The sequence below is a fragment of the Ochotona curzoniae genome, unplaced genomic scaffold, assembly GCF_017591425.1.
Source record: "Ochotona curzoniae isolate NIBS_2020 unplaced genomic scaffold, NIBS_Ocur_1.0 contig_64, whole genome shotgun sequence".
Taxonomy (NCBI): Eukaryota; Metazoa; Chordata; class Mammalia; order Lagomorpha; family Ochotonidae; genus Ochotona; species Ochotona curzoniae.
This window is the reverse complement of record NW_024466502.1, coordinates 10,738,760-11,794,008: the sequence shown is the minus strand read 5'-3', so window position 1 is coordinate 11,794,008 and position 1,055,249 is coordinate 10,738,760. Positions and strand designations below refer to the sequence as shown.

The 1,055,249-nt window shown below is 40.1% G+C and overlaps 4 protein-coding genes and 1 pseudogene across 4 annotated transcripts; 2 read left to right on the top strand and 3 right to left on the bottom strand.

The window, feature by feature from the left end:
* Positions 1-10,309: 10,309 nt before the first annotated feature.
* DNAJC3 (DnaJ heat shock protein family (Hsp40) member C3) lies at positions 10,310-61,954 on the top strand. Its single transcript, XM_040991229.1, has 12 exons — positions 10,310-10,490; positions 26,374-26,484; positions 33,927-34,051; positions 40,026-40,100; positions 43,019-43,171; positions 46,052-46,233; positions 46,606-46,725; positions 48,742-48,847; positions 48,932-49,052; positions 55,692-55,824; positions 56,579-56,727; positions 58,711-61,954. The coding sequence occupies exons 1-12, from the start codon at positions 10,409-10,411 to the stop codon at positions 58,866-58,868; spliced, it is 1,515 nt and encodes a 504-aa protein (XP_040847163.1). The 5' UTR covers positions 10,310-10,408; the 3' UTR covers positions 58,869-61,954.
* A 1,485-nt stretch (positions 61,955-63,439) lies between these two features.
* Positions 63,440-172,457, bottom strand: UGGT2 (UDP-glucose glycoprotein glucosyltransferase 2). Its single transcript, XM_040991227.1, has 39 exons — positions 172,306-172,457; positions 166,150-166,232; positions 160,190-160,320; positions 159,691-159,803; positions 154,396-154,570; positions 150,593-150,689; positions 147,103-147,175; positions 142,992-143,092; positions 141,122-141,221; positions 137,092-137,152; positions 134,440-134,531; positions 132,982-133,132; positions 130,599-130,718; positions 129,610-129,695; positions 129,020-129,155; positions 126,623-126,754; positions 122,184-122,348; positions 121,645-121,768; positions 121,463-121,561; positions 119,437-119,528; positions 114,912-115,118; positions 114,336-114,467; positions 111,198-111,322; positions 110,292-110,387; positions 105,245-105,347; positions 103,109-103,188; positions 102,238-102,427; positions 99,406-99,564; positions 99,013-99,098; positions 89,931-90,015; positions 86,241-86,326; positions 84,043-84,138; positions 83,060-83,144; positions 76,845-77,027; positions 75,357-75,517; positions 74,615-74,729; positions 66,882-66,998; positions 64,643-64,769; positions 63,440-63,577 (listed from the first exon to the last, which is right to left on the bottom strand). Exons 1-39 carry the CDS (start codon positions 172,455-172,457, stop codon positions 63,555-63,557), a joined length of 4,539 nt encoding a protein of 1,512 aa, XP_040847161.1. The 3' UTR covers positions 63,440-63,554.
* Positions 172,458-213,842: 41,385 nt separating this feature from the next.
* Positions 213,843-833,268, top strand: HS6ST3 (heparan sulfate 6-O-sulfotransferase 3). The gene is made up of 2 exons (XM_040991017.1): positions 213,843-214,617; positions 832,440-833,268. The coding sequence occupies exons 1-2, from the start codon at positions 213,911-213,913 to the stop codon at positions 833,146-833,148; spliced, it is 1,416 nt and encodes a 471-aa protein (XP_040846951.1). The 5' UTR covers positions 213,843-213,910; the 3' UTR covers positions 833,149-833,268.
* On the bottom strand, positions 268,084-274,838 carry LOC121163752 (annotated as a pseudogene).
* Positions 833,269-956,717: 123,449 nt separating the features above from the next.
* Positions 956,718-957,731, bottom strand: OXGR1 (oxoglutarate receptor 1). Its single transcript, XM_040991544.1, has one exon. The coding sequence runs from the start codon at positions 957,729-957,731 to the stop codon at positions 956,718-956,720; it is 1,014 nt and encodes a 337-aa protein (XP_040847478.1).
* Between the last annotated feature and the right edge of the window lie 97,518 nt (positions 957,732-1,055,249).

Here is a 1,055,249-nt window from a genome sequence, read left to right as displayed (position 1 = left end):
AATTTTTTTTTTTGAGGATCTCCATTCTCAGCATCATTTTCAAGACTAGGTCTGGTTTCTTTGTTGTCAGTAGCAAAAATTGATCATGCTGATGGAATATTAGGCAAGTGAAAATATTGAAGGAGAAGCTCAGTGCTGTGGTGCTTGTGGGTAGGCCAACACTTGTGATATTGGGATCCCACGTCAGAGAGCTGTTTTGCAACATGGCTGCTCTGCTTCTGATGCAGGTCCTTGCTGATATGCCTGGGAAGGCATCAAAAGATGGCCCAAGTCCCATTGGACCTCTAGGATGGAGTTCCTAGTATTTTGGCCCTGGTCCAACCGTTCGCTGCTGAGGGTATTTGGGAAATGAGTCAGGGGGTTGCGTTATTCTCTCTCTGCTGCTGTCTTTCAAATACACTGATCTTAAAAAAAAAAAAAAATCAGACAAGAAATCCAAAAGCTGAACCTCAAGAAAACTGCAACCAGGTGAATTTCAGAATTCTTTGTAACTCTGATAAAATTATACTTTCATAGAAGCCCCCTTTGCCTTCAAGTATTGGAAAGCATGTTTAAGATTCAGATTCTGGTTGGAGAGAATGAGATGGATCTAGTTTGGGTTATGTTTCTGAAAGGCCATCATGGAGGAAGTGTTCGCCAAAGCGTACTTGCAGTGGTACAATGATATGCCCAACAAGCTGTAAGGCCTGGAAACAACGGTTCTCAAAGGTGTTCTTTTTCCCATGTTAAAGCTCCAAGAACATATTTATCTTGGCTTAAACTCTACTCAAGTCCTTTTGTTTGCTTTCTCATTTTCGTTTACCTATCATTGGTATGAATTTTTAATAGGAAATTTGTAACAAGGTTTAACAAGTAGATCTTACATGTGTCCTTGATTATTGGTCCTTTCATGCTCGAAGTTGTTCTCAAATTGTTTTGCGCTTTATTGCTGTAATAAAGCTAAGCAACAATCAAGCAAATGAAGATAAGAGACAGAATTAAGCATCTCTCATTCCACAAGGAAAAATAACATCATGCCTGATTTCACAGTCTCTTATGTTTTCCACAATAGACTATAAAATTTTAAAAACTAAACTTTTCTACTTTTAATATCTATTCTTAATTTTACTTGTTAAATTTAATGCATGACACTGAATCATAGATTGCAAAGAAAATGTACATGCTAAGTTAGGCTGAGCAGCAGAGGTAGTAAAAGGTATCATGTTTGATGATTTCCAGGTTAGATTCTAAGTAGCTGTCTAGCTAAAGTATTGTTTTTCTTACAAAAAGTTTTCCCCTACCAAATGTATTTACTTCATAGGTCCTATATATTTATATATTTCATTGTAGTTAACATTATTTTGGAAACAGGAGAACAGAATATATAACCTAATATGCTATTATATGATTCTTTTATTTCATGCAAATGATCATCAAATTATTTCTCCTAGTCAAAAAGTAGAATTGGCCTTCAGTGACCTCTGGTGGTTAGAGCAATGTCTTCTGCACTTTCCATGTGCCTTTCTGCTCTGTCTCTTGTGGTCTAGTTGTAGACTTTAACAAGAAGCCAGTAGTCATTGCTCTGGCTGGAATTCAGTGGATAGATATCAAAGGTGAACTTTACCACTATATTCTCAATGTTCATCTCTCCCTGATTTTTAGATGAAATTACCACATTATTGTACGTCCCTAAGGATTCTTTTAGAAACATCATTGTAATTGTTAAGCAGATTGTAAAATCTTGTGCCACAAATCATCTTTTCCTTAGCTCCCACTCTCCTTTGCGTAAAACCTCAATTGCTTTGTTCCCTTTCAAACAATGTTCGTTTGAAACAACATCAACTACAAAATTTATTGTGGACATTTTCAAACACACAAGTACCATCATTTTGTCCAAGATAAAAATGCTTCCTGGAAGAGTTGTCTGCATGGATCGAGTCCACTTTGTGACATTTCATTTAATCTTCAACACACTCTTACTTGATTTCTCTGTTTGGTCTTCCAATTGAAACCCCCTCTCGAAATTATCTATGTAGAAATCAGAGTTTTATTCTCATCTTACTTGGTTGCTTAACAGCATTCATTCACTTGTCTCTTGAAATACATTCCCGGGGTCAGTATGGTGCTGTTGAAACTAAGCTTCCCCCTGTAGCTCCAGCATTCCATATGGGTATCAGTTGGAGTCCTGATGTTTTAATTCCAGCTCAGCTCTGTGATAAAGGCCTGGGAAAACAGCAGAGGATGGCCCAAATGGTTGAGCCCATGTAGCCATATGGGAGACCTGGAAGAAATTCCTGGGACCTGGCACCTGGCACCTGGCTTCGGATAGGCTCAGCTCTGGTTTTTTTGTTTTGTTTTCCCTCTGTGGTTGTTTATGGAATGAACGGCGAGGAGTTGGAAAATTTTCTCTCTCCTTCTCTCCTTTTCTCTCTAATTCTGTATTTTATTTGGTCTTAGCATAGGGCCAAGAAACGATCTTTGTATTTCAAGTAAAAATAAATAAATAAATAAATCTCTTTTTTTCTTAAAAAGGTTGAATTTTTTTATTGGAAAGGCAAATTTACACAGAGAAGGAAAAGCAAATTTATAGAGCTGGAGCTGAGCCAATCTGAAGCCAGGAGCCAGGAGCTTCTTCCAGGTCTCCCACGCCTGGTGCAGGGTCCCAAGGCTTTGGGTCATCCTGCTTTTCCAGGCCACAGCAGGGAGCCAGATGGGAAATGGAGCAGCCAGGACATGGGCCAGAGCCACATGAGATTCTGAGCATACAAGGTGAGGATTTAGCCACTGAACCATAGTGCCAGGCCTAAAAGGATAAATCTTAAAAAAAAAAAAGAAAAAAGAAAAAAGAAACTTTTTCCTTCTTATATCCTGTGGTGCCATACTCTCCTGTTTTATTTATTTATTTATTTATTTATTTATTTATTTATTTATTTATTTATTTATTCATATCCAACTTGGCAGCTCTCCTTCTTTAGTGTACTGCAAATGTGTAGTGTCCCAGAGTTCTGTCCTGGGATTTCTTAATGCATCTTCTTTAGTTGATCTCATCCAGTCCTATGGCTCCTGTTCATTCTTTTCTCTGTAACCCACACTCACAAATCCAATTGCCTGTTTGGGATATTCAAGGGGCATTTCAAATATAACATGACTAAAATGGAACCCTGGATTTTCCTCCTCTCCAATAGCTCATTTTTCTTTACTCATACCTCTTATTCAAAGGTCATTACTTGATTACTTGAATCAAAATCAGGAATGTCCAATTTCTTGACTTGTCCCATGTCCATCCATTCCCATTCATTCTCATACTGTTACATGCACACCTATCTGATTTTCTCCATCTTCATTTCTGCTATTACAACCGTTTTTCAAGCCAAAATAATAATAATTATTATTTTATTTCCCTTGGAAGAGTAACAGAGAGAGAAAGAGAGACAGAGTTATTTCATCCACTGGTTCATTCCTCAAATGGCTGCAGCAGTCAGAACTGCATTGAACCAAAGCCAGGAACCTGGAACTTTTGGGTCTCCCGTGTGGGTGCATGGGCCCAAGGCTTTAAGCCATTCCCTGCTGCATTCATGGGCCACTGGCAGGGAGCTAGATGGACCAGAAGTGGAGCAGCTGGGACTAGAGCTGGTGCCATAGGCAGATTAGTCCTCTATGCCACTGTGCAGGCCCCAAATCATCGTTTTCACCTGAACTATAATAGCATTCTTGCTGTGCACATTTATCCTCTGCCATCCAGTTGTCTGTTTAAACATTAATCCAATGTCAGCCCTTTGCTTAAAACCCTGCGGTAGCTCCCTGCTTTCAACAGAGTAAGATTAAATTACTTTTAAAAACCTAATAGACATTAAGAACTGCCCACAACTTAAAATGGTTTATTTTTTTTTTCTTACTGTACATGTACTTTGAATTTGGTCTTGGGATCTTCTCCCAGTCCAAATCTATATAACACAATACCCTGTTGCTGGGCTGGGCGAAGGTAGTAAGCCATACCTCCTGGTCATGATGGTCAGCAGGTGCAATTTTCTGAAACTTACATGTTCCACTTACAACGGGATAAAACTCATGATTAGCCGAGGAGCATTCTGCCTATCTCCTGACATCATGTCATTTCATTGTCCCGCAGGATTGCTGCTTTTACACTATGCTTTTTGTAAGACACACAAATATCGCTTGCCCTTTAAAGCCTTTGTACTTTCTATTTCCTCTGTCACGCTCCTAAATTGACTCATACTCATAAATCAGGCTTGATTCACCATTCCCACCCGATGGGAGCAGTCCCGTGGCTCTGCCTCCAAAAGACCTCCCAAATTCTTCAAAATTCTGTCTTTGTTGATGTGGCATTAGGCCATGATAATCTTCCAAGTAAAACCTTGCAGTGTGTTTGGAATTACACGGAATCATGTTACTAGTTACGGCTAGCTAACGGAAACCCAAAGCTGTGCATCCCGTCTAAGTCTAAGCTCCGTTTTTCTTTCCATGCCTTGGCATCCATAAAAGCTGGTATGCTGTTGACAGAATTACATAGTGTGGATACTTAATTCACCACTTGAAAGAGCTAGCTTGGAGTTTCACAGGATCTGCCCTCAATGTTGTTTTTGTGTATTCCATATATATGGGTGTTATAAATGGGAGTATATGGTTCATGGCCTTTTGTGACTAGAAACTTTCTCCTAGCATCATCTTTTGATTTATCCATGTTGTAAAATATTAGCATATTTAATTTCATTTCTTCATAGAGCTAAATAATGTTCTGTTGTATTTATTTGTGCTAGTTCCACTTTTTTACTCTCATGAATATAAGTAGCTATAAACTTTATGTGCAAGTTTTTAAATTTCCGTGTTTAAATTGTTTTTTTTTACTGTATGTAGAAGTGGAGTTTCCATGTCATATGGTAATGCTGTTAGACATTTGGATTTTTAATAATGTTCTGAAGTGGCTACACTATTTTACATTCCCAATAGCAAAATGTGAATGTTGCTCTGTCTCCAGATCTCAGCAAGGCTCACTCTGGTTCATCTAGATTATATTCATCCTAGTTAATATAATGTGGAACCTTATTATTGTTTTTAATCTGTAGTTCTCTAATTGCTAATGATGTACAGCATCTTTTGTATTTACTGGTAATTTATGTACCTTTTGTGGAGAAATGTTTATTCATATACTTAGCTCATTTTTTTTTTAATTTGGGAGAGAGAGAAAAAGAGAGACAGAGAGAGAGATTGATTGATTTTTCCTATTCACTGTTTCACTCCCCCAGATGCCTGAAAAGGTCTGGGAAAGTGGCAGGGGTGTGTGTGTGTGTCAAAGCCAGTACTGGGAATTGAATTCAAGTCTTTCAATTGGGTGGAATCCAATTACTTGAACCATCACTGCTGCTTCTTGGGGTCTGATTACCAATAACCTGGAATCAGAAGCAGGAGATGGGAGTTGCCCCCAGGCATCAGATTGGGGTGTAGCCATCCTGACATCTCAATTCCCAGCTCCAATGCCTGCCCCATTCTGCTCTTTTTTTTTTTTTTGTAATAGTTCTTTATATATTCTGAGTAGATTCCCCCTTTTTTATTTAAAGTGGGTATCATTTACTTTAAGCAACATTCTGTGATTGTGAAGTACGGGACACATTGTAAGGATGAGAATTCTGTTTCATTGCCAAGCACCAGCATCAGCCACACAGCATCGAATTATTTAGTAAGAATAATGTCCCTGGGGGATTTGCTCCTGCATGGACAAAGACCCATTTGTGTGTGGTCACCTCTCTTGCTTGCTTCTCCACTTTTCCTTCCTGTGAGTTTGTAGATTTAAAGCTTTCTGCTGCAGACACCAGCCAACTTGGCTACCAGAAAGCCATTCCTGCTAGTATCTGGATTTCTTCTGAATGTCAAAAAGTAAAAAGCAGTTTCTCTGTCTTTTGCAGGCAGATAGTCATGAGTTGTGGGACTGTATTGTATTGCACAACACACAGGAATATTCTTCCACTCAAAGGAGACAGGAAGGTGGACATGTCAAGGAAAAGGCTCTGGGATGCAACAGTCTTGTGAGTTGGGGGTGACAGGAATTGTGCCACGGCTCATTGTCCCAGTAGCATGTTCAAAATCTTGGTACAAAAGTCCTTCTAATGGATTAGAAATCCAAGTATTTGTTCTTAAAAACATGACACCAAGTGTCACAAAGCTTTCCCTCCAATATCCTGCTAGGAAACTCATATGCCACATTCCAGAGACCCCAAGGAATCAGGACAGAGGGAAAGTGAAACAGCCATTCCCGAAGAAGGAAAAATGACAACACTAAGTGGAATAAATCCCCAAACTGTACAATCAGTCTCAAGTTGTATAGTTTACAAGCATGAAGAAAGTAACAAAACCAGAGTTGAAGATAGGTAGAGTTAACCTGAGACATGGCAGGGTTTGCTGCTAGGGGGTGTTTCTCATTGATGGAACAGGGTTGGCCTCTGAGCTGGGCACAGGTGCAACAGACATAGGCTTCTATTCATTCTGCCCCTGGCTGGCTTGCAAGCCTGTGTCCATATTTTCATGAATGGTATCTTCTCCTTTCAGATCAAACAAGTCTTTCTAGCTAGCTTCAGAGGAATTTCTTCTCTGCAGCCTGGATGACTCAGAATCCTCTCTGCCACTGCCAGACTTGGCACCTACCCTCTTGGCACAGGAGGGGAGATTTTTTTCTCAGCGGTCTCAAAGATGCTGGAAGTTATTTTGTTCTTTGTCACAGGTTCTTCTGTTGGTTCATCAAAGCCTCATGAAAGATTGGATCCCTCAACTGGAGGGAGGCTGTAAAGCCTGGGAGTTCTTCCTGCTTCGGAATCCACCCTCTGCAAGTGGTAGCGGTGGCAAGGAAGCTCAACCAAGTAGGTGGGCCCAGGAGCAGAATACTGAAAATGGCAGACGCAATGGGTGCAAGATTGCTTGAGACTCCACAGCCAGTCACCGTGTTGAGTTCCTCGACCATAGATCCAAGTCCTTTATCGAACATATGACTTGTAATTTTTCTTCCATTTGTGATCTTAAAGTGTTTTTCTTTTAGTAATGTCCTTTTGAGCACAAGGGTTTAAAAGCTTTGTGAAATCTCCTCATTGCCTGTGATTTCTGTGTGGTACAGAAAGCTTCATTGAATTGGGGATCATGAACACTTATTCCCATTTTTTCCCTATGAGTCTTACAGGTTATGCTTTTAGGTTTATGATAGAACTTGAATTGGTATGTGATCTAAGGAAGAGGTCTGTGTTCATTCTTTTGTGCATGTGGCTCTCTAGTTGCTTCAGTACAATTTGTTGAAAAGACTATATCCTGGACTACCTAACAGGTCCTGAAATAATTACAAGGATTACGAGAGAAGCAAGGTCAAAAGCGAGAGATATTAATGTGAAGACAGAAGTAGAGAGTTGAGTGATATTTCTGGGAGCCAAGGCAGTGGCTAATTAGAAGAAAGGACAGCTTTTAAAAATTTTACATGTGGGCCCGGCGCGGTGGCGCAAGTGGTTAAAGGTCCTCGCCTTGCACGTCCGGGATCCCATATGGGTGCCGGTTCTAATCCCGGCAGCCCCGCTTTCCTTCCAGCTCCCTGCCTGTGGCCCGGAAAAGCAGTCGAGGACGGCCCAAAAGCTTTGGGAACCTGCACCCGCGTGGGAGACCCGGAAGAGGCTCCTGGCTTTGGATCGGCATAGTATCGGCCCGTTGTGCTCACTTGGGGAGTGAATCATTGGACGGAAGATCTTCCTCTCTGTCTCTCCTCTCTGTATATCTGCCTTTCCAATGAAAAAATAATAAAAATAAATCTTTAAAAAAAAAATTTACATGAAGACACTGTGTTTTGATCAGCATCTCAAATCCATGGAAACACATAGTAAAGTTGCCATAAAAGGCAATTGTCTTTTTACTGTATTTCTTTTTTTTTTTTTTTAAAGATTTGTTTATTTTAAGGGTAGAGGCGGGTAGGCTGTGCAAAGTGGACACCAGAAGCATGGAGCTTCCTCCAGGTCTCCCATGTGGATACAGGGGCTCAAGCCTTTGGGCCATTTTGTGCTGCTTTCCTAGACATATCAGCAGGGAGCTGGGTGGGAAGTAGAAAAGCCAGGACTCAAACTGGTACCCATAAGGGATGCTGGCATTGCAGGCACCAGTTTAACTGCCTATGTCACAATGCAGACCCCAGGGTAATTTTTCATTTAACACAGTCACAAAAACCATGACAATCCATTTTATATAGTGACGGTAAAGTATGTGGTGGGCATAGATAAATAACAATTTCAGAGCAAATAATCTGATTTCTTAAGATTTTAAACGTACTTGACTAAAGAATTCCAATGTTAAAAATTTTTATGGAAATAAATGCTCACATTACTTTCAATTTTGATCTTTTGAGCTTTTTCTTCAAGAACAGTGTCACAGGCAGCAGTCTAACATTAATTAGTAATAGTCTAGCGTTATTGGGTTTTGTTTACAAAATCCCTTCTTCCTCCTTTAGCATTTTGTTGGCCGCCTTGGCCATAACGCCTCGTTGTGTCGCTAGCTTGGCTGTGGCGACTGAAGTCTGCCATTTGTTCATTCACACGTTCACACGGTCTTAAGGTGGAAAAAAAGGTATGAACAAACGAAAAGTCGATGGAATTCTTGAGGAATTCTCTTGATAGCATCACGAGCAACATCTGGAAAATACTCTACACTTTAAAGTAACATTCACCTACTTCACGATGCCTGAAAAACAAACCTTTGAGGCTGTTAGCATCACACCCACTTGAAGGTAACTCAGAAAAGTCAAGGTATTTTTCTGTTCCTCACAGTGTCTTCTTCACAATTAATCAAGGACTTAGCATTTCTTTTCCTTTCTTGAAATTATCTCCTTCAAATTAGTTTCATTTGGAATAGACACCCTTTTGTGTTCTTTATCTTCAAGATACCAGAAATTCACATTTACAACTTATGAGCTCTTCTAGAAGGTGGCAAACACAGAATCAGTGGCAAAGCAACAGATACACTGCTGACAATACTTAATGCACACACTACAACCCATTTCACTCCAAATAAAACACGGCTGGTAGGGCAAGCTTTTGGCTTAGTGGTTAAAACTCTGCTTGGGATCTCAATGTACCATGTTGAGTTCCTGGGTTCAAGTCTGAGCTCTGCTGTTTATCTTCGTTTCCTGCCAACGCACAGCCTGGAAGGCAACAAGTACGGTTAAATATTTGGGTCTCTGACACTCAGCTTTGGACTGGCAGCCCTGGCAACCTAGGGAGTAAATGAGACTATTAAAGATGGATGGACCTGCCTCACTCTTTCTGCCTTTCATAAAGTACAAATTAAAATCAAACTGAATGGCCAAGAGGTACATCCACTCACAAATGGCTGCTGTGTGTGTGTGTGTGCAGGGCAGAGAAAACGGCAGGGAACATATCTAATGCCAATTTGAGCAACTTAAACTTTGTCTGGTTCAGCTTAGTCTCTGATTTCCTCGGGGAAGCACAAGATGCAAGCGCCATTCTTTTTTTTTTTTTCCTCCAGTTGACATTGGCAGCATCCTTGAGGGTCCCTTGTCCTCTAAAGCCGGAATGTCTCCTTGGCCTCTTCTGTGCAGAATCTTCCAGAACTTATTTTTTTTCCCCTTTTTCCTGTACACTGGACATTGGGAGTAGCAGTGGAGGGTGACCCCAAGTTTCCAAGCCACTGTTACTTACCCATCTTAGGGCTTATAAACTTTCTTCTGGCTTTCCTGGAAGGCTTTTACCGCCATTAGGTCACCTACTTAACCGAGTCGCACCTCCTGACCCTTCCTTGCTTACACTTGAGTCAGTTTTTGTTCCGGGATGCTCCGTCCCCCTTCCGACTTCCTGGGACAGCGTCCGGCCTTCCCTTGCGGACTTCCTGGGACAGCTCCTGGACTTCCCATGGCGGACGCCGCGAGCGCACCTTCCAGTGCAAACACCACCCAGGAGAGCCCCCAATGGCTGGTCCTCCCAGCCAGGCCTCGGCGCCGACCCGCCGTCTCAACGCCGTCCTCGGGCGGCCCGCGCATGCGGGCTCGGCGACCGGCGCCCCGGCTCCCCGCCGCCTCCCTCCCGCGGCCGCGGCGGTTTGGGGCTCGCTGACAGCTCCACGACCGCCGGACGCAGCCTCGTCTCGAGCTTCCACGTTATCCTATCAGAAGCGGGGCGGGGCGGCGGCCTCCGCAGCCTATCAGCGCCGACCACGACCCAGGCGAGCCCGGTGGAACAGCGGCCAGAAAGGAGGCGATTGGTCGGCGGCGGCGCTCCGGGGCGGAGCGTCGGCCGGGCCCCGCCCACCGCTGCCCTTTTCTGCCGGGCGCCAGGAGCCTCGTAGGCCTGACAGGAACCCGCGGCGGGCGGGCGGGCGCAGCGAAGGCTTGAGCGCCGGCGCGGGCTGCTGGGCCCGGCACCCTTCCGCCTCCTCGGACATGGTGGCCCCCGGCTCCGTGACCAGCCGGCTGGGCTCAGTGTTCCCCTTCCTGCTGGTGCTGGTGGACCTGCAGTACGAAGGTGAGTCCTGCGCTGCTTGGCGGGAGGAATGGACTCCGGGGCCAGCCTTGCATCCCCGGTCTCTCCCCGCACCTCCTCGCCTGAGCAGGGGCGGCTCGGACAGTGGTGGTGGTGGTGAGGAGCCCCGGAAGACCACGGCCGAGCCTAGGCCCGAGCCGGCGGCTAGGCGCGGGCCGGAGCCCGGTTCCGGGTTTGAGGGGAAGAAGCTGGGGGACCGGCGGGCCGCGGGGCCGGAGCCGCGTGTTCGGGGGGCTAGGAGCCGGGCCGCGGGACCAAGTTAGAGGGCGCGGCGGCTGTGCCGTCCCCAGATCCCGCCGTCTCCTGGGACCCTGGCTTGGCGCCCCAGGACACCTTTGGTCAGCAGGGCTGGGAGGTGGTGCTTGCCGGTGGCCACCAAGGGGGGGTGGTTTATCCGCTTTGGCGGGCGGCGGTGGGTGCGTGTGCCTGGGTGGGTGAAGTGAAGGAGGACAGTGTTTTTGAAGAGTGAGTGGCCATCGTTTTCCGGGTACACTGCGTTGCAGGTGCGCGTCGTTAGGTCTGTGCATTTAAGCTCCAGGGTTGGCACCTGAGCTGGAGGCCAAGGCGTTGATTACCAACGCTGCTCCCAGCGTGGTGTCATGCAACTTCAGCTGGCTCTGCTTTTCGGCGTTCTCCAAAAAGGTCCTCCTAGAAACTTGGGAGAGCTTACATTTCACCTGGATCCTGCAGATTGGAATGTTGGCTACTTCCATGGAACAGTGGAAGTGGGGAGGGAGGAGTAAGAGTTAAAGCTGGAAGTGCCAATTGGACCCATGCTCCTGCCTTGGTTGCTGTGCGAAATATTTGAGTGTAGCTAGTTACCTGTCATGGGCACTGATCTATTGTTGATGATGAAATCGCTTCAACATGTTGAACACTTTTTTTTTTTTTAAATTAACTTTTATCTGAAAGACAGAAAAAGGAGAAAGAAAAAAGAACATCTTCCTTCTGCTGGTTCACTTCTCAAGTAATAGGGACAGCTGGGTCTGAGGAACCTGAACCCCATTCACATCTCTCATAGAGGCCGAGGTCCACGTAGTTGGTCCATCTTCCGCTTTTTCAGGTGCCTAAGAGAGCTGAGCCATCAGGAGTTGCGCTGTTGTCCATGTGTGCTCATGTGGGATGCTGGCGACACAAGCAGTAGCTTGACTAGCTGTGCCACAATTCTTACTTCTGTTTTATTTCTTGGTGTTTTTAAGATTAATAATCCCTTCGTATTAGGTTTTACTCGATGATAATGACTCTGATTTTCTTTGGCTCACCATTGACCATGTATTTCTTGAACCTAAAGTCAGAACATGTTAGTGTGACAATATTGGGGAGCAAGAATTTGACAGTGAGACTGGCCGCCAGAAATTCTAGGCACTTTAGTTGCCTTGTGTTTTCTTACTTCTTATTCCTCCCGGCCCCCAGTATTTATTCAGTTGGTAACATTCATAGTATGAACATGTAAGAGGAAGTTACCGGTGCTCTTAAAAAGTTAGTGATGTATACTGTTTTATATTTTGCTTTTTCTGCCAGCTTGTGCGTCACCTTTTAAGAATTGCTCTTGAGTTTCTGATTCTGTAGGACACTTCATTTCCCTGTTGTCGTATTTTCCGCAGGAGAACTTCATTAGAGCTTTTCTGTATAGAAGGTATTAGTGACATTTCTCGGGCATGCCAGAATATTCTCTTCTTCGAAACAGTGTTTGTGCCATGTTGTGGGGACTGGGTGCCTGCGATGCAGAAGAAAGGTGCCAGTCTGTGAGCCACTTGTCACCTGTGTGTGTATGCGGGGCAGAGGGGCCGAGCTCCTGGGGCTTGGGGAAGGCTTCCTGTGTATCAGGTGGCTCTCTGAGCATATGAATGGTGGCAGCTAAGGAAAACCTGTTTCTAGTTATTGTTAGCCACTGGCCCACAGGAGAGCAGTTTCTGCAGTGTCTCTCACACTTGATTATGCGTCAGAATCTCACAGGGAGGGCTTTTAAAACCAAACTTGGGATTTTCTGATAGAGTGCATCTTGGTGGTGCCTGAAAAGTTGTGTATTTCTAACAACAGCAAAAACATTTCCAAGGTAATGAGATGCCCAAGTCCTTCCCAGCCATAGCCAAGTGCCTGGTTCCTGGCCCAGCCCTGGTTCTTTCAGGCATTGTTCTGTGTCTGGATCCTCCCTCTCAGTCTCACAGCTTTCCGGAAGACATTTGAGTGAGGGGCCGTTGCTGGGCCTGGGGCTTGGCTGTAAAAGAAAGGGTGTGTGTGAAACAGAGTTGGCATATGTTACCAAAACAATTAGCTTAGGTGGCCTGGTTTTCCATGATTTTAAAATATTCCTCTTTTTCCTTTCAGACTTTTCTGTTAATTGTGATCTAAAGCGGGAAAGCATGTTGGGTCATATATTGAAAGGCCGATCCATGCAATCACCTTTCTCAAAGGTTGTTAAAGGAGAAGTCTAAAGTACTAGGATAGAAATGGAATTTTTGGAGTTGAAAGAAAACTTTTGTCTGTATGTTAGTCTGGACCTGTTCCAGATCAGGATTTTTTTGCATGTTTGCTAATGGTTTGGTCACAGATTTGAGTAGGAATGAAGCCTGGGAACAAAATCATTTTTCTTTTTTTGTAATTTTTATCTTTTTTCCATAATTTGATCTCTTTTTCTTTTGTAACATAATCTGAACTTAGTTCTATCTGATCTGATTAAACACCGTATTTGGTCGTGGGGAAAAGAGGAGTTACACAGTTATATGTGTAAAAGTCATAATTCTGGGATCCAGTGCAGTAGCCTTGTGGCTACATCCTTACCTTGCATGCATCCAGGATCCCGTATGGTCACTGGTTCGTGTCCTTGCTGCTCCACTTCCCTTCCCGCTCCCTGCTTGTGGCCTGGGAAAGCAGTAGAGGACGGCCCAAAGCCTTGGGATCTTGCACCCTTGTGGGGGACCAGGGAGAAGCTCCTGGCTTCAGATGCACTCAGCTCCGGCCATTGTGGCCACTTGGGGAGTGAGCTAATGGACAGAAGATCTTTCTGAATCTCTTTCTGTAATCTGCCTTTCCGATAAAAACAAACCTTTAAAGGAAAAATCATGGTTCTTGTTTCACCCTAACGTACTGAAATAGGTTTTCCTTGACATTAGAGACAAAGTATAAGAGGTAGCAAATATGAATGACATGTATAAACTCTGTAATCAAATACTTTGTAAAATTAGTTTGAATTCTTAAATAAGATAATATCAGTAGCAACAGCAGTACCTGTTATTTGGAGTAGTTTCATTTTCTGAGAGTACTTGGAAAGGCGGTGGTTCTCATTCTGTGAGGTGGGGGATTCTGAGATGGGGCGGCCTTCTGTATGAAGTTTACTGTGATTAAATGTAATGTCTTTTGCCATTTTTTTCCTTTGATTAACTTTCAACAGTTAGATCATGAGAATTTAGTCAACTGTTTCTTGAAACTCAAACATAAGTTTGTTTATCTTTCCATACCTTGGGAAAATTAGACTTGTTTCCTTTGGAGCTCCAGCATATGGAGGATACTTGTATAATCACCCAGCGAAGGCTTACCTGGTATTTTTTGGAGAGTACAAATGGTGTGAAACTCTATCTTCATTCTGGAAACATTTCTTCTATATTGTGTGTGTGTGGGGGGTAATTTATAAACAGTAAAATTTCTCACAGTTGCAGGAGCTGGGCATTCCAAGATGCAGCTGCTACATTTGATGTTGAATGAGGACCTTGTGAGTTCCCGTGTGACAGAAGGGGAGAATGCTGTGGTCTCAGCTGGCAGAAGGTGGAAGTAGTGCAGAAAGGGCTAAAACGAACACAAGGTTCCCCCCCCCCCCCCCCCCCCCCCCCCCCCCCCCCCCCGTCTTTGCCTGAGGTGCTAATCCTGAGCCCTCAGGGCTGAATCACTCCCCAGGAGGCCTCTGAGCCTAACTTCATTGCGGTGGGATGGGGATACTCAGACCAGAGCAAGGGGTTTTTGTCCTAAGTCTTCCTTCCCTTTTCTGTCAGTCATTGTGTCAGTCTTCCAAATAATGGTGTGTAGAACAATGGAATAAAAAAATTGGGTGCAGAAAAATTTTAAATCCATGCATTTAAAAATTATTTTTATTGAAAAGTCAGATATACAGAGAGGAGGAGAGACAGAGAAAGATCTTCCATCCATTGTTTTGCTCTCCAAGTGGCCACAATGGCCAGAGCTACACTGATCTGAAGTCAGGAGTCTGGAGCCTCTTCCAGATCTCCCATGTGGGTGCAGGGTCCCAAGGCCTTGGGCCGTCCTCGACTGCTTTCCCAGGCCACAAGCAGGGAGCTGGATGGGAAGTGCGGCTGCCGGGATTAGAACTGGTGCCCAAGTGGGATCCCAGTGCATGTACTAGGCTACTGCGCCAGACCTGAAATCTTGCATTTTTAAAGTATGTATGCTGTGAGCTGTTGGGAAGTCCTATTACCGACTTAAACTGCCTTCTGTCTGTTGTTGATGTTGGTGTAGGGTTTCAGTCATCTGCTCTTTCCCAGCACATTTCTTCAGTAGCACTGCAAAACATACATATCTCACATATTCTATTTACTTCTCCAACTTCTTTTGCTTTTAATCTTGATCTCCATTACCAGGCTCTCATTGCTTCAGCTTCTTGTGCTTCCAAGGCCAAGCCCATTTACCTTTATTGTTTGCTAGTATCTGGAAAGGTCTTTTCTCAGTTTTTGTTTTTGTGTGTTAGGCTTCCGTGACATGCTATGTAACAACTGCATTTTTATGTGGAAAGACAAACAGTTCTTTTATATGCTAATTGCATTTTGTCTGGGTGCATTCCCAGGAGTGGATGGCTGGGTCACCTGGTAGGCCTGTCTGCAGAGGAATCTCCATGCCATCTTTCATGATGCTTGTGCTAGTTATATTCCCACCAACAATGTTTTGAGGTATCTTTTTTTCCCCCCACATCCTCACCAACATTTGTTATTTTTGATTTTTGGATGATAGCCATTCTAACAGAGATGAAGTGAAACCTCATTTTTTTTTTTAATTGTTTTTTGATACAGCTTAGTTGGGGCTGGGGTCTCCCTTCCATCTTCCCCAAGTTCCCTCCCCTCCGCTCTGTTCTTGTGGTTTTTATTTGGATTTCCGTGATGCTAGTGTTCCTGAGCATCTTGTTATGTGTTTGTTGGTCGTTTGTATTTCACGCTTTGCAAAATGTCTGTTCATGTCCTTTCCCCATTTTTAAACTGGATGTTTTTGTTGTTGAGTTTTTGAGGTCTTAGCAGATCCTGGATATTAATCCTTTGTCACTTGCAGTTTACAAATAATTTGTCCCATTGTATCCAGTTTGCTGAGTTTCTTTTCTATTTCAGAAGCTTCTTAACTTGATATAATCCCACTTGTCCAGTTTTGCTTTTTATTGCCTATGCTTTTTTCCTTATTCACTTGAGAAGGTTTTGTACCAGACATTGTTGAAATGTACTCGATAGTTACTCAGTTTTTTGCTTTCAGTTTGGCTGCATTGAAAGGACTACAGCTCGGTACATTTTTGTTGCAAGTTTTGTGGTTGGTTCTTGATTGACTATGGAAATGCTAAGATAGTGAATTCTTGCCATATGTTTTTGTAGTCAGATTCCACTTTGCTAACATTGTGTTTCTGCCTTGAGGCTTTGTCAGACCCCACCCCATTAGCTTGGGTCTCAGGGTTTTCCTCTTTCTTCACAATGTAAGGATCTCAACCTGAATAACAGCTCCATAACCACCAGTTTGTGCTGCCCCTCATCTTATTCTTTCAACCTTGATTGTGACTCACGATGGTTTTAACCCCTCACCTTATGTTTCTTTACATTTTTAAAAATGTCTGTGAAACTAGAATAGATCTTAATGCTAATTTCAAGGAAAGGTATAGTTAACCAACCCACTTTTTCTCCAATCCTTCATATTTATTTTGGCGACCAATCATTGTTGCTTGTCTAAGGAGAGGTTTGTTAATACTAGTAAGAAAAGTATAGGATGTTTGGTTGTCTTATCTCTTGGAAAATAATGCTCATGGACCATGTGATGAATGAAGGATTTATCTATGACTCAATAGAGATGATATATTGCAGAAAGAGCTATTATTTTTCAGATGCTGGTGTTCTTGTAACTTGATCATACCAACCTTATTAAGTATCTTAGGGTTATAGTCAATTATGTTTAAGAAGACATAGTTAAATTCATTCAACAAAGTTTGATTAAATTCAATTGCAAAGTGATAAAGAAGGTGATATAATGAAGGAATGGCTGTCCTGCTCTTTTATTTTAAAGATTTATTTTTATTGGAAACTCAGATTACAGAGAAGAGAGACAGAGAATTTTAAAGATCTTCCATCTTCTGGTTCATTCCCCAGGTTGCCACAACAGCCAGAACTGAGGCAATCTGAGGAGCCAGGAGCTTCTTCCGGGTCTCGCACAAGGGTACAGGGTCCCAAAGCATTGGGACTGTCGTCAACTGCTTTCCCAGGCCACAAGCAGGGAGTTGAAAGGGAAGTGGAGCAACTGGGACACAAACTGGTGGCCATATGGGATCCTGGGTGTATGCAAGGCAGGGACTTCAGTCATTAGTCTACAGTGCTGGGCCCTGTTCTGCTCTTAAACTTGTTTTTGGTCTGTGGTGAAATATCAGGTTTGATGGATAGGCAAACTGAAGGCTAATGTATTGAGAGTGTCGATTTGCAGACACTCTTCTATAGTTGTGGCTGTAGGAATACAGAATAATTAGGACCCACAGGAGCGTCCTCACAAGTCCTTCTCCTCTGCTGCCAGCTCTCTCTCCTGAAGCAAAGTAACACTTCGCAAAGGAGCTAGCATTTCAGAAGAACCTTTATTGATTATTTGGAGTTTTTCGGTTTTGCAGGTGGGGAAGGACATTCCATGAAACAAATGTGAAGGGATATGAATTATAAGAACATAGTATGTTTGTATGGTCAGAGGATTGAATAGGGTTGACACATGAAATGAAGAGGGAGAAAGAGATGATGAGATCCGTGGTCCGAGGAGAGGCCTTGGGCCGGTGGAGTCTTGGCACCCTGTGAGGTTGTTTGGGGTTGATGCAGGTCTCCGGCTGGTGAGTAGGGTGTGGGTTAGGATTTGGTGAATAATTATTTTCAGGTCATGGTGGACTTTGCAGTCGGCTGATTCTGGAAAGTGGGGCTAGTTATAAGTACAGCTCTGTGCCTGGGAGGGGTGGGGAGACCGCCCCAGGGGTTTTATGGGTGCTACTGCACCACAACCAAGCCCGCAGGCCCAGTTGGCCCTACAATGTTTGGGAAATAGAATCAGTACATTTTGTTACAGGACTATAAAGTTAGAAGTGCAAGAGTGATGTATAATGGGGCTAGATCTGGTATTTAGGGGATTCTGATGAAATCTAGCCAATGATAGGAAGACAGATTTTTTGGTCAGGATACTTTTTCGGAAGATTTCTCTGGTAGCAGCATGATACATGAATTTGGAGGAAGGTGAGACTTGGTAAGCTCTCAGGTAGTGTTAGTTATTTAAAAGAATGTAAGAGTTCTAGTGCTAGGTTATACGATATTAAGATACTTTACGCGCAGCTAATTCTCGCAACCTGGTTCTTTACCGTGAGCTGAAAACACCAGACGCAATGACATATCTTACGAAGTTTATTCCAGCGGGGCAGGAAAAGGGGAAGGGGACCGGGAAGGGGGAGAGCAAGGAAGAAGAGAGAGAGAGAGACAGAGAGAACCGAGTGGGGCAGGAACAGGGAAGGGGAGGGAAGGGAGGAAGAGCAGGGGAGAGGAACCAAGGAGAGGAAGAGAGAGAGCAAAAAAGGGGCGAACCGCACCTGGGGGCCTTTTTTGTCTGCCAGGTGTGGGGGGCGGGGATTGGGAGGGATTGAGGTCAAGGCCCCAGGGGATTGGTGCCTGCAGGTGAATGCCTGGGGATGATTGGCGAGTGGGCGGGTTTGGGGAAGGGGCTGGGAGATTGGGGGTGGGATTCTCAGGTGGAATGCCAGGTTACATCTGATTGGTGGATGGCTGCACTGGCGCGAATTCTGTGAGCAGTGAGGAAGAAGAAATGGCGCAGGGTCCAGCGTGGGATATTGGAATAAATCCTTATATTGGTAGAAGGTGTTTCATCTTTTAGGCAGCATGGAAATGATTTTCATAACCAGTTCTTAGACTATAGAAAGTTCTGTTTTTAAAATATGACCAAAATTTGTCAAAATAATGATTTTCTCTAGAAGATTAGAACATGGACATTTTCAGAGGAAGTAGAACTTATGTATTTAATTAAATGAGAACTCCATTTAATAATGTAACAAAGATTATAGTTTTATTCTAAAGGGACAGGAAAAAATGCTGGATACCTCTTACTTCAGAAGGCAAGAGATATTTAGTTTGAATAGTATAACTCAGTATGTGCTATTATATAATAGTATATAGTATTCTTACCTCAGGGGTAAGAATATGACAGCAGTTCTGAGGCTTTCCTAGTGCTGTTCTTAACTCCCATTTTAGGTTCAGGCTGTGTGATTGGGAAAGGTTGTGGTTAAAAATGTCACCTTAGCTAATTGACTCTGACTGAAACATGCAAACAAAGCTTAACTGTTGGAACCCTTAGCATTTACATGAAGGAAAGGATTGTGTATTGCAGGTTTACCTTGCAGGTTCCTGGGGAGGAGATACGACTGAAAAGAAATGAGGAACTAGTGCTCTCTTGGCAACTGACAAAGTTTATTTCCACCGTTCCAGTTTATATACATTCAAACATATTTTATATACATTCCAGTTTATATACATTCAGCAAAACACTTCAAACGTAGTTTAGCTCAGACATCAGTTACAATGATCAGGTTTGGTATACAATGTGTGTCACCTGTGTGTAAGCAGAGAGTTCCAGGAGAGCTATCCAGGCACCAGGATCAAAGCACCATTGGTGTGGGATATTGATAAGGGGCACTGCTTTGATCTAGGGTAATTGGCTAACTAAGCACAGATGTTTGCTGTATATCAGGGAAGCATGCAAGCACATCCAGGGACTGACTAGGGGCAAGAGCGTCCTCTGGGTGAGAGGCCGGCCCCTCCGCCTTCTCTTTCCTGGAGCCTCTTCTCAGCAGGATCCCACAGGCCTCTGCTGTCCCAGCTGTTTGGTTGGATGTATTATGACAGTGTATTATCATGAAAAGAGAACTAGGTTTTGGAAGTGGATTTTATTTTAATAGTTGTTGAGAGTCATTGGGCAGAAATGGTAACTTATTTGAATCTCATTTTTCCTAGTTACGTGAAAGAATTAAAGATGTTAAATCCCAGGTAAGGAAGATGAGCAAAATAAAGACATGGAAATATGTAGAATATAGTAGATTATAAAGTCATTCTATTTCATATCTTTTCTTAGTTTCTAAACAATCTTACATGAAAGAGAGGATGAGAGATTGATCTCCCCCATCCTTTGATTTACTATACAAATATCTACAATTTCCAGAACCGGCCAGAGTGAAGCCAGGAGCCCGCAGGTTACTTGGGTCTCCTGCATGAGTGGCAGTGATCCCAGTACTTGTGCTATCTCTGCTGTCTGTCCAGAGTGCATCAGAGGAGCTGGAGCAGAAGCGGGGTAGCTGTCTTAAGCAGAAACTTGTGGCTGTGCAAATTGCCAACCTTCTGTGTTACATCTTTGTTAAACGCTTTTCTTGTCCACCCTTGAAAATGTGGCTTTTTTTTTTTTTTTTTGAGTAATGGTTTGTCTCATATCTTTCCTCCTTGAGCAATCTTCTATTTAGTACATTGGTGTTTTATACTATTGAGGACATGCTTGGAATATTCATGTGATTTCATGGGCTTCCTCCTCCATTAATTTTGAGAGCACAAGCACTGTCAACAAAATACTTTTGTAATTGTCCCTGCCGTCACATCAGTATTCCAATTTGAACCCAACCGTCAGCCATGCTTGTTCTGTAGCCCACCCACAGTGCTAACTTGATCCCTGGTTTGTTCTCTAGTATAATTTAACCATGATTTATGTACCATTTAGTGATGCACACACACATTTTACTGTAAGAACCATAGTTTATATTGGAAATTTTCCTTAAAAAATCAAAATGTGCCATCTATGCCTATTTTTACTTCCTTGCTGCAGAAGCCTTAAAGGATTTAAAGCAGAGTTATGATGAAAAAAATTGTAAGGTTGGAGGTCATGTTCAGAACCAAAGGAATGTACCTACCAGAGTGTCAGAGGCTCCCTTCAGCCTTGGGGGATCCGTGCATCACTGCTGAGAGGAGGAAGCTGCCTTCTATCGCAGCCTTATCAGCCACCCTTCTTAGCCTCCTCCTAGGCTGCTCCTCACCCACCCCAACTGGGCCTTACAAAAATTTCAGAAATTTAAAAATGAGAAAATGAGTCCCTATCCCCATAAACTCACCTCCTCTTCAATAGTTACCAACTCATGAATGGTCTTATTTTTTTCTGCACTCAGATTATTTTGGAACATTTCAGATATCCATCCTGTCGCTTGGATGGAAGGTCACACCCATGTGAGAGACCAGGAAGAATCTTCGGTCTCCTGCCTGGCCTAGCTCCGGCCATTGGAAAGTGAACCAGTGGATGCAGGGCCAGGCATAGTGCCAGCATTCAAAATATTTCTTAAAATGGTGTTTTTCTTCTTTGTCAGAGTTAAGGACACATGGGCCTCAAGCCGCTTCCACAGCACACTTATGTGAGTGTGTGGATGCAGCTTTGGCCATTGATCCTCCTCTTTTAATGTTTCAAGATATTTTCCAAAATTTTTGCTCTATTATAGCCCTGATTTCATTGAAAAAATTGCCCCCCCCCATCAAATGTGCATTTGTTTTTAAACAACTTCTGTAATAAAATCTGAGCATAGGGCCTAGCACTGTAGACTAGTGGCTAAAGTCCTTGCCTTGGCTGCGCCAGAATCCCACATGGGCGCCGGTTCTAGTCTTGGTGGCCACTGTGCTGCCTCATCTTCCCATCCTTGGAGATACTGTTGTAACACCTGTGAAAGTGTTTCCTCTTTGAGACCTACAATTTCCAAACCATCATGACTCAAAATTGCTGGAGTGGAAGGAAAAATCTTGAAAGTGGGGTTGTTCAATGTGACAATGATAGAGTATTACTGAGTTTTGGAATAAGGAGGAATTAGTTTAACCTGTGTCCTCTGAAATAGATTCCTGTTCTTTCCCACTTTCATCTACTAACTTGTGCTATTGTTTAGCCTTGAGCTGCTTCTGAGTGATGAAGTGTGTGGAAGCACCAGCTGATGGCATGGTTGGGAGCATGTTGCTTATGTGTTTTACCGTGGAATGATGTAACAGTCGTAATGCATCCTGTTTATCTGTGAATGGAGGTACTAGCAGAAGCACTATAGAAATATGTCCAGAATAGGAGAAGGTCATCTGTTAAGTTAGAAGACTAAGTAAAATTTGCCCCCAGTTGGCTGTTTCTGAATGATTATCATGGAACTCAGTGTTGGTTTCTGCTATTGGTAGACTAGATTATCAGTAATAACTTACCCAGGTCAACTTTGGTGAGCGCTAATCAATGGAATCCACATAACCTGCATGCTAACTACAGTGTTCGTTGTTCTCTTGCATAAGACTGATTTGATGGGGAAAGAGGCATCTCTAGAGCATTTCATATGATCTACATAATAATTAAGAGTCTCCTTTATAGAACATGTTTACAGTAGATGTTCCCACCTAGTCTGCGATGGTTAAATGCTGGTGTTTAAGCTTGTACCATCATCCTCATTGAAGTTAGGAGGTCCACCTCAGTGGGGGCAAAACCCATAGTCATAGCTGTTCTGGGAAGCGGATTCACCTCTCAGCTTTGAGAAGGTTGCAGGTGGATTTTCCCTAATTTATCTCTTAATGCCTTACTAAAGAGTGTCGTCTTACAGACTCATGTAGCAAGTGTGACATATGGAGGCGACACATGGTAAATTCAGTCCAATATTTGTTTCTCTAAGCCTTTGGAGCCTTCCCTCTTTACATGTTAAGGAAACTCAAATACGAGCCATATTAAGTGTAGGTTATTTTTGAGTTTGTTTCAGGGAACTAAGTTGTTAGAGTCACTTCCAGCTGTGTGATTAAACATTAGAGCGATCTGTAGTAAATGAACAGGCAAACTTTGTTAATCATATAATACATTTTTAGGGTTTGAAGGCCATGTAGGCCTTCTCATAGCTGCGCAACCAAGACAATATATCCACTGCATTAGTAAAATGGCTTTGTTCTAGTAAAACTCCATTTTACTGACTTCATTAAGTACACACAGACCAGTGAATTCTGTCTGATGTAGTGTTGTATTCCATATTGTTGGTCTAACACTGTTGAAGTCCATTGCTTGGTGGGTGTGCGCAGATTCTAGTCCATCAGCAAGGCGCTAAAATTCTTCTGCTTGATTCTCTGGATAATGGTGCAAACCTATGTTTTTGGAGCCTGCTGAGATTTTTATTTTAAATAATATGTATTCAAAAGGCAATATGATGGAAAGGGGGAGTTCACTTCTTAAGTGATGTCTGGCCCAACCCTAAGCGAGGTACTCTGTCCTGGTCTCTCACCTGCGTGGCAGGGGCTCAAGTACTTGGGCTGGTTTTTTTTTTTTTTTGCTGCCTTCTTAGACACATTAATAGGAAGCCAGATTGGAAGCCAAGTGGCTGGCACTTGATGCAGTGCACCAGTATGGGCTGATAGCACTTAGCCTGTTAGCAGCGACTTAGCCTGTTAGACTATGCTGTCTTTCTGATCCCCTGTTGATTTGACTATGATTACGGACTAGTGGCTGGGAATGTGATGTGAGGAGCATGTATATCTTGGTTTGAGGCAACTTCGTCAGGTAACCTTGTCCTAGGGTTTCTAACTAGTGGAAGGCTGGCCTCCTCAGACACAAGCTGTCTTTGGAAAGGGAGTCTCAGAATCTTAGAGCTTCAAATAGATCAGTTTCATCAGAGTAGAAGCACATCCTCTCACTTGAAATTTAAGGATCCAATTCTTTACTAATACATGCCCTGTTTGTCACAAGAAAAACTTGGAGACCATTAATTCAACTATTAATTTAATTCAGCAAACTTGACTTTTAGCTAGATCAGCTGCTTCTGTTTTAAGGAGATTATTGTAGAATTGCCATGGAATGCTCCAGGATTGAGATGATGGGTAACTTGAGCTTGTTACTTTCTCTCCAAGTATTTATTGGTGTACTCAAAAGAATCCCCACTGGTTCCACAGTCCTCACTTCAGTCATGTTTGCCATGTGGTCCACTCCAGCTTTTACTCAGGTTTCCAAACCTTGTGCTTGAATTAGCACTTTGTTACATTTCATCGCAAGTGATAACTTAGTTGTGATTCCAGTAATAGTTGTGGATGATGAGCATCTTACTTCTTATCAGTTCAGCACTGACTCATGCTGAAGAGTGTGGCCAACCTAATCCTCACATTCCGTCTGTGTAGATCTGTCTTCAGACTCTATTGCCAACACCAGTTGTGTTTCAGTCTAGGTTCACCTAGGAGATGGAAACCACACATTTACTTTTTAAAAAATTTCATTAAAAGAGATGGAGATACAAATAGAAATGTATCTTCCGTCTATTGGTTCACTCCCCAAATGCCTGTGACACCTGGCACTGAGCCATCCTAAACCTGGAGCCTCACTGAAGGCCTCTCATGTGCATGGCAGGGGCTCAACTACTTGAGCCATCACCTGCTATCTTTTAGGGTCCATAACTTTGGGAAACTGGAATTCACAGTGGAGAGGGACCCAGGCACTGAGAAAAAAGATGTGGGTTTCCTAAGTGGTATTGTAACTCATGTGAATGCTGATATCCAAGGTAGGATTTTAAAAGGGGAAAGTTTAATGTAAAGAATTGTTAAGTCATGATAGAAGAGGGAAGATTTAAAGAAGGCTCAAAGGAAGGATTACCTGGGAGAGTGACTCCCTTGTCAAAGTTGGGATTCATATCTTGTAGAAGGTTGAGTGGCAGCCGTAGGTTGGGAATGGAAAAGTGTTCTGGGTTGCTGGCCATGAGCTTGTCTACGGAAGATGGACACACAAAACAACTTTGAGCTATAGGCCTGTCAAGGCTGATTGACATATGTGGTGGAATTTGGGGTGCTTCTTCAGGCATGAAGCTTGGAGTGTGTATTATCCTTGTTAAAACGTGCTGCATGGGCTGTGGCTAGGATACAGCACCCCTCAGTGTCCTCCACATATGTTGCGTACTGCAGAAGATGAATATGGACCATGCTTAAGAGCTAGAAGAGGGGACAGCGTGATGCTTCAATTGACTAATCCTCTACCTGCAAGTACCAATATCCCTTATGAGTGCGGTTCATGTCCCAGCTGCTCCACATCCCATCCAGCTTCCTGCTTATGACTTAGGAATTCAGTGGAGGATGATCCAAAGTCTTGGGACACTGTACCCATGTGAGAGACTGGCAGAGGTTTCCAGCTTTGGATCGACTCAGTTCTGGCCGTTACAGCCCTTTGGAGAGTAAACCAGTGCATTCAGCTCACTTCTTAAATCTTTTAAAATCTGTGTAAATCTACCTTTACAATAAAAATAAACTTTAAAAAAAGCCAGAAAAAATGAAATGTAATACCTAGACTCAGGAGATATACTTCCTGCAGTGTACCTAACATTATCTTTTAAAAATTTATTTATTACTTTAAGATTAATTAATTTTGTTGGAAAGTCAGATATACAGGGAGGAGAGAAAGAAAAAAAAAGAGATCTTCATCTACTGGTTCACTCCCCAAATGGCTGCAATGGCTGCTGCCGAGTCGATCTGAAGCCAGGAGTTTCCTCCAGGTCTCCCATGTGGGTGCAGGTTCCCAAGGCTTTGGGCCATCCTCTACTGCTTTCCCAGGCCACAAGTAGGAAGCTGGATGGGAAGTGGAGCAGCGGGGCACGAACTGGTGTTTTGCCTGGCTAAAGTCTACTAGACTACTGCTCTGGGCCTCTAACATTCTTTTTACTGACAAAGCATAACATGGTGGTCGTTGCAAAGGAGAATTGCTTAAGAACTCTAGTTCATTATCATAATGTAGCTACTGACAGTTGAATTCAGAGTTTGTTGATAATTGGCCCCATCAATAAGATTGTTACTTTGCTCAAAATGCCTCAGCAGTTCACTGTTTTCTCAAAGTGAGACTCAAGGCTGGACTTCCTCAGCCCTCTACCACTCATGCTGTCTGTTGTAACCTTACCTGCTGCTATTGGAATGCATCTGTGTACTTCAGGTAAGAATTCCCTTGCACTAGCTAGGCCTCCTTTAAAGAATAGAGATCTGCATAGGTCCTTGCTTTCAAGTCTAGTTTGGATGTCAGTTCACCAAGAGGCATGTTCTTAATACCCTTTGTGCCATCATAAACTCCCCTATACTCCTAAATCTTTCATATGATTGAACTTTTCCCACAACATTTTTATCTTGATGTGCTATGTAATTTACTTGTTTATTATGTCTCTTTGCTGTCGGGTACCAGGAGGTGAGGGAGAGGCATGGGTTTTGTTTTGTGTTCACTCATCCCACATATCTAGAACAGGGCTGGTGGTATATGTGCTCAATAAGAACTTGAATGTATATCAGATTATATAATGTTTATTAAGATGAGTTTCTGGTGTAGCAAATTTGTTCTAATTTTATTCAAAGTGTGTTCAGTACTATGTTATACAATTTACCTCTCATTTTGTAGACTGTTTTCTTTGGGCTGTTCAGGTCAGTATGGGCATATTGTGTTTTCTATAAAATGAAACATTATATTTTATTGTTATTCTCTAAGTCATGTGTCACCATCTGAATTTCCTACTTTGTAGCTGCTTGAGCCACTGAACTGGGTACTTAGCTTTTGAATTTTAGAGTTAACTATCAATATCTGATTATTTTAAAATTTGTTTTAGGTGCTGAATGTGGAGTGAATGCAGATGTTGAGAAGCATCTTGAACTGGGCAAGAAATTACTCGCAGCTGGGCAGCTGGCCGACGCTTTATCTCAGTTTCATGCTGCAGTAGGTTGGTATCATAAAGGAAGTCAGAGGCCGTCTTACTGACTATTATTTACTATATCTTTTTGAGAATGTTTTTTGTAAAAAAAAAAATATTTATTTTAAAGGCAGAGTTACAGAGAGAAGCCCCACCCCTGTAGCACACATTTAGGAATCCTAGTTTATGTCATGAGTCCTACTGTCTGGAGACATGTCCTTGATCAACTTTACAGGGTGTCTTGGATTTTTCTGGCATGAGCACATGTCTAAAGCGGTAGACTAAATGTTGAGCGTATGTGAAATGATAGGTTTCTTCATTGTCTTGTCAAGAGGCCAGTGAAGATTGAATATCTCTAACCTGAAAATCTGAAATCCAAATGCCCCAAATCCCAAGCTGTTTGTGATCCTGTAAGTGTAGTGGGACATAGTTAGAATATAGATGTACCAAAGTATTGAACGATCCTCTGGCTGTGTGTAAGATGTTGTCTGGAGTCCAAATGCATTTTGTGTTTAGAATTTGGTCTCATCCTCAAGCTATCTCATGTGTTTACAAACATTTCAAAATCTGAAAGTACCTGAAGCATTTCTCGCCCAGGCATTTTCGTAGAGTACTGGATCTGTTACATTTCACGTCATGGAAACGAAACTTCCACCAGCAAACAAAACCCTCCCTGTGATTTATGTCACTGAAAATGCATGGTGCTTTCCTGCATTGGAGCTTCATCTGTGAAATGAGGACAGACAATACTGTCCACATTTACACAAAGGGAAGTAAAGAGTGCTCCAGTGTCTTTTCAGAAATCACATGCCAGTTCAAAAGATCCAGGGACTGTCTGTCTTGTTACTGTAATCTCCGCTAGATGCTCAGTAGATGTTTGAATAAATGAAGGAGTAGATTGGGCTGACTGGGACTAAGAATATATTTTTTTCTATTTGTAGAGTAGGATTTCCCATCTTACCTCCTTCTGGATTATTTTCTCCAGGAAATGATCTTACTGACTATATTGGCACTAATTTTTTAATATTTGAATTAATATTTCCAGGATTCTTAAAACAGACATTAAATTCATCTCCCATGTTCAGGTCTAATAATCTGGTTATAATTATTTGAATGGTGTGATTTTAAATGAAGGTTAGTATTTCCATTTGTAGGTTTATAAATTATTTGCATAAGGAACTGTATTTTACAGTGGATGGGTAATAGGAAGTGATTATTTTCAAGGCTATCTAATCTCATATTGTAAAAAACTAAGCATGAATTTGTCGAACTAAAACTTTATGGAGGTGATGACTCTGATTGTAGTAACTGTTGATGTTTAAGGTAAAGAGCCAGACAGGAATGGTCTCCCATGTGGGTGGCAGGTGCCCAAGCATTTGGGACATTTTCCACTGCCTTTTCAGATGTATTAGTGGGGAGCTGGATCAGAAAAAACACAACCAGAACTTGAACTGATGCTTCATTATGAGATGCCAGCATTGCAGGTGGCAGCTTAACTCACTGTATCCACAGCTCTGGTCCCATGCCTCAGATCTTTCCACCTGTGTGTTTGACCAGTTTTAAATTAAGTTCCCTGAACATTTCCCTTGGGTCCACCTAGCTTACTAAAACAACTTGCAGAACTTGGGAAACAGTGGTTCATTAACTAGTTAGATGGGAAAGTTGCACAGAACCAGGTTTGTGGGAAGGGGTATGTCATGTTCTGGGAACCTCCACCTGTTCAGCTATCTGTAATCTCTTCCAAACCCTGTCTGTGTGTATGTGTGTGTCCATCTGTGCATGTGTGTATAGATGCGTGTATTGTGTGCATGTGTGTATATGTGTTTGTGTGTCCTTGTGTGTATGTGCATGTTTGCACATATGTGTGTATATGTGCACATGTGTATATGTGTGTGCATGTGTTTGAGTGTGACTGTGTGTGTGTTTTAGAAGCTTCATGGCATTTGCATGATTGATCACATCATTGACAGCTCATGGTCAACTGAATCTTCCAGTGGGGCTGAGGGGTGGTGTAGAACTGAAAGATCCGGCTCTGTAGGCGCATTGACTACTAGCCCTCAGCCATTCTAGGGCCTCCAGCCCTCTCAGGGTCTTATTAGCAAACCAGAAGTTTTCTGACTCCAGAGATTCCAGTGGTTCTAGGAAGTATTCCAAAACAGTACAGTGACGCACTGTGTAGTTCTATCAACAAACTACACCTGTGGTACTGTAAGAGCTGGGATTTTGGAGCCATTTTGGTCTGTGAGTGTACTCCGTGATGTTTACACAGTTACAGAAGAGATGAGCAGCACATTTATATTCCCTGTCATGAAGAGACTCATAACTCGGACTTACATATTTCACAATTCCACAGATCTCATGTTTAGTAAAATTACTGCAAGTGCCTCAAAAATGCTGTATGCAAGGCCTTCAGAAGGTTCGTGGGAAATGGATTCTTAAGTGTTCAGTTTTGCAAGCCTTTTGAAGCCCCTGCTTATGGACATATTTTCTGTGTGTATAACCAAATAGGAAATATCAAGTTATGTTACAAATAATCTTCTTTAAAAATTTTTCTTTGTGAATGGAATAGTTCCATTGGGGAATTTTTTTCCCCAATAGAATCCAGTGCAGTTTTTGCTGACAGTGCCTGAAAAAACATGTCCAAAACTAGAAATAAGTAGTCTTATATAGATTGCAGGAAGTTACATCAACTTTAGAAGATGTCATTGCTGATTTTATGGCCAGTGGCCTGAGTATGCTGATGAGGCACATCTGTTGCCGAGCCATCTCTGGTGCCTTCTTAGGTCCCTGTTGTCTTGGGTACGTGTTAGCGTGTGGTGAAGCTGACCTTCACCATTGTGGTTGTCAGAACTTAGCTTTCTTTCCTCCTCATTGGAGTGTCTACTGTGAACCAGTGTATGAAGTCCCAAAAGTCAATGAGGCGTAAATCCACACTTCAAGGGATCTTTTCTGGACTAGGATGTGTATAAATCGTTGCTATCACTGATATGTTAGGTGCAGTAAGAAGTCTGTGGGATCCTTAAATTCATCGAACATTTGGAGATGGAACAAGGTGGCAGCTGGAGCAGATATTCATTGGTCTCAGAGGCCGACTGGAACTGCTGCTCATGTACAAGCCACCTTCACAGGACCTGGGGAAGTCCAGTGAGACCACAGTGAAGAAGGCAGAAAACAGGGTTGCTCCCCACACTCGAGCTATAAGCACTCCAGCTCCATGCCTTCTGACCTGGAGGAGGGAGCAGGAATTAAGTTGAGACCTTAGACTTAAAGCCCAGTATCAGGCTTCCTTGGAAAACTTGGTGTCCACAGGGCCTGGTAACTCCTGTCTAGAGGCCAGTACCTGAACTGTCTTTGAATCTTTAGCCAAGTGGATTGCCTTTGTCATCTTTTCCTGGCCTCTGGCAGGCAGGCAAGACTCTGGGCACTGGGGAATGAGGTGACATAGTCAGTACAAGATTTGCTTTAGAGCTCAATTCAAGGTGCTTTGGCAAGACCCAGCACAAGGCTCTTATTTCCAGTACATATGAATGACTCACCAATTACAAATTTGGGACAAGCCTAGAGTGGCAACCCACCAGCCAGACTTAGAGCCGGCTTTGTGTTAGGGTGACATCTAGTGTTTAAATAGTGGAAGTGTCCACAGGCTCAGATTGCTTAGAATTTTGGGAAGACCTGTGCAAAGCCAGACTTTCTATGACCCCCCAAAATTTCTGCTTTAATGCACAAATGTTGCATGCCAGCCAACCTCAAGAACCCTCATGGAACCATGAACTTTCAGAAAAGAACATATGTAAATTGTTAGTGATTTTAAATTCTGCATATATCTATTTTAAGGAAACTCAAGATTGTTCATTATTATAACAAGGAAACTCAACAGAGAGAAGGGAGTAATACAAAATATACCTGAGTTGGATCTGGCGTGGTTGCCAAGCTGCTACCAGGCATATTGACAGGGAGCTGGAACAGAAGCAGAGCCGCTGGTACACACACTGGCACCTCTATGGGATGGAGGCACGGCAGGTGGTGACGGAACGTGCTGCGTCACATTGCTGCTCACTAAGGTGAAGCTCTGTAAGTTTAAAGATACAGAGAAGATTGAAATCTTGAACAGAATAGGAACAACACACAAGGGTCCCCCCGCTCATCTGACTGCAGACTTCTTGACAGACTGGGTGAGCAGGCTGGACACTTTGTGTTAGTGAAGGGGGAATAATGAAAAACAAAACCTGCCAACCAGAAATACTGTATCCTCAAAGCTGTGCTGTAAGTACACGAGTCATTTCAGAAAGTCAGAGCTGAGAAAACTTGTTGGCCGGAGACCTGCCTTCTAAAGTATGATAAAAGGAGTTCTTCAAATGAAAGGGAGAGAGGCGAACAAGTAAAAGTTGAAAATTTACTGACCAGAATAAATTCATCTGTAACTTACATGGTCTTTGACAGAAGTGCTAAGAATAATTGTTGAAAATGAGACTGCCTTTTCAGTAAGTGCTGCTGGAAAAATTGCGATATATAACTGTACTCCCATCTTCACTATAAGCAGATCAGCTCAGAATAGGCAAGAAACTTAATGTAAGGCCTGCAGTCATGAAACTATTAGGAGAAAGTATAGGGGAAATGCTTTGGGATCTTGGAACAGGACAGTTTTATGAACAAGATCCCCAGAGCATAGGCAACAAAACCAAAACACTAAACAAGGAGCCAGAGATGTCACTCCGTCCGTCCGAGTGGCAGGGGCCCAAGCCCTTTGGGCACATTAGCAGGGAGCTGAATGGGAAGTAGAGCAACTGGGATTAAAAATGCCTGTTTGTGATGCCTGTGTTTCAGGGAGCTGCTTAACCCATTGTGAAAATATTAAATCATTCTGTAGCTAGTTAAGCTGATCAGGTCTATAAAATTTTAATTTATTATACATTCCAAACAAAATATAAAATCAACTTAAAGTATTCAAATATTCAGCTATGTTCTGCATATTGTAACTATTTTTATTCAAGGTTAATTTGTAAGAGATGTTCTAAAACTGGCTAATACATTGGCTTTCCTCTCTTAACCATCCAGGAGAAATTTATCAGACAAGTCAATAGTACTTAGCTGTAATCCTGTATTGATTGATTTTATTTATTTTTAGACTTAAAAAAAATTTGTTACTAAAACATCCGATTCTTTTTTTTTTTCAAAGTTTGAAAAAATGACCCTTTCCCTCCAATCACCTAATTAGTATACCTAACAAAATTGACCATGTTAACCATTTTTAAATGTACAGTTGAGTGGAAGTATTTGTGTGCCCATTGTATAGATCTTAACTACCCACAACCAGAAGTTGTTCCTCATTCCAAACTGAAAGTGTACACTCAACAGTTGCCCACCTTTGCTGTTGCCAACAGCCCCTGCTACTGCCATTCTACTTCTGAAATTTGCCTGCCATAGGTACCTCAGGAATCATAAAATATTTGTCTTTTCATTTCACTTGGAATTACATTGTTAAGGTTTATCCATGTTGCAGCAGGTATTATGAAAACTTCTCTATCAGGCTGTATAATATTCCATTGTGTGTGTGTGTCACTTATCTGTTCAACTACTGATGAGTAATGGGGTTATTTCCAAGTGTTACTTGCTAACATTTGTTTTTTTCTTCTACCTTTTTCTCTTTGAAATTGTTATACTGTCCTAGTCAGATTTTTGTATAGCTCTCCTAATAGGTGTGAGGGTAGTATCTGTATGTATGTGCATGTTGCTTTTTAATGTTTTGTTTATTCATTTGTATTTGAAAGGCAGAGAGAGGGGGAGTGAGGGAGGGAGTACACAGCTGTATTTGTACCCACGAGTTCACTCTGAATGTCCCTGCGAGCCAGGGTTGGTCAGGGCCTGCCTCTGAGTGGCTGGTACCCAGTTACTGGGCTGGCTTCTGGGTATCCTCCCAGGATGCTTACAGGAAGCTGTATTGGAAGCAGAGAAGCCAGGATTTGAACTGGCACTGGAATGTGAGTGCACCTAGTGGCATCTTAATCACTGTGCCACAACACCCATCCCTGCATGTGGTTTTGGTTTGTATTTTTCCGCCGATGAGTAGTGAGCATCTTTTCATGTGCTTCTTGGCCTCTTGTGTATCTCTTTACCACCTTGAACATGTAGTTATACTGTGCGCCCTATTCTCTTCTCGGGCCATCCTTTCCCGGCAGTGCTTCAGGTAATTCTCAGTGCTACTAACAGCTGTTCCAAGCCATGGGGCTGAGTGATTCCGACCATCCTGCTTTACAGACTCCCCTACTGTAATATTTTCCAAGTATGGCCTTTGTGGATGGAACTTCCAGGAAATTTCAGTGGTCAATCTTACAATGATGAACATCTGTGTATACACACACATATATATACAGGTACACACATATAATATGTATATATAAAAGATGACTGAATCTGATTAAGACGTTTTAGCATCTTTGCATTCCAGAAAAGTGTTCTGCAGCATGAGCTTTGTGTCTAATTGAATTCACTCCTTAATTTTGTGTGTGCTGATGAGTTGAGTTAGCTCAAAACCGAGTCATCCTCTTTTCTTTCAAATGTTATTACATTTTCTAATGTCTTCTCTAATGCCAGTCTCATATCCATTCTCGTTTAACTTTGAGGTTTGTATATTTATTTCTTCCTTTCTATTTAGTTGAATTTTATGAAGAAGCAGTGAGTGTGTGCTAAAAATGTTAATTTAGTTGGAAGTCTGCAACTTTCCCAAATCTTGTAAATAAGGGCATAGTTCATGTTCTGAATTGTTACTTGGGAATATCAGCAAGTAAAGACAGAAGTGGATACATGTAGAAGTTATAAGTTGAATCTATTCTAGATCAAAAGATTTCTAAATGTTTATCTTAAAGAACCAGACAAAAATTTTAGGCCTTGCTATGATATAATCTAATTTTTACAATGGTATTTTTTTGCAACTCTAAAAATGTGAAAAATATTTTTTAAAATGTGTGAGAAACGGAAAGAGAAGGAAAAGAGAAAGAGAAAAAGAAAGAAGAAAGAGAAATAGAATGACAGACTGCCATGGGCTGGTGCAGTTCCTACATGCCTGTATCAGCCAATGGTGACTTAGAGTTGAGCCGGGAGCTGAGAACTCAATCTGGATTTTGCATTTGAATGGCAGGGGCCCAGCTACCTGCTGTTGGCAGGGTCTGCTGGTATTGGGAGTCAGGGTTGGGAATTGAAACCATACACTCTGATATTTGATGTGGACATCTTCACCACAACCAGGAGGCCAAACACCAGAAAAAGAAAAATTGTTAACACTGAATTCTTAACAGAGGTGGGAGAGTTGAGCGTTAGTCCAAGGACTATAGTGTATTGCCACCTGTTCTAGATTCAGGGCTTATTTTTGAAAGACGCTTTTATTAACGCATTTCTTAATAGAATTAAAAATTTTGTACTGTTCAGGTAATCTGGTTCTCGAATCAATCTGAGTTAATATTTATTTTCATTTTCAGATGGTGATCCTGATAACTATATTGCTTACTATCGGAGAGCTACTGTCTTTTTAGCTATGGGCAAATCAAAAGCTGCGCTTCCTGATTTAACTAAAGTGATTGAATTGAAGATGGATTTCACTGCAGTAAGTATCTATCTATTTATTTATTTATTTTTGCAGGGATCCTGGAGGGAATTTGGTAACTTGTTTAAGGTAAAACTGCCTGCTAGAAACAACTGGAGGTGCCAAAGCTACTGTATGCAGGTAGTGGCCTAGTGAGCAAGTGATCCAGGGTCCCCAGAACCACAGGTCTGGATGGAGCAGAAACAGTCATGCGACAGGGGACTTTCTAGAAGCCTGACAGTGATGTAGCTTTGTGGTTTAGAAAGAAAAGGCTGTGTGGAATGTGGAGTACAGGGTGTGAGGTAATGAGCTGAATAAGAGAATGAATTAAGGATTGTCAGGTGGCTGACAACAGTTGGGTGAAGGCCACAGCATGTGCTGACTGAGCTAAGCAATGATTTGTGGGATGAATTAGCCACATCTCCTCCAGATTCAGCATACTCCTTACAGGTAGAGAAGGTAGCCTGATGATTGACAGGTCACCTGTAAGGCCTCTGGAAGACATGTGTACAGGGAACTCATGAAATGGAGTGGATTTGGGTCTTTCAGTCAGAACTCACAGAAGCAGTGATCAGATGGTTTCAATAACCATTATTACTCTGCCATATCTGAAAAGTGTTTGCCATAAATGATTTGAAATAATACTATTAGTTTAAGATAGAATTCCCAAATATCACATTTTTAACCACAACCTTTTGCGAAGTGGTTGATTTTCTTGGTGCAGTAATAGCTGTTCTGTTAGCTAGTTGAAATGATTCATTTTACTTTTTATGGGTATTGTTGAATTAACAGGTTACTGTTAATTAGAAGATTACTGACATTTTTATGTACAAGTAATATAAAAGTTTAAGTGAACTACTGATTTGATTTCTGTTTTCTGGGACATAATGGCCTTCAGAATTGATGTTCTTGGAAGATAGGAAATTACACATTTGTCAATTGGGTATCAGAGATGAAGAAGGAGAAGCTGCATGCTAAAATAGAGGAGTCTTAATTCTCGTTATGATAGATTGAATACTTGCACTGAAAAGCAGATGTGGAGGTTTCAAGATAGCTGCCTAGAGAGGCCCGTGTTCACCTCTTCACAGGAAACCCATGGCAGCAGTTCAAGTAGCTCCGTGTTGCAGTGCCTGTGAGAGAGCCCAGAATTCAGCAAGGGAATAGTGGGAAGTCTGTAGGATTCAGAGACCAGGGAGGGTGGCACAGAGACGAAGAAACAGTAACTAAACTGCAGCCCTGTGGAAGACATCTGAACATTGAAAGAATAGACATTAGCTCTTGGTCTTTATTTAAAAGGACCTTATCACCTGCACAGTAATAGGAAAAGGGTGAGCATGAGAGACCAGCTTGGGCCATTTTTGTTAGGAATCCAGTCACTGCAGACGAATCGCTCAGTAAGGACATGGAGAACTCGCAACTACTGTGCGTCAGATAAGGACTTATCCTCAACTCCCAGAATGTAAGTGGCCCTGTCTTGGGAAAGGAGAACTAACTGTCGACATACATGCTGCACTAGGAGACAAATCCTTGGCTGTGTGATTCCCCGATCCCCTTACCCTTTTTGTAAGGAAGACCGTAGCCTCACATATCCAGCTGGGCCCAGCTCCACACACTACATGAAGCTTTGCACCTTAGGAACTCTGGGTACAGAGCAGCTGGGAGATCTGGCACCTATGATTTTAGAAATAGTGATGCCTGCTCACTTAAACCCAGGGATTGTCTTCATTCCCGTTTTTCTCTCCCTCCCCAGCAACATGGGACATCAATAGTGCTGCTGGAATCTGTGAACATGGGACTGCAGATCAGGGTTCATGTGGCCCCACCAAGTGTGTCCACTGGGGCTCAGAACTGTATATCAACTAGGGATTGTGTGTACATTCTGGGAAGTTTGTTTAGGACTCGGCAAGTGCCCAGCCTGCTCGCATCCCAGGTTAGAGGCCTGCAGACAGTTCCAACACCACTCTGGTCTCCATCTTCTCCCATGGACAATTGCTGGGGTTTGTATACCCCAGCTATCCCAATCCATCAGGCTGGACTTCTCTCTAGGCAGCTGCTGCTGTGGGTCTCCTCTGAGGAGGTGAACACAGGGCTTCTCTAGACAGAGAGCTGGTAGATTTTTGGTACCCTACCAAGCCCAGTACATAGCTTGCTTGCTCAAGACTCTGGCCTGGTGCACTGCTGCAGGCTTTGGCTGTACATGAACTTGGGGCCTGGTTCTAGAGCCATAGCTGCTTCTGTGGACCCAGCCATTTCTTCAAACAGTAACTGGGGGACCTACCTTCTTCACCCAACATTGTTCTGTTCCTGTGGCTCCAGAGTGGGCGGTAACTGGAGATCTGTCATTACAGCCTGATCCAGTATCAGTCTGTCCTGCCCACATCCTGGTTTGTTCTTGAAGCTCTGGCTCCTGACATAGGTGTGCCTGGGAGTCTATGCCAGCCCTGTTCCCAGCAGCAGCAGCATCAGTAGCGATGAGGATCCTGACTCCAGTCCCTCCCTGGGAGATGTCTGGCGAGTTGTGTGACGGTGATCCCAGCATGACACGACCCAGGAGCACCCCCAGGTCCCACAGCTGTTACTGTCCTTGAGGAGTAGTATGTAGAGATTACTCCACTGCTATTGTTATAAAGATACAGGGAGCCTGCACTGTCATCTACTGAAACTAAAACCAAACTGACACCCCAATCTAATGTAGGCTCCTTTAAATGTGACCAGCTGTTTTTCTCTTACAAATTTTAATTTCTTCTCTTTGTGTTTTCCTTTCGAAAGCCTGACCTTGGTATTCTTTTCTGGTCATGTCTCTTGTGTGATCCTATGGACTTCTTGTATTTGTATGTTCAAGTCTCCAGATTGGAGAAGTGTCAGGTGTTATTTCATTGAAGAGATTTTCTAAGCCATTTCTTTCTTCCATTCCTCTGGGATTCCCCAAAACCTAAGCACTGGAGCATTTATTTAATGGTACCCCAGAGATCCCTGTTTTGGTTGTTTTTAATTTTTTCTTCTGCCAACTAAAATATTTCAAAAGATCTATCTGTAAATTCAGATGTTCTTTGTTCTGCTATATCTATTGGTTATAGATAAACCCAAAGAATCCATGAAACTATCGGAATTGATGAATGAACCTGGCAGAGTTTTAGGATGCAAAACCAATATGCAAAAGTCACTGCCATTTTTATACATTAACAGTTAACTCGTTGAGAAAAAGCAGTAACAACATTCTATTCATAATAGCTAAGACAATTGAAATATTAGGATAAATTTAACCAAGGATGTTAAAAACTAAAATGAAAATATGATCGAAAAAAGACAAGATCTCTCTGTTCATGGATTAGAAAAATTAATATTATCGAGGTGTGCATACTACTCAAAGTGGCACACAGATTCAATTAAGTCTTCAGTTAAAATAGTAGTGATACTCTTCCCGAAGTTAGAAAACTGATTCTAAAATTCATTTGGAGGGGGCCAGTATTGTGGCATAGCAAGTAAGCCTAGCACCTGTAACACTGGGATCCCATGTGGGGGCTGGAAGAGCCCATAGAGCTCTTGGCTTTGGCATGGCAGACTCCATGTCTCAATCTGTGGAAGAAAAGAGAAGATGGAAGATCTCTCTTGTCTCTGTATCACCATCTCTACGTAATTCAGATTTACAAGCAAAATAAGTCTTTTAGAAATGTAAAATTTGCATGGAAACACAGACCTTAAATCAGAAACAGAACTAAGCTGAAGGCACCACAACGTCAGTTTAAAAGATGTAATACAGGACTGTTATAACCAAAGCATGCTGGTAGTGGCATGAAGACAGACATATAGATCTATGGAACAGAATAGAAGCTCCAAAATAAATCCACACTTCTATAGCCCAAAGTATTTTTATCAAAGGAGCTAAAAATATTCCCTCAGGACAACCATGTGAATAAATGGTGCTGGGAAAATGGGATCTCAATTTACAAAAGTGTGAAACAAGACCCTGTACCTTTCACCCATAAAAATCAACTCAAACGGGATCTAAGGTACAAATGTGGGGTGTGAAACCAAGACAATGCCAGAAGGAAACACAAGGGAAACGCTTCAATATCTTGACAGAAACAATGACTTTTTTACAAAGAACTTTCTAAAAGTACAATTCATGGAAGCTAAAAATCGACAAATGGGATTTTTCTTTTTCAAACTATGAACCTTCTCTAAATGAACAGCATGAAAAGAAAAGTAGGGTAAAATATTTGTAAACCATCCATTATTATAAAATTATCTAGAATATATGGGCTGAAAAATAAATCAAGCACAACAAACGGGTAGTTCAGTTATGGGATGGACCCAAAGGGGCAGCGTTTGGCCCTGACATTAGGCCACCAGTTGGGCACTGGCATCAGTGTCAGGATGCCTGGGTTTGAGTTCCAGCTATTTCTGGATCCTGTCTTTGGTCTGCCCCAGCTGTGGAGGGAAGTCTGCAGGAGTAATCTTGTGAGTGGAAGCTCCCTCCCTGCCTTGGTCTCTCTGGCTTTCACATAAGAGAAGGAAATGAAAGAAATGGGGACGAAATGCTTTTTTCAAAAGAAAAAAAAATTAAGTGACCACTAAGCACATGGAAAAAAATGCTCAGCATTTTTTCAGTAAAGCCACCTGAAGCATCATTTCATTTTTGTTCATATATGAAAGACAAAAGATAATGAATGCTGACAAGGTTGTGGAGAAAAGGGAACCCTAATACATTGCTGGTGGATTAGTTAATGATGGTGGAGAATGGTGGGGACATTTCTCAAACTAGAAACAGCTATGCCATATGGGCCAGCTGTCCTGGGAATATATCTACAGGAAATGAAACCACACGAAAGAAACACCTGTACTCCCCTCTTCATTGCAGCAGTATTCACAATAGCCGAGACACATGCTTAAGCTAGACGTCCTTCAGTGGCTGAATGACTGTGGCATATTACTTGACCTTAAGAAAAAATGAAATTCTGAAATTTGCAGCAAAATGGATGGGAATGAGTGGTTACCATTCGATTCAGTGAAATAAGCAAAATCAGACGAGTGCTACGTATTCCCCTTGTGTGTGGAAGTTAAGGGTGTATATACACATGGCGTTCATGTGAATCTGAAATAGTTATTGTAGAGGCTGGGAGGAGGGAGAGCTCTGATAATAGGAATTTTGGTGTGAAGGTAATTATTTCTGGTGCTTCACTAAACAGCTAAATGTAATCTGAGATAAAGGCAATGGAAGGGTTAATTTTTAAAAAAATTTTATGGTACAATTCCATAGGGTGTGGAATTTCTCCCCCCCATTCCCACGGGTTAATTTCTTGATATCGATTTAAATTTTGTATCTTTCAACATATAGCATAACGAATAAAATGTGTTTCTCTTAATCCAAAATTTAAACAAATTAAAAGAAAACCTACCTTTGAAGCTTTGATTGGTAAGGCTTCATATTATACAAATTTTATTATAATGGCTAGAAGCATTTTAAAACAGGTTATTCACACCCTGACACAACTCTTTTTGAAGTTTGTTCATCATATGAATTCACTGGTCAATTCCACAACATTTTTATCACTACCGAAAGAGATGGATAGCTTATGTATATGGAATCATGTAATATGTGGCTGTTTGGGTCTTTTGTTCACTGAGCATAATTTCAGGGTTCATTCATGTTGTGTCTATGAGTGCGTTCCTGTTTATGTGAATAACATTGCTTCATTGTCTCTATCATATTTGCTGAATTACTTTTTTGGCCATTATTATGAATACTCGTGTACAAGTTTTTGTGTGGATGTGTTTCAATTTTCTTGGATAGGGGAAATTATTTTGAAGGAAGTATACTCTAGTAAAAACTATCCATAATTATTTCCAGAAATTATTCTCAGTACCAAATCAAATAGTCTTTGGAAAAATATTTAGTCATAACTACATTAGCTTATTTAATGTTGGTCTTTATGTTTAAGAAATTTAGAAAATTCATATGGCTCAGGAAACCCTTGTGTTTTTCTTCCTACAGGCAAGATTACAGAGAGGTCATTTATTACTCAAACAAGGAAAACTTGATGAAGCAGAAGATGATTTTAAAAAAGTGGTAAGTTGATGTTTACTTGATTCTGGGAAAATGTTATTTTGAGAGAATATATTGGGTTCATTTTTCTATATTAAAATATTTAGTAGTGATTCTGTAGCTAGAAGGGAAAATGATGTGACTTATTTTTGTGGGGATCACAGTTCTTAAGTTAGTATTTGATAATTGAATTCAGACACATTAACAGAAGGCAGATGTACATAATGGTTGTGTAATCCCAACTGACTCGTGTGGCGCACTTTGTCCTTTCTGGGAACCTTGAGACACCAGCTGAACTCCTTCAAAGCCTTGATGTGACTGGCAAAACCTTTGATTTGATTTGATTTGATTTGAAAGGAATAGTGAGTCTTAAAAGGGGATTTTACAATTATTCCTAATGGCTGCTGTCCAGAGTGTAACGTGTGTGGATTTATTAGGGGACTCATGGTATCACTGAAGGCCTTTTGACTGAAGAATGAACTTAATTGCTTTAAGATGTGCATTTTCATTTTACATGGATTGATTTCTACAGTGGTTCACCAAGGCAGTCTCTCTCTCTCTCTCTCTCTCTTCCCATCTGTCCATCCATCCATCTCTAACTATATATAAACACTTTGTTCATTACCTTATATTATTTTTGGTAACTTATTGAAATGCTTCGTTACTGTGAGAATAATCGCTATGGAGATAAAGCTAAAATTTCCAATACTGTCATGACCATTGTCTTAGTACTTAGTAATCTGCAGATAAATCCAGAAAATGTTAGCCTCAATTGGATTGAGTCAGAAGCTGGTCATGGTATCTACAAAACTGTCAGTTTCTGTGATGTCCTTCTTAAATGGGAAGATGCTGAAACCCAGTTCTTCAGTTAATGTTCAGGACAGCAAGGGCATCGGCGTGCCAGCTGACTGTTCTTAGTTGAGGTGCCAGAAGCAGAGGTACAGTCCTGTTAGGGGGCAGTCATCACATTCAACAGAGCCCCTTTCAATAGCACATAGCTTTTTTGGATTTGTATCTGAGAAGCTCAGACAAGTGGAGAGAAGAAATACAGTATTGTTGTAGGAAAGGGATTTGGCTAAAAAAGTCAGAAACATGGAAGTACCAAGGAAGGGATGTGAAAAAATGGCAAGAGGGAAGACCGTAGTGCAGAGATCTTGGGCAGTGAGAGGGTCTTTGGTAGGTGCCAGTGGCATCGTCGCAAGGCAATTGCCCATCACCCCTTTGAAGTGCTTCAGGCTTCTAAGCAAGTCTTGCCTTTGTTTCTCTAGCTACTTCTTTATTGGAAAACTCCCCTCCTTCTTCCTCCTTGGCTCCCCGGAAGCCCGGGTGACCTGACCTGATCCTGCCTCTCTCTCTCCCATTCTCATTGGACACAGAGAGTCCAAATCTTCTGTCTTCAACCTTGAGATCGAGGGCTTTGTCCTCACCTTCCAACAGGAAAAGCTATGTGGAGGACTAGACTCTAGGAGAAAAAAAATACGCAAATTCCCTTCAACAGAGTTAGTCTCTATCTGAAAGAATCTATGTCATCTAGAAAACAAGTTGCCAGTCAGCATCTTTTACTGGGAACACATCAGTTTCCTCTAGCCATTGTGTTCTACTCAAGGCTCCTCAAGGATGCAAAAACAGGGCCTGGCGCCGTGGCCTAGCAGCTAAAGTCCTCGCCTTGAACACGCTGGGATCCCATATGGGTGCCGGTTCTTATCCTGGTGGCCCTGCTTTCCTTCCAGTTGTGGCCTGGGAAAGCAGTAGAGGACAGCCCAAAGCCTTGGGACCCTGCACCCTTGTGGGAGACCTGGAAGAGCTCCTGGCTCCTGGCTTCAGATCAGCGCAGTACCGCAGTCACTTGGGGAATGAATTTTCAGACAGAAGATCTTTCTGTTTCTTCTCCTTTCTGTATATCTGTCTTTCCAATAAAAATAAATCTTTAAAAAAGGATGCAAAAACAGATAAAGACAAACATACCATGGCCCTGATGCAAAACCTTCAATTGCAAGAACCAAGTTGTTCAGGAAAAATCTTGAGAGAAAGCAGTCGTGGTCGTTCCTGATGATACTTAGTGTCGCAGCCTTCCCAATCTTCATGGTCTTCAGAGTCCGTCCCTCAGAGTTTACTGTGGGCACTTGCCATTTCTGAGTCATTGATTTAATCTCAAGATGTTCCATCTGAGGGATGAAATTGGTAAGAGTTCACATGCACTGGATCGAGTGAGCAACGCAAAGATCTTACTGAAATTTGCTTCCTTACTGGAAAGGAATGGCCGAAAGTTGTGCTGATGTTGCATAGCTTGGGAAATGTAATAACAAATAGAATTGCACACTCAGACTAAGTTTTAATGTATGTTCATTGAGCATTTATAAAATTATTTGAAAAGAGGCACTTGGAAACTTGTCAGATCCCTGTCATGAGTCTTTTCAGAAGGCATTACTCTTTCCCCGTGCATCTCCCTATTTTATGTGTTAACCCCTCTGGTATAGAACCTGTTTTATCCCCTAACCTCTGTGAAAAAGCTGCCTTCCTTAGTTTGCTTTTGTGTTTCATTATTTTGGTAAGATTGTTTATACTTAAAGACGTAAGAAATGAAAATAGGAAGCAAATGTTAAAGATGAATTTACTCAGCTGTGTGTAACAGTGACCGAGTACTTTTTCTTACTCCCTGTAAACCTTTTCACATTTCTACCCAAATTTACTTCAAGAAGTTTGCCAGGAGCAGAGGACAGAGGCAACTAGGTCTTAGTCCAGACCAGTTTTTGCTCTTATGTTGAAGTAAAGATGCCTTCTCTGCTGCCTCTCCTATGAAGCAAGTCATTGGACCAGGCAGTTTTGCCAGTGTTTCTTTATCCATTTTCTTTAACGGCCTTAAGTATTTGGAGTGATTAGATATTTGAGTTTATGGGTATTAGACTTAAGAGAGTAAAAACTCTGCTTTATTATTTTCGTAGCTCAAATCTAATCCAAGTGAAAATGAAGAAAAGGAAGCCCAGTCCCAGCTTACAAAGTCTGATGAAATGCAGCGTTTGCGCTCCCAAGTTTTTGATGCCTTTGAAAATTCGGACTATACGGCTGCTATAACCTTCCTTGATAAGATTTTAGAGGTAAGTTTCTTAGCTACTCTAGCAGAGCGGCCTAACACTTATTGCTGTTTATTGTAAAGTGTGTTCCTACATTTTGATATGTTATGTACCACAGAATATCTACACAAGTGGGGTAGCACTGTAGTATAGAAAGATAAGCCACCACCTGTGACTCTGGTGTCCAATATGTACATTGGTTCAAGTCCCAGCTGCTCCACTTGTGATCCAGCTCCCTGCTAAGATGACTTGGAAAAGTAGCAAGGGATGGTCTACGAGCTTGGGCACCTTCATCCCTGTGGGAGACCCAGGTGAAGCTCCTGGCCTTGAACCAGCCCAGCTGCCGGCATTGCGGCTGTGTGGGGAGTGAACCAGTAGATGAAAGATATCTCTCTCTCTCTCTCCTCTGTAACTCTTTCACATAGAAATAAATCTTAAAATGACGACAACCACAACAATAGTAATCCTAGGCAAGGTAAAGTCAGATTGGTCTTGGACTTTCAGTTCTTAAGTCAAAGATCTTATGTACATGTGACAGAATTTGGACCTGAGGTTTTTTTTTCTTTTGCTGTTTACTTAAATTTTATTGTTCTTTCCTTTGGACAGTTTCTGTACTTGTTATATATACTTGTGTATACACACAGACACACACAGTTTCTATCCTTTTTTTTTAATGATGCAGTTCCTTAGACTCGGGGATTTTACCCTTCCACACTGCCCCACCCTCGTCCACCCACTGTTCTCCCCTATTTTCTAACAATAGTTTAGTCCTTCAACAATAGTCACAGGTTCTGCTATCCAAGTGTATCCTGACACTGTAGGTATAGACAATGGCAGAAAGTCGAGCATTCTATTGTCAAGATATATTTAAGCTTCATTGGGAGTCCATCTTTCATTCAGAAGTAGAAATGTATACTGCAGTGTATCTCCACCTCATGGTATACTTGCCTGCATTATACAGACCCTCTAGATAAGTGTGTGTGTGTATGGATGCTTACCCATATAACTATAGTGATCTTACATTTTGCATGAAGGGGATTATATCAGAGAGAACATATGACATTTGTCCTTTGGGGATTGGCTTATTTCACTGAGCATAATGGTCTCTAGTAGGGACCATTTGGTTGCAAAGAATAGAATTTAATTATTTTTAATGACTGAGTACTATTCCACAGAGTTAGATGTCCCGCAGTTTCTTTATTCATTGTTGTTTTGATGGTCATCTGGATTATTTCCGTGTCTTTCCTATTGTAGATTGTGGTGCTATAAATACAGGATTACAGATCCCTTTCTCGTGCAGATTTCATTTCCTTTGGATATATTCCCAGAAGTGGGATATCTGCATCATATGGCAGATACATTTTTAGTTCTTTTAGCATTCTCCATACTAACTTCCATCAATATTGAATGTTTCATGGATGAAAGTTACACATTTTTATACATTGCTGGCTTGCCTATTTTGTTTGAATTCTTGGAGCGGTAGAGAAGAGCTGTAAATGTTAGATAGAGGTGTATAAGAGGAAAGAGTTGAAGATTTTACATTATGTTTGTGACAAAAGAGAATGTTCAGAATGAAAAGCTTCTAAGCAGCAAAGGGAGACAGAGTGGTAAGACCCAGAGGTTTAGGAGTAGGGAGACTGAGCTCTGGGGTTTCCTTGCCCCCGAAGGGCTTAGAAGGAAGTCCACCCAGACACTCGTGGAAGCAATCAGCTCATTGCACTTTTAGTTCTTTGGTATAGCCCCGTTTAATCTTGGTAGTAAACATGATGGACATAGAATAGGCATTTTCTTGATACATGTTTTTTCTTTTTATTACTGCGTTCTTTTGTATGCTGGCATATTTAAAAAAAATATTTATACACACACACAAAGAGAAGGAGGGAAGACAGAGTGAGTTTTCCCATCTGCTGATTTCCGGCCAGGATCTAAGTCCAGTTCTCCCAAGCTGGCAGAAGGAACTGAGTTCCTGAGCTGTCACTGCCGCAGCTGGAGTCGGGAGCCAAGCCAGGTGTCACCCTCAGGCATGCCTGCCTGGGACATAGCAGCTGAACTGGCCTCTTACCCTGCAGAATAAATGCCTGCCCTTCTTTGGTAATTTCCTGGAGGAAACCATGTGATATAGTTCAGCACAATTCAAGTTTTTATTAAATTGTTTTGTTTATACATTGTTGAGGGAATAAAAAGTTCATAATTTCTACCTTAGTCTGTAGACTTGGCCTACTAAGTGTGTATAGTACTGATTTTGATTTCCTCATATGTAAGTATGTATAAGAAATGTGAAAAGATTTTTGCAAGCCTTACTGGTGAGCTTTGGGGTTACATATTGCATAATGCTGCGTTTACCATACATGGTAAAGTTTTTGTCAAGATAAGAAATGGCAACTTCTTACTCTCCTGCCTTCTCACAGTTTGTTTTGTTTTGTTTTGTTTTGTTTTGTTTTGAAGAGGACATAATTTCAAGGAGGTGATATTTTACAAGAGATAATTGCATTTACTTATCAGTGGAATAAATGTTTTTTTATAATTTGGAACTTTTCATTTTTTGACTAGAAATTAGATTAATTAAGAAAAAGTTTGTGGAATATTCTCTTCAAATGTTTCACTGGGAATAATAAATATTTCATTGTAATTGTGAATGTTGTTTTCTTCAGAATTTTAGAATTGTGTTATTGAAGAAGGTAGTAAAGGGGGCTTTTTAGGTGTATCCCTTTCCTCTGAAGAAGTTATTGTGTCATCATTTTTGTTATGCTGCAATTGTTTCAATTTTAAGCACTACTTGCAACATAAAAATCATTGCATTAATTGAGCATATTTTATGTCGATAACTATGCAGATAGTTATGTGGTGTGCAAGAATAAATGTGTATAATCTGTTTCTTAAAGTTTAGTTCTTCTGTTTTTTAAGGTTTGTGTCTGGGATGCCGAACTACGGGAACTTCGAGCTGAATGTTTTATAAGAGAAGGGGAGCCTAGGAAAGCAATAAGTGACCTAAAAGCTGCATCAAAATTAAAGAATGATAATACTGAGGCATTTTATAAAATCAGCACATTGTACTACCAACTAGGAGACCATGAACTGTCCCTCAGGTCAGGTCTAGTGACATATATCTGATCATTTCAGAATTGTTGTCAATAAATTAACTCCATGTTATACAAGTTAAATGTTAAATTGCTAAAATGTAGTTAAGGCTGTTAATTATGTATTTTGTAATCTGTTATTCTAAATCAAGTTTATTTTCATGAATGTTTATTGAAATAATTAGTATGGTGATTTTATTTGCAGAAGGGATGGAATGTTTATAAATCTAGAAAGTCATTTTAATTTGAATTAGTGTACATGGTAGATGTGATATCTGAAAATATAATAAATTCAGTATGTTTTTATTAACAAAAATACTTTTATTATTTTTGAATTTAATATGGAAATTGATTGTTTTTTTTTTTTCAATGTATGAGCAGTGAAGTTCGTGAATGCCTTAAACTTGATCAGGATCATAAAAAGTGTTTTGCACACTACAAACAAGTCAAGAAACTTAACAAGCTGATTGAGTCAGCCGAAGAGCTCATCAAAGATGGCAGGTAAGAAGATGCTGTCCGGAGCGTCCAGCCTCTCCCTGCCTGGGCTGGGTTCTGGACAGCCACGGTAGACAGTACTGGGCCAGAAAGTAAAGGTGAGGAGTTAAATAAAGAGTCTTTCAGAGATCTTAAGGACAAGTAGGATTTTTCCAGAAGTAAGGGGTTGTGCCTTAATGTGGTGGTCTGGAGTGTTCTGTTAGCTTGGCAGAAAGGTTGAGAAGAGTAAAGGCCAGTCCATGTCATGCAGCCTCGTAGAGAGGAGGCTCTGACCTCTCGACTCCTAATACTTTTCATATGGTTTTATAATTTTTAGTTTTGAGAATTCCATTTGGTTATTCTTTATATTTTATATTTCTTTGCTGATTCATTGTTTCTTTGAGTTGTTTGGTTTCCACCTTGTTTTTCAAGACTGTTTTATTATCTGTCAGATAATTCTAACATGTCTGTTTCTTCATTTTTGGAATTTGTCTTATTTGAGATCTTCCTGATTCTGGGAGCTAAGTGTTGTCACTGACACCTGGAGTTTTCATTTTGTGTCATGACTTGGTTTCTAGTTAAACCTGTTCTGGCAGACCATTGCAGGTGGTGCTCCAGCTAAGTGGAGGGTGGGCACCACCATCTTGCTACTAGATGGGTTCAGACATTTTCCATTTAGCTATTGTTGATATGGAGGGCAGGGATCTTGTTGCTGCCACAGTTAGCTTGGAGCTTTGTGGCACGGGTGAGTGTTGTGGCCCTTGCAGTCTTTACTGACACTGCTGGGGGAGTGGGCACCACATGAGAAAGTCCTGGCTGCCTCTGGGCCTTCTTTGTAACCATGTTGCAGGGAAGGTAGGGTGTAGGCTCTGCGCTACTCTCCGTTTTCTTTGTGACCCTGCCCACCTTTTTTTTTTTTTTGGCTTGGGAGAGCAGGTTTCTGTTGTGTCTTGGTTTAATTTTATGTTTCTGTGTTCCATCTCTGGGTTGATGGTATGAATGCAATGAAAGAACTTGGAAAAGTCACCCCTGTGGTTCTCCCGAGGTCAGCAGTGAGTTGGCCGCCTTCTAGTTGCCTTTGAGAGTCTGATTTGTAAAACAGAAAGCAGAAATAGTATACATTGTTGAAGACTTTCAGTTTTATCTACCTGGAAGAATTGATGACAGTAAATCTACTTTGCGCTTGTGGAAGCTAACTTTCCTTAAACCTGTGTTTTGGAAAGCAGCACTTGGGGGTGGTGGTTTGGCGATGCTGGGCTTTACTAGCCCTGCTGGCTCCTGCCTCGCCTTCCTGCTGCTGCGCACAGCGCCTCGGTGGCAGCAGTGATGGGCTGCATGTCTGAGTTCCTGCTTGCCAAGTGGGAGACCTTGCTTGAATTCCTGCTTCTGGCGTTGACCTTGGCACAGCCCGAGCTGGTGCAGGCATCTGCTAGAGAAGCAGCACATGGGCAGGAGTGCGCCGTTAAAAAAGCAGCAGGTAAATGAAGATTGCTGCACTTGGGGCGTAATGTGCCATGGTGACCTGCGGAGCTTTCCATTTAGCATTACTGGAAAGTAACTAGATGACCAATACTTTTAAATAGCTTAAAGAAAATGTTGAAGTAGTTTCTGTTGTTAGAAAGCTCCTGGGATTGGGAATCAGCTAGCTTCCTTTTTGGAGGGCTGCGTAACAGCTGTGGCTGTTGATATTTGTTATATTAGTTAGCTGTGTGTGTTTACTATGCGATGTCTTGATCTCTATTTTGTGGAAAGTGCTCACCAGAAGTCAGACTGAGTGCTTCAGTCAGTTTCAAAATCACGAGCTTTGTCCTGTACAGTAAATCACCATTGGGGTTGTCCCTCATGAGTCTGCCTTGAGTTGTCCGCTTGTATCTCTGGTTATGTCAGTTCCTAACACTAAACCGAACAGCACTACTGTGAGAATGAGCTGCAAGAAGTGTTTGAAGACCTGTGCTCATTGAGTCGACTTGATTAGAGGGGAGGTACTTGTTACATCTCTGGAAATAGAGCCCCATTATTACCCATGGATTGCCCGTTTAACAGATACACAGATGCTACCAGCAAATATGAATCAGTCATGAAAACGGAGCCCAATGTTGCTGAATACACAATTCGTTCGAAAGAAAGGATTTGCCACTGCTTTTCTAAGGTAACTGTTGGCTTGTCTCTGGAAATACAAAAATTCTCCATGTGGAATAACAAACACTAATCCTTCTCTCATCTTTACTTCTAGGATGGGAAGCCTGTTGAGGCAATTAGAGTATGTTCTGAAGTTCTACAAACTGAACCCGACAATGTGAATGCTCTGAAGGATCGAGCAGAGGCCTACTTGATAGAAGAAATGTACGACGAAGGTAGGTCTCTAAGGGCGTGTACAAAACCAGCACGCGCCGCGTTTCTTTCCACTTAGGCGAAGCTTACCACAATGTCTAAAAATGTCAGTTTTAGAAAAATAGCGAACTTGAAAGGTAAACTTTGTGGGGAAATAGTTGTACTGTTGATAGTAGTTAACAGAATATCAAAAGAAAAAGATTCAGTTTTCTTCGATACAGACAAGTTTGGAAATACAAGTAAGAGAATTGAACATTTAAATTACAAATTTCATTATTCACAGGTAATTGTTCATTTTGGATTTTTACCTTTTTAAATTTTTATCCACATTTGTTACTCAATATTTTGCATATACATGTGCATATTCCATGTGTGTATATAGTATGGGTGGTACATGCACACAATATAGTAAGGCACATACAATAATATGCATTAAAAATAAGTTCCTTCTATAGTGTTGTTTTCCATATGATAGTATGTTGCAAACATTTACATGAAATAGCTTTTAAAAGATAAATGAACCGCCTGAACCCATACATCAGTTCTTGCTTCAAGTTAGGCAAAGCATTTTAAACTGAAGTCAGTCAGAACTGTTTTCTGTTATATTGAAATAAAGGATGTGGGTGGTGAAACTTGATAGGTGTTTCCTTTTCAAGGCAAATTGGTTAACCACTATTTTTCTTGGTTTCTTCAATTTGAAAAGAATCTCAGGATTTTCTAGAGAGTAATGACAGCTCTGGTGACTACCTGTTTGTGGGACATTGAGGTCTCCAAGTACTAAGTGAGGCTTGAAATGTGTATGGTGCAAACTACATGATCTAGTATTTCAGTGTGAAGTTTAGCAGTGCTTAGTCAGGTCTGGGGTCCCCAGAGAGGGTCCCAGGAAGCACACCTCTTCTGGTTATGCTTGAACTACTGTCCACTCAGCGCGATGCCTTCACTTGAGGACTTCCCATTCCAGGTCCTCCACATGGCAGCAGGAACTTGATGCCTTGAACTATCAGCACAGCCTCACAGTCTGCACTGGGGGAAAGCTAGGCTCAGGAATTGCACCTAGCAATTCCAGTGTAGGGTGCAGGCCTCTTCCCCACAAGGTTAAACAACCACTTCAACTTTTTTATTTTAAAGTTTTAAATGATGATACAAAGAATAAAGAATCGTTAGGTTTTGACTAGTGAATAATGAAACATAGAGATATATTTGGGACTTAGGTTAGAATTATCTAGGAACAAAGGATGCTTCTGCCTCTGAATTTGAGTGCTTTAGGTTCTTTATGCAGTTGTAATCTTGCAATATTTGTGATCTCATACCACTGTAATGATTAGGGTATTTTTAAGAAAGATTTATTTTATTTTTATTGGAAAGTCAGATATACAGAGAGGAAGAGAGACAGAGACAGAAGATCTTCCGTCTGATGATTCACTCCCCAAGGGAGCACAATGGCTGATGCTATGCCGATCTGAAGCTAGGATCCAGGAACTTCTTCCAGGTCTCCCATGCAGGTGCAGGGTCCCAAGGCTTTGGGCTGTCCTCAACTGCTTTCCCAGGCTACAAGCAGGGAGCTGGATGGGAAGTGGAGCTGCCGGGATTAGAACTGGCGTCCATATGGGATCCCGGGTGTTCAAGGCAAGGACTCTAGCCGCTAGGCCACGCCGCCGGGCCCAATAGGGTATTTTGATTGGCTTATTTCAAATGGTATAGTGTTTTTAAGATCCATGTATATCAGGTGTAGAATATTCTCCCTTCTTAAGAGAGACAGGCTATTGTATGGGTAGATCAAATTTGTTTTTCGTGTTGATGGACTTTTGGGTTTTTCTATCTCCTGGCTGCTGAAAATCCTGCTGCTGTGAGCCTGGTCGCGCAGATACCACTTTGAGATCCTGCTTTCAATTAGAGAATCTCCCCAAGTGGTGGTGTTGAATGTACGGTATTTCTGTTTTAATCTTTTGAGGAACTCCCTCTGTTTTCCATAGTGGTTGCACCATTTTACAATCCTAACAGTGTTCTAGGGTTTGAACTTTTCTACATGTTCATCAGTATTTAGGGTTTTTTTTTAACCCATTGTAATGCGTGAAGTGATAACTCATTCTGGCTTTAGGTTTTATTTCCCTAATTAATAATGGTAATCTTTTTTTTAATGTTAGTTGACCATTTCTATTCTTTCTTAGGAATATGCTGTTTATTTTGCTATGGTTTCAGGCAAGTTCCTTAGCCTGCTGCACTTTATTTTTGTTATCTGTAAGATAGAAATACAAATAATACATATCCCATAGAACTGTTGTGTTTAATAAAATGATGCTTAGGAATTGCTTAGTGTTTCAGAAAGCTTCTAAATCACTGGTTCCCAGTGTACTTACAATCAGAATGGTTCTTTGAGCTTGTGTTAACTCTCCTACACACAGCAGTGTGTGGGGGAACCAGCTTCCCGGTCTAAGCTGTGACTGCTGCATTAACTCTATTAGAACTGTTATCTTGGAGTTATTACTAATGTTCAGAATTCTGAGAACAGCAGCCAAGTAGCCTCCTTGTTAGTGAAGGGCTGGCCAGGACAAAACTGTGAAAGAGGTCAAGTTTATCTTTGATGTTCTGTGGTGATTTGTGGTGTAGATTCTCATGCCCTCTTTCTTATTCTGGGAGATTGACCTGGTAACACCACTTTGCTCTATCCCTCAGACTTCACAAAACACGCCATCTTCTTGTGTTAGCAGGCTTATTTCCTGTAGCACAACCAGAATAGTCATATTTAAGATGGTTGTGTAAAACATAATAGGTATCTGTTCCTTGTGAGATAAGCATTTTTAACCCAAAGGAATTCCAGAGTAGCAGAATTTCAGGGATGTGCTTGTGCCAGAAGTCACGTTGGGCAGCCCTGAGGTCAGGTCCTGAGCTTATCCCTGAGCGTGGAGGAGACCAGCTCTTGGGAACAGTTCAGATTTCTTGTTACCTTCCAGGTTGTTGACCCAGGGCCTCCTATCTCCTATTTATTGGGAGAAGATGATGTTAGAAAATGCTAGTAAATATGGAATCGTAGCACATGTGGCTTTCTAAGTTGGAGGTTGCTTATACAGTATTTTTATAAAGCAAACAAAAATGATATATACATGTAATCAGAATATATTAGGCAGATGTTTCTGAAACTTCCAAAGCCTAAAATACATGTGTCTTCATCTAATGAGTTAACACCAGTAGTTATACTAGAAAAAAGGGCTGTTGATGGTGCGTTGATGAACTCCATTGGCTGTATATCTGAGGGGTTATAAACTCATATGATCAGCTCTTTTTTTTTTTTTTGCCTTGTAATGCATTTATTTCAGATGCTGTCACATTCCGTTTTCACACTACCTATGTCAAGCAATATGATCAGCTCTTAACCACACGAGGCTCCTAGCTGCAGGTTCCTCTTTTCTTTTGAAAAGCACAGTTACAAGGAAGACTGCATAGTTACCTGCTAGGTGGGAGCTCTCAGGTTTACCAGTGAGCTCAGATTTAGTCCATCTGAGGTAATCCCACTTAGATTTAGCATATCAGTTGGGAACATTAGCCCTCCAACAGACCCAGTCCTTGGTCTGCTGGTCTGATCTAGAAGTGAGGGAGTAGGGAACGGCCCCAATAGTTCTGTTGTAGAAGAAACAGCACATTCTTAAAGCTGATTTCCAAATTCTGAGAAGCTTAAAGTACTGGCAGTAAAGAAATAGGAAGGAAAGCAGTGAGGGAGGCTGCTGCAGGCCTAGGTTCTTGGCCAAGGGGCTACAGGGCACAAGGCTAATTCAGGAAGGATGTGGACAGTGAAATCATGAATCTTCAAAAACATCTGTTAGAGAAAAAAAGACATACCTCAGATTTTTTTTCACTAAAATCAATTTTTAAATCTGGCTTTCTCAAATTTCTTCATATACCTTTGAGAATGGCTTGAACTACAGTTATGGTTGGCTAGGCAGTGGGTCCGTGTTGTATACTAACACACTGAGTGTAGACACAGGATCAGCCACAGTTATGGTTGGCTAGGCAGTGGGTCCATGCTCTACACTAACACACTGAGTACAGACACAGGATCAGCCACAGTTATGGTTGGCTAGGCAGTGGGCCGGAGACTAACACTGTGACTGTAGAGACACAGAATCAAGTTGTTTGAATCCATGCTGTGCTCTTAATATGCTTCTCTGGAGCAGGAATTTTTTGGTAATCCTTGACTCCAAACTAGAGTTGCTGTTTATTTTTACCAGAAGAAATCTGTGCTTTTGCCTTACTGAAGATACCTGAGGTTTTTGCTGATATACAACTTATGTAAATGAAATCTACTTTCTTTGTGAAGATGGCCTTGCACTCTATTATATTGCCTTTCTTCATTTTTTTCTCCCTGACTCTTTCCTCCTCATCTTCATCCTTAATCATATGTTCTTGGATTCATATGATCTTGGATTCTTTTTTCCATTTTTGCTGCAAGTGCATTCTCGAAGAATGGAATAAATCATACTGACTCCAAAGAAAGCTTTGCAAGTTTTATTAGAAATTCTGAGGAGAAAGGGTTTTTACCCCTGAGTTTTTCATGTAGAAAGTTCTGAGTTGGCATTTGGTGCAGTTAGGCAGCAGTTTTTCTTGATCAGGGCTCTTGAGAGAGCCAAGTCACAGCATTCCCCACACAGCAGTGGTGTGTGCCATTCCTCCTCTGGTGATCACTTCTCCAGCCATCTCTGCACGAGTTCATTCTGTTAGTTTCCTTGAGGAAAGTTTTCCCTGATTTTTTTTTCTATATTTAAAATGGTAACTTTTCAACGTAAAGGATGATACATCAGGGTAAAAAAAAAAATGCTTACCCTTTACATCTTGTAGGCTGTTCCAATCTCTTCAGACTGAATATTGCCTAGGGAAATCTCTTAAGACTTATTTGATAATGAAGATCTCGTGCACATTGTACCTTCATTAGGGCTTGGGACACAAAAATGAACTGCAAACGAAATGGCTGACAGTCTCCTGCATGGTTGGGAGACACTCCAGTGACAGCATGATGGACTTGGGGAAAGTCACGAAAGGCACTTACTGTGAGACTGGAGGGGAGAAGAGAGAGGAGGGAGCTTCAGGGAGGAGGAAGGGAGACCCCAGCACTAACTAAAATGTATCCAAAAAATAGTATATATAAAAAAACTTATTTGAACAGCAAAAGGAAAGGGAAAGAGGGAGGGAGAAAGAGATCCTCCTTTAGCTGACTCGCTCCCCAAATGCCTGCAATGGCCAGAAATGGGTGAGACTGAAAGCCGGAACCTGGACCTCCGTCTGGGTCTTCCACGTCGGTGCCAGGAGCCCAAGGATTTGGATGAACTTTGGCTGTTTTCCTAGGTGCACGCACAGGGAATTAGATTAAAAGTGGACCAACAGGATGCCAGCATCGCAAGCCTTGATTCAGTCTGCTGTGCCACCATTCTGGCCCTTCCACAGAAGATTGGCACCAGGCTGTTTTTACATTTCAAGCTTGTTAATTATGCTACAATATAGCTTAAGACCTTTCTAAGCTGGATTGCCCTGGCATCTTTCTTGTACACCTTTTCAAGATGTAGATTCAGATTTTGTGTCTAAGATATATTCTGAGATGTTTGTCATCTTCTGTTGGTTTGCTTTTCTGCATACAAGTTAGACATGTAATGTTTCCTTTGCTGTCCTCTGATTCCCCACCCTCCACCCCTGGTTCTTTTAAACTTCATATTCCATTTCAGTTTTGTTAAGTCCTTGATATTTTTTTAAACCTGGCTCATCTTTTTGCTCTTTCTCCTTTCCCCTTCACTTCTGTGGAGGAAACCAGCCAGAAGATCCCCAAATGCTTCCGCTATGAGGCCGTACAGGACATGTTGTTTTCTTTAAAGGGCACAGGGGAGTGCTGTAATAGGTGTAAACTGGTATCTATTAATGAAGCTTGTCAGGGACTGAGCACACAGGTGTATGCCTCCCGGAAGACTTAGCATAAATTAAAGGTTTGTACCAGCAATTCAGACATAGTGAGAAATTCTTACCAGGGAATTGTGGGCGCATTCCTGAAGCTCAGCCTCCCTGATACCAGCAGAGCCTTACCCGAGAGCTCCGAAAAGGCCTGCTGCAGACAGCTGACTCTCCGCATGCCGGGAGGGTCCCTGGTGCTGTGTTCCCACCTGAATGATGTCGTGGACTGTCCTCTGACATCTGTGCCAACAGCGGGTGCTATTTCTGTTCTGGCCGACACTGGACAAAGTCATGGGATTGCTGGTGCTGGAACCCCATGGTTAACTTTGTCATTGAAACTGCTGGAAGTTATTCTTCCCTTTCTAACCTCTCCTTCTCCGGAACTGCTGACCCACAGCTGACAATGCAGACTTCCTCAGGCACTGTCTTCTACAGAAAGTCATTTCAGCCTTAGAGGTAATAAGACTGTCTTATATAAAGTGCTGACATTAAAATACCCCCAAGGCATGGACAGTGTGGGATACGTGAGCCGCACTGAGTTCTGTAGACTAGGAATAATTACTACCTGAATCCAGTCTGATTTATGTCTTTACGTTTTTGAAGAAAATTAAAGGTGCTATCACTTCTCTTAACAGTAATGGGGAGTGAAGGGTTGGTATTACCTTGCAAGACGAGTAAAAGCAACAAATGACAATTTCCCCCATAACAGCATTATCTTATCTTTACTTTGACAGCTATTCAAGATTATGAAACAGCCCAGGAACACAATGAAAATGATCAGCAGATTCGGGAAGGTTTAGAAAAAGCACAAAGACTACTGAAGCAGTCGCAGAAACGAGATTATTATAAAATCTTGGGAGTAAAAAGGTGAATTTTTTAGAATTTGCATTAGTATTCCTAACTGGCAAAGCTAATCATTACTCTTTCTCTCCAATTAATTTCCTCCACTTGTATTATTGTTACTAACCATGTTTGGCATCGTAAAGCTATTGTGAATATCTTACAGGAAGATGCCTTTGGTCGAGACTAGTAATGAAATGCAGAGAAGCCTCTGGCGATGAGTGCTATCATGAGTCAGTCCCAGGCCTACAGTCTTTTAGATGAGTAAAGAGGTGGGAGAGAACTCTGGTGGGCAGGACAAGAGGAGGGGGCCAAGATGCAGATGCAGAAAAGGAAAAAACATGGTCTAGGCCTAAAAATAAAGCAGTGCTTCTAGAAGTAATATGCAGGTACTAGAAGGTAGATGATCTGTTGACTATGTATTTTTAATGTAAGATTTACCTTCTCTGACAAAATTATCTGGGTTTTTTTATTTAAATGCCAAGAAAGAACTGAATCATGCTATTTTGAATATTCTGAAAAAAATGAAAGATTCATGCAAAATTTTCAGGGAATTTTATAAGGATCAGTAGTAGTTTGATTTTTAATAAGATTCTGTTCTTCATGAACGCATATTGGATTATCGAGAACTTCCTGTGACTCTGTGGCCTAGAATGCCATTGGAACTCCAAGGGAAAACAGGTTTCTAATGCCATGCTATCCTTAACTATCTCTTCTGATTCTTACGATAGTGCATTGGACATATGTTAAATGATTATCAGTTAATTTTACCATCCTACAGAAATGCCAAAAAACAAGAAATCATTAAGGCATACAGAAAATTAGCACTTCAGTGGCACCCAGATAACTTCCAGAATGAAGAAGAAAAGAAAAAAGCTGAGAAAAAGTTCATTGACATAGCAGCTGCTAAGGAAGTCCTTTCTGACCCAGGTATGCCTTGCCTTTAAGACCTTCTGTTCTCTGAAACGGTGGAGTCAGTGGTGTTAGTAATCCTTGGCCCATCTTGGAAACGTTAGATGTGGAGGGTGAAGTGCGGTGGGACGTGTCTTTCCCTGTCCCCAATTCTGGGGACTGTCATACAGTGTGGTGGAAAGACTGTTGATGAGGAATGAAGCCTTGGGTTTAGTAAGCTTATTAATAAACCATAACCACAGAGAGACCTACTAAAGATAATGGTGTTTCTACTGGAATATCAGAGCCCTGCAGTTGAGATAGAATGTGGATCTGGAGGTTGAGGCAAGGGAAATACCCTTATTCCAAGTTGATATACTTGATAGAGTGATTGGAGGGGGAGAGGAGATCCTGAAGCTACTATTCCTCTCCCCAAATGTTCCCAACAGCTAAGACTGGGCCAGGCCAAAGCCAAGAGCCAGCAGCTCCATCTAGTTTTCCCACATGGTGACAGAAACCCAGGTTCTGCTGCCTCCCAGATGCATTAGCAAGAAAGTTGAAGCAGAGGTGGGACTTGACCCCATGCACTGAGATGTGAGTATCCCAAGCAGCATTGTGACCGCAGCACCCCAGTGCCTACTCAAGGGGAAGGTCCTAAGGACAGTGATGAGAAGGACTGGCCAAAGTGCTAAGGAAGCAGCAAGCAGCCTAGGAGCAGGCTAGGGTTGAATGGATGTTTGCCGGGCAGATGTTCTTACACAAGGACTTTCCATGTCACACTCTGTGGCGTAGCTGTGTGTATGAGCCCTCTGTTTTTGTGTCAGGGTGGACACAGGAAGCTCTGTTTTTATTCTGTTTCTCTACAGTTTGACTCTCCTTTCTCCTTCAACAAGCTAGTGGAACTTCTCTGGCTTCCAAGGTTTTTTCACTTGTGACATGAGAGCACACATTGAACTTGAGCTATTCATTATCTCTATTTTCCTGCTAACTTTAAAGGGCAGTGATGATTTCTTCTGATTTTCTTATATGGGCTTAAAGGGGAAACCAGTATGCTTGCTGGATCATGCAGGGAGTAGAGGAGAGAGCTAGGGAGAAGAGGCCTTGTGAGTGTTCTCCAGCAATCTTGCCTTGAATCACAGGACCAGCATTGGTAGATATGTTTTGTTTTGAGACAGTGTATATAAATGAGCTGCCATTTATATTCCATCAATTCTTGAAATTGCTAAGGCTGAGCTGAGGCCACGGCAAGGGATACGATCCTGGGTTCCCATGTGATAGGAGCCCCACTGCAGCAGCCTGCAGGGCCAGCATGGTGGTGAACGGTGGGCATGTTCACTGCCTGCTCTGTGTTCATTTTCCATGTTAGTAGGGCCTAGCTCAGGTACAGATGGGGTGAGAACTGAGTAGTAATGGACAATGAACGCTGTACTGTTTCCAGGAAAAAAAAAAATCAGTGTTAAGCTGATACTCCATATCAGTGGAACCATGACTCTTAGATTCAACAAAAAGAGGAAATCATGTTACTTATCTTTGGGAAAGCTTGTTTGAAGTTACTTCCTTTTTATGGAAGTGATCTATAGTAAGGGCGATAGAAATGTGTTTACTAGACACGGTAGGATGCATGCCGTCTGTTCTGTTACTCAGCTGTGAACACTGTGTGCACCTGTGCCAGGCTGTCTAAGGGCAGAGCTCTATGAGACTGCATCCTAAGAGCCCTCTTTTGGGAGGGGACTGTAATAAGCTAAGGGAGCTGGCTGGGGCTGGCACCGCAGGGCTCTGCCTTGGGGAAGAAAAAGTAGATTCTGCATCCTAATGTCTGTTCTGAGAGACTAAAGATTCTGGTATAAAAACTCTTGAGGTCTCAGATTGAACTCAAGTTGAAAGAGGCAAATCTGGTCTCAAAAATGGAGGTTAAGCCACTTTGAGAAGTGGTTCCCCAAACCTAAGTGTACTGTTTCCGTATCCCCTTTCTCCCAGTACCACTGTTAATAACTGTCTCTTCATTTGCTGGTTTTTGTCTAGAAATGAGAAAGAAGTTTGATGATGGAGAAGACCCCCTGGATGCCGAGAGCCAACAAGGAGGTGGCGGCAACCCTTTCCACAGAAGCTGGAACTCATGGCAAGGGTTCAATCCCTTCAGCTCGGGTGGACCATTCAGATTCAAATTCCACTTCAATTAAACTGTTTTTCTGCTCTTCTTAATATTTTTAAAGATTAAAAACACAGAAACCTTGTTCTGGGATCCTAATGAAACAATTTCACATATTTCAGTTTGTCCATGACCAAAGAATTGTTTTAATGAAAAATCCGTTCTTACCCATTCAGACTGGTCAATGGGGTTGCCAAGGCAGGGAGGCAAGGAGTGGTTCTGTCTGTGACAGCAGTCTGTGTACACGGCGTGAGGGTCGGGAAGCGCTGGTTGGTCTGAAGCCGCTCCCCCAGGGAACTGCTGGCACAGCTGGCATTCTTCCTTGGAGTGTGCCATTTCTTCTTTGCAGAGCCTTGCACAGCCCATCGGTGCCTTCACCTGTGACCTTCCTGAGAATGCGTGGAGGTGCAATGTTCCTGAAGCGAAGGTGAACCTGCTGAGCTGTCTGTTGTTAGGGACGCCTGTGCTTGGCTTTTGGCACATGCAGTCATTTGCACGTGCCTCTGACCACACGTGGGTCCAGTAGGTGGCAGCTGGGTTATCCAGGTGTAGACTTGATTTTAAGCATATCTACTTATGTTGGTGTAGTGTCTACAGAATGCTGAAAATTACTTAATTGTTTAAAAAAAAAACTTGTGGGCTCTAGCTTAATATTGATATCGAGGAAAATATGCCAAACAAGCTGATAATACTGAAGTAATATTGTTGAAACAAAAATTGAATTAGTTTTAAGCAACTGAAGTTCTGAGTCGTTATACAGATCCCTGTTACAAGACTGGTTTAGGAATGTAAACTCGCTCAGACAACAAACACAGAATGTCATGTTTCACACTATTAATAAAACAGAGGGAGCAGCAGCTCCTCTCCTGCACCCAGGCTGACCCCGAGCTGCAGCAACTCCTGGACGGGACAGGCCTCGCGTCCCACCGGATCCTGCTGCCTCTACATGTGCCACCTAGAAGAAAATACGAGCTTAAAAATAGTGTGTCCCTGCTGTATTTTCACTGTTGCTTCATTGAACTGGACAGCATCTCCTTGAGATACTTCCTTACCTTTTAACAAGGTAACTAAGAAATGAACTATAGTTAGTTTTTGTATACGGGATAATTTTTGCCCTAAAATGAGTGTTATGTTGATCCAGAACTTAATATTTATGGAACTACTGATGCTGCATTTAAAATCTAAGAATTACTTTAAGAAGTATAACCTTTTTTCTGGGAAGGTTTGTTTTTGCCTCAAGTCATTCTGAAACATTATAAGCATTAAAAGGCCTAATATATTGTTTTTATGAAATCAAGCATTTTAATTCATTGTGGGAGACTCCTTGATCATGAATGTTTACAACAGCAAAGCACAAAATCTTTTCTGCTACAGTCACACCCTGAAATAAGTGTGGAAAATTTTTAATTTGGAGGATAAAAGTCACATAGTTAAATTAAGCAAATATTTCAGTGTTTTTCACATTCATTTAGGGTTCTATTTTGTACCAACAAATTTAACACTGCATTTTGCAGGCTTCATTTTGTTTTAGTGTCAATGTTCAAATCATTGTGGCAATTTCTAAGGTAAATTCATTTTGTGTGTCCTTTATACAACTAAGAAATAATTAAAGTTATTTTTTTCTGTTGGGTTCCCTTTGCATATGTCATTGTGACCTCTGAAGTACTCTGCAAGCTTCAATGAGGCAGAGCAGTGGCGAGGTCCTGTCCGACCCTCCGTCTCGGAGGAAGCTGCCCACCAGCAAGAAGCCCCTGGGAACAAGCAGGTGGGCAGGTCAGAGCTGGGGCCTCGCCCTGGCTGCTCCCCGAGGGTTGCTCCGTTTCTTCCCCTCTTTATCATTGCCTCTCAAGTCTTACAGGAACTTAGTCAACCAAAAGGTGGAGAGAATTATGGTGCCAAATGCCAGTTGCTAACTAAGTCTCAGCACGCAGCCATCGATCACTTGCTGGTATCTACCTGAAGGCAGAGCTGGTCAGTGCATGCTTTCCTTAAACAACCGCTGGGAAGGTCCTGGGTGTGTAAGGGCTTGAGCTGTCATTCCACTTGTCTGCCTGACCCCAGGAGATGCTGCGGTGTACAGCATGTCACTGGAAAAGAATTCCATTGTTGGACTGCTTCCACTCTGGGGACTGAAGGTGCCAGGTAACTTTAATGTCTCATCTGGGAAATATGAGAATATTCTAGACCTTTTTTTCCATTATATTCCTTTCTGGTGACTTCTTTCATGCAGAATGGTTGGTCTGTAAGTTGTGGATATTTTCTACAGTAGCGAGTAAACACATCAGCCTATAAACATATGAAGTTCTTAAATCAGGAAACTAAATGCATTTTTGTCATGAATAGAAAATTTGAAAATTTTAGTTCACTGATGTGATTTGGATTACAACATTAAACATGCCTTCAGTGGTACAATTGTTAACTATTAAAAAGCAGACATTTTTGGAGCTCTGATGAAATCTTAAATTACCCATAGCCTTTTTATGGAAAAAATCAATAGAATTACAAGTATAGTGGGCATCATTTTCCACTCATGGTGTATAAGAATTATACCGTTCAAGGCAGGAAGTTGGTTTGGTTTATATTTGATATTTATACAGGGGGCCCCTCGCTGGCTGCTGCCTCGCTGCCGCCGGGCCCTGGGCCTTGTTCACGTGAGTGGACATCACTGGGCTAACCTGGGAAACACACAACTAGGTTTCCATTTTTCTAATGCAAGGAGGCAGGCAGAGGCTAATTTGTCATTCCTCTGTTAGTGGCAGAGTTCATTCTGTACTTTCAAATGAGGCTAGGTAAGGATAAATTTTTCTTTAACAGATCTCATTTACTGAATGATTCAAGAAGTAAAACTAGCCACCACGTGGCTTTCTGTGTAGCAATAGGATTGTCTCATGTGGTTGAAACACTGACCTGAAGTGGAAAGCAGAGCTTGGAAGAGATGGCAGCTGGAAAGTTTGAGAAGTGAAATTACTGCTCTATAGTTTGTTTTGAATAAGACCAAGGAATTTAATCACAATTTACTATTTTAATAAAAGAATTATTTGAAAAAGGGAACAGACATGTCTACAAAGGGTACTATTTTTATTCCTGTGTATTTTCACATGTAATAAAAATATTTATGGCCATATCAGTACTTTGTCAATTCATGTTTAGTCATTGAGAATAAGAAATAAATCTACCATCGAAGTCTGAGGGACTTTAATTCTATCTTTACAAAAGGTCTTGGAAGGTTTTGGAGCAAATTTTGAAATTCACTCTTCAGGAAGTACACTTTCCATAAACTCTCTGCACTAAGTAAACATTTCTATAACTTTACTGTTTGACAGGGACGATCAGAAGACAAAACAGGAGTGGCTAAAATTCCACAGCCCTCTCAAGGCCGAGGCCAGCTGAAGATGAGACATTGTAAATAACTTAGATCAGTCAGCCAGGAGGGGGATCATTGAGATTGTCTCCTCTCACGCAAGGGGACCCAGGCTTCCGGGGAAGGCGGCTCAGTAATGAAGCTGAGGATCAGGTGTGTGTCCAGATCCTCCTCTGACAAGGTTCTTACAGAATTGAAAACAAAGTAACATCTGACACAAGGATTCTGCCCTGCCTACCTGAGTACCACCCGAACAGACCTCTTCGTAGCTGCAGCTGGAATTTCAGACAGTCCTGGGCTCTCGCTGCGCCCTAGCTCCATGCCCAACTCCGAGGAACAGGGAGCTGGAAGGCACCATGGAGTTGGTACCTTGGGCTAGCCTCGGCTGCTGCTTTCAAGAGCACCTTTGAATGCACAGCAATGACTTCATTCCACTAGAGCAGGGCCTACCCACAGCATGCGATTCACACCGGGACAAGTAAGGGGGGGGTGTCTTAGCAGTGAAAGGTGCTGCCGGAGAAAGGTCTCCTCCAGCACTCTGGTTTGTTACCTCAGGACCAGCCCAGTCATTAAGCTGACAGGAGTAAGAGCAGAGACAGCTGGTGGACAGCTTTCGGCTCGCAGCTCCACACAGCTGTCCAAAGCTGGACCCAGCTATGTTTAAAGAAGTAGGATCTCCTTGTTGCCCTGCAGGTTTACAAGATTGCCTGAGGAACTATATAAGAAAGCCTTGCGAGAGGAAGCTAAATGCTAAGGTTTCTCAAACCTAGCAACACAGACTTCTGGGGACGAGGTTCCAAGTGACACTGGAATCGCTTCTAACCCCTATCTGTATGATTCCAGAATGTTTGGACAGTCTTAACTTCCTACCGAAGTATTTGGTTTTTAAATAGAATATGCCAATGAATATAATTGCATGAACATTGAATACGTTAAATAGTTAAGACATGATTAAGAAATTACAGTATGACTTCCATCTTAAAGCATTTAAGATATAAATGGACATCTTATTCAAAAGCAAACATCTTTCTCAGAAGAGTCTGATTTTAGATGTAAGAAAATATGGGTGTATGTAAAGCTGGAGTGGAAAAGGATGTGGCTGGTTTGGTAAACATGGGAAAGAACCAGTTAGATATTTTCTACCAATTATCTGTCAAAATGTCATTTTAATTGATGAAAATGCATTGTTTAAAACAATCACAAAAAAGGAATAGATTTAAATACTCGTCATTTTTATTTAAACTTAAGTACATGTGTTTTAAATAATTAAACTTGCAGAGTCTGAGCAGTAGTTCCACCGTTCTCCAGCAGGTAGCAGCTGTCTTGTCATATTTTCATCGTCTTACAAAACCACTGCTAGAGTTCATCATGACCCAAAACTGTAAGAAGGGAAAGTTTATTTAGTTCTTGAAATCTTAAATGTCACCAAGGGAGTTAAATAAAAATCAAAGTGTGGCCTGAGGAGCCTTTGATGGTCTGGTGCCATCGGATTCATCTTGTATAGAGCACCGTAACTAGCTCCTTTTCCTACCCAGCTCTGCAGTGCCATGAGTCCAGGACCACAGGAGCTTCCGTGTTAGTGTAAGACCTGGTGTCCTGCCTGGCAGGAGGCGGCCTTGAAGCACACTAACAGAGGGTCATTCCTCCTGCACGCGGTAGTGCCTGTTTGTGACGGGGGATAGAGCCCTCCGCTGCAGACACGAGCCAGCTCTGAGGTCAATGCTGATGACCACTCCTGGAGCACTCCTGCATTACTGAGCTCTGAGACGGACTTAAAAGCACTGTGAACTGAAAATATTTTAGTCAAATGAATTTAGAGCTCAAATTCATCCATACATTTCAAACATGACAAAATGCTCCACTCTTCACAACACTCCATTACAAAGACCGTGTAGGATGAAAGAGCGTCACGGTAGAGCTGAGGGGAGTGCTTCTGAGACTGACACCCAGCTAGGAGTACATTTCCAGAAACAAAAAGGGGGCACGCTGACAAACCACCTCACACTCAACTACATGGCTGAGGCCAAGTGCTTACTCGCTTGGAGGACCGGAGAAAGCCCCCCAATTAAAGGGTGTCTGAAGATCGCACAGCTGGCCGCCCACTCTGGTGCGTCCCAGAGACCCGACAGTTTATCTGTTCCAAATGGCGGAGAAGCCTAATCCTGAGAGAAAATGGAGAGTGGGGGAATGCTGGGAAAGGTCTCAATGATCTTGAGTAAAACACCCTCATTTGGACTCGGGTGGTGGTGTGTGACGTGGGCCTTCATCTGTTCCTTGTCCAGACACCCACCTGAAGGGAAGCCTGCCTAGGTTGCTGGAGAAGGTCGTCTGTTTTCATCTCCGAGGAAACCCTTCGCCAGCTGCCTGCTGATCCACCTAACTTGTCATTTTCGAACATACAGTCGAGGTCGCTAGGCCTCAGTGACCATTACATCATGACTTACTTGCATTTTCCTTCTTCTTTTCAAGCTGATCTAACAGTTGCCGTATCTCATTATCATATTCCACCCATTCTGGGATAATCCTGGCTGCAGCTTTTAGTTTGGGTTCCTTTGTTTTGGGATTATTGCACTGAAAGTTTAAATATGTCTTGTTAATGAAAAACCATGTTATAAGAAGCATAGCAAGTTATTTCAGGACATTCCTGTTGCCAGAGCAAATAAAGCACAATGTTATAAAAAGCAAAACTAAGTACTATAGCTTAACAGACAGGTCAATGTAAAATGACAAAATCTCAAATGATTTAGTAGTAACTGCTTAATACTATAAACAAATTTACACAAACTTTAAAGGCACTCTGATGAGTCACAAAATGTTGACTAGTGCAGTGCCATGCTCAAACAGCTCCACTTACATTACCACCCTGACTGAACTGGCAGGCGGGTCTGCTTCTCAGGCATTGTGGGAAGGCAGCCAAGTCCAGTCCCAGTCCTCACAGTGCCGACTGCACGTTTACCGGCAGAAGGCCTGGCCATGTCAAACGTGCGGACATGGCCATGTTCAGTTTTCATTCAAACTATTCATTATGAACCAGGCGGCTGTCTTAACCCTTTCCCTGCCACATGCTTGCAGTTCATGGTGGATTTCCTTTCTCAGTACTATTTTCCTTAACCGGATGGAAAACAGGATCTTATTTGCAGAAGCCAACTTTACAGGTAATTTTTTAAAAAACCTTTCATTGAAAAATCAGATTTACAGAGAAAAGGAGAGACAGAGAAAGATCCATTGGCTCACTTCCCAAGTGACTGCAACGGCCAGAGCTGTGCTGATCAGGACCCCGGAGCCTCTTCCGGGTCTCCCACTCAAGTGCAAAGTACCAAGGCTCTGGGCCATCCTTTCCATGCCACAAGCAGGGAACTGGATGGGAAGTGGCACAGCTGGGACATGACCCAGCTCCCACATGGGAATCCAGCATGTGCAAGGCAGATTTCGCCGCTGAGTCGTCATGCCGGGCCGAGGCAATGTCCAACTGAATGATGCAACTAGTTTCTGATTGTGGCAGAGGGTCCGACATGATGTGATGGGTAAAGCAGCCACCTTTGATGCTGGCATTCTGTGTAGGTTCTGGTTTGTTTTCCAGTTCCACCTCTGATCCAGCTCCCTGCTCGTGGCCTGGGAAAGCAGTGGAAGATGGCCCAAGTGTGACATTTGAATGAAGCTCCTGCCTTAGCCTTAGCAACCACTTGGAGAGTGAGCTAGTAAATGGAAAGTCTCTCTCGTAACTCTTGTGACTCAATTATGTAAACAAGTCGTATTAAAAGAATTCATGGCAGAGCTATTAAAAATACTATGTTGCCTTTATTTTATTATGCTACAATGTTTTTGATGCCACACCAATGATTCTAATTTTTTGAAAATTATTTTCATTTATTTGGAAGGAGGAAGAGAAATAATTCATATTCTCATTCACTGCCCAGATTGGCTAGGCTAGGATCTCGGAACTCCCAAGCGGGGCAGGGGCAGGTGCTTCAGCTCTTGAGCCATTACCTGATGCATCGCAGGGCATGCATGTGTGGGAGCTGCAATGAGACATAGCCAGAACTCAAATCCGGGCATCCCGATGCTGGATGCAGCCATTGCAAGTGGCATCTTAACTCCCATATCAAAAGCCTGTTCCTCCAAATGGATCTTAACCAGGCAATCACGCCCTTCAAAGTGTAGGGTGGGGGAGGGGATGACGCTGTACAGGACAGCCCCTGCAACAGCTATCTCGCCCAGATGCCAATACTGCTCAAGTTGAGAAACCATCATTGAAATGGAGAGTTGAAATTGCATCATGACATTTGTTATGCCATTACGCCTTTCACTTCCATAACAGGTTATTTTAAAAAGATTTTTCTGCATTTCCATTTCTCCCAAGAGTGAGTGTGTGTGTGAGAGAGAGAGAGAGAGAAAGAGAGAGAAAAGCTGGTTATGTTAAAAACTGAAATCTATGCAGAAATAGCTGCCCATCCAGCAATGACCTTGGCTTCTCTCACATTAGAGGCGGCGGCCACATAACCATCCCCCACAAGGGGCGGATCTGTAGGGCTGAGGATTCATTCTTCACACAACCTTTTTTCTGTCTTCAACCTCTACGTATGCGTCTCTCAAAAAAAAAAAAAAACCAAACAAATCCAGAGGGTATAATTCTATGTATCTATTTCCTTTGTGCTTATAACAAATGCAATCACAGATACTCACCAGATCAATTGTTTTGGCTCTTTGTTTGGATTCATCATCACACCAAGTTTCACACCACAGCCAATCTTGAGGAAGAGATTTAATGGCAACTTGGTAAATCATATTATTGGGAAGGTCCTACAACAAGAAGGATTTGAGCTTAGAGGGACAGATAATGTCAGAAAGGGCTAGGCTGAAGATACCATTTAAAAAAAGCCATGAAACGTTGACGCTTTAAACCTCCAACAAGATTCAACTAGCGAATGATCACGAGCACTGGTGCTACATCTGCGCCGTCCTTAGACTTTACTGCTAGTGCCAGGGATGAAGAGGAAGAGGAAGACCTACACTCAGTATCCGTCCCCCTCTGCCTCCCAATTCCCACTGTCCCGAGACCCAACTACCTCTGCCCAGTTACCAGGCCAGTCAGCAGAGTCTGAGCTGATCTTGCTACTACAAACAACAGTCCATGAATATCTTCATAGTCCCTCGTGTTCAGGAATTTCTAAGAAAAGAGTGCTGATACATCAATTACAGGATGCTGACTGGCAAATGAACCATGTAAGTTAAGAGACCTGTGGAGACATTGAGATGCTGTCTCCACATAAAACTGTTTATAATCCAGGGGTTGTTCTTTGCATCCTCCCCAGAGAACATGTTTGCATTCCAAGCGAAGTACAAACTGCTTCTCCCCCAGGGGATGTGCAAGGCGATGGAACCAGCGACCCTGTGTAAGCCGAGTCATAGCTTGAGGGATCTTCTCTCAACACTGCCATTAAACACATGCTGGAAGTCCTAGCTTCCAGTCCGTGTAATAAAGTAAGGGGAACAACAGCATGTAGATTGAAAGGAAGAAAAGAAATTGTTATCACTTGCAAATAATAGGATTGTTTACGCACGGAAACATAAGAATGAGGAAAAATGCTGGAATCAATAAGTATTTGTAGCAAGGCTTGAAAGCCTAAAATTAACAGATGAAAGTTAACCACTTCTCTGTATGTCAGCAACAAACAACTAAATTTGAAATTTAAAAACTATTTACTTCAGCACCAAAAAACCCCACTCTGGTATAAATTCAATAAAATATAATCCTGTATATGTAGAAAACCATACAATTCTGATGAAAGAAATCAAGTAAGGCAAATATCCATGAAGAACTGATCTCCATCCATATGTAAGATGATAGTAGTGTTAAGATGTCCACCTTCCAGTTTACCTATGAATTCCACACAATCCCAAAGTACAAATTCCCATCAGGTTATGACATGGATATTGAGCATCAACTCAACAGTCTCAAAGAAAAATAAAAGAACTGACAAAACCAGACTTACTATAAATGCTATAGTAATCAAATCAGTGAATTACTGGCAAAGAGATGAAATAATGAATATACATTCCAGAAATATGGAAATCTCATTATTTTCCTATAAATATGCACGTAGTAACTACAAGATAAAAGCGTTCTATTACCCTACATTCCTTGGAATATTAAGTAGCTTAGTGCATCCTCTTATTCTGGTCACTCACTGAACTGGCCCCATCCTAGGCTCAATCTGCTATGATTTCCATTTCTTGGTCTCCCTTCTCTATCTTTGGATTCCACAGAATGTCAAATCAGCAGGATCTGGTCACTATCCCATGATCCATCTTTCTAGGAGTTCTATGGTCTAGACTTTACTAGATTGGGACCCATTTTGAATTAAGTTTTATTAATGATGTGCAGTAGGGGCCCAACTTTTTAGTGACTTTGAATTAGAAAATAATTTAATGGAGATAAAAGCAAAAGTAACAACGAAGATATCAGTAAATTGCATAGTATCAAAATCTACTGCTTTTATACTTTAAAGAATATGAAAAGACAACCCACAGAACAGGAGAAGATATTTGCAAATCATGCATCCGACAAGGTCAGCACTCAGAATATGACGAACTCTTTTGAGGCCAGTGCGTATTTGGTAAACTATTGCCGGCAACACTGGCATCCAGACGTATGCCAGTATATCCAGACGTATGGCTGCTCCACTTCCAATCCAGCTCCCTGCTGATGGGCCGGGGGCAATGCAGATGATGTCCTGAGTGCTAAGGCCCCCACACCCATGCAGAAGACTCAGATAAAGCTCATAGCTCCTAACTCTGGCTTGGCCCAGCCCTAGCTGTTGGAGCTGTCTAGGAGTCAACCAGCAGAGCTCTGTCTTTCCCTCTAACTCTACCTTTCAAATAAATACATATTTTTAAAAAGAACTCTTGCAACACAGTAATAAAAAGAAAACAATTTAAAAATTGGTCAAAGGATTAAAATACATATTTTTAGAGGATACATCCAAACGGCCAAGAAACACATAAAAGGACATGCAGCTTTACTAATCATTAGGAACTACAGATAAAAACGACCATAAGATATCACTTACTACCTACTATACATATGCAATTAAAAAAGATATGGACAGACTAATCATTACATGCTCCTGGTTGGGACATAATATAATGTGTTGCCTTTGGAAACAGTTTGGCAGGTCATCAAGAAGTTAAGCACTGGGACTCACTGCTTAAGCTTGTCCCATGTGAAGTGACTGGGTTTGCATCCTGGCTCTACTTCCAACTCCCTGTTCTGACAGTATGCACCCGGGGAAGTAGCAGGTGATGGCCCAAGTGCCTGAGTCCCTGCCTCTCATGAGATTTGAGTTCTGGGCTCCAGGTAAAAGGGTGATCCAGTCCTGGTTCTTGCAAGCATTTGGGAAGTGAATCAATTAATGGGGTGCCGCTTTTTGTCTCTGATTTTCACATAAAGTTTAAGAAGAAGTTAGAGTTATCATATGACCAAAAAGAACTGTAAACACAGGCTCAAACCAAATCTGTACACAAATGTTCTATGTACTGTTATTCAGACTAGCTGGAAAGCAAGAAACAACCTAAAACCTTATTATCTGATGAGTGGACAAATGAAATGCTGGACATCTATACAAATGGACTGGAGTAGTGACACATGTTACAATACGGATGGACCCTGAAAACACTCTGGCAAATGAGAAACTAAATACAAAAGAACTCAATGTATGATTTATGTGATAGTTCCAGATTAGACAAACCCTTAGAAACAAAAAGTAGGTTATAGATTACACAACACTGAGGGACAGTGCAAGAGGGAAGTGCAAGAAATAAGCATTCAAAAAAGTGAGAGCAGAATCATAGATGAAATTATCTGTAAGAATCAATGTTTCCCTTAAGATTCATGTTCATGAGGTTAAAACAAGATGCATTTCACCAGCCATACTGAGTTTCACAGATCAGCAATAGTCTCTCCCATCTTCTAGATACCCAGAGTAAGGCCGTATCTAGGTTTTCAACACGAAATCTAATTGTACCAGCACTATTTGTTGGTTTCCTCCACTGTTCTGTCTACTCGTTTGTCAAACATGACTTGACTGTGTGACAGGTCTCTGTTCCATGGATCTTTGTCCATACCAATTGTTCCTGATTGCTTTGATGGCTTTATAGTAAGATTTCAAGTTTGGTAGTATTAGTCTGAGTCATTTCCTTTTCCATGTAAATTTTAAAATCGGTAAATACCCATAAAACAACTTGCTTTGAACTTGGATTGGATCTACAAGTAGATGTTGGGAAAATGGACATGTTAACTGTAATGAGCTTTCCTTTCCATAACTATAGAATACCTTTAATTTAGTTATGATTTTCATCAGAGGTAGGGTGGGTCAAGGCAGCTGCACCCACTAGTACATGCATGGGTTGGGGCAGGGTTGGGCTGGGTCAGGCTGCTGTACCTACCAGCATACATGAGAGCTGGGCCTGAGGACTGGTCTGGTAAGTTTGTGGGGGTCTCCCCAACTACACCACTCAGAGAACCTCACACAGACACATGGATTGGCATCAGAGCTTATATTGCAAGCCTGGGTTATCTCTGTTACTCTCATGCAAGGATAAAGAACACATCCAAATGCACATGAAAGCTAAGACAGTTGGCTTCTCTAATCCAACAGAGGACTTCAAGTGCCTTATCAAAAGGTGGAAAGAAAAGCTAGTTGAATGACAACACTTTTTTGCAAAGGGCAAGCACGTAAGGCTGAACACACTGAGGTAGACATGGACAACCAGCAGGCTTTAGAAACAACTTCTCATCAATGGCACAACAAAGTCAACAGTATCTCAGTTCGTGTTCTGGCTGCTCCACTTCCCATCCAGTTTCCTACTTGTGGCCTGGGAAAGCAGTCAAGGATGGGCCAAAGCTTTAGGATCATGTATCCATGAGGGAGACCCAGCAGAAGTTCCTGGTTCCTGGCTTTGGATGAGCTCAGCTCTGGCCATTGTGGCCATTTGTGGAGTGAACCAGCAGATGGAATATGTTTCCATGTGTAAATCTGCCTGATAAAATATTTTTTAAAAAAGGTTTAGATCACAATGATTATGAGATGGCTGAAAAAAGAAACAATGCAAAGATTTTTATTGTGGGAAGATACCAGAAAAACAGGGGAGGACCTGCTGGAGGATGGTCAGAGAGCATTTTCAGTCAAACGTGTACAAGCAGAAAACAGACTCCAGGGAGCAGCAAGGATGGCTGAGACACGCAGCTGATTGTGGACACGACCAGTGACTCCGTATTTCATGGCTGGCAGGAATGCCAGAAGCTGTTTTTCCAGAGTGAAGTGAGAGGCATGTACCCAGGTTCCATTAGGGATTCTCTCTAGGGGAGGAAACTTACGGCCCCCACTGACTGTGAGTCCATGTGAACAAACTGTTGCGGAGCAGGGTGCCTACTTACTTCTGTCAAAATGAAGGACATGGATGGCAAAATCTCCCATCCAAGTACTAACCAGGCCAGACCCTGCTTAGCTTCCAAGATCAGATGAGATCGGGTGCGTTCAGGGTGGTATGGCCGTACACATGGATGGTAAAATTTTTATGAAACAGAAATGTTGAAGAAAGCTCAAACTAAAAATATTTTAAATGGAACAATATGCAATATGTAAAATAACAAAAATAGTGGAAAGCTTGAACAACACATTTATTGAATAAGAAAAAATATCTGAACTAGAAGATAAAACTTTTGAAAAATTGGAATCCTTTCCCCCCAGAAGAAGAAAAAGTAGAGAAAATGAAAACAGCATTCATGACCTGTGGGATGACATCAAATGACAAATACATGTGTCATAAGCATTCTTGAAGAGTGGAAAAGCATAATTACTTTGAGAACCTACTCACGGAAATGATACTAGAAAACTTCTTAACTAGATGAAGATATGGACATCCAGGTTTAGAAATCACATAGAACCCCAAATAGACATGATCAGAAAAAATCTTTGTAAGGACTTCCAATATCCCACCCTGGACCCTGCGCCATTTCTTCTTCCTCACAGCTCACAGAATTCGCGCCAGTCCAGCCATCCACCAATCAGATGTAACCTGGCATTCCACCTGAGAATCCCACCCCCAATCTCCCAGCCCCTTCCCCAACCCCGCCCACTCACTAGTCATCCCCAGGCATTCACCTGCAGGCACCAATCCCCTGGGGCCTTGACCTCAATCCCTCCCAATCCCCGCCCCCCACACCTGGCAGGCAAAAAAGGCTCCCAGGTGTGGTGCGGTTCGCTCTCTTGCTCTCTCTTGCTCTCTCTTGCTCTCTCTTGCTCTTGCTCTCCTTGGTTCCTCTCCCCTGCTCTTCCTCTCCCTCTCTCCTTCTTACCCCCCTTCCCTGTTCCTGCCCCACTCATTTCTCTCTCTCTCTCTCTCTCTCTTCTTCCTTGCTCCCCCCCCTCCCCCTTTCCCCTTTTCCTGCCCCGCTGGAATAAACTTCCTAAGATACCTCGTTGCGTCTGGTGTTTTCAGCTCACGGTAAAGAACCAGGTTGCGAGAATTAGCTGCGCGTAAAGTCTCTTAATATCCTATGACCTAAAACTGGAACTCTTACATTCTTTTAAATAACTAACAATCTTCACAATGATAAATATTCAAACTTTCAAGAGTAAAACACAAAAATCCTAAAATGTGTAAGAAAGAAACTCCAGAATACCTTCAAAGGATCTCTCATTTAGATTGACAGCAGACTTCTCACCCGAAACTGTAAAGGCTAGAAGGGAATGGAGTTAACATAGTCCACATTCTTAAAGTAAAACGAAAAAACAAAAAGAACTGTCAGCTGAGAACGCTGTAACTAGCAAAGCTCTATTTTAAAATGAAGGTCAAATAAAGGCTTTCCAAATCAAGCACAAACTGATTTGTCACCACTTTGCAGCCTTGCAAATAGTGTTTGACGATATGCTACACACGGAAGCAGAGAAAAATGATGATCATCACGAAAGAATGTGAAGGCAGGAAATCTAAAATTGTACCAAAGAGATCCAAAATAAACAAAAATAGTTATGGGAAAATGGCAAGACCAAGTCATCACTCACCAATAATTACCTCGAACATATATTAAATTCTCCAATTAAGAGACTGGTTGAATGGACTAAAAAGCATCTCTATTCTGGCTATAAGAAACAGACCACACTAATGAAGGTATACATAGACTAAAAAGATGAAGATATTTTGTAGGAGGACATTGTGACCCTGGAAGGTCAATGAGCACAGGATTGCAGTTCATTGGACAGAATTTGCAAGAGAACAACCAAATGGCTACCTTTGTATAAACAGCATGTAAATGAGAACACCTGGTGTAATATACAAAACAAAAGGAATCCCAATCAAGAGTACGAAACAGTAGATGGGTTTTGTTGATGAGTTCAATACTTCCTCCCCTGCCCCATACGGACTCCCAGTGTATAAAGTCTGAGGCCCCTAATAAACTTCGGCTTTGACCATCAGTCAGGGTCCACGCGTGCACCAAGTCCATCGCTGCAGGACAGCGACAATATTCTCTCTCTCTCTCACACACTCACACACTTTTGTGTGTGTGAGTTTCAATGTGAAATCATTAGCCACCCACCTTGCAGTCCTGATTTGCCCTGGCTTCTTTTGGTTTCCTAATATTAAAAACTCTTTCAGAGGTCAGTGTGGTGGCACTGTATACTATCCTCCATCCTGTTGCACCAGCATCCCCTGTGGTGCTAGTCTGTGTCCTGGCTGCTTCACTTTCAATGGAACTCTCTGCTTATGTCCTGGGAAAGCAGCAGAGGACGGCCGAAGTCCAACCCTGTAGCCACGCGGGAGACTGAAAGAAGCTTCGGCTTCCAGCCTTGAATCAACCCCGGTCTAGTTGTGGTCATTTGGGGAGTGAACCATCAGATGGAAGGCCTCTGTCTTTATTCTCTAAAATGTACCTTTCAAAAAAACTTTTAAAAATATTTTTCAATTATCAATATAAAAAAGGTTTTACCTACAAGGTCAAATTCCTAATCCTATATTTCTTGAGGGAAGAATAAAATGGCCGACTATCAGCATTTACAGAAATATCTTGAAAATGATAGAACTTACATCGAGAAATGAAGTTTATATTTTTAATTTTCCAAGTCCCACATCTTACAAGAATATGCAGCATTTCACAAGTATCGAACAGATCCTTGCTAAATGAATGGACACAGACATAAATTCCAACAAGAACAAAGGGAAACAGAGAATCTGGACTGCAGAGCTGTTGATTTCTATGTCACAGTGGGAAGTTCAGGTATCCAATATGGAACCGCATAAAGAGCAGGAGTTGAGAAATTAAAAACCTAAGGTTTTGACATTTTCGGGGGTGGAGATGGAGCATGCTATGTTTATATACTGAATTACTGTATTGATTCTATTAACATTTTACTTACCTGGTCTAGGTTTGAGAGACTGTTTGGATCCTGACTGAGATGTTGGTACTGGCCCCTGAGCCGGTCGCCCGCTGCAATCCTCCTGAACTTCTTCAGATCCACTACATATAAGGCACTGCAAAACGGAATGCTTCTGATAGCCCGTGTTGGTTTTATAGTTGTACCTCCCCACCAGGACAGGGAATGTCAACAGTGATGGCATCAATCTACTGCAGATGACCTAGGAGCTAGTAATAATAATCTTTTCATTGCCTAATACTATCTCTAAGGAATTTAAACATGGCTATAATTCTGCTAGGATTTGTCATCTTTCAGAGTCAAGCTTTTCTGAATTTATATTAAACTCATGGCTCTACAAAACAGTAACAGCTATGAAGATATTATTTTGATTTTGTATTTCATGAATCAAGCCCATACCTTGAGCAGTTGAAAGAATTCACATAACCTGTATCATTGAGGTTCAACTCCTGGATTACCCAAGTACAAGTAGGGCAAGACTAGGCAAGTTATATAAATGCCACATGCTTCATTTTTCCACCCTCAGAAACGGGAAATTAACAGTCTCAGGAAGATTATTATAAACATTTTGTGAGTTACTTTATGTACAGGCTGCTAAGAATAACTGGCATGCAGTAAGCACCATACAACTGGTTGCCAACATTGCACAGTTTCTAAGAAAATTAAAATTTGTGACCCAACACAGTATTTATTTACTACAGGTGAAAAGTATGAATTGTCTTACCTGATATGGTATTTTCTTCTTAAAAGATGTGCTGCCCAGTATCCCGTTTTCCAGAAACGATATCCATCCATGCCGGTGCGGCTGTCACAGAACGGAGTGTATCCGTACGGAGCCCCATCCAGATTGAAATCTCGGAGTTCCTTCAGGTCGTGTCTCACAATCTGAATGATTAAAACAGTGTCTCTGATGATGACAGTGAGACAACATAACCCCATTTACAGGAATTTCAGATCACTTACTATCTTATCAGAGCGACAGAGATCCCCATTCTCACAGCAGGTTTATGCAGCAATTATGTTAGAATTTTAGGTTTTTTCTTTTGTCCTTATAAATGAAACTAAAATGAGTATTCCTAATGTTCCTGACAATAATCTTGTACACCAATATCACTGCTGTGCCATTTTTAAGCAAGAAACTTTACACAAATATATTTGGGTCAAGGATTACATATTACTCTAGTTCATGCTCTCAGTTTCTTGGAGTATAAACTGGTAATTCAAAACTCATTTCTATGCTAAAACTCTAGGTATTGGCAAATACTGGTTTCAAAGAAAGATTTCCTGATCGTTCTAAACAGATTAATAAAATAAAATATATTTAAAGTATATGTTTTGTTTTTAACAGAATCGCACCTCACAAGAGCACGGTGATGTTAAGATAGGAGAAGGAATGACATTAGTGTATTGGAAATGCTTACTTCATCATCTACATTTGCCTTTTAGCTTTTATTATGCAAAATATACATGGCCAAGGACATTATAATTTGGAAAATAGCACAAAATGAACAGAGCCCACATATTAATTGTAATTTGATGTAATTTTTGTCCTAAGTGTGTGTATATGCATATATGTATTATCTATCTACATATCTATAATTTAGGCTTTAAGTTATAAGCATTATTCTAACATACACACACAAATATATGTATGCACACACATATGCATGTTAGCTAGAAATTCTGTATGCTTTTTGAACTTCTTCCCTGTTACAAAGGTAATTCAAGGCAGGAAGGGAAAATGTCATAACTCTTGTACACACACATCTGGAAGGCTGAGATGTTAACATTTTTTTTTTTGGTTAAATATCATTTTTTTAAGTGAGCCTATTGCTTGAATGCTAAAAATGTTGAAGGATGACGAAGGACAGAAGACTTGGATGTATCTGCTATGTTTTTTCTGCAAAAAGAAATTGCTAATTTTATGCATCAGTTCATAGCCACAGGAATTCATGTACCCAGTCTTATTAACATAAACATCTGTCTTAACCTTTATAGTCAAAACTTTAATACTTCAGAAAAAAATTGGTTATGTTCTAAATAACAATTCCTACAATTTTCCTTAAAGACTAAATATTTGTTTTAATAGATTCTTTGCTTATACATTATAATTCTGTCAGAGCAGGCCAGTACAATATATGCAACAGTAAGTTAAGCTCATATTCAGACAAATATATGAAAAATGTAAACAGTAGAGACAGTAGTCAATTACCTGGTCTGCATCAACAAAAATGATTTTGTCAACTGCCAGTGGAAAGAGGACATCAAGGAAGAGAATTTTGTAACCCCAAATAATTCTTTGCTTTTCAGTCTGTTGATGAAGCCAACGAGGCCACCTGTACTGGACCAATTCATACTGGAATCCGTACTTCTCAGCCATGTGAGGAATCACCTCCTAAAAACATATATACAAAAGCAAACAATGTGTTCAAGGAAAACAGACTTGATATTTTGAAAGTGGTGCTTACTATGAACTATTAAAAACTAATCATATAATGTGTAAGCACTACGTTTGATACCTATGAGAAACAGGAAAATGCTCACAAGCATGAAAACACAAGTACACATCAAACTACATTATGTTTCTATAAACTTACTACTAGTGTTTCACTTGAGAAATCTTAACTCCAGAAATGAAAGCCACTAAATATCTCTGTGATGACAATATGTGTGTATGCTGCTGCCTGACGGAATGATGCCAAAATGAAAAGGGCATGCAAAAGCACCAAGACTGGGCCTGTGAAGTTGAGCTATGGCTCAATTATCTAACACATGGCCCATCATTGCCGGATCTCATATGGGTACTAGTACGTGTCCCAGATACTCCACTTCCCATCCAGCTCCCTTCCTGTGGCCTGGGAAAGCAGCGGAGGATGGCCCAAACCCTTGTTTCCCTGCACCCACGTGGCTCTTGTCTTGAGGCCATTTGGGGACTCACAGATGGAAGATTTTTATCTCTCCTTCTGTGTATCTACCTTGTCAATAAAACAAAGCAAAAAAAAAAAAAAAAAAACTGAAAAAAAAACCTGAAAAAAACAGAATCAAGATGGCAGAATAAGGTAAGGACACATTTAAATGGGGGACAAACATTAACCAGTATGAAGCAGAGGGGGCACATTCCAGGAAAGGGAGAGAACAGAACAACAGCATAGTAGCACCTGGAGACTCATGGACAGAGGAAAGCAGAGAAAACAACGCCTTGGTGTTGCAGTGACTGATACCCCAATGGCATTCAGCAGTGACTTGAACTCCAAACAGGTGGGAAGGGACTTTCATGGGAGCTTGGGTGGTGAACCAAGAGAAAGAATTGCCAGTCCTGCTGCTCTGTTGACTTGACCAGGAGCAGATACAGAGCAGCGGGTTGCAGACAGGCAGTGCGGGAACAGCGTGGATTTCATAGCCCAGTCTGCCCCCCTGTAACCATATCTGGCATCATTTTGTTTAAGGAGGCAAGGGCAAGAGAAAGTACTGAGCTGGGAGTGAACTCATTTCTGGCTCAGTGAACTGCAACAACGTGGCACCCTACAAATTCCACAAAAGACGGGTCCAGGTAGCCCCCAGACCTGACGTCCAGCAGAGCAAGAACTCTAGTAGTGCCACATCAGGCACCATTTTGTACAGTGTGGCAAAAGTTTTAGGACTGCAGGGGTGACAGTGAACTGCGCATGTATTGAGCTGGGAGCAAACTCACTGAGCTCATTGCATTACACTGGTCCCACAGAAAATAATACCATCTATGGCATTGTACATGTCAAAATAGGTGTGTATGGCCCTCAGGCCTTATGGCCAACAGGTTTCAACAAGATCACCACCACAAACAACTCAGCTATATAGGACACCTGGACTCTCCCAAATCCTGGGACCTGCTCCAACTGGAAGTGGGAGAAAGGTTGTACAGACAACAGTGCAGCCTCAGCACAGTGTCACAGATTGTACAGACTAGTGAGCCAGGAGCTGGGGCTACAGAGACCATGGTGGAAATCTAACATAAGAACCCAGACCTGGAACTTGCTGGAAGGAGTGACACAACTGATTGCCAACAAAGAGCAGTGTGCCAACTGCTATAAGCAAAATCGATCTGAAGACCTGTGGATGACAGAGCTTAGAAACCTGCCCCAAGCGGGCCCGGCGCGGTGGCGCAGTGGTTAAGGTCCTCGCCTTGCATGCCTGGGATCCCATATGGGCACCGGTTCTATCCCAGCGGCCCCGCTTCCCTTCCAGCTCCCTGACTGTGGCCCGGGAAAGCAGTTGAGGACGGCCCAAAGCTTTGGGACCCTGCACCCGTGTGGGAGACCTGGCTTCGGATTGGCATAGTATCGGCCGTTGCGCTCACTTGGGGAGTAAATCATTGGATGGAAGATCTTCCTCTCTGTCTTTCCTCTCTGTATATCCGCCTTCCCAATCAAAACATAAAAAAAAAGAAAGAAACCTGCCCCAAGGAGAAGAATCTGATAACCAGAAGTACAATGACCAAGAGCAGAACAAGAGATAGAGTCACAATGAATAGTACTGAAGACTCCTCTGCAAAGGAGAAAAACCCTTTGCCAACCTCAGAGTTAACTGAGGAAGACACCAAGAAAATGGGGGATACAGAATTCAAAACACTTGTTATAAAGCTTTTTTTTTTTTTTTAAGATCTATTTATTTATTGGAAAGTCAGATATACAGAGAGGAGGAGAGACAGAGAGAAAGATCTTCCGTCTGATGATTCACTCCCCAAGTGAGCGCAATGGCTGATGCTATGCCAATGCGAAGCCAGGGTCCAGGAACTTCTGGGTATTCCCCCGCGGGTGCAGGGTCCCAAAGCTTTGGGCCGTCCTGGACTGTTTTCCCGGGCCACAAGCAGGGAGCTGGATGGGAAGTGGAGCTGCCAGGTTTAGAACCGGCTCCCATATGGGATCCTGGCACGTTCAAGGTGAGGACTTTAGCTGCTAGGCCACACCACCGGGCCCTATAAAGCTCCTTAACAATAAAAAGCACGTAAAGCAGGCATTCAAGCACTTTAACGTTATGTCACAATGGAAACAAATCAAATGAAAGCGGATACATTAGAAATGAAGAACACAATAAAGCAAATTAAAAGTATAGTGGAGAGTCTCCAAAATAGAATGAAGCAACCAGAAGAAAGAATCTCAGAATTGGAAGATATTTCCTGTCACCAAAAAGCTGGAAGTGAAGCTGGATCAGGCCAGAAAAAGTATTCAAGAATTGAAAGACACTATTAAGAGGCCACATATAAGAGTTATGAGAGTCCCAGAAGGTGCAGAAAGAGAAACTGGGATTAAAGGTGTATTCAATGAAATAATAAGGGAAAATCTCCCTAATCTGGATTAAGAATTGGGAAAGAACATCCAGAAGGGACAAACTCTAAACGGAGTTGATCAAAAGCGATCTTCACCATGACACATGATAATCAAGCTCTCTTCAACTGAACACAAGGAAAAGATCCTTAAATGTGCAGGTGAGAAAAATCAATTGACATATAAAGGAATGCCAATTAAGCTCACAGGAGACCTCTCCCAAGAAACTGTAAAGGCAAGAAGAAAATGGAGTGACGTATTCCAGATTCTAAAAGAAAAACATTATCAGCCCAGGATAACATACCCAGCAAAGCTTTCTTTTGTCTTTGAAAATGAAATAAAATTCTTCCACAGTAAAGAAAAGTTAAAAGAATTTCCCTGTTTTAAACCTGCCCCACAAAGGATACTATAAGATGTTCTCTTGACAAAGAGGAACAGCACCCAACAAAACCAAAGGTAAATGCAAAGAACATTCTAGTAAAATGCAGCAGAAGACTAAATCAATGAACAATCCATTGCTAAAATGACAGGACCAAATTACCACCCATACATATTAACCCTGAATATAAATAAATGGCTTAAGCCTAATCAAATGTCATAGATTAGTAGACTGGATTAAAAAACAAAACTTCTATTTGTTGCCTACAGGAGGCACATTTCATGAGCAAAAATCAGCAGAAATTACATCTCACAGATTGATTTTTTTTTGTCGTTGTTAGTTTTATCTCTTCAAAAAACTTTCCCCTGATTATTCAATGGCTCTTAGATTGTACAGTATCATCATTTTCTTCAAGAAGGTTCTTGATTTTCTTTTTCACATCTTCAGTGACACATTAGTCATTCACCAGCATGGTATTTAACTTCATGGCATTGTTCATTTCTTTTTTCTTCCTGTTGTTTTTTTTTGTGAGTTTTCACTTAAGGGGAGTTATAGTAGCTGTGTAATTGAGACTCATATCTAGTAAAATTTAACTTTATGGTATGGTAAATTTCCATTTTACATACTATTGTTAATGTTGCATTGTGGTTGTTCATTTAAGGGGATGTACAGTATCTGTGAATTGGAGACTAACATATCCGGATGTAAGGATATGATGCAGTTTGCATCTCTACTTCCAGACTAAAAATGGACTCCCAATGAAACTGTTTACCATACGACAAGAGGATGATGGACTCTGCCATTGTCCAAGCCCACAATGATGGACATATGACTGTATATATACTTCAGTAATGATTTACAGGAACGCAGTTGGGGGGAATTGAGGGGAGATAAGGGAAACCCAGGGGCCTGTAGAACTGTATCATAAAATGATGATAATAAAATAAGAAAAAAACACCAAAATGAAGTATAGGCTTACAGATTACATTCTTTACAGGAGGTGTGAGGTTTAACTGAAAGACTGCGGTCTAAAGAGCTGGTTCAATGACTTGTTACAAAAGAACCTTAGTATCTGTTTAACCAAGAAGCAGTTACAAAATACATAATTAGCTAAATTTTGCTCTAGTCCCCGAAATCTAGAAGATGGATATTAAAAGAAAATTAAAGATATGAAATTTACTTTTCCTCACTCAGTTCTTATCTATAACTAGTTTCCCAGTTTATGCTCAGTTCCAATTTTTTTCATTTGCATTTGTAAGAACAATGTAAGTTTAAATTAAGGTCTTTAACATTACAGTGTCAATTTATGAACTCAAACATGGAAATCATGCTGGAGTGGTTGGTAGGAATATTTTTTTAATAGGAGAAATTTTAAAATATTTTCCTCATTACACAGTAAGTATATATCAAAAATAGTCCTTGTAAACCAACTATATGCTGAGCACAGTTCTAACCCCCAGGGTATCAGGGGACCAGGAACCAAGGGAACAGAAATCACGGCCTTCATGGGGCTTACACTTCAGAAGTAGCAGGTAAGAAAGGAAATGACAAATTAGCTGTACAAGACAGTCCTATGCAGGAAAGTAAGAAATCAAGTGATAGATAAGGGAGCATCATAGCTTGCACAGTGCGGTCAGAAAACAACTGTCCCTAGGCTCAGCTTTGGCAAATAGCTGAAAACCAGTTCAGACTCAGGTGGGGCCGGAGGCCGGCAGTCAGGGAGTGAGCTTCCTGGCCGGCGGTGCTCCTGAAGGAGTCGTACACTGCTGCTGGCAGGTGAGCACTGGCCTCAGGCCATCTGAGAGGACAACAGGCAGCTCCTCACCTGGTCCCACCGGACACTCCCTAGCCCAACTCTCACATACTTTCATATACCCAGCCTTTTGTATACTTCTGTAACAGAGAAGTTAATTGCTTTCTGTGTTCCAGGAGGCCTTCTAAAAGGATTACTCAATCTAAAATTAGTGACCCTATGGGTGGTCTCTGGTGCCTCCAATTGTGCAGGCCAGTGTATTGCTGACCATATGGCACTACTGTGAAACATCACTGGATATTTTCAAGACAGCACTTTACAAAATCCCTGGGAATATTAAGGAACAGAACCATAATACACTATTTTTGCTTTTGTATTTAGTATTACTTTCCGTATACAGAAATAGAAGTCTTTGTAATTCTAATGAATGAGACTTAATTTGAAAAATCTCATTATTGTACAATGAACACAGAAGGAGCAGAGTCCACTCTGCAGCAGGAGTGGGGGGCTGGGCAGGGGGTGGCCAATGTCGGTCACTCTGCAAGGACAGCACACTTGGGATCACGTGCGCAGACCCCCAGAGTGGACACCTAGGGGTCTTCATTGTCCTCCGTGTTGGGAAAATATTCCCAATGCGCTTTTAGTGTTTCTATTCTTATAAAGCTATGACAAAATCCAATCCTTTTATTGAAAACATTTATATATTTTCCATTGATAAACTGTATTATTCACTACAACAAATAAATCAATAACCACCCCATATATTTTTAAGTAGAATCTACTATATTTAATCTTCCTTTAAAAAACATCTGTAAGTATGACACAGGAATTTTTATGGGCTAGGTAAAAACTATTAGGTAATGAAGTTTTAAAAATTAAAAATACCAAAAGATATAAATTTGAAAAGTCTCACTCTGAAGATAAACTTTTCACAGTCATACAAAGAATTTTCATTTCAAACCTTAGTCACTTTAGGAAAGAAGCTATGTACTTACTTTAAATGTTGGTGAGAGATAATTTTTTAGAAACCAGAATTTCACTGGTGTTTTGGTGTTACGCAAAACAGAGAGCATCATAATTCTGTACAAAACAACATTAAATCCAATATACATTAACAGTTGATTCTACTTTTAAAAGGCTTTTAAATATTTAGAAATGTGAATATGAAGTTTGTCACTACCAATTGTGAAGAAATAAACATCTTCAAACATTATGGTTGATAAAAAAATGCAATATGTGCAGAGAGAAATACGTAAGTACCTAATGCACATTAATTGACTCGGTTTTGTTTGCTCCAGTTGACAAAATATTTAAAATAGCTTTGTTTAGTGGAATCAGATTCTAATCTTTTTTCTGTAACTGTGTGATTAATCAGGTCTTTAAAACCTAAAAGAGTTCAATATGTGCATTTTGACAAAATCACTGGACTGTTCATTTGTTTTGTAACCTAGGCTTTTGAGTGAAAAGCATACATAGATACATAAGTGCTCCAATTTAAATTATTTTTAAAACAATGCAAATATTTTTCAGGCAGGTGAGAAATAGGCTTTGTACTTTGTACATAAGATTTCCCATTCTTATTGCCTCTTTTTTATAGGACAAATCATTCCTTCACTGGAAAACAAATGTACTATATACTTTTTCTCACCTACCCTCCTGTGACACTGTAGGTATCCTAGGTTTATAGACGACAAATATTTCAAAACAAAACTGATAAATTTCGTAATATTTTTAAAATACAGATACTTAACATTATGAGTTCAAATAAGGTGCAGAGTAGTATATGCTTTGAACAAGGATTAAAGGAAAACTGCTTACAGCATATATGTATTTCAGAACACAAAAACAACATTACTGTTTATTACAGACAAAGGCCTGTGTGTCAAAGAACAGATTTCTTTACACTGAACTGTCATTCTATTCATTCTTTTGAACCATATCATTATATTTTTCCAAAATATCACATGAAAACATTTACCTTAAAAAGCGTTCATATAGATGGCCAGAAGCAACTGAAAAAATGTTTAGAACATCTTTATTTTTGTCATCTTCTTTATGCAACCTTCTTGTGAAACTTGAAAATAAAAAGTAGTTATTCACCATTTAATATTCATATGCAAACTTTCTGGCTAACATGATTTGATAAGCAATAGGATTGCATTTTGAAGAATGTACAATTATTAACCATGAACAAACTCTTGCCCTAAAAAATCATGATTAATATTAAAACATGTGACAGCATCACTTCAAGTTTTGAGTTTTTAATATATTTAAACCTGAAGTAAAACTGTGTTGTCTGCAAAATAAAAAGGTCTATACTGGGGAAAATCCCAAATAATGGAATAATGTATGACTATGTCACAAAATCTGCTTTGATTGCTGAGTCTGTGCTAAAGTTTCTATGTCTTATCCTAGAACAAAATGATCATAATGCAAAGAGTCTCTAAAATGGACTTTTGAAGTTCTCAATACTGTGGACTGCAGCAGACAGCTTTTGTTTTCCCAACCTAACGTTCTCTCCCCTTACAGTAATGATGACCTAGTGCTTCTGGAGAACCTATTCCTCCTCAAATTTCATTCTATGAAGTTTGAGTTGTGCAAGGCCTTCCTACTGGTTCTAGACATAGGTATATGATCCAAGTTCATTTGATCAAAGTCACAATGATCAATTTGGTTTGGAATACATATCTATAGCTAGACCACAGAGTTTATTCCTGAAACTTTTGTTGCTACTATTCATAAAGAGGCAACATTAGGGCCAATGCCACATGTGGTGCCAGTATCCCCTATGGGCATATCTATTCACGTCCCAACTACTCCACTTCCCGTCCTGCTCTCTGCCTGTGGCCTGCGAACACAGCAGAAGATGGTCCAAGACCTTGGGCCCCTGCACATGTGTAAGAGACCCACAAGGGGCTCCTGGCTCCCAGCTTAGAACAACTCAGCTCTGCCTGTTGAGGTCATTTGGGGAATGAACCAGTGAATGGAAGATCTCTTTCCACCTCTCCTCCTCTTTTCCTAATATCTGCCCATTCAAATAAAAATAAATGAATCTGAAAAAGAAGAGGCAATGTCTTCCAACTGGAGATGGCAAATGTTTTAAAAATACTATCTGAAAAAGGAAAAAGGGGGAGCACAGAAATAGTTAGAATAAACTGAAATTTTCCAGATCCCATCACATAAAGATCCAAAGTCAGGACGATTCCTAGATACTACTGATATGTGGCCCTATATATTTATTTTTCTAAAATATTATTTATTCATTCATTTTAGAAACAGCCATACGGGGAACAAAAAAGGAGGAAGAGAAAAAAAAAGGCAGAGAATGAGAGGAGGAGGAAGAGAGATAATAGCTCCTATCCACTGGTTCAGTCCACATATGCCCATAGTGCCTGGACCAAGTCAAAACTGGGCACTGGTAACTCACTTCTGTTCTCCCATATGGTGCCAGGGGCACACTAATGTAAGCCATTTCTATCACCTATGGATTCTGCATTAGCAGGCAGCTGGAGCTTGGAATCAAACTGCTACAGTATGCAGGCATCTTTACCAATTAAATACTTACGCTTGTCACTATTTTTTTTTAAACTAACAATACACTTTATTTAGGGCCTTAACTTTGTATTTTTTTTTGTCTCAGTTATACCCATCACTACTTTATAACTGCATGTAACCAGGTACTTTCCACTTGAACTTGAAATCTTGTCTGTCCTTAGAAAACAAAGCAGTTGCCCAGTCCTTTAAGAAGTCTTCACTGAACTTCCTCCTAACTGGATTCACCTTTAATCTCCTTCGGCTTATGTAGCATTTCATTTTCAATTACTGCGAGGCTCAAATTTTGTAATTTGTGTCAACTGGGACAGGCACATAACTCGGTGTCATAAGGGCGGGACACGGGAAGCCCACCGACAGCACCGTCCCGCCGGGGGCATCCCCTCTACCTGGGACTAGACAAGGACGTCCTCTCGCGCTACTTGTACTCAATAAAGTTTTGGAAGTTTTAGAAGTTTTGGCCCGCCATAGGCAACAAGAACAAATTAAGAAGGAGAAATTCAAGAGCATTTCCCTCTTTAGGGAAAGAAATCTTGGTCTTGGATTTCACCACCTGCAAGAGTGAAGAGTCATCTAGTGAGACTCTTCATAAATCTATTTATGTGTTTATTTATTAGTAACTACCTTTTAATGGAATCCCACATTCCTTTTTTCTTTTCTTCTTTGTCAGAAAGAATATCTTCCTTAATTTTGTCTTGTTTTTTTCGCACCTAGGAGGCATGGTGAAGAATAATTTTTAGAATTAGGCAACTTTGAATATTACATTGCAAAGTTACAAAGTGAAACATGTTAGACAAGATTATCCTTACAAATCTAATAGAGATGGCAGTCACAAATGAAGGCCTGTGATATTTTAGCACAACATTATGGGCAAAATCTGGTCTTAAATTAACTCAGTCTCATTTTTAGCTTCTTTAATGTTTAGTGGACTCTAAAATGTTAAATAAGGTGCTGATTTACTGATTTCCTGGTTTGCCTATTTGCTGACTTTAAGCATTATCTAGCAGTTATTTCTGGACTCTAAGTTTAAACCTTACTGACTGTTAATATAGATGAGCAGCCCACTAGCATCACTCTGACCCCTTCTCCATGTCTGCAATTTCTTTTTTTTTAAGATTTATTTATTTTTATTACAAAGTCAGATATACAGAGAGGAGGAGAGACAGAGGGGAAGATCTTCTGTCCGATGATTCACTCCCCAAGGGAGGGCAACGGCCAGTACAGTGCCGATCCGAAGGCAGGAACCAGGAACCTCCTCCGAGTCTCCCATGCAGGTGCAGGGTCCCAAAGCTTTGGGCCGTCCTTTACTGCTTTCCCAGGCCACAAGCAGGGAGCTGGATGAGAAGTGGATCTGCCAGGATTAGAACTGGCACCCATATGGGATCCCGGCATGTTCAAGGTGAGGACTTTAGCTGCTAGGCTACGCAGCCGGGCCCTGCAATTTCTAATAGTAATAACGGTATCCTCAGTTTTTCTATGGTGTTATTTTGAAAACTTTAAATAGTATTTAAGTCTATTTTTTTCATCTTCAACCATTTCTCTGTTTGCCACGTTTATAAGAAAGCTATGAATATCTCTACCCTTTCTCCCTTCCCCCAACTCACATCAGCATTTGTAAATATACAGAATAATTACTACTCACTTCAGGAAACAGTAGAATTGCTTGCATTTTGCTAGGACAGTGCCTGTTCTGACAACGTAAATGCCATGTATTTCTTCTGTGTGGTTAAAACATCTGCTGTGTGACCACAGTTAACTGCCTGTTCTCTCACCTGCTTCTCACTACTTTGTAGACCAGTGTCGCCTCTGCATGCGCCATGGGCACACCTCCATTTTGCTGGCAAACAGTTCCAAGAAAGGAACCATCACACTTGAGAAGACAACTTTATTTTGCGATTAGAATTTGTTTGGAACACTGCAGGCTTTGATGTCCTAACACTGATCTTGACAGTGAGAAGTCTGACGTTCGTGCGCTGGAGTTGCTATTGTAGTGACCTGCCTTTTCTCCTTGGCCTTTTCCACTTACTCTGCATCTAAATTGCGGGCTCTTTTATAACGGGGTCCCTCTCGAGCCCCTCTTCACAGGGAGCAGGGAGTTCATGCAGTCCTCCTTTCACAATGCTTACCTTCCCCCACCCCCTTTTTGCTGTAATTCCAAGAAATAAACGATTACAAAACAAACTGTGATTGTAAGGACCTAGCTACTGCTAGGCCATAGAATGTAATTAGCCTTTCTCATCAATTCATGAAACCCATTAATCACCACTGCTTCAAATAGTACCCTACCCTCTACTTTCATCAACTTCAAAAACTCCATCTAAACTGATATTATCTACTGAACAAACACTCATACTTTACAAAGCTAAAATGTCTTAGCTGGGAAACAGCCCTATTACGAGGTAGTACTGAGATACAGTAACTGGTTATCACCTTTATGTATGTTCTTGAATAACAGGTTTATTTTCCTTCTATTTGCTATGTTTGAAATCTTTAATGCAATGATAATCCCATAACTGGAAAGTGAAATTAAAGTATGCCATTTGAAATTTAAAAAAAATAAGGGAAGAAAGGAAAAGAGTGGGCAGGCAAAGCGGGCGGGAAGGACGCTGGGACAGAAGTCTCCCTGCAAGCCGAAGCCTGTATTGTGTGCTACGGGAAACTGGCTCACTTATTTGAATAAGTTACAAACATTTAAAAGGTGCTAGTAATGGTAACTCCATTTCATAGAAGAAGAAAATACAAAAAGATAAGCAGTCAGAGATCAGGCTACTAGTGAATGGTAGAGCCAATTTTAAACCCACTTTTGTTTGCTTGCTTTTTTCTGACCTTCCATCGTTTTCATGCTCTTGTATTTTTTTCCTTTTTTCCTGTCTTCCTTCGGGATATGTCTTCTGGCTTAACCTCCAATATGCTAATTCTCTCAATAATTATATTAAAGCCATCCACTGAATTCTTAATTTTCTCTGTATTGCTCAGTCTCAAAAGTTCTACCTAATAAAAATATGCTATAGACTTAAGATTCCTGTAAATGCAGCAATTATTTAAGTTTATCTCTTATTTACTAAACTCAGTAAGCACAGCTGTTTTAGTTTGTGTTAACAGCTAATGCCTATCATATTTCTTTCTTTCTTGTTTCTACTGAAATTGTTTGATGTGCTGGCCTCTAAGTAAAAAATTTGCATCATAGGCTGCTATAACCTACTTCAGAGAACTGTGCATATTTCTGAATGACACTTGCGTCATCTATTACCTGAGCTATTTTAATATGAGTTAAAGATTCGAGATTCCCTGCACTAATCAGATGACACAAAGTTGGACTAAATACCTAAGCGGACGAAGTTCTTGTTTCAAGTTTACTGAAAAAACAGAGCCACCTTACTGTAGAAGGAATCTCCCAATAGCCTGCCTACTTCCTGTGAGTCCCGGTTTGAACTGCTGCCCCTGTAATGTGGCACATTGGCTCCGTGTGACAGTGTAGGTGTTCCAGGGTACAGGACTGTTCCTAGGGCAGCAGTAGCTCCCTCAGGCCAAGAACAGGCACTGGGACTACATTGTTGGGTTCCTAGTGTCTCTTTAAAGCCAGTCTTGAGCAGGCATGAGAGTCTAAAAGAACCAGCACTACCATCTTTAAACACTCTCTCACTTTAACAGAAGTGATGCCATCCTGTCTTTTCAGCACTAGTTTAAGCCCTGTCTCAACCTCTTTAACAGAGTCTAATTTGTAACACTGTCTGACTACAGGTATGGTAGAGACAGAAGCCAAAGTACAACTTTAAGAAACATTCCTTCTCTTGAGCCCAGCATGGTAGCCTAGTGGCTAACGTCCTCACTTTGCATATGCCAGGATCCAACCTGGGCACTGGTTCATATCCTAGCTGCCATACTTCCCTTCCAGCTCCCTGCTTGTGGCCTGGGAAAGCAATAAAGGAAGGGCCCAACGCTTTGGGACCCAGCACCTGCATGGGAGACCTGGAGGAGTCTCCTGGCTCCTGGATTCAGATCGTCTCAGCTCCGTCTGTTGCGGCCACTTGGGGAGTGAACCAGCGGATAGAAAAATTTTCTGTCTCTCCTTCTTCCCATAAATCTGACTTTCCAATAAATATTTTTAAAAATCTTTTTAAAAATCCTTCTCATATTTTCACATTCTGCTTTTACTTAATGAAATTACCATTCTTCCTTCATATTACTGCCAGAGCTCCAATATGAGTTTCTATATAAATTGCAAAATTAGCTGTAAAATAAACATCACACAAGTAATAATGAAAAGATACTTGTAAATATTGAGAGCTTAGAAAAAAGCTTCTGCCCACACACCTGTACTTCTAGGATCTTGCTTTTGAAGCTGTTCATTACAACAGTGACATTTCCCAAGTCTGGATGAGAGTCAGTACCTTTATGCCTAAAAGCAGAAACACAGCAATGTCCATAACCAATCACAGACTAGACATTTAATTAGGGTAAGTAATTCATTTTGCAATTAACAAAGTACATTATCACTTGTATGCAAGTAATTTTTTTCTGTGGTCAATTCAGCTATAATACACCATTTTCAAAATTATAAATTTTAACTTAAAATTGTACAAAAGTTGTAACTCATTAAATTTTCTATTAAATAATCACTTGTCCAAACCATTAAGTTTACTACTGTATGCCAACACTACCTCAAAACTCTAAACTTTCACATCTGATACATTACAATAATTGAAGTATGAAATACAGAAGTTGCTTATATGTCCAAGAAATTCTCTACCATCCACATAACTTTTCAATATCTGCTAGTCATTTTCCAATGTTAAATGTGAAATGCATCATTAAATGTATGAGACTGTGTTAGTGATGGCATTTGTGACACTTGAATGTTTTTAGTTACATTATATATATTTCATTCCCTAATTTGCGAAGTTGACTGATAAGTAAATCAAATATGACAGCTGTGCTCAGTAATTACTTTTTTATACTATTCCCACAGTATGTTGAAAAATTTTATGTTAAAATAATTCAATTATTAAAGGGGAAAGTCATCACAGAAAGCTTCAGTAGCTCTTCATATTTATAACACACACTTAGACTTTCTCTAGAACATCACTACTGCAGCACTATGGTTACTTGAACATGTGCCTTTGGCTTCATCATGCTCCAAAGTGCCTAGCTAAGATGGCTAAAACTAAGAAGGCAAAGCCCTGGCAAACTTAACACCACAAAATACAAAAAGAGCTTCAATTTATACAGGAGACATGTCAACTTGCTGTGGGCAACTGGGTCCCAGCTGGGTTCATTCCAGCCTCTTCTGTCCACATATCTAAGAATTCAAGGTGGGGGCATAAATGTGTATAGGGAAGCTGGATTTTTCCAAAGCAAAAGGATAGTACACATTCACTGCGTGCAAGTGGGCTGGGAAGAAACAAAAATGAAGAAAAAGGCAAAACACAGGAAAAAAAGGCCCCTTAAGAACACATGGGCCGTTTTTTCAATTAGGAGGTGCAGAGTGTAGTATCTGGTGCTGGGGCTTAAATGAATATGCCAAAGCGGGCAGAGTTTGGGGTGGGGTAAAGTCCTCTCAATTCCCATAGCTTTTTTTTTTTTTTTGCAATCATTGTAAATACCAGGGTGTCAGGTACATGACTGAAGTGGGAGTGTCTCCTCCATCATAATTTTATTATAATGATTTAATAATGACCTAACAGTCACAATAGGGGCACATCCTGTAGCATACTGAGTATTTCCAGCTGGCAATGCTTCTATACTTGTTTCTACTAGAACAGGAAGGAAGTGGCAGGGAACACATTGAGGTGCATGGGAGGCAGGTTTGAGTGGAGAACAGAAAGGGGGTTGGGATGGTCCTGACAGCTGGCCAAGGGTTCTGTGGAGACTGGCAGGAACTGCCCTGTCGGAGGTAGCCCTAGCCATCATCTGGTGGGTCACATCATACAGATCAGCTGGGGTTGTCCACCTGCAGCTCCTTGCTGCCGAACTTCTACCACTATCACTTTATACCAGAATTAGTATGTTTCCATTTCATTAATTTATTTGAAAAGAAGACGCATGGTTCACTTTCCAAATGGTTGTAAGAGCTTGAGCTGTGCCTGGGCTGAAATCGTCAACTGGTGGCAGGAATATAATCCAGGTCTCACACATAGGAACTTAATTCCTTGACCCATCAGCGCTGCCTCCTAGGATCTACACTGGAAAGACGCTGCAGTCTGGAGTTGGACCTACGATTCAAACCTGAGTTCTTTGATTTGGTATATAGGCATCTCAACTGCTAGGCTAAATACTCTCCAAAATCCCAAGTTAAAAAACTTTCAAATGCTTCTATTCATGACACTACAAACCATTAGCAAGCAAGCTGTGCATCCTTGAGGCAGAATGCAGCCACCTCGGCCCTCCTTCTCCCCAGGCACCTGCGCGTCCTAACGTGGTGCCTGGTCATGATGAGCTCTCTTTCTGTTTCAGTGTAATCCCAAGAATTTCATGGATGCTACCTCCTCTACTCCACAAACCATCCTTTGAAGAGGGTTTAATTATTATCCTGTATCCCACTGCATGGCCAAGCTTGATCAACACGAAACAATTACAGAACACTCCGACGCAAGGCAAACCTGCAGCTTGAAAGCACAGGCAATGTCCCTGACTGACAGGGAAAAGGGGAACATTCAAATGACTTATTTTCAAGGTGATTTTAGAGACTATTACAGCTCAGTGAAAGTCATTTCCAAAATCAAGAACATATATTGTTTCTTCCTAGCATTTTGCATGCAAAAATCACTCAACTTTAGAGGTAGGAAAAGCAACATCAGACTGGTTTCTATTCTATCCATAATACTCAGTGGAAGATGACGACAAGGAAGCACTGCTCCAAGCATTCTGAAGAAAGGTACAACGCTGTTATTTGGCACCTAACAAAAGCTATGCTTTCGAGAGAAAGGGTGCTAAGCAAATGTCAACCTCTTGATCACGTGTTTCAAAGTTTCCACAGCTGTGAGCCACATTACCCTTTTATAAAATGAACTCAGACATTAGCGAAATAAAAACTGAATGGGAAAAAAAACCCAAATTCTTTAACAGTGAGTTCAATATCATTCATATGTAATTAGCAGTAGCGTCCGTGTAAAGAACAGGAGAGAAGAGAGGGAAGTACGAAGTAAAACGACGCTAGAAAGCTTCCACTGAGGCATATTTGAGACCTCTACCAGATCGGGAAGTGATAATGAATTGCTATCATCTTCCATTACCACCACTCCATGCAGGCTGCCACTCAGAGGAACCAACCGAATAAAGAATAAAGAATGGGATACAGAGAGCTGGAGCTAAACCACAAATTCCCATTATTGCACCCTCTGAGGGTGCAATACTTTGAGAGCTTTGTGTATTGAACTAGTCATTCTGAAGTTAAAGATATGAACAAATTGACAGAGTATACTTGAGAATAAGCTTAGTAAATGTAAAGTTGAAGTTGAAAGTATGAAAGAATCTGTAGTTATGGCTTTAAATTCTGGACTTAGAAATGTATGTCAACATCACTTTGCCTCACATTATCTGTTATGCGTCAGCAATATTTTCTAAATATAAATTTATATCAGAAGTAAATCAGCAATGAAACCACAAAATGTCCATTTTCTTAAATCACATATCCATCCAATTTTTATTACTGACACTTTAGTTTCAAAGAAATTTTACTATAGGATAGCATCACTTATGTTTTTTCCTGTTTTGTCTGTCTATATGTCAATTGATTTGGATGGAATTGACTGAGAAAAGCTTACCATTTCTTTCTATGAAGTCATTTGTATTGTTAGAAGTTGTCTATGAATTTAAAATCCTAATTTTGGGCCCAGAGTGGTAGCCTAGCAGCTAAAGTCGTCACCTTGCATGCTCCAGGTTCCTATGTGGGCACTGGTTCTAATCCAAGCAGCCCTGCTTCATATCCAACTCTCTGCTTGTGGCCTGGGAAAGCAGTCAAGGAAGGCCCAAAGCCTTGGGATCCTGTACCCACATGGGAGACCCAGAAGTAGCTCTGGGCCCCTGGCTTGGATCGGCTCAGCTCCAGCTGTTGTATTCGCTTGGTGAGTGTATCAAAGGACAGAAGATCTTCCTCTGGATATCTGACTGTTGAATAAAAAATTCCAATTTTCTACTAATATGTTACTTCATAAGCTAACATGGGGGATATCTTCTCCCTACAACATTCATCTGTAGATCACATAATTTAAAAAAATCACAAAGAGAAAATTTAATGTATAACATTAAGTATTAAACATGACATGCAGCAATTGTAGCCTGTACAGATGACAGAATAAGTGGGAGGAAAATGGGTTTTTTATTTAACATGCAAGTTATCGCATTCTATAATTTTCTCAGGTATTCCTTACCAAGGTAAGTAGGCTCATCTCCTTTTGTGAAGGGAAATTAAGATTCAATAAAGAAATTTATGCAAGATCTTAAAGATAGTTTGTGATACAGAAGTGATTTGAATTATACTTTAATTTTGCTGCAAAACATAACGGTGAATTATACAAAACGCCAAGCTTCTGGCAATGCAGCCTGGAAACAAAGAAGCTGAAGCTAAGAATAAATGGCAATTGTTTAGATTTATAGTTTTATTACAGTAACAAATATTTGTTATAATGAAGTCTACACACACAGAATTTTTAGTTAAGCCCTCAGAGAAGAAAACCAACAAATGTTTTCACAGATGACTAAATATAAATGCAAAAAAAAAAGTTACAAGGAAGACATTATGACTCCCAAAAGGAACACAACAATTCTTCAGCATTAGAAGGTAAAGATGGGGCCTGGTGCAGTGGCCTAGCATTTCCCAGGAATTCTTTGAAAACCTTGGGTGCTGAGTGATACGCAGTGGTTAAAATCCTTGCCTTGAACGCCAGGATCCCATATGGGTGCCAGTTCTAATCCTGGCTGCCCCGCTTCCCGTCCAGCTTCCTGCTTTCGGCCTGGAAAAGCAGCAGAGGACAGCCCAAAACTTTGGGACCCTGCACCTGCGAGGGAGACCTGGAAGAGGTTCTGGGTCCTGCCTTCAGACTGGCAGAGCTCTGGTCATTCACTTGGGGACTGAACCTTTGGATGGAAGACCTTTCTGTCTCTCCGCCTCTCTATATATCTGACTTTGCAATAAAAAAATAAATTTTTGAAAAGTTAAAGATGAAGAGATTGACAAAATGGGTAAAAATAAATGAAGAAAATGATTACAGGATTACTCAGAAACACAGAAACAAATTTTGAGGTAAAGAAACCCAGACATGATATAGATGACAGATTCTACAAAGACACAGATTCTCAAGAGAAATAAAACAAATACTAGAAACAAATAATTCAATATGCCAAATGCAAAATACAATGGCAAACCTTAACAACAGGCCTGGGGAAGCAGAAGAAAGAATTTCTGACATTAAAGACAAAAATCTGGTATTACCTAACCAAAAATATTTTTAAAATTAGAAAAACTCAAAACAGTGGTCAAGATATATAGAACATTATCAGGCAAGCAAACATGTGTGTCAGAGAAGCCCTGAGTGTGTGGACAGAGAACAGATCACGAGGCATATCCAGCCAAACCACAGCAGACAACGTCCGTAGCGTGGAAGAAGAAATGGACATTCAAGTGCAGGACACACACAGAACTCCTAATACGCGTGATCAGAAGTGACTGTCCCAATAACACACTATACTCAAACTTTTGGCAGTAACAAAGGTTCAAAAATGTGCAATAGAGAAACATCAGGTTACCTTTGGAGGGTCCCCATTTAGACTAACAGCTAACTTCTCATTGTATAAATACACATACATACATATACATAAAGGTTAGGACAGCATGAAGGAACATGGTCTAGCCACTTTAAACAAGGCAAACACAGAACATGATATGAAGCAAAGCTCTATTCATACATGAAGGTGAAATGAAGACATTCTATAGCTAACAAAAAACGAAAAGCATTTGCCATCACTTGTTTAGGCTTATGAATGATTCTTAGGTTGTACAACACACAGAAATAGAGAAGGACCATCACCAAATTGAAAATGAAGGTTAAAAAAAAATCTCCTAGTAAAACTACAAATGAAATTCAAAGCAAGCATTTTTTTAATGGAAAAATGGTGGGACAAAGTCCCTATCTTTCAATAATAACCCTGAATGCAAATGGCCTGAACACTCAAAAGATACAGACTGGATGAATGGCTTAAGAAACAAGATCTACCTCTTTTCTGCCTACAAGAAATGTACATCACCAACAAAGATATACAGAGACTGACAGTGAAAGGATGGAAAAAGATGCCAACAGAACGGAAAAACAAGTAGGGGTTCTAATATTAAATAAAACAGACTGTAGTAAACATTAATAAAAGACATGAAGAATGAAGAAAGGCATTACATAATGATCAAGTGATTAATTCAACAAGAATAAGTGGCTATGGAGTATCTCTTTGCATTCAATGCCAGGGCACCTAGCTATTCTAAACAAGTATTTACGGATCCAAAAGGAGACACACACTCCAATGCAATAATAATGAAGGATTTCAACACTTCATTTTCATCAATGGAGAGACACTAGACAAAAAATCAAAGAAACAACACAGCTAATCTATACTAAGAACCAAATGGATCTGATATTTACAGAATATTTTATCCCACAGATTCTTTCCATCAGTTCATGGAACCTACTTTAGGATAGACTACACTCCAGGCCATAAAGCAAATTAAAGAAGAAAGAAAAAAGGAAATGACACCATGTATCTTTTCTGACCACAATGGAATGAAGCTGGAAATCAATTACACAAGAAACTCTGGAAAACATATGAAAACAGACTTAACAATATGCTAATAAATTAGAGGGGAAATAACATTCTTGGAAAAGTCACTAATAAACTAGAGAAGAAATTTAAAAAATATTTGAAATGTAGCAAAACTTACAGCAAAGCAGTGTTTAAGAAAGTTCTTCAATACCCATTGACATGTATGGATGCTGAATGAGATGTGGGACAGATCAGACCAGTCTGCTGTACATATTGGCAAACATGAAACAAGGGCAGGGGGCAGGCAGGGTGTGGTTAAAGAAACTAGGCTGCAGCTCCCACTGGTTTATGTGGCCAAGTGTGTGGTGGGTGAGACTGGCCCAGGTTGCAACACCCATTGGTTTGTGTAGAGGACAGGGTTGGAGACAAGGTGTGTGTGTTTGTGTGTGTGTGTGTATGTGTGTGTTGTGGTGTGCATGTGTGTAAGCTGACTGGAATGACAGACTGTGATGGGTGCTATGTCAGCAAGCACACATAAGAATCAGGTCTGGGATTGCCTTAGATGAGGTTTCTTTGAGGATCACCCAACTGAACTGCTGAACTCAGAACTTCAACCATGGAGAAAATTGCAGGGTCCATGGTCTGACCATGGAATGCTTGTGTCAGAGCCGAGCCTCCTCAGTGGCTCAGACGGAGCAGTGGACAGCATGCTAATTGCACGTGGAGGATATGATGGTACACTAGAACCTGCAGAGGACACCTGGCACCAGGACGGAGGAGAGTAACTCAATCAACTACCCCAGCCAAGTGTTGGCAATGAAAATCTAAGCAAATGAAGACTCTAAGGTGACTATATCAGCCAGGGCATTCTGCAGAGATTTTATTGTGCCTGGAGTGGCAAGATTCGCAGCAATTCAGAACTGTTGAACTATCAAAACCACTTGAACTGAGTCCTCAAAGCAGGCCCCACATTGGGGACCCTGGGATGGTTGGGAAGGAGGGTGTGTCTTTTCCCCTTATCTCTCTCCATCCCCCAGATGCAAGAAGGAAAAAAGAGAATGTGGTAACAATGGTCTTACCCACTTTCCTTTAGTCCTTGACCCTTTTCACCCTAACCAACTATGTAAAGATTTTCAGCAAAATAGAGAAAAAAAAGAAAAGTTCATAGCAATTAGTGACTATATAAAGAAATCAAATAAATCATCTCTTAATACACCTCAAGGACTTGAAGAAACCAAAACAAACCCAATGTCAGAAGAATTAAAATCAGAGAATTAAAATTGAAGCCGAAAGAGGACACATATCAGATGCTATCTATAACTGAAGAGCTGTTTTTGAATAAAATCAATACAACACAGCCCAACTATCCTCCCACTAAGTCATAAGACCTAATCAATAAACTCAGAGATGAATAGGGAAATACAAGCGCACATTAGTTATACAAAGAATCATCAGTAATCATTACAATTCGCCAGATACCAACAAATTTTAAAAATCTAAGAAAGTGTTCTAGACACAACTGCCTGAAACTGAGTCATTTGTACATCAAAAACATAAATAGACCAAGACTTGGGACACAGACTACATCAGTAATGAAGACACTCCTAACAAAGAAAAGCCCAGGTTTCACTGCTGAATTGTACCAAACTTTTCAGGAACTAATTCCATGACTTCTCAAGCTATTCCAAACAACCAAATGGGATCCTCCCAACATCTTTCTATGAGGCCAGCATCACCAATTCCAAAATAAGAAAAAAGATACACAAAGAGAACTACGGGCCAATAAACCAGTGAGTACATAGAGGTGTAAAATAAAATACTAGCTAATCATATCCAAGAACACAGAAGAAACCTCACTCACTTCAATCAAGTAGAAATAGTTCTTAAGCCTTGAAAGCATGATTTTTTATAAGGCTAAAATACAGATCTAAGTATATTTTGCTTAGTTTCTGTACTACTTTCATTCCTTCTATAGCATACAGAATATATGATACACATTCATTTCTGTAAGTACACACTGGAATTAATTCCATCAACGTAGCAATTAATTAAACTCTTCCCTCAAAAAAGAGACTACTCCAGACTCTGTAGTTTGGGATTGTGGGCAAGAAAATTGACAATATAATACTGTCCATACTGTCCTCTATGAAGCATCTTTTCCTATTCCTGTGCTACAGCAGGTAATGCCGTATCCTCATTTGGTTTTCTTATCAGAAGAAATACACATACCCCATGAAAACCTCTTCATGTGTGGATAATTCAAGATCTCTGGCCAGAGGAGCTGTGGAAAATTTTATTCTGTCATACTGATAACATCTGGACTTAATTTAGTCTTTTTAATAAGACCAAAAATTCATTTACACAGTCTAACAGGTACTCGTGTCTGCCATGGGAGTATCCGGGTTCAATCCCAGTTCTTGCTCCTGACTTCAGCAGACACGAAGGCAGCAGGTGACAGCCCGAGTACTTGGGTCACTGACACTGTTGTGGAGACTTGGATCATATTCCTAGTCCTAACACCAACACCATCTCAGCCTTGGCCACTGCACACATTTGGACAATGAGCAACAGATGGCAGTTCTGACTCATTTTCTCTACTCTCAAGTAAACTTAAAAAAGAAAAAACAGAAACGTGGTTCATGTAACTCACCCAACTATTTGATAAATATCTTCAGATTTCCCTTCCCGTAATTTCAGTATCCATGCACCTGGGTTTGCTTTTAACTGAAAATATCCCTTTTAAGATGAGGGGGAAAATTAGTTTTATAACTTAAAGCACCACTGTTTAATAAAGACTGCACATGAATCATCCAAGAAAGTTTATTGTGAAACAAATTCTCTAAATGAATCCCAAGGACGTTTACAATTACCTTTAAGAGTATGATTGCTTGCATTTTTGGTTTAAGTAACATTTCAATTTTGTTTTTGGCAAGCTGTATAACAGCGGCAGAATACAGATTATTTCCGCTTATTCAGAAAAACCTAGAGAAATTCACGAAGGCAGCTAATTCAATATCACCAATTAAACATGTGTAATACTTACAAGATTTGCCATCACTACTGTATCCACCACAACAGGTTGATTTTTTGTGCCTAGTGTAAACTGCAGACCCCGAGGAGGCTGTTCTGTCACTGAATCAAAGCAATGTCCTTCAAGCAATAGATACTCGAGTTCATATTCTGCTGTAACAGCTCTCTCAATCTGTTGGGAACATGTCATTGGTTTTAAGATTAGTAGCTGTCATAAAACACATTCAACAACAAATATGCAAGATTTGAAAATCAGCCAATGTGTTTTGGTAAGTCTAGTGTAACTCTCCTGAATCATATTTTACGAATTTGAGTTAAATTGCTCAGTTTTGCAGAGAGGCCAAAAATCTCTACTACATATCTTGCTGTTCTCCCAAATTTGCTAAGTGTTTGAGATATATTTAATATATAATTCAGAGAATAAACTGTGTCTAAGATAATTGGATTTATTCAATTGTCTTCTCCATAACATGGTTTCACTTACGATTTTAAGCATGACTCAGGCAATCAAATGGAAACTCTTCAATATATTGTTACTGACAGGAGATTTGGGTGTCCCAAAAGATGGTTTAATCCACTGTGCTACAACATTCAACTCTGTCATCTAAAATTACTGCATTAATATCGGCTACTCAATGTAATTTTCACGTGTAATTATGTTGCTAAAACCCCACTAAGGGTGAATTTGTCTTTTCTGTTTCATATATTCCCAATAATCCCATTCCTGGGAATTGGCCCAAGTGAAATGAAATCAGTGAGTGAAACAACCATTTGTATCCCTACGTTTCTTTGTAGCTAAATTCACAATAGCTAAGACTTGGAATCAACCCAGATGACCATCAACTGATGAATGCAGAAAGAAAATGTGATATATATACACTATGGACTCCTACTCAGCCACAAAAAAGAATAAAATACTATATTTAGAACAAAATGGATACAACCACAGACTACTATGCTTAGTGAAACATGCCAGTCTCCAAAACACAAAAATGTCTTCTCTGCTGAGGGCAGTTAACATAGAACATAAAAACTGTATAGAAATGTGAGCCAATATGTTTGAAATGTGTGCTAATCCTCCATCTGCAGCACCACCTTTCCAACATGAGCACCAGTTTGAGTCCTGGCTGCTCCACTTTCCATCCAGCTCCCTGCTTATGACCTAGGAGAGCAGTAGAGGATGGCCCAAATGCCTGGGTCCTTGCATCAACCCGGGAAAAGCAGAGGGAGCTTCAGGCTTCAGATCAGCTCAGCTCCAGCTGTTGTGGCCATTTGGGAGATGAACCCATGGATAGAAGCTCGCTCTCTGTCTCTCTTCCTCTTTGTAATTCTGCCTTTCAAATAAATACAAATCTTTAAAAAGCATATTGAGATGAGATGGTTATTTTTTGGACAGGATTATGATGTTTATAGTTTTAAAAAACTTGGTTTTTCCTACTTTATACTTATTAAAATTATGACTTGGGGCAAATTGAATCTATTAATACAGAGTGGATTAAAATTTTATCTTAGTAAAAACTAATGAAGAGAAGGTGGGGGCAGTGAGGGCAATGGGCTGTCTTGCATTTGCACCTACAGCATACATAAAACTTCTATTTATATTAATAAAAATCATTAAAACAAAGGGAAATACTATATTATTTCATATTTTAAGGTAATTTTCAGAATTATCACTTGCAGACAATATTCTGAGTATGTAAAGCACACAATGGAAGAATTTGATAGGCAGTTAACTATAAATTTCTTGCAGCTGCAACAATTTATAATTTCCTTGTTTATTCAAATAGTCCATGAAGACCCAAGATTTCACTTTTCTAACTTTAGAGTTAATGCTCTTCAAATAACATCTAAAAAAAAAAAAACACACACTACCAGACCAGAATGTTCTGTTCTCTACAAAAATCTTTCCTCACCATTGTTTAACAGCTGCTAAGTGTACACCAGCAGACTCCATTTAAAGCCCTTCCTAAGCTGTGCTAATTCCTCTGCTAGAAGCCCTCACAGCAGCAGTTGGTTAGTCTTTCAAGTCGTCTTCTTGATAAATAGTAATGCACTTGCTTCAAAAAGGATCCAATAAAGAAAACAGGGACCTTCTTAACTTTTTTTACTTCTTTCCAAGTTCATTTTCACATTTTCCCTCACAAATTATTTTTCACATATTTTCTTTCCCTAGAATTTTAACATGGATTTAAGATAATGCACATGAATCAGTCTACATTTCCTTAAGGGGTTCAGTTGAGGATGCTGGTATTTGCATGCAAATATTTAGGATCCCACAGAAAGTATTCATGAGTGTATAAATCAACCATTATCTCCAAATTTCTGGACATGAATCCCAAAATGCTTTTGTTCTATTCTCCTTTCCTTTTTTCCTGTGCACTGAATGACAACATATAAAGAGGAGAAACCTATTTAGTATAGAAGGGTCTGCTGGAGATAACGGGAAGCAGGTGTACTTAGAGGATTCGACTCCTGCTTCCTAGTTGAATTTGTTAAGACTGCCTTCTCTATCTTAGCACTGAAAAGCAGAAAAAAATGCTTTATGTGAAAAGCATCCTTTCTGAGTTAAAACTAAACTGTAGGGTAAAAAAAGTGACCTAGAATTTGTTTTCTTATCTTCATATGTTTAAGTAGTCTCTGGGGCTAACAGTCTGAGGCAACAAAAAAATATCAAGGGTATTTGAGAAACTTTTGGAAAACTAAAGAAGCTGAATTTGGAAATTGAGAAAATCAGCAAATAAAGAAAATAGAGAAAACTGTGGCAAGTAACCATTATGTTACGACAACTGTGAAGATCTGGTAATAATTTATCCCAGTTTCTATATGATCTTACACCACAACTTACATCTTTTAAGTGAATATTATCAAGGTCACAGTTGCTTTGCACTATTTCCACCAGCCAGCCTTCTGGAGTAATCATGTTGAGGGTTAAAAGAGGTGACTCTGGGATATCCCCAAATTTTGCCACAGGTCCAAGAGAAGGACTATCATTAGGCCCTGACATCACTTCTGGTTCCAGGACAAAACGGTAAAAGCTGTTAAAAGAACAAACAACAAGATCAGATCTATACATACAAATACATATACACATATGCTTATGTTCTCCTCTAAAATATTTTAAGTGTGGAAATGGCCTAGCAACATAATCAAAGTCTGAAATTAAAAACTAGAACATACTACATGTAAGTCAATGCTTATCAACAGTAGACACTTATTATGTTGCTGGCACTTTAAGACTATGTATACCATATAGCTTGTTACCTGTGTCTTACCAAGTATGATTAAAAATTTTTCATGTCATATCTGGCTTATGTAGGCTATAGTAGTTCGTAGTTTAAGTCATTCATTTGTTCTTCAAATTTGATCATGGTATATTTTTGGGTTATTTTAATTCTTATCACTACTAACCATATGGATTAACTAAATGCTATTTTTCTACATCCTGTGCATGCTTTAGGTCTACAACATTAAGTGAGACATAGAAAAGCACTGAACAAGTCCTACAAAGCCATCCTCATCCAGTGGACACACTTTCTCCTTCCCAAGGACACCTGAATGATATTGAATATTCTTATAAATAAGAGTGGCTCACAATGACGGTTCTGATCCAAAGAGGATATGTTTCTCTTTCTTAATAAAGTACTGTTTCAGAACAGTATTTGCTTTTTCTTGCTAACATTTGCTGATTTTTCAAACATAATTACATACAGACTCACCTGTCTAAAGGGGCTTCTGAGAGCTTACCCCGACAGTTCATAAACAGCTTTGTCTTCATGTTGATAATCTTGCCAAGTACCTATTTTAAAAAGTTCCCCCATTTAAAATCAGACAACATTGACAGCTAACATTTATTGAACAAGTACTACAGACTAGTAATGAACACCTCATTATCTCATTCAGTTCTTATACAATCTCTAGAAGCAGTAATTCTGTAACTGAGGCACAGAAACACTAATTGGCCAAAATCACACGTCACTCAGGGCGGAGGCAGATGGGAACCCTAACAGCTGATTTCAGTCTACCAGAGTAATTTCATTCAAGTTACTGAAAACGACTTTCATAGGATTTAAAATTCCTTACTATCAAAGAATAAGTAATATAATAACTGAAAAATTGATTTGTAAAGTGGATACATGCAGTAGCACTGTGGAGTGTATCCTGATTGTTTTTAGAATTCCATTCTATAAAAATGTAATAAGCTCTTGGTCACAGAGATTAAACATACTCTTTCCCTTTTTTATTTCTAGAAAGCATAAGCAGTAGAAAAAGGACAGCAAGCATTTAAGATACAGATTAAGATGCCCATTTCCCATACAGGAACATCTGGGTTTCACACCTGGCTCCAGCTCCCGGACAATGCAGGAGATCCTGGAGGGCTTAATGACAGCCTAAAGTATGGGGTTCCTGCCACACCCGATTGAGACCTGGACTGCATTCACAGCTCCTGGCCTCACCCCTTTTACTGTGGGCATTAGGGGAGTGAGCCAACAGACGGGGCAATGTTCCCCTCCTTACTACCTCCTTTTCCTTCTTTGTATGCATGAAAAAGGGCATATGTGCTTACGTATGTGATGTATGCATGTGTATATATAGACAACTGTATGTATACACAGATTTAAAAACCAGGAAAATAATAGTTTTAGTAATTCTCATGTCTGCACAGGCAACAAGTCAGAAAGGTATCAGACAACAAAGTAAACAAGTAAAGGAAGAAGGGAAAAAATCCGAAAAAAAAAAAAAAACCCGCAGATGATTTTGGCTAAAAGGCCAAGAAGTGATAAAACAAAAGTATAGTTTTGCTGAGTAATTATAATATATAATATATAAAGGATTAAAAAATGAGTTTTCATTTTATTACTCTTCATATTTGATACCAGAAAGACTGTTGAAATATTGTTTTCCCCAAGTGTTAAATGAAACCCCTTTTTCCAATAACTTCTTCTATAATGTATTTCAAATAGTTCATGGAAAATATAACTAAAATATAAAATCTTTGGTATAAAATTATAACCTATGTATAAGTATTGTTAAAAACATGTGTTAGAATAGCACTAATCTTTCACAGGAGTACACAAGATGTTTGATGAAAACGTAACAGAGCTTTTTAATGAGCCAGCTAATCAAACCTAACTAGTAAAAGCTACATCACAATTTAAAACTTTGAAATCTCAGTAACAGTCACCCAGTAACTGAGCTGCTCGCACTGGGAAGCCGTCTTTACAGTACTAAGGAACATACCACCGGACTGGTCCATGAGAGAAATGGATGCCAGTGTTCTTAAGGTACAACTAGTTTGGTCTTCATTAAACTGGACCATTGAGCTTACACATCAACTTTTCCAACAGAGGAAGACTGCTGGATGCCTCTGATGGAGCTGCCATGCCGTAATACCACACTGGGTGTGTTTGGACTAACAGAAAGGCGTTTCTTCCATAGTTCTGGAGTTGAAGAGTACAAGGTTGATTCAGAGTCTGGTGAGTGGTCCTCACATCTGAGCACTCACACAGTTCTCTGTCAAGGCCACTAATTCTATCAGAAATGGGCTCCATCAGAACAAACGTATCTATTTCCAGACAGTCACACTGGGGGTTAAGGCTTGACATTCACTAGAACGTATTACATGTGATGAAATACAAAATCCCTGGGAGACAGACATATCTGAGCTCACAACAACACTTACCCTCAGCACTGCAATTACATTCTGTGAAAAACTGTCATTTCATTTTCCACACCAATATTTGAGAGTCTGTTTAATGTTAGATAAATGATTCAGAGCACAGCTGTTTGCTTATAATTGAAAATAGATGCAAAAGTTTCAGAGCTTAAAAAATTAGGTCTAATTTATATCTTACAATCAATATCTGTGCCATCCTCTGCGCTTCTCTTGTCAGCGGATCAACAACAGCAGTGACATCAAAGAACATATCATTTTCTTGAGGATTTATCTTTACAACGCTGCAAAAACAAAATAAAGATGAAAACTTAAGCATGTACAAATACCTCATTAATCATGATCTGTTGTGTACCTTCTCATAAATTGCTTTGCTTCTCATGCATTATCTCACATAATAAAATGCAAATTTGAAAGTCTAACATTTGAACAAACTACAAAACAGAAAAGAATTCAAGAAAGTGGAAGATTTTGCAAATCATTTCTAAAATAAACTCTTTACATAACAGTATGATTGGGGCTAGCCTTGTGGGACTGCTAGCTCTGCCGAGTTGGGTGATGCTGACGTAGCAAGCGCACGTTGGTTGGAGCCTCCACTGCTCCACTGCTAGTCTAGCCCATCGATGAGCTTGTAAAAGCAGTGGGCGATGGCTCCAGTGCTTAGGCCTTCCTGATGACACAGGCTCCGGCTACCTGATCTGCCCCTGCAGTGAGAGCCAACTGGAGCTAAGCCAGTGGGAGGCTCGCTGAGCCTGCCTCTCTAATTCTGCTTTCAAGTAAATAACAAAAAAATCATTACAGCTGTTAATTTTAGGTCTTCAAAATTCTCAGGGTTCATACAATATAAATATCCATTAACATTTGTATTAGTTAAGCAATTTCTTTGTATTTGAAAAGACTTTCAACACTTATATTAAATATCTCAAAAAACTGTGTATAATCTTCCTTCTCATCTCATTCTCACTGCCATCTCCACTTTGCATTTCATTGATGTACGTCTAAATCAGAAGACAGAATAATCTTTGAAGGAGAGTGGGAAAACATTACAAATCAGAAAATGCCAGGGAGAGGTAACTGATTCTACTTTTAATGTAATTGCAAGTTAATGGCATGCATATGTTGAAAAGTATAGAATATTCCATCTTAATATTAGAATTCAGTATGTGAAATAATAATAAAAGATGATGGAAAGCTTTGACAACAGACTTGGTGAGGCAGAACATCATCCAAGCTAAAAGACAAGTCTTTGTAAAAATCTGAGAAACTAAAAAGAAAAAGAAGGAAATTAGAAAACCTGAAAATAGCACATAAGATTTATGAAATACCATCAAATGAGCAAATCTACATGTTTTAGGACTTCTTAAAGGTAGGAAGGAAAGAATGGATTACAATTTGCAGTGAAACAGCAGAAAGCTTCTCTTACCTGGAGAAAGTTACAGGCATGTAAATACAGGACAAAATGTAACTCTTAACAGACCTGATCAGAAGGCCTTCACCATGACACATAACAGTCAAACCTTCAAAGGTAGAACAGAGAAAGATTCTCTAGGGCCTGGCACAGTAGCCTAGTGGTTAAAGTCCTTGCCTTGCAGGCACCAGGATCCCAGATGCACGCTGGTTTTAATCCCAATCTCGGCAGCCACACTTCCCTTCCAGCTTACAGTTTGGGAGAACAGTCAAGGACGGCCCAAAGCCATGGGACCCCTCACCCACAGGGGAGACTTGGAGGAGGCTCCTGGCTCCAGATTGGCTCAGCTCAGGCCACTGCAACTGCTTAGGGAGTGAATCTATGGATGGAAGAAGATCTTCCTCTCTCTTTTCTCCGTATGTCTGACTTTGCAATTAAAAAAAGATTTTCTAATGTGCATAAGATAAATGCCATGTTTTCAGGCCCAGCGCAGTGGCCTGGCAGCTAAAGTCCTCGCCTTGAACGCATGGGGATCTCATATGGGTGCCAGTTCTAATCCCAGCAGCTCCACTTCCCATCCAGCTTCCTGCTTGTGACCTGGGAAAGCAGTCGAGGATGGCCCAAAGCCTTGGGACTCTGCACCCGTGTGGGAGACCTGGAAGGAAGTTCCAGGCTCCTGGCTTCGGATCGGCACAGCACCGGCCATTGCAGTCACTTGTGGAGTCAATCATGGGACGGAAGATCTTCCTCTCTGTCTCTCCTTCCCTCTGTATATCTGACTTTGTAATAAAAAATGAATAAATCTTTTTAAAAAGATGCCATGTTTCCTTCAACATATCTTCAAACTAATTTACAGCTAATTTTTAAAATAAAAGCCCCTACAGGCTAGAAGAGAACGGGGAGGCACAGTCCAAGTTCTAAAAGAAATATCAAGCCAACACACTTACCCAGGGGAGCTCTCATTTAGAAATGAAGGTAAAATAAAGACCTCCTAAAAAAGCCTGAAAACATGTCACCTCATCAGGCACTGGAAATACTTCAGGAGTGATCAGAAACAGATAGTCATTGTCATGAAGGAGTGTGAAGGCAGGGAGCTTTCAACTACTACAAAGGTGATCCACAACAAACAACAGGGGTATTTACAGGAAAACGGCAAGACCAAGTAGCCATTCATCAATAATAATCTTTAATGTAAATGAGCTAATCTCTTTAAATAAAAGGTAGGGACTAGGCGATGAATTAAAGGTACAGAACAGATGATGGGTTAAGACAAGACTGATCCATATGATGCCTACAAGAGACATCAGCAGCAGCAGAAACACACTCCTAGTTAAAAAATCAAAACAAAAACCTGGCAGGAGTAGCCATCCTAATATCAAACAACTGCTTTCCCCTTTCCATTCAATTACTATTTATAGATGTCTGTATTCCCACTAAGCTAGGGTCGTTTTGCTTCATATTTGTTAACTTTTTCAGTGAAGTATTTTTTTTTTTACCATGATGTAAACTTAAGGTGTTACCTCAAATACTAAAAAGAGAAAGAGATAAGAGAGGAGGACAAATGCAATATCATAGACTATGAAAACATTTGTTGAGGCAAAAAGTATTAAATAATAATTAAGGAATCAATTCTACAGGAAGATATGATGAAAAGCACATGCATCCAATGGTAGGGCATCTGGCTATTTAAAGTAACTTAAAGAAAGCCTAAAGGGAGACACAGACTTCAATAAAATAATAATTCAGGGCTTCAACACAATTCTTCCTGGTCTCCCACATGGGTGCCTACAACCAACCAATCTTTGACATACAAGGCAAAATGTCTCTCTGAAGAAAGGATAGTCTCTTAAGTAGTTTTGGAAAAATCAGATCACTATATGCAGAATTAGGGAAGCAAGACCTTACCTAACACCCTACATAAAAATCAGTTAGTTCATCAAGGATCTAATCTAAGACCTGAAAGCAGAAAACTGCTGAGAACACAGAGCAGCACTGTACATGTGCAGAAACAAGAACTTTTACAAGACTCTAGAGTCAATCAATAAAAGCAAAAAACAGCAAATGGGAGTACACCGAGTTAAGGGGCTTCTTCATGGAAGACACTCAACAAAGTCAAGCAGCAACTAACAGACTGGCTGAAAACATTCACAAACTATGCACTTCTAAGAAAGGATTACTATCCAGAATACAGAAGCAGCTCAAGAAACTCAACAACAAAACAGTTCACAAATGGACTAATGATGCAAATAGGTGTTTGTCAAAGGATGAAATATAAATATCCATAGACCCAAAAGGCTGCTCAGGATCACAAGTCATCAGGAAAATGTGGGACAACAACTGCGGCTTCCGGTTGCACTTCAACTGGCTTAGAATGACTCTCGCTCAACAGGCACCAGTGTGATGGTATAACAGCCTAGTCCTCCACTGGCCGCACTCGTATCTCAAACGGACACTGGTTCCAGTCCCAGCTGCTCCACCTCCAATTTATCACCCTAGTGATGGTATGGAAAAGCAGCAGAGGATGGCTCAACTCCTAGGGCCCTTGCACCCACAGAAGAAACCCAAAGAAACTTCTGGCTCCTGGTTTCAGATCAGCTCAGTTCTGGGTCATTTGGGGAGTGAAGCAACAGATGTAAGACCAATCTTTCTCTCTCCTTCTCTCTCTCCATAAAATCTGCTTTTCAAGTAAAAATAAACCTTAAAATATAATTGCTATCATTCAAATATTCAAAAACAGTAAGTGTTGATAAGGATTCTGCAGAAAAGGTATCCAAATACACTTTGGGAAGGTACACTGAACAACCATTATGGAGACAGTACCGAAATTCCTCAGGAACCTAAAAATAGATCTACATGCATGCATAAATGCATATTGGCCTGTGTATTTTAAGCATATTGGAGCTGGACAAGTGAGATTTTGTTTAGGGATTAATTATAGGAGCTGCTCTCAGACAGCTGTGGGAGTTAGCAAAGCTATTCACCTGAGGCCATTTACCTCTGGTGACGGACCTTGAGGTGCACAGCTGGGGAAGGAGGGTGTTTAAATATAATAGAAGGAAACCTGGTTTGGTCCCCATTGCTTCCAGCATGGTATAAAATGGGCATCCTGCAGAAGATGGGGGCACTCTGTGACAAGGCAATTCTGAGTCATGAATCAGGGCAGTTAAAAGCAAACACACACGCAGCATGGTACCCAATTTTCATTGAGTAAGTAATAGAAAAATAAATGAATTGCCTAACTATTGAATTAACCCAAAGAGATTCTTTTTCCTTCCTTTCCTTTTTTTTTTTTTTTTTTTACACAAATTTTCAAAACCATTACTGGGCTGATGCATACCGCATCAATAAGATGTAGTGTGCCTGAAATTTACTTAGACAGCCAACCCCTCACAATTCATTCCCTGAGCAGTGTTCCATAGAGGATAATCTGGGACACGGTATTGTAAAATACTAGAAGTTGAAGCTTCCCAAGGCATAGGCAGACAACTACTGTCTACAGACACATTTACATTCCCTGATTCAAACGCTTCAGGAACAGTGCTTCCACACACCGAACACACAAAGATGGGCTCATTGACGATTATCTCATGATACAGCAAAAATGATCTTGAGTGTGACAGAACATATTGTACTTCATAATACTTACCTGAAATGCATCATTTTCACTCTTACTCATTAGAATATAATTAAAATTTTCCTTATTATCAATTATCTAACAGAACTTTTAATTAAAACTTAGTATATTAATGAAAACAAACAAGTAATGAATGTACTGAGAACAACAAAAAAAGCAAACCCACAAATACTATTACATTTTTACCTGTGATCTTCTTTAAGAAATGTGACATCATATCTAGGTCCAAACTTACGCAAAGAGGAAACAAGGGAATCAATCTTCATAACAAGCTCACTTATGCTACATAAAGAAGACAAGCAATGCATGAGATTCAGGGTGAGAGAGTTCCACATATCATGCTGCAATCAATGACTTGAGAAATGCTCTATTTAAATACATGAACACGGTTAAAACTCCTAGGGAAATATGACACAAGGGAAATTTATAGTATAACAACATTTCTCTAAAAAATGTCAAGACATTCAGTACAGTAACACTGAAATGGATACTTGCACATGGAGCAAATGCATAAACACAAATGGAGGAAACAAACACTGAACATTTAGGAAATGCTTACCTCTTGGGAAGGAAGAGGTATAGATGGGTGGGTTAACAGTAAAATCCAAGAGAAATATTAACATCCAAAGTCTGGTGTTGTGGAGTACACCAGTATCTTTCAATTTGTTTGAAACGCAGAGTGACAGAGGAGACTGAGGGAGAGAAAGAAAGAGCGAGAGAGAGGGCAGGAGGACAGACGCCGACAAGTCTTTCAACTGCTGGAACAGCAGGGCTGAGCCTGGTCCAGGCCAGCCGCTCAACCCAGACTCCCACACAGGTGCAGACACGCAGGTATCTGCAGCATCATCCCCTGCTTCTCACTTGCATTAGCAAGGAGTTAGAACAGAAGGGACGGAACCAAGACTTGAATTTGCAGACCACTATTTGATGTGGACATCCTAAGTAGTTGCTTAACTTGCTGCACCACAATGCCCACAAATGTCTTTATTTACAAGTCTTACACCATTTTTAAAATTTTTTAAAATTTATTTTTAAAAAGAAAAATTACATAGAACCAAAGTCCAAAATCAGCTATTTTGATCATACACTTACCTCTTTGAATTGCTTTCCATAGTTTCAACAATGCCTTTAATTTTCTCTGCTAAATGACTAAATGTCGTTTTTTCCAGCAAGTAAAAATCTTCTACATATAGATCTTCATCTAAAGGCCCTAAAAACTTTAAACAAAAGGGTGACTTATTATATTACGTCTACAAGGCAAATGTTAAAGATACTATTCTCTCATCAGATAGTTCTTTGTTAGGCAAAAGCTGTTTTAAGATTAGGTATCTGGAGCCTGGTGTAATGGCTAGATCGACTAATCCTCTCCTTGCAAGCGTGGGCATCCCACATAGGCACTGGTTCATGTCCTGGCAGCTCCACTTCCCATCCAGCTCCCTGCTTGTGGGCTGGGAAAGCAGCAGAGGACGGCCCAAAGCCTTGGGATCCTGCACCCATGTGGGAGACTAGGAAGAAGCTCCCGGCTCCTGGCTTCAGATTGGCTCAGCTCCAGCCGTTGTGGCTGCTTGGGGAGTAAACCATCGGACGGAAGATCTTGCTCTCTGTTTCTCCTCCTCTCTATATCTGCCTTTCCAATAAAAATCTTTAAAAAATACCTCGGTAAATGGAATCACGTGATCTTGTACATAAAGCCCTGATACAGAGGTTAAGATTGGCATATCTGATATTTTAAACAACTCTATTTAAATACAATTAGAAAAAAAGTCAGATTTTCACAATTTTTTTTAAAGAATACAAATACAATGGCTGGAGCTAAATTTTCTTATTTCCCCATCTGCTTCTGCAATTAACATTCTCTAAAAAAACCCACCGAATAGTTCTTGAATCCTTTGCACTTGCTCATTTCAAAACTGACAGTATCTAGGATGTCTGAATAAACATCACATTTTACCTTAAATATGAAATACAAGCTATTAAAAACACAAATAGCACTTTGATTATAAATGTTCTTATACAAGTATTTCATTGTCTTAGGATTTAACAGAATTTTTAAGGTAACTTTGAAAGCACTTCTAATTTTACATTTGTTAGCAACTCTGAACAGGAAAGCTTGGGAAATAGTTGGATTTATACTTTCTTGAGTGACTAGCACAATTGTTAGTAGCTGATAAATATAATTTTAAATTATTTTCTTAAAGGATTAATAAGGCTATTTTATTAATCAACTCCGAGAACTCGATGTATTTTACCTTTGTAAGAACACAAAAATAGGTAGAAACCTGATTATTCTGTGTCCTATTTTAAAGTTTAATATGGAAAATAAAGTAACTATGAAATTGTCTAAGTTCCCTAGAAAAACAGCTTCAGACTTGACAATCAAGTAACAGAAGAACATGGGGCTGGCTCTGTGTCTCTGTTGACACCCGTGACACCAGCATCCCATAGACGAGTCCCGTTAGTGTGCCTGAAAAGGGAAGATGGCCCATGCACCTGGGTCCCCATCATCCATATGGAAGAACTATGCAATGGATAAAGAATATCTAGAAATTTTAAAAAGCTCAAAAAATTCAAAACAAACACCCAGTTAAGAGGTGGGCATAGGATATGAACAGGCACTTTTCAACAGATAAAATACAAATGACCAATAAAAATATGAAAAATTCTCAGGATCAATAGCCAACAGAGAAATGCCAATTAAAAGGTTACAGAGTTTCCATCTTACCACACTTAGAACGGCTATGATCCAAAACTCCAAAAATCAGCAATTTTGATAAGGATGTGGTGGAAAGGTACCCCAAAATACTGCTGGTGGAATGTAAACTGATACAGCCATTATGGAGGGCAGTTTGGAGATTTCTAAGATATTTGAAAATAGATCGACCATATAAAACAGCAATCCTGACCTGGAAATTTACTCAAAAGAAATACAATCAGCATTTGATAGTTATTGTTATACCCATGTTCACTGCAGCTCAGCTCAATAGCTAAGATGTAGAATCAACCCAGATTTTCATCAATTCATGGATTTAAAAAGATGTGTTTTAGTATACACTATGGAATCATACACAGCCATAAAATCTTGTCTTTTGCAACAAAATGGAGGCAGATGGAAATCATTACGCTTGGTGAACTAACCAAGTCCTCAAAGGACAAATGCATGCTTTCCCTGATCCGTGGTAACTAACAGAGTACAAAAAGTGATTATCTTATACAGCCTTTGCCAAATCTTGAGGAAACAGTCTTTTTTTTCTACCTTCTAGTTCTTGATCTTTTTCTTAAAGATCTATTTTATTTTTATTGGAAAGTCAAACATAGAGAGGAGGAGAAACAGAGAGGGAGATCTTTGATCTGCTGATTCAGTCCCCAATGGTCACAGCAGAAGGAACTGAGGTGATCCGAAACCAGGAGCTTCTTCGGGTCTCCATGTGGGTGCAGGGTCCCAAGGCTTGGGCTGACTACCTTCCCATAGCACAAGCAGGGAGCTGGATGGGAAGTGGAGCAGCACCCATATGGCATCCGGTGTAAGATGAGGACTTGGAAGCCACCAGGCTACTGTGCCAGGCCCCAGTTCTTCAATTCTTCACCTAATGGAATATTGTGCCTGTGTTTGAGAAGTGAACTGAAATTATGCCATGGCAAAAATATGGGCGAGGCAGTGAGCGAGGGAAGGAAGGACAGGTCAGGTGGGTGGGGTCATGAGCAGTAAAGTATGTTGGAAGTTTCACTGTCCTTAAAACTATATTGCAAAATAGGTGAAATTTGTTCACTAAAAGTGAACAAAATTTTTGGTAATTTTATTATTATTTTGTTACTTTAGCTTTCGTGATACAGTTCTGAAGGTTCAGGGATTTCCACGTTCACCTTCCCCACCGTGTTTTCCCCTATGCTATTACAGTAGCACAGTCCGTCAGCAAGTTTCAAGTCCATCATTCAACTACCTAAGTGTACCATCACACTGTAGATGCAGACAGTAAGTGCTTTTTAAACTGGATAAATGATGAAGAATCTTCCTAATCTGAATTTATGAATGTAGCCATGCTTACAGCAGTGGGAGGAGGAGTAAGAAGAGTTGGTGTGCCCTGCCCACATGGCAGCGATGCTCAGCCCCATGTGCTGTGCTACCACAAACATTGCTTTCTGCATATTTTGTATCGGGTGTGTTGTGACTGAAAGACCTGAAACCTGACTGAGCACTGCCAGTCACAAAGTGAACAAGGAGTTTATACTTACTTTCCCATTGCTGACAACACCTGTTTCCCCAGGACGCAAGTTAAGTACATCTTGACAAAACAACTGATGAGTTCGGAAAATATTCATTCCAATGGTGTTGTATTTCTTCTCAAATGCATTCTTATCCATTCCCTAACAGAGAAATTTTAAATGATGATACTAGTAACAGTAAACATATTATTTTCTTAAAACTTCTTCAAAAGATTTACTAAACTTGAGATTACACCAAATTATGATTTTAAAACATTGCATTATTTCAAAAATTTTTTAAACAACCACTTTTGCCATCATTTATGATGTTTAAATCTTGTACTTGTACTTGTACTTATAACAATAAGGAAGTCAATTTCAAATTAAGATATTTTTATTTAAGCTAGTTTAAAAACTAGCTAATGAAACATGAAATTTGATGATTAAAATGTCATTTGCAATGTCATATCGTAAATATTTGTGTCATAAATTGTAAAAGCTATGTTTCATATCCCCAATCCATTATGCTTATTTATTACATTTCCAAACACACTGAATCATATTTTAAAATACACAAAAGATGTATTTCTTCAAGCAAGTACTGACCTCAGACAGGAATGTTTTAATTTTCTGTCCAGAGTAAATAGCTGTAGCAGTTTCTTCTTTTGCCAGCTTCCCAAGAAAGTTTCTCAAAGACTTATTTTTCTGTGTCAAAAAAGCGGCCAAAATTCCTCTACAAATAGCTGTGCTGTCTTCATTTATTTTTGATGAAGGGTTATAAATCACCCCTAGGCGACTGTGAACACTTGTTTTCTGCAAAAGCAATGCAATGTTAAAAAATCACCTTATAAAACAGTTTATAGGAGAATGTAATTTCTTTTCATTGAATGTGTTTGCTTCACCATAGACCACCTTTTGATGCCAATCCTTCTATGACGACACTCCTGAATATGTTAAGAACTGATCATTTTAGTAGCTGTGGTCATTTCATTTTCACAGAAAGATTACTTTACAATTTGCCAGTTTACTTAGTCTCTTTTTCTAAGCTTGTTAAATAGTACACATAAAAAATTACCAATAACAGAAACACAGAGCTCAATAAGTACCACAAAATTACCAGGTTGGTCCAGAAGGATGCTCCTCCCAGCAATCCAAAGCCCCTGTAAAAACTCTGCTGTTAGAAGAAGCAAGATGGCAGAATAGGGTAAGGACACGTTTAAATAGACGGAGAAGCATTAGCTAGTGTAAGGCAGAGAGGGCACATTCCAGGAAATGGGAGAGGACAGAACAACAGCAGACTGATGGACACAGGAAAGCAGAGAAAACAACGCCTTGGTGTTGCAGTGACTGATACCCCAGTAACATTCACTGGAGAGCAATCTGAACTCCACCAGCAGCCAGAATTCCACCAGCAAACAGGTGGGAATGGTGTTTCATTTGGATCTCCGGAGGTGAACCCAAAGAACTGCCCATCTTGCTGGTAGGTTTGACTTGATCGGGAGCAGAGACAGAGTAGCAGATCCCAGGCAGGCAGTGCAGGAACAGCGTGGATTTCATAGCCCAGTCTGTCCCCCTGTAACCATATCTGGCATCATTTTGTTTAAGGAGGCAAGGGCAAGAGAAAGTACTGAGCTGGGAGTGAACTCATTTCTGGCTCAGTGAACTGCAATAATGTGGCATCCTACAAATTCCACAAAAGACGGGTCCAGGTAGCCCCCAGACCTGACGTCCAGCAGAGCAAGAACTCTAGTAGTGCCACATCAGGCACCATTTTGTACAGTGTGGCAAAAGTTTTAGGACTGCAGGGGTGACAGTGAACTGCGCATGTATTGAGCTGGGAGCAAACTCACTGAGCTCATTGCATTACACTGGTCCCACAGAAAATAATACCATCTATGGCATTGTACATGTCAAAATAGGTCTGTGTGGCCCTCAGGCCTCATGGCCAACAGGTTTCAACAAGATCACCACCACAAACAACTTAGCTATATAGGACACCTGGACTCTCCCAAATCCTGGGACCTGTTCCAACCGGAAGTGGGAGAAAGGTTGTACAGACAACAGTGCAGCCTCAGCACAGTGTCACAGATTGTACAGACTAGTGAGCCAGGAGCTGGGGCTACAGAGACCATGGTGGAAATCTAACATAAGAACCCAGACCTGGAACTTGCTGGAAGGAGTGGCACAACTGATTGCCAACAAAGAGCAGTGTACCAACTGCTATAAGCAAAATCGAACTGAAGACCTGGACAGAGCTTAGAAACCTGCCCCAAGGAGAAGAATCTGATAACCAGAAGTACAATGACCAGGAGCAAAACAAGAGATAGAGGCTCAATGAATAGTACTGAAGACTCCTCTGCAAAGGAGAAAAACCCTATGCCAAACTCAGACATCAAGTAAACAGGGATACAGAATTCAAAGCACTTGTTATAAAGCTTCTTAACAATGAGAAGCATGTAGTACAGGAATTCAAGGCATATGTCACAATGGAAACCAATCAAATGGAAGCGGATCTATCAAAAATGAAGAAAATGAAGTACAGTGGACAGTCTCCAAAACAGAATGAAGGAGACAGAAAAAAGAATCTCAGAATTGGAAGATATTTCCTCTCACCAACAGGAATCAAACAAAAAGCCGGAAACAGAGCTGGATCAAACTAAAAAACAGTATTCAAGAGTTGAAAGACTACTAAAAGTCCTACTATAAGTTATGCGAGTCCCAGAAGGTGCAGAAAGAGAAACTGGGATTAAAGGTGTATTCAATGAAATAATAAGGGAAAATCTCCCTAATCTGGAGAACGAATTGGGAAAGAACATCCAGATGGGACACAGAACTCCAAATGGAGTTGACCAAAAGTAATCTTCACCATGACACATGATAATCAAGCTCTCTTCAACCGAACACAAGGAAAAGATCCTTAAATGTGCAGGTGAGAAAAATCAATTGACATATAAAGAAATGCCAATTAAACTCACAGGAGTCCTCTCCTAGGAAACTTAAAGGCAAGAAGAAAATGGAGTGACATATTCCAGATTCTCAAAGAAAAACATTATCAGCCCAGGGTAACATACCTGTAGGGGGACATTGTAACCCCAGAAGGTTAGCGAGCGCAGGATCACAGTTGATTGGATAATATTTGCATGGGAACCGAATGGCTACCTTTTGTATACCTGATTGGATATCATTTGTATAAGAACAGTTGAGTGGAATGTGTATGAGAACATTTGGTGGAATATACAAGACGAAAGGAGTTCCAAAGAAAAGCATAGAAACTCTCTTATCCCATATGACCCTCAGTGTATGAAGTCTGATGCCACTAATAAACTTTGGCTTTGACCATCAGTCAGAGTCCACGCGTGTTGTTATCAACTCCGTGCACCAAGTCCATCACTGTGGGACAGCAACAAGTGGCGCCTGAACAGGAACAATAATAACCTGTGGCAAAGGTTATGCTCTTGTTTCTTTAGAATCTCCTGATGGATCCTCCGAAAAACTGTGGGTTCCCTTACGGCTCACCCGGCCTCAGAGATGCAGCAGCAACACCCTTGACACAACACTGCCTAGTTACCTTGCCTTCACTTTTCACTAAAAAACTTCTGCATGAGAGAGAAAAAACACTGTGCCCTACACTGGTTCTGGCTCATTGTCTCACCCACCACTCCGCTGCACTTTCTTTTTCTTCAAGTCCCTCTTGATAGAAAAGAGGAATAGCACCTACCAAAACAAAAGGCAAATGACATCCAAGTAAAATGACAGCAGAAGACTAAATCAATGAACAACCAATTGCTAAAATGACAGGACCAAATTGCCACTCATACATATTAACTCTGAATGTAAGTGGTTTAAACTCAATCAAATGTCAGATTAGCAGACTGGATTAAAAAACAAAACTCATCTATTTGTTGCCTACAGGAGGCACATTTCATTAACAAAGATCCGCGGAAACTATCTCATGGATTTTGATTGTTTTTGTTAGTTTCATCTCCTCAAAACACCTTTTTGTTATTAAATTATTCAGTGACTAATAGATCATACAGTAGCATCATTTTCAAGAAGGTTCTTGATTTTCTTTTCCATTTCTTTAGCAACACATTAGTCATTAAGTAGCAGGATATTTAACTTCATGGTATTGTCAATTTTTTTTCTTCCTGTTGATTGTTTTGTGGCTTTTCATTTAAGGAGATGTATAGTAACTGTGTAATGGAGATATCGTTTCTAGCAGCATATTATTTAACTTCATGGCATTGTAAATTTCTATTTTTCTTCCTGTCGTTGATCTTGTATTGTGTCTGTTCATTTAAAGGGATGTAGAGTAACTGTGTAATGGAGACATATCCAGATGTGAGGATACAATGCAGTATGCATCTCTACTTCCAAAGATGGACTCCCAATGAAACTGTTTACTATATCTTGACAATAGGGTGATGGACTCTGTGCAATTGTCCACGCCCACAATAGTAGACATATATGACTGTGTAAACAGAACAATATTACAGTAATGATATAGGGGAACTCAGGGAGGGAAGAAGGATTTGGAGAAGGGTTAAGGGAAATCCCAAGGCCCATGCAAATGTATCATTAAATGATAATATATAAAAATTTTTTAAAAGAAAATCCTGTCAATACTATACTCTTCTACTTAGACAACCACTTACCTTCCATTTGTGAGTATACAGTAATAGTCTTGCATTATTAAACATCTCATCTTTCAATTTTACCTAAATGGGATCATACAGTACACAATATTTTGTGCTCTATTCCCATTTGAAGTAATGTTAGATTCACCAATACTACGTTTGTCAATGTGATCACATTATTTTTGGTATAATGCATGATTTCATTGTTAAAATATCAATATGAATAAAAAAGATTATTCTATCTTCTTTCACTTTAAAGCTCTACAAACAAAATATGCATATCTTCAATTGAAGACACAAAACAGTTTTTTTAGTTGTACTGGTATGATTTCCACTAGTAATATAAGAATATCTGTACCTCATAAATTCATACTTTGTATTAGATTTTTAAAATTGTACATTAGTGTTTATTTTTTCCTATTTAATCAAAACGTTGCATGCAGTGAAATAAAGAAATTACAAATTATTATTCTTGTAGTAAGATATCTACCCACCATGTGTTTCAGTGCAGTAGAAAGCAGTTTTCTCCCAGATGGTGTATCAAAATCAGCAATTACCCAGAGAGTGACTGAAGAAATCACATCATCTGAAAGTTTCAAACAGTCTAATCAAATTCAGCATTTACAAGTAATAAAACACAGAAAGAAATATGGTAAAGCATGCCTAGTAAGCAAATATGATTCATTATTTTTATATGTATATGTAGGTATCTATACACTCTTAAAATGCTATGAGAGTAATTCATTGCCGAAGCTTTGTACTAATGCAGATAACTACATGGAAGGACAATCTCTAAGGACACTTCTATGGAATACTTTCACCAGAGAAGAAAGCTGCACAGTGGCATTCCCAATCCCAGTACTAGTTAACCAACTACATCCTAGCTATATTCATTGCAAATAAAATTGGCATTTAGAACTGATATGGTTATATTATAACTTATTTCATCAGCAGATAAAAATATAGTGATATTTTATTAGGTTATAATTCATAATTAAATGCCTGATTATCAATAATATGACCTACTTCCTATTGTTTTTTCTAATCAGCACATGTACAATTCTAAGAATATTATTTGTTGGATTTCTTATCTACTTATCACTCTAGGAACACAAAAATCAAAGGATCAATTAAAAAGTAAACTAAGGGCCACAGGATGAAAGCCTTTGATTCCAAGCTACAGCATTCCTACAAAGTGAACATAAGGCCTTAAATCATTGATACATAAATGTTGATTCCGCACAACATATTCATTCTATCTTTAGATCACTCACTGTTAAGAAGCTACATTATCTACTGAGTCCAAGTTGGCCTTTTTAAATGTCGCACTAATTATTTTTTTTTTATCTCCACAGCAAAGCAGGCTTAACAAAGCAAAGCAAAACAGAAACAACCAAATTCTAATGATCTTTTTTCCATAATTATCTTCAATTATCTGCATAACTCATCATATGCTAATCAATGGTTGCAGAATTTCTGTTTAGCATACATCCTTATTTCCTTACTGTGTTATCATTTTGCTTTCTATTCTTCTAACTTCCAACGTAGGCAAATATCCACTTGCTGATTAATCACAATGCAGGAGATTTATCTCATATGTCTTGGTAATTACACTTTTATTCATTTACTACAAAATGGCAGCTGACATCATGAAAAGGTTTGGGATAGGCATTTGTTCTAGCAGCGAAGACACTTGCAACCCACAGCAAAGCACAGAGGTTGGATTCTAACCTCCAGCTGGTTCCAGCTTCAGGGCTATGCAGACCCCAGAAGCTAACAGTGATGGCACAATGAGTGGATTCCCATGACCCATGTGGGAGACTTGGAGCTTTGGCTCTTAGTCCCAGTTGCTATGTGTATACAGGAAGTAAATTAACAGATGGGAGTATTCTCTTCTCAAATTAAACAAAAAAGCTTTACTTGCTCTTAAAATGTGGAAAATTGTAGGATTTCCTTTTTCCAAAAGATAAAAAGCAAAAATGAACTCCATAGGAAAGGAGAAATCATTTTCTCAGCCCAATTCTTTTTTTTTTTTAAAGATTTATTTTTATTATTTTTTTATTGGAAAGGCGGATATACAGAGAGGAGAGACAGAGAGGAAGATCTTCCATCCGATGATTCACTCCCCAAGGGAGCACAACGGCCGATACTATGCCAGTCCGAAGCCAGGAGCCTCTTCCGGGTCTCCCACGTGGGTGCAGGGTCCCAAAGCTTTGGGCCGTCCTCGTCCTCGACTGCTTTCCCAGGCCACAGGCAGGGAGCTGGAAGGGAAGCGGGGCTGCCGGGATTAGAACCGGCGCCCATATGGGATCCCAGGCGTGCTAGGCGAGGACCTTAACCACTTGTGCCAGCGCGCTGGGCCCTCAGCCCAATTCCTAATCGTAACAAATTACAAATTCAAATTGAAATCTATGCAACAAAAGCGGCAACATAAAATCTATATATTAGGTAAGCACGCTAATATATTAAAATATTTTATTACTTTAGCAGTAAACTTAGAAAAATAAATAAACTTAATACCTTCTTGGGTTACATAAAACATGTTCTTTGCAATTACAGCACTCTTATCGTGTGAATCCAAGAAAGAGAAAGTAGAGACATCTTCAATATCAGCAGTTACTGAAAAATTTCACAATGTTAAATAATTAAAAAGCATTCACAATTTAAGCATTTGTGCAGGAGTATGTGGAGTATTATTTTACCTGTTGATGGTATTAAATTGAGATACTGCTGCTGGATGTTCAAAATTGGAGAATTCAAACGAGGTACAACATTATCCTTATCCATTAGGAAATCAATTGCATTAAGTCTATCATGTAAGGTGCCCTAAGATGACAAAAAAATATTATTTAGATAATACAAGCAATGTTTATGCACATTTTCTAAATTTCCAGGTAATTTATTTAAAGATTGCACAATCTAAAGTAAATAAATAACACGTAATTCAGAATCATCTTTATAAGATTAGTGGAGAGGCATGCTGCAACATATCTCTACTTTCTAGTTTGCTAATCTCAATTATAGAGTTCATTTATAAGAATATATATATAGGTTTACCTACATATCCATCTATTTTGTATTTTGTATGAAGGTTGCCTTATATCAGAGAGAACATATGATACTTGTTAATTCATTTTAACTCAAATGATGAAAAGTTGATAAAATTATCTGTCTTTGGAAAAGCTTTTCATATCATTCATAAATATGATTTATCATGCATTTTCTCCAAATTAGTACTTACCATAAGAATATCTTTTTGTAACTCTATAGATGTAACCATCATTTTGTGGAGAATAGTCAATTGCATTTCTTTTCTATTCATCTCTTTACGGTTAAAGGGCTGCCCATTATAAAGAGCTTGAGGTAAATGGCCCAGGCCAGAAAATCTATAAAAGCTTGCTCCTGCCTAGTTGGTTCAAAAACAGAGTGTTAGCAGACTTTGACACTTGAAAGACACATTTAAGGAAAAGGCACATAACTACATTTTTAAGAGTTCTTTAAGTTAACATAAAGGTGGCAGTATTCAAGTACTCTGCAGGGTCAGTCCCATGAAGACAACTGAACTTCTTTCATTCAACCCCCTACTCCTCTCCCTCATATGCTGCAAAAAAAAAAGTGCCACTTTGCTCATTTTTCCTGTCCTTTCAAACATTATTTAAACGTCATTTTACTTACATACAAGAGTTAGCAAGCTTTTTCTGTAAAAGGGAAGTTAGTAATTATTTTAGACTTGAATCCATCATTTCTCATGATTAAAATCTGACATGCTAGTGAAAAATCAGTCACAGGAAATACATGGATGTATTAACATGGTTGTGCCAAAAATGCTTCATTTAAAAAAAAAAGTACATGAGCTTATAGACCCTTGATGCAAAGTATGACATTTACTTAAAATTTACAGGTATGAGAGACATATTGATCCCTGAAGCGATTTATCAAAATTGGTTATAGCCCCCGCACTGGGCTAGACTCTGAACACCAAGTGAAATCTTCTCTAAGTAAAACACATACATACACAAACTTCTGCAGAGGCTCAGAAAACAGTGAAACAAGACTAAGAATGAAGAGGAAGAGATCTCAGAGTTAATAGTGAAAGCCTTAAAGCATTAATCAACATGTTACAAGTAGCACAATGGAGACATTCCAAATGAAATCAAAGTGTAATAATGGAATGAATTTAGAAAACAACATTTTATGGTAAACAAATATGGCAACAAAAGAAACGGTACTGTCAGATACAAGGTTAGAAGATTTTATGCAGCTACCAGGGAAGGAAAGTACTCGACATTTGTATTTTATCTTAAAGTCATTAAAACATTCATTTGACATTCAACAATAAGTATTATGATTAATAATTACACCCTATATTCTCACAAATTCTCCAGGAAGCTAAGTACATATGAAATACTCTATCTGACACACTCAAGACTAATGTGCTTCAGAGCTTAGTGATTTTTCAAATTCTGCAATACTTATGCAATGACTTTAACCAATAAGCATCTCATACATGAAAATTCAAACTTCAAAATATCACAAATCTGAAATTTGGTACTCAGTTTTAGAAGCCAGCATTTTGCCCAGTGGTTAGGCTGTCATTGGGACGCCTGCACCATATGAGAGTACCTGATTCTATGCCTGCTTACGGCTCCTGTATTACGTCCTGTCGATACACATCCTAGATGTCAGCAGGTGGGTTCAAGTAGTTGGGTTCCTGTCACCCACGTAGGGGATCCAGATGTAGTTCCAAGCTTCCAGAATCAGACTAGCTTAGTTAGGGCTGTGCAGGCATTTGGGGAATTAACCAGTGAATGGCAGCTCACTCAGATTTAAGAAAGAAAGATCCCACAGAGAAACCCGAGATCTGAGTCATTAATGAGAAAAGAGAGCAGGGACTTGGTGACAGACTAGTGAGTGTTGATTTAAAGTAAGAGTTTCAGACTTTAGAGCACTCAGGATTTTGTGCTTTTATATTAGGCATTTGCAATGTGTACTATTACAATCATTTCACAAATGATGAAACAGACTAACTCATTTCCAGTGTCATTTAGTTACTATTTCGTGGAACCAGTGAATCTGTACTCACATCTGTGCCCCCAAGAGCCTAACCATTATACTGTGCTATCTCTACATTTACTGGCAACCTATTATGCATTAGGCTTATGCATACACAAAAATGCTATGCATGCTATTCGAAAGAAACTGAGGTTGATACATTACAATCAAGCATGGATCGAATATCTGGCATAGTAAGGAAGTCATAACTAATTCTATCTAGGAAGAGACTTTGAAAAACAGTATGATAGTATTTCAAAAATAACACTGCAGCAGCATTTTAAAGGAAGAGCATATAACAGTCACATTCAGTTGGGGGGCTATTGCAGTAGGATGGAAAAGTTAAAGAAAAATCCACAAAGTCAGTGGCAGTGGGAAAGGTGATAATGAAGCCGATTCTGAATTATTTTATATTAATATTTAGTTAGTTCCTAATCAATATCCAACATTAATATTGCACCTTGAAGACTCAGTGTAAAAGACTACGGAAAAGTAGTTTAGGATCATTGGGCTTTTAGCATAGTTAATCTGAGTGAGCAGTGATATTATCCTAATCTCCAGGACAGGACATAAAGTAGAAAAGAAGAGATGTAGTAACAAGGAAAACAATTTGCTTATTTTAGATTTTTACCTTAAGAACTAAATGGGCAACCAGTCAGTAGCAAATCAAATACACATGTCTGGATCTTAAAAAAAAAGTCCCAGCAAGAAGGATCCCCTCTTTAGGGCCCAGAGAACAGTAGCCTAGTGGCTCAAGTCCTTGCCCTGCACGCAATAGGATCCCATATGGGTGCAGGTTCATGTTCCAGCTGCTCCACTTTCCTTCCTTTCCTGCCTGATTTTAGCCTGGGAAAGCAATAGAAGATAGCCCAAAGCCTTAGGACCCTGCATCTGGGTGGGAAACCCAGAAGCAGTTCCTGGCTCCTGGCTTTGGATCAGCCACTTGGGGAGTAAACCAGCAGATGGAAGATCTTTCTGTCTGTCTCTCTGTCTCTCTCTCTCTGTAAATCTGACATTTCAATCAAGCAAATAAATCTTTTTTAAAAAAACCCCCCTCTTTGGCTCTTACTCTGATTTCCAATTAGGCAACCTTTCTACCACCAAAATGTTAATGACCACAAATAACCTAATGACAGTGCATTTTATACTAGTGATAGCCCAGCTCTCCGAGTTATCACTTATTTCACATTTCATTTGGAAATTGTACAAGATCTTGAATCCTACATGTGAAACAATGAACCGATCTCATTCTCTTCCATTCTTTCCCATTTTGGCAATGGTATTACAAACTCTCCAGTTCAAATAAGACTTGAGAGACAACCTTCAAATTTTAAATTTCTACACTATGCAATCCAGCAGCAAATCTTGGATGTTAGTTTCTCAACAATTCCGGTTTCCATTTTCCTTCGCCTCTATGTCCAAAACAAGTGCTCATCTCTTTTCCAATCCATATCACCACAAGACTCTTATATTTGGCAATGCATTCTCAATGAGAAAGTTGTTTCTTTTTCCAAAATGCATGTCACTGTCACTATTAAATGCTTTATAGGTTTTCCATTATTGCTGACTTGTGTTGATTTGTGTTTAAATTAAATACATCCTTGCATCTTCAAATTTGGCATCTGCAGATTCAACCAACTGAGGATTGCATGAACTTGAAAAATAATTGTATCAGACTTCTTTCCTTGTCACTATTCCCAAAATCACATGGCACAACTACTACTAATGTTGCACTTACACTCTTGGACATTATGTGTAACTTAGAGATGACCACCTAAAGTATACAGGAAAGTGATTACAGGGTACACACCAACATTAAGCAACTTGTTGCAAGAAAATTAAGTATTTAGGATTTTGGTGTCCAGTGGGTATCCTGAATCTAGTCTGTCCATGGACGCTGAGGAACATCTCCACATGAAATCCTGCACAGTGATGGCCTCCCTAGGCCCAGCTTCTGAATTTCCCCTTCAACAAAACTCAACACTGCTTGCAATGCACACATAACATCAGTGGCTTGCTTTACCTCCTCCACAGCTCAGACTCTACAAGCTTTCTCTGCTTAAATGTTAATTCCTCACCACTGTTTTCTTTGTTCAACTCCTGTTCGAGCAATCAGCTTCAATACTACTACTTCAGAGAACATTCCTGTCTCCAGACAGCCGGCTTCTATCCGATTTGTTATATATTTGGTGAACCTCTTCCAAAACTGGAAACATTTCCTCAATTTTAGGAATTGTTTTGCACTATTTCTCTTGCTCTGAGAATTTCTTAGTGAAACTGCTTTTTTTTTTTTTTAAATTTAACTGTGTATCATTTACATATTACAGGATGACTAACGGGGCTAAAAAACAAGTGTATTACCTCACATACTTATTTTTTCTTAGAGAAAACCTTTAAAATCTGCTTAATTTGCAAGTACATGATAGACTGCTATTATCCACAGTAATGTATAACTGAAATTCTATGTCCTTTAACTGACACCGTAATAGCACACTTTCCAGGTACTGGTAAAAACCACTGCACCTTCAGTTCCTATGACTTCTACTTGGTTGGTTTCTACCCTGACAGGCATCATGCAGCACATGTCTATCTGCCTGGCTCATCACTTACCAGAACGTCTCGCCTTACCTTTCGCTCTTTATCATACTGTGAATAAGTTCCCAAAATATCCCCAACATCAGCATGAGGAAACTTATTCTGAAGAACATTTTTTACATTGTCCACAGTGAGTATGTTTTTATCCTTCACATTCTGGTACATCTGTGGAAATACAGATAATTAATTTCCCTTTTTACAACAATTACTTTTACTTTCTTCCCAAAAGAAAACAGATTTGTTAATTCAACATTTTATATCTGTAAGTTCTAATTATATACATATGTATACACAAACCCTTAAATAAATACTATAATACACTATAAATACTACTATAATACACTATAAATACTATATGTTTAACTTAAAGCTTCTAGAATATCCTAGTTTTCAGAAATATACTAACAAATTTTTTATATTCTATTTTGATGAAACCATATATGGTGATTCCTAATTACAGTTAACTATCCTTAACAAGGTATACACAAAATGTTTTAAGATGGATTATTTCACAAATGCTTTCTTTTTGTTTTTGATTGCTCTTCAGTCAATACCTTGACCAATGTTATCTTTATCCTCATTTTTCTCCTACTCTAAAATTTGCTAAACACACTTGCAGAAATAAGCTGTGACTCCTTTTTCTTCTCCTACCCCCATTTTTCTCCTTAGTAAGTGGTTAGAGACCCTCAGGCATGGTTCCTGGCATGAATAAGAAATAAGCCATTTATGTGTAGAAAACTGAGTTGAAACATAGTGATGACCACAGAGCTTGCACTAAGCTATTTGGGAAAGGAACCTTAAGACAAAAAAGGAACGATTAAGTACAAACATTATGAGGTAACATTTTGGTAAACCAACTGCAAATACTCATTAAAATACTAGAGGCAATTTTCATATTATCATTGAAGAAATCCTAATGTTTCTCCTGATGTGTCCTTGGTCTAGCTTTATCATGAGTGACCTTGCATTTCGTGAAGTGGCCTGGGTTCACACTTAGAGGGCTTACTTTCTTGAGCATCTCAACTCAGGGATACGTTTTCAGCTTGTATTAGGACATATGAGGACATGAAGAATCTGAACAGTGAAAAATTTAGCCTTCCAAAAACACAGAGACTACAACATCGAGATTTTTAAATGAAACAAATATTGGACATACTAACAAAATAAAGTTGTTAGAATGTCCTATATGGACTCAGAAATGCTAATTCAATTTTCTTTTACGTTTTGACATTAAAAATGTGAAAGTCTGTTTAGTTTCTAAATTTTGAACATCATACTGAGCCTTTTTTATAAGAAACTGGTTGGATGCCAATAAAGATGTCATCCTAAATTACTTGTAATTTCTTACCACAGTAACGTAGTAAGATGAACAGTATTACAATGTTGACATATATCATGGTTGCTATCTTACAGAACTAGGTCCAGCTTCAAACTGCTGAAGCACAACTAGTTTTGTTTCTATACCCTAACACATAATTAGTTGAGGAACTAATGAGCTATGCAGTGATTTTCCTGAGAAATACAAAAGAAGGATTAATAATTATGCTGCTTTGGAAATTTCTCCATCTGAAAAAGTGCCAGTCCTTGTTTCATATGGTAATCAAGCAAAAGTTCAATGAACATCAAGATGTAAAAAAGAGTTATTTTTAAGCTATAACTTGACTTTTCACAGCAAAAACAATATAGTTAAATTCTCATGAGAAACCAAATACAGAACTTCAAATCCTCAATTATGAAATCATCTTGGTATTACCTCATTTTTCTTGAATCATTTCCTTAGCAATTTCTGATTTTTCATCATATATAATCATTTAAACTTGATATCAATCTTACCTCTTTCACACAATTTGCTGTCCTTAAATGATTTCCTTTGAAACTGTTAAGAAGTGCCTATACACTTTGTCACTTATAATATTTAACTTATCAATGATCTTATTTTATTCAAAACCTACTTTCCTTATTTGTCTAAAATTATTCATTTATTTATTTTAAAAGGCAGAGTTACAGAGAGAGGAGGAGAGATGGAGGAAAAAACAGAAATCCATTTGTTGGCCGACTCCCCAGATGGCTGCAAAAGCCAGCAGCTTCATCCATGTCTTCCATGTGTATGTAGGGGCCCAAGCCATCTTCCACTGCTTTCCCATGTTATTTGTGGAAAAATGGATAAAAAGTCAAGTAACCAAGACTTGAACCTGGGCACAAATGAGATGCCAGCATTGCTGTGGATGGATGACTCTACCAGCTAGAAACAATGCCAGTCCCTATTTCCCAATTTTTAAGAATTAGCATACTACAGACACATATGCAGTTATAAGTTAAATTCCCATGATTTCAACCCCAATGCTAGCTTTCATAAACTGGAATACTGCAGTATTGTAATGTAAAAAAATGATACATTCTAAAGAGAGCATCACTAGTACATGAACTCACATCTACAATAGAAACAAATGCTTCTGACACATCACGTTCTTCAGTAATGTAGTTAAAAGCTCTCCAAAGAGCAACGCCTGCATCACTGTTTCCATCCACTTCATCATCTGTATTAACAATGAACACAAAACCAATCCTGCAAAAAGAAAGGAAATGTTACTAACAACCCTAGGAACACAATATTGCACCATTTAGAAAATAGCATTAGACTACAAAATTTAGATGAGAACAATGTATTGAATAAATGAGGAAATAGGGAATATTTTGTTATAATGTCTGTTTGCCAATATTGTCAAAGCTCACGGATTCTCACTAGTGATGACATTATCAAATGGCCATGGTGTCTTGGGAATAAACATGGAGGTGTACTTGCCCTAAATACAGCCATGGGAAAATGGATCCCTTCCCATGGTTCTTGAGCTCATCAGGTCTTGAGCCCGCATTTCCAGGCAGCACTTAAAGTCTACACTCAAGGCAGATGATAACTAACACCCAGCTGCTTCACACCAAGCACCAGAGCTACACTGTGCTCACAATCTGTCCATCACTGCATTTCCTTCAACCGACAGCTAATTTAAATTCAAAATTACCTGAGAGGCAATTCATGAAAATAGAAAAATTCAGCAACTTTTATAAAATCCGATGTATATCTTTGAGCAGGATCAATAAATAGAACCTAGAAGAGATTACATATCACTATTTGAATACTTCAGAATTTTCATGAAACCCAAGTTTAGTTTAATTTCTATAACAGAAATTCGGTATTTTTTTCATTTGATAACTGTTTTTAGCCACTATCTGTTTTCCTGCTGGCCTACGGTCTATGTACGTCTCATTGTTTAACTCTTTAATAGCATCATGGAGCTTTTTATAACAAATTTAAAATGTTATGTAAAATAATTTTTTCAATTTTACAAACGTTTTGGGGTGTATATATATATATGGAATAATTTCACAAATTATGAAGGATTTTTAAAAGCTGCAATCCACAGTTAACACATAACATTTAACACCTTTCTGAAAGTATGACATAAGGCTTACCATTTATACCAAGTAAAATGCCTTACCATAATTAAATTTTGTCATTTTTAAAAAAACAAATTAACTCCAAAATAGCATCAACATAATATTTTCTCAGGATTTTTCCAAGAAAAGATTCTCTTATTTGAAAAAGCCTTAGCTGTTTTCTGCATATTTCAAAGTTCCAATAATTGTTTAGATATTTACTATTACAATAATGAAATTATATCTGAAGTAGTATTTATGTACTTCCACACAATGTACCGAATCTAATCACTTCTTCATGAAACAGGATGAAGAAAAGCACTGTTATCATTCCTCTAAGACAATGTAGAAGTATTCCACCAATTGATATTGGTGCTACAAAACTACTCAAGGGCTGAACGCACTGTGTGCAGTGATGAGCTTTTGCTACCTAGCCAGAAACACCAGCTCAAGCTTGCCGCCTGCATAGGGACTTCTTCAGAGCAAAGATTCTTATTCCCCAACACAAGGATGATACACAAGAAAAGATGATACATTTTCACATGACCATATAATAACAAAATACAATACTTACTAAATTATGAAAATTACGCCTTATGGAAGGCACAGTTCCAGAAAATTGTGGCTTCAGATATTGCTGGTAACTTGTAGGCCACGAAACATATAAACCATCATTTTCTAAGTCGTTAATCCACTAGAAAAAAATTGAGAAATTTGTAAAAGCTGTATGAACGCAAAATTTTCAAAGCTTTATCTTCATTGTATCAAATGACAAGCAGAATATGCAACACAGTATTTTCCATGTTTTTTCAGTAAACACAAAAAACCAGTTTCCATGTTGCTATGTCTTCCCTATGTATAACTAGAAATAATGCTGGACTTTCTGCCATTGTGTGTGTCTACACTGCCAGGATACACTTACATAGCGGAATGATGGGACTGCTGAATTGGAAAGATTACACTATCGTAATACAGGTGAAATCAGTGAGCAGAGGGCAATTAGGAAGGGGAAGAAGGGGAAATCCCCGAGCTGTAAACTGTACTACAGAATAAATACATTTTAAAAATAGTAGTGTTGACTAATTTAACAAGGTGAAAACGAATACAATTTAATGCAAAAGATCAATACAAAAGCTGGTAATGATAGAAATCAAAAAGCATGAAAATTAAATGAACAGAATTTTGGACAGATTCAGAAAATGTTGAATTTGTGTTCCCTTTATTCTACTGTATACTTTGTGTAAATTCATGTAGCCATGTATGTTCCTTAGTTTTTATTAGGAAAGATACAGTTTTTTCTTTTTATCTTTTTTCCCAGATCTCTGGGAAAGATAAATAAAGGTAATGGTGGAGGACATGGACAGAGTCTGAACAATTATTAATATGTAAGACCATACATAGTGGAGAACTATTTTAAGATTTATTATTGGAAAGTCAGACAGAGATAAGGTGAGACAGATTTTCCGTCCGTTAATTCACTCCCCACATGGCCACAACGGGCAGAGCTGAGCCAATCCAAAGCCAGCAGCAAGGAGCTTCTATGGAATTCCAGCACATGCAAGAACTTTAGCCACTAGGCTACTACACCAGGCCCAACAGAGAACTGTTTTAAAGGCTTATATTAGAGTGAGAGCTGAAGTAAGGGTAGATGTTAGCTAGAATTATGAACATAAAGCATGTTCTTTTTAAAAAATGCAAATTTTTTCTTACTCTGTCGAGTGTAAGCAAATTCTTCATTACTGTTTTTTTCTGCTTGAATATATAGTACTAAAAAGCCAGGAGCCAGGAACTCTATCCTGGTCTCTGCTGCTTTTCCAGGCGCCTTAGCAGGAAGCTGGAAAGGAAGCAGCAGGGATTCACGCTGACACGCCTTTAAGGGATGGCACCTCAACATCAGAGCCACATTCCCCAACACCTTGTCATAACACTCACTCCTGGGAACTGAACCCGAAATGTTCTTCCTGGTAAAGGTGATATTGCAGAACTGAGCAGTCTGACTAGAATTTATACAAGTAGTGCTTTTTCTCTGTGAATCTGGAACTTGATTTCCAGAAGGCAGGTACAGAGCCAATGAATGTCTACATGCAGAACCCTTTCACAACTTGGAACTCCCAGACTCAGGAGAGTCCCTGGTAGGTTGACCTTAGTAACATCTACAACTCCGTGAAGTGACAAGTCCTAGAAGTTTGTGTCTGGCTCCCTATGGCTTTCACCTTTGATGCCCTGGCTCTGCATGCTTCAGCTCTAGCACACCACAACCATGAGTGCAGCAATCTCTGGGTCTGAAGAGTCTCAGGACGTGACTGAAGCTCAGAGCGGTCTAAGGGAAGGCCACGGAGGGAGAGAGAGAGAGAGAGAGAGAGAGAGTGAGTGTGTGTGTGTGTGTGTGTGTATGTTGTCTCATCCGGACTGCTGAGGACAGCTGCTCTGAGGAAGAACCACTGGAGATGAATCTGGAAATAAGGCCAGAGCTGACTGGATAAAGAAATGAAAAAATTCATTGCGAGCATATCCATGAGAGTGGTTTTAAAAAAAGTTATTTCACACTCTGAGAAAGGTGGAAGGCGGCCCAGCAGCCTCAGACTAAACCGAAGACTATTGATCTTCGTACTTTTCAGCACATGATCAGAAAGATTCACTTAGATTACAGTATACATACCAGGAGGTCAGGAAGTCCACTAGGCAAGACCTGCATTATGTCAAGTGGTATTCGATACTCCCAATTTTTCACTACTTAGTATTTCACTGCTGATTCTGTTTATTTTCCAAAGCAAAATAAGGTGTTTTCACAAAGGGGACAGAAGCTATAGGAATGAGCAGTGGAAGTCTACATACTTACATTTTAGCTTTATGGAGTACTTTTCCAGAATGCATAAATTCAGTGTGAAGTCTGGAAATATTTGGTTATCTGTTAAATGCACTCAAAGTTCCAGAAAAAGGAAGACATGAGTACTTACCACTATAGAAGAATGTCGAATGTCTAATACATAGGCATAATCCGAAACATGAGAACTTAATTTTAAAAACTTGCTCATATTTTCCCCATCAATCCCAAGATTACGCAGGCCATTCATCATTTTTCCATCTGATTTCAGAAAATCCAGAATACTTCATTGAAAAAAAACATAAAAGAAATTTTATTTTGCTTGACCAAATTAAAAACGTCTTTTAAGGTCTGGCAGACTTTCTAAGAAAACTCAATGGTGTTTTTATTAATAGTCAAAAACATATTACTAAATTAAGCTCATTAATAAATCAAATGTTTCTTATAATAAGCCATTCAATGTAAAATTAATTGCTTTGGGAGGATAAAGGAGTAATAAAATCTAACATTTGATTGAACAATATCTCTAAGGACTTTCCCTATTCTGATATTTTGGGTTCACACATTTTGGTTGTATATTCTTTCATAAGCTGTTTTGCACAATCAAAAGGATGCATTTTGGGGCAAAATAGGTTATGGGTATCAAAATGTAGACAGGAGGAATAAGTTATAATGTTCTGTAGCAACAATTAACAATTAAATGTTTATTTCTAAACAGCTATCAGGGAGGATTTTTAACATTCTCAACATCCAGAATATTTGAGATAATGTAAAGATTAACATTTATGTTCTTAATCACCCTGATGACTCATCACACACAGTACACATTATCAAAGTATCACACCAGGGTATTTGGTCTAGCAGTTAAGCTACCATACTGAAGGGCTGAGGCTCAACGCACCAGCTCTACTCCTGGCTCCAGCTTCCTGCTAATGCACACTCCAGGATGTAGCACCTGGTGGCTCAATTAACTGGGTCCCCGTCATGCATGTGTGATCTGCAATGAGTTCTTGGCTTCCAGCCGAGATGTAACCCAGCACTAGCCACAGCAGGCATTTGAGGGGTGAACTAGTAGACAGAAACTTTTTGTCTGTCTGCCTCTGATAAATGAAAATGAACTAAAATCACCACATAACCTACAAATACATACGTGAATTAAAAATAAAACAAGACTTCACACTTGCTATATTTACTGATTCTTCATCTTTTTAGAGATTTAACTATTTATTTGAAAGGTAAAGAAACAGACATAAGACATACAGAAGATCTTCTATCCGCAGGCGGATTCTCCAAATGGCCACCCACCATCAGCCAGATCTGAGCCAGAGTAGTTAGATGTATGAAAGCATCGCAAACACATGGGCCATCATCTTCTGCTTTGCCAGGCAAGTTTCCAGCAAGCAACAGCAGAAGCAGCCAGGATTCCAACCAGCACTCCAACATGGGTTGCCAGTGTTGTAAACAGCTGGTTAGATCACTGTACCACAACTAAGGCCCTTCAGTTCCTTATACTTGGGCAAATACTAAATTCAGGTTAATTTTTGCCTTTACATAAGCCATCAACAGTTTATATCGATGATTTAATACTTACCTAAAAGGATCATAAATATCCTTATCAACACGGAGGCCATTTATAAATAAGCGAGAATCACCTGGTTGAATTTCAAACCAGTCTTGCAGATCCTTGAAATGATGCAAAATAATAGTTACTCAAGTTGCAAAAAATTGTCATCTATGCCAGGGATATACAAATTATTTCTGTAGAAGAGATATCTTAGGCTTTGTAGAGTACATGGTCTCTACTACAATTATTCAACTCGGCTTTTGTAACAAAATATACAATTGGGCATGATTCTGTTCCAGTAAAACTTATTTATAAAAATATGTGGCAAGCCAAATTATGGCCCACAGTAGCAGCTTAACCATCTCTGATCAATCATCAGTTAAAAACAAGGCAATATTAGAATATTTGGATTCAGTAAGACATAATATTAATTTACATTGCTATAATGCTTATTATTGTATATAATATTTAGGTGCACACTGAAAATTTAAGAGGTAGAATATTCCTATTCCTTTAGACAAAATATTTGAGAAGTCAAATTTTCATACATGTATAAAAACTTGGAGTTTATTCTAAATTCATAAAAGTTGCTCTTAAGACCATGCTTAAATTATTACTGCTATTTATTCAAAAAATATTTTCTGACTGCCTACTATGTGTTAGAAACAACTCCAGTCCCATTTTTACATTACCATGAAGTTATTAAAATCATGGGATATCAGAACTTGGTTAAATCTTGGTCTTGATACCAACCAACAGCAAGTTTTGGGCAAATTCAATTCAGTAATTCTTTGTTTCCTCATCTGTAAAACTGGATTAATTATGAAAATCTGATCATTTTGCTGTGATTTAAATTTAGCATATGTCTAATCACAAGTACAGCTACCACAAATGAAAACTATAAGTGTTATTGGGATAAACAAATTGAATTAGGAGGAAAATTAATTTTAACCAAATGTATTTCAATGCCAGATATAATAGAGATTTGTATAAATTATTCTGGAAAGGCACAGGAAGAACTTAAACAGATTAAGAGAAAGTTTTCCAAACATGAAGTTTTCTGCAAATTAACACTCAATGTGACAGATGAGTTTTACACAGAAAAGGGAGATGAGTAATTTAACAGGACAGAGGAATATTTCCCCATATTTTATACAGAATACTAGCAAGAGACTAAATACCTAATACATCACAAGAGTCATCAAGTTTTTTTACTTTTCTTTCAGTTAATTGTTCTAAAAAATCTTTCAAATTTAAAATCAACAGATGCCCTACAGATTTGTATTGCCTATTGTTTTTTGCCAAACTTGCATTCAGTCTTCATACCGATCAATTCAATTTCTTCTTAACACCTTATTTACTTCAGCTTCAGCGTGTAAGTAAAAAGTAAAAGTACAGATCCATTCAAAATGGTTAATAACCTCAAAACTTCTGTGCAGTGCCTTGAAAAAAAGGTGTTCAAAATGGGGCCAACACAAGGCAGTACTTCATCCTTTGCCTGTGGCAATGGCTTTGAATATGGGTGCTGTTTCTAGCCCTGGTTGCTCTATTTCTACCTATCTGTTTGCTGATGGCCTAGAAAAACCGAAGGACAGCCCAAGTGCTTTGGGCCCCTGCACCTACACAGGAAATCCAAGGGAAGCTTCAAGCTACAGTCAGGTGCTGAACTTCCGTATTTGGGACACACTGCTGCCTCCTGATTGGCAAGCACTGGCTGGTCAGCATCAATATGGGGCACAGCTATGACAGTGCATGCCATGCCATTCTTGTTATTTGACTCCTCAAGCAGTAACACAAAGGTAGAGGTAGTGAACATCTTTCCTTAGTGAAAGGGGCTTCACTCTGGCCTGTTTTCACAGTATGAACTGTGGTCCACCTCATTTCTCATTTTCTAAATTAGATGTTGCTCTCTCTCCAACCCTGTTTGTGCTGTGTGGAGCACCAGCTGGTACCCATCCTTCCTCCCTTTCTCAATTCTGAAGACAGAAAGGTAGTACAGAAGTGTGGCTTCCATCTCGTAGCCATGAAAGGCGAGGCAAGATATTTCACAGATGTACTCCTTACTCTGTGGAGCACCAGTACTATAATTTCCAAATGCATTTGCTTTGAGACTTATTTTTATGTAAAGAACATCAACTCCTACTGTTCAGGGCCCAGTGAATCCGTTATTATATTACTGAAAGTCAAAACTGCCCCATAAAATACAAACAGGCAATAATATAAATACTTAAGTATTAACATAGTTAGGATCCTTTGGGATCCAGAGATAACAAATGATTTGGTGGAATCATAACTATTGATCAATTGTGTCATATTTTCTAAGGAAAATATTAATGTTCCAATGGCTGACAATGCTTCAGTCCTAGTAAGTTTTCAAGCAAAGTCAGTTGCAAAAAATATTTAACTTACAGCTTTGTTATCCTGCGAAGAAAAATGATACTTTGTGGGTAGAAAATCTACAGTGCTGGGTGAAACAAGTAGTGGACATCATGAAGACCTAGCTACATTCAGAGTATACACTTACGATAGATAATATAAAAGTGAAAGAACTTGAACTGTTTCAGTAATTTTAAAAAAGATTAACATTATGATCAACATTTCCTTGTGTGACAATTAAGTATTCAAAACCTGAAATAAGAATATTATTACGGTAATTTTAAGACAGTATTTTAAGCAAACCTCTTGATTCTGCTTTATTTCTTCCCTCATCTGCTGACTTACAGGAATTCTGGTCAGAGACCTGGGAAAATAAATACTGATAATTCATTCAATACCCACAATTCAGTAATATACACTAAAGAAGCGGAGACTCTCAAACCGTTCAAGACTGAAAACTGTATTTCCACATAGACAATTGAACTAAGGCTTTTTTTTGGCAAGCATATTTAAGTTACACAATGAGATCAAAATTTCATGGACTGCATATTGTCAGATTTAATATTTATCTTTTAAGAACATGAAAAAAGCTACTCTGCGTTGTTTTTCCCACAAAGATAATCTTTGTTAGAAATTCACCAACTTTATCTTATGTATAAATGCAAATAGGCAGCATTCAGAATATTGGTATATAAAGAACTCTGGCTAGTTTGATATTTCATTGGATTACTCAGGTCTAAGACGCTGATAATACAGTTGTCCTTAAACATCCCTGGCACATTGGTTTCGGGACCCAACACAGGTAACAAAATCCATAGATGCTTAAGTTCCTTTTATAAAATGATGTGGTATTTGCATGGAATCTAAATACATCCTCTCATAAACTTTAAATTATATAACTAATGCATGACACAATACAAAAGTTACATAAATAGTTGTTAAAACTGTATCATTTAGGGAGCAAAGAAGTTTAGAATATATTTAACAATTATTCAATTTTTTCAAATATCCTCAAAATGTCTGATTCATTTAACTTCTGGGCATGGAACCTGAGATACAGAAGACTGTGTTTACTTTGTGTTACTCACTCTTGAAGATTTCATAAATCCCTGAGAAAGATAGGTCTTTAATACATGCCATATGCACAGATTTTATTCGTCTTAGTGAGAATAATTAGTTATATATCTTTCAACTTTGTGCATAGTAGAAAATAAATTAAAACTGAAATAACTGTTAAATGTCAAGTTTTCTAGCACAAAGGTATACCTTCAAACAACCCACCATAAGTATGTATCATGCCTTAAAATTCAGGAGCATTAATAAAATCCTTACTGAAAATTTAAGTTTGATTAAGTATCTTGTTTTATGAAACATTTGATTTTATACTAGTGGATTTACAGTCAAGAATGTTCAAGCCTACAATTTAGCCATGAAGCAATAGTAGCACATTTTGTAAACTTTTATTAATGGCTATAAACAGTATGTAACATAAGAACCCTCCAATAATTATACTGATTTAGTTTTAATATAGGTAGTCAATTCTCTTGTTAAAAACTAATTACTTTTACTTATATTTCATCTAATAATTTGAAAAGCTAAGTAACAGTGTGGCTAAATATTATACCTATTCATATATATTCTGCTTTCCATCATATTAATATTGACTTCTTAACTTTTTGGCAGTTAAAATGGAGTCATAAGTATTTTCACTCATAACTTATCCCACAAATCAAATGATCAATCTTTACTTGCACTAAAATATTCTTCTTATATCTTGAAGCCAACTAACTAATATTTATCTATCAAAGGCAAAAATATAAGATTTAAGTTTCTGTAACTTGCACTATGGATGAATGTACAAGAACAGAATCTGGGACCAAAAAAGGAGGTAGAGCAATCATTCAATGCTTAAACGTTACAATGAAAGCATGGGTTGCTTTCCATTTCCTTTCAACACCGTGGTTGCATATGCATTCATGACTTAACACATCTGTGCCTTCCCAACAGAAAATTATGAGAAACCAGAACCAAAAAGACAAAAATCATTGTCTTATCTGATTTGTGGTAGCTAATATATAGACTACAAAAAAATCACTTCATGTATTTGAGTGAAATCATATCTTGTGATTTAATTACTGCTTATAACTTGCCTTTATTCCAGTGGAAAAGTCATCTTTCTACTTTTAACTTGTACAGCTCTTTGTTTAGATAAGCACTGAGCCTGTATTTACAAAGTAAACTTAAAGTCTGATCACAAAAGTTAAGAAAGGAAGGAGCGGGGAGGGATAAAAACATGGTATTCACGAAAATCCTATCAACAAAATTTATGAAATAAATTTTCTATAGATTAATGAATTAAAATATAATTTTACAAAGAAATTATTTCATAGTTTAGCTGTTGCTTATAATTGTATAGTCTGAGAAATGGGCAAAGGAAATCTGCAGGTATTTTTCTTTTTTTTTTTTAAGATTTATTTTTTATTATTTTTTTATTGGAAAGGCAGATATACAGAGGGGAGAGACAGAGAGGAAGATCTCCCATCCAATGATTCACTCCCCAAGTGAGCACAACGGCCGATACTATGCCGATCCAAAGCCAGGAGCCTCTTCCGAGTCTCCCAAGCGGGTGCAGGGTCCCAAAGCCTTGGGCCGTCCTTGACTGCTTTCCCGGGCCACAGGCAGGGAGCTGGAAGGGAAGCGGGGCTGCCGGGATAGAACCGGCGCCCATATGGGATCCCGGGCGTGCAAGGCCTTAACCACTTGAGCCACCGCGCTGGGCCCATGCAGGTATTTTTCAAAAGAACAAAATCAAATGCCTAAGAGACATATGAAAAAATGCCCAGGTTCCCTAGCTATTAGGGAAATACAAGTAAAAACCACACTGAGGTTCCACTTAACTTCAGTGAGAATGGTCTGTATGGAGAATCCTTCAAATAACATCTGCTGGCATGGATGTAGGGGAAGGCACCCTACTTCATTGTTGGTGGGAGTTTAGGATGCTACAGCCATTATGAAACAAAGTATGGAGATTGCTCAGGAAAATGAAAATTCATTCACCACATGAACCAGTAATCCCACTCCTGAGAATATATCCAAAGGAGGGAAATCTACATATGAGAAACCACCTGTATCCCTACATTCATAGCAGCACACATCACAATAGCACAGACATGGAAGAAACCTAGATTCCCACTGAGAAAGGACTGGATAAAGAAATTACAGTATATCTACTCTATGGAATATTACTCAGTCTAATGGATGAAATGCTGCTGTTTGCAACCAAATTGTCCCAAATGGAGACCATTTTCCTCAAATAAGCTAATCCCGAAAGGACAAATTCAAATGTTGTCTCTGATATAATACAAATTTTGTACAAAATATAAAACAAAAAGATAGTTATGTAAACAAGTTCACACACATTCTCATAAGCAGTATAATGGAGAGTAGAGTACTAGGAAACAAAGAAAAGACAACCCCAAACAAAAATTTTAATATGCCTGGCATCAACATACTAGAATCTCTGCCACTACCTATACCTACATTATCATGACACACATAGAAAAGGATAGAGTTGTGGCTGCAATTTAAGGACTATACTATTGTAAAATACAGGAGACATTGGGGTAGAGAGAAGGGTGAGGGAGTAAGAGGGAGTAAAGAAAGGGAAAGGCAGGACACCCTATGCCTGCAAAATTGCATAATGGAAAACCAGAATAAAAAAAGTAATTATTGTATAGTTTTGTCATTCCCAAGCATGCTGTCAAGCTATGACCAATGTCACAATATTTCATTAATTCTCATAAAGCATGGTAATCAGATTGTATAATCAGTAACACATAGATAAGGAAATGTATTATTTACCAACTAGAAGATGTATTTAATATAACATCAGTATTTCCTGAAAGCTGATCAATTAAACATCCTACTAGCACAACAAAATATTCCACACAATTAAACATTACTAATTGTTTTGAAACTGAAAAGAACATGATTACAGAATTTTAAATTTCTCAATAATTTCATTGTCCTCCATAAGATAAAATATATTCTTATTAATTTAAAAATTATCATACAAATTTAATTTTAAATTTTTCATAAAATATTTACTTTAAATTTGCATGTAACTCAAAAGTTCTATTTCATAGTACATAAACCACATAAAAATACTGACCAATATTTTCTTCAATAAAAAAGCAACACACTCAATAAAAAGTTTATAAAAGCTATATATACTAGTGTTATTGCTATCTTCATTTTAAATGAAATTAGCTATTTCCATAAAATTCAATGGAAAGATCTGTGGCTGTAATTAAACTGATAATCGTTACTATACCTGGCCTTTATGGGGAAGTTCTGTGAAATGTCTTTCATTAATTTTATGGCATCATAAACTGGAGTGGACATTATTTGAGAAGCTGCTTGAAAACTAAGATCTAGAAAGAAAAAGACAGATTAATGACTCTAGAACTCTGAAAGGCATTTTTAGATATTTACATAAACTTTAAAAACAGTCCATCTCCCTACAGACTCATAAACAAGCAAGTTAACACTTTTACATTTAGCACTTTAAGTGGAAACTTACTGTGTCCAGTTAAGGTGAGATTTATACTTTCATGAATACAGTTACCCTCTAATACCTATTACTTGATTTTTTACACGTTAGAATCTAACTTGGAAAAAGGTGTAAATACTGACATGAGCATTTTTTCTATATGTTGACAAAGTTTTGACTACAAGGGAAAAGAAAAGCGTGAATGGGTATGCACATCCAGTTCTGGAAATAACTATAGTGAAAACCCACTGCACTAAATTCAGTCAGTACAAAGCATTCAGCACTGCTTTAGCTTTATCATGAAATAAAACCTTGCACTTAGTATTCTGCTTGAGATGACAGTTCTAGTTAAAGAACTTGTGTGGCTTCCAGGAATCTTTACTTTCAGTTATTTGTCAACAATCAGAAGAGATTCCAAAATTGAATTATATAACAGCAATGATACAGTTTTTCTTAAACATTTCATAAGATTTTATAAGAACCCTAGTTTATCAAATATTAGTAAAATTATCAGTTACTTGTGTTTCTAAATTCTCGAAGTGGTGGATAAGGCTTTTAGGGTAGCCTTCCATGGGACAACAGAAACTAATGAACTATGGCTCCAACTTCAGCTCTCATGTACACTGGCTCAGTAACTTTGAATTTTCTCAATCTATTGAACAGGGTTTGAGCCTAATGCTGCAGCAAGTTTAAATGTCTTGGTGTCTTAATGGACACTGCTAGACTTAGGAACAGTAAATGAACATTCTTACTCTTTCTCTTATAATCCTTTTGCAATGGGATCACAGATCTCATCCTTGAAAATCTGTTTCCTTGTGCTTGTGCTCCCGATTCTCATCACTCTGTGGCTTTCTCGTTTCCCTTCAACTTGTGGGCGAGTGCCAGGATACTCCTGGTGGTACAATAGCATCTAATGCCATACACTAAGCACCTCTCCCTTTTAAAAAAACTTTGGAAGATTTAAATTTTTTAAAAGTCCTTTCCTTTTCTGACAACCAACTACTCACCTGTGAGCGCGAGGCTCACATCCCTCCAGCAGGAGCCCTGCTCTCCACATTTACTCCTCTTGCTTTTTCACAATTACAGTTGATAACCTAGTTACTAGTACTGGGTTCTGACAATCCATTTTTCTTGTTTTCCTTTCATTAAACTTCCTTGGTTTGTGTGTACCAATGTCATCTTGTGCTGCCTCTTCGGAATGCTACCTAATCAGACTTCTAAGTGATAAATTCCAGCTGATTGTGCACAAGAATAACAAAACTTTATTTTAGAAAGAGTATCCTAGCACCCCCATTGAAATTGGCTTTCTTTGCTATCACCACACCGTCAAATCAGACTAATCACAATAGTCGCAATATAATGAAAAGAGGAGATCTGGCTCAAATAAACACAAAACTGCAACAGAGTGGTCAAAGCAGAATAGATTCTATCAGTTCAAAGAGGTAGAGTCTTTACAACTAATTTATCATCTCATAAACATTCTACTAAATGATTTTCTATTAAGTTTTAATAGTGTTTAGCCCATGGAAAATTTGTGTTGGGTAGGCAAAATACAGAAAGTAGAGAATGTTAATAGACGGTCATGCTAAATAACAGCTTTAAGAAAAAATAAATCTGGTACTAAAATGCTGTGTCAAAGTAATTCAAATACCTTGTAGCTCCCAGACTTTCAAAGGCATCATTTCTTTGTTACTCTCAATCAGGTATTTTTGGAATGCTGTCAGATTATCTTTAAGGTCTGAGTGTATTTCTCTGTATCAGAATATTAAGTCGTTAATTATCATCACCTAATACAAGTCAACACACAACAGTTTGCTCTGGACATTAATCCTTCAAAGGAATTATTAATAATTACAACAATAAATTATAACAGCTGTATTCACAGAACTTAAAAAGGAGATTCTCAAGTGTCCTTTTTCTGTATATGAAACAAAAAATCTGAAAGGATGATCCCAAGTGTGTTAACGTTGCCTTCAAGAGATACAAGCATGGGGTAGAAATGTGAGGAGGAAGGTCGAGTGTTTACGTTTGTTACATAATTTTAACATCTAAATGTGAAGTATTTCTGCTATAATTTAAAATAATTTTACAAAATCACAAAAAGCTTACCAATCTTGTAGTAATTTATTTCTGAAAAATTGTGTGTGTCCTTCATTCTTAAAAAAAAAACTGAGTCAGATTATTTTGCCCAATGTCACACATCTGGGTACCTTTTAGATACAACAGAATGTACTAGGATGGTATTCTCCTGTACATATAGCCTACTGTCCATCCTCCACTGCTCACAGAATCAAAACCGCTTTCAGATGGAAACAGACAAAATATCATGAAAAAAGCTTTACGCAGCTAATAGCACAACTTACAAAATCCTTATTTCCAACAGCTGACAGGAACATTTTGTAATTGAACTGACAAAAATGTATAGACCATATAAACAATTTTATGATTATACATCCATAGAATGGCAAAATCTCTCACTGTATCTGCCATATGAGACTCCACTTAGATTACGAATCAAGACTTAATGAAGATTACTCAACAGCAAAAAAATAAATTCTTCCTAAAAGGTAACTAAAAAGTAAATGAATCCATTTTCTAAAGTTTTAAGGTACCAACTATTAAATTTAGAGAATGTTTTCCAAATTTTGCTAAAAATCATTATTTTTCACTAAATCCTTTGTAATTCAGGCAACAGACATTATTTATAACATCTCAAAGCAAGGGATCCTTGCCTTGACAAAATCAATGAATTGAGTGCTAAGGAAGAACTAAGTATTTCTTCTTTTAAAAAGTAAATAACTTGTAGTCCCAGTGAATTTTTTCTTTGTATGTAACTTATCCCCATGAAAAATTCCCATGGAGAATAATGAACTCCAAATTGAAACTCAGCGAAAAATTGGATAAAATACTGTTATCTAATTCATAAGTTTCTTAAAATAAATCCGGTTTATAAAAAACTTTGAATTTTAAGAGTTCTGATACACATCTCTATCAATACCCTTATATAACTCAATTGTCTATATAAATTAACATGGTCTCCAACAATGGTGTCTCACTACCTACAATTAAAGATTCTTCAGGAGAAATAAACTTTGTGTTCTTAATAAATTCTGGAAATAGTGAGAACTCAAAATGTTAATAAAAACATGTCTTTAATTTCATGTATGAATGAATCAAACTTTCTTCTGTAAATAAGAGCAAGCACAGGTGAACTTACACCTATCCCCATTCATGCACTTTTAAAAGACTCTCCATCTTACTGTCTTCAATCAATGTGGCAAAATAAAAAATGGGATACAACTTTAATTTCTGAGAGACTATTCATGTGTGTATTCATGTGTGTATCAATTTAAGAGCAGACATTAAAACGTGTTCAATATTGCAATCTGCGACACAAAATCTTAAGGAATACACTTTTCTTGTGCATAAATTTCTTCAATTTAAAATTCAATTTTATCATACATATTATATTAGATTTGCAAACGTTTAGATTCTATAGTTTTGTTTCTGCCAGATACAATTTTTAGCCTTTAACACTCATTTTCTAAGCATACAATATCAAATTTGTCAAATGAAAGATTTTTAGTCTAATTTTTTATCTTGTGCTTTATGAATGTCAAAAACATCAGAATACCTTTTAAAATTAAAGAAATATAATTAAAAATTATTTCCTACAGCTTGTCAAATTAGTGTAACAATAACATTTAATCTCAAAACAACATTAGTGCACAAAAGTGCACTAAAATATTTATTTAGAGAGACAGACAAAAATAGGGAGAGATCTTCCATCCCTTTGGTTCATTCTCCAAATGACCACAACCAGCTAGGGCGAACCAGGACAAAGCCAGGCACCTGCAACTCCTTCTGGATCTTCCAGGTGGGTGACAGGGACCCAAGCACTTGGAACATTTACTGCTTTCCCAAGTGGATTTCACGTAGCTAGACTGGAAATGGAGCAGCCAGGACTCACATCAGGGGACAAGCAGGAGGTCAACTTTCTAAATGACAGCCTAATCGGCCCAGGATAGCCTCTGCAGTATTTCTTTAAAAATGAGCTTTTTCACTGAAAAAAAATTCAATATGAACAGTACAATTTTTCTTGGCACTATTTTTAAAAGTCTTAACAAATTACGAGGTAATATTCATTTTTTTATTCCTATTTTACAAATACTTATGTTTATTACATGATATGAAATTTTATGAGCATATTAAATCACTATAAGCTAAAATACTACCTTCAATGTGTAAACCTACTGAACAAGCAGTATACAGCTAATTATTCCCTATTATGGCAGCTGTGTTAGAATTAAGGCAGGAGGAGGGTCAGCGGGGAATGTGGGCAGGAGAAAGTGCAGAGTACCAGTGCTGCTACGCTCCTAAAACCATCTTAAGACAGCAAAACAAGTCAATATCTTCAATAACAGAAAACTGCATCTTACAATAACAACATCAAATACTGAAAATACAAAAAAGGGTAACAAAATACAGGTCTAACAAATTGACTTGCATTCACTGCTTCATGTTTTAAAGTTTGAGCTAACTCTATGTCTATAGGACAATTTATTTGCATTAAAAGCTAGGTAGAGTGACCTAACTCAGATTTCTGTTTTTCTGGTTATCCCAGAGAGCAGTACAAGTATCAAAAATAGAACCTCCAACTTTTGATAAAACTTAACAGCTTTACCTAATTAATAAATTTCTCTATTTAGGATTTATATGCAAATAAACTTCAACGTAAATAATTCAACTTGGGACAAAATGTATAGAACATTTGTGATGTAGGTACTATGTTTTTTTTTTTTTTTTTAAAGATTTATTTTTATTATTTTTTATTGGAAAGGCGGATATACAGAGAGGAGAGACAGAGAGGAAGATCTTCCGTCCGATGATTCACTCCCCAAGTGAGCACAACGGCCGATACTATGCCGATCCGAAGCCAGGAGCCTCCTCCGGGTCTCCCACGCGGGTGCAGGTTCCCAAAGCCCTGGGCCGTCCTCGACTGCTTTCCCAGGCCACAGGCAGGGAGCTGGAAGGGAAGCGGGGCTGCCGGGATTAGAACCGGCGCCCATATGGGATCCCGGGTGTGCAAGGCGAGGACCTTTAACCACTTGCGCCACCGCGCCGGGCCCTATAATTTAGTTTTTAAAAAAGCAAACAGCAGCAAAGTTTACACACAAGCAATGTACCTCAGAATTAATTCAAAACCCAAGAGGCAAATGAAAAAAATTAATCCTTAAAATAATTATATTTGTCTGTTCTTGAATTCAAATTATTCAGTGCAATTAAATAACTCCAGAACTTAAAATAAATTTATCACCTCATCTATTAAACTGATAGAAATTTTGGCCCAAGGCCTTGGACCTCTGTACCCAGGTGGGAGACCTGGAAGAAGGCTGGGCTTCAGATGGTCCCAATTCTCGCTACTGTAGCCATTTGGGACGGGAACCAGTGCAGGGAAGTGCTCTTGCTCTCTCGTTCTGCCTTTCAAATAAATAAATCTTTTAAAAAAATGTGCACAAAAAGGATGGAAAGCTACACAGCAAAATGTAAGAGTAACAGTAATATAACACTGGAATTATTGGTGTTAGTGAATTTTTCAATTTTGCTTTCTCTAGGTTTTTGTCATTTGCTGTGTGTTATTTACACACACCCACATTTTATGCCACACAAGTAAAGGAAATGAAAAACACAGCCTATCAAATTAGCTCTTTTGGAAACGATATGGAAAAATAATATCAATTTCATTTCAATTCAGAACTTACTTTAGTTTGCCAAAGAGAAATCCCTGAACTTCGTCTGCTCCAGTCTCATTTTCTACAGTAGTGTTAGTCACAGCTATATTTTGGGTTAAAAAAATATAAATTTCATCACAGGAGATAACATTTTACAATAAAAAATCATGAAAATAATATTTCATTGGTTTTACATTCATGGACCAGCTTTATACATTGTACAGTTTCTTATATCCCAAATACATATTTTGTAAAAAGATTTGGATAATATTGAATCATGATAAATGCTTCATACATCTCAAATTTTATTTTATAATCAGAAACAATAAGCCAAACATCCTGCAACAAATGCTGAATTTAGCTCTAAAGACAGAAAGAAATTCAAATCCCAACAAATGCATATTCTGACACCTGACACCCTTAGGACATCAAGGAATCTTCAGGAAAACATCAAAAGTCACAGGCTCCAAAAAGGATATATCACAGTAGCTAACAGCAGATATTTACAGCACACAGTAAAGTGAAGTAATTCAAGAGTACTTTTGGGATTTTGAGAACTATGATAACAGCATGGGGTTTCTCTCTTCAGAGCTCAGCACATAACCTTCCCTTCTCACTCTTCTAGAGCTCTGGATTTCTAAGACTGAAAGTGAAGACACCAATGCTCTAATCTAATGTCCCCTTCTCTCCTATTCATTCATCAGGCAAATATTTCCTGAGTGCAGACTATGGGAACTGGCAGTACAGATACCAGGAAGACAGACAGAAATGGTATTGATTACCCTTGGTGAAAAAGAAAACAAACAGGTAAATATACGATGACAGTAGACTATGTAAAGGGTTTTTGAAAGAACGAATAGAAGTCCCAATTTTGGTACAGCAGGCTCAATTGCCACTTGTATTGCTACCATCCTAGTTTACAGCACTGGTTCAAGTCCTAACTGCTCCACTTCTGGTTCAGCTCCTACTGGCACACCTGGAAAGTAGCAGATGCCAGCTCAAGCACCTGGGATCCTGCCGCTGCCGAGACTCACATGGAGTCCTCCTGACTTCAGCCACACCAGCCCTGGCCATTTCATGTTGGGGAGTGAGTGATAGCTCCCTCTTCAACTCTGTCACTTGGCCTCTTAATATATTTTTTTTTTAAAAAAAGAAGGCACAACCAGATCAAGATGTTGGTATAGGGTGAGAACAGCTTTAAGCTGGCAGAATAATTAGCAAGGGTGAAGCAGAGAAGACAGATTCCAGGAAATAAGTGAGGATAGGCCAATGGCAGGTGGGCACCTGGAGACCTGCAGATGCAGGGAACAGCAGAGACCATGGACCGGTGTTGCAGTGACCAGATATCTGAGCAGCAGTCAGCTGTTGGCCATTGATGATCAGAGCCCTACCGGACACCAGATGGGAAGGGGAGTTCAGCAGGAGATCAGAAGGTCAACAGAGACAAAGAACTGCCTTGTCCTACTGGTATGTTTGATCTGACCAGGAGCAGAGACAGAGCAGCAGACACCAAGTGGCGGTGCATGAACAGTGTGGATTTCATGACCTAGATCCCCCAATCGGTGCTGCACCAGAAGCACAACAGAGAACTGTGCAAGTGCTAAGCTGGGAGTGAACTCAATTCCTGCTAAGTGGAACTGCACTGGAACCATATGGAAAACGGTACCAACCTGGCATCCTGCAGGTTCCAACCAAAATTGGTCTGAGGGCCAGCCAGACCTAACGGCCAGCAGGTTCCAGCAAAATCAGCACCCAGTGACTCTGGACAGCTGGCGTATTCGTAGTCCCAGATATTGCTTGTGACTCAATTGGGAGGAAGGCTGTGCAGGATCACAGGTGGTAAAGAGTGGTGAGCCAAGAGCTGCGACCACAGGGACCATGGAGCCTACCGCAACAGCCTGAGATTGAAACTTGTTGGAGGGAGTGGCGCCACGTAGAACCTGGCACCAAACACAATCAGCAAAGGACCTGCAGACCTGTGGATAGCACAGTACAGAAATCTGTCCTGAGGAGGAGAATCTGATAATCAGAACAGAACTGCAAACGAAGAACCAGACACCAAACAATCGGTAAAACTGACCTGTGACCTGTCGGCCAACACAGCAGGTTGTGTTCTCCTAAGGACTAACCAGAATAGCAATGACCAAGAGCAAAAGAGACAGGCACAATGAGTATCAGTGATGCCTCCCCTGACTACACACAAATCATTCCATGGCTAAGAAAGAAATTTTAAGTACAGTTTCCTTTAAAATGGTGGAGAGGAATCTCAAATACCTCAAATACCTAGGAATTAACATAACCAAAAATATGGAAGACCTCTAAAATGAAAATTACAAGACATTAAAAAAAAAAAAAGAAATAGAAGATGGAGAAACCGACCCTGCTCCTGGATCAGCATGATTAACACCAGAATGTCCACATTACCAAAAGTAATATACAGATTCAATGTGACCCCATCAAAATCCCAACATCCTTCTCAGAAATAGAAAAGATGCAAAAGTTCATCCAGAAACACAAAAACACCACAAATAGCCAAAGCTATCTAGAAGAGTAAAAATCAAGCTGAAGGAATCACAATTTCCAGAACTCAGGACATACTCCAGGCATCGAAACAGTCTTGGACTGCGAGACAAAGAAGATCAATGGAACTGCAAAGAAACCCCAGACAGGAGCCCATAAATGTACAGCCAAAACCTCAACAAGAGAACGGAAAATAATCTAGGGAAAAAGCCTGGTCTCTTCAACAAATGGTTTTGGGACAACTGGATAGCAGCCTGCAGAGGTAAGAAGCAAGATCCACATGCCACCTTCTACAAAAATCAGCTGCAAATGGATCAAGAATCTAAATCTGCACCCAGAAACCATCAAAATACTAGACAAAAACATAGGAAGCATTCTCCAAGATACAGGAATTGGGAAAGACTTCTTACAAGTCACCAAAAGCACAGGTAGTCAAGCCAAAATAAACAAAGGGGACTTCATCAGGCTGAAAAGCTTCTGTACAGCAAAGATGATGACTAACAAAAAGAAGCAACCAACAGAATGGGAGAAAATCTGAACAATGCATAACCAATGGGGGACTAGTATCCAGGATTTACAAAGAGCTTCAACGACAGCAAAACAACCCTGTGAAACATAAAAACTAAATTCCAAATTATGTAGGAGTATGTTCCCCTTATCTCCAGCTTGAGGGGAATACAGCTAGGATTATCTACATTAATTTTTTTTAGAAAAAAGAATATTTGAATACTTGCATAATTCAAAGGCAGAGAAAGATTTCTCATCTTCTGGTTCACTCTCAAAATGCCTACAGCACCCACAGCCAGGCAAGGTTAAAACCACGAGTTCAACCTGGGCCACCCATGAGGAGAGCAGGGATGCAACACTGATGCCATTACTTGCTGGTCCCCAGGGTGCTAGTACTGGAAGTGGCACTGGGACCTGAATTCAGCTACTCTAGCATGGAATCAAGGGGTCAACGGTAACCACTATGACACAAGCACATCCTCAGAAAGCTTACCTTTCACTTGGGTATCATCCAATGCTTTGTATTCTGTATTCTTAATTGCTAGTTCCACACCATAGCCAGATAAGTACATTTTCCGTGAACTTGGCTTCTGTTCAAATGATTTTATAAAAAAAAGTATATAGTCAATATATTTTTAAATTCAGTATGAACGTATTAGGAAATTGTGGTACATTGCAGTTAATAACTGTTATCAAAGAGCTTTATGAAATCTTTGGAGTATAATGAAATATCAATTGGGGAACATTTATATTCTCTCTACATAGTCTTTTTTTTTAAAGATTAATTTTTATTACAAAGTCAGATATACAGAGAGGAGGACAGAGAGGAAGATCTTCCGTCCGATGATTCACTCCCCAAGGGAGCACAACGGCTGATGCTATGCCGATCCAAAGCCAGGATCCAGGAACCTCTTCCAGGTCTCCCACGCAGGTGCAGGGTCCCAAAGCATTGGGCCTTCCTTTATTGCTTTCCCAGGCCACAAGCAGGGAGCTGGATGGGAAGTGGGGCTGCCGGGATTAGAACCGGCTCCCATATGGGATCCCAATGTGTTCAAGGCGAGGACTTTACCTGCTAGACCACACCGCTGGGCCCATCTACATAGTCTTTTAAGGCATCAGAAATTGGCTACTACCATTTTCTAAAAATTTTCATGAAATTCATGAAAATTTTCATGTTTTAGTTTTTTAAAACAAAAAAAGGCTTTTTTTTTTTCCCTGTTACACCATCACAATTTTCCCATACTCCTGTGAGTTAATGAAGAGTCAAGTTTCAAAAAGGCTTCACAAATAAGCTGTTTCAGAATGAAGGGATACAGCTGACTAAAACTGATCAGCTCAGCTCCGGCCATTACGGCCATTTGGAGAGTAGTGAGTCAGCAGGTAAAAGATCTGACTCTTCTCTCTATAAACCTGCACTTCCAATTAAAATAAATAAATCTACAAAATGAAATATATCCCTCTGTCTTAAATACACACATTTTTTAAAGGAAAAAAAATTGACTCACAGAAATTATCCCATCAAGAGAATCTACCACATTTTATTCAACAGAAAGCAACAGAGATGAATATACATGATATTTTAGAAGACATCCAAGGACCTTACCAGTTTCAACTGGTATTGTTATAAAGATGTATTTCATGCCTACAGAAGATACATCTCACCAACAAAGATCAGCAGAAAGTGTATCTCATGGATTTTGATGTTTGTTTTGTTTCATCTCTTCAAAACAGTCTCATTAAATTCTTCACTCACAGATCATACAGCAGCATCATTCTCTTCAAGAAGGTTCTCGATCTCCTTTTTCATTTCTTCAGCGACACATTAGTCATTAAGTACCATGTTAACTTCATAGTGTTGTAAGTTTCTATTTTTCTTCCTGTTAATTGTGTTTTGTCGCTTTTCATTTAAAGGGAGACATAGCAACTGTGTAATGGAGACTATCATATCCAGTGGCATGTTTAATTTCACGGTGTTGTAAATTTCTCCTTTTCCTCCTGCTGATTGTTTTGTGGGGATTTATAGTGACTGTGTAGACTGACATATCCAGATGTGAGAATACGGTGCAGTGTGCATCTCTACTTTCGAATCGAAGATGGACTCCCAGTGAAACTGTTGGATGTCTCATGACAGTGGGATGCTGGACTCTGCCAGTGTCCATGCTCACAATGGTGGACTTATGACTGTTTAGGAGGAGGTAATGATATGGGAGAACTCACTGGCAGTTGTGTGGGGGGATTTAAAGAGAGGGGGTAGGGGAAAACCCAGAACCTAGGAACTGTATAATTTAAAAATGCAAAAAAGGTAGACAAGTATTTAGCATTTGGCTCATATTAACTTGGTACTTTCTCAGGTAATGCTACGGTGAGAAATAGTATAGAAATGGGGTTATTTATAATTACAGTAATCTAGAGAAGTTCAAATCTTTTAATAGTAATAGTTTTCAGTTGATATAGCTCAATTTAGAGATATTTTGAACAGCTACTCAAAGGACAATCAGTTGGTACCAAAGAAAAGCAAAGCTACAAGGTCATATATCTTATCACAGTTCATGAAAGAAATGCAATTTCACATGACCAATTTCCATTAATTTCAGAAAGTTATTAGTTCCCCAGTAATAGAATAAAAACATTAAATTCATTTACTTTTCCCATGTCAAATGCCATTCCCCAGAGAATAATTTGGTACACATTCTCAAAGATGGGCATATGTCCTTAGGGCATAAATTAGAACCACTTGGGACAGAGCTAAATACGACAAGTATCTGCATCTTCACTCACATCTTCATCTGATTTTGCCCTTCATCTCTGCCTCATCCAGGAGTGAATCACAACATAAGACACCTCTGCTATTGAACTTACTTTATTTTCAGCTAGCATAAATGCATTTCTTTGTTCTACCTGGAACTAAAATGGCAAGTCCCTGAGAACAAGAAAAGTTTTCATCTTATTCACTGGTATTTGAACAGTTCTTGGCACAAAGGTATTCAAATATTCATTAAATTGATGTAGTAAATATGAATATAAAGTTACCCATTATGTACACACTGAAGACACATTTTTATATTTCTTTTCATAGATCATGTAAATATCTCTACCCTATTTCATCACAACAGGAAACACGGGAATACTTAGTAAGATTTTTCTACTTCTGAATAGCTGTAACTCACCCAAAGTGATACAATGAGCAATTAAAATTAAGAATAAGAATGAACACTGGGGAAAAACATCTGGTATACTACTGGATAAGAAGCTAGATGGCCTCAGAAACCCAGCTCTTATCACTTCCTCTCAAGTACTTCCAACTTAAGAGTAACTGTAAAAATAAGCTCGGAAAGCACCATCTTAACACAGGCAAAACTGTAACAGCCAAAGCTCTGTTCTATCCCTCACCTAAAACAGAAGTCCTGCAATGCACTGTCCACCTTACCAAGTGGTCCCTGCAGTTTAAAACCCAGGTGATAGTGTGCATTCAGGGTTGCTCAGCTGCAGGCCAATGGTAAGGTGGACACCCTTTGTCTTGACAAGCTTTCCAGAAGCTTAGGGGAACACTTCCCATGAATCCTTTGCCTATTTGCATAATGAAGTTGGCTTGCTTGGCTTGCTATGTTTGTGTATAGTTTCAGCAGACTTATTCAGATGGACTGACATTGGTACATGCTATTGGAAAATTTCTTCACTTTGATATATTTTTCTTAAAATAGCTGCATTTGGGCCCGACGCAATGATGCAGTGGTTAAGGTCCTCGCCTTGCACGCCTGGGATCCCATATGGGCACCGGTTCTAATCCTGACAGCTCCACTTCCCATCCAGCTCCCTGCTTGTGGCCTGGGAAAGCACTTGAGGACGGCCCAAAAGCTTTGGGACCCTGCACCCGTGTGGGAGACCTGGAAGAGTCTCTTGGCTTTGGATCGGCATAGCATCAGCTGTTGTGCTCACTTGGGGAGTGAATCATCAGACAGAAGATCTTCCTCTCTGTCTCTCCTCTCTGCATATCTGACTTTGTAATAAAAATAAATCTTTTTAGAAAAATAGCTGCATTTGAGTAGTAAAAAGTGATACACAAATTGAGTTATTGTTACTAGTTTTTATCAAAGTTTAAAATCTGTATAATATAGGTCAAAAAGGACTATAAACATAGTACCTCCAGAAAAGACAGAATCCCAACGTTTTGCCACGTCACATTTGTCTCATTAAGCTTGAAAATTAAATTACTCCGATAAAATTATTGCATAAATCAAATAATGTTATCAAAAAACTTGTATAGACAAAGTAATCTTACATACAACAGAAACACACCTGGATATAATGACGAAGAACATACAGAATTTCAGCATTTTGCGCTTTTTTAGATAATGTTTTGTGAAATTCAGCAAATGCTCTGGTACCTATTTCTGCATAAAGAATAATCACTGGTAAGTTTTCTTTGTTTGTAGGATATTTATGATCTTCTTTAAACAGATAAGGTCTAGGCCTAAAATAAAACAAAACAAACAAATGAAGCTCAAGTCAAGAATGTATGAAATTCATCACAACACTTTTCAATCTGTTTATCAAACAATTTATAATACACAAAATCACAGAAAAAAAAATTAAATATCCTGTAGTCACTATGTGCTTAACTGTTACTACATGATAGAAAATAAATTCAGGTAATCCAAATTGATTAACAATGGTTCTGTTGTTTTGTCTTTGTTTGGGATAGGTAATTGTGTTGTAGCAGTTTAAACTGCTACTTGCATGCCAGCACCCTGTATTAGTATGCCAGTTTGATTATGATCATTTACTTAAACAGTTAAGTTTCTGGGGCTCAAGGGTATTAATTATCCAGGACAATACGAAAAAAATTCAGAATGTCAATTCATGTCTAGGGAATTCCAAAGCCACTATTTTTTGGCAATTTGAACACAAAGGAAATTAAGAAATGATATAGGTAGTAGCAATGATACTGAGAAATAACCTATTATCTAATGAGTTCAGATATCTATACAACCAATTACTGCCTAAGTATAAAATACTAAGGAGAGAAGAGTAGAGATAACATTGCTACAATGTTAGTAAAAAAATATTATGAAGTCAGAATAGATTCACGTAACAGCTTAAATAACTACTAGCTTTGCAACCTCGGGTAATTATCTGATATCCCATAGGTCTATTTATTTGTACTGAAGGAAAAATTCTACTTAGATCCTGGAGTCAATGAATTTGTCAAAATGACTTGCAAATTGCCTAAGAGCAAAAATTACATGTGTAGCACTCAAAAAATGAACACTTTTCTCCTTTTTGCAAACCTTCACCTATCTAAAATATTAATGAAGAATACACCAAGGAGAATGAAGAACTAAATGTATATCATTCATGATAAAACATTTAATCTATGTAATTACAAGTACATGAATATACACATGTACATTTCTTTAAAGGATGTTGAAGAATCTGATAGCACTCCTTCTGGAGACAGATCTAGAGTCTTTTATTAAGTTGTGGTGTTTGTTATTGGTGGTGGTTTGTTTTTATCATTTGTGTACAACTCTCACTACACTTGATCTTAGCCAAAAGGCTGAGAAGTGATGTTTTTGTGTACAACTCTGAACAAATCAAGTTCCTGATGTTGGCCTGGGCCCCCCGCCCCCGCCCTTGCGCTTGGGGCCATTTGTGAAATAAGCCAGAAGAAAGCTCTCTTGTTTCATCCTCTCTCCATCTCTTTCAAAGGTGGGGCAGGGGACACATGACACAGCAGGTAAATCCACTTCTGCCAAACCTTCATTCCATATGGGTACCAACTTCTGTCCCTGTTTGCTCTACTTCAATCCAGGTTCTTGCTGCTAATGTTTGGAAAACTGCGTAGAAGCTGTCCCAAGTATTTCAATCCCTGACATCCATGTGGAGACCTGGACAAAGTTCCCAACTCTTGGATTGGCTTGGCCCAGATTCAAAATGACGGCCAATTAGAGTAAATTAGCTACAAAGGGTAATGCTCTTTCTTGCCAACTCATGCTACAACTCTTCCAAGTGATTTTTTTAAAATAAAATTTTACAAAGATTTAACACATTCTTCTGCTTCTATCTGACTTAATTATTGGCCTTTAATACAAGATGTGGCTTAAAATATTATTGTCAATATTTTGATATTTGAAGCACAGAATAAAAAGAATTTTAGCAGCCTGAAACAGCATTTCACTGCACTAATTCTCACTTCTGCAACAGATGAAGAGATTTGAATTGCAACAGCATTATTATTCATGGAATACAATTTATTAAAGTTAAAAATTTAGCTATAAAAGCCATACTTTGCATCACAAATAAAACTTCTTACATTGGAGAACATTTTTGGAATCATTCACAATTCTTAACAGAAACCTATGAACTCAAATACCATTAATGTCAGCTGGATAATTTTTTTCAAAAAGTGATTGTCATATCAGTAATAAGGACATCTATATAGAATTTTCATTTAACATTATTCCTTCAAATCACTTATTGTTGGGAATTGAAAGGCTACTAATCAAATAATTCTAGTAGCTAAATTTTTTAAATGTAATAATTTTTTCAAAAGCTCACACTTTTTCAAGAAATCCTACTTCCTGAAGAAGGAACAAGTATTCCAGACGAGTAGATGTCAAAGTAGGTACACAGGAAACATGGAAGATGAGTGCAGCAGGACAGCTCCCAAAGAACACAACAATTCTCCAGAGTTACATACTGATCTCAAAGAATCTACGAAATGTCAAACACCAGAATTCAAGTGACTGGAAGAAAACTCAACGGGACGCAAGAGAATGCAGATAAGTGAGAAAATCAAGAAGTGTCATGAATTAAAATATTACATAAGTAACAGGATTAAAATAAACAAGTAAACATTTTGGATATGAAATCTTTAATCAGCAAAATAAAAAAAATGATTGACAGCTTAATATAATAGACCAAGTGGAGGAGAGAATTTCTGATTTCAAGGAAATAACTCAATCGGATCAAGTAAAAATAAAATTAAAAGGAATGAAGAAAATCTTTGTGAGGTTTGGGATACCATTAAATGATCAAGCATTTGCACTTTAGATTTTCCTGAAGAGGAGGAAGTGGAAAAAGTCACTGAGATCCTGCTAACTCATATAGTAGCTGAAAAATCCCCAGGTCTTAAAAAGATACATGGACATTCAGATGATACGGGAAGCTCAAAAGACCCCATGCGGACTTAACCTAAAAAATGTCTTGTCCAAAGCTTATTGGAGTCAAATTATCCAAAGCTAAGGACAAGGAGAGGATCCTAAAGACAGTAAGAGAAAAGCAGCAAATTACATAGAAAGCAAAATCAGAGCAAGGGCAGATTTCTCAGCAGAAATCCTACAGGCCAAAACACAGGGAGATGATTTATAACAGATTACCAAAAAACCTTTCTTTCATCCAAGAATATTATATCCAGTGAGGTCATCATTTAGAAGAGAGATGTTTTCAGATAAGCAAAAACAATTCATCACTGTAGAACTGGCCTTCAAAGAAATTCAGAAAATAGTCCTATATTTGAAGTAAACATGAAAACACAGGACACGCCCAAATTCACCAAGACACACAAAATTAGTAAGCACATCAATTATATGTTCATTCTTATCTACCAATATTAACCTTGAATGTAAGTCAATTTAATTCAACAGCCAAAAGATATTGTTTGAATGAATAAAAAAAGAAGATCCCTCCCTATTATATTCTACCTACAAAGAACTCAGACTGAAAAAGATGAGCTGGAGAAAGATTCATCATGCAAATGAAAAGCAAAATTGAACAGATGAAGTCAGATAAAACAAACTTTAAGCAAAAAACTAATAAGAAACCAAGAAGGACATTACATGTTGTTAAAATGTTCAGTTCAGCAAGGCATAACAATAAATAAATATGTGCCAAACACAAAATCACCCAGATATATAAAGTAAACACCAGACCCAAAAGGAGATAGGTCACCCTCTATTACAGTACTGGAGGCTAAGATTCCATTCATATCAGTGGACAAATCATCCTAACAAAAACTCAATAGATACATCAGAGTTGAAATATTATTGAGTAAATGAACCAAACATTTACAGGACATTTCACTCCACAGCTTGACAACACACATTTTTCTCATCAGCACATGGAACATTTTCTAGGATAAACTATATACATTTGGCTACAAATCAACTATCAGTAAGTTAAAAAAAGGTGAAGTCATACCACCTATCTTCTCAGACCACAAAGGAATAAAAGTAGAAATCAACAAGAACAGAAAACTAATACACAAAAATTAAATCAGACTATTGAATGGACAATAGGTCACTGAAGAAACTAAAGAGGAAATAAAAAAATTTCTTGCAATAAATGAAAGAACAAAACATTAAAACCTGCAGGATATAGAAAAGGCTGCATTAAGACATTTATAATATTAAGTGCCTGTATAAAAAAAGAGAAATAATTCAAACAAAGGATCTAATGATGTATTTTGAAGAGAGAAAATAATAAATCAAACCCCAAATCAGCACCAGGTGAGAAATAATAATGATCAGAACAGTAATAAATTAAATAGAAACTAGAAAGCTACTGGAAAGATCAAGAAACATGGGGCCGGCACTGTGGTTCAGCACGTAAAGCCAGCACCTATAACCCTGACATCTCATCCAGGTGCTGGTTCTCCTAGCTGCTCCACTTCCAAGATCCCTGTTAATGACCTGAAAAATCAATGGAAGACAGCCCAAATATTTGGGTGCATGCCACCCATATGGGAGATCCAGATGAAGCCCCTGGCTTCTGGCTCAGCCCGACCTGTTGAGGTTTCTGGGGAGTCAATCAGTGGATAGAAGATCTCTCTCTGCATTAACTCTGGCTTTCAAATAAATTTTTTAAAAAGATTTTTTTTTTACACATCATAAACAAAAGCTATGATACACTAAAGAAAAAAAGGGGAAAAACTAATATTAGAGATGAGAAAACAGGCATTATAATCAATACCACACACATACACCTCTGAAACATAGGATATTTACAAACTAATGAGCAAATAAATGCTACTATCCTGGAAAACCGTAAGAATTAGATAAACTCCTGGATACATAGAATATATCAAGATTAAATCAAGATACAGACAATCTAGACAGACCCTTGACAAACAATGAAACTCAGGCAGTAATTAAAACTGTCCCAAGAAGTCCACAGCCTGAGGACCTTATTCCTGAATGCTACTATAAGACATTTAAAAGCAACTTTTCAAACTACTGCAATATACAGAGCAAGACAGAAGTCTTACCAGCTCTTTTTACACGCCTAACAGGACACGACATGAAAAGGAAACTACATACCTATATCGTTGATGAACACATCAAGGTCCAAATAAATACAGAGTTTTGCATGTTTCAAAACTATTTATATTTTTAAAATCTAATGTTTTATGGCATTTTGGTATAATTTATATCCTAAAATAAGAAGCTAGTGAATACAAATATTCTCATATTATCAAGCTTTTCAATATATATCCCCTGTGGATATAGGTCTTTGAAAACTAACCTTTAAGAAATTTCTGCTATTTCATCTCTTTATAAACCCCCCTTTCACTAGAAGTTAACATTAGTTTACCTTGAATTAGCCTTCTTCAGTAGCTTTTTAATTTCATTAGTTTTACAGGTGTACTTCTGATGGATAACCACAAACGCATTACAACCATCTGGTGGTGGCTCATCAGCTGCAAGCTTAAGATTGCAAAGATTCATTTAGCTATGGTAGTTGATAATTACAATATTTTTAAAATGCAATTACTTTGATTAAAATAATTCACTACTCATAGGTTAAAAGCATACACATGCAGGTCAAATCCAAGAAACATGTGAACAAAATCACCTTTATCCTAGGAAATATAGAAACTATCAAAGTTTTCATTATTACCTTTAAATAATTGACTTCATAACCTCCTTATCTCAAATTTCAACTGGGTTTTTATAATAACTATAAAATTAGTCCATTATATTATACTCAATAATGTCAGAGACACCGAGTTCAGCACTACATACAATTTTGTAGATCATTTTGTATTAACCACATACCTCTTTGTCAAGGCAGGTTGGGTGTTTTTACATACCTGTTGAAACATATGAACAGCTGGAGAGTATGCCCTTATAGAAAAAGCAAACTTTAAAAGATTGATGTGTATATCATCTAAAAACTGTCCTGCTTTCTTCAGGATTAAGTTGTAATAAGAATAATCTGATTCTACAAAAACAAGTTTTAAAAATGATGTTAGTATTTTATACTCGAACTGGCAAGCCCTCATTATAAGGTAATTTAACCATTGTCATATAAACACAACTTCAGTCTGGTTAGAGATTGAGATAAATGGGAAAATAACATCTCTGTTCTGTCACTAACTCTTGTGGCGTCAATATGAGACCAGGTGAAAACAATCTCACCACTAAAATCTATTTGGAAGACATGACACTTCAGATAAAACCTTAACTTGGAGTGGGTTAAAGAATAAACAGCAGGTCCTACCTAAAATCTAAGCTTCAGAATAGCAAATTTTGAAGTACGATTACTAACGAATTTTATAGTATGACTCTCAAAAACTTCTATTGAGATTAAGCACAGGCAAGCAAGTTAATTAGTGTGGACAGAATACTTCAGGAGACAGAATTTGAAACAGACCTTCAAGAATTGCTTGTCTGCAGCTGTAACTACTCTAGCTGCTGGGTCCTGGGACCATTCAAGGCTGCTGAAGTCTTCTGCCAGGCCATGAGGCCATTCTGCAGGAGTCACCATTTTACTGTTCCATGTTTGCAGGTACTTAGAGTACTGGCCAACAGGATGGCATTTAAATCTTGATAAGTCAGACACCTCAATGAGAAGGTAACTAACTCATCATTTGTCAGGAAGGCCACTGTTGTCCCTCAATTGGCCAGGAAAATCACACTTTAAAAAGATTTGTTTATTGATATTTATTCAGAGAAGCAGACAAAGATCTTCCATCCACTGGTTGATCCCCCAAAATGGCCAAAAGGGCCAGGGCTGAGGTGATCTGAATCCAGGAGCTTCTTCCAGGTCTCTCATACGGGCGCAGGGGCCCAAGGACTTGGACTAGCCTCCGTTGCATTCCATGCCGTAGGAAGATGGATGGGAAGCGGAGCAGCTGGGACATGAGTCAGCGCCCATATGGGATACCAGCACTTGCTGCTAAGGATTAACACACGGAGCCATCACACCAGCCCGGGAAATCACACTCTGAAGTGGGCAGCACAGCAATTACTCCAAAGCTATCATTCCAAGATTTATTCATCAAGCACCAACAAGGGAGCAATCTTTATATAACCAAGAGGGAACTAAAGTGAATTCTGTATAATTAGCTGTAGAAATAAGGGGATTAAGATTGTAGGAAGTCTATGTAAATGTTGCATGTTTTCATGATGCAGAAAAAATACCACTAAACAAACTGCAATAAAAAGAAAATGATCTCAGTGGTTCCTCAGTAATTATTGGCCAAGAGCAAAAAATTATTGAAATTAAAAGTTATAGCAATGTCAGTACTTAACAAAGCTAAGCAAAGAATACTTATGAACAAAACCCAAGAGCCATTACTGCTCTTGTAATATAGACAGACAGTATAATATAAACAGACAGTATCTAAAGAAACAGGAGGTCAGGGCCTGGCGGCATGGCCTAGTGGCTAAAGAAACAGGAGGTCAAGGGCTTAGGACCTTCAATCATGTTATTCCTTTAGTCTAAAATTCAACTTTAGCCAAGTCCTTATTCATTAAGTCTAAGCTTAATTGTCATTTCAGAATGATCTTCCTTGATCTCCCAAGCTTGGCTCCTATTATACACTCAATTTGGCTTTCTATGCTATCTCCAGAACAATTCTAAAACTGTAATTAAATTATTTTTACAATTATTTCATTTTGCCTCTCCCATTGGCCCATAAGCTGTGAAGACACGGGTCCTTTCTAGTGTTTCAAATGAACATTTCCGCTTTTGGAACGTAAGATGGTAATAAAATTTGTTACGCTAATGTTTAATACATGAATTGATATGTTTATTCTAGACAATAATATCTTCCAAATCCAATGATTCTACTTGTAAACCTTCATCTCTCTACTGAAGAGGAGAGAGACAAGAAAAGGCAGTGTGAGAGCTCCCATCTGCTACTTTATTCCTAATTACCACAACAGCCAGAGCTAGGTTAGGATCAAACCTGGGAACTCAAGCACGGTGTGGTATCCTAGTGTTAAAGTCCTCACCTTGCACACGCTGCCAGGATCCGATATGGGCACTTGTTCACGTGTCGGCGGCCCCACTTCCTACCCAACTCCCTACTTGTGGCCTGGGAAAGCAGTCAAGGACGGCTGAAGGTCTTGGAACCCCATACCCACATGGGAGACCTGGAAGCAGCTCTGGCTCCTGATCAGCTCTGCAAAGGCCATTGCAGCCACTTGGGGAGTGATTCATCAGATGGAAGATCTTCCTTTCTGTCTCTCCTCCAAGAGTATACCTCACTTTCCAAGAAAAATATATAAATCTAAAAAAAAAAAGCTGGGAACTCAATCCAGATCTCCCACATAGAAAGACCCCAGTTACTTCAATAATCATTTTCACCTTCCACCTTCCTACACTGACAGGAAGCTGAAATCAGGAACCAGATCCAAGAATCGAACGCAGGCACTCCAATGTGGTAACGCAGGAATCCTAATCAGTACCTCAACCATCAGGCAGATACCCCATGCCCTAATCCAGGAGGTTTAAGTAGTTGATTTAATAGGCAGGCTCTTCTCCTATTTATTTGACAAACTTTGTCAACTTCTTGGACAATTCCAGGTAACTTATCAGCACATAGGAGTCACAGTAAGTTTTCTCCCCAGTTATTAAAAAAAAAACACACAATGCAAGTAAGATTTTCCTTCATAGTCAACACACAAAAAATGAGAAGTATCTTTAAAAATATTTTAAAAATACATAGTCCTTAAAGCAGGAGGAAATAACCCAAAAGGGAGTTGACTTCCAACGAACCAGAAGTGAACAGAGACAAACATGAGTGGTATCTTACAAGTGAGATGGTCCACGCCTATCAGAATCTTCTATGAGGTCCAGGGGCAAACCTTGCAAGTAGATGCCTAATATTTCCATTCTGTCAATATTGTTGATAATATCACTTAGCAATGTTCCTCTGGCTTTCGTGTGCAGGCTTTTCACTGATCTCCGTGGTTACTCTTCCTCCGTTTCTAGTACCTGTTCTTCCTCTCACCATCTCTTAAACACAGGTATTACCCAAGGTTCTGCCATTAGGCCCTATCTTACTCTCATTTTGTTTATTTCCCTATAGCTTCAATTGCAGTCTTTATGCTGCTAGCTCAGGATTTACACCATTTCAGCTTCTTTTTTAACCTAAATCTGTCACTCATATCTGCATCTGGGTACCTGACAGCCTCTTCAAATGTGACACATTCGAACCGCAATCATCCTCCTACCTTACATGTGCTGGTACTCAACTCTAAGTAACAGATATAATCATCACATTTTCAGAGCATCTTTTACATAGCAATATACAACCATTTTCACTTTCACAGAAACCATTAGTATCTACAAGGACTTAGAGAATGACATTTTTACATGCTAATCAGGTAGTGATGTGAAAATAAACAGGTAATTTGAAGTTAGGTATAATTTGCCGATATTTATAACTCACCACATAAAATTACATAGGCTAATACGTCCGTTGACTCTTGAGACATCAATAAATGTAATGCTGCAGAATTATATATTTCAAAAAACAATAAAAATTTTAATAGATATTAATTTGCTGATACACAGCAAAGTATTCACTCAATGATATGTAACTATTTGTTGAATTCAAAAACTTCAAATTTGTAATGTGGGGCAATTAAATAATTAGGTTTACCCCTTTAAAATCTGCTTATTTGAAAGGCAGAGCTAAGGAAGCAGGAAGAAACAGGAGAAAATTAAAAACATGAATGAGAATTTTCCACCTGCTAGTTCACACCGGAAATGGTTATAATGGCCAGTGCTGGGCCAGACAGAAACCAGGACCTTCATTCAGGTCTCCCACAGATAGTAGAGACCAAACACTTGGGCTATCTTAGCTGCTTTCCGAGTCACACTAGCAAGCAGCCACACTTGAACTAGAGCAGCTGGGCAGGGACACAGACTGCTGCCATCTGCATTTGGCACAGTGCTTAGGATTCCAATTAAGACACTTGTATTCCATGTTGGAATCATTGAATTTAAGCCCCGGTGCCAATCAACCAGCTTCTAGCTCGCTTGCTCCCTATTACCGGCTCAAGTGGTTTGGTTCTTGCCACTCATGTGACAGAACAGAGTTCTTGGCTCCCAGTTTCAGCCTGGCTCCATCCCTGGCTGTTGTAAGTTTGGAGAGTAAACCAGATATGAGAACTGTCTTTGATATATTTTTTTTTTAAATTAGCATTCAGGGCCCACTGCGGTAGCCTAATGGCTAAAGTCCTCTCCTTGCATGAGCCGGGATCCCATATGGGTACCAGTTAGTGCCCCAGCAGCCCCAATTCCCATCCAGATCCCTGCTTGTGGCCTAGGAAAGCAGGAGAGGAGAGGACCAAAGCCTTGGGACCCTGTACCTACGTGGGAGACCCAGTAAAAGCTCCTGGCTTCCAATTGGCTCAACTCCAGGCACTGCAGTTACTTTGGAAATGAACCAGTAGATGGAAGATTTTTCACACTCTTCTCTCTGTAAATCTGACTTTCCAATAAAAATTTATAAACCTTAAAAAAAAAAGCATTCAAAATTGAGAACAGCAATTTTGAGTATTATTTTTCTAAAAACACTGAACATGAATATAAAGCATTTCTTGTTTACAGACTAGGACTAACATATTACAGATTTTAGGTGACAACCAGTTTTGGTGTTAACTATTATGAAATCTGACAAGAGGGCACATCAAAATGTTCATTAAAAATGGAATTAAAAGATATTTGGCTCAAACATCTGGCTCAAGTGTTTAAGTGAGCTAGCATTGGCTGTTGTAGGTGTCTAGATAGTGAATCAGTGACTGGAAGACTCTGCTCTCTGCTTCCAAAAAAATGTAAGCTAACAATATTTGGCAATAAAAATGTGAAAGTGTCTTCATCACAGGCATTCCATGTATTTTAAAAATCTCTCATATCAGTCGATTCTATTTTTGACTTGATTGCCAAAATTAAAATTACTAGTACAAATATGAAAAAACAAAAAACAGTTTCCCATATTTGGAAATGATGACTACCCCGCGACCAGAGTCTCTCCACACCCCCAGTCCTGCTCAAGGTTCCTGGCTCTGGCCTGGCCCAGTGTTGCCCATTTCAAGCTTTCTGGAGGAAATGGCAAATGTGACATCTGCTTTTGATTCTCAGATACATACTGCTTTAAAACTTCTAAAAAAGGTATTACTAACTTGCACTTAAATGTGGTTAAATGGCTTTTGAAGAAAATAGTATAAATTCCTTTGGAGTTTAAGTAAAAATGTTCTAGTGTAACAACACAGCATTGCAAATGAGCAAACAGTGTCCAAACATATAGACAATAATAACGCAACAGTAAACCCTACTATCAACTACAGAATTCTGCTAAGAGTGAGGTGTCCATGTAGATTTACAAACTGTAAATTCTAGTGGGGGACATGTTAATGGGGGGGGGCAATTCACCTGTCGGGACAGAAACTATACAGAATCTCTGGACTTTTTGCTCAATTTTGCTTTGAGCTTAAAACTGTTCTTAAAAAAATAATCTTAGAATGTGTACAATTCCTAGATATAAAACTATTTCAAGGAAACCTAGATGAAAACAAATTATCATAACAATTTGTTTTATTATAAAGCAATTACTACTGATTACATGAGTTTTCTTACAACAAAGAGGGTTTTTCATGAAAAAATACTTGGGATTTTTTCTATTAAAGAGCTTTCCATATTTAAGGTTTAGATTTACTAACCTAGCACACACTCTCAGTCATTATTAAAGATAATTATATCCAATTTGTACACAGGAAAACAAATTTCACAAGTTAAAATGTGTATATAACTTACCTGCTTTCTTATAAATTGCTAATTCTTTCACAGTTTCCAAAAACTGCCAAAATTTCTCATTACTTTCTTCTGCCATAAATTCACTATAAAGAATAAAAATTAACATAAAGGAAACGTGGTTTATATACTATCAACCTCCAAAAACTGATGTAATGTTACTGATTTTCATTTATTGTTACCACAGAAAGAGATCCAACTGATGGTCCCTTCTCACATGAATAAGTCAGGAAACAATCACATGAGAAATTCAGCTTCATTAGCATCAAAAAATGATACAATCACCTTTCCATATGAAATATTACTAAGAAATAAAATCTCCCAACAAAGTCATTCCATAATACTTCATGCAAGTCCTCAATTGTTTCATTTAACTCTTGGTATAAAAAATTGTCTTGGGACCAGCGCAGTGGCGCAACAGCTAAACCTCCACTTCAAGCACCAGCATCCTATACAGGTGCCAGTTCATGTTCTGGCTGCTTCACTTCCCATCCAGCTTCCTGCTTGTGGCCTGGGAAGGCAGGAGAGAACAGTCCAAAGCTTGGGATCATGCATTCACATGGAAGACATGGAGGAAGCTCCAGGCTCCTGGCTTTAGATTGGCTGAGCTCTGGCCATTGTGACCATTTGGGGAATGAACCAGTACATGGAAGCTCTTTCTCTCTTGTGACTATCTTTCAAATTTTACAATCTTCAAAGATTTTACTATAAAACAAAAGACCTTAATTTAAAAGCTGACAGGAAATCACATATTGCACTAGGTTGCTGGCTTTTAGCACCCAAAAGTGCCTGTTTTCTACAGAGTACATAAGAAAAAAAATGGAAAAGGCCTTCCAAAACTTTAGAAATAGTGCTACTTAAAATAATGCAAAAAACATCTAAACCATCCACAGAAAAACACTTAAACTAGAAAGAAAATAGCTACCAATTATGCGGCACCAAAACTTTGTTATTACCCACCTTATTCTTCCTCTAACCCAGGCCAACCTAAACCAATGCTTATTCTAAGAAGAAACTGCTGAGTGTATCCAGAACACATAACTGCCACAAGTCTGATGCCAAACGGGGAGGGGGAGGAAGGAGAGGAGAAAACTGATGAATTCATCAACACAAACTTAAAAAAAACAAAATCGCAATTTAAAGTAATCAGTAACTTCAAAACAACTACTGTCACTTTGTCCAACTCAATGATTCTCTTAAAAAATGAAGAAAACTTGAAAGCAAAAGAAATTATAGGAAACGCTAAATGTGACATGGCCCAAAAAAGCATAAATTTGGTACAAAATCTTACAAAAACAAACACTGAACATTCTTCCAACTTGACCAAATAGTCACAAACATTCATATATAGACCGAGTATCCTTCACTTGATCTTAGCCAAAAGGCCGAGAAGCGATTAGACCGAGTATCCTTTACACAAAATGCTTAGGATCAGAAATACTTTGAATTTTTCTTTCAGATTTTAGAATATCTGAATATACTTAAGATCCAAGTCTAACCATGAACTTTTGTTTTGGCTGCACCTTCCATCATGCTCTGGAGCCAATTTTATACAACGTTCTTGGTGCACCTGTGCTTTTACTGCAATCCATCATGAGGTTGGATGTGGAATTTTCTACTTCTAATGTTAGGTTGGGTACTCAAAATATTTTGGAGTTTAGATCATGGGGGGGGGGTGTTCTGATTTTTAGTTAATATGAATTGAATATTATCAGAATAACAAATTCTAGGAAAAAAACATATATTGTTTCTTTGTTTTTAAAGGTGGAGTTACAGAGTGAGGCACAGAGAGATCTCCTATCCGTTCACATCCCAAGTGGCCACAATAGCTGGGGCAAGGCCAGGCAGGAGCCAGGAGTTCCTTCCAGGTTTCCCACCTAGGTGTCAGGGGCCCAAGCAAATGGGTTATCTTCTGCTGCTTTCCCAAGCACATTAGCAAGGAGCTGCAAGGGAAATGGCTCAGCCAGGACTTGAACCATTACCTGTATGTGATGGTGTCTTGGGCAGTGGCTTTACCTACTATGCTACAATGCCGATCCGACCTTTTCTTTTAAAGTAGAATAAAGAAATTATAGGCTTTTCACCTGCCATTCACTGTCACACAGAATAAATAGATTTGGTTGAGAAGGATGAAGACCAGTAAATAAAACATACAGTGAGGAGGGTTTCAGGCTATGTAATAAGAAACCTACCGATAATTTAATCTGCCCATGAATAACACTGAGCATTTAGTCTGTATTATCCAAACAGACCAGTTTCCTCAGGTCAGCTTAGGGCAGAGGTCATTCTGAAGCACACTGAAACACACCACACCTCACCTTTAAAAATATCCTTTCCACACATCAACATGAAATACCTAGCCTTTTTCTGAGCTATACTTTGTCAAAATACACATGAATAGTCCTCAGAAGTTGACATTTAAACCAGAAATGAGTATACATGTCTTTCAGTAAAGATTACAACAAAAAGACTGACCAAACACTATGACAGCATAATAGAAACATATTCATTCCACCAGAAAAAACGATCAAAGATATGCAATGGCACAAATAAGGTATCAATAAGGAAAGGATGGTGGTATAGCAGAACCCAGATTACTATCCTAGAGCCACTGTAAGACACTAGCACAAATTCTGGTGGCTCAACAAAAATGAAACTTATTCCCTCATGGTTCTTGCAGAAAAAAAAAAAAATCTAAAGCCAAGGTTTTGACAGGGTTTATGTAACAGATTCCAGGGTTCAGGACAAGGATGAATCTCTTGGGGTGAGCATAACTAAGGCCACCTTCTCCCTGGCTTTTAAAAGTCCACATATGGGTGCTGCCACAATAGCTCAGCAGGCTAATCCTCTGTTGTACAGCACCAGCATCTGTATGCGTGCCAGTTCGTGTCCTAGCTACTCCAACTCCCATCCATCTTTCTGTCTATAACCTGGAAAAGCAGCAGAGGATGGCTCAAGCCCTTGGAACCCTGCACCCACACGAAAGACCTACAAGAAGCTCCTGGCTTCCAGCTTCAAAACAGTTTAGCTCTGGTCTTGCAGCCATTTGAGGAGTGAACCAGCAAGGAGAAGATCTTTCTATGTTTTCTCTGTAAATCTACCTTTCAGATAAAAATAAACCTTTAGAAAAATAAAAACTGCCAAACAAAAATGCACATATGTCCTATGCACAAAAAAAACATATTCACTTCCTCAGAATCTTAGTCTGACTTAGGGGCATCTCTAAGTATTATCCATCCTGGGTAAAATCCTTCTCCAAATGTGCATTCAGGAAAGAAACCAAAACAAGTTCACCATTTCCAAAATGTAGTAGTGACATAGGATGGACATCCCTAGTCCAGAAGGGAAGAACTGAAAGAAATGAAAGGGCTCCAGGAATGTCCCACGCAAGCACAAAAGTCAGCAGGCAAATTCCACAGTTTGAGGTCTGAGGACCACAACCCAGCACCCCACACTCCATGCTGCCTGCCGTGGCTCTACATCCACAGGGATTCTTTCCTGGGTGGGGGCATAAGGTTTACCTCCCACCGCTTCATCAGTCCACTTGCTGCCCATAGAATTTTTTAAAGATTTTTTTTTTTATTGGAAAAGCGGATATACAGAGAGGAGAGACAGAGAGGAAGATCTTCCGTCCAATGATTCACTCCCCAAGGGAGCGCAACGGGCCGATACTATGCCAATCCGAAGCCAGGAGCCTCTTCCAGGTCTCCCACACGGGTGCAGGGTCCCAAAGCCTTGGGCCATCCTCGAGTGCTTTCCCGGGCCACAAGCAGGGAGCTGGATGGGAAGTGGGGCTGCCAGGATTAGAACCGGCGCCCATATGGGATCCCAGGCATGCAAGGCGAGGACCTTAGCCACTTGCGCCACCGCGCTGGGCCCTGCCCATAGAATTTTACAAGTCTGACAGCCTCCTCATCTCATTTTTTTGGTTCAAGTTGGCAATGCTTGTACTATTATTCTCCAAACGGGGCTTGTCAGGGTCCACACCACTGAACGGGGATCCTTGGGACACTCCATCTCTACCTGGCTTCTATTGGCATGGTTACGAGGATCTAACACTTGACTAATGTGAACAGCAAAAGACCGCTAATCCCCCTTGGTCTTTTCAGAAGTACATATTTCTGATATTGAGTTCCCCAATTTTAGCATCCCCTGCAATCTAAATGGGCTGAGAACTCCCAAACTCCAAGTGTTGATCCCTTGTTCCTTAGCTTTTCCTTCTTTCTCTCCTTTCTAATTCTCTTATAAACAGCAGAGAATCAGGCAATACCTTTAACACTTTCCCTGGAAACCTTCAACGAAGTTTGTCACCTCCGGTTCTTTTCCACAAACTTTACAACCTGTTAGCCACTATCAAGAGTCACCCTTTGTTTAAAATAGTGTGCCCCTCATGCTTTCATATTTCTACTAATATTCAGGTTGACAAAAACATTCTCTAAGATTATAGAAGGTTAGATATTTTTCTTAAAAAAAGGGGGGGCAGATTTTAAAAGAAAACAAATGAGGGGGGGGGAGAGAGGCAGATATACAGAGAAGAGATACAGAGAAAGATCTTCCATCCACTGGTTCTCTTCCCAGGTGGCTGCAACAAGCCGGAGCTGAGCTAATCTGAAGCCAGGAGCTTCTTCCAGGTCTCCCATATGGGTAAAGAGTCCCAAAGCCTTGTGCCATTCTCCACTGCTTTCAGGCCACAAAAAGGGAGCTGGATGGGAAGTAAAGCAGGTGGCATATGAACCTGCACCCAGATTGGACCCCAGCGGATACAAGGCAAGAATTTAGCCACCACCAGGCTTTCGCACAGGGCTCCTTACTTTAAGTTCTCACCAGAATCAATCACAAGACATCTTTTGGAAGTCTCAAATCCATTAGACTTTTCTATCCTGAGTCTCAAAATCCTTCCAGGTGTGGTATATGACTTCGCTAACACAGGAATTTCTCCCAGCTGCATTCTATATGCTTTGGTTATTGCTTTGCTAAAGCTGTTGTAAAGCAATCACCCCCTGCTTCAGAAGAAAACAAAGCAAAAACAACAACAAAGAATACCCTTACTGGCTTACAACAACATATACTCTCAATTCTGGAAGCTCAACACACAAAATCAGGGTGTTGGCAGCGCTGTGGCCTCTCTCAGGTGTGTGGAGGAGACTGCCTTCTTGCCCCTTCTAGGTTTCAGTGGCTTCAGGTGTTTCTTGGCTGTAACTGCCTATCTCCTTTCTGAATCCATCTTCACACGGAGACCTGGTTCTCCCTGTGTCATTTCCAGCGTCTGACAATGGTACTGGATTCGGAGCCCAGGCACACAAGACGATGCCATCTATCTCAAGATGCATAACTTCCCAAACTTCAGAGTCAGGATGCGACTATCCTAATGACGCTAACCAGACGGGGGTGGGGTGGGGTGGGGGTGGGGCTTGATGAGGAAGGCCTGAGGGAGCATCCTACAGGGGTCCCAACCCTAGGACTCCGAGTTAAGCAGAAACCCTGGCAGTCTGAGAAAGCAGAGTGCTTTGGCAGCGTGAGAGATCACACCCAGCCGAGCTCTGGGGGAACTGGAGAAGTTAAGGAGTTCCACATGAAGCTATGATCACTCAGCAAAAACCTTTTAGCAGCTAGCACGGGCCAGGTTGCGGGATCAAGTCTCCCTTCAGGACCAAAGGCAGTGGGTAGGTGGGCTGCTCTGGCGTACAGACAACAGTAGTTCCTGTAGAACTGGACATGGTGTAACACACACACACACTATCAGTATTTCACTGAGGGAATGCTGAGGGGCAGAACCCAACAGTATATAATTTTGGTTTCTGAACAGTAAATGATACAAGAACCAATTCCAGTAGAAAAGATGGAAGGAGACCGGACAGACGCAGCCTTCCCCACAGCCGGCCCGGCAGAGTGAGGTCTAAGAAAAAAAATTGTCTACCTCAGTCTAACCATCTGCGTCAAACACTTCATCGCCTTTCGTAAATGAATTAAACCAACATTCTAGAAACTGTGCGTGAGCCACACAGCACGCCCTGGACGAGGAGTGCCAAGGGCCGGGGCTGGCCACCGCGCTCTCCGAGTGCGGGCACGGGGACACCCGCCGCCCGCGTGAGGACCCCGGGGTGAGGGGCCGCCAGCGCCCCCGGCCCCGCTCGCCCGCCCCCGGGCGCGGGCACCCACCTCGCCTCCAGCAGCAGCGGGGTCTCGGGCCACTTGGCGGCCAAGCGGGCCGTCACCGCCTTGGCCGCCGAGGCCGGGCCGGCGCCGAGGAGCGAGAAGCACAGCAGCGCGGAGCGCAGCAGCAGCCCCAGCGTGTACCCGGCCGGCGCCATGGTGCTCGGAGCGACGCGCGAGCCGCCGCCGACGACGCGGCCCCGAGCGCCCGGCCGCCAGCGCCAGCCGCCTCCGCCCACTTCCGGTTGGGGGAGCTCGAGTCCGTTACTCGGGGTGGGCCCGGGCCGCGGCCCGGCGCATGCGTGTCCCGCTGCGGCCCGTTTTGTTGGGGGGAGTCGGTGGCCCCGGGACGCCGCCTGGGGGAGTCCGCCGGGTCACGTCGGGGCGCCCTGGGCGGCGGCCGGATGGGGGGCGGCTCCGGGGTCGGGAAGCGGGCGCCCCGAGACCCGGCCAGCGCCGCTGGAAATGCCAAAATCTGAAAGAGACTCCAAGAATCCCGTGGATGTTACCCACAAATTACGTAGGCCGGAGAAGAAAAGCACTCACCTCACACACACACAGGGCTCCATCTTGCTTGCCTGTTAGGATCCTCTCATTTTCAAAGAGATTTTCAACAGTGCTGGCTGCCCAACACACCCCACGTTCTTTGAGGGTCTCGGGCGGGGCCGGGCTCATCTTGAGGCGCATTTTAAAAGCCGCAGGATCGTTTCTTAGGAGTGGTTCTCAAGCGTCAGCTGCTCGCTGAGGGTAGGGCTCAAGAGGCGTTGGGTCTCGCCCCATTATTGGAAGCCCGAGAACTTGGCGTCTCGCGGGCATTGCTTTACCTGGGAACCACAGGTGTAGCCATTCTACCCCAAGCTGAGGGGCAGCCTAGGTCTCACCTGGGAGTTGTTTAAAAATGTGGAGTCACAGGCCCGGGGCTGACTTCTTGATTTAGACTTTCCACTTAGCAGGCACCCAGGTGATTTTTATTCGCGTGCAAGTGGGAGAAGGGCTGGTGTCGAAGTGTGCAGGTGAAAAGTGCAGAGAAGAGCTGGTATGGGCTGGGTCGTTTGGTTAGAGTACTGTGGCAGAAGAAACCGCAGCCAGAGGGGGAAGATGATGATAGAGAGGCATCCATCCTCTATTATTTTGTTTGATTTTCTTCCTGTAACTCCCTTGTTCTGTTGCATTTTAAGAACCATTTCCTCCACTTCCTTTTGCTTCATTACCCCTCTTTTGCTTAAATCACTCCCTGGAAGCCCCTAGTCTAGAAAGTCTACTCAACACTGAACAGCTCTCACATGCGATGGTTAACTTACATTTTTTGATTTCTTCTTCGTGCCTTGAAATTTCCATTAGAGCTTTATTTTCTGTAAGTCATACAGCACTAAGACCCTCACAGTTTTAATAAGTGCTTATCTGTTTCTCCTGTTTGTACTGTCCTAGAGATAGTATATTTTCCAAAACCTCAGATCTTACTCCTTTTGAGTATCCATGACAACCCTCAGGAACCTTTGTTTTAATGGTTGGGAAGCAGAAAGTTAAGGCAAATGAGCTTTAATTCTATTCACATGCAAGAAAGAAAATTATGAAATGTACAACTCTGTGCTTTAACTTCTCATTTCCACTTATTTTGAGCTACGTTTTATTCAAATTGTAAGGTGAGGGCCACATCAGGCTTATCCTCCACCTGCAAGCACCAATCACGGTTTGTGTCTGGGCTGCTCCACTTCTGATCCAGCTCCTGGTTTATGGCCTGGGAGGCAGCGGAGGATGGCCCAGATCCTTGGGCTCCTACCCCATATTGGAGACCTGGAAGAAGCTCCTGGCTCCTAGCTTCGCGCAGCTCAGCTATGGCTGGTGCAGCCATTTACTGGGGTAAACCAGCAGATGGAAGACTCCTCTCTCTTTCCCTCTGTGTAAAAATCTTCCTTTCAAGTAAAAATAATCTTTTAAAATAAAGAAATCATAAGGGTAGAAATAAAATATTGACAGTGAATTGGCATGTTTCACAGGAATCAAAACATAAATAATTTGGTTATAAAAGCCATAAACTGAGCTGGTGCAGTAGCTTCACGGACTGATGCTGTGCCTGCAGCACCTGCATGCCAAATGGGGGCTGTTTCTACTCTCCTCTGCTTTACTTCCGATCCAGCTCCCTGCTATGGCCTGGGAAAGCAACAGGGATGGCACAAGTCCTTGGGCTCCTAAATACATCTAGAAGACCTGGAAGAAGCTCTTGACTCCTGGTTCCTGGCTTGCTGGTTTCAGAGCAGCTCAGCTTCAGCCATAGCAGCCATTTGGGAAGTGAACCAGTGTATGGAAGCTCTCTCTCTCTATCCTAAATAAATCAACCTTTCAAATAAAAATAAATCTTTTTTTTTTAAGCCATAAGAATTCAGATGTAAAGATACAATGCCATATACATCTCTACTTCCAAATCAAAGATGGACTCTCAAAGAAACTGTTGGATATATCTTGACAAGACCTACTGGACTGTCTGTCATTGTACCAGCAATGTCAGGACACAAATAACAGAATGACAGGCTTATGACTGCTTATGAAAGCCCATACAATTGTAATAAAATGGGAATCATTTGGAAGGAAGGGAGGGAATTTGAGGAGGGGATAGAGGAAAGCCCAGGAGCCTATAGAATTTCTTCATGGTTTCTGATTTTTTTTGTACCTATATAAACTTATCCTTTCCATTCATCCCATAAAGCTTTTGAACAACTCTCACACTAGTATGCTCTACAGGATCTTTAAGAACACATTTCAGGTATTGGTTGGTGTGACAGGTTAAGCCTCTGCCTGTGGTACTGGCACCACATGTGGACACCGTATCAAGTTCCAGCTGCTGTACTTCCAATCCAGCTTTCTACTACTAGATTTTAGAAAACAGCAGAGAATGGCCCAAGTGTGTGGGAAACACAGAAGAAGCTCTAGAATCTTGGTTTCAGACTGGCCTGGCTCTGGCTGTTGTAGTCATTTGATTCTCCCTTTTTCCTTATCTCTCTGTTGTAACTCTGCCTTGCAAATAAATTCCAAAATACAATATGTTTCAGAATATTGAGAATATTATGTTTCTCTTTTAAAGAGAATGGAATTAATCTAATCCAGGGCTTTTATTAACATAACTTAAATTTCTAAAACATACCATTAAAGTTCCTTTTAAATGCAATTCCTATGCTCAGATAGAAACACTAAAATGCAAGAACTGAGTAACTCGGCAAAGGCCACCGCAGTCAGTGGAATAGCAAAGTGTTCTACAATCCATTAACAATGATCCTTTGGCCCACATTAGCCATGAACTATATGTTCTTGAGGAATATAATTGCACCTTGGTATCTTTTAGCAAAGTATAATTCAAAGTTATTCACTTTGGGGTACTGTGAATGAAAATTGATGATCATAGAATTTTCACTATATGCAAAAATGATTAATGAGTGCTTTATAATAAGAACCTTGTGTTTAATAGAATTAATCATCTTTTTTAGGTACAGCATGAGCTATACACATTTAATGATAAAAATGGTGCTACGTGAAGATACTGATTGCCAAGTTATCTTGTTATATAATAAAATGTAATTTCTCCGCCTAAATGAAGTCCCACAGTAGAAATGACTTTTTAAAATGTTGTTCTGCATGTGTGCCTTATTTTCCTTATAAGACTATTTTTATTTAAGTATCTTAAATACACGAAGTTGTCCTATTATAGTTGAGAAAAATTTTATGTAGGCATAATTCTTTCAAAACCATAATCAAGTGAGTAATATTTGAGGTTTTTAAAATTTAAGGATCAGCGAGTTTCGTTTCTTCTAAATTTGCCTATTTTACTTAAAATAGATAACAAATGGATAATAAAGGCTTAACATTAGATACATTTAGAGAATTTTTAGTGTTTCATATAGTGACTTTAAAAGAGAAAATAAAGGTTGTAAAACATAATTTTTCTATTAATCATTTGGAAAGATGCAAGAGCTTTTCTGTTTAACAAAAACCTTTCTTTTAGATTTCTCTATTTTTACTGCAAAGGCAGATTTGAAGAGGAGAGATAGAACGATCTTGCATCGACTTTTGACTCCCTAAATGGCCGCAATGGCCAGAGTTGAGCCAATCCAAAGCCAGGAGCCAGGGCTTCCCCAGAGTGTCCGTGAGGGTGCACAAGTCCAAGGTTTTGAGTCTTCTACCACTGCTTTCCCAGGCCACAAGCAGGGAGCTGGACGGGAAGTGGGGCAGCTGGGACGCAGACTGGCATCCTTATGGGATCCTGGCATGTGGAGGATTAGCCAATGAGCCATTATGCCAGGCCCCACAAAAAACTTTTATTAGTAGCATCAAAATATTATTCAATAGTTGTAGTAACAAAATTTGCCATTTCAGCCATTTTAAAATGTGAGGTTATTTCACTGGTAATAAATATATTCACATTGGCAAACAGTGCTAGCACTGTCCAATTTTTTTTTTTTTGTCTTAAAGAACTAAAACTATGTCTATTGCCCCCTTCAACCCCTGTCCCTGGCAACGACTATTCTATTATCTGTTCTATGCATTTACATACTGTAACACTAATACTGTGAGTCATACAGTAATTGTCTTTTTGTAACTGATATGTTTTACCTAATGTGATATCTTCAAATTTCATCAATGTTGTAACACATGTTAGCATTTCCTCTTTTTAAGGCTAAATACTAACTCATTGTACTTAACACATTTTGCTTACCCATTCTTTCACTCATAGACAGTTGCATTTTTCTTTGACTTTTTGGCTATTGTATATTATGTAGCTATGAACATGAATGTAACAGTAGTTCATATCCTGCTTTCAATTCTTTGGATGTCAATCTAGAATGGAGTTTCTGGGTCATATGAAAACTACTGTACTATTTTCTGAATCCTTTTACCATTTCACATTTCCAGCAGGAATGAGTGCACATATCCTTAACCAACATTAATTGATTGATCTGTGTATCTATCCTAAAATGTATAAAGTGATGTCTCATTGTGGTTTCAATCTGCATTGTTATGGTTGGTCCAGATATTTTGGAAATACAAGTTTTGGAAATAATTATAGAATGAATTTATGAGCACACTTATTTACTCAAGAAAATAACTTTCTTAAAGCTATACATGCAAGACAATCTCCTTTATGCCTCTGTTCATACTTCACACAGATTATCTCTGGATATATCTCTCAACACGTTGACTTAAGCCAACAATATCTATACGTCCAAAAGTGTAGCTTAGTGAGAGATTATGTTTTTTTACAAAATTGGCAATAAAGAATCTGGAGCTGCCTTTGTTGTCTAACTACTTGTGTCTTTTTTTGTGTGTCAGCTTATGTGTGGATTTTAAACTCATCACCACAGATGGTTCCTGTATTTTCTGGCATTATTCGTGTATTACTGGCAGGAAGAAGAGGCAAGAGTAAGGTCAAAAGGAGAAACCAGAGTGCCAATTGAGATAACTCCCTATCAAAATATTTTCCCTAACAAGTTATTACTGGCATGATGAAAAACTGGGAAAAGTGATCTGTATATCTAGCATATTTTCTCTCCCTCTGGCAACAAATCTAGCATTGGCTGACTATGGAATTAGGAAGTGAAATGTATTGTATTATGTAGACCCCTGGCTGTATTTGTTAAACTCCTGTATCCTTTCTGCTGTCAGGTGTGACTTGAGGCTACATACTGAGGGGGAGTGAAATTACAGATGTTATAGTACAATTTGTAGGTCAAAATCAGGAAATGGGTTCTTTTTTCTATGTAAATATATCCTAATCTAATCCTAACACAATGCAACATACATCTCTGCTTCCAAACAAAAGATGGACTCCCAATGAAAGTGTTGGATATATCTAGACAGTGGGATGACAGACTGTCTAACATTGTCTGTACCAGTATTGTCTGGGCACACTTAAAATAGCAGACTGATGGAATTGTAACTCCATATGAAGAGTGTGGCATTATAGGAAAAATCAGTTGGGGGGCAGAAAACGGGGGGAGGGGAATCTCATACTCTGCAAAATTGTATGATAAATTTCAAGAATTAAATTATTATATATAATTATATATATTTCCTAATCTAATCTAAGTGTCATAATCTTTGTTTAATAATCTTGGTTTAATCAGCTGAAGAAACTAAATGCAAATCACTTGAAAGCCAGATTTCATAAGTTAAGATATGCCTTTATTTGAAAAACACTGTGCTATCACTCAGGGCAGGTGTCTAGCCTAGCCGCTATGATGCTGGGTGAGATCCTACACTGCATCAGAATACCCGGGTTAGTTCTGGCTACTCTGCTTCTGATCTAACTTCCTGCTGCTAGGCACCGCCAAAGACAGCAGTAGAAGCTCAACAATTGAATACCTGCCAATAATGTGGGAGAACAAGACTGTATTCCTGACTCCTTGATTCAGATTGTGGCCAGCCCTAGTCATTGCAGGAATTTGCAGAATGAGCCATTGGATGGGTGTGCTCTTTCTGTTCCCGTGTCTCCACTCAAATTTACAAAAATATATATAACACAATATTAAAATTTGCTGTTGAAATTTTTATTTAAAGTTTGTCAGGTTTGCTACTGGAAGTGCTAAACTTCACCTTGCCTAAAATTAATTGTGTTCAGTATCATGAACCAATAATTCTACATCATAAATTATGCTGATTTAAAATTCTTCTGACCCAGTGACTAATCTTAACATAATCAAATGACAGTAGTTTTATTTCAAGAACCAAAATTTGATTATTCTTACTCAATTAAAGGAAGATCAGAAAAATTCATCCTTCTCATAATGCTCCTGAGTGCATATTGCAGCTGTCAAACTAGAGGAGGAGGCTGAGGGGGCGGGGAAAGACTCAGATATCGCTTCAGAAAGGGAATTCATTTGCTTGTGTGTACGTGGTGTCAGATGGAGATGTTGAAGAGAGCAGAGAAATGGAGAAAAGCTGAGAGAGTTTTTACAACAGGGTAGGCCTGTTTTGTTTCTTTTCATTTTTGTTTCCATTGCAATTTGGACACATACATGTATATATACACACATATATATATGTATGTGTATGCATGTAAATATGTATATTTTTCCTCTTCTTATTTCTTTTCCGTGGCTAATCTGATAGCATTTGTTTTTAATTTTATGTGAATGCATTTCAGGCCCTAAGCTATAGTAGGCAGTAGCCAATTAAAAGGTCACTCACACCTCCCAGTTGCAACCGCATCAGAACAAAATGGGACTTAGACCACGACCCAGGACAGCAAAGATGATTCTGCTTAACAGCGCACTTCTGTCTCATCTATCCTTGCCTTCTCACATCAACATCTTTGGGCGACTGTCCTGCTTCCTCTTCCAAAGCTGACCCCTAATTCACATAAGAGCCAAGATTAGTTCAGGCTAAAGTGGAGAGCTGGGAATAGAATCCATGTCTCCCACATGGTTGATATGAATCTGACTACTTAAGCAATCACTTGCTGCCTTAGTGGGTGCACATTAGCAGGGAGCTGAAATTGGGAACAGAATTGCAGCTTAAATCCAGATACTCAAACATCAGTTATAGGTGCCCATGTGGTATCTTAAGCACTCTTATCAATCACTTGTCACTGACACTGCACTTTCTAAGAAGAGGTGGACTGTATAGGATATCAAACAACTTTGTGGGAAATGGAATTAAAAGGTAAATTTGTCTTCAATCCCCATATGTAATTTTCCCTTATATATTTTCCTTGAACATTTTAAAGATATGTTTATGTGGATGCACCTCTCAGAAACATCCCAAGGATGCCAGACCAAAATTAGGATCAGAGGCAGTGTTTTGATTGAGACAGAAGAGCCTAAAGATTCTCTGCTGACAAACTAGATTCAGAACCTAGATACCTTTACTCATTACATTAACTGTCCTAACAAGTATGACTCTGATGAAGATTAAATTTTATTCCTGGATGGAGATAAAAATCAAGCCTAGATAGTCTGCTACGAGAAGTGGGCACCTTAGCCAGTAGACCCAACTTGCATCCCTTTACTGTCCTTGAATTCAATGTAACACACATGATAAGTATACGCAAACTACATTAAATAAAACCATGTTTAAAATGCTTTGAACTTCACATATGGTAGGCACTAACACTATACATTTAGAATATGTGATTTATATCACAATGCAAAAATCATTTTATTAAATTGTAATAATTATTATATAAGATTATCTTTCAGTTTTATATTGCTGTAACTTTAGTGACCACAAGATGATTTTCTGCTCACGAATTTTTAGGCTGGCGGAACATTATTGTATAGTTCTTAAAGGTTAATCTTCATTTAAAGTTCATATTCCAAATTTCTACAAGTCAAAATTTGTGCCAGTGATTCTGAAGGCATCACTTTGCTTACTAGTTTCTCTCCTGTTTTGTCTGGATTTATATTTAAACATTCATCTTTCACCTTTATCTCTACTTCATCCAGGCTGGAAAAATTCGACAGTAATACCAGCTGGCACAGAGTTGAGCCTGTATCAGCATATTGATGTTCCAGCATCAGCATATTGATGCTAGTAACACCAAAATGCTTCTGTGTCTCACTGAACTGTCTCCCACATGCATTAAACAAGTGTGGTAGCAAAAGAGAGCTGACAGGAGTCACACCCAGAGTGGATGAATGGTTGCCCATTGCAAGAGAAACTGTTTCTCAGCAAGTTGGTGCATTATCACACTGCCACGAAAAAATAAATCAATAGATCGCAACTACCAGAAATAAATTAGAATGAGTATGTGACTTTTCTGTTGATAGTGGATGGTTAACTGTTAAGGCCAGAAGGTTTTTGGCTCTGATTATAATTAAAAATGAAACTCACCATAATTAAGATGCTCAGCAAACAATAAACAAACAAAACAAAACAAAAAAACCCTTGAATCTGTTGTTCAGTGCTCATATGTAGACTCACTAGTCAATTACTTTTAATTTAATTAACATTGGCATTGTAGAAAATGCCAATTCATACTTGCACAGCACATTGAGTTTTTTTTCCCCCACACTGCTACAATACTTGTGTAACTTCTATTCAGGTCAGCAAATAGTACCCATTGGTAGCACCCCTTTGGCATCCCAGTGGTAATTATCCACACTTTTATCCCAAGAGCTAACCAGTAGCCCATGTTCTTAAACAACACATTAATCCTAAGTGTTTTAGCTGTATATGTCTGTGCTCCTTGAGGTGCCTTAAGGTGGCAGGGTATTATTCAATGCATGGGATTGGGAGTAATGCTTTAGCAACATGAAACAACAAACTTGAGCCTGGACAACACCTTAAGATAAGTAAAACATTGCAGGTAAGAGAGGGTGAGAAGTCAACAATGCAAGTGCAACTGGGCCAGGATAGGGGAGCAGAGGTGCATGCCTGCATTGCCCGGGGCCTGAGGGATCCCGACTGGATCACAACTGGATGGTTAGAGTTCCATTCACTGCGAGAATGTGGCAAGGTTTAGGAAGGAAAGGAATCCAGTAATAGACCTACTGAGTTTGAGGTGTACTGTAGTCAGGAGTTGGGTAAGATTTAAGATACTGGAAAGTCAGCAGGCAAAATCTTTGTTGATTGAGTATCAGAGAGAGACACAGAGAAGGAATAAACATGTGAGTAATAGTCCTTGGGACCGTGGCTTCAGAAGGTTAGTGAAAAGTGTTATCAATCATTAAACTAGGAGAAGGATGAGCTTTGCACATACTAAGGTTGATGCAGTAATGAGGGATACAAATAGAGGGGAAGCAAGCTGGCTGTGTGGCTCTACACTCATTGTGTGTGTGTGTGTGTGTGTGTGTGTGTGTGTGTGTGTGTGTGATCCTTGTTCTCCCTTTCTAGCTCCACTTCCTTTTGTTTCTATTCCAATTCCTTCCTCCCCTCTTCCTTCCCTCCCTCTCTCCTTTGCTTCTGAAGTTGTCCTGCCTTCCTTTCCCCAGTCTCTCTTACCCTTCCTCCCTTCCTCCCCCTCTCCTCTTCCCCTCTCTTCTCCTCCCTTGTTTCCATTCTAATTCCTGATTTCCTCCCTCCCTTTCTTTCTTGCTTCTCACTCTCTCCTCTTTCCTGCCTTCTTTTTTTCACCAGAAGATAATTGAAGGCGTTAAAGAAAGCACAAGGTGTCTCACCCATACACTATTAGCTATCCTTTTTGTTGACTCAGTTTTAAACTGTCCTGATAGTGATATACAGCCAGTCCGTTATTAATTGCTGGAAGGGAAACCTCTTTGTGGTTTTTGTGGAGGTAAAAGAAGATATCAGCACTTTGTCCCTACCAACAATGGCATCGTGCCAGTCTCAGCAGCCATTTCAGCCAGTGTTCATCAGAAATCATTCACCTAAAATTTATTGGAGAAATAATTCATTTGTGCAACATGGCACTATTAATTTACTTCAAAGTTGGTTGCTGTCTGTTGTATTACTGAAATGCCTTTAGGTAGGAAAGTAATTGTTAGGAACTGAGGCAACCTCAGAAGGAGCAAACCTGAGGATGAGCGATAATGCGAACCAGTGAAAGCACTGATTCGTTCAGCCAATCATAATGCAAATACACTGGGCATTGTGCTGAGAATTGGAGGTGCCAGGTACAAATCTATGTCCTCTGAGTTTGGACCATGATTCCAAAAGACACAATTCTGGGCCCAGCATGATAGTGTAGTGGTTAAAGTCCTCGCCTTGCACATGCCGGGGTGCCATATGGTCGCTGGTTCTAGTCTACTCCCCATCCAGCTCCCTGCTGGTGGCCTGGGAAAGCAGTCCAGGAATGTGAAAAAGCCTTGGGACCCTGCGCCCATGTAGGAGGCCTGGAAGAGCTCCTGGCTCCTGGCTTCTGATTGATTCAGCTCCAGCCATTGCAGTCACTTGGAGAGTAAACCATTGGACGGAAGATCTTTTCTCTCTGTCTCCCCTCCTCTGTATATCCTCCTCTGTATATATTTTCCAATAAAAATAAATAAATATTTAAAAAAAACCCCAAAAGACACAATTCTGACTATGATAATCCTGAATTTTGAAATCCTAAAAATCAAAATTCAAAGTCTAGAATCCAAAATAACAAAGTCCCCAAGTTCTCATTTGAGAAAAAATATTTTCAAAAGACATTTGTTTACATTTACATTGCAGACCACTTCATAAGCTGCCTTATATAAAGTTGATAATAGCGTACATATTTGTACAAGCATAAACATTCAGATACACTAATGACAGTCATACGGGCATACCAGTTATTAATAGGTGAGTTGTATTAATAAAAAAAATTGGTCAGAGGGTGAAATATATGAATGCATGTATGTACAGTATGCAATTGTGTGTACTAAGCTTTATAACTATGGTCATGTTAAATGTGACAGATACTCTAAGACTTCTAGTTAGCTTGATGAGAGACTGTAATGGGCAGAAGTCAGGTATTTGGCACAGGGGTTAAGATATCAGCATCCCAGATGGGATACCAGCATTCCACGATGCGTTTCAACTCTTACTCTTTCCATCCAACTTTTTAGTAATATGTACACAGCCAGACAGCAGGGAAGGCTCACACACTCATGGCTCTGCCACCACAGCACAAGGACCATTTAAGTTGTAGTCTTTTCATTATGACCTGACCCAGATCCACCTGTGAAGGCACTCTCTCTCCCTTTCTCTTTCTCCTCTCCTTTCAAATAAAATTAATATAAAACATGATGATTCATTACCACCTATGCAGTTGTGTCTATGCAGTTGTCTAAAGAGCCGAAACCTCAGTATTATCTTTCAGAAATTCTTATCTACAAAGAGGACATCTTTTCATGAATCAAGGACATATTTATGTTTTTATGAACATGATTTGTGTATTAACATGTTGAAAATGTTGAAATTAAATGGAGGATTTGTGGGAGTTAATGGTACTATTCCTATAGGACGTCTGAGTGATTAAAATTTTTCAAAATAAAAAATGTTACACATCAAATAGGTACTTAACATGATCTTTGGAACGAGCATTTTCCCTATGGTTAAAATGCTGCCTGGAACATGTCCATCCCATATGGAGAACCTGGGTTAGATTCCCAGCTCTGTTCTGGATTCCCGCTTCCTGCTGATGTGAAGCTTGGGGACAACAGGTGACAGCTTAAGTAGTTGATGCCCTGTTACCCACATGGGATATCTACATTGAACTCTCAGCCTTCAGCTTCATCCTGGCCTAGCCCAAGCTATTGTGGGCACTTGGAGGGTGAGAGTGATTGAAGAGATGGGAGTCCATGTGTGGTCTCTGCCTCTCTTGCTCTTTCTGTCTCTCACACACAGACACACATAAATAAAAATGTAAAATATTTTATCTTAAAAGTAACCACAACCCACATCTATGCAATTTTTCAAATTACATTTATACAACTTAATTTTCCTTATATAGGTACACTGAATCTGCCTGATATGAGTCTACTATGACATATTTTGTGGTCTCAATTTTCTAAATTCCACGGCTAGATACTTATTTTGTTTGTTTGCTTTTACTCCTAAATTCCCAGACCCTAGAACACTACTGATTCATACAGTATGTATTTCAGTATTACTTTTTAAGAAAAGGTGTGTTTTATTTTTTATGGAAAAGGCAAACTTACAGAGAGAAGGAAATATATAAAGGTCTTCCATCTACTGCTTTACACCCCAAGTGATCACAATGGCAAGAGCTGATCCAATTCAAAACCAGGAGCTTTTTCTGGGTCTCCCACATGGGTTCAAAGTCCCAAGTCTTTGGGCCATCCTCTACTGCTTTCCCAGGACACAGGTAGGGAGCTGGATGGGAAGTGGAGCAGGTGGGACACAAACCAGCACCCATATGGGATCCCAGCACACGCAAGGCAAGGATTTACCTGCTGAGCCAATAAAACTGTTAATTATGCCTTGACAATATAGTACTAGATTTTCCATCATTACCAATATCTACAATGCCAAGATACACTTAAGTATCAGAATGTAGGACTTGCAACTGTTGCTCAAGGACTATATTGTTGTGATGATACAGGGTAAATAACAGGGATGGGGAGAACAGGGAGGAAGAAGGGGAAGTGGATGGGGGAATCCCTATACCTACAAAATCATATCATGGAAAATAATCATAACAATAAAAAACTTTTAATGCTAAAGTATGTCATTTTCCTTCAGGAATATCATCACAGGCAAACCCAGAAATAAAATTTTACTAGGTACCTCTGTATTTCTTTGGCCAAACAGGCATATATAATTATTCCTCCTAATAATCTTGGAGGGGTGCTGCTGCCAGGATGATAGTCTTAAAGATGCTATCCCAGTACTTTCTGTGTTCAATTTAAACTTGCTTCCTTGACATAATTTGCCCCTAATATCAGTCTCTGCAAGTTGATGCTGCGACAAAGCCCAACCAACCCATACCCACTATGGCTGATGCATGCACCAGTTGGTACACTCAACCCAGCCTGGCTTTCCCCAACTCAGTTCACATGAGGCCAACAGGTGTTGTGGCCTTGCCTTACCTTGTCTGCCCCATCCCAGCTCTCAAGTTCACCAGTGGGAGTAGTGGTCCACAGGGGAGCCTCTTGCAGCCACCCTATCAGGTTCACCCCATCCCCACTGGGTCTCACATGTGTTGGTTAGGTGCTGCAGCCCAATATGGCATGGCCCACTTCACCTCAGTATTTGTCGGTGGTTGCTGTAGCCTGATCATGCCCAGTCAACCCCTAATTCTAGCTTGCATTTTTGGGGATACAGCTTAGCCCACACCAGCCAGCCCCCAATCCTGGCCCTCATGTGAACGGGCCTGTGTTGCTGGCCCGTCCTGGCCTGACATGCACTCCATTCTGGTGCTCAGATTCTCCACAAGTGATATGAACTGGCCTGCCCTGGTTCACTCTCCACCTGAGCCAAATGTATGCCAGTGGGTATCATTACCTAACCTGGTCTGGGCTGTTCCCTATCATGTTTCTTGTACTCATCTGCAGGGACTGTGTCCTGACAGAGAAGTTCCCCAAGCTCCTCTATCAGAACCTCTCCCAATGCCAGATCTCGCGCACACTGGTGAGTCCACGGGCCAACCCTACTTATTCCACCTCCTGTCCTAGCAGGAACAGTTGCCTTTCCTGACCAGCCTTCACACATTCCAAGTTTTACTGCTCCCAACCACAGATTTCACACATGCCAGTGATTATGCTAATCCAGCTTGGCATAGTCCCTCACCTATCTTGGCCTTTGCTTTTGAATGCTGTAACCTGGCTTGACCCAGCCTACCTCCAGTCCTAATTCTCACTGGTGGGTGCTGGCACTGGTCCTGCTCAGTCTACTCCCATCCCTGATTCATGCAGACCAGCAGATGTGACAGTCCAGCCCAGTATGACTTGTGCTCCAGCCTGGTTTCTGCACTTGCCAGTGAACTAAGTTTTGTTCAACCCTGCTCATTCTTCCCCCATCCAAAACCAACTCACACACTTGCCAATGGATGGAGTTACCTTGCTCAGCCTGCCCAACCCCCAGGCCTGGGCCACATGTTCACCAGTGGGAGCTATGACCCACTAGTGGAGTTTTCCAAATTCGCCCACTTGGCCCATTCCCAGACCCAAATCTTACGCATGCCACCGGATTCTAGGCCCTTGCCAGGCATAACCTGCCCCTCCATTTTGGCCTTTGTATGGGCTGGTGAATGTTGTGGTCTGGCCCACCTCACACTTTGTTTTAGAATGCACATGTGGGTGCTGCAGCCTGGACTTGCCCAATTATTCTCGGCCCTAGTACCCATGAGTGTTGGTGGGTTCCATGATCACACCTATTTCAGCTCTTCACCACCCCAATTCTTAAGCTAACCAGTGGGACTTGTATTTCCAAGGTTTGGGCTCACTTATCCCCCACAGAATCTACTCCTGGATAGTGGTTCTCTCATGAGCTGGTTAGTGTCATGGCCCTGCCTAATGTAGCCTGTCCCCTGTTGCAACACTTAGTCAGGTACTGGAATCTAGCCTTGCTAGACAGGCCCCTAGCCCTAGCTTTCTTGTGGGCTGGCGTGTGGCGGTCAGTGATGTTTTGTGTTAACAAGCCCATCTCAGGACTCCCATGTGGGCTGATGAATCAGTCTGACCCATACAGATCTTCCAATCTCTGCCCTCCAAACCACTAGCTCACAGTCCCCTTGCTTACCTGCAAGTACAGCAGCCTAGTTGTTGGGAGTCCCTCAGGAGTCATTCCTTATTGTGGCTTTATCTATGGAGGTCCCTAGGCAGTAATTCCTTACCCCCAAGTTCCCACAGCTTGTCACCAGGCAACCAGCAGGCAATTCCTGGCTCTGTAAGCGCTTTGGCTGCCCAAGGCAAGATGGTTCCAGCTGCTTTTTAAACAGTCAATCCAGGCTGTGCACCCTGCCCACAAGCCAAAACTGCAGAACCAATTGGAGAGTGCAAGATCCAGGAGTGGGAGTTGCCCCAATAGGGAAACAGTGGGCACCTCACACTTGGGTTGCCTCTCTGACAGGTGAGCATAAGAACCAGGACTGGAACAGGCATAGCTACACAGAGAGTGGCACCTGCTGGCATGTGTGTGATCTGGATAGTGGGACTGGTTGGGTTAAGCTAAACTTCAATGCCTATTGACATGTATGAGAGCTGAATGGGATATGGACAGACTGGCCCAGTCTGTTGTACATATTGGCAAGCATGGGAACCAGGGCAGGGGTGGTACAGGTGGGGGTTATTGCAGGTGGCTCTTACTAGGCTGCAGCTCCCAGTGGTTTGCATGAGGGCCAAGTGTGTGGTGGGTAGGATTAGGCTGGGCTCCAACTCATTGGTTTGCATCGAAGACAGGGCTGTAGACAAAACTGACCCAGCAATTGCAACTACCAGTGTGTGTAACAGATGTGCCAGACTTTGTATTAACAAGCACACACAAGAATCAGGTCTGAGATCACCTCAGATGAAATTTCTGTGGGGACCTCCCAACTGAATCACTGGACACAGAACCCCAAACATGGAGAGAATTGCAGGTTCCATGGTCTGACCATGGCGTGCATGTGTCAGAGCTGGGCCTCCTCAGTGGCTTAGATGGAGCAGTGGACAGCAGATTCACATGGCGGACACGGCAGTAAATTGGAGTCTGCAGAGGATACCTGATACCAGAACAGAAGATGGAGGACAGAACAAATTGATCAACTACCCCAACCAAATGTTGGCAGTGAATATCTGGGCAAACGGAGACTCTAAGGTGGATTACATCAACCAATGGATTCTGGAGAAATTTCATCGTGCTTTGAGTGGTAAGATCGGCAGTTACTCAGAACTGTTGAACTATCAAAACCTCTTGAGCAGGACCCTCTGAGCATGCTCCACATCGGGAGCCCTGGAATGGCATCGGGTAGCTGTTCTCCATCCCAAGATACGGAGGTGGTTGGGATGCCGGGTGTGGCTTCTCTCCTTATCTACCCCCTTCTCCCAGATGCAGGAAGGAAAAAAAAGAGAACACAAAAAGGTGGTATTACCCACCTTCCTGTAGCCCTTGACCTTGCATCCTAATCAACTATGTAAAAAATAATCAAAAATAAAAATAATTATCTTGAAAAAAATAAACCTGCTTCCTGCTCCACCAGTCTAGAATCTGCACGTCCTGATATCAGATCTTTTTGGAACATAGATCAGTCTCAAAATTCATGTCTGTTACTACCACAAAGTGGTTTTCAGGTCCTCCAAGAGTAATCTATTCTGTGAGCCCACTAAGGTCTTAAAACAGTGTGCATTTTGCTACTAAAGTAATTAAATATGTCCCTACACAGTGCTCTTTCCTAACAGGCACCCTCAGACTTTATGCTTTCACTGAAGGAAGCAGTTCTTTTCTTAACATTCTGTAGATGGCCCTCTCATGCTATGTATAAATGGAGCCTACACCAAGCTCCAGCTAAAGCAAGCAGTAATATCATCCTGTTTGCTGTCATTTAGTGTATCACTGCAATTTCTGGATGCAGAAATTCTCGAGAGTTTAGAAGAGACACATTGCCTAAGCTCTAATATAATATTCAGCTTTAGCCAAATTAGTATTAAGACTCCTATCCCCATTAAAATGAAATTTTCATATATTTTAAATGCAGTAAAAAATAAAAATAAACACTCCCTAGTAGCCAAAACCAAGTATTAATCAGGCAATCAGGGTATTGGATGCATTCCTTGGGGGAATACAATAAATCACACTGTGATTATAGCACTTCAGATTGGTAGACTAAAGGATCCCTTATGAATTAAATTCTTCACAAAAACATTGAGTCTCTAACAACATATCATCTTCATGATGCTAAATAGATTACATTCATTTAATCGTTGGGTCCATGCAGTCACATGGAACATAGCTCTGCTGAACATGTAAAAATCACTTTTCAATAATGCAAATTAATATCTTGTATCTCTTTCAATTAATTTGAATATGTACAATTTCCAGCCGAGATGATTTATATGCGGTCATAATTATAAAACATTGAAGAAACAGATTTAAAGTCTCTGCAAAATGTAAAAGCTACACATGAATGGGTAAGTATGAGAAACTGGAGGCACAAGCCATCACTCATATAATTAAAATAGATTTATTGCTTTTGGTTTTGATTTTTTTTCTGCCTCTTGCTAAATCATTACAGGGATCCCTTGAGTTCAATTATAATCACACAAATACATGTTACAATGTTTCACCTATATATATCAGTCATATAGTTTTTTAAACCAAACTAATGCAATAATAGATATGCAAATTTAAATGCATAAAAGTCAGGTAATTAAAATTTACAATCCCCTTAGCGTCATTAGCATGCAGATCGTGAGAATCTCTGTATTGTATGTTAAATAAATTGCTATCACAATGTATCTCTTTGGCAAAGTGGCTTTATATGTATGTATAAATGTATATGTATGTGTAAGTTTCACAGCTTACGTTCTTTAATAATTTGATTTGATATTGAAGGACTTTCTTCATGTTGCATACAGGTTAAGCATTCCTGCACAGAGTTGAGGGCTTAAGTGTTAGGTGTTAGAGTATATCTCATGATTTTGTCCACTTGGCCACAGCTAGCTCCCTCAGGCTTTCCCAGTGCATACACAGACTTGTTGGGAGCCTAAACAGTGATGAGAGTGAAGGACCTGAGGGACAGAAGTCGGCGACTCAGGAGAATAATCACATTCTCTCAGTGATTTTGAATACGCGATTTGGAGAGCTAAGCAACTCTTGATGGAACAGAATTTTTAATAAAGATGAAAATAAAGTTTTGGTATGTTATGGGTGAATATTGCACCAGGGATCTATCAAATCTTGTTCTTGGAAGCAGCAACCCAGTAAGCTAGTTGCTAGGGCTGGTGCTAAACATCCCTCTCCACCAGTCTCTGTTTTGGGGACAGTGTCTCCTCTGCAAAGCTCCAATCCCCAGGCCCTTTCATGGTGATTGTTAGGCTTGGCAAGGTACGATACTGGCCTCTCCACGGGTCTGTTCCTGTTCGCTGCAGGAACAAAGAGAGCCAGAAGGGAGAGGAGGTTGGAGAGGGTTGTCTTAGCTCTTAACCACAGAGCCGGCTTGGATCAGTAATAGGGTTTTGGCATCAAATGTTGGGTTTGGGTGGGGCTCAGATACACTTGAGAGAAACAGATTCTTAGTCTGGGTAAAGTTCAACAGTCAGAGAAGAGCCTGACCGATCATTTTGACCTGGCAGAGTGACTACGTGCAGTAAATGGTCAATCAGGGTTTATGATACTCGGGTTTTAAACAGCAGGCAGGTGGGGTGGGGAAGTACTTGCCGGTTAGTGTAAACATTCCTGACGGGATGTTGCAAGGATGGTCCGTCATGGACTCACTTCCACTCTACCTCAGACCAGCTTCCCACACAGCCCAGCCTAATGGTGATCTTATTTAGAACTAAAATCTGAGGATTTAGTCAAGTAAAAATGATGCCTTTTCGGTGGAGCGTATCTAATACGACCATTGGTCTAGTAGGAAGTGAGGAAGACATCTTGGATGAGAGAGACTCATCAGCAGAGAACTCCCAATGATGAAGGAAGCAGCTACTGAAGGGTTCCAGCTGCAAGACCAGGAATGCAAACACCTGCTGGCAGATGTTCACAAGCTGCAAGAAGCAAGATTCTTCCTTACCTGGTTCCAGAGGGGGCACGGCCCTGCTGCTCCCTATCCTTCAAGACAAGGTAGATTTCTACTGTTTGAAGCTATTCTGTTTGAGGCACTTTGTTATGCAAAGGGTACGGCCACATTTCCTGTTCTCTCCTGAGGATTGCTTCTCTAACTTCTCCCATCAGACTGAGCTTTATGCGGAGTTGGTAATAGTGACAAGGTTGGGGAGCAGGTAGTCAGATTTCCCTCCATTCCTGCAGTATAAAGTTGGCAGCCTGCACATGGTGGTGGTAGACACGTTAATCAAGCTATAGAGGCAATATATCCTCCAAAGGCAAGTGCTTGGGGGTGTCCATAACTCTGAAGATTGGATTCAAAAGGCCTACAGAATTGTAGGGTCAGCTAAATTCCTGATGTCTGTGGGCAGGTGCATGACAGTTTCTGAGTGTAATTTTCAGAGTTTAGAATCCTAATAGGAAGTCTGAGAAATAAGAGAGGCTAAGTGACATGCTGAAGGTACATTTTACTACAATGGAGTAGAATTTTAAAAATAACAAAAGCATTTTGATTATGATTTGGTTTTTTAAAAAAGCTATTTAAAATGCGAAAAGATGTATTGAGGATGATATCTGTGAGTAATAAAGGTTGAATGTGGAAAAACATCTGTGTCAAAGGCTTCATCTTCCGCACTTTCACTGTTGAACCAATGAAAGACTTTTTCCCATAGACGTAATAATTTTAACATCAGGGTTTTGCTGAAATTCCCCACAATGGAATGGGGAAAAAATTTTAAGAAGATTTCATCTTTATGACCCTATCAGAGTAATTCCAATATGGAGTGTTACTGAAATTAATATTTCAGAAGTATCTATGATATCCATGAGGGAAATAAAATTACATAAAAGGGGACAATGATTAAGTTCTTGTTTGATTTTTTTTTAAGATGTTGCCGGAAATATAGACAATTCAATTCCATAGTTGGCCATACATTTTCAGTCTTGGGAAGATCTAGTTTTTAAAGATCTATTTATTGAAAGAGACACATGCACACACACTCACAGACATAGCGAGAGAGAAATCTTTCTTTCATCGACTGGTTCACTCTCCAGATGTTCTCTAAGGCCAGTGCTGTTAAGCTGCGGCCGGGTCCTTCCTCAGGGTCTCCATGAGGCCCCAGCACTCTGGCCATTTTCCACTGCTTCCCCAGGCCATTAGCAGAGAGCTGAATCAGAAGTGGCTCCCTGGTATGTAGACTAGTGCCCCTGTGGAAAAAAGGTACCCCAGACGCAGCTTTACCCACTAAGCCATAATGCTTACCCTAGGAACTAACGCTTATATTCTGTGTATCATTTATGCCAGCTCAATTCTTTCACTATAGTTTCAAAACAAAAATGGAAAGCTTCAGTGTTGTCACATTCTTTGTCTCATTCTCTGAATAATTAAATCCAACTGAATATGAGACTTGGGCTTGATTCCTGATCAAGATGAAAGGTTCTCTGACATCTAATATCTGGCAGAAAAAATTGCATTGATCATTAACCACCTTTCTGTCCCTCCACCAACAAATAAGCAAGCACAAATATATGAAAAGCTCCTGGACTTTTTGGTCTTTGGTGAACACATTTAGAGGTGAGTCATACTGTCGGGGTACAGTTTTCACTTTTTGCTAAGAACATGCAAATACTTAAAACATGTTACAAGAGGAAGAAAGATGGTGCAGTCACCTTTCATAGTTTATTCTTCTGATTCTTTCAACTCCACTGTGATATAAAGAGAATCTTTTCCATTTTATGAAGTTAAGATATTTATTCACACAATCAAGGTCATTTGGTTAGTTGAAGAAAGTGGTTTCATCTGATTTCAAGTCAGGCGCTTTCGCTACTATACATGGCAGATTGTCAGTCCAAGAGAATATGTATCCATGGATTAAATGACTTTGTGCATAACAATTTCTGTAAAGATCCCATTTTCTTCAGCTCTTGTTAACACTAAGCTCTGTTTTCTTAGGTTGGTGCCTGCATACACAGAACACAAGTTTTAAAAGTGATGGCAATTTGCGAAGTAATCTTTCCCTTTTCCTAGTATCTTTGACATTATTTTTAAAAATACACTTTTTTATTTATTTGAAAAAGTAGAATTACAGACAAGGAGGTGGGGAGCAAGAGAAAGAGAACCTTCATCTGTTGACAGGTCCACTTTTCAAAAGGCTGCAATGGCCAGGGCAAGGCCAGGACAAAGCCATGGCTCACAAACTCCATCTGAATTTCCCACCGGGGTAGCAGGGACTGAAACATTTGGGCCATTGTCCATCACCTTCACAGATGCAACAGCAAGGTGCTGGATTGGAAGTGGAACATCCGGGACTGGAACCAGTGCCCAGAAGAGATACTGGCATTGTAGGTGGCAGTTTAACTTGTTTTACAATACCAGCTTCTCTTTGATATTTTTAAAAAGCCAACCTCTGCCAATGAATAATATTTTAGGCATAGCAACTAGATGAGAAACACAGCAATGTTGAAAGACAATAGTAAGTTTCCACTAAAGCTGTTTAAAATTTGATATTATATAAAGTCTTTCTTTGAATTTAGAAAGTCCTATTTCCAAAGGGGTGTGTAGATTCTATAGTAAGCCGATCTCAGAAAATGGAAGAGACTTTTATTCAAACCACAAAATCAAGCAAGTTTTGCTATTTTAATTTCATCATTTCTGATTCCTCTTGCTTGTTAATCAAAAGCTGTTCTTTGTTTAGAGACGATGCTAACAAAATGTATGATAATTGTTTAGAAGTGATTTTCTCCAGAGATCCTAGAAGCTTAAGTAGTTGAGTTTCCTATTACTTTCTGCCCCCTGGGTTTTACATTAGTTCTCACTGACTTTCTTGTCTTGTGTGTTTGTAGAGTAAACGATTAGGTAAGAGAGGCTCCAGGGGACTGTTCTTGGCAGTAGCAGGTTGTACTTAACTACCTTCTACTCGTATGCACCTGACGCTGCTGGTTATTAACAGAGTTGGTAGGAATCAATGACTACAATATCTCTTTGCTTAATAGGTATACGCAAAGGAAAAGAGCATGTAATAACATTTATCTGCAGGTGCATCCTATGGTCTTAATCCAAGAAACAGAATTTTGTAGAGTTGTTGACAGCTGTTTTAGTTGTTTTACATTTCCATTGCACAGGTTGAGCCATGAATATTCAACACATTGTCTGCCTCACTATGCTACCCATGGGAAAAATCAACAAGATGCAATGTAATGTAGAAAGTAATGGACAGCAAAGGCTATTGGAAATGGAGCAGTAGTAATAAACCACACTCACACACAAAATGTCAGAATGATGATAGAGCTCACCAGTAGAGGATTTTTAAAATGGAAATGTAAAACCATTTGAATTCATAATACACATGTCATTTAATACTTTGAAGACCGCGATGACCTGCAATTCCTCTACATTGTTTCAATGCGCCCACTTTTACGACAGATTAAATCAATTTTGTGACTGCCTCAGAGAAAAATGGGAAATGTAAATTTTTGTATTTTTGCCCTACCATATTTCTTGAAAAGGAATTTTTAATTTTTCTTTCCCTCCTCCTCCTCTTCATTTCTTGTCTTCCTCTTTTTTTTTTTTTTTTTTTTCCTTTTTGACATTACAAAGCTTTTTTTGCTGCTGGGTGGGGAGAACTGGAGAAACAGAAAGGCAGGCAGCTCTTCATCACAAGAACAGCAAGCACATTCAGCAAGCCAACTCCAGGAGGCAGGTAGGGGGCCAGAGCCGCACTGGGCAGCAGGAGGTGTGAGGCGGAAGGAGAGGGTCGTTTTGAATTGGGAACCTGCAGAGGTGTGGAGCTAAGCGTTCTGCTGCTGGGCCGCACACAGAGCCTGGATTGGTGCCACTGTTGCAGATACTCAGTAAATGTCTATAGAGCAGTGCACACCTGGCTCGCCCAACTGTATTTTTGTTGGGAAAATTTCCTTTCCGTACATGACACTAAAAGGTAAATGTGGTGATAACAAAGTTCAGCATTGAGTATAGTTCTAAAACAAGCAAAGTGGAAAAGTAATCAGGAGTTCCTTCAGGGAAGTCTTTTTTTATTTCAATAACTAAATTACAATAGGTGCCCATCCAGAAGGGAAATGTATTTACAAAATAACATTCTGTGAAAGTACAGCAAACTTGATAAGATTTTTTTCATATATAAATGGATGGGAGGGAGTCCATTGCTATTATCTGTCTTTTTATTAAAATTGAAAATAGAACTCTCAAATGTAAATCATTCAAGAATCAGGAAATGTATGTAACCTGAGGTGGTTTGGTTTGCACACTGCCTTTCTCAGCAAGAACCAATACCTATGTCTGTTTTCACACATTGTCCCCGTGTCCTCTGGCAAGAAGTCAGAAGAGAAATTCAGATTTGAAATACTGCTTGGAAGAAATAATAGGAACTGAAAGCAGGTGAATGGAGAATAGCTATGCATATTTCATACAGATTGATCTCCAAAACATTGATTGGTGAGAAAGCAAATCACAGAATATATGCAGGATGAGTCTCCTCACATAAAGCTCAACGCAGATATTAAAAACAAAAACTGCAGTGTTGAGAGAGAGAGACGTATGCAGGTACTTCAAAAAGTTCATGGAAAATAAAATAGAAAGGTAAGTTTGTTGTCAGCCTTGTGGCATAGTGGATTCAGCTGCCTCCTGGGATGCTGGAATCCACTGTGGCGACCTGTTTGAGTCCCAGTGGTTCTACTTACAGTCCGGGTCTCTGCTAACGTGCTTGGAAAGCTATGGAAGATGATCCACGTGCTTGGGCTCCTGTGCCAACATGACAGATCTGGGAGGTCCAGGCTCCTGGATTTGGCCTGGCCCATTTCCTGGCTGTTGAGAACATTTAGGGAGTGAACCAGTAAGTAGATGATCTCTCTATCTTCCACACCTCTGCCTCTATCTCTCAGCCTATGAAGTGGATAAATATTTTTTTAAAAACCACAAATGTTTGTTTTGGTGTAAAAAGTTGAATTCCATGCACCCATGCGTAAACAATTTGTGAAATAAAAATACGCATGAATTTCAAAAAGTTTTTACATCAAGATAAACTCGCCTTTTAATTCCATTTTCAACAAATATTTTGTAATGTCCTTACCTAGTCTTTATATTTTCTATATATGTGTATGTGTATTTATATATGTATACCAGCAAATATAGCCACCAAATTCAAGAAGTAAACTGTATATCTCTTGGGGGTAAAAAGGAAGGGAATTTTAGAAGGAGCAAGTGGTTTCAAAGGTAATTAAGTAAGGTTTTGTTTCCTAAACTGGGTGGTAGATGTTTAAAACCCCTATTACATATGTTTTAGCACATTTGCTATAATTAATTATCGATACTGAATATATACTGTAACTTTACAGCCTTTTGTAACCTGTCTTTTAGATAGCAATATGTTAGGGAGTTGTCTTAGGCATGGTATAAAATAAGAAAAGTATCACTTCAGGCAATCATTTTTTAAAAATATTTTTGTTTATTTGGAAAGGCAGATTTACAGAGAAAAGGAGAGAGAGGAAGATCTTCCATATGCTGTTTCACTCCCCAGATTACTGCTACAGCCAGAGCTGAGCTGAACCATAGTAAGGAACTTCCTCTGGGTGTCCCACATAGGTACAGGATCATGAGAACTCGGGTAATACTCCACTGCTTTCCCAGGCCACAGTAATGGAGCTAGGTGGAAAGTAGAGCAGCCAGCACATGAATTGGCATCCATATGGAATGCCAGTGCTTGCAGGTGAAGTATTAGCCAATTGAACAATCCTCTGCCTCTGGGGAATCATTTTTATCCAAGTATTATGGACAAAACATTTTAATATGAAAACAGACTATAATATTTTATTTTTTAAAAAGATCTATCTATTTTTATTGAAAAATCAGATATATAAAGAAGAGGGAAGACAAAGAGGAAAACCCTCCATCCGCTGATTCACTCCCCAAGCGGCCACAATGGCCAGAGCTGAGCTAATCTGAAGCCAGGAGCCAGGAAGATTTTCCGGGTTTCCCACGTGGGTGCAGGGTTCCAAGGCTTTGGGCCGTCCTCGACTGCTTTCCCAGACCACAGGCAGGGAGCTGGATGGGAAGTGCCATCTAGCACTTGGGACATGAAGCAGCTCCCATATGGGATCTTGGCACATGAAAGGTGGGGACTTTATCTGCTAGGCTACCACACCTGGCCCCAGACTATAATATTTTATGGAATAAAAAACATCAGCATGAGATTTTTTTAAGAGAGAAGAAAATGTTGTCATGTAACTTGTTATTTTTCATGAATAATTTAAATCTAGGTCCTGGGTTGCTTGGGTAGCTTGTTCTTTTTTTTTTTTCAATCATGAGTGATCCAATTTGGGAGTTCCAATGAGTTGAGAAGAATGGTTCTGCCTGAAGCCAAGGTAGAGATGGAGCCATGTCTTCTGTTAGAGCACAGGAAAGCAGCCTTAAATAACACAGTCCTACACTTGATCATAGGCAAAAGGCCGAGAAGCGATAATAATACGGTCCTGTAACGTATGGTGGTATATGCACTTGCTTCATTATCATGGTTATGAAGAACAATGGTGACATTTCCAGGGCTCAAGTGACTTGTCCACTAAGTCACCTCTAGAAGAGTAAGGGATTCTGGAGATCTCACAGAGGAAGCAAAGAAGCACCTTTAAGCCTCAGCAAGGCTTAATAAATAAACACAAAACAAGAACAAAACTTCCTTTGTTCAAATACAAATTGAGCTATCTTGTCAGAAAAGGGGACCATTGTCCACTTAATACATGTCCATCAAGACTGAGAAGGCTCAAGGTATTCCCAAAGCCATAGTCATTCATTCAATAAGCATGCACTGTGTACCACCTGATGCCAGACACCAGGGTGGCCCAAGGCAGTTACACAGTGATGACAAGAAGTGTAAGTACAGCATTTTGGAGTATATGTCTAACAAAGAAGATGTGCATTAATCAAGTAGCATACAAATCAATGCATAGTCAAACTTAACTAATGGAATTGAGGAATATTGGACTGGAAAAGAACACGTTTTAAATAAGAAAAAGTAGGATCTAGTGGTGGAATAGACTAGGAAAACCTCTGAGGAGGAGACTGTTGAGACAGCATCTGAAGAATTAGTAAAAATTAACTTCCTAAGGTGACTTGAGGTGTCCCAGGAGAGGTACAGTATGTTCAAACGACAAAATATTCACAGTCCATTCTGCAGAATAAGATCAGCACAACTGCAGTGTAGAGAACGCGGGGGCAATGCAGGCATGGAAGGACCTTTGAAAACCTTGTTAAGTACTGATTATTATCTTCATAACAGTGAGAAGTTTGAAGTCCAAAACAGGGAAGCAATATGACCAGATCCACGGAAAGAATACATATTATGACTTGAGGGTATACAGTAAATTGGAAGATGTGGAATCAGGAAGACCAGTTTGAGTGAATTTTGAGCCAAACTAATCATTGACAGGACTCTCTGATCATGATAATGGAAAGAGAAATGTTCTGAGAAGTATTGAGAAAATAAAATCTATAGTAATTTGAAAACAGATCAAAGATGATAAGTGAAGAAAAATGGTCAGAAATAAATCTTGGGTTTCGAGATTAAGATGTATTTACCACTGACTTGGGATACAGGTATAAAGATATGATGATGAATTTAGTTCTGTGCAGTTTTGAGTAGGACATATTAGCAAAACAAGCAAATAGATGTTGAGCTGGAAACATGAGGGAAGAGGTGAGGGCCGAAAGAAGAGCAGTCTTAGAATCACTAGTATATACAGGCGGATCAATGATAGGGGAATACATGAGGCTCCTGGTGTAGAATTTTAGAGTGAGAGATGAGGATTTGTGACCGAAGTTTGAGCTCTCACACAAGTATGAAATGAGGGCCTGCACAGTGGCCTAGTGACTAAAGTCTTCGGCTTGCATGCAACAGAATCCCATATGGGTGTCAGTTCATATCCCAGTGGCCCTACTTCCCATCCAGCTCCCTGCCGGTGACCTGGGAAAGCAGCCAAGGATGGTCGAAAGTTTGGGGACCCTGCACCCATGTGGGAGACCCAGAAGAGGCTTCCGGCTTTGAATCAGCTCAGCTCTGTCCATTGTGGCTGCTTGGGGAGTGAACCAATGGATGGAAGATCTTCCTCTCTGTCTCTCTTCTTCTCTGTATATCTGACTTTACAATAAAAATAAAGCAACACTTTACTTATGGCAAATGTATGAGTACGTGGTAGCATCACTTTATAGTACTAGTGGAGGAAATGAGAAAGATCTAGTTAAGTGATTTTTAATTAATTTACAACAGGTGTTGGATGTAGTAGATAAGCAGTGCAGGGCGGTTGCTGCATTCCATGTCAGAAGCCTTGGGCTCAAGTTCTAGCTTTGCTCTCAATTCCAGCTTTGTGCTAATAGGTGCCTTGTGAAGTTGCAAGTGATGGATCAAATACTTGGGTACCAGTCACACATTTAGGAGACCCTGATTGTTGTCTTATGGGCCCAGTCTTTAATGTGGCCTAGCTCCTACTGTGGTATGAATCTGGATAGTGAACCAGCAGGTGGAAGATCACTCTCTCTGACTTGCTCTGTCTCTCTGGCTCTAAAATAAACAAACACACAAACCATTCATTCACTTAATAAATAGCCTACTATTATGGAGCATTGAACTGGGCACTAATGCAAGGGTGCTTCAAAAAGTCTGTAGAAAGATCAAATTAATTGTAAATATATCTTCATATTAAAAATTGAAGTCCATGGTAGTTTTTATAGTATAAAATGCTATGTCCTTGAACTTATTGAATACTTCATATGCATCATTTCTAAATAAACATCTTCTCATTTCATTTTCTACAAACTTTATGAAAACACCTTTCTACTGATGCAAGGAAGAGGATGGTATTAATTCTGCTTCTGATAGCCCATGATTCAGTTCAGGATTATGGAGCATGTAGGTTTTAATTTGATGAATAAAAAAAAAAATACTGAGAGCCATAGTGAAATCCACATTCCATCCTCAGATAACTACTCACTCCTGTTGAGCCCTCGGGTTCCCAAAATATAATGTTGGTATCCACTGTGAATAAAGCCATCTCACCGATTGGCTGAGGAATCCATAATCAGATCAGCAAGCAGCTACCTGGCAAAGGAGCTCGTTCAAAAGAGGGAAAAGCCTAAAGTCTTCTTCAATATTGGCTTGGCTCTGCAATACAGCCTGGGTATTAGGATTATCTTAGATTCGGTTGTCATCCACAGATTAGAATTTCTGCTTTTGAGTAATCAGCATCCAAGACTTCACCCTTCTCAATCTCTATAGCTTCTTTCTTTGTATGTTTATTTGAAATAGACTTTGATTGTCAATCAAATCTAAGTCTAGCTCCCCTACCTATTTTGAGTCCTTAATCAACATATTTTCACCTGATTTTATCATTAAATTTTCATTCTTAGGAAAACTCATAGCTACAGTCTGTTTTTCATCAAATAAAACTAGCAATGATACGGCCACCTTTGACATCAATCCCAAGCAACAGACTTCATGGACTGTGAAGTTTATGTGGGAGAATGCCCATGTCCCTTACCATGTAGGATTATGGGCCAATGAAGAGCTCAAGCAGTGTTTGTGCCTAATATTTTTGAGAGTAGAGAGCTTTGAATATTCAGGAACACAGTAGGAACAAGGGAGTTGGAATTCAGACAGTGACCCATGATCACATTAGTAATGATTTTAACCTGAGACATTATGTTAACAGACCCCTTCTGCCTCTGGTCTCTCCTGACCAGCAATGAATCCATAAACTCCCATATATTCAAAAGGCACCCAATGTAGATATCCTCCCCCTTTTTGAGTATCATTAAGATAAAGACTACAAACAGAATACCTGCAGTCAAAAAAGATAAAATCATTGTTTGCATGGCCATGGAAAACCATGGATTGTCTTGGGCAAAAGGAGTTACGAAGGCCTCATTTTAAGACTGAAGTTTGTGTTATTGATTATGCGTAGAATTCTAAGAAACAGGGGTTCTGGATTGAAGGCTATCAGAAAGAAGACAATTGGTGAGCAGGTATCTTAACATTTTTTAATAGGAAGTAGGAGAAATGAAGCAGAGTTGGAGCTAACAATGGAAAGAAACAGATGTTACCCATATTTGGGGGAGGAGATGTTTGTTTTTATTGTGATTACACAGTGTGTTTTGATCCCTGCCCAAAAATATTTAGGGAGAGGTCTTATTTTTACCTTGCTTTAATCATGGATAACCCTCAGCTGATGTTGATAAAAAGCTTTTTGTGTTTTAGATGGTTTTTTATGTATTAATGAAAAGCTTTTTATACTCAATAGGAAAATGTAGTGCAGCTGGTAGCAACTAGGCCTGATACCGGATAGCAGTTTTCAGAGTTGGATTTCTCTTTTTCATTAGACAAGTTGGGTTGGAATAAGGATGACAAATGGGTCAAGGAAAAACTAGTGATGAGAGATGGGATGGAAGTTAGGAAACATGAACAGGAAAGTTAACTTAAATAGACTCAATCTGTCTGCCACACCTTTTCAGCTCAGAAAGGCCCATCAGACATTCCAAAAAACCTTTACTCATTCTCCTGAATTTCATTTGTATTTGAATGGACCACAATAGATATAACCTTTTTCTAAATAAAGCTTTTCTTTCCTTGCTCTTTCTTCTTCCCTTCTGTGCTGCTTTCCTTCTTCATCTACAACATAAACTGAAATCATCCAGCCACCAGTTAACTAGCCAATATTTTAATCACCTGCCAGGCACTATGCTATTGTTTAGTTAGTGTTGCAATTAAATAAATTGCCACAACTTTCATGATTCTATAGAGCACGAGTCTGGGCATGCCATAACTTGGCTCTCTGCCTAGGCTTTCACTGTTAAAATCATGGTGTTGGCTGGGCTGATATTCTGTCTGGATGTATAAAGAGAGAATATGATTCCTGCTGGTTCTAGTTTGGGTAGATTCAGTTCCTAAAGACCCTATTTTCTTGAGCTCCTAGAAACTTCCTCTAGTTACTTGCTATGTGGCCTTGAGGAAACAACTCACAGTGTGAATATTACTTCCTCTTCCAGGTCAGCATGGGTTTGCCTTATTTTAAAAGACATTTACTTGAAATAAACAGGCAAGAGAGAGATATCAATCAATCTTCCATCAGTTGCTTCATTCCATAAATGCCTCCAACAACCAGTTCTGACCCAGGCTGAAAGGAGAAGGTTTTTTGTTTTTTTTTTAACTCAACTCAGGTCTCCCACATGGGTGACAGGGATCCAAATATTTGATCCATCACTTGTTACCTTCCAAGGTTCACATTAGCAGGACTCTGCAATTAGAAACAAACTGGAGCTGGAACCCAGGTTCTCTCAATATGGGGAGTGGGTGTCTAAGCAGTGTCTTAACTGCTGTCCCAAATGCCCACTCCTGGAGTGTGTTTTCTAATCTCTTTTTTGGAAACTCAGTGGAGAAAATCTTCTGCTTTTGTAGGACTTGTGTAGTTGAATCAGGTCAACTAGGATCATTTCCTTTTTGCCATGTAGCATAATGTAATTACAGCTTTCACATTCCATAGGAGGGGCTCTTCCAAGGACGGGGCACAGGGCGTCATCTTACAATTCAGCCTGCCTCAGCCAGATCAGTTCAGATTTCAGCAGTCAACGGAAACTCCCAAGAAGGCGCTCACACTATTCCACAAGAATCAGTCATACAAACATAGACACAATATGATAAGGGAGCTTTGTAATTCTAGAGTGGCATAATGAAAGAAGAATGAACTTCACCTGGAATAGATTACTGAGCATCCCAATCTATGCAGAAGAAAAGCTGTCCCAGCTGAGTGTTGAACAATCAGGTGAAGAGTATGGGGGTCTGGTTTTAGAATCGAGGTGGGTAACACAGAGATAAAGTGGAAGAATAGGAGCCAGTAAGACAGAATGAAGAGCAAGCAGTGGTCAAGCTGATAGTATTTGTTTTGCTGTCACCAGCAAAAGGTGTGTGGTACACTTCCTTTGCATGAGCAACACAGTGGTGGGAAGCCCATGATTATTTTCTCTTGCTCTGTCATTTTATGCTTTCAGCAAATAGAACTTCTAACAACAAAGACCCAGAAAGACAGATGTTTCAATTTCCCTTTTTCAGGAGAATGAGTTTTTACATTTACTATATTAAGACAGCACCTTTGCATTAGACATTCAAGTGATGTATTATTGCCTTATAAAATCACAAGAACAACATTTAACTAACAATAGTTGGGGAGAATTAGCATTAAATGCTTAAGAGCAATTCAAAGGAAAGAATGATGGGTAGATATCTATAGTCCACAAAGAGAGGAAAAATGAAAGAACAATGGCTTTGAAATAGCTTTTTGTGCAAAAAAAAAAGTATATTGAATTTAAGTGTCTGGAGTACAATGAATTAGTTGTTTAAAAAACCCTGAGTCTCACAGCGTACATTTTAAAAACAAACATACTAATTAATTGGGTGACAATGGATAGACACTGCTGGGAGTGGAGAGGATGTTGACTTAGCTGGGTACACAGGTTTATAGCTGCACTGAAGTGTCTATTATTTTACATTTGGAATACACCTTTTTGAGAAGATAGAAAGCTGGAATGATACTGAGCAGAACTCAAAGCTTTAAGAAAATGCTCTGAAGACAATTGTGTTTATGTCTGGATTCCTTAGGGAAAAAGAGAGAAACAATTATAATGATTCTCTTTAATAACCATAATGACATAGCAAAAATCAGTGTTAGATGGCTAGGATGCTTCTGTGCCAAGATGACCTGTCATACAAGTATTCATATATATGGAACAGAATTTTGCTTTCGTGTGGTATAATTCACCAGACATTTCACTAGGAACACCGATCTAAATGGCACCTAAAGGCCTCCTAAAAAGGCTGTTACAAGGTGTAGGAGCACATTGAATGATTTGCCGATGGAGTCAGAGTCACTTTACCTTAGATAAAAGACAAGCAAGAAATGTCAGGATTCTGAAGCTATGCACAAGCTAGAAGGAGGCTTGTGGAAACTGATGTGTTCATTTAAACAGAGTAAATATTTATTTCTTAATACATTCAAAGACCATTTCTTCAGGCGACTACTAAGTGTGAGCACTGTTCTTTAATCAGAGTGTCCCACCGAACCACTACACTCATGGGGTCTTTCAGACCATTTGCCTTTTCGTGATGTTGAAAAATGCCCTTCCAGGGAAGGAAAAAAGAATTACCTAGCCTACCTCTTTGAACCTGACTTCTTATGATTAAAAACTGTTTGTTTCTGTAGAGAAAGAATAAGAGCAAGAGAGAGAAAGAGGGGGCATCCATTTGCCATTGCCAAAACAGGAGCACTGCATCCTGCTTTATCATAGGAAACATTAAGAAAGAGAAAATAGTCTTTCCAAAATGCATTTCTACCTAGACTTTTCCCCCTAAAGCTAATAATTAAACAAAGGTTATCTCTTCCGCAGCAGAAAAGCTAAAATGCGTTTTTAAAACTTTTATTAAAAAGAGAGATAAGTGTTCTGAAGCTCAAACCCATTTTAAAAATGCAAACATCTTAATTTTCTGAGAGCTAATAATTATCTCCACAGATTCTTTCCCTGGACCCTTTATGTATTTTGCCTCCTGTATTAATTCCATTAGCATCCACTAGCTCGCCGAGCTGGGTCACTTGGAGTCATTTTCATTTTCTTCCTCTCTTACCTCTTCATACTCAGTAACCAAACCTTATTAATTCTACTTTTGGAATATTTCCCACATTTCGGCTCTTTCAATCTACTCCCCGTCTTTGTGGCCTCACTTCTCCCTGGGCCATCTTAATTGCCTGCTTAGTCTTCCACCAGGTTTGTCAATACATTATTCACTGTTATGTATTCTTTCATATATTTATCTCCAGTCCAGAATTCCTACCTGGGCTTCTCACATAATATTCAGATTTTACTCGCTATATTCCTTTATCTGTATACTTAGAATCTTAAGTCTAACTATCTACAGCAAAACTGAGAATTTACCCTTTTACATCCTCTGTCCCTACATTTGTCAGCCTGATTCTTTGTCATTTTCTCCTTTCAGTCAGGAAGGAGCTCAGAAGACAAAGCTGAGTCATCCTCAACGTGTCGCTTGGCTAACTAACCCTCGCCTAGTCATTTCACAAACCCTGCTGACTTGTCCTGCAGCACCCATCTTGGGCCCAGTCAGTTCTTTCCATCTCTATAATGAGATGATACAGTTCAAATTGCATCATTATTGCAAAGTCTGGTTTCAAACGAAAATGTAGGGCCCAGCGCAGTGGCGCAGTGGTTAAGGTCCTCGCCTTGCACGTCCGGGATCCCATATGGGCGCCGGTTCTAATCCCGGCAGCCCCGCTTCCCTTCCAGCTCCCTGCCTGTGGCCTGGGAAAGCAGTCGAGGACGGCCCAAGGCCTTGGGACCCTGCACCCGTGTGGGAGACCTGGAAGAAGTTCCTGGATCCTAGCTTCAGATCGGCATAGCATCAGCCATTGCGCTCACTTGGGGAGTGAATCATCGGATGGAAGAGCTTCCTCTCTGTATATCCGCCTTTCCAATAAAAAATAAATAAATAAATAAATCTTAAAAAAAAAAAGCTAAAAAAAAAATCAAATGAAAATGTACAAAAAGGTCAAACTTCTTCAAAGGAAAAAAAAACATTATTTTTGAGTTCTAAAAAAACATGGCTTTGCCTATCAACAAGCAAAGGGAGAAAAAAATTGTGCATTGGTTTTACTCTTTTATTCTCCCAAACTGTCTTTACTTGACAGAAGGACAGATAAAGGAGTTACCAGATGCTCAATGGGAATGACTTCATGGCCAACAGGAGGGCCTGCAGTGTGCAAGGGTGTTTGATACACACCACACAATGATAGGCAGTATGTGGCCTTTACTTGGTGGGGGTAACGACATAACCGCTTTTGGCATACACATGGTTTTCAGTTATCTCCCTCCATTCAGAAACTGAATTGTTTTGATCTTAGTATTCCAAAACATAAGATATGTTTCTTGAGATATTCTATGTTATGGAGAAGCATTTTGACTTGTCATTTACAAAGGATGCAGGACAGGCACCTGGCCTAGTAGGTTGGATGCTGGCTGGGACGTCCAGTATTGCATGTCCCAAGTGTTTGGGTCTGACCCTTGGCTCTTGACTCCTGGTTCCAGCTTTGTACCAATGCAGACGTGGGAAGGCAGCAGATGGTCGCTGTCAGACAGAGGCTCCTGCCATCGCAGGAGACCTAGATGGAATTCTTGGCTTCAGGTTTCAACATACCCCAATCCCCACTATTTTGGGCATTTGAGCAATGAATCAATGGAGGCATGATCTTTGCTTCTGCCTCTTAGAAAAACTCCCCGAAGCCCAGTTCACATGTGAGAATGCCACTTCCCACTTTATTCACTGCAAAATCTGAGATGTTGCATGTGAGTCCTGCTTCAATGAAAGCTATTCTTAAAAAGTGTGTGTCTATTTTTAACTAACATCTATTCTTACTGAATCCGAGCACTATTTTTAATTTTGTGTCCACTAACATTCTTGCTCTCTTATTTTCTTCTAGAAATAAATGTCTTTTGACTATTTTTCTTACATCCAAACTTGAGGCATTTAGAAATCCAAACAATAAAAGGGTTTCTTTGTGTTTTTAGCTATACTCGGATATGACCATCATATGAACTTTTGAGAAATCATTTGTGTAGGTAGGTTCTATTATCTATGATACTTTGAAATTACTAAAGTTCTTCTTTCAAAATATTTGTAAATAAAAATGAGTGTGGGATCTGATAGCATTGAACATTAGTGGTCTCAGTTGCTAACAAAGCCTTAAAAACAGACATCGAAGAGATGGAGGCTGGCAAACAGACAGGGTCTTAGCATCCTGGTAGGGAAGATGATGACCTCAGGAAAGATCTCAGCTGAGCTTGTAACAAGGGAGCAGAAAGCAAGACTCACCGTCTACAGCCATACCACCCTGAACGCGCCCGATCTCGTCTGATCTCGGAAGCTAAGTAACCATGGTCGGGCCTGGTTAGTACTTGGATGGGAGAAATCAAGACTCGCCTCTGAGCCTTGGCACTAGGGGTACATTGTTGGATTAGGAGTATAAGGCATAATGGGAGCAGTGGTGAGAAAATGAAACTCAACACGGATCATGTTCCTACAGCCAGTGTGAATTCTACTGGAATCCCATAACTTAGATTACACTAGGACAGGATAAAGAGGAAGTGAGGACCATGGATTTGACTAATAAGAAAGATAATTTAACTAAGAGATGACTGAATTAACATGAGGTGGATGCTTCTCATTTCCCTCTGTGTTTAGGGTAGTTTTGCTCTGCTCTTAGAAAGTAAAGGGAGAGGCCTGGCAAGTAGCATAGTGGCTAGGGTTCTCACCTTGGGCGCACTGAGATCCCATTGGGCACTGATTCTGGTCCTGGTGACCCTGCTTCCCATCCAACTCCTTGCTTGTGACCTGGGAAAGCAGTCAAGGATGGCTCAAGGCCTTGGGACCCTGCACCCCCATGGGAGACCCGGAGGAGGCTCCTGGCCTCGGATTGGCTCAGCCCTGGCCTTTGTGGCCACTTGGGGAATGAACCATCAGACGGGGGATCTTCCTCCCTGTCTCTCCTCTCTGTATATCTGACTTTCCAATAAAAAAAAAAATAAAAAAAGAAAGGTTGTATTCTTCTATACCAGGTCTCAGAATCTTGATTGTGAATTATTTTACTTACTGCTGCCACTTTAGCTTTAGCCTGCACCATTTCTTGCCAGAATAAGTAACTACTTTCACGTCTTGGATGATTTCCTTGATTTCTCTCCTGTCCTTCCTAAACCATTTTTCCTGGGGCCCAGTGAGCTTTTACAACCAACCAACCAGTCATTTTCTTGCCCAACACTCCCTAATGGGGATTTTTGTTCCACTCTCATGGCCCTGAATGATCTTTTCCTCAGCCTCCCTAACACTCGTTCCCTGCCTTGAACCTCTCAAACTCTTTCCCACTCCACACCTTCGGGCTGTCTGACCTGCTTAGAAAGTGCTTCCAGGGGCACTTGGCAAGGCTTGCTCATTCAGACCATTCAGGACTCTGCCCCTTTGATTTTTTGGGATCTATCAGAGAGGACTTCCCCATTCTATTGACCTTTGCCAGTTAGTTCCCATTCCATCTTTTTGTTTATTCTCTCCATCTTCTTGTTTATTCTTTCCTCTTGCACTTGCAATGACTGTTCAACCTCCCCAGTTTATTTCTGATATTCATCTCTTGGCATCATCACCCCAAACCCTGGCATCATCCCTGATCTCACTCTTTCTCTTATATCTCACATCCAATCTTCAGGAAATCTCCGATAGCTGTGTCTTGAAAATGCAGGCTATCTGACCACTGCCTACCAGCTGCTTGGTTACCATCCTGTCTCAGTCAGAGCCACTCTCAACTTAGTTGGTTACTGGAATAGCCACTTGCTTTCTTCCCTCTCTCTTTTTATTATTTTTATTTGAAATGCAGATACACAGAGAGGAGGAGAGATAGAGAGGAAGATCTTCCGTCCGCTGATTCACTCTCCAAGTGGCTGTGATGGCCGGAGCTGTGCCATTCTGAAGCCAGAAGCCTGGAACCTTCTTCCAGGTCTCCCACGCAGGTGCAGGGTCCCAAGACCTTGGGTCTTCCTCGACTACTTTCCCAGGCCACAAGCAGGGAGCTGGATGGGAAGTGAAGCACCTGGTGCCCATATGGGATCCTGACGCATGCAAGGCAAGGATTTTAACCACTAGGCCATTGTGCCAGGACCACTTTTCTCCTTCTATGTTTGACCTCTCATAATCTACTCTCAAGAAAACAGCAAAATGGCTGACTAGAAACTGCTCATATCCTTCAGTGGCTTCTCAGAGTAGAATTCTACAGCACAAGGCAGGATACAACCCATCTCCCATCTCTCCATCTTCTTCCTTAGTGCCTTATTCAGCTGTCATTTAATCTCTTGAGGACAATCTTCCCTGTCTTTATCGTTCACCAATGCATCCCAAGCAACTAAATACAGTTAATATGTTACAAGAGGTCAACATATACTTTTTGGATTAAGTGAATGAATCTTGTTTATTTCTCCATGAATTATTTTTCCACTGTTGGAGTGTAAGACATACGAAGGCATGGCCCAAAAAGGTCATTTATGATGTTTCTAAAGTACTCAGAATATTATTCAATATAGAATAAATCCTCAACAAGTTTTGTTTGGGATAAATTAATATCATATTGTGAGAGGGTACGTATGTTTACTTATACTGTGCTATATAAAATAAAGATAGCATAAAGATAACACAGTTTCAGTTGTTCAATCATAAGCAGCCCTCTTTAGTGCTTGAGGAGTTTATACAGTGAAGCAAAGAATAAACTGTTCAAAGGAATAGAATTTTATGAGCAGCATTAGGGTCATAGTTGCCCAAAAGTTTCTATCATGTACTGAACCAGAATGCATTTAGTGCATGTCACAATTCTTCCTACAATTCACCCTGACTATACAAATCCTTCTGCTTATTATCCAAGTGGAACAAGAAAGCCAACACTTTGCTGATAACGTGAAAAACAGCATACGTTTGGAGCATTTGAATGGGGGGTGGAATAAAGAGACGTGCTTGTTTAGAAAAATCACAAAATCATTTCAGAGTGTAAGTGCACTTTCTATTCTTGAAAGAGATATTCAAGCTGCTAATGACTTAATCTATTTTGTTTTTTATCATCTGCACCAAAGGCATTCATGTATGTGTGCGTATGTACATGTGTGTATATACACACACATGCCTGTGTCACATGTAGAGGATACTAAACGATTCTCCGTGATTGTCTGGATTGTTCATCTCTCCAGGGTTTCTTCAACATTCTCAAAGGCAGTTTCTGCCACCAAAGGGAAAATGGAGAAGTTGAGATGCAATTTTATCTCCCAATTGAACTTGATTAAATAAGGACTGTTCTAATCAAAAGTTTGGATCCTGGGGGAGAGCAGTGTTGTTAACAGGTTTGAGAATATTTGAAAAGAATGGAAGAAGGAATGCTAAAGCTAAGGCGTAGAAAGAAGCAGGCAAGGAAATAATCGTAGTAAAGCTTATTAAGGCATAACATTAGAAGAACAAATTGCCTCACAAATAGTGTCAAGCTCATTGCTAGACTGGCAAAGGAAGTGGAAGGAAGCACTTCGAAAACATTATTTTTATTATTTTAATAATTTGTGTAGGAATCATAGTAGCTGCAATCTGTTAGCCAAAAACAATTGCCAGCTGGCGGCTTCCTGGAATGACTACAGTAGGCTAAATGCAAACACGCTTTCCTTTTTACCTGGAGAGCATTCAAATTTAGAAAGCTTCTCTTCATTTTAGCCCAGTGTAAGGTCTGCCCTTGCAGATAAGAAAAAGCCTGTTCATTGCATGATTTAAGAGTTTTGATTAGGGTCACACCATGTTTCACGGCTGGAACGAGGAGACACTCCTGGGACAGGCTGTGTTTACACGCCAAAGTTACCTAACATTAAAAATAAATAGTTGGGCTCAGGAATAAGTTATCTATGTGGTTGCCTTGACACTGTGCTTTGTTCTCCTCCTGGTAACTTGAAGGAAATGGTGGCACTCCGTGAACCATCTTACCAAAAGCAAAATCAGATCTTTGGGGATAAGTTCTTTAAACCTTCGCAAGATACATTTAGTTATAGAAATTTACATTTCATGAACAACATTATTTGTCATATATTTTGTTTTAAATTTCCCATTTTAGCAATGATAGAACATGTTATGATTGTCTTTTCCTGGTTGGAGACCCAAGATAAAGTGCCGAAGTACTTCAGGACACAGAATTACTCACTTTTGTTTACAAAGCCAAGGAAAATCATGCAATTATTTGATTGCATTTCTGTTGTGTCTTCCTGCATTTTGACTCAGACTGTCTCAAGAGAGGAGGAACGAGAGAGGAAGTGGTGAGGCCCGTTGTGGATCTCGCTGGAACTGGAACGCACTGCAGCATGGCTGTCTCTACCCCTGGTTTTGTTTTGCCTACCTTTCCTTGGTTTAGTTTTGTCAGTTCTGACGTGGGATTCCATGCTTCCTGGATCTTCCTGGAGCTGTCCTTATGAAGAAAAGCAGATGACCGTTAGAGGAGTGTTTTCTCCTGTGCCAATCACCACATGCACTCTGGTGATTCGTTTGGGCAGCTTAGTAAGATTTTTAAGTTGATATTATGCGATTTTACAGAAAATGAAAAACTTCTCCAATAGGAGCATATTACTTGAATAAAGCAAAAGTAAATGAAAATTAACAAGTATCATTATCAATTTATAGATTCAGGAAATAATCTTGAAATTTCGTAGCATTTCTGTCTTATCACAGGCTCTTGCCTTGGAGCATGATGCCATTAATGGAACTTTACACTTAAGGGAGATAAACTGCACACTCAAGGCAGAGACTCCAGTAAACTCTGGAGGTGCCAAGTCATGGTGCTCAACACCCTTGTCCCTAATTCAGGCTCCCGGAGTACCAGGAAGGGTGCCGTGTGTGGTTGTTTATAGAGCCAAAAGCAGGAAAAAAGCCGAGGAGGGAAGCTGGATTGAGGAGAATCCCACCTGTCTAGAATAGTAAAAATGATCTGTTACAGGCATCCCTGCAAGAGACGGACATCCGATCTGATGACAGAAAGGTGGAGACGCTGCTCAATGGAAGAGAACAGCACGGTGCCACAGAAAGACACAACTAGTGCGTGAGTCCTGAAGGAGGCCAGATGGCAAGGCGTTTGCCAGCACAGTGAGGCATGCCAGGTACGGTGTGCAGCTGGCAGGGGAGCCACGAGCTAGCTAGGGAACCACACCGCAGGGCCCCCATTTTCAACACACTGCCAAATCCCCACCCTGGTCAAACAGGGCAGGAGGACATGGGCATGTGGGAGGGCAACCACTGCAAGTCGATTGTATATCCATCCTACCCATTATCTGAACAAGTTGTTGTTTAGCCACGACTCTGGGGGCAATCAGAGTCTAGATCTAGAAAATCTAGATCTTTGAAAATTTCATTCCCTCCCTCTACCCCCACCAAAAAAAAAAAAAAACCCACCTGTGCACAAAGGTTTGCGTTTTGAAACGCAGGTTAGTGTAGTTTTTATATTCCATACCGGTGTGAAGGCGTGGCGCGTCAATGCTTAGTGCAAACTAGCAGAACACATTTTAGGAAGCGGCTCCTAACTGTTTGTACTTCGTGGCTGTGAGCTGGACTGGTGCCCAAAGAAATGAAGTGTATCTTGTCCAACAGAACCGTAAGAGCCTGCCGACTCTTCATGGGTATCTGATGAATGACATACTGACTGGATAGAGTTGTACAGTCGGACACCAAGTTTGTAGTTGACTCTGGCGGTGTCGGGTGCAAACCAAAGGCAGTCTGGAGCCAGCTTCTCCCACGCCTGGGAGTGCCCGGCCATCCTGTGTGAAGACAGGTCTAGGCGCCGGTATTTCTAGCAGGTGCAGGTAGAGTGGCGGTGTAAGAAGCCGGCCAGCATTCTGTCCGCTCAGACTAGGAAAGCCGCCAACGTCTAGGGCTCAAATCAGGGCTGGCGCCGTTCTCCTCGCAGCCTCTTTCTCGCCCCCACCTCTTTTTTTTTTTTTTTTTCGCCAACCCTCTCCTCGCTCCAGGCTGGAGGAGTCCCACCACCATTTGCCTCCTCGGAGCGCAGCGGAGCAGCGGGCTCCTCCCCTGAACTCCTCGGGGGCTGGGGAAGGCTCAGGCGCATGCTCCGTACCTAGGGCAGGTTTCTGCTGCGGGTGGCGGGGCTCCCGTCACACCGGCTGGCGGCTCGTGGCGGTGTCAGCCCGTGTGTGTGGTGGAGTCTGCGTGCCGGGGCCGAGCGGCCCGCGCGCAGTGCGACTCCCGGCGGGGGCGGCCCGGCACCAGCGCCCGCCCACCCGCACGCCGCCGCCGCCGCCGCCGTGGGGCTGCTCCGCAAACTTGCAGCGGGCTTGTCCGCCAGCGCGGCTCCCGCGCTCCGTGCCACGCGGGCAGAGCTGCCGGGTGCGCGTGCGGGGCGCGGCGCAGCGTTGCGCCTTCGCCCTTGGCCCGCGCCCTGACGAACCTCATGCAACCTCTGCGCTTGTGGTCGCAGCTGCCCGGCTGCCCGGCTGTCCCGGGCAGGTCCAGGACCCGAGCCCCGCGCCGCCGTGCCTGAGCGCCCGGGAGCCGCCAGCGGCGGGATGCTCCGCGTCGCCTGAGAGGCCGGGCGCGAGCTGGGAGCGGGCCGAGCCGGTGGGGCCCCTGGAGCGTGGGGCGCCCCACGCCGCAGCCGCAGCCGCGTGGGCCGGCGCCCTCCTCCCACACGCGGCTCCCAGGCCCCGGCTCCGCCAGCCCCGGCGTGCGGCGGGGCCTCCAGCCAGCCGCGCGCCCCGGCGCCAGGGGCATGGAGGAGCGGCGGGCTCCGAGCCGCGCCCCGGAGTCCCCGAAACTTCCGAACGGGCGCCCTTCACCGCCGCCGCCGCCACCGCCGCTTCGCCTGCCGGCCTGAGAGCGGGACCATGGATGAAAGGTTCAACAAGTGGCTGCTAACGCCGGTGCTCACTCTCCTCTTCGTGGTCATCATGTACCAGTACGTGTCCCCCTCCTGCAGCAGCTCCTGCACCAACTTCGGGGAGCAGCCCCGCGCCGGCGAGGCCCGCGCGCCCGCCGCCCCGAGTCCCGCCCGCCGAGCACAGGTGCCGCCGGACGAGTGGGAGCGGCGGCCCCAGCTGCCCCCGCCGCCCCGAGGGCCGCCCGAGGCGTCGCGGGGCTCCGTGGTGCCCGAGGAAGAGGACGTGGAGCCGGGGGACCAGGAGGAGGAGGAGGAAGAAGAGGAGGAAGAGGAGCCGGACCCCGAGGGCCCGGAGAACGGCTCCCCGCCCCGCTTCGTGCCCCGTTTCAACTTCACCCTGAAGGACCTGACCCGCTTCGTGGATTTCAACATCAAAGGGCGGGACGTGATCGTGTTCCTACACATCCAGAAGACGGGGGGCACGACGTTCGGCCGGCACCTGGTCAAGAACATCCGTCTGGAGCAGCCCTGCAGCTGCAAAGCCGGCCAGAAGAAGTGCACCTGCCACCGGCCCGGCAAGAAGGAGACGTGGCTCTTCTCGCGTTTCTCCACCGGCTGGAGCTGCGGGCTGCACGCCGACTGGACAGAGCTCACCAACTGCGTGCCGGCCATCATGGAGAAGAAGGACTGTCCCCGCAACCACAGCCACACCAGGTACCGTTCCCAGTGCCGACTGGCTCCTTGTCTTTTCCCTGCCTGCTCCCTGCCCCAAGTCCCAGTCAGACTCCACGCGCCCCTGTGCGCGCAGGAGGTTTTCCCCGCGCCTCCCAGCGGCGGAGGCCGAGGTTTTTGGGAGAGGAACTGGAGGTTTCTGGAGAGTGTCCAGGTGTTGTGCTCGCCCTGCATCCCCTCACCCGGCTTGCCACTTCTCCCCACCCCCTGCTTTCCTAGTCACCTTCGAAAGTATCCTGTGTTATAGTGTGTATCTGGCTTGGCGTCTAGCATGGTGTGACCTCCTTGGGAGTGGACGCTGGGAAAACCTTAGGCAGTGGTCAGCGAGGAGTATGGCCTGGGTTTGACCAGTGAGGTCTGAAATCTTATATTTAAGGTCTGGGAATGGAAACCCACATTGGGTAAAAGGAAGTGGGGTGGGAGAGTAGCGAGGCGGTACTGGAGTTTTCTAGGTGTGCAGATGCTGGAGACATTTATGTTTTAGTGGCTGCTGGTGTCGCTCTGCAGCCTGGCAAATGCCGTCCTTGTTTCTGCTTTGAAAACACACGTGCAAATTGCTGTTCTCCCTCCTTCAACTTCTATCTGGACATGGTTTCTATTGGCCAGCAGTGCCAGGATCTGGACTCAATGCTGTTCTCAGCAAGATTTCCACTCTCCCTAAGACCTTTTCATTAACATTCACAAGGTATTGTTAAACGCCTGTCTTGTGCCTGGCAGTGTGCTAAGGTGGGCACAAAGACAAAGCATTTACCCTCCCTTGCTTTCAGGATGGACTGAGTCTCCTTCCCTCTCAGTCCCCTCCCCCCCTTAAAAATAGTAGTATGGGTGAAGATTAGCAAAGTTTGCAGTCTTAATAGCCATTGACGCTGCTTGCATTATTAACATCCTTTGAGAGAGGCATGGGATTAAGAATTTGGTTGAATGTTCTTTCTGCCCACTGCAATTTGGAGATTAATCTGACATGCTTACTCCAGGGACTCAAATATTAAAAGGTTGGAACACTAGTTTATTGAAGTTTTATCTCAAAGATTTCAAACAATTTGGTGTAAGGAAATAGGAATTTAAACACTCCCTTCAATATGTTGCTATCAGATTGCTTTTGCATTTGACATTAGGGAAAAGCTTCATGTACTGGAGGCAGGCCAGCTTCTGGAATTCACCACCACTGAAGCATCTGATTCTACTTCATTTCTCCAAGAATGAGCAAAATTTCATTAGTTTTTTTTTTTTTTTAACTCTGGCAGTATTTAAAATGATTTCCCTCCTCCAAGTACCTTTCCCTGATTCATGAGGATTGGCTAGGGTAAGAGACTGGTTGGATTTGGAATGAGGGCATTGGACTCTTTCCTTGGTCTGTTTGAAGGATGTTGTACTTTAAAAAAGATTTTAATAGTGCAATTATTTGAGATCTTACCACTGTTTTAGATTAAATCACTTCTTAGATCTTTACTTCTTTAACAGGTAGTAACAGTGTCTTCTGCATGCCATCCGGCGCTGTACTCTATTTTAGGCCTCATTATTAATTTCTGATTGAGCCCAAGGAGTTTGCTGGTTTGCGCCCAGTTTCCCTTTCAGGGAAACTGGAGGCTTTGACTATCATACAGGAAAGCCTAAAGGCTCTTCACTAGTGGTTGGTATTCTTAAATTTCTAAGCCAGTAAACCTAAGCGTCTTTGTTATTAGGTAAAGATGTGGAGGAATTACAGGAGGACGGGATCTACAAATAGCTGACTTTTTATTTAGTGATGAAATGTGGCTGTCACAGACCCTCCATGGACTCTAAACAGAGTGGTCTCTGGTGATGCTGAGAACTGTCACCTTCACTATTTTCTTTTCTTTTTTTTTTCCTGCCTTCCTTCGCTATTTAGATGTAAGATTTTCCACTGCATAGTCATATAATTTCTTTGTCGATGAACCAAAACCATTCACGTTTTTCTAAATTGCTAGTCATGAAACAATCAGTCCTGTAGTGATATTCTTTTCTTTCTTTAAATTAGGTGGAAGTATTTTGTTTGTACCACTTTTTATAACTACTCATTCCCCTCCCTCCGCGTCCTTTCTCCTTGCTTAATTCTCAATTATTTTTCTTCCCAAGGTACTGCAGGGAGGAATAGTGGCAGATGTGAAGTGGCCTGTGTCAGACGCTACAGGGAAAAAGTTGAAGAGTTGTTAACTGTAGCATCTTCCTAGCACCAGAGATTGGATTAGTTGTCTGTCATCGTAGTGCCTGAGTACAGCGATCCACAGTCAACTAGATTAGCCTGGATAATGGAGGGTACATTCCCACAATGCAAAATGGCAGATAATCTATTGCTACATAATGGGAACATGGCTCTACTTGAAATCGGGCTGATGCTAAGCAAAACTGAGAATGGATCCTGTTGATTTCATTTCCTTGGTCTCCCTGGTTTTAGTCCCACTGCTACCTGCCCCGAGGCATCTTCTCCTTACTCCTGTCAGGAGTCCGTGCCCTTGTAGATGACACAGAGGGTCTGAATGAGGACTCTGCATCAGAGGGACGTGGCTCTTGGGCTTCCTAGGTGTGCAGCCAGGAGGAAGTTACTCTTTATGAGCTTCAGTGTTTTTCACTGTTCAGGTGAAGGTAATAATTAGTATGTCTCTATAGCAGACTAGATGAGAACTAAATGAGCCAATGAATGTAAAAATGTTTAGCACATGTATGAATATATACGTAAACTAGTATGTGCTGGTACTTTCTTTTTAAAAAAAAGATTTATTTATTTATTTCAAAGGCAGATAAAGATTGAGAGAACGTTATGATGTGCCATCATGTGGATTCAACAGCTAGGTCTGGGCCAGGCTAAAGCCAGAAGCCAGTAGCTCCATCTTGGTCCCACATATAGTAAGAGAAAAGCAAGAACTTGGACCATCATCCCTTGCCTTCCCAGGTGCATTGGCAATAAGCTGGATCTGAAACGGGGCAGCCAGGGACTCAACTCAGAACTCTGGCATGGATTCCGGCAACACAAGTGGCAATTTGACCCACTGTATCACATTGCTGGTATGTGGTATACATACTGTGTATAATAATGTGATACCAGTTGCCAATTAAAATAATGTTTTCCCTCATCAGACCTCTTACAAAGGGGTCCAAAGTCACTTCCACAGAGAGCTCAGTATCAGTGGGTCACCTTAACTCACAGATGTCTCCTAATGGTTGTTTGAAATGATGAATGTAAATTCCAAATGTAATCTGTCAACTGAAGATTATGGCCATCGGGGTATCAATCATTGCAGAGAGCCCACTGGGAATGGGCTGGGGAGTACATAGTATGGTTGGATCTGTAATCTGTGGGGATAAGAAAAACCATCTGGAATGGTGGGAGAGCAGATAGGAACTTCCAAGACGCCAAGAGGAAGGAAGGAAGCCAACCTATGGATGATTTGGACCTGTAAGTGCAAGGTAAATTTGGCCCATAGAAACTGATCAAAATACAGCAAGGCATTACCAGGAATGACTTCTTTTATTATATGATGAGCAGTTTCTCTCTTTATGCTTCCTTCTTTATTATGTATTTTTTATATGTTTCTGCTTTTACTTATGCCCACACCTTCAGTATGTATAGCATCATGGCATTCTGTGGCTAAAAAGGACTGCGAAGATCATCTAATCCTGCAAATTTCCTAAAAAGGATGAAACGATATGTCCAAGTTTTCTTATTGGAATCTGATTCTTCATTTTCATAATCTATTTTTTTCACCAGTGTAACTTCTGTTTATTGTGAAACATACAACAGAGAATGTCTTAAGCAGTCACTTACTCTCCAGATAGTATCATAGTACTAGGGGTAGAGTTTTGCATAGTATCAACCCTGTGGATCTTGGGCTATTAGTTAAGACAAACCTTAATCTTTGGAAGTGGATATCACTTCTATTCTTAAATAATGTAAACTATGTTCCCTCTGCAGCTTTTTTGGGATGGTATGGAAATTTCTCTCTTTTATGACTTGCATTTCACTGATTCTGTTAGGATGCAATAAAATGCCACAGAGTGACAGTTCAGTTAATGATGGCTGCATGTGAGTGGTCTCAAAAGATTGGATCTCAGATAGGTTGTATCCACCTTTGTTTGTGGAGGTACACTCTGTGATGTCACAATGATAAACTCACCTAACGATGTGATTCACAAAACATTTGTCCATAGTTTAGCACGACAGAACTGCAGTTGTGGTTGTTGAAGCAGGCTGCTCTGTTGCAAGTGACGCCAGCCTAATTTAAGCTTGTTTCAATAGGAACAAATGATTGGCTTACATGACCATACCACAGAAATGGATGGGGAGAGGTGGTTCCAGGAATAACCAGAATTATAGATTCGGTATCTTTCTCTCTACACTCTGTGAATTATCTTGTAATATCAAGTTGGCTCATTCCATGAGATGGGTGAGTGGTTGTCACATCCAAATGTCCCAGAAGCAGAGAGGAAAGAAAGCTTCTTTTGAGTTCCAGTTTGGAATCCTGGGAATGACTGATCAGTCCGGCTTGGAAGTGGGGACTGTTGTTGCAGGCGGTCACTGTGGCTGGGGAGATGAGTTTGTGAGACCAGCTTGCATCAACTCACCCTCCTCCCCTGTTGCTGGTGAGTGTGTGTGTGTGAGTGTGTGTGTGTGTGTGTGTGTGAGAGAGAGAGAGAGAGAGAAATGCATATGGATACAGTTCCTGGGGAATTGCTGGATTCTAAGCAGTCTCTTTAATGGTGTTGACTATAGGTACAAATAAATGAGAACTTTCGGTTCTCATTTGCACTCTGTTTATGGACATTTTTAAGTGAAACTGCAACTTGGGTTTATTTATGGCATCTAAAAACCATGCTATATGACTGATTCATTGAAGGAACTGGTCGTGTGTAATGTGAATATGGGGAAATTACAGAGAGACAAAATGCTGCCTTCAGATTCTTTGTGGAAGAAGGTGTAGGAGGTGGAGGGGACTTGTTAGGTATTGCTCCAAAGGATAGAATTGAGATAAAAAGGGAAATAATTTCAACTCGAACTGTCACAAAATTAATAATTGTTGAAAATGAACATGGTCCTTAGTAAAGTAATTTATTCCCTAGTAGTGAGAACTTTAGGCATTTCTAACTAACCATGGAGGAATTCCTACCTGGGAAGGGTGTAGCCGGGAGGGCCTTTGATTTTGAAGCTTCTTCGTATCTACTCTAATCTATTAGAGTTCAGTGCATTTTCCTTCTCCCTTTTCCTACCTCATTTATCGATAAAAATATTATAAATGAAGTAGTCAGTTCTCCAGCATTTTTAAATATCTCTACCAAGGAAACTTTTGATTAAGCATTGTCTGGTGATGCATAGACAATAACACATTCAGGATCGGAAGCAACAAAGAGGTCCTGTGTGTTTGATGGTCTGCTTCTCAATCCAAAGTGTGAAAAGATGAGAAAATATGACATAACTTGAAACTTTATCTGCTTAAAGCTTTTTTCTTTGGACACCAGGCTACAATATAAGGAGACTGCAGGGCTCTGCTGCAGAGACTCCAGAATATTGTGGTGTGTACTGCTTTTTGAAGCATGATCTGCTTGATGTCTCTTCTAATTAGAAATGGTGAACTGCCAAGAAGGTTAATTTTTACTGTAAGCTTTGTGTGCAGTATAAAACTAAGTAACTTAGAGATGGTTCTGTGTGTGCCACATCCACTTATTTGTTCATTACAGGGTCTCCTGAAATATTGCTTCAGCTTCAGACCACTGATATTTGCTAGACATCAGAAAGAGGTTAAATTAAGTCTATTCATTTTTTTTTGAAGCGGTGAAAATCTAAATGGGAATTAGGCACTGGCACTAGATGACTTAGTCTGCATTTTGCTTGCTGGTTACCTTGGGAATTTTATTGGGTTGATTTTAGAGAAATAGAAATGTTTATGTAATAATTGGAAGCTAGGGAAATTTAGCCACCAGCCATGTGGATTTGCTTAATCTTAGACTCTTATATTATTATTCCCAAAAGCTAATTATTGTTATCTCCTTCTCACTAAAAACAATCAGAAGCTTATGGCATTTGAAAGTGATTTATGCTTGATAATGAATTAAACAGTTTAATTGGGACTGGAAAAATCCTAATGTGATTTTGAGAGTCACAGAATAAATTATTGTGCCAAGAAATAGGTGCAATATGAAAACAATTAAATGGGGAACCCAAATTAATATTTTATAGTCACCAAGATTGTGGCTATCAAGTGTAAATTCTCTGTTGACCTTAATTGGTTAATGACTTTGTTCAAGCTAAACATTTAACCATAGATTGGGACTTGTACCAAATATTTGTTAATATAGATGATATTATTTAATCTTTTAAATATTTTGTTTATTTTTTTGTTCATCCATTGGGAAGGTAGAGTTACAGAGAGAGAGAGGGACAGAGAAACATCCTTCATCCACTGCCTAAATGGCCACAATGATTAGAGTTGGGCTGATCTGAAGCCAGAAGCCAGGGGCTTCTTCTGAATGTCTCACATGAATACAGTGGCCCAAGCACTTGGGCCGTATTCTGCTGCCTTTCCATATTCTGCTCCAAGGCTGTAGCAGGGAGTTAGATAAGTTAGCAACCATAACTTGAATTGGCACCCATTTGGGATGCCAGGTGGGCATCACAGTTGCTGGATTTACTGGATATGCCATGGCACTGGCTGTGGCATTATTTGATTTTTACTCTGGCAAGTGCTTTTATGTAGTAGAAGATACATAAAGCACAGTGCTTAACTAATAGAGGATGCTTATTATTTGTATCAGCTTTGTGATTACCTTACAAAAGATGCCAACATAACCTGTGTTGTGAATTCTGATTATTAGAGCTTGCCTTCCCCAATTTGTTAGATGATAGCTCCTCTGATCCTGTGGAAGAAGAGTTAAAGTGACTCCGGAAGCCATAGCTTATTGGGCCGTTCCATTGGGTTTCTCTTGCTAGGCAATATCTGCAAACCATAAATTCACTTGGGCACAAACAGATACACTTGCCTTTTGGAAAGGTTAAGGTCATCATTCTTTTTCACTTTCAGAGAAAATCAGCCTAAGCTGGGAGCAGGGCAATTTTCCTGTCTGATGGGAGGGAGGGAGAGACACATGTAACTTGCAGAGCACATCGACTCTGGAATATTAGTGGTTGAAAGCTAGATGCTTGAGGTAGTGGTGGTTAGAGATTATGATATTGGAGAGCAGCTGGAAGAGATGATGGGCTCAGAAAAAAAGTTCTCAAGAAAAATTGGAGCTAACAATGAGGAACTTGCGTGTCCTTGGAAGTCCCTGATGATCGTGCTGATGCCTGACTTACGATTAGGGTGCTGTTTAAGAGCATGGACTCTGAAATCCTATCACTTGGATTGTAATCTGGTTTAATCACTTACTGTCATGTCACTCTGGGTGAAGCCTGTTATCTTCTCTGTTCTCTCCAGCGTTCTTGTTTGGAGAATGGGAGTAGTTAGAGCAGCATCGGTGAGTGTTAATAATCCACCTGGCGCTCTTAGGATACAGTTTGACACGTGGTGGGGAATCATGGCAGAGTGAGCTATGATTATTTCCTCAAAGGGATTCATCTCATACATACGTGCTGTTTTATGTAAAGATAAAATGATAGGCTGTACCATTCTTTCCCAACCTGAAATTTTTCTTCCTGAATAGTACAGAGATGAACTTGCAAGCTGTGACACAAAAGCCATAAAACATGAAAGAAAGCTTTCATTCTTAGGGTATTGTGGATACTCAGTGGGCTGTCAGTGGATGCTGTGGAATAGAAACTTGCAGTCTTTATTTTTATTTTTCAGCATATCATTTTTTAATGGGAAATTAATGAAACAGCAATAAAAATATTTAAATGCATACAATTAAATTCCTACATGAAACAATTCTGCAATGAAATTGAATTAGTTGCCTGTGGGCACATAAATATTTGTAGCTCATTGCTGCCATTAATATCTTACCATGCTATTTTTTTGTTGGTAGGTACTGTGTCATTTCTTTTCAGAACTTTGTATTCAATACTCATTTTTGCTCCTCCATTCTAGTTTCTTTATAAGCATAAGAGGCTATAAATGATGCTCATGTTGACTCATCCATGAGATTTGCAGAATATTTTTCCAAGGATTTGAAGTTCTGTATGTGCAGCCTGGATTGATGGCACTCTTATTTTATGGACTTTAGTAAAAAAGTCATAGAATGTTATGAGTTTCCTTCAGAAGTAGAAAGCTAGGCCTGGAAATAAGAGTCCACATGTTCTAAAACAAAGAAATACAACAACTTATATGTGAAAATCCAAAAGTGCGATCCCTCCATTACAGTGAAAGAGGGAATGGGCAGGGATATTGTAATAGAGGAGAGAGGGTGGGGAGAGAGGAGAGAATAGGGAGAGGAGAGATGGGGGGAGAGAGAGAGAGAGAACAATGCAAAGTGACGAATGAAATCCGAGTAGAACTGAATCATGGGGAAGGTAATACTGAGCACAGGAGATAGAAATTTGTCTCTCCTGCAGTAGTTTGTCTCATTAGTGCCAGCGCGGGGAGTCCGGGAAGCTGTCTGGCTTGGAGCACTGCTGTGTTTAAATGCTGCAGAGGCACATGTATTTACCCCTTTCTCTTTTCCAGGGGGTGGGGTAGGAGGGGTCATGCTACTGTTCTGTACTGTTGATAGCTTTGTCAGCCTGAATCCTGAGGCAGATGGAGGCATGGTTGGGATTTTGAAAGGAAACAGTTGTGTAAGTATGGGCAGGGGAGAGGAACCAGCCTTGGTCCTTGAGGTGCCTTGTCCCTGGTAACAGAGGGAAGCTGTTAACCCTGCTGGATCTTCCCACATTGTGTCCCGTGTCAGGGTGTCAGTGGTAGGAAGAGGCTTCTGGGCGGGAGCTGTTTGAAGAAAGCAGTCAGTGTTGGGTTGAGGCAGAGGGGAAGGAGGGTGGAAGGGTGAATGGCTTGGGAAGGACCTGTCCTGACCATGCCCTCCTCTCCGCTCTGGGTCTGCTTGCGTTGTTTTTCATCTAGTGGAATCACCTGGAAATCGAAGGACACAAGAGCTAATTGATGTATCCAGTGGCCTTCAGCAAGGCATAGAAAGATGGAGAGATTAATGGGTGTGAAAAAGATGAATTAAGAACAGTTTGGACCTGAGGGACTCCCTGTGAAACTGTTGAGTTTATACTGATAGTAGGAACCTGGACTTTCTGGCATTGTTCAAGCCTGCAGCGTTGGGAAATACTTCAATAGTGGAATGATGGACATGTGACTATTTCTGAAGCACTACCCATTGTAATACTAGAGGGAAAATCAGTGGGGGGAAAGGACTTGGGAGGGGAGAGACAGGAAATCCCAGGGCCTATGAAACTGTATCATAAAATAATAATAATTAAAAATATATCTTTACTAAAAAACCCCACTGTATCCCTAATTTCCAACATACACAAAATGTAAAACTAGACAACTCATGATGAATGTTAGAGATTAAATAAATAAAGCTAAGAGAAATGGTGAAAAAAAAAAAGACAGCTTGGACAGTGCCTTAGAGTAGTTTGGAATTTCTGACTATCCATTTGGATGTGGTGGTTCTGATTTGCAAGTGAGACTGAGGACAGAGATTCTTGTGTTCTGCTACCTGCACCACGTGTCTGCTGTGTGGCTCACCAAATCCCCGTGAGGATGGCGACTGCCGCAAGTCACTTACCCAGAGATGAGGCACCATTGATGACTGATGTTTTGCTGAGTAATAAAAAAGTACTGCTACATTTGGATGCTTGTCATCTTAACAAGCTAGCATCAGCTGGTCCTAGTGATATTTGTGGAAAGTTAGACCTATATTAGGATTTACAACACAGATTGTATACGATATCTGTGTGTGACATACAAATTTCAAGTTACGGAACAGCATTAGTTAAGACATGATCAAATCATTTGCCAAACAGGCAGAAGCACATTTATGAGATGCTTTCTCTCACGTGGATTTTCTTCCAAGAACTTTAAGATTCCTTAGAATAGTATTTATAACTTTTCAATATCTGAAGGTAAGGGAAGAAACAATTTGTATCACATTTATAACCATTCTAATATATCTCATTTCAGATGACTTAATAGTATTTCCATATTTATTTTGGGAGAGAGATCATATGCTTGAAATTATATGTGCTATCTTTCTGTATAAATTATGAAATTCCTATTATCAGATACTAAAAATATTTAAATCTAGTTGGTACCTGATAAAGTTTGACATAAGAACCATGAAGTCACTGCTTTAATTCTATGAATCAAAATGCTGTAGGCAAAATACTATTCCTCATGTGTGAGGGTCTTCAAAATTTATGAAAAATATCATGAAAAACACTATCCTTGGATATTAAATTTTTGCATCAAAATAAACTAATCTATTCTATTTTCCATGAACTTTTTTGAAGTACTTTCTTTCATTTTTAAAAGATTTGCTTGTTTTACTTGAAAGCCATAGTTACGGGGAGAGAGAGAGAGGGAGAGACAGCGAGAAAGATCATCCATCTGCTGATTCACTCCCCAAATGGTTACTACAGCCAGAGGTGAGTTGTTTCTGAGGCTGGAAGCCAGGAGCATCTTCTGGGTCTCCCATCTGGGTGCAGGGATCTGAGGTCCTGAGCCATCCTCTGCTGCTTTCCCAGGTCATAAGCAGGAAGCTGGATCAGAAGTGGAGCAGCAGAGAATATGGGATGCAAATGCCCACAGGCTGAAGATTAGCCTGCTGGACCACTGTCCCTGCCCCTGAAATGCTTTCTTAGATAACAGAAACAATATTCCATGCCATATTGATGCAGAGTACAGCTTTGTGACTGATGCATGTGGAAATGTCATTGCTGGTGGCAGTGTCATCTGTGGTGAAGCATAGACCTCCATCCCACTTCTTACAGCTCCCCTTTGCACACACCCTCTATTTTTGCTCCAGGACTCTACTTTGTGACTTGTCCAGAGTCTGCAATAGCATGGAGCAAAAGGATCCCCCGAAGGCTGTGCCCCCCACACTGTTTGAAGGGCTACTTGCCATGTTATAGTTGTTGCAGGAATTGTTTTCTGCTATGAAAATTATTTTCACTAACCTGCACTCTGTTTAACTGGATTTCAAGTAAGTTGCCTTTAAAAATCTAGGAGAGCTGTCAGAGAGGGGTGTTTTTTTTTGTCCCCTTCCCCTGAACAGCTTCATTGAATTCCTTATTGTGCCTTCTGTGTAAGTGATAAAAAAAGAGGATTAATAGATATTTGTATCCCTAACTTTCCTGTTACTACGCATTTCTACCAGTACTTCTGTTAATGAATATTGCAAGTCCTTGTGCATAAAAGCTTCTGGTAATGTATAGGAGCTTATGTGCACTGAAAGTGTCCAATTTATTATCAGGTGCATTAGGAATCTGAACATATTTGCAGACTCTCATGGCCCCTATTGTTTTTGTCTTTTAAATTCAGATGTAAGCCTAAAGACCCACTGCAGATAAATTTCTTTGGTTTGAAGGTTTTATTCTCCAAATTCCTTATGTATGCTATAAAGAATAATTAATGTAATGAAAAAATCAATATTGCGTATAAATTATTTAGACTTTACTATCATTGTAATTTTCTCTTCAACACCTATTGATTGGCAACAATTCATTTGTTAATTTCTTCCTAATAAGATATTCATTGTGTTAGGTCTGTAGTAGTGCTGTCCCTGCACTTTCACAAGCCAGTCATGAATTACTAATGATGCATGGGACAAGTTAACTTACTACTGAGTGCTATGAGATAGAAAATAGGCAAAAAGGGAGTCATTTGAAATGCTGTGCTGCAAAAACTCCACCTAGGCAGACAACTGCTAATAACTAAATGAATGTACACTTGTAAGTTGTTTGTACCGTAAAAGCTTGTGGGTATTTTTCCCAGATGTATACTTGTTTTCTGTTTTAAATTGATTTTTAAAGCCATGGCTCTCTTTGGTTGTTAAGGAAAGTGTGTGTGTGTGTGTGTGTGTGTGTGTGCGCACACACACACGTGCTATGCTAGGGGGCTGTGTCCTAAATGTAGTGTTTGAAATGTGGTGATTCTTCAACAAACTTCTAACAGTTGACAACTGAATTTAGAGATTGAAACAACTCTGAGGCCTTTTCGAAGCCCAAAGAGGTGAATCCAAGAACTCAAACTACCACCATGTATGAACTCAAACTACCACCATGTATGAATTCAAACTACCACCATGTTTGGGGAAGAAAAGTTTTCCGTTGGGTAATTAGGACCCCAGGGGCAGAGTGGTGTCCTGCAAAGAGCTCTATCTTTGTGTTAGTCATCCAGGGTTGGAAACTGAGCATCCCGATTTACCACATGCTTATTTGGCTGTAGCTTTACTGCTAACATACAGGTTGCCTGAGAACAGGGACAGTGCTTTGTTGCGGCTGTATCATTGGTGCCTAGAATAGTTCCCGCTACACAATGGCTGTCAAATCAAGGCTGACTGAGTAAATAGAAGAATTGAAGTAAAGGTACATAGATAGACCTATTGCTCTATACTAGTTAAGTGGGTTGAAAATGTTCTCTGACTTTTTGTAGGGAGGTTAAGGTTGAAGAAATGGAGGCATTTTGTAAGGTTCAAGATATTGTACAAATTTAAATTTATGTTGATGGTTAGAAACCTTTTGATATTGTGGTCTTCAGCAGCTAGTTCAGGGTTATAAGCTTAAAAGCCATACCTCTGCCATCTGTGTTGTCCTTTCTGCCAACCTGTGATGCTCGCCTGTCTTTACCTGGAACCTGAGAGGGGGCGGTATTGCATTGCTGTGTAACCAATCCCCTCTCGCAAGCCCCCTTAAAGGCCCACAGTAAGGAGGGGCTCGCTCACTTGGTCGAAGCTTCCCTCACTCTTGCACTCTTGGTCTCCCTAGTATCAGTCTGCTCCCATGTTTCCTGCAGACAGACTCTAATGACAGGTGGCCCCTGACTCTGGCCCCTGTGTGTTTCTAATTCTCATCCTGATCAAGTTCAGGGTATAACAGATTGGTTTGGGTTGGGACCTATGTTGAACCAGTCTAGTGATAAGTCAGTGCTAGAAAACCCTGTGACTCAAGCTTCTACCTCTGGAGCTTCACCGTCCTAGTGAAGGCCTAGCCTTTCTGGTGTTAGTAGATTCCTAGAGATAGTAAATGACTCAGCTTTTAGCACACCTTTCATGTGCGAACTGATTAATTCTTGGTCTGCACCACCCCCCTCAACCCAGGGCTTCTTTTAAAGGGCTGTTACACTCCAGGCCACTATTTTTCACCAGAGTAAGACTAGGCAACTAGAGACAACCCCTTTGCTCCTTAGCTTGGGGGGAAGGATAGAAACTAGTTAGGCTCAAGCCTTCTTATTACTCACACTTGCTCCTTTCTTGGAAACCACAGTGAAGGATCTGGCCATTCTTTTCCTTCTGCCTGCCTACTGAGCCACACAGGCGCTTCCTTGTGAGGGCCAGTGTGGTATGTACTACCTCTTGTCTCCAGAGATCTCTGAGTGTAGAGACCTTTCATCCTTCATAATGAACATTGGTGTATCTGCCACTTTCATGTAAACAAACCCTGAAACTCAAGCAGATGAAGAATCCAGCTAAACAAAGGCATGAAGGTAGTACTAAGTGGGTTTCAAAACAGTGGAGAAACCCATGATCAAAATTAGAAGGTCAAGTTGAGAAGAGTCTTGGATTGGGCTTAGTTCCTTCAGAGACAAATAGTCAGGAACTATAGATAGGTAAATGTGATGGGAATAACACTGTATTTGCAAGTCCCATGGTTTAAGGCTACATGAGGACACAGATACGGCCTTCCATTATCTATGAAAATGAAGCATACAAAAAGAAGGGAGAGAAAAAGAGAAGCTTGTGAAGTCATGCAAAGCCTGACCTACCCAACTTCTCATTACTACAACATTATAAAAGCATTAAATGGTTAACAAGAGCATTCTCACTTTGCTGGCTGAATCTTCAGTTGCCTGCAACAGCTAGGGCTGGTCAAAGCCAAAACTGGGAGCCAGTAACTCAGTCCAGGTCTTCCATATGGTTCTCATGAATCCAGTGACATAGGCTGTCACTGCTGCCTCCCTGCATTAGCAGGAAGCTGGAATTAGGAGCCAGAGCTGGATACTGAGCCCAGAACTGTGATGTTAGGCTTGAGCCTCATACCCCGTAACAGATTCTGGGCCAAATGCCCACTCTGTTTAATTTTCTGTTGCTCACTCTGATTGATTAATTGATCCACTCATGATTGTACATAGACTGCTCAGGCACAGAAGATGTAAATTAAGGAGAAGACTTTGTCCTTAGTCTCAGGGAGTGAAATTATAGTTATGCAAATCATAGACAGGATAGCTGCAGATATTGATGTCATAATATTTAGGTAGATATCCAACCACTTAATTCAGAACTGTTTATAAAGGTCATAAGAAGGTGTGTCAAAGAATGTTCTTTGCTGGGATGAACAAGACAGGTAATGAAGGATTGGGCCTAACTAAATTAATGATGTTTTACTGGGCTGGAAATAGAGCTATTTATAGAGGACCCTGAAGTATGTTGGACTGCAAACAAAATTATTTTTAAGGATTTATTTATTTGAGAGGGCTGGGGAAAAGAGGAAGTAGCAGGGAGTGGGGAGGAGATACCAGCTGTGTATTCCTTCTGCTGTTTCACTGCTTCAGCAGCCTGGAGCCAGAAGCTCCATCTGCATCTCTCCCCCTACTTGGTGGGAATCTATACCTTAGCTATTATCTACTGCCTCCCGAAGTGTACATGAGCAAGAAGATAGATCAGAATTGGAGGAAGAACTCCACCCCAGGTAGTCAGATGTGGATGATAATGGGATGCAAGCATCACTAGCAGGCTTAACAATGCCCTGAAGAAATGAATTTTGATTCAATGTGCAATTTAGAGTTACTTAATGTTATTAAAGAGTGATGATTGCTAAAATATGGCTATAAATTCTCTGAATCCCTTCCTTTCAGGAGACAAAGTTTCATTTATCCCACAGGCCCCCACTTGGGATTCAATGACTTGGTTCTAATAAATATAATACAATTGAAAGGGATGAGATGTCACCTCTGAGGTTAGGTTATGCAAGGGCTGTGACTTTCAGCTTTGATTCTTTCTTCCTTGGGTCACTTGCTGTGGATAAAGCTGTTCTGGCTAGTGCTGTAGGAAAGCCCCCCTGAAAACTCCCTGCAGTGACAGAGTGAACTTGGAAGGGGACCCAGGAAAGTCTTCAGAGCAGTAGCCTTGTGAGTGAGCCTGAGCTAACAGGAATGAAAAGGCAAAGCGGTGTGGTCATGGGAGTGGTATCAGAAACAACCTGATCGTAGAGCACAGCTTTATCTGTCTTCTCTTTTTAACAGAAGTGAAGGCAGAATATTTCAGTGCAGAGAGAGGGCAGTTGGTAAGATTGACAACTGAAAGATGAGATGGTTCTAACCTGGTGGAATCTCTTCTGTCTGAAGTACAGTGCTGGGAATGGTGAGAAGAAGGCGTGTCAGAAATTTGAGGAGAGCAGAGATTTGAATCATTTTTTAAAAAAGTTGAGAAAATACATTTCTTATGGAATAAGTTTCCTGGCAGCATTGAATACTGTTTTGAAATCTGAGATTGTAGATTTGAAATTAGTCTAGTTAGCATGGTTCTGTAATTTTCTCCAGCAACATTTAACTGCTGTTTTTGCTCCAGTGATATTAACTACTTGGTAAAAGCACATAGGAAGGACATCATTGGGTTTATTCAGGATTGGAATTTTACCCATTGAGGAATGAGGGAATCAGAAAAATTTTAGGGGAGCATTCATAGTGTCAAGCCTCATTTTTTAGACTCTTTAGAAGATATTCATGGAGATGAGGTTAGGTGATAGATAATAAACAAAATGATAGCATCAATATTATATGTCAGGGGTGATTATAGAGGGCTTCCTGGAATTAGAAAATGTAGTAGAAGAGTGCTGGTACAGTGTGCTGGACTGTGGGAGACAATGCTCAGAGAAGTAGATGTTTGAGGTTGAGATGTGGCAGTGGGTGCTGTTGGATGATCTGTGTGCATGGCTGCCTGGAGTGGGTTAAGGAGTGATAATTGGAACCAAGTTCCAAGAATGGTGGGGACAGGATGTTGCACGGATTATCCATGAGAACATTGAAGTCAAGAATGATGGAAAAGAAAGTAGAGGACTGATGGTGGAGGGCAGGTGGACCATGGTGCTGGCACTGTGGCTAAAGGCTGACAGAGACTGCTGTGTTCCAGAAGACCTTGGGGATGTAGTTGCTCATTCACTGGTAGCCTCTATGTTGTTTGGTTTCTCAGTACTGTGGAAGTGAAGGCATAAAGGGCAAAAAGCAGAGCAGGAAATAAGAAAGGAAGAAAGACAGAAAATAAATAGCAGGAGGAAATTGCAGTAAGAGATAGAGAAACCCAGCTACTACAATGCAGGAAAGGTCCAACAGCCTCTAATCTTGCAATATGCCAGTAAGGGTAGAAACTCTGGGACAGTGTGGGGGTCGGAAGGTAGCATTTGATATACATTTAAATGCTTTGATTAATTCATTAATATCTGTAAACAAGCTCATCCAATCATAGTCAGTATGAAGCAGTTACATTTTGTTCATTTTTTTTTGACGGTAGAGCCATGTATATTGGTAGAGTCTTCTATCTTAAAGTATTTAAAATTTTAAGCCTAATGATATTGGAAATGAAGGATAGCTGTTTTTTTCCCCCCATGTTGACAGATCTGTAAGATTTGTCAGCAGAGGGGTGACCTTACAGGGGATAATGTCTTTCTACTGGATGTGAGTTAGACTCTGGAATCTGGAAAGAGTGACTCAGCAGATTATTCTCTGCTTCAGAGAAGTAGAGGCCTCTCAGATCAATGCAGTTAAAGTGGGGTTAGACTACTAATCCAATAAGTGGTTTTGGTGAGATAGGATGGAAAAGGGCTGCATTAGGTAATACAGTTATTATCATTTTGAAAAGGTTGTGTGTTACAGGTGGAAGGGACTGGATTCACAGATACACTTCTTGTGCTTTGATTTTCTGTTTTGAGAGCTACTTGCCTTTATTCAGCATTGGGTAGCCTTCGTTCCATTCTGGAGAAGTGTTGGAGGAAGTGTGGTATGTTACGCTACTGTTAGTGATTTTGGGTTATCAGAGAGGTCAAGAGAAGCCAAGGATAAGTCTAGGGATGAAGATCCAGAAGTGGTTCCAGAAAGCTAGGGTAGGAGGGTGCTGATAGTGGGCTGTGTGCTGCAATTGGAATTGCTAAGGCCTTCGGTTTAATGCTTTTTGACATGGTGAGGTATGCAGAGAAGGGTACAGGCATCCAGAGAAGGGTACAGCCCTGCTGCTGGAAAGCTGTCTTTCTTGATGGGAAACTACAGTGTGGCCAACTAAGACACAGTGAGAACAGATTGGAAGTGCAGGGCCGTAAAGTTAACAAGGGTCGTGTGATGCTGTCTGTGTTTTCAAGGAACTTGCAGGGGACGCACATCAAATGGAGCATAGAATGTGAAGGATCTGCTGTAGTGCAGACTATGCATAGTGAAGGGATAGAGGAAGCTGTCTGGGAGAGATCTTCCTTGGAGGAAGTGGTGCAGTTATAAAGGGTCACCAGAAGAAAGTGGGGATAACTTTCCCTGAAGGCTCTAGTAGCGACTTCATAAGTGGTAGTTCAGGGACTGAGCCCAACTTAAGCTTGTCAGCAACTTTCTTTATAGTAAGTTGCTTACCATTTTCTCCAATAGTGTCCTTGGTACGTTTTGTCAGCATGCTGGTTGATATGCATTAATCACGATGCATTTATACTACAAATTATATCTTAATTAAATATTGAAAGTATCAAAATTTTATGAAAGATTATATTGCATGTTTGTTACAAACTAACAGGGATTCAAGGTGATCGTGTGGGATCACTTTGATGCTCTGTATTGTTTTCTTGAGTAGATTCACAGTGTGACCTAAGGGAGGAAGGTTAATCACTCAATTTTTTAACATATGTAATTAAAAACAGATGAACAATACTATTCAATTAACATATGGCTTAATTACTTGTGAATGTGCATGTTAAGGTACATCACCTCCCTAGGCTAACTGCCTGTTTCCAAAGACAGTTTGAGGTAGATTGCAAAAAGAAGATAGGACAATTATAAATGTAAGTAGAACCCAAGACAAAGAAAAGAAACAGAAATGCAGGTGTGCTAAGTATGTAGGTTTAGTTCACTTTTGGATTCAGCATGTACTTAGGCGTTTAAGATCTTCACTGCTAAGCACAAACAACCTTAGTGAACTTTTGTCATTGAGTTATGTTTGTCTCAGAGAAAGGGAAAATCATTTTTCGCTGCTCTCTGGGAGGAATTTATTGCTGAAAGGGACATGGGATGGCATCATGAACAGTCTTTTCACAGCAGTTTCACAGAAGGCATAGAAATGTTCTTCAAAAGGCTGTTTCATCACCTCTATTAAAGAGAAGTTCTGATATCAGCAGTGAGTAACTAGAAATTTTAATGAAGAACATCTCTTTTATTACGGTGAGAAAGGTATAAAATACTTAGAGTTAGGATTTCCTTGGAGATAGAATATCAGTATGAGTGAATAGACAAACATTTGCTGAATGAAAGAATGCATGTTGTAAAAATTCTAAGATTGCATGAAGTTAATTTACAAATTTCAGAATAAAAAAGATATTTGGTCTTTTCATAATAAAAATCATTCTAAATCATTTTTGAAAAAAATTAGGATATCAGAAGTATGAACAAAGAAGGGAAATGATGAGATGGAGTTAGTTCCAGATATGAAACACTCTGGGGACAATGATTAAAACCAACTCTGGATACACTGCTATACACATGATAAGAAGCTCCAGGAATAGATGCAATTATATTTATGAATTTGTTATGATACCATAGTTATAGCATGCTAGACAGAGGAATATTCACTTAATAACCTGTTTCCCAACAATGTTTAGAAACTGGCAAACTCTTCTATATCCACACCACATATGATAGAACATAATGTTTCCCAGTTGAGTTCAATATTTAAATATAAAATTTATATGAGCTTTGAGTAATGTAAAATTGGCGTGTTCATGTGCCTTGGAAAGAATGATCCTTTCTAATGTATGAAGGGATAAAAGGAAGCTCAAAGGAAAGCATGACAGATTTATCTGTGTTAAAAATGTGAGATGTGTACAGTGAAGACAACAAAGCTGACATGAAATGGGAAGGAAGAGGGCAGAGTTTTCATGGGTTTGTATTGGCAGGAGTACTACAGACGCACATCACTGTGAGATTAGATTAGTTCCTGATTTATGTAGCCAGGGATACAGGGTTTTATTGGAATAAGGAGGTCACGGAGAGCAGAGTGGATGCAGCAGATTCCAACAGCTCTGTTCTGTCTGGTGAGTTTCTGCTGAGCTGGGGGTGTACTGGATGCTGCTGCCAGCGGGCCCCCCCTTCGGTCTGAGAAACACGAGTCTGGTCATGCCTCAGCCTCTTCACACTCAGGTTTTAAATCACAATCAAGGGATGAGTTGCATAAATGTTGATTCTCTTAAGGATGCGTTTACATCTGGCTCTCTTGATCCTTGAGTCAGACAGCCTCCACAGGTAATAGCCTAAACTGTGGGGCAATAGCCCACTTAGAACCCAGGTCTCTAAACAGGGTCTTTGGGGCTCGATTTTCAGGACCCTGGAGAGCTCACTCCTGAGTAAAGAAAGAAGAAACACACAAAGTATGACAGGGGAAGGATTAATGGCTTTCTTAAAGGCATTCAAACTGGTAGAAAAAATGATTACACTCTCAGTAGATAATTGGAAAAGGTTTATGTGTACAGACAGTTTTCTCATTAAGAACCTCGGTAAGTAAACAACTAGAAAAAATGTTAACCCTATCAGCAAGCAAAGCAAGCAAAATATAAATTTACAAAGCAGCATTTACACCTACTAGATATGAAAATATTTGATACATCATATGGAGGATATGGCAGACCATAGGAACCTGCAGATAATACCCAATACCACAATAGAGGACGGAGGACAGAGTAAATCATCCAATTACCCCAACCATGTGTTGGCCGTGAAAATCTGGCCAAACGAAGACTCTAACTAAGTCTGCCAGTGGATTCTGGAGAGATCTCATCGTGCTTGGAATGGCAAGATTGGCAGCAATTCAGAACTGTTGAATTATCAAAACCACTTGAGCAGGACCCTTGGAGCATGCCCCACATCAGGGACCTGGGATGGATGGGAGGCCGGGTCAGTTTCTCCCTTTTTCTTTCCCCTTACCCCAGATACAGAAAAAAAATAACAATAACGTGGAAACAAAGGCCTTACCCACTTTCCTGTAGCCCTTGACCCTCTGTGCCCTAATCAACTGTGTAAAGATTGTCGAAATAAAATAATTATCAAAAGTTATTTGAAACATGGATGTAGTACTCAGGTCTCATGAAACTGTGGTTAACTGGGTTTAATTTCAAGTTTGAAGCCTTCTGATGCTGGTTTTTAGAAAATTGTCTACAGGGGCCCAGCACGATAGCCTAGTGACTTAAGTCCTTGCCTTGTATGCACTGCAATCCCATATGGGTGCTGGTTCTAATCCTGGCAGCCCTACTTCTCATTCAGCTCCCTGCTTGTGGCCTGGGAAAGCAGTCGAGGACAGGCCATAGTCTTGGGACCCTGCACCCATGTAGGAGACCTAGGAGAGACTCCTGGCTTCTGGCTTTGGATAGGCTCAGCACCAACCATTGTGTCCATTTGGGGAGTGAATCATTGGATGGAAGATATTCTCTGTCTCTCCTCCTCTCTGTATATCTTACTTTCCAATAAAAATAAACAAATCCTTAAAAAAAAGTAAGTAATCTGCCTATACTCATATATCAGATATATAGGGAATCGAGGAACTGCCTATGGGCATTTGTCCCAGAAATCTCTCTCTGGAAATTAGCCTAAGAACATTATTCTTAGAGAAAAAGGCACACACACATGCACACACACACACACACACACACACACACACACACATGCACATGTAATGGATATTAACATATTCATTCTGCAATTACTTACAATAATGAAGAAGAAATTGGAAACAGAACAAGTAGGAATTTGATGGGAGCTAAATGATTGTAATAAGGAATTACAATGGATGGACTGTATTTCTCTGTTAAGATGGCAATTATGAAAATCAGTACATTGGGAAATGTTTGAGGCACTGTTAAAGAAGCTACAAGATAGTAAGTATAAGAGGACTTCAAAAAGTATGAGAATAAGTGGAATTAAAACGTAAATTTATATTGGTGCCAAACATTTTAAAATCTGTGTATAGGTTTTCATGCCATGTAATTTCATGAACTTTTTAAAGACTCTTAGTGTTTGTTCAGCCATCTTCTCTGACTTTCTATTTTCAGGTTCCACAAAGGAAAATAACACAGTGGGGAAAAAGGCATGTAAGCCTCAGTAATTTTAGCTTGGCTCCCAATTTCCTTATTATTTTTTAAAGATTTATTTAATTTTATTGTAAAGTCAAATATATGTAGAGGAGGAGAGACAGAGAGGAAGATTTTCCATGCGTTGATTCACTCCTCAGATGGCCACAACAGCTGGTGTTAAGCCTGTCCAAAGTCAGGAGCCCAGAGCCTCTTCTGGGTCTCCCACGCAGGTGTGGGGTCCCAAGGCTTTGGGCCATTCTCGACTGCTTTCCGGGCCACAGGCAGGGAACTGGATGGGAAGTGGAGCTGCCGGGATTAGAACCGATGTCCATATGAGATTGCAGGGCATATGCAAGGTGAGAACTTCAGCTGCTAGTCTGCTGTGCTGGGTCCCTATTTTCCTTTATTATTTTTTTAAAAACAGCATGAAGTGGTGGTTGAGAATGTGGATTCTTGGATGAGCAGATATGCACTTGGTTCTGTTATGTGCTATCTGTGTGATGGGGGAAAGTAGTTTATCATGTTTTTTGCCTCAGTTTGTGCCACAGTGATGCAGGGATAATAACCAAGTCTACCTGTGGAGTTCTGAGCATTCCATGCGTTGGTTTTTGTACTGTTCTCAGAGAAGCTCCTGGTGTATGAAGTACTTCATTAGTATTAGCAGTGAGTGCAGTGTTGTTCTGAATAAGACATTGATAGCTGTAAAAAACCCCAAATATGCAAAACGCTGTTCTTGTAACAAAATATGACTACCTAAGGCTGAGTAGATAGACATTGATATATATGTATATATATGTGTATATATATATATGTGTATATATTTTTTTGGTGGGTCTTTGTGTAGAAAGCAAAGTCACTGACATGGGGCTTTGGCTTTTTTTTTTTTTTTTGAGATTCATTTATATTGGAAAGGCAGATCAGATTAGAAAGGTAGATCAGAGAAGGAGAGACAGAGAATGAATGATTTTCCATCTGCTGATTTACTCCCCAAGTTGCTGCAATAGCAAGTGCTGAACCAGGAGCTTCTTCCAGATCTCTAAAAACGGTTGCAGCTTCCCAAGTGCTTGGGCCATTCTCTTCTGCTTTCCCAGGCTGCAAACAGGGAGCTGGATGGGACGTGGAGCAGCTGGGACATGAACCTGCACCCATATGAGATCCCAGTGGTTTCAAGGTGAGGATTTAGACACTGAGCCATCACGCTGGGCCCAATCGTTGGCTTTTTACAAGATGTGTTGACGCACTGTAGGCTATTGGTGCTTTTAACTGAGTTTCCCAGATATGTCGTTTTAGATGTCTGGGCTTCACAGTTTGTCCAGGTGTAAGTAACCACAATAATTGTGCTTTCTTGATTGTGTGCCTTCTTTTGGCCTCCACTTCCGACTCTGTGTGCTTGCTCAGACTACCAGTGTCGCAGAGGCTCTTTTATGGAAGCTGGATCTTAAATTCCTTCTCAGCTTACACACGGAACCCTGGAGCTATTTCTATTGTGGTATTTATCACATTATAGTTACATTTTTGCATTAGTTGGAACTCATTTCCAAGTGGCAGAAATCACTCCAATTTATATTTAAAGTGATGCTGGCAGAGAGGATGGTAGGCCACAAAAACATCTTGAAAAAGCAGACAATGGCGTGCCAGGTGTCAGGAACTTATGAACCAGTCAAATTCCAGGGAGCAGGTGATGTAAATGTGAAATGAGACATTCTTGAAAATGGAACAGATTATATAAACATGTACAGCAGACTGGTGTTAGGGAATGCAAAAAAAAAAAAAAGAATTGGAAATACATAACCCCTTCATATCCATAGGTCCCATATCTGCAGATACAAGCAACTTTGTTCATCTGAGATACATTCTCTGAGAAGAGCTCTTTAGCATGGCAAGCTCCCCGATTCCCAGCAGATCAGTGATTAAAGTATAGCAATCTCGTTTTTCTCTTTGATACCACCCTGGACGTTTGTGAACTGTAGGTGAGCATCTTGCTCACCTTTTGTCCTAAGCAATTTGCATAGTGTCTGGCATGCAAAGGGTATTTCATATATACTTATTTAGTTGAACTTTCCAAATATCTGCTAACTTACCCATTGTAGTATGTGCAAAACTGCAATAAAATTTCCATCAATTGGTGTTCAAACCATTGCATTAAGCTGTTAGTGAGAGGTTGGAGAGGTGTATATGACAGAGTCACCGTCCTCTTGTGACTGTTGGCCCATCACTTGTGTTCTCATTTCACTTATTTTGGAAGACCTGGGGCAATTTCAAGTCAGCAGAAATGTAATTAAGGATGGGCTGGCCTTGTGGCATAGTGAGCTAGGCTGCTGTCAACAGTGCTGACATCCCATATTGGTACTGAATTGAGTCCTACCTACTTCATTTCCAATCTTGCTCACTGCTCTTGTGCCTGGAAGAACAGCAGACGATGGCTTGAGTGCTTGAATCTCTCCTGGGTCCTGCCTTTGGCCTCACCAATGCCCAGCCATTGTGGCCATTTGGAAAATGACCCAGTGGATGAAAAATTGCCCTCTCTCTCTTTCTCTCTCTTTCTATATATATACAATCATATATATATAGAGAGAGAGCTATATGAATGTTATATAATTAAGGGGACATGAGATTATGTGAATTAATGGGAATAGTGTGCATTTGAGAACATGTAAGTCATTTTTTTGCTCTGCCTTTATAGAATGTTTCATCTATGAACTTGATACAGCCACTAAGTTCTGTTTACTTCCATTTATTTATTTGTAAAATTAGATGAATAGTTTAATTGGTTTTCAGGATTGAGTAGTTAATAAAACTGTGAAATAAAGTTTCTGGCATGAAGTAGATATTAGCAATTCCCTTCCGTTCTGTTGCCTTATTTCTTACCCTATTAAATACTTTGAAAATGGTTTTGAGTGGGTTACTAAGAGTCCTCATTTCTGTAGCATGAATGACACCATTTTGACCTGAATATTTTATAGAAAAAAAAGGACTTTCAAGGAAATACTAACAGGATTAACAGTACAAAATGCCCCCTGTGCTCTGAGCACATCAAAGTGATAGTAGAAGCATTATATAAGTCACAGTAAATATCACAAAGGGAATATACACTTTGAAAGCCATGAATGAAAATTCAGCATAAAGATGAACAGGTCTAGTTGTAAAATTAGGCCTTCTTTTAACACAACAACAACAACAAGAGGAAGACCTCTACGAAGGGAGGCTGTCGAGCACTGGGTGGGAGATTTACACTAGGTGCAATTGTAATATCAAGTCACTGAGTCAAAAATATGGAATAGACTGCATACATTAGAAAATAGATGGAGACAAGTTCTTGTATAATAGTGGCACTGTTACAGGCTGAATAGCTTTCTAAAGATCCCTGTGCCGAAGTCCTTATTACAAAATGTAATCTTCATTGTAGGTGGAGATTGGTAAATGAGGTTATTGGGGTGGTTCATAATCTAATAGAATTGCTATCTTTATGAAAAAGAGGGGACTAGTGGAGACGCACAGCAAGAAGCCAGCATCTACCAGCCAGGGTGAGACATCTGGTGGAAAACACCTTCTCATACCCTGATCTCAAGTTTCCAACTTCCAGAACTGCTGCTAGAAAAAAATTTTTTTTGAGATTTATTTTATTTTTATTGGGAAGTCAGACATACAGAGAGGAGGAAAGAGACAGAGCGGAAGATCTTCCATCCATTGATTCGTTCCCCAAGTGACCGCAACAGGAGGAGCTAAGCCAATCTGAAACCAGAAGCCAGGAGTTTTTCTGGGTCTCCCACACAGGTGCAGGGTCCCAAGGCTTTTTGGCATTCCTCGACTGCTTTCCCAGGCCACAGGCAGGGAGCTAGATGGGAAGTGGGGCTGCCAGGATTAGAAACGGCATCCATATAGGATCCCAGCATGTACAAGGCAAGGACTTCAGCTGCTAGGGTACCATTCCAGGCCCAGAAAAATTCTTTAATTAAGTTGGACACCAGAAGAAACAGTGGTGGGCAATGAGCAGGGAAATATAGGAAGGAAGTTTGAGACTTCTTCTTCCTGGATAAGAAGAGATAGGAAAAATTAATATTGAAGCTGCTTTTTTTCAATCCTCTTAATTAACATTGTGGCCATGATAGGGACAGATTCTGGAGAAATATATCATTAGGTGACTTTGTCATTGTGTGAGAATCTAGGTCTCCCGGTTGGCCAACTGGGATCCAGGTGCTGAAAAGTCAATTTCTGCCTCCCAGAATGCATATGAGCAGAAACCTGGAGCAGGAGGAGAGCCAGAACTTGAATACAGCCACTGCAGTGTGGGATATGACCGGTCCAAGTAGGTGCTTACACCACTGTCCATAACACCCTCCGTCTATTTTCAGAATATTTAAGGAGCTCTTTGATGTCGGGAAAGACTTTTACTGAACATTTTCCTGTGAATTTCCTTGGAGATTCCACTTCTCTCGCCTCCTTTTCAGCTATGTATTCCTGCTCTAGGTGCTATAACTTTTCTTTAGTTAATTCCTCAGAAAATACCTCTAGAAGTGCCATGTCTCCCTCATCTGCATCTGGTCTACAGTTGTTGGTCATTTCAGCCATGTCATGGACAAAGCTTCTGAGTGTTTTCTCGATGCCAGTCATACATTCCTTAGTGACAGCACCTTATGCAAGGGTCGTGATGCAATCACAGATGGAGTGCTTCCAGAATTGTACCAATATTTTCTTGAGTTGTAGCAATAGCCTGTTTTTAGATGCTCCTTGAGTAGTGGCCTTAAAAGCTGTTACAATTCCTTGATCCACTGGTTGTATTGGATCAAAGAGGTGATATTCAGAAGGAGGATATTGCTCTTTCTGATCAATAAAACATCAATTAAACATTGTGGGTGCATGACTCACTGTAAGCATAATGTTAAGAAGTGTTACCAACTTTTCATGAGTGTAACTGGAATGACTGAAAGAAGCCACTTAGGAAGGAGTATAGCCTATTGTCACTCATGGTTTGCATGGATTCATAATCTAAGATGGGGCAACCCAGGTGGTCTGGTGTCTGATGAGCCAGTGGATGGCAGAAGGCACACATGGGACGGATCACAGTGAGCTATGAGACTAAGCTGTGAGACTAAGGATGCTAATCTATGCCTGTGTTTCTTTCTTTTTTTTTTTAAGATTTATTATTATTATTATTATTTTTATTGGAAAGGCAGATATACAGAGAGGAGAGAGAAAGGAAGATCTCCCGTCCGAGGATTCACTCCCTAAGTGAGCACAACGGCCGATGCTATGCCAATCTGAAGCTAGGAGACTCTTCCAGGTCTCCCACATGGGTGCAGGGTCCCAAAGCTTTGGGCCATCCTCGACTGCTTTCCCAGGCCACAGGCAGGGAGCTGGAAGGGAAGCGGGGCCGCTGGGATAGAACCGGCACCCATATGGGATCCCGGGCGTGCAAGGCGAGGACCTTAACCACTTGCGCCACCGCGCCGGGCCCCTGTGTTTCTCCTTATACAGCCCCCATGTTTGAATTATGGGGGCCTTCCCCTGTCAGCTAGCCCAATGTGATCATTCCTGAAAGGCCCCAATGCAACAGTTAGGTTAGGTTTTCACTCTTAAAACATTAGCCATGAACACGAGGCTTTGAGGACCAAACCTTCAACATATGGGCCTTCTGAGACACCCAAAATAGCCAAAGTGTAACAGGTACATTATTTTCCAAACATCATTTTTTTGTTTAACCCTGCATAGCAGATTAGGAGGGCATCTTGGAAGAGGAGTTGGCACACCCATGTCTCTTTATGGCTTTGGTTGAGTTCTAGCAGTGTGTACTTACTGCTGCATATGTTTAAGAGCCAAGTTCTCATTGTGCCAGGCCACAGTTTGAATTATGTTGCTCCCAGGACAGATGGTTATTCTGTCCTTAAAAATCCCAAAGCTTGACATTCCCTTGCCTCCTTATGGATGAAAGTCCTTTCATGCGTCTGCTTCCAGAATGGAGGTTTCATCCATATTGAAGATTTGCTTTGGCAAGTAATTTGCCTCCACAATCAGCTTATTTAGTTTCCAGAAAGTCTTCAGTTGCCTTCCTATCAGCCCTGGCAGACTCTCCACACAGTCTGATACTTTATAATTAGAGTAATGATTCCTAAATTGTTTAAATCATCCAGCGAGAGCAGTCAGTTCAGCATCATAGATGGGTCATTTATTTATTTATTTATTTATTTATTTATTTATTTATTTATGGCTTTGGTCATGATTGTCATGGTGCTCAGTGGAATATTCTTCCGTGTTTTGTCTTTAGTTGGTTAGATGTTGCTATATATCTGAAATGGGCGATTTTCAGATTTTCTTTAGTTTCAGTGTCTTCAGCAATGCACATTCTTGAGCATTTTCCCTCATTCTGTTCTTGTTCTTCAAGATCATAGCTCTGGTGCGATTGCACCAGCCTGAGTGGCAAGCAGTTGCCATCACTGCTGTTCTGCCTTCATGGTCCTCGGTGACTTTTAAACTCCATTTCCAGGTCCATCCCTTCATATGGCATCTTTCTGACGATATTAACAGTGGCATTCTTAGATTTATGCCCCTGGTGGATAGGATGATGAGACTGAATCAAGCACAAGAGAAAATGTTGCAAATAAGAGACAAGAAAAACAGAGTATATTAGGCTGCTGGTGATATAAAGTGACATTGCCAATTACAGTCAGATTTCTTTTTATAACTAGAAGGAATGTAGCCTAAAATAGTGATTTAAAAGTATGCTTAGTCAAATAGACCACAGACATAATATTCTATCATTATCAAGGATTATCTAATATTGTGTATTAATACCCATATGTATGTGCTATACTTTTATGTGATTAACAGCGCAATAGGTTTGTTTAGCGTCAGCACAAACATGTGAAGAATGCATTCATTATGCTGTGAAGACTGTGGGGCCACTAGGCTATAGCTGTTCTTCAGTTCCTTTATGATATTGGAGTATCACTGTGGTGTGTGGTTAGCTGTTGGCTGATGCATTGCTATGAGGCATAATACTGTGAGTGGGCAAAATCTAAAGCAGGTGAATGACTTGTTGCTGCATGCATCTATGACTGTGTGTTTACAAGTCCCTACGGAATCAACTAGGAGCTAAGAGTTCAGCACAGTCATATTGTACACACTACATCTGTTGTCTCTAGAGCTTATAAAATATGATTGTCCTTGGTTATCCACAGGAGATAGAGATCCAGAGGATGCTCTAGCATCCTCTGAGGACAACAAAGTCCACAGATATTAGAGTCCTTTACCTAAAGGGACAGGATTTGCATATAATCTATGCACATCCCCCGTGTACTTTAAATCAAGTGCACATTGTTTATGTTAGTTGGTATAAGGTAAGTGCTGATGTGCTGTGTGTGTGGTTGTTAGTACTGCTTCAGGAATAATGAGAAGACCATACGTGTTCAATGCAGATGCAGTTTTTTATTGTATTTTCAATATGTAATTGGTTAGTTGACTCTACAAATGGAGAACCCACAGATGCAGATGGCTGACTGTGTAATACAAACTAATCTCTTTGCAAATAGTACAAATAGCCTTAAATAAACGCAATTAATGTAATGGAATATGTAAAAGGTATTCAAGGGAGGTTAAGTGGTGGCAGACATTGAAGAAAAATCAGGAAAAAGAGAGTAAAATTTTATTCCACTGTTATTTTTTGAAGCAGTTTTATTTATTTGGAAAGTAGAGAGAGAAAAGAGAGAGAGGGAGGGTGAGCGAGAGAGAGAGAGACAGACATCTGCAGATTTACCCAGTTAAGTGTTCTCAACAGACCAGTGCTAGAGTAGGCCAGGAGCTGGGAATTTGATCCATGGCTGCCATGCAAGTGGCAGGGGACCAACTGTTTAAGCCATTACCTGCTACCTTCCAGGTGCACACTTACAGGAAATTGGAATTAACAGCAGCAGATCTGGGACTCAAACCTAGGACTCCAGTGTGACACTTGGAGCATCCCTCCTGACCTTACTATGTATAATGGTAATTGTGATATTCCTTTATTAAGCAGAGTTAACGATAAAAGTTTCTGATGTACCATGTAAAACATTCCATAAGATTCTTTTTTTTTTTTTTTTGAGATGCCAACACTTTATTGAGCCTGAAGGGGTGCTGGAAGTCTGAAGTCGTGCTGAGACTGGAGGAAATCTGAAGTCCGTGGCCGGGACCTCTCTCCCGCCACGCCCTGAAAAGCCATAAGATTCTTAACGCTAGATGCTGGTTTAAGTTAGGTAGCTTAAGAGAGCAATTGAGACATTGAGAAATTTGAGCGAAGGTAGATTTGAAGATGGTTTTAAGTACTTAAAGATCTAGAGGAACAAAGCATATCCAATTACTTGGTGATTAGTTATGTTGCCCCTTTGAAGTGAATGCGGGTCCCGTTCTCTACTGCAGAGTTAGCAGTGAGCTGCAGACTAAGAGTATCTGGTGAGCTTCTATTATCTGACTATTTTGGGGGCAGTTACTTGCTGTTCCTGCTTCTGATTTTTCACTCTTTGCAACACGAATGTGGTTGTTGTGAAGACTAATGAGTCATGAAATATTACATTGCAATTAAAATTAATTAGCACTGCAAAGCACTTGCCGTATTAAATGAAATAGGAAGAAATGGGAACCGTGTTTTACCATAGGGGAGTGTTGCAGATTGAATTGTATCCCCTCTTTCAGAAAATATGTTAGAATGTTAACCCATACTATTTCAGACTATCACCTGATTTGGAAATATGCCAATGTAATTTAGCTAAGATGAAGCCATACTAGGATAGGGAGGGAGCCCAAACACTGCGAGGGACTCTATAGTTGATCTTCATCTAACCCATATTGTTAATGGTGTTAAGGACATTAAAAATTCTCATGCTATCCTAATAATTAAGAAGCAGATTAGTTTATAGACTTTGTGTGCCTTCTTATTATCTTAAAGGTACAAATCTACTTATGTCTCCTGTTTGCTAATTTGTGACTAGTTTTCTCTAGGTTAGTGGCACTTGGGACTTTATTTCTTTTATTATGTTTTTCTGAATTTTTAAAATTTTATAAGAAGACAGATACATAACTTGCAATTTTTTGATAAGAAATGCACTTTACATGGCATTGTTTTATGGGATCTAGGCAGCTGTGGTCCCTAACAATGCACTTAACTTTAAGCCTCTGTTTTTCCCTCTAAACTTGTGTGCATAGAACTTGGCCAAAGTATTACCAGCTCTGAAACAGGAGGCCTGAGTTTAACAATCCGGAGTGTGTAATGTACGAGAGTCACATTTCTGAAGGCGGAGCCTTACAGGAGCATTGACAGGTCCCGCCTGAAGTCACAGCCATCGGTCTCATCTGGAAGCTGGCTAAGGTCCGGGATGACTGCAGGAGGTTCTGAGGCTAACAGAGCTCCGTGAGGGTCTTGGTGCAGATGCCTGGCCGGGTGGGCAGTATCACCTTGATTTTAGATGTATTTAACTTAGTCTAATTGAATTGTATTCAAGTACATAGGTCTTACAGATTGCTTTGTGCAGTTTGTTGGAGATTGATTAAGAAGCCAAACAAATAGAAAAGTAAACTGTGAAGATGTTGAGTGCCATCCTGAGAAGGTGATTAGAGATGTCTGCAGACAAGATGTGTGCTTGTTGCTAATGCTGTTGCACCCCTGAGCAGCTAAGATCTCTTTGATGTCATCAAGGAATGAAGAAAGCAGATGAGGCAGCAGATACACACACTGGCCAGTTAAAGCAGTTACCTGAGGAGTTAGCTGGGATGTCTTCTAGCCCTAAGGTCTCTTCTGGTAGCCAGTGTTATGAGGATAGGACTTTTCTGATTCATTCAGGGTATTTTTTTTTTTTGCCTGTGATCTTTCCATTGGGAGAATCAGCTGGCCCCACCATCACCCCCAGCATATTCTGGCTTCTGGATTTCCTTGAATGCCTTTTTGCTTATCACTTAATGTGCCTTCTCCCAGTGAGTTCCCCCTGTGTCTTATAGATGAGCCTTGCTTACATCCATTCCACAGTTGGAGAGGAACTCTTAAGACTACAGGTGTATCTGTAATAGTCATTACTTACTGCTGGTTTTTTTTATGCTGGGATTTTACCCATTCTACTTGTGTTAGCATGAAAAAGGAGTCTGATTATCATGGCATTGAGGAGTTATGTTTGTGCAGTTCACTCTTTCTTCCCTTTGGGTCTTTGCTGAATGGATAAGACAGCAGCAAAAAAAAAGGTACAAGATTTCCTTTGAGCTGGCAATTTTAAGACATTTTTGTACTCATAAATCCTTTAATCATTAAAATAACACTTTCAGGTGGGTGCTTTAACTTCTGTTGCAGATGAGGAAAATCAAGGCACAGAGAGGCAATTAGCTCAAGGTCACAAAGTTGGGAAGTGAGGGAACCAGGATTTGATCTCGGGACTTTTAGTAATCCGGACAATTACCTCTTGGTATTTGCGTCTTTCCAACTTGTTCTTTATTTCTGTTGTCCTCAGTTGTCACAGGACTGCATATAGGGGCCAGCATTGTGGCACACTGGATTGAGCTGCTCTGTGTGACACTGGCTGCTTGCTAATGCTCTTGGGAAGGCAGGGGAAGGTGGCCAAGTGTGTGGGCCCCTGTCATCCAAGTGGGAGACCCGGGTGGGGTTTAGGATTTCCAGCTTCAGCTTGCACCAGCCTTGGCTCTTGTGGCCATTTGGAGGATGGACCAGTAGGCAGAAGATTTCTATTTCTCTCTGTAACTCTGCTTTTCAAATAAAATAAATCCATATACACACATGTATATGTGTAAGCAACTACATAGTATAGTTCGAAGTATAGTATAGTATAGAAGATATAGTATATCTTCTAAGTGTATTTTTATGGTATGTTGTATTTCTAGTAGCAATCTCATATGTTGGAAACCCATCTAACAAAATGGCCACCTATTATTGACTATATGATTATTTTCTGTCTAACCTGTTTACCCACTCATAATACTGAATGGAAAATTATACTGATGCAATGGTAGCCGTCAAAGATACTGTTAGAAACACTAAACTGAAAGACTCACACACAAAAATAAGAGTTTGATCAAATCATTTATGAAATAAATTCAAAACAAATCATGAGCCTCGTGGAGAAAAAGGGATAGTGTGTGTTATGGAAGGCTCCACACAGCCGGAATGCAGGGTTGTGGAATGTGTTTGCATCTCTTGTCTCTGCTTTATCACCTTCAAGTTGGAGATGAGGTGATGAGGACAGGCAGGTGGAAGGTGGAAGACACACTTGTTATCAGGAGCTTTAGGGTTTTATCTGCATTTATTTATTTTCATTTTTATTTAGCAGAGCCTTTGTAGGCCCAGAATTGATCTCTGGTTGAATGATAACCTGTTAGCCTGGAATGGACTTCTGTGGCCTCCATTTGACTCTTTTAGAACTATCCAGTCAAAGGGTAACAATCTTGTTTATTCCACTGCATTGATTCTGTGTATTTTTTTGGCATTGCATGGGTTACTTACTATCTACATTTAACACATTGTTGCATTTCCAAGGGTCCCAATGTACTTGTTGGTTCTACTTAGTATAGCTTATTAATTTCACCTCTTTTCTGAGGTTATTGTAATATAGTAATATACTGTATATACATACTAAGCTTCTTGAATTCCATCTATTTATGCTGTGTAACCTATCTATTTTAGAAGAATGAATTATCTTAAATAATTGCATGTCCTATTCAAGTACAATTGATTCCCTTTTTTAGCATTAACTGATGATAGAAATTTTTCAGATTGAATGAATTTTCCAGGTCAGTACTGAAATGGTCTTATGAATGGGTGATTTTTTTTTGATGGTATCAAAAATATTTGGAGAAGAAGAATTGGATCCTGTGCCCAGGCTCTCTGTGCTGACTAGTTTGTTTGGAGTTGCCTCCTGTGAACTCATGAGACCATTCTATAACTGTGATAGGAAGCTATCCAACTATTGCAGTGATTTCTTTACTGCCTGATATAACTGATAGAATTATAGAAATTGGCACTGGGCAAAACTGGAGTATGTATAAAACCCCTTGCTTGAAGGATTTGGAATAACCCAGTTTTTTTTTTTTTCCTAAAAGGGTTCTGTGAAAAGGGAAAACCTGTTCAGGGTATGATTTGTTTTATAATCCAGCTATTTCTTAATTTTCACACTGAGTGAAATGCAGATAAAATGTTTTCATGATGGGAGAATCTTTCAAAACTTCTAGAAAAGCTGTTTTGTTGTGAATCCAAGATAATAAAGAATCCTCCATCGTGACTTGCTCTTAAAAACATGGTAGCAAAGGACCATGATTGTTTTGCGGGGTTAAAAACGCAAAGCTAATAGAAATGTTAGTTGTTTTATGTGTGAGCTGAACTAAAGGTTTGACTGATTGCTTAAGGTTAAGCCTTTGTTGAAGATCATGGGTTTAGACTCATATTTTTCATATGGTGACTAAAGCAACCCAGATATTGAAAAGAAAAGAAAATGTTGAAGAGTTTTGCTTAATAGTGTTTAGAACTGGGGCTTATTGGTCTCCTGGTGGCAGTTCTTATCCTGCCGTCACACTGAATTAGCAGGAACAGCGACTTTAGGTGTGAAGTTAATAACCAGCTCAGAAGGGCTGTCCTTATGGGCAGAACCACTGGGACTTACGTGGGGGAACTGATCCCCAACACCAGCAGTTCCTTTGGACAAAATAATTCAACCAAGTTTCCCAAACAGCAGCATCCCACCAACCTGCCTCCTTACTTGGACATTTCCCATTCTGTTTAATGAAGTAGACCTCAAAAAGAAACACAATAAATAAGGGGGGAAAAGTAGATACTGTTTTATTTCCTTTCAAGCAATGAGATGTGTAAGCAACTTTGATGTAAAAAGCCTATAGCCATCTCACAGCAGTGGGAACCACTAATTCTTTGGTAAATGTTTGGAGGTAAGCCTGAGATTTACTCAGCATAACCAAGTAAAGACGTATTTTTCTAATATAAAGAGTCATCCACATTAGGATGCCTTTAAAATGAGCAGTTTTCTTAACTTACCACACCTGACTTACCATCTGCTATTAAAGATGCTTTTTTCTAAAAAAAGGATTCATTAATTTATTTGAACAGTAAAGTGATGTGTGGTTGCACATAGAGACACACACACACAGTGGGGCAAGAGGGGATGGAGAGAGGATGGGTCTGCTAGTTTACTCCTGAAATAATAGCCAGGACTTGGCTAGAGAGAAGGTAGGGGAGGACCTTGGAGCGCCATCAGGGTCCCCCAGTGTGAGTGCCAGGACGTCAAGCACTTGAGCCATCCTCCACTGCTTGCTAGGTGCATTAGCAGGGAGTTGGGTAGGAAGTGAAGTAACCGAGGTTCAGGCTGGCCCTCCAATGTGGGATGTAGACATTGAAAATGGCAGTTCATCCTGCTGTGCTTGCCAAGGTTCCTGCTTTTGAGGGTGTGGTACAGATAACACTAGCAGGCAAGTCAGAGCGCTGATAAGCCATGCGACTTGTTATAGGAAACATATCCAGCATGTTACCACTGATAACTCCAGGCATGACTGTAGGTAGAAAATGTAGTGATATGTAAGATTCCAGAGTATTTCACTGTGATATTCTGCCACATGTAAAAAGGCAGTAAACAATTTTACAGTAGGATAACTTATAAAATGATTTTTAGGGTTTAAAGTTAAGTGCGAAATTAACAGTTTTAAGAAAAGCACTAAATGTTTGGTCTACTCTTGCAAATGAAGTTTCTGAATATTTTTTTTTAATTTTGTTGTACATATTGAAAAAATATTTGAGGTGGTTTGTAACTAAAACCACCAAATATAATAGACAAGTAGCAGTCTACATGTAATAAAGCAAAGTATTGGTTTTAATAGAAAAACCTGGATTAAAGCAGTTATTACAATTGAGGAAAATGTTTAGTTTCAAGTTTCTTGGAGTCAAGATCCAAATGGAAGTGGAATAATCTAATGTTTAATGGTAGGAAGTATGCCAGTGTATTAGCAGAAAACTTATCTGGCACCAAATTCTAAGAATTTATTGCATTGATCTTCACTTAGGGCTCATCAGGCTTCATAAACCAGCCTCATTTCCAGATCCGTCTTACTTATTTAACTTTATTAACCTCATCTGTCTTACTTATTTTTAACTTATTTTATCATGCTATGATTTCCCATCCTTGTAAGCTACCCAAATCCTACATAGTGAAAGCACAGTGTAAACAATGTAAAAATAAGCGATGTAATGGGTGTGGACTCCAACTCCAGCTTCTGAAACAATACGCAGTGTCATTCAGGGCAGTTGTACGTGGGTGGCACTTGATGACATTATAGTATGTAGTCAAGAATTCTACTAAATTAACTGAAGGATAAACCTATTTAATTTTTGTAAATGTACCTGCTTGCCTTCTCCTGATTTCTGCACACTTGTCCTATTCCTGTTGCTGACTTTCTTCTGTCTTCTCCTCCCCTGACACTGGCTGCCGCTGTGTTCTTGACATTTGTTCTTTGCTGGGTGGTTTATGGTTCTGATGGGTGTTTTGCTGGCGTCTCACACTACACAGCACTTTGCAAACTCCACAGTGAGGTTTGATGATGCAGTTCACCTTCTCCTCTCCTGACTGTGGGAGCCATCCCTGTTAGAGAACATCACCGTCCGTGGTCATGGGATCCTGACCACGCTGATCCTCAGAGCCGGCAGTTCAGCTCTCTCCATCCTCACATCTCCACCTCTCGCCTTCAGTTGATGGCCTTTGTGTTTTGCTTGTGTCAAAAAATTGGATCTATCAATGTTATCTCCACTTGAACCTTTAGCTCCAATGCTACCCATTTTTATCCCATTTCTAGTTTTTAAAGTGAGTGGCTCTCCTTCATACATATTATGGAAAAATATTTTTGTGCCTCCAAAATACAATGCACTGAGATTACTCCATGCTGTGATATTATTAGGGGTGGCGACTTTGGTGTGTGATTAAGATTAATGAGGGAGGGAGTCTCCTGGGTAGGATTCGTACTCTCACCAAAGGTTCCACAGAGGGATTTCTGGCCCCCTTTGGCAGTGAGAAGGCAGGGATTATGAGCCACAAGGTGAATATGATGTGCCTTGATCTTGAAGGCATCCAGAATGTGACACATAAATGTCTGTTTTGCATGAGCATCTGGACTCTGGTACTTTCTGGAAGCACCCAAATGGAACAATACCAAACCACCCAGTGCATGCTGTGGTCTCCACCCTTGTCTGTGTACTTGCTCCATTGATTGCTACTTCAAAGTTATGACTCCCCAATATCTGCGTTCACTGAGGGGGTGTCAAGTATATGCTTTTCTTAAAGCACCGATTACAACAGCAGTCCTTGACTGAGCTTAATTCTCACTTGTTCCATTTCATTACTACCTCTTACCTCTTCTGCACTTGTCCCAATTTGCTCACTGTCTCTCCCCACTTGGTTGGATGTCAGCATCAGCCAGTGTAGTAAATTTTTTCTTGATCAGATGGCTAATATGCTAATTCCAGTAGTACTAATAATCTAATATGCTAATCCCAGTAGCACCTCTTCTTATGATTAATTACTGTTGGAAACTGTATGTTGTCATGTTTTCCCCAATTTTCCTCCTGTCTCTGATTTTTTGATTTTCAAGGGTTCTTTGTGTTTCTTCAAATGCCCTCCAAATGTTGGTGCTGTGTAAATGTATGTCTCTCATTCTGATTGTAATCTAGCCCCTCTGCTGGGAAGATCTCACACGTTTTTGTGGTTTCATTGACCCCTCCTGTGCTTGTTGATTGGCCAGGAATCAAAGTCAGGCAACTTGTATTTATAATGTTCTGATGATCTGAATTGGACTCATATTAGAGCGTGGAGAAGCAGGAGGAGATGACAGCTGGTATATTCCTGAAGGTTTTGAAATAAGATCCCCACACCCACTGCAACAGATTCACTTAAATATTTATACCCCAGCCTCATGCCTGAGTTTCTGAGTCAATATGACTGGCTGAGCTTGGGAATCTGTGCTGTCAAAATCTTCTTGAGTGGCTTGTGAGAAACACTTGTTTAGTGCTTAGTGTGTGCCAGGTATTGTGCTCAGCTGGCAAAGGCAACATTTTGTTATGGAAATTAAAAACCCCTCATCTGTGTTCTCCAGTTAAAGAGAATGGCTGAAGGAGGACCCGCAAGCAGGACCATGAGTGTCTTTGAAAAGCAGATTGGAAGGTGTTTATGACTGGTACTGCTGAGCAAGTGTTAGGTTTTGGCTTACTCAGTGTGGTGGTGTCAGAATGGGTCAATGATGGGCTGCCTTACCGCATACCCCAAGATCACATTATGGATGAAGTTACTTCCTTTATGGCAGATGCCAGTCTTCCTCTCTAGCTGTTCCAGGAGATAGTGAGTGTTTTGGTCCACGTGAGTGCAAAGCATAGCTCCTTGTAAGTTCCCAGAGCCTCCGCTTTATGTTATGAGTTTGTAGGAGAGTGTGGGTTCCTGTGAGATTACATTGAATACCTGCAGCTCCTCTGCATCTCCAGTCACCCAGTTCCACCCCCCACCCCCAGCCTGGCTCCCCTGCATTCTTTCTCTTCTCCTCATTTGCATTTGTCCTCCTTGTGGAATGCTTAGAGCTTGGTAACTAGCATTTAACATTTGAATGTGCCTAGTATGCTTCCCTGTATCCCCAAAGATTTATCAAATCATTTCCCTCACTGTGTTTTTTCTAAAAGAATTCTGGTAATAACATTTTCTCTCTCTGTGTCTGAGATGTCATCTTCTAAGCTGTTTGTTCAACTTAATGATGTTGATTGTGATTATGGTAACGTTGTGAATATTCTTTTCTCTCCATGGTTCCATTTTTGCAAGAAATGATCCTTCAAATACCTCTCAAGGAAGATGGCGTGGTAAGCTTGCCTGTGTCCAGGTGATGTAGTATCTGTCGGAGCTTTACAGTGTATGCGGTAGGTGCCAGAGGGTGGCAGCTGTAGCATACCTCTGCCTTACATGTTTTTGCATCAGAGTTTGACTTACAGAAACATGGTCTCTTGGGATTCTTGTGGTTAAATTCTAGCACAATTACTACAGGTAGTTAGATCTATTTTGGACTAAGAATGATTGTAACCTAGGACCAGAGTTAATATGGAACACTTTGCCCTGTCTTAAAAAAAATCATCCATGATGTGTATTTAGAGCATGACTTACTGTCAATATTTATTTAACAGCCATTTTTTCTTATTACTACACAATTTGTCAGGATAAAAGAAAGAATCTGAATTACTATCTTAAGTGATAGTAATGGTCGTAGGTATAATGTGTGATGCAATGAATTGTGCCCCCTTGATTTCTGTGTTGTCTTCAGAATGTGAGGAAAGATTCTTGGCCAAGTTAAAATGTTATGACTGAGCCCTAACTGAGTGTCTCAGAGGAAGGGGAATGTTGGAGAGACAGTGGCCCATGCAGAGCGAATGCTTAGTGTGCAGATGGCCCTGTGTGATAGGGAGAGAAGCCTTCCCTCACAGCTCTCAGAAGGGTGTGCTTCTGTGATTGCAGCCCCAGCAAACTTTACAACTTCGTGTGATTCAAACTGTGCTCCTTACTAGATTGGAAAATTTAGTTTTTCAATTTGCTGAAGAACTTGGTAGCTATTTTCACCATACATTAGAATATGTCATGCTAGGGAGAAGAATGATAACTTTTTAGTAAATACAGTAACTTATTCCAAGGTTTCTTGAAGTGTTGTTATTGTTGTTGTTTTTTAACAGAGAACCTCTTTCTCTGTGTTTCTCTTTTTCCAGAGTCCCTTCTTTCTCATAGACATTTAGAAGAAGGGTACAGCAAGTAAAGACACCACTCATAGGAATCCACTTGGTATCCAGGTTCCTGCTAATGGCCTGGAAGAAGCTCCCGGCCCCCGTGGCCATTGTGGTCACCTGGGGAGTGAACCAGTGGGTGGAAGATCTATCCCTTTCTCTCTCTAACTCTTTCAAATGAATAAGTAAACAAGTATTCTGAAATAATGAAATTTGAGGAGAGTGGTTGCAGAATTGCTTTATTTTCGTTGAATCTGCGTATGTTTGTGTGTGGGAGGGGATGATGGTGCAGGGGGAAGGGCTTGCTGTTGCTGTTTCTGCCTCATCCTCACCTAGGTGGCCCACAGCCTTCCCTCTTGAGAGACGTGGAATATTATAGGATATTGCTCTTATTTCATCCAGAAAAGCAACTGTGGTGGGAGGGGGTTTATTGGACTCTCTTCATGGGTTAGGATTTTGTTACCTTCAAAATGAGTTATAATCTTCTGCAGGCAAATTATCATTTTGGAGAATATGATTAATTATGTAAGTTGTAATTCAGAATGGTCTACTGAATCCTAATTGGGAAAGGTTTTAGTGTCTATGAAATATGGGATGAATACCGTGAAGGGAAAATAACTTACCTGACCAATCATTGGGAACTTGTCTTTCTCCAGTTCTTTCTTCTTGAAACCATGCCAAGAGTGGCTGTATCCCCAAATCTACTTTCATTATTGGCCCTATTGGTTAAGCCATGGCTTTTCCACGAGCTTTGTAGTATTGCATTAAAAACTGCTTATAAAAGGATTTACGTTTAATGAATTTCATTGCTGCTTTCTTTGAGCTCTTTATCCCGTCCTGTCTGGTCTGGAACTTCTTCCTTCACTTACCTCTGCTTTCAGAGTCCACCTTCGTCCTCTGATGGCACAGTTCCTGTAGTTATTACAAGAGTTTCAGCCTCACCCATTTTACCCTAAGTGCCCTCCTGTGGCCCTGCAGCTCAGCTCTGCCTTTTTCAAAGTCATCCCTCCCACCACCACGCAAAGCTTCTGAGTGCCAGTTGATGTGAGGGCTTGAGTGAGCATCAGCCATGGGAAATATGTTCCTTCTGATGTTCTTTTGCTTTTCTTTTTGCCCTCAACTTTCCATGTTTTAAAATCCTTGGCCAAGAAGTTTACATCTTGGAAGGTCAAATCTTCGCTTCTGCTGTCTTTGTGTTAAACTCAAAACAAGTTCTTAATAGCATCTGAGAGAAATATTTATTTTACTTTACTGCTCAAAGAATCTTTTCTAATTTTAGTATATGTGCTGCTGAAGCGAGCACTCAAAGAATCTTTTCTAGTCGTTTAAAACTGTTTCTCTCTTTCCTCTTTTTGAATGTTTCCGTTTACTAGTCCAACAAAGGCATTGTGCTTTTTTTTTTTAATAAGAAAAAATATTCCTGGTTTAGCCTAAAGCACTTTCTTGCCATATCTGCTTTGTTTTTGCTTAAGGGTTTAATCATTAATATAAAATTGTGTTTATTTATGGCATATGATGTTTTGAACATTATGCCTTGTAGAATGATTAAATCAAGTTAATGAACATATGCATTTTGCTTATCATTTGTTTGTGCAGAGAATGTGTAAAGGCTACTGTCGGTCATGTCCAAGTGTGTGAGACACTGGATTCCTGAAATGATTACTGCAGGTTCACTGAAGCTCTGTGTTCTTTGATCAGTGTCTCCTTTTCCATCCTCCAGCCTCTGGGAACCAGCAGTATGATGCTTATTGTGGCTTATTAGGGTTCCCTGTGCTGGAGGGACTGTGTGGCATTTGTCTGCTTTCTTCCACTTAATATCACCCCATTGTTCACCTGGGTTACCACAAATGACAGGATTTTCTTCTTTGTAAAGGGTGAGTAATATTCCACCATGATTCTCTGCCATGTTTTGTTTGTGCATTCATCTGCTGACTGAAACGTCGTTTGATGCTGTGTCTTAGATACTGTGGATAATGCTGCATGAATCGGGCGTTCCAGAGACAGAATGAGTGTGTTTGCTTTGGAAATACAGCCAGCAGTGGGATTGCTGAGTTATATGGCAGTTCTAGTTTGTTTCTTGAGGAACTTCTATACTGCTTTTTGCAGTGGCTCAACCTACCAACAGGAGGCTCTGGGCCGTCCTCGGCTGCTTTCCCAGGCCACAAGCAGGGAGCTGTAAGGTAAGTGGGGCGGCTGGGACATGAACCACTGCCCATATGGGATCCTGGCACATGCAAAGTGAGGACTTTAGCCACTAGGCTGCTGTGCTGGGCCCATCTTGCTCTGTTTCACCAAACGCATTAGTAGTGAGCTGGATTAGAAAAAGTGAAGTAGCTGGGACTGACACTGCCACCCATATAGGACACTGGTATCACAGACAGAGGCTTAGTGAGCTATGCTGCAGTGCTGGCCCCACTTACTTATATCTGTTTCTGTATTATGATGTTACCCTTATCTTCCTTTAATTTTCTATCTTTAATTTTCTGATTCTTACATTTTCCTGCCTCTATTTTGATAACATAATAAATCTTTTTGTTCTGTTTTGGAGATTTTTATTTGATCTGTTTTACAGATTGTCATTTTACTAGTTGTTTGCATTACACTCTTTACAACTCATGATTTATTCTTATTGTGTTTTATTAATTTTCAAATTGTTACTGTTGAAAATTATAGATGAGCAGGTGTCCTGCATGGGGGTGAAAGTGGCGTGGATGTTTTTCGTGGTAATCACATAATCCCAAGCTCGGATGCTTTTGTCCTTACCATCTCCAGCAATTGCTGTTCGGGATCTGCAGAGTCTCTAGGACTCTGGATTCTCCAGGATAAAAAAAATCATCACCGACACCTCCAGAGCTGCACATGGCCAATTTCTTATCCAAGACTGATAATGATTCTCTTTGCAGAAAAGGCCTGTATCACAGTAAAATCAGAATATTCTCCCTTGCATCCCGCATTGGCCAGTTGGTCCCTAGCAGCATGTTCTCCTCTCTGGTCTCACATAGCATTGAGACCGGCAAGTGTCTCAGCCCCATGCCAGGCTGCTCTAAGAGGTCAAGAGGGAAGGACACTGCTGAGTTCTGGCTTTGCTGAAAACATTTCCAAGGGTCTGTTCTGGAAGGAGGCTGGGTGGTGAGCAGGTCCACCATCATGCTGCTGAAATCTGTTGTTCTGGAGTCCATTGTGTTTGTGGAGGGTGTTCTCGCCACCCCAGCCCCTGCAGCTCTGAACAGGTTATGGGAGAACCCGGGTGTCTTGCTCCTCACACATACTTGAGGAGGACCCTGTGGGCTGCTGGCAGCCCAGGAGACTTCTTTTCCTTTGTTAACCAGCCAGTCTTGGTATGGATAAGTGAAAGGAGTCCTTGGCTGCTCTCTTTTGGTTAGATCACATAGGAAATCATAAGCCTACTCAGGGACATGTAATTTTAAAGTAGATCGGTGAAGTAATTTTTACATGATAACACAGGAAGACCAATTAGGGGCTGGGGTGGCTTAGTCTAATTATAAAAGAAATTTAAGGGAAATTTGTTTTCTGTTGGTAGATGTCCATATGCCATGCAAGAGGGGTTTGTTAAGTGGTACAGAACTAGATGCAAGTTACAACTAGGTACAAGTTACAGGGAGCTAAATCAGGCTGTGTTTATAAGGAAAAGCAATCGAAACATGAAAACTGTTAAGCCATACAAAATCAAAGCAGACCAGGATAGGCTTATAGGGCGACTGTCAGAGGAAATTGGAAGATTCCGTGATTCTTTCACCTTACATTTGTTTTTACCTCTGGGCTTAAATCAGATTTTTTAAAAAATCAAAAGTGAGTAACATGTTGTGATATGCAGATGGCAAAAATGGTTTATTTAAAGAAACGAAATAAAATTCTGTGATTAACCTATTTGAAGATAGGGTTTGCATTTTGGTTAGATCACATAGGAAATCATAAGCCTACTCAGGGACATGTAATTTTAAAGTAGATCGGTGAAGTAATTTAAAATGAATCTCCTCATCCACTTTTTGCCCCGCTCTTGGCTTCTGCATGTTGTGATGGTGAGAAGGGCGTCTTTATGATAAGTCATCCAGGTGCTGGCTTTTGTCTTCATGTCCAACAGCATTGACCAGGCAAAGGTCACGCTAGGTGAAACTGTGAACGTCGAATTAAGAGTCATTTTATTACCAAACCCTTATCTTTCCAGAGATCTATTATATCCCAGCTTCTGAAGTGTAAATAATTTATGACAAAACAGAAAATCTCACATTTCCAGAGTTGCATTTTGGCCATTCGCCCATGCAGCCATTTCCTGGCTGTCCCTCCCTGACCCGGCGTCTGAAGTCGGCCTCCTCCTCCTGCCCCTTAATAAATGCATCTGTCATTTTGTGGCTTAGTTTTGTTAGTTTTTGTTTTTTCTTAGACATCACACAATTTTGAATCAAATGTATATTTGTTGATGTCTGATAGTTGTCACTCTGCTTCGTTTGTAGTTTTGCCCTCTGTGCTATAGGGTTCAGTAGTTTTTTTTTTTTTTTCCTTTTTTATTGCTTGCATACATTATCTGATGTATCCATCTTCTGAAAATTTTGTTTCTTGAAATCTTGAAGAGCAGTACTGAATATCTGCAGTCATGTGTGTTGTTTGAAACAGTTGAAGTTCTAGTTTTTACGTTATTACGCGCAGCTTATTTCCGCAGCCTGGTTCTTTGCCGTGAGCTGAAAACACCAGACGCGAAGAGGTTATCTTAGGAGGTTTGTTCCAGCAGGGCAGGACGGGTTGGTGGGAAGGCGAGGAGGAAGAGGAGGAAGTGGGGGTGGGGAGAGAGGCTGGAAGGAGAAGAGGGAGAGCCACACCTGGGGGCCTTTATGCCATTCAGGTGAGCCTGCAAGGTGTGGGCGGGGATTGGGAGGGACTTAGGCAGTCACCTGTGACACTCGCAGGCACCAACCCCTGGGGACTGCCTAAGGATGACTGGTAGGCGGGCAGAGTTGGGAGGTTGGGGGTGGGATTCTCAGGTGCAATGCAGGGTTACATGCGTTACATCTGATTGGTGGACGGCTGGACTGGCGCGAGTTTCATGACTTGTGAGAAAGGAAATGGCGCCGGGTCCAGGGTGCGATATTCAAATAACTGCTTACAATGTAGGTAAATCGTCTCTTGAGATTGTTACATAAAAATTTCATGTTTTCTTTTATCGTGCCTGTTTTTATTGAAATAAAGACAATTGATGTATAACGTGAGCTGCTAATAAATGTCCAATTTGTCAAAGTCTTTAAGGAATGTGAGTTCTCACAATAACAACCGTGCAGTTCTGCCCCAAATACTTTTCAGTTCTAAACTTAGGTAAACAAAAGTATGTAGTAAAAGACTCTAGAAACATATGAAAGTTTAGTAAATGCTTTAATATAGTGAGTTACAAATCTTTTAAAAGATTTACTTATTTTTATTGCAAAGTCAGTTATACAAAGAAGACGAGACAGAGAGGAAGATCTGTCGGTTGATTCACTCCCCAAGCAGCCGCAACGGCCAGTACTGTGCCGATCCGAGGCCTGGAGCTCAGAGTCTCTTCTGGGTCTCCCACACAGGTGCAGGGTCCCAAGGCTTTGGGCCATCCTCAACTAATTTTCCAGGCCATAAGCAGAGAGCTGGGTGGGAAGCGGGGTCGCCAGGATTAGAACTGGTGCCCATATGGGATCCTGGCGCGTGGAAGGTGAGGACTTTAGCTGCTAAGCCACCACGCTAGGCCCTAAAGATATTTTAGTATAATTAATTGCATAGGAATGGAAATATCTTTTCGTCAGTTCTGTGATTCAGAGTTGAGTATACAGAGGTGTATTCTCAAGAATAAAGTGGTGATTATATTTGTTATTTTGTAATTACTAAACATTGGAGAGAGCTTTATAAACAATTCTTTTCTATTGGGACCAGGCATAGCAGCCTAGTGGCTTAAGTGCTTGTCTTGAATGTGTTGGGATCGCATATGGGTGCCAGTTTGTATCCGGCTGCTCCACTTCCCATCCAGCTCCCTGCCTGTGGCCCGGGAAAGCAGTTGAAGATGTCCCAAAGCCTTGGGAGCCTCAACCCACATGGGAGACCAGAAGAAACTCTGACTTAAGATCAGATCAGCTCCGACCATTACAGTCACTTAGGGAGTGAACCAGTGGATGGAAGATCTTTTGCTCTGTAAATCTGTCTTTCCAATTAAAAAGGTTTTAAAAAATCTTTTCTATTAACCTTTTTTCATATATGATTGACATAAAGTAACTGAGAATATTTGTAGTTTACAGTATTTTACTGTATGATTGTACTATAAAACCCTTACCACAGCCACCATGATCAACTTTAATCACAGCTCCAGGAGTATCCTGTGTCCCAGCCCCAGAAACTACTGGTCAGTTTAATTTATTCCTTCTAGAGTATTCCTTCTAGAATATGTCATTAGCTGGAAATACACATGACATGTTAGGTGAAAATGACAAAAAATTATAAATACATAGTTACACCTAGTTCGTATACATAAAATACTTTTGACACATGTGGGCAAAAGGAAAACGTAGTGTAATGATATGGTTATTTCTAGGTATGGGGACTTAACAGTGACTTCAAGTGTTTCCTGTTTTCTGAATACATCAAAATATAATATTTTACAAAAATTAAAAAAAAAATCTTTGTATCTAAGCATCCAGTGAACTTTTTACATTGTGAATCCGGATACTTGACTAAAAAATTTTTCCCTTGGGGGATGTTAGCTGTAAATAGTGAAGAATGTATCTTCCATGATTTTAAAAAAATTTTGAGATTTTATTATTTCAGTATTGGAGTACGTTTACTATTAATACAATTGCTCTGAGTAATCATGTTAACAGCTATGGTTTGCCAATAAGTCCTACAGTTATCTGACCACTTCTCTTCCTGGAACTAAACTGAAAGCACTGTGTGAGCCCGTTCATGCTGAAGGTCACAAATCAAGGCATGCATGAAAGAGGAACAACGAGCCAAAGCCATCACTCTGTTGTAATGAAGTCTCCAGGCTGGCAAACCCAAGCAGGTGAAAATGATGCTTAATGAAATAGGGACAGGCTGATCTTTCTTACTGCCTTGTGGGAATGCGTTTTTTCCCCTGAAACACTGAAAAATTGAACAGAAGTCTTGACTGAGAAATTAAAATAATTTGCTAGATGTAACGACATAATTTTGACCTTAGTAAGTAGTTTTTTCTTCCTGAATGTCACGATGAGTGTATAATAGGTACACCGTAAGCAATGATCATAATATTTATATTTTTATTTTTACTTTCTAATTTGATGTCATGTGTGAGTAAGGCCCTTTGAAAAACAATAAACAATTGCAAAGAGATTTTTCTATTCCCAAGACACATACAACTTTAGGGCATTATTTGGGGGTCATATTTGGGCTCAAAACTAAGGATCTGTTTTGAGTCTGAAAAGAGTATTTTCAGTTCTTACTTCATTTATTAGTATACTAGAAGGAAATGAAAGTGACAGTGTAGATCAATATAGCTCTCGATTTCCATTAAAATTAGTGTTTGGGTCATTTAACAAAATGAATCTATTCTAAAGAAATATATTATCCACGACTCCCACTGGATGTCTGGCACTTGACTAGGAACGCATGCTATGTATGTGGTGCTTTGCGCGCATCCAGATTTACGGTAAAGTTTAATGTATAAACTGAATATAGGAAGTGATTAGTAGCTAATGAATAATAAGATTATGACGATATAGTCTAATAAAATTCACAGTATGACTCTAGTTTGGGGACTGTAATTAAGTAACATACGGGTTATTTGAACATAAGACATAGCATGACAATCTCTGATAACCAAGAGAGTCAGTTGGTGATTGCTTTTCAGGTCATGTGGAGAGCAGGGATAGTACGGTCAAATGGATGATTCAGGCCCTGATCAGGACACAATGAGAAGAAGCAAAATTCAGGACACTTCATCAAAAACCCAAAAACATACAATTCAAAATGTATCAATTGTTCATTTCTAGAGCTTTCCATGTAATAGTTGTGGTCCATGGTTAACTACAAGTAAAAAACCGTGGGAAGTGAGACTTGGGATAGATATGGACAATTGAATGTGCTTTTTCTTCTATTTTTAGTACCATTGTGATTTTATACATTTACGTAGAGAAGTTCTCCTGGAAAACATTTTTGTCTGAGGAAGTAATGATATGTTATCTTGCATCCAAATTATAGGATGAGTGAAGGTGAAGTGAGACCGCTTGGAAAGGTGTGACACCAAGTCAGTGGCTCCTTTGGGAGGCATTTCATTCTTAATGGAAATGCAGAGATGATTTTATATTCGTATAGTGTCAATGTCATATCCACACAGAGCACATTCTACGCCACCGGGAAGGGGTATGTTGGACTTGCATTCTTCTCCTGTAGGAAAGTATGTGAGCTACGGGGACGGGAGATTCTGAGGCAGCGGTGAGTACCTGAGACAGGCCATCACAGATCGTGAAAGCCGTGAGTACAGTTAAAGGTTTTAACCCTCTTCTGTCCTTCTAGTTTTCTTTACACATTTTTCCACTTGTTAGGGTGAACTCAGTTTCAGAAAAGGTAACGTTGTATTTTAGTAATTTAAAAATATGCATATTTTTAAAGGTTAAAGTGCTGATGCATTCCAGGAGTTTTTTTTGGCTTAAAACTTTGTTTAAAAAGAAGTGGACTCTGATAATTAACGTCTTCAAGCTCCCCCAGCCTCTCTTTAATGTAAATGCTATTTCATGGAAAGCTCCTTAAGCAGAACGTGACATCTTTTAAAGTCACTCACTATCATCACATAATGTAGTCTGTGAATGTTTCTCACTTCATTTGCAATGTCTCTGTGGATGAACACATCTTATTGATAGCACCAATTGAGTGCCTCACTTTCATTGCATAATGAAGCTAATATCAGTATGAAATAAGATAATGACTCTCAAAAACCTACTGAGTATCCCAAAACTTTTTTTCCAGATCAAAACATAAACTAGGAAAAAGAACAGGGTACAAAAATGTCCCTTAACCAATTTATATTTCAGCAAATGATCTGATATTTATTTTTTTTTCAAAGGCTTATTTTATTTTCATTACAAAGTCAGATATACAGAGAGGAGGAAAGACAGAGAAAGATCTTCTGTCCGATGATTCACTCCCCAAGTGAGCCACAGCGGCCGGTACTGCGCCAGGAACCAGGAACCTCCTCCAGATTTCCTGCACAGGGTGCAGGATCCCAAAGCTTTGGGCCGTTCTCGACTGCTTTCCCAGGCCACAAGCAGGGAGCTGGGTGGGAAGCAGGGCCGCTGGGATTAGAACCGGATTAGAACATATGGGATTCCAGCATGTCTAACGCGAGGATTTTAGCCGCTGGGCTATGACGCCAGGCCCGATATTTATTCTTGAAACTATTTTATGTGTTTAGAAATATTTAAAAATACTTGTTTTGTGGTGTACTGCAATTGATTAGAATTGAGTTTCTAAATGTTAAGTGGAGTAGATGTCTTAAAATGAGAGTACTGCCAATATTGGGAGATTTTTTTTATTTTAAAAATGATTATGATTTACTGAAAGATGAAAAGCCTGCTCTTGATAAATGGTAATGAATTGTTTTCTAGATATTTGCTAAGGAAACTTTTTCCCTGTTTTTCATTTTGTAATTTATTTTTAATAGTGTTTACATGGTTGAGAGGATGCTTGCCCCTATGGGCCTCTAGCTAGTGTGGAACAGGTTGAAATAGGGAGGAACGAAGGTGGGATATATGTTTTTAGTTTTTTTTTTTTTCCTCATGTGTTCGCAGTGGGGGAAGAGGAGGGGTCCTCTTCTTGCTGTCAAACTACCTCAGCACCCGGGGATGGGGAATGGTCGTTTGATGACACCGTGGAGATCCCAACACGGGAGAGAGCAACATGGCACGCCCCCAGTCTCAGCACTCTCCATCATGTACTGCATCCTAGCCTAGTCCACCCCCGCCCAAAACCCAGGTCTCATGTGAACCAGCAGGTACTGTGGCCTAGCCCAGCCCATCCTGCTCCCATTTCTGTTACTTCTGAGTGCCAGTGGGTGCTGGGACCTAGCGCAGGCCAGCCCACTCCCAGAACCAGCCCACAAGCAAGTAGAAGGGTGCTATACTTTTCCAGCCCGGTCTGCCTCCAAACCCGACTATCACACTCAGCAGTCAGAGCTGTCGCTTAAATTCCCCTATCAGGCATACTCCTGGCTCCAGATCTTCTGCGTGCCAATAGGTGCTTTGACCCAGGCTGCCATAACTCAACCCCATTCTAGTCACTTGCAGCAGATGCTGCACTTGACCTGGCCTGACCCACCCCAGGACAGTATCTCTCCAGCATGTGCTGCAGCCTATCTCAGCCAGCCTTGCCCCTAACCCTGGCTCTTAGACAAACTGGCGAATGCTGCTTCCCAGCCTGGCAGGCCCATACCTTGTCCTGCCTCACATGTACCAGTGGGTGCTGTGGCCTGGCCCAGCCTAGTATGCTCCGAGGTCTGGCCCACTCCCATGCTGACAGTGGTACAGCCTTGCCTGGCCTGGTCCTCCTACAGCCCCTGGCTCTTGTGCTCCCTAGCAGTATCTGAAGCCTAGTCCAGGAGTTCCCCAAGTTCCTTACCAGACCCACTCTCAGAACCTGTTCTCACACATGCTAGAGGGTGCAGTGGCTGCCTGGCATGGGCAGCCCTCCAGTCCTGGACTTGGCATGTGGCAACAGGTGCTGCAGCTTGGTCCAGGCCAGCCTCTTCCCAGTCCCAGCTCTCATGGGTATTGGTGAGTTCCATGGTCTAGCCCAGCTCAGCCCATCACCACCCACAGCTCTCATGTAAACTGGTGCCAGTTCAATCGGACAAACCCACAAAACCCCTACAGAATGTACCCCCTGTATCAGGTTCTCTTGCATTCTGGTGGGTGCTGCTGTCCAACCTGATGTGGTACCCCTGCCCCAACACTTACAAGCAGGTAATGTGGCCTAGTTCAGCAAGGCATGGCTGCTCAGCTCCAGCCTTCATGTGTATACTTGGGTAGAGATACAGAATGCCTGCCAGCTCTTGTCCACTTTCCTCCCAGCAGTGTAATAGTTGTTCTGGAAAGGGAGGGCAGTTGCCCACAGCTGGGGAGGAATCTTAACTTCTGCTTGCACTGGATGGTTTTGTAGGTGGTTGCCCCCTTTCTAGGCTATTTCAACACTCTGCTGTCTTCCTTCTGTTTATGTCAGTGCTCACCAACATCTGATAGGTGGTGGGAGATGGGTGGTGCTGCAGAAAAAAGGCTGGAAGCAACAGAAGTTGGTTGAGGCAGTGCTTTTCTTATTAACAATAGGAAAGGTGTTACTTAAGATCAGATTTTCAGTGTATTCTCGATTTCAGTTTATGGGATGTGTGTCTTTCATTAGGGAATCCTAAACTCACTTCACAGTAAAGGCAGTAGGATATAATGACAGTCTTACAATCAGATCCAATAGGGTTCAAGTCCCAGTTCTGCTGTTAGTAAGGCAAGATGGTTTACTTTATTGGCCTTTATTTCTTCAGCAGTTCAAGGAGGATGATATATCTGGCACAATTATAATGAGAATTAATAACTGTATATATAATATAATTGTGTATTACACTAATTTATTTTAGAAACCTGGTGTGTCACACATTTAGAACTTTTACCTGAATGTGTCTTATGGTTTAGGAGAATGTATTTAATATAAATGAGTGATTCTCTTAAGACTACTAAGTATACTATGTGATTACCAAAACTTTTCACTGGGAACCAGGGGAATTGTGAAGTAGAATATTTAAATATGCCAGAAAATGTTGATGATTAACTAAATTAGACAGAAAATTCTGGTAGATGCTCCTTCATAGATACCCTGATTTTGTCAAGTCACATGTATGAATCGCTGCACACAGAGATGATGTCTCGCTTTGCTTATTTCTACCTGACTCTGGCTCCTAGGCCTCTCTTGCTGACCTGGGACAAAAACATATTTTACAACATGATTCATTTATGGCTAGAGTCACTTGAAGAATAAATCTGGAAGAATTTGTGATGTATTGTGGAACATTTCAGAGAACACTGTAAGTACATTTATCTTTTTATCTTTAGAAAGATGTTTATTGATAAATTTTAATCTACCTAAAAGTCAGAATGACAAAGACGCACACACACACACACAGTGTGCAAAGGAGCGAGTTTCCATCAGTTGGTTAAATTAGCTCCCAACGGCCAGGGCTGGGCCAGACTGACGCAAGGAGACCCAAAACTCCTTGCATATTGTCCACGTAGGTGGCAGGCATGTAAATATTTGAGCCATTGCTGATTCCTTCCATGGATGCATTAGCAGGAAACTGGATTGAAAGCAGAGTGGTCAGACTCCAACTGGCACTCTGACGTGAGGTGTTCATGTCACAAGTGGCAGCTTAACGAGCTATGTCACAGACCTGCTCCAGGGCTTATTACCTTCGTATGGAAGCAATGGGATTAGTCGGTGCTGAACTGCTCAGCGGAGTTGAACCATGAAGCAGGCAGAAAATCCAAGCTGCAGAGGGTGATTGTACCATCCATCATCAAACAACACAGGGAATGTTCATCGCGTTTTCCAAATAAAGGGCTGAGATGCACAAAGGAAGAAAAGCTAAGAAGTGACTATCATTGAAGGACCTTTTAGAAACAATTCCCTTTTGCAGATTCTTGTATTTATACATATTTTAATTGAAAGAAGGGCAAATATGTTTTGTCATTCTTGGTAGTGATCAACACAGCATCTCCGGAGGGATTGACTAATTATTAATCACTGCAGGTAATAAATTACTTGTATTAATAATGCAGGCTTGCATATCTTTCCATTTTACCCTGTATTTTTCTTTTTCCTTCTCTTTTTTTTTTGTACCTATCTTTTCATTTTATTGTTTCTATTTACAGGAGGAATTGAAATAAATTTCAAGAGTGTTTTTCATTTTTCCTCCTTAAAAATGAATCCTCCAAGTACAATGAACTTTACTGTATAGCAACCCAAGAGGCAAAGATCAGTGGGAAGGGGTGGGTGCAATCTACATATAACATATGCTTGAATGGCATAGGAATCATGTGCTTAGGACCGCCCTCCCCCCCGAGGGTGAGCTGTTGTAAGAGGATGGTGTCCCCCCAGATATGTGAGAGTGTTGCAACTTAAAGCTTAAGGTTAAAGAAAGAAAGAGAGAGGAAGAGAAAACCAACCAAAAATACACACTAAAACAACCCATGAACCACCTAGCCATCAAAGATTATTAAAAATATTGAAAAGGTTATTTTCTCATATGTAAAAAGTTAACTCAGAAGTTTCTTAGAAAATTGACCAGAAACTGCCCTCCAGTTCCACCATCGCTGAGAGGACCAGCAGGACTAGAAAGTTTGGGAACTGGAGCTGCTGGTGGAGAACTGGAAATCCAGCCCAGAATAAATAAACAATGTTCAGGGACGGGAGGGGTGTGGCCAGGAGCGACTCAATGTGAACACAGCTGTGCCACAGTGGAACACTGGGTGGTCAGAAAGGCCTCAGACCCCTCCTTGTCAGACAAGACCATGTTTTAGAAAGAACCAGGCAGTTTGGTCCCAAATGGATCTGAATACCTCGGTGTTTATTTACATACTTTGTTAAGAATCAAAGTTGCCGGGCCTGGCGTGATACCCTAGTGGCTAAAGTCCTCACCTTGTATGTGCAGGGGATCCCATATTGGTGCCAGTTCTAATCTCGGCGGCCCCCCTTCCCAACCAGCTCCCTGCTTGTGGCCTGGGAAAGCAGTTGAGGATGACTCAAAACCTTGGGATCCTGCACCTGCATGGAGACCAGGAAGAGGCTCCGGGTTCCTGGGTTCAGATTGGCTGAGCTCTGGCCGTTGCGGCCTCTTGGGGAGTGAATCAGCAGACAGAAGATATTCCTTTCTGTCTCTTCTCCTCTCTGTGTATCTAACTTTGCATAATAATAATAATAATAATGATAAAAATCTTAAAAAAAAAGAAAGTTGCCAAAATTAAATTTCTGCTATTTGCTACATATGCCTAAAAAGAGCTCTTACAATCAAGACATGGGAAAAAGAGAGCAAGCATCAGATTAGTCCTCTTAACTTCAAACTAAATGAAATTAAAAACAAAACTGTTGGTTTGTAACAGGGAACAAGCTAAAATGCAACCATTACTCTTCCTGCCTCCCCCAGGCCCTACCCCACAGCAAATGATGAACCCAGCTGTGACTCAGGACGTTGTGTTCTCTTGTCCAGGCTCTGTGGCCAGCCCCTTCCGTCCAGCAGTACGCAGCATCAGCTCTCCGCCACAGCAGGCTTCTGCATGGCCCGCAGGGCACAGCCGTGAGATTGTTCAGAATCTTCTATAGGCTCATGCGCCACTCCTCCACAGTGTGTTGTGGGCCCCTCTTGACCTTGGAGGAGGGCTCTGTTCCAGAGAGGTCCTTCCTTGCTGGCGAGCTGTAAACTGCCTTTCTCTCCTTTGTTCTTGGCCCCTGTCTCTCGTTGTCTTCAATCTCGCCTTCCTCCCCACTGAACTTGTTGTGGGCACATTTGGGGCTGGCACTGGATTTCTGGAACATGAACTGGCCCTAACTGTGGGAAAGGCTCCTTGGCTCCATCCCTGGCTCACGCATTTGTCACTGCCTTCCCTTCCTGGTCATTGATTGTTGTGTAATACTTCTTGCTTCGGGCTTGTGTATTCTGGGCCCCACTCCTCTTCCTGGGTTCTGTTTGGAAAATCATTGTTGCTGCTGTTCTTGTTATCAGAGCAGTTGCCTAGGCCTCAGCCTCTCCCTCTGGCTGGAAATGAAAAGGCTCCTCCTGTGTGGCCGCCTCCTCTTTCACTTGGTCCTGCAAAGCCTTTGGTCCCCAGGCTGGATCTGTCAAAGCCTCTGGTGCTGCTCTCCTCTGTCTCTTCCACTTTGTAGGAGTGAGAGAACCTGGAGGAGGAAGAGGAAGAACAAGAGGAGGAAGAGGAAGAGGATCTGTTCCTATCTTGTGTTTTCTTTTCTTTCTTTTGCTTCATTGATTCTTTGTGGTTTTTCTGTTTTCTTAGCTGACCTCTCTCTTGAATGGCTTGAGTCTCAGGAATGTGCTGATTCTCTTGATTTACCTTGTTTATGATCTCTCTCATTTTTTAAAACCACGTTTGGGATCCAGGCAGGGATCCACAGGATCATCTTTCATTTGGTCATGAGCCGAACCATGTTTCCTGAATGTGCTGGGGGAGTGTCTATCCTGTGTAGCTCTGGGCTTGTCACCTGCTCAGTCCCCATCTTTAGATATTCAGTAAAGTGTCCACGCCGTGTCATTCAGAGGACCCAAAGTGATGCTCTTTCACATGTTGAACAATAGTCATGATATTCTGGCAAACTATTTGGAGGGGCTGCGCTGCGACGGAGCTGACTGTATGTGCTGGAGAATGGGATGGAATTCCTGGTCCTTTTTGTTGCTATGGACTAGATCCCTGGAAAGTGTGCTTTCCTGAGCCATTGCGTGGTAGAAGGTCCTCATCAGAAGAGTCCATCCAGACACTGACCTGGGCTTCATGAGTCATGGAAAAGGAAGACTTCCCCAAGGGAAAGCCTCTTGGATCCCTGCTTGTCTCGGCTCTCAGAGGCCTTTCTCCAGGGAGGCGATGAGCTTTTTTCTGGGGCTGCTTTGTAAGTGGTCACTCAAAAATTCTTTTCAGGCACAAAGTCACTGTGTCCACTGTCGGTTCTCTTGCTCCCTTCCCGATCCTCGTTTTTGGATCTCTCTGAGGAAGAATCTTCCTCCAGTTCTTCCATTTTCCTCTGATTGTCCTTCCCTGAAGGTGCATGCACAGATCCTCCCCCTTGCCTGACTTCTCTTCCTGGCTTTGGTTTGCTCCTGCTATGATTTTTGACATACGTTTGGGTTCATGATCAAACTTAGATTCCTTCTTTTTGTCACTTTTGTCCTTATCTTGCTCATCTATGTCCTCCTTGTGGAAGTCAGTCATCATCTTCTCAAAATTGTCTCGGAGCTTATACCTTTTGGAAGACTGGCCGCCCTGGAAAGACTTCTCGGTATCACTTTTGGAAGCCAGTACTCAGAGTCATTTTTTATTATTACACATTTATTGAATTAAAGATAGTAAGGCCAGGTGTAGAGTCTGAGGAGAGAGACTCAAATAGAAATTATTTTAAAAAACGAAATGAAATTGTGCTGGTATTCGGCTACTTCTTATTTTTGAGCTGCATGCTAACATTTATTTTATTAAATGGATGCTTAAGACAATTAAGAAAATACATGTAAAGAATGAAGGTTTTTTTTTTTTTTAAAGATGTATTTTACTTGAAATTGACAATTAGGGAAAGAAAGAGATAATGAGAGAGAGGGAGAGATACCATCCACTGTAAATGGTGGCTGAAGCCAGAGTGAAGCCAGTGGGTGCAGGGGCCCAGTGGGTGCAGGGGCCCAGTGGGTGCAGGGGCCCAGTGGAGTAGGCAGGACAGAGAGCAGTGTGCATACGGGGAGTTGGCACAGCAGGAAGAGGACTCGCATTCTCTGCCAATATACTGGCGCTTAAAGATTGGTATTTGCACAAGGGCTATCAAAGATATGACAAGAACAAGCTATGGAAGTGATTTTTAGGAAAGTCAACTTTGGAGAGATTAAATAAATTATAAGCAAATGATCTGTTAGTTGGAAGACCTCCGAAAATTACATTGCTTCCTAACAGCAATTCTTGTGAGGGTGGCAAGTGGACAGAGAACAGGATGAAAGCCAGGTGGCTGAAAGAGCTACACTTTGAAATGCTCAAGAATCAGGATTGGAAGTCAGTAAGAAAACAGAAATAAGACAGTCCGTGATGGCCAGAAGGCATCACATGGTGACCAGAAGGGGAAGTATGTCCAAAGGGAAGAATATTCTTTGGGCATGCGTGAGGTGAAAGGAAGCAAAAAAGCACGTTCTGTTCATTGTGAAGAAATCACAACAGAAGTCGGTTCTTCTTTAAGAATATTTCACCCTCACGACAAAAGAGCGTATTTTGAAAATAAAATATGAAGTAATGTGGTTGAAAGACAGGGAAACAAACCACAAGTGGCAGGGAATTGATTGAAGATCACTTACATTAACAGGTTCTGATGACTTTCAAATTAGAATGCCAATTATTGATGATCCTGGCTCTGAGGTGGTGAAGATAACACCTTTTTGCTCCAACAGAAGAGGATTCTCGGTGATTTGTAGATCACCGTGGACCCTTAGTGCCTTTTCCATTCTACTTTATGTCAGAGGATATGCAATGAAAGCTTTTTTTTAAGAGCATCAGTTATGATCATTTTAAATGCATGCTCTCATTTTTACTGTTTTTTTTTTTTTTTTTAATAATTTCTTTGGAGCTCCAATAGTGTAGCATCCCATTTTCCTGTATTGGGCTGAAACAGTTTACATTATATCAAAGTAACTTCTATTTGCAAAAAGAGTTGTAGATCTAGGATGAGAAAAGCCAACCTCTGTGTCCTTTGGTAGGCAGTGGCTCAGGGAGTGAGAGGAGCAAAACAGAGAAAGTCTGTGTCGTGCGTGTTGGTTTCCTGCTTGAAGAGTTGACATTGCCTGTTGATCTCTTACATATACTGTACAGCTTAAAAATGTTTATATATTTTTTCTATTTGAAAGGCAGAGTGACATCACATATGCCATACACACAGAATTTTCTACCTGTTCTGACTTGATTGCAAGTGGAGCAGATGGGCCTTGAATCAACACTCTGATATGGGTGGTGAACTCCTTGCAGTGGCTTAACCTGCTGCACCATGTCAACATACCCAAAGTATGATTTTTTAAAATGATCTAACCCCCCCTGGAAAGGTAGCTGTTTATTTTGCATGACACAACTTTAGATTTCACCATTAATAACTTGAGGAATCTGGAAGACTTCTATGAGGAACTACAAAGGTTGTTCATCAGTCACTGAATAATACCTATTTTGTAATATCATGTGCCTTTTTTTGTTAATATGTCTTAGAACGACTCAGTAGCCAACTAAGAAAAGAGACATTTTAATAATTCTGCTGGTGGTGGAATCCCAGTAGAATGTTTGTAATTTTTAAGTGAGTTAGACAGAAATAGATTCTTGTGGAGGCCTGCATTTTATCTAGAAGCTTGAGAGGAAAGTCCATCCTAATTTTTAAAATAGTGCTAATGTTTTCAAGACAGTAAACGGTCAGTAATAGCAGTGGAAAAGGTGGTTTTCTGTGACTTTGTACTGGGCATCCCAACATTCTGCTTCTTATGTTCTCATGTTTATGCTTCCAAGGGATCCTTTTAAACACTCTTATTCTATGTTGCAAGATTTAAACAAAATTTATAACTAAAAACCTAACATCTCCCGGCATGGTGGCCTAGTGGCTAAAGTCCTTGCCTTGAGCGCTGGGAGCCCATATGGACACCGGTTCTAATCCCAGCAGCACCACTTCCCATCCAGCTCGCTGCTTGTGGCCTGGAGGGAAGCAGTTGAGGATGGTCCAAAGTCTTGGGACCCTGCACCTGTGTGGGAGACCTGGAGGAAGCTCCTTCCTTCGGATTGGTTCAGCCCCGGCCATTGAGGTCACCTGGGGAGTGAATCATTGGATGGAAGATCTTCCTCTGTCTTTCCTCCTCTCTTTATATCTGACTTTGCAATAAAAATAAGTGTATCTTTAAAAAAAACTCCTAGCATGTGTATTTCCAAATAGTTGCCTAATAGTTGCACTATAGGAAATTGATTAAATTTTAGAATGTCTACACGCTATAATACTAGCCAGTTCACCAAATAATGACTGTCTGGGTATAAAATAGTATGAAAGATACAAATCACGTTTTTAAAATGATCCACTGCTCCCTCCCCCTCCTCCTGACATAGTGGGTCCAATACATTCCCACTGGCAACAATGATTATCTTTTGGTGGAGAAAAAATGGTTATTTTGTAAATAGAAAATTAAAACAAAACTAGTGGACATTTTAAAAAAATACTGGATTCATTTTCTGGGCTTTTGTGATCAGATGCTGAGCCAGTGACTTAAGGCTGTGGCAGTAGTTTGCCTCACAATTCTAGCAGCTGAACGTTGTCTGCCGAGGTGAGCCTGCTGAACCCTGTGGGGAGGGATGCTGCCTCTACCTGCTCCTGCTTCTGGTGTTGGCCAGCAAGCTCTGGTGCGGCCATGTCTCAGCTGCCGTGTTCCAGCCACCGCCTGCGCTCCGCCAACCTTCCCCCGGCTGTAGGTCTCCCTGCTCCCTGCGTGTCGCTTTTCTTCTTACACAGGCACTCTACGGGCTGGACCAAGGGTGTGCCTGAGCCCAGTAGGTGTCATTTTAATGAATCACATCTGCTGAAGGACCTTGTTTCCAAACAGGTCAGTGTCTGAAGCGTTGGGGATTAAATCTTCAACACGTCTGTTTTGTTGGGCAGGAAGGAATAATTACACCCCTAGTAATCACGGCATTCAAAATGTTTCTAATCAACGGTTTGCAAAATAGCCTGCTCTTGAATACTTAATTTCTTTTATATCTCTCAGTCATTAAGATAGAAAGTTATTTTGATACTTCCTCTTCTCTTGTATCCTTGTAACCCCCATCCTTGAGATTTGCTGACATAAAATGTCTCTTAGATCTCCTTTCCCTGGCCCTGCCATGCCCTCGTTTTGATTCAGGTTGTGTGTAGCTGAGTTCCCGGATGTTCTGATTTTCCACTGTGTTCTATTATGTTCTCTGCGTAAGTCACTTCTGTGCACCTCAGAAGCATTCCCTAGTAACTCACTCCGTTTTAAGGTGCTTTTCTCATCTTACTGCTGCTTTGCTTCGAAATGTCCAAGGACTTCGAATTGCATCTTTAAATCTCACTCTTTTGGCAGTCAAGGTCATTCATGACTTGCTTTCCTTCTTGCTTCAGGCTTAGTTCTCATTTCTCCTTTGTAAGCTGTGCCCTATATTCTTGCTTAACTGCTTATTATTGACCACAAATGCTCTTTACTTTGCTGTATCCTCAGTGTATATCCTACTGGTTACATTCATCGAAATACCTTCCCTGTCCCCACACCTTCTGTCCCGATCTGTCATTAATCAGTCTTTGGTGGCTCCAAGCTTTTTCAGATGATTTTACTGGGGAAACGCCTCACCTTCGTTTGCACCTGGAGGTGCCTTACCATACCCGACATGAGTCTTTATCTTGCCCTCCTTTGTTTTGGGTGGTTTATACGCAAGTCTGCTGTCCAGGGCAGGTGGCAGCACATGGGCACACACAGACGTAACCCTGCTGAACTGTGAGGTCTGGGGAGGCAGAGTGCTTGTCTTGTTTGTCTTGACATTCTCCACGGTGTTTGGAAGATTCTGTCTTGAACCTGTGAGGTGTGGAGTTGTCACTGATCAGGATACACAAGAGGGTGGTGCAGAGTTGAGAAGCACTGATTTAACCAAGCAGAAGCAGACTGTAGACAACCAGATATCGAAAGCAGCCCCTTAAATCTGTTGAACGCTGGGGATGCTTTCCTGTGGAAGGTGTGTTGGAGCTGCTGTGGGGGATGAGCCTTGCAGTGTCTCCCTACCAGCTTTCCTTTTCTTTGGTATACGGGAGATTGATTGCATTTCCGTGGAGAATGGTGGGGAGATGTGGTAATTATATCTATTTCCGGAACATGTAGTTTATCTGGATCAACCTAATATTTTGTATGCAAAATATATCAAAAGTCAGCAGAGTATTTAAGAATTTTACAATATTTACGTAAATGGCGTCTCTGCTATTAAAACTATCGGCGTGAATAAATGATGTTTTCCATTTTAGCAAGTTACATAGGCAAAACTTTAAAATGTAACCAGTTATGTCAGCCTTAATTAAAGAGGGTGTCAGTTGAAAAATTTCCAGCCAGATTGCGTACTCAATACACTTACTCTCATGTCCTTCCCTGAGTTTCTTTTCATCGGTACTAGCAGGTGATGCTGCAGTGCTAAGGACTGCACAGCTGTAAGGCCGGGTGCTGTGCCGTGATGCACACCAGGCGTGGGGTTTGGATTTTGCTGCATCACCAGCTGGTTGGGTTGGCTCCATGGCCTAGATAGCCTGAACCTGCATTTCCTCAGCTTTAAAGTGGGGAAGCAAAATACCCACCTCAAGGGTTTGTGGTGATAATTAAATGAAATAATTTATGTCAAACACCTGGTGCACTTTCTTGTACTTACAGATTTTTCAGCAAATGGAGGTGATTATTAACAATGTTAATATTAAATAATGTTGGCTAATTTGAGTTTTAGTGCAAACACCAATTGTAGGGTGGCAAAATCATCAGTTTTATTGGTCCTCATTGAATTGTTTCAACAATGCATTAAAAAGTCAAAGCAGAGATAGGAAACAACGGGTGATTTTTAATTTGTTGACATTCTGTGTTTGGAAAAAAAATCCTTTATTATGATTTCAAAAGGCAAACTAATTTTAACAGGTGTGTTTCAGGTAAAGACATGTAAAACCACCAAATTGTCCCTCAAGTAATGTTAGAATTGATTGGTGAAATGTTCCCACAGTGTTTTAATTTAATTTAATTTGCTGTCACCGTTGTGTTTAGTGCAGCTTCAGCAAAGGGTCCCAGCTTCTCCTCTTCTTGCTTCTAGTATTAAACAATTTCATGAGTGAAAAAGATCGCTTCATACAAGCTGATGAAAGAACAGAGGGCTCTAATGGATGAACAGATAAAGATAATGAATGGACTACTCACGAAACAAGAGTAAAGGGAAAAGAAACTTGAGGAAAAAAATGCTCTCTGCAAGAAAGGTGGTAAAAATTAATATCATGTAGCATCATTTTCTTTCCAGCCTATTTGCATAGGAAAACTTTGTTACAGAGAGTGGGACTCATGCTGATTGCCTCCTGCAATATTGGTGACAATGAAATTGGTGCAGCTCTTCTAGAGGCAGTTGACAATGATTCAGGAATTACATGAATGTTTACTCCTGTAGACTCTCCATTCTGCTTTTGGAGATTTAGCGTAAGGACCCAGTACAAAGGTAGACACGTGTTCTGTACGAGATGTTCGCCATGGTGGTATTTACAGTTAGAAGGCAAGGGGAAGCATAAATGTTAACTGCCATGAAATGGCTAAGTTCATTAGTTACATATTGTGCAGTCAGCATATGTGTATTACAGTAAGACAATGCATCCATTTGAAAAAATGCTTATTGGATGTCAATTGAGAATAATCATAGGGGATTGTGCATTTCCCAAAATTAAAGGTTTATAAACATACAGGGGGGTAAAAGGTAAATGAAAGCCCAAGTAATAGTGGTTATCTAGCACAGTTGATATCAGGATCTTTCCCTTGGTCATTCTCCAAATTTTCTTTGCTAGGCTTTTATTTTATACTAAATTTTTTATTAAAATGATAATAATAGAGAGTACTTCTCTCCTCATTGAGGTTTACAGCTAGGCAAATATGTGCTTGCTGGTGGACAAGTTTACCTTGGCCTCTAGGGCAAAATCTGAATGCTTAAATAGGTATTAATTAGCTCTAGATACAGCGCTAGGGGAGTATGAAGATGTCAGAGGTTAATACAAGTTTTGATTGGGGTAATTTATACAATGAAAATTTATGTCCCTGATCTTCTGGTGAGTTTTCCATTAAAAAAAGGTTACATTACAAAAAGGTTAAGAGTTTTTTTTTTTTTTTTTTTTAAGAACTAAGAATGACAGAAATTTTTAATAATGAAAAGCTGATAACAAAAAAACACTTCACTACATGCCAGGTACTTTCACCTTCCACGATCAACAAGAAAAGTACAGTTAGTTGGCAGCGAGCAGGGATTTGTCCTACTACTTTCCTGCTAGAATGTGTGAAATTTAGGATTGTATTTAGTCTTTCAGAAACATTTCTCTGAGTTAAGAAAGGAGTTGTAATCAGACTGCCTTATTTGGTGAATTGGTCATACAGTAATGGAGCCTTTAAAAAAATCTCACCAAAGGCCTCCTTTCAGCCAAATCCAGAGGGTTTTGTTTGTTTGTTTTGGTTTGTGTATTTTCGTGAACTCTGAATCAGGCACGTGATTACATGATTTCACCCTATTTCAGACATACTCTCCTGTAAGTTTGGGAACATTACAACTGAATTTTTCCCTACTCTCCTCTCAGAATGAAAGCCATCTAACAAGTATGAAGTAGCTAGCTGTTGTTTACTGACTTTTACAATAGGATAGGTACCATTGTAAGCATTTTGCACTAGAAGATAGGGCCACATCTCCATTTTGCATGTAAGTAAACTGAGGCAGCGTTCCTAAGGCTCTCACCCATGTCACTTCCTGGGACTCGGCCCTGCAGTGTGACTTTACAGTGTGGCTGCTGCACCATTGCACATTGGTTTCGTGAGAGTGGATATTTCCTTCAGCAGTCTGCGGAGCCAAAGACGCAAGCCCTTGGGGCTGATGCAGGAGCATATCAGCTGCTGTTGCTGGGATTACAAATGGGTGCTGCTTCGTGTCCCAGCTGCTCCACTTCTGATCGAGCTCTGTGTTTATAACCTGGGAAAGCAGAGAGGGACGGTGCAAGTCCTTGGGCCCTTGCGGCCATGGGAGACCCAGAAGAAGCTCCTGGCTCCTGGCTTCGGATCAGCTTAGCTCTGGCTGTTGTGATCATTTGGGGAGTGAGCCAGTGGATGAAAGATCTCTTTCTACCCTCTCTGTAAAATCTGCCTTTTTAGCAAAAAATATTTTTTGAAAGGAAAGATGCAAGCCCTCTGATTCGTTGATAATGAAAGAAGGATTTATTTTGGAATGCCAAAAACACTAATAGGATTGAGTATGACTCTTTAGCACCAAATGTGGAATTGTAGGGCTGAGTTCTCTGACATTCTCAGGCAAAATCTTGTGGACTTAGGACAGCAGTGACCACTTCGACCACCGAAGCAGAAAGCAGGGTTGGTTTTGGAGAATTTGGGCTTGCTTTGGTTGGTTCATCAGCAACCATAACTTGAGACTTGGGGTTTATTTCTGAATTTTAGGTCCTAAGATTTGCTTGCCTCTCTGTAAAACCAATGTTGTGCCATTCATCATTCATTCAACAATAGCTTGAAAAATCGTCCTGCCCATTCAAAATTCATTTCGCATTGGAATCAAAAGAATACATGGCACAGTGCACAGCCTAGTGTTGGCAGAGGGTGGGACTGACGTGCACTTATGGGGCATGGCACCCAGCTGGAAACTATGTCAATGAGCAGAGGTGGCACCTGCACGCATGTTGTTCCTTGGGGAAAAATGTTGCAGGTCACTCCACCATATGACAGGGGGTTGCCATTTATTATCTGGATAACCTTGGGCAATTACTAAATCTCGCTGAACCTCCGATTATTCACCTGTTAAGCAAGGATAATTACATTTACCTGACAGGGCTTTGATGAGGATTAAAGCTAGATAATAAGGCCTTTGATCACTAACCTACTTTCTTACTACTTTAGCATTTGATACCATTTAGTAAATGAAACCACTGAGAAAGACTTTGGCTATGATTTTCTAGGTTTTTGTTTTTATAGTGATCTTCTTTGAAATAATGGAATTATAGGAATCTTGATTGTCCAGCATTTAGAAATAAGGAGATGCTCGTCAAATAAATTATGCCCTGGAAAGCAAGAATGAAGAAAAACATTTTTTAAAAAAACGGAATGTCGGCCGATGGAAAATGGTATTTCTTTTGTGTTAAGATGAGGCCAAACTGAGTAGCAATAGGCGTCAGTCCTGGCGTTTCAGGAAGCTAAGATACATTTGCCACAGAACTGTGAGCTAGTTTGCCAGTTTGGGCTTTTATGTTTGTAATCAAGAAAGGAGTAGTAAACAGCTGGCTGCTTTGGGGAACTAACTGGTATTTTCAGGAGACTCTTATTTGTTAATGCAGGTACCCTTCTCTGGATAAAAAGCTTCATTTTAGGAAAGAAGATGCTTTATAATAACTACTTCTTGATTTTTGGCCTTTACATGATGAATTATTAGTGCTTAAAAATTATACTTAGAAAACTACTTGATTTAAGCCTTGCCTGTAACCAGGATTATAGATAAACCTTCCCAGACAGGTGTGTTAGCAAGAGGAAACGGATCTCCTAGGAGTCAGGTGCTGGCTCAGTACTGCACAGGGACATGGGGGAGGGGGTGGGCATGGGGAAACAGAGCCTTCCTTCCAGAAATAGGACAAAAAGAGAAATGAAGGGCGAGGGGCAGGATGGTAAGAAATGTCCTGGAATGCTAGGATGAGAAGTGCTTCTTTACTGATGTGCTCCATATGCTTTAAGAATATTGAATAGAGTGTGAGTATTTTAGGAAGATTAGAGAGAGCCTCACAAGGTATGCGGCACTGGAGCGGCAATCTGAAGGGTAAGAAAAAGAGGCAATTGCATGACGGAATCAGAGCTGTGGCCTTTGTGGATGGGAACTCGGGCAGTGCGGTGCGGTGACTGTGTGGTCACATGTGAGTTGTGTTAAGAGACCAGGCTGGTCGAGGAGTCAGGAAAGGCAGTCAGAGGCAGTCCAGCTTCTGCTTGGGGGGCAGCAGGAGTCCAACCTGGGGGAGGAAGGAAGTGGGTCAATGAGTGTGAGGCGAGTGGGCTTGAAGGGGGACATTCAGAAGTGTATTGGGGAGCGGTAAAAGTAGGGCCAAAGAGGAGAAAAGAAGAGGAGATGCTGGAATCCTGAGAAATGAGAGCCCAGGAGGAAGGAAGCCTTGGAGAGCCATCATGGAGGAAAGATGCACCCCAGGGCAGCTGATCCCTGAGGAATCCCAGTTTGGAGGAGGGGAAGGCGAGCTGCACCGCAGGTGTCACATGAAAGCAGGCCTGGGGAGCCTGATGCTGGAGGTCCTGGCTCCTTCCTGCGAGACACTGCACAGAGGCGGGGGCAAAGCCAGGCGGCCTTGTGGGCTGAAGCTGTTCCTTTGCTAATCATTTTGGCAGGGAGGAGGAGAGGAAAGGACGAGCAGAGTTTGAAAGGAAGGGTGTGTATATGTGTGTGTGTGTGTATCTACTTGGCACAGATAACTACCTGTGGTCTTTGTGTGCTGTAGGAAGCCAGGAAGCGGGAGGGGCTGGGATGTAGAGAAGCGGGGAGTTTAAGGAGGAGGTCTGTGCAGAAGACTTGGATAGAAGATAGGGGTGGGAGCTTCATCTTTTGCCATAGTTGAATCAGTCTTCTGTTCTTGGACATAGAAGGAGTGTTTCAGGTTTTACAGTTATAAAAACTACTGTGGCAAATAAGTTTATATATTATATGTATACACACACAAATACTTATGTATTAATGTATGCATATATTTAATAATATATATATATATTATTGGAGGCATTTCTTCAGTGCTAAATTCCTAGTAGTGAAACTTTAACATTTTAAGGATATATATATATATGTATGTATATATAGTCTTAGATATTGGCAGATTCCCTTCCACAGGGGTAGTGCTAATTTTCCTTCCCAGTAATGTATGAGAGTACACTCATTGACAGTTTCTTGGTGTAATCCTTATTTCTATTATCATGAGTAAAGCTGAATATATTTTCACAGGCTTAAGAGCTATTTTAATACTTTTGTGAATTCTATATGTCCGTTCCCCATCTTTCTGTATGATTTTTAGTCTTTGTCTTCAATTTTTTTTTTAGAAAATTTAGTTTTCTTTTTAATGCTGTTCATGTAAATGACAGGGATGTACACGCATTTGAGGATTCATTCTTTTTTTTTTAAGATTTACTTTTTCATTTATTTGATTGCAAAGATACATATATATATATGGAGAGAGAGAGAGAGAGAGAGGAGGAGAGACAGAGAGGAAGATCTTCTGTCCGATGATTCACTCCCCAAGTGACCGCAACAGCCAGAGCTGAGCTGATCCAAAGCCAGAAGCCTGGAGCCTTTTCCAGGTCTCCCATGTAGGTACAGGGTCCCAAGGCTTTGGGCCATCCTTGACTGCTTTCCCAGGCCACAGTCAGGGCCTGGATGGGAAGTGGGGCCGCTGGGATTAGAACTGGTGCCCATATGGAATCCCAGTGCGGTGCATTCAAGGTGAGGAACTTAGCCGCTAGGCCACCGTGCTGGGCCCAGGGCTCATTCTTGAAGAAGCAGGACATGTTGCGTGCTGACACGGATTCACGAAGGTGGAGCTGAGAGTGGCCTGCTGGTTCTTCTTGCCTTTCCGACACTGCTGTGCCAGAGCAGGTTGTGCTAACATGTATTTGTGTTCTCTCTGTGTCTTCTGCAAGCTATTTTTTTTTTTTTCATTTTAAGGGTGATGGACATACCATCTTTGTAAATCACTGCAGGCTTACGCAGACAAACCACTGTTCATGACTTTTGCAGGTGTTTATCTGCCAGTGCTTTTCCTAAGGACAATTATTGGTCACATCTTTCCAGCGTGTTACTTGTATAGTTGATATTCAGGATGTCTGAGATCAGAATTGGGGAATTACTTGGAGAACTGAAGGATGTTCATGTTATACTGGTCATACTGTATCTGGTCGGGAACATTTTAGAGGTAATTATATAAAGGTGTTATAGAAAATAGTACCAGAAATTGGCAAGGAATCTAAAGCTTCAGATGTTAACATCCTAAGTTCATTTTATTAGACTGAACCATTTAACCATTTTAGCTTCCCCAAATAACAAATATATATGTTATGTTCAGCCTGATAATAAACTCAAATGTTAGCTAATCAGACATGTCTTTCCAGTGAACACAAGTGGACAGTGTACGGGTGGATAGGTGGTACCAGAAAAGCCTGGAAGCCGATTCCAGATCTGTCACTTGTTAGCTGTTTTACCTTGAAAACACCACCTCATATTTTGAATTGCATTTGTTTCTCATTTTTAAAATGTGGCAATGATAGTATCAGCTTTATAATATTTTTAATGGGGTCAAATGTGACAACTTGTATAGCTCTTAGCAACATTACAATATATATAGTGAAAACTCAATAAAAAACAAATAGCATGAATTATAATAGGCAGAATAACTGAAAATCTGTATAGCTCTGTTTTTCCACAGCAGTATATGCAGTAGAGGATGTTAGGAAAAATGCTGAATATGATGCAATATTCACTAAATCTAGTGATCGTTGCAGCTTTTAAAACTCTTCCTGAAAAGGTTCTTACAACATAGTTATTTATATACCTGGAATTCATGTCATGGTGGTAAGCAGTATGTACGTGAATACTCTGGTTATAATATTGTTTAGAATATATGTGAAATATAGTATATAAAATATATTCTGCAAGCTCTGTGAATTGTCTGCAGTGGTGAAACAGAACTCACAGATGCTTTGGTAGGCGAGTCCTATTCATTATGTTATGTGTGGGCTATTTCTTTTATAAAGAAATCCTAAATGGGGCCCGGCGCGGTGGCGCAAGTGGTTAAAGGTCCTCACCTTGCACGCCCGGGATCCCATATGGGCGCCGGTTCTAATCCCGGCAACCCTGCTTCCCTTCTAGCTCCCTGCCTGTGGCCTGGGAAAGCAGTGAGGACGGCCCAAAGCTTTGGGACCTGCACCCGCGTGGGAGACCCAGAAGAGGCTCCTGGCTTTGGATCGGCATAGCATCGACCCGTTACGCTCACTTGGGGAGTGAATCATCGGACGAAAGATCTTCCTCTCTGTCTCTCCTCTCTGTATATCCTCCTTTCCAATGAAAAAATAATAAAAATAAATCTTAAAAAAAAAAGAAATCCTAAATGTTTCCTGTACACTATGGGTGGGTCTGGAGGGGTGACTGATTTTTTTGAAAGATAGGAGACAGAGAGAAGATCTTTTATCTGCTGGTTCACCCCTAAATGGCTGCAGTGGCTGGAGCTGAGCTGATCTGAAATAGGAGCCTCTTCCAGGTCTCCCATATGGGTGCAGGGTCCCAAGGCATTGGGTCATCCTCTGCTGCCTTCCCAGGATATAAGTAAGGAGCTGAGTGGGAAGTGGAGGAGATGGGCCATAAGCTGGTGCCTGTTGCGATGCCTGCACTTGGCATGTGTGGGATTAGCCAGTTGAGCTATTGTGCTGGCTCCAAGGTGACTGATGTTAAGAAGCCCTCAGTGTACCACCAGCTTCTTTTCTACTGTGACCATGAGTTCTTCTAACTTTTCGTTTACTGTGCTCTACCTATTAGAAAATGAGAACAACAGTTCAGAATGATGTTGAGGAGAAAATGGGAAAGGTGGAAATGTTGCCAGGGAGTTTATGGCCTGTTAGAGCAGATGGTTACATGTTACATCACAGAGAGGTGAACACAGCAAAAAGAAGCTTGTAGCTGGGGGATAAAGCACACAGAGCTGGCTTGTCACCGTGGGGTTCTATAGAGAGGCAGGACTTGAGGCTGGCACAGGTTCAGAATTTCAAGGCAATGGCATTTCTTCTACCTCTAATCTAAGGTTATAATATGGAATCCCGATTTGACCAACTTCATTGACTTAAGATTTCATTCCTTGAATTTCATTTTATGGATGCACATTTATTAAATAACTATTCTAGTCATTGGAAGAAAGGACAACTAGTTTTTGAAAAGTTGTTGTGGGGTGCCTGTTAAATGCTCAGTATTGTGCTAGGTGCTTCTTGAATTATGAATACACATAAGGACCCCTTCGCCACAGGATGTTCTGACCTAGTTGAGAATGCTCATGCATTAAGGCTAATAAGGATCTGGGCTATCTTTAATGGAGGCTCAGTTGAGTATCTGTTACATACTGAAGGGTTCATGGAAGAGATAACAGGATGTTATCTGGATCTTGACAAGTGAATAGCGTGGAAGTGAAATGAGTCCCTCTAGCAAGGGAGGATGTGTGAAGTTGTGTGGACAGAGTAGCCAGGATGGCTAATGGGCAGTGCTTGTGGACCCGCATAGAGGCTAATAGGTTGGAAAAGGAGATGGGACTACAGATGCTGCTCTCATTTCTGCCAGGGAGCTCTATTTTTATTAGAAGGTCTAGGAATTTGTTTCACTACTTTTTAGTGAAAGAAGAATACCCCACTCTTGAATCAGATGCTTGGTGGAACTAGTCAAGATGGCACTGGTTGCAGAGCAATATGAGAAGCTGGGGAGAGGAGGTGAGTTAGGAGACTGTTAGCAGAATTCCTGGAGCAGGTGGTGAAAAATTTTAATTTAGAAATCATCGTCTAAAATCCCCAGCTTCCTGCATAAAACCAGCAAATCATTTCATCTGCTAAAAGAAAGCAGAAAATGGGCAAAAGAAGCGTGTAAGGTACACAAGTCAAATTTTTCCCAACTACCATAGGAAATTAGTAGGGAATTCCACCATCGTGAAAAAGGTCATTGTTACTTAGCATGTCTGAGGAAACAGAGATATAAAATAAGCTGTAAGAGATCAGAATGAAAGTCTTTAATATCTTCAGGGTGATAAATGTGACCCCATTTGTGAAGCTCATGTGAGTGCTCACACAGTAAGAATACAGTTACAAATACCTCATTTGGAGATTTTGGAATTAAGCAATTACTAAAATGAGAAACACAACCGGGAAACAACTTAATACTAAAGCAGCAAATTGGAATATCGCCCTAGAGATTTTTTTTTTCCAGACTGCAGCACAGAGATAAAAATATAGAAAAAAAAGTTATAGAAAAATCTAAGAGACACAGAGTGGATTCCCAAGTTCCATTGCTCACCTAATGAGGTGAAAGAAGCGAAAGTGAACATGGAATAATGGTTATGTAGAGAAAGGGTTGAATATATGAGAAACTTCATTACTTATCATCTGTGTGGATATAGAATATGAAAATACAGGAATTGAAGAGAATTCCTAGGGAGTTAACAGGTGGATGACACTGCTGCTGAATGTCAGTAGAAAAAGGGATTTGGGGACAAACGTTTCTGATTGATTTTGGACTTTTGGTTTGGAGATCCACATATCTATGTGAATATGATTAAATAGTAACAAATCATCAGTCTGGAAGCTCAGAGGTAAGGTCAGGAGAGAGACAGGATAGGGGCCATGCCTGAATGCCTCATAAATTTTTAAAAAAACTTATGAAATGTGGTGTGAGGAATTGTATTTATTATACAGTTGTTGTACAATGTGGTTTAACTTTATGAAATGTAAGTTGCCTGTGGTACAGAGGTCTGTCTACCCTATTAAAAATTAATTACAGTTAAGAAGAATGGCAATACATTTTATTATCTTCAGTTTCTTTTTCGTGTTTTGTGTTTGTATTGCATTGTTTATGTTTGATGGTCATTAACTGTTGTGTTTGGTTACTATGAATGTTTCCCGGATACAGCTTGGTATGATTTTTCTCTCCTGTTCTACCATTCCCTTGCCACAAAATATGTTGAAATCATTCCACCTACCAAATTATGCAGTTAAGAGATTCCCCCAAATAACTTGGGACATCATGCAAAAAAAGACTAATTTTAGAATCTGACCACAAACATCTAAGAAGTCTAGTATAATCATAATTATCAATTGTTAAGATGGGAGATGCTCCCCATTTATAGAAATACTCCTGGAGTTCTTGCTGCATTTTAGGGGGGAGTGTGCATATGAGTGTACTTCAAAATATTTTTCCAAAACTGCTACTAAAACATAATTAACCAATACTTCCGTACGAAACAGTTGTTAAATCTTTATATATTTTTTTTCCAAAAAAAAAAAAAAAAAGAATTAACTCTTTGACCTTTAACCTTATGGTTTATCAATTTCATAGGAAGCTTTTTCCATGAACATTTTGGGAGCATCTTCATGAAAGCACAATTTTTTTTTTCCTGTGTCCCCCCTCCTCCCTTATAAATTGGAAAGTCAGCTACACAGAGAGGAAGATCTTTTTTCTGCTGATTCACTCCCCAAGTGGCTACAACAGCAGAGCTGAGCTGATCCGAAGCCGGGAACCAGGAGCCAGGAACCAGGAGCCAGGAACCAGGAGCCAGGAGCCAGGAGCTTCTTCCAGGTCTCCCATGTGGGTGCAGGGTCATGAGGCCTTGAGCCAAATGGGATCCCGGTGCATGCAAAGCGAGGACTTTAGCTACCAGGCTACCATGCGGGATCCTCTTGTGTCTTTTTAAAGCATTGTGAATATATCAAAATAAGTTTTCATTGATATTCCTTGCTTCCTGTCCAGGTGATATGTGGAATTGCATACTCTGCTTAGAAAATGGCTTCAAAGTAATAGCACAAGAATTTCTGATATTATTTATAATTTGTGACGCTATTTATAATGATATTTAATATAAATGCAGTTTAACAGTAAGAACACTTTCCCCTGTCTTTCAACAAATATATTAACACTGACATAGTGGTACATGAAATGGTACACTTCGATCATTCTCTTGTGGGACATTCTTCTCAGCAGAATTTCTGAATCTGCCAGTTGGTTCTTTATTCAAAAATATAGTTGCTGGCAGGGACTTTTTCATTGAATTTAGATATATTTCCTGTGAACCCTAAATATGTATAAAGATGGGGAAACATTTTATGAGCTTGTTGGCATCCTCAGACCCATGCCCATGTTCTGGGAAGCATAGTTGTCAGTCGTCAGCAATGCCCTCGGAATGGTTCCTGTGGCTTTGCTGTTCTGCCATGGTGGTCATCACAGTGAGCCCTTCGTCCCCGCTGCTCTCGTGCAGAGCGTGTTGTGCACCTCCAGAAAACGCTCATGAGGCTTGCCCTGCCATCTGCTGCTGTGTCACATACATGCCAACCTGTATGTGTATGGAACATTCTTCTGCAAGGGCATGCATGCTTTCCCAGGCCATTCACACATGGGTTGTTTTAAGGATTTTGCTTTGCATCACACATTGTTTCCCTCAGTTCACCAAATACTGGACAGCTTTATTGCCATCTTACAAGTTAATCTGGTGCTTCTGCAGTGGTATTAGAATGTTCCCATACACTCCAGAAAGGAGAGATTGGGAGCATTGATTTTGGAAGCCTGCTTTGTAAATGATTAAGGAAGAAGGGCTCAACCTGTGGCTTCCCTGTCTCGCTGATCTTAACATGCTTTTCTGACAAGGATGAAACCACGAAGCTGGGCTCTGTGGCGTAGACTGGTACTGCCAACTCTCTAAAAACAGAATCACCCCGTTTTACAGGACTCACCATGTTTTGAAAAATACATTAGATAAAACCATGAATACATATTTTGTGTGGCTCCTTTCAGATTCACTGGAGTTCTTCAATAACATAGTTAAAATCTATTTTATCAGCATGTCATGAAATATTGATTTTGGTTAAAGTCAATCCTTACTTTATTTTGTCTTATAAAATTTTTAATATTTCATACTTTCTATTAAGGAAAAATTAACTTTTAAGCTTAAGAGGAAACGTTGAGGATGGCCATTAAAAGTACATAAGGCAACATGTAGTCTTGTTTTTTTTTTGCTTTTCCCCCCAAATTCTTTTAGGGACAATGTAAGTGAAGTAATTTTATATGATACGGAAGAAAAGATTTCCTTGGAATAAGACTTTGGTCCCTTGTTCCCTTAGTCTGTTCTCTTTTCATGCAGTGGATGTGCTGCTGTTCAAACTTCTCAATTATCAAGTAGTTTAGGTGGTGTGTCTGGTCTAGGGAGAATATTTACCTTTCTTTTAAAAATTTTTATTTATTTATTTATTTATTTGGAAAGTCATATATACTTAGAGGAGGAGAGACAAAGAGAAAGATCTTCCGTCTGCTGATTCATTCCCCCAGTGGCCACAACAGCCGGAGTTGAGCCCATCTGAAGTCTGATCCTGGGGGAATTCTTACTTTTTTTTAAAAAAAATCCATTTACTTATTTATTTGATTGGAAAGTCGTATGTACATAGAGGAGGAGAGACAAAGAGATAGCTCTTCTGTCGGCTGGTTCACTCCCCAACTGGCTGAATGGCTGGAGCTGAGCACATCCAAAGTCTGGTCCTGGGGGAGTCTTCCTTTTTTGAAAAAATTATTTATTTATTTATTTATTATTTGAAATTCAGATATACAGAGAGAAAAATCTTCCATCTACAGAATCACTCCCCAAATGACTGCAATGGCCAGAGCTGAGTTGATCCAAAGGCAGGAGCCAGGAGCTTCTGGGTCTCCCACGCAGGTGCAGGATCCCAAGGCTTTGGGCCATCCTTGACTGCTTTCCCAGGCCACAAGCAGGGAGCTGGATGGGAAGTGAAACCACAGGGACACTAACCCCGTCACATGCAAGGTGATGATTTTAGCCACTAGACTACCACGCTGGGCCTGGAATCCTTACTTTTCAAAAGGTGCTGTGAGATGGCAGGCCTCCAGGTGACATCCCAAACTTCCTTTTTGGAATACCAAATTCCAGAACGGGTGTGTGATTGGTAGGGGCCATTGGTTATACCTTGATAAGAAATGCTATTAAAATCTTCATGACTCTTGACTCCAAAGGTGCCTTTTCATGCTATGCATGTACCTGTGAAGCCCTGTGGCTTCTTTCCTGTTGTGTTAATTTTGAACCCTGGTAAATGGATCAACCTCTGCTTGAGAAAAAGACCCACGCTAGTGTGAAAAAGGCTATGTTTCTGATCTTTTGCATAGCAGTGGTGTCTCCTTTCTGCTCACTTTTCATTGGCCTAGGTAAGTATATGAATCAAGTCTGGTGTCAGTGGGGGATGAGGAAAATAATCCTTCTTTAGGTCAGGGCAGTGAATATTTTCAAAGCAAAATTGCATCAGAGAAAGCTAAAAGAAATAAGAGTTTCGTTAAGTCTGCCGCAACAGAGGAGAGAGACAAAAGTCATTCTAAATTCTGCCAAAACATAAGGGCGTTTTCAAATCCAGGGTGGGGATCTGGTTGAGAGGCAGATGGCCATGGAGTTGATGTCTTTCATTTGGCTGATTGCAACCAAGAGAAACCAACCATGGCTGCCTTAAACAGAAAAAATGTTTTCTGAAGGCTGTTTTAGGTTCTACCCTCACCGCCTTTGGCAGGGACTGTACAGTCAGCGTTGCCACTGCTCGGCAAAGATGTGAAGCTGCTGTGAGTGTAAACTTATGCTTGACGTCCTTCAGTTTTGTTGCAGTCAGAGTGAGGGCTGGCCGATCTGACTTGCCAAGGTAAGGCCTTACACTCATGCCCTGGATAGCAGGGAGGAACAGTCTCTCTCATTTGTGTCCTGGCTTCTCATTCATGTGGAGAAGCTCTGATTCTGGATTTGGTAATGGAATGACGGATGCTGAGTTCCACCAGGACTGCTCAAGAATAGAGATAACCCCGACCCACCCATTTGATGAGATGGTAGGTAGATGAAGAAAATAATGATCAAAGCAGACAAAATGGGGATACACGTGGGACATCCAAGTGCTTCCTATGATATAAGGAGTGGCTGTAGAGGATGTTGGGTGGTCACCTTCTTCCTCTGTGTTCTGTGGTTCCTTCGATGTCCAGCAAACCACTGGGTCCCTATGATTCCATTCTTAGTTCACTAACACAACCTGGCAAATCTGAATCACAAACACACATGGAAGATAGTCTGTTTGTAAGCTCTTTGCACTCAGTTGAGATGAGTAGATGGGTGAGGGTCTAGAAACCTCTTGTTTATCAGTAAGGATATTGAAATCCTCGTTTAGAATTATGTAAGTTTCTAACTTGATGAGACAACATTGTTTAAAGTTGCAGAAACTAGGGATTACATCCTTGGCACTGACCTATGGCTTCTAGGTTTCTTACCATAGAAATAGATTTTTCATGGATAACTTGCAGAGATTTCTGGAGAGTGAATGAGATAATGTCTGTAGAGAACACAGCACTGGCACGGAATATACATGAATAAACATCAGCAGTTATTAGGAAAGGGACATCTGTAATCCTCCCCCCTCCCCGCCCCTGCAAGAGTTATTTCTATGAAGCAGTCAGAATTCTAGTATTTGTTCAAGAGGAGGAAAGGACACGGATCTATTTTTGAATTGGCTTCCAAAGGCTGCAGGAGCCACATGTCCTGACTGTCTTCGCTCATGGCCAGAGCATCTCTCATGTGACTCGTCTGGCCTAAATCCAGCAGGGTTGGAAGTGACCAGATCTTGTGCAGAACAGGTTGGAGCATTATCTGCCAGGCTGTTGGGTCATTTACTGAGCTGTACTGGTGCTATGCAAATGTAAGGCATCTTGAGAAAAGGTTTATTAGACATTCTTTGCTACGTCTTCACGCCAATGCTGCATTAATCATGCTGAATTGTGCAAGTACCCAAGTGTGTCATGAATAGGTAATTAATTAAAGTGTTATAAGCAAGTGTCATGCAGAATGTGAAGATTTTTATGGAAACTGTTAACATTTCCATGAAAATTTCCCTTAGAATTTATCTTAATTATACATTCAAAGATGTGGCAACTCTTAATATAAACAGTGTGTGTGTATTTGTGTGTGTGTGTGTGTATGTGAACTACTTGATGATTAAGACTTTATTGGTGTGGGCTTAGATTATAAAGCTGTAAATTAATACTAAATTTTTTTCCAAGTGTCATTAAAACTTAGCACCACCACTTTTTTTCAGTTTTGAAGAATTACTGTCATATAACATTGAACAAATTAGAAAATTATATTGGCAATAATATTGTGTTTCTTACATCTAGTTGCCTTGGTTACTGTTGGAATATTAAAATAATCTAGGTCTCTAGACAGTGACGACTAGTCTCTATGTATTTTGGGCCCATAGTGGTGCTAATTAACTACTCTCTTGGGCACGCAGGAAGGAAGCGTGTGTGCTGTCTGGGAGAGATGGCTTCAGCAGCCAGAAGTTTGCATAATTTTTGAACCCCTGAAGAAAATAGCATCATTGAAAGGGAAAATCTTTAAGCACGTATGAATCTTCCTTCTACTCTTTCCAGGACATGAAGGCAGGACCTTAACTTTCTGTTTAAAGTTTCAGTTTCAGAAGAGAAAGCAGAGAACATTTGTTGATCCCAATACGCATCTATTGGTTTGTTTTCATTGCTTCTCTCCACTCCTTAGGTCAGAGATAGCCAGAGCTTCAAGTGGCATGTTCATGGAATATTTCTGAGAAGGTGCTGGTTTTCAAGCCTTTGTGACCTGTGATTGTACTTTTCCCCTAAGAAGGGCTGAAGCCTAATTCCAGAATTAGAATTTTAGAATTGAAATGAAACTACAGCTTGCTGAGTCCAGCCCATGCTTTTGGATTATGTGGCTGAAAATCAGAGAAGTGAGATTTGAACTTGGAGTTCTCAGTGTCCAGTGCTGGGGTTTTCTCTCGTTCTGGAAAATCCCATCTTCTACATGAAAAGCACAGTCACAGGTGCTTAGGATAATGGTTTGGTAGTCCTAGAGTTTTTAGAAGTTGTCTTGAGAGGCTGGCATGGTGACTCAACAGGCTAATCCTCCTCCTGCAACACAGGCATCCCATTTGTGCACCAGTTCACATCTTGGCTGCTCCGTTTCTGATCCAGCTTGTGTCTTGGGAAAGCTGTGGGGATTATCTTAAGTCCTTGACTTCTGCACTCAGGTGGGAGACCCAGAAGAAGCTCCTGGCTCCCAGCTTTGGAATGGCTCAGCTCTGGCCATTGTGGTCATTTGGGGAATGAAACAGTAGATGTAAGATTTCTCTCTTTTTTCTCTGTGAAATTTGTCAAATAAAAAATAGATCTTTCAAGAAGGAAGTTGTCTTAATACAGACCAAGGCATAGGACCACATGTTGATTTGGAGTTAGATAGTGGAGAAGAAGCTTTAAATGTGCAAGCTATCAAACCAACTTGGGCTCCATCCAGCATAGGTGTTCTTAATACTGCATATGTCCGTTGTTGATACACTGTTTTATTTTTAAGATTTGTTTAAGAGACAGAGAGATGGGGGCAGTTTTTCCATCTGCTGCTTCACTACCCAGATAGTTGCAACGGCTCGGGCTAAGCCAGGATAATGCCAGGAGCCTAGACTTGATCCTGGTTTTGCATGAGGTTTGCGGGCTCAGGTACTTGGGCCATCTTCTGCTGCTTTCTCAGGCGCACTAACAGACACGTGGGATGCTGGCTTGTTGGCTTCGCCTGCTGCACCATGACACCAGCCTTCACTACTCTGCTTCCAACCACAAGCCCCAGAAGGTACAGGGGCACAGGAGTGAGGGACGATACAGAATGGATGGCATCTGTCTCCATCAGCTTGTTTTGTTTACTTAGCATATTCTCCTTCCTCCTAAGATTTACTACCTTTAGTATTGTTGAAATATGGCAGGGTATTATGAAGAGTTGTGAAAACTTATGGTAAAAATAAAACCATCAGATGTGCATTCAATAGCGTTTCCATTTGTATTGTTCCATGACCATCACATAATCCATACTAATAAGTATTTAATTGATCAACAGTTAATTAACACTGTCAAGAGTAAACAACACAAGAGAGGAAGAAGGATAAATGATTCAGTGTTCTGGAACTTTCCTGTCAGTTATTTGGGAATCTTCAAAAAGCTTATGGGAAATGTGTATTCTGAAAAAAAGTATGCCTGAATATGAAATTTTTTGTATGTAAAAGTAAACTTACCTTTAATTTTTTTTTTTTTACTTATTTAGAAGGTGGAGTTACTGAAGAGGGAGACAGAGATCTTCCCTTTGTTGGCTTACTCCCCTAATGGCAGCAATGACCACAGCTTGGCTATTTTTCAGCTAAGAGCCAGAAGCTTCCTTGGAGTCTCCCACATGAGTAAATCGGTCCAAGGATCTGGGTCATCTTCTGCTACTTTCCCATATGCATTAGCAGGGAGCTGCATGGGAAATGGAACAGCTGGGACTTGAAGTGGCACCCATATGGGATTCTGGTGCCACAGGCATTGGCTTTGTCTGCTGTCACCACAGTGCCAGCCCAACTTAATCTTTTTTTAAAAAAATGATTTAGTTAGTTATTTGAAAAGCAGGATTATGAACAAAAAGAGGGAGAGATACACAATCTTCATCTGCTGGTTCAGACCACAACAGGGCCAAAACTCAGGGCTTGGCCAGGCTAAAGCCAGGAGCCTGGAATTCCACCCGAATCTTTCACGTGGTGAGTTGGGGGCTGAAGCACTTTAGCCACCTCCTGCTGCTTTCCCAGGCACATTAGTAAGAAGCTGGATTGGAAATGAAGCAGCCAGGTCTCCAACTAGTGCTCGTATTGAATGCTAGTGTCACGGGTTGTATAACTCTGCACCACAATATCTCCTCTTAAACTTTTCAAAGTGTCCCCAACTTTTTAAAGTACACCATTCAGTCTTTGTCAGCGTTTTAATTTTTGAAAGATATTTATTTATTTTTCTTGAAAGTCACTGAGGGGTTGGAGAAAGAGAGAGAGGGAGAGAGAGAGAGAGAGAGAGCGCGTGAGCGAGAGTATGTCTCATCCACTGATTCACTCCCCAAATGGTTGTAATGATCAGGGTTGGGATGATCTGAAGCTGGGAGCTGGAAACCTCCAGGTCTCCCACAGTGGTGCAGGGGTTCAAGGCCTTGGACCATCCTCTGTCGTTTTCCAAGGCCATTAGCACAGAGCTGGATAAGTGGAGCACCTAGTACTCAAATAGGTGCCCATCCGGGAATTTTGGGATGGCAGGAGAATTAGCTTGTCATGCCGCTGTGCCTGCTCTGTGAGTGTTGTAATGTTGAAAACACTGGGCAGCAGGAAAGTTCTTTGCCTTTCCTAAGGTTAAGGGACTTTGTAAGGGGTAATGCTAGGATTGTAACCTTGGCTGCTGCCTCTCCATGGAAAGAGAAAAGTTTAAATAGAGAACAGCAACTTCATGTGGGCTCAGTTCAGCCTACTCACATCTTGTTTCTCTTACCTAAAAATGAACAGCTCTCATGTGATCCTGCTAGGAGTAATGAGGCAACCAAAGAAATCTCCCAAGTCTGTAGGTACCTTGAAATTAAAAAGAATGGGAGAATAGATTTTTTTTTCTTTTTTTTAAAGTTAACAACTTGGGGAAAGGTAATAAATAAGGAAAGCGCTACAATTCAGATCACCAGAGGCGTCACTGGAAGTGTTGGAAATGGCTCAGTTCTAGGAATTGGCAGATGGGGATGACAAAACAGTGAGCCCATTTAACTGCATGACTGAGAGGCAAGGGGAGTGGTGGCAGTGCAGCTCAGGTGAGTGCTCAGGCAACTGGCACCCAGGAAGGCCTTGTAGGGCATAGAGGCATGGCATAGTGGATTCCATTGAATCTCTCCAAGGAGGAATGAGAGGGCTAGGAGTTCATGTTATTAAACCATGCATGCATGCATGCTCACACACGCATGTGCACACACACACACACGCTTATCCCAAGGAATTGCATGCAAATTGTTAAACAGATGAATGGGAAAGGTTTAATCTCATGTGAGGTTGATAAAGAGCTTTAAACTGTATGCACATACAGAATAATTGGATAGTCTTTTATGGAGAAATGTAGAAGTTTGTTGTTTGGCTATGAGCAAAAACAAATCACAAAATTTTAGGTTCATCTCTGAAAATAAGTGTTCACTTGTCAAATTAAAGAATATAACTGACTCTCAGAAAGTAGCTGGTTTGGGATCATTGTTAAGTAGCATAATGTATTCTTGAACACAATTGCTGTACTATGTTAACAGTCAAGATGAGAACTGACATGACTATTAGGTGGCTAATGGACAGGCAGTGTGCATAGGACAGATACTTATTCAGTGGTTGATTCGTTTCCACAGTATGGTATAAGATTTCATCACAATATTCACTATGGTAACTGAACCTGTGGAAAGTGAAGCTATGGCAAAAGGGGGACATCATATTTTCACGTAAGTCACAAGTAGTTACTGCATTATGGAGCATGTATGCCTATTGAGCACTGTACAAGTCTCACAAGCCCTCACATCAGATTGGGCACCGTCATTCTCCTTTTCTATTCCACATGGAGGTTCATGTGACATTTGTCTTTTTAGCTCATCATCTGCCAAAGCCTGGCTTTGCAAGTATCTGGTATCATCAAAAAGTATGTCATTGTATACAGTCATAACTGGGCCTTCTCAAGCTGGTGGCTCCTGCAGTGCGTGTCAGCTGATGTTGTTTTCTTCAGAAGTGAGAAGTGGTTGTGGAAGTGAGTTCCTCTAGTGCGCTGCAGTGTCTAGGTGGAGAATTCCTACAGCTTCAGCTAGCACAGAGGATGCTTGCTAGTTTCCTTTCAGTTAATTGTTTCTATGGCTTTAATATACTTTGCTTTTACAGCATATATTCCTCATTGATCCAACTAGGAGCAGAGTAGTAACACTTGTGTTTATGTGTAATTATTGTTTATAACATCACTCTAATCAGTATTTTTTAAACATCCTAAGACAGTCAGGGTAGAGGTCAGTCGAAACATGATTCAGATACATCTTTTTTTCCAATATGAGAGAAATCTGACTGAGTTAGGACAGAGGGGAAGAACACGAAAATTTCTTTGTCTTAATCTTGAAAGACATTGATTAACTTGTCTTTTAATATTAAGCAAACAATGGAAAACATTGACACTAGACAAAAAAAAAAATAGTAATCCTTATCATTGATGAGGAGCTTGCTTATTTTTGGCCAAAACACTAGGCATTTTACGTGTTATCTCATTTTAATGCACAATGATCTGCACCCAACCATTCATTCAGCACGCACATATGGATCATCTGTATGTGCTACACATTGTTTCTAGTAGGACTGCAGATAAATATATGAATGGATTAAGGAGAGCCCCATCCACAAGAACTTTACAATTTAGTGTTGGCGACAGGCAATGAATAACAAAATAGATATACCAAACAAGAGTAAGTAGAGATAAATGCTTTGATTGAGAAAAATTGACCAGGTAAAGGGGAAAGAGAATGATGGAGGATGCATTTTAGGGGGGGTAATTAGGGATGTAACTCCATGGTGAGGGTGTCACGGGTAACATTTTGCAGAGGAAGGATCTGAGACTTGCAGATGTTAAGTCACTAGTCACTGGAAGTGTGGTTAATAAAGATTTTACCTGGGGCTCAGATTGCTCTAATCAAGGAATGGGTAGTATATGACCAAGAGTCTTGAAACAACTTGAGGATAAAATAATTAACATGATTGTCAAAGTGTGTAAACTGATGGGTCCTTGTATCTGAACACCTGGGAGTTCATACTGTTGATTCCCATTTATAAAGAATGTAAGAACTGCAGAAAGATCTTTGTGATTTGGGTTTTTCTCAAGGAGATAGCATCCATGCTAAGAAAGGTGGAAACATGGAGTATTCAAAGCTCATGTGACGAGCACACTGAATTCTCTGAGGACAAAGGGCTTGGTGAATATGGAAGAACTTTTTGAGAAGGCCAATTATCTAGTCTATCTATCTATCCATCCATTCATCTATCCAAGCAAGGGAGATAATTTTCATGGGTGTTTAATAAATGAGAAAAATATCATTTGGTGATTACATTCCAAATTAAGCAATTTCATTTCTCTTGTTAAGAAAGAAAGTGAAATGCTTTACTCACCTGGATTTTAAGTACAGAAAAGAAATCATATAATGGAGATAATTTGTAAGTAATTATAGTCTCTTCATGTTATGATTGTGACCAGTGATGGGCAGTGGAAGCTGAGCAAGCTCCCAGTGGAATGTGTTGGGAATGTAGGAATAGGTGAATCACCCTTGTCACAATATTTTGGGCATCGGAGTAAATTGCCCTTGGTATCACTCTTCCTGGAAGGTTTTAGGCGATAAGAAAAGCCCTGAGATCCACAGAGCTCTGCCAAGCAGGCTGCGAAAGAAAGCTTGTAGCAGTGAGCTAGCCTTTATAGAATCATACTCATTTTATGTTTAACTAAAATATAATGAAAAGTCTGTGCATGCAGAATGATATAAAAATTAAAAGACACAGCTTTCCAGCTCTGTATCAGTCACTTCCAGATATGTTTATATATATGTGAATGTGTGCATACACACATATAAAATGGGTTCTGTGTTTATCCCCTGATTTCTTAACAGTAGATGGTATCTGTTGAATAGCAATCATGGAAGAGGAATATAGTTTATGCATCCTCTCTTTTCCCTTAAACTGATGCCTCTTGATTTTTCTTTCAATGGTTAATTCAATTGCATTTGTACTACCAGGATTTCAATATCAATTTTTTTTCTAAGCCATCTAGGTGCTGGGTCATATCCAGAATGCTTCATATCTTATACAGCTCCCTGCTAATGGCCTGGGAAAGGTGCAGGTGTTGGCCCAAGATTTGGACCTTTCCAACCAACATGGGAGACCCAGGTGGAGTTCCTGGTTCCTGGCTTCAGTCTGGTGCAACCCCAGACATTGCAGCCATTTGGGGAAGTGAACCAGCTGATAGAAAATGACTGTTTCTCTTGCTGTCTCTGTTCTGCTATAGTGCTGCTTTTTCAATGAACAAACAAATAAACAAATCTTATATAATGAGGTGTGTAGTAGAATATATAGACAATTAGACTAACTTGCCAACTTTTGAAATTTTTTTTAAATATTCCCTACTCTCTAGCGATGGAAACTAGCATTTGGCCCCAGGACAGTGTATGTGACATGTTCTTTGGTGGTTTGTTCATTTATTTAATGATACAGTTTCATAGACTCTCAGATTTCCCTTCCTGCATTTGCAAATCTCCCCCCTCATTGATTTCCCCTATATTATTACAGTAATACAGTCTTTTATAAACAGCTGTAAGTCCATCATTCTGCTATTTAAGTGTAACCTGACATAATAGGCATGAATAATGGCAGAGAGTCCAGAATTCTATTGTGTGATGTGTTCTTCAAAGAATTCACCCAGGCGGGCTCCAATTTTTATTTAGAAGTTGTTCGATTTGAGGCCAGGAGTCAGAACTTCCATCCAAATCTCCCACCCAGGTGGCAGGAACTTGAATACTTTGATTGTTATGAGCTGCCTCCCAGGTACATTGGCAGGAAGCTGGATTGGAAGTGCAGAGTTGCCTGCAATGAGTCTGCACACCCTGATGTGACATGCACTTGCCCCTGTGTGTGTGCATGGTGGAAGTACACACATGAGCTCTTGAGTGGTTTTCCAAGGAATGTTTGAGTCTGTTCATCTTCTAGTAAGCCCATCTGTCTGAAAGAAGTCTGCACAGTAGAGTGGTATGTGAAATGACACCATTGGAAGGCAAGACATAAAATTCAGACTTTGAGGACATTTACAAGTTGAACTGTTTTTTTTTTTTCAAGAAATTTAAATTTTAGGGACGAAAGAAGTTTGAAAGGAGTTTTGTAGCACATGAGAAGCTGAGAGATCTTGCATTCAGTTACAATGTGATTGATTCAGATCCTGATTTAAATAAACAAATGCATATTTAAAAGGACCATTTTTAATATAATCAGTGACTGTGAACATCGTGTGATTATACCAAGGAATTGTTGATTTGGGGGAGGTCTGATGGTGGTGGGGTGGCAGCTGTGACCTAAGTTGCGATGCGGAGGGCTTGAAGTCTTTTTAGAGATGTGTACTGCAACAAGGAATGTTGTGATGTCTTAGAATTTCAAAACAGTTATGTGAGCTTATGGAAATATGTTGAGGCACATAGGGTAAAAAATTAACCAAAAGGTAATACTTCAGATCTTGGTTTTGGATACATAGGCTTATGCTATACTGCCCTTTCTACCTTGGTATGTATTGATAAGTTTGAAGTATACAAAACAATTTCACATTGAAAATAAGCGATCATCATGCATTTCCTGGGTGATTCAGTAGGGTGTTTTAGCCATAACCACTCTACTCCACCATGAAGGCTGACCTTGAACTCTGTGTTGCTGGGTGGAGCTTTTAAACCTTTCTCCAAAGTATTCAAGACACACTGTCTATTCCAACACCAAGACAAGGAGGGCCTTGCCTTAGTGGGTACCTGCTCCTACCCTAGCTGTATAGTCTGCTTTGGTAATTTCTTTCCATCGTCTTGGGGTCAATATCTTAATGACCCATCTCTGTAAGCATAGCGAGTAGTTGAAAAAAACTGCGAGAAAATCCATAGCCTTTTCTGCATCCTACTGGGGATCTTCTGTGCCTTCAGTCTTTTGGTATGGACTGGGCCTCTTTTTTTCCTGAAGAGTTTCCCCAGCAGATGCTCATGAAATAGGTTTGTCCTTGCTGTCTTGCAGACCAGGAATATTTCTTTATATAGAGAGAGCAACGCACTGGGGAGCTGAAATCATCCTCTGGGAAAGACACAGTTGCCTTTCTGAGTACATGCCTGAAGTAGTGAAAGAGAAAGCTAGCTATTTTCACTTAGATTTCTAGAAGTTACTGACTAGGTTTACCTAAAAGAGTATTTTCCCCAAGCTGAATTCTATTGACATTGGGCCAATACGAAGAAATGGGAAGATTGACTACTACTAAGGAAATAAATGAGTCTGTCAGTGGATGAAAAAAGCAGTTTAATAAAATCAGGGAGACTCTCAAACTTACATAGGCATCAAGAAACAGGTTTAAATATTGAAATGTACAGATTAGGAAATAACAAGCTCAGTTAATTTGTAACTTGCTAAGATAGCCTGGAAAAATGTTGAAGAATCCCACAAGAGAGTTGGGGGAAGATGTGCCATTGGCAAAGTACAGTATCCTTTAAAAAGAGATTTACACTTTATGTACTTGGACCCATTTAGTCTGGATTCTGCACTTGTGAAGGTCATCACTGTGTTTTGCCAAAATATCAGTGAATTCCCTGCAGCAGTAACCACACTCTCCCTTCTCAAGCCTTTTATCCCATTGAAGTTCCCGTAAGGGGATCTCTTCCTTCCATGGGCTCAGCCGTTTGGACAGTCATTCATCCAGCTTATGTTTATCAGTGCCTGTAGTCTATGATGTCCTGTACCGAGTGCTGGGCACACTCTGGGGAGAGAAATAAATGTGACTCCTGTGTTGATGTGGTTAAGAATCCTACAGAGAGCATGCATGGCATCTTCTGTTCCTTTGGGCCTATGCGTAGTAGGCTGCTCTGAGTCCCTTACACTATTACTACGTATTATTTGGGTCATTTGAAATACTACTCCCCATCTTTTGACTTGGATGGCATATGGATCTCACTGCCTCCTTCCATTAGAATACCAGGAATCAGTTATTTTGCGTTATCCTTTCCTACCTTGCATTTCTTTATTTATATGGTTTATGTGTGATGGCTTGGGGATGCAGTCATGTGATATCCTGTTTGCACAGAGAGACGTACAGATCCCACAACCAGTCATCCAGTTGTATGCCTCATCGAGGGACATGATGCCTTCTTCTCTGTTTGTCAGCTTTTTCTACTAGGAGGAAAGCGAAACCATGTCCACCTTACTTCTCTGACCCTAACACATGGTGGCAGAATCCGTCACCTGAGTGACAATAGTGTTGTTGTTTTTGAAAAAGTATCATTTTTCATTATATATTAGGAATTCTTAATAGAAAGCACAAGAAACAAAAAGGTGTAAGTATTAAGCTTTTCACTTGCTCCTCATGATATCTATAGACTCTTGAATACAGCAAGAGTATATGTTTTATAGTGCGCTTTTTGACATATAATTCGTTAGGATCACTGATACATATACTTGACATTGAGGCAGGTCTCTTATATGGAGTAACCTATTTGGTCATCCCAACAGTTTCATGAGGCAAGTTACCTTTGCTAGTTATATCTTAGAGCCAATTCGGATTTGAAGGCTTAACGGGATCAAATAATTTGTAGCTCTTGAGTAGTAAGTCTAAGGTCTGAATCCACAGCCACAATTACATCAGAGTTATAGATATACATTCATCTCTTCTTCTCTTTCCTCCCTTACTTCCTTTTCTGTTTTAGTGTGGATAACTTATAAACCCATTTAGGGAATCAGAAGATATGACTTCATTGGCCTGGTGCTATAGAGAGCTAATTTACCACAACAAAATTTTATAAGATAACATTCTGCTTAAAGTAGCAATATTAATGTTCTATGTTCGCATGCATTTGCATATTTATTCAGTAGTGGCTGCCTGGATTTCACTTCTTAAATTTCACTCTGTGAGTGGTAGAGAAAGTTTGTTGTTTTATGGCGTAAGTTCCTCAACATGATTGAATTAAGTGGTTTTATTTTTGGTGAGATTTGGTACTAGATTAGAAAAGTAATTCCTACTCAGAATTCATGGTGCATTCTAGAACTTTTAAAAACTTGCAACTATGAGAAATTTTAGAGGCACATTTACACAGAACAAGAGCAGTTGGTCTTTGAATGTATACTCATTTATATTTCTTACTGCAGCTCATTTTCATGGACATATTTTAGCTATTGAGCTGTGTTCCTAAAATGTCAAGTGCAATTGTTATAGTTAGCCAAGACTGCAAAAACTTTTCTTCAAATATTTTCCATAGGAAAAAAGAGGGTTTTTTTTTTCTTGCCTCATTTGAGCTCAGTAGATAGTAGCTTTCAGCTTCTGTGGGTGTCCTTGGTCACGGTTCTTCGCAGCCCTGTGCCAGGGGGCATGCCGATGATCCTATGCTGAGCACATTCTCCTGGGAATGTCTGACTCAAAGCTAAAGTTGCTCTGAAAAAAAAAAATCACAGGTTCCAGGGGACCGGGGACTGGAAATTTCACTTGCAACTCATAAACTTATGATCACCCAACCTGACACAGTGTCCACTCCTGACCCAAACTTCCTGCACACTTAGAGTGTTGGCAGTTAAGAGGGAGAGCTGTTTCTTTAGGCTAAAAAGTACGCCTTGATTTACAACTGCATCTTTACTCTGACTTGTTTCAATTTTTTTTTTAAAAGATTGATTTCTTTGTATTGGAAAGGCAGATTTAAAGAAAGAAGGAGAGACAGAAAGATCTTCCATCTGCTGTTTTGTGCCACAACAGCCAGAGCTAAACTGATCTGAAGCCAGGATCCAGATTTTTCTGACTCTCCCACACAAGTTCAGGTCTAAATGCTTTGCGCCGTCCTTCATTGCTTTCCCAGGCCATAAAGTAAGAAGCTCGGTGATAAGTGGAGCAGCTGGGACACAAGCCAGCTCCCGTAAAGAACCCTGGCACTTTCAGGGAAAGGATTAGCCAATTGAGCCTGGCCCATTTCATTTTTTTCCCCTCTATTTTATTTTTAATTTTATGGTACAATTCCATAGGCTCTGATATTTGTCTTATCCCTTCCCCAAATTCCCTCCACACAACTTACTTGCCCCATATTATTACAAAAATATAGTCCTGTATAAGCAGTGATAAATCCATAATTCAGTTATGTGTCCTGACATTGCCAGTACAGACAGTGGCAGACAGTTTAGCACCCTATTGTCAAAATACATCCAACAGTCTCAGTGGGAGTTTGTCTTGGTTTGGAAGCAGAGATGCATACTGCACCGTATCTTCACCTCTGGATATGATTGTCTCTGTTACACAGTTATAATGTATTTCCTTAAATGAGAAGCTATAAAACAAAATCAACAACAGGAATACAGTTTAAAAAATTTACAACACCATGGAGTTAAGCAACATGCTACTGAAAACCAGTGTGCCAGCGAAGAAGTGAAAAAGAACACAAATGCTTCTTGGAGAAAATGATGCTACTGTATGATGTATGAGTCAGTGAAGAATTTAACAAGAGAAAAGAAACTATCTTGAAGAAATGAAAATAAAAATGTCAATAAAAGTACAAGCTACTTTAGGATTTTTATTTGAGAACTTTTACTTGGTAGTTATTTTCACTTAAATTCCTTACAGATTTAGTAATTTTTAGATTTAAACGCACCTACATCTACCCTGTTTCGTTTTATCTCCTGCATAAGTCTTTGAGTTGGGAGAAGTTATTTTATTAGATGAGAAACCATGGTCTCGAAAAAGTTCAGGGATTCATATAATGATATAACCATGGGCAAAAGAATCAGAACATCAAATTTAGAGCTTGTGACTGTTGGCCCATGTCTCCTGAGACTGGGCCATGCAGTTCATATCAAGCAGTCTTGAAATAACATTTTCTGTGAATTCATCCTTTACTTTAATTTGAGTTTCTGAGACTTCGCGGCATTGTCAACCCCTTGACTTCTACTAAAATGACGTCGAACCCTGCAATTCATTCTGACTTCTGGGGCACAGCGATGCCAGCCATTACGGAAAGAGTGCTGGGACTTAAAGCCAATGTCTTAATCATTTTAGACAAGAATCCTTTATTCCAAAAATAAGTCTGCTCACTAATGTGATCGGGGAGCTCCATTTCAGTTTGACAGAGGTTTCAAACTAGAACTTTGTGAGGGAATGCTGCAATTAGATATTCCTGGGTAATATTCTTAAGTTTGTGAAGTAGAATGTTAATGAAGAGAGTATTGATCCCATTGCAGCTGCATTATACTACATTTTGTGTGATAGCTGCTGCCTGGGGTGGAGAAGCCACTGTCGTCCCGTCATTTGCTTGCGCTTAAGCATCTGAAACATCCAGTGGGATATACCTGTTTTGAGTAAACAAACAAACAATAAAATGTTTAGCACAATTCCCTGCATTAGTAGTTGATTACAAAATAATGTCTTCGTTTCAGCTTCTCTGAAGCTCCCTTCTGAACTAAAGACCTCTGTGAGATGGAGAACCAAGTCAGACTATCAGCAAAATGACTGGCTCTCACTCACATCTAAATTCGTGGCTTCCTTCGTCCAAGTATGTGGAGATTAAGGATTTCCATTTTGTGGAGGACAGCTGTTTTCAGTCGTCTCCCATTGGGTGAATTAAAGAAATAAACAAAATTGTGTTTGAGATATGCTTCTAGATGGCAATAGAAACTAACATGGGACATGTCTTGATGTTTTCCTGTTACCAAATATTGTGGATAATAACAGTCGGTTTGGTAACCAGCTTTTCCTGGGAAATGATTGAATTGAAAATATAAGTTTGGAAATAACAGAGTGCTGTCTTAAAGCCTTAGGGGGAAAACTTGGATTAAAGTTGGTTGTTCTTCACTTTCACTTTTGTCTCTGTCCAGCTTTTGGTGTGGTGAAAGACTGAGCTGGAATACTAGGGTCCCATCTGGTGCCAGAGACCTTGAAAGATTTGGGGGCAAAGACTCCAAGTGTTCTTTATTTTGCCCAGTGTGCCTTGGATGAGATTGCTTGGTCACTCGGGCGTGTTTGCCAACTCTCCCTCTCTGCACCTAAAAGTTGCATACTGTCCCTCATCCCCTTCTAATTGTAGCCCTGTTACTCTTTCCCTTTCATTTGGAGGCCTTGAGAGAATTTTGCTTGGGGTTTGTTATGATTGTCATGGTGACATCTATCCTTTAAAGGAAATTCCAACTCCTACCATGGCATGGATTAGTCCTGAGGACATTATACTGAATCTATATTGAGTGAGGTAAGTCTCTCACAGTGATAAACACTATGGGATTCTATTTGTAGGAGTTATCTAGAGCCGTCAAATCTATGGAGACAAAGTAGAGTGTGGACTTCAGGGCGTGTGGGCAAAGAAAGTTGGGGAGTTGTTTAACAGGAACCAAGGCTCAGTTCTGCCAGCGGAAAGGTTAGGAGACTGCTGGTAATGATGGCTGCGCCACATCGAGAATGCAGGTAATGCCACTGCACTGTGCACTGAAGAATGATTGAGATGGTGTGATTTGTGTTGTGTGTAGATCACCCTAATTAAAAATATTTTTAACACTCCTCCTTCTGTCATGTTATCTTTTATGTCTAGAGAGAACTGACCTTTCCTAATTATTGCCTATGAAACAATCCCCCAGATGGTCAAATACAATATTTATGTCTTTTCTCTCATCTCACATGTCCAATCCTCCAATCTATCTCTACTGTATATGTATTATTTCTGGAATCTGCCTCTACTCACTCCAGAGCTCTTGGTTTGTATCATACTGGCCCTAACTCAAAATGCCAGACTTATTGCCCTGTCTCTCTGCATGGTCTCCCACCTGGTCTCGAGCTGTGGAGACCTTTCAGCCCTTATTTGCTCATCCTTCAACCTGTGATGTTTCCTCTGATAATCATGGATGGTGACCTTCCTAGCTTTCACATCAACTGTAGTCACATCTCAAAGAGGGTATCTTTGTCATGTGTTTGGTTTGTCCATCCGTCCGTCCATCCATCCATCCATCCATCTTCCTTTTCTAGCTGACCTCTGCAATCCTCTCCCACCCCTGGTTTATTTTCTGTAAAATATTCACCTCAGTTTGATGTGCTTTTCTTGTTTGTTGCATTGATGACTGTCTTTGCCATGAAGGACTCCCACCACCTTTGCTGTGTCCCAGGAGCCCTGGTGTGGGGAACAGAGCATGGTAGATAATCCATGAGCTTATTGGCTAAATATGCCAACAATTGTATGCTTATGACTTTTCTCATTTCGTAGTTTAAACAGCATCTCTTTCCAGGTCTCAGATACCTTATGAAATGATAAAAACAGGGATTTAAAGAAATTGTGTATCTGCAGTTTTTTTCAGAGATATTTACAAGCTATACAATCTTAGCAACTGATAATACAAATGAGGACTTGTGTTGCAAAGAAACAGCGCAGGATCAGCCTGTCACTGATTTGAATGATACAAATGCTAAGTTTGCCTGCCACATCACCGCACTGAATTCTTTTGCTGTGAAATCGGGATGATAATACTTGCCCATCCACTTGAGAGGAGCTATAAAGACTGTGTTTTTCCAAGCATTATTTGTAAAGTGCTTTAACATTTACCAACTTTTTGCTTTTGTTTACGCCTCATAGCAACCTGGTGAAGTAGGTTTGATTATCTCCCTTTTATAGAAAAGGCACCACATTGCTACCACTCCAGGGTGAGGAAGAGGCCAAGTTGAGATCAAATCCCATGGAATGCTTGTTTACAGTGCTGCTTCCTCCCGGTACTACAGGTGAGGGTAGGGACCATTCAAGCACCCTGAAGGATTGCTGGACACCCATGCTTATTGTTAGGATTTTTAGTCATGGCAAATTTCACCTATATAAGTTTGCTGTATTTTCTTGCAATTTAATTGATATAGCATGTGAGTGGCACATAGAAACATACAAATATATAAATATCCTACACATAGTTTTTCAGTAAAAGTTACTCAGTTCCCAAATTGTGTGTCGTTCCAATTTAGAGATGGAGAAAATAAGAGTAATTGAAATGAAGTATAGCTTTCTGATTTTAAGTCTGTGAATCTATCTGAATTCTTTTAAGATCGATTTATTTTACTTAAAAGAGTTGCAGAGAGAGAAATGGAGGGAGAGAGAGAGGAGAGAGGAGAGAGGGGAGAGAGGAGAGAGAGAGGGAGAGAGAGAGAGAGAGAGAGAGAGAGAGATAGTGAGAGAATTCTTCCATCCACCACTGCACTCCCCAGATGCTCAGAGTTGGGCGAGTCCAAAGCTGGGAGCCATTGGCTTCTTCTGGATCTCCCACGATGGTGTTTGGGCCATCCTCTGTTGCTTTCCTAGGTCATTCGCAGGGAACTGGTTCGAAGTGGAGCAGCTGGGCCTGGAACCAGTGATGCTGTCACAGCTATACCACCACATCGACCCCTCTTGTCTGCTTTCTTTAACTGAATGTGCTGTTGATCATGAGAGAGCATCAACAATGTGATATGAGCAATTTGAAACATTCATTCACATGTGAAGAGCCCATCAGCTCCTCCCACATTGGGCAGAGGTGATAAAAACAGTGGAGCACGTTGAAAAATACTGAAAATAAATAAGTATCATTAACAAAACTATGCATTAATTTCCAAATTGTTTTGTACCTATATTAGTATCTTCTTTTTTTTTCAAAAAAGTAATCCTCAAATAGCTTATATTAAATCATTTTTCCCTGAATTTCTTGAAGTGTTCATATTTATTTGTGTATGTGTAAATTATATACATGTTGACAGTCTGACAGTGAACCAATCAGTCATTTTTTCCCCTGAGCCATCACCTTTCATAGGTGTGTGAAATCAGACAGGTTCCCCTGACGTGCCTGGCCTTTGTGGAAGCTGAAAGAAGGAAGGAAGCATGGCTTGGGGCACAGAGAATCCAGCTTCGTCCTCTGATTACAGCCTGAGAAATGTTGAGCTCTTGAGATTCCATTAGAACAGGCCCTTCCAGGTCTCTGCCATTGGGAGGAATTCTATGTGACAGAGGCAATGATTGACTGTCTGCGTCACCTGCCTCTGGTACCCTGTCTCTGCTAAGACTTCTGTCCCACATCCACAGGTGACACTCGGACCTTACGTGATGATGCATTCTGTGTTTGTTTTATGGACAGGTTTTGAAAGTTTGTTGTGCTTCAAAGTCATGTTCTGGATGCCTTTCCATGATGGAGGCCTTTGTGGCAGGCTATAAAACACTCTAGGATTTAAAGCATTGTGGAAAGGCGTTTGTGAATGTGTACATCGAGTTCATATTTTCTGTGTTTTTTGATTGTGTGGGAAAATGTGGAGAGCACCATTCAGAAGCAGCTACATTTTTTTTTCCTGCTGAATGTCCCTTCAAATATCTTTTTCAAATGATGATCTGGTAAATCCATCTTCCTGTTTTGTGGGCTCTGTGTGCACCCATCACTCAGCATATGCCTGTCACCTCTGTTCTCAATGGACCGAAGGAGCATTTTTCATCCTTATGGTTCAAAGGCTGCACCTGGACCTGCTGCCTGTGAGGGCGGATGTGCTGGAAGGGACCCCTGTAGGAGTCACAGCTTCTGCAATGTGATTGCTTTGGAAAGCTCTGTCTGCCACAAGGCAGAGGATTCGGAGCTGTGATCGGGTCTGATTTCCTGGGGAATCATGCTCTCATCCTCAACTTCCACCATCTGCAGCCCACCCTGTTGCGTTCAGTGAGGCAGCCAATCATGCACGCCTCCCTTCCTGGACGCACACCCCGCCCCTGCTCCCACTGGCCCGACCCTGAGTGTGTTATCAACATTGGGTGGACAAAAGCAGTCTTTAAGGTTGTACTTCAAAAACTTTTCTGTTTCCTTTTGTGCTTGCCTGGATCTTGGTCACTTTGCAACACCTTTTGTGATGCCATGCTTCCATCTGTATAAAGTTAAGGGTGAATATGCTGCGGAGAACACTGTTTCCCAGCTGATCAGATATTAATAACCTGACTAGGTGTTATATGCTGAGCACATGGTCAGTTCCGTGTGTTCTCTCTCTCTCTCTCTTGCTCTTTCTTTGCTGGAGAGGGAAGGTATTGTCGTGATTTTACAGGTCAGGAAATTGAGACTCAGATAGTCTAGCAACTGCTTCAGGGTTTCCCGCTTTGTTCGTGGCAGGGTCAGTTCAGAGCTGAAATTTGTGTCATAAAAGCCCATGTGCTTTTGTTCCTCAAAGATTTATTTATTTGAAAGGCAGAATTATGGAGCGAGGAGAAAAGAGAGGAAGGGGAATGGCGAGAGGGAGCGAGTGGTGCAGGGGAAGAAGAGACAGGGAGAGATAGATCCTCTATCCATTGGTTCATTCTTCAAAAGGCTGCACTACCTTGGTCTTAGCAAGGCTGAAGCAAGGAGACTGGATTCCAACTGGGTCTCCCAAGACGGTGTCAAGATCCCATATCCTGGGCCATCCCAGGTAGGTGCACTGGGAGGCAGCTGCCAGGACATTAACCAGTACTCATATGGAATGTTGGGCATTACAGATGATAGCTTAACCTACCATGCCACAACACTGGCCCCTAGTATAGCAAACATGAGTTCCATAGTAATTTTTTAGATCAAATTGAATCTTAGTCCTCATAATTTTTATGTAATATTTTGTCTAGAAATGTAGGTTAAGATATTAATCACATTTATTAGTATTTTGAGTTATTTTAGTTATCAGTAAAATGAGATAATGTGTAAATATATGCTTTCTACATTTAGATGTTGCTAATGGAAAGGATTATATATAAAGTACCTTTCATGGTACCTGACATGTTATTCTATAAGATGGTGCATTTCTCTTCTTCCATAAACTGCAAGTCATTGCAGGGTAATTCTCAACTCATTTTCTTTGGATTTTGTTTTAACTAGCAATGTGTTATTGCTATTATCAGATGACTGCATTTCCAATATATATTGTAATTGAAAGAATCAGCTAGAAGATATGAATGTGTGTCTGAGTTACTTTTACAGTAATTTTAAAGGTTTTTATTCATACAGTATTTTTCATTTAGTTTTTAATACAAATATTAAGATCACTATTATCACATCTTAAAAAACATGAGTACAGAAAAGCAAGGATAAGCTTTTAAAAATAATTGTCTATTTGAAAGAGCTACAGAGAGAAGAGAGGGGAGGAGAAAAGAAAGGTGAAAGAGGGAGGGAGGGACAGAGGGGGAGAGAAAGAGATCTTTCACTCACTAGTTCACTGCCCAGATGGCACAAAGCCAGGGCTCCAGCTGGGCCTCCCGCATGGGCAACAGAGGCCCACGGGTCTGGTCTGTCTTGCTTCTGCTGCTTTTGCTCAGCCAGCATCAAGCAGCTGGGCCAGAAGTAGAGCTAAGGCAGAACACACAATGCCTCTATGGGATACAGGTGCCACAAGAAGTGGCTTTACCCACTATGTCACAGCCCAACCCCAATAACAAGCTTCTTAACCTATGTATTTACACTTTCTTGTTAGATGGAATAATTTTAATCAAGAATGGAGAATGAATTTTAGTTCATTTTACTTCAAGTATCATTTTATATAAATAACATTTGATGCTATGATTAAATCTAGGAATTATGGGACTCTATAAGGAATGAAATATAAAACTTGCTGGTTTTATTATTATTGGTTTAATTTTAATGCTCCCTATATGTTAATTGATTTTTGTATTTTCTTTTAGAGGGGATTGTGAACTGTAAGCTTACCATCGAAAACATTCAAGAAGTAGTACTAGAAGTACTAGTAGTAGTAGAAGTAGTGAGAAGGGGCTGAATGCAAGATGGGGTAATGGGCCATGGTGGGTGAAGCAGAGTGGACAGAAGTAGGTTGAGATGAATGCCGTTCCATGATGCCTGTGAATTCTTGGATTACTCCTTGTTCATGCTCAGTTGGACAAGCTCCACCAGGTGAAGTCACAGTTACAGCCTCTCGGCTTGCACTTGCTCCTGGGAGAGGAGACATGGCTGTCTCCACAGGCTTGTTTGATGTGGAATCTGTGTTGAGGTTTGCTCTGTTTTCTTCCTGTCAACGAGGCCTTCAGTGCCTTCCAGGGGGGCGAGGGTACAGGAATGAATCAACACGTGCTGCAGAGCTAACCCTCAGAACCCAGTGGCTTACACCAGCATGAGTTTGCTTCATGTTCAGATCCCGTATGCTGTGGATGGACGGTGACCTTTGCCTAGGCTGCTGTAATTGAGGGTTTAGTCTCTGTATGCTCTCATTCTAGAACCTAGGTAGAACTGGGCAGCTCCTAATTGAAACACCTTGTGGCAGGGTCACAGGTTTGTACAGAGGTTAATGTACCCACCCATTCGGTTTCAGGCTGTTCGTGTGTTTCAGGCTGTTCGTGTGTTTCAGGCTGTTCGTGTGTTTCAGGCTGTTCGTGTGTTTCAGGCTGTTCCGCATGTTGACTCTGTTGCATTCTCACTCGTGCCCTGCCCACACATCCATGTTCACTCCCGTAGTGTGAGTTCTCATCTCTGTGGTGATGAGAGAGAGAGAGAGAGAATGAATTTGCTCTCCAACTCTGTCTTGGGCAGCATATTAATCATCCTCCAAATGGATAGCTGTGAATACACCATTTTATAAACCCTCTGATATCTCATCTCATTGAACTCTCCATGCTTTCCAAGCCCGCTCTCCTTTGAGTCCTCACTAATTCATGCATCCACTTCTTCATTAAATAATTTATGGATTCACAAATACTTTCCGTTCATGCACTTGAGGTGTTAGAGATAAACAAAAACAAGCTTCTTTATTTCGTAAAGTGCGCAACCTAAAGTGAGAAGTCAGAAGAAAGTATTTTAGTAACAAAGTAGCCAAAGGCAGGTAAATAGAAATACTAACAAGTAAAAACAAAATAACAGGCTGGGTTAGGGAAGTGACATTTAGGTCAGACCTGAAAAGAAGGACGGAGAAATGTGAAGATCTGCAGAACTTTACCTCAACTACAGTAAGTGTCAGTGAAAACTCCTGAAGGTGAGGATGGGCTTGGGCTGTTCAGAAGGTAGCAGTAAGCTGTGCAGACTGGACAGGAGCTGGGTCCAGGCGTTATGGGCTCTTGAGGATGCCGTGAGAATGATGCAGTGACAACGAGAGGATGTTGATTGGTCTTACTGTCTAGCCACCGGCTCCAGTGTTGTCCTGGTTCTTTGTTCTTCCTCGTTACTGCATCCCCGTTGGTGCTTAGATTGTCCGTGTGATCACTGTCCAGTGCAGATTCTGGCTGGTCTTTCTGGATCTGTGCAAGACTTTGTCAGTGTGTTCTCCACCCCTCTACCAGGTCATCATTGTGAAGCTCATCACGGATTGAGTTAACTGTAGTGCAAAGGGCTTCAGTGTGTTTGCAGCTACCTGGTCCAGTTCCTTCCATCTTCCCTGCATTGCAGACTCTCATGAACTCCACTATGCAGCAGATCTGTAGTTCTTCCAATGTGTTATTTTCTCTCTCACCTGCAATAGGAGGTGATCCCTGAGTGCTTTTACTTCCCATTTCCACATCTAGAAACTTCTGTGACTCCTCCTACTAATAGTGTATGTATATTTCTTCTTGACCAGCATTGGTTAGTTACCTCTGTTACCAGTGCTTATTGCCTCTTGAGTTGCTCCCTCTCATGTTAGCATCCCTCCATGGTTTACTCGCGCGTTATCTCCACCAGAGTGTGAACTGCTTCATTCTTGTGTCTCAAGGACCCACCACAGTGTCTAACACTTATGCTTGTCATAAAATACTTGTTGGTTGAATGAATGTATATGTGTGATTCAAGTGGCTCAAGAAACAAAGAGGATTGTTTTTTTTTTTTCCTATGGGTCAATGAGTGTTTTGGAAATAAAAGTGTTCTTCAAAATACAGATGTTTTCAATAAGGTGGGGAATATAATATAAGCTTTTCCTTGAAACAGAACTAGAGGTCAGTTATATGAAAAGAAAAATGGAGCGTCATTCAAGACACAGGGCAAAGGCAGCTCAGTGCCGTGGACCTTGTGCAAATGCCTTATCCTGTACTGAGTCATGAAACCAGCAATATTCACTTTGTAGTGTTGCTCTGAGGATTAAATGAGTAATAAAAATGTCAAGAAAATGCCTGATAAATATTGCCATTGCTTGCTAGTGTGCAGACATGAATATTTTTGTTCAAGGTTATCATGTTAACCAAAGATGATAATTTCAAAGGCGCTATTGATGGTATGTTCATAAAGAAACATTTGGTGATAATGAGGATGAAGTTGGGAAGAAGTGAAAAATGCCTCAGTAGGAGGACAGGTTCTGAGCTCCCCTGGAAGTATTGTGGTGCTTCAGTCTTCAGAGAGGTCTCCGGGTGTCTGTCTCCCTCAGTGCTGCTGAATCCTCTCTCCAGCATATTGCTTCAATGCCAAGTCCATTAGTTCTTCAACTCCAGCTCTATGTCTGGTGTTTCCTTTGATATTTCTCAAGGCTTTAGATCCAGGTTTCTATTCACAGTCAGATAAGAGAAGTTAAGGTTGTAGGGGTCCAGAGATCTGTCTTCCTAAGCTTCAGGTAAGATCATATGAGCCTAATGGATTTTCTCTCTTTTATTTCATCAGTAACAAAACTTCTCATGTTTTGCTTGCTGGAGTAGAGTCCTCTGCCCAAGGCTTAAAGAAATCGAAGGAACATTGCTTGACAGTGCAATTCCGTTCAGCCAGCACTTTCAGCTCCCACAGGTACTTGACTCTGTATTGCTTGGAGATGTCATTAAGGTGGTATAAATAACAAAAATCGTGGGCAGTAAGTGGATGAGGAAAGGCAGAGGATGAGGGAAATGAAGATGGCTTTGGTATAAGGTTTCTAAGAGCTGTGAAGCAGGTCATGGGACAAAGCAAGGATGAACATAAGTGCTGAGCTATCAGAATGGCAATCAATTTAAAGAGGTCAGAGAGTGTGTGCGGGTATGTCTTAAACATGTTTGGATCATTCTGATAATGGGCACACTCCTCAAAACTGGAGAAATTGTTCCAGATTTTGGAAAGACATTAGAGCCCTTTGTGTTAGAATTGACAGTCACGTTGGTAATATCTAAGTACACATCACATGGAAGTGTGCAAAGGCATTTAGAGAGAAGGGTACTGAAGTTTCTTAGGGGATTTTGCTAAGCCCCTTTCCAGCCATCTTATTATTTTGGAAATTGAATCAAGTCTTCCAGGCCACTGGAGCTAATTAATACACTGCGTAATCTGTTACTTCATTAAGTAGAACTCCTTGAGGAGTCCACGAGGCTTCAAAATGTGCACTCTAGGAATAATTACATTGCTTTTCAGTAATAATAACAATAGGTGCCCGTTGTTGGACATTTGCAGTGGACTTGGCCCTGTGCTCGGAGCTCCATATGATTCTCCTTTAATGGCCTGGCAATGCAGCGAGAAGGCATTTTGCCGTTCCCAAAACCTTAGTCCCCTCTTTGTTGTCATTGCACAGATCGCTGCTGTTTCCCTGGCGTCCTCCCCTCATTATGTATGCAATATTGAAAAACCAAGAGGACACAAAAATGTGCCTGCATGGAATCTGTCATGTGTGTCACCAGGAAGCCAAACCCCAAAGTGGCATACAACACAGAACATGGTGTCTTGGCTTTGAGTTTTTAATATAATTCCTTTGGATGAATTGGATCAATTATAAACCTGGGGAAGTATGGAAGGTCTCTGTATTGTAGGCTTCTCTTTGTAGTCCAGAATTCATCTTTAAAATAAAGGTATCCACAAATATTTATGTTTTTTTTCTCTCCAGCTTTTACGGTACACTTGGCAAATATAAGATTGCATATTTTCAGATATGTAAAATCATGTTTTGACATACATAGGAATTATAAAATAATTACCACCCCAAACTAATTAACACTGTGGTTGCCATCATGCACAGTGGATCTCTATAAAACATACTCATCACTGAACATCTATGTTCTTTGACCCTTATCTTCCCTCCCCCAGTGTCCTGACTGTTCATCCCCTGGAACCCACCTTTCCACCCCATTTCTCTGAGTTTGATTTCTTTGAAATAATCTATTGTGTTCCTCTCATTTTTTTTTATTTCCTTTAGTCTTTCTTACTCAGTGACTTATCATTCCAGTTAGGCCAATTGATCTCATTTCCAAATTTTCATTAACGTGCTGTTATGATTATACTTAGAGGTCATTTAATACTCATGGGTTGATGTGAATATTATGTTTGATGGCTATTTTAAAATGTAATCTCATTGATTTCAGTTATAAAACCCTTACTCCTTTTAAGAGAGCAACCTGTTGGGGGAAAACTGATGCTTCCACTGTGACTAGCTCGAGATTTGTCTGCTGGTTTCAAGGATTTTTGTTTTTGAAATGTCAAAACTAAAAAGGGAAACAAAAATAACATTAACAGACCCGCATAGGAAATTATATTATTTGAGGATGTCAGATTGGAAGATGGAACATGTTTTCTTGCAGACTTTCCTGCCTCCTGAAAATAGCAGTGAATAACAGAGAAAATCTTTAATGCCATCTTTGAGCTTTTGCTTGCTGAAAGAAACTACAGTAGAGCTTCGAAGGTTTGAAAAAAAACCTTTGCAGAAGTATTTTATCCTTTGCAGAGCATCTTCTCTTCTCTGTGCATAAGTGCACTCCCAGTGGCGTGCTTAATCCATCGTCACGGCCCTACATATCTTCAAGTGTGTGCATAAATTCTGTCAGGAAGGGACTACGACCTGGTTGTGAATAATGGAGAACAGTGGTATGCGTGGGGCTCCATTACTTGGTGTAAAACACAGTCTTTGGTGGTCCATTGACACTCTGTGTTTTAGGGCTGTGGGGTTGGAGTGAGTGCCTTGGCCCCGTGGTCGGCCCCGTTCTCTCAGCATTCAGCTATTCCTGTAAATTGTCACCCAGCCCCCATCACTCCAAGGGTTCGCAGGTGCCTTTAAATAACTTGAACCCCTTTGTGCCTCAGTCCACTTGTTTGCAAAAAGGTATATCGTGGCATCTCTTCCATAAAGTTACAATGAAAATAAATAAAATAGAAGACCCAGAACATTTCTCGCAGTACTTGGCACCTAGTAAAATATGCTCTCCATAAACGTAAGTTTAAAATAGGTTTTCCCCCTGACTCTTTAAAGTGGCTGTGAGTTTATAAATCCAGGAAGCTAGGTGATTTTTTTTTCTATTTTTGAGCTTTTTTCTTGTGATATCAGATGTAATTTTGGGCTCTTCTAGTATGTTCCTGAGAGTGTAGATGTGAGTGAGAGGGAAGAGTGATTAAGTATAAAGTGTCAGGCTTGGTCAGCCCGTTGCCTGCATCCTCTCTGTAGTGCCCGAGATGGCCGAGGCTGCTCACATAATTCCTGTGGCTCGCACTCCTAAAATCCTCTGCTGGTTGGTGTTCTCCTAAGCTCTTTGGTTTCTTAGCTCATCTGTCCCTGTTGGCTTTGCCTGTTTGGATTGTAATCTTTATGTGTATTCCAGGGAGATTTTGACTGGCAGTTCCATACTTGTCTTCCCACAGCATGTCTACTTGGCTTTCCAGTGTCTGTAAGATTTGCTGGGAAGGGGAATGGTATAGGTTTGGTTCAAGTCCCCACCATAGCTTAGAAAGTAAGCAGTTAATATCCTCTTTCGGTGTGTACAAAAATGGAATAGAGGGGTTGAGTAACCTCCCATGCCCTTCGGGTTGATGAGAAATTGGGTGGTGGTTGACAGCCATGCTGATAACTAATGTTGAGTTTGGTAACTGTTAGCACAGCTCAGGGCAGGGCTGAGGAAGACACTCTTGTGCCATGCTTGCTTTACAACATGCTTGTGCCCAGGGAGGCAGGGAGGACTGTCCTAAGTGGGCATCAGGGATCATATATGGACCCTTCTCAAAAGGATCATGAGTGAAACACAGCTACAGCTGCACTCTGTGCACTAGCCACCCTTTTCTGTGTAGCAGGAACCAGTATCTAGCTGTGCCTGTTGCCATGAGACAGGTGAGTTTCCTCAGCCTTTCTTGCAGCAGGAGGTGGCCATGGAACTTCGTGGCTGGGAGTTGTGAGTGAAGTGTTGCATGGGGTTTTTGAGGACATGGTAGGAAGTCTTCCCGGGATTAGTCCCTCTTGTGCGAGCCCATGGCTCAGAAGGTTGATCCTGGGGATTGAAATTGGATCCCTGATGGCGTCATGAAGCCAGCAACCCTGAGAAGCCTCTCTGGAATATTTTCCTGTAAGGGAGAAAAAAAAAAAACCTTCTTTTTGTCATCGAAAGTTTACAGCAAACCACAGTGAAGTCTATAGTTAAGCAAAAATGGGACCGAGAACAAAAAATTGTTAAAATATGAAGTAGGAGAGAGAAGGTACTTAGGAAGGTGTAAAAGGGAATGAAGGGCAAACCCACCCTACAAAACTGACCTAAGCACTCGGAGCCCCGAGGAAAGGACACAGGAACTGTCAACAGTCAGCTCACCAGTAGAAGACGGGAGAGTGGTCATTGAAACCATCAGCTTGTCCCAACTGTCTCTGGGTCCTGCATGAACAGTGCCAGGCTAACAAGTCACTCACTCACTGGGTGGCCCCCACTGATCTGGATGTCATAAGAATCATAGCAATGGATCCAACTTTGGAAAGTGCCAGGCAGATGTGCAAATGAGCAGCTTTCTGGAGAAGGGCCATCTGGCCTCTTTTTGCTTACTGCTACCCAGAACTTAGCTCTGCACTGACTGCCAAGCACACAGACACCTAGGTAGAGCCCCCGCGATTGGATCTTTTCCACTCTTGATTGTTCATTAGGGCCTGAACTAATTCACGATGTACTTCCCTGTTTTCTTTTATCAATGCTGGTAAATGCAAATCTCTCTTTGGTAACTTGTCACACCTGAATCATCCTTTTCATAAACGGGCCCTTCTCTTCCCTGTTTCTTTGGCTTTCTTGCAGCCCAGCCAATGGGCAGTGACTGATCTGAAGCTTTTGTTTCTGTGACCAACTTGAGGCGTGTGCCACAGGCCCTATTACTCCTTTTCTCTCTGCAACCTCCATATGGATGTATGTGATTCACGAAGGACTGGCTGGTCCAGTGCCAACCACATGACAGGTGATCGAAATATATTTTATATGTAGCTTTATAAAAGCTTTCTTTAGCTTTTAGGGCTAACGTACCTCTCAACATTAACAATATTTAAATGAGCATATTTTATGGAGCTAAAATTAGATTTGGTGATATGCAATTGTATATATATTCTGAAGGATTATAGAAAAGAGGAATTTTTTTATGTATATGCTATGGATGGCTGCTGTTAAGAAAGGAAGAACTCAGAGTATGTCTTGGCAGTTACACATTTTCCCTGGGCTATCAATTATATTATTTATAAAATTAATTATAAGCTGCTGGATGGAAATTAACAGGCTATTATGTAGCCAAGTGCTTAGTCAGCATTAAATTCATTTTAATATCTGTGTGTAGGCTAAAGAAATGAGAACCATTAAATATCTATTGATTTTTTTGAGTACTGATTTCTGCAGTGCTTTGGAATATTTCATTTCATTTCTAATTTTAAAAAGCTAGACCATAACTTGTTATAAGACAAGGCTGAGGTGCTGGCAATGTGAAATATATTTTAAAATTTGACCTGAATTGTGGAAAGCAGGTCTACCAGGAAATAATGCATTAAAGCCTAGGAAAGCATTTTGGCTACTGTCATAGTCAAAAGGTGTGTAGATTCTGGTTTCATGCAGCTCTTTGAAAAGCTTGACAGTGGACCAAATGAGAATGAGATTAATATTAAAGTTTCACAGTCACTGAAGATCTAGACACCAGACTTTGTTGCTGTTAACAGTGGAAAAAAAATATTTCTGAAATTGGGAATTAATTGTAGTTATGCATTTTGTCTTTAAATAAAATGTTTTTAGGAACTACAGATTATGTTGAGTTCCATATTGCTCCTTAAAATGTACTTTCCTTAAGGTGAGTTACTGGAATGAGATTTGTATAGAGAGTTTAGTGCTGTGCCTCCGTGTCCCCAAAGTGTCTTCTCAACTGTAAGTGTAAACACAGAATACAGTTTGCCACTGGCACTCAGGGATGGGGAAACTTTTTTCCAGCCAAGGGCCATTGGGATGTTTATAGCATCATTTACAGGCCGTACCAAACAAAATTGACATCTTAAAATGTTAGCCTGCTAAAGTTTTACTGTATTTTGAAGCCCGATGATACTTGCCTTGGCAATGCCAGACCAAATGATTTTGTGGTGTTTACATGGTCTGTGTGCTAGACCTGCATGATACCTGCAGAGAGTCAGCCCTGTAATGACTGCCATTTTCCTACTGTTAAATCCTGCATCCCTCAGTGCTTATCAAGGTCTGTTTGACATGAGGCCTCATGCCCTCGGGATCTGATCTCCTGCTTCTGTTCTCCCAGCTTTCTTGACTTGAGCCAGATCCCCCCTTTGCTACCGTTTCAGCAGGTCTGGCATATTCCTGCCTGGAACTTTGAAAGAGCAGTTTCCTGTGTCATGAAATTTCTTCCATGGGCAGGGGGTGGGAGGAGGGAGGAAGGGGCTACACGGACAGTTCCCTTAATTCTTCCTTAAGTTTGTGCTTTCTGAAGTCTGCACCCTTACTTAGGCCCAGCTTGGCTATCCTATCTTGATACATACAATCCCATTTACTTTGCTTTACCGCTTCATTTTGCTGTATATCTGATCACTTCACAACTATATCATTTTCCCTTCATTGTGTCTTTTGCATTTATTTGCATTTCTTCCCCAAACACATAGTTCAAGAATCTTTATTTTGCTCATGAATGTATATTGAAGTACTTCAAGCCAGTGCGTGAGTATATTTACTCAATGATGACTACAGAATATGCCTTGCATCATATCCTTCTATCTCCAATTCCTCATAAGTTAGCTTTTATTTTGTGTATGATCTGACTTGGTGTGTGAACTGATCTCAACATCCCAGTTATGTGTGTGTCTGTGTGTCTGTGTGTTAATCCTGCCCATGGCCTGAAGACAAAGGTCAGATTAGGAAGCTTATGGCTATGAGTTGATGGCAGGTGGTCACGGTATTCTGCTAGTTATGTTTGAAATTAAAGACTCAGTTGACAAGTGACAGTCTGCCAAGCATCTATTACCACATCCCAGCTGTGTGTGGGACTGCGTGTGCAGCCCTTATTCAGCTGTATGAAGATGCACCTGTTTCACTCAGCTCTGGCGTGTCTCAGAATTTCTGATGATGGAGGCTAAATAGATAGAGCAATTTGGGACCTGATGTAAGGGGTAACATTTCTTGCCTAAAAGGAAGTTTGGCCTGAAAAATGGCATCATCAGAATTTCAGATGAGAACTGATCTGCTTTCCAATTAGCTTCCATTTCGAATTTCTGAATTCTCCGCATGGAGAAAGCCATACAAGATTAGGCTGGAATAAGGAAATCTCCCACCCTAGGTTGCTGTGATTAACATTGGCCTTGAAAATTCAGAGAAATGGAACAAATTAGGAAAATTTGAAAACTGCGCTAGAAAGTATAAAAATGTATTCTTTTGCATGGGGAGTTATGTTTTGGTACCATTTCCATTGAACTGTCAATTCCTGTTGGTCCCTTACAATGCTCTGTAAATTTTATGATGTGTTGATATTGGTACCCACATTGGAGTGTAAGCTTTGGATTTGAATTTGAAGAGTCTAAATAAGTAGCTGAAGACACTATAATTTGCTTTTATAATGTCCAATGAATACCATATGAAAATTATTTGAGCATTTTCTCACAAAATTGATGAGGACAGATTTAATATTTATTAGATATAATAGGCATTTAATTACAGTTTTGTTTTTAGATTCCTGTGTATAAGTAAAACTTGTAAATGTCCAAAAAGAATGCTTTGTATATTGTAAAAGACTGTATGTGTGTGTGTGTATGTGTGTTTGACAAATTATTTGTGCCCCCAAACTGGAAGCTTCTTTCAATTGTGACCTTAAAATAAAAAATTTGCATATTATGAAATAAAATGAAACATTTAGATAAAATTAAAACTGTGATGGACTTGAACATCCAAGCTGTCTGACTATAGATCTGTTTTAAAATCATCACTCTAAGATTAACACCTGCATATTGCTGACTCCTGTGATACATTGTAGTGGCTATGAAAGATTATTTCATCCCCTAAATCATTTTAAGTGTCTTTTAAAAAATGAATGGATCTGACACCAGTGGAGCTGTTCTATAATGAGTCACGTCAGAGACCCGTATTTTAATGCCTTTGATGTCCCATGAAGCAATTAGAGGAGGTGAGGGAAAATGCAGTGTGCTTCCTCAGTTGCTTCTCAGATGGACCTGAAATTGCTGCTCCAAGAGTTTTATTCTTCCTAGCTATCCCTCTGCAATCCACTTCCCTTTTTAGGAAATTGCCACGATTTCATCAGATCCCACATTCCTTATGCCTGACCCTTGTCTTCTGCAGCTGCGAACACTGCTGTTCCAATACTCACTCGTCTTGCATGTCGTCTCTTCCATCGCACCATGCTATGACATCTTATCCACGCTTCTCCACAATTTGCACTTCCACACCTCTCAGAGGTTGACTTCAGGCAAGATTCCTACCCATCTGCTTCTGCTCTCACTTAGGAGACCCTGAAGAAGGCAGTCCGTTCTCTGTTATGTTGTTTTGGTCATCTCCACCATGGCCAGAGTGTGCAAGAATTTTTACTCCTCAGGATTTTAGGAATTCCTCTCAAAGACTGGATAGTCCAGTCTTCTTGGATATAGACTGAGAATTCAGGCATGGCTTAGAAATAACTCAGACCACCAAGATAAAATGTCTGGAATCAGTTTCTGAAAATTCTCAGCTCGAACATTCCAGACACATCCTGGAACGTGTGAGAAACTTGAATGTGAATTTAGGCAGTGAGTTCAACTCAGGTTGTGGAGAAGAGTAAGAGGCTGGTTAGTGGTTTAGATTGCCTTCCACTCATCCACTCCTGACTCATTCATACGTTCCTGCAGTTGACAATGTGTCTTACTTCTGGTGATTGCATCATTTTTTCATGCACAGGCATTTGGCTTGACTTGTGCTTTTTAATATGAAACCTGTCTTAATGCCATTTCGGCTGCTACAATAGAATAACAAAGACTAGTGGCTTATCACTAATAGAAAGTTATTTTTTTCATAGTTCTGGAGGCTGACAACGCTCAGCTCAAAGGGCCAGAACATAGCAGTGCCTGGAGAGGGCTCTGTTCCTGTTTCATGCACTGCTGGCCTCTCTGTGCCCTTGTTTGTCTGAAGGGTCAAGGAATTGTTTGGGGTCTCTTTCACAGTTTGCTGATTTCATTTGTGAGGACTCCACCCTCATGACCTAATCACACCCAAAACCCATTTCCAGTTACTGCCACATTGAAGATTACATTTCAGCATAAAGTGTTGGGGCGGGGACGTAAACATTCAGTCCATAGCCATCCTAATATATTGTCCAACTGATTTATTCTGTTTTAAAACTGATTTATTTCTTCTTTCTGTATCTCCAAATTGGGAACTCACACTCCCTTCTTAATTGGACTTTTTTCTAATCTCACTCGTTCATTTTGGAAGGATGCTAGAAGGCAAATGCTGTATGCTAGAAGGCAAATACCTTGGATGACGCTTGAAAGGAAATACATGTACCGAGTGAGCTTTGTCTACTGTGCCAGTGAAGGTGAGCTCACAGTAGTATCCAAACTTTACGCGTCTGAAAGATACAGAAAGGCAAATATTATGATTCCATCTCACTTTTGTTTATATAACTAAAAAAAATGAATCAGAGTCCTTGCTTATCTTTATATTCTCACATAAATCAGCATATTCATATCTTAAAATATTATGTATGATTGTAAAGAAAATAAACACAGCAGGAAGCAAGTTAGTTGTCACAGAAGGCAAACCTGTTTGTTACATGAGTATTGGCAAACTTCGGTGACTGTTAAAAGTTAAAAGGCTTAGGGCCCAGTGCAGTAGCCTACTTGGTAAAGTCCTCACCTCTCACACACCAGGATCCCGCTTCCCATCCATCTCCCTGCTTGTGGCCTGGGGAAGTGGTAGAGGAAGACCCAAAGCCTTGGGACCCTTCACTCGTGTGGGAGACCCAGAGGAGGTTCCTGACTTTGGATTGGCTCAGCTTTGGCCATTGTGGCTGGTTGTGGAGTGAATCAGTGGACAGAAAATCTTCCACTCTGTCTCTCCTCCTCTCTATAATCTGACATGGCAGTAAAAATAAATCTTTCTTTAAAAAAAAAAAATGTAAGACTTAAAAGCAGGTGTCAGGTTAATAGATGCTATAATTAATAGATGCTATAAAATTTAATTTTGAGAAAAATGTGAATATATTGGCAAATCAAAAAGAATGGGCTCAGCACAATGGCTTAGTGGCACATACTGGGATTCCATATGAGTGCCAGTTCATGTCGTGGCTGCCCTGTTTCCCATCCAGCTCCCTGCTTGTGGCCTGGGAAAGCAGTGAATGATGGCCCAAAGCCTTGGGACCCTGCACCCACATGGGAGACCTGGAAGAAAGCTCCTGGCTCCTGGCTTCGGATCGGCTCAGTTACTGCTGTTGTGGCCACTTGGGAAATGAACCAGCAGATGGAAGATCTTTATCTCTGTTTCTCCTCTGTGTAAATTTGCCTTTATAGTAAAAATAAATCTTTCAAAAAAAGAATAGATAACACACAACAAACCATTCTGATAGTTTCATTTGTTACTCCTTTTCTATGAATATTTTAAGATATGTGTAATTTTAAAATTAAAGTTTATTACCCCTCCCACTGCAATATTTCGCCCCAGTATTGGTTATGCTAATATGTTGGGTTTGGATTTATTATTTTTTCTTAACATATTATAGCATTTTTTCTCACAAAGAAATCGTTCTTTCCTTGGCTGCAAAGGATCCATTATATGGATCTGCTATACCTTATTGAGTTATTTTGTTAGTGATAGGTTTTGAGTTTTCAGGTGGTGTCTAATTTGTTGTCATTGCTAGCCATGCCATGTCAAGCATCATTGTCACTGTATACACACAACAACATAACAGATTATTTCCCAAGGATGGATTGTTAGAGGTGAGGTTGCCAGAAATATCTATTTAAAGTTTTCATAACCCTGTATGGTTTTCTGGGGTTCAGAAGATTCTTTAGAGCCCTATTGCTATTCACTCCTTACAGATATTTTATTGTAAAATATTTTCTTTCTGGTTGTTACCTTTTGTTCCTTATTTTTGGGACCTGACGGTAGTAGTTATTTTTCATAAATTTGTTTAATGCAAGAGTATATGTGAGATTACTGTATAAGGATGCTATTCAATTTTCGTTTGATGTTTCACCAAAAACACAAGATTGTCCAGGGTCAAATGATGGCAACTTTCTGGTCACTGTTACATAGATGGCATTCTTTGATGCCACAGCCAAAAGGGCACTAGATGAACTGAGGATTTTTCTTCTTTGTCTATATGCATTATTTTGGGCATAGGCAATGGCACAGACGCTAAAGTAGATACTTCTCATGTGTAAGTATCTTCTTGGAAATATAGGACCTTTGGGGGAAATGAGCAGGAATCCTTTTGGGAAGTAAAATTACTGTGTTTTATTATTTTTAATTATTGTTTTTCCATGATTAACTCCATGAATTTATGCATTTCTCTAATATTAGTAAAAGATAGTGTCTTTTATCTTAATTTGGCTTGGGGTACAATGCTACTATTCATTTCCCAATTGTAAGTGGATTTTGGATATGAATTTGACGATAGCATTCTAGCAGTATATGGAGTGTAGGGATCAATATGGCAATACAAATTGAGAAATGTATTATCTATGCAATGCAGTTTATACAATACAGTTTATACAATGCTCTTGCCACTCACCCTACTGGGTTTGGTAGAGGCGGTCTGAAACCATGGACTAAACATTATCTAAGGACTCTGTGTGTGTTTGCTGTGTGCCAGTGGTTTTCTGGTTGCCTGTGAGGAAACAAAAAACTCGTTCATTGTTTACTGCTACATTATACCCTAAGCCTACCATTTGTCCCATTACAGGAGCTGGGGAACAGGAGAACTTAAGAATAGTGGGTCTGATAGCAGGAAAAGGCAGCTATGTTTAGGAAGAATTTATAGCTGAATGAGTAATATTTATCTTAGCAGTGTCAGCAGGCCCTTCTACAAAATCCCCATGTGGCTCTTCCAGCCTGTCTGCCTTGTCCTGCCTCCCACCTAGGCAGGATTCTACTTGTGTCGAATGCTCCTGCTTTGGCCCAGGGTAGGGATGTTGTATTTGCCGTGACTACTCCTGGAAGCCTCCGTTCCTTAGTCATAGTATGCCTGGTGCTGCCTTGGTAATCGATTGTTGGCTGCAGTGCCATTTCTGTAGAGAGGCCGTTTGTGACTTCTCTGTGTACAGCAGTGGTGGCTTCACTTCCAACTTGGGTTTGAGAACGCAAATCTCCTGTGTCAGATTTCATTGTCTAAAAAGATATTAGCTTGTTTGTTCTTTGCTTCTGTTTTTTAGCTGAGGTAAAGAGATCTTTTTGGTTTTGTTCATAGAATATGATCAATGCTCAATGAATTTTTGATGAAGAATGCATGGTTTTATACAAAACCACTTTGTTTTTTTCTTCTGTATTTTTTTCTTATTAAAATTAAGCATGAGGTGCCCAATTTCCTTGCTAATTCTTGGGACACGATTTAGGAAGAAGTTTTGAATGCATAAAATATTTTATATCAAGAATTAAAGAAGAGACAAATGTAAGCCAAAATGTTTCTATTTCACAGTTATTTTCTGTTATTAAAATTTCAAACACTGGACCTGGTATGATGGCTCAGTGACTAAATCCTCATCTTGCACGTTCTGGGATCCCATATGGGTGCCGGTTCATGTCCCACTCTACTCCACTTCCCTGCTCCCTGCTTGTAGCCTGGGAAAGCAGTCAAGGATGGCCCAAAGCCTTAAAGACCCTGCACCCATGTGGGAGACCTAGAAGAAGCTCCTGGCTCCTGACTTTGGATTGGCTCTGCTCTGGTCATTGTGGCCTTTTACAGAGTGAATCAGTGGATGAAAGGTCTTTCTGTAAATCTGCTTTTGCAAGTGACATGCACGGCCCAAGCATCATACTGAACTTTGTCATCTTCTCCAGATTTATGAACTTAGATTCCAGTATTATTCAACACTCCTCTATCAACATACTTATACCACAGTTTTAGTGGAAGTCATGGAGAACAAATGTTACTGTTCTGTTATTTCCCATGATGTTAACTTAAGTGCTTGTGTATGTCATTATCATTGTATTACAGTGATGATTATTTGGCTGTAAGATAAATGTTGAGCCTTTGACTTCTGGAAGTCTCACCATTTTTACTCCTTGAATGCTCAGTTTTCCTTGCCACTCTCCCAGACTCCTGCACATCATGAGCTACTGTCCCTCTGGGTTGTATTACTGGGCTGCACCGTGACTGCAATGCTCAGCTTGCTGTTTGAGGTTTACACAAGTAAATGTATAATAGGCTTGCTGAATCTCAGTTTAGTACTTTGCAGAACTGAATTAGCGACTCCAATTTTCAGAAAACAGAGTTATAGCTTCTGTGAATGTTTTTATGGCTTGTGAGAACATTCAACCCTTTAAATATATTGTTTTCTATTATTTTATTAGATAGCTTCTTATTCCAAGAATCTTTACTTGCTTCTAGGAAAAAAAAAAAAGATAATAAAGAGAGTGCCATTTTCCTGTGGATCTGTGCACCAGAGGTAGTTGTCTTTTATATTGTGTTTCTGGGAAACTTAACGTTTTACATTCAGGTTGCATGGCACTCACCTAAGTGTCGACACCTTGCAGTGATACTGCTATTTTTCTCTCACTTACTTAGGTTTTTCGAGTAAGAAATGCTAACTCTTTTATAGATACTAACTCTCAGTAACCCCAGAGGATGAAATAAATGGGAAATGGAAAGGAAATAAGGATCTGTGGCTTTATTGATATTATGTAGGGTTTTACAGAAACAAGAACCTTCTGTTAATTTCACAAAGTATTTCCTGATTAGGCAGATTCATTTAATTTGGTTTTGTCCTACTAACTTAAGAACTTGCATCAAAAGGAGCTTGAGCTGACTGGTCAGTTGCTATCTGGAACATTAATATGGCAATATCAGTAGGGTAAAATATACATTTGTGCCTGGGCATAAGAAAATATGAAATCATTATCTGTATGCAGATAGTAGGTACCTCGTAGATAATCAATATGTATTTGTTTTGAACAGTCTTGTGGAAACCTGCTTCCGGTGTGGATTATTTGTCAACGGTTAAATAACTATAGCTCTATGTCACTTACTTTCTTCAAAAGATAAATATTACCCAGGACTTGATGAATCTCAGCATATCCCTTTTCTGAATAATATCTTCCTCCAAAATCAGGGAGAATTGGGAAAATTCTTTTGGATCTTATCTGCTTATGGATTTAGTACATAAGTGTTCAAGTCATCTAGATGTGCTCAGTTTTATTTTTTCAGAGAAAACAATTCATTCAGGGTTGAGCAGAGGTCTCAAATGATTCGTTCCTTTTCAGCGTCTGTTTTGTGTTTCTCGTGATTGGTTGGAACCCTATTTGAGGAGAGAGAGGCCGAGAAGTTCAGCAGCACAGACTAGAAAAGGATGCTCTGAGTCGTAGATATAGTACAGGCCTGCTCTCTCCTTGGTGAAGAATTCTATTACCGTCCATGGCAAACTCACATGTTCAAATTATAGTATTTCATTTTTCATTCCGCTATATAGTAAGTGACTAGATTAACTATTGAAAATATATTTTCTCTCTCCAGAATCCAAAGAGAGAAGAAAATTTCACCGGCTAAATTTATTAACTTGCACCGCTCAAGCAGATGGTCTGATAGGAAAATATTGATTTTTCTATACTGACAGCGCAGCTGATAACTTATTTTTGGTTTGACTTAATGTATAAACTGTGAGTTAGGTCAAGGGATTTTTATGTTATTTTGTACTGGCTTATCTTGGACTTCACAAATCCAAATATTGACTTTTTTTTTTTAAAGTAAATAGAACTAATTTAGCCCATCGGTGTTTTTATAAAACATCCGCAAACTTCTGTAGAATTTCGGTCCCCCTGGGGATATGCTGTCCATGCAGTCATAAAAAGGACAGGATTCAGGGTTGAAGGGCGTCGCGGTGGCATCCACACACATTGTTCTTTTCTATGGCCCTTGAATTCCTTTGCTCTTTTCTCTGGTTGTGCTGGGCTGTATTCTTACTGGTTGTGCCCACTCACGAAGATTCTGCCTGTGCCGCTGTGAGGTTTCCTCCTTTTCCTGCCTGTGCCATGGCAGCTTTGGTGAAGCCTGGGGTAGGTAGATTCATGTCTACTTCCTCAGTGTTAATAATGGGAAACAGTACTGTGCCCCAGTGCTTATCTATGTGGCTTCAAAATCCATGACCCTCTACAAAGGAGAGAGAAGCAAGAAAATCCCCAGAATTGCTTTTCTATGTGGCTCTAGCACACATTGTTGAACCAGTTAGTCATGAATCTTCTCCTGTATGGAGAGGAACGAAATGCATCTACATTTGCAAATCCATGGGTCCCAGATGCTAAGTGTGGATGATTCTGTCCTGAAACATTGACACAGTGTGTGTGTATCAGACTTACTGCCCTTATTTTATCTGTTACACTTACCATGGCTAGTGGGCTTCTTTCTTTTTTTGCATGTGTGAAATATTTATACTGTAAAAGACAAAGAATGATGTAAATAACGCCCGTGGATCCACTCTCTGGCTTACGAAGCAAAACAAACACCTACAGTTGAAGCTCTTTGTTGGGTTCTCTTAATTCTTAAGATCTTCATCTGGAGGCAGTCAGTAGCTTGAATTTTTCAGTTATTCTCTGCACAGTTATTTATTCATAGCTTGTGGGAGAGAAAGAGGGAGGGAGGGAGAAGCTCTTCTATTGGTTCATGGTCCAAATACCTGTTTTCAGCCAGCACTGAGCCATGCCCGTTGGGGAGACTGGAACTCAATCCAGGCCTTCCATGAGATAAAGAGAGCAGGATATATACAACAAGAGAGATTGGGAGAGAGGGAGGGAGAGAGGGAGGGAAAGAGGGAGGGAAGGAAGGAGGGAGGGAAGGAGGGAGAAAGGGAGATATATCTCCAAGATATCTCCAAGATTTGAGAGATATCCCCAAGATTTGACCGTAAATGAAGTTAGTCCTTATAATTTTAGGAGCAAAATACATGAGATTTAGACCTTGCAAATACAGCTTTAGCTTGAGAAGAAGCAAGGCAAATTGCTTGGAATGTGAGCACCTGCTTAGGGCCAGCCTAGAAGTAGTTTATCTGGTGGAATCTTTTCTTGCCTTTCTCCACCTTGAGTACCATTTTTATGAAACTGGGAGAGGAGATCCACCCCCAGCAGTGCTGAGAGATGAAACAAGGCTGTGGGATAGGGTCGGCATGTTGTCCAAGGCTGCTGGCCATCTAGATCCTTTTTCACTGTCCATGTCACAGCAGTGGCTTCAAACTATGGACATGTATTGTCTAATTTGCGAGGTTGCACGTGAGCAGTGTTCTCCAAGGAAGGAGAGACACTGTTCTTGTGATGTGTCAGGTGCCCATGAGTGATTTTTGGTTCAACCAATGATGAATACTTCTTGGTTGTTAATGGATAACGGGACACAAGTCAGGTAGCTAGGAGAGAGGATCATTGGTGGTTCTACTGTGTTGATTTCTAAATGTGAACTATGGATGTCAGTGAGTTTTTTCAACTAATCTGAAGAAACATTGCCTATCCCAGTGTTACCAGTCAAAATTATTTCCTAGTGATACATTCTTCTGTGAAAAAGGATATTTAAAAAGACTAAACTATGAAGTGGAAGTCTCAAATTTGTTTTTGATCTGAAATGTTATGTTACTGTGTAATACAGTTTCAGGGGGAACAAAACAAATCCAAAGCATGGTAACCACTAAAGCTTCCTCCTTTCCCTCTCTCCAAATTTTTAGATAAACATTGTTGTGCTTGTCCTTTGTTTCAAAATTCAGGTTGTTTCCTACGGATGGAGTTTTAGTTTAATTTTTACAACACTTTGTTACGTGAACCAAATGTGAGCTGGGACACTGATGACTCAACAATTGGAGTATGCACAAGCTAATATGATGTGTTTTTGTTTTTTCTTCTCTAAGAAAGACACCATTGTAGGGGAGAGGAGGTGGCTGTTGGGGCAAACAGATTCATGCAAATTGGCATTAGAAGAGGTTGAGAGCTGCCTCGTCTCTCCTGCTGTAGTGGCGGTCTCTGTTACCTTTTGTTATTTGGGTGAAGTGTGATCAGCTGTTTCCTGTTTTTGGCACACTGAGGCAAGTTATAATACGCAGTGGTAATTTTCCTAAAGATAAATGGAAAGCACAAGGGAGAGTACACAAAGCCCTGACCTGTAGTCTGTTTTTCCATGAACCAGGGCCATGTCATCCTGCTCTCAGCCTTCCTGCTCCTGGCCCTGACTGCCCTTGTCCACTCTGCCTCACATAGGTTGCTGAGTCTGCACTCTGAGCTTGATTGTGTTCTAGACCTGCAACTCCAGGGTACCTTTCTGGAACTTGACTCACCTTTGTGATTGCCTGTTCTCTCCTGTCGTAGTCCAGGTGTGGGATGTCAGGGAGCAAGGTGCAAATGTTACATTTCTGGGTGTCCATATATGACAGCTGATTTTGAACATCATGTCCCAAAAGCAAAGGACATGGGTTAAGACATAAGTGAGCAGAAGACAAAAGTTTCTCCTGAGTGACATAATTGTACTAGCTATTTCCAAGTACATGCTAAGTTATTTTCTCAAGAAACTGAAAGATGAAGTTTCTTTTTTCTCACTTTCTGGAACATAAAAGGGAATCTCAGATTTTAAGTAGTGTGCTCAAGTTTAAGCAAGCTTAGGTATGGTCTAACCAGGGCTCCTTTTGTTGGCCCATCTCTCTCCTGCAGCAAGGAGGCACTGGAGTGCACTGGAGGCACTCCATGACACTGGAGTGGATCCTTGTTCCTGATGGCTTCACTTGTATAATCTCACTTAATCCTCAACAATCCAACGAAGCAGATGCTCTTCTCCATCTGTCCACCCATCTTTTGTTTACAAATGGATGCATTAAGGATTGGGAAGGCTAAATCAGTGTAGAATTTTAGCCAGGTTGAAGGCAGGAACTTGAAACCAGTCTCTCCAGAGTCTGTATTGTGTCTGTTACATAGACATGGTCTGTCCATGTCTGCCCAGAAGGTTGGCATGTGACCACATATGTGTGTTCCTGCTTATGCATCATCATGTGTTCCTTAGCAGCTCAGGTGCCTGCTGAGAATATGGTGCTAGGTGATTTTGTTGTCATGTAAACATACAATGTAATACAGCTACAATCTCACACATGATACAGTTTTTAAGGAAAGATTATTTTATTTATTTCAAAAGCAGTTACAAAGAGAGGAAGAAAGAGCGAGAGATCTTTCATTTGTTGGTTCACTCATCAGATAGCCATAACAGGTAGGAGCCAGGAGCTTCCTCTGGGTTTCTCATGTGGGTACAGTGTCTCAAGACTTTGGGCCATCCCTTTGTTGTTTTCCCCGGTCACAAGCAGGCAGCTGGATGGGGAGTGGAGCTACTGGGACAAGAACTGGCACCCATATGAGATTCTTGTGCTTACAAAGGGAGAATTGACCAATTGAACCATTGTGCTACCCCAATCAAAATGTTTTTATGTAGTTCTTGAGTTAAATAAGTATACACACATACCTACGAGGGTATCCCATGAAATTTATGAAAAAAAAATTAAAAGTTGTATATTTTGATGCAAAAGTTTTGAAATCATTCATTTTTCAACATGTGTATTTTCTGCACTTTTTGAAGACACCCTCACATATATACGTGTATGTACATTCATATTGTTAGTTATTTAAAAAAGGTTAGAGTTCTAGTTTATACGACATTGCGATATTATTACGTGCAGCTAATTCCCGCAAACTGGTTCTTTACTGTAGCTGAAAACACCAGCTGCAATGAGGTATCTTAGGAGGTTTATTCCAGTGGGGCAGGAACGGGGTGGAGGTGGTGATCAGCGGGAAGGAAAAGAGGGAAAAGGGGGAGATGGAGGCACCTGTGGCTCCTTATGTTCAGGTGGGAGGCGGGATTGGGAGGGATTGAGGGCAGGCCCCAGGGGGTGCCTGCAGGTGAATGCTTCGGAATAATTGATGAGTGGGCGGGGTTGGGATTCTCAGGTGGAATGCTGGGTTACATCTGATTGGTGGATGGCTAGACCAGCGCGAATTTCATGAGCTGTGAGGAAGAGGAAATGGAGCCGGGTCCAGGGTGGGATATTCGAATGACTTCTTACACATATATGCATATGTAAGTGCACACAAATCTGTGTATGTATGTATATGTATTGTACTCATCTCCATTTGTCCATCTTATTTATGTCTATATCTGTAACTTAATGACTGTCAGTGTTTCAGAAATATTTACCAAGTGGATGCATAAATCCATATGAGTATGGCTCAGAACCAGAAGGGTCTGAAAGTGATAGGACTTGCAAACTACAAATGAGTCAGGGTGACTTTATGTATGAAATGTCTCTTTCTGAAGATGCAGGTTTAGAAGATCTGCAGATAACTCAGGGATTTGGGACTGACAGCATAGATGCTGTTCACCACCCCCGTGTCTACAGAGAGCAGGAGGACCAGGACTGTTAGCTGAGGGACACAGCACCAGATGGCACCGCTGGGGAGGAAGCCAAGCCTCCATCCCTTCCTTCTTCTGGTTCCCCCTCAGGAAAACCAAACCTCAGTTGGAAACCAGGGTCCAAGGATCAAGGATTCTTCTTCTTGTGGTGCATTTGGTTCAGCTCCCAGGGTGCAGAAAGCAGGAGCAGCCCTCCAGAGCAATTCAGTAGTCTCTCTCTCTCTCTCTCTCTCTCTCTCTCTCTCTCTCTCTCTCCTGATCTGGCCTTTTCCAGCATACCACAGTGTCACAGAGTGTCTGAAGCCAGGTCAGTGACCATCAGGTGTGAAGAGACAAGTGCAAGGGCTGTGTGGAACAGCCTAATTCAGGAAATGATGAGAGATGGAAGCTGCAAGGAAGAAACATGGCTTGGGTTGACTTAGTTATGAAGGCCATCTGGGAAAGGGCCAGGCAGAAGGAATGTCTGAATAGTTCTGTCTTGTGCTGTTGGCTGCTGTCCATCATGTGGGGCAGACCCAAACATCAGGATACACCGCCCTTTCTTCTTTGAGTCCTGGACTCCTGGCAGGCTCTGTTTTCATCACCAGATCCCCAAACCACATGGCTTCTTGCTGGATGTTTTTGGTCAGATACCTTGAGCTCTTGCCATGGTTGAGTTCAGGGCATGGTTGAGTCTGTCTCCTGCTAAGGTGCTGATGGGACCAGCTGTGACCTCTGGGAGGTCCCTGTATTATTCTGCCTAAACTGAGGTCTTTGCATATAAGTCATTGCTAGAACTGTACAAATTCAAATAGCTTGGAGGACCTCACCTGCCTCTCATTTAATCCTGGTGAGAAGGCCTCCTGTCTGCCCTTTTCCTTGCTCTTTTCCCTTTGGCTGGAAGTGTCCACCAGGGCCACTGACAGTGCTAAATTCCTGCCATTTTTCTTTCCTTCTTTGTTTGCCCATGTCCCTGTCAAACAGCTTTTAATCATTCTTGCTAAAGGACTTTAAGGTGGAATGCTATCTAACTAACGCTATTAGTGCAGAGGCAATTGAGAGAGACTTAGTTCAAAGAGTTTTATTAGTGCAGGGAGAGAGCCTAATGGACTGCTCCCTGACTCGTGGGAGACAGCCTAGGACCACTTCCACGTGGCCAGGTTGTGAGGAGTGGCTCTGAGACTGACCTCACCCTCCTAGACTCAGGGTTACCTTGAATGCTTTGAATGTCTGTTGACCCAGTACTACCGTAAATCCCCTAGGTCTCAGTCCCCTTAAGACCCACTTGCCTTAGTAAGCTTAGTGGCCTTCAGGTTCAAATTGTGAGCTCCACCACTCCCCTGAGGCATTTATCTCTGGTATTCACATACAACTGCATCTGCCAATCCTTGACCTGGTGCTTCCCATACCCACCCTGAGGTTATACAGAGGCCTCTTCCCATTCTCTCTCTCTCTCCGTCTCGTCTCTCTCTGCGCTCTCTCTCTACTCTGCTCTTCTTTCTCTCTGTCTCTCTCTGCCCTGCTTTCTCTCTGCCCCATGGCTACTTCCTCTGACGAAATAGAGACCTCCTTGAGTGGTTCCTGTAGGGCATTTCAGACATTCCAGAGAAGATAAGGCCAAGACAGAGTTGGAGAACTAGACAGAATTCCAGGCCCTTGGCTTTGGCCTGGTCCAGCCCCAGTGCCAGCCCCAGCTGTGTGGCCATTTGGTGAGAGAAGCAGCTCCTTTCTCTGTCTCTTTCTGTATATCCAATTGGGAAGGCGAATTTACATAGAGAAGGAGAGACAAAGAGATCTTCCATCCAATGGTTCACTTCCTAAGTGGCCGCATATGGCTAGAGCTGATCTGATCCAAAGCCAGGAGCTTCCTCTGGGTATTCTATGTGGGTAGAAGGTCCCCAGGCTTTGGGCCACCCTCTGTTGCTTTCCCAGTCCACACGCAGGGAACTGGATGGAAAGTGGAGCAGCTGGGACATGAACTGGTGACCCTACGGGATCCTGGTGTGCGCAAGGGGAGGATTTAGCCACTAGGCCATTGTGCTGGGCCCAAATAAACAAATCGTTAAACAAATGGTTGCCGGGGCCTGCATTGTGACACAGTAAATAAAGCCAGTGCCTACAGTGTTATCTATCCATGTGGGAACCAGTTTGTGTCCTGGTTGATCCCTTCAGATCCAGTTCCCTACCAATGGCTTGGGAAAAACAGTAGAAGGTGACCCAAGTACTTAGGCTCCTGCTACCTGTGGGGGAACCTAGAAGAAGTTTCTGGCTCCTGGTGTCAGCCTGGCCCAGCCCTGGCTCTGAAGGCCATCTGGGGAGTGAACCAGTATATGAAAAATCTCCCTCTGTATCTCTTTCTGTAGCTCTTTCATATAAATAAATAAATGTTGAAAGATGTTGCTTAGGAAATCATGTTTGCCATTCTTTTTCTTTGGATAATAAAAAAAAATTAGATGCATCTTAAAGATTATTGTGGGCCCAGCGTGGTAGCCTAGTGGCTGAAGTCCTCACTTTTCACAAGCTGGGATCCCATGTGGATGCCAGTTCATGTCTCAGCGGCCTGGCTTCCCATCCAGCTCCCTGCTTGTGACATGGGAAAGCAGTCAAGGATGGCCTAAAGCTTTGAAAACCTGCATCCACAGGAGAGACCAGGAAGAAGCTCCTGGCTCCTGGCTTCGGATCAGCTCAGATCTGGTTTTGTTGCCACTTGGGGAGTGAACCATCGAACGGAAAATCTTTCTTTCTATCTTTCCTCCTCTCTGTATATCTAATTTTCCAATTAAAATGAAATAAATCTTTAAAAAAAGATTATTATGAAAGATCAGCTGAGGGGAACCTTTTTATGAGGCCTTTAAAAACAGTTTTCAAGCATCATTAAAATTTTACAATTTTTGATTCTTTGTTTCACTTTTAAGTTATAATGGAGGGCAAAATTTAGGATTCAGGGAGACGAAGGAGAGGTGGAGAGAGATTCTCTGTTATTTGGTCCATTCTTCAAAGGCCTGTGTCTGCTGGGGCTCTGCTGGGCTGAGGTCAGGAGCTGAGAGCGCCATCCATGACTGTCATATGGACCAGAAATCAACGTGCTTTAGTCCTCAGCACTGCCTTTCAGGGTCTACACCAGCAGAGTGCTGGGAACCAAAGGCAAATATTCCAGGAAAGGATGTGAGCTTCTCAAACAGAAGACCAAAAGCCTGCTTGTCAAATGCATTGTTTTAGAATGCATGGTAGAGTCGTTATCACCCGTGCTTCTGAAATCAATTTTTTTTTCATCTGCCACTTACATCATTCTAACAAATGCTGGCAGCTCTCATGTTTTATGAGCTTCTCACTGTTTGAACTGGCCAGTTTGTTTGTGTTGATCCATTTAACAAGGCTTTATCCTAAACAAAAACCCAAAAAGCGCAGCAAATTTAAAGAAACTTTTATTTCAAACTTCTTTGCCTTCTAATAGTTTTATATTCTATAATAAATCTGTGACATTTTATCTGGCCCAAGGCCTCTATAAATTTATATATTAGGTAGCTGAGCCATATGATATAACTTTTTAAGGCTGTCCCACTGGCTTCATGAATTTAAGTCTGTAATTGTTGAAATTAATGTGGTCTGACAATGTCATGATTTTTCTTTTTTTTTTTTTAACATTGCTGTAGGGTTAAAGCATCCAGTTTGGGGTGAATGTATGGTTACTCAAGCCATTACAGACATAAAACATTAATTTCATTAAGAAGATAAATAGAAAAAAATGCATCTAAGATGACAGTAACACTGAAGCACAAATGGACATTTGGTTGGGCAGCTCCTTTAAAAGCATTCAGTTACCTGTTAGTGGTATTTGCAGGCTGACAACAGCAAATGAGGAGCCCTTCTATGCTTAAAGTTTTCAAATAAGCTTGGTGGAAACATACTTTGCAATACTAAGGTATCTGAAAGAGTTAATCATTTGTCAACTATCCTTTCTTTGAGCCTTGCTGTTGATAATTTCTGTTTTATAGGACGCATCTGTTTTCTTCTCTAAGTTTTCATCACCACTAGTTTTGTCTTCCTGTGTGTCAGCAAGGGCTGACAGCGTGGAATAGGTTGGATGCTTAAACAGCAGAAATTTATTTTGTCAGCAGATTAGGGTTTGGTTCCTGGAGAGGGCGCCTTTCCTGACCTGTGGCTGGCCACCTTCTTACTGTGTCCTCACACGCCTTCTTTTGTATGTGAACAGAGTTGGCTCTCTGATGTCTCCTCTTACAATGACACTAATCACATCACAGAGGCTCCATCATAGTGACCCCATTGCATCCTGATGACTTCCCCAGAGCACTGTCTCCCAAATAGCCATTGTGTTAGAGATTAGTGCTTCAGATGCATGGATTTGAGAAGGACTATGCCACTCAGATCACAGTACCTGGGAGTCTGATGCCCACAGTCTATGCCAAGGCATTTTCTGCCTTGCTGTTGAGTGTGCACAATGGTAAATAACAGCAGGTGATAGAGGGTGAACAGTGAAGGGACTGGCTGCTCTCTGTTTCAAGGTGGTCATTGGTGTCAGGCAGCTCTTGTGGACTCCAGGCCTCTGTAAGGGTACCCCTTCTTTCCTGCAGGTACAGTGGTGGCGACAGCCCTGCCACTGCTCGTCTGAAGAAGCTGCTATGTCCCTGTGCTTTCCCTTTTGCCTCTGTAGTTTGCTGCTATTTTGTAAGAATTCCTTTTACTTAACCTTGTTCACTTTGCTGAGTTTTGAGTGTGCCTTTTCCTTGTATTTCTCCTACAATCCTAATAGGTTTAATTTAAAATATTAAAACATCGGAGGGCCCGGCGCGGTGGCGCAAGTGGCTAAGTCCTCGCCTAGCACGCCCGGGATCCCATATGGGCGCCGGTTCTAATCCCGGCAGCCCCGCTTCCCTTCCAGCTCCCTGCCTGTGGCCTGGGAAAGCAGTCGAGGACGGCCCAAAGCTTTGGGACCCTGCACCCGCGCGGGAGACCCAGAAGAGGCTCCTGGCTTCGGATCGGCATAGTATCGGCCCGTTGCGCTCACTTGGGGAGTGAATCATCGGACGGAAGATCTTCCTCTCTGTCTCTCCTCTCTGTATATCCGCCTTTCCAATGAAAAAATAATAAAAATAAATCTTAAAAAAAAAAAAAAAAAAAAAAAACATCGGAGCATCTTAAAACCTATTATTTTATTGACATGAATGGACAGAAATAGCTGCTATAGAAGAACATTTAAGGGTTGTTGTTTGACCTGGCAGTTGAGCTGCTATTTAGAATGCCCGAGTCCCAAACCAGGGTGTTTGGGCTTCACTCCTTGTTCCGGTTCCTGATTACGTCTTCCTCCTGTCACAGATCCTGGGAGGCAGTGTGGATGGCTCCAGTACCCGAGTTCCTGACAGCCATGTGGGAGACCAGGGTTGAGTTCCTGGTTCCCAGCTTCATCCCAGTGGTTGGAGCTGAACCCCTGAATGAGAATGCTCTTCGCCTCTCTTTCAAATAGATGCATTTTTTTTTGAAGAAGTCAATTTAAATTTCTTGTGTCTTAGATAATCTCTTTGACTAGCTCTCCTTCCATCATAAAGACAGAATTTCTTTTTCATGTGCAGCTTTGCCAAGTTTATGGTAGGCTTGCTGTTCAGGGAGGGACTTTGCTAGTCGATCACTGCTTCCAGTAATGTTTGCTTCTTTGCTTATGTCTCACGCCCAACTGCTCATGGGAACTTCTGAGAAATATGTGTTGGGGTGTGGTACCGAATTCTGATAAACTGTTGTAGGTTGGGAAGGCAGTGGGCCTGGGGAGAACACACTCAGGATAATGTGTCAAATAGTGTGTTCAACAGGCAGCAGAGAGCACAGGTTGAATGTGGTGCAGTGAGCAAGGGCTTCTGGCAACCCCTGGATCTCTCCCAGGTCTAGTGAGCTCAAAGAGTTGACTCCCCAAATTTGGGTCAAGAAAAGGAGACTGTTGATAGACGGCTTCCTGGAATGGCAGACAGTTGGAACAGGTTGGAAATTTTGAGGGACAGGGAAGATGGTGCATATAGGGGAGTGCTGGGGTACAAAGTCAAAACAGCCTCAAAGTTTGTCCTATTACTCCGGATGAAGGAAAACAAGTTATTTTCTCTGCCTCAAAGTGCAGAAGAAATCAACTTTAGTTATAACATCAAATCTCATTTTACAATGATAAATTATTAAGTTATAAAATAGATTTTAGATGGTTGGACTCTAAATTTGCAGTGTGTTGGCCTTATCCCTTTTTCACTTCAAAATTGCAATGATGAAATTGACAAGGTAATTGGGTAAAATCAGGGTTGTTTTTGTGGGTAACCGTATGACATCTGTGGCGTGATTTCTTTAAAACTTCATGAGCTCACCTGGAGATGCTGAAGCAGCTACGAATCGCCTCCTGACCACTTTATGGCATGTCAGGAAAGAAATTGGTTTCCTTACTTAGCAGAGCATGCACCACTTAAAACAAAAAGTTATTTGCTTGAAATGAAGTTTAATAATTTGTAGGTGTTAGAAATCTCTACAGATAGCTGCAGTGAAAGTGGTGAGCAACCTTGCTCATATCACCGCATAAGCTGCATTTTCCTGGAGTCGGAGATTAATACCACAGGAAATTAAAGAGCATGAAAAAGTGCAGAGAAAACATGGAGGCAGAATAGCAAGTGCAGGGCCCATGTGCAACCAAGGAGTTAACAGGATGAGCACAATCGAAGTGCATTCCCTCTCTTTGATGAACATACCCTGCCAGCACAATATTGGGTACATGAGCTCAGATGTTCTATCCCTTCCCAGACGATTTTTCTCTTTCATTGCTGTTTTTTTAACTTAGAGCAGGTTATTCAGGCCTCACAACTAATAATTGTCCAGGGGCTGAATAAGTCATGGAATCATCCAGATAAACTTATTGGCACAGAATTATACTGGGATTGTTACTAAACTTTAGATGAATAATGAAACAGCTTAAAAGTTGTAAAATCTACAATATGAACTCCTTGGATTTCCATCCTTTTCCTTCCAGACATTAATTTTTCATTTATCTGGGAGTGCTCTATATCTTGCAGAGTTTAATGATTTAACAAGGAGATGACTCTAGCATGTGATTTCAGTGGTGTTTATGGATATGGCCACTGCACAGTGTATCAGATTAGGAGCTTTTGTAGCATTGTTGTATGTTGCTTACACATTTTATATGAATGGCAGAGAGAGAGAGAGAGAGAGAGAGCGAATGAATGTGCACATCGCACAGAGCTCATATTTGCTGTTTCGCTCCCTGAGCACCAGCAGTGGCTAAGCGTGGGCCAGGCCAAAGCTGGGAACCAGGAGTGCAATGGGAATCTTCCAAGTGGGAGGTAGGAACCCAATTACCTGAGCCATCATCAGACTTTCTTAGCAGGAAGTTGGAGTCAGTAATTCTACTCTGGTATTCCTATGTATTGCTGTGGTGTCTTAACCACTAGATTAAAATGCTCAACCTCATTGTGATTCTTTTTTTTTTTTTCATTGTGATTCTTGAAACTTCATTTTGGCTTAGAAATAGAATGTGAGGTTATAATATGCGTTAGTATTGGCTCATGATGTATACGATGTAAGTATGTATTAAGTAATGTTTTATTTGTGTGCCATCTTTGTTTTGGAGTCCTTGGTTTGATCAAAGTAAAAAGAAAAATTGTACATTTTTTGTTTGTTTACTTCAGGAGTAGAGTTGGCGGAAGAAGGGAGGATGGGCAGGAAAATGAGACCTCCTTGTTACACAAAGGAAAGTGTGAGAGTGGCCATTCCGCAAAAGTCCCCTTAATCAGGGGGTCTCTTGACAGGCATGTTGTTGCCTCAGACCGCATAGACCCCAGACTGTGGAACACGACGGTCTGTTCCAGTTCCCTCCCCTGTGGTTCTCCCACCGTCACTAAAAGCACCCAGATAATTGCTGCAGGGCTGTTGGCAGGGTTGCTGTGCATGGGACATTGTTGAGATGCCCCCCGGTTGACTCCAGCCTGAGAACCATCTCTGCTACTGTCATTCCTGGGTGGGCCTGAGTAATTTCTTTCAGAAGAGAATATTTACACTTTGTGGAAACGAAATAATCCTGTAGAGGTTCTTTCTGGGATAGAGAAAAGAAATACCTTTAGTTTTTCATGTCTTAGGTTATTCCTTTATTTGCATCTAACCTGAAAGGGTGATAAGGAGAAGGCTGAAGATTACTTAGATATTGCGGTAGTGTATAGAATACTTGGCAATACTGTAACTGAATCTGACACATGGTACAATCAAAGCTCAAAAATTGGATCAGGTGACCCCAAATTCACTTTGTGATCCTTGAGCTATTTCTTTCAGATGGAAGCTAGTTCGTTTTAAAACTCTTAATTTTTCAATGTTTATTTGAAAGGCAGTGAAGCAGCTTTTCTCCTCTCTAACACACACACACACACACACACACACACACACACACACAGTGCAGTCTCATCCTCTGGTTCACTCCCCAGATGCCTGCAACGGCCAGGGCTGAGTCAGGACTTGGAGTACATTTCAGGTCTCCCAAGTTGCTGGCAGGAACACGAATATTTGCCGTATCCCTGATGTTCCCAGGGTGCACATTAGCAGGAAGCTGGAGACAAGACTTGAATATAACTATTCCTAATTATTCTGGTGTGGGAGGGTGGCATCTTTTTTTTTTTTTTAAAAGATTTATTTGTTTTTATTGCAAAGTCAGATATACAGAGAGGAGAAGAGACAGAGAGGAAGATCTTACGTCTGATGATTCATTCCCCAAGTGGCCATAACGGCCCGCTCTGTGCTGATCTGAAGCCAGGAGCCAGGAACTTGCTTCAAGTCTACCACGTGGGTGCAAGGTCCCAAGGCACTGGGCCATCGTCAGCTGCTTTCCCGGGCCACAGGCAGGGAGCTGGATGGGAAGTGGAGCTGCCGGGATTAGAACCGGTGCCCATATGTGATCCCAGCACATTCAAGGCGAGGACTTTAGCTGCCAGGCCACGCTGCTGGGCCCAGGAGGGTGGCATCTTAACCAACATCTATGCCAAGTACCAATCTCTGGAAGCTGATTTCTTTCCATGAGAAACCTATACCTAGTTTACAGAAATGTTGGCATCAAAATAAAATTATCTTTAAATTACATTCCCGTTAACTTTTTAAAATACCCTGATTAATCTTAAAAAAAATATTCCAACCATTTTCATTTCCTCCCCTCCCTCTTCCTTTTGCATAATGCAGTTTGACTATATATAACTTAAACACATAGTTGCATGAATCCTCTTTATAGCAGCAGGCTGTCTGTCTTGGTGGTGTGTATACCTCCTCTCCATGGTACCTGTGGGTTTTCAGATGTTCTAATTTCTGCATCTGGAGATGATCCTCTGTGGGCCTTTAGTTATCTTGCTGTTCTGAAGGCTCCCGATGGCCAGTGAGACTCCAGAGCGCCACTGCCATTAGCAATGCTGACCTGAACTAGGTAGAGTAAGATTTTGAAGCCAGTTTCAAATTCTACGTTGAGGAATTGGATGTTAGCTATTTAGCACCTTTCATAAACTGACAATATCACCTGATTTGTGTATGTGCACAGTCTTATATTCTAGGCAGAATATAAGCTATCTGGATTTTAGGATAAAGGTACATTGGGGTAGAGATGGGCTGTGTTTGAACCATGGTTGCAGGGGCCAATTGACTGTTCCCAATGCCCTAGCTGACCAGGGGTCTCTCTGCTCAATTCTGGTGGTAATGATTTTACACCCTTTTTACATCAGTGTCTGCTCCATCATTCATTACATAGATTCCTTCCAGGCCATTCTTTTTTTTTTTTTTTTTTTTTATTGGAAAGGCGGATATACAGAGAGGAGAGACAGAGAGGAAGATCTTCTGTCCGATGATTCACTCCCCAAGTGAGCCCAACAGGCCGATGCTATGTCGATCTGAAGCCAGGAGACTCTTCCGGGTCTCCCACGCGGGTGCAGGGTCCCAAGGCTTTGGGCTGTCCTCGACTGCTTTCCCGGGCCACAGGCAGGGAGCTGGAAGGGAAGCAGGGCTGCCGGGATAGAACCGGCGCCCATATGGGATCCCAGGTGTGCAAGGCGAGGACCTTAACCACTTGCGCCACCGCGCCGGGCCCAGGCCATTCTTAATTTGGACAAACTTTTATGTTTGTTTAAGTGGAGCATGTTTGCCTTGTTACTGGGAGTTTGTTTTTAAGGGTAATTGAATTATTCTGCAGCTGAATACATGGTTTATGCACAGCAATATATTAGCTTGTAAGTTGGCAATTGAAGCAGTAACTAAGAATAAAACATTTCCTCCAAGCACCATAAGTATTTTGAGTGCTTAAGAATGTGAATTTTGATCACAGATATTCTTTGTAGACAGTAGACTTAATTGATTGCACCTGGCAGGTAAACCCATGTGCAAAGCGCTTTAGAAGTAAATGTGCATCAAATCAAGTTTGGCCTAATTAAATTGTCTTGGGAAAGTAAGTAGGAGTGTATGGAAATATTAATGCTGTTATTACTACGAACCACCTACAATAGGAGGGGCAAGCACATTATACTGGGTGTATTCCTTTCAGAAGCCTTTAGGTGAACTATCAAATAATTTCCTAAATCTGCAAAGTAAAAAACAATAGGCTTGAGTGTCTTAAAAAGTTGGTTTTTTCCCCCTAAGTAGAACATTTGGGTTGGAAACAGGTACCACGTTTCTTTTGTTTTTCTCACTGCAAAGATTGGATTCTTTTGGATAACTTTGTTGAATTTTTTTTTTTTTTTAAATCAGTGGAGGGGGAGTGCTGGCAATGGTAAAACGGTGCGTTTTCAAGTTCTTCTCTCATCCCTGCTGGTCTGAGAATATCACTGATGGAAACTTCTGCAAAAACTTCACTCTCCTGTTACAATATGTAATCAGTTTACATGTTGCCTTTGCTTCATATCAACTATCCATATGATTTTCTGACAAGTTTATTTACCTAGAGTTTTCGGTTTTCATGTTTTGTATTTTTTTTTGCATGAGCAACCAAAATTGATGATAATTACAGATCTTAAGTTTTGAAAAACAATCAAATACAGAAACCTTAACTGTGTTAAAAAAAAAAACAACTAAGGACATTTTTAAGAAGGTTGCTTGTACGTACATGGTCATTTGTTGCACAGGATCCTGGGATCATAGGATTAGGAACTTTGGTTTTCTGGCTTATCTTTGTGTTTTACTGGGCCTCTAGGCCTCAGTGGGAGTAGGAATAATCAGGCTTAAAAGACTTCACAATTAGAAGTGCTACTTTGGCCAGCAGTGATTGATTTTAGAAATATCTGACTGTCTTTTAAACATTTTTTATTTTCTTTTGAATATTGTTTACATAGTTAGGGAGAGTATACACCCCTTTGAGCCTCTGATTAGCGTGGGGAAGGTCATATATGGAGGAAGGTGAGTGGGACAGATATTCCAGTTTTTCTTTTGGTTTTTTTTTTTTTTTTGTGCACAGTGGAAGGGGGAGAGGAGGATGCTCCTTATGGTCAAACCGCATCAGCACCAGAGGCTGGGGGATGGTCATTTGATGATGCCTTGGAGACCACGATGTGCGGAAAAGTGTTCCAAAGGGGTCACTTTTGGTAGTTTTGAAAAGTTGTTGGTTTCATTGCTTAAGGGTTGAGAAAATCTTTCCAAGGTCTGTTGGTTGACGAAGTCTATCTTAGTGGATCCGCAGACCCAGAAACATGCTACAAAGCTTGGCCAGGAGAATAGTGCAACCTGTTCTGTTGTCTGTCCTCTGATTAGGCAGTTGACATCTCTTGCTGGCCTAGATGAGCTGGCTGTCACGTCTCCCATGTGCATCGGACATACTGTCCACTGCACAGGCATCAGCAGCTGAGGTGGCCCAATCCGGATACATGCTCTTTGTGCTCAGACCACATACTCTGTTGAATCTGGCACTCTTAAAAATGGATTTAATGTGTTCATTGAAATGATTTAAACATCTAAAAGCATGATGGATTTTGTATTTTTGATGTGGAAGCAGCTTGATGAGTTTCAGGATTTAGAGGAATAAATCTACACATTAAAGTAACTTTTTGGGGTTGTAGTTATTGTTCATGTTTTTATTAGTCAAAATGTGAATTCTGTTCTAATACTTTGTCTTTAAATGGAACAATATACTCTGTAGTTTCAATATATCATGCTAAATTTTTTTTTGTTTAAAGAAATATGATAGACCAGTTATAGCCTTGGGGCCTTCAATCTAGCTTTGGCACCTTGGTGTGAATGCACGTTTATGGCATATACATAAGTAAAAATGAAATGCTAAACCAAAATATGAAAGGATGTTTGTCACATGCATTTCAGGAGAAGTTTGACTTTGGATATTATTGATAGGACATCGTTCATATTAATTGAATAATCTGTAGTCAGTGGCTTTTTGCTGCCATATGACTTCATCTGGCTTTAGTGCTGCATCAATGTGTTTTTGATATTTAACTTATGGCCTGTTAAATCCATGTTGTAAGGATTAGTCTAATTATTTTGACATGGCTAGAATTATTTTTGGCCAATTTCTTGGAAGGAATATTCCCTAAAACATTGGTATTGCTTGATGTCATGTTTTACAGCTTCACCACAGGAGCAGAATTATTAGTTGCTTTTTAAATGTAGTGTTCTTTGTATCTTAGATATATTGGTTTTTCCCCATTAGCTGCATTTACGACAAACTTTGGGATTAATACCCATATTTTGCACCCCACCCCCAATAGATATTTATCAGCATTTGTGGAGAACAACAGTAATCAATTTGATCTGGCCTCTAAAACAGGTGTCATTTTGATAAATGGTCCTAATTAAGCTGAGAGTCCAGGTAGGAAGCCGATTGAGTTAACACACTGGCACCTATATGGTCGCATCCATACGAGTGCTGATGTTACAGCAAGCTAGAGGCGGCACTTTATTAACTCGGTCAAGTCTTCCTGTTTTGCATTTCCCATTTTTTGGTAAAGGGACAAATGTACTGCAACTCCACTGGTTTTTATCTCTTGTTTACTGACTGGGCTTCAAGGGGCAAAGGCAGCTATGGAAATTGCAGTTCTTTCAGGTCGTTTTTAAAATGATCTCTATCGTGCAGTGAGCGACAAGTGCATAAAAATGATTAATTAGACACACAGCTTCGTTGTTTCCCATCCATGATTCATATTCCTTCTGCACAGCATAGGTTTGAACTGCTGGCAAAGGAGCTCTTTTCTGTCCTCTTGTATTAATTTGAATGCGGATTGTGTAGGTAGAGTTTGCAGGGTGCCTTTGCTGTTTCTCACTTAACGTTTGGAAAGACATTTAGCGTACAGTGACTCAAGGACATGACCTGGCTCCCTAGGTCGCTGTCACTTTGGGATTCCACTGCATCCAATTCTGACCTGGTTGATTCTGTAGTTAGGTTCTCCAAGACAGGACTCTGATTTCTCTTTGTATTCAAATGCATCTTTGAGGGAACAGATTATGTGAGAGAGTATTTTAGTAATATAGGAAACTTTGTTCCATTGCTTCAGCTTTCTAGTACAGAGGTTGGCAACCTTTTTCCATAATGGATCAAACAGTAAGTATTTCATGATTGTAGGCCATGTGATCTTTGTCACAAATACTCTGTTCTACTGTGAGAACAGCTATAGGCAGTGCATATATCAATTGTTGGAGCTGTGTTCCAATAAAGCTTAATTTAAGGCTACTGAAATTGTATAATTGTCATGTCATCAATCTTTTTTTTTTTGCAACTAGTTAAAAATATAAAATTATTGTTGGTGTGTGGCCATACAAATACAGGTAATGGACCAGGGCTATTCCATGGCTGTCATTTGCCACTTGCAATCTAATGCATTTTTCAAAATTCTGTACTAAGCAACAAAGTACTGTTCTTGCCTTCAAGGTACTTTTTACTCAGCTGGAGGGAAAAAGTTGCCTAAAGCAGATCAATATTATAAGGGAGAATGTAATTAATGCTAATACTCTAACCCTGCTAACTCTTTTTCCAGCCCCAGCAGGGCAAGTGGAACCAGGAAGAGGGTGAGATGAATTAGGAAATGTGGGGGTGAATGTGTGTTGGGGTGGGCGGTATAGCTAATGGGGAAATCTTAGGAATGCAGGCATTGTGGTGTTGTGGGAAAGCCACTGCCTGTGATGTCAGCATCCTGTATGGGAGCCAGTTTGAGTCCCAGCTGCTCTACTTCTGATCCAGCTTCCTGCCTGTTTTCTGGGGAAAACGGCAGAAAATGGTGCAAGTGTTTGTTTCCCTGCTACTCATATAGGAAAGCTCTTTCTCTCTCTCTCTCTTATTTCTTTGTAACTCTGATTACAAATAAAGAAGTAAAATATGGGTTTGACATTTTGACACAGTGGGTAAGTCTACCACCTGTGACACCAACATCCTTTATGGGTGCTAGTTCAAGTCCTGGCTACTTCATTTTAGCTTCCACTCGCTGTAAATGGCCTGAGAAGTAATGGTGGAAGATACCCAAGTGTTGGGGTTCTTCCAGCCCACATGGAGAACTGGGAGAAGTTCCTGGCTGTTGGCCTCAACCTGGCTCAGTCCTCGCTCTTGTGACTATTTGGGGAGTGAGCCAGAGGTTGAAGGAGCTCTCTTTGGCACTCTCTCGCTTTCTGTGGCTCTTTGAAATAAATAAATCTTTTTTTTCTGAAAAAAGAGTTTAGATGGCCAGGCGGCTCAGATAAGAGCTGACAGTGATTTTTTTTTTTTTTAATTTAGGAAGACTTTGTTGTAATAAAGATTCAAATCTTAGGCCATTTCAAGGTCTATTCTTGTTCTTTTGTATGTGTATATTCCTAGATATAAAGGGGTTGGATGGAGACATCTGGGCTGAGGAAAGTGTGGCAGGAATGTCAAATTGTGCCACATAGACCTGTTGCAGGCTTGGCAGGTGCTGGAGCGTGCAGTCAGGGCAAGGTCTAGGGAGTGCTGGGAGACTGCTTTTCGAGGACGTGAGACAGAGGCGAGGCTGCCTAAGTTGTCGTGATGTCTAATAGTGGCCATCAGTTTGGGATGCCAAGGAACTGATCAGTTGGATGGCAGGAGTTGGAAACGAGAGGACAGAGGTCAGTGGCGTCACTGATTCCAAAAACGATTGGAGGTTCATTCTCTTTGAGTGATGATGCGAATCTGTTGCCCGATAAATATATGTTTTCCCTTTGTAGCCACTGACTTTTGTTGAGATTGCATTTTCTTCTAATTGATGTATAGAAAGTTTTTTTCATTCTAAGAACTAGAAACGAAAAATGATAGTGAAATGAAATTCTAACTTCCTCACTTGACATGGTATCACTACCAGGGTAGCAAAAATAGACTTTCTGTCCAGGTTTAGGCATATATAATGAGAAGAGACATACAGGGGTGGCTTGTATCACATTCATAAAATAGGAGGACATTGGTACATGGGCTAAGAGAGAATGAGAAGGGCCCTTGGAAAGCCAAAAGGAGAAGAAAAAACAGTTCTTAGAACCTGCGCGATCTGTGCAGCATCGCCGAGGATTGTTTCCTCTCATGAGCTTATCACGTGCATGAGTGTGTCAGCAAGAATGGGAGTGCACTGAGTGTTCTGAGATGACCTGATAAAAGGACTGAAAGATGGGGACCAGGATGGAGGGAAGAGCGGTGAGGGGAGGAGAAGGGGAGTAATGATAGACACCCAGGGGTGACAGGAAGAAGTGGTAGAGGTGCTGCTGACGGCCCCAGGCTTCTGACTGAGGCTTGGGTAGGAGTTGTTTGGAAAGAATTCAGCAAACTCGTTCCTAGGGTGCTGTGAGATTGAGGCTCAGCATCTGTCACTGAGGCTTCTGCTTATTTTGCGCATTCAGAACAACAAACTACAAAAGATTTAATTCTGTATTTTGAATGAGTTTATGAACCATTCTATCTGAATGCCAGTGTGTGTCTGTGGCCCAGCACACGCACATCTTTTTCCTGAATAACCTACTGGATTTGTTTAGAGAATACATATTCTTCTAATTGAAGTGTGGAAATATTTCTTTATCACGAGAATAAGAGAAGAAAAAATGACAATGGAGTGAAGTTCTCACTTTCAACTCTACATGGTGCCACTACCAGGCCAGCAAGAGAAAATGGCTGCTTCTTTTCTGGAAGGAATATAGCTTACTGTATGCAAAGGATTTGCTTCCCTATCAGAAGGCATAGATTATGATGCTGCAATATTGTTTCTTTGTTCTCTTTATTTCTTTAGTTTTGTGTGGTAGTGATTACTGTCCTATTGAAAGCAATAGCCAGTGGGAAATGTAATTTTGAACTTGACAAATATGGAGCATTCATTTTATTGTAAAGGGTTTCAAATACCCAAGAAATAAACCGTAGTTTGAAGAGCTCTAGCAAAATAAATCTAAAATGGAAAGAGATACAATGATGAGCACTAGGAAGGATATGTAACAAATCAAAATGAAGTCAGTTCTGAGGAAGAGTGAAAACACAGAAGGAAATTGAGAAAATAATGGAAGAGATAATGAAACATAATAGAAAAAGATGAGATGCCATGTATTACCTGGAAGCTTTCATCCAGAAATTAAATTCAGCAGGATAGGGGATTTGGAGATGTTGGGCAGAAAGCCAACAATGACTTGTTCTAGGTGAGGGACGGGGTCTGGGCAAGTCTGTAAATAAGAAATGAAAATTGTGAGGGAATTTCTATTTACTGCAGGCAGCATTGGGGATTCTGTGTGAAGTACCGACATGGTCAAAATGATATCAGGGAGGAGAATTTGCATACATCTTGCCAGAGCAGGAAGAAGGTCGGCAAGGAGTTTTTAGGTGATGTGTGTGAGATGAATTGCTCTGTCTTGGGTAGGACAGGTGATGACACAGCCAAGCACCTGTGTGTTGGAATGGATGCTGACTTAAACAAGGCTTCCTTTTGGGTCATTTTGGATTTTGGGGGGTATATTCTTTGTTTCCTTTATTTCATTTTAGGACTGTACCCAACAATGGCAAGGTACAGAGGAGATGTTTGACACTGTGTCTATGAATTTTCTGCACAGACAGATGGATACTATGTCTCTTAAATGACCTTTGAAACACTCAGTTTTTATACCCAAATAATACTACTTTGAGGGATGTGTACAGGTAATAGTAATTAGAGACATCTTTAAAGCTTTCATATCTAAGGATATTCACTACAGCATTATTTGTAATGGCCCCAAATTGCAGACATCCAAAACATACAACAGTTGTATATTACTGAAATAACTCTCAGCTTGTTTAAATAATATGATACAGTGCATTTATTAGAGTCATGTTCTTGGAGAATTTTCCGTATTGTTGGAAAATCTTTATGCTGTTTTGTTAAATGGAAAAAATCCAGTTTGCTTAATAGTTTGTATAATATAAAAAACACTATATCTGAATACATGGGTGGGTATTAGGTATTACACTACTTATGATTGCTGGCAGAAAGACACATGAGAGAACTACATGGGAGTTTGGCTTTGAAGAAGTTCTGTGGCTAAGTTGCCTGAAAACAGTATGCTTTCCAGAGTAGGCAGTTGTCACTTGATGTTGGAAGATGGGCTGTCTAAGCCCCATTCGGCATGGGACAGGCTGCTTTGAGGAAAGACATGGAATCAGCAAAGAAGTCATATCTTGGCTCTCAGAACTGTGATAAAATCATTTTCCTTGGAAAGTAAATTCCTGTTTTTATCGATGGCTCTGATTGTGTTTTCCTGTTTGTTGTTATTGTTGATGTTGTTGCTATTTTATTTGCTTGAGAAAGCAGTAGAAGAGGGAGAGATAGAAGACAGAAAAAGGGAGGACAGCAACGAAGGAAAGGAGGGGAGGGAAAAGGAGAGAACAGTTAAATACTCTCCATTGGTTCATTCCTCAAGTATCTACAGTGGCTGGAATTGGGCCAGACTGAGGGCGAGGATAGGGAACTCAGTTGAAATCTACCACATGGATTGCAGGGACCCACATACTTGAGTCATCACTGACTACATTCCGGAGTTTGTATTGATGGACAGCTGTAGTCAGGACCTGGAGCTGGGGATAAAACCTGTGATGGGGGTTGCAGATGTCTTAATTGCTAAGGAAAAGATCTGCCTTTCTAGTACTTTATACAGACATATTCTTTTTCAGCTTTTCTACATCAAAAACCTTTGATCCTTTGATTGTGACCTTTGATCCTTTGATTGTGACAACAGCGTTGTCACTTCCAACGTTGTTATTGTCTTCTACTGACCCTCTGGTCATCTTTCTTCATTCAATGAAGATCTTAGCTCCTGATTCATAGTTTTATTCTCCTCCCCAACCCCATGTTGTTACACACCTAGCTTCAAGCCTATTGGTTCCTTTCTCTTTTCAAGCAACCCCCTTGCAGACTGTACCCACAATGCAGTCTCAATAGCCATTTTTTGCTTTCTTCATTGTCTTCTTTTCCTCTCTGCCCAGCTTAAACTCCATAGTGTCTCCCATTATAACCCATTTGAAAAAGACATCCATTGCTTTTAATTTTTTTCCTTGTTACTCATTTCTGGAACAACTCTGACACTCTGAATCTGGCATTTATCATCTCCCTGCCAGCACGCAGCAGATGAATATTCCTGGAGAAAAAACACACAAGAGGGCTGCCAAGGTTTAATTTTAAATTCATGATCGTAAACCTTGAATAGCCAGCCAGTGTGGCACTGCTGCTTCCTGTATTTCTCTACTGTGCTTTTTTCCCTCCTCTTAGATGACTGTCTTCCCATCTGTTTTTTGTTAAATCTTATCAGACCTCTCCTCTTAAAAAAAAAATCAGCTAGTGACCTTGCCTTTTAGGTGATTCAAAGGATAGAAGCTATCTGTAGTATGCTCATTGGTTTCTTAACTAAACTTATAGACCCACCTGTACCGTTTATTGCTTTGATTACAGTAGCAGAAGCATCTCTCCTCCCTTTTTTCTCCCCTGTTCTTTTGCTTGCCCCTGGTTCTGTTCTAATTTTGTGCCACCCACAGGAATTTTTTACCCCATCGATCTCTTACCTCCAGATTAGTGCATAAAACCCAACCTAAAATCACTGATCACATATTTGCCCCCAACCTCTGTTCCATTCCCTTCTTCTTATTAATCATTGTCTAAAAGCCACCTACACACCTGTCTCTAATACTGCTTTTAATTCTGCTGTTAGCCCCAACACTCAACTGTCAAGATTGTATGTGATCTTCACCTGGCCTAAGTCAGAGGCCATGCCTTTCATCTTTTTGTTCCCGGACTTTCCTCAGCCCTGGATTCAATTGATAATTGCTTTCTTGAAACCCTGACTATGGCTTCTTTAATCCCAGAACTTCCTGGTTTTTCCTTATATCCCCCTTAATTATTTTTCTTTTGTCCGTATCATTGGAGCTCCCATCTGCTAAAGCTTAAGCCTTTTAACCTGGCTTTATATAGAATGATAGATGTATTGTTTCTATCACGACATTTGCATCAAATGTCTTGTAGACTTGGCTTGTTCAGTGTAACCTGTCTGGAACGGAAACTTGGATTCCATTTCTGTATAGACCTCTTCTCCAAGTCATCCTTATCGCAGCAAGAACTACTATTGTCCACTCTGTTGTTTGATGAAGAACACGTGAATGTGTAGCTTTCGCTGACTATGTATCTCAGATGCTTCTATGACTGTCCACTTAAACCAGCAGCACCCTGGGCCATACTACCTCCTCTCTCCTTGTATTGCCATGATAGCATTGTAACTCCACACTGATCCTGCCACTTTTCATCCTTTTGCTAACAAAGTGCTTTTGTTTTTTTGAAATCAGGGACAGTTTTACCATTGAGAGGAATGTTGGGCTGCTTCTCATGGCCTCCAATGCTCTCTGTATATCCGTGTTCTGTGACTCTATTCCCTTTGTTATCAGGACCCCATTTGTTCGGTTTCACATATAATGTAATGAATCCAGAGGCTACCCTCAGCTTCCTGATAAAATCAGATCCTTTCCCCCTCTTGACTTAGTTTCTTCGCAACACTTATATCTGAGAATTATATGTATTTGTTTGTTGTGTGTCTCCTGTACAAGAATCTGAGCCCCCTGAGATCAAGGTTGTATCTTTTTGGATCACCCTTTATTCCTGTTCCTAGCACTGTTCTCTGCATCCGTGATACTAGGCTTTCAATAGACTTTTGTGAAACAAATAAATAGATGAGTATTTGCCAAGCATTGATTTTGTTTGATGCCAAGGTGAAGAGCAAAAAAAAGAATGATCCTGGTTGTAAGATGATTACTGTGTGCTGGGTGGCACAGGCTAAGTGGTAAGTGTTGGCAGCATAAAGCTGAGAAATGTAAAATACAAAAGCAAGATTGAGAACTTGAAAAATGACAAAATGATTACATCTTTGTGAGGATGAGAAAATTGGGCAGAGGAAGTGATGGAAGAATGAATACCAGGAGTTCAGCATCCTCTGCCTTGTGTAGGAGACCTTATCCTTACAAGATCTGTTCAGGCAACTTGACTCAGAAATAGTATTCATGGAACTGCTTCATTTAGAATACAGAACAGAAGCTGCAAGGACATGGAAGTTGAGAAAGTCTGTTTAAATCTCAGGACATTGGGATCTACTGGAACTGCAGTGAGTACATGAGTGCCCACCATGGAAAGTTACTATGAAGGTCAATTATTTACATGACTGATTGTCAAGGAATTCCCTCTCTGGTTGTCTTATGCTTTGGAATGTTAATATAAAAGACAGTCCTTCATCTGGATGCTTAAATGAAATCGATCATGTAGCAGCAGTTGTCTTATCACATTGCACTACACTATATGAAAGATGCTATCTATAAAGGCAGTTGTAATGGGTGGTTTAATAAGGAAAACACCATTAGAGAATCCATTTAACTGTGTTCTTAGCAAACACAATGCTTTCTGCAATACCCTTATTTGTTTTAATAAAGCCAATTATACATTTGTTTTTGCTAATTTTTACTGTACAAAAGAAATTCAAAATATTTAACAATTACTACTGTGAGCATGCAGATAAAACTAATGAATGCTAACACACAAACAATTTATATTTAAGAGGCAAGGTAGACATGAATAGAGTTTATCACGATTAATAACTTCTATTTTGAACATCTTTAGGGCATTGGGAAACAGGAACCTTTAAATCAATTAAATTTCTGCCTAACTCCATGTAGTTGGCTGACATGATTGTATATAAGTGGAATCCTGGTGAAAGCTTATCAAGAGAGCTGGCTTTTCCCCTAAAAGAACCTTTAGCACAATAGAAGAGCAAATTCTTTGTGTGTGGATCTCTATATTTAGTCACTTTGGAATATTTGATGCTTTTGTGAGTCATCAGAAAGGAAGTCTGAACTTGATTCTAGCTGATAATGTGAAATGATTTATTTCAAACAAATTTGGGGTCAGGGAATTGTGTATAGACATAATAAGGTTTGTCTAGAATTGATAAGAAAGCACACTTTATTCTCCATTTGTTCATTTATGCAGCACAGTGTTTAAGGCTCAGCATTAGCTAATGTAAAAATAAGATAGATATGATCCTTGTAGTATAAAATTAATAGGCTTAACATTAGATAAAGCATTAAACAGGTTCCTTCTGTGCTGTGTGTGGTGTAAAGGAATTAGTATGCCAAATAATTTTTTTAAGGATTTATTTTTACTGGAATATCAGATTTACAGAGAGGAGAGACACAGAGAGAGATCTTCCATCCACTGATTCACTCTCCAAGTGGCTGCAGTGGCTGGAGCTGAGTCAGTCTGAAGCTATGAGCCAGGAGCTCTTCTGAGTCTCCCTCACGAGTGCAAATTTCCAAGGCTTTGGGCCAACCTCAGCTGCTTTCCCAGGCCACAAGCAGGGAGCAGGATGGGAAGCTAGGCCAGCGGGATTCGATTTGGCATTCATATGGGATCCTGGTGCATGCAAGGCGAGGACTTTAGCCACTGGGCTACCATGAAGGGCCCAACAAATTTTCTTCTTTTTCTTTTTCTTTTTTTTAAAGATTCTATTTATTTGAAAGATTGGAGTTTCCAGGGGTGGGAGGGAAGAGGAGAGAGAAAGAGGAAGGGAAGAAAAGAGAAATCATCCAGCCATTCATCCATTGATTACTCCTCAGGTGGTCTCAGTGGCTTGGGTTGCGCCATGCTGTCAGGCTGAAGGTTGAAGTCAGAAGCCTGGAATGTGGAACTTCTTCCAGTTCTCCCACATAGATGCAGTTTACCATGCTATGCCAGAGTGCTGTCCCCAAGCATATTATAGGAATGTTTTTGTAATCTAAGACTTCCTAGAAGAGATGATAATTGAATTTAGTTTTTATTTAAGTAGAAGGAAATAGAGGAAAGAACATATATTTATGTCCTGGAGCCTTTGAAAAATGGAAAGATGTCAGGACTATCTAGAAGCTGGATTGTTACAAAGAGGGAAGAGATGAATTCAGCAGATGGTCTGGGAATGGAATTTTTTGAACCTTGTAAACCATTACAAAGAAAGTTGGTTGGTAGACATTTAGTCTAGCAGTTAAAAATACCTACTGTTGAGGCCAGCTGTGTGGTATACTGGATGCTCTGTGGGCACTGGTTCGAGTCCTGGGTGCTCCACTTCCTAAGCAGCTCTCTTCTTGTGGCTTGGAGAAATCACAAAAGATGTCCCAAAGCCTGGGACCCCTGCGTCCATGTAGCAATCCAGAAGAAGCTCCAGTTCCTGGATTTGGAGTAGCCCATTTCTGGCTATTTCAGCCATTTGAAGAGTGAACTAGTGGATGGAAAATCTCTGTCTCTCTTTCTAAAAAGAATATGTATATTTAAAGACTGTCTCTAAGCATGTGTGGGTTCAATTCCTGGCTCTAGCTACTGAGTTCAGCATTCCTGTTAATATAGTCCTTGGGAAGTGGCAATGATGGCTCAAGTGAGGTTTTCCTACCAGACTCATGGCGGACTGGAATTGAGCATCTAGCTCGTGGCATCAGCATCCTTGCCACTTAGCTGTAACAAGCATTTACTGGGTGAACTAGCAAGTGCGATCAAGCACACACTCTTCCTCTCTCTCCTTTCTGTCTATCCCTCTCCCTCCCTCTCCAATGAGTGAATGAATAAACGAACAAATAAGTAAATGTGAACTGTCACTTGATCTTAAATTCTGGAAACCATTGAAGATTTTAAGTGAGAATCAGAACATGACCCAGTTTTATTTTATCCTTTTTAGTATTCTAACTACACTGAGGAGGATAGGTGGGAAGGAACCAACTCTACATGCAGGGAAATGATTGGATGTTCCCTTACGGTTTTCTAGGGAAGACTTCTTGGACCACATCAGGGTAAGGATAGATACAAGGGGTTAGACTTGAGAAATACCTCAACTAGGTATTACTGAATTAGGATGCATATAAACAGGTAAGCAGATAGGTGAGTCTGAGTCTCAGATAGTGGACTAGGATATACCAGAACCCTTTGATCTCCATGGGGGTAGTTTATAGAACCATCAGTGCATAGAGAAACCTTGAAGTTCTGAAGTCCCAGGTATAAAATGGCATAGCATTTGCATATAACCAAGCCTCATCCTCCCATACATTTTTTTTCTTTTAATTTTAAGGAGTTAAGGAAGCAAGTTGAAGAAAATTTGTTTAAGTTTTTCATTTGTTTTCTTATTTGAAAAAGAGAGACTGAGAGACAGAAACACAGAAAGATATCCCATCTTGAGGCTCATACCCCAAAAGTTCACACCAGCTAGTGCCGGGCCACACTCAAGCTAGAACTCAACCCAGGTGTTCCCGATGTGTGCTAGGAACTCAAGTACTTGAGCATAACCTGTTACTGTGCCCGCACCCCTAACCCTCTAGATGTACATGATCATAACCTGGGATCAAAAGAAGAGCCAAAACTCAGACCCAAGCATATGGAATGGAATGTGCCCATCCCAGTGGCATCTTTATTGCCATGCCTAATGCTTGTTCCTTCTTCTGTCTGATTCAAATCACTTTTAGAGCATCTGTAATACCCAGTACAATGCTTATACATCATCAGTGTGAATAGGCATAATGTTCTATGCTTATAAAATTCAAGTTATGCTTTCAGGAAATGTGCATTTTTTTAGACTGTTTTGACCCAATCTGGTCAAATTCAAGGATGCAAGACTTGAGAATGTGAAGAGGTAACCGTATGATATAGAAATGGGTAGACCTCCAACCTACTTCTACTATTACACTGCTTGCATGGCTGTACACAGAAACAGCATAATTTGTCTCAAGGCTGTGCATGGCACATACGGGAGAGTAATAAACCCTTTTGCAACTGAGGCAATCTCTATTTTGTTAGCTGCTTTTCTTTTCATAAAATGAAAGGAATGTGTAACAGACGTATCAGCTGATAGATCATTAAAAATAATTGTTGATGCCAGATCACTATTTGATTTCTGGCACATAACTCAGAGTTTAAAAAATTGAGTGGCATTGCCATAATAAAACTTCTTCCATTTTAGCCTAGCTTTTTATGTAAAAAATATTGTGGATGCTCACATAAAAGTGAAAAATCAGAATAAGCTTGATGTAGAACCATTTCATTCTTCCATTAAATTCTGTTACTGATTTTTAAGAAATCATTGAGAGAATAAAAATTATTTTAATTAATAAGTTCCATCTAAATTCTGTTGTGTTTAATTATTTATATATTCCCCTAAATATAAAGTATGTTATATTGCATTTAGTAATCAATTGCATGTAATGGTGATTTAATGATGATTTAATCTAGAAGAAAAATGTTATCACTCAGAACCTCATGGTCCTAGGAGATTGAAAAAAATTATATGTACCAATTTATTTTTGCAGAGATGTGGGATAAGGTGATCAATGATAAGGTGATCAATGAAAGACCTTCAAGCATAAAATACACTGAGCTGAAACTTTGTTGGAAGGGAGCAGAATTATGGGTTTGAAGGGCAAACGGAGTGCTGTAAAATTCCCTCATGTGAAAGAAGAGCTTATTCGTACTTTTTATAATTGGATGAAGATGGAAATGAAACCAGCGTGGTGATTTCATACGTTGTAGGTGTTGAGTATATCTGTAAGAATAAAGTAACATTTCACAAAACATTTTTAATTTATTTTGAAACACAGAATGACAGACAGAGGGAGAGAGAGGATGCGGGAGAGACAGAGCTACCCCATCTGCTGATTGATTCCCTGCATGGCTCCAGCAGTTGGAGCTCAGCCAGGTCGGAGCCAGGAGCCATGAGGCTGGTGGGGAGAGACCCAAACACTTGAGCCTTCTTCCGTTGTTTTCTAAGGAGTGTTAGCAGGGGAGCTGGATCGGAAGTGACAGAGTTAGGACTTGTAACTGCCCTCTGACATGGGATGCTGGCATTGCTGGTGACAGCTTAACGTACTGCCCCCCCGCCCCCGGTCACAACACCAGTCCAGATAGTTACATGTTTAAATATTTTAATATCTCCTAAAATAGGGGAAGTTATACTCATTGCCAGTGATATCCTACTTGAAGCATAATTTTCGAATGTGAATTGTAAAATGTGAGAGGGACTTTTCAGATTCCTGCTACTGGCTATGTGAGCACACAGTTTTGAAGACCACAGCTTTTAGGTGAAAAAAAATTTTTGGGTAAGAAGAAAAAGCACTGTAGGTTGGGCTCTCAGGAGTATCCCAAAGTGGGGATCCTCCCATCTTTACCCAAGTCACAGGAGATGAAGCAGCTGTAGGTTTGTACATTATTTCCATGGGATTGAAGAGTGGAATCTCAGAGTGTAAGGAGATTGGGGAAGGGCATTCCAAGAGAGCCTACAATTTCAGTTAGCGGCAGCGTCACCAGGCGACGGAGATGTCTATTATAAGGTGAGCGGACAGGCATAGTTCGGGAGTGGCTTCAGTCTGTGGTACATGATAGTCTCATCAACCACTGAGTGGCAAGAAATTATTAAATTCAGTAAAGCAATATCAGTGTCAAGAATAAAGTGTTAGTCATTACATCCTGTGAGGGAGGCATTGCGTCCATGGAGGCAGCGTGAGGCAGGGATGATGAATTAGTCACCCAAGGCCACCTTGGGGTATGACAGGGCCTCATGTTCTCACTTCCTTCTGACAATTTTAACCACTACCCCGATAGTGGGTATGTCCAACACTGAATTTGCAAGTTGGGAATACCAGAATCATGCTGAGAAGTTTAGACAAGGGTATGTGTGAGCCCAGTGTGATGACTCAATGGCTGAATCCTCACCTTACGTGTGCTGGTATCCCTATGGGCACTGGTTCGTGTCCCCACTGCTTTGCTTCCCAGTCAGCTCCCTGCTTATTGTCTGGGAAAAGCAGTAGAGGATGACCAAAAGCCTTGAGGTTTTCTGTGTTTCTGTTTCTCCTCCTCTAACTCTTCCAAATGAATAAATCTTTTAAGAAACCGGAGACTTGTTTAGTGGCGTATGTATGTCCTGTGGTAGACAATGTTCCATGCGCTGATGAAAAGAATATAATTTTTATTTTGCAGCTTTGAAATGAAATGTTCTATAGATGACATTTAGGCCCATTTGGTCTATGGTGCAGATTAGCTTTACTGTTTTTCCATGGATCTTGTTTTGATCTGATGTATCTGCCTATGGATGTGGGGTGTCAAAGTCCCCTAATATCATTGTAGTGGAATTTGTGTCTCCCTTTAGATTCCTCAGCATTTGCTTTAAAATACTTGGAGCCCTGGCCTTGCTGGGCACATACATTAGCTGTAGTCACATATACTTGTTGAATTCATCTCTTAATCATTACATATTTTTAAGCTGTTTTTATCTTCAAGTTTGTTTTGTCTAATATAAACACCACTGTTGTTTGTTTTGTGTTTGTGTCCTCAGTCTTTTCATTTTCTGTGTGTATTTTCATTGAATTGTGCTTCTTGTAGGCAGTGAACAGTTGAATCTTGGAAAAATGCGCTCAGCTAATCAGTCGATCTATTTTTATTGGAGAGTTTAGTCCATTCTTCTTCAAGGTTATTATTGATAATTAATGGCTTAAACTTGTTATTTTCCATAATATTCCTACTGTTTCTTTTTAATTTCCTTTGTTCTTTTACTTGGAGGTGTCCTGCCTTCCCATCCTTCACGTTATGTCATGACACTTACTATCTTTTCCTGTTTCTCTGTGTCGTATATTTGTAAGTTTCATTTATTTGTAAGGTTGGCCAAGTGTTGACAAATTCTTTTAATTTTTGCTTCTCTCTGAAAGTCTGTATTTTATCTTCACTTATGAGTGAGAGCTATGCTAGGGAAAGTTTTCTGGATTGGCAGGTTTTTTTTTTTTCTTTTAGGATTTGGGTTATCTTGCTCCATTTTCACCTGGGTTTTTATTGAGAACTATGTTGTCAGTCTGCTGGAAATCTCTGTAAAAAGCCACCTGCCATTTCTCTCTTACACATTTTGAATATTCTCTGATTTTGAAAGTTTGACTGCAGTTTGTTGCAATGTGGATGTTTTCTGATCTTTCCTGTTTTAGGTTTTGTCTGTATTTGGATGCCATTTTTGTTATCCATATTATGGAAAATTTCCATCATTTCACTGAATAAGTTTTCTTTTCTTGTTTTACTAGTTTTATTGGAAAGGCAGACTTACAGATTGAGAAGGAGAGATAGCAAGAAACATATTCTGTGTGTTGGTTCCCTCTCCAAGTGGCTGCAACAGTTGGAGCTGAGCCAGTCTGAAGCCAGGAGCCAGGAGCTTTTCAGCTCTCTCACATGGGTGCAGGGCCCAAGGTTTTGGATCATTATCCCTGTCCTCCCAGGCCTCAAGCAGGTGGCTGGATGGGAAGTGGAGCAGTGGGGACATGAACTAGCATCCCCAAGGGATGCTGGGCATACCACTGAGCCTTAGGTGATTCTTCTTGGTCATATCTTCAGGTACTCCTAATACCTGTATATTTGATCATTTGATGCTATCTGACAAATCCTGAGCTCTATGTTTGATTTTTCTAGCTTTTTCTTCCTCTTTTTATTCTTGATTTTTAAAAAATTCTTTGTTCTGCTTTCTAAGTCTCTTTTTGAGGGTTTCCACTGTGGATTTTGTTTGACTTTTGAGTACTTCCTTTCTCACGTTTTTGTGTGGCTTTTTTTCCCAACACTACTGTTTTCAGAATTTGTCATCCATGTAATGTAAACATTTCCTTATTGCATTTACACATGTTCCTGTGTTTTTGAGTAGCCTTACAATTATTCTTTTGATTTTATTTTCAGGCATTTCATCGATTTCCCAGTCTTCAAAACGCAATATTGAAATATTGTTTTGCTTTTGTGAGGTTATATTGTCTTTCTTATTCATGATTCTTGTGTTTCTGCTTTGCTGTTTCCACTTCTGAGGGTCTCTTGTGTTTATCTCCTGTGAGGGATTTAAATAATTATTCCTCAAATGTGTGTCTCTGTGGCTCAGTGGAGTGCTTGAAATTTACACTAGGGTTCCAGGGGTGTGCGCTGGTTGAATTCTGGCTGCCATTTGTGGATGGTCCAAAGACCAGAGTGACCCAAGATGAAATGGTCCCTACGGAAGGGGATGTTGGAGCTGGTTAGTGTGATCACATTCTCAGTCTCTCTTGTGCCAAGGTGAAGCATCTGATCCGTTGTCTAGAGCGAGCTCACAGTGCCTGCACCTGTATCACACAGACCCAGCGAGTAATGTTTCTCCTAAGCCCTCTGCAAGATATGTCCACAGTGCACAGGGAGATCTGACGTCCCCATCAGATTACACAGGTGCACAGGGCCCCTCTTTGCTCAGTGGCCCAGAGCTTTCTCAGTCACAGGGTGTAAATGGGCTGTTCTCTGCCCTGCACACTGCTTTGTCTCCGTGGTGAGCTGCCCGTCATTCCGTTGAGGTGCTTTGGTGGTTGGAAGTGAGGAAGCAACATGATTTTCCTTCAGGGAGCAGGGTCTTGCTCAGCATCCTTCCATCTCCTTAGTTCAGACTCAAAACCAGTGGGACTGTGGCATTCTCCCCATGTCACCAGAGGTGGTAGCCTGCCCTCCTATTGTCCTGGGAAGATGGCACTTCCCTTCTGGGCACCGGCTCTGTACATGAAGGAGTCACTGGCCAGGTGCAGCTGGTGGCTCTGTATGTCTGTCCTCCCACTGCTCCATGGAGCCATCTTGATTCTGTTGTGAACATTTCTCTTCATCGGTTCCCTAGGACCATTACCCTCCCCATCCCTCGCCTCCTTACCTTTCTGTGGCTGAAGTCAGCATGAATCTCACTATGCAGTCATCTTGGATCCACCTTCTCTTTCTTTTGTTGTCTTTAGGCATTTCTCAATTTGTATTAGGCACTTTTTAAGTGCTAGTAGTCTTCTGGAGTGACTGGTTACTGTATTGGATGGCGCAAATGTATGTGGTAAATATTGGTGCTGAAAGTACCATTGTTTTTAATTTGCTGATTGTTTCCTGAGTATTATTATAGGTTTTATTAGTTGACTGCAAGCCCCTTAAAGGCAGGGAGCGTATCTTGGACTTCTTCAGGTGTTCATCATCAAGCACAGCCACAGTGTAATACGTTGATATGCTGCATTTGTTCAATTACTTTGACTAATGAAACTTTTTGTTAAATCACCTTGATAAAACGAGTCTGTTGACTGGCCCTTTGGGAACAGAATCACTCTTTCTGGAACAACAAAGCTGTCAGAGTTTTAAATAATTGACGAGGCTACTAATAGCTACTGCTGGTGTAATTAGACAGTCATTTAAATTTGTGAGCATCCTGGGGGTGGGACTGTGGTGTAGTTTTTTCAGCTACATCCAGTTACAGCAGCTTTTGTTTTAAGTATGAACCTCTTTCCCCACAAATTATTAGTTCTTTGGAAGGTAGTAGATGCTCTTTAAAAAATTAAGTGTTTAAATTTTCCCTGGAGTGCTTATTGGATTGGTTAAGGTTATCACACTCACATTAGATTTATCTGAGAACTTAGGTAGGAAATAAATTGACTTGGCTGTACTAGCTATTCCCTTAGAAACCATGTGTTTTTTAGGAGGATGATGAGGGGATTTGCCTACATTCTGGAAATCTCCTTCTGATTAGCCTTTATGGTGAGAGATGTGGCCTTTAGGATAAACAAAATGAGAAACAGACCCCAGGAGAATCTTAATTTGTCCAAATTAAAATGAATGTAGGAAGATAATAAAGCTGTTTTAAAAAGCTGGCCTCAACATTGGCATAAGTAGTGTAACCATTCCTTTGGGGAATTATATAACCTTTACATGCAAGTTCAATGAAAAAAGCCATAATCATTTAGCGGTAGAGGATTCCACTTCCCTTTTTGCTGGCTTCTGCCAGCATAAATGTAATGAAATTAATTCAGTTCTACAAGTTTTTCAACTTGAGAAATGTGAATTTAGAAAACCTCTCAGGTATACTGAATAGGGAGGTGATTTCACCAAGTGATATCTGTATAGTAATGACTTTATGCTAAAATAAATATAGCCTATCAAAAACAGGTTTGGAGTAAATTCTAGATTGGAGTCCTTTTGCCTGAGAAGGAACATTATTTTTTCCCTGTAATTTTGACCACTATATCAAAGCAATCAAGAGAGTAAGCTAATTTACTCCTAATGGTTGGAACCGACTTTTGGAAACCAAGGGACTGAGAGATGTGATTGTAATGAACCCGGGATGCTTCATCCTATCACAATACAAAGTAAATTGAATTCTGAGTCATTCCATCTATTTTGGTATTAATCAAGTAAGATTGAAAGAACCAGCAACTCTGTGCTTCATCTGCTTCTAGGTAGTTCCTTGGTGAGTAGAGGACTTAAACCAGCTAGTTTTACACTTTTACTAGCAGAAAGACAGCTGACAGTGGGTGACTCTGGTGCTGATTATTGAGGTATGTTCTGCCGGGGACTGAAATCTATGGGTGGCCTATAACACACAGACGTGTGCCAAAGGTGATATATTCTGGATACAGGTAATGAACTGTTGTCAGTTTCTCTCAGGGGCAATCTGAATGTAATATGTTTTCCTCCTAAGGTAGATGTAGCTATGTTTGAAAATAAAGTTGTTGTTTCTGCTAATGCCTATTAACTTTAAGTGTTATTCACTGTCTGTGCTCACAAGTCACAGTGTGTACTAAACATTAATTTTAATCACTTTTAGCAGCAGAGAAATTTTTACTTCAGAACCTGCTTGGAAGAATGAGCAACTGTGGCATTAATTCTGTGTATTATTACAAAATCCTCCCAGATGATCAAAAAATCAAGCTTCCAGTGCTGATCCGGATTGACAGATGATATTTGCAAACGATGAGGTTGTTCTTGGGCTCAGCTTCAAGCTGGTTGCCAAGTCACCAGGCCAGCTTTGGCGTCCTCAGGCTGTACAGACGCAGAGTGATGAAGCCAGGAATGGTGGCAGGGGGTGGCATTAAGGCCACAATCTTTGAGTCTCCACTAAGAATTATGACTTGGTTTTTCCATTTCAAATCCTTTGGCAATTCACATTGGAGTGTTTCTATCATCAGCTCACAGTTGCTGCTTTCTTATTGGGTCCATTAATTTTGAGACGTTGCGTGTAACAAGACCTGAGGGTTGACTGTATCCTATTGGTTGATCCTTCACACAGCTGAACAGCCATCCCTGTCTGGTTTTGGGGTCTGCAGGGTTTACGTTGCACTTGGGACCATTTCCTCATCCATCAGGTATTCTCCAGGTTGGCATAGGGTGCTGATACCCCTTTGCCAATGCCATAGTGTCTTGGTGGCATTGAAAACAGTGCATTTTCTAGAGTAAGTCTTGCTCTGTCCATATTCTTGGGATTTTTAAAATGTAAAAGTGAAACATTTGCTTCCTTGTTTCTTAACTTGAACTCTCCCCATCTCCATTTTTCTACCTAGTTTGTGGAGTGTGAGACTGTGCAGTTGTGGGAGCATCCTTAGTATGGAATATACAAGGAGAAACCTGCCTTAGTTAATATCTTCAACTATTCGTCTGTACAGCAGGGAACAAGTTGAATAGAGTTTGGAGGATGTTAACCATTAGGACTAGTCAGTCTGAGTAGGAGAAAATTAACAGCATAAGAATGAGATATTTATGTTAGCAATGTAATATATATATATATAACTACATATGTATATATAACTATATATAAAGCTAATATATATACAGTTTGTTTTTGCTTGTGATCGCTAGTTTTTCTTTTTAATCCCTTGGAAGGGAACCACATCTGCAAAGACCATCTCATTCCACAGTTTTTTAAATCTCCTAATGAGTGAACTGAGTTCTGTAACAAACGTGGAGTCACACAGCCAATGAGGCAAACCAGGTCATGAATCAGGGTCCAGTGACTCAGAATCCTTTGCTCGTTTCTTCCCTCTGGGTCTGAGAATGAGATTATTTTTTGCAAGCGTTGACAATTAGGTTAGCTATCAGAATGAACTTTTTGATGGTAATAGGCTGAAGCATTGAAATTCAGGATTGAGGAGATTCATGATACTTATTTTAAAAAATGGTTAGGCAGCTACCTTTCCACTCTGGCCCTGGGGGCAGTCCTGTGGAAATTATGGCTTATTGAAGTCAACTTCTTTACCCTGGTTGTTTGTTAGATGACATGATTTGAACGCAGATATTTCAGAAAAGGTTTACCAACATGGACTTGATCAAGACATTTACCAGAGACGCTACCCCTGTATTTCTGCTTCTCCAAATTCCAGAAATACAGTCTTCCTTCCTTCCTTCCTTCCTTCCTTCCTTCCTTCCTTCCTTCCTTCCTTCCTTCCTTCCTTCCTTCCTTCCTCCCTCCCTCCCTAACCTCCCTCCCTCTCTCCCTTCTTTCCTTCCTTTATTCCTTCCTTTATTCCTTTATCCCTTCCTCCCTCCCTCCCTCCTTCCCTCCCTCTCTCCCTTCCTTCCTTCCTTTTTTCCTTCTTTCATTCCTTCATCCCTTCCTCCCTCCCTCCCTCCTTCCTTCCTTCCTTCCTTTTTGGTGCATGTGTAGGGGACATCAGTCTGCCTTCTCAAGCAAATATAAGGAATTTTCAAGATCTTTAAAGACAGCAGAGTGATCTTGTCTTAATGGCCCTGGAGAAGATTGGGCTGTGGAGAACTTTGGTTCCTTCCTGGTGATGGAATGCCTTTCCGTTGCAAGAGGATTTATCACTTTTTAGGCCAGATAGTGTAAGAGATGTGATAGGCTTCAAAAACAGCTTCTTAGGGGGAGTGTTTCTTGATAATGGTAATTGATCTTGCCTAGTATCTGCTAAAAGCAAACCTGGAGGATTCTGGTGTGTTAAATGTAAAGAAGTAGGGGCACAGAGCAGAGTTGTGTGAGGATGTGTGGGCATTTAGACTGGGAGGAAGAGAGGTCTGTCTTGTGGTTCACTCCTCATGTCCTCCAGATATTGGGGCATAAGGGCAGAAGCCAGGAACTTGCAGTTCATTCCAGGTCTCTTGCAGGCATGGCAGGAGTTCAGTTGCTTGAACAGTTACTGCTGTGCCCAGGGTACATATTAGTAGAAAGCTTGAGTCTAGAGCTGGTGCCAGGTGTTAAATCCAGGGACTCAGATGTGCGACAAAGGCGTGTTAACCACTAGGTCCAACACCTGCTCCTTCACAGACTGTAAACAGATGATACTGTACTTCATTGCTCCCTGGCTGAGACAGCAACATTTTTGGGATCCAATCAGACATTTCCTTTCCCTCTGCTAATATTTAGAAATCTCAGCTTTCAAGAAAAATGTTCCTGAAGTTTTTTTCCCTCCTGTACTGGGAAAAGTGTTTAACAGAATTTTTGACTGCTTCATTGCAGCTGTTTTTTCCCTTACTCTTTCCTTCCTGCTTTCTGTACCTTCCATTTTGTGGTTGATGGCTTTGAACTGGTAAAAATCAGCCTTACAACGTAGCAGAGCCTATTTTTAATGTGGCTGTTTTTCATGATTCTGGACAGCTATTTTGTTTCATGTTGCAATTTCATATTTCAGTATGTTCCATTATGGTGAGGGGAATTATTTTTGCTTTTTTTTTTTTTGTAATCTCTAAAGAGCTAGTTGTGTTTGCAGCTCACTTTGCAGCTGGCTTCACACCTGTGTGTCAGCTGTGTAAGGCTTAGATATAGAATTTGAGATTTGGACTCAATTCAAAATTAACTCAACATGAGAATATCTAAGATTATATCTGTTTCTCTCTAGTCTGTTTGCCTTTAAAAAAATTGTATAGAGGTTTCATTGATTCTAATGATTTGCCAACCCCATAATTCCTAATTCTCTGAAATAATTAAAGCATTACCACAATAAGTATGAGCACATTTACCAAAAGAAATGTTCTGTTATTTTTTTTTTTTGGATTTATTTTATTTTTATAGGAAAGACAGTTTTACAGAGATAAGGAGAGACAGAGAAAAATCTTCTATCTACTGGTTCGCTCTCCCAAGTGGCCACAATGGCTGGAGCTGTGCTGATTCAAAGCCACGAGTCAGGAGCTTTTTCTGGGTCTGCCAAGCTGGTCCCAAGGCTTTGGGCCATCCTCTACTGCTTTCATAGGCCACCAGCCAAGAGCTGGATGGGAAGTGGAGCTGCAAAGACACGAAGCAGCACCCATATGGGATCCTAGTGCATGCAAGTTGAGGATTTAGCCACTGAGCCATTGCATTGAGACCTCTGTTGTTTTTGAGGTCAGGCAATGTATATAACTAGGTTGGTCTTGAGTCCTTTTATGAAGTTGTTGAAAAGATTTCTACATGATTTTTTTTGACTTGTCCTATCCTTTTCCTGGGGAGTTTTGGTCTTTACTGATTGTGTTTTACTTTTGTCCAGGTGCTGGGAATGTTTCCACTATGACCTTGTTTTCTTTACACACATAAAAGAAAATATAATTATTGTTTGATATTGAAAGAAGCTTTTTTGGTATACCGTGTAAAAATATACCTCACAAAAAGTTCTTTAGATTAAGAACCAGATAAATTTATGTTACCGGTGATTTGTTTTTATCAGTCAGAACTCCTTTCTGTGGATTTGGATTACTGTAAAAATGTTTACAAGTGTCCAGTATGGTGGCTCCACAGCCAAATGCAAGTGCCAGAATCTCAGGTGCACTGGGTTGTATACTGGCTGCTCCTCCTCCAATCCCATCTTGTTTTTAGCCTGGGAAAGCAGTGGAGGATGGCCCAAGTCTTGAGACTCTGCATCCGTGTGGGAGACCTGGAAGAGTTTCCTCATTCTCTCCCAGTTTTGGATTAGCTCAGCTCTGCTGTTGCAGCCTTTTGTGGAGTGAACCAGGGGATGGAAAATGTCTTTCTTTTCTCTGTAAAATATGCTTTTCCAATAAAAATAAATCGGTCTTTAAGAATGTTTACAAAGTGTTTGCTTGATATTTGGGAAAATTGGATAGATGAGTTGGCAGGTCATAAACATATTAATTTTTCTAACTAAAATCAAAGGTTATTGACTCCTAACCTCTGAAAACTGCTTTGCAGCATACATTATATATATTTCATACATATATATGAGTTTTGTAGGATACATCACACACACACACATACACACACACACACACGAGTTTCCAAGAGGAATGCTTGGATTTCTGTTCCAAGCACACACTTGAACAGTTTTCAGAATTTCCTATACTAGTAAAAATCTTCAAATCCTTTGAATGGAAAATCCACTCGACTTATAGTGTAATTGATGTGGTTTCATTTTTTGTTACCAATGTGAATACAACCTTTCTTAGATTTCCTGACAATTTCCTTTTTTGCTGGTTGTATTTCCTCCTGTGACCTCTCAATGGTAATGGCCTTTTGTTCTTTTTCCTCTCCTTACTGAGGTGACTTCTGTTGTCATTTCTCGGCCATCAGCCCCTGTGGAGATGGAGCTCAACTCTGTTTGTGGAACCCTGTTCTTTTCCACCTGCTTCCCATTTTCAACTTGTTGCTTTTTTACATTTGTGTCCCAGTGCCATTTTAATTGTAACACAACCAGAAATAAATATATTGGTAGTGGGTTCTAGAAATACTCTCAGGAGCTGGCAGAAGTATCAGTTGCTAGGAGAATGTCCTGCTGTTTGCTGTTGTAAACTGAGGCTCTGACAAAAAGTTTGACAGTGATAAAGTGAGAGATGAAAGCTACAACATCCCAACTCCACAGTGAATGAAGATTTGAGATTTGAGTGGCTAAAGAATAGGAAGTGAGGGGCAGGAGAGGCAACACCAAAGAGGCTGCGTATTTACAGAGAAGTAGAAATACATTGAGTAGAAAAGGGCAAGGGATTTGCAAAGACAGGGTTGTTTCATTGTCACATTTAAGTGTTTTGTGTGACACGAATGCTTTGTCTCCCGAGTAAAATCTACCACATGTGATTCCCTGCCCTATTTAAATCTGGCAATACTGCAGCATCATTCACAATAACCAAATGGTGGGAGCATACTCAATATCCATTGATGGATGAACGGCTGAACAAAATATGGCTGACACATGCAGCAGAACGTCATGCAGCCTTCACAGTGAGTGAAGCCCTGATACCTGCTACAACATGGTGAACCTTGTGGACAATGTGTTATGAAACAAGTCATACACCGAATGACAGCTACTGTCAGATTTGGCTTAGCTGAAGTGTCTAAAATTGTCAAAGTTACAGAGACAAGGAGTAGCTTAGAGCTTATGAGTGAGTCGTGGGAAGGGGACAGAGCGGACAGGGTGCAGGTTTGGGATGAGAGTTCTGGAAAGAAGGGCAGTGATGCTTGTTCAGTGAAGGAATGAAGAAGAAAATGCACAAGTTTAGGTTGTGAATATTTTGCTGTAGAAAAAAATGACATTTAAGTTGGAGGTCCAGGTTCTGGGCCGCCTCTGGAGCCCCATGGCCTGCACAGGATGAAAAGATGAACCAGAAACTGAGTTACTCAGCAGACACAGGGTCACAAAGCAGAATACCCAAACCACGCTCAGACTTCTGCAGTGGGTTGAATAGAATCCACCTCAAGAGGTATACAACTGTGTGGGAGTGTGTCTTTATTTAGAAAAAGGCTCTTTGCAAATGTGATGAAGAGACAGAAGAAAAAAAAAACAGAGAAAGCCACTTAAAGAAAAGCGCTGGGACTGACGGGAAGCAATACTTGATGTCACAAGAAGCTCCAAGGGACCCACAATATCTCCTCTGAGAACCCAGAGGAATAGTGACTGCTGCACCATGCGGTGAGAATTCCCGAACCCAGCACTGTAAGAGAGTGCATTCCTGGTGACTTACGCCACTGTGTTAGTGGCAGTTTGTTCAGAAAGAAATGAATGCATCCTCCGGCTGCTCGAAGCTTTCTCTAGTTAACCTGGCTAGGCACTGGGCATGGGTAGGGGTTTCCACTGCTTTCCAGCTGGTTCCATTAGCCCCTGGAATGCATATTGGCTGGCTTCTTGGGTTAAAGATGGACTACCCTCATTAAGTCTATTGTAGATGTCACAAAAAAAGCCAAACACAGCCAGGTGTCATGTTTTCAGTTGGGGAAACGGAGGCTAATGTCAGTGCTTTTCAGATGAGACCTACCTGCCTCAGAATCTCTTGTGACACTTTGTGAAAGCACTCTTCTAGATACAGTGCAGCAGAAATTCAAGGGTAGTCTCCAGGGCCCCAGTTCTTAATTCTATAATGTATATCTGCAATCTACCACAAACCAGCCTCTTTTAAAAATAATGCCATTTGAAAAAGTTACTTTATTGAGGTATAATGGCAAATAAAAAGCAGCACAGAGTTAATGTATACACTCATGGATTAGTAGATCAATATAACCAATATGATAATCATACATGTATCTATCACATCCCAAAGTTATTCCTGACCTCTTCATTTTGCTTTGATAAGAACAATTAGAATTTATTTTCCTGGCGACTTTCAGTATACAATATAGTGTTACTATCTGTAGGTTCTATGGCTGGAATAGAAATTAATAATTATTTTTGTTGCATCAGGGAAACTTCCTGTGTTTTAACCATCACTTCCCTATGTCATACCACTGCACCTGTTAGCTGCTCTGCTTCTTTGAGTTTGGCCATGTAGATCTCAGTAATAGGTGAGACCTTGCAGGTCTTTGTCTTTGTGTACCTGGTTAATTTGATTTCAGTACTGTCCTCTAAGTCCATTCATACTATTGTAAGTGGCAAGATTTCCTTGTCTTTTGAAGGTAAATAATATTCCATTGTATATAATTGTGGCAATTGCTTATCTTGTTGTCTATCTGGTTATTTCTGTTGTGTGCACCTCTTGGCTGTTGTGAATATAGCTGAAATGGACATGGGGGATACTGATTCAGTTCTTTTGGATGTGCTCTCAGAAATGAGATTGTTGGGCCATGTAATTTTTGAGGAAATTCCATACTGTTTTTAATAGTGAGTATAGCCGTCTTCCCAGTGGCAATGTGTAAGAGTTTCCCTCTTCTCCTTAAGCCTGCCAACATTTGTTATCATTGTTTTAAAATAAAGCAGTTGAAAGAGGCATGAAATATTATTACATTGTAATGTTAATTTGTTTTTGAAGGTAGGTTGGCCCTATTTTGTTTTTGATAATCAGTTTATGAGTTCCTTGTAGACTTTGGATATTACCCTTAGCAGACATGTGTTTGGAAATATTTTCTCCCGTTGCTTTTTTATTTTGTTGATTTTTTTTTTTTTGCTTTTCGTGTTATATCCAAAAATGTCATTGCCATGATCAATGTCAAGGAGCCTTTTGCCTATGTTGTTTTGCTAGTGGTTTTATAGTTTCAGGTGTTGTGGTTAAATTTTTAATCTGTTTTGAGTTGATTTTTGTTTATGCTATGAGATAAGGATCTAATTTTATTGCTTTGCACAGTGTCACTTTTTGAAGGGCTTATTCTTTCCACATTGTGTATTCAGGACACTTCTGTAAAAAATTAGTTGACTAAATGTGTTGAGTTTATTTCTGGTCTCTGTGTTCTATTAATCTATGCCAGTTGGTCGTTCTTCTTGTTCTAGATTGCATTGGATATGTGGGTCTTTTGTGGTCATCTGAATTTAGAATTTCTTTTCTATTTATGTAGAAAGAATGTTATTGGAATTTTGATAAAGATTGCACTGACTATGTAGATTTATTTGACCTTTTCAATAATGTTAATTCTTCCAGCCAATAGACTAGGATTTGTGTCTTCTTTGTTTCATTCATCAATGTTTTAGAATTTCTAGTGTACAAGTATTCTATATCTGTGGCTAAATTTAGTATTTATGATTTTTGGTGCTAGTATTTATGATTTTTAGTATTATGGTTTTTGATTGTAAATGTGGTTACTTACTTTTTTTCTTTTCCAGACAGTACTTTGGCATTGTAGAGAGCTGTAACTGATTTTTGTGTATTTATTTTATTTCCTGCAAGTAGACTGAATTTGTTATCCCTAATACTGTTTTTAATTGTGTCTTTAGGATTATCTACATTTAAGGTCAGATAATTAGCAAACAGGGAGCAATTTATTTATTCTTTCTGATTTGGAGAGAGAGAGAAATTATTTATCCTCTGGTTTGCTTTCAAAATGGTCATAATGGCCACAGCTAGGCCAGAGTGAAGCCAGGAACCCAGGGCTTCTTCTGATTTCTCATGTTATTGCAGAAGCCTGAGCACTTAGACCATCATGTGCTGCTTTCCAAGGTGTGGGGAGCTGGATTTGAAATGGAGCAGCTGGGACTCCCAGCTGGCACCTATATGGAATAATTTTTTACAGACAGTGGTTTTACGTGCTAGGTGACTAGTCTGGTCACAGTGTATTTAATTACTATATATGTTGATTAAAGGATTTAGTTCACTTACATTAAAATTGTTCATATTTACAACAAATAAATATTAAATCATTACAAATACCATTATGTTGTTTATTTTCTGAATTTTTATGGTTCTCTTGTCTTTCTCTAATGTTTTGCTCTCTCCTTTGTCATTTGACAGTTTTTGATAGTTCTGTTCTTTAATTCCTTTTCTTCAGTGTTTTGCATGTATACCTCATATGTTACATTAAACATTTTATAGTTTTCTAACTTATTTTAAGCTGATGGCAATTTTCATCACACACAAAGCTCTCCACCTGATAAAATCTGATTTCATGTTATTGATCTTTTGATTTATATCTTCATGGACCCATTAGCAGAATGGTGTAGCTCTGGTTATTTTGAACAGTTTTATAGAGCTGTTTTTGAGCCTGGCATCATGGTCTTGTGGGCTAGGCTTCCACCTGTGATGCTGGTGTCCTGCATGGGCATTGCTTCATATCTTAGCTGCTCCACGTCTGATCCAGCTCCCTGTTTCTGGCTTGGAAAGGCAGTGGAGGATGGACCAAGTCCTTAGGCTCCTCCCATGTGGGAGACCTTAAAGAAGCTCCTGGCTGTTGGCTTCCAAATTGCTCAGCTCCAGCTCTTACAGTCACTTGGGGAGTGAACCAGTGAGTGGAGGACCTCAAAATTAGTATTTTCTTCTGTAACTCTGCGTCTTTTCTTCTTTTAAAATTATTTATTTGAAAGTCAGAGATACAGTGATGGATGGCTTCTTCCAGGTCTCCCCTTTTGGTGACAATGGCCCAAACATTAGGCCACCTTCTACTGTCTGTCCCAGGCCGTTATCAGGGATGTAGATCAGAAGCCAGGATGCAAATCTGTGCCCATAATGGTGCTGGTGCCACAGGCCACAGCGTTATTCACTGTACCAGAATTCCATAACACCACAATACCCATCCCTAGTTTGAATACTTTCATCTTTTACATTTATCCTCAACTTAAACGTACTTGTGCTTCTACATTACTGTGTTGGGACATTCTGAAATGTACCACTTCCTTGTCTTTATGACTGAGAGCTACACATGCTTGTATAATCAGTGTTGATGATGAATGCATTTTTTTAAACTTGAAGGATTCTCTGTAGTATTTCTCTTAAATTCTAGTTCTCCATCAGCTTTTGTCTGTTTTGAAATCTTTATATCTTCATTTCTGAAGTGCAATTTTGCAGATGTAGTATACTTGCTTGGCAGTATTTCTGGTTCAGAGATTTTACTGTGTCAATTCACTCCCTCCTGGCCTTAGACAGTTTTAACACTGCTAACAGACATGCTAATCTTCTTTATCAGGGTTCCTTCATGGCAATTCATGTTCCTTTTTCCACTTTACAATTTCTTGTCTTTGACTTAAGGATTTGCTTATAATGTGTTGTTACGTAGACCTCTTTTTGCCCCACATATTTTATGTGTTTTGTCATTGTTTCTTCAAACAAGCCTTTTATGCCTTTCTCTTTTACTCCTTGGACTTCTAAACTGTTTATTGTTTTTGCTGATGGAATCTTCCTTATTTTTCATATCTTTAGTTTTTTGTAGTTTTGACTGAAGATTTCAAATGATTTGTCATCATCTTCCTTGATTCTCCCCTGTTGACTTTTCTTGTCTACTGTGGATATACTCTATTGAGTTTTTCAATTTTGCCTTTGTCTACTTTGACTCCAAAGCATCTCTTTGCATAGTTTATTGAACTTCTCATTTTGTGTATGTTTTGTTTTTCTGGGTTAGATGTCTGTGTTCTCCAGTAATTCTCTGAGCTCCTTTAAGAAGCCAGTTACGCAGTGTTGATCTGTGTTCTTATAGCTTCCTGAGCCTCGTTAGAAAACTTCTTTAGTAAATTTTTGATCATGCAGTATGTGTGTCCCTGTTTCCTTGAGGTCACTGGAGTGTTATTTCGTTTCTCTAATAGTTCAATATGGCCTTTATTCTTCATGTTGTTGGATGTTTTCATTCCCTTCTTGACATTTCCTCTAGTGCTCACTATGGACTTTAGGAGACGCTAAGAATCAGCATTGTGCCCAGGAGGAAATTGCAGAAATATCTCAATCCTTTTGTGTAGATTTCCCTCTGTTCAACTCTTTTGATTTCACAAAACCAAATCTGCTGCTAAGGGCCTCCCATTTATTTACTTAGGGCAGTTGCTTTGAGCTCAAGGGATGTCGCTTTTCCTAAACCATTGGATTTGAGCCAGCTGCTCAAGTCCACACTTGATTTTGAGATGTGTGTATTGTCCATGGGAGCACAGATGAGACTCAGGGATGCGCAGGGCTCTGTCAGCTGAGGCACAGACAGGGAGCTGGGACATGTGTTGGCTGTTCAGACTCAGGTGAGTCATCTTGCTGAGTTTATGTGTTGGCCTCTAGGTTGAGTCTGTGAGATGGTTAGTGAAAGTTTCGGTGGACTGTTGAGAACTACAGAATTGAGCTGTCTACTCTTTCTCCTACTCCTAGCTGTCTTCAGATAATTCTACGGTGTTGATTTCTTCCATGCTGAAGGGGGAAGGCAAAGTTTTATAAGGTCAAGGAAACTGGGATCTTGTTTTGTTTCTTTGTTCCCCTCTGGGAGAAATTCCACCCCAATGGGTACTTTCTTGGCACTGAAATGTGCCACCTTGCTGGAGGGTTGGTGTAAAGGATCTGCTCCTCTTACTCTCTTAAATGTATTCTCTTCCCCCCAAAATTATTTTCTAATTACGTAATTAATTGGTTTATCTTGTGCATTGTATGCCAGAATCTCTACTAGACTTTGGAGCTCCTGAGAAGTATTCTTAGTCTAGGATAGTTGGCAAAATGGGTGTTTCTGAGGGTGTTTCTGATGGCTGGAGCTTCTTTCTCTCATCTTTCTGAGGTCATGTTAAGAGCAGTTTTTAAATTCCTTAACCTCCCTCATGACAGCAGTCAGTGACACCAGTGAATACATTATTTTAATTTCAGATATGTAAGAATTGATACCTCAATATTTTGCATGCACATCGGTATTATATTGCTGTTAGTACATGTGTCCATTTAATAAGGTCATGATCCCTTTCTTGGTGTGGTTGCATTTGCCTTTGTATCTTGCATGGAGCAGGGTCTTGCAAAAACTTGCATTACATATTGAAAAACATTGACACATGTCCCTTCTTTAATGACAAAAGAGACATGGATTTATAAAAATCTTGAACACTATATAAATGTAAAAAGGTGAAAAGGGACAATCTTACCCTAAATTCTGATATTCAGAATATATCCTTCCATTTTTTTAGATATATAAAGATTATAAATATACTCTTTCCTTGGAAAGACATATTGTTGTACAAAATACTGTTTCTTTTTGATAAGTACATAGTGGACCTCCCACTGAATCGGTACCTAGTAAGCTGCCTTATTACTGCCGAAAGCATGGTAAAATACAAGTACAGGTTGTCTTTGTACTTCTTTCTGGAAGATCTTGGTTGGAATCAGCTGAAAAAGAAGTGATGTCACTTTTGGTCTCTAAGGTATAGTGATAGAGAAGGGCTCTAGGGAGAAGCTCAGAAACTCTCTAGCTTAGAGAAAGCCAAGGAAAGAGGCTTTTTTTTTTTTTTTTTTTGCCCTGAAAGCAGAAATTTTGCTTTAGAAGAAACTCCAGGTTATTGCAAAAGGCAGATGGCTACATGTACTGAGAACTTGAAGAAAAACACTGACTATGTTGATTTCTGACCAATGATTTTTCCACGACAGTGCATGAAAAACTAATGTTCGCTGAACATTTTAAGTGGATTTGAATTGTGCAAAGACAGAGTAAATGGTGAATGTTAGGTTATTTTTCTTATGTTTAGAAGTACTTCTAACTATTAGACTGCAAAAATATTCAATAAGAAGTTATCTGCTACCTGGTTGTCAGAAGACTAAAGAATGAAGGCACAGAGATAATGAATGAATCGTTTTAAGTAGGGATACAAAGGACCTCCCCGTGGTACAGGCTTATGTGAGAATCAACAGTTTGCACATTATTTTATTATTTGTTGTTTTTGTTTTTTTAAAAAAAGTGAAAATATGTATAAGAGCTGAACAATATAGGCAGATTAATAATAAGTGGATGAGCAGAAGCATTACCAATGCCAGAAAATAGTATAAAATCTATAATTATAGCAGCTCAGATGCTATGTGAGCCTTACGCTTTGCTTTCTAAATTTTACAGTGTGTATATTTGTCTAATATTCTAACAATGTCACACATGAAATATGCGTAATATAAATTCATTTTAGAAGTAGTTCCTACATATGATTTTAGATGTTTTAATTTACCTACTGTACTTCATAAGACATGAGGGTGCATGTGAAATTTGTGGACAAATGTAAGTTAACGATAGATTGAAATTTATACATAGTGTTTTCAGTCTATGCATTTTTGGTATCTTATGAAGGTCCCCAAGTTCAGGAGCTGTATTGTAACATTGGACTGGGCCTTTTAATTTTTCTGGAGATTCAGCTAGCATGTATGATATGGTCTTTAATAGGGACTTAGTAACATGAATTAAAATTTTAGAGTATGTGGAAACTCGCTTTTGTTTCTTCTTATTATATGTAGAAAACTTTATCCATTTCATTGGCTATCAAGTGACTGACATCTGAATCACTGGGACTTTTAGATGCTTTTCTGGTTTTGATTCCCAGTGTTCATTTTATTTTCACACCCCTTTGTCTTGAATTGTAGGCATAATGTTCCACCGTTTTATGTATATCACTAAATAATTGCTATTTCTTTCATAAATTAACTTGATCAGCTCTTGTCCCATGAGCTTTTCAAGACTTGCTTTGCCATGCTTAATCACATTAGTACTAGTATTAGCAATTTCATTTTTCTGTCTGTGCAATATAAAAGAGAATAGGAAAAAACCTATTATACAGAAGCGCCAGAGTTCGTCCAGTGCTTCATCCAATGATGTATGCCCAATGCAGTTGGTAGTGGATGGAGAATGGGATGTCCCTGTAAAATTCATGGAAGATTGTATCAAATTTTTTTTTTCATTGGAAAGGTGGATATACAGAGAGGAGAGATTCACTCCCCAAGTGAGCGCAACGGCCGATGCTATGCCAATCCGAAGCCAGGAGCCTCTTCCGGGTCTCCCACACGGGTGCAGGGTCCCAAAGCCTTGGGCCGTCCTCGACTGCTTTCCCAGGCCACAGGCAGGGAGCTGGAAGGGAAGCAGGGCTGCAGGGATTAGAACCGGCACCCATATGGGATCCCGGGCGTGCAAGGCGGGGACTTAACCACTTGCGCCACCGCGCCGGGCCCGTATCAAATGTTTTGTGTATGTGAAAACCTTTTGTCATTTCAAAAGCACAACAGAGGTAAGAACTACAAATTCTTTTTTACTTCAGAAATGTCTGCTTTACTAATTTACTTGATCAATTTAGCAGTGACTCCTATACCCCAGTTTTCCAGTTCTCAGAAGAGAGTACTGATGGTTCTCTCACGGCTTGCTGTGATGATTTGGTCCTGGTTCCTGGCTGTAGCACATCCTGGGGTGTCTGCCGGAAGGCAGCTGCTGTGTCTTCTCACACAGTGGATGGCACACAGCTGGAGAGCAGGTGTGCTTTGACAGGGCTCTGCACATGCGGCTGCATAATTAACACATGCTTTTCAGTTGTTCTTCTCTCCCTGGTTAGTTGTTTGAGGAGACTTAGAAACAGAATTTTAGATGACTCATAAAGCAGATATGATAAGTAGAGAGATTTTTGCATGAGTTATGCGTGCTCACTTGCTGGACAGTTCTTTGCTGGATTAAGAGATACGGCTAATCCTTGGATTTTCAGGCTGAGGGTTGCAATATATTTTGTTACACAAACCAGTGTGCTTTTGGAAGTTAAAGTATGTGCCATGAATATCTACATCTGAATGGCTACAGGTGAAGCCTGGGAACAGGGATGTGTGCTTAACTGATTCATAGTTGATGTGCTTAGACTGGACTCTAGTTTAAGATAGGACATTTCTCAGAAGGACTCCCATGTGTCGTTGAGTTAATGTCATAACTGACTTGTGAGAGTGAATGAACTTATTCTTCTGGCTGACCTTTCTCTGAAGTATTAGGGAACCTTACTAATTGAATATGAGTAGCAGGATCTTGAGATTAATGAGATGATCAGGAGATGAGAGGATTTCCTTTTCGTAATCCTATTACCCCAAACCTCAGAATAGCTTTTACCATCCACCTACTGTGTTTCCACATGGCAAGTTTGACTGTAGTCTTGCAGTACAACTGGAATGCAAATATCTAGGTGAAAAGTCAAATCTTATTCAAAGGTCACTTGTTATTTTCAATTTTACAATAATCCGTGCTGATAATCCTTCCCAACAATGTAATGTGATTTATCAAATTTATCAGTGGGGAAGCCCAAACTGATGGTTAAAGCAAAGGCTTTAGTGTGAGACTGCCTGCATTTGAATCGTTGCTCTACCCACCTATTAATTTTAATGCCCTTTTCAAGTCACTCAATTCTCGCCTTCAATTTCTTCCTTAAAAGTGTGAGGGTAATAATAGCATTACCTCACAGCATTGTCATGAGGATTAATGAGCTAATGCTTGCAAAATTCTCATTAATGTGGTGATACTTACAAGAACTATATAAATGTTTCTAAGTAAAAATACAAATAAAGTTCCTGTGCTTAAGCAGGCACTGGTGGTATTCGATTTTTAATACTTATGGGCATAAATTTGGGAGTCAAGGAAATGATGACAGGAGAGTAAGGGCTGCGGACAGCACCAGAGAACTAGGGAGAAGAATGGGAGAAATTATGTTCCACTGGAGATTTTAAGATGGAACTCTGTTTCAAGAGCCAATATTTTATTGAATATAATGAGCCCAAGGGACAAATGTGATTTTTCCTTTGCTTTATTCGTTGAGTGCCATTGAATTTTATAGGAATCCTGCCGCAGTTACTTTCATGGTTGTTAATAATGTCACCATTCTCATCTATATTTTAACCATTGTTATCAGTATTAAATTCTAATTGATCTCGGTGGTTTAGTCTATCAGTTAAATATTATGGTCTAGCCTCAGGACTGGGTGAGCCCATCATGGATTTAGTTTGTCTTTTGGTGAATTCTCTAAATGAAACAGGAAAACTAAAACTTTTGCAGAATTGACAGCATAGCATCTGGCAATGGCTGCTTCTAAATGCTGGATAGAATGATCTTAGAAAAAAAGGGGAGAGGCCGGCACAGTGGCCTAGTGGCTAAAGTCCTTGTCTTGAACACGTTGGGATCCCATATAGGCGCCGGCTCTAATCCTGGCAGCCTACTTCCCATCCAGCTCCCTGCTTGTGGTCTAGGAAAGTAGTCAGGGTCGGCCCTTGGTACCCTGCACCTGTGTGGTAGACTTGGAGGAGGTTCCTGGCTCCTGGCTTTGGATCAGCACAGCACCTGCCATTGTGGTTACTTGGCGAGTGATTCATTGGACAGAAGATCTTCCTCTCTGTCTTTCCTCCTCTCTGTATATCTGACTTTGCAATAAAAGAATAAATAAATCTTTTTTTACAGAAAAGAATGGTATTAGAATTACTTTGAACAACATCATCATCTTATTGTCCAGTGTTCAGTTTTTATGTCAGTGTGAAAAAAAAATTCCATAAGTTTAGGTATTAGAACACAGAGAAGACAAGTGATATGGGCTATTGAATTAGGCAGAATATTTATCTTCTGCTTTTGGGATTACTTGCATAAGCCTGTCTGTGAAATGGGATTGGTGGCAACCCATGTGCTTATCAAACAAGACCACATAAACCCAGGAGCTGTAATTAGTGAACACCTTGCTACACCTTCATTGTTTGTACCTATGTATTAGTCTATATCTTGTTGCTTTAACAAAATAGCTGAAGAAATATATTTTTATTTTCAACAGAGGTTTAGTTAACTGAAAGTCCAAGGTTGAGTGGTCCCATTGGTGTGGGGTCCCTGGGCTGCATCACACACTGATGGCTTGGCTCCTGTTGGAATCTTCTATGGGAGTAAGTGACCTGATTACCATACAGGAAGCCGGAAAGGAAGTCAGGGATTGAGATTGATTCTAATCACTTTATGCACTACAAAACTCTTGGGAGAGCTCAGAGGTGCTCTCGGAGCATTGGTAATTCCTTTTGGGGTGCTTTCCCAGAGACCTGAAGACACTCCACTGACGCCTCACCACCTTTCACATGACCACACTGAGAACCAAGCATGCAACATGAGAACCCCTGGGGGACACACTCAAGCCACAGCAAGAATCAGAGTGCCTGACATTCAGTAGACTGTTCTCTGTCATGGAGATCACGCCTTCAACTAAAAAAAAAATATATCCTAAAAGTATATCCTAAGGATCAACACAGTGTGTGACCTCGGAAAATACTAAATGATTATTTGTTAATAAATATTTAACCATCTACTTAACTCATTTACAATCTGAATTAACTACTACTACATGTAAGTTACTGCGGTAACAACATAGTGAGGTATGATGATAAGCATAGCCTGGGTTCTTCACTATGAGAGGAACTATGAGACACACTATGAGACAGGGACTGAAGAATATGCACAGTAGAGAATCTACTCTAGAGTTTATCCAAGGCGCTTGTTTGCACCAACAGGAAGTGGCTCTCTCTCTGAGGGAAATGCACACAGAGAAAAGGGATTGGAAATAGATGCACCAAGCAGAGTTAGTGTGAGGGAATTGCCTGGGGAAGAATGCAGAGAGACTGTGTGTTATAAACTGTAGGTATTTTTGGTAATCCAGGTACTGCTTGTGTATGTCTTTGTGTACATGCACATCTTGGAAATATGCAAGATCTTGTAAGACATTGAGGCACCTGTACCTCATCCTGCAGTGGAAGGACATTAAACAAGGGCTGACAGGACCTGCTTCATGGAGTGTCCTCTGGCTGCCTTAGGCCACTGTGGTGATGGTGCAGGAAGAGGAGGGAGGAAGAGGAGGCACCCAGTGAGTGGAGGAAGAGCAATTAATAGAAAGACAGCATTTGGGGTCTGTCTGCAAACTTAGAGAAACCCAGCTCTAATTGAAGTTGTATTAGCAGATATTTTTCTGAGGAGCCATAAGAAATATTTTCTTTGTTCTTCCTTATGATTTTTCTAACAACTGTAGAGATAGTGTTTTAGCATATGGAAGCCACAAATCTACCATATTGTGTTTTATGTTTGTCTTTGATTCTCTCTAACTCATGTCCTCACAAATATTTACCTTTGATCATTGGGGTTTGCGTTTGCCATCCGTGATGCTTCTGTCTTTCCCACCTGCAGTTGCTTAATTGAAGAAAAATCATTTATTAGCTTCTTTCAGAGCAGCCACAGATAGAAGAGGTGAAATTTTTATTTCTTGTTTTTTTTTCCAATTGGTTTTTACCACCATATGAAGTTTAAATACTGGCTAGGTTAAACCATGATTTGGACAAGTAGCAGTGTGTTTATAAAAAATTCTTGTTGGCTGCTTTGTTTGGGTGATGAGTGCATGACTTTCTTCTGAGTTTAACACATGCTTTGAAGCAAGAATCTTTTTGTTTATCACCTTTTATTTGTTATGTCTTCTCTTGTTGCTAGCAGCCCAAACAAGGCAAAATATTTGGTACAACTAGTACATGTCTGTATTCTTTGATGTTCTTGCTTGAATCATTTGGTTACTAGCATCTGAACTTGAGTGGCCTCTTAAATGTTTTTATTGGGGCATGCATTTGGCCTAGCTGGTAATCTGCAGACGGGCTTGAAGCTCTGGATCTACTCTTTATACCAGCGTCTTGTTTTTTTAACATTTCTTCATTTTTTTTTTTTTTATTACAAAGTCAGATATACAGAGAGGAGGAGAGACAGAGAGGAAGATCTTCCATCCAATGGTTCACTCCCCAAGTGAGCCGCAACTGTCTGTGCTGTGCCGATCTGAAGCCGGGAACCAGGAACCTCCAGGTCTCCCACATGGGCGCAGGGTCCCAAGGCTTTGGGCCGTCCTCAACTGCTTTCCCAGGCCACAAGCAAGGGGCTGGGTGGGAAGCGGGGCCGCTGGGATCAGAACCGGCACCCATATGGGATCCCGGGGTGTTCCAGGCAAGGACTTTAGCCACTAGGCCACTGTGCTGGGCCCCACCAGCGTTCTGTTAATGAGGGCCCTCCGAGGAAGCAGGTATTGGCTCAAGTGATTCGGAAACCTGGACTGTGTTTTCAGCTCTGACTCTGTTTTGGCCCAGCCCCAGCTATTGTGGGCATTTGGGAAAAGAACTACTATATGGGAATTCTCTGTCTCTTTCTCTTTATCTCTCAAATAAAATAGAATTATTTTATTTGGTGAACTCTCCTATATTGAGTTTCTTTGCTTTTTTTTTTTCAGTAAGATTTACTTATTTTTAATCTGAAATTCTGAATTACTGAAAGAAGCAAAGAATTCTTGCATCTGCTGGTTTACTCCCCAAATGGCTGCAACAGCTAGAAATGGTCTGCTCAGAAACTAGAAGCTGTGAATTTCATTTGGGTCTACCAGATGAATGCAGGGTCCCAAGGACTTAAGCCATCCTCTGTTGCTTTCTCAGGCCATAAGTAGTAGGGCAGCTGGTACAGGAACTGGCACCCATATGATATGTAAACACTGTTATGTGGATTAGTTTGTTATGCCACCATTCTGGCCCCAGTCTGCTTGCTTTTTAATTTAGCTTCCTAAATTAAAATGTTTAATTTTCAGAGCCTTGCAATAGAAGCCAAGTACAATTCGTAAGAAAAGAAATGAATCTATTTGGCCATATTATATTTCTTTTGGGGAAGATTATTCAATTTAACAAATTCATTATGTTAAAAGTGTCTTTGAATCATAGCCTAAAGTTTTATATTTGTTTTCACAGAAATTCATTATTAAATAAAATTTAATAGCAGAAACTTAATCTTTTCTGTTTATATTAGTGTGATTTTTTTAATGCATAGATTTGAATGTAATGTAGGTTTCAACATTCTTGAACCCAAAATAAGACATAGCAGAGTACCAATGGAAAAAAAACAAATGGAGCAGTGAATGGGAAAAAATAGGGTTTAAGCTGCATTTAAAAAAAAGTGTTATTACATACCCTCGATAATAGTTGTTTTTACAATTGAATTTTTTCATACTTTTAGGAGAATGTTCATAGGATAGAATACTACAGAAGTTGCATAGGAAAATGTAATTAAGTGATGTTTATTTTAATGCAATATTTTTGAAATTGATGCCTAGCTTTTCCTGATACACATTTTCCTGGACATTTCGAGGAACCTTTGTACTGTGGTCTTATTCTTACAGCTGAGAACTGAGGGCTTGAGAGAAGCATGGCAATATTATTTTCCCGTGTCTGGAAGCTGAATGATTTGGCCCGAGTCACTCAGCCTGTGCGTGTTGACCTTCCTTGTTTACAAAGTCAGGAGATTTAAACAATTGAATTTCAGGGTCTTTAAAATGCTTGTCAGGTATTCTGAATATACAAATATGTACAACCTCTGGCTCTGTAGATTGAACGGCCCTCTTACCTCCGTTGTTTTTTCTGTTTTGACCTGGAAATATGAAAAAAGAAGGGCTTTTTTACCACACTAAACTAATCCACTGTAGCCAAGGCTGGTTCGTGCACCGGGGTCCTCAGCAGACACACAGCTCATACGAATTAAGGCCCCTGAAAAAGAAATTGAAAGATGAGTCGCCTGCCCTGATAGAAGTCTAGCGGGAATCTATGTACATGACAGTGAGAAGTCGACCCCTTGCAATATTTGTTTATTGAGGATAATAAAGCTTATCTCAGGACAGTGAACAACAGCTGTCATTCAGGAATGCTTCAAGACCCCAAATCTGGATCTTCATCCTTGGACGACTGAAGGGACCATGTAACTGTGTGTAAATAAGTGAGGGTCCAGACAAGGAAAGCCTTAGCAGGTGAGAATATAAAGATCAGCATTGGAAACAGGCATCCCTTTCAAAAAATGATTGCTAAGGCAGCAGGAAGTTCGATGTTGGCCTGGGTGTTTTTTGCTGAGCCACCAGGCAGGAGTGTTTGGGAATTAACTCTGAAAATCGTGTCAGTAACAATAGTTCTTGCCCCTATTGATGTAGGTGTTTGAGGACAAATTGGACTAGTTGTGGAAAAAATTGGGGAAAAATATAACCAAACCTGGTTGTAACCATTTCTTTACATAGTACATTATGTAGTTTTTGAACAGACTTAATTGAAATAAAAATCAAACAGTGATTAGCCTCGCTGAGCAGTGTTTGCAGGTGACCAGGCCCATGCTTACCAGAAAAGAAATTAGTTCTTGTTTACTCCTGGCTCTGCATTCAACTTCAGCCTGCTGAAAATCACATCTCTTAATAGAACTACAACTGCTTGTAGAATTGAAACATGCGTCAGATGCACAAGAAGGCTTATTATCAAATATGACTTATTTGAGAGTTTGTGTTTATAAAAGGTATTTTTATTTTGCTTGACTTTCTGAATTTATTTATATTAATAAATAATAGTTCCTAGCACTGATTTTTAAACCTCTATACCTTGGGACTATGTAAAATTTCACGAATATCTTCTTAGAATAATATTTAAAATGCTTAAAAGGAAATAGGCGTACAAAAGAAAGCATTTATGTGAGCGCACCATTTTCAAAATTTTAAGGGACAGTTATAAGATAGGTGCCATGATTCTGAAGTAATGGTAGGTATAATGAGCATTGTGATGTGTCTGTAACAACTTTGTGAGCCCTGTTGATGGCACAGTCACAAGCCTGACTGGCTAGCTAAAAGTATAACTCAAGGAAAGGCTAAATTTAAATTAGGAACCAAACAGATGGGTTTTGTTTTTTAATCCAGTCTACTAATCTATGATGTTTGATTGTTGAGTTTAAGTCATTCAGGGTTAATACAAATAGGTGCTAATTTGGTCTGTCATTTTAGCAATGGGTTGTTTATTGATTCAGTCTTCTGCTGTTATTTTACTGGGATGTTCTTCGCATTTGCCTTTGTTTTTGTGGGCGCTATTCCTTTTATCTGTGAAGAGAACATCTTTAAGTATCATTTATAGGGCAGGTTTGGATTAAAAAACAAAACCCATCTGTTTGTTGCCTGCAGGAGACACTTTTCACCAACAAAAATCAGGGGAAGCTACCTCTCGTGTTTTTTGATGTTTTTTTGTTAGTTTCATCTCTTTAAAATACTTTCTTCTGATTAAATTCTTCAATGACTCATAGATCATACATTAGCATCATTTTCTTCAATAAGGTTCTTAATTTTCTTTTTCATTTCTTCAGCGACACATTAGTCACTCAGTAGTATGTTACTTAACTTCATGGAGTTGTTAATTTCTTCTTTCTTCCTGTTGTTGATTTTGTATTGTGGCTTTTCATTTAAGGGGATGTATAGTAACTGTGTAATGGAGGATACAATGCAGTATGCATCTCCACTTACATACAAAGATGGGCTCCCACTGAAACTGTTTACTCTATCTTGACAGTAGGATGCTGAACTCTGCCATTGTCCGTGCAATGAGGGGCATATGATTGTGTATGAAGAATACACACTATAGTAATAATATAGGGGAACTTGGTGGGAGTGGGGACTGGGGAGGGGATAAGGGAAATCCCAGGACCTATGGAACTGTATCATAAAATGATAATAATAAAAAGAAGTACAATTTAAAAAGAATTTAAATGAAGAACCAAAGATTCAAATTAATGGATTCCCTGAGTTCCACCTCTGGTCTTTTCAGGAATTAAAAGACCCCCATATTGAGAACCATCAGCCTAAAAGGTTTTCCCAGTTTGTACTCTATAGCTGTCTTTCATAGCAAAAGAGAAAAATATATTAATATAATAAGCAGGAAATATATGAGTGTTGTAGTACATATTACAATTAGCATATCAGAACCCGATAGAAAATATTGATGTTTGGAGATACTTTTCCTGCTCTTGTTTGAGGTATAAGAACTTCAGTTTCATAAAAGTAAGAGATTACTCAAGAAATGTGAACAAACCTTTGGAACATGAGGGCAGTTTTTGTGCGTGTGAGGCATAGTTCCTTAATAAAGAATAAATAATTTAGTAAAGATCGCAGATGGCAGATTGAAGCATTTATCAGCCAAGGTGGACTTTTGGTTTGTGGAATGTGCTTGTGGACGAGCCTGTCCTTTGGATAAAGGACTCCAGGTTGCTAACCAGTCAGACCGTCTTTGTGATGGCAGACACCTGTCTCCTGTCAGCATGTTGCCTGCTTTCCTCGCTTGTATCCGCCTCACAGGCTCAGGAGCCAGCCAGCGCTGGGGAGGCACCTGTGGGCTCCTCATGCTCCCGCTTGTATGAGAATGCTGTGCACTGGCTAGCTTCACCTGGGTGGCAGCTTGGGTGCACCATACCGGGAAGACACAACTCTTCCCATGGTCATTTCTTCTGCTTGTTTGTTTTGATCTCAGATAACATAGTTTCCTTAGCACAAGGCTTGTAAAGAATTCATCTCACATTTTTACAGCAAGACTTAGACCTTTGTGAATGCTGACCGTGCAAATACTGGGAGAGGCATGGTAGTGAGGTGAGAGGTAAGGCCTTCAGAAGAAACATTATGAAAGAAGATGTGCCATCTGTTCTTGTAAGAGCCGTTTTTAAACTAGCTTTCCATGAAAGATGCTTTAGAGACTAAAACTCAGTACAGACGTCTCCCTTCCTGCAGTAAGTGCCGCTACATGTTTTGGCTGGCCCTGGTTTGTATACACTTGGGAGCGAATTCATACAACCTACGGACCATAGAATATTGGATTTGTTTTTGTTTCTGGTCCTCCCAAATAGGAATGGCCTCGTCTCCCTCTCTCTCTCTCGCCTGGCCATCATGGATGGCTGGTCCCTCTGAGGTGAAACCTAGGGAGCTCCACCCAAGTCCTTTTCCCAGCTCTATTTTTCAGTGCAGAGTGGTGAACCCCGAGATGCGGGTTTGTAGCTCTCCGACACCGTGCCGGTGGCGTTCTGCTGCTGGAAGGTGGCAGTGTAAGACCTGCAGTGCGTACCAGGTTATTGGCAGTGTTGCACATTGACATTTCCAAGTGCTGAAATTTGAGAGGAACTTTCAAAAAGTTCTAATTAAGCAATAATAAATGAGAATTGACATTTTCTACTATTCACTCAGAAGGTTTCTGGCTAATAATGCCCACATATCAAAGACCCAGCTCAAAGCCCTTTTATAAATATAAAATGACATTGTGGTACTGTGTAGGAAATTGGGGTCTTAGCATCTAATCTCTCCATCCCTCTGCCGAATGCTGTTGCTCTTACCCTTTCCAAAAGGATGGAATTTACCTTGGAAACTTTGAATTGAAATGGAATTTCTTAAGCAATCCTAATTTTGTTCATATGCCGCAGTACCACCAACTGTGGTTCACTCAGCCTCCCCTTGAAACACTCCTGTTATTTTTGTAGTGTGGAAAGTGAAGGCTTGCATTTAGAAATGTTAAGAGTGGCAGGCACTGAGGCTGGTGCAGAGGAATTCCGGCTTTGTGATGAAGTGGCTGAGGGCTCTGTTGGACTTGCAGGCCTGTTGCCCTGAAGGGAGAGGTCGGGGTAAAGTGGGGTAATAGTTCCCACCTTACTGAGGAGCCCAGAGCATCTGTAACTCCCGTATGTAATTTCAGCACATGAGAGCTTCACACAGGTGAATGTGAATGCGAGGTGTTTGGTTCAGCCTGAATCTAAGGGCACTTTGGCCAAGTAGTGGGACTCACTGAGTCGTCTGCTGGATGCTCTGAGGTCACCTGTGCAGAAGGCTGGGGAAAAGGAGAGGAAACAGTGTCTTCATCCTTGCCTGTGTCCACTAGTTGATTTATACAGTGGATGTGTCAATGAAAGTTTTGAGAATGAGAATTTACTTTCTATGTGACATAGCAAACATTCAAATTTTGTTCATCTTCCCCCCCCTCCAAGTATGGTAAAATTTTATTGTTTCATTTACAGGATATAGGACTGGATGAGTCAAGTTTTATGTTTGCACTCCTTTCCTTCTGACTACTGGTATACCCCTTGAAATGAAGAATCTTTCACTTCCAATAATTATGAGGATTGGCTAAAAATGAAATCAATATAACTAACATATTTGACCTCGTATTTTGATTAGCCATTCATTCACTTTGCAAGTATTAATTAAATGCATGCCTATTCAATAAATGTCTGTGTGCAGCACACATTCCAGTTACTAATGGATCAAAAGTGAACAAGCTAAGTGTGGTGTCTGTGTCAAAGGAATTGCCCGTCTGGCTGTCTTGAGCTTAACTTTCTAATCATTCCTGAAAGATTGCCCTATCTTGTCTTAACTTATAAGCAAAGAATAGTTTAGATATTTCCCTGAATCTTGAGTTTAATAGACTTTTTGGATTTGGATTATTTTCTTCTTGTTTTTTCTCAATGGAAAAAGAGGAAATGCATACTCTTGACTATTTGATTTTGTTTTTCTATTAAAAACCCTTGTTAATCTTGGTCAGGACTCTCTGTAGGGTATACAATATAGTTATTTTATGTAACAAAATGAATTTTAGTATTAATTTATCTCTTAATTTTCCTCTAGCTAATACAAATTGTTGTGAGTTGTGCAACTGATTTTGTGAGTGCTGTGTTGGAAGACTTGCAGGGTGATCCCAGCTAGGATGAGAAATGGTGCTGGCCTGAAGCATCAGAGAAGTACTTGTGTGTTTGGGGGAGGAGAAGGTGCTTTGTTTCTGCTGGGAGATTGGTTACTTCTGTGCTTACCCTTTGGTGCCTTTCCTGACAGGAAGGATTGCATTGGGAACGGAGCCTCAGTATTTAGGCCACTGAAGAGCCTGGAGGGATGAGTTTATCACAGGATAAGCTGATAGTAGTGCCCTTGGAAAAGACTTGGACCCTGGGACTCATGCATGATCAGGTGCATCCGAGTGCCCACCCTTGATGCGAGGAGCTTGTCTGGTTGCCATTGGCTGCATTCTCATCAGGCTTTCTGGAAAGCAGAAATCCCATGTAGGACACTAGACATCAACACAAATCCTATCACATGAATCCGGGGAGGCAGAGGAGCTTGGTTCAAGGACAAGATAAAATCTAAAGTAGCCATATTATGAACTGTCACAATTATCCACCTTTATCAGACTGCCAAGGACATCTGGTCATCTTGCTTATCTTCCTGCTTCTTGGCACAATTGCATATTCATGATTCTGCATTGAGGTGTGTCTCACACATCAAATGATCCTTGGGTGAGCTGACTTGGAGGGGAAGGCTCACCTGCCTGATCTTCCTGTGTTCCTCCTGTCCTGGGCCTGGTTCAAATAAATGGACACAGCTTTTTGAATTATCGATGACTTAAGTAATTGCAGAGCTGCGCATTTGGGAGCAGACATTTTATGCAAAGCAGCACAATGACCCCCACCATGTTATTTGTCCTGTGCCACAGGTGGCCACTTTTATGTGAGAAATAGGCTTACAAAGACCTTGAATTTGTCAAAACTCACATAATTCAACATTAATATTTTCTGTTGTCATAAATTGAAAGCATGGGGATGCATTCTCAGACATTATAAACCTAGCACAATTGTAGTGCAATTTTACTTTTAAATCTACTTTTTATGTTTATCCAATAGTGTGTTATTTTGTAACACATGAATAAATAAACCATAAACCTTGGCTCTTTTCATATCTTTTTATCACATCTAATTTCCCTCCCTGGTTCTTGATTTGAGGGCATGTGTAATAGTACCACTATTCGATGAGTGCGGGGACATTGTTCCAGAATATAAAAACAAATTATAATTATAAAAGCCCAAAATATTAAATGAATACCGCAGTAGTTACAAAATCATCTTAGATTGTTCCCAGGGATACTTTTTTTCTGATGTTTCTGCTTACCAGCCAAAGTGGTGCAGCCTTGTGGGAACTGCATAGATCCTATCAGTGTCAGCCTCCACAGCCTAGCCGCCAGCTTTGAAAGGCTGTGATTTATAGACGGTTTTCAAAGTGTGTGTGTGTAAGACTGTATTACTTCAAATTTCTCATGTTAAATTCTGTATGATATATAAGGTGAAATCGATATTATATAATGATATAATTAAATCATTCCATTGATTACTGACGGCATTTTAGGAAGGCTTTCTTTATATCATTGAACCAAACATTATATTTTTACATTAAGCTGTATATTGGGATGGACTCACGTGTTCTCTACCCAAATTCATTTGTGGAATTTCCCAATCCCTCGTGTGACAGCATTGGATAAAGGGCATTGAAGGAGGTGATTAAAGCGAAATAAGGTCGTGAAGGTGATAGATTTTGTGTCCTCCTAAGCAGGAGGAGATGCCAGGGCGCCCTGTGCCTGCATCCTGTGAGTACATGGAGGGAGCCATGAGAAGAGGCCTTGGGTACAGGCCTGCCTGCTGGCATGTTTGTCTTGGCCTGCCTGGACTCCAGGACTTTGAGAAACTTCTGCTCTTCCACCCGCTCGTCCTTGGGACTTTATTATGGAGGCTGAGCAAATACATTCACAGTTCATTCTTTGATATGGATTATGTTTAGATGATCATTCCAGCTTTGATTTTTAAAACACAAAACTAGTGTACATACACGTTAAGTGATCTATTTTAGCTTAAATTTTGCTTAGCCCTTCACAGGCAAGAATACATTTTCCTGCTTGTGGCTTTCTCCACAAGTTTACTTTCTATGCACTGGTTCCTCCAAACCATGCCCTAAAAGGAGCCACAATCTTCTAAAGGAAAAAGAAAGAAGTAAACAAACAAACATGGAAGAACGTACAGAATTTTAACCCATACTTCTTTTAAAGCACTTTAAGAACTTTGAATAGGAAGATGCTTTTTTAATAGAGAAACTGAAGGAGTCAGCATGTTCTAGAAGGTTTGTGGAAGTTGAATGTTGTGTGAGATTAATTTGGATGAGATTAGAAGGAAATTTTACGTTAACACTTTTTTTTAAAGATTTATTTATTTATTTTTAATTGGAAAGTCATACATACAGAGAGAAGAAAAGACAAACAGCGAGATCTTTTTTGTCCATGGATTCACTCCCCAAGTGGCCACAACAGCCAGAGCTGAGCTGATACGAAGCCAGGAGCCTTGAGCCTCTTCCAGGTCTCCCCTGTGGGTGCAGGGTCCCAAGGCTTTTGGCCGTCCTCGACTGTTTTCCAAGACCACAAGTAGGGAGCTAGAAAGGAAGGGGGTGGGGTATTGGGACATGAACCCGAACTCATAAAGGATCCTGCTGCATGCAAGGTGAGGATTTTCACCACTAGGCTGCAGCACCAGGCCCAAGTTAACTCTTAAGTGGCAGGATTGCCTGATTCTCTACCTCTGACCTGTGAAGTATTTAACTGATGTAAGTGATGAGTTGGCATGGCTGATATCACAGGTTAATCATGTTCAATTAAGTTTTTCTGTTTTTTTTTCAACTGACCTGGGTATCAGATTTTATATATCATTGAAGTTTCATGTGTTTTCTGTTGGTTTTATTGTGTTCAGTTGCATTAAAATTTGAGTATTAATATTTGGGGTTTTAAGAAAAGGAGTCTTAAAATTTTGAGTCTTGTATGATTAGATCTGGTCTAGATTAGATCTTGATTAGATTAGATCTTGTGAGAGGATGCTCAGGTGGTTTACGCCTCTGACATACCTTTACATCTAAACATCTCAAACTGAGTCTTTTGATGGTGAGGCTTCCAACTGGATCCCTGGAACTCTGGAACTGTGATACTGTCAATTCGGAGCAGTACTAGCTGCTTATTTTGTGTTGTCCAGAACTAAACAACTAGAAACCATCCAACTCTAGGCAGTACTCCCTGTGACACCTCCCAGGAGACCTTATTCTATCAGGGGCCTTTACATCAATTCTTGGAAGAATTCCGGCTGCTGTCCCTCAGTGATGTTCCCTTTCAAAGCGTGAAGCAGCCTAAAGCAGTAGTCAGCTCATATCCCTAAGCAGGAGTTGGTGTGTGTGGGGGGCTTCTCTGCGAGGATCAGAGTGTCAGGAGTCTGATGGACTCTGGTTAGCTCAGGTCCCTGATGGAATGAGGAAAGAGAAGTTTCTTTAAAGTAGACAAGATACATTCTTCTCCCAGAACTACCTTAACCAAGGAGTAAGCTCCCATGCCACACTTCTGAGTTGCTTGCTTTATCTTGAGAATAGAAACTAGTTACCCATCCCATGTTCTGATGGCTCTTTTGTTTTAATCTGGAGCAGAGTAGACTGAATTACAACTCCAACCATCTGATGGGTTGTCTCCATCTTCTCTTAGTTTTTATTCCTCTCACCCAAATTGTGTTTAAAAGCTACCACTCTGACCGCTTGCAACGTTTTCACCTCTTTGACTGCTGTGGTAAGAGGTTTCTTTACTTATAAAATTGATTTACTTTGACTTAAAGCCCATTATTTTAGTGCAATTTTGCTTGAATAGTTGAATTATGAATTTTATCTTTTTTTCTGGAGATGGGCCCATTTCTGCTTACTGAGTCATTGCTCTATAGAGTCATTTATTCCCTCATTTGGGAATAAGTTCAGGAGACATAGAAAGCTATGGGAGGCACCTGGAGATGGAGAGCTGATGAAGACATGGCCTCCGTCTTTAGCAACATCATCTTTTGCATGGTAGGAAAGAAAAATACACAAATATCAATACTGTAAGGGAGTCTGTGGTGACTGGCAAGTAAAGGAAGCATGACAGAACGGAGCAGAATCACATCCCTCTTTCCTCAGGCTTTGCCTCCATCTGCCTGCCAGCTCTCTGCCAGAATTGAAAACTTTGCTTCCTCTTGGAGTTCAGACCCAGGTTCAAAAAGAGCCATTTGTGCAGTGTGGAATTAAAAAGATAGATATGTTCATACAAGAGAGCTTCATGAAAAATGAGCATATCAAAAGCTTGTGCCTTTGGGGTGAGCGTTTTGGAATAACAGTTAAGGTGGCATTTGCAAAGCTTGTGCTGCCTATCATAGTATCTGGGTTCAAACCCAACCCTGCTCCTGAGAGGCATCTATGAATGGCTCAGGACATGGAGTCCCTGTCATGCATGCGGGAGATTGGGATTGAATTCTGGACTTTTCTTCCTTCAAATTGGCCTAACCCTGGCTGCTGAGAGTGCTGCAGAATGAACCAGCATGTGGGAGATTCTCTCTCTGCTTTTCATATAAATTTATTTAATTTTAAAAGTACACATGGGTTTCAAGTATTTCTTGCACCATAATGCACTGGAATTAGCTAATTGCACTTTCCAAGAACAATGTGAAGGACCTTTATCAATGCTTTTCTTTCCCAAGAATGGTCTACAATCCACTACTCCTAAGCAACTTTGAGAGTTCAAAGATTACCACTTCTTCTAAGTATTGCTTTCTTCAGTAAGTTTGAAGCACCTGGTTCAAGAGGAGATTATCTGATCTGTCTTCTTATATACTTATATTTCTAATACTTATCATATCTACTACTGGGTTTTGGGAAATGTTAACAGCTAACTGTATTAGAATAAGAAAGCTCCCTGATCTCTGGTGTGAGAGTTCCTTGATTACGCTCTGGATGGTGATAGCAGATTTCCACTGTAACAGCGAGCTTGGTGTTGAGAGAATAGCTCAGTAGAAAGCCATTATATTGAATTTCTACCATATAAATACAAATTTATGGGGATGATGGCATAGTGGATAAAGCCACTCATGTGAGCAAGTCATATGGGTACCAGTTTGTGTCCTGGCTGTTCTACTTACAAGCCAGCCTTCTTTTGGCTTGGGAAAGCAGCAGAAGACAGTCCAAGTACTTGGACCCCCATCATCCATGTAAGAAACTTGGATGAAGTTTCTGGGTTCTGGTCTTGGCCTGGCGCGTCTGTGACCATTGAGGCCATTTTGTGAGTGAATCACTGGATTGAAGATCGATCTCTCTCCTTTCCCATTCTCCTTTTTCAAATTAAATATACTTTCAAAAAGACAAATGCATATATAAATATCCTTGGATGCATAAAAGAATAAACTAGGAAATGGTGTACTTCAAATGCTTATCACTATTGATTTACTTGGAATTTACAGAACTTTGCTTAAGATTTTTTTTTTCATTTAGTTGAAAGACAGAGTTGGAGAGAAAGAAAAAGTGATGTTTTCCCTTCTTGTTCACTCTACAGATGATACTGAACTATATGCAATTAATGGCTTTGAATAAATCCCTGAAATGTAGCAATCAGCTTTTGATAAGTGTTGGGAACTGGCTCCAGCCCACCACTGACCAACAGCTAATGACTTGCATAATAAGTTATTTTATGCCTATCTTCCTCAGGAAAAGGTAAGCTCGTCAACATACAAACTGCGTTTGCCTTGCAGCATCAGTCTTGGCATAAAACCACATTGGTCATTTAGGGTTTTCAAATAAGAATGATTTTAAACAAGGAACACATTGGAAGCAGATACTTGAAAACAGGTGGCATGGAGGAGTTTACCTGGCAAATGCCTGGGTGGAGCTCCCTATCTCAGTGGGAACCAACACTGTGGGCCTGAAGATTCTTGAGGACCAGCCTTCTGAGCACAAGCCTGCTTGAAACTACTGCTGGACCTGTCCAGATCCCAGGTGGCCAAGACTCATGGGATAATTAACCTGGCACCAAATGGAATGGACATGGTGAAGACTGTAGTTTCAAGTTCTCTGCATTTCAGAAAGTTTGTGAAAGTGGTTGGTAACAAACCAATGGTGGACTGTCTTCTCTTGCTCATTCACAAACACTAGCCCCTGGAATACTGCTTTGCACATAGTAGGTGCTCAATATGTGTTTTCTCCAAGGTTCAAAAGTCAACAATATAGCCATGATAAAGAGTGATGGAGTTGAATGTAAACTTTTATTTAGACATCCAACTAAATCATTCTAATATGTGCCTGTAGCATGCAGATGAACTTAACTCAAAAAATAATATTCTGAATTTTAAGGTATAACCTAGTTGCTTATACTTTAAAACATTGATCTGCCTAAAAGCAATGATACAAATGATAAGGAGGTCTCTAGACTAGTCTGTAAAAATCTATTTCACTTACAACATTTTTAAAAGGTAATAGTTCATCACCTTATAGAATATCATATGGGAAAATACAGTAGAAGATCCATTTTTGGTGCTTTTTGCATATTTTTCACTGAGTTTAGGAGTTCCTCCTCTTCAATCCCTGTTGAGACTTTAAGCCATAGCAGCAGGGACACCTTGATGTACTTTCAGATGGAAAGTTAAAGTCTGAGTGCTCCAATAGTAGCGGATAGAAAATTTTGGATGGAAGAGGCAGTTCCAGTAGCTGTGATGTAAAAGTAAATTCTGTTTATGGGACACTGCCAGTGCTTTATATTAGTTTTCTATACTGTACTTAATTAAGATCAGAGCTTTCATTACAGAAGAATATAAGCTATACAGTTAAAATTAAATTGGTAGGATAAGCTGTACTAAATTTGCATAGAGATTTTCTTTAGCATGTCTCACCAGGTGAGTGAACCATACCTTGGGGATATTAACTCTGGCAGTTCTTAAAGGAATCACTTAGTAAATTACTGCTACAATGAACCAAAAGATACTCCAAAGAATACTAAGAAGTTCTTTAAGCTTCTGGGAACAGGGATCATGTCTTATTCATTGTGTTATCGTTCAAGAGTTGATGCTGTGTTTAGCAACAGGCATCCAATGAATGTCAAATGAAATAATGCAGCTTGTCAAAAAGTTAAATTTAGAAAAGGAAGCATAAGCTACAATGACAGAAGAGAGACCCCAAATCTTCTTAATATTCCTTTTGAAAGAATGAGTAAGAAATATGGGTTTATAGATAGAGTCGATGCACAGATAAGAGCAGCTAGAGTTTGGAAGTCATTGGACTTCTGTAAGGATGGCCCTTTGTGGATGTGTGAAGATGAGTTGAATCTGTGACTGGTTCTGGCCATGGTGTCCGTGGTAGCCTAATGCTCCCAGTCTGGTACATTCAGATGCTAGTTCAAGGCACTGTGTCCTCCACTCCCCAACCCCCTTACTCCTGTGGATTGACACTGTTGCAGATATGGCTCTGTAACCCTGTTATAGGTCCCATGTGGTTAGCATAAATTTGATATTGATTGGGTGATTCTACAGTTTTTAATTCAAACTAAGGTTGTTGTGAGAGTAGGTGGAGGCTGAGGTGTAAACTGGAATTGTCTTTAACAAATAGGAGCTTATGATCGCTGTCCCTCTGAACTAAACCATATCACTGGATGAAATGGAATCTTGGGTTGTTTGTGGACACAGCAAAACATGCTGTTCACATCAATGCACAGTCATTGCTGGAACTGAAAGATGACTTCCTTTTGTGGATTTCCTTTAAATGAGTGCTTATGTAATTAGTTGGGCTTTAAACCACAGAAACTCAGCTCAAATTAGTCTGGAGGCAAACCAAAGGAATCTTAGCAGCACTTGAAGTCCAATGAAGAGTTAAAAAAATAAAACAAAGAGATGGCACAGATGGAGCTGAGCCTCAGGAACAATGGGAGCTTGGGAACTGGATGCTGCCAGGCCCTGCGCTTCTGCCTTCTGTCTTTCTCTCTGTGGTGGTCTCCCTCCCCTTACCAAGGCCAAGTCTCCTGCATGGGAAGATAAAGCAGGATCACTAGCAGGTTCCAAATTCTCAAAGTCTATTTCCATCATGAGACAAGGACCAGTGCATATATGTTCTCCGAATCCAACTTTAAAATTACTAAGGCAAGGCTTCTGTTTGCCCCAAGCTTAGAAAGATGTCAACCTCTTAACCAATAGCTGAGGGCACAAGGTGAGATCTTGTTGGACCCACTGGATCACCTTAAGCACCACACTGGAATAGGAAAGGGACAGCTGTAAGAAGGAGAGTGAGCTGCAAGGAATACAAAGATGTCGGGTATTTATCGCACAGATGTCCGTGCCTGTGCGCAGTTGATTGACAAGGAACTTGCTTGCAGCATTTCTGGATTTTATCGTGGAAATTTTGGGAAATTTACAACTTCTACACTTGATCTTAGCCAAAAGACCAAGAAATGATGAAATTTATAACTTCTCTGTTTCTTTTGCAATTATTTTTGGGGACAGTTCTCAGATTTGAATATAGCTAGCTGGAAAAAAAATGAGTTGTGGGGCCAAGGGACTGAATAAAGCTAACTGACCCACCTGGGCATTGAACCAGAAATGCAGCTCTTAGTAGAATTATATTCTAATCAACTGAGCTGCGCAGTGGGAACATAAATGACATAATGACATTCAAAATGACTTTTGAAAGTTGCACATAAAACTCTATTATCTTCAATTAGCCAACTTAAAAACAGGAGAAACCTCAGTGGTTGGAGGACAACACCTTGAAGCTCCATGGGCTTAGGGCTGCCTCCAAAGGTTACATTGTGAGGTTGGAGATTTGGTTGCAGACCTTAGGGCTGCGTTGATCTGCTATTGTTCTCCCCTGACTCATCACCTGAGTAGTGTGCCCTACTTATTTTCCATATACGTTGGGAAGTGGTATGGTAGCAAACACATCCTAAACAAGGTTACCAAAAAATGCTCCTCTGACTGTGAAGGTAGCTATAAAGAATGACTGTGTGATGATGAAATCATTGCTTTAATTAGCCATCAAACAGGCTTCAGGGTCAACATGGCAGTGGGTTTCTTTGTGTGTTTGATTTAGTAGAAGCAGTTAATGATTTTATTTTTATTATCTTTACCCCCTGCTTCAGAATTATTTACTTAGCACATGGAAGGCAACAGATATTTGTTATTATAAAATCAATTTCATGCCTGACTAGACCATCTCTTCCACCTTTGTCATTACTCTTTGAGCTTTGGGTATTATCATGAGCTCATTTATGTTTACACAACTGGTTGGCAATGGGCCCTACCAAGAGTTATTTGGAGAATTTGAATCATGCAGCAACAGGCAGTGCATTTTGTTTGAATGTCCATGTATTAATTTTCTCCATTTCTATTTAGATTTTTAATCAGCAGAATAGCATTTCTAAAGTTAAAGTATTACATCGTATTTTTTCCAGTGCCCCACAGGATATTTAAAGTAGATTGCCCATCCAGAGTAAACACTTCAGTATGTTAAAAGGAAATAATGCTCTCACCCATAAGCTATCCCTTTGACTAAAAGCATTCTTCTTTGAAATTTTTTGTTTACCGCAGTTGGGTTCCTTTGTTTTTCCAGCTTTGACATAAGGCTGAAGGTGACAGTCCTGAGTTTTCTGAAATGTCAGTCTCTGTGAAGTTAAATGATGTAAATGTCAGGAATGTTCTTCCTCCTTTTTCGGATGGAGGCTCTGAATTAATTTCTGAAACACGCGCACACACACACACACACACACACACACACACACACACACAGGCTCCTCTGTGCTCATGAAGCCAACAGTAGCTCTAGTATTGTGGTCTGGGGCAGGAATGTGCCAGCCTCTTTCCATTAGGCTCTGCCCACTGCTGTCATGCCCTGATAGCCTGACTGTCCTTGCTTGCAGCCACTGGAGTTTTTCTCAGTACTGTTTTACCAGGAGTCAGAGTGAATATGCTGCCTCATTTGTCTCAGCTGCTTACTCTTTTCCCACTGAGGCAGGACTCATGCCATGTTCCTCCCTCTTTATTCCCTAATTGGTAGGTACCTTGTTTGCCAAGGCCAGTTATCTGAACCCTTAAGCTCACTCTCTGATCCCATCCCCTGACCTTTCTTGTTGATTGGCTTTGACCCTCAACACCTAGCAAACTGTTTTTGAGCTAGTGGCCAAACCTGAGAAAACATATGCAGCTTCTTGTGAGCTGTATAAGATGCAACAAATTAGAAACATTCTGATTTATTTATTTATTTAAGAAATAGATTAATATGAATGCTTACCTTATCTAATTCACAATGGAGAAAATTCAGTATAGGCATGCATGTAAGAGTACTTTGTATGTATTGCTCTATTGAGTTTCATTGTTTCATTGTAACATCAATATTGGCATTGAAAAATCATTTCTATTATTTTTATTTATATTTCCTAGAAATTCCATGTTGGTGTTCTACAATGATATTTGTACATGGTATATAGAGGGTTCCTGTACTTTTAAGTATATTAGATTGATCACTGATGACCTATAGAAGTAGATTTATGGGTCCCGGACCTGTTGACTCTGGCTTTAGTTTGGTATAGAGCCTAAAACTCTGTTTTGAAATTTTTTAATCGTTTATTTTTACTTGAAAGGGAGAGCTACAGAGATATAAGCAGAGACTTAGAGGCTAGATCTTCCATCTGCTGGTTCATTTCCTGCATTGCCACAGTGGCCAAGGTTGGGCTGATCTGATACCAGGAGCAAGGAGTGTGCTCTGGGTCTCCCACAGTGCAGTGGAGGCCTCAAGCACTTGGGGCATCCTCCAGTGTTTTCCTTGGCTATTAGTAGGGTGGTGGATTGTATGCGATAGAGCTGGGACTTGAGCCAGCACCCACATGGAATAGTAGCCCTGCAGATGGATGCTTAGTGTACTATGCCATGGTGCTGGTCCCAAGGAGCCACTATTTTTAAACACCATGTATGAAGTGACTTTTATGTAAAGTGGAATTAAAAACATGATTATTTTGGTGCAAAAACTGAAATTAATTCATTACAAAAGATCTTCAAAAGGTTCATAGAAATGTATATGGAGAAAGATATGCTGGGGTTCCTTTGTTTAACACATGAGAAAGCCTTTAAGTCAGTTTGCAGGAGCTTTGGGAAGTGCTCACTCAGTTGGTTGCCGCTGTGAAGATGGTATCTCCTGGAGACTTAACCTTTGGGAATTTGGTGTCTCACAGTTTGCGAGGCTAGCACTTTGGCTCCAATCACGTTGGATGAATACTGCAAACTGTAGTTTTGTTCACCTGCTCAGCTCTGTGCATACACACATGCACACACATTTGAGTCATAGAAAAATATGTAGGTATGTGGTAGGAGAGAGAGGAAAAATGGGAGAAGATATTTTCTATCTGCTGGTTCATTTCCCAAGTGTCTGGAAGTGCTAGGGCAGAGCCAGGCCAAAGCCATGACTCACAGATTCCATCTAGTTCCCTGGCATTTTCCAAATGCCTTTGGAAAATATTGATGATCAGACATGCTATATTTCATAAGTGTAACAGATGTATTCATTAGAATTATAATATGAGGTTTATGTATCAATCTGAAAATGCCCCAAATTCTATTTAAAGGGAAGTAAGCAGAACACAAAATTATATTTATGGTACAGTTGCAGCCATGGAAATAAATGAATAAACAATGAATAAACCTGGAGATCACCAATATGAAAGTAGTTATACTTGGGCGATAGATAATTGGGTAAATTGTTTTCTTTTGCTATTATGATACTGCTTTCCTAATAATTGGAAAAGATGCAATGAACAGATTTGCTGTTGTTAGCTGTAGGGACATTGCTTAATTTCTGGAGGAGAAAAATGAAATGAGTTCTGCAGTGACTCCAGTGGTCTGCAATATATAGGCTAATTGTGGTAGCCTTAAAGCTTTTCATGTGAAACTTAAACAATAGTGAACATTTAGATAATATTTTCTAGATATGACTATCATGTCTTAGGAGGGTCATCCAGCAACCCTGTCATTTATAGATCTTATGCTCCATGCTTCAATTTCCTTGTAGTAATAGAGCTACCAGTAGGTTATCTGAAATTTAAGACCTACGACCATCAATACCCTAAACTTCTTTTACTCAAAATCCACATAAAAGCTCTCATTGGGGCTTCCTTGTGTTTTATTTGTGTGGCAAGAAATGGTTGCTGGTCTTTGAATCATGATGTTCTTTCCCAAAAAAAACATCCTGCAGGTTTTCATCTGAGAAAAAAGGCAACACACCGGAGTACGATTTTGCCATGATTATCTCATCAGCTCATTTTATTTTCACTGCCATTGGCAAACTACTTTAAAGAAGGTTTCAGTGGAATGATTGGCACTCAGTAAGTGGTAAATATTGAATAGAAAAAGCCAAGAGCTAATTTGAAGTCTTTACATAATGTTCTTTGTTTAAAAAAATGAACAGGAAAATTCCAAAATTAGAATCCTAAGAACTATGGCGGTCTTACACCATACTGTTTTAATTGGCTGTTGTTCATGAGATGAATCAATAATTTCCTTTGAAGTTTCACATCAACTGCTTAATTTTTGATTAAGTGTTGTAATTAATCAGCTGTGAATAAAATGAATCAGCTATAATTTTAACAGTTTTTTTCTATAATAACTCTAAAATATAAGTAATTGACTATCTAATCTTATTCAGAACCCTTTAAATGATTTCAACAGTATTTTGGGGGAACCACAACTTACCAATTTACACATGAGTTTCAGCAATCATGTTTTCAATACCCTTTCAGAAAACATTTATTGAAATGTTAATGTAATTTCTGCTCTTCAGGCACTATTCCTATTTGAATCATCAAATGCCAGTACAGTACCTGCTTTATTGCCTATGTTTGCTAGCACCATGGAGAGGGCCTTGTGCAGACCTGTGTGCTTGTGGGAAGGTTGGCGTGGATGAGAAGCTGTTTTCAACTGATTTCTATTTATACTGTCTTAGGTAGCAATAAAACTTATCTACGCAAACACTACAATTTTTAGACTTCTTGCATCTGAATGTGGACATGGGAGCAAGTTCTTTGCAATGGAAGGTAAATAACGTGTATGTACTTTCCAGGTGACGCTGTTAAGGCAATAAGTGTACCCGTCTTTTTTTTACCATTAGCCCAGGTTGCTGGGTGTGTCACACTTGGAGTTGAAGCATCCATCTTGGACTGCTGTTTTGGAGTTACATGAATGTAGTCAATAACAAGACAAAAGGAGCCCGAGCCTTTATCAGCCTGTTCATAACTGTTGACCATGCCAGCCAGGAATTCCATATATAAAAAACTAGACTGGCATCTTTCTTGTTTGGACCATTGCTATGTGTGTTTCCTTGTAAGATCAGTCAACCTCAAATATTAATTGATAATACAGATGGATGGATTTTCTGTCTGCGTAGAGTTAGAAAGGCTAGCCCTTGAGAGAGAACAGCATTGACAGTGGCCCCTGTTGGGGATTGACAAGGTGAGACAGATTTGTTACTTCTCTGCTTTACGGGGTTTCCATTCATGTTAAACAATGAATAACATTGCAGGTATGATTTATTTAATTTCATTGCTATCATGGGACGTATTTCGTAGAATATGAATTCCTATTGAGACTTGCCCAGTCAACATTATTTTGTAGTGTTGTTAAGGTGATTCTGTCATTTTATCTTTTATGTAGCTCTGTTTATGAAAGTGGGACAGTGAGACATCAACCACTATTATTGGATCTATTTTTTTCTGTCAAGTTTTACTTTGTATGTATTTTGATGGTTTAAGTTTGTGTATTTTAAATTGTCATATTTTCTCAATGGATTCACTTTTTCATAATTTTATATATCCTGCTTGGTTCATGATAGTCTTTTTCTTAAAGTGTACTTTTCTGATAATAGTATACTACTACAGCTTTCTTTTAATTTGTATCCTACCATGTGATTAATTACATTAAATGTAAATGGACTGAATTCATTGAAATTAGCCAGAAATTGTTTCTGTTTTCCTGTATGTCTTGTCTTCTTTGCACCCTTAATACCACATCACCATCTCATTGTTTGACAGATATTTTGTAGTGCATCATTTTAATCCCTTTGTCCTTTCTTCTTCAAGGCATTCTTCTAGCTCTTTTCTTAGTAATTGCCTTGGGGGATTCAATTAACATCATCATTTGTTATAGTCTAGTTTATATTAACAGCAACTGAATTTTAACATGATGTAAAGCTTCACTTGTTTTACTGCCATTCTCCATACTTTTTTGTGCAGTTTTTATTTATGTGTGTACATATGTATACATATATTTAGTATGTGTGCAAACCCTCCACATTACATTTATGAATATGTAGTTCTATTTTAAATTAGTGGGAGGAAATAAAGATTTATCAACAAAAATATAGTTATTCTGTTAGGTATATTTACTTACATAGTTTTTGATAATATAATTAAACAATTAATACTTAAATTGGCAAATATGTTTATTCACTTTATTAATATTTATCTCTTTAGTTTCTATAACCCTATGAAGGAAGTGCTATTCTTATTCTCATTGTTCATAAAATTAAATAAAGTTACAGAGTGGTGGGGAATCTTTTCAAAGTTCCCAATGAATGTCAGAAACAGATTTCAAACCCAGATTATCAAATGTCAGAGTTTCTGACATTAATTTTTATTTTATGTTGCTTCTCAAAATAGCTGCACTAGTAATGGTGCTGAATTCATTTATTCTGATGTTGATTCAACGTATAGTATATGATAAGCATATGTATGTTATAGGGAACAAGATATGTGTGGTCTCCAGCATTAGGAGCTAGTAAAATATAAGTGTTGAACAATTAATTATACAGTTATAACTATTACAAAGATAAGCTTCTTGAAACTACAAATCGGAATCTCAGTAAGGTTTATGTAGATCAAAGACAGGATCATTCTTGCTAATGGATTCTGTGGTTTCTATTTGCTGTGAATCTGTTTTCTTCCCTGTCTTTCCCCCATTTTCTTTCTTGACTTCTTATCTCATAACTGATCTTTAGCCTTGTGAATATCACAACAAACAGTAGTCATTGGCATTCAGTCTATGCAGATCTTTTATTTTGTATAGGGTTCAATGTAGTATTGTTGGGAAATTCTGGCTTTTGCTGTGGTTAATGTTTGGGTATTTCTTCTCAAAGGCACTCCACAGCTTCATTTTGCATGTGCGTGTATAATGTATATTTTGTAATTAAATATTATGTTTTATTTCTATAAAATATTGAATACATTTGTGTAATAATCCAATTCTATGCAAGGGGAATGGTATCACAGCTCCATAAAATGCAGTCAGTCTTTGCATTGTAGATGTAATTGCGTGCAGACACAGCTTCTAGGTTTGTCAGTTCTTTGCCTTGATGCCCTCAGTCAGTAAGTTGGCAGTTTCATGCTGGCAGGGTCTTACTGTTACTCAGCACAAAGCTGGCTTTATGGCCGTTGTTGGCTCTTGAATGTTACTGCAGAAGTGATGTGTTAATGAGATTTTATTTTCTGACAAGTCTTTTCTAGTGGATATTGGCCATGATGAAATACTTTTTTCTCAAAGTAAAGAGTCTTGGTCATATATTCTGGTCTTTGATAATGATTTTCCCAGAAATTGTCATTGGAACCTTTATTTTTGTGTATTAAAACATCTTGCCTTTCTCCATTATGTGTTCATTAATCCTGTCAGAGAAGTGACACGTAACTGCAGTCCGTTGTCAACCAATTGATTCACTTCAACATGGGGAACTCAGCATAGAGGAAGAAGTGAAAACAAATTAAGAATGCATTGAAATCACCAACAAATGAAACAGAAAAGTAGATTTTTGCTAGATTGTTTGAACAATCTGAGTTTAGACCCTCTATAGAAAGTGTGCATTTTGTAATCAATATGAAGTAACTGATGTGTTTGTCCCGTACTTGATAACGGAATCTGTTGGGTGTGTTTTCAGCTGGAGTGAAATCCGGATCACAGATTTAGCCTCCTTTACATTAGCAGAGCGATTGGGAAGTTTCCGTTAGTGGAGTAGTGTTATTTGTTTTTGTTTTTGTTTGTTTGTTTTAGAAACAGCTAACATTGCAAGAGAAAAAAAGGTTTCTGTGACAGAGAGGCAAAGTATGCACATTAAGATAAAATATCCACAAAATAAATGGTAATTTTAACCTAAGATCCAAATAGAAAAGTAAGGGAATGTTTGAATTGTAAATTTTGGTTTCGGTATTCTTATTTTAAGGGTAGCTCTCTTTAGTGTACTTCCATATAACCTTAAGAGTGTGTGTTTTAATGATGGTTAATGATTACATTGATTACAGCAAAATTTACTGGTTCTATATTGTAATTCTGACTGTTGGGATATTGCTGTATTGAGTAGTTAAAAAAACAGCAAAGCAAAACAACTGTAGATGCTATTTTGATATGAACAAAATACTGTATGTAAAAATCTCAATATCAGTGATTTAAAGAACTGTGAAGAGAAAGACCAATGGCAATATCACTCCAGTGGTTTGATACAATTCTGAGGACTGCTGTGGAATTTTTACCCTTGTTGCTTTAAGCAGAGCATTGGATTACCAGTTTGAAATGGTTTAATTTCCTGTCTTCAGCAATATTTATGAAATATCTTTAAATTCCTGGAAATATTTTTACACTGAAAACTGGCTTCTAGTTTTGACTTCAGTAGCAGTTGGTTGTACGATCATTAGCGTATTTCTAAAAATGGAAAATGGAAAATTTTATTAGGTACTCTCAAGTCAGGCAGAACTGAATTCTTCTGGTTTTTAAGAATTTTTTCATGGAGCATTAGGTAACATTGGTTTTCATATTTTGCAGGACTGTCTGTGTTCTAATGAAAATTAAGATTATGGATGCTCTTTGATTTATATGGAATTACATCCCAATAAGCCCAATATGAGTTGGAAATATTGTGTATTTAGGCAATTTGCCTTTCAGTCAGTTGGAGACTATTACATATACAGCCATTGCTATTGGGAAGAAGCTAAACATCTTCAGGAATTTCCCAATGCATCCTTTTTACGACATAGCTGGATGTAGCACCTCTTGCAATAGTACTTATATTAATTCTAGACAATTGTGAATGTTGTGATAGTGGGAAAAACTTTCATTTTGATGAATTTAATGATATTTGTGATAAGCTAACCTCTGTTGTATTTTTGTCTCCTTATTCTTCTGGTAGCTATTCTAAACTTCTCACTCATTTCACACACATTTACATGTGTACACACACACACACACACACACAGAGCCAGAACCTGAGAAGAGGGTGTGATGCAAATCCTATCCTTGGGACCAAGCATACCTTGGTATGAGAGCATCTGGAGCAGTGGTGGAAGAAGGGACTGATTCTTTTTAAGTTCATCCTACAGTTCAGTATCCTGTGGGAAAGGGATATTGGCAACCTGGAAATGTAGACAAAATCAAGTGGCTGTGATAAGTCCAGCTAGAGGCCAACAGATCAAGGTCAAAATCCAAGGGGTCAGTAGATAAACATACAGGTACAGATCAGATGAGGTGCTTAGCAGATGCAACCAACCTCCCACAGTATAGAGAAATAGCTTGGATTTTTCAGTAAAACAGTGAGAAAGGTATGAGAGTGAAGTGAAGTGATTTACCTAAAGTTCTGTCTCTATGCAGTGGGATATGAGGATGTGAGACTGCATCTTTGAAGTACAGTATTTCAGTACATTAATTAGCGTCCTATATTTGTAATTGCAGTATGTAATTTCTCTCCCATCTTCTAAGCAATTGTCATAAACATGCTCTATGTATGATAAGCAATACTCCTGCATAAGTTCTTATTGTAAAATATAAGATCTAAGACTCACTGTTTCATGGGGTCACAAACAGAGTAATAAAACAATATCCTGGTTAGGCTGTGTACCTGCAAACCTAAGGCTGCCTATTTGGTCTATAATGTTGGCTTCTCAGCAAGTATGGCTTTTGAGTTCAAGATTTTACTTTTTTTTTTCTAAAAAGGTTTATTTATTTATTTGTTTGTTTGTTTATTTATTTGAAAGGCAGATCTACATATAGAAGGAGAGACAGACAAAGATATTTATCTGCTGGTTTACTCCCTAAGTGGCTTCAACAGCTGTAGCTGAGCTGTCTGTGGCCAGGACCCAGAGTTTCTTCCAGGCCTTCCAGTACAAGCACAGGGTCCCAGGGCTTCAGCCCATCCTACACTCCTTCCCAGGCCACAGCCAGGGATCTGTATGGGAATTGGAGCCACCAGGACATGAACCAGTGGCCACATGGAGTATAAGTAGATTATTCTCTTGAGCCTCTAGACTGGCCCGAAGGTCTTTTCAAAGAGCTGTTGTGAAGACAAATTTTTAATTTTTAGGGTTTTTTTTTTTTGCACAAAATAGAAAACAAGGAGTATAGTCTTGTTGTCTGAAGTCATCATTGTTGGCTGGGAAACCTATTCATTCAATGACCGGCCTGTTTGAAAATCCCCTTGCTGAATGAACTGGTGGCTCATCAACTCTAAAATGCCTAGTCCTTGTGCTCCAAACCCCTGCTCCAAATCCCTGACTCATCCCTTGTCTGTTGCAATGATGATATAGGCTGGAGTTCTTCCTCTGACAGAAGAATGCAAGCAGGTGTTTGCTTCATTAGTTTATTTATTTAGGAATACATCATTTGTTAACTTTCCTTCTTTGTAATAAAACTTCCTTAATTGCCCATTTAGATCAAATCATTGTTGTTTTTATTTAGTAACACTCTACTAGGTTGCACATACCTGGCCCATGTAAAAGCTGGGCCAAGCAACTTAAACACTACAGACAGGGCTGATGAGATGGGCTAGCAGCTAAAGCCCTCACTTTGCACGTGCTAGGATCCCATATGGGCACCATTTCTGATCCCGGCAGCCTCGTTTCCCATCCAGCTCCCTGCTTATGGCCTGGGAAAGCAGTCAAGGACAACTCAAAGCCTTGGGACCCTGCACCCACATGGGAGCCCCGAAAGAGGATCCTGGCTCCCGGCTTCAGGTCGGCTCAGTTCTGATCATTGCAGTCATTTGGGGAATGAATCATCAGATGGAAGATCTTCTCTGCATCTCTCCTCTTCTCTGTATATCTGCCTTTCCAAAAAGAATAAATAAATCTTTAAAGACTACAGACATTCTCCCTTCATATACTGTTTAAATATATCAAAAATATATAACAGCATGATAATTGGGACACCTATGAATCAATGACTTCAGTTAAGAACCGTAGCATCCCTGCTATGTGTATCTTGTCCTTCCTTACCCCATCTTCATCCCTTCTCGTTCGCAGAGATACTCAATGTCCTAAATTGCTTGTAAGTTTTAGTTTTAGTAAGTCTGCATCACTAAATGATTTACCAAGTTTGAAGCGTTAAATGATATGCTGTCTGAATAACTAAATGCTGTACTATTTAATTTCATTTATTTTGGAATTTTACACATACAAATTGTTTATATATGTGTATATATATAGTTTTTCATGATCTATTCTTCTCATATAAAGTAACATAACAAAATTTCCTGCTTTTTCTCTGAAATGTTTGAAACTTGCTTTTCAGTGTGTCCTCCCGCATCTCTGTGTGCCCAGATCGTCCTGGGAGCCCATGCAAATGTGGACTCTCATTCAGCTTGCCCAGAGTGGTACCGGAGACTCTGTATTGCTCATCAGTTCCCAGGTCTCACTCCTCTGGCTGTTTTCTGAGCCCCACGTTGATGAACAAGATCGTAGAGGATCAAAAGTCTTCAGTATTCATAAATGATGTCCCCATTCTGAAATTGTTTATTAAATGCAGGTATACATTTCTGAAAACAAAAGTGGCCATGAAATGTATTTTTCCCAAAAACCTTCGTAGAAGGGTGAAGAGAGTCGTTAACTTGATCGCTGTGACCTTAGAGCGATGGTGAGCAGTCCTGATAGGAAAGCCACCGGGAAGAGAAGAAACCAAGTTTCCTCTGAGCGATGCCTTGGCTGGATATTTTTCTGTTCTTTTCCTTTTTTAAGATTTATTTATTATTATTATTTTTTGCTGGAGTGGCACATATACAGAGAGAAGGAAATACAGAAAGATCTTCTGTCTGCTGGTTCTCTTCCCAAGTGGCTGTAATGGCTAGAGCTGAGCCGATCCGAAGCCAGGAGCCAGGAGCTTCTTCTGGGTCTCCCACATGGGTGTAGGGTCCCAAAGCTTTGGGCTGTCCTCTACTGCTTTCCCAAACCACAAGCAGGGAGCTTGATAGCAAACAGAGCAAACAGAATACAGACTGGCTCCCATACAGGATCCTGGCACATGCAAACGAGGATTTCACTGCGAGGCTATTGGGCCAGGCTCTGGATACTTAGGCAGTTTGTATGGAGAAGATAGTAGTTAACTCTTTTAAAGGAGGGGAGGTTGAGATGTTCAGGCAATGAAAAGGAATGCTGACTATGTATAATATCCTAATATCTAGTATTAAATGCATCTTTTGATTAGGCTTATATTTTATTATTTCATGAGCTGTATGTTGTAGAGAAATATTAATAGTCTAAGACCATCAACCTGTTGGGAAAGAACAGGCAGCCACATGACACTTTTGAGTGCCTCTTTGATGGAATTCAGCTCAAAGATCTATAATTCTGACATATATATTTATTTATTTATCATTTATTATCATTTATTATATTTATTTATTTATATATATATATATCATCCCGTTCTTCCTCGGACTGAAATCTGAAGGATCAGCTGAGACTTCTGATTGTCTTGAAGATATTAAATATAGCAATAATTTCACTTTTGGAAAGACTAAAAAAATACTTGTTACTTAGTGCTATTTATTCTATTTCTCAATTTGCAATGTTAAACTCTGCAATGCATTTGCTTGCCACTTTTAGAAGAGCCATTTAGCTGCTCAGAAAATGGAACATATCGTCACTTATTATGTGTGATTAAATAAAGCTTTGTAGCCCAGCGGATCAGGCTGCTCGGTTGTGGTAGTTTTCAGTGGCTGGAGAGATGAGTGGAGGAATCAGTCGCGAATGGCTTCACGTACAATCTACCTTGGCTGGATGTAATCATCGATTTGCTGGGTTCGTTGTGGGCTTGAGCTTCTTTCCAAGCCTTTGGGACATAAAAGAGATGATGATTAATTTACACGACTAGGTGTCTTTGTATCACAGGAGAGAGAACTTATCGCAAATTAAGTCAAAAGGGAAAGTTCTTAACAGGCTTCTGGTTTCAGGCGTGGACAGATCCAGCGGACTAAGTCAGGGGTATTTCTTTTGCTCCTGGTTTCTTTTTCCCTGCCTCCTTCTCCCCTTCACTCTCCTCTCTCTTAGTTTAATGAGGGAGTTTCCTTATTATTTTATCCTTTCCATGTTCTTTCACTATTACCTGTTATTACATTAGGAACCTATCTCTTCTTTATTTCCCCCCATCCCTTTTGTTGGTTTTCCTCTGTCTATGCATTTAAGATGCTTGAGAGTTCTTCCTTACTCTTGATTGGTGTAGCCACTAAAAACTAACTTGTGTAATGTTTAGCTTCATGTAACAATATGATACATTAACTATGTACACAGATCTCATTGGTCTGTAGCAAATCTAGATCTGTATGCATAAAGATAGTATGTAACAACAAAGGTATGCTTGAAAGAACTGGTGGTGTTTGCGGCTAAGGGAAGATTCATTGCAGCAGTTGAGCTTCACGTCCTCTGTGTTTCCTTTGGGACATTTCTGTCTCCCAAGAATGGCTATCTTATTCTTGTTTCAGGAGATGTGCTTGTATTTTCTCAGTTCTATTACTTGGGAGATGAATGCAGACTAGGCTTGGGGGCTTTAGCACTGAGCTTGTGAACTTCCATCCAGATGTTTTCAGGGTGATCCAGGCACTTCTCTTAACCTTGCTGCTGGAGGTGCGTGTGTGTGTGTGTACACTCATGTTGTGAGGACATGTTGTCAGGTTGTGCTGTGCAAAGCAGGAAAGGAGACCTGAAGAGAAATTGCGTTCCTGGCTGACCTGAGGCAGCATCCGGTGGAGTCACTGCTAAAGATAGACATTTTTGCTACCCGTTCACAGCATGGAGATGAAGCTCTGCAGCCATATCCCCAATCCCCAGCATTTTCTCATAAACGTGTCATGTGACCACCTGTGCAACATCCTAAAGTCTCAGACCAAGTCGTAATCCGAAAACTAAATGAAACGTTTTTCTTCAGATCTCTAAGAGAGATGTGATTGATGTTCTCTGAAGTAGTCTCAATCATCAATGTATGCAGGAGAACCTTTAGAATACTTAAGATCTTGGAATTCAGCTGTCTTAAGATCGCTAAAGAGCTTTATCTGTTTGGAGGTATTCAAAGATCTTTAAGGAGGATTATCCCTGTATAGCTCAATATAAGGCATTACTTAACTTTGAGCTACCTGTGGAAAGTAATTTAATGGTAATTTTACACTGAAGTAATATTTAGCAATAGATTTAAAATGAGATTAATGTTTTATTTTTCTTTTCATGGAATTTAAGGCTCAAGGCTGAAAATCATTGTAATATTTTAGCATTCAATTCACATAGAACTGACTGTTTCTGGTCTAGTTAATTAAAATGCTCCTTGCCCTTAATTTTTTGTTAGATTTTGTCCTAAAATGGAAGTACTTAACAGATACTGAGTGTTACGTTGATTTTCCTTGTTCTAAGCGCTTACTTCTTGTCTTTATTTTTCTCTAGTGTTGATGGAAGGTTTGGTTGTTGTGTGAGATGCTGGAAATAGACACTCTGGAATTCTCAGCTTCCCTGATGTGGTTCATCCATTGAGATATGATTGAAAATGTTACTTTCTTAAGCATGGACCAGGGTGGGATGGGGAGACATTGACCGATTTGCTTTGAATTTAAACTGAGGAAAACCCCTCTGATTTCAAAACAGTAATAATGACACTGACAAGTGAGTAGCAAAATGCATTTATTTGAGAATTATTTTCTCAGAAGATAAAAACTTTTTTTGATCTGATTGCATGAAGAGCTGTTCAGATTCTTTTCTGTGATGTGACAGTTTTTTGATAATGCTTTCAAAGAAAAAAATAATTGCTACTAGCAAAAGGAAAACATGATTGATTTTGAAAAGCTCAGATTCCATTGCAATGAAATCAACAGAAAATAATGTTCTGATTTAGAATGCAAGGAAGATGTTAATGATAGCATTTTTTTTGCAAAAAAACCCCCTCAAAATAAACAAATAAAACCAGCAAACAAACATAAAAACCAAAACCCACATCATGTGCATCGCATTAAAATTGGGTGCATAGTCTTTGCTTCACGTGTCAAGCTCGTGTTCCGTGGAAAACAGCACTACAAGAATCTAAGACTGAACTTCAGAGAAATGTTTCATAAGTTTTGTTTAGAAAACCTTGACCTCTGAGAATGTAAATATCTGAGTGGTATGAAGTATATTATAATTCCCATTACATGGAACACTTTAGTGTAAATGACCTATGAATTTCTTTGAAAATAGTTTTTTGCCTACATGAATTTAGGAAACACAGATAATAGTAGTGTGAAGTCATCAGAATCCGCTATATGCTTGCATGATTTTACAACATTTACTTTAAAGTAGCAGGTAACTTAGCAGGCTTTGATATTAATTCAGAATTTCTAGCTGAAAAACAATATCAGTAAGATAAATTTTGGTAATTTTAGTTTTAGCCATCAGTGGACAGATTCGTCATGGATTTTGAGAGCTGTGTCTGCCCAAATATTTGTTATCCAAAGCAATTTGAATTAAAAGAATCTTATGAAAACCCAATTATTTTTACTCATTATTTAGGACATTTAAATATAAAATATGTACATATATTATATATTCCATAGATTTAGGATTGTATCCCATTCTCTCTGTAAAAAAATAATAAAATCTTAAAATGTCTGTTTGGCTCCTATATGTTATGTTGTTTTTTCATATTCTGTGTATTCATTACAAAAAATCTGGGCAAACATGGTGTTTGTCCTTCAGTGACTGGCTTATTTCATTCTGTGTAATGGGTACCACCTGCGTCCTTTTAGTTGCGACAGACAGGGTTCCGTTCTTTTTCATGATTAAGTAGTATTCCATATTGTATATATGTGACAGTTTTATGCAGTAGTTAGTTGATAGACATCTGGATTGCTTGGTGATGTTAGTTATTGTGAATTGAGCTGCAGTAAACTTTCCAAAACTGATTCCCATTCATTTGGATTAAGTCCTGGGAGTGGGTCCTATGGTCGATCTTTTTGGATATCTCTGAGGAGCCGCTGTACTGCTTTCCGTAACTGTTGTTCTATTTACAATGCCACCATCAATGTAGTAGGGTGCCTTTCCTGTGTATCCTTACCAGTAGAGATTATTCCTGATTTCTGAAGATAACCATTGTGGAGTTAGGTGAAGCCCCATTATGGTTTCTATTTACATTTTCTGATAGCTAATGATTACAAACATTTTTAACGTGTCTGTTGGTTATTTCAAGTTCATTGTTTGACAAATACCTGTTTATAACCTTTGTCTGAACTGTGTATTTTACTGTTGAGTTTCTTGTATTCTCTGTAGATCCTGGATTTTCATTCTGTGTCACTTGCTAAATTCATCCATACTGTTGGTTACCTCTTTACTCCTTTGAGTGTTTGCTGTCTAGAAGCTTCTTAGCTTGATACAGTTCTGGTTGTCTGTTTTTATTGTTTATGCCTCTGGGACATAGGACTAGACAGATGTTTTTCAAATTTTAGTTAATGTTTTAAAATATGAGTGAAATAATTTAAAGATTATACTTTGATTAAATAAACAATAAGTTGGTTGATGAATATTTATTGAGCTTTCCACTGTACCAGGGATTATAAAGTTACTGGGGAAACAAGAGGTAAGGTCTGGGCCTATGCAGTAGCCTAGTGCCAGATCCCATATGGCTGCTGGATCTAATCCTGGCGGCCCTGCTTACCATCCAGCTCCCTGCTTGTGGCCTGCGGAAGCATTCGAGGATGGCCCAACGTTGTAGGACTATGCACTTGTGTGGGCGACCCGGAAATGCTCCTGGCTCCTGGCGTTAGATTGGCTCTGCTCCAGCTGTTCCAGCCACTTTGTGAGAGAATCATCGGATGGAAGATCTTTGTCTCTGCTGTTTCTCTTCCTCTCTGTTTATCTGTCTTTCCAATAATTAAGAAGAGAGAGATGAGAGATCTGTTTCTAATTATGACCAATTGTAATGAAGAATTCAACTTAATGCACTAATAAGATTATCAGATCAATGTTAGTTTATTTCCTAAGTTACTACAAGGAAAATAATCAAACTTCTTTTTATCCCATTTGAAATAATTTTAAATTTCAGAATGGAAATTCCAAATAATTGAAAATCTTTTTAATAAAAATTATTTTACTAAACACGATTTGCTGCTTTTATATGCTTCATTATCAGGTCATGATTCTCAATTCACTGGTTCATTTTACAACAAATGGATGAGACTCCTCAGTGAACATGAGTAATGTAACTTCACTTTAGAAATGACAGACTGTCGAGACTTTTTAGGAGATGTGTCTTTCCTCACCTCCAAATTTAGCTTTTATTTTTAATAGAAGATGGTGTGCATAGTTATGAAACAATAGTATCCTGGAATAGAGCAGGAACAACTTGTAAAATTATTGTACAATTAGGTTCAATTGGAAAATTTATCTGACAGTTATTTGTTGCTCTCAGATTTTGGTAGACATCATCATCTATCAGTTAAATATCCAGTTGCCCTTCCTATGGCCTCAGTTAGAGGGTTGGGAAAGCATGTGTTGTAGTTTCAATATCCTCATGTGGATTGGCTCCTAGATGTGTGCAAATATTGGTGTACATGATGTGCAATTACTTCCACGTTACACACACACACACTCATGCCTGTGTTACACTCTGATTTTTGTCAGCATAGAAGCATATATTCACAGTCGCTGTGCTGTCCTTAATACAATCTCTAGGAACTATTGAATATTTTTTATTTAACAATATTATTAAGAAATGTTTCTCAGATATTCATGTGGCAATTGGCCCCCAGTCAGTCAGTTGATGGTTAATTTTAGCCACATCTCTGGAGAAATATGGAAAAAAATGAGCAGGAAATTGTCTAGAACCATTGTCTTTTGTGATCCAGTATGGAGAAGGCTGAGATGTCTGGGAGTTCACGCAAAACAGATGGCCACACTTTGTCCTGTAGCAATGCCCTGATTGTGAAGAGGGCTGAGAGAGGGGATTGGTTCTCATTGGTTCTTCTCACACCTCTCTGAGCCTGCATTTTCAAGAGTCTTGGAACTGTGTGGTAATGACATTATCTTTATAATTGAACATTAATAGATCCATTGTGGCTTCGGGAGCCGCTCAGGGAACTCATAATGTCTACAGGAATTACATTATGTTTCTGGGGTTTTCAAGCTTAGATAAATTTGAAAAAGCTGCATTTTGTGTTTGTTACATTTTGTCTCTGGGCTATATTCCATCCAGGGAGAATTCCCTACAAAAAAATGACATATATGTGTTTTATTCAAATGTGGATGGATGGTTATTTAGAGAACTAATATTATGATCATGATTTGTTACCAATACAACATTTAGGTTAATTTCAGAACACTTTCTATATAGGTTGCTCTGTTGATATTTTATGTAGTAGGCCTGTGCATTTATATTCCTAATGTATGATATAAAGCAATAATTCAGTATGGCTGAAGTTATTACATTATTATTTCTTGGTTCACTAGCAATACCTTAAGTGAAAAGAAAGTAAGAAGTCATTTTCATGTCCCAGTGCAGTTAATGTGTATAAGACAATACAGATTTGAGACAGAATTTCTGGAAATAATGTTCAAATTGGATCTGTGTGACAATGGGATATAATTATAGGCCTATATACTTATATAGAAGAGACTACACCCTGTTGTTTTATTACCTCTGACCACTCAAAGGTCACTCTGATGTTATGTTCTATTTGTTTTAGATAATGAATGTGAATCTTATAAGTCAAAGTGGGTTGTTTTTCATTAAATGAGGACTATGATGTGTATGTATGTGTGTATATATATTATATACTATATAAGATATAGTATATTATATATATACTAAGGCAGGTGATAGAAGCCCTGTCTAATCCTCCATAAGTTAAAATTTTCTGTCTTAATTTTGTGAATAGGATGAAAGGTATTTTAAATGAGTCATAGCAAGGTACAAATAAAAAAGTTAGGATTTTTATAATCAGTTGCTTTTAAAGTCAACAGTATCTGGTTAAAGCTAGGGTCATGGTTACAATCACAACACAGTGATCAATGAGTTGGCTTTACTTTCCAGCTGTTTCACCAGATGGCTATAGCTAGCTATTTTATACCTTTTTAAACAGGCTGCATATACTATGGTGAAAAGTGTTCCATTTAAATTTTATTCATTTGATGAATGCAATATCTGAATGCTTTAGTTTTTAATAGAGAAAATATACCATGATTATGTAATCAGCTATGTTCACTTCTAAATGTTTTTTTTAAAATAAAAGTGTTAACTGCCAGAAAACACGCAGAGGTATTTTCTGCTTTGTTTCCTTGACTGTCACTGTGATTTAGAAGAGGGAGCTGAGAAGCCATGTTAATAGAACAACAGTTGATGCAGTTGCAAATCTTTCCATTTTAGGACCTGCAGTTCTCCCCATGGAGCAATCCTGGCCTCCTATACAGATGTTGAGCTTTCTTTACCAAAAAAATAGTGCTGAGCCCGATGCAGATGTTCCCGCCTTGCCCAGCACTTTCATTAACCTTTGATGAAGTGTCTGCATACAGAAATCTGGATTAGTGTGCTCCCTTGTGTCTTATTAAAAGCCTTCCAGGCTCTATTGAACACTTTGTTTATACTTTTGGTTCTGTGGACAGTTTCGGTGTCTGGTGAGTATCAGCTCATTAGCATACACTAAGAAGGATGTCTGATGTTAGCTGCTGACTGACTTGAGTTTGAAATGGAAGCCATCATGGATTAGCTGACTGTCAGTAAAGAGGATTGTTACACAAACATGAGGGGCTGTGATTTCAACTGAAGTTGTGCATGAAGGAGGAACTTTGCTTCTTTGGGAGTCGTGATAATAGAATGCTTTGGTGTTAGCATGATTTTGCAATTGGATTTCAAAGTGTGTCCTTACCGTAGTCCAGTCTCAAGCCCTCCGTGCAAGAACCAGGAGCTGTGTGTCCCTATAAAATTTGAATTTAAATAAAGATAAAAATTGAGCTTCAGTGTTGCTTTGTCTCCGTTTTAACTGCTCAGTGGTTGTGGCTACTTTGTTGCATAATGCAAGCAGAGCACTTCCATGATTTCAGGAAATTCTGCTTAGCACTGAACAAAACTTTAAATATAGGTCTTTCTGCTAGGCTACTAAGTTTACATCTGAGCTCTACATTGCGAAAAGGAGTTTTCCAATGGACTTCTGATTCCTTTGAACTTCAGAATTGAAATCAGAGGTGTCAGCTGTTTCCCAGGCAGAAATAGGGAATGCCCAGGCTTCAGACCACATAAGACTATTGAAATCATTTGATTTGGCCTTGCTAAGTCAAGAAGTGAGACATGAAATTTCCATAAATCTCCAGTTGATGATTTTGTATGATGTGATAAATATCCAAATGGTCCTTGGTAGGAAATCTTCTCCATTTGTGCTAGTTATGACCAGCTTCGATGATTTCTAGCTTGATGGTGAATGTTTAAGTGGAATTCAGATTTTTTTCCCAAAGATTTGTTTATTTTTATTTGAAAGGCAGATTTTGATGGAGATCTTCCATTTGCTGGTTCACTCTTTAAGAGGCTGCAGTGGTCAGAGCTGAGCCTATCCAAAGCCAGGAGTCAGAAGCTTCTTCTGATGCTACCATGTGGATTCAGGCGCTCCGGGACTGGGACGATCCCTTGCTGCTTTGCCCGATTATAAACAGGGAGCTGGATGGGAAGGGAGCAGCTGGGTGATGACTTGATGCCCGTGTGGGGTGCTGAAGCCACAGGTGGAGGATTAGTGTATATGCAAACTCCACTGTACTGGTTCCAGGAATTTAGATTTTGAGATTCTTAGAATAGCTATTTTTTTTTTTTTAGATACCTGTACAGTTGTCAAAAAGAAACTTGGAGGACCTTGAGGGTACAGTCATATAATGAGCTGGACAACACTGTGAAATATGTCCCCAAATTTCCAGATTTAGCACCAGCATTTTCCAGGGTCTTCTTTTGTCTGGTTAGAAATCAACCAAGTATTTTATTGTTCACAGAACCATTGAAATGAATAGAACACTTGATATTATGCCCCTGTTAATCTGAAAATTCCAAAATACATCTCTTTTATTGTAGAAATATAGTGTTGTTCAACTGTTTGCCAGGAACCTCTTCACTAATTTTCTTATATCTGCCTTGTCCATATTCTAAATGGGCGCTTTGATTTATTAAAGCAATTAATTTAATAACCTTATCTCTCACCTGTCTCTCGCATTCATTTACAAACTTCTGGTTTTGTCTCAAGTTTGCTTCCTCTTGTGTCTGCCTGCAATGCTGCTCCTAGTATCATGCTCCTGAAGTGCACATTTTATCGTGTCTCAAAGTAATGAAAAGCCTTGTTTATCATCCCATGACTTATATCATTGAGCCTTCCTAGCATTTTGCCCCATGAACTATCACACTCTGGCCCCTATTTATCTTTAAAACTTTGTTTCTAACATACTCCTAAGCTCTCTGCTAATCAAATACATTTCTAATAAATTTGTATGTCCTGGTGATGAATTTTCTGCTTTTGCAGAGGTTCCTATCTTCATCCTGACCTACTTGTTCTCATCAATGAGTTTTATTATTTTCTTAAATTCCCTCTATGTTGTGTTTACACATTTCTTTTTCACCAGTGTCCTTTCACTATCACTCTCCTTGAAGCAAGAACTACTGCTTCCTCTGTCATATTAATTGAGCTAAAACTGAGCTCTGAATTCTTACTCAAAACCCTGGTTGTTTTCTTCCCACAGTCTTAGGCTAAAATTTAAAACACAAAAAGTCCCCGACACTCTTGAAGGTTCTAGATACACTGCGGATACACTGTATCTTGGTTTATTTTGTCAGTGTGAATTCATGCAGCATTTCTTGCCTGAGTGGCCACACCTGTGCCTTTTTCTGCTTGCTTTGCGTTGCTTACTCCCACCCTTTGTCCAGTGTTCTTTCTTTTAAAAGTGGATATTCCTTTCCTTCCCTGGAATCAATTTTTGAGCATCCAGACAAAGCCCTTGTCCCAAATGATGAGCTTTCTGAGTTTGCAGGTTTACTGGACTCCTCATTGACTCTCTGCAAGTTTTTTTCTTGCATTCATAATCTTGCACCCTGGTAGAGGAACTCCTTGCTGATGATTTATTGCTGATTCAACTTCTCTTATTCCCTATAACTTCCCCTGTTCCCATTCAAGTTTGCATATGGTATAGGAGCTAAATGTGTATCCTGAATATCTGAGTCTAAGCACTTCATTAAGATCTGCAACTATTTTAAATGAAAAATGTGTTAGGAAACCAGCTATTTGGGCTTTTCTGTGCATCAGCTGTTAGTATTGGGAAGTAGCTAATGTCTGCTTTTTTATTAGTTAGATATGATATATTCAGATGATTACCAACATGCTCAAATTCGTCAAAATTAAAATGTATATATGTATTTGAAGGAATAACAGGGAGAGGGGAAGAATAGGAGCGGGAGAGAGAATGGCTGTGGATTTTCTGCCGGATTGTTCACTACGCAGGTTGTCTCAGTGGAGCCTGGAGCCAGAAGCTTCAGCTAGGTCTCTCAAATGGCTATCAGGGATCCAAAACTTGGGCCATCTGTTGCTGATTTTCATGTACCCAATGCAAGGATCAGGAGTGGAACACTCTGGACTTGAATCAGCACCCACATGGGATGCCAGTGTCTCTGGCTGCAGCTCTCCCCCCACTCTCACTGTGCTGATTTTGTCATTTATCCTAGTTAAGCCTAAGGAAATAGCTTGTATAACTATGGCTGTTTCATGGTACCTTTGTTGACATGTTCAAAGGCAAATGTGTCAGGATTTTTACTAGAAGGGTCATGGTAGGTTTGTAGGGAGGAAAACAACATTAAATAAATATAGCTTGCATGTGAGTGTGTGAAAACACATAGCACGTGTTGGGATGAAAGAAATGGTGAAATTGGATGATGGGATAAGCAAATGTGTGGAAATCAAAACGCCGTGGTTTTGAGCTTTGGTGAAATGTGTATTACATGGGAATTTTAGATTTTTCTAAGCTCATTGGCCAAGAACACTAATTCTTAGTGTTTGTTCATTTTATGGAAGCTCTCTCGGAGGCTGAATGCTTTGCCCTTTTTTCTGGGATAATCCTTTGTATCTTGAGACATCTCTGAATAGTCTGGTCCCTGGATCAAGATAAAGCAGCAGCCAAATTATGTCAATTGTAAGATTTTTTAATATCTATTAGTTGACCTGTTACAAAAACTGAGGTTATTGTTTTCAACTTGTGTGTCCTCTTCCTATTTTAAAGACAGGAAATAAAAAGCTCAGCAGAATAAAGCTTAGTACCTGTTTTTTGTTTTGTTTTGTTTTTGTTTTTTTTTGTGTGTGTGCATCTGGGATCGATTGGAAGAAATTTCGTAGCACAGGAAAAGTAAATGAAGATTCCCAATACCGGTTGGAGATGAAGGATAAGCGAGATATCTTATTTAGAGTTCTGGTCTTAATCTTTCTCTAAGTGGATATAAGAGAGTAGTTAACTCCCTTGTACCTTGTAAGTTTCTCATCTTTTAAATGATTGCTAAAATTCATGTTATAAAAAATTTTGTTGCAAAAACTGGAAAAAAATATGTATTCTTTTCATTAATGAAAAAAATGCATGATAAGCTATAATGTGATATTTCAAGCTCATAAAATGAGCATCTTTAAGAATAAAGAGGAAACATGAGATTTCAAGGCAATGGTTGGGAGTTACTGAAATTTTGTAGGAGATCCTTTGCAGCATGGGTGAAACTCAACAAGACTTTCCCCATATTTTCAACCTTTTCTAGTAACTTATCACAGTGAAGCTACTGGGTCGTCAAACAATGTTTTATGTACAAAAAGATCCATTGTGAGAGTATTTATCTTAAAAGTGCGTAATATTGAGGAACTTGTTAAATGATCTCATATGCAAGTGAAGTTAATGAAATTACATTCTTATGAGATGTTCTTGTTGCGTAAAGTAATGAACAAATGCTTTCAAAAGTTGTTAAGTGCATACATAGTTCACAGGTTCACATATATATTTTGCTAATTGGATGCAAGAAAAACTGAATAATATAATAATATACAAAATTTAGATGTGAGATTTTTATGTCATGACAAGAAGATTAGAAGTGACTCTAGCTTTCTTATTTGTATTTTAAAAATTTAGGTATGATATTGTTGGTGCATTTCTCAGAGGACAAAATAGTTATGATTTGAATATTTTACTAACAGGGATGAATTATTGTTCCACTTCTTGTTTGAAAGGGGTTTTTGTAATGTTGTTCTGTAGAAGTGAGCAAGCTGAAGCCCTTTGACCTAATTGTCCTGCTGCCCGATTTTTATTGTTTTATTGGAACATAACCATGCCCTTTCATTTATGCATTATTGATGACCATTTCCCTGCTGCCCTTGTCCACTTCTGTGTTCTGCAAAGTCTGAGATACTTATGTTCTTTTCCTTTATAGAAAGGTTTTTTGACCCCCTACTCTAGAATATTGAATTTGAAACTTGCATCGTTTAAAAACACTCGTGCAGCTTAATACTGGTGTTTCACACAAAGCAATGTGAAGAAACAGAATGAAGGGAGCTGCACTGTCCAAGGAGTATGGTGCTGTGGGCTGTGGGCAAGGTGTGTGAGGGCTGAATGACATGGGGGCCCGTAGGCTTTGGCAAAGGGGAATCTAGAGTGTGCGAATCAGTCTCTGGGACCACTGAGAGTTTTCTGCTTACTTTGGCCTTAATACTTTTTCGCTTTGTTACTTTAAATGATTTCATTAGGTTGGCCTAAGATTTTAAGAGTGGAACCATAGAGAGAAAACAAAATGGCTTTTTTTATTTGGAAAAGAAATTATGGGATTACTGTTGGCATTGATAGACTGGGTTGTCAGGCATCATTATTCACATTTGTTTGAAAAACTCATAAATATCCCTGAAAAACCCCTATTTACCTTGTGCTAAGCCATTAGTTTTAAGACCATGAATATTTTGGTCTTTCATGAAAATTAAATATACTTTGATACCAAAGTTTTGTGGAAATAAAAAGAGCGTACATATGCATTATTTATGGAATTTTGTAATTGGGTGTACTATTGTTAAGTTTTAGACAACTCTGCCTCTGCACAAATTATATCATTTATAATGTAATGAGCTGTACAAATTCTACTGTGTCAATATATATAAGAGAATTTGTAATTTTGTATATGAAAATTAGACTTTATTTTTACATAATTTACTTATATAAATAACATGTAACTCATTTTAGAATCTGAGATTCATATAAATCATTAATAACCTAATGTATTTAGAAGTTATTATTCATAAAAACAGTTACCCATTATTTGTACTTCAATTTGCATATTCCCACAAGAATATACAAAATGACAAATTCAACTTTGGACCTAAATCACTGGCTTGAGGTCAGTCTATTACTTGCCTTAATATGAATTGTTGTTTAGTTCATATGCTGTTCCGCCCAGTTGGTTAAAATCAGTCCACATCCTTGGTTTCCAGTGACCTGTCTGAGGGTGACTGGACAGCAGCTGACTCCATGCAGGAGTGCTCGTTAAGTGCTTGGTGCTTTTCAGGAGGCCAGCAGGCCTTGCCCACTGCTGGGAGAGACCCGTGTCTTGTGGGCCGGTTTCTCTGCTTGCCCTGCATATGTGCCCTCTCCCTTCCATGTGCGTGTTGACAGTTTCTTTTGTGTTCCAGAACTCAAATAAATGAGCTCTTTCCTTTGAAGAGAAAATATACCTACCTCCCCTGAAACTGAATTCTAGATGATAAGAAATCTTGACTCCACCAAATAATTTCATCATCATTATTTATACCACATGGTAGCTTGAAGTCTTAACTGGAGCTATTACTGGACTTGCTATGCAATAGACAGGCAGAGGTGGTTTAAATTAATACATGGGAGATACAGACAAGTTCCATCAATGTTAAGTTAAAAAATAAAAACAATTCTGTACACCGATGATTTGATTTGACAATAGAGAAATAATCAGTGCAGTGAAGAGTGGTGGTAAGCCATGAAGTTTCCACTGGCCTAGAAAAGCCTTTAAGAAGAAGGAATTTCAAGATTTGATGCAATGAAGACAGTTTTCTTTGTAACATCATGTTTTGAGTAACAAACTAGTATTTCAACATTTTTGCTACTTTCCTAATTTCGAACTGTATTTTAGACACATAGATATGTCTTCATGAGTCAGCAATGTTCTTATGTTTCTGCAAGTTACAGGCAGGAATAATTATTAAACAGTTCCTGGGGAAAAAAATCAGAAGCTGGTAATAACTTCATTGTAGATATTTGTTTTTTTAATGCTGTATCTTTTTCTGTGTGTGATGAGTATAACAATTAAAAAAGAAAAAAAAAAGAAGGTGTGTAGGTGGAAAAGCAAGTAGCGGGGAGGGTCAGGTGGGAAGGCTGATTAAGCTCCTAAATTTGCATTGCGCAGTTCGTGACATTTGCTCACTTAACATAAATAAAATAAGATATTAATAAATATTCATATAAAGTATTAATATAGGACATGAATTACTTTTGAGATTATTCCAAAGTGTGAAATGTCCATTAATTCTGTTCACTTGATTTATGATGATAAAGAAGACATTGCAATTTATTGTGTGAATTTTCAACTGTTCAAAATTTCTAATTAGGTATCTTTCAATGGACAGTAAATATAATATGAATATTAGTTCATGATGCAGAGTGGATTTAATAAAAAGGAATTTATCACCAAGCACAAATTTCTATTTCATGTACATATTTCCTTCATATACTTTCTATGTGCTACTGCAAGGATGCTGTGATTTGGTTTTTGAAATTACAGCTCTCCACGATGAGAGGGAAGCTTGATTTGATTAATTATGCTTACAAGCTGTTAGAGAGAGGGGGAAAAGAAAATGGTTTTGACTTTAGTTTTTGCATAATTGCTGCTTTTTGGATTTACATTGCTTCCATCAGTTGTTGAGAAACGAGGAACTAATTTATTTTAAAGAGAGAGATAAGATGAAGAGTCAAGGGCATCAATACTGAAAAGTCGTAACATTTAACCACCACTTTGATATGGTGATCAGTAGATGAGAGAAAGCATTTATTAAATTGATAGTGCTACACTTGATGGATATTTTTCACTCTTTAAAAATAGGTATTCTGACATTTAGAGGATGCATTTGTTAAATGATTTTCAGTGTACTTTACTGATGACATTGGATGTTATATTAAAATGAGCACAATTGATTCCTTACTTGCTTTTTCATTGAAAGCATCGGTGATGATCTTCTAACAGGCTATTCATTTTCCTACTAGAGGAATAACTTCGATTCATTCCAGTTCTTGGTTAAATAAGTGTCATTACATAGAAAATATTTAATGCTAGTATTGGGCTAATGCTAAGGATGTGATAAAATATAGAACAAATATGAGTGATTCCAAAATAAGTTACAAGAGTTGTGGAAAGTTTAAAAGTCAGATTTAACACAGTAAAATGGTGGTTATCTTTTCTCTGTGATTAGTAGATGTTACACCAGGTGGCTGATTTGTGTCACTGACAGTGCAAAACCTGTTTAACTCCATCTTAACAGCAAAGTTTGGATCGATAATTCTCAAGGGTTCATTTTCATTCTTGCTTCCAACTGTTCTCCATTCACTTTCTTTCTTCCTGTATACTCTTACGTCTGGGACATTCCTTCTCAATCGCCATGTTTGGTTAAGATGAGCTTATTCTTTTCAAGTTCATAGCTTCGTAAATATGTGTTTTATCTTAGGAAGCAAAGATTCTGTATGTAACAATTTGTTACCAAGTGCTATGCCTGATGCATTCTGTCAGGATGGGAATAATGCACATGCATGATGATTAAAAGTGGTGACAATGGGAGGAAATTAAGCAGATTATTGGAAGGAGAGTCATCCTTTGTCGGTGAGGAAGTGAGATTATATTTAGCATATTTTTTCTATATTTAGATAAATGTTTACTTAGTCTTCAATTACATGACAACCATTTAACATATTTTTAAAGTGAATTTTCTAATCAAATACCCACTAAGGTGATTTACAAATATCTGTTTTTAGGGGCTGTTGCCCTGGCTCCATTGGCCAACTCTCTGTTGCAAGCATTGGCATCCCATATGTACACCAATTTGTGTCCCGATTGCTCGGCTTCCAATCTAGCCCCCTGCTTATGGCCTGGGAATATAGCGGAGGATGGCCCAAGTGCTGGGAACTCTGCACTCACATGGAAGACCCGGAAGAGTCTCCGGGCTGCTGGTTTCAGATCAGCCCAGCTCTGGCCATTCCAGCCATTTTGGGAGTGAATCAACAGATGGAAGATGTTTCTTTCTCATTTTTTCCTTTTCTTTGTAAACCTGCCTTTCCATTGAAAACTAATAAATCGTAAAACAATTCTTTTCCACATATTATGCTTCATGATCATTCTAGGTTATTCACTGGGATCCCAAGATCATTTTTTATCTCTTTATATTTTAATGTTCAGCATCTTAATTTTTTTTGTATTAGTTTTGGTTTTCACTTAACTGTATGTGTCTCTTTTTTTGAAGATTTATTTGTTTTTGTTGGACAGGCACATTTATGGAGAGGTGATACAGAGAGAAAGATCTCTGATATCCTGGTACATTCCCCAAGTGGCTGCAATGGCTGCAGCTGCGCCAATCCAAAGCCAGGAGCCGGGAGCTTCTTCCGGGTCTCCTGTGCTGGTGCAGGGTCCCAAGGCTTTGGGCAATCTTCCACTGCTTCCTAGGCCACAAGCGGGGAGCTGGATGGGAAGTGGGGCATCCAGGACAGGGGTCAGTATTTAAATGGGATCCGGTGTGTGCAAGGTGAGGACTTTAATTACTGAGCCATTGCACTGGACCTGTCTTTCTCTCATTCTTTCTTTTTTTTAAATGAGCATTTGCAGCCACGTTGTAAAGTTTAGTCAAGTTTTTAAAAATAAATGCTTTATTTAAGAGAGAGAAAGAGAGACCGTATGAATGTGTCTCCCATCCTATTATTCCCTCTGCTCCTTCTTCCTGTCTCTTATCCGGATGCAGGGATTCAGGTATCCGAGCTACTTCTTGCTCTGCCTTCCAGAGTATCAAGTATTTCTTTACTCCTGCATTTTTGAGGAAAAGGGGGGATGTATTTTCTTGAGCACCTTCTTGTTTCCACACTGAGCATAACACAAAGATGGCCCTCACTAAGCATGCTAGCATTGAATGATGATAGTCAATATACATGGTGATAAAACCGACCTAATTGTGATAAAACTTTTAATGCAACATTTTAAGAGGTTGATGCTGGTTTAATTATTAGAAATATTTCATTGAGTTTTTGTTCCAGTTTAGTTATCTTATTTAGAAGGAAAGAATTGGTATAGACTAAGGCAACCTAAGTCTATTGGGGTTGTATAGTTGGGATTAATATTAATACATACTCTTTGAAAAAGTTTACAAAATGTTGCACATATATGTGTTTTGGGGGAGAAGATCAAAGCTCTGGTTAGAACTCCAGGGAATCTGTGATTTAAACAAGATTTATAATGATGGCGTTAACTATTAGTTATTTTGGTAAAAAAAAGTTTAGATTTTTGACAGTCATCATCATATGTTCTCTGTGTTCTTATCATTTGCAAGAAATTTTGATTGAAAGTCAAGTAAGAACATATGTTCCTGTTCATCACTATGATCAATGTCCTCATGTTTTAATTGTGAAATCTTGTGAAATGAGAAAAATATTGGTTGAGAAAATTAACATCGGATAATAGATAATGGGGTCACATGACTTATATGTATTAAATAATTTTATCTTATCCTGATAAAATATGTTGAATAATATATAGCACACATACAAAAGAATATTTTTAAATTTTGTAGTTGTTACTTCTGGGTGAAGTTTATTGGATTTGGTTTCCTTTTGACTATTAATACATCTTTGTTCTAAAATATGTGCTTCAGATTTATATTAAAAAATATATGTATGCATACATATACATGTATTTGACTAGCACTCACAAGCTTTTTTGTGTTTTGTTTTATTTTGTTTTAGTAGAAGTTGTGCTTTCCATTTTGTTGTAAGTTGATTATCCTTCACGGAAGTGCAAATACAATGAGGTTTCACTACACCCCAGTTTGAATGATTCTCATAAAAATCTATCAGTAAAAATACTGGTGAGTATGTGGGGGGGTAATGTACTCTAATACACTGAAATTGAGAATATAAACAAATACAGTTATTTTGGAAGCAGTATGGGGACGCCTCAGAAATCGGAAAATAGATTGCCATATGACCAAGTCATTCCAATCCTGGGAATTTTAAGAAGAGTGTTCACATATTTATTTGAAAGAGAAAATTTCTGAGAGCGTGAAAGAGAGTGGATCTTCCATCTGCTCGCTTCCAGAATGGCCACAACAGCCAGGGCTGGATCAAGCTGAAGCCAGGAGCCAGGAATTTCATCCAGGTACTGCATGTAGGTGAAAGGGCGCCTGGTGTTTTCTTCCTCATTTGCTGTCAGTAATCACATACTTATGGATTGGAAGTGGAACAGCTGGGTCGCTCACATGGGATGCCAGTGTTGCAACTAGTGGCTTAAGCATTCGTGCTCCAAAGCTACTCCCCGAGTAAGCATCTTATTTTTGTAGCAAGTTGAAGGCTTATTTTCAGGTTTTTTGGCAGAGGCAAGGAGTAGGAGGAATTAGAAGATACATGGGCTGAAGCTAAAAGTCTTGAAAAAAGTGGGAAACGTGAGGCAAATGAAGGGGACTTAAGGTTGCCACTCTCTCTCCTCTCCGCCCCCTACTTTCTCTCAAGCACACATGCACATATAAAGACACAAATATTTTCCATGTCTTTGGCCATTGTATTGGACACTTGTATGCAGAAATCCTGTAACTTTCTAAGCCTCTGTGGCGGAAATTACCTCTTAAGCTACAGAATCTTTTTTTTTTACAGCATTATTTATTTATTATTTGTTTAAAAGAGATTCACAGTGTAAGAGATAGATGAGAGAGAGAGAATCTTCCATCTGATGGTGACAATCACCAGGTTTGACCCAGGAGCCAGGAGCTTCTTCTGGGTTTCCAATATGGGTAGCAGGGCTCCAATGATTAGCTCATCCTTTGCTGCTTTTCCTAGGCTGTTATCGGGGAGCTGGTTTGGAAGTTAGCATATGGGAGACAATGCAACCCCCGTAGAAAGATGATGGGATCACGGATTCTGATGTTTTGATGGCCCTCATTAGAAACTAGAAAGTGAGGGGTATGTTGTTGTAGTCAGTCCTCTGTTGGAGGGAGTGTCCTTGTCTCTTAATTGCTGGCTTGTATGGATCACCTTTAGGTGTCATGCTTGTTTTCGTGTTTTCCTTCTATCAACCCAGATGAATTTCTTTAGTTGCTTAATTTTCACTGAGAAAATTATTGACTCTAATACCCTTAACTAAGATTGCGGTTGATTTATATTCCAGAAAAACAAGCATGTTTAGTTCTGTTGTTTCACTTACCTTATCCCTTTTTTAGAAATAATTTTTCCTGAGTATTTTTACCTCAAATGTTGATCTAGCCTTATATCGATTCGGTGACTTCTCTCTTTTCCAGATCTTCTTATTTTCTCATTTCTGGTTATCTCTAACGATACACATTAGGAAAGTAAATTCATTTCTGTTTGAAGATCTACATTCTGAGGCTTCCTTCCTTTCACCAAATAACATATTGAGGTAGATTTCTAAGTCTAATTTTTTCTCTAAAGAGAAACTCAGAATTATATATGTGATGTTTCTATCAACTTCTACTCTATTCAACTAGTGACCTTTGGGAGTTCAAAGCTATTCTCATGTTTTCTTGTAAATCCTCCTTCAGTGATGTGATTGTCAGCAGATACGGAACCCAAACAATTTACAGGTGTTCCTAGTTAATCCTGATAACATGATTGAATGGGGAAAATTTTCAATTTGTATTTATAATTTATACTTCTCATTTAGAATATTAGAATTTGATGCCTTTATCCAACATGTTATGATCAAATCAGAGTGAAGTCTTTCTGTATAATGATAATCTGCAAATTCTTCTCTCTGTTATTTATTAACTTTTTAGATTTTAAAGACAGCAAGAGCAAGAAAGAGAAAAGGCATTTTCCAAACGTCTATAGTGGTGGCCAGGAAGAACCTGGGAGCTTGGAACTCAACCGAGGTCTTCCACATGGATGGTTGTAACTCAACCTACCAGGGTCAGTTTCCAAAAGGACCGAAGTAGAGTCAGGACTTGAAGCTGAGTCTTACAGCATGGGACACAGATTTCCATTTGGCAACTTAACGTTCAGGAGACACTTGCTTTCTTACAGTTATCATAAGTTATCATTCACTTTGGCTTCCTAATGTTGAAGTAGCTTTGCCCCAATCATATCCTGGTATCATTATCTCTACTCTTTCCATCCCTACTTCCCAAACTCTAGACATTTCTATCCTGTTCTTTTCCCAACATTTTCTCCTGAACTTCTATCTGTTTAATGGCTCTTAGCATTGTACATTTTTTTTTTTGGTTTGCGACAAAAGCTGGAATATTCTTTATTGTTTTTTGTTTGTTTGCTTTATAAAGGATTTATTTATTTATTTTTAGAAAGGCAGATCCACACAGGGAAGGGGAGACAAAGATCTCTGTCTGATGGTTCACTTCCCAAGTGGCCACAGCAGCTAGAGTGGATCCAATCCAAAGCCAGGAGACCTCTTCCATGTCCTAAGGCTTTGGACCATTCTTCTCTGCTTTCTCAGGCCACAAGCAGAGAATTGGATGGGAAGTGGAGCAGGTGGCACAGGAATTGGTATCCTTATGGGATGCTGGTGCTTGAAAGGAGAGAATTAACCAATCGAGCCACTTTTCTGGGTCTCTAAACCTGGAATATTCTAAAAAGAATTGTATTTTAGATGTGAGGGCAGGGTACAGAGGAAAAAGAGTGGGGAACTATTTACATAATATTTCTGAAATATTTGGCTATAACTCATCATTGCTGGGCTTAACAGACTGGAACCATTCATCTCCTGTGTGTTCTCTTTCAAAGAAAGAAATCAATCTACATTTATATATCTTTGAAAGGACTAGACACTTGTGTGAAAAATAGACCAACATCATGAACAATAGGCATACTCATTTGCATGGATGAATTTCAAAAATATTGTAGAGCAAAAGAAACAAATCTCAAAATACAATATATTCAGTCTTATTCTAGCTAAGCAAAATATGAAAACAGGTCCAACTACGTGTTGTTTAAGTGTATATTTACAGATAAAGTAATCTAAATGTTGTTGGCTTGACTGGGAGTGCTCTATTCATTGACCTGAGAATTAGATATAAAAATTTCATTGTATTAGTTTTCTTTAAACTGTGCATATATATTTATATATTTCTGTATGTTTGACATATGTATGGTTTGTTTCAAAACAGTGGATATGTAAATGACAGAATAAACAAGTAATTGAAATACACCAGTATTAGCAAAGCAGACAGTATCAGAAACCGTCTCATTTCCAAAATCTAGCATTAGAGCTGTAGATAAATAGATCCCCTTTTCTTGCATGTGACCTTGAGAAAAAAATGTAAAATTGTTATTAAATGCAAAGTCTTTCTTCTTGCTGAATATATCAGCTGTACAGGAGAAAAATCAGTGACTCATAACATACTACACCCTGTGTGTGCACCAAGCATTTAGATTAATTATTCTAAGAGGTTCAGTCATATTTCTCTAAGATCTTGACAATTGATACTGGTTGGCTATGACACAGGTCGTTACAAAGAAGCTGATAAAACAGACCAGCATGATTTTGGTGGAAATAGGAATGTTTTAATGCAACCAATTATTTTTTAATAGCCTCCAAATAAACACGAGTAAACAAAGCTCATTATTTAGCCTGATATCTGTTGATCTCTCTGAAGGTGCTTTAAAATGCTTCGTTTGGATTCAGAAAGTTTCTGGTACACCTTTGCATTTACATTTGTAGATTATTATAGGAGCTTCCTTCAGAGCTTAAATATGAAATAAAAATGCAGTCCTTTACAGACTTTTTCAAAGCTCATGATGAAATGAAGGCTTTACACAGGATAGAACATGGAATCTCCAGTTGTGTGCATTAATTTTTGCTGCTCCATTCTCCTTGTCACCCACAGTAACAAATGAAATTGCCTTTTAAAGAATTGAGGATCGTTTGTGTTAATTGTATGATCGTATATATTTTCCCTGAGCTAGTACCTTTTGGCTGAGGGTGTTTTACTCTGCTTTCTGAAGAACAAGCTGGCAAGTGCTTTGAATAGGTAAAACAGAAACCCAGGAGAGATGTGATTCTTGTGAGTCGCATGCAAAGTCAGTGGGTTTTCTTTATAATAAGACCGTGTTTCTATTCTTCCTTTCATACGAAAAACAGGAGTTGACACTATTGTGGAACAAGCCAGACATAGTTCAGCATTTGGCTTGTTTCCAGAATCTTGGAGTGCTCAGTTTGGGTTATATGTTTTAAATCATCATGATTGTGTTAGTATTCGTGGTTTGCCTTGAACACCAAATTTGGAGCATAAATTTGTTCTGTGTGTTGTTTTGTTTTTCTGAACAAGTACTCACAGATCATTGTAGGTATAAAGTGTCACATTCTATATACATGCATACAAAGGAATTAAAGGCAAATATTATTTGATAAAAAATTAAGATTCATAGTGTTTTATCTTGAACTGTATTTTCTGTGAACATTCTGAAGACTACTTGTATGCAAGCTATTGTCATTAACTTTAAATATATTGATATATCACATAAGATGATGTATGTATATGCATGTAAGATGCACATGTCACATACATTAAAAACTACAAATATATATGTTTTAAATTCATGTTTGCAAGTGTATTTTGCTCTTACTTCATGCTAGAACCAAGAAAGATCATCCAAACAATTACAAAACATGATTTCACAAAATTCCAAGTATCTCAAAATGCCTAGGTCCATTCTTGCTATTTTGTCCAAGTCCAACTTTTATGCGTGGGCTTGGTGAGTTAGGGAAGCATTGTGGCTCTTCAGTGCATCAAGGCTTGCCAGGGCAGATCTCTGCCCACCCAATGCCAGAGTACACCATCTAGAGGAAGGGGGGTCATGGCTTTGAAATTACCACTTAGTTTCCGCTCCTCTCAGTGATGAGAAAATTGCAAGTCACATCCAGCTTGTTAGTTTTATTTCAATTATGATAATTTTAGCTGAAAGCTAAATTAAGACTTAGTAGGAGCAGATGCTTCTTTTCTGGCTCCTGGACATTTCTTTTTCCCATTTGAACAAATACTCCCACCACTGCCTTCTCTTTGCTCCCTGTGTCTACATCCAATATAAAGCAATAAAGAAAAATGGACAGACATCCTTCAGTCAGGAAGAATCAGGTTTTACATGTTAAACACCTAAGTCTACATTCTAGGGATAATATTCAAAACAAACATGATTTGGGGCATACAGATATTCACAAAGAAAGATGTTAACTTTGCCTTAGTAATCTTTCTTTATCTCATTTTAAAAAGTAGCTATCTAGATACAGTTTATCTACTTAAGTATATAATTCAGTGATTTCTCTGATATCCACAAAGTTGTGAAAACATCACTACAGTTTTAGGTCATCTGCATTTGCTTGTAAAGAAGCTCTCCATGAGCAGTCCTTACTCACTTCTCTCTAACTACACGAAGTTGCTGGCAATCACTCTTCTGTTTCTATGGATTCACCCATTCTGGGTAGTCACTTCATTTTCAAGGTTCTCCCATGTTGTAGCATAAATAATTTCCTCCCTCCATTTTATTGTGGAATAATATTTCTCTGTAAGAACATATTGCATTTTATTTATCCATTCATCAGATAGTAGAATTTGGACTGTGCTTTTGAGTTTAGGCTATTACAAAGTGTGTTGCTGTGGACTTTCATGTTCAAGAGGTTGTGTTGGGGTATGTTTTTGTTTTGTTTTGAGATGTGCAACTAGGGGTGAATTACCAAGTAGTATGGCAACTCTATGTTTAACTTCTTGAAAACTTACCAGAAAGTTTTTAAAGAAGTTATACCCTTTCTGTTCCCATCAGCAGTGGATCAGAATTCAGATTTCTCTGGATTTTAAATGGGTTTTTGATGTTTAGCCCCATTAACCTGAAAGTCCACACCTAGCCTCAAGATCACACTGTCAACAATAGGAACAATGCTTAGCAAATTTTTTAAGACTTGCAGGGGTTTTATTGAATGCTTTTAAAGAACGTAAAAATGGTCTTTCTGTGAAGACAGCTGAGTTGTGTTGCAGTGACCAGATACCCCAGTGACAGTCAGTGAGTGATGATGCAAGCTTCCAGAGCTCCACCAGCACCCAGGTGGTAAGGGGAGTTCACCAGGTGCTCAGGAGGTGAACCTGGGTAAAGAACTGGCTGTCCTGCTGATTTGTTTGATCCAATCAGAAGCAGAGACAGAGCAGCAGACACCAAGCAGGTGGTGCAGGAACAGAGTGGATTTCCCAGGCCAGACCCCCAGCAGGGCATATAGGGCACCATTTTGTGTAGGGATGCAAGTGCTTGGGACTGGAAGGACAAACTGCAAGCTGAACATGCACGAAGTCAGTAGCAGCTCATTTCTAGTTTAGTGTATTGCACTGGTCCCATAGGGAAAATGGTACCAACATGGCATCCTAAAGGTTTTACCCAAAATAGCTCCACATAGCCCCAGACTTTATGGCCAGCACATCCATAACTACATCAATGCCATGTCAGGTGCTATTTTGTACAGTGTGGCAAAGGTTATGGGACTGCAGGAACAATAGTGAGCTGTATATGTACTAAGCTGGGTATGAACACACTTCTAGCTCAGTGCATTGCACTGGCCTATGAGGAAAATCATACTGACCCTGGAATCCTACAAAGGATAATATTCAGTTTGGGTGGGAATTTCAGGTCCTATGTAAAATAGCTCTTGGTGACCCTCAGACATTATTATGCCAGTAGGTTCTGGCAAGATCAGCACCACCAACAACCCAGTTATTTAGTACACCTGATGTCTCCCTTATTTTGGGAATTGCTTGAAACAGAAGTGGTACACCCACAGCATGAGCTCACAGGAGGTAGAAAATGTTGATCCAGAGTTTTGGGGGAAGGGGGGCTGTGGTGGATGCCTAACACAAGAGGTCATGTCTGACACTCGCTGTCAGGTGTGGCACAAGTGACTGCAAATGAACTGGGTATGAACAGCAATCAGTAAAATCAAACTGTAGACTGTGGATGACACAGCTTAGAAACCTTCCCTAAGGAGAAGGATCTACTAGCCAGAGTGTAATGACGAAGGGCAAAGGAAGAGACAGAGGCATAATGAATATTACTGAAGACTGTTCTGCAAAGGAGCAAAAGCCTCTGCTACTCTCAGAGTTAATTAAGGAATATGTTAAGAAAATGGGGGATAAAGAACTTTAAAAACTTGTTATGAGGTTTCTTATCAACAATGAAAAATAATTTAAGGAATACATTTTACAAGCAATAGCAACACTGAAACAAAATCAATCCAAATTATTAGAAATAAATGACACAATGTAACAAATTAACAATTCAGAGGAAAGTTTCAACATAGAATGAATGAGGCAGAAGAAAGAATCTCAGAATTGGAAGACATTTCTTGCCACAATGGGAAACAATCAAGAAGCTGTAAGTAGAGCTGGGTCAAGCTAAAAAAAAGAATACTGAAGAATTAAGATACACTATTAAAAGGCCAAATATAAGAGTTATGTGAGTTTCAGAAAACTCGGAATAGAAGGGGGGCTTAAAGATGTATTCAGTGATATAGTAAATGAGAACTCCCCTAATCTGGAGAAAAACTGGGAAACAATACAGGAGAGGCACAGAACTGCTAACAGAATTGACCAAAAGTGATCTCCACCACAGCACATGATAATCAAGCTTTCTTCAGTCGAACATAAGGAATAGATCCTTAAATGAGCATGAGAAAAAAAGCATTTTCCATATAGAGGTACTACAATCAGACTCACAGCTAACCTCTCAGAGGAAACTCTATAGGTCGGAAGAGATTGGAGTGACAGATTCCAGAGTCTAAAAGGGGAAGAAATTGCCAGCCCAGAATAACGTACCCAGGAAAGCTTTTCTTTGTCTTTGAAAATGAAATAAAATTCTTCACAGTAAAGAAAAGCATAAATAACATGTGCCTTCCAGACCTTCTTTACAAATGATACTTAAAGGTATTCTCTTGACAGAGAAAAGGAATGGCACCTACCAAAAACCAAAGGCAAATTTGAAGAGAATCCCAGTAAAAGGACAACAGAAGAGTAAATCAAGGAATAAACTACCCATTGCTAAAATGACAGCACAAAATTACTGCCTATCAATATTAACTCTGAGTATAAATGACTTAAGCTCATCAATCAGATGTCGTAGATTAGTGGGCTGGATACAAAACAAAACCCATCTATCTGTTCCCTGCAGGAGACACAGCTCACCAACAAAGGTAGGTGCGAACTGTCTCATGGATTTTGTTATTTTTGTTTTTATTTTCATTTATTCAAAACAGTTTTTTTCTCATATTAAATTCTTCACTGGCTCATAGATCATACAATAGCATTATTTTTTCAAGAAGCTTCTTGATTTCCTTTTTCATTTCTTCAGTGACACATTAATCATTCAGTAGCATGTTATTTAACTTCATGGCATTGTAAATTTCTATTTTTGTCTCTGTTGTTGATTTTGCATTGTGGCTTTTCTTTTAAGGAGATGAGATACATAGTAGCTGTGTAATAGAGTCTTTCATATCCATATGTGAAGATACAATGCATATTCATCTCTGCTTCAAGGTCAAAAATGGACTTCCACTGAAAGTTAAATATTTTGACACTAGGATTCCTTGCTCTGCCATTGTCTATGCCTATAATGATGGACTTTTTATGAATAACTATACAATTGTAATAGTATAGGGGAATTTTGGGGTGTGTGCTTGGGGATGTTGTAAGGGAAATCCCAGAGCCTTTGGAACTGAATCATAAAATAACAAAAAGAAAAGAAAAAAATGAGAAATATGACATCATTTAACCAAATATATCATATCTTCGTCTTGTTGTTTTGGTAGTAGACTTTGGCAACTCCTCTCTTTCTCTTTGTAACTTTATCTTCATCTGATATTATGTACTTATGTCCATTATGGCTCTACCTCTGTCCAGTGTAAAATGTGAATAGACTTGCAAAAACAAGAAAAGAAAATAATTTTCTTTCTATGGATCTTTCCTGGGAGTCAGAAAAATCTGCAGTACTACTGTTCTCTGAGTTCTGGAAAATAAGGTTGCTGCCCCTAAATTGTTTCTCGTTGCTCTCTGAGGATATCAGATATGAGTCTGTGGTTTTGTAGTTCAGCTCTAAGTGCTTCAGTGTGCCGAGTTTTTTGGTTACCTCTGAAATGATTCCTTTCTCTTTTGTTCTGGTGGGAAAGCAAAGATAGAATTTAAAAAAGAAACCTTTCAGAGCACTTTCCAGTGCGGTGTCTTGGGAATTAGTATGCAGCTTCATATGGAATACTTTTGCCTTTGTCCTGAAAAAGCAGTCTTGTGTGTGTGAAAACTGATTTTTTCTAGATTTTACTGGGTAGATGATTCTCCTGTGTCCTGGCCTTGCTGGATTCTGACATTGTTGCTGTCTGATACTCACTTCTGTATTCATTTGACTCCTTTCCTTGACACCTGGTTTAAGTGTTGGAGAGGGAAAGTAAGATCCTTCCCAGTGCCTTGCTTCTCAAACCAGTGTGTGGTGAAAGCATTTAGTTTTACTCACTATTCACAATTGTACTTAGCAGTGTTGTTATGAAAATAGACTGTGATGAGGCATAAATGTGTACAGAAAGCTGACAAGGAAACACAGAAGGCTTGAAAATGGGCCTTTTCATCCTTGCAACTAGGTTGAGACCGACTGCAGTTCTGTTTTCCACTTTCATTTTGCTGTGACATTGAAATGTGTCTTACTGATCATTGTTCAAGATGGCATTTCAGCTGACTTGAACACTGCTGGCAGCTGCTAGCTCCAGCCAGACCCATTAGCTGGTGTGGATGGCTTTGAACCAACTCTCACATCCCTGGAATCATAAAAGGGTGGGCACTTTAGGACCCCCATTTCCCGTGTGGCCTGAGAGTTGGGTCAGTGTGATGGTTTTAGGAGCCCCACTGCATCCTGCGTGTATCAGGACTATTCATGTCTAGGTAATCGGCTCCTGGTTCAGATCGCGCCAACCTCTCCTTTGCTCTGTTATGTATCATAAGATGATTTCTGACTCTGGTCTGGGTTGGCAGGATGGTTTTCTTTGTCCATGTACTGTTCGTTGCGTAATTATCTTCTTGCCTTGCACCTGAGTGTGATGAACAATAAGCATGCATTTCCCCCCACAGCCTCATCTGTTCAGCTCTTCTGTTTTTTAAAAAAGAAGTTTTCTAAGGTTGTCTTCCTTTTGATTCATTATTAGATGTAATAGAGTATTTGTTAGATGTCCTTCAGCTTTGTGCTCTGCACTTCATATTGTTCTACTAAATGACCTGTTTTCGCTCCACATTGACTCATCTTCCTGTCCATGAAGATTTAGCCTGCACCTCACTGTCTCTGTAGCCCCACTCTTGATGATTTCCTCCGATTTTGGCATCCACAATCATCTTTTCTGTACTCCTTTCTCTCATGTCCTGCATCATCCCCCTTCCTCTTGTATTTTTTCTCTCTCTTGAGACTTCCTCAGCTGTCCAGAACTACACTTCCTGTGGTAATAACTACAGCTCCCAATTATCTTAATTTCATGAAGTTCCTTGTCTTTCTGCCATATCCTGTTTCTAACCTCTTTTCTCTGTTGCATGACTCTATTGATTATTTGGTTTCTTTGTCAAGCACAATCCAGTGACTATCATCTTTTCCCTGTCTCTCACTGTTCATAGACTTTCTCCCCCCCCGCTCCAGTCAGTGTAGATTCCACAGCCAACCAGTTTACTTCTGTCCTTGCCTTTTCCTCAGTATCCCCCCTCCTTTGTCACTTTCTAGCACTTGTTTGGCATTGCCACAATCCAGGATAGAATAAATCCTGTTTCCTTTGCACCTGCATTCATGCAAGCAAAGTCTGCAGAGGAAAAATTGAAGATCATACTGAGTTGTGATAATGAGCTTCACCTGATCCAGTACTGAAATTCCCCTGTCTGACCACTTACCAATTTCTTACACTATTTTGTATCTTTCATCCCCAGGCCCCTAGTATTTCTTTTCACATCTTCATCTTGGCTGTAGGCATTATTTCCACTTCGTTGAAAAAAAAAATAGAAACACAGTGAAGTTTCAGACTCAGTATATCTCACCATCAACTCAAGTACTCTGCCTTTATAGCAACTACCACAGAAAACTATTTTTCCAATTTGTATGAAGCCACTATATCAATCATGCATGTGAGGAGCCTTCAAAATTTCATGGAAAATGAATCCTATTAAAACACTATGTATGCATTTCAAAAATTCTGCTCCAAAGAGACATCATTCATTCTATGAGCTTTTTATAGAACACTTATGCAGTAACTTCTTTTGGCTATCTAATAGATGATCTCAATTTACCACCTTCAATCATCTGAATTTCCTTCCCGATCCACTCCACCGTCTTCTCTATTTTTAAGAACTGGAAATAAACCTACCGGTGTGCAAAAAAAAAAAAAATACTGCCTCACTTCAGGTGCAGTGGCCCCCTTGCCGTTTCTGGTGTGCAGAACCTCCTGAAGGTCTTTGCTCTGGCTCCTTCTTCTTGGTGTGTTACTTCCATACCTCCTTCCTGCCTTTGCTCAGTGTCTTCCTGACTGAGGAACCTATTTAAAGTTGCAGTCTGTTGCTTTCTGGCACGTTTTATTTCCCTTCCTTTCTTTATTTTTTGTCACATTCATAACTATCCAAAATTATGCATTTTTAATCTTATTTTGTATATTCTTTCTTCCATGCTGCATATACACTTCATAGGGTCAAGAATTTTTGCCCACTTCATTTAAAGCCAAGAATGGATCATGGCACAATAGTCAATAAATAATTGTCCTTTAAGTACTATATGGATTTGAATTGCCCCTTTGTTCTTATCATAAGCTACCTTTTCCACAAAGGATATGAGGCTCAAGTCTCTTTTAAAAGAACCACCCTTAGAAACTGTGTAGTTTGATCTCTGTGCTAGCCATAAAGAGTCGTAGCTATATAAGATAGTAAACCACGCAGAAAGGAAGCTGATGTTGACAATCTTTGAGCATGCATAGGTTGGCTGGTGGAGGGAAACTTCTAACATCTTCATTGGGCTTACAGATTCACCAGTAGGATTGATGGCCTGACACATAGAAAGGGGCAGTAGGTAACTTTTTACAATTTTTTTTAAAAATTTGGTAAGTGGAAATACCCTATGGAAGGAATTTGCACATGCTGTGGTGTTTCATGATTTTAATTACTACTAATTGGTTGCATTCCATCCCTTTTACTCTTAAGTATAAGTAAATATGCTCTTCTGGGAAACAGGCTTTTCTTTTTTGATTTATTTATTTTCATTGGCAAGGAAAGATTTAGTGAGAAAAGGAGAGGCACAGAGAGAAAGAACTTCCATCTGCTGGTTTACTACCTGAATTGTTGCAATAGTCAGAGCTGAGTTGATCTGAAAGCAGAAGCCAGGAGCTTCTTCTGGGTTTCCCATGCAAGTGCAGTGACCCAAGGACTTGGGTTATGCTCTGTTGCTTTTCCAGTACATAAGGAGGGAGCTGGATGCGAAGTGTAGCATCTGGGACACGAACTGGCACCTGTAAGCGATGCTGGCAATTAGAGGTAGAGGATTAGCCAGCTGAGCCATTGCACCGGTCCTGTTACACAGCTTATTTTTGTGAATGACAAGGTTCAGAAGAGATTATTTGGAGGAGTCCTACACAATATGACTGCTTTCCATGGGAAAGAGGAACTTTTTGTATAGAATCACTTGCAGAAAGAAGATGAGACACGAGAGAATGCCTTCCAGAAGCCCCGTGGTCTCGTTAGCCACTGGAAGCCGAAAGAGGGATGGGAACTAATTCTCCACAGTCCAGAGAAGGCACAGACCATGCTGCTACCTTGAACTTCAGCCTTCTGGCCGCTGGCTCTGTGACACAATATATTTGTGTTGTTTCAGCCACCTAGTTCAGGTGCTTTGTTGTGGCAGCATTCTATTTCCATTCCATTACAGAATAACACACACACACACACAATAATGGCATTCTCAGATATATAATAAAATAGATTCTTCTGGTTTTTTTTACTTGCACAGTAAGTTAATTTTGCAAATAAAAATGGCAGATTTATTTATTTAGTACTACAACTTAAGAAATGTTTTCGAAATTTAATTTATGTAAATAATACTCCTTTAGAACTTTCTAAGGTAATGAAGACTTTGATGTTTTTCTTTAAAAAAAGATTTTTCAAGTTGTTATTATTTTCCATTATGCGATTTTGTAGGATTGGAGATTTCTCCCATGTTGCCTGCTCCGCCCCTCTTGTTCTGAACATTTAATACTAACTATTGGGAGTAACAGTAAGGTCTGAAAGAAAAAGTTTCTCTTTGAAGAGCTAAATTTGGTCATTTAAATTGGGAATGTTTTAAGATGTGAAATTCATTTACATCGACAGACTTTAATGTTAGTAAGGAGCATTTTTGTATGTTAAATTCTTTTCCCTCCTGTATTCATTATGCATCTGAAGGTATGGTAATATATACACAGAACTATACTTTAAAAATAATTTAGTTTGAAATTATTGTAAGGAAGAAAATGTCTGAAAATCAATCGGTGGCGTAAAATTCCATAGTGGTAATGATGTTGGAAGGAGTCCGGCGCACTAAGTATAAAGCCTGGACAATTGTACTTCAGGAGTGTCCGTGATAACATCCAATTGATTCTGTTTCTGAGGCGCTATCCATCTAGTCACGTATAGCATATTTTAGCCCACAATCTTGATATCATAATTTTAAAGTTTGTTATGTTGACAGTTACATGATAGTTTTGTGTAACATACAAAATCATGGAAGATAGGGGGCTATAGCAAATGTTAATTTCTTATATTAGTTCTAACTTTACTTTCTAACTAATGACAAAATTTTCACCTCCTGCTTTTGTCTTTATAGTCTGTTAAAATTGACCCGTTTACTTCACTCGCCTTGTAAATCTCTTTGTGAAGCCTAGTAATATTTGCATATAGGATTCTTTCTCCAGGAAATTCAGAATTTTTTACAGTGTTTGGTTTTATTTCCTGGATTTTTTTTTTAGCTTCTCTCTTTTGGCTGCAGTTTGTGTTAATGATAAGAGGCTTTCTTTGAGTGTCTCATCTGGGAAAGTAGTGCTGGAACTGTGACACTTCAGGAATGCCATGATGACTAAAGGAGTCCCATGCAAAGCAAAGGAGAGCTCAGGGGATTGCTGTGCCTCCAGGAAGTGCATCGATTTGAGTAGTGCCTCTGAATGTGCTCCGTCAGTGACACATGGTGCTGTGGTCCGAATGTTCGCATCTCTTTCTCCAAGTGATGTTAGGACAAATTGCCTTTGGGCAGATCTACCTTTCCCCCTTGTGATGTCAGAGCAAGAAGGTTCGGGCTCTGATCAAAATGTAGGCCCTTTCTAGACCTCATATCATGATGTCTCCATCTTGGACTTTTCAGCATCCTAGATGGTGCAGCATGTTTTCCAGCTGTGCATAAACTCTGGGATTTTGTTACAGAAACGTGAGCTGAACAAGACACACAGGCAAATGGCTAATATCTACATTTGCTTAAGGAAAGCACATGAAAATAGAAACATACTGAGCCTGCTTTGGTCAATGGCTAGTATTTATAAACATGGTACGGCATTAAGATTGCTGAGTTGAGAATTTTAGCAGGAGAGAACCTCTACAAAGATTCCATGGTTAATTAATATTTTTAATTCTGGGTACACATTGGAGGGTACTTGACACCAACTATCTGAGTACTTTTCTGACAAATTACTAACCTAAAGTGATGAGTTTTTATAGCTGTCTGGTATTTGAAGTTTCGGTACAAGAAAGAAGTGTTTGGGAGAGCAGAACTGTCTGGCAGCCACATCTTTCCTCTTTCTGGAGGTCTGTCATTGTGGGAAGGACTATGGGCAACCTGGAGCTTTCCCCCAGACACTACAAGCATTTGCAGTAACACTAGTTTCAAGTTTTGCATAATAAGCATGAGTGGAGTCCCTAGTTATGTCAGGGTAGAACAAAGCAATTGATCAGTATAAGAAAACTCTGAAAAATGTGGACTTTGGGAATAGGTATAAGGTTTCTTTTGGTGACAGGATACAACACACTGACAGGTGGTTATACAAAAGGCAGAACACTTTGTCATTCATAATTCTACAAAACAAAATACTGTTAGGTAAGCCCAAAATAACAGATATAACCAGGAACAAGGCAACAGCACACTAAAACTGTAACAGGCAGCGTGTGTATGTAAGTGGGATGAGATTAGCAACATTTTGAAGGTTCTTTTTGCATTGGCAAATTTGACTGTCTCCCAGGGCTCTGGAACTTGGGAGTTGTTCCTAGTTCTGTGGTTCTTGTCTCCAGGGCAGTTTGCGTATGAGACCATCATTAAAGAAGTGATGAGAGTGCTGAAGTAATTAGCTCTGCAGAAACTGAAGTTGATTGGCCTCTGGCCAGGGACTTAAAATATGATCAAGGTATCTTAAACAAAAACCACAACCAACCAACCATTTATAGTATAATAAGTGTGAGGTTTTTAAAAAATTGAATGCATTGTGATTTATTTTCATTCTTTTTTAAAAATTTCATTTAGTGACACAGTTTCATAGGCTCTGAGTTTTCCCCAACCCCTCCCCACGTCCTCCCCTCATGTTGGATTCCTCCACATTGTTGCAGTGTTACAGTTCATATACAGTCATGATTCCCTCATTGCGAGCATGTACCATGCATAGAGTCCAGCATCTTATTGTCCGGATAAGTTCAACAGTTTCATTGGGAGACCATCCTTGGTCTGAAAATAGAGCTGGCAGAATATCATCCCTTCCAATGAAAAGCCACAACATAACATCAGCAATGTGCAACATTATGGGATTGATTGGTATGGTATTGAGTGACTAATATGTTAGAAAATGCAAGTTCTTAACCTCATCCTTTGACAACTTTATTGACATTTCAAGTTTAGTTTATACACAACGGCTGCTCTGCTCCTTAATATGGTTATAGGGTATTATTCAGCTGTCTCGTGTCTATTTTAATTTTTGTATTTAGCAGCTTATTGTATTCAAGCATGATTTTTACTGAACTTGGTGAATTTAGGAAAGTCCAAACAGGCTTGTAACTCTAACAAGGCATATGTTAACGATTGGGGTGCAGAACAGTTTTAGGAGGGGTGTGCAGAGAAATCTTCAATATCTTGGTGAGGAGTAACTAATCTTCGTGTCCTACCTTATATGTGAGTCCAAGCTGAATGTTTCCTGTCTGTTCTAAAAAAAAAAAAATAGATTAGCTAGACAGAGACCAGTAAGTGTGACTTCTTTACAGTTATTCTTCCAAAACCTAGTTGACACTGCTTGTTTGATCTGCAATCTGTTAGTGGCAGGAGAGATAGCTATTCAGGTAACTCAGAAATCTTAGAAACACCTGTCAGAATTTGTGTAAAATTGGGCTAACCAGGACTATTGCACATCTTAATATCACATAGAGACTTAGGTTCTTTGGACTTTGGGAGGGTATTTGTTGTGGCTAGTTGGGAGCTGTGGCTGGTGCAGCAGGTGGCATGTGCTAGCCCTGCATGCAGGGGAACCTGGGACCGTGTCAGAGGAGTGGTTGAAACCACATGGAGTGTAAGGTGTTTCAGGAACTCTTGCCATGGAAAGAGAGGAGTGGGCTTGGACATCACTCAACTCTCTCTTTGACCATTGTAGTTAATACCAATAGTGGTGGATTCACTGTAAACATCGTCTCAGTCATTCAGCCCTCAGGTCTGAACTCTGTGGTCAGCTGGATGGCTTTGTGGCCCCAGTGGCATGCTTGGCTTCTGCCTTCACCATGTGAATAATACAGTAGCTTGTCCTGACAGAGCTGGCCTCTCTTTCTCATCTCATGTGTGACTGGTTCTCTGATATCGTATAAATAGGACTCTCGTTACTGCCCACATCAATCTCTTTTAGCTGTAGCTGGGGTGAATGTTTCCATGGCAATTCTAACTTCTGGAATAAGGAATCTATGAGGGGGCAGTTTTAGCTGGTGTATATGGCCCAAGTTGCCCACCCACATAGTTCAGTTTTATAAATTCTCTGGAGATTGGTGTTATGACTCCTGTCACCTTCAGGGTCCTCTGATATATTATTGTCTTGTGTAACTCTTTGATTTTGTTCAAGAGATGTATAGAAAATAAAGGGAATTACTGCTTGGAGTGTGTCATTGCTGGAATAATCTTCTTTGGTTATGCTCTTAATGTCTTTTATACCTGAGCCTTTCTTTACATTATTTCCTGTGAAGTAATAAAGCCCAACTACCTGACATTGTAAAATGCTGCAAATTCGAGTTAGTTTATCACTGCTTTCTTAGTTATTAATGCCTTAACTGTCATAACATATTCCACCCTTTAGTATCTAATAATAAACTGAAAGTAGTTATGCTTGCGTGCCTATTTTTCTATTGAAATAATTTTGTTTATTTTCAATTCTGTCTAAATATATACTTTAAAAAAAGACAACTGGTTATATAAAACTTAGAAGTGATTTTCTGCCAATGTTCTACCCACCATATTCCCACTCTTCAGACATAATTATTTTTAAGTCTTGAGTTTCTTCTGTTAGCTTCCATTTTTCTTTTAAGATTTTTCTATTTTTTTATGTGAAACAGTTACTACAGAGAGAGGGAAGACTCACAGAGAGAATCTTCCATCTCCTGGTTCACTCCCCAAGTGGCCACAGTGGCTGAAGCCAAGTCAATGCGAAGCCGTAGGCCAGGAGCCAGCATCCAGAAGCTTCCACTTCTCCATCCCCCCCACCATGTAGGTGCAGGGACTTTGACCAAATTCTGCTGCCCTCCCAGGTCACCAACAGAAAGTTGAATCAGAATTGGAGCAACTAGAACTCAAACTGGTGTTTATATGGAATGTGGATACTATAAGCAGGGGCTCAACCTGCTATAACGTGACACTGAACCCTGCTTCTGTGTTTTTGAAAGAATAGTTTCACAACACGGACACTACCTGGTGGTTATTATGGACATAGTTATGTCCCTCTGCTAAATTCATATCCTGAAGAATAGGTCCTAACAGAGGTGACTAAGTTAAAATAAGGCTACTGTTTTCTGATTGCTTTGGATGTAGGACAGAGGCCATTAAAGTGAAGACCATAGGACGGGCAGGGGCAAAGTCATCTTGAGATCAAGACATCAAGAATTTAGTACTAGAAGCACTAGACTGCCCAAGAAACTGCAATACACAGGTTACAGTCTGGTTGTTCAACTCGTAAGAACTCTCCTCACCATCCCATCAGTTAGTGCTGACGTGGATTGCACTCTGATCCGCATCTTCAGAAAGGGCTATTGCCTCTCCTCTTTGGGGCTGTCTGCATTTGTGTGGCTGTGCGTGACCACAGAAGAGAAAGATGCTCCTGGTGGATATAGCCAGAAGAGGCTGAAAGGCAGAGAGTCTACAAGGTCATTCCAGAGAGCACAACAGAGGTAGTGAGTTTGCTGTTAAAGAACTGCTTCTCATAAATCCAGGGTGGAAGAACCCTGCGTCTTCTCTCAGGCTGTGTGTGACTTATAAGGGCAGCCAGGGAGTTCTGTAGAGTGTTTCTAATCTCCCACTTTCATAATTAGTCTTTTTGTTTGTACAAGTTTTTAAAAAAGTTATTACTGGGTGTTATTGAGTGCTATTATTTTTTTTAAAGATTATTTTATTTTTATTGGAAAGGCGGATATACAGAGAGGAAAATCTTCCATCTGATGATTCACTCCCCAAGTGAGCACAACAGCCAATGCTATGCTGGTCCAAAGCCAGGAGCCAGGAACTTCTTCCAGGTCTCCCACGCGGGTGCAGGATCCCAAGGCTTTGGGCTGTCCTCGACTGCTTTCCCGGGCCACAAGCAGGGAGCTGGATGGGAAGTAGAACAGCCGGGATTAGAACTGGCACCCATATGGGATCCCGGGCGAAGACCTTAACCACTGCGCCACCGCGCCGGGCCCTATTTAGTGCTATTATATGTGAGGCATGTTAGAAATGACTAACTTCTCTTTGTATTGCCAAACCATGGAGAACTGCGACTGGATGTGAGAAGCGAACATGTCACCTAGAGGTGTTAGACTTCTAATTGGTTGCAGAAACTAGTGTAGTATGGGAAAAACAAAAGCCACCATATCCAAGGACCTGTTGCATGTGAAGGGGATTGGAGGTTAGTTCTGAGCAGGGTATTTGGGGACTGACAGATCTGGGACCATCTAAGCTCACATTGTGCCTGCTTTCCCCTGGCAACCTCGCCAGGCTGCCCTGTCTTCATATGTGAAGCGGGGGTGGTGATATCTCCATCATGCAGGCTGATGTGAAGAAGATAGCAGAGATCAAGTGTGCAGTTCAAGATTGATGCCCAGGTGGTGGTCCTGTGGGCTCTGATTCTGATGATGATCACACCCCAGACACAAGCAGGGCACTTGTCACTCCGGATGCTGAAACAGTTTATCCTGAGCACATGTGGTCAAGGCAGTCAGAACCATGCTGTGTTCCTAGGCGGACCAATACATTTGCCTGTGGTTTCCTTTTATTCACATGCCTGTTTCTTAAATCAAATACTAAACACTGCTTTGGCATCTCTGCAATTCATTATTTCCTCACCTTAGGTTTTGATGTAGCGTGATTTATGAAAAAATGGTCAGTAATTCAATATTGAATGGTCTGCTTATTGCTAATCCCAGTTTAAGGCAATTGTCACATGCAGAAAAAAGAAAGGTGTATTTTCCTTCTTAGCCATTTTTTTGGAATAAAATGTTGTATTTTTTTCGTGCTCCGATATAGTGACTAACAAAAAGTAACTAAAATTTTGTTTTTCTCAGTTAAATGTGGATAAATCCCCAATTAATCCCAATTGGGGTTCTGTGGCATTTGGGGAAAATGGGATGGATTTTCTATAGAACAAAACCAGTGTCTAAAATATTCTTGATTTTACGTCGACCGGTTGAAGATTTGGCCAGTTTTCAAATAAGGGAGAGTAAAGCTGATACATTGCTTTAAAAAGGATTCACAATGTTTAAAAAGTCATATAAAATATTAATAATGCTAATTTAAAATTACCTTTCCAATGTACAAATTAAAGTAATAAGATTATTTATTTTCTTCTTTTAAAACTCATTTTACTTTAAACTAGTGCATGCACTTTGCCTGTTATTGGAACAGGCTAATATTTTGTTTTATAGGAATGATTTTTCCTTTAGTGTAGGCAGCTTTGTACCACTTGAATCTTAAAAATGAAGCCATTTATAGATATATGTGGATGGTTTTCAGCATATTTGGTGCAGCTAATCAGTTTATGGGAGCGTATTCTCTATTTTTTTGTTTTTCCAACTAGGATGTGCTTAACCTGATGGTGTACAGAATAGATCTAGGATGACTGTCAAAGTGTAGAATGAATATGACACTTGGTTTATCTACCTGCAGTGTTAACCGTATTTGAAAAAAAAGTTTGGAGAGAGATAGGAGCTGGGAAATGAAGGGACAATTTTGAATATTTCATATAATGACAGTATATACTTTATGACATCTGATAAAAATCTAATACAGTTTTTATTTTAAAAATACTCATTCTTATTGTAAAAACTGTATTGTTATTCATTTGGTTTTTCTTCCCAATACAGATTTACATGCGTAGGATATCATCCGTGCCCCACACCCCTTTCACTCTATTCCGCTCTTATTATTTGTCCCCAAGTTGTGACAGTGGCTTAGTCATTCATTTCACTGTTACAGGCCTAACTTCCTGATACATAAAAGTACCATGACATCACAAATGTAGGAAAGGGAAGAAAAATATAATTAAAAGTAGAAAGAGGAATTCTGTTATTTGGGGGTAAAGTTGCATGCATGCACCTGTTATTTCCCAGTATGCTAATCTCAATGACTTAGTTTCATTTATAGGCAAATAATATCTCTCCATGCTTAGAATTTTATGATTTCAAACTCAAAGTAAATTTCTATTTGCATGCTGTTTATTACATTCAGGTTATTGGTCTAGCATGTCTCTTTCCTCATGGCTGAGTTCCCTGAAGAATGAGGGCTGTAGCTGATTTGAAGTCTGCCGTAAGAGGGTCTTTGAGTTCAATTGAAGAGAAAACACATGTATACAACTCCAGGAATCATGGCCCTCACAACAGCCAGAACATTCTATTGCACATTTTTTTTTGCCCTTAAATAGTGCCTCTATTATGTTTACTTGTAATGTCATTCCTATCAATTGTGTTTTAGAATTGGGTGTTTTGAAGAACATCTTTTCCTCAACAAGATACAATCCAGGCAAAACAATATCTGTCTTTACTCAACCCAGACCTAATATGTTAATTTTGGTCTGATTTAATTTTCTTCTGGTCATGGCAAAGAAATTTTTAAATGGTTCATTTGGCGCTTAATTATCAGCTAAAATTTTTCCCTATGTAGAGGAGCCACACCGTGCAGATCTTTTTCACTGCTGTTGGATTTTGGTTATTCAAGAACAAACATTTTAGTCTGTGACTCTAATTTGCAGATAACTGGTAGATTTAAGAATGTTTAAGGTTTTCCTCACTAAATACAAACTCTTCCAACTCCACATTTATATACTGTGTTCACTTTTCTTTTAACTGCCTCTTTAAAGCAACTTGGCACAGTAATATTGTGGGGGGTTTCTTTATCAAATAAAATTTTATTCTAATAGAAGGTGTTTTTAACTCTTTGGTGTCAGTGAACCTCAAGTTCATTAAATGTCTGTTCCTGGGATTGGCATGGTAGCCTAGTGGCTAAAGTTCCCACCTTGCATGCATTGGGATTTCACACGGGGACCAGTTCATACTCCAGCTGCTCCACTTTCCATGCAGCTCCCTGCTTGTGGCATGGGAAAGCAGTGGAAGACAACCCAAAAGTCTTGGGACCCTGCACCCATGTGGCAGATCCAGAAGAACCTCCTGGCTCCTGGTTTTAGATCAACTCATCCCTGGCCATTGCAGCCACTTGGGGAGTAACCCAGTGGATGGAAGATCTTTCTCTCTTTCCTTCTTCATGTAAATCTGACTTTCCAATTAAAACAACAAATCTTAAAAAATGTCTGTTGCCTGGTTGGATTGTGTGTTACAATAGGTTAAGGCACAAGTGGTGATACCTACCTTCTCGTTTCACCTTTGCTTTCAAACCAGCTTCTTGATAAAGTACAGTCTGGGAATTAGCAGATTTGGTGACTCTAAGTTGAGTCCTTAAACTTCATACTAGAGACCCAGATAAAGCTACTGACTCCTGGCTTTGGTCCTGTATGTTGCCAAATGTATATATTTGAGGAGGGAACCAGTAGATGTAAGATTTTCTCTCTCTGTTTCTCTCTGATTTTAACAATGATAACAATTTTAACAATACTAAGCAGTTAACAATTTTAACAATAATAAGCAGTTAAAATGTCTATTTCCTTTTGCCAGAGTCTTGTGCTACCTTACTACACATCAGCTCTTCTTCAGGACTTCTTAATGCAAAGTCCAATATTCGTTTCACTGGGATAAATTATTGTGCTGATAAGGCTGCCTTGTTTGGTAGATCGTGTCAAAGAGAACCCATTCCCTAGAATTTGCTACCTTCTGTCCTGATCGTTTGGGTTGTGGCCCCTCCTATCTTGAGTTCCAGCCATGAAGAGTCATGTCCTTTTTGTGTTGCATTGTGACAACCTCATCTTATGCCTCCTTCTCCCATTTTCTAGATTCTTGTGATTATGTTGGTCTTGCATGGATAATCCAGGATTTCTCTAAATCAACTGTTTAACAAACTTATTCTCCTGCCCTTTAATACATTCATAAGTTTTGCTTTATGATGATTAGGTCTCTGGAAACTGCCAAGTATTTAATCTGAATTGTTTAAAGCTGCTATGTCTTCTTGTAATTTGTTATTCAAGAATAGATAGTAGATGGAGTCGACCTCATTTCATTTATCTGTTCTGCCATGGAACATATGAAAGAGTTGCCAATGCAGGCATGTTATGGTTGGCATTTTGGGATAGGTTTTATTTTCTGCAATAACTCCTTTTGTCTTTTCCTTTGAAAAGTGATATTTACTTAATTGAAAGAGAGAGAGAGAGAATCTTTCGCCCACTGGTTCATTCTTCATATGGGCAAAGGTCTAAGCTGCGCCAATCCAAATACAGGAGCTTCTTTCGCCTATCTCACAGGGATCCAAGGGTCCAAGCACTTATGTCTATCCCATGCCATAAGCATGTTGTTGATTTGGAAGTGGAGCAGTTTGCGTCCTTATGGAATATGGGCATGCAGACGAGACTTGTTCAGCTATGCCACCGTGATGGCCCCTATCTTTTCCCTCTAACCTGTTATTTTACTTTACGTTATTTTATGTTACTCACTAATCTTTTGTTTTCTTTTTTGTTCGTTTAGCATGTCCACTCTCACTTTAACATGTACCTACATATTGTTTGTTAGATAGGTATGTATATGTACAAGTGCCATAGAAAATGCATTTAAGATGTTATGCTTCAATGTTGATGCTAACTGTGTGGGGTGGCCTAAAAAATGAGCTAAGCCTATTGATCTGGGAGAGAATGATATTTTGCCTAATCTTATAATGGTCAGAATACTCCTTTATTACTAACAAGTTATACTTAGTATTGCAATAAACCAATAGAATTATAGAAATGATTGTGGAGAAGTGAATGCTTGTTTAAGTATCTTCTGTGAGGTAGGTATATTACTTTTTTGTTTCCCAGGTTGAGTCTCCAAATTTAGAAAATTTACTCAAGGTCAAATAGTTGTTAGTTGACAGAGAGTTGGGACACCAATGCTTATAACCTTTGTGTCATATGATACTGCCTTGTCTTGTGAATATTTATAGATTTAGTTGTGCATTACCAATGCTCTTTGTTTGTGATTGATTGCTTTAAAAACCTAGGAAGTGGGCATATTGCATTTTGGTGTGTTTATTGAGTTTATTCTCTCTCCTGTGGTGGTTAGACACACGCACGGACCCTCAGTTGTCCTCTGTTACAAAGGAGTGTTTGGGTTGTATCTTTGTATCTTTTCTTGATATTACTTTCTTATGGGATGTTTCTGCTTAATGAGGGTCATTGCTTCTAAACAATGTTGGTTTTCTTTTCTTTTTTTTTTAAAGATTTATTTTTATTTTTTCATTGGAAAGGTGGATATACAGAGAGGAGAGACAGAGAGAAAGATCTTCTGTCCGATGATTCACTCCCCAAGTGAGCGCAACGGCCGATGCCATGCCGATCCGAAGCCAGGAGACTCTTCTGGGTCTCCCACGCGGGTGCAGGGTCCCAAAGCTTTGGGCCGTCCTCGAGTGCTTTCCCAGGCCACAGGCAGGGAGCTGGAAGGGAAGCGGGCCTGCCAGGATAGAACTGGTGCCCATATGGGATCCTGGGCATGCAAGGCGAGGACCTTAACCACTTGCGCCACCACGCCGGGCCCAACAATGTTGGTTTTCTTCAGCAGCATCCCACAAGTCAGTGTGATGAGCCTGCTGATTGAAGCATTATACATATGCCCATTTGCTCACAGAAAGATGACAAACCTTATGGCATGATCTTTTGGCTTTCTCCTTTATTATTTGCTTGTCCATAAGTGAAGAACAGGCAATTCCTTTTCGATTATGTGAGGATCAGATTTGAGCAAAAGTAATGGAACATTTTCTCCTGTAATTATCCTCAGGTTTTATGTTGAAAAACCCTGAGCTGGTAATAATCCCACTCTACAGCACCGATTAAGGCAGTATTTGAGAAACACACTGCAGTGAGGGTGCTAGAATTATTTGGCTTTTTCTTTTGGTTTGGAGATAAATTGGCATTTATTAGGCAGCCTTCAGAAAGAATCTTCCTCAAAATGAGCACATAGTGTCTTATTTTTCATAAGGCTATCATCAATCCTTGAGAAATGCAATTACTTAGAAAACAAAATAGAGTTCTGGCAATTTATGTGAAATATTCCTATGCATATTGTTGTCTCAGGGCATGGTTGTTATCAGACTAGACAGCTCTTTTTCTGAAGCATGTTTGTTTTAGTGACTGGGTCAATTTTCAACTGTATGTGCCTTTATTTCGTTCTCAGTATTATTTGTTGGGATAGTATGGGGATATTAAGCTGCTAAGAGGTTTCTAAAACTCTTAGGTGTTCAAGATTTTATTTGACTGATGAAATCCATTTTGGTCACACTCATATTCACCACTTATATTTCCCACTATTTCCTTCCTGTGGTCCATAGGATACAGTCCCACATTGTTCATTTGTATCCAATGTGGGGAGAGTAAAGTATAGTTGATTACTTACCTATGAAAGATTCTTTGGCTGAACCATTGGCTCTCGTGCCCAATGTATCCCTTAAAAATTGTAATATCCAAAGAGTTGCTGAAATTCTATGCTTATATGTTGCTGCTAAAGATTTAGAAATGTGCTAAAACTGCAGTCACACTAAAAGTAAACCCTGAATTAGCCTTCAGTGCAGACACTTTCTCAGATGGCCCACAGGAATCCCACTTCTGGTTTTAATGGCCTTTCTTCTAACACATGATAGCATTAAGCTGATATTACTGAGGCTGTTGCGCTATGAGAGAGGAAGTGACTTGTATTTTGAGAGTAGACACTGTCACCTTGTTTTCCTGTGTGTTAATCTGGTGAAGTAAACCGTCCTACTGGAGAGTTCCTAGATTCCGATCTACAACCAGTAAGAAACCAAATTCTGCAGATAACTCCAGAGGCTTGACCTGGGCCCTCCTCGGGCAGGGTGACTGATGAGACCCCAGTCTTGGCTGACAGCTTCGCAATAACCTGTTAGAGACTCAACACTGGATCCTGAGAAGCTGGGCCTAAAGTTCTGATCTGTGAAAACGACAAGATAATGTGCCAGAATTCATTCAAGCTGCTAAGTTTCATGATCAGATGTTATTCAAAAATAGATAATGCTGCTTCCCTGCCTTTTCCTCTTCTGTCATGTGAAAGGGCTGCCAAAGAGAAGCAAGTTACTGTTGACCAGATCGCCCAGATGTACTGATGTCAATTTTTTGATGCTCTTTTTAAGTCAAGCTTGATGAAATTATTTTTGCTTCCTCATTATTTATAAAATTAATTTCGTAAATGAAGCCTGTAACCTGGTGAGAGCCCTCCCATGTACGCATTCCAACACTGTAATTTGGAAGAAATTAAAATGCTTTTATACAGCAGGATCACCTAATAGACTATAAAATGAACTCCTGTTTTTCTGAAGAGGTAACCATTATCATCAGTTGACATGATCAGAAAAGGCGATGGGCATTAGTATCACATGATTTTTGGTCTTAGAATTAAGAGGAACAGATTATACCTTTTTTTTTTTTTTTTGCTTAGGGACAATTATATTTTTTCCTTACTCTTTAGAATCGAACTGAATGATTGAATTTCTGTGTGCTTCCCCTATTCTGTGGCTTCCCCTCTCCACTCTGCCCCATTCGCCATATCTAGGCTGGGTACCTTCTAGTACAGAATATGTATACTGTAGAATTATTGTTTAATTATTGATATCTCCTAGAACACTTCAGGACAATTAAAGCCAGGAGCATAAATCTCTTATCTGGCCTGTATCTCTAGCACCTAATATACTCTGTGGCAAAAAGCAAATGCTCAATAAAAGTTTGCTGAAAAATTAAATTTAAATGTCAAGAACATGCAGTCAAAAGAATCTTACCGATGGAGTCAGCAGGCGTGTGGAATAGGTGCTTGACCCAGGAAACCTGTAAAGCATGGAAACTAGGGACACTCGTTTCGCTGTGATATTGCAACAGCACTTTGCTGGAAAATTCAAGTGTCTCGGATGTGGATGCTGCAAGTGCAGAAACAGAGGTGTAACATTCAAAACCCATTAGAGTCAAGTAAAGATGCATTATTACCGTTCTATTGATTCTGCTTCAGGAGGTGTTGGCTGTTTGCGTGAAAGCCATGAGTTGTATCATATTTACAGATTGTGAAACAAAGGATCCTAGTGTTTGAAAAGTGCCAACCGTTGACTAACTGTGTAAGATTTAACCCAACTCTAGTTGTGACACGGATGATAAATATGCTTTCCATCACCTTCTCCCACAGCCCTCCCACTCCCCAAAACAAAACAAAACAAAACAAAACAAAACAAAACAAAACAAACCCCGTTTCTGTCAAGCTTACTGAAATCAGTAGATGTTCTGGCAGATTCAGTGAAGGTTTGCAAAAATGTTGATTCTTTTACAAAAGGACTTAAACTTGCCTTCCTGAAGACTGGGCATCTGTTTTGTTACTCAGAGAAGCAGCAGCCAGGGCAGCTGGGATAGTCCAGCTTTTGGTGACTTCCCAAGGCACCTGCAAAGTGTGAGCACTCCTGGAGCAACCAATCTTTTTTCTTCTAGATCTGTTTAGGTCACACACAGTCTTGAAATTTGGGTATTTTACTCAAAGAAGACTGAAAGTGAAGAAAGGCCTGGTAATACATCAGAGCATTCTTCGGGTCATGGTGTGGCTGGAGTTTTACTGCTCATGCCACTAGTAAAGGCTTGAGATGTTTTGGATGCTGACCACCCACAGAAAAAGGTGACTCACCATTTTTAGGATTTGAAGATTTGGAATTCTTTTCTAATCTTGTCTCCTAGAAGATGCTGGTGTTGACTGAAACATCCAATCTTTATTCTTCTAGACCTAAAAGTTACACTTTTCCTAAATAGAAATTTATCTGCTGATATGAAAGATTTGATTTCACATGGAATTTGATGTTTGACTTAAGTTTTGTTCAGAATCTGCAGTAAACTTAAGCAATTTTCAGTTAATGGTTTTTCAGCTGTTAATGTATGGGGGGCCTGTGGAGTAAAAGTTAAAAAGCAAAACAGCCTGTACTCAGGGTTAGGGCCTTTTTTTTTTCTACAATTAGGAACAAACAATTCAAGGTCAACTGATTGTGCATTTTCTGTTATATTCTTTTCAAGGAAGTTGCTATCATTTTTATTTACTTACTTGATTGGCTTTTTTAGAATCATGTTGTTGTTGGCCTAAGTTTAGTTTTCCTATCCCTTTCCAAGCAATTTTCTCCAAAGTTCTGTATAAAATTTTCAAAAATTTAAATAGAATGTCACAGCACCTCCCCAAAGAGGAAGTATTAAGGGGCTAACATTGTGGTATGGCGAATTGCATTGCCACACGTGATGCTGCCAGCCCCTAAGGATACCTGTTCAAGTCCCAGCTTTACCACTCTGATCCAACTCCCTGTTGGAGGTCTAGGGGAGCAGCAGAGTGTGGCTCAGGTGGTTAGAACCCTGCCCTCACATCGAGTTGGAAGGCGCTCCTGACTCCTGGCTTTGGCCTTGACACCGCAGTCACCTGCGAAGTGAAACAGTGGACGAAACTTCGATTCCCTCTCTTTGTGTGTCTGTCTCTCTTGTTCCCTGTGTAACTCTTACTTTCAAATTAATAAATACATATTTCAAAAAGGAAAATACAGAGAGATATGGCAATCCCATGAGGTCGGGCTCTATAGAAATTCACTCTAATTCTAGAAATGTATTTACTTTTGTCAATATGCATCTCAAGTTGTCAGCCATTTATTTTTAAGTTGATGTTGTTAAACTCCAATGTAACAGACAAAATTTTAACTTACTTGGTTAATTTTATCTCAGTACAAGAAGAGGATGAAATTTTTATGAAGAAAATGTGGCTAAATTATTAACGGCAAGAATTTGATATGTATTTGTTAAACAAACATTAAGGAGAATTTATTCAGAAAAACAAACAATGTTGTTCATGAAATGTTGGCTGGAGTTTTTGCAGGGGATCCAGGTGATTAACAGAATGTTTATCTGGAAAAAGAATCATCTATTCCAAGTTCAGACAGTTTAGGATGTGAGGATGAACCCTTTCCTTCTTAACAACGAAGGCGCTGGTGCAGATTTTACGCTGGGATTCCCAAGGGCATTAATGGGTGTTTGAGTGGAATTTTTTTGCTGAGCCATATGTATACATTCCAAATCTGCAAAGCCATATCTCTCACAAGATTACCTTGCTTGGATTAAGTAGTCTTTCTTACCCCTGTCATTATTTACAGAAATCTTGTCGCTACATTGTCAAGCCACTGAAATTAGAATTGAAATAAATCCAATTTCCCAAGCTATTGTTTTTCATCATGCTCACAGCAGATGTTGAGGCTTGAAAAGGTTTGAGTTGAACACATCTCTGGTTCCAAGTTAAGCGCACGAAAGCCAGCTTACATGTTATCGTCACGGTCTGTGCTCGCATAAATCCTGTAATGTTTGGTGTGAGATGATTCTGCTAGTGTTGATCAAACCTCCTTATAAATCTGGCATTGTGATAAGGCAGTTTGAAAAGTCTTGGCATAACATTTGTCTGCAAAGCATGGAAAAGGTCTTCTCAAGCAGGATTAGCATTTACATGCAAGCTATGTTTCCAGAATTAGCATTTCTAAAATGCAGGAACTCCAACTCAGATCTTGTATGTTCATTTTGCCTTTCGTATAGTGATGCTTTTCTGTTAGACATCGATAAGGAAAAATCGACACTAAGCAACTCTGAGTAATAATGATCCTTTTATTCTGCGCAGTTATTTTGGCTTTTCTTTCTCACATGCATGTAATAATGAAAATGAAAATTCTCGGTGTGTGTTTTAACAGTTGCTAGTGTATTCCTTTAGTGTGTATCAGTGAATAGAGAGGGTTTGCAAGTTTCTGACATTATTAAAGATCAATTTGTCAGTTGCAGTATAGATTTCTCATTTTCCTGGGTCTCAGAAATACTTTCTATTGCTTCCTCTATTTCCATTTTCATGTTGTAAATTGTTCTTTAATGTAAATGTTTCTGAAATTGTATGTCTTTGGAAGGTTATTTATGTGGGAAGATTTTCTTTTCCTAGGCAACATCTATATAAATAGAGATGGTATTCTACTTTAATTTTTAACCCCTTTCAATTAAAAGCATGCTTTTATTTATTTTTGTGGTTGCAAATTCTTTTTATGGGTAGGGAGATAATTGGGTCTTGTCGTTAAAGGTAAAGTAGGATTAAGTATAATAAGTAAAAGACAATAAGCTGTGATTGCAATGACTGCCTTATCTCAGAACTTTTAATCATACTGAGAAGGAGTTGAAAATGAGATTTGGTTTCGTGTGATTTATATAGTTACTACTATTTCTATTAAAATTATGTGTTGTATAAAATGCAAACTTTTGAGCAAAATTGGGTGTCAGTTTAACTTCAGGAATGTTGAAGCTAATCGAAGGAATCAAACCAATTTATGTAGTTACGTAGTAGTATCTACATTATTTATCTACTTTATCTGCAGTATTATTTGGAGAATGTTTATTGCTTCAGTCAATGAAATTATAAAAAAAAAACTGTGAAAAGGAAAGTATTAGGTAATTGCACACTGACCTTTAGAAGAACATCAGCATGTTGCAAAAAGTTGTAGAGAGACTTTATTGGAGTCTGCTCCTGGGTACCTTCAGCACTGCTAGGAAACAGGGAGGGAATGGAAAAGGGTGACCTGGGGAACCAGTGAGAGAGTCTTATACTGTTCCCAACATGGAAGCTGGCGCTAGCACTGCTTAGGTCCTAATTAGGTAAGGAATGTCCACCTCAGTTCATTAATGGTCAGCTGGAGTCCTGTTATCCCAGTGACCAATCCTGCACCTGCAGCTCCTTCCGGTTCTGGGCTGAGGTTTGAGTGACGAGTTGGGTTTGGAGCAAGTCCAGCCCCACTCCTGTACCTGCAGCAGCCATCTGAAAGTTATCATTTACAGACATCTAAAAAAATCCAAACTAATCAGTGATATCATATTTTTAAAAAATGATATAATTCAGCCAGCTGGTTGGATATAAAATTAATACAAATTAGAGAAATTAAAATTGATATGCTGCAGCAACAAAAATAATGAAGAAAATATGCCAGATGATTTATAAGGCTTGAAATATTTACCTTGTTAAAAATACCAAATCAGTGGGAAGGCATGAATTCTGTTTGGATGTAAGTATTCAATATTGTAAGGAGCCCAGTTCTCCATAAGTGAGATTTTATTAATTCAATTTCTTCCTGATAAATGAAGTTGCCAAAAGCAAGACATGTTAGTTTCTTAATACTATATAACAAGCTTAGTGATCACAGAGACTGATAACATTTTTTATTTTGCACAATATCTCCGTGTTACATTTCTGGGAGCAGCAAAGTTATGTGGTCCTGAGTTGAAGTTAGGCCTGCTGTCCCCTGAAGCCTTGATGATGGCTGGAAGTTTGTCTTCCAAGATGATTCAACCATGTTATGATAACTGGAACCAGAGAGCATGGGGTTTTTCTCTGTAGTTCTCCATAGAAGCCATGTTTGCGTCTTCCCGTTATGGAGGTGGGCCAAGAGAGAGGATGCACACGAAGCAGCTATTTCTTTCTTACATTAAAAATTTATTTGAAAAGTAGAATTAAAGAGAGAATGGGAACAATGGAGAGATTTTCCATATGCTGCCTCACTCCTCAAATAGCCACAGCTATTAGGAATCAGCAAGAAGGATGCTGGAACATGGACTTCTGTTGGGTCTTCCATGCATGAGGTGGGAGCCCAAGCACTTGGGACACCTTCTCGTGTTTTCCAGGCACATTACAGGGAGATGGATGGAAAGTGGAGCACCAAGGACTCATATGGTTTGCTGCTGTTGCAGGTTTTGGTTTAAGCTGTCAACTTGGGAGGCAGAAATTTATTTCATGATCTAGTTCTAAATGTCATGGTGGATCATTTCCTCAATACCCTGTGGGTCACACGTGTCAGTTCTATCCAATGTAAGGTGAGGCTTCCTTAGAGGGCCTGGATTTTAGGAGTCATAGGAAATTGGTGACCATCTTTGAGGTTGCTGCCACAGAAGACTTTGATCTTGATATTCATATGCAGAAATAAACATCTGAGAATCACCACATAATTTCCTAAACAAATGTTTCTAGCAGTTTCTTTTGGCAGGCATAATAATAACCCTTTTGTATAAATTATATTAGTTGTGCCACCTAATATCCTGTGATGTGGTTGTATTTGTTATTCTACTACAGGTGAAGAAATGTAGACACAGAGATATTTAACCAGTTTGTCCAGGACTTGAACCTTGACCGTGTACCTCTGGAGTCCAAACCTTTGGCTCTAAAGACAGTATGTCCTTGAATCCATAGTAATAAAGGAGTTTCGGTACATTAAAAGCACACTAGTGGAACCAAATAAATTTATCCATGAGATTTTAAAAAATTATTTGCTTTTATTGGAAAGGCAGATTTACAGAAAGCAGGAGAGACAGAGAGAAAGATCTTCCATCCTCTGATTCACTCCCCAGATGACCAAAACATCAGAGCTGAGTCGATCCAAAGCCAGGAGCCAGGAGCTTCTTTCAGGTCTCCCATGCAGAAGCAGGGTCCCAAGGTTTTGGGCCATCCTCTACTGTTTTCCTGGGCCACAATCTGTAGAGCTGTATGGGATGCGGAGTAGCTGAGACATGAACCAGCACACATATGGGATTCCTGATGCTTGCAGGGAGTGGGGTGGAGGGGCGAGGAGGGAAGGCGGGATTTAGCTATTAAACCAACGTGCTGGATCCCTGAGTGTGAGATTATAAGAGTAGAATGAGAATAGTGTTTCGTTTTAGTGGGCACAGTTCACTATGATATTGTGACCACCTTGCTAACCATTTAAGGAGAAATCTAAGCTAGAGTAAATTAGTTCCTATGTCAAGTTTCCATGAAGGAAGAACTAATGATTTTCACAAAATATAATACATATTATCCTAGCATAAAATATTAGAATGTATTACCCAAATATTCTTATAGTACTTAGGAAAGTCTCACCAATGTGACATGTAGAAATTTAGTGATTGATTTGGATTTGTATGGAAAATGTATCAGAAGAAAGGAAAAGATAAAGAACATTACACAAAAAGATATACTGATATATGCAATAGATAAATCTGATTTCCTTATGGATAAGAAATTTTATTAAACCCTAAATAAAAGACATATAATTCAATGAAAGCTTACACTATTGACAAAATATGGATGATTTATAAAATATGATAGTTCCTCAATCTCCTTTAAATAAAATAAATATTTTTCTTGTCACATTGGCATATGGCATAAATTAAAATTTTGTTACTTCACAGTATCAACAACAATGCATAGGAAGATGTATTTCTTATAAACTACTAGTAATATCCTCAGAAATATAATATAACCTTATTTTTAACCCAGAAGTCCCACTGCCAGAGAGTTATTCTGAATGCGAGCTTTAACAAATGTACGAGTGTGTTCCACCTCTAAGAAGTGGTGTCAAGTCAATATTATAGCAAAATTTGGAGTATTTAAATGTAAAAATAATTATAACCATTGAAACACATTAAATAATAGAATGGATGGCTCTATAAGGCTTATGTGTGTATTCATTTCACACAAGCACATGTACATAGATCTCTCTCTCTCTCTTTATACAGAAGAATCCTAAAACGTATATATGAAAGGGTAGATTTAGAAAATCACAGAATTGCAATCCTTAGTTCAATAGCTGGTACTAAACAGATCATCTGTGGACCCTAAATGTTTTTGTTTTCAAAGAGTTACAATTTTAGAGTGGGAAAACAGATGAAAACAAGGAGAGAAAGAACGGGACAGGGACGTGAGAGGGGACAAGACCGTAAGCAGACACTGGGCAGAAGGAGAGAAAGGAGAGGAAGATGGGACAAGGAAAGTGAGGGGCGAGTGGGCGAGGGGGAAGAGGACAATGGCCAGAGGGAGAGAAGGGGAGAGGAAGATGATAAGAGGAAAGAGAACGGGGTGAGAGATGGTGGATAGAGGATGGAGATGGGGATCTTCCATCACTGGGTCACTTCTGAGAGGACCACAACAGCCAGTGCTGGGCACACTAGCAGTTAGCAGGGTTAGAAACAGAGCAGTCAGGACTTGAACCAGCACCCTCCTCCCCTAAATCTTTTGGAGGCAGGTTTGGATGTCAGAGGAAGTGAGGGTTGGGCAGGATATTTATGTGATGTCATCTCAGACTAAAGGCCACCTTATCCTTACACTTCACCAGACTTTGTATTACATGACACCAGATCCATGCAATATACTTGCCAAATGTGCTAAGCCCAACTTAATGAGAAGAAATAACAAGATAAGTCTGTTTTGACTCACAACTAGTGTGGATTCTTAAAAAAAATTACTCCGAAACCCATTAAAGAAGAGAGAATATTTAAATTACAGAAATACTGCAATCTGACAACAACATGCAAGATGTAGACAAGTTTCTTGCTAGATTACAAAGAAAGGAGAAAAAACTCTACAATACATTTAGAGCTTTGAGAATAGTCAGAATAATTGCAGTGTGGGCTATGTATTAGATGAAGATGTTTGCTCAAATATGGAGAGGTGTGCCTTATGTTTACAGCCCTGCAAATTATTAATAAATAATCGGTACGTGGTGCAGTCAGATGAAAATGACAGGAAGTGTTTTGAGAAAGTTGTTGCTATGTGATTTTTGTACCTACAAAAATTAAGATGCCTACAGTGACAGTAAGTGGTGGAGCACACACAGAAAAAGAACCATATGCTCACCTAGACCTGCTCCTGAAGGATTAAATGTAAGTACCACACAAGAATTGCAGCAGCTAGGACCTTTCTGGTGGGGGCGGCGGGGAGAGGTGTAGATTCTTTGTACAGGGACTGAGTTAGTCAGTTTTCTGTTGCTATAATAAGTGTATGAGGCTGGGAATGCAGATCAAAGGGGATTTCCAGCTTGCAGTTTTGGATATTCACAGTCTAACACAGGCAGGTGACTTTCATTTGGTCTGTTATTGAGACTCCTAATAAGAGGCATCATGTTGGCAAGCCATGTGCAAAGGAGAGAACTGGGGAAGGAGTCAGTCTTGTTTGTTTATAACATAGCCTGAATTCCTTCTGAGGGTGGTGTCCCAATGTCCTACTGTCTTCCCACCAGGTTGAACTGCTTGAACATCCCACCACCAATTAGCTCAAATGGGGACCAAGTTTTCAATGCTTGAATCCTTGGTGCTGCTCTCAAAGGCTTTGTAATCCATACTGGGGAATGTAGGGAGACTCACAGTATCTTAGCACCTAGGGCAAAAGGGTAGGCATCTTTGGGAGAGTTTATTGAAGCTAAGGACAAAAAAACAAGGCTTTGTGCTTGTTTGTTGTGGCACAGAACACATGCTGATTCACAGTCTAGAGTTTTTAAAAGATTGGATCTTCAAGCTGCTTGTGACAAAGAAGCAGAGGCCAAGCAGTCCTTGATGTTTACTAGTAAAGGCAGAACGAGCTAGGGAAGGGTGCAGAAAAAAATTTCAATTACCCACTATCAGAGAGAGCTGCAAATATCCTGTCAGGCTAGGCTTCTATCGATATCAAAGTAGACTGAAGGTTGGGGCAGGCAGCCAACATTGCGAACAGGCTCAGAGAGGTTGAGAGATGCAGGGGACAGTTAGGGGATGTTGACATTCTCAGAAGACGAACATTGCACAGATTCATGATGTTTTTGTGTTATTAGGAAATGCAAGAGAAGACAAAAGAGCTTTTACAGTCATTTAACTGTTATTTATGTGTCCCTGAGACTAAGATATTATTAGAAACACTCTGCACAAATGGTCTATCAGCTAAACAGAAGTGATGGTACTAATTGGCTTATTGACAGCTCTCAGCTTGGAAAGTGGTTTGATATGCACTGTTTGAGTCGGTACACCTCTGAGTAGGAAGAGGCTCATTGTATTTTCTGTGTGTGTGACTTCGTAGTGCAACTCATCCTGACTCCTTGCTTCATCACAGTGCTCTGCTGCTCTAGCGAGAAAAGTCATTTTGCTGTTTTAAAAGAGTATGCATTATTCTGAGTAAGGTTTAATACTAAAAATATTATCAACAGTTTGGCAAGTGAACTTGAGAAGTTCGTTAGAGAAAGTGCAGGTGATCTCATCCTCCTGTGTCTGGATCTTAATTCACAGCACTGAAGTCACACTGCAACAACTTTTCCCCATCTGCCAGATTCAGTTATTTGAAAACAACGAAAGGGTGAGTTATGCATCCTTGGAAGTGATAAGAGAGTGGGCCGCCAGCTTGTTTTGGACATGGAGGAGTTTCTCTCTTAAGAAGCTAGATTGCATAATCTCTAAGAACTAACTGCCAAAATTCAATCAGAGGATGGAACTTGAAAACCAACGAACCAACAAACCACAAAGCCCAGGAACTCTGTAGCCGAAGCCAATCCTACACAATCCGACCATCTCATGTCATTGATTTGGTGTATTAGAGCTGTCCTGGCATCATCTTTCAGGATACCACTACTCTTGTTTGAAAAAACATTTTGTTTATTTTTCTGCTTTTCTAGGTCAGTGGTTCTCAAACTGTAATGCCCAGACCAACAGCTTCAGTGTCACCAGGGAAATTTGTTTAAAATGGAAATGAATCAGAAACTGTGTTAATGGGGCCCAGCCAGATGATTGTAACAATTCCTCTGGGTGATCCTGATGCAACTTGCATTTGAGAACCTCTTTGCCAAGAGAAAGGGAACCCAAGTTGCCTAAAACTTCAGTGGAAAGGTGATATGAGAGGGAAGCAAAATAAAAGTAAGGAAAAGGAATATACAAGTCAATATGAGCTTAGAGTGTTTAATGTAGGTATTTCCTGTACAGCGCACATTATTGCTGTTATAGTAGAGCAATGATGATTTTATCTTCAAATGCATCATGTGTTATAAAGATGTGTAATAAAATGATACCACATTGACAATCTATTCATATTGACTATAATGTGACCATAGAAGATATACCTTGTGGAGCTGGATGGAGTATGTAGTATCAGTTGACTTTTGTTTAATTTCATGTGGACAATAGGTAGGCTAGACCTCAGTGCTGTAATGCAGACTCAAACACAATGGGAATTTACATCTGTTTTTTTAACAGCCCAAGTTGGGTGCTCATGAGCAATGAAGGCTCACTTATGCTCAACTAGACTTCCAACTTTTTTTTTCTTTCTTGCTGTGTCATCTCCAGTGTCGTATTAGTATTTGTGTCCTGGTGATGGAAGGGGAAGGAGTGGTTTAAGTGTGTGTGTGTACACTGATGCACATATACTTGTTGGAATACTTATCTCATGGGCACTTATTTCAGAGAAAACGAAGCACAGGTTCAAACAAAACTGTACACAAGATGGTTCATAGCAGCTTGATGTTGGCCAAAAGCTAGAAGACAATTCACTTGTCTTTCAGTGGATTAATAACAATGCAATTTGTGCTCTATCCCAGATTGCTAGTGGCAGTAAAGGCCAGAGCTGAGCCGATCTGAAGCCAGGAGCCAGGACCTTCCTCAGTCTTGCGGGTGCAGAGCCCCAAGGCTTTGGGCCATCCTCGACTACTTTCTCAGGCCAGTCAGGGAGCTGGATGGGAAGCGGGGCAATCGGGACATGTACTAGCTCTCACATAGGATCCTAGCACATGCTAGGCGGGGTTGTCAGTAACTAGGCTACTGCGCTGGGCCTGGAACTATGATTTTTTTTAAAGAAAATATGATCATTATGCAAATAGAGGATGGAGGAGATTTTCAGGGAGAGGTAAGGATTTTCTGTTATAACTCACTACTTTTAGCAAGCTAATTCATCTTGAATGAGTTAAAATTCCTGAACCTAAATTTGGCCATATATAAAAATCAGGATAATAATATGACTATGTCATAAGATTGCTCTCACATTAAATGAGATAAATGACCAAGAAGGCATTTGAAGATTCTAAGGCACTTCAGTAAGGTATATCTACTAATCACATTCACCGCTGAATGATCCCTGAATCTGCCCTAGCCTGGTGACTAAAGCAGTGACTTGTTGAGGGTGTTAATGCACTGAAGTAAGTCTTTGAATTCTTTTAGCTATGAATAAATAAAACATGTATATTATTATGCTTTCTTATGTTGAAGCATGTCTTGGGGACCCTGTAAAGCTGTGCAGGTCAGGGGCCATGTCCGGAAATTCACTGCCAGTGAGTCAAGGCTGACTGCCAAGAGCACATTGGGGTTCACCTGGGTTCTGAATGCTCCCCAGCTGTACAGCATCAGGGGTGTGGGGGTGAGCCCTAGGCTGCAGATTGTTGTTGAAGAACCTTCACTTCAGAAGCACAGCTCTATAAAGAGCATGATGCCAAACTGAGCCATGGATAACTATCAAATTCAGCTTCTTATTGTATATTGGAATATATTAATTATAATAAATTAAATTTTGTTAACAAAAAGCTGAAATGAATCTCCTGTGATAAGCTTTATGCAGTTCTTAAATTATACCTAGGCAATACAGATATTACAGAATAATAAGGAGTGGCCAAAGAAAGAGTTAAATTGTTACGTTTTTGATTTCACAATGACAAGGTTGAAATTTATTTTTGCACCACTTCTTGCAAATCTAGTACCTCCATGTTTTGTTCCTTGTGTTTAATGGAATATTGATCTGCAAGTTATTCAAACTATAGTTGGTGACTATGACACTGATAAAGTCTTACCACAGTTGCCTTCTAAGACAAACTCCTAACTTCCTGCTTCCCATTTCTTGTTGGCACTTTCTCCGGTTCATCGAGATGTTCCTCTCACCTGTTAGCGATGGTAAAGGTCAAAGGGATGTTCATGTGAAAACCTTGAGTCTCCTTACAAAATATGAAGCACATATTAGTTTTATCATTACTGGTGCAGAAGACAACTCAGAATATTCAAACCTCAGTTTACATTGAAGGCACAGCAGTAAAAATAAACAGGTAATACCCAGTCAGCTTAAATTAGCTTGTCATGAAACCCAGTATGTTTTGTTACCTAATCCATTTGTTATCTACTTACATCCTGTGCCCCCACACTCATACCCCCCGTGGTGATTTGATTTCTACATCCACACTGACTGCTCTGTTTTTCAAGAAATTTCTGGTTAAAGAAAATCTGCAAAATCTCATTTAATGGTTATTATACTTCCCCCCCCCCATAATTCAAAGGAAATATTCACAGAGCACTTTCATTCTGAAAACAAACAAAAAGCACAATTGTCCTCAAGCTGAAGTTGGGCTAAGGTCACTTTATGGTACCCCCGACCTTAGTCCATTTCACCTCACAGAGCTTATGAATTCTGCATACTTCTTTCTTGTTGTTCTTAGACACTGAGCTTTCCTCTCATTGGTTGTAACAGTTTACTAAATCTAGGGTCTCCTGTGCTTGCCAGCTGAAACGTGTCACCCATATGTAGTCATCCAGTTCCCTGGTTTAATTTGAAGACGGGGAGCTATGGATATGAAAGATTTCAAGAACTCAGTAATGAGTGAAACACTGTTTTGTACCAAAAAATGCCGTGTATAGCGGCCCGTTAATTTGAGCGGTACTATATTTGAAGAAGACATATTTTCAGTGCAGCTGGTAGACTTGTTACATGAAAAAAGGGCTTCTAACATCAGAATCATTAATCCCTACTCCAGCCAGCAAGCCTGATGTTCAGAGCTTTTAAAAAACCATAATTTTCTTCTTCATTTCAAATTATGTGGTATAATTTGGTATCTACAGCATAATTCTTCATTTTAACAGAAACATAATAAAACTGAGTGAAAATTCGATTTTTGTCAGTCATATTTATGCATTTTGTTTCTGTAGTAAACCATTAATTATCTAGAATTTATTTGCTTTGGGAATTATTCCATCTGTTTTCCTCTTCCTCTTTTATTTTTTAATTTAGACAATATATCTTGATTCATAAAGGAAATGAAAGAATAAGTGAAAGTAACTTATGATTTAATGAGGTTGGTTACGGATTTAATATTATAACTATATATATAGATATATAGAGATAGATACAGATAAATAGATGGGTAGATAGATAGATAGATGGATGGATAAATATCAACCTTGTAGTTAACAATATAAGTCTTTACAAATTACCTAATCATTATTCTTGGTGCAGATGTGTAAAGGAAATCTTTTGTTTCCAGAAGAGATTTAATTTAGTGTGATCGGGTCTAGGGAACACGTAAGACCCCATAACTATGTGTTTTGTGCTGGTTTCAACTTAGGAGATGTAAGCCAGAGAGAGGAATGTTATCTCCTTGATGTGATTATGTAGGGGACTGTGGAAATTAGGATGTATCTATAATCCTGATCAGATTATGTGAATCCAGTTCATTTATACAGTTTTATTCTTTCTTACAATAAGAAATTCTGCAGTTGTGGGGGGAGTTAACCCTGTCATAACAACGAGAGAGAGAAAAAAATAGAAGGCAGACAGGGAACAGGGAAAGCAGGGGAGGAGAGAAGGGAGGAGGGGAGAGGAGAGATGAGAGGAAAGGGAATATGATTTTAGCATGAACACCAAGCAGCAGTAGGTCGCTTGGTCTAGGTACCAATTGCAGGAGAGCAGGTGGAGAGATATTTGGTTATGAAATCAAAAAATCACCCCCTCTTTCCCCAGTTTTACAGGTGGAGAAGCACAAACCAGGTGCCTTAAAATACTCAATTACCTTAGGTCTGATGGCACTGTGTAAGTATATTTAGAGATCCCGTGATGTCACCATTGTTTGAGCTGCCCGTGAAGTGTCTCAGGGCAAAGTCCAGGGAAAAAAGATACTGTAAGCTATATTTTTAAATCTTTCCCCCTTCTAGCGAGCTCTGAACATTTGTCACGATCTCCCTGTTCCCTGTCATCCAAAGACTGGTGAGCCAAGAATGAGGCTGCTAAGACCCCCTTTTCAGGGTGTTTTCTTGGGCTTCATTGCACATCAGTAGGTACAAAGTAGGGCTGGAGGTGTAAGACAATGCAGGTTCCCTCCCAGCCCACTGAGTAACACAAGGGGAAAAAGATGAAGTTTTGTGTGATAGGAACCTGGAGACAATCTGGTGAGAGGTAGGTAGCCGGGCAGCAGTGACATTTCCAGATGGCAGGTTAGTTTTATTAAAAGTCTGGTAAACTTTCTTGACAGTGTAATTATACTGATGAGTCAATGGAGGATGTGAAGCCTAGATTTTTTTTTTTTTTTTTTTTTTTTTTACAAATTCAGTAAGTTGTTTCTCTCTGACTTGAGTTTCTCAAGGTAAATTATGGGGTTTAGTCTACATCACTGATTCTCAACCCCTGCAACCTATTAAAACTTGGCAATGGTAAAGGTGACAATTTTTGGAAGGAAAAGTCTCTTCAAATTCTTTGTCAGTTTTATAATGGAATATTTGTTTTTGCAATGGGATTGTATGAGTTCACATATATTTTTAAAATATTTTTATTTTGAATTTTGAATTATGTGGTACGTTTTTGTACATTTTATACATTTCCCCCCAAACTCCCATCCCCATCAGATTTCTCCCATTTTGTTACAATAGTGTAGTCCTTCATAAGGAATGATAATTCTATCAGTCTCTTATTTAAATGTACCTGACATTGTTGGTACAGACAATGTCAGACAGTCCAGCATCCCATTGTGTACACATGTCCAACAGTTTCATTGGGAATCCATCTTTCGTCTGGATGCAGGGATGCATGTTCCATTGTACCCCCACGTCTGTATATGATAGACCCCAGTACTCCATCACTATACATTACCATAAGTGAGAAGCCTTGAAACAAAGTCAGCAACCAGTATGAGTTAGAACAGCCACATCAACAACAACAATATCAACGACGTATTTTCGATGTGGCTCAGTTATCAGATATATGGTTTCCAACTATTTTCTGCCAGTTTGTTGACTTTGTGAGTTTGGTTCTTCACGAACGCTGTGCGTTGACTTTTAAGTTTGATGTAGTCTCATTTATTTATTTTTGTTTTTTCTTGCCTGTGCTTTTCTTTCTTTTTTAAAAAGATTTATTTATTTTTATTGCAAATTCAGATATACAGAGAGGAGATAGACAGAGAGGAAAATCTTCCATCTGATGATTCACTACTCAAGCAGCCGCAACGGCTGGAGCTGAGTCAATCCGAAGCCAGGAGCCAGGTGTTTCTTCTGGGTCTCCCGCATGGGTTCAGGGTCCCAAGGCTTTGGGCCGTCCTCGACTGCTTTCTTAGGCCACAAGCAGGGAGCTGGATGGGAAGCAGGACCTCTGGAATTAGAACTGGCGCCCATATGATATTCCGGGCATGCAAGGCGAAGACCTCAACTGCTGTGCTATCGCGCTGGGCCCAGCCTGTGCTTGGAACTTTTTAGTGCTATTTTAATTATTTTTTAATATATCTCTTATAGATTTTAACTTCTCTGGTTTTAACTGATAGTATTGTTGCCTAACTCTCTCTACTTTGTAGGAATTTTCCTTATCTTTAATTGCATCAAATTTCTTCTTTGACTGAGTCTCTTCTTAAAAAGGTCCATTTGTTCATTTGAATAACAGAAAAGCAGAGAGGGAGAGCCAGAAAGAGGTATTTCCTCAAGTGTTTCACTCTCTGAATATCCAGTTTCAAGGCTGGAACTGGGCCAAATCAGGAGCCCGGAGCTCCTTCTGGGCCTCTCTCAGTGGCTATGAGAACTGGAGCACTGTGTCATCATCTGCTACTTCCTAGAAATGCCAGCAGGAGGTGGGAGCTTCAGCCAAGAGTTGCAGGGAGTTGGAATGAGTGTGGTCCAAGAGGCGGTTTAGCCTTTTTGAACTACACAATACACACGTCTCTTTTAGTAGGTGTAAGTAAAAGCAAAGCTTGAGGACTTTCAAGTTATACCTTCTGTGTGAAAGCTGTGCCATTTTCCTGTTTTTTTTAATTCCATCCTCTAATAAGAGCTTAAGCAACTTTCTTCAGCTACTAGATAAGTTTTATGGGACAAGAACCAGGCAAAAGCCATTAAGATGCCAAGGTCTGTGAGTATCGCGTGAAGATCATTAGATTTTAAGATAATAAAAGATACTGACTCTACTCCTCTCTAGCTCCTGTCACTGTTCTCTGGCATTTATTCAATGTCTATAGAAAACAAAAGGTAGAATAACCTATAAATTCTCCCTCTAATTCTAAATTATTGTTAGTATTATTTTTTTCTAGCCCACCAGATGGCCCAGATAAAAATTTGTGATTCTGTGTCATCAAAATAACAAGGAACTTTTACTTATGTTTTCATTTCTAAGACTGTTGCGCCATATGAGCTCACAGGAGACCACCCCTCCTTTCCATCTCTCAAACCTCACGTCAGGCCATTTTATGCACCCTGTGGTCATCTAGGCATCATGCAACCTTCTCTGTTCATACAGATGGCTCTTTCTTGGTCCATGTTCTTGGTATTTGCTGTTCCCTCTGTTGCCATTCCTTCCTGCTGGTTCTTCTCTTGTCTTATCCCTTCTCATTCTTGACTTAGCCAAAATGCTATCTCTCCATAGGCAGTGCCTGACCCTTCTGTAAATATCTTTATCTTCGGATTTGACTTCTAGTTGCCTTCCATCACTTCTTACAGCCTTTTTGTAACCTGCAGTGATCTTTGCTTCTGGTTTTATTTTTCACTGTATACTTCCAGTTGTCCCAGTATATATAATGCTGGAATTTTCTCCTGGATTATTTTCCTTGTTGCAAACTGTCTTAAGGGTTGAGAGAGATTTGCAAAATTTCTTCATTGAGCAAATAAATAAATCTTATCATGCTGCTTTTAATACAGCACATTTATAAAATCATGATCCAAAAATCTCTATTTTTAAACTTATGATCAGGTCAGTGTTTATAGCAGGATGCCTGTTTTGGATTTCAATTATTTGTCTTTAATGCTTATTAGTTTCTCTCAACATGAGGTAAAAGCCAATTAACACATGCCATCTAAACTCTAGAAAATTGTAATATGCTAACTGTACATAACCTTGATGTGGGAACTACATGACAAGTCAAATATTAATTGTGGAGACTTTCTTTATGAGTACTACAGTTTAGGACTCCAGCATTCAGTTAGTGATGCTAATAATCTGAGAAGATTGAAGACTTCTCTCTTTGTATGTATTTTAAGATAATACTTCACTGATAAATTAAGCTAGCATCTCTCCTAGGATTTATGTGCATGTTTTGTCTTCAGTAGTTTGAGTTCCTGGCAGTCAGCTTTTTAAAATAATCTGTTTTCTGAGCTTTGGAAGTCAGGAAATATGGCAACCATGGCCCCAGAAGCATATGGAACCATGAATGTCAGCATAATCCAGGCTTTCTCCAAGTAGGTGGTGTGCCTTGAATTGCAAACACAGATGGAGTTAACAACAATGGGAAATAGTATCACAGGGACTAAGCTAAGTGAAAAATAAGCCGGTTTGCATGCATTACCTGAGATATAAATGTGTTTTATCTTCCATAGGACAAATATGCTACAAGTGGCTTTTAATGAGCTTTTATGAATTACTGAAAGCAAGAAGAGTGTGAGTTTTCTTCTCGTCTGTGTAGTGGTTAGGAGGATTGCTTTTATTGCCAGGAAGGGTTTTTGCTGCAAGGAAAACCAATCCAGCACTGTAGCAATGGATGAGGCTGTTCCTTCGCTTTCCTGTGTTGGACCCAGGCAGTGTTGCTTTTCTTTCTTCTGGTGAATTATATTTGAGTAGCCTTTCCTCTGTGGCCTTAGAGCTAAATCTGTTAGCATCAGCTTCAACTTTCATAGCGCAAAGGTTGTGAGCAAGGGACAAATGGATGCCATCCTCTTGTAAACCCAAGATCAATTTCTAGTCATTTACAAGTCCTGTTATCTGCCACACAAATCCAGTGTTGGATACTTGTTTAATATTTGTGCAATTTAAAAGGGCTCTTCCAAGATTCGAAAATTTTCGCTTTGGAGGATTTCAAGCTCTGAGGAAAGCATCAAAAGACATCTTGCTGTCTTTAGTTGTTGTTGTTGGTGGTGGTGGTTTATTTTTGTTTTCTTTCCTTCAAAAAAGCTTTGTTTCTTATCAGTTTCCTCTGTGATGCATAGGTCATACAGAAGCATCATTTTCTTTAAGAAGGTTGTTGATTTTCATTTCTTCGGTGACACATTGATCATTCAGTAGCATGTTATTTAACTTCATGTTGTAAATTTTATATTTTTCTTCCGTTTGTTGTATCTGCTTTATGGCTTATCATTTAAGGGGATCATAAAGTAATAATAAAAACAATTTTCAAAAAGTTTTTTTTAAAGAAAATAAACAAATGTTAATTCTTTGCCCCAGGACTATTTTTTTTTTATCTGTAAGACCTTAGTGAGCATTTCTCTTTGCTAAATAGTTCAGATTGCAACGTGACATTATACAGAAAGTGCTGAGGCCACAGTGGACTTCACAGTAGTAGTTCTTGGCCTGACAGGATGGTGAGAATGTGGATCAAGCAGCAGCCACGGCCTGGAGGACAGGGACACGTAGGTGCACAGGGACACTGAGGTGGACTCAGAGCTGATGAGCTGTGTGACTCGAGATGTGACTGTCTCTCTGTGATCGTTGATAGTGTTTGAGTGTTCTTCATCTATTTCTTAGATTGTTGTCATCTCTAAGCTCACCGCAATGCTGTCATTAGTCACAGATGTTTTATCTTTTATAGTGAACTAGAATTAGACTAATGATAATTATAGTTATGACAAGGATGGGTTTTGGAGTGCTTGCCATTTTTTTCAGCCAATATAACTTGCATGGGTTATTTAAAATATGTATTACTATAATCTAATGTTTAGAAGTTGAGTAGCTCACCCAAGTCACTGATTTAGTCGGTATCCTATCTGGGATTCAAATCTAGGTGCATTTGAACTCTTAGTAAGTAGAAGTAAAGCACGCAGAAGAATGCACGTGCCAAAGACTTAACATAATTTGTTGCTAAAATGATGTTAGGATGTCAGACATTGTGTTGTGGTGGGTTAAGACACTATTTCCAGAGAGAGGAGCAAGATACCAGGACAGGGTGAGGACAAATTTAAGCTGACAGAGAATAATTGGCCGGGGTGAAGTAGATAGGACAGGTTTGAGGAAATAGGAGAGGACAGGCTGATGGCAGAGGGGCCCTTGGAGACCCACAGATGAGCAAAGCTGCAGAGAGAACGGAGAGGTGTGGCAGCGACCAGATATCCCAGTGGCTTCAGTTTTTGGTGATCGGTGATTAGAGCTGTACCAATGACCAGATGGGAAGGGGCGTTCAATGAGAGGTGAAGCCAGGCAAAGAGCTGCCTGTCCTTCTGGTTTATTTCATCTGACCACAAGCAGAGATGGAGTGGCAGACCCCAAGTGGCGGTGCAGAAACAGGGTGGATTTCATGGCCTAAATCCCCACGCCACATCAGATGACATTTTGTGTGGTGTGGCAAGAACTGTAGGACCAGAGGGACAACAGTAAACTGTGCAGGCACTAAGCTAGGAGTCAGGTCAATTCTGGCTCAGCACATTCCATTGGTCTCACAGGGAAATCAGGACTAAGTTGGCGTCCTGCACGTCCCAACCAAAATATGTCTTTGTGGCCCTCAATTCTGAAGGTTCCAACAAGACCAGCACCAGTGATTTAGGACACCTAGTGTCTCCCTGATCCCGGGAAATAATTGAGCTTTGAGTGGGAGAAAGGCTGTGCAGGCAAGGTTTTGGGCCAGCAATTATAGGATGTGACAAGTAGTGAGCCAGGAGCTGGAGTTACAGAGACCATGGTAGAAGATAGCATAAGAGCGTGGGACTGAAACCTGTGGAGGAATGCCACAAGTGATTGCAAAGGAAGAACTGGGTACTAAATCCAGTCAATAAAATTGACCTGTTGTCCAGTGGGCAACACAGCTTAGAAACCAACCCTAAGAAGAGGAATCTGTTAAATAGATTAGTAGTGATGACGAGCAAAAGAGGAGACAGAGGCACAGTGAATATTACTAATGCCTCCCCTTTCCAATAAACAAGTAACATTTAAAAAATGGAAAAGAGTCATAGATGAATTCATCATTTGTGTCAGCAATCTGTCTACACCTGTTTCCAGTCGTTGTTGGACCTCTCATTGCTTTTTCAGTTCTTTTGTTTCTGTAGAGATGAACTTTAATTCATTATTGCTTCATGTGCTTCATGCCTACAACTGTCATTTTTACTTAGCAGTTGTATAAAGTCATTATTTTATTATTAAGCCAAAGAATGTTGTGTTGACAGTGTCCCTATGCTATTCGAAGTCAAGGCCACACTCGAAGATTTTCTTCAGTTGTTCATTGCTGTCCTATTCCCACACTCAGCTCTGGTCTTATAAGTTCTTAGTACCATCTTCCATCTAATCTAGTCCCATATGACTCATTATTTCTCTTCCTATGACTGTTTATTGCACTGTGTTTCCCCAAGCCATGTTTCCTTCATCTCCTTCTTTGTCGGGTATGTTTATTATGTAGACTTTTTTTCTGAACCATTGGAGACTAAGTTGCATACATGATATATCACCCCCTAACTTCTTTTGCAGTGCTTCTTGAAAACAAAGATATTCACTTACACAATCACAGTCTCAGGATAATAATCAAGAAATCAGTGATGATGTAGTAGTTTCATCTAAAATGCAGTCTGCAATCCCATTTTCTATTTTTTTTAAATGAAAAAAAGCCCGTAACTTCTATAGCTATTTTCCTCATGCCAGAATATAACCAAGTAAATTCATTGTATGATTTTGGCGGGTGTGGTGGCGTCCGCCTGTAGTCCCATCTACTCGGGAGGCTGAGGCCTGAGGATCGCTTGAGTCCAAGAGTTCTGGGCTGTAGTGAGTGATGCCGATCCGGTGTCTGCACTAAGTTTGGCACCAATATGGTGACCTCCCGGGAGCGGGGGACCACCAGGTTGCCTCAGGAGGGGTGAACCAGCCCACCTCAGAAATGGAGCAGGTCAAAACTCCCCTGCTGATCAGTAAATTCATTGCATGATTTCCTATGTCTTTTTAGTAAATCATTAAGTAAGAGGCATTCTGTGTAATGTTTTGAAACTTTAATGTTTTTTGAAAAACACGTGTCAAGTGCGTTTTAGACTGTCCCTCCATTTGGATTTCTACCATAGTTGCCCAGCTTTTCTTTCTTTCTTTTTTTTTTTTTTTTTCAGATGAGGCATGTTAACAGAAAAGCTACACCAATCAAGTTGGTTTGTTACTACTTTACATCTCTTTTTTTCCCCATGATTTTTTTTAGATCTGATCGTCCTATCACTTCCATTTTATTCCTTCACATGCTGTATTTTCTTTTGTTGAATTTGGAAAACTGTGATGTGATCCTGGCTTGGGGGAGGCAATCCGGTACTTGAAGGAAGTAGAGGATTCTCCTCCATGCAACCCCATGATACATACAATAAGGAATATTGTTCTTGCTTACAATATTCTTATGTTTTGTGAATTTTTGTAGTACTGTGTCTATAAATCTTAAGCATACTTAGTTACTAGTGTAAAACTTCATAAGATGCTACAATTTTATAACTTGCAATTCTGAGTTCCTAGAGGACAGACACATGCCTCTTGCCAATTTTTTTCTCTTTGTTTCAGCACCTGGCAGACCAATGACAAGTACTTAAGAAATAGTTATGAGTTGATTGTAGTTTATAATGCCTTCCTTAAGAAAAACAAAACAAAACAGAAACCTCCTTGCTTTTTTTTCCAAAATGAAGATAATGGTCTGCAGCCTTTTGCAATGAAAAAGAACCATGACAGAGCTAATATGTTAATATGTAGCTTTGGGATGCACTCCGTGACTTTAAAAAATTGTTCTCTTATAACATTCTTATTATATTTGTCTATGACCATGATCAGTTTATGTTGCCTGAGTACAAACTTGAATGCTGTGAAAGATAAGCAGGGTGTATGTAAAATGAATCCAATTTTTAAATTAGCCGTGGATGATCTTCAAGGCAAATAATCTGCACCTGCAAAATTAATAATTTAAACCCTTTCTCTGAACACAGGCTTCAGTTGTTGAATCATTATTGTGTTACTCTGTGCCGGAATCCTTCTTTTCATGGATCTGTTTGTTATGCATCTGTGCATGTTGGTAACACATTTGCTTTCCTTTGGAAGATTAAAGGGTAGCTCAGAATGCAGAGAGCTACCTGTATCCCCAGTCCCTGTAGGCAGATTGGAGCCCAGTAGGGAGACTTGTGGTTTAGAAACAATCCTTACATCTTGCATTGTAGCCTGTACTGGAGAAGAAATGCATTTATAGTCATGGCCCAACTGTACCTGTCTGGTCACCCCAAGGTGGTGAATGTTGTCTGCCTTATGCTGAATCAAAGCTTTCATTCATTGCAGTTGGTTTGCTAGTTTGTTTATTCATTTAGTTATTTATTTTGGATGGTTAAATGCTCAGAAGCTTTGCATGATGACCTAACAGGGAGTTTTGGAAAGCCTATCTTTTCTCTTTTTTTAATGCTAAAAAGCCACCCTTTCTGGGTGAACGTGCCAGGCCTCTTGATTGGCAGCCATCTGGTAAAGTTTTGGCTCCTGTGTAGAGCTGTAGCAACAAATTTATTGTCCATTCTGGTGTACAACTACCCTATTTGACTAACTTTGATGGCTTTTAAACTGCCGGCTACCCTCTGGTCTGCATTTATTGCCATAAATTTATCTGTGTTTTGATTTCTGACACATAAATCACAAGGCATTTAAAAATATAGTATTTGTCAAATCCAAATTAGTATGTATTTCATTTACATTTAGAGAGATTAATCATGGAATGAGTGTGAAATATTTCTTCATGAATATCCAGAGTGAATCAAAATCACCATATTGAAATGTTTGAGTAATAAGTGGAATATGGTTCTAACAGCAGCGAATCATGGATTGTAATTGAAAGAATTTAATGTGCCCATGATGATGTGTCATATAGTTTCTGAACATTTATGCCTTGTAAGAATATTCTTCATGAATATTCTAGGGTAGTATGAAATGAGATGGTACCTATAAGCAACAGTTCATTAACATTATTTCATAGATTTCTGCTAACAAAGTCAGTGTGTAATGGTACTTCAAATGACTGGAACCATAGGCCTATGGTTGATGAACTTACAACTATTCCTACACTTTCTGACAATATGTTCATGAATAGAATTAAATATATCACCAAGTCAACATAAATAATTAAAATTTTTGAAAACTCCCCCAGTTGGCAAAAATGAGGATTTCCGTCTCTGGATCTGACATGCTGGTCTGCAGCCTAGTATTTAAAAAACATTCAGGTACTGATCTAGAAAGATTATTCATGAATTCTAGTTCCCTCAGCTCTCTACAGTGACTGCTGCATCTGAGATCCTGAGTACGCAAGATCTAGTGTAATGGATGGAAGCCTGTGGAGAGTGGAAACATTGTAGAAGTCATCCAGTTGAAAACCTTTACCTTACAGATGAAGAAACCAAAGTCCCGTTAGCTAAAGGGATTTGACCTTGGTTACAAACATGACATAATTAAGAATTCAACTCCATTTTCCAAATCCTAGGACATGGCTCTTGCCATATTTCAGGAGAAAATGTATAGTTTTCTGATTACTAAAGACCAACTCAGCAATAATGCAGATTCCAGATCACCCCAACTGCAGATGCCACTTTTGAACTTGACTTACAGCTTCTTTTCTTGGTGCCTAGCCTTTTCTGCTTTATTTATCATAGTATCTATTCAAGGCCGAACTAAATTTTTTCCTCGTTGGCTTTAATTTCAGTGAAATTTAAAATATCCTCAACATTGATATACTCTTAGACTTTTTGTTGAAGATCACCTTTCAGTATCCCTCAATGTATTGCATAGTTTATTTAATTCAGCCCAATATAATAATGATTTGAAAGTTTTTTCCTCTTGAGAATCACATAATCTTTATGTAAGAGTGTTGTAAGGACACAAAAATATTTTTAGACCCTTCAAGTTACTTTCATGTTTGAATGTTTGTGTTCCATCAAAATTCATTTGTTGAGGCCCAGTTATCAACCTGCTGGGAAGTTTGGGATGAGGCCAAGTGCTCATGGGTGGCATGAATGCCCTAAGGAAAGGGGCACTGAGCACTGCCTTGTGTCTGACCAGAAGAGCCCTTGGATGAATTGGGAAATGAGTGCTCACCGGACACTGAAACAGCTTGGGCTTCCCAGGCACCAAAATGTAAGAAATGCATTATAACAAGTTGGTCATAGCATAGGAACCATTCAATGTGTTGAAATCATTTCCTTCCTCTTCAACAGGAGCTTCCCTTTCTTCCCTCTGAAATCCATCGACTATCACCAGATTCTATTAGTTTTTTTTTTAAAGCTTTATTTTTATTATATTTTTTTATTGGAAAGGCGGATATACAGAGAGGAGAGACAGAGAGGAAGATCTTCTGTCCGATGATTCACTCCCCAAGTGAGCCCAACGGCCGATACTATGCCGATCCAAACCCAGGAGCCTCTTCCGAGTCTCCCACGCGGGTGCAGGGTCCCAAAGCTTTTGGGCCGTCCTCGAGTGCTTTCCCAGGCCACAGGCAGGGAGCTGGAAGGGAAGCGGGGCTGCCGGGATTAGAACCGGCGCCCATATGGGATCCCAGGCGTGCAAGGCGAGGACCTTAACCACTTGCGTCACCGTGCCGGGCCCTAGATTCTATTAATTTTTAATTGAAGTGTGTACCAACACACATCCCCTTTCCTGCCTTCATGGGCAGCTGCTCTGCTCGAGGCCATGTGAGCTTTATAGCTTCTTTTTTTAATTATCACTTACTTCACTTGAAAGGCAGATTTAACAGAGATCAAGAGAGACAGAGAAGGTGTTTCATTTGCTGGCTGATTCTCCTGCATCAGTCATTGCTGAGCCAATCTGAAGCTGGGAGCCAGGAGCTTCTTACAGGTCCTTTATGTGGCTGTAGGATTCCAGGAACCTGGGGCAGCCTCTGCTGCTTTCCCAGGCTCTAAGTAGGGATCTGGATCAGAAGCAGAGCAGCTGAAATGAGAACTGGTGCTTGTATGGGATGCTGGCACCACAAGTGTAGGGTTAGCTTGCTGTGTTAACATTTCTATAGCTTCATATATGACTACACATATCTGGTCTTCTGCCCTAATACCATATAGTTCATCTTTATTAGCATCACCAAGATAATCTTCTGGATTTTGAAACTCTGGCATAATATCTCCCCCTCCCATCATCAACAAGATGATGTTCCACCTTTATTGCATGCACATGTAGAATCCTTTGTTTCCTTAACCCAATGTTTTACTCTTTTTGCTGGTTTGATAACTCATAACCGCCATTCCTGAGAATTCTGTACACCTGTGGTCCTATGTGTGCATTGCTGGTTCCCTCACCTCCCCAGTCCCACCAAGTCTGGCGCACATTTCATCACATCTCTAATGCTGACTCAGGAACTGTTGGTTCAGAGGCTTATCAATTTTTGTGTCATGTTTGACTGTTCTGCTATCACTGTTTCAATTGTTGAGTTCAAATCCTTATAGAAGAAATTGTCATTGTTCTAATCATATCTTTTAGGATATGCCTATTTGTTAAAATTTATTTAAAACCTCCAAATCAGTAGGTAAGTACTTTCATTTCATTTTTCAATGGCAATACATGCAAAGTAAGAGACATATATGCTCCTACCCAGGGTCCAATAAGGTGACACTCAGGTTTCTTGTTTTGCTCTCATAGTAGAATCAATTGCCTTTTTGTAGTCGATTTAGTGCCGCTGATATTGCCCGATTACTTTTCTAGATACATTCCCAAGTAGTTTAAAAAGTGCCAGGCTTCTCTACCAGTGTATTTGAAGCAGAATGTGCTGTTTATATTTAGTCGGACACATCTTAAAAAATTAGTTTTTCACATTCTTGCTGATTTTGCTGCTTGAATTGCCCCCAAGCATCCTGGTAAAGTGATGTCTTGTGTGCTGAAGTGCAAGAAGGCTCTGTGGACACAGGCATGGGTGAGCTCAAGCAGCTTCATTCAGGCATGGCTTTCAGCTCTAATAGCTATAAATTCAACGTAAGCGAATCAAGTTTATATAGGAAATGAACTTGCTGGAGACAGCAAAGATAAAACCACTTACCCTCCCTGAATTTCAAAGTTGTGAAGAAACTGAATCATCACAAATTTGAATTGTTCTGTTTCTGTTTGGTGAGTTAGGTCTGTAGCTTGGTGTCCCATGTGTTGGTTCTGGCTATGATACCAGAACCTTGTTCAATGATGAGCATCTTTAGGAAGTGATTATCTTTGTCATATGTTCTGTGAGATCTTTGTTAAAGGATTGATTTAAATATCTAGCAAAGGCACAGAACCCAAATTCGGCTTTTCTTCACATTCTCTGTCTCTTTTGGCGATTATAGTCTTTGTGGTCTCTTGGCTCCTTTCATTACCATCTGCACTGAAGAATGAGGGTAAACCAGATGCCTGGTTGTAGCTGGTGCTCTGCTCCTCTTGAACAACTTGGCAGTTCTATGGACCTCAGTGCCTTCTCAGAGGACTGTGCTTCTCAGATTGACTCGGCCATTCCATGATTTGTTCTTGAACATGGCTGATAATCAAGAGTTCAGCAGTACTGAGTATATAGCACATCTTAAGATAAAAGAGGCTGGGTCATATTTTTGGCATGTGGCTGGTGGTTAGATTTCTCTTCTCCTCACTCTGGCTCTGCTTTCCTTTAGACTTTTTAGACAGGGTGATGTCTCCTCCATCTTTTGTAGCTGCAGTTTCAAATTAGCCTGGTTTCATTTCTGCAAAGCTGCACCTCACAACAGATAAAATGAGTTTGGAAGTGATTGGGTGAATATTAGGTAGAAATGTGATTTTCATAAAATCACATAAATCCTATTGTACAGAACAAGGAAAAAGGCAAGGTTATGGCCTTTTGCCAATCATCTCTGCAGTGAAAAGCTGAGCATGTGCTCATGTTATTTGAATTTTTGCCTTGCTGGATGGCAACTTATCTAGTTTTGGAAGCTGAAATGCCAAATAATTTTGCAAACTCATATTTAGATAAAATTAAGCTTGTCTCTTTTAAAGAAAAAAATTCCCTGAAAATTCGGAGAATTGTAGTAGCAAATACTCAGGATCATGCAATTTTGTACAATTAGTACATGCCAAAGGTAACATTTTATTAATTTATTCTGTTAAATGGAGGGAAAAGTATAGTCAAGGTGGCTAAGACATCAAAATAATCAGCACCTCTTTCCTCCTGGACTAAGATCCTTCCATTGAGTCTTCCTGTTAATTGATTCCTTGTAGCCTTCTCAACAGGAAAGCTTTGGCCAAGGCACTTTATTGCAGATTTCTGTTTGCTCCAGTGAGTCTGTAGAAGACTGCATTCCTAATTTCAGCATCTGAGATGAGAGAAAAATGATCTTTATGTAATCATAATGATAAAATAATAATTTAAGATTTTTCCTGACGTTTCTAGAGAATGAGGAAGAGGATGCTCATTAGTGTTTTAGGAGACATGTAAAGTTTCTAGAATCTGCAGTTCTTCCTACTAAGATGAATCAGTTAAGTCAAATACAAGATTCATCTTTGTTCTCAATTCTCAGAATGTATTCTATTGCCTAGTCCATGGTTGTAATAAAGTTATGTTCTTTTACCTCTTGGTGTCATCTGGGTTCCTTTTGGTTTTGTTTCCTTGGGATTAGTAAGCGCAAAGAAAGTAGTTAGTAAAGGAGGAGCCTAAGGGGTAAAAGGAGGAATTGGAGGAGGGAAGAGAACTGGAAGGGGAAAAAGGGAAGAAAAGTCAGAAAGAGAAAAAATAAAAGGATCTGCCTCTTATCAGCTTGGACTAGCCAGCCTTCAGTCTCTCATCTGTAAAATGGGGGAAGGATGCCTGTCTGCTGTGGTTAGCCAGGTTGTTCAGGTGTGGAGCAGTGGGACATGGACTGGCAGCCATATGGGATGTCACCGCTGCAGGTGGTGGCTTTACCCACTAGATCACAGCACCAGCCCCATGATTTATACTTTTACAGAATGTTTTAGACAAATGTTCTGCACTGTTATTACCATATGATAAAATATTTCTAGATCTTTTGTACCTTTAATCTATTTTTTTTGCATAAACTGCTTTTGCCTGTCAGATTAGGAATGCTAGCTACAACATTCCTGTAAAGCGTATGTGTAGCTCACCTATTTGGGAATTTGTTTTCAAGTGTTTTTGTATTTCAGTTATTTTTGGACAAGAATTTTATTGCTTCCTTTTCAGAGAGATGCATAGAGGATTTACTCTTCTTTTTGGCCTCAAGGGCCTTTTAACCAGAAAAAAAAGAAGTAGTGGGCTGATTACTAAACCATGCTGGAAATTCCCTGCCAGAATAAACAGATCAAATAGAGAGAACCATGACATTTGCTGCCATAACTTGCACTTTTATCTGTATAACATGTGTTGCATTTTCCCAGAGCTTACCGCAATGTTAGCCCACACTGAGCACTATGTGTCAGCTATTGTGGAAGTCCTCGTTTCAGTGTCGTTTGCACTGCCAAGTCAAACTTATGAGGTTTCTAGTCCAGGCGTCATTATCTTCCCCATTTGTCAGGTGAGCTAACTGAGGCTGATGAATAATCTATATACAAGTTTTACAGAACTAGTAGACGTTTCTGCTGATGTATGGAAAACTGACTGTGGTTTCTGAGCTGGCTGTACTTTTTCTGATTGTGTCACCTTGTTCAAGCCTTTTTACCTGTGTTTACTTTCTTTCTTAAACATAAAGAATAGTAGGGCCTGGCATGGTAGTCTAGTGGCTAAAGTTCTCACCTTGCACATGACAGGATCCCATATGGGCGCCGGTTCTAATTCTGGCAATCCCACTTCCCTTCCAGCTCCCTGCCTGTGGCTTGGGAAAGCAGTCAAGGATGGCCCAAGGCCTTGGGATCATGTACCCACGTGGGAGACCCAGAAGAGTCCCCTGGTTCCTGGCTTAGGATTGGCTCAGCTCTGGCCATTGTGGCCACTTGGGGAGTGAATCAAAGGACAGAGGATCTTTCTCCGTCTCTCTTCCTCTCTGTACATTTGCCTTTCCCATAAACATAAATCTTTTAAAAAAAAGAGATGAGGGTAGTAACCCCATCCTAGTGTTATTTTGTTTTCATCCTGGGGTCATTGTAGCTGTAAGATATAATAGCATATGCCATACGCCCTTGTGAAAAATGCTGAAAATTTGGTTTCTAACCTTGTTCTTCTCCTGGCTACAATGATAAGGACATTTTCTAGGATTATTCTTCATTATCACATTTTAGTTTTAAAATATCTGTTACATTTTTCATTACCTGAAGGATGTGAGGTGGCTGCTGTAACATAGTAATTTACATTTTATGGTATGGGAAAATGTGCTAAGGTGACTAAACCCCAATGTATCATGCCCTTGTGTAATCCCCTACCTTGTAATTTGCTGCTTGCTAAAGGAAAATGGCAAAGGGGATTGATTCTCCCTTTGAGATTATGTTATGTAGGATTTGGCAGAGAGATTGTCCTTCCAGCATTGATGATGATTTCTAGAACAGTCCTTGGTGGGTAGCTCTGCACGTGTGGGGCACAGGTGCCTCAGAGGCTGTTGTGCAATGCTAACAACCACAGGAACTTGGCAGGTGATCGCTGGCTCCAAAACAGACTGCATGATGGCTGGCACCTTGTTTAGCCAGTGATTCCCTGAGCACAGGCCCCATTAAGAGCCTGACTCCCGACCCACCGAAACTTCTCAATAGTAGATGTGTGTGGTTTAAGCCACTCAATTTGTTGTAATTTGTTATATACCATAGATAACTAATAGGCACATCAATTCAAGTTGCTCAATACTTGTCTCACTTTGACCAATTTTTGCCCCATTCATATTAGACATTAAGTAGCATCTTTAATTTGTAATTAGAGCACAATGTATTTTGGTTTTAATTTTAAGAGACTATTCATAATTTGAAATTAATGCATGTAAGTGAAATTGCGAAAGTGAAACAGTCGCTTTTAGACTTAAAGATCCATTAGAAAAAGATACATTGCAGTCTAATCCATTAATTTTATAGATGAGGAAGTTTAATCACACAAAATTTGCCTGTGACAGGGTTTAGATGAATAGCAAGATTTCTCGAGTACTTACTGTTCACATCTTGATCCTGTGTTGGGGGGTCTCTGGGCGTGATACCATTTTTACCCAGATTTTTATGCATGCCCTGAGTGACATTTTTCTTTATATAAATGATCTGTAGGCATGCCATTTCTTCTACAGAAGGGAGGAAATGTCGCAGTTGCTTTGTACAGACACAAAGAGTACATTGAATACTGTCCTGAACCAGAGCCTTACCCATCGTAAGAGTTGACATGGTTTGGAGTTCTCTAAGATTTTCCCCTGCAGCCTGGCAGGTGCCTTGGGTCATGTCTCCCTCTTCCCATGGACTGCCAGTACATGGATCTTAGTTATCATGATGCCTATCAGAGAAGGAAAACTCCACTTGTCCCTCAAGGACTTCCCTCATTGGTTTGGGGCAGTTTACTGCAATGATCCTAGACATACCTGTGCTAGCACTGATCATTGTCTTTTTAGGGCAGACTGGTCTTATGACTTCCATCTCTGGATTTCATTCACTTAAATCTTTGGATGTTTGAGATTCTCCCTTCTTTCTGAGACAGGAACTCATATCTTCCAACTCTATACTCATCTCACTATACTGGAAATGTCCCCTTTGATTCTGAATAATCAGCAATTTACACTTTGTCTCTTGTTCTGCTCCCTGAATATACTGACAATTTCTCATAAGTCAGTTCCCCCTACCCAGTTCTGCTGGTATGTAGTAATGTGCTTTGATATTCGTTAATTGATTAATTAATTGGTTTGTGTGGATGAAGAAGTGGGTAATGGATAGAAGTAGCAAGGTGTTAGCAGGAATGCATTACAGTTGATGGCAACTTGGGAGAGTTGTGCAGTATTAGGAGACCTTTATAACATGAGTATGTCAGAAAATGGTCCCTGGGGGAGGAAGAGACTGCTGGGGACAGATGACAAGACAGGAGGCACTGGGAATGGCTGAAGGAAAATTGCACCTGTGGTGCAAGACTCTGTGGCTTTGGAGTTGGTAGGTTACAGTAATTGACAAACTTGAGAGCAGGAAAATACATTGGGGTTTGTCCTGATTTGTTCTGATTTTCTCCTCTAAGTCCCTGTGATGCAAGGTGTTATGTTTCACCACCAACGTCTTTGGGCATTTCCTTTCCTCCTAAGAGGACTCAACTGAGTTTCCAAGCCCAGACCTCTCTCCTTTGCCTGGGAATGAAGATGGTATATTCAGCTGAACCGTCATAATATGATTTTAAAGCACACCTCCCTAAAATAGAAGCAAAATTCTTTCAATATGAAATCTATCATTCATTTAAAATATGATAGTTAATGTTTTATTCCCAGTGATGTAGGAAAAACACCAAAGTAATTAAGTAGCATAGTGCAGCAAGCGCAAGATTAGAGAAGAGATTGTACCCTAGTTTTCTTGGCAGTTTTTCAACAGAAGACTTTTCTTGTCTTTCCTACCTTGAAACTTTCTTCTCCTCTAATTGAAAAACCTATCTTTGTCACTATGGAACATGATTCTATTTCTAACTGTAACTCATAAGGGTTATTTGTGACTGTTTATGACCCTTGAAGCACTCAAAGTTGGATGTCAATACAGACTTAATAAGCATTCTTTGTTTTCTCATCACCCAAGTCACCATTCAAAATGTCAGTTGTGTCAGGGCTTAAAATGGATGACCCTCAGCTGTCTGATAACTCTCTGAGAGCCATGCCCATCTGTCTTGCCTTGACAGTCTGAAAGCACATCAGTGTGCCCAGTGACTCTTGGTGGAACTATCTGTTTCATATAGCTTTATTTATTAAGTGTTGTAATTGTCACGGCACACACATGCATGAATCAGAAATGGTCCCTGATGATTTTTTTTAGCACTTAAGCTCATTAAATATTACTTCAGTAGTCTGTGAGTTAAAGAGCCAATAACCAAGCTGTGAACTTCACAGATCTGTGAAAGTTGATGAAGACCTATCTAGACTTATTAACTGCCTGCATAGAAGATAGAGATGGATGTACAAGCTCTGGCACCTTGATTCAACCCACTAGTCTTTCAGATTCCCATCTTTAAGATAGAGATAATAACATTGTCCTCATAAGATTTTTTTGAGGATGATAGTAATATGTAACTTTCCTGGAATAGCATTTTATATAGTGAGTATTATGTAAGTTTTGATTGTTATCTGTAGGTAGTTTGAAGTGGTAAATAGTTATGTCACTGGTCATTTGAAGCTCTATATTTTTTATTCTCATTCAAATTTTGGGTGTTGGTCCTTCTTACTGGACCAACACCCAAGATGTGTGGTACTCCATTGCAGGAATACATTATTTAGTTGTCTGTTCTCAGCCTGATGAACACTGCCATGGTTTCTAGTTTGGCAGTCGTTATGACTCAAATTGAAATATATGTGTGTGTGTGTATATATGTGCATTTATATATATATTCCTCTTGATATATTTACCTTTCACCTGGTTAACATCTAGGAGTAGGATTGCTGGTTCATGGTATAGATATGTAAAAGCTTTTAAACAAACAATCTAACAATTTTCAAAATGGTTTTACCAATTTTGCATTCCCTGCAGCAATGCAGGAACCTTCCCCCAAATTTTGCTTCCTCCAGACATCAGGTAATTTTAGTTACTCTAGTGGGCTGAGAAGGACCTCCTTACGGCTTTTACTTCCATGTCTCTGCTATCACAGGATGAGCGTTTTTCATGTTTTAAAGACCATTCATCCATCTTCTTTGGTGAAACGTCTGCTCAAATCTTTGCCAGTTTTGTAATTGTTTTGTTTGCTTTTATCATTGCTTATTTTAATGTGATTTGAATACTGATATGGAAATCTATTTGTGTTGTGCAGAACATTTGTTACACATTTATTCCATTTGTCAATGGGAAGAAATCAGTGCCAGAATAGTTCACTTATTCTCAAATAGACCATTGAAAGAATCAGTACCTTTATTTCAGAATTTCACATAAAAACCAGAGCCAAAGCAGGTGTTGCTACCATCTGAATGCAATAACCATTTGCAGATGCTGCATATGGTACATCTAATAGCTCAGAGCCTAGATCCTGGAGTTCTCTACAACTCTACACTTTCCTGACTTCATCATTTCCTTCCTGTACTTCTTTTGTTTCTTCATAATGGAAAAAGAAATGTTGTGAAAGTAATCAGTTTTTATGAGTTGGGTATCTGAAGCCATGTTGTTTTGTTTTCATGTTCAAGTCTTTTTGCTTTAGGTGGAGGGTAGCTAGCATCTTTTGAGGGGATTGGGCCAGGGAAGCTCTGCCTTTTAAGGTGCAACAACGTGGCTTTGATATTTGAATGCTTTCATGAGCTTCTCCCTGTGTCCTTACAATAGTAATGGTTAAGAAATGTTAATGTTCACTTAGACAATGTGTTTGTGAATGGATCTTAGGCAAACACTGTGACAAAACTGCCCCTGGTTCCATAAACATAAGGCACATTAATCCCTTCCGTTGACAGGTGTTTAAATGGGCAGATTGGATGAGTAATTGGGTTGTTCTCCTAATCCTTAGCTTTGAATATAGATGAGAAATGTCTCGATATTTTTGTCTTCAGTAGCATTTTCTAATTGATTTACTTTAAAATGAACTGTTTCTGTAGAAAAGTGATTTCTTTCAGCATCTGTTGTTCATAGCACAACAGTCTTAATTACAAAACATTTTTCAAGTTCATACCTTTTGATATTCAACTGTATCCATATTCCATATAAATGACTCAGGATGGTATCCTCCAGTTAACTCATTTTACATCACATTTTTATTTTGAAAGAGAAAAAGCACCATTCCCTAAGTATGAGATGAATTTCTGTGGAGGATGCTTGGTGCCTCAATATGCCCACAGGGCATAATTTAGTGTCATTCCGTGTGACCCAAAAATTTCAGGTAGTTTCAGATGAGCCTAACCTACTCTGAAGAGGCTGATCCTGTCCCAGGGAGGCACGGTGTGGTGCACTTTACTCTTGATGACAGGGAGAGATGTGCTAAGCGTTTTCAAGTGTGAGGTGATGCATTTCTGAACTTTTTGTGGCAGACTCTGACCTGCCAGTGTGCTAAGGACTGGGGAAAACTTTGAGAGGAAAAGAGAACTATAGCGTGAAATGAATGGAAGATACCTAGGACTATAATATGTAAATTAGACTTTGAAAGAGAAAGTTGAGAAGTTGCAGTCAGTCTAAATGGGCTCTCAAGAGAAGACACTGACAAAAGATCAGCACTTTAAAACAGCACAGCTGCCTGGTCCAGAGGCCCCAGGGCCAGGGGGTCCAGGGTGGCCTAGGTCTCCTGACCCAGGTCCTTTTGCCGCTGGCATGATCAGTGTCCGGTTAGTAAGGCTTGGAGGTGGGGAAGTGGGGTCCTGCAAGGTGAGGCCCAGGTCACCTGGCCTGGGTCCTTGGGCTCACCTGTGCGGTGGGTGGTGGTCTGGCAGGGCCTGGGTTGGGTGGTATCTGGGATGCCCTGCTCAGTGGGAAAGATGGAGCAGTGGATGGCAGGCTGGGATGGAAGCTCAATGGGTCCTGCAGAGAATAGCTGGTACCACAGAAGAGAAATGAGAATTTGAACAACTTGGACAACGATCTCAGTCAATCAATGACAACAAGTATCTGTGCAAATGAAAACTCTAAGGTTGACTATGTCAGTCCGTGGACCTTGGAAGGATTTCTGCATCCTTGGATCTGTGTGATTGAAAGCATTCCAGAACTATTGAAACCATCAGGGCAGAATCCTCAAGACATTCTGCACATCGAGAACTACGGGTTGATGCCGGGTGGCCGTTCCCCATCTCTGGGTACTCCGCCTTTGTGAGACTGGATGTGGCTTCTCTCCTTTTCTCCCTCTCCCCCCAGATATAGGAAGAAGAAAAAGAAATTTTGGAACCAGTGATCTCACTCACTTTCCCCTAAACGTTGATCATTCCCATCCTGAACAGCTATGTAAACATTATCAAAAAGAAGTTGTAATGGATCAATTTAAAGTTGTATTTCCTAAAAGCCTTTTGCCTGTTGTAATATATAGGACCCTTCTTCTTGAGGGAATAGACAGGTAGTTACCTGAATCTAACTTGAAAAGGTTATGTATAAAGAAATTATAATAAAAAAGATACTCTGCTTTTCAAAGAAAAAGAAACAAACAAAAAACCACAGCTTCCCACTGATGCCCACTAGATTAGAAGACCATGGAATGATGGCCAGGGTGGCTTCTGGGCAAAGATTTTCCTGCCATATTTGTTGCTCATATTGATCTGCAAATTGTTTCCCATTCTTCTTATGCTGTGATTCCACATCCAAAGAGGAGGGGCTTACCTCAATAGCCACATTTTGTCTGTGTTTTCATTTTCTCAAGTTTAAAGCTAATCCTATATTTTATATCTGGATATACCTTTGTACTTTTAAAATTAAAAAAAATGTTGTTCATGCAGACAGCTGCAGCATTTGCCATGTTAAAGAATACAATCCAAATCAAAACACCAAGGGCATGCTTCTGGGACCTAGAAAGAGCATGACTAAAATTCATGTGACAACACAGGAAACCCTGAGTAGCTAATGCAGTGCTATAGAGCAGAAGTCAGGGGCATCACCATACCAGACTTCAAGGCGTACTACAGGGCAGTCATAATCCCAGCAGCCTGGTACTGCCCCAAAAGTAGATATGTAGAAAAGAACAGACTGGAGACTCCAGAAAGTAACTCACATAGCTACAATCTATTTGTTTTTGTGAAACAAGCTAAAATTAATCCCTAAAGAAAGGACAGTCTTTGGAACAAATGATGCTGAGAAGTATTGGATCTACCCATAGAGAAGCATGAGTTAAGATGCCAGATAGCTGTCTTATGCAAATATCAAATCATCATGATAGTGTGATGACAAGGAGGCTGTTCCTCTGCCTGTGATGCTGGCATTCTCACATCCTGGGAAAGCAGGAAGGAGCCCTTGTTTTCTTGGGCCTCTTCCCCCTTGTAGGAGATTCGAAAAGAAGCTCTGGCTCCTGACATTGTATTGGCTCATCTCTGCTTATTGCAGCTGTTTGGGGAGTGAACCAACGGGTGCAAGGTATTTTTTTCTGCCTTTTGTTCTCGTTCTATAAAAATCTGCTTTTCAGATAAAAAAAAAAACAACAAACAAACAGAAAATTCAAATCACAGAGGTTCAAGATCTAAACCTAGGATCTGATACCATCACATTATTAAAAGAAAAAATTGGGGAAACACTACAAGAAATTATCTTATGCCATAATGCCTGGAGAAAAGTCCCTAGAAGCTTTGGGTGTTTCTGAATAATAGACAAATGGGACTGAATCAAGCTAAGAAACCTCTGCATGGGAAGGAACATAGTAGGCCAAGTGAAGAGGCCAACAACAGAATGGGAGAAAGTGCTCTCAAACTATACAACTAATAAAGAGTAATATTTAGAGTGTATAAAGAGCTCAAGAAGTATCAACAAAACAAATTATCCGGTTAATAAATGGATAAATGATAGGAACAGGCATTTTTCAAAGGATGGAATCTAGATGGTCCACAGAGCCATTTAAAAATATTCCAGATGACCAGCCATCATGGAACTAGAAATAAAAACCACAATGAAGTTTCACTTTAGCCCAGTTAGAAAGGCTACCATCTATAAATTTAAAAATAAAATCAATCAATCAATCAATCAGTTAATCAAAAGATACACAAGATGTGGGGAAGAAGGCACCCTAAGCCACTGTTGGTGGAATGGTAAGCTGGTGTCAGCCTAATGGAAAACAGTGTGGAGATCCTCACCAATGTAAAAACAGTGGTGATGCTGTTTGCCACAAAATATCATTTTTACCAGGAAATGGTTGCAACTGGAGTCCATTATGTTTGGTGAAATAAGCTTTCCTTGTAGAGAGAATCGTCATGTGTTTTCTCTGATACTTAATAGTTAATACAGGATATTAAAAAAGACACGTGAATAAGTTAGACATATTGTAATTTGTTGTTGCTTTTAGACCTTGTTCCTGCTGCTATGGAGTTGTGTGGTTTTTTATTCACTGAGTATGATGGTTAGGGTTACATCAAACCTGCGATTTAAGAGTGGATTGAAATTATAATTTCACAACAATTAAAGAAAAAAATGAGCAAGGAATATTGAGGAAGAAAGAGGAGGAATGGAAGGATGGGTATATTATTGAGATTCTGTCAATGAGATATATATGGAATATGTTCTTTTTATGTTAATAAAATAATGTTGCTGATTGGGGTGGGTAAATGATATTTTGCTTATGGATATATGGTGTTACTACATTTGGTTATGGTTGATGGGAACTCTTAGAAGGTAGGCTCCAGACATTTTCATTTTTATAACACCATGCATTGCTTCTGATGTTACACACACACACACACACACCCCACATGCAAAACGACTTTTGGTGGAATAAAAGCAGATTCAGTGATCTTTTGTGATTGTATGCTACAACATTTTATTTTATACGTCATTTGCTGGTACAAAACTCCCTTTTTAGGTAAAAGAATACCCATTTGATAGCAAAGCAAGTGACTATCTGCCTGGTGTTAAACCTGACAGAACCCAGAGGGGCTAACTTTGGAAGAGCAGTAGATTTCAGAGGTTTCATTAGGTTGCTTTGCGAATGTCTTTGGTTCAGTCATTTGGGCCTCTTGCACCATCCAAATTCAGAATCTTCCAGGGCTGCGTGCACACTTGGCTTGCTTAACTCTGTCCATGGAAAGAAAAAGACATTTGGAAACTTAAAAGGAAAGGAAATAACAGTAAGACTTGGGAGGGGTTTTTTTTTCTACTTCATTTCTCAGCCCTCTGATTAATGTGGATTCTTTGAAATTTATAATCCTTTTATGCTAGGTACCATGACTGTTTAAAAGATGGAATACTAATGGCATTAAACTGTTGTGTTTATTTTGGATTAGTTCGGTTTAATTACAGTCTCAGCCTTTTCTAATCAGTTTTATGTTTTTATTCACACATTAATCTTGTATCACACAAAGATAATTATGACAGCTCGTTAATATGAAGATAATACAAAACCATTCAACTAATACTTTAAAATCTAAGCTTTATACCATAATTCTTACACTCAGTGATAATGATTTATATATTCCCAGTGTGCATAAATAAAAGCAATATTTGTGCGTTTTACTTAGTTTTTTGGAAATTTTTAATATTTAGCAAATATTTATTGTTACATATGTGCCATTGGGATTCCTGCATTGTAAAGCATAATGCTACGGCACTCTGTGCATTTAATTTAGAACCTGGGCTATGCAGAATGTTTTAGGTGTCACTGCATTTTACATCTTGGGAACTGTTCCATGCTGACATGTCACGATAAGGAAGAAACCTGCTCTATGTTTATTCTTAGATATCCTTGGGATGGTTTGCTTTTTTTTGAAAATGCCAGTAGCATTCATTGTAAGAAGCCAGAATTGTAAAATATAAAAGGGCAACAGTGACAACTTTGTTAGGCATAGTGCATCTTCATGCCTTGGGGAGTGGGGAGTAAGCAGATCTTTGCATGAAATAAAGGTGCATGATGTAGATTTAGATTATTTTGTCGGAAGTTACACCAAATGAGATTTTGATTTGTCACCAGCTATACTGTTTTTCTTGTGGTATTGTGGAAAGCAGACAAGAATGTACAGGAAACTTCCCGTGTTCCAATTTGACTCATTTGGACAGCACTGGTTAAACATTTTCTATAGCAAAGATATACATATGCAACTGTGTTTGAAACAAGCTTTTGTGTTTTTAATGGCAATGACATTTTGATTTTACAATTTTGCCTTTTGAATGAATGTGTAATAGTATTGTGTGAGCCTGTGATTTTATATTATTTTGTGATATTTTGAAAAGTTACATTATTGCATGGCATTTACATTGAGGGGATGTTCATTAAATGAATGAATTTATTAATTTTGAGACTTAGTACAATTAACTAATATGGCAATTTTCAATATTTTTGTCACATTTTAAACTTACAGGAGTGGGAAGTATTTATACAATTGCATCAGTGTCATCTGATGAAATATAAACTACAACTTATTTTGTGGTCAGGTTTATGTACTTCGTTTGACAGTACAATGTTAGGGACAGCTTTTGATCTATTAGGATCACATTTTGCCCAGCCATTTACTTCCTGTAAAATTGCAGGCATGCGTATTAAGCCTCAGTTGTTGTGCTGGTGAAATGAGAATAATAGTATTATACTGATGCAATGCGGATAGTAATGACAATAAAAATAACAGGAAGAACATAATGATGAAATGTGTAGAGTCATGTGATGTGTTCAGTATTGGGAACTCAACAGCTGTTTCTATTCTGTAGCACTTGCCTCTCACAGTAACTTGTACAGAACATGTGCCCAGAATTATGTGTTAAATATTGAGGGTTGTTCTTTGGAATTCTAAGAGCAAAATGAATTCTGAAATTCCTAGTAAAAGGGATTTTCACTTTGGTGATTGAATGTTTAAATCAATAAGTAAGATTTATGATGACCTAGAAATTTGACACTACAGTAGTGCCATTTGATGTATAAAATTGAAACAATTCATCCTTGTCCATCAGAGTTGTATATTGCACTACAAATGGGAGGCAACAATTCATTTGCCTAATTAATTCTGTAGAATAAATGAAATGATATGGACAAAAAAGACTGTTAAGTAAATGACGGGGATAATAAGAATCCAGAATTAAATGAAATTCAAAAAGTAAATAAAGCCTTAAGTTTTAAGGAAAATATAGTTACAGCTCCAAACTTAGATGCTGATAACATTCAGGACATTTAGTACTATTGTTACTTAATAGTAACATGAATGATAAGTGGATTCCATTTCTCACTTGAATATTAGTATTTCAAACATAAGATGTGTAATAGTTGAATGTAGTAACACTACATGAGTACATAGGAACCCATTTTGCCTGTTAGACATACAGAAATGATGCCACGTGATAGGTCGTTTGAACTTGCATTTATTGAATGAACGTAGAAGAGTTTCATTTGGATGTGATATTTATTGAATGGGCAGTGTTTACCAGGAATGCAAAGAGGTAATAGTGTCTCCATCTCTCAGCAGAAGGAGGCAGTCAGATGGGGGATGAATGACAGAGAGACACACAGACCAACAACATTGAGACAGAATGCTCTACTAGAACTTTGTGCAAATGTTCTGTAAAAGCTCCAGGAACTTTGAGTTCCTAGAGAAAAGAAACAAAGAAACACAGCGGTAAGATTCTCTATAAGCAATCATGGCCTCTGTCGAGAAAGCCAGGGAGGACTTCATGAGAAAGTATGTGGTACTGAGGAGAGATTATCTCCATAGATTGCCCCAATATGTGACAAGTACAGGATCCTATTTGGAGAGTGCTGGGTAAATTGTGCTTATGCTCAGCCCCCAGTTCCTTGTCTGGCATAGCAGAGGCTGGTCAATATTTAGTTGAATAAATAAATAATCCATTTACCCTGGAAACAGCAGGGGCCAGCCAAGGTTAGAGTTCTGCATACAGTAATCATTTACTTACCTTTGCTCACTCCCTAAGAACAGTTTCTTGAAAATGTGGATACTCAGATGTTTGATAGATTTGTGACTTTGGGGTGAGAGATATTCATAGTTAAGTTGAATAAACATGTGAGAATTTTCCAATGACTGAATGTGACAGAGCATATGGTAAATGTCAAAATGGTTTTGTCGTGTGGTACTGCCATAAGGAGAGGCTTACTTTTCTAAGGATAATGCTTCTGTTTGTTGAGTACCTCTTAAATTTCTTTGTGCTGTGATAAGATAAGCATTTCACAGGAATCATCTTGAATCTTTACAAGATCTTCAACTAGATCTTGGAACAGTTCACAAGTAGTAGAACTAAGCAACACAATGTGAAATAATGTAGTCACATACACAATATCAGGAAGGCATAAAAATGGGTCCACAGTGGGAACATCATGGTGGTACAGTAGGCTAATCCTCCTCCCTGAGGTGCCAGCATGCCACAGGGTGCCGGTTCGTGTCCTGGCTGCTTTACTTCCAGTCTAGCTGTCTGCTTATAGCATGAGAAAGCGGTGGAGGATGGTTTCAGACCAAGTCCTTCAGACTCAGCACCCGAGTGGGAGACTCAGAAGAATGTTGTGGCTATCAGCTTTGGTTCAGCTCATCTCTTGCTTTTGTGACCACTTAGGGAACTAACCAGCAGCTGGAATTCCTTACTGTTTTCTTCCTTTTTCTCTCTGTAACATATGCTTTTCAAATAAATCTTTAAACAACAACAAAATAATCCACAAGGTTCTAACCCCAAAAGATCTATAAAGATAAGGTAGTCTATTACAGTTTGGTCTTAGAGCAGCCAAAAAAATTATAGCTTTCTCAAACACGCGAACAAAGTTTGGTGTGAAAATGGCTTTATTCCTACCTTGAACAGCATGCCAATATAAGTGGCAGGTGGATTTTAAAGAATTAAAAATATAAAAGAAATTGTAAAAACTCCATAAGGTTAAAATTTCCCTTCTACTTGCGTGGAGAAAGGACTTTTATTTATAGAAGAGTGAATGGGGCAACAGTAAAAATAATGATGAATTTGACCACATAAGTACTTGCAGTTTCTATATATCAAATGAATCAAAAGATATTATGCATGAAATTGAAAAGCAAATAGAAAATTATGAAAAACTACATCTGGAAGATACACATCACAAGGTTAAGATCAATAATGTATTGTAATATATAATATGTTATGCATTTTATAATTCAATAAGGAAAATACAAGTTTTATAGTTAAAATAAATGGAGGAATAATTACTAAAGAAATATAAATTGTTAGTAAGCATATACAAACATATACTACCTTAATAATACTCAAGAAATAAAAATTAAAGCCATGGTAAGATGCTTTATGTTGTCAAATTGATATGCATTTAAAAATGTTTATTCCTGGGCCCGGCGCGGTGGCGCAAGTGGTTAAAGGTCCTCGCCTTGCACGCCCGGGATCCCATATGGGCGCCGGTTCTAATCCCGGCGGCCCCGCTTCCCTTCCAGCTCCCTGCCTGTGGCCTGGGAAAGCAGTCGAGGACGGCCCAAAGCTTTGGGAACCTGCACCCGTGTGGGAGACCCAGAAGAGGCTCCTGGCTTCGGACCGGCATAGTATCGGCCCGTTGCGCTCACTTGGGGAGTGAATCATTGGACGGAAGATCTTCCTCTCTGTCTCTCCTCTCTGTATATCTGCCTTTCCAATGAAAAAATAATAAAAATAAATCTTTAAAAAAAAATGTTTATTCCTGGGGATAGCACTGCAATGCCTTGGGTGTTTGTTGCAGTGCTACCATCAATGGTGGGAAATTGAAAAAAAATTTCTGGAATAGTGAAATGCTCAACTGTGACTTGTTAATTACACTTATTGTTAAGTACATTATTCCAGTTATATCTAGTGAAATGTTAGAAACCTCATTAGAGGAAAGTTGAATAGTTAGATGATGCAAAAATCCAGGTTTGAAATAATATAATCATGGACAAAGGAATTGGCAAAGAGAGTGGAGAGATAGGGGCTTGACGCATGAGAGTGGTTTAGCAACAGAACTATGTGATAACTGAATGGAACCGAGTCAATGAATAGAAGAGAACGAGAAGGTTTTGAAGCTTTCGGATTAGGTTGACAGGAGAAGGACAGAATTCTTTATGCACATAGGCAGGATGCATAGTGAGTTCAGCAGGATATTAATATCTCTGTGGTCCGGAAGAAGGTTAAGACTTGACTTGCAGGTTCTGTAAGAAGTGTGAAAAAGGGCTCATTGTTGGGAGAGTTTTTGTAAGGAAAGAGGATGAGATAATGTGACTCTGAGAAACAATGACATTTACAGGATGGGAAACATTAAGAAGATTCTTGGGTAAAAAGTTTCAAGCACAGTGACTGGAGATTGGACAATTAGGAGAGTGTGTGTTATGACAGAACACGTGAGAAAATGAATTCCTTACGGTTGTTCAAACAACAGTGAAGATGAGTAAGAAATTTTGGATGTTCTGCAAGTCTCTCCTTCAGTATATTGCATATATGCAGGAAATGGATTTGCTCAACTTGAAATGGAAAAATTTTATATAAAACAAATTCCATTGAATCCTCACATACAGATAGGTAAGATATACAGATGAGTCAGGGCATTTTAAACTGTTCATGAAAAATGCAGTTTTAAGATTGATTTATTAATGATACAGAATAGGTTTGAAATTCTGCATAGTTATTTCTCAAAGTATGCATTTATCATGAGTGTTTCAAAGATTCCTCGTAGGCTTGGCTTTCAAATGTTTGCAACAAAATAAAATTTCAAATTTTTTCAACAAATTTTTTGAACCACCTTCCTATTTGTGCCAGTCAACTCTATTTGTAGATTGACAGATTCACATATATGTGTAAGTATAAGCCTTAGGCTTAATGTTATATCAGTATTTACTGAATGCATAGTCAACAAATGGCAGGAAAGAGAACAAAGAGAAACCCAGAGGCACTCCTTGCATGATATTGCTTTTCATCATCTTTTCTCAAATAATTTTTTTGGATAATTTTTATAGAAAATCGTGCCTCTTTTTTTCAGACTGAGAACATATCCTTCAATGCCATGTAGATGTGTTACGTGAGTAAAATATTACTTGAGAAGTCTTAAAATATATATTTATTTAATTTGAAAGGCAAATTTACAAAGAGAGGAGAAACCCAAAGAGATCTTCCACCCCCTTGTTCTCTTCTTAAAATACTACAACCAGGAGATCTGAGCCCATCTGAAATTGGGAGCCGGGAGCTTCTTTCTTGGTTGTCCACGTGGGTACAGGGCCCCGAGGACTTGGGCCGTCCTGAACTGCTTTTCCAGGCCATAAACAGGGAGCTGGGTTAGCAGTGGCGCAGCGGGGACACAGAATGTTTCTAAGATGGGATGCTGGTGCTGGAGACAGAGGATTAGCTTGCTTCCATACTGTGCTTGCTGGAAGGGCCTTGTGAAGAGATGCTTTTTGTGCTTCACTTCAATATCAGATGATATTGTTTTCTAAATTGGATTTTGAAGTGCCAGCTTCAGACTTAATATTATTTCATCCTTTCACAAATATTATTGATGGATTACATAAATTGTTAAATTTCTGAAGAAAAACACCACCTTGAACCTGGAAAGCGTGAGAATTAACATAAACCTTATAAAGTTTAATAGGTGAAAGCATAGTATTTCATTTTTAGAATGAGCAGAAAATAAGCTAGTTCCAGTGTGGCATTAACAATAAACTCAGTGAACATGGAGCCAGAAAAGAAATCATATTTTAAAGGGATAGAAAAAGACTCCACTTTCTTATGTAAATCACTCATTTATTCATTCCTGATTGCAAAAAATGTTAAGTTGGAACATTTATAAAGGATCTTGCACAAAACTTAGTTTTCAAAAGTCTTTGCTAATAGATTTCAGTTCCTCTCTGGTATTCAATAAATGTTCGGTTCTATTTTACTCTGTCAAACCTTTCTTGAATATTCTTCTAAAGTTTACAGTTGTGAGAACGGCATTGTCTTATTTATGGCTTGAATATGTATCTCATGTGTTAGTTGTTGGTATTAATAAGATAATTTCAAATTATCAAAATTTTCAAACATCATCAGTGTAGGGCCGGAATAAATAATGATACCTAATATAATTGTCCTGTGAATACTTTTGATAACTTCTGCTACAGAGCATTTGACCTACTGAGATCCATGATAATTTTCTTTTTATTCTTTTTCCTGGTGCTTGATGAGATAAAATATAGATTGTAAGGTTTTGGGTTCATATTATGAATGCATGTTACATTTCCCACTATGTTAAATGCCACAAGCAACAAAATGTTAACACAAATGAAGTAAGACAAAGCCAACTTCCCTTCAGAGGTGAAAATGAACATCGCGGAATCCCATCAACCTCTCAATCACGGGCTGAGTTTTTCTGACTCAGTTACATTTCTTTTATATTCCACTGTTATTTGTAAGTCATAACTTTCGTAAATGAGATGTTTTGATAAGGCACATTAAAGAGATACGTTCAAAACTAAAATCTCATCTAGGCTTGTCTTCTAGGGAGAACTTTCTTTACTGTATACGAAGTGCTAAATAGAGCAGTTAAGAAAGCAGTGAACAAGTGTTGCTTTGTAGCCAATTAGAACAATAGAATTTTAGAGTTTACAGGGACCTTAGTGTCATTTAGTCTAAACTGTTTATTTGTATCTGTAAAATATACAGTCCAAAGAGGTATGTTTACCAGAAGTAAAATATGAGGTAGTTTTGTAATTTTAACTTCTTTTCAAACTTTCTTCAATGATATTCTGCTATTCTTTCTAGATACAGTGTCACTTCTAGGGCTTATTTTCATTTTGGGCATAACTGACTCTTAAGTCTTCCAAAAAATGGTGTGTGTTCTAAGAAAGGATATTTATTTCCTTAGAACTCAGTGACATTTGAGCAAGATGTTAAACTCATGTCCATTAAAATGCTTTTTTTGAGAATGCAGAAATTTATGTTTGTCTTAACTTAGTCCTTGTGGTTGTAGTAATTGTTGAAAAAGGCAGCTTTTGAAATAGAACTATTTTACACCTAACTGGGAAAATTTGGGCTCAATTCAGCCTCGGACATTACTGCCTTACAATTATAGTCCTTTAGGGAATGGAGTGACCAGCTCAACCATTTTGAATCATCTCACAGTGTAACATTAATCAGAAAATTACAGTTCCTGGGGGAAGTTATCTGGGAACATGATGTTCAGAACAGATGGGGTGGGAGCAGACGAGAAGAGGGAGGGAGGCAGAGTCATCCGACTCCTTCCTACCACTTCGCCCGTCAAGCCTCTGGAACTTGTGCGGAGTCCTGAGTGGTGCTATTGATGAAAGGGGTGAAGAGCAGTACACTCCCTTAAATCTCTCAGAATGCAGTGATGCACTTCCATTATCCTCTTGCTAAGCTACAACAATTTTCATTCCCTTTTGAAGGAAAGAAAAGATATCAAGTGCTCTGTTGTCATGTGGAATGAAGGGCACACCATCTCAGATCACTGCCTTTGCTGGGTCTGCCTAATGAAGCAGCCATATGCAGTATGTGACTGGAATAGCCAGAGTTGGGGGAAATAAGGCCAGCTTGCATTGCTGTCTACATGGGCACATTGGCATGGAAGAAGCTGTATTGGCTCTAGGAAACAATGGCTCAGGTTTTCTGTGGATCTGGTGGGAGAAGCTTACTGAAAAATGACATGATTCATTTATGCCAACTCCTTTTGTTATTGGCAGCCCTGCAAATGATGTGGAACAGGTAGGCATCTTCATAAGCGAAGAATGTGCTATCCAGCCTGTCACACTCCACTTATTTTACTTTGATGAAGATGCATACAGGGGAGGATTGTATTTGTACTTGATCTTGTGTTAGGAATCTGTAAAGCACTAACAAAATAAAAGGGACAATTTCTCTTTGGTCAGTTGGTTGAGTATTAAAATTGAGAATAATTTCCCTGCAATTTCACACTACAGTTTTCTGCCAGTGGCAGTCATCATTAGGGGCAGGAAAAGGGAAAGCAGTCTATCAAAAACAGATAAAGAAAAGCCACACCGCAGCCTGCTGTTTCTGCTCTTTTGGATGATCGCGCTCGTGCACAAATGAAATCATGACAGATTCATTTATATGAAATGGCCATTGCTGATCTCCTTGCCAGAAACTAGATTGCTTTTTTATTTAGGAGATTTGTAGAGCGCTCCTTAGCTTTTTTAGTTGGTGGCAAAATGGCACTTGGCCAAACTGCCTTCTCTCATCCACTTGGTGTTGCCAATATGTTGAGATGATGCATGCATTAAAATATATTTGCAGCCATTTGAAAAAAAAAACTTTTTTTTTTCTGTTTAAGTGTTGTAATCACTTGCGGAGTTAGGCTAGGAGATAACTTATGTAAACCTGGGACTCAGAACTAGAATAAGAAGTTTTACAAAAGGTTAGAAATGGCAACTAGAGCAAGTATGGATGGATTTTTTCCTTTCAATGGCATTTACTACTATTGATTATCTCTGAAGTTGCTTAAAGCGTTTTCACTGCTGATTCTTCAAACCAAGCTTATCGAGCAGCTGAACTCAATAAATTGATTGATTGGAGAACATAAAGGTATTAGGCTATCACGAAAAGAATCCCTGTTTGGAACCATAAACTAGCCACATGTGTCTTTCTGATAGCTCTTTTTGCTAATTTCTGCCATTCCCTAGAGGATCTGCCTTTTGCTTATCAACAGAGACACTTCACTGCTGCTACTTATGCATTCAGAAATTCATAGCAAAGAGGCAGACATGGAAAGAGTTATTATCAGATAAGTGAACATATTTCGCAGTTTTGTTCTGCAGTTTGCTCGTGTTCTCTTTTCTTACAGATACCAGCTGTTGATGTGTTTAGTGGACTAATATAGTCATTCACTTATTGAGGGTCTGTTTCATGCAAGGTACTTCTGCTAGCCGCTAGAGGCTCAGCACAAAGTATGCTCAGCTGTCTTCTTCAAACTTACATTGCCACAGAATATTCTTCCTTGCCCCCACTTCATGGCAGGTTGAAGAAGAGCAAAGATTTCAACCTCTGTTGGAATAAGTATAATACTGAACTCCAGTTTTCTGTAAATTTTTAAAGATTTATTTTGTAATTGGAAAGTCAGATACACAGAGAGAAGGACAAAGAGGAAGATTTTCCTTCTGCTGATTCACTCGCCAAGTAGCCGCAACTGCCTGAGCCAGGAGCCAGGAGCCTTTTGAATGTACCCTTTTCCTTCTCACCTTGTTATACAGCAGGATTATTTCTGCCTGCAGTTCTTCTGTTTCCTATTAGCCCAATGGCCTGCACTCATCTGTTAGGTCTGTCTTAATAAATTCCTTTAAGAAGGCATTTCTATCTTCCCAGAAATAATTGATACCTGCTGCACCCATGTTCCAGTGGTATTTTGCAAGTGGCTCTCATGAAACAGTCCACCTGCTGTATCTTTGCATATCTGCTTTCCCTGCAGGATCCCAATGCTTTGAGATCAAGAAGATCATCTTCTCATCCTTGTATGTCCACTTCATAGATTGATGTATCTGCCATGCAGATAACCACATGTTGACTGAATGTATGTTGTCATGCCTCTGATCATTTTGTCTACAATTCTGCTTTTCATATCTTTACATAGTTAGTTTAATCGTCATGCAGTAATTACCACCTCCTTCTGAGAATTTTGCCTGTTTCATGCTTTGCTGAATAGCACTGATTTATTTTAATGCTATTTATCTCAGAGGTATTTTAGAATTAAAACAACATTACATCACACTGTTAATAAGTACTTTTTGTCTTCTGCTTTCAGCTGATGAAAGATGTGACCTACTGTATCCCACACTCCTGGCCTGATTACATCCGTTCATAATACTGCAAACCCAGCCAATAAAACCTCAAGTAGTCTGAGTTGAGTCGGTTCTTAAGCAGTGCACTCACCTCTCCCTTTCTGTTTTTTATTTTTGTTAACATTTCTGTAAAGCAAAAGTATTCCTTTGGATGTTGGGACATGGGTTTTACAGCATCTGGAGAGTTCTCCAAGGAAAGTTCTACAAAAGCGAAGATAATATTGATGAAGAATTAAGGATCGGTGCGTGTCTCTTGGAACCATGAAGGGCGCATGCACAAGTGTTCTTCAAAATGTGTGTGAAAATATATATTATGGAAACCCCATTTGTGGATTTAAAAAGAAAATTTGTATCAAAATAATGCTTTCTCTGACTCTCTCTTTTAACCTCTTGAAGATCCTTATGTGCCACTGCAGGCTGATTAGTTTTTCAACAGTTAAGAAGAGTTTCTAGAAGAAAGTGTAGCAGAAAATGTGTCTTAACTTCTGTATATTTTGTGAGCAGTTAGCATGGTTTTTCACTGTGATGCATCTCTATGATAAGAAGGATTTAATGACTCTGTGTTAATTGCCTTAGAACACTTCTTTCTAGAATTGTACCTCCCATTGCCACTTCCTTGCTTCTAAATGGGATATCTGAAATTCCTGGATTTAAATGTAAGATAACAAATAATATAATAGGAGGGTCGCAAACTAAGAAATCAGCAAGAAATAACAGTATAAAATAAACTTTCCTGTTTATCTTCTTCTTTTAGGTATGTTTCCTTCTTTAAACTTGCTTTCTTAGGGATCTGGTCCTATCTTTTATATACAATTATTTTTACATTATAAGTAGTATCCTACAATGTAAACATTAAAGGGGGCACGGGTATGTAACAGTAAATAACAAAAATAGAATGAGAATAAATATGTAATTAAAATAAAAATCAGCGGAAATAGAAAAAATTTTTTTTGCCTTCCTTATAGAGCTCCTATATTTCCCCAGGGTTTTCTGGACCTTTGAAAAGTCGTCATGCAGAGAACACCATGAATCTGCAAATGCTCTGCTTTTCCTAGACCACATCCTTATTCCAAGTCTGATCCTTTAATGTAATTCCAAGCAGTCTATTTATTCATTCACTTCCGTTCAGTTATTCAGATTCATTCATTCATTCCAAGAATTGCTGCACATTCCTAGTATATGCGTAATACTGTTCTGGATCCCGAGTCTTTCTCTCGGTGAACTCGTTTACTGCGAGGGACAACAGCAAATAATTAGAATGATAAATGAAGTCAAGTAGTAAAAACTGCAGTGAAAAATAAAGTGAGTCAGCTGGCTAGAAATATACCTGAGCCAGGTGATACTGAGGTGTGAATTATGATGTGTCTTTTCCCAAGGTTATGCCGAGCTCATGACTTTTTCTTGTCAGATCTTAAGGGGTATCCACCCATTAGGGGTTTGGAAGGAGAGCTTTGTAGGTGACTAGGATTAGATGAGGTCAGTATGGTGGAACTTCCAGGGTGGAATGTTGATGTGTTTTTAAGGAGGGGAAGATGACCGGAAGAGGCACCCAAGTACACACACCTGCCTCTTGCCTTTGATGCCCTTTGCAGCGCTGACTGACTGCAAGGTGGCCATCAGGGGCAAGCCTCAGGCCTTGCACCTCCAAATGTTTGAGCCAAAATAAGCCTCCTTTTTCTAAAACTTTCCCTGTCTGTGCTATTCTGATATTAGCAAAAGCAAATTAACCTTGCAGGTAGAGTCAAGGTGAGTGACTAGGATGAGGCAGCCAAAGGGGAAGGAGTGTAGTAGAGAGTGCCAGCCTCTTGGGCTTGTTTGGGAAGAGCAGTTCAGGCCGAAGGACAGCAGATACAGTGGCTTTGTGCTTGGGGACGTGTACGTGTACAGAGCGAGGCCTGTATGGCTGCTACGGAGTGGAGGCAGCAGTTTGCTGGTTGTAAGGATTTATAAAAGTACCCTATATTCCCTGAGATGACATGTGTCAGGAGGGCATCTTAGCTGATTCATGTTTTATAAGGCTTGCTCTGGCTGCTGAGTGGAGAATAACAGCCAAAGAAGGGGATCTATGCTGAGGCTACTGGATGCAAATAACACGGCCTTGGCTTTCTGAAATGATTTAAATCTGAAATAAGCTATTGAATCTTGGCTCTTGTAGGCCAAATTATACACGTGCATTAGCCACTTTAGGCCTGTTACCCAAATTTTATGCTTCATGGAAACTGGATTCAGAGCCACCCTCATGGGCTGCTCATCCTACAAATGTATGTTTGCTCTAACCAGCAACGTTCTCCAATACACAATCCAATTAAAATGACCACATTTATTTAAAAATTTTATCTCCATTGGCACTATCCAATAAATGAATTCTGAAACAACAGAGTATTTTAATTGAAATCAGTATGTTCCAAGCGATACTCAGTCTTATTTTGGCAAAACTTCAGCTCAATCATTTCTTATTTATCCTTCTAAAATCTTTCTGTTAGTTTCTAAATGCAAAATACAGTTGCATAACTTAAGATTATAAACTCTAGTGTTGTTTATTAATGCTTAATTTACAAATATATTATATATTACTTAGAGATATCTTCATGTTTTTGACAAATATCCTTTTGCACAATGAACTTGCAAAACTCTAAAGTGATGTCTTAGTCTTTTTAAAATGCTTAACTGAAACGCCACACACTGGGGAGTTTATTAAGAGCAGAAGCTTCTTTTTTTTTTTTTTAAAGATTTATTTTTATTATTTTTTTATTGGAAAGGCAGATATACAGAGAGGAGAGACAGAGAGGAAGATCTTCCGTCCAATGATTCACTCCCCAAGTGAGCGCAATGGTTGATGCTATGCCGGTTCAAAGCCAGGAGCCTCTTCCGGGTCTCCCACGTGGGTGCAGGGTCCCAAAGCTTTGGGCCGTCCTCGACTGCTTTCCCAGGCCACAGGCAGGGAGCTAGAAGGGAAGCGGGGCTGCCCATATGGGATCCCGGGGGTGCAAGGCGAGGACCTTAACCACTTGCGCCACTGCGCCGGGCCTGAGCAGAAGCTTCTTTATGACAGTTCTGAAAGGTGGAGATTCCAAGATCTGCGTGATGGCAGATGAAGGTTCTACAGAGCAAAGAGCACTTGCTAGTTCAGAGATGCTTCCTTCTTGCTGTGTTCTTAATGGAAGGAAACGCAAGGGGATTTTCTCTGGCTGCTGCTCTAAGACAACGTCTCCCATTCATCGCATTGGGCCTTAGGACCTAACAGGAAGTTAGGATGGACGATTCAGTGCATTGTCACGATTCCATCGTAAAAGAAAATTGAGATTTATGATTATAGATAAGACTGGTGGCTCTTACTAGTTTTTCATTGAGCACTGTTCAGGGTGACCACTAGCCTTCTGTACAGATCTAACTACTGTACAAGTGGATTATGCAGTTCTGGAATATTATGGACAAATACGTAACGAATCTCTGTGGGAAGAATGAAGAGAAGCTGTGTTTGACTGATTCTGTCTTTTCCTCAGCGGCAGGAAGCTGTGGGCAATGAGAACGATATGCCTTTTCATAGACATATTCTTTTGGGTGAACGACCTGGGCAAGTCCTTGTCTTCTCCTCTGTTAAGTTGTCCCAGGTGTGGTACCAGACACCTAGGTTGTTTGCAGGATCAGATAAGTAGTATCTGGGATGCACTAGCACGGCAAACCTGAAAGAAGAGGTGTGAGTATTACTGTGTCCTACAGTTTGTCACGGAAAGCCTTGAGGAGCTTTGCCTTTCTTTTATTGATTAAACTTCCTTGAGGAATTCCCCCTTAACAAATTCGAGAGGAGTCTGCTGAGTCTATATGAGTATCTGACATTTCAAAGACAAAATATTTATGAACAAAGATTGATGCAAAGGTTTTTCTTGGTAAACCTTTTAGATGACTAAATATTAGTTCATGCCATCCTAGTGGGTTGTTGGTTTTTCTAGGTTTCCTTCCTCCTCTCTAAAAATTGGAAACGTCATCAGTAATCACCAAACATAAAACGCAGATATATAAAATACTTAGTTACTTATAAGCAATTTTTTTTTGTCTGTCAAAGGGCAGTGACCAATTTCTCACTAGTTCTTTCCTGTTGCTGTGCGCAAATGCATATCCGGAAGGGCAGTAAATAATCCATCCCTACAGAGCCCAGGTTGTCAGTGGAATTGCAGGTGCAGTTTAGTATCCAGGCCAATTACCAAAACGAAATTTTGGGGGAAATATATGTAATGAATGGTGGTTTTCAGGGCTTTTCAGTAGGTCTAAATATTAGAAAATTCCATTTTCCCTCTAGGTAGGCGAATTGCTTTCATTTACTGCATATGCCATACTAGGCAAGCTCGGTTATTCACCCACTGTGGTTGGTGCTGTGCGTGTTTCAAAAGCTGCAGAGAAAACAGTCTGCACCCCTGAGAATTCCGAGAGAGATGAAGGAAATCTTCATATTGTAACTCAGAATAGGAACTTGTCATTTTTATAGGACAGATATTGAAGATTGCCACCTGATTCAACCTAAATTTATTTTTTAAAAGCCAACGTTGAACAGAAATGGTACCCTCATTCCTAGGCACAAAGACACGGAATTGTGTTTGAGGCAGGGGTCTCCCCAACCTGTCACAGCTGTGTAATTATGGAAAGCTAGCATGCTTCATAACCTCATTTCAGGGTTAGTATTATTCACGTCGCTTCTATGGGTGTTTTTTGAATCCAGCTCATAAACCCTATAATTAGAAACAAGTATCGAAGTGCCTACTTACACACTTTTTATTTGTTTTCTAAGGTTGTAATTGTCTGTAAGCGCTTGCATGGCTGACAGTTCAGCAGACAGAATGGCTTTGGAATACTCTCATTGCAGCTTTCTTGATGTTGCTTTCAGTTTCATTCTTCACCTTGAAGCTATTCACTTTTCGCCAGCTTTGATTCCACTCAAAAGTAGGAAAATGTTTATTTTCAATTAGTGTCTTACATAGCTTGATGGGTTCCCTTTGCCGTTTTAAGGGGACCAGAGGAAATTAGAATCAAAGGCATTCAGTGTTTTGCCATCTACCAGTCCAGAGACTGCTTCTCTGCATTGGGAGGGTTTTCAGATTTGTCCCTTGAGTATACTGCTTCTCTTGTTTCAATAAGGAATATGTTGTACAAAGAGAATGTAATTGATTTGGTTGAAGAATAATTATAAGCTGCCTTGCCATCAAGGCTTTGGTTCCTGTTGGCATGCCCTAACATTGGTAAGCTGGAAGGGTTACTGTTGTCTATACATTGAGATATGTGGAATGTAATTCTAAGTTGTTGAGGTCAGATCAAACCCCAAGTCAATTAAAGCAGAAGCTGAGGGTGTAATGCAGTCTAGACTTTAGTAAAGCTCTCCACATGAGAGCGGTCTCCTTGGGATCAGAATAGACAGATGGGCCAGGCATGTAAATGGATAGTTGGTGGGGACATAGCAACTCATTTTTTTTTTTAATTGGTACAAGATGCATGGCATTTTTAGGTTAAATGGACTGTGGTCTGAAATCCTGGTGTGTCACTTGGTATGTGACCGTGGATAAGTTCCTGGAAGGTTTTCGAGCTTCTGTTTTATTAGTTGTCACATTTTCCAAATGATAGCGTGTTTGTGAGGATTAAATGAGATAGCACCTGTCAGGTGACTGGAGGGAGAAGAGCATCCAGCTGACCTAGTGAGTGGCGGCCCTTTCTTTGCTCAGCCTTCTCTGAACACGGCATTTGCTTTGGGGTTTACTTCATGCTAATAAGCTATGCAGTTTATCTCCTCTTTAGGGGGTAACTATAATTCCTTTATTTTGTGATTTTCATATTGTTTATATTATGAACAATGTTTATGCATTATAATATAATAATGTAACAATACAAATGTTTGTATTTATAATGCATTATTTATAGTAAATGATGATGGTTTCTGATTTATGATTTCATTTTTATTTTGAAAAAAATTTAAAAGATTTATATATTTTTCTGAAACAGAGTTACAGAGAGAAGGAGACTCAGAGAGAGAGAAAGAGATTTTTCCATCTGCTGATTCACTTCTGAAATTCCGCAGTGCCCAGAGCTAGGCTGGTCCCAAGCTGGGAGCAAGGAGCTTCTTCCAGGTTTTTTGCACAGGTACAGGGCCCAGCCTTGGGCCGTTTTCCGTTCCTCTTTCAGATGCAAAGCCAGGTGAATTAGAAGTGGAGCAGCTTGGACATGAACCATTACCCATAAGGGATGTTTGGGTTACAATCATGGCATTACCAACTGTACCACAGTGCCAGCCTCTGCATTCTAAATTTGAAATTGTAAAAATATATATATATATATATATATATATATATATATATATATATATATATATCTTACCGTGATAAAAATGAGAGTTTTCGATTACCCCTTGTTCAGCTTTGCAGGGTCCTAAGGCTTTGGGCCATCCTTGGCTGCTTTTTCAGGATATAAGCAGGCAGCTGGATGGGAAGCGGGGCTGCCAGAATTAGAACCAGCACCCATATGAGAACCCAGTGCATGCAAGGTGAGGATTTCAGCCACTAGGCTACTGCACTGGGCCTAGTGCTAACATCTTAATGTCAGCTTCATGCATAACTGTAGTAATGTTATTAAAATTAAGAAGCCAATGTCAGTACAGTGTTGTTAATTATAGACATTTAGATTTTACCATTCCTCCAATAACATGTTTTTTCCTGTTAGAGGATCCAGTATTGCACGTTGCATATAGCTTTCATATTTCTTCTGATTGGTGGCAGTTTTTGGTGTTTCTTTGCTTTCTAAGTCTTAATGCTTAGAAGGATATTGGCCAGTTCTTGTGGAATATTCTTCAGTGTAGACTCAACTAGACATTTAGCAAGAACACCTTCCAAGTAATGTAACCTTCTCAGTATTATGCAGTTACCTGGTGTGTGTGTGTGTGTTCCTGTACACACATATCTGTATACATACATGTAATGCAGTTTAGGAATTGAGGACAGCTGTAGCATAGTGTACTGGTTTCCTAGGACTTCCACAAAGAGTATCACATTCTTGGTGAATTGAAGAATCAGAAACGTATTTTCTGAGCTCTGTGGAGGCTGGAAGCCTGCGTTCAATGTGTCAACACAATTAGCTTCTTTGTGGTCCTCTTCCCTTGGCTTGTAAATGAACATCTTCTTGTGGCGTCTGCATATGGGCTTTGTTTTCTGCCGGTATAGCCTGTACCCCACCTGTGAAAGCCAGCATGAAATGGCAATGCTGCAAGTCATTTAAGGGTGCAGAGATGTTTTGAAGGAAGCATCGCAAAGGGCGTGTTCAGCTAAAGGAACAGGTTGCTGCTGGAGCGTTTCCTTTTCTTTGAGTTCTGCGTGTCTGTGCGAGGAAGCTCTTAGGGCGAAGACAGTGACCAACTGCTTTGAAACCATATTAAGAACAAATTCCAAGTAAACAGGCTTGCATAGCAATGAATTAGATTCAGATTGAATAGAATAGAGGATTCCTGATGGAAACAGTGGCTAGATACCAGAAAGGTTACAAGTGGAAGAAGCATTTTAGCTTGAAAAAAAACAGTGACATTTGAGTTAGCTGCATCTATTTTAAGGACTAGCTCTACTATTCAGTTGTATGAGCTTAGACAAAGAATTTAATACTGATGACAACAATGATCTGACTCACTTTATTTTTAGGCCTATTTAAGCTCCTAGATACAATTTTAGCATTTATTAATGTATATTTAGCATATTTAGAGATGCATGTTTATTGTAGGTATTAGTTCATTACTGTCTTCAAAGTATAAATTACATTACAGAGAGACATAGAGACGGAGAAAAATGAGATGAGAAGAAAAAGAGAAATAGAAGAGAAAGTGATTTCTTCCATCCACTGCCTCACTCCCACGTGGCTATAATTGCCATTTGGAATGGGCTGCTCTGAAGCCGGGAGCAAGGATCTTCATTTTGGTTTCCCACATTTTCAGCAGAGGCACAAACATTTGGGCAGTCTTCTGTTGCTTTTCCAGTTGCATCAGCAGGGAGCTGTATAAATGGGAGTAGGGACCAGCATGGTAACATAACATGCTAGTCCTCTCTGCCTGATACCACTGGCGTCCCACATAGGCCCAGTTCCTGTCCTGGCTGTTCCACTTCCTGATACAGTTCCCTGGGAAAGAAGCAGAGGATGCTGAAGTCCCCAAGCGGGCCCTGCAGCTATGTGGGAGATGCAGAAGAAGCTCCTGGCTCGCAGCTTCATATGGGCTAGGCTCTAGCCATTGTAGCTGTTTGTAAGTGATCCAGCACGTGAAAGATCTCTTGTTCTTTCTGTCTCTCCTTGTGTCTTTTCCTCTCTCTCTCTGCAACTCTGAGTTTCCAAGTTAAATAAATCTTTAAAAAAATAGAAGTGAAGCACCTGGGACTCCAAGTAGTGTCTATACAGGATGCAATGCTAATGTTGCAGGCCGTGTTCCACAGCACCAGACCCCACTGAACGTTCTTTTATCTTAAAATTGAGAGACAGAGAGAATGAGGATGTGTGAAGAGGGAGGGAAGGGGAGATGGTAGAGGAAGGGAGTGGGGAGAATATTGGAATCCACTGATTCACTTGTCACTTGTCAAATGCCCAAGTATTGGGTGGGGCTGTGCCAAGCTGAGGTCAGAATCCTGGAACCCAGGCCTGATTTCTCAATCACCTGAACCATCATTGCTGCCTCCAAGGGGGTGCATTGCAGCAGGCTAGTCAGGAGTTAAACTTAGGAACTTGAACGTGTGGCATAGATTCCTAACGCAAGGTTAAAGGCCCATCGCTCCTCTGTGTAATTTCACTGCCTAGATATGTCTGAAGAGAAGAGTGTTCTCCATGCAGCCTGGACTGGTATGTGTGTGGTATTATCTGAAGTTCAGAAAAATAATATTTCCAGTCCGTTGAGCTGGAAGATTTTACATTTTCCATCACAAAGTGTTTTTTTTTGGGGGGGGGGACGTAAATTCCTAACCCTCCAAGAAATCAGGTAAAGCAGATATGTTGTAGATTCAATAGCAAATTATGGGGGATAGGTAAACACATTTTTTGTTGGTGTCAAAAAAATACAGGGTCTTGTGTTTGGAAAAAGCACAAATTATTTGACAAATCATAGTTTATGAATTTCAGCTGTGGTTAACCACTGCATTACTGGATTTCACAAAATTGGTTTTTCTTTTGTAGATTTAAACCTCTTAACAAATAGTAAAGCCTGATAGAATGGCCTGGTTGAAACATGGGGGCTCATTCACAGACCCTAAACTGATGCTGAACACCGTTTCCACAGTTTGATTCAAGCTCCAGCTGTGTGCTCACTCTCAGTGCGGTAGAGTCTTGGCATAGCTAGGATCAATGCAAGCTTTGAGTTTGCATTTGGGCTATTAGCCCTTTTGAAGTGGAGCAAATCTCAGAAGCGTGCAACTTTCTAGCTATGAAATTATAATAAGCTTGGATTCTGTCTTCATTGGGGTTACTTGCTTTAAAGGATCCTGCACATCTCTTTTGCAGCTCATTCAGCCCATTCAAGGCCTGTTCCCTTTGTCTGGGAAGCTGTCCCAGGCCACCTCTCTTCTTTGTGGATTCTTCAGGATACCTGTAGTCTCTTCCCTGCATCTCTGTAGTATGTGATGCCATTCAGACACTGTTTTGTTCGGCTGCAGAGCATTGACTTTTTGGTCCTCGCTGTCACCCTCCCATAACTCTGTCCCCCCGGGTCCGCTCGAGGCTGCGGGTGGCTTCTGCTGCTGCACCATTTTCTTCTGTGTTGGGCTTGGAGGGCCCTGAGCACTGATACACTCCCCACAGCCTGTGCTTGGAGATGCTCCAGGGAAGAACACACAGAGACCTACTTCTCGTCTACCACTGGTTCCTCTGTTCTACCATAAAATGTTTTCCTGCTTGTTACAGGGCCTCTTTTGCTCTCTTCCTGCCTGTCTTTATGTTTCAGTGACATATTTTTTTCTACCACTTGTGATGTAGGCTCCTTTTGGGCCTGGTCTTAAAAAAAAAAAAAAAAAAAAAAGCAAAACAACAACAACAATAGCAAAAAGCCAGAAACAACATCGAGAGAGGGAAGGAGTTCCCTCTGGTTGGTCCTGGAGTGGTTGATAGTGGTGAATCCCATCAGATCTGATTGTTTATGAACAGGGTGAGGCTTTCACTGTCATTTCTCAATAGTGCCCATGCTACTAAGCCTCCCACATTTTCTCGCACATTACAGACGAAAAGGACAGGCCCTTTCATTTGGACATTTCTCAGTATTTGTGGTTTTTATTTTCCCACAGTTCCACTTGTAGGATTCCGATTACCAGCCTACGTTGAATTGATTGAGTTTGGTCCAGTTCCTGTTCAGAGAACTTCTAACCATTCAATACACTTAGGCTCTGCGTACATGAAGGACAAAGGACAAGCAATGATTTCTAGCTGCCATTTCTCCAATTAGATATCCATTCTCAGAGATGTACCTCTTGCCCATTACTTAAAACAACTCGTTGGTTCTTCGGTGCCCCAGGACCTCCAGCTTTGCACCACCTCTTGCCCATTACCTAGAACAGTTCGTTGGTTCTTCGGAGCCCCAGGTCCTCCAGCTTCATACCACCCTTGATCTTTGTTTTACATGTGCGTAGTGCACTGATCCAAACCTGTGTCTCCCGCCGGATCAGGGCATGGTCAGCTCTTAGCTACATCGCCCTGTCCATTTCACTACTGTATAGCATGAACTTCTAATTGTGTGGAGTGATTTTTCCCACTTGATAATCCAGGTTCTTATTTTCCCACCCAGAAGGGGTGTTATTTTGGACTCTCCCCAAAACAAGGTCTAAAAATAGCACCTTCTATTTCTTTTTTGTGTTTTTCCCTTTGTAATGACAAATATTTCTCAAAATCATAGCATTTCCCTCCCTTAGGTTAGCTAGAGTGCTCTCTTATGTAAGAACTAATAGTTTTATGATGTTCCAAAACTGTGGATGATGAAACCAGTAGAAATACACAAAGTACTGGTACAGATAACATTAATTTGTATTTTGAATTTCCTGCAAAATATTAAGAAAATTTGTAGAATTACATTTAATGCTGTATGTCTTCACAGCTTTTCTGAATAATAAGAAATTTTACTTTGCCTGTTATGACTTTTTTCTTTTAAGTACTAGCTTATGTAATAAAGGAAATATCCATTGTATTGAAGTACGGTCCACTGGCTAAAGGGGGCTCCATATTGCCAGATTATTTATTGTTTAGCAGCATTTATATTTTCAAATGAATTTAGAAATTTATTTGTACTGCAGCAGTATTATAATTAGAAGTACTCTGAAAAAGTTAATGGAGCTGGAAAATGAAAGTTTCACAGGCCCCAACTAGGATGAGAATGAACAGTTTCTTCTTTCTAAATGTTCTTTAGCAAAAGGTCAGCAAACTCATCTTCATTCCTTTAAAATGAGGGAGAAATGAGAAGAGAGATGAAGACCAGAAATGAGAGTCAAAATTGCCGATAATTATATCTCTTTGAAGTAATAACAACTTTATGACTATGTTGCATATGTGGCTTGACATTCTAAATGAGCTATATGAAATTAATACCAATAAAACCATAAAGACAATTACTGGCAACTGTATAAAATAAAAGATCTTTAAGTTCTTTTTAAAATATTGAAAATTATAAATGAAGAGTGCATGATAATTTCCATTCTCATTTTTGGCTTTAAATCCTGGGAAGCCCTGTTTGGCTAATAAATAGTATAAAAAATGAAACTGGGAGCTAGCACAAGCCACTCAACATTCCTCCTGCTCCTCCTCCAGCTTCTCATCTTCCTCCTTCAGGTTGTCATTCTTGGCCCTCTTCTCTTTTAGTGTAAAACACACTTAAAACCGAATTTAAAGTATTTTTCATGGGTCCTGTGTGCTTTATATCTTATTGTTTTTAATAAACATATACAAATCAGCCACGTTCCACAAACTTTATATATATATATACATTTATACACACGTACTATATATAAAACATGTATATTTATTAATATATAATTGAATACATTAATATTTTAATATATTTAATTATATATAATTCTATAGTGTGTATAAATATATATGTATATTTAATTTAATTAAAAGGCAGATTTATGGAGAGAAGGAGAGAAGACATGGAGAAAGAATCTTCCATCTGCTGGTTCGTTCCCCAGATGACTGCAAGGATGGAATCGGGGGTGGGAGCAGGGGAGGTCCAAAACCAGGTGGGTACAAGGGCTCAAGGACCTGGGTCATCTTCCACTGCCTTCCTTACATACATTAATAAGGAGTCTGGAGCAGCCAAGACTTGAACTGGTCCCCGTGTTGCCATCACTTGGCCTACAACTTCATGCTTGATTTCTGATCTATTATTAGACATGTATTTCCCAGGATTCTCTCTTGCTGCGTTTTATTTCATGTCCACAGAGAAGCTGACCAGGAGTGAGGAGAAGCTGACCTGGAGTGAGTTCACACATGTTTCTCATCTGTATGATGCAGTTGTTCTTTGTATTTGATTAAGGGGTGATAATGAAATGATAAGGGGTGGAAGGCAATGCTATATCTTGGGTCTACTTTCTTAGGTGAGTAAGGTGGCATCTTTATACAGAAGAGAATATTCTGAAGGCATGTGAAGATGCATGGATAAATTTTGGTTAGGAAATTGATTACCTGATGCTTATTTATGAGAGTCCAAGAGTTGTGACCTCTGTGGGGCTGAGTGTGTCTACCTTTACCCCAAATCCACACCTTGCAGACCTAAACTCTAGAGTGTTGGTGTGGGGACAGAGACAGTGAGGGGGAAGTGAGGTCATTCAGCAAGGGGCACTGTGACGCTGCCAGTTGCCGAGGAGGGTCACAGGAAAGCACACGGAGAACAGGCCTTTCTCAAGCCAGACAGAACTAACTGCACTGTTGACTGCAGCGCAGGCTCAGACTTGAGTCTCTGAAGCTCTAGGGAGATCAGTGTTTGCTGTCCCATCCAGCTGCGGTGTGGTGCTTTGTCACACCTCCCTAGCAAACACGTACGCCTAATGCAAAAGCCAACAGTCACACATACTTATGGAAAACTTGTAGGTGAAGAATATTGAAAAAGGGAAAGTCCTCTCCTTTTCATTTCTAGTATTCTCTTTTTCTTGTTTTGCTCAAAAATTAAGGTGGGAGAAGTCTTCAGAAGGCCAGAGCAGTACTCCACAGGTGTTCTTCAAACAACTTCAACCCCACTGTGTTCTGTTTTCAGGTAGTTCCTTTGCTCCACTCATCTTAGACTGGTTTCTAGCTCAAGATGCCTGTCCCTTTTGTACAAGACCAAGTTAGCCTCCTCTGCAATGCTGTTAATTTTGTCTTTTTCATGGAGAGGTCTCTGAACACCCAATCCCATTGATATCTTTGTTCTCTATGCTCAATCTGTTTTTGTTATTTACCAAAAATTGCTTACAAACTGTTAAGTGTTTGTTAACAGTTGCTTTTTTTGCCATTCAGTTTCTTCAATGTGACCTTTGCCTTGTGGAAGTTTTATGTTTTGTGAGGCCTAGACAAATCATATTATTTCTTTCCATTTGTCTTTTCCTCCTTTCTCCCATATTCTTATCCTGGAGGGACCAGTGAATTAAATTCAGAGGATTTGACAACACCAATTCTTCATGACTATTTGGGTTAAAAAAAATACATATTAGAGACAAAGTGGCAAGAACTGTAAATATATAATTTTCAGAAATGGGATAAGGGATATAAGGATGTAGAAGTGAGTTTATTATTCTAGGTGAAAGTTTTGCTTCTCCCTTTGTAGTCTCTTTCTTGGTGTAGGGAGTTCACAGTATGCTACGGAAATGAGAGTGGTATTGATGGTTCAATGCACCTGATGAAAAGGCATTTAAATTATTTTAAGGGAACCTTTGTTTTCCCAGTAATTCTACTGGGGATATTCTTCATGTTCCAAAAGTATTGGGATTGGTCTCTTATCTAATTTTTCTTTCTTGGTTGTGTAAATGCACAATAAATTCCTTTGACAGTCAGAGGCACAGACAAATGTTACTGGAAATCTCCAGCCTGTCACATGGAGGAGTAACACTTTTAACGGTGAACTCACTGGGGGACACTCCGTTATGATGTCATGACTTTTTACTCTTTACAAATGTCAGCAACATTTATCTTTTAACAGTTTCACTGCTTCAAATATGTATTTTTTCACTTATTCATTTGCTTGATATATATTCCTATGTGTCCAGGAGCTGATGTGTGTTTGCAGTTCAAGTTGGTACTTATATCTTTATATACTCCATTCACTGAGTAATAATTCAACTTTCTTTTTCTCTACCTTTGATCTTTGGGGGGGGGAAGCATTATGAAGCTGTATTACAGAATTTTAAATGTGTTTTGATGAAAGGATTTTATTCTATCTTAGTATCTTGTGGTGCTTCATACTGTCATGGAAAATTCTTATTTCACAGATAACATCCAGCAAGGTGAAATGACATGTTTTATATCACACAGCTACTTAGGCATGAGACTAGAATTGGCGTCTATATTTTTTTAATTTCTAATTTTCCCCTTAGTTTTTATTTGTTGCTACTTACTTGAATGGCAGAGTTACAAAGAGACAGAAATCTTTCTTCTGCAGGTTCATTCTCTCAGGCCAGGGCTTGGCCACACTAAAAGCGGATCCCAGAACTTCATCTGGGTCTCCCACGTGGGAGGCAGGGACACAAGCCCTTGAGCTGTCCACTGCTCTCTACCAGCATGTATGTTAGCGGGAATGTGGAATGGGAAACAGAGCCAGAACAGAAATCCAAATATTGATTAGTAAGGGCGTTTCAGTCCCTAAATTTGGGTCTTGTCCTTTTTCTTCTTGCTTTTGATTTGGTTCTTGTTTGACCCAGAGTAGCTCCTTTGGAAACTCCTATTTTATTTGTATGGTTTTGTTTGTTTGTTTTGTTTAGAAGAGATAGATTACAAGGAGCACAGCTTCAGTAAAAAATTCATGAGCTCAACCCAGATGGCTATCAACTGATCACTGAATAAAGAAAATGTGGTGGATATACATAATATGATATTGCTCAGTCACAAAAATAATGAAATTCTGTCTTTTGCAATAAAATGGTTACAACACACACATGGACTATGTTCTGTTTATGTAAATTAAAATTACCTCACTCTATGTCTATGTGCCCAAAGTGATAATATACTGAGTACTTTAATAAATTTCAGAATACTGAAAGCATTCAGAATAGCTTCTCTAACCACAATGAATTATGCTGGGATTATATAATAAAAAAAATCTTAAAAATTTCATAAAATTCAAACACTCAGTATTTAAAATTATACTAACTTTAGAAACAGTTATAAGGTATGAATAGGAAGACACTCTTTCAACCAGAAAAGAACGAACACAAAATGAATAAATATATGGACTTCCTTCAAAGAGCTTACAGTAATTCTAGGTGAATAATTCCTGTAGGCAATTATACTGAACTTCCCTAAATATTTTGAGAGAATTGCTTATATGATAGGGTGGTTGAAAATTCTGACCTCTTTGTTGACTTAACATGTGGTTATACTTGTCTCAGGGTAGCTTCAGCTGACTTGTGTTTGAGTTTTTGCATCATCTTTCAGAAGAAAGGTAGGTCTTGGTCATCCTTAACTATGAAAAACACATAATAGCAAACTGCTGTTGGGATTCATCCAGAGAACATGTGTGCTTCTGAAAGAATAAAATGTGCAGTATTAATTTTAGTCTGAATGGTAATCTCTTCAATTACAGCAGCATGGTTCTGTTGGTCATGTGGAAACAAAATGCTTACTATGATCTCAAAAAGACGTATGTTCAGTGTTTTGTAAAAACAATTCAGAGAAATTCACTGTCCATCACAGCGAGGAGACAGTGTAAGTAGGTGGTGAGGGCACAGAGTCAGAAATGAGGCAGCCTGTGTTTACTTTGCATCTCTGGGATCCACTGCCAGGCTGCCTGCCCTCCCTGTGCCTCAGTTTCCTCAGAGGTGGAAATGATGAGAGGCCTGTCATCTTAGCGTTGTACATGGATCACTGAGCTGTTGTCACCGAATGTGTGAGGTAGCTGTGCTGCCCATTGTGCACACAAGTCCGATCTGGAATAGTCTTTGGCGAAGGGAAAACCTTTCCTACTGGCCCTGGAGGGACAGGGAATCGTAATTCCAGTCTCTTCATCCAGGGTTGGAAAGGGTACTCACAGGGCACTTCACCTGCTGATTGCTTGGTCCTGATTACTTTTGCACATCTAATATTCTTTTCTCAAAAAGACACCAGGCAGTTTTGGTAGTACCCTACTAACGGCCGTTTAACTTACTTCTTGGATAACTTTAGTGATAGAGAAGAAGGGGAGAGGATTGTTGGCCAAGTATTGGTGGTAGAAAATGAAGCAAATGCACATTCCCTTCTCTTCCCTTCCCTTCCCTTCCCTTCCCTTCCCTTCCCTTCCCTTCTCTTCCCTTCCCTTCCCTTCCCTTCCCTTCCCTTCCTTCTTCTCTTTTTTTTTCTCTCTCTCTCCTTCCTTCCTTTCTTTGTTCCTTTGTTCCTTGTATCTTTCTTTCAAAGAACATATTCAGTGACTTGGCTTTGTGCTCTCTTCATCATGAGCTATAATTACTGTTCAGTGAAAATAATCATGTGCATGAGGTTTGGTACCAGCTGTAATCTAATTCCTTCACTCTCCCATCTTCCTGGTATCTGTAGTCTCAGTTTTAGATTCATATTGATTTTGACTTACATAATAAGAGAAGCCATGTAGCATAGCTGTGTGTGTGTTGTTTCACATAACACTGTGATATCAAATTGTTTCTTTCGTTCAACTTCATTTTGTAGCAAAACTGAACACCTCTTGGTTTGAAATACTTTCTATTGACTGTGTGAGATACTTTTATTTTATTTAGAGATAGACTTTTAATTTTATTCTTGGCTGGGGTCATCCAAAGTTAGCAATAGGACACTATATTTGTGAGACAAGGTTCCCATATGAAGTATCAATTCAAACTGCGGCTACTCTGTTTTTAATCCATCTTCCTATTAATATGCCTTGGCGTCAGCAGATAATGGCTCAAGTCCTTGGGTTCCTGCTGCCCACATGGGGTACATGAATTGAGTTTCTGGCTTCTGACTTAGTAATGGACATTTGGGGAGTGAATCAGTGGAGATGTTACTTCTCTGTTTCTCCCCTCTATCCGTTACTATAACTTTCAAATGAACAAACAGACCTTTATAAGATGTGATCAGCTTTGATGTTTGGCCTGGGGAATAAGATGCAAGCTGAGTTTCCCTTGTCTGTTACTAGTACGGTGCCTGAGTCAGATTCTGGTCCTGTCTCCTGCGTGTAGGTCCCTGATCATGCAGATCATGGGAGATGGTGGTGATGATTCAAGCGATTGGATTCCTTACCACCTGTAGGGGAGACCTGGATGGAGCTTTCAGCTGTTAGCTTCAGCCTTGATCCAGAACTGTGGGCATCCGAGGAGTAAGCTAGGAAATGGGAACACACACACTGTCTCTCTTTATCTCTGTGTTTCCCTGTCTCTAAGGAAGTAAATGAATATGTAATAATCTTTGTTTTCTGAACTTAATTGTGCAATTCTATGAATAAGAGAATGCTGCTTATGTGATAAATTTATATCAGCCATTTGCTCAGTCATCCTTCTACCCAACTTTTGATGGCTAACTTTCTTTTTTGCTCTAGCTGTTTTGACAAAACCTGACAAAACTAAGCCCGAAGTCTCCAATGAGTTTTGTTAATTGGGGCAGTTTCAAAAGGCCTGGAACTGATTTACTGATATCTTCATATGCGGTACTTCCCCTTATCGGCAATTTCACTTTCTATGGTTTCAGTTACCTAAACCAGTGACAATACAAGGATATTAAATGGAAAAGTCCAGAAATAAGAAAATGATAATTTAAAAAAAGGCAGTTTACTTAAAAGGCAGCAAAACAGAGAGTTAGGGTGGGGTAGAAGAATGTCTTCCATCTACTGGTTCGCTCCTAAAATGACTGCAACAGTCATATCTGGAGGAGCCAGGATGTCTACCCTGCTCTCTCACAAGAGTGCAGGGCCCCAAGAACTTAGATCAGCTTCTGCGGTCTTTGCAGGTGCCTGCGAAGAAAGCTGGATAGGAAGTCCGAATAGCTGGGACTTGAACTGGTGTTTAGATACAGAACTCTGATATCTCAAGTTTTGGATTAACGCTGCATACTGCCAGACTAGCCCAAACTTACACATTTTTAAATGCATGCTATTTAGAGTAGCAGGATTAAAACTCACACCTTCTGGCTCCAGCACACCTCAGATGGGAATTGTGCCTATGTCTTGCATACGTACTACTTATGGTCTCTGCTCATTTGTTCCTTAGTGGTCATTTCATTTATCAGGTCAGCTGTCAGGGTGCTGTGGTGCTTTTGTTTAGTTAGGGTGAAAAAGTGCAGTGGTTGTGATGCAAATGAGACATCAGGGCATAGAACCTGGGAGAACAGATGAACTTTGTTTCTGTATGACAGTTCTATAGGGCTTGTAGGGAAAAACAGCAGCAGCAACAACGACACAGTCCTTATAAAGTGTGATGCTGTCTCTGATTCCAGGCATCTCATGGAAGTCTTGAAAGATGTCCCATATGGATATGGGGGAGTTACTATGCTGATATTTATATGCTCCTCTTATCCTGGTAAGCATTCATCAGCCAGATGCTGCCTCTGGGCATCTTCTTTTTGCCTTTAATGCTAAACCAAAAGTTAATTCTCCCTTACCATAGAGGTGGTTTCCAGACCAAGACACCAGGCTGAGCCCATGCTGTTTTCTCCTCTTATCCCAGAGAATTGATTAATATAGAATTGAAGGAATAAAAATGGTTTCATTACTTATACAAAGAGAAGGGGAGGGAAGCTACAAAATTTTGGCTGTCACAGAATGGAAGAGTGTTGGCAGCTCCTCAGAGCAGCAGAAGCTGTGATGATGGGATCTAAAGAATCCCAGCAAGACTGTGGCCTTAGGGATGTTAAGAAGAAGAAATTGAAAGTGAGAAATGCAATTGAAAATGAGAACCAGGAAGTAGAATAATTAACTCCTTCACCTCTACCTTTTCTCTAGTGTTTTATGCTTGGTAAATTAAGAAAATGGGAGATTAGAATGGGTTCGTTTGTGTCCCTCCAAATCCATGTTGAAACCCCCTTCCAATACGATGGTATTGGTTGTGGGTCATTTGGGGGACATTATGGAGTGCAGTTGGAAACTCACAATAGGGATTAATTAGTGCTCTTTTTTTTAAAAAAAAAAAAGATTTATTTATTATTTTTATTGGAAAGGCAGATATACAGAGAGGAGAGACAGAAAATAAGATCTTCCGTCCGATGATTCACTCCCCAAGTGAACGCAACAGTCAATGCTATGCCATTCCGAAGCCAGGAGCCTCTTCTGGGTCTCCCACACGGGTGCAGGGTCCCAAAGTTTTGGGCCGTCCTCGACTGCTTTCCCAGGCCACAGGCAGGGATCTAGATGGGAAGAGGGGCTGCCGAGATTAGAACCGGTGCCCATATGGGATCCCGGGCATGCAAGGCGATGACCTTAACCACTGCGCCACCACGCTGGGCCCTAATTAGTACTCTTTTGAGAAGAGAACGAAGGGCTGACTTGCTGTTTATGCTTCATGCAATATGAAGAGGGACATTTGTAAAATTAAAGGAAAATCTTTCCCCAGAATTCCTGCATGCTAATGTTGGGCTTCTGGCTTCCCAATCTGTAACAAATAAATGTTGTTTATTAACCATCCAGGATGTGATGTTCAGTTATAGCAACACAAAGTGACTCAGACAAGAACTTAAAAAACTCATATTTTTGAGGCAGAAGAAAGGGGTCATAGAGGAGACTTAAGAAAGTACTGACTGGTTTTGTGTCCCAGGGAATGCTTTGCACAGCACAGTGCTTGGAAGTCCGTGGCATCAGGCTGACTCCTCGCTTGCTGAACTCTGAAGTGGCATCTGTCAGTTGACAAGTTTCAACCAGGAACACAGCAACCCCCATGTTATTGTGAAGAAATAGCTCAGAGGCATGGGACAGGTGAGCACTCCCCCAGCATTACAGTAAGAGACCTAAAAGGAAAAGGGGCAGTCGTTTAAAAACGGGGGAGGATTTGTGGCCAATTGGGAAGAGAGCAAGAGGATGAAAGATTTTGTATCTCTGTGTCTGTTGTCCTCCTCAACTTAATACACAAATGTTTTGAAAAATTAAAAAGTAAAATGCTGGTGATTAGTGCCCAGGAAGCAGACAATTAATTATAAATAATATTTACAGAGAGTTTTCAGACATTACATCCTTAAAATAGAAACAAGATGATATAAAAATGCATAATCAAATAATGAAAACAGTACTGAACTAGGATGTTATTATGTCATACAAAATACAATAGAAGAATTAAAAGTTGTTCTAGACATTTTCAAGGATAAGGTAGAAACATGAGAGAAAGAAAGGAGGCATGTGTAATTTTTATTGTGCAACTAATAGGAATTTCAGGAGTTGATAAGGAGAAATGTTGAGTGGTGTAAGTCCTAATACAAGAAAATTTCACAGAATTAAAATTTCTTTAAAAATTCCATATTGAAAAGAGAGTTGATCAGAGGGATTATTTTAGACTTTTAGGAGAGCAAGTCATAAAGAGATAAGTAAACAAACTTTTAACTTAAAATGAGTAAGAAAAAGCTTCACTTTTCCTCTGACTGCCTATCGTCACAGAGGATCCCAGAACATACTCAAGCATTGAATTCCAAATGTGAAGAGAAAAACTCTCAGCCAGGTATTCTGTGTCTTGAGGGCTGGTGCAATGGTTTAAACACTGATCTTCCACCTCCTAGTGCCAGCATCCCATATTGGTGCTGGTTCGTGTCCAGGATGCTCTGCTTCCCATCCAGCTCCCAGTGTTTAACCTAAGAACACAGTGGAAGATGGTCTGAAGTCATGGGAACCTGCAATTGTGAGTGAGATCCAAAAGAAATTCCTGGCTTCTGGCTTCAGATTGGCTCAGCTACAGCCATTGCCAACATTTGGGGAGTAAACCAGCGCATGGAAGATCTCTCTATTTGTCTTTCTCTCTCTTTCTCTGCAAATCTGCCTTTTCAATAAAAATAAATAAATCTTAAAAAGTCTGTATTTTCATAAATTAGCGACCAGAAGACCAGAATAGTCATTTCTAAAATGGAGCCTAATTTTGAGCAGTCATGAAACATAAATGAACCAGAATTGTTTGAACGCTTTCCTTCAAAAGTCAGAGCACATTGCAGGGAAGATGGAATGCCAGTTTCTACTCAAAATTGTCATTATTGTGTACTCCTGTGTTGTCTTCTCTCTAGAATGTAAGCCCTGTGTTAGGCTTGTTCACCCTTTATTCCTGGCATGTAGGAAGGTAGCGTGTCTACAATGATAAATACGTGTTGCCTGAATGAAGAAGCAAACGGTTTGCTCCACAATCCCAATCAAGGAAGTTGTGTTTCTAACGCCTAGTTTCTGAGTCAACCTGTAGGAAAAACACTTTTGACTGACCTGGGACTTGATAGTGTCAGCTCCAATGGTGTAAAAGTATTCACCATCACCAATGGCACTGCTGTACGTCTGATCCCGATATTGGTCCAATATGTTTAACCCTCTCTCTGAACTACTGCACTGTGTCTACCATGCACTGATTTCCCTAACAGCTGAAAGAAGCTGAGTTTGGCAATATTAAGGAGTAATGGAGAAGGATGGTGCTTGGACAAGTTTCTATTCTGTTCTTACAGATTCCCATTGACTATTTGCTTTTGATCATGAACAAGTGCATGCTTATAGAAATTGTAAAATTTTATGTAGTGGATGCCTAGGGTGGGTGTGTATGGAAGGAAGCACTACATGTAGAAGTTGCTGTAGATTGTGCTGTGTGGTGTGAACGTTCAAAGCAGAGGCTATGGGGGTACAGACTAGGCCAAAGGAAAGGTTTATGATGCTGAGGATTTACCACTGATGCACACTCCAGGCTTAACATTTACTTAAACATTGTAGTTTTCTGTAAGTAAAAAAAGTGAGTATCACAACCTATTACTGAATAATCAATCTCAATTTCTTAAGGCTATAACTCTGAAAATTATTACTCTTGTAAAACAAAAAATGAATTGCACAGAAGTAGCATTTCAATTTTGTGCTTTCTGGGGTAAGATACTTAAATGATAGGGTTCCTTAGGTAGAAGCACATTTACCAGAGTCCACCTTGTTATGAGCAGTAAAAAGATTTGAACATGATTAAACGTACAATTGTATGTTATATAAAACATAGAGTTACATTGGTGGGTATAAATGTGACATCACTCAAAGGTTTCATCTTCAAGTTTCTTCTAAGCTGCAGTGAAGGTTTCCATTCACACAGCACTTTTCAGGTGATTTTATTTTTTTCATTCCCAAGCTGCACTTGAATCTCATAGGCATATTCTTTGAGGAATGGAAGATTTTGAGCATGCTATCTTCTGTGTAAGTGAAAGCATAATGTAAATGCAGAGAGAAGATTTTTTAATGGGGGTATCAGATGTAGTGAATGACCTTGGCGTGTTTAGGGGTCGATTGCTGAGAGTCAGAAATGAATTACCCTGCATTAGAGATGCTTGATGGTACAATAGGTTGTGGAAATTGGTAAGAAATAGGTAAAAATAATAGGTCAAACCTATTACGTTGGCTTTTCTTCGGTGTAATTTTGTGCTGAAAAGCATTGAACCAGATATCACCTAGTGTTTATTGAAGAATAAAACACTGAAGCAATCACTTTTTTTTATGAAATAAAACAATCAGTTGGGCAAGAAGTGTTTCAGAGGATGCTTGACACTGGTTTTGGTAGCCAGAGTACATGGTGGTCAAATGAGTTTTGTTCATTTTTAGCTAACAGTCACGCTTTAAAAATACTTTGGAATATTGCAGATTATAAATATTGTGCCAAAAATCCCAAATGTATCCATTAAGGAGCAACTAAAAGTCCATTACAATGAAAGCACTATTCATTAAAATCTTAAATACAGCACTCATAGAATACATTATATCATGTGTGTTTGCTGATATCTTTTTGGCAAAAGTAATTATTTCAATTATGATAGTAAGGTTTCTTATGTAAAAATATTTTGTTTTTGGAATTCATAGAAGTCAAGTGTCAGTCTTGGTATTTATACTTCTTGTGAAAATGAGTTGCCAGCTATATAAAATGTTTTTCCCAGGCATATTACGTTCTCTGGACCCGTGAACTGGGACTAATTTTGGTCAACAACAACTTAGTATTCATTCCAACCTATCCTATGGTAATCCCTTCCTGTATGTAAGCTTGTCCGTGATTAAGAACTGATGCAGGGCTATAAGCGGGAGGATTGTAATACTTTCATGGTGATAGCAGAGTGTAATTGACATGATCTTGAGTGTGCCCTTCTTGTAGAAAAAGACTGCTGGGCACTCTTGCCAGGTTAAACCGGGTTTCCTTATTTTTATTCTGATGGTTACTTTCTTGATTCTTGAATTTGAATTTCTTTCTTGATTTCTTGAATTCATACACAGCTTAGGCAGTGGAAAACAATACACATGTTGCTGGGTTCTGGAGAGCTGTGTGGGTGAGATTCATTAGCCAACAGAAGAATGTTTTTGATGAATTCTCAATGTTAGAGCCACTGATCACAGTTCCCCAGTTCTGCAGGTGCATGAGAAGTGTAAGCCCTGAAACAGAGCTTCATAGGCAGTCATCTGCTTGATTTTTTCACCAGGATATGAAGATTGTTCTCATTTAAATCTCATTAGGTCTCCTGGCCAGAGTTTGGTCACCCTAATCTGTTGACTAGGCTTTCCTAGTTAATTTCTTAGCATTAACTTCTTTGGTTCCTTGCCAAAAGTTTAGTAGCTGAATGGTTGCAGAAGGCAAAGCCCACAGGCAGAACAAGCAGGTCAATTTTCATGCATTTTATCCATTCAGAACTGGCGGGAGCCAATCCCTTCTTCCTTGTCTCTTCTTCCCCTTGGGGGCTCCATCCTCAACATTCAGGTGGCCTCCTTTCTGCAGATCATGTGTTTTCCTCATTTCCGTGTCATTAACTTCTGAAGAGGCAGTGCTATTCTCCCTAAGTGTAGACTCCAGAAGTAGAACTAGCTAGGGCCAGCCTGTTACCTTTCCTACACCCTTTTATCTTAAATAATCGGTCATTATCATGCTCATCATGTGAGCCACCGAAATGTCTTTTTGTGATGCAAGAATGATCATTTTTTTTCTGCCTATTTAAATGTCTCCTATTTATCTACCAATAAAGATCAAAGTATTTGGAATGATATTGAATGCTTATCTCAGGACCACTTTCAGTTTGACTGAGTACTACCAATATTTATTGCTGCACAGGATGAATAAAAGATACTCAACAAACAAAGCAACAATAATAATCCACTCTCAACCATGCGTATCTCTAGAAAATCTTGTCCTCTTCGCCTCTGGGAATATTCCATTTCCCCTGACATTTTCCTTTCTCCCCATCTACTTAACCTCCAAAACAACTTTAGAAGATCTCCCAGCAACAAGTAGCACCTAGCTCTTCTCCAACAGAACATCCTTCCTCTGGATGGCATTTGGGTTGTATTGAAGTGAAATTCATCTGCTTTCTGGAGACGAGGAGAGCATCTGTTTAATTCCTTTGGTGAAACAATCCTACAGCATCAGCAGCCTCAGGATGAGTAGACGCTTATGAATGAAGTTGTGTATTTACATCCATTTTCCTTCATCTTTGGAAAGATACGTGTGCCAGGAAGCCTTTAGTGTAGTCACACTGAGTGTGAACTCTTAGCCGGTAGTGATCTTGTCTCTTCCACCCCAGGAAGGCACTGCTGTCCTCATACTGACCTTGGAGTGTGTGAGAAATAAAATGTATGCCTTCACTACTCGTCTGCATGATCCCGGTCCTGCAGTTTCTACAAGGAGTGCTGCTTTATGTGGTTCCATTTCCCTTCTCCATTATTGTGATTCTCCTTGTAGGAAATGGCTCCATTTTCCTCAAATATCGTAACATACAGATTTCTTTATGGTGTAGACCCATATTTAATCTTAAAAAAGTAAGTCTTCAAAAGTTCATATTGTATATGTATATATGAAGGCACTTTGAAAGTTTTTTTTTATTGGAAAGACAGACTTACAGAGAGAAACAGAGACAGAAAGATCTTCTGTGCACTGGTTCACTCTCCAGGTGGCCACATTAGCTTCAGCTGAGCCAATCCAAGGCCAGGAAACAGGAGCTTCTTCCGGGTCTCCCACATTTGTGCAACATCCTAAGGCTTTGGGCCATCCTTTCCTGCCTTCCCAGGCCACAGGAAGGGAGCTGAATGGGAAGTGGAGCAGCCAGGACATGAACCGACATGCATATGGGATCCCAGCAACTGTAAGGTGAAAATTTACCACTAGGCCACTGCGCCAGGTCCTGGCACATCAAAATTTTGTGAGCAATGCATCTTATCCTTGAATTCATTTATCCAAAAGTATTTTTGAAAAGCTGTCATGTGTATATCACAATATGTATACAACTTGCATCTCAGATTTATTCATCTTCATATACGTAGGTATTGAAATCTTCAAAAGATTGCAACAACCTAGATGTTCTTTATTAAACAGAACATAAGCACTAGGCTGCTTAGCTATTTTTCACCATAGCTTTAACTCTTAGAACTAGTTTTCAATGATACTGAACAATGTTGAATACATTTTGTTGCCTTTCTTCTTTATAAAAATAGCAAAATTTGTAAGTTAGAATTTCTTTAAGATGAAAAATGTTATGCCTTATGTTGCTCGCTAAAACTGCAATTTAAGTCACAACAAGCGCATTTAAAGTAGAAACCTTGATTTTAAAAACCACACACACACACATTCAAGAGCAGCCCTGTGTAATTTTCACTCCTGTTCTTTCCTCATACTTCTGCTTTCTGCTTCCAGACACAACCAGTGGCTACAAGTAGGGTTTCCTTATGAGCTCCGCCAGATGTTTTGCTCAGTGGCAGTTTAGTGAATTTGGAAACTTGCTCTCTGAGAGATGGGTAGGTCTTATAAGTAAATAGACGTGAACGCTGGGAGATGGGGGTGGGGGCATCGGTATACGGTTGGATTTTATCAGTTTTATGACTTTTTTATTGTCTCCTACTTTCTTGTTTTCCCAGTGGTATTTGCTTTAGGAACTTTTATGATTTGTTCTGAGATGTACTTAAAAATTGCCTATTTCTTTCTTGTTTTAAGATTTATTTAGTTTTTTATTGGAGAGGCAGATATACAGAGAGGAGGAGAGACAGAGAGGAAGACCTTCTGTCCGATTGTCACTCCCCGAGCAGCTTCAATGACTGCAGCTGAGCCAGTCTGAAACCAGGAGCCTGGAGCTTATTCTGGGTCTCCCACGGGGTGCAGGGTCTCAAGGCTTTGGGATGACCTTGACTGCTTTCCCAGGCCACAAGCAGGGAACTGGATGGGAAGTGGACCCGCCAGGATTAAAACCAGCGCCCGTATGGGTTTCAGGTTTGTTTAAGGTGAGGATTTTAGCTGCTCGGCTATCATGCTAGGCCCTGCTTATTTTTTTCTATGGAACATTGATGTTTGTGAAAAATCTCTGCATGGTTGACTTATTTTTAGAATCATTATGAGCTCTACTTATTTTCAGGTAAGGATATCTTTGAACATTTTGTGTCCCCTTCTTGTCTGCCCTCTGTGATTTTCTGTAGGCTGGCTTGGATTGGAGTGACCACTGAATGTTTTCCATATTCCACAGAGTGACTGTTTCTCATTCATTCTTAAGTACAAACATGTCCCAATCTTGCAAGAAGTTTAGATGATGTTCTTAGTAAACTAATTGTTCAGGAGGCTTATTGCTGTATTGTCCATACTAATTGTGCCTAGGATGAATAAAAAATATGCTGCAACGTTATGTTCTTTGCTGGAAAAAATGTCAGTGACTGTCCTTGCCTACTGTGAGATTCATGTGGCCAAAGTACAGTTGTTTCCTGTCATGGAGCATTTGGCATCTCTTCTGAAGAAGTGAAATTATGGCGCTGGTTAAAAACAGACAAAGCAAATAAATAAAAAAAAAAGTTGGGCATGTATCAATTAAGCCGGTGGTAGGCAAACACTCGAATACAATTTTTAAAGTCATAATGCAGGCTCTTCAAGCCCACATGCAAAGACCTCACCTGCAGCCAATGGACAATTTTTGCCTTGTTGAAAGACCAACTATTATTGTGGGAGTAATTTACTTCCCTACAGCTGCAGCTGTACCTAAGCTTTTTTGTTTCTGTCTTTCTTCATGTTACACAGACCATAATTTCCTGGAACATATTGAAAGTCACCCAATGGTAGAGAAGAAAATAAGAATGGATGGTTGTCATATTACTCATGTTCCTACAGTAGAAAAAGATGAAGACAATGACATTAATGTAGGAAATATCCTTTTATTCTGAAAGATAAAATATAGTTTTCTTTTGAATTCACAGTATAAGCTAGGATGGTTATCTCTTTGTGTCTATAGGTTAGCGTATATTCTATTATCCAACCTGAAGCATTTGTACCCCCATCTGTTGAATGTAAATGCTTCCTTTTTAATTAATAGCATTAATTCAGATGCTGCACTTTGAGCATTTAGCTAAATATTGCAGTTTGGATTTTCTGCTCCGATCCCATTAGTAGTGATTAGTCATCACAAGTGCATCTCTAATGCATGCATGTCTAAACATGATTCTGAAAAGCATCTTGTGCTGGGTTGATTGCTTTTGTGTACAGTTCTTGTCTTCCCTGGCCATCTTCTTCAGACATCGTGATCAAGTGGGCACTTCGTGGTGCAGCATGCACACACTGCTTGTACTCAGCAAATTAACACTGCAGATATTGTCTGGGAGTTGAGAGGACAGACACTCGTGAGATAATGAAGGGCCGGAACTCAATTTACAGAAAGGCATATTTATACCATGGGGGTTTTCTTTTTCTAATCTTCTGTAAGTTTCTAAACAAATTTCTGGCACTTTGAAATGTTTTGACAGTCCTTCATTTGTACAAAGCTCGTGTGTAACAGTCCCATTGACTTGTTTTTGTTTAGTCTGGTTTTTATGTGATCATTTTTACCTCCATTGAATTGGTGGAAAGTAATTTAACAGCTTTTTCAAGACTCTAGCTGGCACAAGAAAACTCTCAGTTCAGCCAGAAATTTTGCTATGGCCTAATTTTCACATTGCAATGAGCATAAAATTTGCATCTAGTTTTATTTTTCACTCTGTATTGGTTATTTATGGAATGCAAAATTAAATGTAGCTGAATGTTAATTAACCAACGAGATCATAATCATCAGTGCAATCTATAGGGTAAACCTGTTAAATTCACAGACCTGAGGGTAAATTCAGGACCTGCGGGTAACATGTCATGTTTTGGAACAGTATCATTGAGTTTGGGCTCCACAGAAATTACGCATTTCAGCATTTGGAATTCAAGTGTTGATGGAGATGTTTTTCTTTTTTCAGGCAATTACGAAGGGCTTCTCTGTTGTCTCAAAGATTGACAAAAGTTTGTTGACATGGAAATTAATTCAGCTTAGTGTCAATATTTCTGGGTAGACTACCAGTTCATATGGGCAGTGGTATCTTTACAAAGATATATATTTTTAAGATTATCTTCATTTTATGGATATCTTAGCATATTTGAATGAGAAGTTGAGCTTTACAATAATGTATATTTTTTCTAAAGGGAAACATGGCTTTTCCAAACACCTCAGAGAAAATCTTTTCTACCTGACTGTTTATTCTTCATTTGGCAAAACAAATACGTGTAGTGCAATGAGACATTTATCTCGATTTTTTCCTCCATAGGGATTGGGAAATTCACAAGAATGATCTACCTTGCTACCTGTAATGAGCTGAAAAAATGAGATTTTTACCTCACTTGCAAAGGCCACCATAGTTTGGTGGATACTGCCAATAACCCAGGAAACTCTTGGGTCAAATGCAGTGGCTTCTTTGCTTTGGAATGACAGGTGGCATGAACCCATGAGTATTTCCTTACCACAAGTTCCATGGGGAGATGAGGCATGGCATAGATAGGCCCTGTGCATCCACTGGTTTATGGTACAACTGAGAACACCTGAGATGATAAAACCCCAATATTTTACAATAGACTGTATGGAAATCTAATCAACCTTTGCTCGTTAGGAAATACTGCCTTTATTTTCTAAGGCCATTTGCCATTCAAAAATACCCTTTGAAAAGTTAAGACAGACCAAGATCTGATTGAAGATGTGCAGAAACATCTGGGAAATTGCCTGGCGGTAGCAGAGAACTGGTTCTAGGACACTGTTTCCATTGTAGCTGCAGAGTTCTTCTGTCGGGGAAGACTAGCTGTTTGGGCTGCTGATGCTGTCAGGGTTTCAGTGTTGGATTGAGTCCTGTCCTAGAGCCTGTGGGTCAAAGATGTGGAGATTAGGGCATTAAGGTCTGAGTACGCCTTGAGTCCACACCATACGTGAAATCATAGCATGCGAGAAGTGCAATGTGTGAGAGTGTTCACCAGGCATGTGGGACTAGGATTTGAGAACTTGGCCTGTTCAATTTGCATGTGAGAGTGACTGTTTTTGATTGCAGACATTGATTTTGGGGATAATTTGATGAAAAATGTAGTAATATGAAAATTTGATTTTGCTGTGTAAACCTAACATTAATTGTAGTAATTTCTGTTCACAACTTAGCATTTATCTCTAATTACCATGCTGTACAATAATTATTCATAATGCCGAATAAGAGTCAGATCAATGTTTTTATGTTACATTGATTATAATACTAAAATCTCTTCATGTGTGATGTTGTCTTTACTTGGATACATTTCTGCTAACACAGCAGAGCTCCCTGCTCGTGATTTACAGTATTGGTTTTTTTCTTTCAATGTGTGGAGAGACCAGTTTACATCCGGGAAACCAGATTTGCAGTCAGTTTTCATGAGAGTCATCGTGGTAGTGGAATCCTCATTTCTTAGTGACATTGATAAGGCATAGTATTAGCATAGAAAGTTTAAGACTGTGGTCTAGCAGCTAATTATATAATGTTCTTTTTTTTTTTGCCACTTTTGTTATTAGCACAGTATGATCTTATTGAACTCTTAGTAGTAGAATGCCTGCCATTATGTCAGCCAAGCAGAGGCATACACAATATTCCTGATACTGTATAAAGCAATTAATTGTGTGTTGGAAGTTGAATAGAGAAATTTCTTCTATCCTTGCTTTTTGAATTAGTACTTCGCTTTCCCTTCTGCATTTGTACCTGTCTACACAATGTTAACATGATGCACTTTGCTTTAAAATGTATGAGATTATCATGTAGTAAAACAAAGCGAGGGATCATGACAGGGTAAATGCGGCCCCAGCAAGCATTAGCTCCAGTCGATAGTGTTTTTATCACCAACAGGAAGTTTCAAGCATCTGTGTCTTCCCCACACACTTATCAGCTTTCTGCCGCGTGGGGAATCCAGTTGTATCTTCAACAGCTGGATTTCACCTAAAATAAAATCAGGTGTTTATAAGGGTGAACCTGAATCATTGGCACTTTCAGTACTTCCAGTGCAGTTTTGAAACAAAATGTTAAAAGTGAGATCATTCAAAACTTGTTGAAAATCAGTGTGAACTTTTTATTCAGATTCAGGTTATCCGCTGGACTTTTGGTCGGTGGCAAACTCTTTAATGCTGGCTTTCTAATACTTGGGCTTTTTTGATGCTAACTACACAGTGGAGTTACTGTATAAAAATGACTGACTATCTTTTAAACGCTGATAGCTAACCCTTGGCCTCTGGAGTTCAATAGTCACAGTCCCCAGGTTGTTTCTGGTACAGTGATAAGAGTCATGAAATTATGCTATCTTTTGTGCCAGAGGCAATTTCACTGAAATGTTTTTATTATTATGGGTCTGTTTAGTTGAATTCTGAGACTTTAATGTAGAAATCTTAAATCTTTTGATGAAGTTTTGAAGAATAGATTTATTTTATCTCTCTTTAGCCATGGTATAATGAATACAGCCAACTATTCTAGGTAGAGAATGCTGTGTAATATTGGAGACCAGATTTACTTAGCAGTACAACAAGCATTCACATAAACAAACACATAAATGAATATTTGAGGTGTAGGGGAAATGAGTGGTGCCCATCTGCAAGCTCACTCACTAAATGCCTATAATGACCCAGACTCAGCCCAGTCCTGGGCAGAAACTGGGAACTCAAACTGCAAACTGCATGTCCCAAATGGGGGACAGCGACCCAGCTACTTAAGCCATCATTTGTTTCCCAGGTGTCTGGTGGCAGAGATGGAAAATGGAAGCCAAAGCTTAGGCTCCAACCGAGGCAGCTGGGGTGTGGGCTCCTAACTTGCATCTCACTCCTTGGTTAAATGCCTGGCTCACATATTATCTTTGGACTTTGTTTTCCCATAAGCTTTTGGAATGCTGTCATATTATTGGGGCTTCTGCAAAGACCCTTCTCCACTATTGAAGATGGTATTTAAACTGAGGCTTTCTTGGTTTAGTTTTCTTTTGTCAATAATCTCATATGAAATTTATAAACTTATACCTAATTTGAAGTAAATCACAGATTTCATTGTATAATCTTAGATGTGCTGTTTCTTTCTCATGTTGTGTTTGATTGCTGTTTGGAGTTTCTTTTTTGAGAATGTAGCCATTGTGGGGGCTGCATGGCTGGCATAGTAGGTTCAGCCTCTGCCAGCCATGCATACCTTGTGTCTAGTTCAAGTCTTAGTGGATTTGCTCCTAATACAGCTCCCTGCCAATGCACCTGGAAAAGCAAAAGAAAATGGCTTGAGTCCTTTGATGTCATCAAGCACCTAGGAGACCCAGATAAAACTGCTGCTCTTGCCTAGCCCTGGATGTTATAAAATTCAGGGAAGTAACGCACAATTCATCTCTCTCTGTCTCCTCTCTCTCTCTCTCTGTTTCTCTCTCTGACTGTCTCCCTAACTCTGCCTTTCCAATAAATCTATTTTTTTAAATGTGGGAGTAGTGTGGGGATAGTATAAGCTAATTTTCTGCCTGCAGTGTTGGCATCCCATGTGGGTGTAGGTTCATGTCCCGGTTGCTGTACTTCCAATCCGGCTCCCTGGTGATGGCCTAGGAAATCAGCAGAGGACAGCTGAAGTCCTTGAGCCCAAGAACCCATGTGGGAGACTGGGGAGTACTCCTGGCTCCTGGTTTCAGATAGGCTCAGCTCTAGCCATTACAGCAGTTTGGGGAGTGAGCCATCAATGGAAGATCTTTCTCTCTGTCTTTCCTTCTCTTTCTGCAAAATCTACTTTGCAAATAAAAATTAACAATATTTGAAAGAAAAGGAAATGTAGCCATCTTATGTATTTATAATGTTAATATACTTGAAAATTAATCCTTTCTTTGAATTATAATAATCCTTAGTACATGAGATAATTTTTCAGTTCTTAAAAATTTAAAAATTCACACATAACACTACATATTTCTGGGATAATAGTGCCTTGATGCATGCATATGTTTTGTAACATTTAAACCAGGGGATCACATCTGTCCCTTGAAATAATTGGGTGGGAGTGTTCAAAATCCCGAGTGCGAGTAGACACACTCTTGTATCAGAGTGCTGGCCATGTCTCGGCTCATTTGCTTTCATTGCAACTTCCTGCTGAAGCATGTGCAATGCAGCAGATGCTGGCTCAATAACTGGGTCATAGCCTCCATGTGGGAGGCTCCGATGGAATTCCTGGCTTTGGGTTTTGGAAGTGGCAAGCATTTAAGGCGTGAACCACTGGAAAGGAGATATCCCTTGGTCTCCTATCTTTGTCATTTAAATGAATAATTATTATGAAAAAGAAACTTTAAAAGCTTCTATTTTATTGTTAAGACGTTTATTTTTATTTCAAAGGTGAAGTTGTAACAGAGTTAAAGAGATACAGAGAAATCTCCATCCACTGGTTCACTTCTCAAGTGCCTACAATGACTGGAGTTGGGCTGGTGAGAAGCCAGGAAACAGGAGCTTCTTCTGGGTCTCTCACATTTGTGCAGGGGCCCAAGCACTTGGGCTGTCCTTGGCTGTTTTCCCAGGCACATTAGCAGGGAGCTAGATTGAAAGTAAGGGCATTCAGTACATGAACCGGTGTGTATATGGGATGACAGCACTACAGAAAGAGGGTTAGCTTGCTATACCAGGGCCAGCCCTTGTTTTTATCTTAAATGTACAGTGCATTACAGTTATCTGTTGTTAAACTCGTATCACAATAAAAATAATTTTTTTTCTCCTAACTGTAAGCCAATACCTGTTAACCAGTGTTTCTCAGTTAATCTGTTTTCCATGCTCTCTCCAGTCTCTGGTAACCACTATTCAGAGAATGGTTTCAGCTTTTATATTTTTAGTGTAATGGTTTACTAAAGTGGTAAAATAATGATCCAAAGAAGCCAATCCATATGACTTCAAAATCTGTAAATTATGTGAAAGCTGATTCCAATCAGCTGAATGCCAGTGGTTAGGGACCCTGGCCTTAGCTTGTTCTCCCTCTGAAGTTTATTCCTGAGATCCAAGACATTCTTTTCATAGGAATATTTTCTCACTGGAATGTGCTCAGGTTGACAGTCATCTTTAGAATACTACATTTAAATAGTTATCGTTACAAAAAGACTTAATATCACAGACACAGGATCCCAGGACAGATCTCTGTAGATTATCCCTCAGCATCACAGCATTTCTGTTTACTTGCCACTTCTTCAGGTGGCACAAAGAGAAATTTGTTATTTGCTTGGTGACGATTTGGCAGTTGCCTAAACGTGTTGCACAAAGTGAATATGTCAATAGTATTTCAGAAACGGAGGCATTTGGGTCCCTGCTGGTTATGGTATAGGTACGAGGCATTTTAATGAAATTGCTTCTTAATTACCGAACTCTCTTTGATAGCCATGAAGAAAAATTGAATTGGACAGTATTGATTTCAGGCATTTCTGCTCCTCTTTAGGGATATTCTGAGCTGGCAAAACACATAGAGACGGGAAGACAAGACTGCTTCCTTTGCCCTCTGCTGAGTTTGATCAATAGGAGCCTATTTCTGTATCAAGGAGAAGTGCTCTGTTAATTTAGGCTTAGAAATTTCATCATTAGATACTCTTGAGTAAGAAGATTTAGAATATTTTACCTAAGATATAAATTACCTGTAGGCATTTCTTGCAGTAAAACTTGTTCATCTTCTTTTTTTGAAATTTTAATGTGTCAAGCGTTGCTTTGAGTTTTCGTTTTTGTTCAGTAGGAATACTAAGAGGATCTTAACAAGTAGCTGCTGGGTAATGCCTGTTCTCTGCCTTTAAATAACTTCCCCGTCACTCCACCAGTAGTTTTGCATGTAGTTCCAGGAGCTGCCAGTAATTTAAAAAAGAAAAACATGCAAAATATACCAGAACCATTTGGCCTAGCACAGTAGTGATTCTTTCCTTTGATCAGTAACCCAGAGAGCGTACTTGTGTTTTACTTTAACTGTGTTCTTATCTTTATTCATTCATAAAACATGTCCTGACAATGGGGTCCTGACAGTGATCAAAGTTAACGGGTTACTTATCTGGGCTTTGAATACAGTGGATATGGGGAATAGATGCCACATTGTTTTAGTGGTTTGAGCATTTATTCTAAGAATCCTATTTGTGCCAATACAGTGATGTCAGACATAGGGACTAACGGATGATGCTTCCATCTTCCAATAAAATACCCAAGGAAGTTTTTCTGTACCTTTTTCATTTCTTTTTCTCACAGTTCTTCTAATGGAGATATTTTTTTTGAAAGTGGAGATTAAGTTCAGAGTCACTCACAGGGGTAGGGAGCAACTGATACAGAAAAAAAAAAAGCCTTGGCTGGCTGGCTGGCAGCTGCATTTCTTAGCCAAGGTGCTCTGGTTCTGATTTGATTTTCTTTTCAACATTTGGGAAAGATTTTATGAGACTGTCCTGTCTAATCTGCTACATTTGTCAGGTTCTCAAGACACACAAAAAATGATCTTTGAATTGCAGTTTGAGACTTGAAATTCCCGGATCATATTTCCATTTTTGTACACATATTCTGAGGGAGCTGGAGGCTGCTGTAGACACTGATCAGAATGAGGATCTTTGTAAGAAGGAGGCGATGTGAAAAATGGGGAGGGCAGCCTTCATTTCTAACTTGTCCTGACAAGGACAGACCGCCAGGAATCACCGTGAAATGGTGATTTACACTCATTTGTTATTTACTAATTTTATCATAAGTAAGAGAGAAAAAAAAATACATTTCTGAAGGAGTTTATCAAAGTTAGGGAAAAATAAATGTGTTTTCTCTTGTTCAGAACCCGTAAGATGAATGGTCTTTAAAAACATATCCGGATCATCATGGAGATGCATATACGGAACATTGTGTCATTGCTTTGGGGAGATCCAGATAGACTGTGAAAGTCCTGTTGGTTCCATGGTAGAACAGAAAGCAATGGGGGGAAATACTGAGTCAATCAGAAAATATAGGCACCAATCTAAATAGGTCTGTTAATACCACATATGTCAGGGTGGGCTTGCAGTTTTTGAATGAGAATGAATGCTGGTATTTTTACCCTGTGTTGCAGTGTGTTTATTCCGACGTATTCAAATGATGCAGAGGGCACTTTTCATTTTTCCTCTTGCTGTTCATTTGTTCTTGGTGAGATTGCATAGTCTAAGCTCATGGCACTTGAATAGAGGTAGTGCCTTTGGAGAATGATGTCCTCCAAGCTGTACTAGCCTTGATCAGCATTCACATTTGCTTTGAAATCTTTAGAATGATAAATTGAATAATGGTATAATTAAGATCTGCTTTAATTAACTGGCTACAGCGTGTGCATATATTTGTAAACCACCTTTTAAAATTCAATGTTTGAAAGTTGCAGGAGTGATTTGAAGTTTGACCTGAGAAACATTTTGAAAGGTTATTTTGCCCGATTCCCCCTGGAAGTGTAATGATGATTAATGAGCAAATTGGTTTACTTGAAATGCTTTTGAGGAGTTAAATTCACTACATTCCAGTTATTAAAGCAAAGAGTTGCATTAGAATCTTTTATTTGGAGCTCAAGTTAGAACCCAAATATTATGCATGACACAACAGCCAAAAATAATTTCTGTGAAGGGTGTTGCTTTTCTCCAGAGTCGAGCCATTCTATTACATGTTTTAACCCAATGACTATACCATGGTTAATATTTGAGACAGGCTTCAGAGCATCGTGCAGTGACCAGGAATTGAACAGATCAAATAAGTGCACCTTATGAAATGCATTAAGTGCTTGGGATTCTGCTTGCCCTTTAGGTTTTACATAGAGGAAACAGTTCTTTCTCACTGTATTGTTAAGTGATGTCTTGGGTTTTTCCTTTTCAGAGTTCATACATTTTAGGTAAGATTTCATAATGTTTTGTAAATATTTATTTAGTTGGTTTGTTGTCTGGAAATATTTAGGTTTAGGTTGCATCTTGGTGTTGTAGACTTTACAGAATTTGGGGTCAAATCTGCCCAGGACCTGATCCACATACCATTGAAACCTGGAGAGAATCGGTTATTAAAGGAGTGCTTGTTCCTCTTTAGAGAAATGTGTGTGCATTGGGATGTAATTTTCATAATTTTATACGTGATAGTAAATTGTGAATCCACAAAGCTCCTATTAGTTTTAACAATTAGCTCATTTGAGTCTAAATTCTGCTTGTCTACAAGTTTCAGTTAAGGAAGTTGGCAGGTAACCATGCATTCTGAGCAGTCTCACAGATGCCCAGTGTAAAGACTAGCATGCCGGGAAATAAAGTCACATTGCAGTGCAGTGAAGGAAGCAGGTCAACCATTTGAAACATGTAAATAAAACTATAAAGCATGACACCTGATATGCTACCTATACCAAGCACATCATGATACAGTAAAATAGCAGAAAATTAATCTTATTGTTACTAAGGGCCTATACTACTGTTAATCATTTAGGGAAAATTAGCGAGAGTAGGGGAAGAGAATTGAGGGAGGAAGGGGAGAGAGAGGGAAAAACCCCATACCTACAAAAGTGTACAGTAGTAAATATAAATCTATGGGGAAAAAAGAAATTAGGAGGAAGGAAGTAGGTGTATCAGGGTCCTTTTGGTACAGAACTGTTTGAATCCCTTTCAGCAGTGAAGCTCAGCATATTGTCATGAAGCATGACTTTGTTTAGACTGTGCATGTTAGCCGGGTACCTATTGCCAAGAACAAGCTGCCTGGGGGCAGAATCGCGACATGCCTTATCAGTGCTATGGAACAGTACTCTGTAGGCTTTTAATTATCTGAAATTTACATAGGCAACTTCACAAAATGGGAGATATATCCAATTAAATTATAGTAAATTTACTTTGCTGCAGAATTCAATAATTTACATCTTGGTTTCCTGCATTGCATTAATTACTGATTTGGTAGCAGATGAAACAACATCTGGGTAAAATTTAACCTACATATATTCAAATTAACTGCAGAGATGGATTTATCTGTGTCATGATTCATTTATTCAGCATACTTACGGGCCAGACATTGGGGCGTGAGATGACACGTAAACAGATAGGAGTGGCTTTGTCTCCTTAACAGACAGTTACGCAGGGTTGATGAACATGTGAATAAAAATGGCCCTGTGTTGTGATAAGGACAATGCCAGAGTACGTAAATTGCACTTGTATTTCTTTGTTCCTCTAATAAGTATTTCTCAAATGTCCACTGTATGCCAGAGACACAGTAATGGATCTGAGCACACACTGTTTTACAAGTAAAACAGGTCCAGTTGTTCAGTGAACATGGTCGCTAGAAAATCCATTCCTGGAAGCATGAAAGGTTATCTGATTAAAGTAACTCCAGGCTGGTGAAAAAGCTATCTTAAAAAACTTATCAATATTGTGCAGTTAATATAAAATGAATGAATCTGACAAACACAAAACTGAAGCAAGATCTGGAATTCTGAAAAGTGGATCATAACCTCTAAAGCTGGCTTTCACCTGAGGTTCCTGCCAATCCAGAATACGTGCCCTTTGATATCAGGGCCAAGTAGTTCTGCTAGAGTTGGGCAACTATGAATGCTAATGCTACTCAGACTAGGACAAGAAAGATACATCCATCCCGAGTGTACTGTAGGAGGCAAACATAAACTTGATGGAGAAGCCTAGCAAGAATTTTGGCAGTGAGAGATAAACAGGATTAAAAACTGCCCTCATGAATTCAGAAACAAATATCCAATCAAGCTTTCAGCACAAAGAATACAGATACATTTAAGAAAGGCAGTGTGAAATAATTAAGTAGCATTAGTTATCTCAGCAATGCCAGGTTGCTTTTTTTTAAATTAGGAAATAGTTTAACCTGATGTGTCACCTGAAATGCTTGAAGGAAATTTTAAAAACTCTACAGAAGGAGGAAAAAATTGGTATCTTCCAGACTTTAAATCGGATATGTGAATTACATTGAGTTTTTTGTCTTGATTTCACAGTAACATGAGAGTTGAGTTGTATTTAGCAAGTATTTTCTGTGACCTGAGAATCTAGTGTATCATTAAATTCCTTTTTAAAAGACTGATTCTTGGCCAGCTAGGAAAATAATGAATGAAGCTTAATGAGGTTGGTAAAAGAAATCTATACAAAATCTAAAGCTAATTTAAACCTAAAGATAAAATAATGAAAAGAATCGCTTCTTGGCCTTTTGGCAAAGATCAAGTGTAAAATAGTGATACGATTTTTTTAAAGTTTAAAGAATAAAAAAAAATTTATATAATGTGAATGAATTTTATGTATATTACAATACAGATTTATAAGCATAGTGGTACTTCCCACCCTAACCTCCATGTTAAGAGCAGGATAAAAAAAGCTGCTAGCACCGTTTTCATTTAATATTGTATTGGAGGTTTTAGCCAATGAAATGTGGCAAAGAGAAATAATAAGATGATGAAAGAAGACTTTTTGTGGGATGATGATCTCTAGAAATCACAAAATCATTTATTAATAAATGACTACACTTAAGAAGACAACTTACTTAGTTGCTGATTATAGCATCAGTACATAAAACCAATTTATATTTCTAGAGTCCAACATGAAGAAGTTAGTGTGGGCCCAGTGTGGTAGCCTAGTGGCTAAAGTCCTTCCCTTGCATGCACGGGGAACCCATATGGGCTCTGGTTCATGTTCCAGTGGCCCCACTTCCCATCCATCTTCCTGCTTGTGGCCTGGGAAAGCAGTCCAGGATGGCCCAAAACCTTGGGAACCTGAACCCATGAAGCCCAAAGGAAGCTCCTGGCTCCTGGCTTCTGATCAGCTCAGCTCCAGCCATTATGACCTCTTGGGGAGTGAATCAGTGGACAGAAGATCTTCCTCTCTGTATATCTGACTTTCCAATTAAAATAAAGAAAGAAAGAATACAAATAAATAAAAGAAATTAGTGTAACAACATGTACAAGGAAATGAGAAATAAATGTAACAAAGCTTTTGTAGTTCGGTGTTCCCATTTAGGTATGAGATTAGACAGATAGAACTAGGGAGAACTGGCACAGCACGTTGGCATTAACACTGGCATCCTTTCTGCAGCTCCTGGCTGCTCACTCCTACCCAGCTGCCTGCTACTGTCTGACCTCATGCTGGTGTTGCTGACATCTGGGAAGGGAACCAGCAGATGGAACATTCCCTCTGCCCCTCCCACCTCCACTCCATCTATTTCAACATTTCAAATAAACAAATGACTACATCATTAAAAAAGAAGGAGGCAACACATTTGTAATTTTTTAAAAAATTGCTGAAAAATAGCTACAATAACTCTGAATAAATGAAGAACTATGTTGCATTCCTAGCAATGCAGATGTTAAGTTCTTACAAATTGATTTATGGATTGAATGCAAATTTAATGAAAAGCTTGGCAGAGTAGTATGAACTTGTGTAACTAGGCAAGCTGTTTTTAAAATGTATTTTCGAAAGGAAAGAGTAAAGATTACCTAAAATGCATAGGGAAAAGAATGAAGTAAGAGAAGTCCTGCCGAATAATCGGGGCTTACGTCAAGCTTCCAGGTTATAGCAGGTGGGAGTTAGACATAAGGGGGCTGCAAATGGTGCAGAGTAAAATACCCAGACACTTAGAGTGTAGACACAGCCTTACAGAACAGAGGTAAGTGGACTTGGAAATGGTGCTAGAACAGTCAACCTTCTGATAAAAGTGAATGTGTCACCTTCCGTACCCAAAGCACATTACAAGTATTTAAAGATGTACATGTGAAAGAGAAAACTGTAAAATGTTCTGAAAAAAAAAATTGCAAGGTTCTTATTTTGTGACCATAGCATAGAAAGAGTTCTCTTGAACAAGGCCCAGAATAGGCAAAACACAACAATGCTCACTACTCAGTAAGAATTAAAGCGGACCATTGTGAAATTAATTTTTTTTAATTAAAAGACTTTCTAAATGGAAGTCACGAAGAGCAATCATCCTCCTGTAAAAGGAAATTTTTCAAATTATGAAGACAAAAATGCAATAGAATGAAGAAAGCTTTAAAAGATTCAAATGATAAAATGTGAAATATTCAGCAGCAAAATGAGAATTCAAAACAGAATGAGTTATTCTTTCCTATAGAGGTACCCAAAATAGTGTGATACAGGTGTGACAGCAATGACAAAGCCTCACTTTGTGACTTATAAGGAAATTTAGTCAGAGACTATCCTGGTTCAAAATGGCACTTTAGATACTTTACATACTTTCTCTCCCCCCACTTACACACATGCGCACACATACACATATTACAGTACAAAAATGTTCCTAACATCATTGTGTGCAATCACTGAAGTGTGAAGGCAGTTTAGATGTTCTCCATAGCAGGGCATGAAGAAGGTTATAGATAGACAGATAGATAGATAGATAGATAGATAGATAGATAGATAGGTAGGTAATGTAAGAGGGGACAGATTTTTGTACCAATCACGGTGCCTTTTATGAAACAATCTCAGGCTTTGACCATCTCTTGGTAGGGAAAGTAATTGAAAGTGACAGGAGAGGATGGATCCTGAATTCTGATTGGACAATTGTACCACTAATGAGACCATTAATCATGACAATCTACTCAATCTTTGCTCTATTGCTTTATGTGACAGAAGATAGCTGTCCATAGAAGCATCTAAAATCCCTTGATTTATTTGAATACAACACTAAGCAATCTCCAACATCCATAATAAATGTGCTATGATATTGATAAGACACATCATGTCACAGTACTCACACAGAAACACACATACAGAGAGATTCAATAGTTATTACTGCACAGCTTGTTAGAGTGTAAAAGTTAGAAGTTGGATAACATTATTAGGTCACAGATGAAGGTAGGTAAAACTTCTCTGAAAGAGATTTTTTTATATTACTCAATAAATTCAAGCTTTCATATGACATATGGATCTAGCAGTTCCTTTAGGTGGTGGAATCCCTCAATAATTTTTACTTATTAAACTAGAAATTATTTCTAAAATATGCTTGATAGTCAAACATGGAAATATCCCAGATTTTCCATCAAGATCAGGGTCAAGATTTGGTGGAGCTTGCTCACTCAACAGGCTATCATGGAGGAAAAAAAACAAAAAGACAGAAGCACAAATTTTACCTTAACATGGACAAATCTTTACAGAAATAAAGGAATAAAAAGAAGTCAACCTCCAGTGCTGCATGATATACGATTTCCTTTATGTAAAGGTGAAAGACACAACTTTGAATGTGTTATTAAGACATCCCACTTATAGGTGGTAAAACAGACTCGGGAAGGTTAACCTCAGGCAGGGGAAAGGATGGGGCTGGGATATTGAGGGGGTCCAATTAGGGTTGGAGCTAGAGCAGACACTAAGGTGACGTACAGTGTTCTGCTTTTGACCCTGGCTGGTCTGAACAGGTGTAAACTTTCTTATAATTCTTCAAAAAGTTTGTACGTTTCATATACTTAGGGATGTGTGATTGTAATACATTACAAGTAAAACAACTTCAAAAGTGAGTGATGGGAGAATGACTACTGTGAGAGGGTATGGCTATATAAATGAACTCAATTATAGGAATCAGTTTCCAATACATGTGTATTTCAAAATGTCAAGTCGCACACCCTAATATCTATGATGTCTATTTGTCTATCTGCATAAAACTTAAAAATAGTGTGCACGTTTTCATATTCAACCATGCAGTGGTGGAAGAAGCTGTGTCACATGTGGAAGCTTCCTGGTGGCATAAGAGGTTGGCAGCCCCCCAAAAGGGCTTCATGTTTCTAGACTTACATACCTCCTACCTTGAAATGTCAGGAAGAAAATCAGAAGGGTGTACAGTGGTACTGAAGCCAGTGCCTGGGAGCTGACTGCCATTGATTCCGTCATCTCGCTGTTAAGGGTGTGAAGGCAGTTTTGTCTTCCTGAGTTCTACTGCAGAAGTTTCACCAGCTTCTCCATCATCCCCAAGTCCAGTAGAACAGATGGAGTTCATCTCTTTACGCATATGCATGCCATGCTCCTTTCTCCCAGGTTTCAGACTTCAGTTGCTTTTACCAATTCTTGAGCTCTTGCTGTAAGATGGGAAGTGTGTCTGCAGCGTCACCGTTTGCTACCAGGACAACTCACAGGAATGCTGCGTTAACTCTTGGCACTGTCCTTTGCTTAAATCCGTCCTCAGTCCTGATTCTCTTTAATTAGTCTCTTAGGAAAAGAGAAGCAAGATCATGCTGTAAAATGAAATATTTTTGGAATTCTCATTATTCTTTTATAGTTGTGCCCCTGGTCACTTTTTATCTTTTCTTCAGTAGAGATTCTAATAAAAATTAGAGGTCAGGCAGCGTTAGTGTATCAAGAACCTACCATATACAAAGCACTGTTTGTACTACCTGTATAGACAGCATCTGGTCCTTTTTCTTATAGAACTTGTTTTCTGAAAGGACAGATTGCTATATTAACCATTATTATTATTTAGCATGAATGATTAAAATACCATGAATTTAGCATTTTCTGTATGATAACCTTTCTTTATGTGTTAAACTCATTTGAATCTTCAATGGTTATTTTACTTGGCTATCATTTGGCACCACTTTGCAGTTGAAAAAAAATTCAGAAAGGGAAGACAAATTCAATGTCCAAGCCTTACCAATTACTAGAGGACACAGTCAGGATGAAATAAACCATACCATCCAATTGGACTGGAGTGTAGACTTGGCTTTTAGATTGTCAAGTGAAGCAGTAACTAGACTGCTGCAAGATCCGGGTCTGATAGAGGACAGTCCCATCAGTGTCAATATTCCTGCTGATGGGCAAGGATGGTGCAACAGCCAAGTCCTCACTTGGGGCACCTGCATCCCCTACAAGAGTGCCTGGATTGAGGTTTGCCCTCACTGTGGACTCTAACTTTGTGCAAGTTTGCACCTTGAGAGGCAGTGGATGGTGGCTTGAGTGCTTGTGTCCTTGCATCCACATGGAAAACCCAGGTTGAGTTCTGGATTCCTACTTTCAGCCCATCTCAGTCAGTCCTGTCAACTGTGGACATTCAGGAGAATGAACCAAGGATAAAAAATAATCTTTTTCTCTGTTCTTCAAATAAGATGAAAACAAATATGATTTTTTAAAAAATGGATTCTGTGGACCAGCATTATAGTTTAACAAATTAAACCATATTCTGCAGTGCCAGTATAAGATATGAGTATCAATTTCAAACCCTGATGCTCCAGTTCAATTCTATCTAATGTGCCTGGGAAAGCAGCCCAAGATGGACCAAGCTTAGGCCTCTGTACCCAGGTGGGTGATTTGGAAAAAGATCCTACACCTAGCTTTGACCTCGTCCAGCCAGACCATCGGGGTTATTGGGAGACAAAACAGAAGTTGGAATACCCCTTTCTGTATATTTCTCAATCTGTAACTCTTACTTTCAAACAAATTAGTTATTTTAAAATGTCATTTGAGTTTAAAGCTGACTTCATTATGTCTCTAATCCTGGGAAACACATGCAGTGTTAGTCAGTCCTATATCTTTATGTTGGTACCCAAGGATATGGTTTCCTAATGCTTGCAGCTTCTATTTTCTTTAAGCATACCTTACTGTTGACTTCTCTAGGCAGCAATTTGCATTTTAAAATGCCCAAATATTGCTGCACACAATCCTACAAGAACTTCAAGCCTAACATTAAGAAAATGACAAGGCAGGCTTAGAAAGGAACATACAAATGATGTATGGCATGATGTGCTAGGCACCTTGAGTGGCCATTTATTCCTCATAAATTACAAGTACCAGAAAGGCAGAAAATGGATGTTTTTACATTGGAATGAATCTGAATAAGAACACAGGAATTGAACTGATAGAACATTTATTTGGCTGGATGATCATTTAATTGAATTACTTTATGTAGCCACTGACTTTTACTTAATAGACTACACACACATATGCATGTGTGGGCACAGCGTGATACCGTCAACCCCTTCTCCTTTTCCTGCAGGACAAACAAGGAAAATAAACCTAAAGGACATGCTAATGCAAGACCATTGAATTGTAGTTCCCACTGCAAGATTAAGTCCACTCCACACACATGCTAGAGAAAGAAGTTATCATAAACACTGGAAAAAAACCTGTGCATATACTGTACAGCCCTGTTTACAGAGGCTGTGAAAGGCATAAATTACAAAGTTGGCCATTTTAAAGACCTACACTCTTTAACTTTGGATCCTTTGGCTTTAAACCTAAAATGCGGCAGCTCACAAAAAAATTTTACTTCCGCTGAGCTAAAAGACATTCTCTCATGACTTTTCCATATTGATCTCCTACAATGAACCTAGAAAATAATTTCCGTGCTAAGTGTTTTTCTCTTGTTTACTCAAGTCTGTTACTAAAGAAAAGAAATGTTTGCTAATGGAAGAAACAAAACAAAATATTTACACCATGCTGTGCCTTTCTTTCGACAAGGGCCTATGTGGTAAGGAGCCTTTTTCTCCCTCATAAAATTGTTTACAGGAAACAGTGGGAAAGAGCGAAAGAATAACAATTTTTCTTTAGCAGCTGGAGGTTGTCTGAATGGAGTCTTCAATCCCCATGCATGTTTTGTAATGCAGATTTCTTTGAAGCTGTTCTTGCCACTGCACCTTAAATACATTTTAGAATTATTTTACCATGAAATTAGTTTTCTCCGTCATTGGCTTAGTTGAATCCCCGCCACCCCCCACCCTCTTTTTTTTGAATCAATACTGGAACACTAAAGAGGAAGCACTGGCTGCACGTGTTATTTTTGGAAGCTCCTGCAGCTGCCCTATGTGCTCTGACAGGCGGGTCTTGATGGCAGCATGGCTACCTGGCTCCTGCACCCTCCACCATGAGGCTTATGCCTTCACTTTCTCCTCTTGTCATTGGACTGGATGAAACCACTTCAGTGTGTTCGTGGGAAATGGAACTAAAGTTCAATTTATATTTAGTTCAAAATATTTTAAATTCCATGCAAAGGAGAAGTCTTCAAAAAATTCGTATAAAATACATTTTGAAAAAAAACACTCGAATGCATTTCAAAACTTTTTGGACTAAGATAAACTTTTTTGACTGCTATTTAAATGAAATTTACTTTAAAAACACTGATTTTATTTCAGAGACACAGAGAAAAGGAAAGACAAGAGGGGGAAGAAGGAGGAAGAAAAAGGTGGGAATCAGGGAGAATAAGAAGGGAGGAAGAGAGAGAGGGAACGAGAGAGAAAGAGGGAGAGAGAGAGAGACCATTTGTTGCTTCATTGCTCAGTTATCTAGGGGAGATTCTTATGGGTAGCAAGGACCCAGCTGCTTGAGACAGTACTTGCTGCACTTTTAGTATGGAGCAAACACTCCGTTATGTGACATGAGTGTCCCAAGCGGCATTTCTATGGCTGCCAGTGCCTGACTCTTCCTGGGACACCTTGAAGCACCCTCATATTTTTGTAATTGTGACCAGAAATAAAGAAGGATATCTACCTCAGGAATCCAGAATCTGGCTGCAATTGAATGAGTCATGATTAAATCATTGAGTCAAATGGCTTGTTATGGTGCAGAATTCATGCTGGGAAGCCAGCAGGTGGTGATGGTATCTGTGGAGTTAAAGAAGATGATGAAAGCAATGATGGTGATAGGAATGATGTTTGTCAAAGGAGCGTTTTATGCCATTGGCTTTAAAAAGTATATCTAGGAAATAGGGCTTGATACAATACTTTATTTTCTATGCTTTGGACATTTCACTGTAGGAAATTTCTTTCCATGCCAATAGTTTGCTGTCTTGAAGAATGATAATAATTTAAACAAAAGTCTCTGTCTTGATCAAATAATGCTGTATACTTACAGACATTTCTTTAAAGCCAACAAAATAAATTTGCGATTTTTTGGTACGTATTCACCTTGGGAAATGAAACCAACCCTGTCATTCAGTGGTGCTAAAAATCTCCCCAAGTTTAGTTTCCCCTCGCTGCAATACCTGTGAGGACTGTGTCTGTGTCGTTGCAAGTTGGCACTTTTTCTTTTCATCCCACACTTTGAAATATGAATCTATTACAAAAGGATCATGTTGGTGAGGCATTGGGGATGAATAAGTTAGGAATGATAATTAGCTTTCAGGCATTCCTTTTCAGGATGGCAATGCATTTCCCCCCAAAATAATTTCCTCTGGAGCAGTTGGTTTATAATAAGAACAGTTTAGTTTAACTGAATTTGCACATTCTGAATGGACCGTCTTTATCTTCTTGACACATTATTTCCCAGTTCCGTTGTGTTTTCCTTCTGCTCGTCATTTCCCACAAAAGATATCCACTTTCTGATATGTCAGCCTGTGACACCGAGTCCTCATGCCTAGAATGGGAAGCCTTTCCCACGAAACAAAACAAACCCCTCAGTCCCCTCCCCACACTCGATGGAGTGCGCCACTAGCAGCTGTGTGCTTCCACATCCGTGCTTCTTGGAAATATTTGTTTTCTACACATTTCTATTTTCTTATCCATTTCTTCAACCCTCGGGCATCTTGCTTCTGTCCTGTTCACTCCCACAACGTCAGGATACACTTAAATTGCAGAGTGATGGACTTATGACCGCTTATGAAGGAAGATACTATTGTAGTTACTATAGCAAAACTCAGTGGGGTGTATGAAATTTGGGGAGGATTTAAGGGAAATCCAAGAGCGTATAGAATTGTATCATAAAAAATGACTAAAGATATTCTCCCTAACAGAGTCAGATTTTACCTACCTTTGTACCTAGTTAATAATAAACCTCCTTATACATTAAAAAAAATCTAAAAATAAATAATGAATAAAATAACAATAAAATGTTTCTAAGTGTTATGTGATGGCTAGTTTTTGTTGATGGCATGGCTGTTTCTTACACCTCTTTGTAGCTACCTCAATGATATTTGATCCTGTTAATTACACTCTCCTGGATAAACTATTCATCTGCCCATCCCCAGTACACCGTTTGGATTTCAGCTTAAATACCAGTTCCTCCAAGATGACTTTCTGCCCTCATGTTCTACCCAGAGTCTGAAACAAATCACTGCTGTGTTTTTTCATAACTTGGAAACTGTTAAAAATGTCTCCTCAGTTGTCTGTTCTGTACCTTTTTGTATTCTTGATGCACAGCCCATGTATGGCCCATAGGAGACATCCATTTCCTCATATTTCTTTCATTTTCAAGTAACTAGAGCCTCCTTGAGTATAAAGAAAGGGAAAATTTATTGTTGGAATTCAATATATTGAGTCAAAAGGCAGGAAGTGCTGCCAGACCTTAGGGACCGGAAAACGGGAAGAGACAGCCGTAGGATGCAAAGCAAGTTATCTGCTTTATTTTTTCTTTCTTTTTTCTCCCCCTGCCTGCAGGGCCAAATATCCACGGACTGTTCTTTGCACTGTATTTTGGTCCATCTTTTCCATGTTACCAATTAGTTTTTCTTGTTATCAGATTCTGATTCAATTTTCTGAGTTTGTACATCGTCAGAAACAGTCCTCTGAGATAAGTGGTGGAATCCTGGAATCTATGGTTGTTCCCTGAGGGTATTGGGGTCCTGTGGGCCACTCACAGATGACAGGGCTACTGAGCTCCTAGGTACATGTCTACATCACTGAGAATATCCAGTGTACAGTTGAACTGTTCTCTTCCATGTTTCTGCCATCTCTTTAAGCCATCTAAATGTTCAAAGGACTGTTAATCCTCATTTACAAGAAAGTGGTTTGTTCTAGGAATGCTCTAACATTTCTTTATGCTTTCCTTGTCTGCCCAATAGAATATGTAGTTCTTTAAAAGAGAGCTAATATTATCTAAAATGGATTTCTTAGGGATTTATTATTTTGGTGACCGCAGCAAGAATGGGGAATGGACTTAGTACTTACATTAACTCAATTGTTGCCACTCTAAGGCCCTGAAATAAGCAAGTCCCCAAATCTCAGGAATTTAGAATATTGTGTATTTATTTTCCTGCCTGTGGATTTGCAGTTATCTGATTTGGGCTGAACCTGTTGCGTTTTGTATAAGCACAATTAATTCTGTTGCTTCTAGAACTAGCTGTGGAGTCAGAGGATATCTGGGGCTTGGTTTTCTCAGAATCCAGCATGCAAACATAGGCTCATTTCAAGGACCCAGCTCAGAAGTTAACTGTCACTTCTCCCCACCTTCTGTTGTTTAGTGTCATGGACTGGCCCATGGTAAATGTCATTGGGTGGGGATGTGTAGCTCATCTTTTATACCTTAGTACAGGCTCATGGGGCCACAGGAGGGAGTGAGAATTGAGAATCCTAAGAATCTTACCATAGTCTTAATTGCTTACGTGATTTCACTGAGTTTAAGTCATTTTCTTATCAGAAAAGCAGAGGGTTAGGAACATGGCCAGGGATGGGTTCTTCCATATTTTAAGTATGTGACCTAAGACGTTTATTTCCATCTGAGCTGTGTGTCACCCATTTCAGGGCCTAGGTGAATGCATGACACATCATGATAAATAATTCTTAACAATTGTGCACAGAGCCAAGTCAGGTTATGATCCACAAGCAGCTAGGCTAGACTGTAATATCTACCAGTCAGAGCTGACGTTGTGGCCAGGCTATGTCAGGATGAGCAGAAGACTCTGTCAACATGCGCAGGATGCAGAACTGGGGAGGGGTCTGGTAGGGGAACTCTGGGTACTCCCCTGATCAGCTGTAGCTCCCACTGGGTTGTGAGAACCGGAGCTGTAAGTAGACCAGGCTGGGCAGGGCTGCAGCAGTCATCTGTATACATGCGGGCTGTTTGTGGGGTCAGACCACACTAGGCTGGGCTCCAGCACCTGCTGCTTCACATGAGAACTGGGTCTGGGTATGGGCCAGGTTGGGCTAATCTGCAGTACCCACTGGCAAGAGCTAGAATGACTATGGCCATGTTAGTCTGGGCGGCAGCACCCACCAGCACACATGGCATTTTTTGCTGGGAGTAAACCTTGTGGGGAACTTGGAGAACTCCCCTGCTAGGCTACAGCTCCTACTGCTGAGTTCCGGAGCTGGGTCTGCTGGCTGACAAGACGAGACTGGGTTGCAGCATCTGTTGTATACATGTGAGCCAGATCTGGGGGCAGAGTCAGTCCATAACACACACACAGGAGTGAGAGCCTGGATGGGATGCAGGCCTGCTTATTTATACCACAACACTCACCAGTTCACATATTGAATGTGGCTGGGCCAGGCTGGCTAGACTACTCTACCCACTGGAGAGATCTAGACTGGGGTTGAGCTGGGCTAAGCCAGGCTGCAGTATCTGCTGCCAAATTCTAGACTGGGGGTAGACCTTCTCAGTCTGAGCCACAGCTACCACTCACTGTAATGTTCAAGACCCAGGACTGGAAGGGGGCCTAATAGGGCAACCTCAGGGACTCTGCTGCTGGGTCACTGCTTCCACAGTTGAGCTTGAGAGCTGGAACTGGAGGCAGCCAGAAGAATAGAATCAATACAACTGGGCCACAGCATTGGTTGGTTTGTGTGAGATAAGGGTTTGAGGTAGAACTGATCAAGCAGCTGATCCACCAGGGATATGCATTAGCTTGTGTGGGTGAAAGACTGAACTGAACCTTGCACTGATCTAGACCAGCGTGGAATGTCAACTGCCTTGTCAGAGAATAGCAAACAGAAGCTTGGACAATTCTCCTGGCCAAGCTTTATAAAGTGTTCATGGGCCTGTGGATGCATGAGGGTAGACCTTATTAGCAAGTAGACCTTGCTCTGGAACAACAAAACCAACAACTTCTCATAACTACAAATACCACTCAAATAACACCCTTGGAACACTCTTCCCCGCATCAAGCATCATCAAGACTGTCCCTTTTCCCAGGTGCTGATATATTTTGAAAGGAAGGAGCAGCCACAGAGGGAAAAAACAAACAAAAAATAACACACACACACACAAAAAGTGTGTGCTGGCTTGTTTTAGAATGCACGTGCTATTTAAAAATAGGTTAGGAGTTTGACACACACCTGATTGCCTCTGAGATGAAATGCGAAGTGTCTGGCATCTCAACCTTTCCAGGGAAGGGTTCCTTGTCGTCTCACCTCTTGTCTCTAGCTGCTTGTGTTGCAGCTCATAGGGTTGCAGAGGTGCTGTCCAATTACTCTGAATGCCTTCCTCTGCTCTTGGCAGGGACTCAGACTCCCTGCTTTTTGTACATGATGGATGGCCCTTCGGTAAGATGTAATTCTTCTAGAATCTGGTGGTTGCATCCAGAAAAGGATAGGTCTTGGATCTCTTGGGATGGCATGGCTGAAAATGTGGCTGGTCAAAGTCAGCAGGCCACTGAGTGAAGGCTTTTGTGAGATTTCACCAATAATGCTAACCAATAAGGATAGCATTGCTCAGGAAAGAGTTGGCTGCAATTTACTTTTAACTGTGGAGCTGTACTCCTAGTTCCCCCTCCCCGTGTGAATTTCTTTCCAGCATGCAGTAGTTAACTCCAAGGAATGGAAAGAGCCTGCCAGATGTTGTGAACATTCCTGTGTTATTGTGCCATTGCCCTGGGAACTGCAAAAAAAGTGGAAAGTTGCAGAGATGGCTGTCAGCCTACAAGGAGCAGTGGAAATCAATGAGAGGAAAATGGCCCATTTTTGTTTTATTGATTTCTGCTGGTCAATGAATCATCTTCATTTGCTACACCCCTCCCTCAATTTTTTTCCCCTGTTGGGTACATCTTAATGTTACTGTTCTGCGTTAAGCACAGTACTGAGAATGACAGTTCCTCTAACCGTACGCAGTTGTAAGTGATGGCAGTGTGTCAGCTTTGGAGAGGAACACAGTGAGCCGAGACAGTAGCTGAGGGAAGATGATGCATGCTCCTAGATTTTAGAGAAGATGTCCTGGGGAAAGGACGGATGGGGCACTGGGTCCTGGGACTGAGTAGGTTGACTTACAGACTGCGATGTGTCTGTTCAAATAGATTGGAGGCTTTTTTGACGTCTAAGGAATTGTTATGAGCTCAGGGCCATACACTTAAGAAACAATCTGAGCTCTTGTGCCAGGCTTCCCTAAGGCCTCAATAATTGCACAACACTTCATGGTAAATAACTCCTTAAAAATGTGATATGCTGTATTATTTTGAAGAGCAAGTATAGCAGGCAAGAGAATAGTGACAAATGCTTATGCACTAAATTAATGGGATTTCTGAGGGAATCTGAGTTATACCAAGTGCCTGCTTTGATGCCTTTGTGAGAATGCAAGAATAACACTTAGCATATATGTTATATGTTTAACCAAAATTTTAAACATTTGTGGTCATTTCCTTGTTTTCAGTCACATTCTAGGCAGAGAAATGATTTGACTCTAGTAGACACATTGAAACCCTTTGTGCAATGTTTGCCTCTTGGAAGCTTGTTTAACCCAGTGGGAAAATGAAGAACACGAAATTAGCATGTCTAGCCAGGCCTATTGTAATTATGTCTTTCAAATACTCTTTGAGCAATCTTTGATTGCTCTTCATATTTTTAGTTTTCAGATAGACAGCTAAGGTAAAGTTACACTTTTTTTCAGTTGCAGAAGATCAACTGGAGGCTGCGAGCATGCTGACATGATAACCAAAAGTCCTTTTTATCTGTTCATTGGCTATTGAATTAGATTATGTTATGTTAAAACCAATTTATTTGTTAATTTGGAAGGCAGAATGACATAGAGAAGGGGTGGAGGAGACAAAGAAAAATATTCTGTCTACCGTTTCGCTGTCAAAATGGCATCTCTGCAACAGCCGAGTCTGACCCAGCATGAATCCATCATTGGTGATGGGTGTCTAAGTACATGGGCCATCTTTCACTGTCTTAGGTGCATCAGCAGGGAGCTGGATCAAAAGTGGAGCATCTTGGACTCGAACCAGCATTTGTGTATCAAACACTGGTGTCACAGGAGGTTAGCTTGCTATGCTACAATGTTGGCTGCTAATTTACATTTTGCATTTGGAAATTCCTGTTCTAATTTCCATTAGATAGTCCTGAACATGCTTGGTTTCTGGTGGTATTAATTAGTTTGAGTTATCCCCTCTCTATAGTCTTCTATATTTCTTTTTTGGTTTTGGAATGAGCGAATGGACCGTGATTTAGAAACCTACTTGTATTCTGGGCACTGTCTTGATACGGGACACTGCATGCCCCTGTAGCTGTACACATACTATCCAGTGGTGACAAGATGTTGACAGATCTATTGAATAGGTTCAACAAATGCATTTTACTTAAGGTTTTGGGCACTAATAACAAAACTGTATAGTTGCTTGATAATAATTGCATATTCATAATGTGTACATCAAACTATTTTCCGTTCTCTATTTCTCTGGAAAACTCTGTATAACCCTGACCATCAGCATCAGCTGTTTGTCCAGAATATAGCTCTGAAAATATTAACTGCAGCATCCAGCAACCATTAATATAAAAAATAATTATCTCACTTTATTTTGAATTTGTTTTTGCTAGTGATATGTGTTAGTTTAGGGACTTACCTCTACCAGGCAGAGTTGCAGGAAAAAAAAAAAAACAGTTGAAAATCATTGTAGCTTTATCCTTGGTAAACCTGATGAGTTACACAATAGATAAGTCAAACAGATATCTGAATTCCAAAGCTAAAATGAAGAATTTGAAACTTGAAGAAAAATTTAATTGTCTTAGCCTCATTCAAAACTTGAAGTGTGACTGAAAGAAGAGAAAGAAGCAAAACCATGTAGGCAAACACACGCAAGGACCCTGCTTCCATGTTCATGTTCAGTCTACTTTAGAAGAAGAAAAGTTCAGCTGATAATATTCACACATGCCATAGTAGCAGGAGGATTTGGTTTGAAAAAAAATTATTGGTGAGACAGAGAAAAAGTGGGAGGAGAGACATACTGAACAGAAAAAGAGGGCTCACGTATACTGGTTCCCTCTGTAAATGCCAGCTGCAGCCAGGGACTCCATGCAGGTAACCCACTTGGGGAGCAGATGCACAAGTTCTTGATCCATTATCATGTGTTGGTTTTCAGGATCTACACGAGCCAGAAGCTGGCATTGTGATCACGAATCTAACTGGCTGTCTCACACAGCAGGTCGATGTTTAGTTGTGAAAAAAATAAACACCTGGAAATCAGAGTTAACTGTGCTGTGATGGAAAGGGGTGAAGACAGCACTCCCATAGCTGGCCAAAGCTGTCCTGTTAAAGGAATGCATCCAAGATGGACAGGACAAAAAGAGGCTATCCTTATCTTTGCTGTGACATTAACCTACCGTGTACACAGATAATTAGGTTAATTCCTCCTGACAGCTTCTTGGGAACACTAGACAATGCTGATGGATGGGTTGATAAAGGAGACAGAGAACTGAGTTGAATCATCCCTTGTGACAGTTTACTACCTGTGGTGACATTAGATTCTGTGACTGTTGTCAAATGTTGCTCGCTTGAATGGGATATAATTGTAATGTAGGGTCTTGAATCATAGAAAGTAGAAGGTATTTGTGCTATTAATGATGAAAAACTGATCCCTGAAGAAAAATTGATATCAGAAGTCAGTAGTGGAACTGGGATAACAACGCCTAGCTTTGACAGTATCCTTGAGTTTCTCTAAATAATTTAGAGAATTTTGCAGATGAAGAATTGGAGCGCATTCTTAGGATGAGTTTCCTGAAAGAGCGATTTAGCACTGGATGTGAGTCATGGAGAAAGGCTTGTTACTCCTTGACTTCATGTGTTTCTTTTTTTGCAAAAATGAACTCCTTCAAAACATTGTCCATATAGCATTAATTCCCATTTTCTTTAGAAGCCACAGAAGCTAATTGAGACCAAATGTAACTTTTAACTATCCCCTTCCACCTGCAACAGCCTCTAGCTTAAACTGACTGGAAGGAAGCTTTGAGAATCCCTGACCAGGGACTTGACTTGCTTCTATACTGCTGGTTTCGTTCATTTTAGGTCAAGGACAAGGTGCCTTTAGGACTAGGGAAATGAAAGAACGGAAATACAGTGGAAGTGTGTACCCTTTTTATTTTGATCATCAGAGTCCTTGAGGAATGACAATTTGCAAACTATATCAAACAAAGAATTTCAAGTCATTGTATTATTTGAATGGGTGATGATGCTATGTCATGAATGTCTGTGACATATTGAGGTAAAAGAGATAAACAGGAAAGCTGGTATTCATCTGTGTCTGTATGTCTTTGGTTCAATCAAAGGAGCAACTCATATTAATGATTAAAAAGGAAGCCCTGCGTATTCTGAAAAGGAAGTACTGAATTACGAATTTGCTGCATGTATCATTAAAACAGCAACTGCTGCAATGAACAAGAACGAAAATATTTCTGTCTGAATTTCAAAATGCTTAAGTATCGTGGAGAGGAAATAACTTTTACTCTCAGAAATCTTATTCTAATTAGGCATGGCCAGCTGTTTGCAACTAATTAATGTTTTTTAGAGGCAAAAAAGCATCCTCGTTCAGTGCCTCAGGCCTAGAACAGTGGGTGCTCAACCAGCGTGTGTTGACTGAATGACTAATGTAAACCTGTGAAGATCTAGATTAAGACTTAGTATTTTGGGTGAAGACAGATTGATCAGTTACTTTCTTAACTTTCTGTTTCTTTTTGGCTGGAGGTATGAAAAAGGAGATCTGAATAGAATATTCAGATCTAAGTATGAGAGGAGCAAAGAACATGGAGAAAGTCTTGAATAGTGGGAAGCGTACTAAAACAAAGAAAGGAAGTTATGTTAGAGTAGCTTAAAAAGAAATGTGTTTAGAGAAATGTAAATGGTAATGAAGACACCTAGCAGGAAGTTGACTAGCAGTCCATTATTCCCTATGAAATTTCATAGATTTCCCTCCAGCCTAATTGCTTATTCTGCTCTAGATTGAAGGGGAATCTGATCTTACTTTTCAGAAAAATGCATTTCCACTCTTGCCAACAGCCTAGTTTGTGTGTCAATAGTAAGAAAGTTATACCTACCACTTTTAGTCAGCATTTGCTTTGTGTTTTCTCTTGGTTTTCTGTTTTTACGTTCATAGCTCCAATGTCTACAATGCCCAATGTTTGTAACAGCTACATTTGGGAGATGTGAACACTCTCATTTTGAAAATAGATCTTGGGGGCATTGGCCTGGCATCACAGTTTTCAAGTCATGGAGGGAGAGTTTAAAAAGGTATTGACTAGACCAGTACTAATTCTATGTCAGTTCTTTCCCTTTTCTATTTGTGTCATGAAGAAGGGAAACCAGCAGAAAGCCTTGTTAAATTTAAGCTTTCATTAAGTTATTCATTGGACAAATACTTATTGAAACCCTACTGTGTGCCAGAACTTGAGGATGAAGACTAAAGAAAATCCTGTGTCAAAGATTTCTCCTTTTACTAGTGGGTTATCAAGGAGAAGGTAATTAAAGATCCTGCATTGGTGCCCATTTGAAGAAGTAGGCAGAGGTTGGCCTGGAACTCACAATTCCACTTTAAGAAGTCAGGAATTTAGGATTTCCCCAAATGAATCTTCAAGTAATTATGCTAGAGAAAGTTAGGGTGGACAGCAAAGTCTCAAGGAACAGTAAGTTTGCACTTCATCTGTTCTGAGAAAGTCAGGTGTTTTTGGACTGAAGCTTGGAGTGTGCAATGTCAGAAGATGACAACAGGGAGACGGAAAGGGTTTCCCATGGAGGGAAATTTCATTTAAGCCTTGGAACAGTGGGAACCATTGAATGATTTCAGTGAAAGGAATGAAGCATTTATGTTTGATTTAAGCTATTCAGAAAAATGAACTCAAATAGATCAAGATCAAAAACAAAGAAATCTGTCCTGAGAATGCAAGTAAGAGGGAATGGTAGCTGACTTAAGGTAGTGACAATGGCTATCACTGGATGGATTTGGGAAATGGAAATGAAAGCTCTTGGGGATGATTAAGATAGACAAGTGAACTATGTTAACCAAACTAAACTAACTTAACATTTGTATTTTTAAAAATAGTACCAAGCTTATTTTGCTTCAGTAACAGTTCATGGAAGATCTGTGCAACTGTGGTGGGCACTTTCCCACTCACTCACCATGTCATTTCAAACTTGTGTTATTACCAGATCAGCAGGAATACCCCATGGTCAACAAGGCAGCAAGAAAGGAAGACCGCAGAGTCATGCGTGAGCTTAGTGCAGATATGACTCACTGTATCTTGTGCTTTTGTCATTGGCTGGGACAAGACATCTGGGTAAAGCCCAAGGAATGGTGAGAAATAGAATTTTCTTTGTCCTCTGAAGGAGTAGGAAGCTTTCGTATGATGGAAAGCAGGATTGTCTGCTATAAGGACTAGCAAGCACTCCACTGAAAAACTTGAGAGAGAGAGAGAGAGAGAGAGAAATAATATGAATAGAAGTTTTAGGGCAGCAATAGGTGCAGTAGGTTTGACTGCCCAAGCTTGGGCTAAGTTTTCATGAAATTGCTCTTGTGCATCTCCTGTTAGATTTCATGGATTGGATTCTTTGTCCAACTGAGTATGGACGTTTCAAGCAGTTGTGGGAAGGGACACACTAGCAATCATCAGTCGTGATATGAAAATGTGGGTCCAGCTGACAATGGCCCTCGTGTACTGAGGAAATATGTACATGAACTTGAGGACTGTCATGCACAAAAGCCAACAATGGTTTAAGAATCTTTTGTTTAGATCTATTCCTACCACAAATAAGATCAACTGCTTTCAAAGATATCTTCTCTTTTCCCAAACCATTCCTTTCTATTTTATAATGTGGTATTTAGGGACTTGTTAGAAAATGAGCATTTCTTGAATTCCTACACCTGATTAGTTTCAGGATATGAAATCAAGTGTATCAGATACCAGTGATGTGAGAGATGCACTATCAAAACTCAAAGAACACGTGATCGAGAATTCTTGTCAGGATCACTGAGAAAATCTTACCATAAAGAGAATCTTTAAAATGTGTTGGTAACATGCTGTCACAAACTGGAGACCTCTGTTTTCTGTGGTATCAGTATCAGTAGGAAAAAGAAGTATCCTTCTTAGGAAGGACTTGGGGCCCCATTTTTCTCTCAAGCAGGCTTATATGAAGCCTGTGCAGAATGAATTAAAGTATGACTTAAGTGCTGTGAGGTCATTTGAGGATTTCTCCCTTTCAGCCTTGCTCACCCTGATGGTTAGTAATACCAGCAGCTGTGCAAGCCAGGTTCTAGCCACCTCAGCCTGTGGAATTCCTTTGTGGCTTTCCCACATGGATTTTTCTGCCACAACAAAGAGCATGCAGATCTCTCCTGTTCTTCTGGTCACTGGCCCTGTCACTTAGGGCAGCTCTCATTGCCTCAGAGCCCAAGTGATCAGCCATAAAAAAAAAAAAAAAAAAAAAGCTGAGTCTGATCCTAGTCTATCTATCCCATAGGCAAGGTTATCCCATAGGATGGATAGAATCCTGTGTGCAAGGTACTCTGGCAACTGGAAAACACACTATGTGACAGCATTAGAGGGAAACGAATTGGTTTTCAAAATCCTCCTTCTCTGCACTTTAACCATCACCTGTGCTCCTCAGTTCCCTTCTTTGTTCTTTGCATGGCTTACGTGCTCGGGTTCTTTTCACAACGTGCTCACTTCCCTGCTCTTAGAACTCACGCTCTGTAACTCATCAACACCAAATGCAAAAGGGGTGTGTGTGGAGGGAAAAAAGCCCTTACTGCTGCTGCAAGTTTCAGCTAAGTGCTGTTTTTCTGTGTCTCCATTATTTTCCCTGACAAAATTATTCACAGTGATTTTCACACATTGTGGATGCTTCACTATATAAATATTCTTATTAATAATAACCCAGACAGTTGCCTATTTTTGCGCTATGATGATGTTTACTAGTTACCCGCGACACCGAGCTTCAGGGTCCTTTCTCTGGGGGAAAATGTGGGCTCATTATTTTGGTCTGTCAATCTGATTTGTTTGCCATGTCTCCCACTGGAGACTTACTGGTTATAATACTGTGATCATTACCTTTTAAACCTGGGTCCTTGAAGCCAAATAGAATGCATTTTCTGCTCATAGGAAAATAATTTTTGGTCTCTTTAGATTTTTAATCCTTAAAGTGATAAAATGTCATTAAAACTCAGCTTTAGGATACTATTACATGTGCACTTGGTGCACTTGGACTGCTGCCAAAAGCCCATACTCATCAGATGAGGTGGAAAGTTGCATTTATGTGCGTATTTCCACATGACAAGTGGGAAACCTGGATCGAGTTCCCAGCCACCAGGTTCAGCCATGTCCAGCAGTGGATGTTCCCTGCCTTAGGCGAGTGAGTCAGTTCATGCGAGCTCACTGTGTATTTTTTTCCCCGCTTTTCTGTCTTTGTCAGATAATTCTAACATCTGTCATCTAGATGTCTGAGTCATCCAGTTTGGGATCTTCCTCATTGTAGGTACAATGAATGATTGAAACCTGAATGTTTGGGGGCATTACATTTTGAAGAATAAATTTCAATTATCTTATTTAAATCTTCCGTGTGCTCAAGCAGTGAAAGAGTGTGCGTGTGGGATCTGGGGAATCTTTGTCGTGGTGAGTGGCAGAGGGAATGTCTTTCTCCTGGCCCGTGGAGTTATTGCTCAATATGAAAATAAAAAAGAAATGGCAGTGTGTCGTAAGAGGGGAGGAGGGAGACACATGAACACTGGTGGGAAGACTTGGAACCGCTGAGAATTGAAAGGAAGATGATGTGGTTACAGTTCAAAGAACAAGAGGGTGGTGATTTGGGGGTGCAGTGGGGGAGGTAACTGAGCAGAGCAAGTCTGATGTGATCATTTTGGGGATTGATTTCCACTAGCTATTTGGTGCAATCTTTTTGTTTTAGTTTGAATTTCTCGGATGACATTTGATGTGAAGCCTTGTCTTATTATGCCCATTTGACGTCTCTGAATCATCTTCCTGAAGTGTTTCAAAGTCTGTGCTTTCTTATTTGAGTTTTAATATTTAGTTGAATGTTTTGCTTACTGGCCCTTTATGAGATATGTCTCTTGCAAATATTTTCTACTAGAAGCTGGCTTGTTTTTCAGTCTCTTGTCAGTGACTTGGGCAGAGCAGACTTTAGTTGGAGTGTCTTTGGTACTGCAAAACTCAAGATTATTGTCTTTTCCCTTTGTTATCTTTCCAAAGCTTTATAGTGCTGTGCTCCATAAACAGTACTGTGATCCATTTTTAGTTGATTTTTAAGACTAATGTGATGTCTATATCTAGACTTTTTTTGTATCTGAATGTCCAGTAGCATTAATCTCATACAGTAAAAAGTCGGCATTTTCCTCATGGTCTTTCTCCATTTTAGCCCTTTGCAAGACATCAGTTGCCCAAACTTGGATCTACTTCTGAGCTCTTCATGTAGGGCCATTGGTCTGTTTTCATCTTTGAAAGTAGCATGCACTCCTGGTTATTGTAGTCATGGTTTTTATTTTTCTTGAGTTATAATTGGAAAGTAAGAGTTGTTTATATTTCAGGCACACAACGTATTTTTTTTTATTTTAACATTTTATTTCAGAGTGGTGTTAAAGGCATAATTAGAACAGGATCTCCCACATGCCCTCACTTTGTTTACACTACTAATGTCTCACGTTAGCATCTTTTCTACAACTGAAGAATCACATGCAGTGTGTCTTTTTGTTTTCCAAAAACCGTCCACCCCCTCAGACTGTGGGAATCAACATTCTGTGCATGTATAGAGTTGATGGTTTTCAATTTTAGCTCCCACATATAAGGGAGAATATGTCTTTCTGTATTTGGTTTAGTTCATTTGGTTTGATGTGTTCCAATTTACATTGTTTTCCTTAAATGATATGGTTTCACTTATTTTTTTAAATAGCTGAGTAGCAGTCCATTGTGTACATTAACTACATTTTCTTTATCCATCCATTCATTGATGGACCTTGGCTGATGACGCATTTTGGCATTGAGAACAATACTGTATTCAGCATGGTGAAGCAGGGATTTCTTTGGTTTGATAAACTGCTGTTTAATGAGTTGCTGTGTTTTGAGATGCATTTTAAAGGAAATGCTCACCATAATCCAACTAATTAGGCTATCACTTCACTAAGTATTCACTTCCCACCCTCCTTCCTACTTTTCTGTCTTTCTCTGAATTCAAACCTTTCTTTGGTTCCACTCTGCATTGAGAACAAAATAATAGTGTGCCCATGGGTAATGCAAGGAATGCTTAATATTTCAGTGGTCAGAAAGTCTCATAGTTATTATATTATTAACTGTAGTTACCATGCTACACATTAGACCACTTTTTGTACAACTGAAATTTTTGACCAAATATGTTCATATTTATTGCTTTTCTACTCCTCCCAAACACTGTTCAAAACATGTTTGTTCAGGTTTTAGTGTTTGAGAATCCACAGCTGAGATTGTAAAATATTTGTGAGTTCTATTTATTTCGCTTAGGTTTTTGTCCTCCATATCCATCTCTGTTGTTGGAAATAGTTGTATTTTTAAGTGTGGATAATATTTACACATGTTAGACTCCCGGATCCTTACCAAGGACTATCAATACGGGCACCAAGGACTGCATCCCAACTGCCAAGGAGACCACGGGGAATTGGAGTGCCTTTGGAGGCTGAGAACTCTGAGGTCACCCACCCCCATTTGTATCTACCCCATGGGATGCGAGAACTACAAATCCTTCCTCGCAGGGTCCAAGGTCATCGGAACAACAGCAAGGAGCCCTGAGTGGTCCACAGAAACAGAAGAACAGTAAACTCCCTTCGGGACTAGGGAGAGGAGCTTTCTCTGGTCCTTACTTAGTTCCAACTTTGGATCCCCACCCTCTCTTGCAATGACCATCAGGGTCGCTCCAGAGCCCCCCAACTCCCCCAAAAAAGCAAGCAAAAAAATTTTTAGAATAGATGGAGAACAACAAGGAAAGCTTAAAACTAGACAGGAAATGGTCAGCGTGGATTCACATGTACCTTACTAGGTAGACAACAAAGATTAGTTACTCCTCACTAGGATATTAAAGATTTCTCTGCACACAACCCCCCCAAAACTGTTCTGCCCCTTAATTGTTAGCATATACCTTGTTAGAGTTATACGCCAGTTTAGACTATCCTAAAATCTGCCAAGTTCAGCAAAATTATGCTTTAACACTATAAACTGCTAAATATGAAAGTGAAAATAGACACGAGACAGCTGAATAGTACCCTTAGCCATTTTAAGGTGTATAGCAGCCGGCTCTGTATATAAACTAAAATTGGAATGTCAATGAAGTAGTTACAGGATGTGGTTAAGAACTTGCATTTTTTTTAACATATTGGACACTCAATACCATGTCAATTAATTCCATAATGTTGTAAATTGTTGTTGATGTTGTGTTGGGGCTTTTAATTGATCGGGATGATATTCTGCCAGCTCTACCTTCACACCAGAAATGGTCTCCCCAAGAAACCATTGAATTTATTTGGACAATAAGATGCTGGACTCTATGCTTGGTATATGTTTGCAAAAAAAGAATCTTGACTGAATTTGAACTGTAATACTACAACAAGGTGGAGGAATCTACCATGGGGGGGGCTCAGGGAGGGGTTGATGGAAACCCAGAGCCTATGAAACTGTGTCATATAATGCAACGTAATTAATAAAAAAAAAATTTATGTGTGTTAACCTGTGTGTCTGTGCGTATAAATCGTACTACTTGTATCTATTCATACTTTATCATTAGCTTGTTTCCATGTCTTGATTCTTATGAATAATGCTACTAATAAGTATGAGAATACATTTATCTCTTTGATATAGTGATTTCATTTTGTTTGGGTGTATAGCCAGTAGTGAAATTGTAATACAGTAAATGCATTCTTTGTTTTAATTTCCAAACAGTTTTCTATAATGTCTGTAACCATTTCCATTCCTGTAACAATTTCCATTTCCGTCAACAGTATGCAGGGGTTTCTTTTTTTTAATCCCTCCCTAAGAATTATTAGGATTTATTTTTATTATTATTTTATTGTAGTCATTCTAACAGGCTTAAGATGATATCATTTGTGGCTTTATTGTAGTTCTTCCGTCTGTCTATGTATACCTCAGATTTAGGTTGTGCATGCCTATTAAGTAGTTTGCTGGCTTTTTTTCCATTGATTATTTTTATTTATTTATTTTTGACGATTTTTACATAGTTGGTTAGTGTTTGCTGGAGTTTTAAATGAGATTACATTCAATTATTTTATTTTATTTTATTTTTTAAAATTTCATTTTATGACACAGTTTCATAGGCTCTGGGATTCTCCCAAGCCATCCAAAAAGCCTGCCCCCCCCCCGTTGGATTCCTCTAAATTGTTACAGTAGTACAGTTCATATCCATTCTTGATTCCTTCATTGTGGACATGGACCATACAGAGAATCCAGCATCTTATTGTCCAGATAAATTTGTCAGTTTCATTGGAAAACCATCCCTGGTCTGAAAGTAGAGCCGGCAGAATATCATCCCCTCCAATGAAAAGCCACTACACAACTTCAACAACAATTTACAACATCGTGAAGTCAATTGACGTGTACTGAGTGACCAATATGTTAAAAAATCCAAGTTCTTAACCACATCCTGTAACTACTTCATTGACATTTCAATTTTAGTTTATACACAGCCGGCTGCTATAAACCTTAAAATGGTTATAGGGTACTATTCAGCTGTCTCGTGTCTATTTTCATTTTCATATTTAGCAGTTTATAGTGTTAAAACATAATTTTGCTGAACTTGGCAGATTTTAGGATAGTCTAAACTGGCGTATAACTCTAACAAGGTATATGTTAACAATTAAGGGGCAGAACAGTTTTGTGGGGGATGGTGTGTGCAGAGAGGAGTTACTAATCTTTTGTCCTATCTGTATCTGTCTATCTATATATATAGAGAGAGAAGCAGACAGATTTGATGTCCTCTGTACATATGGATGAGCATAGTGCCGTTTCCCGTCAGCCTCTCTCCATCTTTTGCTCTCACTTCCCCTCCTCCTTAGTTTCGTATTTACTTTTAACTTTTACAGTCACATGCTTTCAGTTTAAAATATTTTTTATTAGATTTCTTTAATCAGAATTATGTAGCTATCTTCTATGGATGTTATACATATTTTATTGGATATAAGTCTAAATCATTTGTTTTATGATAATAATCGCGGAGTCATTGACTGTTGTGTATTATTTACTATGTGACTTTGGTAAACGGTTATTAGTCTCAGGAGGGTTTTGGTTCCATTCTTTTTTTTAAAAAAAGGTTTATTTCATTTTTCTTACAAAGTCAGATATACAGAGAGGAGGAGAGACAGAGAGGAAGTGGAGCTGCTGGGATTAGAACCAGCGACCATATGGGATCCCAGTGCACTCAAGGCAAGGACTTAAGCTACTACGCCACGCTGCTGGGATCTTTTGGTTCCATTCTTTTAGATTCTCTACATAGACAATATGTGGACCAAGAGAATGGCTTTTATTTCTTTTTCTTGTGTTATTGCAGTGTCTAGGCCTCTGTCTGAATTTTCAATGAGCTGATGACAAAAACTGGTGAGAAGGGACATTCATGTCATGTTGAGGTTCTTAATGACAGTGTCAGCTTCTCACCATTAAGCATGATGTTTAAGGATAGGGTTTAAATGAAAGTGATGGCTGCAGTATTATTGTGACTTTCAAATTATTTTGCACTTACTTGTTAATTCTCAAAGGAAAATCTCTTAAATTATTAACAATTTATGTATGCAGTATGATTAACATTAGGGATTGGCGAGCCTGAAATCAGAATAGTCTTGATCTGGCATTTTCTAACATTAACTCTAATGTCAGTGAGTTAGCAGGACATAATTTTAACTAATTACAATAATATCATTGGATCTGATTTCATGAAAGGATTGGATTTTTGGTTTAAGGAGTGCCAACCCTGGTAAAAGTTGGGTAAAGGGACAAGTTAATTGAGAATTCCGAGAGAAAAAAACGGTAATTAGAAAGGATTATGTAAGGCTAATAAGTCAGTATCAGACGTTATTCAAGCATGGTAAGTTTGTTTAAATATCTCACAGCCACAGCACTGGGTTTGCAGTGGTTTGTTATTAGAAGGCTGTGAAAGGAAGATTTAGCTTCTTTTGTGTAGTGGTTTTCTTTCCCCTGAAATAAAATTAAACAATTAAGAAGATGTAAGCATTTGACAATTTTAATAGATCAATGTTTTTACAAAGAATATAGCAAGATCTGCTAGCTTGCTTTCAAAGGCAAAACTGTATAGCTGCTTGAGGGTTTCCGTAGAGTAAGTCAAGTTGAGGGTTGGGTTGTTAGTGAACCCCAGTGCTGTAATGGCATTTTAGGTAACTGCTTTGTGCTTAGGTGTTGGTTCTAAAAGTGTTATGGTCGAAAAAGTACAAAACTTGAGTTTAGATAAGGATTAATGTTCACTGGTGGGCCTAGTGTCAGGAGAGCCTTTTTGTTATCTCCAATTCAGGACTCATTGATGGTCTGCAGCTGCATCTGTTTATGTTATTTAGAAAACTGGGTGTTAAAGGACAAAGGCTAAGTGTAATTTCTGTATACCGTGGCCTCAAGCTTTGGTTGCTTAAGTATTTTGTGACTCAGGTATTTTAAGGGTGCGATAAATATTGATGCAAAATAGAACAAATAATGCGATTCTGGGTCACATCCCAACTATTCGGATTCTGGCTTAACTTGTCTTCTCAATATGAGTTGGATCAGGATTGCAGTGTTCCTGCAGCTGAGTGTGTGTATGTTGAAAATGCAAGGCACACTCAGTGTTCTCTAGATTGACAGACTATGTACAAAAGTCAGCTTCTGTCCGTCTATCAGTGTGAGCAAACTGCTGTGTGCCATCTGTGAGTGCCCAGGGTGAGTGGTCAACCATGGAACAGAAAAATTAAGTCATCCACTTGGCGGGGAAAAGAAAAGCTCTCAATTTGCCCAAAAAGAGCTTTCTGGAAAGGAGAATCATTTTGTTTGAAGAATGTTTCATTTTTATTGTTATCTACACTTCAGTTGTACCTGAAATAATCTGTTTCTTTTTTTTTTTCCCCTCCCAATTGGCTTCCTCTTTTTGGATTTACGTGGACCTCGTGAACTTGGCTGCTTCTCTCCCTGTAACAGGTAAGATAAGAGTATTTTGCCATTTCTGTTTTCTTCTTTGCTGTATTTATATCGGGCCTAAAATATGACTCATCTCTTGTGCTGTGCCTTTAATATGCAGAGAATTTGCTCATAAACTTGAAAACTGATCTCTCTTATGGTGTCTCTAAGAGGAAATCTGTAAATTATTTATGATATATGCTATGCAGTGTTATTTAAATTGCGCTAGTGTTTATATACCAATGCATTTTAGTAACAGCAGTGAGTTCCTGAAAGTTGGACTGTAAGTTGATTCATCAGTTGCTATTGACTTGCATCATAACTTCTGACTGAATGTTCATTGAGAATGCTATCTTATGTTTCAAAAGATAAGCTTCTGTCATTTTTTATCATCTTTTCCATCAAGTAGTTGCCTATTTATGTTGGGAAAATGCACTTGGTGGGTAGAACTATGCCTTGGATTCTTTTTCCATCCAAATAGTCTTTAACATGGTAGATGTTCACTACCATATTGGCAATAGTTTATCTCTTTACAGTGGAACATAGATGTAGTAAAAACATCCTTAGTTACCTGGAATGCCTCCTCTTTATTTTTCCACTCTATGCATTTGAAATCAACTTTTAAAACATGTGAATGTTTCATACCGCTCTTGCCCCAAAAAGAATGTTAAAATTCTCTCTCTGTGAAAAAGAACGTTAAAAGTTTGCTTTTTGCAAATATGTAAATATAAAATTTCCAACAACTAGGCACAGTGATACTACAGTTGTGTGTGCCTATTAATGGTAAGTGTGTTCTCAAGAATGTGTTGTTGGGAAATTTCTTCATTTTGCAAATATTGTAGAGGATGCTGACACACACTTAGGTGGCCACAGTGTGACTAAGCAATGTATTCCCATCAAATTACTGTTATATTTGTCCATTGTTACCTGAAATATCATTATTTAGTATACAACTATAGATGCATAAAACAGTTTGTGTGGTTCTTGATGAGATGTTTTGTTTACTGAGAAGGTGGATTAGTATGTAATGCCCAAGAAAATTCAGGAAATAAAGGAATTAGTACTGCAATGGCTATGTTAACAAAATCATTCTTCAAGGTTTTCTAAGATAAAGCTATATTATTACTGTAAGGCAAAAGAGAATTTCTAGCATGTATTAATTGTGTTTTTAAAGAAAAGTATAGGCCACAATTTCTAAATCATTCACATTAAATAGTGGCTCTTAATTCATGAAGGTATATGATAAAACCTCAGCATTTTCTGCTTGAAATGTTTTTCTCTGTACACAAGCACACATATATTTGATTTTGAATTAAAAAAAATAAATAAGAAAGCCATTTTCTTCCTATCAACTGGAAATTAGAATTTTATTTTATGCTTACTATAGTTAGCAATTTCATCCTAGTTTCTGGTGAACTTATTTTTTCATGTTTTCTTAAAATGATCATAATTTTTAATAAGATTAATGATGTTTGTTTTAATATTGTATCTCTTTCTGTAGGCAGGATTATAAATGAGAACTATTAATAAGAAGTATAATGAGATCTAACATTTCTTAAGAATTTACCAAGTTCCAACTACTGGCATAATCAGTTTTCATATATTATCTTGTCTAACTCACGCATACATTTCTGTAAATATACTATTACACTTCCTATATGTTTGTAGTAGATTTTGTTGACCTTTGGGGAAGAGGCTACATTTATATCATATCAGATTACACTGTTCTTAAAACATCCTCCTGAACATAGCTCAGCCAATATTTCTTCTCACTTCTGCCTCTTCCTTCTTATGTGCAAAAATAAATTCACTCTGTTTTCTTAATGTAGAGTAAATCGGGTCTATCCAACCCTTCCACTTGTACTAAGGCTTGCTTTGCATGTTAAAGATACAGAAAGATGCATTCAATGATCTCCTGTGGGGGTATTACCAAGGATTTGTTCTGTAGGTGAAATCTCCAGTAATTGTAAGCAATAGTCACAGTTCTTAGAATTAGATTCTTTTAAAATATTTCTGGCTTCACTAGAAACTGGGTTCAAATCAATAGAAAAGCATCCTTAAGTAGGTCAGACACAGCACCTTAGACCTGTTGCCTGTTGGTGGTCTTCCAGCACGACAAAGGGCACCTGCCAAGTGTTTTCATGGTAGAGTCCTGAAGAAAACAGAACATGTTCAGAGCTTCCAAATGCACTAACAGCAGGACATGACTAATGAGCAAGGTGTTCAAGTATAAATAAACATTTTCAGTATCTTTTAAGGGTCACAAATAAAAATAAATGCGCAGGGAATAATTTTAGGGACATTCAAGTGATTAAAATGAAAATGTATTATAATGCTGAAAGATTTATGAGATGACTACTTTGCATCGGCCAGGCTATGAATATACTTAAAATATTAATATGTATATTATAGTGCTAAAAAGGCTTGGGCTATTGAAATAGCATAGCTATAGACTGTATCTTCCTAAGTAACAAACTCATATTTCATGATTATGATGTCACTTAAGAGTAGTACTTTCTTTGATCGCCTGTATCATCTGGTTTATAAATAGAACTCTCCAAAATATCTGTAGATGGGGATTTAAACACAGGTGTTTTCCACAGCATTTGCAGGATAGCAGGCTAATTTGGTTGATAACCCCACACTCTATTTCTATTATTATACTAACACAGTCAGCCTATGCTGCCTCAAGCCTGGGAGCATGTTGTGTTATTTGCTGTTCTGTCCATCAATATTGAGTCACATCTGGACATCCCAAGGGATCCCTCCATAGAAAACCAAACAGGAATATTCACTGCTGTCATGTATTTAGGGTGTGTGTGTGTGTGTGTGTGTGTGGTGTGTGACTTTTGCCTCTTGTGAGCATTTCTGAGTGTAACCCATAACGACTTCCTTGATAATTGGGCTGAGGAACCATAGAGCGCAAGAGTGATTTTTGACATAATTTGTCTTCTTGGACAAATTCTGAAGAAAACCCATGTTAATCTGAATATAATTTTAGCTAATTAAGTTCAAGGGAGACTTCATTTATTTGAGGGAAATTATCTCTTAATTATTATTATATTTTTGTTCACACATTTTGAACAGATTGAAAAAGAAAAGTGACCATTGCTGCAAGTTGTTCTCAAAACCGTATGCGCAGCATCTGGTGCTTTTGCTTGAGGCCGTTATTTTGGTATTCTTTGGCAGGTCCTAGGGACTTGGGGATATATATCATACTGCCTTGAGGAAAGGAGCAGGAAAAATGGAGACATGCTTTGTTTCCTTAGGGAGGAGAGAGATCATCCTAATACAGGACTCTTGGTAACTTTATAATTGTAGTGTTAATGGGTAGCAAACACTCAACACTACTGCAGGGTGGTTATAGGATTTTGAAACAAAGGTGGAGATAAGGGGATTGCCAGTTTTCTCTCCCCAAATGTGATATCATTTATCAATGTATTGTCTACTGTTAGTCACTTATGTCTCTAGCTTAAATACTCAAGTGACATCTGGACATCTGCTAAGCCTGTTCTGGTGATAAGTGGTACTGTAGTATTATAACATTGTTTGTTGAATAGGTAGAAAGCAAAAAGGAAAGGAAGGCTGAACAACACAGCTTTTATGATTGTTTTGCTGGTATTGTTTAAGCGTAAGATGCTAGTTAAGTTGCAAGAGCAAAACTCACCCCATGAGTGACACAGGTCTGCATCTGGTAGTCATATGAGGAGGTAATAGCACTGTTGACAAAATTATCATTTACTGGTAGCATTTCCAGGAGAGAAGCTCTTGCAAATTTCCAAGAGTGAACTCTGTTATAGGAAATGCTAAAGTGTCTTATATGCCAAAGGGAGAATAAGGTTGGTAAAAATGCCTCAACAGAGTTGAAATAAAATACTAAATTTCAGTTACTGGAATTGGATATATAAAATTTGTTGGTCATTTGGGTCTTGCTTGCAATGGTTTCAGCTTCAAATAAAGTACTGCGACAATGCATTATTCACAGGTCACCCACCTCCTGGCTTCTGCTGCACAAGGTGCACTTAGTTGTTTTCCAGTGCAAGTGCCTGTTCCCAGAGCGAAAAACATGAGAAAGGAGGAGAGATGGAATAGACACATTCAGAAATCCTTGGGAGAAAATACCCCTTTCTTCGTGGAGCTACTTTTTCTCACACTTAAAGACAGAAACATTTAGGAAGCCCGCAGTGGGATTCCTTGAGTGGAATGTTTTCAAATCTCCTGGACCAATCCAGTGTCCACTCTGCCATCTTCTTCAAGCCCTCAGCCTCTTTCTCTCCTTCTTCAGCTTCTCCTAACGCATAATTGTGGTCTCGGTTTATTTCCACATCGTACATGATCTTCCGGTCTTCTTGCATGGCAGGTGGTTAATAAGTGGGGACTGCCTCTGGATGTCCTCTGATTCAGTACAAGCTGTGCATCCTACACAATCTTCCCGTTTCCATTGTGGGAGTGGGGTGAATCAGGCACATTTTCCGTGTCCCCAGTTTCCCCATTGCCGTCCACTGCCAGCTCCAGCCAGGAACTGCTGATGCTGGCTGGAGGGAGGAAATGCTGGTTGTTACCTTGTAGTTACTGTTGTGCAGGTGAGGGTGGAAGATTTGCGGCCACAGGACAGTCTGGAGCTTGGGGAGCCACCAGGAAAGATTCTCTTAATGACTCTGGGTATTTATCCTTCTCATCAGTGCACTTATAATCTAGGGGGAATAAAGCCTTCTGTGTTCTCTCTAGCCTGTGAATTTTACACAGTTAAAGCTACTGTTGTTTTTGCCAGGTACTGCCATTGCATCTCAGCTCCTGTTTCAGCTGCTGTTTGGTCACTTGGCCCATTTTTCCCCAGGCATTGAATTCTTGCTCCCCATTTTATTTGTTGGTTTATTTTTGTGGCTAGATATAATCATCCTCTAAATATAATACTCTTTGTATGTCTAAACCAGAAGGCCTTTAGTTTTTTCAGTTCACGTTAGAGAAGTTGCTATCTCATTTATTCTTAAATTTGTCCTTCTAAGGAGGATATGGCAATTGCACTGGTGCTTGTTCCAGGTCAATTGCATAGCATTGCTGTGTGCCCAGGCTCATCCAGTTTCCTGGCTCTGTTCTGGTCCTAGGTTGGGGGGCATATCCTCCAGTTATTAGTAGTAAGTTGAGTTTAATCTACTGGCTTCCTTTCCAGGCACTCTATATCTCTCTTCTTCCTTGCAAAAACTTTTCCTGGTATCTATTGATACATGGTCAGTCCTGATGTGTTTTTGCCTTTTCTAATAAGGTAACTTTATTTTTCAAGATCAGCCTTGACTGAGACCTTAATACTTACATGAGGGTTTCTGGATTTGAACTCTTCTATGAGTCCTAAAAGCAAATTGCAATTTGTTTGAGTCATCTTATTTATTGACAGAAGGTACGATGGCTCTCATATGCTGATTTTCTCTCTGGTAACATTTCCATGAACTCTGGGGCTTATCCCCTCTGACTGGGAGCTGGGAGGATGGTTTCATTTCCATTCTAAGAGAGGTGAAACCAGATTCTCTTCAGGTTGCTCAAGCTGCCATTGGCTTGTGGTTGCCAAGTGGTGGCTGTGGACCAGATCACACTCTCCCCTCTGACGGATGCTAAGTCACCGCCTGAAGCACTCTGCCAGTGTTGAAGCTTGTCACGTTGTGGTCAGCAAAAGTTTGCCTTTCACTGGGCTTCCAACGGTTGCAGTTCCTTGTGCCCAGTGATGTATCCTGCGAGGCTGGAAAACCTATTTTTTTTTCTACTCCCGAAATGACCATATCCATTTCCCAGACAATTCATTCAGAGGGAACTTACCTTAATGAGTTTCATGGCCTGTATCATCACCCTTTTTCAAAATTTCCCTTAAGGATTTTAATGCACATACTTAATACTTCTCTACAAAGAACATGAAAATATTGCAAGCTAAATCCTCAATAGAACACTTCGCTACATTTGCCTGTCTAATGACAATCATTTAGGTTTTAGAATCTTTTATAAAGTTGAATGGGCACTCATCATTGCATTTCTGCACAGCCATTCAACAAGATCAATGTTGTATTTTCAGCGACAGTATGGGGTACAGTGCGGGGTGCCTTTTCTTCAGAGCAATATTATCACTCTCCTGTTAAATTCATGTTGCCCTCTTGACATTGATACAGGACAGTGGAAAAGTTGATTCTGCAATGCCCGTATGAACTTCCATTTACCTCAGTTGCAAAATATTAAATACATTGTCATGTGAATTGTCAGAATTCTTGAAAAAACAGTAAGCTTTCTTTCACTTAAAATTTTTGCTTTCAATGACATGTGTTGTAGATCCAGTTACTAGAACAGCAGAGGTGCATAGGGAGCTAAGAAAGGCAGGGTAAATGTTATGATTTATCAAAGCATGAATGTTTATATCTTACATTTTAAAACCATATAAGTACAAAACATACTATGTTTTGAGAAAATGAATTACTTTGGATGTTCTGGTTATTATTTAGAAGCATTTATTCTGGAGCCATAAGTCAAACACAAAGCTTTTTATCTCTACTGTGTTTCCAGCCTGAGGCTAGGGGAGTGTAATTGATGCGCATCGGAATGGCCTTGAGCTCATTATAATCAGAGATACCCTGGCCACCTCGTATCTACAAAACCAAAGTTTCTAAATGTACTGTCCACAAATGTTTACTTTCAGGAAATTTCAGTGCAGGTTTCGAAACAGCAAGTTTCAAAATCATACGCACACAAACACACACATAAGAAAAAGAGAAAAGGGTGGACATTGGGTGCTTGAGATGCATACATCCCTTATTGGATGAATGCTCTGTGAGTTCTGTTAGTGCACGTACGTACTGGAGGCACGGGGGATGGCTCCGGCACTTGAGTACTGTCTCTCAGCTGGGTGACCTGAACTGAGTTGCAAGCTTCTGACTCTGGCCTGACCCACATCCAGGTATGAGCATTTGTGTACTGATTTAGAGGATTGGGAGATCGCTCCGTGTATCTGTGTCTTTCTTGCCTTCTCTATGTCTTAAAAGAGAGAAAATAGAACATGTGCAAGAAGAAGTGTGCTTTGAGCACATTCCCCAGCACATTTGCTGAGGAGTCCATTCCATGTTGGTTATTCATTTTTTAAAATGTAATGGAATGAAACTACCTGCCCTGCTGCTGCTGGTCCCAACTACAATCTATGCTTTCATGTAATTAATATTATCAGAGGACCCTTTTTGAGATCTGTGATTGATACCTCCTTAAGGTATGTAACCAGAGAAACAATATTTAGGAATATTTTGCTCCTAGAACAAATCCAGTTTAACTCAACGCAAAAGTAGTGAGTGCTGATGACTTTAATCCCACCCTTTCATTTTTTTCATCCTTTTTTCTCCTCTAATAACATCTTACTGTTTTTCTTGTCTCTTCTTTTGTCTTGATATCTCTTTTACTCCTCTTGATGCTCTTATATTCTTCTGTTTTCCACAGTCACCCAGAGGGAGGGGTTTTTGTTGTTGTTGTTGTTTTGTTTTGTTTGTTTTTTATTACTTCCTACACAGAAGCCACTTATAGCACCCAGTTCTTGTTAAATGAACTTGAGAATTTATTGTTGCAACATTTGCTAATAAAAAAGAGAAATTCTCTTTCAATATTATTATAGAAGATTCTGTGTCATGAGAATTTTCGTTTCTGGGGCTGCTGCCTCTGATAAGAAATGACCCATCCCTTTTCTTTTTAATTTCTTGGCTGGTTAGCAGTTTTCCTATTACCAGTATTTTGTAATAGCCTTCATTATGAGAAAATGCCTTTATTATTACCTCCTTAGGGCATTAAAATGCCTTAACCACTGAGAGCTGGGGCTTTTCTGTGTTGGGCAGGAAGAGTTGAAGAGGGTTATAGCCACAGCATGGGTGGAGAGGTGGTTCTTGTTATGGCTTCTTTTAGTGAGTTCTTCAGTTCTGTTCAAGTTAAGATTATTAAGACCTTAATGAAAAGAGCATTTTGTTGTTTATTTAAAGAGCGGTTTAATGAGGATTCAAAGAACATTCCAGCCTGAGGCTAGGGGAGTGTAATTGATGTGACTTCATAAGGCCACAGATTGTCAGTTGTGGCAATGTGTGGCCAAGACCCAAATCTCTATTTGTGAATACATGCCATTGCATTTTTCTAATATTAGCATTGTGAAAATGGACACGGGGAGTGAAGTGAGGCTTTTTTTTTTTTTTTTTTTTTTAGTTTAGCTCATTGATATTGGGTATACTCTCATGTGGATAGCAGCTCTCAGTCTTCAGTTTGAAGAGTGAGACACAAAGCAGACATGAACAGTCTGCAGCAGGTCTTCCTGGGCAGTGAGAACTCCAGGCTACTTGGGTATTCAAAGAAAGGAGGAAAGGTGGTACTCCTATTTAGTTCCACCTATAACTCTGTTCTGGAATGCTGCACTCCTGGCTACAGTTTCCACATTTTTTTAAAAGATTTATTTTATTTTCATTGGAAAGGCAGATATACAGAGAGGAGAGACAGAGAGGAAAATCTTCCGTCCAATGATTCATTCCCCAAGTGAGCGCAATGGCCGATGCTATGCCGATCCGAAGCCAGGAGCCTCTTCCGGGTCTCCCATGTGGGTGCAGGGTCCCAAAGCTTTGGGCCGTCCTCGACTGCTTTCCCAGGCCACAGGCAGGGAGCTGAATGGGACGCGGGGCTGCCAGGATTAGAACCGGCGCCCATATGGGATCCTGGGGCGTGCAAGGCGAGGACCTTAACCACTGCGCCATCGCTCCGGGCCCTAGTTTCCACATTTTATACCTGACATTCTTTTTATCTTTGATTTTGGACAGATTCCAATCTTTTTGTGATGGAGTGAGGAATTTAGAGGTCTGATGTTCATAGGAGTTGCTGTCTGGGAGGTTGCTACTAATGATGGCTCCTTCCCTCTCCGTTCTTGGCCTTTTCACTGCCTTTGACCAGTAGAACAGCAGAAGTAACATGCTAGATCTTTCCTCCTTACAAGTTCATGTGTAACACATCACTACTACTGTACCCAAGCTCCAAGGAGCTTGTATCTTTTATAATGCAGAATGAAACACACAAGGTATCATTCCCATGTTTAGTCAGGGGCTGTAGGTTGATTTGAGCTGAATTTAATCCTCTTCCTATTCTGATCCTTCTAATTTGTGAATGAGGATTGACTGGCCTTTAGGAGAGAACATATAATCCTCCTGTAACAGAAGGTGTTGAAATTTCTCATTTCCTGGATTCTTATGAATTTTCTATCATTAAAGTTGCTGTTGACTATTTGAGATGGAATAGATTGAGCAGAAAGATTTCTTCATTTGTTCAAAGATGCTTCTTGAGTACAACCATGCATCAGGCTCTGCCCGGGAACATGGAGAAATACATATGAAGAAAAGAGTACCAGGTCCCAGCTCTGATAAGGCTACGTTAGTGGAAACAGACAGATGATAAGCATCCAAAGGTCAGTTAAGTAGTGGTCTTAATGGGAAAGAGAATCATTAAAAAATAGTTAATTAGGGAAGTCAGTCAAAAAGGTTAGTAATCCTTTTAAAGAAATGGTCAAGGGACATAAGCTGACATTTTAAAAAAAGTCAAATTGCTAAGACAAAAATGCTCAGGCTCCATACTTTTTAGTAAAATCTAAGTAATATTCACATTGATGTGCCACTTAACACCAGAAAGAATGGCCTGCATGCAGAAATCAACAAATAGCACTTATTGGCGAGGATGTAGGGACAAAGGTACCCTAATCCTCTGTTGGTAGGAGTATAGACTAGTGTAGCCACTGTGGAATTTAATGTGGAGAGTGTTAAGGCACCTTATAACCCAGTGTTTCCACACCTTGGAATAAATCCAAAGGAAATGAAGTCTGCGTGTAAGAGGTGACCTGAAACCTTATATTTACAGTAGCACAATTCACAATATTAAAGACATAGAAACAACCCAGATGCCTGTCACAGATGAATGGATAAAGAAACTGTGGTACATCTACTCTATGCAATACTATTCAGCCATAAAAAGGATGAAACCTTACTGTTTGCAACAAAATGGCCCTAACTGGAGACTATTATTATGTTTAATGAAACAAATCAGTCCCAAAAGGACAAATATCTTATGTTCTGTATGATATATGACCTCGTTTAGGCAAATTACAAAATAAATAGATATGGATATTCAAATAGATGTATATATTCTCCCAGATGAATAGTGTAAAGGTTACTAACATACTGGGATGGGGTCAAACATTTGGGTCATTATCAGCTGCCTTGCTGCATGCATCAACATGGAGCCTGATCAGAACTGGAGCATCTGGGCCTTGTAACAACACTCTTATGCGATGTCAGCATTGTAAGGGGCAACTGAACCTGCTGTGCCTCAGTGCTAGTACTAGGACAGCAGTTTTAACTGGAGTGCTCAGCTGGAGTCTTCATGGAGAAGATAACATTTGGATGAAGGCTTGAAGGAATGACAGACTTGACCTTGTGGTTGTCTAAGGTGCATCATTTTTGCATGCCATGATCTTCTCTGTATTGAAGCATATTATGTTCAGCCTAGCCAAGGAGGGCCAGGAGGCCACCGTGACTGGAATCTCAGGAACCAAGGAGGGAGCAGGGAGAGATGAAGTTAAGTGGACAGACCTTGGGGGCCACTGCAAAGAGGTTGGGTTTTACACTGAATGGGCTGTAGAACCATTGAGTTGTTTGAATAAAAGTGGTGTATGGTCTGACTTCTATGTTTTGGTTTTAGATCACAACTTTGTTTACATATAATTCACACCCAATAAAATCCACCTTTCTTTTTAAAATTATTTTCCATGATAAATGTATGTAAGTATAGGAATAAACCATGCACCTCCCTTTCCTCTCTCCTCATTCTCTCCTCCACTGTTTTTCCCCATTTTATCGCAAAATTTAGTTCTTCAACAACAGTCACAAATCCAACTGTTTGCTACTCAAGTGTATCATGGCATTGTTGGTAGAGGCAATGGTGGATTCTAGTATCTTACAGTCAAGGTATATAACAGCTTCATTGGAAATCCTTTATTATGAGTACAGATGCATACCACAATGCATCTTCACTTGCCAGCATTTTAGTCTCCATTTTATAGTTTATCTATGCAAATATATGTATGTACATGTTTACCTGGGTATCTGTTTGTTTTGTGTTTTGCATGACTGTTGCCTTATATCAGAGAGAAGATATGATATTTGTCCTTTTGTGATTGGCATATTTAGTTCAGTGGTCCTTAGTATTGTCGCAGTGTACAATATTACCAGTAAGTTTAGAACATTCTCATCATCATGAAAAAGGAACCCATGCCTGCTATCATTTGGTCTCTACTCCCTTTTTCTCCTGCTGCTGGAAAGCACTGATCTGTTTCCTTCCTCTGTTGACATCTTTATTCTGGACATTCTGGGTAAATAAGTAAAACATGTGTTCCTCTGAGTTGGGTTTCTTTCATTGAGCATCATGTTTTCAAGGTTTCTCCATGTTACTTTGAGGGTAAACATCTTATTTATGTATTTGTTTTGTGTGATAATAGCCATTGGCCAGTCCTGCTAGTTTATTTTCCATTCATAAATTAATGGATGTTTGTATTTCTGTCTTTTGGACATTATCATTAATACTGTTATGAATATTCACTTACAAGTATTTGTGTAGATGCATGTTTTCACTTTTCTTGGATATGTTCTTGTAATTGGAATGATCTCTGTTTAAAAAATATCATGTCTTCTGTGTTGAGAAGACATGAAGAGGGTCATGTTAGCCTGAAGAGGGTCAAATTGAAAGTGGAGTACCAGTTGGCAGGATCTTGTAGTTATCAAGATGGGATGTGATGGGGACTGCAAACAAATTGGTTTTAACCAACCGGAAGTCCTAGGATATGACTGAATCTTGCACCTTTGACAACAGCCTCTTTCTTTTGCTCAGGATTTGTGCCAGAAAACATACCAACAGGTCAGTCTTCTATCCTGGTAGTGGTGTGAAAGGCCAGGCATTTAATAGATGAACACATTGGAGTGTGTGTGGTATGAAAAAAGTTTCCATTCATAGATGTCATGCTACTGTACCAAATCAACATGAAATGTGTTCAAATATAACTCCCCCATCACATTAGATTCATAAAACCTAGCTGTAGTTGGCTTACACAGAGTGAATTTGTGGCCATATTATTTACATACTCTTTACCATTTGTAGACATCCTCAACTGAAGAATGCATTACACCTTAGGGTATATCTTCAGAGTTTATTTTTGGTAAAGTTAAAGTTTAAGTGGGAAAACTTTTTGGAGGAGATTTGCAGTAATAATGGGGGTAAAATGATGAGTAAGAGAAAGAGGATCAGAAGGAGAATTTGGGGAAGGTAAAAATGTAGAGACAAGAATAGATAGACGGGCGGATGGATGAGATGGATGGATGGACGGGCGGACAGACGGATGGATGGATGGACAGATGGATGGATGGATGGACAGGTGGATGGATGGATAGATGGACGGATGGATGGATGGATGGACAGATGGATGGATGGATGGATGGACAGATGGATGGACGGATGGATGGGCGGACAGACGGATGGATGGATGGACAGATGGATGGATGGATGGATGGGGGATGGATGAGTGGGTGATTAAATGGAAGGATATATAGACAGAGCTGATAACATGTTGGTGAAGTTGCTCGTGTCTTTGGCTGATGAGATCATCAGTGAACTGTGCTTATGAAATCTAGTGAGTTTTCAGGAACTTAATGGTTTGGTTATGTAATGGAAGAGTGTCTGAGTATCCAGAGCATATAAAATTGGTTTCTAAAAAGGGAAGGAGAGGATAAAGGCATTGATTTCTTCCTGCTGTACATGTAATTTTTCATATTAATCTTGTTTAAATGAACAAAGTTAGTATCTTGGCTAAGAGAATAGATTCTGGAGTTAAATGCCTTAGATTCAAATTCTGACTCCTGTGGTCAGCATTATGATTGATGAGCAGGTTAAGCTTCTGCCTTTGATGCTGACATGCCACAGGAGCACTGGTTCAAGTCTTAAATACTCCAGCTCCATGCTAATTTGCTTGGAAAGTCAGAGCTACTTACATGGGAGACCTTTTTGGAGATTCAGGTCTGTTGCCTATCCCAGTGGTTATTTTTAAAAAAGAGAGAAATTTATTTTATTTATTTGAAAAGCACAGTTAGAGAGAGGGATCGGGTGAAGAAGAGAAATCATTTGTCTTTCATTCTCTGGTTGAGGCCCAAATAGCTGCAGTAGTTGGGTCTAGGCCAGTCCAGAGCAAGGAGCTTCTTTCTAGTCCCTTATGTGGGTGAAGGGGCCCGAGTGCTTGGACCATCCTCTACTGCTTCCCGAGTCACATCAGCAGGGACCTGGAAGGAAGTATAGCAGCTGGGACTCAATGTGATGCCAGGATTGAACGCCAGCACTACAGATAGCTAACGCCAGTAGATAGACCTTAAAAAGAATTCTGGCTCTTACCACTTAACTTGCTGCTGCCTCTGGCATATTATGTGACAGTGTGAAACTTAGTTTCCTTGCATGGAGTTGGAAGTAACATAGCAGTAACTTACCTTGTGATGTTGTAAGGATTGTTAGATGCAAAGCATTTAGAATAGGGTCTATCACTTCTCTGCCTTTTGGCTAAGATCAAGTGTAGGATAGGGCCTAGTCCTTAGCTACTGCCCCACCATCAGTGCTTAAACTTAGTTCTTCCACAGATCCTGAGCTATGTCTATTTAATGTGCATGCAACCTCTTCCTGAAACAGGAATATCATCTTACAGATGAATTATCACTTTCTGAATTTATCCATTATGTTTCTGTTGTGCTAAGAAACCCTGAAGAATGTCAGAATTCAGAGTCTTATAAAGCCTCAAAAAGGAAGTATAAACGAATTTGTCGATTGTTCAGGACTTTAACCAACAAGTGAACTTGACTTTTGACATATATGCACCACTAAATTTTTTCTAGCATGTCACTGTAATGTGGATGAGGCACAATTGCAAAAAAAGATAGGTCTTAACTCGTGTTGCTTCTTACACGCTTACCACTTTTGTTTTACCACTTTCTTCACCCTTTGGATCTATAACCAAATACATGGACCACAAATCATGACTGTCGGTTGGGGCCCTATTTGACAGGTAGATCTAATATTTCGCTCTTAAGAAAAGATGGAATAATAAATAACAACGTTCTGGTAACCCTCAGGTCCCTAACCTTACTGGGTAGATGGCAGTGTTCAGTTGGTTCACTGCTCCTGACGAGATTAGAGATTTATTTTAAGTGCTATTTGAAATGTCAGTTTCTGTCATCTTATACTTTCTTTGGTTCTGGGTACCTAGCAGGCACTCAACAAATATTAGCTGATTGATTGGTTTGATTTCTACTGCTCTATGTTTAATGAAGATCCAGCAAAATATCCAATGTGATGTTCATGTGTGTAAGTTTATTTCACCTTTTCTTTTGTTTCTCTGTTTTGGATATTCTAAATGAGATTTGGTCAGAAATTGTGACATGGAGAGGGAACCTTTTCAAAGTACTAATTTCTTCCTGACATTTTCTCACAAATGATTTTTTTCTTTTTTTTTTTTTCACTGCTGTTATTTAAAGAACCAGTTATTAGTTGGCTGGGGCAAAACAGACATAGAACCTATTAGGTGCTGCAGGCACATCCTTACAAGAAAGATTCAAGGGAGTCTGTTATACTGTGTTCCATAGAAAGGTTCTGCACTTATTTCTAGAAATGGCTTATGTCGTTGAAGGTCTTCCAGTGCCCATGTCTGCGGGTGAGGAGGGGACAGCTAGCATCCCCCATGACACGATATATAAGCCTCAGCATTTCCTATACCTTTGTCATTCATAGAGTGAAACCTGCATATGTAAAATATTGTATGCAAACCACATAAACAGTCTTCAAAAATTAATGGAAAATATATATTATGAAAAACCCATACATGAACCTTAATATTTTCCATCAAAATAAGTGTCTTTTTTGCTTTTACAATTCGTGACATAGTTTCAAAGTCTCAGAACTTTCCCCCTCCAGCCTCTACATTCACCCTCTCCCCACTGTTTTCCCCCGTATTATTATAATAGTCCTTCAACACCAGTCACAAGTCCATCATTCCACTATTTAAGTGCATCCTGACTTTATAGGTGCAGAAAATGGTTGACAGTCCAGCATCCTGTTGTCAAGATATCTTTATCGGTTTCATTGGGGATCCATCTTTTATTTGGAACTAGAGATGCATACTGCAATGTATCTTTACTTGCTGTAAGCTTCTTTTAGTTCAGTTTTTCCCTGACCCTTTTTAAGTACTCTCATGTCTTCATCATTATTGGAACCTAATTCTAACGTTCTTAGCCTGGAAGAACAGATCATGAATTCTGCTCAGGAAAAGCAATTTCAAAAATGTTTATTTTATTTAATTTAAATATGGACAAACAGAGAGCCAGAGAGAAATCTCTGTCCGTTGGTTAACTCCCCCAAATGCCTACAAGAGCCAGAGCTAGGCCAGAGAGAAGCTAGGAACCAGGAATTCCATTGGGGATTCCTATGTGGATGGCAGGAACCCGTCCACCTAAGGCATTACCTGCTGCCTCCCCTCCTGAGGTGTACATTGGCAGATAGTAGAAGTGGGAACCGAGTTGAACCTTAAGACCTGACGTTGCCACAAGGACTATGAGCCTCTTAACCAGCAGGCCATTTGCCCACCCTTGAAAATCTGTTTTGGATATATATGATAATAATCAGCAAAGCTTCTGTTTTTCATGGAGGCCCAAATAACAGAATAACTTCTATGGAGGATCCAGGTCAGTGTTAACTACTACCCTGTCAGTGAGAACTGCTGACTAGGTTAGCTGACTGCAACTTGACAAGAATGTACTTCTCATATTCTTTATCTGTGCCGGTCACATCAGGGCTTTCTGTCTTCAGTGCAGTGTTGGTGACCTTCACGTTGAGGGTTTTCATGTAAAGATCTGCATTGCTACTCAAGAATGTTCAGGTTAACGGATGGGGCCCGGAGGGGAGAAATGGTTATGTTAAAGCCCAGTGGGATGTCACAGATGTCCGCCTGGGGATATCAGTACCACAGTCGCTGTCTGATGCTTTGACCCAGACCTGTAGGAGCTAATGCTATCACTAAGCACAGATTCTCTGCTCTAGTTAGCGCAGGAGGCTCATCTTCCTAGGACCAAGTTGTGATGTCAGATTGCAAGTCAGGAAATTTCGGGGGTGATATAAGAACTTACTACAACATATTGATTTTGTTGTTTAAATCTTAGGCAGCAATAGTGAAATAATAGTAGAATTTCAAGGTAAAACCAAGTAAAACTCAAGAAGTTAAATGACAGAATGCTCACTTTCTCTGTCTATTGCTTTCAGTAACTGTACCAGGTTGTACCATATTCTGTACTCAGTAATAATTTTGGGTGGCATCCTTCCTCTAAGGGTGTAAATAAGGGTCTTCTCCAGTGTAATAGAAACATTTTGAAAAATTTTTAAATGATCTCCCGTGGCAGCTGAAATATCTTTAATGTGGAACAAATGTATTCCTTTGTAATTGCTACTTTACATCGCATGTAATCACATGGGAACATTCCCAAAAGATTGGCAGGCTGCATTTAAAATCCATCAAGGACATTCAAGAAAATGTGAACAGGCGTTCTTCCAGTAGGACGCGAAAGTGCTAATGAAAGGGGCACATAGGCCGTGAAAGTGATACCCCTTCATAGGTTTGCTGTCCCTCCTCGCCTTCTGGCAAGGAAACTTGGGCTGAAATTGAATGTTTAATCATCTATGGATGGCACAGGTATTGCCCTACCTTGCCACGTAAAATGTCTGTCCAGGGTAAACCTGCCTTCAGGATTCACATTGCTTTCCAAATCTGTCACCTGAAGAAATCGTGCTGACATATGCAATGCATTTGAGCAGACATTGGGATGCAAATGAAGGGACAGAAGCACCTGTGCAGAATTATGCTTAGACAACTTCATTTGCTCTGAAAGACGCATTGTGAATCGATGTGCTTAGAACTCTAGTCTTTAATAAAAGAATGTTTGAGGCCCTTTTGAAAGTCCTTTCATAAGCACACAGAGGAAAGACATTCATTTCTTGTTTACTCTCAATGGGAAGTCCTGGCACACCAAGAAGTATGATGAAGGAAGTTGTTACATGCTTTTTTGCAGTGAGCTTTTCTTTAGGATTTTTACTGTACAAATAGTTTTAATTGGATACACACAAACGCATGAATATGGATACAAACATATGTGTGTATGTATACATATATTTAGCTTAAAATTCATTTTGTGTATATATATACTTAGCTTAAAATATATATTCTCATATATGCATATTTAATTAACTTTAAGTTAATTTTAAATACATTTCTGAAATACTGCCAATTCAATCTTTCTCATATTAATTGTTGTGAATTTTACTCTGCCACTTTCTGTAAGATGTTACACATAAAATTAATATTCCTGTTTCTTTATTCTGCCCTTGTGTGACCCTGAAGAAATCTCTTATGCTTTTTATGGCTCAGTTTACCCATTGCTAATGAGGAATAAATAATGAAGGAATTTTAGAATTTTTGAATAATAGGTACCTGAAAGGGAGTTTAGATAAGGATTTGAAACCTTTGTATGGTTGTTGGTGACAGTAATAAGGAGAGGAATTTGAGGAGGGTAAAAGGGAAGTGAGGGGAGGAATCCTTATACCTACAAAACTGCATAGTGGAAATTAAAAACAAAATTAAAAATGCACACTCCTCAGATGAAATACATTTTACCATGGTAAAAGCAAAGATATTTGAGTTTTTAAAGTCATTTTTTGTCACAATAAATGATCAAGAAACATTTCTTTTAAAAAGTGGAATTAATCACTTCTGCATTAGTCTTCCATTTGTTTTCAAAATGCCTTTGAGAGGTTAAAGAACAGGAAGTATCAGTATCTTCATTTTGCTGATAAAAAACTATGCAGCCGAGGGATGTTTCACTGAGTACTGATTTTGCAAAAATAGTGTTTCTGATCCCAGAAGCGCTCCTGTCCTCAGAATGGCCATGATGTTGCCACAGGATGCTGTGTGTGAAGAGGGGTCCCCTGAAGGTTGCTCTACCAGCTTGCTCTTAAATAGGTTAGGAAACATCTTCTGCAACCATTTCTTTGCTTTTGAATGCTGGCCTTCTGGTTAGATCAAAATTATTATTTCGATGCTCACATACATCAGTGTATTAGTGGATGGAGAGATGCAATGCTATTTCTGACCCCAAGGAGCTGATTGTGTCATAGTCCTGGATAAACATTCATAAAAAAGATACTGCTGTGATTGTGCTGCCATACAGGTCATCCATATGCTGGCTTTGTAGCTTTCTTGTAACTTTCACCTGTAGCAGTGTGCAACTGAAAACCAATCACTTCTCTCCTGAGAACATCACAATTTCTGCTGCCGAAATGGAAATTGACAGGAGGAGTTAGCTACAGCTGTACTGGATTGTCAAGGGATAAATTATTTTGTGTAATTGTTAGAGCCTCGCTAAGACCTAATGGAATGTACATGTTGTTTTCCACACCCGTGGGTATGGGGAGTTTTCACAAATATTGTGTGCTTGGATTTAAAGATGTGTGAGGCTGTCATGCTGTTGATAATGAGAAAAATTAATTTGAACTGCTGATAAGAAAGGAAAACATACACAATGAATTAAATTTAATAGACTGAAAAAAATTAGGTTCTTTTTACTATTTCCATGTGGGAATATGTCAGACTTCATTTAACTCAAACAACTACAGATATCAAGGACTGCTACACAACAGCCTGTATTTGAGAATACGGCATGGCAATTCGGTGCCTCAGTGGTGGGCACTCTTTTTGGGAGCCCTACCTTGCCATGGAAAATGTAATGATCTGTGACCTGAGCAGCCGTGGAAGTGCTTGATTGCCAATGGCAAGCTTTGGCATTGTTGCTGTTCACTGTTGCTTGTGGATTTGCCTTTGTCATGTTGGACAGCAGGGTCAACCCTGGCTTGGGTTAAGCTGTACATCTCAGTTAAGGACTCAGACCCAGTGTGCAGTCAGACTGGGGCTGATACAGGCCTCAGGATCATTCGTGTCCCCTCCCAACCCTGTCTCTCCTTCCCCTTTGGTGGCTTTGCTGGGTGGCTGTGCAATAAGTAACGTTTCCCCTTGAGGTTTTGTCGTCCAGTATCATCAGGCTGAGTAGCCCACGTAGTGCTGGGCAGCTGAGAAGCTCTTCGGACGCCTTCCTGGGAGGAAGGCTATGGAGGTTTTTGTTCCCTGTTTTATGAGATTGGGTAGCTCCTTGACATGGGGCAGAAGAATTCTGGCATGCTTTTCTTGGGCAGCGGGAGACTGGGGCTACCTGTAAAGTTGTGGGGATGTGAATAGGACTGTGTAATGCCAACACTGGGCCGTGTGTAAGGTGTGTTCTGGAAGCTGCTGGCTGCTGCTCCTGTCTTTTCCCCTGTTCTTCCCTCCATACATGGCTTGTGTTTCTCAGGCCACTCCCACACAGGCAGATTTCTAACTTGCTCCCTAACATTCCCCAGTTGACAAAAGTTCCGAAAGTCATCTGAAGCAGGGGTGACTTGGATGAAAGTCTCAATTCTGTATCCTCTTCTGGTTGATCTGTGAGTATAGAGCTGCTCGCAGGTACTTCTCTTGTCTTTGACAAAAACAGCAGAACTTGAAAATATCCAATGTCAAGTAGAGGAGTTGACAAAGAACTGGAAAGGGTTGAAGCTGCAATGGTAAATCTTATGTTTTTTTTTTTAAATTACTTATTTTTATTGGAAAGTCAGATATACAGAGAGGAAGAAAGAAAGAGAAAGATCTGCCACCTGGTAATTCACTATCCAAGTGGCCACAATGGCCAGAGTGGAGCCGATACAAAGCTGGGAACCAGGAGCTTCTTCTGAGTCTCCCACATGGGGGCAGGGTCCCAAGGCTTCGGGCCATCCTCGACTGCTTTCCCAGGCCACAAGCAGAGAGCTAGATGGGAAGTGGGGTGGCCGGGATTAGAACTGGCGACCATATGGGATCCTGGCACGTTCAAGGTGAGGACTTTAGCTGCTAGGACACCAAGCTGGTCCCCAGTTACTACAATTTTACATCACTTGGCTGTGCAGTTTATTGTCTGAATATTAATTTCTGTCTGAAACTCACCTTCCCACATGCTGTTCTATAGGAATAGAGTTGTATTTTATTCTTGAAGTATTTCAGGTTTTTCAAAATTCACTAGCTAATTTCTCAGTGTTTTTAAGTATTTTTCAATTTATTTCAAATCATATCATATATATTGTCTAAATATATGTCTATACACATTATACATGAAAGTATGCCTTTAGTCCATTTTTCTTGCCCATGTACAATAAAATATAAAATATTTCTATGACTTTTGATATGGTTTTAAAATACCTCCTTGAGAAAATAGCATCTTTTTTTGGCTATATTGAATTAGCTACTCTTGAAACTGTTATCAGAAACTTAGAATAAGTTTTTGGATAAGTATATCAGAATGTTATAACAAAACTCTAGCTGAAATTCTGATTGTGATTTCATTGAAGCTTAGATTGATTAATGAAGGACTGACTACTTAGTATCAAATACTGTTCTCATCAACAGTATAAACTATTCATCAATCATATCTTCTTTGAGATCTTTTAATCAGGTTAAAATTATGATTTAAAAATTGCTATACACTTCATTGCTATTATAAATAGCTCCTTACTTACATCCCCTAGTAATTCAGGGTTGTAGGAAAATGTTATTCTCATAGTTTGATCTCATTTGTCAACTTCATAGAACCCTCAGCATTTTCTTTCCATGATATTCTGGGCATGACTGCACTGTGTTGTTCTGGATAAATCTGAGATCAAACTGTATTTTTTCTCCTTTAAATGCCTTCCATTTCCCTTCCTTTATTGGATATCTATATGATTTTCTCCTCATGCTTGAAGTTCAATGACTTTCCACAATGTATTTTGTCCTTGATCTTTCTGTATATTTTTTCTGGGACAAGATCTAAAGACCCTAGTCTTTATTTAGGAAAGTTTTTTATATCACTTCTTTGAACACTTGTCTTTCATTTATTATTCTCCTGTTCTTTTCTTCCTACCTGTAATATTCACTTAAAATATCATGGGATTCTTTTCCCTGTCTTTTCAGTTTAGCATAATCATTTAGACATCTTTGCTAATTTCCATTCTATTTCATGATTTTTTTTTGCCACGATTCTGTTTTTTCATATGTATCCTCGTTTTTTTGAACATTTTTGTGCCACTTTTTTTGACCTTTTGTCTGAGCTCTGCCACATTATTATTTTTCTTTTCTGACACTGGCATTGTCTTATATATTCTTTGAACTGTCATATCTCTCTTTTGAGCTCTTTACTTTAGAGCCACCGTACTGTTCAATGTCTTTGAGGCAGCATAGAGCCATATGTACTCTGCCTCTCCTCCTTGGATGTGTCTTCCCCCATGGTCTTTGCTTTTAACTTTACTCCTCTCTTCTCCAGGATTGTATATACAACTGTACTAAGGAATCCTTTCAGAAGGTTGCCCATGTGAAAAGACCATGGGGGAGATGACAGCCGTTTTAGAGAATGCTGCAAAGAGCAAAGACTGGAATCTCTTCAGTCTTGTTAGGGTCTTTTCCAACTTGGCAGCTCCACAGGCATCTATGACCCAAGCCATGGTTTATGTTTTATTTTTAAAAAGTGACTTCTTTATTTTTACTTGAAAGGTAGATTTACAGAGAGAAGGAGTGACAGAGAAAGATCTTACATTTGATGATTCACTCTCCAAGTGGCCACAACAGCTGGACCAAGCCAGTCTGAAGCCCGCAGAGCCAGGGACTTCTGGATCTCCCATGTGGGTGTAGTGTCATAAGGACACAGGCCATGTTCTGCTGCTCTCCAGGCCACAGGCAGGGAGCTGGATGGGCAATAGAGCAACCAGGACATAAACTGGTGCCATCTGGGATCTCGACATTTACAAGGGGAGGATTAGCCATTGAGCCATTGCTTTGGACCCAAGCCACAGTTTAGACGTGAGAATATGCATGTGTCCTGCTTGTAGTTCAAAGAGTGTTTGCGTCTGAGCAAAGCTTTGACTTTTAGTGGGATGGGAGAGAACTCAAGGTGGGAGTGACAGTCCAGAACTACTTTTTCAGAGGGTTATTCTGTTGCTGTGTAGAGGTCGGTTAGGACAGTATGGATAGATGAATGGATCCTGATTTGAGCTAGGTGGAAAGGAGAAGTCTGGGGTAGGGTTTATAGGATTCTGACTTTAGGTAAAAGGTGCAACCACTGAGATTTGCTGAGTAATTTGACATGAAATATGTAAGTGAAGAAAGTGTCTTATTTCAGGTGTTCTCTTGGTCTGCTCAGTGTTGATGTTACTACATGTAACTTCTCTGTACTGAATTTTGTCCCTCATCCCAGCATTTATATGCGTGGCCCTATTTAGAGCTGGGGCTGTTTTGAAATAGCTGGTGAGATGGGTGGATTTACAGAAGAGAGGCTCCTCTCTGTATGTGCACATGAAGAGGCTTAGGGGCGCAGAGCACAAGGTGGCTACTGGCATACAGAGAAGAGAAAAGGCTTGGAGGCAGTTTGGGATTCCCTGGCTCTAGAACTATGAGACATAAATTTCTGTTGTGCTAAACCTGCACTCTGCAGTGTGTGCTGTGACAGCTCACGCAGGCTCATTTCATGACTCTGGGTAGGGTTTCTTTTTATTTATTTACGCAGTTATTTGGTGGAGAAGTTTTTTAATCAGACTTTGACAAGTGAAATTTGAAATTCTATCAGGCACACAAGTGATGCTGTCTAGTGTCAGGGAGTTCAGAGAAAAATTACTCATAATGATGAAGGCAAGCTAATAACGCTTTGTAATAAAAACCTGCAGTATCAATGGAAAGCCAGAGCTACCTGAAGACAACAATGATTATGCACTTAAAAAATGAAGCATCTTTTCTGAAACAAGTGAGAATTCAATGTGCACCCTCTCTGGGAGCAGGGGTTTTTCTGTTGATCTGACTGATCCTTCACTGAACTCCTCCGCTGGGACCTTTGTTCACTATAGGAGCAATAGATCATTGCTTTGTGAATACCAAATACAGTCACTTGAACAAATCATTAACATGCATCTGTAATAAAAATTAAAATGTGTGGAGTTTCTTATAACTCATTTATAAGAATTGAAGAGCATAATGATGTTGGTAAAATCAGGCATGGTTTATACGGAGGGCCTTTTGAGTCCACATTGCAGGACTTGGGTGGTAATTGGTGACTCTGAGATGCAAGGTTTTGGTAATGGTAGATTGAAACGATATCCTTGTTTACTCTGTTGTAAAAGTATCTCTGCCTCATCCTCTCCTGCAATGCTGAATGCAATCACATTCCCTGCTTGATGTGTCCAATATTGCTTTTGTAATCCCACCTTTGCAAATTCTTTCTCATCTTTCTCCTTTCACCTTAAATGCTCCCATCTTTAACACACTTTCCCGATTCCCTAAAAAATAGGAATCTTTATATTGTACAATCCTATTATAATTCTGTGGAAACTTCCATTCTAGCAGTTGCTATATTGTGTTATTATACTATGATGATGATTAAGGAAGTGAGCGTATTAACATTACTGGCATGCTGCTTATGTGGCTGGCACTACCCTGTTCATTTAACCTGTATGTCTTATCTGTATATGCCCAGAATCTCTTCAACACTTGTTATGTACTCACAATTATCTACGAAGGAAGCACGTACTCCTACTCCGTAGTATTTCTTTCTATAGTCACACATAGCAAATCACTTTCCATCCATTATCTATTTAAATTTAAATGCTCTTAAATTTGCATTTTTGAATAAAGACTTAATTTGCATGTTCACCCTTCTATCTATAGGATTAAAAAAAAATTGGGTCAGAGTAACAGTTGCATTAGAATCTCAATGAGTATGTTTAAAAATTATATTAACTCTAAACTGAGGCCTTAAATGGCTTTCAACATCATTTGGTGTTAACCTTAGCTATTTCCATAGTAAGGCATTGTTAACTAATGAGCCCTAAATCTGGGGATATGCAAAGCATTTTTTAAAGCACAAGGACCTACGTATTATATTGTCTGGGCACAGTGATCAGATTTGGACTCAGTTGATTCTGATTCAAAGCCAGGGTGAGGTTCATGTCCGCTGCACATGATTGTTAGTTTTCTAATGTCAACAGGATACTTGTGGCATACTCTACTATACCCAATGCCTGCTGGTCGAAGGAACTTGTATCACCAGCCTCGTGGCAGCGGGTCTCAGAGACACAGGGCAGTTGTGCAGGTTGGGATAGGGCAGGAGGTGAGTGGGAACTAGCATACTAATGCAATGCAATGCAGTAGGCTTCACATTTTCCTGACTCAGAAGCGTAGCTCTTAGAGCCTTTCTTTTCTGTGATGACTTTGAATTTTCTAGAAAATCTTGAGGACCAGAACATTCTAAATTTGTTAAAGATTAACACAATATATTAATGAAATTTCTCCTTCCTGTGGTAGTGAGCATTAATAGTTTCCATTACCCTTTTAGCTAGAAAACATTAATAGTAGTTAATTTGGTTCTTTGGTGCATGCTGTTCCTAGAAACACTGTTTCATCTCAGTAATAGCAACTGTGAAATTATTTACCTAAGAATCACAAAATAATCCTATTTCTTATCCTCTTTATAGCACCACCATTTCTATTCCTTATTCCCAAATGGTGAAATCCCCAAACATTGTTTTTTATTAATAGCCCAGAAGAAGCATTTTTTAATTGAGTAGTTTACTAGATATATCAGTTGTAAATGTTGCAGTGTCTGTATGAAGGTGATGATAATCTAATAATTCATCTAGATTATGTTCCCATTAAAAGCAACTATCGAGTTGAAAGGCCAAGTCTGGAACAGAATTTTGAGATTCTCGTTTGTTTGGGGGCATTTTATAATACCTGTTCTTCACTGACTGTCGTGTTAGGGTTTTTTTGTTATTTTGGGAAGCCATATTCATGCTAAAATCATTTCACAATTCGAATCAGGGCAGATCTCTGTATCTTGTAACGTTTATCTTGATCCTTTCCATGTATAAGCTTTTAGAAAGCATTTTAATGTTTTGGCTGAAATGATTTTAGAGTAGATCCAGATATATGTATTCCAGTTTACCTTTCTTATCGGTAAGTTGTCTAAAATGATAATTAATGTGTTTATAAGTTGTTTCCTTAGCACCAGGTAGTGAAATTTCTTCTCCATGACTCTGAGCTGTGTTCTGAGGGGCAAAGCAGAGAAAAGCTTGGGGAATCCTCTGGGTCTCTTAGAAGGTTAATGCTGTACTTGAATCACTTTGTTAATGACTTGTGGTCAGTTCTCAATGACTCCACATTTTCCTAATTGCTTGGTTGGAAATTGGCATAGTATTTCACAGTGTGTCTCCTAGAAAAGAACTGTGACTTCACTCAGTGACCTATAGTCTTCCTCTAAATTATAGGAGTGAGATCGGCATTATGGGGGCATAGGTCTTGCCTCTGTGCTGTGAGTGACTGCATCTAAATGAAGCTCTTCTGTGTGCTAATGTACAGAAGACCACACGGAAAATGTGTCTGTGTCGGTTGGTAGCTCCTTACTGAGTCTCAATAACATGGCTGGGAATAAGCTAGCCACTGTGGGAAACGTAGCAGAATAACAGTCCTGCTCTTGGGTGGTTCAGACAATAGTTGGCAAACTAGCTTTATTTGTCTATTTATAATGGATAGGAGCACAAACTTTGGAGTTAGTTTGTATTTGAGTGTAAAATATGTTCAGAATATTTTACATGATACTGTATAAATAATAATATATATTCAATATGTGGTTTGTTTATACATTTCTATCTTATATCGTGAGATAATGAGTGGTGAAACAGTAAGAAAGCTACTTAGCTGCACTGTGTATCCTTATAAATGAGATAGGCCACTGCTAACCTTCATAACGCCCACTTGTAATTACATAGAGGATTTTTTTTTAATTTTCTACCTTCCCTTTCTCTGTCTTTCTGAGCTGATGATTGTTTTATTCACACACACACACACACATATACACACACATCTGTTGGTATTCTTTGTTTTTCCTTAAAGGTTTAGTAATTTATTATGTTGTCCAGACACTTGATTGGCAAACTTATTAAAATAATTTTGTTCCTGATATTTTCCTTCTGTGTGTTAAATGTGATAAAAAAAGATGATGCTTTCAAATAACTCATGGCATTTTATTTTGCTATTTTGTGCTAGCAAACTCATACCACTTCGTACCAAAACTGCCAGCATCTTTGCTAATCCATATTATCCAATGACATTGAGTCAGGGAGTTCTGTTTTGCTCCTAAGTGAAGGACATCGGGAACACTGATAGCTTTGATCACTGAGACTGTTTTCACTAGAGTTGTATCTTTTCTTCTTAATATCTGTATTTATATAAAGTGAACAAATTGTATGTAATTCATATAAGCTGACTTAAATGCATATTTCCCATCCTACTCTTTTTCTTTTCCACATTCCCACCTTCCCTTATCCTTCCTTATTTTTTAATAACGTATTTTTCACTTTATTATAATCACTGGCTTGACTCTCCATTAAATAAAATGCTCAACGAGTTAGTAAATAGGAAGAACACTTTTTCTCAAAAGTATAGAAAAGAGCTGTGAACAGTCAATTCTCAAAATGCCAGTTTGACTCACACACATGGCATTACGAGCTACATGCACCTCTCTTTTTCCATCCAGGCCAGGCTGCACCTCATGACTTAGCCCAGAAGCTGAAAGAGATGCTTTTTATTTCTTTATTCCTAATTTCTCTTGCTGAAGTTTATAGTACAATACTGAATAAGACTGATAGCACGTTCGGTATTATATTGGCTGTTGATTTGTCATATATAGCGTTTATGATATGTTCCTTCTATGTATATCTGTGGAAGGTTTTTAGCTTGAAGTGGTTTGAGTCTTACCAAATCCCTCCGTCTCCCATCCTCCACTATTTTTCTCGTATTTTTCAGCAATAGTCACAAGTCAAATATTCTGCTATTAAAGCATATTATGGCATTGCATGCATAAGCTTTGTGTACACAGGAAATGGCTGAAAATCTAGTATCCTGTTGTCAAGGTATATTTAACAGCTTCGCTGGGAGTCCTCCTTTTATTTAGGAGTAGAGTTGCCTACTGCCGTGTATCTGCTATGATCCTTATCATATTTTACCTCCTGTGGATTTGGGGTTTGGTTTGCTTGTATTTTTCTTTCAGGTTTCCAGGATGCGTCATTATATCTTTAATTTGAAATATTTATCTTTTTTATTGTAAGAAATTAATGCTATAAACTTCCCTCTTTAAACTGTTTTGCTGTATCCCACAGGTTTTGATATATTGTGTTTTCATTTTCATTTACTTCTATAGCATTTTGATTTCTTTTTTAATTTCTTCAATGACCCATTGATCATTCAGAGCATGTTGTTTAATTTCCAAGCACTTATGAGTGTTCTTTTATTGTTTTTGTTGTTGTCTAGTTTTTTCCTTCCTCGTATGAGAAGATAGATAGCTTGATTTCAGTCTGTTTAAGCTTATTGAAACTTGATTTCTTGCCTAATGTGTGGTCTGACTTGAAAAGTCACACATATGCTGATTAGGAAAAAAAGTGTATTCTGGATCTGCTGGATATTGCGCAAATTTCTGTTATGTTCATCAACAGAAAGCCCAAAATCAATTTGTATGCAGACAGCTTTTTTTTTCCACAAAAGTGCTTAGTCCATACACTGGAGTAAAGATAATCTCTTTAACAAATGGTGCTGGCAAAAATGGATGTGCATGTGTGTCAAAGATTGAATTTAGGTCCATACTTCTCACTATATACAAAAATCAACCTTAGTTGGATTAAGGACCTGTATTTAAGACATAAAGCTGTGAAGTTGTTGAAAGAGATAATTCTCCAAGACATTGATGTAGGGGCAACCTCTTAGACTAGACTCCCAAAGTATGGACCACAAACAAAGCTAAAGTGGGTATTTCAAACTCATAATCTTTACACAGCAAAGGAAACAATCAATAGAGTGAAGACACTTCCAACAGAGTAGGGAAATATTTGCAAGCTATGTAACTATCCATATGGATTGGTGTTCAGAATGTATTAGCTACTTGAAGTCTGAAAAACAGTAAAAAGAGCCCAATCAACCCAGTGGGAAAAGGACCATGGTAGACAGTTCTCAAATGGCCCACAAGCATGTGAAAACAGGACGCAGCATCATTCGCCATCTGGGAAATGCAAATCCAACCCATGATACGATGTCACTTCACTACTGTCACAACAGCAAAAATGCAAAACATAGAGAGCAACAAATGCGGGCTGAGGATGCAGAGGAAGAGGGATGCCTCTGTGCTGTTGGTGGGAATGTAAATTTGTGTGCCCACTGTGCAAAACATATGACGATTTCTTTAAAAGCTAGAATTAGAATTGTCATGAGATTCACTAGTCCCTTCCCTGGGCGTATATCCAAAAGACAACAGCACATTATATCAAAGCGATACCTGCAATATTACTAAATAGACAGAATTTGAAATTAGCCAAGATGTTTATCACCAGATAAAAAGAACAAGCAACATATTTGCACAATGAACTATTATGCAGCTGTTTAAAAACTGTTTTAGCAGTGGTGGTGAAATGCAGGCAACTGGAGAATATCATACTGTGAAATAAGCTGCACAAAGAAAAAACACCATGTTAGTATTGCTGCAAATGTAATTTTTTAAGCTGTTTTTTTTTATACCTTTTTCAAGCCAATGGGAAAAGGTGTTATGCTGCTATAGCCTTGATAGATCTAGACTTTCTTTAAAATTTATTGTATATGGGTTAAAGGATCATTTTTCTATTTGATTATCATTTATTGCTATTGTTCTCAGAAGACAAGGATCTTTTTACTTCTCAGTTATTAAACTTTATTTGGTGAAATATTGGCCTTTTTGCTGTAATGTCAATTTAAAGTTTGTTATTTCTAAAACCAGAAAGGAGATAAATGAAGGAAGAGACAGGAAGGTCGGGGATACAGGCTGAAGAAAGGGAAGAAGGGAAGGAATTGTGGAATTGTTTTACATCTTCCTCTCTGTCTCTCCTCCTCTCTGTATATCTGATTTTGCAATACAAGTAAATAAATGTTTAACAATAATAAATAAGGGGGCCCGGCCCGATGGACTGGCGGCTAATGTGCTCACTTTGCACGTGCTGGGATCCCATATGGGCGCCGGTTCTAATCCCAGCAGTTCCACTTCCCCTCCAGTACCTTGCTTGTGGCCTGGGAAAGCAGTCAAGAATGGCCCAAAGCCTTGGACCTTGCACCCGCATGGGAAACCTGGAGGAAGTTCCTGTCTCCTGGCTTTGGATTGACTCAGCTCCAGCTGTTGCGGCCACTTGGAGAGTGAGTCATTGGATGAAAGATCTTCCTCTCTGTCTCTCCTCTGTATATCTGACTTTGCAATAGCAATAGATAAATCTTGAATAAAAAAAAATTGTGTTTACCAAATTATAGAATTTGGGTCTGTTACAAATTTTAAAATGCATATACTCTGCTACTTGATTTTCTTCAGCTGTAGGAAAATTATGGAAAGCTATTTCTTTAAAAATAAAATTACATGTATGGATATCACTGCATTTTAGAGGACAGCAATAACTTAGAAGACTTTCCTGTATTCATTTAGAAATAATAACAACACTGAAAGTATCTTTGTTTTAAAAAGCAGTAAGCTTTTTAAATTTATTGTTACTCAGATAACATTTATGAAGCATTACACTAGAGATTCAGTCATGAACAAAACTAGCTTCATTTGCAGGAGTTGATGTTTTAATGAGGGATACTGGGGATCAGAAAGTAAACAAATGCATAACAGAAATGTAGTTATAGACATGTGTGGGAGATCACCCCAGGATCTCTGTCTGCTTGGCCTATGTGCCATAGGCATATGGCACAACGTGTGCCTGGGGCAGCCCCTCACAATGATTTTGGCCACGCAAGACCTCAGGCTGTCCTGTTCACTGGTCATAGAGGTGCAAGCAGTGGGTTGCAACCCCAGTCTCCCTTCTCTGTTCTTGGACAGGCTGTGGTGGAACTTCCTTGATAAGCAAATCTGAGAAGTCACGTGGTTCACACCACTTGCCAACTGTGAATGTTGTATGTGACCTATGACATGACTGGAGGATCTAGACATGCCTTCTAGTCGATTACAGTGTGATTGCTGGGTGGAAGGACTGTCAGGAGATGCTCCCCTGCCTTCCCCTTGCTTAGTCTAGATAAGTTTGTGTTGCATTACCATAAATGCACATGCTCAACCAGACTGTCTCCAGTGTTTTTTGCTGAGGAACATCACCATCGCCTCACCCCTTGGTGGTTTCAGGGGGCTTGCTGGTCATGAAACCTCCGAGAGACAATGATGTGGAAAAGCCTCAGTGGAGCTAGGCATGGAGAATTTTGCGGGGCTCTGATGGGACAGGTGGAGGCTACTCTAGATGAGTGGATAAGGAAATACTCTTGGAAAGAGTCATCACTCCAACAGGACGTGAAAGGGAAGAGGAGCAAGACAAATGTATTTCACAGAAAATAGGAACGTAGCTATCTGCTGGCAGGAACAGCCTCCATGTGTTCAAGAAAACAGCAAGAAAGCCTGTGGGGCAGGGGTAACAGCATTGGGCAGGAGTTGAATGCTTTGCCGAAGTTGGTATCCTTATTCACAAATGTTCAAAGTCAGCTAGGGGATCCCAGGACCTGTGTATGCATGTCAAGGGTCAAAAGTGTTTTATTGTGTTAATACTCGTTATGAAGTATTAGTATCATGATGGAATCCCATACCTATCAAGACATATAGTATATTCTTCATTGACATTCAGGACCAGAAAATGCATTACTCAATTCATGTAAGAATGGCCTTGTTAAAGCAGTGAAATTATTAATTGTAGTAAGTCTTAATCTGTGACTACATTTCCTTTCAACTTTGTGTGTGTTTAAGGAAATGGGAAGCTTACCTCAACTACTGCTGCTGCATACCTAAATACAATTGACTGTCCCATAGAGAAGCATTGGGGCAATTGAATTTCGAGCTTAACTGGCCATGTTTTCTCATGCAATATCATTTTACTTGAAATAATGTCTGACAAATTATGGTCATTCAGATTCTGCTATTTGACAGACATTTTCTCAGAAATGAACCCATCACTTTGAAAGTAAACATAATCATGTCACGGAAAAGAGATGGCATTATGGTTGTTAATGTTAAAACTTGACCTCTCAAGCAAATCTTAGTACTTGTTTTGAAAACCCGTATCAGCAGCCTTGAAGTTGATAGGTGCCCAATCTATAAGCATTTTATGGATAATATTAGCACAGAGATGAAAAGCCTAAGTTTTGATAATTACGTATGTCAATATTTGTAATTTCTACCAACCCAATGAACCAATAGCTTCCAATGACTAATGTGAACCTTGAGAAATCATCCCTGAATTTTGCATAGCTTTGTACAAAATTTTCATTAAGTTTATAGATGTCTGAATAAGGGCTTAGATCTCACAATGCGATCAATTATGATGACTTAACTGCTCACTTTGTATGTGGTAAGAGAGAAGCAGTTCAAAACTTATCTGAAAATTTGAATAAAGTATTCCTTTCTTCTCCATCATATTTGTGGGGACTAGATTTTCTTCACATCCGAGTCAAATAGCGTATCAAAACAGATTGAATGCATAAGCAGACGTGATCATTAAGCATTCTTCTCTTAAGCCAGATATTAAAGAGTTTTTAAAAATATTAAATGACACTATTTTCACTCAGTTATGAAGGAGTAGTTTCATAAAAATGTAATTTATGTTAGCTTGTAATGATTTTGCTATGGCTATCTGTGAAGAAATTAGTAAGTTAATGCTTTAGCATCTGTCTGAGTACTCAAACAGGAGGAATAACATAAATCCAAGGACATGAATTTATACTTGGGACTGATGTTCAAATCATATGGTTCAACGGTTTGTAAGACAACTAAGATAGTATGAGATTTGTGTTTTATTTGCTTTGCAATTAATTTGGGAATCAGGACTTGGATCACTGCCCAACTGATCAGGGCTCTACTCCTAGGGATTTGTGGAAAGTGGTTTGAAAAAATCCCCAGGCCTGGATCTACACGCATTGCCTGCCTTCTCTGCGCCACATGCAGAACAGGATTGGGGAGATATTGGATGGAAAAATCTGTGACGTGATGGATATCTCAAGATAGCCAACTTGGAGTTTTATTTCTATTCTTTTTTGATATAAATGCTCTTATCTCTCATCTGCCTCCAAACGCATTTTCTATATCTTTCATTTTCCTTTATTTTAATCAGTAGCAGTTTCAACATAGTTAATATATACTGCACTAACAGTATGCTATCCCCATTTCTGCTCCCCTCTCTCTATCTATCTTCATTTGTTTCTTTCAAAAACATCCTTCAGATCTGCTCTATCCAGTCTATTTCCACCAGCGGTTTGGTCTCTATCTCAGCCTGCTGTGCAAGTGCAGCAAAAATTCCAGTTGGCTTCCCTGGCAAAGGCTTTTCCTTATTGATCGTTTATCTTCAAACTGCTGTTAATTCCCTCACCCGTTTCTTTTCTAAAGATTATTTATTACTTACTTATTTGAAAGGCACTATACCAGGGAGGAGAAGTAGCAAGGAGAGGGGAGAGAGAGAGATCTTCCATCCTTGGTTCACATCCCTTATGCCCTTTTTGGGTCCTCCATGTGGCTGATGGGATGCAAAAAACTTGCGCTCATCACCTGCTGCTTTCCCAGGTGGATCAGACATGGAATAGCAGAGACTCAAACTGATTAACATGATATGGGGCACAGGTGCCCCAAGTGGTGACTTAACCCACTGCTCCAAAATGCCACATTCCTTTCCCCTTATTTAAACTCAGAGCTGATTGCTATGACTCTTTACTCTGACATCTGTAACTAGTGATTACTTTCTGGATTGTAATGAGTATTATAATCACCACAGTCTTGTTATACTATAAATTTTGATTTATTGGAACTGATTATTTGTTGCTTATAACACATTTCACACTAATCATATGCCATTGGGCCGCTGATCACACGCCAGTAGATGGACTTGTTCCCTCCCAAGTAACTATAAGCAGCTTTGCCTTCAGAGCGGCGCTCAGTGCTCATCAGACTTTGCCATTCAACACCGTTAGACTCTCATGTTCCTTTCCACTCACTCAGCCCTCATTATTGGACTAGTCATTCTCTTCATGAATTATGAATTCACTTGCAGTGAAGTAAAAGTTTGAAATGACCTCGTTCATATTGTTCCTGTACCCAGGCTCTAAGAGATTTCAATTCTCCCAGGTTGGTGACATATTGATAGTTGGGGAAAAAAACGAAATTTTCCTTGGACTCAAGCATGTTTCACGCATGACCATCCGCTGCCTTTCAGACATACCCTGGAAGACTTGATTCTTTTCCAAGTAGTCATTGTAAGATCATTACAAACCTGAAGTTTAGAAGAGTGTTGTGGGAATATCTCTTTCTCATGTTGGCTGAATGAAATTCAATTTATGATAATTACATTAAGCCCTGAATTATATCTTAATGTTTATTACTCCCTCAGTATAGCCCACCAGGGCAGAGGGTAGACTGTGAAATCCTTTAGTGCTGCTGCAGGCTGGACCATCCTTCGGGCTAAGTCTGGGTGATTGGCCAGCCCCTGGGCATCATCACCAGCGAGCATAATACGGGTTTCGCTGAAGGCACAGGTGTTTTGGCACCAAAACACTTTTGTGTAAGGAAAGCAGCACAGTGTCCCAAGGTCACAGAAACTAAAAATAAAGCTCACACTGAGGAACTGAAAGAAATGCTACAGGGATCCTCAAACTTCTGCACCTAAACGAAGGCAGAAAGGAATGTATGCTTACATTCCCAAAGAATATTTAACAGGGAGCTATGATATCTGCATCTTCTAAATTAGTAAACTTTTTTTAGAGCAACAAACAGGAGGTTTTGTGTGCCCAGGCTGCCTACCCATGGTGTTATGAAGGCCCCAAGACAATGACAAATAACAGGCGTTGGTACCACTAATTCTTATCTCATTGGATTACTTCTTCATGTTTGAAATCACCAGAAATTGAGTAGTTGATTGGTGCCAGCCATCTTTGTTGGGGAAAGTCATGCATTGAAGGCTTCCTGCTGCTGCTTTCCTGAGTCTTCACTTCTTTGAGAAATAAACACAACTGTCTAGTATCAATTTTATGACAGGGGAGAATGTGGATTCGAGACTACTCTGTTATCTTTTCTCTTTTCTTCTGAGAAAAACAAGATGATGAGCTAGACAGGTAACAGCAGGCTGTCCCAGAGTCCACAGCTCCTTTCCAACCCCTCAAGATATGGTACTGGCCCCAGATTGAGTTCACTGGACACTGAGGCCTTACCATGAGATCGACAGGTAGGAGTGACTGTGACAAAAAACAACAAAAACAAACAAATAAAACCCTGATTGCCGATTGCCCCAGTACTTTTCAAAAAAGAAAATGACCATTCACTGGAGAAAAGGAAATCAAAAAAGAGGTATAAAATTGTGCATTTTGAAGCTACATTACTTAATATAATCTTTGCAGTGGCCTTTTGATAAACATTTCCCAATTAAAAAAAAAAGATTTAAAGGCTTATGACTTTAAGAAGCTTATTCAACTTCATTCAGGTCATGGAGCTATGCAAGTGGGTTACACACCCAGCTGTTAGGAAGAACAAAAGATTTGAGAAAATACATTTTGTGAGTTTGGGCTTGACTGGCAAAAAGTAGATTCAAAAGGATGTGTTGATACAATCTTTGGTGTGTTATCTTTTGGATAATATGGTTATCCTGAACTTCAGGAAGCATGGAAGAACTTGCAAGCATGGAGTTCTAGGTTTGGGGATGGGGATTGTTAGGGGGAAAGTTCCACCAGGAGAACAAGGACCTGTACTAACACAAAAAGGGACCACAATTTTTTTTTTTTAATTTTCTTGCACTACTGATTGAACCAAAGGTGGTGGGAAGAAAACCATCATCAGTCTTTCTCTGCTTCTCTGGCTTGTCTTATGAGACCACACACCCTCCCAGTCTCCCCAGAGCGGAAGCCTTTTCCAGGGGGTACATTTCTATGTGGGAGGTTAAAAGCTTGTGCATAAGATGCATTCTTAATGTGATTTTCTGCTTCATTCTCCTTTAAAGCTAAACTGGGGAACTAAAGTGTCAGTATTTGTAGCTTCATTCTCTGTCGTAATTGGATGATGTTGTTTGCATTTGAAGTGGGAACCAAGTGAAGTGAAACTAAAAACTTCCTAAACGGTGCTTTGATTTTTTTCAGGCGAGGGGAGACATAGAGACTGATGAGTTATTTGGACCATCCTGGGAAAAAGCCCTGGAAGTCGTCAAGCCATCCATGTTTATTTACTTAAAAGCAAGCTTTCCTTTCCTCAGAGTTTCAAAAATGATCCCATGTGTTATTGACAAATAATAATTTAATGGACAGCCTGATTAGATGGGCACAATGAATTAGCTGTCGGCCTGACAGCCAGGCAAGCATTGTGTTCTGTATCTGTTTACTCAGCACTAGGTGAAATGCAGAAGTCTATTGAAAATCAGATCTCCATGCTGCTTTGTCAAAGCAAATTTAATCACAGCCAGAACATGCGGCATCCATCATTTCCACTTCACAAGACATCAACGGGGGTAGATCAGCAACTGCAGGCCCGGCTGCCATGGCTGTCCTCCACTTGCCTGAAAATTAAATTTAACTATAGATCCCTGATAAATGAGGCTGTGTAAGCCATCAAACATGATGACCAAGTGCTCAGTAGGAAAGGAATCCCCAGAGGACCCCAAACTGGGAAGAGACACTCTCATTCCACGTGGCTTTGAGGTCTTTGCAGGCATTTGCACCCCTGCAATAGACAGAAAAACAAGGGCCTGAGCATCCTGCCCTAGGGATTTGGAGATTATTTTTTCTAGAAACCTTTGCTTTTCCAAACATTTTCCTGTGAGCTCTCACAAACACTTCCCCAATATGTCCTTCCCTTAGCTATGGTTTTCTTCTCATCGCTCTATCCCAGGCACTGTTCAACCTGCCCCCGATGATCTTGATTGTCTGTAAAATACTGTTTCTTCAGATTTATATATTTTTGTCCATTATGTTCAAGTCATAGGAAGGGTTATAATGAAGTTTTGTGGAATGCCAAGGCTAAGTGTTCGAGGGCCAGAATCACAGGGCATGTGAACAAGGTTCATTTCATCTATTTTAAACAAATGAATAAATTAATGTTGCTAAAACTCAGTTGAAAGCTATGATCATAGGATGGAGTCAAATATTTTTGAATGAATGTAATCTAGATGTACATATTGACATAGATATTTATACATTACTAACTCTTTGATATTGTTTTCATTGACCCCCCAAAATGATCAGTTTATTCATGTGCATCAGAGGTGAATTTTATTGAGTTTGATGTAATCCTCAACTACCATTGGTTAGCACGAGCTTTGTGTTCATCTGCATTCTGATGTTTAATGTTATTTGCTGCTCATTGCTAACTAAAACCATGGCATTTCCTGGGAAGATGAAGAAAACGCAAAACGCAGTGACAAACATAGACATGCAGTAAAGACAATGGAGACACAGAATGTCCAAGTAGGGCCTTGTCAGTTGCCATGACAGTTGTCTGTAATAAACTCGACTCGATAGATATAATGCAGACCTTTTTTTTTTTAAAGATTTATTTATTGGAAAGTCAGATATACAGAGAGGAGGAGAGACAGAGAGGAAGATCTTTTGTCCAATGATTCACTCCCCAAGTGAGTGCAACAGCCGATGCTATGCCGATCCGAAGCCAGGAGCCTCTTCCGGGTCTCCCACACGGGTGCAGGGTCCCAAGGGCCGACCTTGACTGCTTTCTCAGGCCACAAGCAGGGAGCTGGATGGGAAGTGGAGCTGCCAGGATTAGAACTGGCGCCCATATAGGATCCAGGCATGTCCAAGGCGAGGACTTTAGCCACTAGGCCACACTGCCAGGCCCCTGATATAATGCAGATCTTACAGACAAGTCAATGCAGGCAGCGTGAATGATGTGGGAAATGGAGTACCACTTGAAAACTTGACAATGAGCTTGACACACGTGCCTGGGAATAGCACATTAAGGAGAATCGAGTAGTAGATAGTTTAAGACTCAATAGATAATCAAATTATATAGGTATGGGTGGGTCTAAATATTGGAGAATTCTGAAAGCTATGTAGGATACATATTTGTAACTAGATATGAATTCACACCCATCTACTTTGGGTTCCTAGAAATTTACATATTGAAGTGAATAATTAATATAGGTGCAGGGACTTGAGGTGTGATAAATCAAGTCTGAAATGAGGAAAGATGACTTAGGAACAAATGCGGTGAGTCTCCTAGAAGAAGAATCGATCAGTGTGGGTGACTCATCTTCCATGGCAGAAGGCACCGAGGGGCACAGTGCTGCTGAAGGGCAAATTCCCTCTCATAATGCCAAGAGCAAGGAGCAGACTGAGCTCATCCCCTCCTGACTGACTTGCCGCAAGAATTTTAAGTGTTGCTAATTGGGAACCACTGCACCACCTGAGAGCACTCAGCACGTGGCGGTATATTTATAACTCCTTCTTTCTTAATCTTCATTAGATGCCAATTTAAGAAAAAAAAGAAACTTGTAGTCAATAATCAAGCTCATTTGAACTCCCCTGAAAAATTACGATGTACACTTCAGCATACTCTCATGCTTGAGTTTTTAACATGAAGCATTCAAAAGGATTTTGGCCTAAGTAAATACTCCGTGTATCTTAAGAGATTTACATAGAAATTTTTTGAAGTTGTTAAGAAAATTGTTAAAGCAGTTTTCTTCCCTGATTTCTCTTGGAAACACGTAGAAGCTTGGATAAAAAGTGTTGTCTTTGCTCTAATCACATATTTCCAAAGGCAGTTTACAAACATGTTATTTTGCTATTTACTAATTATATTTATTTCATACACCAATCACTTAATAGCCTCTGGCTGCATTCGCAAATAGTATTGAAAAGGCTCCTGCTGTTACACTTATAATTTATTATAGACAACATAAAAACAAGATGCTCCCTCGCTGCATGCATAACACACACAGAGCTGCTTAGAGAAAAACTCCTCACAGCTCTGAACCGTCAAATATAAAGGGCACTCTTGGCTGGCGGTGTCTGTTTCTTTCTGAGAAGCTGGAGATTGTGGCTCCTTTCCATGATTGTGGAGGGAGCAGTGAAGTGATGCCTGGGATGCTGACTTTGTGCCTTAAAGTGGAGAGCTCTGTTGTCTCAAGGCCATGTTGGTGTTTGCCGTTCTTCCGATCGCTTTCAGAGTGGTCAGGTGGAATGTGTTCTTGAGGGGTTTCATGAGTATTTCTTGAGTAATACCTTTGGAACAGATGAGTATTCAAAAAGCAGACTTCTTTGGAGACCACCAAAGCGGGTTGGTTTCAGAAGGACAGCGAAGGCCCTGTATTGTTTTTGTGGAAGCGTAGTATCCACTTCCTATGCCAAGGAGTCCTTCCTTTCAGCTCTTCTCATTTAAACAATCATCCTTAGATACTATCAGGCATCTTGCCCTGTCAAGCATCAGAAATCTCCCTGGTGCTCATGTGCTGGTAGTTCCACTTCCTTCTTGCCTCCAAGACTTAAGGGAGTTCTGTTGTATGGGCTTGACTGATAAGTGATTCCCAGCCTCGATTTTAACTATGTCTATGTTCCTCCCCTGTTAAATTTCTCCATACTGCCACTCCCAGTTTAAACTGCTCATTATATTACTTACTTGCATGGGCTTATTTCCCTGTGGCCTGTTAGCTTATAAACATCTCTGTACAACTTTGTGTCATTGACTTGACTAATGATTACTTGGAGTGTTACACATACAAATATAATGTGACAGAAAAAAAAAAGTCAGTGTAGCCTGGTTTTGTTTATTTCACTAATGAGTTGCAGAAAGCAAAGACACTAATAAGTAAACCAATGCTGGTGCTTATAAATTTGTGATAGGCTGAGTGTCAGGAGTCTGTCTTCTATGTGAGAATGGGAAGCAGTGAGGTGTATGAGGAGAGGGGTTCATGATAGTGTGAAATGTATGTACATAGTGATACTTGCAGAAAGCAAAAGATCAGAGAAAAACCAACTCTTCCCTTCCCCCTCAGAGGCTGGCGTGCCGTACAGGTTCTCCTCTATGCATGATGGATGCACACACAGCAGCTGCACCTGCAACTGGGAGGCGTATGCAGTCTACAGTGTGATGAACCAAGCACTAATCATGGCTTGAGCTACCTTGTCCTACGTGCCATCAAAACATTTTAAAGGAACTTGGCTACACACACCAAATAAATAATGGGTTTCATGTAGCAAAAGATACTGCTTTATTGTTCTAGCAGAATATATGAATAATTTATGAAGTCATTCTAATCATATTTTCAGGGGAAAAAAGATGATAGCCATGACTTTGCTTGCCTTATACATTAATTATAGAGATCTTTTGCATTATACATTTATTAGCAATTTGAGAGCAGAAAGTAGTTTTGTTTTACAATATCATAAAAAAATCCAGTGAAATATTTGAGTATGGGAAAATTGACTTCAGCAAATATTTAGATTAAGTAGAATATTAAATTCTTAGTAATACCTATACTAATTTCATTTTTGCACTAATTCTGCTGGGGTTTTTTTTAGGGGATCAGTGTTTCTTGAGTTAGGATTCTGTATCTCTAACCACCATCTTTTTGGGGTGAGTCTTTGTTCTGTGTTTTCTGTGCGATCTGAACACTTCCTCCATAGGTTGTGATAGCATCCCAGCATATGGGTAGCTTACGAGTCTTCCGGAGTTTTTCTTTTCTTTCTAATCTTGACTTAAAGGTGTTTTTACTCATAAGCTTCATGTAGATGAAAAATGTTTACTCTGTATTTCCGAAATAAATCTTCAGTAAAAAAGCAAAATGTTTTCAAGGAAAAATTATATATAGTTCATACAGAAAAAAGAGTTGTCAGTGGAATAAATGCTAAATGCTTTATACTTTGTATACCCTCATTGATAAATAAGAACAAGGGGGAAATAGGAAAATTATAAAACTAGGGGAAATGCCTTTGTAAGTTGATATCCTGTCACACTTTTTGCTGTTTTAGTAGTTTTTTCTATAAATTTTAATTTCAGTGCAAATTTATGGCTATGTCATGACTTTGATTTACCATAACCATGGCGTTTGCCTAACTCCATTTGTATACACATTTCAAAATTAGGCTTTTTTTTTTTTTTTCATTTTAATGTGTGTCTAGGGCTGAAAATGGAAAATCCAAGCGGATAACTGGCTGCACCTCAGTAGTGGTTGAGAGAACATCAACACTCTCATAAAACACAGTGGGACTGCTGCTCTGCCTAGCGGCTAAGACACTAGTTACTGTCTCCACACATCGTGTCAGAGTAAGTTAACTCCTGGATCTAACTAGTCTGGTAGCTTCTCATGCAGATCCGGAGGCAACGTTGATGACTGTTCTCTGCTGCCCAAGGAGGAGAGTTGGATTGATTTCTTGACTCCAGGCCATGGCCATTTTGGGCACTCAGGGAATGGAAGATAAATGGGAGCTGTTTCTATTTCTCTCTCCCTCTCTCTCTCTCTCTGTCTCTCTTTCTCTCTCTCTCTCTTTCTCTCTGGATCCTTGTCCTTCTGCCTTTCAGATGACCTGACATGAGAGACAAGGAGGCCACAATGATTGCCTTTGATAATTCCCCTTGTTCTGATTTTGCCTTTTTCCTTGCCCACTCTACCAAACTTATTTTCTTGTAGGCTACATAATAAATGAGCTCAGGAACTGAACGTTCTGTATGAATCTCCAGCAAGGTTTCAGAGGAAATCGACTTTGTTCCTTCACACTCAGGGCCTCTCTGATGAGAACAAGTGTAGTGTGGTGGGTTTAGGTCACTGAGAGTCCTGGAGAAAGATTATGGCTTCCAGCTAAAACCCCATAAGGATCTTCTTATGGTGGCATGACAACGAAAACTCACTTTGGGACTTCAGATAAAGTTATGAAATTTTCCTGTAGGTTTGGTCTTGCTACAGAGAATCACTACTGTAATTCGGCTGGCAAGTTCAGCCTGACTGTACTTCTTCCAGGTTCTCTCCAATGTGTGTTTCTTATTTATCCTTCTAGGGTCCTTCCAAAAGAAACTGTACCTCCCATGAATGTCTTCACTGCACTTGTTTCTAAAGCTTACTCAAATTATTTAAGTGTTTGTAATGGCATCTTGAGTTCATATTTTTTTCTCCTGTTCTCTTGTTCCCTCACTTACATTTGATTCACTATCTGCTAACCATTCGGGGATAACTACCCAATCTTTCCTCATCCCCATCTATCCCAGTAGGCTCCCAGTTATTTAACGGCCACAGCCCCTCTTAGTTAATGGATTTCTTGTTAAGATAATCTCTGTAAGTGACATTTTAAGTTATGCCATTAATTGGTTACTTACCTTTGACACAAACTTCTTCAATTGCTTCAGTAAAACAGTTGTCATTGTTGTAAACATCATAAAAGAAATAAATTAATTAATCTCATAAAGTAAATGTCATAAAGGAATCACTTTTCTTTGCCTGATTTCAGATATCTAAATTATCCCTTGGCATTCCTATTTATGTGTGTTCTGAGTACCTTATGGAATTAGGTTTGACATAAAGTTCTCCACAGGGAGGTGTCAGCTGCCAGCACCAGGAAGTATGATACAGTGAGTGTAGAGTGATAGTGACCTCGGAAACAGATTAATCCATATCTACACAAATGTGTGTCAGAGAAATTCCAGAGAGCCCTGATGTACAGAATTGAAAGATCTTAGAGCTGGAGAGGAGATTAGAGACCATTTCATCAAAGCCTGATGTTTTCCCATGGAAGACTGAGGCTAGCCTGAAGGAATGGCTTGGTGGAGCTGTGGCATTGGAGAGTGAAAACCCTGCGTTGGAGCACAGGTCCCCTGGTTTCTAAGACTGTACAGAGACTTGAGTGTTTCGGAATATTAGTTCTCTTTCTGCTCATTTTAGGATTGAACACATACAGAGAGCTGAGCGTTAACTAGCAAAATTGAAACAGCTGTAATAAATTAGCAATGTATAGTACCTGATAGCTATGATTACAGGTGCTGTAAAAATGCAAAATGTAATGAGAAAGATAACTATTCTGAAAGGCCTCTAAAAAAAATGAAGTTATAATGGCTGCCCAGGGCCAAACGAGGGTTACTTCCATTGACGCTGTGCGGCTTTGTGGAACATACAGGGGATGTGTGCTCAATGTGCCATAGCTTACAATGGCAGTATCCAAAGTTGGCACTCAGAAGCTTTAAGCATAAAGCATCTTATCAGTGCTCAATTGTTCATGATTTTTTTTTTTGGCAGATTACAACTTAAGCTTTCGTTTGATCTAAAAGTAGTTTCACAGTGTGCTAGTTATTTTCCTTATGTCAGTTGAGCTGCAGCACAAAGGGAGTTGTCTGATACAGTGTTCATTATCAGAGAGTCCCTTTGTTTTTGCTTTCTTTCTTAGTGTTATTAGATCATAACATTTTTACCTCCTGTGGATATCTATAGGACTGAAACTAACGGATACAAAGAATCCGTAGGGCTGAAAGCCCCTGGAACAAACACTTGACAACTTACATTTGAACAATTATATAAGAAAGAGATGGCCTCTTATTCATTAAGAGTAAGACATGACAAAGTTCCCAACATTTGTGACTAGGATTATTAAACCAGCAATAACAACAACAAAAAATAGATGCAGCATGCTTTCTTATTAAATTAGCCAGCAGCTTTTCTACTGATAAAGAAATGTTTGTGAAGAGTAAGGAGAAATTAGACAGCTTGATAATAGGAGTTAGATATGCTCCTTTTGATTAAATACTTGTGTGTGTGTTAGATTCATAGCACCTTCAAAGGTAATCTGCACTTTCGTATTATTCTTTTTTTTTAGATTTATTCATTTTTATTGGAAAGGCAGATATACAGAGAGGAGAGACAGAGAGGAAGATCTTCCATCTGATGATTCACTCCCCAAGTGAGTGCAACGGCCGATACTATGCCGGTCCGAAGCCAGGATCCAGGAACTTCTTCCAGGTCTCCCACACGGGTGCAGGGTCCCAAGGTCTTCGGCTTTCCTTGACTACTTTCCCAGGCCACAAGCAGGAAGCTGGATGGGAAGTGGGGCTGCTGGGATTAGAACTGGCACCCATATGGGATCCTAGTACGTTCAAGGCGAGGACTTTAACCACCATGCCATCACGCTAGGCACTCCTATTATTCTTAATGATTTTGTCACAACATAATCCACATCCATTGATAAAGCTCTTCTGGCATGTCTGATAAAGGGGAACTTGTTCCCACTTCTGTAATGCAATCAAGGACATCCACAATGTATCTGGTTCCCTTCTGATACCTCCCAAACACAATCTCCTACAGATCTTGCATTTTATTGTTCATGAACATTAGCAGAGTAGCAAATATAAAAATGATTCCATTCACCTCTACTGTTCTGTGCTTTCACTGCTCCCGTGATGACCACTCTACTTTGCTCTGAAGGGAAGGAAGAAGGATAAGGTTCAGTGTTAGTAGGAAATATCCCAGGGAGATGGTCAACGTCCTTGCTCTGCACTTCGAAATTTGCTAAAAATAGACTTATTTATTTGAAAGAGTTATAGACAGCAAGAGCTCTTATGTCAGATGGTTCACTCTCCAAGTGGCTGCCATGGCCAGGTCGGACCAGGTTGAAGCTAGGATTCTGGAAAAATATGTGATCTTGCACATACATGGTAGGGCCAAGGCTAGCATCACGCCACGCTGACTTCCCCTGAGAAGGGAGCTGAATGGGGAGCTGGCACAAGTGGTACATGAGCTAGTGCTCTCATACGGTTACTGTCACTGTAGGCATCACAATGCCTGCCCCACCAAGTTGAAAGTCGTGTCCATTTTAGTCAGTTTCCCACATATCCTTATAGGCACATGTGCGACAGGGAGGATAACATGACATCCCAGCTCAAGTGGGGATCTTCTCTAATGATGTCGATGGGCAATTAAAAATAAGTAATTTTGTTACAGAAAACAAGTTGTATAAAGGGAAAACATTATTGCATCTTCATGGATTCCTGTGCTTATCTTCCCCTATCCATGGTCTGATCTCCCTCACCATCCCTCCTGTAGATGATCTTGGATATTTTAGGCTCCAAATGTAATCAATCAATAAATCTGGGAGACTAGCTATTCCTAAACTGTTTGGATGAAGTTTCCCTTTGCAGCATATGGCACGATGTGTCTTACTCATGTCGGTCACCATCCACTGGGTAGTCATTGTATGAATACAGGCATTCAATCACAGGAACTGTGATGAGGAAGAAATGCAAAGTCCCAGAAGCCCCTGGCAATGGCAAGGAATCCATATAGCAATTTGATGAACCTCATTTGTAGATCTTTGGTCTTCAAATGTGAAATCTTTAGGGATATAAACTAAGGAATTCTTATAGGGCCCACATTTCCCCATGTGGGCTGTCACTTCAATCTATAATATTGGGAAGTAACTTGATAATTAATATTATTCCCTTGACTCTGTAACCACCCGATTTCTGGTCCAAGCCATTCAACTTCAGTGTTTGTGTGAAAGGAGTCTGGTTCAGGTCTTTCTTTCCAGGTATTGCCTTTACTTTTCTAGGAAAGTGTGGATGATTATGCTTCACAGAAGTAGACAGGTCGGTTTTGTCAATGACATGTACTATGAGGGATGGCAAATTTTAAAGCATCTCTTTATAAGCATTATTTAAAAAATGTTGAGCAGACCAAACTGAGACTAGATGACAGGATCAAAATTTTTTTCATAATAGGCTGGAATGATGTGTTTTATCATCATAAATAATAAAGTTTGACATGAATAAATAAGAAGGACTGAATTCTAAACCTTATCTCGACCAGTCCAGGGCTAAGGAGACCAGGCATGGCTTGACAGAGGTCATTATGATGCAAGATCCTTAGAGATCAGCAAACCAGAACTCATCCTACACCCACAGCCTGGTACAGCAGCAAAAGAGCTAGCATTTGGGGATACATTCCCACCACCATCTGCACTGGTGCCCTCGGGTTGGTACACTGTCTGGTATGAGGACCAGTTCAGTGACAAGCGTGATTATCAATCACAGAGGATTCAAAATAGGTTGACTCCAATGGCAGGGCATCTGCATGCTGTGTGTTATGGTGAACTCTTTTTTATGCAGAAGAATTTAACATAGAAAGAGAAGACATGATTTTTTTTTTCCTCCCGGTATTTACAGGGCTGATGTATAGAAGAATGGGGGTAGAACCGTGTTGCTCAGGAGAACTGCTGACGGGCAGACAGGAAAGGTTAGAGTATGGTATCCATGGAATAAGCCTTTGGACAAAGCCATGAATGTTTTATTAGTGACACATGGCAAACAGCTAGGGTCGGTGCCGTGTGGGTGGGTTGGAACCGGTCTTTTAAGTATAAACCATTATTAGTTATCCTGCGTTACATTGTTTGTTGCACTGTTTGAGATATATCTTTATGAGCTTTCCTTTTCAATGCATCATCTGTAAAAACCTTTCAACTTTGAGTCTCTCAGCCTCCTACCCTTTTGTTGGTGCTTGTTCACATTAATATCTGCATTATCATCTTCTCTGGTCAGTGCCTGATGGGAATATGATGAGTGGCTCCCTGCTAGCCTGGAACACTCAGGAATTACCAGGGAATGATGTGGTAATTTGAGATAATCTGGCTCCTATTTTATCATCAACTTTATTAGAAATCCACCAATGTATTGCTCAAAGATGAAATTTGTATTAGAAAAAGTATTTGAAAATTAGACAAATAACAAAACTGTTTTCAAAATTGATAGAGAGGCAAATATGTTCTTACTAACTAAAATAATAATGGGACATTCACTTTTTTATTTTGCTGGCTGAACATGGAATTGGTCCATGTGCCAACATGTCTGGGTGATGTTATCTTAGTCTTCCTGACATTGTGTATGCAGCCTTGTTTCAGTCATAAGAAAGTTATAGTGAGCTCTGTGTCAGACTAAAATCTGTTTGTCTTCTGAGTCAATTTTTGCTGAAATTTCTGCTGCTTTATTTGTGCTGTGGATTTGCTAATTCAGCTCATTGTGTTCATGTGCTCCCTGTAAGAATGGAGCAATTGTTTCCATTTACCTCCTCAAACCACTGGGAGCACACTATTCAGCAGAATAGTCAAGAGAAATGAAATAGCATCCTTCTACAAATGACACCCTCCTGTTTGCTATTCTGAACTCCATGCACAGCCAAAACTGCGATTTTGAAAAGCTCAGGGAATGATTTAGAGCTTATCTAAAAGTATACTCACTCCCTTAACCATCATCAGAATGTGGCTTGGTGCTTCACTTCCAAGGGAACGTGTCCTGGTATGCTCAAGTGTGGCAACTGTGGTTGGTTGCTGATCTTTTTTGTCACTTATAAAGTTCTGAAGAGAACATCAAACTTCTTTAACGAGATGATGCTTACTGTTTATCTTTCAGGTGGCTCTTTGAAATGTTAATTGGTTTCAAGGTCAGTTTGTTACCTGTGTTCTTATCGCTGTTATGAAGATAGACGAGTTCCCCAGTTTTCGCCCGTATTTGTAAGAAATAGAGAGAGAGAGAGATCTTAGGTAGAAAAATTCAATACGAACTTCAAGAGCCACCTTAGGCTGGCTGTGGATACTGAAAAGAACTGGGACATTAGATTAGCTGGGGTGAAGGAGGGGAAAAACCAGCTCACTAATGTCACATACACTCTGTTCTTTCAGAATGGCTGGTCTGTTTGATCCGTGTTTGTATCTCCAGTGCCTGGTGCAGAGTATGCACTTAACAAACATACGTTGAATCTTCACTCACTCTTCAGTTGCAAATTAGAGATGGGACAGTCTTTTGCCTTGGCCTTTGGGCTAGTTCTTCAACTTGTTAAATAACTGTGGCAATTCAATCCCGCTTTATAGCTTTACCTAATGATTTTAGGTACTTTCATTGCACCAGGTCTCTCTCTGGGCTGTGTAGTAGGTTATCAGGGGTTTTATAAATCCCAATGTCCCTGGCAGCACCCCACACCCAACCAATTATGCACGAGGTACTCAGGTTCTAGGATTTTTTCTTTCTCTAAGGTCTCTCAGGATATTCTCTAGAAGTGTGTGTGTGTGTGTGTGTGTGTGTGTGTGTGTGTGTGTCCCTGTGTCCCGTTTCTCTCCTGTGGCAACTGCAGGGACTGAAGGTCTGCAGATGAAGAACTTGTGCCAGACCACAGAGAAATACATAAATATGTACTAAGAAGCACTTGCTGCCATAAATCACTTCACTATTAATTATGCCATGGCCTGTTTTTTATGTTCACTCTTTATAAATGAGATGGAATAGCTTTACAATGTGCCTAACATCGTTTTAAAATGCCACATAAATTCCCTCCTGTTTTTATGGGGTTGAAAAATTTTAGCTCAAAAATAATTTGGCTAGCTGGAAAAATTTGCATAAAACCATCATAGGGGTGTGTTAAAAAATTACTCTTCCTTCCTTTAATGTAAGAGTACAAGACAGGATGGAGGATAGATTTCATTCTTATGGTGCCCCAGGTGAATCTTACATTTGCATATTAAAGATTCAATTTAAAATAAACTCTCAAGTCACAATGGGCCTCTGTCCTGGAATACGTATTTCAGCATTGGCCTGGGACCATGAAAGGGGAACTCCCAGGGGCACACCAAAGTCCACAGTTGTTCCAGCTCTGTGCCTTCTACCTCTTCTCCAGGTGACAAGAGTGCAGGAACATGATCTGAGGTGGCTCTGGTGCCACAGTGAGAAATGGCTGAAGGGAAGAGATACAGCTGCCTGAGTTTCACTTCTCAGTCTTGTGGCATCACTATCTTTGGCAACTAGTGGATCCCTTTGCGAAGAAGTCAGCTTGGGGAAGCCCTGCTGTGGCTAAGTGCTGGGGAAACAGAGTGGGGATGAAGAAATACTTGGAAGAGCTCGTCTCGATAGGGTGCCATAAATACCACTGAAAAGAAAATAACCCCAAAGAGTCCTGGAACGCATGTGAAGGTCAAAGTATCAACTTACTTCGAAAAAATAGCTCATAGGGAATCCATCATCAGTTCTAGCATCTCCTCTCTCTAAGGTAGCATTTCTTTATTCTTTTAAAGCACTGAAAGCAGCAGAACTGTTAAAGATGTTTCTTGTTAGTCAAGTAAAAGTACTGTATTAATCTGATGCTTTTTAATTTCTTTTTAAGATTTATTTATTTTTATTACAAAGTCAGATATACAGAGAGGAGGAGAGATAGAGAGCAAGATCTTCCGTCTGATGATTCACTCCCCAAGTAAGCGCAATGGCCAGTGCTGTGCCGATCCAGAGTCAGGAGCCAGGAACTTCCTCCAGGTCTCCCACATGGGTGCAGGGTCCCAGGGCTTTGGGTTGTGCTTGACTGCTTTTCCAGGCCACAAGCAGGGAGCTGGATGGGAAGTGGAGCTGCCAGGATTAGAACTGGCACACATATGGGATCCGGGCGTGTTCAAGGTGAGGATTTTAGCTGCTAGGCCACGCCACTGAGTCTGCTTTTCAATTTCTTAATGTTACCTTCAAAGTACATGTATGATAAAATTATTTTCCTTTAGGTATACATCTTAATGATGTTGCTGTCCAAAAAGTAAATGAGAGAGAGAGTTCTGTTCTCCCTGCAGTCTTCCTGCTGCATTTGCTGCCTTGTTTTGTCTCGTCTTCCTCTGTAATTTGTGTAGATTGTTTGCTGGTTTGACCAGTGTAGCTGAGTAGTGTGTGTTGGGAGGTTCCTGTTCCAGGTGTGCGTGTTGCCTTGCCATTACTCTGCGTTTGGCTCGTGAGGTTTGTGTATTGCAGGATATGGTAAGGTCTGAGAATCTATTTTTCTTCATCCAAGAAATTTTCCTTGAAAGATGAAATTGTCACAGAAGTATCCATTCTCTTTTATTACACAGCTGTTTTTGAGAAAAAAAATGCAAAAAAAAAGGGGACAAAAATTGCAAAAGTGCAAAGTTTCCCAAGGATAAATCTAGGTTTATTAAATTGTATTCAGTTTCTTTTTCTACTCCGAGCATTATTCCCTCGTGCCCTATCTTCCCAACCCAGCCAATCTAATATTTAACTTGAAACATTTCTCAGTACTTTTTTGATTCAAAGTTGGTGGCATCAAGAGGTGGCACAGAAGAGATTGGATATTGCGTGCAGACACATCCTGTTGCAGCATCATGCTAATTCCATCTCCCGTTCCTATGCAGAGATATCCCCTGATGTTGAAACCTAAACGAATGCACACCAAGGCTCCCATGAACTCTTTCATCCTCTTCCCGATGTGTTCTTCTAAGATGTCTGCTCATGGGAACTGCCTTGTCCATTGTCACCCTCTGCCAAAGGAAAAAAAAAAAAACAGAACCAAAACCAAGAACAAGCACATCCCATACCTTATAGTTTAACGTGTTTTTTTTTCATATTGTTCTCACTTCATTATCACTTCCTATATTTGGGTTCTCCAGAGAAATAGAATTATTAGAAGATTCTTTCTGGGGAATAAGGAACGGGCTTCATCCTAAATCCACAGGGTCCCAGTTGTAATCTGAAGGCAGGCTCTCTGGTTCCTGTAAAACCACCAAGACCAGTGTTCTGCTTTGAAGCCTCCTGGCCAAGCAGGAAAGGTCTTCCTTGCATGGAGTTAGCCTTTGTGCTGATTGGATAAGGTTCACTACTATTAGGCAGGATTCCTACTGGACTCCGTCTGCCAGTTAAAAGGAAGTAGTCTAATCCAATAAGTCCCCACAGAAACAGCCAGAAATGTGCTTGACCAACTCTCTGAACATTCTGTGACCCAACAGTAGACCCATAAAATTAGAAACACCTGATGCCAATTGGGCTTATTCTCCTAAACACATAGTTCAGCAGCCTTCACGCGTTAGACCCGAGTCAGCAATGAAGCTTGCCAGGCCTTGTTTTTCCTACCCCTGCTTCCCAGTTTCATCCCGAGGAAGGAGGCAGCTTTTCCTCCTCCGCTTCCCCAAGGGCCGCCAGACCTAATGCCTTTTACATTTTCTTTCTCTGAGGCATTCAGTAGAACTCATCCGTGTGTATACAAACTAAATAAAGACCTTCAGCTGCGGAGAACCACCACTTGTATGTTAGATGGGAGCTTGTGCTAATTCATTTGTAATTTTCATAGTTTATCACACTAGGGAGAAATGGCGGTATGTGGACTGGAGCTTTTGAAGCTGGTTTTATCGGAGAACAGAAGATTAGAAAAATTAAATCCTCATATGTGAAGAAACAGTTGTGGCTCTCAGTTGATGCCAGACTTAAATAGGAATTGTTAAACTGTTTCTCTGGAAGTAATAAAAAACAGTAATATCTGAGAAGAAAAAAAAAACCCTCTAAGGCTTTGTAAATGATATATCAGTGGCCCTCTGCCCTTTGACTAAATCATTGTAAAAATTCAACACTAATAACAAAATTTCATTAAGATATCTTAATGCTTATACTGAGAACCCTGTTTTTATCTGTTAAACAATTTATGAAGAAGTCTGGTAAAAATCTTGTTTTATATTTGTTCAGTTGACCCATGCACAGATGCCCAGACATGGGGGGTAGCCATTTGCCCCTTTCCTGCTCTGCTCCTGTACTGCCCAGTGCACACAGCAGCTGAGTCTGGGCCAGGCTAAGGCTGGGAGCCAAGGACTCCATCTGGGTCTTTCACATTGTGACAGGGACACACAGACTTGAGTTGCAGCATGCTGCCTCCGTGAGAACAGTGTCTCAGCTCGACTTGAGAGAGAGCCTGGGCTGCAGTCAGGAGTGGCATGTTGCTCCCCAGCAGTGTCTTCAGTGCTGCACCCTATGCCTGCTCCAGAGGAAGAATCTTCAAGTCCTTGGCCGGCTGTCCACAGGTGTTCTGGGCATGCCCTGATCTCTTACACTTCCGTAGCTGGGTGAACTGGAGTTTCCCTCCAGCCTGCCCTCTTGGAGACCACTGCTTGTCTGTCACTGTTCAACCCACCAGCTGACCATAGGCAGTGTTAATGTGTGATAGGTTTCAACTTAGAGGAAAGGATTTGGAACGATATCAGCACAAATAAATGATGAGATATAGATGCTTTTGAACTCTCCATAATATACCCTAAATATATTGAAACATTACAAGTCATCTCCTAAATATATATAGGTTTTGTGTGTCAGTTAAAAACGGCACTTCAGTTCAGTGGGATCTATACTTAACAGGGACGTGTGGGCAATTCGTTCTGGATACTAAAGCTCTGAAACATTCCTTTAGTTTCTACTTTTTATATTGAGTGTAGTCCCAGTCCACATTTGCCTTTGAACACCATCGGTGCCTTTGGAAGGCACATATTTATCACACAGCTATCGACATTTCTTGTTGTGGTGCTCCTGGTGGTAGAGATTGAATGGTCAACAGCAACAAAGTATTTCCATCCTATGTGGACCCACACCTTCTCAGGTGAATTGTGTCAATAATCTTATGGAACTAACCAACAAAACCCAAAAGCCAACTGCTTTACCCATGTCTTTAATGTTAGAGACAGCCCTGATCTGCCTTTTTTTCTTTTTTTCTTTTCTTTCTTTAATTTTTTTTCATCTTTGAAACTTAGTGTAATTGTAAATGGAGTGGATGAAGGAATGATTAATTTAGGTAATTTCACTGTTGACTTTCAATTTTATATGAGCAAGTAACTTCAGAAAAAAACTCATTTAAATGTTTATGTTAATTTCTTTTCATAAATGCTGTTTTGAAGCTGATAATTTTAGGGTAATGAAAATTCAAAAGTCAGGTCATCTCCCAGGGAGAGCATGTATGAGTCAGATGACACTTTTACTAGCATGAGATATTTAGACAATGCTAATCATAGTCTCAGTAATTACAAAATTATTAATATCAACTCTCGGTTATATTTAGACTTCAAAAGTAGAATTTAACCTTTAACTCTGTCCAAGTCTGTCATGTAAACAACCTAAATTAACTCTCCTTTGAGATAAAACCTAACATCTTACAAGGATTTACTCGTAGTATGCTAATGCTTTGAAGCTTCCTAGAAACCAAATTCAAATTCAACAATTAAACGGTAATAAATTTCCAGTGATCAGAGAGATGAATATGAGAAAGATTAATGCTCGATCTTTGGCTTTAGAGACAGGATCTCAAAGTGATAAAATAGAATGTTACCTTTGAAAATGACACCCTAAATTACAAGTACTTGGATGTTCTGATATATTTAGTGTACAAAGTTCTTTTATTTCCTGGACATTGAAAGAGGTGCCCAGGCTGAAGGGATCCTTTGAGAAGGGCATGAGAAGAATGAAAATTTGGTCAAAAGACTTAAAATCTTTTCCTCTAGCCATTTTTCCTTAAGAAAAATATATGGTACACGATCGTTCCTACCATCATCCTACTGTAGATCATCAGACTTTCATTTTCCAGCAGGTGTTTGATAATAGACATTTACTCTGATTTGTACATTAGCAGTGCGTGTTCCTCTATCAAAAACTTCACATGATACCTCTTAAATGTGTACAGTTTTAATGTGTCAGTTAAAAGATTTTAATTATGTCTAGGCAAATATATTCACTCAGTATTTTCTGAGAAACTACGACATGGTAGATATTATATACAGCTTTGGGATTACATACAAGAAAAGCAAGAGTCTAGACCTATGACACTCTCTGCTATGTGGACAGGAAGCATGGCTACACAAAAAACTAAAGGAGATAGTTATAAACTAAAGACAGCATCAGTTGCCACCTTTTTGTGGGATATAGGGCTTTAGCTGGAGCCTGGAGTTAGGGGTTTAGCTATTGATGTTGGTCTGGGGAGTAGAATTTGTCCGTAGCATCAACAACAACCTTTATCCACCTACTGCTCAGCTTCCCCCACTGCTTCCCTCCTACTCCCCCATAGGGTGTTTTCTCATTTGATGAAATAAAGGTAATGCAGGAAATATTTAGCTTCAGTTCCCTGCCAGCTCTATATTGACCTTGTATGTTCAGCTCAGTGATTTTAAGACTTCATATATATAAACTTTTGTCTTCAGTTTGGATTTAATTCCTCTTCTCTGTGAGAACTGTAAACCTGCCAACTTTAAAGTTAGTTGATCTATTTATTCTGAGCCATAGGAATACAGAAGAGGACAGTTTTTATTTTCCTAAGAGCAATTGTAATGGATGTTCTAGGGGGAGAGTTTACTGCATACCATAAATATGAAATTTGGTTTATTCCAGTGGTTTTAGAGCAGTTTCAAGTGCATATATTTATGGCTTAGGTGCATGATATGCACCTGTTAAAGAAATACAGAGACTTGTGATGTTTTCATGTCTTTCCTTTTCAAAACATTCCTCTTTTCTGAAGCTCATTGTGTTTTCCTGAACACAGCATTGCAGCACCGCCAAGGATAGATATTATTGACCTGGGTCCTTGTTTTTAATTTCCACATAGAAGTATCTATGCATAACAGCTGACCCTCACTCCTCCAAATGTGGAATGTTATTTTTTTGGATTCTTCCATGTTCCCTATATCTGTCTTCCTGAAAATATTCACATCTGTTGGTAGAATTAAGTCAGGGAGAAGAGGATGGGTCACAGGGCAAGGTTCCAAAGGCTCTATATGAGACCTTCCCATTTCAGAGTTATGCACATCGTAAGTGGACATCTGGTTGACCCCTTCAGGGGAGATTCTAGTGAGTCTGCCAAAGCTAGACTGCTAAGCTAGCGAGAATAAGTGTAGGAGGAAGTTTCACTAGCAGGAAGAGCAGAGACCTGAGAGTGAATAACTGGGACTTGGCAGTGGTGTTTTAGGAGACAGACATTTGGTACCAGCAAATAGGGTATACTGGCTTCATGATCAAGTGTGGAAGTAAATACTAGAGGAAAGAAGAGGGCAGTTCAAAGCTCAGGTGAACTGAAGGACAAAAGAGGGCTGAGCTTTGGCATAAAGCAGAGGAATCCAGAGACCATAACTGGAGGGTTTAGTTGAAGAGCTGATTCCAGGGTTTGTGGTTGAAATAAATTCAGATCATAATTTGTAGCTAATTGCTTTGAAGTCTAGTTTGAGTTTGAGTTGATGGCCCACTGTGATTCCCTCTGCTTCTGGATTACAACATCTCTTCTCTTGTATATTCTTCTATATATACATGCTCATTGAGCAATCACTACCTGTTTTTCTCACATATCTAATAGTCGCTGCGGGTTTTCCCTGAAAAACAGGTAGCATTGCTTCTTTGTTTATTCAGAGCTCCAGAACCATCTCTCTGTGGTTCCTGCCTTCTGCATCAAGTATGGGTGAAGAAGAGAAACCATTTATTTTTTAAAATCTCTGTTTCTGAACCAGACCATATCATTTAAGCTCCCATTGCAAAACAAAACAAAACAAAACAAAACAAAACTACAAAATACAATCACAACAAAAAAGAAAATTCTCATGATGAAGACAATGTAGCAGCCTACCCTAGACTGGAGAATGGAGACAGGCATTCCGACGTTGATAAAATTGTGTACGAAATGAGACATAGTCTAGCATAGTCTAGCATAGGTAGGAGACAACACTGCCCACTGCTTTTTGGAACCATGGTGGGGAGCTGCAAATATGTTATGCTGGATTATTGAGGGCTTCTACATAATAAGGCATAATCCCATTTCCCAAATGCTGGCACTGCAATAATGAGGACTGACAGCGAGTGGGTAAGAGTTAGTGAACGTACTGTATTACAGATGCATTCTACAATGCACAGCAGTTCAAGGGCAGAAATGAAGAGTCCCAAGACTACTTATGGTAGGCTTCTCAGAGGACATTGTGTTCGAGTGGAGCCTGGCAGGAGGGTAGACCTACAGTAGGTGTAGCTAGGAAAATTGAGCCAAGAGCAGATGTACAGAGGATCATTCTTCAGCTTGTTGGTATTTAGAAGGGGACAAAGGTTGAAATGGAGAGAGGTCACCTCGTAAATGAAAAGGAAACTTTATAAAGAGAGGACCCCTGTTTGCTAGAGCTGTGCCGAATTAATTCCGGTAAGTTACACTGAAGTTTTGTGTGGTGGTCTGGGAGATTTCTTGAATATTTTATGCCTAGGATGAAATGCAGTGAACGAGGTGTTTAGCTTTATCTGGGTTGTATTAAATGGTGACTCAAGGAAGAAAGCCATGTCTGAAAGCATATGCGGTTGTGACAGAATCATGAAGAGTTGTAATGGAAACTGTTTGATAAGGGAGAGAAGGAAGACAAAGATGGCTGCAGCTTTGAATCTGCTTGACTCAAAGGATATTGGCATTCTAAATAGTATTGGGGAAATTAAAAGGATTTGTCTGCTCTCTGTGTGTGTGAGTGCATGCATACCCATGCACACATGAGCTTGACTAGGCTAGCTAATGAATGCAGAAGACAGAAATACAAATATAAGGTTGATTAGGCAGCTAGCTGGAAATAGACCTGAACATGTTCAGATAATTAGAATGTGGTGCCACAGCTCAGGGGATGTGTTAGGAATGAGACAGAGGAGAGGTCAGAACCTTGGATTTCATATTCATTTAAAAGACAGAAAGAAAATGAGAAGCAGGAGGAAGAAAGAAACACAGCCGTTCGGAATAGATGAGAAGCCAAATTGTGTTACCAACTGAAGAGATGAGTGTTTCATGGGAAATATGTTGTACCTTACTCTCTGTTAATCAAAAGAAAAGATGCCTGTATGTTTATATACCTGTACAGATAAGTACCCGTATTTTATCGATGGGATGCAGAATATCAGCAATGATAAATTGAGATGAGTAGGAGTATCATATCTAACAAGTGTATCCACGTATAATATCAATTTTCAGAGTATTACAATTCAAAACAGTTGAGAAGCCCTTGCGTTTGCCATAACAAAGCCAATGTTTACCGCGGACCTATCCTGCTAATTCTGGTTCTCTTAGAAGAGTCTGAAGACAGTCTGCTTAAATGTGGCCCTTGGATGGGGGAAGGAAGGAGAAAAGCTCCAGAGACTCTAGTCCTTTTCCAGGGGAGGCCAGTGAGCTCCTCCTCTGTGGCCGACATCCCATACTCCGTGCAAACACTGGCCCAGCATTAAACTCCCAGCCTCCCGGAGGTCCTTCCTGTTGGAACGAGCACTGTGGGATTCAATGTGGGGTGATCGTTGAGACATTCTGTATGCTGCAGACAAGATGAAATGTGTGTAAATACATGGAAACAAGCCATATCAAACACAAACTATGCAAGAATTTCAGTTTAGATAGGAGTCATTTCAGATGGTGACTGTGGTTAAAAAATAAATTGTGTTTTGAAAATTGCCAGCAGGGTAGATTTTCATTCCTGTGCATCCAAAAACTGAAAATACAGGAGACAGTGTACATGCCATGTTGAATCAACCAATCCACAGCGAACAGGTACTTCAAGCCATCACATTGTGTACCATAAGTATATTTGTTGTGTATTTCTTAATTAAAAATCAGACCACATTAAATGAGGAACAGTTCTCAAATGACGCATAGTAAGGGAAAGGTTGGCTTAGGGCTAACTTTTGTTACATTTCAAGTTACATATGCCGTCAAAAAGACAACCAGGAAGGAAGATGGAGGTGTGCAATGCAGAATTAGTGCTTTTCTGCAGGGTTCATGAGACCTCAGGCTGGAAAACCTACAGCTGAATTTGGTGGTATTGGAGCTCGTCTCCTGAAGTTGTTGCTGTTCGTAAGCATGGTTTATATTATTCCTGGATTACTTGGGTACAGATGTAAATACTTCTTCTTTATTTAGACTCATGTTAGGTTCTCACTAGAGTTCTAAGCATAACTTGTTATTAGAAGATTTATGACCTGTAATTTGTAGACATGTCAAAAGTACACTAAAATGAATTAATAGAGTCACATTAAACAGATGGCTCTTTAAGGACGAAGTCCTGAGTAGAATACAGTATGCTGAACTGGAGCAAGATGTACAAGCTAATAAATTCCTGTCCAAAAATCTTCACAGATGTCAGTGACAATGAACGCTAGGCACACAATAAATTCTGAGATTTTTAGCAGGAATATTGCTTAAAAAATTTCTCCAGATTCTTGGCCCCTTAGCCTAATAGATCAAAATACCTTGAACTCCTGCACATATGAATTAAGGAGAGAGAAAAACATCAGGAAAGATTTGAAGGTAAAAGTGGCCCTACGTTTTAGCTCCTTAAGCATAGACTATTCTTAATTCACTGGGAATGAATTTTTAATCAACCCACTATTGACCATATGTTCCTCCCAAGGCTATTTTTATATTCAAAGATAGGTAACACAGCTGAGCTTTCTCTGATATTAGAATAGGAGAGGCCTAGTTCTTCATAAAATGATAGAATAGCCTTAGGTTTTCATGTTCCTATATTTGCTTTACCTTAAAAAAAAAAAGCTGAATTCAAGAAGAAAGAGGCTTCAATTTTCATGCCAGCCTTCATCCTAACTAGGTGTGAGCTACGGGACTTAAATTATGTCTCTGGTTTCCTTGATACAAAGTTATGGGACTGTAAGCATTCAGCTTTGTGGTTCAGATGTTTGTGATGATAGAATGTCTGCATTCGATATCTGGTTTCAGCTCCAGCTTCTTGACTTGGAAGGTGTTGGTAATGAGTCAAGTAACCGGATTCCTCCTACCCATGTGGGAGGCCTGTGTTGTGGTTCCAGTTGGTTTCTCTGCCTTGGAGCTAGCTGGAGTGATTGCAGGCATCTGGTCTCTGAATCACCAGATAAAAGCTCTCTCTGAAAAACAAAACAAATAAACAATTTCTTCACAAAATCCCTTTCCAGTGTAAACAACATTTTATGTAAATTTCACATCCCTACTTAGGTAGCCACTTCCAGAACTCAATATCTACAAGGATGTCTTCAAACGTTCGTAAGTGCTGATACAGTTTACGAGAATTTTATTATGTGTAGATTTTTTTTTTCTATTTGAAGTTACCCCTTGACCACTTCAAATAGATTCCTGCTGAGGGACAGTGTTTAACTCAATGAGAAAATTATTTATTTGGGGAAGAGTAATGTATGTGGCTGTGGTCAGGGAAGCTTGGTTGCACTGTGCAATGCAGAAGAGGGCTGCTTTCACCCTGATATGACACCGGCTCTCCTGTGTGTGTTCCAAACCTCCCACTGGTGTAAGGAAGTGAATAGTCATAGCCGCAGCCCAGACACCGGTGAGTCATTACTCATAAAAATGACAGAAATGCAGTTTTCCAATGCTGAAAGTGACATTAATGATATATAATAATGGCTCAGGATATTTTAGCTGCACTCATTTCTGTCTGCAGCAGCAGCTACAGCAATGTACCACTGTTGGGAATGCTATAAAGGGATGATCCCATAGCTGGTGCCTTATCCTTGTTTTTGAACTATCCAATCCAGATTATAGGTTATTCAGATTATAGGTTATCTTCAAAGTTGAGATCGATTCATGGACACTGAGGTTCTGGAAGCAGTCAAGCAATTCAAATGTCATCTTTGTTTCTAAGGTCCATTTAGTCTCACAGGTGTCATCCCATTGTACTTCTGCACACATCCTGCGAGCTGGGTCCTGCTATGTCATCCATTTCAACTAGAATCAGTGCTTCAGGGTTCACCTGTTCACAAGAGCAGGTAGAAAGATGCTGATGTAGTCAGTGATGTTGCTTCATGACAGCAAAGAACAGCTGAGGAAAATTCTGAGAGATACCACATTGATGAGGAACCCTGGCAAACTGGGACTTTCCTGGGGTTTCAGTGAATGAATAATCTTCGTAAGCCCAGGCTTCAAATCAGATTGTGGGGAGTAGATGGTGTCTTTTGGTCCATGTAACTCAGTGATCCCTCAGGGATCTTTTGAAAGTGCACGAAGAACAACCATGTCTTGTCGCTCACCAAGATTGGTCTCTTGCAGGTCTTGGTGACTCCCTGCAGAAGGACAGGGATGTACAAATCAATGTAATAATCTCTCATGGTTTTCCCTTTCAAGACAAATTCTTCTTAGCTCACTGAGTGCTTCATTGTTGCTTTGAATGTTAACTTTGATCAGGAGTGAAACAGCCCAGAGGCCAGTGCACAGCCTAGTCAGACAGGGTTGAAATCTCAGGTTCTTTGCTGCCTGCGTGACCTTCTGTAAAATACTTACCTTCTCTGACCTTCATTTGCTCTTTGTAAAATCGTAGTACCGCTAATAGCTGCCTCCTAGTTCATGGGAGGAGTAAATGAGATCATAAATGCTCAGCTTTCTCTGGCTGCTCAGTGTGTCCAGAGGCTGAGTGCACAGGTGTGGCTATCAGTGGTTTTCCTTTAGTTTGTTTCTAATTCCTCCTCAAACGTTACCTTCTTCGCCCTTATCTTTGTTGTCTCCCCACTGTTCCTTTTGCTCACTGTGTTAATAATGAGTACATACTGGAAATCTACTCATCGCTTATTCTACCTCTAACAATTCCTTCTTGGGAATAAACATTGTACATTTGCTGTTTCATTATCACCTAGGTGCGGAAAATGCTCAAATTGAGGTGCATGCTAAAAAAGTTAATTTGGGGAACTCGTTATTTAGCACATTTTGGAGAGAGTTTCTCTGACATGTTTTTCATTGATTTCTCATAGGAACAACCGTGCACTGTTATTTTGATATTAAAAAGAAAGAAGTTAGCTTTCACAGAGTTTCCCTAACTTGCCCAGTCTCACTCTCTGCTGCCTGCTGAGCATTAGACATTCATCTTTCACAAAACGTTTATAGGTTCAAGTACAGAGCAAGTAATAGTATGTGAGAGAATTCATGGGAAAGGAAAGGGAAAAATTTTCCCTCAGCATGGATGACTAAGTGCAGTGGTACCCAAGGCCAGGTTTAAGACCTGTCTGGGAATCATCTGTTAGCCAGTTATGTTCCTCATCGTCACGTGTTGGTGACCTAGTCATCTGAGCCCTCATCTTATTTTTATCTGAGAAATGGGATTGTAGCATTGTTGATATAAAAATTTTAAATGGTGTCAGACTTGAAAGGTGCTGATGAACCCTTAGATACAAGGGAAATATGAAGTTTTATTAACTGCATTATTCATTTCTCAGACCAAAAGAGCTCCACCTGTAATATCACACACAGATTGGGGAATATTCATTAACTCTTGGCTAAGAATCATTCCGATGTAATTTGGTCAACAAAAGATGAAGAATAGTGTGCTTTTCAGAAATCTGATTTTGACATGAGAAGGGAGCCTAACTGATGTCAAACAGTATCTTGAGGCCATTTTAACCAATTTGTGAGGATATACATCGTCAATCAAATTTGATTGGCCAGTGAAGCCATGTATCGATGATTCTACTCTCATCTGTTTCCCACTGCACTGATGTCTAACTGGTTTTTGATGATTTCCATTCTGATATAACTAGACCTCAGCAAGACATGTGCAGATTCTACCTTGGCTCCGTTTAATGCAGGAACAGTGTGTGCAGCTGTCTCTTTAATCAAACAGACCTCTGGTTGTTTCGATGAGAATAACCCAGGTGCTGATCACCTTAATGACAACACTATTTTAAAAAGCATTTTAAACACATTATATTGTGGATTATTCTATTCTTTTCCCTAATGGAGCTGTCCTTGAAGAACCATTATGCCATTCCTTTCAGAGGTTTAATAAAGCACGAGATTGTAATGATCATGCTTGAGCATAGGTTTTTGTGCAGCTGGGATTTGCGATGTAGCAATCTTCGATTAAATCATCAAGATGCTAAGATGTATTTTTAGTGGAGTGGTGGTGGGGGCTTTATTAAATTGGTCTAATCAGCATTCCCTGTGATCATTCCTATAATTTTTTTTTAATTATTTTATCCTAATCAAGACACATGTTAGTATGATTCGTTAATGCAAACTCCTGAATTACGATCTGGCAGTTTCCTCCCAAGCCTTCCATAGGCTTCTAGTCAGAAACAACCATTGCCTTGGTTATGGGACTTAGTCAATGAAGGATAGTCAGTTTGTTGATGGTGGGAGGTGCTGGTGCGAAGGTGTGCATGTGGATTCCTGTGTGTGTTGTGTGTGTTAGTGGACAGGTATTGGTCATGTGACTTCACTGCCTAGGACCGTCCTGTTACCTGTGAGAATTAAATGTGATGGTTTGTATTGTGTAAGTCCTTATTAAGCAATCTGTGAAAAGTAGTGCTTTAAAACTCGTAGGTAGTATGGACAATGTCAGGATGCACTTAAATAGCAGAATGATGGATTTGTGACAGCTTATGTAGGACCCTACTGTTGTAATAATGTAGGGGAAATCAGTAGGGGAGGGTCAAGGAAATTTGGAGATGGGTAAGGGAAATCTAATAGCTATTGGATTGTATCATAAAATTAAAAATAAAAGCAAACCAGCCTACACTCAAAAAACTAACATGTAAGCCTCTGAGATAATTATACATTTATAATTATTTCATTAAAATTTCTAAGTGTTTTTTGAAACATTCTCGACAATTCAGATTTATTAAATCTAAACAAAAATGTTAAAATTCAAGCTGAATGTCTTTTTCTTAACATCATAACCTCTAAAGAAACTCATTTCCAACAACTGGTTTCCAGCAAAATATTCAGTTGTGATTCATCATGCTTGTGCAACATCAGGGATGAATTGGCAGGGGTCAGGCCCTGACTGTGAAAATAGCAGCTAGGTTTCTTCTGTGAAGTAGGCAGCGATAGTTGGAAAAGTCAAGGGTGTTTGAGCTTTGGACATTAAAAGATGTGCCTTCCTCGTGGCCCACAGGGGCCGGGGAAGCAAAGTTAGAAAGCAGCACTTGCTGGGATGAAGGACCATGAGAGAAGCTGTCAGCCTTTACAGGCTTGGAGAAGAAAAACAAAATAGGAGTTTCCCACCTGGAAGGAAACCTAGGCTGATGAACTCTCAAAGCAGCAGACAGTTTGAGGATGGAAATCTCATTAATAATTCTGCCAATAAAAATGCTCTCTTTTGATTTCAAACATTTTACTAATAGATCATAATTGTACTCATCTTGGACATTTTAATACAGAGAACACATGATATAAGCTTGCCTATAACTTAGATCAGCCTGGATTTCCAACATGCTCAGGCTCCATTCATGAATGGATGGTGAACCAGTCCTTTGAGAGAGAAAATTTACAACGGTGTAAAAGCCAAGATAGTAGTGTTTGTTTTGCTTAGAAAGTTGCCATTGTGTTGATCCCTGCTCCTTGGGAATGAATGCCTAGTAAGTTTTTTTTTTAATTCTCTTTAGAATTTTGAGAAACTTTAGAATGAATCCTGTAGGAAGAATATCAAGTCTGTAAGAAAGGGCAGGAAGAGAAGATCACCGTAGCCAGGCTCTCCAGGCAGAAGCTATGCTGGGTAGATACAGGGAGGCCGTTAGTCTCCAGAAAGATCCTCCCAGTTCATGAATTTATTCAAGAAATGTGTGTATGTGCTCAAATCTCTAACATTCCTGTCTAACCGTGGCACCGGGTACCATGAGTTGGGGCCTTCATGCTACAAGAGAGCAAGGATATAAAAGTAAGCCTAGCCGTGTATTTATTATGTCCTATACATTGCACAGTCTGTGTTGGGTGAACAGCATCCCTTAGTCTTCAAGTATTGTCATACCCCCTTCTCTTATATAAGGTTAAATGACATGCTTATTATCATATTTTAGAAAGGCACATCTGCTGCCAAAGTTCATCCTCTTGCTTTCTGATAAATGTCTCTTGGGGCTGACGGATTTTTCTAAGACAATAGAGCTCAGTGAGACCTCGTAGCCAACTATGCACTTGCATCCAAACTCTTACCCTGGCCCTATGGCTGAAGTTTTTGGCAAATGGATATTACCAGCCTGTGTGTGAATAACTCTGACTTTTTTCCTGCTGTTATTTGTTGCCTTGCAGATAACAGGAGATAATGTAATTGGGCATAGGCCTTTCAGATATAAATGATAATGATTCATATCTAGTTGATGAGCCTAATTGTTTTTCATGCCACAGAATGGGAACAATAAGCTACTTTGTTGTTCCTTGCGATTGAAAACAAACTAACAAGTTCAGCAAGAGGTGTGAACAGCTTTTTGAAGGTTTCCATAGAGCTTGAGTAATTGGGCGATTTAGCACTGTGCTTCTGACTGATGTATTCTGTAGAACCTTTCTTCTGCCTCTTCAGGAACTGGATGCTAGGGGAAACTCAGACTGCATGCAGTTTATGTGTCTTTAAGTGAAGATAGTACATACTTTCTATTCTTTTGTCTTACAAAATTACTTGCAACGATTCGTTTCTTCTTTGCAGTGAAAGGCTATAATCTGTCTTGGAAAGTACTTTTAAAATACCAAAGCTGAAGTTCTATTTCCTTCACACATCATTGGGTGCTTTGCCTTAACACCTTGCATAATGAATGTCTCATTGGCACACTGCTTAAGCATCACTTAGTCACAAAGCCAAAAGAAATCCTCTATTTGATGACGAGTGGGTTTTTAACGCCATAGTAAAATACACACGAAAATGCAAAGAGGCTGGAAAAAGCATAAGGTCATGAGAATTAATGTGGGCATGCTTTCTCTGAAACAATGGGCAGATCTGAATTAAAGGACTCCTTAATTAAATTTTAAGAAACGGCAGATGATTCCATTACAGTAAGTCTTCTCTCATCTTTAGTTTTAAAACAAGAGATTCCTAAGGTATTAGAGTGACCTCTGGGCTAGTGCTCAGATGCATTACTGAAATAATAAAAAAAAAACCCTCAAGTTATCTCCGTAATTCATCTTAACTAAATCTCGTACTGATACTATGGGAAAATATATATTTTCCATGAGTTTTTGCAGGACACCTGTTTCTTTGATGGCAAAAGCTCATGTCAGAAGGACTAGGTCAGAGGCCATGGGAGCAGCAGAGCTGCAAGTCATGCAATATAACCCAGCACAAATTGCGGTTGGAGACATCTTCAGCATGGCAAGCTCAGGACTGCTGCTGAACACTAGAAACTGACCACACATTACTTTTTTTCTTTTTCTAAAACCTTCCTAAATTTATTAAAAGGAATTAAAGTGACATGAACCCACAAGAACTGAGATAATAGCAGAAGAGGCACCTGCTGATTAGAGACTTGAACATACTTTGGAAGAAACCGAATAGAGCCTATTTGAGCAATAGCTATTTAAACTAACTAGGAGGGTATACCAAAAACACTCATTGAAAATGGAATGGTTGAAATAGTGTGTAGTTTTTTTTCCCCATATTCTGCAGTTTTGTGAATGTTTTAAAAACACCATATATTAAAAGAGGGGGAAGTAGTTATCTAATTTCTCCCAAAGAACTTCCAAAAATCATCTGCCTTGCAGAATACAGACATGATAGGTGTCTCTTTCTGTAGAGCAGGCATGAGAGTTTGCTTTCCCCACCCAAAGAGGGCCAAAACCGTGTCACAGAGAGGCTGTAGGCTATGGGACAGACTAAGTGCAAAAGGTGGCGTGTTAGAGATGGCACTCTCGAAGGGAGACTGGAAGCTTTGAGACCTGATGAAGAGTCCCTTGGCTCTTACAACCCAGTCTAGGTTTATATCCTGATTGCCAGGAGTCCCGAGAAACACACTCAATTGTTCCAGGACAAAGACTTTAAGATCTCCAAACCGGTGGGCATCTCAAAGTATGCAGTAAGTCTTTCCTATCCCACCCCACTTAATCAGACGTGCTTAAACCTCAGCTCTGCATGGGGATTGACAAACAAGACTGGTCAGACAATGGAGAACATGTCTTGCATACAACAGCCAAAGTAGCAAATCAGAAAGTACAAATCCAGGGAAATAGAGGTAATGTTGGGAGCAGAATAAAGATATCTTTGCCTTTCATCAGGCCTCACAGCCATGAAACATACTCTCCTGTACCAGCAAAGTATGCACTCCACAAAGCACTCTTTCAAGTAAGAGAATAAACACAAAATGTTGATTTTCAGATTTCTAATAGTTTTTATTCTAATGAGCCCTTTTAATTCATTTATTTCAGTTTTTGATTTTTCCTGATGCTTTCTGTTTTAAAAGAAAGCTACTGAAGGATGTTTTTCATCAAAATGTTTACCTGAAAGAGGAAAACAGGGGATCTGAAAGGATTTTTTAAAAACCCAGCAAATATAAAAGAATTAAAAAAAAAACTGGAGTAGAGCAAAGGAAGCCCCAACTTGATGACTAAATCAGTTTGAACTCTCCTAAAAGGAAAAGTTGTGTAAAAACTCAAACAGAGGCCAGTATTGTTGCATACTGGTTAGCTGCTTCTTGCATCCCTTGTAGATCCCATCCTGGCTGCTCCAGTTCTTACTCAGCTCTCTACTGAATCATCTGGGAGAGCAGTGGGAAGGTCCAGCTTCTTGGGCCTCTGAACTGCTGTGGGAAACATACAGGAAGTTCCTAGCTCCGGGGAGCAGGTTAGGTCATGAGTCAATGGATGGAAGGAATCTCTCTCCCTCTCCTCCGTCTTTTCCTTTCACTGTAACTCTGCATTTGAATATATAAAGTAAACAGCTTTAAAAATATAAAACAAAGTAAACAATCATGGTATAGGATTTGGCTTAGGAGTGAACACTATTTAGAGTCAGTGTTGTGGTCTGTTCATTGAAGTCAAGCTTGGTATAAACAATTCTGAGATTTTAGGGAAAAGGAGTGGCAAGTATTGTAAGTGACTTCAACCTATTGAAATATTATAGTGACAACTTCACAATCCCATCATTTAGTAATATAGTGATAAATAGGACAGAAAATCACCCTTCAATTTATCCAATTTTGCTTTCTGATTATAGACTTCAAAAAAACCCAAAAGTTTATCTTTAAGTACTCTAATTTTACCAACAGAAATAACTGTAATACATGAGCTAAAGATTGAACAAATGTGTATGGAATTTATATTCAACAAACTCAACCGCATCTGGTAAGTATGTAATTATACACTGTCTTAGCGATGCTGCATAATAACTAGCCTCTAGAATAAATAGCAAAAATGGATATAAATTGACATGGCATTTGGTCTGCCAAACCAAAGATTTTACTTTCTCTTGATTTTAAAAATGAACTCACATTGTATAAATCACAGCCTGGGACAACTGAACAAGTGTGAATAGAGTTTCTTACAGGGAAGGGCTCATATCCTGTATCATTGCTGTACAAATTATTTCTGGTACATCTGGTTACTTAACTCTTTCTCTATTCTTTTCTCCCAGTGTCTCTTTCTTGTTCTCAAATTTCTTTTTTCCATTTCACTTGTAGCTCCTCTGTCTTTCCTTACCTTCAAGTCTTTGATTTAAAAATCTCACTAAGTGTGGAACAGAAATTTTATTTCAAATGTCTTAGAAAATACCTATAATCACAGTATTGTAATACTTCCAAACACTATACACAAAGAAGAAATACAGGTTAACATTTGTTTGAAGATATGAAAACTGATTTTGTATCAGACTTCTCCACAGCAACATTGGGTACAAAATTAATATGGAAATAACAGGGGAGTTAACCTTAAAGCTAAAATTATTTGTGTCTCTTTATCTAGTATTTAATATAGACATTTGCACAAATTGGAGGCACAAAATATTTCTCACTCACTAAAAAAACTGTAGTTATGAAATAGAAAATACAGATCATGAAATATTGTTAATGAATTTAACTTTATAAAAAGTCAGAGCATGTAGGACCCAGAGCAGCGTGAGCCATGATCTCATATGGACACCACCTTGTGTCTTGGTAGCCCTGCATCCCCCAGCTCCCTGCTTGTGGCCTGGGAAAGCAGCTAAGTATGGCCCAAGACCTTGGGACCCACATGGGAGACCCAGAAGAGGCTCCAGGCTCCTGGCTCCGGATTGGCTCAACTCAGGTTATTGCGCCATTTGGGGAGTGAATCAATGGACAGAAGATCTCCCTCTGTGTCTCTCCTCCTTTCTGTATATCTCACTTCCCAATAAAAATAAGGAAATCTTCTTAAAAAGTAAGAGCATGTTGTACAGTTGACCAAACTTAAAACTCAGACATACATCAAGAACATATACCTATTAATTAATAGTTACTATCTCACATACAGGAAAGACTTGCAAAGTTGGTATGAAACAGAAAATGTCCCACCAAATGTGAGCAAAATGAATAGTGTGTATTTCTCAGCAGAGAATCTTTCTTGGGGCAAATAAAAAAACAAAACACCTTTGGAAGAGCATATGAGGACAACATTGAGATGCTATTTCTTTTCCACCAGATGGGTGAAAGGTAGAATGTTTTATGTATATATGGGGGTATGGTACAACAAGAACTCTTATATACAGCTGGGGACAGTCAGTATATGCACTTTAGATGATTATTTGGTAGCAATTATGGAAATGACAACTCTGCAAGAAACTACCACTCACTTTCAGAGGTTGGTGGGGCAGCAGCAGCTCACTGCAGTACTGTTGGAAGGAAAAATGAAATCATTGGGTAGATGTTCTGTGATTTATTCATATTACATACAGCTCATCAACAAACACTACATCCGGCTCTCTCAGTGTTTATACTGAAGCACCTGAGTATCATGACTGCTATATTTTCTTACAAACTCTAACTTTAGATCATGATATAATGTTTACTATTTCAAAAAGAGGACATATCTGAGAGCAGTGGATTTCGAGGTAGATTGTACACATTTACATGATGTATTTTGACGTGTGGCAACTTTAATTATGTTTTGATGGCATACTTATATTTATCCTTATGAAAATTATATTCTGAATATTTCAGCTAATTCTCAGTTGTAATTCACTCAGTACAATATTAAATAAATACTTCATTTATGACCCTTAATGGCTTCAACAAGAAAGTCAGGGATGATGATCACTTGTTTAATGATCATCTTTAATAATGGAATTATCAAATAAGAAATTTATTTTGTTTTGGAAGTTTGAATAGTGTCTAATCGTATCTGGAGGTTGAAGTAGGACTGGGTCAAGTTCACGGAAAGAAATTTTCTGCATTGATTTGTGGCTCTAAAAAAGATATATTTTATTTTAGAACTAGTGAAAAACTGAGTGAGTCTCACTCTACACTGCATTTCATTGTATCACTAACAATTCCTGGCACCATGCTGGGGCTCTACTGCGTGTTCAATAGCTACTTGCTGAATTAAGTTAATAATCTGACACAGGAGAAGATTCTGTGCTGAGCAGTTGGCTGTTAACTTAGACTGGAAGGATGACATATCCTCAGAAGTGTGATGCCAGGAGTCATGTCTTTATATTCTCCATTCTTCACTTGGAGCTAGGCCAGCCAGCCACCTTCCCACAATCCTGGAGTGCTAGCTGACACCAGGAAGTACGAGGCAGAGAGTTGAGAGAACCTGCTTCCCAGACAAAGTTTCTCATCCAGCCCTCAGTCCGTGCTCTTTCCAGATGCCTGTTACAAAAGTAATAATTCAGCATGCAATTGGATGCAGTGCAACAGCTACAAATTTTAAATATGAGTCAGACATCTCAACTATCATGTAATATGCTAAAAATTACAAGTGTTTCTTCATACCATCCACATTTTCCTCTGATTGAAGGGTGAGAGCAGGGGGGGAAATCAGATAAATCTTAGAAATAGAAATGATTAAATACTCACATTGAAAGCAAATGAAGATCAACTATTCCAGCTTATTTATTTAAATGGGGGAACTTAAGGCCCAGAGAAAAATAAAGCTTGCTCAAGGTCACTCAGCAAGTCAGGATTAGCTATAACAACCATACAGTTCATATAGTCATCTCTATATGATGATATATGTCGGAAAAGTTTTTAATGGCGAAAGTGGGCAGTGTTTGTGGTATTAAAACAGATACTATGTATGTGTGATCTTGAGATCTGTCCACCTGTAACTTCACAGGATCCTGCTAGCATCACATCATCAAACTAAAACAAGTGTATAAGACAAAGGCATTATTATTTATGTTTCATTTTATAGGAATATGCAGTGTCAACACTTTCATTGTTGTTTATGAATAATTAATAATTGTAGATGCTTAGGGAGTTGAGGATAGTTGCAAAGTAATGAATATGCTTCTGGTTTGGTTTATCCTTTCTGATTAATGCAAAATGTATGACAGTCCATTTTTTCAGCATTTAATTGCAAATATTTAGCCTAAATTTTGACCCTGAATTTTTTTCTTTTTTTTTTTATTAATTACATTGCATTATATGACACAGTGTTATAAGCACTGGGATTTCCCCCCACCCCTCCCCAAACCCTTCCCCCGCTTAACCCTGCATTTTTAACATGGTACTGCCTCTTTCCTCATACCTCTTTGACTACTTAATGTTTAATGGAATTTGTGTTTCTACACCTCTGTATTTAAGTCTCAGAAACATTTTGTAGTGGTATAAATTATAGCTTCTATCGGGAGTGCTGGTAGAGTTAATATCCCAGATTAATGCAAGGTTGAAATCTAACAGTATAGTACATTCAGAGAATGAGCAAAGTTGCATACACTCTTGTTTGCAGCCTCAATTACAGATCAGAGAATTGAGACTTCAGGCCAACACATTTGGCTACAAGGCTTTTCACCACACACAAACATAACCACTTATTAGATTCTGGCTGTTCACTGACCACTCCCACTGCCTAAGTCTGAAAGTGCTTATAGAATCACTACCCTATACTGCTGTGTGCAAGATATCAGAAAATATTTTGGCATGACTTAAAGAGTAAAGGACAGGTGAACAAACAGTAGCTGCAGTAAAATAAGACACAACACAGTGGCATCGCCAGGCAGAATGGATAAGGCATACAGACAAGGAGTTATAACACATTTGTTATCTACACTTTGCTAATGGTTTGTCCAAAGTACTATTGACTATCCCTGAGGTTACTCCTGGTGAAGGCTTTTCTTCTGTGGTAACCTAAAGTCGCTATTTAAAACTGAGTAGATCTCTCTGTATAGAAGACAGAAGGAGAAAAATGACTACTTCACTAAAAAATATTAAATAAGGTTAGGAAAATTATTAGTGATATAATGGGGGCTAGGAATTCTGTGCCAAACGATGTGCATGGCAAGAAATCAGACTGAAAAGCTTAGACGATCAAGGAGTGACACGGTGATGTAAGGAATGTCCTCTTAGTCTAGTCACATGACATTATCTAAAATTGATGGCTTAACTCCTCCCATGTGTGTTTTTTGGTCAACTCTCCTGCTTCTCTATTTATTAGCCTGTTTGTTTGACCTCATTTCCTATGGCCTGCCCACCAATCAAACACATATTTCATTTGAAAGAGATAACTTTGTATCTTGCACAAATGGGAAAACCCAAACAGAATCATATTTAAAATCAAGTCTACATTTTGTTATAAAAGACAGGATTTCATTTATTTAGCTGAGTAGTATTCTGCAGTGTATCAGAATGGGAAACCATTATGTTTAGCAAAATAAGATAGTCTTAAAAGGACAAATGTGATTTCTTTAATATGTGGCAGCTAATAAAGAGCACCCAGAAAAGTATAGAAATGAAATCATCATTTTGAGATAGGATTAGGTTTTTTGCCCCATGTTTATATGCCAGTGGAAATGTTGTCCTGGAAAACTTTTACTTTTTGGATATTATGATTAATAGCCAATTTAGCTTTTCAATATAGAGAGGATTAAAATTATGATTTGCAAATACTTTTGAAGAAAGAAAAAAAAGAAAAAGGGAAGAGGCAGTGGGACTGTGGAAAGGGTGATTATGTTCTTGGTGTCTTACCTACAGGATGCATAAAAAATTCTCTTTATATTAATAAAAATTAAAAATATATAATAAGTAGAAAAGATCACATCTTTAGCAAGGTAAGATTGACAGTAAAGGTTGTATCAGCAAACCAGTTGGGTAATATGAAAGAGACTGTATTGCTGTACATTAAGAGCATTTACAAAATCAGTTATCAATTTCCCCTATGTTATAAAGTTAATGCCATGAAGTCTAGTCTTTGTGCATGGTTTTCTGTGTTGAATAAGTTAATATTTGAGGCTCTTGCTTTAAGATTCTCTGCTGTCTTTGCCGGTGTTGTGCTCACAGGAATTGTTGCCTGAGGAGGGGAGACCATCCTGGACACTAGGTCTCCATGATGTTCACAGCAGATGTGAAACTGTCCTTTCTCTTTGCCATTGGAATAGCCTAGGGGTACGTGACTTGGCTTCTTCTGTAGATTAAATGTGAAAGTAGAAAATACAAACCGACAATTTAGGAGTTTGCATTTTATGTTCACTTGAGAATTTAAAGCATGGAGCACAGAAACTGATGCATAAAACTCGGGCAACTTCCTGTTGAAGAGAAGTCCAGAGTCTGAAATGCAGCATTGTTAGGCCCCTTAACATCTTGGTGCAACATGTGCCTCTGGCTTGAAAGTCAGTCCACGTGATGTCAAAAGATGCAGGCCTTAGAAACAGACGAGCAACAGGAGAGCTCAGCTGAACACTGCCAGAGCTCTGCACTCCAACCCAGAGAACGTTATGGACAAAGCCAGGAGGCTGCTCACACGGATCCTGGCTGGAGGAGTCACCTGCTGGTAGATCTTGGGTAAGTCACTTAACCTCTGTGCATTCTTAGTGCACAGAGCTCTGTCGAGATGAGAAACCGTTCTGCATTCTCTCAGGGGAGGGGAAGCGAAGTGTCATTGCTGTCCTCACTGCCTATGGTTGTGAATAGCATTATTACTCTGAGAATTCTGGTAATTTACCTAGAAATAGACCACATTCTACCTCTCTATGTAGAGAAATGTTTGTTAGGTGAAGTTTAAAAGAATGTGCATAAATATTTCCAATGCTTTCTAACATCATTTGCATAGGAACAGTTTATCTGCTAATTACAGATGACTGCTAAGTTATCAAAACAGGCCCTATAGCGTGTATATTTGAAAATATTATAATGGTTACCTTTTTGTCAAAATAATTGAAGTGTGCTTCTTCAAATGTATTTAATTTTTGCCAATTCATTTGCACCCACTTCATTCTTTCTCCTTCCTGAATACTGAATCGATGAATATTTAGTATATTAGTGCTTGAAATCACTTAGACTTCTTAGTTCTGTGAAGGAGTGGTGCTACCTGAAGCTTTTTTTTTTTTTTTTTTTTGCCTGTGCTGAAGCAATGCATTCGAAACAGAAATGATAGTCTAATATTGGGGTTGTCCAACTTCCAAAATACATACTTGAAAAATGTACTAGGGAACAATACCTTTTCAGTTCTAGGTGTAAGAAGCCATGCTAGATATAATGCAAAATACCAGATGACTCCAAAAAACCATCTACATAATACATTGAGGCATGATGTTTGTATTCCTATTTAATATGATCAGCTCTTTCCATGAACATTCATTTTCAGGGTTGCAATAAAGACGGTGTGACTCTGACGATGTCCTTCAAGGACAAGGTGGGTGAAGTGAGTTCCATTCCCACTTCTATCATTGGCTAGCTGTTGAGATGAAGATTAAATCGAAAATGATCACCTCTTGGAGTGGCCTTCCGGATCTTACCCACTGCTCACTCTCTTCCAGTCTACTGATGTCACCAACAGTGGCTTTATGTCCCTGTGCATTCTTAACATCTCTCAAAATACTTTCAGGATATGTCTAATAGTTTGTTTCACCTTTTACTGAAACAAAGAAAAAAACCAGCAAGCCAACAATGAGCAAAATGTCATCCGGACAAAAGATTAACTAGGCCAATTCAACAAATACTAGGATTTTTTCTAAACTGGAAATCATAAATTCTAGCCCTTTCTCTGCTCTTGACAAGTAGAATGACCCCAGGTGAGTCCCTGCTCTGGGCATTCCTGATGGTATTTCCGAAGTGACAGAGGTCTTACATATTTACTGCATTCCCTTCTAAAAGCTGATATGGAATGATATGATTCTATGCAAATCAAAGCTGGGTAATGAGCAATACAATGTCCCTCGAATAATTAAGAGGCGCAGCTCACATTTGAATATAGCAATAATTTTCCCTTCAAGCAATCTTTCACATTTAAAAATTTTTTTCTATACCTTTTGGTTTAAAGAAAGGGCTCATGTCCAGATATTAAATTTTTTTTCCTGAAAAACTACTAAGCTGCCTCAAAAGACTCAATTTCGCTTAAGAATACATTTTTATATAATTGTAAATAAATAAGGATCTTCCAAATCATACATATATGTATTTAGGAGGAATAAAATTAAAACTCGGCTTCCAGCTTCTGGCTTATTAACAAATGAGGCTTTCCTAAAAGGTTGACCTCTAATGTTACAGTGTTCATCTTCACTAAGCAGCTCAGAAAGGGAGCAGGCAAGCAATGCATTTTTACTGCGTTATTCAACACGTTGACTTTTTAAAGATGGCTGTAGCTTGTGGATGAGCTCTCTATAGTAAACCCATGTAACATTCTTTATGTTTTAAGTTCCTGACAACACATGAAGCAGCACTGATTTAGAACACAAACAGCTTACTATTCCCAATGGAAGTGGCTTTCTTTCTAATTACTTTTTCACTTGGAGTCTTGTAAAGACTTTTTAAAGGTAATTATGGCCTAGGAAGAATTATTTTTTGATTTTGGAAATGCTAATTTTTGGACCTCTCTCTTCAAGTCTTACTCTTTTTAAAGATCTATAATTAAATTTTCTTAAACTCATTGTTTCCTGGCTTCTATAGATTTTCGTCTCCGTTCATAGTCAGAAAAGTTTTCCTAGAATTTGGCCTTCTATTTATTGTTTTATAACTCATTAGATACACACAGATCCACTGAAATCTTTATTTCTTGATATAGTCTTTAAGTATAAATCTCCCTAAAATGAAGGAAAATTGGATCTTTGAGTTTTAATAATCTTGTAAGAAGTCATGGGAAAATGAATAAAATTTTTAGTTTTTATTGATCATAGAATCAAATTTATATCTGGAATAAAACAAGCTAGTATTATTTGAGGGGCTTTATTAAATTAGTTTAAATAATAACTTTAAAAGAACTTATCCAATCTTCTGCTTCTTGCATAATTTAGATTTTCAGAGGAATTAGTTAATTTCAGGAAAAACTACCAATTTAGAAGCATACTAGTATACTTTTCAGAGAAAGAACAAATGCAAAGCCATTTTCTCCTTATATGCTAATTAGAATGCGGCAAAATTATTTCGTAAAAAAAAAAATACCCTTCTTAGTGTATTTGGGATGTTCGGAATTCCAGCAGGGCAGTTTTTGGTGCTTAGGGAGCTGACACTGGAATCTTGCTGAGAGCAGAGACACTGCCAAGACCACGTAGAGAATGGATGCTTGTTTAAGTGAAGGAAGTAGAGTGAGGTAATGAGCAAAGCTGATGGGAATTGTATCAAAACTTTTTAAATAATGAATTTATTTGATTTTTGATGCTGTCTGCTTAGTTAAGGCAGGGCGCATGCCCTTGTTGGGGAGAGCCGAGGAATCAAGAAGTGGAGGAGACATCTGTTTCCAATCTGCTTTGTTCTTTCTGTATCTGGAGAATGTGAAGAGGAAGGGGAGAGGGCCGCTCCCAGTAAAACTATTTTAAAAGGTATGTCAGAGTTAGGAGAACATATTTGAGATTCGAAAAAGAAACAAAATGTATTGAGGTTGTCAGGACTTTTGGAGGGATGGGGAGACTAAGTCAAGGGGAGAAAAATGAATTATTTTTTTTGCTGCAGAGCTGAATGTTAGGACTGGCTGGGGAACAGGAGGCCCGGCAGGTCCTTTGAAAGACCCAGTTCAGTTCATAACATCAGAGGCCAGCCCAGTCACTTCAGCAAGTGAGGGATTACGTGCCTCGTTGGAAGAGAAATGTTTCTTGTCGACTCCGGTGACTGTAACTGTGACAAAATGCAGATCTGCTGTATCCAGATCTTCACATTTTTTTCAAGTGAAGCCAGACTCACAGGTTTAGAAAAGAAATGTCTTCATTTTAAATGTTGACTCATATTTTTAAATTTCTGTGTGAGCAAACTTAATCGTATCTATTGGTTTGGTGTAGTCTAGGTATCACGTGTCTAAAATTCTATACAATGATGAGGAACATAGGAAGATTTAAACCCTAGAGTGGTATTGGAATAGAGCATGGGGTAGAAGATTCTGGTGATGCTATGGGAAGTTATCAGGAATAAGAGTTAGATAAAAGCAGATCTGAGGGAACTGGTAAAGGAATTTTGAGGAGAAATTTATGAAGAATTGACAATGCTTGGAAGTATTTTCAGTTCGCATTTGAAAATAAAATTCTTGGACAAGAAGCCTACCCAAGATTGTGATTTTGAGATTCAAGTATGAGGATATGCAGCAGGAGGTGGCCATCAAGGATATAATGAAAACCGATTTACTATATATGCCACAGCTTCCAATGAGATAAATTGGAGGACTACCCTAAAGTCAGTTAAAGAATTTCTGTAATGAGAGGAAGATATGAATATCAAAACTGATTATTTAATATTAATGGCATTCCATCCTTCAGGTGCAGCCTCTCATGTTTGAACTTGGAAAGAAAAGAAGGCTGGCTCATTTTCATTATTTGTTTAGGTATGCTGAATTTTGTCCACTCATGCATGCATGTGGTTCTCAAGAATTTTTTTAGCTTCTGTTTTTATTGAAAGTCAGATTTATAGAGAAAGAGACCCAGAGAGAATGAGGTTCCATTCATTGGTTCACTCCCCAGGTAGCTGCAACAGTTGGAGCTGAGCTGATATGAAGCCAGGAGCTTCTTTTGGGTCTCCCATGTGAGTGCTTTCAGCCATTTGTAGTGAGGTAGGCAACTAAGTCGGGGTCAGGAGCTTGGAAGCCACTCCCACCCCACCACCTAGGTGTTTCCTCCTGCGCACCTGTGACTCTCCCCTATCATCACCTGGAACCTGAGAGGGGGCGGTATTGCATTGCTGTGTAACCACTCCACTTACAAGTCCCCATAAAAGCTCATGATGATGAGGGGCTCTCTCTCTTGGTTACATGCTTTCCTCGCTCTAGCATTCTTGACTCTTGGCTTCCCCAATATCTGCTTGCTCTCTGACTTCCTGCGGACAGACTCTGAGGACAGGTATCCCCAGAGTATAGCCCTTGTGTGTCTGTATTCCTCACTCTGTTCACTGCTTGGGCAGGACTGTGAAGATAGCAATGCTAAGATGCTTTGTATGTCTGATTTGTGTACTATCAGGAGTTCCAGGACAGGTGAGGTCTTCTGTGGTTTCTTCTCCACCTGCTCTTGAATGTACTAGTCTGCCTAGCACTGGTCAAGTTCAGTCCCTTTAGTATTACGATTCAAACTGCTAAAAGTGGTTTTCACCTCAAAGTGTGAGCATTTCCTCTTCCTGTCTTTTGACATTCTAATCTTAAGTCTAATGGGACTTCCTCACCTGTGCGTTTTTGATTGGGTAATAGGATCATTTTGCCCTATACATTGTAAGATGCTTCTCAGTATTCACAACCTCTAATCCTTTGGTTGTGATAACTCAAAGTCTCTGAATATCCCAAAGTGGTTGCAGATGCAAAAATGATGCATGGTGGGCCCGGCGCGGTGGCGCAAGTGGTTAAAGGTCCTCGCCTCGCACGCCCGGGATCCCATATGGGCGCCGGTTCTAATCCTGGCAGCCCCGCTTCCCTTCCAGCTCCCTGCCTGTGGCCCGGGAAAGCAGTGGAGGACAGCCCAAAGCTTTGGGACCCTGCACCCGCGTGGGAGACCCGGAAGAGGCTCCTGGCTTCGGATCGGCATAGCATCGGCTGTTGCGCTCACTTGGGGCGTGAATCATTGGACGGAAGATCTTCCTCTCTGTCTCTCCTCTCTGTATATCCGCCTTTCCAATGAAAAAATAATAAAAAATAAAAAAAATCTTAAAAAAAAGATGCATGGTTCAGAAACACTGAAGTAAGAAGCATCCCTCTTGTGTATTTTTCTTATCATGTAGTCTATGTAAGCCACAGCCTTTAGTGGTTATGTTTAGTTGGTCTGGTTTTATTTCTTGTTTTTGTTTTTTAATCCTCTCCAACCACCACTCTTGTACGTTAGAGGGAACTTAGCTACAATGCATGGGTCTGTCCACACATCAAGGACTTGTGCTGCCTATCCAGTGTCTACCTTGAGCGTGGCAGGTAGGTTCCCTGGATGCAGATCACCTGGAGAAGAATGAAGAGGAATGTTTTCCCAAGGAGACTGGTGGTGCTCTTAGCTAAAGTAGGATCATCGAATGCTTAGGAGAAATAGTGATTCTATTCTGCAACAGAGCGATCATAGGTTTCTTTAAACATAGAAGTTGAAGAATAATATGGGAGAAATATTTAGTTAGCCCATATTTGTCCTTTCGTATTGTAAAGTGATTTAATTCTTGCTATCAGCATGGCAAAATTTAGGGTCTACACCTTGCCACATATATAGAGCACATTTTTTTCTCTTTCCTAGTGTTTAACCTCTAAAGTGAAGTTTACATAGTCTTTTTGAGCTACTAAGTTGTTTACGAATCATACATGTGTAACTTGTGTAGCAATTAACTCAGGTAAGAGCCATTCAGCAAAGGTAAGGATGTACCCAGAACACTTAAAACGCTTGTGGCCCCATTCATTGTTATTTTTTCCTTCAAGGCAAAAATTCTTATAATTTAACTCATCACAGAGTGATTTTTCCCAACCTTTGAAGTTTATGCTCTGAAATTATGCAGTATGTTATTGTGGTTACCGACTTTTGCTCACGTACAGGTTTTCTGACATTCGCTTGTGTTGTTTTTGCAGCATGAGTTCACTGGCTCTCATTGGCTACATTACAACGTTGTATAAATATGTCATAATGTATTTATTGATCCTGTCGGGATTGTTTCCTAGTCTGAGCTTCACAAATAGTGCGTCTGTGAATATTTGTGTCCATGTCCTTTGTAAAGTTGCATGTTCCTCTCTATGAAGCATATACTTAGAAGTGAAATTGCTGGATCAATTTGCTCCACATCAGAATATATTATAATGGAGTAATTTACAGGATTAGGATGTGATTTTAAGATCATCTTAAGAAAATACTACCTAGTCTGTAATAATTTTGTTTATGCCTGGCATAACTCAGAGTTTATAACAAAGCAGATAATTCCCTTTGTGAAATTTGACCCGTATGCCTACTTGAACCAACTTCAGGGTAGGTAAAAATGGCAAGGTTATACTGAATCCAATTAACATATCATCACCCGGAATACCAGGGATATAGGAATAACTTACTGGGGAAATACACAATGCTCCTTTAAACTAGATCGTAAAAAAAAAAAAATCATCGCTGTTTCATATGAAAAGTTTATGAGGTCACAGGATTGCTTGCTTACTGTGCATATGGTAAGGACTGTGCATTTCAAGTTAAATATAGGAGCAGTTCTGGCTGTAAAGAGGAAGTTTAAGAAATCAAGAGAACTATAAATGGCCATCTGCTGTATTCTCCATTTTTATTTGCTGAATTAACCCAGTGCAATATTTTAATGAATAATGGGTTTGTATTCCATCTGCTCATTAATTTTTTTCACACTGTAAAATAATCCATCACTTTTACTGAGTGGAAACAATTTGCGACTTTGTAAAAATGTTGGTTTTTTTTTTTTAAATAGAAGCTGTGGGTGTAACTCAACTTTCCATTAATGTAAAGTGTATTTGGGGAATGGAGATGCTGTGAGCATCATTTGGACCAGGGTCCTAGGAGAAGAATTTTTCCTTTTGGGGATGATGACAATGATGATAGATGTTGATCCATGAAAATCTTTTATTTTATATGTTGCATATGTTTGGGCTCATTTATTATGAGCAAGAAAAGATCCTCTCTCAGTGATCAAAGGTTACAGAGAAATAAGTGGCAACAATGATAATATAACATCTTAGCAAGAAAAGAGTTTAAAAATAATGTAAAACATATGTCAGCATCAGAGTTGAGCTTATGGCACTCCAGTTCTGTACCAAATGCTCTGAAGCAGATTAGCATAATAGTGTCTGTGTGGGTATGCACGCACGCATACTTTTATACACATTTAAATTAAAATTTCATTGAAGTGTATTTTTACTTTGTATCTTTTTATTGCCTCTGTCTTTTTATTTCTTTTAAGTTGGCATGGCACATTATGTGCTTTCAGGACATTTAAGGTTCACGTGTCCAGGAGCAGATGTTGGTTTAATGGCCTCTTTAATGCCTGCTGTGCCACTTCCACAAGTAGTTTTCCTCAAACAGGATTTGACCAGAGGGTTCAAACACATTTGGAGACTTGATAGGTGTTGTGAGAGACTGGGGAAAAAGTCAAGGGGTTTTAAAATATTGCACTATTAGCATTTTTTAAGATTTCTACATCATTTACCAAATATTTTCTTTCTTGCTGATTTCCTAGCTCAATCAGTTTAAATATTTTATCAACACTCCAGTTCTTATCAGTTCTGGAACCTGAGGGTATTTTTCTTGCTCAGTCAAGGTGTATTATTCACTTTCAAGATAAGAGACATGGGGTGCAGAAACAATAGTGAATAATCAGTAGCTATTCTTGGGGATTACAGGAGGCTGTGCAATGCTTGTTGTTTCCACAGAGTAACTGAATTCCAGAAGTTATAACTTCATTCACTGTTCACCGTATCTGAAATAGGTCAACCACCTTGGAGGCACACACTTTAATGCCATCAGATATCATTTGTATCCTCTTTCTATTGAAGTAAATGAATTTGATTCCAACTTTTTATTTACTCCTTAGGGCTTGTGTATGAAGAATTACATCCTTCTATTTCCCTAAGTAGCTTTGTGTACACACAGTGTTCATATGATCTACTCCACTCATTTTTCCCATATCGCTTATCACAGTGACTGGTTATTGCATCTTTATGTATTAAGTGAATTATATGATTTCAAAAAGAAGTTCCATTAAAATATAAAGACCAAGATGAAACAAACCTCAGAAAAATCAAATGAGTTAATGGTTGCATTGGTCCAGTGTAAATAATCCAGGATCCCTGCTGACACTAAATAGGAAGTCAGACAGATAGCCCTGAATTATAACAAGGGTGCTTCCCTGCTTCTTGCACAAGGGCGAATTATTTAGTTTCTATTTTACACATTTTTAAAGACGTCTGTTAATTTGAAGACAGAGTTATGGAGAAGGAGAAGAGGGAAAGAGAGAATCTAACGGTTGGTTCACTCTCCATATAGTTGCCAAAGCAAGGATTGTGCCATGGCAGCAGGGGCCCAAGCACTTGGGACAACTTCTAGGCACATTGACAGAGAGCTGAATTGGAAATGGAGCAGGCAGGATGTGAACTGTAGCCTGTATGGAGCGCTGTAGCGTTGCAGATGATAAGTTCACTGTATCACAATGCTAGCCCCTTTCTTTACATTTTTGTTAAACTTAATTTTCAAATATGCTGTGTATTTTTGGTAACCTGTGTTCACAGATGAGATATTGCAAAGTAGTTGCTGGGGACACAAAGCAGAGGTAATTGATAATAATCTGTTATCAACCAGGACATGCATGTGTGTAGCTAATAGAAGAAAAGCTGTCAGCCTAGGCGGGATGAAGACCAGGCTCCGCTAACTCTGTCTCCCCAAATGCACCAGCCGCTCTTACATGAGGTCCTTTCAGCAACAGTGACTGGTGTGACTGTCTAGAGCTGTGAGGGAATACTACAGGACTGGAAAAAGGGAGAATCATTGCTTCATGAAAATCTGTGGATTTTATAGGCATGATTCTCTTAAGACCTGTGTTAACATACTAAACTTTAATGTTTCCGATACAATTTGCCAGTAGAATATGAAGTAGAAAGCATAGTATAGTCTGCCTGTAAATTTGAAGAAAGCCTTGTGGTCAGGGCTATTTTTCTTTGTCTTTTGCAGAGCTGGTTGCTGAGCTCTGGCACTGCATTTGTTACTCTTGCCCTTTCACCACTGTGTCCCTGATGACCCCACAGCACAAGGCTCACGGGCACATAGGATGGTTTCAGAAAATAGATCCTGACCTAAGGCATGGTGCAAGGCAGAGTCATGCAGCAGACAGCCTGCGATCAGACTCTGTCCTGTGTAATTAATGAATTCTGCAGTCTTGATGAAAGTTACTTAATCTGTACAAGCTTCCATTTATGCATTTGGGAATAAAATTACTAATGTCGATGGCTATTTTGAAAATTAGGAGCATGTATCTACAATGTAATCCATTGCAGAGTTTGCAATCAATACAAGGCCATCAGCTCAGAACAAATCCTGGCACAGCTAGAATTATTTGTATCTTTTTAAGCAAAGGTTTGGGGATAGAGAGTGACTCTTGTGCATGATTATGGAAAAATGCTAGGGGATTCTTCAGACCATTGCTGATTTCCAGTGCTCCCAAAGTTGCTTATTTTAATCAGCCACCATGAGCAGGGGACATGATGCTGTGCCCTGTGTAATCAATCAATTGATAGTTGATTTTTAAATTAATATTGGCTTCTTTGTTTATTCCTTTATGTTAATTATATACTGTGCTGTCCGGGAAGGATAAATAGCACTAGCATTTGAAATCCATCAGAGAGTAAAGCATGTTTATCAAAACCCATAAAGAACATTCGATTGGGCAATATGTTCCAGTGTTGATTATCATGTTAATTAGAATACCTTCTTCTCCATTGAAGTGCTCTATACAGTCAATACTTTACTTTCCTGTGTCTCCAAGCACATAATTTGTAGTTTTCTGAAACAGAAGAGGCAGACAGTACCGGATCTTTGCTGTAAAGCTCATTTCTCAGAGGAGCCTACAGTATCAGAGATACTTCAATTCTTTTTACTGGTAGTTTCTTTCCTCTTTTTTTCTATTCCTTATTTTCTCTTTCTTTTGAAAGTGAAAAGTTAAAAATAGGCATTTATTTGATAAGATGAAAATAGCAAAATTATATAGCTAATGTTTTGTAGTCCAGTTAGAAGATTATACAGTTTTCCAGAGCAAATATTGGTAGAAAAAAATTCTAATTTATGACAACAAAATGTTAGTTCATTTTAATGCCATCAGTGCTCTATGTACCACGGAACCACTTTCCAAGTGCTTCCAGTCTATTTGGCAAAATAGGACGAAGAACAAGTGTGTGCATTAATTTTGGTGAGAAAAAACAGGCTAAGGAAGCTTCAGGGATTGACAATGGAGAAGGATTGGTTGGAATAGAGAGGTCCAAAGATGAGGGTATCAAGGCCATCTGATGGGCAGGTGGTACCTTTATTAGGACATAGAGAAGTTAGACTTGTCAAAGTGCCAGGGCCCTTTGAGGATTTTCAAGAGGGAAAATGATCTGATTTGTTTAGGAAAATAAGTGATGACACCTGCAAGAATAGATTCTAGAAGTGATAATGGAGAGGGTGTTGGATACAGGACCGGTTCATCCAAGATATAAAGGGACCTCAGTTTAGAGTACTCCAGTGGGGGAAATGAGAGGGTTTGTTATGGGAGAACGTGACTGTGTATAATTGCTAAGATGGATATTGCGTAGAAAGCATGGAAAAGATCATTTTTGATGGTATCTTCTAGATTAAATGATGAAGAAGATATCAGCAAAGCTAAGAACTGGTTTAGGAAGTCCAGAATGAAGTGCATATTGGTCCCTGAGATCGACAGGTGACTTGCTCAACCTTGTGCTTTCTGCTCATTCTGCACCTGGACCTTCTTTATTGGGGTCCTTAAGTTGGGCTTCTATGTCTTCCCAAATTCTGTCTTCTAGTGTGTCCATGAGTGAGCTATTGCTTCTCCTTATGTGTGTTCACACTCATTCCCCAATTTTATACCCCATGAATTCATCACCAGATATGATACATTTAGCTTCAGTTTCAGACATTTCGCTCTGACCCAAGTCTCATACATCGAACTGTTTATGTAGCATATTAATACACATATCAAAACATAAAATGCTTATGGATGGAGTCACAATTAGTATTTCAAGTGTAATTTTCCCTCAGTTTGCATTGCTTGATTAATAGTGACTATTGTGAAATAAGGCTTGGACGAAAGTTCTCTGGAGTCATCTGGACCCTTCTATCTCATAACAGCCAAGGAGTCCTCTGAAAGTATTTATTTTGATTTATTTGAAAGGCAGAGTTATACAAAGAGTCACACACAGAGATATCATCCACATATTGCCTCATTACCAAAGTTGCCGTAATCTCCAAGGCTGGGCCAGACTGAAACCAAGAGCCAGGAGCTTCATCCAGTGTTGCAATGAATTCAGGGAGCCAAGCATTTGGGCCCTCTTTCACTGCTTTCTCAGGTGCATAAACAGGGAGTTGGACGGGATATGAAGCAACCAGAACATGAACCAGCACTCATAGTAGATGCTGACATCCAAAGAAGGAGTCTAACCCACTAAGCTACAATGCCAGCCCCTCAAAAGGATCTTTTAGAAGAGTCATCTCGTAATATTATCCTTGCCACATACATTCTCCAGGGGGCATCTCACATCCCATGAAAAGCGATGTATGGTCTTTCCTGTAACCCAGAGGGCCCAGAGGGGTTCATGGCTCTCCCGAGGTTGGCCTGGGTGCCCCACCATGCTCCTCTGTGCTTGCTCCAGCTGCTGCAGCTGTTCTACCTGTCCCTTCAGCTATCTTTCTCCTCTGAGCCTTCCACCCGTCCTTCCCTCTTTCATGTCCATGTCTTTTTGGTGGAATTTTAAGCAAATTGGCAATTTGTGGGTACTCTTTTAAGAAGTTTATAAATAGTAACTCATTTCCTATGCATGATAACCCTGTGCATAGGTAATATGGTTCTTATTTTAGCGACTAAAAAATTGAAGCACAAAGAAAATGGGCAAATTGTAGTTCTGAGTATCTGGGAATCAAACTCAACCTGACCTCTTCACTGCCCAAGTTTTTCCTCCTTCTGAAAGAAGGGACTATGTTGTTCAGTGCTCTGCTGTGGCCTGGCATTTAGAATGTGACTCTGTTCGGAGAATAAAAAACTTAGGATATATTAATTCAACGTGGCATTATTAGTGTCTCTTTCCCATATTTAAAATCCAATGGAAATATAGAAAGATAAAGATCAGAGAGTTTGTCTTTATTCTGCCATCATAAACTGTTCCTTTTAAGAATATAATTTAAGTTTTCTTATAAAACTTTTTTAAAAAAAATCTGCATGATTTCATTCTCCATTAACGCAAAGCTATTGTAAACTCAGCAGTAAATACTAAATAGCTGACTGATTTCTATGGTCATTTGCTGAATCAAGCAAATTAATCAAAAGAAAGCTCGTTTCTAAAAATTTCTGCTTTTTAATTGCTCTGTGGGAAATAGTCAGTAAAATCATATTTGTTGAATAATGTTAGTAGAATCAAACTGAGCAGTTTGATTCACTTGATCACAACAAATGTGGTTACTGTGCTAGGCTGTGAGTCACGAAGCCTGGGACATAGTTACCATCTAAGGAATTTGTGATCCAGGAGCCAGGTGCTAGGAAAGACCAGGAGGAGAGGCTGTTGGGTATCTTGAGTTTAACAAATAACCCATAAAGCCAAGTCAGTGATGGGGGCAAAAGAGGAACAAGGGATGTTGGTGGTGGTGATGAGAAAAATATCCTAAGAATTAACATTTCAGTACAGTTTTAGAGAACAAATTCCTACACATGCCTTTAAATTTTTTGCTAATTTTCAGTTTTTCTTTCCTATTTTATTAAATTCAACAAGATCATTCTAAACATGTGCTTACAATGTACCTTTATAATATATCCAATCTGTGCGTGAAATTTGGGCTAGGTACTCTGGTATGCCATGCTTTTTTTGACATGATGTTTAGGTTTCGCATGAAGAGCACTTATTTCCAATAATAGTGGGAGAGTACGGTGAAGGATTATGGAACAAATTCTGTGTTCCTAGTTGGAAGATCTCTTCTTCTCATCTGTAAGCCACTCTTGTGTAGATGCCAATGGACAGAAATATTATGCCTGGAAACAAAATGGCATAACCCATATTTGTAAGGTTTCTTAGAAATACTGTTTTGTAATACAAAGATTATTGACAAAGAAAATTGTGAATCTCTGATCATCTATTTCCATAGATGATACAAATCACAAGAACCTCTGAGAGTAAAGATAGTGTTATGTGTCTGAGATCACTTACTTGAGATTGTTGTAGTTCTCATTCCTTTCAGCAAGTGAAGCAGAGGAAGTGACTGATCTTTGAAGGCCTGCTCAGTGTCTCACTCACCTTGTCGTTGTTGATAAATCTTTATTGAATAAGCAAAAAGCCTCACAAGCCTCCAAAGGACAAGTACACAAAGTGCTTATTCCAGAATAATTCATGAGATAGTAATGGCAAGAGGTGCATGTCCTCTTCCAGTAAATATGTTCAAGAAATGTAGAGTTCTTAGTGAACCCAAGTCTTCCAAACCTTAATGTTCTTATTACCAACATCTTAAGCTAATTTATGGATATGACTTTGGCAGTATGTCACGGATGTAATTTGTCTACAATCATTTCATAGGCATCATTGAATAGCTGTCCTGTAATAAAAGTCCTTCATTATTATATTGAATCAGACTTAAATACAGAATGTAGTTGTACTCTATTGTAGAGTGTATTTAAATCCCTTGATTGAACCCTACTAATTCAATTTCAAATGACATTTCATGTCCTTAGTCACTTAGTTGTTTTTTTTTTTTTCCTCTTCCATGGCACATCCCTATCCTTGGCTTCTCCTTCTATTCAATAATGCTATTTTTCTATTAGTTTACAGAAAAGTTAGGGTATTTATATGAGTTTATGTTAATTGCAGTTTAACAATTTTAAATTGTGCTATAGTGAAGTTAATTTGAATGTAAGGCGTTCATCATGGTCGAATTGCATTTTAAGAATCAGTCTGTACCTCCAGCATAATCACTCACTCATGTTTCTTGCTGCTCAGCATCTTTTCAATTCCAGCTGCTTCTAAATCCAGCCCAAGGCATTCGGGGAGTGAGGTTTGCTTCAACTCAGCTGAGCTGGTAGAAGGATGTGGTGGTTGTGGGGGAAGCAAGATGTGAACAGAATGCTAGAATTCCTTAGTTTCTCGAGGGTAGCAGTGACCAGGGGTTTGGTTGAGGTCAGCAGCATCAGTGTCCCCTGAGAAATTCAGGTCCCGCTCAGATCTGAGTCACTCTGGCAGTGAGGCCCAGCAATCATGTTTAACCCACCCTCCAGGTAGGTGAGTGTAGTTCACGGCTCAAGGTGTAACGTCATCAGTGTCCACTTTTTTTTGGTGTGAAGGATTCTTTGGGAGTTATAACAAGTGAAAATAATATTTTAATCTCAGAAATTCCAGGTAACTCAGCTGTCTTAGTCCATCTTTTCGTTGCTGTGTCAAATTACCTGAGGCTGGCTCTCTTATAAAGAGATTTGTTCAGGGCCCAGTGCTGTGGCCTACTGGTTAAAGCCCCTGCCTGTGGTGCTGGCATTCCACATGGGTACTGATTTGAGTCCTGGCTGCTACATTTCCCTGCTAATGGCCTGAGCAAAGATCGAGCAGAATGGCTCAAATCCTTGAGTCCTTATACCCACATGGGAGAATGGAGGGAGCCCCAAACTTCTGCTTTGAATAGCCCCACTCTAGTTATTGCACGTTGGGGAGTAAACCAGCGGACATAAGATCTCTCTGCTCTCTCTGCACCCCATTTCCTTCCACCTCTGTAAATCTTTCAAGTAAAAATAAATAATTCTTTAAACCAAGGAAAGAGAAGAGATGTATTTAGCTTACCCTTCTGGAAATTTAAGAACTGCTGGCGTCTGCTCAGCTCTTAAAGGGAGAAAACAGCATAGTGGTAAAAGCAGAGAGAGAGAGAGAGAATAGGAACCTAGCATGGAATGAGGCTTACTCTTTTTAGAACAGCCCACTTGTGCAGGGACTCAACTATTAGCTCTGAGCCACTCCAAAAGACAGCATTGAGCTTTTATGACTGTCAAGCTGCCATTACTCAGTCAGCTTCTTCCAGGCCTTACCTCTGTAGGATTCCAGGACCTCAACACGGGCACCATGAGACCAAGCCTCCAACAACGAACTTCTTCAGAAGCAGCCATCTTCAAACCACGGCAGCAGCCTCTGCTAACACTGCAATGATGGAAAGAACAACAGCACAGAGGAGGGGCTCTGTCAGACATTTCTGACCTTGCATACCAATGGAAAGATTCTTAATTCAGTTATCCACGGCAACTCACCTGAGCCTCAGGCTTGTCTTATCTGGAGTTATCTCTAATTCTCTAGGCTGTTGTGAGCACGAGAAATGATCTATGAAAAGTGAGAGCTGCAGTTACTTTTAACACATCACGAATGAAGTTTGAGTGTTGGGGCACTCACTGACATTTGCTTCTTAATAATATGATTGAACCTAAGTTTGTAGTTGAAGCGTGTAAGTGTATGTATTTGAGGATTCGAAGGATTGAACAGACCCCTACACGGGACAATGCGTAACACATGGTCACGTCTTAATAAGTGTTAGCTATTTGGGATATGCCTGTGCCTATTTCTACCAGTCTTTCATGCTTTGTCTTTAAAATGTCTTTTTGTTACCTTGGAGAAGACCAAATTTTTGCATTCTCACAGGTACAAGAAAATAACCACTGTGCGCTCACCCTCCTGCTGCAGTTCTGGAGCAACTTATCCACAGACCACACAAGCATGTGACGGCCACATGGTTCACGCTGGCGAACAACTATGAAACTGCAGTGTGTCTGAGAGAGCTGGAGTTCTAAGCGGCACAGTTTCTCACAGGGCATGAAGCTGCTTGTCTGGCCAGGTGAAGCTTCCAGCCCTTTCTGTTGACTTTTATACAGCACCAGGCGAACAAGCATATAGAAAGGTAGATTTTTTTTTTTTTTAAGCAAAATGCTTTTGAAATGAATTTGAGGTAGTTTAGTATTCAAATGACAGTTCTTTGCTAAAAGTCAAATTCTAGCTTTGCCTTCTCTTTGACAATGATTATAGTAATTGAACCGAATATAGTCTTCTGCAGTGAAGTGTACGCGTGTAGACACTTAAGGTTATCTTTTCAAAGTAACCTGTGTAGGCTTAACCAAATGCCTCCTGTTAACACCAAAGGTGTTTTACAAGGAGGGGACTCTGTTCATTGCCTTGAAAACCTGACCCATGGTATTACTACAAGCATCCTTTAATAGAATTAATTATTCCATTTTCCACAACTTCTTTTCAATTAGTTTTATTCCAGAATGTAGCATTCTCTAAGTGTTTTTGTCCAATGATATCAAGGCTTGCGTGTTTAGTATTTATCAAGTGCTGACTGGATCTCTTTTTGGTTGAAGACTTGGTTAAAGAAAATTACTGTCAAGCTCACTCACTACCACAGTAGCCGAATTTTAATACCTTTTGGGGATACAGACATTTATATAATCTAACTCCATGGTACCGAGATGCAGTGTATGTAGTGTATTTATGATTGAACAGAAAGTTTCAAACAGCAGCCTGTGAAATTGGATTTTAGATGTAATGTACCATAAATAAGTGCTATAAAGATTGCCTTTAATGCTATAAATCAGATTTTATTGGTTTCAGCTATCTCATTCTGGTTATTGTATTACCCACAAAATCAGAGGAAATCAAAGAGCTGGAATATTTTTTATTTTAATATCCCTTATTCTACAGTAATGGCACATGTACCCTTACAGTTTCCTTTTTGGGTAGGTTGGACAAGGTTGGCAGGTGGCAGGCCCCAGCAACATATCATTGGCAGGCTGAGTGTAAACAAGCAAACTTTGGGACTTGAACCATTTTAAAACTGCCTGTCTATGAAATCTACAACGTGAGTGAATCAGCAGATAGTCTTCCTTTGCAAGGAACAGCTTTGCATGTTGTCCGTGTCAGGCTGACGCTTACAGAGAATGGCAGGTGCGATGCACTGTGCTTGTTCTACAGCTTGGGACTTGGGTGAGGGGGTTGTTTCTTGGGGATGGGGGCGTCTGAGTTTGGTTTATCTGAGTTATGTAAGGTACTCAAAGCTGTTTCTAAAAAAGAAAGTGATTTTCTTAAACAGTAGTCTCATATCTGATTTAAAACCACCCTCATCTTTCCTACACACTTTGATGGTTTCCTATTCAATATGATTTAGTTAAGAAAATTGATATATTGCTGGGTATTTTTATTTTTTTAGTTAGAAAGCATACAAATGAACTTGTAGCTCACAAAGCTATAGTAATATAAAAATGAACTATTGGGACCACAGCAGTAAGGTACTTAAATTGTAGTTTTACCTGATTTTTACACAGTTTTTCTCAGTGTTTGCTGGGGACTTTGAATTGGAGGTAGTTTGAAGAACCTACCTGGGCCTTGGTTTTTATTTCTTTCGTCAAGGTTGATGCCATATAACTTGAAGAATGCAGGAGAATGCAGAAGGAGGATTTCTGCAATAGAGGGTGTCAGAGAGCTACATTTTCACCAGGCTTTAATTCTTAATGAGTTTACTTTTACTGCGGAAATGTTTAATACCTGCAGAATTTTGCTTTATACTGGATACATTCTCACTGGCTCCCCCACCTGAAAAATTGCTACATATAGCAATCAGAGAAGACACTGAAATATTGTAATTTGTCTTGAGTTCAAAGAAATATAATTCTCGTAAATGCCAAGCAATCTCTCACCTGCTGGAAATAAAAACCATACATAATGTTAGCACTATTCATATCATGCCCACCCAAGTTCAATAATTATAATTTTATTTTCTCCAAAGTAAGAAATAGTCTCCATGCCACCTTTAACTGGCTGTGAACTAAACTGGAGGAGCTAATGAAACTGTACTGATGAGGGATCAACATATTTGCCTGCTAATTCACTACTGAAAATACAGCCAAGACATCAGTGCTTAGTGCTGGGGACACCTGAGTCCTGGGGTGCGCTGGACATTTGCTTTAGGTTTTACTCAATTTTCTGGGAGCCCATGAGCTGCTTCTTTACTGCTATTACAGAAACCATTCCCTGTCTGGCAGTATAGGTGCGGCTGCAAAGGGAAACAGAGTCTGTTTTCTTTAAACACCCGTGGCACTCCATCCCACTTTTTAATGGAATCGGTGGCAAACCTCCTGTCTCTTCTCAAGATTGGCCTTCCCCAAAGTGCCACCACCCTCAAAATTCCTTTTTTTTTTTTGCCTCAGATCAACCAGATGATTCTAAAAATCTTTGAAATTCTCTTTTGTACTCCTCTCCATCTGTTTTTAGGAAAAGTACGAAGCATGATTTATTTTTTTACATTCATTTTAAAAAATTTAACATTTATGTAAAAAGGGGGTGTAGGGAGATGGAAGGGAAAGAGATTTCTTTTATTGGCTGATCTGCTCCCTAAATACCCACATTAGCTGGGGCTGAGCTAGGCCAAGACAGGAGCCAGGTACACCTGCCATCACCTTTTCCCTCGTTTGGTGTTCATTAACAAGAAACTAGAATCAAACATCAGAGCTGGGCCTCAAACATAGGTGCTTCAATATTGCATGTGCATGACTAAAGTGGCTTGTTGTCTAATGTGCCAAACATCCACCCCTCTTTTTGAAAGATGGAGGGAAGAAGGAGTGGTGGAAGGGAGGGAAGAAGGAAGGAAGACAGAGGGAGAGTGAGAGATGGAGAGAGAGTGCTGTCATTCACTGATTGACAATCCAAATGCTGCAGAGCGTGGAATTCAACCCACATATGATGATGTGGCCCGCAAGTGTCTCAACCAATAGGACATACAGCCACCACTAATTTAATATTTGAGTTTTGGTTCATTTTATCTCATTTCCTACACTAGCATAATCAACTTAAGATCTCCAGAAATTGATTTTTTTTCCCCCAGCGAAGTCAGTTTCACTGCACCATTGCAATAAAGGAAATGGCTCACCAGAAGAATGTGGGACATCTCAAGGGGTTGTCACACCAAACAGAGGAAAAGATAGAGGTTAGGATAGGATTTTGAGGGATAATGGAGTTTAGGTGAAATTTAAATAGAGTGATGTTTGGATAGGCTCAAAGCAAAGGAGGGCTGTGTGCAAAGGGCTTAACACCACGTCTGGACCGTGAAGTGGATCTAAGGTCCTGTTTCCTTGGAAACCGCACAGCTAAGGCATACGTGGAAGGTTGGGTTCAGAAACCCCTTACTTGGAACTCTGCACCTGTGTTGGAAATTGAGGCTGCTGCTTTCTGTGTACAAGTGACCGAGATCCTCAAGGCAAAAATGGTGTGTTTCACTTTGACTTAAGTAATTTTCAGTAACCAACACTTTTGAGAGTTTCAGATTCTAAAGAAAAATATAATTCAATGAGTGAAAAATCAGCAGACCCCTGGGGAAAGAATTTGTTATGTTGCTTTGCAGCTATAAAATGTACTTGGAAGAAAGATTGTTTCCCCTTAACGTTTCAGTAGGCGCTATTTGTGTCTATTATTTCAGTTTGTTGAATGGCCAAGTGTAATTGTTACTTCCTTTGGTTACTTTTAGTGCTGCTCCCCATAATAAAGAGGTTAGCAAACAAGGGACACAATTGTCTGTGTAAATGGTCTTAAATATTTAAGAAAATGAATAGGCTAATGACGAGAAACCAAGGAGTTGAAAGAGCTTCAGGCAGTGATTGATCAAGCAATGTAAGCAAATCATTACGTCTTATTCCTATCTTCTGTGGCTCTGCTTATAATCTGCTTGGCCCACAGTTGTTCTGGTAGGTGTGTGCCAAGTGTGGGCACGTAAATTCTACATGCATAGACTGTTGTATCCTTCATAAATCTGATGTTTGTTTGACATTTTATGCATTTTTCTCCATCCTGATTTTTATGTATATATTTCAGTTTGTTCATAGTCTCATCATTTCAGAATAATTATCTGGTTTCATCAGTTTTACATGTCAATTATTTTATTTTCAGAAATTTCTTGTGACTATTTTTGACATTTTAGTTTTATGATAACACTCCTATTTTGTGAGTAATTTCTGTTTCCTCTGTCAGGATCTCAGTCTTTTTAAATAGACATAATTTTTATTCTGTATCTCATAGATCCCATATGATAAATCTGTAGACATCTAGTGTCTATGTCCATTGACCCTTGCATGCCAGATTTTGTTTTTGTTTTCATTTGGAATATTGGATTCCAAACCTCGCTTCCATTTAGACTTCTTCCCCTGGTACTCCAGCACTCTGGATTGAATGTTAGGGAGGAGACGGGACTGGGAGATGGGAATCTAGGAGTATTGCTAGCAAAGATTATTATATATTGTGGTTTCAGATTGTGTGCTCTTGTACCATGTTAAAGAGTCAGACCCTGAATTGATGTAGGGAAATATTTGTGAGTATTTATTCTTCAGGAATCATTTATTTTCCCCGACTCCATTATATATCCCTGTGCTTGGGACTGAGACAGATGCAAACACACACACAAATTTATTCTTCATTTATTTGCATATATTTGAAAGCAATAGAAAGAAATGAAAAAGATACAGAGACACGTGCTCCCTAATGGTCACAATGCTGTTGCCAGACCAGCCTGATGTCAGGACATTAGAAGCCTCATCTGGGCTTCACAGTTGGATGGGTAGAATCCAAGGGCTTGCACCATGATGTCATAACTCCAAGATCCTATTGCAGAAATCTCTAATTAATAGTGAAGGCAAAAGTTGAACTGATATGGGATGTGGGCATGCTAAACAGCATCCTACTTGTCGAGCCAAGTACCCGTGCTACACGCATAGCTTTGACTCTCCATTGTTCAGTGGCCTTGAACTTTGCAGATAGTCCAGTTATAGCTCTCTGACCTTTGATAGACTAAGACTTCATTTCCTGTGAGTTTCCTCTCATTGCCTGATTTTGCAGAGATTTCCCATACGTTCTGTAAGCTCAGCTATTCATGTTAGAGTTGTTGTGTTTTATATTTCTTAGTGTTCGTAACAGTAAGCAGGACTCTAGGTTGTCTTTCTGGTTTTATTGGTCAGTTTTCTCCAGGGAAACAGACCAAACAGGAGATAATTGTCTGGACTTAAAGATGATCTCTTCCTATGTTTCTATTTCTCTATCTACCCCTGCCCAATATGTTGGTGAATTAATCAGTTTCTCCTTGTGTACATGTAAATTTTCAAAATGTGTAATTCAGTGCTACACTATTACTTTTCCTATGAGTCCAAAATCATTATGCAACTGAAAAAAAATGATAAAAATCATTTTTAAATGATAAAAATAAATTTTTATCATAAAGAGACCTAATTTACCTCTGCCCCTAATACTTTTCCCTTAATCTCTGTTCTCCTTTGTTATATTTTGGGTTAAATTTTGTTGGAAATAACTGTTTTCACTTTTTTTGCATCCCGTTGGTTTGGAATGTGTGTGTGTGTGTGTGTGTGTATACACACACAAAGTATGGATGTGAACATGAATTAAATCTGTGTGTGTGTGGGTCTGCTCCAGTACTCGTAAAAAGCAGAATATTTTGTTAGGATTTATTTCATTGATTTGCTATTCAGTTTAGGCCACATATTTATATTTTCTTCATTTTTATCTCATTTTTTAGTTTTAGGTATGAAATTATATTCGAAGTTTTTGCTGCATGCCTACATATTAGTGGTTACTGTGCACTGTGAAAAATTATCACAGTTTAAAATTAAGTCATTATTTTCCACTTATTTCAAAATGGTACAAAAGCATTAGATTGCTTTAATTTTGATCCCTCCTCTACCAATTCATGTTGGATTGTTTTCTACTTATTTTTAAAATCCTGACAAATTCAATCATCTTTTCATCACTGTTTGTATTTGTCATGTCTTTGCCAATATCTTTGCTCATAATTCAATCTTGCATTTCAAACCTTCCATCTGGACTAATTTTCTTTCTTCCTGAAGCATATCCTGCAGGATTTTAGCTAAGGGCAGAAGGAATATAATGAACACTCACAGGTTTATTCTTTTGAAAATGCCCTTATTTGGCTTTGTTCTTTTTTTTTTTGGTTTTGGTAGTGTATTGATTTTTATCATTTTTTATTATTTTAATTTCACATATTTATGATGCACTGGAAGATGACCTAATACCTGTATTCAATGAGTGATGATCCAGTGCTTTATTTTTGCAGGATTTCAGCTTCTCTCCTGAATTGAAATCATCTCACTATTCTATAGAACAATAGCAATTATTCTATCTATCTGGTTTTGGTACCTTCGCATTATTAAATCTCCCTGGATCCTAACTCTTTCTCACATTGGCAATCACTATTCTATATTCGTATTTATTTGTTAAGCCGCCACATATTTTGTTGCTATTCTTGAAAGCTAATTTTGTTGGATAGGACGTTGCTGGAGGATGGTTTCTTTCTGACCATCAGGTGTACACTGTCTTTCTGTACCTCTGACTGTGCTGAGAAGTTGGCAATTAGTGTAATTTTTTGTAATCAATATTTGTTTTGTCCTCTTCTTCCTTTCTTTGTTTTCATTCTTACACTTTTAACTCTCAGGATTTCTAGGTGTAGATTTATTTTAAATTAGCCTGGAATTCATCAGGCTTTCTAGGGCTCTGATCTAGTATCTGTCAAAAGTTGTTGAAAATGCGGTTGCTGTCATTTTAGTCATTCTGTCCCCTAGTGGATTTCAAACTTTTTCTTTCTAACACTTGTTTCTTCCTGCTATTCAAGGTTGTGTTTTGATTTTGAATATTTTTGCTTTCTAAGGATCCTTTCTAGCCTATGTTCAAGTTCATTGATTTTCTCTTTAGCTGTGCTGAGTTGACTGTTGAATTATACTACTAAACTTAGAATTTCATTTTAGAAAGTAACATATCCAAAGTGTTCTTTGAAACACTGTATTGCTTAAAATGAGTTTTTTCGTATTTCCTTTTTCTTTTGTAGCATATTACCGCAAATTTTTATTGTGAGACTTTTGTGATTACAATTTGTGAGGCATTGTAAACTGTTTTGTTGTCTTATTCTTGGTTTGCCATTTCAATGTATTGTGGTTTTATAATTGTGATTTCTAAAAATTATTCTGTTTATTTCCCAGCTTGATGTTGAATTCCTCCAAAATGGATCTTCAGTATCACTGAATGCACATTTCGTTATATGTTAAGTTTTGTAAACCACGCAAAAAATGTGAATGTCGGTCGCAGCTTTATCATTCCCCTTCATGGCTGTTGTAATTACAGCTTCTCACGCAATTTTATTTTTTTTCTCTTGAGCCAATTTCCCTCACTCTTCTTTCCTAGGGGTGGAGTTTGTTCATCATTCCACTCTCTACATTGCCATCTCAGCTGCAGATGGTGCCCTGATATGTGCTAACTTTGAACAGGCCCTGACTCCTGCTCCTTAGCTCCTATGCGCCCACAAGCCATCCCGGTAGAGAACCAAGGAAACTGGATTCTGCTAATGTGCTGAGAGCATCTGTGGCTTTGCTACTGGTTTATCCCTCTGACATTTGGTTTTCACTTCATTTTGGGGCTTCATTCTGTGTTGAATTTCATATTTTCTCATCAATTCAGTGATGATTTTAAAAACGTATGCTATTTAAAACACATATTTTAATGCGTCAACCTGCACATTGACTTTTTCTGCAATGCCTGCTACGTGAAACATATGAATGAAAATGATTTTGAGTTTTACATTTTTTCAGAAGTTATACTCACTATTACAATTAGAAAGTAATGGTATTTAATGCTCTTAAATGCAAAAAATTAAGGCAGACACTTTCTCTGTGAGAAAGTGCAAAGGCTTCCTTTGAGGAAATAAAGGTCTATACAGCCAGGTCATAAACAAATGAACTGAGTAAGTGGGGAAATTTCAGGCAGGCATCTTTAGTTTCAAAAGCAGGGTTTGGCATGCACAAAGCGTTTTTTTTTTTTTTGAGTAAAACTTGAAGATTTATTTGTATTGGAAAGGCAGATTTATAGAGAGAAGGAGAGACAGAAAAATCTTCCATCCACTGGTCCTTTCCCAAAATGGCTGCAATAACCAGACCAGAGCTGATCCAAAGTCAGAAGCCAGAGCTTCTTGCAGGTCTGCCACATGGGCGCAGCATCCAAAAGCTTTGGGCCGTTCTTTACTGCTCTCCCACGCAAGAAGCAGGGAGCTGGATGGAAAGTGGAGTATTCAGGACCAAAATTGGTGCCCATGCAATCCTAGTGTTTTGCAAGGGAGGATTAGCCAGTTGAGCCATCGCGGTAGGTCCAAAGCAACTCATCTTTTCCCCACAATGTCTCAGTCCTTCAGAATAGATTTCATTCTAGCATTATAGGCTTTTCCTCTCATTTGCACCTGATTATTGTGTATCACTTCCCCTTTATTTCTAGAAATAACAGGTTAGCAACCTGTAGTCTTGTTTAGATCAAAAGCTCTAGGAATAATACGTAATTTTTTAAATCATGAAAAATCACCCAGAGATCCTATAAACATTCTTAAAAGACTGGTGATAGAAGACACTGACTTGTCCAATATTGTTAAAATTTAAATGAGGTAAACCAGAAAAAATTTAAGTGTAAACAATATAGTACTTTATTTTATTTTATGTTATTTTCTGTATCATTCTTAAAGCCAGTTATTTTGTGGAAAATCTATGTTTTAATTTGAGATTAATTCTTAGCTGTAAGTACCACTTCACAGTTTCATATTGAGATCTCAAATATATGCAAAATTCTGAAAGTGAGATTAACGCAAGTATTTCTTGGGTTCATGTTATATGTCTTAAACATCAACTCAGTGTTTTACCCAGATACTGTTGCAGTTTAAAAAAAAAAGCTGAATGTCAATTCACTTTGATAGGTATGCCATATATTTCTTCAATATTCCTAGCATAGTAAGAGTCAGAATCAATATGATAGGATTCATTAAAACCTCCTTCAGTTTGATCTGCTAAACATGCCAATTACCTGCTCTGATCGTTTCACATTGTGTGAATATACATATATTGTAGCATCACAATTGCATTAAAATGTGCAATTAGATATGTAAATTATAAGTAAATTACGTGTAAATTATAAGTGATATTAATATATGTGTTTATATTTACATACATATGCATACATACACCCCCATATATAATTTACAAAAACAAAAAATCCACAAAATTCCGTGAAATAAAATCAAAGGCTGAAGTAGAGTGGAACGACGGACTGTTACTTGGCAAGCCTGATGTAGCCATCTCTGTAAATCTGTTGTAGTTAGAGTTCAGATTATTCGAGGCAAGAGCAGGTGGGCTTTTCCTAGATACTTTTGCAAGGCAGTTCCAAAGTCCCAACTCTTGGAACCACAGGGATTTGGGAAACCATTAAAGGCTTCCTGTATGGTGGCAGTGAACGAAAATGAGAATTACTGCTTTGCCGTTGGTCCCTGTCTCTGAAAATGGAATCTAGCATTATTGGATTCCAGCCTTGAGCAGCTGCTATAATGGAAATGAGTCACTTTTTAAGCAGTATGGTTTCTTTTTATTGTTAATGTTGTTGAAGGAACTTTGATAGTTCAGGCTGTACATTCCTCTGAGGATATGGAAAACATTACCATGCCAATATGCTGCATCATCTGAGTACACAGACATCAGTTGATGCAGAAGCCTGGAACAGGTGAATGAGATGTGCACGTTCACAGAGAAATCAGCCAGGGTATTTGTGTTCCTCTCTGACTGTGCTGTAAGCCACACTTGCATTCAGAGCCTCTGCTAATTCTTGTTTTATTCTTTCATCCTGAGTTCCTGTCACTTTTCTAACACGGAAAGCAGCCACCAGTGGGTCGTCCCAGCTGTAACAGTCGGAGGCACAGGTTCCAGCATCCTGTGAACTGGTCAGCCTGGGTATGCACGTTAGCAGAGACTAATATTCCCTCAGGCTTCCACCCAGAAAGGCAGGAATAGAAGTGGCAGCGAATGTATAAAACACAACAGAGAAAACAGAAATAAAGAACAAGTGTGGAAAGCAAAATAAGTCTCAGCTTTGTTCTGAAAAAAAAAAAGAATAGCACACAGTTCTGTTTGCTAAAGATAAATTTTTTAGTTGCAAAGGTACGAAATAGGGACTCAACTTTTTGAGCACAGATTGAGTGAATGCAGTGTACTGTGAGGGCATTAGAGCAGGAATGCCAGAAAAACTTTAAAGTGGAGTAAAATTTAGAAGTTCATTAGTCTTTTGCTCCGATTCAAAAATTAAGGCATTGAGGCTCAGAAGTATAATAGATGTGCTATAATTACTGAATACAATAAAACAACTATTTTATAAACTGACAACTTTGATATTTCCAGTATTTTTGAGTTGCACCAATGATTGCAAATATTTGTGTAACATTGCAGGTGAATCTTCTGGACTGCCTGTATTTGTCTCAGAATCCTTATGTTCAACTCTAATCCCTAATGCAAATAGTATTTGGAGATCAGGTACCTGGGAGGTAATGAGGTCGTCAGACCAGAGCTCCTGTGAATGGGAATAATACCCTTTTTAAGAAACTCCAGAGTACTCTCTGTCCCTCATCCTTGTAAGTTTGGGTACAAAGAGAAGTAAGGCATTCTGCAACCCAGAAGATCCTCCATCAAAACCTGACTGTTGGGCCCGGCGCGGTGACGCAAGTGGTTAAGGTCCTCGTCTTGCACGCCCGGGAGCCCATATGGGCGCCGGTTCTAATCCTGGCAGCCCCGCTTCCCTTCCAGCTCCCTGCCTGTGGCCTGGGAAAGCAGTCGAGGACGGCCTAAAGCTTTGGGATCCTGCACCCGCGTAGGAGACCCGGAAGAGGCTCCTGGCTTTGGATCAGCATACCATCGGCCATTACACTCACTTGGGGAGTGAATCATTGGACGGAAGATCTTCCTCTCTGTCTCTCCTCTCTGTATATCCGCCTTTCCAATAAAAAAATAATAATAAAAATAAAAATAAATCTTTAAAAAAAAAAACCTGACTGTGGTGGCTTCCTCATGTCAGAATTCCAACCTCAAGAAGTGGTAATGATAAATTGCTGTTGTTGACAAGCCATCCACTCTTTGGTAATTTCTTATAGCAATCTGAACTTACTAAGGCAATGGGTCATGTTTAGGACAAGTGAGGAGACGAGCATCTCCCTGAACTGCACGTGTGTGGTTAGTTATTACCTTATCTGTCATACCAACAGGTATGGCAAGGAGAGGTGAACGGAGAGAAGTCATTACGAAAGCTTAACTACAGAATAGCTTATTCGGGGTTGCTCATGCTGTATGAGGATTATACATCTGGAGACTTGGGTTGCTTTGACACCTAACATTTGCCCAACAGATGAAGCCTCACTGTTTGCATTCCTAACGCGATTGGGTCTCTGAAGACTTACTGCCACCCATTCAGCCAGTCCTGTGTTTTCTAAACAATCGGTGCGAAAGTCCCTGCTAAAGAAAGTCTTTGGAGACCTCCTTACTGCCAAGATGATTAGATATGAATCCATGCTGGCTTCAGTATATTGCAGTGTGGTTTCTACCTTTGCTGTGAAAATCTGCATTTCCTTGTCTCCAGGAGCTCCCACTCAGCCTCATGAATGTCTTTGAAATGTCTACTCATCACCTCAAAGAGCCTGCTCCACACCAATGGTGTTTCTGCCCCATGATTCCCAGCCACTGCCTCCTTTAACATATTCCTGTGAGATTTCATTTTCTATCAAAGATTATGCCTTCTCTTTTAGGCACATAAATGAATTAATCTCTGACTGAAGTCAAGTTGTCTGTCTCACACCATTCATTTCCGTCCTCTCACAGACACAATGTCCTTCTTGTTTGCTCTCTATATTTCTGCCATCATCTCCACCTACTTCTGAGAAACTGTTCTAATATCAGGTGCCATGGTCTTTCACCAGCATCAGTGAAATCAACCCCCTAGTGATTTGCTTGGTTTTGGTCACACACACACACACACACACACACAATCCATGCGCTTGTTGTAGCCATGATTTAAACTCTTTGAAACACAGATATATGCCAGATTTTCTTACACATAGCAATTATATTTACTATAAATCATAACAGTTTTCAAAATGTCTGTAATTACCTAGACCGTGATCAACCCTCCAGTCTTAGTGGTCTGCTGTCCTCAGCCCTGTCCTTGACATTGTCAGGAAGATTTACCTGAAAGTCTCTTGTCAGACTTGCAGTTCTGTGACACTTTCCCTCAGCTTGAGGCACTTCCTCTGCCTGGAACCTCCTCCCTTGCCTACTCCTGTGTTCCAGGATTGTCCTGGCTGTCGCTTTGTGTACACCGATACACAGATACCATGCTTGTGCATTTTATGTCCTTGACATAATCTTAAGTGTTTCCCGAGAGGGAAGAAGCTGCAGTGCCTATTGCACAGTAGATAGAGAGCAAGTGTCTCCCATCTGAACTGACACAGCATTGCTAGATGCCAGACATGGGGAAACACTTTCGTGGCACACAGCCCTGCCTTGGGGAGCTCGCATGGATGGAGAAAGGCTTACGCAGGTTCCAGTTCCACATGCATATGATAGAATCTGGGGTTGGCTGTCTCAGCCAGAGGGAGGAAAGATCAGAATGTACTTCTCCAGTGAGGTGAGCCTTCAGCTCCTTTCCACCCTTCTCTCTCCTGCACTTTTCCCTCTTCAGTTAAGGAAACATAATCCCTTAAAAACCTAACTGCAGAGGCGCAGCCTTTTCCATCGACAGTTTGGTGAAATGCAAGGCTTTCCCTGGGAGCCATTTCTATCATCTGGCTTCCGCAAAGTGTTTAAGCCAAGAAGAAAGTACATTTGTGCTTGCCAGGGACTTGCAAAATGTGCTCCTGACTGGCAAAACACAAAAAGCTTTAAAAAGTGAGGAAATGGTGCAGCGAGTGCTGCCATCTGATAATAGCACATGGACTCCGTTTGCGCAGACACTAGTGGAAAGGCACTTACTGCATGGGAAGTATGGGGGCTGATGAAGAGAGCCAAGTGGTGCTGCTGCCAAACACCCCTTTTAGACCCACATTCCACACCTACTGACTTTGGGTAGTGTTGCCCCTGCAGAGCTGAGGGTAGACGTGGGCTCCTCGCGTGCCGCTTGGCCATGGCTGCAGTTCTGGCTGTTGAGAACACAGCAGTGTGTCATTGGAGGCAGAGTCTGGGCACATGAATTGGATTTCTCATCTCTCTCTCTCGGGCCCCCTCCAGCCCAGAGCACAATGTGAGTCATTTTATGTACTTTTGGTGCTTCACGGTGCCAGAGTCACAGCAGCCCAGCTCTGATGGGAAGATGAACATATTTTTCCAAGAGTCCCCATTGCTACAAACTCAGAATGGAGTTGACATAAATCTAATGAAGTGAAAGCACTCCCTTCCTCTCCCTTGAACCACAGAAAGCAGTTGCATTTGGGAAATTGTGCTCTAAACGGGTTGATGAGGACAAGAATTCAGTGGAAGTTAGCTATGAATTTCTGTGTATCTAACAATTCCTGCTCTATCCTCTTCTGCTGTTGGAAGATAAATTATATTCAGCTTTTAAGGAGTTTAGTTTAAATATCATGTGTGTACACTGGAGGATTCTTTTCAGAAAATGGAAAAAGGAGAGCCTTAAAATCATATTGGTTATGGACAAAGAATAAATTAAAATTTTTTAAAACGAAATGAAAATGCTTCTTCTTGGCCATCTTCTAGAAAGTAGAAGACAGAGAAGTGAGATAATTTGTCGACCCAAAGCTTTGTGATGCTGGATGAATTCAAAGGTTATTAATGTAACTGCTACGGTCATACATAACTCTCTGTTCACTTCAACTTTATTAGTTGGAAAGAGGCCCAGCTGAGACTGGTGGTATGCTAGATCAGAAAAATGTTTATCTTAAGAGATTGGTAGAATAAATAATTCCAGGAGCAGGTGTGGGAAAGTGACCTATACAAAATCATCCATTAGGCTCCAGGAGCATGTGCTCCACTCTGTGTGATTACAGAAGTATTACAAAAATATTTCCCTTTTATCATAAAAAGAACACTTATGTATTTTGAAAGCCAGAGGGAGAAAGAAGGAGGGAGGGAAGAAGGAAGAAAGAAAGAGAGAGAGAAAGAGAATGAGAATCTTCCATTTCCTGGTTTTCACCCCAGATGACCACAGTGACCAACAGTGGTACAGGCTGAGACCAAGAACCAGGAGCTACATCCAAGTGTCCATGTTAGTGGCATGAGCCCAAATACCAGCGCTGTCTTCCACTGTGGAGAAGCAGAGATGTGAATCAAAGCTGGAGCAGTGGGAGCATGAACTGGTACCCCTGTAGAGGGCTTCAATGTGTGCACATCAGCCCCACATGAATATTTCTTGCTGCGAGAATTACAGAGTTGAAAAATGCGTTACATGTATGTTCAACAGAAATAAATTTTGAGGCCTTGAACAACTTCTTCAATTTCTTTTCATATTTCCTCATCTGGAAAAAGTGGAGTTACCTAACTGAAGTTTGCTCAGTCAATGAATTGAAATAATGTGGTTCCTGAGACTTAACAATTGTTTCCTATTACTCACTTGTGTTAACACCAAGGAGAGGTTACTAATTATGAAGAGCAAAAACAAGGCCTTGAATGTCATATGGATTTTGGTTCTACAAATACTGATGAGCAGTGCAGGTGCCAAGGTTTTGCTAGACATTGCTTATTCAGTGGTGAACAAAAGCATGAGATCTTTGTCCTTTTGAAGAAAGGAAGCGAAATAACCAAGTGAACAAACAATAATACATTTTCTCTTCAAAATAAAACATAGTTTGAATGATGTAAGACTAGATTGGCATCCTGTTTTGTGTCTACATGATATTTTCATGCTGCCCAAGAAGGGTGCCTTGTGTTAGGTCTCTATGGAGACCCTCCTCTGGGTTAGAAGCCACTTGGGATTACTGGGGGGGAAAAGGGGGAGAGATTTGCAGTTTGAGCACTTCTGTCTCTTGGACGATAGCTTTTATCATTTATGCAGATGAAACTTTGTTGTGTGAAACCAGCAAAGGAATCCTGGTAGCTTATTAACGCATTGGTGGGCCAGCCCATCGTCCTGGTTCTCCCAGGATGAAAGGTTTTTCCCAGGACATTCAGTGTCAACTCTGACATAGTCTCCAGCACGCTGTCTGACTCTATTCATCCATTCATATGGCTTCAACCCAGAAATAAGTAATTGTATATCATGATCAGCTCTGTCAAGAGTGTAAGATGCTATGAACTTGAATTATAGTAAGGACCTTTTAGATATTATGTGGAAAGTGTCTCTCATGAGGCAGAATTTAAGCAGAGACCTCAAATGTTAGAAAATGAGCCTGTGTCTTTAGCTATTGTTGTTTAATTTTAACCAAGTTATGCAGCCCTTTCTATTGGAGCTTCTTTAATCTTCAAACTTAATTTTGTCATACTTTAAAGGATAATGCTGAGAATCAGATAAAACAGGGATATAAATAATTGGAGTGATTTCCTGGCCATCGATTTTTAAGTCATTTTTGACACTGTACCTTTAAAATTATTAAGATTCATTTTATAGCCTAACATATGGTCTATTCTGATGAACAGTCTTTATGCATGTGAGAAGCAATGTGTAATCCTCTTCAGTAGATTTTTTAGGTCTAATTACTTCTTAGAATTGTTCAAGATTTCTGTTTTCTTCTTGCGTAGTCATCTGTTAGTTCTTTTATCCATTACTGGAAGTGGATTATTGAGGTTTCCAACTATTATTTTTAACTTGTTTTTCCTTCCAATTCTGATTTTGCTACATGTAATTTCAGATTCTGCTGTTAAATAGATTTTAGGCACATAATATAGCCAGTTATATTCTGGTTAATGTTTTTTTCTATTTTGTCATGTTTCTTGTTTTTTTAACCTGTTACTTACATTTAGTTACATATATTTATAGGATCAAATGATTTAAAAAATAATTTATAAGTGAAAATTGAGGCAAAGAACATCTAAGCGATGGTGTATTGGGATTTCTAACACTGAAAAATTTGGGCTTCAACCCCATCCCTATGAGTCCTTCCACCTGGTATTTGTTCCATGTACTTCACAGCTCCTAGATTCTTTTGGGGTTAAGTAAAACATTGAGGTGGTCAAACTTGAGTAGGCCTAGGAATCTCCAGGAGTGTATTCAATTTTATATTATGCCCTTTGGTTAAGGGATTCACAGTTTCTGAAAAAAATTCCAAGCAAATTTGGTAGAGAAAATCACATGGTGTGGCCACACTATTGATGCTGATGCAGTCTGTATTCCACCATACTGTGCTAATCATAAATTTAGGCATGAAGGCTCATCATGAGTGTTTATTTTGAAGTTGTCTCCAGTTTAAGTAAGAGAATTTGGATCCTGTTTATCTATGTAAACAGCATGAATTCCCTTGAAATTAACTAAGAGAAGTTTGTGTTTAAAATCCTAAAAGTAGTTCACAACTGCTTTCATAGTTTATTTCACCCCAGCTTGTTTGCATAATTGTTTGGAACTAGTAAACCATTTAGATATCTTTGTGTTGATTAGATGTTGTTGCAAGAAAGATGTATTATTAGTAGCCAAGGTGAAATTTAACACAATTGTAAAGTTGACCTCAGAGTATTAAAACCTTAAGATTTTCAAGAATCTTAGTGAGAAAGGGAAGGAGCGAAGATGAAGGCCCCAGTTTTTATGCTTAAAAATCAAGTTTTGTGGCTGTGTTATGCATTGCCATTATCCACTGCTGAATTGGCGTTTACTGTGACACGAGCCTCCAATTTACTGGATGCATGTCATTGGAATTTGCCCTTTCTTTTGGTGTGTCTCTCCGCGATGAATGCCAGTGCTGGGACATGAAGAGCTCTTACCCTTTTCATCCTTTGCTAGACACTGATGAACTTGTAGCACTTGGTGCTTCTGTAATTTTTGTTTCAAGGTCACCTGAGGGGACCGAGTCATCCATACAAGGTCACTGGCTATATTAAAGTTGATGGCTGTTTCCTTTCATGAAAAATCACTGGAAAACTAGGGACAGGAAGGATGTGCTTACTGTAAGATGGAAAATGGACCCAGAGACTATTTCCATTTTAAAATGAAATTCATTTAAAAGAAAATGTAATAAATAGTGCTTGGACAACTAAGGTCACTTGGTCTGCTCTCAGTAATTCAGTTAGGGTGATTCAGCAAGGGGTAAGTGCGTGGCAGGTGGGAGCTGTAAAAGCACTAGACTGTTAATATTTGAGACTTTCTTATTCCTTTATGTGGACGCAAGTGGATCAATTATGTGAACACACAGATCTCCATATTGTCCTCATCTCACACGTGGGCCCAGAGGGAGAGTGCATAAGGACCTCACACCCTAAGAGAGAGCTTTAGAAGAGTTCATTCTCTTCAACTTGATTTTCAGTCAGGGAAAGCTGTAATAATTGGCTTTTTTTTTCTTGGCAAGTAGTAATTTCATTGTCCTTAAAGCATAGAGCTTCTTACACGTAGAGCTTCTGCCAAGATCTAGGGTGAAAATTCATCTGCAGTGTGGAGAGATGCTGATTGTTATGCCAAGCAAGGACAAGGCGTGCAGACCCAGTGAAGGGGCAGGTTGGGATCCAGTGTTCTTTTATTTTTCCATAGAATTCTTAGATTTAACAGAGCTTCTCTGTCCCATCCAGCAGACACAGGGGACAGGCCTGGTGGGGAGGGTGGGATGTGGAATCTAAATTTAATTCATTTCCTAAAGGTCTGGTAACAGCATTCACATTTCTAAAATAAAAAAGTCAGAATACATAGTTCGAAATGGAAAAATAGCATTTATTAGGACAATGAGATTCACATGCAAAATTCTGCAGATATGATCACCATAAATACATTGTAGCTCAAGCTAAACAGAGCTTTAAAAAAAGGTATGTCATAGTGTTATATATCTAGTTGCCCATAGTATGAGTTGAACCTAAAAATGAGAAATTTTCCAATCAATTTTGAATCTGATTTTTATCAGTAAATCTGCACAAGGAAAATCACATTGTTTAGATACTATAATTTTCTAATTGATTATTTATTTTAAAGTATTAATCTGTGTCACACTTACTTCTGCCTTACAATTGCAATTCTTTGTACCAAATGCCAGCTGACTTAAACAAAAAAAAATAATTAAGCAAATTTGGGAAACCACATTATTTGACAACACAAATGCTATGTATGTTGGAATTGTAACTTTCATGATGACAGCTAATTGTAAGGAAAACTAAACATTTGTGAAATTATTCTTAAATTCTTATTAAATCCTTAAGTGGATATGGTGAAGAATTTCTTGTGTTTATTCTCTGAAAGGCTAAAAGGTAAAGTTCTTATTGAATTTATTGTATTTTCATCTCACAAGGAAAAAGTATGAGACAAATGAAGAAGAAATTTTTTTTGCCATAGTAGAAAATGATCCCAGCTTGGAAAACAAAAAAAAACCACTGTAAGTGTTATTTTATAATTTTTCTTAACTTTGGAATATTCTGAGCTCCTTATTAAGGACATCTACTTATGCTGTGGCTTTAGTTTTTTTTTTTTATCACCATACAAGTTCTAGAGATTCCATCTCTTTACCCAAAATTAATTACCCTTTTTTGGTAACAAAAAATATAAACTTTCTGAATTGTGTGTCGGGCTTAACTTCTTAGTTCTCAGCTGCCATTAAATGCAGTGACTTAAGGGTAAGGATACATTTAAACAGACAGAAAAACATTAGCCACTGTGAAGCAGAGAGGGCACATTCCAGGAACAGGAGAGGACAGAACAACAGCAGAGGGGCATCTGGAGATTGACAGACTAGGGAAAGCAGAGGACTCAATGGTGTGGTGTTGCAGTGACCAATACCCCAGCAGCATGTTAACAGGATTGACCAAAAGCGATCTTCTGCATAACACACAGTCATCAAGCTCTCTTCAATTGAACATAAGGAAAAGATCCTTAGATGTGCATGTGAAAGAAAAAAGTCAATTGATATATAAGGGAATGCTAATTAAACTCCCAGGTGACCTCTCACTGGAAACTCTACAGACTATGAGAATGGAGTGACATATTCCAGATTCTTAAAGCAAACAAACAAACAAAAAAGCAACAATAACAATCAAAGTTTTGTTGGCCCAGGAAAACATGCTCAGCAAAGCTTTCTTTTATTTTAGAAAATGAAATAAAATTCTCCCACAGCAAAGAAAAGCTAAAAGAATATGCCTCTTCCAAACCTGCCCTACAAAGGATACTTAAAGATGTTCTCTTGACAGAGAAAAGGAATAGCACCTACCAAAACCAAATGCAAATGGGAAGAACATCCCAGTAAAATAACAACAGCAGACTGAATCAATCAACAACCCATTGCTAAAATATTACCAAATTACTACCCAATCATATTAACCTTTAAAGATTGATGAGCTTAAACTCATCAATCATATGTCATAGATAAATAGAATTTAAAAAAAAAACATCTATTTGTTGCTTACAGGAGACATATCTCACCAACAAAGTTTAGCAGAAACTATATTATGGATTTTGATTTTTTTTTAGTTTCATCTCTTCAAAAGGCTTTCTTTCTCACCAACTTCTTCACTAATAGATCATACAGTAGCATCATTTTCTTGAACAAGGTTCTTGATTTTCTTTTTCATTTCTTAAACAACGCATTACTCATTCAGTATCATATTATTTAAATTCATGACATTGTAATGTTTTAAATTTTTTTCCTGTTGATGATTTTGTATTGTGGCTTTTTATTTAAGGGGCTGTATAATAACTGTGAAATGGAGACTAACATATACTGATGTGAGGATACAATGCAGTATGCATCTCTACTTCCAGACCAAAGATGGGCTCCCAATGAAATTGTTTACTATATCTTGACAATAGGATGCTGTACTGTCTGCCATTGTCCATGCCCGCAATAATGGACATACGGCTGTGTATGAAGAACTATACTCTAGTAATGATATAGGAGAACTCGGTGAGATGGGAGGGATTTGGGAAGGAGATAAGGCAAATCCCAGAAGCCTGTGGAACTGTTATCATAAAATGATAATAAGAATTTTAAAAAGTTTTAAAAATGCAGTGGTTTGAAATTGGTATACTTTGCCATCATGGAATACTTACTCCATGGAAACTGGTAAATGTTACAAATTACACTCCTCTTTCCTGGAATTGATTGTTGCATATTTATACTCAGTTGACTGCCATCTGGTTTTTGTAGTTACACCTTCAATACAACAGGTATAAAACAGAGGTTATTTATCTAGCCTCTTATCTCTTACTAAACTCTTGCTCTCTCTTATCCCCTCTCTTAACCCCTTGTTAAGCTGAGTCTGGGCTCAGTTGTTAAACATCGAATGCTTCTGGGCACAGATGTGGGTTTTTTCTTTCTCTTAAATCGAAACTGGCTCCTTTAGTACTTCCATTTGCATGCACGCCTTTGAGCACATAACAGTGTGTGTGCTGAACACTCCTGGTTCCTATCCCAATCCCAGACCTTGGTACACACCCCGTATTCACTTGTGTGTTTAGCATCTCCACAGGGTATATGACAGATATCTTGGGTTTTGCCCTTGCTCTGGTGCACTGCTGATCTTCCCCAATCATCTATCCTACCCACAGTGCTTCCTTTCTCCATTTTCTGCCAATTCATCTTTCTAGTTGTTTAGAGGGAAAAGAAAGAGGTGAAAACTTAGTTATCCTTGACTCCCATCTTTCTGTCAGTTTGTCAAGAAGCAATCCCATTCTACCATCACATTGTAGCCTAATTCTGCTCACCATTCGGCAATCTCATCGCTGTATCTTGCTGTGACCATTATTGTGTCACACTTGGATTACTCCTGTAGCTCTTCATGAGTCTGACTTTCTATCCTTGCCTCTTTACAGCTTTCCTCAGTGCACAGAGACCTCCTTAGAAATGTAGGACAGGGCATGTCAGTCCTCGACAGAAACTCTTCAACGGAACAGGAGCCAAAGTCCTAACTATGGTCTATGAAATGGTATAAGAGCTGACTCAGATTGGCTGTCATCTCATTTCCATCACAGTCTTTTCCTTACTGTTCATTCACTGTAGAGTCCTTCTTGATGTTCATTGAACTTGCCAGGCACACTTCTGTTAATCAAGCCTTCTGCCCAGGATGCCTTTGTCCCAGGAAAATGCTTGCCTGACACCCCGACGGACCTATTTGGAAGAGTAGCCTGATTCTCACTTCTTCCATCATTGCACCTCCCCAAGGCCCTGCTATACTTCCATGCAAATTGAACATGTTTCAACATACTATATAATTAATGCAGTCATTATGTCTGTTGTTTATTTCCACATCCATCAGTTAAGCTGCATGAATACAGGAATATTGGTTGTTACGTTCACTGATTTATAGCAAGCAGGAATTACTGTGGTTGGCAAACAAAGAACAAACACTTTAAATATCTGTGAATGAATGATTTACCTTGAAAAGCAGTTATTCATCTTTATATGTATTTATCCTATCTGATCTATACTGAAATGCTTCCTCTTCTGTGTGCTTCTTTGGCAAGTCAACTCAGAGGACCTCAAGGAATAGGGTGGGGTCTGAGTTAGTGAGTCACTTCTGAGCTTCTGGTCCCAGGGTCTGAGGCTGAGAGGAGGCATATGTTTACTAGAAACAACCAGGAAGAGAAATAATAAAAGAATGAGTGCTAAAAGTCGATTTGTGGAAGTTGAATTTAAGCCCAAATGATAAGTGAAATTTGAAACAAGTAGTAGAAGAAAAGGATGAGCAGGCTTACAACAAGAGTAGCACAGGAAGCAATACATGGACCCCAATCTAGGGACAAACTGAATATGGGCATCTTACAGCACTTACCGATTGTCTTCAAAGTCCTGCCCTGCATAGGTGGATAAGTCTGATTAAATTGTGTAGTAGAGAAGAGCTAGTTAGGCTTTTCTGAAGATACTTCCATTCTTTCCGTCTGTGAAATTCCCACTATTACCCAAATCCCCATTAATCTTAGCCTGTGATTATAAATCTTGGGAATAGTCTGTTCTTTTTAGACCCCTCTCAAATTCATTGTTGATCTCCATTCCAGATTCCTCTTTCAGATCATAGGATTGATCCTGCCATTCTTCCTTTTAAAAATCATCAGTGCCTCCCTACTGGTCGAAGTCAGTGACTTCTTGGTCTACAATTCAAAGCCTTCAACTCAAGGTTTAATTCCCACCCATATTTTGACAGTTCTTTACCTTCTTTGTCTCCTTGACAATCTATCCAAGAAATATTTTTGACTGTGACTGTGTACTAAGAAACAATGTGATGTTTTTAATCCTTTCTGTTCCCTAAATCTGTATTATGTTTTCTCCTGGGATGTTTTTTCTCATCCCAATTAGAAATGAGCTAAATAGTATCCTTTTCAAGAAATGTTTTTCTGTCTCCTACCCCACTCAGACTGCAAGTGTCCCCTCTTGCTTCCAGTTGTCCCTAGCATTTCAGCCGGGGCACTTGCTCATGGGATTTCTATTCAGTGTGTCATTGATGTACCTTCTTGCACTGAGACTGAAGCCCTTTGACTCCAGAAAATTTATTCTCTGCTTGATTTTCTAGCTCCTTAATCCGTAGTCGAGCTCTTTGGCTATAGGAGTTTCTTTGATTGATGTTTATAGAATGAATAAAGTACTTGTATTTGTGAATATTTTCTCTTAACACACATCAAATGTGTAGAAGTTTATACCTGACATGTAAATTCAGGTCTGTGTGTGTTTGCATATTAAACTTTTGCTGTTATCTATGAAAATGATTAGTTATATACACACTTTGCTGTGTGTCTTTAGTTTTTGTACATAATTTATGGTTATATGTGTATGTATATATATTTATAAATAAACCTGAATATTTTAGTGATGTAATATGTTATATTAATACAAATAAATGACATTTGGTCCCTTCTCTCTTATCTCTTACTTTTTTCACTTCCTCTCACTTTTTTTTCTTTCTTTTTTTCTTCTCATGTCCTTTCTTCTCATTCTTTAACCTGTCTACCTTTAGTTTTTTTAACTTTTTTATCTTTAAGATATGGCTGGTTTTGGAATACTTGATACACAAGTAAAAAAAGTCATGAAAAAAATCACCACCATTCATTGATTTTTTAATTCAGTATCCAGCAGTTGGAAAGCATCTCTCCTGTTTGTTCTTGATTGCACAGTGTATCAGAACAAATTGTTTTGTGTGTTTCTTGGAAAGTCTGAATCTAATAACATAGTGTTTTGTAATCTGTGAGATGAATTATGCCTTTAGATTCTGATTAGCTTTGTGGAGGAAAGGGTTCTGAAAGTATTGCTACAATCACGATAGGAATCATAATTACGTTAAAAGTATCCATTGTAAGGGCTTGAATGTTTGCTGCCGCAGTGAAGTCACCACTTACGATGTCCAGATCCCGTGTCAGGTGAAGTGACGGTCTTAGTCCTGGATGCGCTTCTGTTTAACGCATAACCTGGAAGACAATAGTGCGGCTCAAGTACTTGGGTCCTGGATTCAGTTCAACCCATGCCTTAATGCTGAAAGCATTTGGGGGAGTTAACCAGTAGATAGAATCAATCAATCTCTCTCCCCCCTCTTTTCCTCTTCCACCATCTCCTCTCTCTTTGCCCCTCCCTTCTCTTTCCCCATTCGTTTCTCCTCTCTTTCTCTGCTTTTCGAGTGAAAGCACAATGAATAATAACATGAAAAATATAAATGTGAATATTAAATGTATTACAGAGTCATCTTCAACCTCATATTTTAATGCTCTTTGGAGATATCATGCAAGTGGAAAGGATTTTCTTGAGCTACAAAATCCAGATCACAATACAATACTCATCAATAATTTGATGATGTAATTATGATTGACTATAGAAAAGGTTGTTTTTTTTTTAATGTTTTAATGTCAGGGTCATGCAAGTTCTTATGCCTGCCAAGACACCTTCTGAATGGAAGTAAAAATGTAGGAACCTTAGTGCATTACTTGCCTCAGTCTTGAACAAGAGGGATTGTTGTAGGTTTGTAGAATTTCAATTTTTTTGCTTGAAATATATTTTAATTTCCTACTTTACACTCTCTGCCAAAGAAACACTAGAAGACAAATACTAGGTGAGATAATACAATTTTTGATTGTTTGCTTTCAAAACTATCACTGTTAAAAAATAAATATCCCTATGGACACAAGGGGAATCCGTAGTGAACCAGGCTATCAATGGTCTATTTGAAACCACCCGTTTAGCAGCACAATTCCCAAGTGAATCTCTTTTATATATTACATTCTAGAACTGTGTGCTCCTAAAACCAGCCTTATTAGAAACAGTGTGGAGTTAGCATGCTTGAAGCAATGATTTAACACGACAGAGGCAGTATCACTTTTCCCCCAAAAGAATTGACAGTATAAACTGTTGAGGGAGAAACTTTTTGGCTGTTCAGCCTGGCTCAGCAATGATTTTTCCTTATATTTTAATATTCCTATAAGTGTAGGAAAAAGATCACCTGAGCCCTCAGGACATTGTAAAGTTTGTATTTTCTCTTTGCCCATATTTGTCAGGGGAAAACAAAAGGAGTATTATAGCTTTTTCCTTTATGCTTTTCAACTTCTCAATCTAACGTATTCATGATGACAGGGACCAGAGAACTGGTGAACCCTTAACCATTGCTCATTGACTTTCCTTCAGGAGGGCAAATGAGGCAATTTCAGATGTGTTAGAAAGTGTGCTTTAAATTCTGAGTTCCATGGGGAATATCGAAGTGCCTGGAATGTACAAGTTTGTTGCTTATCTCTTGGAGAGTATATGTAATAGAAAACTTCATCATCATTTTGAATATTTTTCAGAATTTTTGAACTGTTATTCCATAGATGATTGTTAATTCTTTTGCTTAGGATGCATTCATTAATATTTATTCCCAAGTATGTTTGTTCTTCTTCAAAAATATAATACTTTGTGCACTTCTTCAAAGTATACAGCATGTTGTCCTATCATTGATGCATTTGCTTCAAGATTTTCTAATCTGTAATGGATGGCAAGCAAGTAAATTCTGATTTCTTAAAAAAAAACATACTACTTGTGGTGATGTAAAATGACAATGGGTAAAAAGCAAAATGAACTATACTAAGCGCCAATATATCCTTTCCCTTCTGTACTGGTTGCTGTAGCTTTTATTTCAGGGAATTGAGTGGGGAAAGTTTGCAAACAAGACAGGCAAGACTATTGTAGAGAATATAGATGTTCTTCTAATCTTGTTTACTTGTCAGTCTATCAGGCTCTTGAGGGCTCTGTGGCTTCTTTATGCAATGAGATGGTACATCGCAAGAACAAAGGAGTGGGCTGAGTGTAGTTCATGGTACTGAATAGATACCACTCGTCTGTTATTATGACTACCACAATTCTGATTCAGAATCTGCGGCTGCTAAGAGAAAATTAGACAATCCATAAAACGTAGTAACAGATAGAATCCCCTCAGGAGCTTCCAGTTTAGACTAATATTCCTACGCCTTTGTTCATCACCTAAAAGCATTGTGCGTATTATCTTTGATCCACCTTTGAAGAAACATTAAAAATAACTAGTGTGATATTTTTAAATGCAAGAAAAATTAAGTTACAACTGCCAGTTTAGTTGCCAGGCCTAATGTTATGCACAGAGTTCAGTGTAACAGATCAGATTAGGGATCTGTTCTCCAACAAGGCTTTCCATGTGTGATTTAACAAGATGCTTTACAAGATTTCAGTTACGTCAGACATTTTTTTTTCATTCTTTAGGGGGAATCTTATTATATTCTTGTAACATATAAAAATTCAGATCTAGGTATTATTATGAAGTTACAAAGCAATAGAAAAGCTGTAAAACTAAATTCTGGCATTGAGAACTTTCTCTCCCTTTGGGAGCAAAACAAGGCTCGTGACTCAGCTTTTGGGAAAGCAAAATATGATGGTCTGGAAGAGGATTGTCTGGGATCAGTGCTTTAAACTCAAGAAAAAAGGACACAATAAAATGTCTGCCTTTGGGGACATCATCATTCTGAGTCCAGTAATAATGGAATGGGAAAGGATGATTGACAAAGTAATAGCATCGAAATCCTGGTGGGATCCTTCCATTAACTGGCTATTCTGAAAAAGCAGAGCTAATGTGCCTGAGCACCAAGCTTCCTGTGCATTCCTTAAACGTCAGAGCACACTAATTGGTTTTATGAAATTAGCAAAGCTTTAGAGGTGCGTCTCCACTGGATGCATTCATCTAAACCTGGATAAATCATACCCAGATGGAATAGGGTGTGTGTGTGTGAGTGTGTGTGTGTGTGTGAAAGAGACAGACAGACACAGAGAGAATATGAATGAATGAATATGCATGCACGTCCCTTCTCTCAATTCTGGAAAATACTGCATATTGCAAAAACAATAAATAAGGTAGCTGGACCTAATATTTATTTAACACAAGCAAAATGAAGCATACTTTTTCCTTGTGCTTATTTTAATACAAAGTTACAAAAATAATAAAGAGATTTTAAGAAAAGAAAGGTGTCTTATCAGCCTAGAATTCATTCAACACATGCATGCTAAGATTAGAATGTGTTTTCTTTTGTCTTATAAATTTTTTTAAGATTTATTTATTTATTGGAAAGTCAGATATACAGAGAGGAGGAGAGACAGAGAGGAAGATCCTCCGTCCGATGATTCACTCCCCAAGTGAGCGCAACGGCTGATGCTATGCTGATCCGAAGCCAGGATCCAGGAACTTCTTCTGGGTCTCCCACATGGGTGCAGGGTCCCAAAGCTTTGGGCCATCCTTGACTGCTCTCCCAGGCCACAAGCAGGGAGCTGGATGGCAAGTGGAGCTGCCGAGATTAGAACCAGTGCCCATATGGGATCCTGGGGCATTCAAGGTGAGGACTTTAGCCACTAGGCCACGCTGCCGGGCCCCCAATATTATTGTTTATGAAAATTATTTTTGATGGTAGTTTTATATTTATATCCCCTCTACTTCCCATTCTCCCTGACTGTTTTTCCACATATTGTTAGAATAGTAGAGTCCTTTAGCGACAGTCACAATTCTAGCATGCTGCTACATAAGTGTATTATGACTTGGTAAGTATGAGCAAGCTAGAAAGTCTAGGTATGGGCCCGGTGCAGTGGCGTAGTGGTTAAGGTTCTCGCCTTGCACGCCTGGGATCCCATATGGGTGCTGGTTCTAATCCCGGCAGCCTCGCTTCCCATCCAGTTCCCTGCCTGTAGCCTGGGAAAGCAGTCGAGGACGGCCCAAAGCTTTGGGACCCTGCACCCGTGTGGGAGACCCGGAAGAGGCTCCTGGCTTCGGATGGCATAACATCGGCCTTTGTGCTCACTTGGGGAGTGAATCATCGGACGGAAGATCTTCCTCTCTGTCTCTCCTCTCTGTATATCTGCCTTTCCAATAAAAAATAAAATAAATCTTAAAAAAAAAAAGAAAGTCTAGGCATATTTTCAAGGTATATTTAATAGTTTCATTGGAATCCATCTTTTGTTTTGGAGTAGAGATGCATACTGTGAAGTATCTTCAGTTTCCAGTATGCTGGTCTCCATTAATCAGCTTCTTCAAGTGAATGTGTGTGTGTGTGTGTGTGTGTGTGTGTGTGTGTGTGTGTGTGTGTGTGCGTGTATTTCCCTATTAGTTTATCTTATATTTTGCATGAAGGTTAGGTTGCCCTAATCTGAGACAACCTGTTATATTTGTTCTTTCTCTAGTTGAAACCATTTTGTTGCAAATTGTGGAATTTTACTTTTTCAGTGGCTGAGTACTATTCCATGGAGTAGGTAGACCACAGTTTCTTTATCCATTTCTCTTTACCTGGGCATCTGGGTTGTTTACGTCTTTGCTATTTAAGATTGTGTTGCTGTAAGCGTAGGGTTACAGATCACTTTGTCATATGCAGATCTCATTTTCTTTGAGTATATGTCCAGCAGTGGTGTAGCTGGGTCATGCATAGACACATGTAAGGTTCTAAAGGATTTTGACTACATCCAGTATTAACACAACCCTAAGCCAAGCAGCTTGTTCTGTAAAAGCCTGTCTGAACAAGTAAGTAACATCTCAATCTACCACATTTAACAGCAAAAGATATTTCAAATTTTCAAAAACTTTGATTAGAAGCAATAATGATATACAAACATTGTAATCCCCTTCCTGTTGTGTAGTTCTGCTGGGAATAAATCTCGCTCTGTTGATTTCCTTTACTTTGCAAAAACTTCTTAGTGGACTGGGCTTTGACTGCCTGTGATTTTCGTGACTTTTCTAAAAAGTCTTCCAATCTTGAAGAGTCTTACATATCCTGAAGAGTGTTTCCTAGGTTTTCGTCTAATAGTTTTATGGTTTCTAGGTGCAGATTTAGATCACTGATCTAGTTAGAGCTGATTTTTGTATGAGGTGACAGGTAGGGGTCTTGCTTCTGACTTCTGTAGGTTGGTCTCCTATTGTCCCAAAAGAATTTACTGAAGAGTTCAAACATTTCCCCTGCATTATTTTAATCAGTCAAAATTCTGTGTTTAAAGTTACTGTCCAATAGGAGGAACAAGGCAATATACCTTAAGTCAACCTTTAACGGTGGGAGACTTTAGTTCCTCACTCAAATAGCTGATGTAACAAGTAACTAGATGGAAGATCAGCAAGCTGTTATGATCATTTGGGAAGTAAACCTACAGGTGAAGATCTTTCTGTGTCCCAACTCTGCCTCCTTGTCTCCATTATTCTGCCTTTCTAGAAGATGGAAGTAACCTTTCAAAAATGTTCATAAAGGCTAGTGCTCTGGCGCAGTGCTCAGCTGCCTCTTGAAGCTGCGTCACACACGAGTGCCAGTTGGAATCCTGCACATTTTGCTTCCAAGCCAGCCTGCTTTGGATGCTTCTGAGAAAGCAGCCAAAAATGGCCTTAGCACCTGGGTGTCTGCAAATTATTTGACAAACTCTGCTGGACTGCAGGGCATCTTACTTCATTGTGGACCAGCCCTGGCTATTGCAGCCATTTGGGGAGTCAGTGAGTAGATGAAAAATGTTTTCCACTCATCTATCTACCTTTCAAATAAATGAAGTTATTTTAAAATTATCGCTGTTCCATTCTAGAACTTTTAAATAATATAAAATGTGTTTTTGGATCACAACAAAATAACAGATCTACAAAAAAAGCCAATCCAGGAAAATATCAAATATATGGATATTAGAACATTTGTAAATAACCTACAGATTAAAGGAAAAGAAACAATAGGAAAAAAAGAATGTGTTTTAAGTTAATGTACTCTGAAACAAACCAGATAAAAATTATGGGATGAAACTTAAGCAACACTTGGAGACAGTTTATTGGCATAAGTACTGATATGCCAAAGAAAGCAGTTTCAAGTCCTAATTGCGGGCAATCTCCTATACATGGATTATTACCTGTGACAAGGCTAGAAGGTTAAGGGGATACACGTGGAACAGACCGAAAGGTTAAGGAAGATAGACGCATCCTGTAGCCAATTGCAGTGTGGTAGGCTGGGGCTCTCCTGGAAGATGCCCTCCTACCCTCCTCTTCCTTACCCTTTATAAGTTGTAACCTGTGGACAACAAAGCAAACATTGCTCCTCAGTTTGTCTGGGGTGGTTGCTCAGCCGAGGGTCAGCATCGCCTCACCCTTGGTCACCATGGAACCTGCTGGCAAGCTAAACTCCAAGACCCGATAACCTGAATGTTGACCTAAACAACTTAGAACAAGAAAAGTCATTTGAGTCTGGATTAAGCAAAAGAAACAAAATCAGATTGGAGCAGAAAAATTTATTTTTGAAAATTAGTAAAATAGACTTACAATGAAAAATCAGGGGAAAAAAGCTAGAGTGCATAATAAAAAAGTTGTATTAGAAATTAGAAAAAAAATTTTAAACTATTTTTTAAGGATACAGTTTCTTAGGCTCAGGTATTTCCCCATCCACCCTCTCCATCCTCCCCACTGTTTTCCCTTTAATACAGCAATAGTGTAATTCTTCAACAGCCTGAAGTCTATCATTCTCGTATTTAATGGTATCATGACATTGTAGGTATAGAAATTTGAAATCTTTCTGCAAATAAAAGCTGACCTAGTATCTTTTTTTTAGAAAATCATATAAAAATGAAAGGAAATACAGTTTTTGCAGACTATTTCAGAAAATAGAGAAGAACTTCTCTTCTCATTTTTTTGAAATGAAAATCTGCTGATTTAGAAACCAGAAGAAAAACCCAAAGTGAGAAAAAAAAGCAACTACCATAGAATAGTATTGCTGATATAAAACAAAAACACTTCACAAAATATCTGCCAAAAAAGATCAATAATGTAAGAAGGATTATTTAACTTGAACACTCAGAAATGTAAGGTTGGCTTCACCTTTGAAAATCAGTCGGTACAGAGTGCCACATTCATGGCATGAAAGGTGGGAACAGCATGATCGTCTCAATAGGTACAGAAAATACATCTGTTCAAAACACAACTCTCTTCATGATAGAAATCTAGCCATGTTAGAATACAGACGAACTTCCTCAACCTTATAAAGGGCATCTTCAAAAACCAACAGCTCAGCTCATATAAGCAAGAATGTCTGCTCCGTGATCTGTAGTCCACATTGCACCAAAGCTTAGAGTTAGTGCCACGAGAAAAAGGCGGCCAAGAAAATAACAGTACAACAAACACTAAAGGTGTTCAGATTGGAAAGGGAGAAGGAAAATTTTATTTACAGATTAAATGATTTTATATGTAAAAATCCCAGATACTCTATACAATTCCACACCCCTGAGCACACACATTCACGTGCATACGCGCACACACACACACACACACACACACCCGTACACACATTCCATGTAATAGAAGTGTAGGTAACTTTGGCAAGACTTAACATTATCAATCTATATTTTACATTTATCTACCTACATATTAGCAATGAACAATTCATGAGAAACAAATTCCATTCATGATCAGTTGAAATTACTAGGTAATTACAAGTAATTTGAAAAAAAGAAAAAGAAGTAAAAGATTTGTACCCTGAAAATAACAACACATTGCTGAGTAAAATTGGAGTATTTAAATCCCAGATGAATAATGTATAGAACTTTACAAATGAATCACTATCTTTTTTTAATGAAAATACAATGGACCTGGAATATCAAAACAACTTTAGCAAGGAATAAAAAATAAGGAGCAAGAATAACCAGATTTGACAATTTTTCTACTTAATTTCAAACCTTAATATGATATTATTATATACAAAACTAGTATTCATATAAAAAGAACAGATATATAGATCATTGAAGGAAAATCGGAAGTGCTTAAGCAAAACTTTCTGATTTACGGTCTGTTGACAAAGGTGCCAGAATTCAGTGGGGAGAAGGTCTTTCAGTCTTTTACCTTGCATCTTACAAAAAAAAAGAAAGAAAGAAAGAAAGAAAGGAAAAAAGAAAAGAAACTAAAAACGGATATTAAACCTGAGTATAAATCTTAACCATACAAAACTTCTTGAGAATAATCAGAAGAAATCTTTATGGATTTGTGTTTGGCAAGGTGCTCAGAAATGGCACTACGCTGTGGCATAGTAGCTTCAGCATCCATGGCAATGTCTCACATGAGCCCGATTCACATCACAGCTGCTCTATTTCAGATCCAGCTTCCCGCTTACAGCCTGGCAAAGCAGCAGAGGATGGCTGAAGTCCTGGGGCCCCTGCACCCACATGGGAAAGCAGGACCAAGCTCCTGATTCCTAGCTTCCCATCAACCCAACTCCAGCCATGGCAGCCACTGGGACAGTGAAAAGCATACGGAAAACCTTTGTCTCTGTGTCTCCTTCTCTCCCTGCAAGTCTGCTTTTAAATGGAAAAAAAAAAACCTTTAAAAAAATGTCTCTACAATATGATACTGAAAAAACTTGCATTATGGCTTTAATCAAGAACAGAACACAAAGTGAGAGTGATGATGGGAAAATAGAACTACCACATATTTCTAAAAGTAGTGCATAATGGGGCTTCTGTTGTGTAAAACCTTTGAATAGTTTCCTGAAATTTTCAGCATGACATTGTGACACAGCGTTGTGTGTTCCCATGTCTTCACAAGAATTCTATGTCAATTTTCACAGCAACATTATTAATGTGATCATCCCAAATCGTCAACAAACACAGATGTTTCACCATTCCAAAATATGATGTATCCATATAATTAAATACCATCCAGCAGTAAAAAAAATACATACCACAGAATTATTTGAAATGAAAAAATAAACAGCTGCATAATAATTCTTTCATGAAACCACAAAATGGATAAATGGGATTCTGCTTATAGGAGATATATGTCAAAGCAGATTTATTTATGACAGTAAATCTGTGGTTGCCTGGGTTTGAAGATGAAAGAAGGATTGAGCGCAAACAGGCTCAAGGAAACTGTTTGGACCAATGATAATAACCTAAAATTGACTTGTAAGGATGTAAACTCTGTAAACCCGTTAACGTTAGTTCTATGCAAGCAACTGGTGTGTTATATGGTATGTAAAATAGAGCTTAATAAATTTATAAGTTTGAGTCCAGAATTCTGTGCAGTATAGGATTGGTTTGTGTATGTTCTTGAAGTAATTCATGGAATTGGCTTTGCACAGTGCTTGACGGGGTCACAGAGAGCCAGTATTTGCGCGGTTCTCATCTTTGTCATGATCATCAGCATCGTCATGCTCGTGTCGGACACAGCCATCTGTCTCTCCATCTCCAGACCCCAGTGGCTGTGCTGTGTAGCAGAAAATACTCTCCAAAGGATTGTAAACTGGTGATATTGAAAACTTTTCATTTCTAACTGTGGCTGAATATTCAAGATATTTTAGATTAGTCACCCTAATCTTCCCCCAGTCTCTTCTCCAAACTCTTCAAAGTCCTTCGCCCTCTTTTCACTCGGCTCTGACACAGGAATGTCTCTTTATTCTGTAAAAATATTTCTGCATCTGCAGATATCATTTCATGTCCTTTCCTGGCACAATGTCAGAATTTTTCTTCTTCCTTTTCAAGAGAAACATTTACATGCTCTTTTTAAAAATATTTATTTTTATTGGAAAAGGCAGGTTTTACAGATAGCAGGAGAGACAGAGAGAGAAAGCTTTTTCATCCACTGGCTCAGTCTTCAAGTGGCTGCCAGGACCAGAGCTGAGCTGATCTGAAGCCGTGACCCACAAGCTTCTTCAGCTCTCCCACACCGTGCAGGTCCCAAGCCTTTGACCATCTCCTTTGCTTTCCCAGGCCATAAACAGGGAGCTGGATGGGAAGTGGGGCAACTGGGACACAGATCAGAACCCATATGCGATGCCATCAGATGAGCTCTTTGCCTTTCTAAGACACTTAACCACATGGGCCATGATTTCTCTATCGTATCTTAAATACGTCACTTTTCCTTATTGTTACTATTTTCTCATTCTTTAATAAAGTTAAACATAAACATCACCCTACCAAAATATCCTCTGTATTTTCATTTGTTTATTCATGCTTTCACTGAGGTAATTAATAATACAAAGTTACTGTATTACATGAATAGCCCAATCAATTACACAAATATCTCAATTGATGCTCACACTGGCTCTGCTTATTATTCCACATTTCATGTGAGGGGTTTTTTCTTTCTTTTTTTTTTTTTTTTGGCATGATTAGGGTCACAGTGCAGTACATTTTTAAAAAAAGATTTATTTATTTTTATTCCAAAGTCAGATATACAGAGAGAGGAGGAGAGACAGAGAGGAAGAGTCACTCCCCAAGTGACCGCAATGGCCAGAGCTGTGCCAGTCCAAAGCCAGGAGCTCTTCCAGGTCTCCCATGCGCGTGCAGGGTCCCAAGGCTTTGGACCGTCCTCGACTGCTTTCCCATTCCACAAGCAGGGAGCTAGATGGGAAGTGGGGCCAGGGGATTAGAATCAGTGCCCATGTGCATTGAAGGCGAGGACTCTAGCCTCTAGGCCACTGCGCCAGGCCCAGTGCAATAAATTTTAAGAAAGATATTTTATAAAATCTTTTGAGTAAGCTGTTATACTAGGTGCTTGATATTTTTATTTTGCTCCTGTCCCTCTTTTTCTCTTCCCTTGGGTCTTAAGAGCTCATCACTAATTCATTAAAATGGATTACAGTCCTGCTGACTTTATTTTCTTGTGTACCATTATTTTCAAGATTATCTATCAAACCTTGGTTTAGAAAATAAATGGTATAAGCCTCACTCAAATGTGGAATCATAAAAAGATGATCTCATAAAAGTTGAGAGTAGCGTGGTGATCAGTAGAAGCTGAGAAAAGGGGTGGGTGGATACAAGTTACGTAACTGTCAGACAGGAGTGACGCATTCTATCACATTAGCATGACTTTAGTGACAATTTATATTACATATGTATTTCTCTTGAAAAACTAAAAAAAGGGAGCTTTTAATATTTTCACCGTAAGGAAAGGTTAAATGTTCGAAGGGACATGCATCAAAAGGTCACAGGATGCCATGAATACAATTTGTGTCCATTAAAATATAAAAACATTCTTAATAGAGTTATTATTGGTCTTTAAGTGACTGAATACACATTCCACTTTCTCTTTACTATTGATCTGTTTGATATCAATTACAATATTACTGCAATGTGTGGAACTTCAGCTTCTGTATTCCTATTTTTAAAAATGTTTATTACTGTAAAGATTTCATAGATACAATGGTGTCTTTCTCTTGGTCCCCCTCTATCCTTCCTTTAAAATTTTTATGTTATGCTGTTTTAACTGTTGTAACTGGGGTGGGATTGTTACAGGGAAATGGGGAGTTAAGAAGCAACTATTTTGTTTGTGACCACTCAACTTTAATTTGGGGGAAAATAATTACTATGCAGCAAAAATAAATCAAGCTAATGACTCTGTAAAACAAATGGACCCAAATAAACATGACACTGAAAGTAAACTTTTATGTTAAATTTTGCAACAGCATAATTGCAATTTACTTTATAATCACAGGTAATGCATTAATAACCGAAATGCACAGCAAGTAAAGATTAGAAAGGCGACTGTTCCACGGAGTGTAGATAAGGTGCAAAAGGAATGATCAAAACATCAATGTCTATTTCACACACTTTTTTCCATATCCTATATTAATTACCACATATCAGAGAACACACAAGTTATTGTATTTTGATACTGGCTTATTTCAATAAGAATAATGGTCTTCAGTTTCAATCTTTTATGGCCAAGCATTATTTTGTTGTTAATATATACCACATTTTCTTTATCCTATGTCTTTGATAGGAGTTGATTCCATACTTAGCTATTGTCATGATTTCATCTTATTTGAATAAGTTCCTTGGAGTGGGATGAATGGATCATATGGTTGAACTGTTCCAAAATTTGGAGGAATCTTCATAGCATCAACATTTTGTGGTAGTTTCTATTTCCACCAGTCGTGGATTAGGGTGATTTGTTCTCCATATCCATGCCAGCATTTCTTTTTTACTTTTGTATTATAGCCAGTCTCATTTGGCTAATATGAAACCTATTAGTGGTTTATATTTGTACTTTCCTAATGACTAGTGATCCCGAGCATCTTTTCCTGTGCCTATTGGCCATTTATATTTCATTCTTTGGCAAATACGTGTTCACACCCTTTAGCCGTTTCTTCAATGGGTTGTTTCTTTTGTGGTTAGTAGGTGTTTTGAGCTTGTTTTCCTTAGTAATTGGGTGGTTCCAGATTTTATATTTAATACTTGATGCATTTACAGTTTGTTAGTTATAAGGCATAAAGTAGGGTTCTTGTCTTGAACTCTTGCATATACAGATGCAATTTTCTAAGCACAACTTTTGAAGACACTGACCCTTCTCCAGGTATAGATTTTAACCTGTTTGTCAAAGAGTTGGTTGTTGCTGCATGTATTTATTTCTGGATTTTCTATTCTATTCTGATTTTCTGTATGTCTTTTTGTGCCAGTAACAGTCTGTTTTTATTATAACTTCCCTGTAGTATTTCTTGAAATCTGGTGTTGTGATGCTTCCAACTTCCTGTTGTTTATGATTCCTTTGTCTTTGGGGAGGCTTTTGTGTTGTTATATGGATTTCTTTTCTGCATTTTTTCTAGACCTGAAATAAATATCCTTTGTGTTTTGATTCTAATAATGTAAAATTTATAAATTGTTTTGGGTAATCTCAACATTTTGATTATATTTTAGCTCTCACAATGCGTGACTTGCCAGGGTCTTTTTCAGGTTTGGAGGTGTTCTTCTATTTCTCCCCTTGATGTTTTGCACTTTCCATTGTAGAGATCTTACACATCCTTGTTTAAATTAAATCCCTGGCATTTAAATTTTTATGTCTATTGTGAAAACAGTACTAATATTACAAGTTCTCTCATTGTTGCTTAATTTGTGCATATAAATTACTTTCTGTATGTTACTTTCTGTATGTTCCTATTGTAACCTTGAATTTTGCCAAACTCTTTTGTATACTCCAATAGCTTCTTTTTAAAAATATTTTATTTTTATAAAGTTAATAGCTATGATATATTTTGCCATACAGTTTTAGAAGCATAGTAATACGTTCCACTCTGCCCTCCCTCCAACCCATGTCCCTATCTATTCTCCCCTCTACATTTAAAAAATTCTTTTTCACGATCATTTTCTTTCAGTCTGTTTCATATCGCAGCCTCATGGCAGAGGTGAAAGTGGGCCTTCTGGTGTGAGTCTAGCTATTCACTGGCATGTTTTCAGTTTTCCCTGCTTCAATATGATGCTGACTGTGGGTGTGTCTAACATAATTTAATTTAGTCAAATATCATCATTTTTATCTGTAATGAGTTTTAAAAGTATGCTTCTGGATTTCTGTATAGTGTAATTTTCTAAAGCTTATTTCTTTATCAAATGGTTATGATTTATGGATTCGTTCAAACAAGTAATGAAAATAATCCACATAAGTGTTGCATATTATTTTAAGATAAGATATGCAATTTATATAGACTATCTCTAGTTTAGTTACTGTCTAATACAGAATAAATTTATGAGCCAATATATTCGAAATTCACACTCTAACACATTTAAATTATCTTACAGTTTTGTATTAACATGTTTGAGTTACATAATGTCATCTGTGTTGAACTACAGTGATCAATTTGCCGATTTTATTATGCAGGATGTCATTTAACCATAGACTCAGAAAGGGCTTTCTTGTGCTGATTGTCTTTCAAGCCAGGATAAACACCAAATGTCCTACTCATATTTGTTTTATTTATGATATTCATAAAATAGTGTGACTGCTGAATGTGCATAGAATAATTTATGTTTTGCTAATGCTTGAGTCTGTAAATGATACTAAATATGAAGCAAACATTTATAAGGCAATATTTAAACAGTGAACTAGATAGCAGAAAGAAACAGAAAACTTCAGGCAGATTTTCTATTCTCTTAATATTTTAGTTGTAACAAAACCTTCTGAAAGGGTCATCATCCAATTAAACTCTTACACTAAATGTTGAATATAGAAGTGGTTGTTTCTTTGTAGAAAATATGCCTTCAGGAAATTTCTATAACATATGTCAGGTTTGGGGATTAAAAAAGATCACATTTGTTATCCTAGTTCAGAGATAATTGTGGATCATGAAGTTGGTAGGAACGTAAATTTTATTCATTTCTGTCAGCAAGGTTGCGAGCTTCCTCAACTCCAGCTCCATCTGGTCCCCCAGTGACAAGGCGGATCTCATCTTGCCTTCCACCACAATGATAATGACTTGTAAATGTAAATCTTATTGGATTCACACGTGTGGAAACATCTGTTAAATTCATATTTTAGGAGTAATGAAATTGGATGGTTTGATCTTTGTTCAGCAACATTATGAAAGAGATTGCACCTAAACCTTGATAAAATGGTGTAAATGTATTAATACTGTTTTTTCCTTTCCTGTAACAGTCATACATGCAGTTGACTGCCAGGGGAAGTAAGAACGTCCTCCGAAGGGGTCCTTATCATATTGTGCTTCAGTTTGGGCAGAGATGGAGTGAGGAGCCCTACCTGCTTGTGCCCTTGTGGCAGTATTCTTCTCTAGAGGCCCAGCAACCTCACATGAACAATATAGTCTGGGATTTTAGGAAAGAGCTCTAATAAAAATAACTATGAGCGTGTAGTATTAAACCATGTCACTCCTCATAACTGCCAGTGCACTTACTGTCGGCTGCATTTTGAGTAACTTGTGCAGTTTCATTCACTGAAACCCTTTTAGTACCTTTTTTTTTTGCTAAATGCTGTATGATGCCTATTTTACAGAAAAGAAAATTGAGACACAGGTAGATGCTTCTTTCTCTCTCTTTCTCCCTCCCTCCCTCCCTCTCTCTCTCTCTCCACACACTCACAGAAACTCTAAGGGACAAAACTAGGATTCGAATTTTGGCAGACTGTTCTCTTGGAGCCTGCCCTCTTCATCATGACATAATTTTCTCTCTTAACATGTTATTGTTTTATTAAGTTCTGAGACAAACTTAATGAGACAGGAGAAAAAACTATTGATCCAAAATTAAATGTATGGCAACGCAATATCTATCTAAGCAAACCTGCTTACCTTGTGAATACCAAGTGCTTTAGAGCAGAGAGAAACCTAAGGGCCCACTACCTGCCCACCGCCTGCCCTCCGCCTACCCACTGCCTGCCCACCGCCTGCCCACCGCCCGCCCACCGCCTGCCCACCGCCCACCGCGTGCCCACTACCTGCAGGCTCTGCGTCCCTCCTGGGAAGCAAGGCAGGGAAGCCTCCTTGGGCTGCTGCTACCACATCACCGTCCCACAGCTGCCAGAATCCTTCCGGAAGACCCAAGAACTGGGCCACATTTGCTGCTGTCACCTCCTTTTTGGGAAAAGAGGAAGATGACAGTGGTTGCTGAGCATAGTAACACAAACCGCTTTTTATTATACTAGTTCAATTTGTTATTAAGTACTTTCAGCTTGCTCATGTAGCTTCTAAAAAAAAATGACAAAATAGTTTTCCTAAGAGGATCCTGGATCCTGGCACATTGGCCTTACATTTACCCTTGAGGATAAAAATGTTCGCTGATGAGATGTGAGCTATAAAATATGGGTGCCGTGTCTCAGGTATTTAAGGATAAAGTGATAAACATGCAGATGGGACCATTAATGAACATTAATTGCTTTAAATTAGGTTTTATTGTGCAGTGGGTAAATTAGAAAGTACACATTTGCATTGGTAATAGAAAATTAATTTAAATGCTTCAGGAAGCAAAATATCACCTGATGGGATAAAACCTGTTATTTGTGGCAGACTTGAAAAGAGCCTGCAAGGGCACTGTGCATTAAGGTAAAATAAATGGCACTGGAGGCACACAGCGTGTGATCTCTCCTTGGGCTCAAACCCTATGGGCCAGGTTAGGGTCCCAGGTGTTACCTGTTTACTGCATTGTGCTGCTGAAGAGTGGACCTGCCCATTAATCTCGGTGTTGCTGGGGCTCCTGGGTGGTAATTGCCTCCTTGCAAAGGTAGGGCATGTCTTGAGAGCTGCCAAAAAAGATAGCCACCAACCCAAGTCTTGCAAGCACTTGGAGGGACAGTGCCACAGCACCTTCCTCAGTGGATCATTTATAGCCATCACCCTTTCCTCTGTTTCCCCAGCAGTGGCTTTGTTCTCTGTTGTAGGCCCGGTTTAGATCAGCTCGCTTGCTGTTTGGTAGAAACAACTTTATTTTTTCTTTAGCGCCTTTTTTTCTTTTATGTTTATATTCTCAAATTTGTTTTGCTCTGAAAGAAATAATATTTGCAAATAATAAGGATTCTGGGGCAGGTGTTTGGTGCAGCTGTTAACAGGCCTGTGAGGATGGCCATATCCTGTGCTGGAGTGCCCTGTGTAAGTTCCCACGCTGATTCAGATCCAGCTTCCTACCAATGCTCGCTCTGGGAGGCAGCAGGTAATGGGGTGAGCAGGTGGGATTCTGCCACCCAAGGACAATACCTCAATTGGGATTGGAGCTCTTGGTTTGGGCCGTGCTCAACTCTCGTTGTTGTGCACGTGTGTGCGAAGTGGCCAAGGGGATGGGAGTTCTGTCCATCTGTCTGTCTCCCTCTTTCTGCCTTTTAAATACTTTAAAAGAAAAATAAATAAACAGCAAAACTTCTGTGATAAAAGAGGTCCATAATAAAGACTTTTGTCCTGAGACAAAAGTGGCAGGAAGTTTCTCATCGTAAATGTTATTTTGGCCATTGTGGTTGCAGTTGCTTAAAGCAGGTACTAAGAGACAGTAAAGCAGAGCGGGGAATGGGGTGGCTCAGAATACAGGGATATGGAGCTCAGGAGACAACAGGGGCTGAGATTTAGAATTGGAAGCCATCGAATTGCAGATTGCTTCTAAAGCCACAGTATTGGACAAGATCCCTGAAAAAGTGATTGTAGAAAATGAAGTTAATATAGAAAGGCTTGAGGCATTTTGGTGTTTAAAGGTCTGAACTGAAGGCTGAATCATCAAAGAAGATTCAGGAGACACAAGGTCAGAGATGAAATAATGAGAATGGGGTGTCCTGGAAACCCAATGAAGGCGTTAAGACATGGGTGTGGTCAGCTGTGTTTAAAGCTTCTTAAAGGTAGAGTTCCTGGTTTGCCTCATAGCAAAGAGGGTGTGTTTTTTTGGTTTTTTTTTTCTTTCTTTTTTTTTTTTTTTGACCCTCCTCCTTCTTCTTCTTTTATTTTTCTTTTTTTGGCAGGTGGGGGGAGCAGTAGGAACAAAATCTATTTCAAGTAGATTCTGGGAGAATGGCAAATAAAAAGCAGAAGAGATTAATACAGACCTTCATTTCAAGAGTGTAATATAAAGAGAAACAGAGAACAGAGTGAAGACAGGGAGATAAAGAATATTTAAAAAGAAAATGAGAGATCTGATAGCAAAAATGTGTACTAGTGCCAATAATTTAGTCAAAAAGAGAAATGAAATGCCGGAGAGAGAGGAGGTGCCAGGAGGAGCCAGCACAGGGAAGCATTGATCCTAGGTGCATCTCTGGAGAGCGCTGTGGTTTCTGGAGGGGATTCATTGTGTGTGGGTGCACGTGAAGACAAGCGTAGATATTTAAAAAGGCAAAATATTGAAGTGTTCTTTTATATCTTTACTTAATTTTTGTTTCGCAGACTCAAATATTTTTTTCTTGGACTTTCGATCAACCTGTTAGTCCCGGGGAGAGGGCCCATTGAGCCAGATGGAAAATGAACACCTCACAAGTACATAAAGTGCCCTTCTGTTAGTGCAGCCACAGGCCTTAGAAGCAGCTGCTGCTGGGTGGGCACACTGGTCTTCGTTACCACTTACACTCTCCTTAGTTCACTGCTTGACTTTCTGATGCCTATGATCAAGTTGAAAATGGAGAACAGGCCATGAACTTCAGGAGGGTGATGAAAGTATGTCAGAAGGGGCTGACTTAACATGGTCCACTAGAAGGGAGCCCCTCTGTGCGGCACCAGCATCCTTGGCTGTGAGGAATGCTCCGGGAGTGACTGCCATCATTTCTAACCCGCACAGTCCTATAAGGACATCTCTTTCTTGTGCGTTTCAGAGACTGCTGCCCCATGATTTACCCTTTTGATTGACAGGAGGAGTTCACTCCAACTGGAAATATACTCTGCTAACTACAGGAATGTCAATCACATCCTAATGAACCATTTACATTACTCGCTTGCCTGGTTTATTAGATCGCCAGGACTGTGGTAACCAGAACCACAGACAGACTGGGCGATTTCGTAAAAACAACAGCAACGAAAAATGATATTTTCACAGCTCTGGAAGCTAGAAGTTCAAGGTCAGGATGTTGGCAATATTTTATTTCTTCTGAGGACCATGCAGGAAAGATCTTTTTCAGGCATCTCAACCTGGCCTGGAGAGGCTGTTTTGATGATCATTTGATGTTCAGTCTGCATCCATGTCTGTGGCCAAATTTCCACCTTTTGTAAAGACAGCAGTGAAAATGAATTAGGACCCATGCCGATGACCTCATTTTAATTAACTCCTTCATTAAAAACTCTCAAATGTGGTCAGATACTGTGGCACTGTAGGATAGGATATCAACGTATAAATTTTGAGGGAATATGATTCTATCTCTAATGGCAACTTAAGCTGTATTCAGTGTTAAAAATATATTTTTTCAAACTAACATCCAAATTCAAAATAATAGTCTTAAGTGTTAATAATGAACGTTATACAATTTATAATAAAATTAGTACTCTCCTTACCCTTCATGCACATCTATGAAGTGTCGTCTTCATAGAATATCTGTCCCTTCTCATTTGTATGTACTTTGGACATGCCATCCTCACACTAATGTTTGTTTTTCATGATAAATATTGTGCACTGGATCCACATTACAGAAGGTGGCGATTTTACTGCCTTGTGCTCATAAATTCTGTGCCCACACACACGACAAAAGTGCTATCCCATGGTGAGTCAGTGTTTACTGCATCATTACTATGCATTGTTCACAGTTGATCCACAAAAGCATTATGTTTTCCTTCTTAGACACTGCATTTTGTGGCACAGAGGGCTTTAAATTGCTTTGCCTCTTTGCTTAGTTTTTGCATCTGCACCTGCTAATGTCTCCTAAAGGTTCTGTTGGTGTTGCAAACTCCTGTTAGTGAGATCAGACTGTTCAGGTCATCTCAACATTGTAACTGTTTCCATGCTGAGAGCTGTCCTGTAGCCCTCTGTTTCCACTCTCAGCTGGGTTTTGGAGCCATTTTATAATACCATTCTGGAACTTTCCTTCAGCTTTGTGCTTTGAAAGCCATTCGTTGCTCTGCTATTGTGCATTTCTCATTCTCTGACTTCTAAGAAGTTTTTTTTTGCTTACTCCTTCACGTTGTTGAATGTACATGCACTATTAGCTTCTTAATAAAGAGTACTGTAGTTTTAAGACTTTGAATATGCAACCATGATTATAGTTGATCCTTGTACTCAACTGTTCCCTTACTTGCTTTTAAATTCTAAGTTAGAATTCACTATTTTTGAGAATTTCAGAGCATTTGTCAGACCTCTTCCGTCTTCTGAATTCACATTGAGTTTTGAGAATTTGCAGGAGTGCTGACTTTCTCTGGTTCCTATAAGAATTTACAAAAAATGGGCCCAGCGCCATGGCCTAGCGGCTACAGTTCTTGCCTCAAATGTGCCAGAATCCCATATAGGTGTCGGTTCTAATCCCAGAAGCCCCACTTCCCATCCAGCTGCCTGCTTGTGGCCTGGGAAAGTAGTCGAGGACGGCCCAAAACCTTGGGACTCTGCACCTGCATGGGAGACACAGAAGCTCCTGGCTCCTGGCTTCAGATCGGCACAGCCCTGGCCATGGCGGTCACTTAGGGAGGGAGTGAATCAGCGGACAGATCTTCCTCTCTGTCTCTTCTCCTCTCTATATATATCCAACTTTGCAATAAAATAATAAAAATAAGTATTTTAAAAAGTAACAAAAATTAAGATGCCTAGAACAACAAAAACCTGTTATCTCATAGTTCTGAAATCAGAGTAGCAGCAGGGCCAGCCTTACAGGATCCAAGGACACCAGGAGGGGAAGCTTCTTTTATTGCTCAAGTAGCTGCCAGCCTTTCTTCGCTCATGCTACTTCGGGTAGTTCAGTCTGAGAGTTATTACTTTCTGCCCCGTTAGATCGCTTTTTCTCTGTCTCTTTACAGAACACCTCTGATGGCATTAGAGCCCCCTCAGTAATCTAAGCTAGCCTTCACATTGCATGATGATTAATTTAATCATCTGAAGACTTTTTTTTTTCCCAGATTATATAACCATTAGATTAAAACCACACCATCTTTGGGTATTCATTATTCAGCCATATACAGGAGGTTAACTTAAATGTCATTGTTCTTAACTAGCAGACCCAAAGACCAATCAATCAATTCAAAAGAAATGCTAGCTACTATATGGGGGGGGGTACCCTGATCTATTGTTGATATGAATGGCGACTAGGACAATTGTTATTATTGAAGATAATGTTACGAGTTCTCAGAGATGGGAAAGCAGATCTACCACATGATCCAAGAATAATGCCCCTGGCAGCTTACCCAGATGAAATGAAGTGAGCATGTGAGAGAGTCACTTGCACCTCCCACCCCCATTTATTGCAGCTCAAGTCACAATAACTAAGCTATGGAGCCAATGCAGAGGTCTATTGTCTGATCAATGGATAACGGAAATGTGATGTGCAGATCATGTGTAATGTTACTTGGCCATACAAAGAAATGAAATCCTATCTTTTGCAACAAAATAGATGAAACTAAAAACCATTATACTTAGTGAAATAAATCAGTCTCTAAAAGACAAGTAGCACAATAGCTAATATCTACAAGGTTTTTCTAATATCTACAAGGGAACATCAAATCTTAAAAATATAGGTAGTAAATAATAACTTTTATATATGATTGTGAGGTTTAGCCAATGCTTATACTCTAGTGGAAATGTGGTCTTCCCAATATATACTTGTTGAATATTATTATCAGTGGCAAACTGAACCTTAGAGTACAGAATGGGCTAAAATAATGAAGAAGGAGGAGGAGGAGGGAGAGGAGGAGGAGGAGGGAAAGGGGGAGGTGGAGGACAGAGAGTGGGAAGAGAGGGAGAAAACCCTTAATTCAATCAAAATTTGAACAGCTCTTTTCCAAATCATGTGACATTTAGATGTACCAGAAATTAGCACCATATATCTTTGGATAGTTATTATCCAGCTAAATACAGGTTGTCACCTTATATTTCATTGTTCTTTGCTAGTAGAATCTTCCTTCTCTGAAATTTCAAAATGATATTTTGTTCTTTTTTTGTGTGTGTGGATAAGTTTACTTTGTAGGCACTTCAATGAGCAAATTAATCTAGAAGTGTATGTATTATATTTTGGGACGTTTTCCTTCTTTTTTATTATAGTTTGTATGTTTATTTGAAAGAGTTATAGACAGAAAGGGACTGGGGGCGGAGGGATAGAGAGAGAGAGAGAAAGAGAGAGAACATTCTTTCATCTGCTGAGTCCCTCCCCAAGTGACCACAATGGCCAAACCCAGGCGTGAGGAGCCTGAGTAGTAGGTGCTGCTGCTTTTCCCTGGCCATTAGCAGAGAGATGCATCAGAAATGGAACAGCCAGAACAGAAACTCGCCCTGATGGGAGGCTGGCATTTCCGGCAGCAGGACCTGGTGTACCATGGTGCTGGCTAGGAATATTCTTTTTACTGATTTTTTGAAGTCAGTTTCTGCAAATGTTTCTTATTATGTTATTAAGTACTGGATTGTGCTAGGTCTTTCTAAGTAGAACCTCTGATTTCCTCGTTTGTTTTCTGTTTCTTGAACTTTGTGTTCTAGTTCTTGGAACAATTGTTCATCATAGATATTTTAAACCTGCAACTGATGTTTTACATTTCTGACATTAAATTTTTATATCTAATAGAATGACTTGCTTTTTATTGCATCAAAATCTTGTTTCACGACCACAATATTTTCTCATCCCTAAGGATGTTTTTAGTTAGCTTTTAAATTTCTGGGGTTTTTGGGGGGGGGGGGGTTTTGTTTTGTTTTTTTACAATTGGTTTTCCTACCTTTCTTTTTCAGGTGGAAAGATTTTTATAAAAACCCATAGGCATTTAATCATGTTCAATAGTGAGAGGATAAAACCTCAGATGGTGGTCATAAAATGATTCAGTTATTTGCTAAGTAACTTCCAGATGACCGTTTCTCTAACTTCTTTCTTTTAAATTCTTTTTAGGACTATAGATTTTTTTTTTTCACACAGAAATTGTCTAACCATTTCCCCTGGCATTTCAGGGCCTGAGTTTAAGAAAAACCTGGCTTTCTTCCTTTTTGTGAATCCTCAGTTAAACCTTAACTTAGGCATCCCCTCCACGGCTCTGGTTGTTCCCAGTCGACATTACTTGATTCTTTCCCAATGGGAAGTGGACATCCCTTTTTCAGGTGGGGGGAGCCTTTGTGGCATGTGGTGCCTCCAATTTTGTAGCCTTTGGAGGCATTCAGCAGTGTCCACCTGCTCATTTCTCGATTCCTCCTCCTGTGCAACCCCAACTTACGCTTCAGTTCAGTTTTTAAAACATTGTTGATACTTCTTACTCCTTGTTCCCCTCACTCCACTTCCAAAAGAAAGCCCCTGAGAGTTTGCACACTGTTAATTTTGTAAAGGAAATTTTGCACATATGAAATTCCTAGTGCTAGGAGATGTTCATTTTGAAGCAAGAGCATTTTGGTTATTTCGTTGAATGTAGGTATTTCTCAAAAATAAAATACATGGCAGCATTTCATTTGCAGAATGGAAACTAAAATGGACCCTTCAGTGATCCTCTCCATATAAGAGTGGTCTCTTCTAAGGAAAAAGTCCCCAGTTCAGAAGCTTCTGCTTCTTCCATTTGGAATGTCAACTGGTTAACTAAATCTAGTCACCTCTGGACATGTAGTTTTTTTTTTTTTTTAAGTGTTTTGAAGAAGGAAGGAGCGAGGCAGGGAAGGTTATTATCGGAGTTAAAGAGGATTGGAGTGCCTTGGAAATCAGCCTGAAACAGCTTGAAGGAGCCACCTTTCTGTCCAGCTTTTATTGAGGATCCACATGGTATCTCACCATGTTCTCATCTTTTCACTGAACATCTGGAACCTTCCTTGGATTCTGACTGCCAATTTACCATATCCACCAGGGTGACTTCTGCAGAAAGCTCTCTGATTACTCACAATCATTGTCTGGGCAGAATCCTATGTATCCTGGTTACCGGCAGCCTGTGATGAGTCACTCTTGAGTTGTTTCATCTGGTAAGAGCCCTTTGTACATTACAGACAACACAGAGCTGCTCCTGGACCCAGAATCAGGATTCGTTTCCTGGATTGCTGTAGCAAAGTTCCAGAAACTAAAGCCACAAACAACAGTCAAAACGTGCCATTTTACAGTTTAAGATGAAAGTATTGACAATGTTCACTTCTGGGTCTTCTGTTCTTGGCATGTAAATGGCCCCATTTTTTCTGTATTTTCAAATACTCTTACTTCTGTACTGTGGGTGTCTAAATTTCCTATTCTTGTGACAACACTATTCACATTTAATGATCTCCTTAAGGATCTGATTTCTTACATGGTCATTTTTGAGGCAGTGGAGGTGAGGACATCTTGATATGGATTTGAGAGAGGCACAAGTCTACGCATAATTGTGTCTATGTTAAGGAGACACTTGAACCAGAAGCCAGCTTCCATTGTGCAAACACCTTTATTGACACACACGGTACATTGTTCAACTACATTATATTTCCACTAAACAAATGTGTATTTACTTGATTGAATGAAATGTAACTACCTACGGTATTAATCACTCATAAGAATTATCAGTAGGACCCTACTGTATAAATTTTCCTGTTAGAGTGCCTTCTGATTCCCATTTCACCCCTATAGGCAGAGATAGCTAACTTTTTTTAACTCTCCTTTCTCAGACTGGGATAGACTACCTCCAAGTTTTTGAGTGCTAAGTCATCATTTTCCGAATTATTTATGAATGTGTTCTTCAGAAAAGACCAAGAAAAGTTGACAAGTCTTGTGAAGTCAAGATAAATGACACCTTCTGCTGACTTTCATCTGTAAGACCCATTACTCTGTCAAAGGAGTAATTTAGATGGCTGTGATTTGTTCCTAAGAAGTTATTTTAGTTTTTCTAGCACACTCTCGGTGGGTGTGGTGATCAGGTTAGGTGCTCAGTTAGAAAATCTCTCCAAGTGAATCAAGGTTACAGAGAGTCTGAAAAGTTGGCTGTTTTGGCCTCTCCCCCCCCAACAATACTGCTTGAGGCATACAGCAAATAGCTGGGCGAAGGAGGAACATGCTGTGGATAGTTGAGGAAGCTGTCATGCTAAAGTAAAAAGTTGTTTCATCTGTGTAGACTTAGGCAATATTATATGAAGTTAAAATACAAACCATGTCAACCGGCTGTGTACAAACTAAAATTGAAATGTCAATGAAGTAGTCACAGGGTGTGGTTAAGAACTTGCACTTTCTAACATATTGATCACTCAATACCATGTCAATTAACTCTGTAATGTTGTAAATTATTGTTGATATCATGTTGTGGCTTTTCATTGGACGGGATGATATTCTACCAGCTCTGCTTTCAGACCAGAGATGGTCTCCCCAAGAAACTATTGAATTTATCTGGACAATATGAGGCTGAACTCTATGCATGGTACATGCTTGCAATGAAAGAATCATGACTTGACTTGAACTGTAATACTGCAGCAATGTGGAGGAATCCACCATGGGGTAAGGGCATGGGGAGGGGTTGGGGAATCTCAGAGCCTATGAAACTGTCATAAAATGAAATGAAATTTAAAAAATACAAACCATGCATGTTGTCTAACTTTACATTATTTTGCTTAAGTCAGCTTGTTAAGTTTGTATGCTTCTGGATGAGATATTCTTTATCAATCAAAGTTAATCAAAAAGTAAGGTAAGTTAAGTGAAGAAGTGAATGTGTTAAGATTGGCTTAGTGTCCTGTTTTTGATAGCATATAGTGGCTGGCTGGATGAAAAGCTTTCTAACAGGATGTGAGCAGACGGTATTCATGGAACAATCATGTATATTTCTTGTCATTTTAAATTTCACGTGGGAAAATGCATGTATGTTTACATATGAATACACACATATTTTATGATCATATGTGTATAAATATACATATTATATATGTTTATGTTTTATATGAGTTTTTATGTATATATCACATTTTCTTTCTTCATGAAAAATTAAAGTGAAAGACAATTTCATTTAATTTTCATATCTAGAGTTATATTTATTTTTAAACATAATGTATTTTGTGGATGTTATTAGCAGCTTATCACTTTTATGCCCATATCACTTTGCACTCAATCCCTACTACATGGTGATAGCTTAATACATTGTGCTGTAAATACTTAACTATATAGCTGTCCTTTCTTCTAAAATTTTAGTCAAACAAATGTTATTTTACACTTAAGCTTGGCCCAAATGGTTAGTAATTTATTATTTCATCATGAATTCTTTAACAGAAATATTTTTAGTGCTGGGCCTATATTTGTCAGCACTCCAATTTGTAATACATACTGTAACATTATGATTATTATTTAAATCAAGGTAAAAGTAGGATTTGTCTTCTCAACTCTGAGGAAACATGATGATTTAATAACAATATATCTAGCTTTGCATCAGAGTCACCTCTTATTTTATACCTTGTAATTGTAAAACTATTCACTACATTGTGTTTGTTTTTGCTGTCTGTTGAGTCCTAGAGCAGCCTTTTCAGTGTGAGGAAATTCTTTATAGGGAACAAAAGTTCAGCTGGATTCTTCTTACATATAAAATAACCAACACCAGACTCCGCAATGCAGGATGACGGGTGATAAGAAAAGTACATCTATGTCATTGACTGGTTCTGGAAGGAAATTATCAGTCCTGTAGAAAACAAGGGAGTTAGTGCCATGGCTCTTTTCATTTGGTCACTACACCGTCTCCTGTCCAGTTCACTTCAGCAAAGTTCTTTGATGATCTTAATGTCATACAGTGACAAACAGTTAAATATCAACTGTCCCTCTATAAGGCTGTTGAATAGGACCAGCACTGATGCCTGAGTTACAAGCCATTTAACAGCCATTATAGGATGATAGCCAATATAGAATGGATGGAGGGAGACAAAAGCATGTTAGAAAGCTCTGAGCAGACCCAAAAGGTTCATGACCAAATATCTGTTCCCCTCACATCAAGAGACAGAGGAATCTTTGAGTCTTAACCGCTCCCTGCTCTGAGCAATAATACAGATGCCTATATGACAAGAAGGGTACGTTCACACAGGCATATTTGGATCTCTTTTTTTATGCCCCAGTTCTTCAGGCCAAACAGCATTTACTCCCCAGCTGCCTTAGCAGTTTCCACTAGTAGAGCCAAAGACAATTTATCCTTAAGTCTGTGCGGCAGGGTTAACAGTATTGGTGAGTTTCCTTTTCGAGTAGGAAGAACTCACTTGCGATCCTGCTCTATCAGAGCTTTCTGCCCCCATAGCCACCTTTGCAGGTCGTCCACTGGTTACTGTGGCAACAGAGCTGCAGGCAGCAGATTGTTCTTTGCCTTCTCTGACTTTGAGTTAGACATCACAGATTCATTCATCAAACATTTAAGGATCTGGTGTGCTGCGATCCAAGAAAGGGATCAAAGGTCTAAGAGACTTGACCCTGACCTTGAGAGCATTAGTCTGTCAAGAGAGTTTGAGAATAATGAAAAATAGAGGCATCTGAAACTCCAAAGGCCCTATTGCATGCTTAAAAAACAAAGATGGTGGAAACATGAGAAAGAAAGGCAAAAGAGAACTAGGAATCACGTCTTAGCACTGCCTGCCAGAACAGATCGCCTGTGTGGGTGATGACAGCAGGTGGAAGGGACAAGGCTGTTCTAGAAGACCTTAGGTCAGAACTATCACCTGTCTCTGAGGACAAGTGACTCAAACAGGATATGTAGTCCTGGCCTCTCAACCATTTCTGTGCTTTTGAAGACACTTGGAATCTTCTCCCTCGTATCAGCACAGTCTCAAAGATGTTTTACCACAGCCCCACACCTATACTGTAGATAATTGTAATCTGGCCATCCTCTTTGCACTTGTCTGTTCTATTTGGTCACAGGATGACTTCTGGAGGGAGTGCAAAGAATGAGAGAGAGAGAGAGAGAGAGAGAGAGAGAGAATGAATGAATGAATGAATGAATGAATGAGAATGAATTTCTTTCATCTGCTGGTTGACCCTCCAAATGGTTGCAATATGAGGGCTGTGCCAGGAAATCCATTTGAGTCTCCAGTATGGGGCAAGGACCCAAGGAATTGGGCATCCTCCACTGCTTTCCTAAGCAAATTGTAGGGAGCTGGATTGGAAGTAGAGAAGCAGGTGTACAAACCAGTACCCATATCTGATACCACAACTGAAATGATGGCCTAATGCTCTGTGCCACAAGACCTGATCATGTGTGTTTTGGAGAGCACCTGAACATTATTTGGAATCTAGAATTTATAAAATAAGCATAACTAGTTGTTTTCTCCCTAAAATTATCAATGCAAACCATATCAGAGTTTGGCAGCTACATATATATATGGCATAGCCGACCCTTACCATAGGTATTCTCCAAATGTTAATTCTAATATGAACATATTAACTCAGATAAATTGTGTTGTATCAGTTAGATGAATAAATGTTAGCAAGAGAACTAGCCACAAAGAATTTGCTTTTGACTGACCAAGGTAGGAACAAGGGAGTTGTGTTTGTCAAGCCCAAGAAATGGGTGAAGACTATTCTTACCACGCTCATTCAAGACCTTGAGCATACTGTATCTCCATCACAGTTTCCTCAACCCTCTTGACTCAGATTCTTAGCTTTCATCATTCCACCCACACTGCAGACTTTTCTTCACACTCCTTCCACTGGACTTCTTTCTAAAGAACGTACACTGATTCAGTCATTTGCCCAGTTGTACCTTTCCTTTGACATACTCTCCTACATGGAAGTCTGCATCCCATGATTGGGCATGCAGTGGCCATCACAGACCTAGGGTCTTTGTAAAGCCATTCTCAATATGTTGCACTGTGGAGTTTGTGTTTCTCATGAACTTTTGTTCAAGCATGTGATCTTCTTTAAAGGCGTTTAGATTCAAAGCCTGAAATAGAATATGAATAAGACTTTGCTGTTTGCTTGAGTCCCCAGTGAAGGTCTGGGACCCCAAAACAATTTCCTTGTGGCCCAATTTCTGTGTGGCCCAATTTTTTAAAACTGCTACATCTGGATTTGCTGCACATGTGGCTTTTTTTTTAAGCAATCCGTATTTGCTTGTGCTGTGTCTAGAAATCTCCATTTCTCCTTTATTTTATGTGCATCTGTGTGGGAAAATGCTTCCTTGTCATTTAGGATTTAGTTCAAGCATTATTCCTGGTGCAAAGTCTGTGCTGGGTACTTCAACAAAGTCAGGCATCTCTTTAGTGTCATTGCTTGGCTATATTCTTATGTGTACTATAGATTGAGCTGCCGAAGCCCAAGGAAAATGTATTATTTACCTTTGTATCAGGACTATAGTGCCTGCATCATAAATATTTAGAGAGCCTATAAAAAGCAATTCATGCAATTCCTAATTATTTTTCTTCTCTGAAAACATTAGCACCCAGTGCTCAGTCTGATTGTTAAGGGTCTGTGTCCATATTCAGATATATATGTGTCTAGACCCTCTTTATATCCACAGGTACATATTGAGTGCAGTGAAATTGTTTGTACATAAATATTTAGGCACCATAATGGTGTTTTAAAGCATGCAATCTTAATATCGTTTGTTTTCTCTTTATATTCACCAGGCTTTGTAAAATCTTACCTCCTAGAAATAAATGTACTATTTCTCTACCATGGTTAGTCTGTCCTTTGTACTTATGCAGTTATGTTTAAAGATTTGTGTGAACACAATGATTCTTTGATAGGCAGTTTATTATCTGAACAACTCTAGCTGTAAATGGGGCAAATGGAGGCACACGGCTTTAACTCCAGAGGCCACAGAAGCTGCTTAGTCTACTAAATGCAGTGGACATGGCATAGATCTTGGGGCTGAAGTACATGGATTTCAGAACTGACACAAAAGAGACTTTATAATAGCAAATCCTGTTCATTAAGCTAAAGTGCTCAAGGTGAATTCATGGTGGAAACCTCATTATAGGCCAATAAAGAAAGAAGCTCTCACATTGAAAATTTAAAATAAATGATAGGTTTATTTCTTTTGTCTTGGTCATGATACAACCTTGCATCAGTCGATGGATTTTTCCCGTGTCTTTTGTTAGGACCAAATGAAAATAATTCCAGAAAAGCACCCTATTAACGTTATTTGAAAAAGAAAATCATCGACAGACTTTCAGAGGTAACTCTATCCTCTCATTCATTTTTGTAAACAATGCATTATCCCTAGGGATTTAATGTGAAGCTTTTACTTTCTTATGTGAGATGCATGTTGAATGCAAGTTTTCTTTGCCAAAATTTCTTTGAGGCAATATTGTTTTCTTAAGGTTGCTGTTCTCTGTACCTTGTATATTCAAAGTATCAGCTTATTTCTCTTAGTATTGACAGTATTTTGGACAGGAGAGTGTGTGGTGTATTGTTTATGATATTTAAATATCAGACACTTGTTCATACAGCTAGAATCCAGCTATATATAATGATCCCATTAAATCTGTCTTATCTTTGCCTCAGTTGAAAATGGCATTTAAAGAAAGAATCTAATCTCATTAGAAAAGCTCAGTGACAATACCATGATATTCACATTTGCCAGACAAATTTTGTTTCTTCCCACATTTTGATGTTTTAATTAAACCTTCATGTGCCTTGGAAGAATTTTTACTAATAGAGATGGTTGTTTAAAGCAGTCTCCTTTTTAATTTTATGTTCATTAAGACATCGTAAAAGCATGGACATGAGTAGTATTATTTCATCATCGGTTTAATAAACTCATAATTCATTTATTATTATCACTTTGTTTCCAAGCAAGTGCTAGCCGAAGCACTGTGAATGCAGAATTGGTGGCCATTCATACTGATAGATTTTGTTTATTTGGTTGAATTATTACACTGTTGTAATACAATCATTAGTTGTCTCACCATATGTTTAATTTTGTTGATATTAGTATAGCACTCTTTGCTTATCCAAGAAAGGATTCACATTTTTCCATAGGAGAAGAACTGTCAGTAAGGATAACAAAATGTCTAAGTCATTTAACAAAATAAAACACAACATTCTGAAACAAGTTTACCAGCCAGAGAGTCTGAAAATAATGGAAATGTGGGTTGGACGAACTTTTAGAGCAGTGATTGTTGTTAATGAAGGTAGATATTTCTGTGTGAAATTGCCCTATATCCCTTTCTAGTTGACTTGATCGTTTATCCTGGGAAACCTGAATGGCTAACTTGAAGACTAAGTCACTTTCAGTGAGTTCTTCAACATTCACTTAACAAAGTGAAACAGCGATTTTGAAGGGTGAAGATTTGGGTAGCACAGGTTCAATACTAATTTCTACATTCATTACCCTAGTTGCTTAGTGTATTTTATGATTTGTTTTCTACTAAAAGTGGATATAACTTCCAGGAATTGGAGCAAATTGACTGATTTTTCTTCATATCTCTTTCTTATTTTGTTATTTTTTCTCTTAATGTGTTTTTTTCTATATTAATATGCTAAAAGGTAGTCTGTTCTAAAATACATTTCTGTAGATACAGAGATACCATTCCTTGGTCAATAAGGTTTGTCCAAGATTTTTGAACTTCTTTAAATAACTAACTTAAATTTGGGCGTTTTACATCATTAGTTTTGGAATGGAATCTTCACTTGTGATTAGAAATATAAGTACCAACAGGACTGGGACACTTGAGTGTATAGATTTAAAAGCTTCTGCAAAACTTGAAGCCAAGAACAATGTTTTCAGCACACATGTAGTGATGGGGTCAGGGATGCCTTGGTTGATCCTTAAAACAGATCCTTGCAAAGTCTCCCAGGGTTGACAGAGGATCAGGCTTTGCGTGATTGTGGATCTCGAGTGTTCTCATTGTGTTTCATCTTTGCACTTAGTATCTTTTCACACTTTTGATACTTGAGCTGACAGCCCTAACCTGATATCACTTGGTAGTGCAGCTCCACTACATGAAATGTACAGCTAATTACAGTGCACTTCACAGTAGCATATGACAGCAAGAATCCTAGCAGAAGATCCATCTGAGCACGAAGCTGCAGGATGCACTTCAGGGCTGCTTCCCTGTACAGTAGTAGTGCATGTGTATGTTTGTAACATGCACATAGAGTGCATATGTTATGTATATGTGTATCAATGCCTACATTATATGGGTGTTTAGCTTTTATGACTTTGTTAAGTTGCAGAAAAGACATGAGTGAAAAAATGATTAATACATATAAGATAAATATTTAGTTCACAATAAACAGTAGGGAACTATTTTATAGGAGCCAGTTCTCTTAATTTGACAGTCTTATATTTTTCAATATATCAGTATCGTTTAACTATTAGTATCTGCCATGATTCCAAAACAAACCATTGAAAAGTGATACTCTACGTTAAACTAATCATGTTGTCATTAACTCAGATATTGATTATATCACTTAAGTCAAAAGGATTTATATGAGGATTGCTTATTTCCTTTATCTCATTTTGCTTTTTCTTATTTGATTCTTTAGAAGTAAGATTACTTATTGTAAAATGAGTGTTAACTCTTCAGTATCCGAAATAGCAATATGAAACATCAAAATCTATATTTTGTCTTGTTGTGTAACTCAGGCTTATATTATAAGACATATTTGTGCTTCTGACTGTCATTCATCTGCTAGATTCTGTGCCACTACCATGTAGTATTTATTAAACACAATATAATGTTAAATCACTAAATCAATTACCATGTACCAGTCCATCTGCGACATCACGCTGTTAGGATGTTCTATTCTGTAGGATTGTAATATTTATAAAACAGATAAAACACCCATTCTTTTTATTAAAATATTGTGTTGTATTTGAAAGGTGAGGAAGGAGAAAAAGATAGAGCAAAAGAAATCTCTTCCCATCCACTGGTTAACTCCTGAAATGGTGTAAATGGCTAGAGCTGAGCCAATCTGAAACCAGGTGCAAGGCAGCTCATCTGGGTTTCTCAGAAGGGTGGCAGTGGTTCAAGCACTTGAGCCATCTTCCACTGCTTTTCAAGGCATGTTATCCTGGCACTTGATCAGAAGTGGATCAGCTGGGTCTTGAATCAGTACTCATGTGAGATGCCAGCATCATAGCAATGGTTTAAAGTCCTACACCACACACCAGTCCCAAAATATCTTTATTGACGCGTAGACACAGTGGAAAAGATAACAATTGTAAGGATTCATCCAGACATAATGGTTCTCTGGGCTTTAACCAATTTCTTGATCTTTGCTATGCTCTGTTCGTGCCAATTGGCACAGTATAAACAGAGTCATTTGGGCTTGCCTTGCCAGCCTGGACCCGGGAATATTCCTTAGTTAATGCCCGGTATGTTGTCTCCCAAGGAAGACAGTCAAGGCTCACTTGGGCGGTTATGAATCACCATTCTATAGCTTAAGAGATAAGCTCTTTACTAAGCCTGGTGCCATGTACCCATTGGCTTCTGTCTGCAAGTGCCCAAGGATGCACTAACCTCTGTCTTCCTTGTTTCAGTGAATTCACACCGTGTGCCTTTGGTAGCCATACCTAGAATAGTTGTGTTCTTCTGAAGCATAAATACCACATTTCATTTTTGATTTATCTCATTGCCCAAAATTATTTCCCAAAACATCCTAAAAGGCCGTAATCCACATTCATGTCATGTTACTTAGTTTCCCTGTTACATTGTAAAGACCAGAGAGTAAATTTGTTGAAATTGATGTTCAAAATGTATTTTAGGTGCTTGGTTAATTATATTGACAGAGAAAATCACAGGTATATGGCTTTGGGGTTGTATTTTAAAGCTGAAAATAATTTCATTTTGGAGTGCACAACTTTATTCACCTAAGTTATTGCTTTCCCTTTGAAAAAGTAACCCATCATTAAATTTCCCTAAAAGGAGGAAGTCATTTGCCTGCAGTTGTACACAAATCATCACTGCACTTTCTTATTACCGTGCACGTCTCTTCCAATTTGGAGACTCATTTTCCTTACAAACAGAGCTTGAAAAGCTTCTTTCTCGCCTATTTATTCAGGCAAATGATGACCTTTCAAGCCAAGAGAATAGCTGTCACAAGTGAAAAGATAGTTGTGTTGATGTGAACATCAGATTGTGGTTTTATTTCACAGGAATGTGCTCATTCTGCTTTCATAATTACAGTTCATTACTTGTGTAAAACATGCTGAAAAGGTACAGCTCAGGGACCAAAGCCATCTAAAAAGTGTCTTTGGTTATTGTGGCTTCTATTGACTGCAAGACAATGGGGCTTCTTTGGTGTTGTATCATGTGTTGGACAGGCACATCTGAGAAATTCTCATTGTTGCTTTGCTGTTGTTGCTGTTAATTTAATATAAGTAGTGAAATTTCCACTCCAAACACAATGAATGCATAAGACAGTGTTAGGAAGTTCATGATCTGTGCAACTAAATAATAAAGTAGGAAGGCTTTCTCATAAGCAATCTTACAGTTAAGAAATGTTAAAATGGCCTATGCATGTACTAGGTCACTGATCATTGCCCTCATGCAAGATTATACTTATGAAGCATACTTTTTTCCGATGAACAAAGACTCATAGAAAGTAATGCTGTGCATCATTGGTGATGAGCAATAGGATTCATAGTCATATATGGCCCATATATTGAATTAGGAATCTATTGTCTGTAATTACTTTTCATGTGTTTCTCCATTGTGGAGTTAAAGGAATGTGATAAACAGATACATACTATGTGGGTCCGGATAGTTAGCACTTGTTGTAGATAAAATTTCTGTTTACTATATTCATGGCTACTGCTCGCTTTCCTTTTGTTCCCTTCATGAGAGAAACACTGAACCAAAAGTAGAAAAATTCTGTAAAATATAGAAGAATCTTTATTTTTTACAAGTATGATAACCAAGTTTTCACTCTGTGAATATTTTTAGTCTAACAAAATGATTATTTGTAACAATAAGCAGTGCAGTGAGACAAATTTGTGAACGAATTGTTTTACTCCCAGTAGAAGATTTGCATGGTTATAAGGTAGGCTTTTATAAGTTTTCTTGGGGGTAAGCTTCTGAGTTGTAGATGAGTTTTCATGCTGTAGCACATGGTTTGTTGTTTTGTGTATGTGTGATTTGGTCACAGTTGGTTGAAAGTCAATTACTTTGAATTTGAACAACTTCTGTTTGTAACACATCTAGACAGAGTGAATTTGAAGAATGACTGCAATATGCAGAATGTCTCTAAACATGCTCACAGTTGAGCTCACTTTGGTATTTTAGATTTGTAGGAAATGAAGGGCAGAAATGATTGTATATTTTCAACTCACACATCAGCCACTCAAATAAAAAAGGAACAAATATTTTCCATCTTCAAAATGATCTGGCAGTGTGCATGTCAATTCAAGAGGCAGTCCATTTGTGGGCTGCATGTATCTACGTGTTGTCGTTGGCGCTGGTAGATGTGGCTGTCAGTGACTTGGGAGGAGAATAAATTACATATCCGGGGGTTTGTCGAGGACTGGGACTTTCTGGCTCCTAGGAGGTGCATGGATAGTAAATGAAGAAAAAGCCAGGGAAGTGCAATGGCTAAAAGGGCGCTGAAACAGTGAAGGAGATAGGCAAACACTGGTTGAATCCTCATTTGTCTAATTCTGATATTAGATATATGCAAAAAAAATGACAGTCTCTGGCTCCAAATGTCAACCAATACTTTTGAAACTTAGTGCTCCCTGGGAGCCCTAAGCCAGGCCAAGAGAACCTGACTAAATGCCATGCTTTTATGCATTCGTTTTATTTTTAATGGGGTTTGTTATTCGTGTTTTATGTGGTTCCAGCTAGCTCCTGGCATGAACAGACAGGGTTAGCTTAATTTAGAATCCAAAGGATGGCAAATCAAGGATGTATTCTTCTTTCTGCTTTTAATTGCTTCCTGTATCTCTTCACGTCTTTCAAGGATGCTCCTAAGTAATAATGGAGAAAAGACACTTATTTGATACGTATGTTTATTTTGACCTCATCAGCTATCAAATTCATATCCTCTGAATTTAAGAGTGCTCTCATTAATGAATTTTTCTTGAACTTATGAATCTGTCAGTTGTATAGAAACTCTCACTAATCTAAAGTGATCGATTTAGCATGATGAAATATAGATATAAATGTATCTATTTAGCATGATGAGATACATAAATAAATAAACTGCGCATCTCCTTGCAAAAGTCCAGTTCATATCATTGGCATGCACCTTCATTTAGTTCCCATGGACTCTTTAGACTGTATCAGCTAAGCATTGGCATTGCTCATTTACTGAAGGCCCTTTCCTAGAAATGTGCTCCTCACTTTCATTGACTTCTGTATATGTTGCAAAATACAATGGACTACTATCCTCCTTGATTCCTTTCATATCACTCCAAGCTAAAGTAGTACTGTCCATCGAGGACCTATCACTTGGATCCAGTGCTAGACACATCATAGCCCAGCTAGGGATGAGACAATGCCTTGGAGTGGATATTGATTCCAGCTTGGTAGGCTGAATGTCTGCTCTTGCTTACTGATGCTATAATGTGTGAGTTAGCTTCTGGGTTCAGTTTCATCCTTTGCAAAATGAGTATAATCAAAGTGTAACCTTTATAGGGGTGTTTTTATAAAAATGGCATATGTAAGAATTGGTAAGATACTAAAAGTCAGCAGTATCCAGCAAATTATTGCTGCTCATGGTCATCATATGGGTCCTGGAAGATAGATATCACTGACCCCTTTAAAGCTGCTATGGAGAAGAACTGAAATCTAAACCCAAATTTTACAGACAATGAAACACAGAATCCTGTTTCCCATAACTCGCTCTTATCTAAATTCCTGAAAATGATTATCTGCAATAAATTCAACATTTATTATAAATTATATTCTATTGTACCTTCCATAGGTGTTATATGTTCGCTGTCCTGCAGCAAAGGATTTAGTGCACAGACCTATAGTAACACCCATAGACTGATGGATGATAGCCAAAGTTTATTAACAGCATCGGACTTTTAAAAGAATGTTGTCATGCAGACATCCAAGGGGGGGGGGGGTCTTGAGCCATTTACATTTCAACAACAAGTATACAACTTGTTCCTCTAACAAGTCCTTTATGTAAACCTGCGAACCTGCAGGATTCCTGTTTATTCATCTCCTTATTAACTGCTCCCCGGCCTTCCGAGGAGACTCAACTGACCTCGTCTCCCACAACAGCAAAGATTCTGAATGTCCTTCTACAGCTGTATATTCCTAGTGATGTTGCCAGTGAAATAGTAACAGGAACAAGTTCATGGCATACACAGTCTAAGTGTGTCCCATTGTGTGTTAATCAGCTCCTGCGTGAAAAGAATCAACTGCATTTCTGGTGTCTGTTGTAAATTGTTTGTGTGGCTGATTCCCAAGTGAACGCAAGAACATGTAATTTACAAACATGAAGGAAATGCACAGCCGCTTGTGGTTCATCTCTAGAGACACATAGATGTGATGGGAAAAGAGTGAGTCTTCTCTGCTGGCTATCATTCCTTTAGTTGCATCCTCTAGTTTGTCTATGTACGCTTGGGGATATCAACATCAGGTGATGTTGGCCACATAGCTTTTGGTGTTCAATGCACTGATTCCTTAACTACATTATAAATGGAATACATGGTTGAGAATCACAGGAAAGGGCATAAAGATAAGAAACCTTGAGATTTTAAGGAAGATTTTAGGTGACCTTTAAAGGTTTCATCTTAAATTGCTGTGAAGAAATGTTGTGTGCGATGTTGTGGGCAGAAATCAGTGGGTTTTTTTTTTAAAGAGTGGATATTGCTAAATGAAAGATTTAAATTATTTGACTCAGTTTCGAATCTTTACAAGGAGCCTTATGCTATCTCGTTCCTAATACTAAATCATTAATTAAATGAAATTTAGCTTTAAAGGAAAAATATCTTTTAAAAATATAATGCAAACAAAGAACTGATAGAATCCAAACCTTAGGCAAGTGTGAGAGAAAACTAGACCATTTGGTTTCATTACTCAGCTTACAATTCATATGCAGATGTTGTATGCTACATGTGAGATTTTATATATATATATATTAATCTAATCAACATTGATAGATTGGCATTTTATATTTTCTAATGAAAGTTTCTATAAATTGTGTAGCACGTTTCTCTTCAAACTTGTATTTGAAACCAGATAATAAGATACCTTGTAAGTACAACACAGACTTCCCTAGTGTGTACTTTAGGACCTGTTTGGATCATCCAAAATAAAGCCATCTGTCTCTCAGGAAAGGGATGCTGAGGTAGTCCGTCTGTGCTGATGTCTTACAGTATTTACCTCCAATTGCCTGGTCAGAGATTACCTTCTGAAATCATAGAACTGCAATTTTTATCTTGCTTCAAAAGTACATCTTTGTAACATTCCTCTTCCTGCCTTAAACTAGCAAGATATAAATCAGAAACTTCATTCTGAATACATGAGAAGGTGTTGTCACACGTGAAATAATATGAGAAGATATTCTGCATATGCTTTTATTATTCTATTGTCACTGCTCAGCTACAATTGTCCTGATTATTTTTCAACCCCCAGGTTGGAAATAAATGCCCACCTGGTGAATTATTAGAGAGGAATAAGAAGAGTCACGTGCCTAGTACAGTCTTTGGTGCATAGCAGGACCTCAATGTGTTCCAATTCCTTTCCTTTTCCGTAGAGCATCCATCACTCTGGTCAACTTTTATGCTGCCTACGCAATGGCAGTAAGCACATCAGAAAGCAATCAATCAAAACCTATGAGTAGTAGCCTTTAATGGCTCTGCTTCATTTCACATCCCAGCAAAATGTTTGTTTTAAATTAATGTGTCCTGACATAAGGAGGGGGTGTATTCAGCCAAAATATTTAAATTGCAGCTGCCGCTTGATTGATAGGTTGTCAGAGGGCCATGTGTAAATGATTGCTCTGGTGGCGAGCTACTGAAGATAAGCAATTTAAAGTAGGGTGTTAAGATGGTAGCCAGCTTCCATTTGTCCTTATCTTCGCACTGTGGAACACTGTGGTCCCTGTAAGATGTTGACCAGCTGAATAAAGCCCCAGGTAAATTTTCTTACTGTTTATACACGAATTCAGACTTAAGGTCACACCGTGTTCAACTGTGAACCGCAGTCCACATAGAATGTTTTTTTTTTTTTTACTTTGCTTGTCATAATTGAGCTAAATCGTGGTTGTTTTTTTACTTAAAAGGAAATAGCAGCTTAGAATACTGAAGACTGATCATTCAGTAATTAACTGCGATTTAAATTTCCTCATTTGCTTAACATATATTTCTAGAAAAGAGACTTTTTTTTTCTTCCCTGCAGAATTATGTAGCTTTTGGGGAGCTTACTGATTGGATTTCACAGAGTATCTGAGCACTCTTGCCGTGATTAGGAAAGCTACATGTCCCCAAATCTGTTGGGGACCTTAATCACAGATTGCTTTTAGAGGGTTTGTACAAATCCTGAAGATGAAAATAATTAAACTACATTAATATTCCATACTGAATGATTCAGCAGCATCTATTTCTATATGAATATTAATAGCAGTTCATGGAATAGCAGCTGTTTGGCTTTCGTTTCCTTTTCTGGTACAGCTATTACTGGGTAAAAAGGCAAACTATATATATATATATATATGTATATATATATATATACATATTTCCATTCAGTTATTTACTATTTTGGTTTCCCATTAGTCCTTTTATTTACCTTATATCTTACACCCAGATTTATGTAAATCCAATTGCTACTCTAAAAAAAAATGAGTGTTGTTAGGCTGATGCATTTTCAACTGTACTATTTGAGGGACATTGTACCACATATATTTTACCAAGCTCCTGCTGTGTTTTTGCTTGGAAAGTCTTTTTATAGCTGAATCGTGATCCCTGTTTGAAATCTCCAGTTTCAAACTCAGTTGAGGTCCAACTATAACCCTAGTGCTCAATTTCACTTTAGGCAATCACCTTCAGTCTTTCTACATTTATGTAAGCACGGCTGTTTTCTTTGTTCTTTTTCACTATTAAGCTGTTAGATGAGAGTGCTGAAAATCATATTTCACCTGTTTAAATAAAAATTTAAAAATGGAATAAAGATCACTGTTAAGTAACAACAATTTTCTGTAATGTCCAGTGCTCATGACGGGATTGCCATGACTGTGCTTTTAACCTGGCCTTTCTGTAGATGTTAGTCGGAGGCTTCATGTGGCACAGATTGTTGCCGCCGTCCTTGTGACACAGCGATCACAGGCTAACCGTAGAAAGTATCGAAAGTCTCGGGGAGTTTAGGGTTCCTGATGTAAGACCATCCGTTCCCATGATTAGATCCCAGTAGCATGTTCCCGGTTTACAGTCTCAGTTGAGGCAGAGGTCTTTCATTTTGGAATCAGATGGAGCCCTGTCAATGAATCATCTCTCCACAAAAGGTGCATAAGCTCAGATTTAACCCCAAATTCACATTCATCGTTCTTGTCAATAATTGTTTAAAACTCACAAATAACAATTCTGAAAATAATGGAGTTTACACAGTCCTGCCCTTCTTATTTCTGCAAAAAACATATTTATTTCCTTGTATATTATATTAAAATTTCTGTGGGGAAACACTGCAAATTTGAGATACCAAAGAATGGAATTCACTCACACATATACATGCATATGTTAATTTTTTTATTGGAAAGTCAGATATACAGAGAGAAGGAGAGACAGAGAGCAACATCTGTCTGATGATTCACTGCCCAAGGGGCCACAAGGGCTGGAGCTGAGCCAATCTGAAGCAAGGAGCCAGGAGTCTCTTCTGGGTCTCCCATGTGGGTGCTGGGTCCCAAGGCTTTGGGCCGTCTTCAACTACTTTCCTTGGCCACAAGCTGGGAGCTGGATGGGAAGTGGGGCCAGGGGATTAGAAGTGGCACCCAGATGGGATTCCAGTTGTTTGCAAAGTGAGAACTTTAGCTGGTAGGCTACAGTCCCAGGCCCTGCATATGTTAATTTCGAAAGACAGCTGGAATATCAGAGTGTTCCTTCATATTACAATCACATACACTAATTTTCAAAGATACCTGTAAGCTTGGGTTGACAATATCCCTATAAATGTTTTCTCCCAGATGTGGTAATTGATACAGAACAATCCAATAAAGAAGAAATATCAGGCAAATAGATATATGAGCAAACATGTATACACAGATGTTCTCATAGGTGAACTGTGTAATGGACACTAGCATACTGAAAGGCGAAGATACACTGCAGCATGTGTCCCTCCTCCTGAATAAAAGATGGATGGAATGAAACTATTAAATACCTCGAAGACGAGATGCTAGATTTGGGGAGTGAACCGGCAGGTGGAAGATCTTTCTTTCGTGTGTGTGTATCTTCTCTTTGTCATTATATTTAAAATTAATTGGAATAATAGTTGTATTAATAATGAAACTTAATTAAATGAGAAGGACTTTGTAGCTCCAAGTGGTAGACAAGAAACCTATGAGGGTGTTTCAAAAACTCTGCGATAAAAGTGAAAGATAAGTTTCTTCTGGTGAAAGAAAGCCTGAAACCCATATATAGTTTTTTTTTATGGTACCCATTTTCCTGAGCCGATTAAAGATCTCTTGCATGATCCCATCTTCTTACTTTATCATAATTTATAGAAAATTAGTAGCTAAACCCAAAGCAGTGAAGAATGCTACATGGGGAGATAAGACTCTGGCTGAGAGATTTAAGGATTTTCTGGAAGAACCAGCATGTCTTTAACCAGAGAAATAGTAGGAGACACAGGTAATGATAGTTAACATAAACAATGGGCGTGTATGACTGTGAAATCCATATTCCGGCCTGCCAGAATGGGGAGGCTGGCACTCAGGCAGGTCCCAGAGCTGCTCTCCACATGTAGAATCACTTCCTTCTCAGCTCTGCCTGTGACCTTCCTGCCGGGGCAGGCACACCAAGTGGAGGAGGTCTCTCTCTTGAAGCCGACTGATGCAGGTTTTATACAGAGTGACACAGTGTATTCACAGCAACCACGAGGTGAGGTAGTGTTTGAATACCTGGGAATCAGAGTCTCCCTCGGCGGTCACACGAATCTGACAATTGCACTCAACTCATGTCTTCCCGTTCCTTGTTTTCTTGCACAGTGGCACCCAGTTGACTTTTGTAACTGTGGTGGGAAAATGGGGACTAGAGAATTTTTCTCTAAGGAAACAATACTAAGATTTGTGAAAAAAAAATAGGTCAGAAATTGTGGGTATTTGCAGGTGGGAGAAGTGCCGTCCTCATGTAGCTTTTATAAGGAGAACCTAGTTTGTCAGAGACCTCAACATCTGCTTATGTTAAACCAAAGCATAATGAATGAATGTATGAACACCCCTCAGGCAGCCATTTCTTCATTCGTAGATATAAATGGGCAATCAGAATATCCAGACAATTGACGCAGAATGTAGCATTAGCAGTGGAAAGACCACTGGAGATAAACTTCCAGAAAACAAAAGTTCATTAAAAATGTGTATGGTTAAAAACTTTGAGTGCCAAATTTTTTTGCACCACCTTTGACTTCTCTTTGAATTCCATTTTTCATGTTTTGAGCTACCCTTGTACTCTTTAGTATTTCCTAGAGAATTACTTTATGTATATAATTACTTGCTTTTTCATTTGTCTATATATTTATCAGACACACAGAGAGAAAGATATATCAAGAGAGACAGAAATGCACTCCCATCTGCTGATTCATTCCCCAGTTCCCTACAGTAGCAGAGATTGGCCTGGCCCAGACTGAAGCCTGCAGCCAGGAACCAGGAATAATGAATGTCAGAGCCCAGTTACGTCTTTATGTTCTACTATGAGCTGGAATCAGGGACCACTGAGAATGTACCACAAGAACCGGGTAGACACTGGGATACTTCCACGGCTAGGCAAAACAGCCTCTGTTTAAAAAAAAAAAAAACTTTCTAACAAGCTAGGATAGTATTAGCTTGTTCAGTGACATTAGATTTGCTGAAACTGGTGAACTTTCAGACCTCTAAATGACATCTTGTTTGTGTGTCCCTGGCTTAGGACTGGAGTGTTTATTCTTTGTCTGCTCTTTGTAGTTTGTGTAGTTTTACACCGGCCCTGTTTAATGATTTTTACTTGAATGGCTGATCATGTATGTTGTTGCAGTTTTTGTGTGCGCTGATTTTTATCTTAGATATGAAACATTTTAGTAAGGCAGTTCATCTTCAAGCTACGAGAAACAGATTGAGCTCTTTGCTTATCATCTTACTGTCTCTGGGTCTATGTTGCAGAAATAGGAGAAATAGACCCTCATTCCCCCTGGCTCAGAAGGAATTGCTTGTCACCCTGGAAAAGGTCATTTGCAAAATTGTTTGCTTCTGGCTTAAAATAGATGACACACTTCCCCCTAGAGCGAATGATTCACTCTTCTTTCATCGGGTTTAGTCTTTAGGCTCAATAATGACTTAATGAGTGTAAACTTACGTAAGGCAAGGGCATGGGGACATCCCAGTCTCATTTTGTTCTCCGGAAGCATGATTTCAGTGAGTGGAGATGGTCATAATGTAAGGGCGAAGCATTTACTCCCGGAATTGTTTTGATCATTATAATAAGCAGACTGATTTTTAAAAAGCTCAATCTGGGAAAAGAAACATGTTGGCTAATAGTTGACTATTTTAAATAGGGGTTGGGTTGATCAATCAATCAAAATTACCATCTAACAAAAGAAGTACTATACTTACCAAAGTCACAACATTTCTGTCATGACAACTGGCACAGTGTATTATTAAACCCAGCCTTTCACTCTGTTTGCGTTTCATCTAAGACATCAGGCGCATGGGAGACAGGTGAAATGTTAATTATTGGTCTGAAGATGTAGCGAATAACTAATCGAATAATGTGGTAGCTCATTGAAATTCTACATTATCTATGGACAGATCCTAATTATGGTGTTTAAGAATAAAATTAGAAGAGGCTGGATTTTAAATAGTTATTGAGAGTGGTTAAATGTACATATTTAACTTGCCTTATTTTTCTTTTCTGTTTCTGGGCACAAAAATAAAATTCAACACCATGGGGTTTGCAGAACTGGGAAGATGCATCAGTATGCTGGGTTGCTGGTGGATTTAAGGAGAAATCTGTATGATGAAACTGTTTATAATTCAGTAAAGGGGATAAAAAACAAAAGGGAGTTAATGAGAACATTATGCAGCATATACAATGAATGTAAAGATAGGGTATGGATCAAGATGATCAGTTTATTTCAGTGAAATACACAGGCACATGAACTAAGATCTATAAATAACCATGGTATGAACAGTAAGTGTGACTATATAACATTTTTTGGGAATAATATGGAAAGTAGAGTGTCATTTACAGATTATGATAAAAATACTAACAGAAGATTTTAGCAATGAGGAAACTGTGGAGTTATATGGGAACTCATGATACAACTTTACAATTGTTATTTTGTGATTTTAAAATCATTCTAAAATAAAAATTTAAGAGTATTCAATGGTCATACTTAACTGGAACTGAAAATTATAGGTATATAAGGGAAGTCTAGTAGAAGCAGAATGATTTTTTATTCTACTTTAGTTGTGGGGAAAAAAACATAGATATAAAAAGGACTCCACTGCCCTTTTGTGATCCAAAGCTTTCTGCAATCATCTTAATAAGGCAATACAGTTTCTGAGATGCATTTGTTGACATAAACAATGCTGGTGGTGGGTGAAGGAGTAGGTGATCAGGACAAATTAATTGAAGTTTGCAAGCCTCAATTGCAACACAGATACGCTTGAACATGTTTTTAGATAATAGAAATTGATAAAGCATTAAGTGTTGTTGCTATTTTCTGCCTTGCAGAATTGTTGATTATTCCACTCAAAGAATCCAAAAGTCGTTCCTTTCTTTGCCTAATAAAATGAAACTATATGATCTTCAAATCCTAGTGTCTTTCAAATCTAAAATATTATTGACTTATTTGCTCCTTGAATTGCTTGCACCAACTTTAAGGGCAAACCCTCTACCCAAGATTAGGGTTACCTAGAAGAGTTTGCTTCCAAATAGCGAACTGTGTGTGTCTGCGAGACAGCATCCACAAAGAACAACTTTTTTAAATGGCTTATTGACACTGACGTTGCACGTCATGGATGATTTTGCTTAGCTTCTTAAGAACTATATTTCACCAAAGGCCTTGAGAACTTTTGGTGTTAACCCCGGAAGCAGCTTCTGCTCCTCTGTGTTTGTAAGGTTGTAAGAAGAGGAACCAACCTGTAATTTTCTGGTGCATCCCAATTAAAAATGCAGGATGAAAAGAACGTGTGCTTTCAACAGAGGCACTTAGGCTGACTGAGCACTTGCTTTTTGTTCAGAACAAATTGCTGCAAATATTTCATATTCTAGAATGGTGATAATAAAGATAATGCAGTCAAATCGTAGGCATGAATGTTACGTTTATTTAGTAGCAACCACCCTTATTGTGTTCTGTTTGTTGGGATTACTTGTTTCTCCACCAGGGTCCTTTACAAGATGCCTTCTCTTCTGAATGAGTGGGACTTAAACATGTTAATATTTCCCTTTACCCTCATAGTTATCCCAGATGAGCACTGCCTAAGTGACTGCAAATGTCGCGGAGAGCTTCAGAATCTGTTCTGAAACAGAGTCCAGTGGGTTATGATCTCAGCAGCTCATGGGACCTGTGCTTCTGATCTGATGGAATTCTGCAGCCAGCCTTCTTGCAGTATCCATCCCTTTGCTGCAGAGCAAATGTTTGCTTTTGTTCTGTACATAATGCGCAGCTACTGTGGACAGGCCATGGGCTCATTCCCAAGTTGGTATGCCATAAATACCTTCTCAAGTGCTAGTGGTGACATGAAACAGATACATGTAGATACCAGAAGTGGGAAGACAATTACAAATTAAAAAAAAAAAAGATGTAATTTGAGGGGGCACAAAGATCAGAAATCAAAACTCTTTGGTCTCTGAAAGCAGAATGCTTCATTGTCCCACAGTGGAGTTGGGGTGTTTCTAGTGACATGGGCAGGGCCTGGGCTGAAGAGCACCTGGGGTAGAAACCAGACCCAGGTCTTTGGAAGAATTGTTTTCCTGAGCCACAGACAGAGAGGAAATAAACCAGGTTCCAGGGGTTAGGATGAAAGCCAGAATGCTATCCACAGGGAGACCGAGTGAGACAGAAGAAAGAGAAATTCCCCCAAGTTTCCAAATGGCTGAGCCTGCATGTCCCTCTATCAGGAATGGAAGAGGAGCTGCTAAAGTTCCAGGGATTCCAAGGAGAGTGCTGTTTGACTTGTTTCTGGAAACTCTAAGCAAGATTGTTGTGTTAACAGATTCTATTAAGGTCTTAAAAAAACAAATCTTATTTTTAGAGTGATTTTAGGTTCACAGAACAATTAAACAGAAAATGAAGATTTCATTTCATGTACATAAAGCTTCCCTCACTATTGATACCTCCTACCAGAGTGACACATTTGTTAAAACTGATGAACCTACAATGACATTTCATTGTCATCCCAAATCCATAATTTATACAAAGTCCTTCTTGATGTTGTACATTCAGTGGATTTGCATCAATTTGTGATGACATGTGAGCAGCTCAGTAGTATCTTATAGCAGCGGCAGTACCTAAAAGGCTTGTTCGTTGTGCTTATCCATCCATCATCCTCCAATGTCTCTTAGAATGTTTTAAATGAACAATGATAAGAATAACTAGAAGAGTAAAATTATAAGAACGTTAGGCTAACACTTGTATCAGCAGGATTTTTACTCTAAATCTTCTAGGATGTTACTGTTTGTAGAATATTATGTCTTTTAACATGTTTCTGTTCACAGGAGTGTTGGAAAACATAACTACCTGTGAGTACTATGCAGATTCTGGGACTCACTGAGTTGTCTCAGTCCATCAGAGTTCTGTCCCTCCCATGCATCCACACATGGATGACCTTTTCATGGGCCCAAGAGAGAAACTTAAAGGCAAGGATCAACAGTTCTCTGACTTCCAGTTTCTGATGTAGCTTTCTGCTTTATCTTTTCCCATGGTTTGCCCCTACCTGCAGCACAGGTGGATCGTAAACAGGGATGCAGAAAAGCATCCCCTTGCATCAGACCCAAAGGAAGAGGAGCTGCTTCTCCATGACAGCTGGCTCAGGCTCCTCTCCTTCATGGGACCTCTTAGTGCACCCGCACAGTTGGTCCTGGTCTCAGTGAATCCCTTGCCATAGTTTCCATCACTAAAGTGTCCCTTCTTTCACCGAGGAGAAGTAACAGGCATAGACACTTAGCCCTCTTTGTCTCCTCCTACAGATCTGAAGATTATTTTTTGAGACCAGGATTGGTCAAGCACAGGCTCATTTACACTTGTAAATTTTCTTCTTCCTTAAGCTGTTCAGGATGCTGTTGTGATTGAGTTTATTTAATTCTGGTTATAATAACAGATAATGGTCCTTCTCATTCTCACCCTTGCCCTTTGGGAGTCACAGAGAGATATAAAATGCTTGCCTGAACACAAGTTCTTTAACCTGTCCTTGTTCTAGGATCATCTGAGGAGCTTTAAATAAAGATTTGCGCATACATGTTTAAATATGCAGGAGGACTTCAAAAGTTTGTGGAAAAATGTAACAAAAAGGTCATTTTAATTTGGTGCAAATGTTGAGGAGAGGTCATCTAAAAGCTAATCAAAAATGTGCATTATGAAAAAATAATACATATATTTTATTTTTTCCATCAAATAGTTTTTCATTCCCATTTTCCATGAGTTCTTTCAATCACACTAATATTTATATATTCTTACCATGTATGTGTATTCATTTTTAATTTTAAAGCATTTTCTTTCACATTCGTTTTAAATTTATGTAATAACAAATGGGAGGTGGCAAGGCAGACTTCTTGTACACTCACAACCATTCTTTCCTATTGGTATTAGAATTGTATCAGTTCTGCATCTGATATTTAGTATCTTTGACAAAATAATGAACCACGTGTGACTGCCCTAAATATTAATCCAGAAATCATCCATTTCATCTCTCCTAGCCTTTAATATTCAATATTCTGTATTCATATTGACTTTTACTTTGTTTTACTTTTAGCTTGCACATACATATCTTTCTGGGTTTGGCTTATTTTATTCTGTATAATCTCCACCAGTTCCATTCATTTTACTACGAAGGACTGGGTTTCATTCTTTTTAACAGTTGGATAATATTACATTGTGTATGCATACCATATTTTCTTTATCCATGTATCTGATGACGGACACCTTAGTTGATTTTATGCTTTAGCACCTGTCAACAGTGTGAGTATGAACATGATGGAGTAGATATCTCTGGCACAATGAGCTCATGTGTTTTGGGTGTTTGTGCAGTAGTGCAATTCCAGACCCATCCTCTCAGTCTCTTTAGAGGGGAGACCCATGCATCTGCATCTTAAAGCTTGCCCATGGCACAGTGATGCATCCAACCTGGCTTAAGTCTGAGAACTGACTCTGGAGAACTTTTGAGTGAGGAACTGTGTAAATAGTTCTTGTGGACTGAACTTCCTTCTAGATCTCTACATAATTGCAAACATTTTCTTCCTTACACTCTGTGGGCTCAGCTTTTATAAATGTTCCCTGATAATCCTGTGGCTCAGGCACAGGGAGAAAGAGGGGAGGATGAATCTAGGTTTTATTTCACTCTGTTCTTTGTTTTCCCCTAGAGAGTCAAGCTAGGCATGCTGTGAAAGACAAAAGAAATGTATTCGTTGTTAGTACTCTGGATGAAAAACCAACAGTGAACTATCTAGGGCCTTCTATTGACCACTAATGATCTAAATGAAGAACTGGAGCTAGTGAGGTTTGCTGATAGCATAATCAGCATCAGTCAATAAGAATTGCAAGGGAAGAAGGGCATTTCAGATGAGGTTTCAAGTCAGGAAATCTAATGAAATAACTCCTAAGGATATTGGATTTGTAGATCTTTCAGCCATCCTACAGAAAGACACTAAGTGTAGGTGTCAGGAGTTCAAGTAAACAGTAGCAGAGATTGTTCTGAGATTCTTGTTCATGTGTTTGCAACTTTATGGCATGTTTGTGAAAGTGATTAAACATTGTACTTCACCACTTTAATTTTCCTCCTTAATTATCTGGATACAGCTAACGGATTCTTTTTTGTTTGTTTGTTTCTGCTAAACATGTTTATATGAAAATCTAGACCCCTGTTTAGAACATGTAACATGGAATTTTCTGTATTAGTCCTCTGACTTCCCAAAAATGAATACTTCAACTTGAGAATGACCCAATGTTTTTCTCTGACCTCAGTTGTCCAGAGCAAGGTCTGAAAAATATGAAGGCATGAAATGAGTAATGTTCAGTTTGATTGACACTGCCTTCATGCCCCTATTGCTGTTAGTGTTAGTTATTTAAAAGAATGTAAGAGTTCTAGTTCTAGGTTATAGGATATTAAGATACTTTACGCGCAGCTAATTCTCGCAACCTGGTTCTTTACCGTGAGCTGAAAACACCAGACGCAACGAGGTATCTTAGGAGGTTGATTCCAGCGGGGCAGGAAAAGGGGAAAGGGAAGGGGGGAAGGGAGGTAAGAAGGAGGAGAGGAAGAGCAGGGGAGAGGAACCAAGGAGAGCAAGAGAGAGCAAGAGAGAGAGCAAGAGAGAGCAAGAGAGAGCAAGAGAGAGCAAGAGAGAACAAGAGAGCAAGAAGGAGAGAACCGCACCTGGGGGCCTTTTTTGTCTGCCAGGTGTGGGTGGGGCGGGGATTGGGAGGGATTGAGGTCAAGGCCCCAGGGGATTGGTGCCTGTAGGCGAATGCCTGGGGATGATTGGTGAGTGGGCGGGGTTGGGGAAGGGGCTGGGAGATTGGGGGTGGGATTCTCAGGTGGAATGCCAGGTTACATCTGATTGGTGGATGGCTGCACTGGCGCGAATCCCGTGAGCTGTGAGGAAGAAATGGCGCAGGGTCCAGGGTGGGATATTGGAATAAATCCTTATAGTTAGTACCACTGTCTTCTCTCTTTTCCCATCTTACACCTTATGGTCAACTTTTCCAATACACATAGAATGGGCTTTTGTAGACCTAAGCAGCAATCATCCAGGGCCGGGGGCCTAGTTCACTCCTGGGAAATGTAAGTTCATGGAGGAAGGATGATCTAGTGCTGAAGGATCTGCCTATCTTGGCCAGATAATGCCCATTAAATGGGAAGGAATACATAGGTTTTTTTGGTTTTTTTTTGTTGTTGTTGTTGTTTTTTTTACTTCATTCTAGAGCCACTGTGTGGTTCAGTAAAGTATGGAAAAGATGAAGGTAAAAAAGAATGGGAAAGTCTTGATAAAAAGTAGACCATGTGTGGTCATCCATTGGACAGATTCAGAGACAAAGTTGAGATTCCAAAAGTCTTACCACCCAGTATGATCATATTTGAGGTGAGGTTTTGGGGAGGTGAGTAGGGGGCAAAAGTGAAGCCTTCGTGAGTGGGATTAGTCCTCTTATAAGCAGATATAAAACAGAAATTATTTATCCACACAGTGTGAGAAGAGATAGCAAGGTGATCATCTGTATGCTGGGAAGGTGGTTATCATCAAGAACTTGACCATGCTGACGCACTAATCTCAGACTTCCAGCCTTGAGAACTCTGGAAAACAAATATTTGTTGTTCACCCCTCTCATCCCCAGTCTGCAATCGTTTGTTATAGACTCCTGGGCTCACTGGGACCATCTGTAGTCAATAATTGTCAAACATTTTGCTCAAGGGGAAACCTTTATAAGGTGTTCTTTAAATCGGATGTTTGCATGAAGTGGAAAAACTGAAACAGAAAGCTTCTCTCTCTTTTTTGTGATTGTCTATTGTAACTTGGGGAAAAAATGAGACAAGAATAATGTGTAATTCCAACAAAGGACTGTACATGCCAAGGCTATATTTTGACCTACATCTACAGTGCTTACATTTAAAAAAATAACTATTTGTTTGAAAGGCAGAGTTGCAGAGAGAGGGGGAGACACAGACACATAACACACAGTGGGAAAGAGATCTTGAATCTATTGATTCACTCCCCAAATGACAACAATGGCTGAGACGGAGTCAGTGAAATCAGGAGCGTAGAACACCACCCAAGTCTTCCATGTGGATAGCAAAAGCTCACGTAGTTGGGCTGTCCTGCACAGTTTACTCAGGTACATTAACAGGGAGCTGAATCTGAGGTGGAACAGCCAAAATGCAAGCCAGAACTTGTATAGGATACCATAAACTCTGCTAGTCTTAACCCAGTATGTTGCAGTGCTGGCCCCAGCCCATGTTCTTAAATTGTTACTCTGCACGACCTCTTAGTCACGTGGAGGTTAAGGTGGATGAGGTCAGTGAAAAGGTTCTGGTGCACAGTTAATAATAGTTTGGTTGTAATGTTACTGAAGTAACAATTATTCAAATTTTCCCACTAGATATTATTATCCCACTAAATATGCAACCCACGATTTTGAAAACAACTAGAAAAGGCAGCCAGAGTAAGAGGAAGAAGTAAGCAGTGCCATATAAAAATAAATTTAGAAATGAAAACATAATGCAGGTCTCTGCCTGCTCCAAGCACCTTCACCTGGGGGTCTGACTCAGCAGGACTCTGCCTGAAGCCGGCTGGTTCTGGGTCACACATAAACATCTCCAGCAGTGCGACTTCCTGAGCAGAGTTCATCCAGAGCTAGCTGCTTCAGATTCTAGGAACTAAAGTGACAAAACTGGCTTCTATCAGATCTCGATCTTTCTCAGGTGATCATGACTAGCAGTGGAGATCCTCTTTGCAAGTGAATGCATTCATTAGATGGACAAATCATTCTTATGTTATGTATTGAATAGCTACTAAATGCCCGGAACACTCCCTACCTCTAGCCGTTGCTTGCTTTGAAGAGCAGCAGGCTAATCTCACTGGAGGGTGCCACCATTCTGGCTCTTTGGTTCTGTTTCCCACTTCTTCCCCTGCAGGCATTGAGCTACAGAGAGCTGCTCCTCCCAAATCCAAGGTGAGAGGCAGATGAGGAGATATAAAATTCTCATGCCCTGGTAGACCAGAAAGGGGTCTGTAGGCAGACAATTCTCTGCCAGAAGTAGTGATGGCATTGCAAAGGATGGTGCATCCTGGGTATGAGGTATGGGTATGAGGTGCATCTGCTGCTGTCCTGGGAAACCAGGCTCACATGAGTGGCCCCTGCTCTTTTAGGAGAAGTAGGAGTTCTCTCCAAGTGGATTTGGCTAACCATACTGGTTAGAACAGAAGCACATTGCTCTATCCATACTTACCTAGTCTTATCAACACACTTACCTCTACCAAATCTGTCCGAGTTGAGCCCACACTTGATGCCTAGTCCAAAGAGAGGTGAGCAACCTAAATTCCTCATTTAGCGTTCAAACTTTCTTAGCTTTTTACCTGCTCAAACCAGGAAATTTAGCCTGACCTATCTTCTGCCTGGTTGGCCACACCTCAGGATGTGACTCCTGAATAACCTGACCTTCCAGTTTCTGAAAGTCTCCCAACAATCACATCATTATGCATCTAAATGAGTCATTTCATGAGGAAAATACATAAGTTTATAAGCAAGTATCTGTGCAAAAACAAATACTGAATGATTGCAACAAGAGGGTCTTCATCTTAGCCTGTTGCCTTTCCCTTTGTCTTTGTTCCTTCATGTCCTTCTGTGAACCTCCTAGTTTCCATTCTGCATACACACATTTTTTTCGTAGCTTCTAAGAATGTCTCCTTATTAAACTACCATCTAAAGCATCAATTAAGCACCTGCATATCCATAGGGCTTTTTTAGGGCTGCTTCCTACACACTTTCTATTTATGTCATTGCGTGTCTCATTCCAGAATTTCCATGTGTCTCCCAGTATATTTTGCATCACATTCTCTCTGTAAGTTATTCTTCTAGGTCCATGTGGATTTGTCCCTGTATTGTAATTTTAATCCAGATTGTGATCAACCTGAAATATTTTCTAATCTTCAATATGTTCCATATGAAGAATGGCCCTGAATGTAATTGCAATGGATTGAGTGCTTCAGTTAGTATGCTGTCTGTAAAGTCAGAATTTCACATTATCATTCTCTACCCCAGTAGAATATAAAATATGTGTGTTCTGTTAATCTACAGTCTTCAAGGACAAGAAATGCCTTTCTCAATATGATACATTTTTCCAATGATACATTAGGCCAAGGGTAGTCTAGTTCCATTTCATATGTGTGGCATGAACTGGTTCTGATTTTCCTTCCCTTCACTTCACTCAGTGAACTATGAACTGGGGATTATACGAAGGATGTCTAGATTTATGAAACCTGACAGACTTGAACTGAGGTGAATGTCACAGTGAATTAAATGGAATTTAGGAAATGGACACCAATGTAAGAGTTACAAATTTGTCTCTTCTAAAATCAGTATCCTTGTAAACCCATGCTGATATATCAAGGATCATAAGAACATGGAGCAGATTCCAAGACAATGGACACAGCAGAAATCACTTAATGGTTGGAAGCTCTGGAATTTGTAGTTTCATTGCCCCTATTGGATTGGAATTTTATAAGGTGAACTCAATGATATACAAAGCTCATCCAAATAAAGAGAATCTCTGTGACTCCATGGTGGAGATTGAGAGGTGACACCAAGTGGCCAGAGAGCAAGGGAATGAACTTAACTGCTAGGACTAGACATTAATGCTATTCTCAAGCAACATGTTTTAATAAAGAATTGGTTTCACAACCAGATCAATCAAGGTGACTCCATTTCATATGTTGATAGACTTGGCAAAGTCCCCTATACTCTCTAGAAACTTCAACAACAACAACAAAAAAGCATTCTAAACATCTGGTGCAAATTTTAATTCTCTGCCTGTCTTCTACCACCACTTCTCCAGGTCCTTACGCCTCACCCAACACCTCCACAACACAGCCACACTGGCCACACTGAGGCCCTTTGAAGTCCTCAATGGCTATGATCGGATTTTTTTTCATCCTAACAATACAATGAAAATGTAAGTGATTCAAAGGGAGAAAGGAGCAGAAATAGAAGCCAAGGTCTGCATAAGCTGAATCCAAAGGGATTGTTAAAAACAGTAAAGCTTCAAAGCATATTTTCAGAAGAAATTGTCTTCAACATGACTCCTACTGAGTAACACAAAATGAAAATCCATTTGAGGATGTGAAAAGGATGCGCCAGCTGTCCTTGCTGGGCACCCCAGCTTCACCGTGTGGAAATGGCCTCTTTTTCTATGCTAAATTCTTTTGGCCTTTTTTCTGGTGTCATGTTAATGGGATGTTTCAAAACTTCATATCTGTCCCATGCTACGAAGAAGCATTTATAACCATAATCTTGTAGACTGCTTGTTACGAGAGTTTTAAATATGAGCTTGAAATATTCTTCATCTTTCAAAACCATTGATTGCCATTGATCAAATAAAACCAAACTGCTTTTGAGTCTCTTCGGATCCCTTGCATAAATACATATTGAGGGGCTGTTCCCAATGCCCATTAGGTCTCAGCATTTCTCTTTGGAGCCATCACCATTTATATTATGACTGTAAATATAGATTCAGAGATGTTTAAAATACACATTATTTACCTGGCAGAGCTTAATGGCTCCAAAAGATGCATTAAAGCCTGTTTTTAACTCCTCTCCAAGAATAGATCCTGAACACCTCCGATATATGAATTTTATTTTATATCAAGGGAGGAGATTGTACTATGGAGTAATTTACCCAAGGTTTTAAGTAAAATATATCTTCCAAAGTGTGTATATTCAACAATTTTGTGACTATTTGTAAAAGTAATTTGCTTTGAACGATGCTTTAGTGCAAGCAGCAGTCTGGCATGGTTTAGTGCAAGGCATGTTTTAAAAAATAAAGTCTCAAATGAAAAATGAAATATTCTCTACCTGTAGAGTAAAAAACAATTAAATTTTCTATTTTTATCCATATTTACTTTTTGATGTCTATGAACATTAAACTTAAAGGAAATATTTTAGAAGATCTAATGATGAAAAATAATTAATTAGTGGAACAGAACAAAGCACCTACTCAGCTCTTTCACAGTTATGGAAACTTGAGAAGAAAGGAGTAGCTTATAAACCATTGGGGGAAAATGGGTCATTCAATAAAAGATGCTGAGATAATTGGTTATGCACAGGGATAAAATTATACCCTGACCTTACACTGTGTCCAAAATCGCTTCCATGTGGGTTAAAGAATGAAATGTGAAAATGAAAAAATTTTAATGATTTTAGAAAAAAATACTCATGAGTTTTTTATTACTTCAGACCAAAAAGATAGTTCTTAAGGTGGAAAATACCCACAAGCTTCAAAAGGTACATGTATTACCACTGTATACAATATGTCATATACAAAGTAATATCTAGAAAATTGCATGTGTAGCATATGTTACAATGAAAATTTAGCATTACATAAATAACTGCTAACTATCACTAAGAAAATGCAAAACACATGGCCAAGAAATGGGTAAAAGACTAGAGCAGGCTAATCATTAAGAAGAAAACCATACGTTTGGCAGACAGGTAAAAAGAAGGTCTGCCCTACTCACAATCAAATAAATGTAAATTGAAACAAAGCGGTTTCACCTTGTGTAATATGCAGTACTGAAGGATCAGAGTGAAAATGGTCAGGAAGATATGACACAGCAAAAGCACTCATTTGCTATTGGACAGAATTTTGATTGAGCTCACCACTTTGGAGATTAATTTGATGTAATATCCTGCAATTGGAGGTGTGCATTCCCTACTCTCTAGCAATGAATACAAGTAATGTGGACTAGAACCACACCTGTACACTTATATCATTAGAAATCTAGAAGTATACAAATATTCTTGATTGTTTTGGAAATAGCTTGGCCATCTGGTAATGGAAGGAATAATGAATAAATTGTGGAGTACTCATCAATACTACAAAAATGATCAACATTGAACAAATGCTGCATAAATGATCAACACTGAACTAACAAAAACCCAGAATGGAGCTGAGATGCATTTAAGAGTGCCTCAGAACTTTGTGGGAATACAGGAAGTTTTGCACCACACTAAGCTACCTTAGTATTGTATTGTTCACAAACTTCTTGAAGTGCCCTTCTGTGTGATGATGGAGAAATCGAAAAGGATGGAAAAAGTGATAAACTGACTAAACACAATAATATGCATTTTACCAGTTCTTTCTAGGAATGGGAAAACGAGCTATTTAAGAGAGTGAGACAGCAAACACAATCTGTCATTGACCCTGGGAAGTGTTCATCGTTGGATTAACAGAGAGAGGAATGTTGAGATTTATCTTATCTTTAGAAATGTGATCTATCTCTCCATCCACCTGCTGCTTCTGTAACTATTTGTACCTCTCAGTATACACTTCTCATAGCTATGTTACGTACTTTGTTTCAGGTGGAACGTGAGGTAGTTTTTAGACTTTCTCAAGATGGCATACAGTAGTAGAGTAGAAAAGGAAACCCTAGATAAAGATAACAAATTTTCTCAATTCCTCCGTTAGTGCAGGTAAGAGGGTCAAGTGTAAAAGCCAGCATTAGTGAGTGAAGAAACTTTTGTCCATCACATGCACTGGAAGAATGTTTCATTCACCCTGTCATTTGAGGAGACTGACATGAGGCATGGTCCAGCATCAAATGGGAAGTATGAGATGTGGAAGTCAGAATGGGGACTGGATAGAAATGGGCAGAGAGCCTGCTCTTTTGTGTCTGGGATATCAGAGAATATCCAGGAACAATTTGTGGCTGTGTACACCACTGAGGCTTTGAACCCATAAATCTGTGACAGTTGTGGTCAAGAAAGAGAAGGAAAGCATAGGATTTTTTTGCATGGAACACTCCTATGACACACCGTAGGATGCAGCTGTTCATTTGCATAAAGTAAATCTCCCATACTGGATTCCAGTGGAAATCATGGCTAGGTAAGCAATGGGTGGTACGGGGGTCGTTCTAGAATTGATGGCATAATCAGGGATGAGGAGCATCCAGTCTGTAGGTGAGCAAAAAGGCCCATGAAATCATTTGGTCTGGTCTTGCCACAGAATCATGAAACTGAGCAAATCTATAGCAGGCTAATTTTTAAGTTGATGATTTTGTGTGGCTGGCAAATGATGTTATAAACATCTAAATGACCCTTGGCACAATTAAAACCAAACAAAAACAAAACCTACCTCCAGATTATGTCACAAATGGGAACAGGTTCTGGGAAGAATAAAAGTGCCTACTCTTAAATAAAGGTGCAGTGCCACAGTGCCAAGTTTATTTTCTTGCTCAAACTTTTGAAGAATATGTGACATACTACATACTTTAACATAGAGCATGGCCCTTAATAATTGCATCAACTTTGTGTATCCATCATTGTTCCTGCTTTGCCAAAGGATAAAGAAGGTGGTCATAAAGAAATATAGTTACATAACTACAAGTACTACAAGTACTCTGCAAGGTGCCTTCCACATCTAAGTTTATTTACACCATGCATCCCTGTGATGTAGGTCTTACTGCTTCTATTTCTTGAGTGAGGAAATCAAAATCAGAACATTCTGATGGCAAGTTGCAAGTGGTACACTTGGGTATGTTCCCAAGATCTTCGCTCATGAAAGTTAGCCTGAGGACCCAGTAGTCCGAAAATTTAGGAGTTTTCTGTACGGCTAGGTGCATTTCATTTTTAATACATCGTTTAGCTATATATAAAAGATACACTCAGAGGTGTGACGATTCAAATTTTAGCAAGTTGTAAGTCAGCATATTTCTTTCCTCCTTTGAAAACAAACTAATAGTGACATACCTGCCCCATTCTAGAGTGTTGATCTCCACTCTGCGTTGACCTCCACCTCTTCCAGCAATCCTCACTCTTTCCACATGCCACAGCATGGTCAGCATGCCAGCAACAACCTTGCATGCTCTTCTTGCCAAGATGGTTAAATCATCATCTCTGTAGCTGATTTTGTTTAACATCTATCTCCTCCACCAGATTTGAAGTCCATGGAGAGTGAGCAGTTTCTCATCTCTCCATACCTAGCAGTGACCTATTAAATCTATAAATAAGTGCCAGGTTAAATCATTTTTGTGCAGACCTCAGATCAAAGCTTTCCTTCCATCTCTTTTTAATTGAAGAACATCGTGAGATTACAAGACATGCTATCCAGCTGTTAGGGGACTGTCATTAATGCTGCCTCTTTCTCGGCACGTATCACATTTTTTTTTTCTATATGATGGAATGAGAAAGGATGAGTGCAAAAAATAGATAAGATTCTGACTTCTGTATTCACTGATATGAAATTTAAGGGTTCACGAGGGCCCTTATTTCATAGTAATTGACTACATAAAATGAAATTATAAACTTGAATTGATGACCCATATGCAGCTTTGTATAAGAAAACCTCTTTAACCCATTTATATAGTGAGATGTCATGCCATATGTAAGTTGAAAATCATTAAATGATAATATTATTTGTGAAACTAATGTTAGACATAAAGGAAGCTGTAATTAAAATGTACTAAATGAGAAAATAAAAAGATGAAAGAAGGAGTGATGAATGCCTATATGCCTGAACTTCGTAAAATCAGCCACGTGACTGATCTTGCACTTTTCTCATCAGCTTTGTCCTTCCTTTCTCTTCTACATTTTGTTCCCTTCTCTCCTTCCAGCTATAACACCTTTCTATAAATAATGATACCTGTCGGTGCAAAGTTTTCATAAAGATGTGCCTTATTAACAGCTGTGTTCCTTTACAAATCGCCCAGGGTACAGCATCCACATTCCTATCCAAAATGTCCTCTTTGAAATGACAGTGAAGCAGCATCTGCCTCACAGGTCCAGGGGAAAGTAAAACCAGCATTTATTCTTGGTCAGAAGTAAACGGAAAAAAGCCAAGAAGGCCAATTTTATTACATGGAGTTATTTTTTTCTTCTTGGTTATGTTTATATGTTGACTTTAAAAATTATTAGTATTTTCATAAATATTTGAACCCTGTGGAAATAATCTCATGAACATTCTATTTCTAGGTCTATAAAGCAATTACAAGCTTGAAAGTGCTATTTTACTATAATAAAAATGAGAGTATTGGTGATCTGTGGTTTGTGGTTTATTAGAGCCAGCTTGCTTAGACTTTAAAATGAGTAATTGCTAGCATAATTACTGTTTTACATGATGTGATCTACAGTCAGCTATTCTGGTGAATCAGTCTTTGTACAGGTTTATGGTGCTTGTGCTTGCAGGAATGAAGAAAATACAGTTAAATAAGTTAACACCTGCACCATGCCTCTTCCTGTGACTCTTCTACTGAGTCCTCCTAGGATCTTTGAGCTCAGCCCGGAGCCGGATCACCTGCACTCCTGAAAACCTTCAGAGTCCTTCTCACTGCTGCTCTAATTCCTCCCCACTGCCCATTAAACTCACACCATCACAGGTAGCCACATTCATATTCATTCTCTCTCTCTCTCTGCTTTTAGCTGCAAGGGTTGCTATCATTCCCTCCATAACAATGTGCTGAAAAGTGGGTTTATACCTTTGGGGTTTAGTTGCCAGAGCGTTGGATCTAACCTGCTGACTTTTCCCACCCTTGCCCATTCATGGACACTGAATACAGTGATATGAGACGTCATGCCTTTGCAACCCGTGAAGTGAGTCACAGATAATCTTCAACTCTCTAAATGCCAGTATCCCAGCTAGCATGCTTTGTGTACTGCTTTCCACAGAATTTGTTTTTTTATGTGAGTCTTTTAAATTGTAATTATTTAAAAATTGTATGATAGAGTTCCATAGGCTCTGGGACTTCCCCTCTCCCCTCCCCGATCACCCTCATCCGCCCCCACTAAGATCCCTGTATTATAGTAGTATAGCCTATCAGCCCGTGATTCTCACAAAGTTAGATTGTAAGTCAAAAACTTCAGCTCTCTCTTCCTGCATTCTGTGTTACTCATGCAGCTTGGATAGAGCAGGTAGTGGTCAAGTACAGAAAAGAGACACAACCCCCACAGGTTGTGTTGGCCTGAATTAGCTCTGTAAGTGCTCCAGGAGGGGAGCTAGCCTGAGACACATGTGGCCATTCTCCTACCAACTTTGGGTTTGGTACTAACTTTGAGTATTGAACATGTGGAGATAGTAAACAATATATAAACAAAGCAACATATAAAAGAAACCTTTCCAGTGATTTACTCATCATCATCTCTGTTCTAATGTACTTTTAAGTGAGCTAGCATATCTGGCTTGCTGTGGTCCTTATTGCTGATCAAGCTATTAGTATGTTTTCCTCCTGTAATTTGAAGGTATCATGTTGCTCTTCCACCAGCCTTGGCTTTTTTCTCATCCTGAAATAGACCCAACATCCCGAGAAAGACAATCGCCTTTACTGCTGCAAAGCTACATGGGATTGAATAAGTTCTTGTGTTTGTAATTCTCAGATCTTGACAAGCCTCTGGCCCGTGACCCTGAGATGGTGACACAGAGTGCCTGCAGTATTTTGAAGTTTACAGCTCACAACATTCTCTGTTATTCATGTTATATGCTTTAGGGAGTCATTACAGCAACAGTCCGAATCAATATGTCCTCCTGTTATCTTTTCATTGAATATCTTCATAACAACTCAGTGAAGTACCATGTAATGAAAAACATCACAGTAACTGGAGAAAAATTAGACAATTTGTAAAGAGTTGGTAAGTAAATACTGCAGACCTAGAAATCATGGAGCAATAGATTCCAAAGTGTTAAGATTCATGTATTTATTTATAGGAGAGAGAGTTGAGAGGACACAGCTTGAGCATTTCCATATGCCACTCCTCTCCTCTGATGCCTACAATGGCTCAGAAGGAGCCAGGCTGAAGCCAGGAGCCAGAAACTCAACCACAGTTTTCCATGGGGATGGCAGGAACCCCATGACTTTAGCCATCATAGAATCCTTCCAAAGCCAGCATAAACAAGAAGCTGAAGCCAAGAGCCAGGAACTAGAACCAGGCATTAACCCTGGGTAGTCTAATGTGGGACACACAGGCACTAAAAATCCTTCTTGCTCTTGTTTCTGCACCAAGGCTAATGAGAATGGTGCTAGTTATGGAAGAACACTGTTTGTTGTGGGTTTTTAATATTACCTGTTATGGGAGATACTGAGGTATGTTCTTTTATAATAAGACGTAACACTTTTATATCTTTATCTGCTTAGCAACTTCATATTTGCCTCTGTCCTGTTGAATGAGTGATTTGTGTTCCAGTCAGGAATCTTCAGGGATTCATTGCACAGAAGTGTGGTCCCTAAGGAGGCTTTTTCTACAATTTAATCGAACCAAGCTAATTAGAATGTTTGCATAAATTGTAATATTTATCTAATAATAATAACAACATTCAAGGAATTTATATTCAAGGTGCTTCATACTTTTAGAAAATTATTGATACAAAGAGAACAGATTTCATGCATTCCACAGGTACAGTTTCAATAAGATACCACAGCTTCCTCAACCCTTCTCTCCCCACTCCTCCATCCTATCCAACATTGTTTGTAAAGACATAATTTTAATCCAATCTTAATTCAAAGAGTTAATTTACCACTACACTTGGTTTTAGCCAAAAGGCCGAGAATGATTTAATTCACCACTAATCACAATATCCACAGGTAAAATGTTGAAAGACCACAACTCTCCAGGAGTTTAAACAAGGGCTAAAAACAACAATCATATCTCAAAATGTTAATTTCATTCTTACACATTTTTTTTTATTTCTGTATCAATTGGCACATATCCAAGAAAAAGTATTATATTTGGTTTTTTGAGATTGGGTTATTTCACTAAGAATAATGATTTCTAGTTGCATCCATTTTGCTGTAAAATATAACAAATCATTCCTTTTTATGGCTGATACTATTTCACAGTGTGTATATGCCCCATTTTCTTTATCTAGTCATCAGTTCCTGGACATCTGAGTTGATTCCAAATCTGTTAGTATGATCTGAGCTGCAATAAACCTGGGAGTAAAATAACTCATTTCATTTCATTTGGATAAAAATCCAGGAGTGGATGGCTGAGTCACATGGTACATCTATTTTCAGATCTTTTGAGAATAACTGTGCTGTGTTTTATAATGGTTACACTAGCTTACATTCACAACAGTACTTAGGTACCTTTTCCTAAGTTTGTCTCACTAGCATTTACTGGTTGTTTTTTTTGGGGGGGAGGGATGCTAACTGTTCTAATGGGGATAAAATTAAATTGTGTTATAATTTGTGTTTGCATTTCTCTGATGGCTAGTGATCCTGAACATTTTTTCATATGTCTGTTGGCCATTTGTATGCTTTTAAAAATGCCTATTCTTGTCCTTTGTCCATTTCTTAACTGAATTGTTTTTGTTGCTGTTATTGCTGAGTGTCTTGAGCTTTTTTATATCCTTGCCATTGATCCATTATCACTTGTATAATTTGCAGATATTTTCTCCCATTCCTTTGGTGACCTCTTCACTCTGTTGAGTATTTCCTTTGCAGTGCAGAAGCTTCTTAGCTTGAGGTAATCTCATTTGTCTATTTTAGTCTTGATTGTCTGTGTTCCTAGAGTCTCTTCCAAGAAGTCTTTGTTTATGCCAAGGTATTGCACAAATTCCCTGAGGTTTTGCCCCTGTAATTTGATGGCATCATGTCACAGGTTTAGATCTTTGATCCATTTAGAGTTGATTTTGTATAAGGTATAAGAAACAGTCCAGCTTCACATACCTGCATGTGTAGATCCAACCTTGTCAGCACTTTCTGTTGAAGAGACTGTGTCTACACGAAGTGATTTTAGCTCTATGTTAAATATTAGTTAGTTGTAGACTCATGCTGTACCGTCTGGGGTTTCTGTTCTGTTCTGTTCCAATTACCTGCATATCTCTTTTTGTCAGTGCCAAGCTGTTTTGATGACAACTGCCCTGTACTATGTTATAAAGACTGCTCCTGTAATGCCTCTGGCTTTGTTTCTCTTGTTAAAGATTGCTTTAGCTATTCAGAGTCTCTTGTGTTTCCATATGAGTTTTAGAATCACTTTTTCTAGGTCATTATTACTCTGTTTGGAATCACATTGAATCTATTTCCTGCTTGGTCCAGGTGAATGATCTTTCTGATGTGTTTTTGGATTCAATTAGCTAGTATTTCATTGAGGACTGTTTTCCATTTTTTTTTTATTGTAGTTTTTACAATCTTTACATAATTAGGGTAAAAAGGTTCAAGGTCTACAGGAAAGTGGGTAAGACTATTATTTCCATATTGTTTCCTTCATGTATCTGAGGTAAAGGGGAATATTAAGGGAGAAGCCCCACCCAGTCTCCCACCCACCCCAGGTCCCAAATGTGGGGCATGCTCCAAGATTCTTGCTCAAGTGATTTGATAGTTCAACAGTTATGAATTGCTGCCACTCTCGTCACTCCAAGCATGATAAGGTCATTGAAGAATCCACTGGTTGACATAGTCCATCATAGAGTCTCAGTTTGCCCAGTTTTTCACTGCCAACATATAGCTGAGGTGGTTGATTGACTTGTTCTGTCTTCTGTTTTTTCATTGTTAGGGTTCTGAGTCTGGCAATTCGATTGGGGAGATCCCCAAAGAAACTTCATCTGAGATGTTCCCAGACCAGATTCTTGTATGTACTAGCAACTACAGGGCCCGGCACAGTCCATCGCCCCGATCAGCTGGTGGTTGCAGTTGCTGGGTTGGTTCTGTTTTCAGCCCCGACTTCCACTGGAACCAATGGGTGTTGCAGTCCAGCCTGGTTCTGCCCAGCACATACTCGGCCTCGTTGAGTGTTACCAGAAATGCCCGGTGGGTTCTTTCCTCAGCTTAGTATAGAAAGAAAGGTGGGAATCTGTTGCAAACAGAAAAGTTTATTTGCGAAGGGGCCAGGTGAGCAGGGAAGGGAGGTAAGGGGGAAGCACCTCCGAAGAGAAAACTGGGAGGTGGGGTGCCTCTCGAAAGGGGAGGAGGGAGAGACACCAAAAGTTTGAGGAAGGGTCTTGGGAGTTTAAGCCTTTCTTGACCCCCTCCTTGTTGGGCGGGGAACCTACAGGTGAGATGTTCCCCATTGGTGGTCTCTTAATTAATTAGGAAATGGGTGGGCAATGCTGGTGCCGCCCACCTGAAGGAGTGGTCAAGACCTCAGTAGGCCTGGATGGTCTCATTGAGGATTGTTTTTATCTACATTCATCAGGGACATTGATCTGCAGTTATCTTTCTTTCTTATATTTCTTTCTGGTTTCAGAATTCAGGTGATTCTGTCCTCGAAGAAGTTTAGGGGAATTCCTTCCCTTTTAATTGTCTTGAACAGGTTTAAAAGAATTGTATTTAGTTATTCTTGAAAGGTTTGACAGAATTCACCAGCGAAGTCTTCTGGTCCTGTGCCTTTCTTCCTTGGCAGGTTCTTTTGTGCTGAATCAGGGGTGCAATTTTGGTAGATTTGCTGTGTTCAGAATTCTATCCATTTCTTCCAGATTGTTCACTTTGATGACATATAGTTTATAGTAATTCCTGATCATTATTTTTAATTTTGTGGTATCTATTGTTGTATCTCCTTTTTCATCTTTGATTTTATCAATTTGTGTTTGTTTTTGGTGTTTTTAAAAATTAGTTAAGCCGTTGTGTATCAGTTTTGTTTATGTTTTCAATAAACCAGCTCTTCATTTCAGCGATCTTTTGCATAATTTTTGTTTTAACTTTCTATATTTCTTCTCTATTTTTAATTGTTTATTTCCTCCTACCAGTTTTGGGTTTAGTTTGTTCTTGTTTAACTTATCATTGTTATGGAACAAAATGTACCTCAGGTACTGAGCTAATAGCAACTGAGCCAGTTTGGCCATGGCTTGCTACTACTACTGATAATAATAATAATAATAACAACACATACTATACTCCCAGGTTTCTCCAGATAGCTCCAATATACTTTCAATAATATTACCTTAGTTGAGTTTCAGTAGTAGAAAAATGTGTGTGTAGCCCACATTACCTAATCTGGACATATAGCACCAGATGTATTTCTTCTTCAAAGTGTCACAGACTTTCAGAGACTGTAGGGTGCATGTGCTGTGTCTTACCTACTGGCCAGAAACTATGTGATGGTCTCTGTAGTCAAGACAAGCTTATGAAAAAGTAAATGAAATAATCTCATAAGGACTCACAAATACATTGAAATCAGGCTTGTCAATGAATGATTTTGGAAAAAGGAAAAAATTGATTTTCAGAAATTGTGTGTCTAGTACTTAAATAAAAAACTGGGGACCAATGCAATATACGTGTTAAAGACTTAGCTGTTTCACTAGAAAAAAGCTAACTATGTTCCAAAGGCACTGATTCTCATCTCTTTTATTATAAAAGCAGCCTCGCAAAATTGCCAGTTTAGGAAAACAGCCTCACAAAATTGCCAATTCACTGTGCAGGTTTCCCTATTCTTAGTAATTCTGCTCAGGTCTCACAGCGTCCCTTCTGAATTCACATATCTGCTTTTCTGCAGAACCCTCCCCCTGACCCAGGGTCATGACTTACCTGTATTTACCGTGAAAAGAACATATGCTTTGGATACAGATAAATCTTAATTTCAGTCCTACTGCAACTGTCAATAATTTACTTGAACTCTTAGAACCTAATTTTCTTCTCCTCTGAAATGGGAAAGATAAATCTGTCTTGTAGGGTTTCCATCAGGGCTGTGTGGATGCAAGAGCTTAGTTTAACAAGGTTTGTGGCCAGACTGCTTGCTGTGAGCTCAGTGTCCCAGATCTTCTCTCTTACTGGCAGTCCCCCTGGTTAGCTGGTGTACAGCCACATCTCCCAAACTTCTCTGCGGCTGGGTACGCTATGAAACACAATTTGAGACAATAAAAGGAAAGCATATTTGCTGGAAGCAGCAGGCATGTAGTATTGTTTTTTCTCTTTTGTACTCGCCAACACACACCTTTGGTTTGTGATGGAATATGGTTCTTTCTCCTTTGTACTTGCCAACAAACACCTTTGGTTTGTGATGGAATATGTCCCCTTAGTGACGGTGGGTTGGTAGCTGCTGGACAGTTCCATGGAACTTGTCTCTGGCCCCTGTATTGGCTAGACTGCATTTGAGAAAGCAGAAGGAAAGGCAAACACATACTTTGTTGAGCTACTGTTAGTTTGAGTTTTCTGGTGCCTGTACATGAACTTCATTCTAACTGATAATACTTTCAATAAGAGTCGCTTCTTTTACCTTCTCCTACCAATCCACTTTTTATTGGCACCTACAAACTCTTTTTGCAGCTTTCCTGAACCTTCGAGCATGGGCTTACTGGTTCATTACTGCGGTGTGCTCACAGCCTGACTGTGGGTAATCCCCAACCTGCCTGGCGCTTCCCCATGCTGGCAGGTGCCTTTTTTCTTTCTACCCTTCAACATGATCTTGATTTTGCCAGCAGTTTGTTATTTAAGGCATTTTGCATGGTATTTCTCTTTTATCCTACTTTCATTTCCTGCAGGCTCTTAAAGATCTTTTTAATGGTCTCATCTTAAATTCCTTTAATTCCTATTTTATGATCATAGTACTCTTTTGATGTTTCATTGTGAAATTATTTCTTTGTAGGCTTTCTCTCAGCCTCCTCTATTCCAAACTCTTCACATCTCTCCTTCCTTTTTGTTTTGTTTTGTCTTGTTTTGCTTCTTAGTCTCTTTGTTCTTTTTCAGAAAAGGGATTCTCTGTTGCTTTATTTCTCTGTTGGTCTCTGGCCTCTTCACAGGAGGCATCGGCTTCTTCTATCCACCACTGCACTCCAGAGAGATTAAAGCCAATAAAAAGTAATGCACCCATTTGTGAACACTGAACACAAAACAGGGGTATGAATTATACTTTCTCTGTGAAAGTGTAATAATCTGTATCAAGCTTTGATTGGGATTCCAGATTTGGAGTCTGAAAGTGAAATGAAGTAAGGTAATATAGGTTCTGCCTATAACGTTTTGAATAACTTTCTTGAGGCCTAAATTACATATGGTTACCGCATATATTTATTGAACAATTGTGGTATTTTATTTGGCATAATAATAGTGCATATTTGGTGGTAGAGTTTGATGATTCACCATATGTATACAACATGTAATGCTCAAATCTCCTTATCTTTTTTGTGTGTGTATAAAACCTTTCTGCTCTTGTCTTCTAGTTTTTCATAAAACATTGAATGAATTGTGGTCAACTGTAATCAATCTGCTCACCATAGAACGCTAGAACTTCTTGCTTTCCTCTAACTGTATTTAGGTATCCCAATCTAACTCCATTCCTTTCTGCTACCCCTCCTAACTGCTAATCAAATCAGTGAAGCTCACAATGTGATGAATCTTGACAGAACTATGCACAGTGTCCCCAGCAGCAGCAGCACAAGAGCAAGCATACCCATCACCCTCAAGTCTCCTTAAACTATTTCCTAATTTCTTCTTTCCTGCCCTCCCACTCCTGCCCAGGGAAACACTCGTCTGCTTTCTGTGACCATAGATTTTCTTGGAGAGGACAATGTTAGGCAAATTGTAAAAGCCACCTAACATACTGGTGGTGCCCACTCATTAAAAATCGGGTGGATCAATAGTAAAATAGTATAGGTATAACAAGTATATCAATACACAAAGACAAATTAAATGAATAAGAAAACCTTCCAGTGCCATATAAATTCAGAAGTGAGAGGGATCATTTCCATGTATTGCTCAATCAAAATTTACTGAATAAACAGAGCAACCAAATGTCCATTCATATAATTAACTTTTATCATATTCATGTCTCAGCTTCAACATCAATGTCTTTTAGATTAAGACATTTTTCATGCCATGATTCTGATTTCCTAAAATACAGTTGAAACAAAGAACTATCCAGTGTTATGAGAATGCATAACTCATTGAATGATCTGAATATTTATGAAGAACGTATTCTTTCTAAAACTTAACATTGTCTTCTCCTGCGAAGTATCTTTGACTCACCCACTACTTGGGTAGTTTCCTAGATTTGCATTATGAGACATGTGAATGTGATAGTGGGGTCCTTTCCGAAATATAAGGGTGACCTCTTCTTCCTTTTCGGTTTTATTTCTAATATTTAACAGTCAAGTGTTTGAAAATATACTATTTGGGAACAGTGCTTAATGACTTCCTCTAATCTTGTGTGGCATCATGTTCCTCACTGAATCTATATGATAGGCCTGCCTCCCAACAAACCCATTATTAGAATCTCATAGAGTTCAGAATGCAGTTTCTTCATCTAAGCCACCCAGCTTGGCAGCTGAGGAAGCCAGCATCCTGCAGGGGATCGGTAGCTTCCCTCATGGTTGTGGAGGTAACTGGAAATGTGGTTGCTATTGCCCAGCATCAAAAGAGTTTTTCCTGGAGCATAGCCAAAAGAAAGGTCCAAATGAAAAAATGTAAAGTACGGCCCGGTGCAATAGCATAGTGGTTAAAGACCTCGCCTGGGAAAGCAGTCGAGGATGGCCCAAGGCCTTGAGACCCTGCACCTGCATGGGAGACCTGAAAGAGCTCCAGGCTCCTGGCTTCGGATTGGCTCAGCTCCAGCTGTTGTGGCTACTTGGGGAGTGAACCATCGGATGGAAGATCTTCCTCTCTGTCTCTTCTCCTGTCTGTGTATCTGACTTTCCAATAAAAGTAAATAAATCTTAAATAAATAGGTAAATAAATAAAATGCAAAGTATTGTTGCTACTGAATGAGTAGTTCTTTCCTGATACACTAACATTGAAACTTCTTAAAAGCAAGGTAAGTTGAGGATCATCAATCTTAGGGAAAGACTTTTATTTTTAATAGTTTAGAGTCTCTCTTCACTGAATTAATCTAGATATTAGGAACAACCGCATGTAACTCTTCTCTATATCTTGTCCAACAACTTTAGTAGTATTCAGTTACAAAGATGTCTTTATATTCCCACCTAATTTATGGAAATTTTTCAATACCAATGACATGAGGACGACTCTATGCAAACACATGAGGTTTTGTGAATTTCACAGATGATGTGACAAGGGAGCTGAGAAGACTGCCAGGGGTATTATATGTTCTGGACTGATTCCTGTCCCAATTTTCCAATCTATCCCCTTGTTCAAGCAAGAAGCTGAGGAAGGCCTTTTGGTTAGTTCCCTCCCATGGTCCTCCACATACTATCAATGCCATTGTCTCAAAAGTATCCCTCAAATCTATGTACTGCCACCGTAGCTTTGACCTGGAACACTGCCTTGGACTTGAAGCTGCCCTGTCTCAACCCAGTACTTCTCCTATTCACTGCCTACAGTGTACCAAGTTTGAATGTCTTAATTAGGAAGTATGATACTGCAACTCAACTTCTTAGATGGACTCCTACTTTTCAGAAATATTTATCTGTGCTTGAAACAAAATGCAAACCCTTATTTACTAATGATCTGCTCATAGGATCTGTCATAAACTTTGTAAGGACAAGAGTTAGGTCTGCCATTTCAAAACATGCTACATAGCATCTGGCTTGAACCTTAGAAGACACTCACAAACAGTTGCTGAGTAAAGGAGGAAAAAAGATAATTTTCTTCCAGTTTGGTTGAAGAGTTTCTTCTTTTGGTCAGTGTCTTTAGTTTGATTTAATTTAATTCAAAACATTTGAGATACAGAAAGGCAGAGTGAGCTACCAGTGGACTTATGGCTGTGACTAGAGTCAGGAGCCAGGAGCTCCTCACTGGTCTCCTCTGCAAGTGGCTGGAACCCAATCACAGGAGCTATATCATTTCAATGAGGATCTGCAAAACAGAGTTAGGGACCAGAGCTAAGTACCGACTCCATAAACACAGTATGGTATGCAGATATCAACCAACCGAGCTAAGTGCCTGTCCTGGGTCACTATTTCAAATTAGATTGTTCAAAAATTTCTAGCATTGAGAAATGATAGCACAGTGATTGCTGTTACATTAGGCCCACCTTCAATATCCAGATTCTGACATTTAATAATGATTGAGTATTCAGGAATGTAGTTCTTACAGATTAAAGTAACTTCGTTAAAGAGGAAGGAAACTAAAATTAAAATGTAGGATCCTTTGATGAAGATTATATTCAAATCATTAGAATTTCATATAGAAATAATTGCTCTCTCAAAATGGATTAAATATACACAGCATTTTAAGTGGCATTTTTACACTGTTAGAGCACAGTTGGTTATAAATTATGAGCATTTTAAACCAGACATGTTTCCTCTCTATCAATCAGCATTATCATGGCCATCATTTTAATAAGAGTGTTTGCTAATGCAAAACTAAAATGAGCAATGCCTTCAGCAGCATTAACACAGAGTGATCAAGTGACAGAAACACAAACCACTTGGTTCTCTTGCCAGGACAAGGTGTCTGGAGAAATTTGTCTTCCTTCATTCACATACCCCCTGGTAGCTTCTGCGAATGGGTGTGAGTGCCTAGAAGCTTTAAGGTGCTAATCATTAGCATCTTCTAGAATAAAGGCTGGCATTTTCCCCACAAGCTGAAAGTTGAGTTGCTGCAAGGCTAGTTTGGATGCTGGATTTTAATATTTCTACTAAGTCAAATTAAGAACATAATAGATATGCTAAAGTGACAAAGAAAATAAAGTCATTATGCTGTCAATGACATAATTTAGTTGATGGCTCAGCTGGTAGCATTAGCCTAAAGGGTCTAATGGGCTATTCACTTGCATAATTTTTTTTTAAATTTTTGAGAACCTAGGATGATGCATGATGAAAATCACCTACAGGGGGAAAAAGATCAGAAACAACCAAAGAACATAAAAATATCTAAGTTCCAACTTATTTTTAATATCTGAAAAGGCACACACTTTGGAAGTGCTGAGAATCATGCTGGGAAGTTATCAGCATGGAAGACACTAACCCTGCTCACAGGCATTGCTTCTGTCTGTTGTCATTGCAAGTATTTACTGTAAAAGAAGCACTACATGCAGAAGGGAGGATAGTAAGTTCAGAATGTGAAAACTCATTCAGAACATGGGAAGGATTTGGGATGGTAGCTCAGAAGACAACAGCAGATTCCAAGGAATAGGCAGAGGAGAGAACTACAATCTATCCCTGCTGTTGAAAAGTGGGCTGCCCACCTTTCCCCAAAAGCCTCCATCATCTGCACAAAGCAAATTGAAACCTGTACCATCTGCTATCATATATTAAGCAGTAAAAAATAAATAAAATAAATTCCAACTGGTTTAGCTCAACTGAGAAAGACTCAGACAACACAAAACCCACCCGGATATCATAACACCATCCCATCAACAAATCCAGCCATCTCATGACCCTGCCTCCAGTTTTTCTGACATCACTTCTCTTTCCGTCCTATGTCTCTTTTCTGCCTCTTCTTGCTTAACTTAAGAGGATGCTTGTGATTGGTTATCTTTAGGGTCTCTAAATGAATCACAAAACTTCTCTGCTGCCTGGCATCATTAGGGGACCTGTGGATGAGGATGCAAGCCTCTTTGGGAGCCCATTATTCTGCCTCTCACATCATGTTACCAAAAGCCATATACTTTATTCCATCATACATGCCATGAGTCTGTAGGCAGCAGGCATTCTCAGCCAGAGAAGCTGGTAAAATCCACACAGCCACATGTGGATTAGCCAGAAGATGACCAATGCACTTCCAGGGAATTTCTCTGATAGTTTCTACAATGCATGATAAAGATGATTATACCAAGCATATTCACTCAACATTTTATTAACATAAAGCAATTGAATGTAAGTAAATCGCCAATAAGAAAGCAGGTGTAGTTCGCCAGTGTCCTGAGTATGCGCTAGCTCTTGAGGAATAATGCTGGTCTTCCTGAACCGGAAAAGGGAGAAACATCTACAAGATGCAGGTCACGTTTCCTTGTTTATGAGAGGCACTTTTCAAAACTTTTAAACATTTTAACATCCCTGAAATTAGGCTGTGTCTTTCAAATAATGGGCTGTCATGTTTTAAATGGCAGATATGTTTTCCTTTCATAGTGGCAAAATAATAATGGTGTGTCTTGTGGTCAGTGAGAACTTAAATTTGATGAAATACTGTAATTAACTAGAAAAAAAAAGTTGAGTTTAGTGTATGACCATATCATGTGCAACAAAATAGTATGTGTAAACACACATATTTTCTCTCTTTATGAGGTCATTACTGTCGGCATTCAAACAAGCTTTTTATTTTTCCTATTAGAAGCGAATCTCTTCATCAAAATTCCCCCAGCAGTAATGGCCATTTTCTTGGCTTTCTTTTACAGAGAATCTCCTCCAAAGAGCTAATCTACACTTACCTTCCCTTCTTCTTATCCTCCATCCATTCTAATTGGTTTTTGTGCCATGAAAACCCTTCTCATCAATACTATCACTGACCTTGGTCCTGATAAATTGCTTATCAGTGTTCTATGCAGCTGCCATGCCTGCTGGAAGTGTTTTTCTTCCCTTGGAGGACACCATACAGAGATTCTCCTCTCTCGGTCTCGGTATCTCCTCTGCTGCTTCCTTACCATCTGGTTGGCAGTTCCTGGGCTCCATCCTTCCTTCCTTCTTTCTTATCTACATTTGCTTGGAAACTGTGGTATGTCCTGCAGAGTTTCTGACCTTGATTCCCACATTTTAATCTCAGAACTGTTCCCTGATTTTCATCTGATATTTCCATCTGCCTTTTGAGCCTCTTCAGTTTCATCTCAAGTTTAGCATTCCTAATAAGAAACTTCTCCATATTCTAGAAACCATTTGTATATCCTCTTCGAATTTCCATTTAATGTAATTACTCCTTTAGGCTTCTTGTTGCTCTGGCTAAAATAGTCACTTGTTACTGTCCATCTCCTGTTACTGTCTGTATCCCATGTGTAATCTGTTTCATTATCTGCCAAATCTAGCAGTTTCTCCCCACTTGTGGCTCCCCCAGTTGAAGCCACCCATCATCATCCTTTTTATAAAACGTACTTGGGGAAAATTAGAGGGAAGGAGAGAGAGAGAGAGATCCAAGCAAAGGGGTTTGCATGCACTGCTTCATGTCCCAAATGCCCACTATGACCAGAACTGGATGGACAGGGGCTGGAACAAGAGGGAAAAACTCAAAGTTTCTTAAGCGGTTGGCAGGAAATTGATGAACTGAGCAATCAGTGCTACCTTATCAGGAGGCTGGAGTTCCATTTGTATAACTCTAAAGTCAGTTTCTGGATATTGTTTGCTGAGAGCAACAATATGCATTTACTCTCCAAGCTTGTTCAAATGTCACTCTGACTGTGACAATTTTTTTGATGATGCTTAAATTTTGACACATATTCTACAATTTTCCATTTTTTTTATTCTAATGACCTACTTTGTTTTCCCCATAGAAACAGACATCCTAATAGACTACGAAATTGATTAATTTATATTATTGAGTTTCTGACTCTGCACACTAGGGTGGGCACCTGTTGAAGGAAGGAACCTTGGGACTTTTATTCACAAATGTAACATGTTCAATTCTTCACAAGCACTAGAGGGCTCAAGAAATATGTGATTAAATAATTATCAGTTCCTTATGTGTTCATGTACAGTGTGGAAGGATACCCAAGAAATGACCATAAAGGCCTCTGTATGGAAGGCAATTGAATTTTGGGGGGACATATTGGGAACAATAACATAGTATTTATAGCAATTTTGATCTTTGAATTTTATGGTAGTGTTATAGATCTCCACCAATCAAATATTAGTGTTGCAAGCAGTCTTTAAATCTAGCTAACAAATTTCAGATGCACACTGCAATGGACTTAACCTTTGAACCTATCCAGAGCCTTCAATCTCCTTCTTTGTGTGGCTGTGTCTTCATCAGTCACAGCCTCACTAGTCACTAGTGCCTTTCGTCTCATTTTATTGTCCCACTGTTTAAGGGGATTTATGGAAATCAGTGTTCGGGAAGGTAGGCTTCCTGAGATCAAAGGCAAATTAGAGTTGAATCAAGGACGATGCAATTTCATCGTCTCCTCTAAGGGAAGAAGGCAACCCGAGCCAAAAAACGGATGGCTGCTCACAAAATGTACCAACTCCGAGTTTTTGGTGGCAGAGCTGGGGCAGAATCAATACTTGATTAAACAAGTGCCTGATGCCAGCTAGCACGCAATTGTGGGAGGTTGGAGGTAGCAGTTATGATGTTGCTTAGCAAAGGCACTTTGTTAGTATTAAGCGATTTTCCCTCCAAATGGAATATAAATCCACAAGGGGAAACACTCTGATCTATATTATATTTTAAAAGTAACTTGCTGTCTGGAAAACAATTCACTGCTATCAAAAATATGACTTTTTCTCAGAAGTCTGTACAGTTGGCTATCCTTTGACATTATATGACATTATTAAAGTCCTGAAGGTCTCCTAATGTACATTATATTTTTCTTGCCATTAAGCACAATTTTCACAATCCCCAAATTCTTTTGCTCCCTTGTGTGGACTAATCTCCCTTAAGAGCCTCTCAGCCAGAGGTTATTTTTGGAAGATCTTTAGGATCTTGGTACAACTTTACAGGCTTACATATATCTGATTAATATAAAGGTAACACACAAGCATGATTAATGTTACTGTCGATTTTCATTTTGCACACCATACCCTCAATGCTTTGTCATCCAACACTAGCTTCTGTGTAGATTCTAGAGTAATTACCTATCTCACTGTAGCACACATACTGGAGCCGCACTGCATGTAGAGTTGATAGGAGAAGCCACTGTTATGGGATCATATTAATTTTTAATCTGAGAGAAGACTTCTTAACACTGTGCTTGCCCTGCTGAACACAGCCCTGGGACTCTGACACTCACTGAGGTTTGACAATCTCTGAGAGAGTATATTGAAAACAAATAAAAATAAAACTTTTTTTCCTTTGACATGTACAATGTAGTCAGTGAAGAATGCTACTCACTAATAAAACAACTTTATTTAATAACAAGCAATATATTAGCTGTGTGAGTTACTCAACAGACATTTGACCGCTGAATGTATCGATGGGTGCATGCATGTATGCTTGGGTGCATGAATGAATATTTTCATGGATGGGTGGTGCATACATTCTTAAATGTCTAGATGGATGAATGGATGGATAATTATTCAGTATAAACTAAATATGAGAACATGCCAGTACTTCTTTCCTCTTTCCTCTTTCTGCTCTGCCTTTTGTCTCAAGTTTTGTTTTCACAAGGTTCATGGAACATTCCATTTCTCTGCAGGCAAGACTGGCCTTAGACAACTCTGAATTTATTTCTGTATTCTGTTGTGTGTGGGTATAGGGAGTTTGTGTTTATCATGATGGTTTCAAAAAGTACCAAAAAGTTTCTTGATTTTCCTTTTCATTTCTTCAGCAACACATTACTCATTCAGTACCATGTTATTTGACTTCATGGTGTTGTTAATTTCCCTTTTTTTTCCTTCCTGTTGTTGATTATGTTTTGTGGCTTTTTGTTTAAGGGGGTGTATAGTAACTGTGTAATGGAGATTATCATATCCAGGTGTGAGGATACAATGCAGAATGCATCTCTACTTACAGACAAAGATGGACTCCCAATGAAATTGTTTACTATATCTTGACAATAGGATGCTGGACTCTCTGCCATTGTCCATGCCCACAGTGATGGACATATGACTGTGTATGAAGAACTATATTATAGTAATTATATGGGGGAACTCAGAGGGAAGGGGTGGAAATTTGGGGAGGGGATGAGAGAACTCCCAAGATCTATGGAACTGTATCATAAAATTATAATAATAAAAAGAAGTAAAATAAAAAAATACCAACAGCTTAATTTTCATCGAGGAAATCCTAGTTCATAAAAGTGCTGCCAAAGACATTGAAGTTTAGAAAAAGAGACTTACATCCAAGCCTGTGGCAGGAGACTCGAGAGTGGATCTTAAAAAATTTGAATCTAAAATGTAGAAGACAATAAGAAAAAATGATATAGGTAAAAACAAAACAAACTGGAACAATACAGAATCACAAGACATTAGATGATTATAAATGATCACAAACATACCAACAGTCCCGAGATACCTAAGACAGCTAGACTCTCCATTGTGAGCACAGAGGTATTATGGATGAATGAAATAAAACCAAGTTTGGCCTTTTTTCGATTTATAAGTAACACATGTAGCAAGACACCTCAGAAAAGCAAGGACACTGAACAGATGAGTAATAGAGAACCCAGGATGTTGCTAATAATAAAGGTACTTGCATTTGAGAGCTCTGCAGCCTGCTTTTTCTGTTACCACTTGCTGTAAGAGTTGCACTTTCTGCACATTCCAAAGGAACAGGAGTATATAATTAAATATCACCACTTCAGGTGCATGATAATGACAGCTGGTAATCCAGGCTGGTTTTAACTTCTGAGGTCAACTTTTCCTTCAAAAGGTGCCAATTACTGAGGTAGGGGTGTGTGTGTGTGTGTGTGTGTGATTAGGTGTAGTATTTTTTTTTCCTTCTAACAATACAATAAAAGATAACACATTTTCTAGGAAACGTTTTGGTACAGAAAATGCATCCTAAATGTTTTCACTGCACCTCATGAACTCAACCATCATGAAGCTACATTCAAAGTACAGTAAAATATCAACTAAGGAGAGGTTCAGAACCAGCAATTTCTTTAAAAAGACCAAATTTAGGTCACCAGTGTTCAGGTACCAAAAATCTTCAATTTGGTCTTCTACAAGATTTCTAGAGAAACATGGCTGATTTCTGGAAATGGCAATACTTGTCCTACATTCTCCCCCAGTAAGATCTCTGCCCCCTTCCATGTTTCATCACCAACCTTGGATGGTCAGTTCCAATTTTACTAATACATGGGGGGGATATTGGATTTCCTTATGGTCAAACTCATGATTAATTTATCCTGTCTCAGCTTATCATTGCGCTGAGTTATTCGTTATGAGTTTCTGAAAGGAAAGTCAGTTAATGTGGGAAAGGGAATTGAAAATATTGGGAGGCTTAAATACTTTCTCTATCACTATGATGGCTGTCGAACCGTCAGTGACTTGCTCTGGCCTCATTGGTTATCCTTGGGCTGATTACTTATATTAGGATGGAAAAATTTCTAAGATGACCCAGCTGTCCCTGGAAACCATGGTCATTAAGAGTCCTCTATTATTCTCCTGCTGGAGCGTTGCACGCTGTGAGTAAAATCCCATAATGATGGTGGAAATCCTGCTTGGTGAATAACCGATCTTTCTATTATTTTTTGAAGTAAGGAATGGCATGTTTCTTTATAGTTTTTCTGGAGCGCTTAGTACTTATGCTATATGAAATAAAACCAAAGCACAGCTTGTGGGCTTTCCTTTGTTAGTTTGACAAAGAGAGTTATGAATCAGGAGACTCCAAGACAGCTTTCTGTTGTAATCTGCATTTGAGGTAGGGTCTAAATTTTGAAGATTTATCAATCTGGTGCCTGCTGAGGCATATCACAGGAAATGTTTCATACCTTACAACTCCTTTTTCCTGGCTATGATTTATTGGTGAATGGTACTACAAATCATGCTTTTTGATGCCTCCTTCTCTTGCTGAACTAAGTGACTCATTCTGTAAGGCCAAGTTTGTCTTTTTTCCTTTTTATCCTTTTTAAAAATTTCACTGAAAACCTTGCTTTTATCTGCTCCACCTCTGTACATGCCATTTTTCCCCTGGCAATTCTCCTTGAAAGAATGTTTCTGTAAGTCCCACATCTAGTAAATGCAAGAAGAAATGCTTTTAAAACATTTTACTCCTTCATGAAATAGTTAGGCTTAAATAAAAGAATCACATCATTATTGCTTACAGACATGGTACAAATGAAATTTCACATCATTTTGATTTTTTTCTTTTTGAAAAGATTGTAATTTTTACTGGATATGACAAATATGAATTCAAATTATAAGTCAGGTAGTAGGCAATATTTATTTTTAAGGTCAAATTTCTAGCAAATCGTAAGGAAAGTAATCATATTTTTTTACAGCACCCCAGGTAAACAACATGCATATTTAAAAAGTAGAAAAATTTAAAGCAAACAACGAAGCAAATCAATAACTCCCACATGGAGGGAAAAATGATTTTCTATTCAGGATATCAAACAAAACTGATGTGATATTAATGGCTGAAAGAACAGGCTTCCCATTTGCACTTGCATGGGGGCGGGTTAAGAATTGGCAGTTGGCTCATGTAAATCAAGTCTGGTAAGAACTGCATGAATAAAGGTTTGACATTTTCAGTTGGAAAGGAGCAGCTTGTCTTCAGTTCTAAGGAGCCTTCCTCTGTGACAATCTTCTTTTCTCTTCAGATGAACTGGTTTTTAATATCAACTTTGCATGAGCAAACACACTAGAGTCCAAAGGGCAGAACTGCGGTGGTTCTGTGGCCAAGATAAAAGGGAAAAATGTGATCACCTTTGCCCATCAAAACCAAATCTGTCACTTGTGTATTTGCCAGCGCATTTTACGTAAGCTCCTTCCGTAGACTGCTGTTCCACATGCTCCAATACAAAGAATCTGGGAGAACATGGCAACACAGGAATCAGACTGTTTTCTCTGCATATCAGCCTCACAGAAGCACCTGTTCTCTTACTGATCCTGTCTTACGTGGCGATTTCTTGTTAGAAAATGGCTCACCCAACAGTCATTTTTGAAGGCTTCCCAAGTGAGCAGAAATGTGCGAAATTCACAACTAGCAGATGATATGTTGCTTCTGAATTAGAATAGATCATGCAAGATATCTCTGTTTTAGTCCTGTCTTTGCCACTGCTAATGGGATCACAGCAAATTTCCTAGTCATTTTGCATAAATAAGAAAGTTAAAAAATGAGTATTTTGAATTCACTTTCTATATGAAATATCATAGCTACAATCATCTAGTCCATTTCCAAACTAAAACACCTTTCCCACTCATAAAAAGGAAATAGGGGGAAGTCAAAATAAAGAAAAAAAGAATCCACAAAACAATGGGAGTAACAAAATGTGCTAGGACTTAGTGGCAGTGCCCAGCCAAGTTGTTGTAGCCTGATGAACTCTCATCTCCTGTAGATATCCATGACTCCATGGCCACTTCGGGGAGATTCGTCAAGCCACCTGGCGCTGTGTGTTGGAGCATAACTTATATCTTCCATGAGAGACCCATGATGCTCAATATAACTGGCTTGGACATGATGCCAGAGGACAAGATTAGACCTCTAAGAGGGGGCAAAGAGTTAATTATAGTTAATTTATATTCAGTTCCTTGGAAGTAATTTTGGTGCATTAAAACAGTGAGGCCTCCAACTTGATTCAGACCAGAGGTGGTTCGATATATACCCCTAGAGCATTTTTGCTGCGACAGAGATAAACACTTCATGTTGAACCCATAGCTGCTTCTTGACCATGTCCTTTCATCTTCAAGCTCTTCCAGAGCTGCAGAAAATCAAAGACCTGACAGCTGTTGCACGGTGCCATTGCTGACATTTCTGATAGCATTGCTCTTCCTTAAAGGCATAAATTACACAGCCTTTATTTTTCAGGACTAGAAGTAAGGGATTCATTAGACTCAGGAAGATGCAACCATTTCCACTTGGAAATTGCCCAGCCTCAGTTCTGCTTCAGAGCATGTTTACATGTGAAGGTCATGGTAAAGGAAGGGGGCTAATCCAGGTGCTTTTCTATAATGAAGCACAGTTGCATCTTTAGCATCTTTAGAGCGTTGCTTCCTGGACACTCACACTATAGACCTGAAAACCTAAATACACCCAAGCCCTTACATAAAATGGTATACTGTTTCCATATAACCTATCCATATCATTTTGTGTATGTTCTCTCTAATTGCTGCAATAGTTAATACAATGTAAATACTATGTATGTAGATGTTATACAATATTGTTTAAGAATGTTGGTAGAGAAATGTGTCTCCAAATCTCCGATTTGAACCAACTGTAGATATGGAAATTCAGTTTTAGTAATTTATTTAAATTTAAGTAGCTTTCTCTGATTTGCAATAAATCTGAATACCTTTATACGATTCCGATTGTGCAAAGAGAAAGTGAAGGCTTAAACATTGAATAACTTTCTGTAAGTCACAGAGAGTGTGGTAATTTTGGCTTAGACCTCCTTTTTACCCCCAAATTTAATTTATCTGTGATTAATCATAAAATAACAATTATTCTTTCTCCAAATTCTAAAAATGTAAGAATCATAAAAACAGTTACTGAGATATACATGAATGGAAGATGCATAGAGTGTGGTAACTACTGCGTTAGCTGCTTCCAGTGCTTTTGGTAGAATACTGAAACCTTGGGTGCATCTCATTTTGAAACATCATTTTGAATTTTGTAAATTGATCACTTACAGAACTCACAAACCATCATTATAGATGTCTCATACATGAGTGGGAATAATCGCTTTAAATTAAAGATAAAACATTTACATTTTTGCTCAGTAATAACTGTCTATTTTGGAATTTCAATTTTAGGTCAAGATATTCTCTGAAATTCCAGCCTAATTGATGATATTATATAATTTGATTTATAGGTGATTTTAGCAATATACCTTAATAGGAGTCATAGCAATAGTCCTTTAACACTTCACCTCATTGCTATTGAGAGAACAGCTAGGGAATATCAATGAAGCCCAGATTCTTATGCCATTGATTCTTGACATGGTACTATTAGATGTTTTTGGTTTGATGTCAGTTGTTTGTCAAGGACTTATAATAATATTTTTGTGAAAGCTTTGCTTTGACGTCCATTATAATGTGAGACTATTTTTCCCAAACACCCTGCCATCTGTCCTGATTCTGCATTAGAATATCTCCCTGAAATTCCATCCAGAAGGGCTCAGTGAAATCAATATGGCAACAGCAGATTGCTGATGTATTCCAGCTTTTCAGTGGGATTTTTTTAATGGCTAATAGTGCCCCAGCTCTTTGCCTCTCTATTACCCAATGTAATTTCTGAACATTTTAAGAAATCATCATATTCATTAATACTATATTCTTCCTGTAAATGTAGCATCAGAGAATATGATGAGAAAGGTGAATTATATTTCACTTTGGGTGGTATTGGACTGGTTAACGGTTTGCTTGAAGACTTATCAATATGTACAAATATTATATTTATTGATATAAGTATGATGAAAGTTGTTAAAAAATATATTCTTATTGGACATATGCTTAACTAATCTTTAGGCTGAAACCTTGAGCTTCTTGGCAATACCTTTGCCCTAAATAAGATCTTTCTTTTAAATTTTGAACTAATTTTTATAATTTATATGACCTTCTTTATAAGTTTTATAACTAAAAATATATAAAGTGTGCTACAGGCTTCACTTCTGAATCTTCATAATCCAGCTGTTAGTGAATACATTTGTAATTAACAGAAACTGGGAAATTCGGTGGTAGTACTGAATAGTGAGAGGAGTGTACCTGTGGGCATGGACTGGTGAAGGAGTTAGAGACAGTATCATGGGAAAATGGTGAAGCTAGTTTGGCAGGAATCAATCATGCTTACATAGACAGGATGTATGTAAGCATATGAATTAGATACTTGTTTTACTGTCCTGTGTTCTAGGAAGTTCTATCCTCTATCTAGATATGCTTTTTAAAATGAAAAAAAAAAGATGGATTAACTCACAGGAATGAGGAACTGGCAGGAAATCACACCCCACACATGATGCAAGATGATTGTCTCGCTGACTCTCTCATGTTAATGCATCTCTCCACTCTTGGGTTTATTTCATACTCTGCTCTTGGGAACAGGTGTCCTCTGAAGGATGGGAAACATGAGGTCTTTAACATTCCCAGATTCCTATCTTTACAGTTTTGCAAGATAGAAAACTTGTGTCTCATACAGTCCCAATCACCCCACCTTACCCCACCAACACACAACACCTAGCAGAAGACTCTACAGTTCTGCGTGAATACTGTATCCTTTGGCTCTCTCTGCTCCCTTCAGCTCTGTTTCACTGCATTTCATTTATCATTTAATTAATGATATCCCTAGGTGGCTTTATCTAGAATTAGTAACTAGATCAATTGATCAGTTACCCTGATGTTCATGGGCATGAAAATCAATCATATCTGAAATTCATTATACAATTTTAAAATTAAATTGAAGAAAATATATTTGCTTAAACAGTTTAGTAACTGCAAAGATTTCTCACACATAAATTCCATCAGTTTAACAGAAAGACAGGTAACAAAATCAAAATCCCTGGTTACCCTGATGTCCTTAATGGGACCTGAAGCAGTTGTTACTTATTGCAAGGCTGGCAATTACTGATAAGTCCTATAGTGTTGTTACATGGCCGAAGAAAGACTGCTATGCTTTGCATACACTGCCAAAGTTTTCTCGAGGCCCAGATGAAACTAGAAATTACAAGAAATGCAATATTCCACTGCCACAGCCTTCAGTGATGCAGGTCTGTGGCCAGGAACTCAGATTGCTCCCACATCTCCCATTTCTCACTGAGCAGACTTGACAAGCCATATCCCATCTCCAACATGCCTGTGTTTGTCAGGGAAGTAAGAGACAGATGCAAGCCCTTGCTGCCACCCAGCAGTTCTTCCATTAACCAAGCAGAGGCATTTTCATCAATGAGACAATTGGTTTAAAATGCCTTTTTATAACCTTGATAATTCTAAAAGATTATTTGAAAGAAGGATTGTCCTATTGTCTTTAGTCTCAGGTATAAATCTGACCCATACACTCTCTGTTCGGAGGAAGTGATTAACCATGTAGCCATTCTAGAAAGACTGGGAATACCCAACAGGCAGGAGACCAACCATAGCATATCAAACTGTGAAATATCATTAGCCTCCCTTTAAAATTCTGTCAGAATAAGTTGAAATGTAACTGAAGATTTGAAAACATAAAAAGAATCATGCCAACAGCCTTTTAATTTCAAAACTAAAAGAGCTTAATTTTTTTCTGCCTATAAAATTATTGGCTCATCAAAAGACTTTCCAATTACATATAAAATGTAAGGTTAAAATAGCTTAATTTTCAACACAGCACCATAACCTTGCCAATACCATTTTTGATGTACAATGTATTGATCTATGTTTATTTTATCATTGCATTTGCATTGAAGAAACTACATGGAATTTTTTTTCAAGTTTCAAATTCATATGTAAAATGTGTGTGACTATGATGACTCTTACGGGTTGAAAGGAACCTCATGACCAAATCCATTTAAGCTGTGACTACAGGATAATCTTACCAGAAAATAGAATCTTTGCAGGTGTAACTAATTTCAGAACATTTAGATGAAATTCCCTCTCACTGAGTGGCATTCTATAAGAAAGCCCAAAGGAAATGAAAGAGATAGAGAGGGACTGGTGGGGTGATGGTCCAGGCAGATGGGGGGGACTGGTGGGGTGATGGTCCAGACAGATGGGGGGGACTGGTGGGATGATGGTCTAGGCAGATGGGGGGGATTGGTGGGGTGATGGTCCAGGCAGATGGGAGGGATGCACCAGTCCCTTTCCATCTCTTTCATTTCCTTGGTGTTTTATTTTATTTTTTATTAGTTACACTGCATTATTTGACACAGTTTATAGGCACTGGGAGTCCCCCCACCCCCGCCCAAACCCTCCCCCCCATGATGGATTCCTCCACCTTGTTGCATTACCACAGTTCAAGTTCAGTTGGGATTCTTTCATTGCAAGTATATACCAAGCATAGAGTCCAGCATCTTATTGTCCAGATAAGTTCAATGGCGTCTTGAGGAGACCATCTCTGGTCTGAAGATAGAGCTGGCAAAGCATCATCCCGATCAATTAAAAGCCCTCCTTGGGGCTTTCCTATAGAATGCCACTCAGTGAGGGGGAGTTCCATCTAAATGTTCTGAAGAATGCAGCCCTAAGCTTGTGATGCTGACAGCCGCCAGAGTCTGGAAGGGAGAGACTCTGCACAGAGCCTTTGCAGCACACAGACCCAAATCCACCTCCAGTCAAACCTTCAGTCTCCAGAACTCCATTAACTTCTGTTGTTACTAGCCACCTAGTTTATGGTGATTTGTTGGGACAACCGTTAGAAACTGTGTCCACGCAGAATTCACATCAGTGGATACGTTTTTGTGCATGGTATGGACTTCTGAAAAGACATCAATATGTGACTATAGCTATTGTAACCATTTTATTTATTGTAATTAAGAAAAAAGTCTCACTTCCAGGGTATGTGTATGTGCGCGCACACACACACACACACACACACACACACACACACACACACTCGCACACTCACACACTCACATACTCACTCACACACACACACACACTCACACACTCACACATCCACACACACGTACACACACACACACACACACACACACACACACACAGATACCTCAGATAGTTTATGGGAAAGTGGAATTTAAAGCTAAATTTGTTCTGGAGTAATAAATTTTGAAATCAGTGTATAGAGGTTTTCAAAATTTTCATACAAATGAGTATGATGCAAAAATGTATTTTGCACCCAGTTAATCCATCTTCTGCTAGCTCACAGGGTAAGCAGTGGCAGAAACCTGGACTCTGGAATAGTTCACTACCGAACCCAGACGGCCAGGTGTGGGACAACTCAGACAGAAGCAGACCATGGACATACTTCTCTGCACTTCAACTTCAGAATGCTTGTCACACTTTCATGCTAAAAATAATTTTGAATCGGGTTTTTATCAATTTCCTCTTTGAACTCAGGACATTTAGTTTATTTCTAACTTACTATTTATTTTGATTAACTTAATCATATCACTGAGTTTTCAGCCATTGAGCGTATCTATGATGTGTTTCTCCTTTTTCCTAAAAACGTGATGAATTAAACTGAGAGTCTTCTATAGTCAAAGCATTTTTGTCATTTTTTGACAAATTTAGGTTGGCCGTGCATATACCACAATACCCTGTCTTCTTAAAGTGATGTTTACTGATACTTGTATGGGATATTCTAAACCCTTGGAAGAGCTTCTACTGTAATTGTTTTCTTGAACACGACTCGTATCTTTGGGTTACCCAGCAAAGGATAACATGACATGAGCTGAGATGACATTCTGCCACTTTCACCTTACTTTTGCTTGCCTAAAAATGTCATTACTTGGCCCTTGCACTTGCAAGTTCAGTGGGTATCCTATTCTAGGTTGGTAGATTTTTTAAATTCTCAGCACATTGGAAATGCTGTTTCAGTTTTCCTCATAGAGCAGGTGGATCTAATGCTTACTGTCTGAATATTTTGCACACAGGTCTGTGTACTCTTGGGCTTTTGGATATCATCACCTCTGCTCCGAGATTGCTCAGCTTCACGAAAGTGTGTCTAAGATTACCGTATTTTTCTTTTTGTCATTCTAATATATCAACATTACCCACTACATTATAGTTATCATTTATGCAGGCATTATACAAAATAAAAACTCTATTCTATGCAATCTGCATATGTAAATCTGTCATTTGTGTTTCCTAATGATTTTCCAACACTGACACATTTTCTTCCTTCTTTCTTGGTTTTTTCTTATGTCAGACTAGTGTTAACATCATGGAATGTATACATCTTATGGGTATAATTTGTGAATCTTCTATATATATAATCTATATTAATTTAAGAACCCACTCCCAGCCTGAGATACACACTTTTATCACTCCATAAGATTTTCATGAAATTTACCTATGGTAACTCCACCACATATACACAAATAATTCTCTTTTTATTTTTTAACTTATTTATTTTCATTTTGTTTGAATGGTAGGGAGAATGAGAGGAACTGAGAGAAAGAGAGAGAGAGAGAAGGGAGACAAGGAACAAATATAGATAAAATTCTCTGCTGCCTCCCAGAGGCAGTGCTGTTAGTGGAGGAACTAGAAGTTGAACCAGGCACTGTGATAGGAACTGTGTGTTCTGTAATCAATTTTTATATTTAGTATTTTTGAGGACCCTCTAAGAAATCTTTGCATACTTTGGATTGCAGGGGTATACTCAACATTCTGTGCATATTTTATCTGGAGCTTCTTAGAAGTTTCTGCTAAGGTGGCAGTTAGGCCGTGGCCAGACTGCCTTGTTGAGTAATACTTTGCTCCACAGTTCTCATGGCAATAGCCTCATTTATTTGCTTTTTCTAAACAGTTAATGCATTTTCTTATTAAACTGCAGCAATAGAGAGAGATTCAAGAAGGGATTTGCTTAGAAAGATGGAGGAAACTCTGTATGGGATGCAGTTGTGGAAATGACATCCCACAGCACAGTATGATCATGTCATGTGATACAGGGACCGCCTGCCATCACCTTTGCCATGTTCTACTGTCAGGTCAGGTCACACCGGCAGGTGTGAATCAATAGGCTCTCTCAAACTCTGCCTCACATGTAATCATTCTAATAGTGGTCTGTAGTTTCCTGAGGGAGATTGTCTACAAATAGAGAATATTTTACTTCTCTTTCATTGTTTGGATTTTAAATAATTACTTCTACTTACCCTGTTTTATTGGCTTAAACATATATAAAATCCTAAATGAAAGTGCTGCCTTTGCATTTTATGCTCATCCAAAATTCAAAGCATTCATTTATTAAGTGCTATGCTTTGTCCTGATACAAATTCAGTTGTATATTCTTATTTCTAGTTCTTGCTGTATTGGCTCCGTATGGAGCAATTGACTACGTGCTGTAACAGCTGAGTAATTTAACTAATCCTCCTCTTTTCCCCATTTTGTTTCTATACACTAAATTAGTTATGCAATCTTATTTGTATTGTCAAGCTTTGCTATCTTTTTATTCTTATCTATAAAAAGTTAGGTAATGAATGCTTTGTCTAAAAGGGTCATTTTAAAAGTGTAAATCTTATTTTTAAGTCTACATTTAAGGTATTAGTCCTTGAAAAACATGATCCCTTGTATACCAGGAGAATGAAGTGATAATCAAGATAATATGGTCATATGCCTTGAAATCCTCATATCAGCCATTACAAATAATTGTTCTGCTCTTGAAAGAATCTTCTAAGTAACTCAGTATAATAGATACCCTTATTTTTTAAAACTAAATTCTATATGGCTTAATTTATTGACTATGGGGTTTTTATTTGTTTGTTTGTTGTTTTTTTTTTTTGTCTCCCACCTCAGGCATTATTTCCTTCTTTCTGAGGATTGGAAGCATTGGTTAAAATATTATTGAATTTTTTTCTGAAGTTGTGTTTATTATCACACTCTTTACAGATTGGATGTGTAGATAATTTTATATTAGAATTTATTTTCTCTCTGTCAGTTCATGCCTGGTATTTTGCTTAAAAGGCTAGTGCCAAACTTCTCTTCTTTGAACAAACCTGCTTTTTTGTCTTCTCTGGAACATATGTGTGTATATCTGTGCAAAGGTGAAATGCTGCCATTTTTAGTGAAGGAACATGATTGAACCCATACTAGTCTGAGAGTTTCCTAAGCAGTTATATGATTAACCACATTGATGCTCTGCCCCCACCCCCTGGCCATGCTTCTTTCTCCATACAGACGCTTGTTCAGGTTTGGAGGTTTGGAGGCTTCCTTAGATAAAGCAGTTCCTTTCTCTGTGAAGTTTGTAGAGCTCCATTGGGCTAAGGCAACTTAATTCTGCTTGCCATTGAAATCAATAGTCAAATATGAAGAGTCATAGTGGACATTGTCAAATCAGTGGAACCATTATTCCAAATTGTTCTACCTACTGACGATATTAGAGCACCACATCCATCTCTTTCCCACTGTGTTTTTCCAGCAGGGGATGTAAGGTTGGTGGGTTGCCACCCTATGAATAGAACTAACCATGGAGTACTCAGTGGAGCAGAGGTCTTATTCATGACCACTCCTTCTGGGAGAACAAGGTATATTTATTTCTGAAGTCCAACATGCTCTTTAATCATTCATCTCACTGACTCTCAACAACTAACAGTTGCTAGATTGCTTCTGTGAGAACAGAACACTTTGGGAAGCTTCTGCACAGCTGATAAGTTCACCCCTTCGTTTTGTTGTTGTTCGTTTTCCCAACTTTCTGCCCTCTTACCTATCTGCACTCCTCTTGCTGTATTTCCTTTAGACTGTCTTTTCTCCATCTCCTCTCCCTATAATTAAAAGAAGAAGAAGAAGAAGGAAACCTAAAAAGGAAAGATTGGAATCAACTTTCCGCCCCAAGATGGCAGTCATTAGAAGGGGGAAGAGGGATGTGATAAAACTCAACTGACATATAAAGGAATGTCAACTAAACTCACAGGAGACCTCTCACAGGAAGAAACTCTACAGGCCAGAAGAGAATGGATGACATATTCCAGATTCTAAAAGCAAAAAATTGTCAACCCAGGATAACATACCTGGCATAACTTTCCTTTTTCTTTGAAAATGAGATAAAATTCTTAAAAAGTAAAAAAAGTTAAAAGAATATGCCTCTTCCAAACCTACCCTACAAATGACACTTAAAGATGTTCTCTTGATAGAGAAATAGTGTCCACCAAAACCAAAGGCAAATGTGAATAACATCTGAGTAAAATAACAACAGAAGACTAAATCAAGGAGCAACCCATTGCTAAAATGACAGGACCAAATTATCACCCATTCATGTTAACCCTGACTGTAAATGGCTTAAACTCATCAATCAAACATCATAGATTAGTAGACTGGATTAAAGAACAAAACCCATCTATTTGTTGCCTACAGGAGTCAAATTTCACCAACAAAGGTTAGCAGAAACTATATCTCATGGATTTTGACTTTTTTTTGTTAATTTTGCCTCTTCAAAACACTTTCTTCTCATTAAATTCTTCAGTGACTCATAGATAGTACAGTAGCATCATTTTCTTCAAGAAGGTTCTTGATTTTCTTTCTCATTTCTTCAGCGACACATTACTCATTCAGTAGCATGTTATTTAACTTCATGGTGTTGTTAATTTCCCTTTTTTTTTCTTCTTGTTGATTTTGTTTTGTGGCTTTTCGTTTAAGGGGATGCTTTGTAACTGTTTAATGGAGACTATCATATCTAGATGTGAGGATGCAATGCAGTATATATCTCTACTTACAGACTAAAGATGGACTCCCAATGAAAATGTTTACTATATCTTGACAATAGGATGCTGGACTCTCTGCCATTGGCAATGCCCACAGTAATGGACATATGACTGCATGAGGAACTACATTATAGTAATTATATAGGGGAACTCAGTGAGTGGGGAGGGAACTGGGGAGAGGACAAGGGAGATCCCAGGGACTATGGAACTATATCATAAAATGATAATAATAAAAGGAAGCAAAAAAAGGAGGGAGAGGGGAGCAGCTCTCCCTGAGAAAAACAGTTCACACACCTGAGATCACGTGATGCAGTGGTGTTGCCTGTTTACATTCCAAGGAGATGGGAACTGAGTAGGAAATAGGTGTGGGGAAGAAGCTCTGTGGGAAAACACTGGCCTGCTAGAACATTTTCTAGATATTTTACAAAGATGATTTTAAAAATTGAATGCAAGTGTTTGTGTATGTGCCACCAGGGACTTTCTAAAGGTCTATAAAAATGAAATTTCTTAAGTTAAAATCTGTAACATGTTTAGAATGGGGCTATAGATGGAGAAAGCACAGGGAAAGCTAGCCAACTTTTCCAGTTTTTATGAGAAATACATTTGGACAGAAAAGTAAGGTGTAAATTACATTGCAATACTATGCTTTTTATAATATAGCCATTCTAACCTTGCAGTTAGAAAAAAATGTAGATATTTTAAAGGAAAATTAGGTGTGCATAAAAATAGTAGAATTGAAAAAATAGAAATCAGTTGATATTATATCAGTGAAATTACGGACATTTACAGTGTAATTAAGAGCAGTCCATCCTGTTCCTGATTGAATATTTACTCATGCTCATTTCTTTAGGTTGTAGAGATTTTCTCATAGACTTGTGGCTCCTCCTTTCCATATCTTAGCGCCTTCTCTACTGAGTGTATGAACCTCATTAATTTTAGCTCCAATTGCTATATTTCTAAAGGGGAAAGAAAACATTAAGTTGGACTATTTTCAAAGGACAATTCTATCACAAGAAACAAGACGGTGGTTTGAGAGAAACTGATTTTGTTGGCTGCAGAGAGAAGCATGGCTTGATGGGGAGAAGAAGAAGTGAGGATTCTTTCTTAGCTTTCACCTCAGCATTCCAGTACACAGGAAACCAAGTCTCATGATCATTTCCTTAAATAGATGATACAGCCGAGTTGGTGAGCGGAGTGTGCTTCCCAGGGTTGCATTCCGACTTGCTAACCTAGTGATGAAAATCCAATACACTTGATTGGTGACGGGGCCCACTCATCCTCTCTGCTTCCATTCACTGCAGGCTGAAAAGAGCAGAGGGGCAGGACAATGTCCCAGTCCTTTGAACCCCAACACCTGACTCAGTGGCCCTTGTTGGTCACAGCTGGTGACAGCCAGGCAAGTTCTTCACAACGTTTCTGCCCTGTGCCACATGAGAGGGCAAAATGACAGCTCTGTTTTTTGGCTATTCTTTCGGGCCACCGTAATGGCTTTGTTGTTGTTTTGTTTGTTTATTTGTTTGTTTCTCTCTGGCAGTTTCTTTAAATCCCTGTGGGAGAATTTACATCCGTCAAGTATCATTTCTGTGTGGGGCATTTGTTTTATTGACCACTTTCCTTGGAATGCTCATCATGTTTGTGGTTGGGTTCAGAAGGCTTTGGAGACTTGCATAATTGCAAATGACTTTGGTGTTCATAATTCTCTTGAACTTAGCTCATTGACCATGATTTTTAGTCTATTTAAGAGAAAAATATAGGAAAGGACTGCACTGCCCACCAAAGCAGCCAGTTGTCATTGCAGATCATTGAAACTGAAGTCAATAGTAACCAAAATTTAAAATTTAGTCCATTTAGTCCACTGGTCATATTTTAAGATCTCGAAAGCCCTGTCAGTCTTAGTCACATTGTCTTTAGAGCAAGAAAATTTGATTAGATGAATATAGGTTCCCTGCAATCTTTTTGATTTTTCCAGATATTTTTCACAGATTTGGACTATCACTTTAGCTTAGTCCTTCAGGACTGTGAGCAGATGCTGTCTGTCTGTCTCTCTCTCTCTCTCTCTCTCTTTCTCTCAATTTCTCTCTCTATTTGGTACAGTGTACCTCTCTTATATTCACCTTGTATGCTGGTACCAATTGCTTGACAAAGAATATGGTAATGCATTCAACAAAAGCTTCCAGTACTAAATATAGATTCCAAATTCTAAAGAGCATCTTTTACCTTTATGAGTGTTGGCAGGTGTTTACTATGAAACAGGTCTCAAATAGACCAAAGGACACATCCTATTTTGAAATAAAAGCTTCATCTCAGATGCAGAAAGTGTAATAAGTGCTACCACAATTAATGAAATCAGATAGCAGTTGAGTTTTTATTTTATTGTGTGAGGCAAATTTCCCCCCCAAATTTTCTTCTACCAATCTTGAACATCTCTGAGCCTGTTTTCAGTTAGCCAGAAGTACTGATTGCTGTCTGCTCTGTGCTTTTTGGTGGCCTTGGGGCTGTAAGCAAAAGTGAGCAAGAGAAATAAAAAGTAAAATTTAGAGACTAGAATTTCCCTTTGCACTACCCACACGAAAGGGCAGCGATTAATTATCCAGTAAGGAACATTTATAAACCTGGGTTGGCACACTAAAACAAATGATTGCATAAAATCCACAGAATGCTGTATTTCTGTTTATACTGCTTGAAAAATAGAGTGACAGTATGGTGTTAATCATTTTAAAAGGGGACATTTTAAAACTCTGAATGCGACACATCTCTAAAGCACTGATTAGATGTGCTAATTGTGTTCTGCTTGGGACTTCAGTCCTTTAACCAGAAGGGCCTAAGCATATGTCTGTTTCCCCTACTTTCTTCAGGCAGAAATTCCCATAGGGAGAGTTGCCTGACAAAATCATTAAGTAGAAGTTGTACGAGTCTAGGTGGGATAGCATTTGGAGATGACTGATTACATGATTGCCGCTAATTGTGGGACTTGTAGAGCCTCTAGCATCTTTAAGGGGAGCCCTTCCGTGTGTGATCCATCAAAAGAATTACAGTTTCCTCTAAGGATAAGCTGCTTCGAGGGCATCACGGAGAAATATTTCTGAGACAACCTTGTGCTAGCTTTGGTCTTCTCATTTTCTGATGAAAATCATCCCCTCTTTGTCACCAAAATACAATTTATAGCTGGCAGACCATCCTAGCTAGGATGTTTGCCCTTCAACAAGATTATTTGAGACCTTTTTGGCTTGCATACAAGAAATTATATATTAACCATGTCTCTTTAGAACCTTGCTGATCCAAAAGAATTGATAGACTTAATAAACAGGCACAACTCACTCCAAGGTAGCTTGCTTTTGAATACAGCTTATCTATGAGAAAATTGCCTTAAGCGTATTCAAGTTTAGTGTATTTTTAAGCAGAGTATAATTATTACTCTGGATGTTTTTGGCACATATTCATCAAAGCTTTGAGATACTTGAGATACTTCGCTAAGTTATAGCTAATAAATAACCATTAACTGTGGGACTCCAGTAACTCCATCTGGCCTAGAATCCTCAGGCCCACACGAATTCTAAAGACAGCCTCTTGTTTCATATCTACAGTAGGGCAATGCTAGTTATATACCAAGTAGTCAGTAACTATTTTTTTTTTTTAATTTTGAGATTTACCTTCAATTGAGAGTGAGGATGAGAGTTGCATATGGAGGCAGAGAAGAGGATGGGGGAGAGACAGACAAAAAGAGAGACAGAGACATAGAGAACGGCACATAGAGATAGAGAGAGAGGCAGAGGCGTCTATCAAAACAGAAACAAAGAGTGCTCCTGTCTTCTGGCTCAATCCACAAAGGCTCGGAGTGGCCCCTGAGCACGAGTGAAAGCCAAGAGTTAGGGATTCAGTCCATGTATCCCTTGAGGATAGCAGGAACCCAGTCACTTGAGCCAACATCATTGCTGCTGAAATGTCTGTGTTAACAGCAAGTTGGAGTCAGGAGCAGAGCTGGCCTCAGAAGCTAGGCACTTCAGTGTGGCGTGTGGGTATCTTAGCCAGCATCTTAACTGCTAGGCCAAATGCCCTCGTCAGTAGCTGTTTTCATTAATTCCTTAAATAGATGTTTACCAAGCATCTCCTATGCTTGACCCCACAGGAGTGCTCAGTCACTTGGAGCTGTGCACTCATACATGGGCACACACATGCAGACACACATGCACTCCACCCTTTAGGCTTAAGAAAATGGAGGTCATAGGTGTCAATCTACCATTAGAGATTTATGTATTATTTGGTGAAAATGGTGCCTGAAGCAATGTGGGTTGAACTGGGAAGAAGAAATGCAGGCTGTAGCATTAAGAGGGCAAGGTTCCTATGTGGAAAACATCTGTCTGCCCAGAAATAGACAATTAAGTAGACAGGAAAGTGCACTTTGAGCTAACATGGTGGAAGAGATATTAAGATGGAGGCGATGCCAATTACCGAGGCCTACCTTCCCAGGAACGTCCTGTGTCCTTGGACAGAGTAATATTCAAAGCAGATGACTTCTTTTTTTATCTTTCAAAAGCCACAGTCACTTGTGCTCAGCCTTTTTGGCTGAGAAGAATGGGGCCATGAACTGGAAAGGAAACATCGCAGAGGTCACGCACACCTTGTTTTCTCTGCTGTCATCTCATTCAGGCAGACACAGCAGAGTCTTAGTGGCTCACGGGCTTTTCCAAGTACCTGAAAAAGAAGAATGCTCTCATTATTTTTCCAATCACCAGCTCCAAGCTCATCCTCTCTTTGTTTACTTTGGTGATGTTTGGAAGGTAGGTCACGCTTGCTTAGCATGCAGACACTGCTCTTAACTGCCTTTGAAGCCACAGATTGAGGGAAAAGGAAATGAATACTGTATATGCGAAAAGGAGAAAGCTTCGCGTCACTCCCTCGGCCAGTTGACCGTGCAGAAAAGTAATTGCCAACGGCGATTTGGGGCCTGCATTTTGCAGGCAGTGCATTTAAGTGCATACATAAGCCTTTCTTAGCAAATGATGACAAACTCTGACTATGTCAGTTTTGTATTCTTATCTACCTTTTTTTTTTTTTCACTTCTCCTCAGACCCAGTTGTTAGGGTATAGAATTTTAACATGAATAATCAAACTCCATTTCTTGTATTCTCACTGAAGTGTGATTAAAGTTAGAATAGCGTAAGTTCTTCCCTGGCCCGGAAGCCACAGTGCCGAAGAGTCTTCACACCACTTGAGTTTCCAGATCTTATAAGCATGTCCTTTATAAGAAGCAATGCACAGATTCTTCCTCTGTTAGTGTGCGAACAGTGCCACGCATCCCATGTGCCAGAACCCAGGATGTAGAACCTGAGATGGCAGCAATGGTGCAACTCAGTTTCGGAGGTTTGCACCCTTACACCTGCTTCACTGCCAGTGTAATACGGGACTGACCCCTGCGGTCAAGGAAAGCTCCAGACCCACACTTCTGAGAAACCTTCAAGAGCGAGATGTGTCACCTACATAGCTCATAAACACACATTCCTAGGATTTTGTGGGTTGGGTGTCATTTCATTTATTCATGTCCCCGGGCCCCAAGGGGAGCTCACGCTGCTGTCTGGGAATCATATTGAGGAACACAGCAACTGGCTGAAGGGCTCATATTGAGAACCCCCACTGAGAGGCACTTTATGTGTTAAAACAACTCTCTCTCTCTCTTTCTTTCTCCTTTCCCCAATCCCTGCCTTTATTTAAGACAGGAGATTTGCTGGCAGAGGGTAGTAACACTCATCTTTACCGGGCATCTCAGCTGCCTGGAAGGAAATAGTAGGGACTTAAAGGGCCATTCCGACAGACTGTTGAGAGCATCTCTGACCTTAAAATGGCAAACTAAGGAGAAGACATTAATGTGCACATCCATTCTGTGCTTCTCAGGAACATAGCAGTTGCTGACACCTTGTTTTAGGACCACTTAAAGCCTCTAATCCATGGGCAATTATTAATATTTATTACTGATGAAACCCTCAACATTTATTTACTTTCCAAAGGTTAGAAGTAAAAGAGGATAAACTGATAAACAATTAGTCCTTGGGGGGAACTTTACTTCTGCTTAATTGTTTCTCACTCCTAAGCCTTGTGTGTGAGGCTGGTGTGTCTCTAGTCTGTTATGAGGAACAAATAAATTATTCTCGCTACTCTACCCCTTTCTTACTTGGAGCGGCACGATTACATCATTAAGTTAATTATGCCAGCAATTAAAAAGGATCCAGTTATTTGGGAACAGTTATTCAGAATCAATTGCCTCTCTACGTGGGTTGGTTTGATGGGAGTAGAAGACGCCTGCAGGTCACTGCCGTATTTCTTGTTGCATTTTGTTGTCAGCGGCTCTCACTCCTACCCTTGCAAGGCTCAGAGGACCTGGATAAGCCACATTATCCCAGTCCTTATCTTCCTTATGGGTATTAGGGACAGATACTCTCATTAACTTTCAGCTTGTGAATTATGGGCCAGTCATTTACTGTACTGAATAATAAATTGTCCGCGACTATGTGTGCATAGTCACTGGCTCCGAATGTGCAATTTCCTGTCCAATGCAGAAAAAGTTGTTTATATCGGCCAAAATGGAGCTTCTATAGATGAACTTATTAATTACAAGAGGACTTAATTATAGTTTCTACTATTTTGTAATAATCAAGTAATTTCTCTTGTGTGTAATTTTAATGCTGGTGTATTCTCATTTTTTAAATAACCAGAAACTTAGACCAATATGAATCAAACCAAACATTTCCATGTTTTATTTACATACTTGTATTTTGGAAACAATTGATTTTTACTTGGATTTTAGATTTACTTGACATGAACAGTGATTTTGTAAGGCCAAATTTTCCTCATACCAACAGATAGAAAATTACAACGCAGAAGACACAAGCAAAGGAGGCCATCTTCCTTCTATTAGCTTCCCAATTTCCCATTCTAACAAGGATGAGCTGGGACTAAGTATGAAATATGACTAACTATGTCATATACTAACTATGAAGTATGATATATCTATGTGGTGTAATCCTGAGTGAGTTTATCTTTTATGTACAATTTGTTCTTTTCTGTTTGATGAAGTTATTTTTTGGTAATTTTCCATGGAACTGAAACAGGAAATCTTGAATGGAGGTTGGAAGGTTCTGTGGTACAGTCAGCAGCCAATAAATATTGAATTACAGAGTGGTTGAATTTGGCGCAATATTGCAGAATTCTATGGAAGAGTTCAAATTGTACTGTCTGCTACCCCTTGCTGCCCTGTTCCGCCCTGGAATCGCAGCTCTGTGGTTAGCCAGGCTGGAGCTTCTCTGGAATGTGCAACACTCAAGGTGGTCTTGATGAGGTCGCTCAGGCTTAACCTGTAAGACGAGTGGATCCCCACAGTGAGTGATTAAGCATTTGGCTCAGTGGCTCTTGTTGGATTCGCAGAGATATAGAAACTACATGGTGTTTTCCGAGAGAATTCAGAAAACCTAGATGACCATGCTCCCGATGTAACTGCTCTGCTGTTCATAGAAATACAAAATGAGCAGATCAACATTGGCGGAGGGGATAGAGGAGGCAAAACCGAATGATCCCAGTCCTGAATTGAGAGAACATATGTACATTTCGGGAATGTTGTCGTAAACAAATGTGCGTTGGTGCCTCTCTGATAGTGCCAAGCCTTCCAGATTTTGGCAGCTTTGTCCTGTCACACAGCAGGCATTTTGTTCTCACCAAAGCAGTCGGAGAAGATCTCAACATAGCTGCTTTTGATAGTCACACTGTTACTAGGAAAAATCTGGAATAGATTAGACGCCGACCTGAAGCAAGGAAATACACACGCACAGAAAATTTGTTTTTAAGAGGAGGCCATCTTTCTTCCATTAGCTTCTCAGTTTTCTATTTTAAGAATAATGGACTGGCATTAATAATTATGAACTATGAACTATCATAGTCCTGTATTGTATAATCATACCTGGGTTTATTTTTCATATACCTTTTGCTCTTTCATATTTGATAGCTGTTTTTTTTAAAAATGCATGCTGTTTCATTGAATTTTGTTAAGAGATGGAAGATAAGGTATTTGGATTCCTGTGTTGTCCAGAAATTTATATATGTAATAGGATGCATCTGACAGGGTGGTAGTGTAGGCCCTAGAGGTCAAAATGAGAGACACCCAAATGAAGAGCAAAACTCAGCAGAGCTCAGGAAATTGGGCCTCTGATCCCCAGCCCATCCCTCATGTGGAGACTCAACTGCCAGTTTGATTTTGGTAGGATTTGTGATGGGCCTCATTCCAGCAAACACCAAGAACATGGATTATGGATTACAGATTCCAGTGTTATTTTGTACGTTAAGAAAATCCAGTGATAAGAGAGCCTAGAGAGTGATGTTTTATTTGACAGAGTAGAAGATGAGTCCTGGAACAACAAAAGATATAATCATCAATGCACTCCTGCAATTTAAACAGCTCTAACAAATGTAAATAGAAATCAAATCATGCTGTAGTTATATATTAAAATTCATCCTAAGGACGAAAGCAGGTATGGGAAAATAATCGTATTTATTCACTAGAAACATTGTGTTTGAAATAGCTAAGAGATGTTAACAAGTTAACCCAACTGATATACCTGTATATCTGGTGCATCAGTGTCTGTGAATGGATGTGTAATGCACACACTTTAAGAACCTTCCTGGGCCCAGTGCACATTAGCTAAAGTCCTCACTTCGCAAATGCCAGGATCCCATATAGATGCCGGTTCATGTCCCAGTGGCCACGCTTCCCATCCAGCTCCCTGCCTGTGGCCTGGGAAAGCAGTTGAAAATGGTTCAAAGCCTTGGGACCCTGCACCCATGTGGGAGACCCAGAGGAAGAAGTTCCTAGCTCCTGGCTTCTGGCCATTGCGGCCACGTGAGGAGTGAACCAGCAGACGAGTTCCTCACTGTCTCTCCTCTCTGTAAATCTGACTTTCCTATTAAAAAATAAATAATATTTTAAATAAAAAGAACATTTCTGCAAGTTATTATAATGCTGGTTGAGCTTCTATTCATTCACAGTGGGTACAGTATTGAATGCTGTCTTCAGAAGTTAAGAATTTTTATATGCCAATAGAAGGAATGTGAAATTTATTCTGTGAAAATGTTTCCTGTGGGAATGAAAAAAAATCACCCTTTGGGAATTTGCTCCATGAGGATATAGTAACCTTGAAGCTTTTTGAAATAGTTGAAATCTGTAACAGATCAATATGTTAGAAATAACCTTCTGATTACATTATGAGAAACACATTTGAATTTGGAATTCATTGGGTTAGAAGACTGAGTGAATTGAGTGTTTGGACATTTGAAGTATGAGGAGCTATCAGGATATCCGTGTCCTGATGACTGTGGTTGTTGTTGGAAGTTCAGGATGTAAAATGGAATTCGAGGTAACCGTGTAGACTTGTGGCTTACTCCATGTGCTCTGCAAGAGTGAACGTGTGGCTCCTTTATGGACACAGTTGAAACAGCAAATGGCTTTTTTTACTTTGGGGTTCCCCTAAGATTAAGCTGATGCCTTTGCTTTTTTCAAAAAAGAAAGGATAAACAAATGTCAGGGACAGAGGAACTGAGAAGATGCACGGTGGGAATCAAGGCTCCATGAAGCGAGCTGCAGAAAATGCTGTGGGCTTTATGGCAATTTGTTTCTCTGTCAATTGGTTTTATATCATTTTTTGCATTAATAAGCATCAGTAGCTTTAGTTAGATAGCCCTAGTCTTGTAAAAAGAGATAGAGAGGTGGCAAAGAGCTGGACAAAGCAGTCCTTGTCACATTTGTTTCACATAAGAATTACATTGTTTGAGGGAAAGGAGAAATAGTCTCTTCTAATTTTTTCTCTTTCTTTAGTCCAGAGCTTATTCCACTAAGCAAAGTGCTTTCCAGTTGAGTTCATTTTGTTGCAGAAGACATTCTTAATCTTTGGATAGAGGATACGTTGAGCATGAGTTGAGTGCTAGACAGCCACTTTTCAGAGACTTTCCAAGCCTTGTGTACTTTCATATAGTCCCTCTAGTTATACAGTTTTGCAAACTCCTCCAAGATCTTTGACTAAGAATACTAGTCGAGGGTGAAACTCAACTCTTCACAGGGTGTGCTAGTTGTTTTGGAGAAAAGTTGAAGACTCCACCTCCCTCTTAAGTGTACAGCAGGTGGAAGATAAAGCAGACTTGAACCAATGCGCTTGCCTCTTGAGCAGCTTCTAGCAAAGTGGCATTATTTCTGCAAAGTATATAAGGGAAGAAATTAAAGCATAGTAAAGCAGGAACACCAGCAGTAATGGTTGCAAGTTTGTTAAATATATACCATAGGTTTTACCTTGCTGTTTGAACATGGATTATACCTAAATTACAGAGGCGGAAAACGAGTCTAGGAGAAGTTCACTTTGTTTGACACAGAAGCAGACAGCTATGTCTGTCTGATTGTGGAGAAGTTTTTCTTCTCTCTCCAGTTCTTCCAGCTTGCTTGTACATACATTTGTTCTTCCTTCTACTCTGCAGAGCAAAAATTAATCATTCCACTGAAGAGCTGCCCTGTTCCACATTAGCTGCCAAGCTAAACAGAATTGCCACTGGCCCATAAAGTGCCTCTCTATGATTTAGCGAAGGCTTGTCTTCATCCAGGTGGATGTCACCTCCTGCCAGGGCACATGGCTCAGCAAGCAGAGCATGCGATGATTTTGGTCCCTTGGCTCCCTTGGCTAAACGCCTTTGGGAACTGTACAACCTGCACAACTCTATACAGCAGCTTTGAGCCAAATTCCCCCAAATGTCTTTGGAGTTGGAGAGCCTGTTCCAAGGCTTTGTTCTCAGGGAGAGTTAGGGTATATTCAAGGCAGTTTCTCACGTGTCTCGGTATTCCATAACTGTATCTTTTCAAACAAATTGTTCTGGAAGTTTACTGTTTTGAAAATCATGTTACTTTACACGTGGCCAGATGAAACTCTACAGAAATCCAGGGAAGATCATAGTTGTAAGGCAGTTCAAATAAAAATATATCAATAATAACATGAAGCTCAATTCAAAGCAGCTTATGTTGTCGTTGGCCCTCAAAAATAATCTCTCTTCCATTATTAGGGAAAATGTAAACTTTTCTTCATAACTTGTAAATCCAAATCTTATTTTCTAGAGATGATGATGTTTAGCTAAAATTGCTTCCACTTAGTTATTATAGCAGAGTGACAAATATGCTATTGTTAATGTTTATTGGCTTTATTATTAGTCACTGTCAAACTTTGAAGGAAAAATCATGGACTGAAACCCCTGAAAAAGTCATCTTATTTTCACAAATATGTTCCCAAATAATTGCCTCATGTCCAATAATCACTTAGCCTTAATAGAAGCTTCTCATGTGAAACACGAATGGTTGTAGATGACTTAAAAATCTGTTAGAAGAATAGAGATTATGAAGCATATTATAATTAGCATCCATATTGATTGTGAACTTTCAACTTTATGTCAGCTACACTGACTTTTTTTTCCCAGACTGCTGGCTTTCTCCAGAGAACATCATTAATTTACTAATCCGGCCTAAGGGTGCCCCCAATTTCCTCTGGTTTTATGTGTTAATATTCAAGCAAAGAAGGCCTTTGAATTATTTAGGCAACATGAGGGAGTAAAAGCTATCCTACAGATAGGAATCCACAAATTTTCTCCATTTTCTCCAAAATGGTTGTCAGAAACATGTCACATCAGTGCTAGGCAAAATATATTTTCTTTGTTGTTATTGTTGCCGCTGCTCCTATTCAAGTTTAAAGTTTTTCATCGTGTTGGTATGTAAGTCAACGAATGGATAAATAATCATTATCCAGCTGGAAGACTGGGATCACATTATGGAACATTTGGGGTTGGGGAGGTTTATTGGAAAGAACTGAGGCTGTGTTGTGTGGAGAAATGGAGCAGGCAAGGAGACTTGTTGCTCCTTTATGACCTTGATGCTGTACCCAACTTTTTGCACATAACCTCCTTGTGCACACTTTCTGATCATGTGTCATCATTACTTGACACAATGACTTATCCCGAGATGTAAATCTCTGATCATGAGTGAGCTAAACAAGGGAATAGTTGATTGCAAACTTTCTTTCTAACTCTACCAGGGAGTACAAAAGAAAAATAATGTTGAGAACAGCTACTTCCTGCTCCATCCGCCGTGCCCAGAAGGAGACCTGATACTCATACTCAATCACACATTCTGGGGGCTAAGCATGTGTCTTAAGTGGGGAGCCTTTGGTTAGCATGCACATGTCCAAGTGCCTGGGTTTGAGTAGCCACTGTGGCTCCTGATTGCAGCTTTCTGTTAGTGCAGACCTGAGAGTCAGCAATCATGCCTTGTGTATTTATTCTTGCCACTAATGTAGAAGCCTGGGTTCTCGACGCCCAGTGTCACCCTGTGCCATTGTGGGCATTTAGAGAGTGATTTAGTGGATGGGATTTCTTTCTCTATCCCTGTCTCTGCCTATATGTCTCTTGCCCTGAAAGTAATTACTGTAAGTAGAGAGAAATGACTCTAAATACCTGAAGTGGGAAAATATGGTTCTCTGTAGTGAAGGGAGGGATGGGATGAGGGAGGGAGAGAGGAAGGGAAGAGAAAGAGGACACTGGACATAGTAGGAAAGATGAACTGTGAGAGGCCAGAAATTCTCAGTAAGAACAGGAAAACACTGCATCTGAAATCGTCTATAATTACATTGAGTACGTCATTTCAAACCTATGGTCATGAGACCGACTTGTAACCACTGCTGTTGAAGGCACAGAAAGTAAGCACAAACATGGTTATGACACAAATTCATAAGAATGATGGGGCTGACTGAGGTTTTCCTCTCTCAGGTGACTAAGGATGTAAAATTCTATCATTTTGATCTTATGCATCCAGTGGTGAGGGCTAGTCTTTGGGTTGCTGAACTTGACTAATTTATCCCAATTTTGGTTATGGCTCTGATTTCTTATCCCTTGTATTATTATGGGTTTTGGTATCCTATAAACTAAATACCAAGGAAGGGAATTTTCCTTTTTTACTTAGTATTTTAGTATAACACAAGCTATCCTGATTTCATCCTGCTTTATCATTTCTGTTATTGTCTATGAATTTCAAATTCAAGGTAGATTTTTTCTAATTCTATGCAGAAATTATGTACCACAAGACTTATGATTATATCTGTGGGACACTGTTTTGTTTGTGGGAAAATAGTCTTCCTGGGGCTCAGTCCTTGATACCCTGGCTTGCGCACAGGATGGAATCTACGCAGCCTTGTCAGGCAACCTGAACCAGTAGCAACCAACTCCTTTCTCTGCCTTTCCACAAGTAAGGCAGTTTTCAGTAGCGAGAACTTGAATGGGAAGACAAGATGTGACTGAACAGGGCCCAGTTACAGTGCAGCACTGGATCACGTGGAAGCCGCAGTTGATTTGTTTGAGAAGAAGGGGCCCTACGTTGATCATATGGGGCCATCACTGACCTTTAGAAATTCTTACCATGCTACACCCCAGCACTCACCAAGAACTTAATATCAATATCCTAGGAAAGAAGTACTTGCTACAAGAGCTGAGGACAGAGGGGCTGTAGAGACTTTTCCTAACTGAAATATTTTCAGACTCCTCCAGCTGTAGCCGCTGGCACTGAAATTCACTTCCTGGTGGACTAAAGGAGCTTTGAGATGAACGAACAATTTGCATGCTTATTTGTATCGATACCTGCTCTGACTTCTCCTGAGAAGCCATGCAGTGATAAATGGTAATAGTGAAAACACTTTAGAAGTATCTGTGCCCAACCTGACTGAGCTGACTGCTTGAAACCTGGTGCTCCAAGACGAGTCAGAAGATATAACCATGAAGGGAGGAGGCAGGATTGCAACATGCTGTGCAGTAAATGAGTCTTTGGGATTTACAGTCTTTTAATTTTTATCCATTTTTTTGTCAATGGAGAGATAGAAAGCTAGGTAAAATAAAATACACTAATATACCAGGGTCATTCAAACAGTTTGCAGAAAATGGAATTATAAGATGAGCTTATTTTGCACCTGAAAAAGTTACAATCCAAGCATTTCCAAAATCTTCTAAAACTTCATGAAAAAAAGTATGTTATGGTAAAACTAGGCTTTGTTTCAGTTTTGGAGGCAAAGTTCACTTTGATGATGTAAGAAATAAACAACAATGCATTTCCCACAAACATTTTAAATTTCCTTCATGTGATATACAAACACATGTGTAACACCATAAGACAATTTTAGGATGCCAGTCAGTTATGGAATGTAACGCTCATCCTTTTTGTGTGTGAATGGTTTATATGAGTTGGCTTCGCTTAGAAAGCAGTGAAGAAGGTATTTCTATTCCAAACATCTCACTGGTTAACTGAAAATATTGTTCAAAATGCATTTTAGAGATTTATAAATGACCCTCAAGAAACTAAGCTGGGTGCCTCAAAATGACCTTGCAAACTAGGATGGATGGTATCTATTAGAGTCTACCCTCTGATTTTGTTGTACCTTCTGTCGTGCCCATCCACAGCAAAATGATGGAAATAATTTTTCATGTAATCAGACAGTAAAAATTCCCTAACAAAAGTGAGAAGGGCTGAATGCTTTTATTGTAAAATTCATTATTTATGAAAGCTCATTTTGCATCACTGATGTAACTACAAAAAGAGCTTCCCAGAAGTTTGTTGATAATAGAATGTGCAATAAAGAAGCAAACTCACTCATACTACTGAAAAAAGACTCCTTTAACGACATAGGCTTGATTAGAATAACAGAATGAAGAACCACAACAGTCTCAATAATCTCATTTTAGCAAATGAAAACAAAAAAGGCCTCAGATCAATGATGGAAATGCTTTAATGTGCTATAAAGTTGGAAATTGGTAGAACCGAATTCTGTTAGTTGTGATCCGCAAAAATAGCCATTTTCCCCAGTTCAAGCAAATAAAATTGGAGCTGCTGTCTCCCAGTCTGCTTTCCCAAGTGCTCAAAGACAGCAGAAATCAGAAGCTTTCCTTGTGCCTTGTGCTTGAGAACCTGTGTAGGTGCCATTCCCAAGGTCAGGCCGAATAAGCAAAAGACGAACTGGCACAAAAAAGACGTAGACTTGAGGGATTTACAAGCATAGAAAGGAAACAGAGTGGCATTCCTACCAACACACTTCTGCACAAAGACATCCAAAGACCGAAGAAAGCCTGTGTTGCCCCGAGTGCCTGCTGGGTAACCAGAGCAATTGTGGATGGCAGTGTGCAGGTGTGTAGAAGTGCTCACAGGTATTTTGTCCGGTAAATATCATCTGCACACTGCAGAGGCTGGGATTGTGAGTGAAAAGAGCTTTACACAGATGGCTTTGCTAATACAGACTGGGCCTTTTGCTTTAGAAAACAAAATAAAGCCAACAAAAGCCAGTGGCTTCCCATTGTTCTCAGGGAAACGCCATGCCCTAACCCGCTAGACTCCGCCTATGTGAACAATCCACGTGTCTGCTTTTTGGATCCTTGTACATACCAGTTCCCTTCTTACCTCTGCTCCTTATATGTGCTGTTCCATGCCACAGGAAAATGGATGTGTCATTGCCATCCTTCAGCTGTCTAATGGTGCATCCTTCCCAGAACACTAACTACCGCAGCCTCTGCCCTTTTCTGCACTGTTGAGGTTCTTGATAATACTTGTGTGTTAGTATCTACACTGATGTTTGTTTGATAACTGCCTGTTTGCCTCACAAGACTGCATATTCTTTAATATGAAAGTGTCAATTTTATATATTCTGACATTCCTAGCATATAGGGATTTAGTAAATATCAGTTAATAAACATGTAAAGTTTATAGGCAAGATTTGAAGGTATGTGTTTTTCCAGTAAAGCATGGGGATCTTCCTCATACACAGAGAATAACACACAGAGACAAAACCCATTCATGCAAATAAAACCCATACTATTGAATGAATAACATTAAAAATATATGATAATTTCACATGAGATTTTAAAAAGGCACATTTTTAATTTAATTACAGTAAGATGAGTATACTTTTAGGCAGAGAACTCTGAGTCTGAGCACATGTGCAGATTCTTGTAGCAACTTTCACAACCAGAACACAAATCTGCTGTTTAACCAGTAAATCTCCATTATTTCCTTTTAGACAAGCATCACTCCGACTCCTGCTAACCACTCAGCTCTTCTCTAGTCACTATAACCTTTGTTCTCAGAATGTTATGCAATTTGAATGACATCTGACACATTCTTTTGTGATGCACTTTTCTAAAACTTGAGATGTATTCAATGTACCACTCGAATTATCCAGTGTTACTAATGAGTAATGTAATTTTGAGTGTGTGCACTTCGCTTTGTTCTTCATTTGTGAATGCCCATTGGGTTGTTTCCAGTTTGACAATTATAGATGGAAAGACTATAAAATTTGTGTGCAAATTTGTATGTGAGTTTTAATTTTCATTTCTCCACAGTAAGTATAAAGGGACAGGATGGCTGGGCCAGGACATTCTTAAGTCAGAGGCAGAAATGCATGTTTAGCTTTCGAAGAAATCAGCAAGGTGTTTTTCACTGGCAATGTATAAAAGTTCAAGTTGTTCTCCATTGTGCTATTCCCATCCATATATAGGTGCATGTACCTGTATGTGTTTATATTTTAGTCATCTCCTCATTCATACCACAAAATACCAAAGGCAGCTTACTTATGAAGGAAAAGTTTATTTAGATCTTAGTTTCAGAGGTCCAAGGACGCAGGGCAGGCATGAATGCGCTCAGTTCCCGTGAGGAACACATGGCTGCCTCATGTTGGGAATATGTGTGAGTGAGAGGTTACATTTGAGAACAGGAAGAAAGAGCTGCCTTGGGTCAGACTTGCACTCCTATAGCAACCCTTTGGTGAGAACCACTGAGATATCTTAAGAAATACATTTAGTCCATTCTGAGCACTCAATCCACTTTAATCTCAGGACCTCCAATCAGATTCTTGACTCAAAAATGTTGCTCCATCTGCTAATATTGCTACCCTAAGCCCCAAACCTCATAAACAAAGATCCCTAGGGAAAAAACTCTCATGCAAACCACAGCAGAATTTCCATCTGCAGGTGGGTGTATGCTATTTGTCTTAGCCAATCTACTAGAGATTTGTTAGTATATCATTGTGATTTTAGTTTATAATGCCTTAAAGAATAGCAGTATTGAGGTTATTTTTATTTTCTGATTTTCTTCTGTATATCTTGACTAGAATATTCAAATATCTTAGCCATTTTTATTGAGTTGCCTATTATGAATTGTAAAAATAGTTTATATAATTTGGAATAAATTCCTTAAGTTACCTGTAATTTTTTCTTTGTCTATAGCTTATCTGTTCTTTCTCTGGAGAATGTCATTGGCAGATAAATGTTTCATGGTGATGAGGTCTATTTTATCAGTATTTCTGTTGCAGACCCTGCTTTTAGTATCATAAGAACCCTTTGCCTAACAATGAATCACAAAAGTTGACACCTGTCTTCTATAAATTTTACGCATCTGCATTGTAGATTTAGGTCACTGATACACCTTCAGTTAGTTTTTATGTAAGGAGTCAAGATTCCTAATGTGGCTTTTGGATGTCCGTTTACTCTGGGCCATTTGTTGCAAGCAGTTTCCTTCCTCCATTGAATTGCTTGTTCAGTTCTACTGAAGATCAGTTCTATATATTTGGCTGAGTTTATTTCCGATATCTGTGTTCTGTTCCATTGTCTATCCTTTAGCTGAAACCACAGTCATTGCTACCACACATTTCAAAAAGTCTGTAAAATCAGATTGTAGGATTTTTCTAATATCAACCTTTTTGAAATAAACAAGTTATGTTATTTTCTTGGAAAGTCAGATTTATAGAGAGGAGAGACAAAGATCTTCCGTGCACTGGCTCACTCCTGAGGTAGTCACAATGACCTAAGCTGAGCTTATTTGAATCCAGGAGCCTGGAGCCTCTTCCTGGTCTCCCATATAAGTGCAGTGTCCCAAGGCCATGGGCCATCCTCTACTGCCTTCCCAGCCATAAACAGGGAACAGGATGGTAGTGGGGCATTCGTATGGGATCCCGGCAGTTTCAAGGCAAGGATTTAGCCATTAGGTTACCATGCTGGGTCCTCTAATATTAATCTTTTTACAAATTGTTTTGGCCATAACACTTTGTGTTTCTGTTACAGTGGCAACTTCCCTACATCTCCAATATATCCTTCTGGGATGTAGACCGAATTTGCACTAAAAGTATAGATCAATTTGGGGAGAGTTGGTATCTTGACTGTATTAAGTCATCTGATCTCTGAGTACTATATCACGTCAGTTAATAATTCTTTGATTTTTTTCATCAGCCTTTCAGTTTTGCTTTATTTTCTGGAGAATTAAGTAAGGGCCAATTAGATCCATTGATTCAGTGTTTTCAGTTCTGTATTCTTGTGTAATTTTATTTGCTTCTGACAGTAATAAATGAGGGAAATGTGCTAAATTCTGGACTGCCCATTTTTCCTTTTGTTTTGTCAGCTTTTGTTTCACCTTTGCTGAAGTTCTGTTTTAGGTACATATACACTTAAGAATATAATGAATTATTAGTGGAATAACACTCTCATCTTTGTGTAATTTCCTTTTGTTTCCCTGATAATTGTCTTCATCTGGGAGTCTATTTTGTCTGAAATTAACCTAGCAAGTTAAGCTTGCCTTTGATTAATGTTAGTGTGAATATCATTTTGCATCCTTTTAAATTGTGTATGGCATTACATCTCAAGCAACTTTTTAAAGACTTATTTTATTTGAAAGGTAAAGTTATGGAAAGAAACAGGGGGGAAGAGAGATAGAATGAGGGATAGAAAAAAGAAGAGATTTTCTGTTACTGATTATAACTCCCAAAATAGAAACAAAAGCTAGAGATAGCCAAGTCAAAGCCAGGAGGCTGACGCTCCATCCAGGTGTCCTATGTGGGGGTCCAGGCAGTTGGGCCCTCATCTGCTGCCCGCCCAGGCATGCTGGCAAACACGTTAGCAAGCACCTGTATCAATGTGCACTGGGACTTGAAACCATCTCTCATATGAACTGCCACTGCACCACGATGTAAGCGCCTCAAATAATTTTTTGTGGATGGCATATGATTGAATCTTCCAATCCGAAAAATCTCTCTTAATTGTCATGTAGATTATTTCCCTGTTATTCATTTATGGATATCCTTAGATTTAAGCCTATCATTTTCACGTATTTATGTATGTCTATGTATCTATTTGTATCCTTTCTAGTATTTTTATTCTACTTTTTTTCCTTCTATTCATATATTCCTAGATTATTTGAAGAGTTTTTGTTATTTCATTTATTTCTCTAATGCATTTAAAATATTTCTGTTTGTAACGATTTCAGTGCTTGCACATACAGATTTATACAGATTATAAAATGCATACCCACTATTTTACTTAGAAATAATATTTCATGCTTGAAGTTGGATTTTGTACTCATGATGTTTATATACATTATGCCTTTATGCATTGAAACGCCATCAGATAACATTATAGGTTTCACTTTCTTGGTTTTAATGAATTAAAAAGTATTTGTTAATTTATTTGGAAGTCATCAGCCTTCACTGAACTTCAAGGATAAGATCTATTCTGTCAACCAAGTATTTCTCATTTCTGCTGGATTTTTTTCATTCCTAAAGCTCCAAGATTCCCGCAGATGTTTTTTGTTTCCTCTGAAGAACTTTATTCTTTTATAGAATACAGTATATTCCTAGTGTCCATTCTTTCTAGAATGTCTTTGTTTCACCTGTGTTTCTGCAGTATAGGCGATAGACTCATAGGTTGACGATACTTTTCTTTTTCTATGTTTACATTATGTTGAGGTTCTGTCTCCCCGTGCCTAAGGTTTCTTATTAGCAGGCCACGGTAATCTGAACGATTCTTTCTTGGTATGTAAGAATTTTCTCTGATTTCTTTCCAGACTTTTTGTTTCTTTTGCCCTTCATTGTTATACTGTGCTCTGTTTTTTTTTTTTTTTTAGTTTATCTTGCTCAGGATTTATGAGTTCCCTAAAAGTATTTGTTACTTTCAATAAAGTTTAGCATATTTTGAACCATTATTTCTTCAAAAATATTGTCTACTCCACACATTTTAATTTTATTCTGCATTTCTTTTAAGACAGAAGCCTTTCATTATCCAAGTACCTCCTGGCGATGTTCATGCTTTCAGCCTTTCCCTCCCCATTGTTCAGATCCCATTCTTTCTGTTAGTCTGACTTTAAGCTAACCTTATTTTCCCCACTCTGCGAATGAGTCCATTCAGTGAGTTCTACTTTCCTGGGCTCTTGTTGTTTTTTTTTTTTTAAAGATTTATTTTTATTATTTTTTCATTGGAAAGGCGGATATACAGAGGAGAGACAGAGAGGAAGATCTTCCGTCCGATGATTCACTCCCCAAGTGAGCAAAACGGGCCGATACTATGCCGATCCGAAGCCAGGAGCCTCTTGCGGGTCTCCCACGCGGGTGCAGGTTCCCAAAGCTTTGGGCCGTCCTCGACTGCTTTCCCAGGCCACAGGCAGGGAGCTGGAAGGGAAGCGGGGCTGCTGGGATTAGAACCGGCGCCCATATGGGATCCCGGGCGTGCAAGGTGAGGACCTTTAACCACTTGCGCCACCGCGCCGGGCCCTCTTGTTGTTTTTTAATTTGAAAATTTTATTTTAGGTATTCTGAATATCTTCTTTGTCTATACTGGGACTTTTGTCATTCTATTCATTTCAACAATAATTAATCTTAATTTTTGGAGCATGATTTTAATCATTGCTTTAAAGACTGAAAATTTCAGAGTCTTTTTTTTTTTGCCCTCAAGGTTGGAATTTTTTTTTTAAAGATTTGATTTTTATTTTTATCGGAAAGTCATGTATACAGAGAGAAGGAGAGACAGAGAGGAAGATCTTCTGTTCATTGATTTACTCCCCAAGTGGCCACAGTGGCCAGAGCTGCGCCAATCTGATGCCAGAAGCCAGGAGCCTCTTCTGGGTCTTCTACACGGGTGCAGAGTCCCAAGACCTTAGGCTGTCATTGACTGCTTTCCCAGGCCACAAGCACGGAGCTGGAAGGGAAGCGGGGCCATCAGGATTAAAAATGGCACCCACATGGGATACTGGAGTGTGCAAGGCAAGGACTTTAGCCACCAGGTTACTGCGCTGGGCCTGAAATATTTTTTTTTCATATTTAATTGAATATTTATGGAAGACAGTGATCAGAGAAACAGAGATCTCATATTCCTAGTTCATTCTGAAATGCCTGGTTCATTCCCGAAATCAATCACCCATCCTGGAATGGGAGGGACCTAATGACTCGAACCACCCTGCTGCCTTCCCACATGTGCACTAGCAGGATTCTGGAATCAAAGAATGCGGTGTGAAACCCAGGCACTCTGATTTGGAATGCTGAAGTGCCAAGCAACATCTTAATCACTATCTACCTCCATATACAGCTTGTGGCATCACTTTTTCTCTGGCTCCCTCCTTTCTAGAATTTTCTATGTCATAACCTTTTCCCAAGGACATCCCTCTTTCAGGGTGCCCTTCTTCTAGCAAAAATGCCAAAACTTCATTGCTGCTTTCTTGTGTAACTGCATTGACTTGTGTAGCCTGGTGGCAGAATAAAGGCCAGGGGCATCTGTCTCCTACCTGAATAAGACTACATTTCCTCTGTGAAAGTGGAAGGGGTCTTTTCTTAGCTTTTTGCTTCTTGCCCTAACCATAGTGTTGCCTGGAGGTCTGGAAAGAAAAGAACAGAAACAAAATGGAGGGGCAGGTGTGATGGTATAGTGGCTTGAGCTAGCAGTTGGATGCTGCAACACATATGGAGTGCCAGTTTGATGCTTGCCTCGGCTTCTGATAGAGCTTCCTGCTGATGAGCACCTGGGGAGCAGCAAATGATGGCTTAAGTGCTTGGACCTCTGCCACCCTAGGAGAGATTGGGGTGGAGTTCTCGGCTCCTGGGTTCGTAGTTTCCAAGCCTTGTCTGTAGCAAACACTCGTAAAATGAACTGCCGTTCAGACAACTAAGTAAGCACATATAGTAAGAAAAGTATTTCTCTTTTTTTATAATTTTTATTATATATGATATATTAATGTATAAAATATATAAAATAATTATATATGAAATATAACATATTATATATATAACATAACAAATATTTGTTAGTGAGCCAAATATTCACTCTCTCTGACCCCTGTAGGTCCCTTCCCTGTTCAGGCAGTCAAATGCGGGCTCTGGCTGGAAATGTTTCTCTTGGTAGCCAATGTATGATTCTGGGTGTTTGAGACCGATTTTGAATGCAGGCCAGGGAGGCATCAGAGGCAGGCAACACGGAGTATCTCTCCACTGACTTGATGAGCTATGGAGTTGGCTTTCCCTCCCCAGTCTGCCTGCTAGCATTGCGTTTTCAGAATCCTCCGATAGGTGCTCCATGTATACTGTCATATCTTCTTAGCTGTATTCAGTAAGACAGAACAATTTAATCCTTTTTAAGCAGGACTGGAACATTTAGTGATGCGTGCACAGTTGTGTTTTGTTTTTACCAGCATAGATAAAAGTGTAACCAACAAATCAGATTAAGTTCAAATGAAGTCTGAAACCAAAATGAATGGTTATTGGCTTTAGCTCTAAACAAAAGAATGTAAGTAAACAAGTTATGTTTGGAAATTTGATTCACAGCCCCTCCTGTTGAAAATATTTCCTTTTCCTTTTAAAGAAAAATATGAATCTGAGCTATGGAAAAATGGCATGTTCCTCTTTAGTGATGAGCATTGCTGTGGACTGGCCGCTTGACAGACAAGTATGTTTATCTTAAGATCTACAGTTTAAGGTAACGTGGCTACCCAGAAACTAGCTTCATAATTCTATTCCAAGTCCATAGTCACATGCGCACACATACACACGTCCTCGGTATGCTGTGTAACACTGGTAATCACTGTTGAAAATGACAGAAAATTTTAAATCAGGAAATCCTAAGGACTAACTCAATGAAGTGATACTTAAAATTAGAAAATCTTGAGGACTACCATAGATTCAAATTCAACTCATACATATGTGGTCTCTGACTTATATTGTACTACATGCTATCAGCAACACTTACACCGTGGTTGGAAATGAAGACAAAATGCAAGCCAGGCAGTCCTGGAACAGCGTAACCCAACACTCAGGTTCATCTTCTAAATGGGTGGTTTCTGAGACAGTTTACCTAGCAATGAGGACCTAATGATATTTTTGTTTCCTGCACATGAAGGTTTGCATCGTAGGGCCTCAGAACCCTCTCCCAGGTGGTTCTGATGCATTCTTTATTCTTGATTTAAGATAGCTTTGGCTACTTTAGGAATTAATTCTCTTAAAAAAATTCTGGGGCATGTTTATCTAACTTTCCCTCAAGACTACCACCCCCTCTTTTAAATATTTATAGATATAAAAAAATTCTGGGAGCTGCCACTATGACATGTCAGGTTAAGCTGCCAACTGTGATTCCAGCATCCTATAAAGGCACCTGATCAAGTTCCCACTGCTCTGCCTCTGACCCAACTCACTGTAAATGTGTTCGTGGAAGCAGTGGAGAGTGGCCCAACTGCTTATGTTCTTGTGCCCACATGGGAGACCGTAATAGAACTTCTGGCTTCAGCCTGGTTCGTGTACAGACAGTGTGGCCATTTGAAGGGGAGGAATCAGTGGATGGAGGATCCCCTCCCACTCTCTCTTTGTCTTCCAAATAAAATAATCATTACATAAAAATAAACTTGTTGAACGTTACAAAACAATATTGTGCCTTAATTTCATAAATTAAAATTATCCATAAATTAATGGTTATGCATTTATTTATTTTATTTGAAATCGCAGACAAAGTTGAGAGAGAGAGAGAGCAAGAATGAGAAAGAGAAAGAGGGAGATTTTACATCTGATGGTTATTTCCCATTGCCTGCAACAACTGGGACTGGGACCGGAACAAAGCCAGAATATGGAAACTTCATTTGGATCTCCCATGTGGGTAACAGGCACCAACTACTAGAGCCACTGCCTGCTATATTGTAGAGTGAACACCTGCAGGAAAGGTGAATTAATCAGAAGTGCAGCCAGGACTGAGATCCAGTCACTCTAACATGGTATGTAGGCATCCCAGTGTCTTAACTTCTCTGTCCACGTTGCTTTAGAGTTATTCTCCTTATTATAACCCTATTAATATGAGGCAACTTTTTACTCAAGTCCCAGGTGGCTTATTGGACCAGACCCTCAAATTTTTGCAACATGAAATAGATTTCAGCTTATTTTGCAAGTTGACTCTCTTAACTCAGCACTAACTTTCAAGTTGTCAAACCTTGCTGAATGTCAGTTACACTGACCTTGCTGTCCCTATTTCTGTCATATTCCAACTTCTGATCCTTTGGTGTCCTGCATGATTATTTTTTATTTTTCGTTAGTAATAAGCATTCAAGTAGCACTTCAAAAATCTAGGGTGTGTCATGGCACACCTACCTGCCTGTGTCCAAATCAGATGTTTTGGGTTAATTGCTCTTGGTTTCTCAGAGCCCAGCCACAGCCTAAGAATTCATCCTAGTAGTGACTTTCTGTAAGTCTGCATTGTAGGCATTCCTGTATACTTTTCATTAACACAATGCTTATGTGGGGTAAACAGATGTGCTTACTGCTGTTTCATATATATTTATATACAAGTAGTATTCACACATATATACTTCATGTGGTATTATCCTATATAGAAATATGTATATGCTTATAAAAATATTCCTCTATCTACAAATATGTGTGAATATGTAATAACCTTTTACACACATGTGCACATAGAAATCTAAAGTGGAAAATAAACTGTCATTTCACTAAACGCATAAAGCAATGGAAAATTGAAATCAAATTAGATTCACTCTGTTTACCATATGTGTGGCAGCTGTGAGGAGACCACCCTGTTGCTTGCTGATAGGTGGGCACACATAAAGTGCAGGTTGAAGACATACTTTGATCTTGTATGTGAACCCCCAGTGATGACTCCAGTTGCTCCTTGGTCCACTCTGGCATTCTTGTAGAACCTGCACTTCGAGTTGAGTTGACTGTGTGGGATCCCTCTGGAGCTCTTAACAACACTTCCTGTTTTGTCCTCATGGTCTTCCACTTTTATGTAGCTGTCCTTAGAAATTGTGGATCATCAATTTCTGATTAGAACCCCCAGGGCCCAGCGTGATAGCATAGAGGCTAAAGTCCTCACCTTGCCCATGCTAGGATCCCATGTGGGCGCAGGTTCTAATCCCGGCGGCCTTGCTTCCCATCCAGCTCCCAGCTTGTGGCCTGGGAAAGCAGTTGAGGACAGCCCAAAGCCTTGGGAACCTGCACCCATGTGGGAGACCCAGAACGGGCTCCTGGTTGCTGACTTCAGATCAGCTCAGCTCCAGCCATGGCAGCCGCTTGGGGAGTGAACCATCAGATAGAAAATCTCTGTCTCTCCTCCTGTCCCTATATCTGCCTTTCCAAGAAAAATAACTGAATCTTTAAAAAAAAAAATGAGCCTCCAAAATGCTCTCTTTCTTGGCTTCAGGCATCAGCTCAGAATCAGGATATTGCTTTCAGTTCATATGAGCACAGATTGCCCATGAGCAGGAAGCTGCAGCGTGTGGTTTGGCCTGGACAGAGAGGCCACTGGCCCATGCTGCTTTCCCGCAAAGGAGGAAGCCTACCTTGGAGATGAAACGTTTCCTGTGCAGTACACGCAGTTTTTCCTATCCAGGCTGGCACAGGGCTTTGTTTACCGGGAAAGGTTTTGCTCTGTGGCAGCCTGGCATTTTGACTGGGAAATTTGCAGTCTCCATTTTCATGCCTCTGGCAATGTGGGGATATGTGTTTATTAATCTTAGTTAAGACACCTGCCCAGATGGTTTATACTTGGGAAACCTTGATAGTCATCCATCTTGCACTAATCAGCAGTCTTCCTTCACTCTCTGCACCGCAACAATTTGTTGGGATGGCCAAGAGCAGCTTCTCTTTGGTCAAGGGTAACCCACGCATGTTTGAGGCAGAAAAATGAGACAATTGCTGTTGAGCCCCAAGCAGGGAGTGAGTTTGTGTCTCTCCCAAAGACCTCAGAGCCTCTGACCTTTAGTGAGGAGGATCCATTGCAAGTCAGCCTTTACCTTGCAGTGTCAAGGTCTTGGTAATGAGGTGCCTTCCTGTCTGCTCTCTTGCAGACAGGCTGTTTGAGAAGCACACTGCACCCAGCAGGGTCCTAATCACCGCTTCCTGAAGGCTGGGACCCAGGAGGCAATGCAAGTGGGTGGCCATCATGATGGAGTGACTCTTGTCATCGTTGCGGTGCCCAGCATCACCACTGCCTGGAAACCTCTGGGTATTTGTCGCTTGCCACACACCCTAGACTTGTGTAAACAGAAATGTTATTCTGTGATAAAATTCTTCATGGTATTAAATTGATAAACATGGTGAGCAGCAGACCTGGAAGTCGGGAGACAGAAAATAAAGAGCAATTGCCTATGAGACACAAAACGACCCCAACTGTCAAAGAAGGGGCGGTGGGGAGTTGAGGCTGCCCACAGTGATGTGTGATCTGCCTGTTTCCCCACTAGGTCACAGGGGATTGACTGTGTGCTTACCCCATGCTTCCTTCCTGTTGGAGTCAGAATCCAGTATGTGTGCCTTGATGATTTGCACAACCATCATTAGGCAATGCACATTTGATAGCTAATTTAATCTCTCATGCCACAAGATCACAACCACACTCTGGCATCCTGAAATCTTTGGAATGTGCCACACAGCAAAAGGTAAAGATGGATAAACTGCAGGCGACACTCAGGAGGCTAGGAAACTAAGAATTTATTTCCACGACCATGCTCTGGGTCCTCTGTACAAGTAAAAAGTAATCCCTCAGGAGGGAAGAAGGATACTGATGCAGGTCTAGGGCTTGGTTCCCTCCTGAGATATTGGTAAAAGAAAATAATGTATTTTTGTACATTATACATAATTATACACAATAATGTAGTTTTGTCATCATCACCAAGTATTTTCTTATTGGCTGAATTCTGTGACATGCTAAGGAAAAATGGAATTGCTGGGGATAATCTAGGCATACAATTATCTTACATTTATCTAGCGACTTTCCTTCCAACCAGTTGCATATATGGCACCTTGCACACTCTTACAAGTGGCAGGAAGCCACTGACCAGCTTTTTCTGAAGAGTCCAGACACTGTTGTGTCATCCTTCATGTGCTAATCCTTCGTTTTGATCCCTGACCAGACTGAGACCTTGTACCTGAAAGCCCAAGGCCTGAGATTCATGATTAGGTGAACAATCTATGTATATGGGAAAATCTGACTAATCCTCTCTGTGTAGAAAAGACTTCTAAGAAATGACAACAAATGGTAGATCTGACTTAAGAAATTTCGTCTTTTAAAAATAGGTGTATTTTAAGAATTAAGATATGATGCCTTCAAGCATTTAAATTTCCTGAACATTTATGGCCAGTGTTTAAGGACTTTAAAATCTGTCTTCCTAGCTTTAATTCTGTTAAACAAAAATAAATATTCTATGTGACAAGTTATTTTGCCTGCAAATAAGTTATTTGACCTAAAGTGGATTGTTTTTATCCTTTATTGTTTGGACTAATTGGACTTACATTCTTGAATTCTGGTGTTGGATTGTGAAAAAAATTTGAAAGGTAAAGAAAGAAAACAGGTTACACCGTGGCAGATTTTGGTCTCTATACCATCTTACGGAACTAAAATAAATGAGGAGGAAGTGTTGTTCCAGCCCACACTTTTTTTATTTGATGTCTAAGGTCATCAGACGCGACACGAGCTCGAGATGGGCTTTCTAACCAGCTGTGTATTTCTGTTCCAACTGACTGACAGTACAAAGAAAATGTGTCAGTCGTGAATATTAAGTTTCTTTCTAGCGTTTTTCTTCCAGATGGAAGCCACATGCACATCGTATCATTGCTTCTTACAGCTGATGGGTTTTCTTATTTGTATTTCTGGCTAAGCATATTGAATTTCATCTGTGATTTCCACCTTCCTGCCCTCCTGTGCAGTTTTAAAAGATGTTCAACTTTGTTTCTTTTAAAGGGTTCCACCTCTTTCCCCATCAAAATCTACTTATATCCAAGTATTTCCAGCATAAGCCCTTTCGTTATCTCTAATTCATCATTCCTTTTAGGTTTTGGTGCTGGCTTGGGAAGCATACCTCCTAGTCCGCCTTTGCCCTGCAAACCTCTTTACCCAGCCTCATCATGACAATGCTGCAGTTTTCTTCAGATTCATAACTTTCATGTTACAACATACTATTCTTAGCATTATCTTTGTGTCAAGTACTTGAAATATCCTTTACAATCATTGTGGTTCTTAATTCTTCCAATAGATCTATGAGTTAAGTATAATTGCTTGCATCATATAGGTGAGGAGAGTGAAAACAGAAAATGGTTAAGCTTCCCCAAATCCACATAGCAAATTAGCAAAAGATGCAGGATTTGAAAACTAGTCTGAATTTCAGGTTCATTGTTTTAACCATTAAGCCATCGAAAGTATATAAGGTTGGTGATTCCGTTATTCATTAATATCTGCTTTGTATTTCTCAAACAAAAAGTCAATAGACATGTAACTATTTCAAAAAGTGCTTAAAGGTCATGTTCTTGCTCACTTAAGTTTCTTTTTGCAAATTATTTCCAGCTGGATCCCCAGAGAATCCAAAGAAAATCATATCTAAAGGGAAGAGTTCTACTCTGAATAACTCCCCCCCCTTATCACCATGGCAACCAGCATCTGTCTTAATTCTGTGCACTCTCCACCAAGTGGCAAGGAGCTGAACTTCCTAGCGGGGCTGCTACCCATTGGAAATGAAGTCTGGTGGCCTGGGACTTCAGCCATCTCTGTCCAGCTGCGATCTTTGTTTTCTGATGCATCTGTTGACAGCTTTGAGACCTTTGCAAAGGAAAAGACAACACAGACGCAAATTACTAAAATCACACTCCTCGATATTACCATTAGTTTTGAGAGATCTGTTTCCAATCTGCTACCTTTAAGAAACATTAAAATTCACATCTTTTAAGCAACAGTCCCCTCTTTTAATTTACTGAGCATTTATTAAACCTTTGGTTTGTTTAAGCCAATCACTGAAAACAAAATCTTGCTGTTTGAGCTGTAGCTGGCCCTTGTTTGAATGGGAATCAGGAAACTTCATATTTGAATATTTCAACCTTTATCATGTTTCCTTTCCCACATGACAGGTATAAAACATCTTGGCAAAACCTTACATATGAAAGAACATTTTTTCAACTTATTTCCCTTTTATTGGAAAGTCAATTTTACAGAGAGAAGCAGAAAGAGAAAAAGATCTTCCATCCTCTGATTCACTCCCCAAGTGTTTGCAAGGGCCAGAGCTGAGCGGACCTGAAGCCAGGAAATTGTTCCGGTCTTCCACGCAGGTGCAGGATCCCAAAGGCTTTGGGTAATCCTCAATTGCCTTTCCAGGCCACAGGCAGGGAGCTGCATGGAAAGTGGAGAAGCAGGGACACGAACAGGCACCCATATGGGTCCTGGCACATACAAGGCAAGGATTTAGCCACTAGGCTATTGTGCCAGGCCCAAAAGAAAAGTTTTCAATGAACAATGCTGTTGGCTCATTTGAATGATGTTAATAAACCAGCAAGACAAAGTTATCACTAAACCTCTAGAGTTCTGAAGCAGGAGAGCAGCTCGTGCTGCTAGTTTGAGAAGTTGTCATTCAATTGAATAAAGTTTCCAAGTTTTACTTTTGAAAGGAAATTCAAATAGTTGGGATATCTGTAATTATTGGCTAAGGGATATTTTAATAAACTGGAAGACGTGGACCCATGGTGATAGGAAGTCAATCTCAGGTACTTTATAATTATGAAACTTAGGACACATGGATTAAATTCACCGACCTTTGCATTTACTTGATGATAATAAGTGATGGTTTCCAAGGGGTTTTTTTTTGGCAGGGGAGGGGGAAGAAAAGCAGGACAAAGGAATGCAACAAGGCGAAGAAATGCTCCAGCTTATAGTAAATTTTCAAAAAAATTGGCTACCCCTGTTCGTCTTTCACTTTGTTTCCTGAAGATTCATGGCATTTTCACTCATGAGGGGAGTGGAAGGAATAAGCACCTCTTCAGTCAGGGATTGTTGGGCAGGTTCAAATGCACTGAGCATCATCTGGTACTGTTCTGCAGGGCAAGGCTTGTCCTTAATTGCCCTGGGACTCTGTCTACAACTTGGAAGACCTCAAGCTAGGCAAATCAATAGGCTGAGGACATATGCTGCCTTCCAAGGCCCTCGTGTTCTAAAAAAAAATCCATTTATGAGACAGTGAGGGTTAGCCCTCCAAGAGAAGACACTCTGGAAAAAAGATCCAGTTGGATGAGCCTTTTAATTATCTATTGACCCTTCCATTGGAAGCCACCCAGGATGGGAGAGATTTTACACTTCACTTTCAGGGGGAGTGAAACACTGCAGGGTGAAGCAGAGAGCATGGATGTTTGCAAAATCATAAAGTCTGGGACTGCAGTGTTGGGGGCCCCCTCTGATTGCAGCACTGTCCCAGAAAACAGGGTCCTGCTTAGGGTTCTGATCTAAGCATTTCATTGCAAGCCTGGCCAGCTATAATCTCTGGATGGCCCTCCCCAACAGAGAAGAAAACAAAGGCAGAAAGAATAAACAATTTGGTTAATTGAGTTTGAATGATAGAATTGCAATAAGGGACCAATAAAAGGTGTCCTAAGAAGGATGTTTAAAAATGCTAATAAACCTTGAAGAGATAGTGGCGTTACAGCTTAAAATAACAACAAGGAGCTGTGAAATCAGAGCATACTAACTAGGCATACATATACAAATTAGGTATGGGCAGCAGGATTTTCTAAAAATTTCTGTTTTCTTGGCTTTAATGTTTTACAATTACCTTGAAATAGGATCCCATATGAAATTTGAAAGCCTTTGTCTGTCATTGCCATCTCTGGATCTCTCTAAGTCTCAGGACCCTGTTCTATATAATGGGGAGAATGAAACCTACCTCGTTGTGGTAGGGAATGGATAATGAGTGTGTGTGTGTGTGTGTGTGTGTGTGTGTGTGTGTGTGTGTGTGTGTGTGTGAATGTATTAGTCTTTTCAGTCTGCCATAACAAAATTTCCCAGTGTGCATGGCTTGAACAGCAGAAATTTATCTTGCCATAAACCTTGCAAGCTGGAATTTCAAGATCAAAGTATAATCAGTGTAATTGAGTTTGATTTCTTCTGATGCCTTTCTCCTTGGCTTATAGATGAACAACTGCTCGCTGCATCTTGCTGTTTTCTCCGCAAATACTTGCCTCTGGTTTTTCTTTGCATGCCAATTGCCCTCCTATAAGAATTCAAGTCAGATTAGATTGGGGTCTGCCTCAAAAGCCTCATCATAACTGAATCAGCCCTTCAAAGGCCCTTTCTTTAAATGGAGTCACATCCTGAAATACTTAGTATCGAAGCATCTGTGTATGCATTTTTAAGAATATATTTCAACTCATTATGAAATGTGTGTGTGTTTATGTGTGGAAAAAAGATAGTTACAGAAAAGGGGAGAGAAAAATGGGTATATTCTTGGCCTTGTAATTATTAGGACCATTATTGTTATTGGTATTCCTATATAACTTTATATCACTTCATATCTATATTATGTACATGATTGTTTTAGTAACTTTATACGTGGTGGTGAAATAGGAATGCAGAGCAGATGAAACGCTTGCCCCGTGCTGTATGGATTTGTCAGTTACGAAGCTGGTAGCACGTACAAGCACTATGTGTCCACGTTTTTTTCTTTCTCACACAATTTGCATCTACCAGGTATTTGGACAATGATCAGAAAGCTGATTTTCCTGTTAAATTTTGACTGTTCTGTCCTAAAGCGTTTAAAGTACTTCTATTCCTGAACAGCTACTCACCCAAGGATCTCAGCGTCTCAATAATTAGTGTATTATCTAACTAGTGACATATTCTACTTTTTTTCTTGAGCATCTTTATCCCAAAGTCAAGACTTTGAAATACGGTGAATGATGAAGACTTTCCCAATTCTGAAAATTGTCTTATCTTTGACCTTGAATATTGCACCAGAAACTACTAGACACCCCCTCGTCTTCCAATTGCCAGTTCTAACAGTACACCTGCCTCGGTCTGTAATTCCCTTGTCACCGTTCTTACATTTTCACGAAGTTTTAAAGATTTACTTTTTATTTATTTGAAAGGCATTATTACATGGAGAGGGACAGAGGCAGAGAGGCATCTTCCACCCACTGTTTTTATGCCGAGCCTATGCCAGGCAGAAGCCAGGAGCCAAGATCTTTTTCAGGTCTCCCAGTTGGGTGCAGACACCCAAGCATTTGGGACGTCCTGTGTGACATTAGCAGAGAGCTTGATTGGATGTGGAACAGCTGGGTCTCAAATCAGTGCCTGTACGGTATGTGGGCAGCACAGGCAGCAGCGTAAAAAGCCACCAAGGCACATTGCTAACCCTCCCTCTTGTTGTAGTGAGCAGTTTCCTGGATGTTGTTGAAGACACTCATCGCTGTCTGCCTTACTCAAGACCTTTCCCCTTGCTGCCAACTTCCTCCTCTCTGAACCTTCAGCACATTATTGGCGTCAGCACATACAGATGTTCTGTCCACTCTTAAAAGCAAGGGAAAAGCCTGATTTGAGTTGGTGACCCACCAGTCACTGCTTCAAAGTTATGTATAGCTGTTGTTTTCCATTTCTAAACCCTCATTTGACCTTCAGTTCACTCCAGGGAAGTTTTTTCCTCCTTCTGCCATAAGAATCCATATGTTATTTCTTTGTTCTTATTTGGTCTTGGGTCAGCTGTCTTCACTCCACTCTGTCCTCATCACCATGACTTCTCTTGGCTTCTGAATCAGCACATTCACATCAACTTAGTAACTAACATTCAAGATTCCTCAGATATCTTCCCCTCAGATTTCAGTTTCCTAAGAGATCTAAAAAAATACTGGCATATTTAACAGTTTCGTTGGGAGTCTATCTTCAGGAATAGAGATGTATATTACAATGTATCTCCCTTTCCCAATATGCTAGCCTCTATCGTAAAGTTCCTCTAGATGAATATATGTACATACCTGTTGATAGGTAGATAAATAGACAGGCAGGTAGATGAATAGAGCTTGTGTTTTGCATTACAGTGGCCTTACATCAAAGAGAATACATGCTATTTGTCCTTTTGGGGTTGGCTAATTTCACTGAGTATAATGATCTCTAGTTGGGACCATTTTATTGCTGGACTTCCTATCATTTTCTATATCCACAATGCCAGGATACATTCAAATAGCAGAATGATGGATTTTTGACTGTTGTTGAAATTCTATATTGTAATAATATAAGGGAAAACAATGGTGGGGGTAGGAGGAATGGGGAGCGTGGGGCTTTTTTATTGGCTTCATAATTTATTCATGTTGTATGTTATTTATAGGTATCAAATATTACAGATTAAATTTTTTAAAAATTATATAAACAAAAGAAAAAAAAGAAATGCAACATGAAATTTTTCCAAAAACAAAATACTGACCTTTAAAGCTTAATTCTCTATTAGGTATAAAAGCATAAGCTGTAAGTTCTGTACACAGATGCCGTCCAATATCTTTCCAGCTGTATTTATTTATCATGCTTCTTGAATTGTGTTTGTTTTCTCACTTGTTTTGATTTCCTATTTGAAAACAGCTATAAGAGTTGCCCTCAAATGTCATGTATATGTATTTTTAAGCACAAGAGTCCCCACCATATAGTCTCTTACATACCTTCATAAATTGTCCTTGGGGATGTGATTATCTTTCCTTTGAAAGCAGAAACTTTAGTCACAAGGAGTTAAGTCCATACCCAACTGCAGAGTTAAGTCCATACCCAACTGCAGAGCCAGAATCAAGAAGCCAATCACATGTATTTTTTAATATACATGGATTCCTACATCTAGCATTTCTGGATCAAATAAGGATTGGAGTTATTGTATAGTCATTTCTTTTGGATTGTTTAGAACATCTTGGCCATAAACAACACTGACCTCAGTTAAACTGGCATAAGTAATAATGGGATTGATCTTCCATCTCACATAACTAGGACTCCAGAGATATGGTACGGCATACTGAAGATTGTCACTGAGGATTCAGGTTCTCTTGTGTTGTCTTCTGTGTTGGCTTTGTCTAAAGTGCATTGTTCCTTCTGACTAAAATATGGTTGAACTCCTTAACAGAAACTCTCCAATAAAGAATATTTTTCCACCAAGTGAAGATGTTACATTTGAAGTATGATTTGGCCTGTGAACTTATGCATGAGTTTAAATGCTAAAATCCTAAGTTCAAGGCACTACCAGGAGAGAAAGTTTAGTGGGACATTTGGGAAATGTTTAGTTTGAATTAGAGCATTAGGGTGGAGTCCTTATGATTGAGTACTGGGAACAAAAGCAGGCAGAAACACACATACCCACATACCCACCCCCCCACACACAGATCTGTGCTGTGGTTGAATTGTTCCAGCAATGATACTATCACCAGTGGTTGAATCTGTTGATCCTGGCCAGTCTTGAACTTTGGACCTCCAGAACCCAAAGAAATCTCTCTGTCTCTCTGTTTCATGCATTGCATTATAATTTTTTAAAAAGCTGGCTAATCACAAAAGATGAAATGCATTGGAAAGGAACTTTTCCAGAGGTCCACAACTAGATATTCTTTCTTGGGCAAAGCTGGTTGCATACCCACTGGAAGTTGGTATTCTGCACAAGGGATCTGTCCTCAATTACTTAGACCTATCAGGCATGGCCTGACTCATAGGAACCATAGAAACCAAAGACAATCAGAGTTTGGGCAGCATGAATAAAGGAGGAGGGACTATTGCAGAGACAACCCAAAAGGTTTATTCCCCCACTCAGCAACTAATTCAGCCACAATGTTTGTCATTCTCATTTATACTTTTCTGTGTTCCATTTTGAACATTTTTTTCTCTTAACAAAAACTTATTTCTTGAAGAAAACTTTTCAGCTGTTCTTCATATGTACTTTTTTTTCCTAAAGTCTCATTAGCTGCTATGTTGGCAAGAGCTTTAAATTAAACATGCTTCCTGTGGTACCAGGAATGCATAATTATCCATCATTTGGTCTGTGCCTGTTCTGTGTAGGACTTCCAATTCTTCAAAATGTACTGGTGTGCTCCGGAATTGAACACATTCCCAAATCATCCTGAAGCTCATGCAATTTTAAAATGTTCGCCTTAGAAACAAGTAGTCTGAGCTATATAATCTCTGATCATTCCCAATGAGATGAGCATTTCCCAACGATTGCCCTGTTCGTAGTGTCTATAATTCCAATGTCCTACACTGGCCTCACTTCACTCTTGCTAATAAGAATATTCACACTCTGAAATCTCCCCATACTCTATGTCATGGCTTTAAGATAAACTGTATCTTCAAATGGCATGATGAAGCCTCACTATAAATTACCTCACCATTCTGCACATTTAGTTACTCTGCAGATCAAATCTTGCCCTGGTACATAATCTCTTTCACATCCAGTAGACAATTATCCTGCTGCCTTGGCTCTTCATTTTCCTTTGTGACAGGCATTCTCCCATCACAAGGACTTTTAAATGATGAATTGTAATGGTTATCAGAATTACCCATGGGATAGAATTAATGAAATCATCCTGCCTTTCCCCCATTGGAGGCTGGACGAAAATCAGTGGATGCCAGTTTTGTGCAGCACAATCATCTAGCCTCATCAGAGCCTCTTAGCATCTACTCCCCATAGTTGTTACTACTTGAGAATTTAATAAAGTGTAAAATAATAGCACCTCTCAGTTTTGCAGAGCTGACAATTAACTAATTAGTCCATTAACCACTGAGCCATATTTGTACCAGTGAGCGAAAGGCTCTTGGAATTATATTAATCCTTTAAGGCCACTGGAGCAACATTTGCAGCTAATGGGGCCCATATCCCTAACTTGCTACTTTGGCAGGACTGGGGTGTTGTGAAGAAATAGAAGTCATTAGTCCTCACAAAACCCAGAGGGGCAAGTGGGAATGACTTTGCACAAAATGATGAGAAGATGCATTCTGCTCTATTTTGCTTTGTTTTTCTCTTTGAAGACTAAAAAGGGACCAAGTAAAAGCTAAAATTAGAACCCAGTATTTCCTGGCAAACAGCTCCATCTCCAAATTCGAAATCTTGCCAGAATTTGTTTATTTGTTTTTAGCTTTAGATCCTGTGCTGAGAAGACATAGGTTGGGAGTTTTGTGCTGGGACACTCCTAATTCTGGCATCTAGAGTTTTCGACAACAGGAAAGAAAAATGATGATTTTGTTTGTAGTCTATAATATGCCTATGCAAGTATTATAAGTAAGCTGTGGCTAGAATAGTCTTCTAGACTATATATATTAAGAAATGGAGGGATCACAATTCGTGCTTGCTAGAGGCAGACATAGTGTGAGGTGGTGCTGCTCCCAACAGCCTGTAGCTTATTTGAAATAAAATGTTGTGGATCCATCACTTACTCTGTCTCTAGTTATACATGGCCTGAGATCTAGGGGTTAACTATGAAATGTGTAGCCATAGGTTATATCAGTATCCTAGGTTGGGTTTTCCAGTTCTGTTGGGTAAACACAACTAGCTTGTGGGCTTAAATCCAGTAAGGCCAGAAATGTCGATGGTGGTGATAAAGGTAAAGAAATATGCAGTTAAACTTGCTGGAATGAAAAAGAAGCCTATCTTTGTAGAGAAACATGGTGCAGGTGGCAGCCCCAAATGTCCTTTATTTGGCTCTGAGTATAAAGAGGAAGGAGGGGTGCCTTGAATGTTTCAAGAAACAGGCTGGTGCTCACAACCTATTTACAAACTCATGCTGATTACACACACAAAGCCATAAATCTTCAGGGGCTCCGTGTCCAGCTGCTCCCTTTTTCGTCCCTCCACAGATTAATCACAACTGCTATAGGGAATAAAAAGAAGTACAATTTTCTTACTTTAAAAGTAATATTAAAATTCCTGCTTATATCAGTTCAGTCTGCAATATTTCAGTTACCTAGGCAGTAAACAACACTCCAGGAACCCTTCCGTTTCTCCAGCTATTGTGATACCTTCTTGCAGGGTCCGTCATTCCTTTGATGCTGTTTCTATGCCAAGCAAGAAGGGAAGCTTTCATTTCAACAATGAGTAGCACAGAATGCTGTAGAAATTGCAGCAGATTCTTTGACGAGACTATGTAGAAATGCAACAAAGGAGCTTCCATGGTCTTCCAGGCAAAAGCAGCCGGGAGCAAGGACATAAGTATTTCTGCTCTGCCTCTTTGAATACACGTCACTTCGCTGCTCTGTAATCTACCTTGTCCTTCTAAAACCTAACATATATATTAGTAACTCATCTTGTGTCACAAAGGTCATCACCTGTGTAAAAGTTTGCACAAAATTGAACTCGGAAATATGCAAATGAGAAAAAAATAGTTCAAGAGAAGTACACAGTTCATAGGAGATAAAGTGTTGGCTCACTTGGTAGGGATGGGCCTGAGTGTGCCTTGGGGCTTTCCAGTCCTGAACACCGAAGAATAATATGATGATGAAGATGACAATGATGACAGTAAGGAGAAGACAAATAACCACTGCTTGACAAGATTGAGTGAGTATCCCTTATCCAAAATAACTGGAGCCAGAAGTGCTTCAGACATCAGATTTTTATATGTTTTTCTGTGTACATAATGAGATATCTTGGGAATGAAGCTCAAGCTGAAAAATTAAGTGTATTTTAATTTCAGGTATACTTTTTACACACACGATGTGAAAGCAATTTATGTGCTATTTGTTTGTGTGACCTGCATTTTGATTGCAAAATCACATCACATGAGGTCAGTGTGCCAAAAATGATGCTAAGCCATGGTCAGTAGGAAATCTCCATCACTTCTCTCAAAGCGTTTGAGACAGATTTAGTTGTTCCCCCTGTTTCATGCCCGGAGGCTTGACTATGAGATAAACAGATTTCTCAAAAGAAATGAAATGATAGGTCTTGATATTTCTCTGTGGCCACCAGCAGAAGTCACAATACAACATAGTGAATGGTATTGAAAATGAGCTTATGGTGACTTTGATAGAATTAGATGGCATTGATCAAATTGCATGGTAGTTACTTTACATTTGTAAGCAAGTTCAGTTTTTAAAACTTCTATGAGAAACTGCCCTGTGTGGTTTCAGATGTGCCAGACTGTGATGATCTGGCCCAGTCCAAGAACATATTTTAGGGATCCTAGCGACTTGAGTGATTTGATCCTTAAAGCAATGTCCCCTAAATCCTGCTTCAGAGTTTGTATCAGGTACTTAAGCACTTGACAGACACCTGGACTTGCATGTGTCTAATCTCACATTAAGCCTAGAAGCGGGATTGATTGCATCCTATAAATGTGGTAGAGACCAACAAGGACAGATAAGCAAACAGAGCGCTGTAGCTGCACCCTGAATATGCTCCTCAAGGATCTGAGATATTTGTATGAAACCATTTTGAGTGGTTTATTGTTGCCAAGCTTCAGAGTGATGATGAATCAAAATTCTATTAATTTATAGATTTATGCATTCCTAGACATTTTATTGACTATATGCCAGGTATAAGAGGCATAATGGAAGCAAAATTAACCCAGCCCCTCTCATTGCTGAGCACACAATCCAGTAGCAAAGACTGACAATTAAATAACTGATTAAAATAAAGCACAGTGACGCCATGATAGTATAGCTTTGCGGGCAATGAGACTGTGTAGAAGAATGTTTGTTTCCTTATGGTATCAGGTGAGAGAATAATGTTTTTGAAGAAAGCCTGTTTAAGTACGAACAGTATTAAGATTTAGTCAAGTTATGGGCACAATCGTCTATTTGACAAAACATACTAGAACAAACATAGGATCTTTCTTTGGGTCAATGAGAAAATAAAGCAGCAATGAGGAAATGTGATATAATCTCAGTATCCCTGATCATCAGTTTCTAAAATGCAATCTTAGATAGTTGAGTTGATCAATTAACCATGAATCAGTTTAGTGTTGATGGTTCAGTTGCAGAGGAGGTCCAAATATGCTTAGATTTGGATGAATTCTAGAGTGTTTGAGATTTTACTAAGCTGATGGTTTGTCAAGTCTGTATCCCCACCCAGTGCAGCAGGCTGTCAGTTCCCCTCATTTATCAACGAAAAACAAGCTCTCTAGATCAGAAAGAACTGTTCTCAAGACGACCTGTGTTCCAGATGAGCTGGAGGACTTCCATCAGAGGATTTAAATCCTTTGTGGCTTAATTTCCCAGCCTCTGGAGAATAGAAACAATAGCTTTTATCACCTGGTAAGAATCACTGGTGAGAAAGAGTAAGCTAGAGCTCATGAAGTTATGAATACAGTTCCTGGCTGCTAGGATGTCAACACTGGCACATCACTGCTCCTCCTGTCCTTCCCATGGAACCCCAGTCCCCCTGTTACATGGCCTCAAATTCACAGTTTGAAGTGTTCTGTTATAGTGCCTCAGCATGTGGTCTTTTTTGGAGATGGAGTTGTTTCAGGTAATCATGGTTTACTGTGGTTAAAAGGGGGCCATGATAGATAAGGTGGACAGAAACTGGTGTCCTTATAGAAAGAAGGAATTTGGACACAGACATGCACCCAGGAAGCATGCCATGTAAAGATGCAAGCCTAGATGAGATGATGGAACTGCAAGCCAAGGAACACCAAAAGGCAGCCAGCCATCCACGATTGCTCAGGGAAGAGCCTGCAGCAGATCCCTTCTTATGGTCTGCGAATAAAACGTGTTTCTACAGACATCTCAGGCCCCTTCTCTGCCCTTCAGAACTGAACAAAGGAATTTCACAAGTTTCAGGGAAGTGAACTTATAAGATGGGCTTATTTTATGCCCTGCCCTGAAATTAGAAATTTATGTATATGAGGGTTTCTTCTAAAAGGTCATAAAAATATGTATTATGAAAAAACTGAAGCAGAGTTCAAAGTGTTTTTCACCAAAATAAATTTATTTTTCATTCTGTTTTCCATGACCTTTTTGAAATTCCCTTGTATTTCTATTTTTTAAGCTTCTCACTCTGTGATGTATTGTAATAACAGACCTGGAGAATTAAGGCCTCTTGCAATCCAACCCCAAGCATGGTACCTCTCTGTGTCCCTCCTGCACCATATGCAGTCCCCACCCTCTGCCTTCCCCTGCGGTGCCTTAGCCTGTACGCTTCCCTTCCTCCTCTGTGCATTTGGCTTAGCTCATGTGCGTGAATTAGACCAGATTTGATCAGTGAAGCATAACCACTGTGTATGTGAAAGAGTTTCTAGTAGGAATAAGAATTTTCTCAGTTGAGAAAGGAGGCTGAACAGTAGAGATATGGCTTTTACAATAAAAAGTAATCTTGGATCAGTCCTGCTGGAGATAATTATGTAACTGAGACAGGTTGGAGTAGAAGTCTGTGGAGGTGACTGACCACTGGTGAGACCACTCTAAGTTGATTGGCTCTTTCAAGCCCTAGCATAGAACTAGTGTAGGTCTGGAGGCACTGCTGTGATGCAACAAAGCCAGCTGTTGAAAGAGGCTCTGAAGCAGAGAAGGTGGAGCACAGAGAACCCCGGGTCTGTGCCTCTGCCGCTAGCCAATGATAACCTCAGCTGCAACCACTGCCATCTCTTCTCAACCTCTCAAATACTGTCTAACTTACTTGGAGGCAATTCTAACCTGAAACAAACAAACAGAGAAAGCGTTTCTAAGATTGACTCTGCTCCCCATTTGGAACTAAAACCCTATAATTCAAACTGTAAGAAAGTCCACAAACTCTGTGGATTAAAACAACAGAAATTTATTCTCTCACAGATCTAGAGGAGAGAAATGTGAGGTCAGTGTTACTGAGCTAAGATCCAAGGTATTTCTAGGGATGCACTCCTAACAGAAGCTCCTAGGGGAGAATCTGTTGTTCTTCCAGCGCCTGCTGGCTGCCAACACTCCTTGGCCTCTGGTTACTTCTTGCTGCACACTGATTCCTGCATTCCTTTTTTGATCTCTCCTATCATGAGTGCTAGCGTGTTTCCCTGCCTTAACTGCCCATCATGCATGTAAAGTCAGAATTGGAAAGATGACCTATGATGACATGCTAGAGAAGTGAATATTCTACTTACAGATGAAGTGTGTAGGGAATGCTTTTTATAATCATTGCCTTCATTTAATGGTATACACGTCAGAGCTTCCCACTGAAGGTCATCTGCAATGCCAATGCATGCAGCCTTTTGTAGAATGTACTAGCACCTGTGCATTGAAGTGGATGCTCTGGCCCTGTGCAAGCTCATCCAATCCCCCCAGTGCACAATACTGATCATTCATTATGTGCCAGACCACAAGGACCAGAATTCTGAATAATAAATTTAAGCAACCCTTGGTCCTAATAATAAGACCATTCTCCATGATTTGCTATTCTTCATTTTCAAAATTGATCTAAAAGCAATAAAGGCAGCCAAATGAACACAGTGACCATCGAGAGAAAGACAAGTTTAGATGTCACCTCGACTCACTCACCTGTGTCACTGGACCCATCAGGAGACTTAAGATTCTGTTCTCTTTGTGAGGTGAGGAAAGCAGTTGTCTTACCTCTGTGGAAACTTCTGGAGAAGCACATTTTATACCCTACCTTCTGATCTGAGTGTTGGTCTTACTTTACTGCTTTGATGACAAAAAAAAAAAAATCCCAGCTCATTGATTGAATGTGATGAACCCCACAGAGTCATCCTTGGAATTTGCCATTTATTTTATTAATTGCTCTTATGTTGGGAGTATCCCCAGGAAATAGATAATGAATTGATAGAATGAATATTTGCCAGACACTGACCTATGTGTTTCAGATACATATAAAATATTAAAAATGCGTAACAAATGTATGTATACTTTACCAGAGAAACAACCAATGCTACAGTATTTGGAAAGATCATCTGAGGAATTCAACTGAGCAAACTGGGAGTTCAAAGTTGTAAATAACAATGAGTGTGCATATCATGACAAAAATAACAGTCTAGTGTTATACATGCATTTTTTAGCAACAACCTAGACAGATACTCTGATCCAACTTTCATTGAATATATATTATGTTCTTTTAAGTGTGGTAGGTCATGTGACTAACTTCAAAAAGACACAGTTTCTAGATTCAAAGAATATAGGGCATATATACATAAAATTATAACTTAGAATGTTTCAGTTTGACAGATAAAATAAACAAAACAGAAATGAAGAGTTCTGAGAAGTAACAAAAAAGAGTCAATTGCCAACTGTGTACTGTTGGAAGAATGACAGGGTAATGATACAATCTGAAAAAAGTTTTTTTCTCTAATGTTGAATTCTGCTCTATATTGCTTTTCTCATTTGAGTCATTAAGACTGCACCTCCTGACTTGGGTGGGATCTTATGTCTACTAGTAAGGTGTGAGAGGACAGTGAGAGGTGGCATGTGTGCCTTCCAAATCCCAGCATGGAATCCCCAAAGTGACCCTCTCTGGAGTTCTATCCTCCAGCCTCATAGCCATATGTGTCCCTCTAGCTTCATAGCCATACATGTCCCAGTTGGCACACCGTTGATTGAGCCTATGTCATGTAAGGTGAGTCTCTCTCACTAACTTAAAATAGACAAGAAAGCTGTTAAAAAAAAAAAGCTTGCTGTTTGGAATCATGGAGAATAAGGAATCTTTAATGACCACACATAACCCAGTGGTGAAAAATCTGGAAATGTTGAAGTATTAAGTGTCTCAAGACTTTGAAAGCCATGGTTTTGGGGGCTGGTGCTATGGCTCAGCTGGCTGGTGTGCTCCAACTTGCATGCTCTGGGATCCCACGTGGGTGCTGGTTCATGTTCTGGCTGTTCCACTTCCCATCCAGCTCCCTGCTTATGGCCTGGCAGAGCAGAGGAAGATGACCCAAAGCCTTGGAGCCCTGTGCCCATGTGTGAAACCTTGGGGAGGCTCCTGGCTTCTGGCTTCTGGCTGTAGATCGACTCAGCTCAATTCTGGCTGTTTAGGCCATTTGGAGAGTGTACCAGCAGATAGAGGGTCTTTCTCTCTGTAAATTTCCCTTTCCAATGAAAATAAATAAATCTTTGTAAAAAAAAAATGTTGCTTTGAAAAATTACCAAAAAGGAGGGTAATGGAGCCCAGATTACTGATCATTTCATTAAAAACCTAGTATGTGTTTCAGGATGGTATCACTGCGTTTGAGAACAGTATAGCGGTGACAAGGTTATTGGATGATGAGCTTGATGGGAAGGTCCCTGGGGACTAAGGCAGGGCTTACAGACGGAAAGAGCCAGTCAGGCTAATGCAGGATGCAGGTGGAATGCAAAGAGGCTGAAACTCCTGAAATGGTGACATAATTTTCCTTTAAACCATAGACCAGGACAAAACACAATGCATACTAAATGGGGGAGAATTTATAGACTCACCTCTAACCATCTGAGCAATTGGCTTAATCTTTTAGACTCAAGGAAAAATGGCTTTTGGGCCTCGAATTTCATGTTCATCGCGTTTGAGTTATGGTTCTTGTTAGCCATGTAATAATGTATCCTTCTTTAAAAAACGAAGCCTAGTAATAAAATCTTTATTGTAATCCAATGCTAACATGACTCTTCCTAACTAAGAATTATCTTTGGTGGATTTCTGCAACCCCAGAAAAGATTCAGCCCTGGATTTTTACAAAGGTAAGTTTGGCAAAAGAACACACTTGTGGGTCAATGTTTTGAGAAGATTTACTTAAAATTCCCCAGTTCCTATCCTGTTTTTTTTATATTTAACTTTTAAAATTGAAACTCCTACTTTTCAACTTTTAATATTCTTGTGAATGGCTAGTCATATTATTTAAAAAGGCAGACTCCAAAAACCCTGGGTCCAGAATAGAGGAATTTGTATTCACAAGTCTAGTGGACAAAAGGGTTAACCTGCAATCTGAAAAGGCAGCTGACTCTTATTGTGCATGGGAATCAGCATCACCCAGGCCCCCAGACTCAACCCTGTGCTCTGTGAAGGCAAGATCATGCTTTCTTCTTCTTAACTTCCCTGGCACTTACTATGATTGTGCAATATATGCATCACCCTACCTTTCCTTACTTTAACTAAAACACTAATAGAGGTTGGAGTGTCAGGCAGCATCTGATGGAGACAGGTTAAGGCAGAGGCTGGATCACTTAGTGGGCCAGGAAGGAAAGAGAGTGGCTAGACAGCATCTGAACTCAAATAATCAGATTAGGGCAAGTCAGTGACTTTCACCAACTAACCATAACCATGAACACATGAGAGCTTAAACTGCTACATGAGTTTTGAGGAGTTATCCTGTCACACCCATAACAACATGCAGGGTAGAGCAATAAAAAACTCACAGCCACTGGCCTTGTGATCAGACAAATCTGAATTTTCTGACAGATAGTATATTCTCTCTATTCCTGGAAAGATGAAAATAATGATATACTCCCCACTAGAGCTTACAAAAAACTTGTTTCCAGAGAGCTTGCACAGTGCCTAGAGCTGGGAATTTGGAGTGAGGTCTTAGGTAATGTCATGATGTCACAGCCAGTGCACAAGAATGGGATTATGGCAAGTGCAGAGGCCAGGTGAGCCAGGAAGGAGAGAGAACAGCTAGGCAGCACATGAACGCAAATGACCAAAACTCTCGTGGGAGCAGTCTTCTGAGAGTCACATGCCTGGTGACCCAATGAACTGCAACAGATCCACTTCAAGATGCCAGCATTGGGACAGTTGGGTTCTTAACCAATAAAAAAAAAATATGCTGACTGTGAATCAAAGTTCCACTTTGATCAAAGTTCCAGCCTGATCATCTCCAAGGCTGACATATAAGCGCTGATTTGGAAAACATGGCTTGAACCTGAAAGCCAAAGTGAAGCTGTCTGGCCCTCCAGTTTGATCAGAGGAAGTCCAGGATAAACCCACAATGGTGGTTGAATCTGAAGGCTGAATAGATCTTCCTGTCAGGAATGCACTGCTCCACTTTGTCCTACACAAATTTAGTAAAGTCTCTTTTCTTTCCTTTAAGAAGCTTGAAGGGGAGGAGACAGAGCAGCAGTGAAGAGAAAAAGGAAACAAACATATTTCCTTTAGCACTAGCATCACAGATCACGCCATCAAAGGCAATTGTTTGGACTGTTATTAGGTATATTATTACTGTAAAACTTTGCAAACAGTGACAACAGCTGACCTTTACTTAGTGCTATGGTATGATCTGTGCTAAACTTCCCCCTATTTAGTGTCTTTGATTCCTCCCATCGAGATCCTTAGAGGTTGGTACTGTTTTTAGTACCATTTAAACACAAGGAAACTAAAGCTCCAGGAAATAATTTGTTCAAGTAAGTGGCGTCAAAGCTTGACTTCTGTCTAATGAGAAAATCTTGGACCATGTGAAAAATGGGTTTCTAGTTAAGTTGAAAAAAGAGGGAATGTATGTATGATGTGAGTGTGCACTTTTTGGTGCTGGCTTAGAGTTTGGGTGTGTGCTAAGGGACAGGGGATCTGCACTGCCTTTGCTGATGCTAAGTTGTGCGTGAAAAACAGAACAAACACCAACAGCAAACGATGGGGCTGAAAAGCTAGGGCAGCGTCTTTTACTGCATTAGTCAAAAGTAAGAAATTACAATTCAAGTTTTCCCGTAGTCTTAATTATAGTCCTCAGGCTGCACGCAGTACGCTAAGTACTAATAATATGGGCCATCCGAGAACAAATTCCCCAGAGACCTCCCAGCTCTGCTGGGGATGTTTGGGACAAGTGATAAGAAAACAACGTTCTGTCTGAAGAAGCAGCAGGCCCCTAGATGGTGTGAGCCCTTTTCTTGTTAATGAAGTGAAATGAACATTTTTACTGGTGTAAAACGAATAACAGAAATGAAAAGCCATTCTTGTGACTTACCCCAGGGCTGCAGAGGAAATATCTATTCAGCATGGTCGTGAGGAAGCGATAAGGCACCATCAGGAGACTGTGCCCTGTGCTGCCTTGGCAGAGAGCACGAAGCAGAAAAAAGGTCCTATTTTTAAGGCCTTTTCTACTTCTGATGTGCTCTGGGCCCTGTTCCTAAATCATCTTTGAGTCAGAATAGCAATTCTTTTTCACCCACTTGGCTTGAGTGCTAAAGAATCTTTGGAAAATGTTCAATAAATGCCTCACACTCTATGTAAGTAGGAAAAATGCAGTTATTTGTGAAGAAAATACCCAAAAAGAGCTTAATATTATCCAAGCTTTGCTATATTGGAAAGGAGATGCATTTATTACCAAGTACAAAAAGGTGGAATTATTCTGTGGAATAGAAAACGGAGTGGGCACAACATAGTAGGTATTTAAGAATCTGTTGAATGAATTAATGAATAAGAAAATATGAATGTGAAACATGAAAATATGAATAGGAGACATTATTAAAAACCAATTAGAAAGTTGAGCATGTATAATAAACAGCCATGTGTACCTTTCATGGTGAGTTACCACCCCAAAAGAGGCTTGTTTAATGCAGGAAGAAGGGTAAGGCTTGAAATCAAGATTGAAGCATCTTAGGACCAGTAAGACATAGTACTTGGGCCCATACCACAGCTACAGGAGAAAAGTAAATTTTTGATGAGATTACAATGAATGTGCTTAGAACAGACTGTAGTGATGGGACACTCTTAGTCCAACAGCATGTGTGCCTGGGGAGCCAGGCTAGGAGCTACTCGTTGGGCTGGTGGAGCCCGAGAGAAGGTGGGGGGTGGGCATATCTTCTTCCCCACATCTTCTCTAGGAAGAGGTCATTTCTTCTCAAGGTCACCGTTAACTTGGACTCCTTGATACAGCTGAATCCCACCCTGGCTCAGCTGAAGAAGTCAGGGTCATACCTGGTTCCCTCCATCTCCTCTCCACATAAGATGTCATTCCGATAGAGTGACACAGAGGACGAACACTACAGAATCACAGAGAAGTCAGTGTGGACGTTGTGAGTAGCCACGTTGACCCTCGAGTTGCCAGGAGCTTCTTCCCTAGCAGTGTCTCCTCAGATTCCTTCACCACGATGCTTGGCACGTCATTCTCTTTATGTTTCTTGGAGCTTTCCTTTGCTCTCTAATTCCACTGACTCCAAGTTCAAGGTAGGTTCTTCTCAAAAGTGTTTCCCTTCTCACTTTAATTTGCCCCTTGCCCCCTTGTGGTAAGTATAGTGCTTCTGTGTAAAAATAGACAGAACCATGCAAGAATAGTGCTTAAAATAACATTCCCCATGACTTTCCTCTTCACTGTCATGAAGACAGTGACTGTCTCCAATTTGCTGCTGACACTATTAGCTTGCTGCCAGTTACCTTTCATTTTACAAGCTGTTATTCCAACTACTAGGTGAAACTACTTATGAAGTCATCAGCCAACTATAATTTCCTTACCTGTCAGCATATATATTTATCTTTAAAAATGAGAACATGGAGTGAGTGTTTATCATAAGGATATAGACTCCCACATCCCCCGTTGGAATACCTGGATTCAGTGTCTGACTCTGGTGCTTGCTCGAAAGACCTGCCAAAGTGGACCCTGACAAGTCATGGTGATGGCCCAAGTGATGGGTTCCCTGCTTCCTGTATGAGAGAACAGCAGTTTGGAGTTCTCTTTCCCTGTTGCTCTCTGCTTCTCTATAAATAATGATAATAATGATAATAATAAAAGAAATACACTCAGGTATTCATATTGCTCACTAAGGACATACCTTTGACATTTTACATAAGGTGTCCTGAAAAATTACATGTTTTCAGTAACTTGTAGATTTGACCCTGGGGAAATCTGGCATGGGTTTTTCAGATTTCTAATACTAGAGTTTCTGAGGGCTTGGGTGGTCACTTACTCTGTTCCTTGACTCTTATAGTTTCTGCGCAATCAGCTCTGCCTGCTGGAATCATATTTGTGCTCTGGCTGAAGAACTATATTTAAAGCCCTTGCTTCTGAGACAATTTGCTATCAAGATCAATTTTGCAATTTACTTCTGGAAAGATGGTAGCTTAAGTACAGGTTTACCAACCTCCAAACTCTCTTTAAGATCTTAGAAAAAAAAAAAGAAAGAAAAGCAAAAATGGGAATGAAAATGTTATATAAAAAAAAGAAAAAACAGACAGAGAAAATAGTCCGATAACCTGGCATGGACTCCACATCTAATGCTAAACAGCTGTGCCCCACACACATGACTTGGACTGTGAATGGCAGTAAAGGCATAACATACAACTCATGAGCTCAAAAAGAAATCACTTGTCCAATTAACAAAACCTCTTTCTGCACCACCCACAGACCACATAACTTCCACTACTGCAGTGAGGTGATGGATCCTCACACCAGCAACCCCGACTCGCTCTTCCTCCTGAACCAGCAACCTTGCCCTCACTCTGTGACACTAAAACACTGACCTTGGGCTGCCAGGGTATTTGCTTTCTAGGATGATTCTAAAAGAGAACAGTGGAAAAGACAATTAGCCGTTTGCATAACATGACCATGTCAATACAAAGGTAGGATGTGACTCACAAAACAGGGACTCTACGCTGCTTCTTCCAGCCATGCCAGCGTCACAGCCTGCCGACTCAGAGTCCATCCCAGCTGTGAAACAGCAGCACGTTTGAGTGCTTTTGATCTGATCCTAACCCTTGCCTTTCAGATTTCTGTTTTTCTGGAGCTGCTTGTTGTCTTCCTTTTGTTGTTTGAAGACAAGAATTCTCTTGTATCTCATATACTTTTTCTTAAAGATATCTGAATGGTCATCCTTCTGAATCGGTCTCTTCAGGCCCTGTTAATTCCAGTGTCTTTAGATCACACTTTGTTTTGGGTAGAGTCTTTGTCACTTATGTTGGGACAGTTTTTGAATAAATTTTTTTCCGAGGGGGTGTAAAAAAGGCAAATTTTCTGAATGAATTAGCATTCTTCTGTTTTTAAGAGCAGGTGGCCCAGGCCTTCTCAGAATGAATGTGTGTATTTTCTCGGCTTACAAATGACTGTGTTTTACTGCTGTTGTTTCTTTGTGTTCTTTTTCTTTTAAGTGTCTGTGAAATTCAACTCTTTCTCTCTTCCATTAATATATTTTTCATGTTTTCATCATCATAGGCAGATTGCCTTGGCCCAATATTTTTTGTCTACCTTCTATATGAGTGAAAATTAATTTCTGAGGACCCCCTTTTCAATTTCATACTATCTTGTTCTTAGTATATGTGCTGCCGAAGTAAGCATATATTTTGTTCTTGATTAATGGACACAATTACATCCTCAAATTACCTGTTTGTTCAAGGTAATCTGATGTTTATTCATATTTTCCTCAAATATTTAGTATTTTATAATAAGTTCACTTATACTTTTAAGTAACAGCAGGACCCTTAATGTGCTTAGTTAACTAAGTAACAACAGGTTCCTTAATGCGGATAGTTAATTTGAGTTTCTTCTGCCGTTCTGTTTTTCTTTTCAAAAGTATATTAATTAATTAATTAAGTTATTCAGAAGGGAGATGGAGAAGAAGGGTGATAAAGGAGGAGCTATCTTCTATACATTGGTTCTTTCCCAAAGGACCAGACCAGGTCAAACCCTGAAATTAGGAATTCTGTTTAGGCCTCTCACCCACATGCCAGGAGTCCAAGTACATGAGCCTTCATCCTCTTCCTTGCTAGGCAAGTTGACAGGGAGCTGAATGAGAAGCAGAACGTGTAAGACTTGAACTGGCACTCCAACATGGAATGCCAACATTACAAGGAGCAACTTAACCCACTGTTCAGTAGTGATGTTCTTTGCCATTGTTGTATCCATTTTTCCAATAAATAATTCCCTGATTTAGTTTCCTCAGGCCACTATAAGAAAAACACAGCTAACTAGATGGCTTGAACAACAGGAACTTATTTTCTCACAGTTCTGAATGTGAAATCTGGGATCAACATGCTGGTGGAATTGGCCTTTAAGGGCTGAAAGCAATCATTCTGCACCCTTCTTTTTTTTTTTAACTGTTTTTTATGATGCAGTTTCAAAGGCTCAAAAATGTCTTCCCCTCCCCTTCATTAATTCCCCTTCCTTCCACTGATTTCCCCTATATTATTGCAATAGTATAGCTCTTCAAAAACAGTCACAAGTTCATCATTCTACTATTTAAGTGTATCCTAACACTGTAGGCTTAGAGAATGTAGGAAGTCCAGCATCGTATTGTCAATATATATTCAACAGTGTCATTGGGAGTCCATCTTCTATTCGGCAGCACGGATGCATACTGCAGTAGATCTTCGCGTCTTGGTCTGATAGCCTCTATTCTACAGTTTCTCTAGATGAGTGTATGTACATGCCTGTGTACCTATAGAATCTATCAATCCTGCATTTTGCAGCTCATGGTAGTTTTAGGCATTCCTTGGCTTAGAGATTCCTGTGTTTTCACACATAATCCATGTTTGTGGGTCTGTCTCCTCTTTGTGCACACATGGTGTAAGATTAAGGCTAACTTGAGAGACTTCATTTTTTTTTCTTACACAACTGACAAAGTTTATTTGCAGGTTTGCAGTTCTTATACATTTAGTAAAACAGTAGTTCCAACATAACTCAGAATTTGGTCCTGTCTGGGAACTGAGAGCTCAAAGAAGCGAACAAAGCAACTTGGAGAGACCACATCTTAACCTGATTCAGTGCAAAGATGATGCTTTCCAAATCAGCATTGGCAGTCAGGAATGATCATCTTTTGGTGGGACACAGCCAATCCTTGATACCTCTCAAGGGGAAGTCAAGGAAGGGCTTCGTGCTAATTAAAATGATCAGCACTTGGGCTGGTTCATTAATTGAGAAATGTTTGACTTATGAGGCTCTCTCTGTCCCACACTATTACAGTAGGTCACTGAATCATTTCACTTCTTAATAGAGCAGTTCTCTGGATTTGGCATGTTCAAACCCTCCTGTGACCTGGTGGTCCATGAGAAGGGAAGGATGGCAGAGGGAAGGGAAGGATGGCAGAGGGAAGGATCATTTGATTTCTTTAAAACAGTAAAGAAATCTGCCTACTGTTTGGAGAGATGAGAAATCCTTTCCCCTTATTATCCTTAGTTTTTGGAGCGTTTTTGTGTGTTTTTTTTGTTTGTTTGTTTGGTTGGGTTTTTTTGTTTTGTTTTTTTACTTATTTGAAAGGAAGGCAGAAAGAGAATGAGACACACACCTACTGAAAGAGAGACAGAATTTCCTAATAACTGGTGCACTCCCCAGATGCCACATCCAGGGCTGTGCCAGGGAGAACACAGGAGCCTGCTTCTCCAGCCAGGTCGTCTATATGGGTGGCAGAAAATCAACTATGTGAGAGATCACTGCCTTCCATAGTATCCTATGCCAGAATCTGAAACTGAGATGCGAGCCCACCTTTAAATTCAGGCATGCCAGCATGAGAAGCAGGCATCCTAAGTAATGTCTTTAATTGCTACTCCAAATACCTGCTCCTATTTTAGTTATTTAAGTCCAGATATATCTTGAAGAAGTAAACTTGACTAGATGTGTGTTTTTTTTTCCAAAAACCAAATGACCTGTGAGTCCTTAGGCACCTGTGTGTTTCTACTTGCTTGATGCTCACCCTTCCTTACCAGGGTTCACCTCAGTCCTAAGCTGCCCTTCAGGAGGGCCAGGGCTATCAGGCCTGGGATGAGGATCCTTCGTCCTCCTGGGGTCCAGGTTACAGTGGCTGGAGCACTGTGACAAGAAAGGCCCCACCTGCTGGTGAGCATTCCAAGCACTTCTATGAGAGCAATGCTGCGAAAGATGTGAGAAAACACAGTAGTGATTTGCTAAGTGATCAAGGATTGAAGCAGAAGTCTGAGTTAGACCTGAACCAAAAAAGTTAGGTGTCTAAGGAGCCCATTGTGACATTCTAAAGAAAACTGATTCAGGTAAATGAAGAGGGATTATTGCTATGAGAACTGGGGAATGAACTTGAGAAACCCCTAATAGTGCAAAATACAATCTGAAAATCTATGCTGTTCGTCTCAAAGTTTAGCTCAGATAGAATAAGAGTTTAAGCCAAGCAAGGTATGGTGTCATGAGAGAATTCTGCTATTCGCAAACAGAACCTGATGCGGGGGCCTGGGTCAGAGGCGGAACAGTGGTCTTCCAGAACTTGGGGTTTTTCTCCACAATGTTGAATCTAAGTTTCAAGCACAATGCATGGAAACAACTGTGCTGCCCCAGTAAGTGTCCCTGTTCACCCTGACTCCTTTGGGTGGGTCAGGGCTCCAAGAGAACAAGCTGACCTAGTTCTCACAAGCTGCCCTTCACAACAGCACTGTCACCCGAGCTGACCTTTGGGACTAATTTCCCATTCTGTGAGAAAAAGTGCAGTCATCAAAAAGCCGTTTCAGATCACAGCTCTGAGAGCCGTTCTGAGCTTGCACAAAGGCCAGCTTGCTATTTTAACTACTCTGGCAGTATATTTTGGGGTGCTTTGTTCTGTCTCTTGCCTTTCTTGCATTCTCTCTTCAACTGGAGTTGTGCTTCCAACTGGCCCTTACTTGCCGAACCTCCAAATCTGCTCAAGTGCAACCTTAAGATTCTGCCCCATCTCTGGGCTTGAACAGAAAATTAAAATACCCTTTCTGCTTGCAGGTGTCTTTGGCGATGTAGGCTGCAGGCACCATCAGGCTCACAGCATGGGCTGAATGCCTCCAGAACTAATGGCTCTGGCAACTTCTCGTGTGCCAGGAAGGTCATGGCATCTTGGTGGCTCCGTCACCCTGCGTGGTTGTTTGGGGTGCATGATGTGGCAGGGGGAGGAGGAGAACTTTAAAAGCTATTGGAGGTCAATGGATTCCTTTATAAATACAGTGCTTCATATTCAGCTCTAACCTTTGATGAAATTTGCAGTGTTGGGATTTTTTTTTTAATGCTACAGCAGACACAGGAAATCACAGGTGCAACTAATTTCCGTTTTGACTTACAGTCACCGTGGGCCCCTTGGAATTTTATATAAAATCCTCTGTTTGAGTGTGAAGTGTCAGAACTCTGTAATGTACATTAATAGGTAGTATTGATTGCTGGAAATTAATTACTAGAAATAGTTCTCACGGCTTACCTAGTATTTGGGAAGATTCCAGAGCCCCCTTGTGGCTATGTTCAATGTAGACTGAAAAGCAGTGAAAAGCTTTAAGCTCCTTGTTTTATTTGTCACCTACCTATACCCTTTTTGTTGTTGTCACATCTGTTCCTTTGCTTTATGCCTTTGAATTCTTTTTCATTTACACTAGACTCCACACAATTAATATCGTTTTTACAGAGAACAAGAGATTGTAGCAGGTGCCAATTTTAAATGGGCAGGCACCTTTTTTTTCAATTATCATTAAGAGAAATAATCAATGCAGAGGACATGTTTAATGAAACTTACAAAGCAAGGGAGTTAGCACTGGATAAGTGTGCTCCTCAAGGGATGTCTCTCCCCCATCTCTTATTTTTTAATTCACGTGTTGATTTGCACAAATGTGAGTTATTCCTTGCTGCCCCAAGCAATGTTTATTTTGAAAGGCTTAGAGCTTTTTTGTTTTCTCAGATTTACATACAGTGGAGGGAAGTGGGGAAAGGAGCATCCTCATTTGAGTGTTCCAGCAGTCCTTGCCTCTCTGATGCTTCCGTCATGCCTGAAGACAAATAGTTATGACTTAGGTCACTCTGCTCCACACTTGAATTGATGACGGGAGCACCCCAGGCAAAGCTTAGACAGAATGAATGGATTTTTTGGACAGATCTAAATTATCACGCATATATTTTTTTCTAAATTTATGCCATTGCTTTATTAATTAGGTAGAATTACACCAAGGTCTCAGAACCCACACAGCTGAAAGATCTCATTGAGCATCCAAGTGGTAAGCTGAGCTTCTGGAAGGAAATTTTGCTAATTATCATGAATAAGTGGATTTTGAAGAGAACCTGATTAGGGCTGTGCATTACTTCCAGCATAAATGGTTTTCCTTAGATTAACTCCTGGAGTGACATTGTCTTCTAGACCGAAATGAATTATTGGCCCTGCCTGTTGTTCCTAGCATGGAAAAAAAAACAGTCATTGGATGGAAGTAGAGGAAAAAGAAGGGGAAAAAAGGCACAGTCCAAACCCTTGATGTCTGGTCTAAATGCAATCTAAGAGAGTTGGAGATGTCTGTTTTATCTTGTCCTCAGTGGACAAGTGTGATTAGCACAAACAGCAGTGAAACTGCTGGGAATGAAGAGAGGCCATGAGCACATGTAATGCTGGCAGGTGAGATGCTAAGCAAGTGGCGCTTTATTCTTGAGGAACTGGGGAGGATGTCAAGCTTTCACTCCATCCTTCTTGATCTTATCAAGTGGAGCTTTTGTGATATGTAAGATCCTTTAAGACAAACAGGAAAGGCTACATGGATGGTATCACAAGGATTCAGGATCCCTCTTTGATAAGCTGCCTCTGACCAGGTGTCGGATCCTTTAAGAATCGGTAAGGGTGATGTGTTTATCTTCATGAGTTAAAATGAACCAAACATGCATTCCCATTTCCTGTATGAACCAGCCCTCAATGCACTAAGTGATGAGTACAGAAGCATTGTAGCTGATGAATGAACAAATGCTAGAATTGGAGCATCACCAATGTGCAATGTCCAAATGGAATGACTGTGCAGACATATTGGCACCACAAAAAGATCACTAGCTATTTTAGGTGCTTCCTGTTTGAAATATGCAGCACTACCCATATACAAATAAAAGTTTACCTTTTCGTAGTGATTTGTCTGCAATTTAAAAAAATACTGGAAGGCATATGTACATTCTGATATTCCTTACGGCTCATTTTCTGGGTCCTCCTTTTTAGTTAATTACCGAGAGAAAATATGATAGTGCACATATATTTTGTGAGTCTTCCAAATTTGTAGAAAACCTAATAACATGTTTTCTTTCATGCTTTTAACTCTCGGACAGCAAGATATGATGATATAGTATGCTCAAAAGATGGATCAGCTCCTGCAGTTCCAACTATCACTATGCACTACCAAATCCAGTAACCCAGCCTAGTGCTTGGCACGAAATATGTAAGGTAACAAGTATTCCCAGACAGGCGACTTGTAATTCTCCACGAGCTAGAGAAGAGAGTGGGAAGTCCCAGCTCAGTTCCTCTTTACTCACTGAGCCTGGGAACCATCCTTGTGTATCTCAAAGCATCGAATCAGAATATTTTCTTTTTATATCTGACATAATCACATCATGAGCACCAAATGAAAAAATAGATGAGGAAAGTACCACTTTAGAGATATCTAAATTTGAAAAGAGCATTGGCTTTTAAAAAATTCTGAACAGCTTATTTAATATTTATAATTGTACTACATTTGAACGGTTTATGAATCCTAGATATTAATGGAGAAAGTTAAACTCTGGAGTGTCACAAACGTAGAGAATTTGATATATTAGCTACTGTTGGCTGTTTTGCATTCATGACTGTATTCAGTAATTCCCATAAAGCTACAACATAAGCATTCCTACCTTGGCCATTTAGATGAGCGAAATGAACCCAGCTCTTTCTGCCTCTAAACAGTTTCCTTTCCACTGCTTCCGAAGTTTCCAACATGCATGAAACTTTGCAACCATATTCTATCCAAATGTATAGTTGGACTTGCATATTTTGTGAGTCTTCTATTCCCAAATAAAGACTTTGGAATAGCCAACTTCAGCATCCAGAGAACTTTGCTTTACAGTTTTTTGAGGCTCTGCAATGTGTGCAAAAAAGACTGACTTGAAAGCCAAAAAGAAAATCCTGCGATGCATGAGCGTTGGCTTTGTGTGAATTCTCTTGTGTTGCTATTTCAATCCTTTATTGTTCTGAGATTACCTCAGCTTTTGGCTTCTGGATTTCTCAGACAGTTAAAAATGAATGCAACCACAGCAGTCCCCCATTTTGTCCAGTCCCCTTTCCTCAAGTGGAAATCTGTTGCAGCATAGTGAGCGTGCCATGTCAGGCAAGATGTTTCTGTGATGTTTTCTGTTTTCTACACCAAATGTCTCCGGAGGACCTTCTGCACCCACACATGCTTGTGCTGCCATGCCTCCTGCTTCTTGTGCGCCCTAAACCTTGCAAAGTGTCATCTCTCTCCCATCCCCAGGCCCCTTACAGGTAGACAGAAATCCTTCTAAGGAGACTCCCACTCATTTTTCCTAGAGCTTTGAATTCAGCAAGGCCTAGGCCAGTGCACCACTGCAGTGCCCTAGACAACCTGGATTTTATAAGATGACTCAAGAGATGTCGAAACTCTCGCCACTTTGTGAAATCACAGACATCCTCTAAAAGCCTTATATCTAACTCAAGGACTTAACGGCTTAATTGGTTAATACAAAATGATACTTAGCACTGTATTTGGATATACTATCCATGCAACAAATGCTAACCATTGTTATTATTGTTGCGGATCTCAATTTTCATTTTATAGGGAACCTTTCATATTCTAAGGTCGCTTTCTCCTTTTCCCGTTGTTGAGAGATGACTTTCAAGATATTTTTTCTTTGAGAGTTAACCAGGGGTGGAGTCAAGTTGGAATCTCCACTATTTGTTATGTTGGCACGAATGCCCAGTCGTGATAACAGAATGTAGCAAAATCCTAAAACAGACGGATTCTTTATGTAAGAACATGGCAAAATCCAAACAGAGATGAATTTTTAAAGTGCTTGTGTTATTTTAGGAAATCGGCTGCAAAGCTGTCAAGTATAGATCTAAATATTGGAAGGCAGGCCTTGCTCTTCAATATCTCATTTTAATGTCTTTTCCTTTCCAAATTGGCCAACAATTGCAATGGAAACACCTCCTCACTTCTACCCTGCTTCCTTCTCCCATGCCCTCGGAGCAGTGCCTGAGAAACTCGCTGAGAGCTCAGCTGCACACGAATAGCCTGATAACACAATCTGAGTGTACTATCTGGTGTTGTGCTTTGCCTGGCTGGGATTAGAGCTGTGAGTGGGACTGGATGGGGCCTTATCTCCGTGCAGGGCGGCTCCAGGCTTCAGGTGCACACCCGCATGCATAAACCGCCGCTTTGCGCAGCGCCTTGAGACGCCCTCATCCCCGAATCCCAGTGACACAGCGCAAAGCAGGGCGCCTCTGAACCAAATAATCACAGAAGTCCCTGAATAATGCATGAGGCTAGGACCCTCCCTGGCACTGTGCTGGGAGGAACTGTACTCGGCAAGATAGCAGAAGCAACTCCCTGGAACACATGCTCCCTGAAAGTTATTCTTGTGGCAGCCACTTGGGGGAACATGGACGCAAATGCGACAGCCAGCTGAAAACTGTGGCATTTTAGTGAGTCGCCTAAGTTTCCTGTCAATGCAAGGCGGCGACGTGACAAGATGGAACGTTTTTATCTTGTTGATAAATGCAACCTGTACCACCAGAAATCCACAAACTTGTCGGATCATCCTTGAGAGGTGACCAATTCACCCAGAAGCCTCTTATTTCGTGATTTTTTGGTTGTTTTAGTATCACACGTGGTTCTTGTAATTAAAGGTAACCACTACCACGATATATTACGGACACTCCCTATCTCACAGGGCTGTTGCTTTGAGGCCTGGGACCACATACCATCAGGCAGGAAACGTCTGTGTTTCTGGTCCAGTGTCAACTTTAATAGAGCAGCAGTGCTGGTGAGTGAGATTGGAGTCCACTCATGTTTAGTCTCTGATATTCCAGCTGCTCATTAAGTGAAAAATAAATCTCTTTCGAAAAATGTTTCCCCACCATCAAGGCACAAACCCTAACTGGATTGTTCTCAGATGTTCATCTAAACCAAGCAAGGCCCCTTCCTGGCAAAAATGGGTGGGAGGTAGAGCTTTGCTGACTCCTCCCCCTGGGCATCTGGCAGGCCCTGGCCTTGCCCCCCACCACTCACACCCAATGTTATGCCACAGGCAACAGCTGCTCCTACTCTGAATGTGGTTGAATACCTTGGCAGGAGTTACAGAGACGCATTTTGATAATGAAACAGGAGTAATTCTCTTGGCTGGAAATTCCCAGGAATTTATTCTCCGCATAAATATTTTTTGATTGGGATGTCCATCAGATTCTTGTATATAATATGCTTCAAATAGAATGTTCCTCACTGTTCAGACTTGGGGTATCAATGACATAAATCATAGCCCATCCATAATCGGAATATTATCTTCTTACAAAAAAAGCATTATGCTCCTGGGGAAGAATGTTCAGTAAAATGGGGGGGAAAAAAGCCTGTATTTTTAAGTTAGAACATAAATTTTTAGAACACAAATATAATTCACATGTGTAATATAAAATGAACATTATGATCTCAAACCTGTTAAAGAAAAAGACACATAGGGATATATTTAACTGTGGTTATATCTGAATAAAGGGATTATAGGTAATTTATTTTCACATTTTCACTCTTCTACATGTCCTTTATTTTCCATAATGATAGTCTTAAAAAGCTTCTAACGGGAAGTAGAATAATCAATGATGAAGAAGAAAATCGGGACTGGCTCAATGCTAGTCTTCTCTTATCCCTTTGAAGTTATCAAGTGCACAAGTAAGGAAAGATGCGGACTCTCTGGCCACTGGAAGGCAGTTCCATGGGATTGCCTTCACCAACTGGACTGCAAGTCTCAGTGTAGGACGGAAACTATAAAGGAGCTTCCAAAACTCATACAAAATGTGCATTATGGCCAAACCATGCATTGACTTAAAACATTGTTCACCAAGATAGACATTGTTAAAATTTGATTATCCGTGAACATTTTCAAGTACACTCGTACAAAGGCCTTGGCCAAAGGGCCTGGCTGATTTGCAAGTGCCCATGATGGAGGCCATGGCAGCAGCTGCATGCATTGTGGCATGACTGCAAATGGATACTTAGTGGGTAACGTGACACGTGTGGTTCCCATTTTCCCTCATAATGTCGCATGTCCTTGGAACCCTCTGCGTGGCACACACTGTTGTCAGCCTCTAGAAGTTCTTATTTGGATACTTCACAATCATGATTTCTGATTTTACATTTGCTTGGAAAGTGATTCTTAAATTCTTTAATTTGTTTTCAATTTTGGAACAAAAACCCTTTTAATCATGTGTCAAATGGCTGTCTGATTGCTCTGTCCTAACTGCCACAATTTCCCCCTATCAGATACAGGAAAGTGCAGAGAATATTCTATTGAGATAATAGAGACGGGGCAGGACATCGTGAGTGTACAACACTGAAGAGAGCCAGGAATTTAATTCTATTCCAAGAATTTGGTAAATTACTCCAGCCAAGTACATCAGGGCAGAGAGAGCTAGCTGGCATTTGTTAAGTGATGAGTAAGATGCACAGGTACCTGTGTGTACTCCACAGTGAGGACCAACTATCATATAGCCCAAGCCTGCTTCTTAGAGTCATTCATAGCATTCTTTCTGAGACTGAGGTCTTAGAAAACTTGACTTTGTAAGGAAAGCTCATTTCTAATCCTGTGGGGTGGAGGATTCAGGAGAGATTTATCTTTCCCCATCCATGTAACTACTTCCAGGAATCCCTGAAGCATTGGCTGATGGAATTTTTGTTTATTCGTCATTTGAACATTCAACAACTGAACAGTTGTGATGGATAGGGACATGGTCTATCTGGAGGTAAAAAATGAGAAGGGTCAGGTTTGCTCTGCATTAAGCCTGCTTCCAGGCTTTTCACTGACTGCTTCAATAGAGGGAAACACAAGGGGGCCCAGGTTTCTGTATGGGGTGGGGAGAGGGGAAGAAATCTTCTCCACTGGGGACATTAGAGAAGGCTGGACAGAAGAGTTCCTACCTGATGTGGTTTGGGGAAAAGCATAAATCTATGCAGTAGGCAGATATTAATTTTGTTGCTTGATTGTATGAGTTAAGCTGGTGGTAGAAGGAAATATTAATTAAACTTCTTGGAACCTAGCATTCTTGTGACTTCAGTTAGGTGCATTTTCACTGGAAAGGAGGTAACTTTTTCAATCACTCCAGGCAAAGGAATCCCTCATCATTTTGTTGCGGACAAGGGTCCACCTCTTCTCTGTTGCAGTATTGGAAGAGGATTGTATAGGAGAAAGTTAATAATAGAGTGGTAAGGCGTGATGACAAGAATGTGTGCTATCTCTGCAGTCTGTTCCTGATTTTCTCATACACAAACACAGCTCTGGACTTTTCTCTGCTCGTCTATGACCACGACTGTGGAATGGCACAGTGGGCCTCCGCTGTCATTACTTCATCTTTCATACTATTGTTAAATCAATCTTCCTCCACAATACTTCCACTTCACTAACTCACAGTTGCATTCAGAGCCAATGATAGTTTAGTCTGAATTCCCATTCTGGCTGCCGTTCATCCGCTTACCAAGTAGACGTGAGCATAGGTCCCAACATGAACCTCCTGGTCTAGGCAGGTTGCTTTTTTGAACCTTACAGTGTGGAGAACCCTCGAGTATTTTGTTCACTCCTCAGCTCTGTGATTTGTTGGCTAGAGTCTTTCCTTACCCTACCATAACATTGACAATATTGAGAGTTATTTTATTCTTTTTCTGTTCCCTTGAGCAATTTCTCAATGCTGAGTAAGCTTTCCTTAAGCATGTGTTAACTAAATCACTTAGTGTTTGATCCAAGGAGTAAGTTATGTACAAGACACTGATAAGTGAAACAGGTTCTTGAAAGCCTGGGGAACAAAATCAGTCAGTATAACATTAAGAAAATTTCGTTGCTACTGATTACCTGTTGTGTAGGAAATATTAGAAAAAAGTAGACTTTTTTCCCGTAAGTCTGAATTAATGATTTTTGTCTCTCTACATATCATCAACAGTTACAATCATGTGGCAGATAAATTAAGAAATCTTATATATTTTTACACTTTGATCAAATTTTAGTCATTAAAAAAGTCAGGTTAGTTTTTGTGATAGTTTAGAAAAAGGCATTTTTTATCAAAGGATGTGTTACCCTAGAGAATAAGAAACATTCCAGATGAGCATTTTCTTTTCAGAAACAATCATTTTGTGACATTTTTTGTGAATAAGACTTTGTGGTAGGTAATTAGAAAACAAGGCCTATGGTACAGTTACTGAATAGGACTTTACGGAACAGATGTAACCAAGATTTTCACATGCGAATTGAAAAATAATGTAATAAATGATATGGTGAACCTATTTAGTGGACGTCAGGGGAGATGGATTTGAGACTTCAATTAGGCTAGGAAAGAGTCACAAGACACACATGAGCAAACAGAAGGGCAAAGACTGAAACAGAGCTTTGGTCGTAGTGTTTTTGTCTTCTATTTAGAATGTGTTAATATGATGGTCTTATAATAAAGCAATTGATTCTAAATCAGCCAGAGGAAAAAAATGTGTTCAGTTCTCGAAAGTTGAGTAGATTTTAGCTCTCTGTGTTAATTGTCAGGTGAAATGATTATTGAACTAACCAAAGCGCCCAGGCCCTAATCTGTCTGAGAATAAGGTGCTTGCGACCATCATTCTCATCACGAGGATAGCAATTCTAAAGAGCTCCAGTTGCTTTCTCAGAGATATTTTGAAATGAGTTCACTCAAGCTCCAGTGATGTTGCGGCAAATGGGAGATCTGCTGACAGGGTGCTGTCACTGAGGCAAACAAAATTATCTGTCTTGGGGATTGTTCTGGTCCAGCGAGATTGGCAGAACATCCCCTTAACTTGATAATTAGCCTTCCTTTCACTTTACCAGCTCATCGGGAGCCCGACATCTCTTTGAGGAAAATGTTTTCATCATTTCCGTGCATCCAGCAACCAACACCAGTGCTTAGTAAATAAAGCAGACTCAGTATTTGTTCGGAGAATGAATTTATAGATGAAGAGGGTGGGTACAGTGCCCTTGCTTGTCTTCACAGTTCTGGGAAGAGATGAAATGAACTGTAAGAACAAGTGATCCTCGGACTAAATGTAGGAGTCAGTTAAAAGAAGCAAAGGAGGCAATGAAGGTACTTGTATTGTGGTCACAATAGCCCTGGAATACTGCTTGTCCTTCCTCTATACAATCCGCTTTTCCTTTTGAAAAATGATTTTTCTCTGTATTTTTTAGCAAGTATGTTCTAAAGAACAAATCTGTGGATTTAAAAAAAAAAGATTTATTTATTTTTATTGGAAAGCCAGATACACAGAGAGGAGGAGAGACAGAGATAAAAATCATCCATCCGATGAGTCCCTGCCAAAATGGCCACAATGGCCAGAGCTGTGCCAATCTGAAACCAGGAGACAGGAGTTTCTTCTGGGTTTCCCGTACAGGTGCAGGGTCCCAGTGCCTTGCGCCATCCTTGATTGCTTTCCCAGGCCGCAAGCTGGGAGTTGGATGGGAATCAGGGCCCTCGGGACACAAACCGGCACCCATATGAAATCCTGGCACGTGCTGGGCAAGGACTTCTGCTACTAAGCTACTGTACTGGACCCTAAACCTGTGGATTTTTAGGGGTAGTGAATCTTTTAGATAATTTCATTAGAGGCTAAATCAAGAGTTATGGAAACAGAGGAAAATGAGTTTCCCTTGTTTTTGCACTAGGGAGTAGATCCATGAAATTGGAGCAACGTTTGTCAACAATGAAGACTAGGCATGCAGCCTGGAGGAAAACATCATCCGATCAGAGATCTGCTCAGTTTTCTGTCTGCATGGAAAGAAGCTAATGAAAGAAAAAACAAAAGGGTGCTACTTCAGAAAGATTGTGTAAATTGACATTTAAAAATGGGTTTATTTTGGTGCAAAGAAAATTGAACTTCTTGTACAGATTTTTATGATATGTATTTTCATGAGTTTCTCAATATCCCTCATAGAGAGAAAAATTATTTTTATTAATCAAATTTCCACTTGTCTTTTTCAATACTTGGGTATTCTAAGTTTTTTTTTTCTATTTTTCTAGCTTTTTGTTTTGATTGCTCTGAAAACTTAAAAAAAAATACATGAATATATATGTCTGTTGAAGGTACTTCTCAGGGACCATCGGCCACTCAGATCCAGAACCAGGAGCTGGAACAGGTCTGCTTCGTCATTATAAACACTCCACAAGCTCAGTGCTGTGTCTTCACACCAGATTTAATTCTAATGACAAAGTGACTCCTTTGATTACTGGAACTCAAAAACGTTTGCCTTATTTTACTGATGTAAGCATCAGTCTACAATTTGACTAGCTATTTTTAAACGAAATAATAAATTGAGTAAAGTTAAGTTTAAAAAGTAAGATGATTTTAACATTGCCAGTTTCGGTCACTTTTGAGATTATACAGCTTTCTAATGGAATAAAGGAGCTAGACTCCAGAGGTCAGTGTTCCCAGGTGAAGCAAAGTCTTTCCATATTGAAGCTGGTTCCAGATAATTTCATACAAGCATGTCACAGCCTTTTGTATTTTCAGCACTCAGGCCTCTAACTTTTATAATTGTGTTTATTAATCTGAATTCTGTTTAATTTCAGACGTAAATGCCATGGAGACTTATCAATTGATTGTCACCAGCTTTCTTTGCTTAAATCTATTTGGGTGTTTCCTTTTTCATGTAATCCATAGACAAGTTAGAAACTTTCCATTCCAAGCATCTCTCTGATTTATATTCTTCTGTCTTGATACACTTGGTATCGTGGGATCGCTGAGTGATATAGTGGTTGTCATCGTTACTGTATTTGTTTATCATGTAACTTTCTTTGTGAAACGAAAAGAAACGAAAGAATTTGGTCCTTGTATGATCTTGAGCAACATCATAATACCACTCTGATTGAGAGTTTGTTCTGAGCATTTCTGCAAAGCAAACAAGTTGTGTCAGTCGCTTTCCCCTATCCGTACTGACCTTTTGAACCATTTCCTTCCATTGACGGAATTATCATCCTATCATAGTGACAGACAACAAAATAGTGCAAAGTAGTGACTGGCAAAGTGTGAGAGCTCAAGCTGGTCTCCCCTTGGCCATTCCCACAACTCCCTATCCTGGGTTAAAAGCAAGTGAGTGCTGCTTTAGATTTTGACATCTCTTTAGCACTTTGCAAAACTGTGTGGCTTACTTAAAGGTGAGAACATTCAAAATAGTTCAGTTATTACATGAACTATTAATTCCATGTGAAGAACAAACAACAATAAAAACAGCATTCCCCCCTTAAATTTCTTGTTTTAACTTTAACTAGATATTTTTTTTCTATAAGATCTAGCTTAAGTGGAGAAAGTGTATTAGGCTTCTTAAGAAGTAAAAGGTGTTTTTTCTGTTAATAAGTGACCTTTTAAAGTAAGCTAGACTTGGCTCAACAAAAGTTCTGTAACATTACCAGTATGACCTTGAACAAGTACTTCATTGCCTCAAATTCTTTGTTTATTCACATCAAGTAATAATACCAATAACAGTAACCATGTAAATTCATGTCATAAATTGTTGAAATAGCTGTACTCTAAGCAGCATGTCTGGCGTTTGGCAACCTTGCAACATCATGGGACTTGAGTACTGAACTGTAAGGAAAAGATTTGCCTTCCAAGAGTTTTTAGTGAGCTTATCAAAATATAAAGTTTAGCTGTGAAAAGACAAAATTCAGAAATGTCTTTCCCCAACATACAAATGATCAATTAGACTTAAGTCGATAAATCTTAATTCTAAGATAAACCTTCAACAATTCCGCCTTTCCTGTCCACTAAACATTCCTAAAAGCTCCTAGGTTCTCCTAGGTTCCTAGGTTCTCCTCCTTGAGAAATAAAAGTGTGTTCTTTTCCATTGACTAAGTTTTTCTACTGTGTTCCCTACTGTCTCCATTGACACTTGCAGAAACACATCTTAAAAAGTAACATAATCTTCTCTTTCCTGTTTTGTTCATGATTCCTTTTAAAGCAACAATAAAATGCCCTTACCAAAGCTGATCTCCAGAGTGTAGCGACAGAGTAACTCTCTTCAGCAAAGCACCTGCCGTGGCCTGATACCTTCTCTCTCTGATAATGAATGAAGTAGTGACAAGAGCAGGCAGAGCAACTTCCCATCCCCTCCAATTTTATTCCAATTCCTCCTGCAAATTTCTTGCATCTTTGATTGTAAAGCAGGCAGACATTCCACTGTTTATCTTTAAATGTAAATATATGACCCAGCAACATAGAGGAATGATCTAGGTGAGTGACATGATAAAATATTCTCATGTCATTCCTTCCTGAATATTTCTATCTATCTGAATCTATATCATTTTAATGTGAAGTTTCTTTGAAGAAGAGACATTAAGATGCATAAAAGATGTGTTGGTTGTGCCCTAGTGCTCAGGGTACCAGATAGAGCATAGGTGTGCTGGACAATAGTCTTTTACTAAGTGCTTGGTAGATCATACCTACTTGATGGAACCCAGAAACATCCAGCAACATCCTTTGTTCCAGGACTCTGTGACAATATCATTTGTTTAGCTGTTCAGGAACATTCAGCACCACTTTTTATCTTCAAAGAAACTCAAGTTATGATTGACCCATGTATTCCTGAACTGCCCCTGTTCAATTGGAATAAAGACTGGGTTTTATGGAAGGACAAAAGGCCAAAGTGAAATCTTAGAATACATGGAAGCCTGATGTGCAACCAGTTCCTCAGAGTCGGTTTTTCTTTTTTTTTTTTTTTTTTTTTTTGGCTCCTAGGACAAATGGACCTCTAAGTGCTGGACAGGCACAGTGATAGGATTGGTACAGGTACCCATCCCTCCTCAATCTCACTTAGCACATAATTCAGCATAACAGTGTACATAGAAAAAGTGGAGGAGATGGGTTCCAGCCATGCCCTTTCTAATCTTATCACGCTGGCTTCATCTCTTTTGTGTGTGTGTTTTGCTCTCAAACAGTGCTTCATTTACTATAAAGTTTATTATAGTATCAAAGAAAGAGCAGATGGGTAGTAATAAACCACAGAGACTTCTCTGAATGTAAGAGGTGGTTATTGCCATTAGCAATTTGTCAATGAATGATAGCAGAGTAAATGAATGACCCGCTTCTTACCTTCTCATCTCCCCGCCATATACCAGTGGAGAAGAAAAATCCCAACAGTTTTGAAGGCTAGCCAATGTGTTCTCATAGAAACATATGAGGTTCCTACAAATGGTTTTTAGAAAATACAAGTAAAATATTCATTTATTTTGGAATGTTTTTGAAAATCCTTACATAGCTCTTTTTCATAGTTCACATTTTCCATGCACTTCTGGAGCACCTTACATGCACCATGCCTTATCTGTGCGAAAAGTCCACTGACTCAATTTTTATGTAAAATTACCGCTCTCCTGAATCCCAGCGTTAATGGTGTCAACTACTGACATTCTGCCTCTCATTTCTTGCAGGAATTTCTACTACATCACAATGTTGCGGGATCCAGTGTCTCGTTACCTGAGTGAGTGGAAACATGTCCAGCGAGGGGCCACGTGGAAAACTTCGCTCCACATGTGTGATGGAAGAAGCCCCACCCCTGATGAGCTGCCTACCTGTTACCCTGGGGACGACTGGTCTGGGGTTAGCTTACGGGAGTTTATGGATTGCAGCTATAACCTGGCTAACAACCGCCAGGTGCGAATGCTGGCTGACCTCAGCCTAGTGGGCTGCTACAATTTGACTTTCATGAATGAGAGTGAAAGGAACACCATCCTGTTGCAAAGTGCAAAGAACAACCTGAAGAACATGGCTTTCTTTGGGCTCACCGAATTCCAGAGGAAGACACAGTTTCTCTTTGAGAGGACATTTAACCTCAAGTTCATCTCCCCCTTCACACAGTTCAATATCACGCGGGCTTCTAATGTGGAAATCAACGAGGGTGCCCGCCAGCGCATCGAGGAGCTGAACTTCCTGGACATGCAGCTTTACGAGTATGCAAAAGATCTCTTCCAGCAACGCTACCATCACACCAAGCAGCTAGCTCACCAGAGGGATCGCCAAAAAAGGCGGGAAGAGCGGAGGCTCCAGAGAGAACACAGGGCCCACCATTGGCCAAAACAGGATGGGGCCACGGAGGGGACTGTCACGGAGGACTACAACAGCCAGGTGGTGAGATGGTGACCTCCTGCCCGCTCCTCTCTCGGGAGGGGGAAGATTAGCGGATGCATTGATTTTTACTGCATTTCTTGGAGAGATCAGCCTATTTTAAGGACATTTGGCTGTAGGTGACTTGATCCAGACACTTCTTCTATCTTCACTTCTGTCCCACTGGAGATTAGTCTCCCTTCTTCTGTCCTCTCCTCCCAGCATTTTCCTATCAGTGATATTAAAAAGGAGAGGAATGCGTCCAACACAGACCGCTAAAGAAGGTCGAAAGGAGAAGCAGCCGAAAGGAAACAGTGCTTGCATCTCTTGCAGCAGTACAGGTTATAGTTTTGGTGCCTGGGATCCACAGAGGCACACATGAAAAACCAAACTGTGGTTGGGATGCTCTGCTGAATCCAGTCTGTTTTATACTATCTCTGTCGTGGAAATATTGGTCCGTTTGTATAGAGTGAAAGAAGGCCCTTTAAGCCCTTAAATGAGGTTTTCTGTCAATCCTTCACCAACTGTGGGCTGTCATCTTTGAACTCTATTCTAATGTGTTTAAATCATAAGTATAGTCATGTGTCTTGCTGTTGCAGGTGATTTTCAACAAGTTGACCCTGCTATGGACCATCTCCAGAGACCTACATTCAACAAACTCCAGGCACCACAGCCCTAAGCCATGCTTTCTCTCCATCATTTAGGGAGTATGGAGTAGATATAGGATAGAGATGATGATGGTTTCTGAAAACTGTACATGGGTGGGGTTTTTTACAAGAACGTGCCTATTTCCTAATGTCAAAGCAGACCACAGTATATTTGCTGTTAGCAATGAGTGATAAATTAGGAGAAGAAAACCAAGTGGGAGGAAAAGTATATGTCCTGCATTTCCAAGCCAGCTATAGAACCCTTGCTTCCACAGAAATCTTTCAGAGATTAACCCCTTGGAGCATTCATCTTCTTGGATATCCAATTGCCAGGCATGCTATCCTGCTAACAGAAAGGAAAAGACTTTATAAATAACTTGGCCTGAAGAATGGGAACATAACTGACACATACACAAAATGTATTTGAGGTCACTAAGAGAATAGTAATTCTGATTTCGGATAGGGACAGAGAACCCCACTGACATGACAGCTGTCCTAAGAATTTAGATATTCTTTATCCCTACTCCTGAATATCTTCAGCACAGTCGCTCTTTTCTTCCCAGACGATTTTTATCTGTTGTTAGACTATGGGTACAGCCAGCAAATCATGCCTAGAGTGTACAAAATGGACTTAAAACGTGTGCTGTATTACCTCGTACTCCTTATTTTTGCCTTTCCTCAACTATGATGACAAGAAATCATTTGATAAATAAGTGGGGAATGAAGGAAGAGGGAGTGGAAAGCCTTCATCCAGCATTCAGTGGGAGGATCAGAGGGGGTAGGAAGTTACACAACAGATTGATCTGATCAATCCCTTCTAGGAGCTGAAGGCAAAATGAGTGAAACCCCTAAATCAGATTGAAAAGCCTATTTCATTGATATCTAACATGTTTGATGTTGAAGCCAGCTTTGCTTAAGCCACTCCTCAGCCTCGAGAATACTCTCTTTGGGACTGAGAGTCAATCAGCCCACAGCATGTAGAGAGCTGCCTACTTGAAGAGAGGGGAGCCTGGTGTAGCCATCAAATGGAAGTATGGAGAAGCAGCTCAAACATTGCTCTCACTGTCCTTGGCATCATCCGTGTGCAGATGAAGGTGCCCTATGTCAAGAACTGAGACTGTTTCCATATCTTCTGTAATTGTGCAGTTGAGAAAAATGAGGCCCACAGATGCTAAGTCAGAGTTCTCATGGACTGCAAACCAGGAACGGCTGACTGCGAAGTGCATGTTCTTATTACTCCAGCATGCCATCCATTTGGGACAAGGACCCATGCTGCAAACATGCCAGAATCCACCTGTTACTTACAGAACTGATGGTGATTACCAGTGACCTATATTTATGATACACCAAGCTTAAAGTAGCCCCCAGCCACACTGTCTTGGGTTAGTCCAGCCTCCCGCACATCGCTGGTCTATCAGTGAATTCAAAGCTAGACGTCTGCTCAGGCAACCAGAATTTAGAAGGACCAAGTGAATTCTGCTTCGCTTTCCAGTGCTTTGTTTTTAAGGCAAGGAGCAAAGGAAATCTGCAATGGGAAATAATGAGCATCTTTCTGTATCTCTATATTTTGATGTTAAGATCTATTAATGTTCTGCTGAGAATAGCAGGATGGCTAAGAATGCCCTTCTTCCTGCCACTGTGACACACACATACACTCACATTGATAATTCCAGTATTTTGTCATATGAAAAATCAAAACAACTTAGGATTCAAATTGCTTCCTTAAAAACTGACTTAAAACTTCTGGCAGGGAATTCAGGCATAGCTTATAGGTGGAGGCAGGTCCTTCTAACTTCTTGCTGTTCTTTAGGTATCTTAGAGTTCATCTCCAAAAGCTTTCCACTGTCTTCTGCTGGAGGCTTGGTGTCTGGGGCTCCACTGAGACCAGAAGCCAGGATGTTCAGAGGTGAAACCAACTCTTTGTGTTGGCTCAAGGCCATGGCTTAGCACATTAAAAGGACCCGCAGAGGCCTCCTCCCTTATATCATTTCATTCCAAAGCAGCACATTTGTCATATCCTTGGGGTCCTTTGTTGACAGAAATAGAGAGGTAGAGATGCAGCATGTTCTCTGAAAGTTGGCTGTACACCTACAATGCTGAATGCAGCTCAGGAAGGGATACTGGTGGACAGCGTCTGGATCCAATATTCATGAATAATTCAACATCCTTGATATTGCAAACCAAACCAACTCCAGATACACTCCAGAGTGTCAAGGATACAAGGAAAAAGATCCACACACCCCACCAGTTTCCAAGGAAATCCACAGCTATCAGTCCCACAGCTCCCTAGTAGACATTCTTTTCTTTCTCTTGGCAATGCCTATTTCAGTAACCAGATTGGTACAGGTGTCTGTGAAGATATGCACGCATATGTTCTTTTAAATTGTATTAAGAATTAAGGTACACACTATTTACTTTGCCTTCTAATTTCTTGGCCACCTGCTCTTGGTAACTGGAAAAATGCTGCTCTGAGAATTATTTGTATACTCTTGTAAACAATAAGTGCAAGATAATGTAACATTTTGTTATCCAAAAATTATAAGGATATATCATTACCAGGAGCTGACTATGTCATAAATACTTTGGTGAAATCTTGACATGTGAGGACATTTGGATATACCCTCAAAGGGACTTTCCAAAAGTCTCAATGGAGCTACTATTCTAATACAAGAAAATCTACAAGACAGAGCCACCAAAAAAGTAACAACTATCATTAAACAAAAGTGCAAGTTTAGTGGATAGAATTATTATTTGGCTGTCTTAGGAGAGAATCCCAAATTAACAGTAACCTTAGGCAACGGTCAAACATTTTTGCTGTCACTGAAAGATTGGTTTGCTAGCCATGATGTGTGACATTACAAGAAGCTGTGGTGCTCTCTCATTGCTGCTCTCTTGATGTGCAGCATCCAGCTCATGGCTGAGGAGGATGGCTGTAATTCCTGCCTTCTCACTTACATTTAAGACAGTAGAAAGAAGTGATTGGACACTGCATAAAAGGCACCCAGTCACATCTCATGAACTGGAGCCTGAAGATTAGCGATGTCTACACAGACTAGGAAGTGTCTTTATTGTGGATTGCCACATGCCTCAATGAATATGGGAATTCTATTAAAGAAACAATGTAAAAATCAATACTCATAGGAGCTCAATCTCTGACATAAGAGGTAGTTGAAAAGTATTCCAAATGCTTTTCAATGTCATTTATTTCATCATTTGTTTGCAAAAATCAAGACTAAATTATAGCAGTGTTTATACCATTTAATGCTCTTCAAAGCATTAATTTTTTGCATTTAATATCTTCTTTGGTCTTCATTACATTTCTGTGTATTAAACAGGACCTCAATTCATTTCCCCATGTGGTAAATTGGAATGAAGATTCAAAGATATTGAAATTTCCCAAAGATTCCAATTTATTAGCAAAGCCACTAAGCGCCTCCTAGCCTTTGATTTACAGACTTCCTTATTGCTATCTGCTGTTCAGCTTCAGTGTTGAATTGGGAATTGCAAGACTGTCAAAACTAAACCTTTATTAATTTATGTCTTCCTTTATCTTCTTGTGGAAGTGCAGTGGCTTAGAAAATATTCCTAAGACAGGTCCAGTTGACTTTCAACTTCCTTCCTCAAAGAAAAGGAGTTCTTAGGAGTCAAGGGTCCAAGCGATTGGCTGTGTTGCAATAGGGAGTGAGAATCGTTGGCCCTAAGGGAAGACATTCAGATACACTGGTCCGATATGTACCATGTCCAACACCAGAACTATGCAAAAAGAAAGGCCAAAGAGCTATACTTAAAACCCTTTAGGAAACCTCAGTGTTAGAAACATTCAAAACCTAGAGCCACCTGTTAGTGAGGCTTCACAGGTGATCAATAGAATCCCCACTAAAAAGATCTCTACTTCCTCATTTTATCAGAAAAGTATTGCTTTAGTGTTAAAGGTTTTGTTTGGTGTTAAGTGAGTTCCTTTTGCCCATTTGCTACAGAGAAAAATGCTTTGAACTGTTATAGAGTTTATCTGATTCTTCTCCCACCTGTAGCTGAGAACAAAGTTCTGCATAAAGGGATAATGCAGGTGGAGGACTGGGGAGACTATGGCTGGCTAAAGAGAAAAGTGGGACTCTGAAAGGGAGGCATATCTTTCACAGGTGAAAAGTCAATGAACTAAATATGTGCAGGGCAATAGCGGAATTTTCAAAAAAGCAATCAGAATATAGTTTTCTCAAAAACAAGGGAACACTGGAAACAGATGAGTTGTAATTCTCTTAGACACTTAGAAAAAAAAAAGAAGAAAGAAAATAGAATGCAGCTCTTGAGACAGGATCAGGTCTTAGAGGCTGAAGGCTAATGGTGTTGGAGAAACTGGAACAATGAAGGCTGAGTTGGACCTAAACAAATGATAGCATGGTAGGATCACGGGAAGTTTTCTTTTCCATGGCTGTTGTGCCTCCAGTGGAGCTCCAACTGAAAGTCCCCAGTCTGGGCCTGCTGATTCTGCCCATTTTATGTCATCTGAGGATCATTGGATGGTTGTTTCTCCAAGGCGCTTCAGCTTCCATCCCTACCCATTTACTCCATCGGTAGTGAACATTAGTCAATGCCTACTGTTCTCTCACCCTTTTTGCAAGGACACATCTCAGAAACTTTCCTGAAACTTTGAGTGAGTTCTCTGAGCAGGCGGGTTGGTTCTGAGACCTGTGTGCTTTGTGGCCTAACGGGTGGAATGTGTGAGGACCCATCTTCACAGTGCACACACGAATCGACCTGCCTTGCAGAGACACTGGTTTTCCTGGGGAGTCTCTGTTCTGAAGAGCAGCAACAGCTACAAGACAAAACCCCCCAAACTTCCAGGCAAGGACTCCAGGTAACTGAACTGAACTCCAGATCTGAGAATGCAGACACGTCACATTGTCTTCAGGCACTGTTCTAAGGATTTGTGAAAAATTCTGCAACTGTCATCCTTTGGTGTGCTAAGAAGAATCCCTGGGAGTCACACGTACAGCCGTGCTGTGAGAGCGTATCAGAGGTCCAGACGTCTGTGTCTGAAAGAACAGATTCCCGTCTTGCTGGGAAGGACAAGTGTTGTCAGAGCGGAGTGTTGTGTGATCTAGTCATCATCACGTCTGTCTCCCACCTCTTTGTCAGTTTTTTGTTTGTTTCAATAATGTGATCCATCCATTCTTCTTTCTTCCCTTCCGATACCCTTTCTGGCATTTTCTTGCATTTTATTTCTTTGACTTTAGCAACTCATTGTTGGGAAGAAAAATTCTGAATCTTTATCTGACACCCCATTTTAGATGTAAAGGTAGATACTCAATAGGTAGTAAATTATTTCTCCTAAGAGATATTTCCTTTTGTTTCTGTGCAATAATATGTATGGACTTGGTTACTAGGAGATTGTAATGTGACATGGTCAACCTTTATTGCTATTTAAAAATGATAGTTTGTAGAACTGAGAATTTCCATTGATGTGAAGCACAATTATTGAATAAGTTAATGTATTAAACTGTTGTGATGTCAAGAACAATTGTTTGCCTATATGTTTGTGCCAAGTGAAAAAAAAAATGTCACTTAGACACTTTAAAGGGCTTCCTGGAAGTTGAATCCATTTTGTCAAATCCTGGACAAATCCATACTGTGGATACTAACGTAGTTACGGGGTGTGAAACTTTAATAGCCATAAAAGAAAATATGGTTTGTAACAATTGAGGACCTTTGTAAGATTGAGGATTTTACAGGCCTTCCAGCAAGAACTTTGGAACCATATCCTCAATGGCTCCATCCCCAGGCCCACTCCAACGCATTGGTATTGCTGTGCCATGCAGAAGAGCCACCTGAGGAAGAGGGAGGATGTCCAGATGGGAGAAGAATGCTATGACAGAAACATGGTTTAGAGCAACTAATCTGGGTAATCAGTCTAAAAGAATAACAAGAAGGGAAACAAGAGAGGAAGGAAAGGGAAGAAAAAAATAGAATTGTAAACTACCATAACAAGCACTTTCCACAATGTTAGTGTATATCACTCCATGACAATAATTAATTCAAGTAGTGTAAGTAAAGGAGGATATTGTGATGGAGCGGGATTCTTCAGAAGTCTCTTGAGTCATGTGCTTCCCATTGTGTAAGGATGAGGGAGTCTTCCCTTGCCCTGGGTGGGTTTGGTACCTTAAGACAATTGCCATTTACCTTGTCTCTCCATCTAGTGGGAATTTGAGAGCAAGCAAAGTAGCCATAGGGAAGGCTTCAAAAGACAGTGCCAGTTAAACACACACAAACACACATCAGGAGTGTGGGAGCTTTTTGCCAGTCAAGGAAAAACTTCAGGTAAGATAAGGACCCTGGAACCTGAAGGCTGACAATTGCCTCACTGAAATAAAATCATGCCCTCTCATTCACAGGGCACATGTTTCAGGACCCTCATCGGATGCCCACGACTGCTGATCATACCAAACCCTTTTGTAGTATGTTTCGTTGTTAACAATTTTAGCATGTGATATATTTTTTTCTTTCCTTAAGATGTGAACTATCACTTTTTTAAAGAAATGATTCAATTCCAGAATCATTTTTTTTTAAGATTTCTTTATTTTTATTTGAAAGTCAGATATACAGACAGGAGGAGAGACAGAGAGGAAGATCTTCCATCCGATGATTCACTCCCCAGGCAGCTGCAAGGGCTGGAGCTGAGCCAATCCGAAGCCAGGAGCTTTCTCCACGTCTCCCACATGGGTGCAGGATCCCAAAGCATTGGGCTGTCCTTGACTGCTTTCTCAGGCCACAAGCAGGGAGCTGGATGGGAAGTGGAGCTGCCGGGATTAGAACCGGCGCCCATATGGGATCCCAGTGCATTCAAGGCTAGGATTTTAACCACTACATTACTGTGCCAGGCCTGAGCTATCACTTTTTGATGAAAAACAAGCAAACAAAATAAAAGCAGCACTTGGCAGTTTCCCTGTGGCAACACCCAGCTTCAGAGCCTCACTAGTCCTGTATTCTGAGGATATCAATATTATTATTTAAAGATTTATCTATTAACGGAAAGTGAGATTTACAAAGAGGAAAGACAGAAAGAAAGATCTTCCTTCCTCTGGTTGACTCCTGCAGATGGCTGCAATGGCCAGAGCTGCGCTGACCCAAAACCAGGAGCCAGGATCTTCTGTGTCTCCTATGCGGGAGAGGGGTCCCAAGGCTTTGGGCCATCCTCAACTGCTTTCCCAGGCCACAAACATGGAGCTGAATGGGAAGTGGAGCAGCTGGGATTAGAACCAGCACCCATATGGGATGCTGGCACATGCAAGGCAAGGACTTCAGCTGCTAGGCTACTGTGCCGGGCCCTGAGGATATTATTAAATTTAACAGGAGTTTCATGAATGCAAGCACTGCCTACTCGATCAGTTGATTTGATAACCTGGAAAACAGGTGCCATGCATGAGGACAGCATAACTGTATTGGACCAAGGAATGATGCAGGTTCCCATGTGCATGCCCTGTGATCAGAAGGGCGGACTGTTTGAGACCTAGAGGATTTTATTTCTGCAAATTTTTAGTTAGTGCTTTGAGGCTGACCATGAATAACTATAAACACAGAAAAGAGAATGCTAGTAAGAAGGGACAACTGCAATATTGGAAACACGGTTGAAGATAGCTGAGGCTGGGACATCTACTCCCATTATAAAATACTGTTTTATTATCACAGAACATATTCAATGCAAGTTTGCAAAACAATCCAACATAACTATTTTATTAAAATATTAATTTTTATAATTGCAAAGTAATCCATGATCTTAGCTAATTTGGAAAAAGCAAGGTTCTTAAAATCCATTTTATGTAACTTCTGAGATAGTTTTTCTGTTTTATGTAATCTGTGCATTCTTTGAAAACAACTTTAGTACCTGCATGTAATGTTACACTTGCCATGTTTTATCGTTCTGGGAATTTTCATTTTTCACTCAGAGAAATTGCAGAGATGTTAATCAATTTCTAGGGAAGCAGTAGCTGTGTATGTGTCCTTGTACACCTATTTGAGGAATGTTAGTACAATGACTGATTATATTTGCCCAATACTACAAACAGGAAAAACAAAGTATTTCCAGATTCTTAAAAGTTAATGAATTGTGAAAAAAATTTTTTTTTACCTCTTCAGTCACCTGCAACTTTAAAGAAAATCATGAATGTCTCTCTTAGCGCCACCACAACTGCCCTAGTCCCTAATATGCCGTAATGTTGGCTGCTGTCCCAACAGCTTTCAGCCGACCCTCAAGGACCTGCTCTCACCTGGAGATATTTCTCCCAAGGTCATGGCACATTCTGGGCCAGGCCACATCTAACGATGCTACTGTGGAGACAGGGTCTGATCTGTGATGAGCAGCAACTCTGAGGGCCAGCCTCGGCTCAAAAGCCCTGTGGGATCCCCGGACGACTCTGTCAGCAGTCTCAAGTCACTTTCTTCCTCCGCCCCTGGCTTGATCATTTTTGTGCAGCTGTAACAGAAACCAGAGATGGGTGATTTATCATGAGCAGTTTGGCTCACAGTTCTGAAGACTGGGCAGTCCAAGTTCAAGGGGCTAGCATCTGGCCAGGGACTTCCTGCTGTGTCATCCCATGTTGGAGAGCCAAAGAGAAGAGAGAGAGAGCAAGAGACTGAATTCACAGCCTCAAGCCCTTTCATAATGATCATGAATGTGTTCACGAGTGGAACCTGCCTCATGATAAAACTGCACCTGTCAGTACTGTTGCACTGGGAGTGAGGTTTCTAGCACAGGAACTTCTGGACTTACTGTCAAACACCACAGCAGCCCTTCTTGCATCCTTTACTGCCTGTCAGGTGCACTCCCAAGTAACATTTTACAGACATATCTTCACCCCACACTCCACTCCCCAGGAACAAAACCTGCACTTGGGTGAGCCCTCTATTTTAGGTGCTTTGTCCCAAGCCCTGCAAATTCGTTTTATGGTATTTGAATTCAGCCATTGACAGGGTGGGGGCAGGAGGCTGTTTCACCCAACATTTCTACTTGTTTGTGGTTGAAACAGAAATCTTAGATATTAGATTAGTTGGTCAAGTTGCCAAAAAGGAACCTGGCTTTCAATTTTAAAATCTCCTCTAAGCTGGTGTGTGTGTCTGTGTGTGTGTGTGTGTGTGTGTGTGTGTGTGTGTGTGTGTGTGACTTCGCATATACGAAGCTGCACTGTATGCTTTCCATTTCAAAAGTTTAGATTTCCTGGTTGCCTTTTGCTTTTTAAAGTATTTTTAAAAATTTTTAAAAATAATTTTTAGAATAATAATTATTTCTTAAGTAATAAAAATATTGATTTAGTTTGAGAGTGAGAGACAAGGGCAGAGATAGAAATCTTCCATCATTCTGGTCGACTCCTGAGATCATCAAAAACAGCTGAGCTGGGTCTAACTGAACCCAGGGGCCAGTACCTCCATCAAGGCCTCCCACACAAGCACTTGAGCCATCATCTGCCGCACCTCAGACACAGCTGCAGGGCGCGGGGGCAGGAGCAGAAGGAGCAGGGGCGGAAGGAGCAGGCCAGACCCAGGCACCCCAGCCTGCGGTCTTGGCATCTTGGCAGTTTAGCTCTCTGCACTACAGCGTACATCCCTCGGTTCATTTCCCGGTCTTTCTATGCTGCTTCTTTGTCCTTTTCTCAGTACTTCACGTTCATATATTTTTTAACAATATCTTTCTTCTGTGCAGGCTCATATTTTATATTTATATTTTAATTTGATTTTTCTCCTGCTTAATTTCAGTACTCAATTTTTAATGACACTTTTGGTGTTTTTCATAATAATTTTGTGGATATAGGGATTACACCACCGTGTCCCCTTCCTCTAGCCCCATTTTTACTTCCTGCAATTTTTCAATTTTTAAAACTATATAGTCATGGTTGAATTTTCAACCTAATTATATATTTTTTAATGTCTTAAACTTTTACTTCATGGATTTAGTGTTTTAAATTTTACTTTGGATTCATCAAATTCATCTATCTTATGAAGCTTAAGCTTTCATTTTATTGATAGTTTGTTAACACTTATATTTCTATTAAAGTTTGTTTTAATTTCTCATTGTTCGTCAAGGCCACACCTTAGCATTATTTTGAAGAGCACTTACATATTTCTGTTATTTTTAAACCAACATCTGGTGTCATAGCCAATTCTGCTAGTACAATATTTATTGTCTGAGATTTCTTTGGAATTTTTTCAATTTAGTTCTTATAAAACTCTAAAAATATCTGAAAATAATATGCATTGCCTTTTAAAATTATATACATACACACATGGCAAATAGGTATCTGATATAAAGTACACATATAGCTTTGTATTACAAATCTAAAGCTGTACATAATCATTTAAATTCTGTATACATGTATGTTTGAAAAACCTATAGGAGCATGCATGTGTACATGTGTGCATGTATTATATACAGTATATGCATTCAATGTAGTAGAACCAGAGGATTGACAAAAAAATCGTGCCAATTCCTAACATTTTTATTAATTTTTAATCAATTATCAGTATTTTGTCATTTCATGAGTTTTTATCCTTTTCATTTGCTGATTAATTACTTAGTTTCCTGACTTCCACACTCTTCATTAATGAGGCTACTATTCTCAGTCGAAAATTGTTCATTTTGCAACATGTAATAATTTTTACATTAAACTCTCCTTTCATCTTAATATTATTTTCAACATTGTATAGTTCACAATTCACAAATAGCTTAACTCTCCCCATAACCCACGTCCTTCAGCATGAAGCTTGACTCAGGTGGTAGACACGTGTGTTACAGGTTTCTGTGGTTTAATTGCTTTCTGTCATCATCAGCTTTGATTGCTTTGGAATCCATGCTAAGAATACAGCAACACCTACTTGAGTTTTTTCCCTTTAGTAACTGAAGATGTCCACTTTTATATGGATTCCTTTTCCTACTTCCAAAAACTCCAGTTTTAGAAATAAGCAGGGAGTTTAGATTCATCCTATTACAGTTATACTTTCTTTGCAGTTAGCATTACAACTTTATAAAAAGAGGGCAGGATAATGAAAATTCACCAAATCTCTCATCTTAATCTGGAAATACTGAGTTGAATTCAAAATCTTCATTGCTGCTGGCAATGGTTGCATGTATCTGATCATTTAAATTATTCAGACAGTGTTGCATGTGAAATGAGAAGACATATAAAGAGGAAACCAGGACCTTACAAACTAGTGTTTGAAGATCAGGGGGATGACTGGCTTTTAGGATTCATCACTTCCAATGAAAAATATGTTTGTTCAGTGAGGGAAAGAATGAAGGAGTAAAAATCTTGTCAGAACAATAGGAAGGCAACTGCTTTTAAGTTTAATTTATGACTGGCAAAGTCCGCGAGAATATATACAAAGTAGAGGTGGGGGGTAGGATATAGCGTGATTTTGCTTAATTTGGAAATGCAATTTTTACATTTTAGTGTGCAAGAACATTGACAGTTTTAGTATCAAGGTGATCATTACTGAGTAAATACAACACAAGGAATCCTTTTCTGAAAAGGAAAGCTAGTGCCTTCCCAAATCCATGGTGCACACTTATCTGGGACACAGTCAGGCGCTAATGCATTCCCTTGCTCTTCTCTATACCTACAGGTGTTAAATGACAAGAAGTCATTAAATCCTTGTAAATCAGGGCATCACTCCCAGGAGCCCTGATAGGAAGCCTGCCAGTTCACTTTGAAGCAGAAGCATTTATTAGTACTCATCTAAGAGCTACTGTGTTTGGTTAGCACTCACTGTGCACCTGTAAGACACAGCGAGGAATCCCCTGTCACCCCCACCTTGCTCCCTATATGAAGAGAGAAGCAGAAGCATAAAATATTCAGTCAGTTGTTGCTGAGGAGTCACGGTCCTCTGTTGATATAATTTTCCTTGTGGGCAAAGAGGGAAATCCATCCATAGGTGAAATACTGCAATTTCAGAAAAGAAACATCACTCTATGATGTTGCACATATCGACATTATTAGTGACCAGTTTTACTGCGTCTTTGGAACAGCTTTTATTGCTTTTAAACAGCACTTAAATTCAGCTTACCAAGATATTCCCCTTCCTCATAATAATTTCTTTTTCATTGATAATAAGGTCAAGTCAAAAGTCCATAACCTGGCATCAGGAACCATCAAGTTGTCCCCTACACCATGTCATCTTCCTCTCTTCTAAAATCCTTGAATTATTTTGATTGGGCAAAGGTTATGGATGATGGTGATGTTAAGATTCAAAAATAACCTGAAAGACAGAAAAGACCTGGGCATCCTTTAGGGCCGAGAACCTCCAATTACAAAACAACAATTTGGGCCTAGTTGGCAACCATTGTTTTGCCTCCAATTGAGGTGAAAGAGCATAGGGAAAGAGAATCCTTGGTTAGCTACATACTCATCAAGATGATAGTAACTAAGAAGAGTCCAGTCTGACATCAGTTCCTGCAGCTTCAGTGAAGTCACATGATGGGCATGAGATCATGACTGGAAAGATACCACTGTCATTTCCTGAGCAGAAATTCCTGCATGCCTGTCTTTGGTGTTAAGAAGGGGGAGCCTACTGAGAAAATTGTATGCTACTTCTGTTTCTTTATTGAACTTTGAGGAGAGAAATTATGCACAACTGGGAACTTTCTTGAAGGCACGTTGCAAAAGTTATCGAGGTTGATCATGACAGATGAGAAACATGATTATGTTTAAATATCCCTATATTTAAATCTGTGAAGAGAGGTGAACTGAAACTAACATTGAGCAAATGAGAAAATGCATATTTCTCTGATGCTACTATTCTTAAATTACTTTTCCTGACGAAGTGGGAGCTTATCATGAACCAAAACATTTGAGTGCAAGTTTGCCGTTTCAGCTTGTTTTCCTGCTGTAAGGCTCACTATCTTGTTAGCGTGTGGTTCCTGGACTGACTCCAGATCTCTTTGATGAAAGCCTCAAGGTAAATTGGTTTGCTTTACCTCCTGAGATGGTAATTTAGATAGACAAGAAGAACCAGACTCCTGAACACTCTCATTGGCCTTTCATGATCCAATCTTCCTGTAAACAATCAGAAATAGTGGATTAACTCCTTGCTGCCAAACAAAAATCCATTCTTGAGTTACACCTACTTGACTCTAAGCTTAGCCCTGCCACTACCCATGCCTGATCATGGGTACATTTCCATGTTTTCAAGACTGTGAATGTTCCCCCAGAGATCCTAACCTGTTGCCCATCTCCTTGCTATTCCTACCCGAGTCAATGAACACTTCCACTCAAACATCTAAGGCATTATCAACCCTTCTCCTCAAGTCTTACCTTTTGGATGGGCCCCCTCCATGACTTGAAGGTTATTGAAAGGCCTGTGAGGCCATGAAAGCTGTTGTGTATTGTTTCAGCGGAGAATTCTGGGGAGATTTATGACCCAGAGTGGGAAATAGAGTAGGAGGTATGAATTTCATAATCTTCCTCGCCCCCATGGAATTCTTTCACATGAAGAAATGGCTGAAAGACCATAGGAACCCCGATTGCCTAAGTCTAATGATTGTTCTTCCAACCACTCGTACTCGGTTCCTGTGGGTGTCGATGCTGTGTAGGAACTGACCACATGCCTCATCCAGATGTTGCAAGCAAACACTAGTGAAGGGAACTGCTTGAAACAGTTAGTTATATGGTTGTCTCTTTAGATAACCATAAGAGGTGTCTGAAGATATCTTCAAACAGATCAATTCCTTTGAATGTTTTGAAGCTCTAGCATCTGAAATCAGCCCTTTTCAGTTTTATATTTACAGGCTCTGAAACTATAATTAGTATATAAAAGTCAGATGAGTGAAGTTGAGGGAAAAAATAAAAACCGAGATAAAGCCATGTCTTAAAGTCTCAGGTAAGACTGCACAAATATTCTTCACCCATGAGCACTGTATAGACAGGCCGGGTGGTGCGATGTGGGTCCTGCTGGGGACAGGTTACTGCTACAGCTTTTACTGCACATCCGCACTTATACACCTTTCTGAGCTTCTGGTGCCAGAAAAGCAAGAAGTGGCAGCTTGCAGAGTGGCCCTTGTCTGTGCAATCACCATCAAATGTGTGTTCCTTTTGTGTCTTCCAGACACTTTCCACACAAGTCAGGCATGTGGAGATGGGCTCCCTCTGCTCCTACCTCACAGTCTAGGCTCTGGTTTTCATTCTGGTGGTCCTTTTTCACCATGTAAAGCAGAAGCTGCTGCAGAATCCCCCCGAGCCAGGGAAAGAAGGACTCTAAAGAGATCAAGAGCAGACTTTTAATTGTTGCTCCAGATGCTCAATTTTCCTGTGTCCATCACACATAATGTGGGTCTGAGATTTCTGAATTATTCCTGCTAATGATTAGGATCTATTTGTCCATGTAAGTCTCAGGTTGTGAATTCATTCACTTATTAAAGTGTTTCTAAACTTAAAAAAAAAAAAAAGAAAGAATTTGGTGTAGATTTGTGTGGGATAGGACACACGATTTAGAAGCAAAGGCTTTGGATTATTTTGGTAAATAAACTATTTGTATAAGCTAAAGATGCAGAATGTACTACAATACAAATCAAGAAGGCCTGTGCCTGGTCCAAGATGGCTCCAGCCCTAGAACTGCAACTCCGGCTGTTTTTTGTTTGTTTGTTTTTAATACTCTTACTTAGTTGCTTAGGGTACAAAGGGTCAAGGGTTACAGGCAAGTTGGCAATACCACTGTTTCCACACTAATATCATCATTTTTTTTCCCTGTATCTGGAGTTAGGGGAGGAACAAAGGGAAAGCCCCACCCAGCCTCCCTCCCATCCCAGGTCCCCGATGTGAGGCTGGCTCTGAGGGTCCTGCTCAAGCAGTTTTGAAGGTTCAACAGTTCTGAATTGCTGCCAATCTCGCTGTTCCAATCGCGATGAAATCTACTCAGAATCCACTGGCTGACATAGTCTCTTCACGGTTGGAGTTCTGAGATCAGCAGTTCAGTTGGAAGGATCTCCAAAGAAGCTTCATCTGAGGTGATCCCAGACTGAATTTTATGTGTGCCTGCCAGTACAGGGCCCAGCACAGTCTGTTGCCCCAATTAGATTATGCACATGCTGGTCGTTTTAGTTGCTGGGTCAGTTCTGTTTCCAGCCCTGTTTTCTGTGTGACCCAATAGGTGTTATAGTCCAGCCCGATCCTGTCCACTTCATACTCAGCCCTCACACAAACCAGTGGGAGCTGCAGCCTAGTTGTGGTGACTCCTCATAACCCCCACCAGACCTGCCCCCTACCCTGGTTCCCATGCTTGCCAGTATGTACCGCAGACTTGTTCAGTCTGTCCCACATCCCATTTAGCTCTCATACACGTCAATGGGCATTGAAACCCAACCAACCCTACTATCCAGCCCACACACATACTGGAAGGTACCTTTCTGTCTAGCCACCCCTGTCCCTGTCCTGGTTTTCGTGCTCTCCAGAAGGAGTGGTAACTCAAGAGGCAGGTGCCCATTATCTCCCTACTAGGTCACTCCAACTTCCGGATTGTGCACTCTCCAGGTGGTTCTGGAGTTTAATTCGACAGATTAAGTTCCCATTTCCAGCCTCTGCCATCTGATGATATGAGAAAGCCCAACCAACCCTCACCCACTCTAATTTATGCTTGCACCAGTAGGAACAGTCAGCCCAGCCTGGCCCTTCTCTGATCTAGCTCACATGAGGCCCACAGGTGTTGTAGCCCTGCCTGGTTTGGTCTGCCCCCATTCCAACTCATGCTTTCCAGTGGGAGTGGTTGTCCAACAGGGGAGCCCACGTTTCCCCTGCCATAATTGCCCCCTCCCTGCCTCCCTGATTCTCACTTCTGCTGTTTGGGTGCTGCAACCACATCTGGTATGGCTCATCTCACCTTGGCATTCCGTGATGTGTGCTGGTTTGTGTCGCAACTGAACCCGGCCTGACCCACACTCTATTCTGGTGCTCAGATTCTCCAGCAGGAGATGTGGATGAGTTCAGCCTGGTCTGTCCCCTACCAATGCCAAATGTATGCTGGTGGGTATCTTCCTCTGCCTGGTCTGGGTTGCTCCCTCTTGTGTTTTTTGTACTCACCTGTAGGGACTGTGTTCTGACAAAGGGGTTTCCCAAGCTCCTCCTCCAGAACCTCTCCCTATGCCAGGTCTTGCATGCATTGTTGGTTCCATGGGTCAGCCCTCATTGCTGGCCTTCAATACATTCCAGTTCTTGATGTTGGATGTTTCAGTCTAGTCAAGGCTTGTCCATATCCAGACACTGCTCACACATGGCTCCGTAGGGACAGAGACTCAGCCTAGTTCGTCATACATCTACCCAGGTTCTCCAGAGCGCCAGATGGTGCTGGCATCTAGCCCAGCTCAGTGCGCCCAACTCCAGTTCACACTTGTGCCAAGGGACATTGCAACCATATCCAGACCAGAACACAGCCCTCACTCCAGCCCCTGCACTCTCCCATGCAAACCTCAACCCAGCAAAGATGTACTCTCACAGCTCCCCAACTGAGTCTATTCCCAGCACTACGCGCTTGCCAATGGTTATTCTGATCCAATCGGCTAAGACCCCCACCTGTCTCAACCTTTGCCTTTGATGCTGTGGCCTAGTATCCCTGGCTTTTGCAGACCAGTTGAAGCAAGAGCTTAATTTGGCATGACATGTGCTCCATCCTGGTTTCTATTCCTTCTTGTGAGTTGGGGTTTGCTTGGTCCTGCCTGGTCCGTGCCCTTCTAGTTGCAGCCCGGCCCATCCACATCCTATTTTAGGATACACCTTTGGGTGCTCCTGTCTTGACCTGCACAGACTACTATCAGTTCCTTTACCACCTAGCTCTCTCCTAACTCAGCCCATCACACCCCAGTTTGTGAGCTAACCTGCGGGACTTGTGTTTCCACAGGGTTGGGCCCACACTTCCCCCACAGAGTTTACCCCCGGTCCAAGTTCTCTCATGTGCTGGTTAGTGTCTTGACCTGCCAAGTGTGACCAGTCCACTATTCCACCACCCAGTCAGGTATTGGTACCTAGACCTGCCAGACAGGCCCCCATCCGTAGCTTTGGTGTGGACTGCTGTGTGGTAGTGATGCTCTATGCTAACAGCTCATTTTAGGATTGCTGATAGGGGTGGTGAATCAGTCTGGCCCTAATAGATTATATGGACACTCCCCTCTAAATGATCAGGTCTCAGTCCCCACAACTGACCGAAGGTTTCATGACCCTGTTACTGGGAATCACCTAGAATTCATCTCTCACCTACACTAACACTGTCCTTATTCATGGGTGTCCCTAGGCAGCAATTACATATCCTAAAAACGCCAGCAACTCCGGGCTTTTTATGGGAAGCCCCTGACTTCTCCCTGCTGAGTTAGTATTCAGTGTTCCAGAATTGCTGTTTTTGCTGGTTTTCATGGGGAAGTATGGTCCTTTTTCACTAGCAACATGTTTGGTGTGTTTTCTTAAACATACACGTACATGCATGAGGCATGTCGGTGCTCTCTTTTTGAAGACCCTGACCTTCGCCTGAAGCTATGAAACACCCTGATACAGTCATGTGTCACTTCATGAGAGGGAAACATTCTGAGAAATGTTTTTCTAGGCAATTTAACCGTTGTGCAAACATCACAGTGTGTAGTTATACAAACCAAGGCAACTCTGACATCATTGGACCATATAACCTTGTGGGACCACTATTGCATCTACAGTATCTAATTAACCCATGGTGTCACTTTGAGAGAACACAACTTTCCCTGGAACAGTGATTTCCAATGTATGGCAGGAGGACAGACATGGAAATATAGCAATATAGCATCTTTTGGGGGAGGTGGATAATATTAACTTTTATCATCAAGATCTAAACATATCATTGATGGTTGAGCACAAATACCTCCTTATAAGTTGTCTTTCCCAAAGGAAAAGCGATTGTGTGGCTATTCTTCACTTCTCTCTGCTTCCAATAACAGGCAGTAAGTGGGATCCTCTGCCTTCCGTGCACATTTCTAGTCTCTTCCCAGGCAAATAGCTCACAAGGAGATCTGTATTGCTGAGCAGTGGAGGCAAAGGGCAGTGGGGGCAGTGGTGGATTATGTAACTGTTCATGGATGTCCTACACCTCCTGCTGAGGTTGGAGGGTAGTAGGTTGTACTCCCCTGCTCTGTTAAACTTAGGAAGGGTCAATGAAACATCCAGGAGATGAAGTATGGCCATTTCAGTTGAGTGCTTTAAGAGCAAACATGTGCTAGCGCATGCTTGACTGCCCTGCCCAGTGGCCAGCAGTGCTGCAAGGAGCAGCTGCTCCACCAGCCCGCCTCTTGGTGCCGGTGATTATGTGGGTGGTTCAGCACAGACAGTGGCAGCAGACCTGTGTCAGACACCCAGCATGAGGGAGGCAGGAGCCTTTGTTGTTTCAAGCCACTGAGATCTTCATTATCTATCATGAGTGATAGAGTCAAACACTAGTTACCTCCCAGAGAATGGATGGTACACTCCTGCTTCGCTTGATTACACCTGACATGCAGTTTTGTCTCTTTCTAGTAGTAAAAAAAAAACCTAGTTATGTAAAATTTGGAAGTCTTTGCCCAGTCTGTTGCTCTCAGGCGTCCACTAGAAAAAATAGAACAGGAGATTGACCCTCATGAAAGTTTCCGCAAAACTTAGAGAAGAATGAGGGCTCTTCAGCTCCGTGTCCTCCTGAACCCACCCTTGTGGTGGGCATTGGGGTGGGCTTGATGTCTAAGACAAATGTGACAACTAGAGATCAGTGCAGGATGATAATGCAATGAGAAAGAAAGAGGAAATGCTCTGATAGCCCCTAAAGGAAATAACACAGAATCTCCAACAAAGGTCTACAGGATCCTATCAGTGTAGCAGTGGGTGGAGTCAAGTACAGAGGACTTATCTCCCATGAGGGCAAATTAAGTAAGAGATGGAACAGATAGACAAAGTTCATCCGAGCAGTGTGGCAGTGTGGAGAGAGGGGAGAGTGAGAAATGCCTGTTCTAACAGCATCTGATCACATGCACACACACGCATGCACACTCACACATACACACACACGCCCATGCAGCCCTTTATGTCATCTCCTTTTCTAAGCTCTGCAATGAGAAAGCAGAGGTTCTGTGGGATGGAGGCCTGTGTGACTTCAAGCCCAGTGTCTCAGGTGCTCTCACTCCTGCCTTTCCACATGTTAATTTCAATGCCTTTTCCCTTCACAGATACGCCTGGAAGTGTTGGTGGCACACTCCATTAAAGCCAGTGCCCCCTCTCCATCCCTTCCAAAGCAGGTGCATACTTTCTCTCTTCACTCAGGCCTTTGGCAGCCTCCACTGCCCGCAGGGCCTAATTGAGTAGGAGTCTCCTGGGGCCTCTACTCTGCTATTTCCTGATGAGCAAGGGGACCAGGGAGCAGAGAATGCGACTGTGTTCATTAAGGGGAGGCTCCAGTTTGTCATTCCTCTTATAGACATCATCACTATTTTAATTAACCATCTTTGCCATTGGGCCTCCAAATAATTGTTCTCTGCATTGTTCAAACCATGAGAATGGATGCTTGTAAAGGTACAGGCTTTCCCTCTCCATCAGCCATCGCTAATTAAAGTGTGAGAAGCTTTGACTCTCACTGCACAAGGCCTGCAAGTCAGGTAGGATGCGACCCTCATTAGCACTGGGAAGATTACAAGCCCTGCTCTTATTATCCTGGCCCCAGGATCCCTTCTGAAAGTCACTGCTTGCTAAAAGGAAGTGTTGATCTGATGTAGGTTTTTGCCCTACAGAGCAAAGTTAAAAGATAATTTTTTATTCCAGCAAGGGAATGAGATAGCATTTACCTTCTTTGTGAAGGGTAATTTTCTAGTTAACCAGCAGGTGAAAAAAAAAAAAAAACACCTCTCTAAAATCTGACTGTGAGAAAGGTTGTATGAAATGAAGTTCAGTACAGGAAGCTCCACAGACACAGAAACTGAGGGTTGTGGGGATACGGGGTCCCCCCGAGACTGGTCCTAGAAAGCTGACACAAGCTAACTCATGTATGTGGTGATTGGGCAGATGGCACATGCCAAGAGAGGCAGCAGAGGACACGAGGCACTACGGGAGTGTTAGAGGGAGCTCAGCGCAGAGGGTGGCCCAACCTCAGCTCTGGTTTCGCATGAAAGCATGTTTATGTGAAAAATTTCAATGAGCAAAGTGAGATGTATTAAAGATAGAAACCTCCTGCCACATCATCAGGAGAGGGGCGTCAAGAGAGAAAAACCCAAGAAGATGGTGCAAGAGGTGTCTTGGAAGAACAAGTCAGGTGAGCAGAACAACAGCTAGTCAAAGGGTGGTGACACAAAACTCAAAGGACCAGAATTCTAATCCTGTCTAGCTTGCTCAGAAACAAAAAGTCACCTTCTTCTCATTATCATGATGAGCTGAAAACTCAGAAATGGGGCCCAACCTAAATGCCCAAGAGTTGCTATTCTTATGATCAAACTCAAAACTCAGAAATGAAACTGGTATGTTGCTTTGCTAAAGGCAGCTTTTGGGGAGAGCAAGCATCTTGTTCATGTTTAAAGCACACCCCTTATTCTTATTCTAGTAGGGAGGTGACCCTAGCTATCTATTAGTCCATCAAACTCCCTAAACAAGTAGGTTATAGAAATGACTTCACACAATTGCTTTTGATCCAGGCAATGGAAGCAAGTAGAGCCAACACATGACCACAGCTATTTAAATTAAGCCAGAAATTAGTCATGGCTCCAGATATTTAAAGCTTCTATGACCACAGCTTTTCATGATGTTCATCAAGGATTGAACTGCAAATGTGTGGCAGGAAATCAACACGTTCTACTAATCCTCCCCTTCTCTGCAACTCAGTGTCAAGTCCCTTGGTAGGAATCTCCTTTATGTAATTCAGGAATCTCATTTCTTCCAAGAGACTTTTCCTGCTGAGACTCTCTTTCCTCCCGTTCCAAATGACTATTCAAATGGACAATGGACAGGTTTATAACCTGTTGTCACCTGCTCAGGATCCATCCATTCTCTCCTCCAACCAGGCCAGGAAGTCAATCTGTTCTCTACAGGTCAGACCACTGTCTATGAGCAACACTACCACCTCAAGTCAATTACCAGAAAACAGCCATCCCTAATCGCCAGGAGCTGATTAGCAATCAATCGTTTTCCTCATGTTTGTTCCATATCTATCTCAGAGTCAATCAGAGAAAGACAAGTATGTCTTGGAACTTTTTCTCCCTTTATCTTCCATATCAGGATGACAATTTTAGTATTTTCCAGGGTTCATTATGTAAGATACTTCAAGACTTCCATCCAAACCCACACCAGGTTATCCTAACTTCATTGGAATGTTAGTTCTTCATTGGGAAAGAAATTGTCTTCAGGCCCACCATGGTAGCCTAGCAATTAAAGTCCTTGCCTTGCCTTGTACACGTCTGGATCCCATAGGGGCACCATTTCTAGTCCTGTGGAGCTTGTTTTGGAGGCCCTGCTTCCTATTCAGCTCCCTGCTTGTGGCCTGGAAAAGCAGTTGAGGATAGAGCAAAGCCTTGGGACCCTGCACCTTCTTACAAGACCCAGAAGAAACTCCTGGCTCCTGGTTTCAGATTGATTCAGTTGACTGTTGCAGCTGCTTGGGGAGTGAATCAGTGGATGGATGATATTCCTCTGTGTATCTTCTCCTCTCTGTGTATCTGACTTTCCAATAAAAATAAATTAATTAAAAAAAAAAAGAAAAGAAAAGAAATTGCCCTCAATTCTTGGTACATTACTACAATAGCCAGTCATGCGGTTTCTCTGGGTTAGTTGTCTGGGCACACCTAAGCTGAAGGCACCTGTTCCTGGTGTCTTTCAAGGATGCAGTAAAATTCTCTCCAAAACCTCTTGCATTGCAGCTGGGGCAGCACCTGCTTCTAAGCTCTCTTCATGCTTGCCAGTGGGTATGAGGTTCTGTGTGCTGCTGGTCCAGAGCCTTTGTTCTTCTTGGGATGTTGGTGAGGTTGGCTCTGCTTCCTCACATCATGATCTTCTTCATTGGGGTGGCTCACAACATGGAGGCTGGCTTCACTAAGTGAGCACTTGCAGTAAAAAAGTTCAGTCACATGGAAGTTGCAGTCTTTGTAATCTACTCTCAGAAATGATTTTCTTGGCCATATTCTTGCTCATTGGAAGTAAGTCCTCAAATGCTGGCGGCAATCAAAGGATATCCTGATGACAGAGAGACAGGATTATAGAAGCCCCTGCAGAAGACTTCGATCACAATTAGCCCTGAGTGCTGGCTAGCTCATTCTACGGGTTGATTTCTGTGTCTCTCTGCACAAAATCTCTCTCATTCTTGAGCATGTTCCTGCCTTTCCCATTTCTCAAGAATTATCACCTTCCTCCTTTCCCCTTCCAGTGAATGTCAAAGGGCTCTATTACTGTTCAAATTATCTTGGATCTACTTTCTCCCTTTCCTCTCAACCATCCTCACCCATGATAGACCGGCTGTTATTGCGTGAGGACTCCGGGGATATGATTTTGCTGAAGTTGTTAGTGGCAAACTAGGACAGAAGCTCAGACTCCTGGTTCTGTCTGCAGAATCCCCAGACCACCACACAACATGGCAGTTCCCTCCAGAATCTGCTCAGGGCTACAAGAAGGATCCTCTGGGTCAGTAGATGTGAAATTGTCCCCCAAACTGATGATGGCTGCATAATTGCCAAAGTTAGGGATTCCATCCCATTCTGAGCTACAATAGCACTAATTTAATTTTACAAAGATGAAAGTTTCAATTGTTAAGCGTGGTATCTTTTTTTTCCCTAGTAATCTTAGGGATATAACATTCTTAGATATTCTGAACTGATCTAGACAGCAGAGGCAATGCAGCAACATGGCAAGGGTAGACACAAAGGGATTTTGCCTCTAGGTCACAACCATACCACTGTGAGTGACAATGGGCACTTTTACCCACAAGCTGAAGGATGTTTTTAAATAACCTTTCCTTGGGCAACAATTGCTACCCACAATGGAGCCTAATAAAGCCTCCTTATGCTTTAACTTTATAAACCTGTGGCAAATTTCTATTAGATGCTTCTCTTAAAAATTTAAGAAACAAGGGATAAATTTCAATAAAGGACACAACCAAACTAAATGAAAACTTCAAAGAAAGAATTGGAATGTATAATTCGTTTTTCTCCAGTGCAAATATGTAAGAATCTGATAGGAAAAAGTGCATTGACTTTGGCCTCTCCCAATCAAGAAAGCATTTATAATGCTAATAGCCTTTCATCCTGCAAGCGTATGGGGAATGTGTCATATGGCTCTACTAAAGTAGTTCAAGACACATTTGGGTCTTTTTTTCCCAAAGATGTCTCTAATATGCATTAAAAAGGCAAAGACAATTTATGAGTGTGTTTATCAAACTTATTGAGGCAAAGAGACAAAGCCCAAATAATGAAGTGTCTTCCCACGTAAGGCCAGGCAGGGGGACAACTCCCATCCCACACTGCTCTCCATGTTGCATCTTCAGTATTCCTGTTCGTTTCTGCCAGACTACTTTCTTTATACTCCCCTGGTACACAAATTTGAAGCTATGAGGACTATATATTGCAGGAAATTATTATTCTTCATAAGATATAGAGGTCCCATTTTAAAATTAGGTTGCAATAGCCAATATTACTAAGCATCATCATGCATTTGTAGCAATTTCATAAATCCTAAGGGAGCAGTTACATGATTCATGCTTTTGTTGGTTCCACATTCCAAGCCACAGTCATCTCTAGTAAATAAATCTAAGCCAAATTCTTGCTTGCAGAAGTTCATGGAATGCTCACATCAGGACACATTTCATTAACCACCAATTTCTGAAGCTTATTCATTTCACCATAGTTCTTTTTTTTGGAATTTACAGAACCAGCCTTGGTCAATATTCATCTCTTTTTTTCTCACAGGCCCCACTAGCCCTTTACCAGTATTCTTTGTTCTACTCTGAAACCAGAGGGATTCACCAAACCTTGAATTGGCTAATTTCACTGCAATTTTTTCTAGAATGAGGTCCAATATCCTCAACTTCTTTACCCTGTACCCGTACCTGACTCTTAGTAAATCCCGCAGAGCATCGAGGAATCTGTCATCTTGTACCACCTTGATTTCAGCTGCCCTGGCTCTAGTCACCCCATCCCATGCCTGGAGCATTGGATTGATCTGTGTTTGCATGATGTCTGTCCCAGGCTCCTTGTGAGCTGCCTTCACTGCAGTAGACAGAGTTAATGACTTCTGAAACAGGTCAGATCATGTCATTCATTCCTCTACTTAAAAGTCTCACTCAGGAGTGGTCCAGGAAAGCCATCATTAACAGGACCCCTCATCTCTGTCTGCTCTCACCTGCTGGCCCACCTCCTGCCATTATCTCTCTCCTAAGCTGACTCCACTACAGCCAAAACAGCCCCCTTCAGGTATACACCATTCTCAAGACCTTGCCATGTGCTTTTCTGTTGATTTAGAGCCTTTTTGCAGGCTCTGTCTCCAGCTCCTTCAGGACAGAGATCAAATATCACCTTATATGCAAGACCTTGCCCAAGAACAACCAATGCTACAGGCATCCACTGTGTCTCTATTCTCTGCTTTCCCCCTGCAATATATCATCCTCTGAAATCCCGTGTGTTGTATTTGTGTTAGTGGTTCCCAGTTCATACTGAATAAACTCCTAAGGAAAGGCACATGTAAAGTTGAGCTGTAACTGATAACTCTGAGAACCCAAAACATTGACTGATATCCAGCAGTTAATGGGTACATGTTTATTGTTTGAATAAGTGAGATATACAAGGATATTTTAAGCCCCACTCCACCCCTCCTCTTGGTAGACAATTGACCTTGTCATCGTGTCCCCATTTATCTTTCCTCCAAAGTTATGATTAAAATGTGTGTGCAGATACATGCTTTTATTTCTTTGTTCTTAGTATCCTGTTTCCCCTTTACAGTGACCACAATGAATAAATTCCAATTCATCTTTCAAACTTTTGATTGTTGCTTGTTGAACTCCTGTTTTCATGGAATATAAAGCCTTTGGCTAAAACTGCAAGTTGAAAATTATCTCAAAATAGCCTAAATTTTGAGCCAGGTCTTCGCTGTACTTCCCCTGTCTCTCTCCAGCTGAATCACTTGTTCTCTTACCTCCAGCTGCAGCACGCTCTGTGCTAGCCTGATTATGGCACTGTCTGATACTACTGCGTGTACTGTGGAGCTGTATGTCTCCCACCTTTGTCATCTCTGTACTGCTTTCGTACTTAGCTGAAGAGCTAAAGGATAAAATGGGACGGATTGCAGCAATCATTTGCCACATTTATCACTGCATTGAGTAACAGGAAGATCGAGCTCTTTAAGGTTGTTTCTTATACTCTGAGTATCTATCATGGAACTCAACAAAGCAGTAGGAAAACAGTAAGTTTTGGAAATATTTGCAGAATGATTAATCCAATGTTTCCATGATGTGGCTGGATGCGAATGTCACCTGGACAATTATAAAACAGATTCCTAGGATTCTTACCAGATATACCAGAATCTCCAAGCTAGACTCTCAAAACACCTTATTCTCAAATGCCAGAAGGGAATTATGTAACCAATTAAATTCCAGAAAACCTTTGTTAAACCTGCTACAAATAATGGAGATTGCACACAGCAACTGTTTTCATTCCATTGCCTGCCTTGTTTCTTTAGATATTCTGTTGGCTAAATGTGGGTGAAAATCTTCCAATACTGATTCCTTCCTTCTATACGACCACTTTGAGTGTGTTGGCACTGAGACACAGAGGACCAGAAAGAACCCAGGGTTTTCCTCCTTGATTCATGAGTTAACTCTCAGAGATGTGTCTTCTGTTGGCCTCAGTTCACCCATCTGTAAAATGAATATGATGCCACCTCCTCACAAGAGGATTGGAAAGTTTAATTATATTTTGAAATTCTTTGCATCTGTCAAAGAGTAGAAGACGTGTAAAGTCTAATTAAGAGCAATGAGTTAGTATTCGTAGGTTATCCTGCTGCTAATGTCATGTCTGCATTTAAATTCATAGCTGAAAGAGTCCCTTGGCTTGCATTTTAAGTAACTCCCTTATCCTCCTGTTTCCCAAATGTGCACCAGGGCCTTCTCACAGTCTCTCCCAGGCCAAAATGGCATTTCTTACTCTGTAGTTTCCAGAATCTTTTGTAAGCCAGCACAATACCAGTCCCTGGCCAAGCTGTGTTCCAATCCACCTTCTCAGCCTTGGTTCCCTCCTTTGCAAAAAGGAGCAACAATCGCTACAGAGGATGATTGGTTAAAAGAAGAGCAACCTCCATCTACATGCACAATGCGTCTGATAATTATGTTTAAAGACCAAAAAAAATATGTATATATATATATATTAATATATAAAGACAAAAATTGAGCACTGGGAGGAAAATTTTTCAAGCCCAGCAAACTTTCCAGTGGGCTTTTAGGTTCACATGGCTATGGGACTTGAGAGAGGAGGACCTGGGTAGTAGCTCTTTTCAAACCAGGAAGGTAAAGCCTCTGAGTATTGCTGGCTGCTTGGATTGCTCGGGTTCACTGCGAAGAGCGAGTGGGAATGGTCAGGACAGTGGGGATCTTTGATTGTAGTTTTCAGTTCCTGTCTGCTGCAGATGAGGTGAGCCTGACCTGGTACTTGTCACTCAATGACTAGACGGCTATCTCGGTGTTTGTCACTATTCCAGCATTGCGATTCTGACTGCGTTTCTTGCCTGTGCGGTTCCCATTTCAGGACTCGATTGCAATACTCTTACCCGAGTCTCCAGCTCGCTGACCTAGCCCTGCCCTACAGATTCCAATTTTTCCCAGCCCCCACATTTGTCAGCCAATTCTTGGAATTCCCTCATTCCTTGAAAGGGTCATTTCTCGGGAGAATGTTGATGTATACCAGCATATCACTCTCACAGAACAGGACTGATGCACTGCTCTATAAGAGGAGGAATACAAGAGTGGTCAAAGGTGACCTCAACCAAAACATTGCTTGCACCTTCTTTTATTCTGTAAAATATCACTTAGCCTGCAAGTTCACTTTGATAAACTGCTAAGAGGGACAGCATTACGTATATAAGGTCAGACCCATTCTACTCCATTAGGTCATTAACTTAATAAATTTCTCTGATCTGTTAGTTAGATCCTAAACCCTGAAAAGAGAGACATAATACTGACTTAAGACAATGATATTTTATTGTTACATTTGTCATATCTCAGGGTAGCTGTGGATTAGGGCAATCCATGAATCACCTGTTACAAATCCACTCCCATTCTCTTGCTGTTGCACACTGCAAAGGGAAAACCTAGTCATTTCCCTTTCTTCACTGTAGTTTCCCACTGTCTGCTTTTCTATTAACAATGTTATAGAAAGAGCAAATGCAGATGCTAGCAGAGGAAAAAGATTATGACTGTGCAAAGCTACTATGCTATGCAAAGGGATTCCAAGTCACTTTAAAATTGTGAACATTAAAAAAACAAACAAACAAAAAACACCCCTGGGTGGTGGTGGGCAGAAACCCTGGTGCCTCTAACCACCTGTGCACTAGTGGCAGGTGGGTGACAGGGGGGTGGGCAGCCTCGGAGCCAATGGTGCCCGGTGAAGATCTCAGGCCACCTGGCGCTCTGTGGACTTGGGGCTGCAGGCTTTCAGAGGGTCTGTAAGATGACACAGGTGGGAGTGATTGAGGAGCAGAGGCCTCGTGTCCTGGTGAGGAATGACTACTGAGGGACTTCCACCCACAAGGCCACTGTACCTGCAAGGTTAGATCATAGTAACCTATGAAAGTGGGAACAGAAGATGTGTAATATGTGGCTGACCCATGACACTAACCAACAAGCAAGAGAATCAGGTATGGGGACAGAATTTGTGCGTGTGTGTTGGGGGGGGGCTCACCCCTGTGGAACTGCCATCCCCTTGCCACGTACAGACCTAAGGCTGGGCACAGGCTTGGTTGGGGAGCTAAGAGGACACCCTGGTGGAGTTGGGGTTCCCACTGGTAAGCATGGGAGCTGGAATGGAGGCAGTGGTCTGGGCTGGACATGGCTGCAGTCTCCCTTGGCATAGGTGTGCACTGGATCTGGGGAGAACAGGCTCAGTTAGATGCCAGCACCCACTGGTAATTGTGAGAGCCAGGGTGGGTGTAGAATGAACTGGGCTAGGTCTCAGTTCCCACTGAAACACGTGAGAGCTATGTCTGGTGTGGACCAGGTGTGGCTGAGCTATAACGCCCAACAACAAGAACTGGAATGTGGGCGTGGCATGGTAGCCTAGTGGCTAAAGTCCTCATCTTTTACATGCTGGGATCCCATATGGGCATTGCTTCTAATCCTGGCAACCCCACTTCCCATCCAGCTCCCTGCTCGTGGCCTGGGAAAGCAGTCAAGGACAGCCCAAAGCCTTGGGGCCCTGCACCCACGTGGGAGACTGTCAGGAGCCGTGTACTGTAGCCACACTGAAGCCATTTTGAATATAGAACTATGGGTCAGTGGAAAATCCCTGGCTGGCTAGATGCTTGGGAAAGAAGTTATAAAACTAATCACACGCTTAGCTTCAATTGTTTCTAGCAACTGTTTTAGAATGTGATTTATGCTGTACCTGCTGACATCTTGTTACTGATTACCTATGCTATTGTTGATATGCTGGTTACTATTGTTGATATGGTGGCTGCTCAAGAACAATCGGTCTTGAGACCATGGCTTGCCTCCCAGTTTCTCCTTTCCTCCCTGAGCCTTAGTTACTGAAGAATATAAAAACCCTCAATTAAAATCAATAAACCAACAGCTTGATCAGACATCCTGTCTTGCTGTCCATTCTTCGTGTCTCTTGTTCCCTTCATTCTCTCCTAGGTTGGTTGCGACCCCCGTTGACTGTCCTGCTGGACGGGACAGGTGACCTGAAAGAGGCTCTAGACTCCTGGCTTCAGATTGGCTCAGCTCTGGCCATTGTGGCCACTTGGGGAGTGAATCAACAAGCGAAAGATATTCCTTTCTATTTCTCTTCTGCTCTGTATGTCTCACTTTCCAGTGAAAATAAAGAGATAAATCTTGAAAAAAAAAAAAAAAAAAGGAAACTGGAATGTGTGTCAGCTGTCGGGCAAACACACTGAGCTTGTCAGGACAAGAGGTGGACTAAGCCAACCTGTGCCAAGCACCCATCAGTGTGCATGAGATCTGCCACTGGGAGGAGACCTGATAGAGGAGCTGGGAGAACTCCTTTGTCAGCACTTAGTCCCTAAAAGTGAGCTCAAGAACCAAGGCTGGAAGCAGCTCAGACCAGGCCAGGTTATTGTACCCCCCTGGCGTACATGTGGGTTAGGTCTAGGGGCAGGCCAGGGTAAGCCAGTTTGTAAATCCACTTGCAGATCTGAGAACCAGGGCAGGATGCAGGACAGGACAGGTTGGGCCACAATTCCAGCCAGTCCAAAATAGGGCCAGGACTGGGAGCTGGTTAGATCAGGCTAGGTTCTAACACCCACCAATAGGAGCTGGAACTGGGGCAGAGAGGGACAGAGGAGAGAGAGGGAGAGAGGAAGAAAGAGAGAGACAAGAGAGAGGGCAAGTTGCACTACCCACTGGGGATCCTGAGATGAGGTGAACCATGCCAGTTTGGACATAGGGTCCATGAGCCCTAGAGGTGAGGAGGTGGGGTAGGCGGGGCCCAGGTCACCCAGCTTGGGTTCTTGGGCCCACATGCAATTTGGGTGCCTGGTCCATTAGCCCTAGGCTGGGGGTCTGTCAGGGTCTGGATTGCCTGGCCTAGATCAGCAAACCCACCTGTAAGAACTTGTCCTCCTCTGTGGAAAAGATGGAACTGTGTATGGCTGGCCCTAATACACACCAAAGATATGGCAGCTCATTGGGGCCTGCAGAAGACATCTGGTACCATAGCAGAGGAATGAGAAAAGAACAAATTAGACAACTACTGGAGACTGTAAGGTCAACTCTGTCAGCTAATGGACATTAGAAGGGTTTCCTCATGCTTGGATTAGCAAGATCAACAGCATTTCAGAACTATCAAAACCACCAGGGCAGAATCCTCAGAGTGTGTGTCACATCTGGACTCTGGGTTGGTATAGGGTAGCCATTCCCCTTCCCTAGGTACTAGGATGGTTGGGAGGCTGGGTATGACTTTTCCCCTTATCTCCCTCTTTCCCCAAAGAATCAGGGAGAAGAAATAGGAAATTAGGAAACAATGACCATAGCACTGTCCCCTAACTTTTAATCCTTCCCACCCTGATCAACTATGTAAACATCATCTAAAACACAAATTAAAAAAATTTTTTTTAATTATGGGAGTTAGAAAAAAAAAAACAGAAACATGAGCAACAAAAACGCCTTAATCTTTGGTTCACTCCATATCTGTTCCCACACCCATCTTTAATCTTTCACACTTAACGAATTGTCTGAGAAGAGCCAAAAAAAAAAGATCCTGTGGTTGTGGTCACTTCCTCCAGGGAAGAGATAAAACACTTTTTAAAATGTAACAAAGGAAAAAAATTGGAATCAGGATGAAATGCATGCAGATGTTGGCACATAGAGAAAGTTCCGCTTGCTAAGCATCTTGCCCAACTTTTTGTTGGGAACAGCACCATCCAGCCCAGAGATGAACAGTTCTCTTATCTTTTCAGGCCAGCTGGCTCCGACGTGCTCCAGGCAATCGATCAGAGAAACTGCCGCCAGTTCTCAGCTTGTCACCAGTCACCCAAGGGCCCGGCTCCCCCTCTACTGACTTGCTGATCCTCCTTACAGTCTACAGCCAGTCTCCAAGATCCGCAGTACTGAAATAACTGCTAGTGGCAATGACAGTGGGTGTGCAGTCCCATTCTGCAGGTGGAAATACGAAAAATGATGATGGCTCGCTCTTCAGGGACGGATTCAGAAACTGTATCCACGATGGCTTGTGTCCTCAGCTGAGTATATCAGCTAAAGTGCTGAAGTAACTCATAGTTAAATGAAATTCAAGTTGTATAACAAACAGGCAACACCCAGAAATACTGCTGGCTTATTGGATGCACACGCTTGGCTCTTCTCTGGCTGTCTGGATGTAATGACGATTACGCCACTCATGGAACTTTTATTCTTTTATTCTGTGATGCAGACATGATGGTTATTAAATCTGCAAGGTGAAAGTTTCTTGTTACAGTCTCATTCTTTTAAATTTTATTTATCTGAGAAGCAGTAACAGAGAAAAAGAGAGAGAGAGAGAGAGAGAGAGAGAGAGAGAGAAATGTCCCATCTGCTAATTTACTCCCCAAATCATGCAGTGGCTGAAGCTAACCCATGCTGAAGCTTGCCCTTGGGAACTCAGTGTAGCTCTCCCACATGAGATTCAGTGATGCAGTGGCTTCAAACACTGCTACCTGTTGGGGTTTGATTCAACATGAGACTGGAACCAGAAGTGGAGCTGGAACTGAAACCCAAGCACGCCACAGGTGTCTTGGATGGCATCTTTGTCATCAGGCTAAACTCCAGCCCCTGCCCAGCTAGACTTAAGCCCCTGTTTCATAAGTGAGGAGACTGAGGCAGCTGGGCACTCCTCAAGCCTGAGTGGCCATGCATGGATTCCGACTTTAACTTTCAAGCTTCTAAATGTGTGGCTCCCTTAGGATGCTTCACTTATCACTTTAGAATCTGTGATGTGTGAAAATTACACACATTCGTTCATTAGGAAGATTAAGGCTGGTTTATCTGATTTTGAATTTACCAAATTAAAAATCCATTTCATGCAGTCTTAAATGTCAAACTTGAGGAATTTTCAGGCTAGCATTTGACATGACCATTAACAGAAGTGAGGTGTAACTTCTCACCTCGGCTTCATTATCCACAGAAGCTACCTGCAGAAGACAGGGAAGCCAGAGTTTCAAGACACTTGTTCTCTGATTGGATACAAAGTAAAGTTAATGTACTGCGTATTTCTGTAGGAAAGGAAAAGAACTGAGAGGATCCGGGCCGGTTATGTCACAGAGGAATGTTAAGTGTTGGAAGAATTCGATGTATTTGCCCTGCTTGTAAATAATACATAAGCATATTGAAGTGTTGGGTATTATTCCATAAACATGTACAATTTTATGTCTTAAAATTTTATAATAAGAAGATGCTAATGGTAACAAATGTATACACATAAGCGAGATGGAAACGAAATACTTACTCTAGCTTGTTGAGAGGTACTGTGATAGCTGCTATTTCATGAAATTGGTTATTTTGTCTCTCATAGGAACTACATCTCTATTATTTTTATTCATATTTCTCACTTAACTGAAAGATTTTTTCCCCTGTGAAAATTCCCATTCAACTTCTTCCCTGAGTTCCCAGAAGAAAACAGATTCCACTTAACCAAAGAAGCTGCTTTAGCATTACCTAAACTGGAATCATGTGTCTGGTTAAGCAAAAGCTACTGGAGCACCTTGGTGGGCTTAGAAATGAATCTCCTTTCCGTTCCATGGCCTTGCACACTGGTTCTCACTGTCGATTGTTATTCATATATCACTTTCTCCAATTACAAACCCTGCTTGAGAAAAACTAGCTTGAGGAAAAAGAAAAATAGATCAAACATAAGATCTACAGCTCCTGGGAAGTAACTCATTACATTTTCCTGGCCCTCAAATTTAGTATTAGGTTAACTTTCCTTTAATTTATCAAATATATGATTATTTTATGCATTCATGCATTCAACCTTTGTTTAATAAGTGCCTACTACACTGCACATAATATCAAAGTGGCTGAGAATAAGAGTAGCAAATAACTCTGAACATTCTTATATTCGTGGAGTACTTCTAGGAGTATGTGTACATACCAAAACACGTGTGCGCGTGCACACACACGCACACAATTAGGTGTAAATAGATTGGAGCTGCATGCCTAGTATTTGAGACAATGAATTATTTAACAGTTTTATTTCTTGAATTCTATGACCTTAATAATTTCAAAGAAAAATTATTAGGAAAGCATGGAGTATTTGTAGACAAGTAAATGGATCCTTAAGTTTACTGAATTTTCCAAAAAAAAAAACTATATTGGAGAGATCAAATGTACCCAGTAAATAGAGCATTATCAGCCTTCTAAAAAAGTCCCTTTACCTCTGCAAGCAGTTGATTTTTTCCCTGAAAATCAGCACCATGCTGACTCCTTTCACCATCAATTAGTTTGCCTGTTTTGAGGCCTTATAAAATTATTTATAAGAAATAGAAATGTCTGACTCATTTTACTTAAATTTCTTGTCTTTTTAAAAATTTCCACACATTGCTCTATAGGACAGTAACCTGTTCATTTATCACTGCATATTATTTTACTTTTAAATATTGTTTACTTTTAAAAGACTATTTATTTAAAGGTCAGAATTACAGAGAGACAGGCAGGAGGGGACGGGGAGGAGATAAACAGAGATATTTCGCGTGCTGATTCACTCCCCGGATAGCCACATTGGCCACGACCCGGAGCCAGGAGCATCATCCCGGTCTCTCACACCGATGCAGGGAAGCAAGAACTTAGACCATTTTCTTCTTTTTACAGGCTGTTATCTGATCAGAAGTAGAGCAGCCAGGACACAAACAGGTGCCCACGTGGCATGCCGGCATGGCAGGTGATGGTTTCTTGACTACGTCACAATGCTGGCTCCTGGTATGCATTTTCTTTTGCAATAGGTGTTTGGGGGTAAATGCTTATCAAAGTGTAGATAGGAAGTTACTGTCATACATGGTATGTCTAGGCTAAGATTTAGTACAAGCTACCAAATGGCTTTTCCAAACTATTATCTTTCAGTGTCTGATCCATCGTATGTAAGCACACTTGGTAACTTGCATTCTGTTTAGTTTTAACCATCCTGGTTGAGTAGATGAAGAATTTGCAATACTTTGGTGACTACTGCTGTTGAGTCCCTTTTGGGCACTCAGACATGACCTGTTGTAGAGTCTCTCTTCAAATCTTTACCCAGGCTCTATTGTGTTTTCCGAAATTTTCTTGCTGAGTTGCAGGAATTCTTTTTAGATCCTGGATAGAATTTTTTTTATTTTTTAAGGTTTATTTTTATTTGTTTTTTATTGGAAAGTCCGATATACACAGAGGAGGAGAGTCAGAGAGGAAGACCTTTCATCTTTTGATTCACTCCCCAAGTGCCCGCAATGGCCGGAGCTGAACTGACCCAAAAGCAGGACCCAGGAGCTTCTTCTGTGTCTCATAAGAGGGTGCAGGGTCCCAAGGCTTTGGGTTTCTGCAACTGCTTTCCCAGGCCACAAGCAGGGAATTGGATGAGAAGCAGGGCTGCCGGGATTAAAACCAGCACCCATATGGGATCCTAGCAGTGCCACGTTCAAGGCAAACACTTTAGCCACTAGGTTACCTCACTGGGCCCTGGATAGGAGTTCTTTAGAGGACTGCAAATATATTTCTCACTCTGAAGCTGGCATTTTACTGTCACAATATGTTCATCAACAGGAGTTTAAAGTCCAGTGTTTCAGAGTTTCTCTAAACGGTCAGTGCTCTTCTCGCCTTGCTGAAGCTTTTTTCCCCCCTTACCACAACTGTGAGGGTACTTTGCATTTTCCTTTAGGACATTTATTTTGTTAACCTTAGTATGCATATCTGCAAATGCAATTCATTTTTGTCAACATTAATACTGACGACAGTTCCTTTTTCTCCATTTGGTTATATATTTTATGTAGATAATTTTTGAAGGAAATCAAATTAACTAGGACAATATAGCTAAGCAAACTAACCACTATTTAATAATGAAATTAATACATCTTTGACAGTAGTTGCTACGTCCCTAAACATCTCACGTGTGCAAGCTTCGATGCTGTGACTTCGGTGTTGTGACTACTACTGTGATTTGCACTTGGCAAAGTAAAAAGCTGACGTTCAGAAAGGTCACATGGTTTGTGAGGGTCACACAGCTGAGAAGTGGCAGAGCCACCAGCTGAACGCAGGCATTCTGGCTCGAGAACCAAAGAATGCCACCTCTCACTAAATCCTACAGGGGTTGTGTGCCGTCCCCATTAGGGACTACACCGCCTCAATTTGGACTACTTATTTACATAGTGCAAGTATTTTAACCATAGAGAAATTAAATTTTAAATATGTTGCTGCAGAATACACCTTATTTTTCTTCCCGCAGCCCTCTCATTTCCCTCTGATTCTAAAGGCTGCTGCTTACATTTCAAGAAGAACAGAACTAGCCTCTGAGCGACTTCTGTTTATTTTAAAGGGTGCACCTCTAACTTAGTTTCTAGCACACTGGGCATGCTAAAATCGAAGTGTGGAGGTCCACTTTCCCATCCTGCACATCTCCCGTGGCACTTGCAGCAGTTTTACCAGGGGCTTGGCATGGAGTTTCCATCTCAGCTTTCCTTGTTTCCATGGCTTAAAGCCAACCCTTTCAAATCGATTTTCCTTGTCCTTGACACTAGTGGTTGAATACTGTTTGATTTCTATTTCTTATTCTTTTATTTAAACCCTGGCTTCCATTCAAAAGAGGAGGAGAAATGAGCCTAAACTTTTGAATACTGATACCGCCAGTAGGGTTTAAGACTATGGTTCGGAACATTGTCTTGGTCCTGCAAATGTGTGGAGTCATTAATAGCTGCTGCATTCTATACAACTCAAGCTTTAAGCCAAGAGAAATGGCCAGAGTAGTATACAGTTTGGGCTTTTAGAAAAATCACATCACGAAGTACAATCAACAGGCAAACTTGATGAAACAAAAAAAGTGTGATTTGTCCTTCTGAGCAATTAACCAACCTGCCTCTTGGGAGAACGACGCAAATCATTGGGGCAACCGTATCGTACAACACATCTCCAGTCCATGTGACCAAATGGTTTATAAACACTGTTTAGATGTTGAAAACAGAAGTACCAAGTGTGAGTCAAGAGCGAGTGAGTTCAATTTAATTACAAGTTATTGGAGGGAGTGTTCAGGGAGCTGCCTCAGCTCAGGCACCTGGGGAAGCAACTGTTAGTATTAACTTTGAAACACAAACTTCAAAACGTAATTGTGCTGCTGTAAATGTATCTCTGAGCTACCCAGCAGGGGCTGAGGGGACTCTTGCACAGTTCTAGGAAAGATCTACAGACTAAGGCAAAAAAGCAAAGCTCAGGGCACATTTACAGGCCAAGCATGTAAAACATTTTTGCCTCTTTTTCCAAGGACAGAAGGAGTCTCAAGGTCATGCTGATTCTGTGGTTCATGGGCTGTAGCTTTCCTAAAGCCCCGAGGAAAGAAATATTGGTGGCAAATATCTTGAATCCGGTTCGGACACAGCCTCTCTTCACATTCAGGCAACCTTGAGTAAGTCAGTGTTGACTCCTTTCTTGGCTTGTTAGTTTCTCAAGGGCAAGGACATGCCTTGTTAAACACAATGGCTAAGCAGTCCTCACTCTGCTTTATGTAAGCAGGGAATGGGCAGATCTTAAGATGGCTAAGTAGTGAGAAGGCACTGACATCAGCCACTGAAAGCCATCAGAGAAACTAAGAAAGGACTGTATTCCCAAGGGACTGATGGGAAGTCTCACGGGAGAATGGACAGATTCCATGAACAAGTGGGGGACAAGGACAGACCCGCTGCTGCCAGCCAACCCCAAATCTACACAAGGTCTGAGCTGAGAAGTGCCATCCTCAGGGTGTTACTCCCCTGTGTTTGCTGGCTTTGCTGAGGGGGAATTTCATGGTTGCCACAAGCCTTGCAAACGGACGGTGGGGCCACTCGGTGACAGGGCAACTACTTTTCTCCGTGAAGTAAGACCGCACTGTCTCACACCCTTCCCCCGACCAAAATGCCAGCCTCAGTCATCTGAGGAGCAGCTGCGGTGGGGCTCTGCCCCGAGAGCGGGTGGTGTCAGTGAGAGCCGTGAGGGCGCAGGAATGAACGGCTTGATTGGACGGACCTTGTACTGTCTGTTATCGCCTGACGAAGTCCCAGATGAAAAGCACACAAGCCAGCTGTACAGGCTGGGGGATAGAGTGAAGACCTGAGGACCGGTCCAGACGAATGCGAAGGAGAGAGATGAGAGAGAGACTTCTGCTGTGTCACCACACCTTCCCTGGCCTTGACTGTAGAGGGACCCGTCGCATGAACTACTTCACAGAATTGTCTGGGCCCACCCTCTGGGAGCACGTTTCCTTGGATTGGAAGGCCCAGGTGCTTTCCTAATGAGAAACTGCAGAATTCCGGGCCTCTGCTGGATTTCTGAATCACAATCTCTATTCCATCAAATTTTTCAAAGTGAATTTCAAATAAAATGCATTTAAAATAAACAATTCAAGGATGTTTCGTATATTCACAACATGGTGCAACTGTCTATTTGTTCCAAAACATTTCCATCCCGCAAAGCAGTTATTCTTCAATCTCTGCTTTCACGAACTCCAAACAGTCACAAACTCCTCTCCAGCTTACTGGATTATCCATTTGTTTCATGCCATTGGAATCATAATGTATGTGATTATTTTTTATTTGGGCTTCTTTTACTTAGAATAAAGTTTAATTCATGTGGTAGCATATATCAATGCTTCCCTTTTACGATTGGAAAATTGTGTGATGTTTAGACCAGAATTTGTATGCCTACTGATGGCTGTTAGGGTTTTCTACTTTTTCAATAGCTTTTATGAAGAATTCTGCAATGAACATGGGTGTGCAAGTGTTTGCGTTCCCTTAATTCTCTTCAGTGTGTGTGTGTAAACATATGTTTTTGAAGTGCCACAAAATGCTTTGCATGATAGCTGTGCCACTATACGGTCCCATCAGCAAAGTATAAGGATCCCAGGTCTCTACATCACCTCCAACACATTCTTCTCTATTTTCAGTTGTTACGATAGCCATCCTAGCGGGTGTAAAGTGATGGCTTGTGATGGTTTGATTTGTATTTCTCTAATGAGAAATGATGCCAAGGAGAACTCTCAAGGACCTGTTGACCCTTTGAAAATCCTTTTTTTTTTTTCAAGAAAGACATATCCAAATCCTTGAGCATTTTAAAATTAGGTTGTTTGTCTGTTTACTAGTGAGTTTTAAGAATTTGCTTTAAATCCTAGATCCTAAATGCTAATCATTTATCATTGCCAAATATTTCCTTTAATTATATATGTTATCTTTTCACCTTCTTTTTCAAACAATATTCTTGATGTGTGAAAGTTTTTGGTTCTGATGAAGTCCAAGTTATGTATTTGCTTCTTGTGCTTTGGGAGCCATAGCTAGGAATACGTTGAGAAACAAAAGGTTGTGAAGACTTAGCATTATTTTTTTTCCCCCAAAATAATTACTTCCTTGCTTGGCAGGTGTACAGAGACAGATGCACACAGCGACAAACCGAAAAGGAGCGCACATTCTCTAATTCACAACTCCAAAGCACAAAGGGGGCCAGCAGTTGGCCAGAGCCTCAGCCTCAGCTTGGGGCGAAGTCCAGGCCTTCCACTCGAGTGGCACAAACACAGCTGTGAATCATCTGTTGCCTCCTAGGGTGTACATTACAAAAAACAGAATCAGAAGTAGACATAAGTCCCAAATGCAGGCTCCAAAATTTGGGATCTGGTGTTTTAACCAATATAAAAAATGCCAGGCCAATTGTTCATCTTGCATCTGTGTTTTTTTTCCTATGAGTTAAGTTTTTATTTATGCTGTGAACCCATTTTAAATTAGTTTTTGCACATAGTGTGAGATAGGGATTTGCGTGTGAATACTCAGTCCTCTTAGCACCATTCTTTGACAAGACTCTTCTTTCCCCATTGAAATATCTTGGCATTTTTGTGCAAACGTACTTGATTTTAGCTATATATTAATTTAATATTAGACTCTTACTTCCCAACATTATTTTTATGAAATTTCATAATGAAGATTTCAGCCACAGTATGTACGTTATTCCTGATTACTAAACTTCTGAGAGATCTTTAGGACATGTAGTATAATCATTCTTTTTCTCCCTTATTTTCTGAACCTCTTTTCTGCTAGGGATCCTCAAAGCACTTGAAAAATTATTTTGAATTGTCTAAATCATATTTTTTTACCATCATAGTTCTGTAATGCAGTACAAAGTTCAGGATGAATGCATGCCACACATACTTTTTCCTTTCACTTATCTTGAAGGGAAGCCATTGAATGCAACTAACACCATTTTATTGGAATATTCCTATGAAATGTCAATTGTGTAGTTTTTCCTTTTTTGCTTTAAAGATTTATTTATTTTAATTTTTATTTATATAGAGAGGAGAGACAAAGGAAGATCTTCTGTCCAATGATTTACTTCCCAAGTGACCACAAAGGCTTGAGCTGCGTCAACCCAAAGCCAGGAGCCAGGAGCCAAAAGCTTCTTCCAGGTCTCCCATGCAGGTGCAGGGTCCCAAGGCTTTGGGCCATACTCAACTGCTTTCCCAGGCCACAAGCAGGGAGCTGGATGGGAAGTGGGGCTGCCGGGAGTAGAACCAGTGCCCATATAGGATCCCGGAGCATTCAAGGCTAGGACTTTAGCTGCTAGGCCACCGCACAGGGCCCTATAGTTTCCCTTTTAAATTTGCTCCACCTGTAATAATGCTGTGTCTTACTCCATGTTTCTAGTTTTTTGGCCCAAGTTCTTGGATGATTATTTGAAATATTTACATTGACTCTTCGAGGTTGCAGCTGCTCCTGGCAGAATTATTGTGGGCCAATCTTTGAACTTTTCCAATTGAAAAGGTCAAGCAGTTATGGGGACTGACAATTTTTAATTTTGTAACCTCTTTCAAAAGCTGAACGGGGAAGACTTGAACAAATAAATTAATGCATGCTGGTTAGAAATCCATTGGAAACTACCATGAGAGGAGAGAAGAGGCAATTACCTCCAGTAAGCACAGAGAGAGATCCTGGGTGTTCCTCTGTCAGCAGCAAGCTGTGTCATTTTGTACATTGAGAGAAGTTTGAGTTACTAATTAATTCCTTCAATCTCCTGGGAGCTTTCCTACTATGAGTTCTCACCAGAGGTTCACTTGTTTTATTCTGATCCAAAGATTACTTGCTGATCTCACGAATACTGATGTTGGATGTCCAAGCAACTCTATTTCCAGCAGAGTATCAAAAAATTTGTAGTCAAAAAGATTCTGGATATCTTGAATATAAAGAAGCATCTGTTGAAATGTTTCCTCTAATCTGAAGCCACTTGCATGCACCACAATGAAAGACAATAACATGTTCATGCTATGTTCCGAGATGCTAGGGTGGAGTTTAGTTTGAAACTTTGCTGTCAACAGAGGGGCAGAATACCCAAAGGGAGTGGGAAGTGCCTTCTGAGTCGTCCTTGAGATCAAAACTGATTTTCACATTTTCTACAGAAAACCTCTTTGGGTTCTTAGGGAAAACTAAGAGGAGGAACTTTGTCCAATAAGTTTCACATAAAAAGTCGCAGGGCAGTCAATTTACTAGTTCTTGTAGATTCAGGCTGCAATTAACAAACACTCATCACTTCCTGCATCCTAAAATCAAGAATGGAAACCCAGGTATTCAAAGTACACAAGGAGAACCAAAGGCGCCAGAGTCCAGGGTTTACCTAACTAAGCCGCAAAGATTCCACTGTCTGCTTCTGGAAGCTGTCAGCTCCAGTCTCTGAGAAATAAAACCTGACGAGCGAGTAACAAGCCTATCAATCTCTCAGATTCTCACAGAAGTGAGGGTTATCTACCTGGCCCCTGCCATCTTCAAGAGGTGTTCCACGGTGCTCAACAAAATTCTATCTTCTCAACTAAATCCTAAGTTTAAGGACAGTAGAACTTCTGACACTGTGTCAATGGCACTCCAGAACCTTGCTCCACATTTTGCTCCTCAATAAGTGTTGCGGATGGCATTTACAGAATCTGTAAACTGGAATCCAAAGCAACCAAACAGCTTGCCCAGAATTTTGCATATTGTTTGTGACTAAGCCAGGATGGGTCAGTAATTTCTTCTTCCCTCTAGAGTGAAAGCTTCTTGTTCTCAGCTGAAAATTTTTCAGTTTATCTATTATCTATCTATCTATCTATCTATCTATCATCTATCTATCTATCATCTATCTATCAAAATGACTTACAGAATGTTCACATTGCTCATTTTCTTCAACTACGTTATGATTGAAAATAGCAGGCATCGAATGAGAGAAGAGGGCACGAAGTAAACAAGCAAAGCGTATAAATCCGGTTGGCCCTCTTCTTCAGTATTCCCAAGGAGGCCTTGAACTCTAGGACTCACTTCCCTACGCATGAGTTTCCTTATCACACAGCCCAGAGATGCTGTAGGATTAAACAAAATGGAGGGAGATCTACCAGGTAGACATTTCCACTACACTCTTGGGTGATGACTGTATCAGTTTCTTATTCATCATGTTTTTAAATATGAGAACTTACTCAAAGCAAGAAAAGAAATCGCAATGTTCTGCAAAAGCTGTAAGTTATCTCAAACATTATAGAATCCCAGAAAAAATTCTACTATGTATTTGAGTACCCTGATACATCTTTATAATACTTTTTCCTACCCATTATGGCAAAATTTTCAAACATTATTTTTGTGATAAAAATTACAAATTATTTCATCTGTATTGTAGACACCTTCAGATAGACAATGAGGTGACAGTAAGCATATTCACAGTGTTACACAACCAGCACTGCTGTCCGTGTCCACAGTGGGGCAGGGACGGCTCTCCATGTGGAACACAGTGTGACCAGAGTTAGTCCCTTTGAGAGGGGCAGCACCAAGGCCACGTGGTCTTCTCTGTCCTTGCAAGCCTTGCGTCATCTTTCCCTCTGCTGAAACCAATTGCATTAGATCCTCCTGCATCTTATTCTTGTGCTTTTCCTTCTCAGCACCCAGAATGGCTTGGGTGTCCTTTCTCTGCTCCTTCCCCATGTTTACTCTATTATAGTGAACCTCACACCACTTTGCTTCCATTAGCCTTTATTCCGTCCTAGACATTTCCTCCAGGCCAAGAGCTGTGTTTTACTCATCTTGGAGTCCTCTGTGCCTACTGATACTTGGTGGGCATCTGATTGATACCCGATGACTAACTGAATGAGTAAAACACCCAACCACCTACCAGCTCTTAGTTATGAATTTCTTAAAAAGTTTCTTTTACTCATATTATTTTTCTCATGTATAACATGTTTTTGTTATTTTCATTCACCCTTTCAACAAATGTTAGTTAAACTTCTCTGAAGGAGGCACTCATTTGAGACTTAGGATTAAAACAGAAAGTAAGAATGAGAAAAAAAATAATTCAATGATCTTGTGGAAATTATATTGTGGCTGGGAAGAGATAATGTAAATAAGCAGAAGAGAAATTAATATATACTGTGCCCAACTCATGCATACATGCTTATGGTAGGAAGCATGTGCCTGAAAAATTCAAGTATAACTTTAAGAGTGGATGTTAAGATAGAGAGATGGAAGGAGAGTAAATATTAAGTATATGGTTCTGTGGGGAAAAAATGGAACATATGAGGGGAAATATAACATGTGAGAGGCTTGGGGCATTCATGAGAAACTTGTAGCCTAGTCGAGAATGGAGAATATTAAAGTAGCAAAAAAAGAGAAGTCAGATAGTAAGAGGAAGAGTACTAACATCCAGCCATATTACCAGCCTGGCCCTTGCTCTAGGATGTGCTAGGACAACAAGCAGAGGTTGAGGGCTTAGGGAGCCGAGGATTACAGGATGGCTACCAAGGACACTCCAAGAACTAGGCAGAAGCTGCTTGTCTGGAAGACATCCCGCCATTCTTCTAACTTTTTTCTTTCCAGATGCAGAAGAAAAGAATGCAGAGCATAATTGCTTTAATTGTTAGGAACAGTTGTGTGGGAGTACAGCCTTCCATAAGATGTGACTTACATAGCCACAAAAATAGTTCTTTAACTTGAAGTATGGAATTAAAAGATCTAGTGTCAAAATAACTACTTTTAGAAGCACTTCCAGAGCAGACTATGAGCTCTCCGAAAACAGAGTGGTGTTTCTCTCTCTCTCTCTCTCTCTCTCTCTCTCTCTCTCTCTCCCTCTCTCTCTCTCTCTCTCCCTTGACAGGGCAAGAGCTGGGATAGAGCAAGCCAATGGAAACAGTGTAAGTCTAAAAAAAAATTTTGTAGTAGGTTTTCTTCTTGCCTCTACTTTTGTTTCATATGTGAGACTTTTATTTTTTAACTTCTATTTTCTCATTGTAAGATAGCATATTTTCTTTATACATAGAATCTTGAGAAATAAAGAAAATGTGTGACAAATAATCTTTGTGTCATGCAAACTGTCTTTTAACAATGATAATTTATAATTATCTTGCTCTTCATCCTTCCAATGCAAGCCTTCAAATCCCTGAGCAGTTGTTGCTCCCTCCTAATCCCTTATTTCCATACTGCATTAGAAATCTGTTAAGTCAGTGTTCTCCAGTGGACCAAACCAACACGATCTGGTTCACACAATCATGTCGAATGAGCGCATCAGAATGTGCCATTTGAAGAAGAGCATTCCAGGGAAGCCAGAACTGCCCTCACAGCCCAGGTCAGAAGACGTGAGACTCAGGAAAGCCTGTGGTGCTGGCACAGTCCTGGGGCAGGAGGAGACCATGATTCTGTCTCCACAATTATCTCTTGTTGCTTTCATGCTCTGTTTAGGCCCTCTCTGTGCTGGAAAATTCTCACTCTCGTTAAGGAGGGTGTGTTTACTGAGTGAATTCATTCAAAGTGATACACAAAATCAAGCATCATGGAATTCAAGGAGCCAAGGGTCATATGCTTATGCTCATAATGTAGCTTGGCCCATTCTTTATGGCTTTGTAGCCATTTCCCCGCTCACAGCTCTGGTCACCATCGATCGTGTCAGCCACCTGCCTGCAAAATTGAGTGATGACACTCTGGTGGTCTTCCTCTCCCGGCCACTCACAGCCTTTTCCCTCAGGAATTATAGCTCAGGAGTCTTCTGCCAGTCGAAGTGCCCTTTATGCAGCTAAAACCTTGAGGGATTTCATGCAGGAATGTGTGGAGTAACACACTTCCCCATGCTGTACTACCGCACCACGGCTGTGGGCGTTCATCTTCTGACTGACTCCTGTGCTTCTTCCGGTCTGAAGGATAAATCTTCAGGGTACATTTTCTGCCTCTTCCATGCCTGATTCCTGGGTTTCCGCCATGAGAAATGTATGCAATAACTCTTAGCTTGCCCACCAGCCATGGTATAAGTGTTTATGTTTCATCAAAATTCATTTTAAGACTTCATTGCCAACGCATTAGGACTAGGAAATGGGGATTGATCAGGTCAAGCCTGCATGCACAGCTTTGTGCCGCATAAAAGAAGCGCTTTCCTATTTTTTGCTATTTTTACAGTTGTAAATCAGTACCTCATTTTTATTTTCATTCACATTCTTCTAATGATTATTGAAGTGTTGACATCTTTTTATAGGCCTGTATATCTCAGAAGCTTCTACGAAACTTATATTCAGTGCTTTGTCCACTTACCCTATTTTTTTATTTTGGACTTAGAATTACGTCTTAAGTATTTCCTCATATTCTTAATTAACATTTTAAAATTTGATTTCTTATAATATATGATATATTATTTCTATTAGACTTCTAAGGGACTTTTTGTTTTTGCTAATTCTGACATACATCCCGAAAGAACTCACAAACTCTTGTCTACATAAATGATTATTTGTTTGACTATGTTTGACCAGAATAATGACTCAATTGAAGGACTTGAACCATTTAAGTCACTTGGTACCTGTTTCCGAAGTACTTCTCCAAGGTTATGCCTTTTACAGTTCCAGTAACAGCTTAGGAGCGTTTATATTACCAAGCACTAACTGGTATTTTTCCTAATCGTCTAAGACAAGGATTCTCATTTTAGCTCTGAATTTCTCAGTAATGCCACCTGGGCTTATTTAACTTAGATTAGGGATGTGTATTTCTTTCTCTCTCTTTTTTTTTTTACAATTATTTCTTCGTCCAGTTTCTCTAGGCTGTGTTGCAGTGTTGACTTGCAATAGATTATTATATAGCAGTATTTACATCCTATTGCTCTTCTTATCTGTGACATGACGTTATAGTTCTAACACTTGAAAAGATGGCAGGCACCTAAGAACGGGGGATTACAAGAAAGCTACCAGATGTCTGAAAAAGTGAGAAAAATGACTGTAAGCAAGGAAAGACTTCAGATAACACCTTCCATCAGCTCAGCAACCTTAGGGGGGCTGCAAATTCTGAGCACCCCAGGACTGACCATCACCACTGGTAGAGAAGTCCCAAGGATCGCGGCTGCTCTGCATCGCAGGCTGGTCCTTTGCACCCCGCCCTGTCCAATCATTCCATCTCATGCAGTCTCCAGCTCCACTCGTACTCTGAATCTCATTGTCATTCTCAGGTAGTTAATAACACAGCTTCTTGTTCTGTGCTATGTCACATTTGCTGAAAGCTGATGCATTAACCTCCAACGAACTCCTGAAAACGTGTGACTAGTGCTTCTGTTTGTGCTGAAGGCTGGACATGTGTAAGGTTAATCATACAATCGTGTAACTGTCATGCTACAAGGGGCACTGAAATCCTGCTTGTCTCTATTTTACTTCAAGGATAGCTTTCCCTTTCTAGGGGGCTGAGGATAGTCAGTTGGTCTGTAACCTTTTGCTAAATAGCTGCAGAGTCTATAATAGTACTACAAAAAGTGCAGGGAGAATTTGCACTGTTTTTTTTTTTAATTGTTCCATGCAGTTTTTGAACTCCCTCTTAGGGTTATATTAGGTAGTACCTGATGCTTAATCTTGTAAAATGTCTGGCCAATTCCCAGACCTAAGCTCTTCTCTCTTTGATATTAAGTAGGACATATATCCAAGCTTCCTGAAACTTTAACAGATCAATGTTATAGGGCAATAATAGGTAATTCTCAATCTCGTGTATATATTCCTGTTAGCACAAGGAAGATGCTCAGATGCTCTAATAGCTATACCAGATACCCACCAAGCACTTGAAAAATAAAATTGTGTTCTATTTATTTGAAAGACAGAAAAGCAGAGAAACAGAGAGAGAGCTATTGTCCACTCAGTGATCCACTCCCCAAATGGACATAAGATCTGGGTTTGAGCCAAGTCAAGACTGGAAGTCCAGAGCTCCATCTGGGTCTCCCAGGTATGTAGCAGTGGCCGTGGCATGTTGCTTTCCTAAATGTGTTAAGAGGAAGCTGTGTGGGGTGCAGAGCAGCCAGGAATTGAACCAGTACCATTGCAGGATGCCAGTGTCCCAGGTGATGGATTATCCTGCTACGCCCAATGCCAGTTCCCACACATCTCAAATCTGAGAGACTGACTCATTCTCTTGGTGACTCATTTTACTCCATGACATCACATTTTTAAACCTCTTTCTGTGAGACCTGAAAGTTGTGGAGTTAGGAAACTTGTCTTAAACACTCTGTTAAATTGAGGCAGTATATAATACACTGACCATAACATGTACAGAGTTTAAATGCAGTTTTAGGAGTTTTGACAAGTGGATAATCACCACTCTAATGAAGATATAAAACATTCTCCTCAGCCCAGAAATTTCTTTCATGCCTTTTCTAGTCAACTTCAGTCTCTGCTACTCTATGCTAAAGGACTTGTATCAAGTATATTGCGATGAATCCCATAACTCATTTTGTTTCTGTTGAGTGACTATCTTAAAGTAGAATTCCTATTCCTTGGGCTAATATGTGTTTAGTTCTTTTTCAAAATAGATGAATAAATCTACTGAGCTGTTTTCTCAAGCATTTGTGATCAACAGAGTATAACACCCAATGTACTCACAAGTTGGTAAAAAAAAAAAATCAAGATGACAGAATCAGAACAAACTACAATGTCAGGAGACACTTGTTTCGTGTCAGATGTGTGCCGTCATCATTCTGAGTAAACACAGATACCTTTTACCTAGAAAATATGTAAGGAATTTGAATAAAGTCTATTAAAATTTCAGTCAATGGAAATGAAATCCTATTTTTAAGAAGGAAAAAGTTTAACACTTGGAGTGTTATTTTACTGAATCCAATGATCATAAAATTGTATTGTAATTTGTTTTGTGTGGAATTTCCTGATGACGGAGTGCTGAGCATCTCTTTATTTGCTATTAGAGATTCATATACCTTTGTTTGAGTTGTCTGTTCAAAACTTGTGCACATTGTAAAAACGTGGGTTATTGTGTTTATTATTGAGTGATAGCAGCTCTATTCTATATTCTAAATTAGAGCTTTTTTTTCAGTTATATTGCAAATATTTTCTTCCAATAATTTTCTTGTACTTCTGTTTCACTAAATATATTTTTTGATGATCAATCCTTTTTAAAATTTTGACAAATTTATCAACTTTCATTCTTCTATGGTTAAAACCTTCATGTTTCCTTCTTGTCCAAGAAATCTTTATTTTATTGTGGATTGTAAAGACAGTCTTCTTTATTTTCTTCGTCTTTCTTTATTTTTTCCTAAAAGGTAGGTGCATATGCATGTGTGTGTGTGTGTGTGTGTGTGTATGCGTGTGTGTGTGTGTGTGTGTGTGGCTTTTGCAGATCTCAAATTTATTCCTGGAATGCTGTGAGATGATAAATGCGATTCTTTTATTTTTCCCTGTGTAATGTAACTAGTCTAAACAAATATGTTGAAAGAAGTATTCTTTTTTTTCCCATTAAACTACCTTGGCGATTTTGTGGGAATTGACTAACTATATAGGCAGCCATTTCATTTTTTAAAGATCTATTTTATTTTATTGGAAAGGCAGATATACAGAGAGGAGAAGAGACAAAGGGGGGCATCTTCTGTCAGTTGATTCACTACCCAAACATCCACAATGGCCAAAGCTGAGCCAATCCGAAGCCAGGGGCCTGGAGTCTTCTCCAGGTCTCTCATGTTGGCACAGGGCTCCAATGCTTTGGGCCGTCTTTGACTGCTTTCTTGGGCCACAAGCAAGGAGCTGGATGGGAAACAGGGCTGCCTAAACACAAACCAGCAGCCATATGGGATCCTGGCACATGCAGATCAAGGACTTCAGATGTTAGGCTACTGCATGGGGCCCAGATTTATTTCTTCATTCTGTTTCTCAGGATGTATTTCTTTTTATTATTGTTTTATGATACAGTTCCATGAGATCTGGGATTTCCTGTTGCCCTCTCCAAGTTCCTTTCCCAAACCATTGATTTCCCTTCTAGCATTACAATGGGTGGTTCTTCATGAACAGCAATAGATCTATCATGTTGTTTTTGAAATGTTTTCTGACATTGTAAGTATGGGCAATGAACAGGATATAGTTCTATCTTTATGTCAATATCACCCTATCTTACTAACTTTATATCACTTTAATATCACCCTATCTTACTAACTTTATAGTAAGTCTTGAAATGAGATAGTATACAACTCTAATTCTGTTCTTTGATCAAAATTACTTTATTTTATAGCTTTGCATTTCACATGTATTTTAGGATCCTTTTGGTTGGCACAGAAAATAGTACTGCATGATTTCACTTACATGTGAAATCTAAAAAGAAACATCTCATAGAAGCGGAGTTGCAAGTGTTTACTACTAGTTGAAGGGTCAGGGTGGGGAGATGAGTTGAGGAGAAGCAATAGGGAAAGGACAGACACTGGTTAAGGATAAAAAGTTCATTTATGATCGAGAAATATATTTTAGTGATCTATTGCATTGGGTGGTGTTTGCAGCTACAAATAGTGTATGGTGCATTTCAAAATTGCTGCCAGAATAAATTTCAATTTTCTGACAACAACAAAAATGTTAGCACAATGGTTTGAATTTGTTTCCTCAAAATCTTGTGTTGGAAATTAAATAGTGTTTCTGGGAAGCTTAGGTCATGAGGGCTAAGCTGATGAATTAATGTCAATGATCAAATTCACGGCTGTCTTCTCTCTCCTCTCTTTGCCTTTCTGATATAGGATGGTGAAGGAAGAAGACATTGGCATGATACCAATTCCTGGTGTCAGGAGCCGTAAGCCATCAGTTAGCTGTTTTTCTGTTCATTATAACTTAGCCAGTCTTAGGTATTCTGCCTCACTGGCACAAAACATACTAAGACCATTGGTGTGATAATGGACAGTCTTAATCCACCACCTTGTGTAATACATGCAATTATTACATTTTATTTTTAAAATATTTTAATTAAAAATTAATTTAAGAAAAGTATCTGTGTTTGATTCATAGTTTAATTCTGTTGTGATTATGCAAAAATTTTTTTTGCTATGTTTATCTTAAGATTCATACCAACCTTAGTTTAACCTTACTTACAGAGCAGGAAGGGCCTACAATGATCATGTTGCATGTGTACTTGCAAAACAAAATTTTATTCTTCTACTTCTCATTCGATTCTTCTGTAAACACCAAGTACATCAAGCTGGTTGATTAAGTGTCTCAGTTCTTAAATTCCTGCTGACTTTGTGTGTACATTTTCTATAAGTTATTGAGAGTACAGAAATATTGAAACCATTGATGCTTTCACTCTCCCTTCAGTTGCTCCTTGTACTTTGGAGTTTTCTTTTTAGGAACATAAAGATTTTAGATTTATTTTTGGGAAACAATTATTTGAGTTGCTTGCAATTCTGTACATTTTCGAGGTGGTGTGTTGATATTCACAGTTTTTATTTTGTTTTGTTGGGGAAATTTTTTTTTCCTTAATCTCATTTAAGTTTTTGGCTGAAGCATCAACCATTATTCCTTTTCAAAAGGGAACAAAATATTGAAACTGATTCCTCTTTCCAAGGCTCAGTTGAGTATACTGAGCACAGATCCTCTTAAAGATTGGCATTTTGTAGGTTTGGGTTATTCAGGCAACATATAAATTCCCAGTATTCACAGATCCCAAATGACTCATTCCATATCGCAACCATTTCCCTTTAGTACTTGAAATGTTTTTGCTGGGTATAAAATTTGCCTTTGATAATTTTCCTTTCTGATATTCCAAGGGTGCTGACAAATTACTCTTTGTATTGTAATACTTCTATAATGCTTAGCTTTGTTCCTATGTACAGATTTCTTTTCCCCCTCCCGGACTATTTTAACAGCTTTCTCCCTCATAAATATGAATTTTCTTAATTATATTATGATGTTCCCTGTTGCCATTTTCTCTAAGCTGCTTCTGCTGAAGTTGTATTGAGTTTTGTGGAAAATCTTGGATCATCATTTCTTCATGCTTCTCATCTTCTCTTATTTCTTTTTTTTCTAGGACTTAGGTGACATGTTAGTTAATGTCATCTCAGAACTTGCATATACTGTTGGGTTTTTTTTAGGTACTTTCGTCTTTTTTCCCCTTTGAATATTTATTTTTAAATTGTTTATATAACTGTGTCTTCAAGTTTATTAACCTTTTCTTCCATTTGCAAAAGTATTTCTTAATTCCCTTTCAGGATTTCTTATCTCAGATGTTACCATTTGCATCAATTAATTTCAGTTTGAGTTTTCAAGAAAAGTTCCTTTAATGTGGGTCTTCTTATGTGAATAGTCTCCTCTAACTTGTTGAATATATGTTTTATATTACATCATATTACCGTCATTTCTCACTCAGTATGTCATTGATACCACAATTCATTTCCTAGGGATACTGTGACAAACTATCCATAAATGAGAAGATTCACAAATCAGTATATTATCAAGGTCAGATACCTGAGGTTAAGGTGTTGCTGCTTTTTGAGAACTACTTGGGTAGGATGTGTTCCAGACTCAATCATTGGCTTGCACATCACTGCTTTCTCCTTTCTCTTTGTATTACCTCATCTTATGAATGTCTTTTTCTGTGTTTACATTCTCTGTTTTTCTTCATGTTAATTTAGAGCCCAGGTACATATGGATGATATGGCAGCCCACTGGAGTCTGCAGAGGATGAAGGACAAAATAAATTGGACAATCACACCAGCCAAGTCATGACAGCAGGTATCTGAGTGAATGGAGATTCTGGGATGGACACGCTCCATATCTGGGACCCTGGGTTGATACTGGATTCCATTCCCCATTCTTGGTCATTGGAGTGATTAGGAGCCTGAGTGCAGCTTCTCCACTTGTCTCTTCCATTTCACAGATACAGGAGGAAGGAAAAAAATGGAAGCACTAGTTTCACCCAATTTCCCCTGACCCTCAGTCCTTCCCACCCTGATCAATTATGTAAACACCACCCCCCCCAAAAAAAAGTGTAGAAAGATTAAGCTGCAGAAATGAAGACCTGGGCTGATGGGGAATGAGAAAATTGTAGAGATACTTGGGAGGGGAACCGCACCAAACTGGTGGAGTTAACAAGTGCAGAAGCCCTGAAGCTGAAGCAAGCCTAAAATGTTCCAAGTAATTCAGAGACCCGTGGCACAGGAACGTAGTGATCCAACAAGAATAGATGGAGCTGTGGTCAGAGTGGTTGTGCCTGGGGACAGGCGATATCGGTCTTGTAAGGTCTGGAATCCCAGTATAGGTATTTTGGTTTATATTGTGAATTACACACAGCAGTGAAAGCTCCCACTTCTGTTCCAACAGTGTCCCCTTAGCCAGTGCCTGGAGCAGGCAGTAGCTCAAAGGTAGACACTGGGAGACATTTGAAAAATTCAGGGGCGGCAGGGGGGCAAAATGGAGAGTAACGTCAAAGTAGTGAGATTTGAAGCATATCCAATGGCAGAACTGACACTATTTGTAATTGTTGGGTCTTGCACTTACGCAAACCACCCTCCTTCTCCTGAATTAGGATTCACTATTGCCTCATAATACTATGGTTAGAAGAATCAGAAGGTCACTCTGTTTGTACTGTTTTCAATGCTAGGCTGAAACCTTGTGCGAGAGTCCAAGGCTTCCTTCACAGGTTGACAGAAGCAGCCTCTTCTCCCAGGAGAAGGTGCTTCTCCCAGCAGCTTAAATCTGTCACTGGCCTCATTTTCATTGCGCGTAGATCCCAACAAGTCTGTTCTGTCGTGCTTTTGATGACTTAGAACAGGAGGAGCACCATGTTTTTAATCAATGTGCAAATGAGGAGGAGTTTACATTTTCCACCAAATTTGACCTTGAGTACTCCCTGTAACCATCAAGGTGGTTTTTTAAAAGTGTCAACCAAGCATGCTTTAGCATTTATTCATGTAATTAAGCACTCAAGAGAGTTTTTGTGTTTTTTAATACTAAGCTATATTTGGGAATATTTGCTTGGCGTTTCAAAATAATTGGCTTTGCTAAGTCAGATATAATTTTTAAAAAGCTCCCTATAACTTGATCCAGTCATGTCATTCATTTATCAAATTTATATTTGTTGAAGAACTACTATGAGCTAGACCCTGTGCTGTATGGTCAGAGATACAGTCTTCTCAAATACATTGCTGTCTATGAGGTACACAATGTATAATGGAATAAGTTAGGAAATCCGGTGGGAATCTACTCATACAAATATTTAAGTGGATTTTTATGCTAGTTTTGGGATATGAGTCTCCCAGTGGAAGAATTGCTGGTGTATAAAGAAAGGAATGGAGAATGGAGGTTTGCAGTAAGATAGAAAATTTGTAAGATGAGGGGCCAGTGTGGTGTTACAGTAAGCTAATCCTTTGTGGCACTAGAATTCCACATAGGCACCAGTTTGATTCCTGGCTGCTTCATTTGAGATTCAGCTTTCTGTTAATAGCCAGGGCAATTAGCAGAGGATGATCCAAAGCCTTATGGGGAACCTGGTAGAAGCTCCTGGCTGCCAGCTTTGGATCAATCCAGCTTAGGTCATTCCGCCATGTGGAGAGTCAATCAGTAGATGGGAGATTTCTCTCTCTCTCTCTCTCTCTCTCTCTCTCTCTCTCTCTCTCTTACTCTCTTTCTCTCTCCATGATCTCTTTACAGCTCTGAATTTCAACTGAAATAAATAGGTATTGTTAAAAAAATAAAATCATGGAATGAGAGAAATCAAGTTGTGTCAGAGGCCAGAACATGCATTACAATGGAGCTCTCCATAAGAACGGCAAGCAACGGCATGCAGAGCCTGCAAAGGGACAATTGTGGGAGGCCACACCAAGAATTGTGTGTTGTAACTCCATAGCATGGGAACTCATTGGAGAAAAACAAAGAACTCTTTAGCAGACTAGTGGTTTTGCTTTAAGAAAGGTCACTCTGACTGTGATATAGTGATGGGGTGATGACCACATGAGTGATAAACAGACCTGTTAGCGGGCTGCTGCACTGGGTTGCAGGAATGAAGCAGACCTGCCAGAAGTTCCTACCAGAAGTGAAAGTGGAGCATTTCAAACAGATCGCAGACAGAATCAAAAGGGCAAACATGACTGGATTTAGGTGTGGGAAAGGAAACAGCATGGAAAAACTGACGTCTTCCAGGTGAACCTGAATAGAACAGTAGAGCTGTTGATTGGGAAGTTGAAAATAAAGTAATAGGCTTGCATTACCTGTGCTAAATTCTGTTTGACAAATTGAGGCCAAACTGTGTGTGAAAATGCAGCTGACAATGTACCCTGGCTTCTCCAGGAGCTCAGGAAAGCTATCCCAGCTTGAAAGAAAACCAAGATGATGTCATGGTGGGTAAATGGCTATGAAGCATGTGAAGCAGGCATTGGAAGTCAGGAGAGGAAGCAGTGTGAAGCCATGGTAAGCCAGTGCCATAGGCCCATGCATGGCATTGGCACACAGGAAGTCACCCACGGTTCTTAACAAGCCTGATCTCAGGGAGGTGATGAGGGAGGAGCCAAACTGCTGTGGGTGAAGGAAAAAGAAGAGTCAGTGGAGATGGCTGACGCAGGCTTTGATGAAAAAAAGAGTACAAAGCCAGATGAAGTGGGATCTGAGGTCTGTGTTGGGCAAACTTTGGCTGTTTCCAGTTATTTCTTGGAAAGACAGAGGCAACCTTGTTCAAGTTGATTAGAAAGAGTGAATGTAAAACTAGCAGTTGCAGTTATAGAAGAAAAGTGATGTCTTTTAGGAAGTGTTTCTGAGGATGTAGAACTGTTGAACCTCAACAGCTAAGGAGAGGAATAGCAGTTCTGAAAAGATCAGATGCAGGGAAGGATGGAGCCTGCTATAGACTGAATTGCATCCCAAATATACATAGTATCTGGGAATGTGACCTTATTTGGAAATAGAGCCCTTGCAGCTGTGATTAGTAAAGAGAGGGTCCTACTGGAATAGAGTGGGCTCCCAGGTAAACACATTTTGTGTTGATATACAAAGGGGAAATTTAAACATGAACCTGAGCACATAGGAAGACATCAGCTGAAATCAAGATCACATGGCTGAAGACGGGAATACCAAGGATGGCCAGCAAACCCTCAGATTCTGAAGAGAGGGGCAACAGATTCTTCATAATCCTTTTCTGAGGGAGCCAATTATTTCACTACTTTTACTTATTTATTTGAAATGCATTCCGACACAGAAAGAGAGAGAGGGAGAGAGAGGAACAGCAGACAAAGAAATCTTCCTTTTACTCTCATTCCAGAAATACATAATGGCTAGGCCAGGCCCAAGTTATAAGCCTGAGTCTGAGTCTCCTATGTGGATGGCAGGATCCATTCTTGAGCTATCCACTTTTGCTTCCTAGGATGCCCATTAGTGGGTAGCTAGAATCAGGAAGAGCCACAGCTCAAATCCATGTGCTCCAAAGTGTGTGTTACATAGCTTCCTCACAGCTGTGACAAATGCGCTGAATCAACTCCAGATCTCATCCTTTTAATCACCACTCAGAGATACTAAGGTTCTGTTGTATCGAGTCTAGCAGTGTCCAGATTATCTACAGGGCAACATCCTAACACCCTAGTAGATGCATGAAACTACAGGACCTTGTGTACATGCACTGACCATTGACCTGACAACAGAGAAGACAAATCTGTAGTTTATAACTAGGTAATACGCACGGCTTGGATACACTGGAAAAAGGGCTGATTCATGTCCTGGGGATAACAGAGAGGATTAGTGTGACATTTTATCACATTCCTCTTAATGGCATACAATTTGAGACTTGTGAATTGTTTATTTCTGAAATAACCCATTCAATATTTTAAAAATCACAGTTAACACAAGGATAAAAGAAATTGCAGAAATTTAATCTTTGGCTAGTGGAAAGGGAGTAGAGGTGGTCAGTGTGTTTTGTTACAACAGTCCTGGTAAAATAGTGCAGTACTAGCAAAAGTGACATTGCTGAACAAGAAGTCAGGGAAGTTCCAACAGCATCGCTGTGACTTTGCGGTGTGTGGCAGAGGAGATGGCCTGGGGTGATGGAGGTAAGTGGAGAAGACTAGAAAACATCTTTCAGAACAGTGTCAGCCAGCAGTCTGAATGGAACTCAGGCTACCGGGGCAGTGCTGAGGAACAAGTTACGTTGGGTCTGATTTATGTGTATGTGTGTGTTGGAGGATTTTGTTTTTCTTTTTAAAAGATACTTCTACTAGCATTCCATAGCCTGTGTGATTATCTAAGGAATGTGTTTTCCACTACTGAAGAAAAAGCCAACAAAATCTCCCTGCCTTGCATCCCTTTTCCTAGACCCTGGTCCTTAGAAAAGGTATAAAATAATAATAAAAAAAAATTATTCGTAGGAAAGGTCATTAGAATTATTCAGCAGGCTTTTCACCAGCATGCTGTTCTCTTTTTTCCACCACCTCCAGCTAATCCCTGGGGTTTAGCTTATAAAATCCATGACTAAATAATATTCTTGTCTTTCATCATCAGTTTTCTCCTGGATTTGGTACCTGTAAGCTGTGCTTGGAAGCTGAAATGTCTCCTCAGGTCATTTTTCTTCCCCTTTAATCCCAAGGATGTCTTAAGAGTCTTATTTTCTCCTACCATGAATACGAATCAGGTCTCAGCAAGGTCCCCAACTAACCGGTCCTAAGGAAGCACAGTGGCAAGGCTGAAGGGGGACATTTCCAGTGGAATCTTGCAAAAGTACGTGCTTTGTCACATGAAACATCATTTCCTCAAAGTAAAATATGGCACATTTATGTGGGATGCAGAGAGAATGGGATGTCAATGTTTATGAAATGTGTGTTAGTCCCACTGCTAAGTGAGCGGGTTCTATTTTAGAGACTCTTTTGAGTAAACAGTGAAGTTCAAAGCATTCCCCAAAACAGAATGAATTCCACAGAGCTATCATCGGGGAACTGCAAGGCCAGGACAGTGTTCAGGAGAGAAAGGGAGGGAGACAAAAGGAGGGAGACCTGGGAGAGCTTCCGGAAGAACCAGAATGGGAATATTGCAGAAGCAGGGGGAAAAAGCCGTGGGTTATGATCTGTGCTGGCCCCCCGTGACTAGTCACATGGGAGGTCTGTAACAGTGACCCTAAAGATACCCATCTTTGCTGCAGAAGAAGTCAGCCATGCAGGCTCCAAGACCCTGGGGGCTCATTCGGAGGAAACCATCCAACGAAAAGGTACTTAGTGACAGATGTAGAGACCGACTTGCTCCCGTCCAGAGAAGCAGGTCCAGATCTAGCGGAGGAGTCGTCCACACACGCTATCTTTAATGGGGAGGGGTGAGGTCAGTGTTCATCTACTTGGTCTTCGTTAGTGACCCAGCATTTGCATATACACCTAGCAAATGTATCCCTATATTGACAAACACTCTCCAAACTCCAGTTTGATGGAAATGAAGAGATGAACTCACAGAATGATCAAGGTGGCCCTTCCTCTGCACATCCTAGCACCACTACTATTACTATTGTTACTTTTTGAAAAAAAAAAAATTAAACCTGAAGCTACAGATTTACATAACTTAACCACATGACTAGTACTAAACCTGGATATTTGTTTTCCACATTCAAGGATTTTTCTAACACATACTGGAATTAAGGCTTGTGTTAGGAAATAACTCTGATCTGCATATGTCTTATAAAGAGGTCTTTTAAGTTCTAGTGAGTTCACTTCTAGTTAGTTCCTGTGTTTAAGAAGATGAATTTTGGTTTCACTCATACTTTGTAATTTATTTCAAAACCTTCCACTATGCTCAATTTTTTATAATCTTAGGTGTGAAATAACTTAAAAGATAAGGAGGTGTGGTATTATTTGGAAGTGAAGACGGTGGCGGTAGGAGAGGTTTCAGGTTTAAATTTGTAAGCTTAGAATTATGAGAACTGAAATTGGACCCCAACATTCACTGATTTCTAACCCAGTGCTTCCACACTACCAACAGATAATCATTAAGCTCTTACCATTCTATATTTTGACTCATTAAATATCCAGCTAAAAGATATCATATGTTAAGGATTTGAGAACCTAGCAGACAATTAGATAAATAAGAAAGTGTATTATATTTGGTCAAGTAGAGTTATCAGAATATGTGCATGGAACAAGTCACCTGGCAATTCCGGGTCTCCTGTTCCTCTTCTGTAATCATAACTCATTTTCAGAGTCTCTGAGAATGTGTGCAAAAATATGTAATCACTCCATTTTAATTCTTGAAATCTTATAAAGAAGCTCTGAAATAGAAGCAAGATGCTAGCATTTGGGGGGTGGTGAGAGAGGCTTCCAGGCAAAATTAGTGTGAGAAAACAGCAACGTGTTTCTGTGAACTTAGAAGATCCAACTTCCCACTGATCTGTACAATGCCCTCTAAACCCCTGTAATCTTTGCGGGCAGGGACCAAAACCGGCAGGAAACCTTGCACAGTATAATAGATCTTGGAGAGATCTATTCTGACATGAAATTTGCTCACATGCTGAATGAGTAAGAATATGTCACTTACTTTCTCTGATACTGGCTCCTGGAGGGTAGAAAAGCATAATTATCCCAATAAATAACATGGCATTAGAAGTAAATAATGGGATGGCACCTTCCTGGCAGCTAGATTGTAATCACGTGAATTCAGACCTTGAGTTTGCCAAGGTGCTTGTTACTGCAGGGTGACCATGGGCTTATTATATTCTTTTGGTCTTGTACATAACTGTCTGTGCAGCTGAGTTCATTAGGTAAGCAGCTGGTGTAATTGATAGTGTGAATACCACTTCATTTCCTGCTGCTCTAAGAGAATTTGCTCCAACATAGAAGAAAATGACCAGTTCTGCCACTGTGAGTTCTGGCCAGATTGCCCCAAGGAGCATTCTTTCAGCTCAGTGTCTGTAAATTGTCTTCTTTTAAGAGAGAAGAGCAAGGAAGGGGGCGGGAGGGTATCAGTCTCTCTCTCTCCTCTCTCTCTCTCTCTTTCTCACTGCTTCTCTCTGCCTCTCCTTCCCTCCCTCTCTTTACAGAGCAGTAGTTGCAAGGTCAGATGTCATTTGGCCTCGGTAGAGTTTTACCAGAGCTGCCAAGACCTACCTGGGAATTCCTTAGCAGAGACAGGATACAAAGACAAAGAAGAGAGACAGAAAAAGAAGAGAGACAAAGAAGAGAGATGAGCCCTTTCATTGCTGCCAGCCCCAAGGATGAGATTTCCAAACGTGGAGGAGCAGGAATGCTGATCTCATGGAATGAGAAGCATATTCCTCTGAGCAGCTGGCTTTTTGAGAAAAACAAAAAGATTTTACTGGGTGGGAAATAATCCTTTACCTTTATAAATTAACACGTAAGTGTGCAGAAATTCCAGAAAAATGCCAATAGCTTAAAATATTATTCTATATCATATTCAAAAATTATGATAAAATGATAGTCATAATTTGCATAACCTGACTAATGAGTTGCATTGCAGAAACAGAATAAGCTACTATGCAACAATTATTAAGCCAAGTCTTTCTGAGATCAGAATAGATGCATACAATTAACAGAATGAGTGACTGAAATGAAGAGACCCAGTTCCCACAAGAAACATGGGGAAAATAGTATTATACTAAATTCAGAAATTACTAATGGCTGTTGGCTTCCTAGGTTGGGTGTTGGACTGGTACCAGCATGACTTATATAATTTATATCAATGAGTAACTAGTAACTATTTGCTTAATAACACAGAAAACCATAGGAGATACTAACATTTGTATTTTTCTTTCAATTTTTTCCATTTGGTAGAGTGAAGGAGGCATTTTTTAGAATGATACAAAGGCAGATTACATAAATTGGTGTAGTAAGTTAAGCTTACATGTAGTAGCGTCCCACATGGGCATGGGTTTAAGTTCTGGCTGCCTGTTTCCAATACTACTCTGTGGCCTGGGAAAGCTGTAGGTGATGTCCCAAATCATTGGGCCCCCGCACACACGTAGGAGACCTGGAATACACTCCTGGCTCCTTCTACAGATTAGCTCAGCTCTGGCTGTTACAGCCATTTAGGGAGTAAACCAGTGGTTGGAAGATACCTCTCTGTCTCTCCTTCTCTCTGGTACTCTGCCTTTCAACAAAAATAAAATAAATCTTTAAAAATGGAAATGCACATTTAACTTAAAAATATTTTCAATGTATGCATTAAGCTGCAGAAAATATTGAAGGCATACATTATATAGATTAGCTAGTTGAGCCATCACATCTACCTTACATATTATAAAGATTAAAAACCCAAGTCTCTAAAGAAAAAACTAATAAAATTATGATTATGAAAAATACTTCAACTTTTAAAATGGACAAATGAGTTGAGGAAGTAGTCCTCACAGAAAAAGAAACGTGCAAATATTTGTAAGAAGAAATATTTTAATTCCCTGAAGTATGACAGAAGGAAACAATGGGGCCCAGTGCAATGACTCAGTGGCTCAAACCTTGCTGCGCATTTGCCGGGATCCCATATGAGCACCTTGCGTGTGCCAGGATCCTATCTGAGCTCCACTTTGTGTTCGGCTGTTCCACCTCCCACCAGCTCCCTGCTTGTGCCCTGGGAAAGCAGCAGAGGACAGGGCAAAGCCTTGGGAACCTATTCCCTCGTGGGAGACTGTAAGAAGCTCCTGGCTCCTGGTGTTGGATCAGCTCAGCTCCAGTCATTGCAGTCACTTGGGGAGTGAACTAGCAGATGCAAGATCTTTATCTTTGCATCTCCTTCTCTCTGCGAACCAGCCTTTCCAATAAAAGTTAAAATTAAAATGAAAAAGAAAACAATGATACTCTTCTTACTCCTCCTATTAACAGGTATGAAGCATACTTTTCATAATGATCATGAAAGCACCAGAGTATGTTTCTGATAGATGTGTAAAAAGATATCTTTATAGATGGCAATGATTGGAAATTGGGAAAATGTTAACACTTTTTTAAAAAAGATTTGTTTATTTTTATTGGAAAGACAGATTTATAAGGAGAAGGATAGACAGAAAGAAAGATATTCCATCCGCTGGTTCACTCCCCAAGTAGCCACAATGGCCAGAGTTGAGCTGATCAAAAGGCAGGAGCCAGGACCTTTTTCCAGGTCTCCCATGTGGGTGCAGGGCCCCAAGGCTTTGGGCCATCCTCTACTGCTTTTCCAAGCACAAGAAGGGAGCTGGAAAGGAAGTGGAACAACCAGGACATAAACCTGCATCCATATGGGATTGTGGCGCATGCAAAGTGAAGACCAGCCATTAGGCTACCATGTGGGGCCTCCACACATTTTAACCTAGCAGGTTCACTGCTTGGCAATTATCCCACAATCACAATGATCATGAAAGTTTATGTATTTTTTAAATACAATGTTTGCAATTTAGAACAATAAAAAGATATGTCATTAAGTGCTAGTTGTGCAGTACAATGTAATATAGTGGAAAACTGCATTAACCATGGAAAAGCACAGTGTAGAAGTATGTTTAATGAAATTGAAAATTTGTTTTTATAAATTTTCTGGAAAAAATTTTACCTGCTTACTGGACTATAGTGGTTTATCTCTTGATGGTGAAAACACTGTGATTTCCTTTTCCATGCTTGTCCATACTTTGTAAAATTTAAATAATGATCATTTAATTTATTTAAAATGTATAAGCCATGGTGTCCTCTTATGTTTGCTTTCCAGAAGGCTGGCAAAGTGTCTGACAGTCGAGTGGTTTACTAAGCTGTCTGCTCCCTTGTGGTGGTGGTCACTCGTGCCTACCTACAGTGCGTTCTACAACACTGCAAGTGTTTCTAATTATGGCTGTTGGAGTAGACCTAGGCTTGTGACCCCGCGTAGGTCATCAAAGTGCCGGTTCCTTTGGCCAAGGGCTTGGCCATGGATAGGAAAGAGATGTGAGTTAGCCTGTGCGATCCCATCAGACTCGCCCTAGAATTTGTGCTTCATTCACCAGAACGATTGTGTTCTCTCTCCCTCTTGTTCCACTGAACTCTGAACTGTGTGCTGTCTCCAGCTATCACTGTCATGAATCCTTCCATGTTTAGGAAGGCACTAAGCAGAGGAATGGGAAAACTATCCGTCCCTGCAACCAGATCCCTGGATCAATCAATTGATGCCTCCCTGCAGCCAAGCAAACCAAGCAACCTCTCTTCACCCCCAGAGTGCTGGTTAAGTGAGAAAAAAAGTATAAGCAATGCCTTCATTCACTTTAAGCTGATTCTGAGCTGATGTCTATAAGCAACATATGAGAGAGATCTAATCAACCGTGAACTCAGCTTGAAAGTGATCACTCAAAAACAGATCCAGAAAACTGTTAAGTGCAGAAAACAAGAGGGTATTCAAAGTGAGACCTGAGCTGAAACATTGGAGAAACCAAGGAGCCTGCAGTAGCTTCCCAGGCTTGTTCTAAATCCACTTAATCAGTTCTAAAACTATAAATAAGGGGCACTCACCCAAAATTACTGGAGACTTCCAAAACCCCACACAACACTGATTGAAAAGCACACACTTCATTAAGAAAAATCCTCAAAATGAGTGGGGCGAGTGGGCTTGCTGAAAATCTTCAACTTGCAAGGTTTCTTGTTAATCATGCATGCAGCCTGGAGCAGTGCTTCCAAGCGTCAATGTCTTATTAGTAAGGATTCCACCAGGAAAGCAAAACTACCATGAATAATACAGCATAAGGAGTGTATTACAAGATCTGGGCCTGTGATGTCTGTGGAATGAGCTGGGAAGTGGATCTGGAAATCAGAGATAAGTCACTAAGGAGCCTTCCTGAACTCTTTTGTGTACTGGACCAGCAGGTGCTTGGAGGGAAAGCTTAGCATCCAACAGGAAGCTGAGGGATGTTGATGTAGTTCAGGAAGGTCTTTGCCTCTGTGTCTTGGAGGAGGGTTTGGTGTCCCTTTAATGGCAAAGTTAACAGAAAAAGAGGTAAACAAGGAATAGGGGAGGGTTCAGAAAAGTAGGAACACAAGGACACGAGTATAACTTACAGCTGCACCTATGAGAATCCACGGGGAGCAAGAGGCACTGCTTCACTTAGACCTTGAACCTCCACAAACTTCTCCTTTGGACACTTCAAATTGGGGTCCCCACTGGGACAGGAATCTGGAAAGCACAGTTCCAGCTGGTGAAGTTGACAGAACCCCCATGTTGATGCAGGTTACCTAGATGCGCATTCAGATGCAGATCTTATCCATCTCTGAGTGGAACCTCAGGGCCTGTGCCCCACCACGCCCAGATTCCACTGGGCCAGACGCTACTCTTTATTATAAAAAGCCAGCATCATTATTCATGGTTACTTATTTATTTATTAATTTATTTCTATTTGAAAAAGAGTCAGAGACACAGAGACAGAAAGATCTTCCATGCACTGGTTCACTTCTCAAATTCACAAAACATTTGGAGCTAGGCCAGGACCAAAAACCAGCCAGGAATTCAACCAGGTCTCTCTCATAGGTATCACAGACCCAAGTATCTGGCTGTCTAAAACCTGCCACCTTTCAGTATGTGCAATAGGAACAAATTTGAGAAAGAAACTGAACTAAGAGTTGAAACCCAGGCATTCTGATACGGGATGATTGTCACACAGCAGCCAAACGGCTACAGCTAATGCCTTCGTCACAGATTGCACTTTGGGGGACAGTGAAAAGGAATGGACATTAATGAACACCTGACCAGGAGGCTGTCATGTGACACCAGATCATCTGTGGGAGAACTGGTTTCAGTTATTTATGTTTCCTCTGCTTCCAATTCAGCTCCCAGCTAATATATTTCGGAAAACAGCAGAAGATGGCCCAGGTACCGAGGCCCTTAGCCACACAGAGGAAATCCGGATGGCGTTTTAGGTCAGTGTCTTCCACCTGGCCTTACCCTGGCCGTTTCAGTCATTTGGAGAGTGATCCAGTAAATGGATTTGTTTTTCTGTCTCTGTCTCTCCTTCTCTGTGTATATGTGTATTTCTGTTTTGCCAATAAATGAAATATTTTTTTAAATGAGCATCTGAGCAAGGCAGGCAAACCTTTCCAGCTTCATTTTATTTTCTTTTATAAAATGATAAATACTACCCAAGCAGTTCTCAGAGAAAGAAGGAAATTGGCTCACTGCTGATGAACAAAGGGCAGGTTTTCCCCAGGTTTCTTCATCTGCTGCTCAGTATTACATTAGAGGAGACAATGGCAATCACTTATCTCAACTTGACACTGGCTATTTGGACTTAACTTTGGTCCAAATGACCCCTTACCACTTGGCATTACACCAGTTCTTCGTAGGGGCTGATTTTCATCCTTTTTCCATGGTCACGAGCAATAAAGCCAAATGCAGAAACCTCCTGTTAACAGTGAATGGTGATTTTTGTGTGTATTTGTATGCATTTCATCAAACTCGCCTCTTTGTGGGAAACTGTCCTAGATTTTGATTTGTGGAGCTCATGACCAAGTGACAACTTGGGTTGCAGAGCTCACACTGTGCAAGCAATGAGTTATTTCTGTAATAAGCATGTGTAAATAGCATTTACATATTTAATGATCATTTTATTCTATGGCAATTTTGCATTAAATATTCAGAAAAAAAGTTCTCTTTACTTATGTAAAAGCCTCCTCTTCAATGCATTATTATCATTATTACTCTGGGTAAAGTAACTCTATGAGGCTATTATGTGGCCCATGAAGACACTGAAGTCATCATTTATGTGTAAGTTACCTGAAAGTGCTCATCTCAGTTGGCCTTCTGGTGTTGCCTTTTACTCTAATAGTGAAATGAAACAGCAGTGACTCTGCCCTCACAGGACAAGGAAAGCCCATTCCTAACTTCTCCATCACTGACCTGCCATGGACCAAGGAGATTTTGAGTCTTTTATTTCTCCTCACCCACATTTGCTTTTGTGCTTCACTTCATTTTGACTCTCACTGTCCCCCAACTCTCCCTTGTTTTTTATTGGAAAGTCAGATATACAGAGAGGAGGAGAGACAGAGAGGAAGGTCTTCCATCCCATGATTCACATCCCAAGCAGTCACAATGGTAAGAGCTGCGCCAATGTAAAGCCAGGAGCCAGGAGCCTCTTCAAGGTCTCCCATGCGAGTGCAAGATCCTCTACTGCTTTCCCAGGTCACAGGCAGAGCTGGATGGAAAGCAGGGTATGACTATTTTATTTCACTTCATCCCACTCTCAAACCAACCACAAAAGAAGGACCCTTTCTTGAGTTTGTTTTTCCTTTGAAACACTGTTCATGAGACCCACTTGGGTGTAGAGAGATCTTGACTGATGATCTTGGTGATAAAGTAAGTGGAGCTGAGGTTGGAGGTGACAGCACAGCAGACGCAGCAGGGAATGTTAAATGGAGTATTGGCTTCCTGTCCCACAGTGAATTTCTGCCTGGAAGATTTCTCTCCCCAGAGCCCAATGCTCTCATCCTCTTTCAGTGGTCGCCTGTCATCTCTAGTCTCCAGGAGTGCATCTCACACATCCCCCACTGCTTCCTGAACACCCACACATTACAAGCTGAACAGTGTAGCTCTCCTTGGTCTTCCTTGTCTAACGAGGCCACACTGGCTGCTCCCTGGAATCTGCAGCATCCTGGCCTCCTGCTGTACACACCAGGTCATTTCTCACCTCAGTGAGAAACAATTCTGCCACTGGCTACTACATTGTTAACACTTGTTTCTGTGCTCATTCATCTCCCAGTGCAATCTCCTCTTAACCATTTGCATTTTCTGAAATGACATGTACCTTCGAATTTTCTCCATACACGGTGTATGAAGATATTAAGAAATAGACCACTTACGTGTGAAGCCTCAGTAGTTGTTCTGACTGACTCCCAAGAGAGAATGGCTTAAACGATCAAACGCAGCATGGGTATTATCCATATTTTGTACACGATGAGCATAGCTATGAAGTGTATCATGCTTCCAGTGCAAGATGTTTACCATTATAGCTCAAGTCTCCCAGTAGGCAGCCTCCTTTCGTACTGAGCTTGAGCTAGGAGCAGGTTTTCTGTGAAGGTAGGCTGTGTGTTCAGTGACTGCACTCTTCTAACAGATCCTGGCAGGCTTCTGTCACCCATGACACTCTACTGCGAGCCACTTGCACTCTGGATGCTGTAGTCAACTAGCAGACTTCCCTGGCAGCTCTGCATGCTCCTCTCTGCAGATCCCTGACCAGCCAGCTCTGTGACAATGCTGAGTCCCCAGTCCCTGCATAACCCTCTTCCTATTCTCTGGCATCTGTCTTTGCTCCTCGCACAGTCAAGTTTCAGAGGACAAGAGGAGGATGTCCACTGAGGGACAACCGTTAAGCCCATGGCCTTTGACCTCATGATTGTATGGGAAAGTGAACAGCTCTCTCATTGGAGGTAAAGATTGTCACCGAACTCCAGTGTCAGGGACACAATCTCCCATGTCTGCATTTTACCCATCATGATCCTGATTTGCTCTGTCTGCCTCTGACTCTTGGTGCTGACTCTGCTTTTCTGGACATTTCCTAAGAGCATCCAAATATTCCTCCTAAACGCTCTCATTCTAATTTAACTTCCCTGGCAGGAATACTTGAGAAATTCCTATAAACCTCTTGCACAACTTCAGTCCATTTTCTTCACAATAAAATAGTCTCAGAAATACTTTCTTCCACTTCTATATTTGACAACCCTCCTAAACTTCCATTTGCAATAATCTCTTGAATATTTGTATATAGCAGTGGATTTCTCTTGGAAACCCTGTTTTCTGGGGGAAATGCATCTTAAATATTGAATATATTTCAATCCAACAGATATTTGCAGGCTCATCTCATGAAGGCATTGGAAGATCTGTACCCAGGACGTCGACTCTCAGTATAGATCCATACTTTTCTTCCTCAGAGGTGTGCTAATGTTGTATGAGGTGCCTGACCTACTTCCTGCCATATTTCTAAATCCTCCTTTCCAATTCTTGCCATTCTCAAGATAGTCCCTGGACTGTGTCTTGTGCAGCTTGTATCAAGCATGCTGGTCTACTGGGTATTCTATTCCAAGTCAGATCGAACCCTTCCTATTTTCTTGTAAGAACTTCTGTGCTTGCAGATATGAGTTTGTTCTGCTATGTTGGAGGTATTTGCTGGCCAGTGCCCTGCTTGCAGTTAAATTGGGCTGTGTGGGCTTTGCCAGAGTAGGAGATGGATTTCAGAGAAATGTCCAACAGTCCATGTCAGGACCAGGACTAGGCTGAGACAAACGAGGGTTCTACTTCCAGAGGATTGGAGAGAATGTAAAGCACTATAGTAATCAAAGGAAATAGTGCTTTTAATATTGTTAGTGCAATACGTTAAACAAACCTCAGAAATACACATGGTAAGCCTAAAAGCAAAGTTTTAAATAAAAACACGGGGAATATTACTGATTTATTTTACTTCTTGCCTCCGGCTCCATCCAGGAGAGTTAGACATATCACTGTCAATGTTCCATCTTTAGTTTAGGTGTTGATACTTGGCTGGCAATGAACTGTTTTGGCTTTTATTTTGATTTGTTTTAAAATGCTGTATCAGCTATTATTTCATTACTTGTTTTTGTTCTTACTTTTGTCTTTTTGGCACCCAAGATGAATCCCAGGTCCTGGGCCGTGGCCTTTGTTGTTCTTGAGGAATGATCACAGAGCCAGCACAGCTCAGGTCCAAGTTAGCCGAACTGTAGGGCATTCTGGGAGAGTACCAAGGCCTTATCGTTGGAGAGCCACAGCAAAGCCCGATGCTGATGCCAAGCCGAGTTAACACTGATGACGAACATGTGTTTGCGCGAAGTCTTCCCACTCGTTGTGATCTCATTGAGAGCTTTCCTCAGTTCATGAATATTTTGTGGGTTATCTTTCCAAAGGCAAAATAGCGAATTAAGAAACTGAGCTCATAAAAATGTGTTACTTCAACAGGAGGAATCAGGCAACCAGTTTTTAAGGCAATGTTTTTTTTTTTTTTTCTCCATGGTGTAGTAATCTAAACAAAAGTCTGTGCCTGCCCACTAGTGGCAGGTACTAGTAACACAAAGATAAATTGAGCTTACTTTTAACCCTTAGAAGATAGGCAGTCTTGCTCTAAGTCCTCAGCCAGAATATCCTAGGGTCTCCCCCAGATGCAACAAAGGAATTCCTGGGCTGGGATCTGTCATCTGTGTTACATTCTGGTTGATTATGGGGCCCACTGAATAAGGGCATTGCTGTTCCAGTGATGAGCAGACCCATATACTTGTTCAAGAATACACAGTATTCCAACAGATGGCAAGGCAGTTCAGGGCAGAAGTGAAGATGAGTTCTGCCTGGGGATGTGACAGTGTTCACAGAAGGTATGACGCTTGAATGAGGCCTTGAAAGAGGAAAAGAAATTGTTAAGTACACTCTGAACACTGGGGAAATGTGTTTTGTTGTTTTTTCCCCATAATTAAATATTGTTTTAAAGGGTCTCAAAGTTCAAATTTTTGGTCAAGTTGTTTCTATTAAAAAGTATTGATTTTAAAAATCAGTAACTTAAAACTGTCACACATACATACACCCACACCCATACACAACCAAACGCTCCACAAAACATTTTCTTTCCTTTTGAAGGTTGTACAATGTATTGTTATCATTAACTTGCCTTTTACTATTAAACTTACATGGCCAATTGGGACAATTGTTCTGAGACTGTTCTTCCACCACTGGTTAAGATCGGGGTGGCTGGTATTAGGGATAATCTTTGTTCATCCTTCTGAGCTTTCTGGGTCTACTTGGTGACCTTGACAGTTTCACTAGCCTTCTTGTCTACTGCTCTGATGACACCACAGCAACTCTCCCTCATGTCATGGGCAGTATTTAGATTTAATCCTCACCCCTGGCTCCTGACTCGAGCTTCTACCGAATGTGGACCCTAGGCAGCGTTGGTGACGTCGTGTATGGGGTCCCTGCCATCCACCTGGGAGACTTGTCCAAACCCCTGCTGTTGTGGATATTTCAGAAGTACCTGTCTTTCTCTCTCTCTCTCTCTCTCTCAACTGTGTTTTACGTGTAAAAGAAGAAAAAATGCATAAAACCAAGAAAGTCATTTAGTAGCTTGCTTAGTCTTATTTTCTTGAGTTTCCTACCACCTTAAGCCTAAATGCTGCACCAGGAAATGCACATAGGAACTACTGTCAGAGAGACCTAGGCTGCAGGGATGCTCTCTGCAGACAGCTGTTGTATACTCACACTTCACAATATGAAAAATAAAAATAAAGGAAGATCAACCAAACTCCAAGAATTGCACAGCTTTTCTTTTGCATTCTTATTTGGTCTTTTTTTTTTTTTAAAGATTTATTTTTATTATTTTTTCATTGGAAAGGCAGATATACAGAGAGGAGAGACAGAGAGGAAGATCTTCCGTCCGATGATTCACTCCCCAAGTGAGCGCAACGGGCCGATACTATGCCGATCCGAAGCCAGGAGCCTCTTCCGGGTCTCCCATGCGGGTGCAGGTTCCCAAAGCTTTGGGCCGTCCTCGACTGCTTTCCCAGGCCACAGGCAGGGAGCTGGAAGGGAAGCGGGGCTGCCGGGATTAGAACCGGCGCCCATATGGGATCCCGGGCGGCAAGGTGAGGACCTTTAACCACTTGCGCCACCGCGCCGGGCCCTCTTATTTGGTCTTAATCCATATAAGTACATTTAGAATTTTCATCTTAATAGAGGTGATAGTTTGTGTTCTTGTTTTTCCACTAAGATTCAATTACAGATATATTTTCTTAGTGTTCCATAATTTTAATAACTATTACTTTTTAATATCCCATAAGGGAGCAACATGTTCTGTATGCTTTGTGTAGCGTTGAATTCAATCCCACTGGTTCTGCCATTTCAAACAATTATATTTGTACTTTCTTAGCATTGTTTCGCACAAATGTGATCATTCAGTTTATGGAATATGAATATTGCTATTCTGATGGATGTATTTGGTCATGATGGAATTAATAAGTTTGCATCTCAAGAGTGAAGTTTCAAAAATGGATGAGATTCTCAGGTTTGCCTCTGAAATTGGATTTCCAAAATGCAGACAGCATACGTATGTGCATGCAAGGCCTCTGCCACATTTTCTTTTAACCGTTGAGTCTTCAGAGGTAGAAAGGTGCATATTTGAATTTTCTAATCTTTGAATCTACCAAGCACCATCCCTGCTTTCACCTGGTCTCCTGGTCCCAAAGAGACTCAGAAAGCATCTGCACAGAGTCATATCTGTGCTGCCTCCTGGCTGATCGCAGCTCCAGCTCGGGACCTGGAGATCCATGCCAACTTGCAGGAGAAATTCCTGTGGCTGGCCAAAAAAAAAAAAAAGTTAACATTCTTAACTTTGCAGCTGTTGAATTTCAGATCTTAATACCCAGAAAGAGAAGTAGAATAAGAAATATATATTTCCTTGTGAAAGCTGTTAGCTCCAGAGTATAGGTACAAGAATATGAGCAAAATTACAGCTGAAAGCCCAAATTTCCAAAGGCAAAGTATACTAGGCGAAGACAATTCCAACGGTGTTTCTAATTCTCCAGAGCAGATACAAAGGAAGCATCCAGGCTTCTGTGTCTGGGGTTGAGCTGAAGGATCATGAATGGCTCTGTACTCCAGCACTCTGGAAAAAATGATTCGTAATACTCTGAAAATATGAAGGAACTTGACCACTACTTTGGCTATGAGTGATTTTGAATCACCTCCATGTGAGTGGTTGGCTTCTCCTGGAAGCTTCAAGTTAAAGCAGAATTTTAAAAGTAGGATAAAGGTTGAACTTGATCGCCTTTATTTTCAACCAAGCAAATAGGCAAACAAACAAAATGCAAACAGTTAGACAACATTATCTTTTCAACCCTCTTTCTGGAAAGGTAACTAAGTTATGGTTTGTGCTTTTCATACAAATATAAAGACAAGTAGGGACAATTTTCTAGGGATGTGTGGGTCGGCAAAGGATCAGAGGAGGAACCCATGAGGCCATGGAAGGGTAGTGAAGTACAAGAGTATTGTTCATACTTATTGTAAAACTGTGAGATTTGTAGATTTATAAATTTTATTTTCTTGGCTTGATTATTGCTTTTCCCACTAGGTAATTTTTTGACTAAAATGATGCTGTTGAAAAGAGAAAAATGAGGTAGAAATGTGAGGAAGAAACTCTAAAGAGATTATTTTGAGGAGATTGGAAATATAACTTAGAAGTATCTTCTTGGAACTATATGAAGCAGATGAATCCTGTCCTCTTTATATTAATAAAAACAAATATATAGGTATATATTAGAATTATGTTTTAAAGTGAAAACAATATTAATCATACAAATTTAAAACATTATTTGCATTGTCTCATCTTTGCTATATAACTAAATAAGTAGAAATCAAAGAAATATCAAATGCATTGAAACAGAACATTAGCAGCAAAACCAAGCTGGAGAGTAGAAGAAAAAAGATAAGTAAATTATATAATTCATCTGTGATGTAGAGAATCATTTTCATAAACATTCTAGAAAGGGAAAAATGTGAAATAAGCTAGCAACAAAACATGACAAATTTCTGAGAAGTGAAGAACCAATGTCCAACATAATTAAAGCAAAGACACTCCTACTGAGGAGCATCTTTCCTGAACATCCAATCACTGCGGGAAATCCTCCAGGGACAAAATCAGAGTGGAAGGGCTCTGGGCAGCTGTTGATTCTTCCAGTACCACTACTGCACATGAGCAACAGGAGGCATATAAAGTGTGCTCACATTAGACCACTGCACTCAAAGCTCCAACCATGGGGAAAATCACAGGATCCATGGTCTGTCAGAACTGGGCCTCTGTGGTCATTGAGTTCACAGGGGGAACAGGAGAAATCACCGAGCCCTGCAGAGGACATCTAGCATCACCGAGGGCAGAACAAATTGGACAATTCTCTCAATCAAGCTTTGACAGCATCTACGTAGATGAGTGGAGACTCCAGGGTGGACTACATCAACCAATGGACCTTGGAAGGATTCCCTTCACCTTGGAAGAATCAAATTGGAAGCATCTCAGAACTATAAAACCAATTAAATTATATCCTCAGAACATCCTAGGATGACATCAAATGGAGTCCCCATCGCTGATGCAGTTTGGCTGCTTGAAGCAGTCCTCTCCCTTCTCGCCCCACTATCCACAGATACATTCTACATAAACAGATTGTAAATGTTCCCACCACAAAATTATTAGAATGTAATGCGGCAAATAAGTTAATTAGCTTGATTTACTCATTCCCAATATGTATAAACATGAGATATTGAAACAACACAATGTATACTGTAAGTATACACACTTTATGTTTCCATTGAAAATAAATTAAAGCTAGGTACTTGCAAAAACACTGAGGGAAGTAATGTCCCCCAGCTTTCAAAAACAACTATAGTGAAAAGAAGAGATAATGAGCTAAGTGCAGATTTAGTTGGCTGAACTTCAGGCAGAGGGCAAGCACATTGGGCTGGAATGGCTTTCCTGGTGACTCGCAAAAGTGAGCAAGCCTATTTGTTTCTGAACTTCCGGGCCTCTAAATGTGACAGCCCTTGAACTTGCAAACTATAGGGAACCGATGAGATTTTGCTACTTATCTGATTCATTTTATACCTAGGAAGAAAAAAACTCAAGAGAAAAAGCTAGCTACAGATTCCACTTTGGGAGAAGAACCAGGCAAAAAATTTTTAGTTCACACAATCAGTTTTTTTGCTCTCACTACCTTTTCTTCTGTAAAATTCATCTTATGATCCTTTGTTCATATCCTTAGGGAAAAAGGTTCCACATACCCTTATATTTGGAAATACATTTACATATTATGTAATATAATTAGCCTTCCAGAAAATGATCTGAAATTTCATCCTGAATAGTAAGGAGATGATCTTGTGTAACTTTTCACACTTCATATGCTTTCCCATTTAATTGTTCCACAGAAAATGACAACTACAAAAATGATTGAGGCAGATGGTGGTAACTTCTTACTCAGCCATAATCTCAATACTAGATTATAAAAAGAGCATATCACACTCAAGATACTGATTAGATAAACAATAAGTCCGCAGGAAACTGTTAACCTGCCTGAGTGCTTTGTAACTTCCATGAAGTTACACTCTATTCATGCAAGATGTTGGCACGGGAAGAGGGGAGGTGTTTCTAAAATATTTCATTTCTCTACATATCTTGGCATCCTTGATTTTTACCAGTGAGGTCCTGTTTCTAACTGTCCCCATACTACTTAACAGATCAATATTTTTCACTTATAAGAAACTCATTGTTTTAGACATTTGGGATATAAATTAATACAGTGTGGATTGATGGAGATAACTTCAGACATACACATACAACGATCTGTGAGATTTGCCGTCTGACCTCAGGACTGTGTACCCTCTACTAAGGCAGTCAGCTGCCTGTTGAGCTACAGCTGTACTTTAGCAGCACCTTGCAAATTACGGCATTTTTCAGACTACACTACCAAGTAGAATCTCCTGACCTGTGTCAGGTTCCCTCAGCTCCATCCTTCTAGGTCATGTCTTGTCCGTTCTCTTGTTCCGAGACGGCTGGGCAGTGATTACTAGTTGACCTTTTTGACCGTTTCTTTCTCCAAGGTCAGAACATAGCCTGCTCTGGAAAATAGTGCTAGAAAAGCCATTTTCAAGTTCCCAGAAATTCTGCCCAACTAGTAATGTACTCTTAGGCAATGACTTAGCTTCTTAGGAGATAAGGTTTTGGAATTGCTGGCCGTTTACTGAATTGATCAATAAATTCTGTCTGTCATGATCCCTGTTGGCAGATTTTTTCATGACATAGAATCATAATCAGGGAATAGAACCAAGGAATATAATGATAACGGTAGGATTCATGGTCTAAAAGGAATTATCTACATTAGTGTTCTAGTAGGCTAGAACTCTAGTTCAATACCAAACTGTATCCTGGTGTCCCTGGATCTTCAACTGCTACGCTGGAGCAAATACAGTCAAACTCCATATCAGCACATTCCACACCTCTAGACATAGCCAACTGCAGAATGAAAATACCCCAAAATGTGTTTCTTCTGTACTGAATATGTGCAGATTTCTTTTGCTATCATTCCCCCGGCAATAGAATTTTGCAGCTACTTACATAACATTTACATTGTATTCGATGGCATGAGCAAGCTTATGGTCATGCAAATCCTGCATCATGTTGAAGAAAGAATTTGAGCATCTGTGGATTTGATCATTGCAGGAGCCACAGAACCAACCCCCCATGAAAACCAAATGACTATAATTCTACTGCAGATTAATTGATGCTAACTTACACAGCTAGAGATTTAGTTTTTCAATTTCAACCCTTGCCAAACCTTGAAATACAGATACCCACAAAGGGAGCTATCTGAAATTGCTCAATTCTTCAATGGGAAGGAGAGATTTGGGATAGAATGCAGAGTTGGTCAGAGTCCTTTTCCTGTACCCCTGCATTCAAACTGTGTATTTACCCATTTCTTCTGCTTGCTTGTAAGATTTGCAGAGATAAGGAAACAGAACTAAATCCTCTTACTCTGACACATCCAAATAACCTTGTGATAAGAGAGCAGAAGGAGTTCAGGTGGATTTGCACTCCACAGGTATAATATTTGCCTTCTCTGATTTGTCATTTTGTGCAAACATTGCTTATTATTTTTATGGCCAGTAGAAGGGCAGAAGCCAAAGCTCTGGCAGAGAGCAAATAATATATTCCACAATGATGGAAGAAGACATTACAAGCTCACAAGCAAGGGAGTCGTCGCCTGTGGAGCCCATCCTGGTGATTTACAGCTCTAATGCTTGCTGAGCACAGCCCCTCCCCGCAATTGGGAGCTGAACCTTCTTAAAATGGGAAAACTGTGGTCGTTTGGTAGGCTTTATTTGGGATCTATGGTGTGTGAAAGCACTCATTTGAAAGAGAGAAGCCTGGAAGAGTGGCTTTTCCACCCCATATGCTTCACAGACTGTGTATATGCACGTGGCACTGGAACCTGTTATGGGCGGCCTCATGCAGCATCTATAGGACCAGAAGGACCACATCAGTTACCTCCCTGACTTGTCCTAAGGATAAAACTGGATTCATCCAACCACAAAATTCAAGTGTGGGAGGCTTTATAGGGATCCTGGGAATGTAGGGGTGAGGATTGGGGTGTATGGATGTTCTGTGGAGAAGATAATTGTAAAATCAAGTAACGCAGATAGCAAAGATCCAGACATTGTTCCAGGAATGTTTTGAATAAGAATCTGTTTAGTTCTAATAATATTGTTCCAAGATATACACATTGGTTACAGGGAGAAGCAGCGCAGATGGAAAAAGTCAAGGAGTGGTAGGAACGGGTCCAAGTCCAGTTATCCTGGCAGATGCTGGGAGGACCAGAGGCTGGTGACACTGGGAAGCTACAGTCCTTCCCTAGGTGAACCTGTATGGTCAGTGGCTGCACGGTGTCCCAGGATTGTGACTAGTGATTCCTTGAGGGGTCTCACCTCATGAGCAACAAAAATGTATGCAAGATCCTCTTGCATCTGGGGGACAAGTTTTCCATTTTCTCTTCTCTACTCTAGGCTTACTATCCTGTCATTCTTCGCCTACTTTTAAATCCTATCTCCCTTTCAAAGTCTCTGAATGGGCCCAAGAAACAGAGAAAGCACAGCTCCCCATGGCTACCAGTGATGTAGCACTCACAGGAATTCTCAACCTTCTCTTTCGCACTTCAATTAACCTGGAAATTGTCATCTTCAGAGGGGATGGTTAGGCAGGATGAAATCAAATCCCTTACATGACCAGACAGGACTACAAAAATGAGCTGTATGCAGATCACACACACAAAAGAATAATGGTCCAATACCTCCTTCTTCTAGGAAATGGGAATAATGACCTCTTATTGACCAATTGAAAACTTTCACTCCATTTGTTCTAACTCTAGGTAAAATTCACCAAGGTGACCCATTATGGATCACAACTGCTTTCCAACAGTGTCTTTAAAGCATATTCCATCTCTTTGAACTCTCTTGTCAGCGCCTTGCACAAGCTCCAATCCTGTAATGAAGTTCTCCCAGTATCCTTTAATGTGGCAGCTTTGGTGGTTCCTCTTGCAGTGGGTGGTTACTCTTGTTGCATATAGCATTCATGAACACAACTCTGAATGCAGAAGCATTCCTGGTGAGGTGCCTCGAGTAAAGAGCCCCAAAATCTACTAAAGACAACGCCCAAGACACTTGGAACATACTTCATTTCCACCTTCTGTGAGGGCTTGATGGGCAGTCTTTCAAAGAACACTGTTGTGTCTGCACTTCCCGAAGGAGAGTAAGGCAGGTTTTTAGGTGTACACTTATTGCTACAGAATGTCTCCAAATTCACCTTCCCATTATCCACCATTGTGAAACCTGCAAAATCAATTCTGTAATGAATAAACCAAAAGCCCGGTTATATTTTCAAAAACAAGTGGAATATCATCATCCTTCTAGCGACATCCTGGCATGCTGAGAGCTATGCTGGTTATGCAAGTGTTATGAAAACACTGATCATATTCAATCTCTTATGTTGCCATTGCCTCTGCAGAGTCACTTACCTCGGTTGGGCTTCTGCCTCAGTCAGTTTGTGATTGCTCTTCCTGGAACAAAATATTTGAGACTACTTGCAAAGAAATGAAATGTTCAGCTCATGGTCCTGGGGGTTTCAAAGTCCAAGCACGTGGTACTGGTATCTAATGAGAGCTTTTGTGCTGCATCCTACAATGGCTGAGGGAGTGGGGGGTGAGACAAAGCAAGTGGGCTGGCCAAGGTCTCCCTTTCTCTTCTCCAGAGCCCCTAGTACCATCACGGTAGTCCCAGCCTCACGGCCTAAATTACAATGTGTGAGTTTGGGAGTAGTTTTTGACACAGAAGTTTTAGGGTTCACAGTAAATGACAGCAGTGAGTTTGGGAGTAGTTTTTGACACAGAAATTTTAGGGTTCACAGTAAATGACAGCAAGTTCAAAATTGTGAAGATCCTGTGTGCTGAAAATCTATTAAATGACACTTTTAAAACTTATATATACATCCTTTCCTATAAACAAAAATATATTCAGTTATGGTAGGATTTATGACTGAAAATTAGCAAAGCACTTAAAAAAACCCACTGAATTTAATTACTGCACAAGGTTGAATGTTCTGTTGATGGACCAGTAGTCCTTACATTATGGAGAAACAAAATAAGAAAAGCATAATTTATCACACAAGAATACTTCAAGACTTGCAGAAATGAATTTTAGTACAGGGTAAGTTTGTTTTGGTACAAAGATTCTGAAGTCCATGCGTAGTTTTCTCATAGAGTATATTTTCTGTCTTAACTGCTTAAAAGTCCTACCAATGTGCATTTCATGAAATTTCTTTTGCTTGCTTTCATTACAGAAAGGTTTACTGCTGTTGTTGTAATTAGCATTTTCACATAATCTGTAATCTATGCAGACAATAATTTCCCACACAGAATTTTAATGTTGGGATGGCTGTTGCGGTGAGGTGGTTATTCAGCCACTGGGAACTCCTACGTCTAATGTTGGAATTGCTTGGTCCCAGTTGCTCCCCTCCTGACTCAGCTGAGCGCTGACACATGTCCTGGAGGCAGCAGATAATGACTTAAGTTCTTGACTCATGTTCTTGTCATATGCATGTGAGTCCTGGTTTCAGCACGGCCCACCTCCAGCTTTCACGGGTATTTGGGAAATAAACCTGTGGCTGGAGAATCTTTCTCTCTGTCTCACAGTTAACTAACTAAATAATAAATATTTTTCAAGACTCTAAAGTAATTCTACTAGAGTGTTCTAGAATATTGATACTTTCCCCTGAATATATAAATTAAATGCTAAGAATGAAAACAGATGTTTTGTGTACATTTTCAAAGATGGATTTTCTTTTTTAAATATTCAAAATGTGTCTATTACAACTGAAAATAGGGGCCCCGTGTTGTGGTCTAGCGGCTAAAGTCCTCTCCTTGCATGTGCTGGGATCCCATATAGGCTCCAGTGCTAATCTCAGCAACCCCATTTTACCATTCAGCTCTCTGCTTGTGGCACAAAGCCTTGGGACCTTGCACCTGTGTGGGAGATTCAGAAGAGACTCTGGGCTTCTGGTTTCGATGGGCACAGCTCTGGCCGTTGCAGGTACTTGAGAAGTGAATCAACACATGGAAGATCTTCCTTTCTGTCTCTCCTCCTCTGTGTATTTGACTTTCCAATAAAAATAAAATAAATCTTTAAAAAAAAATAACTGAGAATAGTTGGTGCAGGCCTCTGACACAGCCCCTAAGATGTTATTTGGGCTAGCCACATCTCAAGTTGGAGTGCTTAGAATGGAGTCTGGGCTCCTCACCCGATTGCTACTGCTACTGAAGCACATTTGCAAGGCAGCAGTGACCATAAGAGCACTTGGTTCCTTCCTGCCCATGGGAGACTCCTGCGATGGATTCCTGCAACCACATCGGCCTGATCTAGCTCCAGTTGCTATAGGAATTTGGGAAGTTCCCCTGAGTGGGAGAACTTTCTCTTTCTGTCTGTCTCTCTGTCCATCTCTGCTTTCAAATAAACAAAAACAAATATAATTAAAACAAAATAAATATTTCTTAGAACTCTATATAAACATTTGAACTAAAATTTCAAAATTATTTAAAAATATTGACACCCTTACAATTGTCTTTTAAGATATAATTCTAAACTCTATCTAAACTAGTTTTCAAGATTGTTGTTCATATGAAGAATTAGCATCATTTTTTCATGTACGTTACAGCTAAGTCTACATTTATATAAATTTCACAGTAATATGAATTATTAGTCCTGGAAAACAGTCTTCAGTTGTCCGTGGTCAACTGAGAAAATACCTTTGCATTTATCAGTGTTTGCAGAACCACAAATTGGAACATCCATGGACACAAGTAGATTAACACCTGGCACCAGTGACAGAAGAAGCCACTTTGCCTTTTAAGAACTCATTGCATTCAAGCTGCTAGGGAGGGAAGATTGGCATGTTCACCCATTTATCTTCCTCAAGTGCTTCTCACTCAGAGACCGCCCGTGTCTGCAGAGCACTGTGCAACTTTGATTCTGGTTCAGGTGGCTTACTGGAACCCACAAGGAAGTGTTCTCCCTGGAGCCTAAGCAGCATGAGTCCTCACACTGGATGGCCAGTGTTCTGGGTCACCCTGCTTACCTACAACTTTGGATGCCTGCTGATAGCCATCTACTTTGACTTAATTGCCTCAACCATCACCCTTCTCCCAAACAAGAAATCCCTGAAAAGGAAGGTACAATGTGGCCCCGGTCCCACCACACACCCTCCAGGGCTTTCGGAGCTGGACGCGCACTTTCAGATGGGTTGATTCTGCATTTTCTCTGAATATTCTTAACTCTGTCTCAGCTGGGCACTGCCACACCAACTAAAGAGATTTATTCAAATCTTTGTGGGACTGGGTTTGTAGGACTTCCTGGGAATCTCTTTTCCAAGCATTTTGGAAGCAGTATTATATCCTTTGGACTAAGTAAATCTCCAAAACTCTTAAGAATAGAATTGGGAACTAAGGAGACCTAAAAGAGACACTAGGTTTTCTACTAACTAGGGAAGTGAAGCTACCTGGTTGCCTGGAAAACAAATGAGGGAGCTCATTGTAGCTATTTTCCTAGCTGGTATTGCCACCCTATGACCCCCGACATGTGCAACAATATATATGATTTCCATTTTCAAGAAAGTTGGGTCAGCCAGTTAGAACATAATTGTGTGTGTCAGATTTTGCCAAGAGCAGTAGGATATTTAGACTCTTCTCTACCTACGGTTTCTCCAGGTATCTACTGTACCTAATATATTTTAGACATTTGATAAGGTCATTTTAAAATATATGTCACAGTTTGAAATACAACACAGTGACACTGTAAAAAGAAATCTAGAGAACTGAAGAGCGCAGAGTAGAGCAGGCCTCGTAGACGTGAAGAGGCCGAGGGAGAATCTGCAGATGGAGTGGTGGTTTGCAGGTTGAGCCATCATCCCCCAGGGATGTGACGTGGGCAAGCAGGGCCACACAGGCAAGGAAACAGAGCCAGACTCCTTGAGACACATTTCCATAAATCAGCTTGGTTCCCTTGAGGAAACTCTCCAGAAATCCCCCAAGCTACACTAGTCTGTTTTTACTTTTGAGAACCATGTGATGTATTTTACATACCTTATATGGGACTAAGTTTCTGCGTCTTCATCTTTGCACTGGAAAGAATATTCTGTAACTTTCCTGAAAGCAGCATGATGCACGAGACTAAGGCTAAGGTTTTGGTGCCATTTGACACTGCTATTTATTTACTGTATGAATTTAGGCAATCATGTTAATATGGAGGCACAGAGCATTTTTTTAATGAATATAATAATTCTATCCGTTAGAAGACCCCTGTGTGAGTTAGGGGTATCAAAGCAGTACTAACTGAATAGCCTAGATAAGTAGTGATGATCGATCAGTTTTAGAAATAAGAAATAGAGAAACATTGATTCAGACCAGAGAAGGTGTTTTCAGAACACTTGATTACACGTGCAGGGTGGAGGTAACTGACCTTCAGTGCCAGAGTCACTAGCTGGGGCTAGAATACGTGTTGCCAAGTCCAGGTAGCCTGTGACCAGTTAGACGTAAGACCCTAGCATTCAAAACAGCTTGATATTCACAAAGGCAAGGTTTCTCATCCTATGAATGGCATGTCAGTGGGACATGCAGAACCACGCAGGAAGAGCACAGATTGGAAAGAGAAGGAGGTCCCAGGATAGATTCCTATGTGCTCCCCAACATTTATGAGCCAAACTGCAGAGCAAGAGTCAACACAGGAGGCGGGAAATGAAGAGCCATGCTTGAGTGACCACAGGAAGTAAAGGAAAGCCAGAAATCTCCTGTGTGTGTTAAAAGTCCTCGATGGCCTTCTGTGCTCATCACTGCTCTTGGTTATTTTCATTTGATTATTTGGTTTCCCTTTCCTAAAGGACAGAAGTGTTTGTGAGTGTCCTTCTGCAAACCAGGACACTCGTAAATGAATGTAGCAACACACGGGCATCTGCGACTCTGCCTGAAAGGATCACAAGGGGAAAGAGGATGGCATTGCCTGGGGCTCTTTTCTATTTCACTTAGCCTGACTGCTGAACTGGCAAGCGCAGGTAACAGCTTTTCCGCAGTCTCTGAGCACTTTGACTGTGTAATGACGGCTGTGGTTGGATGCCCAAACCTGCCATACAAATGCATTTGCTGTTCCTGAGGAAATGGTATGTGAATTGACTTTTTAAGACCAGGAAAGAGAAGGCTAAGAGGTGCTTTAATTTAGAGTCTGCAAGTATGTGAAAGCATGGGTTTTTTCTTTCTTTCTTCTATGGAATAGTTTTTTTAAACCTGCCATGAAAGCAGCTTTTTGTTTGTGTGGAAAACTGGTGGTCCTAGCAAGAACCCTTGAGTGTGCTACCACGCTGATTTGTCTGTCTCTGCGGTGTAAACAATGGGTCGGTAAATTTGGTTCCTCTCCTTGGGGAGTGCAGAGAGCAATGCTTTGTGCATCCCAGGCTCTCCTCTCTCTGCATCCTTTCCCAAGTACATTAACTGTGTTTTTGAGTAGTATCTGATCAGAACCTCCTCATCTCCCTCTGTTGGAATGTGTGTCTCCCCTGCCATTGTGTCTACACTTCTGCACTCCCAAGAAAGAATGAGGGGTGGATGCCCTGATTCTGAAGCACCTGTTGTGCCCCCTGCTCTATTGGTGGGAAAGTTGAGATTCAGAGATGTGGAAGCGATTTGCTCAGGACCCCTGGCCAGTCTGCCAGCAAGGTCTGTGGATCACATTTCTGCTGCCTTGATCATTCTCAGCCTCCCTTTTCTCAGGCGCTCTCTCGCTCTGTTGATTTGTTTCAGCTTGATGGCAGCTTTAGGTGTTGATGGATGGACCCTGCTGCTTCATGGGGTGATAATCCCGGCACTGTGTGGGTTCCTGTTCCTTTAAGCTGATTGGCTTATTCCTCTGATAGAAAGAGGTAGACTATTGTTCTGAAACCCAAGTCTTGCTTTAGCTCTTCCTATAGATGAAGTCGCTTGCGTATTGATTTTCAGTGCAGGCCTGAAAGGGAACCCCTGGCGGAGGAGCAAGGCTGTCCCCAGCAGAGGCCAAGTGCAGCCTAGCTCTTCGTTCTCTTTTAGCTGAGATAGTAGGAAGTTAGTTGAAATTATTGGAATTCCTTTCTTTTCTCCCCAAACCCCACATCATTTTTTTTTAATAAAGCCTTCAAAGGGGTTGCACAGCAACCAATTGTCCCCATTTGCCTGGGTCTGTCTTGATGCTTATGCTGAAAATCCTCATCTCACAGATGTGTTCTTCTCTGAGCAAAATGAGACTGACCAAGCACCCACTAAAGTTCTCAGCTGGAAGAAATAGTAAGAAAGAAATAAAATGGAAAAGCCGAAACTAAAGCAAACATTTCTTGGAAAATTAGTCACTGTCCCTAAACACTAGATTATTTTAGCTTCTTTTTCTGGTGACTGGACGCAATCTCTGAATGTCAAGGAAACAACCTAAAAATGTACTTCAGATAGATCAGCTACATTAAATGTACGCAATCAGTTGATGGACTATTATACTGCCTTATAAATAAAGAAGTGGATGTGTAAATTACCATTTTAAAGAACATCCAAGATTAAAACCACAAGCTAGTATGCATAAATCTTTTGCATATGTAAACTATCTGTGGATGGATACTGGATTATTTTCTAGCAATCACTTGATAAAAGTGCTCCCTAGAGCTTAACACTTAGGATAATCCACAGGACACCTCAAGGTTTTGTAGGTCAGGAATCCCAGCATGATTTTGTCAGGGACTGCAAAGCCACAATCAAGGTCCTATCTGGAACTCTGAATGGTGAAGCATCTATTTCCATTTTCTTAAAAAATATATATATTATATAATACAATTCCATAGGCTCTGAGATTTCCTTGCCCTTCTCCTCAAGCTCCCCACTCCCCTACACACACACACACACGCACACACACGCACACACACACACACACACACACACACGCACACACACACACACTGATTTCCCAGATATCTTTACAGTAGTACAGTCCTTCATAAGGAATCATAAGTCAATCATTCTGCCATTTAATTATATCCTGACATTGTGTAAGTATGCACAATGGCAGACAGTCCAATATTCTATTGTCAAGTTATATTTAATAATTTCATTGGGAGTCCATCTTTGATTTGGAAGTATAGATGCATACTGCATAGTATCTTCAAATCTCAATATGCTGGCCTCTATTACATGGCTACTATACATCTCTTTAAAAGAAAAGCCATGAGACAAAATCAACAACAGGAACAAAAAATAGAAAATTGACAACAACACAAAGTTAAATAACACGCTACTGAATGACCAGTGTGTCGAAGAAGAAATGAAAAAGAAAATCAAAAACCTTTGTGAGGCAAATGATGCTGCTGTGTGACGCATGAGTCAGTGAGGAAATTAATAAGAAGAAAACCTTTTGAATGAATGAAAATAAAAACAAAAACATCAAAACCCCGAGATATAGCACAAAGAGTATTGAAAGGGCTATTGGTCTTGCATTTGCATGGTTACCTTATATCAGAGAGAACATATATCTGTCCTTTTGGGATTGGCTTATTTCACTGAGCATAAGCGTCTCTTTTTGGGATAATTTGGTTGCAAATGGTAGGATTTCATTCTTTCTAATGGCTGAGTAGTAACTGAGTAGTAACTGAGTAGTAACTGTGAGGTAGACGTACCAGGTTGTTTATCCACTCACTCCTCTCTTGATGAACATCTGTGTTGTTTTCATGTCTTTGCCATTGCAGATTGTGCTGATATATATATATATTGATATATATATATATATATATGATTACAGATTCCTTTCTTATATGCAGATTACATTTCCTTTGGACAAATTCTCAGAAGTAAATGGTTCGGTCATATGGCAGATCAGTTTTTCACACCCTCCATACTGATTTCCATACTTTCAAACACGGGTGGTTGGTGGCAGAATTCAGTTGCTTGAAGCCCCACTCAACTCCCCGATGCCCTAGATATACATTTCATCATGCCTCAGTATTTCTCCATTAGCTTTCAGTTGATCCATAAATACTGACTCCTTAGGTTAAGGGTGTGTGTGGCACAAGGCTCAAACCAGAGTCCTGACTCTGAATCATAAAGACTCAAATTGTTCCTGGAGTTGACATCTCGGTGCAGGCCCTGTTCAAAATAACACTCAATTTATCCTTGAACTCAGAAAGATTGGTTTACCTTTGTATTTCTAAGAAAGACACAATGATTGTAGTCACTAAGGAATCAAAGGAAGGCTGTTGGCACTGTGAACGAAGCAGATACACACAGAAGTTATGGACACCTCCTCACACCTAGGACTGAAATCTAGGATTTACTGCATGTAATCCCCTGGGAATCCAGGAATAGAGCATTAACGTCCTGGCTCCCTGCTGTGCGTATTACAGATATTCCTCTTCTTTCTTCCACCAGCCAAGTGTCATTGATTGTCTTTCTATACACCGGGGAATGGACTCAGTTTGGGGGGTTCTATAGCAATTCTTCTGAACAGTTTTGGCAGAAGGCTTTATAATCTCACTTGTGCATACGCTGAGAGCTTACAGGCTGCTGTAATCCCTTATCACGTGGGCTTCCCAGCTTGGTAATTTGCTTCCCCAGAGCCAACCAAGAGAGCAGTCTACTCAAGCAAGATGAGTGCTACTTTCTTGCATGAGTTATCATAGGATAACATATGTGTGATCAATCATGTGTCCTCACCTCCACCACATTCTGTTGGTTATGAGAAGGTGGAGATTCTGTCACCTCAAAGGAGGGGAGACCTCATGGGGGGGGATGAAAAAGTGAGGGTCACAAGAGCCCCACTAAAAGTCAGCCTGTCAGTCTCCAAGAAGCAGGCTTTTCTACAGAGACGGGTCACCAGCACAGAGAAGTCATTCTGCTTCATATTTTTACTTCTTATATTTATGTGAAGTGCATTTTTCACTTGTTTTAACCAAAATAAAACATGCTCACCAAAAGTTAAACAGAAAATCCCAAAACAAAAGTTCATTGATCATTAAGAAAATACAACACACCAGTCAGCAACATTATATAGTCTCCACTGCTGATACAGAGGAATCTACCATGCCCAATTTGGGTTTCACTGTAGATTGTTGACCCAGCCTCCAGCATGGCTGCAGCTCTCTGGCCCCACTCAGCACACACCTCTGGATATCTATGGATGGAGCAGACAATCCACTAAGCCACAGATGTGCTTTCAAAGAACATAGCCCAAACAGGAAAAACAAATAAAAACTATTAAGTGTTTTCCACAGATGTTGAAACATAAACAAAGAGATTCAAGAGACTAAGTAAGGAAGACAATAGACTCCCCCAAAAGGATATAATAGAATGTGGAGATGAAAAGTCTAAGAAGGAGTTCAGAAGAATGATCATAAAATGACTCAGCAAAATTGTCACACACATGAGTCAGATATCCATATATAACATGGATGAGAAATTCTGCCAGGAAATGGAGCTATTGAAGAAAAACCAAACTGAAATATTGAAAATGCAGAATTCAAAATGGTATTCAAAGTGCAGCGGAAATTCTTAGCATCACACTCGGCAAGGCAGAAGAAGGAGTAGCAGAACAGAAGAATCTTTGCAAATATTTCAAACAAAAAAAGGGGAAGAAGAGGAAGAGAAGGAAGAGGAGGGGGTAGGTGGCAGCAGTGGTGGTGGTCTGGTGCAAAGGCTAAATGGGTTAATCTTACCCCTTCAAGTGCCAGGATCCCATATGGGTGTGGGTTGAATCTTGGCTTCCCTGGTTCCCATCCAGCTCCCTGCTTGTGGCCTTGGAAAGCAGTGGAGCATGCCCTAAATCATTAAGACTCAACACCCAAATGGGAGACCTAGAAGAAGCAACTGGCTGCTGGAAAGCAAACTAGTAGATGGAAGATCTTACTCTTTGTCTCCTCTTCCGTGTGTAAATCTGCCTTTCCACTAGAAAGAAATAAATATTTAAAAGGAAAAAAGGGAGGAGGAGGAGGAGGAAGACAAAGAGGAGGAGAAGGAGGAAGAAGAGGAAAAGGAAAAAAGAAGATCTAAATCTAAGACCTAAACAATCAGATTACAGAGGAAAATATCGAGGAAACAATATAAGACATTCACACAGATTAAGGATTTTTGGATAAGAACCCAGAAACAACGGCAATAAAACCAAAAACAGACAAATGAGTTTGCAAATAGCCGAGCACCTTCTGCGTAGCAAAGGAAATACTCAACAGCATGAAGAAACAACCAACAGAACGTGAGAAAATACTTGCAAATTTTACAGCTGATAAAGAATTTAAAAATCTATAAAACACTCTAGAAACTCAGCAATAAAGCAGCTTGGTTACGTAATATGCCAATGATGTGACCAGGACTTTTCAAATGGAAAATAGAAGTAGCCAACAGACACATGAAAAGATGTTCAGCATCACCAACATTTCTAGAAAATGTAAATAAAAACCACAATATGATTTTGCCTCAACCCCGTTAGAATAGCTATCATCAAAATATTCAAAAATAATAAATGCTGGTGAGGCTGTAGAGAAAAAGATATCCTCATAGCCATCACTGTGGAAGACAGTTTAGAGATTCTACAAAAGCTGACAGTAGGGCGCCCATAGGTAAACATGTCACTGCAATCATGCTTCTAGAAATTTATCCAAAGGAAATAAAATCAGCACATGAAAGAATTGTCTGTACTGCTGTGATTACACCAGTCCAATTCACAATAGTAAAAGCAGGGAATAAACCCAGATTCCCATCAACTGATGACTAAATCATATTGCATCTGCTAAATATTAAAGATAAGAATAAAAATAAAACAAAGAAAATAAAATGTGGTGTATATACACTATGGAGTACTACTCAACAATTAAAAAAAAAACTCCCATAAAATCATCTCCTTTGCAGCCCTGGCCCAATAGCCAAATGGCTAAAATCCTTGCCTTGCATGTGCTGGGATCCCATATGGGTGTCAGTTTGTGTCCTGACTGCTCCATTTTCCATCCAGCTTCCTGCTTGTTGCCTGGGAAAACAGTGGAGGATATCCCAAAGCTTTGGGATCCTGTACCAGCATGGAAGACCCAGAAGAAGTTCTTGGCTCCTGGTTTCGGATCACCTTTGCAACAAAATGGATGGCAAAGATCTTTCGTAATCTTGTCTTCTTGGGTTTTATGTACTTCCTGAGTTTAAATGAAAGCCACTCTACTTGCTACATCTAACTGTATTCTGTGAGGTTGTTCCTTTGAGGAGAGAAATATGTTATTACTACTCCTGAGTAAGAATGAAGGAGATCATGACTCAAAAATGCCTCCCCAGGCAGGGGGTGAGGACAGCTTATGAATTAGGTAGGAGGACAAGGGTGTGGAAAAAGTGCTTATGTCTTGTTTGGATGGGTTCAGAATCAGCCAGCATGGGAAGACGGTCTTAACAGTCCAGATTTTCAGGTTTTAGGGACTTCTTCATTCTGGGAGGGTCCTGGTATACACAGGTGCCATGCTTCTCTGGATTTTTTTAATTCTCCCAGTTATATTTTCCTTCTTGAGCCTATGTCTTAGCTGTGTCACATATAATTGTCTGCTCTGGATTTCCTCTGTACATAGGTGGCCTTGCCCTAAAAAGCAGGCACTTAAGAAAATGTTATCAGTCCCTTTATTAAAACGTACAATGGAAAACCTTCAAGAATGGGGAGACACACCAGGAGGGTTTGTGTCTGGAGTGGCCGGGGAAGCCCAGGAAAAGGGTAGTTCGATTGTCGTCAACCACAAAGACAGCCCTCTTTTTCTAGCACTATAAGCACTCAGAGACGACTCAGCATCAGGGTTTGGACAAGACCTGCACATCATTTCACACAAACATAGAACTGAAAATGTGTTTTATGGCTACTGAAAACTTTTTATGACGTATTTGGTTGGCTGAAAAATTTATCTTGTGATATATGACTCATGAAGTCTTAAAGAACAAAACAAGCCTGTTTAATTTGTGGCACCTAAAAGGAAACTATAAGCAGCTAATTGGTGGACAGAAACTGCCTGGAAATCAAACAACTATAGGATTTCATAAAGACCCTAGTAGTCTATGGACCAGCTCTTAAACTTGTTGGAAATACAAAAACTCTGCTCTAACCATTGGCCAACTCAAACAGCATCTGCATTTTAAGACAAATCACAGATAAGGGTCTAGATTGGTCTAGATTATTGCAAACATACCCAGATAACTAACATTTTACAGGAAATATATACTCAAGTCTACTTATTGTAATATTGTTTATGATGACAAAAACATCAAGATCCAGGAAAAATAGAACTACTTGATCATCTATAAGGGATTGAGAAATAGGTTAGGGTGTGTTTACCAAAGAAAGAAGTTAAAGTTAGCAAGCTCTGGCTATCTATAATATAATATAATATAATATAATATAATATAATATAATATAATATAATATAATATAATATAATATATAAACACACATATAACATGTATATCATCAATGTATAGATAAATGGAATTATGGATAAAAATTAAAGATAACAATAAATCCCAGTAAAACAAAAGGAAAAATACAGTTTCAGTAAGTATATGCAGTATAATATCATTTACATGGGGGCTAAAATCCTGGTGTATAGTTGCATAGATAAATAGTGAAATAAGTTTTCTAATGACACATTCAGAAGGAATAGAGAAGATGCATTCAATGTGCTTTATAACACATGTGTATTGTAGTCTCATTTTTTATATACAAGTAATATTTCATACAAATAAAAAGTAATATTTCATACAAATAAAAAAACACCTTATGGTGTCAAACTCTCCTTCAAAATGCGTAAGGTGTGTGTGTGGGATTCCCTTGATCCACACGCTCACCCAATCTCAGCTGGCCAGATGTGCAACTTTTGACTAGCATTTTGGACAGATGTAAAATGGTGTCACACTGCAGGATTAATTTTCTTTCTCTCTGTTTAAGTGAGTTGAGCGTCTTGGCTTATTGACTATATGTCTTCCTCTCCCGTATACTCACACTTTTTGCACAGTTTTCTCATTTATTTGCTTTTCCTCATTGATTTGTGGGAAAGGCTAATTAAGAGCTCAAAGAATGCAAGTTGACGTCCCTTCTCTGTCTAGGCTGCAAGCAACTCTCTCACAACCAGAGACAGCAGAAACTACTGGAAGATGTCTGAATAGGAATGCAAACTGGGTCATATTCTTGCTCCCAAGCAAAGTATCCCCTTCACATTTTTCTTACTGTAAATGCATTATCATTAAGTACATGATAAGACAAAAATAAAATTAACTCTGAAAATCAAAGAAGTAAAACTTATTTCTCAGTGTAGCTAGTATCTCAGAGTCCTTTCATAAATATCAATTTTCTTCCATTTAAAAGTATAATAAAAGTAATCAATTAACCAACCAGATAAACTAGCAACTGTAGAGATGATTTTCCTTTGTAACTATTCTACCTTGAAAAGCTTCATAATTTCATTTTTTTTGTAGCATCTTCAGGGCAAATCAGTAAAACTAATAATGACATAAATGGGCAACATTTGCATTTTCCAAGCTATTTAAATTTGCACTAGCCTTTTCTGTGTGTGTATGTTCACTAACAAAATGACAGTTTCTGGAAATTGCTTCATGGAAGAGATTCCTTTTTGTGCTTGATACAGTTCTAACTGTCACCATATCTTAAAAGAAGGAGACATTTTCTTATTTTAACTGAGAGGAATCAATGTCTTTAGAATGCTGGAAAATCCTTGTGCTGCAATGATTAGGAAATCCCATTTAGGTGATGGATGCTCATTGGGACATTTTTGGTAGCAGACTGAAGGGAATTATAGTTCCATTTATAATGAGAATGGTAGCATCACCTTGGTGAGTGAGACCTATTGCTTTAAGTAATGAGGAGCTTTTTTTTTTTTTTCAGTCTTTTGGTGTCTATGGAATTTTTCAAGTCCTGAAGAACAGAGCCACGTAGGCATCTGTGGCCCTGCCTAAGTCTGAGATCCACCCTCACATGAACATATATATAAAGTGTCTTGGTCAGTTCCCCATGTTTCTGTGCTCCCCAGGCTCCTGGAAGCATCATGCAGCCAACACCCCTGTGTCGAAGTCATCATGATGCACTGAAGAGACATAGAAGGCAGGTGGACATCACCAGGCCGCACCAAGCTGAACAGGACAGAAAGTGGCCTGTCAAAGTTACGCTCTCAAGTTGCTAAGGAAAGCTGAGGATTTACCAACTGCTCAACACAAGATTTTCATGAAAAAAGTGCTGGGAGGATACTTGGGGCAGGGTGGACAGAGAGGTCCATAAAATAATCTATTTAGGGACTGGAGGAAAGGGACTTCTGGGGCTCCAGTGCCTTCCCCTAACTACCATGATCAGCCTTTTTTCCTCTTTGGAAACCAGTGATGAAGGATGAGGTTCACCACAACTCAAAGCACTGCAGGTTGTGTGTGTGCAGCGCTGTGGGCTGTGGGTGGGCTGGGAGCAGGTGGGTTAACAGGTGCCATGGAACAACCAAGGACAAAGTACAGATGCATGGAGCAGGTAAAAGGAAGGGTCCGTGATATTAAACAACTGGTCCACCGTTCTCACAGCTGGAAGGGACTCCTTTGGCACTAAATCCATAGGTATGAATCTAGAGCTGTTATGAGTATCTGATACTACATGAATTAACACTAAATCTGTGGGTTGGGCATCTAGACACACAGTTAATATGCTTGTTAATATGTCTTCACTGCACATCAAGGATGTGGATTCTTTTGACTACTGATTCCAGCTGCTGCCTAATGTAGGCCCTTGGAGGCAGTGGTGATCATTCGGGGAATTGGATTCTTGCCAGCTATGTTAGAGCGCATACACACGTGCGTGCGCACACACACACACACACACACACACACACTGTTTTTAAAAGGACTGACTCCCCTCTCCAAGTGAGAGTGACGGTACCTATTGCCAGATTTTACTAAGCCATACTTTTGGCCGAGTCTTAAAAATCAAGAATTGTGGGGTGCTTTCTCCCTCTCTTCTTTCTAGGCGGTCCTCTGTACCTTCTGGCAATCTTGTGAGCAGCTCATCAGTCCTGCACGGCAGACCTAAATGTGAACAAACTCAGTCCTGTTTCCCTCCTCAGTCCTCCAAACACTAACTCCAAACCCACGGTCAAGTCACAAAGGTACCAAGCTTCCTGTGAAGGCTTTAGGTTTATGCAGTGCTTACAACATGCTTGGCACAAAGCAGCTAAACAAAAATGTTTGTGTGATGGAAAATCATGGTGTAGATGCCAGACAATTTATAACTGGCTCCCGGATCTCACTGCCCTGCCAGCAAGGAATGTCCCCTACGCTCCACGCAGAGGCTTCTCTCCCAAATCTCTTTACTTCTTGAGCAGTGAAAACAGAAATTGCTTATTATTTAGTTGTTATTTAATTTTGTTCCTTTTGTCTCTATCTCATTGTTTCAGAACATCCTTTGTCTCACCTGTTATCAACAAAAAGATCCTTAACATATATTCCTAAAACTGTGTTTTAATCTTAGAGGCTGCCCAGTCTAGAAACAAAGAACAGAAGGAAACTAAAATTGCAAATTTTCTTTCTTGACTTTACACATGCTGGATGAAGAACCTCGTAATCATGATATCATTTTTCCTCCAACAGCAAGATTACTGAAAGTGGCTTAGCAATTTCTGTTCGGCAGTGATTTCTATATTCCACTGTGTGAGAATCTATTTTAAAGACTTTGAGAATAAGTCTTCTTGTGTATTTTTTGTTATCAAATGAAGAGTTAAGGTCATTCTTTTAATTGTATTTGCAGTTCTAAGTAATTGCCTTTTTCACTCACATAAATATTATTTAATCAAATCAAAAGGGAAATCTGCTACACGTGGTGTACTTGGGTATCCTTGCTAATTCCCTCTGCCTTCACTCCTGGCAGTCATCTTGGACCTGGCTTTTTGTAGACAATCTTTTTTCAACAAGCAGATCCAACCACCCCTGTCTCCCTTCCTTCCTAAGACCCTGTACTCGCAGGCCCCAGCTCCTCAGCACAGGCAAGCGGATTCTGAGTGAGCCGTACTGCTCTGTCACTGTGCTGAGTCCTCCGCTACAACGAGCTCCGAATGGACCAGTCTCAGCAGCTTTTGTGGGCTCTGCCCAGTCTCACGCCATGCGTCAGAAAGGCTCTTGTCCGTGTTCCGTCTGGGAATCTGATGCACTTCTACTGAGCTCCGTGGTATCAGGAACACACCATCTGGCCCGGAGTCCTGTGTCAGGCACCCCTGGCACTCTGCATCCATACTTGGAACATACTGTTAGATAAATGCCTGCTAGTGAGTTTGCATCTTCCACCACTGGGAGAGGGACTGTCTATCTGGTTCATCATCTTAGGCTCATGCTGGAAAAACCTGTCTGGCTCTTGGGCTCCCACCAGGCCATATGGTTTCTTTGTGAGTGGCCAGGTGTTTTATACAGTCTTTGCACTACACAGTCATACAGAGTGGCCTCACCGGGCGCAAAGCTGGTTTGTTTTTTTTTTTTCTTTTTACAACCGGTTTGGCTGTTGTATCATTTGATATTTAGTTACAGACAGTGCTTCACTGAGTCACACCATATAAATGATAATACTGTCCCCCACCTTCTGCATTACAGTCACTGTCCTGAATCCTTCACTCTGTGATGTCATATCTGTTTCTGAGGAAAAATAGCATGTATGTATATGAGTATGAAGTCTACATTGTGGCCAAAAAAATGTTTAAAAAAAAGGATTGTGAAATTTACAAAAGCTTGGAATGTTGAATTAATTTAGCACTGATCTTGACATTTACTTCTTGACAGCTTTATTGCCAATTCTCTTTTCATTTGAAAAATGAACTTTCGGTGTATTAGAGCCTCTTTATCAATTAATTGCTGTGAAGATGATTGTACTGCTATATTCTCACAAAAGAAATTGAGGCATACCGCATTAATTAACGTCAGAAGCACACAGCTCACCCCTCTTCACTGAGATGCCCACCTGACCTACTGAAACCTCCTGTTCCTTTGATGAGAAGTTTGACTCCACTCTTCTCAGTGGTTTAAAGAAATAAGTGAGTTAGCGAAGAGGAGGTCACAGATTGCTATTTGTTCTGCAGACAGCAGGCGCTGTTTTTCCTCTAATCCAAAGCTTGGGAAAGTTTGGAAGCATGAAGTTTGCAATCACTGCTGCCAAGTGTGAGCCTTGTTGCTCCTTTTGTTAACCCATACCCATGTGGCTAATCTGCCTGGTGGAGCTCAGAGTCACCTCCTTCCACCTGAGTACCTAACTGCCCTGACTCACACTCAGAGAAGACCTTCTGCAGGTGCACAGGTGCAGGGAGCCTGTATGAAGGAAATGTCATTTGAGCACCGAGCTCCTTCTCTCCATAATGCTGGAAGACTTGTCCAAATACCCTTCTTGTCATAATTGAGGTTCTAATGCTTCCTTGCAGGTTCTACCATAACTATGCTGGACTCCTCAGGGGCAGCCAGTGGTCCCCTCAATGCCCCATTTCAGTCACTGGGCAGCTGCTTTAGGGCTCCATTTGTTCCTTCATTAGGCCTCCTGGAAAGAGGCTTCATATATGAGAAGTGTAAGCAGAAGTGTTTTTACAACTCTCTCCAAAGAACAGGAAGAACACATTTGAGAATTACAGAAAGAGAATCTGGAAATCGACCTCCTGTTCATGAACTCTCCCCGAAGCTCCTGGTGTTGCTTCTTGAAATATTTATAGGAACAAATGCCTTGACTTAACATAAAGTTTGGGTTAACAGAGTCAAACTCATCCCTGAGAGATGAGCACTCCTGGTGGGTCCTGCCACTCGACACTTGATGGCAGTAGGTAAATATTAGTGAAGCAATTTGCTTTTTATGTCTCCAGGTACCAAGCAAACATATAAACATGGAAATAATGCTTAGAGAGCGAATTTAAAGACCTATATTGCAAAATATAAGAGCTGATACCTAAAGCAATGACCGTGTTTCAAAGCCTTCCAGGAATTCCACCTTCTGAGTGTTGCATTTAATAGCATTTAACAGTATTATAACCTTGCTTGATTGTACATGACTCAACTGAATTTAATATTTATTCATTTGAAATATCTTACTATAATTTCATTATTATCTGTTTAATTAACACAATTAAACCATGCAAATTGATTTTGATATGATTGTTCTAGGACATTCATAACTCTTTGACAAAATTTAAAAACTTTATCACTCATAGATATATAGGAAAATGAAGAAATAAGAAAACATATGCAGTATTTTGAAATTCAAAATATTAGAAACATTGACAATTTTGCCAATTTTACAGACTTGGGGGTGCTCCAAGCTCAGATATGTCTCCAAGGTCCAAAGTTGGTGTGTTGTCCAGAATTATTAGAGAAAGTGCCTAGAGTAGGATAATCTATGCCTATAAATCTCTTTCTGGGGGCCAGGGTAGACACAGATGTCTAGATCCATGGCCATCAGTGCCATCACATATTTGTACTTGGAACTCAGTTTCCCAAGGCCAGTGCCACATTCGGATAGGACAAACATCCACATTGCTATGCTCCAGTTACCGTGTGAATGAACCCACAGCACGAGGCTGCTGTAATCTGACATAGGTGATGATGATGGCTGGAGTGTAATTCTGAATGATTGGTGTTTCAGGATTTCATTTGGCTCCAACCGAAGTTAAGAGGCTTGTTCACAGCTATTATTAAGATCTGCCTGGTGCTGGGTTTTACCAGCTCAGCACTGAGCCTTGTTCCTTGTTACTCCCAGTGCCATTGCTTACCATGCAAGGATGGAATGGAGGGATAAAGACACCCCCTTGGTTCCCCAGGCTGGCACTAAGCTTGGTTAGACCTGAATCTCAGACCCCAGACCCTGTGCAGTGTTGGGAGCACTTGTTGGCCCACCTGAATTTGACAGTGATACTCTCCAAAACGACACTTTTCCTCCTGGGTGCTGGTCTCTTTCTGACTCTGTGAACACTTGTCTGGGTACAAAGGCCTCTGGACCCCTTCAAGTCCTGGGTTTCTCCATGGTAGATCCAGTTCTGAGCTCTAAGGCAAAAGGCTTAGCTGCCTCTTCTACCCTGCTCACAGTAACAGTGCTGTTTGCTGGTATTACGGGTATAGGTAGTGAAGGCACAACCTTAGGTGTTTGGCTAGAAAGGTATGGGTCATGGAAAAGGTCAATGGGTTGCTCCCCAGCTCTGATTTTTACCAAGGTAGACCTGGTCATGAAGTTCAAGTATAAATCTCGACTTGATTCCAATGTGCAAGAGGGAATTTCAGAATGTCTGCCCATCCTTGCTACTCAGCAGTGGGAGAGGGTGTTGTGGATAACTTCTTCCTTCCTACTTCTCTTTTTAAGGATTTATTTATCTATTTATTTACAGTGAAAAACAGATTTACAGAGAGAATGAAAAACAGAGAGGGATCCTCCACTCATACTTCATTCCTTAAATGGCTGCAATGGTCAGAGCTGAGCCATTCTAAAGCCAACTTCTTTCTGAGTCTTCTGCATGGGTACAGGGTTCCAAGGAGTTGAGGCATTATCTGCTGCTTTCCCAGGTCATAAGCAGGATGCTAGACTGGAAGCAAGTGAAGGAACAGGGACATGGACTGGTGCCTGTATACTGTGCTGGCACCACAGGTGGGGGATGAGCCTGACACACCACTGTGATGACCCGCTTCCTGCCTTCCTAAATGCATCTTTGGTTGTTACTATACTGAAACCATGCTTTCCTCCAACTGCCATAGCACTGTGAAGATAAATCAGTGTGTAAATGGTTGTTCTGCTCATAGCGGTGTCTTCTGGGGAAACGGTAACTGGGGCAACTTCCACAGCCATCATCGAGCTCCACTTTATCCATGAACCTTTTAAGCACTCTGTAATTTGAGGGATAAGTTTTAAGTCTTTTCAGTTTGCAAGTCCCACGGGGAAAAGCTGCTGCCCTGAGAACAAGAAGCGATAAAGGGCTAGCTTTGGAGTATTAATGAACTATCTAGTGATTTCTGGATTCAGGCATCACATACTTTTGTTTTGTTTGTAAGATGGATATGGTATTAGTCATGGTATAGTACAGTTATATATATATACAATGTAAAAACATGTGTCTGTGTATATATACATAGCAAAAAGCATTGTACATGGAGCCTAGAAGATATAAGAACTCCAAAAAAAAAAAAAGGAAAAAAACTGTTGCTGTGTCTTACACAACTAGAATGACAGCAGGAGAAAATCAAAACAGAACTTGAGCAAGAAAAGCAAAAAAATTCCAATGTTGATATGAAGACCCTTTACATGCTAGTCAAGGGCAGAATTCCACCATTTGTTAGGCCACATAGCTGTCTGGGAGTTGGAGAGGCACCAACTCATTCAATCCGATGTGACAAGACATGACAGAGAATGCCTCCAAAGGCAGCCTGAGGCCTTCCCTGACTGTGAGCTTCCTCTTTCAGGGTATCGCCAGCTCACAGTGATTGATAGTAGGCCAATAGCTTGGTTTATCTATGAGTATCTTTGATTTTCCAATAGTTTTTGTAGATGTTCCAAAAATAACTTTCAAAGTCAACAGTTACTTTTACACCTAATTGTTTCTGTGAGTCAACATTTGTAGAAAACATGTCTTTGTTTCCCCATTTGTTGAATACAATACAAAGGGAATCAAAATTTAATAACTATTATTATCATGTGTTTACACATAATGAGGCTATTTCCATGTTCCCACAGATGGTCTCAAGTAACTAAATATTATTACAGTTCTCATAAACATGTATCTTATATACTAGCTTCTTTGATGGCCATCTATAGAATACTGTTATTTTCATATTTATTTTTATAATAAACTTTATGCTACACTAGAAATTTTCTGGAATTATGCATTTCTCATTTTTCTTTTAGAAGAAAGTGGGAAGAAACACTTTTATGGTGAGAATCGTTTTCCTAGAGTTTAAATAAATTTGAGGATATCACCTGTTACCTGGTGTCTAAAAAAAGAGATGAAAGGGTGGCAAGGCAACTGGATAGACACTGTCTCCTGCTTGTCTCTTCAGCTCAGCTCTTAGCACTTCACTTGATGTGTTTTCACTCCACCTACCCCAGCTGCCAGTCCTTTGTCACTGATGCTTCATGTTCATACTTGTCTCTGTTACTTGAACTAATGTAACAGTTCAAGAAAGAAATGGGGCAGTCTCTTTCAAGGTGATAGCAGAGGGATGGAGAATAGATCTCACTAAGAGGACAAGTGACCGGAAGAACAGACTGTGGTATCTGTTGCTCCCTGAATCAGTCCTTCATCTGATCTTTGCCTTGCATATCAGCATCTCCACCAACACTGGGAACTATCTTCAGCTATCTTTACCGCTCCTTCTGTATTCACCTCCAAGTGGCTCTGTTTGCTTTGTATGATTTGTTTTCTAATGCTTCTATGCAATCTTCCTACCTTTACCTCCTTTCTTGAAGAAAAAAAGATGATCTGAGTTAATCAGCTTGCTATAGGATAAATGTGACCACCTTCCCTGTTCTTACATTGCCTCTGAATGTGGCATCTAATGGATGCCACTGGAATTGGGTCCTCTGGGAGATACTGAGGTCTTGATAACACAGTCCCCACAGGAAGGGAGTGCAGAAGGATGCTGTGTGAGGATGTAGCAAGAGCACAGTTACCAGCAAGCCGTCACCAGATACAAGCTTAACCCTGGCTCATGAACGTCACAGCATCCAGAGCAATGAGAAATATACGGAAACCACTGAGTGTGTTAAAGTAACTGATAAGAATATCAGTCCACTGTATCTCTGAGTAAAAGCCAAAATGACCAAGTGGAGTTAAGCACTTTCACCAGTTATTCAAAAAGTCCATTATGGATATATTTTTAAGTTAGATAAAAATGGAATAAAAAAAAACACATTTTGTTGCTAGCAAAAAAAAGTAGAATAAAGAACTGTTTTTATTTTGGAAAATAAAAGCTGACGCTAACAGAAATTAAGACCTTCAGGGGGCGGGTTAGCAGGAGAAATGCGGAGGCAAATCAAACAAGTGTGCAGAAGGAAGCAGGGCTAACATAGAGGATGCAAGTTGAGACCTGTGTTCAGAGCAGAGAAAATGGTGGAAATTCCCCCAAACTGGAAGTCTCCAGAATTGGCTGAGAACCTTTTGTGAGAAGAGGAATCTAACACTCAATTTAAATTCATCTTCCATGTGGTAAGGAGGCACGATCCTCCTACCCATTACTTCAAGTTGTTCAATCTGCGGTGTCATGTGACCAGATCTTTGACACATGAATTACCAAGATCTGTGCCCTGTGTTTCTGTTGCCATCAAGACGGACAGAATATGAGAAAGATGAAAGAAAACAGTGGAGAAAATGAAACCTGAAGAAACTGGGTCACTGGAGTCCACAAGAAGCTTGGAGAAAGAAATCGAAAAGGAGATGCCGTGCTTCCTCCGTTCTGCATCCGCCCTCCCTCCCCACTGTGAACAATTACCAGCAATTTCCCCACCTGTTCTATTAGAGGGATAACTTGAGGATCCCTCAGGACCCCTTTCTACTATAATATTCTATAAATCTCAGCTTTTCAACTGAGCCAGGGCAAAATAATAAAAGTTGCTTCCTATTATAGAAAAATATCTGGTGATATGAATTAACTTGATTAGGCACTGGAGATGACACAAATAACAACAATCATTTAAAAGAAAAAAGGAAATTGTAAACTAAGAGAAGTATTCTCATGGCACCAAACAATGGCTTGTTTAGATTCTTCCAGCTGCTTTGTCACATCTGTTCTAAAATTTATAATGTGTTACTACTTCAACGTGTATAATGTGTGTGTCAGACGTTTATATAAATACGTTATTTTAAAAAATAAGTTCCAGAGTCTGTGGATACAAACATGCAGATATTAGAAACCTGTCGTTGTCTCACTCTCTCTAACCTAGCCACACCAATGATAGCTTTGGGCTGGTGTAGTAGGCTAAGCTACAGTCTACAGTGTTGGCATTTCATTTGAACACTAGTTTGATTTCTGTCTGTTCCACTTCTGATCCACCTTCATGCTGAAGAGCCTGGGAAAGCATTAGAAGAGCCCAAGTACTTGGGCCCATATATCAACATGGGAGACCCAAATGAAGCTCTGGGCTCCTGGCTTAGACCTGGCTCAGTCCTAACTATTGTGGTCACTTGGACAGTGAATTGGTAGGTGGAAGATTTTTCGTCTTCTGTAACACTGTCTTTTAAATAAATAAAATTATAAATCTTAACAACATCATGCTAACTAGTAGTGATAGGCAAATGCTTGGTACTAAATACTGGATAGAATGCTTTTGTTCTCCTGCTGAGTGCCTGGGTTTCATTCCTGCATCAAGTCCCTCATCCCTTCATCCTGCTAACATACACAAGGAAAAATAAGGGATTTAGAAACAATGTGATACAGTGATAGAGTGTATTCAGACACTTAGGAAAATATATTTACCATCTACATATATTTATTGCCTATTATATTCTAGGAGTAAACATGTTCTTGATGGCAATGAATTCAAACTTCCTAACATCACAGAAAGCAATTATTATAATCTCCATATTATAGGCAAAGGAACTGAGGGTTAAGAGGGTGTTAATCTGCCCACTTGGGGTAGCACAGCTAGTAAATGTGTGTCCTGCTTGGACTCATGAGTCTAGGCTTCGGTTCTACAGTCTACCTGCTGCATGGCACCTCCCAAGGCAGTGCCTAGCGATCACGGCCTCCCAGACTGGCTGTCTAAATCAGAAGTTCTAAATCTTTCTTGACTCAGGACCGCTCTTCACTGGTAAGGATATATTTAGGAATTATAAGATAATTGGTTGGCATAGATGTTGTATATTACACTGTACACAGTGTAATATGGTATATAACAAATATATATAGTATGTTAGAAATTAAAACAAAATTTACTATTTTAAATTAAGTTTATTATGAATCCATTGAATACCAATAAAATATTATATCTTTATGAAAGATACACTTAGCAAAGCAATATCTATGAATAATATTGCCTTATTGTATAGTATTTACAAATATCTTTCATATCTGGCTTTAGATAAGTGAGATCTAATTCAATTTATTTTGCATATTTTTTGGTTGACATTTGAAAAGAATATCCGGCTTCATACATTTGGGTAATTCAAAGAGAAGAGGATTTTGGGAGCATTTTCAGATAGTTTGGGCATTCTACTTGATGTTACACCAAAACTCAATAAATGACAATTCTTTAAAGCTTAATTACAATGTAAAATTGGAAGCCATATCAGTAGCCTTTTCATTTCTTCTTTTAAACTCTTTAGTCTACCTGCACTTGCGACACATCTCCCTTGTTTGTTTTCACGTTTGTCATTTGTATAACACTGGCCCACTAAGTTATAGTTCTGCAATGTTGATGCATATTTCGTTACTCAATACCAAAAAGGACAACATTGATAAATATTACAATAATTCTTATCAGAAAAACCTTGGAGAATTGGGAAGTGTATCAAACGCATGAGCCACACATAAGATTCCCACAGCTTTAATGATCACGTGGCAGCCTCATCACTGGGTTGTGAGCAGTGTCTATGGCAAGGACAAAACATTTTGATGATTTTCAAGAAATGTCTCCCGAATGCTGCAGTCCAAATAGCCACACAGTTTGTCAGTCTTTATTTCAAGTGGAAAGGGCATTTTAGGGCAGAAAAGCAGCTAGTACTGCTCGTAATTCAAGCGACTGTACACACGCTTTTAGACAGAACAGCTATGGACTTCAGCAGCTGAAGGTGCACAAACATTGCATAGCTATATAATATATGTATGAATAAATAATGAAATACCCCTAAAATATATATTCCTCATTTTATCACAGAAAAGTAAGAAACCCGTGTACTTGCGGGTCATGATTTTGATGGATTAGTGGCAGTTTGTATTGCTTCGCTAGGAGCATTCTGGGTGAGTTTTGCCTTTCCTGCAGCTTCCTGGAGGTGAGCGCTGTGCTACTGATTTACAGAATCGGTTGCCATTGCTTTCCTTTGTGCCTAGGCACTACCATTAATCCCGCCATTTGTGGTTGCAAGGGAGAGAGCAAAAGTGTCACCTTTTGAACACCTGGATGCTTTGAAAATACAGTGAGGCTATCCAGATACCTAGTTAACAAAAGAGTATACATGCCTATGAGTTAACTAAATGTGCAATCTACATTCTGAACTGTTTTCTTTGGGAACTAGGTGCAGCAAGAAGCAGATTTGGGGTCTGGTGTTTTGGCACAGCAAGTTAAACCACTGCCTATGACATTGTCAGCCCAAGTGGGCGCTGATTCGATTCCTGGCTACTTCTCTTCCCATCCAGCTCCCTGCGCATGTGCCTAGGAAAGCAGTAGAAGGTAGCCCAAATCCTTGGGCCTCCACACCCACCTGGCAGACCTAGGTGGAGTTCCTGGCTTCTGAATTTGAACTGGCCCAGTCCTGCCTTTTGCAACCATTTGGGGCATCAACCAGCAGATAGACTCTCTCTTCTTTGCCTCTGTAACTTTGAGTTTAAAAGAAATAAATGTAAAAGAATTAAATTTGATCAATGCAAATGGCTAAATGAGTCTCTCAAACCCCTCTGATTGTGGAGTTGTAAAGTTTGATCAAAGCTATAGAATTCTTAGGAAAGCTCTATTGTTAAAACGATCAATGAGAAGGATGACTAGCTTGAGAGAAACACCAAACCTTATATGTCCTTTCCTGTGGTTTCAGTGCCCCCACCAACATTCTGGTTGAAGTTCAATTTTTATTACAAAGTATTAAGAGGTGGGACCATGTCTGGGAATGAGGAGGTTCTCCAAGAGGTGATTAGCTCAAGAATGTCTGCCTTCATGAGTAGATTCATCCACTGATGGATTAGAGGATCTATGGCGTATTGCCAAAGTGGATCTGTCCTAAAAGCCAGGTTGTTGCTCTCTCCTGGATGCGGCCCCTTTTGCCAAGTGATATCTGGAATCACCTGGGACTTTGCAGAGTGCCCATCAGCAGAGTCTCATCAGATGCAGCAATCTTGAATTATCAGGCTTTTCATAGTAGGAGTTCAACATACTTTTCTATTTCTTACTAAAAACTTATTCAGTCTGTGCTTCTCTACTACAGTTACAAAAAGCACAATAAGATGTCTCTTTTATTGAAGCTTCTGAAATTCTTGGTGAGAACAAATTTTATGTAACCAATGCGAAGTAAGGTCTAGAAATGGAAGTGGCTGAGGTGGGATTGAGGACAGGAGAAAAAGGCAGAAAGGAAGTGTCGAGTTGTTCACTCCGATGGCTGAACGTGCCTTCTTGATCTTGCTCCAAGCAACTCGTTTCATGGGCCTGGAAGGTGCAAATTATCTGCAGGAATAATGTTGTGATAAGGGTGATGATTTTCTTCAAGTTAATTATTTGAGGAACTACTGCATATTTTATGATCCATCCACATTAACAAAACACACTCATCAGTTAGAGAAGCAACTTGACCATTAGTAAAAACTGTAGACCCTGAAACAAATCCTGTGAATTCAATGCCAGTGCCCCACGTCCTTTGTGTGTAGGCTTGGGAAAGTTCCCTGATCTGTCTGTACAGTGGTTCCATCTGCAAGATGGCAAATCATAACAATTCCGCTCCATAGGACTGTTGTAAAGATGAGGTGAGCTCGTACACTTGGGGTACCTACAATCAGGTGCTGTAAAGGACCTGTCATCTCTGACACCATCAGCACAATCATTACCATCACCATCATACGGCGTAATGGCTCTGCTTCTTTTTAAAACATCATATATTTTATTTGTGAGAGCTAGAGAAAGAGAAGGAGAGACACATCTTCCAACTACTAAGTCATTCTTCAGGTGCCCCAAGGGGGAGCTAAGCCAGACTGACACTGAGAATCAGGAACCCAGTCCCACTTAGGTGACAGGAAGTCAGATACCTGAGTCCCCCACCCCCTCCTGCTGCCTCGCAGTGATGGAGACAGGGAGAGAGCTAGTGGAGAGAAGTGGAGATTTGGTTGCTCCAGCTTCCTGCAGTTCTTGTGCTGGCATGGCCCATGGTACGGCAATGTGCCCCGTGGCGTTCGGCTCCAGTTCAGCTCGCATGAACACAGCCTCACCATCCACATGCCCTCGTCCTGCACTGTCCCTAAGCCACTTCCATGCACTGCCCAAACCTCCTCCTCTGTGCACTCTCCAAATTCTGCTTTCTTTTCTTAGTGGAATCCAGAAAGCTTCAAGTTCCAGGATTTTGCAAGCTGAGAAGCAACATGAAAGTATCCAACATGGCTGCGGGCTGTGTTCCTGTGCTTTTCAGTCATTATAGCAAAATTACTGCAGCTGATATTCCCACTCCTGTATTACACCCAAAACCAGGACATTCCCAAGAAATCCAGAAAGGAGCATAGAAATACATGGTACTACAGCCTTACCCCAAGTTCTGCCCCCTTTGGATATTCAGTGAAGCCTCACAACTCCTATGCATCCTAATATTTTAATGCAACAGGTCAAAAACTTGTCTAGGTCAACTCACTCTCATGAACTTGCCTACAATGTTTCTTGAGTGTGTATATTTCATTTGCTTTAAATAAATATTTCATTCTTGATCACCTTTAAGTCTGTCCTGTGAATTGCTTACCAGAACCTAGACCAGACCTAACCAGCGACCACCGCTCGACACCAGGCGTGAAGGCAAGGAACAGGGGCTGATGCAACCACTCAACTGGCAAAACGGTTCAACTGGCCAATCTTTCTCCTGCAAGAGCCAGCATCCCATATCAGTGCCAGTTTGTTTCCCAGCTGCTCTGCGTCCCATCCAGCTCCTTGCTTGTGGCCTGGGAAAGCAGTAGAGAATGGCCCAAAACCTTGGTACCCTGCACCCACTTGTGAAACCCGCAAGAGGCTCCTGGCCCCTGGGTTCATTCAGATCAACTCAGCTCTGGCCATTGTGGCCATTTCGGGAATGAACCAGGAGATGAAAGATCATTCTCTCTCTTCTTCTCTCTGTAAATCTGCCTTTCCAATAATAACAAATAAATTTTTTAAAAAGGGGCTGGGGGATGAAAGAAATGAGCCCAGATATTCTCAAGCATCCTGCTATAGGACTTAGATATCTTAAATGTTAAACTAAATGCCTCTCTCGGCCTTGTCTGATTTAAAATGTCTCTAAAGCAATATACTCCAAACCACAGTAACAGCGAAGAATTAAGCACATGAACTGGGTTTTTAAGCAAAGAATAAAATCATCATGATTTTTAGATGAATTCTTTGCTTTTGAAACTGTAGATTTTGATGGAAATAAGAATCCCATCTAAAAACATTTATGTCCCTATTGAGAAAAATAGCAGGTACCAAACGGAAGTTCCCACATTAAATTTTCTCAGCGTACATTCCATGATGAGAGTCTTCAAAACTTCATGGAAGACATGTAATGTGCAAAAAAGCTATGCATAAATCTAAAAATGGTTCACATCAAAATACGTGTACTTTTTATTCCAATCCTTTCAAATCTCTTTTTCTGTAAACTTTATGAAGTTCCCGGCCCTAATGAATTCTCTCCTTTAACTCAGTTATTGTTCTAGTTTTTTCGTACTAATGTGTTCTTCAGCTCCATCTCACCGAATAACTCACAGGATAATTTTCTACCCCCAGTTGACAATTTCTCTCTTCCCATCTTCCTGCAGATTTCACATGAATGACTAACATTTGGAATAAGCAGAGCTTTCCTGGGTGTCTCTGGTCCTGGCCACATCCTCTGCCATAGCCTTCGCCAAGCAGTTGCAGCCTCGGGGGTAGGTTACCTCGTTCTTTATGCATCATTGCTGATGAGAGTTTGTAGCGCGCAGTCATTTTGGTCCTGTGGAGCTGTTTTGGACTTCAACACATTTAGAGCATATGTTGTTGGCAAAGGAAGTCGCAGCACGACCTAGCAACTAATTATCACGAGGCGGGACCTCAAGGCTGATGTCCATCTTGTTGGGAGACAAACACGGCCACACCATGAACATTGCCACCAGTGACAACTTCCTGTGTCAACAGTAGCAGGAGCCAAAAGCCAACCCATCACGTGATCACTGCCGTCCATCACGAGGCCCAGACAGAACCGCATGCCAAAAGCAAGGCTCAGCTGTTTCCTCACAGGGAGTCCACATCTCAGGTTCCACAACCGTCTGGAATCTTTTCTAAGAGTAGTTACGAAAATGTTGATTTTGTAACATGAACTTTCGAATATTCACTCTAATTCTTTTTGTGGAGAATCTACCTGGGTAAGAAGATGGTAGAGCAGTTAAGGAATTGCCCCCCGCATTAGCATATACTGACGTTGCCAGCTGAATTCATCCTTACGCTGCCTTCTCAGGTGCACCGGACTGAAGACAGCATTTCAGATGGTTTCAGGTCCTAGTGGTTTTGAGACACTTCTCTTCTAATAAGGTTTTCTCTGCCCTCTAGTGGTCATTTTATTTGTGGTGTTTGAGCCAAATTGGGGACCAAAATTTTGCCTGAGGGAGGGAAAAAGAATACAGGGCTTGTAGGTTCTGGGTGCGCCATTTGCAAGGTTTCTGAGGTGCTGCTTATAGTAGTGGGGAGAGAGATGGGTTTCGTCTCACATGCCACAAATGAACGCCCAAACTTGCACTGCGTTTTTTCTGTGTGCTCACTCACAAGGCTGCTTGAGAGTCTGCTCATTCCTGGCTGTGCCAATAATCACTGGAAAGGGAGTCATAAACAGCTCCAATCTTCTGGCTCATTTTTCAAATACATGCTACGTCTATCACCGGGTCAATGAGAATCAGGAACTATATTCGGGTATCCGATGAGTCCATACTAGCAGGAAGTTGGGCTCAGGAGTTTGCTGAATCTTTGCTGAGTATCAAACCCAGGTTCTCTAATGTGCAACGAGGTCACCCTAACAGCTACTCCTGCATTTTGTAGTTTATTACAAGTCTTAATTATTTCCACTTGAAAGTTTAGAGACATCAGAGCGTTTCTGTCCTTAAATGTTGCTTCGTGGAGAAGGGACTTGAAAATGCATCCTTTGGCAAAATGGGAAAGGAAGCTTGCCAGTGATGAAAGCCACGAGGTAGATCCATATGGCGTTTGTGGGGCCCTGCTTTCTGTTTTCAAGCCTTGCAAACTCTGCAGAAATCAGGTGATGCCCATGGCCAGGCTTCCAAGAAACCAAGGTGATTTGAAAAATGCGTTATGAGCGGTAACAGCTGCAGCTGTGTGGTCAGAGGCACATTTACTCTGGCACAGCTGCCAGGTCCTCCGTGTGCTTTCTGTAAATTTTGATTCCTAGTAATTATTGGAAGTGACACCAACACTTGTTAATTAACCCCCTGACACAAACAGAAGGTATATTCCTCCTGAGGCCTGGGCGGTGGCACAGAGAAGATTTCACTGTCCTGCATGCTTGCCCCCTGATTCAGCAACCCTTGATGGTGTGATGACAATTTGCTCAGAATTGGTATGTAGACCATCTGTTGGTGAAACGGTGACGGAAGGCAGCAGCAGTTGCACATGGGCCAACAGGACAGAGATGTGTCATCTGCCATAGAATGTATCCGCTAGAGTTACAAGTGATCTCTGGTCCAGCTTTTCCATAAACCTCATGTCATCATCTCAAAAGATAATCATAAACAAATACATTGTGGACTCGATTATGCGTGCGTATATAAGTGTGTATCTGTACATCATCTCCATCTAGTTCGGAGTCAACCATGCATGAACTGAAAACAGTTGGAAAACATTTTGTATCTGCACTAACCACACTTATTTTCTTGCCATTATCTTCTTAATGATGTAGTGTAACAACTGCAGATAACACAGACATTAAGTATTGGAAGTAATCTAAACGTGACTGTCAACAGGATGACACACTTGGGTTATACACACATTCTGTAACTTTATGCATACGGAATTTGGGCCTCTGCGGATTGCGGCGTCTGCCAGGAGTCCTGAAGTCAGTGCCCTGTGGGTACTGAAGGACACTGTGTGTTGGGTGTGGTGTGTGTGTGGAGTTTAAAGAACATGAGAAAACAAGTTCTTTGTCCTCATTACCTTTCCAAAGTAGTATGTGAATGCCCTTTCCCAGTAGCTCGGTGAAGGCGTGTGGCGGCAAACTTCCTCTCCATCTTACACAACTTTTAAACATTAATCAATCTAAGAGATGAGAAATGGCAGCTTGCTGCAGAGCAATTTTGTATTTTTGTATTTCTTTGAATTTTAATATGTTTAAGCAGATTTCCACATAAAGGCTACTTGAAATAGTACATGCAGAATGGAATTAAAAGATAAGTTTATTTTGATGCAAAAATACCAAAATTCATGCATGACTTTTTGTAATACGTTTTGCATGAGCTTTTAAAAATCCTTGGTGTGAGCGGCTTTTGACATTTTTACACTAAAAATTACTTTTTTTTTTTCAAAATAAACTTACTTTCAATCTCATTCTTCCAGGAGGCTTGTAGTAGCCTCTTATCTTTATGGTTTTTTTTTTTCCTTACAACTTCCACTGAGTTGTCGGTTTTATTCATATCCATACATTCTTCATAAATTCTGTGAATTTAAGGTCAGCTGTTTATATTGCAAACATGCTCTTTCTGTTTGAGGTCTGTCTCTTCGCTCTCTTCAAGGTGTATTTTGACATCATTGAGTTTATTGTTAATTTATTTTTGTTTTGTGCTGCTTCTTCAAATTGTGTTTCCTTTTCACACCCTTACATTTTCTCACGTCTCCTAAATTCTTACTAAATAGTCTTTTATATTCTTCACAAGCAAGATGATTCTGCCAAGTGCCCACAGCCCTCCTTTCTGAAAGAGAGACTTGTTTGGGTGAAGCAGGTGCCCGGTGGGTGATGAGCTAACCCTTCTCCACATGATGAGCATTGTGTCTGGTCCTTGCCAATGGAGCATCAGCAGAGATGATGGACACTTACAAAGCCTGTGTTTACCTTCCTTCTGTTTCCTCTTGTGCGTGTGTAAGGACCCTGAGATCCTAGGAGGAGGAGAGGAGCAGACAGATAGGACATAAATATTTGAATCATTCGATGCAAGTAAATACCCTCCTGCTATAGGAAAATATCTATGTTCCCTGCATTCAAATATTAAATTCTACGTTCCAGGTGAGTGAGGGCTGGAGTTAGGTCCTCTGGTAGCTAATTCAGTTAGGAAATGAGAGCCCTCGTGAATTATATTAATTCCCTTAGGAAAAGTGAGACACAGAGAGAAAATGGGCTTTCATGAACTTGACTGCGATCTCAGAGGTCCAGCCTCCATGATTGTGGGAATTACATTTCTGTTTATAAGCTACCTAGTCTGTGATGTTTGTTGTAACTCAAACAAGCATATTTCCTAGCTAGAAATACCCACATTAGTACAGTTACTTAAGCAACAACAACAAAAAATGTGTAACATGTTAGCCGCTAAATTTCCAGGCTATTTTGTTTTGTCAGCTATGGGAATATAAAAATTGATTTTTTGAAATGTGAAGCTGCCGTTAAAGATTGACAGGTAGTAGGGAGAAAGATAAAGTGAGACAGAAATATGGAGAACTGTATAATGTCGTAACATAAAATGTTGCCTGTTGCAATTCTGCAAGCAGACCAAATGCTAGCATATATGTGTAAGTGTAGTTCCAGGAAGTGGTTGGTAAGAGGTAGAAATACTAGTGCATGTTGATGCCTAGTCCCTGATTCCATTGAGGCATAAAAACGAAGACATGAGCCTAAGCCAGAAATGATTGGAGAGCAAAGATGGACAGAGTTCAGAAGTCTAAAGGTCACAAGCAGTGGAGCTAACTGTTCCTACAGTCTGGACCATGATTCAAAAGTTAGAATAAAAATGTGCTTACAGCAACAAAGGCCCGATGGGAATTATTTACTGCACAGAAGGGTTAGGCCCTGTGGCCAAGCTCAAAGCAAGGTTATTTCTTACCAAGTCAAGGTTATTTTATGAGCTGACCTCAAGGTACTGGTCATTACTTTGAATGTGACAACAGTGGAGCTTGGAGAATAGAAAGCAAAGGATGTGAATTAGATTGAGAAGTATGCCTATGTAAGAAGTAACATGGTTATTCAAATATTCAATGAAGACAAACAGATGAGAACTTCATTAAGTTTCTTATGGAGTTTCATTGCTCACTAAACTGCAATTAAAAAAAAAAACATGATTAGGAAGGAGATTTGGTACAACAGTTAAGACAAAAAAAATGTGGAAATTCCTACATCCATTTTGGAGTGCCTGAATTCAAGTCTGATTCCAGCTTGCTACTAGGGCACATTGTGGGAGTCAGATACAGTGATACAGTGTTTCAAGAGCGTGAGCCCCTACCAGCCATGTGGTGGGCCTGGTTTGAGCCCTGGGCTCTTGGTTTAGGACTGATCCAATCTCAACTACTGAAAGCTTTTGGGGACATGAATCAGAAGAAGGACGATACATATCTCTTATTCGTTCTCTTGCTCTTTTTGCCTTTCAAATAAATTTTAAAAATGTTATAAAGTTTATGATCATAAAATGGCTGTCATGCCCCCCGGACTTGACCCAGCAAGAGTTGGCGGTGTAAGCAGTCTCCATTGAACAGGGCACTGTCCTCAGAGCACTTCGCTGGCAGTGCCAAGGTGTGTTCCTCCAACACCACGTCGCCTAATGAGAAAATGTGAAAGAATAAAGAGCCTTAGGAGAGTTGTTTACTCATGTGAAAATATAAATTCTCGTATCGCATCTTTTGTTTGTTTTTCATTTCTTATTGTCAGAGTGGACGGTCTTGGTCAGGTTTCTTTCCCATCGTGGCTCCTTCAGTGCCTAGCCCTCATCACCTTCTTCACAAACATTTCTCATGCACTTGACTGCTCTGTCATACACTCCGTCTCCACATTCATGAGGATCTGCACGTGGCCTTTCCATTATTCTTTGTTTGCCCATCCCTGCGCCACTCTGGGCTGTTGTAGCCCTTACAGCTTTGTGAGAAAACTGGATCGCCTACTCATTTTTTTCCCAAATTGTCCTTCATTTATGCATTTAAACCATACACCTTGTAGTTTTAATTTTTGGTCAAACTAGAGTAACATGCATAGTATGAAAAAAAAACTGAAAGAAACTGAAGATCTAAATAAATGGGAAGAATATTTTCATAGATCGTAAGATTAGATATTGTTACAGTATTGATTCCTCTCGATCTACTGATTAAATGAAATCTCAGCTAAAATGCCAGCAATATTTTGGGTAAAATTAGGAAGATTACATAACACTGACATGGAGAGAAAGGGATATAAACTATTCAAAGTGATTTTTAAGAAGAATGAAGTACATTTTTAACTAATCTCAAGCCTTAGTATAAAACTATAGGAAGAATACAGGGTAATACTGAGCTAAAGCTAGAAAACAATACAGTAGACTGCTCATAACTAGACATCCAAAGATGCTTAATGTGTTTCAAGATGGCTGGGTAATTAAGGAATAGAAGTTGGTGTTCACCAATTCATGCTGCAGCCATTTGACATCCATATGAGAATTAAGAACCTGCCCCTTATCTTGCATCATATATATACAAATTAACCATGAATCATTGAAAGTAAGAATTAACTCGATATAGCAGCCAGAATTTGAAATCTAGAAAGAAAATACAGCAGAAAATCTTTGTCACCATTGATTGGGAAAATATAATCCAGAATTAAACTTCCAAAAATTAAATCTTTTTTTATTCTTCCAAAAGGCACACCTTAGGAAAATGAGTGGTCAGATCGCAAACTGGAAGAAAATGTTTATAAACCAGAAGGCTTAATAAAGCATCTTCAACCAGATAATATTAACAGCACATGCAATTCAACAACAAAAGAACATCCAACCAATTTAGAATTAAGCAAACATTACAAAAGATTCGCATACCCAAAGTATGCATGAAAAGAGAGGTGCATTCTTTTTAACAAAGGAAATGCAAATTACAATAGCTTGCTCTCCCTACACACCCACTAAAATAGCCGAACTTTATAAAACTTATAATGTTGTGTGGTAGAATGTACATAAGGCAACTGTAATAAATGTTCATCCATTGCTGGTGAGAATGTAAAATTTCACAGCTCCTTTGGAAAATAACGTCAGTCAAGGCTGGGCTCGGACCCTCTGACACACAGAGTATTTTAGATGCCACACCAAATGCTAGCCCCCCAAATTAATGAATGTTATCATCTGAAAAAATATGACTCAGAACTATTGTAATGCCATTAACTATCCCATGAACTATTGTTTTTTTTTGTCTTTCTGCTGAAGTACAGACAAGCAAACTTTACTATTAGTAGCCCTATAGACTTGTGCTCCGCACACTATCTTCCATAAATTTGTAATTCAGCATTAAAACAGTTGTAGGAAAAAAGTTTTCCTCTTTTTATTGAGATTTGAATTTTTATTTGCAATCTTCATGTATCAAAAACATTCGACAGCAAGAGGTGAAATTTGAATGTTTTGTGATTTTTATGTGTCCAAAAAAGTCTTGATTTTTTTTTTCAGCTTTTCAAAAAATTTTAGCTATGGATCATACAAAATAGAGTAGATAGATTTGCTCACTGGGGAAGACTTTGCTAACACCTTAGCTGCAGAGTTTTGTGCAATATTGAATGAAAATGGTAATAGTAAGTATCCTTTTCTTGGTTCTGATATTTAAGAAATGTTACCATTAAGTATTATATTTGCTGTAGGTCCCTTGGAAGATAGACTTTTATTTTTACATTCCTAAGAATTTGTGTCATAAATACATTTAATCCATTGGAACACTTATTGAGAAATATTGTTTTCTTCTTAGAAGCTTATAATAACATAAATCATGTGCTTATTTTATAAGCAAACCAACTTGTATTTCTAAAATTAAACCCATTTTATTTCTGTTGAGTATCATTTTTGAAAATATACTACTGAATTTGTTTTGCTTTTATTCTTTTTTTGGCCTTTTCTGTGCTTGTTATTGAGTTTAAACCATAAGACTTTTTTCTTCTGTCCTTTTTATGGTTTTTTTTTTTTAGTAGCTACCCATTATTTTCTCTTTTTTTCTAATATAGGATGCAATTTTCTGATTTTGCGTATTTGATAATACATACATACATATTTACGTTTAGTGGGGGGTTTTTTTGAAACATTTAAATTTTTACTTCTCTTTCCTTCATGGTTACAAAAAGTGTTTAATTTTTAATTTTCCATCCACTAGTCATTTTTTAAAATATTTTAAGTCTTAAAGTTTATAAGAAAAATCTACAGAAAATTTTTAAAAATGATGTCTATTTATAAGGGCATAGATTATACTTGTTGTTGTTAAAGATTTATTTATTTTTCTTGGAAAGGCAGATATACAGAGAGGAGAGACAGAAAGAAAGATTTCCCAGCCACTGATACACTTCAGAAGTAGCTGCAACGGCCTAAGCTTAGCTGATCTGAAGCCAGCAGCCAGACGCTTCCTCTGGGTCTCCAAGGTTTTGGGCCATTCGCTACTGCTTTCCCAGGCCACAGGCAGGGAGCTGGGTGAGAAGTGGAGCAGCCAGGATATGAACTGGTGCCCATATGGGATCCTGGTGGTTGCAAGGCAAGGGTTTAGTCACTAGGCTACCACACCAGGGCCAGATTTTGCTATTTTTGAATGATGTCGGAAACATTTTATTTTTTTAAACTGGACTATTTAGTTTTGTCACATTTACTTAAAGCACTAACATTTTTATATTAGTTCTTAAATACTGAAATAAAAAGAAGCCAGATATCTATAAATCAAATATTTCTGTCTCCTCCATCTCTGTATTATACATCTCTTTTCCTCTTTCTCCTTGTTCCTTTTGGGTTAAGTATATTTATTTATTTATGCACTTTTTTCAACTTGTATAATGTCAGTGAGCAGAAATACATTGACCATAATTCTTGGTTCATGATGCAATCTTATTACAATCTTATTACAATCTATTTAAAGTCGCCATGTCTAATTTATTGAGTTGCTTGTCAATACAATAAGCACTCATGACCTAATTAATCAATGCAGGATCAATATCAGTCTTAACTCCTATTGCATTAAAAAAAAACTTTTTATTTATAGAATGGGAGCAAATTCTGTGAATTTTGGATGTATAATTCTAACAGCGCATACCCTCCCTCCTTCACTCACTTCCATCTCATTCCTTTTTTCTTACTTTTTCTTTTTAATTCTTACAATGAAATACTTTAAACTGTATAATCACATGCTTAGTTCATCACAACTGAAAAAAATATAGTGAGGAGTGTGGAGAAAAGGTACTATTTCTCAAAAATAAAGAAAAGGAGTATAAACAATAGTCAAATCTCAAAATGCCGATTCCAGCCAGATACATTGCATTTATTCTGACTCTGTATATTAACTACCACAATTGGTAGTTACAGAAAATGCATGATTTGGGGAGGTGTGGATTAGCTTATTTTACTACGCACAAGGGTCTCCAGTTGCATCCATTTTGTTGTGAAATTTAGAATGTTGTTCTTTTTATGGCTGACTAATATTCCACCATGAATACAGACCTTAATGTCCTCATATACTTATCAAGGACCTCTGGGTTGATTCCTTATCTTTGATATTGTGAGTTTGGCTGATATAAACATGTTTGGAGGGTACAGATAACTTCTTGCTATACATCTCCATCCAGTTACTTTGGGTTTTAAATATTTCAAGTCTGTCCCCGCATAACATTTTCCTTAGTAGTTTCACACTAATTTAACACACACTAAAATTATTTAACATGCTTAGTCTTCTGAAAATTGCAAAATAGCATATTGCACCCATACATATCTCTTCTCCCAAAATAGAAGTAAACATAGTTTGGTGTTTTGTTTTCATGTTGTTCTTTTCTTCTTCATTTTTTAGCCCACACATTAGGCTTTGTCATTTCCATCTTACACAGCCAATGTGTCAACTAGATAATGACAAATGTCTTTGTCCTCACTGTTTCTTACTGTCTTTCAGAATACTGATATGGTATGACTTTTCTTTTTCCTTAAAACTGTCTTTTTAGACATTTATTGATGGCAAATAGTCTCTCCTTAACCTCGCAAAGGTCATCCTTCTGCCCTTGTTTTGAAATGCTATTTTTCTGTGCATAAAATTCTAGGCAAATAAATACTTTCCCATTACACCCCAATTAAATAATATCATAACCTTACAACTTGTAATTTGCAATGTATAGTTCTCCTTCTGCCTTACAAATCTCTCAGGGGAGATTTATCACTCCTGTCTGGTTGACTTCCTTATCTGTTGTTGCTGGCCTGCAACTTCTTTTATATGTGTGGCTGCTGACTCGCTTTGCTTTACCCTGCCTGTTCTGATTGGGTTTCCAATAATCAGGCTTTGGACACTTTTAACTCTTCTGCAAAATTATCAGCCACTGTCTTGTCAAGTGACTTTTGCCCCATCCTCTGTATAGCATTCTGAAGGAGCTCTTTTGGCACTGGACACCCTCACCCTAGTCCAGGTCTCTCTTACTCTTATTTTTCTTTGCTTTGCTTGCCTTTTTTATTTCCTTGTGTTGTCATCTAGATAGGTCTTACTTCTAGCTCATTAATTTCTCTCTTTGACATATCTCTTTTCTCCAGCTTAAAAGAATCCATGAACATTTTTCATTTCAATGAATTATATATGCTTCCTATTTTTAAAAGTTCTTCTTTCAAATTTGCTTAGTCGTTGTATAGCTTTATTTCCATTGTTCATTTCTTCACACCTCTCTTCTATTGCTTCAGAGAAAATCAGCTATTTTATCAGTGCCTGATATTTCTCATATATGTAATCCTGGTGTGTCTAAACTCTCAAACTGATGCATTTCTCTCTCTCTGCCTCGCATTGTCCCTTTATTACTCACGGTTTCTTTTTAAATGTAAGTTTCTTCCTATCCTTGAGCATTTTACCGACAGGAATTCTTGGAGAGGTCATCAGAGTTGTGGTCCCTTAAAGAGTTTTCACTTACACCTCTACCAGCACCTGGTGATACTTGCCATCTGGAATCCAGTTTAAAATAAATTCAGATTTTAGCATATAAGTTAACAATTAACTCCTACGGAAGCTTGATGCTGACTTTAATTTGTCAGGGGCAAATTTATTTTCCCTGTGTCCACTGTCAACATGCAAGCTAGTTTACATGCTCTCCATTTCCGCTTCACAGCCTCATTTATCATTAATCCTAACAAGAGTGCCCCCCTTGGAGTCCTCCCTGTTGTTGAGTTGCATATTTTATATCTTGGCCTTGCATGCTTAGGGCCACATATTATACCCAACACCTTTGAGAATTAAAGTGGATGCCAGTATTAATCACACCAGGCCAAGCAGCATTAAGTAGTACTACATATTCCAACACAGATATGTAAACGTGGGCTAAAACTTTGCAGATACTATTAGGTTGTTGAAAATGCTACGTTGGTTGCCCACTGATTTCTAAGGGTCTCACCTCTGTATTTATTTTTCCCTTCGAGGTCTCCGGTTTCTTGCCAGCTCAGTGAGCATTTTTGTAGGTGTTTACAAAAATATTTTGTGTAACCATTTTCATTGTTTCCAACTGGAGGGTTGTGCAGGAGTTTAATGTAGCATGCTATCAGAAATGGAAGGCTTCCCCTCATCTTCAGAGGCACTGCGAAGACTCAATTTAAGCATGAATTTTTCTGTATCCAGCAATTGGTCAGGTAAGAACTGGAATTGAAAAGCAGGTGTTTCTCACCCCAAAAGGGCTCATCGTTGTTGTTCTGAATGTCATACTTTCCAAACTATTGCTAGGTGCCTGGAACACAAATAAACATGACCAAGCACTGGGTAAGTTAGCAAACGCATAGGGGAGTAACTAACACCTGTGCAGCTAAAGCATCCAAAGTGCTTAAGGAGTAAAAATAAATACATTTTTTAAAAGTGTGTTTTCTCTGCTCTGAGTTGCTAATTGAAGCAATATTCACTACAGTAGGACTTCATCAGCGCTTCCATTAATGGTTAAATTTGGAATAAGCTGTAATAACAACTTTAACTTTGCTATAGATGCTGATGGCATTCACTCCTAAAGAAAAAGGAGTTTTTAATTAACCATGTGTACTTAGCAACCGACAGTATTTCTGGGTCTATTTGGAACACATTAGGACTAGGAATGAGAAGAATGCTTCAGAAAGTTGCCCTTTACTAAACTTCCTAGGGTATCGACAGAACTGTAATATGCTGTGAAAGTAGCGATAGCTGTGTAAGTATTTAATTTGACTTTTAACATAATTTAAATGCATTTTCATTTATTTGTTTTATTGGAAATGAAAAGAGAGGACATATCTATATTCCATATGCTGGGTCACTCCCCAAATGCTTGTAAGTTAGGTCTGGCCCACACTGACAATTGCAGCCAACATGCGTTCGGCAGGGTCGCAGATACTGGAGATATCATTTGTTGCCTTGCAGCGTGCATGTCACCAAAACTCCAGACAGCAAGCAGAGTAGGCCAGTACTCATACAAGGCTTTGGGGTGTGAGATACCAGAGTCCCTAGTAGCAACTTAATGGTTAAGTCCAATGACTGCCCCTCACTGACTGATAAGGAAGTATGGTACAGCCAGCACTAAAAGGCAGGCATATGAATGAAGCATTTGGTTTGCAAGAATGTGGTCTCCGACACAAACTAGAGCACAGAATGCTGCTCTACAGTTACGTTATGATTCTAAACAAGCAGGACACATGTCCCTCTGCTCCCAATAACAAAGGCAAAGACTGAGCAAAGAATATTTTCTGCATTTGTATTTTATTTTTTTCCAACTGTTTGTGGAAGTTCTTGTGATTAATGTAAATACATATTTAGAAGTGATAAAGTAGTGTTTATCAGCATTTTCAAAATGAAACAAATGTGTTCAGGCTATGGGCATATTTCTAAATCATAGAAAACAAATTGTATTTTATTATGTACAATATATATTCATATATCATAGCATATGTAATCATAGAGACAAGAATAAGAAAATAGAGCAAATTTAAGAAACTGAGTGGTTTAAGGACACTTTGAAAAGATAAGCTCATTCCTGGAAAACCCTCAAAGACGCACACAGCAACAAACATCAGAGAGTATTTCCCTGAGCTGCGGTTAGGAAACCATGCTGGCTTCTTACCGTCAGTCACTATGTCCTCCCACATATCAAACAGAACCACCTGGAAGAAGATGTCAAGGGCTTCTTCAGTTGTCTAGTGCAAAGCATACACCCATGCGTGGGCAGCTGATGGTGGGACACTTGGAATAGCTGCACTAGCGCCCCCTGCTAGCCAACCAAGAGTTTATTTTGTTCTTAGAACCTTCATCCCTTTCAAACTTTCTGGTATGTTCCAAGGTGGCTGCTGAAAGTGTTAATTGTCATGTTCTCTGCATTTCCCTGTGTTCCCTACAATGTTTGTGTTTCTTTGAGTGCTTTTTTTGAGTTTCTAGGCAGTTGTGTGGCTTTTGTGGTTGTTCATGATACTTCAGAGTTAAGGCACTCGGCTCAGCAAGTGGAAGCACTGTGAGGTGAACACACGGGTTGTACACTCCAGCACTTTGCGTGTAGGAGGGTTCTCCGATAGCGTGGCATTTGGTACACTGCAGCTAGTTTAGTGATTATGCACTTGGGCTCTGGAGTGCCACTGCCAGCAGTCTTCAAGCAAGTCATAAAAACAGCCTAACCCCCTGCAGGTGCTATTCCCGTCGCGTTTATGTTGCTGTATTCTTCATTTCCCTGGAGAAAAACTTGCTAATATTCTGCAAGGAAGTGTACATATGAGCTGCCAGAGTGATCAGAGCCAATATTTTCTATTTGCTATGTCGGACTTCACTTCTAGACTGCCTTTAATTACATCTCCTATCTTCAGGTCAAGAATCTTTCTGCCTCAACCTATTTAGAATGAGATGTTCAGATTTCTCAAGATATCAAAAAAAAAAAAGCAATCATCGGTTTTGTTTTCATAAGATAAGGAAGTATAGCTAGGAGTGTGATTTTTATTATTTTTTATTTACTTATTTTTTTAAGTTTGAGTTCTTTTAAAAGGTGAAGAGTTCACAGATCTATGTGGGACATGTTTGGGCGTGGAGTAGAAAGGTAGAGGAGAAGAGAATGGGTCTGTGTCCCATTCTGTGTCTATGGGAAGAAATCACCCCTCCATGTTGACAGTCTTCATACGATCTTGGGAAAGGCAGTGGTTTCATGGCCACCCCAAGTCCCTGGTTGGAGTAAGTACTTCTTGAGGAAGGGACCATTTAATCAATAGATAAACGGTGGAATTTTCAAAGAGTAGAGCAAGTATGGCTTCCAGCTCATGACCCGTAACTAGCTACCTGCTTGAGCCACTTCATGCCCTCTTCAGAGATTTCTAACTCTTAATCTAAGGATTACTGAAGGGTGCAGATTCATCATATCTTCTGTAGTTACTTCCTGCTGATTAGAGACATAGATCTTGACTATCTGGTTTTGGAACTCTGTTTCTCATTTAATAGATGCCTAATGCAAACAGAACTTCCATTCAATGACAGTGGCTACGCGCCCCACATCTTCATCACTAATCTGAGATGTTATTGGCTTCTCTGCACAGGACTCAGCAATGCAGGTGATCTAATTATGCAACTCAAGGCCAGACCACATGCACACAGGTTCTGGTCTCTGAGGTCAGAGAGCCTGACCTACCTGAGGTCAACACAAACTGGTAGGTCATGCTGTTTACCAATACCAAAAGCTATGAGTGGGCCTCCCCTACAGTGGGTGCTGCAAAATGGACAGGGGACCCTGATACTGGCTCTTTAGCTCTCTGGACCAAACCATCCCTTGGCTAGATGGGTGCAGCAGGTGATCCTGGTAATAAGCTCTAAGCCCTCCTGCCTGAACTGTTCCCAGTTCTGACTCTTGCACATGCAGTGAGTGCAGCAGTCTGGCCCAGAAAGGCCCATGACAATGGTTCTCTAGCCCCCTACTGATCCTGTACCCAACCCTGACTCTCATGCACACCAGTGGGTGCAGCAGCATGGCTTCAGGAGACCCAGGGCTGCAGCTTTGGCCACATCAAAACCTTTAGATTACTCCCACCCCAGCCCCAGAACCCTAGCTAGGAGGTGGTGGTGGTCCATTCTCTCCCTGCCCTTGAAGATTTGACATTAAAGAACAGTGAACTACACTGGCACACTGGTATAGTTAACACCAAGTAGCATAAACCAGGCCCAGAATGTGAGCCACCTCTCAGCAGCATGACACTTGCCTAGGTACAAGGTAATCTAGGCAGTTGCCTACAGCTGGAGGTGATTTATTTTCTTGCTCCAGCATTTACTCAAGCTTCTGTTGTCAGTCCTACATGTAGCAGCTCAGAGGTGGCTGTGTGGCCTTAGCATTTGGGGTTCAAGTAGCAGGCAGCACACTTTCTGCTAGAATGCTTGGTTTGATTTAATTTCATCACTCACCATAAGGTTCTGGCTTCACAAATCTCCAGTAGCCTTACAGCTTCAGTGTATTTTCATGTTAGCCTTGTTTTCCATGAGGAGACTTAGGATAAAATTGCCATATGAATGTCACACTCATCCAAGCTCTTTTCCCAGACATGCTTTCCTGCTCATGATGCAGAACTCTCACGTCTTCCAGAACTCAGTGTTTCCTCTGAGCTGAGGGGATGGAGGTTAGAGGTGGACATTGCTGAAATACCTGAACTGAAGAGAAACTGCAGAGGATGTCGAGGCAGAAACCTGTTCTCTGTGATTCTTGGGCCGAGGACTGTGCTTGTAGAGAGCCTGCTAAAAGAGGCTATTGCAAAAACAGAGATAATAGTGGCCACAAAGTGACAGCACCACCAAGGGAGGAAAGCTTCACTGGTGCTCCATTGCCTAATCCAACTGAGGCAGCAGACACCGTATGCCAAGAATAGACACTGTGCCTTAGAGTAAGCCCTCCGAAAGATCTGCTTTGCAAAAACAAAATCCATATCTGGACAAGGCCACGGGGAGAAACAGAATTTGGCAAGTAGATTCTACTGTGCTAAAAGGAGTGTGCAGAAAACATCTGGGGATTTGAGAAGTCTGTTCCTTAAAAAAACGAAAATCATTAAAATTAAGCCAATTCAAATTCAAGGTGATTAACAAGTAATTGATCTCTCCATTAGAAGAATAAATTATGCTTTCAGAGCATAATAGATTCTCTACAATGATTTATTGACAAGATCCAGTTTGATACAGTAAAAAATAATCATAATTAGATGTGCAAAACTCAAAGCTACGTGTCAGAATCAAGAAAATGATAAGCAATTAGAAAAAAAGGCTGTGCTGCTGAGCAATAGACTGCCTTTCCCAGCGCCCGCACCCTCAGAATCTACGACGGTGTGACTTTACACGCAAAAAGGAAACTTCCCTGATGGCATCTGATCACTGATTTTTGAGATGAGAGGATGATCCTGGATTAGCTGGGTAGAACAAATGTAATCCCAGTAAAATGAGATCAGAAACTGAGAGTCAGTGAGACAGAATGAGAGAGGTTCACGGAGAAGAAGATCTCAGAGAGATTTAAACACACTGTGCTGTGGGCTTAGAACACGGAGGAGGTACTGCAAGCTGAGGGGTGCAGGAGCCTCTACAAGATTGAGCATGTGGTGCCAGCTCAAGACCCACTACTCCATCCTGTGCTACTGAGCCTGGGAAAGCAGAGGAAGACGGCCCAAGTCGTTGGCTCCCTGCACCCGTGTGAAACTGAATGAAGGTGCTGGCTCCTGGTTTTAGCCTGTTCAGCCCTGGTCCCTGCTTCCCCTTGGAGAGTGAACCGGTTCCCAACAGATCTCCTCTCTCCCTCTATGTATCATTCCATCTCTCTTTCCCTTTCTGTAATTTCATTTTTCAAGGAAATAAAATAAATCTAAAAAATAAAGAAGAGAAAAATGCAACCGATTATGAAGGGTGAGTTCCCAACATTTCTGTCTCTATTTGTACTATCATTGTGCAGCTCTGGGAAGCAGCTCTTATATCTTTTTCTAATTCCTTCTTTAGTGAAAGAATAGCTATGTCTGATTGGTGGAAACCAGGCTAAGAGTGGAAGGGTTAAAAAAATATATATATTGATCTTTCAGAAATCTTTATAGAAAATTCATAACTAATAGGAGCAAAAGAATGTAAAAATTTTCCAAATCACCTGGTGGGTCAAAACAATAAGCAACCGATAAAATTAGACAGCCACACCAAACACCAGGGGGAACCTGGGTTCCTGGCTTTAGCCTGACTGAGATGGAAATACTTTGGATATTGGGAAAGTGAATTAGCAGATTGGTAGTACATTTTCCCTTCTCTTTATTTGTCAATCTGTATTTCAGGTAAATTAAGTACATCTATTTCAAATATTAAAAGAATGTAAATAAGGAGTGAAATAACACAAACAAAAAGAGAGAAAATTTTTGTCGTCATTTCAAAAATTTCATTAGGCAAAGTTAAAAACAAAGCAATGGGTTTATCCGTCTCTGAAGCGTGATTATTTTCTTTCTGGATTTTTGTAATCTTGTACAGCGAGCTGACTTGAGCTTCTGGTTTGTGAGCCGACTCAGCAGTCTGCCTCTGGCAGGCAGTCAGAACTCTGCCCTTTTGTTCTCAGACACTCTCTCTGCCTGGGACTGGCTGTAGGAGACAAGGTCAGGAAGGTCCCAGTCTAGTCTAAGAGTTGTCATCCATCCTGATCCCGGCCGCCGCTCAAAGCTGCAACCTTCAGCACAATTAGCCAAACTCTTTACTTTGGAAAATAAAATTGACCTTTTGAATCCGATTTAGCTGGAATCTTCGTGATTATGTGCATTTGGCAGAACCTGGAGGGCAGCATGTCATCTGAACCCAACCCGTAATTGTGAGAAGCAGGTCAGCTAGTGCAGTGACAGAAGGGCTGAATCAAAGGAAGGGATTTTGAGGATAATGGAAAATTATGCATGTTCCTAGGTCAGGGTCAATTATCCAGGGTAATAAAAATGTTAAAAATTTGAGAAACGGGGATTAGGCATTGGAGCAAGGTCCCTAAGAGAACAAGGAGTGTAGATGCAGTAGAATTCCTATAAAAAAATAGTTTTTCTGTACATTGGTGGGAAGATTTAAAAGAACAAAAGGACAAAACAAAGAAGGAAAAAGGCAAGCTGAGAGGCACAAAAGTCAGTATGGCTTTTCTGTGATAGGAGAAATAGTTAAATGAAAAGGAATAGAAAAGAGGAGAAGTTTTGTGGGCCATGGTAGAAAACCAAGAGCAGAAGTATGAAAGCCAACCTGATTGAAGCCTAAGCTGGGCACCAGTGAGGGGACAGAGTAGAGGAAGAGAGCAGCCAGTGTGGGCAAGTTGGGGTCCTTTTGTAGAATGGCTCATCCATCACAGAGAAGTCCACTCTGAAGGTGATGTGTAGAAGTACCATCATCCAAAGACCATGTTCACGGCCACTGAATTTCCTCTTGCTTTCCTTCTTGCAAGCCCAGTAGAGGTACGCACTGAATGTCTGCCTAATCCTGATTCTGCATCTGATTCTTAACCTTATTTCTGTCCTTATCTGTGTAGAAAGCAAGTTTCATGTAAATAAAACAGCAGTGAAGATGTATTTTCACAGAATGGGACCAGCCTATTCAGTGATTTTTAATCAGTTTATTAATTATATCAATGTTTTCACTGGGGTTTTAAATATCAACACCAGGCATTTTAAAAATATTTACACTTGCTGATAATAAGGGATAAATCTGTTCAAGATCACCATTAGCTGTTTCAACATACATATTTCATCACAGTTATAAAAGAGCAAGATATTTTTTTATTTCGTTTTGTGACATGGTTTCATAAGCTCTGGGATTCCCCCAACCCCTCCCTATACCCTCCCCCCATGTTGGACCCCTCCACATTGTTTGAATAGCACAGTTCATATCCAGTCATGATTCCTTCTTTGCGAACATGCACCATGCATAGAGTCCAGCCTCTTATTGTCCAGATAATTTCAACAGCTTCCTTGGGAGACCATCGCTGCTCTGAAAGCAGAGCTGGCAGAGTACCATCCCCTCCAATGAAAAGCCACAATATATCGAAAGAGCAAGATATTTAAAGCAAATGAGTATGCCCTGTAGCATTTTTTTTCCCACAAAACTCAAAATATTGTTGGATTTTACCCCAACACTCAGTACATGTGCAAGATGTATTGTCCGCTCCCTCCCAAGGGTATACTGATAATGACTGCAACAGCTTGATAATTTTTATAAATTCAACAAAAGCTTTAAAAATTATCTACACCAATAAAGTCTTAATAATCAATTTATTTGGCAGAAATTAATGTCAACTCTTTGCATTGACATCCATAAATTATTGCAAGTGTATCTTTCTCACTTGCTTAAATGAAGAACTGACCATGATATAATGGGAGCAAACAGTTTAATCATGTCTAAGAAAAATGTGAAGGAAACATTGTAAAGACATGAGATACAATAATAAATATAGAGAAAGAAACGAGTTATTTCTTGAATATTCTAGAGTCAACATAGACTCCGTGGTATGAAGGAGCATGAAGATACAAATGAAAAGGTTGTTTTCCTCTTATGTTGACACTAATTTACTGAGAGATTGAACAAGTGGTCCATTTTCATTTCCCCTTCTCTGCATGTACAACCAATTGGTGGGGCGGGCCGGATGCTCTCGGAGCTGTCTCTTCTTAAGTTCCAGGAATTGCAATTCTGTGTCTGGACACTTGCTGACATACATGTATCTTACTTTGTATCTACCAGAGGGAAGATTGCAATAGACAACTGCAGCGAATTCTTAGTGGCCTTTCTGTGTCTTTGATACACAATGACCTGAATACTCAATCCTTACTGGGAATTCCAACATTCTGGATGTCTTGGCAGTTACAGGTAAAGCATCAACAGGCTTTGATTTTGGGTTGGATAAAGGAAGCATTTCAAAGGCTGTTTGGGGAATTGGCTTTCTTTGCTTGCCCAAGGTCCGCGCTTGCTTTGCATCTCACTATTGAGCAGATGGCCTGCTGAAAGTTGTCACTGACCACCACATAGAGTAACAGGTTGCCAAGGATGTTCAGAGCCGCCAGGGGCTTAGAGACAATGTATGCTCCATGGATGTGGTTCTCAACAGAGCAGGTGATGGAAAGCAGGCGAGATTCGATCCGAATGACCCTCAAAATATGGAAAGGTAAGAAACATATATAAAACGCAAGCAGTAATAGGATGGTTAGCCTCCGAGCTCTCTGCTTAAGGTAGCTCCGACTCCGAGGGCCCTGAGTCAAGGTATAGATAATGGTGGTATAGCAGAGTGTCACGATCACCAAGGGGAGGCAGAAAGTGGTTGCAGTCAGAATTAGATTGTACCACTTGATAGTGGTCAGATCATCCGAGCTGGTGAGGTCAAGACAGGCAGATCTATTGGTCCTGGTGGTTGATGTGATCAGGAAGATCATGGGCGTGACAGCCACCAGTGAAACGATCCACACCCCAGTACAGGCTACCACTGCCCATCGAGTTTTGTGAATGGAAAAGCAGCTCATGGGGTGAATGATCACCACATAGCGGAAGATGCTGAAGCATGTGAGGAAAAGGATGCTGCTGTACAGGTTGAAATGGAAGCCAATGCGAATGAACTTGCACATGAAATCTCCAAAGATCCAGTGCTCACCACTGGCATAATAGTGGATCAGGAAAGGAAAACTGGTTAGATACAGTAGGTCTGTGCAGGCCAAGTTCAGCATGATGATGGTGCTGCTTTTCCAGGGTCGCATTTTGAAAATATATGTGGATATTGCTACCGCATTCCCTGGGAAGCCTACGAGGAAGATGATGCTGTAAATGACAGGGAGGTAGTGCATCTTGAGCGGCATTTTTTCATCAGTGCAATTTCCAGAAGCAGTGGAGTAATTCGAGAAATTGGAAACGTTGGCCAAGCTGTCTAAGGGGTCATTCATGGTTGCCTCCTTTCATCTTGTAAGAAAACGAGGCAGTTCAGTTTAGGAGTGTGAACGGGATGAGAAATGTTGTGCTGATAAAGAAAAACAGAACACATTAATGACCGGGTAATGAGGACAAGGATCAGCTTTTAAATGAAAATTGCACTCATCTTCAAAATTTCCCACTTCTTTCTCTTTCATCTTAAAAGAGACCCTGTGGAGCAGAGATTGAATTTCTAACAAAACAACTGTGAGGCAAATAATTCAAGCCATTTAATAGTAATGCAATTGTTAAATTATCATAGGAATTTAAATGAAGGTTGCAGGTAGGGGCGGGAGGCGCTGAGTCCCACGTGGCTCTGGTGAACAATTTGGACAGACTGTTGACAGGCAAGCCTAGGGCGTCACCAGGAGAGATGTAAGAGCAGCAAGAAGACCATTAGAGAAGCACGATGCACATACAGACGCACGACCTCGCAGGCTCACAACGTGCTGGGACGTGGTTTCTACCATCTTTACAGAAGAGACTCAAACTGAGAGAGGTCTTGCCACCTGCTTCTGCTTCTAGCCTGGAAGCCACATTTACCTGGAAGCCAAACTTAACGCTTGCTTGATTTAGCAAGCACTCTTTCTACCTTATCTCTCTGTGTTCTCAATCAGTACTTCGTCAGTTTTCACCAGGATTACCCTAAATAACCAAGGAAACAAGAAATGTGAAGACCTCAGAAAGAAAAATAGACACTTTAAACATTGAAACTTCATCAGGTACGAGAACTTTAAAGGAAAAATCTTAAAATGTCTATGGAAGTATATGTTATTAAAAAAAACTACATTTGAATATTTTTTTGCACCAAAATAAAATATTTTAATTGTCTTTTCCACAAAATTTTGAAGAACATTTATGTATACAACGATTAAATTTCAAATTCAGTTCTTCTTTACATTTTTTGTTTATTTCACTTTATCTGGAAGACAGTGAGATGGATGGAAAGACATTTTCCATCTACAGTTCACTCCTCAAAATGCCAGGAACTGCAAGGGCTGGGCCAGCTGGAAGCCAGGAGCCCAGAGTTTGATCTGGCTCTCCCTTGTGGATGGCAGGGACCCAAGGACTTTAGCTAGCACTACTGCTTGCAGGATTTGCAGCAGTAGGAAGTCAGATAGGAAGCCAAGGGGCTGGGGCTTGAACTCGGGCATGGGATGTGGGCATTCCAAGTAACCCATTATTGCCTGTTCATGAAAGGGTGTGTGTGTGTTTTGGAGTGACATATATGTGTGTGGCGGGGTAGCATTCAGAGTAAAATGCAGCAGGGAACAGCTTGCTTGATCCCAAGTCAGGATAACATTTGATAGTGTGTGTCCCTACAAACATACATCTCTGGATCTAAATAAAATGTGATCACAACTTCTTCCCTCTAGCTTATCAGAGTTTCCTAAAGCTGCAACTGTGAATTTCTGCAATGGGAAGAGCAAGACAATTACTTAAAAGAGGAGTTACTCATAGGCAGCTTATTTGTTACTTGAATGAAGATAGCAATGGGTAAAATGCTTCCTCTTGCACATGCGTGGGCACCCATTGTATATTAATTTGTCACTGTGCTGGGTCCTAGAAGCACAAAACAAATAATGCAAAGAGATATATAAGTCCACTGCAGGAGGTGGACAGGGAAAATCATTTTAGCATAATACAACTAGACCTCAAAGAGCTGCCAAAAAATTCCATACCCTCAAAAAGCAAAACAGTGACACAATATAGGTACCTAATGTCTGTCCAGTAAATGTTAGGTAGCTCCTTAAACTCTTTAAAACTTAATCACTGCTTCGCTGATCCTTCAGCGTGAAGTAAGCTCTGTTGGTGTTACTGATTGTTCTTTAATGTATTCAGCAAATATTTCCCAAGCATCTTCTCCTTCAGCCCGTGGGGTTAGGGGCTTCTGCTCCCAAGATATTGACAAACAGATGGGACTTGAATTCCCTCCTCTTCTCTCAATCTCACAAACCCTGTTGAGTCAAGTTCCAATTAAAAAACACTCCTCTGGAGCTTTCCCTTGGCAGGTTATCTAAATGATTTTTGTATTTTTGTGGCCCTTGAATCCTAAGAACTCACCTTGGGGAGTGTCACTGCAGGGACTCCTCAAGGTCATCAGGTTAGTTCTGTTTTTGTTTTCAGGTTTAAGTTCTCTCTGCACTTCCTAAAGTTACCCATTTAAGACACCCGGCTAGGCAGAGAGCTGCCTGCTGTGGTTCCCTGTCGTCAGAGCACTGTTGCTGGCCAAAAGTGCCTGGTCCTCTCACCCTTGGGCCACATGGGTGCTGGTTCTGTGATTAGCACCTTCTACTAAAGTAATGAACTTGACAAGGAGAAACGCATTCACTGTTCATCCATGACATGGCTTCTCTCTTGAGGATCCAAAAGACTGCCTAGAAGCATGCTCTATGCCCTTGGGATGTTCTTTCCTGAATTCATATCCAATAGAAGTAACAATGCAGTAAATGCATTCTTGTCTGCATCTGACAAACAAGAGCTGGAAAAGCATATTGAAGCTCAACAGGGAGGGATTCCATTAGTTTTACACTATAAGTTGGGTCAGTCGTTTCTATTTCAAGATTTATTTATTGAGAGAGAATAAAGAGAGAGGAGTGGGAGAGATCTTCCTTGTATTTGTTCATTCTCCAGATGCCTACAATTAGCAGGGCTGGGTTAGGTTAGGCTAAAGTTAGGAGCCAGAGACTCATGCAAGGCTCCCATGTGAGTGGCAGGGGCTCAAGTACTTGGGCCATCTTTTGCTGTTTTTCTCAGGCCATTAACAGGGAGTAGGACCAGAAGTGCAGCCAGGGACTTGATCAGCACCCAAGGGGGATGCCAGCGTTACAGGTGCCAACTTTACAGGCCACACCACAATGAGGCCCCAAGAGCAAACCTAAATGCACCTCGATAGCATCTAGGGAATGTTTGATGTAGATCTCCTACCAGGTAACAGCAATAAACACAGCAGATCCTGGACAAGCATGAACCATGGGGCAGGCATCCATTGAATGCTCCATGTTTATGTTATTCAAAACATTCAAACATCTATCAATCAAGATTATTTCTTTCATAATTTTTAAGGTGAGGAACAAAATTACAATTCCTATCTTGTCCACATAAACCCCTAGTCATCTTATGGGAGCATTTTAAATAATAATCAAACCAGGAAATGAAAAACTGCAGGAAGGAGAGACCATTTTGTTTAGAAAACAACGTGGGGTTTCATGAGGACAAACCAACCATTTGAAAAAGAGGGGGAACTGAAAATGAGTTTCAAACCATCTTCCATTAAGTATGACCTGAGTTTACAAAATACATGTGGTGTTGTGACCAGCACACAGAACCAGTCTGAGCAGGGAACAAGAAAAAATACAGCCATTTCTTTCCTCCCTGGTCCCCGAGGTTCAGTGCCAGAACACTCAGGACCAGATCCCCCTCTCTCCAAATAATTCATTTAAACTTAAAGGACCTTGAAGAATAACGGAGTGCAGGCCTGGGGACATTTCTCACCGTATGCTGTGGCAGTGTATCCCTCAGACCAACCACAGAACTTAACAGCATCTTTATTGCCAAACAACAGCAATCCATTACGCTTCAACACTGCCTACTAAATATGTGTGGACTAAATAAAGTGCCCATGAACAACATTAAGCACCAAAGAAAGGCAAGTAAAACTTCAATGCAGAAAAACTTACTTTTCACTTGTATTTTTTTTTAACCAAGTTGGAAAGAAATGGTAGCTGCTTGAGGATAGCTGTAGGATGACAGTGACCTTGGGACACCCTGCCCTTGTGCCTACACACCTGTGAACCTCAGGGATAGGAATTCCTGATGGGATTGACCTCTGTCCATTTGGGGGGAGCATATGGGATTAATGAAGAAAAGGAATTCTTCTTGACTATCTACTAATATTGCAGTAAATTCACTTTTTATCCAACAATCTCCCTCCTCACTTGCCTCACTTGTCCCCCCTCCCACACTGGGTTTTCTGGAGCTGTTTCCATTCTGAGTTCATAGGGGAGTTGCTGCTCTTTTAACTGGCTCCCTACAGCCCAAGGAGGGACAGCTCACAGCCCTGACGCTCGCATCTTCTCAGTCTTTGGACCTTCTGCAGCTGGGATTACTTTTGGTTGCAAGAAGAAAATACAATAGAGCACTTATTCACAAATATTCATGCCAGTTTCCCAGTCTACATCTTTGCACACAGTTGATTACATAATGGTGAAAAACAGACCAATTTGTAATGCAGGTAATCCATGCATGGGCAAGCGGGGTTCTCCTTGCACTCTGAAGAAATCCTTCTCCCCAACCCTTCTAGGCTGCACTACCCTCAACTTCCACTTCCAAAGAATAATCTCAAACCAGATGTCCTCAAAGTGGTTGGGACTAGACAGCGGCCAAAGTTATGGCTTCAGCTCTTAGATCTTTGAGAGTCAAACAAGGTATTTGGCAGCTGTCCTCAAAAAAGTGAATGCATGAACAGGGAAATTGCACACATTGTCCTGAACAAAACAGAGCGAAACAGGACAATTTATGTAACTCACTTTGCTTGGTGAAGGAATGGAGTGGGAGGGCATGCTGAGCTGCTGCTGAGCCTTGCTCTTACCCACTGCCCAGAGTGAGTTTTTAGATATCCAGAGAGGGTGTGAACAAGGGTGCAGAAAGGGACCCTGCTCCTCCCCAAAGCAAGCTTCACCTAAGGACCATGGGTTTGGTGATGAAAAAGTTTTGAGATGAAGTGGATAATCCAGAACGTGCCTCCCCAAAAGGACTCTGGCTGTCAGACACTTTTGTTCCTCAAATGCATCCCCATCCTTGCCCATATCTGGTGTGGTCCTGGCTGCTTCCAGGAAAAGCTGCTAAGGAGGGCGGGCAGGTGCTAGGCTCAGTTCTGGACCACTCAGGGACTTGCCCCAAGTTTCTGTCACCCTCCCAGCTCCTGGGACACTTCACATCTCTCCCCCTACCCTTCTGTCCATGTGGCTCACCTGGTAGTCTGGGCTCCGCAGACTTGTGTCCTGCGTGGCTGCCACAATCAGGCTGTGACCAGAAAAGCGATATGGTCCTGCAGAGCCCTGAGCACTTCCTCTGCCCCGCCCATCCCCTCCTTCAGAATCAGCAGGTGCTTGTTGTAGTCCCCACCCTGGCGGGCAGCATTCAGCCCTTGCTGGCTTTCGAGGAAGAGGGACAACAGCTTCTACTCCTGTAAGTCCGTGGACACCCTCTGTCCCAATTAGGCACTAAATTGACCTTGGAGAGTTCTGGCAAAAGAAGCTCCTGGGTGGACTGTGGTCTTGTTATCTGGGTCTGGAAGCTGCCTCTGCTTGTGCATAGTTCCCAGCCTCTTATTTAGCACTGCATGGAAACAGCTTTCAAGTTAGTCCTTGTGCATTGCCCAATTGCAGTCCTACCCTCCATGCTCAGGTAGACCAGAATTCGTTTCTAGGGGTCAAAGAAAAGCATCCCCAAATCACTGAACTTCAAGGTCTCTTACAGCCTCAAAGTGTTTGTATTTCTCAGTGAGATTACAGGATCTATGGAGATTGCTTCCTCTGTGCTTTGCCTTCCAGGAACACATCTTTAGAAAAATAAGACACACATCAAAATTGTGTTTGGAGTTTGTCATAAAGGCACACATCCCAAGGGTGGGAGAAAGGGCAAAAATGATGTTACAGAGGCTGAGAACACTTGAGTGCTTTTTCCATGGTAAGCAAGAGGGTTTCCAGGGAAAGAGAACATGACTTAGAAAGGTATTTACAAACAAGTATTAAGACCTGGCATGTTGACATGAAACAGATACTTTAAAATATTCATTCATGGAGCTGTATAATGGGCACATGCTAGAGGACACTGATGGTTTCTCTAGAATTAAAAATAGAATTGCCGGGCCCGGCGCTGTGGCCTAGCAGCTAAAGTCCTAACCTTGAATGCACCGGATTCCCATGTGGACGCCGGTTCTAGTCCCGGCTGCTCCATTTCTCATCCAGCTCCCTGCTTGTGGCCTGGGAAAGCAGTCGAGGACGGCCCAAAGCCTTGGAACCCTGCACCCGTGTGGGAGACTTGGAAGAAGTTCCTGGCTCCTGGCTTCGAATCGGTTTGGGACCGGCCATTGCGGCCACTTGAGGAGTGAATCATCGGACGGAAGATCTTTATCTCTGTCTCTCCTCCTTTCTGTATATCTGACTTTTCAATAAAAAGAAAATAAAATAAAAATAGAATTGCCATATAAGCCAGGAGGGACTCAAAGAAATCTGTCTCCCATGTTCACTGCAGCCTGACTCAGGAAAACAATACTGTGGAAGCAGATCAATTACTTATAAGGGGATGAATGGATGAAGAAAATGCACTCTATGTGTTCAACAGAAAATTATTCAGTCTTAAAGAGGAATGAAATTCATGCAACAACACAGATAAGCCTTCAGGGAATTATGCTAAATTAAATAAGCCAGTTGCCAAAGGCCAAATACTCTATGAATCTGCTTAGATGAGCTACCTAATGTGTCAAATTCAGAGAAGCAGAAAATAGAATAGCAGTTATCAATATCTAAGAGGAGGAGAGATGTGACCAGCTAAGGGCCATGAGGCTTCAGTTTGGCAAGGTGAAGCAGATCTGCGGGTGGGTGATGGTGATGGTTACACAGCAGAGGCTGTGCTTACTGCCACTGCCTTGTCCACTTGGATGCCAGTAAGGCACCAACTGTTACATTATGGGTAGTTTACCCCATTTTTTATGTTAAAAGAGGTTGTCCTATGGTCTTACTTTATAAAGGAGGACATTAAGGATAAAGGAAGCCCAAGTGACAAACTTCATGTCAGGAACATGGAGACCTCAGTAATACGGGCACCCTGTGGCCTCCGGTTCCGGGGGCAGCTCGGCCACTGGATTAAAGCTTTTGCCTGTTCAGACACCAACAGGCCAGCATGCTACACTCTGAAGCGGCTTTGCTAACATGATCATACTTGGACTAAATGCCTGCTTATATTTTCATATTTGTCTCCACATATTACTTCTTACTATAATTAAAAATATTCACCTGTATTGTAGTATACTGCAGAAAAATAGAAAGCTAACTAATATAGATCTTCAGCATGTATATGAAGAGAATAATATAATTTATGTATCCTTAAAACAACTCTCGTTATCCAATGATGTCACTATTTTAGACTATCAGACTTCAAATTAGGACCTTGAGGTTGTCTTTAACACCTCCAAGCCAAAGACTTCGAAGAGATTAAAATCCTACTTGCTGCTCCCACGTGGGAAACCCAGAAGAAACTCCTGGCTCCTGGTTTCAGGTCAGTTCAGCTCTAGACATTACAGCTATTTAGGGAATGAACCAGCAGATGGAAAATCTTTCGGTCTTTCCTTCTCTCCATAAAATCTGATCTGTCATTTGTTAGATTCACCAACCACCACCAACTCAGCCAACTATATGAAAATAATTGAGATGGCCTTTATTTCAGGGAACCACGGTCACGGGCTTCCCTTCCCCATGCAGCGGAAAGGACAGACAGGAAGGTGTGGGCTGCAGAGGAAGAAGAGCTCCGAAGAGAGGGGAAGGGCCCTGTACACTCTCCTTGACACGGAAGCCAAAACGGGGGTCACCTCGGCCCTTATTGGTAGGGGGGGATATGGGTTTGTGCCTCTCACTGATGCAACGGTGGTCTCACTGCCTGAGGGGCCCACCAGAATTCCACCATCCGTTCTGGGTTTGGTTGGAGGCAAACTCCACTCTTCTCCGGCCTCTGTGGTAGCCATCATCTTTCCAATAAAAATAAACAAATATTTTGAAGTGGCTAAGCTGCAATCACTGAAGATGCATTAAGTAAATAAAAGTGATTTTAAAAAGAAACCTATACTAGGCACCAAATTCGGCTATTGTGATATTTTCCAAAATCCTGCAATTTATGAGAGGGAAGACATGTGGTATAGTTATAAGTGTCAGGTTGAATTTCAGATATTTTAAAAGATGTATTTTACTTTTTTTTTTATGTAAAAGGTGGAATTATGGAGAGAGAAAGAAAGACAGAGAAGAGAGATTCTACGTCCACTTGTTCACCTCTCAACTGGCCACAACACTGAAACTGGGCTGCTCCATCCGGGAGCCAGGAGCCTCATCTGAGTCTCCAAAGTGGATCAGGATCTCAATTACTTGGACCATCCTCTGCTGATCCCCCAGGCACATTAGCAGGGAGTTGTATCCAAAGTGAAGCAGCTGGGACTCAAATTGGTGCCCACATAAGATATCTGCACCACAAACAGGATCTTAACCTGCAATGCCACAGTGCCATCCCTGAATCTCAATTTTTTGTTTTAATTTATTTTTTTATTGATTACATTGCACTATGTGACACAGTTTTACAGGCACTGGGATTCTCCCCTCCCCTCACCTCCCCAAAACCCGCTCCCCCCCCCCCATGGTGGATTCTTCCATCTTGTTGCATTACCACAGGTCAAATTCAGTTGAGTGAATCTCAATTTTTAAAGCATCACAACTACAAGGGAAGGAAAATTCTTAAGTCCAACTAAGAAGAGCAGTGATCAGACAAGTCAAAAGATTAAAGCTATCTTAGTTTTGAAACTGTTGGAGAAGCTTAAAGCATTGCTTGTTAGAGGTGAGTTTGATATGCATAGATCAGTGTGAGTCATCTGCTATGCTTCTGTGTCCATATCACGGGGTGACTTCTCAGTGTTTTCACAATGATGTGTTACTGTGAACATCTTCGTAAATGGAGCTCTGTTCTGAGATTTATTAGACTGCATCCTCAGATTCTATCCCACTATTATAAGCAAGGCGGCAGTAGGCTTCTACAGGCAAATATCAATCAGGCAATCAGTAAAACAGTTAGGATTGCCACTCTGCTCAGCTGATATTGTGACTTGCATTGACCAGGATAAGAAGGGAGAAAAAGAACAACCAAAGCAAAGTTGATATGGAAAAGAGAGTAAAGCCAGAGAAGAAAAAAATCTGTCAAGAAAGTGAGCTCTTTGCATTTGTTGGCCCAAGTCCACCTGCTTGGATTACCTTTCCCATCCTACCTTGCTGATTGAAATTCTGTGACCTCCTTAGACTTTGATAAAATATTTTCTGCATATATTTGCCCATTAAAAATCTTTTTTCCTCCTCTGCATACCTATTATATTGATCATCTGTACCATGATAGAATATTTGCTCATTTTAACAGCTTCATAATTTTAAAAACTGTGAAACTCTTATAAACTTTGGTCTTGCTTAATCCACAAGATTCTTGACTTCTTAGGAGAGAGTGGCTCACATCTTCTTTGGATGCTACACAGCATTGTAAATAGAAACAAAGTGGGCAATGGTAATGGCCTATTTATATGTGATGTTTAGAATTGATTCCTCATTTGACTTTAATTAATGCCAAGTTATTTAGATGTAGAGACTAAACCATCTTTCCCAGATACTGAACAATTACATGAGCATCCAAAAAGGAGTATGTGGAAGGAGTTGTCCGGAACTTAATGGACTGAAAGTCAAAGTGAAAAGACTGAACCGGATGAGTAGGAAGTCATTATTGACCCTAGAACCATTTTACACAGGTGATAGGAACCAAAGATAGCTTGTGCAAAGTATTGCAGGGTGAAACAATTTGCTGCAAATGATGAGACGAAAGAAACAAGAGTGTAGCTTAGAGGCTGCTGTGTTCAGAGAAAGATTTTTATTTCTTGTTCTTTTTTGAAGAATAGAGAAAACCTAAACATTAATTTAGTCTGAGGGAAACAGAAACATTAAATATTGACTAAGGGGAATTAAAAAAAAGCATAATGAAATTATTGGGGGGTACGGACTCTGAGTCATAACTGTATTTTAAAATCCTTTTTCCCATCCTTGTAAGATATATGACATCGCTGTCTAGCTCTTCTTTCACTTTTACAATTGGGATAGCATGATTTTTATGAGACTCGATGAAATAATGTATGTAAAATCATCATTGTATAGCAAATATTTATAAAATAGTAGCTATTTTAAGGTCAAAAGCACTAATGGAAAGGAGAAAGTCATCAATGCATTTGGGATAGAAAGGAAGGGTTGCAGGAGAAGTATAGGTGCAACCCCTCTGTTTCTGAGGTTGATCCAGGAGTTCTCAATCTGAACAATCTTTTCAGCTGGGGAGTCCTTAGAAATATTAAGGTTCAGAATGCATACAGGCCAGTTAACTCAGAAAGTCGGGCGGGGCCATACGTGTCTAAAGGATTATAAGCTATGGTCAAAGTTCAAAATAACTAGAATGCATTTGATTATCGTTCTGACTATTATGAAATGAGCCAATAATATTATGGTACTGAAATATTCATGATCAATATTAATAAAAGGTTTCATTTTCACAAAAAAATACAACACTCATTTGAGATGGACCTTGGGCAAGGTTTAGACAAAAGGAGCCCTGCATACGCTGTTTCAGGAAGAGGGGTCAGCTTACACAAAAATACACAGGTTACAAACTGAAGGAAATGTTTAGATTTCGCTTTGAGATCCCGTCTGCCTAGAATATTTTACAAACAAGTGCATTTAGGAAAGTAATAGGGATGGTTAAATTCTAAAAATGGCATTGGGAGTTATATTGTGAGAAGACTGTTTTCTCTTCTTAAAGAATCCAGCTGCCCTGAATCCATAAACCTGTAAGCATGAAGATTTCTGCTAGCAACAGGGTCCTGAAAGCAGGACCTTCCACACTGAACCATTGCAGGGAGTTCACGCCAGGCCAACAGTTTGATTGCAGATGGGAGAAACTCTGAGCCAAGGACAGACCAGGTAAGCTCTGTTGGGACTCCTATCTCTTGATTCCCAGAAATGATAAGATACTAAATATGCGCTGTTTGAAACCATTAAGTTTCTCATAATTTGTTATGCAGCAATGGGCAATTACTGGAGATTTTTGGCAGCAGTTGTATCTAATTGTGTAGGTCCTCCAGAGCCCATGGAACTGTTCTGGTAGGGAAGTTAATAAAAGCAACCTCAAACATGGTTAGCACTTTTTGTTCATTGGGGTGTATTTAGTTCAAACCCTCTATTAGCAATTTTATAATAAAAGATTGAGAATGTCCCAGGGAACTTTGAATAAAGGAATTTATGCTTTATTGCTCCTGCTGTCTTAAAGATAAATCCTTTGTTTTTCTTATGTTGTTTATACATCTGGTTGCATCTCAACTTAATTTGGTGTTCATCCTCTGGTGTTTACTTGTGTCATTGAGTTTTTATACCCTTGTTTTCCATTTTGGATCAATGGAACAATAACGACTTAGACCAGATTGTATGTTTCCATAAGCTGTCTTCTTGGTTTGTGGAAGACAAATAGATTTAGGGACCAATACCAAGTGTGTTGTCAGTGTGAGGAAGTATGATTTTACCAGAATATCACCCAAATACAAATTTTATCTTTCTCGTAACCTCGGTGATGCTGGAGAAATTGTTCCCACATGTACATGTCAAAGTGGTCCCATATTCTCTCCTTTACTAAGATTCCCAGAATTTGTAACGTGTGACTGCTTTGAGCCCTTGAAGCAGCACTACCGCCCAGCGCAGGGTTGTGCCACTGGAAGGGAAGTGAATAGAGGTAAATTGCTCCAACGCGGCTGTCGACTTCAACAGCCCTATCTCACTCTATCGCTGTGTAAACAGGGCCTTAACCAAACTATGTACGCCAACCAGAAGTTCAGAGATCCAACCTCTTCAGTGCTGACATGGACTATTTGCGCTTTTCCTGTGATAGCCCAACCTGACTGCATTAACTTCACCTCATATGAACCAAATAATCCACTTATGGAGATGTGTTTCCTATCTCTGTTAGGTTCTCCTCCTCTTTCATTAGCCTCCACAGTAACCATCAGGTCATTATAAGCTGTTGAAGTTTGTTTCCTTGCCCTGCTAATGTCTTCCATCACAACTGAGAAACACCATCTTATTTTCTTTGCCATGCGTTTGCTGTTGAATTGAAATGCCTTAGAAACATACATGACAGGTTCTATGATTTCTTTATTAGAGCATTTTCAATTTCTTTCTTTTGACCTTTGTGTCCCTTTCTTGATTGTTTTTTCTAGGACTCTGTTGATACAACAGACTGTGCTAAACTGTTAACCTGTGAAAACTCAAAGCTGAAATCTGAGTTGAGCAAGAAACCAAAACTAGTTTTGAACTAGCCAGCGGTTTATGAACAATAAGCCAAACAAGTTCATCTCTATGATGGACAGGATCTAATTGGGGAATATTTGGTATAAATAAACTGGAATGGACTAGATTGTGACTGAGATGTAAAGAATGCATTGTGGTTAGTGTTAGAGAAGTTCATATTAGCTATTACTCTCAGCATAAAAGGAAAGCCCAGATGATTTAAATACAGTAACTACTTCCCTCTTTGCTGTTCTTAGTCCCAAGGAGTCCGTCTTTTTCTGTGTTGTGCATGACTAGTGATTCAAACTGGTAAAATTGGTATTCGTTATTCTTCCCTTCCTAGTCACATCAAGTTGATACTTCATTAAATTAGAGCTTCTTTTAAAAGTCCTTCAATTACAGATCTTGTTTGGTGCAAATTGTGAATTTAGCTTTTGTTAAATTACTGCAAGTTTCTAGGGATCATTGAAAAGACGATGCGCTTACTGCTTAGTTAATCTACACTTCAAGAACAGAGTGACCCACTCATGTGCACTCCATCTTCATTTTTCCATGACCTGTGAAAATTTCTCTAATCTTGTGCCAATGTCAAAGCAAACTGATCACTACTGTGTGGGTTAAGAAGAGCTTTGAGTTTTTATTACCTGTTTTCTGTTTTATTTTTAACTCGAGTCGAATAGGACAGCACAGCTCAAAGTGGTATCCTTTTAATAAATACACCAATATTTGGTCATTTCAGCCTGTATTTATATGAAAAAGTGATTGGCACTCAGTTTCCTCACAGCTTCTTTAAAGCACAGTCTTTAGACTCAGAGGTTGTATCACAGCAGTAAGTGTGAGAGTGTGTAAAGATGTGGCATTATACTTGCTGCCACAAAGAACCTTGAAAGTTTGCTATCTTTGCTTGAGGTTGTAGGGATGCCTTCTGTCACCTCTAGTTCTGTTTCTTGCCAGAGAATGATTTGGGGGAGCTGTGTGTGAGCTGACTCATGAACCGGTTCTGGTAGCTCTATCTCTGAGTGCCTGCCTGAGAAGCCGCTCAGCTCCTGTAGTGTTTGCCAAATCAGCAGCTTTTCTTCCACCTTGGCATTCTAGCTGAGAGCCTTGAGTGATACTGACTTGTGATACTGACTTGTGATATGATATTTGCACTTGCATTCTTTATTGGGAATTTTTTTTAACAATGGGTGCTTTCCAATCCATAAGAAGTTCAATATGCACATAAGAGAAAGAAGAACTGGGTATTGAAAAGTTTGCCCAAAAGGAGTCATGTAGTTCTTGACCTGTTTTGTGCATGTGCACAAAGAGAGAGAAAACGCTAAACATATTTTCCTTCTTTAAGGCATCTCTTTATAACTGGCATGTTTTTAAGGTTTATTTTTATTTATTGATGCACATAAACTGCCAGACAGGACAGTTGCCAAGGACTGCTTACTTCTTTGATGTCTCAGAAATGCTCTTGTTATGTTGCTATCTATCTATCTATCATCTATCTATCCATCTATTTATCTATCTATCTATACATACATATATAGATATATGCAGTATGAAATGTTTGCCCCATATTCCAGCCAACATATTTTCCTTCTGTGTTGAAGACAGCTTAGGAAACAAACACTTATTCTCGGACCATTTTTCTGGAAGCAAGCAATGAGCATAAGACAGTGGCTCCACGCAAGGGCACTCACTGCACACTGGGTTCTGAGTGTGGCATAGCCGCAACCATCCTTCCCTTGCTTGCCCTTGGGTACTGACCCCAGCCAGTCCACAAGTGTGGAGGAACAAACAATGACTGGTTTGAACTGCCTCTGCTGCTGCAGTCTCTCTCTGTTACCCATGCTCTGTTTGGAGCAGGCTGCCAAAGACTTCATACCTGAAGCTGAGTCCATTGCACAGCGACAAACACCTGCAGTGCATCTCAAATCCTTTGGGTGAAAATGTCCCAGGAACCTGCCATTCACTAAGGCTAATGTTATCATCTATCAAAACAGACCATTGATATTAGTGCAGATCTATTAAAGAATATCCTCATGGAACAGGCAAACAGCCATTAGTTTGAAATTATAACCACCCCATTGCATTTACTTTTCACTCTTCTTTGTTTCAATTTATTTTTATTGGAAAGGCAAACATACAGGAAGAAGGAGATACAGAGAGTAAGATCTTCCATTTGCTGGTTCACTTTGCACGTGACCTCAATGGCCAGAGCTGAGCCAATCCAATGCCAGAATCCCACACAAGTGCAGGATCCCAAGCTCTTGGGCTGTCCTCTGCTGCTTTTCCAGACTGCAAGCAGGGAGCTGGATGGGAAGTAGAGCTGCCATAATATGAACCAGCACCCATATGAGATCCCAGCTCATGTTAAGGTGAGGATTTAGCTACTAGACTGTCACACCTGGCCCACCTTTAGCTGTTTTGAGCTGGATGCCATTTTGCTTAAGGAGGCAAAGGCAAGGGAAAGGACTGAGCATACGCTGAGCTGGGAGTGAACTCATTTCTGATTCAGTAAACTGTAGCAACGTGGCATTCTACAGGTTCCACCCAAGACAGGTGTGGGTAGCCCTAAGACTTGATGGCCAGCAGATCAAGAACTCTAGTAGGGGCAGGTCAGGCACCATTTTGTACACTGTGGCAATAGCTAGGACTGCAGGGGACAATAGCGAACTGCGCATGTGCTGAGCTCGCGAGAACTCACTGAGGCCTGTGGATTGCACTGGTCCTGCAGGAAAATAATACCGACTGAGGCATTGTACTGGTCAAAATAGGTCCATGTGGCACCCAGACCTAATGTCAAAAAGGTTCTGGCAAGATCAGCGTGACCAACATCCTAATTATATAGGACACCTGTATATAGGACATTGTCTCTCTAATCCTGGGACCTGCTCCAACCGGAAGTGGGAAAAAAGGTTGCGGAGACAATGGTGCAGCCTTAGCACGGTATCACAGGAGGAAGAGAGTGGTGAGCCAGGAGCTGGGGCTGTGGAGACCACGGTGGAAATCTGACATAAGAACCCAGACCTGGAACTCGCTGGAGGTTGTGGCACTAAGCGGCTGCAAGCGAAAAGTTATGTACCAACTACAAAAGTAAAATCGCATTGTAGATCTGTGGGTCACACAACTTAGAAACCTGCCCTAAGGAGAAGACTCTGCTAACCAGAAGTACAATAATCAAGAGCAAAAGAAGAGACAAAGGCACAATGAATATTACTGAAAATTCCCCTACAAAGGAGCAAAAGCCTATGCCACCCTCAGAGTTAACTGAGGAAGACATCGAGAAAATGGGGCATACAGAATTCATAAAGCTCATTTTAAAGCTTCTGATCAACAATGAGAAGCACATACAAGAGTTCAAAGAATTTAAGGAATATTTTACACAAGCAACAGCAATAAAGCAAATCAAGCCTGATATATCAGAAATCAAGAACACAGTAGAGCAGATTAAAAATACAGTGGAGAGTCTCCAAAATAGAATGAAGAAAGCAGAAGGAAGAATCTCAGAATTGGAAGATATTTTCTGTCATCAGGGGGAAGCAAACAAAAAGTTGGAAGCAGAGCTGGATCGGGCCAAAAAAAGTATTCAAGAATTGAAAGACACTATTGAAAGGCCAAATATAAGAGTTATGGAGTACCAGAAGGTGCAGAAAGAGAAGCTGAGTTTGCAAATGTATTTAATGAAATAACGGAGGAAAATTTCCCTAATCTGGAGAAAGAATTTGGAAACAAGATCCAGGAGGGGCACAGAACTCCCAACAAGCTTGATCAAAAGTGATCTTCACCAAGACACGTGATTAACAAGCTCTCTTCAATTGAACATAAGGAAAAAATCCTAAAATGTGCACATGAAAAAAATCAATTGACATATAAAGGAATGCCAATTAAACTCACAGTAGATCTCTCACAGGAAACACTACAGGCAAGAAGAGACTGGAATGACATATTCCAGGTTCTAAAAGAAAAAAAATTGTTGGCCTAGGATAACATATCCAGCAAAGCTTTCTTTTGTCTTTGAAAATGAAATAAAATTCTTCCACAGTAAAGAAAAGTTAAAAGAATTTGCCTCTTCCAAACCTGCCCTACAAATGATACTTCAAGATGTTCTCTTGACAGAGAAGAGGAATAGCACCTACCCAAACCAAAGGCAAATGGGAAGAACATCCCAGTAAAATGACAACAGAAGACAAAACCAATGAACAACCCATTCCTAAAATGAAAGGACCAAATTGCCACCCATACATATTAAACTCTGAATGTAAATGATTTAAGCTCAATCAAACATCATAGATTAGTAGACTGAATTAAAAAACAAAACCCCTCTATTTATTGTCTAGAAGAGACACACTTCACCAACAAAAATCACAGGAAACTATATTGCATGGGTTTTTATGTCTTCAGTTAGTTTCATCTCTTCAAAACACTTTGTTCTGATTAAACCATTCAATGACTCATAGATCATACAGTAGCAACATTTTCTTAAAGAAGGTTCTCGATTTTCATTTCTTCAGCTACACATTAGTCATTTAGTAGCATGTTATTTAACTTCATGGTGTTGTTAATTTCTTTTTTCTCCCTGATATTGATTTTGTTTTGTGGCTTTTCATTTAAGGGGATGTATACTAGCTGTGTAATGGGGACTGTCATATCTAGTAACATGTCATGTAACTTCATGGCATTTTAAATTTCTATTTTTATTTCTATTGTTGAATTGGTATTATGACTTTTCATTTAAAGGGGCTGTACAGTAGCTGTGAAATGCAGACTAACATCCAGATGTGAGGATACAATGTAGTATGCATTTCTACTTCTAGACAAAGATGGACTTGCAATGAAACTGTTCACTATATCTTGACAATAAGATGCTGGACTCTCTGCCATTGTCCATGCATGCAATGATGGACATATGACTGTGTATGAAGAACTAGCAATGATATAGAGGAACTAGGTTGGGGGAGGGGATAAGGGAAATGCCAGGAGCCTATGGAACTGTATCATAAAATGATAATAATAATGATAAAATGTAAAAAGAAAAAAAAAACTAACCTGGAGCCAGCAGGGGACATCTCTCTTTTTCTGTGCGTGGCTCTTAAAACAAACAAATACAAAAACATCATTTGTTTAGTGAAGGCTAATTTTTAAGCAGAAAGCAAGAGGAATATTAAAAATATTATGGGGCCTGGAACGATAGTGGCTAAAAATTCTTGTCTTGTATGTGCAAGGATTCCAAATGGGTACAGGTTCATATCCTGGCTGCTCCACTTCCCATCCAGCTGCCTACTCGTAGTCTGGGAAAGCAATAGAGGAGCACCCAAAGCCTTGAAACCCTACACTCATGTGGGAGACCTGGAAGAAGCTCTTGGTTTCAGATTGGCACAGCTCTGGCTGTTATAGCCATTTGGGGAGTGAATTAGCAGGTGGAAGATCTTTTTTCTCTGTCTTCTCTCTGTATATCTGATTTTTCAATCAAATATTTTTAAAATATTAAAAAAACACCTAGCATATTTGGTTAAGAACTCACCCTGCTCCAGTATGATCTCATTTGGCATCTTAAAATGTATGTGTGAGCTTTATTTCACTTTTTTTTTTAGCTTTGTGCACTTCTATTATATTTATCTTAAAAATTATCACAAGAAGGAATATAGAGGCTGCATTAGAATCCCCAAAATAAGTGGGAACTCCTGTGCCGAGCAGGGTTTCTCCCCCAACCCCAACAACCATGCTTTAAAATCTTAATTACACGTACAAAAAAAGTTCTACATCCAAAGAGAGTCCTAGTACAGCTCCCAGGGGTTACGATCAGAGTATATAATTTAACTCGCCACACACTCTTTTGTCCTCTTGGGATACAGTGCAGGCAAGTGCATGCCAGCAGCCACAGCTACAGTGTGGCTCTCAGGGGAGTTCATCCAAGCATCACTCCTTAGCCTCGGGGTCAGCACTGAAGCCCTGTAGGTCCTTTCTTGAGGCTTTAAAATTGCTTCTCCAAGTCCCGATGTTCCTCTCTTCCATCTACAATTGTCACCCCTGTTAAGCCTTAAGGTTTTCTCTGCATCAACTGGTAGTTAATTACCTGTTGCCTAGTTAACAATTCCTTCTAGCAAATTCTTTCATTAAAGCATTGAATGTCAGATGTGATGGCTAAGTGGTGGGGGCCAAGCTACTCATGTTGGAGACTGGGATCCAGTTACCAATTTCGCGTTTCTGTGCTGGTCTAGTCTGATTATCGAGGTAGTGAACTGTTAGATGCCAGTTTCTCCTCCACCTCCCATGCCAAATAAACACAGTTCCAAAATAAAATATTAAATTCCTAGCAGAATTTCGAAAGAATGTTAAAAAAACTGCATTTTTTTCAACTTTCCTTGCCAATTTTTGGAACACGTTAACAGCTATGATTTATACTTAATGCATGAAGAGTGGGTAAAAATAATTTCTTTTCTTCCCTAGCATGTATCTCTTCTTTAAAAAAAATGTTCTCATTGTCTTCTGCCATCCTTTTGCATTTTTCTCGCATTTTCTGTGTCATGAATTTGTATTAATTGTTTTTAAGATTTATTTATTTTTCTTGGAAAGGCAGATTTATGGATAAGAGGATATGCAGAAAGATCTTCCATCTGCTGGTTCACTCCCCAAGTGGCTGCAACAGCTGGAGCTGAGGTGATTCTAAGCCAGGAGCCAGGAGCTTCTTCCAGGTCTCCCACCCAGGTGCAGGGTCCCAAGGCTTTGGGCCATCCTCTACTGTTTTCCCAGGCCATAAACAGGGAACTGGATGGGAAGTGGAGCAGCCGGGACATGAACTGTTGCCCATATAGGATCCCGCCGCATGCAAGGTGAGGATTTAGCCACTGAGCTGTCACGCCAGTCCCATTTCTGTAAATTATTTTTATTAAAGTTTTAGAAAAGAAAGTCATGTGGAAAAACAACAATCGATCAGGACACAAGAGTTGCAAGCTAGGAACATCCCTTAGTGCAGCACTGAGCTCACGCGTCCGAGCTGTGCCATGGGAGAAAGCACAGGCACTTTCACTGCTTCCAAGTAATGGGGTGGGGAAGCAAGCCCTCCAATCTAGTTTAAAACCCCAAAAGAAAACTGCAGAAGCTTCCTTAAATTCTTGCCCAGGCTCTAAGTGCATCCAAGTGGCAGGTGGTACCCCTTGCACTTTTCTATTCACTGGCAGACTTCCCATGCCTGGTGCTGATTGGGGTTGTTTAGGGTTGTTTACAGTTAGCCATTTTCATTTCCTTCCAGTGCATGGTGATCCTCCTTTGCTCAAGTCAGTCATGGGCATGCTTTCTTTTGACCAAAGAGGTGCAGATAGAACTGGTCTATGTCCATTCCCAAGCAGATCTGTAGGAGCTAGTGCATGATGTACCATGTGTATTTCCCACATCCTGCTAATCACAGAAGCTGATGTCAAGACAGAGTGACCAACAGCCATGTCCTTAACTGCTCTGAATGTAGCATGAGTGAGAAATGCATGTTTATGGGACATCTGTTGCACAGTGAGCTGGAGCCAGGTCTCATTAGTGCTGCGGACACAGTCTTTTCTGTAATTCTCTCATTTGTCTTCTGGGACAGGGTGCTGTAGCCTGCCAGGCTTCCTATTTTCTGCACCATTGTTAGTTCTTTTGGTCACTTTGTACTATAGAGGACTCAGGGTTCGGTTTCTGGTGCCCTTTTCTTCTCTCTCTAGAGACCCACCTAGAAAATATGTGTCAGTACCCAGCGTGAGAATAAAGTGCATACTAGTTATTTTTATCTTGATGTGTCATGGACCACTTTAAATCTGAGATACCAACCATTTCTGATTCCATAAATGCAAATTCTTTCTGTGTTTCAGGGAATTTCACCAGCATTCATCCACTTGCTCAAAACCCTAGGCCTAAGATGATGCTCTTGAATCCACTCTTGGTACCCTTTCTCCCAGGTCTTCATCCACACCACCAATAAGTCCTGTTGGTGCAATCGCCTCTTCCCAGTACTAGAGATGAGGGACAGGGGTAGTGAACAGACTCTGGACAATCAAGCCTCGAAGGATCCAAGTAGAGATTTTGAGAAAGAGCAAGTTGGTCTAGGTCTGTTGTAGGATTCCTCCTCCACAAGCATGAAAAGGAGACTTTAGGTCAAAGAGAAAGCACGGCAGGGTGATGCCCAGGTGGTTGGGTTAGAAAGCGAGCAAGTCTTTGTTTTCATGAAATATTGGAGATTCTTTCCACAATACTAACTTTACCCCCCAGCTCCATTCAATCCCTCTTTCATCAGCCAGGCTTCCCACCCCCCCCCCCCCCGCATCTTACACTTATCATATCATATTGCTAAGTGTTTATTTTCATTTTCCATTGAATTGTAAATAACCATAAAAGAAGGACTTGGTCTTATGGCATTCATTGTTTTCTCCATAGCATGTTGAACTCTTTCTAATCAATACCCAATGATGCAAAAGATTGTGAAATGAATAAATAAATGTTTGTAACTGCAAAAGCATCTTAATGGACAGTAACACAGAATTATCTTATGTGTCTGGGTGAATTAAACTCAAGGACAATTATACCACAAGAAAATTGCTTGGTTCAGACAAACTAGAACACAGGCTTGGTGGACCATAATTGTAAGTAGCTTTTGCAAATGTACATGTTTCATGTCAAAGATCACTTGAAAATTATGTTGATCCATTCGTGAGTTGGGAAGAATTTAGGCCACAGACCCAAGGCTGGTAAGTGATTCCTGCTGTCATCTGATTTGAAAGTCAGGCTGAGCTGATCCTGAGCCCAAGAGAGGTTTATTGAAACAATTGGGATTCCGGGAAAGTCTGCTGGGAACCTTGTCAGCATCCCTACCTGCAGATCAATAACATGAATAAAACCTGATGGGCACAGAGGGTTCTGGTTTCATCTACCTGTTTTGATTGTGTCAGGAGCTAGCCTAGAGCTCAGCCAAGCACATGCCCTTAAAATGCACCGTTTCTCAGGAGAGGAAAGATAAGCCTGGCTGGTGGCATTAAAGCCTGGAAGCTGATACTGCCAGGTAAACTCCAGGTACGTACCAGTCCAGGCTACAATTTTACATTGCTTATTATTTCTAGTGATGATTCAGCGATGGATGCATAGTAAAGAAGGCAATTTACTTTTTTAAAAAATACATATTCATTTTTATTGGAAAGTCAGATATACAGAGAGGAGGAAAGGCAGAGAGGAAGTTCACTCCCCAAACAGCCACAACTGTCAGAGCTGAGACAATCTGAAGCCAGGAACCCTCTCTTCTGGGTCTCCCACGCAGGTGCAGGGTCCGAAGGCTTTGGGCCGTCCTCGACTGCTTTCCCAGGCCACAGGCAGGGAGCTGGATGGGAAGCAGGGAGCTGCTGGGATTAGAAGCGGCATCCATATGGGATCCCGGCACACGCAAGGCGAGGACTTTAACCACTAGGCTATCTCGCAGGGCCCGCTTTACTCATATTTTTAGAAGATGGTGTTTACCTAGACCTGTAAAGCTCAGCAAGGTGCAGCTGTGCAACGTTTTCAACTTTGGACTTTGTGGAATTATAATGACAAATTTTAACTTTTTTTTTTGTCTATCTGTGCTTTCTATAGCAGTTTTAAAAAATGTGTTTGCCAGAAAGTTTTCTTTTTCACCCAGTTTTCAAATTTTGAGATACATAGCACAGAAACAAGCACACCGTTGTATTACCCACTTACCAATACCTGAGCTTTATTTTTTTTTCTTAGCTACAGTTCTAATCATCTGAAACATTGTGTCTTTAATTTTTCAGTTCAAACTATTATCCATCTTTCCTTGGGATTTCTTTTGTTTTGGAAAACACAGTTAGGGCCCAGCGCGGTAGCCCAATGGTTAAAGTCCTCGCCTTGCATGCACCAGGATCCCATATGGGTGCTGGTTCTATCGGCCCTGCTTCCCATCCAGCTCCCTGCTTTTGGCCTGGAAAAGCAGTCGAGGACAACCCTTGGGACCCTGTACCCACATGGGAGATCCGGAGGAAGCTCCAGGCTCCTGGCTCAGCACTGGCTGTTGCGGTTACTTGGGGAGTGAATCATCAGTCAGAAGGTCTTCCTCTCTGTCTCTCCTCCTCTCTATATATAAGACTTTCCAATAAAAATAAAACAACTTTTAAAAAAGGAAAAATACAGTTAAATATTTGAAGCATTTTTACATGTGGCATTGTCATTGTATTTTAATTTAACTGTATCATGATCAGAGAACATATTCTACAGCCTTCTGAGATGTATTAAATTTAACAAACGGACTTGAATTGGTCTATTTTGGTGAAGATTTTTAAATTCTCTTGCAAAAAAAAAATGTACTATTGTACTGCTGCAAGTGTAAGACAAGGCCGGAAATATTGTTACATTTTTCAAATATGTTATTTGTTGTATCATTTTCAAGGGAAGCCTTGATTTTGATTCAGTATTGTGTGTTCTGGTTTCTCCCCCACCCCCATTTTTTAATGGAGACCAGCTCTGCTCGGTAGCCCTCGCTGATCCCGCGGATTAGCTGCACTACTGGATAATGTGCTTTTTGTTGCTACCAGTTTCCTTCACTTTTTAAAGATTTATTGATTTTTATTTGAAAAGTAGATTATACAGAGAGAGAAGGGGGGGGTGTGGAGAAAGGGGTCTTTTATTTGCTGGTTCACTCCCCAAATGGCCACAACACCCAGAGCTGAGATGTTCAGAAGCCAGAAGCCTGGAGCCTCCCCCAGGTCTCCCACATGGGTGCAGGGTCCCAAGGCTTTGGGCCATCCTCTGCTGCTTTCCCAGGCCACAAGCAGGGAGCTGGAAGGGAAGTGGAGCAGCCAGGATTAGAACTGGTGACCATATGGGGTATTGGTGCTGCAGGTGGAGGGTTAGCTTGCTGCCCCACTGTGCGGAGCCCCTTTCTCTAACTCCTGCTTCCTGTGTTCTGAAACTTTGTAATTGAGACATTTACAATGTGTTTGTTATGCTATCTTGATGAAATGATTCTTGTATCACTATGATACATACATTTAAAAAAATAGTAAGATCAATTTGTTTTTATTGGAAAGCCAGATCTACAGAGAGAAAGTAAGACAGATCTTCCTTATGCTGGTTCATTCCCTAAGTGGCTGCAATGGCCAGAGCTGAGCTGATTGGAAGCCAGGAGCCAGGGCTTCCCCTGAGTCTCCCAAGCGGGTGCAGGGTCCCTGGACTGCTTTCTCAGGCCACAAGCAGGGAGCTGGGAAGGAAGTGGAGCAGCTGGGATATGAAAGCTTTTCCCCCATGTGGGATTCCTGCACATACAAAGTGAGGACTTTAACCACCAGGCTACCATGCCAGGCTGTGTTTTATGGCAATCCTCTTGGTTCTGAAGATTACCCTGCCAGGCACTAACGTCGCCACTACCAGCCTGAAATAACTTCTCCCTTATGTTCAATGTTTGTGTCTCTCTGTGTCCACCCCAAGCACATCTGAGCACCAAGGAGCCACGATTGTGTGACTGTGCACCCCCTGAGTGCCTGGCCCTGAGTATCCTCACTCCTCGAGGCCTGCTGCACCTGACAAAGGAAATGGGAAGTGGGAATACCTGGACGTGTCCATGGTGGTCACTGCTGTAACCTCAGATGGCCGCTCCTGATCACGTAGACATGGTGCCCTGACGTCATGCCTTCATGCCAGGCGCTATGCCCCACTGCATGGCATGTCCTTCCCGTTGTTCATGCCCTTTGCTTCAGGCTGAAAGGACATGAAGGGTCCGTCTCCGACCACACCGGCCCAGAGGCCATCCTGCCCGTGTCCTCTGCCACTGTCCATTTCCATTTCCTTACGACGTAAACGCATGTGTCTGTGCACATGTCTGCCGTGCCTTTCTCTTGCTCCTCTCCTAGAGGTTAAGGCTCCCAAGCAGGGACACACAGTTCAATCTGCTAAAAACAAGTGCTTCGTTTTGGTGTATGAATTTTTGCATTGCACATCCACAAAAATGCCTGGAACCCAAAATATGTGTTTATGTATTTGCAAACGATAAGTATAAAGATACCCCAAATAGTAGAGGCTGATCAACACTTACGGCAGGGAGCAGGGCACAATGCCTTTCTGGCTCATTACTCGCTTGGTGATTAGGTGGCCTCTTGGAAGTCCTTTCACTCATCTGTCTTGCACTGGAACTTCTAGTCACAGGCAGTATTTCTCTTGTGTGATTTGCTTACTTGAATATCCATAAAAATATGCAATTATCCGTTGTTTTAATTAGATCGAGGGAAACTGCACAATGCCATTTTTTTTTGGTTTTAAGAAATCACCTGGAGTGAAATTTTTCTGTTTGTTTATTGCACATTTATCTTATTATTTTTGTTTTGTTTGTCAGGTGGAAAAACACCACTTGATGCCTCAATTCTAGTTCCAAGACCCAACACCAAATTGTGCTTGTCTGCCCCCTAGTGGCAGATGCCATGATTTCCACAGAAAGAATATTTGACGCAGGGGGTTGTTGTTGTTTGTTTATTTTTCTTAATTCTTATTTTCTACTTTACAATTTGCAGGTATAGAGCGCCCTCCGTCCCCCATATCCGCAGACTTTTGGTGGCGCTGCTCTCAGACAGGCGCTGTGCTCTGGTTGTCACGTTACGAACCTTATCTTGTGTCTAATGTGCGTTCTTCATAAAGACTGGTTTCCCTTTCCTCTTTATCAATGTTTGAATATTAAATGGTTATTACCTTTATATATTACACCTTATATTTTTCTAAAATACCTTTCAAAGCCATTTTGGCCTCTAGGAAGATGATAGTCATAAGATTATGGGAAAAATATGTGTTTTTAAGACTTAAAATAAGAATGATTTCTGTTCATTGGAAGTATGCACATAGAATCATCTTTCTGGCCTGCCGCTGGTCTGCTGTCCAGCACATTCAAATGAGACTTTAAAATTGGGAAACAGGAAACAGGGCTTCGGCTTTGCACCTGCGTTTTTTCACCTAACTGCTGTGTTTCGTGATATTTGTAATCTTGGCGGCAAATGAGAAAATCGCAGTGTCTCCCCTCTGTTCCTGGAGCATCACAGCCGTGATTGGCAGAGGTTTCCCCGAGCACTTGCTTCTGGGTTCCAAATGACACAACAACCACGTCTCTTTTCCTTGATAATAAGCTATTCGCATTGAGCAGAGCCTTGAACATCCTTGGCCCACCCACTGCCCACATAACTCAATGGATCTCAATCACTCAGAGTTATTGTTTTAAAATTCTGGCTTCATTAGCATAGATACATCACCCTCACTGATCTTAGAAGATTCTGAGACTCGGGAAGTCAGGCCCCTCCCAATCTGACCCGTATCCAGATCCAGCTCTTTCAAAACAAGCAGGACCAGCGAATCTAGAATCTGATCAGCAAAAGTCCCTGCCGCCTGGTCAGGCACTCCTCCAGCCTGCACGCCAGCCTGGAACAGCCCAGGGGACCCAATGTGGCCCTCCTGGCATGGCAGTACTGCATAACTCTGCATGTTGAGCGTGCCACGTGTGTAGAGCTCAGCAGAACGAGGAAGTGGGGGGTAAGTCCGAGTGTTGCGTGCAGAGGAGTACAAGCCAGGACTCAGGGCTGGACAGCTGCTGCTGGAGGGCACCAAGGAAATCCCACTGTGCCTTCTGCCCTATATTCCAGCAAAATCCCTTCCTCCATTCACCATAAACCTTTTTGGTTGCATACTAACATCTTTTCAATTTCTGTTTGCAAAGTGAACTGCAAAACCTGGGGTCTCAGGTGCCACTAGTCTCAAAGGAACAGGGTTCATTCCTTAGGGGTATTTTCTCTATGTAATGCATTGGTCAGTGGATGTGGTTGTCACCTGACTGCAAACCTTTGTGATGTGTTGGGCAGGTGTCTGACTCTGTTACCTCCTTGAGCACCCTGGATTGGCACCTGTGATAGACTGAGGCTCAGAGGGAGGAAGACTGGGGGTTGCTTAAGAATCGGGGCAGTGGAGCGAATGCTTAATTCAAATGCAAATTGTATGTGCAACCTTATGGCCACCTGCACATCATTGCATCTGAACCAGGAAATCAGGTTTGAGAAAATGAAAGTTTCAAAGGACTAAGTAAACCTTAAGCTTTCATGGTCAGGGCGTTTGGCCTGGTGCTTAAGATGATGCTCGGGGTGCCTGCATCCCATGTATGTGGGTCAGCTCTGCTCCCAGCTCCAGCTTCCTGGTCCCGTGCACCCTCTGGGAGAGAGGCAGCCTGGGGTGGCACAAGTAGTTGGATGTCTGCCATCCACGTGGGAGATCCAGATGGATTCTGGGCCTCTGGCTTTGGCGTGCTCTAACCTCAACTATTTTGTGTATGTATGGCATGAATGAGTGGATGAAATATTTCTTAAAAAAAAGGAAATATTTCTTTCAGATAAACAATACACATTTTTTTTTAAGTTTTCAAAAGATAAGTGAGGTCATTAACAATTAGCCAAACTTCCTGTGTATGTGTTTGTGAAAACGTGTGTGTGGTGTTGTGAATGTCAGATGAGGCGGGTTTGCAAGAAGATAATTTTGATAACAAAATCAAGCTTGATAATGAACAAATGATTGCCAATGAGACTTGGAAACCTTCTTGCCTGATGTTACCTTTCATCACCATAAGATGGCGATACAACATAACTGTCCTCTGTCGCAGGATCCAACGGACCACTTGAAGGAGGCCGATAAACTCAGGGTGATTCTCGTCTGCACTGCTAAGAGGTCTGCACCGTTTCTTCCAGAATTTAACTGTAACTTCGACCTTATGCCAAATATGAAGATATTTGTTTTGTCAGGGAAAATTAGCTGGCTTTGTAAAAGCAGTTTGCATAATATGGCAGCTGAAGCTTGCGGCCCAGGTCTATCCGGGTGCAAACATTGGACCCGCAGGTCTCCACGCTCTGGGAGCACTCTATTATAGGACCAGACACTTCCCAGTCTGCGTCCCCTGCCTCCCCCAGAGCGGGAGCACGCGGCTCTGCAGTCCCTGTGTTCCTGCTCTGTTTCTGCTTGAATTTTTCATCTTTCAGGGCCGTGCTTAATGTAAGAATTTTGCAAAATAATGGATTTTAGCTTTTCATAAATGACGCGGCAAATTCTTTTAAACCCTATGTCTTCCCAGGGAGAGCCATTTTGAACATGTTTGAAATCAGGAAATCCTTTAGAGTATCTATACGTAGGCAATAGATCAATGAAATATCTGCACCAATGGAGCTACAGAAACCGCTGCGCAGAAAACAGGAACTTGATTTTAATATAAGCTTATATCAAAATCTCTTATCAACAGATTTATTTCTATGTATGTGTATAGACTAAACCACAACTTTGTGGGTTGGTATAAATCTATGTATAAATATCACATATACAGGCTGCGGGTAAGCCTGTGTGTGTGAGTGTGTGGGGACTTTTCACCCAAATATTTATGAATAAGCATCTGCAGCAAATTACATCTGTTTGCTCAACATTTCCAACTTTCTTTTTGGTGTCTGAACTCACAGGTGCATTCCCTCCGGAAAGTGGGTGTGTGCTGCCCTGTTTCCGTGCTCCCCTGACAGCCAGTCTTGCCTGCATTCACTCTGCTCACCTCTCCAGCTTTCCACAGCGTCCCCTGCCCTGCATCAGCTCTCTTCTGTGAGCTCTGGAGTGGCCCATACGCTTCACTGTTAGAGAGATGCAGGACCTTCAGCGAAGAGGCGAGCAGGTGCTACCGAAGCTTCCAGACGGAACGGAGGTCTGAGCTCCACAGTGTGAGAGGCCCCCGCCATGCCGTGTCGTCGCTCTTGACCACAGTGGCCGTGTCATTGCTCTGGGTCATGATCGAGTTGCTGGAACCGTGTGACAGTGTCATGGAAGCTGGCCTCACAGACCCACCTATGTGACGTATTATTTTTAAGATTAAGCAAAATGGCATTTGGCCAGCATGGTCCTTCACCCATATCTAAGAAATTCATTTATTCACTTGAAAGGTGGACATAGTGAAAGAGGTGACTCACTCTGCAGATGGCTACAACGGTGGGGTCTGGGCCTGGCCAAAGCCGGGGCACTAACCTGGTCTCCCCCTTGGTGGGGGGGGCATGTATTTGGCTATTATGTGCTGCCCTCCTGGGGACAGTCCCAGCACGCTGAGCTGCAAGTGCAGCAGCCAGGACTGCAGCGGCTTCTGTGATTTGGGGTGCAGACGCCCCATCTGCATCTGCCACTGTACCACCTGCTGGCTCCTCTGTTTCTCTTTATTCCAGCAAGGAACGTGGCTTTGATACCAGCAATCACCGTTGGTCAATAAATTGGTAGAGATAAAGGAAAACTCTTAGCATCTTACAAGCATGTGTCTTGGTTATTTTTGAGACTCTAAATTTGTGCCACTAATGGCATCTATCCAAGTTTCTCGTTCTATGGGGAAAAGCTGATTTTAAAACTTCCCCTTCGTGGGTTGTCAATGCATTTCTAACTACTAACCCGAACCGTGGCTACCAATAACCTTGGGCGTGGGGAGCAGGGAGTAGAGTGTGGTGTTTAAAAGAAAGTGGACTCAAGGGGGCTACTGAGTGCCCTCACAGTGAGGAAAATTACATCTCACAAATGCACAGTTCTGGAAACATTAGGACACCAGCAGTATTGCTTTTTAAAGTTAAAAGTTAGCAGAGAGAAGAAGCAAAGTTATGCACATAGGAAAAAAAAAAAAAAGCTGAGGTCCATAACAACCTTGGACTTCCCAACAGCAGTGAGCCGTATCTACACATCCTACAGGAAATAGCTTCCCTGTTAGGACCCCATTCTCAACCAGACTGGCCCGAACAAGTGCAGTTGGAATGCAATCGTTTCTCTGCTCATAGGCTCATCATTCCGATTTCCTGTGCACCTTGCATTCCTCTCTTCCCACCCTGCCAAGCCAGAGAGTTTCCTAGGAAAAGCAGAGCTGGCACAGAAAGATCAGTGTTGAAGACAGGAAAGAAGAGTGTGCTTGGCTGATAACTCTCCAAGCTCAATTGTCAAGAGAAGGATGGAAGACTCCAGGTAAAGTCCCCACAATGAAAGAACAAAGACTGGCCAGGGGAGTTCCATGGTCCTTGTGTTTCAAGAAAACATATAGGATAAACAGGCATAGCCAACTCAGCAAGCAAAGACTGAAAGGAGATAAGAAGCTCATTTGAACTCCAGGAAAACATACAGACCTGCTAAGAATTGTAACAATAGCACAATGTGGCTCCCTTGTAAATGATGTGTCTGAAGCCAGAAAAACCATGAGGGCCCAGCGCAGTAGCCTAAGAGGCTACAGTCCTCCTCTTGCACGCACCGGATCCCTTATGGGCACTGGTTCTAAACATGGTGGCCCTGCTTTCCATCCAGCTCCCTGCTTGTGGCCTGGGGAAGCAGTCGAGTATGGCCCAAAGCCTTCGGACCCTGCACTCACATGGGAGACCCAAAAGAGGCTCCTGGCTCCTGGCTTCGGGTCGGCTCAGCTCCAGCCATTGTGGCCACTTGGGAAGTGAACCATCAGTCGGAAAATCTTTTTCTCTGTCTCTCCTCTTCTCTGTATATCTGACTTTCTAATAAAAATAAAACAAATCTTAAAAAAAAGAAACCATGAAAATTGGCCTAATATCTACTCATTCATGGCATAGATATTTGAGTGAAATGGATGGGGAAGTGCTAAAACACGCACACACACCCCTGAAATCTCGGAGACAATACGGTGGCATAGTTGATTAAGCCTCAGCCTGTTGTGCCCAGCGCCAGTGTTCCTGGGAAAGCAGCAGAAGACGTCCCAATCCTTGGCTTCCTGCACCAGTGTGTGAGACCCGGAGGAGGTGCCTGGATTTGGGTTCCTGATTTCAGAGTGGCCCAGCTCCAGCATTGCAGTCACTGGGGGAGTGAGCCAGCAGATAAACACGCCCCCTATCTCTCCTCCTGACCAGGTAAACCTGCCTTTCTAAAAAGGAAAAAAAAAAAAAAAAGAAAGAAAGAAAAAAAAGTAAAACTAAAATCCCGTCACTTGTAGAGTTCTAATGCATAGATATCTAGCACTTTTAAATAAAGAAATAGGTTAACGGGACTACTGTTTTAAGCCATGAGGGAAACTTCTGAATAAATCCTGAAAGATTGAAAGTGAGAGCTAGCCACGAACAGGATGGAAGATCTTTGCGTTTCCCTCGGAATCTCATCGGAAATTTCAGCTATAAAAGGCACATGTTTTACTTTGATGCAAATTAAACTAAAATGGGTATTTATCTGTAAATAATTAAAGAACACATTCAAACATCTTTCCCAATTGCAATAAGAGAACTCTAAAAGCAAAAATGACTATTTAATGATGATTTGTGTCTGTGATCCAGCTTTCTGTTTGTTTCCATGAAATGTTGAAAATATTTCTGTGCAGTCTAAAATAGGCCTGCTAAAACCCACTGCAAACACTAGGTGCGTTGAAAGACCAGGAAGGTTTCTGGCAGAAAGTAGCAACTGAAGAAAATCTACTGGAAAAAAATCTAAAAAGTGAGCATTCTACCCATTTCCTCTTTTCTAATATAAAATTATTGCCCTGCAATTACAGGGGAAAAAAACAATTAAGTAACAAGCTTCACTGTTTTGTAGTCTTTATTTTTTATTTATTTATTTTTTTATTTACATATATTTTATTGCATTTCATTTTATAACAACGTTTCATAGGCTCTGATGTTCCCCCATACTCTCCCCGTGCCCTCCCCCCATGGTGGATTGCTCCACCTTATTGCAGTATTACAGTTCAAACCTAGTCTTATTTCTTTCATTGCAAGCATGTGCCATGCATGAAGTCCAGTATCTTGTTGCCCAGCTGAATTCAACAGTTTCTTGGGGAGACCAATTCTGGTCTAGAGACATAGCTGGCAGATTATCGTCCCGACCAATTAAATGCCATAACATAACATCAACAACAGTTTCTAACATTACGGGGCTAATTAACATTGTATTGAGTGACTGATATGTTAGAGCATGCGAGTTCTTAACTGCATCCTGAGACTACTTCATTAACGTTTCAATTATAGTTTGTATACAGCTGGCTTCTATCTACTTTAAATTGGCTATAGGATACCATTCAGCTATCTCATGTCTATTTTCATTTTAGTATTTAGCAGTTTATTGTGTTGAAGCATAATTTTTACTGAACTTGGCAGATTTTAGGATAGTCTAAACTGGCTTATACCTTTAGCAAGGCATGTGACACCCGTTGAGGCATAGAACACTGTTGGGAGGGGTGTGCAGAGAGATCCTCCATACCCCAGTTAGGAGTGGTTTATTTTCGTGTCCTACCTAGTAATGTATGTGTGAGTTCCCACTGATCGTTTCCTGACTAGTTCTAAGCTTTCCTTGTTGTTCTCTGTCTATCTTAATTTTGTTGTTGTTGTTGTTTGTTTGTTTGTTTTGCGGGGGAGTGGGGCGCTCCAGGGCGACCCTGATGGTCACTGCAAGAGAGGGTGGGGATCCAGTACTGGAACTAAGCAAGGACCAGAGAAAGCTCCTCTCCCTGGTCTCAGAGGGAGTTTTTTGTTCTTCTGTCTCTGTAGACCACTCAGGGCTCCTGGCTGTTGGGCCAGGACGTTGAGCCTTGCGAGGAGGGATTTGGACTTTTTCTATCCCATGTGGGAGATTCAAGTAGTCTTTAATAATTTGATAATAAGACTATATTTTTAAAAAAGATTTATTTTTTTATTGAAAAGGCAGATATACAGAGAGGAAGATCTTCTGTTTGATAATTCACTACTCAAGTGGCCACAGTGGCCAGAGCTGAGCCGATCCAAAGCCAGGAGCCAGGAGCCTCTTCCCGGTCTCCCACACACATGCAGGGTCCCAAGGTGTTAGGCCATCCTTGACTGCTTTCCCAGTCTACAAGCAGGAAGCTGAATGGGAAGTTGAGCTGCCAGGATTAGAACCCATATTGGATCCCAGCACATATGAGGTGAGGACTTTAGCCTCTAGGTTACTGCTCTGAGCCCAATACTATTATTTCTATGAGTCTTAGAAAATGTAGGTTTTTTCTGGCAAGAAAACCCATTTGGTGGAAATTTACTTATGTTCTTGAAATATAACAATCATTTGTTGATTGTCCAGTACTATATTGAAATGATGATTTTGATGATCTTACATTCATATTTTAAAACAAAATGGAACACCTGAAAGGTAATGTGTTTGTATACATTTATATAATGAATAGTGCGTGAATATCAAACAATATTTCTCATGTTGTTCTATCTTTCAATTTTAAAGAAGTGCAAGAACCCTAGATTTCCAGCTCATGGGATAGTGCCAGTCAGGATTATTCTTACAGTGGTTTTTTAAATATTCACTTAAAATTTTTATTTGAAAGGCAGAGTTGCAGAGAGAGAAGGGGCAGGGGGTAGAACATACAAAAAGATCTTCCATCTGCTGGTCCACTCCTCAAACGGCTACAACAGCCAGGGTTGAGTCAGTCTAAAACCAGGAGCCAAGAGCTTCTTCTGAGTCTCCCCTGAGGGTTTACTGCCCTCTGGGGTTGTCAACAGAGACCTGGAGAGGAACTTGTACTCATGTAGGATATTGGCACGCAAGGAAAGGGTTGGCGTGATATGCCACTGCACCGGCCCCACAAGGAGGGCTTTCACATTGGATGAATTTATGTATTTTCCCTCCTTCCTCTTGTCCTTTCTGTTCTACTTTCCTTCCTTCCATCACCATGTGAAATCAAACATAACACTACGGAGAGTAGATTCAGTTCTAGGCTCATCGAAATAGCAAATACAATAATGACTGGCAGAAATCCTCTGTACATCTCTTGGCAAAATAAATTACCGCTCATACAGCTAATACAAACCAACAAAATGTGTATGGACAAAAGCTTTGTTTTCCTGAGAGCTAACTTGAATGTTTTCTTGAGATGACTCAATGAAAGTAGACATTTCAAAAACATACAGAGCTGTGCAAAATAGACGTGATGTGTAGGGCAAACAAAAAGTCTATTAGACAATGTTGACACTTCCTAAGAGTGTACTTAGGTCTGCCCTGCTATAGATTCATTAAGACTGAATTACGTGAGATACCTGTACATTGTAAACATTGTTCACACCCTCTCCCATCTGTGTGGGCTTCAACAGCCGGGAAAGTTTGGCTCCTTCTCTATAGATCGACAAAATGAAAAAGAAATTGATGTCCGTCTGTCTCTGTTTTTGTAGATTTATTTATGTTGAAAGTTAAAGGTACAGAGTGTGCAAAGGATACAGAGAATGCGAGAGATTTGTGAACTGCTTTGCTTCTCAGATGGCCACCAGGGCCAATCCTGGGCTAAGCCCACACCAGGAATCGGGGCTTGCTCAGTGTATTCCACATAGGTGCAGATGCCTGAGCTCTTGGACCAGCTTCTGCTGCCTTTCCCAGATCATTACAGAGAGTTAGATAGAAGGTGAAGTCGCCAGGACAGGAGCAGGTACCCTCAATGCGGACGGCGACTTCACCCTTTATTCCACAGTGCTGGCCTCTGATGTCTCTTCTTTAATGCTTAATATTTCCACGTCTTCTTGAATTATTCCAACTCAGCTTTTTAATGAACCAATTGTCCATGGCAAAGCCTACTTTCAAAAGATGGCTTCTATCATCGTCACTTTCTCTTTTGTAGTGCTTTGATCATGAACAATGACTATATCCGAGTGTGCCCCCCAAATCCAGATATTGGATACATATATTGGTGGCATTTCAGAGAGGCATCTTTAGGAGTCGGTTGGGAATTTTCCCTCATTAATTGGCACTTCGTTCTTACAAAATGAGTCTGGAAGAGCTGCTTCACCCTCTGCCAGGTCAGGACCCAACGGGTGATACTCTGAATGGAAAGTAAACCCTCCCCAGACACAGAATCTGCTGGTGTTTTGATCTGAATCCATCCCCGCCAGAACTGTTAATAATAAAATGTTGTTGATATACACCACCTTGTTTAGTGTATTTTGCTGTGATGAGATAACAAAAAGGCATTGAAAATGGAATGAGAAGACAAATTCATTTGGGTGTAGAATTTTTAAGTCCATGCATTGTACATACTGAGATAGAAATGTAAAAAGGGGCAACTTGATCCTGCCCTCACAGAGCTTGAAATTCTTCATAGTGACATTACCTTTGAACAAGCCTGAGCTGTAGATGTTTCCTATCTATTCTCCTTACTGTTTGACCACTAGCTAAAAGGAAGGATATGTGATTTATGTTTCTGCATTTTCAGTCTCCTGGAAAGTATCTGGCACGTAGCAAAAACCAAGTAAAAGTTGAATGAAATTTTGTGATAAATAAAATCAAAAGAATTATTTTACTCAAAAGTACTACGAACTCATCTAGTTAATATTGTTATAAATAACTCATAGATTTATCAGCCTTAAGCCAATGGCTGTAATTCAAGCATAAATGTGTTGATGATACTTTAATGCAAAAAATGACTACATGATTGCACAATTACTTATTAATTGGGGCATTAGTTACCAAGGGAAATATTTACACAGCATGCACCCACTTTAGAAATGTTCACCATATTTTGTCCTCAGCAGGTTTCTGGTGCAAAAGTTCAGAAGGAAATAACCTCATGACTATGTGAATGCTTTTTAATGAATTTGATCTATACAAAAGATGAGTTAGAGTAGCAACTCATCCAGCAAGGGTGGCCTTGAAAGCCGGTAGTCTTCAAATGTGGTGTTCTTCCCAGCACTTACCGCTTTAATCCCATAATAACAGCCTGTAAGATACAGAAGGATCCCTGGGAACAGCTTGCACTTTTAGCAAGTTTGATTTCAGCTAAAATTACTTCTTTTCACCCAGCAGAAAAATCAATGGAAATTCATGTATAAAACCTTAATACCATTGAGAATTTAACTTTGATGTTTAGGATGTTCTCTGATTCTGTCATGAAATTTTGTTCCCAGGATGTGTTGTTCTATAAAATATGTAGCTGTTATCAAGTATCTTTGCTCAATCACTGGTCTTAATGTCAGCCTTCGGTGTGTGTGCTATGCACCATGTCAAGATTTCTTTAACAGATGGTGGAGTTTCACACTCCCATTTTCTCAATATAGCTAAAGTAGGTATCTGGGTAGCATACAAACAGAACTTACTAAAAGTACAATCATCTTATTATGTTGTTTCCTTCATCAATTAAAAAAATATTGACAAGTGTACAAAGAGCATGTTATACATGTAAGAATCTCCCACCAGTAATAAAAAGTCGTTAACATTTTGACAAATTGGTTCAAATATTTTATTAGAAGATACATCTAATAATACGCTATGGATGAAACTAAAGCCCTTTTGCTCTGTACTTTCATCTAAAGTAGTCTTGGTCTTGGATTTAATACATTTCTAAATCCATTCAGAGAACTTATACATGCATATTTGCTTTCAGGAGCACACAATAGCATTGCTTTGTATAGTATTTGGTCAATAAAACGATGTACTATTCTTTACTTCTTGTTTAAAATGGTGCATTTTGAAATTTAGTCAAATATAAGTACATTCAGTCTTCTATGACCATGGTTCCACAACTAATTCCAGATTCAACTAATCAATAATCATAAACACTCAAAAACTTCTGTGCATACTGAGCATGGACAGTTTTTTTTCTTATTATTTTTCACTAAAAATATGGTTTAATGGGCCTTGCACTATGGCCTAGAGGCTAAAGCCCTTGCCTTGAATGCACCAGGATCCCATATGGAAACCGGTTCTAATCCCAGCAGCCCTGCTTCCCTTCTAGCTCCCTGCTTATGGCCTTGGAAAGCAGTTGAGGATGGCCCAAAGCCTTGGGACCAAGCATCCATGTGGGAGACCTAGAAGAGCTCCTGTCTCCTGGCTTCAGATTGGTTTGGGACCAGCCATTGTGATCATTTGAGGAGTGAATCATAGGACGGAAGATCTTCCTCTCTGTCTCTCCTCCTCTCTGTATATCTTACTTTGCAATAAAAATAAATAAACCTTTAAATATATATATACATATGTGGTTTAACTATTCACATAGAATTTACCTTTGTTACATATAACATATATATCTATTATAACAAATGGGAGGACATACATAGGTTATATGCAGATATTGTCATTCTATGTAAGAGGCTTGAGCATCCTTAATTTTGGTATTGATAATGCTTCCTGGATGCCAAGGAATCACACACACACACACACACACACACACACACACACACACACACACGAGTTCCTTTTAATGACAAGAGGTGTTCTATCTAACGAATATTCTACAGTTTACTTGTCCACTTACCGATGGACTGGACCACTTGCAATTTTTCAGCATGTTACAATGCTCTGTGTGCCTATAATGTTACTTAGTGCTCATGGCAAGTTCCTCTTGATGGTTACCACATAGACTATGGTTTCCAACAGTTCATCTACAAATTGTTACCATCTTTGATGGAATTAGGAGAGTAAAGTTAAGCTGTAAGTCTCTCTGGAAGAGAGGTGATGTGCTAGCTTACATTGTCGTGTAAACTCCTATGTAATTGTGAGTTGAATAAGCTTGTTCAAGATAACTCTCAGAAGAGTGACATTTCTGGGCCAACAGATATGTAAGTTTTGCTTTACTATGTACAAAAAAAAAAAAAAAAAAACCACCTGCTTACATGCTTTCCACAATGATTACCCCAATTTATTCATCTGTGGCATCTGAAATTCTGTTTTTCCTGCACTCCTGCCCACTTGTGTGTGTGTATATTTCTGCTTCATTGAAATGCAGTCCACATATCATATAATTCATCCATTTAAAATGTACATGTCAGTGGTTTTTAGTATATTCGTTTGATTGTGCAGCCATTACCACAATTTGGTTTAGGACATTTTTATCACCACATTTTTATGCCCCTAGCTCTGAGGATAATTCATTTAATTTATTTCTCTGCGTATTCACCCATGCTAGACATTCCACAAATCTGGAATCATTTCAAATGTGGGATTATCTGCCTAAAATCATTAACTTACATGTTTACGACATTCATCCATGTTGTATCATGTATTGAAATTTCAGTCCTTTATTATAGTAACCCTTCCTGCTCATCTATTCATTAATATTTGCCCTTTGAGGTCTTCTTGGCTATCATGCACAATACTGTGTTACAGTGCTTAGGTGCAAGATTCTGCATGAAGTTTCCTTTCTCTTAGGAACACATTTAGGAGTGGAATCAGAATCAGATGATAACTGGGTTTACTCCTTAGGCCCGCCACAAAGTCTTCCTACACTGGCTAGTCAGAACTTGGCGTTCTTTCATCCTCTGGAGGCTGCTTCAGTTTCTGCTCCTTGGTAGATCTTAGGCCAAGTCAGTTTGCTGCATATGCAAACACGCCTATGCAGCCACAGGGGGTCGCTGTGTGGAGCTGTGGAGCTTTTGTTTCAGACAGCACTGCCCTCTCCATCACTCTACCACACAAATGCCAGATGCTTGACCTTTTGCACGTTCTGACCTCAGAGAGATGACTGCCCTTCCCTGGAGGTCCCACGCCTGACTGATGACACAGAACATCAATCTAGGAAGAAGGCAGAGTTTGTCTCATGAGCTGCCCCTTTCCCCAAGATCACAGTCCTGCACTACCTGCTGTTGCGTAGCTGGACACAGGTGCCTCTTCTTGTATCTGGCATTCCATGGCTATGTGGTCAAGAGTTAAGCTCTCTTTCACTTGGTCGACTCCTCTGAAAGTACAAATCCACATTAACAAGAATATCAGCCTTCATTTAACTCATTAGGTGAAATCTGTCCTTGGGTTCTCTACCTGTCATCGCTTGGACTCTTCCTCATTCCAGAGTGGTCAGCACAAATTTTGGTCAACTGAGAAGAGAGCAGAAAATCAGCTCGGTGCTGGAGAGACTCATGTTTTCTCCTGTGTCAAATGTGGTCTCCCCCAGGGGCTCCATCCTGTCAGCCCGAACACTGGGCTTTGTACCAAATAATACATTGTATATTATAATATATTGTACCAAATAATACATCTTTTTCAGGGAGCCCTGTCTCACAGAGTCTGACATTCACATGTTAATCCAAGATTCCTCTAGAATGCTAGAACTGGGAAAAGGTAAGTTGTGTTTCGGTGTTCTTACATTCGCTCGCTATGATAGCTTATTTCTATCTGATAACTGAGTCACAGGAATGTGTAATATCCTTGAGGCTGGTGACTCAAACAGCTCCTGAAGAAACTTAAAACTTTCCCAGACATTACACATCTCCTCCTGAAAAACAGTCAATGATGCTAATTCTACATAAGTTGCAGGCTGACTGTGCAGCTGAAAGGCCCCTGAGTGAACTTGCACGGAAAGCACAGTGTTTACTGAATAAACAGTCAGTGATATTTTAGCGTTACCAGTGGCCAGGTTGAGGACCTGAGAAATGAGAACGTGCTGTTCAAAGGGAACCATGTTTGGTCTGACAGGAGATCTGTTTTATAGAATGGCCATAATTATTAACAATGTAGCAAACTGAAAATTGCTAACAGTAGATCTCAAATCTTTTCATTACAAAAAATGGTAATTGAGGTGATGAATACAGTAATTTGCTTGAGTTAATTATTCTGTGTAGATAATGCATACATCAAAACAACACATTGTATAACATAAACATATGTGATTTAATATGTTTAATGAATTTTAACTAATTAAAATTTTGAAAATAAATAAACACAGCTTTGGAAGAAAACATAAATGAGAGTCATCAAGTAATGCATTTCTCATTTAGCTAGTTTAGCCACTCCACAAGGAATACATAGACTTTGAGATATTATATTATCCCAGATAACTATTTAAACCTTGTGAATTTAAATAAATAAATATGCAAAGAAAAACAGTGCATAGATACAATTAATTTCAGAAAGATTTACAAAGAGTCATTTGTCACTGAAATTGTGTAGAACTTCAGACACACAGCGATAACTCCAAGCAGAGTGTTGGTGGCTTGGTTACTTCTTGGTTGTAAGCCTGTTTACAAGCAACGCACTGCTCACTGCATTCTGGGCCAATCCTTCCCCCATCTGCCCCTTGCAAACCCCGTCTGGGAAGAGGCCAGGCAGTAACAGACACTGCAGCTTCAACCTAAGTCATAGAGTCAGTCTCTTCATCTCGGGGCCTCTGCACTAGCCGTGAACCCCCACTACCTCCCTGGTTCTTTGCTGGGTCTGGGGTCAGGGAAGAGAGCACCTCCAACACTTTCCAAAATGGACAGGCTGGCACCTCCCATTTCGTAGGTGACCTAGCCTCCTCTGTTACAGACATACACACTCACACACTCACACGTACTCACAGACTCTCACACACACGCACACTCATGCATACACTGACACTCAGACACATGCTCACACACACTCATACACACACACAAAAACACTCACAGACTCGAATACTCATAGACTCACACACACAGCACACTCACACTCTCACACACTCACAGGCACACACCACACTCACACATGAACACGCATTCACACACAGACTCACATGCATATACCACACACAGCACACTCAACACCACACATACCACATGCACTCACAGACACACATGCACACATTCATACTCTCACACTCATTCACAAACACAGACGCTCACACTCACTGACACACATTCACACATGAACACGCACTCGCACATGCACACACTCACGCACACATGCACATTTGCACTCGCACACACAATCACGCACCCACAATCATACAATCACATACTCATGCAGTCTCACTTGCACACACATACCACACTCTTGCTCACACACATGCAGACACACTCACACTCATACACTCACAGACTTACACTTGCACACACACATGTGCTCACACACACATTCACACACTCATAGACACACATGCACATTTCATCTAGAAGGAGCTCAATTAATGCAGAAAAAGGCAGTGATGGCAGGAAAACACTTAAATTCTATTACATGCAAATAATCATTAACATTTGGATTTAATAAACACATCTTTTAATAAAAGATGTAAAATATAACTTATTCAGATTGCAAAGAATAAAAAAAGAGAGACATCACTTAACCTTCATATAAATGCTTCTTCACTCTGTGGAACATCTCCCAGGAAAAGTGAATTGAATATGCAGTCACACGTCTCCTTAAGCACATCGTATACTTTTAGACAGTATCAGTTAATTACCTCCAGGACCAAATCATGGCATTAGCAAGTCCATCCTTCTTTCTTTTTCCTAGTGTTTATATTCTGTAGTCATAATTCCACAAGTTGTGAGTACGTGTCTTACAGAGGGACTCAATGCTCAGAATCAGTGCAGTGCCTTCACGTCTAAGTTCATTTTATTTCCTTTGTGGAATTTAGCCATTAATTCTTTGCTCAAGAGAACTCAGCCTGTATTTCCAAGGGAGAACTGAGCAAACAACTGCTTCCTACTGCTTCCCACCCCAAGCAGGATCCTGGGCTCGGATCAATGTTATGCTGACACCTTCTAGAAATTGATTACGTTTTTATCATTTTTTTAACAAGGAGTCCTTCCATGTTTAGTTTATTCTTTATTTCTATCAATTTTTTTAGATTACTTTAATTGGAAAGGCAGATTTAAAGAGAGAAGGAGAGATCCAGAGAGAGAGAGATCTTTCACTCACTGGTTCGCTCCCTAAATGGCCAGAGCCGAGCCAATCTGAACCCAAGATGAAGGAACTTCTTCTGGGTCTCCAATGTGGGTGCAGAGTCTGAAGGCCTTGGAGCCACCCTCCACTATTTTCCCAGGCCACAAGCAGGGAGCTGGAAGTGGAGCAGCCAGGACATGAACCAGTGCTCACATGGAATACCAGCACTTGCAGGTGGAGGATTTAGCTAGTAAAGTCACACTGGCCCCTTTTATTGTTTTGTCACCCTCCCCCCAAGTATTAAAATGTTTTATTTATTGGAAAGAATTATGGTAAGAGAAGGACACACACACACTCACACACGCAGAAAGGGTTCCTATCTGTTGGTTCAGTGGCCAGATGGCCACAATAGCCCATACAGGGTAGGTTGGAGCCAGGATCCTCCTCCCACTGTGCGTCCAGTGGTCCGGGCATTGGGCCATCCCATGGAGCTTTCCCAGGAGCGTCAGCAGGGATTGTGATCAGAAGTGGAGTGGGGATGCCAGAGCCTCAGGAGTCGGTTTTACCCATTACACCATAGCACTGGCCTCTGTCCCCTCAATTTTGCAGCTGCTTTTGATTGAAAGATATTTGTTTGGACGTTTATGACTCTCAGGCACCATTCCCTGCAGAACATGGTTGTCCATGCCTTCTGGCCATCAGTGTCAACTGAGCAAAGCCCGAGAACTGTCTGCATCTTTCTCTGTTTAGGGTTTTTGAGTCTGACGCCTAGGCGCCTGCAGAAATCCTCCTGTTGCCTCTGAGGAGCAAACACTTCACCCGAATATGTCTCATGTCAAGCTTCTGACACCAGCTTTCCTGGAGTCTGCTCTGCTCTTGCTGCAATCTGCAGATCAGCCACAGAGAATATTCTTTGTATAATGTAGGAAGAATTTTTTTTTAAAGAAAATAAAGAGGCTGACCGAAGGCTCAATATGTTCTTCATTAAACTATACTCCCCTTGGATTCAAACTTCCATCAGCAGCAGGAGAGAAAGCTCAAAACTCCTCCTCCGGGAGCAAGCAGAGAGCCCTTAAGAAAGCCAAACAAAATCCTGACCCAAATCCCCTTTCAACTAATTTATGGTGGGATTCCTTGACAAAGCTGTCTGTTATTACTGATCCTAGCTTTGCGTGGTGGTGGCTTCCTGCTGTTGCTAATCTTTTGGCTCAACAATACCCATCTGTTGTGGCAACTCTGCTGTGACACATGGAACCAATATCTGGCCCTAAATCCCCCCTTTTAAAATAATTAAAGCAGTTTGGCGCTCCTTGCTCAACTCCTAACAGATACACACAGGTGACTCTTTAATTTTAAAGTCATAGTTTGTAGGAGTATGCTTTCTATCCCTTTGGCTTAAATCCTGTATGTGTGCCCTGGCATCTTGGTGGGCTTGATTCAAGGCCAAACTCAGGCGGTGAGAATCTTTCCATTGTATTGACGGATGGTCTGTGTCTCCTTGCAGCACTGTAACGAAAGTTTATTTATTAGTAGTGCTCATTATTAAAGCACACAAGATTTAGATGGTTACATATTTCAAGTGGCCATCAGGGTCGGTTTCTGCTCAGTTAGTTGCTTGAGCCTTAGCTGCTGACGCGGCCGCGGGCCCCAGCGGGGAGAACTGTGGTTTCCGGCACAATACATCTCTGTGTGTAGTATTTTTCTTTGGTTTCTCGTCCATCCTAAGCCACCCTGATTTTTCTTCCAAGCAGCGCTGGAAGAGTCTGGTTTTCAGCTTCACACTTACTTTCTCAACAAGATTATAGATGTATTCCTTTTCTCACAACTTGGGTTTGTGCATGTACATCTGTGTGTTTGCATTATGGAGACACATATGTATATTTCCTTTTCAGTGGAATGCATGAAGCAATTTAATATATCCTTCCTTTCTTTGACAGATTTTAAGGCAGTGAAATAATCTACTTAAAAGCATTTACTGCTAAAATCAGTAGGGTTTTCATTTTGGACAATGTTTTCATTTTCTTATAGACATCATTTTTGTAACTTTTTAACATTTTCTTAGGTCATTTTGATCTTTTAAAATTTTTTAATTGGCAAAAAAATTATACTTTACCAATATGTTCAAATATATTAGAATTATTTTGTTAAATAAAGCATGAATTTCAATTTTACTACTCCAAAATAAATTTATTTACTAATTTCAGGCTCCATGAATTTTTTGAAATACTCTTATATTTGGAAAGTTGGAAAAGTTTGAGTAGGGACACCAAAAGTCCTCTGTTGGATGTGTTGAGATGGACAAGTCCATTAGAACACTATGGGAAGGTGCTGAGTGGTAGCTGAGAATAAAGATGGAGAAGTCAGATTGTAAGTACATCAGACATTTTACGCCATGAGACCCTGTGGAACTGCCACAAGAGTGTCATAGATACAAGACAAGTGAGATCTGGGGCAGCATGACTTAGAGGGAAAAGGGAGAGGCAGAGTCACGTTCAAGTACTTGGAAGAATTTCAGGTCTCGATGGTGTCTCTATAATAAATGCAGCATACTTAAAAGATATGTTTTCTGGCTTGTTCATCTTTTTATGGGATTTATTCCATAATAATAAAAATAATTCTGATGTTCCATTCTTTCTTGTTGGTTTTTGTATTTTTTAATTTGTATAAACTACCCCTCATCAAGATCATATAATTATCCATATGGAATTTTTTTCTAATATTTTTTATCTATTTTTACATTAAAAACACTATATTGCTGGAGATTTTCCTGTATGTTCTATAAAATAAAGATCTGACTTCATTTCTTCTAGTAGGAAAGTCAATTATGTGACACTGGTGTCAGAGCTTTCTTCCCACAGAGTGGAAACACACCCTTTACATACCTTACATGTGTCCCAGAATCACTGAACTACTCTTACTGCTTCTGATGGTCCTGTGCTCACAATTATTGCTAGTCCAGCTTGAATCAGGTGTCCGTTCCTGGCCCAATCAACTGTTACCAGGGAAAGTGGCAACACATGGCTTCAAGTCTCTCAGACATAGAAGCCAGTGATGGGGAGGGAAAACCCTGACAACAGCAGAAAAACTGGTTAGTGCGCTTACGCAGGGGATGTTAGCCACAGTCTCCCCCACGGGTATAAAAAGGTCCAAGTCACTATATTTACAAAATATAAGGAACATGGGAAGATAACAGTGTTTCGATTCATTAAAACCTCACACTGGGCCCAGCATGATAGCTTAGTAGCTCAAGTCCTTTCCTTGCATCCACTAGGATCCCATATAAGTACTGGTTTGTGTCCCAGCTGCTTCAGTTCCCATCCAGCTTCCTGCTTTGGGCCTGGGAAAGCAGTCCGGGCCAACTCAAAGCCTTGGGACCCTGTACCCGCATAGGAGACCCAGAAGAAGCTCGAGGATCTTGACTTTGGACGGGCTCAGCTCTGGCCATCGTGGCTACTTGGGGGAATGAACCAGTGGATAAAAGATTTTTTTCTCTCTGTCTCATCTCTCTGTAAATCTGACTTTCCAATAAAATAAATAAATAAATAAATCTTAAAACTTCACGTCTCTGATCTTCAATAACAATTAGTAAAAAAACTAGAAAATATGCATGTGTTCTACCTCTCCATGCACAAGGCCCCCTGTGACTTCAACTAACCACGGATCAAATATATTTTTCTGAGTATTGCTTCTGAAGTGAACATGTGTATTTTTTTGGTCATTATTCCCTAAACAATGTAAGATAACAACTATTTGCATAGCATCATGGGTACCACTGCCTGCTGTAGGATGAAGGGGGTGAGAGGAGGGCGATGTACAATGGAGAAAACACTGAATAGACACCAAGACCACAAAAGTGGGCGGCCAGATGGAAGGCCCCTTCTCCTTGAAGGAGGGCAACACAGAAGGCCCATTGCCTCAGCCTTTTTTTGAACTGCTTGAAGAATGAAATTATAGGAATTGATGTGGCCCAAACCTTGATAGCTATGTCCCATACTGATGTTAATTAGTCAATGCTTGAAGATGAGGAAGCAACAGTGTGACGCACATACAGAATTCAGTACATGGTTGTCTCATGGATATGCTAAAGCACACAGTCCTGTGGCCTTGAACTATAACCCAACCACAGATCCTTACTGACAGGCCTCGACCTTGGCCTTGGACTTTTGCCCACTCGCAGGCCACTGCCCACAGAGGTTGACCTCGGTTTCCGGCACCAGTTGCCTGTGAACTCAAGGTTTCAGACACAGTCTGTTATGCTGTTCTTTATCAAGTCACACTGTTATTCTTTTTTACAAACTTCCTGCAGCAATAGGAATGTACAGTATACACAGGAATTGCTTAGGTTATATGCAAACACTAAACATTTTATATACGGGAGATGAGCAGTCACAGATTTGGATATTAGGGATTCTGGAACCAATGCCTTGAGTATACTGAGGGATGGCTGTTTGTACACATTAAGTAATCCTTTGGTTCTTAAACTCTTTCAGTTGACTTTGATTCTGAATTTACATTCAACATTCAGATAAGAAATACTGTTTAAGAGTTTATTGTTTTAAGCAGAATTATCTTGAGATTTTTTTTTTCTTCAGTCTCTGCTTCATTATGCTATCACTGTATTGTACTGTCCTTGGAGACATAGCCCTTTGCTCCAGCGGACATTCACCTGACTGCTGCAGCTCAACCATAGGCAGTTCTCAACTTTGCTGTAAGTTGGATAGCAGGAAATAAAATAGTAAAATAAAATAAGCTTGCAGTTCAAAATCTAGAGGGACCTAATACTACCATGGCTTGTATGTGTAACTGAGCTATAATGGTGATAAAACACCACATATCCTAATAAATTCAAGTAGCACAGAAATACAAGACAGTTGACCATCATTATTCATATTCCATATTTGCAAACTCACCTACTTGTTGAAATTTATTTGTAACCTCAAAGCCAATACTGGCAGCTCTTTCCTGGTCCTCACAGTACACAGAGTGACGAGGAATTAAAAGTTTCTCCATGCTCAAATTGTTAGCTGAGGTTAGCTGACACTTATCTTCTGGTTTCTACTCCCACACTATTAAAAAAATGTACTTTCACAGCCCACGTAATGACACCTTGGTGTTGCGTTTTTGTGCTTTCCATCAGTGCTTCCGTTGCTTCAAAGCATGGTGCTGACATGCTGCTTACTGTTCCTGAGACCTGCAAGTATGTGCCGGACCTTCCAATAAAACTCATGTGTGAGCTGAGCTTTGTGAGACAATACAGGTGCTAGGCTAATACATTTACTACATATGCCATGACCAACAGCACTGCCTTCATAGTTCATTGTTAAAAAATCAGCAATATTCACTGAACAAGAGGCCTTTAAACAGAAACACACATAAACCAAGTTATATAATGTTCAATTGACACAACTGATGTGACAGGGGCTCACAGACACCTGACCCTATAGCATCCCTTAGGAGGGATGGCTCAGCGCTAGTGAGCGACTATAGCAATTTTAAAAGTATCAGTAGATGTAAATAACAAAACCACTACCTTTCATATAGATATACATTTTAGAATAATCACTGGCATTCAAATCATTGTAACTGCATTATCACAAAATAGGTAAAAATAAGGACTGGGCTAGTTGCTTCCTTCAAAATCACACCTACTCCCACACACTCACACACACTCCAAGTCAAAATCAAGTCATTGCTTTAGTATTAGCTAAGAACTAACCTGCCTTCTTTTTCATTCAATGAATCCAAGAAGAATGCTAGGCTATTGAAGGTGTGTTTCCAATTGGAACTGTGACAGCAGTCGTCTTAGGATGTCGAAATGGCTAAGCAAGCCTACTCTAAGCAGAGTAGAATATATGCAGCCAATAAAAGAGTGTGTTACATAACAAATAAAAAAGTACATAGCAAATTACAGGAGGTGCTTCCTGAGTTCTTTACTTCTGCTCTTTATTTGAGAAGTAAGCTTTCTTCCTCTCAGCTTTTGGAATCACGGTGTTGTGTCACACCCTATGTCTAATCCAAGCTGTTTTTCCAAGTATCTCATTTTGCAGAAGCTTTAGGATCCTTGTGGACATGAAGGGTCCCTTCCTGAGCACCATGTATGTCCCAGAATGTTGCTTTGCCTATTGCCAATGTTAAGAATGTATTGTGTTCACAGATGGCAAAGTTTGTGTGCTTGATTATTTTCTTTACCAGTTTTTGTTGTTGTTGTTGTTGTTACTGTTGTTTTTTGTGTTTTGGAAAGGCAGATTTTACAGAGGGAAGGAGAAAGACCTTCCATTCAGTGGTTCACTCTCCAAATGGCCACAATGGCACGAGCGGAGGCAATCCAAAGCCAAGAGCCACGAGCTTCTTTCAGGTCTCCCACATGGGTGCAGGGGGCTTTGCGCTGTCCTCCATTGCTTTCCCAGGCCACAAGTAGGGAGCTGGGTGGGAAGTGGAGCAGATAGAACACAAATTATCACCCATATTGGATCCGGTGCTTGAAGAGGGAGAGTTAGCCAATTGAGCTACTGTGCTGGGCCCTCATGCTTGATTCTTGAAGTGGAAGACTGACACGAGAAGAGAGAAAGAGAATCAAGAGGTGGATATTTAGGAAATCAGTACAAGATAAAAAGACTTCTCTATTTTAATTTTAAAAATCCTATTTACCTTAAATAAACTATTCTTGAATATTTTAAAAGAATATTTTGGATGAAACAGTGTCTTGTTCCACCTTGCAACACAAGGCTCCCTAAACAGGCTTGCATGGGTGAACTTCAGGGCTACATTATCTTTGTAACTATAAGTAAAATCTGTGTGAGAGCCCATGCTTTGTATTCTCCAAGACTCTGTGCCAGGATCCAGGAAACCACAAATACAAGTCTGTGATTGTAAAAAAAAAAAAAAAAAAAAAAAAAAATCTAGTGTGGCCCAGCATGCTGTACATTCTCACCTAGCATGCACTGAGATCCCATATGGATGCTGGTTCATGTCCTGGCTGCTCCACTTCCCTTCCACCTCCCTGCTTGAGACCTGGGAAAACAGTTGAGGACAGCTTTGGGACCCTGCACCTGCCTGGGATACCTGGGGGAGATTCCTGTTCCTGGCATTGAATTGGCTCAGTTCTATCCATTGTAACTACTTGGGGAGTGAACCAGCGGATGGAGGGTCTTTCTCTCTATAAATCTGACTTTCCAATAAAAAAATAAATCTTCAAAATAAAACAAAATCTAGCTAAGGGCTAAAGATCCTGTCTAGGGCTATAAAAGGTGTAAAAGGCTGTGTCTGCCTGCAGTGCTGGCTTCCCATATGAATTCTAGTTCATATTCTGGCTGTTCCACTTCTGATCCAGCTTCCTGTTAATGGTCTGGGAGGGCAACAGAAGATGGCTCTAGTCTGTGGGACTCTGTATCCACGTAGAAGATCTAAAGGAAGCTCCTGGCTCGAGGCTTCCCATAGATTCAGCTTTGTCCATTGTAGTCATTGGGCTGGAAGACTTCTCTTTGTGTCTTTCTCACTGTTACTGTTATTGTCTTTCCAAAAAAAAAAAAAATTAAAACAAATCTTTAAAAAAAATCCAGTCTCTCCTTGGTCCTAAGGACATTCTTCTCTGCTCAGTGAGGCCTGCAGGGAAGCACTGAGAGTCATCCAGACTTCCCGGCACAGGCCATCATGAATCTGCCAGACACTGGGTCTTTGTGCCCTGCTCCCTGCTGGAACCTCTTCCTGGCTTTCCATGACAACCAATCAGCCGGTCAGCACCTTGACAGGGTTGGCAATATGGAACCATGTTGCTCCTCCACCCTCAAAGTCCAGGACCCCATTAAGCAGAGTAGAAGAAACTCATTCCTAATTCCTGCTGCTCCTGGTCCTTCTCCTGCCTGAGGGGTGAGCCCTCATGAGTTCAACAATGTATGGTCACTGCAGATCTCCCCCATGACAAGCTGCCTAGGCAGTAGAGCAGGCATGGCTGAACCCAGAAGAAATGGGAGGCATGTCTGTGCACTGGTTAGTGGGATTTAGTTGTGCATTTAAGTGTGTAGCACTGCTTTGAAACCCCCGCTCTGCTCACAAGCAGGACTGATTGAAGCAGCCTCCCCAGAATTCAGCAGGAAGTTCTGGGTCGCAGTCAGGGGGATGTAAACAGTGTGACACTGACATGGATACTGCCCTTCCCCTTGAAGCTCATTCTCTCTTCCTCATGGTAACTCCCACAGTTAAAACTGACCTTGTTTTGTAGAGATGAGCTACTAGAGCCATGGGGAACCTGACCTAAGGTTGCAAAGCCCAAATAAATATTCCCAGCTAGTCAAACATACAAATGACCCTCTAATTTTTCCAGAGCAAAGTGTGCCACCTCCGTAAGGAGATACTTGAACTCTTTTTCAGTCATTCTCCGAATCTTCCCTTCCCTGGTCTCCAAATCAGCTTTAGGGAGAGTGGTTCAGCTTGGAGGTTAATTCTGGAGGCTAGAAACCCCCAGCAGCAATTAGCGGGAGACAGGGAAGCATCATTCTGGCAGGTGAAAGAAATGGATTCCTGATTTTCCTTTTTCTCTCTTGTGCATGGGATCTAAAAGCCTGAAGCATTAATCTCTCTGAACACCACTCACTCCCTTCCTTAATTGAGCACTTATCTTCCAGGCAAACAGTTTAGTGGTGAAATCAAATCACTTAAAAGGTGACTTTTTTTTGGAGCACAGCATCTTAGGACAGCAGTGATCTCCATTATCCGTCATCCACTTAAGGCACAATTTTCTATTCTTGGCTCTTCTCCTTGTCCCTGCTTCCCATTACACTCTATACTGTTTGACTTCAGCTGCAGCAGCCTTGGGAACATTCGAACTTGGCCACAGCTTGTACTTTGCCATCCAGAATGACTCCCTCGCTTCTGGAGAAGCAGGATGTTAATTCTCAACGTGGTTCCTGATGAATCAAACACACACAAGGTGCTATTTATTGCCAGTGGACAGTTTGTTGCCAAATTCTGACTTTTCATATAAATAGGAAATGGCCTTTTAAAATCACATCCCTATTCACCGCCCCCAATAACAAGGAGGGAGCCGTATCTCCCCTCTCTCCTGATGGTTGTTCTATCCAAGACCAAAAGGGTTGTGTCCAGGCTGAGCCTCCTCCTGACCTAGAAATACTAGTCACAATGGTGAAGTAATGGTGGAAGACTATTTGCACATATTGTCCTGCCAACTTCATATCTCTTACACTCACTTCTAAGACGGAGGCCATTTTCTGTAGCATCATTAGAATCCTGCTTGGCATTTAAGATGCCCGAATTCCACCAGTGCCAGCATCCCTTTGACTTTACACTTACTGTGGTCCCAGTGCAGGGGAGTCCCATGGCTTTACTTGCTTCTGCCTCCCTCCCCACTCTCAGGGGAGCCTCTGCATTGATTTCATCAGATCTGCTGTTCCTGTTTGCTCATAGTCCTGCAGGTCTGCCTCTAACACACAAGCTCTCGGTCCCATGAGCTGCACCGGAGCTGAATCCACCCACAGCACCTGCCTTTCACTCTGCTTTCTGACTAGGCCACTGAGCAGAAAAATTCACAGAATCCTCAGCATCTTGTTCTAAGGATAAGGAGTCTGCTGCACGAATAATGCAATATAGTAGCTGCCTCTTCTCAATGAGCGGTTCACCTCCCCCCATGATCCTGGGTCTGGGCCCTGAGCTGCTTGGGACTGTGTTTTTCCTTCATGTTTCAGGCATGTGTCTGATGTGCTACCTGTTACTCAACCTGGAAGGTTGAAGGGAGAATTACTTATTCATTGATCCCAGGACCACTTTCTTTCATAGAAAGCAGTCATTTCTGCTCCATTGCTGCAGTGCTAGGACAGGTGGAGATGTTTCAACATATACAACCTCCCCAACTCTCTGGCATCTCAATTCTTTGGTCTCTTCTTCACTGACCAGGTTCTCTGCTCTTTCTTCACCTCAGACTCCTACAACCATGTCTCGACACCCCTTCTTGAACTCAGTTGTAGGCACCGCACTTAGAATTCACCACCTCTTTGCTAGTGCCAGCTCACTCCCTGAAACACGTCAACTCCAGAAATTATTACATAACATGGGCATTTAGGATGCATGATCCTCCAGGATTTTCACAAGATCCCATAGGTTTCCTTTTCCAGTTTGGATACCCAGGTCCATAGTCCTATGTGCTTTTCATGTGTCCTTTCTCTTTGTCACCAAGCTGTACTGGGTCGCTTTTACTGCATAACTATTTTACACCTTTTCTTTCTTCTAAACTACACTACTTTACCCCCTCATCTCTCCTAGCAGAAAATCCTTACCCTACTCCAGGACCTCTCCCACCCCTCCTTGGTTCTCCCTCTCTGGTCTCTCTGTCCTGATTTCTTTTGCCTTCTTTCTTCTTAAATTCCTGATGTCTAAACTTTGGAGTTCCCAAGAGTGCAGAGCTCAGTTCTTTTCCCTACCCATCTCCACCTGCTGGAGTGGCTTTTACAAGCCCGCTATGTTGGCACCTTCATATTGGTCTTCTTTTCCTGAACTCAAGGCTCACAGATACACCTTCTTTCTTCATATCTCCCATCTTGGATATCTATGAAGCATTTTCAGATTTTCAGTACAAGAAATTTAAAAATTACACCGTAATATTCCCACCATGTAAGTCTGACTTTCCTTTTTTTTTTTTTTTGCCATCTTGTTGATTAACAAGGCATCTTTCTAGTTTCTTCAGAGAAAAATCTAAGGTTATTCACAATTAATGTCCCTCCTCCCCTACACACATTTAAAATCCACTAGGAAATCATCTTCTATCATTAAAAGCGATTCAAAATAGATAACTCCCATCATTTAGAACATTCTGGATGCATTGAAAGGACGCTTTGTCTGTCTATTGAATCTTGGGTGGACTATGGCTTGAGGCCACATTAAAGAGAATAACATAATTTTACAATTAAAAATAGTGACTGAGAGAAAACATGATTGGACCTGTCATAAAGATGACTGTGTGGGGAGGGGAATGAAAGAGGTGTGGTGGGCCAGGAACTTGACCCCACTGCAGTCCCACAGCCTGCTTAGTGCTCAGTCACTCCTCAGGAAAACAAGTCAAAATGTGTCAATAGCTTCACACTTGCTCATGAAGAGCTTACTTCAGTGTTAATCCAAGAATGACAGCCTCAACTGTGTTGTACTTATGTGGTGAATTCTCTTCTGTGCTTTCTTGCCACAGATCATTTATTTTGAAAAATCCATTAATTCAGCTAAACTAGATAAAGCCCACGGGAATTAAAGACAATTTGGAATATGAATCCATGTTTACCAAATTTCCACTTTTTTGATCATTGTCTACCTAGAATAATCCCAAATACTTAAATGTTTACTTACTCAGCCTTTACAACCCACCCCTTCATCACACTCAGTTCTCCCAGATGATCAATGCGATGACTAATACACTGATACCCACACAGGATAGTTCTGCATGCTGTCAATAACAGGGTGAGGAATGTTTCAGTTGGATAGAACAGCTCTTCACGAAAGCCAGTTTTTACTGCTGTTAGACATTAAGTGCTTTTGCTTCTAACTCAGAAAATGACTTCAGTATGTCTCTCCTGGTGGGTTTTATGACCTCTGATTATTCTTTGAACTAGTCTTACCTTTCCTTGGACTCCATCGTTAATGAGATGTATAAATCTAGGTTATTTTTTATGAGAGTTCTGCCTGCAAACCATTTGTATTGTGACCAACATGTAATCTTCCTGATTCTCATGCCTTTGTTTCTTTGTTTGTACATGTTTTTATTATTCATAATTCATAAAAACAGCGTACAAGCCACAGATGTAAGAATGTAATGGCTTTTTAAATAAACGGTACATACCTGCATAAGCAGCAACCCAGCCAGGAACCAGAGGATCACCAGATGTATATATTAGAAGCTTTCTCATGTCCGTTGCTATGAGCCTCTAGTCTTGCCCCGAAAGGGTGAACATTTCTTCAAGCTTCAATTACTATAATTTAATTTTTCTTTATTGTGAACTTTATATAAATGAAATCCATCTATATTTTATTTTGGTTTTGGTTTATTTTCTTAATAAGCCTTGTGAAATTTATTTAAGCACTGAGTTTAGCAGAAGTCTGTCCATTCAGTGCTTTATAATAGCACATTATACAAGAATACTTCAGTATATCTGTCCATTTTACAACTTTAAGACATTGGAATTGCTTACAGAATGGAATTATTATGAGTATTATCATTATGAAGAATTTCATAATTTTTTGGTATATGTGTAAGAACAAATAGAATGGGTTTCTGGGTTGTAGGAACAGCCTAAAAAACACACCCAATCAAGTTGTACACCCATGAACACTGTGCAAGAATTCCTGTTGGTCTACATTTTAACCAGCACTTGGTGATTTCTGCTCATCCAGCATCATGAGTTCTGCAGTTAAGTGCTTATTTTAGTTTTAGCTTTTCTTTACTTGATGACTCATGTGCAATAAATTGTCATATTTACTGTTCTTTGGGACTCTTTTTGTTAAGTGCTCATTCCGATCGCTCACATTGTGCATGTATTATTAATGTTTAGAAGCAATTAAATTATTTTGAGTTTTAGTTCACTATTATTAAGAATATTGCAGTTGTCTTCTCTGACTTTTCACTGTCTAGTGTCTTTCAATAAGGAAGTTTTAATTAACTGACTATTGCTTTAAGATTAGTATTTCTTGTGACGTGCTAAGAAAATTCTGTCTGCCTCAAGGTGATGAAAATATTTTCCCATATTGCAACCGTATAATTTTGTGCTATGTGATTAAGCAGGTATTCAGTCTATTTGAAATTGACTAATTGCTTTTTCAGCATAAGATATGTAGGAGTTAAGTTTCTTGTAGATAATACTTCGCAGCATAGGACATTTGAAGGTGACATCCCTAACATCACACAGGGAAAACATGTCCCTGTGCATATCAAAACATCTGTTCAACTTAGAAAAAATAATCTATCAATTTTATAACTTTGTATTATACTGACCAACTAAATGAATAATATTTTGAAATTTTGACTAACATGGTTCGATTACAAGTTTGGATTGGGTATTATAGAGCAAAGCAAAGGGTCTGAATGTGCCACTTGGCTGAGGAAAGAATGAACTTGAAATTGGCTTCTGGCTCATATATAATTGCTCCCCAGACACACCTGTTAATAAAATTGGACTTGATTTTCTTAGTCACCCCTCATAATGATTATAAATTAATCATTTTCCTGGCAGGGGGCTGAACAGCTCTAAGTTTCCTCTGGCTCTAATATCCAATCACTCCCTGCTTCTTTGCCATTTCAAGTAAATCAGCTGATTAACATGAAAATTAACACATAAGTAGATTTAAAATGACCGCGGGCTACAACAGATAATTTTATATTTTGTGAAGGAACAAGAATATTTTTAAAGTCCTTATAATTTACTGATGTATATGAGTATATATACATATCATGCAATATTATACAATATGTATATATACTCATTCATGTATAAAGTCATACATATAAAACTCAGAACTTTTTGTGCACGAGTAATTTAAATGTAAACTATATATTTATCTATATATGCTTTTGTGAATATACATTTTAAATCCAACCTTAATAGTTACATATTAACAATTTAAAAAGATTCATGTGAAAGAATCAGTTTTGCTCTTTATTCAGTTGTAGCAATGCTAAAGTAATCTGTCATTTCATAAAATCTAGAAAGTAGTAGTCTATGGTTTTGTCAATGAGACATTAAGTGAGTCTTCAAACTTACTTAATGGAAACGTGATTCAGGGTTCTTCAGTGGGGAAAGAAGCTGGGGGGCTAGTCCACTGTTGCAGCACACAGGAACCACATCGTCTTCTGCTGTATGACCTTTCCTCCCTCAGCACACTGCAAGCCACAGGACCCATGGAAACAGCAACTGGAAGCAGCACTGACATTGGCCACAAAAAGATAACAGGAAGAAGGAAGCAGGATATTGCCCATTTTGAATGTCCCTCTGGACTCTCACTCTAGCTAGAGCTCCCTAGCCCTGCCCATCACATACGTCTGAAGCTCAGGTTTAACCTTAGGTGCTCCATCAAGCAAACCTCTTGGACACATCAGGAATAAGGCCTTCAATTTAAAAAAATAAAATCCTCTGTAAGAGATATAAGCAAGATGTCCCCAGATGCACAAAATCAGTGTAGAAAATATAGAGGTATATCCCTTATGAACACAGATCTAAAAATGCTTAACAAAATAATAGAAAATCAAGTTCAATAACATACTGAAAATATTATATACCGCACTAAGGGGGATTTATCCCAGGAATGCAGGCATGGTTCAACATGTGGAAATAAGTAAAAATGCTATATCACATAAGTAGATAAAGGCTAAAATACACGATTGTCTCAGTAGATGCAAAGAAGCCATTGGTAAATATAACATCTTTTCATTAAAACAAAACAAAAAACCTTAAAATCAGTATTTAGCACAACACAACAAAGGCCATATATGATAGCATCATATTAAATAGGGAAAAGCTGGAAGCACTTTCACTAAGATGCGGAACCAGGCCAGAAAAATTTAGCCAGAGCAATAACATGGAAACCAAAGCGACTCAAATTGAAAAAGAGGAAATCAAATTATTCCTGTTAGTAGGTGACATGATCTTTTACCTAGAGGGACCAAAAGACTCCACCAAGAAACTGTTAGAATTATTAATGGAATCTAGAAAATTTGTGGGATATAAAACCAAAACACAAAAATAGCATTTTTATACAATAACATTTTTATATACTAACAATATTCTTTTTTATAGCATTCCATACACCAACAATAGTGTAAAGCATTTTTTATACACCAACAATATTCTGGGTGAGAAAGAACATATAAAGATCTGTCACATTCAGCTAGAGAAAATTTATACCTTTGGGTATATTTAACCAAAAATATGAAAGAGCTCTACAAATGGGAACCACAAAATGTTAATAAAAGAAATAATAGGAAGCACAAAACATTAAAAAGTCTTCCATATCCATTGATTGGAAGACTTGATATCATCAAATTATCCTTACTACCCAAAGCTATATTCAGATTAAATGTGATCCATTTCAAAATTCCATGGACATGCTTCACAAAACTAGTAAATGCAATCCTAAAGCACATTTGGAAACACAAAAGACTTCAAAGAGCCGAACGAATCTTAAAAAATATAAGCAAAGCCAGAATCATCACCATATGGGATTGCAAGACATATTATTGTTAAATGTTATAATCAAAGTAGCCTGATATTGGCAAAAAAATAGAAATGTAGACAAACGGAACAGAAGTTAAACCCTAGAAATTAGCCAATGCATCTACAATCAAGTAATCTTTGACAATCTAAAAAGGACAGTTTCTTCAGCAAATGGCGTTGGTACAATTGGATCAATTAACAAAAGAGCAGGGACCTAAACGTAAGACCTAGAAGCACGACACTAAACACAGAGGAGACTCTGAAAGACACTGGTCTAGGCAGAGACTTCTTATGTGTGTCTCCAGAAGCATAAACAGTATTAACCAAAACAGACAACAGCATTTTAGCAAGCAATGAAGCTGCAGCACAACGAAGTAAACAATGACGCCAAGAGGCAAATGACAGCGTGGGAGAAAATATTTGCAAAATATGCATCTGGCAAAGGTTTAATAGTCAAAATATATATTGAACGCAAGACACAACAAAGCAGACTATCCAGATAGTAAATGAACAAAAAATATAAACAGACATTTTTCAATGACCAACAAACACATGGAAACATGTTCAGGATCACTCGTCATTAGGGGAATCCATATAAAAACTGTAATGAGAAATCATCCCTGGCAAAGCGGCTTTTCTCAAATACAACAAATGCTGGTGAAGTTTTAGGGAAAAAAAAATGACCTAAAGCACTGTTGGTGGGAATGTAAATTGGTATAACCAACCTTAAAAACTGCATGAAGCTTCCTCAGAAAACAACAACAACAACAAAAAAAGCCTACTGCAAGACCCAGTTATCCCTGCCACTCCTGGGAATATGTCTGTAGTCATCAGGTGAGATATCCGCTCTCCCACGTTTACAGCAGCTCACAGATACAGAATCAACCTAGATCAGTCCATGACTGGATGCATCATGATTTATATCCATGGTGGAATACTACTTTGATGTGCAAAATAATGTAATCTCAACACTTACAATAAATTAGATGCAATTAGTGGTTGCACTGCAAAGTGAAATAAGCGAGACCTCAAAAAACAACTATCAAATGATTTCTCAGATGAAAAATATAACATACGGAGAGTATAAAAATTATAGGTGTTATTTCATTTGGTATTTTAAATATTGCTTCACTGAATTACATCATATAAATGGCAATATACTCTTTTTTTCCCATTAAAATAAAAAGAAACAAAGAAGGAAATGCCACAATACTAGTAACACATTATTCTTAATCTGGGTATTGGTCATGAGCGTGCTGAGAGAACAAGAAAGTAAACTTCATTTGTGTTTAGTTATGTGTAATTTCTTGGTATGTATACTGTACCTCAGTAAAATGTGCAAGTAAAAATATTTTTCAAAATAAGAAGATATTAATGGGGCCAGCATGTGGCTCAACAAGCTTTGTAATCTTCCACCCTGTGGCTCTGGTATTCCACATAGGCACCAGTTCATGTCCCAGCTGCTGCACTTGTGCTTATGGCCCGGGAAAGCAGTTGGGGATGACCCATGTCCTTGGAACTCCATACCTCTGTAGGAGACCTGGAGGAGGTCCCTGCCTTCTGGCTCCCATCAGCTATGTTATGGCTGTTGTGGCCATTTGGAGAGTGAACCAACAAGAGGAAGACCTATCTTTATCTCTCTTCTATCTCTAAATCTTCCTTTCAAATAAAAGCGAATAAATCTTTTAAAAAGAAATTGAATGAAAAACATACCTTTAAGTAATTTTTCTAATATCAATTTATGTGAAAAGCATGAGCCACAGGTGGAATGATTTATTTGAAGATGTAGCTGTTGAAAGACTCAGAAAATACTCTGTTTAAAGTTTGGGGATGGGGTGGAACATCTTTGGGAAAATGGATACTGCTCTTCAGAACTATTGATACTGAGGATAAAAATGATTGCTAGTGGACAGAACAAAGAATGGTGTCTGTGTGTACTGGTCCAAGTCAAACTGTTGGATGCAAGTCACGACCCTTAGGAGCCCATAACGTCTCCTTTGGGAAAGCCCTCCCCCAGTGATTTACAGAGTCACTATCTGACACGGCCTCTCAGACATATTTTCTGCTGAAAAGTCAAGTTGGTGTGCAACTATCATGACTTTGAGAGTAATTTGCCTTTCTCTTCTCTGTGCTTTACAGGTTTTCTCTTGATCTTTGTTTTCCCTGATATATCTCCACAATTTGTATAAGTAACAATCAATGCTCTTGGGGAGTCCCTGGATTTAAGCCATCTGTGTCTTTCATCCTCCTTGGGAAATTGTTAATTATCGTTTCTTTCAATCTTCATTTTGTCTTATTACTTCTGTGTTCTCCTGCGACCGTGATTTCAAACAAGTTTTACACTATTCTTCTGACCCACAGCCCTACTGCATTTCTGTTGTAACTTCAATTCTCTCTTCTCTCCATGACTATCTTTGGATATTTCTATGAGGATTCAATATAATCATTAAGTCCTTTTACTAGGGTCTTAGCATGGAGCTGGGAGGGAGTTGGAGCAACCAGGACAGTAAACAGCACCCATATGTGATGCCAGCATCACAGGCAGCCACTTAAGCAGCTACACCACAATGCCAGCCCCCATCTGTTTCTCTTTCATTTTCTTCTCCTTGAATTCCAGTTCTGAATTACTAAAACATATCCTTCTCGCTTTTATGAGGATTAGTCTCCATGTGATCCTTTGTTTTGTTTCTCTGACCTTTACTCTGTATAATTTATTCATATTTATCTTTCAGTTTTGTAATTTTCTTTTTTCATATGTTTATTTTGCTATTAAATATATTTTTTTCATAAAATAGACTCATTTCCTGACCATTAGTCTGATTTTTATTCATATATGCAATGTTGAATTTGCATGGTTCTTTTTTCTGCAGATACCTTTGTCTGCTATTTTTAAATAACCCAGTTGCTTGAGTCTGTGTTTAGCATGTCAGTATTTGGACTCTCTTAGGATATTGGGTTGTGTTAGATTCTTATTGGTTTGCTCATGAAACATTGTTTTGTTGGGTGTTAGTTTATCTCTGTGTGCTACATAGAAAGAACAAAAAATGCAAAAATTATTTAAGACATTTGGTAAAGAGACCTCCCTGTGGACAGGATGTACTTTCTACTTTTCCAAGCAAATGCACGTCTGAGTCTATGACCTGCTTAGATCCAATCCAGGGCTTTTCAATGCTTGCAGTGGAACTGGAGCAGTATCATTGTAGCTGGTGTTCCTCACCCTTGAGGGCATGGCAGTGAGGCCATGTGGGTACCTAGAGGAGACATGACATGTGGGAGCAGAACTGCAGTTCCCCGAAGTATGCCCTATCCTAAAGGCCTTGGGATTTAGCTCCAGTGTCTGGGCACTAAGAATCCAGGATCTTAACAGACTGGAATTGCCATTCCTCAAGACAAAGATGATTTCCAAGCTTCCCTAATTTATGAGGTAATCGTTTATCTTTTTCTTGATTGATTTTAGAATATATTATAAAAGTTGGAATATCTTTTGGGCCCTTTCAAGCACCTAACAATGCAGGTAACAATGCAGGTAAGCTGTGTACAGTATATCCTTTTAAACCCTCATGATGATAAGTACACAAATTTGGGTATATTTTTGAGATCACACTTAAATGCATAAAAATCATAAGAAAAAAAGGAAAACCTTTGAGATACTTGTAGCTGGCTGCTCAGCCACCCACGTCCCCCAACCCTTCTCTATAAGCCTCAAACACAGCAGCACAAAATCATGCCATTCTGTCTCACTGTTTTTCTGTGGAAAAAAGGTGTAGGAAAAGAACTTTGCTATTTTGTTTATCTTATTTGTCTCAGATTTATTCTGTCTGCGTCTTGTATGTTTCTGATCATGGCTCCTTTGTTTTCTCTTCTGAGCTGGGGGAGGCATCTCAGGCTGATTCTCCTAATGTCTTCATTTGCTATTCCTTCTGTCTATTAGGGCCTCCACCCTATTTGTCATTTTTAGCAAAACTGTTTCTCTCTGAAAGTCATCTTCCTTGCTCTCCATCAGTCTCTTCTTCATTTATATAATATCTTCTGGAATCCATTGAGAATATAAATTGAGTTTTCCAAACTGTTTTCTTCTACTGTCTGCTGGGTGTACCAGCTGTGCTTTGTTGCAAGACATTTCCTCCAATAAATCCAGTGCATGCCCTTTTTTGAACATCAGGGTTTTTTCCCCTGTAAAATGTTTAGTTTTTTTTTTTTAATAACTGTGTGGATCCCATCTGTGGATTCCCAACAAGAGGGGTGGTGGATATTTATATATTTGGATTTTCTTATCTTTAAAGAGGAAAAGATTTACCTTTTTTGTTTTTCTTATGTTTTTCTCTGAAGGAAGGTGACTTCCTGTGAAGGCAGGGTATCTGTAGGAGAGTTTTGCTGACTGTTTCTTCTTTGTTTCCATGGAGAGACCATCATCCGGAGCCTTGCCACTCAACCGGCACTTGCTCTGGCTCCGTGCTCTCCTGGGTTATGATAACCAGCTCTCCCAAACCCACTCGGAACGTTCTTGCTAACATCTAACAAAGCTCGCTGGTGAAGACTTCTGCTTCCTCTTTTCTACCCTCCTTAAATTCAGCCTTGTTAACTTTAGGGCAGCCCTCATTCCTGTTTCTCTCCTGCAAGCCCCACATAACCTCTTGCAGGAGTTTACATTTTCACAAAAGGCAGGAGGAGCCACAGGCTTTAACCTTCAGCTCATCAACAATTTCTTAGGCAAGTAAATATTAAGAGCTTTTCTTTGCTCCTGAAATTGGAGAATCAACTTGTAAAAAAAAAAAAAGCAAAATACAATATTATAGCTCAAGGAAAGTAGTGCAGTGTTAGGAGATTATTGAACTATGGAAGTCATATCTAAGTATAGAGTCATGAAAAGAAAAAGTTAAAAAAAAAAAAAGAGCAAAAGCAAGAAAAAAATAACAATTTCTTCAGGGAACTCCTTGACCAATGCTGAGCCTGGGCACTACTGCATTTAAGCTAACTGAAGGAATCAAAGGAAATGAGTCATTGCTGTTTTATGACTGTATGGTCTAAGGATGAAGAAGAAGGTGGTTGCATGAAATGTAATTACCTAAGCCTGATGTTAGCAAAAATATGGGTGTGGGACAGGAACTTTGCTTACTGTCATCAGTGTCTAAGTTTTGCTAAAATGTTAGTAAAATTTATATTTGTATTATTACATTTGGGAACTTGAAGACTCAAAGTGCAATAATGAAACAGAAAATGTTGCAGTACTTATTTTTAAAATTTTTTGAAAAGCAGAGTAATACAAAGATATAGAATGAGAGAGAGAGAGAGATTCCATCTACTGATTTTTCCCCCAAATGCTTACCGTAGGTACATAGCCAGTCCAGAGCCAGCAGCCAGGGCTACCAAGAGGCTTTCACCTGCTCTATGTGCTTACCGTAGGTACGTAGCCAGTCCAGAGCCAGCAGCCAGGACTGCCATGAGGCTTTCATCTGCTCTATGTGCATTTCCAGGAAAGTGGGTCAAAAATGAAAGCAAAATTTGAACCCAAGGACATTGGCACGAGACGTGGGCATCCCAAATGGAAGCCTAACCTTGCCCACCGTGGGAAGTGAATTTTTAATGAGGTCGTTGCATGACCACTGAAAACTGCATGGACTAAATCACTGGGGAAAGACAGCACGCAGCAGTGTTGGTGCATGCCCATGTGCTCCTGAAGCACTTGGAGCTCTCTTCCATTCGTGTGGGTGTACTTTCCTCACATTGAAGTTAATAAGATAAATCTTGACAGAAGATTATTTGAACATTTGTATTTGTAATCCAGGTTGATGCTATGGAATTGCTAGAGTTAATAGGTGCACCTATCTTTAATATCTTGGCCAAATTGATTGCTACCTATCCCTGAGACACAACAGGAAGAGGTGAAGCTAACTTGAAACCAATGTCAGCTGTGACTGTTATACAGCATTTCCTAATACGATAGTTATGTCACGGAGTGCACACGCCACTGAGTGATTTCCAGGCAGTCGGATGGCATTTTGGCTTTTGTTTTTATCAAAAGTACTAGAAGCTTAGTTTATCGCTAAGACAATTGATAGCTGCCAAACAACTTTTGGAATGGGAGAACAAAGAAGATACAGATATCTGAAATGCAAGGCTCAAGTACGGATATGGAACTGCTGCGAAAGGGAATGATCCTCGGTTTTTAAATAGCTCTTATAATCATCATATTCATGATTAGAAAATAGCCTAATAGAGGTTCAGCTCTCACAATTAATTATCATAAATGATTTAGGAAAATCGTTGAAATTTAAAATTGAAATTCTAACTGACTTCTCTGCCATGTTATTTCTGATGGGATTAAAAACTGGTTTTTGTAGCTGTTTAAATGCCTCTCCCTTTGGCTGTGTACAATATTCTTTTATAGCTTTCTATATCTTCCTTGAGGTTAGAACACTATCATTTATTTAAAATTGCCTTCAGAGAGAATCCAATCCATACGAAAACTGAATTTCTTAATTTCACTTGCATTTCTTTTGAAAACAATGAATGATATGCCCAGCCATTCATTATAATCCCCTGACCTATTTCTAAATGTCGGTTGGAAAAATCAAGGTCACCTTCAAAGAATTAAGATTTTTAAATTTATTTTTAAAAAGATGTCATGGGTTTTCAAGGAAATTTTTAAAACTCTGAAAATTAGAATGTGGATTTAATCTTCATATTAATTGCTATGAAAGGTAACATGTGAAACAGACTCTGCCCTGTTTATTTAAAGGGACTTGTCACTTTTATTTATATAGAGTATTGCAGCATGACATCAATATTTCCTTTTTTTGACCAGAAAATAGACATTAAATATCTTCTAGAGACTGTGTTAGGTGAGTTCAGGTATTTAAAAGAAATGTCACATGGCTTCGTTTTTCCCAGACAACATGAAAAAATTTGTATTGGACAGTGTTGATCAGGAATGTGATTTCCTGAGAATGCAAATATTTGCCTTTACATAGTGTCTAGTATCAATACCAAGGAATTGAAATAGTGGAATGGGGAGTGAGTGTTTGATCTAGTGATGATGGAGCTGCTTGTGTGACACACGTGTCCCGCCGTATCGCAGTGTGTGAGTTCAAATTCTGCTTTGGTCCCTGATTATGACTTGCAGAACACCTGGGAAGTGGCAGATGATGGCTCAAGTGCTTGGGCACCCGCTTTGCAGGTAGCAGGACTGCATTCAGGTCCTGGCTCCAGCTTTGACCTGCTCTAGCCTCCTCTGTTACAGTTATATGAGGAATGAAACAGCTAATGACATCTCTGTCTATTTGTCTCTCAATCTCTCTCTCTCTGTTTTCTAAATGAAACAAGCAACTAAACAGAAATTTTATAAAGAAAAAAGTAGTGTGCCCTCAGGAGGCAGGTAAGGGAATCCTACACGAAGCTTACCTCACATTTGTAAAGAACCCATGAATTGAATTAGTAAGGGAGAAGGGGAGCAGTCCTGGCAAAAACAAGGAGGTGGAGCCTACGAGTTGGCTCATCTGGGACCAAATTTACTCATGGGCAGTGGCGAAGAATGAGAGCAGGGCATGGTCCAGTTGTAGAAAGACTTAAGATGAGAAGTTCAGACACTGTAGCTTTTGAAGCAGAGGGAATGTCACAGTGAAATATGTATTCTAGGAAAGTTAACCTAAAATGGCCTCCAGGAGTTTCAGTGGGGGAAACAGAGGACTCTTTTGTAGTAGCACAGCCACAGGAAGTCCATAATGGAATGCTGTGCAAGTTGCCCTAAGGTTCTGTATTGTTATATTGATCTTACTTTTTGTCAGAATTTCTACGCTGTTTCTCTGTATGACTTATTTGCCAGTTATTTACCGCCTGAGTAGCTATCATTCTTTCTTTGACATTTCATGTAATTGCTTCACTGGATTACAAAGCAGAAACTGTATTGCACATTCATACTTTTTCATGTACCAACATATCCCTTGAAGAAAAAAGAGAAAAAATTATTTACATTAACCAGATTAGAGATTTTAAAGCCTGTTAAAAAATGGAGAAGCCAGAGGAAGTGATCAAAGATTTCACTCAGCTTTCTAACCTAGGATCTTAGAATAATAGTAGTACATACACATTGCTTTGTGGTGGGTGACAAAGGAGGTTAATGTGGCTTGAATTTAAAGATATCCAACCAGAATATCCTACTAGGCTTTGAAAGTAAGACTACAGATGAGACCCTATCCATACTTTTATCTATCACTTATTTGCTCTTTTCTATAGCATTGCTTTTGTAGGATGTCACAGATCACTAGCTTAGATACAAACTCTTTTATCACTATGAATATGATGAAAAGAAGATTCACATCTTTGATTTCTTCAAAATAATTTGCATACTCAGTTTTACCTGGTAAATATTATCAATATTTATTTGTTCTATCAAAGGGAGAATTAACAAATTTATATATATTTAAAAATTATATATAAACATAATATATTATTAAATATATATATATATATTTGACATAGGGGTAATGGATTCTTTGTTGTGAAGGCTGTTCTGTGGATTAGAAGATGCTTAGCGGTGTTTCTGGCCTCTGCCTGTTAGAAATCAGTAGCATTCTCATGTTATAGGATGTGACAATTAAGTGTAACTAGACGTTGCCCAGTGTCCCCTGGTGGGAGAAGAAGCAGTGACAGAATTGAGCCATTGGGTTCTGAAGGGACTCTGAATAGAGGTATTAACGTAGGAGTCATTTGATTACAGATTATGCTACAAGTGTCATTTCCAAAGAACAAATGGAATGTAATAAGAAAGAGCTGATGGCTAAGAATAAGCTTTGAGTCCTGAGTGTGAAATCCTGGGAGCTGGGAACCAACAGGGGAGTTCCTAAGCTAGCTTCCAGTTCCACAATTCTCTCATTTTGGGTCCACAGCAGCAATGAAGCCGTGCCCAGTAGAAAGATGTGAACTGCAGATGCAACTTTGTAAGGATCATGATGAATCATTTTATTGTGTATTACTTAATTCCACAGATCTAAAATTTTACTATTTCAAAGTAATCCATACAAATATAGAAATTTTTTTAAAGATTTTTTTTACCCTTCTATTTATTTTTGATTTTAGAGAACAATTCCATAGGCTCTAGGATTTCCCCTATTCCCTCCTAATATTCCTTGCCCCAGTTGATTTCCCCCATATTGTTACATAAGCAGTTATAAGTCCTTCCCTGCTATTTAAATGTGTTCTGACATTGTGGGCACACACAATGGCAGAGAGTCCAGCATCCTATTGTCAAGATATGTCCAAGAGTGTCACTGGGAGTCCTTCTTTGGTTTGGAAGTAGAGATGCATAGTGCACTGTATCTTCGCATCTGGATATGAAAGCCTCTATTATGCAATTACTATGTATTCCCTTGAATGAGAAGCCATGAAACAAAATCAACAACAGGAATAAAGTTTTAAAAAAATTACCACACTGTGGAATTAAATAGCATGCTACCGAATAACCAATGTGTCAATAAAGAAATGAAACAGAAAATAAAAAAATCAATCAATGAAGAATTAAATATTGAGATATTTTTAAAAGATGTATTTGTATTTCTTAAAGTATTTATTAATTTGTTCATTTGAAAATCATAAAAACAGAAAGACAGAAATCTTCCATTTGCTGGTTACTCTCCAAATGACCACAAGAGACATGCTGGGCCAAGATGAAGTCAGAATGTAGAAATTGTATCCAGATCTCACATGGAGGCAGGATCTCAAGCGCCATCCTTTGCTGCTTTTTCAAGAAGCCTTACAAGGGAGCAGAAGTGCAACAGCTTAACCAACTAAGCCACAATACTAACACCTTACACTTCTCATATGAAGTTCTTGACAGCATGTCTCCATTTGTTCCCTACCCGGAGTTCTCAGTAGCCACATGTGAATAGTGGCTACCACAGTGGATATGGATACAGCAGAATCACTAAATTAATTGAAACAAATATTTTTTTTGTTTCTGTAATTCACAATATTATTCTTTTCATAAAGGCAGCTGTACAGTGGCCTTTGGCATGTCCAGAAATTCTTATGGATCTGTTTTTCTAACTTTAGAAACAGGGATAGTCCTTTTTCTGGTATAGTTTTGGGAGATTTTGCTAAATGTGTAGTTATGTAAACACCACCATAATCAAGACACAGACCATTTTATCCACCAAAAGTTTCTTTGTGCTGGCTTTTGTAGTCAAGCTCTCCCTCACATCTCAACCTCACAATACACACACACACACACACAATTTGCTTTTTAGGAATAGGCATCAACTCTTTACCAAAAATAGATTTAGGAGAACAATGAAAGATGGGAAACAAAAAGACAATAAAGGCGAATGCAACCCTTGACATTTTCAAATGATTCTTTTCAAAACCTCATCTGCAATTATAGCTCTGCTTGACTCGAAGTCACACAAGCCCACTCAGGGAAAGGGACATGTGTTGTCCCTTCCCCCACAGTCATCTGTCATTCCTCTGCAGGTTACAAGAATAGGAAGGCCTCTCCCAGAATACTCCCAATGACAGATGGCAGAATTACACCAGGAGAGACCCAGGAGAGAAACGCAAGAGGGGCCACCACAGGTTATAGTCTTACTACAGCAATAAAGGACCAAAGAGGGCCTTCCCTCAGGTGCTGAAGACTCCTTTGGCTTCAAGCCCTGCACACTCAAATGTCTTTGTATTTTCTTGCTCTGTTTGCTTTATTAAGGAGACAATGTGATGCAAGAATAACAGCATTTTAGTTCCCGTGTAACTCCTGTAGTGGACAAACCTGGATGGCTGCTGCCCTCAAAGTGGATATGACCTAGGTTGTGCCAAACACCATGAGGGTAGGTGTCCTTGGGCCAACTGACAGCAGTAGCTTTGGCTTTGCTGTGACTCTCAGCATTTCCATTCTGTTCAAAAAGCCCAGGAAGCAGATGGGATGAGGCCTGTGGAAGCAGCTCCCTCACATACATGTCAGTACTGGTGCCCAGGTTGGGAAGAGGAAGGTCACCTGTTGGCTTGATGTGGTTCCAGGAGCTCAATCCAAATGTACTGCCCTTGGAATCATGTTCCAGAAATAAAGCTTGGCAAGTTGCTCGCATATTCACAAGCACACACAGAGGCACACAATGCGCTCATGCAGGCACATTCCACGTTCCACTCTGTGGAACACTTGTCTTTGCAATATGCAACTGAAACAACGCTATTATGTTCTGGATGTCTATTCTCTGACCTTTCCCTGGTACCTTCTACCCTTTGTAGACTTCTGTTGTCTTGCTTCCTCCCTAGCTACCTTTGCACAAACACATTGTTCAGAAAAAAAAAAAATCAACTACGAGCACACAAGGACATTGAGCTAAGGGTATATACATTAGCTGGTCAAGTACACTGAGTAACTACATTGCAAAATTAAAGCATAGAGTATAAGAAAGTCCTCTTCATCACAGTTGTCATTCCTTCTATAGTCTCTTAGCAACAAAGTTATACTGGAAAATCTGGTATAACCTAAAATCCTGCATTTCTGCATCAGAGAAGTCTAGGTTAATTTTCAAGTGTACCACACAGTTTAACTTGGTTGAGTACTGCCGTTCGCACATACTTTGAAAGGGGAAACTATAGGATGTATTGGAGCTTAGGAGACAAAGGAGAAAATGAGGGATGTGGCAACAAAGGCAATGCTATGTATTTGCAGATCTTATTTTCCATTTATGTGTGTCTGCTACCTATGTACTCTCCCACGGCTCAACCAGATGCAGGAATTCCCAGGGGACTCTGAGACCCTGAGGATGGGGGAGCCACTCAGAGGAAGGGGCCTGTGTCCTTGCTTGAGTGTGGGGCAGAGCCTCTAGCCTCCATCAGACTATGAAATGAGCAAGAGATAAAACTTTGCAAATCACTGACATCTTGAATGTTAGATACAGCATTTTCTCTTTCCTAATCAACCCAAATATCAACCACCTGATTTCCACTTTCCCTTACCTCTGATCTCAAGGTAGATTAATCACAGCAGCTGCTACTTCAGCTTGGAAGTAGCTGTGACTGGTATGCTTAGGACTACCTTGAGACTAAAGTTTGTCTACCATCCTGCCCTATTTTACTTCTGTATTGCTTATTACTGTCTATTGTCCAATTACTCATTTCCTTGGTTTCATCTATAGAGAATATAATCAGAAATAATTTGTATCTTGTAACATTATTGGGGAAAATAGTAGCTGCATACAGCAGGCAAATAGCCTGATACATGGTTTGCTAGTTAATCTTTAAAAGTTGGTTCCCTGAAAGAAATTATATGCATATATACACACACACACAAGCATATAGCCATATCTATAATACAAATGCATTTGCACGTTATTACTAATTTTATCTACATTAAGAATATATAGCACACAATTGTAAGTAACAATAAAATATTTTTGTATACCCAACTAATTTTCAGAAAATGGATTCATTATTTTTGACATAGATCCATATCCAATCTATTGCTTTAATTGAACCTTGATTTGACACATAGGATGACATCTCAATTTGAAAAATATTTTCAAATTTCACAATGAATGTTCAATTAAGAATATTTTTCTCAATGTGTATTTTGAAAGAGCTATGCATTAATTTCAAAATTTTTGCATGACAACAAGATTATCCTGTTGTTCAACTTCTGCCTGATTTTTGATAAAGATGCCTTGGTGTTTCATTTAAGAAAAAAGAATTTTCAACAAGGTATACTGAAACTGGATATGCAGTTGGAAATAAAAATATAAACTCTCCAGCCCTGCCTTATGTTATAGACAATAATTAACTCCAAGAGGATTATAGATCCACATGTAACAGCCCTGCTTTAACATACAAGAAAACAAGCTCTTTGAAATTTTTATTTAAACTTGGAACATATATTTTTAGATAATGCAATAACATGCGGAGTGCAAAAGAAAACATCTAGTTAAGTTGGCTTAATCATATTTTAAAACTACTCTTCAAAAAGTATTAAGAAAATGGAAAAAAACAATAGAAAAACAGAGAGAAAAATAGTTGAAAATACATATCTTGTGAAGAATATGATTCAACAACATATGAATGAAATTTAAGAAGAACAATGCAATTTAAAAATTGGCAAATGATCAGAGCAGTTACTTCATGAAAGGGGAGATCCAAAAGGCCAATTAACCAATCACAAGACACTTGATTACATAAAAGAGAAGAAAATTCAATCCCCTTTGAGATACTACCTCCGGTCTATTGTGATAGGTAAAATTTAAGATGCGTTACTGACTACAGAAAAGACTTAGAGAAGGTACAGTGTATCTGAAAATCTCTTACACTACTGGTAAGTGCACAAAATCACGACGTGGAAATGGTTCGGCAGTTTTGGTAACAGTGAAATGTATATTTAAAATCCAACATTTGATCTAGAAATCCTCTTCTCAGAAAAATGAAAATCAGGTCTACACAAAGATCTTGCAAACTCTCCTAACAGCTTTATTCATTACAGCCAAAAGACAGCTGTCTTTCAAGCCATCTTTCAACTGCTGAACAGATCAGCACATCAGCTAACATCCACACAGCAGTGTGTCAGGAACCGACTATGGTTGACTACAGCAACATGAGCTGAGTCTCAAAAGTGTTAAAGAAAACAGATTTAACACCACACCCTGTGGGATTTCATTTAGATGACATTGTGTAAGAAGCAAATCTGGAGGGACAGAAATCCTATCAGTGATTGCCAAGGGATGGGAGATTTAAAGAATTATCTCTAATGGAGAATATGGAAATTTGAAGATGAAGGAAATATTTTGTACCTTAAATGTAGTAAAGGTGTCATGACCATATATAGATGTCAAAACTCACCACTGAATTTTGAAAAAGATAAATTCTGTGTGATGCAATATTTGTTTTATGTAATTCTGTATTTTGTATTGCCAAAAAACCCTGAATTTTTAAAAAATACTCTAAATAGTGAGAAAATCCTAGAGAAGATGTCCCATGTGCTGAGGCTGTATTGCCCGTATAACTAGTCAGTCTTTTTAGCCAGCTAATAATGAGCCAGTCAGATTTGACTTTTTTTCTGAACTTTCATTTTCACACATAATATTGAAACAGCTTACATGTGGCAGAAGAATCAATAAGAAGATTTCCACCTTATACAGGGGCCTCACAGACAGTGAGATTAGTTGGCATGACCAAGGTTTCTGTGGCAATCTGTGTGTGACCTGTTTACTGCTTTGTGCCTCTTTTCCCACTTCAACTTCCCTCACCAAGAAAATGCACCCCTGGGCCAAGGGCATTGGGAGTTATGACTCCATGAAGCCTTGTTGGCTCCAGGTGCAGCTCACATTTGAGTTGTTGTGAGGGAATCCAAAAAATGGGGAAAAGTGGTAATGAAGACATTAAAGGTGAGTGAGCACTGGTGTAAACGCAGTCATTGATGGGAAGGTGAGATTGAAGGTTGGCTCTCTCCACTATCCTGCCTCATGGAGAGTGAGTGTGTGTGAGGGTGTGAGTGTGTGTATGTGTGTGTGAGTACGTGTATGCATGTGTGTGTGAATGTGTGTGTGTGTGTGTGTGTGTGTGTGTGTGTGTGTGTGTGTGTGTGTGTGTTTTGGAGTACAGACAGGAATTCTCAAGGGAAATGGACCAGTCCCATTAGACTTCAGCATTTAGATTTTTCCTGTTGCATGTATCTGTTAGTTATTAGTCAAACTCACATTATGGTTGGCTGCTTTGATGCATGGTAGTACATGGGCTTTTCAGCTTTTGTTGAGCACTGCCTGTTATGAGCTGATACCACTGGGTTTGAGCTGAAGGAGATGTGCATTAGAGCAAATGTTTCTTTTCCACATTGTTTTGTCTTATAGTGACTACCTGAAGACAATACAATTGTTTTCCTTCCCGTAAATGGGTGAAATAATCATGGAGACTTTCTGGGTCTTGTGCACCATCAAGCACTGGGTAAGTTTTTGAGTGCAGTCGAAGACAGTAAAGCAACTGGGTCAAGCCTCCAAGTCTTCTAATGCTGTGTTAAGTGGGAGCTTCACTGAAGGACCTGGGACTGGGGGCAGCAGAGAGCTTGTGGAAAGATGGACTTCAAAGTATGAGATCATCTTGGCGTAATTTGAAATCCATGCACATTGTTTTCATAGTACACATTTTCCACATACTATGGGAAAATTCTCAGTTCAGAAACATTTTTGGCACAAAGTCCAATTTTTCTTCCCCTTTTCCATAAACTTTCTGATGCCTACATACATATTTGTGCCAAGTCCTACCTCGTGAATAAAGCTCCACCTCCTATCCAAAGCATCCCAGAACTCAAAACCTCTCTGGAGCTTGGCCTTCTTCACCCTGTGGGTTACTGTGTGGACTGTGGGGACTTGGCCTGTCTAGCTTTCCAACAGCTGTCAATCAGAGGACACAGTGCAGTCACATCTGGACGTCCTTCAGTGTCTCTGCTTAGTCATGCTCCTCGGCACTGCGTGGTAGGAGAGGCAACACATGAGCTATTTGCTGAAAGCATGAAAATAGGCTTACTTTCCTCATTACAATTTTGAAAGCATTTCCACAGGTAACATCTAACTAATCTCATTTTGCCTTGGTGAAAGAGACAGCACTGAGGCCAAACATCTCCACAGCAGTGGTTGATCAAGATTGCTTCTTTAAAATCATTACTAATCTCCGTATACTGGAGGACAGGCACGAAGGAGCAATCCCTCTTAAAGCTTACAGCAAGGAAATACAAGCATGTTGTCCTCAGCCACATGTGCTTGGCTTATTTCCGGTCTTCCATCATGGACCTACTAATAATCCAAGCCACTAAAGGAAAAGATTGGGAATATGCATGGTTTTCACAAGTTGTCCTGTGACTCTTTCACGTAGTCTCTGCCTGTTATGCTGGCCAGAGCAAAGGTCCTAAGGCGGAGGATCCTGCACAAGACAAGACCTTGCTGCCCTTCTGGCCCCATTGGATTCAACTTACTGGCAGGCTGGTGGAAGAGTCCTTCAAGAAGGCTGATGTTTTGCCTTAGTGCAACTGACTTCTTGTAGCCATTGCGATCTTTCTCTTGCTTTAAATGTTTTACTGTGATCCTTCTTTCCCTTGCTGTAAAAGTTGTGTTTATTTCAAAGTGTGACAGAGAAACTGTGTATTCATTGGCTCACTCTCTAGATACTTGGAATAGCCAGTGTTGGGCCAGGACAAAACCAGGAACATAAAACCAATCCTAGTCTTCCACATTGGTAGCAGGGACTGTAGTATTTAAGCCATTGCCTGCAGCCTTCCAGCATGCCTATTAGCTGTAAGCTACATTCCAGTACAGGGTTGTTCTTTCAACCCAAGCAATCCAATATGGGATATGAATGCCAAATGCCCACCATGCATTGCCATCATTGGGTTAGTTCATACAGTCTGATGCGTATTTTTGGTCACTTTTAATTAAAATGTTTTTCCTTTGTAGTCCAAAATTAGTATTAGATTGCTTCAGAAAATGAAATGCTTGGGTTTTGAAGGAAGAAGTGAAGTTCACAATCACTCTGATGACACATTGGTCTTGTCAGCAACATGAAATGACATTCATGGAGTTCTATGACACCTTGGAGTTAGGTGGCTAAATTTGGGAGAAATAGTGTAGGAAGAACAGAAAGTTCTCAAATAAGGTATTCCACTAAGTAAAGCAATCATTTTGATTGCTGGGAAACATAAATAGTCCTGACCCATTTGGGAACAGGTTGTTGTCTCAGGAAGTAGCAGTGAAACTGACATGAATCGCCCAGCTTGAGGTTTTACATTTGAAATAAATAAAAAGCATGCAGACCAGTCAGTTTTATCTCTCCCCATCCCTCTTTCCACTCCCTTCACAGCTCAGATCTGGGTCATTCCTGGTTATCAGGATCCGTTCTATATTTGTGGGATGTTTAATGGCCTGCACCTGCCAGATGCCTTCTGTCCCAGATGGGGCTCCCCAACCGAAAATGTCTCCAAACATTGTCAATGTCCTCGGGAAAACAAAATCACCCAGTGAGGGCCTACTGACTTCTGATACTTTTCATGTTACTTTAACGAAAAAATTTTAAACTAAAGGAACATCCTAAGATGTGTTCAAAATAGTAAAAATAAATTTATTTAAATATCTGAGAGGCATTCTAGGATGATGTTAAGATCAATGATGTTGGAACAGGGGGGCATGATGATGACATATATGATGGACTAACTTCCACAATGAGGTGTTGCACATTCTCACCAATGGGAATTTAAAACTAGAACTGTTTGGATTCAAAGCAAGGTGAGTATAAGCTTTTTAGAGCTCGTGCCTCAAAGCAGTAGGATAAGATTTCACACACAAAGTACACACTGATATAATCAGAAAAAAAGAAAAGAAAAAATAGTTGGAAGATCAAGGAGGCCCCTTATAATTAAGTCTGTAGATCTAAGAAAACATTGTGCTGTCATCCTAAATGTAAACTTAGTCAATAATCATGGGCCAGGAGCGTGCGTCCCTGCAGTCCAAGCTCCATTTGCCCACACAGTGCAGAGTGGCTTCATTCTTCCCAGGTTGGTAGTGAGTGAACGAAGACTTCCTGGGACCAGAGTCTTTGTTGGTGATGTCTCTCCAGAGAGAGTCACTAAGGTTGATCGCCATCACCATCACGGTCTATGCAGTTAACGCCCATTTGAGGAGCTCCCGCACAACTAAAAAAGAAATGCAAGAATAAAGTACATTTTAAAAATTTCCTACATAGTATTACTATCTGTATGATAAGAATTGTTGAGGTTTATCTATTTTGACCTTCACATAAACATAATCCACTGAGTGTATCCTTTTATGGTTTGATGTTTTCAATTTGCTTTACGCCTTAAATGTCATCTGTGTTCTGTTGTAAGTGAACTGCTCTTTAATAGCCAACTGTAAGAACACAGGGCATTTATTCACTCTGTGGATCATGGCTGCTTCTAATGTGACCTGTATGACTAAGACACAGTGTGTCTTTTCCACAAATATTTATATCTGCCCCTTGATGCTAATGACACCAGTTTATGTAACTGTTGAATGTACTCCCACCTGCTGATTGGAGAACTTCTTCATGTTTTTAAGAAGTATCTTTTCATTCCTTTCTGTTATAGGGAGTAGTCGTTTCTGAGTTTTATTGTATGCATTTTTGTATTTATGGATACATTTTTGTGCTGCTTTTGTTAGTATGATGTGTTATATCATCAGGTTTCTTAACTAACTGTAGTTATTCTCAGTTGCATGAAGTATTATTTTGCTTGAAAAAAATCTTGCTCTCCAGAAGGTTTTTAACTCTTCACCTAATTTTAGTCAAAAGTTGTATCTGTGTGGGGGACAAGGATAGAGAATGAGGGAGAGATGATTTAGAAACTTCCAATTATTTTGACTTCATGGAATGACCAATGAGGATTGACCTTGATATGGCTCCTCTGCCCTCCCTGGCTGACTGTGGCTCCCACCTCTGCACTGTCTCCACACACAGCATTTCTGACACCAAATGCGTGGGCCTTTTCCTCTCTCCAATCGGTGTAGTGACTCTGCAGGTACATCTCAATGTCCCAGAGCCTAGTGTGGTCTCTAGAGTAACCACCTGCTGTGCTGTGGTGAGTGTGCTGTGTACCCCACAAGCCCAAGGAATGGTTTCATACAACTGTGGCTCTACCCCACCTCTCCAGCCAGGCCACCCAGAGATGAAGTTGAAGGGTTCTCCAAACTCCTTCCTCATACTCAGTAGGTTGCCATACCATCCGCATTTGCTGATTTATTCTAAAGGTCATGACTCAAAAACAGTCATATCAATGTAATGCATAGAGCAAGGGATGGAGCTCCCATCGACGGAAAGCCCTTCTGGGTCTGCCTCCCTCCCAGAAGCTCCCCAGGTTCCCCAAACATCACTCTTCTATTCGCACTGTGTAGGCTTCTGAAGAAAATTTCTACACAAAGGAACTTAACAAATTCTATGGGGATGTTAACATGAAAGATGCATGTACTTTGGCAACTGAACATCAATATTTCCAAATGTGTTGATGAGGACAGGACGTGCGACCTCAAAGGTCACTGAGCACCAGTGCTGGGGTCATATAGGCAGAACCCCAGTGTCTGGCTGTGTATCTTAAGGTGCATTTTCCATTAACTTTAAAAAATAAATTTATTTGAGAAACAGACAAGAGGGAGGGAGAAACAGCTCTCAGCCACTGCTACACTCTTCAGATGCCCACCCTAATCTAACTAGGGCAGTGCAAACCCGGGAGGTGGGAAAGGCGTTTGGGTCTCTACTCTGGACAGCAGGAATCCAGTTAACATGAGCCATCATTGATGCTTCTCAGGGTGTATGCTGGCAGTAATGGAGTCAGGAGCTGGAGCCAGGAACCAAACCCTGGCACGCTGGCATGCAGATGTCTTACCCACTAGGCTAAGCTATTCCATCAACTTCCTGAAGTACCCTCCTAGACAGCTGTGACTAGATCACCAGCCATCAATGATTGGCTCGGTCTCCAACCTTGCTCTTTCCCAGGGCTCAGGCTGAAAGTTCTAACTCTCTCGTCACATGTTTCTCTAGCTCAAGTCCCAAGCTGTGGAAGGACTTCCATCTGCCAATCATCTCACTTGCACACGCAGTATGGCTTGAAAGGGGCTTATGAATAACAAAAAAATGGCAGGATCTGGGGCTGTCTCTTAGGGTTTCACTCTACCTTCACAATTACCTTCCTGACAGCCCCCCATTCAGCATCATCCAGTGATTTCCAGGTCTTGCTGCTTTTAGCTGCATCTTCCCTCCAGCTGAGAGTGGTCTCAGCTTAGTCACTTCTCAGTCTCTCCCGGAGGAGCTCTCCCACGGTAGAATCTGCAGGCTGGTCTCCTGGGCGGGGCATCACTGGTTCCAGCTCTGCCGCATTGCACTTCCTGCACTGTCTTTCCTGGGTTGATGGAAAGCCGCAAACTGTGGAAGAGAATGTGGTCGTTGCTCACCGTGACTTCTTTGCTGTCCAGTAAAGACCACAGCCTGCAGGAACAAGTCAACACTTGTCCATTCAATGAATGTTGATGACCTTCTCCGAGTGACAGCATACTGATGGACACACCTGGATATGTTAGCAAGCAGCAAACCACCACAGAACGGTGTCTTCACTGTTCTGTTCGTCCGTGCACCAGGATAAGCTCCTTCACATGTATGGTTAATTGGCCCAGAGAAAAGCTCTCTGCTTTCATACAGAAAACAACTCTGAATGCGCCACAGGTAGTGTGAGAGGAATGTGAACACTGCATGAAAAAAAAAAGATTGAGTTGCTTATGCCTACCCCAACGAAATAAATTAACAAGTACAGCGAGGGATTTATGAAGGAAGAGATTCTTATGCATGAATGCCCAATATTAATGATCACAAAAAGACTGCCAGAACCCCCAGCTGGCACAAACAGTTCTTTCACAGGGACACCTACCCAGCAACTGTCTGCTCAACCTGGGCTGACATCACCCTGGTTATTAATCACTGTGACCAAAGAGGATTGTGTCAAAATAGCTGATGTAACCATGCTCATGTTTGCCTTTAAAGCTTCCCTTTTCCTATGCTTCTCTAACGGACCCATACTTATCCCTACTGCAATGTGCTGCTCTTCCCAAGGAGGTATCAGTCTTGGAAGCACCTCTTTCTTGTTGCACTCGTTTCTTTAGATGGAAAGTAAGCCAAATCAGATCTTGCCCTTGGCACACCGCAGGCAGGTTACTGGTGTGATGGTTTCTTAGGATTGTGGAGAAGGAGGAAGTAGAGCTGAAATGCTTGGCGTGTCTGCAGCCCCCAGCCACCTGTCCTGACCCATTGTGCCCCAGGAATCATTCAAACGCTAAGGTAGGTGATCCGGATGGTTTCACAAACTTGCAAACCATGGTGGTCACTATGCTGCAGGGTTGTGTCTGGATTTTTCTTATTGCTTATTACTGCTAGTCAGAACTAGTTCCTGCCACTTATCTCTAGGTAGAAGATTAAAGGAAGCACCTTATGTTCAGATTAGGCATAACCTAGTAGAAATCCCATCTACCTCAAGTCCTGGGTTTTCTCCAGCTTCTACAAGAAATGGAAGAGGACCATGACTCTTGCGAGTCATACTAGAATTCGTGTAATGATAGTTACTACTAGTAGTAGCAGCACAAATGATAAGAGAAGTAGTAACCATATTTCCAAGGCAAAAATTCAGATGGCTGAAACACTTCATTTTACATATTTCATAGCTGGGCTCCCAGGTGGTCAGAGAGGTTAGTAGCTGGAAGCAACCAAATCAATATAAGCAATATTGATGAAAATGCAAACAACACTTTTTAAAGTATAAAAAGAATTTAAAATCAGCTGCTTCAATTCAAAACTCCATGCAGAGGGGCTGGTGCTGTGTTGTAGCAGGTCACGTGCTAGCATCCTTTGAAGGCACCAGCCAGTCCCGGCCGCTGTACTTCCGATCCAGCTCCCTGATGTTGGAGCCCTGCAATCATGTGGGAGGCCTAAATGAAGCTCAGGCTGCTGCCTTTGGAGTGGTTCAGCTTTAGCCGCTGAGGCCAGTTGGGGAATGAGTCAGCTGATGGAAGCTCTCTCTTCTCTGAAGTTCCACCTTTAAAGTAAGTAAAATACGTAAATCCTCAAAAAAAGTGCAGCATTTGTGTATCACCTCTGTCATCTCTCCTCCATTCCCCCCACACCTCGAGTGAGAAATACACTGCTGGATCACAGGCCAACTGCTTCCCAGGACCTGCTGGCCTGCCCTTTCCACGCTGCGTGTTCCAAGGACCCTGGAGTTGTACTATCTGCAGCTAGACACGCAGGGCTGTCTGCCGACCGACCTCTATTCCATAGCTTCTTCCATGTTCTGGGTAGCACGAAATAAAAGACAAATTACAGTTTCCATGTCAACCAAGAAACATAGTGAATGGGATTTAAAAAGATTCTGGGTATTTTTATTTGTAAGGAAATGAGAGCAGGAGTTTTTGCTCCATGAGATGACAGCGTTGGGCCCTTCCAGGATCTCACTGTAACCCCAGAGTGGCTGGGACCATGTCCTCACAGCATCACAGACTGTCAGCGGTCCATCGCTGTTTATCACACTCGCATTCGATTATGCCTGGCCTGTGCTCTAAGTCTAGAAACGCTGCCAGAAAGGCTTCTGACTGTGGCCTGACTGCTATTGGCAAAGGAGGTTTGATCGATATTTCATCAAGGGGTCATGGGTGGACACTATCTGGGCCTTCTCTGGTGGGAGGGTGGGGGCTGTGTTCATGAGAGTGGAGGCACTGCAGTCATCCGGGGAGAGAGTTTTAGAAAAACTGTGTGTGTATTTTTATCCTCCGACTTGACTCTTGGCAGTTTGTGAATCCAATAATCAGGCTGACTCCTAAGTTCCTGGTGGCGGCCCTGTTTGTAGCTGACTCAGCCTTCCTCGTGGCTCCCTGCCCACGTGGGAAAGGTACCATCCAAAGTCTGGGCGAAAGATGCTCTGTCATCTCTTTTTATGGTTTCTAGAGAATTATCCCCATTTGAACCAGCTGCTCAGACCGTCATCCCAACAAATAAATAATGAAAAGGCTGGTGTGCATAATCTCCAAGGTGATTTTCAGGTTGTGCGGCTTGGAATTTGTGAGATTTCCTGCTAAATTATCTGACAGAGATGCTCTAAGGCACTATGGGGACAAATAACCTATTTTATCACCTAAAGATTCCCACTCAGAGTTTCCAGGCAGAGGGTATTTGATGAGTTGAAGTGGAAGAAGGTCCTACGTCAGTAGCCAAACCAGCCCAGTCTGGCATGTGCGCCCTCCACACACCAGAAAAGCACCCAACAGGAAGCCCCTGAGAAACGGACCCCATCACAGGAAGCCCCTGAGAAACGGACCCCATGAGCATGTGCGTGACAGCCGCAGGGTGAGGATCCCAGAAGGCGTTTGGGACTTGGTTCTGGAGACACCGTGTGCTGCTCCTGCGAGAGCCACTCCAGTGAGCTTGGCGCAACTGCTCGGTCTGCAACAGCCCCTTCTCAGAAACATCAGCTGGCTACCTCCGGACACGAAGGGCCGGTTCCTCGGTACATTTCAGCTATGGTCAGAATTTAAACTTGTGCAGGTGGACCAGAGAATCCAGCTCGGAGAAGCTAGCTAGCTCGTAACTGTAGCTGGGGGCTCCTCGTGTCTAGGCTGCCTCAGGAGACGGAGAGTCCTCCACGCAAGCTTTGAGATCTTCACACCTACTGTCGGAGGTTGTCCAACTGACTGGTTATATGTGACAGCAGCGAGGAGTAAAACTAAATAAATACAGTAAAGGCGACAGGGAGGGGGCGCTACTCTAGTTTCCTCTGGCCAATGAAGGGCAGAACCAGTTGGAAACACCTGCAGCCAAAGTAGCCTTAATTGAGGACTGAGTTAGGTCACTCACGCATGAGCTGTGTGCTCAGGAATGAGTCACCCAATTCTCCCCAGCCTCACACACCCTATACAGGCTGAAGACGTGCACCGGGCCAGCGAGTCCCCCTGCGGACAGGCACGGCACACGCTACTATCCCTCCTCTCATCCCAGGTTTCACCGAAGGACCCAGAAGGCCCTGGCTTTCCTCCTGGGAAGCATGGTCTGGCTGCAGGCTTGCGTTGCATAACCTGCCTGGCCCCTGCACCCTGGGCTGCGTTCTACCGAGCGGGGCGGGCTGCGCGGTGCGCCCGGCAGAGGGCGGCAAAGCCCGGCGCGCGTAGGTCCCTTCGCGGCGCGCCCAGGGAGCGCTTCTTTTCAGGGGAGGCGTTTTGTTTGCTTGTTTTTCTCCTGAAGGGAGGACTCTGTGGCTCCTGTTTTGTTGGTAGGGGCGAGGATGGCCTTCGGGGAAGGCGGGTGCGTGATAATGACGAATCTCTGCGCCGGTCCCTAAGTTATCGCTTGTATTCCCATCCACAGGTCTTGAGTGCTGAGGGGTTTCCCTTTAGCATAGTGCCAGAGGCGAAGGTTCTTTCTAAACCTAGGAGGGGTATTTTATTCTACCTGCTTTGGGTACAAAGCCATATGGTTTACTAGATGCTCCATGTAAATAAGCCAGTTTGTCAAAAATTGTGTATTAATTAATTAATGTATTATTTGAGAAGGAAAGAGACAGGTGCTGCACTGCTTCTTCACTCTCCCGACAGCCCAGAGCTGCAGCCTCCACCAGGGCCGGGCCAGGCCAGGTTTCCTGTGCACGGGGCAAGGATCCAAGAACTGCAGCCTCACCAGCTGGCTGCACAAGGCGCACACTGAGAGCAAGCTAGAAGGAGAAAGCAAGATGGAACTCCAGCCTGGGTATTTGTATCTGGGACACAGGACTCCCATGGGGCAGTTTAACCACTGTGTCAGATGCTCACCCAAAGGCATTTTTTAAAATGCTGCGAAGAGGTTGCAGAGAAAGAGAGGGTGGGTCGACTTCTCCGTAGTTGGAATGTTATTTATATTTTTCCCTGCTCTTTATCAGCACTGTGAGGAGGGCAAGGGTGAGCGTTGGGTGCTTGAGGTGGGATTTGAACCTGAGCATCAAAGGGGCTGAGTAGGGCTCCACAGGCACCTCCCGTGTGCTCATTAAAGTATGGGAAAGAGCCCGCAGCTGCCTTCGAAGATCTGGAAGGCTGATTCCTGAGAGTATTGGTTTCACTTCACCATATGGGGCAGGTTTAAGCCACAAGCGAAGGAGGTTCCAGCTCCTGCAGAGAGCCGGAGAGCCGGGGAGTTGGAGCTGCACCTTATCCCAGCCTCACTAGCGGCGGATGGAAGCTGGAAGATCAGACTCTCATTTCCTAGATGGGGTTATGGCTATCCGACCCCGGCTAGAGTGTATGGTTGGTGATTTGCTTATATTCAATGAGACAGAAATTGAACAATCCCCGACAGAGAGCACTGTCCTTTAAGACGCTGAAGATTTCTTCACAAAGTGAGGGGCCGGGGGAGGGGAGTAAGGACCTGTGTTTAAGACGCCTGAGAAGTTCATATGGGGTTGAAACTTTGACCTCCGGGGGGAGAACCTGGGTAGGATTCCCAGCTCTGACTGGTTTTGTTTTGTTTTGCTGTTTGTTTATTTGTTTGTTGTTTTTTTCACTTTCTGCCCATGCAGCCCTGGGAGGCAGCTGTGATGGGTCAAGGAGGACCTGGGAGGCAGCTGTGATGGTCAAGGAGGACCTGGGAGGCAGCTGTGATGGGTAAAGGAGGACCTGGGAGGCAGCTGTGATGGTCAAGGAGGACCTGGGAGGCAGCTGTGATGGTCAAGGAGGGAGTCTGACTGCCGCTGTGGACACAGGGCAGGAGTGAGCTCCCCAGGACCAGCATGGTACTGGTGCACACATCTGGACATCAGTGCCTGCCAAGTCACTCTTCCTCTCTCACTTGCTCACTCCCTCTTGTTCTCTCGCTTGCTCTCTCTGCCTCTGAAAAACTTTCAGTGTGTTTGGAACTTGGAAGGGGAGATGGGAACAGTGGGAATGGATAAGTCAACTGGGGGAGGTGGTGAGAAGTTAGGAGCAAAGCCTCTCAGTTTATTCATTTCCTATTTATTATAAGAATGGGGTCCCCCTCATTATCCAGTCTTCTAAGTGGTGATTCTTGGCACCGGTGCCAGGGGGTGTCTGGTTGGTTGATACTCAGGAGTCCAGGCCAGGGACACTGCCCTCACCCCCTTCACCAGTGTGTGCTTACCGTAAGTATTCGTGAAATGAACAAGTGGAGGAAAGGCTGAAAGGCGGGGAACGCAGGCAGGTGGCTTATTCCATCCACACCCTGCCCTCCCCATTCCCTACCAAGCACCCCAAAGGAAGACAAACCTCCCAGCTTTCAAGGTAGGTTTCAGCTAAGGCCTTTGGTCTGACTTAAGTGGCGTCTGTTAAGCAGCAGGTTAATTAAGGGAAGGGCCTGCGCAGGGGCTCAGCCCAATCTTCTCTGTCCCAGAGAACATGATACTGCTTTGTTACAAGGTACTCAAGCCGAGCTCCACGCCCAAACACCCGGGTTTGACTTCTGTTGTTTCAGAGTGCAGAGGGCTAGGAGAGGGGATGGACAGGGCAGACGGGAGGTGTATCATCAGCTCATTGGAAACAGGGCGGGCAGAACTTGACCCACCTGTGGGTTTATGCCCTCTTGAGGGCAGTAAACTTCTTGGGATCTGCTCATCCCACTCCGACAGTTGCTCCCTAAGTCAGGGCAAGACTTTCCTCTCCTCTTCCCTTCCATTCTGTTTCCTCTACTCCCTCTGCAAGGGAACCTTCCAGAAGCCAGGAATCCTTGCCCTGGTTGTGTGTTCCAGAAACAGGCGATCTCCCACTCATCCTGCTGGGATTCAGAACAATCTGTTTCTCATCTATTTTTCTTGCCACAAATGAATGAATGAACCACTCAGTGAACACCTTACAGTTTGACCTTACTGCTGGAAGTGCATTTAGATGTAGTCTGAATTCTCTCAGATTCCAGGTTCCTCATTTTAAAGCTTGCTACCATATAAGCAGTCTGGAATGTGGGGGCCTGGCATGATAGTGTAGCGGTTAAAGTCCTCGCCTTGAATGCGCCAGATCCCATACGAGCACTGGTTCTAATCACGGCAGCTCCACTTCCCATCCATCTCCCTGCCTGTGGCCTGGGAAAGCAGTCGAGGATGACCCAAAATTTTGGGATCCTGCACCCATATGGGAGACCCAGACAAGTTCCTGGATCCTGGCTTTGGATTGACTAAGCTCCAGATGTTGCAGCCGCTTGGGGAGTGAATCATCAGATGAAGATCTTCCTCTCTGTCTCTCCTCTTCTCTGTATATCTCTTCTCTGTAAATCTGCCTTTCAATTTGGGATCATGGTGTGTGTGTGTTTGTGTGTGTGGGCTTGCACACACACGCATTAGCCCCAGGCTAGCCCCGACTAATTGATCAACTTTGAGATGTCACTTACCCCAGGCAGCCTCAATTTTCCCATCAGTGGATGCAGACCCAGCCCAGTTCCCAGTATTTCCACGAGCATGTTAACAAAGCAGTTAAGAAAAGCTGCCAAGCACATGTTTCTTTTTGTGTGTTTACGCCCTCTGCTGTGTCATTCTAATTTGTTTTCTCTCATGTTCTCTTCGTTCTCAAAACTGGCATTTTAAAAAGTGTTGCATTAAGAGGAGTACTTGCCTTTTAAAAAATCTTGAAGTTGCTAAGCAGCATCCCCCCCCCCCCGTTCCCCTTTGATGCAAGCTGGTTGCCATAGCATCATCTGGGCATGGTAACAAGAAGCAAAGAGCAATCATCTCGCGCTAAGTAGGGTTGGGCTAAGGGATAAACACTAAAATGTTTCCTTCAAGCTTGTTTTGAAGGAGGGAAGCTGCTCTCCACCACACAAGTCAACTCACAACTCGGCTGCCCCCACCAGTTGCTGCCTGGCTGCCTTGGGGGCTGACAGCTGTTCTTACCTGTGGCTTCTTGCATGTCACACAACACTTTCTAAAAAGGCTGCCAAAGGGACGCCGCTGCTCTGCCCCTTATTTGTAACTATTTAGAGCTCAATGAAGACTCAACTTCTTCCTTGAGATTTACTAAACATAGAGAGTGTGAATCAGGATTGTGACTAAAGTCATTGCAGGGCTGGGAGAGATAACAAATAAACGTCATCCGAGTGACATCAAAAGGCACCTTACCAAAAGGAAAGGATTCAGAGGAAGGAAGAACCGGCTGCAAATCGAACATGTCTTTGGTACAAGGCCCAGATGGCTGTTCTTGAAGTCTAAGCTCACAGGGTCAGGCAACTCACTACCAACAACAGGGAGCAGAGTGCAAACCCAGACGCAGATGACTTCGTCCTGAGGCCCGTGGAGTGCCTAGTGGTGCAATCCGCAAGACCACCGGGCACAGGTGGGGTTGACTATAGCAGTATTGCTTTTTTATTTTAAAGGTTTTCTTCTTCTATTATTATTATTGTTGTTGTTGTTGGAAAGGCAAATTTACAACAGGGAGAAGGAGAGACAGAGAAAGATCTTCCATCTGCTGGTTCACTCTCCAAGTGACTGCAATGGCCAGAGCTGAGCCAACCCAAAACCAGGAGCTTCCTCTGGGTTTCCCATGGGGGTTCATGATCCCAAGATCTTGGGCCATTCTCTACTGCTTTCCCAGGCCACAAGCAGGGACCCGAAGGGAAGCAGAACAGCCAGGACATGAACCAGCATTCCTATGTGGTCCTGGAACTTGCAAAGCAAGGATTTAGCCACTAGGCTACCACACTGGGTCCTGTACTGCAGTATTTTGGGCTAGCTAGTTTTGTCCTTTACTTCCCATGTCCTCCTGCTGCCCAGCCACACTCCATACATAGTCCTTGGGAGTTCCCCAAACCCCAGCATACAAGGAGCTGAGGGGTCTGCGGACAGCAGTTGTGCTAACCGGTCACCATTCCTGTCACATTCCATTTCAAGCTGCCCCCAGCCACATCAAGCCTTTCCCCCAATATGCCATGCAATCAGCGTTTTTGTGGAAAGCCAAACTCACTCTTGCAAAGTAAGCTAGCAGCACAGTGTGTTGCCCTGTACAAAGGACGTGCCCGCACTCAGCCTTCTTGTGGAAGACAGTCCCTTTGAACTGTGATAAACAAAGCACTGTCACTCGCACTCTCAGGCTTGGTTGCCCTATGACAATGAGGTGCAACTGCCAGTGGAATAATAGGAGCTGAGTTCCCGGGACTCACAGTGCTATGTGCCGTGCTCCCCTGAGCTGATCCCCTACAACTTAGACATATGGGGCTCAAAGGAGTCTTACAGAGCCTTCCAGACAAAAGCAGGGCTGTCCCCCGAACCCATTAAACAAATCCACTTCACCCTCTGAATGAAAAGAAACTTCCTCTGTTTTTCAGGGCTGTCTTAATCTAGGCTTGACAGTTTGCTCTTTTTCTGCTTCCTGCTGGCAGCCATGCTGTGGTTCATAGCACATCTTGGTAGAAGGAGCTCAGAGTCCAGGAACATAGCAAAAGACATCTCCCAGTGTTTTCCCTGGGCCAAGGTGGGTGTCTCGGCCATCTCAGGCCGGCGGTCTCCATCCAGCACCCTGCAGAAGGAACTCACTCCCTCATTGGGATACCGGCCGAGGTGTGCCTTGAAAAAGCACTGCATGTTGTGCAAGGAATGCAGCCCAGAACCTGTGCTCCTTTCTCCTGGACTTCCGTGGAAGCAGAGGTTAGCTGGCAGATGCCCTGTCAGCTAATCCTCCTGAGTTATGGATTTCTCAGCTCTGCCCTCCTTCTGCTCAAATAAGGAAGATTTGTACCTCCACAGTGTCCCTTGCGACTTGCCTCTCAGGGTCTGCACTTACAGCAACATCTATGACTACATGCCAAAGATATGTTTCTCTAGACCCAGACTCTCCAGATTTACACACATGCTTCTCCCAGCAGGCCATCAGTCAAAGCTTTACAAGGTCTTGGCTATTATGCTGGTAGATCATCTTTTGTTGTAGTGGTCTTCTGATCAATTTTTTACAGCAGCCTCTGGGGTGTGGGTGAGTGGGGCTGGAGAGCAAGTAAAAATAAATATATAAGTACAAAGACTAGAAAAGCCCTGATTTGTATCATCTATTTCATTTTTCTGGCATCAATATATTCCTGCCATAACCAATTTCAAGTGATCAACAGCAAGCCACTGAAGGCAGAGCTGGAAGTGTGAGTTGGCTGTAGCATACCACTTGCAGAAAGCCCTCTTCAGGGGGGCATGGTTTGATCTTGTTTCAAGTTATTTTCTGTATCTTGTTTCTGTCTGATATCTAATTCTATCCGACATACCAATCCTTTCAACCAGTGGTTTTCAAACTGCATTTTTGGCCATGGATCTTAATGTCTATATCAATAAGTGCACTGCTTGAGAGCCCCGCTGCCTGTGCATTAAGGGAGATTATGGGCCCCGCGCAGCACTGAAGCTCTGGGGAACACTAGGAAACATATCCTTAGCGATGCCCTGTACTCTGATGACTTGAAACAATCCCCAAACCCATGCATTCTATGACAGAGTTCTTGCATGCTTATCTGCTTAAACTCTCTGGAATCAACAGTAATGGATACCTTGTTTGGGCCACGTGGAGCCATTTGTGAGCCCATGGTCTCAGGGAGCAGCAGCTCTTGGAAGCCATATCCAGCAACATACTTCAGTAATGACCTCATCCATGTTGTGAGACAAGCCTATGCAATGGGAGCCTGCTTAAGGCAGGATGCCTGCTTAAGGCTGTCTACAACCCCTAATGGTCTCTGGGTTTAGCTGTCTGTGAAGACCCAAGAGTTATGAGTCATGCCACCTTAACTGACTGCAGGTTTTCAGTCCTGCTTCTTTCTCAGTCAATACCTTTCTCTCTCTCTCTCTGGTTGTGTATCTCCACGTTTGATACCGCATGATTTTGTGTTAATTTCAGGCAGCCTTAAGAGATGTTTTTATGTATTTCCTCTGCAACAAAGTGCTTCCATCTTTATTAATGTGTTTTATGATGGAAGTCATAATAGGATGGATATATACCATTCCATCTGACTGAGGACATGATTTTATCTGATGAGTTACTTTCATTTTGATGGGAGAAGGAGGCTTAGCATTTCCTGTGGTTTCAATAATCAAGTTATTAATAAAGAAATAAAAATTATCAAGCAGGAAATGAACTTACCGAGACAGAAGATGGAAGATGCAGCAAGATTCTCACAACCTCTAAATATGTTATATCTCCCATCGCTGTATTGTGTTAGGCCCAAAGGTTCTTCTGGTTTCAATTCTACGTGTAAATGCTTGAGCAGTTTACAAGCTAAACATGGTGGAAACGGCAGCCCCAGGCTCTCACGTGATAGGGAGCTTAAAGCGCTTTAGCTCTGAGATGCTGGTGGAAGACACTTAACAGTTAAACTTCAGACATCAAATCAACAGGGAATAGGACCAAGAAGCAACTTTTGCAGTTGCTTGATCCTCGTCAGTGGCTGTTAGACCACAGATGGAGGATATTGGTACCTCTGGTGGCAGGACAAAACTATCTTGTGCATCCACCAGGAGTGGGTAAGTCCAGTCTGATCAGCGTCAGATTCCTGCCATAATCAATTTCTGCTGGATATGTCCATCTAGGTGTCCTCACAGGATTCACTCTGAGCCTAACGGAATGAGAACTACACAGATTTGGTATTTAATACTGTGCTCCATATCTCAATTAGTAGGAGCATCCACGGGATTACCCAGAGCACAAACTGGAGAGCCTTTTTGGCATCTTTCCTTTGACTGCCGTCCACTTAAGTGTGAAGCCTTCTGAATTGCCTTTTCAGCTTCCTTTCACATTCTTACCTCTTTCCAGTTTCAATGCTATTGTGCTAATTCGGGCTATTTTAATTTTTGCCTAGTCTGATAGAATGTTTTATTCATAGAACACTTTCAATAAGCATCAATTAAAAGACTGGGTTACTGTAGAATCTTGCCTCGTCCTCGGTCAGTTGTATTTTATATGTTCCCTTCATCCTCTACCTTCCAACAAAGTCCTAAAACATGAAGTAAATCAGATTGCTCTGGGGGATCGTGGCTGTGCACTGGTTGTGTTCCTCCATCTTATTTGTCTTTTTCTACACAGTTCGACATTCATGTTTAGTTTGTCTTCCAAGGACTTTTACAGCATTAACTGCTGGACATTGCTACCCAAGCATCTATCTCCTGCACTTCTTTTCCAACTGACCCATTTTACAGAATAATTTTAGGGTCAAATCTTTACTTGTAATTGGGATAGTATTAATATGTGTCACTTGTGCCAGTCTTTCTCTGCCCCTTTATGTTCTTCCTGAATCACGGAGTGACAAGTCAGGAAACTACATTTCCCAGAATCCCTGTCAGAAATTTCCTGCTCAGATTCTCCCAATGAGAAAATCCCAAGCAGGAGTCAGAAGTGAAAGCAAAGCAGACAGTAACATTGTCCCTGCAGCAGTAACAGTCAAGTTGACAGGCTGCTTCAGGTGGCTTAAGTGAGATTTGACCTTGGCTTCCTGAAGGTTCTGCAGATCATCCATGGTGATTGATTTTAGCTGTCTGCAATTCCTAAACTTCCTGGTTTCCTAAATTAATTTAATGTTTATTTTAGCTATTGCAAATTGGTGAATCAGAGCTTTCAGCTTTCCTACATTCTAAAAGAGATTCTCTTTGACCATTGTGCTGTTCCTTGAACTCCCTACATTCCATCTTTTTTTTTTTTTCTGAAAATACCTGCAATTTTCCTCACCAAACCTTGAGTAACACAAATCAGGTTAGCAATGATGTGGAGATGAGCTTAAGCCAAGCCTGAATTTTTTTGAGCTCACAATGTGCAGTTTTTTTCCCCATCTGTAGTTGCAAAAATCTATAAGCATCTACTTCTGTTTCAGTTCCCAAGCTGAATCCTTACCAAGAATTAAATCATTGTGGTGAGTGCTAGCCCACTTGGCCTAAGCTCCTGGTATCCTTCTTCAATGTTGTTGGCTTATCATAGAAGATAACTTAACCTTGATTCCTTGTCCACTTTGGTTGTTGAAGTTGTGGTATGACTTTGGCACCCTTTTAAAAAAACAAGCAGTTACTATCACCCAACTTTGACATTAACCGGTGCTTGGAAATTTTTGCTCTTATTCTATATCCAGTTTTTTGCTTTACTGTGCCTTTTGGCCCTAGTCAGTGCTTGATAATGATTAAAATATTGCCTGATATTTCCAGTTGACAAATAATAGACCAAGTTTTCTACCATGGTAGCTCCTGCCTCATCCCTATTTTTCCTAGTCTTTCCTTTTCATTGTTAGTATGGAGCTAAACACTCAGTGAACTCCTCAGTTGAGTTGGCCATGCTGGTACCATTAGGCTCATAATGTGCACGAAGGCCTGGGACTTCCTTTTCTATACACTTCAAGTCCTTCTTATGCCTAGCTTCAAGTTGCTATGTAATTTATAGGTACAAAAGGCATTTGGCAGGGACATAAAGCAAGACATGCTTTAAAACATAGAGGCACTTACACTGGCCTGTTAATGACAGATCTTTGAATTCCTAAAATCAACTGTGCTTTATCCTTGCTGTATTACATCACAGAAACCTGTTCTACTCTTTTTCATGTTCACTGTTTCCAAGAGCTTATATGCTGTTCTGATGAGTCTCTTATTTAATATTTGAGGAACTAGGCTGATAATATTCTGCCCCTGAATTAGCCCTGCATTGTTTCTCTGAAAGGTTGAGAGTGTTCTTTCTTTTCCTTGGCACGCTCTCTGTTTTTCCTGTAGAAGATTGTTATAACCATATGTGTACTTTCAGCACTGCCGACTCTTCTTTAAGAGGTAATTTATGGAAAACCGACCCATGTGTATTATAAGTGTCAATGTTGTAAGCCCATGTAATCATAAAATTTCAGGATCTGTTTCAGCCATAAAAAAAGGAAATTGATCTTCGATATGCCTGTAAAATCCTCATGCTCACATTCAGAGTGGAGCGAGCGTTTAGTGCAAAAAGCATAATAGCAATGGTTTCACCTGCCTGTACTCTTAGTATTTGAAGGGGAAAACGACTTCTGTGAAACATTAGAAATGGCCATACTACCTATTCATCTTGGAAATATTTAAAAGAGATTCCACCCACCCATCCCATTGTTCTGCAGGATGAGTCACGAGCATGGGGAAAAGGAAGATTCTAACACATTTACTCGCAGACTCCCTTGGCTGGACGATCAGCCCTACAGCTCTGCCATGCTCAGTCCTATAGCAGTCAGGTGCGCTTTCATTGGCACAAAGGCACGGTAATGACTCCACGGCCTTTCAGGGTCTGTCTGTATTCCAGGGCTGCTTCCCTTCCCCCACCCCTCTTACCATCAAGTCTTGCTTCAGTCAGTTTCCAAAATCCAATTGCTTGCTTTCCAATAAGGGTTTCCATGACAACTTCCATTTGTGATATTGTTGACTCCATTACACCATTTCATCCTTCCTTTGTGGCACTGAGCTCTTGCTTCATGGTAGGCCTGAGCATTCCTGATTCATTTTTCAGGCTCTTGTATCATTCTTTCATAGCACCTCTGAGCTCAATTTCCATGTTGACGTCTGTTCTCACATCATCCAGAATCAGAATCAAAGATATCTTTAATTACTATTCTACCACAGAGTACTAGGTCAGATCAAGGGTCTCCTGCCTTTTAGAAGTGGTGGCTATAGGACCTAACACAATATCCTAGTGGCCAAATCCTCGTCTTGCATGTCCAGGATCCCGTATGGTGCCAGTTTGTAACCCGGTTGCTCCACTTTGTTTCCAGCTCCATGCTTATGGCCTGGGAAAGCAGTAGAGGACTGCTCAAAGCCTTGGGACCCTGTACCCACATGGGAGGTCTGGAAGAGGCTCCTGGCTCCTGGCTCCAGATCAGCTCAGCTCTGGCCATTATAGCCACTTGGAGAGTAAACCAGCCAGACAGAAAATCTTTCTCTCTGTCTCCTCTCTGCATTTCTGCCTTTCCAATAAAATAAATAGATAAATCTTTTAAAAGAGAGAGAGTGGTGACAATAAATTGTCTACCCTGCAAAACGAGGATTGGATAAAAATTACTGAAAGTAAACTGACAAAAATAAACCCCTACACACAACAAACAAACATACTTACAAGGAACTTTTCAAAATAACTTTACATATTTAACCCATGGAAAGCTCAAATAATCATCATTTCCTTTATATTCAGCATTACATGTCTTTTTTTCAAGTGAGCTTTTCCCTTAGCATAAGATGACTTTTTTTTTAACCCAATGACAAATCAGAGTCTTGAATAAGAGCAAAGACCAAAGAGAAGTGGGAAGGAGAGTTGTTTTTAAAGGTGAAAACCAAAAGGTGAGGAAAGGATTCTGTACAGAGATGTTCCAAAAACATCAGCGTGTTAGAGGGCTAGGCAGTGGAAGGGCACCTGTGTGATCTGGGTGCTTTAGTTACATGGAGGCTGGAGGCAAAAATCACACATTTCATACATTTCTTCAGTTTCTGGGGGTGTCATGTGACCCGGACCACTGTGAAGCCTTTTGCACTTGGCCTATGGTGGCAGGTATGGGTCACTGGTGTTAGTGTTGGTGTCACTTGAAGCCAGATGTGCATTAGATTCTCTTTGTGAAGCCTCCTCAGAGGAACAGCACACACTCCAGTGCAGCCCTTCACACTCCCCTGAGAATGCAGATTTCATTTCTTCTGTCTTCTCATCCTTGGTGGTCTCCCCTACTCCACTTCAGTCCCATTATAAGCAGAGCTCATGAGTGAGCATTCTCATGGCCTTACATCATGAAACCTACAGTTAATGACAGATACACAAAGAGGAGAAATGGACACACAATCTATAGGGTCATTTTAGATGAGTAGATATTTGGAAAATCTTTGAACTATCAGGCATCTTTCTTTAGGCATCCAACTTGCTGCCCTCAAGTAGTTAAGTTTACCCAGAAAAGGGAGAAGAAACATTCACTCTGTAGGCTTGTAAAGATTATGAAGTAACATTTGTAACATCTGGGAGAGTGCTAAGCCAAATTCCATTCCAGTAAATATTGTCTTTCCTACACACTTGTGAAAAGTGAAGATATTTTTGGTGTTCTAGATCTTTCCTATCAATATTCATCCAAAAATTCAGCCAACAAAATCATTGACTCATATGCATCAGCCTGTGTAACACTGGAGATCATTTCTTTTTGATGTTGATTTCCGTTGAGTCTATGGCTTAGAAAAGAACCTGCTAGAAGAGGGTTGCCCATATCAGACTCAAGATATGTGAACTCTTCTAGATTGGTTTTCCTTTTTGTGTTGGCTTCTTCCTACATTTAAAAAAAAGTGGGGGCATGAAACACTGTGTAGTTCCAATCATTCTGAGATCCCTCTGGCCTGTTCATTTCAAAGCAATTGCTATGTGCCACCTTTCTGTGTGAAAAGGATAAAGCTAGATGTTGGGAGGTTGGTAGTGGTGAGGAGCGGTGGATATGGCAAGAGCCAAAGCATGAGCAAATGACTCCTAGAAAACCATGAGCAAGTGGCACGGGCAATTCAGGAGGGTTCATTTTAGTTGGACAATCAGTTAGTGGACAACATAGCAGTGATACCTGAAGAAAGAAGAGGACCTCAGAGAATGGGAAGATAGAGCAGCCTGTACATGCTAGCAAAATTACACATCTGCATTGTCATACTCAAGGAAACAGTTAATTTGGTTCAAGTTCTAGCTTTGGAAGCTCAGGATCGTGACATTTTATAGCTGGGATGGGGCCTGAAATCCAACCCAACCATTTCAGTGGCACTTGTGAAAGTAAATTAAAAGCAGGGAATATGTTTTAAAAGTTATGCTGGATTAATTTATGGAGAACCTGAAATTTTGTTGGAAAAGCTGTGGCTTTGTATTTCAATACTGCATTTCTTCCAGAGGTGTTGTGTTGTGTTGTTGCTGCTTTTGAGGACAAAGTTTTTGTTACAGAACCGAATGCACTTACCACTTTTATTCCAAGTTTGGATCCTTCTGTAGCCATAACTCTCAGACCTTGCTAATTACCTGGAAAGTATGTTTAATCTGATGTCTGGCCTCTGACCCTAGTTTCTGAATCAGTGGGTCCCTTTTGTTTTTTAGATTTATTTTTTGTTTGAAAGACAAATTTGGAAGAGAGAAACACACACACACACACACACACAGAGAGAGAGAGAGAGAGAGAGAGAGAGAGAGAGATTTTATATACACGGGTCCACTACTTAAAATGGCAGCAACATTCAGAACTGTGCTGATCCAGAAACAGGATCCAGGAGCTTCTTCTCAGTCTCCCATGTGAGTGCAAGAGCTCAAGCACTTGGGCGATCCTCTACTGCTTTCCCAGGTCATAAACGGGGTCCTGGATCAGAAGTGGAGCAGCTGGAACATGGACTGCCTCCCATATGGGCCACCAGAGCCACAGGTGGAGGATTGACCTGCTGACCACTGCACCAGTCCTTGGAGAGCATGTTTTAAGGACTGTTGTTGTGTTGTGCACGCTTCACTGTCAACCTGGATGCCCAGATGCAGACCAGAAACGATGCATTCACAATACGCATGCAGTAGATGGCCATCAATGCTGCTGCCCATTGGGCCACACACTGAGGAGTACATAGCAAGTTCAGTACCCTCCCATTCTTCGTCTAATGGAGTTACTAGTCAGTAGTTGATTCATCTATCTCCTCTCACCCCTACCAGTCCTCATGTAGTGCAATAACACACCATTCTCACACCCGAATTCAAATTCTGTTTAGGGAAAAAATAAAAACAACACAAGGAGACTGGATTTGGTCAGTAACTGAAGTGCAACGGATGGACTGTGCAATGTGTTGCATGGGGTGAATGTGTCACCCAGAGCCCAGAGCTGCCTGTGTCCATTTGAAGCCTTCTGTCCCCACCACCCACAGTGCTTTGCATGGCACCCACACATCTTCCCCACAGTTCTTCCTTTACATTTCTCAAGCTGCATTTGCCCACACTTTCTATGCAACTTACTTTTTTTTTTCACAATTACTCTCTGGGATCAGCATAATTTCCAGAGAAGCAGCAGCAGCTTCTTCCTGGCATGTCTATTAGTCAGGAAAGCAACTGAGAGCTGAGGGGGAAGGAAGGGAGAGAAGGAGACCTACAAGCTACACAGAAAATACCCGATTCCCATGCACATCCTCTAACAGGCACAAGGCAGGAAGAGCCACACCACTGTCCCTTGTTGTGAATCCCCCTCCTGTGTCTGCGTGTGTAATAGAGGGGAACTGAAGGAATGTCCTGAAAGGCTCTTGCCAAAAAAATATACCTGGAGGAGGAAGAATGAAAACAGCTGAAGACTCAAGACTGAGTGAACCCCATTCTATACAACCTTGGAGAGATCTAGGGCAAGACATCCGGACTATTTCAATCAAGGGAAACAATCAGAACACAAGGTACACTGTGCTGCTCTCTTGAATAAAGACAGAAAGCTGTTATTGCTCATACTGAACTGTTTACAATGAACAAAAGTTTATGAAACAAGTTAGTCCCTGAAAATATTCTTCGTGGGACCCTGCAACATTGCCATAGAAAAGAGAAATTGCTCATTTCTGTGCTGATTCTGTGCAGGTGAGATCTTTAGCAAGAGTTCCAGCAGCAACTTCCAAATGGACATGAAGATTGCTGTATGTGAAGGCTGCAGAAATTCAGGCCAGTGGTGATACTTGTGAAGATGCACGGATTTGGGTCACTCTCAATGACTGTAGCTCTTCATCTGTGTGAGTACAGAAACAAAAACTACTTGGAGCCCTGGCTGGTTGGCAGGGTATCCTAAAACACCCTCCTAAAGAGGCAACACTGGAAATGCAGAACAGATTGGCCCAGCACAGCAGCTCCCCTGGAGCCTGCAGAGCCAGGTCCCTCTCCCAGTGTCCTTGAGAGCTACAATGCTCTTGCATGATGAATCCATTCTTCTGAAATGCTGTTGAGACTTCCCCCATTCCAGATGCTAGTTTCCACAAACCCTCTGTACTCCCCCCTCTTCCACTAATCATGATCAGTCTTCCCATGTTGGGTGGGGGAGGGAATTGGAGTAGGCAGTGCATTCATGAACGAGCTGTCTTGGGAAAGCAAAATGTTGACCACAGGGAATTTGATCAGGACTTTGGTCTTGGAAGTTGTCTGAAATGTGGAGTGGTGGATAGTCCCAAGCAGACTGCTTAGAGCTGAACACAAACGCAGTCCTGTTTGTCTCAGCCATTTGTGCAAACTTTTATGTTTTGAGCAGAAGTACAGATCATCTGTTGTGCTTTAAAGTGGGTGTTTTTTAAAGGAGCTAATTTGGTTGTGCAATACCATCAAGAGGAGCCACTTGTAAATTATATTTAGGTGTGTGTATGCTCCTCCACTCGTGGCAATGATGAATCATCCCCTTCTTTGTTCCATTATGTAACTCAGCACACACAAGAAGGACTCCCAGTCCCTATGCATCTGTGCTCCCAAGAACGGCCTCTGCTCTCCCCTCCACCTGTCCCGAGTTTTCTGTACAAAAGGGCAGAGAGTGACCAATTCATTCATGTTTTGACCTACCTAGTTTTAACAAAAAGTCTTGTGTCCAAACAGCAAGTCATCTCACCCTTGATTGACTACCCGTTTCCGGCCTCGGGTGCTGAGGGTACACATGTTCATACTGGGTTCTGCTGGCTGTGGGCCACCAGCCTTCTGCTTTAGCAGAAAATCAAGAAGACACCACACTCTGAGTCCTGACACTTGACTGATGGACAGTCTTCCCCTTCCATGAGGAACTTTGGACAGGCATCAATATCCCTAAGCCCTTTGCAGAGAGGAAGCAGAAACACATTGTGTATGTTGGAAAGGAATACAAGCTTTGGGTCATAGCTGAGCTCAATGATAGCCATGCTGGTTGTTCATTCTTTCTTTGGGGCAGATTGCTTAGTCTTCCTCCGCCTCAGTATCCTTCTCATTAAAGAGAGATTGCGGGGCCTGGCGCGGTGGCACAAGTGGTTAAGGTCCTCGCCTTACACGCCCGGGATCCCATATGGGCGCCGGTTCTAATCCCGGCAGCCTCGCTTCCCTTCCAGCTCCCTGCCTGTGGCCCGGGGAAAGCAGTCGAGGACGGCCCAAAGCCTTGGGACCCTGCACCCGCGTGGGAGACCCGGAAGAGGCTCCTGGCTTAGGATCGGCATAGTATCGGCCCATTGCGCTCACTTGGGGAGTTAATCATCGGACGGAAGATCTTCCTCTCTGTCTCTCCTCTCTGTATATCCGCCTTTCCAATAAAAAAATAATAAAAATAAATCTTTTTTTTTTTTAATTGTTGCTTACACTGTATTATGTAGTACAGTTTTATAGGCGCTGGGGATTCCCCCCACCCCTCCCCATATCCCTCCCCCCATGGTGGATTCCTCCACCTTGCTGCATAACCATAGTTCAAGTTCAGTTGAGATTCATTGCTTGCAAACACATGCCTAGCATAAAGTTCAGCGTCTTATTGTCCAGATAAGTTCAGTGGCCTCCTGGGGAGACCTTCTATGGTCTGAAGATAGGTCTAACAGAGCAAAGATCCGGTCGGTTAAAAGCCCCAACAAGGCCTCAGTATCAATATACAACATTATGGAATTAATTGACATAGTATTGGGTAAACAATATGTTAAAAATAATGCAAGTTCCATTCTTCGAAACATCTGGGTTGAGACAGCATCAATGACACGTTCAAAAAATAACAAACAACCAAACACTAAATTACAAGTTAAATCAAGGCAAACATGTGGTATCTAATCTTTTGGGATTCGCTCATTTCCCTTAGCATTATAGTTTCCAGTTGTGCCCATTTAGCCACAAAGAACTGCATTTTGTTTTTTTTAATAGCTGAGTAGTATTCCATGGAGTAGATGAACCAAAGCTTTCTTATCCAATCTTCTATTGATGGGCATTTCGGTTGCTTCCATGTTTTTGCAATTACTGATTGTGCTGCAATGAACATAGGGATGCATGTTGGTTTGTCGTAAATCAGGTGTTTTGGATATATTCCTAAAAAGAGAGATTACGAGTAGATGGCATTCCTTACATAAAAACAACATCAAACTCCATAGCTTTTCCCTAGAAGAAGGCACTAACCATGGTTTTTGACCAGGTTTGTTCTGCCCCTACGACATTCCAGTGCCCCCACCACTCTGCCATCTCTTGCAAATCTAATGTGTTTTGGCATTCAAGCAATTTCCACTCTCTGTGTACTCATTAAAATAAAACAACTGCCATAACAAATCAGCCCAGAATTCACTGGCTTGATGTAGTAAAAGTTTGTTTCTCAGTCTTGGAAATTTGATATACATGGGGAATTCTCTGTTTACTCCATATAGAGAATCAGGGGTCCAGGAACTTGGTCATGTTTGGTACACAACTTCTAAGACAGAGTGAAGGTTCTTGGGAAGAACAACTATTATTTAACTTCCTATTTAGTTGGTGGAAAACTAGACTCATTGCTCCCACTTAGATGCAAAAGAGATCAGAAAATGGGCTTCTTGGCTACGGAACTCTTCTTAACCTCCATCCTTCCACTGAGGACAATTGCTGACTTTCAGCACGTGTGGGGCACTGTCGTGGGAGTTCAAAATAAACTGATGATTAAAATAAAGCTTTTACTCCCTAGGAGCTTGACTTAAATACTAGCGAACTACTGACCCTTCCAAACTATTGACCCTTCCATACTGCTCCTACTTAGAAAAAGCCAGCCTTCCCATGTCTCCTTTTTTTTGTAAAAGGGAAAATCAACATAGAATACAGGGAAATAGGAAATCAGCTGATGCCATGAAATCATGTAATAGCAATTATTTCGAATATATTGGGGCTTAAGTTTCCCAAACATGAAAATTTAGGGACATATTCAAACCATAGAAACTAGTAACCAAAGTTAAAGCTAAAAGCAAGAACTAGGGGAGGATTTGACATAGGGGTTTAGTCACAGCTGGGGACACCTGCATCTCACACTGGATTGCCCAGCTCAAGTCCCAGGTACTCAACATCTGATCCAGCATCCTCCTAGTGTGTGCCCTGCCAGGAAGATAATGGTGATTCAAGTGTTTGTGTCCCAGCCATCCATATGGGAAACCTGGAATGAGTTTCTGGTTTTTGTCTGGCCAACCTTAACTATTGTGGGCATCTGGGGAGCAAACCCACACATGGAAGATTTCTGTAGATATGTTTCTCTCTCATTCTCTATCTCTCTGCCTTTCAAATAAAAGGGAGGGGGGGAACTGAGA

Coding starts and splice junctions, on each gene's coding strand:
- DNAJC3 (XM_040991229.1), top strand. CDS start 10,409: ATGGTGGCCCCCGGCTCCGTGACCAGCCGGCTGGGCTCAGTGTTCCCC. Junction 46,234..46,605: donor GACCATGAACTGTCCCTCAG/GTCAGGTCTAGT, acceptor ATGTATGAGCAG/TGAAGTTCGTGAATGCCTTA. Junction 46,726..48,741: donor GAGCTCATCAAAGATGGCAG/GTAAGAAGATGC, acceptor CCCGTTTAACAG/ATACACAGATGCTACCAGCA.
- UGGT2 (XM_040991227.1), bottom strand. CDS start 172,457: ATGGCGCCGGCCGGGTACACGCTGGGGCTGCTGCTGCGCTCCGCGCTG. Junction 122,349..126,622: donor AGTATGATAAAGAGCGAAAG/GTAAGGCGAGAC, acceptor TGAACCAACTAG/GCAGGAGCAAGCTTTTATAG. Junction 105,348..110,291: donor TTTCTTAAAGAAGATCACAG/GTAAAAATGTAA, acceptor TTGTTTTTGCAG/CGTTGTAAAGATAAATCCTC.
- HS6ST3 (XM_040991017.1), top strand. CDS start 213,911: ATGGATGAAAGGTTCAACAAGTGGCTGCTAACGCCGGTGCTCACTCTC. Junction 214,618..832,439: donor CGCAACCACAGCCACACCAG/GTACCGTTCCCA, acceptor CATTTCTTGCAG/GAATTTCTACTACATCACAA.
- OXGR1 (XM_040991544.1), bottom strand. CDS start 957,731: ATGAATGACCCCTTAGACAGCTTGGCCAACGTTTCCAATTTCTCGAAT.